General features: G+C 40.1%; 28 protein-coding genes, 7 long non-coding RNA genes and 2 other non-coding genes across 74 annotated transcripts; 17 read left to right on the top strand and 20 right to left on the bottom strand.

The window, feature by feature from the left end:
* Positions 1-987: 987 nt before the first annotated feature.
* On the bottom strand, positions 988-6,787 carry EIF1B (eukaryotic translation initiation factor 1B). The gene is made up of 5 exons (XM_068204671.1): positions 6,541-6,787; positions 4,225-4,388; positions 3,434-3,535; positions 2,669-2,852; positions 988-1,316 (listed from the first exon to the last, which is right to left on the bottom strand). The coding sequence occupies exons 1-4, from the start codon at positions 6,569-6,571 to the stop codon at positions 2,808-2,810; spliced, it is 342 nt and encodes a 113-aa protein (XP_068060772.1). The 5' UTR covers positions 6,572-6,787; the 3' UTR covers positions 988-1,316; positions 2,669-2,807.
* A 182-nt stretch (positions 6,788-6,969) lies between these two features.
* LOC137482401 (prolactin-releasing peptide-like) lies at positions 6,970-21,312 on the top strand. 2 transcript variants are annotated; one of them, XM_068204685.1, is made up of 3 exons: positions 6,970-9,874; positions 18,547-18,715; positions 20,274-21,312. In XM_068204685.1, the coding sequence occupies exons 2-3, from the start codon at positions 18,568-18,570 to the stop codon at positions 20,450-20,452; spliced, it is 327 nt and encodes a 108-aa protein (XP_068060786.1). In that variant the 5' UTR covers positions 6,970-9,874; positions 18,547-18,567; the 3' UTR covers positions 20,453-21,312. The 2 variants fall into 2 exon arrangements, with proteins under 2 accessions (XP_068060786.1, XP_068060781.1); XM_068204680.1 differs by lacking the exon at positions 6,970-9,874 and adding an exon at positions 15,571-15,799.
* Positions 13,232-15,462, bottom strand: LOC137482417 (uncharacterized). The gene is made up of 2 exons (XR_011004052.1): positions 15,329-15,462; positions 13,232-15,289 (listed from the first exon to the last, which is right to left on the bottom strand). It is a non-coding gene; the product is annotated as an uncharacterized lncRNA (long non-coding RNA).
* An 834-nt stretch (positions 21,313-22,146) lies between the features above and the next one.
* On the bottom strand, positions 22,147-229,166 carry MYRIP (myosin VIIA and Rab interacting protein). Of its 6 annotated transcripts, XM_068204655.1 has the most exons (20): positions 228,847-229,166; positions 214,929-215,078; positions 133,845-134,066; positions 74,605-74,741; positions 72,844-72,927; positions 72,150-72,247; positions 71,741-71,821; positions 70,029-70,178; positions 58,396-58,573; positions 57,407-57,502; positions 53,342-53,991; positions 45,550-45,789; positions 44,276-44,369; positions 38,156-38,220; positions 32,376-32,570; positions 28,430-28,591; positions 26,673-26,777; positions 26,516-26,576; positions 25,630-25,748; positions 22,147-24,943 (listed from the first exon to the last, which is right to left on the bottom strand). In XM_068204655.1, the coding sequence occupies exons 2-20, from the start codon at positions 215,036-215,038 to the stop codon at positions 24,911-24,913; spliced, it is 2,880 nt and encodes a 959-aa protein (XP_068060756.1). In that variant the 5' UTR covers positions 215,039-215,078; positions 228,847-229,166; the 3' UTR covers positions 22,147-24,910. The 6 variants fall into 6 exon arrangements, with proteins under 6 accessions (XP_068060756.1, XP_068060721.1, XP_068060747.1 ...); XM_068204620.1 differs by lacking the exon at positions 44,276-44,369 and having other exon boundaries at positions 38,156-38,218; positions 228,847-229,165; XM_068204646.1 differs by lacking the exons at positions 26,673-26,777; positions 44,276-44,369 and having other exon boundaries at positions 38,156-38,218.
* Positions 229,167-337,393: 108,227 nt separating this feature from the next.
* TMC2 (transmembrane channel like 2) lies at positions 337,394-366,058 on the top strand. Of its 2 annotated transcripts, XM_068204801.1 has the most exons (18): positions 337,394-338,082; positions 338,823-338,975; positions 341,174-341,264; positions 342,202-342,283; positions 342,571-342,677; positions 344,503-344,601; positions 347,730-347,872; positions 349,325-349,472; positions 349,905-350,093; positions 351,554-351,733; positions 352,553-352,705; positions 354,071-354,199; positions 356,356-356,423; positions 356,882-357,121; positions 358,855-358,980; positions 363,304-363,382; positions 364,450-364,570; positions 365,678-366,058. In XM_068204801.1, the coding sequence occupies exons 2-18, from the start codon at positions 338,884-338,886 to the stop codon at positions 365,929-365,931; spliced, it is 2,301 nt and encodes a 766-aa protein (XP_068060902.1). In that variant the 5' UTR covers positions 337,394-338,082; positions 338,823-338,883; the 3' UTR covers positions 365,932-366,058. The 2 variants fall into 2 exon arrangements, with proteins under 2 accessions (XP_068060902.1, XP_068060900.1); XM_068204799.1 differs by lacking the exons at positions 337,394-338,082; positions 338,823-338,975 and having other exon boundaries at positions 339,785-341,264.
* A 13,144-nt stretch (positions 366,059-379,202) lies between these two features.
* Positions 379,203-383,949, bottom strand: RPSA (ribosomal protein SA). The gene is made up of 7 exons (XM_068204901.1): positions 383,828-383,949; positions 383,421-383,588; positions 382,292-382,410; positions 380,798-381,043; positions 379,840-379,968; positions 379,442-379,610; positions 379,203-379,342 (listed from the first exon to the last, which is right to left on the bottom strand). The coding sequence occupies exons 1-7, from the start codon at positions 383,895-383,897 to the stop codon at positions 379,248-379,250; spliced, it is 996 nt and encodes a 331-aa protein (XP_068061002.1). The 5' UTR covers positions 383,898-383,949; the 3' UTR covers positions 379,203-379,247.
* On the bottom strand, positions 380,481-380,639 carry LOC137465352 (small nucleolar RNA SNORA62/SNORA6 family). The gene has a single exon (XR_010994624.1). It is a non-coding gene; the product is annotated as a small nucleolar RNA SNORA62/SNORA6 family (small nucleolar RNA).
* LOC137465346 (small nucleolar RNA SNORA62/SNORA6 family) lies at positions 381,561-381,718 on the bottom strand. Its single transcript, XR_010994623.1, has one exon. It is a non-coding gene; the product is annotated as a small nucleolar RNA SNORA62/SNORA6 family (small nucleolar RNA).
* Positions 383,950-388,206: 4,257 nt separating the features above from the next.
* LOC137482541 (uncharacterized) lies at positions 388,207-459,419 on the top strand. The gene is made up of 3 exons (XR_011004119.1): positions 388,207-388,586; positions 388,618-389,020; positions 459,407-459,419. It is a non-coding gene; the product is annotated as an uncharacterized lncRNA (long non-coding RNA).
* Positions 391,018-397,850, bottom strand: SLC25A38 (solute carrier family 25 member 38). 2 transcript variants are annotated; one of them, XM_068204916.1, is made up of 7 exons: positions 397,761-397,850; positions 395,725-395,846; positions 395,024-395,108; positions 394,337-394,516; positions 393,615-393,783; positions 392,808-392,974; positions 391,018-391,946 (listed from the first exon to the last, which is right to left on the bottom strand). In XM_068204916.1, the coding sequence occupies exons 1-7, from the start codon at positions 397,833-397,835 to the stop codon at positions 391,824-391,826; spliced, it is 921 nt and encodes a 306-aa protein (XP_068061017.1). In that variant the 5' UTR covers positions 397,836-397,850; the 3' UTR covers positions 391,018-391,823. The 2 variants fall into 2 exon arrangements, with proteins under 2 accessions (XP_068061017.1, XP_068061024.1); XM_068204923.1 differs by lacking the exon at positions 397,761-397,850 and adding an exon at positions 396,797-396,834.
* Positions 400,784-403,282, top strand: LOC137482516 (C-C chemokine receptor type 8-like). 2 transcript variants are annotated; one of them, XM_068204881.1, is made up of 4 exons: positions 400,784-400,910; positions 401,038-401,141; positions 401,227-401,295; positions 402,203-403,282. In XM_068204881.1, the coding sequence occupies exons 3-4, from the start codon at positions 401,242-401,244 to the stop codon at positions 403,280-403,282; spliced, it is 1,134 nt and encodes a 377-aa protein (XP_068060982.1). In that variant the 5' UTR covers positions 400,784-400,910; positions 401,038-401,141; positions 401,227-401,241. The 2 variants fall into 2 exon arrangements, with proteins under 2 accessions (XP_068060982.1, XP_068060990.1); XM_068204889.1 differs by having other exon boundaries at positions 400,898-401,295.
* Positions 412,846-424,851, top strand: CX3CR1 (C-X3-C motif chemokine receptor 1). Of its 2 annotated transcripts, none has more exons than XM_068204713.1 (4): positions 412,846-413,171; positions 414,424-414,495; positions 418,214-418,291; positions 423,199-424,851. In XM_068204713.1, exon 4 carries the CDS (start codon positions 423,213-423,215, stop codon positions 424,272-424,274), a length of 1,062 nt encoding a protein of 353 aa, XP_068060814.1. In that variant the 5' UTR covers positions 412,846-413,171; positions 414,424-414,495; positions 418,214-418,291; positions 423,199-423,212; the 3' UTR covers positions 424,275-424,851. The 2 variants fall into 2 exon arrangements, with proteins under 2 accessions (XP_068060814.1, XP_068060808.1); XM_068204707.1 differs by having other exon boundaries at positions 412,847-413,171; positions 418,214-418,302.
* Positions 436,499-439,310, top strand: CCR4 (C-C motif chemokine receptor 4). The gene has a single exon (XM_068204723.1). It carries the CDS (start codon positions 437,539-437,541, stop codon positions 438,613-438,615), a length of 1,077 nt encoding a protein of 358 aa, XP_068060824.1. The 5' UTR covers positions 436,499-437,538; the 3' UTR covers positions 438,616-439,310.
* GLB1 (galactosidase beta 1) lies at positions 453,688-494,756 on the bottom strand. Its single transcript, XM_068204810.1, has 16 exons — positions 494,623-494,756; positions 484,598-484,767; positions 478,854-479,004; positions 478,498-478,558; positions 477,596-477,690; positions 476,182-476,362; positions 475,154-475,212; positions 474,147-474,268; positions 474,024-474,064; positions 473,444-473,556; positions 470,512-470,586; positions 464,909-464,998; positions 463,680-463,793; positions 462,541-462,672; positions 458,936-459,175; positions 453,688-455,149 (listed from the first exon to the last, which is right to left on the bottom strand). Exons 1-16 carry the CDS (start codon positions 494,674-494,676, stop codon positions 454,889-454,891), a joined length of 1,959 nt encoding a protein of 652 aa, XP_068060911.1. The 5' UTR covers positions 494,677-494,756; the 3' UTR covers positions 453,688-454,888.
* Positions 487,387-494,761, bottom strand: TMPPE (transmembrane protein with metallophosphoesterase domain). Of its 2 annotated transcripts, XM_068204831.1 has the most exons (3): positions 494,623-494,761; positions 492,420-492,558; positions 487,387-491,953 (listed from the first exon to the last, which is right to left on the bottom strand). In XM_068204831.1, exon 3 carries the CDS (start codon positions 491,862-491,864, stop codon positions 490,548-490,550), a length of 1,317 nt encoding a protein of 438 aa, XP_068060932.1. In that variant the 5' UTR covers positions 491,865-491,953; positions 492,420-492,558; positions 494,623-494,761; the 3' UTR covers positions 487,387-490,547. The 2 variants fall into 2 exon arrangements, with proteins under 2 accessions (XP_068060932.1, XP_068060924.1); XM_068204823.1 differs by lacking the exon at positions 492,420-492,558.
* A 1,989-nt stretch (positions 494,762-496,750) lies between these two features.
* On the top strand, positions 496,751-503,024 carry CCR9 (C-C motif chemokine receptor 9). 4 transcript variants are annotated; one of them, XM_068204856.1, is made up of 4 exons: positions 496,751-497,533; positions 499,504-499,599; positions 500,602-500,662; positions 501,144-503,024. In XM_068204856.1, exons 3-4 carry the CDS (start codon positions 500,645-500,647, stop codon positions 502,302-502,304), a joined length of 1,179 nt encoding a protein of 392 aa, XP_068060957.1. In that variant the 5' UTR covers positions 496,751-497,533; positions 499,504-499,599; positions 500,602-500,644; the 3' UTR covers positions 502,305-503,024. The 4 variants fall into 4 exon arrangements, with proteins under 4 accessions (XP_068060957.1, XP_068060950.1, XP_068060966.1 ...); XM_068204849.1 differs by lacking the exon at positions 496,751-497,533 and having other exon boundaries at positions 499,480-499,816; XM_068204865.1 differs by lacking the exon at positions 496,751-497,533 and having other exon boundaries at positions 499,480-499,768.
* Positions 503,025-505,895: 2,871 nt separating this feature from the next.
* FYCO1 (FYVE and coiled-coil domain autophagy adaptor 1) lies at positions 505,896-551,255 on the bottom strand. 7 transcript variants are annotated; one of them, XM_068204744.1, is made up of 19 exons: positions 551,107-551,255; positions 541,843-542,019; positions 540,234-540,340; positions 539,008-539,133; positions 535,697-535,803; positions 534,684-534,827; positions 533,821-533,914; positions 530,789-533,419; positions 529,884-529,976; positions 528,742-528,860; positions 527,684-527,851; positions 527,105-527,254; positions 525,463-525,668; positions 524,969-525,113; positions 516,268-516,351; positions 513,331-513,426; positions 511,436-511,646; positions 510,040-510,149; positions 505,896-509,619 (listed from the first exon to the last, which is right to left on the bottom strand). In XM_068204744.1, the coding sequence occupies exons 2-19, from the start codon at positions 541,895-541,897 to the stop codon at positions 509,544-509,546; spliced, it is 4,722 nt and encodes a 1,573-aa protein (XP_068060845.1). In that variant the 5' UTR covers positions 541,898-542,019; positions 551,107-551,255; the 3' UTR covers positions 505,896-509,543. The 7 variants fall into 7 exon arrangements, with proteins under 7 accessions (XP_068060845.1, XP_068060867.1, XP_068060877.1 ...); XM_068204766.1 differs by lacking the exon at positions 551,107-551,255 and adding an exon at positions 550,330-550,652 and having other exon boundaries at positions 532,358-533,419; XM_068204776.1 differs by lacking the exon at positions 551,107-551,255 and adding an exon at positions 550,330-550,649 and having other exon boundaries at positions 532,526-533,419.
* A 6,345-nt stretch (positions 551,256-557,600) lies between these two features.
* XCR1 (X-C motif chemokine receptor 1) lies at positions 557,601-558,812 on the bottom strand. Its single transcript, XM_068186740.1, has one exon. The coding sequence runs from the start codon at positions 558,684-558,686 to the stop codon at positions 557,601-557,603; it is 1,086 nt and encodes a 361-aa protein (XP_068042841.1). The 5' UTR covers positions 558,687-558,812.
* Positions 558,813-574,471: 15,659 nt separating this feature from the next.
* Positions 574,472-591,677, top strand: LOC137482544 (C-C chemokine receptor type 8-like). The gene is made up of 3 exons (XM_068204941.1): positions 574,472-575,785; positions 587,799-588,003; positions 589,946-591,677. The coding sequence occupies exons 2-3, from the start codon at positions 587,995-587,997 to the stop codon at positions 591,008-591,010; spliced, it is 1,074 nt and encodes a 357-aa protein (XP_068061042.1). The 5' UTR covers positions 574,472-575,785; positions 587,799-587,994; the 3' UTR covers positions 591,011-591,677.
* Positions 591,678-608,196: 16,519 nt separating this feature from the next.
* Positions 608,197-612,049, top strand: LOC137482607 (C-C chemokine receptor type 5-like). The gene is made up of 2 exons (XM_068205074.1): positions 608,197-608,333; positions 608,976-612,049. The coding sequence occupies exon 2, from the start codon at positions 608,987-608,989 to the stop codon at positions 610,055-610,057; it is 1,071 nt and encodes a 356-aa protein (XP_068061175.1). The 5' UTR covers positions 608,197-608,333; positions 608,976-608,986; the 3' UTR covers positions 610,058-612,049.
* Positions 608,200-625,472, top strand: LOC137482613 (C-C chemokine receptor type 5-like). Its single transcript, XM_068205087.1, has 2 exons — positions 608,200-608,333; positions 622,133-625,472. Exon 2 carries the CDS (start codon positions 622,144-622,146, stop codon positions 623,203-623,205), a length of 1,062 nt encoding a protein of 353 aa, XP_068061188.1. The 5' UTR covers positions 608,200-608,333; positions 622,133-622,143; the 3' UTR covers positions 623,206-625,472.
* A 1,977-nt stretch (positions 625,473-627,449) lies between these two features.
* On the top strand, positions 627,450-652,959 carry TOPBP1 (DNA topoisomerase II binding protein 1). 3 transcript variants are annotated; one of them, XR_011004128.1, is made up of 27 exons: positions 627,450-627,496; positions 627,828-627,915; positions 628,507-628,641; positions 629,183-629,326; positions 629,835-630,016; positions 630,137-630,330; positions 631,146-631,325; positions 632,240-632,409; positions 632,926-633,089; positions 633,981-634,228; positions 634,516-634,835; positions 635,619-635,791; positions 636,827-637,038; positions 637,599-637,888; positions 639,190-639,361; positions 640,250-640,370; positions 641,413-641,536; positions 641,917-642,069; positions 642,555-642,663; positions 643,269-643,461; positions 644,285-644,511; positions 645,556-645,719; positions 646,660-646,774; positions 647,285-647,452; positions 648,364-648,500; positions 649,417-649,506; positions 649,638-649,932. XR_011004128.1 is itself a non-coding variant. In XM_068204958.1 (27 exons), exons 1-27 carry the CDS (start codon positions 627,835-627,837, stop codon positions 650,605-650,607), a joined length of 4,563 nt encoding a protein of 1,520 aa, XP_068061059.1. In that variant the 5' UTR covers positions 627,562-627,834; the 3' UTR covers positions 650,608-652,959. The 3 variants fall into 3 exon arrangements, 1 of the variants encoding a protein (XP_068061059.1); XM_068204958.1 differs by lacking the exons at positions 627,450-627,496; positions 649,638-649,932 and adding exons at positions 649,957-650,118; positions 650,464-652,959 and having other exon boundaries at positions 627,562-627,915; positions 639,190-639,363; positions 640,261-640,370; positions 647,285-647,448; positions 648,360-648,500; XR_011004132.1 differs by lacking the exon at positions 627,450-627,496 and having other exon boundaries at positions 627,564-627,915; positions 639,190-639,363; positions 640,261-640,370.
* On the bottom strand, positions 652,709-669,616 carry CDV3 (CDV3 homolog). 4 transcript variants are annotated; one of them, XM_068204978.1, is made up of 6 exons: positions 669,132-669,616; positions 666,656-666,735; positions 664,366-664,508; positions 663,295-663,457; positions 662,192-662,241; positions 659,952-661,812 (listed from the first exon to the last, which is right to left on the bottom strand). In XM_068204978.1, exons 1-6 carry the CDS (start codon positions 669,366-669,368, stop codon positions 661,796-661,798), a joined length of 690 nt encoding a protein of 229 aa, XP_068061079.1. In that variant the 5' UTR covers positions 669,369-669,616; the 3' UTR covers positions 659,952-661,795. The 4 variants fall into 4 exon arrangements, with proteins under 4 accessions (XP_068061088.1, XP_068061079.1, XP_068061071.1 ...); XM_068204987.1 differs by lacking the exons at positions 659,952-661,812; positions 662,192-662,241 and adding an exon at positions 652,709-655,431 and having other exon boundaries at positions 669,132-669,615; XM_068204970.1 differs by having other exon boundaries at positions 659,952-662,241; positions 669,132-669,615.
* Positions 669,617-669,874: 258 nt separating this feature from the next.
* Positions 669,875-675,645, top strand: LOC137482580 (uncharacterized). Its single transcript, XR_011004158.1, has 2 exons — positions 669,875-672,773; positions 675,394-675,645. It is a non-coding gene; the product is annotated as an uncharacterized lncRNA (long non-coding RNA).
* A 953-nt stretch (positions 675,646-676,598) lies between these two features.
* BFSP2 (beaded filament structural protein 2) lies at positions 676,599-696,967 on the bottom strand. The gene is made up of 7 exons (XM_068205010.1): positions 696,241-696,967; positions 688,855-688,937; positions 686,842-686,998; positions 683,191-683,352; positions 678,312-678,443; positions 677,625-677,845; positions 676,599-676,843 (listed from the first exon to the last, which is right to left on the bottom strand). The coding sequence occupies exons 1-7, from the start codon at positions 696,694-696,696 to the stop codon at positions 676,840-676,842; spliced, it is 1,215 nt and encodes a 404-aa protein (XP_068061111.1). The 5' UTR covers positions 696,697-696,967; the 3' UTR covers positions 676,599-676,839.
* A 2,855-nt stretch (positions 696,968-699,822) lies between these two features.
* On the bottom strand, positions 699,823-878,310 carry TMEM108 (transmembrane protein 108). 5 transcript variants are annotated; one of them, XM_068205042.1, is made up of 6 exons: positions 878,237-878,310; positions 854,653-854,783; positions 784,774-784,855; positions 710,076-711,188; positions 701,568-701,722; positions 699,823-700,166 (listed from the first exon to the last, which is right to left on the bottom strand). In XM_068205042.1, exons 3-6 carry the CDS (start codon positions 784,811-784,813, stop codon positions 700,044-700,046), a joined length of 1,431 nt encoding a protein of 476 aa, XP_068061143.1. In that variant the 5' UTR covers positions 784,814-784,855; positions 854,653-854,783; positions 878,237-878,310; the 3' UTR covers positions 699,823-700,043. The 5 variants fall into 5 exon arrangements, with proteins under 5 accessions (XP_068061143.1, XP_068061124.1, XP_068061132.1 ...); XM_068205023.1 differs by lacking the exon at positions 878,237-878,310 and adding an exon at positions 862,492-862,615; XM_068205031.1 differs by lacking the exon at positions 878,237-878,310 and adding an exon at positions 862,187-862,290.
* A 220-nt stretch (positions 878,311-878,530) lies between these two features.
* LOC137482165 (uncharacterized) lies at positions 878,531-892,278 on the top strand. Its single transcript, XR_011003916.1, has 4 exons — positions 878,531-879,215; positions 879,641-879,760; positions 882,543-882,685; positions 891,833-892,278. It is a non-coding gene; the product is annotated as an uncharacterized lncRNA (long non-coding RNA).
* A 13,636-nt stretch (positions 892,279-905,914) lies between these two features.
* Positions 905,915-945,238, bottom strand: LOC137482621 (uncharacterized). 2 transcript variants are annotated; one of them, XR_011004168.1, is made up of 6 exons: positions 944,708-945,238; positions 942,992-943,086; positions 941,011-941,207; positions 928,494-928,623; positions 918,191-918,371; positions 905,915-907,161 (listed from the first exon to the last, which is right to left on the bottom strand). It is a non-coding gene; the product is annotated as an uncharacterized lncRNA (long non-coding RNA). The 2 variants fall into 2 exon arrangements; XR_011004166.1 differs by having other exon boundaries at positions 942,992-945,238.
* Positions 945,239-945,303: 65 nt separating this feature from the next.
* On the top strand, positions 945,304-969,029 carry NPHP3 (nephrocystin 3). Its single transcript, XM_068205147.1, has 27 exons — positions 945,304-945,869; positions 946,467-946,592; positions 947,334-947,484; positions 948,247-948,399; positions 949,727-949,860; positions 950,110-950,270; positions 951,644-951,791; positions 952,316-952,390; positions 952,898-953,077; positions 954,419-954,522; positions 955,218-955,332; positions 956,392-956,535; positions 957,076-957,173; positions 957,660-957,762; positions 958,393-958,475; positions 959,497-959,635; positions 960,453-960,617; positions 961,093-961,190; positions 962,024-962,146; positions 962,474-962,663; positions 962,804-963,045; positions 963,445-963,520; positions 964,664-964,791; positions 966,064-966,304; positions 967,321-967,446; positions 967,764-967,879; positions 968,068-969,029. Exons 1-27 carry the CDS (start codon positions 945,516-945,518, stop codon positions 968,246-968,248), a joined length of 3,954 nt encoding a protein of 1,317 aa, XP_068061248.1. The 5' UTR covers positions 945,304-945,515; the 3' UTR covers positions 968,249-969,029.
* An 853-nt stretch (positions 969,030-969,882) lies between these two features.
* UBA5 (ubiquitin like modifier activating enzyme 5) lies at positions 969,883-979,052 on the bottom strand. Of its 2 annotated transcripts, XM_068205178.1 has the most exons (12): positions 978,872-979,052; positions 977,791-977,836; positions 977,599-977,688; positions 976,776-976,885; positions 976,277-976,363; positions 975,636-975,720; positions 974,683-974,787; positions 974,387-974,514; positions 973,853-973,988; positions 973,322-973,397; positions 972,495-972,601; positions 969,883-971,919 (listed from the first exon to the last, which is right to left on the bottom strand). In XM_068205178.1, the coding sequence occupies exons 1-12, from the start codon at positions 979,015-979,017 to the stop codon at positions 971,836-971,838; spliced, it is 1,200 nt and encodes a 399-aa protein (XP_068061279.1). In that variant the 5' UTR covers positions 979,018-979,052; the 3' UTR covers positions 969,883-971,835. The 2 variants fall into 2 exon arrangements, with proteins under 2 accessions (XP_068061279.1, XP_068061287.1); XM_068205186.1 differs by lacking the exon at positions 978,872-979,052 and having other exon boundaries at positions 977,604-977,688; positions 977,791-977,823.
* Positions 979,053-979,123: 71 nt separating this feature from the next.
* On the top strand, positions 979,124-1,007,918 carry ACAD11 (acyl-CoA dehydrogenase family member 11). Of its 2 annotated transcripts, none has more exons than XM_068205159.1 (20): positions 979,124-979,440; positions 981,230-981,329; positions 981,553-981,678; positions 983,046-983,207; positions 983,637-983,801; positions 985,524-985,671; positions 986,251-986,372; positions 986,800-986,906; positions 987,049-987,172; positions 988,882-988,959; positions 989,366-989,504; positions 989,622-989,729; positions 990,477-990,575; positions 1,001,941-1,002,007; positions 1,003,527-1,003,612; positions 1,003,804-1,003,875; positions 1,004,420-1,004,574; positions 1,006,446-1,006,562; positions 1,006,987-1,007,096; positions 1,007,563-1,007,918. In XM_068205159.1, exons 1-20 carry the CDS (start codon positions 979,304-979,306, stop codon positions 1,007,675-1,007,677), a joined length of 2,337 nt encoding a protein of 778 aa, XP_068061260.1. In that variant the 5' UTR covers positions 979,124-979,303; the 3' UTR covers positions 1,007,678-1,007,918. The 2 variants fall into 2 exon arrangements, with proteins under 2 accessions (XP_068061260.1, XP_068061266.1); XM_068205165.1 differs by lacking the exon at positions 979,124-979,440 and adding an exon at positions 980,570-980,649.
* Positions 992,497-997,682, bottom strand: ACKR4 (atypical chemokine receptor 4). The gene is made up of 2 exons (XM_068205195.1): positions 997,239-997,682; positions 992,497-994,448 (listed from the first exon to the last, which is right to left on the bottom strand). Exon 2 carries the CDS (start codon positions 994,427-994,429, stop codon positions 993,368-993,370), a length of 1,062 nt encoding a protein of 353 aa, XP_068061296.1. The 5' UTR covers positions 994,430-994,448; positions 997,239-997,682; the 3' UTR covers positions 992,497-993,367.
* Positions 1,007,919-1,008,870: 952 nt separating the features above from the next.
* DNAJC13 (DnaJ heat shock protein family (Hsp40) member C13) lies at positions 1,008,871-1,066,095 on the bottom strand. Of its 4 annotated transcripts, none has more exons than XR_011004173.1 (57): positions 1,057,967-1,058,047; positions 1,053,554-1,053,629; positions 1,052,935-1,053,084; positions 1,052,558-1,052,599; positions 1,051,203-1,051,403; positions 1,049,951-1,050,157; positions 1,049,770-1,049,865; positions 1,049,538-1,049,629; positions 1,048,582-1,048,748; positions 1,048,403-1,048,482; positions 1,048,154-1,048,323; positions 1,047,160-1,047,259; positions 1,046,801-1,046,908; positions 1,046,141-1,046,296; positions 1,045,353-1,045,409; positions 1,043,974-1,044,095; positions 1,042,743-1,042,818; positions 1,041,609-1,041,704; positions 1,041,335-1,041,478; positions 1,040,138-1,040,152; positions 1,039,548-1,039,630; positions 1,038,271-1,038,424; positions 1,036,112-1,036,215; positions 1,035,874-1,036,033; positions 1,034,871-1,034,933; positions 1,034,426-1,034,527; positions 1,034,174-1,034,278; positions 1,033,586-1,033,788; positions 1,033,062-1,033,146; positions 1,032,443-1,032,597; positions 1,031,475-1,031,520; positions 1,031,147-1,031,301; positions 1,030,345-1,030,546; positions 1,029,575-1,029,690; positions 1,028,659-1,028,737; positions 1,027,945-1,028,080; positions 1,026,638-1,026,822; positions 1,025,128-1,025,202; positions 1,024,804-1,024,923; positions 1,023,358-1,023,537; positions 1,022,847-1,023,014; positions 1,022,105-1,022,218; positions 1,021,654-1,021,770; positions 1,020,941-1,021,118; positions 1,019,763-1,019,854; positions 1,019,310-1,019,409; positions 1,018,343-1,018,417; positions 1,018,067-1,018,179; positions 1,017,470-1,017,639; positions 1,017,058-1,017,100; positions 1,015,963-1,016,136; positions 1,014,820-1,014,999; positions 1,014,429-1,014,569; positions 1,013,863-1,014,006; positions 1,012,955-1,013,054; positions 1,011,134-1,011,245; positions 1,008,871-1,009,716 (listed from the first exon to the last, which is right to left on the bottom strand). XR_011004173.1 is itself a non-coding variant. In XM_068205133.1 (57 exons), the coding sequence occupies exons 2-57, from the start codon at positions 1,058,032-1,058,034 to the stop codon at positions 1,009,619-1,009,621; spliced, it is 6,738 nt and encodes a 2,245-aa protein (XP_068061234.1). In that variant the 5' UTR covers positions 1,058,035-1,058,047; positions 1,065,899-1,066,095; the 3' UTR covers positions 1,008,871-1,009,618. The 4 variants fall into 4 exon arrangements, 3 of the variants coding, with proteins under 3 accessions (XP_068061234.1, XP_068061219.1, XP_068061211.1); XM_068205133.1 differs by lacking the exon at positions 1,011,134-1,011,245 and adding an exon at positions 1,065,899-1,066,095; XM_068205118.1 differs by lacking the exons at positions 1,011,134-1,011,245; positions 1,040,138-1,040,152.
* An 18,391-nt stretch (positions 1,066,096-1,084,486) lies between these two features.
* LOC137482689 (prostatic acid phosphatase-like) lies at positions 1,084,487-1,104,294 on the bottom strand. Its single transcript, XM_068205203.1, has 11 exons — positions 1,103,867-1,104,294; positions 1,097,919-1,098,014; positions 1,095,871-1,095,957; positions 1,094,814-1,094,966; positions 1,092,160-1,092,258; positions 1,091,270-1,091,374; positions 1,090,156-1,090,288; positions 1,088,669-1,088,751; positions 1,086,874-1,086,980; positions 1,086,137-1,086,306; positions 1,084,487-1,085,343 (listed from the first exon to the last, which is right to left on the bottom strand). The coding sequence occupies exons 1-11, from the start codon at positions 1,103,978-1,103,980 to the stop codon at positions 1,085,225-1,085,227; spliced, it is 1,266 nt and encodes a 421-aa protein (XP_068061304.1). The 5' UTR covers positions 1,103,981-1,104,294; the 3' UTR covers positions 1,084,487-1,085,224.
* LOC137482698 (uncharacterized) lies at positions 1,092,141-1,094,360 on the top strand. 2 transcript variants are annotated; one of them, XR_011004193.1, is made up of 3 exons: positions 1,092,141-1,092,729; positions 1,093,625-1,093,750; positions 1,093,864-1,094,149. It is a non-coding gene; the product is annotated as an uncharacterized lncRNA (long non-coding RNA). The 2 variants fall into 2 exon arrangements; XR_011004192.1 differs by lacking the exon at positions 1,092,141-1,092,729 and adding an exon at positions 1,094,163-1,094,360 and having other exon boundaries at positions 1,093,110-1,093,750; positions 1,093,864-1,094,003.
* On the top strand, positions 1,103,019-1,104,687 carry LOC137482704 (uncharacterized). Its single transcript, XR_011004194.1, has 2 exons — positions 1,103,019-1,103,466; positions 1,103,850-1,104,687. It is a non-coding gene; the product is annotated as an uncharacterized lncRNA (long non-coding RNA).
* An 8,357-nt stretch (positions 1,104,688-1,113,044) lies between these two features.
* On the bottom strand, positions 1,113,045-1,125,950 carry LOC137482708 (prostatic acid phosphatase-like). Of its 2 annotated transcripts, XM_068205236.1 has the most exons (10): positions 1,125,766-1,125,950; positions 1,124,308-1,124,403; positions 1,121,672-1,121,758; positions 1,120,904-1,121,056; positions 1,118,653-1,118,751; positions 1,117,452-1,117,547; positions 1,116,032-1,116,164; positions 1,114,688-1,114,770; positions 1,113,699-1,113,805; positions 1,113,045-1,113,210 (listed from the first exon to the last, which is right to left on the bottom strand). In XM_068205236.1, the coding sequence occupies exons 1-10, from the start codon at positions 1,125,877-1,125,879 to the stop codon at positions 1,113,054-1,113,056; spliced, it is 1,125 nt and encodes a 374-aa protein (XP_068061337.1). In that variant the 5' UTR covers positions 1,125,880-1,125,950; the 3' UTR covers positions 1,113,045-1,113,053. The 2 variants fall into 2 exon arrangements, with proteins under 2 accessions (XP_068061337.1, XP_068061346.1); XM_068205245.1 differs by lacking the exons at positions 1,114,688-1,114,770; positions 1,116,032-1,116,164.
* Positions 1,125,951-1,153,433: the final 27,483 nt, after the last annotated feature.

The following is a 1,153,433-nucleotide window of genomic DNA, read 5'->3' on the forward strand; positions in this document are numbered from 1 at the left end:
AAGGATACAGACTTCACAACATTCCAGCAAAAAAACCACCATTTTTTGCAATCTGAACTTGGCCAGCCTCAAGTCCTACTAGTGGACTTCAAACGAGTTTTCTATCATAAGCTGATTTTTACTGCCTTGGCAATTATGGGCCACATCCTTCAACATTTTTAACTTATTTTTGAATAGATGAAAAGATTGAAACCTGCCTTCATTCTGAAAACACATTTCTGTGACAGCACTTTAACAAGTTCTTTTCCAAAGCCTTAATTTTCAGCATTTTTAAAACACAGATATGTATTCCAAATAAGTTTAGCTTTGACAAAGAAGTTTCAGAATAAGATGACAAAACATGATATTGTCAAAGCTTTTCATCTAGAACATACAAAGAGGTTTGGGCTTGTACCAAAGCTAATTACAGTCTTAGAAACGCTGTTTCAGTTTAAAATACTCATTGACAAAAATTTCTGCTTTCCTTCTAGAAAGATCAAATGGTTTGTTGCCACAACAAATCTCACCTCTTTAAAACTTCAAATGTGTTACATCTTATTCCATCTCCTTATAATTTTGCCCTTCAAAGGTCAAAACACAAGCATCTCCACCCAAGCCACCTCTCAACTGCAAGGTTCCTTCTATTAGAAAGGATTTTTAAATGAGGAGGAAGAAAATCGAGGATTTTTCTTATTTATTCCAAGCAGAATGACTATGGAGAAATGACTCAAGCTTAGGTAGTATAAGTTAATGGAATGCCATCTGAAATGAAGACTGACTCAGTAACACGAGACCTGCAAGTCATTTGTTAATCTTCAATTCAAAGCCCACTAGATGTACTTGTATAATACCAGTGAAATAGAAGATGCTGCTTGTTTTTCCTCTTGAGCATGAGAACAAGCTTTAAATGAGAACATCAGTTTTTCTGGTATGTGATAAAATGAAAATCACTAATTGCTATGTACCCCAAAAGATTGATTACTTTAGCAGTTAAGAATCAGTACTAGGTAAACTTGCACTCGAATGACTTTATTCTGCTCATCTGCAAGACTTGCATAAGGTTTATTTTTGGATTTCCATTTGGTATGTGGGTATTTTATGCTTTGCATGAGGCATTTCCTCCTCCTGAATGTATTGCACATTAACAGTATACCATCTCCTGGAACATCCTTTCTCTGGAACAGTTAAGATCTGTAACATCAGGCAGTATTTGTGGATATTGAGAGACTAGATTGTTACAAGTGGAATTGTCTAGACCAGATGGAGAAGGAAATCGTCATATAATGCACCCCTAATTGTTGCTAGTGCCTTAAGGGTTCATTTCTGAACTCTAAAATCTAAATAAAGAAAAAAAAGTTCAAATTAGTTAAAACGGAAGCATTTCTGTTTAGAAAGGCAAATATGAATAGGAAATAAAATACAGGTACATGTGAGATTAAATAATAGAGTTTTCCCTAATTGTTTACTACCTAGGTAGTAAACAATTATTTTATCAATTTAATCATTTTTTTCTGGCTAAGTTATTAGTAAGTCTTAGTAGAGATAAGGCTCCTTCTTTCTTTCCAGAGAATATATGATACCACATGAAGTTTTTTAAGCATTTCCTGCTATTGTTATGGTTTTGCAGCTCAGCGTGTTCTGAATTGTTTCAGAAAAAATTTCCATGTCTACCTCAAAAGGAGGACAACATCTGCTTGTTTCACCAAATGAATGAATTTCATTCTTCACAAGACATAGCCTACAAGCAGAATAGCAAATGCCTACAGCTAACTAAAACTAGCTTACAAGCATGGTGAAACAAACCTATTGTAATCTCCAGTAAAGCTGAAAGAATTGCCTTCTAGATAAGTAAACCAAATCAGCTTTCTGTAGTAATATCCAAACATGAATACAAAACCCTCCATGTCAACCACCAACCCTAGGAAAACTTTTTGTAACAGGGAAGAGATTAGTGTAGACCCTGTTCCCTTCCTTGCTCCTGCAGCTTGACACCACCAGCTCAGTCAAACACATTGACTGTGTTCAATGCACAGTCATGGCAGAAGCCAACACAATGTCTTTTCCCCTACTCAGTGACAGAGGAATACAATATCCCATCCACTTCCTTCAAATGTTTGGGGACTTTTGCCCAAATGTTTCTCCCTGAGGAGCTTGCTTGTCTTACCCCTACTTTGCTTCACACTAATATCTCATAGTCACTGCAATAAATTTCAGAGAAGATCCAGTTACTTACACAGCAAACAATTGATGTCTTATTATGCTGCTACTAAGGTACACCTATACTATAGGCTTTAGAGCTCTAGTCTTACAGCTACAGGGTAAGATCACATCAAGCTAATCTACTGATTAATCAGCTAGTACTTAATCATGTAGATTTTCCAATTTCTTCAATCAGCAGTAAGCTACACTTGCCACAAAGCAGTTCAGCCATTCTTCAGCAAGGCTGCAGTACTAGTTCAAAATTTAGGCTAAAGCATTTCAAATATCCCAGAAATGATATGAATAAACTTTTATTTTTAAGCAACAACACACACTATTTGAATAAAACTCACACATTTCACTCAGGTGGAAAGTACTAAACTGAACAATCATCACTAATACATTTCCATTGGAAATGTGTTAAAGTTCACAAGGGTCTTCATTACCATCTTACTGAAGTTTTCTTATGTGTTTCTAGTCTACACACCACCTGTTTCATGCAGTCATGCAAATCAAATTGTAAATGTTGAGGTAATGGGGAAGTCCATTCACTGCAAAAATTCATTTTTCACAGCAGAGGCAGGATAGGCAAGACCAATACTGCAGGGATCTTCATGAGTACAGGTATATTAGAAACCATGAACTTTCAGTTGTTCTTCCTTGACAATGCCAATCTAAAGGAGAGAAACAATGTATTTTAGTAAAGCTTACATATTTAGGCTATTACAGCGATATCAAGTTATCACAATCTTACACTTTGATTAAAGAAACTGCTATACAGTGTATACACTCAGTGAAACATTTTTCTAGTTTACAGAATGTTTCTGGGACAAGCAGAACAATTGACTAAATAAAAAGAAAATCTTATCAGACATCTGATTTGTTCTGTAGTCCTAGGACTTATTCTTCGACACTGTAACAACCCTGCATCATCATTTGCATCAGAGCAGGCCTCTTTCTTCTGCAGTGTTTTCAGTCTCACAATTATGGCTTGCATGGAACACTTGATTTTACAAGCACAGAGCTCAAGTTGCACTGCCAGAGAACAAGTGGTGTGTTGTAACAGTGCAAAGGCACTCTACAGTGCTTTGATTCGTACCAGAGGCTTACTCTCATACTGCAAGTGTCATTTTACTTTCTGGCTGAAAAAACAAAAGAACAACAGTGGCAATCTTTAGCGGGTTAATTAGCATCAGTACCACCTGTCACCCAACTGCTTCCAGAGACATTTAGATATTTATCTGCAGTCCCTCACCTCCAAGAGGAATTGGCAAATGTTCTTTCTCTGGTCACCTTGCAGCTGGATAACTTCACCGTATTCAGGATGCTCAATCACAGTACCATTACAAGCAAATTTCTAAGAGAGAAACATCCATAATATAAGACATCTGATGTACATTGTGATTTTGCTTAGTCAGTCTTTTCAGAGGAACTTTGTCTTAGAAGCTGCTTACTATTTTGATGCCAAGCCAGGCAAAGGTTAAATCAATTTTACTGGCTCTGAGAGTAAATGGAATATATCTGCTGATACATACATACACAAACTAAACTGCTGATGGTAAATTCAGGCAATGACAGGATTAGCTACTGTGCAGAAGGAAATGGCCAACAGTCATTGCAAGAGTGAAAAACAAAGTCATAAGATACAGCCTTTCAACTCTACACTATTTTAAAATAAGTATTTTTATCCTGGCAAAACTAAAGGCCTCTATTTAGAGCAATGACCCAGCTGTAACAGACGCAGGAATAAAAACCAGCTCTACTTTACACTGATTTTATTCTTTATATCAGCAAAGCCATAGATCTGTGAAATTTAAAAAAAATTTCAGAATATATTTTATATACTTCTTTTTAAGATAGAAATGTTTAACTTTTTAGCAAAATCAGTGTCACTGGACACTGACAGGTGTTTTGAGAAAGGGAAAGGACTCGAATATGGAAGTGGTGTGCACTGGAAAGAATCAAGTGAAATAAGTGTTTTGTTACTTAGTATTAAAAGCTATCTTACTCCTTTATAAATAATCATTATCAAATCAGCAACTTTACCTTTTTGAAAGCTTTCACAAGTTTCTTCTTGTCATAATCATCTGCAATGCCCTGAACAGTTGTTAGTGTCTTTCTTCCGTTTCGTTGCTGGATCCTTATATGAATGTAATCCTCAGTCCCCGCCGGGAGTAAGTCGTCACCCTTTGTTGCATCAGCAAAGGGGTCTGCAGGAGGAAAAAGATCCATGTAAATCCCACAAAGGAAAACATCCAAGTTCAAAACTAAGGAGGAAGATTCTCACTTCACAGAAAATTATTACTGTATTCAGGGTGTCATCTTGATGTTTAATCCCTGTTTAAAAACTGTTAAAACCAAAGTGCTTTTTCTACAGCTGGATTAAGTGTCATTACACTAGGCACTCAGGGCAGCCCTCTCAACTACCACACACCGTTTCTTCCATGCCTTCCCAGGTATGAAAGATTTTCTGCTACAGTATCCGTTTGCTTCATTGTTTCTTGCAAACTGTAAATCCTGAACCTGAAAACGTGGTTCTGAGAAAACATCAAATGCACATAAGTTTTAGACAGCCACATACATTTAAAATGAAATAAAGCAACTGGATCTCTTAGCAGATCAACTGATAAGAACAGAGAAATAGAAAAGCTCTAGAACAGACACTTCCTTAAAGGTCCAGAACAGAAGTCTTACACTGTGGTAACTACCACACTTCCAGCATGTTAAGCCATGGATTTAACTCCTGGCTTCTAATAGAAATAAAAGAGACATAACACTCTAACAGATGTCAGAGGCTGCTTGCAAACCACTACTCCTCCAGTCAGCAGCTTTAGTCAAGAAATGTAACAACATGAATTTAGGCTTAGACTAAAGAAAGGCCAGTTCTCAAATTCTTCTTCCAAGCTTAGCTAGATACTAGCACAGATAAAACAGAAAAACATTTAGAAAGAAGGGGGCTTCTGGGTTAACACTTCTTATACTCTGTGCTTCACAAAAACATATTTAGCACTCAATCAAGAAATTTTACAGCTCTATAAATCTCCTAATCAGTAGCTCCAAATAAACCTTGAAGCATGAAGTACTTTATTACTTTTCAAGAATAATCACAAGTAATTTTTTGTACTAATCAGAACGATATTTAAGAGCCCATGTAGGTTCAATAGCCATGCAAGCTACAATTTCCCAAACTTCCATTCAAAACTCAGCTCTATAAACACTGGTCAAGTTTTGCCATCCACTAGAAAGAAATGCCCTAAATGAGTAAAACTTCAGCAGAAACACAAAAAGTAGTTCAGATGCAGATCCTTGCGGAAACAAGAATGACATGAGCATTAACAACACTGAAAGCATAATGAAGATTCAAGCACCACAGGAAACAAGTACAGCACTGGGAATCTTGACTAGATCAACCTATACTATGGAATTTGTTAAACCATGCTGAATTTTACTGTCTCCCACAGCTTGTGGCTCAAACACTAACAGAAAATCTTAGTCAAAAAAAGTGAAAGAAAAAGAGGACTTGGGCATGAGGATCACTTAGCAGAGTTTTGGACTCTAGGTTAAAGGACTGCAGATAAGCCAAGATAGCTTGGCAGAGTTTAGGGCTCTAGGCTGGAAATAAGCCAGCACTGTAGGTGTCAACACTGGATCCCTTCAAACAAATCCTCTGGGCGGCACCTTCCTTAAACGCAGGGTGAGCTCCCGAATCCTAAGTGAACGTAACCTTCTCACATGGCTTATACGTGCAGAAGATCAGAGTCCAAACTGTGACCAAAAGCCTGAGACTATTGCATAAAGTACTAACTTGCTCACTTCTGCTGCTTATAGATAAGGCAGGAGGAGAACGCTGGCTCGGCACGGTTAAACTTCCCTGCTGATAAGAGAGAAATGAAGTGCCATCTGCGTAGCTCACTCTATAGAAACAATAACCTTTGCAGGGCTCGTATAGCGTTTTGGGACATTGCTGAGGATAAGCTGCGGCAGCAAACCAACTGTAACTGATGAAATTATTTCCTCAGCAGAGGATACGAGCTCTTGATACGGGGTGTCAGAGATGAGAACATGGCAGCACCTCCTTCGGGAGCAGCGAGGGGCTGAGCCTCCCGCCGAGGTCTCCTCGCCGCGCTCACTGAGCACGTCCCGAGGCCGGCGACGCGGGAGGACAAGGACGAGCCGCCGGCGCTGCCTCACGGAGCACCGCGGCGGCACCGCTCAATGTCACCGCGGGGGCGGGGGGCCCGCGGCCCTGCGGAAGGCGGAGGCAGGACGGCGGGGCCGGGGGCAGGACGAGGGGGCCAGGGGCGATGGGTGGGTTTACCGAGAGGGTGGCTGCGGGGGTGGCGGGGTGCCGGCGGCTCTTACCGAAGGATTGGAGGTTCTGGATCGAGGACATGCGACTCTGCGGCGAGAGGCTGGAGCTGCGGGGAAGCGAGTCCGCTCGGGTCACGTCTGCGGCTCCGCAGTGCCACGCGGGGGCGGGGAGCGGGAGGGAGCGAGGGAGGGGTAACAAAAGCAGAGGGGCGCGGGGAGTGAACCCGAGCCGGAGAGCGATAGCAAAAGGAAGCAATACGGCGAAGAGGACGCGCTAAAGGGAAATAAAACGTGAAGGGAGGGAGGGACCCCCCGCCCCTCGCCCGCACCGCCCCACGGCTCCGCCAACGGGCTCCGCCCGCCGCGCTCCGCACAAAATGGCGTCGCGCGCGTGACGGCCCCTCGGCGGCCCGGTGCACAGAACCACGGAGTCGGTTCCTTTGGAAAAGACTCCTGAGGTCATCGGGTCCAACCCGTGACCGAGCATCAGCATGGCAGCCAGACCATGTCACTGAGTGCCACATCCAGGCGGTGACTCCACCACCTCCCTGGGCAGCCCGTTCCAATGCATAATCACCCTTTCTATGAAGAAATTCCTTCTGATCAACCTGAACCTCCCTTGCTGCAGGCTGAGGCTACATCCTCTTGTCCTGTAGCTGGTTCCCTGGGGGAAGAGACTGAGCCCTACCTGGCTACACCCTCCCTTCAGGCAGCTGTAGAGAGCGATAAGGTCACCCCTGAGCCTCCTCTTTCCAGGCTAAACACCCCCAGCTCCCTCAGCTGCTCCTCATATGACTTGTGTGCAAAACCTTTTACCAGCTTCATTGCCATTCTCTGGACCTGCTCCAACACCCCAATGTCCTTTCTTGTAACAAGTTTTTCCCCTCGGTGGATCCCCAGCAGCAGTGCTGGCGTGTTGCCGGAGCCCCGTGTTCTCCATGCTTCTGGCCCTCAGGGACCCCTATGCCCCAGCAAGGGTGACTGCCATGGAGGTCCTTCCATACTCACATCCCTTTGGCTTGGGTACTTTTCCAGCTGATCTGAAATTGGGAGAGCACTTCCCCCTTCCCCATTAAAATATGTTGGAAACCCCACTCCCTCAGGCCCCCCTCACTGGACAAAATGCTGCTTTAAATGTTGAATGTGGTGAGGGAGGCAGTCAGCACCCCACAAACCGCCTGTATCTCCACTTTGGGCATGACTTTTAGACACAAGAAGTTCCACCTCAGCAGGAGGAAGAACTTCTTCACATTGACAGAGGCAGAGCCCTGGAACAAGCTGTCTAGGGTGATCATGGAGTCTCCACCTCTGGAGACATTCCAAACCCACATGGACAAGTTCCTGTGTCACCTGCTTGAGGTCAGAATGCCTTGGCAGGGGGATTGGACCAGGTGATCTCGAGAGTCCAGTCCAACCTTTACTATCCTGTGATTCTGAGAACTTTGCACCCTTTCAGGTGGGTGCAGCTGCTGTTCCCCAGTCCCTAGGGGCCACCATGAATGGTTGGCATGTGGCCTCACAGGACTCCTGTGTGACAGCCACTCACTGTCCATCACAGCGTATCAGCATTGTAGGGGCTGCAATGGGAGAAGTTTGCCTTTAAAACGGTGTGCAGGTGTTACAAAGCTTGCTAGTCCTTATGAGATGATTAATAGCTTTGCAGATGTACAATAAGCTAATTCCTCTGGCAGAAGTGGCAGAACCTGTATTTCTCTTTTATTTTTTTCCATTTTTGGCTGTTATGCTAAACTTCAGTCCTCTTATATGAATGGGATATTTCTTTTCTGTGATCCAAAGTCTGGATCAGCACTGCAGTAGTTTTATGAATGCTACTGTGCAATGGTCTAAGAAAGTTTCTAGTCCTGGCACTTTGCAAGGAAGTCCTTGCTCTTTCCATGGGGAAAGCAAGCCCATTGGCCATGGCACAAAACCTCTGCTTACCCTTTGCTACCATCATTGATTAAGCCTTTCACTGCACTATGGGCTGTAGAGGGGCGTTGTTTAACTCATTCCCAAGCAGCTGCAAAAGGCACTATTGGGGCAGTAGTGGGAGGATGGGGCAAGAGCTTGAGGCCACAATTTGGACAATGTCTGTGGATTAAGGTTGCAGAGCTAAATACTGAGAAACCTTCTGGGAAGGTTGAGGAAGCTCAGGACACCCATCCTCAGGGACATGACCCCAGGATATCAATAGAACCTCTCTCAGAGGACTTCTATTACTACTAATGTGAAGGAATTTTGGCTCTGATATATTTTTGTTAATCCTATGTCTCTCTGCAAGATTTTGTTGTATCTTTTGCTCTCCCATTGTCATCCCATGAAACTTTTTTCCGGTGGCAAAGCAGGTCCATCACACTTTTTTTCTCCCAGACACTGTTTTTTGTTACCTTTGCTGCGCCAGTACCAATGTCAGTGGGACACTAGGATGAGCCAGATCAGCAGACTGATTTGAGTTAAAAAATAAACTCAAATGTTAAAGCCTCAGATCCACTCCACTTGCATAATCCTACAACAGTTGTAGGAGACAACCGAAGAGGACAAGGCTGGCCATGGATCTTCAGACATAAACCCCACGTCTGAGTTTGCAGGTTTATGTACCAGTCATTGTGTCAATTCTTCTGCTTGCTCTGAATCTTTATGCATTTAAAATAGTTTTACAGTTCTAATTCTCACTGCATGGTTAATCCGGTCCTATGGGCTCATTGGGCATCTGTGGAATTCGTCCTACAGTTTACAGACAAATGAGATTGGATGTCTGGGAAGTAACAAAGCTCATTTTATAAGCCAAAAAGATGTGACTTTGTTATCCTTTAATTGAAACACCAATGAATAGTTCTGGCAACTGTAGAGGGAATGGAAAGAACCCCCAGTTGCACAGCTTGGCCTGCACTGTGCAGAAATTAAAATAAAGGTGGTGGCCAATGCCATCATTGTTCTCTTGGCATCCTTCCACAATGTCCATGTGAATTGGTGGGGCCTCTGTGGGGCTGTGTCAATGCAAAGAGCTCTCCCTTTGCTGTCCTCCTCAGAGGGAGCTGCAGGTCTCGATGTCACATCTGTCACTAAGGTCTGACACAAATCCTGTCTGGGCCAGCACATTGCACCAAACTTTGGTGTCTGCGCGCAGAGGCAGGTGGCATCCTGCTGGAGATATGTTGCTCCTGCTATTGCCCCTCAGCAGAACAGTAGTCCTGAGGTACTTTGAGCTGACTGAGTCCTTCCCATTGCTCTTGAGCAGTCCCTTGTGGCAATAGACCTGTGAAAGTCCTGGTTGTGAGGGGCTTCCAGTCACACCAGACTGAAGAAAGGTGGGCAAGGCAGACATGGACCTGCAGCAACCAAAAGCAGTAGAAGCAATTAAAATAGGTTTACAACGTAAGTGAAGGTAAGAGTTGTTGCTTAACTGTTAAATTTCAGATTTTGAAAACTTAAATTTCAGATTTCAAAATCTGTTCAAATTCAGATCGTCCTAGAGCTGAGGCTGGAGTTGATCGCATTCACTAATATTAGACATCAGGGTTGAAGCAATATTTTGGGAATGAGACTCTTGTCTTTCCATGACTAATGTATAACCTGCCAACTACAGTGCCAGAAAAGAACTTCATCTCTAATTAACTTGATCACGGCTTCAAGCTATTTAAATGTAATAGTTGCAAGACCTGGTTATGAAAAGCAATTAGAGATCCCTTTGCTTGCCTTTTACTGTATTTCAGTTAATCTGTCAAGCTGTATGTGAATCATTACAGGTTATTTATGACTGGATAAGCCTCAAGGATTAAAACCAGGGGCTTACTGACATACAGATGATAAATATGACATACTGAAGCCATAAAGTACACTTTTGTAAAACATGTCACCCTAGTGCAGAACCTCACCTTCACTGGGTATTCTCAGAACCACTTGAGATGCTCTTGAGCAGCAATGGGTAACCCAGACCAGTGGGAGAAACTTTGTTCTTCCAGAGGATTGCTGTGTTGGAAAAATGGGCTGGAAATGGCATGAGAAAGCCTTGCATCAGGCAAAAAAGTCAGCCGTGTAGTAGGGCTAAACCTGTGATTTAGTTTAGGACTCTGTATTACATCTGTCTTTGGTTGTGTGCATATAAAAGGCCACCCTTGTCTGCACCTGCCCCTCTGTAATAACCAGAATGAAGAACATTGGTTTTCACTTCCTACAGACACAGTTCTAATATAGATTACTATCATTTTCAGGTGCAGCACACCAATATTTTGAGTTTTATACCTTAGGAGCTTTTACAAAGCCCAAATTGAATTTAATTAAGGCTTGCTGGTAGGCAGATCTCCCGTGCGTGGCCCTGCACTCTGCCTTACCAGAAATGTCAGACTTGCATGCTGACCTGTCCTCTGCAATGGCCTGGAAACCCAATTACTGCTTGAAGCACATGGTATTCAAGGAGCAGTTTAAGTTGCCTGACAAAGTGATTGTGCATGAAACATGCAAATGGCATGTAGCAGCACTAATGTCCATCCTGCATGCCAGCAGTGCAACTGCTGTATACACAAATGCTACTCCACTCCTGCACCAGAAGCTGAGTTATGCTGGCCTAATGTTGGCATTCTGAAAATAATATCAAAGTGCTGGATCCCTGAGAGATATGCACACATATTTCCAACCTTCATTATTCTTCTTCAACTTTAATCTTCCCTGCTGTCACTACATGACTCTACCTACAATATCCAGCTCCATTTGCAATCTGCACATCCCAAACCTCTGTGCAGAAGGCTGCCTAGTAGCTTTCTATCAGGGAAGAAGAATAGCAGAAGTGCCAGAAGAAATCCTCCCTCTTCCATCAACAGAACAGTTTTGAAAATGGCTGTAACCATGCCAAGCTTGACTTGTATTTTTCCATCCAAGCTCCAGCTCTGGTGCAAAGTCTCCACAGTGTGCTAAGGAAGGGCTTGTGGCTGAAGTCCTGAGCTGCAGCCTATGCTTGAGCTGCCCAGCTGCTAACAAGTTGTCCCAATAAGCATGTGCTACCTGGGAGACTGGGGTAACTGGATATTGTGCTGATGATAAACATCTGGATATCCAGCCTAACTCAAGAGAGCTGGAGTTATGTGTAGTTTGGCTGAGCTTGTGTACATGGTCAGATTTCAAGATACATATGTTTTCATTTGAAATGTGGGGGGTTCATTCCCTGCTCAATAATGATTGCAAACAAGATGGTAAGTTTGGCATTAACCACTAGATGGTCCTCTTTCTCAAATTAAAAAAAAAAATAAAAAATAAAGTAGCTCCAAAATAAAGCTAGTCCTGGCTTTTCTCTGAACCTGAATGTTAGTAGAGAACAGTTTATTTGTAAAGGTAAGTGTTATTAGGTGTTATTTATCTAGTTGACTGAACTGACACGGTTTTCTGAATAGGTTTGAATACAACTTTTCATAAGCCCTCCAAACTCATTTAGTGCAACTGGACCTCCACCCCACTACAGAAGGCTGGGCAGATTCATAGGTCAGACAGTAGTTCAAGGCATTTGCAAACTTTTCCCAGACTGATATGTGAAACAATGAGTGGTGAGCTGGGGGAAAAAAAAAGTTGCTGTTTCTCCATCCAACTGCATCAAATGTCTTTGCTTTTGTGGTCTTTCACCTCTGTTTGTAGAAGGCTCTGACCAACAAAAGAATTACAGAAAAAAGGAGATTTGGATTAGTTCTTTGAGAAAACTAAATGCAAGGATTTGTCATCAAAGCTGTAGTTCACTGTTGGCCTCTGGTCTGGAATTGTCTTGTCAAAGAATATTTCTCTGTGTCAGGCTAGCTGGACCCTCTTGGGTCACTCCAACCTTCAGGCAATACCTTCCTATCATCTCCATTCATCCCCCTCAGCATTTCCTGTCCAGAAGCCTGACCTCTCCTTACCTTGGGAAGTTGCTTTCCTCCTCACAGCCCTTCACACCTGTGTATCTACTACTGCCTATTGATTTAGTTGCATCCTATTGCATCCCTGGTCAGTCTTCCCACTGAGACACTCCATCTCAGCCCTGTTCCTGCTCATAACTTATGCAGGAATTTTATGTGCAGGAGTCTTTAAATGTGTGTGAAGCAGGACTTGAGTTCTTCTCCAGGATCTTCTACCAAGAAGACAGCATGTGTCCAGCCTCTGCTTCAGAAACAGGAAAGGAATGGAAGTTTTAACACACAAACCTCTGCACTTTCACTGCCGACCAAACTGTCCTCTAGATAATCTTTCTGGTTTGTTCTCTTACAGCCCTGGTTCCCCTGACAGCTCTCTTTCCTAGTTCCTCCCAAGTCTGAGTGGCTTTCACATTGCTGTGCTGCATGAGCTGACTTGCTTTTGTCAGCTAAAGCATCAGCCCTGCTGTAGATGGGATAACAAAATAAAATCACAGCTGCCTGAAAAGACCCTGAGAAGCCAGGATGATTTCTGTGAAAGCTTGTGGGTACTGTACCTACCTAGAGTGTGTACACACCTAGCAGTGTGGTGGTTCACTTGTGGTCTGGTGGATAGAAATGATGATGTTCAGTGAATGAGAATGAAGTAAAGTTTACTTTGGTAAGAGAAATGCCTGATGAGGCTCTTTTAAACAGACTGTAATGTAATTTATTAGTCTTAATCGCTGACAACATTTTACAGTAGCCTTTCATGAAGTCAGAATGATTAAAAGTGAAAATGAAAATACTTGAATGAAAGAGAAAATACTGGCAAGTAGTGTGTCCAGAATAGATGCACAGCTATGATCCTTCTTGTAGCAGAGAAAGAGCTGTGAAGTCCTTGGCACACAATTTTGTGGATGTTGAGAATTTACATGGGTTCAGGAAGCAACAGTGAAAGAGAAGAAACCCGTCAAGGGCTAGGTACCACAAATAAACATTTGGTTTGGGAAGTCTCTGGACCACAGGGCTCGAGGGTCTGTGAGAAGAGTATAATGAGGAATAAAAAATAAATACCCTGCTTTTAGACTTTTCCATAAATGTCCTTTGTTTTCCACTGTCAAAACCAAGATACTGCACTAGATCAGCTTTGGGTTAGAATGAAGATAGATGATAATATTAGAGCATTTTAAATGCTGGCTCTCCTAATAATGATTTTTTTTCTTTTTTGTATTTTTGTATAGTGTATTATTTTGCAAGCAACCTTTACCAATAGGCAAACATTCTTAACATGAAGACATTGCATAATTTTGTTTTATGTGGTAACTTCCATGTAGGTGACAATCAGTGAAAATGATCTGATCTGTGCTGTGGAAAGGCTCACATTGCAGTGTCAGCAAGACTAGAAAAAGTACATGGGATGAAAAAAACTTTTGCTTCTGTTTTAAGATGACAGGATCACTAGCAAAACAACAAAGCAAGAAAGGGTCCTGTATGTCCTGGAGAAAAGAAACCTTCACTCCAGCAATTGCCTGCTAGAGATCATGAAAGGATACTCACATTTTCTGATCAAAATAAATGTGAAAAACAGTAAGGGAAAATATCTACAATGAGAAGCCATAAAGAGTTTTATTTACTAAGAAGATACCCTTTGCACACATGCACAAAAAAATTAGCACAGCAGAAGCACAGCCACTGCCTGGTTCTTGGACACTGATTGATTTTTAGGTAGGGAGTGTTTGCAAGGTTCAAAGGGAACACGCTAAAAGGAGATTTCTGAGAAAAGCATGTATATTGATTGTAATAGCTGTAGGAAGACCTTTTGTGCTACCATGGACTTGAAGTGCTCTTCATATTTTGAAGTTGTGATCCTGAATAGTCTAAGTAAACTCTTGAAAACTTGGATGAGGAAGACTTTTAGCTGCTTTTTGGTGGGAATTGGAGAACAGAAGAGTATTTCTCAGGTTTCTTTACAAATTTCATTCATACGTGTACCCATAAACGGAACTATTATACAAAAATGAAAAATCCCTGCAATTAGTGACCGTAGTCTCCCAGTGGTACTTGATGCTTGGATGGTGAGTAAGGGCAGGGCCAGGCAACATTTCACCATGCTTCCTCATAGAAGTACCTTACAAATTACCCATAGCAAATAAAATAATTTAATTTCTTTTGAGAGGTGCCTATAGTGAAATAGCATTATTTGTGCTTTGACGTTTTCCCAACTTGAACTGTCTTTATAGAAAAACTGAACATATTTGCTATTGAACTTTGTCTTCATCCTAATGGGATTGCAGGTTTTCCTATGCAGTCTCATTTTACAGATGGGGTCAGGCCTCAGAGTCCCCTTTCAAAGCACAGCCTTAAAATTGTTTCTTTGGGTACCTCACCAGGAGCAGAACATGAACATGGGTCTGTGAAGAGAGGGTCTGTGGCTCCCAGTCAGCCCAGTTACACTTCACACCTCAGCCTCTCTGCAGGATGGTGCCCAAGGAGTGAAGCACTTGCCAGTTCAGCTGTTCTCCCCTGCAAACCTCCAGAGTAAACAAGGTCTTAACTTCCACAGCAGCAAGATCCCTAAAAGCAAGGCCATGGTGACACATTAGTCAAGAGACAGGGTTAAAAATAACCACCCAGAAGAGACACCTATTGTGGAAATACAATATTGTTCGAGATGCTGGCCTCAGGCACATGAAATTTTCTCTGCCACAGAACTAGTAAGAGCCTGCTTAAGCACTGAATCACTACTTGTTTAATCAGCTAATTGTGTGCTGTGTTGCAGTGTGACTTAAAACTTATGCATGGGTGGGTTGATCCCAGCTGTGGGTTGGGGCTGAATGAAACAAGAGCTGCCATCAAGATCCTAAGGAGAAGGCAAAGATGGGACAATAGCAAGAGGAACAAGGGCTGGGATAGGAGTGTGTGGACTGACTGTCCCAGCTTGCTGGCTCTGATAGTTCCCCAATGTCCATCTGTTCTTCAGCCACGAGTGTTTCCCCCTGCAGACATGCTCTTCAGACAGAGAGCATCTCAGCTGGGCGGCACAGAGAGCTTGGGTCTCCTTTGCAGGTGTAGCTGCTCCCGTCTATGCCGCACCCCCCCCCACAGGGACATGGCAGCAGCCCCCTTCCCTCTGCTCTCTTCCTGGTGGGCCTGGGGGCCTCAGTCATGTATCCTGCCATGCCCCCCCCCCCCCTAAAATCCCCTGGCGCCGCCCTCAACCCCTGCTCCCTGCCCTGATCAATGGCTTTTTAATAGAGCCTCCATTCTCCTACCCCTCCTTTTATAAATTTAAATCCTGCTCACCAGTACTGCTGACGTCCTGCTGGCCCACCTCTTGACTCCCCCTCCCTGCTTCAAGTCCACTTCCCTCCAGTATAAAAGGCACATGCCCCCATCAGCTGCCCTGCTTCTGCTTGGAGCAGCGACTACCTGAGGAGCAGCTTTGGTGCATACAGGTGAGTGCCTTCCCCTGTCTGCTTCAGCGCTTGTCCGGGCTCTTTCTTGCCGAATTTCCTTTTTTTTCCTTTTAGGCTTTAGCTTACCTAGGTTAACATACACAGCTGTGCTCTGTGCTCAGTAACTTTTGCCCAGTTTTTGTTAGCGAAGCAGCCCGTGCCGAGGCAGGGTGGCTGACCCCGCGGGCAGCGCTGTGCCCTGCAGGCAGAGCGCGGGCGGGACAGCAGCACAGCCCTGCACCTCTCCGGCCGCTCGGCCCTGAAACCAGCCTGCTCACCTGGGGTCTGATCCCTCGGGCGTGCTTCCAGCGCTGCTTTCGAACAGGAAATCTTTCCACATATGCATCGGAGTGGGTGTGCACAGCCGCTGATCTCAAGAAAGATGCTGGCTTAGGGGTAAAGAGTTAATAGCATCTTGTCTTCCGAGGACAGCTGTGGTAGGGGTATATCCGATGGATCTGCAGCAGAGCTTGAGTTTGGTATGATAAGAACCCCTGTGTGCCCAGAGGGAGAGCCAGGCTGATCTCCTGGTGAAACAGACCCACGGCAAGCTGTGATACTGCTGCTTCACTGTAGCTTCGTTTGTGGCTTTAATTTTCCCCTCTCATGCCACTGAAAGTTGCCAGACTTCTGTCACAGAAGTTGCTCAGCCAAAGTTTAAAGACTCTGCTTGGGCACCAAGCAGAAGTGGCAGGGCAAGTTGATCAAATGACTGTGGCACTGAAATTCGCTGAGCTTCAGGAGCAAAATTATTCCTGAAACTTTAAATTGTGTCAAGTTTGGTTGCAACTAGTCAGTTTTAAAATTTTTATGAATTATTTAATAGTTGAAAATGGAGGCACATATCTTGGCTGTGTGAGGTCTTGTTCTTTTTCAATTTTCCTTTTGGAAGAAAGCTGTAGGTCTGGACCCGAGGACATCACAAGCCATCTCAGCCACACAACTCTTGAAGAAATTCTGTGCATAGGTAACCAGGCTTTTTGCTAAGTGACAAGATGGAGCGGGGTGTTAGGAATGCTCAGGGTCAAGTTTGTGGCAGTACCTCAGCCTCTGTTTCTTCCCATATAAACAGTGGTGGGACAATTAAGTGTAGGAAAAATTAGGGAGGATTAGAGGTGCTGAGTGCCCTGATTATTTAGGGTGGCATGTTACTTACTGAGGAGCAGTGGGAATGATGTGCTTCACAGAAACCCTAGCCAGGACAAGAGTATGAACAAAAAGTTCAATATATATGAGTGCTGTAGAAAGTGGCTGCAGTGGCACAGGACCAGCTGGTGGGGACTGAAGCACAGCAGTGCCTAGGAAAAAGTGTGTGCTAAAAGCTTTTCCCTGTATTTTTGTCTTTCATCAAAAATGAGCTTAAGGCAAGCTCTTTTTTTCTGTAACTCAGTTCCCAAAAAAAAAAAAAACCCAAGACACAAAAACAGGGAGCAAGTAACCGGGAAAACCTGTCAGCAGCCCTGTAAACACACCACAGAGATGCCTCAAAACACCTTATTTTTGTCCTGCTGAACCTAAGGCTTTGTTAAAAATGGAACAACAGGAGAAGTACCCCAGCTGAAACTGAAGGCAGAATTCACCCCATGTGGGTGAATTCTACATGCTAAGATAATTTAGTCCTGATAGTCATGAGAATGTTTTGTGATATTCAAGTTAGAAAAAGTTAATTTGCAGTTCTGAACTCATGAGTTAAAATCACGTTCCTCTAAGCTGCCTGGTAAGCAACTGTCGTTGTGGGGAAAAGTCCTTGAGAAACCTTCACTGAATACTAGGGGTGAAGGAGCTTTTAACTGCATTTTAGTGAAAGACACAACCAACTTCATGTGTTTTTGCTGTGTTGCCTGTTTGGTGTGTTTGGGAGCATCTTGCATCAAAGATTTTCATTCATGCTCTGCCTTTACTGAAAGCAGGCTAAGATTTTGGCAGCAATGGGAAAAATTCCACCTATACACAAAGAGAAGGCACAGCTGAGAGGTTTTCCTACAGCCTCTGTGCCTCTACATCACTTACACGATGCTTAAGCAAATAGGCTCCTGCTCTGTAAGCACAGGCTCCAGGATGTCAAATGTAGAGGCAGACCTTGCATGTGACAAGACAGACTGTCCTGGCGTGACAGCTGGGAGACCTGCCATGAGGAAGCTTGTACAAAATGCCAGAGACAGTGGTAACCAGAGCCTGGCTCCCTCCCCTTCCTGGATGCAACTTTCCCAGCTCAGCACCTTCTGTTCTGCTGAGCCTATCCTATGGAAGCTAGGAGGGATTTCTCATTCTGTTGCATCTGGGTGCATTTACAGGACTGGGACATCTACCAGAGGAAACTGTAGCTGGAAATTGTAATTTTGCATGCTGGCAAAAAAGGGTGTAATGGCACAAGAGGAGTATTGCCATTCATACTGAAATGCATTTAATTGTATAAAGAGTGTGTAGAACACAAATGTTAGACACATTTTACAAGCAAGGAAAAGATGCTGGTGGCAGTGAACTCAGGGCCAGGACTCAAGTGTCCTGTGAAGGCTTTGACTGCTGGAGAGAACAACGCTCCAGTTTTCACCTCAGTAGATGGCCCACTTCATAGCCTTTGCCTTCGAACAGAAATGCCCAGGACATCCCCAGCATGAGTGTTCTGCAGAACTTAGAGCCATGAAATGGCTGTGTTGGATGGGAACCTACTGTTAAAGTTGACACATTCCTTCACCTTGAGAGCTTTAACTCATATGTATTCCCCATGTTCACTCTTCTCCTTACAGCCTTCCCACCCCTGCTCCGTTATGTGGCATCCAATCTCCTGGACACCACGTGCCCAGTGGTCACCAAACCACTTAAAGCTAGTCACTGTCTATGTCCTGATGCTCTTGGTGTCGCTCAGCTTTGCTTCGGGACAGAGCAGGCCATTTAAACATCAGATAGACAACAGAAGTAAGTATGAGTCTCACCGGACATGGTGACCCCACAGTCTGTGCTGTACTGAGGGATCAGGGCTGGGCTGTCAGGCAAAGTTCAACAGCAAACCATGCAGGTGTTTCTGTGGTGTCACCTTGGTGTGAAGCCTTGTGCTTCCATTTGCACTTGTCAGTGTGTATACAGAACCTCATGTCCTTCTCACAGCCCTTAACTAGTCTAGGCAAATAGCATTATTTTTGATAAGTATCAGAGAAGACACTAATGTGCAAAGGACAGACAAGAAAATGTAAAGTGGTATATATCAAATATTTAAGCACCAAATTTTCAGGTGTGTTCTGTAGACCTACACAACTACTTCTATATAATAAAAAGAAAGCAATGGCCCAGAAACTTTAGTTCACTTTACAGACATCTTCAATTCTGTCTGTGGCTGTGAATTGTCTGAAAGTCCAAATACAAGTGGTTGAAGTATCTCAATTCAGAGATGCTGTGAAGTATTGAGAGTATCCGGGTCAGGGGTGATACCATGTATCCTAAGTTTAAACTAGCACACAATCCAAAAGATCTTTGAGAAAATCACCAAGAAATCTCATCTTCCTCCAAGGAGCATAGGCTGATAATGGTAGGTGGAATGGGAAAGGGGTTGTGGAGAGTAAGTTTTGTGGGCTCAGTGCCACACCTCTCCCCATAAAAAAGAACAGAGATGTTGGGAACCTCAGGTTTTAGGCACACAGAGTTTTGTTGAGTAGGAACGCTCTTAAACATTATGCTGAAAGACTTAAAAGATGTATTTACAGAGAAATTTAAAGGCAAGGTGAATTTTTTCCTCTGTTCAAGCATCAAAATACACAGGGGAAATTCCTCCTGCCTTGACTGAGACTTTTATGTGATGGGGATGATATATAATGCACTTAAATTGTAATTTATTCCTATTCCTGACAGTTGTCTGTCTCTGGAATGATTTGGGATTTCCTTAGGGTGGCATCATCTCCAGCATGTTTTACAATTTCCCTGCTGCTATATCTTTTAATATATAGTTTTAATACTTTTTAAATACTCATTTTAATATAATATTTTAATAGAACTATAAACCTTTGCAGACCTGCCCCAAAACTGCACTAGACCACAAAAATCAGTCATGTGTCAGAGCTTTAAAAGAAAAAAAAAAGTCATCCCTGAAAACAACTTCCTAAGTGAACAAGAATTAACTTTTCATGTTTACCTCTCATGTAGGAGCCCCCTCTGCAATCCAGAGGATTTGTTAGCCTGTAGAAATAGTGTACCTGGTACCTACTGCAGAAAATTTGGATGGGCCCTTTGGCTCATGTTAGAAATGCAGGTTGCAGCCCAGATGGATAAAATTAATTTTGCAACAATCCTCTTCCTTTGGCCTCTACACATGGAAAGTAACTCTCAAAGGCACCAGTAAGCTGTGTGTCTGGCTGTGGCCACAGCTTTCCCTTCTTTTTTTTTCTCCTTGGCTCCAAGTAAGCTGTCTAATGTCCTCAAGATGGTCAGAAAACACTGCGTCTGAGTGCAGTAGTAGATCCTCACTGAATGCTTTGAATTCCAGGTCCTGAGATCGACCCTTTTTGGTATGTGGGCCGTGGTGTTCGCCCCATTGGTCGCTTTGGGAAGAGGCAGCTGAGAAGCAGCCATGGCAGCCTGAGGCCTGTGAGCAAACACCTGGATTTCATCCTCAATGCTTTGTGGGAGCAAAAATCATTGGACACAGAGGACAGTGACTGGTGATCTCTGTTCTCCAAGGTGGAGACCCAACCTCTGTTCTTTGAATTGTGTCCTCCCCTGCACCTCAGACCTACAGTTCTGCTTTTGCCTAGCAATCCCACACTGCTCTTCTTTCTGCTCCTTATGCAAGCACTTTCAAAAAGAAACACATTCAGGGTGCAGGTAAAAGACAATGCATGGACACCAGCACTGAGTGCCACCACAGCTTATAAAAATGTTTCTTCATTGTGCATCCTCATCAATCTCCTGATACTGTTCACTGCTAGGTTCACTGTTAGGTTTATCCAAAATCCACACAGGTTTTGGGCTGGGATTTAAACTCTGCAGTATTAAATGTATCATGAAACCTTCCTGTCACATTTCAAAGTCAATGGTTGTTGATATATAAAAATAAAAAGCAATAGTTGGAAGAAAGAAAAAAGGCTCTTACCAATTTTTAATGTACCTGCATTAATGGCATGAAATGCTGGTTCTCTGTATATAGCTTTTATAGAGATTGTTAACATCCACTTTTAAGAATATCTCCTTGAAGTACCCCACTGGCCCTTCATAATTCTTCCTGTACTGCTGGAGAGATATATTAATGAATAAAGAGGAGCTCCTATTGAAGATAAGTATTTTCTCCCTACTGAAGAAAAAAAAATGGCTAATTTAACTCCTTGGAGTAGTTTTGTGCCTACTGCTTATCATCATAAACCATAATCCAAAAGGAGCAAGGGCTTGAATGAGCTGATTCCCTTTAAAACAATGTCATTATTTCCAAGTACATTGTCTGAGCAAGCTAAAATCACTCTTTGAGGATCACAAGCCATGTACTATCTACTCCATTAGTCCACATCAATAAGTCTGGAGATGCAGGTCAATACCCCTGTTTACTCATATTAATATAACTTTGTTAAATTACTTTTATAAGAAGTGTTACTTACAATGTGTTTCATCTTAATTAATAACTATTAGCAGGAATAATACAGTTTTATCTATGACTTATATCCAAAAAAGATAGTTTACAATTTAGGTAATAACTGATGGTTAAATCCAGGCCATGAATCATTCTGCAAAGGATAAAGCTGAATGGACTTCCACTTCTAGTTGTGCTTTGTGAGAATTACTACTAAAGCTGAATAATGGTTGAATTAACCATTGCAGACATTTTAACCCTTCTTTCTCTTTTTGCAAATGGCCTGTCAGGAAGGGATGGGCTTTCATTACAATAAGGGAGTTACTTCCATTTATAATACAACAAAGCTGCTGACCCAAAGTGTTACTTAAAACACACTAATTCTACTGAATGCTTTCAGGGTGGAGAAGATATGCTGATAAATATTTTGATCCACATTCATTGCAAGGAACTTTGGAAGTGTAAGACAAAGATTATCGGCAGGGTTCTTGTTCAGTTTTTGTAGCAATCCCAGAGAGAGATCAAGAAATTCCGCCTGAAAAACTGTGCTTCAGATGGTATTTCAGCCAACAGATTTGATGGTTTGGAGAAGAGTCACCAGCAAATGTTCCTAACAGGATTCCTCCCACCCCAGCCCTAGAGGAGGAGGAAGTGTGAACCGAGCGTGTGCCTTTGCTCTCTGCAAACCCTGGCACCCCTGCGGAGATGCCCGTGTCCCGGGTGTGATGGTGTCATGTGTGTGGGTGTGGGTTCTGCACGATTCTGGGCCAAAGTGCACATAAATCCAAACAACAGAGAAGAAATTTTTTGTTTTCTTTATGAATCAAGTCATTGAAAAGGCATTCTTTTCATAAATTGCTTTTACTCTTTTATAATTTCTCTTGACAATAATTCTTGGTGAGTATGCAGATAACAACAACAAGGCAAGCTTAATATTCACTCAGACTTAATCAAATAGTAGTCTTCATATAGTCTTCATTTTACCCATTAAAATATTTTCATTTATAAAAATTAATCTAAATATAAATATTAACACTAAAGATTGAAATCACCTGATGACAAAATAATTATTTGTGTGCTATAACATATGCTTTTATGATTTTTTTAAAACAGTAAATTATATCTTTGCACGTATTTGGCACGATAAACATTTGTAAAAATTCAAATGCTTAGAGCAGGTGGGATTTTTTTTAAAGTTTTTTTTTTTTTGCAATGCCTACACAGTACACATTTGTCTGTCAAAGACTGAATATTTTAACATTGTAACACGATAATAGTTGCTTTTCATGCCTCTTAAGGAAAACAACCTACTCCAAACTTTGTTGGCTTGTTTAAATCACACTAACAGAACAAAAGCTGGAGAGTTATTCTATTAAAATTAGTCATTTCTGTATTGATATTACATACACAATATTAGTTATTATTTATTAGACGAATATGCAGACCAACCACCATTAATGACATTTCATAACACGCATACCTGCATAAACCAGAACCTGGGAATGTATTGTACACATACACAAGAACAGTCAATGGAGGAGGAGACTGAAAAACAAAAAAAACTACTAGGCATCCTACTCTGTTTAATTTCCTTTACTGGACTGCATATATAAATAAAATCTATTTGTTTTATATATATATTAAACAGAGTGGGCCAAATTCTTCCCTCACATCTGTGCAAACCAATTTCAGAGAACTAGTATTGTGTGAGAGTAAAAGAAGGCCTAATTTCACCCAGAATGAAGACATTGGGTCAGATCTTGGGCAGATGAAAATTCCTTGGAGGAATGGAGTCACACTGATGTATTGTAAGTGGGAAGAGGTTTGTATTTATTCCAAGGGTTCCTCACATGCAGCTGGACATCAGAGTACTGACAAGCTAGATGTCAAATGTGGATGGCAGATTTGCAACTGGCACTGTCTTTCCAATCAACCCATCCCGTCATTCCCTGTCTTCCCCACTCGCCCCCCTAAATCCAGCCTAGTCAAGAAATTTGCTTGCATTTGCCCAGCCACAGAAATTTCATGGCGTGGTGTCCCAGGGAACTGCTTTCCTGCTGCATGGCAGGTAACATGTGGTGCTCTGTTCATGGGTGTTCACTGGGAGCCCAGGGAACGAAGGAACTCTCCTACTTCCTGTTACCCACAGCTCTTGGGAGAGCTCACCACTCCTTAATGCTGAGAGGAACTTGCCAGACCATGCCTTCCTTCATAGCACATTTCACATCAACCCCATTTGTACTTGGGTACCTGCTCTGCAACTGGTGCGGAAGGTAAGGGATTCACTGGCTTATCACCTCCTCTGACTACCTTCTTTGTATTCTTCAGAGCAAAAAATACCCCACAAATTGGCAATGTTCTCCCACAAAAGGTTGAGAGGGACACCCTGTAAGCAGCATCCTCCCTCCTGGGCATCTGCCAAAGGGCCTTCTAGTTTGACTCACCTGTTAAGGGTCTCAAAAAATGAAAGAAAGAATATTAGTATTCACAATCCAATTCAGAGTGGTCCAGTAGTAGTGGAGTGCATGTGGCTCCAGTAACTGGCCCAGCTACTCTCAGGTGGCTCCAGACTAGTATAGGAAGTGATGTCTGGGCTACATTTGCCTCCTTCTCAGAAACACCAGTGAACGCCAGAAAGGAATCTCTTGCAAGCTGCAGCCACCCCACAACCACCAGTCAGTCAGCAGAGATCTCATCCCCAACACTTTCACCTCCTTTACCCAATCTTAAAGGTTTGGACACAATTTATTCTAAACTACAGCACGGTTGGCCACCACTAAGTGGACAATGCTGCCAAGAACAAGACATATGAAGATGTTGGTTTCTTTAACAGTGTTCAGATGTTTCCAGACACTGGGATCACAACTCAGCAGACATGTGGACCACACATGTGGCCATCAGTTCCTGGTTCAGCATGACACCCCTGCTGCCTAGAGCAATATCCCTAGCTCTGGAGCTGGAACATTCAATCTGCGAGATGCACTCTCAGAGAACAGAGAAGTCTTCCTCCTCCTACCAACCCTCCCAAGACTTCCACTGACTCCCTGGGAGCAGAGTGAGGTACACAAATTCTTCTCTCCCTCCACGCAGCTGAAAAGCAGCACACACTGCACAGAGTTGTTCTTATTGCTCGACAAGACAGATGCCCACATGAATAGTAAGAGGCCAGCAAATATGGATCACAGGTCTGCTTTGGCAGATTAATTGGCCTATAATTATGACTGATTGAGTGTACAAAAACATACTGCATTTTAAAGACTACATACTTTAGTACAATCAATAGGGAGAAAAAGTGCATCTTAAAATGTGGAGCCTTGCTTTTGAAACATAGCATCCTGTCTAGAGTCCTCTGAGAACTTTAAGGCAGAGTTTCCTGTAGTGGACCACAATGCTGAAGACTTGGACAGCTTTCTCAGTGAGGTATCCAAATGAAGCCCTATAACTGAGGCTCTGTGGGTTCTTGAGGGTCCATTTTCAGCTGGACATACACAATGGCTGTTAAGAAAAGGCACTCTAGTGTACAGCCTTAGGCAGTGTGTTATTGGCAGTAGGGAAGAGTAAGTTTAGTACATCACAGCAGATCCTATAGCAGGTTCCTAGAACAGAGAGGGACAGGAAAGAAAAAACACATGAGTGAAGAACTAAACAAACCTGCTGAAGAACACAGCCATGTCCTTTCCCTTCTCATCTTCCCACGTATTTCCCACATGTCCTGTGGCAGACTGCTTTGGGACAGTCAGCTTTTTCCTTTATCCCTCTATGGCTGCTGTAGAAGAAATGACTGACAGCTGTCCTGGGTGTCCTGAGTGAAGCCACTTTGTTCAAACTCTGCAGAGCCAATGTGTGACCTGTCTATCCCTTAAATTCCACTTAGATAACCTTTTAACATTTCTCAACAATTAGTGAAATTCAAGGTGACTCTCACCTGCCAAGTTACAATGCACAGCTGGTTCTGTGAAGTTGTGGTTCATAAGTCTGAAATGCGCGGCATAACTAATTTATTTATTCTTTAAAAAATATGGGTAGCATGTTCCTGGAGACCTGGCAGCCAGGCTACATTATCACAAGCTGACATTCAGGAGCTGCTATTCTATAGTGTATAGTCAGACATCTTCCAGGACACTGGTCATATTTGTTCAAGAGCTGCCTAAGCAGTCTCTATTATTTTTTTCCTCAAATTATCAAGAGAAGATTTCTGAAGATACTGAAATACAGATGCCTACACAGATTTGACTATCTTTATTTGACTGATCTTAACAAAGTTTTAAAAACATTTGTTTACCATTAAGTCCTTGGCAGTGCTTTTCCTTTCTTTAGTTCTTTGTGTTAGAGATCCTTGAAGTATGAAGTTTCTGTTAAACGTTCTGACAGTGGTAACTGGAGAGCCATCTATTTTTTCACCTGGGAAAAATACAAAAGGGGAGATTTTTCACATAAGAGATTGAAGCAGATATAAAAATACTTCTGAAGAGTCACAGCTTCTAGAGAGATAAAACTTCCCCTAAGATGTATGAGAAAAGCTGGATTTAATTTAAATTAAAAACAGCAGGCTGTGGTACTCCAGATAAATTAAAGTTTGAGGCCATGTCAATCAGTGGAATTACAAAAGAATAGTGCAGTGAACAAAACCCTAGAATTTTCAGAGATAATGCACTGCAGAGTTAAAAAAAAACCCAATCAAGATCCACAAAAAAATTATGAAAAAACAAAACCCACTTGATTTTATAAAGACATTTCACAGTCATTCTCTGGCATACCAGGAATATTGCTGAGCCATTTAATACAGAAAAATCAGCAAATCAGCAAATTCAGACTTTAAGGAAGTGGTGGGTTATGGAGGGTGGCAGCCACACTGTGTGGTGCCCAAGCAGCCTCTTGCAGGGCAAGTATTCAGCATTCCTCATTTGCTTTTTCCAGCCTTCTGCCTCTGCTCTTGTTTACTTCTCACTGTCACAACCTTCACTGAAGAGAAAGTGGTGATGCTTTGAAATGTGGCAAAGGGGTATTTTATATAATGCAAGTACATAGAAAATGAGGAGGATGGGACAGTCTATTAGGCTTTCTCTGTTCATTTCATAACCTAAACTTTTCCCTACTTTGCTGGCCTGTACATTATATTGAATCTTACAAAGAGAGTCTCTCTCATTTACATAACACTTTAGGCGCACCTTTTATTGGTGGAGCTGGAAGTTTTCTCCTCTGCTGTCTTGATGTGTCTATTGTATGCATCTGTAAACAACATACATGTATTACTCAATTTAATTTTAGAGAAAGAGGCAAGATTTCCCCAATGTATTTTTTGAATACTACATAATGTTCTGGCACCTGGTTTGTTTGCTTTTGATCCCGTTTCCTTGTCAGGCGAACACAGGGAGCCACGTTCAAGCCTGCAACAGTGAGAGCTGATATTCTGCTCTCAATATCTGAAATCTTCAAAGAAAATAAAAGAGAGAGACAGACAGATGGGGAGGGGGAAAAAGAAGTTTTAAAATTACTGTGGATGCCACTACTGAAATATAACCCTCCCCCAGTAAAATCCTCTTTAATAAGAAAATATAAACAGATGGCTAACTTGTTCAGCAATTCTGACACCTTCCTGCATTCTTTAGTCCTGACATTTAAAGGGGCTTAATTTGTTAGTAAAGATGGAGTAAAAGAACAATCCAACCTACCTTGTGACTCCAAGGAAGAGGCATTTTACTCCTTTTGAGGAAAAAAAGAAAGGAGGAGAGAAAACCTGCATTTGCTTTCTCCTGATTACCTTTAGCTGCATAATCCCAAATTCATTCAAGCTGTGTTTTTAAAAGGGCTACACTCAAACAATGACTTTGTGGGACACATTTCCTAACTCAAAGTTAATTTCATACACGTGCAAAGTACATCCTCTGTCACAAAATCTAAACATTTGATCTTAAATATTTATAGTTCAAATGTATATGCATATTAAACACAAGCATGCATAAATGCAGGCATACACTACATAAAAAGTCTGAATGGAAAACAAATTGCCAGGGAAAAGTAGTCTGATACTGAGAGTAGTGGAGACAAGTACTGACAAAAGAGAAAGAAGAGTCAGAGAAGTCAGATATATAACCCAACAGCTGATTCACAATGACACCTGAAGCCACTGTTGGCTTCACTCTGCAGATCTTCCATTGGCCTCCTTGCATAGTTTAGGCCTCTCTCCTCCTCCCTCTCCCCCCCATTAACAGATTTACCCTAAAATAATGACCAAAGCCAACAAAACACCACTGCCAGTTTACCAAGCAGTACAGCAATTCACTTCTGACATCAGAGACATGTCAGGCTCTCAGATCTTTGCTCAGTCCTGAGTTGAGCATGCTTCCAACTGAGTAAAATCACCAGGTACTTCCTATTAAACCCTGACAGAGTCAGGTCAGGGCATCTTGCTGGATACAGACTGGGCAGTGAGCTGCAAGCAGTGTCAGCCCTTTGAGGTCTGGCAGCGTATCTTGTTCAGCTTTTAGCACCAGATTAGAATGTGTTCTGAGCCCCAGCCTTTCTGGGGCTGATAGAGCGGTGCTAGATCACCGTTCACAAGAGTTCTTGCCTTTGGCTGGGATGTGTGCTGCTTAGCACCTAAATCCCAGAGCAGGCATGCAAGCCCTAGGCTCTGTTCTTGGCTCAGCCTCTGGCTGCCGTAGGCCTTTGCTGGTAGACAGCTGCCAACAGTGGCATCTTTTGGAAAGTGCTTGACAAGCTGCTGACTAGATAAACTGCCTCAGACGCTATCTGCTGTCTGACCGGGGCCACGTGCATGACACGGCGTGCACCATGGGAGCTGCCTGGCAGCAAGGAGCAGTCCAGCATTAGTACTGCAGTGAGAGGTACTGCAGGGCCATGTCCAAAACCAAGCTGAGGGAAGAAACAAAGAGATACAGTACATCTGGCTGGGCTGAGTTACACAGCTCAGTTATGCTCTTCTCAGCTTGTGATGCAGTCAGCAGCCTTGGATCATCAGACTACGGCAGTACAAAAGTTTAATCAAAGTGTGTACGGTGAGATGGGTGTTAGGCAAGGTGGTGTGAAACCCGCAGATGGAGAGGAGCTGCTGTCCTCACCTGAAGCTCTGCATGATGAACCTGGGCAGCTGCTGTGGCCACCTGGTCCTCCAGATCAGCCAGCTCAGATTCCTCAGTAACACTGTTGATCTTGCGTGCGGCGTCTTCCAGGTTGGTCAGCTGCCCCTCCAGTCCATACACCGTGCTGGCTGTCAGGTACACCTGCAGGGCCAAGGTGGGGACAGGTGTCAGTAATTCCTGGTTTGTGGGCGTGCAGGTTTGAGCAGACTGCATTTTCCATCATACCTGCAAGCTCCCCTGCTTGCTAGCCCACCACAGGGAGATTTACCTGGCAGAGGAAAGTCATGGGGAAATAATCTGAAAAACACACATCCACAAAGAAAAGGGATGAGCGAGGTGGCTGCATAACAGATTCCATAGGTGCTACAATTGTATTCCAAACCAGATTTGTTCCAGATTGATCAGCGAAGAAAAAAGTTGAAAAGTTTGCTTTTTTATTATTGATATTCCATTGCATAACACCCTAAGTCTACAAAGGGAAGTCAACAGATCACACCTCATATAAAGCCGTGTTTCTTTAAAACCATTTGATGCTTTCTGGCCATAAAAACTGCATGAATAATTGTTCAGCAGCAAATAGTTATTAACTTCCTATGGAGTAAATGTGCTTATATGTATAACAATTTTCCAATCCTGCTCCCACCCAAATGTACAGCAGGCAAAACCTTCCCGCCTCCTGGGCCTTTGAGTGAATCTGTGGAGGATCAATAGGTTTATTTGGGCCACATAAGAGAGAATTACTGACTTTATAATTCAGAGTTCTTCCCTAAAAATAAACAACTCTTACTGTTTTGGCCCACCTCTGGTATCTGTAACTACAGCTAAAGGTTTCATTTCCCATTCAGCCCTTCAGAGCAGTAATTAGTGATACACTGTGTCTCCTTGTTTCTTTTATTTCACAAACCCCCTAAGGTACATGGAGGTCACTGGTTTACAGAAGAGGGTAATTTTCAAGCATTAGCTTTTGACATCTGTGCTTAAAATTGTGCAGAACCACATGAAAATACTGCACTTTCTGCCCATTTACTCCTTAGCCAAGAGACTTGTTTCCATGAGGCTGGTAACAGCACAGTGGAAATGAAATATATATTCTGATTTCCCCCATTGCAATAGCAGTGAAGACTATGTTATTACAAACCTAGCATGAATTAAACATGGCTGTGGCTGACTTCAGGGTTCAAAGGGCAAGCAAATAGGACCTGAAGCAGATCCTTGAGGCAATACCTTCATTTCATATGTCTTCTACTCCAGTCATTATATCTGCCCACAATTCCTGGATCATTCAGTCCTTTGGCATAAGAGATATTCAAATAATTTATGTCAATGCTGTGACTTTATGGATCAAAATGGTGGAGAATGACCAGATTGAAATTTGTTTACTTTTTATTCCTTTTCTATTTCATTATTGTTTCTTAATTGTTTGAAATAGTTTTCTTTTTTCTTTGTGTCAGTTGTAGATAGGTTTTTTTCATGCATGTGACTTTGCTAAAAAACAAAATCACTACATCTGTACAAACTGCATCTTGTAAGAACACTTCCTAACTGCAGGTATGAAATCTTTGAAACACATACCTGAAAGAAATAAGTAATCTGATGTAAAATTTTTGCTTAAGTACCTGGGGACACAGGTGGTCCATAAAGTTAACGTGATGATTTAAATAGAAATGCTCCTGGTTTTGTGAGGTTTAATTATTCTTACTGTTCATTTAAATGATACATCTTTTAAGTAAGACATACCACAGCCAGTTTAGATTAAAAGGCATTTTTTAAAGATTTCCCTGTCACATCTAAAAGCTTAGAGAAAGAAGAAGTAGAACATTTTGAACAGCAGCATATTTAGAAAGTTAAAGAAAAGATGCATTTTAAGTGCTGTGGCAAAAATCTCTGCACAGTAAGATGTCCTTTTCAAGAGGGGGAAAAAATCCAAAGATTTTTTGGATAGAAAAAATATCTATCTGATGATAGAAAAATGTCATTTTTGTCATCAGTGTTTCTGTAACTCAATCAGCCCCTATATTTGTGAAATGTTAATGAACACTTTCCAGCTGGAACTAAAGAAAATATTTTTCTGAAGAATGTTCCCTTTACTTGGACAATTTTTACACTTCCCAACAGCAATGGTGTCCTTGCAGGTCTCCCCTAAATGATGCCCTTATTCATACATTCATATTTAGCCTGTGGAGACTTATTTTATTGTCATTTAGGTAAGCACAACTTCCACAAAACCCCAACCTTTTTCTGGTACAGATGGCCCTACATTCTTCACACTGTTGCATGCACAGTCCTCAAAAGGCTAGAGAGAGCAAAAATGAACGAAGTGTTTATAAACACTCAGATCCTCTTGCAGAAGTTGCTGCAAAGAGGATGTGGTTCATGGCCCCAGCTACAATGGGAAAAGTTATGGTTTCCCGCATTTCTAAAGGCTCTTTACCATGAAGTGTAATGGTGAAATCTTCAAACTGTGAAGTTTTTGCCATCAACTTCACGTCCTATGTGGGACAGAGAAAGATGTTCTCTGGGGACACAGCAAGGCTGTGCTGGATACCTTGTGAATTCTACAGAGAACTGGGAGAAGCTAGACCAGAGATGCTGCAGCGAGGGCAAAGCCAAAGCAAGAAATGCTCTGCCTCTGTGCCCAGTGTCTGCTCAGTAAGAAATGCTTGGCCCAAATGAATGATTAGAGGCCACAGCACCACAGGTGCCACAGCTCCACATAGCTGGGAGGGATTATCAAAGTGCAATTGGGAAAAAAAATGCACCTTAGATAGTTTACAACACAGTTCTCCACAGAAAAAACATGTGGGACCAGATTTCCCCAAATTGCTCTTTGTCCTGCAGAATTTCTTAGTTCTTCTGAAGATGTGGTCCAGCATGCACTTGGATTTTTATTCCATATTCATTCCCCTTCCAGATGAATTCTGTAGTGTTTGGACCTTTAGGATACTTTACTATTTCATCAGAGAGAGTCCAGTGCCAAGAGTGGCTTTTAGTGCCATAGAGTATCTTCCACTTAGTTCTTAGCCTGGGGCTGCTGTGGAAATATGTTTCTGTGGAAGAAACTGATTTTATCCTCTAAGAGGAGATTCTGTCTGAAAATTTTCTGGGGCTAAAGAAAACCAGGATTTGTTTTCCTGAATGGATCAGGATGATATAATGGGACAGTGCAGATTCCTATGAGATCTTTAAGGACTCCTAATGAAGGGAAAGAGCACTGAAGTGTAATTACTTAAATGTGGGAAGAAGAGAAAGTTAAAAGTGTACCAACTCCATTAATTGGATTCACAAAAATTTCCAATGAGTAGTGACTTCATTCTGTGATTCAGCATTGCACTTTCCCCTGCAGAGGACAGGTATTCATGAGAAAGAATGGATGATTTGGATGTCACCAAACAAATGTTTGTTTAATTCAGATTCTCCAGCCTGCTCTTTCAAACAGTGGAGGAGGCAGCTCCAGATCCCTCGGTGCTAAGCACGGTGTGCTGGAGATGTTGGGGGAGGAAGAGCTTCTCCACTTCTCTGTGTGACTGGGGACATGCTTTTTTCACCTGTCCCTGGAGTGATGAGGCTGTGCTGAGACTAGGAGATGTGTGGTTTCAGCCAGGTGTGGCATAGCCACACTGCCATAGAGGTGTGGAGGTCATAAATGAGTTTTTGAGATAGAGCTTCTAAACTTAGTTGTAAACCCCAAAGCATCCAATTCCTCCTCCCCTCTATATTTAAAGTACATATTAAAACCCCCGCTACTGACACAGTTAAGCACTGTTGAAACACATTTTTTTTCCCTATTCATGTATTTGTTTAAAAACCCCAAATTAATTTTGAACATCCACTGATGCTGCCCGTGTGCCTTCCATATCGATTTGGTGCACACAAACAGGTGCACTCACTCACACATGTGACTTTTTCACATACTGATTCATCTTACATTTTCTTCCAGTGTGGTGAGCTGCTCATCAAGTCTGACAGGATCTGTGCCCAGCGGGAGGGTTCCTCTTCCTCTGTCCTGAATGTCATCCGGGAAGTCGCAGGGATCGGTGGATTCTGCTATCAGTTCTTCAGTGGCATTGATGACTTTCAGGACTTCTGTAGATATGTTGCAGAGAGAGACAGCAGAGTACTTCTGTTTTGTTACAAGAACAGACAGAGAAAACAGCAGCATTAAATTAGCATAGAGAGGTAAGACATAATCACCTTCTATTAACCCCAGCTCTAGCCATGCTAAAACCATATCCATGGCTCTCTGCTGCAGACACAAGAACCATGAAATGGAATTGGAGTTTATTTACCATTTCCTCCTTCCCTTTCTCACATACCCACACTGCTACAGCATGCAAAATAACATACACATGCAATTCTTCTACAACAGAATTCTACTGGAGGGATGGTCCAAATCTTATCCCAAAGGAGCACACAAATATCCAGCTTTAAACTCTACATGAGCTACATAAAGCTGGTTTTGCAGAAGTGTTTTAAACATGTTTTAAAACACAGTTTTCCTTTTTGGATACTGGCAAAGAGATGTGAAATGATCTATGTCTGTATCCACGGGAGACATTTCATTATGGATGCAAACATGGAAAAGCAATCTTCAGCAGCCCTATAAGGATAGAATTTTACTAAAATGCTTATTATGAACTAAATGATCACCCCAAATAAACAAAGACTGAGCTGTAAGTGTGAAAACACTTGTATCCTTTTATTTTTTTTTAATTTCAATTTAGTTCTTTTTTTAATATGGAATAAATGATATCAGATACCAAGGAAAAGCACGCAGTTTTATTGATTTTTTTAAAAACAACTGAAAAGCTTTTTATCAGTGTTCCTTACTTGCAATTTGTAATTAACTGTCCTGATTCTTATGATTTTCACATAGCTTTAAGCTTTTCCTCTGATGAAGGAAAAAAAATTTCATCAGATGTACCTTCAAGCACCAAGGTCAATATCCAAATGATACAGCTTGGAGACTGAGCCAAAGATTATTGAAGCCAATAAAAATACTGTCACTGAATATATGTGCAATACCTTTAGTGCTGCTTTGCCTAAAAGAAAGTGTGGAAAAATTTAAACCAAAATTTAATTCATTCCTCAAACCTGTAAATACTTATGCATGTGAATTAGGGGCTCACCTGTCTGTAAATTTTCTCACAAAGGAAGTATCTGCAGATCAGTACTGAGGAAATGGACAGTCTTTGGATTTTATACAGTAAATTCTATGGTACTGGAGAGTATTACTCATTAAAAATGTCTATAGGCAGGATACAGGAGAAATAATGTTCTTTTGGTTCTCACAATTTCTGATGGGTTAAATTGGAAACATACTTTCATTATTTCCTTCCCTTAATCAGCCTTCCATTCTTATGTTAGGTAAGACTTCTACTGAAAAGCTACATTTTTAGCAGTGCATACTCAATTGTTGTGTATCAATACATTAAGGTATCTTTAGCACTATTACTCATCTGAATTACAAGAAATAATTAGAATGAGAGATTAAAGAGAAGAAGAACAAAGCAAATACAGTATGCTACAGCACTCGATCTTTAGCTTGTTAGGACAACCAATGCAGCCCCAAACAAGCAGGCCTGGGACTCTCTTACAGAGAACAAATACTTGAACCCCATGAATAGCCTACTGGCTTTTTCCCATTTATTTTCACAAGTACCAATTAGGTTAAAATCAGATCAATAATTTTATAGGAAGAAGAGAAAAATCAATGCTACTCTCTTTTATTATTTACTTCCACAAGTACCTAGTTCTTATATTCGGTGAGTAATGAACAAAAAAGGATGAAGGCCGGACACTATATATTCTTCATCATATTCACTGATGTATGTTGTCCATTTCAAGAACTGTAGCCTCACTTTAGTCTTCATTATTTCTTAATTTTTTTATTATCCTTTATAGTTAATGATGAATTTCAAAAAAATAATAAATTAAATTAGAAAAAGTTATTTTATACCACAATATGATAATCCATATTGGCATTTTTTACAGAACAATTACTATAAAATAATTTTTCTGTTTTCCAGGTAAACTTGTCTATGATAGATATCTTTGTGAAACCAAGATTTTGAGTGAAAAATACCCTAGCTTCTTAATAGGAAATGCATAGGGGAAAAGAATTTCAACAGGAAAGAACAGACTAGAATAGACTAGACTAGGCTAGACTAGAATAGAATAAAATAACTTTTCATTTGGAAGGTGATGAATGATCAATTAGTCCAGCTACCTGACTAGTTCAGGGCTGACCAAAAGTTAAAGCATGCCCTTAAAGGACATTGTTCAAATTCCTCTTATACACTGACAGGGTTGGGCACTGACCACCTCCCTAGGAAGCCAAGTTTGAGCAACCTCACAGTGAAGAAATGCTTCCTAATGTCCACTCTAATCCTCCATAGGTGCAGAAATGTGATTTGTAAAAAGCTGGATACTCAGTTGATGATTTTCCATATGTTTTACCCTCCTTTTTGAGCAATTATCAAAAGCTGATAAAACAGCTCATGTTCCAAAATTGTCAGTTTGCAAATATAGTAAGGTATTCTAGATATAATTATTTAACATGTGTAATGGGAAAAACCCAAAATAAATTAAAAAATAATTTAAAAAAAGAAAATGTGTTGCAGGGTTTTAGTACTTCACAAACCTCTCCCTTCCCTGACTACCCATGTCAAACTCAGGATTTATAAGACCATATAAAAATCACCTGAAATTCACAGACACACACACATCAAGATCATCCTGGCAGGTGGATTTCAAATTGCTCCAAACACCTCTTGGTTGTCTAATTTATCTTGCCATTGCAGGAAAGGTCATTGCTTACACCTCAAAGTGACTCACAGGGACAGCTGTCATGCCATGACACAGGCTGTGTCTTGTCAAGCAAGTCAAAGAACTAATATGAATGTGGTAGATGTAGAAAGCAATCAAATATATGGTACAAATATCCAGCACAGGAAAGCTAAGCAACCATTCTTCTCGAAACTCTGGGATGCATTCGGATTTCATCTGGGTTACCCCACTTCTGAATTAACACCACCACTCCCAAATCAAATCCATGTAGCAGACCAAGTATGAATGTTTCTACTAGTTATGAGAATCTTTGTTTTTTACTGAATTTGAGACTAAGCATCTAATTAAAGGAATCAAACATACATTTAGCCTTTTTACGATAATTAATATCCATGGTCACCAACATGTTAAGAACACAGTCAAAAGAACATGCCCAATTTCTCTGAGTTGTGGTTGAGTCTTAAAACCAGTGAAATGCTAAAAATGTGTGTGTATGCAAGCATACATACATGCTTGCACTGAATATAACAAATATATGGTAAAACTTCTTTACTGCCATTTCTGTTTGTCAGATGGTAAGTATTCCTGTTTTGAGAAGATCATGTTTCAGTGGTCCAAAGATCAAGTGGTCTTGCTGACTGTTAGCCACTTCCCTTTCCTTCTGTTGCCTCTCTTTCCTTTCCCTGTTGATGCTGACAGTATTTCCTGTGTTGTTTAACTCAAGCATGCTACACTGGAAAGTACTTTATAGACCACTATTTGCATTCTTGCACAAGTAACAGAAGGAAAACAGGATGACAGAACTGAAGCAATATTAAGTACCCAAACTGCTAAGAGCAGGTGAGCTTTATGTGTTTGTTTGCATCTCAGCAGCCTGTGACATTTATCACGTCCTTTCCTTTGCATGAACATTATGGCTTTTATTTTTGATGCTCTCAAAACAGTTCTCTATCACTAGCACTACTTTTTTCTGCCCATTGTACTCAGCCATTAATGTTTTCTTTTTTTTCTGCCACTACGATGTCATCATTAGGCTCTTTTACAGAGCATGGGAGGGGGTGACCTGCAATTCAACAGAGAACACTGACATCAGCTAGATCAAGAAGTAGAGGAAGAACACCTTTCCATCACTAGCAGTCCTGGCAGTATTGACCACATCCTTGATGACTTGTGGTGCAATCATTTTTAGCTCCAGTGTCAAGGTGTTATATCATGCACTGAGTCACAGTCGATATCCCTCTTTTTATAGGGATTTATAGGGAGTTAAGGGGAGCTGGGGAGAAGATAAGTTTTGCTTTGCCACTGATTTACTCATCCTTTCAGAGTAACCTGACTCAATCCAAGCTGGGTGAAAACAAAATCAAACCCCAAACCTGTCTCCCTCATCTCCCCACCCTATGAGAGTTCACAGTACAATTTTGAGAAGGCCCTGAAAAGCCCAATGAAAGTCCTTCACAGGCCAGCAAATCTGGGACACAAGTCACAGTGTGGGAAGAAAAGTGCCATCAATGCCCAACTATCAGTGGCAGTCATCAACCCTGACCTTCAAAAGATCTTCGGCCCAAAAGTGAGCCCTAACCACTCATTACCATGAAAATTGTGGGGAAAAAAAAGGTTAAATTCTGCCTGGCTCTTTGAAGGCAGACAAGTATACCATGATAATCTGTGATATCAAGGAATTACTCTTCAAGTTTAAGACTACCTGCTTTGACCTTTATCATCAATATCTTCATTTATGGGCATTCCTTTAGAAAAAGAAAGCAAAATTATCTTACAGACTGAGAGCTATTATTCTACTGATAGTCTCCAAAGTATAACACAGAGAAATAAAAGTCTCTCTTTTTGACTGTGCTAGGTAATGCTGAATATTACATTTTACTAATTCAATCCACTGTCCTAATATAGTTACAGATGTTATGCTTATTAATATTTAATGCCTTATTTCTAGAGACAAGTTGCCTATAATCATGAGAAAGGAAATGATTTTCCAAGAGGTGAAATATTATAGGCTAAGTTGGAAATTAAAATATTTCCATCTTAAAATCCACACAGGATTCTGATATACAATGGACACGTACTGATGACATTACACAACTGGAAAAACACTTTTTCTTTAATGTCACCATTGATATTTTTAATAAATAAAATCAAGATAATTAGAAGATGATTAAAAATCAAAGGACAAAATTAAGATCAAGGAAAAAAGAAAAAAATTGAGAGAAGTGTCTTGCTTAATTAAGCATCAACTTCTAACAAAAAGCGATTCTTATTTTATAACTGACAGAATGATGTATGACATACTAAAAATAGCAGGTATTTTAATATACAAGATAAGCATATATTTGCTCAGGGAATATAAAGAAAATATTTTTTAATATGTGATTCTCATTAGCTGAGATTCAAATGGCACAGAATATAGAAGCCTCTTTCCACCTAGAAGAATGATAAGCAACAGTCACTAGCAGCAAAGTGAGAAAATATCTACTTACTGTACAAACTCTACAATGAATTAAGGGTTTTGATTATTTTTTAAATTGAGAGCTTAGAAAGATTTTTGAAGACCACTATGGTCAGGAAACTTCCTTCCAAATTTCTTAATATAGGTGAGTAGATGACAATAGAAAGTTCATACACCTTATCATTGTCTTCTGTTCTTCTTTACTAAACCCAAATTTTCATCACAAGGCCAAACAAGGGAGCCAGTCTGCTCCACATGTTAATTGTGATTATAAAATAATTTTCCGCAATGATTACTGATTGTGACCAAATGGTATGATTTTTCAGGCCTGATATTTCCAGGAAAACATTTTGAGTTTAAGAATGTTGATTGGGAAATAAGGAAACCCTCAATATCACGTTAAGGCATCTCTTACTAGATAAGAGATGTAAAAAGACACAAACAAAACAAAGCTTTCTCACCTGCTGCAATACAGTGGATAAAAACTGCAGCTTTAAATGAAGATCAAAAGCCTTTTGTTTTTCCTAGATAGTGGGAAAGCAGTTAAATAAAAAGGCAGAAAAGTTATATTAACAGCTACAGAGGTTAAAAACCTATATAGTTTTTAACTTACAGGGAAGTTTAGGATAAACAGCAAGGATAAAGAAACTACCAAGATTAAAACAGCATAAAATTTAGATTTTAAAATAAAATTGATATTTAAAATAAAGCAATGCCTAATTTAATTTTATTTGTGAGATTTATACTAACAGACCTCACGGAAACAGACATTGCAAATCACATACAATTGTTTATAAAATGAAACAGAGGGAAAATACTATTTCCATTGTCACAGAAAGTGTCACTAGGAATGCAAAAAATACTTTAGCAGCAGTGTTAAGAAGAAGAAAAGCCAACTATCTTCACTTTTGGAGTGTACACAGCAGCAATTCAGACCAAAGAGTCTGTAGTTACCAAAGAGTCTGTACCTCACTTATGCCACAGTCAGATGCCCATGTGAGAAACACCTGGGCTAAGTTAAGTAAGATGTCTTATGCCAAATCACTTCCTACTATTTGCTGCTGTCCTTCTCCTGGCCTCACTGCCCCAAAACAAACAAGTAAAACCCTTCAAAGTACAAGTCTCCAGTAACCAGTCAGTAGGCTTACAGTAATCTCCCTAATTTCCTTAGGCCTGTTTAAACTGAGCTGACTGGTTTTGCCTTGAAGTAATGACAAAACCACAGTTGCCCTGCTGGCTGTGCTGTGACAGAAATATCTTCCAGCTGAGGAGTAGCATTTCCCTGAAACTCTTCCAGCTAGATCTGAAAGACCCCAGTTTTCACTTCCAAGTCTTGGGGCAGCTTACAAAAGAAGACAAAATAGTAGTAAAAAATAGACTATTTTCCCACCATATTGCTCCAGGAGCTTACACTAATGTTCACTGATTTTCTGCAACTGTATCTGTAGAATAGCTTGGACATTTTCTCCTGAAGTAAATAAATCTTTGGCAAGGAGAGAACTGAAGGCGATTCCCCTTGCATGCACACTGCAAGAGCTGGCTTGGGTGTGCATGCACACAGGTGTCAAAACTGAGACGATGAGAAAAAAGCTGTTTACAACGATACTGCATTCCCCATGTGAAGGCAGCTGAAGTGTCACCTCTTTTGCCCTTCACCAGTAGATCCAACAGGGCTTTGATTCAGTTGCTTAAACACAGGTAGAGAAAGTGCAATTTGAAACAGCTTGAAGTGTGTGAGGATTTTGAAACAATGCTGTCAGATATGACATGGACCTGGGAGATTCACATTTCATCTGGACTAACAGCTTAAGGCCCTGTGGGACACTCTAAGATATCTCAGATGGTCTATTTACATCCATATTTATGCAAGTGTATTGAGCCCAGAAAGTGTCAGAATTGGAGGTACACAAACATCACTGCTCGCTTTGAAAACTTTAAAAAATAAATGTTCATGGTCTCGATGCTTGAAATGGAAGAGTCAGATTTTGACAAAATAAACTTACAATCAGCTTGATATTTCATACTAAAGACTGATTAATAGCAAAAACATAGGAGAAACACCTTGAATGGGAATTTTGTCCAGCAAGCCACTTAAACCTCAGTTTAAAGTTGAATGTATACTTGACTGCTCTGTTAAATTGAGAACTTAAAACTTTGGATCCATTAACCCAATGTGAAGATTATTGTCTCATACCTCTTTTCACCTTCCCTAACCAAAATTTTTTTCTCTGCTGTCATTCAAAATCCTGTGCAAAGATTATCTGCAGTTCATAAACCTTAAAGATCACTTTTTACAATGCTGCCCATGTTCAGTTTTCAATCCTGGACTTTGGGAGACTGCCCTGATAACTAACATAATCTTAAAAGCAATGATCCATGAAAACACAAGAATTAATCTGAGCATCTTGCACATAAAAATGTGAAACAACAGACACACAAATACCTTCCAAGCTGTTAACCCAGGAAGATATCATTGTATGTTCAGCACTACCATAATAGCAGCAGCGTAGTAAGCTACTGTACTTATGCTGTTGTGTTTTCTGGCCAAAGTGATCCCCGTGATTCTCCTCTAGAAACTTTTACTCAGAGACTTCCAAAGCTTTTAGTCATATGAAGCTGGATGGCTGTTTCCTATAAACCCCTTCCTGAACCAACAAACCAGCCAAAATACCTAGGAATTCAGGCAGTTGCAAGACAATGATCACAAAAACTACAACACCATCTTCTGTGAGGACAGTGCCTGCACCAGCACAAATGCCTAAAGAAGCCCAGCCACCAAGAGACACAGGCTCACTCTTGGTGTTCCAGCACTGCTGTGTCACCATCCCAGACATCCCTGCCATGATGCTTCAACAGGTCTGTGGTACACAGGTATTCACTGGCATGTGCATGTCCAGTGACATTCTCCAGCTCCACCAAGGCTGTGAGCAGAGATCTTCCCAGTGACTGAGTCCAGTGAGCCCCACGTTTGCCTGACCTCCCTTACTGAGCCCTGGCCACTCCCTCCAAGGCCAGCCCCAAGCACTGCCACCAGCATACACACCAGAAAGCTGGCTCTCTCTTCTGCAGGAACATGAACCCACATGGCTATTCTTCTTGCTAAAAAGACAGAGGCCAGGCAGATTTTTTAACAAGTCTCAATCTCATTATACCAGTAGTTGAACAGTGCTAATTTACCTGGTGAAAAAAGCAAGATGTACTCTTGAAACAAATGAAATAGGCCTCTGGCAAAAACCAACATGAAAATGTTATTCATGCTTTCATATGAACTCATAAAATGAAGCTTTTTAAAACCAAAGAAGAAAAAAATTTTTCCAGAGAATGGAAGCATAAATATTTAATGAAAATATTATTTATGCTGTTATTCATCCTGTCAAGAGACTCGGGAGGTTTCACTTAGAAAACAGGATCCTGCTGTGCTACTTAACAAACTCACTTAGAGGCTGTCATTCAGAGAAGAGCTATTGTGTCATGTAGTAATGTCAACAGACAACAGCAGGATTTAAACAAAGTTACTAAGCCTTGGTTGTAACATTCTCTGAGCAGAAGTAAATGCATAAAGGGATTTAAAGAAATTCCTTAAGCACACAGCATATTGCATCAAGCAAATGCAAAGAGGATAGAAACTCCACGTTACTATGGAAATTTAACTTGCTTGCTCATTGGTATATCTTAAGAAAGTTGTAATACTAAGTAGAAGTAGACAAAAAGAAAAAACACAAGCAAGGTTTTAACAACTATTTCAATTTTCATGCTATGTGGGCAATTTGAAAAAATGGCAGGGGCTGATCTGTTTTTTAACATAATCTCTATAGTTTCTGATAAAGTGGTCACAGGGATAGACTGCATTCAAAATGCAGCCTGCCAAAATTGCCTTCTAAAATGTAATTCTGGCATATACCATGAAATAAAGACCCAGTCAATTTATCTTCATGAAAGCATTAAAAGAGAAGGAGAATGGATGGAGGAAACTGCGAACTAAATACATCCCATTTATCATGCTTGCCACTCTCAGGATCAGTACCATTACGATACTTCAAAGGGAATTTACATTTTGTTTTATTTTCTTTAGGCATTCATTTAGGGCTTGGGGGAATAAAGCAAAAACTAACCAACCAATCAAAAAAAAAGAGCAAGACAGAAAGAATTGTGCAAATCATTGTGCTAGTACAAGACGTTTCACTAAGACAACAGTTGCACAATTTGAATTTTGGTTTGTTCACACCTGAAGTTTAGAAGGGCTGAAGGCCAACTCTACCCTAAGCATGGCTTTTGGTGAAAACCATGGCCTCTCACTGCACAGCTAAGACAAATGGACTTTTCAGGGCTCTGCACAGAAAGACCGTGGCTCCCCAGAAAGACCATGAATTACTTCTGTACCTTAAGAAGCACAAAATATTTTCCATAAAAACAAGTCTGCTGCAGGATTATGTTTTAAAATGAGAGCTGTAAATCTCCACAAAACCATTTTAGGCAATCACGAACTGAGGGATAATGAAAATGAAGGTGCTGAAAATCTAAGAAGATTTAAGTCTAAGTCCCAAAATTAATTTGTGTTAATTAATACCAACCTAAATCTTCAGGTATCCCGGATGAATTAAGTAATTAACTCAAAGGTGGTCATATTCAAATTTACGTCTTAAAGGCAGACATAGAACTCAAAAGCTCAATCTGAAATGAGAACTGAGAATCCATAAATGCCAAACAACTTCAGCTAACTCTCCATGAAAGATACCACTTTTACCACTGCTTCAGATCATAATATACTAAATACCCTTTTAAAAGCATCAGCTCAATGTGTGATTACATGAGATTCCCAGTTTCTATTAAAACAGAAGTCCTGGTTTTTAAAGGTGCAGACAAGTGAAGGTCAGATAAGCACCAAGTACTTAATTTCCAGTGATTCAAAAACAACACACGTTTTTAAGTCTTATCCTATGGTCAGGTGTACAAGAACTAAAAATTCCCAGCAATTTAAAGTTGCTGAAGTGTTCCATCTACTCATTCTAAAGTTTTTGCATCTTTTATGAGTTTAGGTACATCTGTATTTTAGACTACCACAGCCCCAACGGGTATTATACACTCTCATCTTCAGTATTTCCTTTTAAGATGCTGGCCAGCCAACTTTCCAGAGAGAAGGCACATGTCAGAAGATTTAAAAGTACCTTTAAGGACAATTGAAAGACTTGTCAAGAATAAGAATGAAAGAAGTGTGCTTGTTTCTTTACACCTGAAGAAGGTTTCCCTGCCAATTCTACTGAATTCCAGACCATGAAGAGTACTAGAGTATTCTGGTTTCTTTATTATAGAGAAAAAGAGTATATACTATGACCATTAATGAAAAGAACTTTTTTGTCCAAATCAAATAAAGGATTAGGAACTCCAAGCATTCCTTTTTTTTTTTTGCTGAACATGGTAAGCCCTTCTTTTTTAAAACTTAAGAAAATTTTATTGAGGAAAAATATATTCATCTTTGCTTTATTTTAAATAATTGACATACAAATTTGAAAGAAAGAGCAAAATTAGGAGAGAAAAAACCAACCAATCATACTTTGTAGATGCATGCAGATGAATAAGTACACCAAAAATATACATTCATTATTTTCTGCACTCAGTTCTCTATACAGGAGCATTTCAGAAAGTCCTCTTTATAGCCTTTAATTCTACATTTCATTTGCATAATGTTATAACCCCAGCTAGCCCATATATGCTGTTGAATATGGAAAGGTTGTGTGCACATCATGAAGGTTTTTGCACACATGATAATAAAGGTATTTACACTCCTGTGTAGTCCATGGCTAAATAACTCAGAATCGAAGTGTCACATACTCCTTACATTTGGAATATAAGGGGATCACCTAGTCCAACTCTTCTGGTCAAAGCACGTGCTCAAGGCCACTGTCCAGTCAGGTTTTGATTATATCCAAGGACACAGACTCTACAATCTTTCTGGGAAACCTGTTCCAGTATTTAAACACCAACACAGTGAAAAAGCTTTTCATTTGGATAGGATTTTTTTGTATTTCAGTTTGTGCCTACTGCTTCTATTCCTGTCAGAGGAAAGAGTTCCATTTCCACTTTATTTCCCACAAAGAACACTCCCCACTCTCACCTGTCAGGTATTAAACACATTGAAGAGATTCTCCCAAACCTTCTCTTCTTTTCTTGGATAGACAATTCCAGCTCTCTCAGCCTCTCTTCATACGACAGATGCCTCAGGTTTTTAATCATCTCTGTGGCCCTTCACAGGACTCACTTCAGTGTGTCCATGTGTACCTTGTACTGGGGAGCCCAAAACAGGACACAGCACTCCAGAAATGGTCTCACCAATACTGAACAGGAGTGCATAAGCTAATCACTTCCCACATGCAGGACTTGCATTTCCCTTTGCATTTGACTGCTAAAAGTCTTGTTAAAGCCAAAATAAACAACCTTCATAGTTCTAAATGTCTCAGATTGACATAGACTTTCTAAGATGAACCTCACAACAACATGGGCCAGTTTCCTCAGGTCTTGGAAGTGCATCCCCATCAGACACCATGCACATGTGCACATCCAGTTTTTGAAATATTTGCTAATCTGATCCTCCTCTACCAAGGATAAGTCTTCACTGCTCCAGGCTTTCCCATAGGTCTCAGGGGCCTGGGATTCTTGAGAGAAAATCTTACCCGTAAACTGAGGTGAAAACAATGTTGTGCAACAGCCTTTTCCATGTTCTGTGTCACCAGATCACTGCAGTAGTGAGCCCAGCTTTCCCTCACCTGCCTTTTGCTGCTGATGGATCTGTAGAAGGCTTTTTTTCCCTTTGTGTCTCTGGACAGATTCAGCTCCAGATGGGCACTGGCTTTTGTGACACCGTTCCTGCATTCTTGGACAGCACCTCTATCATCTGCCTGGATTACTTGATCCTGATTTCATCTCCCATTGTATTAGTTCTTTATATAATTTCAACAAAACACCTTCCAAACTATGACAAATAGATTTCCTTTAGAGAGTTGTCCACATTCCTTGTCAAAGCTGAGCTGCTGTGCACACAATAACCCAAAAGGCATGTCAAGATATGCAGCAAAATAAGCCCAAGCGGATCTAAGGAATAAGAGTGCTTGACTGGCAAGGGGCACCACTAGGCTCCTCTAGCATCAAATTCAAGCAGACCATATGATCTGAAGAGAAATTCAGAGATAGAAAGGGAAGAGAGGAGGTGGTAAATCCTGTGAGTGACACTGAAATCTGGTATGTCATTGTAAGGGTGAAATGGCACAAATGGAGGATCTCAGGCACTATCAGAACTGACACCAAATATCAGTTTCATTAGAAAATGTTACTACTCTCAGAAGCCTATTAGCTGACAGGATAACAGGGTTGGAAAGCTTTAAAGAAACACTAAATATTTTAATAGAGATGCAAAAGCAGACTCTATGCCATCAGCATGAACTAGATAATACTACAAAGAGAGGAGCAACTAAAAGGGTGGAAAAAAATCACTTAAACTGTCTGGTTAGCAAGGACAAAAAAAAAAAAAAAAACAACTGGGTACGTTTTTAAAATCAGAAAGTGTAAGTTGATTTTCAGTCTGTATAAACTGACATAATTCCATTAATATCATCCAGTTAACAGTTCTGTTGCACAAGCTGAGTTCCCTGCTTGGAACTGAGGCTGTAGGCTTTCTGTTCCTCACAGAGAGGAAAACGCACCTTAACTGAACTTTTATGTGTGCAAGAAGTTCAGTCTCAGACCTATATGAAGGACCTCAGGTTTTTTTAAACAACTATGTTCAGTTTTCTAGCCTGAATTTTCTCTTTTTGGATTCTAACTCTTAGAGTACTATTCCCACTCCTTTATAACTACCACTTACCTTCTTTAACTCTTCCTGAATACTTCTGCCATTTTCCTCTGAGGACAAACTTTCTTTCTGGTTTTCCAGATCTATTCCAGGTTCTGACTCTTGTTCTTCACCAGATGATGTTTCCTTGTCACTCATTTTAGCAGCAAGCTGAAATAACCTAGATTTAAGCTCATCCTCCATAAGTTCAGGCTTGACATCATGGTGCTGATCCTCATTGCTTATATCTGTTTCTGATAAATCATCAAAATCCTACAAAGACATTAGAAAAAAACATATAAATTCCTATTTAGGCACAGAAAGACAAAACAAACAGCTTTCTAGAAAACTACAGGTATGGTCACTCTGCAGGGAAGCTAGATAGAAAGTATATTAAGTATTCTGATAAAAAAGGAATGCCTGTAAAACAACACTTGCTGGATTATATTCATCATTCCTTCTTACTTTCATGTTATCTAAAAAGGAACTATGAAAATCACTATGTATCTGTGTGCAACTAATAAAACATGCCTGTATTTCCCATTCCCAGTACTGCCATCTCTCACAGGCACAGTGCAGATAAAAGTGTGGTGTGGGAACAAAATAACCTGTAACCTGGCAGTTGTGTTCAGCTTTCAGTTGAAAGCTGTGCTTGCATTCCCTGACTGCCTGGTCTTGACTATTATGCATGTTATTCTTAAAGACTACTGGAAACCAGTTTTGAAAAACTCCTCTTTTGTTACATGATGTGGCTTATGGTTGTCAGCTTTCCCTGTGATTATTTGCATAGGTAGATCCTCTATAGAGATGATTTTTTTCCCAAATGCCAACCTCCATGGAACAAGTTCAGGCTTCAGGAACACCTTCTGTTCTGAGTATTGGATTCTTAAAGGTGGAAAACACTTAAAGGACAAGTTAAATACAGTGGGTGCTACAGACTAGGCCACAAGTCCCTTTGGAGGCTGAAGAGAAGAAAAGCAAAATCTTTGCCCAGCATTTTCTTTCCAGCATAATCTTTCCAGCAAAATCTTTCCAGCTTAAGCTGGAAAGGGGGATGGTTTAGTCAGCTCCTGCTGACAAATTCTGAGAATATCTCATAGTTGGTCTAAAAACTAATCCCCAGGTATGTATCAATTCATTTTCTGGATCTGTGCTGTCTGATTAGGACCCAATTTGCCCTGATTTCCACTACAGTCCCTGGAGAGAGAGAGGCACCTCCCAGAGCAACTTGTTCCACCTATAGTATTTGCTGCCTTCTGGAAATGTTTTCTCCCTGCTGACTGCTGAGAGAAAGTTTTGAATCTTTAGCTTGTTTGGTGCTTCAGCCAAGTCCATGAAATAGGATGGTATTAGGTAGGTTTAAAAGTGACAGATATTTTGAAATGGAACATAATTGTGCAAAACCACCCAGAAGGTGGCTATGAAGAATTCAGACTGGGACCAGAGTGGTAGGCATATCTCAGCAGGTCTAGGAGGATGATTTGGAGCAATTCTCAGAGAGAAAATTATTCCTATCTGCCTTAGGTTCTCATACCATGACAAGACAAGACACTGATGGAGAGACTAAAATTTGTATTCTGTCTTCCATTCATTTGGAAATGCATCAACAGGAGCAGCTGTAGCAGCACTGTTCAGGGACGAACCAATTACCTCCAGTTCTCACAGGAAATGTTAACTCTGCCCACTCCCTCACAAACCCTACCCACCAAACTGCTTTTAATGGATTGACACATCGTGTTCATAATGTCAGTTCTCATCTTTCATACAGTAAACTATACTGGAGTTCTCAGCACTTTCACAGTGTTCTGGACAATTTTTGTCAGCAGTTATTTGCAATTCAATCAATTACACAACTAAATTATTGCTTTATAGTTCACCTTCAGGATGCAGAAGGGCTTTTCAGAAAATCAGAATTTGAAGGAACAACAGAAATTTGAGAGCTACAATAGAAGGGAAATCATGGGTTTATGCTGAAACTTCTTTCCCAAACAATCAGCTTCTGCAAGGTAAAAAGCTTTTTCTGCTAAAAAGCAGTTCAATGATTAAAAAAAAAAAGATTTCAAACTAGTGTGCTGTCACTTCAGTTTTATAATATGACATGCTCTTATATACATGCAAAAGACTGGTGTATTTCACCTCTTAAATTACAAATCTCTATCATAACAATGTTTCCTCAAATTGCAAGAGAAGTTTTCTTCAGACATTTCTTGCACATCACTCCACAACTCATTACAAATATCAGTATTACACCCCAACCAACAATCTGCCAATGACTAATACTCACAAGTCACTATGCTACCATGAAAAAGCCCTGAAACCTGCTGCTGAATCAATCAGTCCATCAATTTGTACCCAGGAAAGAAACAATCATAATTTATGTGATATACAGGATACAAAGCCCAGCTAAACTGTACACTTGTATTTTATGAGACTACAGTTTAGTGAAGATACAGCTCATTAAACCTGAGTTATTTACAACTAGGTATCCAGTCTAAGCTAATCAGTGGAACCCCTCTTTACTTGAATTACCTCCATTTATTTAATTGGTATCTCCAAAAATTGGTACTGTTCTCTTCTACCAAAACCTGGTTTAGGATTACAGGTCTGCACTAGGGGTGTGGGCTTACTCTAGCAGTGTTGATGAAGACTGAACACGGTTTACCTTGAGATCAAGCCTGAAAGGAAAAGAAGAAAATCCTATTCTATGCAGACATTTGAGCAGATCAAGCCTGTAAAGACAAGAATTTGATATTCTTGTTTAAATGAGCTTACAGATATGTATATAAAATCTAGTGGAGCAGTGAGGGAGACCAGCAGTCCAGAGTGGTGGATTTTCCCACACTTCCCCCTCACTGCTGTACTGACAGACTTCACTGTGCAGGAGGACATGTACCAGTCCTCTGGGGGCTTCTTAAATAGATCTGCTTAGCTTTAACTGCTTAGCAGCTTTATTAGAGTAGCAATGCACAGATACACCCATGGGAAGCACCACTTGTTAATCTAAAGAATCTGTATTGACATCAGCAATATAACAACTTCTCTCGATCCCCAAAAATACCAGGCTTCATAGAATCATACATGGCAGCAAGTCAAAGATCTTTTTGCTAGGTCTGCCAGCACAGGTGAAAGTCATGAGATGCCTTGGCAACCCCAGGGTGTCATTCTGCATTAGCTAAATCTGTGTTTTGAAAACATATTGTTTCTTGGGTGAGGACTCATCTTGAGAGCATTGACTGTATTACACCTGGGCTCAGGTATGTCTATAATCCCTTTTTTAATTTTCCAGCCTCTTTTAAATGAGTGGTTTGATTATCTATATTGGCTAGAGCTGTTAATTCCTGTGCACATGCAGAGATAATGGTACCTTACACTGATGCACTTTGTGGTTTCTGTTAATAGGAGGCTGCTTGACTTGTGTGTTGGGCTTTTCAGATAGTGGTAGAAAAATGTTTGTGAGGAGATTAAACATTTTTCATGGATTGACAAATTAAAAAATGCATTAGCAGCGATGAAAAAAATAAATGAATTGAAAGGTACTACTATTATTATTGAATAGTTGCTCCATTAAATTTTGTTATTCTATACTGTTCATGTTTTCACTCTTTCTGGTAAGTTTAATGACATTTTTGTGCCACTACACTAATCACTGTGTAAATTCCCATTTGCATCTATCAGCAATACATAATGCTAATAACTGCAAACAAGAATAAAGGGGTACCATTTTATCTGAAAAACTGAGCTTCTGTGAGGGCCTGGCAGACTGACACAGCCATGAACCCAGTTTCACTAAAAGAAAATCAAGTGTTTCTGTGCAAGCATAAGAGACAATAAAAACAACAAATACACCTTTACTCATAAATAGTGTCCAAATCCTTGCACACAAATCACTGATAACTCAATGTAATCAGAGTGGACAGAAACAAAATACAAAAAAAGATGCTCCAGAACAAAATCTATGTTAACCTATAAATTCCTGAGAGAAAGTTCCCTTCATGTAGGAAACCAAAAATTGGAAACTAAAATTTTTAGGAGAATACACAAATTATGAGGTTTGCAGGCAGTTTCTCATCAAGAGCCAGAGTGATTTCAGGGAGCTGTTTGCAAAGAATACATCCCAAGTGCCATCCTGTGGGAACAGGCGGTCTGACAGTGCTCACCCCTAACCTGGTGCAGGGCGGGAGGGCTGTAATTAACAGGTGGGGTCTGCTGATCAAAGAAGCCAACTCATAATGAGGGCACTTCTTTCACTTAAGCAATTAAGCCCCTCCACTTTGCATCAGAAACTTAAGAACTTCAGCTACATTAAGCAACAGTCATATCCTTCTCTCAGAAAGATGTGAGTCAGTATATAATTATTATTATTACAAATAATACCAACTATTATTACAATTATTGATAATAAAAACAGATAATGATTGGTGGCTTAATTGTCCATTTTTTGTAAAAAGTTACCATTTGAAAAATAATCATTAAAAGCAAGGTTGCACTTTCCAGTTCAGTTCCCACAGAAATATGTCTTTTGTGGTTCATAAGCAATCAGATATTATTTATAGCAGGACTTTGGTTTTATCAGGACACTTTTCATGTCTTGCTTCATGACTGTGTTTATGGCATCTCTACAGACAGCTTAGTAAATGAGCTTGTTCTTTTACTTATCATTAAGCAAAAAATTCCACAGATACAGCACATCTTGGTATCTGTTCTCAAGTTTCCCCTTCTAAGTCACTGAAGACTTCAAACAAAAAATTCTTTCTCAGTCCCAAAGTCGGCATTCTGCTGTTTTGTCTATAATATATTTTTTTAAAAATTCCACAGCATGATCCTACTCCAGAAAGTGGATCCTGAATAAAAAATACTTTATTTTAAATTGAAATTCAGTTATGAGTTATGAGCTGACTGCAGTTTTTCCAGAACATAACTGCTTACAACTCTCTAGACGTACAGCACAGAAAAAAAGGGCTTGTTTTCATCTCACTGAGAAACTTGGAGAGTAGAAAACAAGAAAGCAACTTTCACTATTTGAAAAGTAAAAATGAAATGCCAAGTTTTAGACTGATAAACTGCAATCTTGTTCTACAATGCTGATGAAAACATAATGGTTAACAAATCATCACCTTATTACAATGCAGTAAAATAAGATTATATTCCAATGCAGTAAAGTACTGAAAAAGCGTGTCTTTACTGCAATTGACATATAATCAGTTATTCACTGTCTAGTATCTTGGTTCAACAAGAGTTTAGAAGAGTTTGTATGGTCTCTGCAAACTCTGCATAATCTCATCATGTGTAAAGTTATGCCTGGTTTAAGACCCTGCAGTCAATCTTTTTTAAGTCTATGCTGTCTGCAGTTCTTCACACACCTACATTATAATTTTATAGAACTGTTTATACGCAGGGCTGTCCCTGTTGCAGCCTCAAATCAATCATTTTACCAAGAACAATACATAATTCTGGGGAATATATGAATCTCTGACATCCCTTTAATCTCATTTTCCTGAGCAATGTAAATGATGTCTGGCTAATTCATTTTCATACATTAAATCAGGTTCCTTACACACATGACAATTTTACTTGCTTCCTAGAATTGTTCAACCGTGGAACATTCTTGCTCTAAACTGTGGAAGTCATTCCATTCCTGGTGCCAGCAGTGCTTATTTGCCAGAAGCTGGAGTAAAGGTTCTACAAATGTGAGCACCAGCTGAGAAATCAGCCACCTCTGTGTGTGTGTGTGTGTGTCCAAACACAAACTAAACACATGCAAACCCACCCATATATAAACTCCATAGTGAGAATTTCATTGCTTTGAAAACAGTGGCATGATCTGGAGGCAGATCTGCCTCTGCTTGCCCCACTGAGGCTGAGGAAGCAGGGGAGCAGGAACAGTCTCTTTTAGCCTCAAGGGTAAAATGAAGGGGACAGTGGGTTAGAATTCTGAATCTTGCACTTTCAGCACAACAGAGAGGTTACAAGAGACAAAGCAACTCACAAAAGACTTGGGAAAGAAGAATCATTTTCCACACCAGCTTGCACTTTGAACCACACACTAAGGCGCTAAAGGATGCCATCACAGATGTCTGGGAAGCACCCTGCCTTTCTGACCTCACCTGGATGAGCATGGGGGAGGTTTAGATTGGATATAATGAAAAATTTCTTCACAGAAAGGATTATCCAGCACTGGAACAGGCTGCACAGGGAAGTGGTTGCTTCACTATCCCTGGAGGTATTTAAAAGACATGTAGTTATGGCAGTTAGGGACAACCTTTAGTGGTCAACCCTTCAGGGCAGGGTTAACTGCTGGACTTGATGATCTTAAAAGTGTTTCCACTCTAAATGGTTCTATGATTCTATAATGTCTCCAGGACTTTCTCTGTGAGCTTTGATCTTCCATGCTCTGCATATTTTTTTTTGTGACTAGGAAGCCACAATATGAATACAGACACACAGAGATAGTGGACAAATACACAAAGCCAGAAAGCTAAATGCAGAAGTCTGCATACAAGATATAATCTTTGTGCGGTCCCTGTAAAGCCTTCTAATTCTGCCTGATGTTCTAAGAAGACAATAATGGCCACTGATGTGTTGTAAGATCACATTATATTACAGCATTCTTCCCGTCAAGAACTATTGATTTTAAATATATGAGGACACGGGTATAAATGAATCAGTACAGAACACCCCGAAAACCCACACTCTGTCCTGACAGCAGATGGAATGGGTCCAGAATTAATGACATCCAGCATTACAGCCCTGCTGAAATCCTAGAATCATAATATTGACTTGCAATCAGCTGTACTGATGTTTTTCTATAGGAAATACAAACTAGTAGCATAAGGAAAGAAAAACTATTTGAGGCATCCTAAATTTGGTCGGATAGCTTTAAGACTGAATCAGGCTTCTTGTAATCAGAGGCACAGGGAGAAGACAGCCCTCAGCTCCTTGCTTCAGGCTTATTATTACTCTGCTGCAGCAATGATGCAGCTTCAGGATTTAAGAGGGGTAGGATGTGGGAAATGGAACTGGACAAGGGGTCAATATTCTCCTGAGTTTGTGTGCTCGCACTGCTAACAAAATTCTCGGGACAAGTGGATCCCTTAATATCAGTCCCAGGTCTGGACAAACTCCAAATAGAGGAGACTTCTTGTAATTTAACATCTGTAATTTAAAAGAAATGTTTGCTGTATTCAAGCTGTATGAACAGTTTTACCAAGTTTGAGACATTACAGTCTGGGTTTTTTGTTTGTTTGGGTTTTGTTTGTTTTCTTAATGAATTGACAAATTATTTAAATGAAATGGAAGTAGTGTACAAACACTCACTCTAACACATCAGAACTCATCTTAAGACGACCAATTAAAAGCAGACATCACTTGGACTGGATTTCACACAAAGCCTTTTTTGAACTTCTGCTGCTCATTAGCTTTATCCTTTACCAAAATATTTGTAGACACTGCAGAGCAGATTCCCAGGCATATGAGTTATTTCTTATACCAAGAAAACAGAAGTTAAAAAAAACCCCAACACAACAAAACAAGTGATTAATTAACATTTTTCAGCTGTTGACAAATCCTGAGGGTTTTTTCTTAAGAGTACTGTATTTTACAACATTAACAATGTCTTTGATTGGATGAAAGTGGCCTATTTGAGAAAAAGGTAAAGCCTATCTAACGTCCTACTTTTTCTTCTTCTTATTTAAGAAACATAAGGAAGATAAAGCTCGCAAGAATACCCCACCTCCCACTCATGATTCACATGATATTGCCAGTGTAGCTTAATTGGTTTTGCCCAACTCTTCTTGAGAATGCATTTGGTAAGCTCAGACACAATTACCTGACTTAAATTCATCTTGTTGGCCTTTGCCTGATTCTTTTCTTCACATAAATCTTCAGAGATGGCTTTGTTCTTCTTCCACCTTCTTGATCTCTTTTCTAAATCATAATGGACTCCTTCAGTCTCACTGCTGTCCGAATACTCCAAGCTAGTTGCCTGTGGGTTAAAATTTACATCTAGTTCTCCATGGAAGTGCTTCTTTTCCATTCTGGGCATATCACTTTGAGTTCTGCTTTGCAACCAGAGAAGTTTGTTAGGTCCTTTAGCTTCCTGGGAAGAGTTTACTGAAGATGTTTCCGAATCGGAGAACAGTGTCTCAGTGTTGGTGTATAACCCAGAGGAGGGGGAGGTCACTGCCTGGTACTGATCGTTGCCATAAACCCACTCGGTGCCATACTGGGAATTGGAGTAATAGAAGTCATCTGGCAATTGTCGGGGTCTCCGCCGCAGCTTGTTCAAGGCCACATTCCAGTCATAGTCATCCTCGCTGTCTGAGCCCATCTCGTCATAGGCAGACACAACGCTGGACTCGCTCTCCAAAGCTTTGAACACCTGACTCTTTGGTTTGGCGAGCATTCGAGGACGAGGCAGAGTGACGTTCTGCAAAGCCACCCAGTTTCCATCGGTGCTTTGGAAAACAGAAGGTGGACCTATGAAAAAGAAACAAGAACAACTGTGATCACACTGTGAATGGCTGCTTTTACTTGCCACAGAGTGAAAGTTTCAACAAAACCAACAAACAAATTCAAGTGCTGCTGCCACATGAACTCTTCCATGTTGAGAGCCAAGCTGCCCTACTACTTAGAAGCCACCACTTTAAGTCATGGTGATGACTAAAATGGGAGAGTACTTGGACCAAAGTTTTTTTCTAAAAGAATGATTAGGAAAGACTGATGGAACATAAGCACACAGGTATGTATAAATCCTGAGTTTTGCAAATGTCAGAACTTTGATTCTGTGTGCAATTCTGGTCCCCCACATTGAAAAGGAAAGACGGAAAAAGAATCAGAGAATAGCAACAGATGATGTACCAGGTTCTGAAATGGTGTCCCTTCAAGGAATGATTAAGTAAACCAGAGCTCTGCCATCTAGAGGACAGAAGACTGAGAGAATACACGCTAAAAGAGATGGGGGAATCTCTTCCAACCTAACTACTAGAGGGCATGAAATGAAGCTAGAGAAATCAAGGTCCTAAACAAACAAAAGAAAGAAGTGGGATGCAATGGATGCCAGACCTATAGAGCTTATTGCCTAAGGTTGTTCTGTATTCTTGGAATTATCTGTGATAAAACAGAGATGGCTATGAACATGAAGGAGAAATACACTAGAATTTACTGAATACAGAAAGACACTTCTACCTGAGATGGTAATTAAATTGACAGTTCTAGAGATTCAGAGCCTACTTAGAGGCAGTATGAAAAATACTTGCTTTGTCCTAATCTCTCCTTGACTCTTGCTTATGGCTGCTGTTGTTGTACCCCAGACTAAATACCAAATGAGCTGATTCTATCTGACACAAGCACTGCTGTTCTTGTATCCTTCCACATTTTCAGAGTATGTTTTACAACTCCAACATAAAAACCAAAAGAAGTCAGAAATATGCTCAGAAAGTGCTCTTTAACTCTCATAACTCCAAGAATTGTATTTCTTCTAAATTTGGATTTAATTTCCAATCAGAATTGAAAATTCCCCTCATGGGAAATATGGATGTGTGATGATTCTGCCTTCTGCAGCACTTGAAAAATATATAACGCCGTGGATTTACACAGTAATTCAGACTACTGAATGAACTTTTCAGACTTAAGGATTCCTCCTATGGATTCAAATGTATTATTTTCAGAAACCTATAGAAATACTTAATACAAACCATTAGATATTTCATAATGTAAGCAGAACATCACTATTTTCAAATGAATATAGTAATATCTGGGTCTGTTGTAGAATATAAATAGGCATTTTGCATTAGAAGGTTACAAATACTAGGATGAAAAGAATATTACTTTTTCCCTGGAACTGTTCATAAAGAACATTAGTATGCAGTAAGTTGTGCTTAGTTTAAAAAAACAAAGTCTGAGGGTGCACTACCACCACCAAAACACCCCCATAAAAAAACAAAACAAAAATTAAATTGTAATTAAAATTAGGAGCTATGAGAGTTTTATGACAACTTTTGCATTTCTTACTCATTTGAATCCTTTTGGCTTGTTTTCACTTCCTAAGTTTTAAGTCAATTTAGAGAACTTGAGAAAATACAATTCTTACTCCTGCTTAAAAGGAAATCAAAATAATGCTACTTCTCTTGTAGCAGTGACCAAGCAAGGATATAACTGAAATCAGGTGTGTAAGGAGAACTAATAATTCTTTACTGTAACCCCTGATTTTGGAGAAAAAGAACCCAAACAAGCTATCAAGCATAAGAAACTTCTTGTTTACTTTTCCTAACTATACTAACTAATCTAAGTATAGGGTTCTTCTGAGAGAAAGACCTTTCCTTAAAACATCATTCCTTCAAACAAAGCCAACAGCTCTGCAGGATATAAATCTCCAACAGGAACTGAATTCAGCTGCACCAAATTACACAAATGTAATGGGGAGCCACAAACACTTTTTGTCCCCCAAACCATATCCCCTTATTCTATTTAACAACACCATGTGAGAATCAGTCAGCCAACCTCAGTTAACTGAAGAAAGGACAGGATAGTAGTTGATCACATCTTAGAGGACAAACAGGGTAGAAAGCAAGTGAGACCTCTATATTCAGAAAGCTGACTCAGCTTTATCCCACTTTTATTCTACAATGTCAAGTGCTCCCTTCCCGATTTTCCAAAACAAAGTCACTTACTTGAAAGAATATTTTTTTCACATAATTCTTTGGGCATAAGCTATAATTCATCCATGTGAAAAGGAAAAAAAAATACTTAAGAAGTTTCATTGTAAGACTATTGATAAAGGTTTTTGAGTCACCATTTAAACCAATAGGAACTGTAACCAAAATGAATTGTCAACTACTTTTTGGCTACATGCCTAAAAAGCCCATTGATGTTACCACACCAAACTCTTGGTTGAGATTTCTCTTGTTTTCTGTATCAGAATACAAAGGTGCTTATTACTGCATAGGTGAGACCACATTTACAGATATTACCACTGTCAGGTATTTACTATTAGCTCAACAGGCACCGCAATTTCATCACAAATGTGGTTTTTAGATGAAAGAAGCAGAACAAATCCTCTGTGTAGAGCACCCAAGAAGAAACTGGGTCAATTTGTGTTCTGCTGTGGTTAAGCAATTGTTAAATACTAAATTGCTCAACAGTTGAATGCAATGGGATTCAAGTGGGTGCTTAAATTTAAGCACTAAATTAACTGCTTTACTGAAAATAGGCCTTCCACTAAAATGCTCAGGAGAAAAACACTTCTGACAGTGGGTTGGTTAAGAAATTCACAGAGTAATGCATACTTGGTTAAGTCAGATTTTAGTACTATTTCAATATTAATTTCTTTCAAGGGGAGGAGAAGTTTTGAAATAGTCTAAATTTCAGTCTCCCCAGTTATCAACTGGCATTACAGATAAACAAATTGAACACATGGGCAGCCCCGGTCCCTGGTCACCACCAAACCCAAACACACATTGTAACTGCTTCTGCTTGCCAGTGCCTGGTGAGGCAGCTGTGGGAGTTACAGCACCAGTGAACTCACCCCACAAAAGAGAAGTTTTCTGCTTGTATAGCTTCATGAACCAGTGTGCTAAAGGGGTCATAAGGGTCCTACAGCTGCTACAAGAGTAGAAGCAAGAACAGACAGATTCTGCCATGGGATGGCAACACTAGGAGCCAGGGAATGCTGCTGCAATGAGTTCAGCTCTTGTGCAACTGTAGGGGTAAAAGCTAAACAACTCAATGGTGAGGAAGTTGCCTAGTGCTACACTCCTGTGGCCTCGCAAGTGCTTTAGCCAGAACAAGAGAGGCAATGTAAACAGGACGACCCCAAGAGCAGGAGCCACAACTGCAGAAGCACAGAAAGGGTTAGGTTGGAAGGGACCACAGTGGTTCAGCTGGTCCAACCAACCTGCACATGGCACAGGATTGCATCCAGGTTCTTGAATATCTTCAGTGCAGGGGACTCCACAGCATCTCTGGGCAACCTGTTCCAGTGCTTGGTCACCTGCATAGTGAAGACGTTCTTTCTCATATCCAGGTGGAACTTTCTGTGCATCAGTTTCTGCCTGTTGTTTCTTGTCCTATTGCTTAGCACCACTGAGCAGAGCCTGGATCCACCCTTTGACACCCTCCCTTCAGATACTTATATACATTGATATCTTCTACAGTTACAACCTGTCTTTATGTCATCTAGAAGTAAGCAGGGAATTGCATTCTATCCCAGGGTACTGATTCAGGCAGGAATGGAGCTGATTTGGAAAGCTGCTCACCATCCATCATCCATATTTACATCCATACCTAATGCACGATGACAGAGGTCAGATCCAGGGAAGCTGCTGGTCTGTGAAGTTCTTACTCATACAGCTTCCTCAAACTAGTCTGGAAATGCCAGTGAGTGGGGCTGCACAGAGCACTGCATTTGTGAATTCATCAGGGTTGAAAATAAAGTTGTAAGGAGGAATTCTAAATGTGAATCATTTTAATAACTGGCTCACCATGTAACCTTGTGAACAGTTAACCTGTGCCATGGAAGGGATACAATGGGCTGCAAACTCCTTCAACTGGAGGACAGGTTACCAATGACAAAGAAGGGCCCTTGAGCTCTTGTGTCTTAGAAGCCCTGAAATGTATCCAAACTAATTGTCTAAATTTTGTAGCAGTCCAAAATCAACTTCACAAAGACCCAAATTTTGATTTTTTTTTTTAAAGAAAGTTAAGCAATGACATAGCCCAATGAAATTTCGACATGGCAACATCAAATATACATTTTACATGTGACCTCTGAAAGCACAGAGGTCAGCAGAAATGCCCTCAAGAAGGTCCTTGCTTTAAGTCGTATTTATTCCACATGTGAGTGAGAACCAAAAAAAGAATCATATTCGTACTAGAAATATTTACTTGTTTCATTTAGCCTGTCTACACTCTTCCAGCTGGGTAAAGCAGAGAGCTTGCGTTCCTTCTGCTTCCTGGACTGTCCCTTTTGCTGCCTCCCAAGAGCCTCAGCCACAGATGATGCAGGGTCTTGTCCTTTACTGGCTGTATCTTCACTAGCCAGGGAGAATGCAGACTGAGACCTCTGTGGGATTAAAAATCAGAGAGTGAAATTTAAAAACAGAAGTTAATTGTTCAACTCTTTACCATAATTAGTATTCAGTTACCCATGGAAGTGTGCAATCTGCTAACATCACAAATGGGATTTAATGTATTCAAAAGAATTCAGCGTTAGATTGCTTATTTATGTGCATTTCTGATGCTATGCAAAGAGGCAGGAAGTTGTTTATACTACCATGGACCAGATGGAGAGAAATAATTAAGGTGAAGTTGCTGGGAATGTGCTTGGTGAGGACTGATATCAAACTGCTTTGACTCAAGTTAGCCAGAAAGGGATCCCATTGTGGTGAGACATGATAATCTATTGTTGGATCAACAGGCCATCTGGTGTAACAATTTGCAGAAGTTAAAAATTGAAAAAAAAGCAAACAAACAGCCTGTTCCCCAGAAACACATAGGCAACTCCACTGATTTTAATGCAAAATTCTGTTTGCTAGGACATACATGCATAACACCCAATATGCTGAGCAGTTTTATGCCCTCTTACTAATGAACTCAACTTAGCCTACACTTGCACATCTATTTTAATTCTAGGAGCGTGACATTTCAAGGCATAATAAGGTAAAATACTGTTGTAATTGTTAATTAGCCTGACTGTTTCTGAGGGGGAAGCGACTTGCCTTTGGTTCCACATAAACAGATCAGACATTTTAGTTTTGACCTAGGCACAGAAAAGTCAGTCAGTTACAGAAGACACATTTAAGTTTGGCCCATTTTAAAAAGCTTTGAGTCCTGTCAGTATCCTGCTGATTTCAGTAGAACTCACACTCACATATCAATTCACATATGTAGTTGTAGAAACAAGATTTTTAGAGCTCGAGTCAAGCTGCCTTCCCAGCAGAGTCAGTCGAAGACTGTAAAAGCCAGGATTTCAAGTGGCTCGGCTGCTTTGCACAGGCCAAGTTGGCACTCAAATCTTTGTACATTTTTAGTCATGTTCAAATTACAAATAATGAACTAAATCTGTTACTCTCAAAAGGGCCAGTCTTTGCCTGTATCAGAAGTCTGCTTTGCACTGGTGCTAGCGAGGTAAAGGAGAACTTGACTTTCAGCTACTTTGAAATCCCTTAAATTCACAGGACAGCATAAGCATTGCTGGGAGTCCTGCTGGCTCGAAAGCTGCACTTATACCACTTTCTGGCTGCACCTCCTCTCATCTGAAATGCTCCGCTGTGGGACCCATGTACCATGCCAGAAAATTTAATTACTGCAAATCTTCCTGTATCCTTGGCTCAGCAGTAAAAGGAAACACAATTAAGCACAAGGGTTTAGTTTGGCTTCTGAACTGATGAAGAAAAGCCAGAATTATTACACTAGATATTTTTATATTTTCTATAACTACAATGAATGCACAACTTTGTCAGTCTTGTCCATACGAAGACACAGGTCCTAATGTGATGCATTGGAATGTCTCCTTTCAAATGTAGTGATATAAACTATTCACAACAAGTTTGAAGTAGTTTTACTATAGGGAATCTTTCAGGTGCATCACTTTTACAAGTCAGCCATATTCAAGTGTGTATTTAGTCTGTTCCAAACCTTGAACTAGGTCTTTCACTGAACAAGATCATCTGAATCCTTCTTAACCATGAAAAAGTGATAAAATAAAGTAATTTAATGCAATGCATACAGATACATAAATTGTTTCACAATAGGAAATTTGCTCATGAACTTTGATTTCATACTGGCAGAATATGTGGACAATATAAACAATTCTGACACAAATTTTCTGAGTTTTAACTGTGCTGTGGGGTTCACTTCATTCATTGTAGAGCTAGAACTACCAAACTTGCCATGCTTTCAATAAATAAGGTCTTGCGTCTGCCGCATCTTTTGAAATCTTTGTGTTAAAATTGTTACATACTGGAAGCAGCAAGTTGTTGTTGCTGTCCATGAATATTCTCTCAGGGCACATTCTTTTTCCATGTACATATAGCAAACATGAGAGATAAGAGATGCTGAAGACACAGAAGAAGGAATATTATTTTTCAACATTTAGTGTGAATTTTTGACAAAATCTATCTTGGACTGCTCTGCTAGAAGTACCACCTCTTCTCACTGAGGATGGTTCAATGTCACAGAAGGCTCAAGGACAGAAAAGTAATGGCATGATAAAATAGCTTGGCTGCACACTGACATTTAGATCCTGAAAAAGGGAGATGCTGTTGAACTTGCACTATTTGCTACTACATTTGCAGGTCTCTGTAGTTCTTGTATCTGGAGAGATTGAAATGATCAAGAAGTACCAATGTTCTAATAAGCTCCAAATCAGAAGAATATATAAAAGAAGAGGATTAGGTTATTTTTTGTTCTGAAAGTTAGTTTTAGATAGGGATGGAGGGAGAGATAATAGAGTTGTGTTTTACTCAGACAAGCAGGGGTGGAAAGAAAGCACAAACATTCATCCCTGAGCAGTTCAAATCACTTGTAGCACTGATAATGACACAAAAAAGGAGTGTCAATAGCCAAGCTGGTGTAGGAACAGGACAGAAGCAGATCCTGGCATGAGAACAAACCAGTCTAAATTGACTGTATTTTTCAGAGCACAAAAGCAAATGTTTGTGTACAAGTTTATCTCCAATCAATTAGCAGCTCGACTCATGACTCTATCTGAAATGCAAATGACCTCAAGACCTCCTTTCGTTGTTTTTGCAAATAAAAAGCAAACTAGAAAGTTAGTTATTTGGTGTGAGGCAACACAGCAAATGCCCTCATCCTGGCTGGCACACTTGGCATCAACTTAAACTCAGCCAGCACCACTAACTCCCCAGCCCTACAGCTGCAGCATGGGCTATGTCCTCCTTCCCTGTGGGCCGACTTCACTGCTGCACTGACCTGTGCAGGCAGCAGAAGCACACATTACTGTGCTGCATCAGTGCCTCTCTTCTTCACAGGTAGCAGATCATCTGTAGAGCCATAGGGGATGTCCTTCCCTTGGGGACATTTGTATAGGAAGCAAAACACTAAAAATAAGGGGACAGGCTTGTGAAGCCTGCCAGCGGGCTGATGCTCTGTGTGGTTTCCCTGTGAATGGATGCACAGAGGTACTGGAGCTAGGGCTGGCTACTCTGATAAGCTCTTGGATCACTTTGCTTTGGAACAAGGGATTTTTACTGACCAAATGAAGGAACCATGTCCCTCAAGCTTTATCAACTGCATGCATGCTTGGACTGCATCAAGATCTCAGGGCAGAAGAACCAAAAGTGTCCAAAAAAATACAGGAGTCTAGGTACAGTTTTCAAAATAAGGCAGGAATGTAGGAACTTTGGTTTTGATTTATAAAGTCATGAAATGTCAAGAAAGGAGGTAAAGATACTTGGTTTATTTCCTAGCCAGAAGTTCTGCTTCCTCAGCAAACAATAACCCCAACCCATCTGCCAAGTGCTATTTTAGGTGTATTCATGTGTTATAAATGACAAGGCAGCCCTGTAAATTTGTAGTCAGACACTGCTGGTTTCTGCAGCAAATTGGCGCATCAGCAGATGGCACTGCAGCCCCGCAGATCATTTGCTGTGCTCTGCACACACCCCACAGAGGCAGATGCTGCATGCTGGAGTGCTGGGCAGTGCAGCACAGCTCACAAAATACAGCTGGGGTATTGACAGACATTTCTAGACACCTGAGTTAGATGAGTTCCCTGCCAAATCCTGCCTAGTGGCACCTCCTGTGACATGTTTGTTTCAATTACAGACACATTATTATAATTTCTTAAAAAATCCCTCTTCAGGGATTTCTGTTGCACAGTTTATAATGTCTGGATGGAGAGAACTCAGCCTACATTTTCCACTGAACTAGAACTAAAAGGAATCATCTTATTCATTGATGGCCTTCAATAAAAAAATTAAAAAAAAGACAAAGTGTTTTCTGAATATTAAAGAAGGAAGGAGTGAATAAAAAGTAATCTCATCTGGAGATTACTTAATAAATATAAATATTCCATTTTCTATCAGTAATAATTTACAAGCTCACTCTTCTGAACACCGAATATATAAAAGCAAAACACATAACCAAAAGCAAGAACAACTTTATAAACCATTGTAAAAAATATTGAGTCTAATGTTGATAATTTATAGATTCTTTAACTTGAACAACTGCCTTATATGTATGCATATTTTTTAGAGAGACAACATGAAGATTTTGCAATAAAAGATGAAAAAGTTTGTGTTTTTACCAAGAGATGAAAAAGAATTACTCTTTCTCCTAAAGAAAAACCAAAATGGTAATTCAAAATAGGTTCCAAAAGCATCTGATGGAACTTTAGAACTGGGTCATTCATCTTTTTCCCTGCACTTTCCTCCTATTTCACCTTGTTTCCACCCTGACATTATGCTTCTTTCTGGTATAACTAGTGAAAGAGTAATTTATTCTGCAATTATTTGGAATAGACCAAGGACTGTCCCAGGCCCAGGAGGGACTGGGAACCCCAGGTGCCATAAGGCAGCTGCAGGTCACCACAGAAGGAGCCCCTGCAGGCACAGAGACCTCAACACCCATGCTGAGGGCACATACCTCTGGATTTGGGCAGAAGAATCCTGTGCTGGGCAAGCTCTGATCTGAGTGGCAGATGCTAAGTTGGGCTTTGAGGACTACCTTATTTATTCAGGGAATCAACCTAGCACTGACACATAAACTTGGATGACTTAAATGCTACCTTATTGATCCCCTGTCCTCCCTTGCAAATTCTGCAGCTATGCCTGCAGTGGTGCAGCAAATCCCCTTCACAGCTGTGCTCTGTGAATATAATCAATGCACAGACAGAACCAGTAGGTCTGGTAGCAAATACAGTAGCAATCCCTCGACATTAACAGCTTATGCATCCTTTGGTAAGAAAACTCCCACACCAGGAAGGAGACAGCATGAGCTTGCAAATGATGCCACTCTGCCACAGCCTATTTATCCTGGAAGTGATTTTTGCACTGCTCAAATGTATGCAGTCCAGACATCTAGCAGTGGGAGTGAAATACCAAGGGTTTCGAGCATCTGTTCCTTAGTTAATCTTGTATGTGGCAAAGGATCTGTTAACAACCTTCTAAAAGAGGACAAGAACAGGCAGATGAATACAAGATTTTTTTCCCTCCTAACCACCCCTTGTGGATATCCCAGCCATCAGGACAAACCTTTGAACAGCAGGCTGGGAGAAAGCAAAAGATGACTGGTCCATCTTCTGCAAAAACCTTAGAACATATGTCCTTCAAGGGTCTGCCCAAGCTGGCTTTTTGTTCAGTAGTGACAGAAATATCCTGACCGCAATTGATTGTTTCCATCCTTCTACTGGCCTCTTAGACATCTGATTCCCTTAAAAGCACTGTTCCTTTAAAAAGACTACAAAAATAATTATTAGCTTATCAGGAATGGGTCTGTCAGCAGGATGAACTGCACAGCTGTGTAGTAATATGTAGAGCCACACTTGGGTGCATATTTATTTTGCTTCAGTTTGGATTAGCTAACTTTGATTAACCAGATGGAGAGGAGGGTTCTAAGGGAGAGAGACAAGATATTATTCCTCAACAAACCCATTGCTGGTGGGCATGCCAGTATCTCCACAACATCACCTATAGTGTAAAAAAAGGGGAAAAAAAAAGATGGGCCGACATGTGAAAGTGCTACTGCTTTGTTTGCAAGGAATTTGTAAGCTAGTAATAATGGATATTTCATATCAATCCCAGAATATGAGTGTAAACATCCCTTTATTGTACTTCTGAGGTTAACAATTTAGGGAAGTGCTAGGAGCATAAAATATCATAGTTTGATCTATGTAATGAATTTATGTAAACAAGTCTACTGAAATTTGTGGAACAGAGGACAGATACACCAATGCAACTGTAATCCTCACATGCTTTACAAGGCAGCCTTATGCATTTAACCATTACTGCTCCTCACATGTTCACCCAGAGCCCATTCTTTTTCCCTCCTCCCACACTTTGCATGCTGTATGACATGTCCTGAAAAAACCTAACCAAATGAAACTAAGAACAAACAGGGAAGACACTTCCCAGTTTGAAGACACTGAGAGCTCAGTTAGTAACCCGTGGTGACAGTATTGCCATTTTACTTGCAGAAGAGAAAGAGGAACAGCAAAATCCAGATCCCTGGTTCTGGTGTAGGACAGGAGGATTTTGCTTTGCTACTAGCACACCTCTGTAAGAGTGCTTGTGTATAAGAGGGAAGGGGGAGGAGGTGAGTTGGCACCCATGTTTCAGGTCTAACTACAGTCTTACACAAAAACACCATTTTTTTCAAGCGAATACTCTTCACTAAACACAACTATTCTTTTTTTGTCCATCTCTAGGTGTCTCAGTTCCCTGTGCAACCTTTCATGTCCTGTTCTGATCCTCATCTACAAAGCTGTGCTCAGCACAGCACTCGCCCATCAGAGAGAATCACTGTATCTCCTACTCAACACCAGAGGAAGCCTTAAGTGTTCTGTGTTATTTACTTCTTCCTCTGGCAATATACACCCTGACTTACCCTAAAAATAAAGTAAGGTTTGTCAGACAGCCTAGCTCTGAGCATCCTTAAAACAGGTTTTAAGTTAGACCTGAAAATGCTGCGAAACTCAGGAATGTATTACGATAGCATCTTTAAAACAAAATAAAGCTGAACATACAACATATGAGCTTAATTATTAGGAAAATAATATTATAAAATGAACACCCTTCTCTGTCCTTTCTCCTATTCCCTTTCATGCCTTAAAACCTATCTTGGTTGGCTGATGGCAAATGTAGCTGAATGTAGGCCTGCCTGGGCTCGATCTAGTACCTAGCATCCAATACCGTCTTGGAAGTTTGTCAAGCACATGGATAGTACTGCAAAATCAAAAATCAGTAATCTTATGCTAGAGATACATCTCAAGAAGAACTACAAACTCAAGCTATACAAACAACTTTAGAAGGACAGCGCTGTCACGTTTGCCTTGCACTGATTATTCAGTGACCTGAGCCTTAAAATCTGGCACTAGTTGCTGAGTCAGAATCACACACGAGTTGTACCCTATCGTTCTGCAGCATTGGAAGGAGGGAAATCAACCAGATTACCATGGACAGAGCCTTCTTAATCTGAAATCCAGATTGTTTTTGCAGTGAGATTACAATGTTATAGTGTCACCTGTGGAGTCAGGAGATGCCAGTATTATCTGTAACCTGGAAAGTATTTAGAGGAAGTTGGATCCTCAAATAATAAATATTAATGAAAAAGACCCATTATTTTTAGAGTACCAAGTGCTTTTTCATCTCAAAATGCGCTGTTCTTTCCCACTTTGTGCAAAGAAGATGGCGCTGCAGTTGGCTTCTTTCAAAGGAAACAATACAGTAAATAACCCAAGTTGATGGGCTTCTGGATGTATGCACACCTGCCTCACTGGAAGTAGGTCCCAGCAATACATGCCATGTAACCTTCTGCTGCCAGCTCCTGTATAAAAGTTAAAAGTGCCATCTTCCTCTGACATGACACATTTATTTATTAGACATAAATATGATGTTCCTGATGGAGTCATTGACAGGTAGGAAGTGATGTCAGCTGGGATCTAAAGTGCTATGCTTCAGGCATCTGAAATCGTTCTTCCACTGTGCTGCATGACTGCTAAACAGGATTCCTCCTCAAAAATATTTCCTTCAAACACTTTTGTTTGAGACAAACCTAAAAAGGTACAGAGCACCTGCAAAACCTCCAGGGATTTCCAAAGCAGTGCTAAACCTCAAGCTTGTGGAAACTTCCTTTACTTTAAAACAAATCAAATGGAGAAAAAGAAAAAATAAACAACTTGCAGTACACCGTGGACCTTAAAATTAGCTTAACCAGTGTATTTCTGTTTCCCCTGAGGTGCATCATAATGTGTATTTAATGAAATCCTCCTTTTCCCTATATCCCTAGCTGTTTTATATACTATAAATTATGGATGAGCTTCTGTTTATATATGCAATCTTTATGCTGTAAAATAAAGACCACTAATACAGCACTTAAAACACACCAGGGTGCCTTCACTCCATCAATGTTTAAATGGGATACAATTTGCCAACTGGTTGTTTGCTCTCTTGTTACTGGGCTGGCAGTGATGTATAGTGGGCGAACTGGACTGAGAGAACAGAGAAGCATCCACCCATTGCTCTGCACTCCTCCTATCCCAACACTGCACAGCCTTTGCTTATTGGTAATGAGAAACAGATGGTACCATCCATCTCTTTTTATGAGATGAGGAAATAAAATATTCAGCCCTGTTTCACTATTTTTAGTCCAGGAGAAGGATCTCAAAGAAATCTAAGAGGGAAAAAAAAAGGAGAAGACAATGTCTATAGCTACTAGCACACGTACTACTGCAGTTAAGCAATCAGTACTATAGTTTGGAAGGGGTAAGTGAGGAACTTTAACTTATTTAATTCTTATTTAATTACTTTTTCAAAGCAAATGGTTTTGGATGAGCAAGGAGGTAATGCAGGACTTCCAGAGACCACTGGAAGTTTCTGGCTAATATGGATGAGCTGTACACAAATAGCTGTAATAAAAAGAAAAATTGCTTGGCAGGTGAAACCACAAGGTGATATCTAGGTTTATTACAGGACCCCCTGACTCTGTAAGAAGTGACTTTGGTAATAAAAAGCAATGTAACAATAAACATGGGTTTCTAAAGGCCAGTGTTACAGCATGCAATTGTCCTGTGTTATATATTATTAGTTTCATTGTGCTATCAAAAGCACATGTATTATCTTCTGCACAGAAGACAAAAAAAATATTCCTCTAAGATAAATTTTCAGTTTTAAATTATGAAATTCTGACTGCCTTAAGATTTGCTATCCTTACCTCCCTTTCCCCTGCATGCATGTTTTTCTGTTGTGTTTCTTCTTTCCTTTTATTTAGTCTATCCTGCCTCTGCTAATTTTTTAGCCTGTTACCGAAGAAATACTTAAACAGGGGAAGTTCTAATTAAATAACCTTTATTGGGAAACAGGTTCACATACCTAACTCTGACATAGTAATAGTCTTCTTGGATAGCTTTGATAGGAAAAAATGACAACTTGTTTTTCTTCTTCCTTCCCCTGGGATTCTTGTGGCCACTGTGTCTGTTCACAAAAACCTTGGCTACACTAGGAACACCTGTGCTAATAAATCTGTTGCAGTAGACCCCTTTTTAGCTGTGGTGTGTACTAATATTAAAAGGTTTTTATCATTACAGGCAGATCTCTGCCTAAACTAAGCCATGACACAGAGATCAATGTTAGGATGCATGCACACAAATCAAGAGTTGGGGGTTTTTTTGCCAACATAATGTCATCAGTTAGGAACTAAGAAAACTTCACTTATTGTAGTGGAATCCAAGAAGATTTGCTGTTACAGACTTGGACTCGAGTTCCTGAGAGGCAGTAAGGAGCTTTGCCTGGAATGGCCATAGGGCCTCCCTGCCAGCTCCTGCAGAAGCTAGGTTTTGTTTTGAAAAGAAAAAAAAAATTGCAATTATTTTGGCAACAAAGATAACTTTCTCACACAATATACAGAAGAGAAAGTGATGTGGTTTAGTCCTGCAAATCTACTGACAGATGCATGCTTCCCATTTGTCGCTGGATGGAAACAAAGTGGAAAGTGGAAAGCAAGCTCAGGAAAAGGAATTTGACTTGTTTCAACACTGCTGATGAGAATCAAGCAGGCTGTAAGTGCTCTACATTCACTCTGCACAAATTGCCTTTCAGTAGACTTTCCAGCAGGCCCAGGTTCTGTGACTTTAATTGTGCTATCTAACAGCCTAACATAAGTGCAACTATCTTAACTATAGGAATGACAGGAGCTATACTTCTTTCACAAGGGTGTCTAGTCATGCTAATAAAAATCTCCTCTATTCAGAGAAAAGCAAAAATAACCATATACACACTTCAAAGGAGAAAAGAATAAGATAACACAACCCTACCAAAGCAAAAGGCAGAAACTAAATTTATGGGAGAGATGAAACAAGTCACAGCAGATGGCCAAATTCATTTGTTCCTTAAAACACTCTTGGAAGACAGTTACAACAAATGGTGAAAAATGTGGCAAAAGACCCTGTACAAAGAGGTAGAGTGTCCTTATAAAACAGTGTACACATCTGGATCTCTAGTACTGACTGATGGCTACAGAGGTTTTAAAATTGTTTGCACCTTAGTGTGACATTTCTGCTTCTCCAGTGTTTTTCACGAAGTCTATTATTACTCAAACCAATGAGCCTCCCCCTAGCAAAAAAATCAGGACTAAATTGTTACTTCATAAGAGAACTTCAAAACGTGTTGAGTTCAAAGTTAACTTTCCAAATGCAGAACAGGCTTCTGGTATAATGACTGAGGATTTGAACAGCATATTTCTCTGAGTCCTGTCCTTAAACCTAAGAAAGAAAACTCATTTGAGGCAGACACAAAATTAACTCTCTCTCTCCTGGCTTTTATATTCCACAAACAACTTGCCTAGGAGTGACAGAACAAAGCACTTAAATCGTGCTCACCCTAACTTGTGATCCCTTATTAACAGTAGGACATTAAAGGCAGTACCCCTTCATTTTGCAAATAGAAGACTAGGATGCAAGTCTGTATCTCAGCAACTCTGGCCCACAGTCAATATTCTGGCATAAATCTGTTCTCACTAGGAGTGTAAGTGAGCAAACTTAGCTGGGAACTAGAACATAGCCCACGTTCAGTTCTGGTGGTTCTGCTTAGTGGGGGAGAGGTGGTTACTGAACAGTAGCAGGACACTTGGGAGCCGCAGCTTAAACCCCAGTGTCAAAATGCACTGGAACTAACTCATCTGTCACTGTCTTCCCTCTCTGATTGCCAAAGTGCTTGTCCAAGCCTACAGCTTACTTTCACTGTTTTTTACTTGCTGCTCTTTTAAAACTGTTAGTAATGCAGCTCGTCAGATTTTCTTCAGCTTTATAGCAGGAGATAAAGACATTGTGCTGAGATGTAAGTGGAAGGAGGAAACATTCTTTAGTGTAAGACATAAACGGTGCTCTGCAGCAGAGTTTCCTTTTTTGTTGCTGGTGGTGGCTCTTTTCTGTAAGATGGCTAAGGAGAAAAAGAAACATTACAGAAACCTAACTTTATACAAAAGAAAAGGTAACACTCAGCAAAGACCTACAAAAAAGTGAGCAGAAAAACTGTTCTGAGGAATAAACACTGAGGCATCGAGTCCTGCTAGAATTCAAATCAAGCAGTGAGACTGTTCATATCACAAACTTAGTCCTCCCCAGCACAGTCACCAAAACAACACAATGTCTGTGATGTACCTCCATGGCCCATGGAATGTTAGGAAAGCATGCAACTGAGTGACAATTTGTCCAGACACAGAATTAATGCTTGTTCTCTGCAAGTCTCCACATACCATTCCAGGCAGCAAGTATACTTATCCATGACTCCAGTCCTCTGGCTTTGTGCACCAGAAAGCAAGGATAGCTGTGCTGTGCCACTCACCCACAATGTGTAGGATCCCCTGCGGCTCCCTGGGAACGTCAGCATGCTCTGGTCCGAGACAGCGCCGGACGCCAGGCCGCTGCTCCGTGACGGCGGCCATTCCAAGTCGGCCTCCGCCTGCTCGGGTTTGCTTTTCTGCTTCTTTATAATCTGCAGGGTAGGGGAGAAACAGGGTGGGAGAGGACAGAAAAATGCTGCTGGGGAAATACTGTCTGAGCCATAGTGGGTAGATCTAAATGAACCCCATCTTATGGCAATCTTCCCAGGACAAACATTTGACTTTCCCTTTGCTCTGGCTCCAGCTCATGCAATTACTTCTTATCTGAATTCCTATCGCTTGCAAGCACATAAGCAGCGATGCAATATATAACAGTGCCTGCAGGAATACCAGAGGTGAATTACATAAACATAGAAACCTGTTGCTACAGTAACACTTTAGCAGCATCTAAGTGTCAAATATTTTCTCAGACAAGACTTTTGCCAAGAAACATAAAATACTAGATATGAGGGGAATTTCAAAGGCTCCCATGACATGCAGACACGTTCTAGTGAGAACAAAGAGGTCTAATGTCTCTAGACACTATTTTTATTTTTGAAAATCTACACCATCTTAAGAGAGAGAGAGCTTATGTCTCCTTACACTGACAGATTATACCCTGCTACACTTATATAAGATATCTACAGAACATTATTCTGTGGCATAAAAGATCTTGTTAGGCAGCTCTTGACAAAAACAGTAGTAATTTGAGCGTGGCTGAGAGAGGCTCTGGACTATGAAAGACGTGATAAACAGACTTACTTGATAGTCTAACATCACCATTGAAAAAAAAAAAGCATTATTTTCCAGTGAGCTGCTGCTCTTCTGGCTTTTCTTGATAGCCTTATAAACCACATGTTCTCTTCTGGTGTGTGATCCATACACTGTTAAATGCTACAGCCTATACAAAGATGTGGCACCTAGCTTATTTCGCATGGAAGGAGACTAACTTAGCAGAGTGGTTACTTTACTGACCACAGGACCTTAACAGTGCTCTGTTCACACTCCTTTTGCCTTACTCCAAACTGTCCAGACAAACTCAAGGGGTACTTTTTCTCAAGGGGTACTAGCCCTCTACTTTCACTCTGCCAACCATGAGCTTTGCAGGGAGAAGAATGAGCTTTACTTTAAAAGCTACAGAATTCAAACATGCCAAGGGTTCTGTGACTTTTGAGTGTCTCTCCCACAGCACCATTAAGAGAATTCTGTGTTAATGCTGGATGTTGTGTTCTTTGAACATGTTGCATTTGCAGGGTTCAGTAGAGGGTATGGTCAGAGGTCATACTTCTTTACACTGGCAAACTATATCTTTTGGGAAGTGATACATATGGTCGAGAGCCATACCTCTTGACATCAGAAAACTTTGTGCCTGTGGGGAAGTGAAATACAGATGTAAAATTCCATCAAGCAAGGACCTTCCCTTCCAAGAAAGGACATCACAAACCTCAGGGAGTGGTACCTCTCAGCTCTGAACATGTAGGACATCAGGTATAGGCACTGGATTGATCTTACATATAAACTGATCTCTGTCAGACATAGCTGATGAAGTCTACACTGCCATAGTTCATTTATTTTATTTTCTACATTACTGACATTCTTTTTGTTGTTAGTAGTGTTTGAGCTCTAACACATTGTGTTTTGGCTGTTAAACATAAGGGGAAAAAGCATGCCATACCTTCTGCACAATGGTTGTGGCCAGCTCTTCTATGAGGTCCTCCTTGTGCTCCTGCAAGTAACAAGCTTCATTCTGCTTGTCCTGCACGAAAATGGATATCCGTATTTGCTAAAATCACATAAAAATAGCCTTCCCACAGAAAGTGTATAGATTGGGAAATGGGTAATATGCCCTATTGGCACAGTGGGAAGAAATGACAGGCACTTAAAGTGCATGTCACCTTCTGGAATGCAATGTCCATCTTGGATACCAGTTCAAAAAACCCATGCCCAACTCTTTAGGTATATAATGAGACAGTCACTACTTCATCATGGTTTTGTTTACAAACCTACTTGGTTTGTACCACTACCCAAATAAAAAGAAACATGATTATCCTATTCAAATTAATACTTTTTTTTGAAAGTGTTACCAGGCTGTCACTGTAGGTCTCTGCCTTAGAAATAGCTTCTTCCACTGCTTCCTCTGCAACACGTAAGGCCACAGCAAGGGTATCCATCATGCTGTGTCCTAGATGAAGAATAAGATAAAACCACCATGTTCTCTATGTAGGTACATATTGCATAATGAGCTCCAAAATTCAGATTCATATTCTGTAAACATATTCAAATCTAAAATTGTTCATGAAAAATTTATTTCCTCAATCCATAATTATGCACAGTAAAATAAAAGAACTTAAGACAGAGACATTTGTTGCAATCTTAGATACAATAAAACGTGCTATTTTTATGTTGCTTATTTTAGACTGTAGCAAAATAGTTTGGAGGAAATAACTGAAGGAAAATTTGTGCAGTTCCTATAAGCAGGAACAACACCATTTAAGAAAGAGAATGAAAAAAAAATATATGAGCATAGGAAAGAAAATGGGAGGGAAGTAACAAAACCTGAACATTAAGGAAATCACACTAGAATAGGCATGTAGTAAGTGTAATGCTGAAACAAGATGTCCCAGCATGGTATACAAAAGACTTTTAATGTCTTGCTGAATGGTTCAGTCAAAATATTGTTGGATCTGTGGACGAGACTTTCCAGCACTATAAGCTACTTGTCCACTAATTCAAAGTGTAAGGACTGCTTTTTAATCAAATGAGATTTTAGCAGCATACCTTCTGTCTGTTGGTAGAAGGTAGAGTCACTGCCACAAATGCTTCCTTCATTCTCAAAGCTTCCTTCATACAAACTTCCTTCTGCTAAAAAGAAAGTCAGAATCATGTGTTACTGTAAGAAGTACCCATTAACAACCATTAACAATAATACCTTTATTATTAGATTAGAATATCCACTCAAGATATGGTGGCACTGTGCACAATGAGGGATAACTGGAAAATTTCCCCTAGCTGTTGCTGTTGGATAAATCAAGACTGCAGCAGATTTTCTACAAAATATGACTGCTTTTATATCAAAGACTTCTCATTCATTTTGAATGGAAAAAAACTAATACTACAGTAAAAAAGAGATGAAGAAGCTACTAGGCATAAAACTTACATGGCAGAAGTTAAGTACAGGGAATTTCATTTTACTATGACATTTGGCGTAGAAATAGATTCTACACTTTAAAGGGCAATGCTGTATAAATAAAGCAAACCCCAGACACCTATACTAGTATTTCTCTTCAAAGGGAACAAAAGGTTTACCTAACAGTCACAGGGATAGCAGAAGAAACTTAGCAATGACATTTAGACTCAAAGGCCTTCCTTAGAAAGGTCTCACCAAGAGTGCACATGCCACTGCAACTCATCATTGCATCCTTCACACTTCCATTCAAACACCCATTCTCTGAGACTATGGTTAAAAAAAGGCAATACATCATATAAAAGTTCGGAAGCATCCTTGGCCACAGTTTTTACTTCCACTGTCTCCCTTGTGCCTTAACTGAAACAACATTTGCCTGTCCTCATACATATATGTTCTCAGTTGTTAAGGAATCTTCTCAAGAAATATGAATTTTATACCCAAAAAGTAAAAACACTATTAAACCACAGTTTAGTAAATAGGTCACTTTTCCCTAGAAGCCTTTATGACAATTTTCATAATAAACACCCAAAATTTCCACTCAGGACTAGAGGGTCTACTTACCATTCTATATGTTTTCATAAAAAGACAAAGGAAAGACTACAGAAAAGTTACAGTCTCTTTACAAATTTTGAAAGAATTACAAGAGTAAATTATCTGGTTAAATAAATCCAGTGAAATGTCAAATATTCAGCTAGTTTTGTTCTAAGTAACTTGCTGAAGTTACTAGTATGACACCAAGCTCCACTTCTTCAAACCCATTTTCTGACTCCAATCACTCTTCTTATATGGTGGGGCATTAGAACAGTATAGTTAGGGGTGAGTTGTGTCTTCACTTAAAAGGCTGATGCCAATACTTTATCAGTATCTTTAATCTATTTACAAACATTGATACAAAAATAAAATGTGGCCAGTTGCAGATCCCAAAGCATGCAAAACTCTAAGTAAGGAAATGTCAGTTTTGGTCAACTTGCATACTGAATGTATCTCATGTTAATCAAATTTTGCTCCAAACATCACAGAAATGGTCAAATGTTGAATGTAAAATTATTTTCTCATTCTTTGACTACTCAGAACTGTGAAAAATCGGGGGACAAAAGTTAGAATATAAACTGCAATTTACTTTATAGACAGTTCTTCTGTATCAATTACATAATTAAATTAAACATTGAATTCTTAAACAGCTCTTCAGACGCTTCATCCTTTTCTCTCTCCACTGAGGTATTTCTTTTGCAAATACAAAAATTGTGTTTAAAAAACTCTCTGGAAATAACCTCAGAACTTCCATTGTCTCAGCTTCTGTGTTAAAGTAGATAAGAATAAATCTTATGAGGAATCAATACAGCTGTTCTTACCTATTGCATCAGGACAAAGTCCACTCTCCAGTCTATGCTTCTTGTACAAGTTCTTCAGGACCTTGGCACTTCCAAAACACTTAAAGCGGCTTTTGACATTATTATAGTACCAATCCAGAGACTGGGTCCTTAGGAGCCTAAAACAGAAAAATAAACTACATATTTGGAATTATTCTACAACAAATAAATGTGGGAAAAAACCTTTTAGGCCTCAGATCACAAAACTATTAATTTCTGGATACTTTCTTTATTGTTTGTACTTTGCAAGTGTCTGGTATACCACAGCAAGGAAAAAACCCAACAGGTTAAGCCATAAGTGAATATCTTCTTCACATTACTCAAGGGTTTATTTGGTTTTGGTACTATCAGATGAGGTGGTCACCCCTTTTACATTAGAATGTTCATGATACAACCTCTTAAAAAATACAAACAAGCCTTGGAACAGTACAGGGGTTAAAAATATTCTTCATTTACACAGATTTACAGATAATGTAAGAACACAAGCCCATCAATATGCCACAAAACCCCTCCATTTACATAAAAATACACCACTACTTTTATCTGGGTAAAACAATAGAGTAGACAAAGCCTAATAGAGGACCTCAAAGCAGAATGAGCCACTGTTTGCTTTCTCACTTCCACAGGAAGCATCACTGACAACAGTAATTCATCTTAACAGACTTGTCCCCAGAGCTCAGACACTTGACAAAGCCATGAGATACTAGAGAGCTCTGTATTCTTTCCAGTACGGCATGTGGCAACTTGCCCCACCTGTTCCTCCAGCAGTGCATGGAGAGAACCTGTGCCACATTCCCAGGCACAAACAGCCTCAGGTGACCGCAGGGTAACCCACTGCAGACCTGTACGTTTCCTACCGAGGGTGTCACTGGGGGGGACCCTAGAGTTCCACCTATAATTAAAGCTGATTTATTCTTAACAGCAGATTTAGGAGAACAAAAGGCTAATGCCAGTACCCAGTGTCAATATATGAACCCCTAAAGAAATTATGTCACCACCAGGAGGGCCAGACTCTCAGCATTTCCAGACTTCAACATATTTAGATGATTTAACTCAATTTTTTAAACCCAGGGCCATGTTGAAAAACAAAATAAAATGACAGACTTTCTGTCACCTTTACATTTTCCTTCAGGGAATCTGAACTTTTCTTTGTAAAGTGCAAGGCAAGTGACAATGCACAATTTTTGTTTTGTCACCTACTGACAGACTAGAAACGTAGCTCTTAATCAGCACCACCAAACCTCAGGAGATTCTCAGTAACAAACAAACATGCTGAGCCTGGGGGTTCAACTACATGTTTCCAGTCTGAATCCAGACTTTTAAGATAAAAATGAAGATCCACTTCATGAAAAGCAAAACATCATTATATAGTCCACTTGCCTGTCATCACCAGAAAGTGCTTAGTAGCAAACACCAGCAGTGGGAAATTAAAAATAAAAATCACTGAAGCCTATAGTATTTAAACTGTGAACCCTTAAAGTTTCATTAGCTGCTCTACAGAAGACAACTGAAGAAAAAGCTCATAAGGGAACAGAAGGCTATTTTTTCTGCATTCTGTCTCAGCAATTAGATGCAGGAGAGATGTTTACAGATAATGTAAGAATATTAGCCCTTTAATATCTGTTTGCACAGTAATATCCCAAGCCTAACTTCCCAGGAGGCTGATTAGTTTATTACTAACATGTGACAAGGGCAAAAATCTTTTTTTTTTTTTCTTTTTTTTTTTTTTGGGAAACATCCTTACATGTGGGCAGAAATGACTCTGATGAAACACAAGAACACAAGTATCCAGAGCACAAACAATGGGAAGGATGCCTTGGTGTGTCTGTAAGTACAGGGTTTCTGAATTCCCATAATGTTCTACCAAGAGATCTGCTATGATGCCTGTCCACGACCTGACCCACTGACCAAAGCTTTGCTGCTGGCACAGTGATGAATCTGACTGGAGGGAAATTTCTCTCCCAAACCTGCAATTCTTTGGCATTTTGAGAACCTGCCTTATTTGTGGGCAGGGAACAATTGCTCTTGTGTAAACTGCATCAGAATACTGTCTTCTGCTTGCTGAATTTCTTTCACTTTTGTCCACTGAGTTTCTACCGAATCCAACAGGGTAAGATTTCAGTCAATAGCACAGAGTCACAATCATTATGAAGGATAAAACAGCATGACTGAGTTGGAACTGGCTTAGCAGGAGGTATTGACCAGAAAGGATGCTCTTCTGCCTGGTAAATGCAGTGTTCTCCAAGCTGCCCAGGAAAAAGTATTGCAACACCATCACTACTAGGGGACTCACAGCACTGAGAGTCCTCAAATACATTGTTTTAGGGCTTTGAAGATCCTTACTAACTCCCTCAGCATGTTAACCAAGTAACCTCAGCTGCACTAGCTCAAAGTGCTAAACTTGTCATCTTGGAAGCCAAGCAGACCAAGTTCTTAATATTCAGAGTGACAAGATTAAAAAAAAAAGAGGCACCTATCTTTAAATCCTCTGTGTGAGTTAGGATAGCCAGTTATGAATGCTGAGCTGGCAGCTTGGGAAAACAAAAGATACAATTCACTGCAAGCTTACTTCCTCAACTTTTTCCCTGTGTCACCATGTTTTTCTGGGTTTGATCAATACTTCTTGTATAAAAGCAGAAAGCTAACAGCACTGGTTTCTTGATGAGGTGAGAATGGTTTGCAACTGAAACAGGTTTTTTATTTGTAATGATAACATTTTCCGCATATGAACTTAGAAAGAGTCAGAAAGATAGAGATTATACATCTCAAAGCAACCATGAAAGGAGATGCTTGCCTCTTTGTACTAGTTAATCTGGTGTAAACACAAGGATTTTTTTTTTTTAGGTTTCCTCGTTGCTGCAGGATTAACACTTTGTTACTAATCTAATAATCTCATTCTTCTCTCCTATGAGCTGGAGAGCTACCAACGCTCCAAATCTATGCCTAGGTCCTGAACATGTTTTATAACAGATTACAATGCCTCCCCTAAAGCTTTTCAACCTCTTAACTTTCAAATAAGTCACAATGTCCCTGCTGATTCCTCCTACAGAGAAAGGATTTGGAGAAGAGAGAACTTCTCTTTTAGATACTAAAATAAAGGACTCACTCAAAAGAGAAATAAGAGCATTTTCACCTCATTTCAAAATCCTTTAATGCTGACCTGTATTTTAAAGCTGTTTCCTGCAAAAGCGGTCCATGGATCCAGAATAATCAAAGTCTATGACAGTGCTAGCATTAAATTGTTGGAATGAAACACTTCCCTTATTAGCCTTAACAGAAAGTGTGCAAGTTCTCACTGTGAAATAAAAAATTCACTCTTAAAGGATATTATTTGTCTGCATTTTTAAGAAGCAGGACTGGTTGAAGCCATTTTTTGCTCTATCTGTGCAACAAAGACTGTTCTGTCTTTATTGATAAATAGTTTTAAACACTAAGGACATTATTTATGTTATATAATATTGCCAAGGTTTTGAGTAGCATTTTGAAGCGCTTTTGGCAGAGGGCAATACTGTGATTTTAAAATTCTGTCTATTTAGAAAATGTGAAAGCCATGAAGATGCTTTTGATGTAACATTAAAACTTGAACAAGTATTATAAAGCCCTTGTCTTTTTTTTAGTATCACAATGTGTTTGTCTTAATCAAGCAGCACCATGAGAAGGGATAAGCCCATTAAAATCTTTACAATTTGTTTTCAGTACACTTCTCACCTGAAGCACCCAAATAGTAAAGTTCTAGCATTTCCTTCAGGAAAAAAAAGTACACCAGCTGTGTTGGGAAGTGGGGACATGAACCCATTATTAGTGATGACGAGAAGACAATCACATAAAAGACATCACTCACACAGTACTCAAAACACAGGAGATTCTTTAGTGACTGATTTACCACTTTAATTCTTTTTTCTTCTAAAAAGTTGAGAGGTTTTACTTGGTCTAAAGGCAATGTGAAGCTTCTGCAAGAACTTTTCCCTAAAAGGAAGAACCAATTTAATATGTATGACCTTAATCTCTATTCATAATACAAGCTGGACTATGAAGAATGTTTTGTAACAACATTTTTCCATGAACTTTGTGAGAAGTTTCCCCCTAAAAGTCACTTACTGAGCTGCAGTCTAGTTTCTGTAAGTCAGGAGGTGCTTCCTGAAATCTTACAGACATTTACTTCATTTGTCAGGGTCAACACATAATCACTTGGATTTTCCTTGCTACTGACTTTCACTGGATAATGAAGCCTCCTTTTTTAGCTTTCCATACCTGTATTAAGGTATCTTCCATAGTTTTGTGCCAACACTCAGGCCAGTAAATTATTCTAGTCCCTCAAATACCATCCTGTGCTTCTCCAGCTGTGCCCATGACCTTCTACAACATCCAGCCTCAGGTCATTTGAGATCTATATTCAGCAAGTGATTAGTTTCACTCAGGAATGGAGCTGCTTTACAATTCTTGGACCTTTTTACTTTTGCATATGTGACAAATTTTTAAAATTAAGAAAATTTAAAAGGCCAATCAAACCCATCTCTGAAATACAGGACTATGCACAGGCCAGAACTGCTGCTCTGTGAGGAGGCTCCAAAGCACAACACAATCACATCAAACTTAAGAAATATTAGATATGCAAATTTTCAGTGGAAAAGCAACATCAGTGTTTAGTTTTCACTCTTTGAAAGCATTCCCTGGGCTCATTGAACTGCCTGGAGGCTCAGCCAGGAGTGAAGTGATGGAGGGGGTGGGAGCCAGAAGAAGACTGACTACTGAGCTCTGTCAGAGCTGGGACACTGGTGGACATGACTCCTCCAGAGCAGACCTGCTCAACCAGATGCTGGGCTGGAGAAAGAGCCATGCTGCCATTAAACATTCCTGCTTTTAACCCTGATGTTCCCCCACTGATGGTGACTGCTGCTGCAGGACTGACATCCTTGAAGCCTTGGCCCCTCCTAGGGGGCTGCACACCATCTCCCCCTGGCTGCATTATTGCCTTGTTTCCCATCAGTGCTTGGGGAACTCCAGCTGATACAGACTAAGCCGTGACAGGCATGCTGCCTGTCAAAGCCCCTGCCAGGGGCTCTCTCCCCGCACTGACTCACACACAATATGAAGCTCAAGGCCTTTGTTTCCATTTCCCAGCACAAAGTGGCCTCAACCCGCTGCCCCAAGAAACAATTAAGATTTAACCTGTCACTTCTTATTTACTAGCTTTGGAGTAAAATTGCTTCAAACTCAACATCCTGAACTATTGTTTCTCTGCCAATAGCAAGATTTGCTTTTTCCTTTGGGCTGATACTTTAGCGCTTGTAATGTACTGCTTGTTATAAATTGTTGAATTAAAGGTTTTCAGCTCCTTTCAGTTTTCAGTGAAATCAAACCTACTTCCAGGTTCACCTTCCTTCCCCTCAGGATGCACTACACACAAAATCACTACACACATTAATATCCTACCAATGCTCAGTTTTCTAAAAATCAGACATAAACCCCCATATATATTGAAAAAGTTCAGCACCCTAAAGCCCTGAACAGGAATTTTGGCCAAGCTCATGTTATTTCAAGAGGGCACTTCCCTGATTGTTTTGCATCTATCCCCAGTTTATGAAAGGCATTTATTCATACAGGAAAAACAGTTCCTAATAATTTATCCCAGCAGACCATTGTTAACTCTTTGTGACACATCCTTCCCAAGCTTTAAGGTGAAATCCAATCAATTTATTTTCTTCTTGATGGCATTCTTCAGGTCACCTATCTCTCAAGAAGTGCTGTTCCAGAAAATTTCTTCCTCCAATTATCCACAGCAGAGGGCTGCACACAAATTACACTGTGACAGGTCAAAGTACAGCATGCTGAGCCATGCAGGTGTGTCACAGGAAAGGCCACAGCAGGGCACAATGAATTTACTGCTGTGCAGTCAGCAAAATCCAAGTAACAGCAGAGGGGAGACTCTCTTGAGTCAAAGCATCCGTCCCAGAATGAAAACGGCCTACCCCACTAAAAACATCATCTGTCTTTCTCACAAGGGGAACAAAACAACTGTCCATGTCCCTCACAGTGAAATCATGACTTTCCTGTGCAGCGGACATGAACCTGGCCCAGTAACTGCACTGCAGGCTACAGTAGGTTAATTATTCAGAGAGCTCAACCAACAGGACAGTACCACGGAGGGCATTTCCTAAAAAACCACATCCTCCTAACCACTGAGAAGTTCGCTGCTCCAGTTTGGGTTTTTAAATTTCAACATGGAGCAACACACAGGAAATAACAAATTAAGGTTTCAGAGAGGAAACTGATTTGTTTGTTTACAAAAGACAGCAGTATGTGCAACCCTCAAATTGGTCACTGTCTCCTTTACCTTTGAAATCAGCAGTCAAGAAGTTGGATAAGGGAAACAGAGTAGGTTTTACAGAGAAAACCTACACATACTTCATGAATGGAAGAAAGACAAAAACTTGTAGCAAGTTCACCTAATGCTGGTTACTGAGGGAAGCATTAAAACCTCTACCACCCTGGCCCTTTAAACCAAGCCTCAGTGCCTTTCCAGAGGGACATGACAAGGATCGCTCACAGCAGCATGTGCCAAAGTGCAGGAATCACTCACTGTGTTATGAAGCAGGCCACACTAAGTGATTGCTGATTCTTAAAAATAAGATAATGAGTCATACTAGCTCCAATAAAAGGCTCACCTAGCCTTGTACTCTGTGTCTGGCCATTGGAAATGACATGGAAAAGATGACAGGAAAGCTCCTGTAAGCAGAGACTCTGCCTTCAGCACACTCAGCACTGGTCAGTTCAGGATTCTGTGCTTGACATTACAACAAAGCCTCAAAAGACACACATGGATGGACTCATATTCCATAAATTTGGCTATACTTCACCTGAATCTAGGCATACTTCTGGCCCACTCAAAGCTCTCTGACAATCAGTCTGCAGTTACTTGCCATGTAGGGATGCTTTACCTTTCTTCACTTAAATATCTATTTCCTAATTCTCTGGATTCCCCATACATGCCCTGATGTGAGATGCTGCAGCAAAGCTGTGTAACACCAGCATGCAAAACTGGGGAGAAAGCTTTAGTGAAAACACAGGCATTGTACAACAGCTGAGGAAAACCAGCAAGTAATGTGCTGGTTTCAAAACTGGTTAAAGTTTGTGTAGAATCACATTTCCCTCTACTAGGTAGCACTTCAAAACTCACTAAAAAAGGAGAAATATCTTACATATGTGGCATGCAAAATCCCCTAACCCTTTCTCCATTCACAGACATTTCTCTGTACCATAGGTTTTTGACTCATATGCCCAGTGGTAGACTGATTTAATCTACCCTATGTTAAAATAAACCATGAGATTGCTGATCCTTAAACACATCATTCAATTACTGGACAGTAATCAGTATGTAAAAATCAGAAGTCAAGCATGTGCCTCTAACAGCCTTTTTGAAAACTAGAATGGAGAAGATATAGTGCCCCTCTTTTAAGAAAATCAAAGACTCAGACCATGTTTTATTAAATAAAAGAAAAAAAGAGAAAGATTGATTGATGTTTGTAATCTTTGTGTTAGTCTTTCCTATAGCAGGAAAACAGATACAAGAGTAGAACCAGTCATTATTTACCTAAGCTATTTTGCCCTGTATTTTCCCTGTGAGGCTGTAGGTCAGGATTCCCTGGCTCACAAATAAATGTTTATTTGACATATTAATATGACCTGCTGCTCACAGAAAGCATGTTTAGTTTTAGGGCAACCCAAGTGAAATACAGATTTTGTAGCAGTTATTAAAGTCAATTTTTAAAAAAGAAGAGAATTTTCAAACCCGGTGATTCACTGAAATTTAGCTGACTATAAACTCCAGGGGCGACAACATGATTGTGGAGAGCTAACAACAGTTAAAACAGTGACCTAAGAAGGGGAAGGACCTCTCTTCAGGCATCTACCAGCAGTAAAATATGTAAGAGGCCACATCTAATACAGCTCCTGACATTATCTCAGCATGAGCTAATAAAAGTTTGCCATAACAACATGCTTATAAGGATGTTTGCCATGTCTTACAGTCATTAATTAATGTTCTTTCCCCATTTTTGCCTTGTAAAGTGAGCCTCAGTTAACTGATATTTATTTATTCAGAGCTGACTTGTGAACTGTAAAGTTCAAAAGGCTGCATTGCAGGGGAGCTTGCAGAAAGCTTGCAGTACAAGTTACTGCTGCTTTCAAGCCACTCTGGCAGAGCCCTAGGCCATAAAAGAAATGGGATCACATTGGTGTTCACCTTGCCCCCAAACATTATGAGTTATGCCTCTATCACTCCCAGCAGATATACAGGCAGCCTGTTCTTAATGACTGCCAATGCTGCAGGGCTCCTCAGCCATCCACCGATGTTTTCCTATCCTAATGCTGAAAGGTTTTCTTAACATTTAAGCTGAACCTTCCTTGTTTCTATTTAAACAAGACAGTTTAAGATGTTTGCTCTTTTCCTTTTTCCTTCTTTTTTAAAAAAAGCTAATGAATCCTCTTTCATCCCAGATCGTGTTTTCTAGTCATTAATAATTTCCATTGTTTCTTCTCCTGGGATGAGTAAGAAAATACCCAAGTGGTCTGCATGGTTCTTTAAACACCGGAACAGATAATCTGAGGCCATACCAGCTCTCTTTCATGAGCACCAAATATGACTGTGGGGATGTGACTGCACAATGCAGTCCCAGTGGATGACATCCCACACCAAGAGCACCAGATATGCCACAGTGATCCTGAATCTGGGCTACACAATGCCTTGAGTCACACATCCCTCCAAGTCTCACTGAGACTTGAGCCATAGAAATTGCCAATTCTTTAGAAAGAGCTGGTCAAACTAAGTGAAGGCTATTTTCAATCCACCTCTTCTTTAAACCAATAATTACATGGGGGACACTTTCATAAATGAGGTTTAAAGTGTCTCTCACTGGCACTCAGCTGTTAACACCTTGTTACTGATCAGCAAATGACTCTGCCACATAAGAAAACCATAAAGCCTGTCCTTCACAAGGAGCCTTATGGTCATATCCATAACACTACCAACTCCACCTGCACAAAAAGCTCGGTTCTCTTCATTTGACTCTGGCTTTCACTTCTGGGTTGGTGTGTAATAATCCCCAGATGTTACTGACAGCCACTGTAGGTCATTCAGTGGCCAAAACCAGTCTGTAGTCCTCATTACCACAGGTGTAAATGGAAAGAAAGAACTTGCCCCTTTATTTTCTCAGCCCTTCTAAGTGTTTCATTCAATGCCTGGAGATTTCTTCCTCACCACACTGCCAAGTATTTCCCTCTTAAGCCTTTCATTAAAATGTGGATCTTTCCACAGCTCATTAATACTACCTGTCAACCCAGATGAAAATTAAGTAACCAACCACTGGATATTTGAAACTGAATGGAAACAAGTCCAAACCCCTCTGTAAAAGCTGGAACACTCAGATACTGCACAAATGAAACATTTCGCATGTTCGCTTCAAAGTACTTTTTTTCAGAATTCACTCCTGACATTTGTATGTGATCCATGGAATTTATGCATGATGCAAAAATCATAAAAATTTTAAAACATCATTAAAAAAATCATAAAAATAAAAAATACCTCTGAAACAATTATTCCCCCTTAAGTAATTTCACCCAGAAATTTCATTTCATGTAAAATTTTTGTTTCTTTTTTCACCCATCTTAATTTGCAATAAAATACATTTTCAATATCGCAGTATTTTTCAAAGGAAAGGAATTTTATATCCTGGCCATCTGGTACCAGATACTTTCCCAAGCAAATAATAAGAATTAATCAATACTGCATCATTAGTAAATTTATGACACTCTCAGTCACACAACATGCTAAAGCAAAACGCAAATAAACATTAATCAAAACAAGTTATTACAGCTACACGGAACACACATATATTGGCTGTCCCTGTCATATTTGTTTCTACTTATTACAATGCATCAGTCTAATTTTTATTTCAGATTTCTGAAAGAAGGCACACAAAAAGAACAAAAATCCACACTGACAGTACCTCAAAATGAATGCATCTTGCTGCTTTTCTTAAGAAACAACAACAGCAACAGATACTCATAAATTCTCAATTGGAGAGACATTCATTTCCTGCTGTGCTATTACTACAAATTTATCCTTTGCAACTACCTACTGAAGTGAATGAAAATTCATACAGAAACCTTATGCAAATAAACTTCTGAATGCAGAGAGAAACATCAAAACACCCTCAGGAACATTTGCTCATTGAACTTTACGTTCATGCTACTGAAACAAAAGTTATTTATAGTCAAAATATAACTGAATATAAATGGCTACAAATAAAAGCACCATTCATCCACATGAGAAATGTTTTCCATAACTACAGCAGATACCAAATGAAACTACGGAGCATAAAGGCACTTTCATTAGTTACTCAAATTACCTAAGTGAAGGTTTTTCTTTCTGTAAACTTCATTTTTAATCCACAGATTCTTGAAAAACAGCTGAAGAACATCAAAAGTAAGGTCGATGAAGCATAAAAATTTTCACAAAAGAGATACAAACTCTGCCCCATCAGAAAAAAAATACCAGAGGATAAACCATGCAAATTAATTCTGTAATCCTGATTAGAAAAATACGCAGGGCTTTTAATATAGAGCTCAGGAACACCAAAAAGATAACAATCCTCTGCTTGAAGGGCTACTTCTCTTCTTATATTTGGAGAAAGCTGTGAACAAACAGCTGTAAAATGCCAGCAAAGATGAGAAGATTCATCACCACGCAAAATCAAAGAGAAAGCTGGGCTCATTGCAAGATTATTTAGGAAAGAAAGAAGGAAAAAAAGTGAAAAATAATTTTTAAAAATACTTGGCTGGGGAGTGAAGAGATGCAATTTCAGTTCCTATATTTTGCACTGGTTACCTCACCCAAAAAGCCCAACTTCTGCTGGAGTAAGCTGCACTGCTTTTTTCTAGGAGCTGTGCACACAGTGACTCCACCACCCCTTTGTGAGATGACATACTTGTTGCTTTGCAGCCACAGAATACCTCCACAAGCCACAGAATAGCTTCAGGAACACACTGGAGGCACTGCTGTGTTATCCAGCAGGAGCACAACACCTCCAAATCCTCTCATGCAGGTCCCTAGCTGAGAGGTGTAAGGAAACAATTTCCTTGCTACCCACCCTCCCGTTGGGGTAGGAGGAAGAATTAGATAGAGTGATGTTGCACTCCCAGGACAGCAAATACCCAGACAAGATTCAGGTGTTTATCCAGCAGTTCAAGCAAGGAGATTTCCTTGAATTACAGTGAAAAATGGGCTAGAAGTAGATTAGCTAGCCAGCCCCAGGAGGTGGGCTCAGTCAGTCGCTGCACCTCAGCAGCTCTTCCCAAATGGACCAAGGGCAACCCATCAGAGAGTATCTGCTGCTGTGCAAAGGTACTCTACTGCTGTGAGCATCCCAAGCCTCCTGTATGTGTCTCCTGAGTTACTTACTACTCCATTTCCGCTTTTCTATCTGTTGTGCTACTTCTGCATGCAGCTCACTGATTAGGCCTTTAAAACACCCAGGGCATGACTGTTGGGAATTTTTTTCTCTTTTATAAAAATTTATCTTTTCAAACCACAGTCACTTCATTTAAAATGGTGAGGTTTTCCGGGTTGCACAGAAAATATTTTTAGTTAGAAGCTTTATTGTGCAAGCTGTCTAGCAGTCTGACAAAAGCTAAATTCCAGCTTATGGCTGAAAACCGTAGGAAAAATTCCAAAGCCTATATAAATTATACAAATGAGACTTTAATCCCAGCTGGCCTTACTAACAGGGTCTCTACATCTGGGCACACATACAAATGTACTTTTCATATGGATTTTCAGTTATTTGAATAATGAAAAATGAAAAAAAAAAAAAAACAAACCAGCCCTAAATCTCTGTTTTTATAAATGCTTGTATCAGAGTAATAAAAAAAATCCAAGCACAAATTAGCCAGACTGTCAGAGAAATACAGCTGTTTCTCAAAACTGTTCCTGCTTCTGGGTAAAATTGATCAGCTGTCCAGAGGATTCACTTCCCTAACAGCAGTAATCTTCAAAGCCATACAATCCTCCTGCCTTCTCCAAGGCAAGCTTATTCTCATCTGCACAAGGCAGAGGATATCCTCATAGGACCACCCAGCTGTGGTAAGAAGCATGTGTGCGTGACAACAGCAAGTTTGGTCAGCTAAGAAAAATGGGAGGAACTAGAAGAATCGGTGTATGAACAGGAGGGATGGAAACAAGAGGAGCTGCAAAGCTACTCTGGTCATGCACATGTTGATGCCAGCGTGCAGTGTCCCTTTTGAGTCCCTTGGTGCCAGCCTTCAGCTGCTGGCAGTGAATGGAGTGCAAGCATCAAAGCCCTCCTCAGCTACATCCACAAGGCTCAGCTGAAAAGAGCCCCTGCTTCACTCACAGGAGAAATCTATACAGAGAATTTCTGAGTTCCCATCAAACTGCAATTAATATCTGGTAGATAAAGGATTTATGTTTTTTGGCCCAGACATCTCTTCCTGCTTTAACTGCACAAGGTATCACTACCACAGCTTTTCATGTTTGATTAAGGGAAACCCACAGAGGTCATTTTGAAGAATAAGGAAATCAAGTTCTTTCTAACATTTTTCCAATATGTTGCTTAAGCCCATAGTGAAGAAAGGGATTTAATGCAGAATTGCTGCATAGAGACACTTGTGTAGTTTCACCTGCTGGTGGCAGAGGAGGTCCCACTGCAATAACAGGAGGTATCTTGGGCATCTCTCCTGTGTGTGATGACCACAGGGAGAGATGGGGGCAACAGAAACCATTTCTCATTTCTGAGGCATCATTTACTCTCACCTCTCTTCAAAGGAGACAGAATTTAGGCCAATTCTCAAGGAGAACTCCTCTCACAGAGAAGATAAAATTGACAGCACTTTTTTGGGGAAGCAATCCTAACCACTAGGTTCACCCACTGAGCAGGCTGGTTGTAGTCTGAATTACCAGCTGCTATTATGGCTCATGATACAGGCTGCCAAATGGCTACTGAGCCCCAGTGGGTTGGAGACAGAGGGGGATGCATGTCTGTCTATCCTCTACAGCTAAGGTAGATGCCTTAAAAACATGAAAATCTTCCTTCTCTGCACATACGTGGCACTTTTGTGTCACTGTGGGTAACTCATGCTGCCCCCCCCTTTTTCTTGTCATTCTTTTTTCTCCATTCTTCTTCCTTTCCTTGAGGCAATGTGAAGGTAGAATGAATTATTTGCTTGCATAACTGAAGACAGATTTGCAGAGTACTAGGGCAGGCAGGCAGAAGGCAATGCATTAAGAAAGTTCCCAGTGTATGTGTTGGTTCCTTAATACACCAACCTTCTTTTAGGAGGTCAGACTAAAAGAACTCACCAGGCCAGCAGAACCAGGGATATGAAATGTCCAGTATAGATAATGCCTAAATTTTATCCCACAGAGGGTGCAATTCTGCATTTACCCTGTTACAAAGACAGTGCAGGTGCTAAAGTTATTTCCATTACACAAATATCCATAAGAAAATAATTAAATGACCATGTTTAAAGGATGATTTTTATGAATTGGGCACACATCTTTTCAACCAAAATAAGTTAAAAATTATTTTGGACACAGAAAAGCATTAATGGAATCATATAATTGAGACACAGAACAGATTAGTCTTTAAAATTACATTAATCTATATGGAATCAGCTGGATACATTAAATCTGGTAACTGTGTAAAGTAAAGTAAAGTGAAAAGATAAAACCAATTATCTCTTCTAGATATGAAACAAACAAATAAATACGGACTACTCAAGGGTGTTTAACCTCCACTTTCCTTTAGTTATGATGAACTTTCATTAAAAAAATATTCTTTTTCATTTCCTTAATAAATTCATTTTTGAAAAAGAGTACAGACCTCAGGAGTAGAAACACCAGGGAAGGAGGGAAAACACAAAAATCAGAAAAAAAACGCACATGACTTTGAGTTTCAAGATGGCAAAAAAAAGTAATTCTTCTACACTAGTCCCCAAAACTAAGAGGCTGTATTAATATAAAGTATCAGGAGTATCTATCTACTTTCAGCTTATTAAGTAAAATAATAAAAGGATCTACACGGACATTTGACTCCTAGAATGAATATCACCTTGAATAATGACAGGTTAGTAGTGCTGCTTTAAAATATTTGGGTATTATACATCTAATCCATCTCAATACTATTAAATAACACAATCTGAGATAACAATAACAAATACTCTGCAAGCTGCAACAATGGGATTACTTATTAGGTATACCAAAAACAAAAACAAAGGTAGTGAAAAGAGATTTTCCAGAAAATGTCTAGAAACAGAGTTAAAACCAAGAACTTCTTTAATAAATAGTAACCAAAGTATTTTTTCAGGTCAGAGCCAGCTACTAATCCTGTGATACAACCTATGATCCAACTCCTAATATTTTTAGAGATTAACTCTGCAAGGGAAAAAGTGCAACAATTCTTTGGTAAAGATAGTAAAACTATTTTATATATATCCTATTTTTATGTGACATTTTATATGGTTTTTTACTACTCTTTACAATCAATACGTATATGCAATATACGACAGTTATTTGAAACTTACTGCCTCATTGACAATAATGCCATTATTTTGAAGTAATTATGATCTCCAAGAGGCAGCCAACTAAAATCTCAAGTAGTAAATAAAAGAAAGGGCCAAATGACCTTTAAACTCACTGAAGCACCAAAAGACTTGCTTTTAGTTACTTTTGAAATCAATGCTGAGAAAGGAATTCAGACATCTTGACTCTAAGGCTTGTGTTTTCCACTCAAGTTGACTCCTCTCCAATTCTGAGCCAATAAACATTTGTCTTAAAGCTCCATTTTCATATCTGCAATTTGTTCAAATTAGCTATTTTACATTAGATGATTGTGTTGAAGAGAAAAGGAAACCAACACTCTCAAGATCTTTATGCATGAAGAACTGTGAGTGAGATCAAAGGGTCGAATAAGAGAGTGTGACAATGCATGCAATCCCCTTCCAAATCCACTAGACAAGCAGCATATCGGAACTTGGAAACAGCCCTCAGCCAAGGATTTTGCAGATTGTTTAGTTAAGATATACAGCAAGAATTATTAATGGCTGACTATATGAAGGTAGATGCAAATCTTGAAAAGAGATCATCTGCATTAAGCCTACTTAGCACTGCTTCTGTTCCAACAGCTTCACTGCTGTGCTCCAAAATGTATCAGAGCAATAAAACATTCCTATTTTACATACCATGTGCCCCAGCAAACTCCTGCCATACAAATCCCTTCATGCAAGCCTGTGTGCCCTGTAGCCCAAACACTGCCTTTATTCTCAGAGGATTTGGGATGACACAGAAAAAGCTCCGTGCCCACACCTACAGGCTTCTGTAAGGTTTCTTATGCTGCCTCATTCAGAAAAAAACATCATTCCTCAAGGCAACAATTATCGATGGGGAAACATATTCTAGAAATATTTTTGGTTAGTACAATCAAAAAGGCTCCATTTCCCAAGACACCACAGTAGCAGGAGTCAGGTCAGCCTAGCTGAATGCTTTTAGTTATATTGCCTTTTTATATACAAGACCATCACTCCAAGTTTGGGCTTATTGAAAATTACTGAAAGGCTAATTTAAAGCTCCATAAAGTAAGAGATTTCAGAAGAAAAGTGAATTGTCTTCCCTCCTGGTACCACCTGTGGATCCAATGTCACCTCTCAATCCACCTGTAGCATGTTGCTTTGAGGAAAAGCTTTCATAACAGTCTTTGATCCTGTTAGAAAATAAGACTGATAGAAATTTCTGTGTATCATTGATATCCAAATGTGTCTGACACTATGCCAGTAAAAATATATTTAGAAAATTAACATGAGGACTCTGCTTTAACCTTTTTATTACCATGTGAATTCAGAACAAATCAGCCACTGTAAGTTATTGCCCAATACACGGGGGTACAAGGATATCAAATTACCACAAAAAACCAAATGATGGTACTGACACTGTCATTTCAGACCATTCAGAACAGAAAAGAATTGGAATATCAAGCTCCACTCTAAACAGTCTTTTCCAGACACCCACATGTGAGCTGTGAGGCACAGGGAGGGAGCACACGGACACACAGCATAACACACGTGCATACACTGTGCAGCACCGCAGGACTGCAGCTACTCTGCAGCTACAGAAAGCACATTCAAGACTTGCCAAGCCAAACTACTGCAGCCATTATCAAATCACTTCAGCTGGGTTATGTTCAAGTTGCCCATCACTCAGGGCCTGCACTTAGTCAGGTTATTGGTTCTTTAGCACAACTATGAAACTTAATTGGTAGAGGACCCAAGCTCTTCATGGGGCATTTAATTTTTGTTAACCAAACCTCTGACAACAAAGGAGCAATATGTGGCTGCCTTTGAAATTGAGTCACTTCAGTAGGAGGACAGGGAGGATGAAGACAATGTGGAAAGATTTTTCCAACATTAAGTCTTCAAACACATCATCACCCAATTTGTACGAATGCCAGCCACTGTTTTTGGCAGACTACATGCTGTCTTGTTGTATTCTACAGCAAATTTGTTGACTCTAATTAGCAATTTGGGAATAGAGTAACAAGAAAAGAGAAATAAAAAAATTACAGTGCACAGTGCCAGTTACTATAGCGAGACACACACTCTTTCATTATTATTTTTTTAATGTAGCTGTACATAGGTTGCACCCAGCTGTTTCTTTAAAACCAGACATAAGTAGTTCCACAGAACAGAACAGCACTGTTTACACTGGAAAAGACCTCTAAGACAATTGAGTCAAACTGTTAACCTAACACTGCCAAGTCCATTACTAAACCATATCCTTAAACGTCCCATCTTACATACCTTCAGGGATGATGATCCACCCACCTCCCTGGGCAACCTTCTTTCAGGGAGTGAAAGAGAGTGCTATCACTAGATATCACTAGAGAGTGATAAAGATTCCCCTCAGCCTCCTTTTTTTTCCAGGGTAACCAACCCCAGCTCCTTAAGGCTCTCTTCATAGGACTTATGCTCCAGACCCTTCCCCAGCTCTGTTGCCCTGCTTTGGACATGCTCCAACACCTCAAAGACTTAAGACTGTGGTGACTAAGTAGGGAAAAGACAAGAGGCACATCTGTCTGGTTTTTTTCTCTGTTGTACCCAAGCTTCCTTCAGGGATATTTAGACACAAAGTTCCAGCAGATGGAATCTTTTCTGGGGTTTGCCATATACTGTTCATAATCTTTTCCTCCACAAACAGGTCTTTTGTGGCCTTATGCCAAATTTCTCCTATTTAAAAGAAAATAAGTTTTGTCACAGCCAGAAAACTAACAGCTCATCACCTCTCTTCATCCATAGAGCTGGACATAGGGTCTCATGCTGCCTGCAAATGAGCCTTTTTGGCTGAAGGAGAAGAAGCAGTCAATCTCACGTAATATCCTCAGCTGGCCATTGCTTCCATGAATGAACTTTCAGCTGGCAGCTATGACTGTCCTGAAGCTTTCCCAAAGCCCTGCCTGCCTGAGCTCAGGCAGCATTTGACTAAACAGGAGCAGCAGCCAGCTCCATGATCTCTCATGGTTCCATGGAGGCTCCTGTTTCTCTCTGAGTCTTAGGTGCAAGACCTGGGTACCACTTCTCTTTGTGAGCTGTGGCTAGAGAGCCATTGAAGGAAAGCAGGCTCTTCCTCTTTTTATGTATCACAGGTAGCAGATGCCTCATACAGGAGAACACAAAAGCAAATCTTAGTCTTAGCCTTCCTTCGGGTGTTTTTTGAAGAGCATTTTGCAACCTCTGTTCCCTTTACAGATGAGGGGGGTATGGTATGGCAATTACAGAAGTATGAATCAATGCACCTAAAAAAGTTGGATGAAGCACTTTGGTATGAATGTCCACCCCAAAAGAGTTTCTGACCAATTTAATCACAGTCAATACTGGTGGCAGGCACATTTGTCTCTCTCTCAGCATTTTTTCATAGAGGAGCACAGAGGAAAGAAATAGAAAACAATTTCTATTTCTGCTCCTTGTTTTTTGCATGTGGAATGTGCTTGGAGAATTGTTTACCTGGGGTGATTGCGTGTTTGGATTCTGGTGCGGATTGTTTGAGCCTGATGGCCAATCTGATCCACCTGTGTCTGGGCTCGCGCAAACAGGGTCACGAGTTGGGAGCAGTTAGATATGGTAGTTAGAAAAAGCAGGCATGTAGTTTTAGTATCTCCTTTAAATAGTATATTAATGTATTACAGTATAGTTATAATAAAGAAATCATTCAGCCTTCTGGAGTCAGACATCATCATTTCTTCCCACCAGGTTCACCTGCATTTACAATAAATACTGACATTTAGACCTTCCCCAGTGTCCTGCAACATTTCCTCTTCACTCTCTTCATTGTCTAATGCCAAAATACTCTGACAGATGCAAAAATATAAAAGGAACAACCCTCCCTGCTTCCACCACTGCCTTTTCTCTACTCTTAAAACTCACGTTTTTTGGTTTTGGTAAAGACAGCTGCTATCACAGCTTTTGTTGCTGTCTGAGTGCAGAGAACTTGAAATGGCACAGGTGGCTGTAAGACACCCATTGGTGCTGAAGCAATTTTTCATAATTTCCTTCTCAACAAAAGCAAATATATCTTAAACAGCTGCCTTTTACAGAAAAGGAGAGTGAGCCAAAAACTTGCAATGGTTCTTGGTAAGAACTGCCATTAAAAAGTCACAGATAGAGGCTGGAGTACTTACACGGCATTGATGAGCACATTAAAGAACAAAAGAACACACAAGTAATAAGAAGTTCAATCATACTTTTTATAGGATTATTTCAAATTTGTACTTTGAAAATATTTTATCTTCCTAGTAAAATATTTTGTTTGATTTTGAAAGTAACTCAGGACAGTTAGTTTCAGTTATTCAGTTAGCCCTGAATATTGTTTGCTAAGGTATTCATATCTCTTTCAGGAAGAGAGTTTCCAAGGGACATATTTCACAGAATCATGGAATTGCTGAGGTTGGAAAAGACCTCCAAGATCATTGAGTCCAACCATTAGATCAAAACGTTAAAATTTGCATGATCACAGTAGAATTAGATACAGAACACTCACAAACCTTGAGCAATTAGAGAGGCTTTATAATTACTGTGTGCAGAGCTTTTCTCTCTTCTCCTACACTTCCCCTTCATCCTCTCCTCATAACTCTGTCAGCACAGCAGCCTCACTGGCAAACAAGAGCACTGCAGCCCGGGGCAGGCTAGGACATCCACTGGTAGCTGCACCCCTTGGGCAAGCTCACAGATTTTTGGCATGTCTGGCAGGTTGTCCAGCAGGTAACTGGCAGTGGCTGGTGTACAGCAAGTAGGCAGCGATCAGATGGTCTGTCTGAACAGGTAGTCTGCCTGTTTTGGCTGTCAAACCTACACTCCAGTCCAACAAGTGCAACAGCCCTCGCAGAGGCTGCCAGCCAGCCAGGTTACCAACACAGCTGTGGTTTTGAGCTGGGTAGAAGAGAGGGGGCACAAAGTAGTACTGGAGTATCAACTGAAGTAAGAGTAATAGATACAATCCCAACAAGCATGTGCCCATTGTGCACCCTATTCTAAAAGATTTAGGGCAAACCATAAAAGCCATAAATTTTCACTATTTGTCAGTGTCACCACAAGCTGTTGTAATGTATCAGAGTTATTGCAAAAAAAAAAAAAAAAGATGGGAATATAACAAGCATCCATTCCCTGAAGGAGCAAACAAAGTGAGTGCCACAAACAATCATCTGAGTCTTGAGAAAATTTTTCATGCTTCTATGTGCCTGTTCTAAAAGCTCTGGTACTATGTAAAAACCTTTGATTTTTTGAGAGATGACAAAAAAAAATTGATTCCTTATGCAAAGAAGATCTAGAAGTTTTACTCAATGGGTGAAGAAACCTGTTTTGTAAGAACTGCATTACCTTCTGCACATTATGGGATTCCCTTGAACTCCTTCCTGACTCATGTTGATGCTTCTGCCTGGACCTATTTTCAGCCCTCACAGCAGGACTAACATGGTCTAAGTGATGGGAGGGTGTCGTGGTAAAAGTCTAATACAGAATCTGAAGGTGAAATGTCAGAATGGTGAGAAAAGGGGGTTGAGTTCACCTGTGCTCAATTTCTTCCTCCATTCCCTCTCTCTCTTTGTTCTGATTCTTCGGCAGTCCAGCTCAGGAAGGGGTGCCCAAAAATCCCTAATCCTCCCTCAAAACAAAATGCCTGTCTGAAGTCTTACTTCTGTGCATTACACCCATTATGCCAAATTCACATCAACACTTCAGCCAACTAACACCCCAAGCCTAGCAAACCCTACTATAATTAAATGCCGCCTCCTGCCTTGGCTTCAACACATCATTCTTCTGTGTCTGCCAATTCTTCTGGCTCTTGCTTCACATTTACCGATACTTTCCTTACCTATCAAAAATCAAAGCAAATTAAAAAATGCAGATTATCTGATTATAAAACTTTTCTTCACTTTGGGATAACTTAAATCTTTTCACCCAAGACTTAAGGTCTTAGGCAATTGTCAATAGCTTGCTGGTGACTCTTGGTGTGCTGGTGTGAGAGTTAACTAGGGTTGACCAAGGAAACTGGCCACCCACCGCCGCACATTAGATTGCCTAACTCACCTGCTGGAACAGAATGCCCCCCACTGCCAGCATGTTGGTAGTGATCTTGAGAAATGCAGGACAAAAAAAAAAATCTACTGCAGGTAGCAAAGAACAGAAGAGATTTTATGTAAGTGTAGTCCAAGCTGAAAGGAGAAAATGCCACCAAGAATTTCTTCCTCACTCTTTTGAGAGAAAGGTGGATTGACTGCACTTGGTACTGAATCTGCCAACTAACATGTTCAAAATATTATACAGGTTCATGTATTTCAGAAGGTTACATAGAATTAGTGTCTTTGACAAGCATGTTACACATGCAATCACTATGAATACTTGCAGGAGGAGAACTATCATGGGAAACAATGTGCACATCTATTTGGTTAAACAAGAGGTCAGAGAGGAGTATCACAAAGACAGATAGGTTAATGATGGCCTCAGTTCATTAAATGTCATTTCCATGCTTTCCGTCAAAGTTCAGCCAGACTGTTCAGAACAGTATTGGGATCATTATTATTTCATTATATTTGATAGGAAGTGATTTGTAGCAGCAGCTTCTGAAATTAATTTCTAAATCATCAGCTGACTTCATTGTTTAGTTTGTCAGGCACTTGTGGTTTCAGTAGTCATGAATAGATAAACCAAAGGTACAGCTGGACTTTAAAGACAAAAACTGGGATTCTTGCTTATATGTGCATACCCAAGGAACGTTAATGAGTCATAAATATACAGTGTGTAAAACAAGAAATGTTCTGTGTGACAGACGGCCCTCTGCCCCAGACACCAAAAGACACAAACCAGATAGTATTAAAGGGGTTTATTCCTAACACATACCTTAGGATTAAGAAACATGACCACAAGATTGCACACCCTCATCTTGCATATTTGAGTTAGCACTAGAATGCTTTTGCAGACTAATTTGATATCAGATAAAGGGAAAGATGAAGGATTAACTAACATTTTGCAAGAGGACTATAATAGATGATATTAAGTAGTGTTTTTTTCTGTTCCACTTACTGCATTGTCATTGCAATCAGAATTTAAGACTGTGCTAGTTTATCAAACTTATATATAGGTAAAAAAGAAATATTGAATTTGGAGTAAGGATGATTGCTTTACTGAAGAAAAATTTCAAAGCATTTGTTCTGGAAATCCTTCTTACAACAAATAAATCTCTGTTATATAACAGAGAGGAGACATTTGGAAATAAACCTACAAGATTTCTGCATAATAGAAATCATATCTTTACAGTCCTACAGATTAAAAGATATTTCTACTACCAAAGTTGTTCAAGTCTCGTTATTCCCAAAGCTTGGCTGTTTGAAATTGATGGGTCAGTTTTATTTTTGAGTATAGCTGGTCTCTAGAACACCAGGATTATGTCCAAAATGAACAGATATATTTCTTCATCAGAAAGTACCATAAAATCTCAGAATGGAAAAACACTCCAATTAAAAAAAACCAAAAAACTACATATAGGCTTATCCTCTTTATTCTACATCAACATCTTTGTTAGCACCAACACTAATTCATATTTATCTTGGTATCATTATGATCAGAACTTCATTCCTGAAACTGCATATATTCCTCTGCCTCAGTAGTTGTCAGAAGACATTGCCATAGGTACAAAATTCACTAAAACCTTTTACTGGAGCCTTTGATAAGTAACAATGCACAAAAAGCTCTTGCAGAAAAGTGGAAAAGTGACCACCAAATCACTAATTCCAAAAGCTGCCAGTAATGCAAGTCCCAGAGAGGGATATCCTCAAGAAAACATGTTGAAACCTGTGTTAGGTAGCAGCAACTATTTAGAAAGGCACTTAGACCTGCAGTGGAGGTACAAGGCTATTAGCACTCTATACAGCAGTATCAGTAACCCAGAAATAAGAGTGGTGACTATCCTTAGCTTTCAGTACAACAAGATCTAATGAATTCTTTATCACTTATCACAGCACACCCATTTACCAATCTTCACTAACAGTAACATCGTTTTTCATCTTAGGAATAAGATGGACAAAGTGCACACTGATGTTTGATGCTGACTTTTCTGTTTGAGACCGAGTTGCTTTTGTACCAAAGTGATGCTACTTTTCCTCCCTTGGTCTCAGGTGCACCACTTCTCCTCCACTGTAATTTCTGAATTGCTCCCTTTCTTTTTACTGCCATTAGACCTGAGTTCCCCTGAGAACTGCAGTTACCAACTCAGCCTGACACAGACAGAGCTGCTGCCTGTGTACCAGGGCCCTTCACTGTGAGAAGCCAACTTGCCCAGGGCCTGCAGAATCAGCGGCATCTCTGACTTCAGGAAAACTCACCTACTACGCACCATTGATGCACAGCCCCTGAAAGCCCAGGATCATGGATTCTCAGGCACCCTCAGTGCTTCTGATGGATCAGCTGTCCCAAACCAGGGAAAAACACAAGCAGGTCCACCAGGAAAAAACCAAAGAACTCCAGCAGATACTTTCTGTTCCTTAACACTCTCCAGACTTGGAGTACCATGCAGTGACAGTTCTTCCTTTTTACTTTGCTCCTGCTGTTCACTGAGAGGGCGTAACTTAAGCATGAGTGTGTTATTTCAGATATAAAACCTGGTGGCTCACCTTGCCCAGCAAGCTTTCAGCTGTAGTACTTTAACATTGGTATTGTTGTTTGTGGCCTTTCTACAGAAACAAAAAATATAAATGTATGCACAGAGCAGAGAGATAAATTTTGCACTACAGGACTTCAGGCAGAAGCTGAATTCTCCAGGAACCAGAGTTCCCATAAAGTTATGAGAATGGAGAAATACTAGATTACAAATGCTGCTGCACTGAGCACTGTGGAGTACAGCATAGGTACACTGCCAGATTTCTAGGTAAAGCATCAGACAAATCAACTGCATGCTTTTCTTCCAGCCTCCAAAACATACAGAGTCCTTCAGCAGCATCAACACAAGCAGTCCCAAACAGCCTGGTCATTTAGGACTTACGTTTAAATTCTACAGAAATACTTAAGGGACAGAGATGTTAAAAGGAAAGAAAATATTTGAGTTTAAATTAGTGTCCTCAAACAATGATATGCAAAAAGGGAAATCCCATCTCAGCTTCTTGACCTGTGGGTTAACAGGCAAAAGTACATCCTCCCTCACGCTGCTGATTCATAAGTGTGGTGATGAAGCTGAAAGGGGCACAGATCCATTGCTCACATCCACTCAACTGCACCAAACAGAACAACACATCACCAACTGCAGCAGCACTGAAGGTCATTATGACACGGGGAGAAGGAAATCCATGCTCTTTCCATCTAGTACTCCTTCCTCCACCTATTATCCAGGTATCTGGCGCTCACCAAAAAACATGTCCCAGCAGATGCTAACAAAGGGATTAATCAGAGAAACCAGAATGTGACTCTCTGGCTCATACACATTGTGTTGCCTCTACAGAAGACTGGCCAAATCATTCACCAGCTCTGTATTACTGCTGGAAGAACAGGGGAAAGGATGGGCAGACAAGCAAATTCACTACAAATGTGTTAGGCAGAGTTTTTATCAAATGACTCAGAGGAACAAGTGAATAACAGGGATTACAAAAGTAAAGACACTGTTGCATAAGACCATTCTTGTGCTTCCCAATGATGCAAGAAGTAAATGAACTGAGGACTACTGACAGTGTACAATTCCTATTTTGCTGCCTGCAATACAATTTAGAGGAAGATTTCAGAGACAGGCTGAGCCAGAGATAAAAAGTGACATGAGGCAGCTGGTAAAGAGAAACAGACTCACTTGATTTTTCTTTGCACTTCTTCACCCCCAGAGACATGGAAACAAACTGATTGCTAAAGGCTTATCAAATGGGGCTTATTCTTCCAGCGGTACTGCTTATTCCCCTGGAGAAGCAGAGAAGTTTACTGCATGACTAAGGCTGTCTGGAAGCCCAGCTCCTCATAGCCACACATGAATCACCTGACACTAAGGAGCATCTTTCTCCACTGGCCAGACATGGGCTGGCATGAATGTCAACTGGAACCCTGTCAGAGACCCCAAGGTAACTACACAAGCCTGGATTGCTGTTATTCCTCCTAATACTGCAGCAATTAAATGGGATGAAGTCCTAGGCTCCTTCACCAGGATTTACAGGCTAGCATGCCAGAACATCATTCCATTTTTACACCAAGAGAAACCAGTGCTGACAAAACCCAAGACTTTTGCAGCAGTTTTTGATCTGCAGATCCAGAAGCTTTCTGTGTGAATGTCAAAGTCTTATCTCCATCTCATGGATGGAATAAAAGTGTTAAGCACAGAGAGGAGTGGTTCAGTAGCAGTTAAAGTATCTTTTGCATGGGGCACTCAAGTGAAATGGTCAATCACTGATCATATCAATGGAGTAAATCATCACAAACCCCCAGGATTTCAATACACATCTTCTTGACTTGCCCTTCTCATAGTCGACAAAACCAAGTTCTTTCAACTTCAAAATACTTTATGGTAAAGTGATAAATGTGTTGAGTAACAAGAGACAGTGAACAAATAATAAATAATTCAGATTAAAAGATGATCCAGTGAGCAAAGGGGCAATGACACCATCCTCCAGCATGGAATAGATCAAGCACTGTGAAGCAGCAGCAACGTGTGTCACTGGCATACATAAAACCTGTGGCTCCTACTTTGCCTCTGGATAAGAACCTCTTCAGGAATGAATGATGCTACCTACTTTCACTGACCTCGACTCTCCATCAGAAGTCAGGAAGTAAGGGAGGATTTTAAGTCCACACATTCTCCTAGCTTATTTTGCACAAATCCACTGAACTCTATGTTACACTAGTAAAATACTGGTAAATTTAGTATTTTCTAGTATGAGCCAACACTAAATGAATGACTTAATCTTTTCCCAAAACGGTAACTTCTTTGATAAAGTTCATTAGCACTTTCAGCCACTAAGGATCTTCTGGTTATTGCTAAAGCCTACTTTATTAACTCTATTTTGTCTAGCCAACATCCTGTAACTTAGACATTCTTAATCTCTTCATTGTATTCCAGATAATAGAAAGGAAACCTAATATCCAACAGACTATTTACCAAAATGTTGCTCTCATCTGACATCATGGTTTTTGATAGAGACTGATTTTCATAAAAATTATGTGATTAATTTATTTCACGGATCTAAAGAGAGGACATATCAGTTTTCTAAGCAACTCTTCCCCAAAAGAGGTGTTACTTCTCCTTTCATCAAGAAATGATGACAGCCAAGGTAGAGCCAAAGCTATAGCAGCAGCTTGAGTGATACAGAAAAAGCAGCAAGTATCCCAAGCTTGTTAGAAGCATTACAGTAAGAAAGTTAAAAATAACCCTTTCTCTGCCCTAATGACAGAATCATGTTTGCTTACAAGTTGCAAATCTTAAGTGTCCATCCCTGATGTGATATTAAAACCAGCAATACACCTCCCTCCCAAAAAACACCCAGAGGCTTAGACACTGACTCAGCAAATGGAGTTTCTAGACTCAGCCCTTCCTTTTAACTGGGACTTATTAAAACAACAACATCCCTTTCTTCTTAGCTCCTCTTATTAATTACATAAAAGGTTATGAAACACTGTGCTACAGAGGCCACACAAATATCTGAAACAAAATCTTTGTTCGTTCCCACTTCTCCTTAAGTCTTCTTACAGGGATTTCCTTTTGTATCTAATACGATTAGTAGCTAGAAAACCTCAGCCTTGGTTTTCTCCCTGAACCCACTTGTTTGCTACAAAATTTGCCTGAGCTCTGTCTTACCACTCCCATAATGCTTCCAGTCTGGTCAAGTTAGTAAGCTACTGAAACTCTGTGGATCAAGTCGGATCATTATGGAAACAGGGAAGGAAAACACGAATTCCCAAGCATGTTTTAAAGTCAACCAATGTGTTATTGGCTTCCCACACTGGATGTGTTCAGGAGTTACAAATGTGCCTCCTGAAGTCAGAAACGCCACACAGCAGGTCAGGACTTCTCCCAAATTACCTGCACTCTGAGTAGCAGTGCTGCCAAACACCACAAGGTGTTCAAGAGCACTTCAACATTTCACAAAACTTGAGTGAATTTGAAGCAAGGTTCCTGATGCAAAAGGGCAGGACTAAGTTTAAGCTGTGTTTGCTTCACTTCAGATTTTCTTCATTCCTCAATTGCCTTTGTGTCTCTTTAGAAAGATTTATTCTTGAGCATATGTACAGGCTATTAACCTATGTTTCCAGAAAGCAAATGTGCTCATAAATTGTTTCACAGAAAAAAAATCACTTTCGTCAGTTACCAACTCTTCCCTCTCTGACTTATGCTGTAGAGTTGACTGGCCTCTGCAAGCATCCAGCAAAATTGGAAATTTGCTAAAGGAATTTTTAAAATCACTTCCTCTAACAAAGTGTTAAAAAAAATCCCACCAAAACAACAAAGCCCCAACTTTCTGCTCCTGAGCTATCACCAGGGAAGAGCAGTGAAATTATATCATGCTGACACAGTACTACAGAAAATCACGGAAGAATACCAACAAATGTAATAGACTATTCCCTTATCAGAACTGTGTTATTAGCTCTTAAACTTAAGAGAAGACTGCAAATTCATAAACCACATCCTGGAGCCCTTCAGATCACCCTCACTCATCTCTCTCCATATGATGAGCTTATATTCAGAACTGAAATTTCAACAGACATTTATAATGTGAAAATCGATAGAAAAGTATATACTGATAAAGGGAATGTAGAAACAACCTTCAAATAACTTTTCTTTGATCAAGTTCTACTTTTTATTTGGCATTATTAAGTTAGTTCATTCCCAGACTTCTGAAATGGTCATCTTATATTTCAATTCAACTAGTATAGGTTTTATAGGTAATATTTTATAAAATGAAAATAAATCAGCTTAATAATAATAATAATAATAATAATAATAAGTCAATACTGTCCAGTGCTTTGGGGTTTCTCCATTGGTTCCAGATTTTTCATTCTGAACTTTTCCTCTCCTACCATTTGCTTTGATGCCCTACTTTTACCATTTTATTCCCATGTTGTTGGAAAAGTGAGGAAGGAAAGATTTAAAATAAAATTGTTCATGAGGGGCAATGCCTTTCTAAATCTCCTTATGTTCTGACAGTTCTCTTTGTTGTCCAGTTTTCAGCAGTTAGGTTTTAACTTTAAATACACAACTGTGATTTCTTCAAAAAATGCATATAACTGTTCAGTTGTTTTCATAAATGTGTTTTGAAGGTAGATGAAGTAGCAACATCATTTCCTAGTATAGCCTCTCATGTTGCTTTTAACTTTGTAGTTGAAGAAATGCATTTAGCTTTTCAGAATACTATTTATTTATTTATTTATTTTTAACTTTGAGCAGAAAGTAAATAAACTATATGTTACAATCATATAGTGTCACAAAAAATTCCTTGTGTTCCTTTCAGGGAAACAAAGGCCTTTCCAATAGTCACTGACTGCTCACACTTGTAGCATCTGACTGTCAGAGACAATCCAGTCTGGATTCAAGATGTTAATTACTGTAGCCTTCCCTTTGAAATACAAACCCTACTTGTAAGTTCTATTTAAGACTTATTATATTAACCCTTTTTTAGGACGAAGTAGAATCACATACTTTCTTCTACTTTTTGCATAAAAAGTTTGTTGATTTTGCATTACCCTGTACAAAAGCTAAAAAAAAAACCTTAGGAAGACCCAAACACAATTGTTTCACAGAGTCAGCTGGTTTTCTAGTTCATTTTGCTTCCATTATGAGATCAAACCACTTTTCAAATACCCCAATAGCCTGCACAAACACAATTAGGATCACTTCAAGCAAGTGACCTTATTACAAACTAGATGAGACCCTAAAGAGGGACAGCAGCAGCTCATGGATTAACCATTTAGGAGGCAACTGGAGACTTTTTGTCACTCCCAGGGTAACTCAGTGACAGCAGCACTGAGAAACATGATTCTCTTGTCCTGTCATACAATCTGAGCAGCTCCTTTCAAGTGTGTTGGCCAGTGCAGACCATATTCTTCAGGGTGACTGATCACAAATGAACAAATGGGGCTCTGAGATGGGAGCTGAGTTTTAGGGCTGTCAAAGGAAAGATGATACACTGGAAGAAACAATTTTAAATTGCTTATACAGATCACCAAGCTGTGAATTAAATGTGTCCAAATTATGCCCCCTCTCCCCCCCTTCCCCTTCAAAAAAAAAGAAAACAGGCAAACAAACAAAAAAAAACCCAACAAAAGGTATTTTAATGAATAAAGCACGCATGACATGCACATGAGTAGCACCTTCATACATCCACTTCATATAGATCAGAAATATATTTAGAAATCAAAGAGACCTTATCTGGATGTCTTAAGCAATCTAAGTTGCAACACACCGATAGAAAGAGGCAGGGAGAAGTGGACCAGCTCTTACCTTGAAGTGAGGGATAATGAGACTTACTAAAAAGGAGAGTTATACATGACAGAAGAAGTGGGTTATAAAAAGCTACAGACAAATCCACTAAGATTATCTGTGAAACAGATCTTTAAAAAAAACATGTGTCAGACTGAAGATTTTTTTGATTAAAAACACAATTAGCATATGGAAGATTTTTTTTTTTTTTGCCACAAAGCATAAGCTGCAGCTAGAAGTTCATAAAAGGAGCTGCACAGATAATGCTTGCATGACAGACCTGGACTTCAACCAGCCCATGGCCTAGAACCTATGGTGTTTCACAACCAGCTCTTAACACCAGCAAGGAAGGAGCAAGGTGCCATGTCAAAAGGCAAAAAACACTTGTCAAGACATGGCCTGATGCCTTTTATATCTCAAGCAGAGAAAGGGAATGGGAGATTTTTAGATTAGGCTATAAAACATAAAAATTCTGATCCACTACAGAGGCCAGTTGGTTCCCAATAGCATGCACTGGCCCCAGGGCAGGCTATGATCTGAGAACCACAGCCAAGAGTTTAGCTGCTGGATTTAGTCTGCTTAAAAAAAGAAAAAAAAATTTATTTTTTTTTTTTAGTTTTCTGCAGAGTTGGCACATTGACCAAATCTGAGCACTGTAATAATATCAGTTATCTATGTCTCAAGGGGAAACATTGCATTTAGTCAAGTTGTAGACAATTAACAAATTACAGATTTCAAGGCTGTTTTACCTTTTCTGAGAGACTAACAATTTATCAGAAGCATATTTAATATTTTGTAGGCCAAAGAGTAGGTTGGAATACTCAATAATTGTAATTGTAATAGCTGCACTCATTAAAGGATAAATCTAATAAAACTGATTTAGGGGTTTTGTGGCTTTTTTGTTCTTGTTAAAACAATTCTTGCAACTTTAAAGGCAAAATTTCTGAGTTAATAAACTGGGGTTTGGGAAAAGGGAGTAGAAACACAGGTTGCATTTAAAGTAGGATGAAGCAGTATTATTGGACACTTTGGATATCACCCACAAGAACCTCAGCAGGAATAAGCTAGGGTCAATATAATGAGTTTGATGAAGCTTGTGTCATGAAAGCAGATTGAATTACATGTTCCAGCAACTGGCATAATGAAGCAGAATTACCTCTAATTCTGAACAATGATTTCTTCCAGAGAAGCCCAACTTACATTACAGTGGTAGGGAATACTATTGCTCACTTCTATAAGAGGGAAAACCAGGACACAGGGGGCTAAAGGGGATGTAAGCAAGATTTTACAGTCACAAAATTAACAGACTCTGTTTAGCAACCAATTATCAGCTCAGTAAAGTTCCTTCTTAATACTTTTTATGTCTTATTTTAACTGTGATAATAATCTAGCTCAGTTCTTTAATTAAAAAAACCTTAAACTGAATATGCACAATTTTTTTTAATTGGAAAGACAGATAATTTTTCCTTGGAACAGAACTGCTACTGCTTTACATACATTTCATGGTAAAAGAACATTGGAAAAATTCAAGACTGATGATAATTAATGCAGCAGTTTGCCCAGATATTCTTTGACTCTGCCTTAGTAAATCAATGCATTTTCCTTTTTTGCTGTAAGGGATCCTTATTTTTCTTAATACTTGAACACTGACAACATGCAATTATCTGGTACTTGTTTCCTGCTCAGGAATCTTGTATAGCAACAGAGACTTCTGAGCTATGCTTGTGATAAAAATCATTAATTCTTACAGAATACATTATTTCAGAGCCCGAAGGAAATTAGCAGCTCACTGTTATTTCCTGCTCACCTCAAAAATGCCTGGAAAAAATGAACAAACAAAATCACTATCCTTCAATTTACCAAAAGAAAGCTCTTCAGAGGGACTGGAGTGACTAGAAACACAGTGTTGAAAAATATTCAGCCTAGTTATTCTCCAAAGTGAGGGAAATGTCAGCTGGGTCACCGAGACTACAAAATTATTATCCATTATCATGTGATTATTTTATGTGCTTTTACCTTTTCATCTGCCTGTTTCATCCATGTGTTGCAGCTGGAATACAACCCTCAGCAGGACCTTTATGGTGCAAACGGTGAACGCTTGCACTTCTGAATGTGCTGGTGGCCTCGCCATGGACTGTAAGGCTGTAAAACAAGGCCATTCATGTCTGATACAATGGAGCATTTCAGGCTGTCATCAGCCTCAACCTAAGAGCAGCCAACAGAATGACTGAAATGCTTTTGACTGTTTGTTTATGGTTAGCTCCTCTAAGGGTGGCACAGTCTAGCAATAAATCAAGGCATATGGAAATGGGTTTGTGACTAATCAGTGAGTTACAATACATCTCAGCTCTGTGCACAAGAGACCTCTGTGTTCGGCTTCACTCATAAACTTAACTGGAGCAATGTAACAAAATTAATTGTATTCTTGGCATCATTCTTTAGTGAGTGCTGGGAAAGTGCTTGTTCTCTATTTCTTTAAATTTATTATTTAGCTCTTATAAAAGAAATCAACTAACAGGTTTTTGTCTTGTCAACTACTGGTAAATGGCTGTAATATTTTACATAAAATTTTGTATCTAGCCAGCTGGATGAGTTTTCTTTTATATTTACACCATCAGAATACCTGCTTTTCCATGTCTTTTTCTCATTCATATTTTAAATATATGTGTGTATATATGTTAAGTCACAAAAGTAGGCATGACTTGTATTTTCCTCTAAGACACACATTCCATGTATGAATTGACAAAAAGCATCTTCTACCATACATACAAATTATTCTTATATCTTTTAACTTCTTTGCATATAATGAAATATATTTTAACAGTTGGAGACACACTGGAGAACTCCACTAGAAGCAGAAAAGAAAATGTACCTTTAATCTGCTATTGTATAAACATTATATAAACAGTTTACAAATGTATATCATGAGACGTGGCCCTCTACGATTGTAGCTGTTGAGACTTTTGGTTGTTCAGTGCTTTCCTGAATGGGAGAGCATAAGAAAACCCCAAAATATTACAGGTATTTCTTTCCAGATTATGTTCAAACATCACTTTCAGATCAATATATTTTAAAACAGCACCTCTGTCATTTGCTATTTTACCAGTATTCAAAGATTCTGTAAACTGGTAATTTTCTTTGAAATGCAAGTTTAGGATGGGATAACTTTGTGTCGATTTTATGATTCCCAAGCAGATCTTCTTTCTTTCAATTCAAATTATTTTTTTTCCTAAATCGATGCATAAGCCACAAACCCACCTTTAGCTTTTTTAATTCCCCAAGAATTATGATGATCACTGGATAAAAGAGGTTGCTATTGGGGAACAAATAACAAGTCACTTGTGAGAGCAACCAGTTATATAATCAAAATTTTTACTTTCTTCCTATTGAAACTAGAGCAGGAGCAGGGCCAGAAGTCCAGTTGCACTGAACAGGGAAATGTCAGCAGTTGAAGACCCTGTAGTCTTTCTCCTCACTGGCCGGCTTCATAAGTTATAGCCAGAAGCCTGGCATGACCTTTAAGGCTTCCCAAGATTGAAAGCTCAGCAAGGAAAGCTTTATATGGAAAACAGAGGCCAGGCCCAACCACCCATCAAAAGATGGTGGAGAATGGCACAGCAGGAGAAACCTGACTACTGACCATAGGGCTGTTACACTTTCCACAGGACTGAACGCCAAGGACGGGCTGCATAAAGTACTCAGTGAGAGGGGAAGAGAGGAGCAGGTGGAAGTAAGTGCTTAGCATATGTCAGAGCTCAGCTCCAAAGACACCTGCCAACACCCTGCACCACTGCAGGCATTTCCAGGGTAAATCCATGCTCGTAATACACCAGCAACTAAATCTGGCCCCTTTGTTTTCCTTACTATGCTGGTTCATCTTTGCTTCCTTTCCACAGCACTGTGCAAGCCCTTTTGTTCTGTACTGCATCTAACATTCCCCTGACAGCTCAGACATTAAGCAACTGTGTCAGTGCATGCAACTAAAATCACCTCAGATCTCAGATGTTACCCAGCACCTGCACAACTACTTGTACAGGTTCAACAAAGACAGTATTTTTATTGGAACTTGCTGCCACATCCTTGTGTTCTCGCTTGCCAGAGACTGAATATCCAATCACAGACAATGTGGAGCCATGGAAGTAGAGCAATACTCTGGTGGGTGTGCTAAGCATTATTTCATTAAAAACTTGGGGAGGAGGGTGAGGCAGGAGTTCCTGACTGGCAGGTTGTTCCAAACTCCCATACCTTGCCTGTGCCTCCCACCCAGCTGCCAAAAATTCATATGGACAAACAAGTGGACCTCACAACCTTCCAAAGAAGTCCCCAGGCCACTAACCTGGGCCTATAAAGGTACAGCGGGTTTCTTGGTCTCTACCTCAGCCTTTTCCTCCTACTGCACACTCTAGCAGCTCATGTATATTTTTCCACTACAAGGGCCTTCCCTTTTAATTGCAGAAGCATTGGTAGGGATGGCAGAAATTTCTCATTAGCCTCCTGGCAAAGGATAGTCAGAACAGAGTTCTGGGTATCAAGGGAGGAAACTCCATGGAAGTTTTTATTATTATAGGAACTGAGATCCCCAGGCTGGAGTCTCTTTAATATCTTTGCAGCTACTTTTCCTGCTGACAGCCAGAGCTATGGTGTCTGTTGCTTCCAGAATTATGAGTAACTATCAGCTATCCACAGCCCTATTTTCTGTGACCAGTACAAAGATCATCTCCATAGCACAGGCAGCAGAGATGGGAACAACTCAGAAGCAACAAGCCCAAGGTACAGTCTCTAATGGCATGCCCTCTGTTTAAATTTATTATAATTGCAATAGAGACATTACATCCCTTAAAGCTGTGTTTATAGAAAAACAGGAATATGTTTCTCAATGAACCAAAATAATCAGTTACTTGAACATGCCTAACTTCTTTTGTTTTTGCTGTCTATCCTACAAAAAATAAACATCCAAGATTTTGAAGCTGCTGCTGCTGGCAAGACAGAACACAGAAGAGAAAATTATCCTCCCATTACCTATGCTTAAGTCTATGCAGTGGAATAACATTTCAGCTTCTGCTCACTTCAGAAGTGGTGGTTCACCCTACATTAGTGGGATAACACACCACTTCTCCAGCGTCACAGCACAGATGCTGTGATGCAACTGGCAAGACTTCACTGCTTCCTAGAATACAGTTAAAATGCATTAAGAGAGAACATATGCAGGAACACTACAGAATGTTTGTCAAAACACTGTCAATACAAAAAAATAGAGGCAATGCTGAAGGAAACACGTCCTACATCAGTTACAGAGAACACCGTGGATCATCAAAACATCATTAAATCAATAAGTAGTGTGCTTTGCATCAATGAGCTCTCAGCACATCTGTATGTCCAAGGAAACTCCTGCCATGGCTGTGTCCACTTCCTTAGGCAGTCACAAAGCACTGCATTGCTTGGGATTTTAGCAGTGCCAATAAACACTGACTGCAAATATAAATCAAAGCATCTTAAAGAAAATCAACACTCCCCCTACATAGTCCAGATAAATATTGTGCAGAGATACATTTGTCACAAATTAAGAAGACCAAAACTTAAAATTTTTGTCATGTTCACTGCATCTCAGCATTCAATATTGCAAGGTACTTCCCATCCTATGATTAAATCACACACTAATGTTACGAACTGAAAGAACTGCATTGTAAGGACTGTGATGCACAACACAGGGAATGAAGTTATCTCACTGTACTATCATGCACAACAAATATATGGGCATTATCATTAGAAATGGTAAAAAATAAAGCAATAAGCAGATTTACCTGAAGTAGTAACTGTGTTCTATTCCTGCTTTGTTTCATATTCCTTTCCAGATAAACACCCCTAAAGTATATTCCCACTCTGTACTAATATTTTATTCATAGCATATGTACTCCTCATTATTAAGTGAAGAACTGTAAGGTTTTCAGAAGGAAGGCAGAGGGTGGGGGGAGCAGAAATGCCCCCATTCCCAGCTCTCCCAGCTGAACTCTTATGCTGCAGGTGGACAGAAGGATTCTGCTGGAGGGAAGTCGCAGTGTGTGCAGCTCCTCTCAGCGAGCTCCTCTCCCCAGCACACGCAGCTCGCGCGCAGAGGAACAGCCTGCAGTGGAATAAGGAGAATTTCTCAAGTGCCAGTGTAAGCGAAGGAGGGGGTGTCAGGGAAAGCAAGGGAAGAAAAGCTCAGGAAGCTGCTTCTCTCTTCAGCTAAGGCGAGCTGTATGTCCCTCTTTCACGAGGGTCCTACACAAGGATAGGCAGAACAAAGATTTCAAGGATTTGAGACACTGTGTCAGATCTAACACAGGGAGTTGGCTAAAATATCCAACATTAGGGAATGAAAAACATTACATTTCCCATAGCAATATCAACACCTCCCTGTTATAGCTCCTGTATTGTGATGTACATTTTGAGACAAACAACAATATGGTGTGAGATAACATCTTTGGCCTGAAATCTAATTGCAAACTCAGTCGTGCTACTGCCCCTCCTCAAGATTCATTTGATACTTTTTAAATTTTGCTAGAATTTACAGATACCATTTCCCCCAATGTATTCTTTAGTATTTTCTCCCCTCTGATGATGAACAAAAGCACCCTTGCAGGTGCTTAGACAGTCCTGTTTACAGCCCATTACTGAACAATAATTTAAGTGACCACAGAGATGAAAAATTACTCTGCATGTACAAATAGCCAGCAAATCTACACACCACATGTGCCAGACAATCAGACTTTTAACAGATATGTGCAAGGCTCATCCAGCCATCATGAAAGTGGAGAGTAGAAGACCTGCTGAGCCTCAGGCTGAGCATGAGGATTATTCATCTGGCATCCCCTGCTGCAGCTCCTAGGCAGCTCCAGGGGCTGAGCTGACGTACAGTGTATGGCTCTGGCACTTTCCTCCAGCCCTGGGGCTGGATCCTAGGCATCCCCCACATGTGATCTCACAGGCAGCCCCAGCAACTGACTACAAATGCACCTTTGCATTAAACAACAGGAGTTTAAATGTTTGCTTTCATACATATTATTGCTAACAGCAGACTTTTTAAGGGAATTCTAACTATTAAATTACTACAGTCTTTTGTCCATGCTGACTTCAATGACCAGCTCTGAAGGATATGACCCCAATTTTCCCTCAACCATAGCTTTAAAAACAACAATATTACTTACAACTAGTTGTTTTTAAAAAGCAATGGTAATAGTTATTGTATTAATAGTATTCACAATGATATAGTAATGACTATATTTTGTAATCCAGTAATAGTAACTCAGAACAGTTTCAGGGAGAATTTTCATCCCCACGTGGTTTATATATGCTAATTCCTATGCAAATTAAAAACACACTGACACATCTTATTATAATCCTTGTCCATTTTGAACATGTATTTTATGAAATCATCAGTCATATTATGCTTTGGAAGATGAACACATCCCAGCCTGTACTGTTGCCACGACAAGAGATGAGATATGGATCCATCAAGCGAGTGTATCCTCCACTTTGGGAGGTGGGTGTTCAGTACCACTAAAATGGCATGGACAGTGGGTGGCAGCAGGTTATAATTTCTTCCCTACATTATATAATTAGTTCTGTCAATCCTGACCTTTTAAAAACTCAGAGTATAAGAAATAGAACAAACTGATGTATTTTTACTTATTGTTTCAACATTTTAGCATTTTAGAATCATATTTTCTGCTCTAAAGGGCTGAGCATCACAACTATTTTTAAGAAAGAAGCCCGAGAAACTGAAGCTTTAAGAGGAATCACAACAAGATCCATAATAAAATCATGACTGCCAGCAACATCTCATAGCATGTGAAGAAGAAAACTCCTAATGACATCATGCTGTCACTAAACTACTGACAACTTATGAGGAAGGAACAGCAAGTAATGTAAGACCATGAGTGTCACAGTAGTGTATGACAGAGCTCAGCTGGGACATTTCTGGATGAGGAAGGGGAAGGGGCTTGTGAGGGGACTGACACAAATATCAGCCCAACAGGCAGTGCCTGCTCTGGTGATAGCTGTGAGAAAAGACAAACACAACTGTTGAAAAATCTTTCAAAAGAAGAGCACTGCCTCAAAGCTGAATGGCTCTAACAAGTCAGGATTAGGGAAATCATGAGCTCAAGGCATTTATATGCTGCTTACCTTTACAGCATCCAGTTAAGAGTGGGTGTCCTGGTCTGCTTCTACATGCAAGCACAGTAGCGCATGGCTCCAACCAGCCTCGAGAGATAATAGACAGTACTGTTTATTCTCTCTCTCAGCTCCTGTAGATCTGGATCTAGCCATGTGTAAGATCTTTGGCTACTCCAGACTCCAAACAGCAATACAGATCACACAGGGAATCAACTATTCCAAAACTTACTATGTGGCTCAAGGCCTGATCACGAGCATATCTTGCAAATACACAGGGCCAGCTGGTTGACAGACCACATGCTAACTGAGCTCACTCTTGGGCCACCTACACTAGCACAGGACACACCACACTCCCATTATAAGTGACACAAGCATCAGCAAGAACAACACTTGCATGAGTCCTGATCTAAGCCCTGGAGATGTGATAGCTCTGACACATCAAAAAGAGAAGATTCGTGTCATTATAGCTCCCTGTTGTACACTAACACAAGGGCCAGGAACATCCATCCCTTTGTGAAAATGAGGCTCCTCAGGACTGTATATGAGAGATAAGTGGTAATACTGATGTGAATCCCTATTGTTACAGGGTTGGAGACCCCAAGGCCCCCAACAAAACACAGAAAACTGTACAAACAAGAGGCATTCCTTGCCTAGGGGAGCTAATCATCTAAATGAAAAAGACAGGCAGGGAGTTGCAGGGAAAGCAGAAGCACAGAGAGGTGAAAGCAATTTGCCCAAGGCCATGCAGCCAGTCAGCGTGCAAACCAAAAATAGAGGCTGACCCCTTGATTGTCAGGCCATTGTTCTCTCCACTAGACTGAATCTCCCATGGCGAATGTGACATTGAATTGGTATTTCTGTTTTGCTGCTGTCATTTTTAAAAATAAAGCACGATGACAATGTCACTGTACTGAACTGCTGTCATCGAGGCCACATAAGCACTTTTAGAAACAATACTGTGGAGAACTTTTGCTAAGAGAAGAGAGCAAGGCCCCTGGACACAGGGACTGGAAAGCATACCCTGATGACCAGGTACTCCTCTGCCAGGAGAGACAAGGGTTACTGCAGTTTTGAAGGCTCTATAAACATCAGTGCCTTTACCAGAGCAAACCCTGGACAAGAAATGCAGTCCAAGAACGCAGCTGAGAGCAAACACCATTAGCAACTGAGGAAGGACCTGGCCCCAGAGAAGACTGTATGGGTGTCTGCTCAAACTGGCAGAGCACATGAACTACTGTTGACAACTGATCAAGATCCTGGCTGCTCTGGACACCATTCCAACTTCCAGGGCACTTGTCCTTTCAAAGCACAGGTTTTCATCCCCCATAAATGCCACTTTAAATGCAGTAAAGTCTTCCAAAAGACCTACAACTACATTTTTAAAGGGCTGCCCCCGTGTCACTTCAGATATCACAAACATGAGACTTCCAGCAATGTGTACCTGAAGCAGTTTTTCAGATAAACTAAAGAGCATATGCCATAGTACTTGGAGGACTCAGCAGGAGGAACAGCTACACATGCTGTCCTCGTGGAACAGGAATTCAATTACCTGCATTCCAACAACTTTTCTCAAGTGCATCAATATTTTACTATATTAATTCCAGAACAAAACACCACAGAATTCTTTCAGTTTTCAAACACACCGCCTTGGTACTACATACTCAGCCTTCATGCCCCAAACTGGAAGGCAGCAAATGTTTTTCTGATCTTGAAAAAGTACAAGAAGGAGGATTCAGGGAACTACAGGCTGGTCAGCCTCACCTCAATACCTGGAAAGGGGATGGAGAAAATTCTCCTGGAAGGCATTTCCTAACACATGAATGACGAAAAGGGAGTAATCAACATGGAGTTACAAAGAGGAAATCATACCTGACCAACCTCATTGCCTTCCTCAGTGAGATGACTGGCTTGATGGAAAAGCAGAAATCACCAATTGAGTCTGAGAGTTGACCGGCTGGAAAGCAGGTTTGCCTAGGAGGACCTTGGGGATCCTGCTGGAAAAGAAGCTGACTATGAGCCTGGAACACACTATCATAGCAAAAAAAAAAAAAAAAAAAAAAAAAAAAAAAAAAAAAAAAAAAGAAGGTAAAACAGCACACTGGGCTGCATTAGGATAATCATCCTCATCAGACTGAGGAAGGTGATCCTTCATCTCTAGTCAGAACTGATGTGGATGCATCTGGAGTGCTGTGTCCAGTTCTAGGTTCCCCAGTACAAGAAAGGACTTATTGGAGAAGTCCAGGGCAAGACCAAAAAGATGATTAAGGACTGGACCATCTATGGGAGATGAAGAGGCTGGAAGACCAGAGACTCTTTATAAGGGAGAAAGGAAGACTACTGGAGGGATGTTATCAATGTGTATAAACACTTGATAGGAGGAAATAAAAAAGAGGGAACCAGGCTCTTCTTAGTAATGCCCAGTGAGAGGGCAGGAGACAATACAGGCAAATGAAAACACAAAATACTATATCTAATCGCAGGGAAACATTTATTTTCCATTTGAGGGTGGTAGAACAGTACAACAGGCTGCCCAGAGAGATTATGGATTCTCCACAAAGATATTAAAAGTTTGGCTGGATATGTTCAGGGAAAACCTGCTCTAGCTTGAACAGTGGGGGCTAGACCAGATGATCCCAAGAGGTTGCTTCCAACCTCAATGACTCTGTGATTTGCTGGTGCCTCAGTACATAAACAGCACAGTTTGCTTGCAATGACCCAACTACAGCTGGTGCAAGTGTATGCAAGTATCTCGTCATGGCTTCTTGGTGTGCTTTCTCTCCTTCTGCCAACAACAGATTGCATCAAACTGAAGAAATTAATTCCAGTCTTAAGACTTAAATGTGACAAGTAATTAATTCCTTAATAAGCTGTTGTAATTCACCTTTGTATCTTGTGTCCTTGTGACAGCTGCTGTGCATAGTCCACTCTGTTCCCCCTTTTGGCATGTGAACTGCACTCATTTACCTCATTCCCACTAAAAGTGAAAATGAAGAAATTAAATTGAAGGGAAGTATGTAACTGACTTCATTATAGAAAGCAGAGGAAGCTACCTCACAGAAGTAATCATGTCTGGCACAAAAGTCAGAGAAATTTTCAAAATGCAAGTGAAACAATGCAATTTATGAAGATATTGCAATCTACTATTAATACAGGAAAGGTAGAGACTCACATTCAGACACTGACATGTCAGAATTCTGTAAGTGAAGGAAGAAAAGTATCTTAAATACTTAGTCTACTAATGTTAAAACATTCTAACTTTCTTAAAATAAAACCTGACAGATTTCAGCATATTATTAAATGTATATTTTATTTAGTGCTTGCTCCTCCTTTGGGGAAAAAAAATAAGAAAACTGTATTTCTGAAGAGTAAAAATTCCACTATTCTTAGGCAGTGTTGATTGAGAAATCAGTAATTCTAGATTTATAATGCATCTTACAAGCTAAAATATTGACTTCTGTACTATGATGACAATGTTGGTATAGCAACTGGTCTTAAGATTCAGTAAGTCAGACACTAAAACCTCTGTAAAACCTCTGGCTATGGCAATTCTGGCTTCCTCTTGTAATCTGCACAGCATGGCAACACTTCAAAACACAACACTGTCAAACTAGAGTAAAAAACAAACAAACAAAAAAGCAAGTTTGGGAAATTTATGTTGTGCAATTTCCTGGAGAATAAAAACCCCAAAACATTAAAAACCCTAGTAAGATGGCAAAGTTAAAAAAAAAAAAGGTTTTTCAAACCAGATGAATTTCATTACACAGATCAATAGTAAAGTAAGAAAACTGAAATTGTGGTTTCCTTTCTCTATGCTCTAAGTCCACCATATACTTAAGTCTGGGTGGACACATGGATTTTACTTCAATATAGTTAAAATTTGCACTTTGAGGTCAATACTGTTGTGTAACCAAAGAAAGCAAGTAAGAGCCATACCACAAAAAACAAATCCAAACTAAATTTTGTGTTTCTCACATTACAAAGCAGACTACTGTGGCTAGTTTGCTAGAAGAATTAGTACAGGAATGGGCTTACTTGGTTATGCCAAAATCAAGTTCCTCAGGACTTCTAGATGTGCAGCACTCTGTTGGAACACTAGTTTCTAGCAAAAGAAAAGCTCAATTACTCTAGGCACCCAGTCTGCCAGCAAGAGAGGAGAAATATGGATTAAGATTTCACAGTAAAACTTCAATATGGTCTACTGTTTCCAATGTCACCTTTAAATTCGGAATAGGCAAATCTCTCCCAATACTAATTTTTCCCTTTCGTGGTTAACACTTAATTGATCATCAGGAGCAGTAAAATGATCTTGAGTTCAGCCTGGCTTGAAAAGACAAGAGAAGCCACACTCCCTCACATGATCAAATAATAATCCATGATGGAACAACTCCCAGCTTTGTGTTAATTAAGGTTACAAATTGATTTTCAGGATTTAAAGGAAATTTCCACAGCAGGCTCTGAGGAGGAAAGCAAGCTACCTTCCAGAAGGAAAACAGTACTAGAATTTGCTATTCAATATCATAAAGGATTTTTGCAGGAAGCCCATCCATATTAAGGCCCTACCATGCCCGACAACAGAAAAAAAAAGTACGAGGAGATAATTTCTGCCCAAAAATGCCTGAAATCTGGCAATACACAGAACAATCTATGAACAATATGCAAAACAATATGATCTACCAAAGCCTTGATGGATGTTCTTAACCATAGCACATGGATGGCTCCACTACAGCAATTTTTAAGATTTTAATTAGGCTGCAGCCAAATGAGACAACCATGTTTTATTGCCTCACAGAGCACAACTTACAACCCCAAATAAATCCCTGATCCCCACTATGAGAACAGAAATTAGGAAAAAAATGTGTTTGAAATGGAAACAAGACTCTTACTTTCTGCTGTATGCCAGCACCTGCTGGTGCCTTACTGCTTTTTCAGGAAATGAAAAAGCATTACAAAAACAGGCATTATTAGAACAGAAAGCAATATGGCTCCAAGGCAGTGTGATACCCTTATATGGTGGCTACCTTGCTGAAACCATCTACTTAAGTGTAGAGAAAGATAAATATACTCTCTAATGCAATTAGCTTCTAAGCACAGAAAGGGTACAATGATCAGAGAAAGATTTATTGGCATCACCAACAAAAACACACAGTAAGAAAGGAAAATACTCATCAGTGGTAGGAATTTGTTGTGCTGGGAATTTGCCCAACGTCAAATATTAAGAAAAACATATCAATGTGTTTCTGCAATTTCTAAGGATGAGGCTAAAAAAGCAATTTTCACATATTTGGAAACATGAATCTTCTGATTTTTTCTTTGAGATGCTTTGCTCTTGCATGTGTTGGAGGACAACTTCTGAAAGATACCATGAAGTTTGTGCATTTTAACTCCATGAAAACAAAAAAAAGAAACCTTGGCAAAACTATGTGATTTTGAGAAACCACAGCGAAGTTTACAGAGATTTTGCAGCATGGTGTGATTTTCCCAACATACTCTATATAAAAATAAATGTTCACTAAAGCACACACCCTTGCAAAGGCAGGAGCAGAGCCTGAGTCATCTGCTGTTGACAGATCTCTAAGAAACAACTTGACAAAGCATCGCATTTTACTCTCAGGCTGCCTCTCAAAGGGTAAAAACCACCTGCTGCTCCTCTTGCCTCCAGTGCCAAAGACCTGCAAGGTTTGCAGAAACAGGCAAACATTGCTAAAGATGCACAAAAGTCCTAGTCTAATAGCACATGAGGAAGACTTCTTTTGGTTTGTTCTTTTCTTTGCAAGATGATTACAGAAGTTGTGAAAATTCCTGTAAAAAATGTAAGCTGTGCCTCCAGGGCAATTTTTGGCTTATTGACCACATTATTCTCAGCTTCTGAAACAAATGAAACAAATAATGGCTTTAACCTCTAGACAGTCCTTTTTTTCTCTTCTATACTGGGACCACAGTAAGTCAGATGTCCTGTGGGTAAACCAGTGAGAAATCACAGACTGAAAAGAATTTCTAATGTATATTTGAGTTACCCCTTCACAGTCCTCTTTCTTAATTGTTGCAAGACATATCTCTCATGTGCTCACCATTGCAGCTTAAAATGCTCTTTAAACACCTTTATGTCACTAAGATGCTTAGAGCATTCGATTCTGTCTAACTGATCCCAGTGATTTTCTTTTTGCAGCCCTCAAGATTCCGCAGGATGTTAAAAATGTTTTTAAGAAACATTAAGAGCAAAGAAAGATCACTACTGATGGAAAGAGTAAATCTACTGTATTAGATGATAAAATAAAATGTTGGTAAAAATAACCAGAAGCACTAGGATTGACCTGAACTGTGTATTTTCTCAATAATAACCAGCTCTTGTATTTCAAGGTAAAGCTAGAGAATGGGAAAAGAGACAAGTGAAATGTTACCAAGGAAATATAATCAAAGACCAATGACAAATAGAAGGTCTCTGGGAAAATGGCTCAAGCTTTAAATAGCAGGTATCCCGTGTAAGCACAGAATCATAAAGAAAGGAATTTCTCTGCAGAGTACATTACATTTTTCTTTGCATTCATTCATTTGTGTGTTCATTTGCTCTGAGTTTTCTCAGTACCTGATCTATTATTTACAAGATTAAATTCCTAGTATTTTTACTGGGAAATGAACTGCCAAAATTGTCTCAAAAAATCTAGGCATTTTTTACCCCTTCTATAATTTCAACATTTGGGCTTAAATTTTAAACCTGTTTCAATCTAGCATTGCAGTCGGGAATCTGAAGAAGTAAACTTAAGCTAAAAAAAAAAAATCTGCAAATTTGTATCTGTCATCCCAAACCCACCAAACTAAAAGGTCAACTTACATCTCAAATAGATCCAGCTACATTTAGGTATGTACCTGCAAGGCAGAATTACACAAAGAGCTAAAAACAATACCAATCATAGTCTGCAGTCCTATAAGGCTCACAGGTCCATGTTTAAGATTTTTAAAGAATATTTTTCTCATACTGTACCGTGGCACATTGAAAGCTGTGGTTCATTTGGGAATGCAAGATGAATATGTCAATATTGAACAGAGCAGGGATAGCTCAAAGCTGCTGTCTGCCCAGAAGGCACTGAGATCTACTCTCTTTAAGAGACTGATGAGTAATGTGCATTTTAAGAGACTGTCCTGCTGAACAGAAGAGTATAGGGGAAGTAATTTTGAGACAGCAAAGGGATTTTAAGAGTTTCTGTCAGTGAAACATTATATCTTAATTTCATGCTGAAAAAGAAATTTTCAATAGAGAGAATGGCAGAAAAACCACGTTGTAAGAGGAAATTCCCCTTACATAACAAAAGGCTTCAGTGATTCAGCGAAATGGGAAGTCTGAACAGCTTGCCCTGTTCTGTCGTTATGCTATATTATGGAGAGAAATTATTTTAAAATTAGACTAAATTCAAATTAATCAAGATACCTATAAAATTTGCAGAATATTTACTTCAACCCCCTAGATGTACTTGTTAATCTTAGCAGCAATATGAAGGATACCTCTTGTGAAGTATCCCTCTTGTGGAGCTCTGCTTCAAATATTTAATTCATTTAAACTTCAATTATGGAAACACAAACAGTACTGACATAATAACATCAAGTAAATTTCACAGATGATGTTAGTGAATATTTATTTATAGTTCATATTTATTTATATAAGCTAAACCAGGACCATATGATCCCACTAGATATATGCACACTGACTCTGAAAGGCAAGGTTGATTTCAGGGTGATTTTTCCTCCCTCTGACAGCACCACTGTGGATTTTTAAATATCCTAAATTAACATTTCTCATGTCCTTCTTGTAATGAGGCCAAAGAGGTTTTAAATACACAAAAAAGTCATTCAGACATGGTACTTTTACACACAACTAAATCTTTGGCGTCAAAGAAAACACAGAACCTTAAATGACATCTTGCAGAGGCTTTGTGTAAACCACAAAAGGCCCTAATTTGTGATCTTTCACTGTAAGCTTATGAAAACAGGAGTAACTGGAGGAAAATAACCAAATATTTTTATTCTTTTGGAAAAGTAGAAAGCTAAGCAACTCACCACATGGAAGGAGCTTATTATCTCTTGGAAAAAAATTCTATTGCAAACCCGGACTAAGTTAGCAATGATTAAAAAAAAAAAAAAAAAAAAAAAAGAAGTGAGATGGTATAGCTCCCTGTCATGAGAAAAAGCAAAGCTAATTTAAATCTTGATGTCAGCTTGAATTAATTTATTTCAGACCTGGGGCAATATCTCCTGATGCTGCAGGTTTTTTAATTATTAGGCATAAAAGCAGCAGTCTAATAAATCCCAACAGTAACAATAATGGTAGAAGCATTTTACTTTCTGCAGAGTCTCAGAGGCTGTAAATGCTGCATTTATTCTGAGGGCAGTGTTCAGATCGAGATGAATCTATAGAAGCATCTGGAGACAATTATTCAGCTAGAATTAAAAGCAGAACAGACCTGTGAGATCTGTGCCTGAAAGGAGCGAGCCTGGAACCGGCACTGTGCCAGTGCAGGGGCTCTGAAGATTTGTTATGTTGGTTTTGGTACCAAGGAACATTTTACCTCCTCTAGGAAGATGGTGCACTAGTGAGAGCAAGTAATTTTAAATGAGAAAAAAAAGAAGATTTTCTTTTTTTCTTACATATATGTCAAATAGGGAAAAGAGCCAAACAACCAATATGTTGCTGTTCTGACAGAATTAGAAAAAGTCACATCACAGAGAAGCAATAAATATACTTATCACCTGGTTCCCCACCCCAGATCTCTTTCGATTTGCCAGAATCTTTGCTACCAAAGGCAAAGGGCATTTTTAGCACAAGAAAGCCATCACAAAAGCATGGCAAGGCAGTTAGGCTTTCTGGCTTGCCTTAACAGAAACTGCCCACTACTAAGGAAAATCTTGCTAATACACAGTCCAAATTAAAAGCCTTCTCTGATTAAGCTAATTCTTTCCCACCTCATAGTGTCTGAGTTCTTTTTCTTTTTTCTTGCAAAATGGAAATAACAGAATTTGGGAGGTTCTACCAATAATGCTTACATAACAACCTCCTTGATACACAAAGCACATCTGCAGAATGATCCTGATCTTACTAATGAAGTGCAAGAATCAAGTTTGCTACATGCTGGTTTTCTCTTATACATGTTATAACAATGGAAGTTGGTTGAAACACGCAGCATGAAACACGTAGGATATAAGTTAGCCCACTCTATATCTACAATCCCTGCTAAAAGGAAATTAATTCCATTACAGAATCTAAATTCTCACTTATATTAAGCTCTCATTCTTGGCCTGGCTCCCCAGGTGCATCTTTGTAAACTTCACCTGCTGGTCTTCTCAGAAAGGACGGGAGGAGTTGCCATAGTACACCCATACCTGATTTCATAAACAGGATTTGCTATGATTTTTCACAGGCTACTTGTGAAAAATCTCAATATAGGACAATTTTTAGAATTAATTGTATCACCTGTCCAATTTTAAATAAATCAGACAGCCCTGGACACAAGCCTGAAACAGTCTGTTAATTAGAATGTATGATAGTGTCTATGTGATAACCAGAAGAAGCACAGTTTTTAGATTTTTGCTTCACTATTAAAAAAATTATTAAACCCATGAAATCTAGCAGCTAAAGACAGCTATTACGGAGGAGGTGTTTCCCTTCGTTAAATGCAAGGCTTTATTTTTATGTTTTGTTTTTTTTCTGATCAAGATTTCCCATCTGCTGTGTTCTCCACTAAGGAATTTTCCAGTAAGCTCTCCTCAGATTTCACTTGACCATCATTTGGACAGGAGAGGCTGCTTTTCCCACAGGTGTCTCTCAGGTTCAATTGCACTGCTTTGACCATTGAAAAAACACACCACTGCAGTGTGAATCAACTTTTAAGTCTACAGTGAGGGTTTTTTTTAATGTGAAGGCAGAAACCCCAGCTCTGTGTCCCCACCATTCTACTGTTTTCCCAAGTTACAGCACACAAGGCAGCAAAATCTGAGCCATCTTGATGCCTTGCTGAACATGGACCTACCTTGTGTGTAAAATGAAGTAACATGCTCTTCTGCCTAGGAAAGCCCTTCTTCAAACTCTGGCGAAAGTGAGGCACAGAACACACAGCACACAATAAGGACAATAGAGAAAAGTAGACTGGTGATACTCTCCTTCTGATAGATGAGATGAGGCTCTGGACTGATCTTTACAGAGGATGCAGAAAGAGAAAAGTTTTGAAATGTATGACCTAGTTAAGTGGATGGCGTATGTGTTGTTCATCATCCAAGACACAGTAAGTTTATCAGAGCCTGAAGCTTTCCAAAACCCTGATTTCCCATATGGACCCTGTCACATCCATGGTTTTTATTTAAACTCCAGGTCTGTACGAAAGCAAGTAAAAAAAAAAATAAAATATCTATAATAAAAAATATATGTAATATAAATATATATATCAATATATATATATATATATATATATAAATATGAATAATATATATAATGTTCACATGAGCTTTATCAAGGTAAGGGTTGCATTTCTCTCATAATGGAGAAAAACAGGGAAAGCCAGAGTGACCTACTCAACACCAGATGGTGAGCACCTTCTGAGCTGGGAGGAGAATCCAGGTCCACCTTCTACTTCCTCACCTGAATTCTGTCACCTACAGAATAATAAAAATACTTCCTCCCTTCATGTCCTATAAAAAAATCTATAAGTCCTTATATGTATCTGTGATATAAGATATGTAGAGAGATGGAAGAAACACTCTTTTCCTCCATAGCAGAATCTGTGTATTAATTTTCTACCTTTAAATATACATCAAAGTTATGTTGAAGTTCTTCTGCCCTTCATAAACCATTCAAAGACATTTGAAATGCACAGAATGCATCAGCAACCATCCAGGAAAACTGAAGTGTCCAAATAATTTTGAAAAACACAATGATGCCTTCACAACGTAAATGAAAATTGTGCAAATATCAGACAGTTCATGAGATTCAACACAATTCAGAAGTCATTGTCTGGTCTCAACAGTGTGAAGGCATACATTCACTTTTTATTTTACAAAGTAATTCTGACAACATTTTTTGGCTTAAGCAATGCTGCAGTGGCAACTTTTCAATGTGACCTTTAGTAACTGCAGTGGTACACGTGAACCGAGTGAAGTAGAATCTTTGTGTGACAGGAGCTAACAAAGCCCATGAAAAGGCTAAACCACACACTGTTTTATAAAATAAGAGAGTTCAGAAGCAGTGCTGATCTGCATTTACATTCTGGTAGAACCCATCAGTTGCTCTGTGCCTGAGATTTGAGCTGAATTTAGAGGAGGTGCTTTCCCAAGAAGCTCTACACTTAAACATAAAGGCATTACCATCATTAACTATTATATTTCACCAAAAAGGACCTGGGGCATGCAAAGTATAACACAGCTGGCTTTAGACAGAGATCATCTGAAAGAAAGCTGACCTTCAGAATTCTGAGGCAGTAATTTTCTCACATGATGCCCTAATATCAGTAACTGATGCATCTGAGCAATGGCAGCTGTGGGAAGGACACTGCCAAACTTGGAGCAAGCCTTCCAGAGGTGACATATATGCTCATTTAGCACAATGCTCTGTATCCCTTTGAAAGTCAGCAGATTTAGATAAAGCCTGCAAGGCTGAAGTCCTGGCTGTCTGAGATCAAAGAGGGTTTCTGTCCCGAAACTCCCTCAATATTTTTCACATTCAGATTACTCTAGATGCTGTTATTGTAGCTAGTCCATGCTGATCACCTGACAAGCTTATTCGATATCCATTAATCCTATCAAAAGTGAGCTGTCACTAAAAAAGAAGGTATCACAAAAGTGATATCCTTACAGAAAGCTCAATGTGCATTGTTTTGAATTTACCTCTGCATTTTTCTCAGGCTCTTGCTTGCTGCCTTTGCAAGCCCTGCAGAAACTGCTGTGAATCACTTGCTGTGTTTCACCTTGGACCTCTCTCATCACCAGAGAGGAACTTGCTGGAGCCTCAGTCACTACAGCCCTGGTGGCTGGCACAGAACCCTGATACCTGAGGAGTAATAAACAGTGTAATTTTTCCAGCTGGCTGTCCCATTTTTAATTTTTTTTTTTCCTTAAGTCTATTAATGCAACACATTGTAAAGTTATAGCCAGCTACCTATAAAGCTTGAAGTCTGTGTTTTCTAATTATATTAAGCACTGGAATGTGGTAGCTTGTGGAGTGTGTGAGGCAGGTATCCATCAAGCCATTTGCAAATTATATATTGGAAGTGCTGTTCAGGATCCTGAACATTACCCTCTAGTGTTACTAATCCTTTATGCAGATATGTGCTGTTTAATTGCCAGTTGGGAATTACAATGACACATTACGTGACTAATTTTTAAACTACAATTGTGCTATTTCCCCCACCCTCCTCCTTATACTTTTCCTGTCAATCTCCTTTCACTCTACTCTGTTGCTGTTTCTCTTGCCAGAACCACCTTCTTTGATAGCAATTGCAACACTTTAAAAGTAGAGAATACGGTATTTAAATGCACTGCACAGAATGTACTCAGTAAAGTATGCTTTCACACGTCTCAAAACCAACCCTCTCTACCCAAACCCTACGTAAGATTGCTTTGAAAGCTGGTGTCTGTCAAGAATATTCAATTTCTAATTATAATTTCCATGATGAGAAGAATAACCATTGTTGCCACACTATGTGACTAACAGAGACATTAGTTAAGTATGTTTTCTGTGTGAGTGGTCATAACTCAGAGGAGTTTCAGAAAGCAATGTTGGTACAGACATATTCCAGAATATTAGCCTTAAATTCCCCTACATCCAACAGCCCTTGGATCCTAGATGCAAAATACAAGAAGGTATTTTGTGATAGGTCACAATGCCAAAAACTGAAAGGCACCAGTTGTAATGTGGGGTTTTTTAGAACATGCAAGAGAACTACTTCCCCCCTGAAAATGAATGGCTCAGAATTTCTGAAGCACAGGAGGCAGGGTCATTTCCAAATGTAGCTCACAATGGAGCTGCATTCACACTTCTCAGTACAGCACTCTACAGTGTATTCCCCTCAGGACAGTCTCCAAAAGCATGTTTGATTGAAAGTATGCTCTGTCACCACTGACAGGCCTGGCTACTGGTGAGTTTGCAGGACTGGGTCAAGTCATCATAATGGGTTTTTTTGCTACTAACAGATATTAATTCCCTTTTTATCTTGCTTGAGTTTGAAAGTGCTTTTGACAGTTGCAACTACCTGAGATACAGAGAGCTCAAGAAACCCCCTAGGTTATGAAGTCCTGCAAACACATCAGAGACAAGATTACAACTGTGACTCTAGATGCAATTTCTACCATTCTTTATACAGGTTTTCTCTATTTCACAAGCATTTATTCAAGGTTCCAGACTCCAGGCACTATTCTACAAGCCCCTACATTGGCAGCCAGGAAAAACCATCAACACAAAGTAAATCTGTCTTTAGCAAATTGAGAACAATGTGAACCGTGATGTCCCCATTACGCTATTATTCTCACATACAACCTCAGAATGTGTAGGATCATGGGAAATAATATTTCCTAATTAGATGAACACATTTTCATTCAATATTAATTCTCTCTTGGGGCCTTAATAAGAAGAGAAGGAAGGCCCTTTCAGCCTGGGGCCTGGAGAAGCACCCCACAAATCTTCACATAAATGGACAGAAACAGAGATGAAACAAAAATGAACCAGTATGGGCACCTGACTCCCACATACTGCCCAGAAACATCACTTGCCAAATTACAACAAACTTTAGAGCTATTAAATTTCAAATCAAAAAGATCAGGACAGGCAGTATTATATATCCAGCAGCTGCACCCACATCATTACCTTACAAAGATTCCTTCCCAAAGCAAAAGAGTTCATTCAGGAAGGCACTGGCTATTCCATCACAGAACAGCCCTCAAAAAAAGAGTCTAACAAAACTCCTTCAAAAGAGTGTTAGCAACTCCCAGTTGGCTTCTAACATCTAAATACAAAAGTCAAGCTGTAGAGCCACACCATGCTGATTCCCAGAAAGGTACATAAGTTTCAAAGTTTGGTGGGGGATATGGAGGTATAAGGAGAATGGAAGACATATTTGGTATGACTATTTTTATGTTGGCCCTCATTATTTTCCAGTTACTGTGAAGAATTTTCATTTTTACTATAGCACCTTTCTGATGAAAACAATTTATCAAGTGCACTATAAATCCAATACTAATCTGAAAAGAAAAGCTTTCTTTTGCTATGATCAAACATCACTTCCAAAGAGTTCACAACTTCTGCAAACAAAAGTGTTCTGGTTTTAGGCAATTTTTATTTAGGCACTACGTCAAAATTCAATCTTCATTTTTTTAAGCTGTTTCTGCAAAAGTAAATTTTAAAAAAGAATAAAACAACTTGAAACAAATGCCGTTGGAAACTCAAAGACACCTTTAGGTCAGAGATGGCTTTTCCACGATGTTAACGTGATCCTGCTTGTGAAAACAAGATAAATGAAAGAGATGTCTGTTAGCTCCTGGGCTAAAATGGACAAGATGCCTGCCTGAACAGCTCTAGCAAAAGATGTAGGTGGGATGTAAGAAAGGAAAATGCATGAAACACACTTCCAGAACAGCTAACAGGTAACCATTACCATTTATTTCATGATCCACAAATCTTGGGTCAAACTTTGAAAGCTGAGAGTGGAAGATATAAGAAGAGCAATTAACTCTCCAACCAGATTCATGTAGGTCTTATCTGAAAGAAGACTCCACAAAAACCTACATGCAGAAAAGATATGCTACTACAAAAAAAGTACAAGAAATTTAAATACTTAATTCAGCATACAAGTTTGGAAAACCTTGTTTTTGTCAGACACAGGGCAATTGCTTTTTCTACCTTCCTTTTCCCTCAAGTTGCAGAAGCAGGATGGAACATGTGAATATAGGATCTCATAGATTCTTACTGCAGACACTTAAGTAGTGAGTGCTTCAGTATCTATTTCATGTGAAAGGTGGGCCTGAACAATAAGAACATAGAGTGGCTTATTTATTGATGTGGTCAATCTTTTTTAAAATGACAAATTAAATTCTCACTTTAACTTCTTTGGCAACACAAGAATGTTTTAGGTGAATAATACCACAAACTGCACTAGCTAGAGGAAAGACACATTTGTTACTGCCATTCACTGCCAGTGGCTACAAGTCCAGAGGTTTTCCAATTTTCTAACCAAGAAAAGAAACCCTTTGCTAACCACAGCAAACTGTTAAATCGTGGTGGCTGCACAAATACAACAGAAGAAAGCATGAAGACTTACCAAATGCTGAAACAAACATACATCAAACCAGGTAGCAATCTTTCATTAGTGATAATAAAATGTTCAGTGATATGTCTGTGTAAAAGGGCACTCTGCTCTGCTTAGAGGTACCTCTAGAGTGTTAACCACACCACGGCTCCTTGCTTTATTACATACATTTTATAATGAGCAGCACATGAAGTTCCAGTTGCAGAACTGACACAAGGGAAGTTCTTCCAAAACCGTGCTTGATACTTAGTATTTTCCATCTCAGCTACTGTAAGGCATGATGTTCCCATGTGACATTAAGTGCCCATACTTAAAGAATCTTGTGCAATTTTAGTTAACTTTTAATTTGTCACCCTCACTGACAGTCCTTCAGCTTTGCAAAACTGAAAGGCTAAGTAAGTCCAACCTATAATTTGTATGCTGCTTACTATGTGGAAAAACTGCGTTACATCCTTTCATATCCAGCTCCTCCCAGGTTAGCAGTGCCAATATTTTTGCACACTATTTATGTAATATTTATTACTACTAAGGAAAATGTTTAATAGCCTTTCTTACCATGACTTGCTGAAGATAGGTGAAGCCAAACACAGGCAAGCATTTATATAGTAACACTGAACATAAAACCACAGTATTCTACCCTCATTCATTCCCTAGAAAAATCCAAGCATTTACCTTTCTGTGCAACTGAAAACCACATAGGTTTAGGCATGCTGACTGCAGCAAAACTCCTCTAATAACAGTACATTAATAACACTTAGCACTTTACAACCAGAGCATTTAACTTTCTAACCACTAACCTCAAAGAGCTCAGGGTCATCAAATCCATTCTGAAGAGGGGGAAACTTGACACGTCAAGTTTCCCCAAGGTCACTTGACAGCTAAAACTGGGATCCAGAGTTTCTAAAACACTGATTAGTCTTCCACACATTCACTTCCAAGGCTACTTAAAGCTAGAAAAGATTGCCTAATCAGCACTTGTATTTAGTTGTTTTAATAGACCTCTCTTTCCTTTTCTCCTCTTCAATTCCATTTTTAGATACTTTTCTTAAAGCTAAGTGCAGCATTGCAGTCTGCTGTATGTTACGCAAGTTCAGCTTTATTCTGTCTAGCAGAAACTGCATTTTTCACAATGCATACTTCAAAATAATTAAGACAGATCAGTATAGCAAAAAACCCAGCAGAGATCAACATGTCAAAGCAACCAATTTGCACATTTCTCTCTCTCCTCCTCCAGTTAGGGAACAACTGAATAAACCAAAGACTGTTCTTGGCCCCTGTGCAAAATCAAAGCTCTTGTCCTTGCTCTTCATAGGTACAGTGAGAAAAAGGATATGGTGTCTGTGATCCAGTGTGATGCTGAAGCATGGTAAGGACAAGAAGGTCAAGCAACAGGATACAAAACAGAGAGACAGTGGCAGGACAAGGAGAAAGAAAAAAAACTGAATAGAGCAGCATGCATTTTTGGAAGGAATTGCAACAATTTCTACAAGTATATACAGCTGAGAAAAATAATGTTCACTGCAATTTACTTAAAATTAGTAAATCCCTTAAGTACAATACAAATGGGATCATTCAGAGAACTTTCAAAAAAGCAAAACACGATGCATATGGGTCAAATGAAGACAACAGGCACATGGTAGAACTAAGACTTTAACTTCTGTGCTATGCCACAGAGCAAGTGAAGGTTCTTATACAATTCTATGCTCTCAGAAGCAAAAACACATTTCCTGGCATTGACTTGACAATGTCACACCTTCCAAGCTCTGTAGAAGTTCTCACTAATGTCAGACAGGGACCTCAAAGAGCAGAAATAGCAACTGTCACAAAACTATACACAAAGCTCCAAGCTGTGTCTGAGGCAGACTACCTAAAATACATTTCAGCTTCCTTTTACCAGATGGTTGAGCCTGCTTGAAAGCAAAACAAAATTGCTAAGCAGCATTATATCTTCATTAGTTTTCCACAACTAAGTGAAAGTCCTGAAAATGACTGTTTTTGTTACAGCCAAATGCACTGACAAAGTTCAGTTATTAACTAGAAATACTACTTTTCCTCAAGTAAAGTATCAAGGTTTTGTCAAATTTTGTGCTTTTTTTCTCTTTTTCCCTGTAGAGACTGTAAAGAGTTTTACACTAAAACTTGCATCAGCTAAACAGAAAGTATGTACCTTTTGGCAGGCTAACTTCAACTTTATCATGTTTCCACAAATACATGCTTTGTTCTGCTGACATGAAAACATTTTACATTGTTTTATAGAGCCCTCAAAAAAACCCATATGAAATATAAAGGTTTTATTTAGGATTATTCCTGAGGCTGGCAAAGCTCCTTTCTATTTGAAGAATGTTCTGCCTGCTAAGTGAGCCTAGACTTTTATTTTCTGTTGCAGTTTTAATTTTATCAGAAACATTGCTCCATTTCTACTTTAGTGTTAATCCCAATACATGCTAGTTGCAGAAAAATGTACTGGGTACTGCAGGGAGACTAGACCTTAATGCATTTTATCAAATCTCACTCTGATGTGCATTAAAAAACCCTAATGCATATCTAAGTAGTCTAATTATCAAATTCCAGTAAGACAATTACATTTGCTACTGATGCAAATTGTTACAGTCCAGTTATATTCAACAAGGCACTCCAACAAATTCAAAATAAAATGTAAGGAACATTCAACAATAACTCTGTATTGAAGAGCTGATGAAGATAATTGCTATACCCTTGCTTTCTTCTTTTTAAAAGTAGCAGTTATATTGGGTGTACGAAAACCAAAGTTAAAAAAAAAAAGCAGTTATCTTAAATATTCAAATAAATCTGTGCTGCAAGCAACCAGTGTGATGACTTTTGAGACCCAGTTTGAGCCACCGAAAACACTACTTTGACTGCAGGAAGTCTGGGTATGTGCAACATGACTGTGCTTTTCACTAGTTAATGACATAAAGGAGAAAAGGACCAGTGTCTGGGTCTCTGTCTCTTAAAAACTGTTACTAGCAAAGGACCACCACCAACAAAGCAGCTCTTATAAAGCAGAATAATGACCTCCTGCAGACCCTCTCACCCATGGCCTGGCTCAAGAAAGCAAAGCAGGAGTCCACTAAGTGATAAACTCTCACCACCTGAGCAAGAGTTTTGAGAACAAGTGAGAAAATCACAGGACAGATGGATGTGAAGGCATGAAAGGATTAGGTGCCCATGCTCCCACTCACAACAGAGACAGAAATCTTTTGACATACAGATGGTGAGACAGAAGAAGCGAATCAAGAATGCAGGGGAATTCATGCATGATAGTCATGAAAGGCTGAGGTGGACAGCCAGGTGTTTGTACATCTTATTTTGCGTTGGACTCTACATACTCATACTAATCAGTCCAGGAGTAAAACATTATTAGTTTAAAAAAAACTGTAAAAATATGCATTTTAATGGATTATACTTAAAAAAAAAAATTAGTACAAGTGTTAAACTAGAAAGCAGAATACAACAAGCAGGATGTTCTGGGATATGGCTCCTTGGAGAATGGAAAAGTGGACTCAGACACATAGAAAGCATGCCTACTAAACGAGCAAAGAACTTCTGTGTCTGGCATCAAAAGCATTAATCCAGAGGGCAAAGAAACTGTGCCTGGAATCTACTTAACCAAGAGGATTTAAAAAGTACAGACCTCAGCAAGCTGCCTAAATTCATTGTCTGACAGGTGTCTAACAAGGAGACATTGCACAAGGCTTCGCAAGAATCGGAACAGCACTACACAGAAATCAAAAACTTGAAATTAGTATTATAAAATTTTATCAAAGAGTACTTACAGACTAAAAAGATACATGAGAGGTAAAGCCCCTGGGAACATTAATAATAGTATTCAGAGACAAATCTAAATCAAAAAGCATTTGCAGAATGTGTGCTGGGAAATTGGGAAATTTAAGGAAGGTTCTAACTTTTAAAAGATGTATGGCAACAGAAGATGTGCTTTAAAGGAATTCAAACACCAAAGTTTTCACTGGCTTATTGATGAGTTTTCTGCTTTTGGAAGAAGCAGAGACTAAGTTTTTTGACTGATTTTCTACAAATGTTCTATGTTTCAAATGGTGACCTGAATTTTTGCTCTCAGCTCAATGCTAATGTAGATGTCTGCCTTGGAAGATGAAGATCAACAGAACAGGTATCTCTGTTGGGGTCAAGCCTTGAAAGACTAACTCACCATGTCAGCTTTTCTTGAGTGTAGAATATGGTCTTCGGTTATTTCTATCCCACTAGAGCTCCCTTTCTACTGTGCAGTAAGATGTGCAGGTAAATAACAGCTAAACCAAGAACCATTTCCACTACCTGTGCTGCCTTATCAAACCTAAAAATAAAAGACACAAGTAGAGGAGCTGGGGAGAGGCAGAAGAACACAGTCCACCTGAGGGATAAGTCACTGAGAAGATGAGAGGAACTCAAAAATACTGTTGTGATTTTCCCTGGAAGAAATACTGACCGAGAGTTAAACCCCAAAAAGTTATACCACCACCCCCTCCCCCATAAACACAAAAAAAGCCCCCACCAAATCAAAATACATCACCAGTCTCTGAGGAATACTAACCCCTGATCTACCTACAGGGATTTTTAACTAGCACAGTCCAATAAACTGGAACATAAAATGATAAGCAACAGCGTTATTTAATTTATTCACTGAAAAATAACTCAAGCTGTGTCTCAGGGCTCATAAATAAAGAAAATGTTTGTAACTGAGTTACAGGCAAAGCCCTGACTTCAAGGGTCAGAAATAGCATTTTTATGATATAGCTTCAGATTTTTCTTCTGAAATTAAATTCTTCTGAGACATTTTCTGTGGAGTCAGCAAAAGGTATTTTAAGTGCAGTTCATCAGCATCTACAAACCTGGCTGCTGTTCTGCTGCCCATATAGGTCAACGCAGGTTAAATGGAAGAAAGAGGTGTAATATGAAATGGTTGAATGACTAAGGCAGAAATAAGCACTGGCTCCACAGCCCTCTGTGCTGGTGGAAAAGATGCTCCTGTCATTCATCTGCCTCCTCACCAGAGAAAAGGGGATTTCTGTAGGTTTTCAAATAACTTCTAACTAATAATAACTAATAATAACTAATAATTTTCAAATAACACAACCACCTTTGCCTTAGAAGAGTGATGTTTGGAAATTGGCATTGTCTGGGACCCCTAGGATTTTAAGGACCTCTGTCAAAGGGCACAAACTTAATTCACAGATCTTGTAGGAAAGCTCATGGCACCCTGGCCTGTATCAAGAATAGTGTGGCCAGCAGGCCCAGGGAGGACCTTCTTCCCCTGTAGTTGGCACTGGTGAGGCCACGCCTTGATTGCTGGGTCCAGTTCTGTGCTCCTCAGTCTGGGAAGGATGTTGAGATGCTTGAGCATGTCCAGAGGAGGGCAGCGAGGCTGGTGAGGGGCTTGGAACACAAGCCCTGTGAGCAACGACTGAGGAAACTGGGGTTGTTGAGCCTAGAGATAAGGAGACTCAGAGGTGATCTTATCACTCTCTACAACTTCCTGAAAGGTGGCCGTAGTCAGGTGGGGATTGGTCTCTTTCTCCAGGCAGCAACTGACAGAACCAGAGGACACAACCTTAAGCTGCACCAAAGGAAATACAGGTTGGATATTAGGAAAAGGTTTTTTACAGAAAGAGTGACAAAGTACTGGAATTGTCTGCCCAGGGAGGTTGGTGGAGTCATCATCCTCAGATGTGTTTACAAAAAGATTGGATGTGGCACTCAGTGCTATGGTTTAGTTGAGGTGTTAGGGCATGGGTTGGAATTGATGATCTTGAAGGTCTCTTCCAACCAAATGATTCTGTGATTTCAGGTGGGTGTTAATGGGAAACAAGAGGGAATAGTATGGCTTTGGTGAGCACAGGAGTATCATAAAGCATTGCAAAGGGACTTGTCTCTTGTCTTCATCCTGCGTTCTCCACTAAAGAGAAAGATAAACAGCCATTCTTGTCACATATGTTCAGCTGCTTTAGTCACCAGTGGTCAAAATTAAACCATAAGGAATTGGGTTACTTCATTCACCCTTCTTGTCTGAGTTAAAGGGCGTCGGTCAGGACTATGTCACCTGCTACAGTTAAAGCTACAGCTGCTTTTGGAACTTGGAGACAAGGACTATCACAGTCACATCCAAGGAATGGCCCCTCTGCTGCTGTTAAGTGTTTTGCTTTGTGTTTCTGGTGCAATCTTTAAATGTTGGGACTCTGTTACCATCAGAAGGGTGAGATAGTAAATCCCTGATACCCTCTGCAAATAGAAGCCTGGCAGCCTATTCTTTAGCAGATGTTATGAATTATAACAGGTTGTACTGCTATTTTCTTTGGTTACCTGCCAGAGTAAGCTCAAGACATCCCCACCAATAAGCTGGCATTTAGAAAAGCACTCTAAAACACAGTCACAGCTGGATAATCTATTCACAAATATTCTTCCTTCCATTTCTGACCCATCAAGGGGATTAGCTGCCAAACTATTAACTATCTTACCACCATCTGTGCTCAGGTTCCATTGGTAACCCAGGTATTTCAGGACATCCCAGTCCTGCACAAGCTATGCCCAGTTACTGCTTGCTGATACATCAGTCCAGCTAAACAAGCCTGGAAAATTCTACGGGTAACCAAACACTCTCAGAACAGATTAACCTCTACAAAAAACAGGCACATTAGGAATAAATCGACCTCTACATAAACAGGTACTTCATGTCCTATCCCACCAGAGTTAATGACTGACAAATACACGGAAAAGCTCAGGTCAGGCCACAGCTGCCTTGCACAAGTTGCTGAACAATAGGCTTTTACCTTGCTTGCTGACAGACACTGCATATCCAAGCCTTCTCCTTCTTCTGGTAAGTGCTGCAGCTCTTGCAGATGTTGTACTTGCAGTCTTGGCACTGTCGTTTGCTGTTGATAAGAAATGTGAAAGGGGAACAGCAGCGAATGCAGCAGTGCTCATTGAACTTCTGCTGCTTGGAAAGGATGCTGCACTTGTTACCCTCTTCATCCAACTTCTGCTTCATTTCACTGGAATGAATAGGAAAAGAACAAAAACATAAACAAAATTTCAATGGGAAATCTTCATCCTCTTTCCACATATTCATGTTATGTTCTTCAAATAACTTTTGCAGATGTGAAATGAATATGAGAAATGCATATTCTAAATTTATAATTGGGAAGCAAAAATTCCTATGTTCCCTTAAGCCACCCATGGCCAACCCACTTAAACTCTCTCCCTCAGTCACAAACCCGAGCAAAATTTACTCAGTTCCAGAGAGACAACTAAAAGGAAAGCCAGGTTGCTGCTCCAGGCACTTCAGCTGTGCTAAGCTATAGAGACCATGTGAAAATTCAGGGCTGCTCTCAGAACCATTTACAAATCAAAAATCAGTTTATGGAAGTCAAAAAGACTGGTGCACCATAATAAAAAAAATCCTTCTGGCCAATAGTTTTGAAAACAAAAAGTTTGTTTTGTTCTGACCCATAGGGCCATATTATTCATAATAGCTCCAATATGTCAAGCAACATTAATGATATCCTTCATTTCAGAGAGATTTGGGTTCTCTGCTAGTTAGGACCAATATTAAGACAACTGCTAACTGTGAAAGTATTTGCAAGCACTCTGCATAAAATCTCCTGTATTCCAGCATACAAGGTCACTTATTGAAAAAACTGAAATAAATTGTGCATGCATGGTATTAAGTAAATTGCTATCTCCCATTTTATAGTGCTTTTGATATTTACAAATTAGGCAATATATTCCATTATAGGAGTAATAAAAAAGCATGCAGAAGGAAGAGTTGTAAAAGTAGACAGGTCTGCAAACTCATCACACATTTTCTGGCATGTACAATTAGAACATACCCTATGAGAAGAAAAAGTAAGAATCAATGAAAAACAAGTAAAATAAAAGCTTTTAACAGTGTGCACATGCTTACATTCATTCTCTCTATTTCTCAGAATTAGTGGTGAGTACCTTACTATTTCCAATTGCTGATAAAAAACACTTATAAGACTAGAGTAACACAAAAGTCTAAATAAAATTTAGAGGTACCACAAAGCAGACTAAGGTGCAAGAGTATTTATTCATGATATGCTGACATACTCCTAAATTAATGTTTAAATATCTTGCTACACGAATAAAATAATACACTTATTGCATACTTATTCAGGAACTCAACCAAGATCATCTATGAACATCATTGTGAGCCAAGCCTGGAATTTTAAGAAGAATCACATTACTGGGCTATATATCACCTTATTTGCCACTTCTGCCTCAGATTCATAACTCAAAATAAAACCAGCCTATTTTATGAAAATCTGACAGGTCAATTCTAAACCTCAAATCTAAAAGTCAAGTAAAGCAGTGATCTAAACCATATAATTTTTGAACTTGCATATACAACCCATTTAAGTTTATTCAAAATATATGCTTTTTAATAAATTTAAAATGTAAAAACGTGTGTTTTTTTGCTGCTCGAACCCTGTACAAGGGTTTGACTAAATTAGACTATAGGTGCTGAAAGATACTTTTCGCAATTCCAAGTAAATACTCTTTATGATTCTTTTTCTGTCTAGATGGCAAAACATGCTTGTTCTGCCACGTTTTTACAGAATGTACAAGATGCAAAAGGTAAGAGATTATCACGTAAGAGATGAAATGTCTGAATTATGCAAGCAAACTGGCTTCTTCTGGCAAACTGATGGAACTATCCCAGTGGGATGCCTAGACTAGTTTGTCTTAACCTCCATTATTCCCTCCTACCATGGTACTACATGGACAATCTTTCTGATGGAACAAGAAAGGAAGTGAACTGTCTCCATGGCACTCCTTCACCCACAGCAGTCATGCTGCTCTGCAAGCAGCAGAGGTAAGACACAGCACTGTTTCTGCACAGAAGGTCAGGCAGGAGCCCCAGGTCCCAGGACAAAAGCTGGTGAAAGTGAGGGTTTTATGATTCAAGGAGAATTTCTGGCATGAAAAAGTGTTTGGCAGCCCAAGATGCTGCAATCTTTGCTTCAGGATGGAGACCCCAGGCAGCAGATGCTGGCCCTTCCATAAAACAAGAACAGCTAAGGAGTCAGAGTCAGGGAGAGTGATTAAAGAAGAGATTTTTGTCCTTATGGAGTTCTGGTATCTCCCAGAATTAGTAACACTGATGCTTGGTAGTATCAGCCCACACTCTCAACCCTGTCATGCTCAGTGGCATTTTGAACCCTCATTAGGGCTCTGATGCATGATATAGCAAGATAAACCACAGAGGCAAAGCCACCAATTAAAGCGCTACAATAATGCTTACAATATAAACCCAGGCAGTTTTGTTAACAACAGAGCTAATAAAGCTTGATACCTAGAAAAAGCGGAGCACACGCTGAAATCTTTTCATCAGAACAGGCATTAATTACATCTCTCTCCTCTATCTGGCTGCCAGTATTCATTACAGTGGTAGAACTCAATATCATTAAGGCATCTGCCTCAGTGCTAAACAGGACTAAAATTGGCCAACGGATTAAAAAAGTAAATAGGATAGGGTTGGACAGCCTGTCATAGAGAGAGCATGACAGAAAAAACCTCATTTCCAGGAAAGCAGGCAGAACAGAAAAGAAAGCAATGCACATCTCTCTGACAGCTACAACAAATTAAGGTTCTCGCACACTGCCCTGCCAAAGGCTATTCTATAAGGAGTCAAATGGCAAAAGGGACTGTCAACTAGACTTGTCATTTGAAGCCAAAAGGCTCCTCTCCACACTCTTTCCTTGGAAGCAAAACATGGGTTTCATATGAAAGTGAAGTGCTGTATAACTCTGGTGGGCAATTCAGCTTGCCTAGTTTGAGGAAAATTAGCTGAAGTGAAAAGTAGGCATTGATTTACTCTCAGCAATACTGAGAAAACGTTACTTGGACCTAACTCCAGCTGGATGATCACCCAGAGTGGGATGATTAATGCAGGCATCAATGTTAACACATTGAGAAAGTTTGTTGCACTGGAATTCAGGAGATACAAAGTGAACCTCAAGGCAACCCAAATTTGAAAATCTCAGGCTTTACTTTCAGAACATTCAAATCACTTGGTGCAAGAAGATTTTAAGGATGTTCTAAGGAAAGGGCAGCAGCCAACAACTGATTGTCTCACAAAATGAAACTCACTTCCAAAAAGGCAATAGCCACCAGTGGAGGGAAGGTATAGGTTGGATATTAGGAAAAAAAAAATTCACTGAAAGAATAATAAAGTACTGGAATTGTCTTCCCAGGGAAGTGGCCGAATCACCATCTCTGGATGTGTTTAAAAAAAGACTGGACATGGCACTTTGTGCTATAGTCTAGTTGAGGTGTTAGGGCATAGGTTGGACTTGATGATCTTAGAGGACTCTTCCAATCTCATTATTCTGTGATTCTGTGATTTCTAAGAAGAAGGTCAAACCATCCAGTCATTGCAAACATTGCCCCTTCTTCCTCATGTAACACTGTTTCCTCCAACAAAACACTGCCTCTCCCTCTCTGAACCTGCACTCGTGTGTCCTTACTTCCCCAAGGAGGAGATGTAATGGATTCAGAAATGTATACATAGAATATGTGTGCAAATAAAAAAAGCAACAAAATACAAACTCACCAAAAAAAGTGCCTGTTGGGGTTAACACATAACAGTGGGAGCAACAAATGACAGAATTTATTCAGAAGTCAAAACTGATGGGGCTCAGCTATTACGGTTATGTGTAACATAGTAATAAGCACCTGTGGAGAAGAGAACTCCTACTGTGTGAATGAATTCAGATTGAGTTTCATTTTCTTTTGGGAGTGGTTGCAGATCACTAATTGCTTACAAGTACAAAAGAAGCAAAAATACTTAATAGATATCCAACATGTCTATCATCAAAACCAATTCTGTCAATGAACATTTTAGGAGTTCCAAGTTCCAAATAAGTTAAAAAATATGTAGATAAATATTAGATTTTTCTAGAAGCTTTTATAAATGAATTTACATAGTTTGCTTTAAAAAAAAATTGTTTTGTTATGGCAAGTTTAAACATAATTCTTCAACATTTGCATGAACAATGCCTTCTCCTCTAATAAATTTCTAAACCTCTGGGTGCAGCAATGGAAAGGAGTCCATAAAAACAGGCAATTGTATTCAACACAAAGCTAAAAAAATCCCCCTTGTTTTTCATACAATAAAGAGAACAGACCCTGGTGAAAATCTGATAGCTGGCTTGAGCTCCAAGACAGAGCCTGTATAAGCAAGTCTATCTATCAGACTCCCCAAAATGCAGCTCTCTGCTCTTCTCTAAGGGCTTCTATGAGCCTAGTTATTGGACTGTACCGTCTTACTCTTGTCTCACACCAATTTCCATTTCAGGAGATTAAACCTTGCAGTTTAAAGGCAAGTCCAGCTGGACTGGTTACCCTTTGCTCTGTTGCCTTCTTAAAGTGACAGATAAATACAATTTTTCCTGCTGTTCAAACACCTTATATCTTCCTCAGTAGAGTAGAGGCTAAATCTATTCTAGTTGCCTGCACAGGCAAAGACGAAAATGGAAGGACAACGTTCCTAGATTCACCTCACTCCCTCCTGATGAACAGAGGACCAGTGCTTTTACAAGTTATCAAAGACAGGTAGAAACTTTCTCTTTTGGCACTATAGATGAGGGTTTCTGTTTCTTCTGTTTCCTGTCCTCTTAATTCAAATTACACCTATTTCATTGAATAAGCCACGGTTTATCCATTGGTCTTAGAGCCTTTTTTACTTCAAAGACTAATGAACACACAGCCCACACTGCAAAGTGCTTTTCTTAGGAGAACAGTGTTCTGCTTAGCTGGGTAACTGATTCTCTTTTTTTTCTGCACTTGTTTGTACTACCTCACTTCGCAGATTCAGAGCAGTGCATGAAGATCACTAATTTGTCTTAAAACTGGTTTCAATCTTAGTTTGACAACTGCTGAAACACTGTTTCCCTGCACAGAAGAGAATGCCTTCAGATGCTTTTCTGTTCAGGCATCCTTAATACTCATCTACGCATAACAAGCTATTGAGGCCTTTTGCTTAGCAAAAAGTCTGGATTTCTGCATATTCTGGGGAGCAGATGAACTAGTTCTGATCTCCCTATTTCCAGCCTTTCAGAGAGACCACTTTTACCACTGCACCTCGTGTTTTTCCACTCCCACAGTCAATACAAATTTGGTGTATTGGGCTAGGAGTTTTCTTGGGCTACAAAGATCACCTGAAAATACAGGTTTTACCAATACCCTCTAATCTACAGCACTGAAGGATAAAGGGATTTTCATATTAAGTGGCTAAAGTGTACACAGTGTTCCCATCTCCACTCTCCTTACAACTTGCCAGCTGTGCACCAGATGCCAGAGCTGAGGTAAAGATCTTTTAATCTGTGAAGATCATGACAGTCTCTTACTCCTTGAGTACAATGAGAAGGAGTCACAGGCTGAATGTGACTGAAATTTCTCTCCCATTCACATGTTTTCAGTTTGATACTCAAGGTCCTAGATTGTGATAACTACAAGTAGTTCCCACCTCAGCCCTTATTTCCTCTCTTCTTCACCCAATTTCCCAAACCTTCAGAAATGCACAAACCAGGTTAGTAAAATGCTGCTACATTTAGGAAAACCACCTGGTGGAAGTTTTATAAGCCTGACTCCTGGGCAGGGATCTGAGAGAACAAGCCAAAATTGCCAAGGAGAGCTGCTCAGTATTTTATCTCTTCCATGTTTCTTGTGTCTCAAACTGTGGAATGGTGCAAATAGGGGTGAAGCTCTATGCTGACAGGGTCATGTTGGAATTCTGGATGCTGAGAATTTTAAACTTCTGCACTGAAAGGCACAGACTCGCAAGAGAGCTCTGCATTTGGCCTGAGGCTGTGGAGAAGAGTTCCAAAATTTATTAATATCACTGGGATTACAGGTGTGTAGTTGGTTAGGAAGTGTGAAATATCATAGGATGGAAAACTTAGAGTTTGGGGTTTTAGAATATAGAAATAAATATGAAGCAAGACTGAGGTTTTAGGGTGGAGACAGGTTGTTCTTCCTCCCCTTCTTCTTCCTTCTTCTTCATGTGTTTGGGTGATGTTTTGAGATCGGACAGAAAGTCCACATTGTGGGCTTCGAGGGATCAGTTATTGGGTTAAAAGGGAAAATAATCTAGGTGTCATTTCTTAATTGGATAGTTTAGTTTTAAAAGACCTTGTAACAAGAGCTAGTTGGCCATTTTGTGCCTCGCTAATGAAAGACTGCAGAACTCACGGCTGTGAGGCTGTTTCACTGGTAAGAAACAACAAACATCTGAGTCTGAACGTGAAACACCGTCTCAAGCGCCTTCAATCCCAACCTCGACAGAGGTAGGAAAAACAAGCAGAGAACCCACAGGGTCATACACCTTGTCCTCCTGCAGTACACAGTAAGAACCACATTCTCCCAGTAGGCATATGCCTCCATCATTATTTACTCTCTTAGGGTTCAGTGCTAATTTCTTGTTGCTGGCTCTTCTTCCAAAGTAGTTTATTCTTCTCCATCAAGACAGGCATCTAATTCAACTTCCAGACAGTACTATAACGGCATCCCTTTTGTTTTTTATGTCTTTGCTAAATTTCCCCTAGTGAAACTCTAATTGCTCTCTGAAAAAGTGGAACACAGGATAGTACTATACCAAATGCCAAGTTAATTCATTATCTTATAATCAAGGCCTTTTTTCCTAAGTTCTTATCAACACTATCACAATTGTGTCTTGTGCTATATTTAACACTTAGCACATCAAACAGTGCTCTACACATTGCTGATCCTATCAAAAAGCCATGCTTAGGACACATGCAAACATGCCACTTGCATTTGGGGAGCCCTGGAGGAACACACATCACTTTAATCTGTTCTGAGGGATATCAGTCCAGCAGCAGTAGCTGACATTTTTTGGGAGGATTAGACAGCAAGGAGTGTACCATAAATGGGGGGGAAAGGGCGAGGTGTGATGAAAGTAACAACATAACAACATCCTAAAGCAAAAAAACAAAACACAAAGTCTTCGGGGGGAGATAGGGGGAGTTGAGTGCTAAGAAACTCATAAATAGTTATGAGTAAGTCACTTGTACAAAAATCAGGAAGATTAATATTTCACAGTCCAATTACTCTAACTGTGGTTTTGTTCTTTTATTTAAGATCTTACCAGCATCTCTTGAGGTTTTTTTTTCCTCTTCAGGTTTTAATTTCAATACAATTAAATTTCTATAATATTAACGTGTATTCTTATCAAATCTCACTTTTTATATTTTTCTTTCCTTCTCTCTTCGAAAGTAGGAGCAAACAGTGATGATGCCGCATATATGCTACGCTCTGATCTGGGGACAATCTCTTTCTAAAAATAAAGAAATCCATCACAGTGGAAACACTGTTGATGGGTTTTTCCAAGATTTGCAAACATTTCTTACACTGGGAAAAAAATGCATTGACACCTTCCTATTTCTTACTAAATACTATAAAATAAATGTTGTGAAGACTAACCTGTGGAAGCTTTGAGCTAATCACAGTTGAACCAATTAAACTGCTGACAGAATCAGAAAAATGCCAACAGACTCAACACTTACCCTTGTCAAAAAACACAGATCAGGCACTGTGTTTGCTAGAGAGAAAGCCAGTCAGCACCAAGACAAATTGTGGTGCACTTGCCCCAGACCAGTACGTAGTTTGTCATACCAGGTTCTATCCTAATCCATTAACCATTTCATGCTGAGACAAAGCTGTTTCACAAAATCTGTGACTGCTGCTGCATTACTTCATAGACACTGTACTAATGGCTATTAGGGGAAGTTTCCTTTTCTTTTGCCAGCACAAGCACTGTCAGTCAGTGTCCATCATCAGCTGGAACTGACTGACAGGTCACAGTGTAGATAAATTAAATAAATACTATCCTGGTATTCTTTTAAATTCCTTCTCACTTCATAAACTCATAAATTGTCAAGGGACATTGCATTTAACCCCATTTTCTTTTGTCACGTTGGATATCACAGGAGCACAGACTGTGCACCACATTTAACTGTTAGGCTTTGAAATCTTCTTTAGGCAAGTGGAGCAGCAAGGGTGAAGCAGGTGTTGAATTATAGAGAAGATATTCTGGGGAGCTCTGGAGACATTGGAAATCTCCACATGAAAGCTGAATTTTTTTTTCAAGACAGCGTAGTGAGTATGGACTCCTTTGCCCTCCCATTCTTTTACTGCCACATGGGACATTTGAAAATAAAGCTACGTTTTGGCATCTTTCCCCCCCCCCCCCATTCTTCTTTCTCATCTGCTCTCCTATCTCAGTTACAGCTCAATCTGCAGTAAGGCAGGGTAGTCTGAGTTGAAATAATGCGTCAGTATCAGGGACAAGCACTTTTGCTGCAAGTTAAATCTTACAGGACCTTCTGGTTAAGTCCTGGGTTTGACTCAGAATGATCAAAAGGTGTGTATCCATACTGGACATCAACTGCAAGCGATGTTAAGCTGGAAAGTTTTCCCCTTTTTTCCCTATTATGTCCATATAGAACCACTAACCACTACAATCTGAGTGATTTTTTTTGTAATTTCACCAGTATATGCCACAGCCCTACAATGTGACTACAAAATGGCAAGCTTAAATTATTATTCACAATAGCATTTTGGGGCACCTTCCTCTTAGATTACAAACACGTAACACTTTATGTTGTACTACCCTATCAAACTTCCTAACAGCACAGCAAAACATCATTAGCTTTACCACCTTTCTTATGGCTTTCTTGTTTTTTCCTTTCCCACATTTGATAGTGATTTTTAGTTACACAAATATTTGCTACATTTCCCTTCATCTCATTTCCTCTCAACAAGTGTCATTTTGCTCTCCCTGAAGTGTATTTCTCACTGCCTGTCTGGTACCTCTCCCGGGAGACCTTGTTCCTATCAGGTCCTGACTTTCAGTACAGGTTCATTCCTAAAGAATGATAAATATAGACAAGCATTCTTTAAAATAAAGCATTTTTCAATTCAAAAATCCCAAAAATATTTGGTGAAAATATTCTTTTAAATGTACATACTCTTCCATCATAGTTACATGCAATACACTCTTTGCATCACTGGTGGCATCTGTGAGTCTACCTTTCTTGGGAATCCAATTTTATGCTCATATGAACTTGAAAAACTTCCTTTAATAACAGAAACAGTCCTCCTACATTAAACAGTGCTCTCAGTGCTCCTTTCACAGTGCCACCTGGCTTGACCTCATAAAGCACAATTCATAGCCTGGCTAGCATACAGCAGGAGAGTAACTGAGACATTGGCTCTGAAAATCCCTAAAATACTCACTGTGAGTCATTCTTCCCTCTTCCTAGCTGGACTTCTAGCAATGCAGGTGTAGAAAGATTTGTCCTAGAATTGCTGTTGTTACTTGACCCTTCCCCACAGATCACACAGCCGAATAAACAAGAGCAGGCAGCAGAGCAAACAGCAGAGCTCGCTAAGGAACTAGGTCTCACAGCCTGACAAGTCAGTGCCAGACAACTGTGAGTGTCTTGTTAGAAAGAGCAGCCCAAAGATGTTCATCCTGGTTTGTGTACAGACAGGATGAGTGATGCTGTGTGTGCCTTCTGGTGGGATGGGAACATTGGGAAAGCCCTGTCCTCCACAATCCTCCATGGGGAATGCAATACAAGATAAATCAGCACATATCCTCCCACCAATGTCCACTCAGTATTTTGCCACTTTCTGCAACAACCACTGGAGCCCTAATGTGGCACAAGAAGAGAGCAGAAGGCATTAACAAATTCTCTAGGCCACCCATGGGCTTGCTTCAGGTGAGACTCCTGTGAAATCCTAGGATCACACCATGATGTTCCCATTGACTTGGCCTCAGAGTGAATTCCTTGCAACTGTAGCACTCAACACTGTACTTTCAATAAGTCTGCATAATACAGCTCCTAAAGCCCACTTCCCTAGTCCAACTCTTCATGCTGCCCATGCACCTAACACATAGTTTAATACTGTCCTTTGATATTCCACACAGACTGCAATTCAAGTAGCTTTAAGACTGCACGCCCTGCATTTCCAAACAGTTAGCATGGTTTAAAAATAGCAGCTTGATATTTTTGCAGATTTAAGCATATAAACAATTATTTTCTTAACTATAGAAATTAATATTTGCAATTTCCATGTAGGTTTTGTTTGTCTGTTTTAAAGACACAGACTTAGAAGCTTAAAACTACCACACACCTATACCGTACACAAGAAAAGCATTTTGGCAGATAAAAGAATCTATTATCACAGAATGTATTTTATATTTAACATGATGTGTTACCCTGGTGTGTTTCGCATCAACAATATTAATACCTTCTGAATGAAGTATCATATTGTTTCTTACAAATCAGACAAATGTCTGCAAAGGTCCAAGAAATATAGACAGCACCTCCACCTCCTCATTCAAACACAAGTATTTTGGGTAGTCCTTTAAAAACACATTGGCATATACTATTCCTATAGTAACACCTGTATTTAATGAAGACATGATCCTCAGTTAGTATTTTTATAATACTTTTGCTGTATTACAGTTGATGTTCTTAACTTAATCCAGAAACTTTTCATTATGGGAATGTTTCTGCAAATTTAGTAACATATTGGTATTTTAACATATGAAAGAATATACACTAATAGACTGAAAGGAAATCAGTAAGCAACCACAAACAAAAGCCCCTAATAATTCAGAATTTATTCAGAAAATAATAATCTTTATTCTGTAGCTGTGACTAGAAGTGCCATTATTTAGTTTTATTCTTCATATGTGTGTGAGCATGCATACACTTATAGCTAAACTGCATTATTCAATATCCCTTGCAAGTGATGACCAGGATTCTCACCCACCTAGAACTCTCCATACGCCATCCCCATGGAAACACAGTAGTATGGATTGTCCTTGACAAGACAATTTAGCTAGAGAAGAGGAAAGCCAGGTTATCAGACAAATAGCATATTAAGCAACTAGAGATAAATAAAAGTTCTCTTGTGCAGATGCTCCTACAGCTCTATGAATCCCAGTAAATCTTTAGCCCTTGATAGTATGCCTCACCCCAGACACAGAAAAGGTCAGTGATCTGTCCCAGAGGGAAATGGACAAAGGGGAACTTCATAAAGCTGCCATTTTTATTCCTCTTCTCAGCCTGTTTGTGCTGTCTGATCTTCCCACTCAGCTCCTATCAATGTGAAGTACAGCAAACATATTTCAGTGGGATGTTTTTGGAGACTGGCAAAACAACTGAAATAACACAAAGGCATCTGAAAAATGGAAATTCACCTAATTCACAATTAGAATTCAGAAAGATGATCAGGTGGTACACGTCTGGAAAAGACAGAATGGTTCTTCACCATTTTAAAAATAATATCTTTTGAATTTTAGAAATGTCATTTTGTTCTGACTTTTTTGTAATAAAAAAGTTTCAAATACTACTATTCAGTTCTTCTGTGCAAGTACCATTGAGATATCTGATGCCTCTCTTCTCTCCCTTGAGCATTTCCTCTCTTCAAATGGAAGGCACCTCCCCTGTGGGGAGTTTATAGACCCCAGACTTGGTTCACATACTTGGTGCAGACCCTCTGGCTATGTCTGACTTTGTGAGATCTGCTTGCACCAAGAGCAGACCAGTAGCCTGAACTAGACAATGCTGAAGGACTATACCCACACAGCATGTAGATCCACAGTTTGGCTTCAGGAAGATAGTATTCCCTGGACCAAACATTCCTGCACTGCACACAGTCCGAACCTGTCTGACTGTGTGATTCATTGGTTCAGAAACATTGACTTAGTTACTTCCAGAAGGAATCTAGCTTGTGCACACCAAAACCTGCCTGTAATCCATGCTGTAATAAGTGAGGGGGATGAGTGGGCTTGCTCGAAAACTGTGGCTTCTGATTAGGAATTCTTTTTCTTTTAAAAGAAATCATTGGGCCAGAAGACTTGTGCATGGCCTTTTGAAAATTTCACTTGAAATAACATTAGATGTTCAATGTATCATACACCCATTTCATTTCGAGACACATTATAGATTGGCAAACTTAAAATTTAGCTTTAGAAAGCATTCCCAATAGGACTCTAATTTGCACCAGTTAGCTTGAAATACCTTTGAACATAACTGACTTAATTCTCTGTGGCACTACATTGGCTCACAGTGGTGTCACTCTAGGAATTTCATCAGCACTGTGGTCCAAGAAGACAGGGTAATGGAACAAGGAGACAAAAGCTACACCTTGGTAGCTATGGCCTGAAATACTATACCAGAGGATGGTCAGACTGTCAGTTTTTATTCAGCAGCAGAAAATGGGTACAGAGTAATCCAGGGATTCTCTCAGGAAAACACACATTTTTTCAGACTTTTCTGCTACATAGCAGATGTCTGTGCTTCAATTAATTCCTCCTTCCCTTACCATGCTTTCAAATGAAACCAAAGCTCTACCAGGCTGCTTTTCTTATAGGTATATGTAGCTTGTATTTGCCTTCTGGACAGAGCTGCTGGAGTGACAATCTGTGGGCAGAGAACTGTCAGCAGATAGTCCCCTACTAAAGCCCTCTTCTACATTGATGCACTATAACCTAAATTACAGACCAAATCTGCCTCTGATGTGTGACTGTAAGTGATTTAAAATTAAGTACATCAAAAGGAGAATTACTGCTTTTAAAGTAACAATTTGCTCTCAAAATCCAACATTTATTCTTAAGGAAAAAAAGAAGAGTGACTATGAAACACTAATCTTTCAAAATAACTAAAACATAAAAGCCTTGGCATGTCCATAAATTCAGGACTTCGAAACTTGCATGATTAAGTCATCACAAGGGACTACCTCTGTAAGCAAAATATTGGTTGATTTATAACAAATATCAAAATGCATTTAATTAATTACAAGTGGGAGAAGATCCTCCAGTGGGAACCATTACAATATAATTAAAGATTATAAAATTAACAATTAAAAATTCTAGTGTTGACAAAAGAAGTATTTCTTTTTAAGAAATTAAGTGCTCAGTTTAGTTTTATATATTTAGTTGCAAATACGTGAAAAGACTAAGGAGTGGCCAATTGGATGCTTAAAGGGTAAGAGAAATGCAAGTGGAGATCTCCTTCAAAACAATTCTAAAATTAATATTTAACAAAGATTTTACTGCTCAGACAAGGCATAACTATGTTTTCCAGAAATATTTCCTGACCATGGAGGTGCTTTCTCATTCCTTTCCCTTCCACAGAAAGCAAAGCAATCGCCATTCATTTTCTGTTTGTTTGCTCACTTCCAGCCTATGCCACACTTTTTACAGCTTTTACACTTTTATGTATTTTTCTGTCTAGAGTACAAACATCTTGGAAAAGGTGCAAGTTAAATTCAGAAAATATGTCATAGAGGGTCAAAGGTGAACCACAAGAACCAAAAGGCAAGTAGGTCTCCCCACAAGCACGGGTGGAAGGAGCAAGTAATCAAGAATTAGTTGTTGGCAGTTTAGCAGCCACTTATCTTAGCAGTTAAGAGTAAGAAAAATACAAGCAAATACTGAGAGAGGAAGATGATGGTTTTCTAGACATACAAGGCTATAGGATTTTTCATACAGTTTTGTATTTTGCTCCTAAACATTTCAAGGTGGTTTCAAACCACCATTGTAGGCTAAGCATGCAAATTGCAGTTACTGTGGCAGCATTTGTAAATCAGAAATTAAAAAGGCAGTATTTTAGAACTCACAGACCTACAAACACAAAATATTTATAAAAATTTTGATTGACAGATGCTTATTTTTACTGAGAAAAACAGTTGCACAAATTCATTCCTAAAGCAAAAGGCTAATAACACATAACATTTTTGAGAGCTCTGAAACACAAATTGGAGTGCACCAATACTTGTAATCAAGGAGTTTCCTTCTGAGGGAAAAAAAAAATAATAAAAGCTTTAGAGGAATTTAGTATTCTAGTTTTATCTGTGCAACTAAAGAGCAGATAAAACAAATCTCTGAGTACAATCAGTAGTTTATAAATCAAAGCAAAGCCTTACTTCAAAAACCAGAAGCTGACTTGAGAAGAGCAGGTGAGTTATATAAAACATTATTTGAAATCAGCAAGGAATTAAAGCAAATCATTTATCTTTCTGCTATATAGGCAAAGAATGCACAGGCTCTAACACATATAATCAATTATGGAGAAAGCTGTAGCATCTGAAATATTTCCTCCTTGCAAGAGACACTGAGGTTACAAAGATTCCCTTGACTGCAGCTCAGTTCAGTTCTGAACAGTGCCACCACAATTTGTGCCCAAGAAGTACTTAAAGCACTCTACAAATACATTTAAGCTCCCCAGCACACTTAAAAAACTGAATCTCTAACTTGGCAAAAATACCAGCTAAGGTCTCACATGGGACAGATCAACATCAGCTAAACTCAATAGCTAGAAAATGAACAGACTAAGCTCAAATAACACTCAATAAATAAATAATTATAGTAATGCTATAAAAGCTAGCAGCAGTTAGAGATTTTTGGCTATACAATGCCCAGCTAAATCCCAGAGCACAAACCAAGCAATGCAAAGCAATAAAAAGACCCAATGTCATTATTAAATTTGGTCATTTGCACTCTGTGTTCAGGACATATTTTTCAAAACTGCGTTCTGAATGTTTTCAGCCTGTCTGTACAGATATATGTGAATATTAAATCGTACCATTCATGTACTGCAGATAACTCAAGTAGGATGTTAAAGATCAGATATTTGGTTCCTCAGTTATGCGATGTAGAATGACAGGTGTTTTACTGGAGCTTATTTCTCAGGGAAGGCTTAGCCTTTCTTGAAAATCAAGTCCCTTAAATTTCTTCCTCTCTTCTTCTCTCTTTGCGTATCTCAAAATTTAAAGATACAAAAGCACTGACCAAATAGAGTTTTTCTTCTCTATTGCTAATTAGTACAATACCAGCTCTTGTCCAGCTCCATTCAAATGGGTTATATTCAACACACTGTACCGGAATGTTAGCACATTTTTTTCTATCTTAAAGTTGTACTACAAATATCCAAGTAAAATAAAAATGCTGTGCTGAAGTAAACTATATAAATTGCCTCTACTTTGTGTAGCTGAGAAGCTTCTCCAATAATCTCAAAAACCTTCAAAGACTCCAACTTCTTCAAAACACTTAACAATAAAATGTTTGTTTACAAGAGGGGAGAAATTTCCATATTTATTATTTAATCAGGAGAATATAAAGGCAAATTTGTAAAAGATCAAAGAAACAGAGATGCAGTAAGAAAAAAGTAAGTTAAGTAAATTGGAGAAACATTTAAAAATATGTATTATATGCCTGTTATATTTGTGTTTATACAATTACAACAACCAAAATCCCAACCAACCTCTCTGAGAGCATGCAAGTATTTCATCTAAGGAGTTCTAATGTTCCATTCAAGAAAGCACAAGTGAGTAATTTTGACTTCCTGGTTAACACTACTAAAAAACTACCAAAACCAAAACAACCTATTAAAAATAAAAACATGACACCTAAATTTAAATAGGACCCTGATTCTCACATCTGAGATTGACAGGGGCTTTGCCTTTCAATAAAATAAGAGCATAATAAAAGTTACATAGCACAACCCACAGCACTTTGGTATGAATGTATGTGACCTAATATGAGTGACACAAAATTAACTTACTTCAGTAACTTACTATTACACACCACATCAGATACAACAAGCATAAAAGGATCTGCTGCTTGGAAGTAAAAAAATTGTAAGAGCAATGGCATTGATTTTAATTAGCAGGCTTGGCATTTCTAAGATGTCTCTGGCATCCCAGTGCCAATTATCCTGATATGTACTATTTTATCAAGCCATTGAAAGTGGATCCTTAAGGGCTATTATATAATTCAGTAACTCAAGCTATTTAAGTTCCCTTCAAGTCAGTGAAAATATTCCTCTTCCACACAGGGGGATATCTTTCTCCAGCTTGGGTATGTACTCATATTAAAATACACTGTTTAGGATTCAACGTTTTACTTAGGATTGTCTTCCCAGAGTACCAAAAATTTATTCTTAACATTTATTTTGTACTTTCTTTTACTTCTTCCCTTCAACAGCCTGCGTGTTTGCAGGTCATCAGCTAACAGTACATCTGCTGTAACATTGCCTAGAGGAACAACTTTCACTCTTCACTTCTGCTCCTCCTGCTTTTCTACCTTCTGCTAATGCAGCAATCCATCCCGTAATACTTACAAGCAGTCACTACACATACACCTGTTCTCATGAGAGGCTTTGTGCTGGCACATCCAGAAGGGAAGTCATGGCAACTGATGCATTTCTGAGAGCATCAATGTCGCTTTGGAGATGTGCGGCCATCAACATTTACCTCACCTAACACTCGGCCTAACTGTGCAATAACAATTCCCACTGCATTTCAAATTGCCAAATGTTGCCAAAAGAAAAGGAGCTATGAAGGTGTTATTACAGTACTGCCCTCTGGAAAATTCACCATTCATAAGCAAAATGCTTATTTACTCAAATACTGCTAAACACATACTATCTCTATTACTATTTTCCCCAATATAAATTTTAAACCTGATTATGCCATGTTTTGCTTAAGTAGAAACAAAAATCTATCTCGTTTTTTTTTTTTTTTTAACAGCTTCAGATTCTCCAATATTGTTAATTTAATCTTCTTTTTAAATTTCTGGTGATCCTTCCCAGCAAAATTCTGAACCTGAGTTGATTAAAAATCATCACCTCTCTTAAAGGTTTCATTCAGTCTTCTGAGTATTAGAGCACTGAGTGCGTTCCTTTATATTGACTCTAGAGCAGCTGGTATTGTTAATTGTCTGCCGGAGACCAAAGAATTCATTGGCAGATTGCAAAGACATCAGGTACCCTAGCACAGAAATTTATTGTGTAGATATACATATATATATATATAAATCAATAGGCTCCTGCATAAACCATGCTTTTTCCATGCCAGCCCAAACCCATTTGTCTAAAGCAGGTGACGCATAGAATATGTGCTGTACACTGTACTCTTGCTGCTGTTTTTCAGCAGCATTACAATTTTCTCCTTTCTGCTCTCAGAATTTGGATTTTTCACACACATCAAGCTTGGGAGACTTTATAAATTCTTAAAATTGAATATTTAAAACGTATTTTCAATGAATTGTTTAAACAACAGCTAGTAATTCATCTCAACAGCTTCATCATTCAGCCTTCACTTAAAAACTCAATCTCAGAATTAAATTCCACCCGTTTTTTTTTCTTTTGAAATGCACATAATCAAAACCTGCAATCAGCATTACAATAGTTTGTCAAGGCTGCATCCTGGGCCATCTGTAACAGACTTTGAAGCTTATACATACCTCCCTGCCTTTGATCAGGGTACCTCCCCTGTCTAATCTTTGAATTGTTCCTTCTCTTTTCCCTCCCTTCCATATTTCAGTTTAGTGACTAACAGTTGTGTAGTGACTGACTTTAGGCTTGAGAAGTAAATTCCATGATGGACCACGGTCCATGTAACACTTGGGATGGGCAGGAGATTTTGGAACAAAGGAAGTTTGGGGTTTTTTATCTTCCCTCCCTGCTGCTGTCTGTAGAAATAGTCTTCTTCAAAGAGTGAAAGTTGCTTTTGTGTTGAGGACTTGCAACATGAATTTTTGTTGTCTGCTTGTTCAAAAATCCTGTTAAATCTGAACCTCAGTATTATTTGAAAAATTAATTCCCTGACCTAATAATGCAAAAATAATTGGATTTATGTAGTGTAAAGTTGATGATGGCACATGTGTTATCAAAGGGAACTACAAGAACACTTAATTCTATACCATGTAGTATCTCCTGTACTTTAATTGTATCCCTTCTTGTCCCTTCTGTAAAGCAAACTCTCATTTTTCTCTTAATAAGAAAGCTGCTAATGAAAGCTCTCATTATTATCTATTAGCTTCTACCCTGATCAGAAGCAATGACTATTTTCGGCAAGAAGGCACCTTCAGATTGCCAGTGGAATTACAAGAGCATCAGCACTACATTCATCATAGTTTTTACATCCTTCAGTGCCTACCTTGTACAGATACAGTTTTTGATGAGGCATCTTCCTATCTATATCCCATGAGTTTTAGAGCTCAGTAGAGCACACCTGTATTGGTTCCTCTATCCAGGTGGCATTGCCCAACATTTGTCAAAAGGGCAAAAAAGAAAAAAAAAAAGAAAAAAAAAAGGGGGAAAAAAAACTTAAAAACAAAATCAAAAAAATCAAAAAATCCCTATCCAGTCAGAGCTTGAAATAAACTATTACCTACATCCTTGGAAACACCTGTGACTTCACTTAACTGAAATCCTTCTGTTGCTTCTGAAGACTTTGTCATTCATTTCTAAATCAGGGTTTAATAAGTTAATGAACAAAAGCCCTTTAACATGAAGTCCCACATGGCTCTAACCAAAGCTAAAAATTCAGTTTGTTCCTACTTCTTAATTTAGCTGCAGTTTCTAGTCTGTAACACTTCTTTATTTCCAACCTCCTGATAACATCATGACCTTTTCTTTTTTTCTGTTTTAATATGATTTTTTTTTCAAACGTTTTCTGGAAATCAAAACAATTAATACTATTGAGTTAGGCAGAGCAAATAGCAAAAAAAGCTCAAGACTAAAAATTTGACACATGGAGTTTGATATAAACTATAATTGTTATGGCTACTGTGTTTTTAAATGTTCAGACAAACACTAATGGATTAAATTGGACACAATTCCTTAATAATACAATCCTCTTGCTTCATTTGCTAAATGGAGGCGACAGCATTTACCCAACTTCTCTGTAGGGCACCATCAAAATCAGGGCGACATCATCACACCTCCAAGTGAAAAGTGCTACAGGAGATATACATAATGGATGCATCTTAATTTATTCTTTTTTGCTAGAGAAAATGGGATTAAAAATTGAAAACATACTTTAATTTAAATGTAAGGTAATATGATTCCAAATCTATTATAATTTCTCATCCTATTAATTAAAGTCTAACAAAACAAACAGCTAACAATATTTTTTCATTATGTTAACAAAACACTGGCATTTAAATACTGTTCAGAATAACCAAAACATACATGGAACACTGCAGCCTGTAGAAAATTAGCTGAACTCCAAACAACATCAACATGTTTTACCAGATATGGTGGCGAGGTTATCTTCTGAACCATGAACTACCTCATCACATATTCTTTTGTTCAAATTATTCAGGCATGCCTAAGAAAATTTTATCTTCCTCAAACATAAGAGAGATATTTTTCCCATGCACATTTAAGCTTTTATAGAAGAAAATATTACAATTGAAACCATTTTTAGAACTTCCTTTAAGCTAGAGTAGCTTCATTTTCTGGCTCTGTGTAGGCCTAAATAAATAATTTTCTACACATCTATTTGTGACTCAGTCACAAATCTTTTCAACCTTTAGTAAGCAAAAATGGTTATCAACATTTGAATAGAGAAGCAGAATAAAAATGCTTTAAGAGTCTTCCCAAATGGCTGAAATTACCTTCCCAAATGTAGCAACAACATGAATCACAAACTGGGCCCAAATTTTTCAAGCAGTGCACATTAAGAGGATCATTAACACTTTTTCTATGATGGATTGTGTTCTCCCTACCAAAACACGTATATCACAAGAAAAGGCCTTAAGGTTAGTAGGTATGTTTGCTGACATTCTTAAAATTAAGAAAACGTATTACATATGGAAACACCAGTGTGTTTCCATAAAAAATAAATTATATAAAATATTGAACATATCAACAGTCTCACATGCTGCTTTCCTGCCCAGTCACTAAGGATCAGAAGCCTCTGCGCAACTTTTCTCAGCAAAGTTGCTAATTTCATTATTCATTCTTACACAGTTTTTAAAGGAAATCCAGTAATAATCTAATACTAAGAGAAGTGATCATTTAGTCCTATTTTTCAGCCTGGCCCAATTTTTAAAAATCAGTATTCAATCCATGAAATACATTCTCTCTTACTGATCAACAGCTTCCTTTCCTCAAGAGCTTCCATTGAGTGAACTCACTGAAAACCAAGTGCAGTACAGAACTTGATCACCATAATTCACATTTGTCAGACCCTTCAAAGCCCTCTGCTTGATTTGCAAGGAGTGACTTTATCTCCCAAATCAGGTGGATTCCTCCCCAGTATTGCTGGTTTGAGTATGATTGTTTTCTTTACTGACTTCATTATTCTTTGAGTAAGTCAGCCTTCCTGGTGTGGAGCTTGCCCATTCCTGCATCCCCTTTTAGAAAGCAGCATCACATATCAAAACCATTAATTTTCCTGGTATCAAGAACAATTTAGGAGAAAATTTTCATACCACAGCTCAACCATTTAGTTTTTGAGTTACTGTAGAACCTGTGACCAATTGCCATCTGGCTCTGGAGACTAATTTCTCTTTACTGATTTAGTCTAAAACTTACTCTTGACACTTGCGATTAAGGCAGCCCTCACACAGTAAGAGGCTGATGGGAAAACTCAGAATTCTAAACTCTTCCAGTATAAAGAAAACAAAAAGCCAAGGAAGCCAATGCAAAAAAAATCTTTTGCATTTATTAACTGACTTTATCTTCCTGTAGTGCTCCTTTTTTATCCTCCTCTTCACATAGTAGACTCACTCAGAAACACTCCAAAAACTTCCTCTTGATATCTCTGCATAAAATTCTGGGGTTTTCTTTCTTTGTTTGTTTGTTTTTAACTACTTCCCCATCTTTAAAAAGCACTTTAGTTGTAATAATTCACTGGCAAGTTCAGTCACCCATGTTACAGAAAACCAAAGGAAATAATCAAAACTGAATTGCTAGTCATTCCACAAAGAAACTTCATCTTCCTTTCAAGTCCTAATAATAGACTGCTACTTCTCTTTCCCTAAACATTTGGATGACCAGAAAAATAGTTAACACTAATAGCATCCTAACTGCCATCTGAATCAATACAAATGGGATAATTTACACCTCCAAAGCATCATTTCAGCTTTTCTGCAAAATCAGCAAACATTACTTAATTGGCTTGGTTCTAACCACATTTTCCAAAGCTTTCTCCATAAAGTAGCTCAATTTGTTTTCCTCATAAAGCATAAACTGCTGAAATTGTGGCCAAATGTTTTGCTCAAATTTTCAAAATCAAAGGGGATATGCCTGCAGGAAATCCTTTTTTTTTTTTTATGAAAATAATCACATTCCATGAAAATGCCAAATGTATTTCAGAAATGAGTAATCTACTATCACTGGCTTACAGAAAGACACCATCACCTACACAAGAGCTTTCAAATGACTGGAATAAGACACAATCCTCTATTCACAGAACATCCTGAAGTCTTCCAGAGCTGATGATAAGATGAATAATAGCAATAACGAATGATGCACTGCTATTTTTTCATTACTGAGTAATTCACTTTAGAAGTCATTAGGTAATTTGGGTTTAAAATGAGATGCTGAGCTGCTCTTGCTGCCGTTTTTAAGTTTCAGATTCCTGACTTCAGCCAATAGTTATGTAATACTGTAAAAGCAGATCCTTCTGGTTTCCAAGAATCATTTTACTGAGTATACAGTTAACTAAACAAGAGAACCCAGAGGTTCTGCAAATGACATACTGCTGATAATTTTTTATTATTTCTCCAGTGACCACGATTATTTCACCAATAAACCTTACTAACTGATGTCCAGTGCAACACTGAGAAAATAAAGACTGCAAGTAATACTTTGCTGGTGGTCTTGATTGTGCACCATAATGTTCTGCTACATTACCTGCTGCAGAAAATTGAATTATATGCTTACTTTAATCTTCTCACCTGCCAACACTGGAAAGAAGTCTATTACATGAAAGAAGTTAATTTATATCAAAGGTTACTATTTAGGGCAGATTGGCAAAAGAAACTGCAATTACCATTTTATTGGCTTTCATTAAAAAAAGAAATCAGAAGAGTATCCATTACTACCAAGTATTCTATGGCTTAGCTCAGTAACTTTGCTCTTTAAGCTTGCAAACAGGCAACATAAATGTATCGATGTAAATTCAGTTACCATGTCAGTTTCCTTTAAGCCAAACATTTTGATCTCACCACCCGAAGGGATTGAGAAAGCTCTTGTAGAACACCTCCAACAGCCCATCTGGGAGCACAGCAGCTCAACAAAGTGAGGAGGAGTCAGGGATCTTTGCAAGTGATACATTCTCAAAGAAAACTCCTGGACCACCCTCAGCAACAGGATTATCTCTTTGGATCTACGTGATCCTTATTCAAAGAACTGAAAAGCAAGGGTAAAATCCAAACAGGCCCATCCTTTCTGAGCCTAAGCTCTTCCATCTCATATAAGTCAAACTGAGCCCCTGTATACAAATTTGGAGCGACCTATTCAAAGATCACTCTTCTGATACTTGCGCTAGATTTCTATTTGTTCAATACAGGAAAAATCAACTTACATCATGTCGGAACCCAGAATGTCCCTTGGACACTCTTGGATGTTCCGGACGCAGGTCAGAAACATTTGAGACCCTGGAATGCAGCCACAGACCCCTGTGGCTTTGAACCTGACCCATGGAACAATTTACCAACCTTGCAGGAAGAACAAGAAATCACAAAAGTTTAGATATTATAGTAGAAGTAGTCACAAAGTGAAAGGGAGAATTTTTGAGTGCTGTACAGGGGGGGTTTTAGGCCTTGTACAGAGGGGTCTGAGTTTTGTACATGGGGGTCAGAAGTTCTAAGATGGAGGGACTTGGGCGTGCCCTGTCCTCTTTCTTTCTTCTTCCTAACCTCCATGTTCTTGGTGATGTTGGCACTCACAGATTGGTTTAGAGTAGAAAGTCACTGTTCAATATAGGTGATGGGCATTGGGGAAAAACCAGAAACACTTAACACGTAATGTATGATATAAAAGAGGGCACCAGCCCCCTGGGTGTCGGAGTGTGCTTTTGTCTGACTGTTGAACGGACTGCAGCAGTTCAGGAAGAAAATCTTTTAGATAACATACAATAAACTATCTTGAGAGCAGATGACTGAAGACTACTGAGTCTTTCTTTGGAGACACGGGTTGGAGGAGAGACTTTTCCACCTTTCCGGGTCACCCCAATCAGGGAGTGAGAGTGGACAAGATCACTTTTGCAAAATGGAGGTATGGAGAAGAATATTGGTCCTCCACAGGACTATGTTTAAAAAAACTTTTTATAATGGTAAAGTAAAAAAGAAAAAAAGTAAATTATCAATTCTACTGCTGTGACATAACCAATATAAAATTAATAATATTAAAAATATAAGCATTTTAATCGCAAATATCTGTGTAATCTTACAAAAAGACAAAACTGGAAGAGTCAAGTGCAGCACAGCAGGACAGAACTGCTCCATTTGATCAGTATGTAAAATTGCATTAATAGCAGGAGAAAGATTCGACAGACAAAACAGCATTCAAGAAGCTGCATTATTTTTAAAACACCAGTTTACTCGTCTTTCTAAATTGATAGATCTTTAAAGAACTAGCATCTCAGATCCCTAAGGTGATCAACCTAGTGCTAAGATACATCACTCTGTCAGTAAAAATGAGAACTGTTTCTCAATGACATGTCTGAGTTTCTCATTTTTTGAAGGAGCAGATTTCAAGTGTGTAACAAACAGCTCCACCTACTGTCCCTGAAGCAGAGAAAGCATCTCCCAAATCTGCATTTCTAGGGTGTGGCAAGTACAAGAGATTTCTTACCATGCCCTTCCACCCTGCCCCTTTGCAATGAAGCACAATGTCTGAAAAACATGAATATCAAAGTAAGAAGAAGAGACCCAGGGTAAAATTCCACTCTGAAGTTCTTCAGATGTCCTTTAGGCAAATGAAGGTCCCCATCCCAGTCAGAAAAAGCGTAAGAAACCCACTCAGACACAGACCCTCCCACTCAGCTCCTGACACAGTGCACTAGAAGAGAAGGGAAAGATGCTCCCCAGTAGGTCTTGCTGTCTTGCATAAATAGCCGATTCCCATTGTTTGTCTCCTAGTGAGAACCTGTCTGAAAAACACCAAAGCACTACATAGGCCAAATCAAAGTCTGACACTGCTTGTTGTGGATTTTTTTCTGATTTTCGAAAATGTAAGATTCTTGTGTCTGAAAAGGAGTGTATCCAGCAAAAGGAGATGACAGCCAGCTCAAGCTTGGACCTTCTGTATTGACACAAGGAGCAATGCTGTACCAAGCCCTACCAAATCAAGGGGCAAAATTGACATGATCCATTCCTACAGTCTCACAGTTGCTCAGCTCTTTTGATGCATTGGTCAGACTTCTATTCAGCTTTCTTTGAGTAAGACTCTCCTTTGTAAACTAATCAATTACCAATGGAGAAGACAGACTGTACTTCCTTACCTTTTAAGAATCACAAAAACATTCAAATACTACAGCAATACGGTACTCAGAAAAGCACAATTTGCAATCTTTAAGCTTCAAACTACAGTTTGTAACTCACATAACTCTTCAAAGATGAAAGTAATTTTATTCAACTTAACATTTTAAAAGTTGCCTGTTTTAAATAACCAGTAACTTAACATACACAAAATTAACACAGATACTACTATATTCTCTATTGGACAGTCAGTGTTCTTATGCTCCAAATTAAACCAGAATAGTCCATCTGCAACTCCTACCCCAATCAGCAGGTTTAAGCACCTTTGAAAAAACTTAGATATAACCTGCTTGTGAAGCAGAGCATAAGTTGCGTGCCCAGCTCTTTGGGAAACATCATGACACTGCCCAATTGCAGTGTCCTGGCAGCATTCATGACTCTCGGGTGGGATAATACCACTAGATTTGTAACCATAATTGGATGTTTGGAATTATTGCAACTTGAGATGGATAAAATGAAGGGAAGGGAAGGGAAGGGAAGGGAAGGGAAGGGAAGGGAAGGGAAGGGAAGGGAAGGGAAGGGAAGGGAAGGGAAGGGAAGGGAAGGGAAGGGAAGGGAAGGGAAGGGAAGGGAAGGGAAGGGAAGGGAAGGGAAGGGAAGGGAAGGGAAGGGAAGGGAAGGGAAGGGAAGGGAAGGGAAGGGAAGGGAAGGGAAGGGAAGGGAAGGGAAGGGAAGGGAAGGGAAGGGAAGGGAAGGGAAGGGAAGGGAAGGGAAGGGAAGGGAAGGGAAGGGAAGGGAAGGGAAGTTACATTTTGCTCGTGTGAACCAACTGGCATGAAGAGTCACGTCAACTGATTATATTACATTTAGTAAAGGGACAAGTTGTGTTGGGAATTTGAAAATAATCCTGCTTCATTTGATTGTACAGGGTCACACTGGAGTAACAATGTCAGAGGAGAGAGCTGCACAGAGCAGAACTCAGAGTAGCAACACATGGCTTCTCTTTCACAGTCTTGTCACCTTCCCTCAAAGCTCCAGGCTGGATTATGAGGCACACTCCTTCACCCTGATGTTAACTGCTCCTAATAATGTCACCTGCCAAATGTGAAGCCATCAAATGCAAGGCTTACAGCCCAGAATAAAAACCAGCAATGAACACACCAAGATCCTCATCCCAGCAATCTTTCTCTGTCTCACCCTGACTGGAGTCTGCTTTAGCTCCTAAATGTAGGATCCGTCAGTGTATCAAGTAGATGGCACTACAAGCTTTGGCTGAGTAGCAGTGGGGTGTATGCTCAAAAGGAGTATATTTCAGTAGCAGCACAGTTTAGAAGGATACGTACACTAAAAAACCTAACTCTTAGGAAAAAGCAGCGAAACCTTCTGGCCCTTTGCATGGGATGCTAGCCAGTTACACTGCTGCCAAAACTGTCAAAACCAGAAACTGCAAGTTTAAGATTGTAATTTTTCGTAAATACAGACTTAGTCAATAAATATGAAAACTTCTCCTATGGGGAGGAATGTGTATTAAATACCTTGTTTAACATCTTTGTCCTTAACTATTAGGATAGTAAGTGGAAATGTGTCCATTTCAAGGAAGTTACAAGTCTTCCTGTTTCCCAGCAGTGCAAACATGGTTGGCTGAAGCCAGGTTTCACATCAGGCATTCACAAGGACTGTTCTGCCTTGAATTATGCCTTGCTATGATAGCACTCCCCTTACCTGCTATTATCTAACCCCTCTCAAGGACACTGAGACACTTGAGAATTATGTTGATAGGTGGAAGCTGGACACCTTGCTTCACATTCATCAACACATGCAGGGCAGCACAGACCCCCACCAAAAGCAGTGCTCATAAATTGGTGTACTGACACTAAATTCCATGCAATTTCTGCTACTTTGCAAGCAGAGCTACCTGAGTAATAAATAAAAATATCTGCTGCAATTAAAACTAATGTTAGCAATCTTAGTTTTTCACGCATCTCAGTTTGTGGGCCAATCCTCATTTTGTTCTTATGGATACTCTAGGTTAATTCTGTATTTCTTTAGATGAATAAAATGTGAAATACTGTAAATTCCGGGCAAACACTATGTCTAAAACTCAGTGAAACACACAGCCAGACTCACAAAACATACTTAAAAAACTAATGGTATTTCATCTCTTTTTTTGTAATGTCCTCTTTTGCTCAGAACAATAAAGCAACTCAGTAAAGGTGCCTTAACACTGAATTTAGGTCGGTTTTATGAGAGAATTTATTAATCAGAAATAACAAGCTATCACATTCTGATTTCATATTTACTTTCATCATAGACTTTTATTCTCACATATTGTAAGATGATTAGCTGCATAATTCCAACATCCTCAAAAATGTTAAAATATGAAACAAAAACATTGTGGGAAAATGAAACATACTCAGCACCAAGAACAATGTGCATAAAATTACTTACTTTGTTTTTTGGCACTTTATTATTAAAAGAAAGAATGAAAGCTCTGCTGTACTGAAAAAAGTAGCTGTTCAGATGCCAAGTCTTAATAGCTCCATATGTCTCATCAACTAAAAATTCTGAGTTTATTAAATTTCAGCAGGGAAAAACAAGTTCCTAGCAGAGTCAACGTCATGCCTTTTTCTTCCTAAGAAAAAGACCACCCTGGCTGCCTCTAGACATGCCATCCTAAGAAGGGTCCGAGTATAGAATAACCCAATACCTAGATACGGTCCATTAGACCATGAGAGTGGACTTTTCTAGGTTTCTTTAACAGAAGCATCACTCCTGATTAACAACAACAAAAAAAGCTTTCCCCCAATTCCTTACATATGCAATGGGGATACATTAGAACATATTCAAGAAACTAAATTCTAACAAGTGGGCATGATGGGTGTCGCAAGCACATTTCTCTCTCTCTCATAGAGGTACACAGAGAGAAAGAAAGAGAAAACAATTTCTATTTCTGCTCCTTGTTTTTCTCATGTGGAATGTGCTTGGAGAATTGTTTACCTGGGGTGATTGCTTGTTTGGATTCTGGTGAGGATTGATTGAGTCTGGTGGCCAATCAGATCCACCTATGTCTGGACTCTGGAAAACAGGGTCATGAGTTGGGAGTAGTTAGATATGGTAGAGAAAGTAGCATGTAGTTTTTAGTATCCTCCTTTATATAGTATATTAATGTATTATAGCATAGTTATAATAAAGACATCATTCAGCCTTCTGAACTGGAGTCAGACATCATCATTCTTCCCACTGTGATCGCCTGCATTTTACAACAGGAGGAGATTTGAGCCTTTTTTGGTTTTTTTTTTGGTTTTTTTTTTTTTTTTATATATATATATAAAAAGCAGCAAGTTGAGAACAATTCTCAATTTCAAAGAAGTCTGTACTGCGATACAGTGGAGATATACACAGGGGGGTGCAGCACTGTAAGTTCATGTAGACAACCAGCTGTCAACAACCATCATTTGCTCTTGGCCTGGACTAGAAGGACAAATTGCCTGGGAAAGAACAGTGCACATATTACTAACAGACTCCATGCCTAGTGATCACTGACATTCTGAAGTTATATAGTTATATCACAATATGACCACAGTTTACATCTTACCAGTGTATTTCAGAACACAGTGAAATACTGCTTGTACTTCACAGGTTAAAGAAAAGATCATGGCATGGTTCTGTATCTCACAGTGGTTAGATGAGAAAACATTGCCCGTCTTTCGGTGCTGGATACCTTAAAACTTCATCCAACTAATTTTCCATATCAAGACATATTACTACCGGGAGCTTTGGCTCCTTGTTTGTTGCAGATGTATTAAGATGTATTAAGACTGAAAACATAATGTGAAACAAAAGAGACTAAATTAAATGTTTCATTGATTATTTTAAATGTTTCATTATTATTTGTAGATCTTTGTATTTCATCAAACCAAACTCTAAGCTTTTGTGGCTGATGGACAAGAAGATATTAAGTTATAAAAAGCATGTAGGTCAAAATTTGACACTTTTCTCGCAAAGTAATATGGCCATACAGTATCTAGGCACCTTGTACTCACTTGTATTTCCACTCCTCTCCCCCCTTTTCTTTTTAACTACAAGATTGTTTTTACTCAAATTTCAAAACATGGAATTTCAAACAACTTTTGAATACAAATTTTCTCAGTTATCTCCAGTGTCCCACCTCCTGTCATTTGTTCTACTAAAGGGCAGCTGACTAAAAGTGCTTTGAGCAAAGATCAAGGCAGCTGAGGTGTCCGTCTTGGTGCTTCACCTGACACACTGAGACAGAGAAATTTATGCATTTTGAAGACATGTGTGTCAGGCAGCCAGTCACCCTACATTATACAAGGCGAATTATGGCAAATTGGGCAAGGAAGGGTTTTCATGAGAACATTTAGTTCATACCTCCCGCCCAAGGCTGATTCACTTACATCTATGTGAATATTTCCTTATTCCAAAACACTGCTAGAAATGGAGATCTTGCAGTTTTTGCAGGTAAGCATTACAAGGTCTCACTACCCTCAGCATTTAATGTTGCTTCTCAGTGTGAACCCTCACTTCAATTTAAACACATTAATTCATAACCTAACACCAGCTGTTTATCCCCTCTCTTATTCCAATTATTTTTTACTTATTTGGTCTGTGCACTGCACATCAGCCTGACTGTGCTAGGCTGCAGGACCTCTGAGGTATTTCAGACTCATTCTTTGGTGCACACTGCATTTATTTCACCTGTCTAATTGAGGTTTCTCTGTGTTGCAGAGCTGCTGTTCAATAAGCATTCAGGCTAACAGCTGTGGGAGATGCATACCTACTGAAAGAGTTCCTGTCACTTTCCCCATACATCAGAACTGGCCAAATGAGGGAAAGGGAAGAACACACATGCTTATGTTTTCTAATTCAATACATGCTGACCTTCCTTCTTCTCATGTGACAGTCAGGGATTGTTCATCCTTTTCTCAGGAGTACATGCCACTGCCTTTCACACCTTACTAAGCATCTGCCAAAACAAGCTTTGTATCTATGAAACTGTGCAAGGTAGTAGCTTGCATAATTAGGAAATACAGTGAATTAAGTTAAAATACCGGGGAAAGTACCTGCTTTCTATATGCTTAACAATCAGGTCAAAAACAAACAAACTTTTAAACCCCATCTTATATTTTTTCCTCCACCCCATGTTCTAAAGGCCACAATGGAAAGTAAAACGCAGAATAGATTTCATCTACTTACTTATTTTCTGTCCACGGGCTAGTAGTACATGATAAACATGTAATGAGGTTGGAATTAAGACAATTTAACCTCTTTTACTCAAGTGTACACATTATACACATCCATCAGCTTAAAAAGACTCATCTTTACAAAGGAAGACAGGCATGGATATGAGATGGTCTATTAAAAATTAACATCATACTTTTTACAAAATGAAATATGAAAAGTTTTTTGAAATCCAACAAATCTTTCTGTAACTAAAATTCATTACTTCTGCTATTTCTACCATATCAACCATAAAATTAACCTTTATCCTATTTTTATATACTCTAAAGATATTGCTTTACATTTTGTACTATGCACCTCACTGACTCACTCATTTTATCATCTTTTGAGCACACAGTGAAAACATTTCCTGAGTAAATCACACAAATAGAATTATTCTGAAACAATTTCATCCAAGCTGAAACCACAAGACACAGAATTGTACAAGAAGAGGTCAAAAAGTACAATACTTAACAGGCAAAAGCTTTCCTGTACATAGAAAGCAGTTTAGGGTTAACAAAGTGAGATCACTCATCAGGCACTGAAACCTGCAGTAGAAATGAATGCTAGGTGAAAATGGGTAACACTGAAACACTACAATCTAAGTCAATGATATGGCATCAGTCTTAAAGAGATGGAGTTCTCACAGCTACTTTCCATCTTAAAACAGTCAGGAAAAATAACTCAAGATCTCTCCAAAGCCTAGAGTTCCTACTTATCCAAATTGATCAGATTTTTCAGGAATGTCTGTAGTATTCTAACTTAACAAAAGCAGCAGTCAAGATGCATCCACCCTATGTTACTTCATTCATTCAACGTCTTAATTAAGCAACTGAAAATTCTTATTTAAGATAATTAAAATACAGAATGGCATAGCATCAGAAATAGTGGAAATCTACAATAGGAAGATGCAATCTTTTTACACTTTATCTTAGAAGATGTTTCCTCAGGTAGCTGACCGAGTTCAGGTTACTCTTATTTTTCTTGCACTGAAATTTCCCAAGAAGGACTCTTACTTTCACCCTGGTCTGACACTGCAAGAACAAAGAGCACAAGTCTCATGAAATTTCTTGTATCACACAAAAATGGAATTAGGTTTTAACCCTTGGAGGGATGAACACTGCCTGTCTGTGATTCTTTAAAATTCATGCTCCCCATACTCTCATCTCCAGAGTTTGAATAAAACTTGCTTTAATAGTCTTAATGTTGCCTGAGTCTTGTCATACAGCAAACTGCTACACAATGTTAATCAAACCCATGTATCTTTAATTTTTGATAGAGGTAAAACATTCAGCAATAAAGTGGCAATGTTGAAAAGTTTTTCCTTTGCTTCTTACTAATCTACACCTATAATTACTCATGACAGCTTCAGTTAAATGAATTTCAATAAAAAAGGTCAAGCCATAAAGGCCTAATTAATTTTACAAATGCTCAGCAGGATAAACTAAAATTTCTCTGGAGAGTTAGAGAACCTGAAAGGACTAATTAGGAATGAGAATATGATGTGGTAGCTCACAATTATGGGAATTTTTTTCCATGCATTTTCATTCTCATCTAAACTTGTTGGAACACACCTTAAATATTTCATTGAGTTGCAACTACAAAGTAAGCCAAAAATGTTGAAAGGTTACAGAGAAATTATTATTTCCCCACTTCATTTATCTTCACTTCTGAAACTAAATATTCCAATTGTTTATATATCTATATAGATATATGTAGGGCAGAGTAGGGCAATTAGCAGGTTTTACCAGTGTTCAGCTCTCTAGTTTTCCAATATAGGGGAGTTTACTTGTATAGCTTCCAAAAATAAATATCTATATGAAATTTAGACCATTTTAAGTGAACACCAGGAGAGGGCTACACTAGAAAGCCACAGAATGATTTAAAATATATTCTGAAAAATAATCTGTCTTATTTCAAGGTAGTCCTCTTCTGCTTTCATCCAAAAACGAAGGAAACAAAGAATCTGCAGCATACATTGGCATGATATGTTCAAAGCACATACAGGGACTTATAAAATTCCAGCTGTCCTGTATAAAGAGAAAAGCTTGGGGAAAAAATAAATCTTATCACAATCCTAAAGTGATAAAAACTCCAATGCAAGTTCCAAAAACACTGAAATTTGTGTTTTACTCCAGCATTCCACGGTACATGATGTTCAGCACTTCAGGCCAGCTATATCAAGTGCATATTTTGATACTGCCTGTTAAGAGAATGCAGTGAGATAAACCCACAAAATCCATTCAGCAGTCACCTGTTTCACAATGAGAGTGAATAGGATTACACAATATATATAGTTCTACTTTGTATGGAGGGGACATGTGATACCCTGTGGACACAGACTGTTCTGCCAACAGAGGCAAACAGAACAATAATTAAAATTAACTGCATTTTTTTCCACTGGATGGATTTCTACACACATCAGCTCCCAACAAAGGGAAAATTGATTTTTATACAACATAATAAATACCTTGCCATAGAATAGGGTAAAATATTGCTATTTAAATAACAAAAGAGATTGGAACTTATTGTGGGATTTTTGTTGTTTGGTTGGGTTTTTTTAATTTGCTTTCAAAGAACCTTATATTGTTTTCACATGCCAAAAGTATACAGTTCAGCTCAAGGTGGTAAGTCTAAGGCTCCACACCAATACTGAAAACACAGTATCTATTAAGTAATCACAGTAATACCGTCAGTAAGGAAAAAACACCCCCCCACACAACTCAGCATGCCATCATTTGATAACCTTTCAGACACTCTCATCATCTTTAAAACAGTGTAAGCTGTAGCCAATCACTCACAAGTGAAGAAATTACTCATAACACCCAGATAAACAAATATACAAAATTACTTCTGAAATTACACATTGCTTTAGCAACTCTTAAACTTGTAGTCATTTGCTGAATAACCTTGCAACCCTTTACATGATGAATCTGCTCCTGCCCTTATGAGACAAACATACAGTTCCATGAACCCTGAATATGTGGATGTTGTTGATGCCATAAAGGAATAAACAATCTCTCACATTTCATTATATAAAGCACTTCTGGTGAGCTTTAGACTTCTTTCATTTCAAATTGCTTGGAGAGAAAAAATGAACGCTCATTTTATTTTCAACAGCCACTTTGTGGATAGTCTTCTCACCACCACTAAGACAGAATAATAAATTTTCAAGAAATGCTGCTTTACTGTTAACATACAGAAATAAGCCTTAGGGCTTGCATTAATCTCCCAGACACAGTTACACAGTGTTCTTTCATTAAATATCTCACAAGCATACACTGGCATAATTTTTTCTGACAGGGAAAAAAAAAATAGGTGCTTATATTAAAGGTATCCACTTTTAATAAGAACAGGCTCAAACCCTTGTGGTCTGGCAATATTTAGGGCTGAAAACCAGAGTTTTTTCACTTCCATGCAAATGAGTAAAAATATTGATAATATTTGGACAAGAAATATAAATCTCCTATAGAAATAAACTTCAGGTAGTCCTTATTTAAAGGACCTTTAAAAATATTCTATTTATTTAATCACACATTCAGTGAGTTCAAAAATCTTAAGCTACATTTTTGAAGATATGGAAGTATGGAAAATTATCTGACTTGGTAACAAAATTTAAGGCTTTTGTGACAATCCTTTTAAATTTATATACTGGAATGTCTCTCAAAGAGGTTGAGGGCATTTTATCATCTTTTATGGGGGCAGGTATTTTTCTCCATTATCAAGACAGTAACTGGTTTAGAGACCCAGAATGGGCAAGCACCAGAAAAGGGGCCCAGATGGGGCAGTGTTCAGGGCAATACCTACATGGGTGGGAAGGCTGAGTTGCCTCAGTGCAGGATATTTAGCCCACAGTGTGTCTAGATCAGCTTTTCTGATGCCTGTCCCATGTGCACAAGAGATCCTCTCTTGCACAGGAGCTGTTCCTTTTTTCAGGGTTGAAAAGGTCACAGATTCATCTTCACAAAGTCCTTCCTGAATATATCTGGGCTTCAACTACATCACCTTATTAGCCTCAGCCTCCAGCTTTGAAATGGGACCACTTGGGAAATAATAAAGGTTTCTTGGGTTCTCCAAGGCCACAGTGATACAAACTGTAACTTGCCTGAGTAAGACAGACACCCCACTCAGCCACATCTCATGGAGATGAAAAACTACACCAGAGGCAAGACAGAACCTAAAACAGCCTTAAAGCAAACACATACACAGACTGAATTAATTGTAAAATAGAAAACCTAATTAAACAATTTTTGTTCATATGCAAGAGAGCAAAATTCTCAAAATTACAGATAGTAAAGATAGTAACATTTTAAACTTTCCTGATCTTTTGTGGTGTTTAGTGAGGGTTTACATGCTTTTTGTTTCATCACATTCTATTAATATGTAAAGGCTGAATCTGCATTGACTTGCTTAGCAGTAGAGCTTTGTGAAACCAAAATAAGGTATTGTTGCTGTGTTTTGCTTCCTCACTGAACACTTGAAGGTCTTCAGCCTTTTGAGTGCTTTATGTACAAACATGTAAACCAGCAGGAATGCTCAAGACTTGAACATGAAATACAACTCACTGGCACCTATATATAAAGCAGCTTTGATTTTTCATGGAAATCTCCCATCCTTTGCATCATGAATAATAGAATTTGGCAGTTTGAATTATTAACGTCCTCTGCTAACCAATGAAGTGGAAAAAAGATCATGGAGTTAGCATACCGATTACTACATTAGATACTCAGTACTTTATGCCCCACAAAAACTATGAAACCTTACCACTGTCCTTAGTCCACTTTAAAACTACTGAAAGTGTGTTCAACTTCATGCAAATGTCATCTTAATAAGGCAAATATGATCATCTGAATTTGGGATGTTGCATACTGTAAAATATCTACTTTGCAGAGAAAATGAGACCTTCTATTATGTTCAATAATAAGTTATCATACAGTTTAGATTATTATTAGATCTCACCTTTTTTGTTGTTTTTGGACAGCATAGCATGGAGTGAAAACTTAGATCTGCGTTGTGATACTTTTAATAACTGTGGAAAGACAGCTAATTTGTAGGATGCGACACTTCCGTACAGCCAATGTAAGCATCTAAATGTCCATGTAAGTATGGACTTTGGCATTTGACTGGGTCCAAATTTCTGCATGTGATTGATTTTAAACTGTTTTCCTAAACTAATGTAAAATCTTCTCAGCTTGGGAGATACTCCTTTGCATATTTCCAAAATATCCATCGATAGTGCCAGCTGTCCCACAAAAAGGAAAAATAGAGTCAGGGTAATGTACACGTCCTAGATAACATAAGAATTCATTCAGCTGTAAAAACAGCCTGTTCTAGGACTGCAGTTTTATTTCCACACTTGCCATTAGGAAACCTTTTGCTTCTTTCAGTAGGAAACATCCAAAATACCTAACAACTCAGAAGTTATTAACATTACAAACTCAGGAAAAAAAAGCTGTGGAAATGTAATGATGGATACTCAACTGTGCTGGCCTATCAGGTACATAACATGTATTTTTTAATATTGCTTAACTGCAATTCCATTCTCTTGGGTAACCAAAAAACACACATCTGAAAAATTTACCTGGGAGAACAGAACTAGAATCTTTAATCATGGAAAATACTGCATATCCTTTAAAACATTTGTTTAGTTAACCAGCATGTTAGCCCATTGCCTCCCTTCATTGCAGTTAGCCATCACAATCTTTTTGTCATTTGGAGATCTAGTCAAATAATCAAAGTTACGAAATTGGAGTTTAAAGTATTAAAAACATTAGTAAGTATTGATTTTCTTATTCACAAAACTGTGCCACATTACGATCTGTCCAGGAGGGCCGGTTTGAAACTGTGTTTTGCACAGCTCACAACGTGTGTTCTCTCTGTCACTGAGGCCTTTTATGGAAAGGAATATGTAGAGTAAGAAAGTTCTAACTGTGCTGCTAACTGGCCTTGCTTGCCCTGACTGCTCAGGCAAAGCACTGAGAAACAAAGAGAATTAACTTGCCAAGACTCACGTAACCACTTGGTCACAGGGGTCACAATGTTCTCCCAGCTCTCCCAAGACCAGAGCTGCCTTGTTTCTGGGTCACATTGTCCCCTTCTCACACAGATTATCTTCCCCAAGGAAGGCACATTATGAACAAAATAGGTGCACAGAACACAAGCCCTGCAAGCACTTTAAAGCCTGGCAGTATTAGGCAAACAGCTTGGATGCTCTGCAGGCATTAATTTTCTTCCCTAAAGAAAAAAGTTTATTTCAACTTCTGCCTGTGTCCTTATCTCTAAATTTAATGAGGAAAAAGCCTCTTTTCTGCTGTTTTCCAAGTCTCTTTGATCTTATGATTACATACATTGCGGGTTACTCGCCATTATATAGAGTCTGAATAATGTATATTGATACTAGATAGCTCCGAGTACACTATGTACTCAGGAATAATGAAAAGCTACTTTTCCTGTAAAAGGGATCTTAGGAGTGGTTCAAAAGTCTTGGGAAGGAGAGGAAGCACATATAAAGCTGTCCCACAGTAATTCCGTGCTTGCTCCATGTCTGCATCGCCCTAAATCACATGGGGGTGCACAGGGCATAAACAAGAAGACAAGAAATAAGGCAAAAAGAACTGCACATGGACCTTACCAAAGACATACCTGGCTCACTCCTCCTTCCTCCTCCATAGCTCACAGGAAGGATGCTGAAGGAGGATGGAGGACCTCAATGTTCACAGGCCTGAACCATCCTCCCACCCAGGGAGCTCATCACTGCACTTCAGTCTAAAACATTTTCAACTTTAAGGGACAAAACCACCTTCACAAAAGCCAAACTTCTGACTCCTTTGTCTTTTGGGAAACTTTGTCCATTTTGGCTTTACCATATTAATTTGCTTGCTCACTTTTTCTCATGTACCACGGACCTCTGAAGAGATGGGGGATGCACTACATACACTCTCACTGAATACACCTACATAGCAGGACATGTGGCAAAACAGTAAGAAATATTCACTCCCCTTTATTCAAAGCAGTGGATCCACCCTACCTTTACTACAGACTTGCATTTCCTTGTTCCTCCTCTATATCAAGCTGATGGCACACAAACCCCCCATTCCAGTGCGGTTTCAAGCCATGTCAGGTAAAGCTGCTGTGCAACAGAGTGATAGATAACCCCTTTATACCACTGTAACAACTGATCAGTTAAATTAAATCCCTGATAACACTTTCCTTTCTAGTAACTTCAAAATTTTGATTCTTCTCCTCCCAGTCAATATTACGGTGAATACTTTGGACAGTTACATGTGGGTTGACCCAGACAATGCTGACATTCCAGACTTACAGAAGTCTGAAAATAAGAACAGCTACTCATCTTAGAGAAAGGAAAAAAAAAAAAAAGAAAGAAAAAAAGATTTAAAAAAAGAGATCTGCAGCTAAACACATCTAAAATGAAACAAGTCTGAAATTCTTTCAGCTTTAATAATCTTTATTCCACTATGTTCCTTTTTATGTCTTGCAGTTAACAAATAAATTCAGAACACAGAACAAATCGAAACATTAAATATTAATTTTCAAAATACCAATTACTCCACTATCATGAGAGCTAGGTTGAAAAATTTATATGATAATATAAAGGGGAAAAATGTTATGTGTCAAAAATCCAAAGGAAACTTAGCTTTTATGGTGGGGTTTTTATGGTTGGGGTTTTTTATGGTTTCTTTCCTTTGGTATAAAAGCATCAAGCAATATATCACAAATTTTTACATTCTAAGCTTGGCTCTATCTGCTTTTACATCCCTAATGTGCCAGGTCTCTAAAGGATGCTTATTTATGACACTTTCATTAGGAGGGTACAAATATAGATACACTAGAAGTTTAAGATTCAGAATAGGCACAATTTCACAAACAAGCAGTGCTATTCAGGACCTTGAAATGAAAGCAGTACATAAAAATAGATCTGAAACAGAGACAGGCAAAACAGGCTACTTCTGCAAATGATGCACTGTGACTTCTCCGTGCACACATACACACATTTAAAGGGGTAGAAAAAAACCAAAGTTTCTGGCCTGTTTCGACCAGTTATTGAAAGAATTTATTATTTATACTTCTGAAGTCCAAAGGACAGCACCATCACTATTACAACACATCCTTCAGCCACATATTTTGCGTTCTCTTCTACAATGTGGAAAACAGTACCTTGGAAATGCTTGTTTCAGGATGATTATGCAGAGGAAAGGCAAGCTGGGAGCCTGAACTAAGGCCTGGCCACCAGAGGTTGTGAGCTGCACTACAGAAAGCTCCTCTGCAACATCTGACAAGTCACTTCTTGTCTTCTGGCCTCCACTTGTCTTCTGACCTGCACCCCCAATTTTACCTGGCTATCCTAAAGTCTCAGGGACACATAAAAGGCTGCACAGAGTAGAGTATGCAGATGCTAATGCAATTGAAGACAAAGTACATACTAAAGTGAAATAGATACATAGACAACTCTGGTGTTTATCAAAAACTAAAAAGCTTTAAAAGTAAACAGGAAGATGTAATGCAGACAGGGAAGCAGCTGCTAGCCATAGAAAGGGGCTAAGTCCCTGCACAAATAGCATGCAGCCAGCTCTTGACATTCAAAGCCAGCAACATGTTGTTTCCAGACTGGGGAATTACATTGATTCCAACAGCTTTCTTTAAACCCACAGTGGTATCCAGCCAAATACCTAACACCTTCAGCAAGAGGGGATTGAAACAGTTTCCTGAGCCTAGCAAAAGGCTGCTGAAAATACAGAAAATCACTCTTATTTCCTGAGGCTATGTGCTAAAATGTCAGTTGTAAAGAATCTTTTTACACACAAACGTGGTTGTATAATTTAATTATATACAGATTCTGATATCATTAACTATTAATTAAATCATGCAGACAAGTGAATTTTGTTTGCAGGCAAGCTATCTTTCCCCAAATTATAATTAACTAAAACATTATCAAATAAAGCTATCTGTGTTCACTGCTGCTGTGTTTTCCTAAAGTCACAAAGGTGACACTTCATAATCCCAGCATACTAATTAGAAGTATGGTGATATAGAAAGAAATCACTTGTTGCAAAGACAACTTCATTGGATCAGAGTAAAGCCAATACAAACTACGGGATCCATTCAAGACACAAGCATCTCAAAAAAAAAAGGAAGGCAAAACTTTATTTTCTAAATCTGAGTTAAAGGGAATGAAAATAAATCAGCCAGGTCTTCAACATTTTTCACAACTGAATACAGAGAGATCAAATTCACAGCAGAAGTCAAGTGTACTTTCAGAAGAAAGCTGTCTCTGCAGGACCTCCCAAAAATTTGAAATAGTTTTAATCAAAAGTACATTTCATAAATACACAAGGACACAACCCATGCACACTTATTCTTTACATGATGGAGGTCAGTAGGAAAAGGAAGGAGTATGTACATAATGAAGAATGACCAAGTGGAGGAAGTTTTTCCAGCATAGTTTTGAAAGCAATCTACTTCCTTGAGTTAAATGTCTAAGTGCCTTCAAGGGCCAAGCCTGACTCTGTATTTTGAGTAGTTGAAGGCTGTGCACACAAATTTGACTATCCCACTCAGAAAAAACATTTTGAATATTGAAACTCCTTCTCTAAAAATCCCTGAAGAGTTTATGAAAAGGAAAAAAAATAAGCACAAAGCATTCTGTGGAAAGAATGAACCCTTTTGTGAGGAAATCTGATGTTTAATAATGTAAAGAGGACATACAGGTATATTGGATGTATCAAAACCCATACAAGTTAAAGAAAATCATCAGCTAGAATTTGATGAGACAATTTAAGCACCTATAGTACAGTCAAACCCAGCATCCTTTTTAACTTTTCATAAGCCAGAAGACCTTGGCACCTGACTGCCATCTAGTATCTTTGTCCTTACTTACTTCAGTGTTGGGGTACTACATAGTTCATATGATCCAGGGTCAGATGGATGTGATCACAGTGATGTGATCACTGATAATCACTGCCAGCAGTGGCAGGGAGCTCCATGTCTGTGTTGAGCACAGCCTTCATCTACTCAACTTCAACTACTCAAAATACACAGTCAGGCTTGGCCCTTCAATGGCACTTAGACACTTAACTCAAGGAAATCAATGGAAGGAACTCAAGTATCCCCAAAGCGTGTGGGACAAACTGATCTCCCCAAGGTCAGACATCAAAGTTTTCTGTAAAAACTCCACCTCATCTCTGGTCACAGGATTTTCTATCTTTTATGTGAGACCACTGGTGCAAACCGAGCTCCTCAAGACTAATATAGGGACTGAGGAGTTTTCATAAGCATGACAAACACGGAAGCAAATTGCTTCAGAGTTCACAGGGTCTCCCATATTACCTCACTAAATAATTCAGCATTGTACCCATGTGAATGTATGGGGTGATGTAGATTAGTCAGTCAGTTTTATAAATTATACACTTATTAGCAGGCAACCCAGCTTCTAACAGCAGAAATTGTGGCAACAGTTCAATACTTTCACTATGTCCTATTTAAGTGCAATCAAGCTGTAGCAAAATCTAACCCAATCAGCTTCCCTTACACAATTTCCATTTACTGCATCTCAGAGAAAAAGCTGATTTTACAAGACTTTATTACAGCAAGAACTAACTCTGAGCTTTTCAGTGACCTTCAAAAAAAGCTTCTCATTTACCTCTTAATGAAAACTTCACAAACATTTAGATGGCATTTATAAAAAAACATTAAAAATGAAGTCGAACTGTGTACTGCACAGTCTTGACAATAAGAAATACAGATGCTGAATGGATTGGCCGATAGACAAAGGGAAGCTGTCAACACACCCCTCAAAATGGCAAGAGATTAAGTGGCACTGCCAGCTGTTCACTGTTAATTAATAAGGTTGAAGAAAGAATATGTTTGTTTGCAGATGACAAAGGCATCCAGAGGAAACTCAAAATAATTGAGATTGTTGGTAAACTGGCTGAAGAGAAACCTCTTTGAAATTCAGTAAGGGACAAATCCAAGGCTGGTGACTTACACAGAGAAAATCAACAGTGCAAACACAGGATGAAGACAGTGGTGAAGCAGTCCCAAAACAGCTGAATACAAGGCAACAACGTTTTCAATACTACAGCAAAACCACAAAGCATTGACAGACTAACAACCTGAAAAACACCTGAAATATCCCCACTTTACACACGTAAGATCTCAGGTGAGCTTCTTAAACTGGTGTAAGGCACTCTTTTTCAGCAATATAGGTACCAAGCAAATACAGTCAGCAGCAGCAACTGGAATGATCTGAGATCTAGAAATAAAAAATATAAAAAAGAACATCTACCTAATAAAAATTATTAAACCTAGAAAAAAGGGCCGATTTCCAAAGGTTCCTTCTATGTCTCTTCATCTTTCTTAAAATTAAATGCTCACAATATGTATTCGGCATATTTTTAAAAGGCTGAAATTCACAAGCAGGGAAAGGAATAAAAAGGAAATAAACAGATTGGGTGGAGGGTGCAGAACATAACAAAGAGACCTGATCATGGAAATTCAGGACGATCCTGATTCAAGGAGACTGTCATTTGCCAATAAGATTCTTCTATTTAAAAATGGGAATGTTTTCACATTAACTCCTTTCATAACTGCTGTGAGCCACAGCAGACAGACCCAGATGAGGTTTTGTACCCCCCAATTTCCAGAATGGTTTGTGAAATAAGCATAATTATTTCTTATTAACAGGTTCTTTGCTTTTAAAACACATCATTCTTCAGAATAAAACTGCACATCCAAACATTTTCATAAAAATTTCTTTTTTCCTCAGGTACATCCTGAAAGTTTATAATTTCTGAAGTGAACAAAATGGAATTGTGGAATAAATATAGCAGGTCCCTCTCCTGTCTTTTAATAGAAGAAGAAGCCATCCATCATCACTCACAGATTTAAGGTATCTCTAAGAACACATCAGCTGTGTGCTGAAGGGTACACCTGGGTAGGTTTTTTTTCTCTCTCTCATACTTACCCAGCCAAGTGAAGCCTTCATCTCACTTCAAAAATTAGTTGAGCATCCAAGCATTAGGACTGTGTGTATAGTAAGGAAAAAGACTGAGCAAGTATGTAAAATAAACTAACTACAACAAACAATGCTTCACTCAGAGGTAAACTGAGAAATGACTGATAAACCTTGTCTGATTTGCTGCCTCTGAAAATGTCAATGTCAACCCTTGGAATCGCTTCATAAAGTAAAAATGCAAATTGCATTTACTTTTGAAAAGTAACTCAAGTTTTGAAGTGGCAATATAAGAAGTTTACTACTTACATTTCACTATATTTTAAATGCAGACATTGCAAACTAGTAGGAGAGCACTCCATACACTGGGCAAAACATTTTTTCCCATTTGTCAAACATCACACTATACAACTTCCATGAATCTTTTTCCATGTCAGTGTTATTTTCTGCATGGATAAAGTCCAAACTAAATAAGGGCCACAATCTGCTAAAGCCTCTGGAATCAGCAACAGTATTCAAATTATTGATTTCTATATAATTTCAAAGAATTAGAAATACACTATCCACTCTAACATCTGTGAATTCACATTTGCAATACAAGAGTATACTAGCAACTGCTGCTTTTAGAAGAGAAAAAAAAGGAAGAAACAGTTCAGGGGGATTGTCCTCAGAACCAACTGATGCCTTAAGTTTTAGCTTTTATTTTTTTTAGATTCTGTTCTGCTTTAGTGTGTCATTCTGAGCTTCGTATTAAGTGTTGGTAGGCTCTCTTAACATTGTAGGTAGACAAAAAATTCCTTTTCTAGCTTGGGACCAAGGACAACCTATACAAATTTCAAGCCCAAGAGCATAAGCAACAGGGAACTGAATAGAGAAAACAAGAAGGATGGGGCTTCATAATCTAAAGCTATAATTGGACAATTAACTCCAATAGGCAAATGAACCAAAAGTTATCAAACTGAGAGACCTCGTGACCGATTGTCCATTTTGTGACCATTTTGGGTTCATCTTGGGTGTAGCCCTGGCTGGGCTCTTGTACTGCCCAAAGTGTATCCAGTGAAGTCTTTTACCAAATACCTACTTTATTCATTAACTCTGTCTAGCCTCTGTTCTAGGTCAGCCTTCTCAAGGCATCACAACCAGCACTTTTCCATTTGCTTCTGTGAAAGGTACACTAATTTGATAGCAGAAGTCCTAATTTGATATCAGAAGTCAGACACCCAGTAGGCATGGAGTGAAGGGATAAATTCGTAGTAGTCCAGGAAAGCCAAAGGAAAGCATTCACACCTGGTAAGTCTGGCTATCAGCACAATCCTGAACTGGACAAGTCATAGCTTGCATAGCTGCACCTCCTGGCCTTGAGAGGAAAGGTGATTCCTCAGCTGCTTCCCACACACTCTTCAGACATCTGACCGGGCATTGGAAGGAAAAACAAGTAAGACAAGGCAAGCCAAGATCAATTTGGCTCGGGGATGCCCAAAATAAGAGGATTAACACTTTAGACATCAAATGCCATAAACAAACAAAAAAATTTTGCACATTTGAAGTCCTTTTAGAAACATGAGCAAATCAAAACACCCAGCACTTCTGATTCAGAGCGGTAGGCCAGGCTGCATTGGAAAGAAAGAAGCACATTTGCTAAAGGATAGTGAAATTTTAAGAAACAGAGACTGTCATAACCAGCAGAGTTATAAGAGGGATCAACCTTAACTAATCATATAAGGTACTATTGCTGAAGATGTTGAAAATAAAGGACAAGGAATGTGACTTGGGCAACTCTAAAAAAAGTAAACTGTACAATGAAGTGACAGGTCTAGAGAGCTGCCGAATGCTTGAAGCATGTGAGGCAACAGGCATGGAGATGAAATCATAATGTAAGTAATCATGGCATGGCCTACAGTTCTGAAAGTAGACAAAAAAAGAAAAATTAAGTTTGCCAGCTCAACTAGCTGATACTATGAGCTCTTTTGGTACAGCCTAGAGACCAGAAACTACAAGTACCAGCATATTATAGGTTCAAAGTGATGGGCTGGCTGATGACTTCATCTGTGGCAATGGGAAATGCAGCAGAAGGCAGGCCAAGCAAAGTTTAGGAGCCCCATTTTAGCTACAAATAGATAGCTGAAGTCCCACGAAGTTTTTGGATTTTTTCAGGTGGGATGAAGGCTGAGTTCAATCCAAAAAGGAAACAGGCCCAGCGTACAGACGGATCAACTCATTAACAGCAACAAGACAGCAGTCCTACAATTAGCTATACAGTACCAAAGATCAAGAAACAGATCTTGTTCAGGATGTGCAAGAAAAGATGAAACCAGCACTTGAAAAAGAGAAATCCTCCAAAGCAAGTGCTGAAACAGCCACTAGGAAAAGAAAATGAAGACAGATGTTCTCCACACTGTCATGATTTCAAGACGAAGACTCCTCTGGTTCTGAAGACTACTGTGATGGCAAAGAGGTGGTTTAATTAGTTTGGAGGTGGGGGGGAAATCACTCAGAGTAGTAGCTCCGTAGTTCTGCTATTTAAATTCTGTTATCAAAATTTTACTGTATTCTTAAAATACAGTAGACTTATAGTAGTGAATATATTTACTCTAAAACTGAAAGCTCTTAGGGTAGGAGAAGAGCTTAAAAAGAATGCTTCCTTTGGTAACTCGACAGAGCTGAGGGATAGCTGAAGCTTTTTGTAAAAGTGAGATGTAGGAAGCATTAGGAAGCAAAAGAACGAACACATTAATACCCCCAAATCTACCAAATGATTAAACAGTTAAAAGATTCCACAATTATTCTTTGACTTCTCAACTGGAGTCTTGAGAACCCTTGTATAGGTAATGTCCATATAACAACAGTGTTAGCCTATAATAAAGGGGGAAAAGCACATAACCTGAAATGTACTAGGAGCTTCATTATTTAATTTTCTAGTTGATTTTAAAAAAATGACAAATAACCCCCAAACACAAAACGACAGAACCACTAAATAATCAAAATAAACCCCAAAAATACTCGAAGTACAAGTGAGAGGCAGAAGAAGTGCAACATTAAAACACTTCGTCTCTTTTTGGAAGATTTTAGTTGTAGCACTAGAAGCCAGTTTTAACCCCGAATTTTTCCAGCGCAACTCAACTATGTCAATGGATATTTTTATCAGATTAAAAAGTGTTTAAGAGGCATTTACAAGAATACATTTTGGCCACAGAATTACAGTTCTAAGAAAGGGTTAGCAAAAGCAAAAACCTCTTGATTAATACTTAAAAGGAAAAAAACCGCATCTCTCATCCACATAACTGCTCTTTTTAAAAATTTATAAATAAAAATGAGCAAGACATTTTATTTATGAATAATAAGAGTCAGGACAGCTTTACAATTGATGTTACTGGAGAAACTTAGTTGAAGTAAAACACATGAAAAATTAATTCTCCCTAAACATATCTCACTTAATACATCCATTTAAGCATTACATTAAAGAAGCATGCACGCATCTCTGAGCATGTGTTTATATCATGTCTCAGCTTCAGAAAGAGTCAAGGCAAAGAAAATATTCAGAGGCAATCCAACTAAGTTTGACTGCTGTTCTGACCACATTTTCAAAAATAAACATACTTTTTAGGAGTCAGAGAATAATTGTCCAGATGCCCATTTAATTCTTACCCTCTGGGAAGCTTGATCACTCCCATGCCATGTGTTACATAGGCATGTTTCCACAGAGCTGGAGGCTAGGACCAACAGCCTCCTCTAAGACAGACTGCTCAGCAGAGGGCAACTACTTTGTCATTGCCACTCATATTTAAATTTGAACTTGTGATCTTCAGGCAAAAAGCTTTATATCCTTGTCACTGATGTATTACAATTTTTTAGTTCTTTAAACATAGGAACACTAATGTAAATGGCAAAATCTGTTGAAAACAATTGTGGAGGAAGGGGTCTGTGAAGTCATTGCCACAGAATGTGATGCACAGAGTGTAACTTTCAGTTTTTCTGTTCCTCTGCTGATGGTATTCCTGTGATATCCATTGCTCTCAGCAATACAGATGATGTATACATCCAGTCTTTTTTCATTTGAAGTGATTAAAGAGCAAAAGTTCCTCATATTTTACTAATTATCACAAAGTAAAATCCTACCCAATTACAGTGAGGGTTTTTTTTTAACCGCCGTATAGCTTTATTACTGGCAATTTAATTATTTGTCAGTAGTTTCATTCCTAAAGAGTGACAAATGTATGTGATATTCTAAACTTCTATATTTTGCAATTAGTTTTAATGAGGCAGTGGTGCTAATTAAAAAATGTTTTGCATAATTAAGCCCCCAGAATGAGCGAATGTATGCTTGTATACATACCTATGTGTTACTGTCCTTTAAATTACCACACTACATGTCAGAGTATTACAATAGGATGCTACTTATTTTGTTCTTTTCCATTATAGTCATCTACAGTGTGACACCATTTAGCTTCCTCCCACTTCTGCTTTGCTTTTACTACAGTGGCTTGCAAATTCAAAACACATCCCTGGGCAACTTGTGCCAGTGCTTGGTTACCCTCAAAGTGAAAGAATTTTTACTGATTTTCAGAGGAAACTTCCTGTGTTTCAGTTGGTACCCACTGCTTCTGATCTGGTCACTGGGAAGCACCAAACGGAGCCTGGCTCCATCCCTTTTTGTACCCTGCCTTGAGGTATTTATGAAAAATTGGTAGATTAGTTACTCCTGAGTCTTCTCTTCTCCAGGCTTAACAGTGCCAGCTCTCTCAGCCTTTCTCCATAAGAGAGATACTCTGGTTCCATAACAGTCTTGGTGGCCTCTCACTGGACACCCTCCAGTATGCCCATATCTCTCCTGTGCTGGGGAGCCTAGGACTGGGCCCAGCACTCCAAGTGCAGCCTCACCAGCACTGAGGAGGAGGATGACCACCTTAAAACTGCTGGCAGTGCTTTGGCTAATGCAGCCCAGCACAACATTAGCTTTTTTTTTGCTGCAAGAGCGCATTGCTGGCTCACGTTCAACTCAGTGTTCACCAGGTCCTCTTCTGACAAAGTGCTTTCCAGCTGGGCAGCCCCCAACATATATTGGTGCCTGGGGCTGCTCCTCTCCATGTGCAAGACTTTGTACGTCCCCTTGGTGAACGATATCCCTACTCCAAGAAAGTATGAATGAAGGACGTGGAGTCTATTATTGTGTTTTGAATTCCTACAAAGCCACAAACTGAAATTTAATAAAAGTTACTTTCAACACAAAAATTTAACAGTAGTCTTTCAGCTAAATGAGACTGAAGAATAAACATTGATTTAATACCACGCTTAATTAACTCCCCTTTCTCTTCTTAATGGCACAGTCAAAAATGATCCATTACTTTCTAACACAAGATCATACACTTCTCTATATAGAGAAAAATTACACTGTTCCTGATGAGTCTAAGGAGCAACTATGGAAAGAGAATGTTGTTACTTCTAGTTCAAAATACAACGATATACTAGAGCTGTAAATTATGCCTATTTGTACTGTATGGATGAAACACAGAAATTAGTCAATTTCTAATCAATTTTAAAACACAGAAAACATTTTCATTTTAGCAAAACTGGAGAACACTCAGAGACCAACAAATTTTTGCCAACAGAATCAATGGCAAGACACAGAGTATGAAGGACAAACTTCGGAAACAGAAAGAAACTTGAAGGAATCTGTGCTGAAGAAGCACTTCTTAACAGATAAAGCATAATCACAAGACTGGCTGTGTCTAAGAGCATCTGAATACTCTTATCTATGACAAAAATATCTGAATCTGCCTGAATTTAGTAGATTACTGCAAGATGTTTCTCTCAGAGCAGTATTGTTTACATGAGTTGAGACTGTTAGCAGGTTTCAAGATTTTTAAAGTAAGCAGTGAAGTCAAGATTGCATAGAGTTTATTAGGTGACCGGAAGGGTCAGACGCCAACAGAGAGGACAGCAGTTTTGTTTAGCCTAAAGTAAAAGCTAAGCTATTCCACTGCTGACTTGGAAATCACTGACAGGTCTGGCAGCAGGAACACCCGAGCACCCCAACAGCACCAGGAAAGCTCCCTCCAGTACTGCTCCTTGCCTGGGAGCCATAGGAAAACACATGGGGAGCTGGTGTTGTGGTGGTAGAGAGGACACAGAGCAGGCTCTCCCTGTTCACAAAGAGGTTTCTCTGCACTCTGTGTGATGGTTCTGATGCTATTTTTAACTGCATATAATAGTGCAGAAAGAACTGAAGCAAATGAAAGCAAAATGATGGAATCTTTTAGGAAGGAGACATTGTTGAATGAACATTGCTTCATTGCAAAATCTCATTTGATCCTAAATGCAGTAGAAACTGCAAACTTGATAAAAAAAGAGTTCATTACAGTACACACTGTAATGTGTAATAAACAAAAAGCACCCACAAGAAACAAGCTGGAACAAAACATATTGAGCCAACAGCAGTCCAAATTCACTGGCTCTACTAAGGAAGTAATAAGAAACAAAACAGAAGATTTTCTTTTCACAAGGACCATGGAAAGTATCAGGACATTGACAAAAACAAGTAATTTACATTCATAAAGTAAAAAAAAAACTTAATGATTTAGCTATTGTAAACCTAGGAGAAATGTTTCCTGTTAACTTTTAAAACAAAAGGAGCCCAGTCAAAAATTTGTGAGGCAAATTTTAACACCCATTCTTCCATTTCTGAATTTCTACAATTACTGTAGAAACAGCTTCCTTTTTTTAGTAAACATTATTTTTCACGCTACAGTACTAAAACAATTTACAAGAAAGTACTCTCATTTAAAAGGACTTTTTATTGTTTGCTCTACCATTCATGTCTGTATTTTGTTATCACAGTACTCCTAGATATTTTGCAACCTGCAGGGCACACACCTAAAACACATTCCCACTTTGTGCTTATCCTCTCTTTGCAATATCTTTCATTCCCATCATTTCAGCTCCTCTAACTTATGCCATCTCCTCAGAGCCAAAGATGATTTGCTATCAGCTACGAGAGCACCACCTCACTCTCCAAATGCTATCACCAGATGAAGATTGTGCATTAATCGCTTGGCCAACTCAAGTGGCCCAGCAGGTACTGGAACCAAACACAGCAGAGCAAAAACACCTGACTTGCATGAGTTGTTTGATTGGAAATATGCATAAATTTTTAGGAGTTGCAAGAGAAGCCACAAGTATTTGTTTGGAGAATGCTGGTTAACAGAGGTGAGTTCATTACCTACACTTCAGTGATCTTGGGGACAATCTTGACCTCATGAGAGAGCATTTATGGGTGACACATCAAAGGAAAGTCATAGGATCTTTTTCTTCTCTCCCTGAAGGGTAAAGAAGATAGCTCATAGCTACCAGCACCAGCTAAATCCTGAAAGAGATTTCTCATTCCTCACTCATCCCTACCCCTTCTATGCCCTCTGCTTAAAGAAGTATAATCTTGGTAACCTGGATGGTTTCCTCTGCACAATACTGCTGCAAGTCAGCAACTCAAGGCAATACTGAAGCCAGTGCTTTAAGCAGCCCTGAGATGACACAAATTCAACAAGTTTTGCCAGGTAGAGTTAAGGAGGGAAGATGCTTCCCACTTGCCCTCAGCACTGAGCCCTGTCTGCAGAAATGAGTGCTCTTTCTGGCCTTTGTCCTTTCCTTCCATGCCTGTGTCCTGAGGGCTGCTCTAAGAGAACAAGGACTGCACTTCAACAGCATCATCTGCCCCCCTCCAGCGGGGTGAGGCCTCTAATTTTCCCCCCATTTCCTCTAGAAATACCAGTTAGTATGTCTGTAACATTGTAACCCCAAATTTTAAATTATATGATACATAAACAAGGTGTCATTATGACAACAAAAAACTAGTTCTGTATTTAACTGTATTCTTTTGTTGGGCTTCCTTCCTCTTAAAAAAAAAGTTACATAGACTTCTTTTTCCCCAACCACTGACTGGTTACATCATTTTTAAATAGATGGAGGCCTCAGTACTAAAACATTTATCTAACAATCGAATCCTGCATCACTAAATCATGGCGTTAAACACCTTTTCATTTTTTGTTCTATTTAAATTAATTAAAACTCTTAAGACAGGGAAGAATGCTGCCCTTTACTCTCAGACCTATACTAACATCCAGTGCTTTGTGACATACATAAAATTTTTGAAGCTTTATGGAATTACAGCTAAAAATGATCAGAAGTCACCAAGTCTAGCTAACCTATCTTAATCATGAGATAAAGAATAATTAAGAGTAAATATGTTACCTCAGTATTGACAGTGTCTTTTCAAACCAAAATTTGAATCAAGCATTAGTGCACTTTGTTTCTTCTCCTTTAGAAAAAAGAAAGCAAAGTTGCTCCATTATTTATATTTAATGAATCATTTAAAGACACCACTTTTGTCTATTTATATTTGCAATGTTTAAATATAGTGCACTGATTGCTTCTTGTCTTTTTGAAGTACCACATGGCAACATCTGTGAGTTTATTTTGGAAAAAAAATCAATAGAACCTATAAATTCAGAATCCAAGTGGCTCTTAATTGAGGATGCTGATGCTGACTGGTACTTAACAGGACTTCCAGTTTCAGTTTGGGTCCACTGGGGTCTGACCCTTCCAGTGGTTTCCAAGAAAAACATATAACAGGAAAGCAAAAGGGGACCCCCAAAAGATGGGGTAGCAAATGATAACCAAGGAGAGATTGTAATATTCTGTGTGTGCAACCAGCTGATGCCAACTGCTTCTTTCTCCTCTTACTCCCTCCGTTTTGACACTATTTCTACTCCAGCCTTTCTGGGGAGGGGTATTTCCTGTAAGGTATACTGTCAGAATAGGGATGTCTGTCATTACACTTTGTGAGAACTGCAACACATAAGGTTCCCTATGTCCAGAAAGTTTTTTTGAATCAAATGCTGCCTCTGGAGCTCCTACTTAAGAGTTACTACTACCACAAAAGAGAATAGCCAAAGAGAAGCAATACAGAACCAAGTTTTCTGCTCCAATACAGCTCCAAGGCTGCCTCTAGCTGCCAGGAGATCAGCAGGCTTATGCTTTGCTCACAAGAACGCCCTCTCTACAAAGGTATCCAGTTTCTCCCCCTGTACCATTGCTAGGTGCAACCTCTCCCTTTCCATACCCTCATAAGAACAACTTCTGCACTATTTAAAAGGCATAGAGCATTTCTTACTCTCACATTTCACACATTACCAACTCACTGCCTTCCCCATGGGTTTGTAACAGTAAAATGTGAATCCAATCCAGTCCCTGGTGTCAGAAATGTAACACAGGTACACATAACCCAGACACCCTGAATGTGCCAACTACTGAAAGAAATAAATGTACCAACGGTGGGAGCTGGGGAGAAAACCCCACTTTGGTGAACAACTTTAATCCTGTCCCTACTCTAAAAATTTATTCAAAGCTGTAGCAACCACAGGGAATTTTTAAACAGTCTCACTGTACACTCAGCTCTCCAAGTCAGAACCAAATAGAGTGAAATAAAAGTAAATAACAAATAAAATGAAACAAGACACTAAAAATTCTATGTCTCAACTGAAAGTTTCAGTTGAAATAAGCCTGCCTTTTGTAGCTGAGCCATTACTTAATAGTGACTGGTAGAATCCATACTGGCCTTAGTCAAAGCATTCTTCTGTCTATAGGATCATGTCCACGAAGCATCTCAGGCCAAATGCCCCCTGAGATCATGGAACAGGAGCTCAACTGGAGGTTGGGCATGTAAAAGTATAACTTTCTACTTACACTTAATAGGATATAAAGGCTTCTATGAGATTAAGGTATGTTTGTAACTAAATAGTGAGGTGAGCTTGTAGATGCACTAGGAAAATGAGGATGCTGGGTAGTTGTCCACATCCAGCACGACACTGCCCATCTCACAAAGGAGTTTGTCCTACTTGAGGAAGGATTAAGGGGCAAGAAAGGAATTAGTTAAATCCTTAAATTTCTTCTCTCAAACTAAAAGTTTGCTTCTTTGACTTAATGGTCTACGTATTTTTCCAAACAGAACAATACTAGTGTCAACTCCATAAAACTTTTTAAGAATTTTGCAAATTAAGAATTAATGCTGAGCAATTTTCCAACCTGACAGGCATGGGTAACTAAGATGATCTGCAAGTGAGTGAAAGGGTCAAGCAATTTCCTAGTTGAGATTTTCTTTATTTCTCAGTGAGGTAAGCAACAATTGGAGGAAGGAAAGGCTTAAGCATGACATTTCAGAAGCCAGAAGCTGTTCTTGTAAAGCAGAAGCACAGTACAATGCAAAACCAGGAAAACCACATATAATTACAGGTCAAAAAGCTGAAAACATTAAGAGGGGAAGGAATCAAAACACTGAGAGTCTAGAAGACCAACAAAATAGCAGAAACAACTAGAACAAACATATGTATATACGCAGAAAAAGTAGAAAACAATTAAGTGAATTGAAATCTGACAGGCCATCACTACAATAGGATGAGCAAAGATGTACTGTTCATCTTTATATCTCAATGAAAAAGAGTATTGAAATGGTCCATTTTCCCCCTCAGGAAATAAATATATCAGATTTTAACTTTCAGAAGAAAAAATAAAATAAAATTGCCATCTTTTTTTTTTTTTAACAGTACTTATGTTTGATGAAAATAATTTGACAAGCTGGAGGGCTATCTGTTCAAATCAGTGATTAATTAAACAAGACTACATTAATTATTCTTAAAATATCACTGCTACATTTATATTTTTAAAAGATTAATCAGTGGAGAATGCTATCATTTCCAGACTTGGAAATCTGAAAGATTACAGGCCATATATTGAAAGTTTAGGGAACTGCAGAATGAACATCAACGTTAGCTTAGTCCTGGGGACAAGAAAAAAAGGATTAACTGCAAGATGTTCATGGACAGTAAAGAGAATGTAGATCCTTCGGCCATTTGACACAGTAACAGTTTTTATACCTGGTATAAAGACTACATGATTCACACATACCCCTGCTTACTAGTAGGTCTCCTTTAATTCCCTTTCTAAAGAGACTCCATCTAACAGGCTTGTCAACTAGACTGTCTTTCAGAATAGACTTGCTTTTCTCAAGAAAAATATGCAAACAACACAAAAGACATCTGAGTTTTAGCCAGACTACAGCTAGCCATAAATATGGATCTAATAATTTGTTGCACACTGTACAAAGTTGTACAGCTTTTCAAAATTGGGCATGTTAAGAATGTGCAGCCTTTATCAATAACCAGGCCACATATCTAGAAATGGGAATAATCAGCTTAAATATTTGTCAAACTTAAAAGGTAAAGCCTAAAAATAAGATTACAGTAAAACGCATTACTGGCACAACAGCTGCTAGAAAGATTAAAAATGAGTGAAACAATTGAGCTTTGACAGAAACCCATCAGTCTGCAATGCTCACACTGTCATGGAGGGACAAAGAGTCATCAGAAGAACCAGGTACAGCTGCAAGAAAATATGTGTTCTAAAGAAATGCTTTTCCTTTGTTTAAATGATGCAGTTTAAACATAATGTACATGTTCATTTAATCCATGGTAACTTCCACAAGTTGGTTATTTGAGAAGATAATGCAGCAGGGGAGGTGAAGAAAGAGGACACATACTTCCAACACACAAGAATTTTTTCAGACTAGTTTGATTTTAGTGACTGTGACTTTTGGTATAATGAAGGATATAACCTCTTCCTACAGATCTTCTTTTTTTTTCTGTAGATAATCTTGGCAACACCACTAATAGGAACAGGTTAAGGTCTTTGAAGGAAGAGTCATTGGCATTCATTTGCTCTTTTTAAATAATCTGTTTCCTCCTTATTCCACCATGTACTATAATTCACACCACCAACGCAAAATGATGAAAACAAAGTCTATACTCACACTCTTCACTACACTCAGGGTTTTGAAAACCTGTTTAAATTGTCCCTATCCAGATGGGTTTTTTTCCAAGAAGTTGTAGTCCTCAGACAGAAAATATTCCGTACTTTTGATCAAGCATGACAACCTTTGCTATTTATTTACTACTTCTGTCATATTTTAAACATAACATTAGGAAAGTGCACAATATTGAAACATGGATGTGGTAGAAATTAAAACATTTGAACTAGTCAAGTTCTCCAATTTGTTCTCGATTCCTTTACTAGTCTATTGTCAACATCCTTTTAGATTCCTTCTAGATAGTCCAGTACTACTGAGCAGTGAACCAATCCCTAAGACATAAGTTCTTCTTTAATGGCAACAGCTGATTTATTAATTTAAAGATTAAGGTTTGTAAGTTTTTTCCTTTGTTCACCATGTAAAGTGCTTGGTACTTATCGAAGTTATCCCATCTGCACTTAAATACTGAAAACAGAAAGTTCCCTGGAAGTTTTCATGGTTGCTTTCGATTCACAAGAATCTTTCTCCATAATGAAAAAGTGTCAACAAATTGCAACTTCCTGTCTAATATTTCAATGGGGCAAACACTCTTGAGTTTTTCAGACATGTACTCCAATGAAAAAATATTTAAATTAACTGTGCTGCAATCACATTATCCATCTGTACTATCTCCTTTTCATCTTAATAATTATTAGCTTTGCTGACTCCTGGCAAACTTGTTTCTTGCTTATTATGTATCAATAGCTGCTATGCACTTAAAAATTTAGGGGGTTGTTTTGTGTTATTTTGTCTTTAAAATGTCAGTGTTTACATATTTTCCATTTTCTTCAGTGGATATTGCCTTCATTCTTTAAAGGAAGCATTTTTATTTTCAACAAATCTTTCATTCAGCTTTCTGATGCTTTTTTTTTTCTTTCTTAATAGACTTTACCCTTAATTGGGACACATTTTCTTGAGCCTCTACCTTTCAACAGAATTCATCCTGACTCCAAGCACCCTCCCTTTTACCTGTTCCTTTTACTTCTTTTTTAAAATTAAAATCCTTTCAGTAACTCAAAACACTAGACAAAAGTAAAACAAGGGTACAGCAGTGCCACTACCTCTGCTGTGGAAATTGCTCTGAAATAATAAAAGGCTTCCATATTCACAGCCACCATTCCTCAGACTGAGGCAAAAGACACATAAGATCTAGTCCAAAAAAAAAAAAAAAAAAAGCTTTAAAAACTCAGGGACACTGTTCAACTAGTGACATAACTATGAAGACAAACTTGCTTAGTCTGACCACTGAATGCAAGGTAAACAAAACTGTGTGCTTATAACACAGCAGTTCCAGGATTACATATGGATTCAACTTTGCAATGCAAAGCATTTCTATCCTTAATTAATAAAGATTACTTGAAATGTCAAGCTTTCCATCCTTTCTTCACACCCCCCCCCCAAAGAATTTTATGCTGTGCACCTCTACAGCTAAGTCTGCTAAGTCCATCCCCTCTAAATAATAGAATCAACTTCTTCAAGGTCAAGTGCAAGGTCCTGCACATGGTCAGGACAATCCCAAGCACAAATATAGGCTGGGCAAACATGAATTGAGAGCAGCCCTGCTGAGAAGGACTTTGGGGTGGTGCTAGATGAGACTTGCACATGACCTGGCCCTGTGCATGCACAGCCCAGAAAGCCAAACAAATCCTGGACTGCATCAAACGCAGTGTGGGCAGCAGGGTGAGAGAGGGGATTCTGCCCCTCTGCTCTGGTGAGATCCCATCTGGAGAGCTGCATCCAGCTCTGGGGTCCCAGCACAGGATCCACATGGACCTGTTGGAGCAAGTCCAGAGGAGAGCCCTAAAGATGATTAGACAGCTGGAGCAACTCTGCTTCAAAGACAAGCTGAGAGAGTTGGGGCTGTTCAGCCTAGAGGAGAAAAGGCTCCAGGGAGACATTAGAGCATTTTCCAGTACCTAAAGGGTCTAAAAGAGAGATGGAAAGGGACTTTTGATACAAGCATGGAGTGACAGGACAAGGCGGGGGGGGGGGAGGGGAATGGCTTTAAATGAACAGAGATATTAGGAAGTTCTTTACTGTAAGGTGGGGTGAGGCACTGGAACAGGTTGCCTACAGAAGCTGGGGATACCCCATCCCTAGAGGTGCTCAAGGCAGGCTGGATGGGGCTTTGAGCAACCCCATCTGGTGGAAGATGTCCCTACCCAAGGCAGGGGCTTGGATCTAGATGATCTTTAAGGTCCTTTCCAACCCAAACCATTCTATGACTCTTAAATTATGACAGAATTGGAGTCATTGAGTGGAAAAACTCCACACATGCCAAACATATGTAGGCTTGGTGGTGTTTGGCTAAATAGGTAGAACTTGTTAGATCATCTTCTTCACTCTAGTAGTTTACTTATTTATTAAAGGTTTATAACCACATACATACTGCTATTACTTAATTTTTCATTTGGATGCAGATATAAAATTTGAAAGCTTCTGGGCTTGTTCACCCTTCTTAATGCTACTTCTCCAGTGGTCTCTAGGGCTCAGTCTTGCCACATAAACTCTGATCAGATGCTTGTTTAGCATAAATAGTTCTTTTAGATCCTAAAAGACTGAACTCCTAAAAGACATCCTTTTGCCACACAGTGGAACATAAATTCTTTTCTGCCAAGAAAAGAAAAAACACAGAGATTCAAATAACCAATAACTGCAATACAGAAACAAGGCAAGAAATAACCAAGTTAGCAAGAAATAACCAAACCAACAAGAAACAAATCCACCCAATCCAAACCTGAGAAATGTGTTTTCATTTTCTTTCAGTAAGAAAGAAATGCTTTTGCAGTAGATCTTTCAGGCACCATGAATTAGTATTCCAGAATGACTTGTTGCAAGTCAACCTCACATAAGTGACCATTTGTATTTTGAGAATATTGATTACATGCAGTTGAATAAAGGTTCCTGAGCTAAAAAGCTGGGGTTCAATAAATGAAAAGAAGCCAGTAAATACTGACTTGCCAATGTTAAAGTAACATATGCCTAAGGTACCTTCACAACATCTTTTAAAATTCTGTTCCCAATAAACATCTAATAATCAACAACAATCAATTAGGCCTAAAACCAACTTATATTAATGTTGTGAATCGGTTGCTGTGAAAAGGATTGTGCATCATATGCAAAGGATTAGGATGTCACATTGGAAGTGATCAGGAGCAGATGGATTTACAAGAACCACTGAACCAACTTTTAAGGAAAGGACATGAGCGTATCTTTTCCTACACTTTCCAGAATGCAGCAGCAGGAACATTTTATAGCAATCTTTTTATTATTGATCCTTTTAAAATAAAAATTTCAAAAAAGTAGAGAACAAAACACAAATAGAAGGCAATTAGGATGTATCACTACTGAAATGCTCAGAGTAGCGCAGAAAGCCAAACTTACTGAGTCCTGCTTCTGCAAACAGTTCACAGAAGGATGTGCTGTGCCTACAAGTTGCACCTTGATTTAATCCTCACGTAACAGTATATCACATACCAGAGCAAAATGAACCAGTACAAGTCCTCTTGCACACCAATCCTTAGAAACAAAAGTTAAAAGCAACAAGCATTCACCTGGATAAAAAATACACTTATAACTCTATATAACAGAATTAGCCCCAAACAACTGTGCAGTCAGGAAGGTTCTAGTTTAGAAGTACCAAGTAGCTTAGGTTGAAAGGAGCTTTACTCTGACTTGTGCTCTCAAAGCTAATAGCAAGTTTTCCACTTGAGGTATTTTATTAAATGGATTGACCTTTGTCTTTACAATACATTTTTCTTTAAAATTAAGTCTTCAGTAAAAAGAAAAAGGGGCAAATTGAGGTCTGGCAGCTCTCTTTCTTCCTCAGCCATTTTCCTACATAACATGATAACTTACTACGTAAGTAGCATCACCCCTCAAGGACCACGTCCCAATTCCTTGACTCCTGAAAAGTCAGCCTGACCGCAGACCCACAAGAGCTGTGTCTTGTCAATGGGAATAGCTTTCCAGATGCAAAATATGAGACAGCCCACTGACACTTAATGGGACTGGCTGCTATTCCCCTCTCTTGATGGAAAAAAAAGTCCTACGGGAGACTGAGTCATTGCAATAGGTAAATCATGTCATCTATTAGCTACCATTTTAAAAATGTGCACATCAAACCTTGAAACAAATGGGGCGTTTATGATATCCGTAAGAAACGGTTCTGGGCTTCCAGTACAAGTGAGAGATGAACACTCTGAGGAGTACAGCAAAGGCCCACTAAGACTATTTAGGGACTAGTGTACCTCTCCTATAAGGAGAACTGATTCTGTTCAGCCTGGAAAAGAGAAAGCTCAGTCGGGCATCTCATCAGTTTTTCATAAATACTTGAAAGGAGGGCACAAAGAAGATAGAACTAGGCTTTTTTCAGTGGTTCCCAGTGACAAGATCAAAGATGATGGGTACAAACTGAAACACAGGAAACTACCCCTGTACCTCAGGAAACAGCAGTCACCTCCACGACAAAGAGAGCACTAGCACAGGTTGTCCAGGGATGTTGCAGAGTTTTCCTTGAAGAAATTTAGAAGTCACCTGAAAATGGCCCTGGGAAACTGGCTGTTGGTGGTCCTGCTTCAGCAGGAGTGTTGGACAAGAGGACCTCCAGAGGTCCCTTCCAACCATGCTATGATTTTGTGAATAGCAGCTAAGAAAGAAAGAAGCATGACAATTTATCATTTTCAGAATAAACTGCACTCTAAATTTCGCATGGTGTTTAAACTTCAGCAATCTTACTAAATGCTGAGTGTAGGTCTCATCAATGAAGCACTCTTTAGAAGCTGGCTCAATATGTATGGATTGGCAAAACTCTGAATAAGTATTACTATTGGATCGATACTTTAATTAAGATGGATGAAATTATGTTTGAGAATTACTTTTAGAAGTAATAAGGCATAAAATTTCCACTTTCTTACTATGCTTTGATATTAAATATAAATCATAGTGTTGAATAAGCCTCTGGCAAGGTTAATTAATAAAGCAGTATCAATCAAGCATGAAATTCTCATGGGACAAATGCTGACCATGACAGAAACAGAGAAGAAGAAGAGACATCCATCAAAGATTAAAGGCCAGGCAAAGACCACGTTGTTTCCAAAATGAGACCCTGAGCTGGACAAGCACAGTACAAAGACAAAGCTTTAACAGACTACTCTAATGCATCACCTAATACAATAACTCAAATCCATCAATTTTCATGTTAAAGTGCATCTGAAAGGAAATATCCATCTACAGCATGCCAGTTTAAATATCACTGGCTTTTCCCCATTGTAAATTTAAAGTCATCAATTATTAATCATTGATGGAATAAAAATCTGGAAGCAAATATATGAAAGCATGTTCCCTGATGCCCCAAGGCATTCAATCAAAACTTTTGGAACAGCCCCACAGCAATTCTAGGCCTCACATGAAATGCATCATTAATTTGGTTTGATTACCCAAAACATCTTACTTAGGTTCAAACTCATGGGCTCTATTATCCAACTTGAAGTAGAAGATTTGCTATTCTACAAGCACCTTCTTATTATAATGCCCAAGATTTTGGGGGGAAAAAAAAACCCAAAACATTTCTAAAACCACAGACTAGATGCAGCTCTTAGAATTTTCCACCCTTTCCAAACAAGGTAACATTACAGGAGGCATTCCCTCACTGAGGTGGGGTCACACACCTCATCTGCTGTGCAGGCATTTGTGCTTTCAGCTCTCAGACAGAGAATCAGAGCTAGGAACAGTCAGTACTTCTCTAATACAGAGTCTTAAGTCTTGAGTCTTCTTACGTGAGGACTAGAAAGCATCCCTGACTTCATTTACTGAGCCTAATGCATGGAAAAAACAATGAGAAAATTCTTCTAGACAATGAAATTTATTTTTACTTCCAGTTAAAAACAAATGAGAACTCTACTGAAAAAGAAGTAGCACCACAGGATGTCATGCTTGCACAGTTTAAGAAGTGTCAGGAAATACATTAATTCACAGAGAATGCATCATTAATTAATTCTATATTACGAGTCAGCTTTTAATTACACTATTTCAAGCTAGAGCTTCAAGATACTCCTGAAATCTGCCACTTATATGGAGTTTTGATGACCTTCAGGGTATTTTTGACTCTTCAATAAGGTACTTCCAGTATGAAGCTCCCCTTATCTCCCATGCTGTAGTCAGGAGCCACCAGTATCAGAAGGCTGATAAAACCACTATAGGCCAGATAGATATACATATATACACACACAATCACCAAGATATCAGCTTTGCTTACAGGAGAAATTTTCCCAACAGTCATTAGTTTAAAAGTAGCTTGAGCCTGAACTAAATGTGTCCCAAAAGCAGCTAGGAAAGAAATTTGGACATCTCAAGCTTGCTAGCTACTTCATGCTGCCTGCATTTAACTGTGGATGTTTGCCAATGTACAGGAGGAGGAAGGAAAAAAGACATTCTGAATTAGGGAAGGTGTCTAGTCAAAAACATAAAATTATAAAGAAATCCAGACCATTTAATTTAACACAAAGAAAAGATCTACAATATCAGAGCTATTGTTCATGACCAGTGCCCCAGGAACACAAAGAAGCTGAACCAAATAAATGAGTATTTTTTATATGTTATCTGAAGAAAATTATCAAAACCAATCTAGCCTTTATGAATAATACACGCCAGCTTCAAACAGACCAAAGGATAGCTACTCACTACAAAATTACCTCTATGAGATGGGGGGGAAAGGACAGTTTTACTTAACATATCTGCTTCCCAATATTTCAGTCAGAAAGATAGCCATTAACTGCCATGTATTTAAAAAAAGGCCAAAAAGAAGATGACATTCTTCTACAGCCACCCTTGCTGAGAAGTAGCACCAGCCACCATGGTGTGCTTCTGCTGCCAAAGGCACCCTTCATGTGCTGGGAGTACTGCAGGTATTCTTGCCACAGCTAGTCCAGCACACAAGGGAAGAGCGATTTTGCAGGACACTGTACTCAAATGAACTTCACCTAGGCAAATTCCTACCACTACCTCAAGAGATCAGGGATGCTGTAATTTGAGACAAACAGTAGGAAATTTAGCCCACTCAGTGCACAGGTGAGTGGCAGCTTCACCCAAAGCAACTGCACTGGGAACACAGCACAAATTGGGATGTTGTTGCATCTTTTTAATGGGCTTCACAAGCTGACAACAAATTGTTGAGGAAAGACAGATAAAAACCACAGTCATTATTCCTGTGGCCTTCGTGTGATGAGGCTGAAATGTTAAAAAAAGGTCAGGTAATACTTCTACTGGATGGGAAGAAGGTTACATGTCCATCAAATCAACTGCTGCAACTATACCTGTTGTGAATTACTGCAGCACATACTTCAGTTTACTAGAAAGATAACAAATTATTTTGACAGATTTTGCCACACTTCAAAGCATTTCCCCAACATTAAAAATTAAAGGCTTGAAATTTAGTGGAAGACAATGAAGAAAATCAAAACCTCAAGTTCTCCATCTGTTTCAACAACAGCTGCTATTCCAACATTGTATTCTAAAATCAAGTTTTATACATGTATTCATGCCAAGGTCAGCAGCTTTGCAGAGAACCTGTCCCAAGCAGACTTTAAAGGAACAACACATATACTTATAGACAACCTGTCACTTGGAATTTATCTTTTCTCAAAGCAGGATGTGGATGCTTGAGGTTCACAGACATTAGTTAAGCATGACATGCACTTCAATGCTATTAGCTGAGGGTGGAGGTTGTCAAACATCAAAGATAAGGCACCTCTGAAAGTGCTAATATTTTATCAATACTTTGGAGCAAAACATGCTGCAAACCAGTTGGGAATGAAGCTATCAGTATGTGCCAGCAACCAACTTAAATTCTTAGTAACATGATGGAAAAACATAATAACATATTATACAGAAGCACATATAACATGAAGCTTGAATATGTTTTCTTTCCAGGTACATACCACTTCATTTTTGAAATTTACATCACAATTGATAGATAAAAAAGCACAGACACAATGCAATGACCAACTCCACCTGTGAAGTCTGACAAAAGTCTCATTCAGATCAGAAATATCTATGCATAAAATACTCCCCAAAAGATACAGCCTCTTATAATTTTAGACTTTTTCTATGACAGATTGTAAAGGATGTGATTCTATGCATCTTTTAGCATTTTTAAGAGTTAGAAAACAAGACAGTATGTTGACAAAGGAAAGGCTAAAAGTGAAAAAAGTAGTATTAAATATACAAACTCTTCAATGAGATGAGTAAGAAGCCACCATGATAGCAAACAGAATGAAACTAAAGTACACAGCAAAACAGATATTATAAAATTATATTCAGGTTGAAGCTGGTCTTACGATTTCCCCACTCTCTCTCAAAACCCCACAAAAAAACCTTCACACCTATATATGATTATTACCCCAACTTTTTTGTCCCAACTTTTCTAGCTGTTAGCACTGATGTTAATGTGTCAAAGTTACACACACAGGGATAAATCTATATACAATCTGACTTGCTTTTCTTCCTCTACTGCAGCCTGACACAGGAAAACTTATTTGTCCTGCTCTGCCCATTCCCTCAAAGATACTTTTCTGGCTTGATAAACTCTTTCTGCCAAGTTTCCCCTGTTCCAACATTTCTTTATTTGATTAACTGAATATCCTTAATTTGGGGGGTAGTGATGCAAACAAAAATACTTAATTTATATATTACCTAATTAAAATAAAAACAGAGTCGATAGTTTATTGACAGAATTCTTTAATACATAAAGGAAAAAACTGAAGTTTAAGTCACTGGTCTCACTGTTACAATGTGTAAAGAGTACAAGCCAAGACAGCAACAATAGTTCTCTTTATGCTCTACTGAGAAGGTCATACACAGGATTAAAGCTGACAAATCTCCATGGGTGCATGGCTCCATAGAGCTTGTGTCTTCAAGTTTAAACTGTTGGTTTTTATTAATACTACAAAGAGCAAGAACAAAACCTTGTTAAATCAGATACATAAGCTTATTTCAAGAAATGCCAAAGTCCTAACTCAAATTCAAGAAGATAAAGAAAACCCCAAAACACTCTCAGGACAACTGAGGCAGGAGCCCGGGTTGCTGAACCCAGCTAATCTCTTGCTAAGTAAAGGTCTCTGCCCAGCTACAGTCTTTGTACCCACAGAACGCCATTGGTTTCCCCAGGTCGAGAATGTGCTCAGCTAAGCTTGCAAGTCTACTAGATGAGGATGAGGTTTATTTCCCAGGGTGCTTAAACGGGCTACCAGCTTCTCCTTTATCTTCGTCAATCCTGTCCAGTTTCAAATTCCTATATGAAGGGTCAGTAGCCAGACTGGAGACCTCCAAGAAGCAGCACAGCTCAGAACCAGACAGGGCTGCCAGTTTCAGAGCAGGATCAAAGATCCACAAAGCAAACCAGCTCCTTTGCCCCACATTCCCCTGAGGCAGAGTAAAGTTGAGACCAATTCTGAATTGGTGTAATAAATATAACAGCCAATAGTAATTTCAGATGAAATGCAACACAAGTTCATCCCTCTTCTGTTTCTTGACTCAAGCTCAAATGCTCAGGAAAGAAAAGCTCCAAGCCTGCAAGACAGGCTGGCAGTACACACAAATTAACCAGAAACAGGTAAGAATTAGACATACAGCATGAACGTGACATTTTTTAAGAGCTTTGCAGTAAGATCGGCTGAGAGAGATGAGGTCAAAACAGTGCTGCTGCAACAGCAATCAGAAACACTTCATGGAGATAAGAGCAATTGCACTAACATGCCAGAGGTGCGAAGGTAGCATTTTTCTTGTGAAATACTTTATCCCACTAACTACAAAACTTTCCCAGAATACTTTTACTATAAAAGGCTCTATCAGAAGTCTGGTTTAAAATCAGTTGCAGGGGATGAGGGAAAAACAAAGAGCACACTCAACTCAGATTAAGCTTATTTCCCCAAAACAAAGAAACCTTTCTGAACTCCCTCTGACCCATGCCACTATTATCTACGGTCCCTCAAGTACTATCAAATTGATTACAGGGGATTTTATAGAACTTAAATAACACTCAAAGATCCTGCATTTATTCTGCCAAGGATGCATGACTCACATTTCAAAAAAGGCCACTCTAACACACTTGGCAGCTAAGTATATTGGAACCAATTATCACTGCACAACTTCAGTTCTGGTGAGTTCACCAAACCGAAAGACTTCTCTGATACATTGTAAAGGTCCATTCTTCCAGCTGAATGAGCAACTTATAGCTGACATCAACCTAATTATGAGAAAGCAAGCAATAAGAGTCTGTGTATACTGCTTACAATAATAAACATTTTTTAAAACACAGCCATGTTTTAATGTTTACATTCAAAAGAGCCAAGTTCGTTTTTCTCAGGTCAGGAATAGATTATTTAACACCTGCAACACATTTCAAGTTCTTATTGAACAAGATGAGGCACATACAAATGAGAAACTGACATTGTAACTTTTTTAGTCTCCCCAAGTGTTTCTGAAAGATTACAGAAGAACTCCTAAAAAGCAAAGTTCTTTTTGCCTAGGAACAGAAAATGTTTTAGCTTTTTTTTTTTTTTTTTTTTCTACACAGAGTAGGAAATACTATCCTTTGGACATTAAAAAGAAAAATTAGTAACTCTTGCCTTCTTTAACCAGAAGTCTTTGAAAAATTATATACTGCAGGGTGGATTGTATTTTTAACACCTGGGTTGACAATACTGAGGTGATTTATCTTCTCCCTTACACACAGTTCAGTGAAACACCATTTACACAAAAGCAGTTGGTTCTCTGCTGCAAGGTTCTTTCATGTAGGCACTTTCACAGATTTTTTTTTCTAGGACTGCATCCATGCTGGTGCACAGTCAGGAACACAACAAATCTGTTTGACTCCAGAAACAATTTAGTCCTGTTTGTACTGCCTGGAAGCTAATAAGCCCTGCAGGGATTTATCAAGGAACAGGCCCCTTTCAGCCCTGAGACCACAGCTGCACTTAGTAGGACCCAGTCCTGCTGCACTGATCTCTCTTTACTGCCCTGATCTCTCTTTACTGCCCAAAACAGGTATCCACTCTTTCAGCAAAAGGCACAAACAAAACTTGCTGATGGGCTTAACAACTCCAAGGCACTCTTCCCAGTCAATGCAACCATCTGTAGGGGATGTAGGGAGATGCACTGATCTGTAGGGGAAAAGGAACATTTTTGAAGGAGAAAAGAGAATGTGGCAGTTAATGCAACAAAGACCCCTCTTATGCAAGTGCTCTCAACCTCCTACCAGTAAGCAGAGACACATGAGAGACAAGCAGGCTCTCCCACCTCTTCATTATCAGGAATCATTTACCTTAATTGTCTACAATCTTCCACTCTCCTAATTTCAGAGTTAATGAAACGATACCAGACCAGCTGGAAAGAAGTACAGGAAGATGCAAGTGAGTGAACAGAGCTTTGATTTGTCCCTGGAAGAATGTCTTGACCCAGAAAATTAGTCCCTCTCCTCTTTCTGTCAAGACGGAAAACTGGCCTATGGCAAGGCTTCAAGAACATTCAAGTGAATGCCTGTCCTGTTTCGAAGGAGTGACAGTATTTTAGCCACTGTCAACTGAGTTTGAAACAATTTCTTTTATATAAGCAGATAAACTTCTTCAGTCATTTGCTGGTGAAGATATAGGCTTCAGCCATCTACAATTCCCTTCAGATGAGAAATAAAGTTTTTACAGTATTATCCCCTAGATAGCTAACTATTCCTATAGATACATCTAACAAGAATAACAGCTACACAGAATGTTGAAAAACTGCCCCAGTGCCAGATAGGAATACAATGCCTACACTTCACTGCTGTCTTCAGTAACGAAATAATAAACAAATCTGTAATTCATTATCAAAAAGGTACAGTAGACTGAAGGCACAAACACTGCCTTTGCCCAAAGCATGAAACGGGAAAATGCAGTTGACTCACCGGGAAGAATCTTACCAAATCCTTGTGATGAGTTCAGAAATTAAAAAAAAAATGAAGAATTTATACTATAATTTGCAATGATATATAGATTTTGTTTCTTGCACAAGACTAACACTAGTAGGCAAAGACCTTAAAAGCCTACTTCACTGCTAACCATTTCAATAACCAATTCACTTTTAGCTACAAAAGTTGATGACAGATTATCTGGCAATGCTAGTAGAAACCAGCTGAGGACGGGTAAACATTAATATAATCCACAATATGCGTGGTTGCAATCAACTAAAATTGTCTTTCATATGATAATTCAGTTCTTCATAATTAACACTGAAGTGATAATTGTAAATGGATAGTCAAAAGACACAATCCCAGTTCTCTAACTATTGAAGATTGAGGTCTGTAAGGAAAGCTAAAGCCTTTCATATGATAGGCTCATTTTAGCTAAGAGACACAGAAATGGTACTTCATTTGCATCCAACCCAAGGAAACTAAAAATATTAATTAGGGCAACTGTAAATAACCAGTCTTAAACAATATGTCTAAAATTTTAATTCTTGAAGTGCTACTATCTCAGTGCTACTGGATTTGTGAGATGATGGTTCCAGAAATATTAACTTGAGTTGAAACACAACTCTCTTTTTTACACTGCAGACTCTCTCCCAGTGAGTATTCATACTTGTTTGATGAAAATCAGTATATAACTTCTTATTCCTCAGAAGCCCTGAAGACATAACATTGCTAAATTGAAAACACAGATTGCTTTATTACTTCTTGTGCAATATTCTACAAAAAAATCTAATTACTCACAGTCATGCAACCCTACTGGTGATAAAAAGGCTGCACAAGCAATATTTCCATCTCACCAATGCTTCAGGGATTTTAAAAGGACAGCAATGAATCAAATTTAAAGAACTCAAAGCAATTTTTGCAGCAGCTGTCAAGTTTGCAGTTAGTATCAAGGGAATAGAGAATGCATTTGATAAAAGAATACCAAGAAACAGTGAATATGGAACTTCAAATCAGAATTTTTGCATTTAAGTTTTTTGAAGTAGATGTACATTAAAGGGGTTCATTAAGTCAAACACAAGCACACCTTGCTGCACCTGGTTAAACTGCAGTAAGTCAAACTCTGTGAAGCCTTCCTCTCTTCCCCAAGGTAGGACAGATTTGTGACTCCATTCTAGTATCACACAGAAGAGCTTCCAGACCACATCCCAAATCCTCTGTGTACACACACACAGACACTCACTTCAGTGAGATGAGTGCAGTTTTTTTCCCCTAGCACACACTTCATGAGCCAAGTACGAGGCAGGATACTAAGGACAGCATGACAAAATCCTAGTGCCATTTGAGACTTTCCCAACACAAAAAGAAAGTTCTTACACCCCCAGTGCTTTAAAACCAACAGCCAGGATCACCCCAATGCCAATGGCATCTGGCTTCTGTGCAGGAAAGAGGTTTTTCTACTTTTAATGACAGCTGCTCATTGCACAACTTCCTTCTGTATGAGGCTCCCCTTCCAGTCAGCTTCTTGGATAATTTCACCAGATTTCACATAATGTGGAGGGAAAGTGGAAACCCTGTCAAATGATTCCTGGCAGGAATCAACAGCCACTTTTAAAAAATGCATCATCAGGACTACGCATGAGCTTTGTTTAAATATACTATTTTCATTGCCTTTTCTGACACTGATAACAGAGAGAGTAATTATCTAACTCAAAGGTTCTGCAATAAATACCACTGTGTGCTTTATTATGGCCATAGAAATGTATTTTCTGTCTCAAAGTCGACAATGTGTGCAATCTTCTCAACATTTGCTTATCTATTAAAGCAAACCTAAAAGTTTCTCTAGGAAGTGCATCATGTGTGATCAATGTGAGGTAGTAGATAGTAGCTCATAAGCCATATAGGTAAAAATAGCACAATTTAAAGCTTGCAAAGCAGCAGAATATTTGGAAACAAACAAGGAGTTCAAAAAGAGATAAGATCTATATAACATGCATCAATAGATCTAATCAGCACTGATAGACTTTTCCTCACCACAGGTAACTATGGAGAATGTTTGTTTTTTCAAGATGTGCAGCATATAAAAAGAGACAGTGTTTGTTATTTCTGCCTCACAATTTCTGACTGCTTCAGGAAACTTAATATCCATTACCATCTACAGTAAGCTGTTTTGGTCTCAAGTTTTGCTACATTAGGCAACTACAAAATGCAGAGACTTAAATACATATGTATCTTGGAGTTGTAGTGCCTCATGGTTTGGTTTTTATTATTCACAAAGAAAAATACTAGGTCTTGACTTTATATCCTCCATGGTAATTGCTGTTATCTAAAACTAAAGTATTGGAGTGAAGAAAGAAATCCATAGTACTGAAGAGGAATTTTATCCATGCAAAGCCAACTCAGCTGAACTCATAAACCACAACAGAGGCAGCCAAATGAAGAGAAAATAAGCAGAGAAAGGGAAGATCAGATTTCATCAGATAACATTGACTTCAAAGATATTCTTTCTTCTTCTGTCTCCTTCCTAATATCCCTTGTCTTAGATAACCCAAATCACCATTACAAAGTGTAAAATGCTGAAGCAAACTAATCAAAGGAAAATGCCACCATATTAAGCAAGTTAAATGCGGAGACATCAAATACATGACTGAAATGCTCTGCAAATTTCTGAGATTGTTATTCTGCAGCAAACATCAGTATTTGAAGAATTTTCCACTGAATGAAAAAAGCATCACAGCAGTTTTTAAAATTCTTAACTGTTCATATACACTACAATTATGTACTGCTGATTTACTCATCGCATTAATTGTAATTAATGCTAATGTCAATAATTGATGCTAAAGCAGCAATGCTTGCAATACCAAGATAACATATGTATTTAAGATCATAATTTCTGCTCAAAGCGATGACATCACCTTCTCCTCTTGCAACATTATCTTCTGCTGTAATTCATTCGAAGTACACATTCGAAGTATGGCTAGGACTGTTTGCTTAAAAGAACATTTTAATGTAGAGTCCTCTACAAGACTTTCCTGTTGTCAGGAATTTCCTGTTCAATAGCATACAAAACCACTTAACTGCTGAATCTCAGCAGTCTCACTTGCTATTCCTAGCAGGAGTCATTACTGATATGCATCTGAAACCTACTTACTTAACTCAACTACTGTAAATACGAGACTGGGGAAAAATTTGAAAAATAGTCTGTGTTACCATAAAAAGTGCCAAAGCCATCAACTTAGTCAGAGAAATGTAGGTCAAAGCAGAGTACTCCTGAAAAGTGCACAAAGTTAATTTCTGTGACAGTGGAGTTACTGTCCTTCCTCTTATGAAGCCGAGTCCTAAGTTGATTAATGGAATGCTGCATATTTTTATATTAGCTGAGGGCAGAAATGACTTGCATTAGAACGCCTGGAACTGCTTCATCAATTGATTAAAGAAATTAAGTTGGAGAGAACTGTCGACCAGAAAAACACTTTTTGGTGATCATAGACACTACTAAAGCCTAGAATAATTTTGTTTAACTAGAAGAAAAATTATCCTCACTTATGTTACTCATACTTGTGTTCTGTACTCATTTTTATTCAGAATACAAAAATTTAAGAATACGAGCCTGAAACTGAACTAAAGTTTGGCAAATGTAAAGAATTTAAAGGCTATTCATCCTGAGACCCACTACAAAACACGGAAAACTCCTTCAAGCAGGTACTTACGGAGAGCTGATGTAATCTATGTCAGGAAAACCCTCATTTACAGTTTGCTGACAGAAGTGCCACCCAAAAGACTCCGTGCTTAAGACAACTGCAAACACATGAATGTTAATTTAGTCTCTGTCCAGCCTTTCTGAAACTGGGCTACTTCCTGGGCAACTTCCTAAGTTCTAAACTAGTTTTTCAAATCGCAAGTTTGCATCTCTGGAGAGCTGACAACTCTAGCCCGTGTTAACGGCAAACATGAACATACATGTTTGACTTGTTAGAAACCTCTCATTTCAGAGGCTGTCTTCCTCTAATTTCTCACCTACTCTGGCAATCTGAAGGCACACTTTGCAAGTGCTGTACTGATTAGAATTCTATTATATACTATACTACTACAAAATAGTATATTCTATTATATACTATATTACTATATAATAGTTTATTCTATTATACACTAGTATAGTATATAGTAGTATATTATATATATTAGTATATTATTGTACTAGTTTAATACTAGTATATTAGTATATATACTATTATTATATATATTAGTATATATACTATTATTATATATATACACTAGTATTATACTAGTATATTATTATACTAGTATAGTATATAATAGTATATGCTAGTATATTCTATTATATACTATACTAGTAGAAAACTAATAAATAGTCAATATTATTAGTACTTTATAATAATAATAGAACATTACAGCTTACAGGGGAAAAAAAAAGAAAAGTCCGGGTGGCAGAAGGGCTGCCACCAGTGAGTAGCTCAGGCTCAGGCTACTGTATGCTTTGCCTGCTGAGAGACAGAAAATTCACTAGTCCTGGTCTAATATCTAAACTGTTTAAGAGCTCCTTTTTGAATCTGTAGAAACTCAATTTTACAATTTCACCACTTACCACAGAATAAATCTGTCGGTTCACAGATCACACTAGCTAACTAGGTTTCATGCCAGCACTGAAGAATTGTTCTCGAGAACCATGGTGCATAAAATATGAAAGCAAAATAAATACAAACTCACAGTAATTTTACTTAATTTACAACAAAATTACATTTTATCTAGATAACCAATTAGTTATACATGAAACACAAATTCAAATTCTGCTTTTATGCACTAAGTTTGGCTACCTGTAATAATATAACAGTGAAATAACAACAGGCACTATCTATGAGGCATATAGAAACTTCAAACAATATTTCATGGCGTGGAGAAGGTTTCTTTACTAGTGACATTATTTAGATTACAGTCCACTATCTAACAAGAGATATTCCATACCTGCCATACAAGTATGTGACTACTTTCATATTAGTCCACAATCCAATAAAATGAAGTTTTCAAAAGACAGTCACAGGTGACATCTTGCTATCAACTGAAGGAACATCAATTGAAAAGACAGGTTCATTCTTTTGTGAGACCAACGCAGTGGAAGGATTACCATAGGATTATCTCCAGGATAAGTGACAGCCTACATGCAGCTCCAAAAAAAGCCTTTAAAATCCATCATACATTCAACATTCCTACTAGAAGAACACAAGTTTATTTTTATTCTTAAATAGGAAAGCAAAGGAGATTAAAAAACCTCACAAAATCAAAACAGAAGCAAGTAACACTTCCTGCAGATTCAAGAACTATAAAAACCACAGACTGACAGTGGCAGCACTAATGAGCTTCCCCCCTCTAATGATAGATCTTCTACTAAAATATAATGGTCCCCTCCCTCCTAGTGCTATGCTGAGAAAAACCATGAAGTCCATCATGCATTGATGAAAACTGAAGAGGGATAAAGGAGAGAGATGCCACCAGCACAAAATCAGCCACCCTCACTGACAAATGCTATACAGCACCCAAGAGAGATTAATTAAAGATTCTTTTGTTAAACCTTAATCAAAGTGTTTTTTTACAGCAGAAAAAAAATGAAATCCCTGCCACCTCCATCAGGCATCTCTTTTAATTGCTTCCTGATTTAGACTTCTTTTGATTGAGATGCAAACAGTGACTTCTGTGCTTCATTCAATTTCCAATGTGTTTCACAAAACCAAGATAAATTTAGAATATCCTTTCAAGCTGAAACTGCTGCAGAAACACTACATCATTTACAGTCTATATCTTTCAATATTTACTAACCAAATTGTAACCCAAACTGTACCAAGAACCACATGTAATTTGCTATAAACCAGCATTAGGGTTGCATCTTCCTAATGCACTGAAGAACAGCATTAATGAAGACTTTCTATGATGCTCTAAGATACTAATTCTGTTGTAAACCAGCTTTATACAGATATTTTTTTTTTCCTTTCTGGAGTTAGGATAGCAGAATGGATAAAATATGTACCATAGAGGAAAAAGCTTAAAAAAGTATGTTTGAGTTCAACTGCTTTCAAGAGAACCTTAAGTCATAACTAGAAGGAGAATCAAATTATTACATCAATAAAGGAAAATACGCATAAGCAAATATATAGAGCAGTTATAATTCATTCCAATAAAAAACAACTCTCGTGGGCAGTTCAAAGACTTACTCTTGCCTCAGGCAGAGAGCCAAATATATACCAACTGTAAATAAAGGCAACAGTACATTAACAACTTATCCCAAGTTAAATTACAGCAAAAAGAAACTGCCCATATGTTAGTTCCTTCCCTTAGGCAAACATGAAGCTCCTTACTGTACCCCTCAAGGGTAAATTATAATTATCTTGCATTTATCATAGGGTAGGATGATATACATAGGCAACACCCAATGCAACAAAACTTTGTGGTATATTGAATAATACCCTCAGCTGAGATACACCTGACAATTTTTGTATGTCTAAAATATTATAAATGCAAAACTTGACTTATTAATTTCTACTACTACTACTCTTTTCTTTATTATTTTCACAGAAGTAAAAAAAGCAAATCCATTTTATTTCAAATATGAATCAACAAGTGGCAGAATGTGTTACAGTTAAAAAGTATCTCCAAAGATATTTCTGAAGCAACACTTTGGAAGTGTTGACAAAGTTTTTTGACATCTGTGGTATTCTCCCACACATGCATATCCCTCTTTTCTTTAGCTGAAAATGTTCACCAATTTCATTTAGTAAACTTCATGCTGAAAATTTTGGCATTTTGGAAATAGAAATCACTGATCTCTAACACATACCTTAACTCAGTCACCTCCATTCCTCATATTAGTTGACTGGTAGTCCTTGGAACTCACCATAAACATAGAACATGATTATAAACACTAAAAATTGAACTCCCCTTAACCAACACATGGTGACATTTCTGGAAAGCAAGCAGATTCTAGTTTGCAATAGTTCACTTTGGAATGAGGTATAACAGTGAAGAACCTGGCACAAGTGATTTATAAAGTAGTTCTCTTTCCATGGACCTCCTAAGACACAGATTCTTAGACTCAGGACGGATTTCTAAGAACCATATCCCCTTTAACACAGCTTATTCCTCTGGCACAGCTTTGAGTAGGAAGCTGTAAAAGACAAGAATACTCAAGAACCTGCAGGATGAGGTGTTAGGTGAATACAAGCTCACTAAAGCAATTTATTAATGTTCACCTCTGCTGATTCAATAGACTGAGGTGGATCTCGTGACATACTCCCTTAACCTTCAGCACAGTGAACAAAACACCCAATTTTCTCTTTTACAGCAGCCATACCTCCTCAAAGTGCTCCTTCCACACACAGAACATTTATTTGTCATGTGGATTCCTAGATGCTTTCAGTTCTTCATAGGCTTCAGAAAGGACATATTGGGAACTATTCAAAATGCACCTTTTTATAACAAAAAACATGGACAGTGGGATACAGCTTCATAGTCTGTTGCTCAGCCCAATGGCAACTCAACGTCACAGCAGTCCTTTTTCACTCTGTCACCTTCCTGTGTTGTTTCTTACAGCTGTTCTTGGTTTTACTCAAAACTGGGGGCACAGGAACTGGCCACAAAAAATGACCAGAGAAATTTCATTGTCTATGAAGAACACAGAGCATGGAAATGCTTGAAGTAAGCAAAGCAAAGACTATCCTTTGGTTCATCAATACTTGAAATTAAAAAAATCAGCAAATCTAAGTAAATATTAATTTCCTTAAATGTCCTGTCTCTGAAATATTATAATACTGCTTAAGAATGGTTACTACATTGAAGGCAGAAGCAAGTCTTTTCCTTTCACAGACATTAGTGTTTCTTAAAAGTATTCTTTTACAATTCCATTATGCATATTTCTGAAAAACAGATTACAAGTCAAATTTGACATCTAAATGAAAAGTCATAGTTCAGACTGATAATAAGCTAATCTCATAATGATGAGCAGTATTTCTTATTTTCCTGAGAACCAAAGGTGGGTATAATGAAGATTGGAAGGCCTGCAGCTTCAGTCAGATCCATCCAGATTAGTGCAGACAAGGGCAGGCCTATGGCATGTTGCAATAGAAACTTACAGTAAAACCTATCCCTTCTGCCGTAAATAAACCCCAAAACCAAAACCCAAACCCCACATTTTAAATACAACACCTCAAAAACTGTAACACTTTGCACTACTTACAAGTTACTGAACATTATATGGAAATGCACTCAGAATATCCCTGTTCTCTAATAGGAAGAATAAATAGGAAGAATTTATATCTTCTAATCTAATAGGAAGAATAAATCCTGAATAAAATACATTATGCAGCCATTATTCTCATGTTTATTTACATGTTCTACCATAACTTGAAAGTACTACCAATTGTACTGCTATAATAACATGCAAAGAGATAAACCGACACTTAAGATAGACTAAACTGTAAAAACAGGAGTTCATGTGCAAGAGAACATCCCTTGCCCACACTGCAGGGCCACTCAGGTGAGAGAAGATTACTACTACAAGTCACGTTTAACAGCTCAGACTTTTCATACACAAGACATGTGAGATTAAATATTGATTTTACATTATAGCTGTTCATTATCACTAGGAACAGTCACTCCTTTTAGCTAAATTGTAGCCAATAATTTGATTAGTCATAACCTACAATGAAGACCAAATTACACAAAAAAATCCTCCAATAAGTTTTATAACATCTCTGCAACATCATGCTGCTTTCTTTAAATACCTAGCCACAGTTTATGCAAGCTTGGCACATTGAATGTGAAATGTACTTCAGCTACATCTCCTATGGCTGTCCAGTATTAAAAATGTGAGCTGGAGACATTTCTTTCTATACAAGTTTCTTGAATATTCTCTAAAATTATGCTTTTTTTTGCACCTTTTTATAAGCATGAAGAAACATGAGAGATGATGCTTGGTTCACCAGAATTTCCTCTCAGCTGAAACTGCATTTGTAAATACATTTTAAAAAAGCCAAAACTCACATCTGGCATTGCCTATATTCAAACACTTGGCGGAAAGAACTTTTTGAGAAGTTCCATCTGTGCTTCTCCTGTAGTATTTACATGCCATTCAGATAGCAAGAAACTTCATGATGGGTTCCCATGATAGTCACAAGCAAGATGCACAGAACTGGTTTTAGAGGCAACTAAGCATAAGATGCTACTTGGAAGTACCCTGGCATTTTTTCCTCCATTAGGCAGAAAAAAAATTGGGCCCAAATCTGTAACTTGCAATAGATTCTTTGTTCAGTTCTTTGCTTCAAAGGCCAGATTCTTTCCAGTGCCCTGGTTTCTCTCTCGTAAAGCATTAACTAGAGCCTACTGTCTTGTCAGCTGCAATCACTTTCTCCAATTATAGGTGAGGCCGGGATCAACATCAGAGACAGCAGAACCTACATACTCACAACCTTTGCACCCTGTAGTGTCAAAGCAGGGAGTTCTGGGCAAACCACAGAAAGGACTCAAAATGCTGCTGCACTGCACGAGGTAAGACCTTGCATCATTGCTGAGACACCTCTTTCCTTGTCTAACCCCAAACATGGCATTACCCCATAGCAAGCAGCACACTTGAATCAGTATTTCCTGAAATTAGCAGCAACTAACAGCTTCTAAATGCATTTTAAAGTGCACCCTTACTGACTGCAGCAAAAGCCATAATTAGCTATGACTTTTATGCAGAATTCATCCAAGTAGCCATTTTTTGATAAATGACTTATCCTGACCTGAGAATGCTGCTAAGGGATAGCTGGTAAAACACTAAACACAGCTGTTCAGAGAGGGCAACACAGTAACAGTGTAAAGCATCTAGTACACAGATGCAGTTACTGACAGCTCTTAATCCTGACAGACTGTGTGAGCTAGAAAACAGGTTCGCATCTTGGAACATTATGTAACAAAACTGGTGATGAACTATAAAAAAAAAAAAAAAGATGTCTTGCTCTTAATCTTGTTAATAAACCCTTACTTCCAGGAAAGAGCTGTAGTGCCCTACATATGTTTTAATCTTGTTTTATAAGTCGAAGCCCTAGCAAAATAATGTATTTATTCAGCTGCTATGATTCTGATGAATCATTCCTTGCATCCAAAAATAATTTTAGGCATATGAGTACTAAATTTAAGACAGCTCAGCAGAACCTTGCACTGGAGAAGCGTGCAGCTGTTTTACAATGGGAATCACAAACAGCAACTTTCTTGGAGGAGCAAACTGCTCTAAGATCTTTTCTCACAGGGAGAGAACATACCTGTCAAGACAACCCAAGGAAGCAAACACTGACTACCTGCTCAAAAAAAAAAAAAAAAAAGTCAGCATAATGGGCTTCCCCCACACTGTTCATCAGAGTGAAGGGCAGGAAAGCTGACCTTTTGAAATCACTTCAAGCAATTAAGGTATTGATCAACAAGTTCATCTGCTGGAACCCTGAAGCTTGACACGATGAGACCAATCTCCTGTTCTTTCCTCACTAGGTAAACAGCGATAAAATGGCGTTGCTTGGAGGAAAGGAGAAGAGGGAAGACAGACAGGAGGGGTTTTTTGCTTGGTTTTTGTTTGGTTTAAGGTATTTGGTACAAGCCTACCACAGGAGGGAGGAACAAGGACTGATATGTAGAATCAACAGACAGCTACTCAAATGTCTGTCCCGGCATTTTGCCAGTTTGATATGACTCACACGGACAATATTTTGATTAACAAGCTTTGGAAGGAGTTCAATATTTTATCCACTACAAGACCCATGACACATACTATAAAAACACTGAAGTCTACTGTAGTTTGACAAGAAAGTGTCAAACTGGTTTCTGGGTTTTGTCAAGTATGAGAATTTGTTTCTTCAGAAGCCTCTTCACAGGCTTACTCATGGTACAATAGGATATGCTGCAAAAGGAGCAAGAAGAATAAAGTAGGTAAAGGCAATTTAAACCATTTCATAATCTTCTACACAAGTCTCAGTCCCAATCCCTTACTCATTCTTTGGCTAAAAAGGTAATTAGAACAACCAGAGTAGAGAGGGCCACCCTGTGAGCACAGACATCTCATTTTTTTCTGCAAATAAAACATTTCTGAAAAACTGATCACAAATCGCTGCATTTGTCTTTACTACAACTGAAAATGTAACTGTATAAATAACGGTAGCAAAGTTGATATTCAGCAACCCAGCTATGAAAGACACAACATCAAGCAAGACATGGTGATGTTTCTGCCTGTGGGCAAGTAAGTTCTCATCACTTCCCTTGTGTTGTTTCCAGCAAACTCTACATAAGTATATTAAGTTGCTGAAGTGCTATGAACCCATATCCATGTAGCACCATGGATATGGCAGTTTTGTTTTGTAAATATGTTTTCTCAGGTGATTGACAGCCGTGGTTTAACAGAAGAGAACCACACTGCCTGCAAAGAAACATCCCTGCCCAGTACAAGTTTTACCACTAAAATACAGCATGCAAATGGCTGATCCAGCATTCACTATGGTGATGGAAACTCTTCTTAGCCAATGGTTATAGAAAGGCAGCTTAATCACTCCAACCACAGCCTCCTAAGGTAAAGTAGCTGCTGACAGGTAAAGCATCTGCTCTGCTTGCAGTTTGCTCTGTTTACAGCTAATCAGCACTGAGCCTGTTCTATGCCTGAACACTTCTGACCTTCTAATTTGCCTCCCTTTGCACCCACTCTGAATGTGAGAATCAGAACAGCCATTTTTTAACCTGTCCACATGGCTAAAACATAACAGATGAGGAACATCTACCACAATAAGGTGATCCATCAATTATTCTCTGTGAAATTATAATTTCACTTATTTAAAACACATTGACCTCTCAGCATTCCTGACCTAAAACAAATGGATACATGTGTTTATAAATACAGTAGGAACTGTAAAAACAAAACCAAAGGGGGACTTGATTTTGCCCACAGTGGATGAGAATAAATAGTGACATATTTAGCCCATCTTGAAAACTGAATAAGCAGGCAACAAATAAAAGACAGCAAGCACTTTTACATATCTGTTTATGTATAAAGGCCTACCTCACACACAAGCATTTGGGCTTGGAAGCTCTTATTAGCTCTCCTCTTCATTTCTTTTAAAAAAATAAATATTAAAAACAAGAGGACACAGTCCCTCCCAAAATGCAGATATGACAAAGTTATTACACACAACAAAATATTAGATGTTTAACCCTCAACACAGTCTAGTCTTCTCCACTGCTGACATTCTGCAGCTGCATGCAGCCTGAAATTCAAGATTAATAAATCTGTACCCGAGGAAACAAGTCATTAGCGTGTCCAGCCAACTTCCTCAAAAAGCCATCTATGATTCTTAACATCCCAGGAGCCCAGGGACAGCCTGCAGAGCTTCAGTGGCAGAAGGGATGTACACAAGGTTGTCCTGAGCATACATGCCAAGAAACTCAAACCAATCACCTTCCTAGTTATGCCAGATCTGCCTTGTTTGTCTACTTCAACTGATTCACAGTAAACTCAGTCCATTCATTTGCAAGTCTGTGTTACAATTTTAGCCACAATGGCTCTGCGTGACTACACTAACACAGGGGTAAATGAAAACATAACACTACTGCCAAAGACCACAATGAACACATAATCAAACCAGAAAAATAATGGGAGAACAAGTGACGAAGAACAGAAAATATTATTAATCGCATATCAGGCTGAAAGCCATAGCAAAACAAAAAGAAATTGAAACAATACAAAGCAGTAAGATATAACAAACCAACCACTCTACTCACTAAACATGTACAGATGTTTATCTTATTGTTATCTTACCAGCTGTAGCCAACTAATTTTTTTCACAAAATGTACAAGACCAAAATGTCTGATATCAGTGGGAGATAAAGTTGTGAGAAAGATTTAAATTAGAGAACCACTGCAAAAAATCCTCACTGCAGAGAAATTCAAAATAGCTTTGCAGCAGAAAATGCAGATCACCAGTATGGCTTTTCTCCATACACTATGTCATTTTGTTTACAGAATATGAAAAAATAAATTAACACATAAAACCAACAATACTATAAAAAACACTGGAATGTTAGCTCTAAAACATTTGTCATTCTACCACCTTAAAAACATTTATTAGAACTAAAGATAAGCTCCACTTCTTGTAGTATGCTAGTTAACTGTTCAGCTGCCATTAGAAAAGCAAAATTCAAGTTATCAACCACTCAGAGTTTTTTAGCTTTCATTACTCTCCTGATACAGTGGAAATCTATCATATATTCCTTTAAGTATTCCTTGAGCTTTAGAAATAATTGTTACCAATGGGAATAATACAGAGAGAGATAGGTGAAAGAGTTATTTAAATCTTGGTGGGGAAAAGCACCCAAAAATACCACTACCCATGATATGAAGAATTATACATAAACCTTATTTTAAGAAAGTATCACACGCAAAAGCTTCAACAGTTCCATTTAAAGCCTAATGCTGCTAGCACAAATTAATTACAGGAATTAAAAAAAAAAAAACAATGCAAAACCATACCTTTAGATAGAGTTTGGTTTTGAATTTGTTAAAAGAAGTCTAGAAGTCTAATATAAAATATATAAATATATGTTGCCACCTTTTTTATCTTAGAAAAGATTGCAAAGCCTTAAAGAGTTTCACTTCTAAAGTGAAACTACATAGTAAACTTTGCCAGTTGATAACATTCTAAATACAAACACAGTAGAGCCGAGAACATCAAAGCAAATCTAATCGCTTTTCTTACAGGTTGAAAAATCTAATCTATAGCAAAATCATGTAATTTTCTTATATATTTTCAATCACATAGTAAGACAAAAAGATGTGCTGCAAACAAAGCAACCAAAATCAACCTCAGTAGCCTGATTAAAAAAAATAAAAATAAAAAAGGTCATAGTCTTTAAGTCAGAAGGAAGCTTTGAACTTCACTTGCAATTTTAGTGACATTAAAACTACTTAAATTCATATTTTAAATAACAGCTGAATTTCAGAACTCCTGCTTTGTCACTACAGCTCATTATACAGCAGCACTTTAACATACTTTAATAGTGGCAAAAAGCATAACTTTGCAGGAAGACAAAAGTCATATATACTTGAAATATACCCACCTTCCCAGTGTTTTAGCTATCTTCTCACACCAGTTTTCTACTTGTGAAATTAAGTGTCATGAAAATTAGGTGTCATGAAAAACTTCAGTAGCAAAATGACAAAACACAAACACCAACAGGAATTTTCTCTATCTAGGCTTTCCAGTCAATTTTCTGTGTGCATGTCTTTCATACTTGCCTCTCCTCCTCCCACTATAAATCTATTGTATAGAACAGGCAAGATGCCCCAGCACTTCCCAGATGTGGTATGCTTGCTCCAGTAAGATACAACCAGTCACGGTACAAAAAGCCAGAGAGAGCTCACATACTCACCCTCCTTAAGCTGTTTCTAGAATCTTTTGGCTATGTTGTGAAAAATTACCAGAGTAATCAGAACAACCTATGGTACAACAAACAGTCAAAAAAAAATTCTGTGGGCCATCCTCATGCAGTTTTTTCTCCCTGCAGCAAGCTTGCACTACCAGCCCAAGCAAGAACTTGCACAGCATACTAAAACTGAAGTAGGCCTATGCTGCAAGACACATTTCTTGCTCCTAATGTTCCAGGTGAGACAGTTTCAATTACACATGGTATATATGCCTAGTTTTCTGTTGTGTTCAGTCATCTTCCTGCTCTGTAGACTTCAGCTTGATACTAAATGAAAAAGAAACAGATGATGCCTGAGATACAAGTAGAAATAAAAGAATGTGCATTTGCCAACCACAGATAGAGACTTCAGAGCACTCCAGATAATAAATAATGATGTGTTCAAATAAGGTAATAAAAAATCAGGCATAATAATTCAAGAATATATTGTTGAAACTAGAAATAAATATATCACATCTACCAATTCAGGTGTCTATCTGTAGTCCCCTTGTCACATACCAAATTTCCTCAGCTACCTTGCCAACAAGTTCCATCTGTTTTCTTCTGGATTATTTGTGCTTGCATTCATTTTGTACACAGACTACTGATAGCAAAGTTATCTCAATACAATGGATAACACATCCCATTGACTCTTTCAGGGGAAAGAGATGGGTTGAACTTCTTCACTTTCAGGTGTTTGCATGCAGACAAAGTTTCTGAATAAAAAACCGAAACTGACTATAGCAGGCAAAAAGTTCTCTTAACATAAACTTCTGCTTTTGCTACATCAAACACTACTTAGCCTCTACCCAGGAGATATACACAGGTGATTCAGAGACAATTTCTATGGTTTAATCTAGGATAGACTAAATGCAAAAATTAATTACTACTCAGTAATTGAATTCATGTGGAGGAGTTTGAGTATTTCTTGCCTCGTGACAGGAATGATTATTAATGCATAGAACACCACAAAAATGCTGTGTTCTCTGGTTTCCTCCAAAGCTAGTTTGTAATAATCAAAATAGACCAATATTTTTAATGCTATTTTTATCCTTACCTCAGCCTTTCCTCTTCTTTCTTACGAAGGCTGAAATCTCGCTGAACCACCTGGAGCACATGCTCTGCTTCTTCATCAGTCAAGCCAGAAAGGTCCAGTTTTCTCCCCATTATACAGTGGGTCCTGGATATGAATAACTATAAGGAATATCTGAAATCAGAAAAAGAAAATAAAATAGAAAAATAATTTGAAAGCACTCACAGTTTTCACAAGTGCGCAGAGATCACAGGCACAAAAAGAAAGTTGCTGCCATAAACATCAGAAAAGAAAATATTTGAATCTTTTTGGCTGGAAAACACCTTTTACACTGAGTCCAACCATTAACCCAGCACTGCCCAGTCCACTATTAACCATGTCCCTAAGTGCCACACCTGCACATCTTTTAAATACCTCCAGGAATGGCAACTCAACCACTTCCCTGGGCAACCTGTTCAAATGTTTGACTAACCTTTTAGTGGTGGAATTGCTTCTAAAATCCAATCTGAACTTCCCTCATAGAACTTGAAGGATTCATTTCAGGATTATTTTGCAGGTTCCATGCACTGAAAGCAATCACCCCACCCCCATTCAAATATAATTGAAAAAGATAAATTATTTGGGATAATAACAGATGCTGAGGACAGACCTCAGTGTTGCTCTCAAAAAGGAACATATTTAACTAAGTCAGGTCAAATCAGGTTTAGACATTTCTAAAGATTTTATAAAACTGCTTGCAATGCAATCCCTGCCACTGTGTATGAGCAGAGAACATACTCTGCTGTAACACTCAAAAATGTTTTATACTGCCAACTAAGAAATCAGGAATTATTTTAAAGCACCATTTTAAAAAGTAAGCATATAAATCTTAAATGGATTTCCCAGAGTGACTGAAAAGATCTAGATGTCACTATCTCTATTTAGATGTCACCACTACAATGTTGGAGGAAAAAAAGTAGTAGTTAATGTTATGTGTGAATTGAAGGTACTATAAAGTTTGAACTAGAGCTTGGTCCATTAAGTTTCACTAATGAAATTTGTTCTAATTTATTTTCTCATTACTTTTACTCATTTAATTGAATTCTAGTAAATTCAGCTCTCAGTATTAACTTGTGTAATTCGATTTATGCAATTATTTGGGCAATCATAGAGGTCTCCATCTCCACTTTGTGTTACAGTTTCAGAAGCATAAGACAGTCTTTGTATCTGTTATGAGCCCCCAGCAATGTATATAATAACAACGAACATGCTATACAGTTCCTACACTGTATACAAGAGATAACTTTTACTGCCTCTTCATCCATGGTGAGTGGCAAAGGGATGCATCTAAGCTGGTTCTGGCTCAAAAAACCCCCACATTAAGGAAAACTGCTAAGGCATAAAATTAAGTGCTCCAAGTACTACTGCAAGTAGAATCACGGGGAAAAAATTGGTTTTATTTTCTAAACATTTCTTTTGCTATGCAGATAATGATGTGGGATGTGGTTAGTTGGGTTTTGTTTTGGAGGTTTTTTTCTTAGTTTGGTGGGGTTTTTTTTTAGTACAGTATTTACCTTCCTACAATCATCTGATTACTGTTCTTCAAACAAGAAAAACACACACAGAATGAGGTCACTGCTTATTTTTTGGTTAGGCCATTTTGGTTAGGCTATTCATGAAGTTTAGAATAAACTCCTTGCTCAAGAAAAAAATACTTAACCAAAACCAAGCAGATGATATATAAGCTTAGGTGAAATCCAGATGACAAGATCCCTCCAACAAGATACATGCTCACCATACAGCTGAAAAAAAAGTCACCATGTTTTGGCTTGACTCTGAATCTACTAAGGAAGATGACAATGAGTATTTAATAAAGACTATAAAAATTTACTTCTAAAAAAAATTACCCTGATTTGCATAGTAGAAAAGTGCCAAAGAAACAAAGGACTGTAGGTAGTGTTCATTAATCTCACTTCCAAGACTAAGAATATATGTTAAAATTAAAGATTATCTAAAACATAGTAAGGAACAACTGGCAACATGGGTTTTTTCAATGCCACATGTGCATAAATCTTCTCAAAATTTTCACTGGAGTATTAAGATTTTCCTCTGTCCTTTCACCTACAATCCTTATACCAAAACCTCACTGAGCACTGGCAAGGAAAAGAAAAGGGTTTGCTGAGGTAACACTTGGGTTGAAGCTCAAAGACAGAGCATGAAGTGCCCTGGGACACATCCTTCCCTTCTTAGGGACATCTGCTCAGCTCTTCCACACAAAGCACTTGAGTGCAAAGACACCTCTGCCTTTCTAAAAGCATACAAGGGCTTCACTATAGGAGAGCCACATCCATGGGGAAGTAAGCAGGGCTTTTCCAAGTAACTTTTTTCACACACATAGGCTTAAAGGGAAAATACAGAATACACAGTAAGAGGAAATAAAACTTTTTAAAGTAACTCTTGGAGCCAATAGAGGCACCTTCATGCTAGGGCTACAGTCTTCTGAGACACAAAATTATGAAGGTAACTAGAATTTCATCTTTGATCTCCTAGTATTGTGAGCATCAAGTCAACAACTGTAATTGACATTTTTGTAATAGGTTCTCCCTTCAGGTCTTCATCAAAACCCTTTTGGAAGTGGTTTAAAAATCAATAATGTTTTTCCACATATGCAAACTGGTCCATTAGTAATGAATACCATCCCTTTGATTCAGCTGCTAATGCTAATTGTGACCATGTATTAGAAAGGGGAAATTTACCCCTAAATTTGGGAATAAGTGGGCAGCCCCACCACCTCTGATTTTCTGGGGTTGGCAAAGACTTCATTTCAAGTATATATGCTTTAAAATCAGAAGCAACTTTAACTTTAGACTTTCAAGTGGTTTAGCTCTCTATGGTTTTCTCAGTCTGCATTCCAATATTACATTAACCGCTAAGGAACGTTATGTGTTTTTCCAGGAAATAGTTTTTCATCACATTACTAAATCATCTCTGATCTGGGAGTATCACAGCAGTTTACACATATTTATAAACAATTCTCAAATGTCTTTTCTGCAGTAGATCTGGATTATGTATTTTGGAAATACACAATGCAAGTCCTCTAGAGGAATTGTAACAAGTTACACTTAAAACTAGCCTAAAACAAACAAAATAGCTCCTCAACCTAAAATACCTTACATGAGGCTGTTCAGATGATTGCCTTAATGAGTACTTCTCTGGTAAATCTCAAACTGAATACAAAATCTAAGATCTCACAGACTTTACAAGGAATAGTATCAGTCCCTAGAAAACTTTTTCTCAACCAATTAAAACACTGTAACAGAAAAATCTAGGCTTACAAAACACGACCAGGTACTGTTTGAATAGTACTCTAATCTTAACACTTCTTACAGTCTATTTCAAAATCTAATTAAAACTTCCACATTGAAAACATTTCTTGAGCTTAAACTCAAAACCAAAACCAAACCCCAGCAAAAAGAAAAACAAGCAAATGAAATGTTTTACAAGAACTGCAAGCAATGCATGGTTTTAACATAGCCAAAGGCATCAACACTGGAAACAAGGGCAAGTAATGCATTTCCTACTCACCCATATGACAGCTAAGCTGTTTGGACTTGGGAGTATCAGCAGATGATTAGCATTACTGGGAGGGTGGGGAGAAAAAAGTTTTTTGGGCTAAGTGCCAACTAATATTTAAGACAGATTTCTCTGCTTGACAAAGAGCCACATTATAAAGTTAATTATGCAAGTAGTCACACTGAATATTGTGCAACACAGACTTCTTAGTTTTATTCTGTATCAAAGCAATCAGCACTAGTGAGGCTGCGTCTGGAGTCCTGTGTCCAGTCTGGGCTTCCTCAGGACAAGAAAGATACTTAAGGCCACAATGATTGTTAAGGGACTGCAGCACCTTTCATAGGCAGTGATGCTGGGAGTATTAGGACAGCTCAGCCTGGAGAAGAGAAGGCTTGGGGGGTATATACAGTGGGTATCTGGAAGAGAGTTCTCCAAACAATAATATCCTATAATTCTTTCAATTTCTGAGCACATTTTTAATCAAGATTTAATTGGTTTCCACAACACAGTATAAGTTTTGCACTAAAATGCTGCAGAGGTGCATTGCTGAAATGTAATACCTAAGGAACCAAGACCACAAACTCCTTCAACATGGTTATTTGCAATCAAAATATTTCATATACAATACCTTTCCCCCACACAGTCTCAGCTTTAGAGTCACCAAACTCTTCAGAACTTCTCTACTCTGTTTTGCTACTCTACTGCTTCTGTAATTTCCAGGTAGAAAATCAAGAAGAAACCTACTAGTAATTATATCTTTGCTTCTGTCACCAACAAACTAATCTTTCCTTCCTTTAGCAGTCTGTCAGGACCCAAATAATACTGCTCAATCTTTCTTGTCATTCTTTCCAGAATTCTTTTAGTACCATAAGAAATTCTTTGTGAATATTTTTCCCTTTTAAATCATACAAGATAGTTACCTTTCTAAGACAAAAAAGAAGACAAGCACTTTGTCCTCAACAGAGCTCCTTCACCATCTTCTTATTTTAAAAAGTTTTGTTTACTGAATTGTCCAAAAGAAGTTGCCACATTGTTCACATGAGGTCATTATAATTTTTGAAAGCAAATGTCACAACACGTGACATAATGCCATACACTTCATTTGGCAAATATAAGGTAATAGTGCTTTCCGTTATGTCAACACACTTGAATAAATCAGACTTTAGCCATAGCCCAACATTTAAAAAATATCACTGTCCAAAATATTTTCTACTACAACTAGCACAAAATTAATGCCTCTGAAATGAGGCATAATTAATACTGGCCACAGATTGTTTTATCTTTTTTAAACTCCAAGACTGTTTAGAAGATTGAGTAACAAACAATGAGTATTCTTCTCTTTACACTTGAAATGAACAAATACCTCAAAGTAAGAAAAGGGAAAGTATACTCATCAGAAATAAAAGGCCACCTCTTTGATTGAAGAATTAAATACAACCCACCTGACTCCGACATGGGACTTGTATCCGGTGTTTCACATTTTAAATGAGATACAAGATAAAGATCTGAAAGACTATATTATTCTTTGTACCCACACTGATTTTTACTGAGTTTTACTGCAAATATTTCCTGGTCTACAACCAAAGCAAAAAAAAAATTATCTTGCTTTCAGCCTTGGACTAATTTTGCAAGCCTTGGACGAGAGATTTGCAAGCAGCAAAACAAACAGCTGGCAAGCTCCTGAGCAAAGTTACATTTGTTTCACTGGGGAGTGTGAGAGGTAAAGCAGCAGGTTTTAAAACATGAAGTTCATTCAGTTCCTTCAGGGAGAAATGTTTCTTATTAATGCAAGTTATTATAATAACTGTACGTACATTTATCTAAAAGATTGCTGGAACATACCATAATGGGTGAAACTGTAAGCCTTACATGTCAAAGGTTAGTACTGCGTGGTTTTAAATGTTAAGCTATTTAGGAAATAAACAGGAGTTTCACACTCTTCTTCGTGCTTCTGTATTTTATGGTAAGTACTGAATATGAAATAGCAGAATGTCCTGCTGACAGCTGGGATAGAGTTCATTTTCTTCTTAGCAGCTGGTGGGGTTAAACCATAACACAGAATTCACAATCTTAATGAAGTCACATTCCATTCAAGAAAGAGTGGCATCTTTCATAGAAGGACAGCACTCTCCTAAAGGCAGAACACAGCACATAAGTGTTTCTAAAAAAACGGAACCTATTTAGAAAAGACTAAAGGTTGCACTGTAGGACTTAATTTCTGTCATCTACCTCTGAGATGGTTCAAAAAAAAAGTCATAATAAAAAGAGAATCTGTGTAACAACTGATAACCATTTTATACTTACGTATCAGGCCTACAACTAACACATAAATACAAATCCTATTGGGGATTCAAAATGATACAAAAGATAAATTGATGGACCAGAATAATCTTCTCAGTGGTAAAATTGAACTAGAGGCAAGTTTTATCAAAAAATCCCTGCAGCTGCTAAAGATCATAGGTTATCTAGCATATACTGATTTCACATATTTCATATGCAAGTGGTTTGCTAGTTAGTGTATAGTCTCATTTTACTTCAGTCTCCTCTTCCATTGTTTATGCTGAATTTAGTCAAATCATGTTCAGCTTTATTTTCTCTATTTAATAGCAAGCATCTTATGGAACGGTGCATAAAGATGACGCATCTGACAATATTCTGACAGTGTGAGACTGACTATTACTCTTCCAGAAATGAAGAAGACAGCTTGGAGAAAAAGACAAAATTGGAGCAGTAATATGCTGACACACAATTGTATCTTGGATGATTTGCCTCTTCTCCATGTGCCTTCAATCTAAAGCATGAAATTCAGCTCATTACTGTAATGGACTGTCAACCAATTCCAGAGTGAATCATCACAGGCCAGCAAGAAAGCCAGCATGCGCACTTAGGGAAAGCAACTGATCCCAAACAGTCCAACACAATCAGAAATTTCCACATCTGTAAGCACAAGACTACAGGGGCTTCCATTTGAATGCCTAACCTGCAAAGTGGGGCTCAGAGCTTAATTCTACGTGCCCAGACTCCCTGCACAGAGAGCAGCAGCCACTGAACCGAGTTATGCCTCTTCCACCTTTGCATCAAAACGCAAACCAGAACACATCTGGCAAATCAAGCTTCACACTGTACTTGCTAAGCTTGAGCCAGCATGAAGAGACTACAAAACAAAAAGCTCCATTTGTACTCCTACCTCTCCCCTCAGCATCAGCTCAAGAGTGAGGACTGCAAAAATACATTCACCCACCTGTGCTGCATTACATATGCCACAACTTTCTCCTGAGACACCTGTAGTCTCAGCATTTCACAATCAATGGCCCTCAAATGAGCCAAGTGTATTGAAGGGAGAGGAAAGAAATGGTGACTGCTTCTTGGTTCCTTCAAAGAATTGAAGGGTTTCTCTCTCATTCTAAGAGGCAGACAGAGAAGTAAGCACTTAGTTTACCAGTGTAAATGCACGTAAATACTAGTCTGGTACTGGCACCCAAAAAAACTCAGGTCTAATGCCATATTAAGTCTGGGAAGACTCAATTATTCATCTCCCTCCTTGTGGAGGACAACTGAGAGGAGCCCTCATCAATGCCTGTAAATATCTGAAGGTGGCAGGGAGAAGGTGCCAAGAGGATATTTCCAGACTTGTCTCAGTGGTGCCAAACAATAGCACAATAGGCAAAGGGCAGAAACTGATGCACAGCGAGTTCCGCCTGAACATGAGGAAGAGCTTCTTCAAGCAGGTGACCACACACTAGAACAGGTTGCCCAGACAGGTTGTGCCATCTCCCTCACCAGGAATACTCAAAAACAACCTGCATGCAATCCTGTACCATGTGCTCAAGGATGGCCCAGTTTGAGCAGGGACATTGGACCAGATGACCAGACAGTCCCTTCCAACTCGACCCATTCTGGATATTACTGTACAGATCTCTATTTCAGATGCCAGCATCCTGTTTTCCTGTATGACCTCAAGCAACTGAATGATACAGAAGGTCCCCTGCCATACAAGCTGTGGAGCAGCACATGACAAGTATGTGTACCAAAGTTAAATGTCTTCCCCTATACGACAGCAGTCACTATTTGTTAGAACAACTAGAGATAACATTCAATAAACTAACCAAGAAAATAGGTCCACTAAGATAAGTTTTTCAACTCCAAAATGCATGACTATTGAGTTAAGTGGTGATAAGGCTTCTCATCTGAGTTATTAACATCTTTAATATGGGGGAAAAAAAATAAAACATTGAGAGAAAAGGTGAAGCTTTTGTAAAAAGTCAAACAGCTCTAGAAGCACTACACATTTTGTATTTGCATTTAATTCTGCATTTCAATAATACAGGCAAAAGTGTTATGATAAATTAAGTAACTCATCATAACTTGAAAGCCATAACTTGATTAATCCATGCAAGCTACAAAAGTAAACAATTAAGTGTGGATTGCTTGACTGCTACTAAAACATCCACAAGATAAAATCCAACCAATATGCAAACATACCAGAGGCAAACTTAAAATATCCTATACAGTAAAACTGATACTTTTCCCCACAACATCTGTTGCACTAATTGATATCCCTCATCCCTCTTATGAAATACCACCCATGAACATATAATTAAGATTTATCTAAACTTTCTATCTAAAACTATCTATCTAAACTTTCACTGAGAGAATCTTCCTGCTGGACTAGAAGAAGGACAAAGGTTCTATTTTAGAGGTAAGAAAATGCTTCCAACGGCAGTTGACACAATGAGGCAGTATTCTCTAGTGCTGCCAGATGTGAAAACAAATCTGATATGGTAAATCACTGTTAATTCAAACCACCGACAGGAACCCCACTGCAAATTACTGAATTTTACAGATTAGCAAGTAAATTAACAAAATAAAAAGCTCAAATAAATTCCTAAGAATGTGCCTTCCACATTCACTGTGACACCTGCAAAATGCTTCTAACACCGATTTATCCTTGAAGAAGCAAGAATCGTAAGACATACAACAATGAAGTGACATGTATAAAGCCACATGTCCCATTTCACTAAGACTTTGTGATGAGCTGCAGTTGGCTGACACACAACATATGCCCTGTGCACTGTAAAAAGGGTTTCAGTAGCAGGTTGTCTTTGGTTTGTTTAGATAACCATTTGTCAAGTGGCATAAAACATGAGTAAAATAGAGCCAGAGCTTTAGAAAACCTCTGAAAACCAAAGGAGCTGGGTTAATCTGTCAGGTGGGGGAGTTAATGGATTTGTTTGTTGACACTGGGACCTACTCCACACCGTGCTTAGAAGACACTCTGCTTTGTACCAGTGCTCAGCTGATTTTTTTTTAATATTGACACTGCACAACATGGAGATAACTTGAGCCTAGACCAATAAACACACACCTGAAGTTCTGGATCATAAATTTATACAAATAAAGAATGTTTATATTCAAACATAATACATGGTCAGTTATTTTCTGGAGTTCAAAGGCCAACTTCAGTGTCAGGCTTTCACTGCTGCTTCCCTGATATTTGGAGCCAAACTGGAGCAGCATCACAGCTCCTTTAGTTTAAACTACAGAACCAAGTCATCCTCATACAGGTTCAGGAAATCATTCAGCTAGCACAGACCCCTTTCCGAGTCCCACGGAACTTATTATTTGAACAGCATAATCAAGCCACAACCTTTAGGAACTAACTAGGGTTCCTCACTTAATCACGTGTGGAACCCAAGTCCACAGTACTTCCAGTGATTTGCCTCATTTTCCAATGTTTCGACCTGTGGTACTACTTTGGAGCAGGAATATGAAACCTCATCATTAAACCTTAGAAAAGAAGTCAGAGATGGAATAATCAGGCTTATCCTCCTCTAGAGGTGAACTGCTTTCTGCTCATTTGGGACTCAATTAATGGTTTCCGTGCTTGCAGTGATCAACATATGGACGATTTTTGTCACTTTTCGATCAAGACCAGCTGAGATAGTGAAAAACAACATCACCTTTTTGAGTCCTCCCCAAAGCTCTCTCAATTATTTTTGAAACCTGATGGTGCTCCAATTCATGCACTATGATTTAACTTGAATCCAAGTGACGGTCTGTCAAACAAATAGAAAGCACTTATGACAGCTAGATGCAAGCGCTGAGATAACTTCCAGAAAGGTACACCAAGTACTCCTGCGGATGATCCCTGAGAGGCAAAAGGATCAGTTCTTGTAAGGGGAAAAAAAGTAATAAATTTCTTGCAAGATTAACAATGGTTAGAAAAATAGGTGCAGCTCTGAAATTTGAGGTATTTCAGGTCAGCGCTAGTTACATTCCTGTCAACTGCACTTAAATCATACACTGCACATCCACGCTGTAGCAATTAATCTTGATGACATAAACCAGCACTTTTTTTTTTTTATTACCCTGGGACACAAAATCCTGCCCATACAGCTCAAAAGGGCCAGAAGAAAACCCCATTAAAAACTTCTTCTGTCCCACAAGTAATGCCTAATAAGCAAAAAAGTTTTTCTATTAGTTTCAGAAGAGATACAATTCATCACAAGAGCAGAAAAGAAATTTTATTCCACTAGTTATAAATATATTTTGCTTTTGAGAAAGAAAACAACAGATTATGTACTGTCTTCCTCCAAGAGCAGAAAGCTGGTTTACAACAGCAGAACCACCTATTGAAGAAGGTGGTTCTATTCTGCATGGAGACAGGTGGGAAGGGATTGATTTGTTATTTAAAAAACCCAAAGATTTCAGGCTGTTGCCTGCCTTCAAGATTCATTAAAAACAGTGAGAATGCCATGAACTATAATAGCCTTTGAATGAAAATACACTTCAGACTGCTATCACAAGAAAACACCATATTTCATTTTCTACAGAAAATTACCTCTGCACCCTTTAACAGACTTAATCCAGAAACTACAGCTGCCCCAATTATTCTTCTACATCAATAAGCAGCACATTTTGCAAAAAAGAGTCCAGAAAGAGCTTCTTGAAACTGCTACATAGCAGAACTTGAGCTTGGGTGTTCAGCAAGAGGACAGGATAGAGTTGCCTGCCTGCAAAGTCAACACCAGTAAAACTCAAGAAAACTACAGAATTGATTAGCGTGAGCCAATGGGGACAATGCCATTGAAAGCGTCTCATCAAGATTAATCTCCACAGTAGTTAGCTCCACCCCAATGGGTGATGTTTTATTTGGAGGTATACTTTGCCTTGAAGAATGTGTATTTCACTTCCTATGGTAATGCTTTATATCTTAAAATAACCAGTAGCTAGTAATAACTCCAATGATGTGAGTACCAAACACCAATATTAGTTTTTCCTTTTCTGATCATCAATGGATCAAAAGGTAAATGAAGCATAAAATAATAAAAAGCAAAAAGAGATTTTTTTTTCTTTTACTCAGTTCAGGAGCTAATTGTTCAGTAATAAAATTGCTACATAAGGTGTTTTACTAGTAGAACACTCTTTAAAAAGTATTTTAGAGATATATATATATATATATATATATATTGCTGTGCTCTTGAAATTTAATGCATATTGACCTGGAAATGTATTGTGCTTCTATTTCCTGAATAGTATGCATAAGATCTAAAAATCTGTCATTATTGCAATAATACTGATATTAGCTTTTGACCAGTCAAGCCATTGCAGTCTTTATACCCTCTTCATCTATGATAAAGCTGCTAAGGTGATTCATTAAACTGCTTTCCACTACAATGTGCTTTTTTTTATTTATTTTCAGGACACAGAATTCCAAGCATAATATTTATTTACAGAAAATGAAGTTTTAAAAACTACAGCATGGCATTTTTCTACAAGATTGTTAAAAAAATAAAAAAAGGATAACATGTTTTAACTGAGAATTAAATAGCAAGCACATCATAATCACTACCCTACCACAGGAGTGACAGAACTTACTGGTGTATCAGATATGCATGGGAGATTTTCCTCTCCAGTTCTGTAAATTCACAAAATTTCAGATACAGGCATCTTTAACCGATCTCACAGAGATGGGCGAAACTAGACCACTGCTTGAAATCTTAGCAAATTACACTGTATTTAGCCCATCTGTAAAATTGCCTGGTTTTATCATAAAGGTGAAGTTATGTTGGTAAATTGAGGAATAGTGTGGTATGCTTCACACCAAAATATAGCAGTCATCTGCCTCATCCCTTAAGCCCTAAAAGCTTCTTCGTAAAGCAAGCTGCTATAAATCTCCGAGTATAAGAAACTCGGAGCTGTTTTATTCTCTGTCAGTGGTTCACAAGTAAGCCAGAAGCCTTTATTATCTCTAAAAATCTATCTAAAAAGTAACCTACCTGAATCCAATGGGAAGGTGAATAAAGCATTCCACAGGAAGGCAGCTTTAATCTGCTCAAACAAGTCAATGGGTTTTCTCAATGAGAAAAGGTGTCCCTGTGGTTTTCATGGAAGTATATTCAGCTAGTTTCTTTCAACTTGTCCAGCTTTCCAAGGGCAAGTTAAGGTGGTTTACACTGCCAAACCACGGTTTCCAGTCTTTTAACAATAGGGCATGTTAATGTTGGCAGCAGTACAAAGGAGTTGCATTTTCATACCAATGTAGTGTTTATGAACAATAGTGCACTTGATACATACAGCCTTGCTTCATCATCACCCATGCATGCTTTGTGGATTTTTTTTTTATTTACTTAAATACAAGCCGTTCAAGTGTTCGGTTTACTGCAACTATGAAGTGAGAAGGGTGAATTCCTACTGTGCTCATACATCTGGGTATACTCTATGTAGTGCACGCAGATGCATTCATCAGGTTAGCATGGAAGCAAAAAACCAACTCAGGAAAATAAATGAAAGTTCTAACTCAGTTTTCTAGATCCGGACAGCACTGGTTTAGACAAAGACAAAAAAGCACTACACTGCCTGAAAGAACAATATTGTGCCATTTGAACATGCAGCAGGTCCAAGAGGCAAATCCTGTTACAGGGTGTAGTGCTCTAAGTACATCTCACCCCTGTGAGGGCACCAGGGTGGAACTGACTTGTGAGTATTCTCACCAGTGGCAATTAATGTATCAGAGATATTGAAAAGGCTACTCCCCCATTTCTAACTGTAATGTACTAAGGTACCTGACAAACTCCCCAGAAAGGCTACACAAGAGCCAAACACCTTTTTAGATGCTCAGGCATAAGGCATCAGTAAGTATGCTCTGATACAATCTGATAGCTGAGTAATGATGGGTAAGGCAGTAGCTTGAGGGGCTACGTACAGGATACGGCATCTGCTTTTTGCACAGCTCTGTTCACTTCCTAAAGGTAGAACTAAGTGGCAAACACTACGGTTTGACATTTAACAGCAGAGGCTTCGTCAGTGGTCTCAACACAGTTAACAGAGAACGGCTATCACCATAAATAAGCAACTGTAAAAATGTGTCCAGTTTGATGACAGGTCCACCAAAATCAGAAAGATGTCTGGTAATATGAGAACTAGACTAACTATCCTTCCATTCTCTCTCTCTAGCCTTCTAGAAAAGGCTTATGAGAGGAATGAGTAAAAGCCTTTATTGCTAAAATCTTCGCTGTGCCTATTCGAAAAAACTCCTGGCTCCATAGCAAGGCAGCTACCCACATTTTCAGAAATGCAGGAAATAGTAAAATGGTAGGTATGAGGCAAAAAAGCATAATTTGTCCAAACAGATTGCTAGTTACAGTTAATGTCCCTGCAAACACGCTTGAGGAGTGACACACACGCGCTGTAAGGCATTTTGCAATCTAATTCAGTTACGCTTGCCTGAAACATAACACAAATCCCAGCACAACACAGGCTCCTACTTAATTAGATTTCCTAAGAAAAGTCAGTCAGAGCCATATGGTATTTTCCTCAGCAGTTACGATAAACTGACCTTGATACTAGGAAAACGCACGCTGCTTCTGTCTGAGGCATAAATTACAAGCGCAGCGTGGCGGGATGCTCCCATGAAACGGGGACAGCGGCAGCGCCACGCTGAAACCCTCCCCGGGCTCCCGGGGAAGTTGATCAAGAGTAAAACACTCCAATGATAATGATGATGATGCACTGCAGTGACAGTGCTCGAAGAGCCACGCGGTCAGCAGAACACCACGAAGCTGCTCAGACATCTGTCCGGTAATTAAAGCACAGCCCAACGCCGCGCTGCCGCGGAGGAGCGGCCCGCCTCGCCCCCGAACGCCGCGGAGGGCGGCGGCCCCTCGGCCACCAGCACGCCCTGACACCGGGCCCCGCCTGACCGCTCCCCAGCGCCGCGGAGCCCCCCACGGCCCGAGCCCGGCCAGCCCGACGGGCGCTGCGGCCCCGCACCTCGGCCCTGCCGCAGGCCGCCCCACGGCGCCGGCCGGCCCCGCGCTGCCGCGGCAGGGGGACCTCAGCCCACCCCAGCCCCAGCCCCGGTCCCAGTCCCGGTCCCGGCCGTACTCACCCCCGGCCAAGTGCGAGGGCTGCACCACAATGGCAGGCGGGCGGGAAGCGCCTCGCTCCGGGGCACGGGCAGAGCCACCGCCGGCGGCTGCGCCCCGTCGCTCATGCACGGCGGGGTCTGCGGCCGCCCCGCGCCGGCCCCCGGCCGCCACCTGCGCGGAGCCGCCGGGCACAGGTGCCCCGGTCCCGCTCCGCACGGTCCGGAGCAAGGAGAGAGCCGCTGTCTCCTCCTGCTGCTGCTGCTGCTGCTGCTGCTTCTGCCACCGCCGCCGCTGCTGCTGTCGCTGTCGCTTTCAGCCCTCCCCGCCCCGCCGGACGCGCCGAGTGCTGCTGCGGTGCCGGCGCCGGCAGCTCCCGCCGCGCACCGGCACCTGCCCGGGCGCTGCCGCCAATCGCCGGGAAGGGGCCGGGAAGGGGCCGGGCAGGGGCGGGGGCGGCGCGCCCGGCAGGGGCGGGAGTTGCGCGAACCTCCGCGCTCTCCCGCCCGCGCCCCGGTGCGCATCTATCCCTAAAGCTGCGCACCCGACAGGCAAGGACTGGGCTCCCGCCGCCCCGGCGTGTGTCCCAGGGTCGCCGCCGCTGTCACACGCGCTTGCCAGGCGGGATACCTGCAGCCCGTCCGCCACCTAAGCCCCAGCTGGCCAGGCGAGGCAGGGAGAGGCACAGGTGCTGCCGGGCGGTGCCTGTCTGGGCCCTGCCGTGGTGCGGGCCGCCCGTGGCGGGTGGCTAGCAAAGCAAAGGAGAGGCCGGCTGTTGGGAACGGGCGAGAATTCCATCCTTATGGATGCGGCGCACCGGGCAGTTGTAGGGAAGGTGCGGCCTGGTCAGTCGTTCAGCTCATCTGTGAGTCACTGCTGTAATGTGGAAGCGCTTTTTTTTATGTCCTGAATCACTGCAGATTTTATTGTATCAGGCTAATTGCTTTTCCCCGGTATTATTTTTCGTTGCCCTTTTTTGTTGTTGGTTTTGGTTTTTTTTTTTTTTTTTTTTTTTCCCCATGCTTGCTTAACTTCATTTTAAAGTAGCTGCAGCTGTTCACTGCAAGGTATGGACTTATTTGATCTCAGCCAAAGTGCTCTGTCAAAACCGATAAATTCAATAAATTTTGGCAGGTTTTCAAAGAAAACATTTTCTGGAAGAGTATTTTTGTTTACGTGAATTTCACGGTATAAAAAATAAACTGGTTTAGCAAACGTTTACTTTTTTGCTAACCTACACTTGCCTGTGTTAGTAAAATGGGTGCCACTCTGTGAGGCAAACATCACATTCATTTTAAATGTGTATGCAAAGAACAAACAAACAAAAACAACTTTAGGAAGTACTCTGCATCAAACATAATTTTGTATTTCCTAAACACATCTATAGGTCTCAGTGTTTCCCAAACAGAAGAAATTTATTCTTTAAATACAAACAAGAAAAAGAAGCAGTCATTTTCAGCAGTAACTTTTTCAACAGCAACATGACACGGCAACCAATCAGAGATTGACTTAAACAATAGGACACACATTGCCTGTATTAAAAGAGTAATTGGTAACACACTTGATCACTTTTAATAATTGAAAAAACATCTAGATAGAAATCCCTCTCCAATATTCCAGCTGAAACACTGGAAGAATAATTTTAAAGTCAGCCACCAATAACAGTAATTCTATAATGCTTATGATTATACAACCATGAAGTCAAACAGATAAAACTGTTTGAGATCCTGCTCCTCACACTCAAGCTACTAAGCTAATATTGCATTCAAGAGTAATGTCTCGCCCTTGTCTCAACATTCGGCAATTAGGTACACGGAGTGTTTTTTCCTTTCATGGTAATATTTCACATTCTTCATCACTGGAGATAAAGTGTTGGACTTGAGGCTCTTTCATTCCACACCAATACGTTTTTACATGTTTACATGTAAATGAGTATATTTTGACATCTTTACATTTACATGGTTTTACTGCAACAGTACTCCACGGAGAAGATATTAATCAGTGGCACAAGTGAGGCAGCCATTAGCAACTGACAGAGTGCCACTGAAAGAGGGGAAAGGGAACAATGCACAAGCAAAGAAATACTGTAATCACCTTGTGGATACTGTGCTGGACTTCTTTATTTGACTGTATCCCCACCCTACTTGTTGGATGCCCTATTTGTCCTTATCTACAGGTTTTGGTGTCTCACTGGGAGAGAAATGAACTTCTCCTTGCCATCGGTAGCGGGTATTTTTGATGGATGCCATTCACAGTTAAAGAAAAAAAAAAACCCCAAAGAAACCAAAACAACACTGAAGCAAAACCCCCAAACCTGCATAAAATCTCTTTTTCACCCCTACAGGCCAAATCATAAGGAACAGATGGGGAAAGTGAGATATGCCAGGCTTTCCCTGCAATCACATGAAATACAGCCATTGACTAATTAAAATAAGCATTTAAATAAGCATACAGAATAAACAGAAGTTTAAGGAAGAGAAACTATCCAGAGACAAGTCCCTAGTGGTGGCATGTGAATTTTTACCCCATGCCCAAGCACCTTTCCACCCAGTGCCTGGCAGTTGCAGAGAGGAGCAGAGCACGGAGAGGTGCAAGGGATGCTGGCAAGAGTGAGCAATCATCAGGGAAAGAAGACTGCCCTGCATGCTTGTCTCACATCCTATAGCTCTGAAATTCCCAGTTGTCCATATATTCACAACAGTTAGGATAAACTACAGACCATACAATCTTTCAGTGATAATAACCTCAGTGTGGAGAGAAGCAAAAAAGAAGTTGGACCCAGGGAACACATCTGTAGTAACAGCAACCATGGTGCCGTTTAGGCAGCAGCATGGGAAAAATCTTGTAAAAATGGGAGGCAGATCTGGTAATAATGGGGTGCAGGACAAGAAAATAATGTGTTTTCTTGGTGGTAAGTTTCTCTTGTCACAATACAGCCTTTTTCTATAAAGAAAAAAGTCATCCAAATGTAGACTGAAATAAGCAGGCTGGTATACCTTGGAATGCTCAGCACTAAATCCAGTGATGCCATAACTTGTGGCTACAAGGCTGTGGTGGCCAACAGGTGACTCTTCAGGCTGTCCCCAAGCTGTGCTGTGTAACCAGCTGGCTGCACTGGTGTAAGGCGGTCCGGGCAGGCTGCCTCCAGGACCTGTGGGACCCTGCCTTGACTAGCCTGACAACAATACTTCTGGGTAGGAGGTCCCACTCTACAAAGAACTTCCCTCTGCCCTCAGCATCCATGGAATGGGGCTACTAGTCATAGGAAGACTTCTGGCACATAGTTCATATGCTCAGGAGTTTTGGCCATCTTTTGTACAGCATATGATTGTTGCAAAAGCTTCAAAGAAATTAGTTTTTGGGAAAATAAGACTTTTGCTGGTTTGGTATTCCCTTGGAGGATACACAGGGGGATGCAGAAATACGATGTTAGCCAATGTGCACAGTCATGCTGGATTATTCATTGACAATCACAGACGGCTCCACGAGGATTTTGTGAAGTTTGCTTTCAGAGCGTCCCAACCTTCTCGATAAAAACAGGGGTTTAGATAGGGAAATTGGAGATGCAAATATGGACAGTACCTGCTGAAAAGCCACCAGTTGCTGTGTTAGCCACAAGAACCAATTATGAATTTATTCCAGCCTACTGGTATCTCAGGGCAGCAAATGAAGACAGTAATAAGTAATTAAGTTTCTCTTAGTTTCAGCTGATCTCTTAAGACCTCAGAGTATTTTCACAGTGTAGTTAACAATAATTTGATGGTAATAACTTGAAAGTCATTGTAACCTTTTATCTTAGGGTCTTAAAGAACTTCATAAACATAAATCATTTTACAAAGTGTCTATGCAAAACAAAGTATTATGATAAATAAGTTAAAATACTTAAGTTATTCATAGGCCATAAGAAAATGAGTAAGAAGAGAAACAACTGAAAAGAATGGACACATTTTTAACAGTACTTAATATGTAGGGCATAACATTTGATATTACACTTTGCCATGACTTTCCTTTGGAGATTTCAACAGCCATGCTCCCTGACCCACAAGCCTCAGAGTGTACAGAGGAGCTCTGAAAAATGCTAAGTGTGAAAAGAGAAAAAGGAAAGCTGAGAGAAGACAGGAATAGGGTTATATACCTACACTAGTAAGGGAGAGATAGCAGCAGCAGAAGCTAGGCGAGCCAACACTTTGAAAAGACACAAACTTACCAAATTCTCACAACTGGGATGAAAACAGCTGCAGACAATCTGTACCTAATGCAGAAAAACCAATTTATGACCAGTGGGGGGAGAGAAAGGAGGGTTTTTTTTGTTTATGTTGTAGTTTTCTGGTCAATGAAAAGGCAACAACAGGAATATGAATTAGTAAGGAAGATGGTAGAGAAAAAACATACAATATGTAATTGGTAAGGGAAATTCTTTCCATGATTATTGGAAAGAATGGGAATAATCAGAATGTTAATAAGTTGTAGAAGTGAACATGATGCTACTGTATCGCTGTTACTGTAGATTTCCTCATTTTTTCAGGGTGCATAAATGCAAGCTTGAAAGTGTTTGTGGAAGAAGCTGTGTGCAAAGAAATAAAGACTCTTTCGGTGCTCTTCCCTTACGACTGTCACTAAACAGGTATGGGCAAGGACATTAAGTTCCTACATTTCTGCAAGTAAAATAATTTCTTAAAAGGTGTGGTGACTTCTTCAATTTTCCCGAAGAATGGATTTCATTTTTTGGCAGTGGCTGAAACATATGAAACAATGTGAGGATGTCCTTCATCCTCAGGGTATGATTTTGTGTTTCTTTGTTTATTTTTTCTCCATTTAGCCCCACCTTTCATGCAATAACTCCCTTTTTAATCATCAATCTGAGGACAAGCAAGCAGCAGGAGGGATGTGGTCCACTGATGCTTTTCTTTAGAGCTGCATTTGTGTCCTGGGCAAAGTGTCACTGAGGATGTGGTAACATCTTTAGTATGGCTCAGCTCCGCACTCTTCTCCACAAACTGAAAAAAATTAGGAAAAGCTCTGTGGTGCCCAGGGGAGGAATAAGAAAAACCATGCAAGTCTCCAACTAAACAGGAAAATGCTCATATTAAGGCAGATTTGACTTCACAGATTCAAACACTGAACAAACAGGAGCGAGTGTTGGTTTAGCTCTTGATCTCTTGTGTTTAGTGATATGTTCTTTCAGCTTCATTTGATTTCTCTGTACCAGAATCAACAGACAGCTGTGAAATTTTGGGTTTAAAACAAACCCATCTAAAACTATTATGCCTGCAGCTGTCTTTTGGGTTCATTGCTTCAATTCTCTAGCACCATCAGGAATTTTTTTATTTTACTTTACACCTCTGATACCTAGAGCCAGACTACAAGAATACACTCTAGAAGGTTGTTTTTCATAAAAAGACTGATAAAATGCATTTCTTATTCAAATACATTGAAGTTTTTCATTATTTGAAATTATTAAAATCTAAGTTGCCATCCACCAAACTGTCTTTGGCTAAAGCTGATAAATTAAGGTGATAGTGTTAAATGCTTTTCTGTCCCTTATTTTAACTCTATACAGAAAAAGTATCCTCAGATGCATAGAGTATACATTTTATAATTCTATGTTTATATTTTTCAAGCAAAACCACAGCAATAATGAAACAAATCTTTGTGAACAGAGTCTTAAAAATCCTAGGCAGTACAAAACCAGTGAATTCCTTTAAGGAAGATTAGTCAAAATTAAAATATTTTCTATTAACTTCTTATATTTTAGTACATCCTGAATAAAGTAGTTTTCAGAAATTCTTTTTTTTTTTTTTGTGAAAGCAACCCTAATCCTGACAGTAATTTCCGCATGGAAATGAGGTCAACAAAACCAGATCAGCTGAATTTTCCAACCAATTGTTTGGGGATATAGGACTTAACCATTTTTGAGTCAAAAAGAAAATTCATCTTTTCAAAGAGAAAAAGTTTTCTCACTTTTTTCCCCCTTCCCATTAGACCACTGGATGGAAATAGATAAAATTTCATCCATATTTACAAAATGTTTATGCAGCCATCTTACATTGAAGTCCCTTCTTCTGTGATATTCATGTGTGACATGCATTCTGTGATATTCATCTTCCGTGTGTTCAGAATCAGTAGTGCATGGCTGAGGAAAAAATGGATGTGGCAAACAGCAAAAATGCCTGGTGACAGTGAGGCGAGCTCTTTGCTAATGACACAGGCTAGTTCATTAATGTTTCTGAGCCTTTTTAGTTAGATACATTGACTGGTAAGGTTTACCCAGGAGCAGAAGTAACAGACATTCTAAGAATCTCTTCTCCATGATACATCTAGCAGAGATAGACATTAAAATAAAAATTACCAAGCAAAAGCTATTTCCACGATGACTCTTTAGAAAGGTCGTTTCTCTCTTCCCAAACCCAAAGCTTAGTGGCAAATAGCATAGCAGCAATAGTCAAAGCAATTAAAAGAAAGTTGCCTACCAGCACCTCATTCCAGAAAAAGACTGAGTCAAAGTAACGTGGAAGTAGATGTGTCGGATGCTGGCACATGGAATCATGTTACTGTTTGACATATTCTTGCACAACCTCTCACATGCCTTGATTATGTTCAGTACCCTTTGAGCTTGTTCTGTACAAGCGCATAGAAAATACATTGTGCTTGTTTCAAAGAGCTTACCCCATGAATGCTTTAATTCCCCTCCCTGGATTTTCTATAATCAGTTTGTTACTTGGTGTTTTCTCACACACAAAGTAAAATTCTTTCCATTTAATTTACCCCCAAAAGAACATGGGATATACTGGAGCAGGATTATATCTGTCACAAGCTGCAGAAATGACTGTGTGGTTTTATTCAAATCTAATCCTCCAGGGATTGTCCTAAATACACACAAGTTTCTTTTTTCTGTGTCTGCCTTGGGACCTCAGACCAGCCATCTCTACTTTTCCATCTTGTTTTAAAGGTATTGTGTCTGACAGGACCATGTCACTTCACCTTGCATTGTCCTCGCAGAGGGCTGCAGGCACTGCATAGATGCACTCTTCTTCTGCAAGACCAGCCTCAGCCCTGCAAGAGTTATTCCTTAACCCCTTCCACTCTGCCCAAAGTAGCAACAGCTAGACTTCAGGAATTTCTCATTTTTATAATTCCTATGAGAACCACCTTTCCAGTGTGCAGACTGGCATACTCCAGCCCTCCAGCAGACCCAGGCCCAGACTACATATCCTCCTTCCCTGCTCAGCTCTGAAACTCTCAGCTCTCAGACACACCAGTAGGGTGTGTCACTCCTGACAAATATTTATATACTAAGCTTCATTTCCTTATCCAAGTTCCTGGTGAATATATAAAAATAGAGTCACTAGAATTTTAAAACCTAGAATACCCACATCTATTAATTAAGTATTTAAGGGGAGAGACCAGTCTCTAATTGCAGAGCTTCAACTGTTCATTTTCCTACGGGAGCCAATTATTGTTGTTCTCCTCAGTGGCATCTCCACTTTAGGCCATGGGGTAATGAAGACAGATGAGTAAATAGTGCATATAAGGTATCTGTGAATCATTAACAAAGTCATTAAAACAATTGTAGATAATTTTTACTGAATTACAGTCTAGCACAAAGAATAGTAAGTCTTATTGTGATACCATCTGTGATACCAGGAACAGAGAACTCTGCAGCCAAATCTTAATCCAACAACATTTTGATTACAAAAAAAACCAAAAAACTTTGACATTCACTTTGAAAGCCCTCAGTTGTTTTATTGAGGTCATTCTTATGAGGAATTATTCTGATGCACTAGTTGTTTGCTGACAAACATCTCTGTGTTAGGAAAGATGCCTGTGACTCTCACAGCAGGACTTGGGCAGGCTAACAGGATTGTTCCCCAGGTGGGCAAGCATTGTTGCAGACCTATGTTTTTCTTTTTATATACCTAAGAAGAGCATGGCCATCAACAGCCTTCCTGGGCAGGTTTCTTCATGGAATTTTCCAGGTGTTGGTTGGTACCAGTGTGCTGCACATGTGCTACCATGCTCCCTGCAACAAGTTGGCATTGTTTGAATCCTCCCTGTATGCAAACCCATTTAGAACAGGCCTCCATCAATGGGCAATAAAGCTGTTACAGCCATCACTGCTTGATGGCTTGATTTCTGGAAGAGCAGATGGCCCATACCTCTTACTGGAGATTTCAGCCCTTTTACTTCAAGTGTTCCTGGTTCTGTAGCTTTATTTCCTTGTGCCTGAACAGCAAAGCTGGAGTGGTCCTGAGACGGCATCTGAAATGCAGCCTCACTGCCATTACCACACCTGTCACAGAAAGGTGAGAAATTTGCTCTCCTTTAATGAAACTACATTTGGTGAAGGTTAATAATATTTCTTTTTCTCTGAAATGGTCTGGAATGTAATTCTTGAAAAAACAAACCTGCTACAATTATGTACTGCTGTGGTAGAAGAGACAATAAGGTTTCCACAGCAACTACTACTAGTGACCCAGCATACACTGTGAGCATTATGTGACTTCACTACTTCTAAACTATTCAATGGTGTATATTAAATGGCATTAACAGGAATAGTTTAGTTACACCTTTAAGGCCCTGTTGATGCACTTGATGCAAATAGCTCTACCACAAGCTATAACTCTTTGGGAAAAAGCCCACACCAAACCCTCAAACAGAATAGCAAATAAATTGTAAAGCCAGTGTTGTTGTAAGACTTTAGCTTTTATATCTGAGGTTCATTTGTTTCATTTGCAGTAATATTGCCCTTTCTTGCGACTTAATCTTACCTCTAGTACATGCATAAACATTTTAAAACATCTCCATATGAAACACCAAAGAATTTTAAATGATTCTCAAAGGCATTATCAAGGTTCTTCACCTGGTGTTAGGGGATATTTTGCCAGTGGAGAAGTGAAGGGGAATGCAAAGGGATAAGCAGAGAAAACTCAGGATCCCTGTAGGCTCCAGACACAGTTTTATCTGTGAGGTGAGGTTCTCTGAACAGCAGATGGGGAAGATAAGGATGAATTATTGATAAGACGACAGAAATACATAGGGTTTTACCAGCTACATGAATAATAAAATTCCTTCAGTCTGTTGACCAAGTGCAATTCAGGAGCAGGACATGAGCACCAGCTTTGGTGGTCCTCCTAGGACCTCCACATTCATTCCCATTTATTGAGAAAATTATAGCGAGGCAGATGCACGCACTCATGGAAGCTGATGTCTCAAATCTCAGGAACTCAGGGAAAGGGAAAACAGAAACTATAAATGAAGTACAAATTAAGTACATTGGTGGACTGTGTTCAGTTGTTAATGGGGGAATCCATTCTCTTAATCTTCACTGGAGCATTAACTATCTTTAGACCACAGATCCTGGCATTCAGATATAGAAGGATCTGTAGATTTCAGGAAATCTGCTAAAACTTTTAAAATCTTTTCCCAATAGGTTGTAGTTAATATGATAGGTACCCTCTTAACCAAGAGAGTCCTTTTGTATGGATATACACACAAGTTGTCGTTCCAGACTCATTCAGTGTCTCTTTAAAGTCACTAGATGAAGAGATAAAAATCACAATCTGCAATTTTCCCATCTCTGCTTACACTGTGCCTGATATGTTATGAGAGATGGTACTGTAATAAGTGATGAGAGAGACTACAGTCAGTGATTCCTGTAGGCATAAAGTAAACTCACACCTTTTCAAACTTCCCTTGTGTGACTGTGTTATGACATAACTTGTGTCTTACTTTGCAGGACTACTTCTCACGTATGAGACTACTTAAATTTATTATTTCAAGTAAAAGTTATGTGAAAGGTTGGTTGCAGCAACACAAGAAAAAAGCAACAGTGAAACAACCAAAGTTCTGGTGGAGACCAGTTCATCCATCAAAAGCTGAACTCGGGAAAGACAAAATTGTAAAGATGTATGGGAAGAAAAAAAATCCCTAAAAACATTTCCAAGAGCTCTCAGCAGCAACAAATTCTCATTTTACAGGAGTCCCACATCATTTTTAGAGAGGTCATACCATTGTTTCAGACCAAAGTTTGATTCCTCCTTGGCATTCCACTCCAGAATCACAGGATCTCCTATGGACTAAGAGGCTCCATCCCAAAACAGTGAACAATATTCTGGCCTTGTTATAGAAATTCCAACAACATCAAGACTGAAGCCCGATGTAGCCCTGGTATTACCATGTTGCACAGCATCTCATTCTTTGCTTCCCCGTCTGTAATGACCCAGGGTAGGATATAAAAGGTCCTCTGAGGCTCTGGGGTAGAAATCAAGGGTGACTATTCCTCTGAAGCCCCCCTGTTATGGCCCTGGCAGGGGACAGAGCTTCCCAAAGGTATTGCTTACCCATGGAGCCAATCCTGAGTGAGCCACAGAATCACCTATATTCTGCTGTAAAATCATGCTGCTTGCTTCAAATTTTTCTTAATGTTTGATATGATTTGCATTTTAAAGTAAACACAATCAAATTCAAACACTTTGCAGCACATGTTATAGACACCAAGGGAAGGAAAGAATACACTCAACATTGGAAATGACAGTCAAATCCATTTCTACAAGGAAATGAGAATAGACTGTGCAAGGAGAGTGATATCTGAATCTGTATCAGAGCAGCTACATTTGAAACATTGGCACCAACAAGGTGAGTCTCAGACAATCTCATTACTCTCTGGGTGTGATTACTTTGATGGTTTTTCCCCTAAATGCCTGTTCCTTCTCTTGTAGGGTCTAAATGTGCATGTTGTTCTACCCCTCTCTGCCTGTGCTGTACCAAATCTATCAAGGATGAGATGATAACTTCAATCAATTCTCAAAATCCGTACAAGACTACACCTACTATTTTGCTTATTATTATGTTTTATTATTTCAAAGATTCTTTAATGGTCTTCTGGGACATTACACCTTATACACTTTTCAGAAGATTAACTTTTTTGAGCTGCAGCAAGTGTTTCATATGTGCAAATAGTTTCTTTTTACCTTGCGAAATATTCCAGTGCATTTTTGAGCTACTGACTACTAAAACTTTGCTTCTCAAATTAAATTGTCAACTTTTTTCCCCAAGTAAGGAAAATATAACATGTACTTACTATTTGTTAGCTTTTTATTGAATTCAATAATAAAGGGCACCAGCAAAGAACCCAGCAGCAACCCAGACAACTGTTCTTGCACTCTAACTATAGAGATAAATTAGACTTTTCCCCCCCTCCATAAATCTTCATGAAAAAAACTAATTAATGTCTTTGGCCTGATTTTTCCCTCTACTGGTCTGAAACAGAATCTTTCCAATGGGAAATGTCAAGACCTTTTGTATTAAAATCTGAACTCTGTGCTTGCACTACAGCAAAGAAAGCATGATGCCCTTGAAGTTCATCCTCTGCAGTTCCCATTAATCACATGCCCCTATACTCCATGGACAAGGACATCTTCAATGGTCTAGCCACATTTATGCTATTTCTTCTTAAAATACCTCCTCTCTGTAGGGATTTGACCTTGAATTGTCATGTGATAGCATGAGAATAAATCACATATCCATGATTTATACATTGCCTTGAACCCCATTCAAAGGGATGAGAGTGAATTGCTGTTTGAGCTTTGCTCTTTGTTAAGCAAAATGAACACATGAATGGGAAAAGATGAGACAATTGCCATTTTAAACATTGTAATGGTAAGAATAGCCCAAATTCTCTGAAGCTGGGTATTCCTTACTCAAGAGAAGCCAGTCTGCTTGGAAGCTATGCTCAAATGACATTGCCATTCTGTTCCTCCTCAGTCATGCTTTTCTCTCCTTGGGCAGTCACATAGTTAGCTAGCTCAAGGAATGTGTCTGGCCAAAAAATGCCTTCAAAAAGTTATTTTTTTAATCCAGCAATTTGCACTTAAGTCAGCTTAATGAGAGAATGAATAACAGCCTGATCACAGTTCTGGAACATTCAGGTTCCCCGATTTCCTTAAGATAGCCTTAATTTCATCTACCTCATTTGCTATATTCTCCTTCCAAAGGACCCCAATCACACTGTCCCTGGTTCATCTTTGGGCCTGAGCGGGGTTCTTTAACCTACAGTGCCAGCACACAAGTGCATGTGCCAACACTGAAGTCCACTTGCCTACTCTCTGGACTAGGCCACCATGTATTCCCATGGAATGCAGGGAGTATGTCAGCATGGATTACGCTCAGATTAACGTACCCTGGACATCCATCTTCCTTACAATTTAAACTGCAGAGGAAATATTGATTTTCAGCATGACTCATTGACAAGTTCTTACCTCACTGTTTGCCACTGACGAAGGCTTGTGTTCTGGGTTCCTCCAGCCACAGGAAGAAAGTCTGATCTCCTTCAAGGCTGAGCTCTCCCAAGGCCGGCATAGGTGTCTGCTGCATCCCAGCATGTAGCCATGTCACAGCGCCAGGATGCTCAGTTTGTATTCCTGGAGCAGGAATCCACTGCATTTGAACAATCAATTGGATCAGAGGGAGAAGAGACTCAGGAAGTTTCCAAGTCAAGGTTTATCATACAGCTGCATACATGGTGAGCCCATATTAATTTCTGCACTGAAGGTTGTTTTGCTTTTACAGGTACAACCTCAGCAAACCTGGTTATTCAGGGCCTATAAAATTAATGGCTTTTTCTTTTTCCCCCATCACAGCCTGGTAGCTTTGGGTGGAAAAACAGTGGGGGATTGCCAATATTAAATGGAAAGAACTCAGCTTGTAAGCACCATTAGTCTTGATGGCAATAGAAGAAGTTTGCTGAGGAGTTCAGAGGATCATATACTTGACAGTGTGAGATAGTACGTAACCTTGCTGTCAGAGGAGAAAAGAGTGTTAAGATAGAAGAGAGAAGCCTTGCTCAGTGTCAAGAAGGGCTAAGCAAGTGCTTAAAGCTAATCACAATTTGGAAAGGTATCCAGGAGATGTGAGGCAGGAAAAATAAAGGAGTTAATGCTAAATCCACGTGGCCAAGGAAAGGAAAGAAATACTCTGGAAGCAACCCATAAGCAATAGAATTAGGTAGTTGCAGAGCATATCTTAATGGCAATATTGCATACATTCTCATTTGTGGATCTTTCTGTTCTCTACAAAGACAAGAGCAAGCAAAGGTATGAATGATGCCTGTCTCCAGGTTAGATTCTTGTCTTGCAGCATTGATACTGAGGCAGGTGTGAGACAGGTCAGCCCACACCAGGAGATATATTCCCGCTTAACCCAGAGCCCTGCAGCCACCCAGCCTCATCTGTCCTCCTCAGCCAGCTTAGGCTACTCCCACCCAGGGGAAGCTACTCAGAACTATCACAAACTGCTAACTCTAGTACTTGGAGTTTAGCCCTCTGCAGCCAGGCAGGGGCATGCAGCCTTCCTCCAGGCAAGCAAAGGCTGGGACTGTGCTAAAGAGCTGGGGGAATTTATAGCCCAGGCTTTGCACGCCTAAATTGAAGGTTCTGTTGTTGCGTTAAAGATAATTAATATTTCCTGGGGGTGCAGGCACCACACCCTCCTGGCCTCAGCCCGGCAGAACCACACCTCCCAGCTGTATGGTGAAGTGTAACCAGCCTGGGTGGGTCGAGTTAAATTCAGAGTTTCCCCGAAAAGCATTACAAACCCTTGTGTTCTTTCTCACTCCTTGGTTTGATGAAGGCAGTGACATGTCCTAATAAAGTATCCAGGAGGCATTCAGCTTCCCATTCCCTTGAATGCATTCGATCTCACACTGTCCATCTCTGCATGCTAGGGTGAAATGAGTGGGCAAGAAAGCAGGAGGAGCAGGGTCTGCTTCCTCCCAGATTCCCACAAATGAAGCAGTTTCTCAGAAGAGGAAATGGTCTGCAAGGAGTAGATGTGGCTTTGTCGTGAGACAGGGCAAGAGAGACAAGGATTGCAGTGGGTGACAAATTCTTCTTTACACACTCAGGCAGACAAGGCTTTGATTTTTCAGTGCCACCTGTGGTAAAGCTGGTGGCTGTGCCCATGTATTCCCCACAATGCTTAAATAAAGCAACTGGGCACCATCTGCACAGCGATGATGAGCAAAACCACCCCCTGCCATGGGTGCATGCACACACAGCGCATCTGATCAGGAGCCGGCTGGGAGAAGAAAAAGGAAATGCCACTGGAGCTGGCTGTGCCTAGGGAAGGAATGCTCTGGAACGAGCAATACACGCGCTCTGGATGTCTATGGGAATGAGGAAACATGCTGCTAAACCTGGGGAGCAGGAATTGTGTGCATGGCTCTAAGAGGTCCAGAGAAACTGTGTCCAGAGCTTCCTGCTTGGCTGCCAATTGCTCATTTCTCTCCATACAATTATAGACATTTAACCCCACCAGTTGAATACCCTCTATGACTTTCGATGGCTGGGAAGGACCCACATCCTCTCACCCAAGTAACTTGTGGCCATCATTCAGAAGCTCACTCCCAAAACTTCCTGTTTGCACTGCACATCTCAGCCTGGCCACTCATTCGGGCGCTACTCTTGTTCCGCCATGGGGTTCAATGGCATCTGCACCGGCATCAAACAGTGGATCAACTCTGTTATTCCTCACCGTGCACTCAGGCTGCAGAGCAGTTGCTGTCCCAAAGCCACCTTTTGTGGGCCAGACCCTTTATATCTCACTGGGCTAGACCCTACCTCATCTTTTCAGCAGTTTCAGTGTGCTTTTGCTTCTCCTCTCTTGGATTTCTCCAGGACATCTTGATTCTGGAAATTTCCCTAATAAAATGCTGAGCAGAATTTCAAAGTCCAAAAAAACACCAAGATGAACTGGGGGAGGAGGAAATAAAACCAATCCCATCTCCACATATAGCTTAAAGCTGCTTGCCGTCACTGCCTGACAGTACTCATGTCATGTTGGCTGGCTGCTTACTTCTTGAATTCCCTCTACAAGTTAGTCTAGTCAGAGGAAAATAAAAGTGACAAGCAGAGCTGACGTGTATGTGCTCTGAAAAGGACAGGGGCAAAGTCCTCTGTGAGGTTTTAAAAATAGATGTGCTGCAAAGGGCACAAAAAAGATGGACTAAGAGTTTCTTTCCCCCACATGCAGCTTCTCTAGACACTCTGAATGCTGGTAGGGTCACCACATGATTTACAGTATGTGTTTAACTGGGATAGCAAGACACACTGCTAAGTGACTGTCAAAATACAAGCATTTCATGGTTTGAAATCATCTAATCAACTAATCCAACATTAAAAAAAAAAATCATACACCTTTTGCCTTTTTCACTTGATCAGTTTCCTGACATATTTGCAATGGAATAATTAACAGATCAGTTACTGCAAATCATTTTGATGTATGTATGGCAGATTAAGAACTGGAAACACAGCAGGGATTTGTTGATGTTTGGCTGGGCTTTCCCCCTTTCAAGTCATTTTTCTAAGCTTCCTGTAAATAGACACAAGTCTTGTGGTTTTTGTCTTCCTCTGTAAAATAATAGTAACTGTGCACAATATCACAAACAATTTAACCAATCAAGCACACAATTAACAACCCATTTATATGTTTTGTCTGCAATTTTCCTCAGCAGCAGCTTTAGTGGAGACTATTGCACAGTCTTGGCTTGCCTAGAAAGATCAGATTTGCCAAGACAGCTGCAATTAATTGAAAATTCTTCCTATTGCCTCTAAAGGTGGCTGAAAAGAAATTATATACCAGCTCTGCCTACCAAGAAGAAGGCATAGGCAATTCTAAGGAGGTGATATCCACTTATTTAAATAAGTTTTTATCATGGTTAGTAGAAGGCTGTAAGAAGCAAATTAAATTTCTTATCAGCATTAAGATAGAGACAACTGTTGTGATAGGAATTCAATAGCATTATATTTAAATACTCATTTTGCAGGGAAAATATATCAGTGAAAAATGAAAAATCCTCCGGTTATCAAATACTCAACTAATGCATACTAAAAATGTGAAATACACCCAGGAATTTCACTTTAAAAGTACACACTGGACTCATAATTCATCACAGTCACTGGTGGAGTATACTGTAAAAGTAATTTTTGTTTTCAACACCTTAATCCTAGGCTACAAAATAAGAGCTGGTTCACTGAGATACTCCAAGCAGCACATGCACTGGGGAGACCAGCAGCAGTATTCCTTCTGGGACTTTGGTAGTTCTGCAATTTACTGATGTTCCCTTATTTATACACCGCAGCCAGCCCCACATCTGAGGAGTTTTTCTAACAGATAAGGATGTTTATATTACTTTTGTGAAGTATCACACATAGCAGACCTGATTCCTACTCATGGGTAAGTCCAGGGTATCAGTGGAGTTGACCTGTCATAAGTGTGAAGAGATGTTTTCTACTTTTGCATATCACAGAAGAAACAAAGGAAGTTCTCTCACCTGCTTCATTCCTAGAAATCAATCTCATCTTGGGGTGCTGAAGAACAGCAGATGACATCCAGAAGAGGAAATTAATTATTCCCATTATTAGTGCTCTGGAAAATTGCTATTTCTATATATCTTTGCAGGGCATGCATGAATATACTCAACGTGTGTTTGCACTAACTGCAGCAGAAAGCCTCCCCTACCCCCAACTACAAGAAATTAAATGAACCAAAAAACTCCAAATTCTGTTGTAATAGGGCAGGGATTCCTTGAAACTCTGGAAACTTCAAACAACAGCTGGGAACAAAGCTCAGAGTCATTTACTATCCAGAAAAAATAGTGGCAATACACATTATAACACAGTACTTTAATGAATGTGGAAGAGAAATAAAAAACCCTAATATCTGTCAGAAGCCAGTGTTATTTATCTATTTACATGACCACTAAGAATAGAAACCCTTTCTAGCAACACCTCCTGGTTTAAATGCCTTCAACATGATGTTTTTTTCCTAGCTACCTTTGGCTCCTTGCATTATTCCTTAATAAACTTCTTGTTACTCACAGGCATTTTAATACCCAAATATTACTGATCATACTTACCCTAAAATTTTGACAACAAATTCCCATTTTGATCTGTTATGCAGTTTATTTTTGCTGCAGGAATACACTTCCCTTTTATCTCTCTTTCCAGAAACACCTTCATAAATTTTCTGTTCTTTCCTTCACTCCTTCAGAGGAGCTTAACCACCCACAGGTTATATTTTTCTTCCAAGAGCACCAGTCTGCTGCTTGCTCAGTTGTGACAGATTTTATCTAAGCAGAGACCTTTTTCTTAGCAGAGATTTTAGTCCCACAGTACAGGGTAGAGTATCTCTCTGATCATACTTCTGACTGCACTGTTCCTCTCTGTTTCTCTTAAGGGAGTATGTCCTTTATGAGTAGGCATTGACTGGGTGTTGCATGGGTTTCCCCCCAACTAACATCAGCTTCTAGCTCCTCCACCAGAAATCCCTTTAGTCCCAAAGCAAGATCTGGTTCTTACCTACTCTCTCTGCCCCTGTAAGGAACCAAGTATTTTCCAACACTTAAATTTTTTAGCCAACAGGTTCTGAGGAGTGATTCCCCACACAGGAAAACAGCCTCTCCTCTGACACTTCCACCTCTGCATTTACCCTGGAGCAATGTTTGTAATGATGCACTGGCAAATTTCCTCATACAGATATTATGCATGAGATGAGACTAAGCATGTTCTTGGTAATGCAACCCGTCAGTCTTAAATCATCCAGATTAAACAGATATGTCTGCACTCTCTAAAACATGCATGCAAAAAAAGCTCTAGGGAAAAAAAAAAAAGAAAAAAAAAAAAAAAAGAACAGTCTTGTGCCAATACTTGAGAGGGCAGGGAGCATCTTTATCACCCAGGATTGCTCTGAGCACACAGAAACCCAGAGGAAGCTCATTTCAAAACCAACGTGTTGCTGCTGCCCTAAGTGACAATCCTGTATGTCCTAGGCTGCCCATGGAGCAGAGTCACAGCTGGAGGGAATGTAGGCAGAACTCACTGTCTGCCCAGTGGGAGACGCTGCACCAAGCAGTGCACATTCTCTCCTCCCTCCCTGCCCCAGGCTGTTTAGGGATCAGGGGTGCCTGGAGAAAGGAAGATGTTTGGCCCCAGACCCAGAGGTTTAGATTTAGGCTGAGATTTGCTGGATCACACAGCACCCTCAAACGTGCCACACTGATCCGTGTGTGCATGAAACACATCCTTGTCATTGTCTCAGATTTGCACTGGCTCTACCTGGAGCAGCCACCCTGTCCCCTCTGGAAGAAGAAGTGAGCTACCGTAGTCAGAACTGACCTTTGGGGGACCAAGGCTTGTATTTTGTATAATTAATAAATAAAAACCATGAAATTATATTCCTGTTAGGCAAAATTCTCCTAATTACATTTTCTACCTGGAAGCTTTAATGAAGGAATAATGAAATCACTGGTTACAGACAATCCCCTGAAATCTCACATTGATAAAAACTTACATGTAGTGGATGAGGATATTAAAACACACACTAGGAGACTGAGAAAGGAAAGCTCTACAGTCTGGAAAAGAATAGCACAGAAAAGACTGACCCACTCATGTAACTTCTCTTTTCTAGTTTGTTCTAGCAATTCCTAGAATTTAAAAAGATGTGAGAAATCTTTATTAAAATATGAGATAAAAAGCCAAAACCTTTTCTGATCTGACTTTAGTCAGATGGGCAAATTAGAAGTTTTGAAACATTCAGTCTTTAAAGATGGATGTTTCCACCAATTTTTGTATCATGAACTTAATTATGCCTCCCCACAGATTCAGTACAACTCTTCAGTAATGACTGCTTATAAAATTCAGAAAAAAATCCTTGGACAAAGTCTTTAAAATAAAAACTGCCCCCAGATAATTGCTGTAATAGTCATCAGAAACAGGCAATTATTTTTTAGAAAATTAAATTTAAACTCATGGATTTATATAAAATACCACCATTTGTTCAAACCTGAATTTCCACACTGCATAACAAAATATGTTGCTGGGACAGGCTGATAAATATGTGTCAGCTTAGACAAAAATTTTATGTGGCCAAAAGTAAACACTATGCATTTACTTACTTATCTATATTATATTTAGAACTTGTATTTTACCTATGTAGGACTTTTTAGATTTTCCTGACCCTACTGACATTTGACCACGTTTAGTAATATAACACTATAAAAAAATAATATTCTCAGTTCCTTTTAGTAGCAGTGCAGTCAGAGTGAGTGACTGACCCTATAAAGTTATGAGGCTTCCCTGGTCCTGGAAGAGCTTTTTCCTCTCCAGATACTTCCCTAATGATCCATGAACAGAAATCAGCTGGGACTCACAGCAATACTGCTGAAGAGCAGATCTTTTTTTCTTATGACTTGGCAAGACTGGTTTAAACACCAGATGGATCCAAAATAATAATTGGAAGAAAAGCAGTATCTTCTTCCACTGGTCCCCCACAATCTTTTTCCTGTCTCACACACACCTACACTCTTACAGTCACATGCTGAATGCTGCTCTTGGCAGGGTTCTGGAGCACCAAGTGCTTTCCATTAAATGTGTCCAGAGATTTGCTTTGTTGAGATACTTCCTTCACCAGCTGTGTTTAAGAGAGATTGGTTTCGTTTAGCTGCGTTACCTGGAGCCACTGAGCTCTCCAGTGAGTTTTCCAGGTGTTACTGGAACAACACATGAAATGGACTGCAAACCAGTGGTGTAAACCTTTATGGCACTGGGAAAGTGGGCGGGTTCTACCATGCCCAGATTCACTGTCCCTACATTCATTTTCCAGTTCCTCTGGCAAAATCACACTCGCTTGAGCCTGGAGAGGCAAAGCTACTCTAATTGTGTCTGTCTTACATAGCAAATCCTCTTCCAACCTGTGCATTATTATAAATGTCACATCTTCTGTATGGATAAACTTTTCCTTTCCTGAGTTTTCTGTCTGACTTAGCATGGGGAGAAATGAAGTCCAGGGTTTGGCAGACGGCAACACGGTATCTCTGGGATGGCATACGCTGTGGAAATGCAGTGCAGCCACTCTTTTCAGGCTGCTGATTACAGGGCTGGACTGCAAGTATGTCTGGCAGAACAATATGAATGGATGGCACATTCAAAGGCTGAGAGGAGCCCGTGCAAACTGGCACATTACATTTTTAAGTATCCTTTACAAAAGGTCACAGATCAGCTATTGCAGGACCAGCCTGCTGACTGACAGAAATGTATCCAACTAGTGATTAAACATGCACAAACAAAACAAGTCAGGTGATATTTTTTTTTCCATAATGGAAAAGCTCTCCAAGCTCAAGTGTCACTTGAGTGTTTCCCACAGGCATTTGTGGATCTGACAGAGCTGAAGAAAGCATGTGGGTAACCATATAGAGAGCTCACTGCAGCTACATCTCCTGAGATCTCTCCAGCATGTCTGTGACCAAGAGAGAGCATCCTTGCATGGCACCAGAGTAAAGGGAGCACTTTCTGACATCCAGTGTCAGAAAGTACCTACAGTGCAGACACCCAAAAGTCCCAGCTGGACAGACCTTACAGGGCAGTAGATCAGCACGTGGGTGCATGGCTGCTGTTCGCTTCATGGACTAACCATGTTGCTACCTGGCTGGTCTTTGTACTGGCTGCCCCTCCAAGGCTACAAAGGAGGTAACTACAGGAAAACAGCAGCATTGATGCCCTTTCAGTCCATTTTCAGACCATTTTCCCTACAGTTAGGGCAGGAGTAGAGCAGACATTTTTATTGCTTGAGCCCAGAGATAATAAACATAGAGATTAGCCGATTCAACACTTAGGGCTTTGTGTTTTTTAAATTTAACACAAATGACTCTTAAGTTCCAATTTTAACACAAATTACTCTTAATTTCTAATTCATCCCCAACACAGCAACAGTCAGCTTCCAGCATTGCATGAAATATGTCTTTTCTCAAGCTGTGCTAACAGTTAAAAAATCATCACTGCTTAGGATGGACAATACCTTTCTGGTTTTTGCCTCAAGGATCAAGATAAACAGATTTTTCAATGATTTCCCACAGAAATGTCAAATACTGGAGCTAATCCTTAGTCAGCTTGCTTGCTTCTGTGGCTTTTGTGCAGCAAATTAAGACACAGAAACTATGTTTTAAATTTTCTGTGTAATAGAAGTCATGATACTGGGATCTCCAGCCATTCTTTCTGTGCTTTTAGGAATCCTCCACTACCCACAGAAAAGTGGTTCTTGTTTCTCCGTCTTCCTATTGTCATTTCCAAAGATAACACCTAATTTTGTTTTCTAAACCATAAGGCACCAAAAGAATAACAGCTTGCTTAACTTTCATGGTGGCCCACAGTATAAGTGACAGGTGAAAGAGTAACAAATATACCCAAAGGCTTTTTTGTCTGAAAAGTGAGTTTTGTAAGCTTACCAAATTCTGAGGTCTATTTTCCCTAAGGTGTTGATGGGAGTTAAATGTTGATTTCCAGCACCCCTGGATGCATGCACAAAGCCTTGGGCAGCTCAAGAGCAGTTCTGCAAATCAAGTATTTTACTTCCTCTGCTTTGATAGCAAGTGCCTGAAAGCAAACAGCTGCTTTCCGGGAAGACAGTGTGTTTTGCTGGACACAGAGCAACACTTTTTTCCTAGTTCCATTTCTGGGATAACACTCTCAGTTGCATCCAAACTTTAGAGTTGAGTTTGACCCAGGTGGAATTTCCTGTTGGTTTTGCTTTGCTTTTTAACATGGTAATCCCCTACCACCCAAGGTACCCTTGGTATTTGGGTACCTTGTTGCCTTTTCTCTCTCTTTTCCTTTCCTTGGAGCTGCTCAGCTCTGCAACCAGCCACAAAGCTGCCAGAACAAGGCTGCTCTTAGAGGCTAAAGGAGACAGAGGTATTTTTCTTTTTCTTATATTTTTCCTTTTCTTATATTAAAAGAATATTTTTAATATTCTTTTAATATAAGAAGGTTTTAAAGGTTTTAAAGAAAACCTTTTTCTTATATTAAAAGAACTTTAAAACCTTTAAAACCTTTAAAGGTTTTAAAGAAAACCTTTTTCTTATATTAAAAGGCTGTAACACCAAAAAAAAAAAAAAGAAAAAAAAGAAAAAAAATTAAAAAAAAACCAACCCACTCTCAAAAAAAACCAGAAACCCACCACCAAAACCCCAAAAATGGGCTTTTCTAAAATAGTCAGTGCTCTAAACTGTCACTTTGAACTAAAGGATTTAATTTCCCTGTTTGACAGGAACAGTGATGGATAGCACTGATTAGTTTCTTTGCATGTGCTGCACCAAAGAAAGATGAGGGCTGCTTTGGGCAGTCTTTGGAGCCAGAGCACTTTGGTCCAAGCCAGCACGGAGCAGCCAGAGAAAGCCCAGATGCCCCCACAGCCTTGGGACTCCTGCCCAGCAGGTTGCTGGAGTTGCCTCCATTGGGGGATTGCAGGAGGCTCAGCTCTTGCACAGCCTGCAAAAAGACAGAGGGTATCCAAGAAACCTCCAAGACCAGCCCTTTTACCCATGACATTACAGGAACAACAAATACTTCTTGCTGGGACATTTGCTAGCACTCTCCTCTAGGCTACACTAGGCATAAACAAGCAAGGAAGAACCTCTTGGTTTTGCATAAGGCTGAGGTCAGTCAGACATAAAAATGGCAACACAGCTTTCTCTAAAGAGGTTTAAGATCACACCATATTTAGGCTTCCAAAAATCCAAATTGTATTGTTATAGTTTGAAAGTAGCCACACACAAGTCATAGAATTGCAGATTGGTTTGGGTTGGAAGGGGCCTCAATGATCATCCAGTTCCAACCCCTCTGCCATGGGCAGGGACACCTTCCACTCGACCGGATTACCCAAAACCCCATTGAGCTTGACCTAGAACACATCCAGGGATAGGGCATCCTCAGCTTCTCTGGGCAGCCTGTTCCTGTGCCTCACCACCCTCACAGTAAATTCATAGCTTTCCAAAAGAAGTTGTGAAAGGTAAACCACAATTTACATTAGGAAGCTGCCATGGGTGTGCCATCATTCCCCTTTATACCCCAACCACCAACCTGTCAGTCCTCTGACCACAGCCTGCACCAACTTGCCTTGAAGTCTGGCAGACTATTTCAGCCTAATGTTTAGCACAGGCAAGTATGGCATTCAGGATGTAGTGCCTGTTCCTTTAAAATATGTGTTTGGGGTTGTTTTGTTTTGTTTTTTAAATTTAAATGTGCTAAATTTAAACCATTCTGGCTAAAATTGTGGAGACAGCTCCCTTGCAGGGAGGTTTCAGCTGAATTTGCTGTTCCATTCCCCTGAGTGATGGTAGAAGGAAATATTTTTGTTTGTCTGTTACACTAAAACTTCTAGTGTTCCTCGCTTTAGGGTAATGAAATGTTGAGACAGGAAGTGTCCTCCATTGTTAATGATTTGTGCTGTCATTCTGCAATGAAAATTGATAGATAACTGATTTTGGCATGATAACTAATTTTGGTTACTTAATCTTTCTGGATATCATAACTCACACGCATTTATATTAAAAAGGGGCTATATCAGAGAAAATGGGGGCCTTACAGGCACACCCAGAGGCAAAGCAGTAAAAAACATGTCCTTGTAGACAGTGCATTAGCAGGCCTGATGGGTGTCTTTTGTGATGCCCCCAGATTGTGCAATCTTATTTTATAATAAATTACTATTCGTGCAGTTTATTAACAAATCTGAGCAGAAGAGGATATCCAGCTCTTACATTTCAGGCTCTGTGCATACATTACTTTCCTGACACTACAGAGCTGTTCTCCTTTTTTAATGCAAATGCTCTATACTGGTGATCAGAGATACATTCTCTTACCCCGTTTTTCTAAGAAAAGGAGGTATGGAATGGTCTTATCTGCGAGCGCCCACATGATTACTTTTAATCCAAAGGACAATTTCAACTACATCTCAGGGAGGACTACATGCCTCAAAGCCTGTGAAAACATGGAAGGGTGGAAAACAGAGGGGCAGCAGAAAGATGGAGAAGAGCTGTCCTACAGGCAGCCAGCACAGGCCACTGCTTCATCCACACTTGCATAATTCTGCTGAAGCATACAGGGAAAAATACAGGAGTCAAAAATCCAAATCTGTTGGAAAGCAGGCTTCCTTGGATCTGTTACCAACTGAACAGCTTAAATTGCTGCAGGGTAATCATCGTGCTGCTGTAAAAGGAATTAATCAAAAGGGCATGCAAAGCTTTCTGAAGACTTTGATTCTTACAGCTGTAGAAATCTAAGTGAATCACTCCCATTTTCCATAAGGTATGTATTTTGACATGTATCGTCTCATCCCTGGGCTTCAGCAAAAGCTAGCTACTCTTCAGTGAGCAGCCACACACTATATATTTATTTTTTAATTTTTTCTCTGGAGGTAGATATAATCTCAGGGAAAATATACATAGACCTTAGAAGACTGTAAACTGTCCATCACAAATATAGCCTTTGAAAAACTTGCTAGCTGAAGGAGGAATAAAAACGCCATAATAAGCTGATTTCAAAGTATTTGCTTTTTTCCTCCCTCAGATTGTCGCCCTGATTTCTTAGGATTTTCTAAAGCCTTCTGAATTTACATTCTTGTAGAGAACTTTCTCACGCAACTTTCTGTAAACAACCTATTGTTTTGCATTCTTTCATAGAGGCGGAGAAATTTGATAGACTGGTAGTTTGTCCAGTGTCGTTGGAGAGGTGGCACATTCACCTTCCAATCCACTGGCACCTTTTGAGAACTATAAATGATTGGAGTCAAAAAAAATAAGTTAGTCTCTTCATGGTGACCAGAGCTGTGGTGTGTCGTTTTTTCTTGTGTCCTCTGGTGACATCAGATACCGGTAGTAAAAAAAGAAAAAAAACAAAAAAAAAAAATCTTAAATCCTTTCTCCAAGATGTGAAATTTTGAAAATATTAACAAGAAGTGAGATGTACTGTAAAAGGCAGTAAAAATATTTCTCATTTACTCAAGAATTAATAAAAACAAAGCAGAAAAGATGATGTTAAAAGAACTAGAATGAAAAAACCCTGCTTATAAGCACCCACCAAAGACAGAACTGCTCAATGTTATCACAGCAGGCACCCTGCTAGTACTGTTCCAAACCCATTTGTCTCTAGGGCTGTATATGTACAAAAAATGTTAAGTCAGGACCCATGTTTCACCTGCTGAAAAGGGAGACATAAGGCTGGAGGATCACTGTCTCTGGCCCTCCGCAATTACTGGCAATCCTGTCTGGCCCATGTAAGTGGTGCTTGGCACAGGCAGTCCCACAGCGCTTCCCAGGCACCAAAATCCCCTGGCACATCTCTGAAGCACATCTCGCAGCCTGATAACTAGGTTAAGTATAAAAAACAGCTTGGAGAGGCACAGTGCCGAGGGGGCGTCTCAGCTACATCTGCCACTCAGCTGTGTCAAAGCATGGAGGGAGCAGTCCTGTGGCACCTCTGAAACCCCAGCAGTCAGTGTCCTGTAACTCACCTTCCCCTCCAAGACTGGTGACAAAGGACTTTCCCTGTTTGCAAATTCATATCGCAGGTCTGGGTTAGGTGCAAATTGACATCCCAGCGTAGGTAAAATGCAAATATATTTTCATTTTTCATTTGCAAATGTCCTTGCAGCTCCTAAACCAAAAAAATTCTTGATAAAATTCACTTCTGGTAATGTGCTCAAGATGTTCCCTCCCTCGCTCTACTGTTAATTTTGCACAACAGACGTTCCCTACACCAGAGAAACATTAAAATGATTGAAGAACTAATTCTGAAAGATTGTTTTGGGGTTAAGATATGGACTACGTTGCAGATTATGCCATATCAGGTGCAGATTACTAATCTGTGCTATCCCCAATTAAAGCATTACTGTTGAGAGAGGTGATTAATATTTAAATTCTTATTTGGATTAAATTGATGCAAATAACATTTCTTGCTCAAGTACTGGAATTTTATTTTTTGTGGTATTTCTGGAGACTATCAAGGGAAGTTTCTTTTGGTAGACATAGACCACAAGAAAAAGTTTGAAAATATTGAATTGATAAAGTCTCTCAGATGTTCTCTGTATGTGTTTTTCTGAGTCTTTTTTTCCCCCAGTATTGCCTCTTCTGCTTCTACTGTGAATCTGCCTCTTTTCAAAGTTAAGATACCACATCTCCATCTCTGTTGATAACACGTATTCCTGGTTTTCCCCTTCCATACCTGAAGTGGAAATAGATATAGGGAAATGTGGAGAGAGTCAGGAGAAATGACAGTAAATTGGCATGTGTTTCTTCCCATATATATAAGGGATGTATTTGTCATGTAAGACTGGCAAAGTAGATGAAATGCAATTACATTGCAACTTTGCTCACTGGCTCAGGCAGTACAGCAAGCATTGCCTGCCCAGGTCACAGCATCATCGAATCCTGGGAGGTAGGAAGGGACCACCAGAGGACACCAGTCCAGCCTCCTGCCCAAATCATGGTCAACCATTGGATCACACCAGGTGCCTCAGGGCTTTATTTTCTCAGGTCAGGTCCCGAGAATCTCCAAGGATGGAAGTTGCAGAACCTCTCTGGATAACCTGAGTCATAGCCTTTTCTGTGATACCTGTGGGGTAGCAGAGTTCTGCCCTGTAATGACAAGTCCACTGCTATGACATGGCCTTACTCCGAAATCTTTGCCTACAAGCAAAGACTTTTGGGCTCATGAGAGGTTTTGATGGCTTTTGCTCTGCTGCTCTGTTGGCTCTTGCACACTGATCACCAGACCCGCGGTTTCTCCCAGCCCCTGCTATGACTCTGTTTACACCGCGTATTTACGCCGTGCCGTGGGACAAGCTCTCTGCCACTCTGGCACAGCAGGATGGTAGCTACCACTTCTCTTGACAAAAGAAGAGCCCTCCCACATGGCCACTTCCCAGATTCATTATCAAAGCCTTCCCACACGTGTAACTAGTGAGCAAATTTTCACCTCTGCACCCATTATCTCGCAGTGGAATAGTGACATCACTCTGTGAGACGACATGAAATAGCTGGAGCAGAGCCTCCATCTCAATTGCCTACGTCTACTGAGGTGGTAGCCTAAATTAGAGAAACTGCAAAATGCCTTTTCAGTATTAAACCAGCTGAGTCAGAATGGGAAAGCCAGCCTCTCACAGCTCACAGTGGATATGCTTACTTCCCTGCATTCCCCTTTGGGGCCAAAACAGGTGTTTCTTGCTAATGTAATTGCTGAGATCTAACAGAATTAAAAAAATATATATAAATAGATAATTGAACAGGGCAAAAAAGCAGTTTAAAGAAGTGTGGTCACTCAAGAAAGAACTGTGATTTTTGAGACAGCTATTTCTACAGCCCCTGTTCTGGTTTAGCTTTTCTCTTCTTCCTCCCTCATTCATTAAACCACATCCTTCCTGACCTCCTTGAATTAAATAATCAAAATCTTAAACATTTCCAGTCTCTCGTGCACTTAGACATTCTTGGACTTTGCATAAAGAGTATTTGTTGAGCAATGTTTTTTGGTCCCATTCAGATTTCAGCACCCTCCAGCCAGTGTGTATTGTCTCAGGAGGCACATGTCAGGACAGCACAGCCAGCACAAACTTTCCTAGTCTCCCTGCAGGGAAATTTCTTCATTAGGAGAGCACACAGGCATGAGGAACAGGCCAACCACCCCTGATGACGTTCCTTGTTGTGAAACACAGGGATGCTTCTGTCAGAAGAGCTCTGGAGGAGTTCTGAGTCGCACAGTTTTACTGCCACTTCCTGCAGCCCAGAAGAACACGAGGGGTTTTGTGCCTGGTCTGTGAGGGTACACAAGCATGCCATCAATACTCCCAAAAAAAAATGACATGTTTAACTGCCAATCTCAACCCTTCATAATTCCAGAGCTGATTTAATCATCTGAGCCAATGGTTTCAGGTCCAAATTAAATGACAAAGGTGGAAGAGGGGCCCAGCGCTCATTCCCTAAATAGCACAAATTGTTCTGACCTGTCACAGTAGATCAGGATGAAGGCTTTAGGCTAGCAAGGTAGCCATGAAGATCAAATAGGGATGAGGGTAGAGGAGAACTAATGTGTATTTAATACCAGACATTCTACTGTGACAAGAAAATATTTTTCTACAAGTTATTTGAGGTGTTTCCAGGACTGAAGTGAGGGAGTAGCCATCAGATCCACATGACTGTGCCCAGAATCCTACACTATGCCCCCGGCACCCAGAGCAGGAGCCAGGTAATGACCACAATACTGGCTGCTGTCCTATCTCTGTTCCATCTTGGCTGGCAGGAAAGTCCCTGGGGAGGGAGGATGACAGTGTGGTCCCAGGGCTCTGCTGACACAGGAGGGCCAGAAGGACACCATCATGGCAGGTCCATGGTCAATGTATGTCACCTCAGCAGATGCCACCTCACCAGTGATACAGAGGAAATGAGGAAACTGAAAGGCAACATGAAAGCTAAAGAAATTTGATAAGAAAGTGATGCAGGACATGCTGTTTCCCTTATCGGTGCAACATTCAGAACACTGATTTAGGCTGTGTGTGTGCTAAGCTCAGGGTTAGGGCTGTTTCCTCTTGTCTCTCCAGGGCTGCCTTGCCCAGAAGCCACATGGGCTGAACATCCTAGATCTCCCTGTGCTGCCTGATAGTCCTTTCACAAACCATTTTTCTTCTCTAACCCCAGACAGATCATCTTAATGTTAATAAAAAGACTAAAGGAGTTTGGAAAACTCCTTCTGTGCCCACAAACAATAACCTCATCAGCTCACTGAACAGGAGCTTAGCAATTATCCTCCAAACGAAATGAATCAAAAGCAAAGGCACTAAGCTCAGATTCTCAGTGTGTCATATTTATGTAAATATCTGAGTAAAATAATCATCAGCACTGCTCTGAGAGGTGAGGACGTGGGGGATAGCTGGGGGCAGAGTGCTGGCAAGGCATCTAGAAACCTCACAACAAGAAGCAGCAAATATCAAAGTGCCATGAGGAGGATGGATTTGGGTTCTCCAATTGCTTCACGTTTCACTGGACATGATATTTGTGCTTTGATGTTTTTTGAGTATTGGGGGCAAAGTGCCACCTGGGGTAAAGGTTAAAAGAACCAGTGGCTCGAAAATGCCATTGCTGAAACACAGAGCTTTTGAGATAGGTGCTGGGACTGCTCTAAGCCCAGCAGGTTGGATGAGGAAAGGGACAGGAAATCTAGGCTTTCTAGAGCACTGTCTACTCACAAAATCTCTGGCACGCTCTCTTATTCACTTATCCTTACTATTCTTGCATGAAGCTTCTGAGACACCATTTTTTAGGGCTTATTTAGTATTTCCCCACTTTGATGCAGTTACCTTACTAGGGCTTCAACACATAGCAAATATATGGGGGAACTGAATGGCTGTGATTCAAAGGCTTCAGGGCCATCTTTACACAGGAGATGTTATCACAGCTTCCCTCCCACCTTAGCAAAAAGTTTGAGCAGAAACCTTGGTTTTGGTCATTATTGGAAAGCAATGGAACATGTTTTTCTGTGCAAGTAATGTTAATTAATACCAGTTTTCTGGAGTTATGGTTATGTAAGCAGAATATAGCTCTGGAAGTCAGACCTCACCACAGGGAGGTTGCTTAAGAAGTCAGTTTAGCCAGACCTCGCTGCCTGTGAGTGCTGCTGAAGCTGCTATTTCTGAGCTCTGCTACAGAATTTACTACAGTGACCTGTTTGAAAATATGTGCTAATGCAATTTGGTTCTGGAAACTCTGTGGCCAATTGGTACATTTTCAAAATTAAGTTACCATCATTTAGCACCTAGTTATTTATGTCCCTGAGGAAAAGTTTTTATTAGTATAAAGGTTTTCCGATTTTAAAGGCAAAAGAACAAATGAGCCAACTAATAGTTCATAAAATAATCTTCTCAGCTTGCCTTAAATGATACTGCAAAATTATTATAATGGAAAAAGCATTAGAGGACCTTGATCAAACATGATCCTTCAGGGCTAAGGAACCTCATTTTCCTGCATACAGATACAGTTCACTCAATCTCTCAAGATTTTACAACACATGAAGACATCATTATTTTCAGCAGAATTAGGCGGTGCAGTTAAATAGCTACTCTACTGCTGCACCATGGAAAAATACAGTAGAATAATTTCATAGGGATAGCTAACCCATTCTTAATCAAGGATCAGCCAGTCTTACAGTACATCTGCTATGAATTAATGCTTCCCTCTGCACCAGCCCAGGCTGCTCTGGGGACACTCCCCCACACCCAGACCAGGCTTAAAAACAAGTGGCTCCTTTACAAGTGGTTCCTCTCTTTCAGGAATGTGAATTAATGAAGACCAACCCACTTCACTTGTTAGCCATTTTTTATTGAACAGCCACAACAAAAGGGTTTAACAAAACAAGAGTAACCAAATTCAGTCATGGGCAGTCTGAAGAAGGAGGTCTGCCTACTTCTCAGGTGCCAATATTAAGCAAGTTGCTCTCCAGCCACAGTCAGCTGGTGCCACCTGTGCACTTTGGAGGAATGCCAGTGCAGTCTCTGTGAGTGCTTGGAGCTGAGACACACAGTACCATGCAGAAGATGTAACAGAGATGGTGAAGGAGCAGATGCTCCAGAAGACTCTCTACCTGCTGTGACTAAAACTGGTCTTTCAAAGCACACACATGGGATGTGCAAAAGAGGCAATGACAGTCACATGCGGATGTGTCACTGTCTGTGAGGATGGGAAACAGAGCAAGCCAACACTAAGGACTTGCTGGTGGTCTTTGACCAAGCCCGATGAACAGACCCTTGTGCAGTAGTTTGTTTGTGGACAGAGAAAGCAGGAGCAGGTTTGGTCTGCTGCATGTGGTGCAGGTTGAATGCAGGCAATCCAAAACACACACAAGGCTTAGATAAATAAATTTGCCATTTATGATTAACAACCCTTCCCACAGCACAAAGCCTGGATGGACAGTTTTATGAAGTCTGATCAGTCAATGAATTTACTTCCATTTAAATAGACTGAGCTGCTCAAAAATAATAAAAAAATGATGATGCTGCAAAGCCAATGCTCAGTACTTCTAGAAACATTATCTAGTGCTCCTACCACTGCTGGGTGCTGGCACAATGAGGGTTTTACCCACTTGTGTCTTATGTGCTGAGTTTATTATATCTTCACAGTTCATGGAGTAGTTAAATTACTTTCTCAGGATCACATAACTCATCTTTGTCAGCACTGAAATGAGAAGCCAGGTGCTCTCTTTGCCAATGCAGAGTTCGGGCCCTTATAGCTAGATTTTGTGTTTCCCTCTTTACTTGCTTCTGCTGGATGAATAGTACAAGCAATTCATCCTGCATTATATGCAGGAAAGAAAGCAGAAATTTGAATAGTTGCCATCTGCTGGAGATGCTTTGATTTATTGCTTTCCCGCCTCAGCTAGATCAAACAAGCTCTAGAGAGAAATATTTCCTTAAGTTGCTGTACTGTGTGTATCTCTGCTCAATGATAAACTAAGTCACAAGGATATGGGCAAAGAACATTCCCTTTCTTCACCAGAATAATTTATATCTTTAATTCAGTGGTTATAATTGGCAACCCAAAATATACTGTTGCCTCCACTGGCATCAGTTTTTCTCTCAACTAGCATCAAATTTGAAATTGAATAAAACTATTATGCTTTGTAGTTCCCTGTCTGACTTACTGTGTTTTCTCAGAAAAGAGCTCTTTATCGATTAGAAGCATACCCCTATCTTTTCTCAAAGTGTCACACAGACAACAATAATGTTGTGGCATTTCACCCCATCTGTTGACATTTTTAGAAATAAGTTTTTCACTTTATGCATTTTCATTTCCTCTCCAAGTCCAAAGCCATAAATCTCTTCAGTTAATTACTGCTACTGTTTCCTTCAGATTACGTAATTACTTTCCTTGTCTGTCTAGCTGCCCTTTCATTTGTCGTTTCCATGTTGATTGAACAAAAAGTACTATGCCACTGCTAATTTTACTTCAAAGAGGGACTTTCACATTAGGGCAAATTAAAAAAAAAATCTAGCATCAATATCTATGCATAAAGTAATTTATTTTTTCATTAATTCTCTATATTCTCTTATTTGGTATTACTGGAGATCTTTGGGTTTTGAATTGACTCTGTTTCTTTGCTACTATATTTGTCTTTGACCCATGTCCTGAGCAGTGGTAATAGCTGATAGAGAAAATTGATGGAGCAAAAAGAGTGTTTCTGACAGAGTCCTACCCAGAGGGTTAGAGGTTTGGTGTATGTCCTACCAAACAAGGGAAAAAAATGTCAGTAGTTAGATCAGGAAATAATCAGAAATTATACAGTTTGTGTGTCTGAGGTTGTAAGACTCACAGGCTTTGGGAGAGAATAACATTATCCTGTTTCTCTCTGCCTGGGTCATTGCCTAAGACCCAGGCAACCCAAAATAACTATCCCACATCAAAGTGCCACACTTAGTAGCAATCCTACAATGGCAGATGGGTATAGTAAAGAGAGAAAAGACTTAACCTCCATCCAGATATTCCCTACATGTTAACCTGGCTGCTTTCTGTCCTTTAGAAGAGACTTGGGGTGAGTTGAGGTTCCCAGGCACTGTGTAGAAGGTTGGCTGCCAGCCCCTTCCTCCAACCCCTGTCACCACCTCCTTGCCCGAGTCCCTCTGTGCTCTTGCAAGCTGTGACACCCCTACCTTCAGATACAGGGAAAGGAACCCAGCTGGCTCCTGTGTTACCCTACAAGATACTGAAGAGGAGCTTGGCAGGGTTCTTCTTGCCTCTGTGCAGCCAGCAGCCATGCCTTGCAGGGGAACCCATTTTTCCTTATATTAAACATCTTTACAGCAATGAGAAAAACATGCAGAGCTTTGATCCAATGTTGCTTCCCATCTGCACTGCTGACATGCTGTGGAGCCCCACACCAGATGGTTGTTTCACCAGGAACTGTGCCAATGCAAAGCCCAAAGAGAGTTCCTGTCCTCAATTACGTCAAGAAATAGCACTGAGATGAAAGGATGTCGGTGCAGGCAATAATGAATAATCCTGGCACTCCAGCAAATTAACTGTTGGCAGCTTCAGGTAGGTCAGGCATTTTTAGGCAGTAGAGAAGGGAGATCTGCTTGTGTAGGCATTTGAAAGATGGTGCTATTCATGGCTTTTAGGTAGCACAAAGACAAAGCAGTGCAGGCACCATCAAAAATGCTCCACACTTGTCAGCCTTTAGCCAGGACAGCTGGGAAGAATCAGGTCTTCATCCTCAAGACATGGAACTAATGGAGACCTTTAAAATCAACAGTGTGTTTCCAACTGAAAATCAGTGAACACAAGGAAAGGATTCTAACAGCATGACATCCAAGCCAGAATCAGAACCTGTGTATGCTTGGGTCCAACCACAGCTTCTCTCCTTTCCTCTCGTCTCCAGTACCTCCCTTCATTTCCTTGTCTTTGACATGAAAATTTCATTATTTATCCCAATTGTTTGCACTGCTAGGAGACCTGATTTATTACAATAAATGCTATAATGAAGTTTGAAATAGTACTTCTTACCACCAAAATCATAACCTACAAGTATGAAACAATTTCAAGAGAGCCTCAGGACAAAAGTATTCAACTGAATCTTTCAAAAAGTACCCTAAACATTCCATCCATTCCTCCAAAATAATTGTCAGGCAGCAATGCCACTGTATTGTGTTCAATAAAACATAGCAGTGACAAACCTACCTGCAGTAGAAAATAAACTGAAGAATTAAAGCTAAACTTGAAGATGTTCTTTCTTAGTCCTTGCCTTAAATTCCCATTTTCTCTGGCAGATTTAAACTTACTCTCAATGACTACAGTAACTTGCAGGCATTCAGTTACTTCATCAGTGTTAAACTCCCAGGAGGAAAAATGGCAGAACTACAGCAAGGATGAAGACAGCATGTGAGTGACCAGCAGTGAACTGTCCACATCCCACATGTTCTCGTTAATTTAAAATTCTGAAAGAAATTCTGATCAGAGTATTAATTGTCAGTGGTTTAAATATTATAATTAAGTCATTGCTTTTCATCTCCTGTGAAGTGGGAAAGTGTTGTCACTTCAAATCTCTCTTGCTTTGTGCCAGAAATTTCTAACAGATGTGAATCTATGATGTTAATGTTTGCATTTGTATTCACTCAGAAAACAGCTAAAATGTTCACCTCCTATGAATATTCAGTCTATAAAAATTCAGACAACATTTTTCATTTGCAGGACAATAATTGAAATAATGTATTCACCAGAAGAGCTGAAACACACAGAGTTGAGCAAATTATCTATCTATCTATTTATCTATCTATCTATCCATCCATCTATCTATCTATCTATCTATCTATCTATCTATCTCCTTGGACAACTTGTTTAACTGCAAAAAAAGTTGCAAAAAAATCTTAAAACATTTAATCTAGTGGGAACTTCTATCAGGACTGGTAATGAGCAAATATGACAGAAGACAGCAGATAGGAGATACACAAGCACACAAGCTTTAGAGACTCCACTTCCCACTGGAAAGGAACACAGAATGCTATGCTTGTGCTCAAATCTTACAAAAACATGGAAATTTGTAGCTAGAGATTAAAGCAATAGAAAAGTGATGGCAAATCACAGATAACTTTGCTGGATAACTTTGCAGTGGTGCACAACAAGGAACAGCAAATGCTTCTAGCATAGGATTATGGCAAGTTGATGGTACCATACCGAGCTTTGCTTTTAGGGAAGGAGCAGTTGTGTTTCCAAAACCTCTGTGGACACCAAAGAAGAGTACCTTTCATTGCAGGAGGGAGCTTCGTGCTAAGTTTATATTATTGCTGCTGCAAGCATGTAATCATCAGCTTAACCTTCCTCTGAGTACTGCTGTCTGTGCTATCAGACTTTGCAGTCCTAACATGCACCCACAGCTCCACTCTGCAGCTGAACTGTCAGTATGGCTTTAGTTCATGTTAGTGACCTAGGACTCTCAGCAAATTGAGTGAATTAAACATCCTAAGATATCATCATTCACTCTATTTTGACAAAGTAGATTTTTACCCAGCATAGCAGGCTGTCCATAACTTTCTGGAGGTCACCTGGAACACTGGGAGCTGGTGTCCCCAGGGTGAAGTAAAAGCCAGAAGTACGTGCTGATGAAGGAGCTGACAAAGCAGAAGTCAAATGCAATTAATATGCATCAGAAAAAGATTTTCTAGGAGAGATAGGAAAATATTAATGCCACCGCAGAAGCAATTGCTGTTGCCTCATCTGTGGTGCAGTCCACGTCCCTGGGCACTTTGAACAGTCTAAGAGAATTCAAACCAAGTTGGAAAAAAATCTATTAATTTAACTAGTGGAGACATTTTTTTTATTGGGGGTCTGAAAATCTGGGCTAAACTGGCCTAGAAAAACATCCTTGCTGCTTTTCATGTGGAGTTTTCCCAGCAAGAACAGTCTGGCACAATTCCCTGCCGCACCAGGGGGCATGATGCTGTGGTCCCAGGGAGTCCCTTCCTGCTCTCTCTTCAAAGCATGGTGGTTCTGGAGTGTCCATCTGAGGCAGTAACTCAGTGACAGAAAGAATTAATTCTTAAGATTAAGAAGATGAATGTCAACACTGAACCATGTTGGAAGCAAGGCTTTGTTCTAAGAAGCTCAGTCTTCTGCATGCAGAAGCCAGAGATTTCAAGGATGATACAAAGATGCTGAGGGGGAAAGCACTCCCCTGTTCCCTCTGACTGCCTGCGTGGAGAGAAGCCCTACAGAATAATGCATTATTCAGATATAAAATGCAGTTCACTAATAAACTTGTTAACATCAAAGGGCAACAGTACCAATAAACTGCAAGCAAGTTGCACTGATTACAGAGTAACTTTCTTGTGAAACAACTGACTGGAAGATAAATAAATAAATGCAAAGCTGTCTTTCAAGGTGGATGAGTTTGTTCCCTTTTTACAAATCCTGTGGTGAGTTCCAGTGGGACAAACAAGGAGCAAACAACAAGAAAAAGCATACTTAGTTACCAGCAACATAATCCCTCCACCTGCAGAGTGGCTGTAGCAGAGCATTGGGGCATATTCCTGAATTATCAGAGGCATCCACAGACACCAACCGTTTGGTTCTGATTCTGTCATGTGAGAGTGCAATATGACAGCGTGCTGGTGGGACAGACCCTCTGGTCCCGTGTGTCAGATGCTTCATGAGCAGACAATTGGAAAGTGCTACCTGAAGCAGCTGGGACAGCAGGCATAACTGGCATATAAGATTTTTAGGACTAGTGAAGCTGGGATTGATTCACATTGGTAATTTATGTCACAGATTACAATGAGCTGAGGGGACCTGTCTTCCTGAGCTAAACCAAGTGTTCTTTTCTCACAGCTTAGGATCTACACTCTGGCAAATGGGACTATTCCCATGAGTTAGGTATTTTTATATAAATATGCAAAGTGGGTGACAAGATAAAGAAAAATGTCACAGGTGCTACAGAGAAAAAAGTCCATGAGAAACAAGGGACAAAGCAACTCTTTAGGTTTCTTTCCAGTGACTAATTCCTCTTCACAACTCTGATCTCTAATTTCAGCAGTTAGTCCTTCAGCTGCTCTCATATCCAGTCTTTTAATATCGCCAGGCTTATTTGGATTCTGCCATGTTTAGTCTGACTACTATCATATGCTATATGTAGTCACACTTATTAGTCTCTCTGGAAAATGATGTCTTCAAAATCAGCAGTAAATGCCTGATTCTTTCCCCAGTGACCAGCACTGACATCATTCCACGATGCTGCAACTCTCTTTCCCTGTTAGCTAGATTTGCACAATTCACAATGAATTGATTACTTTAAGATAGGTGAATGTGTCACTGTAGGCCAATTTTATGAATATTTCTAGAAACAAAGTAAACAAATGAAAATTTAAAGAGGGGATTTGATATGCTGCCATTATCCTAAGGCTGCTGTAAGCAGAAATGCCTGTGTTTCTTACTGTCAATATACTATCCTCTTGGATCCATCATGGAGACCGGACACTACAACTAGGCCTGAGATACATTTTGTTAAGTTACTTTACATGTCAAATGTCATTTTATTTGAAATATCAAATGAGACAGTAGCTTCTCAAATAAGCTTCCCACATGCATTGATAAAAGTAAACAGATGGGACCCAGAGAACCTGACACGTGTAGCCTATTTATTGCCCTAAGACTGTTTCCTGCTGCAGTACTTTGCTTTTGAATAACCCATCTTTTGCTGTAGGAACATGGTCTTTGTAGTCTGCCATGATAGTTCATAGCAGGTACCTCTCTCCAACTCCCTAGAGAAACATGGCAAATAGCTGGCAACTGTGGAGCAAAATCTGAGAATGGCGTGAAATCCCAAAAGGAGAAACAGTTTCAGATTAGAAAGGGGAAGAATTTCACTGATATGAGAGGGTCAGAAGTACACAGTAACTGAGATATCTCTTTGCCATGAGATGCTGCTCTACTGACTTTTCAGATTGTGTTAAACATCAGGGGTTTCATCTGTGCCTTTCTGGATTATCATAATATCGTATTGGGCAATCTCATTAAATAGAGAGCTTTTTCTGTTTGTTCAATGATGAAAATGTTTATTCTGCAAGCCCTCCTTTTGGTGCTATTTCTTTATCCTTTCTATTATCTATCATGTCCAGGTTAAGAGACTGACAGGATAAAATCGTGGGATTTCTTGCAGACTTTATAATATTTGAACATCAAATGTTTCAACAACTAAGCTTGAAGAGGTGTTCTTGCTGTCTGCTAGGCAATTATAGGTGATTGCTTATCCAACAAGCCTTTTGCAGCCATTTAATACCACTTTTATTTTGCTTCTGGTCTGTGTTTATCACTACATCACTGAGATTCTCACTTGTGGTTTTGTCCCTTAATTGTATGGAATTAAAATAATTCCATTCAATGCTCACAAATGCTTCTCCACCGATGACAAGAGAAAATGATGAAGTGGTCTTTTCTGTAAGCTGTGCTTGCTAATGCTAATTCAGCACTCCCCTGTGAGGATGCTCTGCATGGTGTAAGGAAGGGAAGAGCAGGTATTCCAAACAATGGCCTGTCTGTTTCATCCGCCAGCAAACCAAGAGTAATTGTTGGCCTTGTTCACTAGCACAGATTTCATGTGCATGAACCTCTGCCACTGAACTAACTCACATGCCAACACATCAGAGGAGCAGAGCTAAAGATCCCTGAAGACAGCCCAACACAATTCTGTTAACATCATTGGCACATTGCGGGTTACAGGAAAACAGGCCCAGCTGAAAACTCATCAGGGTGCTGTTCCCACTCCGCCAACAAAATCTGGTGAGGAGAATTTCCATTTTAATGTTAATGTTTAATATTTGACAGACAAATCACCAGTAGCCCACCATCAGAAAAATGTAGGGATTTCCCTCTTTTCTTCTTAAAAACTTTCCACCCTGCATTGACCACTGAAAAATCATTACCAAGGTGTCATTCTTCCAAGACACCTCACTGAAACACCAAGATGAGCAATTCTGGGAACTTTCAAACTAGTTTTCTGCCTGATCATTTTAGTTCAGTTTTGCTTAATGACTTCTAACAAGTGACAAAAAAACCCAACAACCACAATGACGACAACAATGACAACAACAACAACAACAACAATAATAATAATAATAATAAATCCCACTTAAATATAATTTTGTCCTTCAATTCTAACTTCATTCCTCAGTAAGGGACACAGGGCACATAGCCTCAGTTTTGCTCTCTGGGTGAACTGAAGGAACAGAGGGACTTGCACAATTTGTTCTCAGATTAGTTTTCCCCGAAGTGAAACAGTTTGAAATATACAGTTCCTGGCTTCAGGTAGGCTACAGTGAGTGGCCATTACAGCTCCTGTAGGAAAAGAAGAGTTTTCCAGATTTTCAGTTTTTTCAAAGCACAGTTGTGTCAGAGGGAGTGCACCAGTGTCAGTGTAAGAAAAACCCACAATGAAAGAACCAAAAGGGATAGTTTTACTATACACTGTCTTTTTAATATATTCTTTGCCTATATATCAACAGAACATGGGTTAAACCTTTAATATAGACTTGGTATGGCAGTGTCTAAGTCTTGGGTTTTTGGCAATCACTTGAGATGCAAAACTCTTGGCTAAACTTGATGTTTCTAAAAAGCCTTTTCTATAATATTTTGCTCTGCAGAGAATCTAGTGTCTCCTTGCACCTCTACTCACATCTGCTAGTTTTAGATATTCTTTGAACAAAGAACAAGCTGAAAATATACATTCAATAATGGGATAATTAATTTTTATGCCCAGTTTCAGGACATGGATAAGTCATGAATGGCACAGGGAATAAAAAATTTACAGTAGCAATAGTACAGCCAACATGGAAGTGTTTCAATGACTGATTCATATAGTATAGATGTCTTAAAATATGTGCAACCTTCTTTGGAGGAACTCATTTGTTAAGACTTCAGCAATGGGAAAACATGTTTTTTGCAGACTGTCTTAAGAAAATACTGATGGATTGTAGAATTCAGGGAACTGCTTTTAATGCAATCAGAAGCTGATGAGATAGGGTTTCACTGGAGCGCAAAAAAAGCTGCCAGATGAAGTCTATGACGCAGGCCAAAATAACATATAAACTCTGCTTTTAGATCTAGTGCTAGTAAGCATTTCTGGGTTTAGAGCAAAATTCCAGTTGCAGCTGGGGGGTAAAGGTGAAGTGAGGATTACTAACATTACTTCTATCCCTCTCATCTCCATCCTATGAATGTTTAAGTGCTTTACTGGAGAGAGCTCTTAACCCAGGAAGTGCTGTATTATGGACATATGCCCCTTCCACTTCAAACATCACACCAGCTCTTATTTTGATCTGCCATTTTCACATTAAAGTTAGAAAGACAGCTGCTAACATACTGAGTCCAATTATACACAACTCCTCTCCCATCCTCCTGACACTGACTCCAGCATGAAACCCAACATTACTTCTGGACTTGACCAAGCCAAACTTTAGGGAGAAGTACTTTACAGGCACCAGTAGCAACTCTAGTTCCCTTCTGCCCCTGATCCAATACCTAATCTCAAACTTTACAGTTATTAGCACTTAAAACCAGTTTACAAACCTAGTTTTGATGCTAACACTGTTTTTTAAAGGTCCTGTCTTCAGTGGAGCTAAGGATTAGTTTGGGGTCAGGAGGCACTCCTGGGCTAAATCTCAGGACTGGAATCAGCAAAGCTGTGTCAGTGGTGAGCTGGTCTGAAGGAAGGTGAGGATTAAGCCTGTGGCTGGATAAGAACTTGGGCCGTAAGGTTTAAGGGTTTTCATGCAGTGCTGCTGGGCAGGCACTTTGGGAGGCAGCAGTATCAGCATTTTCCTGCATCTCCTTGGCATGCTGCCTCTGCTATGCCCAGGAAAATCTGACCAGTGTTCACCCTGAACATGCATCACCTGCCCTCTGCCTTTCATAATGCCCACACTGCTGAGCTACAGCAAGTGCACAGGGGTGCTTTCCCACTCTGAGTCTCTAAGCCAGCTAAAAGGGACATCAGCTAAATATTCATTTAAGGGAACAATAAGGAAGCCTCTGACTCATGGGTGGGCTGACAAACCTTGGGAATGTTTTCTCTCAAGAAAAGTTTAGTTTCTTGCCAGTTGAAGTTACTGCCAGCAATAATTGCCCATGAGTCACTGATCCAGCTCTGTGTTGTGGCCACTCGAGTGTATTTGGCCTGTTTGAGCCACTGCGGTTTTCTTTTGATAAGTATCAAATGGCTTTTGTATCATCTAGCAATTTACTGCATATCACTGAAAACAGCTCTGGAACCCAGTGTCAGTAAATGCCTGCAATCATGCCTGGGCTTTTTCCTCTCTTGTGTTGTTTTTTTTTTAATTTAAAATCTGAGCTATTTTTGAGCTGAACAGAGTGCTGAATGCTACAATGTCTTCCTTCCTGTGAATACACCACTTATCTGATTACTAAATATTGTCATAAATTATGCCCCCTACAATAATTTTACATAACCTGCTGGAGATGCAGTGTGGAAGAGGGACTGTGATTACAACTGGAAGATTACAACCAATGAAGTTCACTCACAAGATGTTTTATATAGGGGTGGAACATTGCTATCCTTACCTCAGTTTCACGATTCACTTTTCAGAGATTAAACACACATGCTAGGCCCAACTCTCTGCAGATGGCTATGTCTTGTACCTCATGCTATGACTGAAATTAAACAGGACAGAAAGTGAAATAAACTCAATCTGATCAGACCTCAGCTAAAATTTGGTCTAAGCTTGGGAAAATCTTAGGGTAGCTCATCTGAACATCTCTTGCACTTCCTAGCTTTGATCTCAGATGATAATGAAATATCTTTCCCTTTTGCTGCCTCCTAAGGGTGGGATTAATATTACACAGGGTGGGATCAAACAATGTACTTCGTAAACATGCGTTGCAATACAAAATCTTTGATGCAAAAATATCTCTAATATCTGGGTTAGGCACCTACCTTTTCTTTGAGGAAACCCATCTGCTAAGTAGTTCTTTCTCCTCCTCTCTGCTCCTCCTACACTTTTGCAACCCCCATCAGGGCTGCTTTGATTTAGAGCAGTGTATTTTTAGTGTTACTGTGGTTTTGTAGTTGTGAAGAAAAGGAATTACAAGCCGACTGTGGGTTCCCTTGTAATCCAGGGAGACAAAACTGTAAATCCAACTGGTTTGCCTCGGTTGGCATTCAGTTGTATCTGCTCTCTTTAACACATAATACCTGTTTATGATAGATTGCAAAAACCTACAATGCAGGATTTATATGTTAGGCACAAGCTCCTGACACACAGCTGTCAGCTCAAAGTTATCCACTTTAAACATGGTTCAGAAGTTACGATTAAGAAAAAATAATCACTTCAAGCCTTCAAATAGAGAAAAGGTCAGCTTCAGTGGATAAATGATTCCTAGAAACATTTCATCCATTATCACTATGGGAATGCTGTCTTAGACTTTTTAGAGGTACTTGTAAACTTTGCCATGGTCTATGATGGGAAAATATTTTATGTGTCTCTCTAACTAATTACTGAACATCTGAGACAGCAGAAAAGACCAACAAAGAAAACAAAATCTCAGGTGCTTGGAAAGTCAAACACTGAAGAGCAATAAAGAAACTAATTATTGTGAGAAAATTTGGCTACATCCCAATAAATGGGAATTGCTTTGCCTTATTCTAAGAAGACATAAGCTCATCCTTTCCAAGGACTTATACCAGTCTATGGAAAGCAACAGAGTGTGAATTCAGCACTTGGTTTAAAGGAACTGGAAAATATCATCATAAACCTGATTCTCACAACTGTGTATTTCAAGAGGAATCTGGACATTTCCAGCCCTTCCACAAAGTCCTGTGCTCATAACAAGATTTAAGAGCTGTGCTGCCTTACAGGATGAGAAGCAGCCAAGAGAATTATGTCGAACACATTCATACCCATATAAATTACAAAGCAAAGCCCAGAGCAGTATCTTTTTCATAATAATGCAATGATCCTGTCTGCCAGAAACCAACGTCATCAGTAATGCTTATCTCTCAAAGCAGTTATATATATCAATTTATATTTCAGGCGCTATCTTGCAATTAAATTTCTAGGCTTAAAAAGCCTGTTTCCCACTCCCTCCCCCTTTTCAATTCTAGGTCCTCCAAGATTAACAAAACATCCTCTGTGGCAGCAAATTAATCACATTACAAAACTAAACTGTTCATTAGAGATGCAGCACACCAAAACTGCTATTAAAAACTCAATATTGCTATTTTTTGTCTTTAATTTTGTGGTGCTGTTTGCAGCATATCCTCCTCTAAGTATACACATTGCCAAAACAAATACAGGGATAAACCCTGAACCCTGATGGGTATTGATGTGCCATCAGCTTGCAGTGAGCTACAACACCAGAGCCCTTGTCTAGGAGCTTTTTGATATCTACAATGTGCAAATTCCCACACACATCAAATCCCATGGGATTTGCCAAGACAGTCCCAAAGCATCGCCTTAGCCCACGTTCACTGGTGCTTTGCTCAGAGGATGTGCAGAGATGCAGCTGCACTCCCATCTTTAGCAGTGACCTTGCCAGTGCCCTCTCCCTTTTCTGGCCTTTCCTTCCCCCCTGAAAAAACATTAGTCTTTTTTCCTTCCTCATCCTTCACCTCTTTGGAAAGAACTCGCTGGTCTAGTGAGCAGGATCTCCTTCTCAGGATCTCCTTTGTTCCCTACTCCAGGGTTTTGTAAGCTGGCTGACTACAGGCTCATGCATGGGTCAGCTGTCTTTCCTACCCTTTCAGCCTAAGGGAATGTCCTCTGGACATTCATTCATTCATTCATTCATTCATTCATTCATTCAATTCAGCTCCTCGTGAGATTTCCTTTTTATTTAAAACTTCTGCTTTTGTTTGTTTGCTTGTTTTGCTGTTAGGAATACATGGAATTTTAAGCTCCTTCTTCAAAGGTAATGCTGTAGAGCAAGCAACAGCCTTGCGTTTTAGATAAAAGCAAGTTGTTTAATCAAAAGCTGAGCTCCTTTGCCCTAGTGTGCAGGCTGAGGTATATACCATGGTACCCTGCTCTTAGACATCTCATTTCATATTTTGCAAAGAAAGAAAACAAGACAGCAAAACTGCAGCCCTTAAAGAAAACATGGACATGGGCCCTCTCAAGGACTGGCTAGATCCACTGGGAGTCTACAGGAAAATGCAGCAGCCCCATCAACAAATCTCCTCATTCCCTGCAGCATCCCTGAGTCAGCTATTGCATTAAGCACTGGAAGAAGCCCTCAGGCTTAGGCACCTCTGAATTGCAGGTGAATTATGCGTGATGTTAAACATGCAAAATGAGTCCTGGCCTCCAAGCCTTCCGCTGAAGAAAGAACCCCTTTATAGAGCTTAAGCAAGAAGGTCTTCACCTGAGGAGAGCAGAGCTTTGAACTCTCTAAAAGACGCCTGGGCTGGTGTAGGCTGCAATCCTGACTTGATGAGGACAACGAAACCATAGCTTTGCTGCAGGACTCTCCACCACATCCTGCTCTCACCCTCAGGCACAAAAGGCAGATCAAAGGCACAGCAGGAGATACAGCTCTGGAGAGTCTTCTCTCTCCTTAGAAGCTGTGGGAAGTCACCAGAACTCAGGCAAACTCACCTCTCCACTGGCAAAACATCTGCCATATCATTTAAAAACACCCTCTTGCCTTCTACCGCTCCTTACCTAAATGTGCAAAGGGGAAGACAATGAAACTTCCTTTTCTATAACACACAGATCCTTATCTCTTGCTTACAAAATAATAGTGTTAATCTTGCAGCTTTCTTGCCAAAGCAGTACAGAATAGCAAATTAGTTTAAGCTTTTAGATGTGAAATACAGTGTCCAGCACTCAACTGCTCTGATTAAATATGCATCAATAGTACTCACGCATTGCTAGCAACCTCAACTGCTAAACAAAACTCTTCCTTACATCGTTGTCATCTCTATTTTGCTTGTTGTAATCATATATGATATTTGACATGTGCAATATCATAGCTCTGTGAACTACAGTCACCCACTTGGCTTACTTGCAATATTCCATTTTAAAATCTACCCCAAATCACAGGGGTATTTCTTGTTATGTCTGTACAAATAGCAGCATATCTGATGTGCTTTGCTCTCTTGGAGACATCAGCTTTTTCAGCTTTACCAAACATTTCAGGTCCTGAACAAGGACTCCAGGACTTATCAAAGAGTTTTTCCTGAACTTAGCAGCAGGACTGAAACAAGCTTTCTTTTCTCTTGCACTGAAAACCAGAAGCACCAGAAGCAGAGGTTTGCAGCCCTGTGCTCCTCCAGATTGTGTCTCTGCCTCCCTCTGCCCACCCATGCCCTGACAGCCTGCTGGGGACCCAGCCTGAGACTTTGTCAAGCAAACTGCTTCTCCTGAGGGGTGCTGCGGGATCTGCTGAGACACTGGAATGGTGTTTAACTCCCCACTGGGAGATCCAGGGTCCTGCTCCACTGCCTGTGCAAGCACCTGGAGCTGGAAAGCTGAGCAGAGGAGGAAGGGTGCTGGAAAGGGAGAAGGGAGAAGTGCAGGTGACAAAACACTAAGGTGAAAGCTAAACTGATTCTGCATGAGAGCTTGCAAATGCCTTTCTGATGGGAGAAACTTCAGGAAGGGAAAAGAGTGCTCCTTATCCCACAGCTGGGGTGTGAGCAGGCGCTGAGGAGCCTCCTGCAATCCTGTGGTTCCATCCCTGGATGGAGAACCCAAAGAATTCATCATGAGTATGGCAGTGGGATGACTGGAGGCACTCTACTTGTCTATCCAGCCGTGGCTTTCCCATCTTCTGTATTTCATTCTTTTATCAGCAAACAGCTGTTTCCTCTGGTGATACTCATGATACTGTGTCTATTACTTTTTTGAAGTGTTTATCAAAGAGATCATCAAAGCAACAGTTTTTTCTTACTTTCCCTACTTACTTGTGTGTTTCTGCAGTAAATAAAACAGAAGTAAATTAGTTCACTATTACCTTCATTCCTGGTGCACATGCATATACCTTACAAATGTATGCAATTACTTTATTCAGATACTGGTATCACACAGAAACAAGATCTTGACCTAAAATATCCTTCTGTCGGTGATGGCAGAGCAATGATTTAAACAAGGTAGCAGCGCCTTTTGTTATTAAAATTTTTGTTGTATAATACTCTACAGTTCTACAAAATTTATGGGTTGGTATTGAACCAGCCTTGTCATGGTATGGGTGCCTAGAAGTTTAGGACTTTCCCTATTTGTTTTGATTGCTTCAAACTTCGCAGATTCATTTTCATCCTTCCTTGGGGAGCCACATTTTATACCTGTCTAAAGGTGTAATGTAGCAGTGGAATAATTTTTTAGCAAAGCAATAACTTCTTTCCTGGCCATGCTCTTCCTTCCTTCTCCCCACCATACAGCCCTGTCTCCCCTTCCTTGCTGACACAAGGAACTTCAGAGTTTGTGCCCACACAAAGAACTTCATGCTCTTGCTCTAGATCTGGGGAAACAGGCTCAGGCACCTCAGCTTGAAATCTGAACCCATTTGGTGATCAAGGCAGTGTTGGCAAATATTTTGGCTTCTCTAGAGCTCAGCTCTTCAACCCTTGCAGGTCAGAAGAGGGCACACTACTTGTACCATGCCCTCTGACCTCCTACACACCCTACACTCCCACTTCCTTGTGATTTTGAGGAGCCAAACTACACTGGTGAAACAAGGAGCACACCTCTCCCTCTCCTCCATGGCCCTGACAAGGTGGCATAGTGTCAAGGCATAACCTTATCTCTTAAATCTTCTCTAAATAAAATTCAGTTAAAAGTCTTAAACCCCAAATGTGCCCAAGGGGAAATCTCTCCATTTTTGTCCTTATAAAAATCAAACAATAGAAAAAAAAAAATTCTAGTCAAGCATTTTCTAGTCTGGCTTCTGGCTTTGGGCACCTGATTCAGGGCCATTTTAAAGGATCTGATTTTCAGAATGAGCTTAGTACCAACTTTCTTCTGAAAACCCTACTCTAACAAGTGTCTCTCAGGAGGGAGGGTATACAAACAGCCAACCTGACCCCTGCACTAAGATTCCCTGTCTTGATGCCTGTGCTGTCTCCAGCTGAGATGTTCAGAGTCATAAACTTCTTTGAGCCAAGAAAAGCCCTCAGTGATAGAATGTGATACTGCAGAAAACACTGGATTCAGAACCCTGGAGATTAGAAGGCATTACTTAGTGACAGCAGGTTTTGCAGCAGAAGCATTAAGAAAGTGCCTCACAAAATAAATATATCATAAACACATTTCCTTCCATCATTGTAAAATTAATCTGTAAGGGGATGAGGAGATCTTCAGACACAGCTTCACTGATCAGCTATGCTCCAGTGCTTTACTCCTCATCCCTTAGCAGATATGTAGCTTTCAGACATGAAATATTCCTGGTCAGCAGGCATTTTTCCATTAGCAGTATGATTTATTTCTTGGTAGGATCATAGCTACTTGCTTGGGAACTTTCTTCCATGCATCTCCTAGTCAGAATACCAATCAAGTGGAAATTGCTTGAGATGACATCACCAAATCAAAAAATAAGCTGAGCTGGAAGAGACCCACAAGGATGATCAAGTCCAGCTCCCAGCCCTGCACAGGACCCCCCAAGAGTCACACCTTGTGCCTGTGAGCATTGTCCAAAAGTTTCCTGAACTCTGTCAGGTTTGGTGCTTCCCTGGGGAGCCTGTTCAATGCCCAACCACCATCTGGGTGAAAAAGCTTTTTCTAACATCCAACCTAAACCTCACCTGACACAGCTTCAGGCCATTCCCTCAGGTCCTGTCACTGGTCACTACAGATAAGAAACAAGTGTCTGCCCCTTCTCTTCCCCTCACAAGGAAGTTGTAACTGCAATGAGGTCTGTCCTCAGTCTCCCCTTTTCCAGCTAAACAGACCAAGTGACTTCAGCTACTCCTCACAAAGCTTCCCCTCACAGCCCTTGACCATCTTCATGGCTCTCCTTTGGACTGTCTCCAATAGCTTAATGTATTTCTTATATTGTGGCTCTCAGAACTGCCCCGAGTACTCGACGTGAGGCCGCCCCAGAGCAGAGCAGAGCAGAGCAGAGCAGAGCAGAGCAGAGCAGGACAATGCCCTCCCTTGCCCGGCTGGTGATGCTGTCCCTGATGCCCCCCAGGACACGCTTGGCCCTCCTGGCTGCCAGGGCACTGCTGACTCATGTTCAACCTGCCACTGACCCGGTCAGCAAATTCCCGTTTGTGGCTGCACACTCTTTGCTGACTTCCAGTCTGTGTTGGAACCAAGCCTTTGACTATGGTGAACAGAACATTTTATCGTTGTTATCTGGAGTTTGCTCTTTCTGTTGCCCCAAAGGAATTGCACCTAAGCTTTCAATATCTTTTAAAGTTCAGCTGAGCTAAAAGTGGTCAAAATCAACATTAAGGCTTTAGAGAAATCACTGAAAGCCTTCCTGCGGCTGCAAGTAATATTAAAAGCTGTTATCCTTATTTAAACTCAGATAATGAACATTACTCAGCCCTTTACCTGAGGCCAGTTCAGAGTTTTGCATCTTGTCAGTGCCGAGTGACATACTGCTTATCTGGTCTTCTTTGTTTGTGAACAGGCTGTTTGGGTTGATGTCGAAAATAATAGATCTGCATGAATAACTGTGCAGAAAAACAAGAGCCTGTGCTCTCTTCAAGCTCAGTGACAGCCAGAAATACCAGCCAAACTGGTGCCAAAATACAGACTGTGTGGCTATATCAGTATAGCACCAAGTTCAAGTGGTCTTTTCATGAGGGTTTGGCTTCCACAGCCTGTGATTAAGCAACTGGATATTGCATTTTGAACCTAGCAAGTCCTTTGGCATTCTCTCCTGCAGCCTTTTCGTAACCAAACTGATGTGGTGTCAACTGGATAACTGGAACATAAAGTGGGTGGGAACTTGGCTGGTCAAAGGGTTTTGACCAGCAGAACAGAATCCAGCTAGCAGCCCACGGATACTTGAGCCAATGTTGTTTAGTACTTTTGCTAACACCAGAAAAGGGGAATGGAATGAGAGCTCAGCAAGTTCACAAGACGAACCTGAGACAGCAATGGGCATGCTGGAGCATCAAGCTGCTATTCGGAGAGCTGGGCTGGGCAGGCAGGAGAGAGGGTGTTTGGGAACATCATTAATTCAGAAAAGGCAAATGCAAAGTCCTGTGGCTGGGATGTAATAAACCCTGCAGCACCACAGCCTAGGGTGGGGCTGGCTGGCAAGCAGGGATCAGTCTGGATTTGGCCTCTCCACCCACATGGTTCAAACTTCACAGCTGGAGCTGCAGCCAAGTCCCATCACAGTCATCAGGGCACCAGCACTGCAAAGCTGGCATCTGCAGCACAGCTCATGAAGATGTAAAGCACCGTGCAAGAAGCTGGGCAAAACTGATGAGGCAGGTGTTGCTCCAGATAAGCCAAGTGGTGCAAATAGGCACCTGGCTTCATGCACTCCTTCATGAGAGGAACAAAGATATTTGGGAGAGGAGGAACAGAGGTGCTACGACACTGCAGTCCATGTCCTTGCTCAGCCTGCGGCAGCTTCCCTGGATCAGGAGGTAGTTCCTAGTTCCCTTCCTTGTTGGGGTAAGCCCACTACCTTGGACCCAGCCAAGGAGTCCCTCCTGGGGGATCAGCCTGCTCCAGCAGCAGGAAGGGATTTCTGTGCCTTCGATTTCTGTGAAGGTTCATGTCTTCCGTTATTTGTCACCCAGCTTGAGGGCTCTGTGTCCTGCACCCTGTCACTGCACAGGGAAAGGCGCAAGGCTTCTGCTGAAATTCTGAGATGACCAAAGCTCAGCCTCACAGGGTGTGAGCTCAACAGGTAACCCACTAGCAGAGACTTTCATTGGAGGATATGCAAGTGGACTAATTTGTTTGGCTTATTACCTAGGAAAACACTTGCCATACAAAATGTACTACTTCAAAGCAGGGTTAAAATGTACCCAAATTACATTGCTCTATTATTACAAGCACTAACGTGTATTGAGAGAAAATTACATTACTCTGTTATTATTAACACTAAGGTATATCGAGAGCTTTACTTACATAAGCAGTTGGATAAGGCTTAACTACACTTACTTTTGTGCAGAATTCAAATTCTGGTATGGAAAAATACTCTATTTTGCATTCAGAAGGACTGAGCATTTGGCTGTACATGAAATGTAGCTTTGTTTTGTAAGCAGCAGTTAGTAATTATCAGACTTGCCTATGGCTGTTTCATGGGAGGTGGGAATATGAATATATTCATATTTACTGGTGCTTTATAAGGAATTATAGGTCACGTTAACACATCTAAATTATGTTTCTTTTTGAATTAATTGCTATAAATGCATACAACCTTATGCAAAAACTGTAGTTAAATTGTCCAACATAAAAACATATGAAAACCTTCTCTTCTAAAAAAAATATTTTACAATAGACCTATTTAAGTTTTCTCTTGTCACACATCTCCTCTGCCTTCCATCCTCCATCTCCTCTACTTGTGCCTTCCCTCCCTCTGCTCCACTTTACCTTTCAGAGCAGCAGCATCTGCAGCACTACCCACAGCTGAGCTTCTCCATCACCGGCTCTAGGGGAGCTGGTGGCAGCTCACCTTTAATCTCGAGCATGCGGCAGCTGCGTCTGTGCTGCCGTCTTCAAGCAGGAAGCTTATGGAAAGGTTCAGGAGAGATAAAAAGCGAATGAAATGCCACGGTAAAAATAACTCCCGCGGGCGCAAATGATCCTTGGCGTACCAGGAACATTGAGAACATCTGTGCCGAGGGATCTTTACCTCACCGCATCCAGAGCTGCTACACCTCCTCACAGAAATGAAGGTCTCTGCCTGTTATTTATAATTGATGCCTGTGCTCCTTAAGAACTCTTGTGACAAGCAACAGCCTCCCTATCCAAGCAGAATGCTGTCCCTGGCCACGGAGCTTGCTGTGGTGTGGCTTTGAGAAGGGACATGTGTCCAGGGCAGGCAGGGGGATGAACGTGGGGAAGGGGGGCAGTGCCACCTCACACAGTGACCACCAGCATCCCATCCCCAGCCTGGGGTTATCCACATCTGTGCAAGGGTCAGAGCGATGTCTGCTGGAAGAGTTTTTGAAAACCTAGTTTTATGGCCATTGTTAGTGATTTTCGTTTTTCTTCTCCACTAGAAACAACAGCATAGGAAAAACCAGAAAATAATTTGATTGAAAATTTGGCAAACAAGTGATAGTGGATTACATTCAGGCAAGAGGAAGCAGGACGATACAGCTTCCAAGCGTAGAGGGATGGGAAAGGTCATATTTACCCCAAACCTGGGCCTACAGATGGGGAGAGCACCCCTGCATCTGCAGCCAGCACCTGTGGTGGGGACGCAGGACAGGTCCCTGCTTTGGGAGGAGAGATTTCTGCCTGCACAAATGGTGGGAGATTTCCCCTCTTGGGAAGAAAGTGGGAGACAATCTGCCTGCTCCCAAATGAGCTTCATTTCTTTTTTCTGGCCAAGTAAATAAGGAATACAAGATTCACACATAATTGCTGCAGTTTTTGATGCTGAGTGAAGGCTTTGGAGACTTCATTTGAGCATTATCATGCATCCTGTTATCACACTAAATCTCAACAACTCCAAAGAAGTCAATACTCAGTTAATATTTATTAGATCTGCATCTTTGGTAAGGAAATGCAGATGAGGTTTTCTCTGCAGATCTAGCTACTAGCTAAAGATTCACTGAGATCTCTATGTGAGAAAATACAGAAGTGATCTCCAAAGAGGTTTTTATTTTATTTTTTTTTTCTGTCTGTATTTCATTCTTTCTGCTCATTCTCCTCTTGGGTCAGGACCTCAGTTAAAACACAGAGGTAGAGTGCCCTATAATTCCTTTTGCCAGCTCAAAGTGAAGAAAGCTTCAGAAACTCAAAATGAAAAACAAGAAAGAGAAAAGTGAAGGGGGAGAAGGAACCCCCAAACCTACTTATATTTTTTTTTGTTTCATATTTAATGGCAGAAAGGGAAAGAAAAGGTGCACACAGGAGCTCCTCTTTTGATGCAAAATAATAGATAAAAAAATAAGTTGCTAATTTATAAACATTTCCAAAGGGGAATTGTTGACCACTGCCACAGAAATATGCCTGCACTCTTGTGCCTTGGTGGTGTGCTGCCTCCAGCTACGTGTCTGGTTCTGCTGGGGACTGCTAGAGTCCCCTGCTCTGTGAAGTGGCAGTGCCACAAAACCGCTTCTGTTCTTCCAAAGAATAAATTCAGAAACCTTGAAAGAGTGAGCCTATGGGGTATAGGCCTGGTTATGGCACCTCCGCAGGCACAGAAGCAGGAACTTTTGCACTAAAGGTGGGCACTAAATCTGCAGCTTTTTCCTGGCAACTGGGCAGGGGTTGGGGGGTGAGCCTGTGAAATACAACCCATTTGGTGCTTTCATGCTGACTGTGCCACCCAGGCTCTGCAGTCTCATGTTCCTCTCACTCCAGAGACCTCCACAATGCCCTTACTCTCCTGGGCCCCTCTGCAGCATCACACCACCCACAGTGCAGCCTTTGGGAGGAGAAGTAGGTGGGGAATAAACAGGGCTCTTGTTAAAAAAGAGCAACCTGACAGCAGAACAGCCTTGCCTTATGTAAGGATCCCCAGATGATGATCATCTCCCAGCTACCCTGAGCTCAAGCTTGAGGGGAAGGTGTCTGACTGGAAGTTGTCTTAGTAAATCTGTGCTTATATTTACATTCAGAAGGAGGTTCCTGATGGTAAAAGGCAAGGAAACCACATCTTGTCGTCTAGCATAGAAGGGCTGGAAGATGTCTTTAAAGCCAGAAGTAAACATGGAGTAGAGAACTGCTACTGCCAATGAGAACGATTTTAGGTGTCTGCAGACGATCAATAAAATCCCTGATATTAAATAAAGGAGAAAAAGGGAGGAAGTAGCTCTAGGCAGATCCAATACAGGGAAGATTGGGTCTTTCTCACTGGAGGGAAGACCACAGCTGGCTAAATAACCACACATGACTCTGTTTGGAGAGCTGGCAGCAACTCTGAACATATGGCTTTTGCCATTGGGCAGCCAATTGCTTTTATGAACATGCATCTCTCCTGGCTAAGAGGATGACTTTTGGCAATCAAAAGGCATAACAAATAGACCCAAAATGAAGCAAAAGTTATAAATGGAAAATAGTTATGTAGTAAAACCATTTCTGGAACAAGGTGGGAGACTGAATCGCTCACAAGCACCAAAGCCACCACTGAGCTATATGAGATCACTGCAATATCAGTAAATTACATAGGACAATTATTCCCTTGCAGGGGGTCACAGACCCAGCACAAGTGGGAAGGGGCACTTATGGGTCTCCAGCCCAACCCTCTTCCAGTGTTTGACTACTCTGGGTTAGAAGATTGTTACCCCAGGGAAAAGGTGGTTCCTTAAAGCTAATCAAAGTCTTCCTTTTTCCAGCTTGTGTCCGCTGAAGAATATTAGGTCTAAAGGTCCAGATTCTCCAAGATGCCAGCTGTTCACTCAATGAGTAGGCTGTACCATGCCCATCTTTAATTTCTGATGTGATCACTTGAGAGGACAGAATGGGAAATAAAATAATTTAGATACACAGAGGAAGAAGGAATAGCAAAAAAAAAAAAAGGAAGTCAAATATAGGGTACCTAACAAAAGACAAATAATCGATCACCAGAGGGCAATTGCTGTTCTTTAAAATCCCAGTGCAGGACAGGATAAGAAAGACTGGATTTAGCACATAAGACAAAGTTCTGGAGATTACAAAAGAAACTAAATTAATAAAATGGTAAGCTATGATTCAGAGTACGACTATTCTAAGGAACCTGCAAAAATGTCACTGAGAAAAGTTATTCAGAAATACTAAGTAGCCTGAAGAGTCTGGTCTTCCTCACAGCCCCCTTAAACCAGACAATGAGTCATTCAGAGATATTTTACACATTCAAATAAATCACCTCTCTGCATTATTCCATAACTATCTTCACATCACCAGGGAAACATAATGTGTTAGAGAAAAACAAGCTTAAAACTTTTAAGTGTATCACCTCAAAAAGTGGACTGCTATCATAAATATTAAAGGAAAACCTACAGTTGAGTGAACATCATTCATCATTTCTCATGATGATCACTTTTCCTTAACTGGAGTAGATATTTCATAGTAATAAAGATAAGTTCTTGTTCTAAAAAGTTGTGTTCTTAAAAATCTATTGCCAAAGTCACAATAAGCATGCTGCTCTTACGTCCTCAAGTTCAACTGTGCAATAAAAAAAAGGATTAATAAATGATAAATGCTTTTACAGTGAACCCTCACAGGGTCCCAGCTGCTGCTGTTGTCACCACTACAAGAAGTTCATTTGAATCTCTTCTGGTGCTATAGCCCAAAAATGACATCTTGTTTATCAACATGCACAAGAGCACAGCAGCTCTCAATTGCTCCAGATGAGGGTAGGATGAAAAAAAAAGGCACAGTTAAGTGATAAACAAAGGTTTCCAGACAAAATCATTACCACATTTTGACAAGAGCACTGCAACTAACCCATGGGCATTTGTTAAATGATAAAGATTTACTAACTATAGAAAGAAGAAGGTCTTCAGATTTTATTTCATTTCTTTCAGAAGAATATACTGCTACATATTGGTAGAGATAAAAATGTGCCACCCGCTCATGATCAACATCTGTCTGACATGGCCCTCTGGGTTTACTGGGTAGCGGAACAACACAGACTGCAATTTGAGACTGCCGAGGCAGAGATCATCCCATTTGTGTACCAATACTGCTTTCTTCACTCGCTTATCCCTAAAACCAACTCTGAATATTAAACAGGGTCTGTCTCATAGGGTATCTCTGAGATCAGAGCCCAAGTTCTGATTGCTGTCCCCATATAACTCAATGGCATAATATGCAGCCAGCGCCCTGCCAGAATCTGGTGGTTTATTTCCTGCAAACAGGTATCAAAAATCAGAAGCAGAAACCTGAGAGAAGGACCCACACCTTCATTCTTGTAGGAAAACTTCTGAAAAGTGGCAGTCTTTACCCTAGCAAAAGAGCATCTGACAGATGATATGGAATAACTACTATAAATATGTATTGAGATGTCAGGAAGAAGATGGGAATCAATGACTTTAATATTCAGAGAATATTTGAGGAAAGAAAATATTAGTGAGCTTACAATAATAAAATAGGAGAAAAGGCCCCAGTTCCAAGCTGACAGTAGGAGATGGTTAAGAAATCAGTCAATCAACAGCAAACTAAGAAAATAACCGTATAATACCTGCTTTTATTCCATATGCCCCTCATCCCAAATGCTTCTTCCTATGTTGACCCTCATTAAAATTATTTATATGTAAGCAAGAACTCTGAAAGGTGGAATATAGTAGTTATCCTGTAATGAGACAATGCTCCCAAGTGCATTTCTTAGCTAGATGGGCACATTAGGATGTAACTCATTCCTTTAGAGTAATGCTGTCCAAAAGGTTTTAGTTCAGCTTCCTTGGAAAGTCCCTGTGACTTAGAACCCGGCTGCAAGTAATCCTCAGAAATTCAGGGGTTCCTGCAGGTAGTTATTTCTGATTCTCATTCAAGGATGGTTTCCACATGCATTTTCATACAGTTTGGGGATACGTGGTTAAAGACCACACAAAAAATCGAATTCTGCCATTTTGGTAATCTGCATGTGAGGAAATAACAATCTGCCTCTCTGCAGCATCCAAAGGGACTGAATCCATTGCTGTACATTTTATGCATCTAGGGAAACCGCGGCCCTGGAAATGTTTTGCTATTTCTTAGAGACCCTCTCTGTAGGTATCTCCAACTCTGCAGGTATCTGACTGGGAAATCCAGGAGGTGTTTCACACCTTGCAGCTACCAAATGACCCAGTTTCTAATCTACCATCAAAGATCCATTTCTTCATGCCATCCCTAGTTTGGTTTTTTTCCCATTTAAGGTGTATGCCCTTTATGCTACCACAGCCGTTTCAGATACAACTGTAATTATCTTTGCTACTCATCAGCCTTTCAATATGTCACCTTCAGCACAGGCAGATGATGAATGCTCATGAATTTTACTGAATTTTACTCATTATTCAGCCAAGTCTGCCTGAATCTCCCAAAAATAAAATGCATGATGGCCTCTTGTCATCTGCTGCAGTACAAACTACTTTTAAGAGACAATCCCCCCTTTTTAATAGGAAGAAATCACAACTTCATCATTAGCAAGGGTAATAATAACAACTGCTGACCTGTGACCAAAAATGTGCTGTTTCTCAGAGAAAGTCAATTAAATATTGATGTGACCAAGTATCAGAGGCAAACTAGAAGAATGTGTAAATTGAGGCAAGTGTGGGGGTCTTTTGAAAGAGCACCAGTTTAGCACCAGGGGAAGAGACAACTGAACAAAAAATTCTGTACATTATGATGAATTATGTGAATAGATTTCGTAGCCTTACCTAGTCACACTAATTCCATTTAACATGCAGAATCATAAAATATTTTGGGTTGGAATGGACCTTAAAGAGCATCTAGTTCCAGCCTCTGTGCCATGGGCAGGGACACCACCCATTAAACCAGGTTGCTCAAAGCCCTATCCAGCCTGGCCTTGAACACTGCCAGGGATGGAGAATCCACAACTTCTCTGGTCAACCTATTCAAGTGTTTCATCACCCTAAGAGTAAAGCACTTTCTTTTGCATATCTAATCTAAATTTCCCCTCTTTCAGTTTGAAGTCATTACCCTGTGTCCTACCATTAGAGTTCCTGATGAAGAGTTTCTCTCCAGCTTCCTTGTAGGCCTACCCTTCAGAAGGTATTATCCTGTACTTATTAACATATAAAGGCACAGGTTTTAAAAAGCAGTAGAAAGACATTTGAGGAGAAAATTTATATTTGAAGCTAAGACTGCCCTGGTTTTAAGATGTATGGATGACAGCATATGGCACTATGCAAGTCTGTGCTCTCTGGACAGCATCAGACTCTGCTTGTCAGACTCTGTTTTGATGTTCCCACCCTTTCCAAGAGCTAAGCCATCTCAAGGCAGGTATCTGAGCAGCATTCAATGCAACATTTGACAACACTGTGTTTTTTCATGCAGAAAATACTTCATCTTTGCTCCTTGATTTCAGCCCCTTGAAGTCAATTTTCCCAGCCTATGGCATAGCCTAAATCCAAGTACCTACAGGTAAAGCCCCAGTCCCTCTCCTCCAAAAACTCACCTTCCTCTCGAACCCAATCAGACTAAAACAAATGGAAAAAGGAGACAGATATGATCCCAGGCTCCATAAATGACTCAGGATCCTGAGAGTTTTGCTGAGAGCAGTCAGCTCACTATGCTGGCACAACCAGGGATGCTCTTGGTCTTAGCTGTTCCTTTGGTCACAGTCAGCTATTGTTGCTTAAAAAAAACAGCACTCCAGGTCTTTCTGCTGTGCCATGTAGTACTGCATTACCATCCAACAGGGACAAACAGAAATTTAAAAAATATAATTCTGATGAACAACAGAATAGCCCCACACTGGTCTCTCCCACCAGAAGGAGGGACCAGATAACTTGTTATCACAATACCAAATGCTGAAGGACCCTGCCAGGTTCTGCTCTATGGGCACTGAGCCTATGGCCCCTGTACAAAGCCTTACATGACCTCCTCCAGCTCCCCTATCCAAAGAGAGGATTGGAGAGGCACCAGGTAGGCATGGACACCGCACATGACAAGAGGGGGCATGGGCTGCCACAGGCCGCTCCCCTGGGTGCAGGTCCTATAGCAGATCTCGTTCTGGCAGATCTAAAAACAGTGGCCATCTACATCCCATGGGCTACTCGCCCCTGGGAGTCTGTCCCACGTCCTCATCTTCCGCATGGAGTCAACATCCAAGCATGTGAGTCCGAAACTGCCTCTCTCTACTGATGCTCCATCCTCTCCAGAGCTCCCCTTTCATTGTTTTTTCCCTCTTAACCTCTTGGCAGGTCTCCTGCATGCTAAGCAGACAGCACTGGGTGCTTCCCTAGCTAGCCACTGTCTCAGTATTCATTCAGATTTTAGATATCCCATGCAGTATCTCTGGCTGATTGATGGATGGCTGATTTGCCAGATACACAAAGCCTGGGGGCTGGGGAAAATAAGCATACAACACAGCTCTGGTGTGAAAAACCACTGCCTCTGAAAGGCAGTCCTGCTTGATATCATCCCTTTGTTACCTCTAGATCTAAAGAGAAAGCAGACAGACATTTTAGATTCTAATCTCTAGCATTAAAAAAAGTAATAAAAAAATAATAGTGGCACAGTAAGTGTTTTCAGGTGGAAGAAAGTGAATAGCAACATTTCCTAAACTGCATTAGGTAAGAGTGAAACAAGTAGATTTTATGATCTTCAAATGCCACTGCAGAGGCTGAGTATAAGTGATAAAATGGCTTCATGCATCTTATGGCAAAATTGAAGCTAGAAACATGTATAAATAAAATTATTCCCAGTTTCCTAATAAAATACAAACCTGTTTTATATAAATAAGTTAAATGGTGACAATCTAAATGGATTTCAGAAAGTTCCCTGTCTTCCTTTGAACTATTAAATAAATGCAGCTTTGTCCCTTTGGAGCTCTAATGAAAATCCCATCAAAATCCAATTTACAGAATGCTGAGATATAGTGCAAGTTAGGAGTGTTAAATTAATTGATTTTCCTTAAAGAGTTATCAAGACTGGATTTGTCAATCATATTTGGACGTGGAAGTCTGTTGTGTTTTAGCACAAAGATACTCCTTTTCTCACACCACTTTAGGCTGGCAGTAGTCATTTCTTTGGTAATCTCCCCATGTGCCTCCCAAGCAGGGAGGAAGCTCCCAAGCAGGATTGATAGTGTGTGTAAAACCAGCAGTGGTATGTGGGGTCCCAAGTCAGGGTACAGGTGGAGTCAAGCCCACAAGGTACACCTGACCCCCCTCCTCTCCCCTGCTAACACAGTTCTGGGCTGTGGAATTCTTTCCCCTCCTGCTTTCCACCTGAGATCCAAGAGATCAGTTTCTCTAGTTACACCTGAACTGCAAGATTAAATCAAACTCAAGATTTTGCCACAAATAAGTGAAATAAAATTTTGCAAATAAAGTATTGGCCTAAGGAAAAAAAAATCAAGAATTAAAAATTATCCATTATTTGTGTCAAATGCAGCAATGGGTTTGAAATAAGAATTGTTAGGTGAACTACAGCCAAAAAATGGAGGGGAAAGGGTCAGTACCAGCTTGCTGTATTTTTAAGACTAAAGTGGATGAGAAGAGCTGGCTCAGTTTCCTGTCACCAGTGAAGTGGTAACATAGGACAGCCAGAGCTCCCTGTATTCTGGGAATGTGCTCTAAACACCGTGCTGTACAACACTCCCAAGTGATCTGGCCTTCTCTCCTGGTAGTCCTAATTGAAGTTTTATAGAAGAGGAATGGGGCAAGAGAAGTTGACTGTCAGTGAAGGACACCCAGGATTCAAATCAGTCCTTGAACTTGGTCTCCATTTCCACTGTCCTGGTTTGCCTGATGATGACAAACTGGAAATGAAAACTGTTGTTTGTGCCTCAAAGTAAGGGCTTCATTCAAATAAAAACTCATGTTACTAATATTATCACTTATTTAGTTTGAATACATCTGGAGTAAAGACAGACGCACCTAAAATGGATTTGAGCTGAGAGCAAAAGGGTGCATTCAGTGCAAGGAACACACCTGAAGATCAACACAATTTTGTAGTCATTACCCTTCAACAGATCAGTGTTCAAACATTTTCTGCTTCCTCAGCTTCCCCTGAGATTTCATGTAATTCATTTATACTCTGCACAGACTCTCCTTGTGTTGATGGGAACCCTCCATTTCCTACACCTCTGCCACTCTTGTCACTCTAGACTGCAATTTGTGTTCTTAAAGCTGGAGAGACCTCATGGCATCACAGGGATGTTTTCAAGATAAACAGCACCAAGAATGACCACTCTTGGGCTTTATATGGAAACTTGGAGAAGAAAAAAAAGAAGTATTAAATGCATCTTTGATGAGCATAAGCCCTTGCCCCCAGGAACAGCACTGGGTTTTCCAGAGAATGCTGCCCAGTGTGCTGGGAGGACAGTAGAAAGTCCCAGCTTGCTGGGAGATGCAGTCCTCATTTATGTGTTTCCCTCAGTTTTCCTCCAATGCTTGCTTTCCCCTTTATGCCAGTTTTTGGACCACATGATGGGAGCTTCAGAGAAGCTCCTTTTCCTCTTTTCCTCTGTCACTGCTTTAATATTGTCTGTGCAGTTCTTCCTCAGACAGCAATATTAGTCTTTCTCTTGTTCGTAACAAGGTTAAAACAAAAATTAACAGTGGCTTGATAAGGTGCATAAATGCTTGGAAGATCGTGTGGCTTTACTGGCACTGAGAGTGGACACCAAAATATGCAAGCACACAAGCTGAGACGCCAGCAGCTCCAAACAGGAAAGCTCAAGTGACCATTTGTTTCTGGTGCGACAGCTTTTTTCTGCCAAGGAAGACTCTCACCGAACCAATGCTTCACAAAGGAAATAAACCAATTGTAAGCATTTCACAATACTCCTTGGGCACCCTATTTTTGGCAACTTTTAAATACCTCTTCCTCTTCATAGCTTCTGAATAAGAATCTAAATACATTTTTCAATCCATTGGGAGGAAGAAGGGGCCTAATTATTTTTCAGTTTTATTAAGAAATAGAGTTACAACAAGCAGCACGAAACCCAAACTTATTAGCTGTGGTAGGAAATAGGATTTAATACAGAAGTAAAAATAGCCCAGCTCTACTTACACTAATGCAAAAAGCATTAAGAGATGCAAACTCCTAAAACAGGCAGAGTCCTTTTTAATTTTGCTTTATTTAGACCTGTCTTCTAAACATCTGTGCACTGATGTGAGATGAATATCTAAAACAGTACTAACTGCAGATAGGTGTTACATAAAATGATTCATACCTATAATTTCCTAGTGCTTTTTGCCCCAAAAGGATTGCACAGAATTTACAATCTGTGGCTGAGATATAGTACATAAAAACGAAGCACTCCATCACTGATAGCAAGAGGTATGAAACATTATAGGAGTTTAACGGCAACAAAACATCAGAATTAAAGACAAGAAGATATTAAATCCTGTTTTTAATATTTGAATGTTATTAAAAGGAAACTTTCCTATATTCTGTTCTCAAATTGCAAATAAACAACCACAGAAAGACTGATGTAAGTGGTCAAGAGCTCAATTAAAATTTTAACCTGAGAATTTAAACTTTTAAAAATAAGTAGCATCATGCTGAGGGCTGTAGCACATTGTATCTGTGATGCTTAAAATCTAATCACTTCTGAGCATTTTCTATCCTCTTTATGAAGGGTGCTACCCAAGTGTGGGGACATGGGAGGAGGCCAAAAATGCCCTCCAATTCTCAAAATGCTTACAAAGGCAACAAGTTTTTTCCAAGCTGGAAATATTTAGAAACTGAATTTGAGGGGCTATCACATAGCACACTTATGTCCTATGAGCTGAACACATGCATTCCAGCAAAAGTGGGGGCAAGGATCCACAAAAGGGAAATATGAAAACTGGTGATCTTTAAATTTATTTTCTAAACATGAAAGCATTCTTCTGGATCTCTTGTTACCTGCCTGACAGTTCCTTCTATATCATAATCTTGGAGATCACCAACAATGTACAAATGGCAGAGTGCGTACTGAGCCTTCAGCATGGAGTAGAAGCCCTGGTTCTATCCACTATAACTTATTTACATGAAATTGCCTCTAAATCAACTTTCACATGGCTTAAGCTTTATTAGCAGAGGCTGTTCCTGGCAAACTGAGTTCAGCTGCTCTTTTCAAACTAGGTGGGATTTTATGGAGTGTAAAGGCAGTGGGTTTGGCTAATCCCAAACTCATCCTCTCCAAATCAAATTTGAAGTAACAAACACAATCATACATGCAGACCTGCTCCAATCCCACACTGGAATCATGTAATATTTCTCCTACAGGAAACTTTTCTTACAGAATAACCAGAGACAGCCCTGGTCTTAACTCCAGCACACTTTTAATGGGAAAAGAGATGTTTGAGGGACAACACCTAAAAAAGTAATCTCAGACTGCTTTTCACTGTGCTTTTAGGCACAGACCATTTTTCCTTTCTCCCTGGATGTCTCCTGGGTCTGATCTGACATAAATTCCTGCATCTAGTTTGAGCTCAGCAATAGTAAATGACAGCATGACTGTGGATAATCTGATAGAGAGGCAGTGGTCATGAATTCTGTCACCAGTTGACACTGGCCTGAGAGAAGAGGATACTATCTACAACCCAGTCTCTTCAGTCTTCCCTTCTCCTTCCCTAGCATAAATGCTGGCATTATAATTATCTTTGGTTCTTCTGCCAAGCTCGTAAACATGGGCCCATCCTATGAAATCACTGCCTGCCAGCCAAGCTGCTGTAATGCACCCGTGAATGTTTCCAGCCATTATAAGGAGTGTAACACAGGATAGTACATGGACTTTCATTTTTCCATGAGGGTAATGTAGGCCCTGAGGCTGGTGCCTGCAGCACAGCTCTAACTCCTCCTGTAAGGCTGTGTGTCCACTTGGGACCTTAGAACATGTCTGTGAGCTGGGTGTGGGCAGAGTCCAGTTAAATCAAAACTCTTATTGGTTTAGCTCAGCCAGCAACATGGGACATGCAGCAGGTCTGGTGCCTGAGACCTGGTTTATGTGTAACACAATTCATTTGATGCAAGTGGAAACTGATATGATTTTAAATTGATGATCTGATCCTGTATGCACACACACTTTCATAAATCTATTTGAATTTAGAGTGTGATTTTGACTGGCAGTTTAGTGCAGTCCATCCTGAGGACCTGTGGAAGTAATTGCACATTTTAAACTAACTACACAGATAGCAGTCATAGGGATCCCAAATTTCTTTGAGATATGGGAACAGATTCCTAAGAAATAGAGGTTTCAGACATGATTGATACCAGTCAATCATCTTCCTGACCAAAAGAGGAAAAATATCAGTTCTCATTGAAGTTTTCTTCCTTTATCATTACAGACACTTGCAGATTTGGGATCATGAATGCATCTACAATACAGAAGATCTGCCTCTAGCAATTATCTTACACTGTGCTGCAATGCCACATGCAATTAGGAGTGCTCCTCCAACACATCAGACAGGCATACTTCTTGCCCAGAATTATTTTTCATCTGACAGCACTGTGAAGGAAAGTGGAAAAGACAAGTAGAGAAAGCAGCTAAAGCAAATGGGGACTTTCAAAGTGCCTGGCAAAGTGGAGAACCTGAAGGAAAAGCATGTAAGGTGCAGGAGGAGAAAGATCCCCAAACCAAACCTCAAAAAACTCAGACTGGCTTCTCACTAATGCCATTGAGGGCAAGTATAGGCTATGTTACTCCAGCACAGGTATGTGCTCAGAGATGTCATTATGGGATGCCCAGCATTTCCCCCAGTGGGAGAGAGGCAGAGGAAGCCAAGTTATGGTGGGAACAATTTCCTGCACACAGCCTTGAGGTTACATTCAGCTCAGTCTCCCCTGCACTTCAGGCTCCCTGGGTTTCTGCTACCTCTGCACTCTTCCTCTTGCAAACCACTTCCCTGCTCTCCTTGCTGGGCTGTTTGTGCTTTTGGGAATCCACATCAGCAATATTTGGTGCTTGTGTGGCATTTTTCAGAGGCAAGTCTTGGAAAATAATCCTGTGCCCTGTCAGTCTCAGCAGTGCTCCTGTGGAAGCTGCCAAGCCAAATGGGGCTGTGGAGGGTTAGGGGAAGAAAAACTCTGTCCCCAGAGATCAGAGGAATGGGACTGAGTATGCTAATGAGAAAAAAATTATGTCACTATACAGCTATCAGTGTTTTGCAGACTTCTGTTGGTATCAGCAAACTTTTGATCAGGTTTACAAAGCTTCTTTTTCCAAATGGAAAAAACACAGATCAAAAGTAAAACCTCTCTGAACTTGGATTGCACAGGCCATTCTGAATCCAGATCCCTTGACTGCTCTATGTTCCCTTCTCTGCTTTGATACAGCCAGAAGGTTGTGAATCTTTCCCATCTCACTCACATAAATGGGGATGGGAGCCTGAGTGTATGTGCAAATATGTTTGACTTAAGAGACTAATTCGAGTTATCTTTTACCTGGCCAGGGTTTGCCATTTTCAGAGAAGAAATAAGATAAATGTTGAGCTGCCTAGGAGATGCCTCTCTTCCTCCCTTCAAATATCTTAAATACCAGCGGTGCAATGCAAGATATGTGCAAAGTGAAAATAAACACCTCATCTGTGATTTTAATTATTAAAATAATCATCTTTTCCTTTGCATGAAGATGTGTGAATTCATACATTTAAATGCCATGTGTTTAACAAATAGGCCTAAAGAGCAAGCCATCTGGCATTGAAAAAATATTGTGACAAATCTGACGCTGTTTTCATATTTTTATGAATTGCCTCCCACAACACAAGCAAACAGATTAAAGGTCACTGAAAAGGGAAAATGTGCATTTGTGAGTGGTTTGCTTCCTTATGCTTTATGTTTGCCTGTGAATGTGAGATATTTTACCTTTTGCATTTGGGAAGGACGGAAAAGAGGATGCTGTGGGAGGACAGAGGGGCCTTTGCCTTAGAAACCAAAGGCAAATCATTCAGCCTTCCCTGGAGACCTTGACTAATCAGGGAATCAGCATTAGCCATGAGTATGGAGAAGACCTGTTTTTTATTCAGACTATTTTTTTTGCTAGTATCTATTAAACTTCAATTTTTAAATTTTCGTTTTTTAAGTGTCAGCAGTTTCCTTTCCACATGGAGACCTCAGTGCCATCCTGAAAAGAATCAACACTGACGCTATAATAAAGGACTATTTTAAAGTTAGAGGCTGGAATTTGTATTAACTACTGCAGGAGACGCCTTTCCTCCGTACTTCAAGGAGATAAAAGTAAAGGTAAAAATATTTTTAGGCATCTTAAGTGCCTTTTCCTGTGGAAGTCACCTCCTTTACAGAGAAGCTGTTGGTTGAGGTTGATCAAGACTGTCTGGAAATGAGGGTGTGTCCCTGATGAAGACTACAACTCCCAAAGTTTCCTCAGACACTCCTAGCCAGAATAATGTTTGTCAAAGAGATAATCCAAAATCTCTTGCTGTATCTTTCCAGAGGTTAATGGCTGTGTTGACAAGACTTTAATGGTTGAATACAAGCCCTTGATATCAAGCACCATCAGCTGAATTTTAAAGCCTATCTCACATCAACCCAGTCTATGCAATAGGCCTTATTACAACAGGTAATTGACTCATTTTATCAATAGGAACCTTCACAGAAACTTTGTTATCAATTTAGGAGTTTTGCACATATTTTCACCAGCTGCATGCAATGAAAGGGATTTCCAAGACTTTTAAGGAGTAAAACCCATAAACCCCAGGCTCAGGTCCTGGCTTTATTAAATTTTTGACAGAGTTCTCATGGATGATGATACAAGTAAGTTTTCATGCATGGTCCGTACAATTATCCATATTGATGTAGGTTACATCACCATGTTTGTGAACTCATTTTTACTCAGGAATACTAGCACTGAAGTGCTCAAAAATAGCAGCTGCTAGTTTACAAATTTCTCTTGCAAAGTCTCACCAGGAAATAAAATTGTTCTAGAGTGTACTTTGCTGTAACAGAACAAAAAATTTTAAAATACCTTTGCAAATAGATAAATTAAGTAGAGTATAATTGCTTGAGGCATTTCCTATCTTTACTTGTTAGAGGACAGATAAGAAATTTGGCACCAGTGTGTTTTAATTAAAAATTCCTGGGTCCCATTTACAAGATTGTTGATCTATTTAGGCTTTTCAAATACCTAGATTTTCCATTTAAAAAAAAATCAGCTTCCAAATGGTGAGGGAAATAACTAAGTGGTACTTACTTAATTGCCAAGCACAGAAGCAACTACTCCCATCTGAGTTAACAGCAGAAATGGCACTTAGTGACCGAGGTGTGTGCACTCTGCCAGCAAGGACACAGAACTCCTGGTGACAAGGTCATTCAGGAACATGAATAGTTGCACTCTCTCCTGTGCTTAGGAAAAAACCTAGATTCCCATGACCTGCTACATTCTGCATTATGCAAGAAAAACTAAAATAAACCAAACCAAAACTATATTCCTTCAATCTTGTGGCCTCTCTCTTTCAAACATGAGCGAGTGAATTGGTTATTTGGGCCAAGAGACTTGGGAAAAAGTTGCTTACTGCAGACCAAGAAAGCCTTTAGGTTAATGCTCTATTTAAACTCCTTAAATGCAAACAACAAAAGCATCTTTGGAAGCTATAGACCATGTTGGGAGCAAAGCAGTCTGTCAAGATTGAATCTTACTCACATCCTGTCCAACATAGTGCTTTGTTTTGTTCTGCCTCCCTCTGATGATCCAGGATCCTGTCACTTTTATACTCAGGGTACATTTTATAGCATATTATTCCAATGAGACACTTTAAAAAAAGAATTTGAGAACTGGTGCCTTGAGCTAATCATTCTTCCATTTAAAGCAGCAAGTGAGGAGACTGCCTCGGCATGGGGGTACTGTCAAAAAGTGGAGAGTGATGTGATTGTTTGCACTGATAGGGTCAATCCCCTTGTCTCTTAAAAAAGGATTTTAAGTATGACCAAAACTCAGCCAATTTAAACACCTGCATTTGAGCAGGGGTCCAGGCAGCCTGCCCATTTCTACAGGGAACAAAAGGGATAAAGAGTGATTGCCCACTTCAAAAGTGGGGGGCAGCCTCCAGATAACCCAGTACTGGTCCTCTGTGAGCATCTTGTTTGAACACAGCCACTGGTCCTGCTGCGGCTGTGGGTACTTATTTTTGGAAGCCTTCCCTATCATCTCATTTCTTCAATAAGACAAGGAACACAAATATACCTCAAAGAATGGTGAATATCTCAGGAATTTCTCTGCTGAGCAAATGACTCCTTGAGCTTTTAGCCCTCAATACTGAACTAAAATCTAATAAGAAAATCTCAGAGTGGGAAAAAAGTTCATTTCACTGCAGAGAAGGACTTATGCTTGCAAAAAAGATGAATGCAAGGTCTGTGTAGTTTGAACTATCTGTGGAGATGTCATTCATCAACAGATAATGCAATTTATTCCTCAGATATTTGTCAGTGTCTCAAAAATGTTGATAACGAGATCTGTGCTGCCCAGATTAATTGAGTTTAAAGTTTGCCTGCTTAGAAGAAGTCTTTAGAACAAGAAGAGTTTGACTCATATTTCTGATTTGAGAAACCTTTGTTAAACACTACCAATGAAATAGTGAAATTGGTGATGATAGACCTGGAAGGGTTGAATGGTCACAAAGAGAATTTGCTTCTCATTTCTAACATGTTTCTATCCCAAAAGAGTTGTATCAATAAATTTCTATGAGGATTTTATCTTCTGTATGCACCCCAGAAAAAACTTCCTGGCTTTTTACTTGTACATGTGCTCTCTCTAGAGCAACCAACAGAAGTGGCCGTGTGGGAGCCAGTCTGCCCATTCATATAAGGGACAGCGAAGAGAAATACAAAGCAAAAAATGAAATCAGAGCTCTCATTTTGGAGGGAAATATAATTCACTGTGCAATAAATAAGTGAGAAAGACAAGGATTTGATATACCTTGCTAGATTTCATCAAATCCACAAGAAAGTCAAGCCAACAGTCACGTGCTCCACATTTATATCTCAGCAACAAAATCTAAGATCGAAACAGCACAACTGAATTTTACATAGAGTTAATCCAAAGTACCTCAAATCCCAGATTTTTTAGACTAAGAACGGCATTTTTTTCTGACTCATATAGGAATTTAGGATTGGAATGCTGAACTGGTGAAGCCACACATACAGAGTTGAGAAATAGAAATCCCAAAATGCTGGCCAGGGTTACATCCCCCTAGGTATACTTAGATTTCCAAGTACTTGGATCTGGCATGCCATGCTGAGGTCTACTTTGTTACTCAAGCCCATGACTGGAAGTTGATCTGGTGTGATCTTTGATGTGCAAAGGACTAGGGAAACTAAAATAATGAGCAGAGGAAAAACTCATATTGCTATGATAGCTTTTTAGGCTAACTACTGCCACTTTCTTTTCTATGAAATATAAATTTCTATAAAATAAACACACACATGATTTGTGAGGCTGGGCCTTGAAAGCTTTTTCATTCCCTTCCCATTGTTTTACAAGAGCATGGCTAACAGAGGTGCTTGATAAAATGCAGGGTTGTTTTGTGAGGCAGTGAGTCAGTGATCTAATGAAATGTAATTTCATTTGTGGTAGCTACAGAACATGCAGTCTTGGCCCACTATAAGGATTTTTGAACTCAGAAAAATTCAACAGAGCTCTCAAAAAGTATTTTTGAAAAATGCTCAGTAGTGGAGGGAAAGAAGATGGAACAGCTACTGCCCCATATTGTGCTGGAGAGCTCCTGAAACAGTCACACAGCAAAATAGTTCTGCTTCAGGCCAAATAGAAATGCTTCCAAGTATACAAAGCATGTAACATAACTTGGCTGGTGATTCAGCACAGATGATCACAAGAATAAGAGAATCGAAATGAGGCCACAGTGAAGTCCATGTTTGAAAAAGTATTTTGGAGTTATTTGAATTGGGAGGCACTGGATCATGACACCATAAGAGCCCTTGTCTGACATGCCATCTTGACCCCTTCAGTGACAGAGACTCCAGAAAAACATTTCCACACAGTGTGTCATTGATGTGAAGCTCTCCATCTGTAGTCATTGCACTGCATGGTGTCACTTGATAAGCAGAGAAAAGACATTTGAAATATCTCAAGAGCAAACTGGATTTTACTGAGGAAAGGAAAGAAATAAAGGATGTAGAGTCTTGCAGTTTAAATGAGATTCCATCTGGCAATATTTATTAAAGTACAGTCCTGTACTTTGGAAATGTCTTTATTTCATTGTAAAGAATATTTTGATCCATTGCATCAGAGATAGTGAATTGCAAGACTATTATACTTCAGGAAGTCAAACCCAGACCCAATGAATCCTGTTTCTTAATTTATCACTCAGAGGACTGCAGTTCCTGTGGCGTTTTACAACCAGTCCTTTCATTAATTATTTGCTTTGCAGTGATGAGAAATCAAGGGAGAATAAACTGGGGCACACTGACCCAGCCACTGTATATTTCAAATTTTAAAGAAGAAATAATTCTTGCCCCAAATATCTCAAAGCTCTGCAAACCTATGCAGACGGACTCCTGGAAAATTGTGTTGAATAGAAGAAAATATGGTTCCTGCAGCAGAATTTTCATGCAACCCAGATCGATTGGTCCACGCAAAACAAGCAAGGAAGCAGCTCAGTATCTGGCAGGGCTTTTACCCCATGCCCCAGAGGAAACTTTCCAGCTCAACTCCCCTCTCAGTGCTGCAACTCTGCATTGCACCTGAGAATGCAGAAACCTGTGGTAAATCTGACCCTGTAGGAGAGAATACTGATTGTCCACCCACACTGCGTTTTTGGCCAAGAGTGGTGTCATCCATTTAGTCCATCACTTGCATCCAGCAGTGCAGTGAATTTCTTTAATCTATTCTAAACGATAAAGCCACTCTTAAAAGGAGCCAGTTCAGCTGAGATAATGATTCTTACATGACACAGTTTTGTATTTAATAGACATAACACCATCTGTTCTAGCTTTAAACAATAAAATCTGAGACAACGGAACCAGAAGCTGCAATCATTAAAAAAAAGAAAACAGCCAAAGGCAGAGGAAGGAGGTGAGTGAATACATGCAGTACATGCATAGAAAATGATTGCAGGGGAAACTTTCTCAAGGTACTCTGCAAGAGAGAGCTTATTGCTGCCTTCTGTATTCTGCACAGCACATATCTATATTTTTTCTTATGTTATAGAAGCAAACTATTGTGGGAGAGAGGGGACTAGAACGCTACCCTGAAACAGTGAATCCCCATCAGTGCTGATTTCTTCACAGCAAACAGGGAATAACAGACAGGCCTTTTTCTTACACTGCAGAGATGATTAGATTAAATGCAGTGAGGAAGATAATACTTTTCTCTCTGGGCTGCAGACTGGTCCGAGTTGGACCTAGGGTTTATTTCCTGCTAAGTCCAGGGTCTGCATTTTCCACAAGGCATGCCTTTGCCAGCAATGCAGCACTGAGGGGCAGCAATGTTTCTGGAACCAAGAACAATTAATCGAACTGGTACAAAACTGTGTTCCTTCTCTGCATCTTTTCTAGACACCTCTGCCAGTGAGCTAAAGCAAAAATTGGACTGTTTTCACCTACCCTCAACCAGAGTGTCTCTTGTCAAATAGTTATATCCTGAAGTAGATATTTAGTTGTGTTTGAAAAGATAAATTTACATTTCACACTATTTTTTCTAAGGAAAATTTTAAAATAGAATAAAAATCAACCAAATAGATAGATGATCAATATTTATGTGTGTATAAGACCATGATTGCAGAAAATTCTGTAAGGATATGAAACATAAGAACTAAGATTTTGGATCTGATTTTAAACTTATGTCATCTTTTTACCTTACTCCAATGAATTATGTCAAAATCAGGAAGATAGCTACTGTCAGGAGAGTTAAACCCATGCTATAAAACCACAGCTGGAATCAGGCTCAGTGTCTCGATGTCTCACACATTCAGTGCACTCCTATTTAAAAACAAACAAAAAAATCCTACTGTGGACGCAAAGCTTTGGCAAGGGTTTCAGAGGAATACCATGAGGGTAACACTAGAAAAGGGATATCAAAATCCATTTGTGTCTTTAAGAGGAGTTTTGAACAATATTTGGTGAAATACCTGGGAAAGAAAACCAATGAGCCATCTGAGCATCTGCCCCTTGTATGCACTACACCAAGAAATACACTGCAAATAAATAGCTGCTATTCAGCCCTCAATACAGTATGGAACCTTTGAAATAGAACCTTATTCTCCAGTTGAATCAGTCCAACAACACTGAAAGCCCTGCAGCCACGCCTGTTTGTACTACTTTAAGATCAGCTGAGTGTCAACCTTGATTTTGTTAATAAATCAGTCTTAAGCACTAGTGAAATTTCAGTTGAAGGTTCTCTCAACTTGGCTCTCAAACATTTGCCTTAAGGATTTTTCTCTTTTCTCAATCCCTCTGCACTTTCTCCTGGCAGTCCTCCCTGCCTCCTTGCTTCAAACCTGTTTTAGTGAAGAGTGTCTTGGGTCACCCCACTTGCCTAGAAGAGGTGATCATAAATCATATCTTATGACTACATCACACAGAATGTGAAGACCAGAAGAGAAGAGTGAATATTTGCCCTGTGCTGTCACTAAAAAGTATCTAGTGCAAAAACAGGTGCCCAAATCAGATTCTGACAAGATGGCCCAGACATATATTTTACTTGCACGCCAAACACTTTCTCCAAGGAGGTTGTATTTTTTTTTCACTATGTCTCTTGTCTTGAAGCTTTTTCTAAATTCTCTTTGTTCACTGTTCTTTGGAAACCTGAAAGGGAAACCTCCAGCTGGAGTCGACTTCAGTAAGACATACTGTGGGACTCTGTAACTGACAGGATCATGTGGAAACAGCTGAGCAACAAAATTAATTAGACTATGAGGAATATAATATAAAAAACTATGCCTGATGAGCTAACATACCAAAACCTACATTTAAGGATGAAAAATTTTGGAAGAATTAGTATAAAGTTAGAGCAGTAGCTTCTAAGATGGCAAAAGCTCAACTGGACAGATTTATTTCATTGTTTTAACATACTTTTTGTAGATAGGATAACCTTTCCCTGTGAAGAGCTTGTTTAAGATGGGTGCCAAGCTGAAACTTGGATAGCACAGTACTGGTTTTGTTTGGACATCTGCTGCTACCGCTCCTATTTACATGTTTTTGGTGAACATTTGACTTGCTTGCAATAAACATGATTGTTACTGAAGGTCTGGAGCATATGCGTCATGTCTGTGGAACTAAGTGGTGAAGAACTTGGAGCTTGTTGGGTGTACTTTCAAGCAAACAATGAAACCAGCTATTTCAATTCTGGATATTGCCAAAAACATTATTTTAGTGAAATAATATGTAGTCTTTTCAGGCCTGAGGCATGAAAGAATGATCAGTGTATATAAACTATTTTAATTTGCTTGTTTCCTTTATGTGATTGTAATAGGACAGATGGAAGACTTGCACTGATGAGCCAAGATAAAGCCATTGATATGCTCCTGAAGGGACTTGTTATTCTGTCATGTGGAAAAGAAAATATGCTGCTGAAGCATGTTTTCTTGCCATGTGTTGTGAAATCATTAATAAATTCTAGTTGTTAATACTGACTATATCAAGACAATGTGGTATTTACATAATCTTGAAATGCCACACTAGATACATTTTATTCTGGAATTTAAATAATAACAAAAATTTTTAAAAAATCTCTCCTCTGAGCTGCACCTTGGCTTGGGACAGTATTGGCAGACGTGTAGACCATGAGTGGTAGAGGAAAGATGTCCCACCCTGTAAACAGGAATGTAATGTCTGTGGAGTCCTAGCCACTGAAGAGCTGCCACCTCACACCACAGAGAATGAGCAGAGTACATCCAGCATCCCAGCTCAACAACAGGTACCAGCAGGTACCAGTATCAGCTCCTCTGTGCCACAGCTGACACCTACCAGGACACAGGGAAGCATCACTGCTGACAAAAAGGAGCGGTGCCTCCCTCGAGACTGTCCCCCCTTCCCAAGCTGCCATGCCTGACACACACAATGAGCAGACAAACCTGCTGCCTAGCTACTCTTGTGTTAGGCTAAATTGTGAGCAAACATGTGAGCAAAAATTGTGAGCAAACATCCCATCTGCCTGGGGATAGCCACAAAAATTGGCAAGGTTAATAATAACCTTTATTATTTCAAGGAGAGGGAGCCTCTGTGGCTCCCTCTCTGCCCCAGTCAGTGAGAGAAGCTCCTTTCCAAAATGGGGTCAGTTCCTTCTCTTGACCTTCATGTATAATTTCAATAAACTTTCAAGGAATGCCCCTCCCATGAGGAGGCATTTTCACCTTTCACAATCTTTAAAAGAAGAAAAGAAAAACAACCTGTGTACTTGATGAAAAACCTTTAACTGCTCTTCATAAGGGTCAAGAAACAATAAATGCAATATATTAATGCACATTGAGTGAAGACAAATTATATCAAATTATATGCTGAATAAGAAATCAAATGCAATGAACTCAGAAGCTTCACTTAGCTCTCTGTGGAGAGTTGGGGTTGTGCACAGAAGAGAACCTACATGTGCACCAATGAAAAAAATATGAAAGCTTCACCCAGTAGTGGGGCTGTTCTTTATTATTATCTGTGCTCCTGTGCTGGTTTTGCCTGGGGTAGGCTTAATTTTCTTCACAGTGGCTGGAATGAGGCTGTGTTTTGGATTTGTGCTGAATACAGGGTTGATAATGTAGATATCTGTTTCTTATTGCTGAGCAGGGCTTGCACACAGCCAAGGCTTTTTCTGCCTTCCATACTGCCACACTGGCTGGGAAGCTGGGGTTGCGTGGGAGGCTGGGAGGAGACACAGCCAGGACAGGAGACCCAAACTGGCCAAAGGGACATTCCAGATCATGTGGCATCATGCTCAGTGTATAATGAAGTGGGGGGGAAAGGAGGAAGAGGGGAGGTTTGGAGTGATGGTGTTTGTCTTCCCAAGTCACCGTTGTGTGTGATGGGGCCCTGCTCTCCTGGAGATGGCTGAACACCTGCCTGCCCATGGGAAACAGTGAATTAATCCCTTGGTTTGCTTTGCATGGACAGCTTTTGCTTTATTAAACTGCCTTGATCTCAGCCCATGAGTTTTCTGGATTTAATTCTTTTTATTCTTTCCCCAGGCCTGCTGGTGGGGATAGTGAGCAAGTAGCTGTGTGGGGCTTGGCTTTTAGGTGGGGTTTAACCATGACACCTACTAAAATAAAGATACCCTATCAAATATAAAGCAAGTATATCTGTTTAGTTATTTGTGATCAGGCTCATTCAGCTGTCCATGCTTCTAGGAAAACTCTGACTCAGTCTGTTGGTTCTGTGTTGTCCTTATTGTATTTTGCTGTGACCTCAGTTTGGCTCTCTAATGTCAAGGTAAGAACAATGTGGTCTTTATGTTGGTCACAAAGACTGATAAATACTTTTCTCAAAAAAGTGTAACTGTATTTGAACTCTGCTGCTGCATAAAAGGGCTAGGGGCTGGTCTGTAATACACTGACTTGCCCTCTGAAGAGCCTTCTTTTACTGCCATGACTCTATCAAAGCCCAGAAAAGGAAACAAAGACAAGTTCAGACAGAGATATCAAAGCTGTAGGTAGATAAACTCAGAGGATACAAACTCTGTCCATAATGTCCTGCAACTGCCTTATAGTACCTGTCACATGCTGAAGTAAACTGAGTCACCTGCTCATGACTCAGTCATTGGAGGGGTGGGTTAACTAATTCCTCATATGCAGAGATTATTTTGACTTGTACATAAAATACATAAAACTTTGGTGTCATATTAAAATTGTATGCATCATCAACTAGAAAAGTTTGTCATTAAGAATGCAGTTACTTTTTCTAAGCTATTCCTCAGTAAAGGTTAAATAGCTAAAAAACCCCCACAGATACAGAAATCTTCAAGAAGCAGTGCTAGATTCTGCCAAGTAAAGTGGTGTCAGCAGCTGGAATTTCAAAGCATAAATTTGACAAGTGGGAATAAAACTGGGAACTCAGGGCTAAGAGATTCAATAAAGCATTTTATCTGCAGGCAAAAATAAGAAGTGGAGAGCTCTGTTCATAACAGTAAGAGGACCTGGAAAGCAGGAGGGAAGATAATTTAAAACTAATAACTTCATGATGAATAGCCTGATCAGAAAATGCAAAGCAGATAGAGACTGGCTCTCCAAGACTGGCTTGGAGATATGTCAAAAAGTAATGTTTGAACAATTTCCAAAATGCTTCTGTGGTCTCAAAAGGCATGATATCAGGAGAAACAAACAAACCAAAATTAAATCTGTAAACATGGAAAAATACTCCAGGAACTGGGAGGAAATATTTGGCAATCTTTGAGGAAAAGAAAGAAATGCAAAGCAAGCACAACTGAAAGCTGATAAGAGGTTTCCTTGATCACGGAATCACAGAATCATTAAGGTTGGAAAAGGTCTTCAAGATCACTGAGTCCAGCCTTAGATCACCGTCTTGTCAACTGGACCACAGCTTTAAGTGCCATATCCAGTTGTTTCTTGAACACCTTCAGGGACAGAAGTGATGTTCCACCACCCCTTTGGACAGTCTGTTCCAATGCCTGACCAGTCTTCCAGTGAAGAAATTAAGAAATTCCTCATTATATCCAACATGAACCTCCCCCAGCACAGCTTGAGGCTAAGTCCTCTTGTCCTGTCTCTGGTTGCCTGTGAGAAGAGGCTGACCTCCATCTGGCTACAATCTCCTTTCAGGAAGTTGTAGAAAGTGATAAGGTCACCCTTGAGCCTCCTTTTCTCCAGGCTAAGCAACCCCAGCCCCCTCAGTTTCTCCTTATATGATTTATTCTCCAGAGCCTTCACCAGCGCCGTTACCCTCTCTGGACATGCTCCAGCACCTCGATGGCTTTTTTGCTGTGAGGGGCCCAGAACTGGACAGAGCAGTTGAGGCGTGGCCTCACCAGTACAGGGGGGCAATCACTGCCCTGGTCCTGCTGGCCGCACTATTGCTGAGTGTGCCACGATGCCATTGGCCTTCTTGGCCACCTGGGCACACCCTGGCTCGTGTTCAGCAGCTGTCAACCCACTGGTCCTTTTCCACCTTTCAGCTTTCCAGCCCCTCCTCCCCCAGCCCATAGGGCTGCCTTGGGTTGTTGTGACCCAAGGGCAGGACCTGGCACTTGCCCTTCATGAGCCTCATGCAATTTGCCTCAGCCCATTGATCCAGATAATGGAAACTAATATATACCTGCACTTGTGTTAAGGACAGACTGAAACACTTCCTCCCTTGGTAAATGACTTTATAAGACAGAGAACACAAACATCCAATGTTTTGCTGCCTCTTAGTGACTCTACTGGACAGAGAGAAAAAGCAATGAAATTTGACACCAGAGAATAGCTTCCCATGAACCTTTCAGAGGACAGAAAAGCCTGGAAAGACATGGGAAAGCATCTTTTTGTACAAAGCATCTTTTTGTACAAGCAATCCCTGCTAAGAGAGCATGGACAGGGAGTTGCCACGCAGGGGTACAGACATAGGAGGGAAGCTGCTGGGGAATAGTGATTCCAAACAGTTTTTACTTCTCCAATAGTCACATATAACATGGGGGCACTGCAGAAAGCTGCGAGCAAATACTGCTGGCAACACTCTGCCAGAAGAGAGGAGTGGGTGGTCTCAAGTCAAATACAGCCATATTCTCCCATTCCTGGGAAAGGGGGCTGGGGCAACATCAGAGCAATGGAAGAGATGAAGCTGCCTCTTGCTACCCTACACGAGTGCTAACACAATTTCACCTCAGAGGAGTCTGTGCCCACTCTCTCACAGTGCTGGATTCCCATCACTATTGCCTCACAGCACTGCAGACAGGAGCTGCTCTCCAGGAGGCAGAATAACAGCTGCCAAAATTGACAGCACTTTGCTGAACTTGCAGCACAGCAGGCAGGAGTGCAAGGGGAGATGGTGTTTCAGTCAGAGGATTTACTGGTTGCTGGGACACGGCTTGGCAGGGAGCACACACGCACCTTGATGAGGAAGTGGCAGGGGTGGGAAGGACACATGTGCTGGCACCAAGCTCTCCTTTCCCAGAGCTACGCAGCAAAATCATTGTGGGTGCTACAGTGGGGCACGTCTGGCAAGTATCAAACACGGACTTGAAATACTCTGAAACTAGGATTTAAGGTTATTTGATCATCTTTTCCAGTAGAAATTTTTGCTTTTGTGTGAGTATAAAAATACTCCTAAGAGAAACTGTAACCCAGAGGCACCAATTTTGATCTGAATTGTTCAGTGTTGAAGTGAGCCCAGATTTTCTGTTCATTATAAAATTCTTCCATTTTCTTTTTTTTCCTACATGAGTTCTGTGCAGCAAACTTTATCCTATAAAGAAAGGCAAATAGGATGCAGAATAGAATACCAGTAATTAATGGTTTTGCATGCCTTCAATTTTCAGGTACCAAAGTCTGAAATACCTTAAAAGGTAAATGAATGATTTTAAGAAACAGTTTTTACTGTGTCCTTTCTAGAAGTCAGATTTATTCAAAAGTTTTGAAAATAAGAATCAAAAAATCATTCAGATTTTTTTAAATTCTTGTTTTTAATATCATCTCTGTGAAGAATAGCCTCAGTTAGCAAGTCTCTGAAACTGCAGCTTCAGTCAAAGCAAACCCCAGAGCAAAAGTTAAAATTTTGTTCACACTTCTGGATACTCAGTTGCACTGATGTCACAAAAACTCTGTCCTGCAGACAAAAGAACTAGATCCAGGGCTGTAACACTGGTTACATGCAGGCTCCCACAGACATGTGGATGACTTTTCTGTGACCGAACAGATGACAAACTCTATTTACAGAAGTGGAACTGAGGATACCTGAGCCAAACCCACAGATTTTAGGGACCAACACATGCCAAAATGATGAAGTTTTTGTCTGAAGGCTGCATGCAGCTTTGAGCAACCACTGTCACTACTTTGAAAACAAAGATTAAACCTGCAGTAGTGGAATAGCAGACTTAAAGCAATTACAAGAGGTTGCTGATCTGGAGTAGCTCTAAAAAACATTCAAGCAGGGATGTAATTCAAGCTGCCTTTGTGCAAAATTTTATTTCAAGGGAACACAATGCTTTTGCTTTATAGCATCCTGCAGTCATACACCCTTTCAAGCCGAGGGGCATTGGCTTTGTTTTCAGGAGACTCCAGAGGGAAAAAAATGAGGGAAAAAAGGCTTTTAAGCCTTCAATTTCACATTTTCCAGCCTCCTTTATGCACTTTGACACAGCATCACTGATGACAAGGGACTGGCTCTCACTCTTGCCGCATGCCCAGTTCTCTGTACATTGTGATATCTGTGATGACAGTAAATACTCTGGTCTATTTCTCCCTTCCTCCAGCATCCCAAAGCTCTGAGATCAAGAGGGAATCTGTTTCCCAAAAGGCAGTGAAAAATGCTTTCCAGTAAGGATGCTTTCCCTGAAGCAGATCCATCTCTGACAGCATCATAAGGCATTTCAAACACAAGGAGTACCAAAGTTGTTGTCAAGAGTAACCCAAAAATGGTTCTGCCTGAACCAAAATGAGAATGAGAAAAGGGACAGGATCCAGAGTCTAGACATGGTCAACATGCCCCATCCAAATCCCAAGTGATCTGGGCTCAACAGCCCTGGATGGCCAGAGTCAAACTGGCTGTTTATCAGTCAATTTAGGAGCTTAGGGGCAGTTTAATTTGACTTTAGCAGTTCACACATGGGCATGTTCCCATGACCAGAGGGCCAGGCTTTCAACAAGTGTTAATGCCACTGAAAGGAGCACAGAGGACTTTTTGTGAGTTCTCAGCAATCCCCCACCCCAATAAAATTCCTGTGAGTAGGTCTTTTTATCACTGATCATGGAAACACTTTGAAAATGCAGACAACATATCAAAATTTACAAATCAGGTGTGAAAATAACAGCCTCTTTTCTCTAAAGGCTTGTGAATCTAGGCTAGGTATATGCAAGATAAGAGATTCTATTGCAATACAGGATTAAATAAATATGTGAAGTTAAATGTTCCAAGACAAAACTACAGTGAATGAAAATAGAATCATATCAGCAAATTGCTGTAATCTGACAAATTCAACAAGTCATCTAGGCTTCAGTTAATGCTATTGCCTCTCCAAAATTAGCATGATGATATTTCACAGCTCTGGAAGCCTCAAGTTAGTTTAACCACCGTTTTTACTGAGCTCCAGGAACCTTGCCAAAAAGCTATGACCTTTTGTTTACTCATCGCTATTGACGTGATTGATGTCATCACAGAATTGGTGTCATTTCCTGTCCTCGACACAAGACGTTTGGCTCTGTACCGTATCCTCTGACACCTGGCGTGGAAAACCACCAGCTACATGCAGTGCTTTTCAACAATTTTGGCTGACATAATTGCCAGGTAGTTAGAGTGACACCTCCTGCCAAGGAACTGGAGTGTCTGTGAGGATCAAGCCCTGCTGTTAGGCTGGGCATGACAGTGAAGACTCTGCTTTGTGCTCGATTCCCCACGGAGGTGGGTGTCTGATTGTGAGAGCTGACAGACAGCAGAAGATGCAGGCACTGAGCCAGCAAGAGCTGATGCTCGTTTAAAGTTGGGTTTGGCACCTAATGAAGGGATTGTGAAAGAGCCACTTGAAGGATGTAGTCTGGGATGGAGAAATCCTGAGCTGTTTCTCTTTAAAGAATCAAAGAGAGAGATGGGAGTCTCCTACAAAGGCACATGTGGAAAAATAAGGAGATCTTCTGGAAATGCAAGTCTGCTGGACTGAAAAGCTTGGAGCCTTTGGAATGCTAGAGGCTTGATATTTCCATATATCCAAGGGAAAAAGAAGTGCTCTTTGAAGTTTCCACATCAAGACAGGGAAGAAGCATTCCCAGAGGGAAGGAGGATAGATCATTTGGCCTGCTAAAACCCAGGATGGGATAGAAGGGGATTCAGAGGCTGAAAACATTAAGGAATATCTAGATTCCAACAAAAATATAAGTTGAGATGGTTTTGCCCTTTTCCAGACAATCATGTTAAAGAAGCAAAGGCAGCACAGTGACCTCCATCACTGGGATTTGTGCAGCAGTATGTGGAAGAAGAGCAAACGCTGTTTTTTTGGGGTTTTTTTAAGAAAGAGATGAACAGAACTTTGAGAGCATCCTTGAGATATAACAGACACCAGCAAGTGTTCAGAAGAAAGCAGAGAAGAAAAGAGCCATTAAAGATAAAAAGGGGGATAACATTTAGCATATATTTAGCAATTCCAGTTATGTTGGACTAGATTTTTGTCTCTCTTTGATTAAAAAAAACTTACTGCCTAGATGAAGGAAAATATGGTAAATTGCATTCATTGGAACTTTGTTAAACCACTATGAAGTATTATGACATAAACTGTGAATTAATACAGGAAATTTCAAGTGATTAAAGTGACTGCAACCAGCTGGGCTGAAGAAAGGTTTCATCAGGCCAGAGGAAGATTATAAGCAGAATTCATTACTGATCAATCTTTTTCTTTTTTTCTATTCATGTTCATTAGTGTTTTCGTTGCTTACATCGTGCAATCAGCAAATTTCTTACCAAGATTTCAAAGTGAGAACTCACAGTTAGTAAAGATGACAATTTGAAAATTGTCTAAGAAAAACTAGAGAACCCTGGGGGGAGAAACAATGGAAATTTAATTATAAAAAGTAGTAGATTGTGCACTTAAATGCCACAGTGAATCAGATACTTCTCAGTTGGATGCCAAGAAGAGTAGGGAAGAGGGAGTTGGTTTACAATTGCCATCTAAGGCTTGGTTTGTTGTATTCTAGCCATGAGACAGGATGGAATGGACATACAGCTGCCCTCTGTAAAGAGGGGCTGGAAGCACAGAGTTTAGTGGAACAACAAATGAGAATAAAATGGTGAGGGATAAATGTAACTTGGGGACTAGACCACTCTGGTGTTAAAGCAGCATCCAAAATTAATAAAATAAGCCAAATTACTTGGACTACCATATTTTCAAGTCTACAGCCTTTATAGGATCTATAAATATTCTATAAATCAGCAACCGTGGGGGCTGCAGTCATGCACAGCTCATTGGAGAAGAGCACTGTAGTTATCTGCAACCCTCTGATTTCCCCTTTGAGTTGTTGGAGTTTTCCTCTGGAATTACTGTATCTTTGCACATGTAATCCGAACTGCCTGAAAAACACTGCTACTCTAAAGTGGATCTGGATTCATTGATAGTGGGAATTATTCAATGTGGTAGTTTGCAAAAGTGAAGGGGCTCAGGCCTGTGGCTGTAGGGACCTGTTTTACATGCTAACTCAGTCTGCAAGTGGTTGTCCCCACATCTCTAGGCCAGGAAATGAAAGGAAAGACATAGGAATGGCTGTACAGAGTGGGACCAAAGTGGCCCAGCTCCTCCCAGAGGGTTTTTGCTATAATAAGCACCCAAAGCAGAGTGCAGAAATAGGGCGAGTCCATGGAAGTGCTTCACTGCACACTCTCCTGGGAAGCAGGGACTGAGGCAGTCTATAAAGGTGATAAGACATAAAAGATTATCACTTTATAGAAGGTGATAACATCCTGCCCTCACTGGAATCACTGCCTTGGCTATCAATTAAGCTGAAAAAATGCCATTGAGCACAGTCTGTTTGTTAGAAAAGAGCAAATACATTTGTGACTTATAGTCACAGGATGCTGCACTGTGACTTCCCTCATAATTTATTTCTGCCATCCCTGAGGCTTTTCCTCACAGATGCTGTTAGTAGAAATTAGGGAAACTCCTACCCCAAAACTGTGCTACTACATGGTATATATCACTTGAATTTCTCTATATTATTTCTGTAAGAAAAACATTAATAACTGGAAAACAGTTGACCTCCTTGATAGGATACTATCAGCTTTGCCTGACCCCTGATTTTGTTAAAAATGCAAATTTATTTTAGATTTCAGACAGTCCTAAATACGTAATTGTATTGAGTTTGAGTAGCAAGACTTTGGTAGTGGGAGGCTTCTGAATGACTTCTGTGAGAAGCCACTGGAAATTTCTCCATGTCCAATACAGCCAGTGCCAGATGTCTGGAAGATGGACATGCCACTGCCCTTATCTCAACCCACAAGACTTTTAAAATGTTTTTTTCTTTCCTGTCCAGATGAGGAGGTGAACAACAGAGCAGATTTGATGTGTACCTGGCATCCAGCCAGAGTCAACCCATCACAAAAACAAATTCACGTAATTCTGTATTAAGATCCCATGCAGATATGAAGTAATGAGCCCTCAGCACCCCGAGCATATTTCTCTTTCCCTCTGTAAGACTGCAGCGGAGCAAACTACTGCACACCATTCTGAAAACACATAATTCCATTTCCATAACGATAAATGCTGCACTATGCAGATCTGAAGCATATATCCCAATGCTATTATTCTACCAAGTGTGTTGGTGCTGTTCTATAATAAAGGGGATGATTTGAACTCCTGGCCTCCCAGGCCAACACACCCCAAATTTCCTTGACTGTCCTGCCTGGCTCTCTTGTTATCTTTCCTCCACTCCCTGAAGAAATTTAGATTGCAATTTCCTCTAATTCACAGCAATGTACTAGCAAGTTCAGTAGCAGCTCCTGTCAGAAGCAGGGATAGAAATCATATTGATTTAGATACAGATTTTAGATTTATAACACAGCTTTCCAGTGTGCAGGCAGCAGGAATGTAGCATGTAAGAGCAATATCAAAGCTGATAGCCCCCAGGAATGATGGCTGCTCCAGAAACTGGCTCTTTGCCAGCCATCAAGACAAAGGAGAGAGGAGATCTTCAGCAAAATAAAGTATAAGGGAAACTGCAAAAGCGTATTAGAGCAAGCCAGGCTCATATTCATCATGTACACAGTAAACAGGCTCAATAACAGGAATTTCTATGAATTTCAAGTAGGTGCAAAGGTTCATCACTGAATGACTGGAGAAACAGAGTTCATCCATCAAAGCCTCAATTACTCCCAGTTATCTGGGAGGGGGTATGGTTTAAATACAGACCAATGCTGGCTTCACATCAGCTTTATGCCTTTTGTGTCAGAGGGTTTGTTTTTCTGGCAAACTTGACAGCTCTCTAACAGCAAAAAAAGATGCTCTCCAAAAAGTTTGGATGGGGGGGACATGTCAGTGAGGCTCTTCTGTGGCCTGAGCCGAGGTCAGAACATCAGGAAGACCTGGGGAGGCTCAGAGGAAGCTGGAAACAAGCACACGTACATTAAAAAAAAAAAAAAAAAAAAAAAAAAAAAAACCTACTTTTGCTGGAAAAGTGGATAAATAAATCTGAAAAGGAATATTCCTAGAGATACTTTCAAAATCAGAGGAGAGAGGAATTTTTAAATCTCTGTATCCTGTTCCTTGTTTTGGCACACAGGGAGACATCTCTGCCCGTGGTGTCGAGGGATCCCTTTACGCTGGAGGGGAATAAGTACAAGAAAACAGCTTGGGACACAGTGGCCCCACAGCTTAGTACACAGTTGTGAGACAGGATCAGACTGAGTCTTCTATAATCTCTTCAGCGTGGTATTTATCCTTGTCCTGTTCACCAGAAAGAGAATGCCCAGATCTCCAGGAGATACTCAGTCCAGGTAGACAAAGGGAACTGGAAGAAGATGGGGATTTGCACTTAAAGAGCTCCATCTTCTTCCAGACTGGTGATGGTGTCTTTTCTAAAATAACAATAATTATTGTGACTCATGATTTTAAGGGCTGGTGCATCCCAATTACAGTTGCCTGTTCATTTTGTATGCTCATTACACTGAATTACATCTTAGATGGAAAGTTACCATTTTATTCTCAAAAAACAAAAACAAAATTAAAAAAATCAATTAGTCTCCCACATGTTTGAAACTCCTCAACTGTCTCTTTCTGGAAATTTAAGAAGTTGTTGAAAAACAATCTAAATCACTAAGAGCAACTAGAGATATTTCAGCTGGCAGCCCTGCCAGACAAAGGTAAATAATGAATGTGAACTCCTCACTATGAAACCAGATGTTGGAGGGGGCACCAGAGTTCTGCCCCTACCAGAAAGAAAATGGAGGCAAAATACAAAATTTCCCTTCAGTGAGATTGGGAGAATGAATCAATGGGAATATTCATATTTCTTATTAAATACTCCCACTAATAAACACAGTAAGCCAAAAAACCCCAAATATATGACCTCCCATAAAAGGGCTTCTGCTTCTAGTCACTCATCTGGAAAAAAACAGATCTCTAGAGTTGTTTTGCCAACCCAAAATAAGACATACAATTTAAAATCATTGCTGACTTTATAAGGCTTCTAAAGATTCTCCTGACACAGATTTGCACCAGCTCAGGTATTGTTGGCTCATGCCATGCCATGCTTATCTCACAGAGTTCCATCAGCCCTCAGCAGGTTGTGCAGCAGATGAGGATCCAACTATCTCTGAGTCACATGAATTACTTAAAACTATGACTAAAAAAGCCAGCTTGAAGTTGAACTCTAATTTGCAAGCTTTGCCAGTTTGTGAACCTAGTGAATTTCCCCAACCCTGTAAAATAAATGGAGAGCAGTATATGTAATACTATACTCAATATTGCTATTACCTGCACAGTCCAAGACCATTTTTATGGCCTTAATATTTTGAAGATAATAAACAATTTGTCAAATGCACAAAGCTGACTGAGCTTAACAAATTTCACAAGTTGGAAACTAACTCCTGATAGATTCACTGCCAGCATCCTACAATTGTAGACGCCACATAAACAGTCAGACCAGTCTGTAGTAAATTTGTTGAGTGAAACTGGGACTCTTATGGGACTAAGACACTGAGCAACAACTCATATCAGCTGTGTATGCATGCCCAGGTGAAGCCTTGGGAAAACAACCAATTGGAAAATGTGTGATGATCCCATATGCTCCCATTTCCAGAGGTCTCCTTATTGTAACACCTACATCTGCACCGGTGCAATGATCAGATCCTGTCTGCTGGCTCTAGTAGGACTCCAGGCCTTGATAGCTGCCTTATTCAAACTCCTTGTGGATAAAACAATATATAAACAATAAAAAATAGTCTCTCTTTGAATAAAAAAAATACGTTGAGAGTGTAAATGCCCCCAGTATGTGATATTGCAATCTGACAAAATAAAATAACCTACCAGTATAAACAAGTTGATTATGATAAGAAGAGAATAAAATCACTTTTTTTCTGAGTATTTTGGTGTTTGTTCTCAGGTTGTTGATATATTTTGTAAACTACACAGATTAAATAGATCCCTGGGGTTCCCAGGTGTGAAAGATCAGCACTACTGAAAGTAGCTGAGGGAAGGAATGTTCACGAACTATATCCTGTCATCATTAAATCATTTTGCTGAATACATCAAAATGCTAAACACAAATATTTACATATAAATCAATTCTTCTATCTATTCATGTTGCTAGCACAAATACACAAAACATATGCAGAAATGTAACAGGTCCCTCCAAGGCTTTTCCCCCCCAAAAAATAATCAAAAAGGAAATTCACAATGAGTAAAACCTAACTGATAACCTAGGACTAACTGAGCTGTCACAGCAGCAGCTTGAGTTTGTAAACAAGCAAATCCAGCAGTTCAGACAGCATGAATCACCTCTGCTCATCTCAGGGGGGCATTAGTGTCATTCCAAAGTAACGAGCCTCTAACGCAGCAACACCGGGAATTATTTCACTGCTGACCAAAGTGGGAGTGAAAAAGAAACCTGCATGACGCACTTGGAACAATACCTTATTCTGGCACCATGGTGATGAAGGAGTGCCAGCTCCCAGGTGGTCTCTGGAACATAAGGGAGCCATGCCCACAGCTCTGGGGAGTTGTGCCAGGGAAGAGCCTGGCTCACTATCCCCAAAGAGATTTTCCTTTCTCCATAGGAGGGATTCAGAACTTCAGAACTACAGGTAATTACCATGACCACCTGGCTCAAACTCAGCAACCTCTACAATCCTTATGTTGTAGTCTGTCAATACAGTCTTTACTGCTGCCAGCTATCTGGTCCAGTACTGGTAACCTTGCTGGTATTTTGGTTACCATTCCTAGCAGCACGGGCTTTGTTCCCCTCAAATAATGGCAAGGGTTAGAGAATTAGGCCTTCAGCATGGCAGGATAAAGCCTCCATCTGTTTAAATTAAGGTATGGCATTAATTTATCTCCACACAGGGCCCAAGATGGGCAGGAAACAGCACAGAGCACCCACAGAGATTTTGTTTTCTTGTAGAACTCATCATGTCCCCTCTCATAAAACGTACATGAAAAAGGGGACCAAACTCCAAACACACGCTGGAGGTTTTCAGCAATTATTGATTTTGTTATTCAAGTAGAAAGAACAGTTCCCATGGCAACGAGCCCATCACTCCCTACCTATGGCATCACTTGCTCTCATAATGCAAGATCTTTATTTAAAGAAATACCTATGTTCCCGGAGCTGCCCCTTGGAAACTGATTTCCTTTCATTTCACCCTGGCATAAGCAATGAACCACTCCACATCTGGCTGCTTGAAACCACACAGCAAGCTTTTCCCACATTTCACAGTTTCCACAGGAAGGGCAATGGTTGCAGCCTGGGGATGGCCACCTGCCTGCCCCAAGGGGTGGCCACCCAGCAATGCTGGGCCTGATGCTGCTCCAAGGCACTTCCAGATGAGCTGTGTCAGGGAGCACCTCCTTGTGCTGTTTGGGTGCTTAGTGAAACCCTGCTCCTTTTGCATCAGCACTACACAAGGACAGAGGTGCCCCCCCAATTTTTATTAGCTGTGTCACAGTGAATCTGACGTTGGTGGGAAGAAAATTTACCTTCACAGTATTTCTTCAACAAAATAAAACAAGTAAATAAGTTAATTAATTAAATTAATTAATTAAAAGAGATATCACATCACCACAGAAAATTATGGCAGTTCTGGTTAGGAAAAATCAAGCACTTTTGATGTTTTCATCATTTAAAATAATGGACCAGCAGGACAGGCTCCTTGGGAGGTGCAAATCAGCACAGGTACCTGCAGTTTTAACAGCACTCAGGTTGCACAGGCTGATGAGCAGGCTCCTCATCACAGAAAAAGAAACACTGCTTAGAAAGAGGGGAGACAGCAGGTCTTCTTGGGGTGGTTGGCAGAGCAGCACTTGAAGAAATCAGGTCACACCACAACCTCTGGCTCACAGCAGGGCTTTATGTTCATCATGTGGCCCTCTCCATGCTGGGAAATGGGAGGAAAAAATCCCACATGCACCTGTGAGCAGCACCATGGCTGGGCAGCAGCCCTATGCAGCCATCAGGGAAAGCATTTGGGCTCGAACTAGAAATGTGAGAAGCAGCAGAGGCATTGGTTCACCTGGAAAGTTAAAAGCAAAGTCTAGTCCAGATGCAAGATCTACTTTCTAAAAATTAACCAATGAAAGAGAGGACACGGGGATAGGTGTGGCAGAGCTGAGAAAACCTGTGGCTGGGATGAAAGGGCAGTTCACTTTGCTTTTGATCACATGGGAGGAAAATACATGTACAGTCCCAGAGATCAGTCACTTGTGAGCAGGGTCTTTCAGGTGAAGTTCAGTCTCCTGGCAAAATTTTATCAAACATAACCATTCCCAAACTCTTTTCTCACACAGCTCCAGGTCCCTTAACCATAATCTTGTGCACCTTGGCAGGGGCTACCAGTGCCAGTGTGAGCAGGATGCTGGCCCTGGCTGCATTTCCAGGTTGTGGTACCTAAAGGATTTGCAGCAAGATGCCTTGGTGTCTTTGCAGATCAAAAAGAAGCATGGTGTGCACAAGCCCAGCCACTCATCTGAGCTACAGACAGTGGGGTGGCACTGCAAGAGGTGCCACGAACCTGGACAGGGGGACCTCAAACCAAGCACAGAGGAAGGAGGTGGAGATACCCGTTTTGGAAGATGATAGAGAAAATCATGGAGAGAATTACAGTGAGGGAGATCAGACAAGACTTGGCTTGGAAGAAGCAAAGGTTTTAGAGCTGAAAAAACAGTGGCTAGACTGAGAAGAAGAATAAATATTAAAAGAACAGCTGAAGGAAACAGATCAATTGGAATAGCTGGAAGTGAAAAGATACAAGATCATCAGACATAGTGCAGAGCCTCTAGAGATGCAACAAAGATTGATGAGACATTAATGGATCTCAAAAAATTTTTTTAAAAAAAGTCTCCAAGAGATTCTGGATACAAGAAAAGACAAGGTGAGGAATCTTTTTTGTTTTCCTATGCTAGTGTCCAGGTCCGTAAAATTCCACTCAATACACGAGAACATCTATTTCACAGATACAACTGGTTCAAGAGCATTAGCAAGTGTGGAGTAAAACAAGGGGTAATAGAGGATAGAATTTGTGCTTTATCAGCCCAATAATTCAGCAAAGACAAAACTGTATTTCCACTACTAATTTGCATTTTAGTCAGTTAATGCAGCTGAACATAAAGTCCTAAGACAAGACAGAATAATTAAAAATAAGACAGGAAAGAAAGTCACTGATGTCTTATATCATGCACTGCTTATCTAATGCCACTGTTTACTAGCAAAACTGCTTGTTCGCCCTCAAGGCATAGAAGCTTGAGGTCCTTGCTATTTTGCTTCCTTTCTTCTTTCCAATTTTCCACTGATTTTCTTGGTGTTGAAGGCACTGTATCACATTTAAGGATCAGCCTATAGAGAGGCATTAAAGAGGGATGAGAAAATTATTCCTTTTTTTACAGCAAGATGCTTTCATAGGAATTATCGAGTCTTTTTCAGCATTCGTTTTTGCACCTGCACAGAACGGCTAATAAAAGGAATCTGAAAGAAATTCTCTGGGAGTAACAGTGGGCATCAAGGTATTCCATACAGAGCCCCTTTGCAGCACAGCCAGCTGTTGCCTACTGTAAAGGGAGCTGTGCAAGACAGGCATCCATCTACAAGAGAATTGCTGTCAATTTGATGCAGCCAATGTAGGAATAACAGAAGGCTTCTCCCTGCAAATATGACTGCTGCACTATTCAAGCAGAAAAATCTGTGGCATGAGGGTTTTTTTTACTTCATTGCTGAACAAGCTTGGGATACAACATGAAAAATGACCTTGACATCTCTTACAAAGACATGTAAACAACAATTAGCTTCTTCTTGATGTCCATTGCATTAGTCATGCCTTTATAGTGCAGATTTGAGAAAGAGTCCTTTATGTATAAAAAGGAGTAAATACATCTGTTTCATGATCACATCCATTAGGATAGAAAGAAGGGGATTAAAAAGTAGTTCCTGATATTTAATCTTAGGAAAATGGACGGCTCTTTTTCTGTCAATGTAGAATTATTTCATGAATTAGTCATGATGGTTCAATTATGTTCAAATATGTAAAGCACAGCCTTCTAAGTAGACTAATTTGTGAGCTTGCTTCATGGTCCTCTGCTTCAATTTACCACTTAGTCCTAAATTAAAGGACAATTTGCACTGGGGAGGTGGCATGGAGGATGTGACAGCAGTGTTTGTCTCTTTCCTCCTGCAAGAGCAGGGTGCTTCTTTTCCATGTCATGGGATCAGAAAACTTGACTGCTTTCTCCATAGCACAAGCTCAAAAAGAACAAGATTGTCTCCTGTATTGTCAGAGAATGAGAGAAAAAGAGAGATCAGAGAGGATGTGAACGTGGCAGGGGGTTAAAATTTGCAAGTTTTGATCTTCTCCAAAGCTGCTCTGAGTTTAATCCATTGTTGAACAGCAGCCCCAAGCATCAGTGTCCTGTGGGGATGTTACAATTCACTTGGTGGGCAGTTTGGTCATCTAGAGGTACCCACTTAAACCAGTTCTTGATTAGCAAAAGCACCACAGGGTTTATGTTCCAACTTAAACCCAAGGCTAAGTGCACAGGTGCTTGCAAGGACCAGGGAAGTGTGCAGCCATAAAATGCCCTCGTGCTGTACCTTCCCCAGGCTGTTTCACTGCCCCAAAGCCCAGCTCAGGCTGCCACTGCCACAGAACCTTCCCTGCACTGCACTTCCTCCGGGGAGGACTCCCAGGCTCCTTGCCATCACAAAGCACCCAACTTGAAGGGGCCAGCAAAGTTGTGAAGAAGGTGGGAAATAATGCACTTATGAAGACAGCAAAGACATGTCTGGGACAGGAGAAAAGGAACACTCCAAGCTGAAATAAGCTGTGAACATTTCTATACATACCATTCGAGGAGGCTGTAACACAGGAGGCTTCTGGATATATATAACAGGATACTGCTTCTGCACACATTTGAAAGATTTTTTATTAATTGGAAAAAGCTCAGAAAATAATAATTTTTGAGCAATTTGTACCTTAAATCTTTCAATGAGTGCAGTTCAATCTAGAAACTGCATCCAGAATTTTACCTGCACCTGATTTGGTAAGAATCCTCTAGGACTTACAAATTAAAACACACATACAGTTACAGATGAACCCAAATTATCAGGTAAAATTGCAAAGAATATATTCATGACAACAAGATTCATCCTAAGTAAAGACTAATAAGAAGGAGAAAGTATTTTTTCTACAATGGTTGATGGAATAAGGTGGCTTGAAACGTGCTGGATCTTAACTGTGCAAAGTCTTTAGCTTTCCAGGAAAGAGATACTTGAATCCAGCCAAAAATTTAGGCATTCACTAATAAGTAAAATGAAATGACTTGACCCATGGGACAGGGAAAGCCAAATTCAAGATTCATAATTATTTGCCCAGCATTTAACTGGATGGTGGTGGTCAGGATTAGGACCTCTGCCAGAAGAAATTCTTCAGGGATGGGAAGTCCTCAGGCTCTAGCTGCAGTGGGAAACCCCCTGAATAGGGTTACAATAGGATTTTTTTTTAGCACCTTCCCATTCAGAGTTATTAATTTACAGCATTGCAATTGTAAAAACCTGTTCTCCCTTAATGATCTGGGAACTACCCAAAACCAGGACTTCTACCAGTCCCACAAAAACTATTTCTGAAAGTCATCCTATGTTAGGCTTATGCAGGTTTGTATAGAAATATTAAAATTTTTTCAGTCCATACATAAGTCTTCTTTTGGAGTAGGAAACCAGATACTAACTGTTTAATAGATATTGACTGTTTCAAAGACAAGCAATGTGCAAATGAAACCAGGTATCTGTACTAGTGACTGCCCCAAGAAATTAACTTGCAACCACTGATCAGAAAAAAAGACACCTTCTGATACTTTCCCTAAGGCAGAGGTGAGACTACAAGGAGCAACACAGAAATTCCAAGAATGAAGAGCAGTTTCTGACACAAACTGCAAGAGCAAGAGGATGATGGGGATGGACACACCTCTCTGGACTCTTTGATTCTCTTGCTGTGTGTGGGGATACTTGATACTGCACTTCAGAACTAAGAAACAGATTGCCACAAAGGTGCAGGAATACAGCCCAAGACAAATTAACAGATACTCTCTCTTTTTTCTGAGTCCTTTGGGGTAGGCAACTTTGTATTTAACTGCCAAAACCACAGTTAACCATAATCTGTTGCCAGATGTTTAAGAATTGAGTGGGATTCTCAGGAAAGGATTCCCATGGAGGAAGATCAGCACACAGCTTTGTGAGTGATGTGCCAGTCAGCAGGGTAGCAGCCTCCTCTTGGGGTACATGAATCGAAGGTGATGGGGCAGAAAGGTGGTGGCTTCTGCTAACTTCAGTCAAGAATGCTGATTAAAAAAAGGGAAAAAAAACCATAGTAAGTAAAGGCATTGCTTCCTTTACATTGCAAAACATAGGGAGACAGCACAGAGGGCAAGTAAGAGGGACAAAAAAATCCTCTGTAACTGGAAGTCAGGAGACCAGCCAAAAACATGGCTTGTGTTTGCAGAGCTACTTTAAATCCCCGAGTCTTGCCATATTTTAAATCCACAGGGATTTTCCCTTCCCAGGGAGTTAATTAAACTACACAGCTTGTTTTTTTAGCTAAGAAGAAGCTTATATCCTTTATGGAACTATGAAAAACTCCAAGAAAGCCAAGCCATCACAAGCAAGCACACAGAGCACTGATGTTGGCAGGGCTGTGTAAGGCCAAGCACACCAGCACTTCTCAAATGCTTTTCCAGGCTTTCAGAAGTTTTTTTACCCCTAATTCCCAGTTTCCATCCATTTCCACCTGATGCTGATTTTTTTTATTTTCCACCCAGCTGACCAGTTGCAGGCACAGCCAGTATTGCTCTACACATGAGGGATGTTGCCACTCCAGGAGTATTTATGCAATAACCAAGAGAATAATTATGGATCTCATCTGCTTAAATGAAAGTAGAACCAGAGGAGGTGGGTCTGTAGCCACTTAAGTTTGGGAGGATAGAAAATTCAGAGGGACTTCTGTGCTGCCTCCTCCCCTCTGGGAAAATGACCCAGTCCTGTGCCAGCAGCATCACGTGCTCAGCCCCTTGAGCTGGGCGAGCTCCCTGCAGACCATCACTCTCCAACATCAGGAGCTAACACTTAATTCACACTATTATTTTCCTTGGCAATTTTGTCCCTCTGCATGGTCAATGTTGCATTTCAAAATCTGCACTGCTTGCTTTGCTGTGCATGACCTTGGATGTTTCATCACAAGCAGCCCATATCTTAGCCCTGAGCTCAGCATCCAGACAAAGACTGAAAGAAGTCTTGATTTAGGTTAGTTTTGTTTTTCAAAAATCTTGCCTCTCATTTTGACCATTCTCTTTAATTAGAGATCAGAGGGCCTGGCCATTAACAGTAATAGTAATTTTTCAAACATTGGGGGAGGGAAAGAAAGAAAACCAGGATGCAGCAGGAGTCTTTCCAATAATTTCCTCTTTTCTTTCTCTAACCCTTAAGTTCTACATAGAGAAAGGGACGTGCCTACATTAAATGCACTGAACTACAATCAGAGGTTTGCTTTTTCTCTATTGAGAACAAGTGCCTCACAGGCCATGCTAGACAGCATGTATTTTGAAATACTGGATACTGTAATTATTTCTATTCCATTTTAAGAATAACACATCAATAGTCAAGCAGCAAATACTCCCTCCACAGTAAACTGACAGAAGAGCCAGATAGCTTGTTTAAAATTCAACACATCAGCCAGAAAAAGTGCAGCCAGAGAAAAAAGCCTGTGTGCATTTCTGCTAACTGTCTTGAAAGAAGACAGAAGTCAGACACAGACCACATCAGAGGTGACAGCAATGACCCACAGTGAATTCTGCCCAGCCAGCTTGCAGAATCCCACGTCCTCACTGCCATGGCCCAGTCAGCCTGCACCTCGTCCTGTACCACAGTGCAGTTAAGGCAGCAAACAAACACATCAGCTTTCCTTTCTTCTGGGGAATGAAGGGACTTCCCTGCTTCATATGGTGCTGGGAAGTTAAATTTATTGATATTTGAAAGTGTACAAATACTGCAGTAGTGTTACAGTGCTTAACAAGAGAACCAACACCTCCACTTTTCCAGACTGTATCCAAACCTGATTCTTTTTGTGTTACCCCATATTTAAATTCCGTCTGGGAAGCTTGACCATAGCTTTACCTAATGCTAACAAAATGGCTGAGCTAAACTATAGACATGGACATATGACAGTGATTTATTAATGACATCTCCTAAAAACACTGACTTAAACCAACACTTACTCTAACCCTGCTTTGGCCAGCATTTCTAAACTAGACTTGTCTGGGGGAACGCACAGCTAACAAAAGGAGGCAGCATGGGTGTCTTTGGATACAGATCTGACCAGGTTTCTAACACAGCATAGGAATGGTAATGATCTGCTCTTCAGTACAGAAAGATGATTTATACTTTCTGAACCTCTAGGCATCACTGAGGTCCTCATCCTTACATGTGAATCACAACCTTATTTCCACATGAATGAAAAAGAGATATATATATATATACACACAGACACACATATATATGTATATATTCACAGAGCAAGGATTCTGCAAGAACTCAGAAGAATAACCTTTCTGTTTTGCAGTTCTGTGATCCTTGAGAAGAATTTGCAAAGCATTTCATGTCACAGCAAGTTGGTTGAACACATACCGGAAGTCATGATAAGAAGCTAAGAAAGAAATAAATTCAGATAAAAGAACAATGTGCCCCACCACTGTGAAATCCAAAATTTAAAATGCCCAGAGGTTTCTGGCCAGCCCACAGGACATCCTTGCATCCCTACTACTGTACACATCCCTGTTAGAGTTCGTGCTTCACACTGCGGATTTCCGAGTGTTTTTGTGCTCACCGTGAAGTTCACTGCAGCACTCCTTGTTATGGTTTACTTTCCCGTGACTGCTTTCACTCTAGCATAACATTTAATTGAGAGCAAATTAACAAAACAATATTCCATAATATCCTTATTTCCTCCAAGTAGTACTGAGAAGCCAGTAGGTGCCCCAGCATCATTCTTTCCTGTACTCCAGTACAGCGATATGATGCATGGGCTTTTGTAGCATGGGGATTGTAAATTGTAATTGGTTATTGATGGATTTGCTTGTGATCAAAAAGTGCCAATGACTGCCAGGGGGTGGTTCTTTAATTCATCTTCTATGACCTAGCATATACTGGCCTTTTCCTGCTTCAGTCTTGCATACATTACAATCCTGGCTTGTGTTAGTCAACGTAAGAATATACACATTTGCCATTTACCTTCTATCAATATGTGATGGCTTACAGATTCCTAAAGTCAAGTGTCCTATTTCTTCAAACCAATCTTCTCTTCATCTTGTTCTGCACCTTTCAAAAAACTGACATTCAGAAACAGATTCTTTTCAAAATTTCCCTTTGAAATCATCCACAAGAGCTTGTTCAGATTTCACACAGGATCTCTATTGTGCTTTCAACTTCTGCTACCAATTTGCATGCTTGCAATTTTTGTTTGTGGAATCACTCTGCTAAAACAATTCCCAAACAATGCTTGTGTGCCTCAAAACTGAGAGAAGTATTAAAAAAAAAAAGGATCCAGCAAGTCAAGCTTGTAAGAAACTCTAGGGAGTGAAGAAGAGCAGCCTGAATTCCATCCTGACTGCTGCTGCTGTTGATAAACACAGCAAGGAAGTTTGCTATGTGAAGAAAAGGTTGGATTTTATCTGTAGGGACCCAGGAGAGCTCTTCTGACAGACAGACCGAGATGCTTTTTAAGGTGCGAATCTATTCAAGCAACTTTGGAGGGGGCTAAAGATTTGAAAACAAATATCTTCCTTTTATCTGGCAAACATCATCACAGTTTGTCTTCCTTTTATCTTGTCTGAAAACTTACTCATCTGTTAATGATATCCTAATTTTCCTTTAAAAATGCCTTGGCTGTTTGACTTTTATAGATTGATCACTACACAAATCTACTGCTGCAATCATTCTCTCTCCTCTGCATTTATAGCCTTGTATCCATTAGATTTGCATATATATATATATATATATCCAAATAGGCACTTGAATCTCTGCGTTCCTTGACAGAGCAATCTAATTTTTATAATTTATATATTTTATTATAATAGCAACATTTCATTCCCACTAAATTACCGAGTTGTTTTCAGTGAGTGCAATAACACAACTCAACACTATTTCTCTAAGAAAGCAGCAAGAATCCTCCCTCTACCTCCCAATGTAACAAAACCCACTTGCGACAGCACCAGTTTGCAGCATCTGGGGGAGGCAGGGGTCAAAAGTGAAACCCCACAGAAGTGGTACACTGCCATCAATGATAAGTATTTCTCAGATCCACACATCATAGTCAATATCATCTTAATTATAGCAGAATAAATTGGCTCAAATTAGCACATAGAATTAGTTTTTGTTTCCTCTAGGTCTGTCTTGATTGAAAAGGCAGTAGCTTGCCCTCCTGGGTCACTGTTGGAGCTGCAGAAATCATCAAATACCTAATGCACCCAAGGACAATGAGGGATCTGTTGGCTGTTACTCATCTGCCCCTGCACTCAACCCACCCAGGATACAGTCAGGAGTGACAACATGCCTGAGGCATTTGCATTTTTAGTTCACTCTACCATAACATCTCCTTTTGGTCAGCACTGTTCTCACAGAAGATGCTGCCCCTCAAAAAGGTGCTGGGAGTTGAATTGTGGTGAAAAATAAAAACTTTACAATTTTGATAGATTTGTAAGATTTTGGTATGTATTTTCAGTGCTGGACACACTCTAGGGTTTTCTCTTTAATGGGTATGTGTGTCTTTTGAGGATTCCGGACTCTTTTTATTACCCTTTACAATTTACATATACATAGGATCTCACAACAAGTTTATGTATATTTATTCTGCTGATTTTGCATTACAATTTACAGTTGGCCCTTTGTACAGGGAACTCTCTAATCTCTTTGTTCATTTCTTGTAGACTTAGTTTTGGTTTAGGTCGTTTCAGTGTTCAAGGGGCCCCTCTTATTTCTTTACCTTGGAGAATACATACTTTTTTCTTGGTTGGGATGATTTTACAAGCACAGCATAGCTAATAGACTAAACAGCATATTCTACTTATGTTAGTAAGTTACTACACAGTACATTTTACTTAAATTTAAATGGATTTTCTACCTTGTTAAACTTTACTCTGTTTCAGAGTCAGTGGAGCTCCTGGTCCCGAGATGATGCTTCCACATTCACTTCTCCAGATACCTCTTTTGCCATGGTCAGACACTGATAATATAGGTGTTTCCAAATGAAATTTTTGCTCTGCCTAGTTTGCATTCTCACCCCGGCCTTAATAATAGCTTTAGGAATTGTAGTTCAATAAAACGGGAATTTGGTCCTACTTAGAAATCTCTAGCAGGAGGAACACATGTTCATGAAACCAAAAGTGAGATACAAAACCTGCAAGTAAATGTGGGTATGAGATACAAAACCTGCAAGTAAATGTGGGTAAAGAACAAATCTGGGAATTAGAAGACCAAAGCTGAAGACTTTATTAACCTTCTGGAACTCCTAGTTTAACACCCAGCAGGCGTTTCCCCTGTAACAAAACAAGAATAAATCTAGATTTCTCCTGCAGCAAATTTTGCTGATATTTCTCTATAGAAAAGCAACATATATAAGCAGCAGTATTCTGGTAACTTAAATTGCCACACACTGAAAATTCTTTTAGCATAACTTAACAGGATAAAAATTTGAGTTTTAGGCAAACCCCAGAAGGATTCTGAGTTTTGCAGGTCAAAATGAGGGCCTTTCACATCTTTTTCATATTCATAAATGCATGAGGTTAAGAGAAAACTTCAAATTCCTATAAAGCCAAAGAAAACAAACAGTCTGGTGCTCTGGGGAAGTAGGAATAGGTTTCAAGCTGGAAACAGCAGGTGTAATCAGCATTTCTCTCTGTTACACAGACAGAACCCTAGCATCCTTTTTGCAAAGAAAAGGAGGGATTAAGAACTCTAGCCCAAAGGAAAGGTTTAGATTATATAGTTTAGATTAGCAACCCCTCCTTCATGCCCTACAGAACAGTTCCCATTAGCTCACATGTGCATGATATTTTAAAGTTAGGTCGTTCAGGCTGAAAGGACACCTCGGGATGTCTCAAGTTCAACCTCTTGTTCCAAACAGGGTCCAAGAGGAGTTCAGACTAGGTTTCTTAGGACTTTGTCCATTTGGTCTTGATAGCTACAGTTTGATCTCTCTCTTCAATGGCTACAGTAAGTTAATACAGATTTTGACAAAGAGTCCTGCAGTCATAGCAAGCAACTACAAACCAGAAGGCAGGTTATTAAGGCAAAAGCATGACTATGTAGTGACACTGTAAATGAGCACTTGCTAACAAATTGCCTCTGGAGCAGGCCAATGCAGTTAAAGCAAAAATAAAAACCAAAATCCATTCTCTGCACTCCACACACAAGATTAATAGTTTAATCAACAGGGTTTTTTCTTGTTTAAATAACCTATCTTTCAAACCTTCTCATTTGGATCTTCATGTCAGTGTAGTTCACCTGATCTCAATCTCACTCAAGGGTGACTTAACAAATTCTGTAATAAAAGTCTCTGATCAGAGAAACACCCAAAAAACTGAGCCAGTGACTATGTAGTTGAGAAAATTTAAAGCATCAGGCTGAATTTCCCCTTGTTACACTACCAGATAAGCCAAGTTTAGCAGCAGTGGCTCAGCAATAACATTCAGGCTGATCTGCCCAGTGAACAACAAAATGTTTCTTGGGAGTTTGCCAGGAACTGTTTTCCCAGCCTAAAGCCAGACTGTTTCAGCTTCCAGAAGGTCATGAATTGCCCCAAACAGCAACACAGACCAAGATGATGGAAAAGGTTGTGTGCACACACCTGCATTCATTATTTATTTTAAAGCTTTGCAAAAAATCCAGTTTCATTGTGAGACTGGAAACCTCATCCATAACAGCTCAAGTTTAGTTTTAACACTTGATTCACCCAACTCAAAACCTGAATCCTCCAGAAGGTGAAGGCAATGTAAATTTGTCAGCTCAAAAGAATATGAACATGAAGCCATGGCCGTACAGGAGGAGAGGCATGCAGAAATGTTTAACATTACACGTTATATTAATTACTATATACACTCTATATAGCCATAGCCATGAAGTTTCAGCACATAAACACACACAAAAACCCATGATCACAAATATATAGGCACTCACACATATTATTAATAATAGTAACAAATTACCCTCTTCTTACTTCTCTAAACAAAGGGAGCTTCATCACAAACCATCTAAAGGGAATAAATGCACCAGCAGATACTCAGTGAGTTTAAATAAACCCCAGATAAAAACAATAGCTTCTCATAAGCCAATTATATCTGTCACATACTCCAGGCTAGGAAAGGGCAGACCTTTATAGTGATATTTTTCTTAGTTACTATTTAATAATACACAATCATTTTTAATAATAAGCATGGAAGTAATTAACATTTTAAAAGCATGTAATTTGTTGGTGTTTTCTTCCTTTGCTACTTATTGAAAATTTAATTTGTTCATGAGATCAAAGAAAAAATGTTTCCAATGAATTTAAGGAATATTTTTTTATGAATGAGAATCAAGATGTTTCTGAAGACATTCTGGCCTGTTGCCTTAAGATTTGATACTTAAGTGTATTGGTAGCACATTTAAAAATGAGACATCATAAAAGAAAATTTGGCTAATTTAGAGAGACAGCCCAGAATTTTTCTTCAACAAGGACTTCTGGTACCTCTAAAACAGATCTTTCCAGCATCACTAGACTTACACCAGAAATCAAAAGGGTATAATTTCTGGCCTTGTGTGCCATCAGAGAATCAGACTGACCAAGTTCCTGAAACCACGGCTAACATAAAGTATTTACATGGCAGGGCTGCAGTCAGGTGAATTACTTAGCTGCTCACACGCCTGTACAGCCTTACCCCCATATATCTAAATACTTCTGTATTATTGAGCCGAATTACTGACCTCAGATCCCAGGCTCAGCCCTCCTGTGCAGGCTGGATGACTTGCTGAGCTCAGCTGTGATGGATGCTTCATCAAACCACCCTGCTGGGAAATAACAAGTTTATTTTCTTCCAGTCCCTCCCCCACTAGTTTGGGGCTCTTCCTAAAGATATTTGTGATAAATAAAAATTTTGAAAACTCTTCAGGTTAATAGTCCTAAGAGATTTTTCTCACCTGCTTTTGTTAATAAAGTGGGAATTCCAACCCCATCTCTGTTTTGTTAAGTACAGAAAACACTAATTTATAAAAATAGGGAAAAAAGAAAGAAAACAGATCCTTCAATGGCAAGGTATTTAATAATAGTACTTCAAAGAAAAAAGATAGAATAGATAAATAGATAAAGTCTTCTATTAAGGACTTACACAATATGAAATTAATATTACAAATGACCTAGCAAGTCAGTCATTTGGGATAAATGGAAGTTTAAGCCCTCAAGTCCCTCTCCTTTACTTCTTTTCTGCTTTTTGGAGCTGTAGCTCCAATTCTGCCCAAGAGAGCAGAAGATAATAATTTCAGACGTTAATTCAGATCAGGCTGATGTAGGAAGTCCTTTGGCTTGTTAGCGTGCGAGGAAAAAGAAGAAACAGCAGTTTCACACAGGGCGAGCCCCCATTCGTTTATCCAGTGTGCTGCCTGTGCCCGAAGAGGCGGTAAAGCAGCTGAAAGGAAGAATTTGCTGTGCAGAGGGGTTGCCACAAGAGGGAGGTCCCATTGCACCCAGCTGGGCTCCCTCACCTCAGCTGCGTGCAGCATCACTCAGCCACAGCCTGCGGCCACCCGCTTCTGCCCCTCCTGCTCCTCCCGAGCCCATCCTGCACAAGACGGACGCCATCCGCCTGAAATGCGCTCCCTTCCCTTGAGACCTCGTCTCGCCTCTCCCTGCCTGGGCAGAAGCCGTCCGTGGGCTGAAACTCATTTTGCTCGCACGTCACTGCTGAGGATACACCGGGAGCATGGCACAGGCAATCCCACTCTCACAGGGGCAGAGGAGGGATACAGCTCTTGTGGGCAGTATCTGTTCATCACAACTGTTCATCACACCGACACGAGGAAAAGGAGGAAGAAGGTATATAGCATGGTATTAATGTACTAAAAGAATCCCTTAGGATGCCAGATCATTGCAGTCTCTTCCTCAAACAAATTCATCCTCTTTTGTCTCAGCTAGCTTTCATGTATGTGACTTCTGTCCTCCACCATGATGCTGCAATTTATTCTTTTTAAAAACTTATCTGGAAAACCTAATAAAAAAGTAATCCAACATGTTTCATTAATATGGCTTTATCTTTCCAACAATGGCACAAAATCCTGTGGGTTTGGACTTTTTCATCCGGTATAAATCAACCATGTACAGGGCCTTGATATCATTTAAACAGAGATACTAGTTCTGACTTCCAGTCACCCTGTTACCTCTTCTTTTCTGACACAAGCAGTAACCTTCACAGGGACCATCTGACTCCAGAAAAGCATTACATGGACACCCCTCAAAATCCTGGGCATCTCGGAGCCTATGATCCAGCAGGAGCCCTAGGGCTATTTAGCACAAACCCACAGCTGGTGTGACTTGGCAAATCCTCATGGAAGTCACTAAAGCTTTAAGAGTTCATAGCAGCAGAGGGTTTGGCTGATGCACATGAAAGCAGAGCTTCTCTGAGAGCTTTTAAAAAGAGGTTAAAGCATGCAAGATCTTCCTGCCATGGCCAGATTGTCAGGCAGCTTTCTCTCTGATTTCTAAATAAAAGAAAAAGAAACTAGTTGCTTTTCAGGCAAAGAGATTCTAGAAAAAGTGTGGTTTTTTTTTTTTCCCACAGAAATCCTCTCAGACCCTGAACAAAAGAAGGGGAAATCCAGCAGAAGCAACCTGTGTCTAGAGGGGCTGAACAAGAGTCAACAAAAAATGTTCAACTCCTGTGAAGGGTGTTCTTCTGATCTTCTTACACTGTGACCTTCCTTTATGCCCTTTCAGGGACCTCCTACAAAGCTGAGGGGACCACACTGTAATTTTCCTCCAGAACAGCAGGAGTAAAAGGTGGAACAGGAGTCCAGAAAAAATGTTCCTCCAAAAAAAACTCCTACCTCAGAATCTTTGCAAAAAACATGCTCTCTTCTAGTTTTGCACATATGTTCTCTAAACCACAAGTATTTTCATATAAATCCTATATGACATAATCATTCTCCATTTAAGTCCTGCATGAGAGTGTTGACTCATGCTTTAGATTCATCTAGATTGTTGTTTTAATACTTTTCTCATCCTTGGAAACTTCACAAGAACTTAATTTTTGGATTTCATTTACTCTGCATAAATGGAGTAATGCGTTGGCAAATATGTTGTGTTGCCTCCATTCCCTAAAAGGAGTGTGGGACATGGGTAGGGGTGTCTATATCTGGCTAGAAATCAGAACAGCTTTTCCAGTGCTGCTTAGTTGCTCGTGCAGTGCCAGGTTCAAAGGACCGTGATTCACACAGTTTTTTGGATGAACCTGTTCTCCTCAAAGCCTGTCCCCAAAAATGTCAGCAATGAGGAGAGATGATACAGCAGCAACACACATCGTCTGACTAGCACCACTCTTAAACACTTTTATGTTGTGTTTGGAGAGCACAGACAAGCTCACCTGGATCCAGGATGACTCCAAGCATGTGCTGAACATGAGACATGGAGTAGGGGAAGATGGCAGTGAGCTGGCAGATATTGGCTTGTGTTTTGCATTAATCTGGGATCTTAATAACTGCAGGGTTTCCCACAAGGCTGCTGCAAATGGGGGGCTCTAATCCTATACAGCTAGGTGATATAAGCACATTTGGGAAAAAAAAAATTTACTGGTTCCTACATGACAAGAATCAGTGGAAGACTATGGAAGACTGAGAGGCTCTGTCCTGTGATTGATCTGACATTCCAAGATATCTCTCTGAGCCGGCACACCTCCAGGACCTGCCAGTGCACATCCTCCCCCTGTTTTGCTTTAGTTCTTCCTAACAGGGCACCTGAATTAGCAGTTCTGTGGCAGTTCTTCAGCCAAAAGAGGCTAATGGCTAACAGAGCTTGTGTTCCTTCACAGCAAACTCCTGGCTGTGCCTTGAGGTTATGAAATAACAACAGGAAAGTAATAAAAAAGCAATAGTTACGTCTCTGAGGACCTTGTGCTCCCCACTCTGGGCTGGGATTACACGGATAAAGCTCATTTTCAGGGGCCAAGGCACTGACTTGAGCATCCCCAACACCACAAGATTTATCTTGTACAACTTCTTCCAGTAGGACTTCGTCATCTTTATAAGTAACTAATGCCCACCCTGAACAAAGATGCATGTATTTGGCATCATTTTACTGCCTTCAGACACAGTCCAGACCTACCATTCTCTATGGGAGCCAGAGAGTTATTTTCAAAGTCTGCAAAGAGCTGAGAAATTTCTTTCCCAGATTATTTTAAGATAATGAGACTCTCTTTCCACATGTTTGCAGTCAATGCTGCAGGTGAGTCCTCACTTCCTGAGCATTTCCATGCTGCTCTGTCTGAGTGCACTTCAGATCCCGGTACCAAAATACAGAATAAAATACAGCATTGCAGAGATCACGTGAGGGCAAGGATGACCTCTGCATAGATAGATGCTCAGGTTAGCATGTAGCCCCTGGTGGATTTTCATGGCTTTGTAAGAAATTTGTTTTTGCAAAGTTAAACTCAGACATGGTCAAAAGTCAGGTTGGAGTTGAATCCAGTTTTATGAAGCATGCCTGAGAGATTCTGGGAAATATGATTATGGTTGGTTTGGGTTTTTAAAATGAATTGTTTTCTTTAACAGTTCAACAGAAGCAAGTAAGTGTTTGGAAATGGTCTCTCACTTTTAAATGTCTCTCTCAGATACATTGTTAAAGTTGGCTCCAGCAATTCACAAGTTTTAGGTCCTAATCAAAATATGCAGACACAGGTCGGGTATTATTGTTATTGCTCGAAAATCCTCTCAAGTAAAGATTACTTATAGATGAGATGAATATTGAATAAATGTAATCCATGGATTAATTAGCTAAAGCCCTATGTTAATCAGAAAGCAAGAAAGGGAGAAACACTAGCTCATTAAGCATTTACAAGTATGTTGTATGTGCTTCCAGGATTCGGTTACCCTCTCTCCATAACACAACTGTTTTTTATTTAACACTTGGACGTGTGTGAGACACCCAATGTCCTTGTATGCTAAAACTCAGAACTGCCAAATTATATAGTTAGTCATCACCAGTGTGAGGAGAAAAATACTAAGTAACACAGTAAAAAATATTTGTGCTACAACTCCATAAACTGCATACACATGATATTTACATAAGTAATAGCTGGATTCATGGCTGTGCATTACTTATTCACACCTTGTGTGGAATAACTCAAGAGGTAAAAGACTCATCCACTAATCTCCTCCCCCCAATCCTAAGAAATCCTAAGCCCTGCAAGACACTTGATCCTCTTAGGAAAATCAGGCTCATGAGCTGAGGATGGTGGCGTGCTTGGCGCTGAAGCACTGCCGGTGAACTCCCCATTCATTGTATGGTTACGCAAGTCCTGGTGGGCCCTGCTTGGGTCTGTCACCTGTTTGATGGACATATACAGACACGGAAAATCCTCATGGGCCACCTCCCTCGCAGCCCATGAGGTGTCTTGATGCTCTCCCAGGCCTGCCATGCTGGGGTGTCATTGTAAAATTTTTGTGTATATTTTTCCTTTAACAGAGCACCTTCTACCATCAAAGATGGATGTCAAAAGAACGTGAAGTACACTCTTCTTACTTCACACACAGCATTTTGTAGAATATTCAGCCGTAAGGATTTTCTCCATGAATAATTTCATGTTGCAATATATTTTTTCCTTTAAATTTTTTTTTTTGACCAATGGTATTCAGTGTCCACAAACTACAAGCAGAGAATCACACAGGCAAAACCAGCCCAGAAGTACAGCAAGATCTCCACCAGCCTGATTCTGGGGGGAAATTGCAGATCTCTCTGCACTTACCAAAAAACAAGGTAAACAAGCCTGGCAAGACAACCTAAGCATTTTGAACTTTTTCTTGGTCTCATCTTAGGTGATGCCACTTTGTTACACTGAATCCCACTCCTCTCCTCCCCAGTCTCTTCTGGCCAGCCTTCCTCTGCATCACAGCCTCTAGCACTGCCTGGCCCACCCAAAAAGTGACGGTGGCTCTGCAAGTCTGCCACATGTTCTCCTAAGGACATGTACTACAAGAAATCAAGATTCAAAGGTTTCTCATCATGCTTGTGTGGCTGCACATCAGCCTCATGGGACCATCACTTCCAGAGGAGTCAGACAGCATCAGACGGAGAAGATTATTTATTTTTCTTAAGACTCTAAGGCAAAGGGAACAGCCTATCATATGCAAAGGGTCTGTTGCACCACAGGCTGAGTTGGAAAGGTAATGTAGGGATTTCTCCTTAGGGGTAAGTCCTTGGGCAGATGCTTTAATAATACTCTTAATTAGGAAATAATTACCAGGCATTATGTAACTCTCTCCTTTCCATGGGAGGGAGTCCAATGGAGCCAGAAGTGTGAAAGATAAAGGTCCCTACCTACGTGAGAGTGAAATGCTGCCACCCAGCCTGTAACAGCACAGTTTTATCATGGCTGGTCCTACTACCTTTGGCAGTGTAGGTACAGGGGAGCAAAGCAACAGCCAAGCAGAGCTTATTGCAATTATGCTCATCCATACTGACCTGTTGCTTCACGGGAACGATGTGAAACAGACCCCATTCCTGCTCTGTTCCATATGCTGGCACCCCTCAGCTGTCACTCCCTCTGTGAGGGGAGTGCAGGGCACTCTTATCCCCCCATGTGGCAAGGGGTGCCCAGGGCTCCCGTGGCTGCTGTGGAAACACCACACCTTGCCCCCACTGCTGTGAACAGACTGTAAAATCAAAGAGGAGGTGTTTCGTCTCAGGGCAGGAGACAGAGGTATTACCTGGCCACACATTTTGGTAGAAAATGAACTTGCAGTCCCCATCACTTTTCAAAATCATGTACTTGCTACCTATGGGCATGCCAAGTGGCACAAGCAGCTTTGGAGCCTGCAGCTGTCCCAGCTGCAGTGCAGATCATGGGTGAATCACCAACTCTGTGGTGGAGTAAAAACCAGGACGCTCAACTCTGCCAATGAGATGCCCGCATGAACATACCTTGAGCATGCAAAAAGCATCTGAGCATGCCTTGGTGGGAAAGAAGGGGTAAGGTCCATGAAAGGACAAGGGGTAATGGTTTTAAACTAAAAGAGGGTCCATTTGGATTAGGTACAAAGTTTTTTGACAACAAGGGTGGTAAAACAGTGGCACAGGTTGCCAAGAGAGGTGGTGGATGTCTTATCCCTGGAAACATTCAAGGTCAGTTTGGACAGGGCTATTAGCAACCTGGTCTACATGAAGATGTCCCTGCTCACTGCAGTGGAGTTGGAACAGATGGCCTTTAAAGGTCAGTTCTTGCCCAAACCATTCTGTCATTCCTGAGGCGGAAACAGTGCTATCACTGAGTACAGTCCTGGGGGGTGGAGGTTGGGGTGTGATGAGCATCCACAGCCCTTTTGCCTCCTGCCACATGATTCTTCAGAAACTTGGTCTCCATTTAACTAGAAGGCCCCTAGATCTTCTGTTTGGGATAGAGATGCTTAGGACTGAGGCAACTGAAGTATCTTGCAGAATATCTGTTCCAGTTGCCTCCAGCAGCTGGGAATTTCTCCTTTTTTTCCTGGAGCAGTATTAATTCAATGACCTAGCGTTCACATTGGAAACAAACCACATCAACATATAGAGTTACAGGTGAAACTCATTCACTGGGAAGACCTTCAAAAGGCACTATCCCTATCTTCAGACCCAGTCAAGCCCACTGCTGTGGGGAACACACAGTGAAAATGAACTTGTGCAATGAACTTGTAGGGTTAGAACTGTTAATAATGTATGGGCATATATCATACATTATGTATTTAGCTCAGGAGAGCTGAGCTAAAATCAAGCATAGATCAAACAATCCATGGGATTTGACTTAAAGTATTTGAAAGGTGCCCCTGGACCCAAATCCAATGAGAAAAAGCAGTGGAGAGAGGTTCAGGCTGGCACCTCCTCAGTCACTACACCTGATCCAAAGCAGGAGTCATCAGCACATGTCAATGGAGGTAACAGCCTCAAGATGATCTCTGCAACAGTCATCTCTTTTGAGAGAGAAGGAAGGAATTAACATTCATCCTGTTAATCTTTGGAAAAAAGTCATTATGCCAGGTCCCCGAGGGACGCCTGTGCAAGCCAGGGGTCTGCAGTATGTTTCATAGATGGTGTGAGGGTAAGCTCTCCTTTTGGGACACCAAGAGAAACCCCAGACTGGGAATGCACCCTTGGGTGCTCTCTGTGGAGGCTACTGCTGAGGCAGACAGTGCAGGTTTTACTCTGGGCATCACTCAGACAAACCTATTCTTGGCCCACTGAAAAACTGCAAGCTGCAGAATGCAATACAATACTTTGTGGTTCTAAAGGACCTTCAAAATGAGGGTCTCACATTAATTAATTAAGCCTCAGAGCACCTAGAAGGAAAATCTATCCTATTTTACCAGCAAGTGCAATGAGTATGCAAAGGTCACACAGAATAGAGCAGCAAAGGAAAGAGAGATCCTGGTATCCTGACTCCTGACTCTTTGCTGCATCTATTAGCTCATGAGTCCCCTCCAAGGGACAGGCATAGAGGACAAAAGGTGACCCAGAGCTTTGTCCCAAGGGGCACTGGCTGAGAGACTTAATAAGATGCAGGAGAATGACTAACGGGGTTACACAGATTGTCGCAGGTCAGTAAAGAATATGGCATTAAGAAAATTGATCCTTTGAAAGCCTCCAGCCACATGCTTATGTCAGAACCAGACGTGACTTGTGCCTGTGTTTCATACGACACCACCAAGTACCCACCAAAGGGCTTTCCTTCATGTATAAATAATGAAATGCAATGTAATGCCAACAGGTGCTTTTTTCACAGGGAGAAGGGAGAAGAAGGGAAAGTGTTTGGGTAGGCTGAGGCAGAGCCTAGGTTTTCCCTTCCTCTCCCACCCCTCCCTGTCCTCATGGCTCACGAGCAAGAGGTCACTGACGGCTGGTCGTGCCCATCTGTCTGCAATGCCAAGGAGACAAGCACATGGGCACTGGAAGAGGGAGTAACCTGTGTATGACTGGGGTATGTGTGCAGCATAGCAGCTCCGGTGTCTGGGCAATAGACAGGAGGCTGCCATGGGGAAGAAAAAGAAAAGTTCTCTACAGGTCATCCTGGAAGATGGTTGGTATCACTGTGAGATCATTTCAATTTGCATGCTGCCAAATACTTGACTAAACCTCTTGGGGTTTCCTGAGCACACCATTTTGCATCTCTCAAAGATCATAACATTTCAGTTTGCTTGGGCAGGGGACTTTTATCAATCTGCCAGACTAAAGTAAATATTAAGAGCATCGCTGTAGGGAAAGAATATAATGTATAATCAATAAGGGAAATTCTGCCAAGCTCAGCTGGAACTTCAGGGTTAGCTGTGTCAAGCATCACGTGTAAATTCCAGCAACAAATGCAATTACTCTTCGTTCTTTCTTTTGCAGCCGGAATAGAGTTTGATGGAGAAGTGGAAACTGACACAGAGAGTGAAGGTAATGTAGAGATTAACAAATGTGGTCCTGTTTGAAATACAAGAGGTGATACCTTCTCTTTTTCTCTCTGACTTACGACTTGCTCTACAACACAAACTCTTTCATGAGCTACTTGCAAGCAAGCAGATTTTTCCCTTAAGGTTTAACAGTGATATGTAAACCTCCATTCTTAAGCAGTCTGTCCTTTTTTACCCATGTTCCCAGAGTCAGAGGCTGTCAGAGCCCACATCCCTTGGGAGTCAGCCCCTAGTAAATCAGGCAGTGCAGTAAAGCACCCCCCTGTGCAGGACTGGGGCTGCTTTGCACTGTACTGAAATCCTGCTTGCCCTCCCTGTAATGCTTGCTTAGACCATAATACACTGAGATCTTCATCAGTCATGGCCTCAAGAAGATAATGATGAAAATGGATTGAAGGGAGACTTATGACTGTGAGGGAAATCGGGAAAAGCCTGTGACAAGACTAAAACCACATTTAACTCTGCAGGTATGGTATATCTAAGGTGAGAGAGCTAAGACCATAACAGCACTGGATAGGTGATACAAAATGTAGCTGTTACTGCAAAAACAGTTCACAACTGTGTCTGCATTACTTACAGAATTTGAGAAAGTAAACAGAAAACTACTGGAACTTATATTTTTTGGTTTTTAATCATATCCACCTTTTCTATGTAGGCAAAAGAGGCAGTAAGATAAAGGTAACAAATTAATGCTTCATATTTAACCTAATACTTGAGAGGTTGCAAATAAAAAAAACCCTCGATCATTGGCTGTCCAAAATGAACATTTTCTAAAACAGAGCAGGTGGTCCTTTGATCTAGTTGATTGACCAAAATTCAGTTTAGATGGAGCATTACATAGTAACTGAAATCCGCATAATGGCTCCTGAGAAATTAATTGGAAGCTCCTTCTCATTCCCATTGTCAAATCTGTCAACCACTACCTACTAATTTTTTACCACTAAAACCCAGAAACTATTTGCTTGTCAATTGTTTCAGGTTTTTCACCAAACCAAAAATGCAAATACTCAAATTCTTTTTTGCTTCTATTTTTCTCACCTTTTAGGCTTCTCATTTTACACTCTGGATTCCATTCCATCATAATTTTCTTCTTCCATTACAATATCTCCAACTCTACTTTTACCATCCTGAAATTTTGGAAAATAAGAGGCCCAAATGCTCTGGAAAACTTACTATTAATTTTAATAGATTTGGTAGTAAAAGAGATGGAGAGACAGGGGCTTTTGAAAATTTTTTCCATAAAATTCTGCAATTAAATCATGCTCCACTTCAATTCTTTAAGCTGGAAGCATTTCTGACTACTGAAAAGAGGAGGTTTTTAGTTTGCAACGCCAGTAAGAATGAAATGTGCCTCAGAGACTATCTGGTCTTTTTCTTCTCTAAATAGAGACTATCCAATATAAAAGAAAACTAAGAGAAAGAAAACTGGATACTGCCTGTGCTGTGCCTTTTCCCTCTATAAATAGAAGAACTCCATTTCCAGCCTTGAAAAGTAAACATCTTTCAAGGACATCGCATCAACAAGCAAACTATGCATTGTGTAACAGACTGCAATTTCTGTTTCCTTTGTTCTGGTGTGTTTACAGGTCAGGGAGATATCTGTCTGTGCTGTCTGATGGATGGGCGTTTGCATTTGTAACTAATTTCCAATTCTCTTATGGTCACATGTAAGTCACTGATGTGCTAAATCCCGATGTCTTAAACGGGAGTTGCACAGCCAAAGAGTTCCACCTGGTTCTTGGACAGGGCATAACACCAAACCCATTGAGATCAACAGGCACCTGCTCTTTGAATTTGCCAAGGTTTGCATCAGGTGTCCTGGCTGCCCATTCTTTTCTCATGAATCTTTATTCTGCCAGCATGGTTTTCCCAATGTAATTGCTTTTTATCACTTGCAGAAGATGAAGTAAAGGACAAGAAAACTAACAAACGACCCCTCAGGGAAACTGGCAGAGCAAGCAGACTTCAAAGCAAAAAGCAAGAGAAAGACAAAGAAGAAAAAGAAGACGAAGAAGATGAGAGCAAAGAGGAAGACAATGGCAGCCAACAAAACAGAGCTTCTAGGAGAACAAATTACCAAAGGAAATACAGAGATGGAAAAAAGGCAAGAGAGGAAGGAAGTCAGCAGAAAGACAGAGGCAAAACGGCTCCTAACAAAGATCAAAAGGAATCAGAAAACAAAGAAAAGAAAACAACCAAGAGAGGGAAGGAGGGGGAGAATAAACAGAAGAAAGGCAGGAAAAACAGGTAATTAAACAATCCCTGACTATGGTGCCTTGTTCAGCTTGGCAGCAATACTGACATGCCAGTGGCATATGGATCACAATGGCAAAACCAATAGACTGCAAATAAGTTTCTGTTCTCCTTAAAGAGACACAGTGGAAAACAGTGTAAAATGCCACAAAACAAAACTGTTTCCAAGTCATTACCATTTTTAACCAGGATCAGGTCTACGCATGTAGTGGACTCTTAGTACCTACAGCCCGGGGTAGAAAAGCACCCCTAAAGAAGGTACCTTGAGAAATTTGGTCATTGAGACCTTTTTTTTTGATTGGTCTATGGAAACTTTCCAGTTAAAATGGATCCCTTGTGTTTTCAAGTCTCTTCCTCTTCCAGATCTTGCTTGTCCCAACCTTCAACTTCTCCCCATATCTCCAATTTTGTTATGAAGGCATGAAAACCATTTTTCCGGAGCCAGCTGTAGCCCTGGTAGCTGTAGGCAATGTTCTATAGCTAAAATGTGGCCCAAAGCACAACATTGAGTGAATTGTAGCAGGGCACAAACAGCTTCTCATTATCGTGGCTGGAAACAGCCCTGCTTTGAGTACAATGGGAACTGGAATCGCACTGAGCCAGGGGATATTGAGGCACTGTGTCCACATCGAAGTGGAATCCCCAGGGCCAGCAGCAGTCTGCCTACCCCAAGCAAGGCCTTCCCTCTAACACCTATGAGTTTTTCTGTGTCCTTTATTTTGTGTGTCTTCCAGTACTTCTTCTGCTTCCTCCAACTCATCTGATGAAGAGTCACTGTCAGAGGAAGAGCTCGCGATGCTGAAGGAGCAGGTGGAGCAAAAGAAAAAACTGATTTCCACCATGAGGAACAAGCCCTGGAGGATGATGAAGAAGCTCTCGGTGCTCAGGTACCCATCAAAATGGGAACCCCCACTCCTGGGGTCTCTGCTGACTTTTGTCAGATGCACTTTGCCTTTCCTTGAAATGACATATTAGCTGCTGGTGTAATACCACAGTATCAGAAAAAGTGACCTGCAGAACCTGGCCAGGCTACCTGGTTCAAATGATCAGAGTTAAAATGTGCAATCTGATTTTCAGCCTCTGTAACCAAAGAACAGACAAAGTGCAAATCTGTTCAACTGATACGCATGGCCAGGACATTCTACCCTCATATTTAAAACCAAATGACTCACTACAGTCAGGCTACTTGTTAAAGCAAACTCCGTACCCTGGCTTGCTTATTCATGTCTTTTGTCAGACAGAAATCAGAGCAGCATAGTGCCGTGTCAGTGCACAGTCCTGAGATGGGGCTTCTTGGAAAAAAGGCTGTATTATTTTCAGAGGTTTATGGAGCAAAGATAAATCTGCCACACAGCCCCTGATGAAAGTGGGAACAGCTCAGGCAGCAGCAGAGACCCCATAGTGCTGGACAGTGGGGCAGAGCAGACCAGGGAAATCAAAACCCATAGGCTGACAGGGAATGGCTCATAATAAAACATTCCCCTGTCAGGGCAATGATTCAGCTCCCAGCTCTACTGCTTAAGGAACCTCTGAAACCCCTTTCTACCAGGAGAGATTTCAAAACAGCATTGCAAAGCACACATACATTTTTTTTAACTAAAAACCAAGCTATGTTAAACCATTACACAGCCCCACAGCGAGTGGTGATGTCCCTGCTCCATGTTTGCTGAGAGGTTGTGCAGAACTGCAGGGACTATGAAAGCTGGCAGCCACCATGTGTCTTTGCTTCTCTCTTTTATGTCCTGAAGGCCAAGACCTGTTCCATCTTCCAATAAAATCAGGAATTATGAACTGTACCAATTACTTTAGAAAATCTGGGTAAAGGTCTATAACAGGGAAATTGTGCTAAAGTAACTTTTCCACCTCACAGCTGTGCTATGAGCCTGAACTCATAAAAAATAAATTCTTATGGCCCTAAAATTCCAAATTTCTGTAAGAAAACTAAAAAAAAATGAGCAAAGCAGAGTTATTTCTGATGCATTTTTTTTCCCTGTGGAGTAGGATTTCTACTTAGGATCATGTTTGACAATGTACTTCCATACTTTCATCTTATTTCTGAGCTACAGCAATCATCACTACCTACTAATGAACCTAAACAAAACTGTTGCACTGCTTGTGCAGGGGTCTCCAGAAAAACTCTCAGCACACTGTACATTCATTAGATATTTTTGGTTGCATGAACTCAACCCTGAGAGAAAAAATTATTAGCCCCATTGCACAGATGAGGGGTGTAAAACACAAAGAGAGCGAAACAATATGTTCAAGACTTAGAAATCTCACTTTAGGTTTGCAAATGAAGTCACAGGTGATTTTTCCAAGGTTACAGGCTGACTTAGCCAACTATTTATACCAAGTGAAAGTCCATCTTTCCCACAGGCTTAGGATGACATAAAACCTCCCAGCTCCTGAAATTTAATCTCTTTTCATTGGCAATGCCAATATACAATATAATTTTATTCACAAGCTCAGCATATTCAGCATAACAGCATCTACCTCGACTATTTTCTCTGTATTTCCCTTAGATATCCTAGTGTAAAACTAGTTTCAATTTGCAGCTTGATTTTATTTCTGACTAGCGTACACTCATTCCTCTGGCACTGAGATTATCCCCTTGGGCTGTTTGCACATCTCTGATATTTATCCTGGGAGGTGCTCATAAAATGAAACTTGGCATCCTCTTGGAGTTTATTTCACTAGGCAATGTTATTTTCTCCCTGACCAATGCACCAGGAGAAATTATAACAGGCGTGCAGGCTGAGAGAGCTCTGCAGTGAGAGAAATGGGCAAGCTTTTAGTTTGCACCCAGGGAGAAGTGTGGAGCAAGATTTGGGGTACTAACAATACTTAAAGCTAAAATAAAACATTTCTATATGAATGGGAGTGTTTTGGGGACCTAACAGCTAATCCTGGGTGGGTGTCTGAGCTCTACATGGCACAGCAACTGATCAGCAGAGAGCAGGTGGGGAGAGACACCAAGTCCCCACCTTCCTATGAGCACGGTTCCTTATCCCACTGGTGCAGGCAGGGATGAAAAGCTAAGACCCCTCTGCTGTTTTAATAACCTGCTTGTTTATATCCCAATTAGGGAGGCACAAGATTTTGTAGAGAAGTTTGAAGGAGCACTGGGAAAAGGAAAGGGCAAAAAGTTGTATGCATATAAGATGATGATGGCGAAGGTAAGTGCTACAGTGATGTCAGTGAAAGGCTTGGATACTCAGTTATGTATTCAGCACATTTTTAGGTTTATTTACCTCCCTTTGGTGAAAGAGGCACAAGGAAGTCAGAATAAAAACTCCTGCCCACATTCAAAAAAATACTAGCTGGCTTCAAATCTACAACTATCGCAGAAAGAACAGGGGGAAATTCACCCCAACCTGAACCTCATTGTGACCTTTCCTGAAGCAAGGGAGAGTTTACAGGAGCAGAGAAAACCATGGCTTTCTAGCTGCGATCTCCAAAACCTTGATATGTGAGAAAAGATACCCCTAAAGGGGAAAGAGGCCCTGCCAAACTTTTGCCTTACCCCTAGTCCTGTAAAATTTCATCTTCTACAGTGATGAAGAGATAAGAGGGAGAATGATGGGTGTGTTTTGAGAGTGAAGTTGGTAGCCAAGTTGCATGTTGTCATGGAGGTTATATTGTGAAGTGCAAAACAGAGGCAGACCTGAGATTATGAAATCAATGGGAGTTTAGCTGCTGGCCTTGTGAGGAAAGATTCAAGCTCAGTGTTTCATCAAACTAAATGTTGCTTTAAATAGAGTTTGTCCTTAACCAATTCTTTCAATCCAGAGGCAGATCTGAATTTCCCACCTCTATATAATCTGATCAACCCATAGCACAACTGCAGCTTTCCAAAAGCCTGGAAAGGTTAAAACTCTTGAAACTCAAATCATAAATGTGAACACTTGGGAGGTGGAGGGGGGGGGGGGGGGGATTTTTGGTTGAAGGGAGTTTCTGAAGTAGTCCAAAAAATAAGATCCAGACTAGAGTTCCTACTATGGACTTTACACCCACACCTAACCATGCTACCAAACTCTGATATTAGAAAGCCCTGCTTTGGAGCAGACCCCCTCTTCACACCTCTCTGCTCACTGCAATGTTGTCTTGTTTCAGAAATGGGTGAAATTTAAGAGAGACTTTGAAAATTTTAAAACTCAGTGCATACCCTGGGAGATGAAGATAAAGGAAGTGGAGAGTAAGTTGAAGTTGCTGTGTGGTGGCAGTGGGACATTTCCTAAGATAGCCTTGTCTTCATATAAACAATGTTCCAGCTTCCTGGTCCACAGTCTCCACTCACCCTGGGCATCAGTGCCAAACAAGGAGCACACACCCCTGTCAACTCCAGGTGTTGCTCTCTCCAGCAGTTGTGGGGACTGTTGGGAGGCTCATGGGAAATGTCTTGGGGAGACCTGAGGGTAAAGGGTTGCTGAGGACAGTTTAACCCTCCTAAACTCCTAACCTTGAAATGTCTTCTGCTTTAAGGTCATTTCGGCTCCTCTGTTGCTTCCTACTTCATATTTCTGCGGTGGATGTATGGAGTAAATCTTGTCCTTTTTGGGTTAATATTTGGACTGGTTATAATTCCAGAGGTAAGTGCTTCATTCTCCTTTCAGTAACATCTTGCTCTTTGCTTGACACAAACATGACATTGACAGGACAAATGCCTGATAACAGGCATCACTTTAGAAAAATGAAATGCCTGAGGACAATTATTTACAAAGAGTTACTGACACAGGAGCAGAAGTCGTGTTGACCTCAGGAGACATAAAATGCTATCAAAGATCCTGCCCATCCAGCAGCTGAAACAGGGGCTCAGCAATTTGATTCAAGGCTAGTTTTACATTTTGACTAAAGTGAAGAACATGACATTCCAATCCAAGGCACAAGATTTGGTCTGCATGAGCCACAGGAAATGGATTGTGCTCTGAAAATAATTAAGTACCCTCTGTTTTGGGCCCTCTGGGGGGCATGGCCATGGGGCAGCAGCCATGGCACAGTCTCTCGGGGAATGGACAATTTCCCCGCACTTTGCCAACTAACACTTGCTTGGGAAATAACCCTTTTTTGTACTTCCAATTCATATGATTCACAAGCAATTGTTTTATTTTAGTTTTTCTATTTCTCACTCTTCATGGAGAATGAAAAGGATCTCACAGCCAACTTTATATGATCGTTTATTGAAGAATTTTTTAATGTAGCCATTACAGCTCTGGCTAAATTACTCAGTTCAGTATTTAAAGGCTGTGCAATCCACAGACAGAGGCATCTGTTCTGTTCAATGCAGAATTTTATGGAGCAAAAATGCACTGCAGAATGTCTCCTGAGGACCGTGCTTTTGTTCTCCTTAATGTGCTTGCTCACACTATGGAAAGGGAAAGCTCAGTTTCCCCCCAGGACGAGGAGACATAACCATTAGCACTGAACAATACAAATGTGTTTGGTTAGGAACTATGCATATGGCAGGAGCTCTCCTCTCTGAAGTGTGCACACTGTTACTCACTGCCTACTGAGCTGTTACGATATGGAGAGTAGCTGGGCAATAAACATTTAATCATAAATTATTTTGAGTGTAATTAGATAGCCCTAAAAAATAAGTGATAGATGATAGGCTAGGACCTTTCTAGGCTATGAATGCTAATGAGATATTTTGGTACTGGCAGCAGTCAGCTGGTAAATATAATAATTCTCCATGGCCCTTGGCATTCTCTGTCTGGACTTCTACTGCTGCTCCAGCTGTAAGACCTGCTTTGCATGGTGCCATGAGGACAGGCTGTGCCATGAAAACTGTTCTTTGCATCTTTTTGTCATACATTTTTTTTTTCCCAAACCTAATTGCCCTTTACCTCACCTTGAGAATGTCTTTCAATTCAGGACTGAAAAATACAAATTATATTGCAAGCTTGACCCAGTGCTCTTGACTTGTCTCAGAGGAGTAAGTCTGCATAAATAGATGAAGTTAATCCCTTTACTGCATTAGACCCATGAAGTTCAAGCAAAGAACTCTTTGCTAAACTAAGGACATTTCAACTGCAGGTGTTCATTGAGGATACAATTTCTCAAATAATATTTCCTGTGCAATGGATATGTCCAGGGAAAGGGAAGTCTTGTGGTTATTTGCATGAAATTAATACTAAGGATTAACAATAAATTTAATACTGTACATTAATAAATATACTTAGTACTAAATATTAATAGATATAATTAATACTAAATAATTATAAATTAAATTAATGCTAAGCAGTTTTTTAAAACTGCTGCTCTAGCATTAATAAATAAAATATATATCAAAATCATCAGAAAAGGAAAACCAACCAAAAGCAAACCAAAACAGACTCATTAAGAAAAAAAAAACCCTGTTAAAAATTCTTTGGTGTTTTATAGCATACATGCATCACTGTTATTAACATTCTCCAGGTCCTGATGGGAATGCCATATGGGAGTTTGCCAAGGAAAACTGTACCCCGGGCTGAACAAGCAACAGCTATGGATTTTTCAGTTCTTTGGGATTTTGAGGTAAGCACACAAGTGTCAATCATAAAAGTTCATATGAATACCTCCTAAAACCCCTCAGAAGTTAGTGGTGCTACAAGGACGATTTTGTTCCAAGATAAACCAGCAGAGCTGGTTTCTTCCAGAAGTGTGGAAAGCCTTTTGTTGCAACAAAATCATTGTGGATGCTGAGATTTCTGCCCAAAACAGCATGTCCACGTGCAGACACCTACATATGGATTTGAACCACTTCAATATACAAACGTGCTGCCTAGCATACATCATGTGTGCAGACACAAAAGCCATTTTGCTTCCAACTGGAAAGGCACCAAGCGCCCAGGTGAGAGGCTGGAGCTGCTCCAAACCAGGCAGCCAGACAGAGACTTCAAGCTGCAGACTCCCTTCACAAGCAGGGAGCACGTTGCCAGACCACTGAAAGTGATTGGGAAGGGGGTTGCTCCCCATGTCCATGCCCTCCCTGTTTCCCTGAAATATTTACATGAGCCTGAAGTGCAAACCAAAGTTTAGGACTTGCACCCAAAAGAAAATCCCAAGTTTCCAACCATTTCTGGGTGCTTGCCTGCAATAGCAATTCACCTCCCACCCCTGTTACTTTGAAAATTTAAGCCAAAAGGATTAAGTGCTTTTTGGTGACAGCCCAAGAAGAGGTATGTGCAGGGGGTGAAGACTTGTGGATGTAACCTTGGGATCTGACTTTCTAAACAGTTACTTCTGGAAATATTTTTTCAGTGCTTGTCAGCACTGACCCACATGCTAGAAGCATGGGACCACAGTCTACAATCCTTCTGTATTAAACCCCTTTGCAATTTCCTTAGCTTAAAAAAAAAAAAAAACAAAAAAAAAAAAAAACCACCAAAAACAACCACATAAAAAACAACCAAACAACAACCAAACAAGCTACCTTGTTATAAACCAGATAATTTAAACTAATCTATTAATAAGTCTTCAAATACTGGTCTCGAGGAACCTGCCAGGGCCAGGCCTTCATTTACCCCCCATAATCTGCTGAGGATTCTTTCAACTCTTCCTCTCCCTGCACTTTCCCTCACTGCTAGAATCCAGAATTCAGAAGTGAATTAGGGACATTTTTACTAGCAGTGTAAGGAATGAAAAACTCATTTGAGCAGTGCACTGTAAAAATACAAGAGGTAGCATTTAAACTCGTTAAGCTAGAAGAATAAAAAGCAAAATAAAACCCCTAAAACAAACAAAAAAATCTGAAGGAGTGTTGATTAAATGCAGCTGCTGATTTTCTCTGGGAGACCATAAGAAATAGACCTATCAGAAAGGAAACTTGTCTCTGGATGAGGCTGTATGCTTCCAGGAAATGCTTTCTCCCATGACCTGCCAGTCTCCTGCCGTCACTGAGGTGTTGGTCCTCTGAAACCCTCTGCTGTACAGGTTCCCATCCAGTGCCCATTCCCTTCCCGTCTGACATCAGGGAGCCATCATTCAAGCTCAAGAAACATCTCCAATTACAGGGCAACACAGTACACCAACACCCTCTGCAGCCAGGAGATGTCAAATGAAGCCCTGTGCAGAGGTTTGCCCTTTGAAAATGAATATAAGCTTATTCCAGATGCTCCACAGGAGAGGTGCAGGGCAGAAATATAAATCAGAGTAGGCATAAATGAAGAGTCAATACCGTTACCCTGAAAAATACCTTTCAGGAGAGAGGAGCTGGGGAAATGTATGCTTTGGCAGGAAGGAGGTCATATCACAGATTTCTAGAGGAGTAGAAAGGAATAAATCTCACTTGGACAGCAGACACCATGTCTCAGAAATGGAGTTTAAAGAACATACTGGATGATGTGAGCAGAGAAACTAATTTTTCAGTCCCTGGCATCTGATGAATCAAGAAGACAAAGGTTTGGAATTACATCTTGAGAAGCAAACTTCACTAGCGCCTTCCAGGGACATTATATCTTACAAGGCTTTCTTCCACCACACCTCCCCAGAATGGTCCTGGACTTGTGGCACAGTGCTCTGTGCAGGGCAAAAATGCAGCTTCCATGGCACCTGGGGGTACCAAAGCTTTTTATTAGGTTAGGGATAAAAAGTCAAGAGTTTTTGGGAGAGCTTAGTTTGATTGATCAAGTAAAGGTTGTCAAAGTTGGAAGAAAGGCCCAGAAAGGTTGTGGGAGCTCTGCCCTTGGAGACTGTCAAAGCTCAGCTGGACACATAGCCCTGAGCCACAGCACTTCCTTTTGCACTTGGCTCTGCTTTGAGCAGGAGGCTTGGCTAGACAGCCTCCAGAAGCCCCTTTATATGTAAACCCTTCAATGTCTCTAGACAAGATCCATTACTCAGGCTCTGATACAAGCTTCAAGGTATGTCCTTCCAAAGGCTTGATCACAGGGGAGCTTGCTCAACTATCATGGCCAGACTGTTTAAGTACTCTTAACTTAGGAGCTGAAAGACAAAGGGCAAAAAATAGAGAAGTACAATGTGCAGTGATACACATCAACTTGGATGAGATATGACAGAAAACCAGGGAGAGATTGCTAATGCGAATTAGGTGATCTGCACGCTTGTTGAACACCTAACAGATTGCACAGCAAAAAATAGATCTACTTGAGATAACATGGTTGATATTGTGTCTGAGCTCTGTTTTCCACAGGAAAGTAATGCTTTTATTTCACTCTTTAGTTATATTTGCTCTGCAGATGGCAACAAGTAAAATGAACTAAATCTGCAAGGCACTGAGCATCAGCTGCCTCCTACCTGAAATGAAAAGTTTCATATCATGGTAGGAAGGCCCTTTGCTACAGCTTTTATACAAGATCTGAGTGTTTGATTATTGGCTTAGAGAAGCAGGTGGGCTACAGGCACAAAGAGCAATAAGGATGTTTTTCTAGGAGGAATGAAACAGCGATGAATCCAAACCACATTTTAGTTTTAAGCCACTATCCTCTAACATGGTCTCCCTCATCTTACCACTCTTAGGAAGATATACTCTTAAGAATATGGCTCTCAAAGGTACCAAGGCAGCAAACAGACAAGAATGAGACCCTAAAAACTTTTCCAAGTTGATTTTCCTTGTTTTAAATTTTCAGTTTTCTCTAGAAACCCCTTTCCTGCAGAAAAGAAGCTGCACGGCTAATACAGGATTTCTTTTGCTTTACCTCCAGGGCTACATCAAATACTCAGCGCTCTTTTATGGCTACTACAACAACCAGAGGACAATTGGCTGGTTGAAATACAGGCTGCCAATGGCATATTTCATGGTTGGGATCAGCGTATTTGGCTACAGCCTGATGGTTGTTATAAGATCGTAAGTGCAGTCGACATTGTGCCCTCTGCAAAATCCACCCAGATGTGTCTGACAGCTGGGTTCCCCTCCCTGGGCACCCAGACTTGGTCCAGCCAGGGTGGAGGAATGTGGGGAAAGGGGAGCATGTGCCTGCTGTTTTCATGCACTCAGCCTTCCCATCCAGCACCCTGGCTCTGGTGGGCAGAGGGGACCTGGGCACTCCCCTGCTTCATAGGTGCACTCATGTACACTATTCTGAACCCTTCCTACTCCAGCCATCTTCTTCCTTCTCCTCCTCTCCAGATCTCTTTAACCTTTCCTCCAACATTACCACAGGGCCACCAAACAGGTAGATTTTGTAATTGAAGGAGGATTTTACTTGTAGCAAATTTCAAAGGTTCCTTTTGCATGCTTTCATTGCAAAATAAACTTTCCTGAAAGACAGCATGGGTCCCACACACAGTGCAAGGGTTGCAGAAAAGAGCCAAGTGCTACCAGACTGTGTTTGTTGAGACCCTAAATGAATCAGTGGAGTTTAAAAGTGGCCACAATTTCTGTGTCTCTTGTGCACTGTCCCCAGCCTCAGTGAGGCTCCCACAGCATCCTCAGGACACTGAGGATGCAGCCAAAGCACTTGTCAGTGCTGTAATGGTCTCTGCAAAGTTAAAAATAAAAAAATAAGCTCCTCATCTCTGCCTGAAGGACGTGCCATGAAAAGTTCTTCCTTTCTTTGGAAGAAAGGATAAGCCCTTGGATTTGTATCACTTCCTGAAACAGGCCATATTGCTGTGCAGCAGAAAGAGCTACTTGAGCCTTTGGCTGGAGTGGGACATGGGGATTTGCTGTACATTTGCCATGAAATTGCAGCATCTGTTGTCTTGACTTCCTTGAGGGACTAGTGTTAGAAACTCTAGGGGGACTTACAGAAGGATTTCAGGGATCAAATAATAAAGAAGAAACAGCAGAAGCCATATCTGCTCCTATGCTGATTAACAAGAATAATCCTTTCTCTCTCCCTGCATGGCTTCCTGCAAGCTCTTTGGCTCCAGCATTGTACAGCAAGTGAAGTCTCACTAAACCTTTGTGCTGCAGTGGGTACTGGATGGGACATGGGGGTTTTGACTAAATTTAACTAACTAAAGGTAGACATAACCATATACTGCAGCCTAGGACCCAGAAGCACCATAAACAGACTTTCTTCAGGCACCAGCTGGATAAAGCAATCCTTAATCTCCTTAATCACCTATGCTAGTTTTTTTCTGCATCGCTATTTTTAATAGAAGGCCTACGTAGCCCTGACAGTTGACAGTTCAGTCCTCCTTAGACCTAAAGTCCAATGGCACATTTTAGTCATTCCCAAGCTCCAAGAATGGTTGCCCCACTCCATCTTACCCAAGCTTTGCAAAGCTGAAGGGTACATGGTGGCTCTGTGGAACACTGTCTGACCTTGTCACTGCACACATCCTTACGCAGGATGGCTCACAATGCCAACGAAAGCACGGCAGATGGGGATGATGACAACTTCATTTTCAGCTGGAAAATGTTCACCAGCTGGGACTACCTCATTGGCAACCCAGAGACAGCTGACAACAAGTTTGCATCCATCACCACCAGCTTCAAGGTAAACCTAACTGTCCTCTGCCTGCTCCTGGAGATTTCCAGCATTTACCAATGGCAGAGATTTAAAGGGAAATCTGGATACCCACTCAGCATCTCTCCAAAGGAACAGGGCATGGTGCTGATTGATGGTAGCTCCAGCTTCTGTGACCCCCTTCCTCTAACTCCCTTTTTTTGGCCTTTGAAAGAATTTGTAGTAATTTAGAGTGAAGTTCTCCTGGGATATCTCAGGCTCTTCGCCATTTGATATCTTTCAGTCAAACCAGGATATCTCTATGGAGCTTAGTTTGAATTTAACCAAAACTACCAAGTTGGATATAGCCAGAATAGCAGAAGATTGCATTTCATAGGGTGAAAAACCTTGTGATGTTGCCTTATGCTTTGTGGTGCAAGATATCCATCCCAATTTCTTAAGCACTCCTCCCATTTTTTTCAGGAGTCTATTGTAGATGAGCAAGAAAGCAACAAGGATGAGAATATCCACCTGAGGAGGTTCCTGCGGGTTTTGGCCAATGTCCTCATCATATGCTGCTTGTGTGGGAGTGGCTATCTCATTTATTTTGTGGTGAAACGCTCCCAGACGTTTTCCAAAATGCAAAATGTTGGGTGGTATGAAAGAAATGAGGTAAGGAAACTTTGCTTCCAGCTTTCTGCTGGGATAATTTGCTGTGGACATCAGCAAATTAATTGCCAGGTTGAGGACAGCATCCAAGGCAGGGAGATCCCCTATCAGGGCCCAGGAGTCCCCTTCAGTACCTTTGCTCTTGTTGTAGCTGCAATGCACATTGATCTCACTGAAATTTCCTAGGGCAAATTAACAACTGCTGCAGAGAAAGGAAAATACTCTTATAATAAATCACTAGAAAAGTCAATGGCTTTTCAGCACTTCCAACACCAATCACCATCTTAAGAATCAAGTTGCATAATAACGTTTACAAACTCTATTGTATTAGAAAATTCTCTGGGAATTAGAAATGTCCATAATCAGACTTAACTCTAAAATCAGATCTTTGTCGTCCACCTTGAATAATGGGAATAAAATTTTAGACCTGCAAAAAAAGGTCAATTGTCAAAGTTTTCCTTTTTCTGATTTTGGAATGAGAAAATCAAATTTTTAAGCTCTTCACATACAGCAAAAAATATTTCAACCTATGGAAAGGTTTAATTTCAATGTCTATTACATTATCATATATTGATATATCAAAGCCAAATTAAATTCAAAGCCATGCATTTTTAAAATTCTTTCAAAAAACTTTAGAAAGACAGCACTTTCTTACAAAATGCTTTGATTTATCACTATAGATTTTTTTTCCAGAGAAAAAAATCCTATTTTAAGAAAGTTTAATGTCTGGCCCTTTCCTGGTAATAATCTGAGATCTGAATAAATATTGTGCTGGGTACTGTTACTTCAGTCAGAGACTGTCTGAACCTGTACAGATACAGGCCATGGGCCTATAGGGCTATAAAAAAATTTAAAGCCTGTAAGTCATGTCTGAGATAAGCTTGACTGGCCAATGACCTTGTTGACCACAGTACAACTTAGTATCTGGCTTGATAAAGAGGAACAAAGATACCACTGGGACACACTTTCTTGAGCTGCAAAACTGAGATCTTGACATGCTTCCATTCAAGTCTGCAAATGCCTTCTGCAAAAGCAAAGGTGCTGAATGTGGAAAATAAACATTAGCACTAACTAATTATCTTTATGCACACAAGCCAAGTCTTGCGCTTCTTCTGAAACCAAAATAAGAACCTTGGAGCTGATGCAAGCAATACTGCAAGGTACTTGAGGAACCTAAATATTCATGAGCCTGGACTGACAGGGAGCAAATTCTTTGGAGCTCATCCCTTTGAGATAAGAGCAAAAATGCTCCTGCAAGAGCAAGTCGTGCAACCCAGCCCTGAAGTCTGACGCTGTGCCGCCTGCATGCTAAGAAAAGCCAGAAGCTGAGTTTGCATTGACTCCCTCCCCTTTATAAATCCTTCAGAAATATCCAACCAGTTGCCAGCAGCTCCCGCTCTGCTCAAAGTAAGATAGCCACTGTTGTTACTATTAGCAGTTATCTCGTTTTCCTCATGTGGCAGGTTGAAATTGTGATGTCCTTGCTGGGCATGTTTTGCCCTCCGCTGTTTGAAACCATCGCTGCACTAGAAAATTACCATCCCCGCATTGGGCTGAAATGGCAGCTGGGGCGAATCTTTGCGCTTTTCCTGGGGAACCTCTACACATTTTTGCTGGCCTTGATGGATGATGTCAACGAAAAAGTAAGAGCTGAGCCAAAAAGCCATGGTCAAATAGCATTTCCCAGAGCTGAGGGTGAACATACCCTGTCCCCACAGCCAGCAGGGACACTCACCCCTTTTGCAGCAGGTGCTTGCTCTGTCCCTAATCCTCTTGAGCACTGCCCCAGGGAGACTCACCAAGCAGAGTCTCTGGCTTCTCTTTACAGCCCTGAAAAGAGTGTAGTTATTGTCTTCCTATAATCAGAGCATGTTAGGGTAATTCTATTTTTTTTTCTCCATCTGACACTGTTTGCAATTTCTATTACTGCAGACCCTGAGGATACAGTTTGTAATCCTCTTCCTCTGCCTCCCCTCTTTAACATTATCCTGGTAGCATGTTGTAGGCAGATAACTGCAGGAAAGGATAAACGTCTAACTTATCCACAGAAAAAATTACTCTGTTTTAAACTAAAAAGAATTAGAAGAACCAGGGCAGTTTGCTCTACCCTGAAAAATTATGAATAATGCAAAGAAGGAGGACTAAGTGAAGGCTATATCTGCATACAGGAGGAGGAGGTCTGACTCTTCCATGTGCAGGGAACACGTTGCTTGTTCCCCAAAAATTTGTGGAGCCTTGACCCACTCTCAGCTGCTGCTCCCCTGCTCCAGGCAAAAGAGGATTTTCTGTGCTATTGTCAGCACTGTAACTCCATTGTGAACATATGTTTATACAAGGGGTGGTAACTGCTAAGGAGGAGGGAGGAACGCAATGCCTTGGATTTCTTCAAACACCTCCATGTTTTCCATTTTCTGATGGTTTTGTCTGGGCGGGGGGGATGTGGGTGTGTCTGTTCATTGCAGCTGGCCGAAGAGGATGTGGTAAAAAACATCACACACTGGACACTGCTTGGTCACCACAACTCATCTGCAGGGAATGACAGCACTGTCACCCCACCTCCCCTTGACCCTGCAGACGTGCCCAGGGGACCCTGCTGGGAGACAACTGTCGGCATTGTAAGAAATCCATTATGTAGCAAGTCTCTACGTTGATTTGGGATGGTCCATTTTTATTTTTCCCACTGATGCCTTTAACATTTTCAGGCTTGAAGTTTTCCTCACAAACAGCAGCTCTTTCCCCCACTCCCATACAGCATCACCAAGGCAATACAAGCCCTTGGCCATGGTTCTCAAGCCATGGTGGTGAAATCCTCAGCTGGATGGAACCAGGGCACGCACAGCTCTGAGGCACTGGCTGTGAAGAGCACAAAAGGCCAGGCAGTCTGCAGCCATGCCTGCACCATGTTCTTGTTCAGATCGTGACTGTGCCTTTGAAGCAAACCTCTCTTCTCCATTTAGTGTTGCACTTGTTCCAGAGAGGTTTTGGTACACACATAAAACCCAACCAGAGGGCACACCTCTGGGGAACTCCTGACAGGCCCCAGTCCATAATGCAGCATGAGGACATGGGATTAAAGCAGAAATTGGCAAAAGTAACCCCCTTGAAAGGCAGGCAGGGTGGCCTTCAAGTCCTCAGAGTTTCACCACACAAATTCACCCTGCAACATTTACCTTGCACCAAGAAGATCTGCAGCCAGACTATGCACAACTTAAAAAGTAAAAGTAGTGGTTTATTGGCTGACAGAGGTAGTTAGGGCTTGCCAAACTACAAGGCTATGCATTCCTGTGCACACTCGAGGCGTCTTCAAAAGCCAAGTGGTTCTCAGTCATGTGGGAAAAGACCAGGCACTGTCACCCCTCAGAAGGAGCTGATCCTTGGTGCACCTGAACTGTCATTCAGCAGATCTTTGTTTTCCCCCCCTCATACTTTAAAAACCTTTCTTGTGAATGTCTTTCCTTTTGAATCCTTGGGCCACCAGTTATTTCCACCCTATGAGTCTTCCTTCTGCCTACAATTTTATCTTCCTTGTCTTGCACATCTCCTTTCTCGACACTTACACACAGCTCTTGTTTACAACTGAACAATTTTCTTAGGAGTCCACATAAAAGTTACAGGGCTGAGCCATACCAGAGCTATGTACAATCAAAACGACTGAGGGCATGTGTTTATTTTACACCAGCACTACTGCAGCATTAGCATTCTGCTCCCACTTTCTGTGCTGCCACAGCATGCAGTGCAGTCAATAATGCCAGCAGCAGCTATCAGGTCTAACAGCTATAGCAGAGCTCGTAGCTCCCGAGCAAAGTGGTAAAGCTTAGGCACTGCACAGTGCTTGAAAACATGCATGGAGTTTGCCTATGGCATGCTTTTCTGAAGATTACTGTCATATAAAGACAAATAGCTTAATAAAAAATACAGTCCTGAATGTGTTACTGAAATTATAGGAGTTAAATGGGTTTTTTCCTTCTTTTAAATTGCAGGAGTTCGTGAGGCTCACTGTGTCTGATATCCTGGTGACCTACATAACCATTCTGGTGGGAGATTTCATCCGAGCTTGCTTTGTCAGATTTGTGAATTACTGTTGGTGCTGGGACCTAGAGGCTGGATTTGTAAGTATCTTATAGCCAAGAAGATAAAAGAAATTTAGGGTCATTTGGTCAGACACTAGAAATGAATTTGTTTTGAATGCTTCCAGTGGCTGTCTGGTCTTGCTGGATAATTGGTATCCATAGTCTGCATCATTTTTCTGGGTCAATCAGCTCCATCCCAGTAAGAACTCTACAAAAATGCAGTTCTCCTCCCCATCTCAGAAGTTTAAAACATGAAGCTGACTTTAAAAAGAAATAATCCAGTGTTCATTCAGTTGCTACAACCCCAAAACCTTGGGCCCTTCTATATCCCTTTTCAAAGCCCCAGACCTTCCTGTTCATTGCCCACCCTGCAGGCAGGAACCTGCTTTTCTCACAGCAGTGTCTCCTGGTTGCTCCTGAAAGCTGGTGTTTCTTCCCACTGCCTCCCCCTCTCACGTGTGTGTAACACACAACAACACTGGACTCTGGTATTCATAAAGGCTGCATTACCAAAGCAGTCAGTACTGGAGCTGCACAAAACACCAAACAAAATAATGGAGGCATGGAGGGAAGTCCATTGATTCACATGGGAGGAAACAAAACCAGATGGATTCAGACAGAGAGGAAAATACTTTGCAAGATTACAAGCAGATCAGTGCACCCACTGCCTAGCTGTCATATTGGGAGGGTTCCCAGGAGTGGTTTGGAGAAGAGCAAAAAGGAGGGCTTTGGTCAAGGAAAAGCAGGCAGGGCACAACAGGCATTTTGCTGCTTGTGGAGCTCTTTGTGTTTTCTGAGGGAGGCAGAGGACATTTCCCATGGTGGCCTAGGAGCATGAAATTACAGCAGCCAAGCAGCATGAAATTACTTCCATTGCTTGTGCAAAGATGGTTTGCTGATGGCCAACTAGTCCAACCTAGCCAGGGACACCAGCACAATTTTATATGTGTTTTTCTAATGCAGATAATTAATTAATAAGCTTCTTGTTAAACCCAGCCTTCTCACATAGGAATACTCAAGGCAGAGGACAGCAGACACTGAAAGGTGTCTTTACTTTCATGAGAAGAAGTCAATACTAGCTTCCAGCTAAAGATTTCAAACAGAAATGGACCAGAATAAAAAAAAAAAAAAAACCAAAGAAAAAGTGTTTACAGCCATCCCTTCCCAAAGCTGTGAGCAGTCAGCAAAGCAAGAATCTGACTAGACTCCCCTTGAGTTTTCATCATAAAGCACAAACATCTTCAACTTTATGAACTGCTGACAGTATTAAGTAAATGCAAATGGCATAAAAACCACATAGGATATCCAAAGTTATAAGAGCAACACTTACCATTTCTTAGAATTCTGTTTTCTGCATTGCAATTAAAAAAAAAAAAAGTAGGTTTTTTCAAGAAAACATAACATGAAAATCTTTACACAAAGTTTCATCTGCCAAAAATCACATAAGTTTTGTGCACACAAAAGTAGATGTATATAGAAGAAACAGCTTCATCATAGGAAAATCTAACAAAATAAAAATTTATAAAGCAACAAATACTGCCAATAGATCAGATTAGCCTGTTCTGGACCTGCCACCATTAGCACCCACATCAGATAGCTAAAATACTGCTTTATATATATATCAACAATATATCAGTATATATATATATATATATATATATATATATAAAACAATATATCAGCTAGCACAGAGTAAAATGTCACCTAATACACATCAGGTCATATATTCCCTCATATTTCTCTCCCTTTGCCCTGTGTTTCTGTTCTTCAGCAGCTTGGACCCAGGGACAGACATAATCCAGCATAGCATTTGCCTTCCAGCTCATAATTATCACTGCTTCAAGATTTAATATTTTACCAGGGTTGAACTGTAAGTCCATAGCCAGGCACCAGCTGGAGTTTAAACGTGGTCCCGTGCCATGCTCACAGCTGGTGTCATATTAGCAGGGAGAAACACAGAGCAGCTCTAAGCACCTCCATATATCTTGCCAGTTTTCAGGAAGCCAAGAGAGAAGCAGCAGTGGCTCCAGTTCTGCTTTCCCCACACTGCTGCTGCTCATTCAAGCAGTGTGCACGCAGCAGGAGCCCTCCCAGGAACACCTGCTTGCCAGCTTTAAATAAGCATCATGCACACAGCAGAAAATAATAGCAGGTACCTCTAGCAACAGCACACTTTCCTTTCTTTCCCCATACAGCCATCCTATGCAGAGTTTGACATAAGTGGCAACGTTTTGGGTTTGGTTTTCAACCAGGGAATGATTTGGTAAGATATTTCCTTCTTTTTTTATTTTTCACGTTATTTAGAAAACCTGTTAGTGGAGCTAGAAAGCTTCCAAGCCAACTAGATAAACCTCTGGGTTCTGTTTTTTCTGATTGGCTTTCTGCGCTTAACTATAAAAGTGTGTCTCTCTCCTCTGGTTACATTCACCTAACATTTTCCAAGCCATCCCCAAGAAATTTTTGTCACAAACTGAAGAACTTCTTTTGCAACCCCTGAGCAGTTTGAGGCCTTGCAGGTCCTCAGTGAGGGGGACCATACCATAACCTGTGGGTGCAGGTGACTTCTTCTGTGGGAGCACATGGGTAGCACCTATCAGCCCACTCAACCTTCGTTTGTGAACAAACTTATCACCACATGAACACCTCCTTTTCTGTTCTTGAAAAGAGTAAACATTCCAGGCCATCAAAAAACAGCTCCTGTCCTTCTCTTTTCCTTTTCAGGATGGGATCCTTTTATGCACCAGGGCTCGTGGGTATAAACGTGCTGCGCTTATTAACCTCCATGTATTTTCAGTGCTGGGCTGTTATGAGTAGCAATGTCCCTCATGCAAGAGTCTTCAAAGCATCCAAGTCTAACAATTTTTACATGGGATTGCTGCTGCTAATCCTCTTCCTCAGCCTCCTGCCTGTGGCTTACACCATCATGTCACTGCCTCCCTCCTTTGACTGTGGACCTTTCAGGTACTACCAAAACACCAAAAAGGATATTTTTGCTCTCTGGTACATGAGAACAAAATTTTCATATTTTCATGAAGTTAGAAGGACCGGACTCTAGCAGAGATGGTGAAGCGTTTAAATCCTTAGCAATGTGAGGCAAAGGGTCATGTCCAGCTATGGGGTGTAAACAGTCAGCTGGGAGCACTGAACCTGCTCCTGTCTGCTGCTCTCCTCCGCTACATGATTCCCAGTGTTTTCCCAACACACGATGATGAAAGCATCAGAGAACCGCAGGGGTGGGACAGCAAGGTGCAGCCCCCAGTAAAAACAAACAAACAAACCAACTGGAGGATCCTAAAGGCTCTTTGGAACACTGAGGAAACAAAATTAGTCCAAAAGATGTATTTTACATGTTGACTTTAGTTGGCAAATAGCAGGAAATGGATAGGGGTGAGCCTGTAAAATTGCTGCCTTTTTTTTATCTTCCCCTTCTTTGCTGTTTGGGGCTTTTTTTTTTTTTTAATGTTGTGGGGCTTTCTGTTTCTTTTAATTAGGACAGAATCAGCACTGCACAAAGCATCCAGTGGACTGGATTAATGTGCCAATAAAGTCTAATTTGAATAACGCCATTTCCTAGGCCTGCTGAATCTGACTCAGCAAGGAGCCAGCTTGGAACAAATTGTTCTGGTAGATGCAGTGTTTTAGGTTACCTGCTTGCTGACGGAGAATGACATCAGAAAGCTAAAAGACTCGGGGGAAAGGCAAGAGACCAAAATACCCTCAATTCTCTAACAAGGACAGGTGTCAACGAGTAATGTCAGAAGATCTGACAAGTAACTTGTTGCACACACACTATCATTTGGAGATGACTAATCTGCAATGTGAAAGAGCTATTTCAATTCCCAATCAACCCCTCAAAAGCCACTCAGCCTGATTCAGACCCTTGGCAGCTCGACTGAAAACTCAGCTCTCCTGAGCTCCTGGCAGTTGATGAGGTTGGGACACTGTTTATTCAAGTTTTCTTTATTGATTCTCATCACCAGACAGAGTCCAACACTCTCCTGACTGGAATCCTGCAAGCTCCCAGGAGGAACCAAGCCTAAATGTGAGGAAAAGTCCTGATAGTGTTGAATTCCCAGAGATGCTGGGAAGAGAAGAAGGTCAATTACATAATCCAGCCCTTTACAGATTTGTTCTTCTTTCATACAGAATACTCTCATCTGCGTTATCAATCCCGTTTGAAATTACTCTTTCACTGAGTCTCCTATTAAGCAATAATCACAGCTTGCTATTTTTGTCATTACTTAGCAGCTCTTCAAGCTGGCTCATTATTTCAGAAAGATGGAATTTGCATATGGAAAGTCATCTCTACCATGAAAAGGCCATATTTAACAAGATATTCATCAGAAATATGTGGTTAGTGCAGTCTGTAGGGTTTTATCTATTTCAGAGGGGTAAATAGTCAAGACTCCTAAAGGAGTCAGGCGTGGAAATAAACGTATTGACTCCAGAAGCAAGTTGGCCTAGCAAAGATTAATTGTGTAGTCAATGAGGGGAGAGAGCGAGGGAATGAATACCAATAGAAAACAGAAATAGAAAATTTCAAAGAAAGGCATTTTAAAGTCCTTTGTGGCCTTCAGCAAGCTGATGTTCATTGAAAGAGAGGTGAAACATGCTGCTTAGCACCATGAGACTATGGGGCATTTTGTCCCCCCAGAAGATATCTACACTCCTTAACTGGCTGTTTGTCTTCCCAGTGGAAAGAAAAAGATGTATGATGTCATTCAAGAGACCATTGAGCTCGATTTTCCACTTTTTGTTGCCAAGATCTTCAGCTATGTGGCAAATCCAGGACTGATCATACCTGCAATTCTGCTCATGGTGTAAGTTTTCATTGCAATATTACATGCCTGGCTGAGGGGAGGGTTGGAAAAAGAAAATTCTGGTATATTAGTCAGGTCTAAATACAGGTTCTGCTGAGATAACAGCATGGATTAGAGCAGACACATGCTCCCTACCCCTCTTACCTTTGCCTAACCCAATTTCCCAAAATTTAATTACCTGACCCAATTAAACACAACTTTGTGGATGACATACATTGCTGACAGAGGCCTTGTAGATATCTAAGCTGTCACAGCTTCCATATGAAAAATGTTCTGTAGCCAGCAGGAAATAAATGGACAGTCTCAGCCTGGTGCCTTTTGGAGAAGCAATTTCTGTCACAGCTGGTGGTATTTAGAGCACAGCCAAGACAGGGCATTCAAAAATTGCATGTTCCAAAAATATGAAGAGTTGTGAGCTTTGTTTGGGTTTGGAGGGTTTTACTTTTTCATTTTCCAATTTTCTGGTATTTGTTTTAGTGTCGTTTGATCATTTCAGCTTTGAAATCAGACTTAAATCCTCAGCACCTTCAGCAGTACTAGGATTAGTTCTCCTTTTATTTAAAAATATATTTGTGGCACTGTTCTTGAGGCTTTACAAAGCTATCAAAATGAGTAGGAGGGCTGTGGCCAAATTCTGTAGGCAGTTCTGAGCACGTCAGACTAATCAATGGTAGATGAGCCTCTGGGCTGAGCCAGCACAGCTGCCCTTGGGCACTGTGATGCTTCATCCTGCATAGCTACACTGAAGGTAATGCCATTGAATTATATCAAATACAAGTTCCATACAAAGTTTCTTATATAAACAACCTGATAAAAATCCTAATTAAACTGAAAATGACATGTCAGCCCTCTACTTGCCTGAAACTACTTGCTCATTTTAACCTAAAAAGGATGATCAGGTAGTGTAAGTTGTGCAGGCAGGTCCTCCAACTTGTATAAATTAGGTCAGGTCTGTGCAGGAGACAAGAAGTCTCACACCACATCCCTAGCATGGCCAAGCATTATTGAATTAGAAACTCTGTTCCTGTGGACTTCACAGTAGCACTGGCAGGTGCTACTGCAAACACAAAATGAAGACTGCAGAACGCTACAAATGGGCCACCTTTACAAAAGGGCTGCAGGCCAGGTTTCAGAGGCTTTGATGCAACCCTCAAAAAAGCTGATGGGAGAGAGTAATGCCTTTGAAAAGAATGTGTTTTTTTCCAGTGACAATCTCCTGCCCTTTCCTCCACCGACGGCTGGGAAAAGTAACTGCACAAATTCCATTTATTTGTTGAAGAGACACCTTTTATCACACCTTCCCAGTGCTGGCTATTCCCACACCACAGCTTTACCATTAGTCCAACTCTCCTCGAGACACAGTTTTGTCTCTGCCCTGATTCCCCTCTGAGAACTGAGATACCTTATGTCCATTTTACCTAAAACATCCTCATTTTCCACCCAAATACACTGCCTGTATGGCCTGTATGTATTACATACTTGTGATTTCCAGCTGTTCAGCTCCCAGAGAGTCACAGCCCTAAATGTGGCTTCCCCCATGGTGCCTGGGCCAGTCAGACCTACAGTGCCTTGGCAGTAGCTCTCACATGCCCTGAGAGCATTGGGTGCCTTGCAGAAGCACTGCTTGTTATCTACATGCTCACCTTGCCTGTGATAATCCCAGACAAGATCACAGTGAACAAACAAGGTTGTTTCTTAAGGCTTTGGTCCTTTTCTCTTCTCCTTTTCAGTCAAGTGCCCAGTTTCCTGCCTTGTCTCTACAAATGTTCAACTTCTGCTGTGGTGCTGACAGGCAGACAGGGTTAAGCTGGAGCTAGTCCATATGATGAATCCCACCCAGTTTTACAAGAGACTGAAACCAGGGAAATGCAAAAGCTTCATTTAGCCCTGATGAGCATAGAGCCAGAAGCCCTCAAATCAGCAAGGAAACCTGCAATCCAGGCTAGTTAAAAATAGCCTCTACAAAGAGCAACAGGTGGATCATAAATGGACGGTCTGTTGATTTTGATTGCAGTCTCTCAAAAAATGTGTTTTCCACTTACTATGGACTGAATTAAGTAATTTTCTCTAGCCATGACAACCCCTTCTTTTTTATCCAGGTACAATCCAAAATGCATCTTCTATTTGTTTTGGTTCTCAGCTCCTGGTTCCAAACAATGATGGGGTCCAGTGAGTGACGTGGGTGTCAAGCTTACAGTCCTGCTTTTAACTGCCCAAGGACAAGGGAAATAGGAAATACAGAGAAAGAAGAATGAAAGATATTGTGCCCACGGGCACATAACCTAATCCCACTCAGGTTGAGAGTAGGATTTCAAGCTGTGGCCTGCAGAGCTTCCTGGCAGAAAATAGAAGCATTTTACTGTATCAAGAAGGGGGAAAAAGTTAAATTCCTCTTCAGGCTAAAAAAGGACAGTGACTCACACTCTCCCCAGAACTGGGGAAGCAATACATCAGAGAAGAGAAGAGGGGTGCCAGGGTGTCATGGTTTAAACCCATATGGAAATTAGGTACTACCCAACTGCTTGCTCAACCTCTTCTCTCTCTCTCCAATCCTGGCTGAATGAGGAGGAGAATTGAAGAAAAACTTGTAGACTGAGATAAGAGCAATTCAATAATCAAAGTAAATCTATAGTAATAATGGTAAAATATTGTGGTAAGCACATTAATAACAATAAAAAGGGAAAAATAAGTAACACACAATACAGTTGCTCACCACCCACTGACTGATGCCAGACTCCCCTACCCAAAACCAGACTGGCTCCTGTTAAAGGTGACCCCCCCGCTATTTATACATCAGGCATGACATTCTGTGGTGTGGAATATCCCTTTGGTCAGTTCAGGTCACCTGTCCCACCTATGCCCCCTCCCAGTTTCTTTTGTGTACCTCCTCACTGGCAGAGCTTGAGACAAAAACAAAGGTCCTAGCTCAATTTAGGATAAACAAGAATTAGCAAAATGAAAACATCTGTGTGTTATCAACACCATTCAGGCACAGTGGCACTTTTTCACAGCCCTGATTACAAAGTAGTATTTTCTACACAATGAGCTTGATAACATAGAAGAAATAAAACTATCACACCTTTACAAAGAACAAAAAGAAAAAAAAAATCCAAGAGGATTTGCAGGACAGAGAGCCCAGATCACCAAGTTTTGGGCAAAAGGAAGAAAATGTGTTTCCTCTAAACACTCCCCTGTAAAAAGCCTCAAGAAAGGCAATCCTAAGCACCACTTCCTGATCTTCCATGTGGAAACCCACATGTCAGTACATGGTGCCTTGCTGGGCTTAGGGTCAGGCACTCATTTGATGAAATCCTTGAGTCTGGCTTGAGGTTGATGAACCTGGGCTGGAGCAACACACACAGGTTATGAACTGTCAGGAAACCATTTTTCTTTCTCTACCTTTGTTTTCCTTCTATAAGAGAATTTTCTACTTTATTTTATAAAAAAAAACCCGCAAACTACTACAGCAGTGACCTGAACGGCTGGTGCTTTTCCTGGAAATGGCTTGGAGTCACTGAGCAGATGATGGTTATAATTTAGAAAAATAAAGGCACTCCACAAAAGCAGGAGGGGACATTTTTTTACTACCGAAATATTACTGGCTGGTGAGTGTCAGAGGTGGCGAGACAGACCCAGATGCTTGGGCATGTTTTATAGCACAGCCTCCCTGTGTGCCAGAGGCTGGCAGCCAGCATGCCCTCTCCCATCCCCACTTGCCTTTCAATTCCCTCCAGCTTGGCTCAGTTTTCCCCTGGCTTTGGCGTTCCCTTTTTGGAGAAGAGAGCATCAAAACAAAAGCCCATGGCTCTACTACAACTTGGCTTCTGCTTGCCCTCAAGGGCCCTGTCCAGGGATATAGGATGCAGCTGGTCCTGGAAAAGGGGGAAGGAGGACTGTTCCTTGAGCACTGCTTTTCAGGAGAGGTGTCAAGGCCCTATCTACCACTATTTCCCTGGTTTTCCAGTTTTTCCTAAGGTCCCTGTGTTACCTGGTGGCAGTCCCATCTCAAGGCTGGTGCCTGGTTTCCCCAAGGTTGGTGCAAAGGAAGCAGAGAGAGCCCATGGCCAGCCAAGGTGGAGGCACGAGGGCAGGCTGGTCATTTTTGTTCTCTTTGAGGAGAACTGAGCTTTGGATGGCTTCAGCTTGTCTGACCTAACCATGCCACAGGCAGCCCAAATTTTTCCTAAACCTTGAAAGGAGTTTGGAGACAACTGGTGGGAAAATTAGGAATTAGAAGGTAGGCAAAAAATTATATGTTCCTTCCTTGTGAAACTTTCTCTTTCCCCTGATCCTATCACTACAGCAACATGTTTTCTTTTCTAGCCTCACCATCTATTACCTGAATGCTGTGTCTAAAGCATATCAGCGTGCCAACGCAGAGCTGAAGAAGAAAATGCAAATGGTAAGTACTGATCTGGCAAAACCACCTTTGAAATACCATGCACTTAAATTTTGATGTAGCATATGCCTTAAATCACTCTTCTCTTTGGTGACACAAGAAGATGACGTACTTCATGCTTGTTCAGTCCCCTCTGATGGCATTTAATGTCTAGCTGTGCAGAGTGGTCCCATAATAGCCTGCTATTTCATACATCAGAACTACAGTTGGCTTTCCCATAAACTGTGCTTTTCATCTCCAAAAGTAAGTGACCTCGAAGACCAGACAATGCTTTGGTGTCTGAGATTTCCCAGATCCAAGCCAAGGAAGCAGTGCCACATAAAGCAAAACATCACATAAAGCAGAGATTGGTGCAACATTAAAAGTGAGGATGTAAGCACTGAAAAATGGCACTCCATAAATTACATTCAAATACTCAAATTCAGAATTGATCACTCAGCTTAACGGAAGTGTATTGGTGCAAAGGGCACCCTTGAGTACTGCAGGAGATGAACCTGTGCTACAGCATGCTCATTTTGGGGCACGCCATTTCATGCTGCACAACCTGGCTGGGATCAGGGCTAAAGGGATCACAAAGCAGGACTCAGCCCTATCCAAAATTACAGATTCCCTCTACTATCCAGAAGAAAGCCCCTTTGCAGCCCTAAATGTATGCAAGTAAAGCCAAAGCCAGTCCTACAACCCATTCCTGTGCTGCCATATCCTCTTCCTCTGGCATTTATCCCTGACACCGTCTCTCACAAGAGGCTCACATTTAAAACTAACCAATACACCAGAGAGGGCAGATTGGTAGCTGTAGGAACACACAGACAGCCTGATGGACCTAAACCATGTTATCAGCAAGTGCTTTGCCCTAACATGAGCAGAGCCACTGCTTTCCAGTCCTGCCTGGGATGTACTTTCTTGCCTGGAAACACTTGATCACTGGACCAGGATTCAGTGCCTTGGACTTGGCAAAGAGATTCATTCATACCAACAAACAGCCAGGCAAACACAACACCCGGCCACCATTTCCCAGATTACACCCAGACTGGGTTTTTAACTAAACCCAATGGTTTTTATTGATGCAGCAACGAGAAGAGGAGAAAAACAAGAGAAACAACAAAGCCAGTACCAACCCTATGCTGCAAGATCTGGAGGATTTACTTACACCAAGTACGAAGACTGAAAGTCCCCCCAAACCAGCAGAAGGTAAAAATTAATACAATCTCCCTATAACACTTCTGAAAGGGCTCATTTAGCCACCAAAGTGACTGGTAGGATTGAGAAACTGGAGGGATACACCTTAGCAAGGGATTGGGTGAGTATAATTAGCACAGATTTTCTCCTGTCACAGAAGTCCACTAGTCAATGGACATTCTGGAAGGGCACATTTTTAGACTGGATTATATCTCACACAGGCTTGTCACAGTGGGAATTGTAATCCAAAATTATGATTCACATCCCAACTATTAACCATGCTGGTCATGAAACCAGCAATTTATTCTGGGAACAGTGTTTAAACTCAGTGTTGTTTCAGATCTGGTGAGTTGAGTCAGACTTTTTCTTCCTGAGTTGAGCTTTTCATTGGAAAATTCAGCATGAATGAGGCAGAAACTTCTCATAGGATTGGGTTAAGTCTTAGGGTAAATAAATGCATGCTCTAAGATCTGCTCTGGGGGTCCATGGGCAGAAAGAACCCCGAGAAGACATTAGCACCAGGATTGGGTTATTTTCAAAGAAAATGGATCCTCCAGGCTCAGTATCAACCAGCCACTTCCTGATTGTCAGAGCCTCTGCCTCTCACTTGTGAAAATCACCTGAAAGAATTTGATTTTATCCTGGTACAGGTGCGAAAAGCAGACTAGTGCCACCATAACCCCTTTGAATTTGATGGGTTGAGATGAACTGGAAGGTTCAGAGCAACCCAGTACAGATCCCCTCCAAAGCAGACACAAGGCATTCATTTAAATGGAAATAGTGCTGGCAGCATTTTGAGTGCACTGAAAATAAAGACTAAAATCAGGAATTACCCACCACTACCCTATGCCTAGATGTGTACCAGCATGGCTGGTAGGATTATTGTGCCTTATCAGTGCATCAGTAAGAACCTGAAAAGAGGGCTTGGGCAGCAGAGACAGGTACTGGCTGTTGAGTTGGAGGAGGAACATTCTTATTCCTGATTTCTTCACTCAGATGCTCAAACACAAATCCCCAGACACTCTGGTTATTGCACAGAGAAGAAACAGCAGCCACTGGGGAGAGGACGAAAAGCAGTGTTTGCTACCAAGAAAATAACATTCATAATCTTTGCTCTAGACAAGAAAATAGAGTCTCCAAATGGGACCAGCCCTGCCAGGAAACCAGGCAGAGGAGAAGTCCTGGCTGGCAGCCCCATGGCCGGTGGGAGAGGAGCAGCATTCATCCCGCCATCACAAGTGTTTGTGGGACAGCCACGGACACTGGGCGTTCGGGCACCCTACCCTGGCCAGCCCAGGCCATGGGGGCACCCCCTGGGACCAGTCCCTGGAAGAGGGAGAGGGCAGCCATGCTACCCACGGGCTGCTCAATAACCACAGCAAAGTTTCTCCTGTGCTGCATGAACTGTTGTAGTTCTGGTAGGAAATTATTCCTGCATGCTCGACATCCGCTCTTGGTGCTCTGTATCTATCCAACATGCTGTAATACAGATTTGTTTAGACACTTGTAGTACTTCTGAGCTCTTACCCTCAAAGGCTGTGCTGATTCTGATCCCAAGGGAAATGCAAGGCAATCAGAACAAAAATCAGCCGTGACATTGCCGAAATGCTTCACACACGATGCAGCCCTGTGGCCACTAACTTGCTCTGTGGAGCAACTGCTTGCCAGTACTTTCAAAGGCTTCTTTAATTAATAAAAGCGGTGTGACTTTATCTGTCATGTAAACAGAGGTTTGTTGTGGCTTTTTCCTGTTGTTCCTCTGCCTGTAGAATTTAGTGTCCCTGCTCTGCCACAAGGCAGCTGCTACTAGTAGAGGATTCCTAGCAGAGGGAATTTTGTCAGCTGTATTTTGTCCCTTGTCATACCTTTCCTATAGTCTAGTCTACCTCCTCCAAACTTTCATCTTTCAATCTCACCACCACTTTCTCTAGGTTACCACTCTACTCCTCTTTTCACAGTCTGCTGACAGCAGCTTGCACCATTATTTCAATCCCTGGATATGATTCCTAGTCTAACAACACCACCCAGCACAACTGAGAGACTAACAGTGCCTTGGCCTAATTTCTGATTATAATCATTTATGAATTCCTGTTGCCATTTAAGAACATTAGAGAAGTACTTCCAGGAGATGCAAGCAAGAGATAAATAAAAGGAGACTTTGGAATTTCTTCAAAAATTAAATCATTGCATTTTGCTTTCAAGTACAGAAAAGTCAATGGATTGTTTCTAGAAACAGCTGCTGTTCCTGCTGCACAGCTCAAAGTTAGTGTGGCTGTTCCCAGGACACTGCTGTGGTCAGGGTTGGTCATTCTCCCATGGAGCCTCCACATGAGAAGCTGCTCATCAGATTTATTTCCTGTCAAAGGACATTTCTCTGATCTGGGTCCCACAGAAAAGGTCTTGTCTTGCCTCTTTACCGTGAGAGTTGCTGATGCAACACAGCTGTGGTGAGCTCTCTGCAAAGATACCCATTCACTGAACTGGAGAAAAGTCAGACAAGAGAAGGCCTTTTCCAGGAGACATCTTTCCTTGGAGGTGTCCATGTTGGTCAGAAAGTGCTGGGGGAAGGTGTTTCCAGCCTGCCAGCCCAGAAGGATGTCACAGAAACAACACAGTACCCTGATTTCGGCACAGCCTGTCTGCCCTGCAGACTCTGGTATCTTAGGAACTGGTTGCATATCAAGGAAAAGCACTCTCCTCCTCTCTGAAGGCTAGCCCCGGACCGAGTCCCACGGGGTGGCCCTCAGTTGGCTGGTCAACAGGTGCCTGGATAGCGAAATTAAAATCCCCACCAGGAAGATGGAAGGACTCTTGAGCTGCTGGAATCCGAGCAGATTTATTAAGGATTGATCGACAGAGTAGGGAGGCAGAAGTAGGATCAAGGAGACAACCTCAACCCTCAGGGGAGGCAGACTCTGAGAGCCCCGGGAAATGAGGGGCCAGAGCATAAAACTGGGGAGGTTAGGAGTGCCTAGGGTACAAATGATCCAATGGGAAGAGGGTGTAAGGGAGGAACAGGGATGGGGTAACATAAACTGGGCCAGTGAGGGAAAAGGGAAGGAGTGGTTCACAGAGGGAGCCATTAGAAACAACGAGAACAGAGAACTTTCCAGAACTTGGGGAGATGACAACCACAAACTGACAGGTGATGGGCATGTGCTCATTTGCATTGGGGGGCAGAGAACTCTGGGGAAATGCCTTATGCTAAACAACTGTAGTTTCCCATGGCATTCCCACACTGTCTTCCCCATGGGCACATCCCACACCTCTCCACTCCTCAGCTCACACTGAAACACAATTTGGAAAGGGGGGAATGTGGCTTCAGATCTCACTCACCTCTGCTAGCAAACAGAAAGAGGCTGGAAGCGTGTGTGTGCATACATGCCTGCACACATATAAAGGCAACAAGAAGCATTATGAAGAATCCATAAAGAACTCCAGACAGGTTTTAAAAACCAGAGAAGCAGAGGCACACTTAGACCAGATTAGTAACTATTACAAGATTTGGATACTCTCTGAATCAGGCCCCTGAATCAGACCAGCAATAATATGGAGCATTCCAAAGCACTGTGTCATTCTGGGGCACACAGCTGCCCATTAGCTAATTACTCATTCAAGGCTTGTTTATCTCTAATTATAATACATTAGGTTCACCCATTGATCAATGTCTGTTGCAGGCTCAGAGACTCCAGGATACAAGGGTGATATTATCAGCCAGACAATTCCTGCGGGCCATGGCAACTCTCTGCCCCAATCCAATCCACAGTGGGGTCCTCTGCACAAGAGTCATGAAAGGTGTGAAAATGCCAGCCCTCAGTCCTCATATTGACTGAAATGATTATTTGTCTCTTGGAATTCTGAGACCATTTACCAGTTATTCACATGCAACTGAAGGTTAAACTCCACAAACTCACTGGAATATTCAGTAGTGTATGGTTTCATTCCTATTTTTCTATTGTTAGAAACAGCAAAAAGCCCTTGTCTGAGCATTGATTTCCACCCCCCTAACATTTGTTGAAAGACCATATCCATTCCAATCTTCCTCCAGGGCTCAGTCTAACTTCAAGGGGAAAGAGGAAAAAAAAAAAGAGAGAAAAGCTCAGTGGTGAGTACTGGGAACCTCCTCGTAAGATCTCTCACAGCTCTCAGCTTGCATTCACAGATGACTAGAAGAGCTCTCTGCATTGCAAATTTTTCACATCTTGTACTGCCACTAGCTCAAATGTGCAGCCAAGAGGTTTTGGTAAAAAAAAAAAGAAAAAAAAAGGCATGGAAATATCTAAGCTTAATTATTTTATTATTCTTCTCATCAGAGGTTTTTTTTTTTTTAAACAGGCAGCTCTCATGGGCATCAGTTTTTAGCTAGCATGGCCAGGCAGAGCATCTGCTCAGTGTTATAATGAACAGGAACCTCAGCAAAATAAAAGAACTTTAAAGGGCAATTTTTTCAAAACAGGTGGCTAAACATGAGCTGTGAAGGGGATAACATCGTGCACTCCTCTCTTTTAGGGTCAAAAACAATTCAGACATTTCTATCATAACGTGTTCAGCTGTATACAAGACAAGCTGCTTTCTGTACTCTCAATGAACAGAAAACAGTAGACACCATTAAGCAGGTTTGCTAATAAACCCAGAAAAGAATGCAAAGAATACACTGATTTTGTATTTGGTACCAAGGCACTTTTGGCTTCTCCAAAGCAGAAAAATCTGCTTTTTGCTGCAGAAGGACAGTTAAGTTCTTTTCAAAAGGGAATTGAAACACCTGAACTTGTATTTTCAGGTAGCTTATATGAAGCTTTCCAAGGAGAGGAAGGAAAACAAGCACTACTGACAGCACTCTTTTTCCTGATAACCTCACATACCCTAAACAAGCAGTCAAGATCGTCTTGAGCTTTCATTCTCTTCTCCTATAGCTAACCCTGCACTATGACAAAGCCATTTATCACACATTCTGAACCTCCACAGAAATAGAATTGTCACTATTGTCACCATGCTTGAAAATGTGAGCTGCAGAGGTCTTGTGTCATCCACCTCTGTTCTTCTTTGGAATCTTTGCTCATGGACAGGGGAGAGGGTTTCCTCATACCACCTAACAAACCAGAACTCTGGGGATGGATTTCTAGTTTCTATCAGGGTGCTGAGGAGCGTTTCCAGCTGTATATCCAAAGAAACCTCTCACCTACAAACAGGCTCCAGACACCACAGGAGCCATTGTAGGGACAAAGACCACAAGCTGCACTGGCACCAGCAGCAGTTTCTCAGATCTACTCTAAAAAACTTCTGACAAATCCAGGTAAGAAAGACAGCCAAAAACCACTTCCCAGAGAAAATTCCTGATGATGGAGACTGGGATTTTATCAGTTTATCCTGCCAGTGTCAGAAGCACCAGAGCAGCTTCTGTGTTGGTGAAGATGCACTAAGAATTAATGTAATGTCCCATGGGCCCTTGCCTTGACCCCAGCAGGCCGTGGCTACAGCAGGTCTCCCACCCCACGTCCTGCACCCCAGCACGTTCAGACCCCGCTCTGCAAGCACATATCAGTGCCTTTGCTGGCATCGAAGCAGGTCAGACAGGGACCTTTGAGCCTCACCCCACCACCTCTCTAAATTACATCCCTTCAAAGTAGAAATGTCCTTGTTAAAGGAAAAAAAAAAGAGTACTTGCCAAAAGACTTTAAATTAGTGATCCCCCCCTTTTTGATTCATGTTGCATGCAATGTTATCAGCTCTCCAGCCTGACAGCCGTGGGGATTTTTTTGCTCTCTGTCATGGTTTTCTCACCATTTGCCTGAGCCCTGAGGCAGCAGCTTGTCCTTTAGCAGGTGGCAGCCTGGCTTCATCTGCAGCCAAGGCTTGATCACTCCCAAATGCTCAGATTCAGTTTTTCCCTGGGGAAAAAAAGTGACTCTGAAACCCCAGGATTTTAGGTCCTGGCCCATTTCTCACATAACGTAGTCATCAGTGCTGAATCAGAACTCAGCCTTGTGTTTTAAATGGACTATACCAACACCATGCTGCACTGTGTTGAGCTAATGCAGGGAGGCTTGGCTCTGCTGCAATCACAGGACCCAACTCCCTGGAGTCCCTTTCCATTCAGACATCTATAAACATCCAAACCCAGATATGAGCATTGTCTCTAAGTCTTAAATTGGTACCACATGGTGCTACTCAGAGAATACCCATGTTCTCCATGACCTCAGCAAACAAAGGCCACCAATCTCCCACCTATCAGGAAACAGTCTGGGTATGCATGTAGCCACACAGGCACTGAGATAATGATGAATGAATTTTTAAAATGTTTCAGAATTTGTATTATTTTCTGCACCACTCCTCCGTGATTGACAGCAGAACTAGAAAGCACTGAAGCACAGAGATTTCTCTCTGCAGCTGGTGCTCCCAGCACGCAGGTGGAGGGAGGAGAGCTGACAGGCACCCAGGGATGGATGGATAGACAGATGCCATTTTCCCAGCAAGCAAAGGCTTTATGTGCATCACCATCAAACCTCCATGGAAAGACTCAATGGACAAAAGTCACTTGAAGGTGGCAGAGAAGCCAAGGGGAGGAGAGGGACAACCACTGACATTCTTCTTCACCTCCTGGGGACCAGACCCAGGTAGGAGATCAACAGTGGGACACAAGAATCCCCAGTGCTGATCTCAGCTGTGCTCCCTGGAGGCTCATGCCCAAGGCAACGAGAGTGGGATTTAGCATCCTTTAACCCAGCTCACAGAGCCGGGAAATCTGGAGGGTAAGAAATTCAACAGCCCTGCACCTGCCTTAGGGCCAGCGTGGGGGTAAGGGCACACTGCACCCACCACTGCTGCACAAGGCAGTGAAAAAGCTGTGCAAGGAAACAGCTGCAGGATATAAAAGCAGCAGAGCTTCCGCATTAGGAACCGAGCAATGCTTGCAGAAGCTGCCAGTGTCATCCTTCTCCTGGTAATGTGGGAGGGAGAAAAAAATCACTTCAGCTTAGTTGAAAATAAAATTAAAACAACGATAGCAGCACAGCAATGTTACCTGGACTGCTTGAGGATAGACAAACCACCACAGTGATCAAGTATACAGATCAGGTTAGTAGGAGGTGGAACATTATTTTAATGGCATTACTAACTCATTTTTCCAGGGAAGAGCAGCTGCAGAAACATCCCAAGCAGCTGTGTTCTCCCCCTCCCTCAAAGCAAAGTTGTTTGGGGGAGCCAAGGCTTACCTCCTACAAAAGCCTGCAGATCCAAACCTTCCTCTAATTAAGAAACATTTCACACATGTGGGACTTCTGGGTTTTTTTGGATAGCAGCAGCAGTAAATAATTCAGTGCCTTGGCAGATATGTAGGATCTTCAAAATATGACGGCTATTATCAGATTTATTTTAATAAGGTGTCTGGAGGGCTCAAGGCTAGGAAGAAAGGAAAAAAAAAATCCACCATAATAAAAACCATGTCTTCTTCATTAGCCAGAGCACTTTGCTACAGCAGCTTGGACAGAGCAGCACAAACACTGCCTGAGCACCAGTGCAGCTTCACTGCCACCACAGCAGCACCACTGCAGCTTGCAGGTCCCCCAGCTCCATCTGCAGCTGCTGCAGTGGCCAGGGCTGCAGGGCTTTTGCACAGGGCTCTGGCAAACTCAGCTTCTGCTCCCCAAGAAGCCCTGCAGTTTTTGGAGAAAAAGGCTGCAGAAGCATTTTGATACTACACTTGCAAATATAACAAATGAGCCACTGGCAAGGTTTTTTTTCACAAGCAGCTGCAGCTCTGCCTGTGGAACTCTCCACAGCTTCTGCTCAACTTTCCCCACCTCTGTCATCATGCCCACATAGGATGGGGTTGTGCCACAGCTGCAGAGAGCCAACAGTGGGGAAACATCTGCCTTAGCACTACCCTGAGCATTGACCCATGGGCAAAAGCAGTTCCTTTGTGCAGAAGTGGTGGAAATCTGCTGTGATCCATCTCGAGGGAAAGCCCAGCGTCATGCACATGCCCTTTCAGCACTTTATGTCCTCCTCAGCACCTATGCCAGTAACATGGAGGGAAAGTAGCTTTTAAAGACCTTTAGCTGGCTCTGAGGAGCTGAACTAGTCCTGCTGGAACACGAGGAGTCACCACCTGGCTATGCCACACTACCATGGTGCCACTGAAGCCAAGTACTGTATTTGAACTGGTTATCCACCAAACAGCCAAAATCATCACATTGTTGGGGATGGATCAGACATACGTTGCTCACAGTACTTCTGCAACCCAATGTCCAGAAGGAAAAACAAATCTCCACCTAAAATAAAGGGTTTCCTCTTTCCTGCCACTGCCAGACCTCAAATTCAGAGGAAAGAATACAGCAGGCAAGGCAGAGCCCCTGAAAGTAACATCTGTTTAAGCTATTTGTGAAACTACTCTTCCACCTGGCCTTCCAGGTGAGAAGGGAACCTCTGGGCAGTGTTGGGGGCTCCACAACACCCAGATGCATCCTAGACAACATCCCTTAAATCTCATCTAACCAGGAAGATGTGCCAAGCATACGTTTGCCACAGGTCCCTATAGTACCAGCAACATACTGCCAGAGCAGCTACCACAACTGCTGAGCTCACCCCAGCCTAGGAGAGCAAGGAGGCAGCTGCTCGGTGCCTGGTGCCCACCCTGCTCCCCTCTGGCTCACACTGCACCATGGGAGGCACTCATTGCTTGCCTCCATATTTTGTGTTGCAATTATCTTAACAGCAGAACAGCAGTGCCTACCAAATGGACACTAGAAGGGAAGATCAACCAACTATTCTTGTAATGATAGAAGATTTAAAACAAAATTTAAAGAAAGCTCGACACTTACCTCAACTGAGCAAGCTCCATCTCTGAGATCCCAGGGGAGTAGAGACAGCATAGGCCACAAAAGAATGGCTTCACAGAGCACTCATCCCACCTGGGGACCATGCAGAGTTGATAACTTGACATATTTTAAATCATAAGTATCAGATTTGACATTTTAATGAAGTTCCTTCTTCTATATTCAAGGTACAGTTTCAGAAATCCCAGTTCTCATTTTGAAAGAATAAACACAAATATGTAGCTGTCACAGAACAAAAATAAACTATAAAATTAGCATGGCAGCATAGGAGTCAAGGAGAAATAGAAGACAGGCTAAGGGAAAAGAATTATGACTTAAAATTTATCTCAGAACTTTTCAAAGGACTTGAGCCCTTGAAATAAGAAAAACTAGTTGCTAGGCTTCTCAGCCCTCCTGAAAGAGCTGATGAAGAACCTACCTGCTTACAGCACACAGAAAAGGTGGGTTCGCCTCAGAAAACCAAGAAGAAAAGCCAACAGCACATTCACTCCTACCCCATACCAGTCCTTCTGAGAAAATGGTAGGAGACACTTCAGCCCGTGGCACCTGGGGCTCATAAAACCTTACCCAGCTGGGAGCAGGAATGAGGCTTAAAGGAGCCTTCAGAAAATGTGCTGCAGAGAGGGAAGTGGTGGTGTCTTTTTTTTTAAATCTTTCCTCTCAAATTAGAACCTCTAACAGCAAAATAACAAGTGAGAGAAAATGGCTCACACCTGATTCTCTCTCTGCATGTGCTGCTTAATTTTTTCATATATAAACAAAGCCAACAGGTGCAGTGAATTGTATACCTGGGAGCTTTGGGAGTACTAGGGAGAAGACGAACCATTCTAGAAAATGCTGGAAGCAATAAGCCAAACAGGAAAGATGAGTTAGAAACATGGCTTTCCAACACAGCGTTTCTTCAACTTGGAGCACTCGCAACCAGCAGCATCCCACACTTGCTCCCTTAGGGAAATTACAATCAAGATCAAGGCTTGCAGCTGAGCGTGGAGGCAAAAAGTTTAACACTCAGACACTTACAGAAAAAATAGTAGGGTTTCGGTTATTTGGGAGTTTTTTCGGTATCTTATAGTCCCGGTGAGACGGCACCATTCTGGTACAGGGAAGTCAAAAAGGCCAGGCAGCTCTGCACCTTCCCTCCGCGGGTGTCCGCTCCGCCCAGCCCGCCTGCCACGCTGCCAGCGGCTGCCAAAACGCGGGGAAACCAGGAACCAGAGCCCCATCTACTGGGCACTGGGAAGGATCCCCGCACTGGGATTTCGCAGCTGTGCAAGGCACCACCACCAACTCCTGCAACCTGCCAGCTGAGAGCGATGCTGGGGTGTTAGCCTGCTCCCGGGAAAGCCACTTCCATCACCATGGCGGCATCTGATCGGAAAAGGCTGGTAGGGTCGTCCTGACCTAGTTCAGACCCAACAGGCAAACATTCAGACCACCTCCTTCACTCTGAGCAGCCCCTGAGCTTTGAGGAGATAAAGTGGAAAACAATTTGGAACCAATTCCTTGGGCAATTCAGCATTCCAGGTGAGCACCTGAGCTTCCCAGCAGCTTTCCAGTCTGTACGGCTGCACCCTACCATTTCCAGCTGCAGCACAGGAAGGAGCAGTGACAGCATGCCCTCGTGCGGCAAAAGCTTGCCCCAGTCTCTGGCACAACTGTGCCCCGTGGCTGTGAGTTTTGAATTGTGTCACACCTGTCATGCTGACCCTACTCTGCATAACCCTAAAGCTGACCCACATATGTGGTGGGAGGGTGTACAGTCCCATTAAGCAGCCAAAATGTTGCCTCAGTCCTCAGCACCCAGCTCTGGCCCATGCAATAGACCTTTCCCCCATTCTGAGCTGCTAAAACCCAAACCCCCTATCAAGGGTAGTGGGCACAGGCTGTCCCTGTGCACTGTGGTACCCCCCTTGTCCTGCCCAAATGTCACCAGCAAGACTGTACAAAGAGTGACCTATGTGACTCAACCCCAGGAACCCTTCTGCACGTGGTGCAATGGCATTTAGCATGAAGAGAAAGATTTCCTATCAAAGCAGGTTTCTCTGGCCTTCAAAGCATGGTTAGGGAGCCATAATTTCAAAGTATGCATCCTACATCCCTTCAAAATTTATTTTACTCAAGCTTGAACAGAACTAATAAAAGCAGTCTTGTAGTCAGTGAAACAAATGCTGACAGAAATATTTAGGACTCTGTCACATGAGAACACATACCAGGTAAACTCAATTCTTTATAAACTGAGGGTTTAAGCAGCAGCCCAGCATAGACATGTTCTTTCAGTTATAGAGATGTCAAAAATGGATCTTCAATAAGTAGTTTTTTTTTCATCAGTGACTACTGAGTGTATAAATGAACAATGTATGAAAACTACATGCTTCCAAAGTTTAGACAGCAGAAAAATGGCAGTGAGTATTCTTAAAATCACAGGTATTAAAAAACCAAGTACAAACAGGTTCGGAAATCAGTGCCCCATTTTCTCAAGAAATAGAGAAAATCACTGTTGTGACACAGTAAGATTGTACCCATCATGCCCAAGGTGTTTTATCACAGTCTGCCTCTTTGCAGGGCTAATGATCAATGATGTTCTTCATACCCAGTGCTACACACAGCTGTAACACTGTTCCACCTTTACCTGTCATACAGACTTGATGCAGATCAGGTTTTCAACAACTCTGAGGCTTTGTGGTTTTCACAAGCTTTAGACTGCAAGGGCTGCAAGCTGGTAGTGCGAAGCACTGCCTGAAATGCCAGGTGATGTCTCTTTGGAAGCTGCAGGGCAGTGGGGACAAGCTCCAGCAACACCTTGCTCCTACAGCAATAATGACATAAATCTGGAATGCTTTTCTTTTTTCTCCCTCTGCCAGGGAGAAAATATATTCAACATGCCAGGCTTCATCTGTCCTAAGAAGGTACAAGATGCACAGCTTTGGAGAGTGCTGCATTCATTTTGCAGATTCACCACGTGCTTTAGTCCATGTAGAGTCTATCTGCATCAAGATGCCAGTAATCCAAGAAAAAAAATTGGTACAAGATCCACTCCAACTGCATGCTACATGCTCACAGTCCTGGGTGGGGAAGAAGCCTCCTAAGAGGAGCAGTGAGGTGAATTCATCACACACATCTCAGTTTACTTTACATACTTACACAGCGCACCAATTGAATAAACAGGCTCACAATATGAATATACCATACTACTCCTGGAAGTCAGCATCAAACATCCTATAGCCATTTTCAGTTTCACAAAGCAAAACAGACTACAGATGCAAAGAATGGAACATTTTTTCAGCCTGTATTTAAGCAGACAGATGAATCTCTTCAGCTATGCACAAAATTCTTTGCTTCCTGCAAAAGAAAAACTTTGGTGTAATCTGACAATACGTGGGTACTAAAAATATCATGATTATTTAGGCAAAGAAGTGACTGGAGAGGAAGAGGAACATCTGTGAATGGTGGCATATAAATTAGGGAGGGAACTGGAAATCCTGTATGTATTAGACATTCACAGATCACACAGTACCCTATTGGCAAGGACTGCAAAAGTTCATTTGTCCAGAGAGGTTCTACAATGCCCCAGAAACTCCAGCCAGCTCCCGTTGAGACCAACTCTGGAAGAAAGCTATCCTAAGAAGCTCATCTAGCCCCATTCAACCTAGTTCCATTAACCCAAATCAAATACAAAGAGAAGGCCACACAGAAAGGAAGCACTACCATGAACCTCAATGGAAATTGCCACTATGCGGAGACCTCTGCCTAAGCCATTTTGGGTCAAGTCAGATCAATCCAGAACAACAGTTACAAGCTCTTTGATCTTCTTATTTAACATCAAAACACTGCACTTACCAAAAAAAAAAAAAAAAAAAAAAAAAAAAAAAAAAAAAAAAAAAAAAAAAAAAAAAAAAGAAGGAAAAAAAAACCAAAAGAAAACAAAAAAAATCACAATCATGAACAAGCCAGTGTCTCAAGGATTTGCTCCTACCTCCTCTCCCTGTTCCTCTACACTGTCTCAAAAGATTACATCTGGCAGGTATTCACCACAGGGGAAGCTCTGGCAGACACAGGATCTTTTGCTACATCTCTGCTGCTGTCTCCACTCCTGTGCCACCCTGTTCTTCTGGCATGCTGAGGATCATACCCCTCCTGCCATGAGTCCTCTGCTGTCACAGCCAAGGCTGCCTCCTTTCCTAAAAGGCTGCCATTTATCCCCTCTGCAGTGCTGCAGGCAAATGAGCCCTCCCACTCTACCCATTACCCCAACAAGGTGATTCTGAACCCACATGCAGAGATCTGTCTCCTGACCGGGCTGTGCAAATCCACCTGTCACTGCCAGTCCTCAGTTCGAAGAATGAGAATCATGAAAGTCAAAGTGATACTTTAGGAAATACTTACATGAAAACAACCACATTGCAGTAACATGCCAGGAATATTTCAGCAGCAATTACTCATAACCAATTGATTTAAAACAGCACCATCACCCACACAGGAGCTGTCTGATGACTTCTACGTACTCATTAACAGGAACACACTCGCATGAAAGAAGTTACACAATGGATAAAGAAAAGGGACATCGGTGAAATAGCAACAGTAACAGCAGAGATTCAGTGTACCAAGGGGTAGGACTGTGCTCCAAGTTTGAAAATTTTTTTTGGCAGAGTGAAAAAAAAGTCCAGGCCAACAGATCTTTTGGGACAATCTCAGATCTGGGGAGTCAATCAGCAGGTACATAGTCCCAAAATGACCAGGCTCTCAACACACCCTGACACACAAGTGACAGACTGCAGGTGGCAGGAAAGAGCCTCCCCCTGCTAGATTCTGGAAAGTACCAGGGGATGTACCTGCAAGCACACTTCTGAAGAACAGTCAACAAACAGAGCAGGGTGAGCTCTTTCAGGAATAAATGGTGAAGTGCTCACCTACCTCTCCACTAAATGCTGTTCATTATTAACAAAACATTTAGTCATCTTGCATGTAGTAGGTAAAGACAAGAGGAAGAAAGATCAGTCTTCTTTGGACAGATACTGTGCAATAATATGCATAACTTGCTTTAGATTTTTTTACTGCTAATATGCACTATTACAGTAAAATAAAATGAACACATGCACCAACAGAAAATGTTCTTTACAGGTTGATTGGCAGTGCTGAAGGTACAAAAAGGAGCATCTGCGACCACACCAATATGGAAAAAAGGATCCAATCTGAACAATCTTCGCCTCCAACAAGCAAAACCCCATTTCTCTTGGTGAAGGGTCTACCACCTCCCATTATAGCTAATAATCACAGCAATATAATCCTCAAGAACTAAAGCAGATGAATATGGTGTTTTTTCCCAAAGATTGCTGCAGTATTTTTGAGGAAGGAGCTTGCAATACTGATGCTAAAGCTGGGATTCCATCAAGCGGAGCAGCTCCCAACTCAAGGGCTGTGTTCACCACACTGTTCAGTAAGGCTACCTCCCACACCTGGTCACAGAACCATGCTCACCCTGCAAACTTGTGAAACCCCAGGCAGAGCAACAAAACCAGCCCATTTGTTTGAACCCAGATGGGCTGCTATAAAAAAAGAAAAAACAAAAGCAAACTGCTCCACACAGCCTCGCCACGTCCTTTCACGTGAGCACACACACTGCTGCCTCCTCACTGGGACGGAGCCAGGGAAGGCAGGAGGGACAGCCCAGTGAGCTGCTGCAGGCAGGGACAAAGCCCACAGCCCCCCAGCTCCATTTAACAGGGTGTAACAGGCACTCCCACTCTTGCCTGAGGACCATGCCCCATGCTGCCCACGTGTCAACAGCCAACAACTTTACAAACCACAGCACGTACTAAACCAGCCTTTATTTCTCTCACAGTACAGCAGGGCTGAAGTTAAGACCATTCCGTGGCAGTGCCAACCCACTCAGTAGCCTGGGCAGTGGGAGCCGCTGACCAGTCCTCAGTGGCAGGCTGGGCACTCCAGTCCTCTGCAATCACAAACACAACAAGACTTAAGTGCTCCCCGGGCTCCTTCCACCCACCATAAGACCCCCCCACTCCTTCCCACAGACAACCCCCAAACTGACCTGTGGGGAACTGCTGGATGGGCACAGATGGGACCTGCACTCCCTCAGACCAATCTGCAACCTCAGGCTGAGGAGGAGCAGTGAATTCAGGTGCCGGGGCTGTCCATTCAGTCTGGAATTCCTCCTTCGTGACTGCTTTCTCAGCAGCTGCCTGCTCCTCCTTTTCAATCTGCAATGGAAGAGCCCAGCCTGAGTCTCCCAGGAACACATCCCAGAACACAACCCTTACTATCAAGTATCAGACAACAGGCACCAACTAGCAATACAACCAACCACCACAGTAGAGTGTAAAGTGCCATCGTTACATTAGCAAAACCTGTCCTTGAATGCAGACACATGGTACCATGAGATAGGAGAACATCCCAGACAGACACAATCCCTGCCATGAGGATTCCTACCTCCTCAGGATCCCTGTAGAAGTACAAGTCAGGCATGACTTCCCATGGGTGCTCACGGGAGATGGTGCCACGCATGCGCAGGACCTCCCGAGCCAGCATCCACCACATGAGGCCCACTGAGTGGGCTCCCTGGAACAGCAGAAATTATATAAGAGTTGGCTGTAAAGCTAAACCTTTGCAGAAAGAGCAAAAGACTTATTTGTACCCCATCCAAGGCTCGTGCTTGGTGAAAGACATTATTTGCCAATGCCAGACTTAAATACCTGAACTCAAAAAAAGGGCAATTTTTCGAGTTCCCGGTGACATTTTCAGGTCTCTGCAGAAATCATGATGCCATTACAATACGGCCTGCAGTAACTCTGTCACAAAATTTCATGTTGCTCATGTGAGTTTCATCCAAAGGACAAGGGATGATGTTCACCACATATTCAACAATGAAGAAATTGAAAGCTTGACAAAATAAACAAAGCTTACACACATCCTCACATGTGGCCTACACTTGTTTTGGTGACCAACATCTAGACAGAGATCTAAGATAGATCCTCATCTTCCCAGACTTTACCTTTCAGGTGATTTCTGGCAAGGTAATGTCTCAGAGCAGTTTCTCCATCAGTTTGTATTATCTTTCATTCATATTCATGATCTGTGGCAAGAATGACTATCAAACTCCACTCATTGGGTCACAAAGACCCTCATGGCGTCAGCGAAAAATCCTGCCAGGTTACTATAGCACACGTCCTACGCTTGAGAGTTCCTTGGCCAGAAACCAGCCTCAGCTCCAAGCTCCAACTGTGTGCAGTTTATTTTCTCCTCCCCACCCAGGTGCAAGAGATTAATTAGCTCATCCCCCAAGATACACGTGAGACACAAGTCAACCCTCCCTTGCAGAAAGCATCCATCTCGGAAGCCTATGGCACACTCCAGAGGAAGCTGCCTGGAATGCCACACGAAGTGTTACCTTGTTATTGCAGGGAATAGCGATATCCACGTAGCGCAGCGGGGAGTCGGTGTTGCACAGGGCAATGGTGGGGATGTTGACGTAGGATGCCTCTGTCAGCGGCTGGTGATCGGCCCGCGGGTCCGTAACCACCAGGAGCCGTGGCTCACGGAAAGCTGCTTGGATCTGGTTTGTGAAGGTGCCAGGAGTGAAACGCCCGGCAATAGGAGTAGCCCCAGTGGCAGCAGCAAACTTCAGAACCGCACGCTGCAAAAGGGACACAGCAAAGGTGAGGCAGGAAAATTGCATTTCAACCAAGCCGGGAAAGTGCATTTCAGCCAGGTCACCCAGGCACTGCCAGTAAACGTGCACGAAATTTCACTGAACTATTTTTGTTTCCATTCCTGTGAAACCAGGGCTCACCACCTCAGAAGGAGACAAAATTAAAATGTTATTGAAAAAAGTTACACCTTGAGTTTAAAAGACCATACCCACCAGCAAAGCAGTAAGTCAGGACATGGAAAAAAGCCTTCTCTTCCCCTCAAATCACTGGCAAGCTCTACTCCAAACTCTCATAATCAAATCACGGAAGGGGGAATTAAATAAAAAGCTTACAAAAAAAGCAAAGCACGTTTTCTTCCATTATTTCTCCATCTTTTCTTAATCCAGGAACTTCAAGGAACTACATAAAAACTCAGCAATAAATATACACAAATTGTAGCTGTGTCCATTGAAATTGCAGTTGGCAGTTCTTACTCAATTCCAACAGCTTCCGACTTGTCAGGCATATGGCAGGGCCTACTATCAAACTCCAATCCTAGAGGGAGCCCCTCTCCTGGCGTTAGCGAAAACCCTGCCAACCTTTGCTGTCGCACACTTCCGACACTTGAGAGCTCATTGGCCAGAAACTGACCTCAGCATCAAGCTTTAATAGTGTGCACATCAAGCCCACGGGATACCAAGCTTTTCCTGCAGAAATCCACCCCTGAATCTCCCTAAACGTCTGTGGCCCCACCTGCAGTTACCTAAACAAACTAACCTCACAAACAGCAGTAACCAATTAAAGGTTATCATCTTCTACAACAGAACGATTTTGTGCTAAAAATTTAAGAGTCAAAATCACAAATATACCAGTTACTATACCTTGCTCAATAACAAATCTCTTCTTTGACAATTTTCTTATCAGTTGCTTACTGTCCCCAGAAAATCAGTGCCAATTACACACAGTAGCTCTGGGAGGAAGGGGCCACCATAATTGACTACTATATGACAGAAATCCAACAGGACAAAGGATATGGAAGAAAACCAAGTTAGCAAATGCCCTGAAATGGGGAGGGGGTTTCTCACCTGTTTTAAGCTGCCAAGTGCAACACAAAAACCACGTTTATAGAAAGCATTCCTATAACTAAAACTGGTGTTATTGCCTATTATCACCAAACTGTCACTGGCAGGCAATGCTGCATGCAAGGCAATGGAGTCTTGCTCTCAACACTGCAGGCTTCCTGATGTCCATACCTGTCCAGTGTTCCTGGAAGAAATGACGCTCACATCAGCTGGGTTTTCAATGGCAACAATGGCACGAGCTGCCAGGAGCAGCTTTTCCCAGGTCCTCTTCAGATTGATGATGTAAATACCTGTTGGCAACAAAAGGCTTTAAAGCAAGCAGCAAATACAAGATCCTCAAACAGGACAGCACTCCTCTGCTATTAAACCTGTCACATGGCTGTGGTTACTCCAAAAATGCATACAATCATCAAAGTTGGAAGAGGTTCAAGATCATTTCAGCCAACTGTTCACCCAGCACTGCCACTGTAACCTCTAAGCCATAACATCAGGTCCCCCTTAAAGGCAACTGGGCAACTTATTCCACCATCTGACCACCCAAGCAGTGAAATTTTTTTTCTATTATCTGAAAAAAGGATCTGAATCTCCCTTGTCTCATCTGAATCTCCCTTGTCTCACCTTAGGGCCACTTCCTCAGATCCTCAGACTGCTGGCAGGCACAAAAGCGTGGCCCCTTCTTTCAGGTAGTTGTAGAGAACAGTGAGATCCCCCCTGAGCTTCTTCTTCTCAAGACTAAACAAACACAGCTCCTTCAGTCATTCCTCATTACATCTTCTAGACCTTCCAAAAGCTTTGCTGCCCTTCTCCATACATGCTCCAGCACCTCAGGGTCATTTATGAAACGATGACACTCTAGTCTCATTCCAGCAAATGGAAAACTATCCAAAAGAAAATTCTCCCCTTATGGTTTTAAAGTCACACGCTTTTAGCATCTATTATCAAAAACCCAGCCCTGGAATGAGTTCTAATCTTTTAACACAGGGCAGCTTAGATTGATGGACAAGGAGAAATCACTACTGGGACACTAAAACCATTTTGTTACTATAATAAAGAACTAGCAAAATTACCCAAACCAGCTGTGATTGATTTACCAAATTCCAAGATTAAAACAGTCAAGAACTAGAAAAATTGTTCAAAAAACAGTATTTAATTCTACTTCTTTGAGTTAACACGGTTTGATATGCAAAGGGCATGGAGAAACCATGCTGAAGAGATCAAGTACTGGCACTTTTCTGCTTCTCCCAGTTGTGCCCACAAGATCCCAGCTGCCCAACCCGGGCCACCCATCCCGCCTGTTTACCATCGCTCTTCCTTTTGTAGATGTACTGCTCCATCTGGAAGTCGAGGTTGGTACCTCCCAGGTGGGTCCCGGCAGCGAGGAATTTGAGGACATCCTCCTCCTTCATCTGCAGGACATCGAGGCCTCCGGACATTGTGGGGTTTCCCTTGGGAAGCAACGACAGGGAACCTGCGGACACAGGGACCCGGCTCAGCCCGGCGGGGACGCGCCACGAGGTCCGGCCGCCATCTTGGGCCGCCTCCCGCGCTGCAGGCGGCAGGCCTCGGCCTTCCCCGCGGCCCGGCTCGGCCCGGCCCGGCCCGGCCGCCGGCGGTGCGGCGGGAGGCACAGTGCCCCCCGGTGTTATCGCAGGGCGGGGAACGCGGCCCCAACCGCCCCGCGCCCCCCGCCCGGCGGCCCCGACTCACGCTGACAACGCCGTGTGGAGGCCCGGGCGGCGCGGAGCCGAGAGAGGGCCCCCGCCCGCCTGACGCGCATATATGGCCTCGCCAGCCAATGGGGCGCCTCGGGGGCGCGGCTGCGCGGCGGCGGGGGCGGGCCGCGCTCCGGGAGCGCCGCCCCGGGATCCCCGGGCCGGGCGTCTGCTCTTCCGGACCCTTCCCAACACTGGTTCTAAAAGCTCGTAGGATTTGTGGCGTTACGAATCCAGAGAAGGGAAAAAGTGCTGGTGAAAGGTCTGCAGTGTGAGTCCTGTGAGGAGCGGCTGAGGGAGCTGGGGGTGTTTAGCCCAGACAAAAGGGGGCTCGGGGCTGGCCTTATCTCCCTCTACAGCTGCCTGAAAGGAGGGTGTAGCCAGGTGGGGGCCGGCATCTTGCCCCCGCCAACCAGCGACAGGACTAGAGTACTTAAGTTTCACCAGGGGAGATTTAGGTTGGACGTTAAGAGGAATTTCTTCACAGGAGTTTTTAGACTTTGGAATGGGCCGCCCAGGGAAGTGGTGGAGTCACCGTCCCGGGAAGTGTGTAAGGAAAGACTGGACAAAGCACTCAGTGCCAAGGTCCGGTTGACAGGGTGGTGTTTGGTCATGGCTTGGACCCCACGATCTGAGAGGCCTTTTCCAACTGAACTGATTTCTGTGGTTCCGTCAGTCTGGGGCTGCTGCACAGCATCCTGAGGCTTGTGCTCCAAGCAACATCAAGGCTGTTTTTGAGGTCCTGAAGTGAATAGAAAGCAATTATTTATTTTAAACATTTTACAACTCCATCTTCCTGCTGAAAGTGAAATATATGCTCTCAGGGGGCTGGTGATTATTTGATGAATTATATCTAGGCTCTAAATTGCCTGCTGTGGGGGGAAGAGGAGCTGCAGCACCTTCCCTGCACCCACATTCCCCCTCCCTGCAGGGGCACTGCTCTGGCACCAGGAAGGAGAGCTTGGGTAGCCAAGGCTGATCCTGTCCTTTGCAGAAATGACAGTAAAAGCAGGTGAAACTGACACTAAACTTACTCATCCTTCTTCGGCAGTAGACATTTTTGTGGTAATTGCCCAGATTTGTGTGTGTTGTTGGATTTGGGATTTTTTTGTTGTTTGCTTTTGAGAAACCACAGGAAGTGATGAGATTTAAGAATCTTCACCATCTTTCTCATCTTCCTTGTCCTATTCTCAGACACAGACCTGAGAAAGAAATTTCTTGGAAAAAAAAGAGGAAAAAAAAGTGATACTTTACTATGTTTGCTATCATCAAGATCTGCATACATTTCTGGACAGTTTCTGGACTGTGGAAATACTATTGCAAATGCCTTCTGCAAGTGATAATTAATCTTCGCTTCTTTCTAACAACAGTGCTACTTTAGTTTTCTCCCTTCTATTTTAACCTCATATAACCACATCAGAGTGACTGGGCCTGAACTCTCCTTTTCGATGCCTGAGCCCTGAGTTACTCTGGGGAAGAATTGCTCAAGTAGCAGGTTACAACATCGTCTTATGTATGTTCTTTGTCTCCTGGAAAATGGCTCTCTATCCTTCTTTTCTTCGTGCTTATTAGATGGTGTTAATTAGCGAGACTACCAGTAATCAGCTTTAGAATATGCTGTAAGAGAGTAATTCAAACATTTGCCACGTGGCGGTGACAGAGTAGGTAAAATGAAACTCAGCAACAGGTTAGTGAGCCCTCAGCCGTAGTGTGAACTGTTATTGCTTGAGAGATTACAGACATCTGTGGCACTTGGGTAAGCGCACTGTGGATGGTGAGAGCTGACCTGATGGGGCTGCGTACAAACTGTGTCCCTCCTAAGGAGACAGGAGCAGGGTGAATATTATCTTGGGAAGGAAGAGGAGAGGTGGTGGTGATGTCATCATGGTGTGGGTAGATTTCGCCTGGCGAGCTCTTCTGCACAATTGAAACCCATCTGTATTAAAAATGTATTTGAACATAATGATTGGAAATTAAGTATTGAATATTGCAGTAAGCATGATGTTATCAAAAGAGTGCCACTGGTAAGCGTTATAGACTCCTCTAGCATCACTAATACTTCATTTATTTTTTATTGTTACACTTATGGGCCCTTTCTGGTAGACCATGAGGCCCACAGCCCCCAAGAGGGCTTGGAAAAGTGGTGATGAAGCTTGACAATAAAGCGTTTCTAATTATTTCCTTAAATAACCTGAAAGCTTACCTTTATTTTTTATCTGTGTAATAAGGCAGTTTGAAGTAGATCTGTTACTAATGGACATGTCCCTTAGGTGAAAGTGTATCTATCTTATCACGTTTTAGACATGGTTTCCCTGGTCTAAAGTTCACACTGAACTCTGTTACACAATTACGTGCAGAGCTGCGGGCAGCCCCTGGAAGTTGCCTTGCTCTGCAGCAAGCAAAGCCAGGAAAGGCAGATTTGAGGCACTGGTCCTCCTGAAGTGCCAAGGAGACTTGGAGCCCGTAGGTGCAGAGAGAAGCATCACAGAGATATCACCAGCCTTTGGGTGCTACCGAGGACCTCAAGTAGGTGCCTGGGATGGTCACAAAGTCCCAGAAAGAGTATCTCCCAGAGAGCCAGCCCAGGCTGCAGCACAGCAGCAGCCCTGGCCAGAAGCCTCTGAGCAGGGGGCTGTACCAGGACCCCAGTGCTGGGAGAGAGGGCTCCTCACAGGGCTGCAGAGGAGGTGTTCTGTGCTGCCAGAACAGCTCCTGCGACGAGGCGCTTGGGCTGTGTGTCTGGGGAAGAGGCTCAGGCAGAAAGCCTTTCAGGCAGTATCTTCCCCACCAAACATGACAGTGGGTGTCACCCAAGAGATGGTGTGGCACCCCTGGAGATGGCAAAGAAGAACTATGAAGATAACCCACTTTCAGTGAAACTGCACTAATGTTACTGTGCTTTCCTTGTAAATTCCATTTTGGCTTGTGTTTCAAAGGTTTGTTATTACTTCTTACATGTTTTGGGAAAACATACTTTGGCAAATTTATTTCTAGTTGCACAAAGTTAGAATTGCCTAACACCTGCTACAAAACTTGCAGAGGTCTCATTTTAACCTCTTACTGGGATTTTGTCATTTTTACTAAAACTCCTTAATGCATTATGATAAAAACTCCTAAAACATTTTACAGTGATAAAATCACAAATTAAGAAACTGCAGTGCAGAAAATCAGCCTGCTATTTTGAAATAAACGCCAAAGCCAGAAGGGATAAGCATATTGAAGAAACCCACATGGAGTTCACAAGAGTACACATATATATGTGCCTGTGTGGGATGAGGAATTTTTTCTGCTCAGTCCTGGCGTCGCTGCTTATGTGTGGCACAAAACTCATTAAAATTAAAAAAGCAGGCAAAGTGTTTGCCCATTTTTAATGAGGAAGGGAGATCTGTAACTCAATGTTTTGTTACAACCACAGTGCCTTTAAACTTTCAATCTTCCCCACCTTCTACCATCTAGAAGGGTTAGGGAGCTTGTCTGCTATCTCTTCTCACAGCTGAGGCAGCTGTCAGCAGCATGGATGGCAACATCTACTACAGAGGTGGTTCTTCAAGGCAGCAGGAGCAGGCACTATCCCAGGCCTAACTTCCTACCAGGAACCTGCACAAGCAATTCAGGTTCAGCTGGCACAAGGCTGCACCTCAGCACTGTCTGGTAGGTCTGTTTTACACAGATAAGCCTCCATGAAAATTGCTCCATGTGAGAATGTATTATGTAAACTAGAAAAAAGGCTTGGGATCTTCACATCTGGAAGATGGACATTTCAGTATCAACAACGTTTTGCTGAGCACAATCTGCCTGCTACTGAATCCCAGGACCATACCATGACAGCAAGAGGAGATCCCAGCAATCCAGCATCCCCTTGCATTATGCCTTGCAGGAGACAATTGTGTCCCAGGCACCATTTCTGGTCCCCTGCTGAGATCAGATTGCTTGCATAGCAAAAACCTGATCAGCAGGAGACTAAAAACTCTCTGGAGTTTCTCCCCAGAGAATTTAAAACCCCACTGTCCTGAAGGCAGGTATTTCACCAGCTAGTGCCGGTATTCAACAGCCATCTGTCTTTACACACAGCAGGCATGCAGAAGAAGCTGTGTAAAACACAACATTCCCCAGTGCTGTCCGGTTTTTCCATTTAAGTGCAGTTGATTTAAGTTGTACTAGCACAACCTGTGCATATTATACACCACAGAAAAAAGAGAATATTCCTTGCCTTTTATGGGCTCTGAACACATGCAGAAGTCCTCTTGGGAAACTCCTTTTGTCTTCTTAAGCCTCTACTCCATCCAATCCCTTGTGCATTTAATCAGCCTGGGGCTTGTCTATTTGGGTTTTTTAAAAGAAAACTGGAGAAATTACATCCTTAATTTTAGCAACCAGTTTTTAATAGAAACATATAATACACCTTTTCACATAAATATTTTATACAGACATATAAGCACTCACAATACTCAAAGCTATGCAATGTTCCAAAGCTCCAGTTCTGTTTAAGAGAGAAAAAAAAAACAAAAAAAAACACCCAAACAACAACAACAACAAAACCAAAACAAAAAACCCCCCTCAATCATCACACAGGAATAATGGAAATATAAAGTTTCTAAAGCATGAATAATCAGACTATTTCTCTTGTGTCCTTACAACTCACTTAAACACTGCCTGCCTCAACATGGCAGCCAGCTGTGTTCTTAGCCACAGCTGCAGGGGCAAGCAGAGACAGTGCACGATCACTAACAGTGCATTGCCAGCAACAGAGGTCAGTGCAAGAGGGATCTAACTGCAATCCCGAAGTGCAGAGGGAGCACACCACTGTCTCCAGAATCCAAGCCAAGATGGCTTTGTAAATGATTATCTGACAAGACTGCTAGTGTTGAATTGCTGGCGTGATGCAGGTAGGTGATTAAGCACCTCTGTCCAGGTCTTTTATTTGATTTACTTTTCCTTTAGGCTGTACAGTGACAATCTGTTGTTACGTAGAAGCATTAAACCTCAAGGGGAATACACCTAAACTTCAAGTCCACGCACTTGATTGTCTTGACTTGCTATAGCTATCAAGGAGTAACTTCAATAAATCACTTCAGAAACAGAATGTTTTTGAAGAGATGAAAAGGATGAAGGACAGTAAGGATCAGACCTGAGAAATAGTCTTATGCCTGACCATGTGATAAAGCTTTCATGACAGAGTGAAGCAGAAGTTCAGACTTACCCCATATATGACACCTGACAAAAGAAATAACAAAGAGAAACAAACAACAAGCTTGCACTACAGAATTCATTCTCCCCAACTCAAAGGTAGATAAGCTTTTGGATTTGCAGCACCCATGGTAGATGAAACACAGTGCAATTTAGATCCTCTATTTCTTAAACCCAGAGGAGCCCAGGTTAATCCACAAGCCAAAAATCATACAGTTTTTCATTCTACTCCAATAACAAAGCACCAAAGCAGAATGGAAAAACTTTCCCAAAGTAAAAGCTAACACTGCTTTAGGCCTGATTCCAGATTTAAAACAAACAAAAAATCCCACAGCAGACCTTAAAACATTAACAAATGGGAATAAACTCTCTACTTCTTCCTTTGCTACTAGACCAGGCAGGAGTACAGGGACATAAAAGCCAACAAAGTGTTCTTGAAATTCAGGTTTCTGATGAGGACCTTACTTAATTCTAGATTACCTCACATTCTTTGCTTGCCTGCCTCATTTTTAAGAGCTTAAGTTCCTGTCTGCACGAGTTGCACATTGCTTTGCCATTGCTAAACCAGGAACAAAATATGTGAGAAGCACCTTGCAGGTGACCCCACACACTGCCCAGGATGGTTACCACAGCCCAGGATGATCAACAGATCCAACTCACACGCCAGATTTATAAAACACCAAGTTAATTCAGGCTCCCAGCACAATGTTGGTTTGATCCCATACAGAGGGGAATGAGGTAACTCATCTAATTGCCACCTTATTCTGCCAGGTCAGCAGTCCTAGATTTGGTTCTCCAGCTCTGTGTCAGTAGTGCTCAGGATAGCAAACAAGCAGGATGTGCAGTTACCATGGTTTCATGCAGTCTCACAAGTTCTAAGGGCCACTAAGGGCAGAAGGAACAGCAAAAGAAAGGAACAGGTGTTCACATTTAGGATTTAGCAAATAATGTGCCACATGCCTGATTTGATGCAGTGCTCTGTTGCTAACATGTAGACATGTACACACAGAATCCTCCACCACCATTCTTGGAGACTCCTGCACTGGAGAGCACCAACCTCCCCTCACAGATGGGCTGAGTCTGAAAACAGGCAGCACTTTCCAAGCCTCTAGCCTGTCCTCTTACACTTCCCTCAACTTTTACATCAGTCATCAAGCCTTCTTGGAGTTGAAATCCAGTAAAGAACACCTTTAACAATCCACATCCCCTCTGTTCTTGCGCTCAGGAAGTTTGCCTGGGCAGGCAGTGATTGCCCAAAATACACTCTAAAATTTATGAACAGGTAGGTAACTGTATGGTTTTTCATACAGCTACAGTGTCGTCTCTTCATGTTTAGAGACAGGTGCTCTGGTTCTAAAGTGAATTGCAATATCCCTAGATATTTAAGAAAATAAAAGCCAAAGCTAAGTCTTCTGCAAGGCGCGCTACAGAACATGACGCACACCTCCACGCCAGCTTCATGGCTATGCTAACAGAGCTGCAAGGGACCCAACCCATCACAGAGGCACAAGTGAAGGGGGGATCAGGCTGCACCTGGCACACACTGTGAGGTCTGAGTAACACAGTAAGAAAGACTAAGAAGGCACAGAGGATGAAAAGTGTATTTTAACTCAGGCATACTCGAACACGGACTACCTGATAAGAGAAAAGGATCAGCCAGGAAGATGGGAAGAGTATGTGTGGAGCCCTAAGGGAATTAAAGGTCACTACCAAGTACCCACAGGGCTCAAACTTTGGAGAAAGCTTACAGAAATAGCAACTTTTTCTTTCCAAACCAAAACATACTTCACATGCAATCAGTGATGTTTTAAGGGAAATCTGAAGTGCCAGTATCTATATCTGTTTCCATTATACATATATGCATTATGAGTCATGGCCCTAAAAGCTACCTCTAAGGACCAGTTCACACTGAGGGTGTTGATCAAGGAGTAACAAATAAAGAATAAGAAGCAAATAAGTCTCTATGACAACTGCATAAAAAACCCCAACAAAACCCACTTGAGTGTTCCTGCTGTAGTTAGACCAGTAGGTTTGTTTTTTTTTTTCAGAGAACAAGTAGAACTTTGGTAGCCATCAATTCTAAAGTGCCTTATGCTTCTTAATTCCTGTGCAAACTCTGCTGTAGAGGCAGATGGACATTTCAAGAGTGTTAAGGTGCTCAATAACATAAAAATACTTAACACAGCAAGGCGGTTCCAGTTACTTTCTCTGCAATCATCCACACTACAAAAGTGATGGCAGAGACCATGTTTGTGGCTTTTCCTCTGCACTTCATTTCTCTTCCATCCACTCCTGCAATATAAGCATCATGAGACACATCCAGTTTCCCACCAGGGCCTAGTGTTCCCCTGTGTGAATAAAGCATATGAGGAAGGAGGATCTACATCAGATGGTGGTCACTGTGGCCTTTCTGGCCACGCCTGCAAGAAACAAGCTGGCAGGTTCTGCCATCACTGTTTTCTCCTCAAACACTTTTGCTCTAATACTGTCTCACTGCATAAAGGTAGTGAGCACACAGTTATTCTTAAAAGGGGCTTCTCAGCATAGTTACCATGCTGTGAAAACCTTGCCATTTCCCATGGCAGTCTGAAAGTGCAGTCCTTCTGGAATGCATTGATCAAACAACGTAAACATCCAATCCTTCCTTTCCTCTACTTGCCAAAAGGCCTAATCCCCTGTCTCAGAAGGGCTTTCTTCCTCCAGGTTGAGGAAGGCTTATTCCTCTGTGGAACTGGGAACTTCTCAGTGCCAGTTGATCACAAGCGGGAGAAGGAGTGAAGCTGGTCCTTTCTCTTGCAACTCAGTCAGGATTTCAAGCCCATTTTTTCCATCATCTGTTCATACACCGTCCATGCCATTGCTGCCATCAGAGTGCGCCTGAGAACTCGGGGCACACCACCTCGGAAAAAGCCAACCAGCCCGAAGTCCTGCAAACAGAGATAAACAACAATTCATCCCAATGTGCCTAAAGGGTTTTAACTTCTCATCATATATTACATGCAAGAGCACAGGATATATTTCAGCTCAGACCCGGATCAGTCTCTGAAAGACCTGGGCTTAAACAGCATTTAGGAAGAACCTATAGCATTGTACTATTGCAGGGCTACCCAGAAAAGCAGGAAGAGCAGGGAGCGGGAAAAAAGGAAGGCCAAGATGGAGACAACAGATGGGGATAGCCACACTCAAGTCCAACAAAGAAAAGGCAAGAGTGTAATCATTTCCAGACACTACAGGAAAATGATTAGTCTTTCTTTTAGAGCTTCATATTTACAAAAGTCTCTCAGGTATTCTGAGATTTCTAAGTATTGAAGAAAAAAAAAATTATTTGAGGGAAAAAAACAGTACATAAAAATGCATACACAAATAAACAGATTACTGCTTAGGAATAGAGTTCAATATGGAAACAGAGTGAATCTACCAAGATCTGCTCTTCTGACAGCAGGAAGGGAAAGGTGGGCTTTGACTACTTCTCCATCCCATTCCTGCAATTAGGACCTGGACATTTATTTCTCTTCTGATGTCTAGAGAGCAAAGAATTATTTTGTAGCTGTTTTGTATCTGAAACCAGCATTTGACACTGCACACTATGGTCTTGGTCTACCACAGCATGATCCCCTTCATCATCCTGAAAATGCTGACACTGAATTGTCCAACTGCATGAGCAGATGAAGCACTGACACTTGTCCACCTCCTTTAAAAGGCAACAACTTCCCCAGCAAAGATGTGTTTTGAGCTAGGGGATCAGAACTGAGGATGTGGTTGTGCATGTCAAAAGGGATTCACCTCACCTTGTAGATAAAGGCAATGGCCTGGCTTGTCCTGTGGTACTTTTGGGGTGACAGCTGCATGTGTGTTTTGATGACATCAGCAGGCTGCGTTGCCAAAGAGGCCAAGATCCCCGCAAAGATCCCACAGCCAAAATTCTGCAAGGGTACGAGCACTGGATCCATCTGGTCTGCAACAGAGCAAAGGGCAAAAGGGAGCAAAGGGAACACACTCAGATACTATTCAGGCCAAGTACACTTACACTGCATGACAAAGTGAAAGCTATTGAATGATTAAATCAACATCAGAGCCTAAGAGAAGTTAAAATTCATGCAGCTAGAGAAACCTTTCAAGAGCAAAAGTGGCTACTAGTCAAAAGTTAGCACTATTGAAAAGCCTCACTTGCCTCAGTTGGGGAACTGAATTTGACAGAAAATCAGAAAAGAAAAAAATGTAGAAAAGTTGCCCCAGTGAGTTCCAGTATCAGAGAAGCCCCAGTTTAGTGGAAACTGAGCAGTATGCAAGACAAGCAGAAGCAGCAAGCAGTGCTTAAGACACCCTATCTTTCAACTGTTCACTAACCCAGTTATGCATCAGTCTTCATGAAGACAATCAATCAATTTAGGGCCAGTTTCCATTTCTGCACTGACCTCAGCTATTGGTCTACAGTTTTTCACAGGCAAATGTGAGTGAGTCACCCAAAGCCCTACAGGAGACTAATTTAACTTCTGAGGTGGAGGGCAACAAGCAGAGCATGCAGGCTGTCAGCTGCAGGGCAAGATCTGAGAAGAGGAACATTTTCCACTCCAGCATCCAACATTCAGCCTCACCCTGAAGTGTGAGGTTTTTGGTCTGTGTGTAGAACATCAGGTAGATGCCAGAGAAGGGCGCATCCCGAAGCAGCGTTGCCGTGAGCCCACTGAACATGCCACGAGCCCCCTCGGTCTGATAGATACTCTTCAGGGCTCCATACACACTCCCATAACCAAATCTTCCACTCTGCAAGAGCAGACAAAGGTCAGTCATCCATGTGCCAGACACACATTGAGGAGCCCTACACACACCCTGAGGATATAACATCCAAACAAATAGTAGTGTGAACTTAATGCGATGCCCAAGATGGCAACTCAGAGGACAACCCAAGGCAAAAATTGGGTTTCACCTACCTTAGCCTTCTTTAAAATAATCCTTCAGGAAGGTAACTTATGAAAGATGGTACACAAACATTGTATACAATTGAAACTTATAAATCTTAGGGTGAATTATAGTGGATATTCTCAGTTCAGTCAGAGAGAAAAAGAGAAAGATTTCTGCCAGGCTAAGCCTGGGAAAAATCTTTTTCTCTCTGACTGAACTGAGAATATCCACAAATTCTATTTCATCTTCTTGCCCAAATTTCATTTCCTGCACAATGTGTGAACTGAGGTGAAATCAGGACTACATTCCTGGCGGTACACAAGTGGCAGCAACCTTCTCCAGGCAGAAGGATGTATTTTGCATCGCAAGGAAGGTGTGTGACACCATTAACAGGGGACTAATTGGAAACTCATACCTCGTATCGGGTCTTCACTACAGTCACTGGCAACATGCAAATCCCAGAAACTGCACGAGCAGCGGCACCCAGGAAGACAGACTCCAGGGCTGTGGGTGAACGGTCCACAAGAAACTTTTGCTTCATCATGTACAATGTGCTGAAGTAAATCCCAACCCCAGGAATACATCTCGCAAAGGACTTCAGGAGAAATGGAAGCAGATGAAGAAAGAAAAAGCTTACATAAGACAAAATATACTACAAAACATTCCTGAGACTGTTCAACTTGACAGGAAGTCTTGTAGAAGACAGAAATATCACTAAAGCTAACATGCTGAGGAAAGAAGATAAGGTAGAAATCTTTTATGGCACTGACAGACAAATTATTCAAATGATGCCAGGACTTATTGCATTCCTCAATGTCAGTTTTCTAGGAACAGGATATTCCAAACCAAAATGAAGTTCCTGCAGTTGCCACAACACATTTGCAAGAGTACTCAAATGTTCAGCTGCTCAGGACTGCCATAACCAAATCAGTGAAATTCAATTCAATTCATCCTTAAAATAGGATGCGATCTAAATCATGTCGGTTCACTCAAAATTGTACAGGAGTTGGCTTATTTAAATTCAGGCAGACATAATTAGCAATAAACAGTAAGCTTATTTATTTACTTATTTTTACAAGTCAGAGTTAAACCAGCCACTTACTGGAGAGACACCTTTCCAGAGCCCCAGAATACTCTCAGTACGAACAACCCTAAAGAGCAGTGTTACCATCCCAGCACGACCAGACCTGAAAGAAAGACAAGACAGGAACTGAAGAAATGACCTGCTTCTGCTCCTTGGCAGATGTACTCCACAGCCACCCCTTTCACTCATATGTCTGTGCATTAACTCAGCACCTCCAAGGTGCTCTTCCTCATCTCAGTCTGCTTTTCTTGGTTACTCTTTCCAGGGCTTCTCCATCACCTTCTGTATCTCGCAACTTGTAACACCCATTAGCATTTTTAGTTGCTCACTCTCTTTGTTAGCAGCAGCAGATTGTAGGTTGACTACACCAAGCTGCACGCATGAAAAATTATCTGACAATCATACAGGATATTTTTCAGGCAGAGGATATCCCATGAAACTGCATGGTAGCCACTACAGCAAACACCAGTATCTCAGATGAGAACAAATGTTGAGGTTACAAGTTATTCCAATGGCATTCACAACCACTCACAGGCATTTTTGTTCTTCTGGAGCAAAATAACAATCTTTCTCCATAATATAAAAACATACCTCCTCTTTTACAAAGACTGATTTCCCAAATTACAGCTCTGAACTTCAAGCCCCAGCCAGCAAATAAGGCAGAAGCCTAGGCAGAGCACCTCCATGCCCCCCAGGCAGACACAGCCTCCTCCTCTCACCCATTCACAGCAGGCTGCAGAGTTTGCAGGCGGGTTTTCAGCAGGTCAAGGGGTTGGAAGAGGAGCGTGGAACAAGTGCCACTGATGGAGCCACACACAAAAGCCTTTAGGACTGGATGCATCTAGAACAGGAAGAACAGAACTTTAAAAGGCCATTTAATTAAGAATGGCACAAGAGGAAATATTTCAGCTGATACATCGCATGCTATGGGAAGGAAGGTGTGCTGACCCCAGATGTTAAGGACAGCTGCTTAGGGTACAGGAAACTTTTCCAGGCCGTTTCTGACGCTGATCAAGTTTTATTTGTGGTTTCTGGGGTCTCTGCTTTTTCTGGGAAAGTGTTCCAGAATCTCCTTTAAATTCGGTGGTTGGTAAGAGTTTTCTGAACGTGAAATGTACATATCAGCCATTTGGTTACCCTTTGCCACGCCAGAGGAAATAGGTGTCCCCTTCCCACCAGCTACCTGTACCTCTGCCGCAGTCCCATCCACCCTTCCCTCCCACCCTGCTCACCACGGTCTCGCCGCTGCCACGGGCACTGGCGGGGAACCCTGCCCCGACCCAAACCCGGCCCAACTGCACTCCAAAGCACTGCACGGCCTGCTCAGCTGAGGCTGCCTTCGCTACCCACAGCGGCTGCCGCCGCCCCGCACTTCTCGGGAAATAATACGGCAGGAGGCACAAAGCCCACGGCAGGGTGAAGATTTTTAGGTGTTTAGAGAGAGTTTGTATTATTATAAACATATAACGGTGTTTGCTAATGAAGAACGAGTTCCTGAGCCCCTCGGCGCAGCAGAATCTCAACAGACTAGAAAGCACGGACAGATCAGCAGTGTGGGGCACACTCCGAGCCAGCAATGGCTCCCCCGAGGTCCGCCCGGACCCACCGTCACGGGGCAGGACCCGTCCCCCGTCCCGCCGCTGCCCCGAGGCCATGGAACACGACGCAGCAGCGCAGGGGCGCAGCGAGCCCCCGTCGCCTCGCACCGGGGCCCTGCTCCCGGGCTCTCCCCGGCAGAGCGAGCGAGGAGGGCCTGCTGCAGCGCCCCGGCCCAGTCCGGCGCGCCCGTACCTCCGCCTCCCGGCCCGGCATCCCAAAGCCGCCCGCTGCCCCAGAGCGCGGCGGGCGGCGAGGCCCAGCCCCGCCCGGAGCACCGCCCCGCCCGCGCATGCGGCTCCCGTAACCCTTCGCCCGCCGCGGCCTCGCTCTGCCGCGGCCCGGGGCGAGCGGCGGCGCCCCGGCCCCAGCCGGCTCCTCTCCAGCGGCCTCTGCCCCCGGGTCGCGTGTTTGTCACGGCTTTTGGACGTTCTACATAGAATCGTAGAACGGTAAGGGGCTGAAATGCATCCTCGAAGTGCATCTAGCTCCAGTCCCCTGTGGAAGGGACGCGTCCCGCTAGACCACACTGCTCAAGGCTCCATCCAGTGTGGCTTTGAACGCTGCCAGCTGTGGGGCATCGACAGCTTCTCTGGACAACCTGTTACAGTGTCTCACCACACTCACAGAAAAAAATCTTCCTAATATCTAACCTAAATATCCTCTCTTTCCATTTATGCCCACTACTCCCTGTCCTATCACTGCAATTCCTGATGAAGAGTCCCTCTCTGGCTTCCCTGTAGGCCCCTCCAGATACTGGAAGGCTTCTGCGGGATCTCCACACAACTTTTTCTTCTCCAGGCTGAACAGCCCCAGTGCTCTCAGCCTGTCTTCGTAGAGCAGGTGCTCCAGTCCTCTGATCAACTTTGTGGCCTCATCTGGACTTTCTCCAACACTTCCATGGCCTGAAGTTGGGGTCGCCAGAATTTACTCAGTTCCACCAACTGTACTCTATATTCCAGTGCTCTGTGCTCTATCCAGCAACTGCGCCCCAGCACACCTTGTCAGACGTGGGTAGTGGGAAGGGTCATTTCATAATGCCAGAATGAACTGGCATCATGTCTTCCTTCAGTTCACACCTCCCACTTCCCCACAAAACCAGCTTCCTATGGATATTGTGTTGTTCAGAAACCTGAGATGCACACTGACATGTCCTTACCGCTATTGCTAATGTTTCCACTTGCTCATCCGCATCCTGGGCCCAGAGCAGAGGAAGGCTGGCTTTCCACAGCATTGAAAAAGTGAGGCACCAAAATGAAGTATTTCAATATTAGACCTGTGCCAGCCCTGAGACTGTGGCTTTGCTGTGCCTGCAGAGCCAGACACTGCTTATCAACAACAAAACTGCAGGAGCTGGGAGGAGCAAGTTACGGCTTTGGCAGGCTGCTTTTCTAAGAATTGCCTGTTTGCTGTGCCTTGGCCAAGTGAGGAATGACACGTCCAGAACGTCATGCTCCAGGTGTTCCTAGAAAGAAAACCCTGTGTGCAGCAATAGCCATTATGCACAAACCACTTCCTCTCCTGTGCTCGCTTTGCTTTGTGGCAGCCCCTGAAGAAGGAGAGAACATACTTCTCTGAGAAAATGTAACACACAGGCTAGCAAAAGCACTTCATTATGGACTCCCTCTTCCCTTTGGGAAGCTCCTCTCTTGTTAAGCAGTTCCCTCCTTTGGATGAGTAAGTGCCTTTTATTTCATTAACTAACTTTGTTTGCTGATGCATGGAAAAGAAGATCTGCTTGTCCCCTTCCCTCCTAGTGCTTCTTTCTCCGCCTCACATCTTGCTCCACTGTGCACCAACACAGGGACAACATGCATCATCACAGGCTGCAGGGGAATCTCTGCTCCACTGCCTGGAGCTCTTCCTTCCCATCCATCTTCCCTGACTGTGGAGTCTGCAGGGCATTTCTCTCATGTATTCTCACTCTCTCACAGCTGCTGCTGCACAGTGTTTCTGAATCACAGAGGCACTACCAGTATCACCAACGGGCTCAGCTTTGACCAGCAGCAGGGCCATCTTGGAGTCAGCTGCTGCCACCACAGGGGCAGATTCTGGCATCTTCTCACATCAGGCAGCCCTGCAGCCCCTTTGCTACCAAAACCTTTCCTTGTAAACCCAATGCATCATCATCTGTGATACAATTGATTATATAAGGAAGCTCTCTGGGATATATGTGTCGTTTTGAAAAAGCCCCTTTGGCTATTTCTTTTGGCGTGTTTCTGGCTGTTCTGGATGGGACTGGGTAAGTAGGTTGTTTAGAGGAGTAAGCTTAACTCTAGTAAGGCCAACAAACTCAAGTGATGCATTTGAAATGTTTCTATATGGAACTGGGGATGGTGTGGCTGGATCCTCTCACTCCATGTCTTTGCATGGAGCAACAATTGACATTTTTGTAGTTTTCTGAAGCAAAATGGGCTGCAACAATATTGGCCAAATGGCATGCATCCCAAGAAAGAGCTCATCCATCATGAAACCCTGGCAGCAACAGCAGTCTCCAGGCAGGTTCTTATCTTGCTGTGGAAGTGTCTTCTTCCTTAAAATAAGCGTCATGGTGAATGACGAGGTGAAACTACTCACTGCTCATCTCACGCATCTCTGCAGGGATGTGCCTCAATTCTGCGGGAATGCCCAGCAGAGGGAGCCGCGTCCCTTCATGTCGCTGTCCTTGTGCTCTTACAGCTTGTCATCTCTATTTAGGCGATGAAAGATGAGAGGCACGGAACTGCCAAATTCCCATTTGGTGGACACATCTTTTTCCACATTGAATAATTCCTGGTTGTTTTCTTTGCCACTTTAGCACCAACAGAGTTGTGCGTGCCATTTTAATCCTGCATTAGGGCAGTGGAGGTCAAGCTTCAGCACTTCCAGCAACGGCCAGTAACACTGCCTGTAACAGAAGAGTTTGTTTCTGGTTTTAATTCCTAGTTTCAGGTTTTGTAAGAGTTGCTACCCAGCAGAGCTTGACTGTCATGGCTTGACTCACACATAAAACTTTGACCTAATGTCACACTGCCCACCATGGCCAAGGAAAGCCATCCACTGCTACACATGCAATAGTTGCAGATTTTCTTGGTTCACAGAAATTTATCGCTCTGGAGTGAAGGTAGACATCCAAAGGGTTTGAGACCATTCCACATGGGGATTCTAGCAGCACATCTATGGACTGATGCCCAATGAGGTGCTGTTTGTTCAAAAAAGAGCAAAAAGATGATGTGACTTATTGCAGACAGGTAGAAATATTATAAAAGAAAGGTGTTATTAAATATGGTTTAGGCCCTGCTACTCTAGTTAAGCTAGCAGTAGCTTGTAAGTTCCCATAAGGAAAAGTCATAAGGATAAAGACAGTTAACACAACAACCTATTTTAGTAAGAAAAATAAGTTTGCACTTGCATAAACAATAGATCTGTCCCATGAGAATCAGTGAAGAAAATCTGTCAATCCAAGAATAGAGAGATTTGATGGAAAGGAAAAATGCCAGTTACTAACCAATTAATTGAGTGGCAAGAAAACTAGTTGCTGATTGGAGTTGAACACAAGGTCTGTGAAAACTGTATAAAAATGAATTATGTGAATAAAGAATTGGCTTTTTCTGCTTGAGGAAACTGAGTTCTGTCTGTTTATTAATGCAATATGACTTGCCTGAATTTCAGTAATGGCACCAAGCTCTAGTGGGGAGCAGCAGTATTTAAGGAGATAACACACACTTCAAATGTTGCCTGTTGCTCAGTAGGGCTGCTCTTTCCCCTATATCTTGTGTTGTGGGGAAGATCGGAGACAGCTGTGGGATGGAAGCTGTGTTGGGTCTGGATGAAGTCACAGTAGGTATGTAGGTTGGTGGCAATTCAGAGCTGTTCAGGGCTTTATTTCAGTGTTAGTCTGTGAGAGCATCTTGCAGTGTGTTGTGTTCTGGGAAGAAAGGTTCAAATATACTTGGCAGTGTTAGGATTACAGTTGGACTCAATGATCTTAAATGTCTTTTCCAACCTAAATGGCTCTGATTCTATGAAAATTTCCCTTAGGTATTCCTGTGTGTGCTTGGGTGGGTGCGGGGGGAAGGTGCCTTCCAAGGAAAAATGAAATGTTAAAGCAGACACGGGACCCTTTGCTGTCGCTGGCTATTGGCAGCATTGGACCATCCCCCTCAGCCATCTTCACCAAAAGTCCTTGGAGCAGGGCAGAGACAGCACTACTTTCTCTCTCCTAGACACCGGAACTGCAGAGAGGGACAGCAGGTGCAGGGCATGCAGGTGGGAGAAAGAAACACTTCAAAGACGTGGAGGAGATTACAGATCTCTTCCACTGGAGAATGTAAGTGCTCAAAATGAAAATTTTGTGATCATACAGAAGATAAAGCTGACATTTCCGTCCTGTAGGTGTTAACTACAGAGGCTGAACTCACTGGCTTGGGGTTTCATACATATTTAATGTAACACAGGTCACACAGAGGAAAAGCTATTTTAGGACTGTGCACTGCTGCAGGACTGTGCACTGCTGCAGTAAGGACCTTACCTGCGACTTGGCATTGCAGCATAAGCTAAGGTAAATATTGCCAACCTATATACACAAAGGTATGCCTGCTTCTTAAAAATACATTATATAAAGACAGTTTTTTGCACTCTTTCAGACACAGTGTTGGATTATGGAGCAGAATTTGACAGACCTGCTGGGCAGCAGTGGCTCTGAGGACATATTGGTGAGTCATTCCCTGCCAGGTTGCTCTCCTGCAAGCCGGGGCCAGTAGCATATCTTAGAGCTTCAGTTTTTCCTACGGGGACACAGTACTGGTGGAGATGATGGGCATTTAAAAGAAATCAGTGTGATTCTTGTTCTCTGGAAAGAAACCAAGACACATGGTGAAAATATCTTTAGCTGATGACACTGTGCTTGTGGAAGAAGAATGTCCTTGAGGGCAGAGGTAGTGCTAGGAGTGTCCTATGGAGGACATCCTGACAGGGATGCTGCTGTCCATCTTCTTTAATTGTTTGCTGTCACAAGTACTGCCTAGGGATGTGGTGGCTGCTGCTGGGGAGTGGGCAAGCTGCAAGGGGCTGGTGAGCAGGAAGGGGGCATGTCACTGCTGCTGGTGCATCCCATTTCTGGCACTCAGCTAACTTCTGGCACTTCTGGCACTCAGAAACAAAACTTTTAGGAGATGAGTGTTAACATGCCAGTTTCTCCCTGGGCCATGCTCCCTTTTTCCTTTCAGAAGGAAACATGAAATAGGACCCAAAACTCATATCAGGGGCTCTCAGCCTCCTGGCCATGCCCATGTCATTGCTGGTTTGAGGATTCTCCCTGTCTCTGGCCTCAGTACCCCACGTGGACTCGGGCATGGGCCATGGCCCCACATAGAGCCAGCAGGAGGATGCTGGCAACCTCTACCACCACAGCTGCATTTTCCTTGGTCTCCTCTGCCCCTGTGATACAAGGATCTCATCCTGGGGGTTGTAGGGGATGGCCATCTACTCATGCTAATTCCTCATTTGCATCTTATACCACAGCTGTGGCACATCTATTTTGTTCTCATGTAGTTTGGTGTGAGCTGACTCTTGTCTGGTATGTGGGATTTGGCTCATGTGAATGTCATTGTCCTTGAACAGATGAGTTACACCCCACCAACAGCTAACTCCTCTGAAGCCTATGAATATGCCCTTGACTACTCAGAACTACACATCATCTGTCATCCTGAAGGTATTCCAGAATTTGCATCTACCTTATTTCCAGTGCTGTACTCCATACTGTTTGTGGCAGGCCTCGTGGGAAATGCTTTTGTTGTTTGGATTCTGACAGTCTTCATGAAAATCAAGACCATGACTGATGTATATCTGCTGAATCTGACTCTCTCTGACCTCCTCTTGGTATTCTCCCTGCCCTTCTTGGTTCAGTACTCCATTGTAAGCCAGTGGACTTTTGGAAATGCACTGTGTAAAATCATCAGCTCAGTTTACTTCATTGGTTTCTACAGCAATGTCTTCTTCATAACCATCATGAGCGTTGACAGGTATTTGGCCATAGTCCACTCCCTCCATGTTCAAGGGATTCGGACAACTGCCATTGGGTTTATCACCAGTCTGGTTGTTTGGGCAGTTGCCATTTTAGCATCAATGCCAGACTTACTTTTTTTCCAGGAAGTGAATGACAATAACCAGATTAAGTGCCTCCCTCACTATCCTAGTGGCAACAATGGCTGGAAGACTTTCAGTAATTTTGAAGCCAACATCCTGGGGTGGCTAATCCCTGTTGTTGTCCTCATTTTCTGCTATCACAGCATCTTGAAAAACCTGCAGAAATGCCACACCAAGAACAAGTACAAAGCAATAAAACTGGTTTTTATTGTTGTCATTGTGTTCTTTCTCTCCTGGACCCCCATCAACATTGTGCTGTTTTTGGACTCTCTGAGGAACATGTACATCATCGATGACTGCCAGACAAGCCAAAGGCTAGACCTAGCTGTGGAGCTGACTGAGGCACTCTCCTTTGTCCACTGCTGCCTCAACCCAGTCATCTATGCTTTTGTGGGTGAGAAGTTCAAGAAGCATCTCTATGATGCTTTCAAAAAATCTGCATGTTCTCTGTTGAACTGCAAAGGCTACGGGGCTTTCAGTGGGTGCAGCCCGGAAAAGCACTCATCTCTGCACACAAAGTCCTCACAGTTGTCTTCTGTTGGCACTGTCTTGTAGAACTACAAGTCCAAAACTATCATCCTGGACAGGTGACCTGAAACTGAGAAATTCTCACCTGGGCATCCACAGACATGGACTTTTTGAACAAGCTTTTAGGACATGAACAGTGGAAGCAGCTGCTTGATTCTGCTTTTATTGTGGTTACTTTTGGTCTTCTCACTTTTTAGAGGTTTTTTTTTTTAGCATATCCTCCCTTTTCCTCAGCACATCCTGCCTTGCTTGCTTTGTGAAATTGCCAGCAGACTGCCACTGCCAGAGCAACATGGAGAGGTACCTTAGAAACAGACCATTCCCCCTTCAGTCTCAGTATTGAAGAGAACTGTTTATGTTTCAAACCATGGATGCTTGGCCATTCCTTCCCTTGTCTCAGCAGAGTGTGTTGGCTTTGTGAGAAATTGTTACCAGTAAAAAGGCTGAAGAGTGGAAAAAATAGTGGGTGTGAGCTGTCACACGTCCCTGTCAGGGGACTTTCTGAACATTTTTGAACTTTTTGAACTGGTAACTGGTGTGCCAGTGTGGTCACTGCTCTTGAGCAGGCAGCTGGGGTTGACATTCCAGTTACTGTTCCAACTTGGAATGACTGATTTTATATATGTGAATGGCCACCCATTCGTATAGATATATGTATCTATATATATAGAGCTATGTACACATACATGCATATCTATACTTGCCTCTGTGTGTATATATACACAAATACACACCCATATACCCATACAGATACATATATATACTTTTATATTGCAAATATTGTTAGATTAAATGCAATGGTTTTCTAAAGCTTTCTCTTCTCTTCTCTTCTCTTCTCTTCTCTTCTCTTCTCTTCTCTTCTCTTCTCTTCTCTTCTCTTCTCTTCTCTTCTCTTTCTCTTCTCTTCTCCTCTCCTCTCCTCTTCTCTTCTCTTCTCTTCTCTTCTCTTCTCTTCTCTTCTCTTCTCTTCTCTTCTCTTCTCTTCTCTTCTCTTCTCTTCTCTTCTCTTCTCTTCTCTTCTCTTCTCTTCTCTTCTCTTCTCTTCTCTTCTCTTCTCTTCTCCCTACAAGATATCACCATGTTTTATGTTTTATAATAAAGATACTGTGTGCAGTGTAATTTTACAGTCTTTACACCTGAGAAATCTGTTTCATCATTATTTGTGTCAGGATCTGCATTTTATTCTGTCCTGGACTGATCTACACACCTGATAGTCCTTCCAGCTGCCTCTCATCTGCCTCCTCTTCAGTTCAGTTGCTGCCTGGGTCCCAGCAGCAGGATCACTGCCTGGCACACCAGTACAGCCTCTACCTTCCAGGTGCCTTATTGCCAGTCAGGCTTTTTTTGGATATGCAAATCCTCAGGTTCTCTAGAAGGGGTTTCACAAAAATTCAGGGCAAAGCCAAAGGGTGGTGGGCAAGAGGACAGCACCAACTCTCTCCCCTGCAGATTCACAGTATGAGCCCTCTAGAGCACAATTCACTCATCTGAAACACAAGAGATGGGAAGGATTTCTGCAGCCTCAACAGCCTTACCCTGCACCCCTTGTGTGAGTGCTTTGGGACAGATGCTGGAGCCCGTTTGTCCAAGCTAGCAAGATGATGATGGCCTTTCTCTGATTGTTGAGCATGTCTGCTAGGGGACATCTCCCTCTGCTCAGAGGTTTCATTAATTGCTGTTATGTAGCTGTTGGATTGAGGCTGTGATCCAGGGCTTCCCCACAAGGGCTGCAACCCAGTGGCATGAGGGTAGCCTAAACATGCAGAGCATTCTTTGCAAAGTCTTTCACTTCTTGAGCTCTCACTGGAGGACATCCTGCCCTGCTGTTGCCACAACACCTTCTAGCAAGGAAGCAGGAGATGTTTTCTGCAGCTTAAAGGGTTTTCCTGCCAGAGGCAGCTGGCTTCTGTTTTATGAGCAACACCAGGAGCTCTGAGTTGGACCTGACCTCAACTTCTTCTCACTGCCCAACTGCTTTAAATTGGTATTGCTGCCTTCCTGTGCAAAGGGAGGTGAGACCCACATCCGGAGAGTGCTTGGCTGGCAAGAGCTGCCCTGTGTTGCTCTGGGTGGCCAGAAACACCCCTGTAGGTCACAGAGCTCCTCTGCTTTCTGAAGGGATGAGCCTGGAGCAGTCTGCTGCCCTTCCAGTGCCTGTGAAGGCATTGAGAGCAGATGACATCTTCCTGTATCTGTGCAAGCTGACAGACAGCTTGAGGAAAATGCCAAATTTTAGGGTTTTACCAAGAGCAGGAAGCACAAGAAGCTGAAGCTAAAACATTCTGCACAGCCCCAGTGCCTGTTCACCTACTTGCATAAAAGGTACCCACCACAGCTGTTCCACCACAGCTGTTGTATTGCTCCTGCTCATATCTGCTGCTTATCTTCATATCCTGATCTTGCTTTTTCTTTTTGCTGAGATGAGGCAGGTCAAAGAGGATTTAGGATGATGTTGGCACATGAAATAGTCAGATGTAATCTTCTGCACATCATCTTAAAACAGAGACCACAGTAACTGTTACCCACGTTCAAGCTTAAACCTAAAGGTCAGACTTGTTTTCTTTTGATTTACTGGTGTTACTTGCACCAGAGAGTCCCTTCTACAGAGGGTCTCTTAGAAAGATGGAGACTTTGTCTGATGCCACTCATGATGCTCTCTGAATGTCTGGATGGAAAGGCCTTGACAGGCTGGAGCACTGCAGTGGCGTCAGGGGTGCTCATCACTTGCCACACTGCAAAAGTGCAGCAGTTGTATGGGTATGTTTAAGGACCATGCTGTTCAACTACAGAAGCAAAAAGTGGGATGTATGAGGACATGCCAGCTTATGATGTTGCTAGATCCCTCAGAAAATAGTGTCAAGTGGAACCTAGCAGATTGTTCCTCAGCTCTGAGCTGCAGGACTGCCACTTTAGCACAGGTAATCATGGTCTCTTGTCCCAAAACAGTATCCTGGAGTAAGAGACTAGTCCATATCCAGCTTTTTCTGGCATTATGCTGAGGCCTCCTTCTCAAGGCAACATGGAGATAAACTTATTAAATCCTTGGCAGAATCTCTGGCCTTCAGGTTACTTGTTCATGCCAGTGGATACAGTCTGGGGATGAGGAATTGGTGCCGTCTGGAGGAGCCCTGCCAGCCAGCAGCACAACTCTGCCTCTTTCTGCTGTGGTAACATCCACTTACACCTGGAAGTCAGAACCAGGCAAAACTTTAGGGAGGGGAAAAAGAAAAGTTAATGAAGGGTATTTGTGTCCCACTCTTAACTGAAGGATGCTTCTGTGCAGGGATGGGCCTACATTAGCGTACATGAAACTCCCCAAGCCTGACTCCCCAAGTTAATTGTATCATATCCAGGAGAATCTTGTTTTATTTTCAGCCTCTTGAAAACACTTATTATATATATAAACATATGTATACCAATTATGAAGCAGCATGGAAATAATTGGCATCCAGAAAGGTGCCTCATGACAGAAGAAAAAAACCCCATGGCTTTAGCTATTCTGTCAAAATCTAAAAATAGTTTGGGAAGTCGAAAGGTAATTATAACTTTAGTCTGAATATATCAGGTTTAACTGTAATGTGTGGGCTGATATTCATATTTGGTTAAGATACCTTAAATGTTAATGTCCCTTGCTTTAAGGCAGCAAGTAATACTGAGCAAAGCAAAGCTGCTACTGTAGTGCGTCAGGTTTGACGCATGACTTCTGAGCAGTGTGCCTCTGCTCTAGGTAAATCTGTGCTTCCGCTGGCTTGGCTGAAATACCAAAATGTATGGAAACAGGTCACAGAAATCCCCACCTCAGAATAGCACTGATTTGGGTTCCTACAGCCTCTGCTGATGTGTGCTTCTGCTGGGGCCTCCTTCTGACCCCACACATTCCCTGCAGGTTTGAAGTGCTTCCAGCAGCCAGTGTAATGCTGGCATCAGCAGCTGGGTCAGACTTACCACGCTGGATGAGCTCTATGCAAGAGGAAAGTACCACCAAGCAAACAACAGTGTTGACAAATGGTTTTTCCTCACCATGCTCTGATATCCAGGCAGATTTCCCACTAACATTAATGAATGTGCAACGTGCATGCAGGTCTGCATTGCCAAAACATTCATCCATTTCTTCACCTGGCACCCTTGGATGATGTGCAGTCTCTGTGATCCTTCACATGCCGGAGGGAGGGAGGGAGGGAGGGAGGGAGGGAGGGAAGGAAGGAAGGAAGGAAGGAAGGAAGGAAGGAAGGAAGGAAGGAAGGAAGGAAGGAAGGAAGGAAGGAAGGAAGGAAGGAAGGAAGGAAGGAAGGAAGGAAGGAAGGAAGGAAGGAAGGAAGGAAGGAAGGAAGGAAGGAAGGAAGGAAGGAAGGAAGGAAGGAAGGAGGGAAGGAGGGAAGGAGGGAAGGAAGGAGGGAAGGAAGGAAGGAAGGAAGGAAGGAGGGAGGGAAGGAGGGAGGGAAGGAAGGAGGGAAGGAGGGAGGGAAGGAGGGAGGGAAGGAAGGAAGGAGGGAAGGAAGGAGGGAGGGAAGGAGGGAGGGAAGGAGGGAGGGAAGGAAGGAAGGAGGGAAGGAGGGAAGGAAGGAAGGAAGGAGGGAGGGAAGGAGGGAAGGAGGGAGGGAAGGAGGGAGGGAAGGAAGGAAGGAGGGAAGGAAGGAGGGAGGGAAGGAGGGAGGGAAGGAAGGAAGGAGGGAAGGAGGGAAGGAGGGAAGGAGGGAGGGAAGGAGGGAAGGAGGGAGGGAAGGAAGGAAGGAAGGAGGGAAGGAAGGAGGGAAGGAAGGAGGGAAGGAAGGAGGGAAGGAAGGAGGGAAGGAGGGGAGGAGGGGAGGAGGGGAGGGAGGGAGGGACACAGCCCTGGCCTAACACAAACTGCCAGGACATTGCAAAAGTATTGATTACCCTTGGTGTTTGAATCAGCACCAACCTTGACTGCAGCACGTAGCAAGGTAAAGAGATCTGTGTAGCAAGAAATGTTTGCAAACCTGCTGCCTTTCCTATACAACAAGGAGCAGAGGAAATGGGTCTTCTTCCCTAATGCTCAGGTGTTCAACTAGGCTGAGAGCAAAGAGCAGTGCTGAGTGGTTTCCTTGGGACTTTTGTCCATACTCACTGCAAGGCAGGCAGCATTTCCACTCTCCTCTCTGCTCGTGTCTGCATCTGTCTCTGTACCCGGGCACATCTTGCACATCTTGGTGCCCCACACTGCCCTGACATGTGCTCAGCTGCAGCCCTGCAGAGAGAGGGGTGGTGCTGGTGCTGATGTACTCAACAGCTTCAGCTCTCATAAGCAGCACAAGGGAGGAGGAGGAGGGAAGGAGGGAGGAAAGGCATTTCTTTATTCAGCGTCTTGAACAGCAGCTTGCTGGAGTGTGGCTCTGCAGCCATTCCTCCTGCCTGGATGAGCCTGGGAGGGAAGGGATGTGATTGCCCAGCCAAAGGCTTCTTTCCATCTTTCTTGGGCCTTGCTGTTACTGTTGGAGCTGACATCACGAGCAGGGCAGCCTCACGATGTACTGTGAGTGATCGGTGTAACTCGGGTACACCCTGAAACAGGCGGGTCTGAGCAGCTCACAGGCACATCACCTATCGCAGGAGGAGGACACCTGCAGGAGACCTGGCTGAGCCTTTGCCACCTCTCCAGGGCAGGACAGCACCATATCTGTGTGACAGCTTCAGCTCAGGAACACAGTGGGGTCACCAAGGCATGAGTGAGACTGAGCACTAAATTGTTTCAATGTCCCTATCCCTTCGGTGACATTTCTAATGTGGGAACAAATGTTTCTCTTAATTTTTGATATCTGTTTGAGCCACACTCCTTCTGCCTGTAGAAACTGTGCAAACCTTCAGCCTTCTATGGCTCTTCCCTTCAGCAGCCCTTAGGATGAAACATTTCATCCCTAGACATAACGTCTCTCTTCCTCACTCTGGGTAATTTCTGCATCCCCACTTTTTAATGTAAAATAATTGCATCTCCCACCAGTGGCTGGAAAGACACCAGAGCTCAGTTGTCTTCTTGCATCTCTGCAGAGCAGTGACATGAAGGGATGAGGCTCTCTCTGCTGGGTTTTCTCTCAAAAGTGAGGCACAGAAATTATTTCTGTGATTTTTGTATGTGTCTGTGTGTGAGCAGCTGGTGCTCACATCTGCAGCAAAAGCTGCCGGATGGGCTCTGCTGCAGGACAGCATGGAAGGAGCAGGATGCCGATGTGGCAGGGATGCACCTCCAGAAGCGCCTCTACCCGGCTGACAGAAAAGATGAGAGTTTTGGAGAAATTAAAAGAAAAAGTGTCCATCAGGGGTCAGTGCAGTCACGGCTATGGTGTGTGTCATGCTGCTGAGCCACGCAGGACAGCTCTGCGTCCCAGAGCTCCTGTGGGACTCCGGGGCTCCATCCTGGGAGGATGGAGCAGGTACACCCAGGCCACTGGCCTGCAGAGGGGACTCTAGTGAAACTCTTGAGAACCAAGAGAGCCTCTTTTCAGAGAAAATCACCACCATCAGGCCTTCCTCCATGGCAGCAAAAGCTGAGTGTGCTGGGGAGAACAGCATTTTGACCTTTCAGGCTAGACATTCCTTTACCAAGTGCTTTAGTCCACAAAGCTTAAACTTGACAGTGATACTGGGCAAAACCCCACCTCCCCAAGCTGCCCTGGCAGCCTGGCCACAGAGCAGAAAGAGATAGGTGGTGTTGAAGTACCTCTGGTCTCCCCAGATATGGAGAGAAATGAGTTTTCAAATTTGGAAGGCCACTCAGAGGGAGATGGAACAAAAAGAACAGGGTGTTTCCCCCTCTTTAGCCACAGTGTCCCTGCACATACATCCTTTACTCTTGATTTCTTCCTGTAAAATCATTGTGGGCCTCCCACTTGAGAAAACAGCACACTCTACCTAGCCCTTTCCAGCAAAAGTCTCTCTGGTTACAAGGGATGCAATGTCTTTTTTGTTTTAGCTTGGAGAAACAAAAGATGTTTTCATCCATTGTGTATGGACCAGAATGAAAGTCCTTTCAGCAGCTTCCTCAGAATTTTTTATTCCTGAGCTGTCCTCAGTACCAGAGTGTGAAGAGGCTGAAGATGGAGAGCAGAGATATGGCTGATGTGGCAGTTGCCTTTCAGGTGGTATTGGTTTCGCATCTGTCTATGTTGCACTACAAGTGCACACCATGGTAATGAGTAGCACTCTTACCTAGGTTTATCACTCACAGCAGAATACAGCAGAAAGCCTTTTGTGTCTCCCAGGGACACCTGCTGAGGATCTCTGTGAGTCAGCTTGAATTGGTTTCTCTTTAATTGAAGCCTCCAGATAAAACCTCTGTGGGTAAAATTTGGCAAACTTCATTTCTTTCTGAGGGTAATAGCCTGCTCTGTGCTTGGTTCCAGTTAAATTCTGAGCAGCACAGGAGGAAGAGGTTGATGACCACCTTCAGGAAAACCCTATTGGTAGGAGGTTCTTTTTCCCTGGAGGTAAGCAATGCCTGGGGACAGCATCTCCTGCTGTTATGTAAGGGAAGTCTTGACTGCTCTTCTCAAGGATTTTGCCTGCAAAGAGCTACATCAGAGATGCTGTGCTGAGTATTGGTGACCCAGGAGCGGGTGCCCCCCATGGTGAGGGTGGCCACATCTCCCTGGGTTCTGCCCGTGTTTTACAGGTCAGCAGCAAACCAGCTTGGCATGTGCAGGTCCCCAGTGGGGAAGTTCCTACTGCTCTATCTGTGCCTTCTTTACAAGACTGAGGGAGGTGGGGGATGGAGGGACACAGCTCTTTATCATTCCCATGAGGACATGGGAGACAAATTTAGATTTGGGTGTCCTCTAAACAACAGCCCATCTACAGACAGGGCAGCGCTGCTCTGAGAGTATCAGACTATCACTGGCATTGAGGAAGCCTTCTTTCAGCTTTCTGAATCTCATGGTTCTCACACAATGAGAACATTTCCTTAGTACCATCTACCAGAAATTACCTTTCTGCAAGTTAAAAGTTCATAATTTTGGCAGTCATAGATCCTACTTTCCGGGTGTGGGGAGAAACCAGCCTTTTGAGGTTGTCCTGAAAACAGTGCAGAGTGCTTTACATCTGTTTTTAAAGAATGAGTAGGATGGGTCTGCTGGCACTTGTCAGAGAAAAAGGTGAGTTTTGAAAATTTACTGCTCTGGCCCTTTATAATCCCCTACCCTTTAAACTTTATTTCCAGCAGTGTATCTTTGCTGTCCCTGGCTAACACCTATCCAGGAGTCAGTTCCCTGATTATTTCCACGGGTGCTTGCCCTGGCCCACCTGGCTGACATCACTTGCATAATTTGGCTGATGTTGGAAGCCCATGGTCTGACCTTAATTTCATTGCTATGTAGCAGTTGGGGATGTAACATTTTCTAGATAAAGCATAACACAGTAAAAAACCGCAAAATGTAATTGGCAGAAATACCAGAACTCAACTTACACAAAGATGCTTGCCTGGTAACTTGCTAACCAATCCACAAACAAGAGCTTGGGCAACCTGGAAGATACTCTCCACCCCCAAAATCCCACCAAGGTCAGCCTGCCTGAGGACAGCACAACTCTGCCTCTGGGGAGAAGGCATTTTAATCTCCCTTGACTTTTGAGGCAGGGGCAGTACCTAGGGGTGTTTCCAGGACCGCATACCTTGTTTCCTGGAGGGCCTTGGTATTGGTGCAGCAGCCAACTGGATGCGATGTCTGTTTCTCATAACACACCCCACTGCACAGCCTCCTGCTCCACCCCAGAGGAACTGCTTTTTGTGCTCCAGTGATGCCTGGCAATGTGCTTTGCAGCATCCCAGTTGTGCTGCACTCATAGTGCAACCCTGAGCAGGATGCTCAGGTCAGGGGCCAAGAGTCCTCGATTTATGAACATCCCAATATTTTAAACCCTCTGACTCCACTGGGCTGCAGAGAGACATTATGCTTAAAATCTTGTTTACAGGCAAAGAAGGGTCACAATGTATCATAGGTAGAGCCAAGAATTTATTGTGAGTTCAATGGCATTCGCAAGACTCCAATTGTTATCAGTTTAAATCTGCTGGTTGCAGAAAAACAAGAACATTATTGCAACTTGCATTTTTTGCACACACATAGTTTCTATCCATTTTCCTGGTGTCATGCTCAGCCTTATCCTTGCTCCTTTGGGTCCTAAGGCTGGTGGTTGTGGTGAAGTGAGGTGTCAGAGAGAGCTGTCAGCACCTCCAGTCCTTCCCTGGGATGAGTGCAATATTCACCCTGATTTTCATTCTGTCTTTTTCCAGGATCTGTTTTGGAGCATTTTCTATGTTTTCCAACATGTTTCTATACCTTCTTCTCTCTTCAATGGTCCATACACAACCGACTATAGGCAGTGCCCCTTTTGTACGTTAGATACAAATTTTGTTCTCTCTGTTACCACTAAACCTAGTTTTGCCATCTCCAGATCTGCATTTTTTTTACCTGACCATCAGTGATTTGTGTAGAGCTGTGGGGCTTCCCAGTGCCAGCCTGTGCCCCATTTTCTATGCTCCCATACCTCTACTCCTCTGTGCTGCATCCCTACAGCTCAAGGCCCCTGCTATTGTACCAAACTTGCATTTCTACACACTCTTCTGAGTGAAAAATGTATCATTCTGCATAGAATGGGGGAAACTAAGGGGGTGACAGCTTTGACATGCTGTCACGGCACCTCAGGCATTTCTGTCTCTCTGCAAATCCTATCCTCTGCAAGTACTTCTGTCCCTCTGAGTGGCTGCATCCTACTTGACAATTTCACAAGAAGCCAGCAGGACCCAAGCACAGCATATCAGTATTTCTCAGCTCAGCCCCTGAGCTCAGCCCAGGAAACCAACCATGCCATTCATATAGACATGAGCATTAGAGAAGAGGAAACATACGTTTAAATCCAAACTGGCTCAGCTTGAAGAAAACATTGGTTTTCAATGCAGCTATGAATTAAGGTAAGAGACAATTATATTTTCCCTATAATTTGACAGAGCAAAACGAGGCAAAACAGTGTCTCATGACACCGTTTAAGGAAATTCTTCACTCCTTAGTGCTTGGAACCTAAATTATATTTAATTTGGGTAAAGATGATGTGGGTACTGTTTACAAACTGTGAAAGTAAAAAGGGAAGCGCTTCTGTTAACGAAGTGAAGGAGGGCAGATAAATTTTACTCAGTCACTAATTATTTGTGGCATCTTGTGGTATGAGGAATATTCACCCTGGATAGAAATCCTCAAGGTTAGTAAATGCTGATAAGAAGAATGCTAAATTCTCTCAGTAAATGCTGAGAGAAGAAGATACAGCCCTTCTACTTCATTAGAAGTTTTTTCTTTGATGCCTGCAGAGATTTCACAACTCACCAGCATTGCTTGCTTTTAGTTTTAGTCAGTGAACCAACATCCAAAACATCGCTGAAACTGAAAGACAGCCCAAAGCAGAAAATCTGATAGAGTCAATAGAAAGCATCTGATACAGACAGACCAGCAAGAGAGCAATGGAAATTAAAGCCATGTGAAAACCCTACCTTTCTGTATAATATACTTGATTTTTCTGTGACTCAGCTTTCCACAGGAAAGATGTTACATGAAATGTCTGATGGTTTGTGTGAGACATTTGGGTAATGCCACAGTGGTGGCAACCCGCTAAGTACTTGTGTGATATAAGCACAGATCCACTGCAGTGGTTTCCAAAATCTGGTCTGTTCGGGCAAGCCCTGTGTGCAGGCAGTGCAGCCAGAGGCAGGGAACTGGATGGCAGGATAAAAGAGGGCAACTGCAATGAATCAAAAGGGTTTGGGCAGTGCAGAAAAAGTCCAAAAGGGAGAAGAAAAGGCTAAAATTTGACAAAAGACAACACAATAAATTGAGAGTAAATCCCATAGAAAATTTGGTATTCCAAGGAAGGAGCAGGCAACTCCAGAACTTAAATTGCATCCATACATAATCAAGAAGGTTTAATGTGCTCTGCTCTCTGAAATGATGGAGAAGATGAATTAAAAGATCTCCCAGTGCTGGAGAGCCTTCTCTGATTTCTCAGAGATGCTGGGGCAATGTGAAATTATTATTCACAAAAAGGGGGTGGGCGCAGGAAGCAAATAGATGCCACAATAAAGGCAGTGAGAGGACGGAGCCAACAGTAACCATAAACAAGTACAAACAGTGCTCATAGCTACAAATAATAATCTGATTCTGGTGTCCCTTCAACAGAAAATACAAAAGAAATTTGAATGCTGCTTCAGAAGGGAAAGCCTGGGAAAAAGAAATACTGAGGAAGAGCAGGTAAGAGAAAACACTGGCAAAATGGTCAGCTGTACATTTGAAAAAATAGATACAGAGTGCCTGAGCAACTGTACAAGCAGAAAGGGCAATTAGGGGAACTAACAGGCTAGATGAAATACCTGTGAAATAAATTTTCCAAGAAAAACCTGATCCTAGCAGTCACCATCCAGTCACCATTGTCAAATGACAACCCCAAACACCCAGTTCCCTGAGGGCAGCTCTTGGGATGGCACCTGCTCCCTCAGCTCTGCCACTGCTTCCCCAGCAGCTGAGTTAAAGTGCTCCCCAGCCTCTGTGAGGACCAAAATAAATACTGCTCTACAGCAATACTCACCATTTACCTAATTTCCTATCCTCTGGATGATCCCTGGGAGCAGGGCACTGCTGGGAAACTATCTCAGGCTGCAGAAGCTCTGTAGAGGTCTCTTGCTTCAGGTCATATGATCAAGACCACCCTGAGAGACATGGATGCAAATTTCAGAACCATTTCAGTGATTTTTGAACCTCAACTTCAATATGCAGGGGAGACACGGGAGTCTGAGTTGTACTGTCAGGTCATCTTTCATGGAGTCATTTCTGAAACAGCTTCACATGCTCAAGAGACTTGGTCATGCCCTGAAACATGAACCTATTCCCTGCTCCATTAAGTGTGTAGGCACCAAGACTCCTGCATACCCACCCTGTCAGTCTCAGAGGGTCTTTGTCTCCCCAGTGCTGAGGGAAGGAGTTGAAACCACTGAAAGCTTCAACTTTTTCTATAAATACACCAGCAACCACAGGGGTCTGACAGGACTTAACTTGGCCCCAGCAAACCACACACTGCTGTGGTGCAGCTGTCCCTTCCCACTGGCTCACAGCAAGTCTGCCTGGTGGGGCAAAAAAAAAAACAGCAAGTGGGGGGGGATGTTGCTGAGGCGAGGATGTGCCCAGGACATCTGGGTTCGGTTCCCTGTGCCTGCTTTGTGATGGTAGCACAAACAACCTGAGTGAGGCCACCAGCCTGGCCAGTGCACTGAGGGAGCAAGGGCAAGATTTTGTTCAAAATAATTGTGTTGTTGCTCTGAAAGACAGGTGATGAAGCCCTTGACATTGGCAGAGATATCCAGCAGAAAGTCCATGTTTTTGGGTTTACTTTATAAATCGTGAATACACCTAATTTTGATGTGATGGGCTAATATAAATCTTGTGCTCTGGTTACTTACTGTTACCTCCAGGTGTGCATGGAGCATCATTGAAAAAGCACTTTCCAAAACTATAATGCCCTGAGCAAAGGTGAGAGAGACCCTAGGGATTCTGGACTCTTCATTATCTCCTGCCTTCCATGATTAAAGTCTGATCTTTCCAAATGTATTTTTCCACCAAAAACCATTGGTTTAAATTTGTAGATTTACATGCTTCTCATTTTCAGCTAAGTGCTGTCTGCTTCTAATTTAATTTGTGATATTGGTGTAAAACTGTAGAATTGGATCAGGGAAGTGGCATTTTTAAAATATCTTTGACCTAAAAACTGTTGTAAAGGGAGCCAAAGCCTCTGCAACTTTCAGTCATATTCTCATCAGCAGTGGTTTTATCAGCTTCTATTTCTGAGTCATTTACTTATGGCATTTTAAGTGGCCTAATTCTTTGAAAGCCTCAGCATGATGTTTCTGCACCTTCAACTTCACCTTAAACTGGAAAATTCAACAAAGCATCCCAGAGAACTACTTGCTTTTAAAAAGCTTATCCTCAGATTACTGGGGGAAGCCTCCACAAATTAAATCACCCAAATTGAAAAGCAGTTATTAGGTTTGCAGAATTCTGATGGGTCACAGACATATTCCAGTTGATCTGAGAATAAATGACAGAAGAAAAAAAGAAACACCAAAGAAAGAAATTTCCTCACCTTAAAGACATTAAGGAAGAACTGGAGGGGCAGCGAGCATGTGGCATTACTGCACACTCACTCAGAAGCTAGGGAGGAATGAAAAAAGAACTGGTTAGGTGGGAAAATACACAGGTTTCAACAGGGTGGCTATTTGATAACATCTTCAAACTGTGCTGCTTTCTTTCCACAGCCATCGTGATAGCCTCACTGCTAACCCAATGCCAGCAGCTGCTCCATGATTTTCAGAGGACCCTGCTTCCTTCCGGGGTTCACATCCCATTTAAGATTTGAGCTAGCTGGTGTGGGGCAGAGCTCAAAGAGTTTAGTTTTTTCAGTCATTTATTACCTGAAGAGAATCATGGTTGTTCAGAGAATTGTGCCCCATCCTGGTCTGCCTCCCTGCCTATCAAGGGCTGTAGGATTTAGTCCAGCTGGAGGGTGCTGGATTAAGACTGATACCTTCTCTCAAAGTGAAGACCCTCAGACATGCAAAAATGTCCTTTTCCTACCTGAAGTCTGTTCCAGTTATTAGCCTTTCACTGTTAAAAATATTAATCTTATTCCTGTCTTGCATGTTTCTGGTTTGAATTTCCCTGCATCACTGTAATGGATAGCTAATCCCACTCAAATAATTAGCAAGATTATTAACACAAGCAAAAGTGAAATCGGATGTTACCAAATTATGCTTACAGCCCCTGTATCAAGCTCTGCTATGGTAAAGTCATCACTCTTTTGTTCCTTCCCATCTGGAAGCTCTTTTAAAACCTAAGGGTTGCATCAGCTTTTCTTGCAGTCAAGTTCCCTTTCAGATATGCCCCCACAGTTTGGACATGGCCTGTGTTGTTTACTGCCAAGCATGTCACTTGGGTTACATTTGACTCCATTAGGGCCAATGTGAATCATACAGGAAGCCCCAGATTATTCAGATTGTCTGAATCACTCTCCAGTCCTGTAACCCTTTTATCAGTGTCCCTGCCAGCTCTCATTGCCAATGTGCTTTGAGAACAATTATGAAAACACCAAAGAGTTTTTGGCTTTCAGCTTGTCATTTCCACAGACATTTTACAAGCAATGTTCTCAGTTCAGCAAGGCTTCCTCCATGGATGTCTGTCATTTGAGATCTTATATCCAACTGGTCCAAATCCCATTGCAATGCTTTGTTGGTCTTTCTTTGGGCTGGAGACATGTGTTAACCAAATAAGCATGCAGTGCAAGTCAGAGCTCCAACTCACCCAGACAGGTCCCTTTTTCAATCTTGCAATCCCATCAAATGCCCAAACTAAAAATCCTCTTCTATAAAGCCACACAGATTGGCCTTAGCTGCACTCTGTCCCTTAACAGTTTAAATTCATTTTGCCTGAGTTAAAGGTTAGGTTAGATGAGCCCTCTCACCTTGCTTCCCACTTTCAAAGGTCTGCATGTAGAGGTGCAATAGGGAGAACATCTCCCCACTGCAGGACTGAATGAAAGACTGAAATTTAATATTTACAGTAACTGCATTTGGCAGGATGGGCTTGCTTTTGACCCTGGCTATCTAACATGATCCAAACAAGCTCCAGAGGTCATTGCCTGTGAATGGAACCACCCTGTTCTGAAAAATAAATTAAGTGGATTACAGGAACTAGCAGGGCGTAGGACTAGCAACCAGGCCCCATCTCGGGTTACTGTATTAACCGTAAACCTATGTTTTGGGTGGTGTATCATCTAAACCATGGGTAGAGGTGTCCGTGGCAGTCTAATGATTCTGTGGTAGATTCTTGGCCAGGCTGGTTAAGTTTTATCCAGAGTGCTATTTCCTACTAGTTCTCACCCAGTTCTGGTTATTTACTTTAATCTCTTTCTTTTGTGTGTTAGAAGTGCCACCATAGCTTCAACATTTCATTTGGAGGTGCCTGAGGTCATCCCTGTGTTCTTGCTGAGAATCACCAGCTGGTAAGAAACAGGTGGGTGTAGTTGCACATGTAAAAAAGCAAGAGCATTTATATTTGGGTAGGGTAGTGGCAGCTCAGATCTAAGGGTGAAAAAGGGATATACAGACACCTGTAGGGTTTCACAGCTGGTTAATCAGGCTATTCAGTGTGTATTGAAAACATGTTTTTCTAGCATGAGAAAACCGTGTAAGCATCACTCAGAAATGCTGACTAAGGTGTGAAAATCTTTCTGAGGCTGAAATACTTTTATTAGCATATTGTGCAAATCTGAAGCGTGACCCTCTGGCAGAGGTCTGGATTTGGTCATTTTTTTCACTTCTTTTAATTTGGTGGTAGGAGCGTCATCACAGGGAGGCAAACTGCTCATAGATCTCCCTCTTTTTGGCAGTAAAGCCTGTAAAACATGGCACTTGGCTGAAGTGCCAGGCATGACACCTGGAAAGAATCTGATATACCTGATATACCTGAATAGATCTGATATCTAGATATCTAGAGAGGATTTGCTCTTATGTCACCCAGCCTGATGCCAGTGTAGTTTGAAGACTGAAATGCAACTTCTGTTCCTTAGGGGAGTTTGCAGACCTCTCACAATTTCACTTCCCTCTGTATTTCATGGGGTGCGCATGGTGGTTGGGTTAAGAAACAGGGGTCTTGGTCTTGCAGACTATGGTCTTTGAGGTAGCTATAAACATGATTAGGAGCAGAAGTGTTTGCAAAGAGTAGGGTGTAAAATCGATGGGGAAATCCGGAGAGAGAGAAAAGTGGTTGAGCAGTTCCATGAGAAGCAGAAGTGAATCTACTATTTCCTGTAGTCAGCAAGGGAAAATATCTGGTGGAGAAACCTCAAAGCCTTGCAGTCCTCCTGTGTCCTCTACACTCTTCAGTTCACTCTGTCCCTTAGGTGAACATTTAATGTGAACATAAAAGAGAAAATTGTGTTGAAGCTGATGGTGAGAAACCTGTAGCATGTGCTGCAGTGGACTTTGAGAGGCTGACAGAAAATACTTGATGGGAAAGGATGGAGGATGGTTAGATCTAAGTTTCTCTCTTTAAGGTGCAATATAATTTCAACACATTATCCCTATCTGGCATGGGCTTTGGGAGCCCTTTGAAATTTGCAGTCCATCAACTGAGTATCATCAGCTGAAACTGAGCAAAGTGGTATCAGAGGAGCTAAATATTCAAACAGTACTGGTGGCATTGCCTATGCAGGATGAGTGGTGGTGGAAGGATATGAGTGACTGCTGATAAATGAAATCCAGGAGATAGAGAGTGAATAAGCCACAGACTGCCAGCAGATTCAAACACCAATGTTGTTTTGGTAAGTGCAGTCCTTGCTTGCCTCTGGACATGCAATACAGAATCTTACTCTTCCCGTTGTTGTAGGTACCACAGACCCCACAAGCACCCATCCAAGGGTAAAGGAAATAATTTGCTACTGTAGAAATAAATGATCCTCATCAGTAAGCTAGAGGAGATTACTTGACTGGAAAGGTATTTCAGGAAATATCCCAGCATTAGCAATGTTTCTGTCTACTTCACTAAGGCCAGGAGTTTCTCCTGCACGTCTGAGTAAATGTTCTTCAGTGAAGGAGGTGGCCATTCCCAAGCCAAACATTCTCACCAGGCAAGGCCAGTTCAGAAGTCTGTGCAGAAGTCTGCCACACCTGAGGTCTAACCCCTGGTGGGAGCTGCATTTCCTTATATGTGTGATATCCTATGTCCAACAGAACACAGTGACTTCTATGGACACATATGGAAACTCTCCAGATGGACAAGCTGCCTTTCTCAATGTGAATTAAGGGAGCAAGCATGTTAAAAACCAGCATAGACTGAGGTTCTTAGAGAGGAGAGTAAAATAATGTGTGTTCCTTCTCTCCAGAGCAGGGATTTCACACAGCACAGACAGTCAAGGCAAGCACCATCGAACAGCCCTCTCTGGATGATGGCATAAGTCAAGGTGATACGAGCAAGCTTTGATCAGTCTTTTTCCTCTTTGTCTGATGACACTTCTGGTTGTCACACCAGGAATGACATGTCTGAAACAGGAGCTGACTTGGCAGAAAAGAAGCTGGGACACTTTGCAGAAACAGCATGATCTCTGTCTGGCATTGCCACAGAGTCACAAGGATAGGACAGGACTTCTGGAGGTGTCTTGCCCAAACCCATGCACAGAGCAGGGCCAGCTGAGTTTCAAGTACTTCCAGGGATTAGATCCCACAACCTCCCTGAAGCCCTGTCGTGGTGTTTGACTACCATCATGGCAAAAATTTCTTTTCAATACATTAAGTAATGATTTCACATGGGTATTGCAATTTATTCCCCTGAGGAAAGTTGTCTGTTTCACCTTTACACCTTCTCCCTAAATCCCTCTTGAGACATCTCTTGTTGAGGCTGACCAAACCCAGTGTCTTCTCATAGGCCATGTGCTCCTGCCCCAGTCAGTCACTTCTGCAGCCCTCAGCTACTGCTGCCTCAGTGAAGAACCAGCTGTGGAGCACATGAGCCCACAGAGAAAGGCGTGGTGCACGGGTGCAGAGAAATTTGGGTGCACAGATGGGTGCAGTAAGAGCTCAGTGGCAAAGGAGCTGGGGGGGGCTGACACAGTGACACATATTCAGCACAGGAGACTTGGTGTACCCCGCTGCTTTTGCTGCGTACATTTATTCTCAGAAGATAAGAAAGAAATCAGGATGGGATGGCAGAAAATGATGGGTTAATTGAGATTATATGTGATGTCTCCTGCTCATATCTGTATCACTCAACAGGGCAGATAAAGAGATGGCAACTCTTTATTTGTCTCAGCAGTAGAAAATAAGTATCTTGTTTGCAACTGCTGTCAGCTTCTGCCCCAGCACATAAGCTTTTCCAGCTTGTATCCCTTAAACTCTGCTGGTGTTAGAGGAGATATCTCCTCCTCTCCAGAGGCTGGAGAATAGAACTGGACTGACAGGCAGGGGCTGGACAAACTCTGAAGGCAGACTCAGCTCCCAGTTCAAGTGGATAGATACTGCAAGAGCCTCTCTGCCCATGGGTGTGCCTGCCTGCTGCAAACAGCTTTCACCATACTGTGCCCATGCCCCAGAGCTACCAGTGCTGAGACAGCCTTTTCTAGCCCACTTTTCCTGTGCAAACCACAGAGATGTTTTCTAGAGTCTGCAGGCACTAATCATTAGGGTTTGAACATTCAGGTTAAAATATATTTTAAAATTGAGAGCCTGCATTTCCAGCTAGCACAAAAAAAATGCTCTTTAAGATATTGCTACAAAATAAGAGGCCAGAACTTCACAGCCAACACTACAAATGATGCTCTGGCAATGAGGCATTAGGGGATGTCAGTATGGTCACAGTAGCTACTCATGGTGAAGATTGTTGTAGTTACCACCATGTCATAGAAAATTGTCTCACACCTGAGGACATCTTTATTTCATGTTTAATCTTGCATGGCTTATTTGAAACAGAAGGTATAAAAACTATTGCTGTTGGTGAAATGTGGATTCCAATCACTTAGCTATAAGTGTCAGGAGTCAGAGTGGCTATACACCATCGGCGCCTATTACTGAGCAGTGTGTCCATGCTCGCCTTATATTTGGGAAAAGAAGTTTTATCAGTGTGGTCAGCAGTCTGGAAAGCAGTCTGTCTTGTGTTAAAGTAGATTTGGCCTGAGCTGCATTGGATGAGGTTGCACTGCTCTTTGTTGGCTGTACTGATTAGATCTCCCACTAACAGGAGATGTAAACATAAACGGCCCGTGATCACTGAACTGAGTCCCTTCTGTACAGGCAGCGGGCGATTCGTGTAAGAAGTTGGTGACACTGTGGCCAAGGGGTAGTTATTAGTCACAGTTTTGTTATCAAAAACAAAACCTTTTCTTTTGGTCTCAGCTTTAACAGGCTGGTTTGGCCATGTTATCACCTCCCTGGGCTTCTGGACAGCGTATCACACTCACTTTCTTTCATCTCCTTCAGTGAGACCAAGTAATGGATACGTCCAAGCTCTTTACCCAACTAGGGGGCAGACCAAATACAGCAACATCTGCAGTCCTATAGGATTTTTGATTCCTTGCAAACAAAAATCTTTGCAGAGACTTGAACACCACATCCCAAAGGAGAGCAGATGAAATGACAGGTGCTCTGGGTTTTTGGGTGTGCAGACCAGTGAGCCCAGAGGTCACACACCAGCACCCCATACTCTGGATTCAGCCAAGGTCTATTCCTGGCTCCAGCCTCACAGCCAGAGCAGGAGCAGTCATGAGATTCTTTGTTACTTGAGGAAAAGGGTCAATATATTTTCTCTTTTTTTGATCATAGAATGATTTTTAGAAAAGCCTCATCAAAGATAGGCTTGCTGCCAGCAATGTCCCAGTGCAGACTTGCTACTTCCTTATCAGCAAGGATCAGCTCAGGCCTGGCCACACTGGGTGCCTTGTACCCTTCAAGCCCTGGGTTAGAGAGAGGGGAAGATGGGGCTCTTCGGGTGTTGGCAGGCACCGAATCTGCTCAACATCTACTTGTGAACTATCGTTTCCTGCCAAGCACTGCCCACAGACAAGCAGAGTACCTGCCTTGCTTGTGGTGCTGCTATGCACCACATGCACAGCTCAGCCAGATCTCAGCTTGCTGCTGCTCCTGCTGCACTTCAGTAAGTAGGGGCTTATGTGACAGCCGTTAAAATTCTCATTATTTTTTTTTCTTATGCTAAAGAGTTAATTTTTAGTGAAGTACATGTAACAGCAGAGTCTGGGCTTTAGTCATAACGTGACTCCCATCAGCTCCCCAGTAATACAAGCCTTGCTAAAATAGTGACAAAATCCCAAAGCATTCTTGCTGCAGTCCCTCAGTATTTTACCACAGCACATATAACATCACTCTAATGTTATTTTCTTGACTCTTTCCATTTTGTCTCTAGCCAGCAAATTCAGCATGACAGAAGAATATGCAGAAACCACAGCTGAATATGCTTATGATGAACATGCTTTCTCCTGCAATAAAACTGACATCCAAGAGTTTGGGAAAATATTTCTGCCACTATTTTACATTGTGGTGTTTGCTCTTGGCCTCACAGGGAATCTAATGGTGGTGTTTGCCATTGTGAAAGGCAATAAAAAAAGCATCACTGACATCTATCTCCTGAACTTGGCTGTCTCTGACCTTCTCTTTGTGATCTCACTCCCGTTCTGGGCGTCCAACACAGTCCGTGGATGGACCCTTGGGACTATTGCATGTACAGCTGTTTCCTCGCTGTATTACATTGGATTCTTTGGGGGAATGTTCTTTATCACTGTTATCAGCATTGACAGGTACTTGGCCATTGTCCGGGCAACTTATTCTCTGAAATCCAGAACAGTAAGACATGGCTTTCTTGTAACCTGCGGAGTGTGGGCAATAGCGGTTTTAGTGTCAGTGCCACACTTTGTGTTCTCCCAGCTCGTAGAAAATGACTGCATTGCTGTCTACCCAGAGAAGCTGGAGAACATCTGGCCAGTGTTCTGCAATATGGAGCTGAACACCATTGGCTTTTTCATCCCGGTCTGTATCATATTCTATTGCTACTGTGGGATCATCAAAACCCTCCTGTCCTGCAAAAATCAGAAAAAAAAACGAGCCATAAAACTGATATTGGTTGTGGTGGTGGTTTTTTTTCTGTTTTGGTCCCCCTACAATGTACTGATTTTTCTAGATACTTTAAATCACTATGAGTTATTCACAAATTGCAACCACATTAAGTCATTGGACTACGCAATGCACCTGACCGAAACCATTGCATTCAGTCACTGTTGTCTCAATCCTCTTATCTATGCCTTTGCTGGGGAAAAATGCAGGAAATACCTTTATCATGTCTGCTTGAAGTACTGTCCATTCCTGTGTTTCTGTGGGCCCTGCAGTCACTACCAGGTCTCTCATTCAGTTAGTTATGCAGAAAGTGTGGTGAACAGCAACATAACCCAGAACACCAGCGACCAGGATGGCTCTGTCTTCGTCTAAAAGGGTCTCAGAAGTAGAAATGTATCAATATGTGTCTCCTGCAGGGTTAGCAACCACTGAGGTGTTGCATTTACCCATATGAAGAGCCTTAAAGGCTGCACTGAATTACTGACATGCCTCTAGTTAAGCATTAAATATTCTAAAACAGCAAAGATTTTAAAAACAAAAGCAGTACAATATGTCAGTGTTGGACATGGAATGGAATCAAGAGCAAGGAACAGGAAAAGCAGAAACAAAAGGAGCGCTCTGTGCCTAGAAAAGAAGGAGAAGAAGAATTTAAGGGTAGGGAACCTTTTGAACTGTTCCACCACTGGAACTTGTGCATGTGTCAGTGTATGTGCATGTGATACTGATGTACATAGACCTTAACTCATTTTTAAGGGAAGAGAAATCTTTTTAATAAATGGTGACTGACTTTTTGGAGAGGGGAATATTTTTGGTAGTAAAGGGGTGTATTTTTTGATGCTATATATCCATAAGGAACCGATTTTGTGGTTAGTGATTGCAACAAATGTTTTAACTGTGCTTTCATATGTAATAAAATCCCACTGTTTAAAAAAAAGGAGTTATTTCTGAACATGTCTTTAGTGTCCCCTGTTCACTCTGTGTTTATAGCATGCAATAATCAGAGCAAGGATCTCTAATCCATCCTTTAGGATTAGAGATATGCCAGTGGGTGTATCTCCCAATTTCCATGGGCTTGGCCTCAGCCAAATGCCAGAGCTCAGTGGAGCCCTTCACAGAGCACATCCCCAAGGGCTCTGACCAGTGGCCATCAGCACTAGCTGGAACAATGGGAACTAGAAGTGTGGGTTTGGATATCCCTGTGCTTGGTCCAAATACAGCACGATCAAGCTGAGCATGGTAAGTCCCTGCCTCTAACCCATGCCCTGCTTGCCACATGTTGTAAACACCAACCATGACTACACTATCACAGACAATGGCTCTGGGGACAAAATAATCACTTGCCCATGCTGCTTAACATAACCTTCCTCAAGCTTTGGGGCCTCTCCCACCGCAGCTGATTTCCCTAGGGAAAACTGCAGTTGTACCCAGACTTAATGTATCCCAGAGGACACATTTCCCATGTGCACGGCACAGCCTCCAAACATCCTTGTTACTCATGCAATAACAATGCACTGGGGATACAAAATGTCCATCAGACAACCGAGTCCCTTACCTGGGCATCCCTGTCATCATCTGCTGCAAAAGCAAAGGAGAATTTGTTGGCACTGTGGACTAGAGTTAAGTGAGTGGAAAAAGGACTGCTGCCAGTAATGAAGCTGAGATCACCTTACAAGAAAAAAATCAAGGACCAGTCTTACAAAACAAGTCAATGACAGTGGAACCCTATTTCTGTACTCTGGTGGAAATGTTAATATGTCAAATCTGAAGAAACACCCTCACTTTTGAACTAACAGAAAAAAAGTTGTTTCAGGTTGTCAGGGAGAAGAGTAGGGCCTTTCTCTGTGGACCTTAGTACGACCTTGTTTCTTAGAAAATGTGAAGGAGAGTGTGTCTGTTGAGCAATTTTCCCATAATTACACAAATATTCCATCTTTTGCTACTGAACATTCATCACAATCTACAGTAAAAAAACCCAAAAAACAAAAAAACCCAAAAAAACCCAAAAAAACCCCAAAAAAACCAAACCAAACCATGTTTTCTCTTTCTATTTGGTGGAAATATATTCTCTATGCTCAATTCTGTAATTTTCAATTATAAGTAGACTTCCAGACACCAGACTAAATTTAAGTGTAGCATGAGTGTCACTTGAAATTAAATTATTTTTTCAAAATTCAGTCTGCCTAATCAAGTGATATAAGGCAACTTTGTTTGTCACTCTCCCCAAGAAAGTTTTATTTTAAGAAATGGTATTTTTACAATGTTTTCTAAAGAAATGCCAAGATGTGCAGAAAGAAAGAGGAAGGCTCTGAGACTAAACAAGAAGTTATCAGCCTGAAGTCAGCCTAGAGACGGTGGATTGCCAAATGGAGCAATGCAATCATGCTTGGTTTATTTAACTTCCCTTTGATTTTTCACACAATGGTGAGTTACGGAGTGGGAAAAGGAAAAGGCATCTTTAAATATGATCCATGCGCTGTCTTCATAATGAAAGGTGGAAACCCAGAGCTTGATGACAGCTCTCCAGGAAAGCAGAGGTTTTTGCTGCTTTGACCCAGTGATTCCTCAGCAATCCTACCCATCACCAGCACAGTGCATCCCTCTCCTTTCAGATGTATCTCCTCTGGCAGGGCAGACTTGCTACTGTGAGTCAGACTGCCTCAACAGCCCTGGGTCCTCTGCAAACTGCAAAAAACCTTCACTTGCAAGTCAAGGGCCCCTCCTGAAATCCTGCACTCCTGTCTTCTCTGCCACGCAGTGCAATGGAATACTTTCAAGGAATGTCAAGTTTTATGCTATGTTTTTGCAAGTTATTATGTTTGCCATTTATTTTCATGGTTTTGTTGCTCAATATATGAGCATTTGGATGAGATTAAAAACTTCAGGGGATTTCTAGGCATTTGATTCCACCACAAACTGCTGGTTTATGCAGGGTCCTCCTCATAGGAGCAGCACTAAATCTTTGAAAACCCAAGTGAAAACCAAAATCACCATTTTAATTTTGTTTGTATTAACAGGAAGAGTATTCTTGTAATTCTTCCTTAAAAACTTTGGCCTCCATGGGACATAGTTGTGCTTTGAGAGCAGCAAGTAGCAAACTTTAGCAGGTGTGGGTTCAGCTGCAAGCTGAGACAGGCATTGCTGCCCTTTGCTGCACTGCACCATTCAAGCCTGACAGAAAAGCCCATTGATGTCTCTTTAAGAACTGGACTTTCAGTTAATTGTAGCCTTTTTATAAAGACACAACTTCTCTTTCAAAACCTCTGCTGCAGGAAACTGGTGTTTTCTAACTGCCTGGTTAGTTTACAACCTGCAAAGCTTTTCTATGTACAGCACTAATGATAGATTTATCCTTCGACTGGATCAACACATCTCTGAGGACCAGCAACATTCAGTTCCTACCCATTACCCATGAGAAAGGAAACCACTCCCTCAGTATGGGATAAAACCTTTTCATCTGCTACAAATTAAGGACAGACTCTTGCTTACTTAGCAGGTCACAATTTACACCTGGAAATGCACACACAATTGTATCTATCCATTGAATAGTATTTAGTTGTGCAAAAAGAAGGTGAGGAAATCTCTGGGTTTGCAGGATGAGTGTTGGGCTTTGGAGTTTTGAGGTTGATGACCTATCTTTGCATCCTAATTTTTTATTATTATCAACTTTTTTTCCTGTTTGAGAATCACACTGACACTAACTATAAATCTTTTCCCAGCTGGGCTAAGTTTGAGGAACTAATAAAACCTGAATCCAAATGTCCTCGGCAGGTTCATGACTATATTTCATGTTCTACTTAAAACCAGAATGAACAAGACCTATATTTAGCTGAACTGCTTGCAGTGAGATACACGGACATCAGTATTTTTTTAGGTGCCACTGTGAATGCATCTCATTCAAATATTACAACATAATTCCAAAACAACAGGATTTAAATTTTTTTTTAAACAAAGAACTTGTACAAAAGCTTAGAAGTGCAGCCGGTCAAAGCATCACCTTGGCCTAGGAAATTGCTCAGCAGTGAAAGCTGGCATTTCCAACACTGGCATCAGAAGGACCAGTCACTACCCACATATTTCCTTTGGATTCAGCATTTGGTGGGAGTGGATTTGAAGTACTGGCCCAGGGTAGTCTGAAGTTTTAATGGCATTCTTCACAGAGAAACTGTTAATGAATTAATGGGTTATGGGTTAAGTTCTGTCATTTCCGTTTTGTCTCTATAACCTTTGTGAGGTCCCTGACTGAGATCTTGTGATATAAGGCCCTTGTCTTAGCAGGACAACGAAGGAACAACTCTGATCCATGCAGATCCCAAGTCCTGTTATTACTAAAAAGCAAAAGAGAATTTTTCAAAGAAAATCTGAAGTTGCACTATCTCTACCCACTGTTATGTTTTCAGGTCCCATCTGGTAATATCTTTCCTCTGTAGTTATAGCCCAAGCGTGATGCATATTTGCCAAAGGCCATTAACACATCACTTCTAAAACAGACACTGAATGAAATATTTTCTGTATTAAGAACATATCTAGTCCTGCTCAAAGTTTTACTGTTTGCACTTCAGTTTCTTTACTCTTTAGGACACCTGAAACTCTAATGAAAATCTGTGTCATCCAGAGTTATTATTTTGAAATTGAAGTTCAGTAATCAAAGCAAAAAATTGGAAACAATTTCAAACTATTAAAAATTGGTTTCTGACACTTAAGCACACACATATAGTTTCTGTTAAAGTTAGCAATAATTCTGCTGCCACTTGTAAGCAGAACTTCCTAATTTACATGGTAGCCTCTGTAAGAGCTTGGTTTTCACCACACACACCCAAACCTCAAGATCTGTGTTTTACAGGGCCAGGGTTAACACATTATTTTCAAAAAGAAAAAAAAAAAATCCAACTGTTCCTGTCCAATTTTGCTTGTTACACTAATATGCAATACAAAAATGTTAATATATTGCATTTTTCATTCCTCTTCCTAAAGAAATAAGCCCCATTGGACATGAGGAAAATGTTTTGCTTTTGAAGAACAATTTGCATTTGCCATGTTTCTAACCATGGTATTTCAATCAGCAGGAAGGAGCACATGAACTCCGTTATCATCGAAGGCAGAGGTTGGTGAGTGGAATAGAGAATGCGAGCAAGGACTCTGGCACTATATAGGGGATATAATCCACTTTCCAACTTCAGCTGTCATTAGAACAGTCTGTTTCCCACCTCACTCAGATTTTAAGTCTCTGATAAATTGCACGCATTTGTCTCTGCCTCATATAGGTCCAATATGCCAGGATAATGCAGGCAACTGAGAAGCTGCATTTCTCCCATGAGGAGTTCACGTTTAGCCGATCAATTTGCTACATTAAAATTAAAGCCAGCGCCACCGAGAGGCATAGAAATTTCAGCAGAGATTGCAGTGGCCCATACCAGCAGGGCACGTCGGAGGTCGCCGACAAGGCTGAAGAAGCAGAGCGGCGATGGCTCCTGTGACAAGACACTTCCCCCTGGTGTCAGACACGAGCTACTGTTCCCATGAGGAATCTCCTGCGCCCCGGAGCAGGACGGTTCCTTACAGGTAAGAGCTGCTTGAAACCCTGAGCTGCTGCTTCAATTATTGTTTCCAGTCTCTGACCAGGTAGGAGCGAACCAGAAGGAAATGGTAAATCTGAAACGCACCTGGAGCAGGTTGTTGAACCACCTTTGTCCACAGCCCTTTGCCACCCATTTCACCCCAGGCGATTGCTGAGCAACACAGATCAAGTCCATAGATCCCAGTTTGGCCAGAGCTGGCCAACAAGGCAACGGGAGCATTCCCCACAGGAAAATGGGAACCAGTAGTGCTAATGGCCTGTAAGCAGCCGGGGATGGGGAGCTGGGTAAGCGCGCCTGGGATTTGCTTCTTCAGCACTTCCTAGGGACGTCATGCTTGGTCTTCTGGTACAGATGAAGGACCTTCGCCTCACATCTTCTTTGCCCTGGAAGGATTGTGTCTGAGGAGGGTCAAAGCTGGGTTTGCCTGTTTTGGGAATGGCAGTTTTAGAGCTGACTAAAATTTACCAGGTCATAACCCCTAAGTGGCTTCAGAGCCCCTCTGCAGTGAGTCTCTGCTTTATTGTAGTCCCCCTCCCCCTTGGATTCCTGTCTTAGAAAATAGGTATCCTCATACTGTGATCAGCTTTTTCTTTTTTCTTTTTTGGTTGCTTGTTTTTTTGATTGTATTTTTTGTTTTGCTTTGTGTTTTGGTTTGTTGTTTTGTTTTTGTTTTTTGGGTTTTTTTGTGGTTTGTTTTGTTTTGGTTTTGATTTTTTTTTCCCCAAGGGGGCCCTTATTTGAATCATTAAGGCTCACCCTCACTTGGTCTCTTGTTCAGTTCCTTTTTCTTCGTCCCATTGCTAAGCCTTGCTCTCCAGATCCTCCTGGTAGTTCCGCTTTCAGGAGGCTACAGTGAAGGGATGGACAAAATTCAAGTTACAATAAAAGCAATGCAGAATGCCCAGGCCAGGGTTTACAGTTCAAGTCAGATTCAGAAGGTGCAACTGTAGACAGTGGCATATATCTTTTTGCACAAGGCTAACAGCACCTGGAGCCAAATATTTCCAGAGCCACCACACCATCTCACTATCCCTGTAATCACCCTTACTCACACAGAACCCTCTGCCCTAAGCTCGCTCCATCATTCCTTCTGCCCATCTTTAGTGTCAGTGCTTTCTTTGCATTTCCACCAGAAGGTGGCATTATTAAACGCCATGGGACCTGAAAGTCATTCATGGTTAAAACAGGGCAACCCAGTCAAGCAAGTGGAGTCACTGATGAGCAAGTACAGAGTGTAAAAAATAGGTTTATGAAAAGTAAGAAAAAATTAGTCACTACATTGTGGTGATGGAAGAAACATCAATTTCTCTGAGGTTTTAGTTATTTGCTTGTGAGCAAATGGAAGTCTGTGAATGCAAAATTAACTACAGGCAGTTTCACCAACAATTCACAAAGCACATCAGAATATCCTGCAAATCACAAAGATGACAGAGATGCTCCAATGAAAACCTTTTGTTATGCCTGTCACAGTTTTATTTTGGTGTCCTGAGTGGTTTCCCTTGCTACTAAAAGTGAACTGAATACTCTATAAGTTGGCTGTACAGATTGTCTTGAACAGGCCTTGCAGTGAAACAGCTTTTCCATGGGATAACAGAGTGCCTGGGCCTTAGCAAACATGAAAGATTAGTAACGGGCAAGATCAAGTATTAGTTCTTTCTCACTCTTGATCCTCTGCAAATACTTTAGTTTTTAAACTAGCCTCCTTTATATTACATCCGCCAGGGAAGGAATATGGCAGGAGAGACTTATGTAGATGTTTAGGATAAGGCCAGTCATTTAATAAGCTTTTAAAGGCTAAACTGAAGTGTTTGAGACAAAGCACACAGAACACAAAGCCACCACACTGTCATCCTTCCTCTGTATCTAAACTCATCACAATAAACACAAAAGTGGCCGGAGAACACTTCTGCTTTTACCACTGCCTTAATTTTTATTTTTTTTTTCCCAGAGAGTCCAGCATTTAAGAGGACTTCACAGTGATGCTTAGGTGATGGGGCTGGGACATTTAGAAAAAAAAAAGAAAAAAAAAATCAATCTCAGGTATCAACTGCTCCTCAGAGTGGAAACAGCCCAGACTTCTTACCTACCTCTAGAAACTGCTTGCTGACATTTAACAGATCACTGAACATGACAAAGAAAGCTCCCTGCTGTGCTATTTCACATTTAAGAAGAATAAACTCATCACCCCTAATGGTACCCCCTGGTGTTCTTTTGCATCAGTGATTTTTATTTTAAGTAAAATTCAGCATACAAAATGACTATTTCTGTCATGTTTGAGGTAAGAAGTTTCAGTTCTTTTTTTTTTTTAATGAGGAGTTCTGTCTATAGCAGCTTTGCAAGCACAACATGTAGAGAGCAAATTAGGCTGAGGAAAAGGATGACTGACACCATTTATAGAATCACCAGTCGATAGAAACAGTAGAATGCACAAGGCTGGTCCACTGAAAGAAAAAAAATGAGGGGAATTGCAGCTTAGCATTGAACAAGGAAAAGATGTTTTTGGCTTAAATAATGTCCTTGTCAGCACAAACAGCTATCTTAGCCAAAGGGATTCATGCATTCAAAAAGATTGAAATAAATTGTGACTGAATCACCTGAGAAACAACAACAATGGTTGTCTCTAAAACTAGGAAATTATTCACTTCCTTTTTTAAGTTTTCTCTCAGATTGCTCTGTTTTGCTGCAGGAAATTTGGAATACATTAAGAAATTACAAAGAAAGGAACTGTACAATGAACTGGTAGCACAAACACTTTACTAACAAGGAAGAATGGGAGCTACAGATGTGCACACTGTGATCCAAATTCACCTGAATTGCAAAAGAAGAACCCCACAAAGCCAGACAACACACAAAGGAGCTGGCTACCTGAAGGAGAGAATGGTTTGATGAGAAAGGTTTGTCCATCTGTGACTTTGGCAGCCTGGATCCACACAATCAATCATAATACTAATTCTTGCATTAGTTGTCCCTTTTTGTTTACTGTCACCTGCTTCTCTTGTGGACCAGCCTCTTCCAAAAGAGGACTTGTCTGAATAATCTGTCCCTGGCCAGCACTGAGATCAGACAGAATGGATGGTGCACTGGCATATCATTGGAAAGTATCTAGTTAGTGTGTTAGGTTAATGTCTGTCTCCAGTTCTTGGGCAAAACTCCTATGCCTCCTGTAAAATGGCAAATTAATGATAAGACTTCCCATAAAAGATAGGAGGGGCTGAAACAATCTTTTGGTGAAAAGCAAAATTTTTATGGTATGGGTTGTTCCACATTTTGCTTTTCTTAAGTTCCTTCCTGTTGCATTTAATATGCCCCCCCCCACACTATCCAAGGAAAAGGTTAATCTCCTTCCAGTCAGGCCAATGAGGTTTGATCCACCCTGTGATTTATTTGGTCAGTGTCACATATCCTGATACCATTTAGTAAAGAGGTAAAATGATTTCTTCTCCTCTTCCCCTGCAAAACATTTAGTTTTACAGAAACATCACTGAGAACGCTTTCCCTTTTCCCCATAATCTTGCCATCTCCTGCCATTCTCCTTTTCTTAGTCTCTGCCAGGTTCTCCAAAAAGCATCTGAAAAAGACAGGCTGCCATGTGTTAAAAGGGACCTCAGAGCTCCCCTTCTGGAGACTCAGTCCCTTCCACTCTTATTTCTCTCCAAGCAATTGCAGGACCTGCACTCACAATACCTTTCCTCTATTTTCTGCATTGTCTCATTTGCTCAGAGATTTTTTTTTTCCTCTTTTGTCTCCAGTTTTCCTTGCAGGCTCTCCCAGGGACTCTGTTCATTGGTAAGCCATCAGAAGGGATTTCAGGATTCATTCACATCCTCTTGATTTTCACGAACTGGTAGATATATTTTCTAATCTTCATTTTCTAGAGTTCACACATCATAAGTTTTCAGCATCTGTAACTGCAACCATTTTTCTCTTTTTTGTGGTGGAGCGTCCCTCTTTCAGCAGAAACATTCTCGCTCAATAGTTTCCTTACAAAGACAGCCCTTCCCATCTGGCAATTTAGCACGAATTGAGTTGGTATTACTGTAGGTGCATTTGCTACTCAAAGCCTTCCAAAGGACTGGGCAAAAAGCACTGTACCAGGTAGGCACTTTCTTCAAACTAGTGCCATATGGATCATTCTAAACTGGAATTCACATGGCTGCAGACCTTTTCCCTGCTGACAGTATGCCCGAAAGATCAGAAGCATATCTGAAGTGCAGCCTGTGTGCTAAGGACTGATGATGGTCAACACTGCTTGCAAAATGTTGCTGCTGATGGGAAATCATTCCTAACCAAACAGAGTTCTTACAGGGTCAAAGAGATTTAAAATCTGGATTCAGTTCTATTCACTTCTCCATCTGGAAATCAAGAAAAATCATCACTGATGAAATTCAAAGAAGATACCTAGTTTGATAGAGCTGAAAATAATGAGTGGGGCAAGACAAGCATGCAGATGCATGGTGGTTTACTGAGGAGAAAAAATTTACAGCCAGAACTAAGAAACATCAATGCCTAAGAGAGCATTGTAAAGAGCAAGAGGTGTTTTTTTCCTGAAAAGCATGTACTCAAAGAAAGATTTTCTGTCATAGTTATTGTGGCTGAAGAGCTGAACTTGTGGCTCTAGTGCAACAACATGTCAAAGAAGAGATTAAAGACGTCCTAACAGAGGCAAAAGAACAGCAAGAGGAACAGCTTCTGGTTTCTGTGAGCAGAGCTGATGAAATGAGTACAACAGTATTGTCTGCTTATCTGATGTGCACATCAGACTTTAAGGACTGCTAGTAAACTGAAGAGAAAATGTAAGTGATCTGCAGAGCAATAACCTGCACAGGAGGAACATCTCCCAGAGACCAATTTAAAAATCTACAGACGCAGCTTGTGAAAGATGAGTGACAAGGTCCTTCCCATACAATTGCTTTATTCTGGTAAAACCTGAAACCAGCAGATCCTACATCTCATGCTTCAGGCTTTTCACATCATATTCACATCAAGCTTTTCAGCCAAACAGAAATTATTGGGCAGTGTAACAGTGTCAGAGATAGCAGATGAGATAGCAGCAAATGGCATAACTGAACAAAAGCTACACCTGTGTCTGGAATAGCACCAGAGAGCAAACAAGAAAACATATAATCTCTTGTGGACAGAGATGTCTGATTCTTCCTACTCTCACTACCATCTTCTGTAGATTTCTTGTTTCTGCTTCTCATTGTGTATTTTCAGTTTCTGCTGACCACAAGAAAGCAGTCTCCCCTGTTGAGAAATGGCTTGTACTTTTGCTTTGCTGGCCTATTCTGGGAAACAGAGGAGACCAGCACCTGCCAGCTGGCAGCACAGCTGTTCTGCTGGCAGGACTCACAACCATCCCACTTGACTACCATATATCCTCTGTGCTCTCTTCTCCCTTCTCAGGATCCCCCAAAAGACAAATAAGGCCCATCTCACTCTCAAGAGAAATTCATAGAAGCTGCTGAGCTTCCTGGTGTGACAGAGAGCCTCGGTAAACCTCAGCACTTTGCATACTCTGCCCTTAGACCACACACACACACGCACATCCTACCTCTTATTCAGTATTCTGACCACTGTTACATTTTGTCCTGGGCGGTGGTAGGAGGTAGATTTGCTGTTTATAAAACCTGCAAACAGAAAACATCAAGCAAAAAGGTACTGTAAATTAACATGCCTTCATTTCTATTTTTAGTAAGATAAGTAAGATGTAGAAAGATCAAGCAATAGTGGTTCAAAGGAGCCTTCCCTACACTACCTATACTGTAGGAATGTGCCCCCTGTTGATGGAGTAAACAAGTTACCCTTTGTCTCCTTAAAAAGGACAAAAGCCCAGAAGTTTCTCTCCTCAATTTGGTTAAAAGACACCTCATAGGACCTTGGAGACTTCACCTCAAACTTAAGGATAGCCAATTGGACAGAAGCCAAAAAGTCCCACCTAAGCAATTCGCTAGAAAAGAAGAGAACAAAAGAAATAAATCGCTTTTTGTGAAGTGTTTTAGCAGGAGCAAGAGCCTCTTGCCCTGGCTCGGTTTTTCTCTGTAAAGAGCTTTTTGATTTTGCCTTTTATTAAAACTTTTTTGTTTCCAACACTGTCACAGGAGCCATAATGCTACTTTTATGCCACCTGAGGTAGCTGAGCTATCAAGGGTATAATGTTTGTCTATGAGAACTTATAAGACTTGGCTCAAATAGATAAAACATTACTATACAGCTTTTCTCTTCTGCAATTACATAATGCAACTTGCAAAATTAGTTATCTGTCAGAGAAGGACTAGAAACACACTTCCCACACACCCACCAAGGGCCTGCCTCCTCTCTGGTCTCTACAGAGGATTCTTTGATTTTTTTTTTTTTCTGAGATTAAGAAAAGAACAAGGTTTCAGTTGAATGAGAGCTGAGTGACATCTATGCTTAGTGACTTCAGTTTTAATGATTGTTGGATGAGATGAAAATACATTAATTCAGTAATCAGTCTCCCAGTGGAAACTGTGGTTTTTTTTAAACATTATAAGATGTGTTTAATTCTATTTCTGACTTAAAGGGACTATCTCTGATGAGCACTGAGGAGAGAACTACTTGTGATACAAGTCTACTAAGGAAGTCGAAGCTTCCGCTAAGAGACACAGCTACCTAGTGATATCTGCTTTTTACATCTGGTGAATACTGCTGTGTGGGTAGCACCTCCCTGGCAGAGCTACCTGAAGAGAAGCAAGAGATTCAGCACCCTTAGGGCAAAGAAGATTCTTCACATCATCTGAGAAGAAAGGAGAAAAGGTAAAATTCATAAAATGCAATTGCTCAAACATTTGTGTATCATGTACACTCATGATATGTGTGAATGTAATGCTTTTTAATTTACCTTTTATAGTTGCTCAGGTAATTTTTCTAAGCAGTATTAAGAATTCTTGCATCATCAGAAGTGGGTGTATTCTGTGACCGTATGTTTTTATGTATTCAAATATATTATGCTGAACCCAGATTAAATTATGTCTGGGTGCACGTGCAGTTAGGTGCAGCTGTCATTTCTACACCACTGGTGTCAAATGGTTCTGTCCTTGTGACTTGTAAATCAGATTAAATTCCTCTCCGTGTGGAATGGAACAGAACTGTAGGCTGGAAAGGTGTCATGCTTGGGACCACACACAGTAGTTCTCAGATTAATGATAATCAATGTTTGCTGGTATGTAGCAGCAACACACAGGGCTAAGACAAGTAAAGCTAAGAAACTCATTTCTCATTTCTCTTCTGCTTCCCATTCCTAAAATGAAGACAAAGGGGAAGTACATAGCTCAGGCTTAGAGTTCTGATATTTCAGACTAAAAAAATGCCACTTGTGATGTGAATAACACACACAAGAACAGAACTCGGACTTAATTTTCTGGTATGTTAGGCTAAAAGAATGATGCTGTGATGTGAGTAACACACAGACTCATAAGTCAGCAAGATATTTTCCCTGTGTCCATCTTATACCACTCAAAACTCTGTATCTGCCTATTAGAAAAGAACATACATATGAAAATGACAAATTCCTGTTATTCATTCAGCCACTGAAAATAAGTCCTTATTGAAAGCTCATGACAGCTTTCAGTAAACGTAATTTCGTAAGAAAAGTCTGATGCATGTTTATCACTGTCTTCCTATGGTGGGTGACATGCCTGATGGGAAAGGTGAGTGAGTGAAATTCTGAACTGCTATGAACAATGAGTTTGCTTTTTACTTTGCTCTACATAGAACTTAACCCTCTCTGATTTGCCACCTGTGGCCCACATCTTTCACTCCCGTTTGCTTTCCTGTCATCCATTTGAACATCCCTTTGTCCTTGATGTGCAAGTTGCACAGTACTGCAAGGACTAAGCACATGCATGCTAAGGACAGTACCTTGTTCAAGCGTGCACATGCATCCATCCCATAATGCTTACATAATGTCTGAGAACCTGCAGTGAGTCGTGTCCCAAGCTGTCACTCGTGATTCAGGTTTGTGGAGTAACCATGTGGTCTTGACGCACTGAAAGTCACTGATATTTTTATATTCTTCCCTTCTCAGAACTGGGGGAAAAAACATGAGTTCTTCAAGTACAGAGTCCCTTGAAATCGAACTCTCTACCTTTTATGACTATTATGATAGTTATTACGATGCTCCAAAACTATGCAGTAAAGAAGGCGTCAGGAGGTTTGCAGCCTCCTTCCTACCTGTTCTGTATTCCCTGGTATTCCTGGTCGGGCTCGCTGGAAACATTCTGGTCATCGTGGTCCTCTTCAAATACAAGAGGCTGAAGAGTATGACTGATGTGTACCTGCTAAACCTCGCCATCTCAGATTTGCTCTTTGTTTTATCCTTGCCATTCTGGTCTTATTTCACAGTAGACCAATGGGTTTTTGGAACTCCCTGGTGTAAAATCATTTCGTGGATCTACCTGGTTGGGTTTTACAGTGGGATATTTTTTATTATGCTCATGAGCATAGACAGATACTTGGCAATTGTTCGTGCAGTGCTTTCCTTGAAAGCAAGGACCACCTTCCATGGCTTGATTACCAGCCTTGTCGTGTGGCTAGTAGCTCTTTCAGCCTCAGTCCCCGAGCTTGTATTTAGAGAGTCTTTTAATGAACATAATTTTACTACCTGCAAGCCGAGATTTCCAGGCAATTTCACAACATGGAAGCTTTTTTCCACTTTGGAAGTCAACATTTTAGGGCTCCTAATCCCTTTTATAATTATGACATTTTGTTATTCCATGATCATTAAAACATTAATTCACTGTAGAAATGACAAAAAGAATAAGGCTGTGAAGATGATTTTTGTTGTCATGATTGTGTTTTTCTTTTTTTGGACCCCCTACAACATTGTTATTTTCTTACAACTGCTGGAATTTATGGGAGTCATTAAAGACTGTCAAGTGAGCAGGAGTCTGGACTATGCTTTCCAGGTAACGGAAATCCTCGGCCTTTTTCACTGTTGCCTCAACCCAGTCATCTACTTCTTCATGGGGGAGAAATTTAAGAAGTACCTGAAGATGCTCTTTAAGAACTGGCAGTTACCAGGGTATTTCTGCAAGTGGTGTGGAGTTCACATCACTTACCACAACGAATCTACCAGTTCATTCCACACACAGTCTACAGGGGACCAAGACGCGTTGTAACACATTTAAGATCAGCCACTGAACTCAGCAGCAAGCAAACTGACAACAGCAGGAACTTTGAAAAGCTAAGCAAATGCAGACACATTTTACAATAAGCTAGTGCCAGATAATTACTTGCTTCAGCTTTATTTGTGCCTCTAGATTTTCTGAGTATTACAACAGAAGGTGTCCCAAATGTGGAACATGGAGGATGGACATACAAGGTTTCTCTGCTGTGATTACAAATCACTGCTCAGCTCTGTGCAAAACACTGCACTGCATGGCTTCTTTTTTATCACCATCAAGACATTGGCCTGCATGGAGGGGCAGAGGTGAGACAGCACCTTGTCATCAGCACATGCACTTGGAAAACATATTCATGTATTCAAGAAGGAAGATTGTAATCATACTTCTTTATTCTGCAGTTGATCTGTGTAGGGCATGTTCACCCATGATTCTTAGGCAGCTATTAGCAGTACCTGCTACATTTAAATGTTTTGTTTCAGGGGGGATGATATACCCCGTATCATTAAAAAACAGCACAAAATATATTCTCTATGTGCACAAAGACCCAAAGCAAAGCCATTACGTTTCATTGTAGCTGTGTCTTCTCTCAGGTTGACATATATGTCTACATATAGGTGTATATATAGGCATTTTGAATTACTTTATCACTGTAATTCAGGACAGCAATTCTGTATTTTAACTAACATAGAAAATGTTTTGAATAAAAAAAGTATTTTGTATTTTAACTAACATAGAAAATATTTTGAATAAAATACTTTTGAATAAAAGTGTTTAAAAAAACTTATTTTCCAGCATGCATGAATAAATTTAAAGCATCTTGGTTAAAAGTATGTACTTTAAAATGAATGTCCTTTCTTCCAAAAGTATTTAACCCCAAAACTCAATTTTCATTAATTGGAGAAGTATCTGGCAAAACAAAAGAAAGTAAAAACAGAGATTGTGTAAAAAGGGTCTGTCATAACTTAGAAACCACACATAGAATCTGTGCACTTAATAACAGCAAAATGCAAACTGTGTGATTTCCCAGTAGCCACTCACAGGATATTAATTCATTAGAAATCTGCAACAGGAAGGAAACTCACACAGCAGTGTTTAGATTTTGGCACAAAAATGATTTTAAAAGAGGCAAAAAATCAGTAATGTGGTGGCAGACAAATAGAGAGTTGAAAAATATGTATTAGAAGATATTTCTGGTGTGTGTTTTTGCTGGACAACAACAATTCAGATTACTTACTATAAACCAGATGAATTATTTTCTTACACTGTTAATAATAAAGTGCTTGCTCAGCATTCAGCCAAGGCTGCAAAGAGCAAATAAGGCATTAAAATGCATCAGGAAAGGGCTGAAGAAGAAATGCAAAAATATTGTAGTGCCATTGTACTCATCACTCTAAATGAGAGACGTAAGTGGAAGCTCATCTCCATGTGACCTCTCTCATGATACAAGACTGAAAATAAAATGCAGTACACTTAAATCTCACACACACATGTATCCATCATAATTTTGGGAATGCGCTACCATTTGCAGTTCGCTGAAGATGACAAGCGAGGATCTGCATTAATGCAGATAATAATAATAGCTGTGGAAGACATTACTTGAAGTAAGAAAGAGCCCTTATTTTCAAGAAAAAGACTATAAATTCTTACTACTCAAAACCTTAGAATCCACTGCGTAAATCACTTAGGAAAAACTGATAGAAAGGGTTATGCCACCCATCACCTTTTTTGAAAAGGAAAAGGAAGACAAATTCAACTGTGAGGTGCTTCAAATTCTCTCAGATGACACTGAAGTCATCATAACATCCCAAGGTGGCACGGCACATCATCCTCACAGCTGGTGATGCTGATAGCAGAGGCATTGTAAACTGCTGAGCTATGCACTTGTCTGGTGCACAGACTAACCTGGAAGCCAGACAGCTTCCACTGCAGCTTCTTTTATCTTTGTCCTGCTCTGTGATCCCTCTAGTCAGCAAGAATGGTCCTTGCTTTCCAGACTAAGGGAAAGGCTGCCTGTGCTGGTCTGGCAAAAATGAGGGTCAACAAGGAACAAACAAGCTGTAGGCTCTTGACAGCTGTAATGTAAGAGACATGCAGGGCAAAGAGTGGTATCAGGGAATGGTTTGCAGGCTGGTCCAGGTCTGGGCAAACTCTGTGCTGAGGGAGGATGCTGTGGAATTAAGGGGGTGCACCCAGCAGCCATGCAGCAATGCCACTAACAGAGCCAGTGCAGAGCCCTTCTCCCACACAAAACTCAAATGTGTCTCATGTCACAGCTCGGCTTTGTACCCCATGGCCTGTGCACGTTTCCCTTGGTGCAGAGGATTCCTGGTGCAGCCAGAACTCCTCACAGGCGAATGATGTCTTGTTCCTCTGTGCCATATAGCCTCTTCCAGCTGTCCCAGTAATATTCACAGCTGCTCAATGTGTGTGCTGGACGAGCAGCTGAGCTGAGCTGAAAGTTGAGCTCTTAGCAGCTTTGCTGCATTGGGTGCAAAGAGGAGCTCATGTTAAATTGATGGGTTCAGGAAATCAGGTCCTGATGCTGGAGCTTATTGAACATGGCTGGCTTCCTCCTCTGTCATCTGATCAAACCCCCCTCCCAAGCTGCAGTGGACAATGCCACTCCTCTTTTGAGGGCTTTGAAATCTGCTGATGAGAAAGGATGAGATAATAGCAATTACTACAGACAAAAATAAAGTAGGGATTTTCAAAATGTCACTTGATAAAGGTGTTATTTAGCTGAACAAAAGTTTCCAGCAATGAAGAATGTATGTACAAATTTGAGTGAAGCAAAGCTGACTCATTCTTAAAATCACATTTTTACATCAAGGTTCCTCAGAAGGCCACCCTGCATACTCTCTTCAATTATGCTAAGCAGCCACAGAAAGGTAGATGAAGGGGGAAATCAGCTAATTAGATTATATACAAATAATGATGAAAAGATAACAAGTCAATTGTTTTTTCATTGGTGCTTAGGCCACCACAGTCACTCTCTAAACAAAAAGCTGAATTACACTTTTACTCTGGGGGATAGTTTTACCCCTTTTAATGGTACAGAAGGAGCATCGTGGTCTGCAGCCTGCTCCCAGTCAATCTGCTCCTCTCAGTGTGAGAGCCAGTGAGGAATTGCAATTCTCTTTCCTAGACTGCAACTGCTTGTCACTGTCCCAGCACTGCCCAGCTCTGCACACCTGCTCTAGAGGGGAGTGCAAAACTGCCAGCATGGATCTACATGACACATTTTCCTGCAAGAGCTCTTAATTCTTTGCAGTTTTATCCAACATCTCTCTCTTAACACAACCAGAGACCAGCTTCATCACATCCTGCGTTGTGGAAACCCAGGGCAAAGGGAATATTTCTGTCTGCCCTGAGGGGTTCTGACTCCCAGGGAAGCACTGATTTTGACCCTCATTCATGGAGAAAGCTTCTAAAGCCTCAAGATAAACTAGAAACCACAAAGGTGTGAAATAGATAATAGAGAGTAGTATAGTATGTCACTGGGTGAGAAATTTAGGTTTTAGGATTTTTAGTATGTTGTAGATGGGAACAAGATGGAGGGGATAGGGTGTTGTCTCATGTTCCTTTTTCTTCCTTTTTCTTCATGGGTTTAGGTGGTATCTTGTAATTGGGTAGAAAAATCCACATTGTGGGTCTTTAGGGGTCAGTTATTGGGTTAGAAGGTAAAATAATCTAGGTGTCACTTCTTAATTGGGCAACTTAGTTTTTGATTAGGCTTAAAAGGCTTTGCAAAATGAGATTGTTAGCCATTTTTGTGCTGTTTTCCTGCATGCAAGGTCTGGTGCAGACAGTGTACTGAAGCTTTGGTAAGATAACAATAGAACAAGAAGCTGAAGACTGAAAAAGTCCTATGCATCTCCTTTTCCTGGCACAGAACTGCTCCAGGAGGGTTTCCTCCATCAGGGGAGCCCCCAGGGAGTGGCCCAACTTGGGGCCAGCAAAGCCATATTGCCTCTTATGCCAACATCTCCATCTCACCTGATTTACAGTTAGAAATCAAGGGCCATTTAACAGTATCAATCAAAATAATCATTAAAATAGTGCTTAAGGCAATGCCTACTGAAAGTTCAGCTTTGCTACTCCAGTCATGAAAGGAGGAGACTAGAAATGATACAATAGTGATACAATAGAGATTTGTAGCATTTGTATAACTGATAAGACCATTCAAAGGAGAAGGCGTGGTGGTTGTATCTGCAATCATCTTACTATGACACAGCAAGTGCCAATGGCAATCATGGAGAAATCAGTCCTAAAGCAGTGAGCCTATCACTGAGGAGACACCGAGTTAGAAGCTCCCAGGGTGATTTTCTTTCTCACAGTCATCCAGCAGCAACATCCATCACAAAAACTAACAAAATCCCATCTTATGGGACAGTCATTGAGTCAAAGACACTTCTCACAGAAATGAAGCTCAAAAACAAAGAAGCTTTTTATCTGTTCCAGGTCAACAAAACCAACTTCTCCGCGTTAATTCAGCCCAAATACATGACTGATGAATGGATCACACTCCTTCAGTGTTTGTACTTTTTAACTTCATTTTTTATTTTTCAAGTCATGATTGAAGAGTTGAAGTTTCTCTGGGTTTTTTTCTTGTTTCAAAACAAGTAACAGAACACATCCAGTATAAGTAGCTCTGTAACGGCATAATGTAAGGTCTTTGTGAATTCGAGTGTTGCAAAATAAAATTGCTAAGGCACTAAGATTTTTTTTAATTCCAAGATTTTTGCTTGCTTGCATTTAACAATGGCAAGTAATCAAGAATCTGATCTGCAAGAATCAGATCTTTTTCTATAGATACAAAATGCTCATAAAAAGTACTCTTGGTGATGCTAGCAACATGTAAGACAACAGAGACTGAATGAAGATTGACATTACTAAATGCACTCTTCTTCTCAAGAGAGACTAGTGGCATACAATCTGCATTTTCTAAGAAGGTCGAAGCAGCCAAGTTCAGGAAGAGACTTTTGTATCTGGGACAACAGGTGGACATCCCAGCATGAAGAGCATATTTGTTTCTTTGGCACAGGAACTTTGCACTCCTTAAAGAACCTCCATAGAAGTACTGTGGTTTGGGCAGGACAATAGAAGAGAGGACCCTCCCTAGCATTTAACCTATTACCATTACTCACAAACAGAGAGAGCAGTACTGGCTTATAGTAAAACAAAGTGAGGAAAGACCACAACACATCTCTGTACCTGCTTATAACTAGTAAGCTGAAATTTGACCCCAAGCAAGACCATGACTGCAGGCTGAGTGAGTGACTTGCCTTTTCTACTATCAAAGTATGTGGGAAAGATGCAAAAAGTGCATAGAAGGAATATAAGGATGGATTTTTCTGTTGCTTACACCCTTTTTGCTCATTCACAAGCACTGGGAATGTAAAGAAAATATGTCTGGTTGATTGCAGGGAGCAATGACATGTTCTGCAGGCTCTGCAGACAAACAGCACTGGGAAGCTGCAGAGAACAAATCTGCCCTTGCTATGAAGAATCTTGTTTACGCTTTCTAGAACAGCAAAACCCATAGTATGAGGTGTCACACAAAACTCCTAAGTCCTACAAAGAAAAGGATGCAGGGTTTACTAAAGGAAAGATTCTGGCTGTTTTCACCTCACTTCTGCTTTACCAGCCCATCCTTGCACAATGCAGGTCACTACTCGCTTCCTTTCCTCAGAAATATTAGAGAAGCTCAAAAATCTCCCACAGGAAGGTTGGAACCTGTCTGCTGCTGCTCTGGCTTTTTGCATGAACCTCACACACCACCACCTCATCTCCACAGTCACATGGAGTCAATCCATTCACTTCCTCACTGGCTTAAGCTCACACTCTCTGCACACAGAGGTCACACAGTGGGATGCCCGTCTTGTCACGACACCACAGAGTGTTTTCCTTTTGACAAGGCAGTTCCATGAAGATGTCCCAGCTCATTGCAGGAGAGTTTGACTGGATGACCTTTAAAGGTCTCTTCCAACCCAAACACTTCTGTGATTCGAAGAAAATATGGAAAGGGCAAATTTTTGATGGTAGGTGCATTGGCTAATGATAAACACCTTTTAGCCTAAAATTTCCTCTACATTTTCATTTCATCTTCACATTAAAACTGTTTTAGAGTAAGCCAAGCCTATTTGTCAACATTACTGCAATAAAGTATTTCATTAATTCTGCTCTGAATTCTTATTATAATTTTATTCTGATTGGGGAAATAATTTCAGAAGTCCTCACATAACCAAAAACTGTAGAAAAAATTCAAGGATTTGTCTTATTTAGCACACCAAAGCAACTTAAATAGAATAAATCTACCACATTGCCCAGTAAGTAGCTCATTACACATATCCATAGGAATGTACCAGACCTTAGGGAAAAAAGCTAGCATTAGAAGTAAAATTTCAGTAAAGTGATGAGTGCTGAAGACTACTGGAAAAAATAGGATTTTTTTCTGTGGTTTTTTTTATCTACTGCCTATAGTGTAAAAGACTACAGCATTTTATAGACTCTATCAACATGAGACTGTGAACAGAATTTAAACAATCAAACATCATATTAGGATTTATGAAAGGTCAATTCTTAAGTGATAACTACTTACAATTTACGTTAGAGACTGAGAAAGCAAGGTTAGTACTAGATACACAAGGTTCTGCTGAATTTTAATTTGCATGTTGGTTTTTTTTTAAATTCCAGGAATGGGTTTGTACAGAGTCAGAGCAACTATTAATAGTGTCAGAAACGGGGGGGACGAAAAAAAGCCCAACTTTTCTCTAAGGCAATTCACAATGAAGACCTCAGTCATAATATGATACAATAGAATATGATCTGAATTTTAGGAGGGCACATGCCAAATTCTTGAATTGTCATACCAGCATAATTCAGTGGGTATATAGAGGGTTCCAGGTTCCTAGAGAAATGTAAATAAAGCTCTATAACTGTTAACTAATTGTACAGAGATAGCGATGGAAGAGCTGATACTGCCCAACAACAGAGCAATAGGCAGCTAGTATCAATGTTAATTCTAGGGACACCTAAAAAGTCTGCCATGTTTTCTAGACGTGAGGCCACAAGATTTCATAAAGTTATTGCTTTTGCAAAAGCAAAATGAAACACAATAAAAAAAAGAAATTAAAAATCAGTGAGAGCCTTCACAACAAAAGCCACAGCCTGGTCAGGGAATGGCACAAGGTTTGAGTGTACTCCAACAAGAGCAGTGGCTGAGAACCTGGTAGGTGAGACCTTGTAGAGACTCAGCAGCCAGATGTGACATTTGAATGAAAGTGTCTTTCTACTTTGTGACTGCAAACGCAGAGAGTCCCACACAGACAGACTGTGGTGCACAGGGGCAGAATATAATTGATACCAGCTGTATTTGTGCAATAATGGTCATGTTTAGAAAAAAAATCGTGTTTTATTAACACTGCCTTATTAAATGCCCTCCACTGTCTGCACTGGCCTCCTTATCATGGTGGTGCAGACTTCAACCAGGCAGAAGTAACCTAGCCATATCAGTACCTCCTAATCTGAGTTAATATACCCAAACCAGACCCTGGTACCCTAGTCCTTTATTTCTCCCTGAAAACAAACTAACAAAATCTGTTGAGGTTTGACCTTTAGCTTTGCAAGGGATGTCGGTCAATCTGAGTCTTGCATTTGCCAAATAGAAATCAAAACTCTGCCCTCCTTTGCAAAACAAGGCATTTTGCAGACAAAAAGTACTACAATTAGATAGTATTAGAAAAACAAAAATCTGTGTATTACTTGTTAGATTCCTTGCTTTGTCTCAAGACATCAAGAACCGTGCACTCTCATTTACTCACAGCCCAGAAAGTTTAATCTCCTTCCACAGAAGATGAAAACAACTTCATAATGCATTATTCTAAACACAAGTCTTGGGTTTTGAGCAATTTCTTCCAAACATTTCTCAGCCAATGGGTCATTGTCCTGAATCATGAAGGTTTGAAGACTAAACCCCTACCTCTTTTTAACTTGCTTACCCAATTTAACTGAGGTTTTGACATTTGTAATCAGCGGGGGTTTCACCAATTTGCATGAACGCACTAAAACAGGTAATAGGAAAAAACAGAACTTCACAAGAAAGGATAGGAACATTCTTTCAAAGCCAAACCAGCATCGCGATTTTGCATCAAAAGGTCTACAGCCTGATAACAAATGAGCAAGCTCTCAAATCAGAATACACTATGGAGCACCAACCAAGGCTGTTGAATAGAGCTTATACTTTTAAATTATTTCAGTTGCTGTTTGTCTTGCAGAGCGTGAACTTCAGAGTTTTGGAGTGTTATTTTTGCAAACTGAGTCATGGCAAGCAAGCAGCTGAATCAGCAGTCAAAGCTGAGTCTGTTGTACTGGAAAGAGCTTAAAAACTCAGAAATTTCAGCTCAAATTTGTACGAAATAAAGATTTCACCCTAAACTTCTAGGTCCTGAAACTCAAAAAGAGATGATCTGATATGCTGTGCTTCAAAAGAAGATACTGGGCTAGACATACCTTAGGCAAACTCAGTGCCATTATTCTTATACACAAAACCAAAGTTCTATTAAATGAGATAAAGAGAACAAATGCAACAAAAAATATGAGCTGATCTTTGTGTATTTTTAAAGCTCTCAGCCTCGGAGACTAAAGGGTTCTTGGGAGCTGTGCTAAATCCTTGACGAACTCAGAGAGAGGAGAAACCTTAGCAATCTCTCAAGGTTCCACCTTGCAGGACAAGTACAACAGCATGGTTATTATCCAGAGAAGGTGCTTGCTCACCAGCAACCACAGAGAAAGCAAACCAGAGATCATCCAACCTATTGTTTTGTGAACTGAAAATAGGTGATGCCTATCAATGACTGACAGAACCAGCATGGCTTCTATCTTGCTCAGATAAAATAAAAGACAAGATGGTGACAAGCAGGTGGGGAGAAACTACCAGCAGAGCTGGTACTGATGGACATTCCCCATTCTTGCAGTTAGGCAGATTTTTATTAGGATTTGGATGAATTTTCCCCACATTGCACATCCAGCCAGGGGAGCTGAACCTTTCCTACAGTTCACCTTCCTTCTTTCATGTAAAAATTCTCCACATGTAGCTAAGACATCTGAAAACTACAGAGCTCAGCATCATTCACCTTTGCCAGTTTAGTGACATGCAAGGCCATAGCATGTAGCTGGAGGCACCAGAAGGGGAAATTATTTTCCTTCCCCTCTCCAATGCCAACCTACTTAGTTTAAAAAGAACAAAAAAATATCCTCAATTAAAAAAAAACAAAAAAACCCAAAAAAACAAGGAAAGCAAAACCAACAGAAAACCAAAACCAAAAAAGAACCCACCCTTCACCCAACATATTAGTATGCCTTCCCTAGTCTTCATTAGACTTCACATCCAGATCATGCTTTGTAACACTGAATATTCTTTTTTTGCTTGCAGCTCCATAGTGCTTAAATGTCCCCAGTTACAACACTTTGTACTGTACCTACAGTAACTGGAGAAACAACTTTTATGCAAGTCAAGTATGCTACTACTGTGATCTCTTTTCAGTATCTTTGCATGGACTGAGTTTTTCAGAATTTAAAAGATAAAAACAAAACCACAACAAAAAGCCTTCTGGCTCATTTCAGCTTAGGTAGCATCTGCTCTTGCATCTAAATTACTGGCATCTGTCCAAGTTCTCCTAATTTCCTAGGATGGGTAAAAAGCTTAGTTTTGGGGTGAAAAAGCTTAGTTTTGGGGTGGTAATGGTATGTGGTCCCTCTTATCACAATAAAAGACATTAAGAAGAGTACAAAATTTGACTAATCCACACAGGGTCTACCTTTTTATTTTTTCCAGCACCTCTGAAGTGTTTGAATCAAAGTAAACAGACCTGAAGGGTTAGACTAGGAAAAGTTAAAAATGGGCAGCTTGCTGCTAGCTGTTTCTGCTAAACTTTACTTCAACACAAGCTAGATGGACTCAGTGCTTTAAACAAAGTCATGTCTGAAAGTGTCTCTGGCCACAGTCAAAAGATTCATGTTGTCTTGCCTTCAGCTTTTGAAGTAGATACTGCTCTGGATCAAAGGACCAGGAAAGCAACACAGATGGGGATGCAGAAGACAATAGACAATTATTTTGCAGGAAATCATGCTAATACTTTGTGAGTTCACTATAAGGTTCTTGGGTTCTTCAGCACATTGAATCTACCTATTTATTATTAGTACAGACCACATCCTAAATTGGAGGGGGAAAAAGCAAAACAGATTAAAAGAAAATATGTAAAGTGTATGCAGGATTCAGACCCATCTCTCAGAGTTTAAAGTCTTCCAGGAAGTCTTGATGGTACAGCAGAGTGCTTCAACATCCAGAAATAGAATTTAACATGGAAGACACAAGAAAAGAGTGCCAATTTTTCTTCTGCACAGTTTCTGTATTATTCCATTTCTGTTTGCTGTGAGAAGAGCAACTAACACTTTTAGCAAACAGAAGAAAGGTCTAAAGCTCAGCAACAAGCAAGGCATGAGGAAGGTTAGGAGCAAGCTATCAGTTCATTTTTCTTCCTTCTCCTCAACAGTTCATCCTGTGTTTTGGCCAACCCCTTCACCCATAGCACAGGAACAAAACCAGATCCCACAGCCACAAGACATAACAGCAGTTCAATCTCTCCCAGGGCAAGTGCTTTGGACAGTGCTATTGGACAAGTCTACAGCCAGAGCAGACTTCTGGTTAAATTTAGACTAGAGATCCATAAAGAGTGTTCACTCTGTACACCTGACCACAATGAACTTGAGAAAAGGAACCTCTGAATGAGATTTAAAAGAAAGGAGACAGACGTAAGCAAGCTGGATGCACAGGCATCTTCATCCAGCTTGCAAGTTGCCGATGGATAGGTGGAAGGACTGGAGATCAACTCCATTTTAGACAAAAAAAGACATATTGAAGGAATTTTTAAATTTCTCTACACGAAAGCCTTTCCTACTGTGAGAGGAAGAACCAGCAAGAGTTCAGGAAGAATGAAACAGCAAATAGGTAAGAATTTCTTACCTACTGCATCAGAGGGGTGAGTTGCTAGGCATCTGCCCACACTGGCCCAGATCTGTGCTCTGGCCCACATTTACAAACAGCTAAAATGCTCAGTTAATATTAGTATAGAAGCATGAGCCCTATGGAAACACCGAGTTTATTAAAAATAGTGCATATACTTACAGTGAATAAAAAAACTTAAACAGGAAAAGCCTTTCAGATCATAGATATTGGCAGCAATTTCCTACTGAATTTGCACTGATATTCAACAGATCCACTCTACTTAACAAAGGTACCTCCAGGTGGAGTTTCAAACTCAATACTCAATTTCATTAGGGTGCTGGTTTTTTCTCCTCTCTTGTCTACCAAAAGATTAAGATTTTAAAAGGCTAAATTACAATCATAAGCTGTAAGCTGTAAGCAGCTTGCAACACCAGATTACAAGACAGTGATCTTACTGTGATGCTGGCACAGGGTCTGCTATCAAAGTGTGCTGGGGAGTCTGAGGAACAAGAGACTCTCTGCTTCCCATTCCAACTCTATGGAGTTACATGTGGTACCTTCATAAGATCCTGGCTTTGGCGCTCTGTATATCCTGGCCTCCTGAGGGACAGGTGTATGTGCTAAAGTCCAAAACAGGAGTTCTTAAATATATCCCAAATTCCTTGGCCACACCATATATGCTAGTCAAAGGGGATTGCATTACCTGAAATAAGCTCTGGTTCTGTGAAACATCTTGTGGTAATACAGAGCTTCAACATTTCTCCCAAAGTAGGAGAAGGTCACTACTCCCATATTTGATAACGTAACAAGCAACAGGAAATATCTTCTGAAAAGGGATTTTTAAACATACACACTTTATTCAGCAAAAGCATAAGAAAGATCCTTGTGATGTACTTTTCCAACATTTTTCCATTCAGCCCATGGCAGCAAGTTCCAGGATAATCTATTTCTGACTAGTTTTGCCTTCTTATTGAAAGAGAACTACTAAAGCAGATCCCATTCTGCAGCTTCCAGTTTCTTCTGTCACACGATCTCCCAACCAGTTTGAGGTTAACTGCTATGCCTTTAAGTCCCAGCCTGCAAGACAACTTTCTTGCAACTCAGTAATTTCTATCAGGAAGATGCTGTAGCACCTGGACCAAGTAATTCAGGAGCTGGTTGCCCTTTCACATCCTTGCTAAATCTTACCCTGCACTTCTTAAGACTTCTCTAAATACCGTTAAAAGAGAGGTAAGAAAGTAAGAGAGAGGGCACAAAACAGCTCAGAGCACAAATACACACTTTGTATTGGCTGTGGACAGTGAAAGTGATAACTGGCTTACACACATGGCTTACATATAATGATGGCTTTGGTTACTGCTAACAAGTTTCCAATAGTAAACATTAGAATAACTTGCCCAGGAAAGACTGGAGTCTTCATCACAAAAAATCTTGAAGACTAGGTTAAAGAAACACACTGAGAATATTTAACAGTATTCATTTATACAAATAATGTTGCCTTAGGGTAGAGAGACATAGGGCTAGATCATCTCTTACAAACCTTTCATCCTGTGTTATCTGTTAAGATGTTGTCACCTTCTCAGTCTGTACAATAACAGCATCATCTCCTTCAGAGCACACTGCCAACCACAGGATTATCCTTCTTCTGTAATTGTCATTTCTGAACACCTGACACATATCTGTCAGGTGGATAGTGCTTGCTGTTCAGGCAGAATGATTATTTCTAGTCACTCCTGCAAGTATTCAAACTGCGCAAACAAAAAATGAGTATTTCATCCAAAAAATTGCAAAAGAAAAGAACAGGCACTGTGAAGCTCCAAAAGAGGTTGGATAGCAGGAGACTGGAGAGCTGTCTGCACCAGAGAATTACAAAAGACACAGAGAGTCTAAAGGAGGACAAGGTCAAGTCTCAATCCTATCATTCAGGGACCAGGAAATGTTGACTAACACGTAGTAAGGTAGTTACATTATGAAAGAGTCTCATACATAAATTAAGAAATAGAATTCAACTATATAGCACACTGCCAGTTCTTGTTCTTCTCTTTGCTCATTCATCCCAAACAATCACATTAAAAGGCTTTCATTCATGCACAGATAGGATTATAGACTAAGTTTACAAACCCCACTACAGAGAAAAAAAATATGAAAAAATAAATCAATCTGTGCTAAGCTGAGCCACTACAGCTACTCTATGGGTAGATTTTAAAGGCCATCCCCCCACAAAACTGCAAGCATCTGCCTACCTTCCAGAGGGGATCAGTGTGAAAATTCTGTTTTTTATGAACTAATTCTGACCAAATACCATACTTGCACTGTCTGCCAAAATCAGAGAATATTGTGCTCATTACTCAGCTCCTGTGCAAGCAAAGCACTTGCAAATTCCCAAGGAGATGCATCAGGAAAGATTTGAGGACCCACAGTTTTAGCATTAGGAATATTCCTTCTTGCCAGGCCTTCAGGAGGCAGCTGCCTCCACCAGAGGCACCATCCTGCTGAACTCCAGCACTTGGAATAGTTCATACAACTACAGCACAGGTATTAGCCAGGGGTCTGACAATGCTTTCATACCTTGCCTTTCAAAAACAAATTGAAACTAGACCCACAAGTGCCTTGCCCACTGGGTCAAAGTGAGCCAGGTAACTCTATGGCTCCTCTTCTCTTACTCATTTGCCCTCGGTCAGAAGGTTTAATTCTGATTACATTTCCACTTTGGACATGGCTGAACTAATTTGAGGACAGGTTAAAATAACTGACCTGCCTGAGGCTACAAAGGAGGAAATGCCACCTTAGGAAATGTAAGGTAAGTCCCCGGCATGTGGTGTGGGCACAGTGCCCCAGTGTGGGCACAGGCAGGGCAGAACACTCAGCTGCAGCACCTGCAGACACATCCTTGGGTAAAGCAGCAGCAACTGACAACAGGTTCGTCCTAGAGCTGTACTCTGAAGGTCCTTTGTCACAGGGACCTCCCTTCTGCATCAAGTCAAGTAACATCTCTAGCAGTGTTTCCATGTTGGTAGAAGAGGACTAGTAATCAGGGCCACAATTTTCAGCTCTTTTCTGTAGACAGGTGACCACTTCACTGAAAGCAGTATATAGGCAAGTATGCTAAAGATGCTGTCTAGAGCCCTACTTGAAAAACTTTAAACCCATTCTTTCCATGTTGTTACTGTTATTGTTAGAAGTAATTAGATGTATGCTTATAATTCTTGATGCAAAGCCTGTTTGCTGGTAATATTACATAGTTATGGTGAAAAGTGAAGTCTCACAGATCACACTACGTTTTCACACATATGATGTAAACTGAAGTTAGAGTGAGAACCAGGAGTTCCACTGCCTTCACAGCACTAACTGCCATACAAATCAAAATATTCCCAGCTGTAACAGAACTGAGCTTAAATAATACATGAATAGAATACATGTGTCATTCTGCACACCCCAAGCCACAAAACCCATCAGTTAAAAACTGATTCTGTTTCATCCCTTACTTTCAAGGCCTAGCTCTGAGGTAATTAATACTTGATAATTAACTGCATGCAGAGCACATTCCAGGTTCTCCATAGGGATGGTGCCAAGAAAGAAAAGAATCTGGGTCAGAGCAGACCATTCCAAAAATCTGTCATGTCTGGGTATGGAACGCACAGCCCTCAGACCCTGGGACTGACATCTGAGGTCAGAATTTAAGAGCAGAACCGCTCTGTCTTGGATGAGCCACATTTGTCTCCTCTGAAAGCCCATCAAACACGCCAAACACAGAACAGACATGAAGTGGGTGGTGCTCTTTTACACCCTCTTCTCCAGTGATAGTACTGGTCCTCACCAGAAGAAATAGCCAGGATCTGGCACTGGCCGTCTCAGAAAAGGGTGGCCCCTCCAGTGTATGCTCAGCCCTTTATAGCTGCTCCATTTTTCTTTGTACAGATCTTCATAACAGAGAAAATAAACAAGACATTAACAAGAATAACTCCTCATCCACAGAGACTTTACAATCTCATTTCTCCCTTAATATAAATGCTCATAATTCTCTCATCCTTTTTTTCCTTCTCAAACACACAGAGGAAGAATTTAATCTTTAAAGAATAGTTTTAATAATGTCAGACAAAAATCAAAGGAGGAAATCACACATTTTGAAAATACTTGATCTGATCATCTTCTGTTATTTAAATATCACCATAGAATTTGTATGACTGACATCAAAATCACAAGAATCAAGATTCTGTCTGCAGAAAGTCAAATGTACTGATGGAGTTTGTGCATATTTGCAAATATCAGGCACTTAAAAAGACCATCAGTTTACTGGAACAAAACAATTTATGTGAATTAATTACTAAAAGAGAAATAAAATTCAACTTAAAGCATCCAATTCCAAGGTGCTGGCCTATGAAAAGCAGGTACACCATGACCAATAGGGAAAAAAAGAAATAAAACAAACAAACAAAAAACCCTAACTCAAACAAAAAAAATTAAAGAAAAACTAATTATTTTAAAACCACATTCTGCAGGCAGGTTAGTCAGAAGTTGTGGTTCCACCAAAGCAGCCTAAATTTCCCATGTCCTTGTACTTATCAATTTACTTTAAGTCTTCAGAGATAACAATAGGGAAGCAGTAAATTGGCTTTCCAAGAGGGGACAGATGCAGACTCCATGTTACTGCTGTTGGGACCAGCTGGCATTCAAATGCTCTCTTTCACAGTTTTTCTCACTGGTCCTGTAAGAAATCAACTGAAATTTTCTGAAAGTCACTTGCATTAAAAAATGAGGTCCACTCAATGCTGGTAGTAAGCCAAATGAAACTAAAATGATGCCTATACTCTAATAAGGTGCTTAAGGAAGCTGAAAGTGTCTTGTCTATTGGCAGCTCTGACTTACCAGTCCACTTAAGTGAAACCAGCAAGGTAGTGGGGGCTGCACACCTTTTGTAGGCTCCTCTCTCCAGTTGCAAAATATGGTAAAAAATGAAAACATAGGAAGGTTACTGCAGTATAAGCGGAGTACAAGGACTAAGTTTTTACTAGGCTGATGGAAACATTACCTTCCAGTTGAGTTCAATGTCACAGTCCAAGGCAAATTTCAAAGCTCCAGCTTTTATTAAAAAAAAAAAATTCAATATTTAACTGATTTTTAAAAAAATATGTATTTGAAGAATTTAAGAAGTTGCCTCACCTAAATAACTTCCCTTTTTCGAAGACTTGGTGTTAAACAGTATGGTTGGAGGGAAAGGGAAGCAAAGGGCAGAGGGGGGCAGATAAAGAAATACTCAAATCATTATAGATGCCTCATCCATAGTTCTCTAACAAAGAGTGGGGGTTTATCAGTTTCATGCTGTAGGGTTGCATTGATATTAGGTTCATCTACAAATTCTATTTCACACGCCTGGGTGCTGCAAGGAGAGCGCTCCAGCTCCAACACCGTTATGTTGTTTGGTGCCGAGGCAACAAGTACATTCCTTGGAACATAAAGGGTCAGCTGAGGACCACGGGCTGGCCAGTAGCGACCAAGATTAAAGCCATTGATCCAAATTTGCCCCTGTTAAGAGAGAAAAAAAAATAACAACATTTTAATAATCTGTCAGACGTGAAATGACAAAATCGACTCAAGCATATAATTCTTGATAAAATAACTGAACTCCCTTCACCTTTCAGTTTGATTGAACACAAGGATAGAAAATCTGTACAAGAAAAAGCTTATGACAGTCAAAAGAACTTAAATTCCCTGAGCAGTTAAAGCCATGACTAATATTTAAAAAGAAAGTGGTAAAACACTGAAGTAATTCCAAATATGACAATAATTAGAAAAACATCTGCAGGCTCCTTGCACTGATTTTTGCCCCAAGTTTATGACCAAAACAAATATGAAAATTGTATTTGCTTGAAGCTAATTGTTAAAAAGAGAATGAAGTCACAGAAGAAAAAAGCAGATCCTAAGGCTCTTATAAAGGCTCTGTAAAGTATAAGACTACATCACCTTGGTAGTCCCTGCTCTGTGATTTTGAGGGCAAGATACACCTTGTCTAGACACATGAAATTCAGATCTCTCTTTTACTTTTAATAGCTTAGTTAACAAAGTACTTGCAAAATCACACTGCAATGAAGTACTGTTGTACTTACAACCATTAAAAGCCTTGAGATCTGCTACTATTATTTTAAGTACAATGAAATTGTGGCATACTAATTCTTAAAATTGCTTTTTATAGTGGAGGTGGTCAGAACCCCTAGCTCAAAATACTGTACTAACATTATAAATACTTTAAATTCAAAAGATTTTTTTAAAAATGGGCAAGGAAAAAAGGAAAAAAGTCAAAACACTAATTTATCTATAGACACACTGAAGTAACATAAATGCAGATTTTTCCAAAAGTCCATAAATTGGCAGGCTGCAGATTGTTTAGTAAAACTGTAAACTGACTCCTACTGAGTTGAGCTGAGTCTTCATTCTTAAGCAAGACAGAGGGAGGATATGCTGCTGATTTGCATAAATGATTTGCTTTTACGCCACCAAAGTGTCTTTTCACTGTATACCAAACAAGAGTTTAGTGTCAAGAAAAAGGATGGAAACCCTCTTGCTTCAGTCTGGTAATCAAAACATAGAGGAAAATCAGACTAATGGCATGGTTATACACTGATAAACATAATAAAAGTGTCTGAATCAGTGGAAATAGGACTTTTACTGCATTCAGTGATTTCTAAAGTTGTTTGGGATAGCTGAAATCAGAATATTTTAACACGATTTACAGAAGCACAAATGTAATATAACAAGTATTGCCATTCAAGCTGCTTTAGTGGTATATTTCTAGTGTTTCCTTTTTCACATATTTATGAAAACAAATTTTATGAAACTCACAAGAGAAACTTTTTAAGGAGTTCGTAACATACAAATGCAGTTGAGTTATTTCACCTCTGTATCCACTTCCGTGGTATTTAGATCTTATCTTGCACTGTTCTGGCAAGGTGTTAATAAACCTTGACCTCAAATGCTTTTTTTTTTTAAATCAAGTTTATCTTTATTCAAGCTCACTACTTTCTGTAGTAGGTTTAGAAGAAAACATGGCATGAACGCAAACTCCCCACACACAAGATGGATGAGTGAGTGTACCCACTAGACAGTGGCCCTCCTCTCACAGAGAATGACAGTAACCTGTGGGAAGTAGGTGTTTAGTGTGGGAATCAACTGCACTAGAGTTCTGATGGAGGAGATATGACCAGACAGGGCTCTGTTTCTGATCTGAATCAGTCACTGGCTGTAACTCCTTTTTCCAGTAAAGCTGACAACTTAAATTTCTCAACTCCAAACTGTCTTTATTAACATTGTAGTTTCTAAAGACTCCCCACTCAGGAATTTGTATGCACCAAACAAGCAAATTATGACATTATATCTACTAATAAATATGCCCTAGACAAAATAAAAGAGGGAGGAACTTAATCTTTACTAGCAAGATTTCCTTTAGCAGGGACAGCAATTATAGTCCATGATTCCACAGAAAACAAGAACAGTTCTGACTCCAAATCCTCTTTTCTTCTGAAGAAAGAAAAAGGTCCAATAAATCTAAAGAGTCACTCAGTGGCATGTATGCTTAAGGGCATTGTAATTCCTCATGTGGAGTGTAGAGTAAGTTTTATTATTGCTGAAGGGTTTAAGAAGCCCTGAAGGTAAGCAAGCTACACACAGGTCATGACTGTTAATTCTGCACCTTTCCTTCCAGGCTGTCCCTCATGCTATATTCCTTGCCTTTGCAAAGGCAGAACCATCATTAGGACTTTAAGTTTTCTTGAGAAGTGCTGCTTCTGTGGTTTTTCAACTACTCAGATAGGTGAATTTTAATTCCTGTTAAGAATCCCACTCCACACTTAAGCAATTTACACAGTGCCATGCAAGGAACTAAGGCCCACATACAGTTAGTGGAATTTATAGCCATCTACCTTAAAGGCATTTGCTCATTTGTAAAGTTATCTGAAAGTCTCAGTTTCCAGGTATCTTACTTAAAACTCTTGTCCAATCCATATAAAGCTTGAAGGATAAATTCAACAGCCAAACTTAATTTCATCTGGAATCTCTCCCCAGGACTGCTTTACAGGGTATACAAACTACACAAAACAGAGGTTTCCAGAGATCAGAGGAAAAGATTTCCACCAGTACCTAAGAATTCCTGGACTACATTTCCATTTTAAATATGCCAGTTTGCCAAGTGGCAGGTATAGCCACCTCACTTCCTGAGGAAGATTTATGATTGATAGAGTCACGGAATTTACTAAAAAGGTCTAAGATTCCAGTTGCCATGAAAAAAGCTATTTTTTGAATTTTATTCAGCAATTTTGTGACATGCACATATACAAGAACAGGGACTAAGTCAGACTTCCTCATCTAAGCTCAGTGTCAGCAACACCAAGAGCATGCAATGCATCACATTGCATATTGTGAAGTGCAATTGAATTGCATATTATGCGTGCTTTAACCACTACAATACTAGCAGTGGGGACAGATCAAAAGCAGCTCCTTCTCCCACTTTATTTTAATAGCAGTAAATTTATTGTTTCAGAAAATAAATATTTTGCTACCTAACACTGCCACAGGTACTTCCCTAAAGCCTGGACTTAAACACATCGGCTTCCACGAGAGTAACACTCCAGTGCACACACTCTGCTCTTTGCCTCCCACCAGGAGCAGCTGAGCTGCTCCTCATCCATCCTGCATGGTGGTGGTTTCAGACATGGCACTGTGAAAACACACTCCTTCCTGCTCTAGCTACATTCCAACCCTGTGAAAAATTCCCATTGGCAAAGATCTGCCCACAAGCTTCTCACAGCAGTGCTCCCCAGTCCATTCAGCCCAGGTACAGGTAACCTTCTCCATGCATTAGATCCATATCTGTGGCACACCACCAGCCACAGAGTCCAACACTCTTTATGCTTTTCAATAGGATCCATAGTTCCTAACACGGCACTTCAAATATGATCCAAAAAAAACCCTGCACAACCAAATGCAACACTTCTAAACAGCCTGACAGTTAATTTTTCTCACTGTTGAAAAACTTGGGTGGATTGGTTCAGTTGTTTTGGTTTTGAGTTTTTTTTGTGATGCTCCACTTTCTAGATCAACACTATGTATCTTTTGAATATGTCTCCCTTTTCTTAATGTTTTATCCCCAGATTTACTTAAAGCAAAGAATGCATTTCTTAGTAATTTAAATAAATTTGAGACACCCGCTTCTACGACCAACTTCTACCCATCTAAGAGAGGTGGACTTTGATTGTCCATAGACATTTCAGTAGCTTTCTAAACGGACTTTGAGGTTTTTACAGAAAAAAAAACTTGTACCTTTGTCCAACCAGGAAAATTGACATAGGTGTCCTGTGGCAAGTCTGGAATCCCTCCAGGAATTGAAAGAGTACCAGTGTAAAATGTAGGTACTTCATAACTCAGTGCTTTGACAGCAGATCTCTTCGGGTGATGAAGGAGATAAATAATGTCATAGTTCACTGCTCCATCTATGTCTAGAGGATAGATTTCCCATCCCACAAGTATATCTTGAGCAAGAGTTAAATTTGAAACTAGACCCTAGGAGGAAGAAAAAAAAAAAAACAACACAGAAATATAATTAGCTGATGTTATTGAAGCTATTTGGATGTAACTATAATTCAGTCACAAATAAAAACTGAATCAAAGTAACAGCTGGCTGCCTATCTGTGTATGAAAAAAACAAGCATCTGGTCTTCACCAAGTTATAAATTTTGTTTAAAAATAAAGAGCTTCATTTATTCTCTGTGAAAGATCTGTTCCTCTTCAGAGTTTCAGGCTTTCATTGATACACAAGGGTTTTTTTCAAATTCTTTTCCTGTAACTGGAAAAACTTCTGTTTTGCTTTTACATGGACATGATTCCAAAACTTGAGGCTTAATAAAAAGGAGAAGCAACATTAAATATCATTAAGCCTGAGATACCATCACTTGATAACACTGAGTCACTAACCCAAGATATTAACTTGCGCAATAGCAGAGAAAGTGGCACTTACTTCCCACAAATCTTCTCCAGAAAAGATATAGTATCATAAAATCGATGCACATGCCCAATTCAGTGAAATACTTTCAGCTTACAGTCAGCTTCAAGCCCATGGGAGCCCATCTCATTTCTATAGGACCATGTACACAGTGGTTCACAGCACACCGGGGTACTTGCACACCAAATGCCAAAGCAAGGTAAGGACATAATTTAAGAAGAATGAAAATAACATCAAGTTACCCCTGCACACACACTAATTTTGTTACAGTAATAGTTCCTAAGGCAGTGTTTCAGTGCAATGCAAGGGGTTGGTTTTAACTGCTTGAATAGACCCTGCATAGAAGCTGGTTTTCAGTGCAACACAAGTTATGGTGCAAACATCACATGTCACACAGGAACAAGCAAAACCACAGTTTCCATGGCTTTGGAGAGCCTATACAATGTGTGTCTGCTGTGGTATCTCATAAGCATTGCACTGTCTCCCAAAGGCTCATGTGGTATCTCATATCACTGTCTCCCAAAGGCTCACCATCTGTACGAGCACTAAGTGGTTTTCTCTTCCTTTACCTAATGTCCACTCTATAGAACAGGAGTTTTTTTTTGCTTATGTCAAAATAAAATATCTGCAAGTGTCAAAAATTAAGTGTCAAAACTTTTCTGTACAACCTAGACTCTACTCTGTCTAGCAATCAACAGAAATAATGCAACATAACTTTAGCCTGAACTTTCTAACTTGCCTCCCTAAGCTCATCCACAAGCACTATGAACAGAGTGATTTTTCAAATTATATTAAGTACCTACTAAACATTCTTACTTAGGTCTACATAAGAACACACATTCAATGATCCTTATCTGGAGAAGATCTGTAGTAAGTAAATACCACTTTCTCTGCTATTGTGCAAGTTAATGTCTTGGGCTAGCAACTCAGTGTACCAAGATGTGGATATAAATTTTCTGAGTAAAACTGAGATACAGGTGGCAGTGTGCATGTGAAAAGACACATAAAATTACAGAAACCACACTCTTCCTTCCTTTGTGACTTTTAACAACATGACTTAGATCAACAGGATGTTTTAAAACCAAAATCCTTCCAAGATTCCTTCCCAAAGCTAGATGCCTAGTTCCATTTCAAAAGCTCAAAAAGGTGATAAAACTCCAGACAAACAAAACCCTGAAAACCTATTCTCTTTGCCAGAAATTGCAAGGCTTCACAAGACAGGAACCTCTTCCCCTAATTGGATTTTCAAAAGCACATGGATTTTTAAAACCCAAGGTATAATTACACTGTTTTCAAAGTCAACACAAAAGAGAGCAGGAGGGATGGAGTCTACAGAAAGAAGCAATGCACACAGTCCAAAGCTACCCAAGGAAGGATGCCTTTTCTACACAGAAGGGTCCTGCTTTTAGAGGATTATTTTCACCATGGACATGTCTCTTAAACCAGCTTTCACTCTTATATGGTTAAAAGGTATAAGTGTGAATTTCAGCTCAACCACAGCAACTGAGCACCTCCTTAATCCAACCTCTAAACCTCTATTCTCTTACCTTAATTTAACACTAAGCATATAGGTTTCCTTATCATCTGGCCTGTTAATAAATAAATAAATAAATAAAAGCAATGTTTCTGCTGCCTCAACATAAAGGCAAAACACTGGGGTACCAGCTTCCTTCCCCTTCCACTCAGATAAAGGCAAAGAACCTTGAAGAGACAGTATGAACACAGTTGGCACTACTGCTACCTACTGCATCCTAATAATATCAAAAATCAAAAAAAGGCATGCTGTGAACTGTACACAGCACAAACATAATTCAAGACTCACTTCTACAGCACTCCTGTCTTTTATTGACTGTTATGCAGCACTGGGGATCCCATTAAGTCTAAAACCAGAAAAGTTTACATTTTGCCCCTGCCCTTCGTAGTGCTACATTAGTGGTACCTCTGTGCTATGGGGTTTACATGGCAAGGGTTTGTTAGCAAGGGGAGCTGCAGTGGGGACTCTTCTGAGAAGATGCCAAAAGCTGCCCCATGTTAGACAAAGACAGTTCTAACTGACTCTGGAACAGACCCACTGCTGAGCCCATCAGTGATTCTGGGAGCATCTCTTTGATGATATATTTAAGAATAAATTGAGTTCCCCAAGTTGAGTTTGTTTTGACCATGACAGTAATTTCTGAGTGATTCCCCTTGTCCTTATCTTGAACCACAAACCCTTCATTGTATTTTCTCCCCCTCTCATGTTGGTGGAGGAGGAGTGACAGAACAAGCACAGCCAAGGTCAACCCATCACAGCCACTCATGCATGGAGGTGACAGTCCTGAAGCGTAGCATACATCCAGAAGCACAGGGAAGCTCTCTGATAATTATCTCTAACACCAGGTCAGTCTGGGTGAACTGGCATTTTTGCATGCTGAAATGCTCATGGACAGCCTTTCCCAGCCACACTCAGAGTACTGCAAGGGTACACTGCTGACAAATGAAATGGGACAAGAAGAAAGATACAACAGTCTATTTATGTACACATACATACATCCCTCCAGCCTCCAAAAGCAATCCCAGGATTCACAAGCCTCAAAGTTCAATCAAGTTCTGGACCAATTTCCAACCCATTTTTGGAGTTTACAGAAACAATTTTAATATTGTTATCTACAAACTTAACTCAGCTGGAAAATACTGTGGGTAACACTTTGGCTGACAATGCAAGCGAACAAACAAATAAAGTTTAAAAGATGCCTATCACTTTTAATTTCACATTGATTTTGGTGACTGGAAAACTCAGATGGAAACTAGTGATTAGTTATATTTTTGTAAAGTTACAACTGTCTAATCCTGACCTTTGTGCTCTTCCTAATTCACTACTTTCTTTTTAACCAGTAGAAAAGACAAAAAGCCATCACAAACCAATAACTCAACAGATTTTACTTACCTTAAAGTCATTATTGTATCTACCAAAGTTGACTCGGCCCATATTCTCTACCAAGATGTCCAGATTTGCTCCAGCCTGCCCAGTTATATTTATATTAAGTGATTTGTCCCTTTCAAGGACACCCTGAGGTACCTATATGAATTGCAACAAGAAGAAGAAAACAGTAACCTCTGAAAACCAAAAATGCCCCATGATTTGTTTTTTCAACTTGCATGAAGAGATTAAAAGTGACAAAGGAAAAAAAAGAGTAAAGAAAATCCCTTTCCTCTCCACCTCCTGCATGTGAGCACATGCATACACAAAGGGCTTCTACATCAACATTCACATTTCAGTATATCAACTGGATGTGATAGGGGGTTTTGATCCATCTCATTCACAAAAGCAAGTTCCCAAATTTAGTCCAGTGACTGAAAAGATTTTGGCAGTATCAGTGATTTAATAATTGGCTTAATCTTCCAATTATGTGTGCAACAATATTTAGTTTTATTTATTCCTATTCCCACAACACAAGGAAAGATGAGCTTGATCTGGACACAAAGGTGATGAGAGTCAGTATGTGTCAAATATTAACTAAAGAATTGACTGTAAAATACATTACTTTATATTAATTGTCATTAAGCAAGGCCAAAACCTTGCTTATGGAAAGAAAGACTAAGTTTACATTCTGTACAATATTTTTTTTTTTGAAACTGTGGTTAGAAGCCAGTTTCATAAGGTAAGACATAGGCTCAGGCTTCCTCCTTCTTCCACCCTCAAAGGAAGAAATAAGAGAAAACTAATAAAAAAATCTTTGCAAATATTGCAGAAAGTCACCAAGTATATATATCACAAACATATTCCATAAACCTGCAAGTAAATCCATTCTCCAGGTCTTTTATTCACCTCAGTCATGCACATGTATCAACATTCAAATATGTCAAAAATGGCAAGACAAAAGATAGTCATGTTTTCTGAAATACTAATTTGAACATCTGGTATGCATGAAGTATATGCTTCCTTATTTTCCTCATGTGATTAAATACGATCAGGGTTGCTTTGGTGATATGGAGAAAGGAGTTAAAAAAAAACCCAGTCTGCATGCTCAACTTTCATGAAGGCCACTGATGGCAAAAATTAATAGCAGCAAACAGTGATTTTACCCCATCAACAGAGACATAGGCACGATCATGGACTCCATTTAAAGGTGAAGACAGTAGCGTTGGCTCCACACAGTTCTTTGGAAGTGTGGTTCTATATAGTACATATCCAAAATACTAGGAAAAGAAAAGAAAAAAAAAACAACAGAATAATGAACCAAGTAATTTGTTGCTTCAATTCAGGTCATGAATTAAAAATATCACACATTTCTGCCTACATGCCTGCACTGAAATGCTGATTTTCATTCACTTCAGACAGTGACTATCACAGACAGCATTTCAGATTAGAGTTTACTTTGACCTTTAGGTAATGTGTTACCTTTAGATAAACTGGTGAGAATCCCTTTATAGCTGAGTTTACGTAAAAAACTTGTAAGTTCACTTCTCACTCAGTGCCCATAAATTGATACATTCATCAAGTCAACATTATCCAGTAATCCATTAAATACCACATGGTTTACATCAGGAACATTTTGGAACAATTTTCAATAAGCTCCCCATCAGGAATGGAAAAAAAAAAAAGTCATAGCCATTCCTGAGACCTTACCAGGCTGGAGAGTTGGGTGTAGAGGTAAATAACAAACTTCAAAAAAAAGGCAAGTGCAGGGCCCTGCACCTGGGGAATAATAACCCCATGCACCAGCACAGGCCAGGGGCTGATCTGCTAGGAAGCAGCTCTGTGAAGAAGGACCTAGAGGTCCTGGTGGACAAGCTGTTCCTGAGCCAGCAGTGCCCTGGGGGCCAAGGAGGCTGACGGTATCCTGGGGACATTAGGAAAAGCATGGACAGCAGGTCAAGGGAGATGATCCCACCGCTCTCCTCAGCCCTGGTGAGGCCACATCTGCAGTGCTGTGTTAAGTTCTGGGCTCCTCAGGAAAAGAGGATACAGAACTACTGAAGCAGATCAAGCAGAGGGCTATGAAGATTATTAAAAAAAAAAAAGCTTTTTAAGACCTGAAAATTAATACTTCAGAGAGGAGAGAAATCAAGGTGAAAGCCTAGACAGCACAGACACCTACATCCACAGGAATAAGAAAACCTCAGGTGCAAAACAGGAGCCCTGTAGAATATGAAAAGGCCTCCAAAACAAAAATCCAGGATACCTTTATAATACTCTTACTTGTGTGCTAGATAAAGTGTGAGACACGACATAAGAAGAGTAATACCACAGAGGGTTGTTCAAATAAACTCCACAAAATTACTGCAAAGTGCCTACTGAAGGGAAGCCTCACCTGCTTTAGCTCAACAAAGGTCAATGGGTAAGTGCTTCTCACTGGTCCAGAAGGTGACAGTCCATCAAGAACCTCCAACACAGTGCTGGCCTGCAGCACAGACAAGGCAGATATATGAAAGTCAGTAAGTTTCAGTCCAAATATAACAGCTTGCACATCCAGCCATCAAGTCATCTAGCTCCATGTGTCCAGAAAGTTAACAAATCTTTACACCATCCTTGCAGACATTTAAAATACAATATAGCAGAGACAACTGATGAGCTCTGAAAGAAACATGCCACATGTAGAGCAGTGTTTTAATAAAAACAGATGCTCTAATTTTGCTATGCATTCATAAAAATAAAAGTGACCCATTGTTTTTTAACTAGAACTACCTCAGTAATTTCTCACAAAAGTTGTATACACTAACACAACTGCTCTGGATGATTAATACAAATCTTAATTTTGCTCAGCTATACTTAGAATCAAGCTAGGGAAAATGCCACTGATTTCCACTGAGTTACTCCGGAATCATTCTGAGCTAAGTAGAGATAGTTTAATTCCAGTTTAATTCCATCAAGAGCCATCCAAGATGAATTTACCCTATTTAGTCTTAAATGATTTTAGAAACTCTAAGGCTGTAATTAAGTTGTCAAATATAAGTAGCTGGACTGGTTTTAATGAGCCTGGGAGCAAGGTTTAGGCTAGTCACACACAGAAATACCTTGCTGAATAAGGACTTAGATACGTACAATTAAATTGCCTTTTATTGCCATTATGGAATATTCTACCCATCTATGATTCTCTCTCAAACACCACTATCAGTTTTAGGTTAGTCAAAATGCACACAATATGCCTTGTGTCTTACAAGCTCAAAAAATTAATTTCATGTGATTTTTCATGAAAATGTCATTCTGTTTCCCCAGAATTACCATCACTGTTCAGTGGTAACTACACATTAGACATTCAAATACCTCTCACATACCAGATTTACATTCAAATGCTTATTTAAAAAGAAGAAAAAAGAAGGTGTTTAAAATCATGTAAAATCATACTGTAAGAGAACTCATAGCAGTACAAACTTCTGAAGGTACTTCAATAACAGAAATATTGAATTTTTGTAGAACTTACATGAAAGTTGTACTGAAATATTAGACTGTACATACAGAATTTTACAGCGATGCAACAGAAGCCAGCATGAATTGTCTATGTGCACATAATTAAGTCTGCAGTTTTGGTTGGGATGCAGTTAATTTTCTTCACAGTAGTTAGCATGGGGCTGTGTTTTGGATTCTTGCTAAGACTGCTGGTAACACAGGAATATTTTGGCTATTGCTGAGCAGGGCTTAGACAGAGTCAAGAATTTTCTGCTTCTCTCACCAGAGAGCAGGCTGGGGATGCTCAAGAAGCTGGGAGGGAACACAGCCGGGACAGCTGACTCCCACTGACCAGAAGGATATCCTGTACCTTTGCTGTCATGCTCAGCAACAAAAGCTGGAGGAAAAAGGAGGAAGGGGAGATGTTTGGCGTAACAGTGTTTATCTTGCCAAGTAACCAATACAATTGTTCAAAAGGTGTGTGATGTGGCACTCTGGAACATGGTTTAGTGAAGAATATAGTAGTGGCTGGGTTAATGCTTGGACTCAGTAACCTTAGAGGTTTTTTCCAACATTAATGATTCTATGATGGAGCCCTGCGTCCCTGGGGAAGGCTGAGTGCCTCCCTCCACAAAGGTAGTAGCGAATGAGCTCCTTATTTTGCTTCACTTATGCGTGCAGTTTTTGCTTACCTACTGAACTGTCTTTATCTCAACCCACAAGTTTTCACACCTCTACCTTTCCGATTCTCTCCCCCATCCTACTGGGGGAGAGAATGACTGGCTGCATGGTGCTCAGCTGCCTACCAGGATTAAACCACAACAACCATGTAGACACAGATCTAAACAGACTTCTGAAATGAGCTTGTCTTAACTCTAGCTAGGAACAAGCAAGTAAAAGGATGCCATAAGTATATAAAAGGTAACACCAACACTATCTGGAGGTTGGGTCACCCTTACTAGCCTACAGCTAAGCATGTTCACTTGGGCAAGAAGACTGCTGGTCTAACATGACTTGCAAAATTTTGATCAAAGTAGTTTGCTCTTATGTTTTATGTATATACCTAAAATAGCAATCCTCTTTCATACAGTAAAATTTCCCAAACATTCCAGACTGCATACATGGTCCACTCCTTATCTTGTGCTCCTCCAAGGGAGCCAGTAATGCTACAGCAATATGCAGGACGTGCCAGGCCACAGGACAGATTTAGCTACCAGGTCTTCAACAAGAGCTATGAAGCCAGAGATGCACAAACACTGACAAAGGTAATTTATAGAACTGAACAATCCTATGGGCATTAATATTCTTACCCCTAGGTGGACAGCAAAACCAGAAATGAATACAAGCAGCATTAAGACATGGTCATCACTTGAATGAGCTACTAAGTGGCAACAAATGCTGCTCTGTGCCTTGCTGACCTGAGTATTAGCAGCTTGTACATGTGCCTGTTTTATTTTTTTTTAAGTCCCTGCTACCAAAGGGACTTTTATTCTGAATATGGGTCAACCATGTATGATTCACTTAGGGATCACCAGAAGCTTGTTTCTTTGAAACTTCAGTAGTTAATTTTTGTTCAGCTTTTCAGTCTTTGGTGGTACATACAAAAAAAATCTTCAAGGCAAGATCTCGTCTTGTCTTGTCTTGCAAATCCCTGTTGACTGCTACTTAGTGGATAATCAGTATCACAAGATAAATTTAACAGTAAACTTAAAAATTAAAAATATTGTCAGGAACTTTTAAAAACAACCTGTAAAACAACAGATGACTGCTAAAAAAAAAAAAAGCAATATTTTTTAATCCTCCAGAGCAAAGTCTTCAAAACCCAAGTGTAAAGTCAAGCATGAAAGAAAAAAAACTAAATAGCTCCAACAGGAATATCGACTACAGGTAATATCCTGTTTGCTTAACCCCTTTCTAGCCCCAGCACACACCAGCACTGCCTGCTACTTGCTATTGCTTGAGCTCTCCACATCCTAAGAACTGAACACTTCTCCAGAACTCATAAGTCTGCAGGCAGCTGTGCTAGGGCAAGCACTTCCTTGTGATCAAGCACTTCTCAGGGCCCTCCAAGTTTCTGGTAACCAGAAACTACCACCTGCTCACAAGACTGCACAGCTGTGTGGACACACTGCAGGAACTAAGAATCATTTACTCCCCTCTGGAAAGAATGCTTCCCAAGTTCTGGGGCTTAAATACTTAAAACCTATCATCTTGTTCACACTTCTGGAGCCCAACTACTGCGGTTCTACCTTTGCTTGCCCTCATTCCCAATCTTCAACATTTCTCTTTTGCATCTATCCAACAAGATTTTTTCCATATCACCTGCTTTCCTGCCTTTGCTCTTACATAGCCATTTCAGTGTTTCCAGCATCTTTTAATAAACTGTATTTTTTCCACTCAGGAGGATTCTTTAAAATAAATCAATAGTTCAAAATGAACAATTGTCTCATCAGGGGAATTGGTACTTAAAGACTGAACTGCCACAGAATATCTTGAGGACAAAAGAGATAGAGAACATCCTGCTCTGGTTACATGTACCTCTGTAAAGTACATCATATGACCCCTGAAAATACTAGTCTCCTTTCTTGCATCCTTTCTGCAAAAGTGTCAGGGGAGTTGGTTCACTGGAGTAGATTCAAAGCTCTCCATGGCAGACTGACTGCTGGACCTCAGCTGTAGAGTGAAGACCCACACAGTATCTGTGTTAGCACTGACTGTCACTGCAAATGACAAAACTAGGAAGTTTACTGCTACCAAAGCTAAGCGCTATTGTTTAGAATATTCCCTCTCTGATATTCACCAAAATACATTAAGGCTTCTTCACACAACAAGGTGCATTGGAACTGGTTCCAGCTGGGGCTAGAATGGAGTTGGGAAGGCAGCTTTGGGCTGGCGCAGTACAAACCCTCTGTGACTGGAGACTCATCTTGTGTTGCAGGGTAACCCAGCAGAGCAGACTGCTGCTGAAACTAAGCAGTGGGTCACAGAGCAAAAGGCAGCCTTCTTCACAGAAAACAATTCCAGAGGCTCTCAGTGAAGATGGCAGTGTGTGTACAGGCATGACAGGAACCTTACATGTGGAAGTTTAGACATGCCATCTGCATTCCTAAAACTGATGCCTGAAGAGTGAAACACTTCCTCTCAAAAAATCACAAAGTGTCTAAGGTGCAGGTCAGATGAAAGATGCAATATTTGAGCAAGTTTGGTCATCTGACTCTTGTGAGAGTCCAGCAGCACTCATTTCTTGAAGGCATGAAAGAGAAAGTTCTTCATTCTACTGAAACTGGATAGCCTTATCTGAGAGCCATGAGCCATGACAAGATGGGAGAATCAATATCTGATAACTGGGCTGCCAAGTGCTCACAACCAAAGACAGCAGCTGCAGTGGTGGGTGTAGCGATAAGAGCCTATAATTAGTCACTACTGCCAGTTCACTGAAACCTCATATGGGAAGAAGACACTCAAAGATTGTTGAAAGTGATATAGATCTCTTTCAACTTCACAGATAACCACTTTTATGCAAAAAGTACTTCTGCCCACCACTTGAGCGGAATGACATGAAAATGCCTGTAAAGCTTTATCACTACTAAATTTTGCAATGCTTCAGCTGCAGAGATGAGATACATCACTAACTGGAAAAATAACTGCCAAATTGAAATTACAAAGTATGAAATCAGAGTATTAGGAGTTAAGGTTCCCAGCAAATCAACTGCAGTAATCCTCCATCTCAAAACTTGTCTGTGCCCAGCAGAAAAAATATAGCTAAATTCATATCTGCTGTCTCCTCTGTTGCCCATTAAACCATCCACTTCACTCACTGCAGGATTCTAGTTCTCAAACATATCTCACAAAAAATTGTCCTTGGTCCTAAAATGATGGTGCTACAGTCAAACCCCAGATACTTGTGAGCTGACCAGCTACACCACTATTGTCAGACAGGCTGGGTTCTGAGTGCTTAGTTCTGTGTGCTTTTTCCTCAGCAGGAAACTGATTTAATTTCTCTCATCAGCTACAGATCTTGTCAGAAACTTTATCAGTAAGATTTTCAAATGTATCAAAAATGTTCCACATTCAAAATTTAAATGCCTGGAAGTATTTAAAATACGTATATCCTACTTTTCCTTCCACTTTAGAGGTATCACCAGCTACAGAAACACTTTGTTGTAAGTCTCATGGTAACATTCCCCCAGCTACATTACTGATACATGAGTTATTTTTAACAACTATGAATCTGTTGTGTTAATAATATATTCATTTCAGTTCAGTGAAGATTCAGGCACATACTGCATATTGTAAACACTATCTTTTTGCAGCCAGGTAAGCTGCATTTGATCATTTTCTAATATGGGCATGATTCCTAACTCCCAAACTCTGATTCCTTCTTCCTCAAAGTCTGCTTTCAAGGTTTTCCCCTTTATTTTGTAGGATATCTAGAGCCTGTTGTGACACCCTCATAAATATTTTTTATAAAAAGCAAACAGAGAGCATTATGAAAAGATACACAGTGTATTACAGATGTTAATTTACCTTCTGCAAGCGAACCTTTCCGTATGCAAATTTGGGTGTTGTTGGAGGGATAAGACCTTCTGGTAACTGCTTATACTAGAAAGAGAAAGAGAAAAAACACACACACACACAAGTTAAATACAAACACACTTTAACTTAATTCTCACTTTACACTTTCCAAGTTACAAAATTATAACTTTGGCTAAAAGTAAATAATCTCCCTAAAGGTTACAGCTGCATCTAGTCTTAAGATGGAATTTTTTTTAACAAAAAGAAAAAATCCTACTTGATCACATATGGTGAAAAATTTTTAATAACTATTCAAGATTAGGTAAAAGTAAAAAGCATAATGAAGAAAGTGAACTACCAAAATTCCCAGTGCCCTTGGAGCCCTCCTGTGGCTACAGCCTGAGTTACTCTCTCCCACAGCTTTTCTGCAATCTTCTCCAGAGTTCATGGGAGATTGAGTGAACCTTTACAAATCTGTAAGACAGTATTTCTATCCCTTCCCTCTGACCCTTAGTGAGCAACACTTCCTTATAGGAATTACTAGCCTCTTGTACCTTTCCTTTCGGTGTTACGATATTCCACCACCACTACCTGCTACTCCATTACTACCTGGGCTGGGGTCTTTGAGAAGCAGGCCTGGAGACCACAGCTCCATGAACCCCTGAGGTCCCACCTTTAGTTTCCCTCTGTTCCTGTTCTAGACAACTGTCCAGTCAGTCACAGGGAAACATGACAAAGAAACGCTCTGACCACCCATCTACTTCTGGCTGCTTCTTGTCCTATACTTTTAAGAATAATCACCAGAAATCAGCAGAGAGAAGGGATGAAGAGCCTCCACTCATTCACTACTTTCCTGGACACCTTTGAGGTGTGGCAGACCAGACAGTGGCTTTCTGCCCAGTACCTTGGCCTTCTCCTTGCTGTGCCTATAACCTTCTTTTCTCCTTGCCATCATCCCCTTCTTGCCCTCCTGCCATTATTTAATAGCCACTCTTCCCATCTGTTCTTTCATTAACTAGACATGGCCTGTCTGCATATTAGAGAAAAAACTTCTGCAGATGAGATACCCATGTGAACAAGCAATCCAAGACTACATTTTAATACACATGTACAAAAGACCAACCTTGTGAAGACTGTCTCCATCTGCAGATTTGGTGACTTTGGAGTGCTTAACTTGTCAGGGTTTTTTAAAATAAATTTGATTAGGGGCTGAAAGGGTTTTTGGTTTAGCTGGAGGCTTTATGTTTTGTTTTTATCAGACCACAGCAATAAATTCCCAATGCTACCCTGTCAAGTGTCAGTTATGGATGGATGAAAGCCTGATTTACATTTCAAGGAGGAAGTTAATTTCTTCTCCTTTGTATTGGAACACAGTCAAGATATCCAGATTTAAAGAAAACAGAAGTTGTATTCACTCAAGAGGAGAAATCAAAAGCAGGAAATTTCAGCTCCAATAGTAAAAATTAAAATGCTGCTGTCAGCAATTGAAAGAAACTGTAGACTGAAATTCTTCATTACATTTTTTAACTAATGGAAATTGTAAAGGAAGACTTTAATGTTATCCTTGTAGCACAGCTAATATGGTGAACACAGTCATTTGTTACAGGTAACTGCATTTTCTTTCACCAGGTTCACCTCAAACTGCAGCTGAGTAGATCAATTGTTACAGGTTTAGAATCCACAGCAGTGACAAGAAAACTTCACTGAAAATCTATGGACATGCAAAGTAAGAAACAAACCAACAACAACAAAAAATGACCCAATACACCTGGGGTTATAGTGAATAATTCACATCTTATCAAGGCTCTCTCACTGCACTAGAATACTACTTACATCTCAGAGAGGGGTCTTGCACCTTGAAGAAAACAATTCAAAATCAGGAAGTTTGTGGATTTCTCTGGTGAGAAAAGCTGTATCAAGACAGGAAACTCCCCTTGGAAAGGCCATCAAAATTATCCCATCAATTTATCCCATCAGGCTTAGGGATAATGGTGAAATTGAAGAAAAAAAAATCCACAGCGGGCCTTCCACAGTTACAGAGATAAAGGCATTCTCAACTCTAGAGAAAGTGTAGTACAGTTTTGGGAGATCTACTCTCAGTATAAAAATGCCTTCTAGTGAATAGGAATGTTGCTGGTACGCAACAGGATAGTGACTACAAGCCTGAGCCTTGGGATTCACATGGAACCTGTTTTTAAGCCTCATCGGAACAGCCTTCAATGCAAGGCTATTCAAAACCCAGACACAGGTTCCATGTTCTACTTCAGCCTCCAGTTTGTGGAGACACTGTGCATTTTTACAGCAAGGAAAAGCTGGCCCCACCCACTAGCTGCAGTTTGTGAAAACACAAAACCAAGATGTTTTCTTTTGAGTAAGCCTGGTCTTTCTCAGAGGCCCAAAATCTTAGCATGAAGTTTGGGACAGACAGCCAAAGCACTAAACTGCAGCACAAATTGGGCTGACATCAGGTCATCAGCCTAATCTGACTGAATGGCTGACTGATGCTGCAAGGAAAAAGCTCTGTACACTCCTCCTCCATCTCTACTCCCAGCCAAACCCTTCCCACCTCCCTCTGCTCCCTCTGTGGCAGCACTGGCTCTACCTGACTGAGTGACCTGATTCACCTTACTGACCTTGAGAGAAAACAAATACAGCAAAAAAGGAGAGCTGAACCATGTTGGTGTCAGACCTACACCAGTATCCCCCCCTCTAAAAGGAAGGAGGAAGCCATTGGGACATAAAAAATAGCTAGAGAGGTGCAAGATCTTTCACTTTTTGTAACGAGAAGCAGTTAGGTTGGCCTAATTGTCTTGTTGTATTTCACTTCTCCCAACTGCAGAAAAGAGTACATTGAGGAGTAACTTACACCAACACAAGAACAGGAGTTCTGATACACCTGGGATGTTTCAAAGAACCATTCTAAAAATGTCCTGGGGACACTCACCATACCAATTACTTTTCTCAAGGCAAAATACTTTTCTGTCAGGTCTCCTGCCTCGCTCAGGGGAGCATCATAGTCATAACTAGTGGGCTGAGGCATATAAGGCATATTAGCACCTAGGGGAGGAGGAAAAAAGAAAAAGAAATAAAAACAGTGGAAGAGATGTTTTTTTTTTCCCAAAGGTATCAACTGTCAGAATTCTTTCCGATTACAGCCATATTTTGCTACATTTTTAGATTCCGTGTAGGCCTTGATGTTTGGGATTTGGCATATAAAACTGTTCCTGAAGGAGGACAATGTCCTCGTGAGCTTACACCACTCTGTGAAATATTCTGAAGAGAAACACATTTATCTGTGTTCCAACTGTTTCACAGCACCGAGTGAAGCAGAAGTAGCCTTGGAAAAGACAAATACCATGTGGGTTTGGTACAGCATGTTGGCAATAAACAAAGAACAGCTAGTGCAGTCGTGTCCTTTGCCATGTGCAAGTAGGCACAGCTTATTCTTTTTTCACAAAATACATAACTACCTAATTCATAAACAGTTCCCCTCCACCATTAGTGTAACTTAAACAATTTCTTACCATTCCAATAGGCAAAGTTAGTCCCACCTATAAACATGTACCTAAAAAGAAAAAAAAATCAGGTTTTGCTGAATTGGGAAAAGAAATCCCCCCAAAATTAAGCTCTACTGAACACACACTTACAGGTTAACGTTAGCACCACATGCCAGGATTTCATTAAGTGTTTTAGCTATAGTTTGTGCGGGCACAACAGAATGACGGTGCCCCCAGTGATCCAACCATCCAGTATAAAACTCAGAATTAACCTGAAAGGAGGAAGGGCAAAAGAGGAAAGGAAAATATGAAGAGGGAACAAGAACAGAATGCAATGTGAATTAAGGTTCCTAACTGTAAGAGGGAAGGAAACAAAGGCACCTTGACTAATTTGAGCCATTTTTAAACTACTACAAATACAGCAAAGTACATACTAAATCAGTCCTTTTCAGCAGACTACAGGTCAAAGGAAATTAAAGGATTGTTTCAATAATTTTACAGGGACATTTTGAAAACAATTGCTTAAGCATCAAAGAGTATGAATTTCCTTGGAACCTGGCAACAAGGATGTGTTTCAGATGCTTGGCATTCAAATAAATGATGGAACCAACATATTCTCTGCAGAATAGCATACACAAACTAGATGTCATGAAAAATATTTCAAATTGCTTTCTAAACAACTCCTTAGCACAGAGATAACCTTGTACCCTCAATGGGCCTTCTCCCTTTGTCAAAATGGCTTCCAGTGTTCTCACATCCCACTACAGCTTGTATAAAACCTCTAAGGTAACTGAAAACAGGAAGCAACTTCTAATCTGTCCTTTTAATTCTGCTTTTAGCTTCTACCTACACACATATCTCACTAACTTGTCTAACCATCCTTAGAGTTTCCGCTGCTTTGTAAACATTTGTCTTAGCAAGGAAAACTACTGAAGCAAAATCATTACTTTTTGAGACTAAAATAGCATTTGCAGAGCAGCAGATAATGTGGATTTGACAAACACACAGAGAAGCTCCTCTATTCACCTTTTCTGACTTGGAATTTATGTCTTCGTCAACAGGCCCCTAAAATTGTTCAATGCACTGCTGTTAACCCCTCTCTGATTAACAACTTCAAGATTAGACATGATACAAAAAGTTTAAATTAAAACACATACCAAAGGGCCCTTAGGTTCACTGCTCCTTTGAGCTAAGAATGCTGCTGTAACATTGCCACCTATAAACAAAATAAATAAAAATGAGTTGCTATATCCATGATTTTCTGGGTCTGTCATTTTATTGAAATTAGTGTCTTCTCTCCCTTTCAGCCTAGCAAAAATCATGACAAGAAAGCTACTCCAGCAAACATAGGAATCATTTTTTTTTGATTTTGATGTTTAACTTGCAAATCTTATTTTAAATATATACATGTACATATATGCTTGTGTATAGGTCTTTGCTTTTGAGACATATCTTTTGAAAATCCAGCTTTTCTCAGAAATTACATCCTGGCACAAAGAAATCCGAGATGTGTCAGAATTGCTATTGATCATTGGAAAGTCCAAGTCTGGGGTTATGTTACCAAGGCTACGGGGAAGAGTAGAAATCAGGCAATCTCTAAAGAGGTCTTTCACTTTTGATCACTCCTAGTGGCTCAAGACACAGGGGCTGGAAACAGCTACTCTGATGAGTGGCTCACTATTGCATAGAAGATACACATGAAGACATCCACACTTTCATTCAATTTGCAAGAAAACATATCCCAGCGAAGCACATGTGTTTGGCTGTAGAGAGAATAATGTACAGAAGAGGCTGCACAATAAAAAAAAAAAGAAAATACCTGTCTTGGAGTCTGTTTCTTGTGCCTTAAGCCTATTTTGTCAAGTCCATGCAGTACACAAACATTTAAATCCTTAACTCTCCTATCAAAAGGGTATTCTCTGATCACACTGCTAATGCTTAGCCATTCTTCAGACCTATATCACAGCAAATTGTAGCAGTGTGCACATTCTAATGATGATCTTCAACAGTTTGTTTTTTTTTCTAATAACCTCTGGTGTAAAAAGAAATGTATTTGGATGTCTGGATTCCAGGACAGACAGAGGACATTAAAAAACCCCAACACCAAAAAGGAATATTAAAAAAATACAAGGAACCAATGCTAATTATTATTGTAAATTTTTAGGAGATATGTGCTATGAGCAACCTGGAGCAAAGTCCACCGTTGCATAAAGACCCTGGAGAGCCCCACATTTCAAGTGAAACTGGCTTGCACCATCAGTTGTGAAGAGCACCACCTCATCCCCAAGATGAAGGCGGAAGAGCCTCAGAAGGAAACGCAGGTAGTTGTAGTCGCAAGCGAAATAGCTTCCATACTCGTTCTCTACCTGCAGAGTAAAAGCAAGTCAGTAAAGCCATAGCCAATTCAGTCTGCATCTTATAACAAAACAGAAAGCACAAGTCCAACCCTCTTCTTCCTTTGATAGCAATGTTGAAAATGTCATTTTAACTCTAGATCTGAGTAGTATGAGAAGACAAGACTCATTCCTCTCACCTGTATTTTACAGTGGAGCCATCACTGTGCAGAGCTAAGCCATTTTCCCGCAAAATTCTGCCCCCCCATAAGGATCTACTTAGCTACAGTGATCATAATACAGTCTCTATTAAAATTTGAGATCTATAACCCACCTACTGAGCAGACCAATAAAACCATAGAACAGGTTGTGAAATGATCAAAACTACAACAAAACTGGACATTCAGAACAGAGACATCTACAAAGGGCTCACATGAGCCACAAAGCCCTGAAATGGACTCAAAAGGACTTAAGGGAGAACAACTGTGCTACTACTGAGAGGTGCACATCTTGCCCCTTTTCCAAGGAGATGAACTTTTCAGCTTCAGATCCAATAGGTTCTAATCCTGAAGGTTATTTATGAAAATCCTGTTAAAAGCATCCTATTTCTGCCAAAGAATAATTTTGCCCAGTGCTTCTACTCAACAGACAAAACACACTGTTCAACAAAATTATCTTGGGCATATTACAAGAAGGATCTCTTATCCTATCCTGTGCCAGTCAGGGACTTCAAAGAAATTGAAATAAAGCTTTGTTATGATCAATACTACAAATATAGGACAATCACTCTCACATATCTATCTAGAAGGAGTTTAGGACAGAAGTTACACACCATGAACGTACAAAATTGTGTCCTGAAACATTTAAAATTTAAGTTAGGTGCTAAATTAGGCTTACTCCATACTGCTTTTGCTTCTATCTAAGGGTATTCTTATTCCCCTTTTTCCTGTCAGATTGTTTCAGGCAACTGTATGTATTTTGTCTTTATGTGAGAATTGCTACAAACCTCAGATGTAAAAAGCTACACAAGTTCCCTCTATTGCTTTATACAGCTGTGGGAAACAACTTCGACAGAGCAGATGAGGGTTCTCTAAATCCTAGAAACAGTGGATTCAGCTCTTTAGGATAAGGTATTTCATCAGAATCTTGCAGCTACCTGAAACTCAAGAAATACCTGTGGCACCATCACCCAAGACCCATGGTACATCTGCAAGAGCAGTATAAGCATTCATGCTGCTTGGGCTCATCTGATTTTCAGAATGTTACCTGCACCATGATGATTGGACCTCCATTTTGATAGAGATAAGGCCTCATCTTTGGCAAAAGGACACCCATCCATCTCTCTACCGCTTCCAGGTAATCTGTGATACACAAAGTATGCATGTTTCATAATTTTTCTGCCTTTTTCTAATTTTGTTTTAAATTACATATGGGCCATCTTTATGTAGTGATCTAATTATGTAAATTATGAATAGCATTTAATGAAGAAATTGCTCTTATACATGAACAAATGTGCTCTTCTACTTGTTCATAAATGCTTCCAGTACAATTTACTAAAAAATAAAACATTTAAATATTGATGAACTTAGAAAATTTTCAAAAGGACTTCATTACATCTCATAGGTTGTCCTAATACATTTCAACAGGAAGACAGATTCAACTGTTGATCTATGTACTATTTTTTAAATACATAATTTAACCACAATCAGCAGAACGGAAGTTGGATATGATATCTATATATTCATCCCCTACATTCACTCCAATAAACACATTAACCTCCTGTCTCATCTTATTCTTCCAAGTCTGGTTCTTAAACAGGAGCACATGAGAATGCTGTAACTCATTCTGGATTGCACACTGACCAGCCAAGAAGGATCCCCATTATGAGTGGCTGTGGCAAATCCAAAAACCTCAAAGCTGAAGCAGTTTTCTCCTCAATGGTGACAATGATTCCCCTCTTGGCACCAACTTGACAATACCTTGGAAACTTTCTCCCCTACTTTGATTGTTCTACACACTTTTTGAATGTACACTTCTAACTAAAAGTATTGAAGATTTTACTCACAAGAAAACCTGAGCTGAAATATGAATTATCTAGTAATGGCCTCAAACAGAAAGTTGCCTTGCTGCTACAGTACATGTTTAATGGCCTTTTTTGATGCCTCTACCTGAATCAGAAGACCTGAGAACAATAGATTTCTTTTCCAACAGCCATGCAGGAAGACCCCCCTGGGAAAAGAAAGGGAAACAGTGACATATTTAGGAAATCTAAGAAGAATTTAGCCTCTTATCAAGACATATACTGAGACAGGAAAACTGATTTTCTACAAGAAAGTAGTAATTCCTAACAAAAAAAAAGAGCAAGTTTGCAAGTTTGTATTTTAAGTCACTTAGGATGCATGGATTTCAACACACTAAACCAAGACTCTTGTCTAAGGATACATAAATGAGTAAGTCTGTCTACTTTAAGAAATACTTGCACTAGATTTACCCTAGAAGTGAGCTGTTACGAAAGGTTGTATACCATGTCCCATTCTGCACAGATGTAAGGTCCAGCTCTCAGGATAACAAGCAATCCAGTGTCATTGGCAAGCTGCAGGAAATGCTCTAGATCTTTGCCACCAAAAAAGTCATATGTGCCCATCTGGGGTTCGTGGTAGTTCCATGGGACATACCTATTAAGAGAGAAAATCACCTTCCATTAGGAAACTGAGACTAAACAAGAATTCTGGAAAACAACCATTTGCACTACATGCCCCAGAGATCAGTAATGCTGCTGATCCTTTGGATCAGTAGAAGATAGGAGTAATTCTCTGGCCTTTCTTCTGTCAGGTATTTCATATGGCAGAAGGCATTAAAATTAATACTGAAATTAGGGTTATGTCTGCAGGAGTCCCTGTCAGAGCAAGAACAAGTTCTGGTACTGCCGTTTTGAAACCATGATGTCTGTTCCAAAATTAAATAAACAGTTTTGAAGCTGGCAAGGCAGCTGGCAGCTGTATAGTGGTGGAAGGTTGATGAGGAGATGAATGTGGTAAACCACTCATGAAGGAGGGGGCCAAGAACGAGCACAAAACAGCACATGACCATTCATGAATGGATCACCCAGCTTGCACGGGGAACACCAACCAGGCTGATAGGTCTATGCTGCTGCCATCGCAAAGTACTTGAAAAACACCTAAGCCTTAAATGATATTGCATCTAGGTCCCAAAAGTTTTCATTGACCAGGAACAATGCAAGTTCTGGAAAACCACCACTGGAAGAAGAATTAAGTTAAGAAATGTTAAGGTGCCCAAGAGCTTGGGAAAAGTAAAGCTTAATTTCAACTAAGTAATAAAGGTGCCAAACAAGCAGATCACCATTTGAAAGAACACCTCTCTCCTACCTCTAGGACTCAGGAGACCACAACCTCAGCACAGAACATCTCACAGAAATAAAAAAAAAAAAAAAACACTTGGTTTCAAGACAACAAAGAAACGGTAATCTACCAAATATCATGAGCAGTGTTGTAGCTGATTATCCCTGCTTGACAACCGTATTTTGTTTGCCATGGTACTAAGTGGCAGTCTAGCACAGACAGACTAAAATTAGGGATGAGTACAACCTGAGAAAGGATTCAAGGGAATGTGAAAACTCATTCCTTAAAAATTTCAAAAATTCCCAAAACTGTGTCTAGTCAACAAAGATCCTTTCAGGCAACACTTTTTTACTGCCTGGGTTTGTTAGTATGTTCCACATTTAATTTTGTAAAAACCACCCAAGAGGGAAAGAAAGCCCCTAAAACAATACTTTCAATAAGGAAGAAAAACAGGAACCCTCTCATGAGTACACTACTAAAATGGCCATACACAGAAAGACATGCACATGAACATCAAATACAGAAATTATAATCTTTCAACCTTTGTGAATATTATAGCTTCTCAAATGCCAAAATTTTAAGCCTCTGTTTGAAAAGATAAAGCTTAAAATTTGAGGGCCAGGATGGAGTCAAAGTAATGCACTCAGGCATCAAAATGCAGATTTCCCCCTCTATCTGGTATATTTTATTTCTGTGTCAAGCGGCTCTAATTGTTTCTGAAGCACAATTAACTCACTTGGAAAAAAAACTACATGTGCATTTAATGAATATATGAACCATGTGAAAATTAACTCATTAAAGAGTTTTATGGACTTGTTCAGAAACAAGTCTTAAGGTTTAAAAACACTTAATACTGTCTGAAGTGAGGATGAAAGGGTTTCTCCAGCTCCCTTTTGCTCAAGACGGAAGAAGACAGACAAATTCTTCCAGAAACAGTTTTCATTTATGTCACATGCTTGACCACAACGCTGGAAAAAAAGCAGATTCTAGCAGAGAAAAAGGGAAGAAGAATAAGAAAAAAACCTATTTAAAACCTATTTGAAACTGTTGTTTTATATTATGAATCATAATAAAAATTTATTTTAAACACTGGTCTAAAAATGGTTACTAAGACATATTAACCCGCCAATATATTTTCTACAGCTAATGATGGTCTCAAATGAAACCATTAAAATTGTTATCTTTAATGAGTATATTTGTTACATACCATTGTCAAAATTTACAGTCAATTGTCAATCCTGTACTGCTTTAGCTACAGAAAGGAAAGTCTCATCCTTTTTCAAACTTGAAATATGACATGTATTCTGTATTTGAGTTTACTTTCCATTTACACATAATTTCTAAGCTTCATGCTATAACCTTCTTTTCTTTAGTAGTCACAGCTTTCCTCTCCTATTGCAGAGATTATCAACAGGCAAAAAAATCACACTTCAACTTACTTAATGTACAAGATAATTCTCTCTGTAATAGCAGGGTGGGTTTTTTAATAGTGTAAAATTTAATAAATTGTACTACTTTCATAAATGAGCATGCTAGTTAAATTACTCATATATGAGTTTTTAGAAACAGTAATTTGTGTTTAAATTTTAAATATTCCATATTCTAAACAGCAGCTCCTTCATAGAATGACTTTGTACACGTTTACACATTTCTGTTCATTAGTCAACAAATAGAGTAAAACAAAGAAAATGCTCAACATTCTTCAACTTTCTATGAGCCTGTAAAGGTAACTGTGGATTCTTCCAGGAAGCATCTCCACTGATCAGTAAATTCTGTATACATCTTCTGCCCCATCTAGTGGCAATTGTTTATCTGCTCTGCGCAAAACAAACCCCAAACCTCCCATGCTTTCCAGGTGCCTTTGTAAGCCAGCACCCATTTCCAGCTGGCAGACACAGCTCAGAAACTGAAAACAAGGACAGTCACCTGTGTAACCAGACACCTCTGCTGAGGTGGGGAGGTGGGGAGTGAGCTCCTCAGCATCCTCCTTCATCACCTTCTGGAACATCACACCAACCACAACATTAAATTTCAACCTGCTCTTTAGAAGGGGTAAGCCTTGATCACTTAGGCTTTAATATAAGATCAAGCTTACTGTCATCTGTTTTCTCATGTTCTGTTATTGCTGAAGATGTTACCAGGTGCAGACAATTATATTCATGTACTGACTTCACCTATTCCAGAGACCAGGAGGAGCTGCTGCCTCAGTCATGAGCTGAATGATGCATCAAAGCACAGAGAGCCTTTTGGAAAAAAGGCTGCAGAGAACAGGAAGGAGAACATGTCTGGTTGGCTTTATCCAGCTTTATCCACAAGGTATTTACAAGCACAATCCCATAATATAAGGATCCTGTTTGCCTTGAAGTGATACACCTCACTGGGAACGCCTTGATAAGAAGAAGGAAGGTTCCCGTATTTCAAATTATAGCAGGAAAAAATCACAAGCAGCAAAATCACAGTCTTCAGATGAGGCCTCAAGATTGGGAGTCCAACTACCACTTTCTGTCAGAGAGTCTGGCAGTGCTGCTGCCCATTCATTCCAGAATGACTTCACAAAATTTGTATCTCTGTCCCTTGCTAGCAGTATTACTGATCCAAGAAAGAGTATGCAGAAGAAGAGAAAACAAAAACCCAATCACACAGACCTATTTCCATTTTTTTTAACAAAATCACACAAAATCACAGAGGATTTATTTGGGGCAATATGAATACTTATAGCTTTATCTCAAATAATAAAGAGCAGTAAGACTTGATTATTGGCAAACTTAAAAAGAAAATCAAAAGGGGGTTTTGGTCAGTGGGATGCTTTTTTAGCATCAGGAGAGAAAGAGAGAGTGATTAGTGTCAAATAGAAAGACACATGGATTTGATTCTTGTAGAAAATGCAAGGCACAGGAGCACTTTCTGCTCTCTGTATAAAAATACACTTTTAAATTTATCTTTCACCATAGTATAAAAAATCCAGACGTGAGCAATAAGGGGAGAGAAAGTCAAAGAATCTCAATCTGCTCTTAGAAAAACAAGAGGAGACTAATAAAGCTGTTATGATGTGATCCAGCAACAACACCTAATGCCACAGTTGCCATAACAACTTGCCAGCTGCACAGCACCTTTTGTGCCAAAGCAGACACAGCTCAGCTCTCCCAAGACCAGAGACCAGTTGGCACCGGCAAAACAGCAAATCTTCACTCCTTTCTGCACAGCAGAAAAACACTAATGTAAAACAGTAAAGCAGAGTCAGAGATCTCAACAAGGGAAAAAAGCAGAAAAGGAAGAAGGAAAAAACCCACCTTGTTAGTGGGAGATCACAAATGAAGAGGGAGAAAGCAACAAGAAAAAACCCAAACCAGCCCTGCAGCAATTTTGCCATTGAACAACAGTGATGAGGGGAATGGAAAAAAATATTCCTATCTCAAAATGCCAGTGATGCATCAGAGACATGAAAAAGCGATTAAAAATTTTTAAAAAAAGAAAGAGACTGATGAAAAAGCTGGAAATTAACAAAGGGCATTGAGAACACATGGGTGTTAGGAGGAGGAGGAAAATTAATCAGAGACATAAGGGAAGTATGAGACACTATAGATCATAGGAGTCAGTGATCATAGGGTCAGTCACAGGCTGACCTTGAAGCCAAACATCAAAAGGTGTAATTTTCTGGTCCACTATAAATTACTTTTATTTCAGCAAAAGCTAATTACTTGGCCAAATCCAGCAACCCGGTCCTAAGCAAGCGTGTTACTTAATCCCATTGCTCTTATTAATGTGAGCAAAGACAGCACCTGATTCCTTAATAGAAAACAATAAAAACAACCACAAAACCACTCACCAGAGAGTGACTGTATCATCCCAACACAGGTCAGTGTCTTAAGACATGCAAAAAAAAAGAGAACCCTAAATTTGGAAAAATTCAACTTTTCTTTCTTTCTGTGCTGTCTGTTCTTCATCTACTAACTCTGACTAGTCTCATCCCCAAGTGTACAAAGCAACCATGCAACTTGCTGGTCTAACAACAATACAGATTTCAAAGGTGAGAAAGGAGTGGTGGTACAATACTCCTACTGAGCCTACAGGCTCTGCACTGTAAGAAGCTGAACTCTTTACAGCACAAAAGCAGGTGGTTTCAAAGAGAAGCTTTAAGCCTTGCAATGACTTAAGAGAAGAAAACAAACCTGTCTGGACATTACAATTGCCTGAAAAGACTGTGCCTTACACACCACCACTTCCCTTGTGAACGAAGCTATGGCAAAAATAAGAGAAAGCTGAAGTCTTTTTATCTCTTGAAATAAGTACACAACCAGGTAGAAAAGACAAGGAAAATGGACTAAGGGTTTTGTATACACACACACAAAAATGAAAGCTGTTTAAGTTTTTTTGGTTTTTGTTTTTTTTTTAAAGAAGTACACCTAGTTCCCATCCACTTATCTAAATTTAAATGCTTCTGGCGAAATAGCTTGAAGTAGCTTTTAAATGTTACTGCAGTCTTCACCAACATTTTCAAGGCTTCTGGGTGATACCAACCCAGGCTGTACTAACAGGTTATTGTCTCCTCACACCTAGTCTGCCTTTTGACCAGAGAGTACAATGTCCCTGGCAGAGGCAGAGCATATATGATTGTTCCATAGTTCCTAAAGTTCACAGTCCAACAACTTCTTTCCGGTCACATTTGCACCCTTGTTTGTGAAGCCAGAGGTGTTGCCTATCATCAGGGAAACAGACTGCTGGTTACAACCTGCCCAGCTGCCCCCATTTATGTGGTTAAAAGTCATCCTGTACCACTCTTCACTTCTCCCGAGCTTCCTCACCTATTAATGGAAAAATACAAACAAGTAACAGTGGCAGCATTCCTCTTAATGACTTTGCATACAGCTCCCAGGACCACAAATCACTCGGAAAGTCAACAGCTACTCACGTTTGAATGGCATCAAGCCCTGCCATCTTCATCTTCAGCAGGCGGTCTTTCCAGTAATACGAGGGCACCCGCGAGTAGTGAATGCTACCAGAGATGTAACGGAAAGGTTTCCCATCCTTGACAAAGCAGTTGGAATCATAATCAATCCCAAAACTCCTCTCAGGTACATTCTGTACACAAAAACAAAACAAAAAAAAGACACAGTATAATTTTTTTCAGCCTTGAAAGACACAGAGAACAGGCTATACAACATCTGTGGGTTGTCTACAATAGAAGATACAATGGTCCTAAAATAAGAGATGGTGAATGACTTTTCTCTAGCTATCTATAGCCCACCTGAGTCTTAGCAGAACAAATCAGCAAAAGGAAGCCAGTGCAATGTGTCACAGGATAAAAGAACAAGGAAACTAGCAGATATAGCTCAAAGAAAACACACTCCCTCCTGAAAAATGGAGGATGAAATTGCTAAGCCAATATGCCTATCCTTAGAGTGTCATTAAACAGAGTAACTGTGGTAACACTTTACCATCATTTCAAGACTACAAACTCCAAGGAGGAAGACAACAGCATGTTCCATCTGCAAAAAAGGCATTATTTTACAAAAAACCTAGAAAATGTTATGGAAAATGTCCTAGATACACATAGCAATTCAAAGCACTCTGCCAACAGTGAACAAGTGAAATTGTGTGGCGGATGTGTAACAACAGGTATGAGAGGATACAGCAAGGAGCTGGCAGGGAAACATGAAAAACAAGGGGCTGCCAAGTGCTGAACAGCACAGGCTTTTTATGCTCTGTTTCCACAAACATGGGCCCATTCTTAAGATTACTTTATTAAGATAAATAAATCTTGACTCAACAAAGGTATGGGCATGTCAGGCCTCTCCAAAATCAGGACCACACAGAGTTCAGGAATACAAACCAACAGCTCTGGAACAAATGTAACTCAAAGGTTGGGATTCTCCATAGGAAATTATGATGCTGTAGTAACTCTAGGCTGTTAGACCTCAAGCAAACTATTGCTACAGAATATACCCATGTATGTACAGCTGCTTACTTCCTGATCAGTTTAAATGTGACTTTTTCCTCCTCTTTAATTTATAAACTGTATCTTGACAGATGGGCACGCTGCACTAAGATGGAATTGTTTTGCGTGCACCCATGAAGGAAAACTATTCACCCTTACAGACACCAAGCAGATGCTTCACATTCTTCAAACAGTTTTACTCTAGGGCACTGTAACAAGTCACAGCACTAATGCTGAACTGAGTGCTTCAAAACGATCGTGACTAAGTGGAACTCAGAAACCAAATGCAACAACACAGAAAAGAAGCCAAAAAAAAAAACCCACCACTATGGATGGAAGCACCTTACATAAAAAGGTCATTATCCCTGGAAATAAGGAGAGGCAAAATAAATTGCTGTGGTGTCCCTCTGTAAGAGGATTTTAGCCCCTTCATTCAGACTAACCATATCAAGAGGTCTATGGAGAAGACACTTGTACCATTCATGGCAGAGAACTGTTGAGATGATGAATGTTGAAAAAACTGTTTACACACCCTCAGGGACAGACACTTCTGTCCAGAGAGCCATGGCTATATTAAAACAATTAAAGGGAGGTATTAATTATGAAAGTTCTAATCATCAAACCAGTTACCATTTAGAAGTCAGGTTTTTGAAGCTGTGACCATAGCTGTAAATCACCTTCCCAATACATACACTTCCTGACACAGTGGTACTACGTGGGTGAGGAGAGGGAGGAAGCTACCAGAATACTTTCAATTCACCTCATTCCTCATTCATTGTAAACAGACTTCCTTCATGATCAATTTCTCAGCATTACTTCATTGTCAGTGGATGATCCAGAGCTTGCAACAAAAACAAGGGAGTTGTCCTCATGAATTTATGTCTGGTTCTGCCAATACTGTATACTCAGTGCTGTGAATATGCACGGATTCCCACTTTGTCACCCTAGAAGATGGGCTGGTGGCTCTGCTCGTGTGGTAAGCAACACAAACAGCACTGTTTGGGGTGCCAGTTCCTTCATACCAAATCATATGAGTGCCCAGCTGAAAATTCAGACCCTTAAAGGCAATGATATCATGTTGCACCTTACATCCTCAGAGCATAAACACATGGAAAAGAGAAAAATTAAAGAATTTGTCCTTGCTTAAATCAAGTAAGAGTTTACTTTTGCAACCTTAATGCTATTTCAACATTTCATAATGTAGATGTCTCTTAACATAAGATTTTTTTCTCATCTCCAACACACAGAACTGTTTATCAGTGGCAAAAATCTCTCATTCCCCAAATTTACAAAACAGAGAGCTTTTTTCTTATTTCGAAAGCCAACAAATGTGGGTACAAATCCTCCATCTCTGAAGATTTTTAGCCTTTCTTAGACCAATCACAGAACACCCCTTTCTCTACCTCAAAGCTTAAGCATCACAATTGAGAACCACAAATCACCCATTTTCTTCTGTCCCTTACAAAAAAATCTCATAGTAACCTTTCTCTGCTCTCTCAGTGGTCCTTTTCTCTGCATCACATCCCTCACACCTGCGGTCTGCACCTTTTTCTCCTAGTAGGCTTTAAGCAAATGTAATAGTGGCCTTTCCCACTTTCCACCATGACTCATTTAGCAGTAGGGGTGTAAGAGTTTACAAAACTAGTCAGGTTTATTGTTGGTAGCTTTTTGTTGGTAAATAGAATGAGTGTGTTAAAACTATTCAGCATGAACTGCTACAATGCATACTGGTACAAAATAAAAGGTCATTAGAGGCCTCATGGTTGATTATAAGAATAAAGTTTTATTAAATCTCAACATTTAAAGCATTTGTTATACCACAATTTACATATTTTCCAATCCATTTTATACTAATTATATCATAAATATAATTTTCACAAAGTGACGATACTATCATATTCAGCTATTAATTCTGACATTAACTAACTCCTACTCAGTCCCTAATGAACTGGCCTTTTATAGCATGAAATATATATTCATTTAGGTAAATTCTCTAGATTAAATACATTACACACACACATAAAATTTACAAAAAAAACCTTAAAAATTTAAAAAATAAGCAGCACAGCAATTTTTCATAATCTGAAATACTGAACACAGGTCTACATTGTGTACATTCATATCAAACTGGAAAAAGTATAGAAAGAACCTTGAAGGACAGTTAGAGATTGCTGATTAGACAGATTATAGAATCGGTTCATTCCTTTTATCAAACAGAAACTTGATTTAGGATACTTTCCATTCAGAATTAAAAAGCAAAATAAGAAAAGGCTTTGAAGTCTTTTGGCATAGAAAGAAAACATTTTAAGTAAGAAGTAATCACCAGCAAAAAATCTTTCAGAGGGAGAGATACAAAAAAAAGGGCAAGAACTAAATTACATCAGGAGAACTCAATAAATGTATGAAATGACAATATGACCACTCCTAAAAGGGTGCATTTTTATTTCTGAAATGATACATAATCATTTTCCAAGAGAGGCACATACAAAGTAATAAAGAAATTTTGGGATGGAAGGACTCCTTCAGCTATGTTTTTGCATACACTTGATCAGAATGAAGAGAGAAATAAAAAAGGGGAGGAAAGAAAAAAGTAAATAATACTAGCAACTCACTGAGAAACTGACATGATCTAAACTCAGTCCCAAAAATGCATCCTGTTGAGGAAACTGGCTTAACAATTAGCCTTCTTAACACAGTAAGAACATTCAGTGCAACAAGCATAAAAATCCTCCTGGACTACTGGCCAGGTGAGAATACTCTGCACCACTAAACCCAGCACACAGCTCGTAACTAAAGGCGAGTTGACAAGTAACCAAAGGGTTACAGGCAATCAAAATTCCTTCCTCCTAAGACCATCTGACACTATGTCACTGACTCCTAAAAGCCTCAGATGGATCTCACATGGACAGTGGGCAGTGTTGAATACACATGGATACTTTAGGATACTTAAGCAGATAGTATCACAAAATCATAAAAAAGAAGTTTACAAAATTATAAGTGGTGGGAAACAGAAATTATCTAATCTGGCAAGCAGATAGTGTGGCTGGTAATGTATTCAGTCTTTCGGAAGAGATCTGACTTCTCCAACAATTCCACTAACCTTTGTGACACATTTACAGTATTTCTCATTATTCCTGAGTAAAAATATATGATGTTTGTACAGAAGAGCAGGATACAAAACAAGCATAGGAATTAGAAGTTCTGCCTGGGAGATATTCAGAGTGGATGAAGTCAAACCTCAACATCTAACTTACAAAAACCCTCAACCTTACAAAGACTACAGTACTTTTCAAACACACCCCTACCTACCTCCTTCAATATGAGAACAGAAGCTGAAGGAAAAAACCGTGTTTATGGTTGTCTGGTTCAGGATCACATAGGAAGGCAGGAAAGGACTGAACACCACAGCTCTGGTCTCCAACCCTCAGTCTCCTGGATAAGAACCACTCTCTTCTGCGAGTCTGCCTGAGAGGAACATGGGCACTGGTGGCCAGAAAGGCAGAGCAAGGGAAACTCTGTGACTACAGCTGCAGACTACAGAGGCATGTATTCCAGGCTCTCATGGTTTGTGATGTTTCATGCAGCAGAAATGAAGTGGGAGAGGAAGAGAGAGAAGATGCACAGAAGTGTTTCATTAGCCTGGATAAAAGTCACACATGATTTTACATCCTGGCTTTTTTACACAAAGATAAGAGAAACAAGAATGTTTGTTATCAATTATTCTCTAAGACCTCAAAAATCCCATAATTATGTTAATTTATGGTAAGACCTTCTATGAAATATGGGAAGAAATCCTCTATCCATTATCCCGTAGCAGCTTCTCTCCCACCTGCCCATCAGACAACCAGGACACTGACATGCAAATGCTCTTAGGGAAAGTCACCTGCTGCAGAATTTAGTCTCATTGAAAGAGGACATAATTTACTTAAATATTAAAGTCATTAACAAATTTCAAGCGTTAACTTATTTGCACTGTATTGAAATAGCACCTATTTAATCTTGCAAGAGAAAAATGATGGAGGAGAAATTAGGCAGAAAGAAAAAATACAGAATGAAGAAAAAAGACACTGATTATTTCAGCTTTGGAATTAGTGCTTTTTACATGGAGGTACTATATGCTCAGACAGCAACAGAAGTTAATTTTGGAATTTTCTTCATTTGCTTTTATTAAAGCTATTTTCAGTAACCAGTTACTGGATGCCCAGCTATTCTGGGGAAAATGCCTGAGAAAAATAGTTACCTTCACCTTTTGGTGTCCGTCTCACCAACTTTTTACCTGGACAAAACTGAATTTCAGAACTGATGCCTGGCAAGTGACAGTACTAGTAAGAAGCACAGACTGGAAGCCCTGGTGCATGCTGCAGACAGCTAGCAGGATAAAAATATCCAGTCTCAATTAAAAAAAAAAAATCCAAACCCTAAACTATTAAACTCTTCCTTTCCCATAACAACTCTAGCATAAGCCTCCTAGAGTTTACATACTCAGCGCACACTCTTGCAGGCCTTTCTGCAAAGCATGCAGAAGTGACTTCACTGCACAATCTCAGAACTTCACCTGCCTGAGATTTGATAAGGCAGCTGCCTGATGGATACCAAACAGTGAAACATGAAGTAGCTGCAGGACGCAGGTATTACTAAACATACACAGGACACACATTATCTCTGTGACATCAGTGTTATCTTTAAATGCAGAACCTCAACAATAACGAACTCAAAGATGTAATTACTTCAGTAATTTAACATGTCCCAAATTTGTTTCATAGGCCCAAGATACAATTAGTGTTTTCTGCTCAAACTTAACAGAACCTGCCAACACACCTTCTCTGGCCTCCCTGAAAAAGCATTTGCTTTCATAGTAGAAGAGCCAATATACTGGCCAAAAAAAAAAAAAAAAGTCTGTCAAATGGAAAACTCCTCAAACTCCTCAAGGAGAATGTAGAATAATCTCTGTTATTTCGGCTTTGCTGCCCAGCCTCATGGGTATTCCATAGTACATCGTTCCTGGGCTGACGTAGACGAAGGTATTCTGCCCAACTTGGTACAAGCCAACAAAGAATGGATTCAGAAGATAAGCTCCCGCATTTAGAGGGAAAATCTGCCCTCCATGAGTATGGCCAGAGAGAATTAAATTTATGTCTGGTCTCTCCTGAAGGGCCCACTTTGCAGCAATTGGCTGATGAGCTAAGAGCACTATTGCATGCTCACTGCTACAGCCACTGAGAGCTTTTTTCAAATCCATGCCATGTCCCGAATAGCGCAACACATCTGCTTCAATATCATCCACGCCAGCTAGGCAGAACCAGTCGGAAGTGCTCTTTGGTGAAACAATCTTCACATTCTCGTTATGCAACGGCTGAATGTTAAATGATTTTAACAGCTCGAACCAGTTGCTAACATCTGAGGTGTAGTACTCATGGTTTCCTGTGACGAAGTAAGTCCCCAAAGGGGAATCAAGTTCTCCAAGAGGCTCAACAGCAGGTCGTATGATCTTTGCCTCAGCATCAGAGAGGTCCCCAACAATCACGGTGATATCTGGTTTTAAAGCCTTAACCATTCTCACTATCATGGCAAGCTTGGTCTTCCCAACTGTAGGTCCCAGGTGGATATCTGAAAGCAACACCACTTTCAGGTTATTCATTGTTGAGGGCAGTTTGTGAACTGGAATCTCCACTGAATTCACAGTAGGGGGCTGGGAAGCATTTAACAGCCCAACAACAGTCAGCACAACAGTCAGCAAGACTGCCAGAACTGGTTTCAGTGCTGTTCTGTTCTTGTTGCCCGTGCCTGCCTTAGCGCCTCTCCCAGCCAAGAACTTGTAAGCCTGCTCTACAGAGCCTAGAGTGAAGAGGAAAAAGATGAGAATAATATAGGCCCCCAAGCAAGTGTAGGCAGCTAAAGAAAAGAAATAGGGCTCTTCTGCAACAAGAAATAGCAACGTAAAGAAGCTTGAATGAGCCAAAGCTAGAAACATGAACACAGCTATTTTCCACAGCATGAAACAGAAGGAACTGCCAGCTGAAGACCTGGTGAACGTGGTGACTGTGCTTCTCCAAACATGAAGAGATCCCATCAACATGAGTGTATTAGCAAACAGTGCCATTTGCAGCCTTAGAAGCCAGCGCCGCGTCCTGAAATCAAGTTTTTCTGCCAGGTAACTCCGTGACAGCATCATGGAGAAGAAAACCACTCCTGCAGCCACTGCAGCCTTTGCTTCAATGGGCAGTTGCTTGAAGGAGATCATCTTTGCTTCCTTACTGTTCCCTTCTATTCTGCAGAAGTCTCCAGAAGTCAATAATGTGGTTATGAAGGGATGCCTTGGGTCAACAAAGCCTGCAACCAGGAACCAGTATGAGCCGCTTTAAAATATTACACACATTCCCTTTTTCCCAGACTGCAATAAAGGACTGTTACTCAACATACTACACAAGATGCTGGGTCATGCAGAATCACTGTCATAACAACACAAAGGAGATGTCCTGAAGTGGAATAAATCAGACAACAGAAAAGACTGGATCCTGAAGTCCCCTTCCAAGCTCCCCGTCTGCTTCCCTCACTTCTCCCCCATACCCCCTTTTCTTTTACACTTTTTTCTCATCAAGACTTCCTAACAGTAGATGGCAATACATCACAACAGGGTTGCAATGAGTCCTGGGAACAATCATTACAGCATTTGTAAATCCCGTACATGTTCTGGAACTAAGTTGCTTGTGATATTACCTTAATACATGATTTCTGTTCTTCTTGCCAAGCGGTTGGCTCCATCTGAAAAGCAGGCACCACCCTACATCATTCTTACCAAATGCAAGAGGTTCTACTAATACATGCTACAGCAGCAGTGAAATCCCCACTGGAACAGATGCAACTGTGGTCCCAGAAACTGCAGATGATCAGCAGACATCCTTGTCTGCTGTTGTGAATCAGATTTCTCCAAAGCCCTGAAAATCACTAGGATCAGTGAAACTCACACTGTGTTTTGCTACTCACTTCCACTACATGTAAAGTTTTTCAAGACTCAACACCTGTTCTAGTATATCCTGGTCTAACAGGATGCAACCAAGTTGAAAAGGGATTAAATACCACACCCTGCTCCTTTAGAAAGGAGTACAGAATCTAATGCACGACTGTTCACAGACTTGAAACAAACAAGCAAGCATCAGTTATGTTTGAATGGTAGCAGAATTCCCTGGTTTGCTCTGTATTTTGCTCAGTCACGGTGTTTCTATTAATGCTCAGGTTGCACATTTCTATTTAGAAGAAACCTCTTGTTTTATTTCAATCATAGATGAAAAAAGTTTGGATAGTCTATCATAATATACAATAGACACCATGTCTGACATAATAGTCCCATAATAGCATACTTATTTTCAAAACACTTCCTGTCTCCCAATCCACACTTAGGTACAGAAAGCAAGCAATCATCACAGCAAAAAATATCTCAGAACTAGAGCACAAAAGCAGCATTGTAGGGCTCAGCAGTGAGCCTGAACCCAGAAGTCTGCGAACCCCACTTTGCCAGGTTGCTTATCTGCTGCATATGCCCTCTCAAGCTAGTTTAAAAGAACATTAGCATATCTGTGATGACAGGACCCTAAACTACTTTGAGGACTTGACCAAGTTTTAAAAAGACGCCTTCCGTTAATGCTTATGTCAGGGAACTATGAGCTGATAAGGGAAATCGTGCCTGCCAGCCTCAGCTCCTCAAACCCTCTCAGCTGTTACTAAACTCCTCTTAAGAAATAGTGCTATTTTGCACCTATGTCTCTACAGAAAACACACAGAGCGAGGAAGATAAGAGCACAAGAAATGCCCTACTGATTCAAGTCCATAGGTCTCCTGTCTGGACAACAGCAGTAAGAAACACTGTTTAAAGAAAAGACAGGACCCTGGCCACAGTCTGTGGTCTGCTCCCTCACACTCCTTCCTGACACAGCTGCTACACTAGGGATGTTAGAGGGCAAATCCTTGCACAGTCATTTCTTGTTGGAAATGGATGTTAGAAAGTCTTGGATGTTGCTTATGAGCCTGACATATTTAAATCTGGCAAATCCATTTTTTAAAATCTCTTGAGTACTGTCTGCTTCCACAACCTCCCATGGCAGCAAATTCTTGAAGCAATGTATTTTTACAGTATTTTATCAGTTTGAAACTAACCTATTAAATCCCCCGAAAGTGCTAATACGGCCATGTTTAAAGAGTATTTGTTCTTGCCTGCCACCTTCAAAATTTTGGAAGGCTCAGCAACAACGTCACCCCTAAGAAAGCACACTAACTTCCAATCTTCCCTTCCATAAGGTCTCATGTGATGTTGTTCTATTTTTCATACATCTTTAACCGCCCGTGCCCCATCCAACCACAACATCTACCAAAGTAATAGTGTCACTCTGCCTCAAACTCGAGGCATAAAACACGAGAACTGTGGGGCGTGAGGATTCGTCCTTAGGCTGTGGTATTGAGTCCCCCGGGACAAGGCGGCTACAACAGAATCTGTGGAGAACAGGAAAAACCCCTTTCCCTCCTCTCACACACCACAGGACAAAAGCACCTTTTCCCACGGGATCTACCAGCAGTGTCGGCACCGGTTTCCCCACGGCCCCGGGCTGTTCAGCGAGGCCTCCGCGATTCCTGGGCGCGCAGGCAGCACCGCTCCGGCCGGGCGGCCACCCCCCGCGTCGGGCGGCACCGCCAGCCCCTCCTCAGCTCCAGCGGGCCGGGAGCGGGCCGGCCTGCTCGGGAGAAGGGCACGGAGCCCTCCCTGCCGCGGCTCCGGGATCTCCCCCTCGGCGCAGCCACAAGCCTGACACCCGCGCCCCGTGCGCCGCCCATGAGCCCTAAATCGCTCATGGTTTAAAAAAGGACCGAGGCGAAGCGCCTTCCTCCAGCAGCGGCAGGAGGCCCCTGCCAGCCCTCCCTCGGCCGCGCCGGCCTCCCGCGCCCCTCAGAGCCGGCCCCCGCTGTCCCCGGGTGTCCCTGGCTGAGGGGGAGGCGAGGCGGGCACTCACCGCCGCCCGGAGGAGCGCGGCCAGGGCGGCCAGCGGGAGCAGGAGCCGCAGCATGGCGGGCGGCAGCCAGGAAACGGCGGCGTCAGCTGACGGCTCCGCCGCCAAACGGCCGGCGCAGGACGGGCATTCCTCCTCCTCCTCCTCCTCCTCCTCCTCCTCCTCCTCCTCCCTCCCACCGGCACCGCGGCAGCGGCGCTCCACCCTCTGAGCGCGGCCGCCTCCTGCCCTCCCCTCCCGGGACACCCCTGGCAGCCCGGCGTGTGCGCCTGAGGCTCTGCGGCTTGGCGCGCTGCTTCGCGTGTTAAAGCACTGACGTACCCTGTCAGGAGCTCACAGGAGACTTTGGGATGCAGCCGCCGATGCTGAATAGATTCAAAGATTTCTCCCACACAGAAGTTTCCAAGATGGAAAGGTCTTGCTGACCTTTACCTCCCCTGGGCACCCCGTCATCCTGACGGGAAGCACTGGGCCTGGGTGCTCTCCTTCCCATGTTAAAGCCCTGTCATCCTCTTTCGGGAGCCCCGCACTGAAATCAAGAGACAGCCACCAGTGCTGAGCACATCTCCAAAGATTGCTCCCACGCAATTGTTGCAAGGACAGAAAGCTTATTCTAGCCTTTACCTCCAGTGGCCAGACCATCATCGGCAGCGCCACGCACACTCCGGCCGGTCCAAAGCCAAGGACTTGCCCCAGCTCCCCAGAGGAATGACAGAACATTTGCAGCCTCTGCCACCTTGGCTGGGCAGAAAGGCAGAAAGAGGCATTTTCCCAGGGGACCTCACTAACTAGTTCCCAGAGCAGCCTGAATTTTGCTCACTTCATAACCAGAGTTGAAGTTTTGCTGGAAGTTTTCCTCCTGTCAGCAGAGATTTTAAACTTGATTGCTTCATGGTTGCTATGGCCAAGAAAGCCACAAATCATCACTCAAGAAAGTCACAAATCATCACTTTGACCACAGGTCCCTCTCTGTTAACAAGCAACAAACCAAGGAGGGCACCTTTCCCAGTCAGTTCTCGTAGTACCTGTACCTAGAGGTATAGGTGTTTCAGGAATCAGCTATGTTGATATACAGGTACTTCTTAGTTGCTTAAAGACTAATTTGTTGGTGTTGCCATCCTGTCTGGGTGGCCTAGAGTAGACTCCCACAATCACACCGGCTTTATTTGTTTGTCCTTTAATCCTTACCTGGAGGCTCACTTATGCCAGTGACGGTGCATCTCTGGGGCTGAGCCAAGGCTTCTCAGCTCCTCTTGTTCCTCATGCTGTGTGTAGAAGCACTTCAAATGCAGTTCTTTGTACCCAGTGCCTTGTGTAGCCAACTAAGGATCTCACTGGCACATGGTCTCTCCATCTTTGGTGTGCCATTTTCTTGCTCATCCCTGGTGAGCCTCACTGTATCCCTTTGCTCTGCACACTTCTGCGGGGAGTTTACTCAGGAGTTAAAAGTCACAGTATGAACCAGCCTACAGCATGAGTAACAAAGCCATTGGCTCTCCTAAAATAGTTGGACCTGAGATCTGTAAAGTTTTTATATCCCTTGGGACCGGATGATGCCAAAAGAATGTTTACTTTAAAATGGGTACTCCAAACTAGGTAAGCAAGCACAGGCAGCTCCCAATTTAATTAATAATTCAGAGCACAGGAACCTGAAGACCTGACAGGAATGAGAAGGTTTAACACCAGCCTTTGGGGTCTGGTTTGTCTGTCCCCGCTTGCCAAGTGCTCTGTAAAAGAAGCTGCTGGTGACATGGCTCTTTACAGGAACTGCTAAAACATTCCTTGCCAGCAAACAGGAATTGGGTTCACAGAAATACATACATATATACATATATATATATATATATTTCGTGGTAGAAACTGGATAGCTGTGTGTCTTCAGTACCTAGAATTTAAACCTGTACTATTTTTGTGGAGGAAAAGTGTTGCTACACTTAGGGTAATGTAAAGAATTACTTTTTTCCTTCAAGCTCTGTGTTTGCAACCCACTCTTACAGCCAAAACTGTTATTTCAGCTGTTGTTAGGAGCTTACCTGTGCAGGCCTGTGCTGATGCATTTTTGTGATGGATGTTCTAATTGCCAGGACCATTCAGCTGTTTTCTAAAAAATTAAAATGACTGTGAATCCATGCTGGAACAAAAAGACCCTTTTGTTTCCTCTTTATGGAAATCCCCAGGGACCCCTGTGTGTGATCTACATAAGCAAGTAACCTGTCTGGAATTGCAATCAGAGGCACTGCAAATACCCTCCTCACAGAGGACAGTGAATTGCTGCCACAGCCTCTCCCCTAACAGACCATCTGAGGAGTTATTGAACCTCTCAAGCAGCCTGCTTGGAATGAAGCAGCTTAATGTCCTCCTTTTACCTAAGGAAAGGAAAATAGGCATGTTAAAAGATAGATATACTGCAAACATGGTGCAGTTTTCACTATGAAAAAAAGGAAACTTCTTGGTCAGGCTCAGAAGAGGATATAACCCTAAGTTTTGTTCAGTTTCTGCAAAATCTTTCCAACTAAGTAAAAGCTAATGTCAAGCTAAGTACTTCTCTGCTTATAGTACCTGCAATAAATTAAGAGCTTTAAAAATCTTCCCCAGATTGTGCTTAAGCTCCCCAAAGTTAAAAAGAAGACATAGAAGAAATGCTGGTGGGTTTAGTTTTCTGACTTTAAACAAAACAGAAAACAGTGTTTCACTTGCAAGTTCTCTTGATGAACATGAAAGCAATATATTTGTAAGGAAAACAGAGATGCTTAGTTTTGCATCAATATGAGCTGAAGGGAAATCACAAGTTATCTCACGATGCATGCTGGTATTGAAGAACTGACTGTCTTGTCTCTGGTTTTGCATGAAAGGATTTAACTGTGGATGGCAGTGAGTGAGGATACAAATCAGGAACCAGTTTGGCAGAAATTTGGTAAGAGGACTAACATTTACACTGTTCTGCTTCTGTTCTTGAGGGCAAAAAAGCTGCTGTTGTCAGCAACACTCACTTAACAATTGTCATGTGGCAGGAAAGTGATGAACAGGATGAGCAGCTGCCTGTGTTCTGGTCTGGAGGTTTATCTACCCTGGAGGCTTTTAGTACAGTGGGACTGGCTCTGTAAAGTGGTGGGTTAAATTATACTTATTACTTTACCTCCAGGGAGAATTAAACTAAGTCTGATTAAGGTCACTCAAATCCTGAATGTGAGGGTTCAGATTCATGAAGGAGAGACCAAAGGATGTGAAGATCCTTTTCATCAGAGGCTTTGCTTATGGGCATGCCTTTACCCTACTGCAGTTAATGTAGCTCTCCCAGTGCTGAATCAGCTTGCATTATATCAAGGGCCAAACTAGCTTGAATTAAGGAAAGTTACCATGGATCCACTGTCAGGCAGCCATTTGCAAGCTCAGAGTAACTCATCCCTAATCCCAGAGACTATGCCTCTGCTTTCACATGTGCTTTCCTTAGCAGGTGCCCTGGGGTTCCGCTGAGATCGATTCCCCCTCTTCTGTTTTTCTACAAGATGGCCCAGGAGGTGGAAGAGACCAAGTTCTGTATCATCATACAGACCTATGCCTGTTTCATGAAGAGTTTCAAGATGACAACCAATTATTAGAGATACACAGACACCTTAGGGGAGATTTTGCAGTTGATCATGGAGCATCCTGGGCTCCTTTCCCTTGGAAGGAGATGCTTTGCTGCTGACAGGAGCATGGTGCCAAGTAACAGCAGAGCCCAACTCAAAACCTAGCCAGAATCACTGTTTTCTCCATAACTGGAACTGAGCCTGAATTGTGATTTGGAAATTTCCTTGAAGTATGAGTTGAACGAGCATTGGTCACAGCTGCACACCATCATTAAAGCAAAACCCTGTGGTGCTCAGACTTCCTGCAGAGAGGGGAACTTAAATCGGCATAATTTGCATGCCAGCTTACCAGAAAGAAGACATAAGATGTTCAGGTTCATACTTTTATTAACCATTTCTCACTGGCTTCTTTTCAAATTCTTCCCTGCCACATTCTTCTGGGTGGTTGTCACATAAAGATGTGCCACCAGTAGGGACTTCATGGGACTGCCTGCCATCCTGCCCTGGGTCTCCCCACTTTCTGCAGCAGGAATAGCCTGGCCTTTCCTCTTGAAGGGGGCATACTTTTGGTTTGCTCCATTTTGCTGTTGTTTGCAAAGCACCTGGTGTTGCAGGTCATGAGACAGACCCTGCGATCTTGACTCCTGCCTGCTGGCAGCCTTGGCAGGCAGCAGTGGGAAGCTGTGACCATGGGGCAACCTGGGGAGGGCAGGACTAGACCCAACTCCTCATTCCTGTCCCAGCCTCCCAAAAAGACACTGGAAGCTGCCCAAAGGAATCCAGTTCTTGTTCAAGGGTATTTTTTCTCCCCAGTGGAAGTGTTTTGCAGCAGGACACAGCCTAGGAGCAACCTCTGATTTGCCCTGTGCTAGATGATGCACATGAGCAGAAAATTGATGGCATGACACATTGTCCTTTTGGTATCAAAAGAGCTTACCAGGAAAAAAACCCAAAATAAAAGTAAAATAAAGAGAAGATTGCCACATGTGTTTAAGATACCTAAAACATGAAAACCACAGAGTAAACAGTCTGTGACAGGTGTAATCAGGCTGAGGCCCCAGGAGCACACAGTCAGCTCAGCCTAAAAAAAAGTTAATTGTAGGTGTAAAGAGCAAACATCACATGCAGAGTGTGACTCCTGGGTGCTACATCCAGTCTGGCCCCCCTGCAGCAACTGTCCCTTCACTTCTCTACTATTCATGTCTTTCTTTCCCACGAGCAGCTTCCATGGAAAAGGAACTAAATTACAAATCACCTATTTTTTTTTCCTCACCAAACTGGCCAGTTGCAATGATCTTTTTGTTTGCAATTTAAGGTAGGTCTGACAGCTAGAAGAAAATAACATAAAAACACAGCTCAGGGGATACACAGCTCTGCACCCTTCACCAGATGCTTCAATGACATGTTAGAAGTAAGTTCTGGAGAGAAATCAGGAGCTCACTGACTGCTGCCAGCCACAGCCACAGGTGCTTTTAGTCAGCTCACAATGAGCAGTTCAGAGGGAAGTCAGAGCATGAACATGGGCCATTTCCCCATGGAGGAGGTTTGGCTCCATCTGCTTCTGCTGTGGTTTCTGCAAGGTGACCTCTCGGTTACATGAGCTGCTTTTGAAGGGGTCTGGAGGAAAAGTCTGTGCTAGTTGAAGGTCCCCAGTAGCACTGACCCACCTTGTGTTGTCACCAGACTTCATCCCCAGGCATTATTCTGGACAAGCTGGTGCAGAACATGTGGAATACTTAGGTGCATTTGTCTTGCATTGAGCCCACCAGACTCAGCTACCTTTTGTGATGGTGGACCGACTAGAAAAGCAATCTACAGCAGAAAAAGCCCAATAGTTTTTTGTTTACTGGTGCTTAATGATCAGCTTTGCAGGCCAACAGCAATGAGCACTGTGCCTAAACTCACAGATAAGAAAGAGAAGTTGGAGGTAGAGATTAATCACTTGCTGCAGAAGATGCAAATATTTAAGACTGCAAAGTACTACTAAAGCCAGGTACTTTTCCTTCTTAGTTGTTAAATCACTTAAGAGGAAAATTTCAATTTTTCTCATTAATCTTTTGCAAGGTACAGTACTTTTAGATTACTTTTTATATGTGCACACTGGGGAGTCTACAGCTTGTTAAAAATGAGATTGCAGTGACTGTAGTACATCCAAAGACTTAATCAGCACAGTGCCATAGAGAAGCTGAAGACCTAATGTAGGCTAAATGTAAATTTGTAAAATGGAAATAAGCAAATAATTCATATCAGCGACATTAGTTTGTGTGTGGTTTGTTCATCTTCCGGCCTGAGTTGTTTCAAAGAGTTGAGGTTTTTATTAAAGGTAGAAGAAGAAGAAGTACAAGGAAGAGAGTCACAGTCCTGCTTCAGAGTTGTTTCAAATCAGTTGTCTTCCCCCATCTTTCCTCTCCAGGCTACGAAGCTTCCTTCAGGACTGAGGAGCAATCTGGCTGAAGATGGCAGCTGCAAATGTTGTGAGTATACAGCTATGTCACTGTTAATCTCCTTTTCCTTTCCCCCTCTTTGCCTCCATCAGTTTTCTGCCGCTTTCGAGCCACTGGTACCATCCCCACATAGCAGTAACACAAGGACTTCTTCTCCCCTTCTTTCCAAGTTCGGCATTTTGCCTTTTGTTATGTATTTGAAGCCAAGCAAACCATGGTTTGAATTTCCTGACAGACATAATGCTTTCACCACCTGCCATTTTAGTAACTGAAGTTAGCCAGATGTCATGAACTGCTCTTTTGTGAGATTTTCACTCAATGGGTCATTTTTATAAATCTCTGCTGTGCTGCACATTCCAAGCAATCTGAAATGACCTGTTTCACTGACAGCCTTTGCACTTTCTTATTTAAATGGAATACATTAAGCATCTTCAATTGCATCTGGTGGAGAGGGGCAAATGTACACTTTACTGAGCCTCTCAACAGAAATTTACTAGATGTCCTATTGCAGGTCACACATCCTGGCAAGAGTAGCCTGGATTACTACAGGAATGACAGCATGGTGCTGTCCTTGTGTGAGAACCCAGTGAACAGCACAGACTTCATGTGCGACAAGAGGCAGGTCAGGCAGTTTGCTCAAGCCTTCCTGCCAGTGTTTTTCTGGCTCATCTTTGCTGTGGGCACAGTGGGGAACACCTTGGTTGTGCTTGTCTATTGCAAATACCACTTCAGGAGGAGCATGATGGATCTGTACCTGCTGCACCTGGCTATCGCCGACCTCCTGCTCCTTTTCACCTTCCCCTTCTGGGCCAAAGCTGCTTACGATGGATGGATCTTTAAAGACTTCATGTGCAAAGTTGTGAACAGCATATATAAGATCAACTTCTATGGCTGCAGCTTGCTTCTGACCTGCATCAGCTTTGACAGGTACATCACTATAGTCCAAGCGATGAAAGCTAAAACTTGTAAGCGAAGGTGGCTCCTGCGCAGCAGGCTCATGTGCCTGGCTGTCTGGCTGACATCTATGAGTCTGTGCATCCCAGAACTCATTTACAGCCAGAGCACACAAGTGGGTGATGTAACAGTTTGCAAAATTATGTACCCACCAAATGTCAGCGTGATCTTCAGAGTTACGGTCCTGGCCTTGAAAGTTATCATAGGATTCTTCCTCCCGCTCCTTGTCATGGTGATTTGTTATGCCCTTATCATCAACACCCTCCTACAAGCCAAAAGATTTCAAAAGCAGAAGTCGCTGAAGATCATCACCATGATCCTCACCACTTTCCTTCTCTCTCAGTTCCCTTACAATATTGTTTTGCTGGTCAAAGCCATCAACACCTACACAGAGGTGGTGCACAGTTGTCAGGCTGCCAACCAGCTGGACATCGGACTGCAGGTCACCCAGATCATCGCCTTCCTCCACAGCTGCCTCAACCCCTTCCTCTATGTCTTTGCTGGCGAGCGGTTCAGGATGGCGCTGGGCAGGATGATGCAAAGCTGTGGCTGTTGCTGGAGCAGGGGCCAAGAGCACTTCTCTGCCTGTGACAGCCAGGAGCACAGCTCAAACTGGTCCTTTGCCTTGCTGGGGAGGCGGCGGGTCAGGAACTCCCTGATCCTCAACACTCACTGGACCTCCTCTGTTATGTCCCCTCCTTGCAAAGTCATCCCGTAAGTTAGTCCTCAGCTTCTCCTCTCCAGAGAAGCACTAAGCTTTTTGGAAACCATCTGTATACCCCAAAGATTATCCCAGAGGGGCAGAAAGGGTTGGGGGCCTGCCCTTGATGTGCGGGACCCAACTGAGGGTTGCTGGCTGAGAGAACAGGAAACCTTTGGCAGATGGGAGCAAAATTGAAACATACTTGTTATAAACAGAACTGATAGATGTCAAAAACTATCTTTGTGACAGCTGGTCCATCTGCAGCTCAGACCACAGCCTGAAATAACAAGTCTCATAGCAGGTAATACACCCAGCTATGGCAGCAGCAGAGGCAGATGAAGTGTTCTGACCACAGGAAGCAGCAGCAGGGGGTTCAGCCTTCATTTGCTGTCACACCAGGTTCCCCTAAGAATGTGGCCTGACTTGGGAGCCCTGCCAGATTCCTACACCAGATCCCATCCTGTGTAAAGGAGAATGGTCTTTAGCTCTGACACTGGTTTGTAGCAGTGAGCAAATGCTGCTCTCTGTGCCTGGGCAAATGCAACTCTGTTTGGCTGCATAGGTGGTTTTTCTTGCAAAGTAAAAGCCAATTGTTCATGTACATAAAGTGAGCATTGCAGAATGTGGTCTTTCTTCTGTATTTTAGCTGTGTGATGTCAGGTACGATGGCTCCTCTTTTGATACTGGAAACAAATCACCCCTCACAATAAAAAATTAAGGGCTTTGGAGACATTGTTTGTCCCAGGGATATTTGCTGTATGGTGCAAAGCTGTCATAAACCAGAACACAAAAACCAAACCAAATGGTTCAGCTGACCACCAGTTATGCACCAATATCTTTGAAAAATATTTTTAACCTAGCACCAGCAAGACAGGGAGTAATTAAATGTCAAACCTAATGAAATTTGGAATGAGACATCAGGTTGTGGAGGCTGCCATTCCCAGAAGTGATGTGCTGTAATGCACCCCAAAACCTGAGCCCACAGGACGTCATTTATCTGTTCCCCCTTGCTTATCCCCTCACAGGGACATGGCCTTGACAGTCCTGCCTGACCACAGCCTGTACTTCCCACTCTTCAATTGCAGAATGTAGTGCTCAGGAGGCTTTGTTTTAAATAATCTCATGTAACCTGGTTTGCCTTCTGGTACTTAGCTCTTGCAGGGAAAAAGAGTTTTCATTGTGCATTTATCATTAAAGCATGTTGGTAAACAAGAGCTTTCTGCAGAGTTTGGTGCTGCTTTTCTAGCTAATAAGGTATACCTGGGCGAATGGGGGGTTGAAGTTTCATATACATTTATTAGGATTTTTTTTTAACCTTTTCCTTAGGAGGAAAAATGGTAAAAGATATATATAATTTTCACTGTATGTATAGGAAGGCTATGGGGAGTTTTTGTGATTTGTTCTCAGTAAACAGAAGCCAAAATTAAATAAAGGCACTGCCACATACACCAAGGGGACAAACTGGTTGTTTCTTGCCCACGCATTCTTCCCAGTTCATACACATATAATCCACACACATAACCTGTTTGCAATCACAGCATTTACCCCTCTCAAAAGAAGCCAAAGGAAAACTTTGCTAAGAGAGTCTATTTCAAGAATCTAACCCTTGTGGTGTGGAAGCTACAGCTGAGAACCCTGCAGGCACCAGAGGAGGTTTAGGCTCCTGAGATGAGGGCTGGGGTACAGGGCAGGTTTCTGAGGGGAGGAGGGAGCACAGTGGGGGGCAGATGCTTCCCCACAGCAGCTCAGCCCTACTACCCCTTCCTGAGGCTGGGGATGATAGGGCACATACTCAGAGGGTTCTCCTGGCTCCCAAAGAGCCCTTGAGTTAATGCAAACAAACAAGTGTGCAAACTTTAGCTGCTGCAAGCTCCTCTTCCCTGCACTACGTCTCACCAGCCCCAGGAACCTGAACTTTGTGGCCATCTCACAGAAAGTAAAGCTTCTTCAGTCCGCAAAATGCAATGGGAAATACTTGTGCTCAATCAGCAGGTGAAACTGCTGAGGGTGGTGAAACAGCAATGAATTTGCAGCAGTTTGGGGTGACAGGGTTGTCCCTGGGTCATGCACATCCTACTCTGAGTCAGGGTGCTCCCATCACTGTGCCAGGGGAAGTTGGGGACCAGCCTCCTTTGGGGGTGCTTTTTACTCTTGAGGTTTGTTCCACCACGGCTGCCTGCAGTCCAGCAGCTGCTGGTGGCTTCCCAAGCTGCTCTCACCACACAAACTCAAGGGGAAGCTGCCTCCCTGCACCCCTCTGGCTGCAGCCTCATCAGCAACCCTTCTTGTTGGTCAGGGCAGCAGGGACTCAGTCATGGAGGTGTTTTCTGCCATTACTCCCTCTTGCATCTGCTGGGGGCCTCCGTCTCCCAGCTCCTTGTGGTCAAACCCTTCTTGGGCTCCTCTGTCCCTTTGCTTTGATATTTTACTTGCATTTATCCCACCACAATCCTTCTTGTGCCTGGCTAGGGTGTCCCCAGCCTTCACCTGATGCTCTCTTCCAGGATGGGAGGTTTCCTCACAGGCAAAGGGTATTGCCTCCCTTGCTCCATGAGCAGTCCCAGGGGACTCTGCTCATGTTTTATGCACAGCTCTAGCAGGATGGGCACCCAGCAGTTGCTGGAAGTCCTGGTAGAGGCCTGAGATCTCCCATAGCTTGGGTCCCCTCCCTGCTCTTTGAAGTCAGTTTTTCCTAGATGTTCCCAGTTTTGGGCTGTAGTCTCCTATGCTGTTGCTCTTCTTCAAAGAGGCAGCTGGACTCATCCCTGCCCCAAGTGCTGCGTTGTCACCATGGTGCAGGCAGTCATGTAGAGCAGCACCAGCCTGCTTGTGGTACAAGGGGAGGAAGCTGGGAGAGCCCAGGGGAAACTTTCACTCTCTGCAGGCAAACCTGCCTACCTGGTGCCTGCTCTGCCCGAAACAGAGACATCTTTATAGAAGCACCTCTTCCAGAGAGCAGGGAAGTGACAGAAGGATGTGGAAGTACAGCAATAATTACTATTTTTGGACTTCAGGCATCCCTGTGACACTTCAAGGACCAATGAAGAGGATATGACAACCTTGTGGCAGCTTCACATGGTCCCCACAGAAAAATGTTACCCTGTTGGTGCCAAGGCCTGTTCTTGGGGCACAGACTGGAAATATAAAACAGAAGTAGGGTTGGGAGAGCCTTTCCCCTAGCACCAAGGGAGGGGATATTACCCAGGATGGATAAAAATCCATTACTGGAGATGGACACAAAGACTTTCAATGGCTGCAGCAGTTCTCTGCAGAGCTGAGGTACAGCAAGGCATGGTCACTTATACATGTACTGGCTATATGTAAAACTCACTCTTTGCAGGTCCCTCATACTCCAGATTAGGCTTTGTCGGAGCCTCTCCCAGAGGGAAGCTTGTGAATGTAGAGCCAGGAGTCCAGATGTCTTTGTGAATGTAGAGCCAGGAGTCCAGATGCCTCTGGAGATGCTCTGAAACATCAACTGGTAATTGTAGCTTTGAAATGAGGGGACAGCAATATAAATTTCATAAAAACCCCAAGTAGATTATACAATTATCAGATTTATCTTCCACAAAATGCTATCTCTACAAGGCAAAAAAGGGACAAACATTCGCAGTGATAAAGAATTTTATTCTTAAATTCCTGAGGTTAAAAAAGGGAAAAAAAATCATCAAGAAAAACATTCCAACACAACCATTAACATTTCTGTAACTGTACAGACACTGGTATACATGATTTTTCCTATATCTGGAGCAGGAAGTTTGATGTGATCAGGGCTTGCAATTCTTTGTCAGTTAAGACCAAAAGATGCTTCTGAACAAGTTACAACCTCAGTGACTGAGCATAATTAAAACTATAGTGCAATTTCAGTTTTAGGAAAGAAGTCAGGCTTTTGTAGCTTTGCTATTTTTTAATGTGGTACACTCTTGTGCAATACCGCTTTCATTTTTCATAAAGAAACAGTGAGTAATGTGGAGTAAAAGAACACTGTCATTTTCTTGAAGAAACTACATTCTTTCCTTTGCATAAACCTCCTCGTAATAAAAAAATTTACCCTCTGTATCTCCTTACCCTTTCCAGCATCCATAAAAACATCTAATTGCTTATGCTGACCACAATGTATAATCTCTTTGTCCTATGAATGTGACATCTCCTTCAATTAATTTCATGATCAATTTAAAATATTTTTCTCTTTATTGCATTCCTGCAGATAATAAAAAGCCTAATTCAACACATCACCTGAGCACCTATAAACAGATTTTTTCAGCATTGCTGGCATAACTCACATGAACAAGCATTTTATGAATGGAAGAATGAGATGCTTGAATGAAATAATCTCTTGCACAAGCCTGCCCTTGTGCAAAGTTCTTTATTGGATTTCCATTATTCCAGTGATGAACTGTCCAGGACATTTAAACAAAATGTCTCTATTAATGTCAGCTTCTTTGAACAGCTGCACTCCTGTCCACTTGTAGCTTACCAGCCTGATACTTCATCATTTGAAACTTTTTCTCTTTAAGTACTGTCTTTGGTTAGAAGCAAACATTTTCTTTTCATCTTTATACTACAGGTTCTGACTCCCACTCTTAGTCCTCTTTCAGAGAGAGAAAAAAAATCCATAAAATTAGTCTCAAAGGGCAGGAAAACCTGAAGAAAAGGGACCATAAAGATTCAAATGCTAAATGAGAATAATCCAGTGGATTTACTCTCCTTTTCCCAAATATAGGCTTCAGCCAGTCTCAGGACTGTCTACATGAAAGACTTTCAGAGAAACATCTGGCTTACTACATGGAGAGCTACATGAACAGGGGCTTAAAAATATTTGCCACACAATAAAAAAAAGTCAAGAACTGGATGTGGAGAGAAATCAAGAGGCAAGGCTGTCAAATTATTTTTAGTAGAGAGACTTCAAATACTTTTTAACAGAGATGTCATATTTTGGCTGAAGATATTTGACAGTGTCCCTTTACTTTACATTCGGCATGTTAAGAAAGATATCCCAGTAAAATTAGTATTCTAAGTAAACAACAGCAAAATGTTTTTAAAAACCACACTTAAAAGCTTAAAATAAAACTGCAGCAGACTTCAGTAACAGCTCAGTGAAATTGCATAGCATATGGTACACAGTACTCCATTTTTAAGCAATAAATAATCTTTTCTTGCCTAATTAAATATAAAACATAGCTTAAAGACTGAAATATGCTGTAATTAATGAACCAATCCACGCCATTTATTGCTGTTCATTGCCCACTTCAGTCTCTCATCCATTTCATTTTCATGCACACAACTACTGCAGCCTTCAGGAGCTTGCACTTTCCACTGACCACTCTGCCTGGCAGAGGGTTGGGAGCACACCACCACCATGGGGAAAAAGGCAGCTGAAGGCAAAGGAACGCTGTTGATGAGTCAGAGACCTAAATCCTAGGTGCTCCATGAAAAGTAGTCATTCTTTAACAATCTTTTTCAGGATCACTGTATTATAGATTGTTAACAACTGGAACAAATGAGCAACCTTTAGCTTTAACTGCAATTATTTTCTTTTCTATGATCAGAAATTTCCCTCTGCCTCAACTGCTCCTGTGTAAATGTCCAATACTTGCTTTGTGATCTCCACCTTTTAAACAACCACTCCTTTGGGGTGGGAGATTCCTTATGAGTATTGGATTGGACCAGCAAAACATAAACACCAGCTGGCCTCTCCTGACCACCTTCCCTAGCTGAGCTCATTCCTCCAAGTCCCTCTCCTTGCTTTTTACCAGTTTGCCCCTTTCCTCTCCCCAAACCATTTGCTTCAGTTTATGCTTGCCCTTTTTTCTTCTTTCCCCTCATGCTTTATTTTCTGTCTCCCACCATGACCCCTGAATGTCAGCTACAGCTGCCACCAAGTCTCTACAGGGTTCCTCACAGGTCTTGCTGGTCTTCTACTAACTGCTGCACTAAACCCCTCCAGGTCTGAGGTTTCTGGGGAGAACAGTAACATGAGAAACTGGACACACTTAAATTACGAGGAGGGCTGGTTGGGAGAAAGAGCTTCTCTTCTTTCTCCTGCCAAATGTTTTGCCATTCTATTGGAAGACAGGTTTTTTTGTACAGAAAAATCCACTTTCAGGTATTTGACAAAAAGCTGAAATTCTATATGGAAAGCAGATGGTTTGCATAGAAGTTTTGTATAAGTGACATAGATAAGCGAGAACCCAGTCTTCCCTTAAAAGGCAGTGTTAACAGCCCCCAAATCTGAGATGGAAAGTTAGCAGTTGGTTAGGGCAACTGCAAGGCTTAGGAAAGGGACAGAATGCACTAACATCACTGAGTGGAGAGCTCACCAGGCCTGGATATGCATTCTGTTTTGAACGGATGTTTTGAGACCCATTCAAACATTATTGCTGCCTTCCACATGGTCTAGAGAGAGAGAGACGCTGCTGATTTCCCCGGAAATTGTGCTTTCCTGTGAATGCTGATGACTAAGGTGCTAAGGCAGGAAAAAGGAATGCTCCTCTTCCCAATATCACCCAGTGAGCAGTACTTTATTCCACTGGGGATGTTCTGCGTTCTGCCACTGGTGCTCACCATAGGAACTGGGTTCCGTGGGCCAACATACAGAGTGCAGTGAGCCAAAGTGAAAGGAGTTGCTGCTTCGTGTTTATTATTTTGTAACCGGTATTCAGTGCCAAAGCATTGGAAAAAGACAGTTAAGACTTACCAAATCTTAGCCCAAAATGTATAAAACTCCTATGGTTTGCTGCTTATAAAACTTGGAAAAGATAAGAAATTCTAGATGGATTACAATAATTGTGAAGACTGAAGTATTGCATAATTGCTGCTCTGACTGTAAGAGCAGTACAGCAGAACAGATATGGTTATGTTTACACCTCAGTGAAGAGGTCAAAAATATGCATTTTTCTTTAAATTTCCTTTTGAAGGATATTTCTGGAAGAAAAATAGCTAAATTTTCAGCAGAGAATTTCAGTTTGCATTTAGATACTCCCACACTTATTTTTCTCCTCACTGAAAAAAGTTGGTTATTATTGACCTGCTAAACCACACAACATGGCTTTTCAGCAATCTGTACACAGTACAGAACCATTAGTGTTCCTGAAAAGGCTTCTGTTTTTAGTGTACACATCTCCTCTTAAGTGCATTAGAACTATTGCATAGTTTCAAAGTCTTCAAAAACAGTGGTAATCAGAATGCTTACACATGTACATAAATAATATCATATCTTAAAAATTTAATTAAAAATATACAGTAGAGTAAAGGCTATGGAAAATCACTTCCATCATAGATGACAGGTCGCTCAACAGCCAAGTGATAAAACACTCTTTTTGAGATAAACCTGTTAAGGAAAGAAAGAGAGCAAAAAGATCATGTTAGCTGAAGCCAACAAAGAGGGGAAGCCTTAGAAGTGTATACAGTTTTTCAATTCAGTGTTGTCAAAAAGAAGTATGCCTGTGCCAGGGCCGTCAGGTTTGTTGTAAAAAAGATGACAATCCTGACTAAACTGTCTTGGAATGAGTCACAAATGACTTGCTTACTAATGTTAACCCTCCCAGAGGTTCAGAAAGAAGAGTGGAATTCTGCTGTGGGGGTAGGAAAAAAACCCAAACAAGAACAAGAACGAAAACTCAGTCTTGAAGACCTCTTGGCAAGGAAAATTTTCTTATACTTCTGAATGGCAGAATAATGGTACATCTGATCAGTTCCACAGCTTGTAAAACCAAGCTTTTTTCACCTTTTACGCCTAGCTAGGACCTACCTAGAGAATGTGTTGTCAAATATCAGGGTATAGATTCCAGCGTTTCTGACTTTCACCTGTCCTCTGATAGTTTCCTTATGAGAGTTGCAGCGAGTCATAGGGATAAGAACCTGGAATTCAATACAGATCAAAATGAAGCTTGTTATCAGCCCTTTAAATTGGCATTTTCTTTCAGAAAACCTTGATTTCAGCCACTGTGAAACTCTCAAAGTGCATCTATGCCTGTAAAATGAATTACTCTAACTGATTAGCATTAAAAACTCACCCAAACTAAAATCTCACAGTGAGACATCTGTTTTCCCTGGATTATGTCTTTATAGCACTAACCTATGGCTATTCATCTCTGCTTTAAACATTGAATCAAATCCTGAGCTTTTAAATGTTAATCTAAGAAACCTTAATAACTTAATCAAGTGGTACATTAAATCCATATATCCAAGAGCAGGATTTAGCTAAATATATATTTTAATATGTTTTTATATTCCCTGTGTTATAAAATAAGCTTTCTCAGCAAATCTCATTTTTTTATCTGTGCTTACAGCAAAAGTGTGTGTATCTGTGGTTCTATGTGTGTTTTGCTGTAAAACCTTAGCACAGCTGTCAGAAGAGCAGCTGACATAGATCAAGGATGACCCTATAAAACACACAGTTTTACCAAAGAAATATATCAAGACAAAAGCAGCATTCATACTTCATTCAGCTTTCAGATTAAGAAAAAGAGATATTTTACAAGGAGCTAATAACCATGCAGTGAATTAACACAAGCTATATAAATGTCTTATTCCCCCAGTAAATCACAGCTATACAGTTCAACCTACCACGGTGGATTAAACCAACAGCTGCCTTGTCTTCAGCAAAACTTTGCAATTAGTTGAGTAAAATAGATTCACTTAATCTGTAATCCTCATGAAATACGGACAGCACATGTAAAACTGGGTACCTTGGGCACAGTAAAGAGATTTTGCACACCATCCAGGCACTTAAGTATATGCTTCATTGTAAGAAATGTAGGTAAACCAAGAAATTTATCTGCTTCCCTGTGGCTTCTGCTCAAGGGCCTGGCAAAACCAGCCTTAAAGAGTTTACAAACTAAGTAAAACTGAGAAAAAGAGAGAATTTTGCAGACTTGGACATTCAATTTTGATTAATAATACTGGGTGAATTTCAGATGCAAACAATAGAAGCTACAGGGCTTTTCAACTCAACTTTTGCAGGCAACATTAAAGATGTAGCTTTGCCTTTAGCAGAACTGCAGCTTAACTGGAGAAACAAACCCTTAATGCATTAGCAACTGGCATTCTGGTGAAGACCTCCTAGCAACACATGTCAATTCCTGTAGCCTGGATGAGTGTAGAGCAGTACAACCTCTAAAGTAGTAAAGAGACAAAGGCCTTACTTTGCACTGATCCAGCGGAGTGTCTTCAGACTCTTGGTAGACAACGCTGAAGGATATGCTTTTGGGGTCTGATGAGAAGATCCAGCTGATTGTTAGTCCCACCTCTGTAACAGTGATGGGAATGATACTGTAGGTGCTGGATTTGATGAACAGCTCTCTGTTGCTCTCTCCAAAATTCATGATCTCTTCTACTGTAAGGGGTAATTTCATCCTGTGAGGGAGAAATATATGATTACTTGAAGAGATACAATCCACTTACTCAGACAAAACCACTAATCATTGATTTTTTTTTCCATCTGTTTCAGGTAGACTCCACATTGTATTTGGGACATGTCCACAAGATGCATGAAAATTCAGCCTCAGATGAAGGTAAAACGTACAAAAAGCTGACTGATATTAAGAACCTTCACTGTTCTAGCACAAGTGGATTTTGTTCACGTATTTATTTCATTTCAACTGAAGAAAACCAGTGCTGGAATAAAGCTTTTTAGAGTTACTACAGATAAGAAAGGAGTGCTGCCCTCTACTGTTCTTTTTAAACAAAAAGTAAGTGACCTGGTTTATTCACCTTCCTAGCTGAATCTAAAAATTTGCACTAGAAACAAGAGGGATCAGAGTTCAGAGGGGACAGGTGGATGGAATGTGAACAGCAGCTCTGTTCTGAAGCACTTAACGGTACATCTGGGTCTGTTTTACCGAACCAAGCTGCAAAAATCTGACTCAAAATACTTCTAGTTAAAAATGAAATTCTTAGCATCTGGATGATGCACAGTCCTACAGCATTAGATGAGCTGACTTCATTCTAATATCTGTTTAAGACTGTGATCAGTGAGGCCCTGAAGCAGGAGAACACTGGTCACTTTCCAGGGGAAACCTGTAATTTCTAAGATCCATGGGATCTCACCTACATTACCCTAACTAAAACTAATCTCATCTGTCACTTTTCAGGCCAAATAAACGGTTTGCAAATCAATGAGATCAGAGTAAGCCACAGTCCTGTTGTGTCTCAGGTAACCTTTGATTTTAATAAAATAAATATCATTCTTGGTTTTGCCTTACAGCCCAGTTATGATTCTAGTTACTGCTTCATTTACCTGGATCTCTGAACAGCAGCAACAAGGTTGAAGCATGGACTGATTTATCTCCTTGCAGTCAAAAGTTTAAAACCTTTCCCATAACTAAGGCAAAATTTCAAAGGTAGGGTTTAAGGGGAAAGTGAACAAAGGTGAATTTCTCTAAGTCATGTGCATTTCCACACATTGGATTCCATTGTTGGTGGTGCAAGTGACATGCTGTATCACTACTGCATGTAACTAGGAATTTCAGAGCAGGACATACGCAGAGAATTGTGCACATACAGTACACACAGAGCTTGAGCTGAGGCTTAGACAAACATTTTGTACTATGGCATGTATCAACCAGAGGAAGCAAAACAGATTCTGGGAAGCCACTGATAAATAACAGATACATGCTCCAAAAGGCCATGAATTCCGTCCCTTTGGCAAAGGTCTGACTAGAGCTGCATTCCTTGACTTGCCCTTGCAGTTTCTTTCAGAGACTGCTAGAACTGCACAGCCTTCTCTCTAAACCCCCTTCATGTTGACAGCAATTCCTGCAATAAAAATAGGAAATGTTTTCTCATGTGATGTGGACCTACATCTTTCCTTCTTATTTCCCTGCTGTTGCACTGAAGTTTTCTAGGACTGAAGAGGGAGCACCTGGCTCATTGCTGCTGCTCTGCATGGTTAAGTTACACCCTCTCATCCTCCTCAGGCCAAATTCTACTGTGGGGCACAAGTGAGCAGCTCTTCCAGGAGGCTGCAAGGCTTGTGCTCACATAGCTGATATCTCAGCCTTTATGCTTTCACCTATAGCAATGAAATCGTTCTGCTTACATAATTTCTCCCGACTTCAACAAGCATATCTCAGCATCTTGAGCAACTTGCCAGTCTTCGGATTCATCGAAAGTTGAAGAATTACACGTGCTGTTTCTAGAACAAGGAAAAGAAGGAAAATCATTATTTTCTGAGAAGTATGTGATCAACTATGATCTGCATGCTGATGCCTTCCTAAAACAGAAATGTTTTGATAGTCCTGATACCAAATTCTAGGATTCTTAGTTGGCCCATTGTAGTGAAAGGACGGGGCAAAACCGCAGCCCCCTTCTTCTCATCAATGTGCACAAATGTAAAACTGTTTTTATCCTGGTTTCATGAGCTAAGAGGAATACATATATACATCTGGAAAATCTTTCCTGCAATCATAACATAAATTTCTTATTGAGACGATGACAGGTTTTGAAGATTTCTGGCAGGTGGGAACTTGAGTGGCAGACACAGGCAAAACAGTCTGCACTTGTCCCTTAAACAAAGCTTGCAAAAGGATAAGACATCTCCCTGGATTTAATCTGGGAGGTTACTATCCAGTTCCTTACTCTGACAATGTACACAAAACATATTTTATTGCTGTTGAATTGCTACCATATTTCTTCTTTTACCAAAAAAATGACAAAAAATACTGCACGATTCAAACACAAATACACCAAAGGTACTGTTACACAATGACAAAACAGGACGTTTCCTCCACACCATGATGTGTCCCGTGAGCACTGAAGCAGAAGGAAGAACCTGCTATCTACTCCTTACCTCAAAAAAAGGTGTATGCTCTGGGTGAACACTGGAGTAGCACCAGGTATGATTTACAGGGTTGGACACAGAGAGAAGGATGAGTTTGAGAGTCAGGAAACAAATGCTGATAGTTTCCAAGTAAATTAAAGCTTCTCTGACTGATTCTTGTTTTGTTTCTCTGCATTCCAGCAGTTTGAGACAATTAAGCTGTCCCAGAAAAAATGCCAAGGATTCTTATTTACAGGGAACCAGCTGGTTGGTCCCTTCCAAAAACCAGTGGAATTTAATAAAATATGTGCTTCTGAACCATCAAGTGCAGTAATTCCCCAAGAGAGCATAATTGCCTCACCTGCTGTAGACCAATTCTCAAAATCAATGCACAGTTTAACATCTTCTTTTAAATCCAATGTGACATTGCTCTACAAGCAGCATTGCTGAGCAGAAGAGCATGAGAGAATATCTCCTTCAGGTGGTTATAAGCAGCATCTGAATATACTGGGTCAACAACCTGCAATCCCATGTCAGTTTAGTGCAGTGACATTATTGTTTGGAAACAGGACGAATTTACTGTTATGACTGCAAATTAAACTGCACCCTCTGTCTATACATTTCCTGAACTGTTATCTCAATATTCCTGTTCTTTTATTCTTGCAGTCTCTTGAATAATTCTTCACTTCTTCAGTAACACTACTACTGTTAATACCCTAAAGAGACAGCTGGGATGTGCATGGGAGACTCAAAGCTGTGCCAAAACCTGAGCTGTAACCAGAATTGTACAAGGAATGTAAGAATTAAGTACTTACTACATGTTGGTTCACAAAGGTTAGTACAACATCTGTGCAAATACTTACTGATACAAATAATTTAATTGTTAACTATCTTAATACAATCAGATAAGAAAAATGATTCTGAAAAAAAACCCCAAAACAACAAACTAGAAAACTAAACTATAGCTTATAAACCTACACGTACATTTTGCTTGCACAGTGGGAACAGCAACTGGCTTCATGCTGTAATCCACATAAGTCTCCCATCCCACCACAGCTACACAGATTTAATTTCACAGCCTTGAATTCATGCAGAGCAAGAGAACTACAAAATGACTGGCTTTCTAGAAGTGTCAAACTCCATTATTTACTAGACAACGCCATTAGAGTTCTTGATTTTAGTCCATTAATTTCATCTTTCATTTGGAAACCTGAAATGTAAATTAAATCCCAGGACCAATATATGTTCATGTTCTCCTCTAGCACATGATTTTCCTTATTCCTGCTGCTGCAACCCAGTACACGGTTAGGGGTTACCTTGCCACTTGGCTGTTCCAACCAATACATTCACCACACATCTAAGGCTAAGGGAATGCTACGTCTCCTAATTTGTGCATTAAACCAAAGTGCCTTATAATCACAAAGAAAATCCTCCTTCTCTTTATGATATCTCACTGAGTCTAACAGTCTAAACTAAGGTCTGGCAGGCTATAATATAAGAAACAGTATCATGATTCAACTGGAGCACTTTTCCCCTGACAACAGATTTTATTCTTGCATGATCCATTCACCCTTTGTGATAGCACTAAGGATGTTCCTACAGCTTGCCAGGTCCCTAGATTATGAATATGCAGCCTCTGGTGTATCTATTTAAACAGTCTGTATTCTTTCACTTCTTCCTCTTTTTAAAAGTGAAATGAAGTGGGGCTAAAAGCAGAAAGAACTGAAACATGGAAAAGACACTACAGCAAGAAGAGAACAGCTCTGATTCAGCAAAGCCTCAAGACACAGATCGTTGGAAGCTGATAGAGCATTTTGAAGAATTATTGCTTCATGCTTGTCTTGTTCTTATGCACTTCCTCAGGTACCTGCTGTTGGACACTGTCCCTAATGTGGATGGCCTTGTCCACTGTGCCTGTTCTTATACATAAAAAGCATTTCTTACATATTATACTAAAAATACTGTGGCCAACATCATAAACAGCTTGGGGAGTTAAAAGTTAGAAGTCACTTTTAGAATTAAAACCTGAAAAAAGATGGTTCAAATCTAGACTCAGCAATTTTCTGTTTTCATAAACATCTGAGCTCTGACAGCTGTAGCGACATGTCAGAGGTGTCAGCTTCATGTGGCTGAGCAGTGAAATCCCAGAAGCCATCTGCCAGTCAGCACTGCAATGATTTCTGGAGAGAACTTCTGTCATCCAGGTGAGACTCTTACCGAATTGTGTGAAAGGCAGAAACCTGAAACGGAGACTGGAGGCTGTACAGAGCCCCTAACAGCTGCTTAGCCCAGCAAATACATCTGAAAATGCAAAGAAACAATCAAAGGCATTATGCTGAAGTGCACCCATGATTCCCTGGGCCTGCTGTCATCTAGCAGGTCAGACCCACCCCAGGTACCCTAAATTAGTTATTAGCCTTCCTTTCCAACCCAACAAAGAGCAATAAAAATAGAAAGAGGACAGTAAAGGATCAGGAGAAAGGATACCACAGGCAGCCCTTGACATGGGCAAGAAAAGAGGCATCATTTGGGATGGAGCAAGGGGGATATAGAGCTCACTGAGTTTTTAACAGGGTGCAAGACAGTGTCTTGCATGAGGGTGTATGGGTGGGAAGGGGATGGAAGTGTTAAGGGCAAACCCTGACATATGTTGAGATGGGAAAGCGTCACACAGACAATTGCAAAACTACACAGAAAAAGATGGATGGACATGAAGATCCATCACTGTGTGCTATGAGTGAGATGCTTACTGCTACAAATGAAATCCCAGCTATTTCTCAAAAAAGTATGTATGACTTAGCTATGCTACATCCTATATGAAACAAAGAAAAACAACCAACAAACAATACAAAAGGACTCCCCAGCCTTAAATCTGGTCACACTCTATCTTCAAGATGAGACAATACAGAGAAAACAAACTAGGGAAAGAATCATGACAAAAGTATATTTCTGTGTTCCAAGTGACAACATGCAAAATATTTTTGATTTTTAATTTTTTTGTTTTGTTTTGTTTTTTATTGTGATAGGGAAGATGTTCAGCAAAGGCTCTGAGATGAAGATAGCTTTCAAACACTGCATTTGAAAAATGTTCAGAACAAGCAATTAGAGATTACCAGGGTGCTTTCAAGTCCCCTTCCCAGCAGGAGGCAGCAAACAGACGACTGGAAATCAACACTAAACCTACTGACAAGCTGCTGCCAGTATAGCCCAAATACTGCAGCCTGTAGATCACCAAGGCTACAGCCACCTCTGTGGGTAACACTAGTTAAGATACCTTTGAATTTTCTTTTCACACAGTTCTTTAGAGGCTGTAAAGAGAAACTGAGGCAGAATTATAGGACAGATATAGCAGAAGCAGTTTCTGGCCTGAGTTTACACCAGTATCCACCAGGAGCCCCCGGTCCTTTCAGCAGAGTGGCTGCCCAGCCCTCCCTGCCCAGCCTGTAGCTCCACAGAGGCCGCTCCATCCCAGAGCCTGCAGGTTCCCTGCAGCCAGGGTGGTTTCTGCACCCAAGGTCCTTCACAGCTTTACAATCAAATGCTCTTCAGACTGACCCATTCAGGAGTAACAGCTACTCTCTCAGCCCACTCCCTATAAGGGATAAATTCACACAACCCATATGTTACCACATAGCTTAGCCACTGATGTGTCATCCTCATACCTTATTCTGCATCTGAAAATAACTGATAAAAGCTGCTCCCCTGTTTGACAGGAACAGTTTGTGAATATTTTAGCACCTTGCTTCCAGTTTGCTGTTTAGAGGTAGAGAAAGTGCTATTACATGCAATGAAGCACAAGGGAGAACTCAGTTTTTAAAGAGCATTACACAGCCCTACATTTCTCTTGTCAGTAGTGTTTCAATACATGATGCTGCAGAAGTAAGTCAAATTTGTGCTGGTTTTCTTTATATGCATTTGCAGGTACCAAACTCAAGTAGTGAGAGATACAAGCTCACTGCTCTACAAGTCAGAGTCCCAGAAGCACTCCAGCTATGGTAGCACAGGCTGCTGCTAAGATCTGCCTGCATGGGCTCGTTTCTCTCAATAGTGTTTCCCTCTCTTGCAGAACCAAGGGACACTCAAACTGCTGTACATTAGAACTTGCTGGGTGAGGCCTTTCAGCCAATCTTGAATCAGAGGTTAGTTCTGCTAATCTTACCTTACAAAATACTTAATTTACCAGGTAAACAGCTTGCAAAGATCACTAGTCTTAGGGCTGTTACTTTTATGGGCTGGCAACAGCCCTGACTGCAGGGCTGTTAAGGAGAGGCTTAAGGAGTTAAGCCTCTTCTTAACTTGGAGAGCTGACACTGCAAAACCCCATCCACACTTGAGAGGGAGTGTGATGGAAGGGGCTGACAGAGAATTGGTCGCTCCTCCCTCTGAGAGTAATACAAATATAGTGCATTAATGAAAATCCTTCATGTTTCAGTAAGTCACTTGAAATGGGGAAAGGAAGAAATGCTGCCATCTGATTATGTGACTGACATCTAAAGAACAAGATGAGACTTAACTGAAACACAAGTTCTGAAGTTCTCATTGAGACTCAAACCCTGCCTTTTGGGACAGGTCCAACCCAAGCCAAACAACTCTGATGCTCAGATTCTGCAACCTGAGCCTAAATGGTAAATTTGGCAAAACAAATTTTATTTCTCTCATGGGTTTCCCCAGAAACCTCAATCCAAGCATTAAATCACTGATGTATTAGAAAGTTTAATCCTTTATTGTTTTCAGAAGCCTCTTTGTAATTGTCTTTTGAGTATGCTTTTGAGTCCCCATCAGTATAAATCTGGTAACAGATGATGTATTCAAATACACCAGCTGTTGTGTTTGGGTCTTGATTGTCAAGACAATCCTCTTAAGCAAATAAAGATTTGCTTTTGTCTGTCATGGATGCTTTATTACAACTTTTATCTGTCAGCACTTAGGATTTTGTCTGTCTCCTGGATGCATTAGGATTTAATTATTTGCTGAGTAAAAAATCTCAATATGTCTCCTTCCAGGCTGTCTTTAAAAAGAAGGCAACATGGCAACTACAAAATAGTGCTAACTTTCATTATAACTTTTCCATCACTAATCCCTATGAAAACAGAAATCAGAATTTTCATATAAATAAGAGTCTTCCTGCCACATACGTATTTTGCTGTTTTCATCCTTGGCCTAGCAGGAAATGCACTGGTCTTTGTCATACTAAGTTTCTAGATGAAACTAAAGACACTGACAGAAATTGATGGTACTTTTGCTGAATGTAGCTATAGCTGACTGGGTTTTTCTTTGGATGCAGCCACTCTGGGCATACTCTGCTGCTCAGGTGTGGACTCCAGGCACTGTGGCATGTCATATTATATTGAGCTCGTATACACTTCAATGTTAACTCTAATGTCTATTACCTTTGACCAGCTTATTGCTGTTACTTTTGCCACCAAAGCACATGTGTTAAACCAAACAAATGACATGGGGCAAATTAATCTCTGTCTTGATCTGAGTGATCTCACAAGCCTTTGCTGCAACACACTTTGGTTTTTGGGAGGTGTCAATTTTGATACAGCAATATGTCAGGAAGAATACCCAAACTATCACACAGAACTGGTTCCTGAAGAGATCGAAGTGACTCTTGCTTATTTTATTCCCATGCTAGCCATGATCATTTGCTACTCACTAATTATTAAAACCTTCCTGTCTTCAAAAGAACAAATCTATAAAAATATTTTCTGTAGTTGTCCTATACTTTCTTCAGATTGATAAAAATCACAGACTGGAGCTTTGAATATGCAGTTACCATAACAAAAGCTCTTGCTTATTTTTATGCCTGTCTTAACCCTCTATTTCTTCACAGGAATGAAAATCAGGAAGTACTAACACAAAGTTATTAAAAAATCATGATATACCAAATGGCAAGTTACAGCTCAACAGTGGCAAACCACCAAAGAGGAAGACTCTAAATCTTTTACTGCTTTATATAGTGCAGATGCCACAAGCATCTGCTCACTATATATGCACTCACTATAAAACTGCCTAGAAAATCTGGCAACTATTTTTCAGCTTATTTTTTCCTGTTTGTTTTGTTTGTAAATACTGATGTAGGGAGTCTGAGTGAAAGAGGAAATACCATTAGTAAAAACACTGTGATCAGTTTAGAACCATCCTATTTTCATCATAATAATTCATTGCTTCCTGCTTTTTCAGTCCAAGCCGGTAACTGAGTTAACAGTGCAGAAGTATAAAAAACAATGAGATAAAACTCCACATTTCATGACATGAAACAAAGGTAATTTGAATTTCCTGACTCGCAAACCTCTGGCCTGCTGGTTTTCTATGAATGGTGTTTGTAAATGAAAGCTTTTATTAATTGTTTCAAATATATTACATATTTTAGTTCAGCCCATTCATTTAATGAGAATTCTTGAATTTTAAACATATATATTTCAATCTTAATGCTGGGTTTCATGTGTGGTTGGGTGTTTTTTTGGTTTTTTTTTTTTTTTTTTTCCCATCTAGGACAAGGTCTGTACGCAAAATCCTTTAGCATTCATCTAAAATTTCTGTAATAAAGCAGCATTTTCATCTGCCTTTCACCTACTATCAGGTTCACAGTCTGAATGTCCCATACACATCTTTGTATCTTATATCTGATAATAGAGGTCATGTTGCCAGATTACCAGGCCTCTTGTGAACACCAGGAATATCATATCACACACATATGGGCTCCAACACTGAGCAGTGTTTCTGTAGATGCAAACTCTCGCACCCTGATTCTCCAAATATTCTTTGCATCATGACATCTTTCCAGTCTGTTTTTCCTGGCACCTTGGTTCCCTTGTCACGAAACTGTGGATTCCTTGGTTGTTTTCCAACCTCGTTCCACCAGTTCTCCCTTTCCACCTCTGGTCTTTTCACTTCCCAGTCGGAGGGAAAAAGATGTGCAGGGGGCAGAAAAGTGTGCAAAAGCTCTTGCACAAAGCAGTAGAGCAGGTGTGGAGACTGGAACAGGGAAAAGAAAGAAGGGATGCTGCAGAGGAGTCAAGGGAGGACTTTATGCAGCCATGGGCTGCTTGCAATAAAGGCAGGATTGGGTCTGGCCCAAAGGGTCAAAGTCCTTTCCATTACAGCTTTGAAATACCAATTTTAACTGCTTCCAACCATTCTTGCAAAAACCACACTCTGGATGCTCCTTTACACCCCATTAATACCCAGGCCTTCCTATCAGAGCACTGCAGCTCAGAGGAACCTGACCCTTTTTGGCAGCAGTGTGCCCATCTCACCACTTTTTCCTTTAGGAATCAGCTCCTTAGGCGATCCTTTCCTTAGTACACAATCTCTTGTTTCTCCCGCAGTGAAATATCCTTAAAAACAAAGCTACAAAGCAATGTGGTGTCACTGCATGTGTAAAGGTGCCATCTCAACACACAGCTGCAATGCAGACTTTGCCAGCATAGGGTGGCAAGAAGTGCTCCTGTCCCCTCTCCTTCCTGGATGGTTCTGCACTGGGCAGGGAACGCTTCAGACCACGCTCACTTCCCCCTTTTGGCTACACCGCGCCCTGCCCGCGAGCTGTAATTAGGCCAGCAAAGAGTGTTATGAGTCGTCAAGAAGAAAAACAATCCAAACCAAAGAAACCACTGTGCAGACAGGCTGAGATGTTCCTTCCACCACTACCAAGGTGTGAATAAACTCTTTGTTCCTGTACCAGGCTAGTGGCAACTTTGGGTTTTTTTCACTCTTCTACTGTCTATGATCTTGATTTTGCTGCTGCAACATTTACTGCAGGCATGTTATGCCTACAACACATAAAAATGGAAACACAGCGCTGGTTTATCCTGGAGCCCTTTGTTTTAGAATACAATATGCAAATGTGAGTGCTTTAGAAATAAGACTTCAAAAATACAACACTTCAAAAGAAAACCCATATGCCTTGAAGTAGCAGGATGTATCACAATTGCACAATTAATCTCAGCTTCTCACATTCAAGATTTTGATCAGGTTGGTCCAAACACACATAACAAAGCTGAAAGGATGAAGTAACTGCTGCTTAATCCTAACCTTTAGGAAATAGCTACTTCAAGGTCAGCCAGAGTTATGCTGGTCCAATCATCTCTCTTATTCTGCCACACACTTCTGCAGTTGATGACTAAGGTGAGTTTTAATTGATTCTCAACTGACCTGCACCAATAAAGGCAGCCTCTCAAGATTTGCTGTTATGAAAGAATTTTGTTGTAATTGGTTCATGTCACTTAAAGGAAAGAACAACAGTGGCAGGGCTAAGTGAAGAGATCAAGTGAAAAATAGAGTAAAAGTACAGTAAGGCACCAAAAGGGGGAAAATAGGAACAGGAATGTCCTTTAAGATAATTCACTACTTCGAGGACCAACTTGCATTTTCAGTCCAGCAAGCACTCACACCTAGTATTCTAGGTATAGTCAGTGTGAAAATCTCTGCTGTCAGCCAGAGTGAGGCCATAAGAAACTATGTCAACAGAGCATGTCAATCGCAGATGCTCTACTTGGACAACAAGCCTCCCTTCTCTTCCCTCTCCTGGCTGCTCATCTCTTTCATTTTTAGAGCTCCACCAGCTCATTCAAACCTTTGGCAAAACAAAAATAGCTTGGATTATTTTCAGCAGATCTCAATAAAGAAGTTTAGCCTGAAAACTGACTTATTTGCATGCCTTCCTCAGACCTCTATCTAGCAACTGCAATCTTGGATCCTTTGTGTGTTCCCCAGACACTTTATCTAAGCAAATTCTACTCCAAATATTCCATTTCATGCAAAGAGAACATTATTGGAATGCCAGTGGAGACTATGTGAAGTTTCCACCTAGAAATACGTCACATTTAGCTGGACACTTTAGAAAGAAAAAGAATTAAGATGATACATCTACATGAAGTTCAAGGTGGTCAGCCCAGTACAGCCAAGAAATCTGCAGCAATCAAACCAGTAGCTCAGAAAGTCACTGAACTGCAGGTCCTTGAAGTATGGGAGAAAACACAGAGGAAAATTTTCAATACATATCTCATGGGCTGCTGTCAAAGACAGAACAGAGGGTCAGCAGACAATATAGTGGCTCTAGCACATTTACTCACAAACAACCAAAGTATCTCATGCTGCACTTCCTGCTCCTTCCTGTGCTAAATGAAACTCAAGCTTTGGGTACACGTGTACTCCTCACCACAGAAACAAGTGAGAAGACCTGTGTGCTGTCACAATCAGCACTGTCCCCGGCTATTTTTCTTTAACATGCACCACAGGCACCGCACCATCATCTGACTCACGTATCAATTTCTAGATCTCTCCCATAACACAAACCCACAATGAACAAGTCATCTGCAATGCAAGAAGGCCATTCTCCTCTCCAGTGCTCAGGCTAGTGAGCCTGAGCCTTTTAAACATTACAGGTGTCATGGAAAAGGGCAGGTGTCATTTGTGTTCTCTGCAAAGAATGTTTCAAGTTCAAAGCCACAGTAGGACTCTCTCACCTGCTCATGAAACTGCTAACAAAAGGCAACAGAGGATAAAGCACTATTTCCTGACTCTCCTGCTTATAATCTGACAACAAGGGAAGCTGGACAACCTTTAAAAGTTTACATGGTGCAAGTAAGTTGTTCCATGGGTGCTCTTCAAGAATAGTATCCCCTTGTTAGTGGCAATCCTTCCTTCCTGCCTGAACACTTTGTCAGACAAGATGAAATTAGACCAATCTCAAATGAAAACAAATGGTGACCAACACTTCTCATGATTGTTTTCTCCAGAGCTAACACACCTGTAATATACCTGCTGCAAATAGCTTGAATTAAAAGAAGCAGTGCACTTCAATTTTTTTCTTCATAAAAACAAACAAACAAAAATTCCCCACCACAATCTGTCCTTTTGCAAAACAAAGGCAGCACTAAATTCACAAGGGCACTGTTAAGCTCAGTTCATTCATGTCTGCTCAGCACATGATAAGCAGGAATACACTGTCAGTGTTAACTGTATACAAAGCAGGCAGAATACATTTAAGGTATTTAGCAAGAAACAAATATGTAGAATTTTGAAAAGTCTTTTTACCAAATAAACAAGTCGGTATTGTCTGTCTTCAACACAAACTGCAAGTCATTGTGGTTTATACCGGAAATGTGTCTGTTGGGTGCAAAAGAGTCTAGGTCTGCTTTCTCAGCAGCAGACTATTTACTCTGTGACAATTTTCAGTTCAGCATTTAGATTTATCCTGTCTATTTTTCTGCTTGGAAGCAAAGCAAGTACATAATTTAGGTGAAATTTCTCTTTTCGTTTTTTCTTCTCAAAAGACAATATATTTTAAAGAACAGAATTTTTGTAAAACATTTGAAAATATCTGAACAATAGTAAACCAATATTTTGCCTAAAAATAGATATAAATTAAACTGTAATAAATACTACAATGTCATTTGCAAACCAAGTATTTGAATATTCAGATGGCCTTAAATCCTTTTCATTGGTAATTTAGGTAGAAATAGATACTAAAAAATTACTGAAATCTGTACTTACTCCCATTTTCTTCAGAAAGAAAACAAACTTGTGCCTGATGTAGCTACATAATTGTTCTTTTCTTCTGTAAGCTGTCATCTCTAAGGTAGTAAGGAAGTCTAGAAACACAGAGAGTCTGAATGCTGACTTTAATGGTGACAGCTGGCCGGATGACAGCACAGAGCTGGGACTACTCCCCTGTGTTGTGGTGAAGCAGGTGGAAAGAGAGCATGGAGTGTTTTAGATTTACTAGATTGAATGCTGACTGTGCAAATAGACCAAAATTATCTTGTGTTGTTCTACTGAACTTATGGCCTGGGAACAGAGGTCTTCACTTTACACAGAAGTTGACTACTGTCACTGAATGGGGAAAAAAAAAGAACATTCTAAAGCCAATCCCAAAGATTTCCCTCTTTGAGAAGTAGTGTTTACTCACAGATCTGTCACACTTTGATCCAGAGAGTCTCTTTCCATCTGACTTTCATTGTGGAGAGAGTCTGATTCCTGTACTTGGCACAGCTCCTCATCAGTGATTATATCAAAAGCTGCATCATCTGGTGGTTTAGAGGCTTCACTTGCAACTGTGCCAAAAAAAAAAAAAAAAACCATGAGAAAAAACATGAACACTATTAGCTGGTTGTCTGGAAAACAAACAAGCAAAACCCTTAAGGGGCAAGCCTGGGCCATTCCCCTTCATTGACAGAAGCATTAGATAACTATTAGAACTAATGGAAAATCTTGGTCTGACTGACACTCATTTAATATGCATGAATGTTTCTCTCAATATCAATTAAAGACAGGGTCAGTCCCACCCTGAAAGCCCTCCATGACCTCCTGCAAGTCATTGAAGCAGGAGGTGACTGTGTGGTTTCTTGGAGACTGTCAAAGAACCATACTTATTTCTCCACAGCATGCAAACAATAAACTAACCAAAAGCCCTCTCAGACGGTGACACAGGTGATTCCAATGAAGCTGGTGATCCTTCCTGGTTGGCACTGGATCCAGAGTCATCTGTACTGTCCACAATGACTCTAGGCTTATTAAAGCAAGCTCTGCAGCAACGCTCCTTTTTTCCACCAAGCTTTGTCACCATGTAGTTGTTGCAGCAGTAGTAGCAGAAAATGCGGCCACACATTCTAGAAATGATTCAAAACCAGAAGTGTTAGAAAAGTACCACACACACAGAGCCGGAACATATCTCCGTGACAGAGGTTGGGGCTTTCTCATAATGATCTTGTTTTCTGCAAAAGCATGAAAGCTACACCCATTGGCAGAACTCGTAACAGACCACACTCCTTTCTGAAGTGAAGCAAGTCTTCTTGACAAGCACAGGACAAAAATTCACATTCACACTTTGCTACCTTAATAAACAGGTAAAACAGAAAAAACTAAAAAAGAATTTAAAAAAATATGAAGGAATCAAATGTCCACAAACATACAATTCAAATAAATAATATTTATATTAAGTACGTAAGAAGAAAATTAACTTAATACTATACAGGCCAAATCTCACAGACAGGTAGAACAGAACTTGATTTGATTATAAGGACTTTAAAAACACATCTCTATGTCTCTGCTTCATAACGACCCCTCTTCCCTTCAGAAAGGAAAAAAATCCAGTATTGGATACATATGTGTACATTCATTCCTCCTGCCCTCTCCACTCTGAAGCCTCACAGTATTAAACTTGTCAACTACTTTTTAATGAGCATTTTGAGATTTTCATGAATTAAAGCATCCATCAGGGATGACTACTACTCAGGAAATTTTAATGCTTTTGTTTTTCTTCATCATTTAAATCATTACTGGTTGAAGACACAAGCAGCTTTCAGAGACCTTAGCAGAAATGAGTAATTTGGAAGTTGCTACCCGAAATTACTTCACCATTCACTAATCCCTATAGAATGTTGTTTACATTCATGTGAAATGGAAACAGTTCCAGTGCTTCCTTCTTTCCTTACATGACAAATCAGGTCATGAGGATAAAGAACAGTAAAGAGCAAACCAAACATATCACTAGGACCCTGAAATATACCCATTTAAATACTTTTTAATAAATCTAGATTGGATAGTTAATACTAACAGTAGGGGAAAAATTAATATCCACTTAAAAAAAAAAAAAGGTTACTCTGCAATACTTAATTATCTCTGAACATACCTAGTATAAGTAAACAAATTTAGAATTGCACAGAACGTTGAAACTTGTTCTGGAATACTTCCACCACAGTAGCAAAGCCATCCTGGTGAATATTATGTAGAGCAAGAACAGAGCAGTGCACAGTCCTTCAAAGAAACACACTATACAGGGTGTGATCATATTTGTTTCCAGAAATGAGAAATTAAGAGACTCCCCAGGTCAGAGTCGCATTCAGATTTTTGTCTTAATACATGTCAAGGGATCTTTCCAATAATGTCTTATCCTCTTGTAAGCTCATGTGTTCTTTCAGCCTCTACAATGTCATGTATCAACAATTTTGATCACTGAACTGGGAACATTAAGAAATATTTCCTCCACACAGACAACCATACTGAGTTTTACTTTTGAACAGTGCAATACAGTTCATCAACTGACCTGCAGTGGTGTCGGCGCACCATCCATGAGAACTCTCTCTGGCAGTCCAGACAGTGATTAACTTCTGTGTCCCCCTGCCACCTCTGCTCTGCACTAAGCTTCTGCTGAAACTCCAGAGCATCAGACTTTTGCCACAAAGCATCCTTATCTCTGCAATGACACAGTTAAAAGAAAGAAAAACACATAGAAGTTGTCATAGTGTTGGTTTAATGTTAACCAACCTCAACTGGAATGCTGGTGAAAGCTTCACAATAAAAATTCCTCTGCTCCTAAAATTCTAAGGAGCTTTCAGACATAAAGATAGATCAAAAAAACCTACTGAAGCTTCTGTAAAGACAGGGAGAAGAACACATGCCATGCAGAGAACTATTTTTTAAAAACAGACAGCAAATTAAGGAGATATTATTGAGTGTTACAGTTACAGTTACTACATAATGGAAATGCAAAATTTCAACTGCTAATGAATTCAACTGCTAATATCTTCAATTTGGGAATATAAGCCTGGATGATGCAAGAAGTATCCCTTAACATCCTAAGCAAGGATTTTAATTTCTGCTTGCTGTTTATTTTGATGCCAACCTGATAAGTTCTATCAAACGTTCTTCAAGGAACTGCTTTGTTCTTGTCAGGTCATCCAACTCAGCAAATAACTTCCGGTCACTGTTATCTTTGTCTGCTGCCACCTTGCTGAGCTTCTCAGTGTAATCCAGGATCTTCTCTTTTGCTTCATCAGCTTCTTTTTGGATCCTGATACAAAGGCAATTATGAATAATTTTTAGCTCATGTAAATTCAAGTCTTCCCTGTGGAAGAAGGGCTCTTCCACCCTGATAAACAGGTAGTTTCAGTGAAATTTTTCTCAGTTTGCATTTTTTTTAGAGCTAGACAGAATCTCCCCAGTTTTCTGACCACTGAAAATGCACATATATCTATTATCTAGTGAACACAGCCAGCAACTAGCAATTTCTTGGATGCCCTGCTTATAGTAAAGCTTATGATGGCTACCAGCTAGGAGTAACACATATGATATCAGCATAAAGATATAAAAATACATAGGCTTTGGTTAACCTATTAGACTCTGTGCGAGCCCACACCTCATGAAGAGGCTGTAGATTTCTGACAGACAGATTATCCACACCACCACACAGGTCCACATTACAGACCTTGAAAACACATCCTGAGTTAGATTATTAAAGCTGTTAAGAAACCTGACAAAGACGTGCAGGATGTGGTCCCATTCAGATAATTCTTACTGATTACCTGAAACTTCATGAAGAGGAGAGAAAAAACAAACTGTCCAAAAGTACAAATTTTCCATTCCTTACAACAAACCCTCAATATTGTTTTAATTTTGTGATTAATTAGAGGTTATAAAAATGTCTTTCATGAATTTATATCAGCTACATGAACAATACAGTAAAAACTAAACTGTGTATTCACATGTGCTGAATAATTTCCATGTTTCTCATCTGAAGTGTCGATTTGATGTTCCCTGCCAGTGCCCATGCACTATTTGTTCTATTTAAACCCTGTGGCATATGGTACTTCATAAACCATGGTGATTTTCAATATGTTTTGATTATTGTCCCCTTGCTTGGCCTACAAATTAACAGCTTCTGTAAAGAATCCAAACTCTCACCTTTCCAAGAGTTCTCTAAGAGAAGTCACTTCCTCTTCCTTCTGCAGCCGAGCAGATTCTGATTCTGACAGCTGCTCTCTTGCTTCATCCAGCTTTCTGCACAAACTCGTGTTTGCAGCCTAATAAAATGAATTACTTTATTTCCTTACAGATAAACACAAGACTTTACCATGCACAGGACAATTACCAAGACAGCTAACAATGTTTGAAAATAATCAGTTACAGCCAAATGACCAATTAAGATATTATTGTATAAGCAGGCAGTAATTAGTTGTGTACTAGTAACTGATTACTTCTGTCACACTGAATAAGGGATACATGCTAAAGTAAGACAGTGCTAAGCCTGTAATTCTTGTTAGTCCATGTCGGTTGAGTTTTTGCCTCCTTATCCAGAAAAATCTCTCAAAAATAATGGCAAAAGAATACACCCTGAAAGCTTTTTCACCACCTAAAAGCTTCAAAAGGGAAAAATTAAATAGGAGGAAAATGTTGTTTATTAAAGCCCATATGGAATATGAAGGACAATCAAAAACAACCCAACTTCTTTCACAGCTAGACTCTCCAGAGAAGTCTGCCAAACGTGGAGTCCTCAGGGCACATAGCTAATTGCATCTAAAGGTATGTATTTCTCCTAGCAGGCAAGGCAACATCTAATAATCTTAACTTTCTTCTTTATGGATTCTTTACAACTCAGTATGACCCTTCTAACTCAACTGTTTGATAAACTTATTGCAAAAATTCTGGTTTTTTTCTGGCTGGGTTATTTCTCTGCCACATTAATTCTCTAATTCAGTGCCCTTTGCAGCCTGCAAATAGATGGATCTACACATGTGGCTGTATGGGAATGCAGGGCCTAAGAAAAACACATCTTAAACCCACACCCCCATTTGAGAAGAGAACACATAGCCAGGTCTTACATAAAACATGACCAGTTTTCAAGGCAGGACAAATCCTAAGTAACATCATGCTTTTCATAATCTCTGCTTCAGTGGCTGTCAGCTGCCCAGTAATTTGTCTGTATTTATACAAGGGCATTCTCAGACTCACAGCCAGTCATGAGAAATGCTGCTCGCCTTCCCAGTTGTAACACTAATGCCTGCTGACACAAACACCTCAGGTTTTAATTCAGATCAAGCACCTACTTGTAACTCTGTAATCTCTTCCTCTGCTGCATGCTGTTGTCGCTTCTGCTCCTCAAGTTGCTCTCTTACTTTCCCACACTCCTCACTGACAGCCTGGCAGAGAGATTGAGCCAGTAGTTAATAATCCTCCAGTGAAGGTGAAGTCCACCCCTTCACCTACAAAATTCCCAGCTGTGAATTATGAGTGCTCTTACTGCCATGCATGGAATAAATGCAGTGCCACTGGCTCATGAAAGACAGCTAAAAAGACACTCAACTCTCAGAATCAAGCAAACTCACTTTATGGTGGCACATTGTTTTACTGTTACTTTGCATTGGCTGTTGCAATTCTCAACAAAAAGAAGGTCAAACCCATGCAGTGGCATAAGCCTCTGAGCAACCACCAATCTCAGACATTTTATCAGAATGGCAAAGCAAACACAATGAAATCTTCAGCCGTTAGGTGTGCTGTTTTGTATACGCAGGGCTGACTCATGTTTTTTTGGAAGCAACACTTTGATCTTCCCAGCTGCTACCTTGAGCAGCTGAAAGCAAAAACACATGAGAGAATTAAATGCAAAAGCAACTGGTCTCAGTCTAAGTTTCCTTTCATCAGTTCTTAGGAGAAGCAGTGTTATAGGTGTGAGGAACAGGTCTTGAAATGTTCCTACAAAAAAAGGAAACAACCACAGCTGTGACCAGAGGGACAGCAGAAGCCACCTTCAGTGCCAGTGTAAGAAATCATCACCCTTTTATCTCAGATAGGCCTAGGTCATGAGCACAGAGATATTTTCAGATTCCCAGGCTAAGGCTGGTTTCATGTTAGTCTCAGAGCCTGACCCACACAAACCTTAGGATTTCATGCAGTAATTGCTGTAGCAGATGGTAAAGCAGCTCCCTCAGCTATAATAATTACATTAATTTACCTTGAATTTTGTCTGATAATTTAGAATCTCTGTGCTCATTTGAAATTTTATTGCAGACAGCTCTTCTTGGCTGGTCTCTTGGAAACTCTGTGCCTGTTTCTTTATTGTCTCCAGCTGCAATTGCAGACTTGGGACAGCTGCGGCACACATTTGAGCCTCCTCTAATTTCTCTTGCAGGCTCTTGTTCTCCTCTCTGAGATTAGAGATGTCAAGCTTCAGCTTCTCCTGTTGCTCTGCTGCCTGTTCTTCCAGTTCTTTGAATTTTTCTGTGGCCTGGGCCAACTGCTCTTCTGCATCCACCTTTTCAGAGGTCAAGGCACAAATCTGAATACCAAGTTCAGCCATATCAGTGTTGGTCCTGTGGAGGAGATCTTTATTTTCTTCGTTTTCCACTCTAGCATTTTCCAAATACCGCTTAACCTTAGACAGCTCTTCCTTTAGGTTCATTAAATTATTTTCCAGCTCAGCTTTTTGATGGGTTGTTCTCTCCTGCTCTTTTTTCAGCTTTTCTTCCCTTTCTTTACATTGCACCAGTTCTTGCACATGATTTCTGTTGAGAGACTCACACTGCTCTTTCAGCTGCTGGACAAGTGTCTTCTGCTCACTCAAGACAGTCTCAGTGACTGCCAGCTCACCTCTCATCCTCTCTCTCTCATCAGTGGCCTGCTGAAGCTTGACTCGCAGATCGAGGACTTCTGCCTGCAGCCTAGACACTTCAACTCGGTTGACCTCCAGCTGCTCTTCACTCATGGTCAGTCTGAAGGCCAGCTCTTTTGCCTCCTTCTCCAGGGACACTGCCTGCTGTAGTTGCTGTTTTTCCACTGATTCCTTTTGTGATGTGAGAGATTCTATAAGTTTGGTCTGATGAAGGCATGTCTTTTCAACACTGAGCTTTTCTATCTCAAAAGTCTCTGCTTTCTTCCTGTGTCTTTCAGCTTCTGCTCTTAGCTGCTGACATTGGCTCTCCATGCCCTGCAGTTCTACTTCCTTCTCTGTGAGCTGTGACTGGAGACACTCTTTGCTTTCCTTCAAGGTGTCCAAGCTTTTTTCCATTTGTAAACTATGCTGTTTGGCACTCTTCAGCTGTGCTTCAAGTGAGGCGTAAGACTCCTTGGAGGTCTCTTCTCTTTGCTTTAGTTCTTCATATTCTGAGCGCAGAGCCTCCAGCCTCTCCTCTAGAATTTGGCTTTGCCTCCTGGCATTCTGCAAGTCTTCATCCAGCTGTTTGTTCTCACCCCGGAGCTTCTTCTCTTTTTCATCAACTGACACCAGGGCATCATCTATCTCACTCTGAAGTTGTTTCTCAGAGGCTCTCAACCTGGCTACATCGGCTTCTAGGGAAGAATTAGAAGCTTCCAGATTTTTCAGCTTCTCTTCCATCTTCTTCTTAGACTGCTGCAAATTCTCATTCTCTGCTTTTAGTTTCCTGCTCTCCTCATCCAATTCACTCACTGCAGAGTTTTTCTGCTCCATCTGCTCCTCCAGCTCTTTGACTTTCTGCCTGAGATGCTCCTTCTCAGACATGAGTTTCTGGTTTTGCTCCTGAAGGCTACACACAGTCTGACTCACCTTTGTTAAGCGACCCTCCTGTAGTTCAAGTTGCTCTGCTTGCGACTGGGCTTCCTGCTTCAGTGCTTCTTCTCTCCTACCATACTCCTCCTCAAGTTTCTCTTTTTCCTTCCTGGTTTCCTCAAGATTGTTTTCCAGTGAACCCACCTGAGCCAGCGACCCCATTACCTGGGTCTGGAGCTCAGCCATCTCCTTTCCTTTCAGAGTCAGGGCCTTCTGAAGTGCATCCTTTTCCTTTGCCATGGTCTCCAGGCTCCCAATCAGCTTTTCACTCTCTTCTTTGGAGTTAGCAGTGAGGCTACTGTATCTGGATTCCAGTTCCTTCTGTGCCTGTTCTTTCAGCAGCAGCTCCTCCCTTGCTGCTTTCAGCTGAGATGCATGTTCAGCACTGAGTCTTTGCATATCTGCCTTTTCCTTTTCCATCTCCTGAAGCTTCTCTAACAGTGCCTGTATTTGTAGGGCAGAGTCATACTGGGCTGTGGCTTGCTGTCCCTTTTCGTCCAAGGCAGCATCAACTTTTGCAAGGAGGTTGAGGTTCTTCTGTTCTGTGGAACTCAGCTTGGCTTTGAGCTCATCAATGCAAAGATCCTTCCCAGCAATCAAAGCCCTAGAGGTCTCCAGCTCCTGATTCGAAACCTGCAATTTTGAGGCACAATCTTCCTTGCTGGTCAACAGCTGTTCCACCTTTGTTGAGTATTCCTTCTGCTGCTCTGCTGCACTCAGTTCCAGTGACTGTAGGCACTTCTGCAGGTCATGCACAGTGCTCTGAGTGGAGTGTGACACCTCACACTGCTTCTGTAACTCTGTGATCATCTTTGTCAGCCGGGAGTTCTCCTCACTGTAGTTATTGCTCTTCTCCTTTTCTACCTGTACTTGTTCCTTTTGAAGGCTGACAGCTGCCTGGAGCTCCTGGTTTTCAATTTCTAGCTGGTGAATACGATCTTGAAGTTCCCTCTGCCTCAGCTCAGCCTGGTCAAGTTCTAAACGCATCTCTTCGTAGCCCTCAAGGTGTTCAACATTTAGTGAGTTATTTACATCAGGGCTGGAAGGAAACTCTTGTGCCTAAATGAACAGAAGGGAAAAATCAGAAAGTTTAAGCAGCATTAAACATTCATTTAAATTGTGTGCTCAAATGAGAGCAAGTTCAGGTTCTTAGTGTACAGTGACATGGTGTGTTGCCTTCATAGCACTACAAGATATCAAGCTGTAGGAAATGGGGCTTGTTTTCCCAAAAGATAAATGAAAACATACCTGTTTGCAGGCAGTCTTATGAACATATTTTTTTCTTTTACAAGATTTGCATGTTAAGTTGAAGCAGCTGACAGACAATTCCCTTTACTTTTAATTACAAATGCTTTTTGCAGTTTAGATTATAAGACGCATAACCATCTTAAAAGTTCTCTGAAACCATGTCAACCAAGGACCTGTTGTGACTTACAAACATTTATTTGCAATTTGCTTACCTGCAAATAATTGCTCACTAAACTGCTCATACTGGAACTGCGACTTGGGGGCTTCCATAAATATGCTGAAGATCCAAGTGAGGACAAAGTCCTCCTGTTGATCACACAGAGAAACAGTATCTAAGGTAAGTCTAAGCACATACATATGTGGCTTTCTACTTGTATATGTAAGATTTATCTAGTAGTAACTACCACATAAAAAAGGACATAACTGCACCTGCTGTCTCGGCCAGCAACCACTGAAGTTGATGAAAAATAAGATAGGGATATCCAAGGCATCTATAAAAGGTGATGGGGCTGGTAACTGTCACTTCCCTCAACCACAACAATCAACACAGCCTTGCTCTAAGGAATTGTATCGCTGTGTGGTGGCCGCTCAACCAGAGGGTGGCAGCAAAAGTCCCTAGGAAACCCCCACTGATACAAATGGATCTGGACCAGACCTGGTAGTTTTTGTTATTCCCCACTTGTAGGTGGGATCACTGTGGCTGCAAGTGATGCACACTGCTTGGCTGTGCAGACACTACATGTCTCAGCTCTTGAAACAGAGGAAGCTAAGAAGATTTATTCTTGCGCATGTATAGACGAGAATAGCTTGGGATTTGGGCCAAAACTGCAGCTACTGGAAGTGCCGTATTACAGAGCACCATCTCTGAGCATCCCTGGTGCTCAGTATACTGGAGGCAAAACAGGACAATTTGGTCATATACCTACTCAAACACAAGTTTATACCTACTCAAAAGCATATAACTACTCAAACACAAGTGTTCCTGCCCTCAAAAGCAGAAGCTTTTACAGATTCTTTAGCAAGCAGGTGTTTTATGTCCTTGTTAATACAAAAACACAATGTGGCTACATCTTACCTGGCAAATGCTGGCCAAGCAGCATCTAAATCATAGCCTCTTGATGCCAAGTCAAACTGAACATCAGTGAGCTCATAGAGTTGACCCACAATGTCAGAACTCATTTTGGAATTCAGAAATGGACTTCTTGCATAGTACCAGTCACTTGAAAACAAAAAACCAAAAGAGAAGTAATACTCATTCACAGGCAAAAGGGAAGCAGCAGTTTCTCTTACAAAAACAACCCTACCTCATTATTTACCTCTCCTCAAAAAACCTATGATGCAGTATTCTAAACACAAATGAAAACAACCAGACCCACCAAACAATATTCCATCCTTTCAATGTCAATGAAATTAAACAAATTTAATTAATTCCACATAAATATCCTTAAAGGAATCACTGCACAAAATATTTTTTCTTCTAGTTCTTGGGCAAATCACTGACAATACAAAATATTTGCAATACACTGGATAATCACACAGTAAGTAACTAAAATATACATTTAATACATCAAAAATGAGGAATAGAAAGCAGCATCCAGAGTTAAATACACCATGAAAATAGCTGGCTTTTTCTTAAAGCCCTAGCAGTGTCCCTCCAACCAAATACAAACTATATTTGGAATTTTAAGGGCAAGTTATTCCTTTGTGTGAGTATCCACAGATATATGCAAATGCTTTCTGGGGCTTTGTGCAGCACATCCAAATTAATCCTCTCTCATGATGAATAGTCCATCAAACCCAGGATCTTCAATACTTACAAATGGTATCATCTCTGAAACTGACGTACAGAAGCATCAGCACAACCCACTCCACATATATTAAGCTGTAATAACTTTCAATCTTTACAAGCCCAAGATAGGCATGAACCAGTGACCCAGGCCAAAAGGTCTATGATCCTTCATATCCTATTACCAGCTCTCTAAGCCAAACAATTGGAAGTGTTTCAATTTCTTTCAATAACAATGAGGTGATGTTGCTTGATCACACTGAGCAGACACCTATTAGCTAAAAAAGCACTTTGCTACTCACCTGGTCACTTTAGCGTTCATAAAACATTGCTGCAAGGTGTCTGCTAGCCTTTGGTGAACCAGGGAATAACGAAGAAATGCTCTTCCTTTTCCAAGAGAGGTTCGTAGCTGGAAGGGAGAAACCACAAGAAAAGAAAGTTAAATATAATTTGTGATCATGTGGAGACATGGCCAGAACAGCCTACAAAGCAACACAAAAATACTCACAATAAGCCACTGTAAAGGAAAAAGCTGTAAAGGAAGCCAGTGAGAACTGCCACTAAGGAGCACCTTTCCTAAGTTTGATGTTGGCTGGAAGCTTTTCAGAATGATTAATTTGTTTCTACAGCTGGCTGTTGTCCACTTTATAATAATATAAAAGGCATCACAGGACCAATGAATCATCTAATATATTGAGTACCTGAGTACAGACTATGCTAAGAACAATTCAAAATATAAGGCAAATCTCAATGTGCCTAGCAAAGACAGAAGTGACAGCTTGAGTTACTGAAGATGTGTATGGCCACAGCTGGAAGAGCTTTAGGAAAGATTTAGGAAAGATTTAGTCATAGAAGATGTACACATATACAAATATACATCCCCATGGATACAGTAACCCCACACAATGCAAAAAGCCTTTCTTAATACTTAGCCATTAATTTGATTAAAACCTAATTCTTTCTTCAGACCAAGAACAGCTGCATGACCAAAATTAATGGACCTTTTTATGAAGACAGCTGTTAAATCAACACAAGGGGGATCACAAAGCTCAGTACTGAATTTTTTTATAGCTATTGACTTGAAAAATCGATACTTTGTTTTTACACTGAACCATTTTCTGTCCTGCAAAATGGTGAAACACTGAATAGTTCTGTTTCTTCTTTCCATCAAAGTCACTAATCAATTTAGAAATGGGAAAGGAGTGTGATGAAAGAATTTCTCACCTAACTGCTCATCTAACTAACAAAGCAAAAACATTTATGATTTAAAATAGAAGCCAAGACAAATAATAGAGAGGCTGAGGCACAAATTAGTAGGTTACTGTAAACTTTGCTTGAAAAGTTAGTGTGAAAGAAGGCTCAAAGGCCACACAAGCCTTCTTTCCCACCGATCAGTATTCCACTGTGCCGCAGTGAGAACAATACCCTCAGCTTCCCTGTTTTTGCTGTTTCTGGGCTTCTGCTCTGAAGTAACACAGGCTCTTCATTTAGTTCAGTAACCCACTACATACAAAAATGTTCCTTATAAATGGACCTGAATGAAATGTGAAGCAAAGATAGCAACACTTTTTACTGATTTTTGCTTTGAATCCTACAGGATACAATGTGCAAAATACCATGGTCCCTAAGCACTCAGTATGCCAGAAATAGTAAATTTAATTTACCACCTGGTTTTCACTCTCATTAACCCAGCAGATATCTGAACATTCTTCAGGGAGATGCTATCCCTATTCTGTGCACAGAAGCTTACAAGTGTTTTTTCCTAACTAGGCATATTTAGTGAGTATCTTAAGAACTGTAAAAAAACTCCAAACCCTGGAAGCCACTGAATTAATTCTAGCCTTACTTCCATTGGTTTATCAATTTAAATTGCGATACTTTCTGTAAGCAATATGGAGAGACCAGAAAAAACTTCCATGATAAAAACCACAGGAAAATATTTACATATATGCAGCTACAAGTAGCTAAAGACTATTTGACTAGGAAACAAAACCATGCCACCTCCTGCTGGAGCCCTGTTAGAAATCAGGGAGGCAGAGTGTCTGGAATTGACAATATTTCCATGTTGACAGCAAACATTGTAGCTAAGGTGCAGTGTATGGCTGTAAAGATTTGGAAAGATGTGTATTCAGTGTAATCACCTTTGGAAAGTGAAAGGGGAATGACCAGAACTCACTGCTCTCAAGAATAAGGCCCTCTGCTTAATTAACAGATAACAGTTTCCAGGGTATTGTTATTTGCTTCCTTGCTCCACCTCTCTAGCATATCATGCATCCTAATATTAGAAGCACTGCAAGCAGAGCAGAACAGGCATTTATGCTGTTTAATGTTTAACTGTTCTTTAAGTTAACTGCTATTACTCTTTCCTTTTTGTTCATTTCCAGGTTTGAAAATCAACTAGTATTGCTCAGTAAGCAAATAAAGGACATTTGGAAACCTTTATGTTCTATCCAGCCAGGTTAAAAAATTTGCTGCTGATTTCTACCTATAATGACAGGGAATAGCAAACATACATTTGTGCTGCCATGTGTCATTTAACTTCTGAGCCCAAGTCTGCCAGCTCAGTTACCCAAAACAGATCACTGATTCTTTTTTAGGAGTTTGTATTTCTGAACCACAAGTTAATAAAGATTAAGGAAGCCTTCCACAAGCTAATTTCTATGGCTGCACATAAAGTGAAGTAGAAAATATCCTACTTCCAAACTATAATTTCTGACCCTGTGCTAATAATTTAACAGCCAGAGGTACTAAAGGAGGAAAAAGCAGAGCAGTATTTACATGTGGCAATATGCAGGTGATGTCACAGGCAATAGACTGCTGAAGACTATAGCACAGCCTCCTTTGCGGAGAAATCTGCAATCACCACACCACTGCCTCTTCTATCCACTACGAAAATCTTCTTCTTCAATCTACAGACTCAGACAGGATCAACACAGAAAGCTTCTCACAGCTTTTATTTCACCCATGCATTGAGCTGAAGACATAATGTGGTTTTTACAAGATTAAGCTTTTATTCCTAATCTAAATCTAATAGGAACAAGGCTTTTTGTGCTGTTCCTGACAGCTTACCCAAGGAAATGACGACAATCATCCCTAGTAATTTCATGCTATTTCACACAGAGGAACAGAGTTCAGACAGAAGATGAAATTGCTGCTCTCAGTCAGTCCCTCCCCAACTCTATGGACGGGTTAAAAAAGTCTTAAGAAAAGTCAAATATGGTGAACCTTTCACCTTACACTTAGAGCCAAATCCTGCCATAAGAGTTGTTGAAGATGGCACGCTCTACCCTTGACTTAATTTCTCATTTCTTTTTAGAGAAAATGGCTTTAAGTTTATGAAAATGCAGGACACAACCAGAGACAAATAGGTCCATTCACTTGTGTAAGTGGTCTTTGAAACAGGAATCAGGCTTTCGAATCCTACATAATGTGCCCTAGTAAAAAAAGCCATCTTGCATTTTTATACTTCACGTGAAAATTAGAAAAAAAACCTCCCATGTTTTTTTGCTATATCTTAAAAGCAGTGTATTTTTTTTAGTTTGTTGTTACTGGTCACTGAAAAAACATGGCAGAACATTAACCACATATTCTGATGCTTAACTGATATACTTACTTCTGTAATAGACTTGACAAAGCGGATTCCATCATTAGCTCCTTTGATTTTTGCCAGACAGTCACAGAAATAATCCCAGTAGTCTTTTCTGTTCCCCAGCAATGTGCTTTTTTCTTTCTGGTCAAACTTAAACCAGGAAAATAAAATATAATGAGCAAAATTTAAATAGAAATATATTTTTATATATCAACAGGAATCCTGTTCCTCTCCCAGCAGCATGTCCTTTCATGACTCCTCTTAGCTTTAGCTTGAAGAATGCATTCACAAATTAAAGAGACACTGCATTGTACCAATGCAATCCAGCAGTTACAAAAGCTACTTAACTGACAGTAGAGATAATAATGCTCTGGATCTCTTTAAAATACAGACATCCTTTCAAAACTCCTGAGACAAAGACTGGCAGCAGATTCAGCAGCTGTTCAAGGGCAAGGCACTAACAAACAGCTGCTGAGAGACCTGCAATTAAGTGTGGCAGTAGCACACACATATGTACCAGAAAAACCTGTTCTAGCTAAATCATGTTCAGAGCAGCAATGCAGCAGGGGTATGGACTGCACCGTGGACCATTCAAATTCCAAAGGATTTTCCAGCTTCTGCTCTGCAATCCCTTGCCTAGATTAAGGCTAGATTAGCATTTGTTGCAAATTAGCATTTGCTGCAATCAGTGGCATGATTACGGTATATGTAGACACCACACTATGCAAGAATTTCAGTTTGCCCAGAAGTGTCCTCTTTTACATAAACCTTAAGGGTGGACAAAAAGCAGCACTCCAGATTAAAAATTAGCTTTTTGCCTCAAGCCTTCCATACAACAACAATAAAAAAACTTTCCAAAGTTAAATTGCTGAAAATTCTATAAATTACTCACATCCAGTATTTATTTTGCATTAAAATGTCAAGATACCATTACCACAGTTTTTTTCAGGATAATTTAGCAAGATATATCTTTAAAATCAAACTCAGATCTTTCAGATCAATAAAGAAATGCCTTACACTCCTCAGTCAGACTTCCAGCACTGCCTTTTGATTACATTTATTTTCACTTGAAATATGTATAATAGGCAGCAGATATTTCAGTCCTCTTATTACACACACCAAAATAAAATAGAGAGACTCAATTGGATATTTATGGTTATTTGAGTTAAACTGCACATACTGAAGATTAAGCAAGAGAAATAAGGCTGAGCTTTGCTGGTAGATTACAAATGACACAAATCACATTTTACCTGTAAGAGGTACTCAAGCTTGTAGGAGAATTTTTGCAAGTTGACACTGTCATCTGTGATTGGTTCACCTCCTTCTTTAAATTCTTTACTTAATTCAGTCACTGCATCTTTAAAACAAGACACCAAAATAGATAACTAATGCAAAGGACTTATAGCACTGAATCCATAAACAACTAAATAAATGCTTTCTTCATGGACATTCTGCATGTGGACTCATTTTCTTTTAGCTGAAATGTCTTAACGACAGTATGAGAAAATGACTGATAAGCTTGCAATTTGAGACCACCTATAAAGAAAACAGGAGTTCAAACTGTGTCAATCTGTTGTATGGATTATTTCTTCTTAAAAACACACCTAGCACTTCTGACACTTAGCAAAACCTGCTAATAGACAACTGCTAATTGCTAACTCAGCAGAGGGAAGAGAAAGAACTTTTTGCTGTCTCATGTGCACATTAAGGTATTGCCACAGGACAAACAGAATTCTGATTAGAAAGGACAAAGCATGTAATCTGCTAAAGGGGATCAGTAACACAAGAACTGTCATTCAGTCAGCACATTTATCTTCTCCATGCTTTATTCAGGAAGGTTCAGCTTGTACTGGTTACAAACACAAATGAAAAAATAATTTACATAAAAAATAAGCAAACAGCACCTCCTCTTCTCTGAAATGTACACATATAGTGGGTAAGGAAATCTCAAGTCAAAATACACTTTATTGTCCCCCTGAACACTCTAGCCCCAAAAGGATGTACTTCTCAGCATCAGAAATTACTGGTTTTGAGCATGCTTTCCCTTTGGTCTTATATTTATTTCAGGTGATTGAATGAACTTTAGCTCCCAGTCCCACTCAATAACCCTTTGCAAATTAAAATTTCTTCTAGTTAGTAGTCACATAGATCTCCTTTCTTATGTTACAGGAAGATGTAGATTTTCAGCTTTGGTGCATATACCTTTTATTTAATAAAAATTAAAAGGAAAAATATCAGAATCTTGGGATAGGCAGCTGATTAGGACAGAAAGCATGCAGAAAAACTGTTATGAATCTGATCCCAGTTCTGCCTGCAACAGAACTGTTTAAATGAAGTTGGCTACTTCTAGTGGAAGACAGGTTGCACTGCAGCACGAACAACAGGTGTGATTCTCCAGCACCCTTCCTCTGGGTCTCCTTTCCCAGCCAGGTTTGGCCTCCTGGTTTTTTATTACATTAGCATCAACTCCACACCAGCTTCCCATTAAGGAAGGCTGAGTTTTAGGCCCTTTCTCCTTATAAGACATGAAGTCTTGTAGCAGCACAGCTCTATGCATGCTGCTAAAGTACTAGTTCATAATGCACACCTCACACATCACTTTCTTTAAACTGTAAAACTTTTTTCTTCTCCTGTATATTTAAATTTACAGAATTTAAGAATTCAGGGTTCTGCAGGAAGTACAGTACTCGTCTCACAAAAAAAAAAAACAGTAACACTGCACACCTTGAATTATGTTGGTACAATGCTGCAGGAAAGAGTTACACAATAGAAAACACAACTCCCACTCTCTGTTATCTAAACCCTGGAGAATGCAGTCCAGCCTCCAGAACGCATCTGTCAGCACGGCACTCACTGTACCTTGCAAGTCTCTGATAATCCGCTGCAGCTGGCTTTCGCCACTCGTTGCTGCCATCTTGAAAACAAAAGGAACTCCCCTTCTGGGCTGTTAACTTTTTCATCCATCTAGATAAAAACAGCACAGTTCATATCCTTGAAGACCATTGGGTTGACACTGATTATTTTTCTCTGTGACACCTGCAATTGTAAAAGGCAAAAATAAAATGAAAGTCTTTATCAGCTCAAATGAGTAGAAAAGAGGTGCTTTGGCATTTTCAATCCTGTTGACTAATGAATTCCAAGGCCAACCCTTTTCTATGAATCTCCTTAATATTTTCTTCTAGTTTTCACTTTCCATTTTGGTTATTTCTTCAGTTATATCTTTCAAAACAACTAAGCAAACCTCAGAGAGCAATTTTCTCTGTCTGGAGTTATGACACAGCTCATCTCTAGCTGGCATTTCACTCAATCCATCTTGTGACTCTGAGGGAGGTTCCAATGACATGTGATTTTCCCTCCCCAAACCCTCTGCCAGATCTTCCCTACAGGCTGTAGAGTAAAAAATGAGACAACTTTTCCATTTCAGAAGGACTTTCAAGACACAGAGTAGGCACACTGGTGCATATTTTTAATGTGCAAGAACTATTTAAATATTTAGTACTGGAGTGTGATTTTAGCACAAAGAGCACCTCTCAACCCCTTCTCGGAACCCACTGTTCCCTACACGTGTAAGATGACACCACTTTATTTTAAGCTCCGTTACAGCATCCCTGGCTAGATCAACATACCTTGCACCATCTTCTTTGCTTAGGATGAGTTATACTTGGCACTCACAGAAAATCTTTCTTAAGGTAAAATTAATTAAAAGCCTCAAACACTTCACTAAAACAGCCATGCCTGGGGATGAAATCTTTCCAACACTAATCTGGGAACAATCATTTAAAGAAAAAAGCCACATAGAAACTACATAGAAAACTTATACTAAGCATCCTGTTCAAAGGTTATTCAGAATTCTGTCTGCAGAGATACAGCCAAAGTTTCAAGCAAAGACAACACCCGAAGTACTGAATCTTTAGAAAAATTGCTGTTACACATCAGTGCTTCTGTTATGATTCAAGCTGAACTACAATGAAATTAAGTTGTAATTAAAATATTGCAAACTTTTGAATCTAATGTCATTAGGTCACATTATTATATCTCCTTTCTCTTTCCATTCTTTCACTCCCAAAAGAGCGAAACTAGGTGTCTGAATTAAAACAGATCATCCTTCCTACCCTATGGATTAAGGTATTGCTAGGAAGTGATCCCAATGTCATCCTGTATTCTTTACTGTTTGAAACAAAGCAAACATTAATAAAGCTAGAGAGACAGAAGAACATTAAGTATAAAGAGAAGGTTGAAATTAGGCTTACTCCTGAGTTTCTCTGCATACCTGTGCTTTGTTACGTGCTAGTTTCCATTTCCGTGTTTTGATCTTTGTTATGTTACGACACAAGGGTTATGTTATGACATAAGTGTCATGTGGACCATGTGCTATCTGAGGAAAGGCTTTTACCTGCAAAATCCCCACCATAACCAGTTGCTTCAGGGACAGAAGACCAGAACAGCATAGACCACCTGACCTGTGGTGCCAAACACAATTTTTTACCTTAAATCAACAATGTGACATACCCAAGATTCCTATCTCGATGCTAACCAAAGACCACACAAAGTACTACACTTCTTGGCAACTTGCTGAGTTTGGGTACTACTGAAAAAAGAGCAAGAGTAACAAACTCAGCAAGTCAAAGTTTCCTTTTCTAAGCACTCACAGTAATATCAGCCTGTCTGTTCAGTTTGGCAACTGTTACAGAAAGGAGCTGATGTGAGAAGATTGAGCTTTGTGGGCAATGGAAGCCAAAAAGCCAGGCCAAACCAACTGCTTTTCCTCACACAAAGAGGGGAAAGAGCAAGGACCAGCAAGGGGGTCCTGCCTGTACTTCCCAAAGGCCAGAAAAAGCTCCCATTCAAGGCTCCAGAGACACAAAGGCTTTGGAAGAGGCATGCCAGGAAAACATGACTAGACCAACTGCTGGCATCTACAGAGAGAATAGGAAGTTGGGAATTGAGCCTTTATTTTGCAATAACCAGCAGGGAGTGGGACACTGAGCATCCTGTGGCAGCCAGGCACAGCACGGGACCTTGTCAAGTGCTAATTCCCAGCAACGTGCACAAGCAGATATTCACTGGAAGAGGACTAAGGCTGCTCAGAGTTTCCCCAGCCCCATTAGCACTGCTTAAATCAGTGTGTATGCCCAGAAGCCACAGATAAATGACTACTGGGGGCACAACAGCTCAGTGGCACAGTGCAAGAGAAGGCTCTGTGCTCCCAGTGGGTTGATCTTGCTGTGCCAAAGCAAATACACAACTTTATTCCTGTTTGGATCTCATAGACAGAATGTGAGAACCCTGAAAAGAAACCACAACTCATCTGGAGGCATGAAGCTGCACAGTCCACTCCTCTGCCTACTCCCTGTCACCTTTTAATACCTGGAGCAAGGTCTCACAGCTTCCTTCTTCCTTGCATCAGCTCCCACAGATGAGACATGCATTTATCCCCTTCTCTTCCCAGTGGTGAAGGGCATCTTTTGACCTGGGCTATGGCATAGGGCAAATGTGCTGAAACTTCTACTTGCCTTCTCTTCTACATAATGGGGAGAAAGGTTCTTCTCCCCTCCATGGTCCTTCCAGAAGCGTTCTTAGAAAACACAGCTCATGCCACAGAAAGGTGCAGAGCTCTCACTTCTTATGGCAAAGAAAGTTGACAATGAATCTTAACTGGTTTCCCAAGGTTTCAAAATAGGAAGACCTTCTGTAAACACCTCATCTAGTCCTTCCTGATCACAGAACAGAATTTGCCCAGAATTCTTTAGTTGCACCAGAATTCCCCATTCCTCCAGCATTTCCTATCCTACTATAATACCTGTAAACATTTGCTTTGTGAAAACAACATGATACATTCATCAGGCACGAGTGACCTGCTGTGGGTCGAGAGCTTTTTAGATGATGCATTGTTACTTCTTATATAACAGCACTGGACTAAGGCTGATGGCATTAACTTGCCCAGAACTGCTGAGCTGCAATGATACCAGCACAGCTACACTAAGGACCTGGCACAGAGGAGGCAAGATAGGGCATGCCACCAGTCCCTCCTCAAATTCCTGGGCCATGCCTGCTGATCTCTGAAGGTGGTTTCTGCCTTCCCTTCCCTGCTGGCATAAATGCTAGTGTGGGGGTGGCAATCTTCTTTACAGAGGAGGATATCCTGGAGATTAAAGAAAGAAGCAGAAAGGAAATAGCCCACATACAGGAAAAGGAAAGATTTACCTGAAGGGGAGTGAGACACATATAAAACAGGCAACAAAGTATAATGACTGTAATTAAACTGGTTAATGAAGTAGCTACAATGACCTATATTTAATCTGATTCTATAAAATTTATCTTCATTTTTTACATCATGTCTGCATCTCCAACAGCTACATTTGAATTTTTTTATTAATTGGTCAGTTTCAGCACACCTTGACAGAAGGTAGCCATCTTCAAAATATTACTTCTCCATGTGCAATGAAAACAGGAAGCAAAGAGGATGTCCATGAGCAAAGTGTCTCTGCATTGTTAAAAATGCTACAGAGAGACCTTCATTATAGCCTTATATCAGAGAATCCATTCTCCACCCAAATGTGTTTTCAGTGTGCAGTAAGAGCAGAGCTCATACTGCAGACATGGTGTATTTCAGATAAACAGTAAATCAGATTTGCAAAAAATATTCATTGGAAACCAAGATCCACTACTTTCTGCTGCTTATGGAAATATTTCTTGTTAATATGATTACTCTGATCTAGTTGTTCCAAACAAGGGCACTTAATCACATGGCCCAAGATGGTATCACAAGACCTTTAATTATTTGGTGCCCACAATCCTATGCCTTTTCTAACATTCTATATGAATCAAAACAGGCAAGCGAGTATACTGAGACAAATCCTATGTTTGTGAGTCACAACTGTAACTGCATTATTCCTTTGTGTAGGGTGAACATGATATGTTCTATAAAAGCAGATACTGACTAATAACTGCAAGGCACACTAGGGGAAAAAAATCCCCAACAACCTACCTGGTCATTCAGCTGGTTACAAGACACACTGACAAAAGACACTGAATGCAAACCTCATGGCAAAGATGAAGGAAGAACTGGGGAAAAAAATGTCCCTAACTCTCTGAACTGTAACAGCATTGATTTAGTTAAATAATTTCATTCCAGTAATTTTCTGAAAAAACTACTTTGTACTTTGTTGTTGCAGCAAACATAGAGCCCCAGTAACATTCACAGCAGCTGTGCTGCAGCTTTTCTCATTTTGTACTGTGCAGGCACATAGAGCTCCACATCCATAAAGCTGAAGAACTATTTGCTGGAAGTAAGGGTCTGAGGTATAAAAAAGACAGCATGATTCTTCTGTCAATCACACACGTGCTTTTTATAGGGCAACTCAACCCTTTATGCTTTAACACTGCATACAAAGATACGTGACTGATAAAAACACACACTGGACTATATTAAATAGAAGGATTAAAAGCAAAAGGTGGCACAGCCTGAAAGACAGCTATGGTTTCCATTCCGAGAAGTGAAATTTTCTTTTCAAATTAATCATTCCCCTTAATTTTCTATACCAACAAAACTTCACATTTCAGTGACAAAAACATGGTTCAGGAATATAAACAACTAGCAATAAAAACCATCTTGCAGAAAACATATGTCCAGAAAAACAAATTCTCAGAGGATTGTAACATAGCAGAAGAGAGTAACTAGATGAAAAGCATAAAAACATTTACATGTCACAAATGCTTGGCAGAAAACGAGTATTTTTATAGTTAAGGACTCCTTACAGTAAAGCCTTTTTGTGGGAAGACTCTTGCACTCTAGGAATATTTGCATTTTACAGCATAAGAACACAAACTATTGACATTCATAAAATACTGCTTGAATCCTAACCTGACAGAAGAGACTGACACAAAAGAATTAGTAAAGTTTTAAAAGTTTTTTTGAGCAATCTTCTCTATTCTATGGACAACTGAACTACATTCCATCCCTATTCCTTGTGTTTGCAACCCCTTCTCAGAAAAAGATCAAAACTAGGCAACAGACAAGAGTATACAGTGGCACGATAAAAACTCCATAAGACTGAGTTAATTTTTAACCTTGAGTGGACAAAGCTGGCACCCTAAATTCTTTTAATGCTGCACTTACTAAACTGGATCTCCACTCTAACACCTGGCTTGTAACCTTTTAAAACCTTACACTGCACTTTGCCAAACAGGACACATGCATCAGTGCAGGGACACAGATTCCTGACTTGGAGAATATTGTTTTGTCTCTGATATTCCTTCACATCAATAACTGTTGAACAACATGAACTCAAATGACCACTGTCTGCAAACAACACCACAGGGATTACCTAGTATATATCTCACAAAGACAACTTTGTCTCAGACTATCTCATGATGACAGAACTTCCCTATTTGATGAAGCAGTCAGTTTACAAAGACAAGAGCTCTCTTCTGATAACAAGAATTATACAAGTATCACTTTTAACAAACTTGTCTGCCCTTTTCCCTTAGGACCCGCCACACCTCGCCCCATGTCAGGAATGCTACATCTTGTTTATTAACATCTCTCAATTAATCCAACCATAACTCTCCCAGAGACTTGCTTCTCCACGCTGCTCCCATCCTATTTCACTCCCCCTGGGAGAAGGTACCCCTGCTGTCTCAATGCCTGTATGGTCAGCTGAAAAGACAGGATTCATTCAAAAGTGAAAAGATTTTTTTCCCCCTTCATGCTCTCATTCTCCTAAACAATTCTCCCTGGGTCCCTCCCTGCCAAAAAATCTGCTCTTTCTCTCTACAACTCATACAACCATTTAAATGCCTTACACATTCTTCAAGCCACATGACACTCAGGTGCTACTCTGAGGAGCACCATGTAGACACCTAAAGAAATAGAAACACCAGAGGACTTTCAGCTGCAAAGGAGCATTTAGCGATTCATGTCACTCAACTCGCTCACCATACAAGCTTAGAGATGTCAAAAAATCTCTTATTTTTCAGGTCACCAAAATTGGTCTCTGAGCCTTGTTAACTTGCTCAGCAAGCCCGGCCTGGCTGAAGTGTCTCAGCCACGTCTGAGACTTCGGGACAGTTAAAACCAACACCCATTACATCCCAGCTTTTAATGGGACCTTTCCTTAGCAGCACTTTTTACCTCTGTATCTACGGTTGCACACTGTTCTTCCAAGCTGAGGTTTCAGAAGTACTTGAAAAGGCTTCCTCCAGCTAATGGTTTTGGGAAGTCTGGCAGATGGATGTTGAGTCTTGCCCACTTGTAGCACCTCGTGTCCTCCCTCCAGCCAGCAGCTCCCCAGAATAACTCCTGACCTATATGCAATTCCCAGTGAAATACCAACTTGTAACACTGCAAATTACACGTTTTGACCACACACATGTAGACCAAATAGAGGGCGAGTCAAGCAAAAACCAGACTGAGACAACCCAAACTGACAGGTCACTGAATGAGTCATGCTGCCCAGAGTCAACAGAAAGAGATCTTGTTTTCCTTCCTCTGTAGCAGGAAAAATGGAGTATTTCCTCTCTCCCTCTTTTCTTGTGAGTTTTCCAGTGAAGGCCACCACTTTTTGGGGGAAGGGGAAATTTCAGAGTTACAAATGCCAAAGATTTAGAAGCATTTGGAGGAGAGGCTGTATGAGACTGTCATGCTGGGTGGCTGGGAGGAGACAGGCTCACAGATGACGCAGGCTTGGCATGAGCCCAGTTATTTGGGATATCCTGATCCAACCAGTTCACTTTTGAAACCTAAACTGGCTTGTAGCAGTAGCAAGATCTTTCCTGTCTTCATCCTTCTTCCCAGCAGAACTCATTCAGGGGTTAACTGCAAATATCTGCTGAGGTCACTATACCACTAACCAACACAGAATACCAACATAGGCAAAAGAAGGGCATACAAGTCAAGGTCCTGTACTTGCACTGAGATCCAGGCACTTTGCATAAAAAGTTCTGCTCTTTCTACCAGTGTTACAAATTGTAAAACCTTCTTCAGAATACATTTGGGCAAAGGATTTTAAATTATTACTATTAGAGAACTTTTGGACACAAACAGCCACCTCTCCACAAACAAAATGGAATTACTACATCAAAATACGAACTAGACTAGATACAAGCTGCTGAAGTGTCCTTGCATTGGCAAAACCAAACGAATAAACACACAGTAAAACAAATAAATTAATTAATTCAAATTATAACGTGTAACAATAAAAACACTTAGGGGTCTTACAGTTCCCTTAAGATTAATAATCTCAAAAATATGTAAAGAGTAGTAGAAGAGTTTGATGTTTACCCGACAATTAAGCAATTGTTAATTTTTAAATGTGATCAACTAAGAAAAACAAATAACGATCTGGGTTAAAAAAATGTTGAACAATACTTTTCCTTGGGTCTACTGCATAATTTCTGCAACTTTACAGACAACATCTTGACTAGTTTTCTCTCCCTAGTTGTTTCCTTAGGTCTTGATCATGCATCAAACAAGTCTTAGAGGAACTTAGCCTCCAGGATGTTAGGACAAATTCCTATTCCTTTTATGTAACCCTCCAGCAGTGGAGAGAGGGACTGCAAACATAATACACTCTTTCACCGTTATCAAATGGTGTACATAAGAGACTCTTTATACATGAAAATCAGGCTCCATAACTAACAGGTTCTTGAGAAGTAGTAGTGGAACCAGGTTTATAACAAATGCTGTCAAATATATATACTACAGATATTACATATGTATACTACAACAAGCAAAACAAAATTGACTATCAGTTGTTTTGCACCACAGTATCTTAAGATACAATTTTTTAACTGCAGTGCAGTCTCCTAAATGTGAATGTTGGTCAACACTCTTTGGAACGTAGAACATTTTTTAAATTAAAGCACTCCCGTGAGGATCATTGGAATACTCCAAGAAACTGCCTTGCACACATAAAATCTGGAAAACATAAAACACACTACTGCATGGCAGTAAGAGAGAACACGTTTCCATGCTACTGACCAGACAGAGAACATGTTTTACCCTGTAAATTTCATCCTAGCTTGCCTTCATGAGCATACAAAGTTAGAGTTGGATAAAATCATCCACTTTCACTCTTCAGCATTACAGAAACAAAGGCCTGGTACTTCTCCCTCTGTTTCAACTTCAAATTTAAAACTTCAAGCTTGGTTTAAAGTGACAGGCAGAACCAGGAGAGTGAAGTCTACAGCTGACCAACTCTGTGTGCCAAACCAACCTTGCAAAATTCAGCAGGAGTCTGGATGCAGACCCGGACAGAAAACAGGGCCCTGTGCTAGGGCAGCTGCAGCACCAGGGGATTCACCAGCTTCCAGAACACGGCACAGCCCCTCCACAGCCCGACTCACCACCGCAGCACCTCTGCCCGAGTGGAATCCAGTGTCCAAAGGCAGCAGACAACCATTTCACTAAAACCTTGGTTTTTTTCCTTCTCCTTGCTCACTCTGGATTACCAGGATCAACATAAGCCGGAGGAGGAGGAGGGCCGGCTGCAAACTCGGCATCTGCTCTGGAGACAGCCCCAGCCGCCCTGTGTGCCAGCAAAACCCTCTCCCTATCCATCAGCCGGAGATTTGCCGACACAAGGGCAAAGCGGGATTAGGGCCGCGGCAAGTATTTTCCTGTCAGCACTTTTCAGCGGGGTGAGGGCACGGACACGGGCGGGTGTTTGGTTTCCAGCAGGGTGACTCCGCTCCCCCTGCAGCTGCAGGAGGGCACAAAACAGAGGGCAGTGCTGATGTCGGCCTAAAGTCAGCGCTCACCGCGGGACACGATTGACACTTCAGGGGACTGCGTCTACATGGTGGCCCTGACGGACGGGGACCTCCCGTTCCGGAGGGCTCCCAGGCGACGACAGCCAGCATCCAGCCCTCCCCGGGCTGATGTACCCCTGCCATGCCCGCGCTCACCCCGCCGCTGAGCCGACCCGGGCACCCCCTAAGGCGCCCAGCAACTCTCGCCCCGCCAGGGCTCCTCCCCTCGAAGCCGATCTCGGCGAGGCAACAAGTGGGAGCCGCCGAAGTCACTTCCCCCTCTCCCCGTCAGCTCCCTCCGCCCGCCGCCACCTCCCCGCCCCCGGCCCCGCCGCGCTCCCTCGGCGGTGTGCGGGAGGGGTCGCTCGGTACCTGCGCGGCCACCGCCGCCGCCGCCATGTCGCGCAGAGGCGGCCCGGGGTGAGGCTCCGGCGCTCCCCGCCCGACTACAACTCCCGTGAGGCCGCGGAGGGGCCGCCCCACACCCGGGGCGGTGTCTGGCTGCAGCGCCGGGGCGGCCCGGAGGTGGCGGGGACAAGGCTGAGGGGGTTGAAGCGGCTTTGGGGGAGAAATCGTCGCTTTCGGCTACAGCTGCAGCGTTGGGGTGGTTTTCTTTCGGGGAGGCTGGTGTTTCTGGTGCCTCACGCAAGGTCGCTTTTTACAGATTCATAGAGTCGTTAGGGTTGGGCTGGACTCCGGAGCAGAGTCACCTCGAGCAGGTGACACAGGTGAAACTTCCCTGTGTTTTGGCTTATGGTCATTGCTCCTTGGCCTGCTGCTGGGCACCACTGAAAAAAACCCCAAAAAACCAAAAAAATTAATAAATTATTGTTGTTCGTTTTAATACTTTTTAATGTAGTACTGGGCGTGTTGCTTTTATGATATTCTATATGGGAGGTGGTTTGTTTTTTTTTTGTTGTTGTTGTTTTTTTTTTTTTTTCTTCATTTTCACAGCAGTTCATCAAGCTCTTTGCACAGACAACTGAGGCAAATGTGAAAGTCAGGCATGATAATCTGGTATGCAGCAGATTTCCCCTCTCTGCTCTTGCCAGAAGGATGAAAGGAAAATACTCATCCCTGAACTGAAGGGATGAGAGGACATAGTCTCAAGCTGTGCCAAGGGAGGTTTAGGCTGGACATTAGGAGGAATTTCTTCACAGAAAGGGTGATTAGACATTGGAGTGGGCTGCCCGGAGAGGTGGTGGAGTCACCATCCCTGGAGGTATTAAAGGAAAGACTGGGCATGGCACTCAGTGCCATGGTCTGGTGGATTGGGTGGTGTTTGTTTAGTTATGGGTTGGACTCAATCTCAAAGGTCCTTTCCAACCTAATTGATTCTGTGACTGTGTGAAAGACATAGGGAGAGATTAGTATGTCTACATAAAGTAAGAGACTGGGAGAAAGCAGGTGTGAAACTGGAACAAGAGGTTGCTTCCTGAAACAGGGTGTGGGGGGTACAGGGCACAGGGTTCCTAACAATCCCAGCACCAGGCTCCTTTTACAAGCAGGCCGTTTCCTCTTTTCAGATTTCACATTTTATCCCTCCCATAATGCATATGATTCTCTGAAAGAACATTTCTTTCCCAGTGCCTGAAATAGGCTACTCTTGTTTTGCACTTGAAGTACAAACTTGAAAAACTTCCTTTGCTTTTTTTTCCACATTGCTTTGGTAAATAAAATATTTCAAATTAAACTTGTGAGCAAGCAGTTTGTCACCAGTTCTTGCCACAATACTTGTGACTTTCTTAGCATCATAAACATCAGCTTAAGCTGAAGATCAAAGCATCAAATTCTCAAGAGTCTTGAGGAAATATATGTAGTACGTGGTCACTGACATGTCTTCATCATCCTTCACACATAAGAATGACTAAGTGACCTTAGGTTTTGGTGGTTAATCTTCATCTAATGTATGTTTTTTCAATAGCTCAAAAGCATTTTAGTGCCCTTAGAAATGCAGGTTACAGGGCTATGCATGTTGCAGGCACATGACTTGAGAAATGCAGTGAGATGTCTTAAACCATTTGGAAGCAACCTTCAGGCTTACTTTACTTGGCATGCTTTGCTGAATCGTGCAGCAGTGCCAGGAGTATCTGCTGAAAATGAGTGTTAGTTTTCCATTGATCTCTAGGCAACTGGGTGTCTTCCAAAAGTAATCTCAGGGTCATCAGACACAAATAACGGTAAATCAAATCCCATATAATTTCACTGGAATGGATTTTATTAAAGAAATTTTCAAAAAGTCTGTGTAGAAGTCTACTTTTCACTAGAAAATAGTCAATTAGAATGGATTGTTCCTCTTTTTAATTATGTGGTAACAAGCTACTTTCATAAATATTTAATTATTGATGTTAATTATTGAATTATTGCCTGTTTATGTACACATCAATTTCTTTAGACAAAAACATGCTGTTTCTGACTAGATCTGTAGCTGACCAACACTTCCTTAGAATTTTCTATATTTCCTCATTTCTTAGCTGTAGAAGATGTTGGAGATCTTTCCTTTTTGGAAGCTGCACTAGAAAAAAAAAAAAACATAACACATTGTCTGTCCCACATGTGTTGCTTTCCTGTATGTTTACTCTGATAAAGTTTATTGATTAACTTCATAAACCATGATGGGCTAGATGGGAATTATTTTCAGTTTTACTAGTCAGGAAAGGCAATGTCAGTCATGCCACCAAAAGGAAAGCCTTTTCTGGGAAAAGTTTTTTCACTAGGTAATAGAGGTAGCCAACTCAATCAACTAAAACAACTAAATTTTTGCTTACTGGTCTCCTGTGCACCATAGATGAGTGTTTTATGATGATGTCTGTGTCCATAGAATGTGTTCCTTCCATCTGTCTGATGTTACTGTTATATGTGCCACAGGTTTTCTTTAATTTTTTTGCAAGAGTTAATTGATGTTATATAATGACTGGAAGAGCTTTGCTTACACTAGCACTTGAGGTATTTTATGAGGGTAGCTAACTCCCAGTTCCCCTGGTCACCCTCAATGGATTAACATACCATTGTAGCTAGAGTGAACAACAGGCTGCTGTTCATCATCAGAAACCTTCTGTGACAGTGGGGAGAAAGCTTTGGAAGCACTTTTTGCATTTGTTTGCATTCTGTTTTGAATAGGTGGACAAATAATTGTCAGTAGGTATAAAGCCGGGAGTAGACAACATAAAAAGAACCAGCAAAGCTCTGGAAAACATCTAGAAGCAAATATGGCATTTTAGACAAAGTGGCTGAGGAGCTTGGAAGAATATTTTGCTAAATACCAGGTCAGCTTCTGAGACTGACTTCCACCAGAGCACATCAGGTTTAGTAGCTGTCACTAATCAGAACTGGCTGCATTTCACTCCTGTGTGGACAAAGTAGGTACCAAGAGTTTTATCTGGTTTGGTGCTGGTTCAGCTGCACCAACAACGATGTGGGAGAGCCAAGACATAGACTCTTTTTTTTTTTTTTTTTTTTTTTTGCTTCTCTTTGTTGGAAGAAAGCAGCATTGTTTGGAGGAATAAAACAAACTCAAATATGTTTTGCTTCTGTTACCTCAGCAGTTCCTGAATATGGAGAGACTATTCCACGCCTCACACTTTTCTTTGTCCTTCTCAGTATTTTGCTTCATGAATGCAAATGAAGCAAAGGATGAACAAGGGTATTTTCGGCTGCAGAGTAACCATAAGGAGAAGATAAAATAGAATTTTATTTATGATTTCAATAAACTCAGTATTTCAAAATATTGAGAATATGAAGGTATCCTGACCCTCAGTGAAAACACTTTTGGCAGTAAAGAAGTACAGGCTATGGTTTGCCAAGATTGCACCCATTTAGGAAACTGATTCTTGCTCTGATTATGATCAGAAGCAAAATTATCATTGATTTTAGTGGAAAGAGGATGTTCCCTTCAGCATAGGGTTAGAAGTCAGCTTTGCTAGAAAAGATCTTGGATTTAGAGTGGACAAAAAGTTGAACACAACAGAGGCATATGGCCTTGCAGCAGTGAGGACTAACTGTTTATGGGCCTGTGCTGCCATCAGGCTGAGGGAAACTTTAATTCCACTCTGCCTGACATTCTTGTGGTCACTGAGAATGTCTCAGTACTGCAGGTCTCATGATCTGCAGTAGAGTGTCTAGTTTTGGGGCCACCAATTTAAGAAAGAGACATTGAGTGACGGAAGTCAGCCCTATGAAGGATCACCAAGATGGACAGGGAGTTGGAGCACGTGACATATGAGGACACTAAATTGGCTGGGATATGTTTAGCCCCAGGAAAAAACAAGGTTTAGGGGAGATCTGATGGCTCTTTTCCATTCTCTAATGTGAAGACACAGAGAAGGCAAGGAAAAAGCAACATCACCAGGTTGCAGCAAAATAAGTGTTGTTTGTGTGGAAGCAAAAACATCCACCGTAAGGGTTATTAAGCATTGCAACAAGGACTCAGAGGAGTTATGGAGTCCCTGTTTTTGCAGATATCAGTTTGACCAGATAAAGCCCTGAGTGACCCTGTCTGATCAGGAAGATAAAATTTCTGTGAGCAGCACAGAGCAGTGAATCACCTCCAGAAGTCTCTTCAATGCTAAATTAACCTATGAAAATTCACAATTACTTCTTCAATTGAAAATACCTTAATAGATGGTTATCAGAGGCTGAGAACAATAGTCACAGGGTAGAATTCCATTGGATTTCTGAATGTTTATTAGTACTACTTCATTATATTAGGAGACAGCATATCTACATTCTGAATTACTTTGGTTATGGCAGCAATACAGTTGGGTAATATCAAGAATTATTTTTACATACTCAGATACACTGTAACAAAATATGCTGAAGTTACAAACGTATTTAAATAATTTGCTAAAAACTGGGCAGAGCAGGATCATTTCAGACTTTGTGCTTCTATTATAATTCTCAGCTTTGTTTTAGACAGATGTAAAAGATATGAACAGTAAAGATTTCACAGTCATGTGACTCTAGGACAATGAATTGAATGACAGCTTGTTGAAATTATGCAGGTGCATGGGACCTTCTTGGTACTCATGGTCACAGTATCTTCCTCTTGTGCAGATTTGCTGGTACCAATGAAATGGTCCTGGCTTACCAGAATAGAAGAAATTGGACTAATTTGTCCTTCAATAAGTTATCTCTTCAATAATTGACAGTATTCAGTCCCCAGCCCAAAATCTTTTGAAGCCACATTCATTTCAAATGTTTCTTGTCAGAAAGCAATAGTCAAAGGCTGGTCTTCACCACAGCCAGAAAAAATGACAACTTCTATCTTCCCATGGTTTGTCTGAGCACAAGTGAATTTGAACCCTGTAGAATTAATGAGTCCCCTTTTGAATTTTTTACATTGTAGGCAGTGACTGTAGTGAGATACCAGGACTGATCTGTTCAGAAGGGTGCATCTCATGATAAGGGACATGATACAAACACTTTGTTCTGGCAGCTAAACCGGAGCACAAACTAGAAGCTATGAGCAAGCTCTAGAAAGACTGTATGGGTCTATGTCATGTATGTTCACCCCATTCTTATGCTTTTCCTTAGGTATTCTTGCTCCTGGGTATAATCAGAAATAGGATATTGTATTATGGGCCTATCTGAGTTTCTCCTTTTTGTAAACTACACAGCAGCTGTGAAGAATCTTTTGTCTGCTCCAGATAATCTCTAGAGATCAAATGAAATAGAGTGGAAACAGCACAGACATTTTAAGACAGATGCCCGCAAAGCCAAGTTGTTGCTTAGAACCGTTGCTAAACCATTGATTGGTGCCACTGCAAAACTACCTTGGCTTTCCATATAAATTCTGGGAAATTAAATATTCTGCTTTACAGAGACTTTGTCATTCAGCTACACTGGAGTATGTACTATATGTTACACTGCCTGGGATTAAAAATCAGTTTATCTTAAAAAAAAAAAAAAAAAAGAAAACCCCAAACATCAATTTTACAAATAAAGCAAGCCATTTTTATCCTGCTATTTAAAAAGCCATTTGTTCTTGCACTATAGCCTATTTATAAGTTTAAGTGTTCTCAGCACCATGGCAAAGGGAGAAAAGGAGGGAAAGAGCAATTAGAAGCAAATATGCTCCTGCTCTGCTCAGGAGATGAGTTGTTGATCTGCTGCAATCATCTGAAATAATATTGAAAGACTGGAAGAATCCTGTGGCAAAGAGCAGTAACAGAAGGAAAACTGATATCCTAGTAAAGTATCTGTTTAACAGCTTGTGCTCCTTCTAGGGCTCTTCCAAAGTTTCCAATTCAGACCCAAAAGGCTACTTTTACACAAAGCTATTTTTATATATATTTATCTACCAAAAGATAAAAGAACATTTGCCCTGACAACTTCAGAAACTCTGAGGTCTTGTAGCTATTGTCAGCAGAGTTAATCCAGAGACATCACCCCCCATAAAAAAAAAACTCAACAAAAAAAAAAAAAAAAAAAAAAAAACAAAAAACAAAAAACCAAAAAAAAACCCAATGAGTAAACTGATAAACACTGAAAAGCATTAAAATTTACAAAAATATCTATGTGTCCATTGCTGTATACAATCCAAGCATTTTAAGTCAGGTAAGAAAGATATGCAACAGCTTTTATGTTAAAACCTGATGTTTTAATGCCCAAAGGAAAAAGCAATTTTTTTCTTTTCAAAAGAGAGTATAAGTGAGAGAAAATCCATCTCACTGTGCAAAAAATTGTGAACTTAAGACTTTCAGGCCAGTGAAATAATTTTTTGGCCTTCTCATCTCTCCATTCCACTGCAAATACACTTTGTTATTTTCCATACCACACAATGTTTGCAAAGAGTAAATTTGTGTGTCTTTCTCAGGGAAGTGCCTCTAAGAATTAGAGGCTATCCATAGCATGCAAAATCTGAAAGTTCATTCAGTATTAGTCCTAATAGTTAGGTCTTGCTTCAGTAGAAAGATGACTTCATGCTGGAATTTGCCTTCATAGCAGGTCCTTGGCCTGGAGGCTGCAGTGACCACTGCAGTGACCATAGCAGGACCAGGCCTGGAGGCCTGGAGACCATTGCTGCAGTGTAAACACAGACTGCATAACTGTGCCAAATGCCTCTTGAACTTGACTCCAACAAATACATAGAGCACAGGGTTGAGGCAGCAGTGAGAGAAAGCAATTTTACGGCTGATGTGAAAGGCAAGGTTGGAGACTTTCGCATACTGACAGGTAGGTGGTGGAAAAGTAGTCAGGAAGCTGAGGATGTTGTAGGGTGCCCAGCACAGGAAAAAAGCCACCACAATAATGAGGATGAGTCTCACGGTTCTGTGCTTTCTGTGAGATCTTGCTCTAAGCAGGATTATGAGTATCTTGAAGTAACAGAATATGATGACTCCAAAGGAAAACAGGAAGAGTACATTTCTCATGTAAATGTCTAACTTTTTCCAGTTCCCATCGGCATAATCACAGAACCTGTGCTCTTCCAAGTCTTCTTGCACTGTGGTGTGAATCACCTCAGGAACCACAATTAAGATGCTAACAGTCCAGACAGCCAAGGACATCAGAACACCACAGCATTGCGTCTGGGATCTCAGAGTTGAAAGGGGGTTCGCTACAAACAAGTACCTCAGGATAGTCATGAGAGTCAAAAAGAAAACACCACTGTAGTAGCCAATGGAGAAAATAGCATTTGATGCTTTGCAAAGGAACTCACCAAAAATCCATCCAAAGGACTGGTCCACTACCCAAAAAGGCAGCATGCAGGAGAAGACTAAATCAGAGATACAGAGATTCATGATGAAGATGTTTGTTAAAGATGTAAGGTTTTCGTATTTCAATAGGATCCATAACACCAAAGCGTTTCCTAGCAGACTGAGGAAAAATACCAGAATGTAGAGGACAGCAGTGAGATAGATGTTAAATGTGAAATAGTCACCCATTTCACAGACGTTGGTTTCATTAGGGTATTCAAATGAGTAATTATCATCTAAATTATAGTCTTCATCCATTTGTCTATGCAAATCTTGTGCTGTTCTTCAGCAACTACTTCAAAGGACTGCAACAAATCAAATGAAATCTTTTGTGAAAATCAACTCAATAACTAAACTCCCACTGTGGGGGCTTCTGTTTTAAGACAGAAAAAGCAGCAGTGAAACTAGCCATTTGGGGAGACAAAGGACTCATTTCTTCTTATGACTAGAACATGAATAGGTAGATACCAAAGACTTACTGCAAAGCACTCAAATCTTAATTACATAAGAAGTCAGAAACTCAGATGTTTCTGAAGCAAAATGTTTGTTGACAACTTTCAATTACTAAGTTTCTACTATATGAATGTGCATTGTTTTTTGATGTAAATGTCTCAGGTGCCGAGACTTTCAAAGATGCTAGTGGTTTTTCAGTTTTCCAGAGTGGTATCCAACTCCTAAGCACTTCACTGTACAGATGATTCTTGGTCACCAAAGTTTTGCACCGCATAAAACTAAAAAGCTGAGCAGTACCAGTAGCAACAACTGCAGGCACTAAGAGCAGGAAAAGCCAGGTTTCTTATGGATTTTTATCTTGAGGTTTGTTGATATCTAAGCATCTCGAAGCTGTGGCAGAAGCATCATCATGCTGGGTGCTCTGTGCACCTCTGTGGCCTGATGATTCTCAGGGATGTGACTGGAGCAGAGATCACATCACAGTGCTTTTCTGGGAGTGCTGCCTCTCTGTCTTTATTCAGGCAGGAATTTAATCCCAGTTGGATGGTGAGTTGAAACTGGCCAACAGGATCAAAAGTTAGTGGGACTGGGAAGATTACATACAATCAGGTCACAGTAGCCTAATTTCTTTATGAAATTAATCTTAAAAATAGGCACAAAAAATCAGTCATACCTCTGATCAGTGGTTTAATTTCTAAATACACTGTATCCTAGAAAAAGGCTTATCTGCATCACCATGCTTGGATTCTGTTTTGACTGAAGCCAGTGAGAGACCTGCCACCGAGTTCCTTCAAAGTACAGTTGCAGCAAAGAAACCCCACAGCTTAGGCCAAAATTGTGCTAGTGACATTTTCCTTTTTTAATTACTGAAGGCAGAATCTGCCTGCTACATCCAGACAAAGACATGCTGCCTTTGGAGGACAGGAGAGCTATGTCTACTCCAGGGAAGCATGTCAGGGAGCACTCCTGGCTGCCACAATTTAATGTCATCTGTGGGGATAGGTGGTTCAGGTCAGCCAGAACATGACACAGGCAGCACAGATAGGGACCATCTGTCCAGTGGGTTGTGATCAGTGAGTTTTGAAGGCAAGGGATGTGCAGGATTCAGTACTGTGATGGCAAGCGGCCCTGGAACATTTACCACGAGAGTCACAGTTCTAACTGGAAAGATGTTTGTGGCTCTCTGTACAATGCTGCAGTTTTCAGGCATGCAGGGTAAGTCCTTGCAAAGGCAGTCATCCTCTCTGGTTTTACATGACAGTACAGACAACACTTAAGCAATGAATAGTTTAGATTGAGGTCCTGACCATCACTGTGTCCTATTTCAGCTCAGGCTGGGGTATGCTGCTCCTTAGCAGCTGTCCTAAGGGAGCAGAGAAGCCCCTTTGGGAATAATCAAGGTTCTCCAGGGATGAGAGGACAGTACTAACCTGTGTCTTCACCACTTACTCTCTCCTTTCATGCTGACCACTCAGTGACAGCAAGCCCCAGGGTGTGCCCACAGGCCAGGAGCTAGACAGCCAGCAGGGCTGCTCCTGCTCACAGCACAACTGCTGCTGGCCCCTGACATAGGAACCTTCTCACAAAGACCTCAGCCCTGATCACTGCCTCTGCCTGGGAAGTATTCTGACCTGCACATGTCCTGTCCCTCATCACATCATGGCATTCTGCTCTTCACACCCTTGCTGCAGGGTAGGCAGTGGTTAGAGAGCAGGTGTCTGCTGGGGAGCTTTGCTCACCCTCCTGCTTGCTGTCAGCAGCTAAGCAATTCTTGCAAGGCAGAAAGCACCATTTTACAAAGGTGTTTTGAGATTACGTCAGATAACAGTTAACTGTCAAGATAAAGAAGTGTAGCAACACATCTATTTTCTTCACAGTTCAGATGATAGGAGATGGTAAATAATTTCTGCAGTCCAAACAGTCTCTATTTTTCTCCATCTTCCCCAAGGACACTGATGCTGAGTGTGCAGGCACTTGATTAATACTGGCAGACAACTGTGATTGGAAACCTGTTAGGAACTCTTGCTATTTCCATCTCCAAATTTCCATATGCCTTGGCATCTTACCCAGCTGACACAAAAGGCTCTGTCTTGCACTTCAGGAGGAGCCAGAGGAATGCTTGGTTACATGGGGACAGGTGTCCCCTCTCTGATTTTGAGTCCAGCATTTCCAGAGAATGTAGGAAAATGCTTCTTTGAGGTTGCTTGTTTCTGGTTGATTTTTAATGCTGCAAAGTTAGCTCTTGGATAATGCCACATTTCACAAAATAAGTTAATTCATCATGACATCATGATGAATTAACCATCAGATGGTTAATGCCATCTTACTTGGTGCAGGCTCCATGGAATTACAGATGGAGGCTCCAGCCTGCAAAGCATCAGACCTTGTGGATGGTTGACCAGGATTATATGCTCTGATATTATGTTTCTACCAGCTGAGAAGCCCTCCATCAGGTCAGTCATGGTAAGGGGAACCCTGCAGGAACCTAAGGCATTTAGATATTTTTCTTTTTACCTCAAAACACCTTAAATCAAAACCTGTATTTTTGTTCTACTGTATTTTATCTTCCCCATTACAACTCTACAAGTAAGAAAAGCTGTGTATGGATTTTCAGTTAAGATATAAGCAAAGGAGATAAAAAATGATGTGATTGGATCAACAGGTAAAAAATATGTCAATGTCACACAAGAAATACAAATCATGCAACTGTTTTCAATGTATATATAATGGTACAAGTGAGAGCAGAAGTTGGTTGAAAGATGGAAATTAACTTAGTTTCAGTTGTCAGGACAAATAGTAATAGAGGAAAAACACATCATACAGTTTAAAGTCATTCCTGTACTTCTGAAGAGCACTCAGCAAGGCATTCAACATTAATTTCACTCTTGTCCAGAAAAACTGCTTCTCCAGAAGCCTTCATTTTCTAGCAGAGCTGTGCTTTGTCTTGGAGCATCATATTAAAGAAAGATTCTAATATAGAAATGGGGAAACAATACTATGAGTGACGTCCAGTTCAATTTTCTTTTTCTCTGAAAATTCAGTTTCACTTCTGTTAGCTGAAGGTGCATATTATTCATCAGTTTATTTCATTTTCAAACTGAGCATTTGAAAGAGCGGTTGGGAGGAGTTGTCTGCTCACTTTGCAGTCAGTGGAAGGAGAGAGAGCCACTGGCAGGAGCCACATCAGCCCCCACTCTGTGCTCTACTGCTCTACCAGCAGCTGAGACAGCCCCCTTTAAGAAGATTCCTGGCATTTACACAGACAAGCTGAGGTTAATCTCATCTTAATTGGAAAAGACAAGTGCAGTAGAGAGAAGCCCCCTACCATAAGGCATGCACTGATGGCATTTTTTATTCACTTTATTCATAAAGCCTCTGGACTTCACAGCTTGTTCTCCATGTTTCTCAGGGAAAAAAAATTATGTATTTTTGTAGACTGGTTTACACAGGCAACAAACATTGACACATAAAATAAATTTCTGTTCCCCTAAACTAAATTTATCTGGTAGCTCCTTCCCTAGACAATCTCTTGTTCCAGATTGAGATAGGAACTAAAAATCCCAAATGTGACCTTTTCTGACAAGAAAAGGCTTTAGTTTTTCAAACAGGTTTATGGAGCAGCCATTTAATTTAAGGAAATTAAAACACAATAAATAACATTTCTCCTTCCCTAACATATCACTGGTATCTGTCTTGGAGCACAGCCTTGGAGTCACATGTAGGAGATGGATAGGGAAAGTCCTGGAAGTCATGACTGGCAGATAGACTTGGTCCAAAGCACAAGTCTACTCTGGACAGTGTGGTCTGTGCTTGTGGATGAACTTTTTGTCTGCCTTAGAGGAAGTCTGCACATGGTAACAAACTCTTCCAGGACATGGATAAAGCAAAAAATCAAGGTAAAGTGAAAAGTCAGTAGGAATTCCCTTGTCCAATTCAGTTTTGTAGAGCCTCAAGAAGCCCAGCTCATCAAGGAATCTCTTATCCTTCTTTTAAAGCAAAACATTCTGTTGGGTTGGGATCATTTTCTGAGACCAATGCTCCCACTTTTGTCCCATGGGTTTCACAAGGCAGGTACAACACTCACAGTGAGCCTGGAATCTTGGTGGCCTCCTGCTCCTCCTGAGCCCTGCCTCAGTCCTGGCCATCAGCCCTGTGATAACCACAATCTATGGAAGCAGAAACATCCCAAATTGAGAGTCTGGAACCCATCCTGAAACACAAATTTGAGTTCAAATTTCCATGCTAAGTTGGCAGCTCAAGGCTTGGACAGGAGCACTCTTTGCTGCATTAAGAACTGGCTGGATGGCCGGGCCCAGGGAGTCATGGTGAATGGTGCCACATCCAGGCACTAGTGGTGTCCCGCAGGGACCCGTGTTGGACCCAGTCCTATTTAATATCTTTATTGATGATCTGGGTGAGGAGATTCAGTCTACCTTTAGCAAATTTGCAGTTTTATTGTGCTAGGGCTGGTCAGAAAGGATGTGATGCCAGCAGCTGGGCAGCAGCTGGGCAGCAGCTGTCCAACAGAGCACAGGCAGGAGCAACCTTGGCCAAAGAGGTTTGTGTGGAAGTGGAGGTGGTTGGTGTCCTGCCTGTGGTTTCCTGCAACAGGCTTTGTGCCAGCAGGATTGCAGCTCTGGGTATTCTCTATTCTTCCCTAGGGCAACAGCAAGGAGAAATCCAGCCCTTATTTTTGCAGGATGGTACAAAGGAGAGCATCGCTCCCTGCTTGCAGCCAGGCAGGGTTTGGCCATGGTTTTCATGGTCGTTCATGCAGGGATGGGATGAGTAAGCAGTTCTACAGGATGATAAAAAGTAGTCCTTTTGGTAATAATTGGCTGTGAGGAAACAGAAAACAGGAGCTTTCTGAGATTTTTTTGAGTGGAGAAATTGTCAATTTGTTTCTACAGTGTAGACAAGTGCGAGTTTAAATGCATTTCTTTCAAGAAAAGAGCTTGCATCAATCTCTGTGTCTGATATGTAATTCAGATTTTTCTTATTATCAGCACTCCTGCCAGGGCAAGAACACCAGCCCATTTCTCTTTGCCAGGCAGCAGTGACATGGGATACCACTTTCCCATCTGCTCCATAGAGAACATAAACGCTCCATTATTTGGCTGTGAAAAAGAGCATCACTTTGTTTCTTAGTAGCTGTGTTTCTTGGCAGTTGAAACCAAGCAAAACCACTTCTTATTTTTTCCTGCTAAAGCAGAACATATCTGCAGGTTTCTGCTGCCAACAAAATGTTGACCCCCTCCCTGTCTCTGTGTGCAGATGTACACATATCCTCCTGACAATAAACTGGAAAATGGGGCTCTCCTTAAGATATCTCACCAGCCACTGCACTGTATTTAAATAGCAATCTTAGAGCTGAATAAGGAGTCTGTTAAGTAAAATGTGTGTAAAGAAGCTGACTCTATTCCCACACGGGTTCTTATAGGCAAAAAACAAAGACGATTATTAAGACAAAGGAGCACATCACAATTTTAGGAGAAATAACCTCATGTCTTTCTCTAAAGCTTAGCAAAATACAAGGCTTCACATAAAGTTCATGAACTCATTTTTACGGCTCAGAGACAACATGAAGAATAGGATTGTATTTTTCCACAAAATTCCATTCTACTGATGTATTTAAGCTATTTTTTACCCCCTTTTTTTTTCCCCAAGAGGATTATAAGCCACATGTCTAAAGAATTTGTGTCTGACATTTTGGGTGAGATTTCCAGTGTTCCTGCTGGGCCCATTGATGAAACAGATGGAAACTGTGCTTATAGCCATTGATGTGACTAGTATGTACAAGGGGGTATTGCCCTGCTCCTGAGGCTCCTGACTGTTGTCTTGTTATTTTAAAAGTTTTAAAGTTCTTTTAAAAGTTTTTTATGCTTTCTGATGTTTACATATTTTTACTGGAGTTTCTCACGCATGTTCATGTAAATAATGATTGTTTTACATTCTTCTTTGTGAGAAGAAAAAATTAATGGACTGTTAGTTTGATCAGTGTGGTTGAAGAGGTGGTAATTTCATCCTCCAATCCACTACCACTTTTAGAATTTTATATATTGCGAAGTTAGAAATAAAGTTCCCTTCCTTTTCCTTCTTTTGCGTCTTAAGTGAATTATTTCGTGTCGTAGTGCAACTTTTGACTGCAGGCCTGGGATGTGGCCTGGGGAGAGATGATGGGGGGCAGCCTCAGCATCTGTGTGTGCAGGCAGAGGGAGGTATATTTTCTGAAGAGATGGATGAGCAGTGTCACTGCAAGGAGCCCAGCTTTGTCACAGAGTCTGTCCTTGTCCCTGGCAGTGCAGGCACAATCCGTTTTTATTGACAATTAAATGGGCTCACACACCCATTTAATCAGGGGTATAAGAACCATTCCCACTCATGAAGCCATTCTGATGCTGAACTCCCAGAGACTTGCAAGGCTTTAGCCAAAGGGAGAAGAGAAAGAGAGAAAATCCTACCCACTGAGCCATGCTTTCACAAAGTGAAAGGCTGGGTGTAGTGTAAGGAAGCAAACAACATAGAATCATAGAATGTTAAGAGGTTGGAAGAGACCTTAAAGATCATCTAGACCATCTAGTCCCAACCCTCCTTCCTCGGGCAGGGACAAACCTCCCACTAGGTTGCTCAACTCCTTGTCCTATCACTGCAGTTCCTGATGAAGAGTCCCTCTCTGGCTTCCCTGTAGGCCCCCTCCAGATACTGGAAGGTTGCTATGAGGTCTCCACACAATCTTCTCTTCTCCAGGCTCAACAGCCCCAATGCTCTCAGCCTGTCTTCCTAGGGCAGGTGCTCCAGTCCCCTTATCAATTTTGTGGCCTCATCTGGACTTGTTCCAACATTTCCATGTCTTTCTTTTGTCAGGGACACCAGAACTGTACTCAGCACTCCAGGTGGGGCCTCACAAGAACAGAGTAGGACAGACCCATCTTTCTTGACCTGCTGGCCATGCTCCTTTTAATGCAGCCCGGGATTCATTTGGCTTTCTGGGCTGTGAGTACACACTGTTGGCTCATGTTGAGTTTTTCATCAACCATCACAGAACTGTATATGTCACTGCTGTCTTCTCAGCACTTTCTAATCAGTTTTGTTTTGCTTTCCCTTCATCACATCCATTATGCTTTGCAGAACATCACCTCACTTGTACTCACTGGCATCAGCTATTCCCTACCCTGATCCTGGATGGCTCCTTGGCACCCACACCCAGCTGGGTAGCACCCTGTGTGCCTCCACTGCTCCTGTGGACTGCTCTGACCAGGCTGGGAGCCCTTGCATGCTTCCCCCAGTGTGGAACTCACCTGAGGCAGGCTTTTCATGTGAATGCAAAAGCAAGACTGAAGAACAAAGGGCTGCAGCCAGGTCAATGTATGAAGCACCTCTGTAATCCCCTCTCCCCTGGCTCTATGATGGTCCCTCCTCTGCTGGTGTGAATTGCTACCTGCTCTCTTGAATGGACATGCTGCAGCTCTCATGAAGACTAAAACCCAATTTACAAGCAGCCTCCTGCACCCAGAGGGAAAGTGTGCCTCAACATGAGGCAAGTAATAGTATGGCATTTGCCTATCACCAGAGCAAATTTGTTGGCTGCTCTGTTGTCCCTGCTTTTTCACAGAGTGGCAGCTGCTCTGTGTTCTGATAGAGGTTTAGATGGGGCAATCTTTGGCACAGATCTCTTGACACTGCAGACCTGAACTGCTGCCACTGCCATGGGTGTACAGGACTTCTGAGCACACCTTGCTGCTGTTCTGCTGCCCCTGTGCTGCCACCCGTCTGAGTTACTTGGCTCCCAAAATTGCCACTCTGCATTGGAGCCTGTGAAGAGGGTGATGCTAGAAAACCAGATGAAACAATAAAGGAAGACAAAAGAAACCACTCTGCTCACCACTGACCACTCATTTCCTCTGAGTTTTGGAGAAGATTATATACAGATTGCATATATATAGTATATATATGTTCTCTTTGTCCCTGGTGGCCATCTACTTCTGGAGAGAACCAAAGGCTAGGGCTGTTCTTTGGGTTAAATTTGGAATCAGAGAAAAGAGGTGCAGGAGGCAGGGTGGTCAGGACCATAACAGCTTAAAAAAAAACAAACTGCAAGGGAGAAGCAAAAGATTGCAAGGGAGAATGGCCTGAGGCTTTATTGGGTTGAAAATCTGATGGCATCTCAAACGGTGGTCAGGAAGTAGCTCAAAGAGGGGGTGGCTCAGTCAGACTTTGGGAAAACAGAACTGACTGAGGAAAACAAAGCTTTTCATAATTAAAATTACATTTTCTACAGAAGACAGAGTTGGAGGAATTTCCTTGTGCAAGGAGATTTCCAGAGCACAGCCAGTTTCCCAACACTCCTTGTCTGATGAGTCAAAGCAAAATAAATCACATTTGTTAAAACAACCCCAAAACATAGTACATTCAGAGCACTGTTTACGTTAACAATGAGGCAATTAATAGCTTGCACCAGAAACAATTGACCACAACCGAGAATATTCCTGTCCTGTTTTAGTCTCTACTTCCCCAAACCCCAGCACTTCCTTCTGATGGGCCATGCCTGCTCACGGGCTAGAGGCACAGCCCAGGCATGGTGCATCTCTTCAAATATCTGCCTCCATCTCCCCCAGAACAGCTGCATCAGCAAGGACTTCTCAAGCTGATTGTGCAGTAACTGCACTTCAGACAGCCCTGGACTGCATTTGGTCTGTGCCACCAGGTGAAATCCATCTCCTGGCAGACAAAGTCAGTGCATGCTTTCCTCTCAATAGGCTTTTCAGAGAAATCCTTTCATTTGGCTACCCCAGTGAGCACAGCTGTTCTTTTCAAAGGTTTGGGCTGAAATTCCGCTGGCTGAAACATTCAGTCTGAGCTCAGAAATTCTTAAGATCCTGCTAGACCTGGCTTGGTCTCACACTCCCACATCTTTTTCTCTAGCATTTTGCTCATTTTTTTATATTGAAGATTCACTGTTGTTACAAGAGGCATCTCAAAGTGCTTTACCACTTTGCAGAAGACATCTGCACACTCCCATCTGCCACGCCATGTTGCTTGTACACACATATTTCAGCATCAGAGTATGAGCAAGCAGGTGGCCAGCAGCAGCAAGTCCACCCAGAAAAAGGGGCTCTAGCAGAAAGTCAGCTGTAGCCCACATTCTCCAGAAGGGGGTAACATCAGGGGCTCTGTGTGTCAAGCATTGGTGAACCGAGACAAAATCTTAATATTCCAGTTCCTGAGCCATTTCATAACATCTCTGGCCATCTGTCCTTTGGCAAGATCTTGCGGTAAGTGCAGTGAGGGCAAACAATACTTTATGTAGCAAGGGCTGGCATGCTCCTCCCAAAACTGTTCCCCAGCTTCTAGATGTGCTACACTTACCCCAAGATAGCTCCAGTCACTCAAGCCACTTGTGCTGTTCAATCCACCTGGCAGAGGCATATTCTTTTTCTTTAGTGATATTATGCTCAAACCACATTAATTAACTGCCGTTGTGTCTTTTAAGGAAAATCAAGTTTGTGAGCTGGGAATTGTAGGCAGCTCCTTCGCACAGATTAAAGGGCAGAAAACCAAAAGGCAAGAAGCTGAAGGCAGTAATGCATTTGGGAGCTGATAGCAAGAGTCTCCAGGCCTGCATAAAGGTGAAATCATCTAGAAAAATTGTCTCCTTGGACACTTTCCCTTTTCAAATTATTCCTTACTTAAAACAGACTTTAAATACATTTGTGGATGATAAGGAAATTCAGGCTAGTTAATCACGGATGACATGAAGAATCCACACAGGACACAATTAATAAACACATTTCCTTCTTCAAAACTGGGATGTGATCCCACCTATCTCCTCACAGTTCAAAGAAGCAGCCCCATGGTGTCTCAGTGCCAGAGAGCACAAGGCTTTCAAGTTCCCCTGCAAAGCTCTAAAGACTCAGAGACAAAACTCTTGAATTTTGCTACGTATTTTAGCCACCACCCCAAGTGACCAGAGTTCCTTCTGTACATGTCAGGTACATGTCAGTGCCTCTTCTCCAGCAGCAGAGCTGACTGAGGTGCAAAGAGCAAACCTTCAGGCCTGATCTTCCAGCAGGCCCTTGTGGGGCTGTGCAGTACAGTGAAATCAAGCATGCATTTGTGAAACCACCTGGTGTGACTGCTGGGGCTGCTTCTTCACTGGGGAAGAGGCAGCCCAGCACAAAGGATGTGGGCAATGCAAAGCACTTGGTCCTGGGGGTCTGCAGCAGCCTGTCTGTCTCAGAAGGTGTAGCCAAAGCCCTGTGTAGTCATGGCTGTGTGAAATGTAGCAAGCAGATTTTGTGAACTGATCCTGAGCTTTGTGTCAGTTCTTGTGTAACTCTGCCCTAACCAGGGTTAGGACCCTGCACCAACAATCTCCCTGCTCAGCTCTGAATGCCAGAGATCACTGGAAGTGTAAGTCCCAGCTCTAAATGTGCATTCCCATCTCAAACAAAATTGAAACCTGCATTTCAGAGTAATGTCTGTGTTTTGTTCCTTTTTGCCACAAACTACCTCTTCTTTTCCTGAAACAAAATACAATTCTCCCTTACTTTGGAATTTCCCACAGCACCAAAAAGACCAACTTCTGCTGAGCCCTATGCAAGATGGTGCCACCAATGGTGTATAAAATTGGCAGTAGCATTCTGTGGTTAATGTGAACAAAGTGAGGTTTGCAGAAGGACTTTTTAAAGACCAGACATCACACAGACAGAAAAACCAAGATGCTTGGAGAGCTTGTCTGCTGGTAGAGGAGCCTCAGTGAGTCCTTCCCTTTCATGTTTTCTTCTATGATTGAGGTATCAAATATCTCAGCTTCATGCACCCATTGTCATTTTCCCCATCAATATCTCTTGCTCCAAGCAAAAGATACAACCTGTTGCTGCAGGTAAAGTCTGGCTGACTCATCTATTTGGAAGAAATTCTTCACTATAGGGAGGTTGAGGCACTGAAACAAGTTGTCCAGAGAAGCTATGGATGCCCCATCCCTGGCAGTGTTCAAGGCCAGGCTGGATGAGGATGTGAGCAGCTTGGTCTAGTGGGAGATGTCTCTGTCCATGGAAGGGGAGCTGGAACTAAACAGTCTTTTCACCTCAAACCTTCTTATGATTCTCGGACTTCAGGTATAACACAGTTCCCCAGAGCACATGCACGTTGTGGGAGGCACCCTAAGATCCAGAATGATTATTGGGATGTTAGCTTTGGTAGCCATCCTGCTCGGCAGCAGCCCACCCTGCTCATGCCCTTCAGCAGCAGCACTGTGCTTCTCTATCCAGGTTAAGGGGCTGTGTCTGTTTAAGTTCGACTGCATATTTATAGATAATATCGGGTTTTTTAGATCTATAAGTGAAGCTGTAGAGATTTGTCTGGTGTTTGCATTAGGACCGGCAGATCAGGCACGAGCTCCAGGCGCGTTGTTCCTGCAGTGACTGCAGAGGGAAGCAGGGTGCGTGCATTGGCCATGGCTAGCTATAGGTGGCACGCTTGAACAGGGTAACCCCTGCCTTCCCTCGGCAGCCAGAGAGATCCCTGGTAAAGGACCTGACAAACATAGCTCTCCTCCAGAGGATGGATTAGATGAACATCTGCTTTTCAGCAGGCAGATACACCCACACCTACATCAGCCACTGATAAGCAGAGCTGCTGGGAAGCCAGATTTGATGAGGTCTTGCATGAGGTTGCAGGTGAATCCAGGTCCCTTGTGCTGTTTGCAGGGCAGTGGAGTGCTGGTGGTGTGCTGTTCATCAATACTGTTAGGACAAGATCTTTCTTTTGTCTCCCTCTCCACTCCCCTACTCCCCTCAGTCACTCTTGGTGAGCCTCTGCAGGACTTCATCTCCCATCCAGTCTGGAACTCCACCACAGCAGCCTGGAGCAGGCTGTCTTATTGCTGCTTCACCTTCTCCCTCCCTGCTGCCTTCAAACCACCTGGCTGGAATGTTTCTGGGACCTGTGGTTTTCCCCAGATGGCCAAGTCTCTTCTGGAAAGCACGAGTGGCTCTAAGCACCGCATGCATATGTATGGGTAATTTATAGTTCAGTTTGTGAAGCCAGACTAAAACCTCGGCAGCAGTAGTGTATTTTCAGATACACTGGGAATGAAAATATTTGAGGTTCGTTCTTAGTGAAAAAGTAAGAAAAACACCCATCTGTTTTGGACCAAATATTTCATGAGGGGAGGCAGAAGGGCATTCTAATTACCCAGAGGTTTTCTTGTTTCTAAAAGTGCAAGCAACATTTTCAAGAAAAACCACAAGAACAGAAAAGGGCAAGACTTGCATTTAGAAGATGAAGTCTTGGATGTCAACTTTTCACAACATTTGTATTTTCCAGCTGAAGCTGTTCACTAAATGCTCCCCACTTCCCAAAGGCTGCTGGAAATGACTCAGGCGAGCACAGGGCTGGCAGGGCACAGCTGTGGCTGGGCAGGGGCAGATGCCGCTGACTCAGCTGGGCGCTGTCCCATCTTCTCTGCTTGCCAGGCTGGACTGGCACCTCTGCAGGGCAGGGACCCCTTCTTAGAGCAGGTTAAGACCACCCTGGCCCCATGAGGGGGGAGGTGCAAGGTGGCCTTGCTCCAGCATCCAGGCCATGTATCCTTGAGCCTCATTGTCCTGGTCCCCAGCTTGCCCCTGGGCAAGAAGAATGACAAAATGTTTCTAGAAGCTTCATAGTGTTTCCAAAGAGAAGGAGTCTCATATGAGAGGCACCATACGCCCAAGTCTGATGGGCAAAAATGTTGTGTTTTTCCTTGAATTTTAAATAAGAATACAGCAGGTTTTTTCATCACAATTCCCCCGCCAACAGCCACTTTCAAAAATCCCATAATGTGATAACATGGTAAATAGGTTTCAATGTTCCTTTTCTCGAAGATACCCTGATACTTTGTCCTATCTTGGCTTCAACCTGGGTGTATCCACATTGCTGATTGACACTAAAATTCTTAAAATACTCTTCAATTTTTCTAATAATAAAAAATGGAATTATTCTTAAGACATTATTTAAAATTATTAAACATATTCTTAAATTATTCCTTAAAATGTTCTTAAAGAGCTCCAGAAGGCAGGTGATAGAAGCATGCAGAAAACAGCAGAAAGAGACAAAAGGATTATATCAGAACTACAGTCATTAAGGCTTTTCTACCATGTAAGGACAGTCCCTTCAGTGGTACTTCCAAAGTAACAAGTAAATGACTGTGCTACAGTCAAATGGAGTTCAACAGGAGGAGAGATTAAACAAATTGATTAAATACTTGATGTGAACTTCTAGTTACCTCTAGTGGCAGATCTGAATTTGTAATGCAGATAAAACACAATTTGAAATTAAGGTATTTTTGTTTCAACCCTTCATCTAGGATTTTATAAGTCTGTCTCTGGAGGTGTCTAAGCAACAGGGTATAACTGTGTTCTTTTATGCTGAAAGAGCTGTATCTATCCTTTTTTAAATGATGGATGAGGGAAAGTGACAAAATTTGCACCCTGGCTTGTATATCCTTATCAGATGTAAAGGAAATTCAGAAATTTAAATATGGGCAAAAAAGATGGGGAAACACTGCCTGTGTCACTGCAAATGACAGATTTGACTCTTCTAGTTTTCTTGAAGTGTTCTACAGCTTAGTGTGGAGATCTTCTGATACCTGGCAAATGAAATATGACTAATTGTGGAAGTGGTTATCTGAGTGCAGATTGATTTATTTAATATCTCTCTACCTCAAATGGCAAAGGAACACTTTGAAGAAAACATGTTTGCTAAAGTTCTGAGTTTATTTCCACTTCAGAGCTGAGGAAAGCATTGACCCCAGGGAGTCAGGGACCTCTCCTACTAAAATCAGACTTCTCAATCCCAGTATAGCTGAGGCAGAGAGTGAGCAAGCTTGAAAAACTCCTTAAAATGGCAGCAGGTTTACATCTCCTGCTACAAAGAGCCAGCCAAAAATAAAGCCAAAACCAAAGTTTCCTGAACAAAAGACCACCAAAACAGCTTCTGCAACATTCCAGACTGGTCTTGGCCAACCCTAGGGCAGGTTTTGCATCCCCTGGTGAGATGAAATATATGCTCACACATCTGTTGTAGCTGTGCAAAAGTCAGGTAGCGCAGCTTAAACATGCTTAAAGGAAAGTGAGTTTAAAGCTAGTGCCTAATTTTGCCAGCAATGACTGAGCATCCCATTTTGTTGCTTTAGCACAGGGAGGGAGGCATTTGAGCTGCTGGGAAAAGAAGTTATGAAGCTTTGTTTGGCCATGCACAAAATTGATGTTCATGAGCTGATCTAGCTAAAGCACGACAAAACCATGCAAATGAAATCTCAGTTTAAGTCTAGTTACATCTATTTATGTATTTCTGCACCAGCTTCGTGCCTTTCTCCCATGAAAGCAAGTGAAATTAATGTAAGGCACATTTACATCAGCTTGAGTAGAACCTTTTGTATGCAGGTTTGTCTAAAACCTGCTTTTAAACTGTCTTCAAGACAAAACACCATACTCATCTTTTCTAGAAACTTAGTCAAAGCATCACCACATGTTCCTGGAGCAGGGACTGGTGCATTTTTGTTTACTTTCTGCACTTTTACCGAAGTCAATATGAAACACCACTGGAGCACCTCAGCCAGTGCTTTGTGCAGTAACACTGCTGTGGTCAGTGGAACTGCACTTGTGGGACTAAATCTGGCCCTGTGGGTCACTGTCCTGCTGAGTTGCATTGGGAAAAATGGAAAATGAAAAGGGAAGAGAAACATGCAAGGGTGAACTGGCATTCTGCTGTGGAATTGGAGCCATCATAATGATTAGAAATATTTATTCTTAATTTTACCCTTGAAAAATTAAAACCAGGCAGGGAAAATCTAGGCAGGGACAATTTGGACCTTCATGCATCTTCCTCTTCCCAGTGCTCCCATTGTAATTTTAGCTCTGGTCCTCTTTTTCCCACAAGCTGTTTTGCAACCTCTGCTCCTTGTTGCACTGTGTGCCACAACACAAACAGCCCCTTGGTGGCAATCAGGGTCTAATGCATGATGGCGAACAGCCAGGATATTTAAATAGGGTGGGTTTTGGAGTCAGGACCTCAGTCCAGATGCTGGTTTCCAATCCAGCTGCATTGCCTCAGAAAACTCTCCAAAACAGGAGTAATGCTAGAGTACAATATTTGCTGTAGCTGACCCAGGTTGTCCCATCTCTTCCTTCTTCAGTTAATTTGGACCACCAGAATCAGCACTGGAGCCCCCATATCCTGTTGTTTTTTGGGGCTGTGACTGGACCCTGATAGAGGTATGAGCTGAAACTGTCCCCAGAAGGCAAAACTCCTGTAAAGAATTCCCAAGTCCTCTCTTCCTGAGACACCTCAGCTTATCTCTTTTTTTTTTTTTTTTTGAGCAGTTGAGAGTGAAGTACAAGGGAGGAAGGCAAAGAACTTGGGCTAAGGTGGATGGGGGGGAGTTTGGCTGCTTACAGAATTGTCTGCAGCCTTGGTTACTATGACCCGGCTCAGGTTTCCTGTCCTCTGATGAGCAGGTCTGATCTTCACAGTACTTTGCCCATATAGATTTGGGGAGCTACAGGGCAATGGGAGAAAGTATGTGTGTTTTGGGGGTTTGCCCCTGTTTTCTGGAGGGCATGTGAGGAGGAACTGACAAGAGCTGGTAGCAGAGCAGAAGGCTCATGGGAGCCCTGCCCCCAGCTCTGCAGAGCCAGACAGCTGCACAGCTGCCATGCCAAAAGTGGAAGCCGGGGCACACAGCCAAAGTGATTTTGCACAAAGGGGAACCCACCACGTGCTGGGGACCCAGATCCTGCTCTCTGCTTACAGCAGGTAAAGTTAAGGGTTAGCTAGCTGCAGAAGGACATCTCCACACCCAGCTGGCAATGCAGGCAGCAGAGCTTGATTTCTTGGGTCAGTGTGGTGCAGCAGAAGAGACACTGGAGCATCTGAGGGCACAAAAAAAGAAGTTTGGCAAGATGTTCGTCCTCATTGCCTGCTTTCTGTTTCCTTCTCAGTGCTGCACAGACCATTCTGCCCTGTCCCTGGCTGCCTGCGGCCTCCCTAGATCTCCCCTCGGCATGCTACAGGCTTGTGCTCCTTTGCTGCATTCGTGGCAGTGAAGGCAGACAAGCAGCTGCATGCAGGAGTGAGGGCATGGCACAGGAATGGATGCACTCAGTGGACTGTCACCTGTGCTGTGGAGATGTCCCTTGCTGGAGGGCTGTGGGCAGCAGAGGCAGCACCAGGCTGCATTTTGCCATAGGCTGGTGAGCCCCAGAACAGGTGCCATACAGCTGTCTGTATGGCTCCTTTGGCTCTTCCCTGAGTGCCTATACAGCCCTTGCCATCCTGTGCTTGAGGCTGCCCCTGATGTCCTGTGGTGGGGTCCAGCAGAGATGAAAGGACTACTCAGAATAGATGTGACACAGGGAAAGAGGCTGTGCAAGTGTAAAAGTACCTAACATGTAGCTGTCTGAACTGAGGAACTCACACTGTGCTTCCTACTCCGGCATTGCTCCAACATTGGAGCATTTTGCCCGTTTTAATCATGTACCGTGAAATCTGTAGGCACTCTAGGACCACATTCACAATTAGAGACAGAGAAGCTGGGTAACAGCTGCAGCAGTCAGGGAGACAACAGCTCGCATATATTGAAACATACAGAAACACTCTTTCCAGAAAACTGGACTATGTCTGACTATTTGCTTAGGGGGGGAACCTCAATGCCCAAAGGCAGCCAGTGCTGTCCCCATGCCAGCTTTCAGCTCCATCTGGGCATCCCTACAGCCTCAGGAGCCAGCAACTGCTGAGCACACCACAGCACTGAAAGCTGCTCCCTCACGGGCTCCTGCACAGGTCTGCTAGAGCGCACGCCATCGGCCAAGGAGGAGGAGGAGGAGGAGGAGGAAGACACTGAAGCAAAGCCAAGCTGAGAGGTGGGTAATGATGAAAGGCATGGGAATTTGCTTCACCTACCTGCACTGAGGAAAGCTTTCCCAAACCCTGGCACTTTGCTACAAGGGGGCTGACCAGTGGTGGTATTTTATCTTTAGGACAGCCTGTTGTTCTCTTTCTGATGCACCTCCTGTTTTTTTTTGGACTCTGGGAAGCCTAATTGCTGCTGCTGCAGCTGCCTTTGCACTGTCTTGGAAGAGACTATGTTGAAAGTTGGTCACTTCTTGTTCCCTGGCTGATCTCTGTATTTTTGCACCCATGGCTCCGGATAAGCTGGTGCGTCTGTCAGCTCTGCAGCGCCTTCTCACCTTTGGTAATCCAGTCCCTATAGTGCCTGTGCCAGGATGTGAAACACAAGCATGCTGGGGATGCTTTCAGCTCAGGTCTTCAGCTGTGTGTTCACTTTGGTGATAGCCTAAGGGCTGATCTTTTCTCTCCAGTGTAGTTCTCTGAAAACACTTCAAATGAAGTGTAAGACTTGTGTGTCCCTCACTGCCAGCAGAGTTGGCTGCTTTTTATGGCAGGCAGGATTTTCTCTCTGCATGCAGCAATTCCCTGCCCTCTGTTGTCACCCCTCAGGTAAGCCTCCTCCTTGCAGTGCCATGTGCACTCAGTGGCCACGAAGGAGCCACAGTGGGATGTCAGGGCAGCAGTAGGAAGCAGCTGCCTGCCCAGCTGCTTCTTCCCCAGAGCCTGTGGCTCAGCCCTGCACTGCACAGTGAGACAGTCACTTTGCTGATGCTGCTGAAAACTTTTTGTTTCCTGGAAGATTGGATGCCCTTGCTTTTTGAATAAGATTGATTTTCAGACAAAGCAGGCAGAGGTCCCTGCTGTGCCCCTTGGAATGCTTCAGGACAGCACAGCCACGCTGAAGCTGGAGCTGTGCTAACTGGAGCTATGACTGTTTTGCTAGACAAACCTGTATGAATCCCAAATCTTTTCGAGGTTCCTCTGTTCTTTTTGTATTGATTGTGTGAATTTTTTTTCCTAAAGATTTTCTTGGAGGATCACTAAACACCCTTGGGATCATCAGGATGGAGGGCACTGAATGCTATTTCTGATAGGGTTGTGTAACACCTGAAGGCCATTTGTGTGGTCTTGCTAGCCACCACCACCTTAAGACAGACCATAGTTTAGGGTTCGAGACGTAAGATTAACAAAAATCCAACTTTGTATTAAAAGCAAGACTGGATGTCAGACTTGCAGATATTCCCAGGGCTGAGTTTTTAACAATCCCAGTGATTTAATTATGCTTTTTTGTCACAGGTTTCTAGAGAGTCTGGAGACCAATGTGTAATTTTACTGTACAGTCACTTCCTCCTTTTGTGCAAAGAGGTGTGTTTTATACCAACCTAAACAGCAAGAGCATAAGTGAAATCATGATGGGAGCACACTCATACTCTTGAATAGCATGCCTTACTCTGATGTACATTAAGTGTTAACCTCCCTTGGTTTATGTGGTCAGCTGCTGATTGATGTCTTATCACAACACCAATATTCATTTTAAAGAGCCAAGAAAACCCCAAAATGTTGTGCATTTTTTAAAAATATGTGATTTCTCTTTGTTGCCTTGGACTGATGATCTATTTTATTATGTTACAGAGAAGAACTTCTGTTTTAAATTTGCTTTAAATTTTCCAAGCTGAAATGAGCCACAGTGGGAACAAACGAGGGTTGGTTTGTTCCATCTTCAGACCCATTTTGCTGATAAAAGTCCTAAATAGTCAAAAAGACAAGCTTACTTTAACCCAACTTATGGCAACTATCATTGACAAAGTGAGGTGCAAAGGTTTCCCAGTGCTGACTGCCCCCATCTGCATGCTGGGCTCTCCTTTAAAGTAAGCTGACACAGGGAAGAGTTTTTCAAGTTTAGAATCGCTCACTTTGCACATATTTGATAGAATAAAGGTAAAGCAAGCAGACAGCATGTTGGATTAAGGAAACTTAAACATCGAAACCACTATATTTTTTCTTTTGAACATTATTTGAGATTAATTCAAGAGCTTTCTTTTTCTTCAAAGGGTTCTTAAAGCACTGTGACTCAAGTCTTGACTTTGGGATTTCTCAACTGTCCTTTGCTCTGTCCAAGAAATATGGATGCATTACCATTTTTCTTATTTATGAATTAGGTCTGGTCTTGAGTTAGGTCCTGCTCAGAAAGATCCTCAAAAGGTTAATGAAACTTTTTACCTTTTACTCTCCTGCCTACCAACTTGCAACGTAAAATGTCTTGAATTATTGGTCCTTGGAATAATTTGAGATTATCAGGAGAGTCAGCAAAAAAAAAAAAAAAAAAAAAAAAAATTGTGTTTTTTTGTGAAAGGAAAAATGAGATTTTAACTGTGCAGTGGAAAAGTTCATCTACTTTATCCCACTCATTTGAAACCCACACCAGAAAAAAACAAAACAAAACTGCAGTTTGATATCAAGAAGGAAACCTGACCCACATATCTGCATACCGGAAAGTGACTTGTCTTTCTCTTATTCAACCCACGGTGCTACACAGCTTCTTGCTGGATTTGTTCTTTTTTGAACATTTTAGGCCGTATCTATTATCTTCATTGGGCTGTGCATGTCTATCCCCAGCCCAAAAGAGAGGAGGATGGTGTAGGTCGTGAGAATCTGTTTTACTCTGTCTAGCTTAAAGGATCTTCCTCACTGCTGTGGTGAGGAGCAGGTAAGAAGGTGACTGCAAAAAGAAAACTTCTTTCTTTCAGTGCATGGTCAGCCAAAGTCACATTTGCAGCCCCAGGCTGCTGTTGGCAAGCCTTGACATACCTCCCTGTAAGCAGCAGGGGCTTGATTATTTGCTTCTCTCAAGCAGCACCATGCAGGATCAGGAGAGAGTTTAAACGTGGTGAGCACTGATCCCTGCAGGTTTTGTACTTGCACTGCTGCCTTCAGGTTAAGACAAGACAAGGGTATGTGATGCACAGTAGAACAGTCAGCCCTGCTTGCTTGTGGTGTGTCTGGACAACTGAGTGCAAGGGCCTTCCCTCTCCTCCAGCACGCTCTGGCTCACGAATCCAGCACAGCAGCTGTGCTTGTTTTGCTTGTTTGCAGTGGTGTGGGTGGTGGACATGTCTGGTGTGGACAGCAGGGTGGGTCTTTGGTGTAGACAGCTGGATGGGTCTTTGGTGTGGAAAATGAATTCCCAAGAGCCTGGTGCCACACCTCACTGGAGACCTTTGCCCCTGGATGTCTTGACCAGAAAGGTTTGAAGTTCTCTCTCTGATACTGGTGAAAAGCCCCCACAGGCTGAACACAGCACAAAAGTGTGTATAAGTGTCTGCATTCTGCATTGTCAAACTCTTTTAGCCTTATGTTTATTGTTGTGAGCTGGACCCTTACACTTCCAGCTTTTGCCAAAGACATTCTGATGCCCTCATTGCCAGGCCCTTTGACTCATCGCCTCTCATAGGAAAGGGCTGAGCGAACCTTGAGGTTTTCAGCACTTGGTATCTTGCAACATTTCCTGCAAGAGGTGGCAGAAAAAACGTGTTTCCCGATATGAAGTAAGAAAAAAAAAATAGCTATGAAAATCAGACCAAAAGAACCTAAAAAACTAAGAAAAATAGTAAAGCTGTTCATGAGCTTCCTGTTTACCAGTGACTCAGATAAAGCTTTATCAGCAGTGTTACCAAGCTCTCCTCACACCTCTGCTCATACTGCAGCATCTTAGGTGTGTGTTACCCCAACAAAGCCACTTTTTGTGCCCCTAGCCAGGGCAGGGGCCTGAAGGAGACAGGACAATGCCACAAAGATTTGAGATTGTAGTCACCATGGTCAAGATGGGAAATGACAGATGCCCAGATTTCAGTGCATGATGTTTTTGAGCTGAGAGCAGCCTGCCAGTGGCAGGGTGCAGGTTTGAATCCAGGGCTCCTGAGTCATCAACCCAGTTTTAAACTACACAGACTTCCCTGTTTTAGGAGCATGATCTCATGTGTTTTACCTTTTTCCTTTAAAAATCTGATAATCATCAGGAGTTTCTTCCAGAGGAGGCTCCTGCAGCACAAATGGAGATAGACATGGGCCCTGGTACCCACATGGGGAGTTTCCCACCCTGAGGCCTCCTGGTTCCGTGCAGCCACTGGGCTGGTATGGTGTGAGGCCAGTTGAGAGGCAGAAGTGGTGCAGCCACTTGTGTTTTTCAGTGGTCTCTGACAGGCACTGCCTGGCTCAGTGCTGGGACCAGAGCAGTGCCCTGGCTGGGCTGGGCAGGGTGGGGCAGCTGCAACTGGGTGCTAACTGGTGCAGGGCCACCCAGCAGTGGTGAGGGTGGCCGGTGGCCACCTTCGCTCTGAGCCAGTGTGGCCAGTGGCAAGGTGTGGTGCTGAGCTCTGGGCAGCCAGTCAGCACAGGAACCCTTGATAATCCAGTGGGGAGCCAACAGCTTATGCCAGAGAAGGAATTATGTGCCACTCAGTGCAATTACAGTTGCTGGAAAGCGCTAGAAGGAATAAGCAGGCTGCAGGAAAATAAAAAGAGTAGTGGCTGATACTGGTTTGCCAAGAGGCAGTTATGTCAAATCAGCCTCAGTTACAGGCTTATGCCACCTGGCAAAGCAGTGGTATCCCATGCCTCAGAGCTAGCAAGCTTTCTGAGCACCTCAAGCAGCCTTTATGTGGGTGCACAAGTGCTCAGACAAACTCCTGAGTGGTTGCCACTGGACAGGAGAGCTGCCCAGAAGGATCCTGCATCCAGGACTGCATCCTGCCCTTGCACAAACCAGCATTTGCTGCACTTTGCTGCTCTGGATGAAACTCTGGTGCATGATTTTGCTACTTTTACACATGCCACCATACTGGGAAGGAGTACAAATGTCCTGGGGATAGGATGACTGCTTAAATTGCCCTTGACAGATAAAAAGCCTGGCAGCAATGGGCTGCAGTGCATTAAGGACAAGTGACCACTTCTCCCCACGGTCAGCTGAGGCCACAAACACAGCATGGGGAAGGCAGCACTTCTGGGGAAGGCAGCACTTCTTCAGAAGGCGGCACTTCTGGGAAAAGCATCTGGGTGCTGAAATCCAGCACGAAAAAACTGTGAATCATCAGTGCTACCTGACTGCAAAAGAAAACAGCTACCCCAGACACATGACTCTTCTGGTCTGCTTTGCCAGTTTGGGGCACTGCAATGCAAAAAAATACTAAGAAAAATTAGACAGTTACCAAAGAAGAACAGAAATGACAATTAACAATTTAGAAAGCATGACTTCAGAGAAAAAAACATTAATTGTGAGCTGTTAAGCTTGAAGGAAAACATTGTATTGTAATATTTTAAAATAGCTAGAAGTAATTGTTCCTCCATGGCTAAGGTAAATAGCTGGCTCAAATTATAACAGAACAGTTCTGGATGAAGACAAATTTACCAGGAGTGAATCTGGAGAAGCTCTAGGATGGTTCATCAGGAGAAGCTGGAGGAAAGCAGGGGCGGTAGGAGCAAGTGCAACAACTGCATAGGAAGAGTAACAGTGGGACACTGCCCCTGCCTTCACAACAGGGGACAGACTCGATGATCGCCCAGTGTCCCATGCAGCCCTGTCTTCTGTGGTTTCTCTGTTCTAATTGATTCTTGCTTGCAGCCTTCTCAGCCAAAGCACTGTTAGATGCAAATCCCAGAGGTGCCTGTGCACTGGTGAACCAAAGGTTTGGGACAGCAAAGGTTTAAACACCTAAGTGCTCCAGCGTGAGAAAAAAAAAGCATCAAGTAAGGGACAGATGAAGAAGATTCTTGTTCTCAAAGACTCCATATGGAAGAGATGTATTTGTTTACTCCTTTATGTCCCACAATTACCCTGCCGTAATGCTTGGGTGAGAAAATTCCACTCACTGCTGACGCTGCTATGAATGAGTTACTGTACTGGGAGTTTTGCAACGCACTGATTTCTGCTTGGGTGAAACCAAACGATTGTGCAAGGCTGCAGCTGTCACAGCCATAATCCTTGTGGCTTCGGTGCCGGCAGCAAAAAGCAGAGCGTGGAGCAGAGTGAGCTGTTCCAGACCTCACCAAACACCTCCAGCTGCTTCTCCTACATGAACTCAACAACAGTTTTTGGAGGATTCTCTGGCTCACAGCCTTTTTTATTGCACTGAGCATCTGCTGCAGGAGAAAGAGCCAGAACAATGCCCAATAGGTTTTTCTGGTGCACATTTGTACATGTCTGCATACACAAGCACTTTGTTACGGTAATACAACTCCACATTTTAGTGGTGGGTGTCAATTTTTTTGCTGATCAAGTTGAGAAGAAAAATAAAATTTTCTGCCTGCTATCAGCAGAACAGACAGATCTTAGTTCAACTGGAAAGTTTTTGAAGCTTTTGAGTTTTTGAGGAAGAATAAAACAAAATGCTATATTTGAAATGACACTTTTGAAAATGAAAAGTGGCAGTGTTCTGTCTGGGTCTTCTCAGATTAAAGTATTGCAATTGTTCTTCCTTTTTATCTTGATTTTGGAGGGGGAAAATCCTTCCCCCAAACAACTTGACACTTTGAGAGATATTTTAGTCAACAAAAATATACTATTTTGATGTCAAAAAACCCATCACTCAGAATCTTACCTGGTCACAAAGTCTCACCCTCCCCCCCCCCACTTTGTACATGGGCATACAAATATGTTATTCTCATCAAGAAAAGGAAATGAACCATTCTGCCACATGACAGATTTTTACCTCTATACTGGCAGTGGTCTGATGAAATGAATTTTCATTAAGATAATGTGGTCCTGCTAAGATGGTGTGTTGATAGCCGACGCTGATAGACCCAAACATTGTGAAAATAACTAAAGCAGGCAAGGATTCTTCAAAAGATAGCTCCTGTGTGGCATTTCCTCTTGTACCTCACAGGTGAGTACCAGCCCTGGATTTCCAGGGCTCAGTGCCTCCCTTGCCCACCCCTGCTGCCCTAAGGAAGAAGGGTGCAAGGTGCATTCACTGAGGGTGCTGTAGTTGGGGAAGGGCAGTTGCTGGTCCACACAGGCAGCAGAGACACTTAGGAGAAGTTTATTGGGATGGAGAGATGGCCAGGAAGAGGAATCTGGGGTGGGACAGTCATCAAAACACTACTTGCCAAGCTGCTGCTCCCATGCTGCAGTGAGCACACACACCCTGACCCCCCACTGCTACCTTCTCCTGCAAAACTGAGCTGTCCTCATTGTTTTTCTCATGAACAGTGATTGCTGCTATTTTGCAAGGCATTTCAGCTGAACGACCCAGCATCTCTGAACATCCCATAAACTGCTATTGCAGTTAATCCTGTTTGTTTTCCTCTGCTGAACTAAGTAATCTCTTCCCTCTTCCAATATAACACAGTAAGACCTCTGAGATGTAAATTGAGAGCAGATCTGAAAGGGAAAGGCCTCCTTTTGACTAAGAAATTTATTTCATTTTACTGTTGAGCAAAGGCAGAGGAAAGTGATCTTCGATAACAGCACCTGACTTGGCTGCTTACCACAGCTCTGAGATAGGTGGAAGCCAAGCATCACACTGAGGTAAACGCATCCTCCACTTTCTAGATGGGTGCTATGACAGCAAGCAGATCCAGGAAATACTTAGCCTTTTCTTGGAGAATACCCTACCAGGTAGGCTCTCCCACTCTGCTTTTTCCCCTATTATTTTCCTAATGGCTGCTACCAGAAAGGTGCCTCCCATCCACCTTGGCGAACAGCAAGAGCAATACCAAGGCTTGTAGCCCACACTCCTGAGGCCAAAGCAAGCTCTTGCTGGTGGTGTCTTCTGTGGCAACTACAGTTTCCTTTCTGTGTTCAAACTCAATTCATCTAGACCATCTGTAGAAAGAAGTTCCTACAAGAGCAGGCATAGAGGTTTTGCAGTGGCTCAGCTGCCCATCACCCCCGGGCTGAGGAACTGTGGGGATGGGATGGCACAGGACAAGGAAACCCTCTGGGACTGATGCCAGAGGCTGAGCTGGTGTGCACGGGGTGTCTCCACTGCCGGTGAACATTTCTGGCTGTAGGAGCTGGAGATGTGGCCATGCTGTTTGTCTCACAGCAAGATTCCTTTTGGTTGCAGCATTTGCCACAGCCTTTCCATGTAACACAGGGCTGCAGTGAAGCGTCACTTCCCTGACCTTGAGGCTCCGAGTAGTTTGGAGGAGTGGAAGTCTTCATTACTCTGATGTGCTGATCACTTTTGGGCTGACAGTGTCTTCAGCTATATGAAGGGCTGCATGGGAATTTTTCCCACACTGAAGCAACTTTTCTGTCAGAAGATAAAACAGCAGAAACTGCAACTTGGAGTGCAAATAAAGGAATGGCTGTGGTGGCAGCTAAAAGAGAAGTGTGAGCAGTGTGGTGCATAGACACTGGAGACTTCCCAGCCCTGCCATCTGTCTGGGGCTGTGGTGGCTGCTGCAGGCTGACCCTGTCAGCCACTGCCAAAACATGAGCAGACAAAACAGAAAGCTCCTCATACGGCTATATTTTTGCTGTGTTTTTTAACTTGAATGGAGACTGCCTGCACCAGCCTTTTCACAAAGTGGTGATGCCATATGGCTCTTCCCTCTGTACTCACAGTACTGAGTGGGTTCACGGACCCAAAATAGCCCTAGGCTGGCGCACCAGAGGTAGCCACAGCCAGTTATCTCTGTTTTGTTGTAAAGTATTTCTTTCCCACAGGAAATCCCACAGTAGTGTAGAGAATATCACTAGCCCTGGTATTAGGGACCAGATAAAATTGAGCTGGGGGGACACTGCAGGGCAGCAGTCAGGGCTCCTGGAGAAGGAACCTCTGGGGTGGATTTTGTCTAGGTTCTTAACAAGCAGATTTCAGAACTTCTTGCTCCTCAGCTCCCACCCAGCACTTTGGGAACATCCTGAGGCCCTGGGGGGGATTGCCTGGTGCTTGCTGTCCTATCTCTGGCTATGAGAGCCCCTGGGTCATGCATCCCCTTCAGACATTTAACCAAGGACCATTTTACCAGCTACCTGTCTCTCCTCCCACAGCAAGCCTGGTCCATAGCCCCAGTGCCCCAGCAGCAAACTCACTTGAGCCCAAGAAGGTAAATACTGCTGTCATATGGCTGTACTCTTTTAAGGTGAGAAAATCCTCTTTTCCCCTGGCCACATCTTCACTGGGTTGTCTGTATGTAGCATACATATCCTTTCCATGATCTTGCTTTACCACACTGAGCACTTGCACTGCCCATCCTGCCACTTTGCAGCCTCTCTGCACCTCTTTCCACCAGAGTGTAGCACTTTTGAGTGCAGGTGACCTTTAATTTCTGTGCTCCTATCTTGCCACTCTTGCTGGTTTACCACATTTTCTTTGTTGTCCTCCTCACGTGAACTACAAGGGCTGTGTGTTGGCTTGGTAGAAAATTCAGCTTTGACTGCAATAGCCCCTGTGTAACTCAGGGTTTGGTGTTTGCTACTCACAGACTGAAAAAGTGTTGGGAAGGATACAAGTTATTACAGCCTGGCTCATAGCTGATATGAAGGAAATGGGAAATGTGTACCTCTCATCCTCCCTCCACCAGATATCTTCCTCTGAGCTTTCAAGGGAAGCACACCTGCATCTTGCAACACCCCACATATGTGAACATGCTGGTGGTTATTTATCTCTACTGCCCTTCAGCCCAGCAGGGCTCTGCCTGCCCATGTCTCTCTTCAATTGCCTGTAGGAGAGCCAGTAGGGCTCAGCATGGGAAGAAGAATAAAATCTGTCTGTGGATTTTCCCTGTTGCCCAGCACAGGCATCTCCTATTAGTTTTCATCATTGTAATTATCTCCATTTCAGCCAACATCATAATTATATTCTTTTCAGTTCTCAAGCCCACCCCTGTGGGTTTTACCTCCCACCCACCCTTGCACTTGCCAGTCAAAACCAGCATCTTTCCTAAGCTCATCTCTACTCCATTCCTTTCCCTGCTTTTGGCAAATGACATCCTCTTCCTCCTTTCATGAATTCCCTTTCTCTGCTGAGAAAAGCTCCGGTGCTGGCTGTGTGTCAGGAACACCAAGCACCACAGAAGCAGTTGCAGGCACATAAACCTTCCTGAAAGCCAGGTAAGGCCAGGGACTCACACCTGCATATCGCTTCCCAAAACACAGCAGAGCTACTCTTGGAAATGTTACATCAGACCCCATAATTCTACTGTTTTCTTCAAAACACTGGCACCACCATATTTTTTTCCTCACTCTCCTTATCAGTCTCCAAGCTGTTATCTATGTGCCTTTGTCTGCCCAAAGTACAGCAACCAGCCCAGCCACTCTCCAGCCATATCAGTCACCAGGCCTGCTCACTTCTCTTTCAGCTTTTGTTCTCTTGAATTCATGCTCTTTTCCTCTCCTTTTAGATTATCTGCATCTTCTTGCTTGCTCCAATTTTCTGCAGCTCACAGAGCATTTCCCTACTGCCTCTCCCAGCTTCATTCCTATCTTTGCCTGACTGTGCAGAATTGTGGCTGGTAAAAGTACACAGCTGGGAGATTTCCCAATTAAAAATATGCATTTTGAATGTACCGAAATGTTTTTAAAACATCATAACTTGTGCAGCAGAAAATAAATCAAGAAAAAATGCAAGATTTTTTCAATTTTAGGATATGAACTAATGTTTTAAAATGCAGAAATGTTTTAATCTTTTATTGGTTTCATGTCAAACTATTGTTGTATTTCTTTAATATGTGCTAATAACTTATCAACCAAACTAATGCAAAAAAGCATATGGTGGAAGAGGAGGCCTCTTTAATTTGTTAATGTTTTGTTCCTAAGAAATAATGAAAGCTGACCTTATTGATTTCTAAACAAATATAAATAAACCTAAATAGAATAAAGCTACATTGTGTCATACTGTGTGTCTGTAACACCGGGACATACTACTGACATATTATTAATCATATAATTAATATCTAGAGGATACAATAAAATAAAGCTCTGTTGCAACAATTTTCAAAAATTAGTTCTGCAAAAAATATTAACAGAATAAGAGGAGCTGGTCTCTCTTGTGTAATAAGACCAGCTGGGTACTTGGAGGCAGGATGATGCCCTGGTCACTGTTAATATTTTGAATATCTCATGGAACAGGTTTTTTCTGACTGTGCTACCAACTAGTGCCAGGTCCTTCAAAACGTTACTCCTTTTTTCCTCCAGCCTGTTCTCTCACTTTTCTTTTTCTTTCCCCCTGCAGTATTTAGTTTTTCTTCTCTTTGAGACTCTTTCACTACTCACTTATGCAACAACAATCAGTGACCTGTAAAGGTACTTTGGACTGGAACTGCAACCAAAGAACATGTGAATAACGTCAGTAAAAATCGTGTTTTGGATCTGCCACATACTCATTTGGGACCTCTTGAGTGAACCTCTGGTGTTCCCTATTCTCTTAAAAGTCAGGAAAATTGTGCCTGTTGAGATTAATGGATAAAAAGTGTATCATTTGTCTGACTTATAAAGCACCACAATTTACTATTTTAGTATTCCACTAAACATAAGTAATTTAAAGCAATTGAATAAAATACAAAATATCAAACCTGTCTTTGTTTTGATATTTTGTCCTTTTCCATCCTCAAATAACTAAAATAAACTTGAAAAAACTCCAAGGTAGCAAAGAAACTGAAGAACCTCCACTAAATAAGAACTGATTAAAAAAATAAGTGGCTAAGTGGTATCTGTAGCTTTGAGTTCTTCTTTTGCTCAAAATACTGATGAGTTTTTAATGGGGAGGGATATAAACAGACTGCACTATACAAGCTGTTACTAGCTGAAGAAAATCAAAAACTAAAATAATGCTAACTAGAACTGGAAATTATATATCAGCTTCTGTAAAAAGCTGCAAATTTATTAGGGTGTCTCCTGTGATGGAATCATGTGAACTCTTAAATTTTTCCCTTAAATCAGGGGAGGGTGTGAAGAAGAGGGGTTTATCAAACACGTTAAAAGGAGTGCTACCCATTACTGTGTTAAAGACGAGATGCATTTGATCTTTGTTTCGCAGAAGGTGCCTGATACCCCCCTCACTCTTTTCCTGTTTACCACAGATACAAAATCTTCTATTTGTCCCCAAGCCTATCCTGTGTCTGGCAGCTGCCCATTTGACAGCCACATATCACAAAATCTCAGCCCTCTGCACAAGTGGATTGAAAGCGAAGTAAACCTCCTGGAAACCCCTGAGCCCAGGCAGCGGGGCACGAGGAGAAGGGGGCCAGGGCCATCTGAGAGAGTAGAGGCTTCCTGATGTCAGAGGTAAAGTCCATCCATATTCACTGTGCTATTACCAGGCTGACTGTGGCAACCAGGGGACCTGGAGCAGCCACCTCTCCCTTGATACCTTCTCTCAAACTGCTTTTTCAGTTGGACTGTTCTGCTGACTGATGTGGAGAGGAGGGAAAATGGAAAATGCTGTGGCCTGGCTGGGAGCTGTTGAAGGCATTAATGGTGTAAGGGTGGTCTGAAGTAGAGGATCTCCGGTGTCTGTTCAGCCCAGGAAAAATACTTGAATTTTGCTCTAAGTAGATGCTTTTTAGCAATAAATATAGATTTATGTATCTCTACATATCTATCTACATGTTTTGTAGATCTATAGATCTATAACACAGTATTCACTATTTTTAAAATATTTTTTAGTTTTGGTAGTCGAATCTATGGACTGCTTTTAAGAGGTCCTTGACAGACAATTAATAAGCGAGAACCACAGCGTGTCAGTTTCATACATTAAAAGCAGGAAATATTTTCTACCTTTATCTGCTGCTGAAAGAAGAGCCATTAGCTAGTCACTCACCAACTAAATATTTGAAAATTTATGCCTTATACAAAGTTAAAATTAATAATGCAGATGTCCTAGCTATAGCTAAGAGCTCAATATAGTAGAGAATTACACTGTTGATGTGTAATTGCAGTTGCAGCACGGCTTTTCTCTCATTATTTGTTATTTCTGAACAAAGAATTCTGTGGGGTTGAATGCTGTACTTGTCACAGTTATCACAGCATTGCACTTACCAATTGCAACATTTCTGGTGCCCCAAGGTAAGCTGAGGCATGAGCAACATCCATACCTGGAGCAGAGGATGGACACTGGCACTCCTCTGGGCTGTTCATACAGATCGTTCTGTTTCCCCCACAGGTGGCACAGCCAGGCAAGAAGGGGTGAATTGTGATTCCTTCCTATCAAGGAACAGATGCAGCACAGCCTAAGCTTTCAAATGTCTTAGCAGTGAAAAACCAAACTCTTTTGAAAGAATCATCACTTCTTAAAATGTGAACACTCAAGTCTAAAAACCTGATCTGCTTTTATGGGGGTCATGAACTGACATCTGAAACAATAAAAAAGTTGGCTAAAGCATTGACTCATTCTTGGAGAGCATGTCAGATTATTTTACTATTGTGAGGCTGCCTTCATTGCAATTCTTCAGAAATGAGAGATAGGAACCACTCCTGCTAATGTTTTGGTTTTCTCTATGCTAGAAAACTGAAGTTGGACAGAACAGGCAGGAGCTCTAAGCTGCTGTGTTGTGGCAAAAGGCACAGCCAAGCTGCTCACCAGCTGCCCTGGAGGTTGGTGGCAGCTCAGAGGTTGGCACTGCAAGTGTTGCTGTGCAGCCCTGTGAACTTCTTGTTGCTGGAGAGCTTTTTTGTATGCTATCCTGGACCTACCCATGGAAAAGTAGCTTGCACGTGCCAGTACCTAGCCCTGATCAGCTCTGCTAAAAATGAGGTTATGTTGCTTGGTGACAGCTTCATCAGGCAAAACACTTTTATGAGGGTCTTTATGCTACAGGCAAAAAGCTTCCCCACCCAGGGAGCACAAGAAAATTGAGATCCTTAGATCAGATGCAGGATTTGTTTGGTTTTTTTTTTATCATTATGATTATTCAGACACCTGAATTTTTCTGTCATTGTAGTGATGAGGGGCTGGTCCACTAGCACTAAAGCAGTTTCAGGGAAACAGAGAGCATCCCAGTGCTCACACTTACACATGTATAGGACCAATCAAGCAGGCTGCAGGGCAGCCTTTGGGTGGTACAGCTGTTCTTGTCCAGCCAGTGAGATCAAGACTGCATTTTGTAGTCCCCGTCTGCCTGGAGGCTGACCCACAGGCTCAACACAGCCCAGACAGAAGCAGAAGTCACTGTGGAAGTGCTGTGCCAGGACAGCTAGACATTTCTAATCCTTTCTCTTTCCTGCACAGGTGTCTGAGATGAATCCCACCAGCCAATTCCTTGGCACAACAGAATATGACTATGGATACGATGAAAACACTGCTCCCTGTAATGAAGGAAACAACTTTCGCAGGTTTAAATCCCTCTTTCTGCCAATTCTGTACTGCCTTGTGTTTGTCTTCTGCCTCTTGGGAAACTCCTTGGTCCTCTGGGTTCTCCTGACCAGGAAAAGGCTGACAACAATGACTGACATCTGTCTGCTGAACCTTGCAGCCTCTGATCTCCTCTTCGTTTTGCCCCTCCCTTTCCAAGCCCACTACGCTTCAGACCAGTGGGTTTTTGGCAATGCCATGTGTAAGATAATGGCTGGCATTTACTACACAGGTTTTTATAGCAGTATTTTCTTTATAACCCTCATGAGCGTAGACAGGTACATAGCAATTGTCCATGTTGTCTATGCCATGAGGATACGGACAGCCACTTGTGGCATAATTATCAGCTTGATCCTGTGGCTGGTGGCTGCTTTGGCCTCTGTACCCAACATCATGTTCAGCCAGGAGCTGGAGATCGAGCAGGCTTTGCAGTGTGTCCCCACATACCCCCCAGGTAACAATACCTGGAAGGTTGCTTCTCAGTTTGCAGCCAATATCTTGGGCCTCTTGATTCCCTTTAGCATCCTTGTTTGCTGCTACACTCAGATACTAAAAAACCTGCAAAAATGCAAAAACCGAAACAAGGTCAAGGCAATCAAGATGATCTTCATCATCGTCATAGTTTTCTTCCTTTTCTGGACTCCTTTCAACATTGCGCTGTTCCTGGACTCTCTGCAGAGCCTGCACATCATCAATGACTGCAAGGCGAGCTCCCAGATAGCTCTGGCCCTGCAGCTGACAGAAACCATCTCCTTCATCCACTGCTGCCTGAACCCCGTCATCTACGCCTTCGCTGGCGTGACATTCAAGGCCCATCTTAAAGGACTCCTTCAGTCCTGTGGTCGCGTCCTCTCCAGCCCTGCCGGAGGTGCCGGGGCTGGACAGTCGCTTTCGGCACCCACCCAGCTCTCTGGCTGGTCTGACAGTGCAGGGGTCCTGTAAGCACACCTGAGCCACCTTCTGCTGGTGCCAGGGGCTGGCCAAAGGTCTTCTGTGGTCCTGGAGGTCGTACCATGTGTGCAGCATCCCCTGGGAGGTGCAGTATGCCTGTGCCTCCTGTTGGGATACGCTGTCAACTGCCACGTAAGAACTCATGACACTGATTTCCCAAGAGAACCAGTGCATTTGTGAAATAGTGACCATACATTGCCACAGAATAATTTTAAATTATGTTTTAGAGCTCCTTTAGTACACATCAGGAAGCAGGCTGCTTCCTCTAGTATCTATTTTCTCCTCTGACAAAAGTGACGCTTCTGCCTCACCTCCAAGTATGCCGTGCCTTGTGGAAGCTGAATCCCTACATCCCTGGGACAAGTGTGTGACACCCCTCTGGAAAGAGCGAAGTGGACAGACATGGGATTGCCTCGCATTGCAAAGAGGGAATCACTTCAGACACTGTCACAGTTTCCTCTTTGCCTCAGATCCCAGACGAAAAACCCCCTCAGCTCAGCACCCTGCTTGTTGTGGGATGGTCCCAGGGGCACAGCCCTGGAATCCTTGGAACTGCTGCCACCCAGAGCAGTCTTTGGTAGCGATGCCTCCAAAAGTAACAAAGCAATGGCTCCAGGTGGCCAGTATACTGGTCACTTGTGGAGGCTCCTATGCTTGAAAATGTCCTCAGAGCAGGTCGGGGCTCTGCATCACCTCTGGAACTGTGGGAGCTCCAACTCTGTGCCTGCAGCGCTCACTGCGAAGTGTAACCATCATAAAACGACTTGTAGCAAAGTAGGCTCCAACTCTTTTCCCAAATGTCTTCATTTTCTGCCATTTTAAAAATGCTTTCTTCGAATAAAAATTAGCTACACCTTTTTTGTCTTGGTTCTTGATAGTCTGCCTAATGACTCACAAGCCTCGATTAGGATAAGAAAACTTTGCGTATTTTTGAATGGGTATCACATAAATGCATCTGATGGAATTTAGAGGCACCCTGAAGCTCTTCAGCAAAATAAATCTTATCTCCACTTTTCTGCTGAGGAAGATTTGTTCTCCAAATCCCAGCAAAAATTCACAGGGAAAAAATAACATTTATATTGAGGAAGTGTTATTGCAAACACATTTTTTAAAGTTACTCAAGAGAACACCTGAAATCAGGGAAAACACAGCCTCAAAGATTTTATTTTTTAAGGTAATAAAAATGTTAAATATTTTCCTAATTCTACCTTTCCTTCTGAAAATATAATTTCATATTTTTATGCTTCCTAAAAATTAAAAACAGAAAAAAATTAACCTTGGTGCCAAAATATTCTTGATATTAAGTATGTGGTACAGAAAATACTTCTTTCTTTTATTACAGATAGCACAAGTAACATTTCTAGGTTTTATTCCCCAATGGATAATAGATGCCCTGCAACTCAATTATTATATTGTTTTATTTCTCAGAAAACTTCTATTTGGAAATAAAGCTCTCTGTTTGTGCATTTCCGTGGGTTTTTTTGGACTGCATAGGGACATTAATGATTGAAAAGAAAGGTGGGTCAGCATCTCAGGTCAGGTATCTTCTCTCTGTGGCCAGATTTTGGAGTTTGGATGAAAGTATTTATGTTTAAAATATTCAGTGACACCTGCCATCATTTTTCCTGTTGATCTTTCAGATCAGGAAGAGACAAGAAACAGAACTTATAACTACATATTCTGCTTTAACTGGTATTTTGAGAAGAAGGGATAATGGAAATGTTGTCTGACCAGCCCTCACCCACTGGCACTTTCCCAATGAGCAGTAAGATTCTATCCAGGTTACAAAACAAGGGTCAAACGCTGTTTTTTTGTTTGTTTGGTTGGGTTTTTTTTTTTTTTTTTTTTTTTTTTTTTAGGTTTTTTTTTTTTTTTGGTATACAGCTTCTACTGAAATAATGCTGTGTGTGTGTGCAGAAGCAGAATTCAGCCCAAATGATATGTGAAGCCTTAACCAAAGAGTAAAAGAATGTGCTTTGCTGGTATCACTGGAGAGTTCTTCCCCCCTACATCTTCCACTGCTGTATTTAAAATACCGGTGTTTGAGAATTCAAGAGTGTAGATCCAAGCTGCACGTCCTCTGCCCAAGCACAGCAAATCCCTCACAGACCCAGACTGCAGATTCTGAGGACACTTTTCCCTTCAGCAGGCTTTGTATAAAGTGGTTGTGAAAGGGAATAATACATGTAGGTATTTTGCCCCTTTTATTGTAAGAACTACCAGAACAGAGACACGAATACACCCAGCATCACCCCAAAGCACTTGTACACAGCAAAGCACCTAGAAGCATTGTGCCTCTTCTCTAAACATGAAATGTTATTTTTAATGGTTTGGACCACAAGACTTTATGCTACTCTTATATGTGATAGAAAGAATCTGTGGAGTCACTAAACAATGTTCAAAAATTTTTGCACTTGTATGCACTGAAAGAGTTCTGGAAAAGAGCATTACATTCACAGGATAATAATAATAATGAGCTGGTAGTGCCATTTCTTCAATTATACTTTTTTTTTTAGGCAGAAACTTGTCAGCAACAATCTACTTTTCTCTGCAGGTGTAATAATCTTGAAATAAAGCAGGTAGCAGTTGCACTATTTCCTCAGTTTCAAGGTTCTGAAACACAGTAAAATTGGTAAAAGAAATTTTACAATCAACTCATAACCAGATCAGTTAGTTTGCATGTGCTCAGATGTTGTCAGCTGGAAATACCACTGCAAAAGCATCAAGTAACAGTCGAGTTTAATGTCACCTGGATTTCCTGGAGCTCAGTGTGATACTGTGAATATATATACCAAAATATACAGCTCAATCTTGTTCCACTGAATTAGTGGAAATGTGATCACTATTCAGAAGAGGATGGAATATGGAAATTATTGCTGTTTGTAGAACAGATCTAATGAGATTTTGCATATCAAAAGCAATTATTGTTTCTTCAGAAACCAAGCTGTATTGAAACCATTGATACCAGATTGCCAGTTAAACTACTGAATGCCACTTTTCACATTTAGCAACATTTCCCTACCTGCTTCTGAACTGTGTGTGTTCTGAAGGGCTTGAACTTTCTAGCTATTGATTTTTATCTAACATGTTTCACTGACTTTTCTGTCTCATATTTCTCTGTCCTTTTGTAGCATCATGACTGTGGCACTGTAACCTTATCCAGGTCTGACCTTACTCTACTCCAGGGCCTCTCGGCCAAATGTGCACATCCTCAAAAACATCTCCCAGACCTTTGAAGTAAGTGAAGTATACTAATACTGTGCAAAGCACTGCAAAGGGGCACTGACAGTTAGAAAAGCATAATAATAATGTATATTGTGGTGCTGTTTGTGATTCCTCCTGGCTTTTCTCCAGCCTATGATTGCCAAGTTCAGAGCTTTCACAGTGTTCCTCAGTTCTGTTGACTCACCATGGGCTAGCCCAAACTCAAGAAGGAGGGAGACTGAATTTCAGATGTCCTTCATTTTGTCCACCCCCCAGGCTAGGGTCCTGAGAAATCTGCCACATATTTGAGATCCACCACTGAATTCAGTGTGGCAGGATACAGCGCTCATTGGGAAATTCCATAATATTTCCAAGGCTTGAAATCAGAGTTTAAAAGATCCAGGTAAGAAATATGTATTACCTCCTTCTCTTATTTAAGCTCCAGTTATAAATAAGGATCGTTGGAACAGCCAAAATCAATGATATTGCTCATTCGTGGCCACACACTGTAACTATTTGTAATCCTTACACTAGAATCTTGGCTACAGAAACACACCTCACACCACCTTCTGCCTCATACCTTGTGTGGGTTTTGCTCTTCTTAATTAGAAAAATGTTATAACCAAAATACATTATCCAGTGCAAACCCCAAGTGTATTAATAAATTAACCCAGAAGTGAGATACAAAACTTTCTGTGGTTTGCAATTTCTGGTGAAATGACCTCATAACCCCACTAAGTTCTGGAGCATGCCTAACTATAACTTTCTTTAAGAACCCAAAAATCTCAGAGGTCTGGTCACCACTCTGGTGGCCTTAGATGACACCTGTGCCCAACTGCTTGCCCTCTCTCTTTCTCTGTCAGCAGTTCCTTTCCTTCTCTTGGCCTGAAGAAGATAATCAGGTGTCCTCTCTCATCTGTCCCAGCGCACTGCAGTGTCAGCTGGCCAGTCTGTCTCTCCCCCTAGTGACTCAAGCTGTTCTCTTCCTTCACACTGATACTCAAGCTCGCTGACAAACTTTTCACACGTCACAGTGTTCTGACACAGATTCTCCAGGTTGTGGCTCATATCCAGAGCCTTTGGCCCTAATTTTTTTAAGATTCTTTTTCAGGCAGAGAAAATGTTAGGCTACACGTCAGGAGAGACTCCCTGATTTCAGACTAAAAAACCACAGGGTGTGGGGGCTTAGACTTCCCTGACAGTCTTCCCTGCAATGTGTGGAGGGAAGTTGGAAGTGCCAGTGGTGAGCACTGTGTAAGCATTTAATGTTTAATGCATTTAACATATGAACAACTAGGAGACAAGAAATGGTCCCTGGACATGTGAAAAACAGTAATAGACAGTGAACTTCTCCAGTATCCAATAGTATTGAAAATACAGTGTCACTTGATGAAGTCTTGTAAAATGGAACACCAGTGTACAAAGTTAACTCCCCAAACAAACCTGCCAGTGATAGTTTGGTTTTGAGATTTCAGGTGAAACCAAGTGCACTTCAGGCAATGAAAATACTTTTTTTTCCCCCCTAGGATTCATGTAGGTCTCTATGTAGGCATTTATCTCAGCATAACTCAGTACAGCTGAGGCAGAAGTATCAGTTTTCCTTTAAATTATCTTACTCACACAGCTTTTTCATTGAAGTTATTTTTGCCACTTACTTGTGGTTTGCTTTCATCTTAATCTTTCCAAGAAGCTAGTTTGCCTGTGCTAAATGTAAAGCAACTCCTGCAATGTGATCTGAGAGCTTTACAAATACAGATGGACTTTGCTTCCTATCACTCTTGCCGAGACTCTTTTGTACAGTGGCACAAACAGCCTATCTACAACCATTCAACTGACAGAGCAGGGGTAAATATCTGCCTTGTGACAAAGCTGTAAGCTAGCTCTTCCATTGCCATTGCGAGACAGCAATTAGTACTGCCTTAGAATGAAAAAAAAAGAGATAAAGAGGATGCAATCTACTACAGTACAGAAAATATCACACTCATCCTCTTTTGCTGAGGATGGAGAAGAATTTGAAGTCTGTAGTACCACAGACTCTGTCTTTGGTTAGTTTGCTGTGGACTGTGAAAAAAGATTTGATAACTTATCTGAAGCCCTGCGTATTCTTCTGTTTTCTCTATAGAAGTTATAAAGGAAGTGGTGTCTCCACACATAAATAAAACATGTCAGAAGATGACTAACATCAGATTCATTATGTGTCTAAGTTGGTGTAGTGTGGCTACCAAGCTGGCTTCAAGCTGCTGGACTCTCCATGGGGAGTTTTCTAGAAACACAGCAGGGTGTCCCAAATAGGTGCACAGGAGTGTGAGGCCAGTCTGTGAGAAGATTGAAGACTATTTGGAGCCATTTTTGTCTTTCTGGTTCAATTTCACTGAGCAGTCCTGCAGATACCTGAGAAGCAAAATCAGGCCAGACTTGCATTTCAGAGATGCCAAGTCCTGTGCCACAATTAATACTGGAATCTGCAGGCTTATCACAGGACAGGCACAAGATTCATCAAGGGAGTGAGACACTTAGAGCTGATTTTATCCTACCCACCCCAGAGTGACTAATTCTAGCACACAAATTAAGCACCTTTCCTTTCTACTTACACTAAGATCTTCATAGACAGCCTCTGCTGTTGTTATCCTCACGTTCCAAGAATCGGTGTGAAGATCTAGAACCAGCAGCTACAACAGATGAGAACCCTACCCCAGCACAGTACTTGGCTTTGGAGAAAAACAGTTTACAAACCAGGTTCTACAAATTAGTGGATGCTGTCAAAATGGACATAATTGTATTGCTTCATTTCATAAATGTGGTAAGAAGGCAAATACAGTAATACCTGTGAAAGACTCAGAGATTAGCCTGACTGAACTAGAGATATGATCATGAGAGAAAAGCAGAATTTTACAGTTTGAGAAGGGCCTGCATAAAGTGCATTAAATAGGGCCTGCTCCTACACTGTAGTGAGGTGCAATAAAGAGAACCCCAAATAACCAGTCCCTCAGCTGGGAGGGTGCCTTCTGCAAACTGAACCAAGCACTGTGACAGGGTACTGAGAACCACAGTGTTTGTGAGGAGAGGTTAATATGAAGGGCAGATTGCATTGATACATCCTTGTGTCATTCTTCTGCAAGTAAAGCAGAATATCTTAAGAATATATAGGTGTCCAAGTTTACTGCCATCTCTGCTGCCAAGTCTTACTCCTCCAAGGCTCTGTGAAGTGCGCTAAAGCTGTAAGGAAGTACTATGACACCAGAGCAGCTAATGGCAACTGGCATAAGCCACCAATAGAAACTGTTTTATTTTTTTGTATGTTCCTACCCCCCTCAAAACACAGTTTTAGAGCACCTGAATGGGTATGAGGATGTAGGGGAAGAGGAGGACAGGCCTTGCAGCCTTACTTCTTTGCCATGATAGGTAGCACATGCAGTTTTCATGGGCATGAGCAGAGTACAGTCTTCATAGTGCCATAACAAATCTGTTCCAGCTTCTGGGACCGCCACCTGGACTGGTCTTTAGATCTACCTTAGATCTGTTTCTCTTCAGCAATGGAAGTAGACAGCATTATCAGGCTTACCTGTTAAAAAGTCACCTCGGCCCCAAAGAAAGAAAAACAAAAATATTTGACTTCATGTTTTTCCAAAATAAATGGTTTCTCATCACCAAAAACCCTGAAGTCTTCATTCAAATTACCTGCAAGTTTTATCAATGCACAGGTTGGCTGTCTACCCTGAACTTGTTGTCTAAGGCTGTTTATATCATTAAAGAGAGCTCCCTACATAAGGTGATTCATTTCAGCCTAAGGTGGAGTAACTTAAAACAGTTTGCCACCCTCTGCAAATACCTACCCAAATACCAACTACCAACTACGGATGGGAGAGATAATTCCTGCAGCCTACACCTTCCAGTTTGAAGAAGTTGGGAAAAAAATCCCTACTAACAGACCTTGCAAAAGCCTGCTTTGTGCTCCTCCTTGTGCTCAATCAAAGTTGCCAATGCCTGTCCCTGTAAACTTGAAGACAGTCAGCAAAACATCTGATGGGAGCTGTGGTGGGTGAGGGTGCTCGAGAGGAGTCCACAGCTTAGGTCTCATTGAGATGTTTGTTGAATTCCTCTTTTAGCACAAAAGATCTGCTTCATTCAATTTCATAACAAAAAATGGCTGAAGCACACTGGAGCAATAGGAAAGCAACTCCCTCAGTATGCACCTTCCCTCATGCTGTCGTGCTTTGCCTGAAATTCTTGAACAGGCTTTGACACAGGGACTGAAGTCAGCATTTCTCCTTCCATGGAAAGCCTAGAAAATGAGAAGAACTGCAAGGCCATCTCTTATCTTTGCTATAGTCTTACTGGCATATAGCTGAAGACCAGTCATTTCTATTTAGGTAAGCTGGTTGGTAACATTACCAATATTTTAGCCATTAGTGATCTGTCTCCAGCATCTCTTTCCCTCCACAGGAAAAGATACTTCTTCAAGAAAAAATGAAAATTATTTCAGTGCCTTTAAGTGTATCCCCACAGGCTGACATCAGTATGCACATAACATTGTATTATTGTCACAAAAAGCTAGTTTTCTCTTACATTCAGCAACTGATGGAATAATATAAGCACATCATGATTTGATTACCCTGCTTTAGTTCTCTCAGTGGTACTGTTGTGGCAGCTTGTAGAAAGCTCCAGATGAAGTAGGAAAATTTTCTTGCAGAAGTTCTTCATGCTTTTTTGATTCTTCCCTTTGGTCAAGCAGTACTTCCCTATTTATAGAATTTCAATGGATTAGCATGCCAAAGTTTATGTACTTTTTTTTTACAGTTCATTCCAATTTTTTATGGAGCTGGAGAACCAAATTTTACATGGCAATCTTCTCCTGGCAATGTCTCTGACTTTGGGAGACTTTTCTCCCACTGCTTCCTCTGCTTCTATGTCCTAGGCAGTTATATGAATTAGTTAATATTTATAAAGCCCATTAAACCCATACAGGAAAGATACTATGAGTAAAATAATGGAAATTAAGCCTGAGAGATCCTCTAGTCCTTTCACGGTCACTTCTCACTGGCCATGCTTTCTAAACCAATAAACATAATTTCTTTCCCCTGGATTTCTTCAGTCTCAACATGGCTGAAAAGACATTTTCAGGGGATTCTTTTGTAACAGGCTCTATCCTCTACAAGATGATAATAATTTGTCTACAGCTCAAAATGTAGTCACAGGTGCTTAAAATTAAGTGCCTGATATGAAATGCTGCCTTTCCTTTGAATGTGTCTTCTTTTTTTCTCCCGTATTTTAATCTTGCTCAAACTTTTTGAAGTTTCAGATTATTTGCATTGCCATTTTGGAAAGAGACCATTCCTGATTTTCAAAGGTTGGAGCAATTGGGGCTCAGGCAGCCTGAAAACACTGTCCACTTTTCTTCAGCCTAAGCACCCAGATTGGAGGCACAAAGAATTACAAACCTTTCCAAACCATATGTGAAAAACCATGCTTTTGTCCTTAAGTTAGAATACAATGGTCTGTCAGGAGTGACTCGTTCACCACCACAAGCATCCACCAAACCCAATATGCCAAACTCAAAACTGCTGTTTACCCACCAAGTTATGAAAATACCACAGAGGTCTTCCAAGGAAGACTTCGCCTGTGATCTTTCCTAGTACTGGTTGGAGCTTGGTGACTCCAGAAAGATCCTGAGCAAGGCAGAAGGAAGCCTCAGTTTCACAAGTCGGAGAGAAGAAGTCAAGGACTACCTCTGCTATTCCCAGAAGATTGCACCCCCAGGAAGACCCTGGACGGTGGATTCCAAAGGAGTTTCTCCCTTAAGAGCTGAGATAAGCCCCTTTTCCAGGTGACAACCTTCCTTTTCATGAGTCAGTGAAAAGGAAGTTCCTTAGGCAGGATTTTTGATCCTGAAAGCCAAATTATTTCTTTACTAGGCAGAGGAGTTCACAAAAGATGAAACATGCAGACAAGACTTCTGAACTAGCAGCCTGTACATTGAGTAGGAAGAGATGTCCTGAGTGGTAAAAAAGAATTTCAAATTCAGACAGCAACTCAGAGGGAGATTGTATAGAATAGAAATGTGTCTTGGGTCTCCTTGTTATCCACTGTGTCACTGTAGGGAAGGTACTTTCTGCTTAGCCTTGAAAGTTTTCAATGGTTTTCTGTCTGTACTTACAGCAAAATCTACACAGCCCCTTCCCTTATGTGATTCCAGCCATCACATCCCTCTTCCTATAGCCTTGCTTAAGCACTCTTTCTGAAAAACAGCTTTATGAGTCTCTTTCATACTCCATGTAACACATGGGATCAGGTTATATATCCCTGGGTTTATTGAAATAAATTTTTCAGGAAATTAAAAAATCCAACTATAATTGTAGCACAAGCCAGCCTTACAGCTTTACAGGAATACTGTAGGAAAACATCCTGCAGTCTTAGAGGGACTGGTCAAGAGCTGCTGCCAAAAAAGTGCAAATTTTAAATAAGTAGTCTTGCTAAAAAATTGAAAAAGACTCCATAAGGAGCAGAGAAGTGGCCCTATTATTCATCAGTCCTGTTTTATAATGATCTATGTGACCCAGTGAGATGCATCCCAGAATCCTGAGGGAATTGGTTGACAGTGGTTGCCAAGCCCCTCTCCATGATACTTGAAAAGGCATGGCAGTCAGGTGAAGTCACAGGTGACTGGAAAAAGGGAGACATTGTACCTATCTTTAAAAAGAGTAGGAAGGATGACCTTGAGAACTACTGACCTGTCAGCCTGTTTGATACCCTTCCCTCTGTGCCTGGGAAGAACATGGAACATATCCACCTGGGAGCTGTGCTAGGGCATGTGGAGGGCAGAGAGGTGATTCAGGACAGCCAGCACTGCTTCACCAGGGGCAAGTCCTGCCTGACCAACCCCGTGGCCTCCTGTGATGGAGTGGGCAAGAGTGGGCAAGGGAAGAGCAATGGATGTTGTTTATCTGAACTTCTGAACAGCCCTCACAACATCCTTCTCTCTGACTTTGAGATAGATGGATTCAATGGGTGAATTGTTAGATAGATTAGCAAGTGGTTGGACCGTCCTGTCTGGAGGGAAGTTGTCAATGGCTTGGAGTCCCAATGGACATCAGTGACAAGTGGTGTCCCCCTGAGGTCTGTACTGGGACCAAGAGCTGTTTAATATCTTTATTATCAAAGGGATTGAGTGGACCCTCAGCAAATTTGCCGATGACACCAAGCTGAGTGGGGCTGCTGACACACCTGAAAGGTGGTATGCCATCTGGGGGGTCTGGACAAGATTGAGAAGTGGGTTCATGGGAAGCCTGTGAAGTTTAACAAGACCAAGTGCAAGGTGCTGTACCTGGATTAGGGCAACCCCTGGTATCAGCACAGGCCAGGTGATGAACGGATAGAGAACAGCCCTGGGGAGGAGGACTTTGGGGAGCTCATGGATTAGAGGCTGGACATGACCCAGTGATGTGCACTTGCTGCCCAGAAAGCCAAACTTGTCCTGGGCTGCATCCAAAGCTGCATGGTCAGCAGGGCAAGGGAAGGGATTCTGCCCCTCTGCTCTGCTCTGGTGAGACCCCACATGCAGTGCTGCATCCAGCTCTGGGATCCCCAGTATGGGAAGGGTATCAAACTGTTGGAGCTAGTCCAGAGGAAGCCACCAAGACAAGTAGAGGAATGGAGGACTTTTCCTGTGAGAAAAGTCTGAGGAAATTTGGTTTGTTCAGCCTGAAAAAGAGAAGACTTCAGGGTGATTTAATTGCGGCCTTCCAGTGTCTGAAGAGAGCCTCCAAGAAAGGAGAGGAACATTTTACAAAGGCATAGGGTGACAGGACAAAGTGCAATGGATTCAAACTGGAAAAGAGTAAATTTAGATTAGAAGTTTCCAGAGCAGGTAGAAATACTTATTGACCTGAGAATGGGATTTTATTTAACCAGCCAGTCTTAACCCTGTAGAGATGGAGTAGCTGCAGCTGAAGCAGAACAAGTTGGCACCCATAAAGTCTTCCTCCACTAGTTCTGACCTCATCCTGGAAACCGAGCTTTTTCAGAGGAGAAGAAACTTACCCCCCTTTTGCAATATGTCACAGGAAGTGCTGTTTCCTATTTTCAGATATATGTTTGTTCACAAAGAAGAAGAACCCACAGTTGGACCAGCTAGATGAAACAGTGAGTAGCTGATTTTTTCCTTATCTTTCCATCTAAATGTGTGTCTATTTAAGTGAAATTCACTAAGTAGGGAGTGTATGTGCTTAATGACAGTAGCAGTAGAGCTGACATTGAAGCAGAGATAATATCTTTGGGAACAATTTGGTCTTGTAACCAGCTTTCAGCTTGGGATAAGGCTAAATATGAAAGTAGAAAATTCAGTTGGACAATTGATGTAGAAAATGTTGATCTGTTTTTCTATCAGAAACTTATTGGGTCTTGGCTTTGAAGCAGTTCAGGAGATTGATAGCTTGAAGTTGCATTCTGCTAAGGATAAAATTTAGTCAGACATGAAATCCTTCATGCTTAACCTAAACGCTCCATGTCTAAGTCACATCTTGCTCTGTCAGATGCAGTTGGCAGGTGTTCTCCATCCCTATCCTATCCCATGATTTCTCCGTATTATTCAAACATTTAATCTGTTAAGTGTTATTTCATTATCATGCTTTAAGGGGATATTAGGCCTGGGTCCTCTTTTTAATGTGCTGTCTCTGAGCCACCACATTAGAAAGTCTTTACTCCATACCTCAGCTACATCTCAACGAGATATCACTTTTATACCCAGATTGCAATTTTTATTAATGAAGTTTTACATGAATAAAAATCATCAGTACTACACTGGAATTTTTCTACTCACACACAAGAAAAGGTGAACTCCTCTGATTGGATAAATGAGATTTGCCACTTGTATGTAGCAAAAAAGCTACAATAGCCTACGAATAGACTTTCATTTTTTTACATTCTTGGGAGAATTGCACTGTCATTTGCCTGGAACAGCTGACAGCAACAGAACAGGGGGCTTGAACCTCTCAGTGTAGAGACCCTTGGAGCAATAACAGGACATCACATGATCCTATGGCATATGGTGGCAACCTCCACTCCAAGCTATTAGCCTTCTATTTTGTACTTGAGTCATCCTCAGAATGGTTGTGACTACAACTGCTGCTTGAACTACTCTGAATTCAGTGTTTTATCAGATACTGAAAAAAAAAAAAAAAAAAAAAAAAACAACCAAATCACAGCAAAAAAACCCTTAACAGACATACTAGCCCAGAAGTTAGCTTACACAAGAGAAGAGCCCATGTATACATATACTCATGATTTGGAGGAAGATACTTAACACATATCTCAAATTTCTCTTTCTCACAATCCTAATTTTCAGTGCTTATGATATTCCTTTACTGTACATTTGTTTAGGTAAGGACACATCCTACTTCTTTTGTCTTGAGGCCCATAAACTGACTCTATTTAATTGCAGAAAAGCTCAGAATTTTTGCCAGACTTTCTGGTTTTGATGGGAAATGTAAACAATCAGATCCTGAGGGCTCACAGAGAATTAAGCCTGCTCTTTTCAGCCCAAAATATATTTTACTTTCAAATTTTGCAGAGTTGAAAAAAACCCCAATAGTTAGGAGGCAAGTGATTCTGAATGTTTCTAATGCTCAGCTGTTAGAAAAGAGGAAGAGGTTTCCCAGGCAAGGTTTAATTTTGGAAGGGGCTCTTTACCCAGTCAAATCCTAGAAAGAAATCCTGTGATCACTACCACATGAAAAGTTGTGTTTCAGGGAAATTACCAGTTCAGAGTCTTACACAGAGTATTTAATTTACACTTCCATCTTTTCCCTCATCTTTTCTGGTAACTCAGGAAAAGTTCTTACTTCTATGCTTACTCTCCAAGCAAGTGCAGGTGTTTGTGCACAGATTTCTCGGCAGTTTTGCTTCTCCTAGAAAGTCAAAGGCAGAGTTAAAGAGGTGGAGCTGTTAGCAGGAAACACTGGGTACCTCTCTTGCAGAGCCTGCTATCAGAATATGTGGTATTATTTTTTTGTTATTCAAGTTTCAGTATTACTCAGTGCTATGTTGCACTTCTCTCTCTTCATAGAGCATCCCAGATGCTGCTGACACATACTTTTAAGTTGACTACAAATCATTAAGCAATTTCTTTTTCTGTGTGTCAAATGCTGGCATTTGTGAAAGAAGGAGAATGAGGGTGGGACACTAGCGCTGTGTTATCCTTTCATACATTTTAAAAGAAAAAATTTGTCTTAAATTGAAAAAAGGTGAAGGGAACTTTGGGAAAGTCATCCAGTTTTGAGATAAGCATCTCCATTCATGCACAGATGCTCTTGTAACTAGTAGTTATTACAAGTTCTGGTTTCTGAGGGGAAATTTTGTCCAAACCCCTCTAGAGCACAGCAGACTCATTGGGCCGTGAGAAATGTCATCCCTAAATAAGTCACTGTAGCAACTCAGGAGCTGCTTTGCTTGAATGACATGACAATATCATGTCTGATAGTCCTACCAGCACCTAGACATCTTCTAGCTTAAAGTGAAACTGTAGAAAGCAGCTAATGTTCAAGAGCTAGTGAGGCTTCTCTCAAAGCAGCCAAAATACAAGAATCTGGAACGACATGTTTCAGGGCTACACCCTCATTACAAGAATCTCTGATGTTACCATAAGTGCAGCTTTGTTAAAACTTAGAGAAATTAAATTACATTTGTTTGGGCTCACAAAGTTACAAGTATTCAGCGGACCAAATTTTCCCCGATCCAAGATGTAACTCAATGTTATTTGCAAGAATTTTTTTTCAGGCTCCTGGTATTTGGCCCATTGCTTGGCCAAACCTCTCTGAATCCAGCTTCTTTGGCAACTCAGAACATAACCAGTCCTCCAAGGAGAAACAACAGTAGCCTCTTATTGGACTGTTCATGTATTTAGATACTCTTACATGGTTAAACACAGGATAAATTAGTAAATTCTCCTCTTACATGTCTACCTTAGGCTTGACATTTTGCCTACTTTTGCAAAAATCATTCAGAATTTCTGTTAGAACCCAAAACTACCCTGTGCATACAGAAACAGTGGGACTGTGGTTAGGACAGTGGGCACTGATGGCCATATGCAGTATAGAAAATGAAAATAATTAAGATTTTCTGAATATTCGTGTGTAATTTTGGACAGCGAAAAAAAAAGAAATATACCAAATAATTAAATACAAGCTCTCAAATCAGAATTGCTCCAATTATGTTTAAACAGCACAAGAGCAGAGATAAACCTGGAGATCTCTTTGCTGTAACACACTTATTTCTGAAGGTTCACACCTAGATAATTTAAGAGCCAAAACCAGACATCATGTCCAGGGCTACAACTTCTGTAGAAGATGCTTCTTTCTGCACAAAAATGAATATGGGAAATATGGTTAAGATAAATTTAAAAAATTAAAATAAAGTGCCACCATTAATTTCCAGTAGAATTTTATCCAAGTCAGTTTTCTAGAGTTCTTTGTGATTAACACTGCCTGTGTGCAAAGGAGAAGTATTTTTTAAAAACCACCTCAGAAAATATTTTTAATATTTGTTTTGAAAAGGAGGACCATACAAATACTGTGAGATTTCCCACCAGGTCAGAGCCAGTAAACAAAACAACTACAGCACATGTTGTGTTTCTAGCCAGGGTGAGTGTCAGTTGTACAGGGCAAGAGCTAAATTTTGGTGGCGAGAAAGTGAACTTGGTCTGACTGGGATGGACTTTTCTTCCCAGCAGCCCTTATAGTGATGTCATTTAGGTTTGTGAGCACAGCTGAGACAGATGACTCAAACTGACCAAAAGGATATTCTGTGCCATGTAACATCACACTCAGGAATAAAACTAGGGGCAGAGGGAAGTTTTTCCAGAGTTTTTCCACTGCTCAAGGACTGCATCTGTCTGCTTGTTGAACATGGCAAGCATTTGTCTTTGTATTACCTCCTGTGGGTTTTTTCAGTTTCATTCTCTTTTTCAGCTGTCTTTTTCTCAACCTGCAAGATTTTCTTTCTTCAGCACCTCTGAGTCTCTCCCTGATCCTGCTGTGTGGAAGTGAGTGGTTTGACCAGATGGGGCCCTAGCTGTCAGCTGGGATCAACACTTCACAAGACACAAAGCTTGGACGGAAAAGGAGACAAATCTTTAGGGAGTCAGTTACCTTAAGTTTTGTTGCTCCCACAATTGTTTTCTGCCAGTGTTACAACTCAAAATAAGTTCCAAACTTAAAAAAAAAAAAAAAAGTTACTTTATTTTTCTACAAATACAAAGATTCTACAAGGCTAAGGGGACCAAGGCAGGTTTAAATTAAATATTAAGAAAAATTTCTTCACTGAAAAGGATATCAAGCTCTGGAACAGGCTGCCAAGGGAAGTGATTGAGTCACCATCCCCGGAGGTATTTAAAAGATGTGTAGATATGATGCTTAGGGACATGATTTAGTGGTGGACTTGACAGTGTTAAGTTAATGGCACCTTAGAGGGCTTTTCTGATCTAAATGATTCTACAATTCTACAGTACTATGATTCTATATATAAGCATATGTATATGTATATTTCCTTGTGCATATATACACACAAAAATTGGTTTATTACCATGTAACCAACAAAATTTGTTCAAGAAGGTTATTTGTATTATACATATATCCACCAAGATAAAAATCCAAATCCAAACTATGTCCTCTGGATCCTGAATGGTCTGTAATTCCATATCAGGAAAACAGCCTTCTCTCAAACAGCTGAATAAGCTGACATGAGCTTAAGACACTTCAAAAATTTCACCTGCTGCAGCTCAAAATGGCCCAACATGTAATTAAATTGACTATCTACTAAAAAGCAGAGCAGGGGCCTGTCTCTCAGCCACTCCAGCCATGGGCTGAGTTTCTTCAGTGACATTTAGACTTGTACAGCTCGAGTACAGACAGAGTGAAATAGTGGTGGTTTTGAGACTGTGGTCTCTGCAAAAGATGCCTGCAACCACACAGGGCAGAGCACACCACTGAAAAAAGTGCATTCAGGAAAGGAGAGAACACTGGTGCATGACATGAGCATTCAGATATCACACAGCAACCTGGGCCAGATGCACTGCCTGAACTCTTCTGCATCGGGAGCGCTCTGTTGCCTTTGTCTAAGCAGGCATGACATTTCCAGGAACAGGCTGATTTCAAAACTAACACCATGCCATGGGCAGCCACCTGTCTGCCATGAAGTGTCTGATAAAAGCAGTCATGATGGCACAGGAAGACAGAGCAGCCCTTTAAGCAGACAGCAAGTAGCTCTCTCTGAGTGGCTACCAAAGGCATCGATTGCATTTCCTCCCTAAGTGACCAGGGAGCACTTTTGGTTCCTCTGACACTTCACAAATTCCTCTGCCCAGCTTCTCATGGGACACACAGGAACTTGTCTGTGTTCTCTGGGGGTCTGTAAGAAGACAGTTGTCCTGAGCTTTTCAGAGATCAAGTCAAACAAATTCATGCTTCTGCATCTGGCTCACAGTCCTACCAGGGACTTGGGAAAAGGGGAGCCTTTGGAGACTGGAGGGGCTGACACCCAGACCCTTTCTTGCAGGGGAAGTCCAGTCCCTCCAACAGTTCCTAAACCAAAACAGAAGGGACAGAGAGTTTGCACAACCCTTGCACTTCCTCATGGTTGCCTTACTGGAAACACTGACTGACGAAGGGTGAAGAACAATATCACATGAAGAACTGTAGTGCACACTCTTAGCTACAGCCAAATCTCTGCCTTTTGCCTTTGTGCTCCCTCCAAGACACTCTACCAATCTGAACTTTTCAGCTCCTGAATAAGGGCTGTAACAACTACTGAAACAAGGAATCAAAACTCCTTACATCCCCAAACAGAAGTGGAGAGGCCTTTCAGCTAACAGGAAGATGCCACAACAGAAACAGATATTAGAGGCCACTCCAACAGCAGCTCTTTTGCATCATTTGCTAAGATCTTTGTCTGTCTGTTCTCTCTACAGGACCATGCAGCAATTTCATTCCAGAGCTATCTGAAACTAGCACACTTCCACTGCCTACAACTGCCCTAGGCTCTGTAAAAGACCCAGCATTTGCCATTTTAACCCAGACCAACACTGCCAGCTTTCCACTCTTCAACACCCACAATAGCACAGGTGAGTATATTTAATACTGTCCTAATTCCCAAAGGTATTAAGGCTCCCAGAATGTCACTTGAAGCAACCTGAAGAAGTGCTTGAAGTCAGCTGTTTTTCACACATTTCACAGTGCCTTTGCAGGCATCATTTACTCCTGACCAGTGCCTGGTCCTCTGTGGGTAAGGGCAACAGGATGGACCAGCACAATGAACAGGTGGCCAGATCCCAAGGATAAGCAAGACTATGCTCTGCATGCCAGACACTGTGCTTTCCTGCGGCTGCCTTCCTGGCTTTCTACACTCCTCTGGAAAGCCACTTGTGATGAGCACAAGAGCCCCAGACTGCCCACAACTCATTAAATTCATCTATCCCCTCCCCCTGTGTCAGGCAACTGACAGGCTCTGCTGAGGAGGAAAAATGCACATGACAATGTACACGTCGGAAATGACACACTTCCAACATGCACCAGTGTGACTCCCCAGAGGTATAGATGGGTTTCCTGGGAGCTCTGCAATTTCATTCTCTTTCACTCCTTGACATCGCAATGCCTGTGTGCTCATCAGCAAAACTCATTTCAGATGAGAACATCAGCATGTTTCATTCCCTTCACTGCTAAACTCGGAGATTCCTCTAGTTTAATGGTCTTTTATTCCTTTCCAGACCAATACACCATGGGAAATGAAACAACAGACTATACCGACTGGCTAGCAACAACAGAATTTGACTATGGTGATTCGACACCATGCATTGGAACAGAGGAAAAGCACTTTGCAGCAAAATTTTTGCCACCTCTTTATTCTCTAGTGGTGCTATTTGGCCTGACAGGCAACATGCTTGTTGTCCTTATCCTGGTAAAATACAAGAGGATGAAGAGTATGACTGATATCTACCTGCTCAACTTGGCAATTTCTGATCTGCTGTTTGTATTTTCTCTCCCTTTTTGGGCTTATTATGCAGTCCATGACTGGATTTTTGGGGAGGCACTCTGTCGAATTCTGTCAGGTGTCTACCTCCTTGGTTTCTACAGCGGCATCTTTTTCATAATCCTGCTGACCCTGGACAGGTACCTGGCCATAGTGCATGCGGTGTTTGCTTTGAAAGCCAGGACAGTTACCTACGGCGTCCTCACCAGCGTTGTCACTTGGGCTGTTGCTGTTCTTATTTCTGTTCCTGGGGTAGTGTTTCACAAAACTCAGAAGGAAAGTTCAGGCTATACTTGCAGCGCTCATTATCCAAGTGAATCCACAATAAATTGGAAGTACTCTTCTATTTTAAAGATGAACATTCTGGGACTTCTTATTCCAATGCTCATTATGATTTTCAGTTACTCACAAATTCTAAAAACATTATTGAGATCTAAGAATGAAAAAAAACAGAAGGCAGTCAGACTTATTTTTGTAATCATGATTTTTTACTTCATCTTCTGGACACCATTCCATATTTCTTCTTTTTTGCATACATTTCAAGATTCACTTTTCATCCCAAATTGTAAACTTAAAGGTCAACTGCAGAAAGCAATTCAAGTGACAGAAACAATCTCAATGATCCATTGTTGTATCAACCCTGTGATTTATGTATTTGTTGGAGAAAAATTTAGGGCATATCTTTGCGCCTTTTTCCGAAAGCATGTTGCACCTTACCTTTGCAAAAAATGTCCAAGTCTGTATCGTGAAAAGTTGGAAAGGGTCAGTTCCACATTCACACAATCGACTGCGGAGCATGACATCTCTACTGGACTGTAAAAATACATCAGAACATTAGTTAGCAAATTTTGCATTGCTTGCTTTGCCTTCAGGGGTGCTTGACATTATTTAAGATCCTTATGTCAACCACTACTCAAAACTGTATGACCCCCTATTCTTGTGGTCAACTGCTCCCTGGGATTACAGCATTTGCCATTGATAAACTAAGAGAATTAATGAGCTCTCCAAGAAACATTAACTGTATATCTGGGTCACATCAGGATTTAAACAGGGCCCAGACAAACATGATCATGCATTTTTACAAAAATCTGTCCACTGAGGTTTACTGAGGGGGGGAAAACAATATTGAAAAGTCTAAGGGGTAATAGGTTATCTTACAAGATCTTACTGGGACCATTTAACCCAAAAATTTTTCTCTTTTGCTAATAGTGCAGTCATTTGTAAATAAAATCCTTTAACAGCTATAACTAAGTTATAGCATTTTGATTTTTGTTTTTTAATTTTATGTCTGCCATATCACCATTCAGTTGCTGACTTTTTTCAAAGTGTGGGTTTAATCAGTAATATTGTGACTTTTGTGGGTGCAATTCTTCAAGCAACTGAACACACCAAGTTTACTGACTGTACAACAAGACAATGATGTATTCCTAAAAAGTGTGAGATTGTTTCTGACAAGTCATATCCCTCCAAGAAAGAAAATCAACAACAAAAAAAAATCTAAACCAGTAAAAGCCCTTCAGCAAAGATCTGCAAGACCAGAATTAAAATTACCTTGGTATACTTGCTATGCAAGTTTCTGTATGAGCAAAATATCAGGACCCTCTGAAGGATGTGAGCACAGTATTGGCAGCAGGCCTCCCTAGTTCTGGACAGGCAAGTCATGTGCAGAAGAAGAGTTTACACAGCAACATATGACACTGGTGCGTCAGGTTAGGCTCCTGCATGGGAAAGACATCTTCTTCACACAAAGTCTGACTTTTGGGATACACTTCTTGGAAGACAGTGGCCTTGGAACTGCAAAATCAGCCAATTCCAGACAAGGCATAGCTTCCTGCCTTCCCAAGAGAAGAGTGTCTCTAGCCAAGTGGTGCCTCAATGAGAACTGCATGCTGATTGAAAACTTGAGACCATTGGCCTACTGGTGTACGATGGCCATATATTTACTCCACTATTAAGAGTTTCCCTGTAAAAGAAAGGAATTTTAGGAACATGGGGTTAGTAAAGAAGAGGAAGAAGGAGCATAGACAATTTCCTACTTCAAACTGCAAAAAAGTGCAGGTGAGCTCGCCTTACTCAAGCAAGCTGTCCTTCTGGGTTTTTTCCCCATTTCCTGGGGCACTGGAGTGAAAGGGCACCGCTCATGCATGCAAGGACTTGCTCATGGAAATCTGGAGGGGCAGGTTCAACTAACCTCCAGCAAGGACACGAGAGGGAATTCCACGGTACTTATGGTCAGGCATGTGATTCAGATGCCTGAATTAACAGCAAATCTCTTCAATGTCCCTCAGTGGTCAGTAGAGAATAAGTGCCTGAGCCAGAAGCAGTCATGGGATTTAGTCTCAGGGCAAGATTAACTGTCCAACTGTGGAAGGAACCTGAAAATGTCAGCCTCTTAATTTGGGTATCAGATGCCTTAATCTAGGTGGTGCAAATATTCTTCTTTCTCTTGCCTTAAAATGCCTGGGCACTGCTTCTGTTTGTTAGCCCTTATCCCATCAGCTATTGTAACCTTGTTTGGTTAATAGCCACAGGCAGACTACACAAAAGACCAAAAACTATCCTCACAGTAAACTTTCTGGCTTAAAAATAATAGTTTTCCTTTCTTTTCTACTTTCTTTACTGAGACAATGTGAAAGCACCTTTATCATTTTCAAGCATAAATTAGTTCAGTGCAATACAAATCCTGCCATAATGGTCATATTTCTACTGCTGTGTTTAACTGTAAATCCTTATCTTGTTGGAATTAAATTTCTTCCTGTTTTCATATTAATGCAGTGAAATGAATAAAATCAGTGTCTGGAAATCTGTGTATACCCTGTAGCCCATGTACTCTTATGTAAGCAAAAGGGCATTGGCTCTGCTCTCAGAGTGGAGATGGGAAAAAGACAAATGGGCACTTGCAATATGACACTTCAAACCAAGCAAACACAGATTTTTTTTTGGCCCAGTCCAGAAGCTTCTGCAGCTGGCATAGCTTTTATCCATCAGCAAACTTGGGAAGAGTGACCTACAATAGCTTTGGAAAAAGTCTCGGGCCACAGATTTTAAATGAGTGAGATTTGGAGAAATAGGGTTGTGTGTGTTATAAATTGGGAAAGAGTGGGAATAAAAGAGGGCAATAAAAAATGTCACTATATTAATATTGGGATAAAACCAGGATTCTCCATAGAGTCTCTGCAGCAAATTTTAGATCTCCTTGCACCATATAGAATCCTTCCAGACAAGCAGTGTGCCCATTGTCCCAAGTTTTATGTGTAAGGAACTTAAGCCATCAAATTTCAATATGGAAATATGCTTCTGCTTCACCCTGTCATTCTCCCTGCTTCATTGTGCCCGTTCCTTTTTTTCAGCCTATGATCCACACCTCCTTTTCTCCCCTGCACACTCTTCTTATCTATGCACCATGGGATAAGGTAAATTCTATAACCACTCCCTTTTGGGTTTTTTTTTTTTTTTTTTTGTCTGATTTCAATCTTCTATTTGTGCTGCAGGAACACAAATAAACTAAAACACTATTCTATTTTTATGTGCCCAAGCAAGATAATCCTTGATTCTTCATTGCAGCTTTGCACTGCGACATGCCCCTGCATGATAAGACAGACTTACAGTTATGAAGCTCCAAAATAAACATCTCTCCTTCCAGTGAAAATTACAGCAGGGATAAATACAAAGAATATAAGGACAAAATTTACGTGGTATCTTGCTGCAGTTTATTAGAAACAAAGAAAGCGCCAGGAGAATAACTTGACGCTGACCAGGTTAAACAGCACAACAGGCAGATACTGCTCATTTTGAAATTTAATTTTGCTGCTGTTTTCAACTGCTGATGCCTACTGGACTTCACTAGGAAGTATTTAGTGTGGTCACTGGGGCCTCAGAAGCATTATTCCCTAATAAAGTAATAAAAAAAAAATTAAGCTAACAGAGGAAAAAGACCAAACTGGAAAATTCTGGTACATTTAGCATATCTATAGCAACCAGGTCAGAACAAAGGGGTTCAGGCATTGCTTTGTGCCCATATTCTGGTGACACTTGCCTACTAGGAACTGTACTTTGTTCAAAAAATTGAACTGGGGGATTTAAAAAAAAAAAAGGTTGTCGTAGTTTGTGTCACTGCCAAGATCTTTTGTACATCTGGTGACAGCGAGAGCAATTTTGGTTTGAATGCTTGAAGTCTGGAATGACTGATGCAGGGAAGGTGGGACCCCAACACTGAGACAGAGGAGGGCAGCATTTTTAGAAACACAGGCCAATATGCAAAACTGCACAAACCTCCAAGTGACGCTCAGCTCTCCAGAACCGTCTGCAGGCTTGTGCCAGTAGGATGCTATCCATACAACTTGACCTATCCTGAAATCAAACTTTTTGAATGGAATGCAAACCAAATGGATGGAAGTAAAAGAGCCATCTGGACATACCTTGCAGGGACACTAATATAAGGTATGGACAATTACAGACTATATCTAACCTTTGACTCTCGAAAGTACTTACTGGTTTCTAGGGGCTGGTGTTGTCCTGAGCATGGATTCTTTCACCTGATGTGCAAGAAGCCGATTCACACATGCAGTTGAGATATTTATTTTCTTTTATATCTGGGCAGAGATGGGTGCTAGGTCATGAATCTGCAAAGCTAGCACACCTCCAAAATGCCAGGTACCCATTCTTATATGCTTTGAACAATAAAAGATTGACATTTCCCACATATGTACCAACCTAAAGCTGAAGTCCTTGGCTTTGCATTTTATGATCTCCATTTAAGGGAGTGCACACTTCCTTTACCCTGCATGCCCTTTGAAGAAGGGGGTTTTGTGAGTGAGAGGCAATCATAGTCTGTAGGCAGGTATTTAACTCTGCTAATGACTAAGCAAAGTTCTTTGGCTTTATCAACAGTTTCATTTTCTTTGTAGCTTAAATTATAGTGTCCTTTTGTTCTTACTTCTCAGGTTATAGATTTTGGTTCTTGAATGTTTGGTTTTTCCTTCATTTCCCCTAAGTTCTTTTATTTATCCTGTACTATACTTCAGTGAATTTTTACCTCTCTCAAGCTACTTTATTGCCTTACTGGCATATACTTTGTTATCAAACAGACTCTGTTCACCCTTTGCGTGACCTAGTTTTCACTGGGAAGAAATTTGGTGTGTGATTTTCCCAGCCTGCTCGATAAAAGGTCCAGGAGTTACAGGTACACAGGAGGAGCATATCCAATGCACAGGCGAGATAGCCCCAAAACATCAAACTCTAGACCTAGAATTTATGTACTATAAATGTACCTGAAAAAAACCCAAAGTGTGTGAATTAAAGGTGTATGTAAAAATGAGATTTTTGAGAGATTAAAATTTGTGAAATGCATAACTGTGGCCCAACAGTAAAATCAATTGAATAATGACAACCCTTTATCTACAAACTGGGAGAGCATACATCAGAAACCTGGATAAAAATAGTAGAAGGAAGCAATGTTCTCTTCCTTGCTGCATAAAGAAATATAGTTCAGTAAGAGCAGCTTGGAGAAAGCCAAAATAAAAATAATACTATGACAAAAGAGATAGGATGTGCTGCAATGTATAATGACACATGTGCCAGATTTACAAGGAAGAAACAAACAGCCTAAGAATAATAGGTGAGAAAGCCTCCAACCTTTGATGTTATTGACAATAAAAAACAATGTGAAGAAATGTTCATTGGCTTTAGAAATGCTCGTGTGTTCCAGAATTTGGTTTTGTAACCCATTTTCTTTTACACCTATGTGTGAAGAGTTTTGTTTTTTTCACTAGTCTCTATGATATAAATCTTAGGGTGTGGTACATTGTGCCTGTTCTCCCCAAAAGAATACACCTCACAGATGTTAAGATTGGGTGTGACTGTGATGGTGGCTCAAATGATGAGTCACCAGAACCTGAGAGACTGAAAGAGAAGGCTGATAAGAAAAAATAGCCTAAGCAATAAAGTAGTTTGAGCTGGATGTCTTTTTTCAGCCTCTTCAAGACAAAGACACTTGTTACTGATGAAATAAAATACATGCTATTACTAACTTAATTTGGACACAGATGTTGTGAATAGAACAAGTAACAAGATTCATCTAGTTCATCTTCACTTGTCTTCATTTGACCTCTTCTCCAGATGAAAAAGGTTAATCTTTGCTGTAGTGATAGAATTTTAATAAGACTGTTTGATCTATCACACTGTGTATACCTAAGAAAGGTATTTGTCATTCTGTCCCAGGATTCCTTCTTCCCCCCAGCCTTTCTTCTTCAGGTGGTGCAAGTTTGCAATAACTTGAATGGAAACCATAAGCTGAATTTACAATTCTCTGTACCCATAATTATACTTGATGACACTTGTGTATCACAGTGGTAAGTGAGTTCTTGGTATGTGTCCTAGCAGCCAGTTTGGTACCGGTGTAAATCTCACATAAATTACAGCATCTCCTCTGGGAGTGCCATACCACTCAGATACCAGACACTTCAGTGTGATGGGCTGATTTATGTAAAAATCAATCATATAATCAAACATTGGATAGGAGAGATTGCCAAATGCAGCTTGGCTTGACAGTTTACATGGCTGCACACTTGCTGAGTGCACCAACTTGAGCACCACAGATGGGGAATGTAGCTCACTTCCATTCCCAGAATTTCTTTATGGAGGGAAGGAGCATCACACCACTTAACATACGACTCATCTCTGAATGAAAACCATGACAGGTAAAGTTCAAAGCTATATTAACTCACTGAATCATTACTTTTGTTATTGAACAATAGCTTTAGTTTCTTGGTAAAATTATAAGGTTCAGCTTAGGTAAAGAGTCTTAAAATCCACTGGCATTCATGACAAGCAGCAGTGCACCTTTTCAAAGAAATGCTTGGCAAGGGATTGAGAAAAGCTGAGAAAAATCTGACTTGCAACAATGGATGTGTCACTTGCATTGTCCATACCTGTGTTCACACACACAAGATGGAGGCAGCAGGGAAGAGGAGGTGAGATAGCATTAAGATGGTCAGTCCCAGATTAGTGTGTTGAAATTTCAGACTGGATGGGAGACCAATTCCTGCAGGAAAGTTCTTGTCCCAACAGCACTGATGAACAGCACACAATGCCCCACAAAGAGCACAAGGGGATTGGGCTTGCCTACAGCCTCATGCAAGACATGACAAATCTGGCCTCCAAAGCAGCTCTGCTTATCTGCAGGTGGTGTAGAGCTAATTGTAGATATCCTGCAGGTGCTGATAATAATGTCACACAACCCAGTACTTGGGCTGCCAAGTTCCACAGCTATTCACACTCTCTCTGGGGAGTCTCTCATCCAGCTGTAAGATGCAGCTGGTGAGCAGACCAAGTGCATTCCCCTTATTCAGCTGTTACAACCGTGAGTGGCAGAGGCCCTCTGTTGGTGCACAATACTCTTCAACAGTAAATAATATGCCACACTGTGCTTGCTGACCAGACTGAGCTATGGGAACTAAAAGCTATAATCAACAAAATCAAACACATTTATAAAGCCAATGAATCTGTGGGAACAAGGGACTGTTTCTGAAGACCAGCCTACCACAGGTCTTAGTTTTAAGTAGTAGTGGTAGTTGTTGTTATTGTTAGTCAAAATGCTGTGGGCAAGTTTTGCAGGAGCATATTTCAGAATTAAAAAAGCTTGATGAAAAAGAGGCAAGTCCAGCAACCGGTTTGAGATTGTTTCCCCTGTTCCTGTAGTGTGAAATTATGAAAGGGTTTAGAGTCTCCAGGGGGATAGGTAACATGTAACATACAGCAATCAATGCAGTCTTAATGAAGAGATACTTAAAATATCTATTAATTTTAGTATGTAGATTGTTTAGAAATTACATATTGAAAAAGTAATTTGACAGGACATCTTGTTTCAGAATGATAAGAATTCAGTACAAAAGCAAAATTTCTTATCCAGGAAAGTTAGGCAGTAACTGGGAACTTGTTTTAAGTGTAGTGGAAACAGTATTAGAAGCAGCTATTTCCACTGACTATGTAGGGGGTCTAATATAATCAGTCCACCAAGCATGGTGGGGTGAACATGCCCTTAGAATACCCTTCAGGGGCCTTTAATTGTGATCCTGAGACTCCCGTCTTTAAAGAGCTCATTGAAACAGCTGATTAGGAAAGGAAGAGAAAAATCCATTTGTAGTATGGAATAAAGATTAGTCCCTCATGCAAAGGAGGTTGACAAGGAAAAAAGAGTGAGCTTTTCACTCTTTACTGTCCCCCCCCCCCCCCAGATCTGAGGGATAACTCAGAAGTTGTGATTCCCTAGACTTCCGTTAAGGAATGGCAGCATCCAAAGAAAGACATCATTGTGCTTTTGTTTTAAAATCTTTTAAGGATACCAAGGAGTGAATGCAGAAAAGGCATCCCTTTTAGTGCCTTCACTGATGGGTTGAGATCCTCCAGAACCCTACCAAGAGATGTCAAGTTGAGGCAGGGGGTGGTACTTCACCAGGTATCTTCTCAGAGGTTCTCTCTAAGGGGTTCTCTGTCATTTGGTAAGGCACCATTCCCTTTCTTGCTTTTTGTATTTTTCCTACCTCCTTTGTCATTTCTTTGATGTCCAGGAAGATCTAGAAATCTGCTCACAGTACAGCATCATTTTAAAGTCAGAGGAATCAGCTACGAGGAAGGAAATTGATAAGAGATCAGATTTTATCAGGTTTTTCTAAAGCTTAATTCCAAAACATAAGTAACAGTGCTCTTTTAAAAGATCAAACTCACTACACAGTCTTATGACAGGGATTAAAATAAAAAACACAGTCCAGAAGACAAGGTGAAAGAAAAATAGGATTGATCAACTATCCTGAAATATAAGGACTGCAACTCAGAGCAAGACAACAGAAAGTGCAGGTAATTCTGAATAGAAGCATAAACTTTATTCAATGGCTCCATGTTCTCTTAAAGGACAGAAAAACATAGAAGAAATTTAATGACTTAAAAATGTAAAGGGATGAACCACATGTAAACTGTTCTTGATTCAAACAGGTAGCTAAAAGAAAAAGATAAAATAATTATATAAACCCTTTTTCTAAAACTATAGTGGTGGGTTGTGAAACTTCAACTCCTAGGAGGATCCTCTAGAATTTCAACATATCTGCACATCTCACAAGTTAGAAAAATAACATCTGCTGACCCATTTTTAGAAAAAAGAGAACCAGAGAACTGCTCCTTCATTTTTTTTTTAAATGAGAATAAATTTTTTTTTGCTTGAAGATTTCACACTGATGCATCCTTCTTCACACAGGAAGACGTGTTTTTGACCTTCTTTTGTGACGGACAAGTAATTTTAGCATTACTCATGTTATAATAATATAATAATATAACCTCCATCACAAGATACATGGTAAGTCATCTTTGCCTCTTTTTTTTTTTTTTTTTTTGCAATTAGTAGCTACATAGGTAGTATGATGTCTGAATTGAAACATACTAGTGTAATCCTGCCAGTGTACTCATCTTTAAAAATTATCCTGGCAAAATGCATAATATATGTTAAATGGAATACACTAGTTTTAAAGGACAAAATCACTAGAAGACTTGAGCAGAGCATCCAGGCAGAAAAAGAAATAAATCTCTAGTGATTGATCTGGGTAAGAAACATAATGGAGTATGCTTCCCTGATTTTGTCTCTGAAAATGATGTGCAACGATGGAAATATGGATTTTAAAACTCTTACTTCTAAACAAAACAGTTGTTTGAATGTTGAGTTATTTAAGAGTCCTTATACTTCTCACAGGATAACTACAGAAAAACTAGGGCTGTATTTTAGACGCTGCCTCATTGGATCCTGTTTATATGCAGCATAACTTAGCACTTTACCTCCATTTGCCACAGCCTTATAATTATTACTATTTTATGGGACTATGCAAATGAACTGAAATTCACTTTAATAAAATCTTTGCCCTTAAAACACCAAAAGGTGTGACCTGAAACTCAGCATGAAACAGGGACACAAGTTTACTCATCTTTTCTATGATGAGCCTTTCTTTTAAAAAATGCATGACTGCTAGTTTCAAAGAGAGCAACAGAATTTGTGTAGCAGATTGCAGGTTTCTGGAAATGTTGCATTTATCTAAACTGTATTCAAAATTATACAGAACTTTTTAAAAAAAAATATTGTTTCCTCAGAGATCTTTGTTGATTTCCTTTCAGGGTTCTTTTAATTATCAGGAAACATAAGCCCAGTCAGGTCCTTCTAGTTAGGTGAACAACCTACACCAGTTAGGTGAACTGATTAACCCAGTGAAATATTCCAGCCAGTAGCCAACAGTGTTTCCTAAAACATCAAGATTATAGGATAAAGCACAAACCTGCTTATAGTTCTTTTTTCTGGTTTCCAAATTAGTAGCAAAGGCTGGGTTAGAGGAATGGGTCTTGGTTAGCAGAAGGAGCTGCTCAAAGGGGAAGCCATAACTTAAGCATGCAAAAAGGGTTGTAAGGAAGAAGACAAGATGCCGGGAAGATGTGGTAGTCACTCCAGGAAGGTAGAGGAAAAAGAGGGAAAGCATTGAGATAGCAGTTAACGGGAAGAAAGGTCTGCCACAAAAAGAATTATCACTGTAATATCAAGGCAGCGTTTTGCTATGAATCCTATCAATTACCTACTCATAAAATCCCACTCTGGGTTTATGACTTAGTTGTTTTTCATACCCATATTTATGCATGACTACCCCACAGGTGCAAAATGAGCAAAACAGGGAGTGCTGGGTCAGGCACTCATCCCATAGTCCCAGTATACAGCATGGCTGACTGACACATTGTAAATAAGGATACTCCGCTCTGTGCAGGGATGTACTGTCAGGGCATGCAACATGGATCTAGCAAGTCTAGCTGAAGGAAATCTTAAATATTTACTTGGGTAATACCCAAGTCTCAGTATGTTTTGAAGTAAAGAATTTAATGTTTTAGGCCAAACTCAGTTTTTTAAAAAGTCTTGCTGAAAGTACTTAAGAAATATAAACCCTTAGCTACTTTAAAATCAAGTTATTTACTGACAACAGACCACAGCCACTTCCTTTGCCAACAAAACCATAACTGTTGCATTGTAATAACGACATAGTATGACTATGGAAAAAAAAAACTGTTTCACAGAGATTGCCAGAGTTTCCTAAAAGACAGTGTTTGAAGAGGTTAACAGCACTTATTTGTCATCAAGAAATTATATCTGGGCAAAGCTGAGACCCAAACAACTACAATTTGCTAATATTCTCTTACTCCTCATTCTCCAAAAAGAAAACTTTACACTGTACTCAAAATACCAAAGTAATGTCTGAATATCGATGTTGTTATTATTCTTAGGAGCAGAGCTGGTAGCCAGACTCAAAATCTAGAGGAAAGAACAAAAAAATGTTCTGCAAAAGCAGCATTTCTTTTTGTACAAGGTGCAGATTTTGCTCCAGCAAAACATCCTCTTTTTGGAGCAGATGCATATCTGCACTGTGCAGCATAAGAATCTCCATTAGGAGCTGGCAGCAGAACCTCATTTTTAAGGTCACAGAACTAGCGAATAGCACCTTCCCCAAGACCTCAGCTTAGGTTTAGCTAAGTCGAGGACTGTGACACAGATTAATGACACTGGCGTTTTGAGCAATCTGTTTTTACAGCAGAAAATAGTCCTTTCTCCAGAGAGGTTTTATTTGCAGGCACAAAGAGATGCTTTGGGGATTTCACAAGCTCTAAGTCAGAGTGGACCACTATAAGCTTGTACCAAAAAGCAGAGCAGGGGCCTGTCTCTCAGCCACTCCAGCCATGGGCTGAGTTTCTTCAGTGACATTTAGACTTGTACAGCTCAAGTACAGACAGAGTGAAATAGTGGTGGTTTTGAGACTGTGGTCTCTGCAAAAGATGCCTGCAACCACACAGGGCAGAGCACACCACTGAAAAAAGTGCATTCAGGAAAGGAGAGAACACTGGTGCATGACATGAGCATTCAGATATCACACAGCAACCTGGGCCAGACGTGCTGCCTGAACTCTTCTGCATCGGGAGCGCTCTGTTGCCTTTGTCTAAGCAGGCATGACATTTCCAGGAACAGGCTGGTTTCAAAACTAACACCATGCCATGGGCAGCCACCTGTCTGCCATGAAGTGTCTGATAAAAGCAGTCATGATGGCACAGGAAGACAGAGCAGCCCTTTAAGCAGACAGCAAGTAGCTCTCTCTGAGTGGCCACCAAAGGCATCGATTGCATTTCCTCCCTGAGTGACCAGGGAGCACTTTTGGTTCCTCTGACACTTCACAAATTCCTCTGCCCAGCTTCTCATGGGACACACAGGAACTTGTCTGTGTTCTCTGGGGGTCTGTAAGAAGACAGTTGTCCTGAGCTTTTCAGAGATCAAGTCAAACAAATTCATGCTTCTGCATCTGGCTCACAGTCCTACCAGGGACTTGGGAAAAGGGGAGCCTTTGGAGACTGGAGGGGCTGACATCACAGTCACAGCCTTCCTCTGCTCCCAGTGTGTAGCAGAACTTGCCTGATGGCTTTCATAGCTCTGCTGCACACTCACCTCCCAGGTCCTAACTCCTAGCAAGAGAAGGCCAGTCCCTCACAGAGTGCCTAAATCAAGAATAGCCATGGCTCAGACTCAATCCACCATTCCGCTGTTTCTGGATTAGGCAGGCAGCTGATGATCTCTGCTGAGGAGGAAAAATGCACATGACAATGTACATGTGGGAAATGACACACAGCACACTTCCAACATGAAGCAGTGTGACTGCACAGCTGTATGGATGAGTTTCCTGGGAGCTCTGCAATTTCATTCTCTTGACATCGTAATGCCTGTGTGCTCATCAGCAAAACTCATTTCAGATGAGAACATCAGCATGTTTCATTCCCTTCACTGCTAAACTTGGAGATTCCTCTAGTTTAATGTCTTAATTTTTTTCTCCTTTCCAGACCAATACACCATGGGAAATGAAACCACCGACTGGCAACTGACAACAGAATTTGACTACAGTGATTCCACGCCTTGCCCTACAACAGAGGAAAAGCACTTTGCAGCAAAATTTTTGCCACCTCTTTATTCTCTAGTGGTGCTATTTGGCCTGACAGGCAACATGCTTGTTGTCCTTATCCTGGTAAAATACAAGAGGATGAAGAGTATGACTGACATCTACCTGCTCAACTTGGCAATTTCTGATCTGCTGTTTGTATTTTCTCTCCCTTTTTGGGCTTATTATGCAGTCCATGACTGGATTTTTGGGGAGGCACTCTGTCGAATTCTGTCAGGTGTCTACCTCCTTGGCTTCTACAGCGGCATCTTTTTCATAATCCTGCTGACCCTGGACAGGTACCTGGCCATAGTGCATGCGGTGTTTGCTTTGAAAGCCAGGACAGTTACCTACGGCGTCCTCACCAGCGTTGTCACTTGGGCTGTTGCTGTTCTTATTTCTGTTCCTGGGGTAGTGTTTCACAAAACTCAGAAGGAAAGTTCAGGCTATACTTGCAGCGCTCATTATCCATCAGAGCAGAGAAATACATGGAAGCAATTCCTCACCTTAAAAATGAACATCCTGGGACTTCTTATTCCAATGTTAATCATGATCTGCAGCTACACACAAATTATAAAGACGTTATTGCAATGTAGGAATGAGAAGAAACATAAAGCAGTCAGGCTTATTTTCATTATCATGATTATCTACTTTTTTTTCTGGGCACCATACAACATTTGCATTCTCTTGCGTGATTTTCAAGGTGCATTTTCCATCTCTACTTGTGAAGGAAATGGTCAACTGCACAAAGCAATTCAAGTGACAGAAACAATCTCAATGATCCACTGTTGTATCAACCCTGTAATTTATGCCTTCGCTGGAGAAAAATTTAGGAAATATCTTCGCAGCTTTTTCCGAAAGAATATTGCAGTCCACTTGTCTAAATACTGTCCTGTTCTCTATGCTGACACAGCTGAACGAGCGAGCTCCACCTACACACAATCTACTGGAGAACAAGAAGTTTCTGCTGCATTATAAGTTGTGTATAGTGAAAAAATGGAATTGACTCTTGTGAGATCAACTCTTTGATAAAAGCCTACTGAATCTCTCTTGGATATTGTCTCTAAGGCAGCTGAAAAAAAATCACAGAATACATATTTGCCAAAGCTTGCATTTGCTCACAGACTTGGGTATTTTTAAATACATGAAAAGGAGGTAGCAAATAACCTGACTGGGGGCCTGAGCTAGCAGGCTAATAGATGTTTTTGAAGTGAACTAGAGGTTTTAAAGTTACACTGGCTCTTTAGAAACATGTCTTGACTTTGTACATTACACAAGATACCTCACTCATTTAAACTCAGTCTCAGACATTTTTTACCAGTCTGGTTGTGTATCTCTATAAATAAAGCTAAGTCACTAAGGTCCATCATACAGCATGAAATAGAAAATTTTATACACTTAGAATGGATTCTGATATTTCATGGTATATTTTCCTTTGTGTATGGTTAAGTCCTAACCACTTAGATCTTTCTCATAATAGTTCTAACTGCTAGGTGCTAATACCTAGTGACTTTCGAGTTTGATACTTCTGAAGGGTCTCTTTTACTCACCTGCTCTTATATATGCTTCTCATACTAAAAAGATAATATAATTGAGCTATCATTAAAAAACTAATGTCCTATAGCTGGTCAGAAAATCAGTGTGGTAACAGTATTTTAAAAATAAAGTATTTCACATGGAGCTTTAACCAGGTTGGATCAAATGTGAAGAGTAATTCAAGAATGTTTTAGTTTTTTAGTGCAGTGATTTTGCTTGCTTTTTTTGTAGCCTACATAAGAGAAAAACTTTAAAAAATGAATGCAGGCATAATGGCTATCAAACCACAACAGTGGTGAAACAGATGTGAATATTATTTCTGAACTGGATTGACATGGATGTTTTTAGAGACAAGTGTATGTTATAAACATTTAAGTTAACAAAACATCTGAATAAGTAAAAATATTCCCTGTTCTACAGAGTCAAGGGCATAGACCATTTCTCTTTTGTTTTGAAACTGGTATAATTTGGGGGGCTGTGACAATGGGGTTTTTTTGTCATTTAGGAGTTTTACAGAGAGTAAAAGCTTCCATAATTAGTAAGACTGGTGGTTAAATATGACTGATTCTGCATAAAGCTCAGAACCTGCAAAGCATGGGAACACATAGAAAACATGAAATAAATATTGGGCTACTCAGGTGCTTAAGAACATACCATAATCACAGTATTAATTAATTTGGACCAATTTCTCCTTCTAACAGTTATTATATTTCCCCTAAGGCATATGGTATTGGACACCTTTGGAGACAGCAAATAAAAAGTGAATATTTTGTTTGCGGTTCTATCCAGAAGGGCAATTTCTGTTTCCCAACTTCTCTAGACAGCCTTTTAAATAATATTTTCACAGACACAAATGTTTCAAGAAGTCTCAAAGAAATTTTACAATGGAAAGTGCTTGTGAAAGCAGGAAGTGAAATAGAGAAATCTTTACTTATCAAACCACTTGTTTTGTGTTATTTGTCATATTAAGCACCACTCTGGAACTACATCGACATGGGAAGTGTAACAGAACTATACCACTCCCTATTTTCAGCTGCCTACTCTTCTTTAAGGCCCTGTGCATCAATTACTTTCTGGACTTTGTACATGCTTCTAAAATGGGTAAATATATCAGCATAATGACAAATACACACCTTCTAGTCAGGCTATTTTGGGTTTTTTTACTTATGGAATACATTTATGAAAACAATTTTATATTTTATTCTGCTTTTGACAAGAACTTTCGATTGGTCTTGAAAACACCTTGCCTTTTGGAAACTACTTTCTCTGGAGGGCTTTGATGCCAGACACAGTAATGCCTCTTTGTCAGCCCTTCGGGAGCAAAGCACAACAACCAAACGTGCATGGGCACACTGATAAGCTTTCTGAGAGGCATGTCAAAACTGCCCTGATTCTTCTACAGCATGGACCTCTAATCATGGATCTTTTGAAGCAACGAGCAGCTTCCGGAGGAAAGAGGTGGAACTAAGGTTGGTGGCCCAGTGGTTCGGCAGCTTATCAAGAGTTTCCATCACTTCACTTGAAAGGGATCACAATTCAGCACATGAAAACAAGTCATATTTCAGTAACTGCAATGAACCGTGATCCACATTCAAGGAGAAAATTGAAAACACAGTATTTGGTTGCCCTGCTGGTACATTCAGTTAAGGACTCTGCCAATAACTGTAATAATACTTTATAGTATACCATCCATTAAAGTTGGTTTACTTCTTGATCCTTTACCACCTCCATCCCCTTATTTTTTACAACAGCCCAGAAGAATGAAAAAGGAAAATAATTTCCTCTTCATAACACTGAAAGAACAGGCAGGACAAAATTGGGGTTTTACAAGTGGACTAAGAACCAGCATAATCAAATAACACAGGACCATCAAGATAAATCCAGTGCTCTTAACTGCTTGTCACTAATAATCTAATAATAAATATGCTATTTTGGTTGTCATTACATTTGATTTTGTTTACATTTACCAGTGGGAAAAGCAGTATCTCAGACAATTCATACTGATCCATACCGCATCAGACTATTCATACTAGATGATTTATATTAGTGGTTTTTAAAATAAATAACCGTATAAAAGAATTCCAATGTATTTAGTGACCTAAGTAATTAGGTCATCTAGCTGAAATCTAACAATTACAGTGGACTTGTGCACACACTTCCCTTCAGTTCTTAAGATTACAGTGCCACCATGTGGTCTTACTGTAAAGTTTGATGCCAACAAACATGCACTACTCCAGGCAGGCTTTTGGTGCTTTTCTCGTTCAAAACATTTTCTAGGATGAATTTCTTCACACAAAGGGTGATTAGGTATTGGAACGAGCTTTCCAATGGGTGGTGTCACTGTCCTTGGAGGTGTTTAAGGAGAGACTGGATGCGGCTCTCGGTGCGGTGCCACGGTCTGGTTGACAGGGTGGTGTTGGGTCATGGAATGGACTCGATGATCTCAGAGGTCTTTTCCAGCCTAGTTGATGCTCTGATCTCTTTTCCTAAGAAAATCTCCTAATGGAATGACTCCCCCCACTGCAGGCATCATCGGTATTATGCAAAGAGAAGCAAGCCACCGTGGTCACTCAGAGTGGAATGAAGATCCATTGGGTGCATAGGCAGGGTCACCCTGTCATGATGCAGGCAGATGCCAAGAGTGCGGTTCAGGATTCCAGACCCTGCTCTGGAAGGAGAGCATTTGATGTTCTTGCCCACAGCTGGGAAGCTACAACCTACAAGAATGAAAGGGAAGTGCAAGGTCCTACACCTGGGTCAGGGTGATGCCAGACACAGCTCCAGGTTGGATGTAGAAGCGATTGAGAGCAGCCCTGCGGAGAAGGTCTTGGGGGTGATGGTTGATGAAAAACTCAACTCACTCCACTCTTCTCTGGCCACAATTACCATTTCACAACTACTTTTTGGTTTTCTTTCTTTTTAAATATATTACCACAGAGACGTTATTGCCATTTCTAATTGGCCCAATCCACCTTTGGATCCGCCAGGGGTTGGCTCTGCTGGACATGGAGGGAGCTTCTAGAGGCTGCTCAAAGAAGCCACCCCAGCTACCCTGGTTTTTAACCAGGCCTTGCAAACCCAATACAAAGTATCTGAAGGGGGCCTGCAGGGAAGCCAGAGAGGGACTCAAGGTAGGAACTGCAGGGCAAAGAGTAATAGGACAAAGATTAATATATACAGGGCACAAATTGAATAACACAGGGCACAAATTGAAAGAGGGGAAATTTAGGTCAGATATTAGGAAAATTTAGGTCAGATATTCCTGTGACAGTGGTGAGGAGCAGGTTGCCCAAGAAGGCTGTGGATGCCCCATCCCTGGCAGTACTCAATGCCAGGACAGGGTATAGGGTATTCAGCGAGACGTGTCCCTGCCCACGCGGGGGAGGCTGGGGCTAGATGCTCCTTCAGGTCCCTCCCACCGCGTTATCCCTCCGTGGTTCCCTAGGTTCCGCTCCCGTCCCTCCCAGCGGCCCCGCGCGCCCTCAGCGAGGCGCTCGCCCCGCCCGCTCCGCCACGCGCGCTCCCAGCGCCCCCTGCGGGCAGAGCGCGGGCGCGCAGCCACGCGGAGCCCCCGCTCCCGCCCCGCCCACATCCGCCGAGGCCCCGCCCCCTCAGCCCCACCCCGGCCGCGGTGGCGACACGAAAACCCCGCCCCCATGCTGGCCCCGCCTCCCCGCACCGACCGACCCCGCCCGCGCCTGCGCAGTGCCGGCAGCGCCGCTTTCCCGCGCGGGTGAGGGGCTGGGCCGGCGCGGCTGCGGCGGGGCCGGGTTCGTCGGGGCCGGGAGCGCCGGGCGCCCGCTGCCCAGCAGGGACCCTTCCCTGCGGGCCTCGGGCCCCGTGGGGAGCGGGCCTCCCGGTGGGGAGGGGGCCTTCCGTTGGGGAAGGGGCTTCTCGGTTAGGGAGCGGCCAGTCCCCGCCCCTCCGTGCCCGTTTGAAGTCGGTGCCGCCGAGGCCGGGCAGCGTGTGCTGGGCCCGTGGCCCGGCGGGGACAGGGACGGGGGCGAGAGGGTTTCCGGGCTGCGGCGGGAATGTCAGGGCGCTCACTGGGTTTTGCTTCTTAGTTGAAGGATGAGAAGTAGTAAGGACCCGTTTTTTGTGAAGTTCATAAAGTCTTCCGGGAGCTCGGAGTATTTTTCTAAAGCTCTTGAGGTAAGTGGGCTTGGTGACCTGGGTGAACTTGGGGAACTGGCATGTGATTTCTGTGTCGGAGTTTGCTGCATGTGCCATACAATAAGCTAACTTATATCTGTACGCCTGGAAATAAAGCTGTTTCTATAGCAGGGGTGCCTAGTGTGTAATAAAGCTTGTTGAACAAGAGCAGTTTTGTTGGAGAGCCTCATGAAATAGCTTCAATTTCAAAACTTGGTGACATGTAGGGAAGGGACATGTAGCCTGGAAGGCCTGGATGGTGGTCTCTCATCTAAGCACAAACTTTGGAAGGACACTCTGCATTGTTTTACACCTTGGGAGGTTAGTGGGAGCCAAAGGCGCCATATGGCAGGATCAGATCCTGAAGGCTTCTGTGCCAAATATTTCAGTCAGAATATTGTGAAGACTCAAGTGAATGAGGGGGACACCCCTGAGGTGTTTTAGCCCTTTCTTCTGCCAATACCTGTTTGCATGGTAGCTTTGTTGTGAGCTGTTTCAAGGACGTGCACTTGTATAGTTTGCGCAGGATTGCTTCTTTATTTATTATTCGCTAATTAAAAAAACGGTATTGTACGCATCTTTTACCTGTAGTCTATAAAAGAATTCAAGTCAGAAGAACATCTCCAGATCCTTGAAGAAGAAACAGTACTCAATATAAAAGAAAATGATAAATCACTTTACATTTGTGATCCTTTCAGTGGCGTGGGTTTCAGTCATCTCAAAAAGGTATGTCACCCAGGAACTTACTTTGAACTCTATTCTTTCCTTTTTAGAAGCACTTATGTCCATACTTAATCCTGCATGTTCTCTCCTGCACTGAGTGTAGCAGTGTGAGCTTCATCCTGTGTTTAGGATACAGGATGAAGCAAAGCACAATGATTATTTTTAAACGTTTGGAAAAGTAAACGGTATGGTTGGTTCTGATTCTGCTGGAGTCCCTGAGCTGGGACTCTGTTTATCTCCTGATAAACATGATTTGGTTTGATCTGCAAGGAATTGTCTAGTGGACAAAGATAGGCTAGCTGGAATTCTTTGGCCATAGCCATAGCATTAGCTGCTTTTACTGAGGCTAGAAGATCTACAAGGATTGTACAGAAAATCTGGAACTGAAACTGAAACTGTCAGCTACCTGGAGGTGCTAGAGGAGAAGGCGGAGGACAGACCAAGAACCCTGCCTTCTTCAGAATTCGGGAACAAAGATAGCTTTCCTGATGCCAGTGTACCCTCTGCTTATTTTCTTAGTGCTTTTCCTGTTATTTTGTTGCAGCTTGGCTGTAGGATTGTTGGACCACAGGTAGTTCTGTACTGCATGCAGTCACAGCGGTGTGTCCCGAGAGCCGAGTATCCCGTGTACAATATGACCATGGCCGATGTCACAGTGTCCTGTACCAGCCTGGAGAAAGATGTGAGGGTAAGGCCTTCCCAAGGATGGATTGTTCAGCTGGTTATCATTGATATTTGCAGTGTTCATTAGTAAGGCAGCAGTCAGAGCATATGTGTCTCATTGTGCCTGTGTCTAGATCCATCAAGTCTTCTGTAGCTTGTAGACTGTGTGTAGTTTATTCGTATATTAATACACCTCAAATGTGTTTATATATGTTTACTTTATATTTATTCTGATACCTTTTTTCTAATACTACCTAAAATGGCAACCATCTGCAAAATTTTGCTCATAGACCATAAATGTCATGTTTTTATTTAGGATATATATTATGTTCAGCTTATCATAAGTGCAAATAAAATGGAAATTACAGTTACATTTTTATAACTTTCATATGTATCTAGTTAGTATTTTTTTGAACAGTTTTTGGGGGAAATCATGGACAATTGAAATCCATGTTTTTGGTGCAAGGTGGACATGACTGCCACATAGGTTCTTATTTCCCCTGATTATTTTCTCTATTTTTTTCCCCATCTAGGAAGAAGTTCATAAATATGTGCAAATGATGGGTGGATGTGTATACAGAGATCTCAATGTGTCAGTAACTCATCTTATAGCTGGAGAAGTTGGCAGCAAGAAATACTTGGTAGCTGCTTCCCTGAAGAAACCTATTTTGCTTCCCTCTTGGGTTAAGACATTGTGGGATAAATCTCAGCAAGGGTATGAAAAAAACAAAACTGATTTTGTTTTGGGTAATAGTAATTCTTATGTACAGACTAATTTCTTTTCATTGTTGATTTTACTTGCAAAATGCCTGCTTTCTCTCTTTCATTCCTGTAGCATTATGCGGTACACTGATGTTAACATGGAAGACTATGCCTGTCCTGTGTTCCTCGGCTGCACAATTTGTGTCACTGGCTTAAGCAGCTCTGACAGGAAAGAAGTGCAGCGCCTCACTGCTGAGCACGGTGGGCAGTACACGGGGCAGCTCAAGATGAATGAATGCACTCACCTCATAGTTCAAGAGCCAAAAGGTAAAACTGACAGAAGAAATGCTGTTTTCCCTTCTGGAGTTGAAGTAGTGTGAAGGTGTGTAAACACAGGAGCTTGAACTGCCTCTGTGTCGGCTTCAGTGTTGCTCTTACTGCTTCTCTCTAGGGAGTCACTGTTGATGGAAAGAGTAACACAGGGCACCTTTGCTTTGGTGTAAAGACATGAGAAAGAGAACAAAAGAGGAAAAAACTACAGAGATATAGAGGCATTTAAAGAAAGGAAAAGGGAGAATCCTAGAGGGAATAAAGCAAAGAAAAACTTTTTTGGGGAGAGCAGGATATGACTTTATTTATACTGTGATTGAAATTGGATTGTGGCCTGATGTTTTTAACTGATTATTCTTTGTGCCTTCCAAATTCCCTACTAAGGTAAAATGAAAGCTCCTTTTCCTTTCTCTTGGGAAGATTGAAAGGATTTTAGTCTTATTGTGAGAAGAAAGGAAGGGTCTTCTTTTTTGCCTTGACTTCCCTCTTTTTGCTGACAGTGAAATATGCTGGGACTTTTTCCCTTTTCTTTTGTGTGCTTGAAAGTTTTAAAGCCTTTTTTACCTTTTTTGTTTCTTTAATGCCTTGTCATACCATGGGTTAGCCATCCATGAGATTTTTTTTTCTCTAACTTTAATTGCAGCATAATTAGCTTATCAACAGTCTAGTATAACACAATTTGTCCATTAAAATCAATTATTTGAATTTCTAAATTTTCTTAATGTCCAGCCATCTTTCAGCAATCACTGTTTGATGCTTTAATCTTTTAATGATTGTGACTATTTTTTTTTAATTTTGGTTTCATCTCAAAGGTCAGAAGTATGAATGTGCCAAAAAGTGGAATGTGCACTGTGTGTCTGTGCAGTGGTTTTCTGATAGCATCAAGAAAGGCTTCTGTCAGGATGAGATGATGTATAAAGTAGAGGCTGGATCAAAACTGAGTAATGCACCCAGTACATCAACACCTACAAATGACACCAGCAAGCCTCCCAGTACGTAAGATATTTTAAAATGTATTTCAGTAATGTAGGAAACGTTTGTATTAAGGAGGAAGAACTATTTTGAGATGAGTAAATTTCTGGCTTTTTTATATAAATAGTCATTTGATAGTTTGGGCTCTAGATTCAGCTTAAACTTATACAGAGTGCTTTTATGCACGTTGAATATTCCAACATGCATAGACTTAAAATGTGTGGATGATTGTTAAAAAAGTAAACTTGAATTAGGTGTACGATTGTCTGCTTGGGAACCAGTGGTGTATATCTGTAAGTCCTACAAAAGCACAATTGTTCATACATTTAAGTTTAAAACAAGTGTTTATAATGAGTTTAATCTCACAACAGTCTTAGGGGTGGGGGGGGAACAAGTTTTTATTAATCTTTTTCTATTGAATTTTTCTTTATACACTTGCTTTTGTTTATTCCATGGTAATAAGAGGACAGCTACAAGTATTTTGTAAGCGCACATGGTAGCCTAAAAGATACAGCCAGCTTTAAAGTGCATCCACCTGATGCTGACTTCTCTTAAATTAGAGATGATTTCTCTACAATAAAGAGTCCTGTTTAATTTTAAAAGTATTTCTACTAGATGTCCACAAAACTGGAATAACAGCTTTGAAAACCAGTCTCATTGGCTGCTGTGTCATAAGTGTCATCACCTAGGAAATAAATAGAAGTTGTGTCAGCACTCTTTCTAGTAAGATGATGCTCAATCTGTGTGTAAAGAAACCTCTTGGTTTAGCAAAGGTTTCACTTACCTAGTATTTTTAGTTCTTCAAATTTAATGTTTCCTGATAGCACCACAAAACTGTAAGTGGCAAGTTTGTATTTTCTTTATTGAAGCAGTGGAGAGAGCCGAGCCAAATCCAATGCCTCCTTTTTAATTTTTTTTTTTTTTTTATTTAAAGATCACGCCTTTTCGGATGTCAGCCACATTTCCAATATCAATTTGAGTGGTGTTAATGAAACTGCATGTAGTTCAGCTACAAGCAGCAGACTGGATCCTGTTTCTGATGAACTGGAAAACTTGGACATAAGTTCTTTTCAAGCCGCTGAAGATTTGTTAGATGGGTGTCGAGTATGTTTAACAGTGTATACTTTAAAATGTTCAGGTTTTACAATGCAAAAGGAACTATGTTGAAGCACTGGCACTTTTTCTATGGTCAGCAACAAATACCAGATTTATTTTCTGTCCATGTGCTTGTTTGTGTGTGTGTGTCTGCATATCTGTGCGAGTATAATTATATTAAAATGTAGTAGAAATATAAAGGTTTATATTCGTAGGCATCTGTATTTAAACATTAGAGTGAACGGGTTCAAGAATTAGTGTGTGGGTTTATTTGGGTTTTTTTGTTGTTGTTTATGCAGTTTCAGGGCTTAATTCCATTAGTAAACATTGAAACTTTGCTAGATTAATTTGCAAAGCTAAATTAATCTTTATAAATGCTTAACTTTTTTTTGCTGCTTCTCAGAAGCTGCAGCACTACTTTCTGTGTTCTGCAGCAATTGAAACAAATTATACCAAAACATTCTTTTTTTTTTTTTTTTTTTTTACATTTTTAAGGCTTTATTTGTTGCTCTGTTCTCTTTGTAGATCTATCTCTCTGGCTTCAGTGGCAGGAAGTTGGACAAGATGAGAAGGCTTATTAATTGCGGTGGTGGCGTTCGATTTAATCAGCTTAATGAAGATGTTACTCATGTCATTGTGGGGGAAAATAATGATGAGCTGAAACACTTTTTGGACAAGACAGCTCACAGGTTGTGATAACTGTGTTGCTTAAGGTCTAGTTACACCTTGTTTTTTTTCTCCCACCACTTCTGGGGTCCCCAGCACAGAAAAGGCATCAGAATGTTGGAGTGAGTTCAGAGGAGGGCCACCAAGGTGGTGAGAGGGATGGAGCACCTCTTCTGCCAAAACAGGCTGAGAGGATTAGTTTGAGAAGGATTTGGGGTGACCTAATTGTGGCCTTCCAGTACCTGAAGGGAACCTACAAGGGAAGTGGAGAGAAACTTTTGGCAAGGACGTATAGAGACAGGACAGGGGGGAGTAGCCTTAAACTGAAAGAGGGGAGGTTTAGTTTAGATACTAGAAAGAAATTCTTTACTGTGAGGGTGGTGAGGCTTTTCTGGTTGCTCAGAGAAGCTGTGGTGCCCCATCCCTTTAAGTGTCCAAGGCCAGGTTGGAGCAACCTAGTCTAGTCAAAGGTGTCCCCTGCTCATGGCAGGGGGGGTTGGAACTAGATGATCTTTAAGTTTCCTTCCAAACCATTGTATGATTCTTTGGAATCACATATTGATTTGAAAATATTAAGTAATTCTTGATTTAAAGAAAAAGATTTACAGCTAGTAATAATAAGTATGTCCACATGTGCTTTTTCAGTACAATATCTTTGAGTAGCCATGGGTGACCTCAAAGAGGAGAAAAGCAAGTAGTCTTATTGGTGAAAAGAGGTGTTAATGTGTATTTATTAGTGCATTGAGGAGGAAGAACTTGGCAGATACAATTTTTGTTATAGAAAATAATTATGAAATGCTCTGTTCTCAGACTGAAAGAATTAAGGGATTAGAGTTACAGGCTTTGTGTGTATATACTGTGTTTTTTGGTCTGAAACCTGCTGTGACTTGTTCCTATAACGTTTTGTTTTATAGGCCTCATATAGTGACAGCAAAGTGGTTGCTGGAATCATTTAGTAAAGGTTGTCTATGTCCAGTGGAACACTATATCCCTCTAAACTACCAGATGTTAAAGAATCCAATTTTAGAACAACCTGGAATGAAGTCAATTCTTCCCAAAAAAACCAGTCTCTTGAAGAAAGGTGCTGTGAACATTATGAAGCACCAGCAAACTGCTGAAGATGACTTCCTCTCTCAATATGTAAATAACTATTCTACACTAGGTATGTTCTAGGTTCAGCATACTGTAGGAAGTTTGACTGCTCACAATTAGCATTGAGCTTGCAGAATTTCCTCATTAAATATTCATTCACATCTAGGAAGTTAACTTCTACTTTGTGTTTCAAAATTCAAATTTAAGTAGGCCTATATAGAACAGTTTTAAACTAAAACCTAGCTGAAAACAGCATGATCCTGTAATTTCATAATTAAGCTGTTGTGGGTTGTCTTTGATGTTCTTGTCAAAGAAATATTATGCTTGGTTCTCTTTTATTTTTCTTTAATCTTTCAGATGACGTTGAAAAACAAACATCCAGAACCTTCAGTGATGTTACTAACTTTACTGCCCAAGGAGAGAATCTACCTTCTGTCTGTAATGGGTCTTTGGCAGAGTCTTCTGCACTGGCTGAAGGAGGCTTATTTTTCAGGAAGAGATTTCTTCTTCTGGGTTTTGGTGAGGAGGATGAGTCCTGTATTGCAGATATTATAAAGGAGAATGCTGGGGAAGTTCTGCCACTGCAAAGCAGAACCATTGCAGACTATGCTGTGGTACCTTTATTAGGGTGCACCGTGAAGGCAACTGTTGGTGATGTCGTCACAAATACATGGCTGGTAAGGGAGTTACACTTTTTCAATTCCCAAATACACAGGTATCTATTAGAAATTTGTCTTGTTAGAATGGAGTTGTTAATGGCTTAACTATAAAGATAATGAGCTATTAGCCTAATTTTATTTGAAGCGTGCTAAACAAAGGCCTTCATTAAAGCCTCTGCATCTTGTAGGGCGTATTACCCGTTTCACTTCATTTTCCACAAGACCATTAAATAGGACTGCATTGTCATGACCCAGGCTTATATGAGGTCTGACAGCATTCTGTCTAAACGAACTGTAGAAGGAGCTAGTTGACTAATAATGATATGATATTTTTGTTTGCTTTTTATGGCTTCTTTTTTAAATTTGTGGCAGAAAAGCAAGTCTTTATAGCTTAAAAGTCAAAGAATATTAACCATATTTGGCAAGAGCAGGCCCATGATATAGACTACCTGCTGTTAGTAACTTTCGGTAGTAGGTAACTTCCTGTGAAGTATGTCTATACAGACCCCTCAGATCATGTACTGAACTGGAAACCTCCAGTTTTATGGGAACCTGCAGAGTTGGAACTTTAGTAACTGAAAAGTTCTGAATAATGCTTCAGTATGTCAACCTTGACAAAATAGACATGGTCTAATAAAAGTTTGTCTGATCCATTGGGAAATAATTTGTCTCAGGTGTGATAATGGAAACATGATTGCTCATTGTTGAGTCCATAAATGCTGTTGTAAAGTTGCTGAAATCTTGTCGGCTTTGTTACTATTTGGCTTGATTGACATTTTTTTGTCTTTCACCTTCTTGAAGATAACATGTGTGGAACAGCAGGCTCTTTTAGATCTCCAATCCAATCCACTTTTCACACCAGTCCTGGTAATGGAAGAAGCTACCCCTCTGGAAGACTGTGTTCTTTCTTTTAGCCAGTTCATAGGTGCAGAGAGAGACTCTCTTGTTTATCTGGCAGAGCTGCTGGGAGCCAGGTACTTCTTCTGTCACAGTTTCTCCTTGTTCTTCAAGAGCCAATGTGCTGCCGTTAGCATTTAATTTCTTCTGTACAAATACTGGAGTTAAAGCTCTTTTGAGTTCCATTCATTTACAAAACCTGGTGCTGAAGCAATGAGACATCATTATATAGGTCTTGAATTTTGCTCTCTTTTAAGGAAATATGGTCAGTACTCACACAGTCTAATTTCTAGCAGAATATGCTCATTTTCTTTTTTCTCAGTAACTGATCTCGGCAACTTTTTATTCTATTCTTGAACCAATCAATGAAAGTCAAGTTTTCAGATGTAGCTTTCCAAGTTGCTTTTTGGTTGTCTAGGAAAGGACCACTTCAGTACTATCTGACTCAGCCTCATAAGCATGGTGAACCCCATTCAGTACCCCACCTCCTAAGAAATGATACTCTATTTGCTTAGAGTTCACCAAAATCTTTGAAAAACTTTATGAAAAGCATGTTTAGTCATGACATGGCAAAATAGCGTAGCTTAGAGTAAATATCATTTGATGTGATTTGTAGCCTGTTCGAACTAAATTCTTTGCTGATGAGTTCTCAATCCTGGCATCTTTTTGCAAGATTGTGTCTTTGATGATAAGAGAAAAACTGTAATATAAAGAAAACCATTGTTCATTTGGAAGTGAGGTTTGTTGACTCCGGAAGGGAAGCAAGCCTTTTCTATTCATCTTGCCGAAGAATCTTAGGCCCAGTGTATGATTTGAAAATGGGATATTACTGGAGGATTGCTGGAATGTGAGAAATAGTGTTTTCAATGCTGGTAGAAGCGAAAGATTACTGTGTGACATTTTTTGGTTGTTGTTTTTGGTTTTTTGGGGGGGGTATTTTTGGCTTTTTTTCTTTGCTACAGGTTAGGCTGTAAAGTGCAAAGTGGTTTGCCTTAAATATCTACTTGTATTGGTTCTTTTTCAGTTGTGAGAATACAATTTATAATAGTATAAATGTGCCCTAGATTAATGTTTTTTACGACTAAATGAATGTTTTATCAACCTAATTGTAGAGTCCAAGAATTCTTTGTGCGGAAAGCCAATGCGAAAAAAGGAATGTTTGCCAGCACCCATCTTGTGGTGAGAGAACCGAACGGCTCCAAGTATGAAGCTGCAAAGAAGTGGAATTTGCCAGCAGTCACTGTAGCTTGGCTTTTGCAGTCTGCAAGGACAGGAAAGAGGGCAGATGAAAGCAAATTCTTAGTTGAAAATGCAGAGGCTGAAGGTTGGTCTTTAGCAAGCTAGGGGATATTATTGTGTCATTCTACTGTTTGTTTACAATAAAGAAGGCAGGTGTGATGAAATTTTCTTTCCTAACACCTTCACAGTATTAGAGCTAAAGGATATTTTTCCAAATATAGAATTGTAGATTGGTTTGAGTTTGAAGGGACCTTAAAGATCATGTAGTTACAACCCCTTGCCATGGAGAGGGACTCTTTCCATTAGACCAGGTTGTACATGCAACCATGCTGTTGAGTTGTGATTACAGAAATGATATTGTGTGTTTGCTGCAAATCTGGTGGATGCAATGGGCTCTTGTGGTTATCAGTCAGTTGGAATTGAAGCTCACTGTCTCAACTTCATCCTTTTGGGCATGTGTGCTGTTCTGTAGCTTGCATGGGAATTGATGAGAGATCCATCTTAGGACTTCAGACTTGTTAGTCTGCAATGATTTGATGCCCCTCTCTTCAGTTCTTCATGGTTGCTGTTTAAATAAGAGTGTGTGGGGTCTGTGTTCAAATGGAAAACCAGTTTACTTGTTTGTTTTCTTTGTTTCTTTTAAAGATATGGAGAGTTTCATTACTCAGCTTAGCAAGACACCAACAACTGTTAAATCTCCTGATTTAGAACACCCTATTCATCTTCTTGAAGCTCGAAAAAAAGGACCTGTGACCCCCCTTGATATCAACAGGTTTCAGAGTAAAGCTTTCCAAGCTGTAATCTCTCATCATACTGGGAAGACAACTCCTGTTGCACAAGAGGGACCACTTCAGAAAGAACCATCTTTAAATCTTGACACACCATCAAAGTTTCTTTCTGAAGACAAGTTCTTCAAGCCTTCTTTTGATGTAAAGGTGATTTTTGCAAACTTTTTAGTCTGTGTAGCCAGTGCTGTTTGATGTGCATAAACTTTAAACAGCACAGAAACTTGTGCTTTTACCCATTTTTCTGCTGTTCACATATAGACTTTCCCTTTTGAACAAAGCCAGGAAAACTGGCTCATTTATTTAAATAGTTTAGTTAATGGCCTGTGGACTAAATTTTTTGAATAGTAAGTATTGTAATGTCCTTAGCAAAGCTCCTTTGTGCTTATTGCACCATATGCTTGTGTGTCCTACACCTCAGACAGTATCCAGTCTGTGTTCTTTGCATCTAGAGTGATAAATGTGACAAGGCACCTTGGAATTGCTCCATGTATTTGTAAACAAGTGTTTGCATTTTCTGATTAAATACTACTTTGATGGCATGTTTTAATGTAATAGCTGTAGAGCAATTACAAATCTATTATTACAGGCTGAAAGATGCTTGGGGTTTTGGGTTCCTTGTCTTATTCTGAAGGCCACATTAGGCTAGAAAATGCAGGAAAAAAAAAAAAAAAAAAAAAAAAAAACCAAACAAAAAAAACCCCCTGACTTAGGGAGTATCTGCAGTGGAAGAGCTCCTGAATGACTCAGGTGTGCTTTGGAAAGCTTCAGATTAGTTTTTAAGTTTCAAGGCCTTAACTTAAAGATCAGTGCATTGAATTCCTGCAGAGTTATTAGGTTTCTTGGGGGGTTGTTTGTGGGTTGTCTGTGGCAGGGTTTTCTGTATTTTTTTTTTATCCCTCTGCTCACAATAGGAGAAAACATGTTGCAGACATAGAAGAATCTGGTGTTTAGGTAGTTCTGCTTCATGAAGTGAAGGCTCTGATAATTTTCAAAAGCAAGATATTCTAGACCAAACTTTCTCTTTTTATATAAAAAAGGACAGTGTGAAATGGTATTTTGCAGGTGCAGAGAGAATCACATACTCACATGCAACTCTTGTGGGGCAAGGTGCGAGTACATTAAAGTAGTTGGTTGAGGAGGAGTACCTGGGTTTGGTCACTGACTTTTCCATTGAGGGCAGTTCTCAGTGATGAACTCAGTGTTCATCAGAACTCTCAGTGTTCTCAGTGAACAGAGAGATTAATAAACTGTTGTCTTCTTGTTTTGCTTCTGCAGACTCTAAGATTGGGTTTGCCTTGTACAGCTTTTGTGCAGTGGTTCTACAGTTGCACTTAGTAGCTGTAGTTTGCTGTCCTGGTTTAGGAGTACAAAGTCCTACTGTATTTGTAAAACTTGCACTTGAGTGAGAATTTTGTAAGGTGTTCATTAAAGTCAGTTTTTTTTGTAAGGATGCTCTGGAAGCTCTGGCAACTCCTGGAGGTTCTGAACAAAGAACCAGAAGACTGAGCACACCTCTCTCCGAAGTCATCAGCAGAAACTTGAAACTGGCACTCGCAAGCAGCACAAATCATGCAGCAGCTCTTACTGCCAGCCCTCAGTTGGTTGCTGCACAGCCAGAAGTGGTAGGAATTTTGAGGGGTTTAGTTCTTGGAGCATAGGTTTAACTAAGAAAAAGCTTTATCTTTTGTGATTTAAGTTACAAAGGCATTTATTAATTGTTATTTGTCATCTTTTTGAATACAAATTCATATGATTATGTGTTCTTCGGTGACAGTTAAAGGAATGTAAGATAGAGGAATTTCCTTGTGGAAGGCAAAGAATTTTAAAATCATTTTCTACTGTCTGCACTACTGTCTTGAATATTAAGCAGTTGCTAAGTAACATGGCATATAAATATGTACCAATTTAGACTCTGTAGTATTGAAATGATACCACACTTAAGAAATTTTCAGGTTCCAGGTGAACAGGGTTAGATATTTTGTCTTGGACTAAAGTTCAGAGTTCTTTACTAATGCATGTGTCTTCTTTTCCTGCCTTCCTCTGTGCTTAATAGGAGAAGAAAAGTGAGAGAAAACAAAAAGGTGTAGGAGGAAAGGGAGGATTTATGTATTGCTTGCCATGTTAATGCACTGTTTACTGTTGGAGGGGCGAGAAAGCTAATGACCTCTGGAAAGGGAAAGGGAAGGCTGCTACTTCTTGTTTTGTAGCTCCTTAGCCTTACTTCTCTCACTTCTCTACGGTGAAATACTTAGTAGCATCAGGTTTGACAATTCCTTAATTTCAGTGTTCAGCCTGTGATGAAAGGAGAAGAGAGACTAGCTCAGTCTTTGTCTTGGCATTCCTAGTGCTGGGTTTTGAGCATGGGTAGGGGAGCATCATAGAGGAAGTGTGTTTACCTTACCTTTGTTGTCACTGTATATTTTACTATATGCTTCTCTAAATATTAAAGTAGTTTTGTTATTGATACAGAAGCCTTCTAATCATGACTCTTACTGTTTTTATCCCTGCTGCTTGACCAGGAAGAAGAGCCCAAGCCTCTAGCTGATGCTGTTATATACGTTAGTAAAAAACTTAGTAAGAGGCAAAGGGAGCTGAATGCAGTAGCAGCCTCTCTTGGAGCAGACTACAGGTATCAGCCAATACAGTGGCTTCCGAGTTTTTGCACTGATGTGAATTCTAATAACTTTGAGTCTTTGCATCCTTTTATGCCTTTTCCTACAGCTAAATGTTAGATTTCACCATCCTAAACATTACAAGTCATCCACTTGTAGTTTGAAATAAAGCCATTTTTCCCTGCCGTATTTCCAGTCCCTGTGTTCTTTGTAAATCCATCTCAGAAAGACTGTCCAGAAGTCTTCTTGAATTGCAGATTTTTTTTCTCCTTTGGTTTGAAGAAATCTAGCTTTTGGATGGTTTAATATTAGCTTTTTATTTTACATCTTGAATCTAACGTGAATTTGTGTATGTTTCTCCCTGTCTCAAAACAAATTATTTTCTAGACTTTAAACACAGCTGAGTCAGTGTTCTCAGAAAAGCTTAGGAAAAATAGGTTATCATGAAGAGAAATGACAAATTAACATTTCTGATTTAAGACAGAATTCTGCTTCCACTAGATCTGATTTATGTGTTTTGTTACTGTCTTTTATATAAGTGTTATTATTCATGGTGTAAAGGAGGTTACCCTTATGTTTGGTAGTACCTTAGAAATGCTGAAGATACTTGGATTAGATACAAAATACTTGTTTTTATCAGTTCAAAAAGTAACAGTCCTCATTTTTGTTTATTTTGAGCTTCAAGGATCAGTATTTCACTTGCAGTTGAATATTTGGACAACAAAAGAAAAAGCTCTTGTCCTGGATCACGCATTCTTTTCAGAAACTGTTTTAAAATTCCACTTACATAAAAACAAAACATAAAGCAAAACCCCTGTTTTCCATATGTTTATCCTATTTAGTTTTATTTTCTTCAGGAATGCTTTCAAAACACGTTGAAGTTGTGCTATCATGAAACTGAATGCTGTCTTTTCTGTCAAAGAAAGTGGGCTCATTGTTTATTGAGGCATAACAAAATAGGCAAAACTAACTTGAACAAGAGGAACATTTTTGAGCTGAATTTATGATACTTTTTGATAGAAATTCCATCTTCGAGTTGTATCTTGTTCTCTTTTCTAGATGGTGCTTTGATGAAACAGTAACACACTTCATCTATAAGGGAGGACAGAATGATAACAATAAGGAGTACAAATCTGTTAAAGAACGGGGTGTACATATTGTTTCAGAACATTGGCTTTTAGAGGTATGAAGCTTGTTTTGTTCCCTGTTTAAAAGTAAAGGGAAATGAAGGCTTAAAACTAGTTATATGGCAGGAGCTTTTCTGTATGTATTTATACTGAACATGTATAAGGACTGATGTTTTGCATCCTGCTTTAAATTAATAAATTGAGTGATCTCTTTTCACTGATGTACATTTACATTGTACTCCATAAGGAGAAGACAAATTCTCTTCCACTGAACACTTCTGCTACATTTTTCCCAGAATGGCAACCACATTTTTCCCCTTGTGTGAAGTACTTCTTTTGACAGTGTTTTTATTGTACTTCTCTTACATTTAGGTATGAAGTTTCTTCTCTCTTGATCAGTTCCTCATCTTTCTCTTATTAACTGATGTTATTACAGAGTGCCCGAGAACGTAAACGGCTTCCTGAATCACTCTTTCCTCACACTTACAATCCCAAAATGAGCTTGGATATCAGTGCAGCACATGACATCAGGCTCTCCTCCTCCTCCAGTAAACCGCTTTCAACTGGAAAACCAACAGAGGAAAATGAGGTATGATATGTGATAGGAATGCATGTTCCATGAAGTGATTTGTATTCAGTTAATAGTTACATTAACTTAGTAATAAAAACATTGATACTAGTGCAGCAATGTCCTCAATCAGGTTTAGCTAGTCATTAATAGTAGCTATTGCAGATGTTCTGTAAGGTTTTTCTGCAATTGTAATATTCATCTTCTAGGGTGATGGAGGAAAACACAGGCATTTCAGCATTTGCTTTCCAAATTTGAATTTCTTTCAGGTAATGAGATTCAAGGTGTGAACTAGCTTTAGTAGACATTAAGACTGCAGAGTAGGAGTTGTCACCCATGCTACTGTTCACTGTTCTACCATCATTGCAGTAGCAGAAAGGTTAGATTTACTCTACAGCAAGATTAATGATCTTCAGAATTTATACAAATGTCAGACATGGTTAAAAAGAAAAAACCAAAAAAAAAAACAGGTATTTGAGTCATCTACTTGTCTTCATTGGCTTTAGATTATTCCAGTGGATGAAGATGATGCTGAAGATGATGTAACTACTGATCAAATAAAGGAAGCAGTCACTGTAGGGGAAGAACAAATTGTTGCAAGTGAATCCAAAGGAGGTAAATGTAAATCACTGTTTTAGAATATTTATGGACTGTCAAACTATCAATATGAGTGAGCCTTTGCAGTTCCAGGTGCTGAATGCTAAGATCTGGAAACTTTAGGTAGCATATTAATATACTGGTCAAGTACAGCTAGCTTTTATTGCTGCTTGGATGCCAGCAAAGGGTTATCCTCTCTCTTTTGAAGATCTTGACAGCCCACAAGAAAATCATGACCAGTCCTTGGAAGATACTTAATTGCCAATTCTTTGTTTTTAAAACACTGAAGTTCATCCTTAATGTAACAGGCCTTTGTTTTGGAGTATATATTATGTAATTAAATGTGTTATTGTGGATCTAAATTAGATTGTATGAGGAGATTCAGAAGTGAACCAAATGGAGATCTCTCCTTTTGTCTAAGAATAGGTGACTTAGGGTATATGTAGTTTTCCTTGATATTCTTGCCAAAGTACTTTTCCTCTTTTTAATGTATAGTCTTTGTCCTGGTGGAGGAGGGAGGTTGACTGGAATTTCATTTTTCACTGAAAAGTGAGCAGTTGTTCACTTTTCACTTGTGTCAGTATAAGAGTTGTGATATTATGAGTTTTGTTTCTTCTCTTAAGTTTTAACCCAAGCACTAGAAATGAGGGAGAACTTCCAAAGGCAGCTTCAGGAGCTCATGTCTGCCACATCACTAGTGAAACCACAAGGGCAAAGAGGATCCCTTTCAAGGAGCAGCTTTGATGGCTCTCCAGCCACTCCTGATAGCACACGGTGTGTGCGAAATGGCCGCAGTAGGGTCTTGGAAGCTCTAAGGTATGGATTTGTATTTAAATGTATCTTGTTTTGTCCTTGCATGTATTTAGACATTCGTTGAAATTTGAATAGATCTCCAAGGTTTTCAGATGTACTGTCTGTTTCTACTGATGTTGTTCCTGTTCTATGGGAGTTGCTTCTCCTGCAATTCAGAATCTTTAACTGGATGTGCTAGGTAAAGGCAGAATATTGTCTTAATCCATAGTGGGTATCTTTTGCTTTTTATAAAAACCAGAATAGTATGATTTGTTTTAATGTTCAAGTTTTGAACTGGCTTATTTTCTTTCCCTTCAGATTCCTTAGTGTTCTTATAGATTTTGAAGAAAGCATGTATGAATGCTTACATAGAGCATTGAGGAGTAGTAGGCATTACTGCAAAGCACCTCTGTGAATATTTCTTCTCTTTTTATTTTTCTTTTCTCTCCAAATGGAGAATAGGATTTGAACTCCATCAGTACTGATATGCAGTAAGACAGTAATGGAACCCTTGCAAAATTATTCATTTAGCTTGGTGCCTATTTGCAAATAAGTAGGCTTAATAAAGATTAAGGCATGCCGATTTTATAATAACTTATTAATATGCACATAATAAAAAATATCTACTGGCATTTTGGGTGCCCATTTTCAGCCATGCTGACACTTAGATTCATAAAGCCAGGGTGCTAGAATAGCTTCTATACTGAAAATTTCCCCTTTCCCAGCCATAATTTCTAATAATGAAGCCACTTGGGTGCTGCAGTTGATGTGAACATTAACACATTGCCTCCTAGAATGGAAATCTTCTGTAAAATGAGTCTGTAAGGTGTCTCGGTTTTTCCCTTAGGCAGTCCCGCCAAGCACTGGCAGATATAAATACAGAGCCATCCCAGAGTGAGCAGATCATTTGGGATGACCCTACTGCGAGGGAAGAGAGAGCAAGACTTGTCAGCAACCTTCAGTGGCCTAATAGTCCCTCTCAGTACCTTGAGCAAGGTCAGAGTAACACCAATAAGAGCGTGGATGAGTCTGCCCTCAAAGGATCTGTACCTGATGCAGAGATGGCTGGTATAGGTAAAATTACAAATGCAATATCCTTGTTCTGTGTAACAGCATCCATTTGGTCTTTGGGACTTCTAAAATACAGTAGTATTTCAGTTCTGCTTACAAAAAAGTGAGCATGGTTGGCATTTCTGAAAGTCCAGAAATACAATTTCACATCTTTGAGCTCCATTATGTATTGCTGTTTTTTAAAAAGAAGCTTTCCCATTCATTTGTGGTCAAATACCAAGACAGCGCTTGTCTAAAAATAGACTGCTGTGTCTCCAAAAAAAGCCAACTTGAAAGACTTCAAAAAACTTTCCAAGTAGTTTTGGTTTCTTTGTTTTTTTGAACCACAGCTGGTTTCTAGGTAACCCCTCAGGTAAGTATAGTGGAATTCTAATGGGAATACCATGAGCAAAATCTTATCCATTGTAGTGGAAATATTTATAGGTGAAAACTTGGGGTACAAGATTAACTCAAAGACCCCAAAAAAAAAAGATGTGTCAAGTTGCTGATGGATGTGCTTAGGTTAGGATTTGGTAAAGATCTAAGGTCTGTTGCTAGGACTAAGGAAGCAACATACCTTTTCTTCCAAAACAAGATGTTTTTTCTTCTGTTTTACTTTCTTTCTGTTCTGAGATAGCAGAATCCTTTATTTCTCTCTCCCTGTTGTCACCAACTCCTTCCCTCAGTCTACTTGCAGAGTTTCTGTGGCAGCAGTCTTCCTGAAAACTGACCTTGTCCTAGAGAATGTTGTAGAAAATTAGATAATTCCATTCCGCTGGTTGTTGTTTCAACCAAATCAGTGCAGTTTAGCCAAAGAAATCAGATCATTTGAGGTTTTCAGGTGTTTTTTAAAAGCAAGGCATTCAGGGGCATGATTGCAATATTGCTGTTGGTGGTTTGTGGTATAAAGAAGAGCATCTTTATGAAAGGCAGGTGAAATATAACTGTACATGTTGTGTACAGCAATCTGGGGAAGTGGGGATTTTTTAATTTTTATTATATCTTTTACTTTATACATAATTATATTCTGCCAAAGGCAAGTCATGCAACACCACTTTACTTTCACAGCTGTTCCTGAGGCTGGGCATGAAGATGTGACTGAAAGTCTGAAGATTCCCATATGTAGAGATCCCAAAACGCCAATTAAGGATAACTTGATCCCTACTCCACAGGCCCCCAGCATTGCATTCCCCCTGGCCAACCCTCCTGTGGCACCAGAGCCCAAAGAAAAGGTTTGTCAAACGGAAAAATATTTATGATGATTAGTGTTCTGAGAGATGCAGTTATACTTAAAGAAATTTTGGATTTGATGATAAATATAAAATGTGGAGATCTGGATTTAAAACCTTGAGGTGGATTACTTTTGTGCAGTTCTAGTCTCTTTTTTCTATTATTTTCAATATTCCCCCTTCCTTTGAAATTTTTAACAAATGTTTGCTCAAAAAATCAAGCTTGTTTGTTTAGACAAATGAAGTTTTTTGTCCATTAGTTAGTGCTGGAATGCTAAGGCAGGCTTTGGAGTGAAGAATTACTATGTGTACTACTTGGATCTCCTCCAGCCATGTTAGGATGACAGAAAAAAAATTAGGCCTTTGTTTCTTTGGTGGTATCTAGAATTTTATGTTTAGGTACAAATGGGAAATTATTTTTCTGCCAAAACCTGGTTGAAAATTCTGTTTTATTTTGAACTTGGAAAGGGAAAGGAAAATGACCTTGTAGTCTCACCTGCAGTGTGTCACTTGGTGCTCAAAGTTTCAGCAGCTCTCTGTCTTCAGAGGTATAATGCGTCATGTTAGTGGAAAGGCCCTCAAAGAAGATAGTATTCTGACTTGACAGAAAGTGAATGAATTAGGCAGTGTGATTGATCAGTGCTGATTTCTTCATGTGTTCAACCTGGCATTCCATGGATGTGAATGAAAGATTACTTGTTACGACAGATTAGTTCAGCTGTGCCCTGAAGAAAGGGGGAACCAAGAGGATGTTCAAGCAGGAGCCTAAGGATGTTATGATAAGATCCAAGCTTTTTGTCAAGTGACTGACAGGTTTGATTCTCCTTTTCCCAGCTAAAAGAAAACTTAATATATTAATAATTCAGAATATTTGGCAAAGAAATAGTCAGCTGTCAACCTAATCGTTCTGCTTTATTTTCAAAATCTGTTACTGTATTTCTAGGTTGTTCCTGAAGATGAGAAAGCTGATGAAGAAACAGAAAAACTTCGTAAATTTCAGCTGTCTTCTCTTAATCCTCAAGAAAGATTTGATTACTGCCATCTGATTGAGAAATTAGGTACCAGATATTTGTGAAATGCAAAGAATAGTATGTGTCTGCTCAGCTGTGGCTTATTGGGGAGAAGAAAGGGCTTCTGTTAGTGACTCAGCAGATATGAGGTCTCAAATTTATGGCTTTCTGTGCTTGTGAGCAATTCTTTGAATATAGTGTTATTGTGCGAGCAATCAGCTTTGCCATAAAACAGCAATGGTTTTGTCTTCTGATAGTTTTCTTTTAGCTGTCTTTACAACAGCCTCATTCTTTACTGTTGGGAGTGCCCAGGATGGGCTCTCTTCTGGTGTCTCTCATTCCTGTCTGTGTTGCTGTGGCATTTTACAGAGCCACTCTTTCCTGGCTGCTTCTCCCTCCCTAGCAGCTTCTGCCCATGTCATTTCAATGAGAATACTCTCCGTGTAAATTTGAGCTGAGTTTTTGTCCGAATTCAAATAATTCTCACTTTGAGTTGATCCTTTCTGTGTACAGCATGACACTTAGATAACTTGAATCCAATTAATTCCTCAATTCAAGGTGGAATAGTACTTGAGAAACAGTACTTTGATCCGAGTTGCACACACATTGTTGTGGGACATCCTCTTCGGAATGAGAAATTCTTGGCTTCGATGGCAGCTGGAAAGTGGGTGCTTCATCGTTCCTACCTGGAGGCGTGTAGAGGAGCTGGCTGCTTTGTTCAGGCATGTCACCCTAGCACTAGGACATGAGTGTGTTTGACTTTTTTGCATTTATTTTTGTTGTGCACTTCTAGGGAAAGACAACTTCACAAAATCAATTGCTAGTTTAGGGTGCCCAAGCCATGGGAGTTTTAAAGAATCCAAAATCTGAGAGGTTTTTGGCCAGCTTTGTCTGAAAACTAGCCCTGCACCAAACTCCTGATATAAGATAAATGAAATACCTACGCTTTTTATATTTGTTTCTTAAAATTGAGTCTTTTAATACCTTTTGGTAAGTTCTCACTGTTATCAGCTAAATTTACATGGCTCTTGTTAAACCAGGAATAAAATCTTGATTCTTTCAATAAATAAACATAGATTATTTTTAAATAATTTGATTTTATAACCATGTATGTAAATATTTTTGAACTCTGCCTCTTCTGATGCCTTCCTAATTGTTAATTTTGCACTTCGCCTGGGTCAGACAGTTCTTTTACATTGACCAGGCTAACTTTCAAGTAATGCCTGTAGACAGCTTCATATCCTTATCTGCATTAAAACTAACTTTAATTGTTTTGGAAGACACTGCAGAAATATAATCAGTGGTATCCAGTGTAGTGAGATGCTTTGTCCTGCTGTTGAATTCTGTTGTAGATGTAACTGCAAGAGGAATCAGGTTGTGTGCAAGACTTGATGTCACAGAAAACATGAGTTAATTTAGATAAACATGTGCAATTCAGAGCCATATCTCTAATTTTACATAGAACTGTTTTGGCTAGATAAAATCCATACATATATATATATATATAGCTAGAGTGAGATGGGATTTGTTTCAGGGGGTTTTATTTTCCATTTGGTGTGGGTTTTTAAAATCTATTTTTCTGCTGATAAAGCTGGCAGGACTGCTTTGTAATTCAAGCTTATGATTGTTTCAGGAAGAAGATTATGAGTGGGGAAGTAACTCCATACTTAATGTTTTGTCTGGAATCAACGTAAACCAGAAGAAGCTTGCACTGGCAGCCATGAGGTGGAGGAAAAAAATTCATAAAGGGAAGCAAGAAACGGGTGTTGTTGAGGTATATAGACACTCCTGTAATGTAAGCTGTACAGTGTGGATGGATAGGACAGGGATTGTCACCAAGAAACTAACACCTTCACTGTCAGGGGAAGGTAACCTGTCTTGTTATCAAGAACAAAGTGTCTTGGCTTGATATATTCTAGTTAAGTAATTTTGTTTTTTAAAATAGTTTATGTGATGGCATATTAAAAGTCTTAATCTCCTCTGAATCAGTGTTCATGTTTTGCAAGGCTGCAATGTGGCTACTTATGTATGTAAATGTCCCTCAGCCAGGAAGATTATGTTTATTCTTCAGAGCTCTGACTGGAGAGCTAACCTAACTCAGCTCTGTTAGGAAACCAAAACTGGTTATTGGTTTCATAGTCTTTCAGTGAAATTTTTGGAAGAGAGACTTGAACTCCCCAAAGCCTTTCAACTCCTCTCAAATCAGGCACTACAGTTGAGTATTCATTGAAAGTTGATGTTTCAGTTATGTCAGGAAAAATCTGGTGTTTGTTTTACAGTAACCTTTTTAAAAGGAATGCTTGTAACAAATCCCCCTTGCCCTTTGCCTATGTGGAAACCACACTGAGTGTTCCTAGGAGGCAACCAGTTGGCCCTCTGTGCTGTTACTGTAACCAAGTGCATCCTGGGGGAGCAGGGGAAGATGTTTCCAAGTTACTGGGGGTTTTTAAAATAAATTTTTCACAGTGGTGTTTTGGAAAGCACACTCTCTGCAAGGGTCTTTCCTTAGAAGGGCCTGGTAGCTGTATGTTCTGTGGATTTCTTTTCTGGCATGCATACTTAATGGCAAAACTAGGTAATTGCAAGTCTTCATCTGATGGATAGTCTCAAAAGGGATAAATTATAGACCCATTAAATCTCTGTACTTTTTCAGTACCAGAATACTTTTGACTGAACTGTCATTTATCTAGGGAGCTTTCAGTGGCTGGAAAGTGATCCTGAATGTTGATCAAACCAAGGAAGCAGGATTCAGACGCCTTCTTCAGTCGGGAGGAGCAAAAGTATGTAGTTGTTTAAAAAAAAATGAAATACATATATGTTTGTTTAATTATTTTTTTCTTTCTGTTTAACTCTGTGCTGGGCATTTTTCATGTGAGTAAAAGGTCTTTAATGAATAAAATTGCTTACACAGGGTAGCTGAGACATGGTCAAAGGGTGGGAAAAAAAGCTTTGTCATCTTCACTTTGCAAGTGGTCAGGCAGAGCAGCTTGTCTGAGGTTACACAAGTCAGTACTGCTGGTGGGAATTGAGGATAGAATTTCTGTGCCCTGCTCTGATGGGAAGAATCACCCTTTTGGACAGGCATGTGATGGTACAGAATGCAGCTGTAAATGCTATTTGATTTCCCACTGGTTTCTGTTAGTTTGATGAGTGAAATTAAAGGTCATGAACTGCGTTTGTCTTGGGGAAGAAACACAACTAAACTTTTGTGGGTCGTGTTTTGTCTGTAGGTCTTCTCTGGCCATTCTGCATCTCTGTTTAAAGAAGCAACTCACCTCTTTGCTGACTTCAGTAAGCTGAAGCCAGATGAGGCCAGGGTGAACGTGGCAGAGGCGGCAGCCCAGGGAGTGAACTGCCTCAAACCCGAATACATCGCTGACTACCTCATCCAGGTGGGTACACCCTGGGCTCCCCACCTGCCACACTGCCCCAGCCCCCTGCAGGGGATGGCTTCTCTACCAGTCATGGGCCTCCTTTGCCAGGAATTGTGGCCACAAGGTGCCTGTGCTGAGGGCTTTGATCTGTGGCCTCAAATTTATGCTCTAACATGATTTGTTCTGGTGCTGGCAGTGGGATATCTTGCAGGCTCGGGAGCTGCTTGCAAAATGTATTTAAAATGTAGGTCTATAATGTTTGTTTTGTTGTTTCAGTTTTAGACAACTAATGAGTTGTTGCTGTTATCTCAGAAGCTGCTCTTCTTGAGCTGACCCATTCTTTTTTTGCTTTCTATACTGAAGGATCCACCTCCCCCTATGGAGTCTTACTGCCTGCCAGAAGCTGAGTCTTACCTTCAGAATAACTCAGATCTTGGAATTGGATCATCCCAGAAAAGAAAAGCACTGGGAGAAATGAGCAGAGTCAAGCGATCCAGAATACACTAAGCATATTCTCTGTTTTTAATTTGTACATTTAATTTGTACATTTTAAAATACATATTTATATTTTTTCATTCTTGCCCAAAAAATTAAAAGCTTTGAGTTTCACTTCTAACTTGTCCTGAGATTAAAATAAATTTGCAGTAATACTTATAGGAAAGATTGCTTTGGCTACCAGTAGCATGTAAAAATATGGCAAAAATTCATCCAAAACATACATGTCCAAACTATCCCATCACTAGACTAGTGGTTTTGTCTGTGGACACAGTTGTATAATAATAGTGTGAAAATAATTTGTAAAATGCTTATCACATCTTTTATCTGTGTGTTGTGGTGAAAATATCACTTGGTGAGAATTCCATTGCATTTCCCTTACAGTAATAGACTTAGATTTTTACATTATTTTTTCATCTTTTGGTATTTTGTATTGGAAGGGAAGAGAGAAACAGGACAAAAAGAACTGGCTTGTAAATTTTTGTACTAATAGAGGGTGTAAGAAATTATTTCTATAGATTGCAGGTGCTGTTGCTGCCTTTCTGAATGCTAATGAATCTATTCAGCAACTGTAGAAACAATTCTGTTACCCAAGAGGTGAAGTTTGTCTTGACTACGTTCCCTATTTGAGTCTGTGACAGGATCCAGAGCCAGACAAAGACTTCAGTTTCTGGCAGCTGGAAATGTTTAGTCAGACAACCAGAATACTTGACTAAGTCTTTGACCTTTTCAGTAACAGTGGGTCTGGGTCTTCATTTGTGGAACTTCATGTATGTGAGTGCACTGTGTTAGTCTGGGCGAAAGTGCTCTCTTGGAACCTGAAGAGCTGTATTTAAGCAGCTGGAATTACTACAGTCAGTTTGAACAGAAGAGTACAGCATCCAGTTGCACAGGACCAGTGGAATTGTCTGGAAGAATACGTGTAACACTGAAGTCTATTTAATTTACTTCTTTTTTGTTTTGAAGGCCAAGGTGTATTTTATGTTTATTTTCTAGCTGCTGAATACTGTTTTCTAGAAAGGGTTTGCATCAATATTTGTTGCAGATCTAAGACTGAGCCAAAAGCATTTAAGCCCTGGAGACTCACTCTGGGCTGGGCAGAACAAACCTTTTGCTGCTTGGGGAAGGGACAAGGCACCTGAGCCGTGGGGTCTCCAGGTAAGAGAGAACAGGAAAGCAGCTTGTCTTTATGTGCAAGGCTGTACTTTGTGTTTCTGATTTCCTACGTTTGTGCAGCAGATCTTTTGTCCGTGAGCTCTGCAACCTGCCATCAGGATGACCTGAAGGAATTGTCAGAAGGGATTGAGAATGAATGTGAGGGATTTGATTCTTTTAAAGAAGTGAAATCTGTGCCCCTATCACTGGGGTCTTGGCTGTGACAAGACTGCTATGTTGAGCTGCAGTGACTACAGTCTTACCACCTGCTTTTGGGTGTTTTTTTTATAACAGTGTGATGCTTTTTGGTATATGTGGACATCAAACATCTCCAATTTGTTCCAAGTCCACATACTGAAAATAATGCTGCTGTTAGTGCCTTACATCACATTTTGAATTAACTTTAACTTTGAATTAACTGTGTATTTCACTATTCTACCTCTGAAGTGCTGCTTTGTGTTGCAGGCATTTGAAATAGGTGTGAGTATTACCAGGCAAGAGCTAAGGTTCCTGTGACTTTTTCTTCCCCGTCCCCCCAGAAGCTGCTGTGGAAGGGTAGTGTTGGTATTCTCACTTTATAGATAAAACCCCATTCCCTTACCCACTTAAGTTAAGTTTTAAACGAAGTCTTGGAGCCACACAGTTCCTACAGCTGCTGTGAATCTTGGGGCAGGGCAGAAGGGAGAGCAGCTAAAATCAGGCACATACCAACCTACAGTGAAACCAGTAACCTGGGATCTGAGTGCTACGTGTGTTCTCTTCCTTTGTGGACACTGGTTCAAAGCCAGGGCTGAGGCAGGACAGTGAGGGACGGCTGGGGGAACAGAAGTAGAAAGCAGCTGTTCCAGCCAGAGCCAGCTCCTCTTCTGCGCTGGGCCTCGAACATCCAGCACACTGCTGTCTGTATGGCACACACAGGGGAACACAACACAAGCGTGACAAACCTGGGAGATGGAAATTCAGTTGGTGCTGTTAAGATAAATTTATTTTCTTCAGCTTTCTTCACAGGAAACATCATGAAAGTGCTTTACAGAGTTTTGAATACCATTACCATGGGAAAAAAGGACAACAGGTGTGTGCACTGCACAGTTAGAAGTTGTCATATGCGGAAGCCATGATAGGTAAACCAGGGTAAAAAAAAAAGATAAATCCACTGACAAAAATATATATTGCTCAGGTTTTGAACTTAAGTTATGACTGTTAACACAATTATATAAATATACAGGCACCCTTACGATCCTGTGTTAACTGTGGGATTCTCAGAAACAGATCATATTGAACTCTACTGAAACAGTTTCTGCTGTGCTCCATAGGCTCCTAGCCAAACCATTTTCCCAGCCAGACAGTATAATTCTTTTTTTTTTTTGCGCTACACTGAGCCCACAGTTACCATAATTTCTTCACATTAAGTCTGGTGCTGAGGCATTCTGGTATGTGTTGAAAACAAATTCAGGTTGTTTTTTTTCCTTTTGACTTAGAGAGAGATCCTCTTACAATTCTTTCCTCAGTAATATCTTCATTTAAAAAAATTAAAATGCTTTAGGCTAGATCCTGCTGTCCAGATAAGACAGTTTTATTTAAGCTAGATTACCAGTCATGCAACCCTGCTCCTTTCCATAGCGGAGCTGTGTTGTACTGTGAACAGTGCTACTGCCTCCCTTTTGCTGTACTCCATGGGAATTCGGCTCCTGCGTAGCCTTTGAGACTCTCTAGGTTTCAGTTCTTCAAGGAGACTGCATTTACTCGCTAGGCATTTTTGCAATGTATGTGATACTTCAGCCCTGACAAAAACAATGTAGCATGATCAAGACTCAGGAGTTCTTGCCTGCTGCTTTCTAAATAAGTGGTGAATAATTCATGCACCTTACTAAGAAATCCTTGGCATGGTAATAATGTAGATGAACAGAAGAAGGAGGGAATACTCTAGGGCAAAGAGAGGTCAAATCAAGAGATTTTTTTGCTGAGTTTTGAGTTCCAGGAAAAACACTGAGGAGCCCATTACCTAGAAAACACCGTCATGCCAGTTTCCAAAGCTACTTTGCCTTTTTCCCAATTCCCAGAGTAGAGACACAGTGCACGGTCAAAGAACTTGTCAGTCTTGAAAGTTACTGGACAGTTAGTAAGTAACAGTACTGAGCTACAGTGGCAAGACAGGGCTTTGGTGAGTACCAGCAGAGGTGAGGCTTCGAGGCATGGGAGAGGCTATGAAGTATTACATTCTAACAACTCTCGGATTCATTTGCTATTTTCCCCTCAAAAAATTGCTGTTTTCCCCTCAAAAAGTAAAAAACTCTCAACTCCCCTTGGCCAACTTAATCATCTCCCAGCAGCCACAACTGTTTTTTGACAGAGTACTGCTGTAATAGAGCACCTAACAGATACAGATATTTGGATGCAAAATCCAAGGTACATTGTTCTCAACCCAGTATAGCATTAGTACTGGAAGGCAGCTGCTTTCTAGGATGTGGTAGTCTGATAATTGAGGTAATACAGCTCTCAAGGGCCAGGCTGTACATCCTACCAGGCTTGAGTCTGCCCTTAGACCCATCTTTAGTATCTGTAAACATAACATGACTGGGAAATGCAGTCAGTGCTTAAAGACAACGTCATTTACAGCTCCATGCTCTTTAAAGCACAAGACGATGAGCATGAAGAGATGAAACAAACCACAAAGACTAAGACTGCCTTCCAGTCTTGCTTCATCTCAAATACTGTAATGCAGTTTCAATATCCAGTTAAATACTACTCCAGATATGTTAGATTGAGCATGGCTGAGCTCATGTGGTTGCTGGTCAGAGACTAAGTAATAGTAATGCATCTGCTTCATCTCTGGCACAAAGAAGAGAACTACACAGAAATTTAAAACAATTTTCTATGGGGCTTGTTCACTGGCACTTGATTCTGGCTGTCACACCTAGATGTCAAATGATCCCAGATCTTTAATCTCAAATCAAATGTTAATGAAACTGACCTTGTGTGACAGAAATAAATCAATGAAACCAGTGAAGTTAAGCTCTGGGAGACCATATGCATATTTTGCCTTTTGCTCAATAAATTTGTTCTATCAGCCAGTTTTTATGGTTTGAATCCCTTTGCTATAAAGTACATACTCTGAAAGATATACAGAGTAAGTGGTTTAATTAAAAAAAGAAGCTTATGACAATATTTTAACTAACAGTTTTCTGTAGGCAAGTTACTTGAAATAAAGCAGATGTAATATGATGACTTCATTGCTCTGAGCTAGAATGGAAATTCAGTACAGAAGATAGGAGACATGAAAAGGAATAGAAAACATCAGATTGAACAAAAATTAGTAAGAGCTTGCCATGCTACTCACTGACCAGAAGAGTGGATTATACACATGAAACTGAAGACCAGTACATCATATGGCAAAAGCCAATCCCCATGGAAGTTACTGGGTTGATGGTGATTGCTAGGATATTCTAAATGACTCTGTAAATTTGGCAAATCAGGGGCAGGTGAGTTGTCAACAGGAAAAACCAAGGCAATAAATACTGGAGAAGTTTTAAACCACTCATACATGCTCTGGTAGAAGGTGTGACATGAGTCTGAATTAGTTGTGATCTTTCAAGGGGACGATCTAGGCATCACCATGGGCAGCTTGATGAAGACATCTGCTCACTGTGTAGTTGCAGTCAAGAAAGCGAATAAGATGTTAGGCTGTATTAAAGACAGAACAATACAGAAAAATATTACAGCATCTATTTCTCTTAGAGGTGATAATCTCAATGAATATTTGCTGTTTCTTCAGCACCTTAAAAAAGTGACATTAGAAAAATAAGGCAGGAAAGTGGTAAGAGAATGGTAGAAGCAGCTCCTTGGAGCTGGAGGGACAGTAAAACTAAGGTAGTTTATTTGTTAATAGGGGGATAGATGACAAACATCTTAAAAGCAATTCTCCTTCCCACCATGTAAGATGCATATTTAAAAGTCATTTTAAGCCACCTACCAATAAATAGATGGACCTTAATTTCACTCGTAACCATCATCATCATAAGTATTCCAAAAAGCCCTATGTTATTCTGCAGTGCTTATTATTCAGCTAGTTAAACGTTTTCTCTGATGCAACTGCCAGAGTTTGTTGAAGTTTAACAGTAATAATTTCTGACAGAGAACTGTCACAACTGGTACACATTAACAACTGTCTTAGAGGTGCTGCAATGATAAAAATGTCAATAAGAGAAGGTAACTGCTGGGCCTCATTTCTGTCCAGGACCTACCAGAGCTCTCATTTGTCTGCATGCAGGCCACCACAGTGGTGTTCTCTGATTCTATTTGAAGCCCCATTGTAAAAGCTAAGCAACGAACCTTGAAATCACCAGCAAAAGCAGACAAAAGCATATTTGTAAGTTACTACTTCATGTTACTTCAGCTGCAGCTAACTGATAAATCAGGAGATAATAAGTAGGATAATCGCCTCTGCTCTATCTGTATTCCTTCCTCTTACCTATTCTGCTTATCTCACTCACACCTAAGTTTTTGATAATTTCTTCCCTTTGTTTATTTCATAAAACCCCCTCCATGGCCAACTACTTCCCTTTTGTTCATTCCCTTCCTCTACAATTTGCCTTAATACCAGATTTTACAAGTTTTGAAGATTATTCTCTCTCCCTATTTCCCTTGTATCTGCATGCCACTTCAACTTAAGTAAGAGAAAGAATGAAGAGCAAGAAAAAGTGTTTACACATGGAGAGGAGAAGAAAAACACATTCCTATGACAAAATACCCCTTAGTATCAGGAGTGAACATTTCTGGTTTACATGATTTGAACAAACTTTAAAACAGCCACATTATAAGAAATGGCTATCAACTGTGAGCAGGATTTTATTTCAGTCATGGGGTTTACATAATAAAGCAATATTGATTTTTATATGTCCCACATAAAAACAAAGAGCCTTATATTAATATGCCATTTGGGTTGCACAGATAATTGAATAGAGGAAATACCAGTTGAGTGCTCAGCCTGAACTTCTTCCTTACTCATACATACTAAAAGAAGCCAAATTACATAATACTTAAATAGGATGTATATTACATTCCATAGAAATAAGCCTGTGCCAAAGTAGTATTAAAATACTATAATAAAAGCTAATATAAAGATCTTTTAATAAAGATTTTTAGTCCTCTGTAGATCCTTCCATCAGCCCCAGCCCTTGACAAAGAACAGCTTTGGCCTCACAACATCCCTGTGAGGTAGGTTGTTGGTTATTTTGGTACAGCTGGGGAAACTGAGGCAAAGTGAAACTAAATTATGTGAACATAGCAGCTCAGTAGAAAACCTAGGCCAAATCCCACTCTCTTGGTCCCATGCTTCCCATGCTCTTGGTACAAAATGGGCTTGGCTTCTTTTCAGTGCACACAGTTGTTTTAGATGACACTTTCCAATCCAATATTCCAGACACACTTCTACTCCTGGTGACTCATTAATACTGTGATATGTTTTTAGTATTTGTATTCTGGCTAAGCAGAACTTCGCTGAAGTAAACACTGAACTTCATTAACCTTGCTGCATCCACACATACTCTTAAGCAACTGAAGATAAACCCATGATGTATGTACCATTTAGAAATTACTTCATAAAAAAAAGTCTTCATAACTATTTGAAACAATATCTCAGCCTTTAAGCATGCAGAAGTGAAAAATAATTTTCTTAAATACACAATTTACTTCCTAAGAGGATTGTTGAGCCATCTTGAAATTTGTCCTCAGTTCTCTCTTTAGGCAACAGGTCAGCTTCATACCAATGTGAAATCCTACCTTCTCTTTAAACACATTCTCCCAATTCATTGAAAGGAAGAAATAAAATGGGCTGCCTTCCCCAAGTACTGAACTTTAAACAGTTTTGCTGATTTAAAGTCAGATGAATCTGTCATTTGTGCAAGCAGTGCCTACCCACACAGCACTTATACTATCCAACATCTGACACTCCACTCCCTGCCTCAGGCTATGCACTTAAAGCTATCATTTAGAAAACAGCCCTCCTAATCCCTTCTCTTCTTACAGCACCTATGTTTTATTTGCATAATTTCCACTCTCCCTAATTTATTTATTAATCTTCCTTCCTGCTCTATTTCACTTCAAACAGTACATGGCAGAACTACAGGTGATGCTTGAGAAACCAAACTGTAGATAGACAATTGTAATGACTTAAGACTCCCCAGTTCTGTTTTCTGCTGTCATTTCTTCCTGCATCTGCTAGAGCTTGCAGCCTCTCCTATTAACCTCAATACAGACAAGCTGTCTTTTTAACTTTTTCTGGAGTTTATCTGCACTTATATGGCAGATTTCATTCCCTCTGTACATACCTAATTCATATACCTGAAGTACACATATTATTTTCTTATACTGCCACGTAAAAGCCCCTATTTATCATTAAAAACAAGTTGTAACATTAAAAGCTGAAAACAGCGAGAGAGAATTTGGGAACTAAGTTACAGTCCAGTAACAAAACCTGGATCGTGGCTGTTTATAAAGATAATATAGTACTCAAGATGGTTTTGGTATAATTTAGCTTCTTGGGCCAATTAAGAATAAATTTCTGACCATGTCAATATTGGAGAGAATAATAGTACTACTTTGTAAGTAAGCAACCTTATTTAAGCACATGAAGCCCTATTAAACCCAGCTCCATTTTAGTTAGGGTATTTGAAAGAAAACCAGAAGCAAGTTTCAAACTGCTCAAACAGGCAGAAATTAGAAAGGCAAAAGCTACAATTATTGCAAAAGCTCAGATAAGCAAACTCCAATGATGTGCAGCCCAATCAAATTTATATTGTGTTTACTTGACCTGAACAACACAGGGGTCTCAGTCATGGTGTGGTCAAAGTTTCCAAGAGCTGACACATGCAGTCAAATATCAAAAGCCCTATTCCCTGTCATGTCAGACCTCTAGCACAATTGCTACCATTAAAAATTCATCTACGTTACTGTGGACATGACTGGCAAAGCTAGCCACAAATACAAAACTGAAGTAACAGGAGACAGTCATTTTTAACTGTCAATTCCTCTTCATTTGTGAATAAGACTGAACATGACGCAGCTAAAGTCTGAGAGAAGGGCAGGGGCAAAACTAATCCTCTCCTATATTTATCATCAGCTCAAGTAAATACAGATTCCAGATACCTACAGTAGGCATTTGAGAAGTCTAATAAAATTACCTGGTTTTTAGCTTTTTAACATCCTTAAATACAGATTGTGTCACTGAGAAACACAAATCCAAACTGTTCTTTTCCCAGTAAGCACTGGACATTTCCATGTTCTACCAGCAAGCTGGTAACTTTATGGCTATGTTTTATTTTCAGCCAGAGAAAGTAAAACAGAACCTTTAAATTGGGAATTAAAAAGCAACCCACCATAAAAGCATGTCACATGCCACAGAGTCCCTGAAGTGGTACACAACTCCATTATATGGACTGGTATCTAGAATCTCATTTCTACAACTCACAACCCTTCATTTATGGAATAAGCCTTCAACAAGCATTTTGAAGGAATGAAAAGGACATTCTCAGCATGCCTCAAATAAAAGCAACAACAAACCAGGATAAAGTTGGAGTTGAAGAGTCTCCAAAGCTTCTGCAGAGGACTGACTCAGAATTTCAGGCATGCAGAGCAATTACGAAGAAGAAGCTGACAAGTGGCATTTTGAAAGCTGCTGGCAGCTATACGTAACACGAGAAACACTTATTTAAATCAGTTTAACGTTCTGTACTGCAGAATTCTGCTGCATTTCTGATTTTTTTTCCTTATGCCTCCAGAAAGAAACTGGAATGATATGCTTGAGAGAAGCCCCCAAAGAAACAACTTTAGTTATCAGTACCTGATGGGCTCCAGCAGTAGCAGCTATGCAGAGGTTAAATTTTTTCCCCATTTTTTTAATTCAGCAGAGGTACTTTTAAGTGAAAAGCAAATCAAAGCTTTATTCACACTCAACTCACAATCTCAAACCAGTCCTCTATGGTGGGAGCAAGAAGACACTGTGCCAAGTAGCAAACTAAACTTCTATGTATAAATAGAAGTTTTACTGATATGCACTGCTATAAGCTCTGAAATAGAGCCCACCTGACCATAAGGACAACTGCCTGCTCCAAGGCCTATCCCTGAAGAGATCCAAATGCTGTTTCCTCTGCTATTGTACAGTCATGAGCTCAAACTAAAACGTAAAGACTCACTGGACTCCAGAATCCATGTGTATTTCCATTTTATTTGATTTGAAACTTTTACAGGGTTTTCTTGAACTGCTAGGATTCACGCCCAAAAACCTCAAATATAGGTGGTACAATGGACAGTCTCATCTACCCTTCACACAGGAGACTAAAACTCTATTCATGTGCATTAGTGATCGCAATCTCTTCAGAGCATCAGGAAAAGCATAAGACTTCACATCTTTCTACCCCATCAAGTGACATGTCCATTTACCATGAATTCCACAGAAATTGTGACAACAACACTTTTGCTGGCAACAATGGATTTTCAAGGAAGATACATGGCTCAGAGTCCAAGGTATTGGTATCAGTCTTTCAGTGGGGTTTTGTTTCCAAATGAAGTCTCCAACTTTAGGAATAGTCTCTTGAGCCCTCTCTTTAATAGCAGCTTCTAGCAGAATTTTTATGGACAGTTAACTCTGCAAGGGCAAGGCCAGTTTTAGTCTGTGCTCAAAAGAACCAGGTGAAACCCCAGCCCCACCGAAGTCAACAGCAAAATCTGCATTGACCTCAGAGATGTAAATTTAAAGCAAGTCAGCAGTTAGTCAAAGGGAACCCAACTGGGTGATTCCTGAACTATCCTTATCTTCTGCACATACACAGTACTCTGACACATAAGCAAGCTTTGTTTTGTTCCCTTGTTTTTCTTGCCATTGGCAACTCTTATGGATGTTGGGTCTATTTTTTGGCATTTACTCTGAGAAACCTCAACACTGGAGCACACCACTATTGTACTTCATTTTGCTTCTGATGTAAAAATTCAGAGAAGAGAAAAACAGTTACAGCAGAACGCTTCTGGTACTTGACAGATTTGGTTCACTGAAACAGTTACAGGTAATGTTCTGTATTCCTAGTGTACCAGTGCCATTTTGCCTACTTCCACTAGATTAAGTAACTTTAAGAAGTCACTGCCTTCCATCATTACCAAACTTTCTGACTGTGAATAAACACCATTTATGAGTGGAGGACTGCTGCTTCAGACAGCTGCATGATTCACAGAAGTAGCCAAACAAATCAGGCTTAGCAGCTTTAGTTATGTCTAGTTATCTCTCTGTATATTAAGTTTTTCTGTTTATCAAGTAAGCATCACTCCTCAATAAACAAATAATTGTTTTTGATAGAAGACAGTTTTTTCTAGTATCGCTACTGCCACATGTCTCATTATTAAAAGACAAATTCTGAAGACTGTAGTTGGAGTCTGGATGGATACCTCTGTGTCAAATCAAAATGCTAAGTCTTAGTGCTTTAGGGTGAGAAAGACAAACTTCATGACAAAAACCAAAATAAAACCCTATTTCACTACAACATTTTACCATTATTTAAATATACTGCAAATTGATATCAGAAACAAGGCAGGCATTTCTTTTGTGGATAATAGAAAAAAATACTTGGACAACTTAGAAAACGGCTAATGCAAACAAACCATTCAAACCCATCATTCCTCAAATCTGATACTGAATGAGTTTTAATTTGTTTTGCAGTTACTTCCGTACAGCACTCTAGAAAGGTAAACAAACTACAGCTCTGTTGGACTTGGATACTATGAGTGGTATGGGACGCTCCAGCAGTCTCTAGTAGGCTATGGCTACACATGACAGGATTCCTCAGAAGGGGAATGAACAGGTTTGTCATTAAGGTCACTTAAATCTTTGTCATAGCAAATTGGAACCAAATGGCTGACTTCTGCAGGATTTCTGGCAGGAATCCAGTAGAGCTGGTTTCAAGTTTCAGATGGCCACTAAAACAGCTGTAACCTTCTCTTCCAGAAGTTGTGATCCACATGGTGTCCACAATGAGTGCATCAAGTCTGAGGTAGTCAACCTTTACGAAGGCTCAGTATCTGAACATAAAAAGATTTTGAAATGACCACTGGCTGTAGGTATCTTTCTGAGCAATTAAAGCACACTGATGACTCTTGTTCAATCATTTACATTAATTTGCCCCATATCCAATGGAGAAGTTGCAACATATGCTTCCACAGTGCAGGAGAACCAATCACTTATGTCAAAGCAGTCTGCACTTGCTGCAGTAGATCCAGCAGAAATAAGGTGGCATGTTCATCATAGCTGTTAGCTGTAGTTTAGTTACCTTAGTAGAAGGGTTACCAAAAAAGCATTCCTTAATTGTAATGTGTGTGCAGCTCTACTGATCCCCAAGCACAGCATACTGGTTGTCTAGCTGAAGTTTAAGTGCCTGGTTTTTTGAGACCTCCTCCCTACCTCTAGTTTTGTATTTTACTACTTCAAAGCTCTTCTCCATTTCTTTATCCCTAAGGGAAAATAAATGTAATCAGTAAATATCTTATCACTAATTTGTGAATTGTGAATTTCTAGTCCATTTCCACCCCATCCCAACAAAAACATTACAAACACAGAACAAACACTAAGATCTAGAGTTTAACAGAACACCTAAATGTTCCCAAGCAAATATTTTTAAATCTTATTTCCAAAATAAGTACACCTAGTACAGTTTACATTAACAGTCTCAAAGTAAATTTAAGTGCATTTATGAAAAATAGGTTCTAGAAAGCAGATGTAGTTTTCTAGAACACTCATTCAGAATTTCATCTTGGCTCAACTTGCACCATTCAAATCACAAAGCATCAATAACAGCATGTCTCCTTTGCTACACCAAAAAAAAAAAAAAAAAAAAAAAACCAGAGGAAACAAAGCTTCTCCTAAGCTGTATTAAACAGTAACATAGCAAGCAGGAGGGAAAAAAAAACAGTAACAAAAAACCATCCCAAATCCCCCAAGTGAATTAGGTACTGGCCTAGCCATCTCTTCTACTGGAAATAAGGTTATAGGAAGATCAGGATTAAAAGATAGGGTGAGACCGGAGTCTTCAGGACCACATAATACAAAACACTTCAGCAAAACTGGGGGAGCTCATCTCTGCAAATCACAGCTCAAACAGCAAGTGTATTACTTCGTAGTTGTACTGCACTCCTCCGGTTAAACCACTTCCACATCTCTAACAAGAAGGCTGCAAGCTCAGGACTTCTACATCTGTCTGCTGAAGGAAGTAACACAGAGCCTCACCATGGCTAGTCTAGTTTCTGAGGGAAGCAGATGCTGTCAACAGCAGAAATATTTGGTGAAATCTTTCAGCTATCAAAGAACACAACTGGCAGTCTTGTTTGGCTATCTCACTGGGCTACATCCTATGAAAGTTATTTCACAGGAACAGAGTTGGACAATACATTTATCACCCCTTAGTTATTTCTTTTCTCTGGAAATATTCAGGCTTAAGCACTAGGACAAAATAAGAACTTAGAGGAGGCAGTTAGAAATCTCTTGGAGAATCAGTGGAATGCACTTACTTTCGACTGTCTACGAGCTTGGCGGTGGACTGCAGTGAGGGGAACTGCGTGTCACTGTAGATCTCTGGTGGTCCTTGCTGTGCTCTCCGTGGCCGCCCGCCTTCCCTGGCACCTGGCGGCCGGTACACGCCACCAGTCTGCACCGGTTCTGGAGCTTCTGTAACTAGGAAAAACAACAAGATTCACACATAAGAACAAGGCTGCATTCATAGTTGAAAAGAACCCAAAAACAACCAACACACAAACAGAACTCCACAAAGAAGAAATGAAAAGAATCTTACAAGAATGTTTTTCCATCTTTTAAGTTTTGGAAGCAAGTTTTAGAAAAGGCAGGAAACCAGGTGTCACCTAACTTAACCTACACTCAGTCAAATTGAAACGTGGATCCAGTGTATCGTCTCACAAAGCTTAAGGAATCCAAGCTAGTAATGAGGACTTCGTTTCTCATTTGCAATTTATTAGCAACAATTTATACACATTTAAAACAGAACTAAACACATAATTATACAGATGCCAAATCTTATTTAAAACACCTCTCCAGATGCAGAGGGGACTGCCCAAATAGTTTGCACTTAAGGTAAAAATCTAAGATGAAATAACACTAATTAGGTTTACCTCCTTTACAAATGAGAAAGAACATAGGCTATTTTTCAATTAATTTCTCATTGGAAAAGAATATTCTGAACTCAGAGGACAACTAAGTAGTTTATCTTCACTGATGTTAATAAACTACACTTAATAAAAAAAACAGAATCCTATCCTAGTAAAAAAAATCAATTTTGCAATGTCATGTTCTCAACATTTTAAGAACTGATCTGAAAAGTGTCCTATTAATGGTCACAATAGATCAGATACTGTCTGAACATCCACTAAAGTGTTAAAGCAGCATTTTTAGATCAACAGAAATGCTTCCAACAGGTTTTTTACAGACTGCAAAACAGAGGGATCTCCTGCAAAGACAGAATGCTTCCCCCTATTTTGAATTTGGAAATCAAAAAATCCTTCCACATGTGTTTTAAAGTATCTAACAGATTCTGATTGAAAAAAAAAAAAAGTCTGAATTTAATTTACCAATTGGTTCAACAACAGGGGCTGGTGCAGGAGCTGACTTGTTCCAAGGACCAGATGATCTGTCTACACCACCACTACCACCAGTCTCTTCCCAACTGTCACCAGGTTCTTCTCTTTTTTCACTTTCATCATCATCTTTTTCACTGTAAGAGAAAAATAACCAGTAGCACCTTACAAACAGAGGCTTAAGATTTGCCAGAGATTACACAATCCCCTAAGACAAGATTTCATGGCTGCCACGCTGAAGATACTAAATTGAACTAGACTACGTTAGTCATAGTCCTGTAATCACTGTACTAGCAATTCCATCGAAACAATTTCTGGCATGCTGCTACATAACTTGGCAACTGAAAAGGAAAAAAGCTCCTAAAAGAATAATAATTTAAAAAATTCAACTTGAACAAAGTGATCAGAGAAATTGGCATCTTATTTTGAGCAGAAAGGCTTTTTTTCTACTAACACAGTCATGCATTTGGAAGGGATGACAAGACAAAGCAGGAAAGGTCTACAAGTCCAGCTTCCATAAAATGCTTTAGTCAAGAGGAAGAAATAGTGGAATAGTGCTGAAAGAAATGAAGTCCTGAGATCACTTTTCCTATAACCACAATCCCCTAAGGAACACCCTTATATGTATGGGTAATATACAATCGACAAACAAACTCAGATCTCTTTTCTTAAAGCAGGCAAAAAAAAAAAAAAAGAAGCACAAGACAAAAAAATGTAATTTTTTTTAAACATAGACTCAATGCAAAAGCTCGGCTGTATTTTATTTAGACTATTTTATTTTGCATAGATGTAGTCAGACACACAAAATAATTTGCTGGCCAAAGCTACTACAGAAAGCTGTGTGGTAAAGTAGGACAGATATGGAGGGTGAGGATGTTAAAAAGAATCAAGACACTGATCTCAACAGCAGCATGTGAATTCAGAAGTTTAGAATACACCATATCCTACTAAGCATGATCTGTGTAAGCTTTCTGTGTAAGTAATAGTCAGAGAACAGAAAAAAAATGCCTGTAAATGGCCTTTCACTGTTCATCCAAACATAGTAACAACCATAGTTGCAAGGTGGCCCAAGGGCCTAAACACCTTATTTTAAATGATAGTCAGAAGCACTGTCTACAGACTTAACTACAGCAGAGGAAGCACAGGGAGCATCCCACCCCCACCAGACACTCTGTATCTTTGTTTCATCAAAGAGACCTCCAGAGATGGATAATTTATAATCTCTAGTGAGTTTTAATTCTATTTACTTCTCCACTCTTCCCTTGAATCCACTAATTGAATAGTTACAAAATCCTGTGGCAAAAACTTCAACAGCATGAAAAATATTTGGAATGCTGGCCTTTGTCTGGAAAACTAAAGTAGAGGCTTTTCAGTCAAACAGCACCAGCAGTCAGTCAAGCTGCAGCTCACTGGTTGTCTAAGTGGACATGTGATTATCTGCTGTGACACTTCAATGCCATGGACAGCTTGTGGGACAAATTAATGCAAATGGCCCTAAGAACTAGTTAACTGAAAGGAGTGGGGGAAATGCTATGATCCAAAAGAGTAAATAATTCCAGAAATGTCAGACCTGCTCAAACAGAAGAAAGCATCTATTGCACAGGTTACAGGTAGGCTGATTTTAAGATGACATTATTTGGAACATCAATACCTGGACAATGAGGATTATCTGACATTCTCAGTCTACAACTGAGATCATAAAACCCATTTTTCTGACCTGATAAGTTTTTTTAACCAGGACAGACATAAATAGACTTACTTTACACCAAACAATAGGAAAAGTCTAATAAAAAAACAAAGAATCATGGATTAGATTCATAAACACAATCCTGTGGGATCTTATCATGAGACACTACTTTTACCAAGTGTATTTTTGGTTTTTTGAAATACAAGTGCAATGGTTCAGGAATTTGCTCCCCAACTGAAGATGCTAAGTAGACTGAGTCAGATACCCTTACAGTGGTCAAATGATTCAATGGGAATTACTATCCTGCACTACTCTGAGAAATTCCTACTTGACTATCTTTATGGAGCAGAATGTTAAGCATTTTTAATAAAAAAATCCTGACTCCCAAACAAAACAGATAGATCTAAAGTATTAACAGAGATTTAGAAAAATCTCTGGCAGAGACTAGTCAAAGTTGAATTACCCAGTAGCAAACTTATCAAGCCTCTCTTTAACTGGACTCCATGGAAGCAGCTCTGGAGAAAAAACCCATCCTTTCATCTTTTTTAGACATTGGTAAGGATTATACTAAAGAAAAAAAAGAAGAAAAAGTAGTACCTTATTTGCATGGATTGAACTCTAAGACCACTATAATCAATTTCTTCCTTTTGTTCAAACTCCTTCCAATCATCCTCTTCCTGTAAGAAGAGAAAAATATAAGTTATCACTTTCTCTGTAACCAAAGTAGAAAAGAAGAACATAACTAAAAAAAAAACCTGAGGGTGAAGGTACAGTTCCAGAAGAAACCAAACTGTGTGCCCTGCTGCCAAGAGGGGAAAGAACTGCACACCCTCATCCCCTAAATTACTGTGTCACCTGGGATACACCTGAGAGCTAACTTTAACTCACAAGAACAGCTAAGAAATGCCCCAGCAAAAAGTCGTTCAAGTGAAAGAAAACCACATCACCTCAGCACAAACACATCAGGAAGTCAAGGAACAACCAAGTATGGAACAGGACCCTGCAGTCATGACAGGGCAACACAAGAGCAAGACCCCTCCCTTTCACTAACAGGAGACTTGAATGCACATAAAGCTTTAAATACACTTTTCCATCACCTATTTCATGAGGCAAACAAAAACGAACATTTGGAATACCTTACAGTGGATTTATGACAAAGATTAATAATAGTACATTTGACTTTTTCACATTCACAGCCTTGTTTCCTAAACAGTGTTTTCTTAACAGTAGAAAGGTCAGCTTCAAAACCACAGCAATCTTAGTACACAAAATATGTGTATCTTTCAAAAGAACCACTTGAGGGGTTTAAAATGGGAGTTTGTTTGGGGAAAGAGGGACTCACCTAAGTGGAGACAATTTTGTCCTACTGTGTCATCAAGGAGAGTCTGGGATTATTAAGTCAGACCAAAAATGGACCAGAACAGATAAGCAGTCCTCCCATATTCCCAGTCCCAGCTTTAAGACACACGCAGCCAAATTAGTAGTTTACCTAATTCTTACACTCTATGTGAAATGCAGCTATATTCAACCAAATAGGAAGACCTTGTGAGCAGAGTCTGCCAAAGGTACAGTCCCCTTTCCACTGAACGGCTGAGAATAAAGCTGCTTTTAGAGCCCTGTGGTGGGCTCTCCTTCACAGTCGGTCTCCATCAGAAAAACTTTGACCTGCTTTAGAGTAACAGCAGAAATAGGAAATGACCTCATGTTAACTGCACTGTCTGCTGAAGATTCAGTATTCTGGAAGAGCTGCAGTCTACAGTTCTAAAATATTTTAGTTTTCTTACATCCCCATCTCCATGGAAACATTAATTTCCAAGCTAACATACCTTTCACATTTAATGACTTTTGTTTCTAATCCAAGTACTAGCTTTAGTCAAAGCCAGATATTTTGCAAGCAAATGAGCTGCTGAAAGATTAGCACTGACCTTTATCTACTTAGAAAGCTACTGCACCTGTCAAGCTCCCCAGGTTAAACAACAATAGGAAACAGGAGAGTATTTCTAAAAATTCACTTTGAAATATACAACATTAGAACTCTTGTATCAATCTAGCCCAACAAGATACTATCCTTAAATCACGGATCCTCTATGTAAGCATGAAGGAAGCAAGGTATCTAACTTCCAAAAGCCCTTTCACAAGCCATCTTTTTGCACTCTTGAGAGTATAATGTCATAGGGGTAAAGATTCGATTGGTAGCAGTTACACAGGGAATGCAACCCCAGATTCCTACGTGCTGAGGCCTCCAAAGGAAAACAATACCAAGAGGCAAAAAAAGCAAACCAGAAATAGAGATAAAAGGCACAAGTGATTTTTTGGGTCCTATCTGTCCGGTTTACAGCAGATAAATGTATAACAAAGGTAAGGCATGTGTCAAGCGCCACAATGTAAAGCCATCAGAAAACAGTAGAGCATTTGTTATTATTCGTTTAAAAATATACAGCATTAGAGCTCTTATAACTACTTCTGGTTTAAACTGCATTACTTCAGTGCTGATATTGTAGACAGGAAGAACAAGGGCGGAGGAAGAACGGAGGAAGAAACAGAGAGCTACTAACTCCTAAGCTTCTCCTGCATTCTCATGGTTTCACTGTAATATGCTACAAAAAAAAACCCCAAAAAACCAAAACCAAAAAAAACCCCACAAAAAAACAAAACAATCCCCCGAAAAAACGTATTGGCAGCAAAACCCTCCTGGCAACGAGGCACAGAGCTCGGCGGACTCTGGGGGAATCTTATCGCCAAGGTCCACACGCCACGCTGCACGGCCCCAGGTGGCACCTGACGCAAACCTCCGGTTCCGGCCGCAACACCCAGAAACCGGGCAGGGAGTGCCGGGCTGAGCCGCAGCTGCAGAGCGGGAGGGGGCCCAGCTTTCTGGCCTCCCCCAGGGCAAGGACTGCCGACGAAGGCTCCCCCCACCCCGCCAGCAGCAACAGAAGCAGCGGCAGCGCCCGCCCGGCGGCCCCGGGGCGGGGCCGGGAGCGCCGCCAGCCCCGCACGGCCCCGGGCGCCGCATGGCGGGGCGGAGGCGGCGCCCCCTGCCGGCAGGAACCCGCGGCCTCCCCGCCCGCACCTTGCTCGCCGCCTTGGCCGAGGAGCCGCCGGCGGCGCTGGAGGCGGAGGCGGCCCCGGAGCCGCCACCCTCAGTCGATCGCGGGGTCCCCGCGGCCGCGCCCGCCGCGTTGGAGCCGGCGTTAGAAGCGCTAGAGGCGGCAGCGGCGGCGGCACTTCGGCTGCTCTTCTCCTTCCGTTTCTTCTTGTCCCGCTTGGCGAAGAAGTCGTCCAGGCTCCGCTCTTCGGTCTCCGCCATGGCGGCGGCCGGCCGGGGAAAGGAGGGCAGCGGCGGCCCGGGCTAAGAGACGAGCGGCGCGACCCTCCCGCTGCTCGGCGAGCGCAGCCACCCGGCTGCGGCGGCGGCTGCTGCTGCGGCTGCAGCGGCGGCGGCGGCTCCTGCCCGGGCCCGCCCGGCGGCCCGCGCACCCCACGCCTGACGCGGCCCGCAGGGAGCGGAGGGGCTGAGGGGAGACGGGGCGGGGCCGCACCCCTGACCGCGCACGCGCCGCCCCGCCGCGGCCAATGAGCGCCGCCGGCCGCTCGGGGGTGTCTCCAGAAAGGGGCGAAAAGCGCTGACGTTGAGGCGCGTGAGGACGCGCGCGGCGGGCGCGGGAGGGCGGCGGCGAAGCGGCCGCGGATTGGCCGAGCCGGGTGGGACGGCGCGTGCGCGCTCGGGGCCCGGGCTCGCGCCGGCCCCTCCCGCCCCGCCCCCGCCGTTCCGCGGGCGGCGGGGCCGGGACCCGCGCCCTGGGCGGGAGCGGCTCGGTGCGCCCGCCCTGCCGGCCGCGGGGCCAGAGGGCGTCCTGCCCCTCTGCTCGGCCCTGGCGAGGCCACATCTGGAGTGATCTGCCCAGTTCTCGGTTCATCAGGACGACCTTCTGGAGAGGGTGCGGTGGAGGGCCGCAAAGATGATGAGGGGTCTGGAGCACCTCTTTTATGAGGGCAAGAGGGACTGCAGGAGCGGGGCCTGCTCGATCTAGAGACGCAGACGTGGGGGGGTCTTACAAATTTACATAAATGTCTCCAAGGTAGGTGACGAGTGAGTTCCGGGCTCTTTTTCATAGTGCCCAGCAAAAGGACACGGAGCAATGGTCGTAAGCTAAATCACGAGAAATTTCACCTCAGCATGAGGAAGATGTTATTTATACTGAGGATAGCAGGGCACTGGAAGAGGCTGCCTGGAGAGGGTGTGGAGTCTCCCTGGAGACATTCAAACCCCTCCTGGATGCGTTCCTATGTAACCTCCTCTAGGTCATCCTGCCTTGGCAGCAGAATGGACTGGATGATCTCTAGAGGTCCCTTCCAACCCTAACAATTCTGTGAGACCAGCAGCAGCTCCTCTGGAAGCCCTTGGCTGCTTCCGCCATTGGGTGCAGGCAGGCCCTTTCTGTCAGGACCCCTTCCAAGGAGGCTGAGAGAACTGCTGAAGCAGCCCCAGCAGTCCTCAGCTGGTCCCTCAGGCTCAGGACACTGCTTGGCCAGCCCAGCTTCCCCCAGCCCTTGAGGAAAGGTGACATTCATTCCCAATGTGGACTGCGAGGACAGAGGCCTGCCTCCCACACCCCAGCAAGGCCTGTGAACTTACACTGTCATTGCACAGGATGCAAGGAAGTCATTTAGCTTTCATCTTGGGTCTGTGTGGTTAAGTGAGTAAGTCTTGAAACACCACTCTGTCTAGGATGTCTGGATGCTGCTTTTCTGACTGGCATTGAAGCCTAGGGAATATATGCTGGAAAACAAACTTCACAGTTGGTGTCTGCAGATTGCTACCTCTCACTTTGGATACTGTAGTGACCTTTAGGTCTGGAAAAAAACCTGTGTGTTTAAAATGTTCACTGTGGCTTCAAATCACGTCAAAAGCTTTGAGGCAGGACATTTGGAAAAACATCCTCAGCCTGTCATGACTCATAAATAATTACATGAAACACTGTTTCCGATTACTTACTTCTTTCATCAGCCATCTAAAGGAGATAGAAGTTCCTACTGGTAAAGTGTGAGCCCAAGTGAGAATTACCCATCAAATATGCATTGATTTGTGTTACAATTGTATAAAAGTAGGCATGTTTGTATTCTGGAGTTATTTAGTATAATTTTGTACATGTCATATTTTCACTTCAAATAATTATCTATGCGTGTATTAGCATATAAATTAAAAGTTTTCCCACCCTTTGGAGGTTGACAGTCTCAACTTATGTCCATGACAATGCTGTTAATTAGTGTTTTCCATCCGTATTTCTCAGGTTGTTTGAAAGAACAGGCAAGGTGCCCTTGATGTTGCAGAAAGAGGTTAAATACACGATGTCTTCATGAGATGTTTTGTAGCTGTGAGTAACTGAGTCACTGTAGTCAAGCATTCTGCCTTTTGGAAACCTGTTACAATCCTCTTTTTATGTGTCACCCAATGTCCTCCTTGTATTTTTACTACCTGTGTGCTTAGAGGATTTGAGCCTGCACAGAGCAGGCCCTAGAGAGCTAAAAGTTGCAAGCACAATTCATTTGGTAACACCAAGAATGTCACGTGATCAGTGACACTTTCCATTTGTGATAGGAATCATTACTGAAGTAGGGAGCAAATTTGGTAGCAAAATCTCATTTTTCTGTGCCTCCTGGGTACTCCCTTCCTACTGTCCCCTTCAGCTAGTGGAAGGTCATGTGGAAGGTGTGACAGGGAACAGCTAGGTGTGGAAGAGTGTTTGACATTCCTGTTGTCAAAGTGCTGCATTCCCTTGCGTTCGTGCTCCTTTATTTCTTGGGAAGCCAACATACCTCCAGCACTGCCCCATGCTGCGACTTGCAGGCTCAGCACTGGGGATACCATTCAACTAAGGAGACAGTTCGTGTCCCTCAGCTTTTGTGGTAGATAACCTAATAATGTACTAAGCACAGTGCTGTGCCTGATTGTAAGCCGATAATTTCTTGAATTTCAGCAACTGGTGAAATATTTTCATTGTATTATTACGGATAGTCCCATTATCAGGCTGGAGAATGTAAACCCGATGCCTTTTTGCAGCTTTTAGCATCTGCGTCACTTGTCTCTTGCAAACACAGTACTGTAAGGCTGGAATGCCCAGCTCTGGATTAGAAACTTAATACCTGTCAGGAGCAGTGCACCAGGAAACATTTCAGCTGTTAAATCTGGAACAGACTCAGCAGAAATCATGGAAAATAGCAGCAGCTAATCTAAGTGGAAGGCTTAGATCCCGACTTAAAGACATGTCTCGGTGCCTTAAAGGAAGCATTAGTTATGCAATTATGCTTGGATTTACCTCCCACCTCTAGTTTTATTTTTATGTAAAGTTGTGAAAATGTGCTGATGCATGGCGTTTGTATTTCTATGCAAATGCATTGCATCAGCTTTTACCATTACAATTTTTATTGTGTACAAAAGTTAGATGCAGAAAAAAGATCATTTTTTGTGTTTTTGTTTTCCTTTCTCAAATTCAATGTCCCTCAATACTTGTACAGAGAACACTTGGCTGAAGAATGGCTCGCAGGCACGGACTGGCAGAAGTGATGTCTGTAATGCAAGGAATATATCCAGAATGCCACATTGCTGTGCCGGGAGCATGAGCTCAGCACACGGCTCCCTGCTGCACTGTGCATCACTGATCTGTGTGACCTGCCTTTGGCAAGACACGGCGCTCCAAATGCCTCTGCTCAGGTACAGATTCACCCCCAGGACTCCGAGGACTTTTCCTCTCCTCCCCATGCAGTGGTGCTTGCCTGCTTCTTCTCCATTCCTTAGCTATGGCAAGTCCTGGTATGCCTCTGCTCAGGTACAGATTCACCCCCAGGACTCTGAGGACTTTGTTTCTCTCTCCTCCCCATGCAGTGGTGCTTGCCTGCTTCTTCTCCCTTCCTTAGCTATGGCAAGTCCTACCATGATGCTACTCCCTGTATGTTTTGGAGCATTTTGTAAAGCCTGAGACATGAAGCACTACTGCATGTAGGGAAAGCGATGCGGCAGTCACTGTTCACTTGGAGAAACTGAAGGAAGGAAAGTTGGAGTGAGTTGTGGGTGATGCAAGAGTTAGGAGCAGACTGGTCTCCCACTGTTTCATCTTCCTTTGTACCCAAAAATCTCCATTCTGTTACAAGAAGGTGACAGCATTGCGAACTGCTTTGACATTTGTAGAGCACAAGCAGAAAAACATTCAGTAACTCCTGGGCAGATGCCTGCTTAAGGAAATTGGAGAAGGTGCCCTTAGGTGCAGAGCAGCTTGCAGAAGGGTTCTGGTGGAGTCCTTGTCACATCATGGGCCCACTTCTCTTTAGGAGCTTAACCTTCCTCTAAGCTCAGAGTTAGCTGTAGTTTCAGACCTCTACAACCACAAGGAAGAACTTTTATCATGCTCATTTCTCCACCACTGATTGCCATCTGAACACAGGCACTGGTGCCGGCAGTGCATGGCGGTTTGTTAAACTGTTAAATTTTAGACTATGCCAGAGTGAAAGTGACCTTAAAAATAATCTTTTAATCACAGAATCGGTATAATAGTTCTTATATTAAAATATAACCAGTAGAATGATCGGCTAGAATACCAGTTTTTAGCTGGTGTGCTATGTTGCTGCTGAGTGTGAAATCTTAAATGAGGCAGGGGCTCACACAGAGCTGTCACCCTCTCCTTCCCCCGAGGATACAGCAGTGTGGGTTCAGGCTGTGGTGCAGAAGAAGCTTTGCCTGGCTGGGAGAAGTGTAAAGTACACATCTGGTTTGATAGCACAGCTCATCTGACCTAGTGAATAGCTATCACCAAAGGGGTGGCTGTGCTTTACAGTCTGGACTAGTTCCTCTCCCCATCCCTGTGCTGTCATTGGTAGATGTCTGTCCCTTCAGTGGCCTGATTCAGGAAACCAAGTGGCAGGAAAGTTTTCCAGCATTTTGCAGGGCTAATTTTCTGCTGATTTTGAATCTTGAGCTATCTCCAGAGACATCAGACGGATGTTGATGCTACCATGAGATGAGGCAATGGCACATAGCACATGAGGGGGAGCAGAGATGTCTAACAGCAACTGGCTGTTAGATTGTATTATCTGTGCTCTCTGACTGCATGCTGAGTGTTCATAACAGCAAATGCCACAAATTCCTTCACAGGAATATAGGTGTGAGAGATACTGCAGTGAGAGATAATAACATCTGTTTTCTGGTGCTGATTTTCTGAGGAAAACCAGTTGGAAACATGTTCATATGTATTTAATAAAGCAACTGCCAGACTAGAGGATAAATATAATGCTAAATCAGTTTATGAACCTTAGTGCTTACAAATAGTTGTGAAAGCCTTTAATCTCTCATATACTCAATATCCCATCTCACCCAGTGAAGACTATCAGTGCTTAGACAGGATTCAAGCAGCCTGGAGGGGCTGCCTAGCCAGCTAGGCACCCACAGGAGTCTGTGTAAAAGTGCAGAGAGATTTCTTCAACAAGAGCTTTAGCACTTAATAAGAATGCACTTTGATTTAGAAGGGCCAGATGTGCCACATGTGACTTTTGATGGACTATTCACAAAAAAAATCTTTTCTGTGGTTTTTGGTCTTTGCTAGGAATAGACAGAAAAACTGTGGGAAATTCATTATTTATGCTTAGATGCTTCCTCCTTTTCCAGACACTTCTCTGTGCTGAAATACCTTGATGATTTTGAAAGTAACTATTTCCATTCCAAATAATAAACATCTTAGTATTAACCTAATTTAATTTTTTATGGAGTATAATGGATCATGGCATATAAAAACTTTTTAAAAATCTTTCTTTCACATCTGAGTATAACTGTTGACTCAGAATTTCATCAGGTTTATCTCCATGAGTGACATTTATAAAGAAAGTTTCACAGTGGGAAAGTCAGTTGCTTTTCATACCAGAAGCATCACTAGAAGATAGCAAATGGATCTGAATCTAGATTGTATATTATGTTTTTTTAAATTCCCTCTTCACTTTCAAATCATAAGGAGATTGTTCTCTTCTGTGTCAGGAATGAGTGGGAGGTTATGTTTTGTTAGTGCCAAAAAGTGATAATTCCTAGACACCAACCAGTTAGCCCCAACCCAAGGGCGTGGGCCATCTAATTTCTTGTATCACTCTTTGTGTGTATTTTCTCTCATCATTAGATGGAATCTCAGCTTGGTAACTTCTGTCCGCACTGATGTATAAGAAGGTATTATTGCTGCTCTGAGGAGCCTATATTATATGAGGAAAAAAACCCAGAATCTGCCATCATCTGCCTTTATTTTGGTTGTTGTTGAATAATCTTTTAATCCAGTAATTTTTTTATCAAAATCTTGCAGGTGGTATATGCCAGATGGACTTTTTGCAGAGATTAAATGAAGGATCATTTATCAGGCAACTGCATCAGGAAGGATTTTTTCTGTGTGGGGGAATGTACAAGGAAAGGCATGACAACATTTGTGTCCCTATTCCTGTAATCCACTGGTGGATCAAGTTTAGTGGATTTGGAGAGTATTTGATTTTCAGTCATTAAAATCTAAGTAGCTTTCTTAGGTAATATTTCAATTAAAAATCAAAATATCTAAAGTCTACCTCTCATATGTGCTATATGCCACTGTGTTCTCTAATATATGCCATTTCTCAGTAGTCTTTGAGTCCCTTTAATAAACTGCGTTGTCACCTAGTGCAACTGTTAGTCTTGTGAAGTCCCAATCCAACAAACACATGTATGGTTAACTTCTTTGCTGTGCAGAAACTTGTGTGATAGGAGCTAAGGTTCATTATGTTTCTCTGAAAATGCAAGCTCCATCTTGGTATTTTATGTGTCCATACTGCACATGCAATACAATGAAGTTATCAATGTTTAAAATATAAAAGAAAGTCAAAAGTGAAAGATGGAGAAATCTTTTCCCTCATGATGCCATCAAAATAGAGGCAACAACCTAAGGTTAGCCATCAGGTTGATGCTATGTGGATTCCTGTTCAAAAGAAGTGTGGCTGACCTGCCTTGGAGGGAAGTTGATATTAAGAAAGAGCAACCATATAAAAACAAATATAAAAATATGTCAATATATCAAAAAGTATCAAATTTTCACAAACTGATACCCTGGCTTGGACTTTCAGTAAACAGTGAAAGGATGTAACCTGCATGCAGACAGAGCAGCTGTTGCTCTTCTGCACCTTGAGTTTTTTCAGAAGTTTAGTCTGGACTTAAAAATGTGTTTACAAGGTACTGATAGGATGCTTAGATTAATGATTCTGCTGGTTTACATGTTGCAAAATTAATCATAGTGAGTTAGCAGTGCACTTAAACTCCTTCGGCATTATTTGAATTCGATTTCACACTACTGAGCTGATGGTCTTGTGACACAACAGAGCACTCATCATTTCCATCTGGGTGCTGTGTGGAGGGGTAGCTCAGTCTTGATATATTTGTACTGTGAAAAGAAAGAGTTTACTTGGTGGGAAATGGAGAGCTGATAGTCTTAATCCAACCCCCTCCAGCTATCATGAAAAATACTGGAAGGAAATAAAAAAATCAAACAAAAGCCTGACATTCTTTATTTTTATTATAATTTTAACAACATGAGTAAATTGAAATCTGTAAGCAAAGCAATTATATGAAGAGGGTCTAATAAAGTTGTTCAAGCTACAACCTACTTTGATTGTTGAATCAAACTGAATAAAGCAGGCTGCTTTGATGTGTTTTTAGCTTCCACGAACATAACTGGCAGTGACATCTTTTGCTTTAATGGCAATGGTCTTTTGTGGGCTTGGAGTCATAATCAGCTGAAAGTGAAAAAAAAAAATACTAGAAATAGGAAAATTGCTGAACTAAGTCCTATCCTCAATTCATCTGGTGAAATCTCACCAGCTTCAGCAAGATTTGTTTTGTTTATTTTAAAATTCTCTCTGTCCTGAGCAGAAGAGCAAGTCAAAATCTGTGGATCAGATTTTCAGAGGTTCCCATGGCTAAGGGTGATTAAGGATCTTAGGAAAGCCCAACCAAGCAACCCAACCCAACCACTGTAAAGGTGTTTACAGGTTATTCCCAGAGGAAGAATCTTAAGAGTCGGAACCACATTTCTTCACAAAAGGTACAGTCAGTGGTCCAGATTCTGTCTTTGGACTTCAGGGCAAAGTTACAAGCTTAGAATGGGAGTTTTCCCAAGATCACAGCTATAATATTTGGACTGTATTGAGTGAGGAAAAGGGATGGCATAATATATTCAAATCAGGAAACAACAAAACATCTGCTTTGCAGCCACTAATGTAGCCCCTAGTAGTAAATTTTTAATACCACATTACAAACCTTCAGAGAAGTGAAAGTCATGGCATGTTCCCAAACTATGTCCTTCTGTGGTAGTGGTGGAAAGTACTCATTTCCAATACATTATGAATCTCTATTTGATGGGATTTGGTGCGTTCTCCCCCTTTGGCAGCTTCTCCAAACCTCATGATCTACCAGCCAGCCTTATGAAACATGAGAAGCACCCCAGTCCTCCTGCTTCCAGCAACCTCACAACCTCTTCCCAGGGAGCATGTTATCCACCTTTTTAAGGACAAGTACCTGCTTTGCTCTCCATCCAGGAGGCAGTGATATGCAGCAATGTCTTTCTCCAGTTGTTGTTTGCTAGTCAGCAGATTTTCACGATCCCTCTGCTGCTGCTCGGTTTCTACTTTGATTTCTCCCATCTCTGCCTCCAGCTTGGAAATGACAGACCCTAGGTTCTGCAGTTCGATGTCATGCCAGTGCTTGGCGTCATATAAAGAGTTCTCCAGACCCCTCTTCTGCAAGAGCAGGACAGCAGACAATAAATCAGTCAATTTCCATATGCTTCATAGTGATTTTTATTCAGGTTTGGACAATATCTCTATTGACTATATGTATATTTTGAGAATTCCTTTCTTTAACTACCTTGATATTAGGTATTATCATTACAAAAGTTGAATATCTGCACTTTTACAAGGTGCAGATATTCTTCACATTGTCTAGTACTACACTACCAAGCAATCTTGGTGAGACTGTGTATGAATACACTGAAGATGGAAATTTGGTGCCTGATTGTCACATGTGGTACACTTAGAGCACAATTTCAATCAAGAGGACCCCAGAAATGTCTGGCACCTCTAGAAACAGTATCTAGTGGAAAATGGGATTCATTCTTAAATCTGCATCCCAAGACAGGAATGTTCCCCTCAGAAGGTGTGTTGAGTTCACAGAGAATACACCCACTGAAAACCCAGCTTTCCTTACCAAGGTTCTCAAAGATTCAGTTTCTGCTTGCAAGCTCTGTATTTTGCAGGCAGTTTCGTGGAACTCGGTTCTGAGGCCCTCCACCAGCTCTTCCTCCTGGGTTCGCACGGCAGCCGTCGTCTCAGCCTGTTGCTGGTGAAAGAAGGCGCCTGTCATCACAACCTACACAAGTTATGGTTCAGCTTCCTTACAGACCAAACTGACAGTAATATTTTCACAGTTGGTGGCAATTCTGACTCTAAGTTTGATTCCTGTGCATTAAATCCCTCAGTTGAATAATTATGGATACTTCTTAGTGTCAAAATTATCATATTTTCTAGGCATTTACTGTAAAATGGCTTATGCATACAAGCATATTTATGTTATCCATGTCAACAACAGCTGTTCAGAATTCATACTTGTATGTTTAAAATTATCTCTAAAGAGAAAACATTGCTGTAATTGTTCATTTTATAGCCATAAGATTTCTTAAAAAGTTGTGTGTCTTCAGAACTACTCACACCTTAATTTTGCACATAAGATTCTATGAGTCAGACAGCGAGTCATATCACAGGGGTCAAAAAAAAATCCTGTTAATTAAGTCCTAAGTTAATTATGATATTTCCTGCTCTTATGGCTTGGGGGGTTTTATATGTGTTTAGTTCAGGTTCCTTGAAAATAGGTGAAGGGAAAAGTACCTTAGTAAAAACAGAATTTTTATACTTTTTAATAAGGGCTGAGATCAAGGCTTTTCAACCCAGAACTCTGGGCTCTCTAGAAAATACAGTTCTTCAGTCAAAGCCTACATTTCTTGTGGTTGATGCTAAAATTAAACTATGCAAAATACTTCCATCCCACTCTGAAACTTCATCTTGACCCTGCTCTGATTTTCTTTTCTTTTAAAAGTAAGATTGAATTTTAAAAAATCTAGGACTATGCCCCAAAAATAGGGGTTTTTTTGTATTACCTTGTGAAGCTCACACCTTGCACATTGTGAATTAAATAGCCTCAGTGGAAAAAGGTAATTTAAATACCAGTTGAGTCTCAAACAGAAATTTAGATTTAAGAACCTGTGTTGTAGAGGGCTGAATTTCAATCCAATCACCAAACCTGTCCTTTCCAGCAAATTGCACAGATCCTGTGTTTTCTGGAAATGCTTTGTCTGGGCTTGTGCTTCAGAGAGACATAATTCTACCTGACTATTCTTGGTGAACCAGTGATCAAGGACCTGCCACTCTTCAGTAAATTGTGTTTCCTAAATTGTGTTGAGAGAGTAGTCTGCACCTTCCTGGGCTATGAGCACTGCAAATAGCTCTTTTTAAAGAGATACACGGGAAGGGAAGGGAAGGGAAGGGAAGGGAAGGGAAGGGAAGGGAAGGGAAGGGAAGGGAAGGGAAGGGAAGGGAAGGGAAGGGAAGGGAAGGGAAGGGAAGGGAAGGGAAGGGAAGGGAAGGGAAGGGAAGGGAAGGGAAGGGAAGGGAAGGGAAGGGAAGGGAAGGGAAGGGAAGGGAAGGGAAGGGGAAGGGAAGGGGAAGGGAAGGGAAAGGGAAGGGAAAGGGAAGGGAAAGGGAAGGTTCCTTTGCATCTATATTTATAGCCTACACCCATTACCTGAAGCTTGGCTTTCACATTTACCCTGCTGGTGGCCCAAATGCTACCTATAAGTCCAGCTTGCCCTCACCACAGGTGGCATTGAAACCCTTCCAGGAGCTACCCTAAGCTGTGAACCTGACTGTAGTGGTGTGAACAAGAGAACAGGCAGATGGAGTAGATGGAGATGGCTGCATCAGATCCTAAATGCTGAGGAGTACACAGCAAGTGAGCACACACTGAATGGGCTCTAAAACTTTTGGGACACACAAGGTTTCCCCACCCTCCTTACAGGTTTACCAGCCCCAAGTGTCCATGTGTGGGGTGCTGCTGGGCATGACACTTGGCCTCATCTTTGGGGTTCCTTCTGTGGAGAAGTGCAGAAGTAGCCTGTGTGTCCTCTTCACTAGGTAATTCATGTTTTCGGGGTACTTTTCCTATTCCAGAGATGCTTTATAAGGGAATGGCTATACATGTGGCAACCACAAAAAACTGGATTAATGGAGGGAGAGGATGAAATCATCTTCCTAAGTCTTTATCATGTTGGTGCTTGAGTTTACTAGGAATCTGTGGATTTTGAACATCTGTACAGTTCCGAGCCAAGCATTGTGCATGAGTGCAGAATTCCTCATTAGTCTGTTTTTCATGTAATCCAGATGATGAAAGAATGGTTAGGAATGGAACACCAACACCCAGAGCTGACCAGCGTGGTATCTAAAGAAAGTTACTTTGAAAAGCTTTTGAGTGTTCTGGAAAAGTTTTAGCAAAGTAGCAAAAAAGGGAGAAACAACTGGCATAATTCACAAGATTTTTCAGAACTTTTTATAAGGACAACAGAGAAAGCTGTGTATTTGTGTTCTCAGGGCAGAACTTTTCCATGGATCAACAGCTGTTTAAGAGACAGAACATGAAGAGGAAAATTAAGGTCTAGTTCTATTAAGACAGAAGCTTAACAGCTTGATGCCTCAAGGTCTACTGCATTGGGAATAAAGCATGAATTAGAAGCATTTATGGATGACAGAAAATCATACAGATTAGCAATGAGCAGGGGTGGATGTTTGGAATCAAACTACATGAATGAACATCACAGGAAGTAAAATATCTTTTCAGAGAAAAATATTAAATAGCATGCATGTCTTGCAAGGGTTTGAATTACTTGTGCCAATTTGGGGAAAGATTTTGACCACTACAGACAATAAAGTGCACAGGTGAAACCAATGGACTTGAGTTTTGAGGTTACTCATCTAAAAAATGCTCATGTGAAACCCCATTAGGTATGAATGTAAATTGGTGTGTTTTGGTGCCCAAATATCCTTGAAAAATCAAGCCAATACTGCCAATTGAACCAATCTAGTCACAAGGCAAAGCAAATGAGGTAAGGTAATTAGTCACAAAATAACAAAAATACTAAAATACTGCCCTCATGTCTAAGTCAGTGCTAGGATATCATTTGAAACACCTTGGTCTGAGCTGGTCACAGGTACTAGAGAGAGTAGGTGCAGAAAAAGGAAATTAAAATATTAGAGGCCAAGGAAAACCTCACAGAGAGACACTGAAAAAACTGATAATGAAGAGCCAAGGAGTGCAGGGAACTGCTCTCCCTCCTGTTATGTCACAAAAGAGCAAGAGCAAGTTTTTCACTGTGTGGATAACAAAATGATACAACTTAACCACAAAAGATGATTTTAAACCACAGCGTAGTTGATTTTAAAGCTAAACTCTTGTGATCTGTAGACATAGTAGTAATCTGAATTGATCTGTGTTTGTAGGAGATAAGGGAAACAAAATGGATCATCTGGGTTTAATTTGTGCAAAAAAAGCCCCTGGAATGTCTTACCAGAACCTGTGCAGAACCAGAACTGATTGCCCCAGGAATCTGTGATATTCTGTTTCTTTGTTCCATTAAAAAAACCAACCAAAACAGGAACAACTGAAATTAGTAAGAGCTTAGGCTAAGATGGCTGAGTCGGGGTGGGTTGGGTATCAAAGACATGATAAAGCAGTGTACTGGGAGCTGTCAATTTTCTCCCCAGATGATATCTCTGAGCAGCTAAAAGACCAGATATTGAAGGTGAGAAAGAAATAGGAAGAAAGAAATTGTAAGGGTGTTTTTGCACAGGAGGAGAAGGAGGAAGAATGAGCAGGACAGGGGAGTGGGAACACTGAAGAATTTGGTGCCCTCAGAGTGATGCTCATTTTGCAGAAACCTGGCAGTGGGTCAGGAATTGATTTTTCTGGGGAAAGCTCAAGAGGCTACTGAGGATGCCTGGCTTTTCAGAGCTACATGTGCTTTACATGGAGGCACTCTCCAGGCTCATGTAGTTTATTACTGTGTCACTCACTTCCTTTGGACTGTATGAGCTGAAAATCAGGCCCAACAGACTAACTTTATGAAAACTTTGCTTATATAAGTCTGGTATTTTCACAAACTTGATGGGACCTCTGGAGTAAGCCCCTCTGCTTGGCTTCTTGTATGTTTCCTAGCAATTTTCATATCACTGTGGTCACAGGATTTTTCTTCTTTATTTTGAAAATTAACTCAGAGCTCACACATATGTTTGCAAACATATTTCTTGGTTTTGTTGTTTTTTCTCACTGTTTGCCTTCGATACCCCCTACACCTCTCATGGCAGCTCTTTACCTAGGAACAGGGGGGATAAGTTTATGATTTTGCTAAGTATTTCAACAGCACTGCTGCAGTTATGTTTTCGCAGAATTACAGACTATACTGAGTTGGAAGGAACTCACAAGGATTATTGAATCCAACTCCTGGCTCTGCACAGGATCAACCCCAAGAGACACACCATGTGCTTGAGAGCGTTGTCCAAATGCTTCTTGAACTCTGTCAGGTTTGTGCTGTGACCACTTCCCTGGGGAGCCTATTCAGTGCCCAACCACCCTCTGGGTGAGGAACCTTTTCCTAACATCCAATCTAAACCACCCCTGCCTCAGCTTCAGGCCATCCCCTCCGGCCCTGTCGCTGATCAACAGAGAGAAGAGATCAGTGCCTGCCCCTCCTTTTCCCCTCATGAGGAAGCTGTAACTGCAATGAGGTCTCCCCTCAATCTCCTCTTCTCCTGCGATATAAGCAGGGCCATTTCCACCAGTGCTTAACTCTGTGTGTCCCAAGAAAGCCTTTATAAGTGCATTCTCCTTTGGACTTGGGCCAAAATACTTTAACATCTTTTAACATCTTTTTTGTTTAAAACACAACAAAAACACCCAACCCTCAAAGACATTGCAGAATATTAGAGAGATGTTGTGTTTGCTTGACATCCTGTGATGTTGGAGTGGGTTACAGAGTGCTGACCTTGGTACGGAGCAGGGCACCTGTCTCAGCACGATTCTTTTCAATGTCTCTCTCCCAGTGAATTCTGATTTTTTCCAGAATGTCATCCAGGCCACTTCCCAGGGGAACATCAAGTTCTTCCAGCTGAGATCCAGCAAGCTGCTTGTATAATACCTTCACATCCTTGAACAAAAATAACAAACATAAAGAAAGTGAACTGGAAAATTAAATGGTATCTTCAGAGAAGCTCAAGGAGGAGCTCTTTTGGTGCCACAAACAGAGAGTAATTAAATTAAATCCCAAAAGATATCTCTACATTAATGATTTAGTGCACTGAAGGGTTTCTTTTTCAGATGTGGATTTGCCTTGCTTCTGCATGGGGTCTCTTCCTGCAGATCTAGGGTACTGAAAGAGTTTTCCCCTTGGCGGAAGGAGACTGAAGCCCTGCACCAAGGCAGTGCCTGGAGCAGCCCTCTCAACAGTGGCAAGTTTCTCCAGCAGCCAGTGCTTGACACGTGCACACTGCACAGCTGGGACCCGAAATCACTACAAACATTGCCAGTAAAGCTGCAGTGTGGACTTTGGGCCAAGGAACTAACAGCTTACAGGATATCAGAAGCTCTTCCCTTGCTGCTGCACCATGCAGGAGCATGGGCCTTCCAGCATCTACTGGAAGATACAAGATATGCAAAGCAGTAGGAGCTCTACAGCCTCACAGCTTGTGTGAGACAAGTGTGTGTTTTATGCATGTGCATGTTAGATGAAGAGGATTCTCCTTTGTGGCAGCATTCTGTTCCTTCTTTAAATTTAAGTACTCCAAAAACATGTAACCAGTAGAGAATAGCAGGTTTAGAATTGCAAACTTAAAGGTAGCACATCAGTTGTACATTGTGTTCAGGAACGCAAGAATTAATGAGATTTTCACATGTATCTTACCTGTCTGGCACTGCAATCCTTTTATATCAGCCTGTTTATCTGTGCTATTGGCACAAAGTAAAAGAAAGGTAGTGTAAAAGCATCTGGGAATTGTATTTGTAAGCAGTGACCCCTGACAGTGACAATACTGGAAAAAACAGATGGGAATTATGTGAATTATGAACCTGCAAGAATGCAAACCTCAAAATGTGCCCACTCCAAGTTCACAAAACCTTCAAAAGGACTTGGCATGGATTTGCTAGTGGGAGCACCAGTGGAAAGAAAGGTTTGAATTAGTTCAGGAAAATTCTTGGGACTGTATTTTGTCAGAGCTCAGCAATAGTGGCTTCTAAGCCTTTATTCTGTGACTGCTCTTAAGCAGCTTCCCCTGGTCCTGCTGCCATGGGAAAGCCAAGCCTGTGCTGAAGTGGTTCTGCAAATACTCAGGTACTCCCAAAAGGTAAAGAAAAAAGCATCTTTCCACTCTGAAAGGGCTCCTTGCTGGCTACATGAGGATCAAGGTGGAATAAGTTGGTGTTCTCATTATGCCATAGACAGAGAACAGCATCAGCACCAGCTTTTCTGGTTTCACAGCAGTCATTGCATTACTTGGAAGTTTAAAGAGGTTCTTGTTTATTTCTATCATTTTTCTCTTTACCCTCTTATCTAAAGCAACTTCAATCTTCTCCTGCCATGCACTGGTGAAGAAGCCACTGGTTATTTTCTGCAAAATGCCAGCCTTGGAATTAGACTGATACAGGTAGGGAGCTGGTGATGCAGCCTCATCTTGGCAAGCCACTGTTGCTGAAATCTTGTAGTTGGAGGAACAACTGGTAACAAATGTAAGGTAGGATGATAGTACCTTGCTTTTGTGAGCCATCACAATTCAAGATCTCTCTTACTTTTGAGGCACCAGCACAATTGCTTGCTCTCCCTTATGAGGGATTAGCAACAGCTCCATATTCAAGTCCCCATGAATAAAGATGCTGATTTGTGTTCAATCCTGAAATCCCTGCTGAAGGAAGTAAGCCACCTTCATGCAAATAGTGTTGGTGAATGCAGTGAGTAAGTGGAAAAGTATTGCAAAATTGGGTAGTATGGGCTTCTCTTCTGGCTGCCTGTCTGTGGTGGTGCATCCTCCCCACCCACTGGGGCCTCTCTGTGGGCTCAGGAATTTTTTATAAACCTCACCCTTAATCAATCAATGGCTCTTGGGCAATTAAGCTTGCCTTGAGTTTATCAGAAACACTGTTCCTAGGAGCTTCTGGTGCCTAACAAAGGAAGGGGAAGAGATAGTCAGCTATCCTAGCATAACCTTGGAATATTAGTTGCCCAAATCATAGATCGAGTGGAACAATATTTTTGTTACCAGACTTCTGAGGAAATCTCCAGTAATGACCATCTTGGATTGCAGCCAGGATGGAGATTGACAGATGACTGGAGCCAATCATCTTGGGACTCTATAAACAGTAGTCCTGAGTGAGGACCTTGAGATCTGGACTGCAGAGGGCTGTGAGCAGCAATCTCCCTCTGACTGGGACACCTCTCAGAGCTAACAAGCTCTCAAGTTTGCAATACTCAATACTTGTTGCCAAATGCTGATGGTGGGGCCTGAGATATCCCCACTACTCCTCAAGGCTCAGCCCTCATCTGTTGAGAGATACAGAAGCATCTGACTTAAGTATTGCACTGAACTTGAGAGAAATTTTTAACAGGCACTTCTGTACCAACTTCTTCATGTCTGTTTGTGTGAGTGTGTGAATTAGTTTAAATACCCTATAGCAAGTATAGTATGAATACTGTCATCCCAGATCTACAGTTAAGTTACTGCTGTGCTTACAGGAAACCCTATTGGATAATTTTGTAAATGTTAAATTAGTCAGTGATCAGGTGCTGACAAATCCTATAGTTATAAATTGTTGACCAAGTCAGAGGTAAAGTTTGGGCTCAGCTGCATTGAATCTCCATCAGAAGTTTAGAAAGCAAGGAGATCTGCTCTGAACCTCATGACTCAAGGGGAAGGCCTCCCCTAACCCTTTTGACCTTTATCCTTTAGCACCTTTACCCTCTGCATCCCCGATTTCCATGTAAACTATTCTAGATTTATTCTAATCCGATTTTCCTTTGTGAGCTTCATTATATAGTAAGTAATAAAATGAACCTTGCCATCAAAGTTAAATTGCACTTTCACATCTCATATTAAACCTGCTTTTTGCCAGCACCTTTGATGATGATTCTTTAGAGCCACTCCTTCATGCCACTCTCCTTGTGACTTGCTTCAGTGTTGTGCTTCTCAAGAGAGACTCAGTTTTGGGAACTGAGCGCCTTGCTAAGCCAAGCAGGGTATTTTCATAAGAACCTGGTTAATGCTCAACATTAGTGCAGCAGGACCAGAACTGGTGCCCTGCACATGCACTTTCTCCTTCCATCAGATCTCACTGCTGAGATGTCCACATGCATGACTGCATGACCATCATGTCGTGTCTGACGAGAAATGAAGGGATGGTGTCTCTTCCATGTCATGTTTATCAAACGAGAAAGGGTTAATACCTACAGGTAAGTAATTTGATAATGCCTCAAGGGTTAGTCCTCTGAGTTAAAAGAGAAGGAAGAAATGGGAGTATGTTTCAGGAAAATTCCCCCCCTGCCCAGACATGGCAGGTGGTGTTTTTAATGTTTGCTTTGCACTGGATATATGATACCAACCAGATGAAATAGGCACACAGTGGCTTTGCAATGTCCCGAGTCTGCACTTACTTCTTCATGATTCTTTGATAGCAAAGTTAGTTCTTCCTTCATGCTTTCTATCTGGCCCTCCAGATCCATTTTAGTTAAATTAGCATCATCAATCACTTTATATAGGGAATTAATTTCATCTTCCACTGCCTTTCTGAATGGCTGCTCATTTTCATACCTGCAAAGAAAAAAAAAAACAAAAAAACCCAAACTTCAACACAGCACAGCTCAGCAAGTAAAACCTGTCTTTTTTTTCTGAATGATACTCTTTCTGCTAATTGGCAAATGTGTCCCAGACAGAGGCACAGAAAGACAGACAGTATTCTTTACTCTCACCTTGTCTCTTCGTACTTGAAGTTAACTGCCTGAAGTGCCCTGTCATTAATTCAGAGTGTAAGAAAACAGGCCAAGTTAGCAGTATGTGCTATGGTGGTTATCAACCTGATAGGATTCCAGAAAAAGCACGGAGAGGCTCATGGTTTCCTACTAGATCTGATATTTATATATAGTATCACCATAGGTGGCATTTTCTCAGTTGTCTTGGCTGTAAAATGAGAATGTCTACTCACTTGTGTACAGAAAAACCTTTTAGAGCAATGGTTAAAGAAAAAACGTCAAGCATTACTCTTACCGATGGACATGCTTTTGAAAGTCTGGCCTATGTTCCAAAGTCCTGGCCCATCCCTAAGACCAAATCCCAGTAATATCAAAGTAAGAGGAAATTTCTGTGGTTGGTTTGTCTGCTAGAATTACTGTTGGAACAAACGGCTCATTTCCAAACCATGGCTGCAATGGTAGGGAAATTTTGGCAATCAGTTTCTATTCCAGAACACTGCTTGCTTCATTGCTCTTGTTTGTAAATTTTTGGTTTGGGCTTTCCATTGAAAATGTGGATTACATTGTGAATCTCCTTGGATGGGAGACATTTGTGCCAAAGCTGTCCAACCTGGGGACCTGCTCCATAAATACTTTGCTTCTTGATAGCCATCTTCATTGCTGGGAATTTAAAGCTTGGAAGAGTGGCAGTTGATCCCAGGAGCTTTCACTATGCAGTAGATTGATTCAACATTGTTTTTGTTATGTAGACTTCTTGTCCAAGTCAGCTGACACTTCTAAAAAGTATTTTTTGAAAACTACACAAAATATGAATGTAACTTGCTGGATGTAAAGCCAAGTGAGTATCTCAGAGTTGAAATAAAATAAAATGAAATAAAAGGCAAACTTAAGAATGATTAACACATTTTGGTTTTATGATTAAATAAAATAATGCCAGAGAGAGAGAAAAAGAAGTTTAAGGGATGATAAAAAACCATAGGAGATAAAAATCAATTAATTTGAAGTGTGGTTTTTGTGTCAGAGCTTGCAAAAAGCTATATGTAAATGAATGAGACCATTATGAGTAAAAAAGCTAGAAGAAACACAACTCCAGAGTAAAATCTAAAGAGCTTCATGCACTCATACACATGACTATCAGGCTTTTCAAACAGAAAGACAATAAAAAAGTAGTTTGCCAGTGTTTAAAATCTTCTTTTATTTCCTATTCTTCTCAGTAAAGGGAAACCAGCACAGCCCATTTCTGTTTTCTTGTCTAACATTTCCACCCTGATGTCTGTAGTGGTGCAGTTGTCACTTTGCAGCTGTAGCAGAATGATTGTTGTTTCCAAAACCAATTGTTTTTGGCACAGAAGTACTGAAAATTACAACTAAAAAGCACATGGAATTTCACTTTTATAAAATGCCAACTCAATTTTGAATGAATATTGGCCTCACAGTGAGAGACCAATGTCTATGTTAAGACTCGCTTAGGCCATTTTACTTGTGCTTGCGCACATTTTTGTTACAATGAATCTTCAGAATCTTCCAAAATAATGTTAGCACCATCATTATTTTTCTCCCAAATCAGGGTGTTGAATATGAATATGCAACTTAAAAAGCAAGCCCATTCTACTCCCTAGCATTACACCCTTACAAATTAAGTGTTCACAAAGGCAAATTTTAAAGAAAGTGACCAGCTGGGTGTCACCACAGGACTACCTGTCTTTAAAATCTTCAGCACAGGCTTGAATATTCTCAGTGTGCAGCATAAGACGAGCATTTTCAAGGACTGCTTCACCCACCTAGAAGAAAGATACAACAGAGCTCATGCAATGAACAGCTTCAGCACACGTATCTTAAGCAGATGTACAGCTTTGATTCTGAAAATAATCCTTCATCCTAGGACTGTTCAAGTGACTCCTTCCAGATAACTTAATCAATTATTTTTGTACATCTAAGTTCACAAATTCTCGGCAAATAGGCTGTAATTTGTCATCAAACTGCTCATTCCTCCTAAGCCCTCATCTTCCTGTAGCAACACATTTATTCCGATCACCAGCTCTTTGCAAGGGGAAAAATTCATTGCTGTGCTCAAGGTATTTTCATCATTTAAGTCCCACTTATACTTTCTAGATACAATTTAAGCAGCACTTATGCAGTTCCTATTCTACTTCCCATATTAGCAGTCCTCTTCAGGGTCGTCCTCCTCAGGGAGCCACGGAATACTTGTTGCTCCTGCCACCTGCGAGCCCTCCTCAGCTCCCAGAGCGTCGTTTTCTTTCTCCTATGGGATCCTCTAGGCTCTTGCGATAGATATGAGACCTGAGAAGCCTTCAAAGATTATTACACTGGTTGGAAAGATCGTGCAAATCAGACTGTGGTATCATTGCTATGGCTCTGGTGTGTATTTCTAACGTCCAAGAGGTACTTGAGGGGTAAGTAAGCCTAAAAGGCTTGTGACTTGGCAGCTTGTTGTATTCAGGAAAGTTATATAAAATGATAAAAAGGAAAAAACCACCACTGCCTGCCCTGGAGTCACACGTGCACTGAGCTATGGAGGTGACCATGCAGACTTCAGTACCAGGCTTAGGGTGATCACCTCTGCGAGTAAGTGTCTGGGAGCTCCAGTCACCCCATGATCCATGCTGTCACTCTGGAGAAGCTGAACTGAACATTTCTTTGGTCTTTCTCGGGAGACACCCATGAAGATTTGCAGTTAAAACTAAATGACCTCATAAATAAGATCAGATTTTTAATCTGGCCAGGAGAGCTCTTTAGGCAGAAAAATTTTTCCTTAAATAATTAAGTCTGTAAATAAGATTGCAAGTCACCCAAAGCATTCTGCTCCTCCAAGGTGAAACACACCATGCAATGTGGAAACATCAAGGCTGCATCCAGACAAGTGCATCTCAAGTGGGATTGTTGCCCTATGTTCCCACCTGCCCTGAGGCTGCTTAGTGATGGGGTGGAGGTGGGCAAGCTGAGCATTTCTAGGCAGTAATTAACATTTACCCTCATGGAGAGTGGCTTACTGCTCCAAATGTCTTACAAATGTTTGGACCAACAAATATGTAATACCTGAAGGCACTTGATAAGGAGAAATGTGGAGAAATAACCTGTTCTTCATAATGGATCAGGAAGTTAAAAGCACTCTACATATTTTCAATCTGATGAGGAACAATAGTTAAAAAAGTGCTTTTCTTCATTCTCACCTACTGTTATGGAAAAACAGGGAAGGTGGCTGGGGATGGAGCTTGTTTCACACCATTGTATAGAGAACTTATTTTTCTTCAATAACTGTGGGATGGTTTGGCCAATTCCAAACAATATGATAGAGGGATAGGTCATCTCAGAGACATCCAGTTCTAACACATTTCATGAAAATAGCATCTGGACAGAGGAGAGAGGTTCTGTAAATACTGCCACTCAGGGAGAAAAAAAAAGCCTCAATTTTGGCATGGGAAAGTTGGGGAGTACAGCAAAAGCACAGAACTCAGAGATGTCATGAAAGCCACAGGTGTGGGCAAAGAGATGGTCCCTCACCACACTCCAGCCAGCCCAGTTGTGCAGCACACAAGTACAGAAGAATTCTGTGTGCTCGTTTGCACACAGAACCGGCTGCTCTTCATTGTTCAACCCCTTATTTCCTTCTCCCTGATTTTTTTGCTGCCCCACTTTGCCAGCACTATCCTAACTCCCCAAACCCTGGGTTGTCCATCTGTGGCATTTCGGAGCAGCTGAGCAGAGCTGGGGCTTTGGGGACATGCTGCTCTTCTGTCCTCAGGTTCCCTTGCACCAGGATACCTGAGTTTCTCCTGAAGGATGGAAATTGGCATTTAGTCAGCACAGAAGTAGAGGGACCTCTTTGACACAAGCTCTGAAATCCTGGTTCCCTCTGATTTGCGTGAGCTGTGAAAGCCCTTTCCTAGGCTCCAGAAGAAGAGATCTAAGTCTTCCATCTAGGGGCTCTTTTGTTTGATTTAATTCTCCTATTAATCAACAGCTGGATGCAAACACACAGCATTAGTGAGACAGATTTGTAGCCACTTTGCTGACATGCGTACTAAAACACATGATGCAGCAGATTAGGAAACACTCCCTTCTTTGTGTCCATTGGGAATGAGAGGCCTTGCAATGCTGCAAGCACTTAGACATTGCCTCCCCTGCTTGTAAAGCAGAAGGCAGAGCTGTCCTGCCTCACAGAGCTTCTGGGAGGCTTAAATCAGTGATGCTCATGTGACATTCAAAGAGCCAAAATGGGAAGAGTTAAAAAAATGCAAATATTATTACTAACAATAGCTCCTTTCAGTCACACATTGTCTTTCAACACTTGGTTCTGTGATGCACATACACCTTTTGATCACGATTTTTTTCAGCTCTTGAATTAACAGTGAACATTCATGGTATTAAACATCTTAACTACAAAGCAGGAATAATTTTCTTTGATTTCGTTGTGATTTTGTGGACATGAAAATGCAATGTTAATTTTTTGGAAGAAAAGTCTCATAAAAATCTGCATTGACATGCTGGCCCATTTGCTGTGTTACAGCTGGCATCAAGGATAAAACAGCTGCTTCAACAGAGTGGGCAGATGCCAGACTGAAGTGATAGAGACACTTATAGGGAGAATTTACTCCTTATCCCTGGTGACTAGCAGCTTCTGATTTTTAACAGAGATTTGGCCAAGTTTGGCATGGCAAGATTTACTAAGCCTTTCAAATTCTTAGCTGTGCTTTATCTGTAGCTTTGTATACTTTTGCTATTCTTACAAAAGTCTAAATCCTTTCTGACTGCTACTAAATTCATGGCCTCAGGTGTGGCCTGTGATAATGAAGCTCATGCTTTAATTATTCATGTAATATAAACTTCTCTGGCCTTTAAGTTCACTTCAGTAAAGCAAACGCCTCCATGGGGAAAGATCAGAAGGTGTCGATCTAGTTTTTCCTTCCACACACACAAGGAAGTAGTTGATACTAGACCATTGCCTCCAACAGGTTTTAATTCACAACTAAAGTCAGGCTAAAAGCCTGCAGCCCACTGCTAAGCAATAAACTGTTAATGCTCTTGGTTGATGCTTTCCATGTTGAACCCTTTCTCAGAGCCTGAAGGAGGAAACCTCAAAGGCAGCAAGGGCAGCATTTGTTGCATGGCCTCAGGAAAGGTAATAATACCTGGAGAGAGGCTGAGATTGATGGCTCCTTTCCTGATTCCTGCTGCATCCAGGGAAATTCAACTTCATGTATACATCAAATAATTTATAAGTACACAGGACTGCATCAAAGAATGCCTGGTTCTCAAAGCAGGAGATACCTCTTCCAGAAATGATCTGTAAAACTGTAATGTTGCACAAGCACAAGGAGAAAACCTCGCACCCCATCACAGCTGCCTGTGAAGGCAGCCCAAATTTATGCAATTGGAGGTGGCTGAGAGAACATGATTAAAATGAATGCACTGCCATCCTCTGATCAAGCTTTGTGCCATTTTGTGGGAGTTTGTTGTACCCTTAGATGAGTAGCAGAGTGCTATTTCACCCATTTACCAACACTGATCACGCACTGTGTTGTGCTAGAGTGTATCACAAGTAACACTCAGCGGCTCTTCTGACCCTGCAGCAAATAAATTAGTGGGTGTGAGTCCAAATGTGGCAATTCCTCATGCTGTTAGACCTGCATATTCTCCAGGCTTAATATTCACACTGATTAAATGCTGATAGAAAGGCCAAGTGCAAATAAACGTAGCTCCATAGGAAAACTCTGGAGGTCTTTCAAATGCTCTCAACCACGCACAGGATGTCATGATCAGTCCCAGCAGTGATAAAATTGGTCCAGGATGTTGATTCCTTCTTTTGCCTGTGTGTTTACTCCTGTGATCTGAACTGCACTATTTGTCATCTCATAGACAAAATAAATCTCTGTCTCCCATGCAGCTGTAATTGAGCAGTCATGGAGGCTGAGCTACCCTCTTCTCTCTGTAAACTCACTCAGATTGTTTCAAGCATCCACTTCTGCCAGGTGCTGCCCTGTTCCCTGGGAAGGAATTGCCATTGCAAACAGTCTCCTATTCTGCAGAAGAGACACATTTGATTAGAGAGAGAATTTTACACAAGAAGACCAGGATGAAGCCTGGAGAAGAAGAGTATGCACAGGGTAAAATTTATATTTCTGTCATGAAATTCTAATTCTGTCATATGAATTCCTCTTGGCAAAGATTTCTCATTTCCCTCTTTTTCTGCAAAAATCCTCTCACTTTGTGCCTGTCCCAATTTGTGTATGTCCACCTGCTCTGCTAAAAGCCAGCTGCCCAGGTGGATAATTAACCCTGTGAGCTGGAGAGTGGCTTTCCATCATTCAGCTCCCACCAGTGATCCCCTGCTGCAGCTATAGCTCTGACAATTGCAAGGAAACACGAGTGGTTTTTCATGAGAGATCCTGCACTTACACACACCCTCTGAGTCACTTGCTGACACGTTTTTCCCCTTAGCTCTGTGTTCAGGAGATATGCTGGCACTGAGCTGTTTTTTGCTGGCAATGCAACTACCCAGAATTTGGGATGCTGGAGCACATCCCAGGAAGGGCAGGAGGGAAATAGGACTTCAGGTCTGCTGAGGTCTCTTCTATGCCACTGCAGTGATGGGCCTGTCACATTTGTGATTTTGAGACCAGGAGAGTCCTTTGTGTCCACGTCCTTGTCTTCTCATTAGCAAGGCAAGAGGAAAGTGCTCCTGCTTAGACCTCCTCCCAGTTGTGTACTTTTCATTGCTGTTTCTTGTTCAAAAACTGTTCCTATAATGAATGCTTGGGCTACTCCAGGTGCCTGCTTGAGTGTTTTTTTTCCCCCAAAACTTTCATACCTGCTTTATGCAAATGGCACCGAGGGGTTTTACGGCTGCCGGGCATTTCTCCCCACTGAACCCATGGGCCTGGCAGGGAATCCAAATGAGTGCTCAGATTTAGCAAGAAGCTGAAAACGGGGTATGCCACTTTTAAAGAAATCAAGATAGATGTGGACATCTGCAGAAAATCTGAATATATTTACAAAAATTACATTTAGGAATGTATCTGCCAGGTGTCTCTCATTTCTGCTACACCTTGCTCCTGAATACCTTTTCCTTTTCTGTTTGGGATGTGTTGTGGCAAGAGGATTCTGACTTCATGTGATTTCAGCTGTTTCTGCAGCAGCTGATTTTGACATTATTTTAATAAATGTGGTGGTTTTGATGTTGATGCTGGCATAATTTTACCAGTTAGCTCCAGGACGAATGAGCTAATTGGTGTTTGGGCTGGATAGGGTCCTACTGTCATTTTTGGTTAAATGCTTAATTAAAAAAGCAAAGAAATCTATTAATCAGAATTGAACCTAACAGCTTGGATCACATCCATGAAAGACAAAACCCACTAAGTGATGCCTCAGTTATTGATTTAATTGAAGCAATTCAGAAGATTTTATGTGTTCTCTGATGTGTTTTGATAGTTAAATAGATATGGGTGATGCTAATCTTTTTCTGTTCTTTTCTATGATACTCACAAATGCTATTACTACATGGCTTTATTTTTCTGATTTTCATATAGGAAGAGCCTGATTTTCAGGCCAGATTTTATTATGAGATGCTCTTATTCATTCATAAAAAAGAGGTAGAGGCCAAGGATGACCACAAAGGAAGGTTGAAAGGAAAGCAATTTGGATGAAAAATTAATACATTTGCAGGTTAATCTGCACTGCTGTGTTGGGGGCTTATGTACTGAAAAATCAAACAGTCCTTCCTAAATGGTCCTTTCCTATGGTCCCACATTTTTGGGCTTAACCATAAATCCTGGTAGGATTTACAGGTGAAGTCTACAACTACGAAATGCGACACTGGTCTGGAGGACATGTGATGGTGGCTGCAAAGGATTACCTCCCTGTCCCCTATCAAAGTCCCCATCTTCCCCAGTGAGGTAATAGGTTTTGGTACCCCAGATTCAGAGCACCCATTTACTTCAGCAGCTGCTCCCTTCAGGAAGCAATATGTCATTTACTAATAGCAACTTTAAAAGCTGATGCTTAACTGGGTGTTTCTGCTGACACGACCTTCGTACAACAGCTTATGCCAACACATTCAGGGTTCAAGCAATGTTTGTTTGTAGTGTTCTGGGAGAACACCTGCCCTAAAGATGCAAAGCAAAACTGGCCAGCCCAAGTTAAAACACACAATTGTCCCAGGCAACTTAAAGTTGGCTTTCAGGCTTTCTGTAGACCCAGTGATGGCATTTTCTGTGCCTACACAAGTGCTGGTGGGAAGAGGTGTGCGAGATGCCAGACTCCAGGTCTGTGGAATCCTATCTGCTCCCACTGGCTGGGAGCTGGGAAGCCAGGCTTGTGTGGTGCACCAAGACCTCAGCAGAGCCTTGTGTCTGCTGCGAGCAGGACATCAGCCTGCAAGGCCTTACTGGCCAGAAGGAAATCCTTCTTGTCCATGAGGTCAATACAGACACTATTTCGCACACCCACAATAAACATTTGTGCCGTATGGAGAAGGTGGGAGTGAGGGATGGTGGGGTGATGGCAAAGAAAAGGAAGGGAGTGGCTCATTTGTAGCTATGTAATTATTATTTTTAAATAAACAGAGCTTTTGAAAATGTTATTAAGCCAACAAGGGAATGAAGTAAAAATCTGAATTGCTGGTTAAAAAACAAAACCCCTCAACGTGCTTGTAATATGTTGAGAGATAACCTAATTCAGTCCTAGCAGGTTTCTTTCAATAATTTTGATACTAATTTTGATATTTTGATTTTAAAAGTGTAATAACCACAGACTTAAAATTAAAAAAAAAAAAAAAAAAAAAAAAAAAAGAAAAAAACACCACCCGTTCTAATCAGCCCAGACTTCGGCGCCTTGGAGTGCATTTCAGTCTCTCCCATGCACATGATGCCTGAGGCAATTCTCCCGCTTAATAGGCATAATAATGCTAATTATCATGAAGATAGATTTAAAACCCTCTGTCTAGGCTCCTCGCCTTGAAATCAGACGGCATCCATGAGCAGCCTCGCCCCTGGCCGCCCGGAGCTGCTAAAGACCCGCGCAGCTCCCTCCCGCTCCGCCGGCTGCCGGCGGCGCTCCGGCGCTCACCTGGTGGTAAATCGCCTCCCAGTTCTCCCGCAGCGCTCCCCAGCTGCCCACGCTGGCCGCCTTCTTGTCCAGGTAGACTCTGATGTGCTCCTCCAGCTCCTGGTTGACCTGCTCGAGGGCTCGCACCTTCTCGATGTACTCCACCAAGCAGCCATTCAGGCTTTCGTAGGAGAGACCTCTGCCCTTATCCAAGCCCGGGGCCAGGGGCACGGCGGCGGCGGAGCTGCGGAGACCCTGGAGGAAGACGCTGCTGATGCCCAGGGCTCTACGGGACACTCGGGTGCCCAGGCTGCTCACGCCGCCGGTGGGAACGGTGCCCACGTAGACGCCGGGGGGTCTCGACAGGCTCCCCCCACCTCCGACGCTCACCCGGCGGCCGGGCGGCCCCGAGCTCTCCGCCGTGGAGGTAGAGGGCTGCTGCCCCAGGAAAGACGACCGGCGCCTCGGCAAGGGCATGTTGTCGCTCCAGCCTGCCGAGCACCGCCGCTCAGCCCGGCCGCCTGGCCCCGCACTGGCGGGAGGGATGTGCCGAGCCCAGCAGGTTGGGGCTCGCGTGGGATTTCGGCTTTGTGCGACGGCTTTCTGGAAGGGGGGCTTTGTGCTGCCTGGGAGCACCCGTCACATTGTCCGGGCGGCTGCTGGGTCAGCAATCCCATTTCAGGGAAAATCTCCCTGCTGCTGCTGCTGCAAATGTGGTAGATGAAAAGCACAATGGTGTTTATGGGGACAGCGGGACGGGGATTCAGTACAATGTACGCGTTAAAATACCAGCAGTGTTTTCTACGCTGACACCCGGATGATTTCCTACCCTTATAGCCACAGGTATCCAGTGATACACTACCAATGCATCTGTTTCTCACACCAGTGCTTGCTCCAGACATAGTCTACATCAGCAAGACATTTCATAACTTAGCAAAACCCAAACCTCCGTGGAGACAACTGGGCCACAACTGAGCAGAGCCGAGCCAGCCTTTTGCCACTGTAGAGCATTGAATGTTCCCTTATGTCTGCTGCAGCTTATGGGTTTCTCTGCAATTTGCCTTCACCACCCACCCAAAGCATATTGACACAATCCCAGCAGATTTTATAGGGACAGGCAATCCCAGCAGATTTCACAAGGACAAGCACCCTCATGTCCACCCCACCTCAGTGAGTTTAACTTCACATAATCAATCGCTCTTTGTCTGCTCAGCAAGGGCCTGTTTCACTTCTTTGCCTGTGTAACGTGGTGACATAGTGAGGCAAATGTGAATTAAAAGAAAAGGGCAAAACAATCCTAGAGATTTATTGCAGGGTAAGAGGGATATTTCCCCTGCTCTTCTTTTTATGTCACTATTCTTTAGCTACTAGTGATCAGGTGGGTTTATAGGTAATAATAAGTAGTAAGTAGGATGTGCTCCTGATACAGTGCAATCCTTCATAAGACAATGTTAGGTCTGGCTTTTTCTACCTACACACAGGGATACTTCACAGCCAGGATGCTGTTCCAGTGTAGGATCATCGTGTGTGCATCTTTGTAGGCATGATTGTAATGTGCTGATGTTGGGCATTGCCCTAATGCAGTGTAGGTTTGTGCAGGGGCAGTGGTGAGTCTTTGGCGAGACAGGATACAATCAGAAATCCCTGTCTTCCACTGGTGCCTAATCCGGGCTCGCCGGGTTGATAGCTGGAGTTTGTTTCGCTTGTTTTTCTAAGTTGGAGAATTGCAAGGCTGCTTAAAGTCAGGTCACCATTTCCAGGTTGTGTGAAGACTGGGAACAGCACAGCATCTCTCAGCTTTGCAAATACCTTTGGCTAGTTTAGGTGTTCTGCCTTTAGATTACCAAGCAAACTGTGCTGGTTAAATGGGAAGTATCCTCCAGTATTTCTTACACAGTATTTCTTACACAGTATTTTCAATATAGTTGCTCTGTGTCAAATTAGAAAATCTCCCTTGCAAAAGTAATACCATGTACAGAAAACAAATGTAATAATATGGACTCTTTTTTCAAAGAACTGAATTTAGTTTTCCGTAACCTTGTTCTCTCTGTCCACCTCCTTTAAATAAAAACAAAGAACCTTGTGGGATTGTTTTTGCTTTTGGCAACACCCTCAGGGAATTTTTACTCTCCTATCAGTGGTTTCTAGGAGGTTATTTGGTAATTGATCATGAGGATCGCAGGTAGCATTTATCCCTCAGTGAAAAGATATATTCCCAAAGTGCCCATCCATGTTCATACAGAGCCTTGTCATCCTGCCTGCCCCATCACCTGATGAGAAAGCCCAGCATTACTCTCTGATGCTGAGTAGAGAAACAAATATCCAGGAGAGTCCCTGTAACATTACAATCTTCCAGTTTCCAGAAGCCTGTAGTCTACATTCAGGTTTGTGCCTCGGCACAGCAGAACTGCATGTGTGGGATGAGGAGAAAGGAGGAGCAACAAGGCCTCTGTGGCCCCCTGAGCCAAGTCTGGGTCTGACTCCAGCCATCATTTAGTAAAGTTGTCATGTTGCTCTGACCAACAGCAGCCACTGGGACCCTGGCGGCAAGTGGGAACAGCTGGACCAGATGTGCCACTGCTTTAAGTCTCTTTTCTAGTACCAGCTGTGGCTCATCTTGAACAAGGCATATGGTTAATGATACTACACTAACCCTGTCCTGCTCAAACTTCCCTTTCATGCAGCCAAGCGTTAAACCTGAGCAGCCAGTGACAAGGAGCAGCCAGCTGGAGCAGGGGCTAAACTGCCCCTCACAGTCTGCTCCTGATGAAGTGAGGAGTGAAGGCAGAAAAGTGTCTAGCAGAATTGGTGGCCACAGGTGGGGAGAAAGAGGACAAGACTTCAAAGGACAGAAGTAATTTCACTTGCTGAATGATTTAAAAAAGTATTTTAAGAAGCAAAACTGAGAATTGGTCCCACAGTAACAGTTCCAGGTTACTCAAAGAGAGAGCATCGATTTGGGCCAAGTCATTTCATGTTCCATCTTAATTTCACCTTGCAGCAACCTATTTTTAATCCATCATTTAAGATTTGTTCAGCCTTACTATTCCCCTAACACTATTAGAGTCTGCAATCTAGCTCTTAACAGGGTAGGAAGGAATTGCCATTTTGCTCCAAAATCCTGTGTTTTCCTTCTTAAGGGGGAAAAGAAAGTCCCAGAGAGGAGAAGAGGGTGTGAGGAAACTTGATTCAGTGGCACCAGCAGTCTAAACACACAAGATAAATAAAACACTGGGGAAGTGGAAATGTGGTCAAAGCCACAGCATTCAATTGGTGGTAGTCCCTAGTCACCAGATTGCAAGATTTTTGATAAATTGAAAGGAATTTTCTGTTCTTTTGAAGGGGGCACTCTACATGCCTTCTTTTGAGGCTGTTTGATCTTCAGGAAATAATTCTAGGCTTATTGGACTGTAGTGTAGCATCTGTGAGTCCAGTGTGTAGTGTGGTTAAAACACTTACGCAGGAAAAAAGGGCCATTCTTGTTGTTGCTCATATAAAAGAGTTTTGGAGCTCAGACTGGAAGTGGGACAGTAAAAGGCTCACCCCAGCTGGTGCTCAGGCAGTACTGGAGTCACAGAAAGGATACAGTCCACTTGACAGATGTTTTGCTTAGAAATACCTTTATTTTATAAAGCCACAGTTTGTTCTGTAAAGTTTTACCACACTTATAAAAAAGGGGCTGACAATTCTGAGGGACAAAAGAAAAGCTGAAAACATTTCTTGTAGTTCAGGGTTACACAAAGGTTATATTTATAATATATATATATTTATTTATAATTTGGAGACAGTAGAGATGAAACTGCAGTACGGGGGCAGCCGGGGGGTCATATTTCAGAGACTTGCTCGTGTCCCACAAACAGCGTTTCCTGACAGAAGGGGTTCACCAGGACCATCCCGCTGTCGCGGTAGTCGCCATTGGCTGGGGAGCGCGGCTCAGACAGGTGGTCCTAAGGGAAAAAGAAAGAAGCAGATTGAGCATTTCACACCCTTCAACCTCCACGAGCACACAGGACATTCCTCCCAATACCCCAAAGGTGCCTGAATGTTGTGGGCTGTGACTCTGGAGAGCCAGGTTTGGTGAGCTGGTTTTTCTCTTTGTCAGGCAGGAGGAGCTGTGAGTGAAAAGTTCCTCTGAGGGTCTGCTGATTCTTGCTCAGCCTGGTGACCCAGAAGTCAGCTGCACCTAACTTCCAATCCCTTTGGAGCTTTCACATTTCTTGTTGTTTTTTTTCTTTTTTTTTTTTTCACTTTATTGACTCATTGCAAGTGTTTCCTATCTCTCAGCTGGGCTTGACTCCTCAAAGATGCATTTACAACTTCTTTTCACGGTTAGAAAGCCACACATATGGGTCCACCTGAGTATGCCCCAGTTCAGTCATATTCTGATCAGGTTTAAATGAGACAGCTTTTGAAGACCATCCTGTATATGAATAGGCCTGACATTTGATTCTGGGCAATCTAGACCAGGTCCTGCCTTAGTTTGAGCAACATGATTGCCAGCAAAGTGGGGTTAATGAAGTGACTATGACTGTTTGTCTGATCACATCTTAGAGGTTCCTTTCTAAAGTTTTTTTTTTTTTTTTAATTTAGTCACATGAGCTAGTCAGCTAGCTTATCTGAAAATCATTTTAGCATAAACTCAGACTCTCCACTGTTTCTACGTTTTAATTATCTTTGAAATAAACTGAATTATTCTCTGTCTCTGAGGCCAGGGAATAGATTTCTATCAGTAGGATCACCTGCTCATGTGTGAATAATCTCTCCAAACCAGTCAGATCCCTTAAGTAAAGGCTGATGAGTGTACACCACACCATCACACTCCCCCACATACTGATGTTCTGATTACTTTTGTAGTGGGAACACTCATTCCCTGAACTGGTATTTGAGAAGTTACAGGCAGCTCCTGAGACATAAATGTACAAAATTTCTTTGTTTTATTAACTCCCAGAAGCCTCCTTTTTTATGCTGTGTGGCACATGCACAGTAGACTGACTGTCAGTAATGAGCCAGCCCAAAGGGCTCTCCTAAAGCCTTCATGGCATGGCTTGATATTGGCTCTAGGCTCACAAGGAAGAGAAACCCAGGAACAAATTCACCAAGAGGTGGTTAACTCCTGTCACCACGCAGCAATACAGAACACATCTGCAGTGCCTGGGAGTAGGAGGTCAATCCAGTTTTGCTGAGATGTTTATCCCATCTAATACATGCGTAGGAGTGAGTCCTTCCCTAAAAGCTGTTCCCCTGAACATGTGTAGGGATTTCAAGGCTTTATTAATATGACTTCCTCTCCCTTCTCCCAACATGGCATCAGTTACAGTTTCCAGACACCAGTTCTGCAAGAGAGGTACCTCTGAAGTCTCCAGTGACTGGATCTCTCTTGGTAGCTCTACAGCATGCCTGTTGAAGTAATCCATGGTAATAGCATTATTCCAATAGCTCAGGTTGTTCTCTGGGTTAGATGTCTTCTTCTTCCTTCTCATGCAGCAGACTGTCAGCAGAACTGCTGTCAATAGAAACATGTCAAAAATCTGGTTATTTTCTTTCAAAAGGACTCATCAGTACCATGGATTTGTACTTTTTGTTACTTATGGAGAGGGCTGGTGACCTGCATTCATACGCTCCAGTCTCAGTCAGTCCCATCTCTCTGCTAACAAACCCTACACAATTATGTCAGAATCTGGGCCAAGCAGATGAGGCTTTGGGCTTGGCAGAATATGCAGTTTTTACTTTCTTTTTGATGTGAGTGTATAATCTTCAAGATGCGGCTGCCTGATTAATGGAAAGCTTTGTTATTGTAACTGATGGCAATTTAATACCTAAGCAGGGATTTACAGACCCTGTAGGAGAGAGGGCATTCCCCAGGGACTAAGATGCTTCTGTGGGGATCTTTTCTGCATCTGTTGTGTTCAGAGGCTGCAGTGATGAACACATTAGCAAGGGGCAGTGAGAGATACCTGTCCTATTTCAAATAGCAACTTCATAAATGCTGCAGTTGCGTGGCTTCAATACCAAAAGCTTCTGTCCTGAAGTGCCACTGATCCCTGCCTCTGTTGTCTGCCATTTGTAACTTGGATTTTGGTTTGTGACCACGTTCCAACACATCAGCAACCAGCCAGAGGAACAGACGGATTCCTGAGTAGGATGAGAGAGGGATAAGATGGTGTGGAGATCCCCAGTGGTACCAGTCTCACATACCTTACACTTCCAGGATAGTGTTAACATCAGAGCTGGGATTTTTCTGCCTGTCTCCATCAGCCATGGGATGTGGAATCTACTGATAAAGGTAACCTGTTCCCCCACACTTGCCTGGGCATTGGGTAATGTCTGAGAGTGGGGTTTTTTTTCTCACCTGTGGAGCTCACTTAAGCTTTTACAGTCTGAAATATCTGAACTTAAAGTAGAGCAGTTAGGCAAGACAAAGTGACTAGCAAGTGAAACATCTGATGTTCAGGAGTCTGTCTGGTCCCAGGGCCACAGGAATCCCTGGGCCCCAGAAATGCCCAGGTTATTCTCTCTCAGCAGGCAGCTGAACACAAAGCTGTCTGAGTGTTATTTTCAGGAATTGCTTTCAGTTTATTCATCTCTGTTGCCATTCAGATGGGTAATCTTGGCAACTTTACAAGAGACAGGCAAAGCCACAGCAGCAGACTTACTGCTCCCACCAGCCCCCAATCAGGCACAAGCTGGGGCGTGTGCAAGGGTTTGCTCAGAGCTGTAATGTGTGAGCACTGTCTGCTTCCCTTACACCCGTGGAATTCATTGGCCAGTTGTGTTTGTAATCTACCTGATTTATACAGACAGCTGCACATGTACTTGAACCTGTGAAATAGGAAATGCCCTGCTGTAAATTCCTTCTATAATTTCTAAATCCCTCACGGTAGAAGAGAAGAGAAAATATTCATGAAGCAGAAAAATATATTATTTCCTCAGCTACAGGTAGAATTATGTATTAGAATGATAACTCAGAGGAAAGAAAAGACTGCAGTGAGATCACTGCTGCTATCTGCTATGTATGTTTTGACAAACATTGCAGCTACCTATGTGCCATGGATCTAATTCCTTATCCCATCTACCACATAAAAATAGCAACACAAAATGCAAGGCTAGAGCTCTATTTAAAAAAAAAAGAGAATAAACTACTAAGAGTAATTTAAAAAAAAATCAATGTCTTTCAGTTCTGGCAGTTTTGTCACTAACAACTTCATTTGCTGACAGCCCAACAGTCTGAATCCTGCTGCTGCACTTCATGGCCCCCCAGAACTGCTCTCCCTGCCTGGGGAAATGCCTCTCCTCCTGAAGGGCTGCACCTTTTATCCCTACTTTGGCTGCTGCCCTCTCTATGTCCCAGCCCAGCCTGCAGGCTTGGGAAGATTAGAAAGTGATGCAGGACTTGCATTTAGTCCTCACCAGTCTTGGTGGCACCCAACAGTCCTTGGAGCTTTTCAGTACTCCAGCAACAAAAGATCCATCCCTAAGGCACAGAGCATTTCTGAAGGTGCCTGAGGATGTGAGAGCCCCAGTAAAGTCAACTCTATGCAAATATTTTTTTTAAAGCCTGAGCTTTTACAGCTTATAAAATATCGTGTCTGCTGACAGAGAAGTATCAAATTTGTGGTTTAAGGGCTGGAAAGCTGGTGACACTGAATTGAGAGAGATCCCATCTTCTTCCAGCAGGAAATGGCCTTGCCACGTGTAGATACATACAGAAATAATTCTCCCTCTCTTAGTTACACTCTTGGCCTCCAACCGTGGTGCACACACAAGAAAATGGATGGAAGAGCATGGAAAATGGGTCCCTGAGCTTCCACAAATATGTATTTCAGCAGAAGGATGTCTACCTAAGCTGCCCCAATTCAAAGCAGAGGAGATCTCATTTAAGATGGTGAATGAGGACAGCGGGGCTGGAATGGGGCTATTCCCTCTTCATCTAATATTAACTTCCCTTTTCACAGAATCATAGAATCATTTAGGTTGGAAAAGACCTTTAGGAATGTTGAGTCCAACCATTAATTTAACACTTCCAGATCCACCACTAAATAAGAGCACTAAGTGCCACATCTATCACATAACATGCCATATTTGGGGCATATTTTAGGGAAATTAAAGTAGCCAGCATACTCCCACTTCCAGAATATTGTGACCAGGGTACAGCTTTTATATTCCTAGATATCCTTTTGTTCCCATAATTAGAATTACATGAATTACAGAAAACTCTTCCAGACAGACAACTATGATGGCCAGGGAGGCCATATTAGGCGGATGAAATACACAGAAGGCCAAGATGGTTTGGAAGGCACAAATGGCAGTAATGACAACAACAGAGCTGAAGAGAGAACTAGTAGCTGCAACACCCTGCTTATCTATCCTGGTATATTATGTGGTTAACTCTTCCCTGGTTTTCAAGCAATCCTCTGGTTGCTTCCTGTGAGTCAGAAAATCTCAGCTAACTTCCCTTTGACTGCTCAATGTTCAAGTTAGCAGCGAGTGCCATGAGGAGGACATGTCAGTGTTGTCCCTGCGTCAGCCTGCCTTGTACAGAGACTGTGACACATGTTAGAAAATATCAGGTGCCTCTGGAGGTTCAGAGATTCTGGAAGCATTTCTAACCCATGTCTTTTCACATGTCAAGGGGCTGAGCTACTGATGAGCTCCAGCTCTGACACTGGACATTTTTTGGCCATAGGGCAAGTTACATCTGCATTATCTGTCCCCCCACCCCACCTATGAAACAGGACATAAACCATCCCACAAATGGGAGAAATAAGATTCTCACAGATTTACAAGTTTCTAGGCTGGTGGGAACATGTCCATTACCTACTGTCACCCACCTAGCACCTGCACACCAGGAGACTTTCACCTGTTACCTTTAACATAATCTGTATTTATGATACAGCACATCTCATAGGAAAATACTTTTATTTGAGGATACAGAGTGACCAGATATCCATCCCATTCCCACAAATTTTGTTTCAATGTTTAATTTCTATTGTGGGGACATGCTTACTCTTGTGTAAATACCTTCACTTTCAACCATAATTTCCTCCATGTTCTTTTGCCTTTTTTATTAAAAACTTTCACTATGCTGTCAGAAATCTCTCCTATATATGTAGGCTCCAGCCTCTTTTTGTGCTACATCATGGCACAAGTGGAACTATGTTGCATTTCTCCACTCCTAAGTAATTCCATGTCTCTTTTTTAATCTTCTAGTGGTTTATTTAAAAAAAAAAAAATATAACCCACTATGATTATATACCACATTCAATCCATCTTCGTTAATGCAGTGTAATGAGATCATACCAATTCTCTACAGTTTTCTGAGTATTTCCCTTCAACTCACTAAAATATTTTACCAGTCTTACACAGCTGCATGCTCCCTTCCCCCACTTTCCAAAACACCTTGTTAACAGACCTGAAATTGTAAGCACTTAGAAGTCATGCAATATTCAGGATTCAGGATTCATTTACTTCTCCCTACACCTGCAAATCACAATATAAACTAAGTTTAAAGAACCCTTCCCTCAATGACCAAAAGTGCTTTTTCCGTATTTCTTTCTATTTCCCTGGTTTCCTATATGTAGCAGCACATACTTAGATGTGATAAAGGTATCAGGATGGATTTGGTTATTGACTACAGCTGCTTACATCTGGAGACAGGAGTCACTCCAGCTCAGCCTGAGTTCACACCTGGGGATTAGGCTCAGGGCTTGGGATCTCGCTCGCTTCAGACTGGAAAGCAAACATAGGTTTTGTGATGGAGAAGGTGAGTGAGGTAATTTTGGAAAGCGTTCCAGTGCATGAAATGTGAGCTAAGTGAGGTTAGGCCCAAGGCAATTCTTCACATATTCTCTGAGTTCTGCTGATGCCTGTGTTGAGAGGCTCAGCCTTCCTCTCATGTTCTCCTGTGTCAGCAGAACTGACTGGATAAATTGACTTCTGTGCATCTGATTTGCAAGTTCCTGTTCTTCCACATTTTATTGTGTCATTCTGTAGTTACAGTGACGCAAGGACCAGGAGCCCAAGGACTGGAAAGGTGGGTTTTAAAATGAGCTCATATTGTTCTTGTTCTGCATTGCAGACAGAGGCACCTACACATGTACAACAGCACATGCACAAAAATGTTCAGGCTGCCTGAAGGACACTGCAAACCCAACTCAAACCGTGACATGAAGAAAATAATCACATCACTGTTATAAATGATTTTGCTATTCTGGGAAGGGAATGATACAGAATCCTTCATTTTTGCAGCCCTCCCATGGCATTTGCAACATTACTCTCATTATTTATACCATGAGACTTATCTGCCAAAAGGTGAAATGATTTCCCTAGGTTCATGCAGCAGACATGGCTTGTGCATTCCTACTCAAAGCATTACTCTTCTGGCTAGCAGTGTCGGGGATTTCAGTGGGACTCAGAAATCTGTGCATCTGTTAAGAAGTATGTATGGGAAGGGCGGGAGGCTAAATCCCAGATCTTATTTGAGCAGGGGAGTTCTTGAGGCACAGATCTTCAGGCTTGTGTTACAGTCCCTGAGCTGTGCCACCAGCAAGGCTGGTGGGACCTGCCAGTCCTCGGTGGGACTCAGATGTCAGGGCACAGTGATGCTGAACAAACACTCTGCTCCTTCCTGCTCTTTGGTGCAAATCCCCATGGCAGGGATGGGCTAGCAAGGAAACTCCAGCAGGGTCTGTACTCTGTGAGGAGTGCAGCATCCCAAGCACTTGTTCCAGTGGGGCAGAGGAGCCAAAAGCTCCTGTGGTTGCTCTCTAGCAAGTCACTTGCCCTGCTATAGAAGCTCAAATGCCCACAGGTTTTCATGTAACAGGTGCCTGTCACTAGAAGGTGTGACAGCAAGCAGCGTGTAGGGATCAGAGAGGGACAGAGACATCTTTGCAGTATCGTGATGTGTTTTCCCTTCCAAGGATTTCTGCGTAGCACAAGCTGTGCCCAGAAGCCTTCCAAAGAAACATTTTCCAGCCTCCTTGTAACTCCTCACACAGAGGAGAAATTATATGGAAAGACAAAGGGCTCCTGGCAGAGAAGAGATGCTCTGGACACTGCACAGTTCTTCAAAGGCTCTGGGAAAACAGCCCGGAGGTCAGCGAGCTGGCTCGGCGCCGGGGCACCCCTCATTAGCAGGGCAAGGGAGCTGAGTTAATTGGATTCCTGCAGCCCTGCAGCCTCATGCACAGGCTCTGGGCTGCCTCTCCTCTCTTCTTTCCATGTCTTCCCAGGGTGTGTGGCTGACTTCCCTGCCTTGAGGCTGTCTCTGCCTGATGCTGAAGGTGCCAGCCTGAGCGCAGAGCCACCAGCCCACAGCTGTAACCTCCCGTGTCAGGGGTCCTCAGTGATTTCTCCCGTGGCTTGATCCCTCCTGAGGCAGCTCAGACATTTAAGAGCACGGGATTGTGTCTCCACAGCCTTCCAGCATCCCAAGGCAGGAGCACGACAATATTTTCTTCTCAAGCCACAACAACTGTGAGAGCCTCTCTTGGAAAACTTCTTCCCTGTGTGAAGATGAAATGAAACCCAAATATCTGTTCTTCATCCTTCTTCCGGCGTCAGCCCGCTCTAGGCCCGGGGAGAGGAGCATGTGCCAGCGCGGGCCGCCTGTCCCCCGCTGCAGCGCTTGTGCCCGGGAGGTGGCGACAGTCCCCTTCGGACAGCCCGTGCGCCGCGCACCGCGCACCGCCAAGCGTCCCTCTGTGCTCGAGACAGCGAAACGTCGGGATAAAATCCATTTCCTAGGCACTAAAGCCAGATCACCCCCCAAAAATACCATTTAAATGCCCGCCTGCCGTTCATCTCGACTCTGAAGTGCATCCGAGGATCCCCGGATTTTAAAAGGACAGTCTCGATGAAGGCCATCCTCAGGAATCTGGTCTTGAAAGCAGGACTTAAATACCCGAATCGTTTAAACACTCAGTTGTAATGGAGCTGATACAGATAACTTTCAAAATAGCATTTGACTTTTTAAAAAAAGATGTAGCTTATGAACACAAGAACCAGAATAGGCAGTCACATGAACATATGGCACAAATGCAAAGAAGAAAAGTGCTAACACCTCTATTTAATGAACAGTGGGTTAGCACTCCTGTTATCAGACTTCTCATATTATTATTACTATTGTTATTGTTAATGTTATTATTATTCACCTCATATATGGCACTCTGCACGCACAGACCAATTTAACCGCTGGCTATACTTCCCATGCTTGTGTTGTATGATTTTACACTTCTTATTTTGTATTTAGAAATTGCTTTCTATCCAGCTTAGCTGTCTTTTTGGATATTGGCCCAAAACGCAATTCTTGGAAGAATTTATTTGATTCTCTAGTTCTACTGATGGACAGACAAGGCATAGTTCATCAAATATTGCTGCTTCTGACCACAAGCTTGCTAAGTCCCACTTTCTCCTCTCCCTCTTGCACTGAAATGCACATGCAAATTCTGCTTTGGTTTCTCTTTGATTGCCCATCTTTTAGCCTTAAGCTTTGTTCTCACTTGTGGTTTTAACCACATTGGCAATAGCAGAATTGATGGTCCCAGAGATGTGAATCTAACAAATATGCTGACCCAATCCAATAATTTGCAGCTGCTGAAAGGATTAGTAGGGTCCCCTCTCCAGGTCTGCATTCCTGCAGCCTCATCCTTTCTGGGTCTCATGCTCGTCTGACTCTGTGGGGAGCTGATTCAGCTCACTGGTTGGACAGAAAGTACCAAAGAGTAAAGTGAATAATTTTTGGCCACTTTAACAATCTGAAAGTGTCTCGAGGAGGTGAAAAGTCAGGCCCAGGCAGAAGGATAGGGGCAGGATCAGGTGCCTGCGCACGAGAAAGAGCAGGAGAGAGCAGCACTGTCCTTTTTGGCTGGAGTAAGCTGTGTGTGAGACTGGCTCATGTAGCTCATCTAGCCTTGTCCTCAGTGCAGCTCATAGTCATAAATAACAGCATTAATACTCAGTATTGTGTGCTGCTACCCCTTTATGTTTCCTCAGGCAGCAAAGGCTGGGAAATATTTGGTTTTGTTTCACTCCAGACAGCTCAGAATAATCACATCTCATGACAGTGAGACCCCAGAGAATATGTTGTCCCATCAAGCTGATAAAACCCAGCTAGGCACCGGACATCCTGGCAAGCACTCACAAGCTTGCTCATAATTTCCCATGTGTTTTTTGTAATTGAGTCAAACAACAAGACCCTGAGCCAGCTCTGGAAACGCAACCTGCCCTGGTCCTGCAGGTGGCTGACTCCAGGTGTCTGAAGGCCAAGGTTTCTTTCTCTTCCCGTGGCAACTGTAAATTGGAATTAAAATGGAGGAAACCAGCACTTTGGTCATCAGATTTTTAAATCTGATAGTTCATGTACTACCTGCAATGAAATATTTTATTGCACTGGAAAACTGGTGTTTCCTGAATTATTAGTCATTACAGATGTTACTAATCCTTTGGGCTAGCAGTGGGCTTTTTAAATCCAATTTCAGGGCAGCAAATACTAGTTCCTAGATAAAAGAATCACTGTCTGACAAAATCACTGTCTTTGATCAAGTTTTTGATCACTGTCTTAAACACTTTGGAGTAAAGCTGCTTCACATTCTAGAGTTGTTCAGGCTAGTGTTGCACCCTCAAATGGAGAGTTGCCCCATGAGATTTTTAATAGCAATAGAGCGAGTATGCTTTGACTGTAACATTTTAGTCCTGCATTTTGAAGTTAAACACTTTGGTCAGTGGATGTGATGCCTGTGCATCTCATCCATCCCAAGCTGACCTGCCTCTGTTAGTCTCCAGCTAGGTCTTGAATCATGGGCCAAAATCTGAATATTAAGGAAAGAGAAAGCAAAATGAAGTGGCAAATAACTTACAACATGAGGATATAGGGACACTGATAGCCAGAATGATCCAGGCAATGTCCATCTTGCTGAGACAGATGGTTGCTCTGTGCTGGGGTTTGTCCCTCTCGGTGACATGGGAGATGTTTCCTTGCACACCTGGTTTCCAGGTTCCAGCAGGAACCAGTCTGTTCAGGAAGTTCCCAGTGGCGGTGGAGCCAGCTGTGGAGGTGGAGCTGGACAACCTGGTCGCAGGCACTGAGAAGAGAGCACTGCCCGGCAACGTGGCATTGGTCACCGCGCTGTGTTGCGTCGGAGTGAGTTCCTCAGGGTCTCCCGCTGCCGGGGACAAGATGCTGACGTTAGAACTGGTCTGAACTGAGTGACCAGCTGCTGCTGTAGGAGATCCAGAGCCAGCAAACAGAGGGACATTTGTACTGAGATTCAAGGTTACCCAAGAGTTGTTTTTGCTCAGCATATCCCACATGCCATAGCGGGTGGGTTTAAAAGGCACCGACACTGCTTCAGGATCAGTTGATGGTCCAGCAGTTGTGGTGGCAAAATCTGCCTCCTGCACTACTACCTCGGTCCCATCCCCTCGCTCTGCTTCCATAAGGCTTCCCGAGGTGTTGCGGTGGGGAGAAGGGTCTGAGTGTGTAGTTCTTGCCAGCCCCATTCCATCTGGATCGCTGGATGCTGTGGTCTGGGACTGATATGGGTGGTCTGTGAAAGGGCTCCTCAGGGTAGGGAAGGGAGAGTGCAGGGTCGTCTTTAGGTAAGGCTCTGTCGACTCTGAGAAGTTGCCTTTGAAAACCTGGAATATTTTCCCCTTGGGGCGAGACTGTCCTGAGTACAAAGCACTCTGGTTGTACAAATGGTGAGTTTCTTTCTTGCCGATGCGAGGGCCACTCTCCTGCTCTTGCCCGGTGGAAGGGGCTTTCTCCACCAGGCTGATGGGGTGGGACATGGCTTGAGCAGACGTGGGAAGGGGCTCTGCTGTGTGGTGGTCTTTGCGGTGAGGTGTTGTTCCCATAGCTGTAATAGTTGTAGCGTTCATCGGGAAGCCCTGAGAGGAGGAGACAGTGGGAGACAGTACCTGAACAGAAAACACCAGCTCTTCTGTCAGTGCCAAGATGAGTAGAACACCTGAGGAAAAAAACACAAAAAGAGGATGAGATACTGTGGAGAAAGCAGTGGATGGGGACAGCATGGCTTGTGTATCTGGCAGGAAGGATACCTTCCATGTTCTGCAGAAGGACAGAAGAGTTAACATCCAACTTTGTCTGCTTCTCTGCAAAAGTAGGAAGAGAAAAACAAATCTGCAGGAGCTATGGAGACCCCATGGCCATGAGAGTGATGAGCAAGATTACAGAGAATTTCTGTGGCAAAGAAAGAGTAGTATTGACCTTGCAGTATTGACTCATGTGAAGCTTTAAAATGCCATAGGCAAGTGATTTCCCTGGAGAAGCTAAAAAGCATCCTGCATTTCAGGGACAGAAACAACAGACGTCCTCATTTTCATTGCGGCCAGGAGGTGTCCAGATGAATGTCCATATCATTATGAGAAACCTTAGTCTGCTCACACCTTTGGCCACAAAATCCTAAATTTGGCTGCCTCCAGTCTTGGCTGCCATTAAGCAATCTGTTTTTTGAAAGAGCAGCTGCTTAGGCCTTGCTGAAAAATAGGTCAAGAAGGGATGTCTGATGAGAGGGCTACTTGGGTTGCACATGCTGTGCTTTACTTAGCGACTTTGGAAAATCTAGTCACTCCAAATGTCAAAAATTAACAAGAAAACACAGCCATCCCAGCCATTTTAAAAAACATTGCGATCACTGTGATCTAACACAACTGCCCTTTGCACCCATAACCAAAGTTTGGTTGTAACCTGTTCTGTGCTCATGTGTGCTGTGGAGTTGAATTGCATGAATTTTGCCTCCCACCTCCCTCAGTGCTGCACATAATTTCACAAGGTGCCAGATCCATACCACTGGGAGCATCAATTCTTTCATTTATTCCTAGTTCAGATAATGGAGGTGGGCAGCTGCAGCAGCATAAGCCTCCCTGGGATGCAGGGCTAATACGCCGTGAGTTAGCGTGACCTGCAGGGACCACATCAATCACATGTCACCATTTCCATATGTTGAAGCTGTCGAGTGTAATGTGGATCTCTGCCTACCAGGAAGCACACGGAATAAATTCATTTTGCACAGTCCACTGAGCATCATCAGATGGCACCATTAGCACTGTGCTAGTGTGAATTTCAACCAGCAGCGTCGAGGTGAAAAATGTTGTCATGGTCTTAACAAATCAGGGACACGAGTTTGTCAAAACTGCAGGACTCCAAACTGGGTGATGATCAACTTCCAGCCACGACTGTGGAGTGCCTTCCTGCCCCCTGCTCTACTCTTCCTAGCTGGCCAACTTTCTCCATGAGTGTTGTCATGCCATTTAGTTCTACACTCTTTGGGAATGTCTGTTAAGGGCCAAAGGAAGACAGGGACTTGGGAAAATGAAAGAAGATCTCTGATTAGGTGTCTGCTGGCCCTGATTCTGTTTCATGTTTGGCTAATGCAAATGTGATGAAATGAGTTTATTCTGAATCCTGAGTATTGTTCACACCCATTCATGATCATTGCAATACATGTAGCAAAAACTCACCAAAGGAGCAGTATCTGTTCTTCTTACCCAGTTAAATGTTCTACTGTGATCACTACCCATCATTTCTGAAACAGAGAAGCGTGGAGCTCTGCAACCAAAAAAGTTCAGCTCATCTTGCCCCCAGCAGCCTCCTGTTACTTGGAAGAGTATCCAGAAGATGAAAACAGTGACTAAATAACATGGTGAGAGCCAATTACAATTAATGCACTTTCCACTGCCTGATGCTAAAATTAGCTCTCTTTTTTTTTTAATTTCTGGAATAAATATCTCTGCCAAATAAACTATCATCTGGGATGCTGCTTCCCAGTTCCTAGCCAGCCACAGACAATATGCTCTTAGCAGAACACCTATTCAAATTAAAACTCATGAATTCTCTACACTGAGATACAACCAGAAGAGCAGATCGGGCTTTACCCATGGAGCATCACTCTTGGAAATAAAAGGCAGGAGTTATCCTCACATATTTGGCAGCACTTATTCTGAGGTCAAGGTCAAAGCAGATATTCTAGTGTCCATATGGCTAATGTTTCTTGCCAAGACAAGTTGCTGCCACAGAACAAATTCAAAGAGGAAAGGATGACGATTTATTTTGGATTTGGTGTGAGGCGATAGTGGTCCAGGAAACTTTGGGCCTGCTGTTCTGAGCACACAAGATAAATTGTGTTGGCAGATATTATGAGATACTAGATTATAATGATTGTAATGCCTATTAAAATTTTTGGATGTTCTTTGTGTAACTACCTTCTCTCACACCTCACACGCACAAAAAACCCATCACTATTGGATGAGTATTTTCCTCCAGGATATTCCTGAAAGAATAAAGAAGTTGTCAGCTTTTCTGCATATCATACCCTGGGGCTAGAAACCCTGATCTTTTGCTGAAAACCCACCTAATATCCATCTCTACTTCTTGAAATACTGATAAATGTGAGGCTTGCCTCTATAAACATTTATAGTCTCTCCAGGGCAGTCTGTTGTGGTAGCAGGTCACCACACATCAGGCATGGGAAAACAAATGCATTTAGCTCGTACCTTTAGGTGGGTAGTAAAGTACAAATAAATATTTATAGGAAATACTACATCAGAAGTAATTTATCTGACAATAAACAATAACTCCCATGACATTTGGCCATCCCAGGTTGCGGCAGTCAGGTTTTGCTAATCTGCTACTCTTGCTTCAAAAGCCTCTGCAGAGCCACTGTGGCCCTATAAGCTACAGTTTCTTCGGACATTTTTTCTGCTGGATGGATGGCTCACAGTAATTCCTTCAGTAACCACCAGAGCTAATCTGTGTCCCTAACTACTGGAAAAATATTCAGCTTAGCAGATAATTGTAAAAATAGCCAGTGCTGTATATTAAGAGAGGAACAGCTGATGATAAGGACTTCACAGTGGGTTTTGTTGGCCCTTTTAAGTAGAATTAATTTGCTGGAAAGCAAAAGTAAAACTGGAATTGGTATTTTTAGGTGCTCTGCATCATCACCCAAGCATGCTCTGTCTGGATTTGCAGTAACTTGATTGCCCAGAGCTCCCACTTACTTTTCTATCATTGAGGATAAGCAAAGTCTTACAAAGTGGGGCTCTTACTGCATTCCCTGATACTGGACTGTCCTTATCAGCAACTTTGGCTTAAGCCTGGGAAAATTATATTCTAAATTTCTGTACTCAGGCACAGGAGGCATTTGTCCCAGAAATGGACTTATCCAGCACCCATGACATTCTTTCCTTTTCCTCCCTCTGTCTGTGCTTCACAAATGCACCCGTACTAAGTGAAGGACCATGGTGGGTACAATGCCAGTTGTTCTCTGGTGCCTCAGTTTATCTTCAATTCTACTACCACTGAAAGGAAGCCTTCTGGTTGCTATCAAGTCCTCCCAAGCTTTGATATTCCAGGTAAGATAGCAAATGTTCTTGTTTAGTTCAAAGTGTAGTCCTGCAGTCTTTGCCTTCATTTTTCGCTGCCTAAGGCTCTTAGAGCTGATTTTACTTAGACCATGAGCCCTTTGGAGTAAGGACTGGCAGTCCTTATGATCTGCTGGTACAACATTAATACAGACTGATGCAAGCACATTATAGCAAATAACAATATTTTCAAAGGTCAGCTCACACCATTAAGTTTTTTCAAATGGGACCATTTCTAAGGTACAGGAGCTCAGGGTCAGAACAGATCAAACTGGTTTGTGTTTTAAATGCTATGTGTCAAATTCATGCTTTTGGAACCTAATTTTATGGCTACATTAAATCCACTCAACCCTAAAAAAAGGCTGATTGACCTGACATCTCTGTGGTGGGAACTGTGGTCTTGCATAGCGCACAGTGCACCAGGAAGGGAATATTAGGTACAAAATGAATTAACTCAAGGATGAAACATGGCAGAGTGACAGCAGAATGTACACAGAGGGTGTGGATGTGCATTTAGCCATAAAAAACTTCTTCTTGACAACAGGGTGCAATGGTTCAAATCTCAACAGGATCTCCCTGCAGTGCTTCTTCCCACTGTACACTCACATGAGGAGCCTGGAAATGGTGCATATAGTTGTGTATGTGAAGGAAATGAAGTAGTTCCTTTACAGCAATGTTTTAAAAGACTGTGATTTACATCTTCAGTGAGTCTCAGAAAAGTCTGGGGTTAGGAGTAGTTCACTTTCCTAGACTATGAAATCCTCAGGGTTCTACCACTTGGAAACTTCCTTGTGACCCTTTTATTTGCACACAAGTGACATAACTGTGTCCCTCCTTAACAGGAAAAATAAGCAATTCAGGCCTCAGCAGCTTATGTTCTTTCATCTCTGGACTTTGGGAGGCTCCACGAGGAGCCAGTGTCCTGGCACAGGACAGCATTAGAAGGTTTATTCCCTCAGGAGTTAATGCTGCCTGGTGCTGCAGAGGACACTTGATGGGCACTTCGAGAACAGCCTTTTTGCATGACATGGCAGAGCAGGCATGTGGCTGTCGAGTCAGCTCATGCGTTCAGCCTCCCTGGGGCACCCCCTTTAAACAACACAAACTTATGTAACTCCTGTTCTAAAGCCCATGGAAAGGTTCCCAATGACTTTAGCGAGCTTTGGATCAAGTCCTAATTGCCAGAGATACAGTGGAAACTTTTGAGCTGCACATTTACATTTTCTACAGCAAATGAAAATGCACAACAAGCTCAGTCTGGTGTTTGACCCCTTCTGGCCTCTGCTACCTCGGACCTTGCAGCAAGACAAACAGAGCCAGCCTGAGCAATACTTGGCAAACATTTTTGCTCTAGGAAGTCAGGAAGAGCTTTTTGTGCAGAGACCTACTGCTGGACTCATTATTTCAGACTGCCGTGGGCAAGGAAAGCAACAGGAGCTGTCCTACAAAGGACCCATTATCTACAGACCCAGGGCTTGGGTGCACATGGCCACAGTGAGGGATGCTGAAGCCTCTCCGTGCTCCAGTCTTGACTTAGTAATAGCGAGAGAATATTGTGCAAAACCTCTTCAAACAACAACAACAAAAGCTTTTTTGCAACAAAAGCTTTCTTCTCCACACTAATAACTTCTCATGTGTCTCTCAACAAACCTAAAATGTTACAGGGAGCAAAATGAATCTTTAATAGGTGGAAACTGTGTACAGAGTGTGTATTATTACTTCCGTCACGCTCATTTCTTTGTAGTCTGTCTAAGCAATACAATTTTCACTCACAATAAAGCAGCCTTTGTGAAAACAAAGAGTTAAGTAAATTTAATCTCTGTGATTGGTTGCAGAACTGAAGGGGAAAAAAAAGTAGGTTACTCTGCATAGAAAATTTCTCTTCTCTGAAAGTCTATCTGTTATGCCAAAAGTCCCAGATATTAACTTACAAGTTATTGTCTGTTTTCCCTGGTATTAGATAAGTGATCAACCTGAAATTCAGCACACAAGCTTTCGGTAAAATGCAGGGAATGAGACACACAGAGTAACAGCTCTATTTACAGTAACATTAAACAGCATCAGCAGAAGCTCTGGAAATCACATGTACAAACACAAATTAAGCAGCTCTTGCTGACACTCCCTGTGCAACAACAGTAACAGCACTTAGGGATTTCATGTAGCAAGAAGTCACGGTCCTTTAAAGATACAAAAACATTGCAGACCACTATTACTGCTTTAAAATGCACTTACACCACAGGCTTTGAGAGAGTGAGCCTGTGAATCAAAATTAATTTCTGGCCCTCCAGAGAGTTAAACAATACGGGATACAAAAAGAACAGTGTTGTGTAGTCACAGAGCAAGCAGTTCCCTATTTGTTCTCACACTGCACTAGAGACTCACAGATACTACAGGGATAGCTGCTTTAGAAATTATTTAGATCCCCTACTCAGCTAAATACATACAGATATTGGAGCTGTTCAAGCTTGTGAAAAGGCTTACTGACAATCAGGGCAACAGTAATTACTGAGAGGAGGGTAATAAAAAGAAAGAGCCTGACTCTAACTGCTCGTTCAAGGTAAGCACTTACCTGAAAATATCATTTGGACTTGTCACCAGACATCCTCACCTGCTCACATCACAAGGATTTGGAAGCTTCATCTCTCAGTGGAAAAAGGGAAAAATACATCTCTCTAATGAGGCAGTTGCATGCAGGAGTTGCTGTTATTGTTGGAACTGGTTTGAAGGAATGAGGACAGAGACAGCCCAGGCAGGCGTGTCTTGCAGGGCTGTGCAGCAAGAGGGCTCACTCCTTTATGGAGTACCTTTGCAACTGCAAGGCTAGATTACTTACTGAGCCAGTCCCCCTCTCTGCCAGCAGATCGAAGGGCTGCTTGGTATTCCAGCTTGGTTTCCCATCAAGTCCAGATACAGTTTGTCTGACACGAGTCTATTCAGATGCCAGAGGATTGCTGGCAGTTCTCGTTTTCCGTGAACAAAACACAACAAGCACCCCAGCTGCACGCCCTTGTGAGGCTGTTCAGTCCCTATTTCAAGGCAGAGTGCCCTCCCTCCAGAGCAGTGCTTAGCTTTTTGTGTGTAGATAGATTTTACAGACCTACCTCCTGCTTCTGCACCTCCACCAGACTTTCCACTTATTCAATTATCTCTAATGATATTAATATTCCAGTCAGAGGAAAATACAGGGAATGAAATTGTGATCACCCTCTCTCCTTCTCCTTCCCTGCCATCAAAATGCTCACTCTGTATTTTATTTCTTCACTCCTCAGTGGTGAGTGGGCAATTTCAACTCGTAACCATAAAGAAGTTCACAGATCCTGCGATTACTGAAGTCATAATCCTGCCTCTCTTCTTCCATTTAGTCTTCATTTTTTTTTTTTTTAATTTTTTTAGTTTGTCTCTTTGGCACAACTGGTTGTCTGGAAGGACACGCTGCCTGGAGAGCACAAAAATGTGTCCTGGGCAGCAAAATACTAATCCCTCAAATGGCCCAGGGAAATGTTAAGAGAGCAACAAGTTGGGGGCTTCTTGAGGGTTTCTGACTCAGAGTTCCTGCTGTACCCAAAGGTTCTGCAACAGCCCAAGCTGTTTTTTACATGGGCTCCTCACAAAATAAATTCCTAATACTTTTCTAGAGAGAAAAGCCAGTTCTTTCTTCTTTCTTACCATACCAGGTGAGAACATCCTAATTTTTTCCAGGCTTTGGAAATAAATATGTTTCCACTAGACTTCTTTTTTGATGCTGTGCCAAATCTGTAAGTAGTGATGTTGTGACAATAGGCTTGAGATCTGGCAGCATTAGCAGCTATGGGGACTCTGACAGAGACGCCAATGCTGATTTTTGGGGACAAAAGTCCCTGTCAGGAGAGTAGGCAGGTGCATATATCACAAGTATATTTCACCCACAGTTACACAAACTCTGTCTTTACAGGTTTGATAATTTCATGAAGGATGTGGAAAAACAGAGTATGAATAATAATCTTAGGTGTGCTTTGCATTTCTGTGCTTTTGTGATGATGCTCCTTCTCTCCCTGCCATTTGCAGTTCACTTTTTTCACTTACTGTTTCCAGTCTGAAGCTTTTTCTAAATAAAGATATTTAGTGCATTATAAAACAGAAAAGGTCCTTAAAAATATCAGCTTGTTTAGCAGTTTCTAGAACTCGGAGCTGATTAAGAGCTTGCTGCTGAAACAATGATTTAGCACGAAGCTGCAGCTGGCATAACAAGAGAACCACGCCACGTATTTTAACCTTTACTGGGGGATTTGCCACATCTGTAAATAGTAATTCACCACAGATTTCTTCCCTGCATGCTGTCATGGATGGAAACATATGGTCCAAAAATGCAAAGATTGTCATTTGGAATTTCAGATTAAAATTCTTCATAAGGACAGAGTCTCTGTGCATTCCCCTGTCCAAAAACACATGGAACAAACCAAAAACATTTTCAAAAGCACATGAGCATTCCTTGGTCTGACAGCTCCCCCCTCACACAAAGCTTGTCCAGCCCCAGCTTTGCAAATGCACATCCCTTCCTCTCCAGCCTTGACTTGGCAGCAGTTTTTGTTGGCAGGATGCTGTTGCCAAGGGAGACAGAAAGGATGTGCAGCTGGCTTTTCTTTCACCTGCACTTAGTGCTGCTGATCCTATTTATGTTACTGCAGAACCTTTGGCTTCTAAGAGACCTACCATCAATGTCACCGGACCTTTTGAAGAGTTTTGACAATGACACAAATAGCTGTGGACTCTGATGAAAAGCTTAAAATAGGACTTCGCCAAAGAGAGGACGTAGTTGGTGTCACTGATGCTAACTCAAGCCAGGGTGTCCATTTCCCAAGCACTGATAAGAAAGGGGAAAGGAGGATTCAAAGCCATCCTAAAAAGATTTCTGAACGCTCCCCAAACAGTGAGTAACTTCACATATGTAAAAGTTACGTGCTTGGTTGAAGGTAGCTGTGGCTCTTGGCAGGAAATTCACTCCATCCAGAGGCTGACTAGTACCTCAGAGAGGCACCTCTCTTACATTAGAAAAAGAGGTCACATTGAGGATGATGAGTTTTAACTTGATGTCCATTCTTCAGGTGATGAAAACTAGGTGAGAGGAATCCCACCTCATATCCCTCTACCTATTTAGATTGCACCATCGTATAGCAAACCATAAAGGGATAAATAGGAGTGATGTTTGAAAAGGTGAAATGCAGTCCCGGTATTGTGATACTTTCCAGGAAATGAAATCCCACTGCTTTGGACATTCAGAACCAGTTTTTACAGAACACCAAGTGAACAACAAGCTCTGTAGAGCAACACTACATTGGCATAAAGAGTGGACTAGAACAGGGCCTGACAGCTTTTCCATGGTGATGCATTAGGAAACATTTTTCTTTCACATATTAGAGGGTAAGTGGGCAAACACTAATTCAGCTGAAACTGAAGCTGCTGCCTCTCAAAGAAGCAGCACACTACAGATCAGCTGCTCCTGGCCCCTGCAAGGCAAGATGTCTGGTGCCTGCTGAACTGGAGAGTGGTGGGTAGCATGACGAAGTAGAAGCCACTTCTTCATGCATAAACCTTTTTCCAAAACCACACAGCTCTTGTGCCTGCTGCACTCCTTTCAAAATCCTTCCACTTGCTGTTGGAGGCAACCAAGTCCAAGGCATTTGATTTTAGCACCAGATGATAAGTCTTTTCCAAACCTAATTTCTTCAGGACTAAACCTCCAGCTCTAAGTAATTTACACTGACTTACCTATCAATCAAGGATGCTTATTCTGGACTCAGGATGCTCTTTCATTACAGCACAGTCATTTCAACTTGTCTTTTCTAAGGAAACATTTAAAGGAACAGACCCTGTCTATCTATCCTCTATCCACCCTATGTTTATCTTTCCCAGTAACTCTTGATCCTGATTTCAAATATTGCAATGCACTGTATGACAACTGGTGAGGCAGACCAGAACTCCCCTCTGCTTCAACAGTGCAGACCTTCTTCTCCTCTACTAGCAAAAGCTTAAATTCTCCAGCTGCAGGTACAGAAACACTGATACTGGAGCCAGGAGGAATGCTGTAGTAATGCACAGGCTGACTAACTTCTATAAACCCTGAAGGTATTTCTGTCGTTTCATCTGCTCACTGAAAGTAATTTGGATGATTTATTACTTATGCCCCCTTCAAACACATTATTACTTCCAAGTGCCTGGTTATCCTTGTGCTTGATCTCCAATGAGAGCTGGTAATGAGGAGCTTGCACTGATTTGTTATATGAGCAGGTAAGACACAATTAGAAAGTAATTACTGTATTTACCTGCAGGAAAGCTTTATTCTGATTTTTTGATCATTCCCAGTTAAAGGAAAAGGGATACTGCCTCAGAGTGAGTAAATGGGCAGAGGACAGGGGAAGATTGTACAAATTATTTATAGTCCCAGGTTATTATCTGGGCAAGTGAAAAGCAAACCAGGTCAGGATTAAGGGAGTCAGCATTTCTGGTACGGGGGACTGGGGACTGGTTTGGAGATACAAAGGGTCAGATGTAAATCGAAATTATTCCCAAGATGGACTTGGGATATAATAGGGAGTGAAAGTTTCTATGTCCAGATTTTCTACTGTGAGAACAGCACAAGGATGTAAGGTTGCACATAAATCAGCCAGAAAGGCTGTAACATGCTGCTTTTATGATCTGATTTTATTATCTGCGGGATTATACAGGCTAGCAAGGCCTCTCGAGTGGATGTAAGGTTGCTAGGGAAAGAAGTGGGTTCTTTCTTTTCATTTCTATTCGTCCTTCCTACAGACTAGAGACAGCTTTCCTTTGGCTTCTGGGACAAAACTGTGTTTTGCCTCTTTGCAGTCTCGAATTGAACCTGGCTTCAGCTAAGGCTGATTTCAGAATAATCTGATGTTCATCATGGTCCATCCACACTGAGCCACACGGATGATCTATGAGCCACTCTCCAGGGAGCTCTGCTTGTAGCCGGAGGGGGTCAGCAAAGCCCTTGCACAGCAAAAAAACAGAGGTGCATGCCTGGAACTCCAGAATGTCAGAGGTGCATGTTGCATTAGGACATACAAAGATAAAAGGGGAAGATCAAATTCCCTTCTTGAAAATATCAGCTGCTGGCTGCAGAGATGAAGAATGGGGTTTTTGCTCCATTAGGTGAACTGCTAGATTGCACAGGTATTGAGATATGAGTTTTTTTCCATGCTTTGGAGCTGGGTATTGGTCTGGAAGGAATGATGGTTCAAGTTGGTGTAGTAAATCATATGTACTTATAAGTAAGGTCACAGCAGGAGATGGATATAATTTCTGCTAATGAGAGCAGGATTCCACTGCTTGTATTTCACTCAGTGTTATTGCTTCTGAATTCGATTCAAGAGGTGGAGATACGCACTATCATACACAAGGAACAGAAGGGTGAGATGACACAATGACATAAAGTATTTGATTAGTCAGGGGATGAGTAATGTAAATGGAAATACATGTGAAGTTAGGAAGAGGATCTCACTTTATAAAAATCTGCTCTATCAACTCTGCAGTACATTCACTTCTGTAATTCGTATTTGCAATTCAACATGAATGCAGTTACACAACAAAGTGAAATGTTTCACTTTTCTGTGTGGATAGCCTCTTTTTACATCCCCATTTGCATTAAAAATAAATAAAAGATCCGCCACCAACTACATGTGTGCTGCTTTGGAATGCAGTTTTGAACATGTGTTGGTCTTGTCTTTCTACAGGAATATATTGCATGTCTGAAGCATCATTTACCTTCAACGATTTAAGTGTTCATAGTGGACTAAAGTCATCCTGCCTTACACATGATGGGCTGACACTTGACACCGTCAACATAGAATAATTGGAATTACACCAATAATAATGTGGAGGCCCCTATTGCATTATTATTCATATAGTACTTTAGTAAGGTAAGGTATTTTATTTGTCTCTCCTTTCTGGTTAAACTTGCCTCTATTTATATTCAGGAAAGAATTTACTTCACCCATTTCTGAAATGTCATCACTTCCACACTTAATTTTATTTTGGAAGGAAATTGGACTGACAACCCTAACAACTTCTGATTATTCACAGAACAGCCTTGGTGAAAAGATTAAGTGTACCAGCTTTTCCATGTTGCCCTGTCAGCACACAGCCCTTGGGGATCTTCTCTTGATGTGAAAGTTAGCTCAGCCCCAATGCTCATTCATCCTTGACTTCTGTTTCGTTAATACCAGTTATGTTGCTGGTGATATGACGTGGACATCTTATCTCTCTCCTTCCCCTTCCAGAAACTACACTGGGAACCTCATTTCATTTCAGTCAGGCTATAACATAGTTCCCAAAGCACAGTGCTTATTTTTCAGCTACTGCTGATGCGAGCTGGCATCAGAAGGCAAAATAGAGGGCAGCTGCTCTCCTATTTCTCCCCTGTACCATCTTCCCTCCAAGAGCACGGTGGCTGTGCAGAGCTGTGCAGCAACCTGGGGTGGCTACCAAGAGCACCAAGTGCTGAGACACCTCTGCCTTTACAGTACATGGGTGTCCCATGCTGAGATAGCACTGCAGGACCTAAGTCCTGAGGTGCTTGTCCTAATGCTTTGCAGGGAGATGTGCCTCTGCCCCGTGACCCAGCTGCTCTGCTCTTGAAGGCTATTGATTTTTTTTCTGGTGGGAATGCAAAAATGCCAGCCACGGAACAGGGACATTCGATTTCTGGTAGTGTCAGTGCCTAACTCAGTGGTAGCACCTGGCTTCACTGCACTTCCCTTAATATGTGTGACTGCTTGGGCCTCAGAGAGGGCTTGAGATTTGCTGGTGCATTGGCAACAAACGTCCGACACAGCTGTGAGTTGTTTCCTTAGAAACAGTGCAAGTGCAAACATACCCAGAGGTGCGTTTGGAAAGACAAATTCATCTCTGAAATAGATAATAACATGTTTTTACTGCCTACACTGCTCTTTTACAGGCTTTCCTTGGTCTGGACTTAATTTATTAATATGCAAAACATAATCTTGAAACTAGGGTGCAGTGGAGCTGTTGACAAACAAAGAACTTTCTGTTCAAGCACTTTGAATGAACTACAATTAAACATCACTCTGAGTCCTCACCAGACAGATGCTGGAAGAGCTGTGTTGCAGTCAGATGTTACATTCCCATGAAATGCAATGATAATACTGACAAAAGTGTCTTGTCACAATTTTGCCTTATTACACTTCCCCCCTCTCTCTCCTTTTAAGCATTCTCAGCTGTACCCGAACAGCAAAATCACTCCCACAGTAAAGTGTAGTATCAGGATGCAATTCTGTTTGGAGACAGGGCACTAAGTGTGGCACATCAGTGTTAAAGCTGCAGGAGAGCATTAGTCCTTGCATTAGCATTAACTACCGTGGCTAAGAGAATGTATTGGCAATAGCCTTAGCCAAGGTCAGGACACCAAGAGAAAGGAATGTCGAGAAGCATTATACAAAGGACATAATTTTAAGTGCAGAGGTTCAGCCCTCTTCAGTATGTGTTCAAAGGACTGGATGGAAATAAATAACAGAAGGCTTGCTTGAGGTACCCAATTCCAGGATCATAGAGAGCAGGGTCAGGAAAAGCCCACTGAGACTGATGGTGGTTTCTACTGCAGCAGTGTAAATCCAGGACAACTCCTGTGCAATTAGGAAGATTATTCAACATATAAATGACCCTCAGAGGAGAACAGAGGAAACAGTAAAGGGACCCGAAGAAGTAAAATACAGCTGGAATTTGAAGACCAGTGACCAAATTAGGAGTAAGAAATAATATGAAGATAAAGGACAATTAAAAATTGCAAGTAGTAGTCAACGAAGTGGAAAGGCTCATCTTTTGTTCTCTTCAAAATTGGGTGCTGGGTGGACCATCTGAAGCCATCGTGATAGCTTAGCACAACCTTGGATTGGTGCTTGGGTGCTTAATTTTCCCCTTTACCTTGTTTGTTGGAAATCAGTGTTTCAGTCAAATAGGAGATTTAAATAAGACATGTAAAACAGCTGCTCAGCCCAAGATTACTCACAAACAGTAACTTGCATATAGTGGCTAAAATCAAGTGATCTGGCATGAACCAAAGTCAGTGGCTGAAATCCCTAACCAGAAACCTGCCTAAGGCTGTATCTTCATGCAATCAGAATCTGGCTTCTTGTTTTGAGCACTGCCTCAGAAAGGCACAGGAGCCAGAGCTGCTTCCATCTGATGTCAGTGGCATCAGCCACGTGCCAGAAGCATCACGCATGATCACACTTTACTGAACTGGGACTAGGAGGGGGAGCAGGCAGATAAAGCAGAGGGAGCAGCAAAATTGACACGTACCTCTGCTCTTACAGGCCTAAAGAAGAGGCTTTGGGGGGATGTACAGAATACAGCTCTTTATGAAGATACATTACTCTCCCATTCCTCTCTGCTTCTTTATTGTAAATTTATTCAAAAGTGTACCTGCTGGGAGCTGCTCCTGCATGCTCACTCACTGTCAATTACATTACCAGAAACACAGCAGCACCTACAGCAACATTTCTATTGCATTCCAACTATTTCCTGAAGATGACCTTGGGTCCAAGATATTTATCAGACATGTAATAAAACAGAAAGAGGAAAAAATGACACAGCAACAATTTGCAATGATTTGTTTGTGAAGGTGGTGTGATTTGAACTTGCAAATTGCAGGCAAGTACTTTGTACTTGCTATGGTAATAGAAAGCATCTCTTACTCACAGCTCCATGTCAACTTCTGCCTCTAAATTAATGCTTCCAATTAGTCCTGTTTTATTGTGCATCCATCACAGAACATTCTCTGTTTGGGCTTTGAACAGTACAAATCCATATGCTGGTAATTATGAAAAAATACATTTTGTAAGACACAAATGTTCCATATTTATCAGCGCCTTAGGCACTTCACAGGCTTTTTTTCTGACATATTTTTAATTTCTACAGTCAGATTCATCTTTGGGTTTAGTTACTAATTGAAGCTCAAAGGCTGTATAACTCTTTGCACTGGGTTCAGGCTTGGCTAACTCCATTTTTCAGCATGTGCCTTGAAAAATCATCAAGCTACCATGCACGTGTCCAAGGCACTAACTGATCTTCCAAGCTACGTGGCACATACCATGTAGGAGGAAAAAAATATCCAGACTTATTCCCTGAAATTACATCATATTACCTAACTTATCCAGTGCTGTTTCCAAACTTTCCCTCTTTTCCTATGTGAAATCTTTGGCACTTGTTAAAAATGTATGTGGAATAGTTTAGGAAGGACTGAAAGGAGGGTAAAAGGGAAGAAAGAACCTAAGGCACAGACCAAAATTATGGTTCCCTAATAAGCCTGTGGTTTCAAGAGACATATACCTGTCACAATAATTATTTAACAGGGCTAAAACATTTCAGGTTTGGAGTCAGTCCAGAGGTGATATTTCCAGAAGAGAGGAAAACAAGGAGCAATGCAAGGCCCAATTCTGAACTGACACAGAGGCAGTGCTGTCTCTGCTCACTCACTGGGGTTTTGGCGCAGCTGGACACAAACAGCCTTTCACCTCTGGAGCAGCTGCTCTTGGCAGAGCATGATTAAAAGTGGACTATGATGATAATTGTTACAAGCTAGTTTAAAAATGATCCCTGAAAACAAAAGAGAAATTTATTTTTTTTATATGGCGTTTCTGAAAAGTAAAATATCTGACACCAAGCTTTTATCTGAGCAGGAGATTTTAGCTGATTCTTTACTGCCCAGTCACCTATACAGCATCTCTGGAGGCACAGCAGGAGCACAGCCTCCCTCAACAAAACCCTTCTGATATAAGAGGACTGTCTGCTTAGCACTGAATTATCTGAAGAGCTCTATCTTGCTGCCTATGATGGACCTTGATGTGAGTGTAGGACAGGGATGGGGAGGATGGGGAGAGGATGCAGCTGGAGAGCTCTGCCGCATTTTTTCTGGAATGGCAGCAAAAGAGATGTGCCCAAGGGCAGGCTGAGTCACTTTGCAGAGAGCTGCTGTGCTTCACTGCTGCTTGAAAGGGAAACATTTTAAATCTTGCTCCCTTTGTGGATCCCAAAAAACTGTCTGGTGAGAAAGGGAGGGCATCACAAGCTGCACATTGCATCAGGGCTTTCCTGCTTGCTTCCATATGCAGTCCATATGGGACAAAGTCACGGGGAAAGCCTAGCAGGGATGAAACTAACAGGTTGCAGCAGAAATTATTCTTTAGAGTCCTTTACGTTTTAATGAAGATTCAAATCTTTCTCTATAGCAGGCTAAAACTTTTCCTGTGTGATTCCATGAAGGCTATTTAACTCTAGAGGGTATTTATTATTCACAAGAGGTGGAGCTAAAGAGCCAGTGAAACACAGTTCTCCAGCCTCCTGCATGGATGTGTGGATGGATGGAAATGGATCATTTGGCTTTCCCAGCAGCAGGACCTCTGGGATGAGCAGGTCCCACCTAACCCTTCATTTTCAGTTCTTGGCCCAGGTTACACACATATCAACTGTCTTGCAGGCTCTGTAGAGCAGCAGACCTGACCCTGAACTCGTGAGAGTCATCTGGCCCTACTGAAACCCAAAGAGCACTGCCAAGCTGGAGCCATCCCGGAGCTGGCTCTGTAGCTGGACAGCTGCAAGGCCAAGAGCACTCTGTCATTACCACGCCCTGAGAGCCAGCAGTGCAGACTGACACCTCCAGAGCTCCAGCCCTATCTTGGTGGCACAGTTCATTAAAAGGATCATGTCAGTGCATGCTGCTCCCTACACCTTCCTCCTGAGACGGTGCTGCCACTAGCCTCAAACAAATGAGCTGATTGCAAGGGGGAAGAAAGGAAAGGGAGGACGCAAGCGGACGGCAGAAAGGGTATAATATTTTTAGATCATAGGACAAAGTAACCAGTTGTAATCTCTGTTTAAAAAAACCTCACCCATTCACTCATTCATTCATTCGTTCACAGGCATGAATATGATCAAACTCACCCTGCAGAGACTAGGAGTTGCTGGTGGCAGCTATGGAAATCCATTCCTAGCAGGTACCTTGTGGGATGTATTTACGTGTCTTCATGACGTGTGTATGATTATGCTGAAGAGTTTTCTCTGCCCCTCCTGTGCACCCACAGGTACAGGCATGTTATAGCAGCAGTTGTGAGGGAATAAGTCTGGGCATGCCAGTGTTAGTTATAATTAACACACACATTTATATTTCATGTCTATATTTTGTTCATGTTTTTATCAATAAACAAATTGGGAAAAAATGCAATCCATTGTAGCTTAGTGTGGAAGAGATTTTACAGTGACTTCTGTGAGCCAGAAAAAGGTGTGATAAGAGGATCCATGTTTATTCCTGAAAGAATTTACTACCAAGGTCGTTAACATGGAAACCAAGAGAGAAAGAAGGATAAGTAAGAGAAACCTGCAACTGCCTATTCCAAAAAGCACTTTGTCTTTCGTGACCAACGAGTAAAGTGTAAACTTCTGAGTTTTGTAAGAATGTATAAAAAGCATGCATGCTATAATAAAAACAGGTTTGAAGCCTTCTGAAAATGGTGTGTGTTGCTTTGTATTGTCTCTGTCCAAACTATGACGATTTAGGTCTTACCTCCTTTTCCAGTACACATATGAAGGTCTTTAATTTGTTGGAAGTTAGAAAAAGCTACTGACACAGGCTGCCCAAGGAAGGCAGTACTGTGAATCAGATGGAGCATTCTGAGGTGGGTCTGAAGTGTCCACACAGCATCATCTCCAATAGGAGGGGAGAAAAAAATCCAGGCATTTGTGTCTCCTTGTCAGTCTCTATTATAGTCCCTGAGAAAAATTACTCATTTAGAGGCATTATCTCTACATATCTTCAAAATCTTCAACCATGTACACATGGCATGCAGCCTATGAATATAAAATCAACTTAAAATGATGCATCCTAAAGCAAAGTGAAGACACAACATTTGCTTAACCCCAAATATATGTCATGATAACTGACACTCAGCTGAGGTGTAAGAATGGAGTGCTCTGGCTCCAAACTAGAAAAGGTAGAATCCTTTTGAACTGGGTGGAACAGAGCCCTAGCTGACAAATCGACCTCAGCTAGACATGGAGGGCTTTGCTGAGGGACACTTCTGTCACATTAAGCAGAGGTTTTTATCATGAGATGTCAGAGGATGGCTGGGTCATTTGTGGAGGTGTCTTTCAATGGTTTAGGAGTAGGAAGACTTGATTTCATAACAGCTGCTCATTTGCAGTTTGCCTGCAAACTCAATATCAATTGAATAAAGGTAGGAGCTGGAAAAATCCACTTTCTGTAAATATGTTATGGGTTTAAGGGGTTTTAACATGTCTGTTCCCTTTAATGATTTGCAGTCTATAGTGTTTTTTCTTAGGTCAAGAAGCTTATTTGAGGATGAAGGGGGCAGATCTGGTGGAATTTTATGTGGAATTTCACACAAGTGCTCAGCTTGACAGAAACAACAAAATTCACCCAATGACAAGCCCAAGTCAAAGGCTGATTCAAACTTACTCAGTGGATTTATGCCTCAATATTTTGATGAGATGTTATCTGTACCTGTGTTCTGGGTTTGTAAAAATGGAGTTTGTCTCTCTCTACTGCCACCAACATGTCGAGTCAAAGCCCCAAAATAACACTTGAATTCCAGCATTAACGCTTTACTGCTCCCTGGAATGGGTAAGATGTTAGGGAAACCTCTGCAGATAGCAGCCTTAGCGAATTGCTCTAAAGAAGGAAAGGAAGAAGGAAGAACAAAGGAGATACCCCAAGACAGGGAGCAGGGAGAAAGAGGAAGGAAAAAAGGGAACAGAATAAAGAAAGAGTGGAAGATGGCATATTTTCTTGCCAAGCAATACTGGATGTAAGAGCTATGTTCAGAATAAATAATGTTATCTGAAAAAGCTAATTGCTTGTAAATGGCAATATCCTCTTTCTGATCATTACACAAACCTCCCATTGACATGGCTGAGATATTTACTCCTTGCTGAATGAACATTACTTATACTTTGGCCCAGAGTTTGGCATCAGAGCTGGAATTGGGCTTTTCATGCAGAATAAACCTGACATTCCTCCCTTCAACCACTGTTTAACATTCTAGGAAAAATTAAATTCTTCATCAATGTGTACAAACTGTGCCAGGATGAGCTCTGCCCTCAGACTGGCATTTCAGGAGGGCTGTGCTGCAGTACTTCAAAGCAAAACTTGGCCTTCAATTCTAATTGCTTCCAACTCTAGTAATATTGAATTGATTTTCTTCAGACATGAACTGTTTTCTCCTTCATCACCGAGGTCTATAAAACAAGCTGGGTTCAAATTTTCTAGCGTCAGCTCTTCTTGAGTTATGAGGTCAGAGAAGCTGCAACTGGAACAAATAGGAATAGCTGGTTTCTCTTCACACCCACATATCGTAAAAAACAGCCAGGCTGCTTTTGCTGAGAGTTCTCAAAATATTCACCTTTAGACTGAGCCAACCCTGAAAGGTACATTGCTACTCCTCAAGGAACTTTCTTGAGAAAATTAGGAATAAGTGAAAACTGGGGAAGAGCCTGAAAAAGGAACCAACAGGAAGCAGTAACAGTGGTTTTGTTTCCACAGAAGTAATTAACAATTCCCACACCTCCATCATACATTAGCTTCGGAAGAGCCTGCACACTCCTGAGTGGGACTGTGGCTTTCTTCTTTCCTAGAAGAGACATTTTTGCTCTTAGCATCACATAATCGTAGGCTGTTTAGGGAACTTTTAATCTGCTCCTTATGTCTCACAGACAGGAACCCTTCCACAATGACTATCGGGAACGTGTGTTAGACTTCCCCCAGATCCTTGATCACCCCTGCTTTGGCAATCCCCTCTTTCAAACTGAACCTTGAAGCCCAGACCACAGCCAGAACCACGCTCACAAAGCCTGCCCAGGGGTTTTAGCATAATCTGATATATTTATGCCTTTCACACTGAGACACGTTGGTCGGATGAGAAGCCTGCTCCATGTTAGGCATTGCAGGGACATTGTCATCATCCAGTCATTCTCCAAGGAATACTTGTACCCATGTTTGCCTTCTGCAGCTTTGATAGGATCAAATGAGATTTATAAAAGTCCGAGCCACTGGAAGTAAAACCCACAGCTCCAAATGCTCATACTGGAAGGTTCAAGGAGGAATTTGAGTTGGGCACTCACAAACCAACTTGTTTTGTTGCATGTGAGATACACAGACAAATAAAAAAAAAAAAAAGCTGGTTTACCTCTAGTCTCTTTTAATCTAAAAATTATTTGCACTTGAAAACCTTCTGACCAGCCAAACTGCATGCACATCCTTAGCCAAAGGCAGTGGTTATGAAACACCAAGCAACTGCCCTGTTTCACATGTCATTCCCTGGGACAGAGAATCTCTAGTAAGCATGAAGATGCTGAGGACATCACGCAGGGCCACCATGTGAAAACATCTTATTACTCATTTGTCACGCTGTCAAAAGCTGCAACCACTCACTGCTCTAGTGAGCCATGAGTGACTTGTTTTGCTCCTTCTCAAGCTCTCCTGGCAAATACAGAAATACTGAGACACAAATGCCCATATCTTGATCACCAGAAGTAAGGGTCACTGAGATGCTGAAATACATTTTTTATGGTGATGAAGGGCAAGTGTCGTGGGCAAAAGACAGCTATTTCTCAAGGATGCAGGTACCTGATCTGCCATTTTTACTTCATGCTTCTAAGACAAAAACCTGTAGAGTCCACCTGTGCCACCAGGCTTCCCGTCAGGTTCAATCTCACCCTGGTGCTCTGACAATGATCATGGCAAAACAAGACACAAAGATCTGCCCATCCATGGGGCACCTGCAATGCACTGAAATCACAGGGGTTACAGAAACAGTGTTGAGGACAAACCTGGACCCATTATCTTCTGGCTGTTTTGAGAAAAGGAGTTTAATAGTGCAGCTGTTCCTCTTTAGAAATAGGTTACCGTGTTTGCATGTTTATGGGGATTTGCTCCCTAAGGTGCATCACACAACTCCCATTTAGCTAAAGTGGGTGACATGGGAATGCTGAAAGGTGGAGAGACAAATTAATAGGAGGTTTGCCACTCAGCCTTTCAGTGAGAATACAGCATTCTTATTTAAAAATAATACGATAGTGGCAGTTACAAACCATCTGCAATTCAGCATTGAGGAAAACAGTAAAAAATTGATTAGAAAAACATTTCAGACCCTGAAAATAATGGTACATTGCAATAGAGGCAATGATTTTGTTGTACTGCATGTGAAACAAGTTACATTGGTGGTCAGGTGAGCCAGTGTTTCTCCCTGCCTTTCCAAAGGGCTGGTGATTTAGCACAGGCTCAGCTGCCTGGGATGTGCATGTGGAGTGGCAGCGTGCTGGCCAGAACTAATCCTGGAGTGTGCTCTTGCTGTCCATACTGCAAGAGTACAGGGCTGATGTCTGCACCATAGGGAGTACTGATGCATCGTTCAGGGTTAATGAATTTTATGGATCCACTTCCTGAACATGTAGTTAATGAGTCCAGAAACTGTAAGTACCAAGCCTCAAGCACACACTGTTGCACTGATAGACAGGCAACTGTGAAGAGCCAGGCTTGGACATGTGGATGTTTCTGTCTTACTTCGAAAAGGAACCTCAAGGCTGCATGCAAAGACCATCGGGGAACACATGGAAAGTCAACCAAGTCTTGACATTAGCCATGCTGCCCTGCACATCCCTGCCTTTCCAGGAGTTGCCAAAGGAACCCTCTTAATGAAGCTGCAGAAGGGCTGTTCGCAGCTCCTGGGAGCGCAAGGACAGAGTCTGTTGTGTCCCCATCGTGTCCTGTCCTCTTCCCACTCCAAGTGGGGCAGGACACAGCTGATCTCCAGCCTGCTTATGCCTCACTTTGGCCCTGCCATCAATAGAGCAGGGGCTTAAATAAAGGGTCTTATTATGGGGTGTTGCAACCAGGTGGCTTTGTAAGAATATAATAACAGATCTATTTGTCTGTCTATCTATCTATCTATCTATCTATCTATCTACCTATCTGTCTATCTATCTATACCATATACTTTTTTATGTCTTTCTAGATACACAAATAAGAAGTATAATATATACACACCACTATAAGATATTATGTTGTTACGGTAGTTCAAAACATTTGATGCCAAATTTCACTGTTGCTTTGCATAGCCACACATCCTCCAGTTGACCCAAAACATTTTGATTAAACTATTTCATGGAGAGAGAAGATTTCAGGCAGCATCTTCCTGGAGCTTCTTTTCACACACAGGCACAACCAAAGAGGAGCTCACAGTGGCATGGCAAACCAACTTCCCTGAGGCCTCTGCTCCATTTCTGTCCTCTAAAGGGTTGGAGCCCCTGCTGACAAGCTTGCTACTGAGTGATAGCTGGGATGGAAATAAAATAGCTAGAAGATTTGCCTGCATGTACAGAGGGGGGCAAATAGGAAGGGAGGGGGAAGCTGTTGATATACAGCAATTGTGTAGAGCAGTAAATATTAGCATTAATTTTGCTCATCACAACTGCCCATTCATCACAGTTTTCCACTAAGCAAATCCATGTCTATATGTGCTGAGCCCGTGGCTTGCCCTAGCAAGCAGCAGATAATGTATGATGTATTACCTCCCTTATAATGGATTGGTTATTTCAGCCTTGATGTAATGAAATAAATGACAGCAATTTTGCTAATACATGTGTTTTCAGCTCTCCCCCTCCTTTCAAATAGGGCAAAAAGGTGTCCTTTAACATTTAGAGCCATGTAAGAACACAATATGTATGACGGTAAGTGACTATAATGTAGTATGCCATAAACTCTAAGCACCATCTGGTTCGAAAGGAAGCTGATATGAGGTATAAAAAAGGTATTTTGCACACAACAGAGGTAATAAATTTGGAGTTTGCTGGAGGATTTAGACCCAACTGGAAATAAATCCATTGCAAATATTTTGAAGTATTGTATAGATACATTAGGAAAAGATTCTGCCACTGAGCTGAAAGTTCTTCTGGTTCATCTGGTGATATTAGAGCTTTGCTGGTCAAATACTGATCATATCAATCTGTATTCTGTTTCAGACTGATGGTGGAAAATGTATGGCATGAGCAATGCATTGCATGAACAATGTTTCTACATTCTCCATTAAAATACCAAATTCAATAGCACAGGATTGCTGGTTCATGTCATCCTTGCCATAAAAAAGAAATTGGATGGGTGCATCATGGTCCCCTTCCTTCCCTATGCTCTGCCTGCCCATGTTCTGCTTGTTTATGAGGCCAAGCTGTGCCCAAGAAATTGGAAAAACAGCCAGAAGCAAGTTTCCATAAGCCTAAGCCGACTACCAGCATATAGCAGCTGAAAAGCATTGTCCCAAGGAGCTCATAGCAATTCCACCAAATTCAGCCTGCACAAACCCAGAAGAAGCAGGTGCAGCTGGAGATACCCAGGGTACAGTTCAGGGCTGGGAATACTGGCAAATTATTAGGATGAAATAAACCCACATTAAGAAAGGTTTATGTTTGTTCAAGGCAAGATGCAAAGATTCAAGGCCTGATCCTGGGGCCACTGCCATCAGAGGAAGGATTTCCACCAATCTGAAGTGGCTTTAGCCAAAACCTTTAGCTTGGCTCTCATTTTGTACAAGCTCCTGTGCCCTACTTTGTCCCTAGAGAATGGCAGAGACCCTGCACTGCTCTAATCCTTGGCATGAGCATAAAATCATGCTGGGAACCCAAGTAAGTCCCACAATGTGAGGACAGCTCTGCCCTTTGGTAGGGCTGGATGTTAAACCAGCTGTTAAACATTGCCTGCAGCCAGCTGCACAATCTCCAGCTGTTGCTACTCTAATACCTCAGAGAAGAGGCACCACCTCTTCTAAGATATGTCAGCACCCCCTTCTTTTTGCTGGATTGGACACAGAAGTCTCTGCCACCCTCAGGCTTATTGACCCTCATTGGGTTATTATTTTTCCAGCACTCCTGTTGCTTACTGGGGAGCTCCCAGTTCTCAAGGATTTATCAAACCAAACAGATTGTATCCAGCAGTGGTGGGAGTTTTCATGATGTTTATAATCCCAAATATTACTGTTTTACATCACAGATACCTCTTTTCCCTGATGAATGCTGACTGGTCTCTTCTCCTTCTGCCACTTTGCTTAAGTCACATTTGCCTTTAGAGAAAAATGCATCAGAGTCATGAACAGGAATGGAAAGCTCTGTCATATGGAGAGACTAGGATGCAACGTGATTATCATGTTAACCAACTCACTGCCCTTTGGATGCTTGGCCCACATCCAGCACAGTGACATCAATACAGTGCTCTGGGCACATGCTGCAAGGCGTCAGATTGTACCAAAATGTCAAGCAGCGCCCTGGAAGCTGTGGGGTTCTCAGGAGCTGATCAGCAAAGTGCTGCACATCTGGCCCTATCCATGCACCCTCAGCAGCACGTGCAGCACTGCATGGGGGCAGCAGCGCTGCTCACTCATCCTCTTGGAAACCCACTGAAATTATCATGTAAACCCACGGGGGCAAGCATACTCTTCACAACTTTCTACAGCAAAGATTAGGTGCCATAAGACAAAACATTAAATGGATGTCTGGCCTTGCCTTGCTAATAGAGAGCTTCTTATTGGGGATTTCTGCATGACCTTCCACTGAAAAGCAAGTATTTCAGGATGCCTTGTGTGCTTTGGCTTGGTTAATCAAGGATTTGCAGCTATAGAGACCACTGGAGCCCTAGTAGTCCTGGGTCCCAGCAGGGGCTGATGAAATGCTGATGAAATTCTGTCACCTGTCTGCAAGCTACTACCTGTAATGGGCAAAGGCACAGGCTGAACCCTCTCCTCCAGCACTAGGCTGCCAGGTATACCACTTTCCTGGTGCAGTCACATATGAGCTGGTCAAGAGCTCAATCCCAGGCATCGTGTAGCAAATCCAGAGTCAGGACTTTGCTTTCAGCAGCTTCCTCAGACTTGGTAGCAGCACAGCCACAACCAGTCTTGCCCTTCTAGCAAATGAAAGTTCATTTTGTTGCCAGATGAAGAACTATTTGCTGGTAGGGAAAAGACAATGATTATTTTGCAAAACCATTAAGCCTCTAAAACCACACAGTGAGGTTTCATGTTAAATGTTAACCAAGGAGAGGGATGGGAGAATACATTTTGTTGATCAAGGGTCCCCAAAGTAACGAATTAAACTAGTCGTGCCACCTCAGCTCCGTATTTGGGAAGTAATATCGTGTTCATCAGGCAGTGAACTACAACTTCAGGGTCGGTGACCACCAAAGCCCACCAGAGAGAACCCTGGGACGAGAGAACATGTGCACTGATGAGGGAGGAAATACACTGATGACTTTGAGGAAATTATTATCATATGTATGTTTCTTCTGGGAAATCAGTGAATATGTATGTAAACTACAGTGGATAAACAAGAGCAGTTTCCGTACTCAGCATGGGGAACATTTTGGTAGAAATATCCCCTCGCACATCTGGCACCAAGTAAAGAATGCCTGCTTCTTAATGCCATGTTGACGTTAAGAAGTTTTATTTTATGGATTTTTAGTAATAGTTTCCTATCCAGTCTATCTTTTGTTTTCTGCCTAATCCATCACTGAAGTTACCAAGCTGAATTTCCATAGCAACAGACTGTAAGGTCAGAGAGAAAGTACTAGGCTGGATCAAGCATCTGAAGTGGAACTGCAAAAGGGAAAGAACAAAATTACTTATAAAAATTAACTGTCATAATAAAGGGAGTAAGAAAAAGACAGATCAGATAATCTACTAGTTTGAAGACTCCCGTTTGGTTTCTGACAAAGCTGTCACTAGTGAATACACCCTCTTATACACACAGAAACCCAATTTGTCTCTTTGCTTCCTTTGAAGTCAACAGCAACTCCAGCAGGTGCGAAATATGGAGATCCAAGGAACTGCAGGGGAATTCCCAGTCATCAGGAAATTTTCTTGGTATCTGCGTCTTCTTGCTTAGTGAGAGCACATCACATATTGTCACATGCCTCCATTGAAAGAACATCTCCACCTCCACATATGGTGGGACAGACATGGAGACTTTAAACACTTTTTTCCTAACTGAGAACACACCAATGCATTTTTCCTTTAATCCTCTTCTCAAAGGTGTACTGATCACAGCCTAAAGCCGTGTTTAATTAGCTGTCAGTTGTTTGCTCCCTGGCATAGCCCTAATGCAGGCTTCTACCTCCTGACCAGGAGCTCCCAAGGGACCACCTGCCAGTGTCCCCAGCATCCACATCAGACACCCCTTATAGACAGTGGAATAAGCAGGATGAGCCTAAAGAGGGATGGCACAACTTCAGTGAGGGTGAGGAACTGGGGAGCAAAGTGGGAATGTAGATGTCCCCCAGGGATGCTGGCATGCCTCTGGGGTCAGATAAATTGTCACCCAGGAGGTTGTGCTGTTGTAGGAAGACTGGCAGTTTTCTCCTATTTTTAATAGGGTGTCCTGCTGTGCCTGAGATGCTGTCACTGATGTGGGCCCCGTCATATCACAGCAGCCACACGAGGCTGGTGCTGACACTGTCTCCAACCCAGTAGCTTCCTTTTCCTTTAAGCAACACCATACCATGTCTGTCCACATTTGTTACCACCTTCCCCTTCCAGGCCATGGTCTAGGACCTGCAGTTCTTCAGATAAATCCAATTAGGGACGTTGTGCAAGCCCCACTTCAGATGAAAGCTGCTGATTCATTAAGCTGCAGGCTGGCTGCCTTTACCCAAGGAGCGCAGCACGCGCACTGCTCCCTGCCTTCCTTCCCGCGCCATCGGCACATGCTGCACATCAGAGGAGACAAGCGGCTTTAGGGTCTCTGTGTTCTCCACCCACAGGGGATTTTTCTCCCTTGTTCAGGAAAGATAAAGGAAGCAGGCAGTATCAGACCCTGAAAACATTCTGGTGATGTTTGGAGGGGAGGGAAGCAGATACGGAGAGAAACCTCTAGTACCGATCTGGGATTTATAATGTGACTTAAATTACTGCTTTTTTTCTGCTGCTTGATCTGAGAGCATATTTGAGTAAATCTGAATATCAAAGAAATTCAGAAAGACAGTGGGGCAAGGAGTAGGGCAGAGACTGACAGGAAAATAAAGAAACCAGGAAGGCAGTACAAAGATGATATTGCAGATAGACCAGATTAAAAGATGAAAAAAAGAGGTGACCTCCCTGGCCACCAGGAAAAACCACTCAACATAAATACAGGGGGTTTTTTTCCACCTAATTTTCTCACACATTTTATGGGTTGCTCATAGGCTACACGTACTCTCTCTTTTTTTTTGTTTGTTTTTTGTTTTGTTTTGTTTTGCTTTTTGATTTTTGGGTTTTTTTTGGTTTTTTTTTTTTTTTGTTTTTTTTTTTTTTTTTGTTTTGTTTTGTTTTGTTTTCTGACAGTGGGTGATAGAAGGGCCATGATACAGTTTTACACCAAAGTACTATGGACAAAGCTCTGCTTAAGACAGTTCCTTGATGCACATTAGAATAAATCCAGAGCTTGACCTGGATCCTAGGGATGTGCATCTAGTGCACTTGGCCAGATAAAAGCATGAACAAAACCTACCAGATTGAATGGCCCTCTGCCACCCTGAAAACTGAAGGGGAATGTACATGTGCATGGTGAGACAGAGCAGAGCTACTGAGACTCTCCAGCCTTCTTCATGTGGCTATAGGAGGTGGAACACAATCAGCTCCTTAAAAAAGAGCAGGAAAAGAATGTCCACAGCCTCTCTGCAAAAGAACCACACAGAAGAGCTAACCATACCTGAAACACCAAATCACCACTGCTTTTATTATTTTGACCTTTAACCAGGAAAATATTTGCTGTTATAATGTCAGGAAAAGCCTAGGAGGTAGTAAAAGAGAGCATGCCATCTCCACAGCATCTTCCTGATCACTCTGATTCTATAGAAATCCTTCCCTGGGGCACAAAACCAACTCTCACACATGAATAAGGTCCACAGCCCATGTTATACACCTAGGGATTAATCAGCAATAAAGGACAGCATTGCCAAAAAAGGGGTGGCTGTTTGGAAGCCTTCTTACCATTGCCTTAAAGGGAGTAAGAGACACTTGCAGCTGTAAAATTTTATCCATGCATTTTACATGTCTGTGTGTGCACATATGTGCATATACGTACACACAAACCTATAATTGGTATTTTCACAGTCATAAGTTCTTATGCTGCCCCTACAATATAATTATTATTCAAATAATTACAATGTTTTGCTGTCTTGAATTTTAAGGTGGCCTGTATTACTGGAGAATAAAATAATCAGTCTTTGTTTAAGTCAGAGCTAAGATGCGTCTCACTTTTGCCCACATGCCTTTTTGAGGATTAACTTAGCTGTGATTTCCTTCCCTCCCTTACTGATACTGAAATATTCTTTCTTCTGATTCTCCTTTCATTGCTCCTATTGTTTTCACACATTTTCTTCACATGTTCACAGGTGCTTACTGTTTTTATAATTTGCAGATTTTCACCCATCTATAAATTGTCATAAAAGCCAGTCTGAGTTGGATTTTGATTAAAAAAGACATAACAATGTAATTTTTTCCATCCAGTATTCAGACCAGTTTTGCAATGAGCCAGTTAACGAAATCTTGACTTGCTTTTCTGCAGTTTACACAGGTTGGACTATAGCTGTATTTAGGGGGCCATTTTCTGCCTCTCAGTTTTGTTAAGAATCTACTCCAAACTTGGCAGCTACTGAAAAGCTATGTGCTCTTCTAACAACTTGTCATCTTCCATCCTTATTCAGGCATTCAACTTGGCTACTTCTTAAGGCTTAAAATTAACATGTTATTATTGTCTCTGAAGACCCTTCAGGCTTTGATTCCTACCTATTGGAGAAATTTTGATTTCTGTTTATGTACTTGCTCATAATTTGGGTTCTGTTTCCAATCTGTCACTTGCTAAACCATCTGTGCCATCTGGAATATGCCTGGCCTGAATTTGGTGGAATTCTCTTCCTTATGAAATTCATGAGATGCAGCCTGCAGATGCTTTCACTGCTTCCCTGACAAATTTACTTAATTTGGCAGCTTTGAGGTTTGCATTTTTGTCAGTTTCTAGGCCCGCATCTTGTTCTTATTATTGTGCCATAGATGGTGGAGGTATATCCAACATGGATACATATGGCATGTGAGAATCCTTCCAGTTTCAACAGCTTTGACACACAAGTGAACACAAAGATTTGGATACCCAAGATCCTTATGAGCCATTTTTTCCTCTAATACACCATAAAGTCACAGGCACTTGAGAGTGCAGGGGTAAGGTAAGAAATTCACAGGTGCACAGAAGGTCACCATCAGGTTTATATTTCAGTGGTACTGCAGATAACAACAACTAGGAAGAACTAGATGTTTGATACACTGTTTCAAATATTGCACTAACTTGAAACCACACCTTTGCCACCAGTAGATAAACCCTTCTGTTTGTGAGAATTTTTAGCACCTGAGAGACAAAAACACCCTAAGGATCTGATTTTGGTGCTTTCCTAAAGAACTAGGTGGGTGCAGTAGACTCACAAAGACTAATGAAACTGGCCAGACTTTTAAAGGATTATCTGAATGATTCCTGGATAATCAAAATATAGCTGGCTCAACCATGGGTAAAATGAAGGCAAACAGGGCCTATGTGCTTCTATATTTGACATTATGAAGGTTACTCACTTCTCAATGTCCAGAATGAAATAACTTAAAAAAAAAAAAACAACAACTATTTTTTATTTGCTAACTCCTTTTCTGAACCAAATTCAGCTCCGAGGAACTAATGTGTTGAGGTACAGTGCTGAAAAAATTTGGTCCAAAGACCACAGGTCCAAAAAATGGCTGAAATTATAAATGTATTAGATTTTATGTGAAAGAGAAATGAACTTTTCCATGAATTTTCTCCCACATCCATTCAAACTGTGAGTTCCTAGACACAGATCACCAAATGTGAACACATAAAAATAAGTATGTTAATATGCATTCTAGTACCTAACAAAAGTGAGCTCATTTCCAGGGGGTAGCCCCTCCTTAGCAGAAGTAATTTGGAGAAAATGAGAAAACCTAGGTAATGAAGGGCTCCTGAAGCCAGATGGTACCCAAGTCCATCCTGCTGTGCTTACCTGTTTTTCTCTGTCACTCCCCCATGGCTGCTGGGGCTCAATTAGCTTCATATTATGGCATTAAACTAAAGTTTTGATGGTTGGCATTTATCCTGCTAGACTGTCATCAGAAAATATCTGAAGTGAGCAGGTGGTCAGGAAGGAACCCCACCAAACCAGGTGGTGCTCCACACTGAGAATGAGAGGACACCATTCCCAACCACCTCCAGCAAATCATTTCCTTACAGCTATCGACACTGCCACGTGCTTTGTGTGGCAATAGCAGATCTTTGGAAAAAACCCAATACAGTTGGATAACAGCAAATAGAGAAAAGTAAAATAAACAGCCTTTGCTGGCTATGTTCTCTTCTCCAGTGTAGGGAGTCATGAAGCTGTATTTTGCATTATTAAACAGCAGCCCAACTGCCATGGCTTGAAGCTCCCACTAAGCTCAGATGATCAACCAGACTCAAGGCTGTATTGTTACAGGTGTTACTGTATTTCTATGTCCTAACTTTACTTCAGATATGTTGTTTTTGTGATTACTGTTGTGTTTCGTGATGATAAACCACACAGAGTAAGGCTAAAAGGTGCTATCTGAATTTATATTTGTTAATGTCATTAGTGTAAAATACTCCTTTGGAAGACCCAAAGCACGGTGGTCTGGATTGATGCTAATGGGTAGCATCCCAGCAGGAAAACGATGCTTGCTGCATCAAGATGCTGGAAGGAGTTTGTCTGCTAGCCAAAATCTCTCTCCTACTGTTTATAAAGCAGCATCTCACTGAACTACCCCACTTTTTACAGCTCATTACTGAGTGGTCTTTTAAAGGGATTGGCTGCTGTTCAATTTCATGGCTTCAGAGTTGCAGAAAAACACCTTTCAGGGTGTCTAACCTTCCCTCCAATCTCATGGCTACTCAATGTGCTCATGGCTACTCAGTGTACTCAAATATTTCACTAAGTCTCTCACTCAGGAATATTCAGTTCACTGCTGCTGTGACAATTCCAAGTGAACAGAAAATCCATCTATCCTGTGTACTGCAAATAATTAGACCTGCTGCTGCACATCACCCCTGCAAAGTTGTTCAAGTCATGATTTTAAACATGAAATGGTGTTTGGTGGATTCAACACTTGTTCTCTGAATAACGCAATCTATAAATGAAAAGTGGCTTTAAAAGAAGACTTTTTTATTCCTTATTGTCCTCAATCAGAGTTGCTATAATTTCAAAACAAAGCTGGTAACTCTGCTGTTCATTGCTTACTCAGATTGTGGTGACAGGAATCACATAGTTTGTTGTAACTTTTTAATTCTCCTAACAAGTTTTATGATTCCATTCAAACAATGGATCTCCCTTGTGTACTCGTATTTTCACTTTTGATTGTAGGCAATGCATTTTTATTACCATAAAAAAGCCCTTTGAAACTCTTTTATTGTGAGGTTGTTTTATTTATCTAGTCACTAGCCTGTGATGAAAGTGACACCTCTAACGGCTCAGTCAAAAATCTTCCACTGGCAACATACACAGATCTGCTGTGATGCATTAATATTTTATTAGATTACAGTTATTGTAAAAGATGGCATTCAATTGTTTAATAGGTTTTCTTAATTCTAATTTTCTACACTCTAAAAAATAGCTAGAGGTAGATGCTAAAAAAGGTCTGAGGCTCTACTGCAGTTGAATGGTTTCCTAGGCATGAACTGGTAATTACTTACAGGCTTTTTAGAAAATAAAAATCCTTTTATTTCATTTCTAGTCAATGCCATCAACATTTTAATAAAACATTTACACATTACTGAGAGCAACAAACTATTTCTCAAATCAATTGCAAAACTCAGTTAACAAAGATGTAGATGTCTCCCAGAAGCCAGTGCTGGCCACCAGCAATTTCTGCCACACCTCTGGCAGGAAGGAATTTATTTGAATTCACAAGGTAGTTTTGAATGAAAAGAAAACACACATCCTTTTGGGATACCTCTCAGCTGCAGATAAAGACTATTCTGACTTCTGTGAGAGCTGGTGAGAACCATTAATAATCTGCCTGACTCGCATTGGCATTGAAACAGCTAATACAATTAGTTCCATCCTTACAAGATGGAAATTTTGTTTGTGAGAGCACGTTTGACTTGACAGTGCATGATGTTTCTGGGTGGACTCCATCCTGGGCCTTGAGTTCTCAGCACCAGGTGGGACTTAAGAGTGGATGAATCAAAAATCTTTGCTGCAGCCTGCTGGGAGTGTAAATTTAGGAGTGTCTTTTTGTGGCCTTGGTAGCTGCTGCAACAATAAAATATTTTTGCTTATTCACGGTTTGCAAATTTTAGTTAGCATCTCATGTACTGCAGCAGAAACACAAAAGGACACTTGTAGTCGTGGAAAACATTGTAAAAAACGCCAAGGAAAACAGATTATAATTTCATAGAACAGAATATGTTAAGGACTAAAAAGAATGCTGATTCCTGAGGAATCTTCCAATTTTCTTTTTAAGCTTTTTCTAATGCACTTACAAATGCATAAATTGTTCTAATGCTCTTAGGTCATAAAAAGCAAATTGGTAGGGTAAGAACTGTTTTTCCTTGTCAAGCTGGGCACCCTACCTAGTTACAGAAATGAAGACAGTCTGCTTCCTTCTCACCATGCTATCATGATCAAAGGAACAGGATGCAAAAATTTCCCCCACTGAACATGCTGCTATTCAAAGCCCTTTGTAGGCACCTCAGAGCAAAACACGAGTGTCTGGTGTGAGATGAAAAGAGAGAGCTCATGTATTTATTTATTCAGGATGGCATTTTGCAGCCCCAAAAGAAATGTAAGTATGCATGTATGCATGCATGTACATCTGTAAATGGGGGTCAATACAGAGGAGAGAGCTGTCAGTGGGGCGCTCTCTCTTCCCTGGGCAAAACCTCAGACTTGAAACAGACTCACTGGCTCCTCGTGAGGCTCTGCCACCCCTTCCTCTGTTACCAGGCAACATTATCAGCGACGCTGCACATGTGCACTGGACATTAATTACCACTTTCTGCTCACTGTTTGTATTTCCATTTATGCATTTTCCTTTAGAATCATGAGGCATTCTTGAGCGAGTAAGATTTTCATTTAAAGGATGTCTGCACCCATAAGCCAACTGGCCCAGTGGGTAAAACAATGCCACAGTTCAGGGAAAGAGGAAAATGCCTGTGCTCCTGCTCCGCTCCAGACACTCTGGATGCAGTCCCAGCCCCAGTGTGGCTGGGAACAGCTGTGCCACCATTGCCTGCAACCCAGGGCTTTCTGGCACTGGCTCTCCTGGCTGCCACCCACTGTTGCAGCTGTTTATTATGTTAAGAAATTAAACCTTCAGACCCCCAAATAAGAGTTGCCTTGGGATCAGTGGCAATTTTACCTCAGCTGAGTATTTCAGCATGTGAATGCCTCACCATCCAGATAGCTAAGGTGTGACTTTGTCTGGCTTTGTAAAAACAGATGTCAAGAATCAGACATGTGAAAAAGCAGGCAGTAGTTAAATAGTTACTGAGTATATGCTGCAGAGAGTGCTTGGTGGTCTATCCTCCTGTTCAGGAGAGACAGGCACTTGAGGAGCGGGAATGGTGTCTCTATAGGAATACCTCGCACCTTAATTCTGATCCATGAAAAGGCTGTTATTCAAACCAGAGATATGGGCAGGAGACATCAGGGCTTGGGTGAAGTGCATGGTGCCCTCTCCATGCAAGGCAGAGCCAAGGCACTGGCCAGTCCCTTGCATCCTGCCCAGAGACCTAATTTCTCAGCTCTTGTTTCGAAGCCTGTTTTCTGCCAGCTTTATTTACACACTGCTGTTTCAGGGAGAAGCACTTGTGATAAATGGAAGTTGCACTGGTGTGGGTGGGCAGCACAGAGCTCAACACATAGGGAATAGTGGCACTGAGCTAACTCTGCCTGTGGCAAGCACTGGCGGGGGGCTGAAGGCAGGAACACACAACATTGCCATCACCTGGCCTCCTCCACTACCCTGCACAAGTCTACGTGATAAACAGAAACTTCGCACGTGAAGAGACTGCAGTGTGTGAAGAAAAATGTGGGGAATAAAAGGAAATGAACTTGACAAGTACATCCACCAACCTCTTATCTGGATATGGATGCCTCAATTTCCAAGCATCAATGTCAGAAACATCAGAGCACTCTGATTTTGAACAAGCTGCTACTACCTGTCCTCTAAGAAATTACTCCCCAACCTTCATACTGCTTTAGATTGAAGTGCCCCAAATAATTATTCCCATTTCAAAGGCAGGTAATATTTTACTGTAGGAGACTCTCCCCACAGTAAGCAGCATCCCTTTCTTGCTTCAGAAACACTCTTCCATCATTCCTCCATGCCAGTGCAGTCTCTGTGTCTATGGGCAGCCTGTGCTCTCTCTCCAGCCATGCACACAATTGATGTAAAAATGTTCCAGAAGACAAAGGACACGATTTCAGAATGGGAGAATCATCTCTCTGTCATTACCTTGCCTCTGGTTTTACTACATTGACACAACACTTTCAGTTTCTTACAAGAACCTTCAAGAACAAATTTAAGGTATATGGCTCTTATAATCCTCATAAATCTGGAATTACCCTAATTACCAAGAAGAGACATCATTAAAAAGGAATGACTGTGCAACTACCTTCTCAATGTCACTGTCACCACATTGACAACTTAATTAAAAGTGCTGTGAGTTTAGTTTGTATCAATAAGAAAGATGAAGAATTTAAAAAATTCTTAGCCTGCTCTTATCAAAATGTACCTTGGTGCTGCTACTAAGAGATTACATCAATTAAAAGATTTTATCTTTCTTGAAGATACATTAGTATCTCAAAAGAAAATCCTCATTTTCATATGGAATCTTCATGCCAGCATACAAATGGGTTGGCTAGAAATAACCACCTTTACTGTAAAACACATGACACGGAGTATATGAAGGGCATGTTCATTATACAATAGTCCACATTTTTTGTCCTGCACTTTGCTGCCTGACGTAGAAAATTAAGATGTACGTGAGGTAACTGGAAGGCAACTAAAGAAAAGACTAATCAAAATTTATTGTACCATTTTTTGTCAGCTGAAGTCTACTTTGTCTCTGGTCTCATACACTCAAGTGTAAATCTGGAGCAGCTGCCTTGGCACCTATGGAGTTAGAGGAACCAAGCGCTTACCCATTGAAAGCTGATGCTGCTCTCCTCCCCAGATCAAAAACTGAGGAAAGCATTTCAGTGAGTTCTGCCACATTTTGTGAATTTCTTCAAACATGGAAGCAGCCAAAGTGAAAACCCCTGCTTTACTTTTTAATAAAAATATGTTTCTTACCCACGTGAGCTCTTAAAGCTTCAATATTGAAAAGCAACTACATGAACCCCAAAATCACTTTCTAATCTCATATTATTTAAGCCAATTTCAGGATTTCTTGGAGCCTGACTAATGACTTTCAAGCACTTAGGACTGCAGTAACTCCAGCTGGGGATGTGATATCCATTTATTTTATTTACTAAATTACTTTTTAACAACCACTCTCCTTTTCGCATGTCTGATCCTTGACATCTGGTTTTACAAAAGCAGAGCCAAAGCCCATTGCAGTGGGAAAGCTGTGGCACTCATTTCAGCCTGACCCTCTGCAGCTATTTTTTCGATCTGGACACAGAGCACTGACAATATCCTGCCTTCACAAAGCACGGCTTAAGATGACTGTAAGGCACACTTGGTCCAGGGTAGGAAGATACTGGCAGAGTGAAGGAAAGACCAAGCAGTGATGAGGAAAGCCAGCTCTGAAGTGAAAGATCTCGAGCACATTGGTGCCTTTGACTGCCTGATCTTTTCTGACATGCCGTTCTCTCTGGAAAGATGAAATCTGTATATGACCTCTACTTATTTTCCTGGCATGCTCCTGATCTGCAGTCCTTAGCAGACAGAGGGAAGCAGGGGAGTAAAGCAGCTTGACTAGTTTGCATGCAATTAGTGGGAGGAAGCAGGCAGTGCTTTCAGCATCAGCAGGTTGTATCTGCTGGAGTAAGCCCCAGCTCTCAGGAGCTACTGTCATGACACCTAGGAAACAGAACTTGCACTGTGAGACCTGGATGTCGTGCAAAAAGCCACTGCTGGGTGGAAGAGCAAGGGATCCAGGAAGGAAAGCCAACCAGCAGGTTAAGCTGTCGTGCCAGCTGAACAGCCTAGAAGGATGTGGCTTACAGCAGCATACTTTTGCCCCTGCTCTCAAAACCAGCAGCCTGTGTTCCAACATCCATTGCTGTGTATGCAGAGCACGGCTGCATGTCCTGGCCACAGCCCTGAGCTGATGGATGCTGCTGCCTTAGAGCTATTGGACTGCTAGATCTGATTCTTAGTAGTGGCAAAGGAAAGATAAGGCGGTCCTGGCACCCCTTTCCTAGAGGACGACAGCATCCAAAAAGGCCAGCTGCAGGCTAGACCCATGTCTGTAGCCTGCCAAAAACTTTAGTCAGTGGTAAGGAATTACAGTGGGAGATTGCTGAAGAGAAAGCTTCAGGGAAAAGGGAAGGTTTTCCACAAAAATAATAATTTGTGAGATTGATTCTCTATTGTGCTTTGTTTCCATATGGAATTTTCATTAAAATGTGCTGCTGCATTTCAGACTTTTTTTTCTTCTTTTTTTTTTTTTTTTGAAACAGCATGTGTTGTCTCCCAACTGTGTTGTTTATGTTCTCCTCAGCTTACACACCAGCTGCATGGCAACATGCTGCAGACTGCAAGTTAACACAACTGGAAGCCAATAAGACAAGATAATCTTTGAAGATTCAAGTACAGTGTTCTCCTTGGGATGACATGCCATGACAGATTAAAAGTTCTCCATATATCCAGGCACTGGCAACAACATGGACACTTCACAAATGCTGGATTAGTATGGTCACATCCTAATGCAGGAATCTTGAGGTGGCTCAGCTTATGGAGCTAAATAAAGAGTACCATCATTTGACTTATATACTCTCACAAAGCACCATTTCTTTTGAGAGTTTTCAAAATCATTCAGGGTTTTGTTAAAGTGCTGTCTGGTTTGTTCAACTGCACATGCCATCTATAAGGTCACCCAGTCATTTCATGCCTGTACCTGGATCTCCGCCTCAGGCTTTCCCATTCCCAGTTCTTCTCTTCCCAAAGTAATTAAGCAAAGCCCTGTGACAGCTTATGGCACTAGATGCAAGCTGGATTTGATCTTAGCTAGATTTCTCACTGTGCTGGGTATCAACACTAGCCTGTTTCAGACTTGCAATTGTGCTTATGATATTCATCCATGTTCAGGAAATTGTTTAATTAAATGAAAATACAGCTCATCTAAAAACATATCTCAGCACCCCAAAATAATTATGGAGTAATCACAGACTGGTTTTTCATGTAGAAAATACAAATAAATTTGAAAAGACAACCACTGATCCTTAAGTCTCATAAATCTTATTATTGCCACAAGCAGAAGGATCAGATATGGGGGAGACACGTTGATCTGACAAATACTCCAGCCACTGAGGAATATACCTGGCTGTGGAAAGCCTGTGCAAAGCCATGATGGCATTGGGATTGGACCTGCTTCCTGATTTTAACATGAAGCTATGCTCTGATGAATGCATTCAGCAGCATAAAGCCAACAATCCCTCACGAGGACGTGCCTGCTTTGCAGTGCAGGCTGCTGAAATCTCTGGTCTGCCAAAATGTAGTCAACTGCCCAGAACACAGCACCGGCATCCACTGGCATCATCAGGACCTTGCTCTTTGCTGGATTTAATCCTGAACTTCCTGATTACAGGAACTCCTGGTCAGAAGCTGGCAAATAATTCCTGAAAGAAACTGGCAAATAATTCCTAAAAGAAATGGGGGATTGACTTTGAATTGTCACTGCATTAAATGTGAGGTTTTTCGTGTGTTTGTTTGTTTGAATTTTAACAGTAAAAAAAACAACTAGATTTTGGGGATCTTCAAAGACCATAACAAAAATCAATTTAATTTTGGTTTTCTTGAAGACAAACATCCCCCAGATTTCTCTATTTTTTCAAAAACCAGGATGATTTCAGTGTTTTCAGTTTTATAGAGATTAGTACATGTTTTTGAATTAAATCAATATTTTCTATTAAAAATATGTTCAAAGCCCCCATTGTTATGAAAGAAAGCTATCTGAAATATAGGCCTTTGCACCAAAACACTAGAGTCTTTGTCCACCGTTCCATGCTTGGCTTGAGGAGAATGAGAAACACTGCTGTGTTTTTCATATCAGGAATCAATATACAATATAGAGTAACACAGGGATATGTGCTCTCAAAGAACACAAGAGCAGTAGTGGAGCCTCATGCAGACCGATTCGTGTCACTCCCAGAGGAGGTCATCAATCGTCCAACTGTTTTTCCTCTTAAAGGAGGGAATTTCAATCACAGCCCAACTGCAGGTATTCAGATTAATCTGGGTCACAGCAGAACTCTGTCTCTGAGCTGCAGAGTTCTACTTTTGCTTCCTTTCCTCCAAATTTCACTAACATTGTTCAGCCTTAAGAGGCAAAGTTCTTCACTTTATTTTACCCTAAGTAATCCCAAATCAGTCACTGGGATGGCATGTGAGGTGAAACCATGACCATGGTCACCATTGCAAGTTAAACCCAGTAATGGCCATGAACAGTTAAACTTTATATTTGCTCTAGTCTGGTGCAAGTTCCTTAGAGATTACTCCTTCTCCCTCCAGTAATGCTCCCACCTCCATTTTTGCCCCTTTCCAGTACTCTCTTCTTACAGACTGGTGGATCCAGGGAGAATATAAGGTACACAGTGGATCTATTTCAGCTAAACCAAGACTCTGAGAAATAAAATACTTTTTCATATAAAACATTTTTCCTCTTGCCTGCACTAATTCCTCAGGGTTGTGGAGGAGCAGTGTTCAGTGTCATTGGTTAATTTTTACTAATGTATTCTCTCCCTCTTTTATTGGTTACATATGGGCATGGAGTTGATTAGCCAAGAGAAAAGTAAAGTTACACATCATTTGTCTTCTCTTACATTTCCATTGATCAATCCATTCAACATTATCCATTTCCCATTAATTTTCTATTTGCAGCACACCTTATTTTTAGAACTATAGTTAGCAAATTGATTTGCTGCTCTTAATCAGCAGTTTCCATTTCCAACCTGGGAAGTGGGATTAGCACAGCACACTTGCCATTTCATCTCTGTCAGTGATACCTCACACTAAATAATTGTTACAATTGGTACATTTTGCTGATTGAGTTTGCCTTCTGGAAGAAGAACAAGCTATATGAAAACTCAGCCTACTCACTGGACTCTAGGCCAAATCTCTAGCATTTATTACACAGATAATAAATTTATTAATTTATTACACAGGTTGTTCCAGGAACATTGACAGGGTGCATAAAATTCTAAGGAAGAAAAAATATTTCCATTCAAAGTCACAATGCAGCAGTTATAACAACATTGCCTCTTACATTCACACTGCCTTCACCCCTCATACTTTAAATGCAATTAAATTAGATAAGAAACTCTGATTATCTGATGTTATTGTTCTGAAAGAGTGTCATGAAGGTAGGATGGGATTTTTTTCTAAAGCATCACAGAACTGTTTGACTGAATTAGGAGATAATCTGTTAAATCATCGGATTGTTCAGGCATAACGCACACAAATGATAGAGTAAGAAACATTGCTGTTTTTCTATTAACAGTTTCACATAATGCTGCCTTCCCTCCTGAGAGTTGATTAAAATGTAATTTAAATTGCTCCTGTCTTAGAGCTTCATTGTCTATTATCTTGAACTGAGACAGAAGCTCCCTATTGAGAGGATGTTTAACACCAGAACATTAATGATTTCCTCATTTTTATTTCACTGCAGAAAAATTCTCCACCTTTCTCAGCTGATCTTGTTTATTATGGAAAGATGAAGAACAGGTGACATAAGTGACAACATCCAAAAGAGATGAGCCAGTCAGTAATTGATCAGATCAGCTTTCTTTTTCTTTATTCGGCAAAAACAACTACCAGGTCCTGTTACCATCTGTTTCAGTGGACCAAAAATGCAACACAACAGAATATGATCTATTGCTGTTCTTGCATTTCTTTTGCCCAGATTAAATAAATATCAGTTGACATATATTAACTTCAAACAGGAATGCACTTTATTACAATACATCATGCAAAAAAAAAAAAAAAAAAAAAGTCAGAACTTTCTGGCTCACAATGTACTCTTTCATCAGTGGAATCTATTTCTAAAAAATGCACTGTGTTAAAATAATTGAAAGGGAGAGCTATTTGCTATATACCCTGATTTATGTTTAAAAGCTTTTTTTTTCCTTTCTCTACTGAAAATAAGAATGATTTGGCAACTAAAACCATTACTCAAGGAGACTGAATGAATGCTACCTTTTTCTCATTATCTCAGTGCAAACTCTCCATCCAAGAGACATAAATTTTTATGTGGAGCTTGCTTACCACACATGAATTCAACATCAAAGGTGATCATAACACTGCAATAGAAGACAGCAAACAGAGCTCCCTAACAGAAATCAGTGAAGTTTTTTATATGTTAATTTCTCTTCATTCCTCAGTTCTGGAACAAAGACAGAATTTTTTCTGTGTCCTTCATGCTGGGCCATAGCATAGTTCATTATCACAGAAATTGGGACTATAAGTTAGCTAGAAGGAGTAATTCCATACCCATTTTCTACAATGCAGCACCGATACTGATCTCCAAGTCTAACGTTTCTGATTTTGCTCAGTACTAGAGTGCTCCACAGAACAGCCATGCAAAACCTCATCTCACTTCAAACCCCTTTACACCATTATAGCTTTTTCACTTGCATGACAACCAGGCAGTATGAATAATTTTAAATGTTTCTTTTAGAAGTGCTGTGAAATCTCCCCATTTCAAAAAACCATGAATCTTAAACTGCAAATCTGACTTAGGGACTTGTACTTCCTAACTTCCTTGGAAGACAGCACGCAGGCCTTGAATAAAGCTATGCCTGTATTAGTTTTTTAAGTAAGAATTGGGAAGACCCCCTGGTCCTGAGTTGCAGTTGCCATGTCATCCAACAGCAAAAGGATTCTCAGACACAGTACTGGCACTGCTTCAGTGGGGCTACCAAACTGCTGCCCAGTGCAGTGGGGACCCAGCCACCCTCTTGTGCATGCTGAGAGAGTTTCCCAGCCTAGGGATGTCAGTAAACCCCAGTAGCCCACTGGTTTCCATTAGTTGGCATCAGCTCTCAGGACTGTTCTTGGGAACACATAATTTACTAGTGTAGATACCAGCATAAACAGTTTGAAGTGCCCGTGAGAGATGTGGAATAAGATTAACACCAGCTGGAACCACTTCCAGAGGTGCAATGTTAACCACATGCTGAGTGGGAGCAAGGCTGGGGAACACAGGACCTGCCTGAGAAATCAATTTCACAACTATTTACACAATTCGAGAGTATGCAAAATACTACACTTGTTTATTTGTAGCACAAAAAGATAATTGAGAACTGGACACTCCATGTTGCAAGGGTCTTAAATACAGTATCAGTGAAAAGTATGGCAGAGTACAGTTTTGCTGTATACTGCAAATGCATTTCGTGATTAAGAAGGGATGTTATATTCCCAACAGCATAACCACATGCATACAAAACATTTCTTTTTTTTTTTTTTTTGACAAGTCACAACTGAGCTGTAAGCCATTATGCATGAAAGAAATCTTACAGAAGCAAAGATGTGAGAGGTAATCACACAGCCACAAGCACTGAAACAAATCTGTATAAGGGTAGAGTTGTGTTTATGGTTGACAGAGCTAGTAGAAATCTGTTAAGTAGATTAAGTAGAAATATGCAGTCAGATGAAGATAAATTATCTCATTTGGCACAGTATTAAATCTCAATTGTGGTTTAAAACACAGAATGATGAAAAAATCAGAATTGCTGCAAGGAAAGCTGAAAGAACCCGGAATTTCATCACAATGAAAGGAATTTTTTTTTCCTTGCTCCTTCAACACCCATTATGTTGCATTTCTATTTTGATCTCTGGATTTGAAACCATTTGCTTTGAACCTCTGTATTCTGCACTTAAGAAAGGATTTTATTCAGTTATTTCAAGCATTTACCAAGTCAGTTGTACTGCATTTCCTATTATAGGCAAAGGGATTTGAAGTACTATATCAAGAGGGATATTGAAAATGTTGTGATTTGGTTCTTCTGACCGAACCTTCTGAAGTAATGACACCTGACAACAGGGGCCTCAAAATCTGACAGTATGTGAAAACTGATAAAGAAGTAACTTAAGATAAATGTAACATGGGCTAAATGGATGTTTTTCTCTCTTGGTGGTAATTATGACTTTAACATGGGCAGGATGACTTTTGAATTAGGCATCCAGTGTGTCAGTAAGAGCTGCACGTTCATTCATTCATTATCTTGTCAACCTGCTTTGAAAGAAAAAATGGCAATCTTCATTTCACCTTATGCACATATATGCAATAAATCTCACAGCAGCAATGCTCTTGCTATGGAATGATAATGGGTTTGGTGTAGACATGTAGTTAGGGTCTGACTTATTTGGAGTCAGCTGGCTCACCCAGAAATGCTGCTCAGAGCGGAGAGCACACTCAACCCAATGTGACTCAGAGCAGCAGAGGACTCCAGAAACAAGCACCAACATCCACATTAGCAAATAGTGAGGAGCAACTGGTGGGAAGCTCTGGAGTGGAGCTGGAGCTGTTGAAAACCCAACACCTACACTATGGATGTGTTTCTGGGGGGCTACTTCTGATGATCTCTTGTATGCATCAGCAGCTGGGGCACAGAAGTGTGCTCCCAGGTGAGGACTTCAGCCTGGTTTCACCCACAGGGATCAAACTGCTGCATGCTGTTAAAGCTCCCTGATGTGAACCAAAGTGTAGTAATCAGGACAGGCAGGAAACTCACTTCAAAAGTATCATTCTAATCTGAGCAAAAATGCTGACCTAGCGTACACTGGCAGGCTAAATGAGATTCAGCTGCTGAAATCCATAGCTCTCTTGGGCAAAATAAGAGGACACAAATTAAATACAGTACTTTGAGGCCACATTAATGCAGTCACTTATGCTTTAGGCCCCAAGAAATTAAGAAACTGACAACACTACTTGCTTAGAGTTAGAAGACTTTATAGGTAGACAAAAGAAAAATAGACAAAGGAAAAGATACTGAATAAGATGTGAGAATTTTCACAGAAACTACCAGCTTTGGGTATTGTCTGAGAAGGTGACAGCAGGAAAACTGTAATTTCCTCTTCCCACATAAAGATGTCAGCAGAATTGGTGCCTCTTCATGTACAAGATGTGGGACGAAAAGCTACCTGAAAGCAGACAGCATTCATCTTTAATGTTTATACACTGCTCTACGTACAAATTTCAAACTGCTTTGCATAGTTTCAGGCATGCAGCACTGAGTTTAAATGAGTTGCACACGACTGAACCACCATGAGCAGCTTAAAAACCACTGCCCAGGTTCTCAAGCAAAAACTCATTGTTTAAGTGTTGATTATTATTTTTTCTCCACTGAGATGAATTAAGGTCTTTAAGGAGCACAAAGGAAAAGAAGAAAGAGGACTTGTCCATGTATGTGTGGCTGATTTTCACTTGTGGCTGAGATAAACTGAGGAGTCATCATGCACGTGTGCTGGTACCCATCTAACCAGTGTGCTTAAGGCTTCTATCCAGCTAGCAATGCTGGTTACCTGGGAGAGAAATTAGAGCTGAGAAATCATTAAGGCATTAGTAACAAGGCTCACAGATGCTTCGATGAAAACCACTAGATGTCTCAGTGTCAGGCAGCTGGACCCTAAAAACCACTTTGAAAGTAAGAACTTATGTTTTAACAGAAATATATTCATGGAACTGCAAACTATCCTTTGCTATCTGCAGATCTACTTTCCCTGCAGGATGAAGTCTACCAAATAAAGCAAAATGAAAGAACAAAATAGTTCTTCACTGCAGCATAAACGGAAGCAGATCCGAATTTACAGCATTCCCCTAGCCATAGCAATCATGTAGTTTTAGACCATCTGAGGTTCTGATTATAGAATTATACTTCATGTCTGCAAATCAGTGCCAGAAAAATATAATTTAAGCAAAACTGCAGGTTAGAAATCAGTATCTAACTAACCCTTTTTCCTCCCATAGGGCTGATTTGCATGAGACTGATTTAAAATGCAGAATAATACATGATCTGTGAACAGTTTAAAGGTTTATAAAAGATCATAATTCTCTCTGTATCCAGACAGCTAATTTAGAATTTTGCTGTGGATTAACTCACAAGCAGCCCAATCCCATCTTTCCATTAACCCATCTTGATTAGCCCAATCCTGACTGCCATACGGGGAGTGAGCTCCATCTCAGACATGCTCATTTGGATTCGGAGGCTAAAGTTCCATGATTACTGTTCTCTTTTGTGACCAAGAGTCATGTTAAATGGTTTTGCTAATCCAATGGATGTGTTAGACGAGGAGAAAAACCTTCAGTCGTATCAGCTTAAGAACTAACCATCGTTATCTACATTAATTCATGTGGTGCACGCTCTTACAGAGGCAAAGTCATAGTCCCAGACAGACCTGGAAGGGCTAGATTTCCTCCCTCTTCCTTAGATGCAAATGCTTGTGATATGGGGTAGTTAAGCAATGAAAAAGTCATCTAAATACCCAATGGAGTAGAGACAAAACAATAAAATCCTATTGAAACAGCAGTAATGGCTGCTTACAGGGGCATTCAATTAATCAGTTCCTGTGCACCTGAAGTAGCATTAAATAATGTCTCAGCAGGGTACCCAGTAATTTGTTGAGTAATAATTACAGCTCCCAAACAGGACACAGCAGGAACACTGTTTATCCATCAGTGTGCTACTGTTTATACATGACCACAGGATAAACTGTCCTGGGCTGAGGAGGAAATACTGAGGGACAAAAGCTTCAAAGCTGGCTCCAGTGCTCTGATAACAAACCCAAGATTAACAGTAGTGCTACTTTCACCCTTATAAAAAACTCACCATCTATCAGTAAGTTTCAAAATATTTTGATATGGGCTTGACTAGGACATAGTGCTAAATGGATAACTATTTGGAGGCAATATTGCCATTTTATCTGATGATACAGCATAGTCTACATGAAGAATATACGGCTGGCAGCTGTGGACAACTGGTGAAGTGGAGACCAATATTCAGAAGCACTCCAAGCTTCTGGCAATCCAAATTGATAACAGCCAACACAAGTAACCAATAAAAACTTGTTGTCAGTTTTGCTATGAAGAACTGTTTGGGTCGGGTTTTTTTTTTTTGTTTTTTTTCCTTATTTTGAAAGAAGCCAAGGTGACATTGGGTGATGAGGGGTCTACCTGTCCCCACAGCAGACCCGATTCTAGATTGCTATTGAGATTAACAGTGTCAGGGGACTGTGCATCACTGCCTGTGAGCTTTTCACTGTAAAGGTCAGGAGAGGACCTTCTTCTGCAGAGGTGACAAACAGGTATCCTCCACAAAATACTGATGTGAGCCGGGTCTTGAAGAATCAAGCAGAGACTGGGATTCCAGACAGATGGCCTCTGTTTAGTTTGATGTTTGAGCACATCAGTGTTGCTCAACCGTTCTGTCAAGGGATTTGGCTCTTCTGAGATGGTAATATTCTTGTAAGCCTGCCTTGGGTTTGCATGGCAAGGTTTTGGCAGCAGGAGGTCTACAGGAGGGGCTTCTGTGAGATGCTGCTGGAGGTTTCCCCTATGTCTGGCAGAGCCAATGCCAGCTGGCTCCAAGACAGACCCACTGCTGGCCAAGGTTGAACACATCAGTGACAGTGGCAGTGCTTCTGGGAGAACACATTCAAGGTGGGAATAAAAGGCACAACAGAAACTGCAGTCAGAGACGAGAGGAGTGAGAGTGTGTGAGTGAAACAGCTCTGCAGACACAAAGGTCAGCAGAGAAGGAAGGGCTGGAGGTGCTTCAGGTGCCAGAATGCAGATTCCCCTGTGGCCTGTGATGAAGACCATGGTGAGGCAGCTGTCCCCTGCAGCCTGTGGAGGTTCCACTGAACAGCAGAGATCCACCTGCAGCCCTTGGAGGGATCCACACTGGAGCAGGTAAATGCTGAAGGATGCTGTGATGCCAGGGGATGCCTGCACTGTAGCAGGTTTGCAGGCAGGATTTGTGACCCTGTGCAGGACTAATGCTGGAGCAGTCTGTTCCTGTTCCTACTCTGATTTGATTGCCAGTAAATTAAACTCATTTCCCTAAGTCAGGTCTGTTTTGCCTGTGACAGTAACTGGTGAGTGATCTCTCTCTGTCCTTATCTCAACTCACAAGTCCTATGCTATATTTTTTCTGCCCTGTCCAGCTGAGGAGGGGAGTGACAAAGCAGCTTTGGTGGGCACCTGGCTTCCAGCCAAAGTCAACTCACCAAAAAGTCAAACTCTGATTTTCAAATACTCATATACATTCAAATTCCTCTCCATATACCTCACCATAGACATATTTAGACATGTTACAGTCTTGACTGCAACAGTTCAGTGGTGGCATGGCTCAAGCTCTGCTGCAAAGTTCCTAGATATTACAAAATTTGTGGGGCAGATGTACATTATTTTAAAATACATGACTGTTGTACAAAGTAGGAACAATAATAATCATTATTGTTGTTTATTTTAAGAGACAATCTGCTTCTATTTATACTGTACTGCATTTTTTTCAGTGTTTCATTTTGTGCTTTTGTTTCTAAACATGTCAGTAAGGTGGGCTATTTGCTCAAAACCAGTATTTCAGGCTATTTGCAAATTTAAGCAGAGATAAAGCCCATTACACAGACCCTGAAGTCAGTTTTGAGTTGTCTCAGTTGTACATATTAGCTGACATCTAGGAGCTGTAGGGTGCTAGAGCAGAGGCTACATCAGCACATATTATCTCAGCTGTTGCAGAACCACTTTTCTGCCTGGCTTCCAAAATGTAGATCAGACTGGCTTGGGAGGACCTCGATAGCTGGTTCTAAATGTGTGATGAGCAGTGAATCACAGCTCAGTTCTCTTGGTTTAGGACTCTGGCCCCCAGGAGAAGCTGGGCACCTTGGTGGCTCCCAGAAGCATTCAACTCCAAATGAGCATAAGCCAAGACCACCAAGCCACAGCACACCAAAGTGTCTGCTGTGAGATCCTGATTCTGAGGGGTCTGGATTTTGTGAAAGGAGCTGTCTCATAGCCTCTGGCAACTCGGGAATTCAAAGAGGGATGGAAACTGGAAATAGCTGCGACTCCCAGAGGTGAGATCTTGTGAAAGTGAGAAAAACAAACACCGTTTGGTGAGAGCAGTTGACCAGGAAACCTCCCTGGTAAAGTCTAGTGAGCAAAATGCACACATGTGCATCTGTTGGAAAGCATCTGCATGGGCTGTGGGGAGGCTGCAAGCAGGGTCAGCATGCAAACTGTGAGTGCTTCAAAACATCCCCAAATGGAGCAAGAGATCAACCACCTAAAGCGCTTGTCCACAATGAGGTGTCCTGTGACACTGAGGTCACATTCTTGAGCTTTTCCCACAATTTTTAAGGCTAGAAAGTTTCTTGGAAAACTAAGCTGAGCCCCAGAAGGATAATTTTCTGTGGGTGAGGGGAAATGCAGCTGGTGGCGAATTTGCTCACTGAAATGCATGTTAAATTCATAAAGAAACTGCCTGCTCAGACATGGATGTTTGGACAAAATCTCACTGCCCTGTCCATTGTCAGGTATCACCTGTTCCTTTTGCACTTCCAACTAAAAAAAAAAAAAAAAAAAAAAAAAAGAAAACACCTGAGAGTAGAAAGTAAAATGAAATTAGTTTGCAGCTAGTTTAGAGAGGATAATCATTTCACAAGATGTATCTGCTTAACGGTTTGGGAACAAAGAATTGACTTGGCATGGGATGCAGGGCATCTAGCCACACCTGACTCCTGTTCAGGCAGCATTTTGATATAAATCTGTGCATTAGTTGCCAAGGAGATGGAAACATATATTTAAAATTTATTGGTGTAGAAGAGACTTTGCTGAGGATTAAATAAAAAATGCCAAAATGCACATTAGGCACCCCAAAAATAATCTGTTTTTTCAATTCAACCAGTAGCTGGCACTGTTTTCTTTTTCCAGAGCTCTGAAGGATTATGGGCCTCTAATATGACAACAATAGCAGAACTTTTTCAGCTGATATTGGTGACTTTGCAGCAGGCATCAGTAGTAGCATTTACTTTCACCAGAGATGAAAGTGGCCTAATAAACTGTGTTTGTGTCAGTGCTTCATGATGCATGTGTACTGCACTGCCACCCAGAGAAAAACAGGCAGCTTGGGAACTGATGACTCAGAAAGCAGAATTATGGTTATGCTGAAGGAGCAGGACTACATTCTTCAAACAGAGGTCATACATCCCCAGTTATTTATAAGTTTAAGTTCAATTAGCTGATGATGGTTAAAACATCACTTCTTGGAGTTATGGTTTGTTTATATAATTATCAAGTAACATTACAACATGCCTTGTATTCCTTTTCCTGTTAAATTATGTAGCCAATATTCTGCTACATAGGATGAAGCAAAAGTATAGACAGAGGGTTCAGGAATAGATACAATCAGACAAAAATTATTATGTTGAGCCCCAAAATTATCAATACCTTTCCTGGCAGGAGCAAAATGTGAATGGTGTTAAAAATAATTAAAATTGTTCAGGATTATCCTTATGGATAATTTGAAGAGCTGAAGATTTAAGGCTTAGAGATGGCATGCACAAAAGGGATGCTGAGACAGTTCTGCACACTAATAATGATAAAAGGTAAATTTGATGTGTCTATTTATTCTGTCTGGAAATCCAATAGTATCTAGACTTGTAGAATAGTGAGATGTGTGAAAACAGAAGCTGTAGAAATAGAACTAGTTTGTTATATGGTTCTGAACAGGAGAGAAGAACATAAATTGGTCTGTGTTATTCTTGCAGAAAAAAAAGGAATTTAATCCGAATCATCAAGAGCCAATCTATCTCTACCTAAGGAAAAAACAAAAATAACAGCACACTGCTAGTCTAGCTAGCTTAAAATGGAACAATAAGCTCTTTTGTTTCAGGACAAAAGTCAGTCATAAGCAAAGTTAAGCTAGCAGCTGTTCTCTAGGGAACCTCTTGTACTCTGGTCCAACACATTTGTCATTCTCAGTAAGATAGTATCAGATTAAATATACCCATATCTAGGTGTTGGATGTGCCAAATTGCATGAGCTGGTATGTTCCTACAACATAAGACCTGTGAAAAGAAAAGAAAAAAAGAAAAAAGAAAAGAAAAGAAAAGAAAAGAAAAGAAAAGAAAAGAAAAGAAAAGAAAAGAAAAGAAAAGAAAAGAAAAGAAAAGAAAAGAAAAGAAAAGAAAAGAAAAGAAAAATAATTAAGCAGAATCAGCTCTTAATCTTGCAGTTTTCAAAGTGTCCATTAAAAATAATGAATAGAAGCAGTCAGGGAAAAAATGGAACGGACGGATGTGCTAAGCCTGAGGGTTTGAGGGCAGTATATCAAACATGACTTGACTCTTTTCATTCAATACAACATGATTGTTAATGAGGAACAATCAATAAATGTTCTTCAAATAAAACACCAGAGAGCTGCACGAGATAAGCAAACAACAGGAATTTGCCAAGAGGGGATGCACCTTCCTTTGTTGTTACAATAACCATTGCTAATGCCTTGATTGAGACCCAAGGGACGCCTGTAAACATTGTTTTCCCATTTGTTGCATATATTAGTCATAAATCCTGTTCTAGGCATTCCTATCTAAAGGAGATCCAAATTATTTAAACTCCAAATGTTTCAGTGAAAACAAGGATCAGGATGGATTTTCAGTGTTAGTAAAAAATCAAAATTCTAATTGATTATCTGTCTATCCCATAATTGCAGAGAGATTATAGAAATTTCAAACTGAAAGATGTCTCCATTTTGTTAAACAGCTTCATTTCAAATCCATATGGAAAATATGAGGTCATATTGCTCACATTATTCTTCAATTTTTTTTTGTGGACTTGGTGTATCGAGCAATTTTTATTTTATTAGAACAACTCAAGCTTGAAAACTTACATCTTGACTCAGAAGTAAGCTCTCATTCTTTAAAATATGTAAGAACTATATATATACTTCTAGACAGACAGATATAATCCTTTTCTGTGCTTCTGTATTCAGGGATGTTTAAGTGAAAGTCTGCAGATAAATCTCCGGCTAAAAATTAAATGACTTTACCAGCTGTCCACAGCAGGGACAGTCTGTAACTCATCTATTATCTCATCTGGTCTCGCTAGCTAAGTACAGTTTAGTCTAGTGAAATCTAAGATGACAGACCTCTAAAAAATCATAGGTTTTGGATTCTGCTGCCAGTTTATTTGCTATTCATTCACTTCCCTCTCTGTCACTACAGCATGACTCCTAGATGCTACCAATGAGGCTTTTTTTTTTCAGATGAAATATAAAGCAGGAGAATAAATATGATTTGCAAGGGCGAGACAGGGATTTTCTTTCAGTTTCCATCAGCGGTAATAATTAACAATAAATCTTTGTTTGAAGTTCAGGATTTTTTCTCTTCATATCTACTTGTGTTTTAAGTCCCTCCAGATGGGGGAACTGTCATGACAGACACCTAAAATTTTTGAGCTGTTGGATTGTTCCAAAACCACGGAAAACTCTGTTGGAAGGGCACACCAACTATTGGGTGAATACCAAAATTTTTGAGAGGTTCTGGATGGGGAGATCAAGGCAAAATACTTGTTCTTCTTTGTAATGCAGGCTGACAATATAAAATTTTCAACATGAACATAGTCCCAGGAAGTACATAGAAGATCAGTCTATAAACTCTTCCGGTGCCTCAGACTGTACAGAATGTCAGGAAAAGCATTCAACATTCATAAATGGATGTAACTCAGCTGGATTTTTTTCCCTCCTTGGTGGTATATAAATTGGACCACTCAGCAGCGCTCAAAAATATCAAACTGGGGCACACACACTACCACAGCCCTTACCCATATGATTAATTTCTGGGCTTTTGGGACTCAGCATGCAGAGCTGGGCTGTGCTCAGCTGGGGTCCAAGTGCCCAAGCACTGGGGTCTCTTAGGACAGCACACCGTGCTGCTTTTATTTTAATGAGGATTAGCACCATGCCATCATTTTTTATGTATAGAGTTGGACCTTCATCATTTCAATGACGTACTGCCTGCATTATTTCACAGGTAGGGTCAGCCAAGCAGGTCCTGTCAATGCAATGGTGATTGGTCCCACTGAGCTCTTGCTGTGTTGGGCACCATCCTCTTCCTGCCACTGGTGGAAGTCACTAAGAGCCAAGCAGCAGTGCTGAGCTGTGCTGGAGTAAAGCAGGAGTCCTCCCAGGGCAAAATGTCTCTTGTAAAGCCTTTGACTAGGTCACAAGAGGAGTATTAGGTAGGCATGAGCACAAGTACACAAGGAGCTCTATGGTTTGTCCTGTTGTGTGGTAAGAACACAAATAATTTAAACTACAGTGACAGCAGATGTGGGTGAGAATTTTAAGACAGCACTTGAAATCCAGGAGCAGCGGGAATCCACCCAAAAAGCTCTCTAACATATCTTCTGGAGTGCTGGTGATTTGACTCCAGAGCTGCCATTCCACCCAGCACCACATGCTGCTGCTTTGGAAACCTCAGCCTCGTCCTTCACATGAAAGGGAAGCTGGTCCTGGTTGTTGGAAATACCTTTCCCCATGCCCACCATGACACAAAAAATTTTAACGTTATAAAATAGGATGATTTGCAGGATGCATGGGAAGCAAAGTAATGGGTTTCCTTGGGGTAAATGATGCCAGATTTTATCCTACACACCCATGCTCAGTAGACACGCCATTCTGTAGAGCACACAATTTAGAAGTGCCAGGACTCAAAGATTCCTTTTTGTTAGAAAAGAACAAACCCCACACGTTTAGGGGCTTTTAGGAAAAAGAAATCTACCAACTTGGTATTGACTGTCATTTAACCTACAGGCAAAGCTGTCAAGACCTTGTAATTACAACTACCTGAATTATACTGCAGGTATTGATCCTCCATGGTGTGGAACAAGGGTTATACTTTGACCCCACTATTCCTTTCCACAAAACAGCTGGGGTTTGACAACAACAGAGAATCAATTTCTGGGTAAACCATTAAGGAGCTTTTTTCCCTTCCAGTGATAATTTCATTTAGCAGCTATAAAGAAGAAGTTAATTCTTTTCCTGATAGTGTTTGGGTTTTCAGAGACTTTCTGCCCCACTGTTTCAGAAAATATCCCTGTCTAAAATGGCCAGAGCACTTTATTCAAAATTACCAATTCCCTCCCATCAGTCTTCGGTAGGCCTCATTGTTATAAGCCTCTTTAGGATATTTCAACTGAAAAATCATATTTCTATTACAGTTGCCATGGAACAGACAGTCTCTCCTGGTGGAAAGAAGAGCTGGCACTACATTGTGGAAAAGAAACGTTCCATAAATGTATTCTTTATTACTCATAAGGAAAGCTTGATTCTGACACGTTTACAGAAATCAACTGGCTGATTTTTATGGAAGTGCTCTGCTTGATGAAGGAGGGGAGAGCAACTACAAAATAAACAAACAGTAAATAATAATTAAATATAAAAGAAAAGTTCTAAGAATATTGAGGTTTCAAATTTAGGCTCACATCCTGCAATCTGCTTTGGGTGTACTTCAATTTGGCTCCATGCAGAACAGCTTGGATGATTGTCGCCTTAAATTGGACATAATTGCTTTGCTATCTGTGCAGGGGAATCTGTCCATGTATGATCCCCCGTTCCCTTGCCAAATTCCAAGATTATTTTCTTGAAATGTCTAGGAAGATGAGAGGTGAGGGTATTTGGATGGGAATACAGACCACCTATTTCTCACTGTAGAGCCAGCATCTGGTGCCAGGGACTGTGCTCTTGTTTGGCCTGTAAAGGGGCACCATGGTCATTTTGGCAGGTACACACAGCACATTAGACAGCAGTGAATCCATCAGTGGGATTTCACAGTCTGATCATTAAGAGTGCAAGGAAATAAAATAACCAAATTCCTCTGATTATAGGGCTATGAGAGAATGGAAAGAGCCATAGAAATGTCTCATTTTTAAAGTTCAAACCTTAGATTCATGCTCTTCTGAGATTTGATTTAAAATTGCTAGTGCTTCAAGTACAGAAAATGTAAAAACACATAAACAAACACCCCTCCTAATTTCAACCAGCACAATGCATAAATAGCAGTTCCAGATCTAGAAGTGGTATCTTACTACTTAATACAAAGTTCTGTTCACTCTGAATACTAATACTGACAAATTAAATATCTTCATTCTACCATGTTCATGGTCTCATCAGCACAAAGAAGTGCAATGTGCTTTCTCCCTGGCAGTAGGCAGCAGTAATTATGATTGTATATTAAGCAATATAGTGATTTGTTACTGTGAAAGGTTTCTCAAATATACTTTCCAAGCCACCTCTAGCTTTGTGTTAAGAAGAAACAAAAGAGGAGATTCACTCCAATCAGGTTTTTGATCACTGTCAGGAAAGACTGCCTGACAGAGCCAAAGCTCCAAAATATGTAGTCTATTTACTGGAACCTTTCACTTTCCCTGAACAATTTCTGCAATGCACTTGAGTATTTGTCATTTGCACTGGAGTATTTGTCCATTGCATTTTACATCCAAACAAGAACAGGAGTGGAACATTTGGGTTAATGGGAAATAAATGAAGCTCAACTAAACCAAAGGTATACAGACAAGAAAAGGAGACAAGGAAAAATGCTGTGGTCTTTCCCACATAATTCTAGCTCTGCATCATACAAATTAGGTTTCATGTCCTGTGTAGTCATGAGGTATTGGGAGAGATAAAAATAGACCTTATTTGCTATTCCTTGGTAATTTCTATATAAAAGGTGTGACTTAAAAGAGGACTGTATCAGGGCTGGAAAAATATGAGGTGGGAACATCAGGAGATAAGTGGCAGAGTAAAAATAAACTGTATAAATAAACTTTTTTTTCTCCTGTTTCCAGTATCTGTGATTATTTTGTGCTAAACAAGCAGTTTTATAAAATCAGCTTTTAATAGCAAAGTATCAAGTGAATGAGGGTGACTGGACTTGGCACATGGCACTGAAGGCTTTGTAAGCACAAGGTTAGGAGCAGCATCCCTTCCCTCACAGGTACAGTACATGCTCATCCCCAGTGCAGACATTTTACACTCACATATTCACCGTGCTAAGCATGTCCCCAGAAGTCACAGCCAGAGCAGGATACCCCTCCCGAGCTGATAAGCCAGATCCTGTTTTTCTCAATCTCTCTCTGTGTACATGCAAAGTCTTAATCATGCCACTAACTCTACACACACGGAAGAAAAACCAGAAAGTCCATTCTTTGGTTTATAACGTGATTCCAAAGGGTCAGTGTGAAAGCTCATTTAACTGCAATTTACAAACCAATATGAGCAAGAGAAACAGGGCAGGCTTGAGTCTGATTGCAGAGGATGGTCTGAGTGGACTTGAAATCAGCTTTTGTTTTCTTCAAATGTTCTCTTTCTGAGAAGCCTCCAAGGCACACTTGGGCTCACACAGAATAAGTGGTTCCTTTCCTGCTAAAGCTCACCAGCACTTAAAGACCTTTTCATCTGCGACTGCTGCTGAAGGCAGTTGGCTTCAGTTTAAAGAGAAAACTCACAAGATGACATTAAATCACCACATTACTTATGGCCATGAGTTCTGCTATGTTTCCACGTCTCAGTCTCTGCATAGGACATGGGCTAGGCAGGGTGTAGGGATGGGGAAACAAAAGATGGAGCAAGGTCAAATGGGAGGTTTAAACATGGAAGGTGGCAGTGGAGCCAGTTATTCAGAGCAAGATCTCAGCCCCGCTTTGCCATTTTTGAGAGAAGACATGGCTCCTAGCTCCTACTCAGTAATATAATGCCACTGGCCATGATCAGCAACCTGAGTAAATGTTAGAGACCAAGAGAAACTGCACAATGAGTACAAAAATACATGACTAATAAAGAAATTGTCAAAAAAAAAAAAAAGTACATGAGACAGTAAGAAAATCCAACATATCCGAAACCACCCAACATAAACAAATAAGATTTGAGTCTGTGATCTTAATAGAATGTGCAATCTCACCTCTTCCAGGGAAAGTGAGTAAGGAACAGGTGCACACAAACATTTCAATGTGTGCTCAGTCTACCTATTGATACAATATGATATTATATGATGATATGATATGATATGATATGATGATGATATGATATGATATGATATGATATGATATGATATATGAAATGCAATGTGATTATACCACATTCTTGGTCAGCTTCTAACAAAGATGACAAGAGAAGAGAAGGGGCAAAGGTTTCAGTATACACTAAAAAGGGAAAGAAATACATCTATTTCATTGTCCTGTGGCTGGAAATTATGTCCTATCATGTGCTCCACAGGCACTCCCATTTCACTGTAGTTTATCCATTTTGGGGATAAAGACTCCCTTTGTACATATAGCCTACGTGTTGCTTTTCTCCCTCCCAAAACCACAGTGATTATGGGGAAATAGGGGACTTCTACCACCCCTGAAGATAAGCTCCCTATGTGAGTAGAGTGCTTACCACACAGCAACTATCTGCAGAATTTACAATTACAATGCAGTTCTGAGTGAAATAAAAATCAAGTTATTTACTCTTTGCTGCTATTTTTAATTTCTGCAATACTAAAGACCAGAAATTAACATAGGATCAATTTTCCCCCTAATTCAATAAGCTAGCCTGGTTGACAAACTGAGTGAAGAACGTGCACTAAAGCACTGAGTGGACCTTGAGGGTAGAGTTTAGAACCATAAAATCTCCGTCCAATCTTGAAGAAGCCAGTTCCTACATTGTTTCAATTTTCCAATGCTAAAATAAGGCTTTTGCTCATCTTCTCTCAGTTCAGATTTTAAATGCATTAGGATCCAGGATGGTATTGCACATATGTGCACAGGGTTTGAAAAATGAGCCCTTCTCCTGCTTGAACACAAAAAGACTATTATTATCATCAAAAATAATAAGCTGCAGAAAGTTTTCCTCAACTTTTGTGCCTTTGTCCCTGGCATTTGAGGAGCACAACCCTGACAATGGCTGTATTTGAGAGAAACTCTACTGGTAGCAGTAACTTCACCCTCCTCACCTTAAATAGCCTCATTTATCTCTACATACCGATTTCTAGTGGCTCCTGAAAGGTGTGAGAGGGAGATTGATGGATCTGTTCATAGGTGAGAGGAAGAAGCTTCCCAAAATTAGGGTTTCCTTATATGATTCCATTACTGTGGGCAAGACTGTTGCTGTGGTGACTGCAGAGCTCCTCAGTGGTCAGTGGGCTCTGTCATATCAAAGATTAGGATTAGACTGGTCTCTATACCCTGGCTGTGCAGTCACGTTGCTGTATCTAACTTTTAGCTGCTTGCTGGCTGAGGCCAAAAAAGGAAGAACTGGGACCCTACCTATACACCACTCAGATCTTCCTGCTACAGAAGAAGACAGCTGAGTACTGCATAAAAGCCTGGATTCATTTTCTTTCCATTTTCCTGTTATATGAAATGTTCTCAGTAGAGATTAATGTCTGTTCATGATCAAGCATTACTTCATCCAAGAAAGAAGGAGAACTATTCAGCCATCACTCAGAGAAATAAAAGCAATCTCAGGTCAAATCATCACTCTCCTGCTTTGATCAAGTCACCCTCTGAACTAAGACCAGTCAAAGAAAAACAAATGTTTTGAGGAAAACTTCAGAAACTGGGCCATGTTCATCAAAAATCTACCACAACCAGGAATTACACAGAAAAGGTAGCACTCCAGCTCTGTTCTACCACTGACTTTATGAGGGTCTTCACATAATTTACATAGTAAATAATCTCAATTAGTAACCTATCATAACTACCCCTGCATAGATTTGGCTTCTCACCTGCAAAACAGGCATAGAAGCTAATTATGCACATGCTTACAGTACCTATTTCTACCCATAACATGTATTAATAGCACACAGAGCACAGAAACAGCTACAGGAGATAAATTTGTGGATCTCACTGATAAGTTCTTCAGTTTATCCATGCAAGACACCACAAGACCTTCAGAAGAAAAAATAATGGACAGCACTATTCTTGCATAACTGTTCGTAACTATGTCTGAAGTACCAGAGAAGCACATTGCACCACGTAAAAGTGACTCACGAGACTCCAGTCTTAGTTGCTACTGTACACAGCTATGCTGAGGGTCAAAGGTACCTAAAATCATATGTCTGGACATTACCCTGCCTGCCATCTGCTCCTCCTGCACCTACAGCGAGGTTAACCAGAGGCATCCATCTGTCACTCCACTCAATTTTCCTCCTTACACTGTGCATAGCTGCAAAATCTGTACACTTCAGGGCATCATTTTCTTACAGAGCATCCTACCCTGGCCAGATGTCCACTATTAGTCCTTGACATGACAACTAGCCAGCCTAGATAGCTGTGTAATATCTGGGGCTGTCATAAATAGGCAAAACTTACAGCAACTGCATCAAAGAAGGGATATGAAAATATTAAAATAGTTCAATAGATTAGCTTTCTCATTGGAACAGATGCCGAGTGAACCAGATCACATTTAACATTGGTATAAATCCAAAGATGATCTATTGAATTAAATTTTTCTCCTCAAAATTAAATTATCAGAGCAACCAAGATGAGAAGCTGAAGCTGTGCTCTGACAATGCTTAAATGCTGTACTATCAAAAGAAATAAGTTATTAAGAACCAGAAAATAAATTAAGAGATGCTTGATGAATTTAATTTACAGCATTTGTGTGAATAGCTCATATAAAAAGGGCTTGCACAGACCTTACATATATATTTCTCTGAGACTACACTAATGTGGAAAACAGTAAGAACATCCTTAAAAAGATGCTTTAATGAATATCTACTATCTTTAGGTTCTGCAAGTCAATGTTCTACCAAATCTATGAGTTTGAAATACAGTATCAGTATTTGATTAATTGAAGTAAAGCTGTTCCTAAAAGATCAGTATTACCTGACCAACTTCTGAAGAATAAACAGTGTTCAATAACGTGAACTTTAGCAGAAGGACACAAGAAATCCAGACAAAACTCTCATGCCTTGTGACTTATTTCCATGGAGCGATAATGACTTAAACCAAGCTAATCACGCCCTTCTCTCAGTCCACTAAGAATCTGATTCAGTGAATTAAAGAAATTTCAGTGGTCTGACACCACTGGAAATATAGAGTATGATCTTTAGACTTGATAGAAGCATTAATAATAAACTACTATTGTTTGTTCTTATGACAATGAAGCAATTTGGCATCAAGAAGCTCACATACTGAAAGATGAAAATTTAGAAAGAAACCTGAAGGTGGTACGGAGAGCAGCAGAGATCCCAGGGTGACTTATTTCTTCATGTTGTGGAGTAAATGCAGCATGTTTCAGGCTCTTGCATTCTCGTTCACTTTTGTGAGGTATTTCTTAAACAATACTAAGAACTAAGCCTCCAATGCATCCACACTCCCATTATGCATGCATACTGTTGCCTTGTTGACTGACCTGTACTTGCTTGCAGGTTAATGATTTTAATCTTAATTTTAACAATGACCTTTGGAGAAGTTCAGGACTATTTTTTTTTTCCTTCGTCAAATATTCTGGACTTCTCTTCAGCTGGACCTTCTGTTCTCTTGTTCAGGTTAAATATTTCATGCAGTGACTGCCAGCATAGACAAGGTCACAGAGGAATGGACAGACATTCTTTTTTTGAGGGAAGCAGCTTGGGTAGCCACAACTCTACCTAAACCTTGCAGCAGTCTCCTCACAGTCTGATTAATTCCTGTTCAATTGCTAGAAAATAAAATTAAAAGAATGAAAACTGCAGGTGCTCTATCACTGCCAGCAATGTTTTAGAGTATTGCAATCCCAACATACATTAAAAACAGCCTTAAGGTGTTTTTAGCATACTGACTTAGAACTAAGTAAAGCTCCTTTAAAAAAGAGACCCATTAATCCCCTCCATCACAAAAACTGTCTTTAGAGAGGAGCCATCACAAATATAATTCCATTCAAAGCTGAGTAAATAGCTAGAAGGCTGCTGACATGAATACTGTAGAAGCATAGCAGTCAGACATACTCTTCCAAGGACTCTCCTTTACATCATCTCCAAACTGTGCCACAAAGCACTCTTTTGGGGTGAAGACTAGCCATCCATAACACAGTTTAGCTTCTGCCTCTTCTGTGAAGGCTGTAGGAGATATAGTTTGGTAACTTCAGCGTCTCCTCATGAAATACTTGAGAAGTTCTGCAATATTTTTATGAAATGCATCACAGCGATGTCTTCTTGAGACCACAGAGCAGCAGAGGATACACTTCACTCACACATATCTATCACCTCTATGCTTGTAGAGCAAATTCTCATATGTTAAACAATGGACAGATGGATTAGAAAATGAAATAAAAATAAATTAATATTTTAAAACGTTGAAATATGTGGAAAATTCAGTAGACTAGGAGGTACCTCTCTCCCTTTGACACATAGAGTTCTGAGTCCATTATTCTCCCAGTTTATTATAAATGACAAAGTCCCAGACTTGTCAGAAAAAGACATCTTCAGTAGTGACCAAAAGCCCTATGAATATCAGTGAAACTTTAATACAGCTACTGATTTTACATATGAAAATAGCAAGAGGTGCTTATGACTGGTGATTTTTGTCTTCAATAAAACACTGTCCCTCAAACCAGACTCTAAAATTCATTGAAATTAACAGGGTCTGAAGATTGGAATGCATATTGCAAATGAATGCATTTTTGATCTTATATAATGACAAACACAACACTATTGGCATCCTATCTTACCTGCACAAAAAAATATTGCCTCTGCACAAATATATATAGGTTTAGAAAAGAAAACATAAGGATGTAAATCTCTGAGGCTCATTTACCAGACGCTACCACAGTATCCTGCCATAACTCAGTGCAAAGCCAGCAGTCCTGAATTTTGCAAAACTGAGATGCTCTCAGTTCAGTGTCTTGTGTATTTCAGGGCTGTCAAATGAAACCATTGCAGCTAATAACTTTATAAAGGCAAAATGTTCTCACTGCCAAATTCATAACTGTTTCCTACTCTTGCACAGATGCACTGTAAAAACATGTTTTGTTGTGGAAGATCAGCCACAGATGACTGGCCCCCTGGAACAACTTCATTTTCTTTCTCACTACAGCTTTGAGGTGCAGGGTGCCACACAGATCTGAAAGCAATCCTCCCCTTCCCAAAACTCTTGCTGGGGGAGCTACTCTTGCCTACATCACTCTTCTCCAGTGGTAGTTCCCGAAGGTTTCCAAAAGGGACAGCTCTGCCAGACTCCTTTCTCTGCACTTCACAAGGACCATTCAGAAATGCTGCAGTAAAAAATCCCAGGTAGAGGTCCTTTCTTGGCTGTAAAGGAGTTACTTCTTTTGGTAACTCATCCCTGGCCGTAGATGCTGAGCAACAAAATATATGGATCTGCAAGCCTGGGCAGGAGGCAATGTCAGCATGGTCAGCTAGTGGATCTTGTGAGCATGAGGGGAACAGCTGAGGAACTGCTTGACATTGTAAAGCAGAGAGAAGAACTCACCCTTTCTGACACCATGACAGAGGAAACCACAAGAACTGAAGAGTCTTTTCTCACATGATTGTCTTATTGCTGACTCTAAAAAAAAAGTTCTTGGTCTCCTCCTCTAAAAAGCCTTTTTGGTTTTGTTTCCCTCATAGCACAAGAACTTATGGATGAGGAGGAAAACAGAGTACTTAACATGAAATTGTGCTTCGTCTGTTTCCTTATTTTAGGTTGCTTTTGTCCACCTGTCTTTTCTACAAACTGCACCTATTGATGGAAACTTCCAAAACAAGAAGACAGCCCCGCAGGCAAAACCGGAATATTACATTTTCCTCCTTTGCTTCTTTCAGAAGTCTCTTTTATAGAAATTTCCATTTCTGGTTGTCAGGTGCTCTCAGTAGCAGAAAGGCTGACTGAGTATTTTTTATCAAACGTAATTTTTAAAAGTAATTTTTATGTTTTCCCAGAATTTATTTGTTTCAGCAGCAGAAGATTTACTGCAAGCTTCAGAGTTATGTTCAAAATCCATGAACATGAAGGATATTGAAACTATGCAAAAACGTACTGCTTTCTAAAGTAACATTAATAATACATTTGTAGGTATTGAGAACCAATCTACACAAGCTGAGACAGAGTGTGGATGTAATGTATTCACAAGCACCGTGGATAAATCACCTCAATAAATTCTCCATGCTACACTGTAATCTCCAGACGCTCTCTGACTGGTAGGAATCAGCCTTGCTGATCCAACTGCAGTTCTTCACACAATCTTGTTATTCATCTGCCAGAGACACCTGACATTGAAACAACCAATGTCTTTATACATCTGCCACCACAAAACAACTTTACTTCGCAAAATAGCATCTTAGCTGTTTTTAAAAAAATACTAACACAAACCTGCATTCTTCTGCACATCTCTCCCCTGTGTTCCCCCTCAGCATATCAAATCACACTTTAAAAATATACTTATCTGTGCTTTTGTTCTTAAAAAGGCAGTAGTCAAAGCTTTTCAATAATTTCTACTTAATATTTAAACAAAAGAAATAGTTCTGAAATTATCAGTGAGATGGTCACACTATGTTAGTCCTTTCTTAACAGCAATAAGCATCATATTCTACTCACAGCTGAATTTTAAAGAAATACACTTCTGTAAGCTCATTCATAACTTTGAAAATCTGCTACTTTGATGATTTAGGTACCACGGTGACCCAAGTCCTTGGTCTGTGTTTCCTGTTGTGGATGCTGCCCAGTACAAGGATGGATACATCCTTTGCACCAGATTATGAGCTCAGTAACAACACTCTGCTGTCAAAATATCACTGAACAGGAACAGAAGCTTTTGTCATAGCCTGTGACAACAGGTCTCCAGTCCAAAAAGTGGGACACACAGAGGCAGTCTGGAGATACACCAGGACCATGTGTGATCTCCATTCCTCCATGGATATAAAGCTTGAATCCCTTCAATCCATAGGAGAAAAGAGGCTTTACACTTGTCTATACCATGCTAAAAAGGATCAACTCTACTAGACCTAAAAATTTCATCTTGAAACACTGAAAACTGAGATTTCCCAGTCTCCCATAATTGACAAGATGGGAAAAGAGGGATTCTATCATATTTTGCTGAACTGTATGAAAAGTAGAACACAACCTGGGAATTGAATTTTGAGAGTAACATGTCTCTAGTCCATAAATTTCACATTTGTGGTTAAAGATGGTAAAGCCATAATCAAACACCACCTGATTTCCAAACAAGGATTTGGATTCATTAATTCACCTCCCATCCTCTGACATTTTGAAAGCAGGCACCTGAGGGTGCAGAGAATGTTCCCCTTGGGGGACACATCCCTTTGAGGATTAAACGTAGGATTATTCAACCAGAAAATTTAATTTTAGAAGACAAGTACTAGGAAACAGATTTATTTTTTTCACTTGCTCTTCACACTTCTTGTAATAATCTGAATATTACTAAAAATAAAAGCAGAAGGATGGCATAACCAATGCCTGTTAATACAAAAATAATTGGCTTAAATGAGGCACATATTAATATGCACAAAAAATAAATGGCCCAAGAATTCTTTTGAGAGTTACAATATTTTTAGCCATATGGTATTTCTTATTAATTATTATAATTACTAAATAAGAGCCAAAAGTATGCTCAGCACTGTATAACACATCCAAATACTGTCAACCCCTAGCCTCAAATGCTTAAAAGTTGAATAGAAAAGACATGCAGGAAGAGGAGATACTGAGAAATTCAGTGACAAAAACAACAGCCCAAAGTCTCCTGGATATTAGGAGGTGCTTTTGGCCCTAATTTTCTAGCTGCATCAGCTACATCCCTCCTCTGAGAATGATAAAAATGGGCTCTAAGCTTCTTCTCCTTCACAGAGTCAGCAGAGAAAAAAGAAGTGAGAAAAAAGAAGGGAATGTGTTTCAAGGCTTAACAATCCACACTGGCTCTGCAACATATTTTGGGCCCTTAGCAATTTATGCTAATTGACTGTAACCCTCAAGCTGTTCTTTCTGTGATGGGGCTGCTCTGGAGCACAGCCAGCCCACGGTCCACAGAAGCACAGTTTGCTGTGCTGAGCTGTGCTGTGCAGCTCTGGGTTGCCACAGAGCCTGGGAACCAGGGGAATGAATCTGAAAAGTTTGATGCAGCAGTGAAAACCACTGTGGAAAAGGCATGTTGCTCTGGTAGAACTGAAGTGCCAGGAGCAGGGAACATCCACAGGTGGGGCAGTGGCTTCCTCAGGGCTGAGAAGAGCTGACAGAAGTCATCAAATGGTGTCACCATCTTCTGCAAGGAAGAGGGATTGTTTTCATGTTGGAAAATACTGGTGAAGACAGATGCCCTGGAGCTGAGAGAAGCTTATAGCTAGGAGCATTAAGAGATGTTCCCAACAACAATTCAGACCAAGACTTTTCCTCAGAACTGCCTTTCATTTCTGAAACAAATTTTCCTGAAAGAAAAAGCTACTCAAGTTTATGTACAGTGCACCCCACTCACTCCAGGTTTTCTGCAGCTCTGTAAACTACAAGGAACGAGGACTTTCCTTTCTCCTGTAGGAGATGCACACTAAGCATTCTCTGTCTTATCCTGTCTCCAGTTCATTCACTTCCACCTCAGAGGCTGGAGGATTTATATCTGATTCCCTGTCAGTCACAGACATGCTCAGCAGTGACTTTGAAACTAATGGTCCCAGTCATAAATGTCCCAAGGGCAAGAACAGATGGACTGCAGTGTGCATAGCTGAGGCCCAGGGTTCTATAACTCCTATCTTGTAGATGAGCTCTCCCATAAGGGATTGCTCTGCATGAAAAAAAGAGAAAAAAAAAAAGAAAAAAAAAAAAAAAGAGCTGCTACTGTCTTTTCCTAATAAGCTGTAAACACTACTCCATTCCTGCACATCCTCCTTATTTGCTCCTGGGAATCAGCCTTCCCTAAGCACCTATTGCCCTTTCTCCAGCACAAGCTTCATCCTTAATAACTTTCAGGGCACCTCTGTGCAGTACAGACCGTAATGTGATTAACTTCATGCTTCACAACCTCAGCATTAAGAAGTACATCCCGGGGCAGTGATTTAACGTGAGGCTTTCAGGCATGTACAGAACCTTGATCAGAAAAACAGCTCTTCCTTCCTGAAATGGCACAACAAAACAGCTTTGAACTAGGTGAAATGGCCAGGTTCTCTAAGGAAAAAATAGTGTCAAACTCCAGCACTGTTGAAGTGAACAACAAAAAATGGGAGATAATTTATCCATTCTACCTCCAAGACAAAGCTGAAAGTTCACAGGATTTTAAGTCACCTTTTTTTCTCTCCCTGTGCTTCAAGGCAAAACTAAATCTGTCGACACAAACACAAGTGTTTTGCCCTGCAAGCATGCTGTTATTAATTTATCAGGTTCTCTCCTTGTTTGTTATCTTTACTTTCCTCTCTGATATCTTCATTGTGGTTGTTTGTATGTTAATTGCTAATGCCCTCAGCAATGAGAAGGTGCAATAGCCTAATGAATTTGTAGCCTCTACAGGAGCCAGTGAAATCTAATGCTTTAGAAGACAGTGCAAAGTCATCATCCTTCCCATGCAATACTAACTTAAGGAAGCAGTGCCTTTTCCAAATGCATAAAGAATGAGAAACTTCATATTAGAAAACTGAGCATCCCTCACAGGCTGACTGCATGGGAATTCCAGCAGCAACAAAGCCATGGGTTTTACAAAATGAATTTATAATGTGGCCAGAAATCATGCTGCTTTTCACAGTTTTACATCCAAGTACTGTCCGTAATACTCACTGGTTCACTCTGAAAGTCACAATAAAATGTGATGTGAAGTCATCTATGAATGCACAAAAATTTCAAACTCTTTCAGGGTCTCCTGCAATGACTCATAACAACTGCTGACATTGGTCATCAACTTATTTAAGACCAGTATTCCTCAGGGATGAGAGAGAATTGCTGGCTCCTTTTCTAGCAATAAGGAAGGTCTATGGGTTAACCTCATGAGGTAGAGTTTGCTGTGTGGTCTGAAAATTTTGCTCTAAGCAGTATTTTAGGTTTCCATGCAGAGCAAGCTTTATTCTGCTACAGCATACACATTTCTACTGATGATGGCAGTGGCTAGAAAGTTATTTACATGTTGCTGCAGTAGAGAGTTAGGGAACACAGTCCAATGAATACAGAATAGACACACAATAAATCCAATCAGCACAAGTGTTTCAAATGTATATGTGAAATACACCTAAAGACTGCAATTAAACCTGCAATAAGAAATCGATATATTTACTTTATTATGAATATATTTACTTTATCATTAGGAATATCCATCCATCTCTCTACTCATCCACACTCTTACTTCCTTCAACATGCATTTTTTTTTTTTGTTTCCCACCCTTCCTTATAACTTGGTCTTAGCAAGCACTGAATATTACTCATCAATTCTGAGGCAAAATATAGTATTACATAATTTTGAAACAAAGTCTGCTCCCTTAAATTCAAGGGAAAGGGATCAGATTTTCCAAAATATCTTGGTACTCTGTATTAGAGAGACATGCCTCATGCACTTCTTCAAGCCACCTGCAGAATATTCCTCTTCCAGCCACCAGGAAGAAAGCAGGTTAATCTGCTTAGGTACTTAGGAAAACTCACTGAGTGACAAAATCAGTTATTAAGCATTTGCTGATATGGGAAACCTGGCCCCAGAAATCCTGTCCTTGGCTCTGGATATGACCAGGAGCCTGGTCTTGAGCAATAGGAATAGTTCAGTAATGGGAAAGCTGGCCAGGCTACACTGCACTATTCCTCCAAAACCTGAAGTGTTGGTTCCTCCTGGGCACTCATGATGCGCATTATGAGATACACACCAGCCAGTGGAGGCCCAGCACCTCACCCCCAAGGAAATATGGCCTCAGGGTAATGGTTCCCTTGCCTTCTCTAGATGAAAGGCTGTGACCTCCTATAAACTTTTTCTCCTCGTTTCCAGAACCTTTTGTGAACCCAGAAGAGGGATGGCTATAAGTTACCAGAGCAGGGGTAGAGTATTTTTCCTGCTAAGATCACTTTTCAAACCTCTTGTGTAGGACATATAACAAACAGCTTAGTCTTATCCAAAAATAATAATGGGGAATAACATCATATGAAAGGAGACTGTGGCTTTTCCCAGACTTTGGGAGTACATCCTGCCCTTGAAGTTTCAGACATTAGAGGATATGCATAGTTTAAACCAATAATGTACTACAAAACAATACATTCATACCAATTATGTACAGGGCCTTGATTTGTCAAGGAAGTTTTGTAGATGCCTGTTCTCAAATAAAGACCAGATGGATGCACTGCTTCTAGAAGCAAAGGCTTTGTTCCAAAGGCTAACTTGGATGATGTTTCACACCAAGTTTTTTCACAGGTTGAGTTTTGAAGTCTTCCATTGAGTCTAATGTGCTTAAGTTTTGGTACAAACTTAAGTTCTTTGAAGAATTTTTGTAGGTCCACATCCATGTATTTTCTATTTAGAGAAGGGACAGGGATAATACCCATCACATGCTGCCGAATTAGATGACACTTTGATGTATGTGTATTTCTTCCAAACTGTTTCCACTGCCTGCAACAAGCCTGGTTTTACAAGTAAATTATTTACATGGCCTGCAGCGAGTTACAATGGACACACAACATGAAAGATGCCACAACATCCACAGTTAGGTCTTTCCTGCTCAAAAATAACAGCATGTAGCTTGCCAAGGGGTGGCTGGAGGGAGAAAAATTCAAACGCGTTGCAAATAGTCAGACACTTTTAACAGATACAAGTTTCAGCACCTAAACACCGGGATCTAAATATTGCTTTGGTTCTGATACAAGTGGTACAAATCCTTGTGCAAGGGAGTTCCCACAAGGGGAATATCAGATAACAATGTAACAGAGAATACAACAGCAATTTTTCTGTCTTTCCCACAGGAACACTGTCACAGGCATTGGATAATTCATGGACATGAGGCACCAGTGTGCAAGTTGACATATAAATTTTCTTATTTCAAATTATTGGAACATAGTTCAATGGCAATTGAAGCCCAAGGCTAGTGGCTGCTGCAGGAGCAGTCTGACTGGGGCTAAAAACTCAATTTGCATATTTTGTTGTTTTTGCTGAATTAGGCCTTGATTGCAATGTCATCAAAAGCCATAACAATGTTTCTTAGGCACAACCAGGAAGAAAAGAAGGCTTTGGGGAAAGAAATAAATATTTGACAGGATATTTTTGTTTCATATTGCAACATATTAAAGCAAGCTGGGAACATGAAATAAAACTGGGAATAAAATCCCAATCCTACTAATGTCAATGGGAGTTTTGCCATTGAATTCAATAGGACCGATATTTCATGGTTGCTAGGCCAGCAACGTTTCTTCCTCCACTTGACAGTGGCTCTCAAAACACACACATGAATTTGCACAGGCCACAGGCCGCTAAGCCTTTGTTCCTGAAGTTTCATTTCTGTTAGAGATGGATGAATAGACTTTTGAAAGGGAAAATAGAGGAAAGTCACATTTGTACTCCTGCCTATTTGCCTTCCCTCTAAAACATCTCTCTCGGGGCTTGAGGCAAACAGAGCTGAATCTAAAACAGATTAGACAGATATGGTGTCATACAATGGGGATCACTTCACGTCCAAAACACAAACCATTCAAAATGTAAGATGGAAGTTATATTGTGGGTTTATATCAGATTATTGTTTTAACAAGGTGGTAAGGAATTTTAAAACCAAATCATTGCAGCATTTTCAAATTTGGCTAAGCATATATATTTATACATATTTACTTAATATCTCTTGGTTTTCTAGCATACTAATCATGGACGTTGTTACCTGAATGTCACACAACTGGTGTGTGAATGCTTGATGAATATAAACACTGTTAAGAATACGTGCTCATTAATTTTGAAAAATCTACAGGGTTCTTGTGCAAATAGCACCAGTATAAGCATAAAATTGAAGGTGCTTAATAACAAGAACATACCAGACTATCAAATGATATGTGCAAAGGCATGAATCGCTTGTTTGCAAATGGAAAGAGCAAACATAATAATGTAACTGCCTGTTGGCTTTTTATCCCAAATTCAGTGTCAAGGATCTAAACCATGACTTGAAATTCTACAGCCCCAGGCCTATTCCACATCTGTGTTTCAGCAAATCTGCAAGAAAGGTGGAAAACTTTACAAAACATGTTAATTGTTTGTGTTGCTCTGTCCTGAATTTGTATCTGCTCTTGGCAAAACAAGGCAGAAGATCCCCACCCCACAGATACACCTCAGACTCATTTAAGAGTTCACATTATCTGTGAAATCCTACCAAACTGTAACACCTTTAAGGGCACAGTTCATGGAATCATCAAATTTTAAATAAATACTGCAAGCTATTCATGGGAACAATCTCAGTTTTGGAATGGCAAGAGCCATCCTATTCACAGAGCTTTGCTTATTCTGGCAGCAATCAGGAACCCTCCCTCTTGTATGTGTGTTTGCAGCTGAAATATCAATAAAGGGCACATCAAGGACATTGGAGCCTACATCTGATAAGAAAATGTAAATTCTATTAAGTTTCTTTATAAGGTGCATTGGTTTGCTTTTAAAGTCCCCTTTTATAAGGTCTGTTTTCCAGGACAGGATTGCAAAATGGAAGGTTGCAGCTTTTTTCAAGAAGGCAGTTTTTGCTGAGAAACTGAAGCAACAACCTTTAATTGAATTCTGGGAGAAGGAAGTGTTGAGGGACTGCTTGCTGTGAGCTGCCCGATAGGCAGGCTGTTACCAAGCCACGTGACTCTCAAACACAAATGCCTCAGCCCAGTGAGTATCCCAAAAAGCTTTGTACATGATACACTGCATAGCCAAAGGCTGCTTACCTTTCGAATTTTTAAGCAAACCAGATGGAATCTGTTGCTGGATAACCACTCCCTGCTGCTGTCTTTGCTTATGCTAATACCTGCCAATCTAAGAGAGCACAACAAAAATGCTGTTTTCTTTCCTCTCTGTGGGTCCTTGTGAATGATAGGAAGACACTCTCTGCTGATGTGTATCAAGTGATCCCCAGTACTTTTAAGCCCATGTCAGCTGTGCATCTCTAGCGAATGGATTAATTATACATGGCTAGTGCAAGCTGAGAGCTCTCTGTGGAAGCAAGCAGGCTCATTTGCACTAAGGACACAGTATCTAGTGGTCACAGGAACAGAGGGTTTGATGGGAGCTTTTGAAATCATCTAGATGACCTCTGTCTCCCCTGAGAGATGTGGCTTTTTGTTTTTTTTTCCATTTGGTTCTTCAGTGGCAGACTTAAATCCTCCTGACTAGCCTGTCCTAGGGTTTCAATACCTTAACCTGATAAAGCATTTTTACCTGACACCTAATGTCAAGCTACCTCCTCTATAAATCTTTTTCTTCACGTCTCATCTACTACTCTGGGCAGAGGACAGGTTATTCCCCTGCATCTGGCAGCAGTCTTTCTTGTACTGTTACCACGCCTCTTCACTTGCACTAAACGAGCCATGTGTAATTGTATAAATGAGCCATCAGTGCATACCATCTTATTAATAACACGTAATTATTCACAGACAGCACTTGGCAATAGAAAGAAAAGCTGGTAGGTGTGGGTTCCTACCAGAGGCAAGAGGCATTAGAAGGCTGCTCAACACCTTTCAGAAGGTACTTAGGATTGGGTCTTCTCTAATACAGGAATTTTACAAACTCAAGTTGCTTATCAAATATTTACGAGAAGAGGGATGAGCCCCCGGACTTGCTTCAGACTGGAAAGGAGTGCAGGCATGTGCTAACCCTTTCTACAGGGTGAGCTTCACTGCTAAGACTTGACTGAGAGGCAGCCAGGCTGCCAGTTAACACTGGGGAAGGTGAGCTGCATCCACAGCAAGGGGATACGAGACTTGTGACAGCCTGTGTTACGAGGCAGGCCACTCACAGCCATTTTTGCTCATTTTACTACAGAGAGTGGTACATACTTGCAAACAGGAAACTCTTTCTATTGATATTGCTGGGCATTGTGCCAGGCTTCTGAGATGAAAGAGTGATACTTGGGAACACACTAAGTGATAATGACATGAAGAAGCACTCAGATGGCCGTTTATTTCAAATGCTGTGGTGACAGGTCCTCACACAGACCCTAGTGCTGTAAGTAAACAAGAAATAAAAGTCCTTGCATTTTTTCAGGAAAATGAAGCCTGAGGAAGAAAGTCCCATATAGAGGCTGTGCACCAAGAGCTTCACCAGTTACCTGCCCTCACATTTTTCTCTAGCTTATATGCAACTTAGAAGCCCTGAGTGAACAGTGCACGCATGGCTAATTATAATGTGCATGCTTTACTACAGAAAATGCAGACATATTGTGGCTCATGCTGTAGGGCCTAAATCATCACATTAGCTCTTTATAAAAAACAGAGATCGCTCAGCCTCATGGGAAAGACATTTGCATCTTCATCATTACAGAAGCAAAAAACTTCATCCATAAAGATGTGCCTTGAACAAATGGCAGCAAATTGTGGACACATGTTTTGCTTTAATTGGTCCTCATCAACTCAATCTAGCTAGTGACTTCAAAGAGCTTGTACTAAGAAACCTCTTCCAAATTTTTTGTTTCAATCTTCTTTGTTTTTTTTTTTTTTCTTTTAATGTCTTAAGAAATTTCAGATTAAATTGAATCTTTGAAGATACAGTATGAAAGCACTGCTTCTTTACAGTTTTACATCACATGTTTAATTACTCATTCATAAATTATGAATGACTAGAGGTAAAGTAGCATCGCCCAGAGCCCCTGTCCTGGGCCAAGTGTAGTGCTACAATTTTCACAAACTCTACCCCTTGACAGCTGGGACCAGAGTCAAGCCAGCTACAACTCTATTCAAAAGAGCAGCTGTTGCTATTGCCATTTTCACATGCTACTCTTGATCAGCATGAATGGATGGAATGTGCTCTTTTTGGAAAGCAAAAGAGTATGGATGGCAATAGAATGCTTACATAACTCATGTGAAATTCACCAAAAAAACCCAGACATAAGCTACAATCAAAATCTTATTTATATATAGGTCTGATTTTAAAAATACAGCTAACAAATCCCACTGTTTGACAATCAAACCAATATCTACATAAGTCTTTTCTTCTAGCCCCAAAGCCAAGAAGCTCTCTAGAGTAAAGAGTCCTACTGTCTCAGACTCTGCACAAGCACAACTGAACACAGCACAAATGAACAGAAGTTGAAAAGAATTCACAGATCAGTGTAGCCACTCCTGGCCCAGTAGCACAGCTGGGACTCAAGCAAAGTGTGGCAAGCCTCATAACAACACACCGGTTTGGAGGTGAAACTGCTTCTTCCTACATTTCTTTGCCACAGGCACATCCACAAACACACACAGAGTGCTGTCTCTCTAGATTATCACTGTTTCTACAAAACCCACCAACACTTTGTTCCAGCTATCCTAGATTTTCTATGTTTATGCATTCCCTATGTTCCTATTTGCAAGAATGCATACATAGGGCCCTTCTCTCTATAGCCTTGCATCTCAATCACTCACTCATGCCACAGCAGACAAGATAAAAATGCTGCCACGTTATCAATGCAGCACCACAAACCCACTTGTTGCAGTTGCAGATGAGGAAGGCAGGCAGATGGAAGACATTGGTGAATCAGCCCAAAGCAGAATATCCTCTTTTGATACTTTCTCTGAAAGTATGCTTTTTCTTCAGCTGTATAGTAGCAGCAAATTTGCTCTTTTGTCCAAATGAAACAAATAAGACCATGCTGCAGACCCTTCTTATACCATAAAGAACAGTCACAGGAAACACATTAAAGTAATTTCCTCTTCCTTGGACAGAATGCACTCTCTTGGAGTTTGTTTTTAGCACTGTGATGTAACTGGGGAAAAAGTGAGCTTAGGTAACACACCTCAGTGCATCTAAAAGCAAGCTGATATAATAGAAATTAGTAACTTGCCATAGGCTTTTTATAAACCAACCAGTGAAAAAACACATTCCAGCTGCCCAAAATACCTCTTAAACAACTATAGTTGCTGCTGCATTTGTTAATGAAAACTACATTTATTACAAGTTTTTGCTGCACTCAGAGAAATAAAGCAGGCTTTTTACTTGTCATTAGAAGTAGTAAGTTCAGAATCCATCTTTCCCAATTACATCACAGAGTTGACAATATTGCTGCATAGTTATACTATATATATGTGTGTATATACATATATTTAGTTTTCTCAGTTTTTCCCTCTTTATATTCAGTCTTCCTCTATTTGCCACCTATCTTGTCAAAATATAACCCTGAAAAATACAGTTTAAAGCAGCAGGGATAACAAAGGGGATTGCAACCAAGCAGGAAAGCATGGTATTAAAAAAAAAAAAAAATTGTTACAGAAAGACTCAACACTGTGACTGGTTGGATGAACAGTATACCTTCCTTCTTTTCCTTACTTGTTGGTAGAAATGTATTTATACAGTTCTGCTTCGTATTTTCTTTACAACGAACCTAATGTTGGTCCAGAAACCAAGTTCATTTTAGAATTAAATCACATTTCAACATGGCAAAATGCAGCAACATATTCTGGGTCCTTAGCTGTGGTAAAAATACCACAGCCCCCACTGCTCTCAGTAGGTTCCTGGTTAAAATTCTCCTTGAGGAGCTCTTCCTACATTGCACTCCAGCCAGGCACCAATCTCTGGGAGCCAAAATCATGCTGCTGGGTAGGTCTTGCAGGCACATCTGGCCTAGCTTTATGCTCAAGTACAATAACCTTGGGTGCACCTCTGGAGCCTCCCCTCTAATGTCATGAAGACACACCTCTGTTTCCCCTGTGTCATAGGAGAAGCTGTACATAGGAATAAGAACATCAACCAATATAGCAAAGCAAAATGAAATCTCTCACTCTGTACCCTGATGATCATGAGTAAAGCAAAGATATGACAGTAACCAGATTTCTGTAACAGCCCACAAAATATTCCTTAGATTTCATTTTCACAGATCCAATAAAATAACAGTCCTTCCATTGCTCATTCCAAGCATACTAAGCATGATTTTCTGGTTTTTCTCTTGTTTTGGCCAGAATAAAAGAAATCCATAAAAAATTGTCTATGAAAATATGTGTATTGGAGTGAGACATTCTGCTAAATTGAAGTGACAAAATTAAAAAACTGTTTTTTTTTCATTTTTACTGGAAATTAGCAATTTCCCTTGTAAAACATGACAGCAAGTAGTTATACTTACATTGTGTCTAGTCCTACTTTATTTAATTTCTACAATTTTGAAGAAAAGTTGTTGCATATGATGCTTGCACTGAAAATTGTCAGTTTACAAAAATGCCCCAACAGTGTTGATACTGTTTTACACCTAAGACTTCTCCTTACTTGCATGAACAGGGGAGCCACCCTTTGCCCACACAGTATAAATTCCACCTGATGTTTTTGCTGGGCTTTCGTATTGGATGGACTCTTCTGAAAGCCAAAACTTAGAAAAAGAAAGAAATCTGTCATCTCAGGAAGTGACACAGAATTTAGGTCTGTGTGAGACTAGATTTGTCCTCACTCACACATCTTTTTTGAGTGGCGACCACCAGAAATGCCAAGTGGGATGGATCCCTCTTCCAAAAAAAGTTGCATTATTTCTTCCAGCCACTATCCTCTGTATCTACATCTCATTTTTCTGAGGGTGATAGTTGCCTCAGTTACAAGACAGAGCAAGTAAATTCTATTCTTGTACAAAACTCTGCAGAATCAGCTGATCCTTCAACTAATTTTTAAAACATCTCCAAATATCTCGGACAACAGGGTAATTTAACTTCCATATGATTCCTCCAGGTACCTGAAGCAAGACACATGATTGAGTACTTCCCTAAATTGTACCCTACATAAATATTACTATCTTACATAAGGATTTGAATAGTTCCTTTCTTACAGAATAAAAATCAATATTTACTTACTAAACAGTTGGCAATAGAGGACCTGTAAGCTTCTCTTCATGGTATCATGTGGTCCTGCTGGTCTGCCAGTTTATTCATGATTCTGTCAAAAAACAGTCAAGAGAAGGAGAAAATTATGTATTGAAAATATAGGCTGCCTTGTTATATCTGTTCATTACAGAGTCAGATGAAACTTCACAGGAAAATTGTATTGATAAGCATTGGGAAATTGCCTAACTGCCCTTTGCTTGCTTTAGCCATGCTCTCCAACAGCTTGGCAGGGAAGGATAGAGTTATGGCCAAACAGGGAAAAATTTCTCAAGAGTATGAAATAAATACACTGAAAATTACTTTCATGCCATGCTTATGGCTTGATAAAGTTAATTTTACAGGAGTCTTTTTAGTTTGGAGGAAGGGTCCTCAGTGGTGAAGCAAAGACAAGATGCAGACACCACCAGGCAGCATCTGGGCATATGGGGCTGTAGTTTTCTCCCTGAGCCTCCCCTTTTCACATCCCTTAAGAAGTACAACACGGAGAAAGCCCACCCCCTCCTTTCCCAATGAAAATTTCAATGGTGCCAAAGCAGAGGAGATCCCAAACTCTGCTGAAATCTCTGCACAGAGGGCAGCTTTGTCCTGGCATTTTTAGCTTCATTTTAGACAGCTGTTGTAGGTCATATTCCTTCCTGATATACCCCACCAGCAACCTGGGCTGGAGAACTTTATGTCTCTAGACATTTTCTATTTCTTCTAAACAGAACTGTCTTGGTGCAGAAGGGGATCTCATAATTCTTATGCCTGCTGTCTGAAAATGTGATGTGGCAAAAATATGTGACCACCCTACCTTCCTGCCTTTGCCCATCTGGGGAGCAACTAATAATATTTTATGAGTCCTCAGATGGTATTTTCAAATACTTAACATGGAAATTTTTTCACCTTGATTTAAAAGATACTATGAAAAAATAAATCCCAATCATGCTGATATTAATTATTCACATTGTGAGGAAAATAAATGCATAAATCAGAAGTGAAAAGCAAGTGTGGTCCCAAAGCACTGCTGTGAGGGATGTCTCACCAAGTACCCAAAGACAATACAACATTCGAGCTCTTTTTTTCCAGCAAAAAGAATTTGCTAAACATTCAGAACCAACTGTGAAAAGCAGGCCACCGAGATCACCTCCTTGAAAGTCCCTTGGTCAATATTAAAAAGCATGTAGTATTCTCTAGCTTTCGGTTCAACACATTTTCATCTTCTGAACTCCTAGGGACATTTCTGAGTCATTTTAACATGCATACAAATCTTTCAGAGCTTATGTAAAATGCAATCTTGAAGACATAAGATAAACAAGTCAAAATGAATAACACCTTCGAACTCCATAAATGCTGCAGAGTTTGTGAAAACAGAGCTATGTTTGACTTTTATGTGGAAAACTCAAAAGGATCGTGACTTTTCTTGCTCATAACAAAAGATGCTTGGGTTTTGTAAAGTTATTCCACACAGAAATTTGTGCACACAAATGCCGTGTGTTTGGATTCCTCCACACTTTCCATTTAACACTGGACTTTAAAAACATCTCTGTAACTTGCAGAAATGTCAGTATTTGCAAGGTGTTTTCTCCTAAATTGAAGCAATCACCTGTGAATTAGCCTATAATTTTTAATCAGAATCAGCATTAGATTAATGTTACAGTTTTATCATGGAAACTTGCTGAGGGACTTCTCTTTACCCCTTTTTCCCTATGGCTTACCAAATGATGAAACAGATGTAGTAAAAAAAATCTCAGTCTTCATGCACAAACAGGCATCATATAATCTATTACAGCACTCTTCAAAGATGCATATACAATAGGTCTGTGTTTAGCAGCCACTAAGATATTAACAAAAATATATGCAGGAAAGGACAAGAACCAGATAAGCCACTGACAATGTAGAAACCGTATATCCAAGTACTCTTACAAAGTACAAATAAGTTAAGTCTGTATCAAAACAGGATTTACAAGCACTGACCCATGTGAAGTCATAAAAAACAATGGAAAAAAGGGAGAATCTGAAATCACAACCCTAAATCCACATTATTGACTGTATAATTTTAACTACGCTTGGCAATGTTGATGTGATGCAGCTCTTGGCTGTGAACCACAAATTTTTCTGTATTTATCTTCCACCTCCACATTAATGCTACCCATAATAAATAAAGGTATTTGCTCATAAATTCTAGTATTGTGGTCAAAATAAATTGCATGCTTTTGTGTATTTATTTAGATCAGGAATTTACCCTGTGCTAAGAAATATGAACTAGTGTACATATAGGCAAAGAAACAAAGGTTTTCACTAGAAAACTTTACTATGTTCTTCTGTTGGTCTCAATTAGCAGATTTATCCTTTTGACCAGATGGCCATAAAATTATACATGGAGAACTCCATGAACATATCTAAATGAAATGTTGCCATGAATTTACAAGGTCTCAATTTCTTCAAAGTCCTTAGTGTGACTTGGGCTTAATAGAAGAGATCATTTCAGTCAGGAGGGACCCACAATGATCATCTAGTTCAACTAATTGAAATTTGAACATTTTTAAACATTTTTTTAAACATTTTTCCCCACATTTTTTAATACCTTATTTCTTGTGTACAGAAAATATATATGAAACAAGGACTTGTTTTATTGTGAGGTAGGAGACATCTAATAAGATTTATTTGTATAACTTTGGAATCCCAGGAACACCAGTGATGGTTTTCCAAAGGCAGAGACCACTTGCAAGGCTGCACAAAGTTGAGGCAGATGAACCAGCCCATCAAGTCCCTGAATCAAGACCTGACATGAGAACAGAGAAACCACTGCTGCACCCTCCCAGGTGAAAATTCCAGCAAGCCCATTACCCTGACTTAAACATGAGCTGCCAGCAGGACAGCAGGGAAATGATTTGTGAAACAACCTCAGTGCAAGGTAATCTTTACACCCTGGCATAGATTGCTGTATCTCCAGCAAGCCTGAGTGGAATAAATTACCTAAGGTGCCATTTTTTTTAACTTGAGAATAATTATTCCTTACTTATCTCCTCCACATCATACAATTTTAGTCTTTCGTTAGATCATTTATAATCTCTTTTTCAAGCTGAGAAATTCCTGTCTTTTTTCTTTTTTCATAAAGATATACCTAATGTCTGATAATTGTCATGCCTTAAGCTGTACTTATCCATTCCAGTTCAGATCTGAGGAGAAGGGAACAAAATTGTATGCAGCCACCAAAATTTGAGTGTGCACTGAAGTTTCATATGGCATAGTGATATTTCCTGTTTCTCCTCTAGTCTCCTCCCAGTTGTGCTATGATTCTCTTTGTCTTCATCAGTGCTCCTGAGCTCTACTCCTGTTTTGCAGAGCTGCCTGCTAAGTAACTACAACTCCTCTGAAGCCTTTCCTCAGGTAGTTAGAGCTTGGACTCAGGTAGTTAGAGCCCGTGGATGTGTCTTTGCAATTATCACCACGGAATTTCATCTGCCATTTTTGCCACGCAATCTTTTACTACCTTGACTTTTCTGAGAGACAGCAATGAAGGGCTGAATTACTATTGTTATTATTATTATACTACAAATATATACCTATATTATATAAGGACTTCTGAAGCTGCCACAGTTTCTACAGTAATACCTTCCAATCATGGAAATTCTTCTATACCACTAAGAAGACAAAGCAAAATCTCAGACATTTCAATAGCTGCAGAGGAAATCTCCTTTCTGAGTATCAAGCCATGTCCAGCCATCACAATACTCTTCTCAGGGCCCTGTAGGTGCATTTATTTATCACAATCAAGGAAGGTTACAGATTGGCTGGTAGATGAGAGTGCTGTAGTTCACCAACCCATGTTCTCTTAGGTATTTGAGAATGCAATTTTAGGCGCTAATAGATTAGCAAAGTTGTGTGTAGGTAGATGGAAAATGCAGACACACAGCCAGTTTCTGACTTTGGACAGTTTAATTTAAAACCAGAGTATTGCCACCTGTTTTAAATACACAAATTGTCACAAGAAAAAAAATTATGAAGAATGGGCAGAAACAGAAGTGGCCTTGGAGAAATAATTCAGTTGGAAAATGTGTGCTAAACTTCAATAATCAAAAATCTAATGTGAGTCTCTGAGTTTTGTATCTAATATATACTCCTCACTCATTTCTTCAACATCTCCCAGAGGTTTATTGGGAGTAAACTTTTCCAAAATATTAATTTTAAAACATACTGAGCTTTAATGTCTGAGAAGCCATTCTGAATATTTGAGGGAATTACCTGATACAACTATACTTATCCCTGAGATTTTTTTAACTATTGTAAAGTTCATTTCCTAGATTTTGGTCTTGAAGTGAAAGGGCATATTCCCAATTCCTCTGAACTCCCTCTGAAAACCAGGAAATAAAGGTGTAATTATGACTTTCATTTCAATTCTTTATTGCAGTTCATATTGGTGTACCTACTGACATACTTCGAAACAAAGCAATAAAGTTAGTGCAAGTTTGTAGTCAAATCAATGTCAACTTTTAAATATTCATCTTCTATAGTCAAATTAGACAAAAATTGTATCCAGAAAAGGTGTCATATGCCTAGCCACAGACACCTGTGTTTAAAAATACTGGTTAAGCACTTGGTGTCTGAAATGGACTTATGTATTTTGCATTTTTAGTACACAATATTTCAGATATAGTTTATCTTACCCAGATGATGAATAGATGTGTGAAATCCCTGTGGACAGCTAGCAATATTGTCTTTCACAGTAAGTGATCCCCTCAACATCTCAGTTAAATTAAAGAAGACAATGAAGACATAATGATGGATTGAAGACAAAAGAGTCCAAAAGAGCAGACAGCTGCCAGCCATTCATTATGTCTGATGGGAAAAAAATGCCAACCAGGCCTTAAATTAAAGAAGAAATAGAGGAGAAAGAACAGAAGATGCACGTTGAGGCAAAGCTAACAGTCAGTGGAGAACTCTTTTTTGTTGTGTGTCAAATGGAAACCAGAAGACTAAAATAAAGAAGCTGAAAAATGGTGATGAAAAGAGGAGACAGGCAAAAGACATGCCACTCCCATCCATGAAGCACATAAACCTTATTATGCTATTTCTGACTGCCTTCTCTCTGCTATGGATCATTCTGGAAAGAAGAAAATGTTACATCACAGACAGTTTTCAACAATAATATCTCTCCAGAAAATGAAAGAGGAAAAACAGACAGACTCAGAAGTACTTCCATCGCCAATCTTTTTTGACTCCCCTATCAAGTAAACACAGCCTTGATCCTTTCAGTACAATATTGCCTCAGGATGTTCAATGAACTTCTCATAAGGCATCAACAGCAGAGGCTGCTCACTTACAACTCAAGGGAGCTGAGACTACCCCCAGGAGTTACTCCCCCAGTGTAAATTCCACCACCATGGTCTTCATCCACTGCATCCCACAGGTGAGTCACAGTGGTTGTGCCCCATAAAAGGAAGCAGGTGTCCTCTTCTTGACTACACAGGGCTTAAGCACAACTCTGTGTTTTTTGTGTTTGTTTCTTAATTTTATGGCCTTCTTCCACAATCCAGATGCTATTTTGCAAAATTTATATCCAAAAAAGCTTCAGGGCATGCTAATAAAAATATTGTTAATTTGCAGCACTAAAATTCTTCCGAGCAGGAATTCTCTGTTCTTGTTCAACACGTGCCACATCATTTCCTGTGATTTATTTCCCAATGCTTGGAACATGCAAACCACCATTACCATCTTTCTTTATAACTTTCTGAGTGCAGAATTTTTTATATTTATGTCCATTTTATACTTAGCTCTTTCAGCACTTTTTGAAGTAGATTCCTCTTTGCAGGTGTAAGAATGAGCAATTCACATCTATTTCCACTATTACTCAGAGAAGTGTACACCCTTTGCTTTCCTAAGGTCTCCAAAGAGTAGGGTCTACCTTCAGGATATCACAACTGATCAAAACCAGTTGTGGTGGTGGAGTGCAGGCCTGCCATATGTGCATAAGGAACAGTCAGATGGGAGCTGAACTAGAGCTACTACCACGCTTTTCTTGCATCCTATGTGACATGAACTTTGAAGCAGAGAACCTCAGAGCATCCAGAAAAAAAAAAACAACCGAACAACCTTCCCAAAGCCTCTCCCCTCTGAATTCAGATGCACAGCATCTACAATCCCCACTGGGCCTGAGGCTGGCTGTGGTTTTTCTTGGTGTTTGGATCCATACCTCCCCATTAGAACAACGACAAACAGCAGTCAAGGAAAATACACAGAGAAAGCAGTGTCGATATACAAGGGAAGCCCTTACAGCAATTGTTCACTGTTCCTCAGCTTCCCTACTTCATCATTAACTACTGAAGTCCCCATCCCTCATCTCTCTAACATAATAGTTCCAATTCTTATGTTCCCACAGCCCTCCTCCCAGCTGTGACAGTGTTTCCATGAAGAACTCTAGGCAAGATGATCACTTAAAGACTACTGCTATTCCTGTGGCAAGTGGAGGACACTGCCAGCTAGCTCACCTTTCACCATCTTTCTTTATTCACATGTCAGACTGGGGCGTGCTGATGAAAGGGAGAGGGAAGAAAGGAACTCTTGGGGTTCACTGTCATAAAAATAGATGGGCATAAAGAACCTCACATCTAAGTGACTGTGGCCAGGGGAAGGACTTAGTCAGAAAAGGTTGGGTAAAATTACTGTTGCCTTTGGCTATTTAATGTCTTGGCATCTATGGTCATCTCATGAGCAAAATCACTAAACAGCAAAAGGCAATCATTCAAAGGGTAGGGAAAACTGAGAGGAGGAAGAATACCAGGGTGGAAATGAAATGTCATTTCACAAGAGACATGACCATTTTGGAAAAGCTGTGATGGCTAGGGTTACTCTCTTGGCTGATTATAACTGAAAGTCCCAGAGACAGAGATCAGAAAAACTCTAAAGCGCTAGACTGCTAAATGTCCTTCACACTACATCAGTGGTTCAAGGGACTATTTCTTGACTATTTCTTCATTCCTAATTACCTACCATTAGCAAATACTTCTTATGGCAGCTCCAGCAGGAGAAAAGTCTGAACAGTTCTGGTTGTTTCTTGTTCTCAATGGTGCGAAGACATGACTGTGTGTGTCTGTCTGGCCAGTTTTAGAATAAGAAAATAAGAAGCCCATCCTTTACATCATACATGTCTCTGTGGAGCCCTGAGAAGCGAACATAAAGATCAAACTGACTCAGCAGCTGTAGGGATAATTAGAATTTGGTCATTGATACATATTCGGGGTGGGCAGGGGAAGACTTCTGTGCTTATTTTAAAACTTGTGTATGGCTGAATATAAAATATCCAGTGATGAAACAGTGAAATATTTTTGTCAAATCCCTGTGGACACCTAGCAATATTCTCTTTCCCAGTAAGTAATCTCCTCAATACATGAGAATATATGGACATTTGAAACTTTGATAATGAAATTTTATTGCATACCTTGAAACATGCTGTTTTGAGTAACTGAAAGAAAAAAGTCCAACTTCTCTGAGTTTTTGGGAGAATAATCTTTCACAATGCAACATGAAAAAAGAAAGGGGAACAACTGAGTCAAGAAAGTTGTACAGAAAAAGTCCATAGTGAAAAGCACTTTTCACTATCCTCTTGAAAAGATTTTTTTAAAAATTAAATAATTTAAGACCAAGTTGTGTAATTTTTCAAAATTTTCTTTATGTGTCTTATGACAGCCAGACCAAAGAAAATATTTTAATATTCATTTCAAGCTCATGATGAAAATTTCACAGGCTGCACTACACCAAGGAAGCCTTCAGCAGTGTAAATTGCCTGCTCTTTGATAGGAAAACTTTATAACCACTGGAAGGTCTCCTGCTAAAATACCTTTCTGGCACACAAGACTATGTTAGTAAAGATGTCTCTATAACTTCTGGAAAAATAAAGAAAATACAGCCTGGTTATCCTTCTCACTCACAGCAGGGAATGGATGTAGAAACAAGCTCTACTTCCACACCACTCTTGTGATGGTGGTTTTTCCCTGGAGGATCTCCTATGGCATCTCATGGGCCTCAGGATGTCCACACTGTGGATGTGACATTTGATTTACACACTGAAACTCCCTGTGCAATGAGCAGGTGGATTGGCTCCTCTGAAGCCTGATGCTTGTGCCCTGTTTAAAATGCCTCTCTTGGGAGGAAGAGGCCCATTCCTTTTGTGAGGCTGTTTTTCTCCACTGAGTTTCAAAGGGCTGAAGGTCAATCAATTGATTTCAGTCCATAACACTGAAAATGAGGATGCTAACATCTGTAAAAGGAATCTCACCCAGAGTTTTCTCCAGCTACAGAGATTTCAAGGATTATGGGGTTAACTTCTCTGCAGCTGTGTTAAACTATTCTCTTGTTCCCATTGTGTAGGATAAGCAATAAAAAAAGACTTAATGTAAAGGACAGGCAAGCAAATAGCTTTGCCTGCATTGTAAAAAACACAGGAGAGTCAAAAAAGGGTTTGCCTTTGTGAAGCAGCTGAAGTCAGGCTTTTCACATTATTCAGCTTGATTAAATGCAAGTATTTCAAGTAGATAAAAAAAGCATGCAAAAGAAAAGGTGCTATTTTCCCTCTTTTATAATATGGCACTGTATTCCTAAGGTGGATTGACTGGGTCAAATTTTCAAGAATGGAAAGCATCAGATGTACACAAAGAGGAGTATGCATGCTCCGTGTGTCTGAAATTCAGGCCAAAATACCAGTTTCATAAAGATGCTTAAGTACTCCAAAATGCAAGCAAGTCCTGTGCTGTCAAACATACCTGTATTGGAGTCCTGAAAACACTTACACAGGCCCCAGATGATTTCAAAGGAAATCTATAGTAGAGATGGAAACATCTCAATATAACATATTAACTACAAGATCATCTTCCCTTTAGTGAATGTCACAATTACCCAGCCAAACAAATAATCCTTAAGACACCACGACAAAGGAGGCTCAATATTGTGCATCAGCATTATCTGATTTACAGTGAACTAAAGACGCAAGCTAAGAGGTGAAAGTGCCTCTAATTGTTTTGACAAAAATCTCACGTACTGGGTTTTGGCTTTGAAAACTTCATCTGCGAAAAAGATCCCTTGTACTAACTTTCCTCAAGAGACTGTAAAGATTAATGAGATTGAGGGATATGAAAGTAGAAAAAGATCAAGATAGGCTAATTAAGTTGTGGACCATCTCTAGGGAAATTTCAAGGAATGACCTGCTGTAAGATAAGCACAGCAGACCTGAGTCCAAGACCCATCCACTCTGCACTGCCTCTCAACTCCCTAGGCTGGTTTTCATCTACAGAGCACAGAGGAAATAATCACCATTGAAGGATGGCAATGTAGTGCTCTTCTGGCTCCATCAGATGCTGAGCCCAGTTCACAGACCCAGCCTTTCTGAGAATTGAAGATGGGTGAAACACAAGAATTTTGAATCAGGACAGAGTGCTCTGCCTGCATATTTTGGTTGTGGCCCATCCTATTGTACCAAACAAGATGCCAGAGTTAAGGAGAACACAACCACTTCAGTTGCCAAAAAATTAATTAAAAAGCAATGTATTCATTATTGTAATTTTGATTTGCATATATATATTTGTTTATCGCTATTATGTATAGATGATAGCAGTGTTTTCTGTTTGTCTTTCCTTCTCTATTTATACTAGCATGCCTCTCCCAGTGACAAAAGGTAAAAAAAAAAGAAAGAAAAAAGAAGAAAGGAAAAAAAAGTAATAAACCTGTACGAAATACCTCCTTTTTCTTTTCAATCAAAAGAAAATCATATTAAGTTTCCCATCAAAATACAGGTTTAAGATTATTTCCATGTCAGTTTAGGATTGAATGTTTTGAACCAGCTCTAATCATAATGTGTGAGTACAGCAAAAGGATCTAATTTTACAATGACAGGTTATAATAGACATACACAAGTACCTAAGATTGAAAGAAACATTTCATTATAATTAGAAAAACATGGTAGGAAAGCATAACCACCGTTTGAATTCTTAAACATTCAGTCTCAATAGTGCATTAATGTATTTAATACTAACCTATATTGCTAGATTTTTAACAGACCATAAACCCCAAGAAAACCCAGCATGGTTTATATAAATATTTTTAGTAAAAATATCAGTATGGTAAACGGATGTGAAAGTTTGGGCATTTCTAAGACCTTCTTGTGTGCTCTGCCAGATCCTCTTGCTCCCATGACAGGGTGTTAGTTCAGGCGCAATCCCAACTGCCCCTGAAACTGGATTGTTTGCTGGTTTCCTTTGCTCAGCTATTTTAGAGCACACATTCATCTAGAAATGAAGTCTATCACTTCAAAGACAAAGTCTGTCTGAACTAGCTTCTTCTATGAAATTATAACAACTTCAGCTCTAAGAATAGGAACATCTTTGGCAGATATGGATGGATGGATGGATGCATAAATGCATAATCATTTGATACAGAAAGTAAGATGATGTCTTGACCTACGTCTCTGGTTAAACCTCCTTTTAACAGAGCCATTTACTACCTCCTTTATAATCAGACATTTAATATGGTAAGAAGAGAAGGGAGATAAAGTGAGCTCTGAAATATGACTGCACTGCTTTAGTGGGCTGATCAACATACACCGGAAAGTAGAATAGTACACCTGCTTAGACTTGACATTTCATCTCAGAGTTTATCATAATCGTGTCCAGCTCAAGGGACACTATTTATTTATCCTCAGCTTTCCCAGGGTTTGATGTCAGAAGAAACGGCCACAGAAAAAATAGGAGACTACCAACCAGTGACCCCGACATGAATAGAAACCCTCTTCATAGAAGACTATTTTGCGCACCATTTTGAGACAGTGGGTAGAAATAAAAAAAGAAAAACATTAACATGGCATCACACAGAAACATAGCCACATAAAAATTTAGGTTTGAAGGAAGGTGGCAGGAAATAGGCTCTTGGTAATTTCCAAATTATTCATTCTTCTGCCTACAAGGTTACTGTAGTGCAAACACTGAATTTCATTTGAAAATGCATGTAGTGCTGTCTGATTCAATAGGAAGAATTTCCAAGAAAATTAAATGTCAGAGCAGCATGGCTTATTGGCTTTACTCAATGTAAATTCACTTTTTATACAACTCTGAATAATAATAATGCTCTAGTCTGTGTCAACATGATGTCTACAACTTGAGGCTTTGGAGAGGGGGACTGAAGGCAAAAGAAGAGGTAGGGTAAGATGATTGGGCAAGATGCTAACCTGGCACTGACAGAGATTTAGCTCTACATGACAGGTCTGTAGCTTTAGAGGGGATTTAGCATACATATCACTTTGTGTCTTATTTTCTCCCTTTTCAGTTTGTGCAGCCAGCAAGACTTCTACTGGCTAAACAGCTCATCTTCCTCCTTCAAAAGGTTCACTGGCATAAAAGGAGGTGCAAGTAAGCCAGAAGGAAGCACATATGAAAAAAAAAAAAAAAAAAAAGGGAAACCTCAAAACAACAGCATCTAAAAACACATTATCCTGTCACGTAAGATTATGCTCAGATGCACAGCTTATTCCAATAGGTTAGTGAAAACTCTATTTACTGCCTGGGACTGTGAAGTTCTTCCTCAGGTGAAGTCCACTGACCCTGACAGGAGATTTTAGTATAGACACGGTACCTGGCTCAAGATTCATAAAGCAATGGAAGCAAATGCCACCATTTGAAGAAGGTTGTTCTTTTTTTCCTGACAGGGGTAAGGAAGAGCCTAGACAGGGAAAGAATAGGACTGCTTAGGTGAAGGACTGATAGGTGGATTTATTAAATAAACATGTGCCTGAATAGCTGACTGCAGCTAAAGTGTGATGAGGACCATTTCAGGTGTATCAGATACTTCTTGCTACACTGCAACTGAGATGGGCTAAGCCATGCTCTGAGCTGCTAACTGCAAACCCAGAGCAATTCCAGTGACTCTGTCCCACCACAATGGGATTCAATATGAAAATGAACTGATGAAGGAAAATGGGGAAGAGTGGTCTTGAACAGAACAGGAGAGGATGTGGGGGAGATTGGATTATTACAGCAGGATTTTTGCAGGTACAGACTTCAGTGAGACACTCTTCTCATTGTGAAAGCTAATAGAGTCTATCTCCTATTTGTGCATCTGAAAAACATTCTATGTACCTTTCTATCCTTCTCTTTTCCTACTAAAGAAAAATTTTTAGTGAAACAGACAGTGCCTCTTCCATATTCTGCTTGATTGCACCATGGCTTTGCATCTACATGCTGTAAAAGGTCAGGGAAAACATGTTGTGTCTTTTGGGTGCATTGCATTTCTGAGCCATGAGTTCAGCTTTGCAAGGACAAAGACAGGACATGTCCAGCCATAGGTGTATTGTGTGACATGGTTCCCACCTTATCCCCAAATCAACTCACACAATTTGAGGCCACCCAGGGACACAATGAAGGATCCTTTTCAAATAAAATTGCAGCTTCTCTCTGCTTCAGGAGCCCCTACTCCTGTGTGCTAAGATTGTCACAACAGAGTTACAGAAGATATTAATCAATATGAAGGAATGAGATCTCTTTTGATGCATCTATCCCAGCAGTGCAAGAAATCTTCACTGGCTACAGCCTGTACATACTGCGACAATGCAAATAATAAACTCACATAACTTGGTTTTTAGTCTAATATCCAGCCTCACTCAGTGTAAGAGCAAGGACTGACTGCACACATTCAGCAAGTCAAGGTCACAACAAGAAGAAACTTGCTGTTTGCTGCATTTCTGCCTCACCACTGATGGCACTGGACAGTCCAACAAGACTGAGGTAAGGGCTTGGAAAACCACCATGGTTGTGCCTAGGGCAGTGGAAAGTTGCCCTGGGGACCTGGATTCTGTCTCTACCTCAGTGCCTAACGCCAAGGAAGTCACAAAACCCAAACTTCATGCAGGCAGTCATTAATTGCATCTTCTTTGTTTGCTTAGAGCAGAGCACAGAACACCTGCGCTCTGAACTGGGGAAGCGTGGAGCAATTCCAACTGTGAAGGACTCAGCAGAAGCCAACTCCGAAACAAAGAGAGGATGATCCAGTGCTGTTTCTCAAAAGTCAGGGCATGAACATCTCAAGTTAGGCATCTAAATTAAATGTCCTTTGTTGACATTATGATTCTGTTCATAATTTTCCCCGGTGCATAATGTCGTTTCACCTTATCGGCACATTGTGACGATAAATTCATTAATGTTTTTAAAGTACTCAGATGCTGCAATAATGAGAGCCACAGAAGTGCTCCCCAGGAAATTAATAACTCTGGCTTCAAAGCTGGCTTTGAATGATGTACAGTTACGGGAAGAAGAGGTGACATAATGAACTACTATGAAAAAATAAAATATTGATTCATCTGAGCAGTGTTGACTGAAATCTCCCCATATTTAAGAGAGCTTTGTTTTGTACTCTTAAAAGGGCTTTTAAGTGTAACTTAGTTTAAAAACACAAAAAGAAAATCATAAATTTAAAAAAATTAAAATAAAAACAGTCCAGAGAACTGGAGCCTTTTGTGTTCTGAGCCCACTTTAACCCTTGAGCTGACTAACACCTGACCTCGCCTTACTGCTAGTTTGATCCCTACTGCCAGAATCCTGCCCACCTCTCTCTCTCTTTCTCCTGTGTATTGGTTTCATCCTTTCTTAAACGTCCCATCCTCTCCACCTCAGCACCCCTCTGTGCCTTCTCTCTCTGTCTCACCATGTTATTTAAACATATTAATAATCTCTTTGTCCCTTTCCTAGTTTCCCTTCCATGGGGACCATACCCCAGCCCTGCCCTTTCTTAATCATTTCAATACCCAAGGCAACCACTTAGGTTCCACTTAGGTCATGGCCACAACCTTCGTATCTACCCCATCTCAAGCATGCTCCCTACTGACAAAATCCTAGGACAGCTGACCTGCAAAATTTGAAGAAACATACATGGATAAGGATTTTTCTAACTAGAAAGCAGTCTAATGTGGCAGTTTCCCACTAATATGAGAAAAGCTCTAACCTTGACTTCCACTACAGAAATCCCTCTTCGTTTTTGTCCTGCATTGTCCTCTCTCCCCGACAGATTTCAACTTCCTGATCTGTGATATGGAAATCCCACATAATAATACAAGGTACTGTATTGAGATCAAACATGATTGCCCATCCCCCTGTTTTGTTAATTTCTTTTTCTCTCAGAGACTAAATTATTCTCACTGAAATTAAAGAAATTACAGACTAAAATAGGCATCAGGCAACCTTTACCAGACTCAAGGTCAACAGAGTCCTTGTCTATATTTTTCTGCATTCTGGAAGACTCTGACCCACCAAATCTTGAGCAGGCACTCAAGTCTTTGCAAGGAGACAATCAAACCATCAAGAAGGGGAAGTCCTGTAAATAAACATGTCTGATTCTTCATATGCTTCGCTCCAAATTATGTGGGCAAACTTTCTGGATTCTGCTGGACCATATACAGAGAGGTATATTGTGATTTGCAAGATTTATCCCTGAAGCATTCTTCAATCTCCTTCATATTGAAAGATATGAATGCAAATCTTCAACTGAAATATATTTAAAGAAATTAAGTAAAATAACATATGGAATACTTTTGCAACAAATGCATTAATTGTATGCAAACTGAATTAAATCTTTTATTAGCACATAATTAGAAGAAATATTAATACATTATTTTAATTTGAAAAAATTATAAGTTAGAAGCTTTGAAACAGAAAGCTGCATAATAGCAGCTTTAACATTAAGATGTCATTGTAAAAATGAATGTATATAATGAACACAGAAAAATAGAAATATAACTGCCTGATCCTTTCCTTGTTCCCTGTACATCTGCATTGGAGTTTGTCTGTTGTTATTCAACTAGCTAATCATCATCTTTTGTGTGGTGTGCCTGTGTTTTTACTCTGAGAGGCTAATCTGTGGAGACATCTGTTATTTGGTAGATAATAGGCCATTTCAAGTCTCAAAGCCCTGCAAAGCATTTCTGAAGAAGGAGAAGTAGATACATCTGCTCCCACCAGGTAGGAGTACAACTGAGCATGCTGTAACACAGCAGAACAAAACTTTCACTTGCTATTCACCAGAAGGCTAAATGCACATGGAACATTGCAAACAAAGAGCAACTCTGGAGTAGTTTGTTAGGGCTGGGAGTGAGATTGACTTTATATAAACCATTTAATGTTTTCTTGAGAAAACAGTGTATCTCACACCAAAGAACAGTGGGATTTGTCATAGTGATCCTGGATCTATAAACCAGGCACAGTCACAAAAGCAGTGGTCCACTGAATCTGATGTTCTTTTGTTGAAAAAAGTCAATATTAGACATTTTGAGGGCAATGCAGATACTTGGTTATTCACTTGGAAAGAAAATCTTGTGCCATTCCTCTCTAATAACTTATATGTATGAACCAGTTCTCTCTGCATTCCAGTGAAAATATACTACGTCTGCATTATCCATGAATCAACTGCAGCTTTGAATAATTCTTCTTATCACAGAGTCAGGAAAAAAACAGGACATATCTTTATGTTAGAATACCTAAGTAACTTAGCACGCAGCACCTGAATTGTGCAAGCTTCCATTTCTTAAATCTTCATCACTCTGTCAAGCCTTTCCCATTGTGCTATGAATGCAGATGAGACCCATATATTCAGCTTTATCTTACCTAGGGTTTGTGATGCTTTTACTGACATCTGCTCCGAATGCAGGCTGGCCATGCAAACAGCACTACAGATGTTAGTAGGAGAACAATTCATATATATGAGTTTAACGTATGTGCAAGTTCATTGTTTTTACACTTTGGAACTGCAGTAGCCACAAACTGCAAATTCAAAGAGTAATGTGATTTCTTACTCCAGTTTCACCTACTGTTGCATTTTGGAGAATCATTGCTTACACTGGAGTTAAAGTTTTGGCTTGTTTTTTTTACTGCCTCAGCTTACAGGCCTAGAATACTGCAGCGATAGCAGAGTTGACACAGTGTTGCCCCAGCCTCTGATTTGTCAACTGTAGAAATATTAAGCTGAGGAGTGACATATGATGTTGACACTTTCTGATGGTGTGTACAACTGAAAGTGCTATTCGGTGAGATTAGTTAGACATTTTTCCCACCCCAAATTTTTTTTCTTTTATTGAGGTTTCAGATATTTGACCACTCTTCTTGGATGGAAAAATGGCCTTTCAACTCTTTTCTCAGAAAAATAAGGCTCCTTTCAGTTTGCTGGTTAAGCTAGTTATCCACAGCCTAGATAAGTACTTTAACCATCATTCTGCTGAGTACTCTAACATAAGGCTTGCTTCCCTGCCCTCCTAGAGCTATTTTTCCATTTTGTATAAATAAGACACAAAACCTAAGTCTCCTTTCTGTAATGAGAATGCCCTAAAATCTCCACTAAATGGAATGATGAGTTTCTCTGTCTCTCTGGCCATGAACACCAAACTATTTCTTTGAGACAAAATAGCGATAGCAGAACTAAAATGCACACATTGATTGTAGCCTGTTAATTTACAATTTAGGTGAAAAGAATAAAATCACACATACAGATTTAAAGCTCAGTTATTTCCTCTCTTTATTTCTTGACTGAGACATCTATGTATCAACATTAACAGGCTAAGATTTGTGATCAATATTAAATCCTGTTCCCAATGTATGCTCATTTTATCAAAGATATTAAGCATAGGGACACAAAGTGGCTGAGCTAATTTGTGTTGAGAATATTTTGGCTATAGCAAGAGTCAGGAAAGACCTCAGATGCTGTAAATGATTAGCAGGTGCCTTGAAAGCCTCTGTGTGATGGGATGATTCCAGTCAATGTCACAGTGTGGTTTTCACCTTTAATATATGCCATAAAAGCATCCTGAGTACACATTCAGTCTGTTTCTCCACACGAAGGGCAGGGTTTCAAACATCCTAAAGGTTTGGGAATGGCAGCAACTGTTGCTCCTAGATACCATCTACACATAAAGAAGTACCTCCCAAAGGAGCCAAGAGCTGGAAAGACACATTCACTCTACACATCAGTGTTACAGCTACACAGCCTTTTTCAGATAAGCACAGACATATTTTACTGACAATGTGAGCTGGCTGAAGGCAAAAGCCACACAGTGTGGCATTATGCTCTAGGGAATAAATCCAGCCTCCTGAGAGAGCTTATTGGATCAAGCACAGCTAAGGCAGCTGCAGGGCTTCCCATTCATTGGGGAAGTCAAGATCAAAGTAAACTCAGATTGGTCTGCAAAACTCCATCAAAGGACAATGAATAGGCAGGAAACCCTACTCCTGGTAAGAGATTTCTCTGTAAAACATGAAGTAATATCTCTATGTGCAAAACAGATAGATCCTGGAAGAACTGCATTATACATTTATAGCATAAAATGCTCTGCAGATGAAGAAGAAAACTTTGGAAATGTACTTACAACAAAAAAGATCCATAGTAATGATATAAAACACAATATATCACACACAAGTTTCCAAGCAATGCTGCAAATATAGTTTATAGAGTTGTGACCTCATCAGTGGCTATTCCTCTCTACCAATGCAGGACCCCTGCACATTAATTCTTGCTTTGCAAGACTCCAAATATTTCCTCCAAGTGTCTGGAGGAAACATTACTCTGTTTAATGGCAGATTTGAGGCAAGGTCCTATCGGTGCTGGGATTCCTGACTCAGGAAGAATGATGCGCAGAACTCCGGTGATTTCAGAAGGCTAATTAATTTATTATACTATATTATACTATAACTATATTACACTATATTACACTAACAAGAACTATCACTAACTAGAAAACCTGTGATTCTCTCCTGAGAGTCCTGACACACACATGAATCCAATTGGTCAATGAATCCAAACAACCATCACCAGAATCCAATCAAGCAATTACCTTGGGTAAACAATCTCCAGAACACATTCCACATGGGCACAAACAGCGAGCGAGATAAGAACTGTTTTGATTGTCTTTTCTCTGCTTCTCTCACAGCTTCTCTCAGGAGAAATTCTGGGAAAGCTAAGTCTCTCTCTGTACAGAGGGTATGTGAATACCACAAGGCCCATCTTTGGGAATCTCCTGTAAGCCATTTACATAAGCTCCTTTTTAATCTTAACAAAGTTGGGACAAGGTTCTATATTAAAATAGGACAGGTCACTAACCACACATTAGCACAAAATCAGATCTGGGAACTTGAGCAGGGTTAGAAATCAAACAAACTCCAAGTTTCTCTTCTAAGTGGGTGCTGCAGTGGAACACATAGATGAGATTCCTGCCTGTGACATGTCTAGAGTGACTGCATAAAAAATAATGCCACTCAGTCCTTGACACAGCACTGCTAAGTAGATGCTACCACTGAAGTACATTCAGGGAAAAAGCTGATCAAAGAGCTGGTAAAATTATCTACAAAGAACAATTTTAATAGGCAGTGGATAAACAATTTATGAACACATGAACTATTGAGATGGTAAAATCAAGACAAATTAAAAAACTATAGAGAAAATATCATACAGGATTTCACAGCACCCAGATACATTCTGTTAAGGAACAGTTTTATAGGACAAGTGGGGTGTGTAGAGCCAACACATTATAAAATAGATAGGCAAAACATTTGGAAACATATTGCCAGTCAGAATCACTTCACAGGCATTTGGTGCCTGAACAGCCCATGTGTCTCTGCAGCTTCTAATCTTCTATTTGATCACAATCAGTTCAGCTCTGCACTTGCTTTTCAGTCCACAAGAAATATTAAAATGAATTCTGGAGACACAGCTTGAAATTGCAAACAGTGATCAATTAGCATCTCTCACCATACAATTTATTATCTTTCTTTTTCATGGCCTTTGCCATGCCCTTAAGTGCCACACTGATTTACTGCACTGTTCTGCTTAAATATCTTTAGAGCTTTATTTCAGAAGCAATACTATTCTTAGCTGTTTCTTTACTGGTAGTATTGCACTTGGAGGGCCGATTCCATCACCTGTTTCAAAGCTATAGCAGCAAGGCCAGATCTGCAGTTTAGAAACTGGGGATACCTTTCAAGTATTTGGGAAAAGAAGAAGCTGCTGCAAATTCCAGACAGCAAATTCCAAAGTTAGTTTACACCAACAGGCTAAAAAAAGAAAAGTAAAGCTAGAAAGCAGCCGCCTCCTCTCTGGAAGATTGTTCTTGAGGGTGAGACAAGACAAGATTCAGGCACCTGGAAATAAATATTTTCTGAGTGTTCTTAATTCAATTACAGGATCCTGCAAGGAGGCTTTCACCTATCCCACCTAGGAGCACAGGGACATGCAGACTGGCACATGTGAGGACACAGTGACAGCCAGCTGGGAACACATTCAAAATGGAAATCAGAAGACAGTCAATAAATAGCAAAGATTTTAGACCATGGTAAAAGAAACCAAGAACCCTTAATTTTTAAAATGAAGCTTAGTGTGTCTGTCAAAGGGTAATTGACACAGCAGCTCAGACAGAAGGGGACTGGATTCCAGGTCTGCATTTCTCTGTTCCTGGAAAGGCTGTTTTGTTAAGGCCAAGCCAAATGACAACGACTCTGCGATTTCGCTATTTGTGCTCCTTGTAAACAGTACTTCACAGTATGTGTGAAAGATACCTGAATTAAAAGTGGAAGAGAAAGATACAAGTGCCTAACTTCTATTAATAAAAGCAGTGTGTATGTTCAATGAGACAGAGATTCCTGTAATCCAAACCCACCACTGACAATAGAATGTAGACTCTTGTGGTATTTACTCTTAAAAATCCAACTCAGAACTGAACTAAAAGTTACAGAAATAATGGTTGAATAGCCTCCCTAGCACACATTCATGCTTAAAAGTCAAGATTTGCCAAAAAGTAACAAAATATTTCTGTGAGACATAACGAGAAGACCTGTTGTAACAGCAATGTAGGATACCACTGAACAAAAGTTGCTTTTTTACTACCGAACCTTGCATAAGGAAGAGTAACCAAGGTAATAGGATATGTGTTTACACAGAATAGAAAACATATTAGGTAGCTAACAACAAAACAGTTTTGAAGGAAAATGTGATTTTGTCTACTGTCAGAAGTCATGGCAAATACAATGCCATTTTAAAAATTATTCTTCATTTCCACATTCTTTCTTTTTCGTGCCAGTTGCTGCCCCTATCTCCAAAGTGTCAGTGTCAAAAATGAGAGACATAGTGTAACTGAAAATAAAAGTTAATTACTGTGGAAATTCAACTCCAGAGCTTTAATTAAAGCCTGACAAATGTATCATGGACCCCAGGCACCAGCGTGGAGTACACCCATTACAGAGATTACCCCTCTTTCTGTGGCCTCCCATGCTAACACAAAGGAAATATCAATCATGCCAGAAAATGGCTTTTCCAAATCAAAGATGCTGGGAATTATTCTATTACCTTTCTCGTAGATAATTTTCAGAGCTGCTGAGAGGGATTTTTATGCAAGAAAGCAGCACGTTAGCGTAAATTTTTGCTTAATTGCTAGGTTAATGTTAAATTGCAGCTTTTCTTTTAGAAAAAATGGCAGCTGATGAGCCCCTTTCTATAAACCTACATTTCCTCTGTAGCTTCTCAATATGTAAGTAGGTATGTGAGAGACAAACAGCTTCAAAATGGCATGTGATGAAAAGAAGAAGAGGACACTGAGATGCTTGCAGCAATCCTCTCACGGTGAAAACTGCAGTAGACTCCATCTAGAATTCTTCAGCAAACCCATGAATGTTTTTGCTGCCCTCCAACCAGCCTGCTCAAAAAAAATTTCCACTGGAGTCTCCATTAAGAGCTCTTTGGGATGAGTCACCTACCACAGTGTGGACAGTACTGTGTTCTTTTTTTGGAGTCTAACCTTCCAGCCAGTTTCTGCGAGGGCACTGCTGAAAGAAGGAAGGGATTTCTTTTAGATACACTTTATTGCTCCACCGCAATTATTTCATCATCTGCTGAGCACTCAGAAGCAATGAACAATGCTGACAAGATAATAGAGTAAGAGAGATGAACATTCTTGCTTTTATTTGCTTAATATTTAAGGCTTGGGTTTTTAGGTGATCAAGAAGTAAAAGCAAAGTATGCTCATATCTCAAGAATTGTTTTCTTACTCCTTCTGCTGCTAAGATTATTTAAATAAAGTAAGGGACGTACTTTCTCTTTCACAGCCCAGATTCTCCCCTCTTTGATCCTAAAGCAATAATCCCTCATTTATGAGATTATTTTTCGTTGCCATGGAAATTGACAATGTAAGAAATTCAGCATTATCATTTCTGTATAGGCAGGTAAGATGCAGCCCTTTTGAAAGACAGATATTTTCCAGACACCTCTCCCTACCCCCACCATCCCACACACAAGAGAGGTCACAGCACAAGAAGCAGAAGACACACATGCTGTGCACAGCACACCACATATGGCAAGATTCCACATAGAGGTCAGATTTACATAATTTTAGGACTGTAAGGAAAGATCCATCCCATCGCAGTGCCATAGCAGACTTCATTTATGGCACCATGAACTCCTGAAAAAAACTAGAGACAGCAGTTTGTGGTAGTTTGGGATTACGGGACCTTATCCTACAATGCAGTAGTCTAAAATCTCCCACTCTTTTCCCTAAATTGGGGAATCCCAATTGGGATTATTAAAAGCCCTTAGAGATACAGCCTCTTTGCTCTTTGCATAGGCATCGAACAGCACCATAATCTGTGAAGTGGGACTTCAGTGTTTCAGCAATCTCCCCTCTCATCCTGCAGTGAGACTCTACTTACCAACCCTGACTGGCAGGCATCTCAGGCTTTAGTAAATCCACAAAGCCACTTGGGAACAAAGACACCCCCAAAGCATCCTGCTCTTACATCTTGCATATGCTGATGGCTGATAAGCTATAGCACCCAGAGCAAATCTGAAGTTGTTCCTCAGTAAAGTATTGGTCTAAACACCTTATTTTGTCTGTAATTTTACTCTTGGGTCTTGAGAGTTGTTGTTATGCAGAGAAAGGACAAAAAGCCAGGATTCAGAAAATTGCATTTTCATGCAATCTTTGAATCTGAAAAACATACAGCCAGATCCCAAGGAATATCCAATGAGTCTGATTTGCACTCTTACAGGAGTCAGTAAAAGAATTTGCACATAGCTTCCCAAAATCGCCCCACAGCACTCAGATCAACTCCCTGTTCCCTCCTTCACAGTGATCCAAGTGCTTGTGCCAGGACTAGGGATAAAACTCAATTCATTCTTCCACTCCTTTTGCATTAATTCCTTAATGCACCCCCCTCCCAGGCTCAGCATAAATGAATAGAGCAACAATCACACAACAACACTGTCTACATATTTTTGCTTATAAGTCTCTTTTAATAATAAGATATCCCTAAAGGACAGCAACAGGAATCATGGGATTTCAAAACCCATAAAATATAACAAACAGATTTCTTTACTCTCCTTTGATATTCTCTCAGGCCTGATCTAGAGAGACGAAGAGGTGTAAAACTCCTCATCTCTTCAGTCCTTAGATGCATTTATGAGACAGGCAAGGTTTCAAGCCAGCTGTGATGATGATTGTTATGATGTGGACAACTGTTTGCTGAGACTGGCACGTTTGTTTCCTCACAAATGAAAGGGCCGAGAGGAAGCCAGTTTTTAATCACCTTTATGGATTTACTTGAAAGTAAAACTCAAGAACATAAAACTTAAACAATCTACATTCAGCTTTATAATTTTGGTGGTACAAAAATTGTTTTAGCTACAGAGAATTTATCTTTTGAAGCACAAAACAGTTTCTTGAGCAAGTTTCCTATTATTTAATCCTTTAGTGAAACAGGTTTCATTTTGTAGCACATATCTGAAGGGTAAACAGGTAGCTATGATGAGTAACAATTCATATTTATTACTATATTTATGTATTAATATCATACTTATCCAGTTTTCTGACCATTAGCCATGAGTACACATGGAGAAGTACCTGTCCCACTTCTATTACAGGAGTAAATTGTACCTGGCTCTTGTAGATGCTTTAAGCCAAATATCAGCATAAAGGTGATGCTTGCAATTGATGGGATACTTACACAGATTTACTTTTCTCCTTCACAATTTTCTTCTTTACTTGCATGTTTATTTCTTGCTGCTCTTTCAAGAAAGATGCAATCTCCAATTCAATTTACTCAACAGCAGCTAAGAAACTTACAGTTAAGTGGTTCATGTAGAATGACCACAGATCACCTACAGCAGCTACAGAAAAAGGGCTTTAGCACCAAAGTGCACCCATTTGTGCAACTAAGCAGATATTATAATTCACTAGCAACAGCAGAAAAACTCATGTTCTTCTCTACAACCACCACTGGGATTAATTCTACTGAGTTATTAAGAGTGCCACAGAATTTCTCTGCCCATATGGACATACATAGATGTGAAGAACTCTACACTGCTGCCATACTACTTAGGTTTCCTTCTCTGTGGACCAAGTGCTGATCTGCTCATCACACATCAGAAAAAACATCTTTCTCCCTTTTCTAAGGAAAAGCTGTTTAGCAGAACAAAAGCCACGTGGTTGTCAAGCCAGAGCTATTCCCAAGTGCTGAAATCACAAGATCTAAAGAATTTATTTGAAGTGGCCAAATTGCTTTCCTGAAATAAAAAGACCCCTAATACTCAGAGAAGACACATTTGTCTGTGTTTACAAATAAGGCCCCAGCCAAGCTATGATACCTGAACATGAATACACTGTAATTCTGACAAGAGATAGAAAGATGAATGTACTTTAAGTCCAGAGGGAAATCCCTCCAGACATTGTTTCTAAAAGCTTAGAAATCAGCTTGTTTTTTCCCCGTGGTTGCTGCTATTCCTTAGCAACAAAGCTGGTCTGCTGAACATGGCTCTGGTATAACACATTCCAGAAATAACTCACAGGGCTGGCATTGTTTGGACTAACAGGGGGAAACTAATCGGGTCATTTGCTGTGTGCTAGTGCTTTCCACCTGCTGACCACCTGTGCGTCCCCAGGATAATCCAAGGAATACCCACATGCACTTACACGTGAGTGTGTGTGTACCTAAACATACAGACATGTATCTGAAGAGTATTTTTAAGGGGCGATTGTGGGGGATGGAGAGAAAGAAGGAGTAGGACAAAACAAAACTTTCTTCTGTCACTAACAGAAGACAATAAGAGTTCTACTGAAGCCCCAAGCGCCTTCCCCACCCACCCAAGAGCTCCACAATGGCCAGGAGGAACCTATGTCCTTGTCCTCCAGAACCACCCACCCTGTGTCCCAAACTGCAAACTCCACTCCCCATGAGTGGAGACAATGCAGAGAGCAGCTTACACTCTGTTCCCACATTCCTTCATCTTTACAACAATGTGGATATAGCAGCTCCCAAAACCTCTGTGCTAATGCAAAAGCTCCCTTGTGGCAATAAGGAGTGTTTGGAGACTTTGTTTCTCACTTTTCAGGGCTTGCCAGTGAGATGGGGTTCCAGACCAGCACATACCACAGAATCCAATCTAACCCATCATGTTTTCCTCCTGAATGATACATCACATAAATAAAGAGTTCCTTGCAATCCATCATAAAGGGGAGGGGTTTTTTTTTCTGTTAAGAAAATTGCAAACATTTTGAATATTTTTCTGTTCTACACCGGGGTTATGGAAATTACACTTAAAATTGTAGCGGGCAAAAATGAAAAAAAAAACCCAAACCAACAAAACCCAAAACAAAACAAAAACCAAACCAAACCAAAAACCAAAATAAAAACAAAAACCAAACAAACAAAACCAAAAACCCTAAATAAAAGCTCACCTAGGATCTAGAAAAGTACAAGCTCAAATTGTTACTTTGCCTGATTCAACCAGGGACTTGAATCTATAGTTCTAGCTTCTCACATAAGTGTCTACATGAGGAAGGAATTACATACCCTGGAGAGGGACATTCTTTGTCTAACACTGGACTTGACAGAGATTAGGTGAGCTGGCTGTGTGTTTTAGTAAAACAACACTTTCCTTTCAATGCAAAACTATTTTCTGACAAACTATATATAGCATTTTGAACTTCGAGCCTTGCTGTAATTCATATCTAAGAGGTCCAAGCTTGGTGCCAGCAGGAGTACTGACTGCACAACACTTCACATGCACAGACAAAATTACATCAGTGGCAAATGCTCTGCCATGAAGTAGATGTATGCAAACCATAATGCTACACTAAAAAAGTATGGACAAAAATGAACAAAACATGTCCAAAATTCAAGAGAACATAGCCAGGCTCTGTTAAGTAGTGCTTCATCTGTTCTAGCTCCTGGCACGACCTGAAGATTTTCTTTCTGTTTTCAATGCTGTCTGTGCTGTTGCTAACATGCTACCATTACACTGAATTCAAGGTCAAAAAAGAAGGAAGGAGGGAAGAAAATTTAGTAGATTTTAACTTACTGTGATTTGCTTTTTAAAGACATGGGGTAAATTGTGTTCTCTAACCCTCAGCAACAAAAATGGCTGGAAAGCAGAGAGAAGCATAAATCACACCTATGAAAAGTTCAATACATCTGCACTACCAGCCAGAAGATTTGCTTTCTGCTCTGACTCACACAATGCCTCAAGGTGCAATCCAGCCTACTGCACACAAACCCCTTCATTTTGAATTTTACACATTTGCCTCTTCATAAAAGAGTTCGATACTTCAGCAAAAATGAACTGAGCACATAAGTAAACTTAGGTTTGTAAAAATGATTGAGCCTTTCCCAGGTGCTTCACACCATGCCTCAGGTGTGTTCAGTGGGCTGTGATGCACACCAAGAGCCAAGCTGCTGTGTGCTGTTGTATATTTTATATACCCTGCAGTACTTCATTCCTGAGACACCAGTCTCCAGTGTGATGGTGCCCCCAGGGGAGAGACACACAGCTAAAACACAGAGCAGCATGTTGGGTGCCCACACACTCAGGTGCACACGAAATCGTGGCAGCCATGAACCAGTTAACAAACAAATCACCTTATTAATTAAAAGATAGCTGTTAAGAGCCTCCTCTTTTGACAGCCTTCAATTACAAAGACTTGCTCTATTCAAACACAAATTATATGTAAAAATCTGACTTCCAACTTAATAAGCAGTAGAAGATAGAGTTATATTTGTTATGGCATGTTATACTTTCTGTTAATTTTTATTTACTCCCACTGTTTTAAAACAGCCAGTTGATATCTAGCAATGTTAAACACCTTTTTGTAAAACAAAAAACTCCAAAACCAAACCAACCAAGCAGTCAAGATTCAGGCATCTCTTTGGAAGAAATGACACAGTAAAATAAAATATCAGGTGTTTGGTCAAAATCAACATATGTCTACTGAAGTCAGTGGGGCCACAGTGACTCCTAAACATCCTGGAAATCCTCCCCAGTACTAGTTACTAAAAAGGAGTCAGGTAAGGAATGGAAAAGGGAGAAGAAGGAAGACACAAAAGTGTTTTTTTATTTGAAGAGCTGAAAAAATTCCATTAAGAATTTAACCTTTTGGTGACCTTTTCTTAATTGAAGCTTTGCCAGTTAGTACCAAAAGGGTAAAAACAGTAATGGTGAAAGAACCATTTATATACTTTCTCGTGTCACATGGAGGGTTATTAACATAAGTAGCATTAACATCTCCTAAAGCCTACTTTTGTGTTCTGATGATTTACTCCTTGGCTTGTGTATTTAACTAAGGCAGTGCTCAGCACTCCCCTCCCAGTGACTCAAAGTCACAGCTCTGTAAACTGGACTGTTTGCAGAAAAATAATCTGTGTTATTTTTCACACTTGTGCTAATTACAGAAATAAACACAATTATATGTCAGGGAAATAAAAAGAATGCAGTGTATCAACTTTTTCCTTACAAATACAGGATTTTCAGGGGTCTTAATTTGCTTCAACTGATTTAGAGATTCCTGAGATGAAATTCAGGTTCTTCAATAACTTATACAAGGAGAAACGTGATTCTTCTAATGAAATATGATGGGTTTTCAATGAAAACCAGTATTTTGCTTAACTGATCCTTTTCAGTAACACTAAACTGCAATATGCAGTAGCATAGAATCTCAGATTTGATACTATCAAATTACTGAGTACATTAAATGCTAAAAAGCTAGCAAGAGAGGAAAATGACCCTTAATGTTTTATTTTATTTTTCATGTAATTGAACTGGAGTAGTGCTACAAATCATTTTTCCAAAGCTCCCATATATATCCAGAGGAGCTTGAGGTCAAATTTTGCCACTTACAAGATCTCTGATATAATTGTCATTGACTTCAGGATGGCCAGATTTTGGATTTACAGGATTTTGGGGTATAAAATACTATTTCTGTTTCCAATGAAATCAATAAGGAACATACTTATGGTAGACTTGGGCTTTAAATATTAATCAGATCATTAAATGCACATCACAACAAGAAAAAAAAGGATTATCCCTCCTTTTTCCATTCTATGAGTAATAGCAATTGAGGTCATGAAAATCTGACCTGTCTGAAATACGTCTTTTGGGGGTGGTTTCAATGAAGAATAGATTATTGCAACCCACCCCTTTCTTTCATAATGTAAGGCAACAATCAGAAATCTACAAGCATCTTATCTTTCTTCTTGAAGGATGGCTACCAAAATTCCAAGCATCTTTATTAGAAATGGAAAGCTAGTGCCTGTCAATTTGAGAAAACGGATCAAGTGCTTAACAGGTTACATTTAACCTGGAATTCAAGAGCCATGAAAACGTCTAAACTGAACACAAAGGAGATTTAAAAACTAATGGAAATGTAATCAGTTCTTTTTTTTATCCTCCAGGATTCTGTTATGTTGCTCCAGACTGCTCCCACTATCTCCTGTCTCGGAAGCTCAATCTTCTCATGCAAAAGCTTTGATCTACATGTTCTTTCCTAAGTAGTTTCAAGTATTAAAGAATTAATAACCATGCAGTGTATTTGCCCTCGCCTAATTCTGCATGCTGTATGGTTCTTCAGAAAATCAAACATTATCTGTCAGACAAATTGCACCACGGTTATTTGGAACATTTGATTTGGCAGTTTTCTAGCATTTCAGTTGTATTTTCAATTATGTTAATGTAATACTGAAAACATTGGCATTGTTTAGCTACCAGAGACAGTTTTCTGGTACAGCATGAAAGAAAACAGGCCCACCCAGTTGTCCTGGCAAGAGTGAACTGGACTGGTTACTACCCAGCCCACATGGTGGGAATAAGCTGCAACTCCACTCTTTTGTTCAGCTGCTGCAGGTCATCTTCTGAACTTCCACAGCCTCCATCCAAAGTGTGTTCTGTTAGTAATTTAAAAACAATATAAATACAATAATCTGTCCTGTTTCATCCAGAGAGTAATAGTAATAAACATTGCTACTCAGGAAGTATTTGTGTCCTGTGCTGTATTCAGCAACTTTTAATTAACAGCTTGTAAAATGAAGCAGTCACAATTGTTCTTCTATTCCTCAACAGATCCAGAGTCCTGGTGGTGGCATTTCATTACAGCACTGAGGAAGTTAAATGAAAGTGGAGTTCATACAGATCATCCATCTTCAAAGGACCAGAGTTATCATAGGATAAAGGAGGCATTCCTCTCTGGGCAGCTGGGAATCTGATGGTGTCTGAAGTCATCTCACCCTGCCTTGCTGTGAGTACTCAGGGGCTGATGAGAAAATCACCACCACCACCACCTCCACTGAGAGAGTTTTGAATATGGAGTGTTCTACATGGGAGTAGAGATGCGTGAAGGCTTGAGCTGAACTCCATGGAATGAATTGCTCTACAGAGCTCAGTAGTTCCAGGCTACATCTATTAAGCAAGTGGTATAGCCCAACTGGAGTAGTTTTATATGACAATATTGCTAAAGATCCAGCAACCACATCCTATATGTTTCAGGGCAGCTTACTTGGGACTAGCTTTGCTTTAGTCTCCCATGGATTGAATAAGAGAAATTTGCATACTTTAGCAAAGGTATCAAGAGCTGAAGCTTCTGTTATAGTTTTATCCAAAACCAGTCCAATTCACAGGCACCAGGACTGCTGTGAATGAAAGCATAAGAAGTGCAAACAACAGGGGGGATTCTCATCAAAACAAGATTCCTAAACCAAACTCGAACATTAGTGCAGATGTATCCTTCACTTTCTACCTTTCTTTTTCAATGGGGCTGATCACTGAAAACACAGATGTGAGGTCACAACAGAAGCACACCCAAGACAGATGTTTAATAGCTGGGTTAGAATGGACGGGTTTTCAGCTTCTGCCTCAACAGAGGTAAGATTGGTGAGTTTGTGCAATGACTGAGGCTTCCAGGTATACCATGAAAATGGAAATTTTCCCCAAATTTACTCTTTATGTCCCCCCATAACCATAAATAAACAGGTAATTGTACTAGCTACTGAGCAGAGAGCTGTAGAGCCTGCCAAGCAGGCGACCCAGCATGCAGTGATTGCTGCCGCTGGCTACGGAATAGCTGCAGCTGTTTCTCTCTATTTTTCAGTCATAGCTGAGGGACATATACAGTGCTCACAATGCACTCTACTATTGGGGAAAAGAAAATAAATTCCTGTCATGTTCAAAGGATGGAAAGCAGAATACATAAGAACAAATAAGTGAAAGAGCTACTTTAATGTAGCCTTTGAATTTCTTACACTAAAGCAATATGCCCTATCCTGCAGCTCTTGATATCCTCACTAAAGCCACTAACACAAGAACAAGAAGTCTGGGCCTCAGGATATATATGCAATTAAATACAAACTTTCAAAAACATTGTTGCAGAGGACACTAGGAGGAATGGTTAATAGCGCAGCAGAGCCACATGGATGATGCAAATAACCCTGCTATTTAACTGCCTGATCATAACTCGGTGTGGCATGAATCCACTGCTAAATGCCTGGATTTTCTCTGCCAGCCACTCTATCTAATAGTTGTCCTTGACCTTTACGTATCAAAATGCTTGCTAGTTTACTGACCTCTCTCATGTTAACTTCAAAGCTCTCAAAGGTAAAACTCCTTTCCAAAGAAGCTAGCAGGGATATTTTCACTTTTGAAAATATTCTCTCCTTTTATTAAGTCACAATTAAGTTGCAGAAAAATCCCACTGATGCAACAGCGGTGTTGCCTGAACTGAAATGCTGAAGAGTATCAACTCACTAGGCCATTGCCCGCATATGCTATATTTCAAGAGAGAAAGTGCACTTATCCCATGTAAAATTACAGCTTCTCCATAACGCTTTTTGTCATCCAGAGGATTTCTGAGTAGCAACATCAAAAACTACATGCTCACAGGACACTGGTTTTCATAGTAATCCCATTAAAGTTGAATTTTGTGCTCCTTTTTAGGTCTTTCCTGATGGTCACCATATTTCAGTCATTCAACTACAGCTGACACGTCTGCAACCACTTAGTTCTCACTGTCTCAGACAAACACACTGTAATGTCTAAAAAAACTGCTTTGTTGCTTCCTTCTTAGAGACCTCTGTCAGGAAGAGGCCACCACATGCCAACCAGAGTCAGACACATTGTGAGGAAAGCAGACTCAGTGTGTATTAAAAAAGGTCCAACTTCATGGCTCTTTTCAACCGCCCCTTTTAATGCATCCTGCTCCTGGTGCAAGAAAACAGAAACGTCCACAGCACCAGAGCTTTATTAAAGTTGGGTGCTGCTCCAGGCCTTAAGGAATCTGAGTAACAAAATCACTCATGTCCCACAACTTTGTGCAGCTGAGAGCGAATTATTGTTCTTCACAGCCAGGTACTGCCTGCAATACCCAAGCATTATGTCAGGGAATGCTCCTCCCTGGCAAACCATCTAACACTGGCACAATACAGCTTTCCATGCCATGCCTTCAACCTACGTATATGAACTAGCACTATAAATTTTTTCACTCTGCTCTGCCTACTGTTCCAGCATAATTTACTGGAAAGGTCTCAAATTTAATCACCTAAGTCTTGTGCATAAAGGCACCATTTTCGAGCTCTTTTCCTGCAATAAGTCGAGCCCTTCCAACTCCCATTACAGACAGATGGAGTTGAAGGAGCTCCCTAAAAACCAAAATATTTAAATGATAGATCATTATTCCTTATATATGTTCTGGGTAAAAGAGAAATCGGCTCCTTCTTACAGGTTGGTTTAATAAAATATTGTCAAAAGACGGCCCTTTTTGGTACTTGAGATCTCTCCATTCAGCTTTTTACCTATTTTACAAGGGAAAAAATACCAAAAATCTTTTCTCTGCCACTTTTACATGAGTACTGCATGCCATCTCCTAACTTGACAGTCTGATGCCAAGTAAAATCAGCAAGAATGTTAACCAATCACCACTGCTGACAGCATCCAGCCTTGCTAATTTCAAGGAAAAAGTCAAAAAGGAGACAAGGTGTTTAAATATGATATTTAAAGGTTCTATCCACACAAGGTAGCACCTTGAAAAAATTATGTTGCTGATATGAAAACACATAGGAAAAGAACTGGCTGTCAGTTTGCTTCAGTGCCACATGACTAGGAGACCAGATGCATGAGAATATTTCCAATTCATGGAAAATATTAATCCTCTTATACATACATTTGTATAATTTCAATAAAATAAATATGTAAATAGGCAAGACGTTAAATCTTTAGTAAGTGCATACAGGTCATCTATTTGAGGCCCTCTAGATTTTTCTAGGATTGACTGTGGCTTCAGTCACAAGCTGTAATGCTGGCTCAGGATGCTCCATCTTGTAATTAAAGGCTTAATCTCTCCTCTTAGTCATCTGGGCAGTTGTAATGAAATATGCCAGTTACTGCCTACTCGTATTTTGGAAAAATGCCCAGCAGATTACAACAGCAACAAAATTAAATTACCCATTCTGTATGTCCTCTTCACAGCACACTCATATTGCCCTTTACCAGTCTTGCATTAAAGCAAGATATATTAAACCAAAACAGCTTTCCCTGTTTTTCAGATTTCATTAACCTCCAGCAAAAAAAGAAAAGTCTTGCACAGGATTCGGTATGTCACTTTGCTTTTCTGACATGTTGCTTCACACTTTAGTTGGGACACAGCTTTCGGCAGCACTAGGAAGAACACATTTTAGCTGTTACACATTGGTGACGAAGCAATATTAACCACAGACTCTTATGTCATTTAAAAAAAATTAAATAACAAGCATATAAAATATTCTCAGAAGCCAGATATCTTTCCCCAAACATACTCTTATACCATCTGGCTTTGACCACACTGCCCGCTTCTTTCCTGTCCCTTTCTCCCTCCTGCTTTTCCTTTCTTGCTCCACATACTGCAGGCACCAGTGACAAGTCTGAGTCACATTTGGGTAAAAACAAGACTGAAACAAAATTAAAGTAACAGGTCAAAAATTACAAAGTGATTGAGAAAAACGTAAGCAGCAGCTGTTTGCTGGTTTCTGAAAATGTTGAACAGCCCAGCTGAACTGAGGGAAGTAACACCTTATACAAACACAAACACTTTTACTGGTCTAGGTTAAGAAGTTTTCAGTCACATCCTGCTGCAATGGATCTGGAAAGGCAAAGGGTCCCATCAATACCAAATGCTACAACTGCCTCAACAAAGCATCCCCAGTATCTCTCTGGAGCATTGCAGGGAAGATCCACCTCTTTTTACACCGACCAGAATGCAAGTCTTTTGGTACCACTGACAATCCCCGAATAGATGTGGGACATGAGTCTCAGTGTTCTTAGCGTAAAAGAGTGGATGGGTCAGGCTGAAATTTAGGTGCATATTGAAAATCCATTCTGCACTATCAGAACACATTTGTAACTGCCTTTCTGCCAGTAGCACCAAGAACGGTATTAGTGAACTACAGGTAGCTGGTTTTATTAAGAAAAGTTGAAAGACAATCATAAATGCAATAAAAATCTAAATACAAGTGGTATTGATTAAGTCTATTTTTGGAGCAAGGGTGTTTGCATGGTTTGTGATCCTGAGAAAGGAGGAGCAGCAGCGTATGTTTCAGTAAGCCCTCCTGGACTGAGTGCAGTGTCACTATTTTAAGCGACTTAACTTAATGACCATTTTATTTCTGATACTCTGCATTAAGGACTAAATAATGCTTTCAGTTAGCTTAAGAAAAAGATAAAATAAAACTGTACAATTTGTTCTGGATTTACAAAAGATCAGAAACCATACTGTTCTGAAAATTGTTCTGATAGCACATGCATTTAAGCAATAACAGGCTCATGCAAAGCCCTTGCTCCAAATCCTTAAACTCTTCAGAAGGACAACGTGGGGAGACACTTGACATGTGTACTCCAATCTAGAATAGCTGCTGTCTCACAGCCCATCCTCAATGCCATTATGAAGTGCCAGTGTGGAAAGAAGTCTACAAAAACCAGATGGACCCATATTTCTGCTGTGAACCGTTCACACGCAGAAGTGGGACAGGCTTTTCAGCAACACTCAGCTCACACAAGCCCTGCTGTTAACAAGGAACCAGGCTGCAGTGCTGTAGCAATCAGACACCTACAACACTACACCAAAAACTCTAGTATCAATTTCAAAAGTTGCTCCAGAACTTCATCTGTTAACAAATATTCATACATATTTACATTCCAAGTCTGGTCTTTCCCCTTTTCACAAAGATATTACAAGCAACTTTAGCCAGCACAGTGTTTGCAGAGCATGATTTTAACCAGCAGAACAAAACCCTAGTGTTTACACTCAGATCTTTGTAGATGCTTTTATGTGACAAAGATGCCCAAACTCAATGACTCATGAAAGCAGACAAACATGAATACCCTCGGGAGGATTGGGGAGATGACAGTCATTAAGCAGACATACATCAAGCTACAGAGACAAAAGGAATGCCTTAATGAGAATGGGAATTGCCCTTCCTTTTGTGGGTTTTTATTCCACTCCTGCTCAGCCTCCACCAAAATGACTTCGACAATGTTATTAAAAATCACAAGTTCTTGCAGAAAATGGGCTCAGTATGTCTCAAGGCAGCTATTTTGATTCCTGTAGTAAGGGCCAATTTACCTTGTTACAAAATAGTTGCTTCTGCAACCAATAAGGGTGACTGTGGGACTGATGCAACAAACAGCACTTCTGGAGAAGCTTCCAAACAATTCATGTTTAATTTAGGAATTTGGACAGTGAGTTTGACATTTGATTAAATCTGAATTTCAAAATTAAACAATCTAAAGAGCATTAAATTAACAACAGCATTATATGTTGCCAGTGACATAACATCTCTCAGTGCCTCCCTGGGTGTTGTTAGGCACCAGCAGTTGATCAGAAGTCTTGATAAAGCTCAGAGACAACTCTCCCCAGACTGATTAAATGCAGGTGCTTTTTACATCTGGTTTTCAGAGTCTGCACAAGCCTACCAAGCATCACAGCTGAGACTCACTGCACTTCTGCTCTGCAGCTCTTTTTAAAAAAGCCCACTGATCACTCCAGAGGCAAAGGTATTCAGCTTCAGTTTTTGACTCCTGACACCCTGCCCCAGCTGAATTTGGCATTTGTCTCATATGCAAGTGCTCACAAAGAGAGGGTCTAGCAGCAGATGCCCAGTGTTCCAAATGATAGGATGCTCAGGCCGGAGTGGGGGGAGCCAACAGACAGGTGCTCCCACTCCTCCCTGCTGCCAAGTCTGCTCCATTAAGGAAACGAGGCTGAAGGCCATCAGTGCAACAGTCAAAACTTAATCGCCAAATGTGTCTCTGTTCTAAATACCTCTCACCAGCTGGTTACTACTTATCCCCTGATGGTGTCTGGGCACATTCCCCCCAAAAAAGCAATCAAGCTCTTCTGATGTGGTGTGAAAAGCCAAGTCTGTTCCTTCCTCAGTGTATGAACACATGATCCACCTACAAAAAGTTCACAGAGGAGCAAAAAGAAATGCTCAAAAACTCACTTTCCATACTGGGCTGGGAAAACCCCACAATCAGGGCTGACTTTTGTCATCAGGAATGTTTTTCGGTAAAGTGGCAACACTACTGCCCCCCTCATCTGCCCCTGCAACTGCCACATGACATAACACCAAATTCCTCACTACCGGAAACTGGGTGCAGCTCCACAGATTCAGTGGAAAATGTAGTCCAAATCAGGACTTTTTGTGGTCCTGGTACTGCTTCTGCATATGTGTTGTCTGACTCATAACCAAAGGATGGGTTAAGAATAAATAAAGAATGTTTTATCAGCTTCTTCAAAACCAAAAAGGTTTGTGTTTGGTTTATTTTTTTTAATGGTAAGGCTTGATCATCTTAAAGGTCTTTCCTATGTAAATGATGCTATGATTCTGGATTTTTACGAGAACTTATGGGTTTAATGGTGCTTTTGTACCTCCCCTGCTGGAGTCCCTGCCTCTATGGAAAAATACTTAGGCTTGGGCTCAATTTAAAAATAAGGATTTGAGTTTGCTGCATATTTCAGGGAGGGACTTTGCTTAAAACATTCAGTCCTGAGTTAGGGAACAGTCACTGCCAGCACAGGAATGCAGGAAAGTGATCCAAGAGTGTAAACAGCAAACCTGGGTCACAATTTTTGTTACTAGGATCTTAAACACACACTTCACCTTTTTTCTTCCTCTTATCCAAGCATCCAGATTAACCCTGATTGCTAAAAGGAGATATTCCAACTATGAAGTAGTGCTCAGAGTCAAATAGAATTGATATCTTAGTACTGTTGCTAAGATATCTGTAAATTATTTAGAGGGGAAAAAAAGAAAAGCTAATTTATTTTTATGATCTCTGTTTATTTTTGCACCTTCTCCACTTGCTACAGTGCTTTTTGTCATCTACCAGAAGAATGTTACTTAGCTTACAGCCTAGGGGAGATATGCTTGAATTTTGCTTAGAAATCATAAAGCAGGAGGATTGTCTTTTTATCAGAGTAGTGTACTGGGACTCAAGAAACCTCGGCTCTTTCCCTACTCTAACAGAAATTCTCTTTTTGACATTTGGCAAAATGCTTTATTTCTCCACACTTCTGAAAACAGCATTACTGTTCTGTTATCCTGTGTGAATAGTGAAACCCCATCTGAAAAAGAGAGATACAATTTCCTTTTTGTTACCCATCTTCTTGCCTGTTTACACTGCAGTCTCTGCAGGATTGGGACTTTTCCACACTATGGGTTTATATAGAGTCTGTGACACAATGGAGCTTTGGTGCAGCTCAAAACCTCTAGACACTACTGGACTACTAATATTAATTCAACTCCTAGCACTAAGAAGCCAAAATTCCTGGGGGAAAGTAATCTTGGATGAAAGCTCCAAAATCAAGTCCTGGAGTCTTCGTCCTGACAAAACACTTCCTGCTACCAAGATGTCAAGCTTCAGCCTGACAGGGAGGCATTATTTTATCAACCAAGCTGGTAATGCCTTCTCAGTAAATAAATGTAGAGGAGGAACCCAGTCTGGAAACAAATCTGTGACAAAAAAGGGGTGTAAATCCCTGCTGGACTGACAAATTCAGGTTTTCCACTGTTCACACCAGAGGATTCCATCTAAAGAGAACTGCAAAGGAGGGAGCTTAATTTATCCTACATTAAGATTCAAAGTGTTCAGAGATAGACTATCACTGATTTAACTCCACTCTACAAGTTAGCATGGCCTATGATTTAATTGGCCAATTACTTATCCCTGATGAGAAACTGGTGAGAATGCTGTGCCTCATACATGAAGCAGTGGTTGTAGTAAAATGTGGATGAAATGTGCAAGTCTAAATCACAGCATTTCATCAATCATTTGCAAAGCTGACAGGTTTAATGGGTTTGGAATTGTGAATATATTGGCATTTTGTTATTTGTCACAAACTAATAGAAAGCCCTATTAAAGTTATGCAGATTTCCTGTCCAGCATAAACAAATGATGATCCATATTCATATTTGACTCAGGAGGAATAAAACACATACATTAATTCAGTTGGTTTTTCTGGCTAATACTTTGCACAAAGCATGGGGAAATTTATTTTTGTAAATGTCCAACTACTTCCCAATTTTTTACCCAATGTACTCAGGGGAACCAAATCTCCCTTAGACTTTGAAGTCAAGAATTGGACAAGATGCTGCCATTTGGAGTGTACAACAAGCACTTGGGCCATCACCATTCTCTGGGTGCCTGGCAGTCAAGGAAGAATTTATTGATGTCTGAATGAAAAGCCCCGAGGATGACTGAGAGAAAGTGGAGATTTTGCAAGGAAGAAGATCATGTTTCAGTTCTGAGGTAATTTTCTGTCTGTCCTGCCCCTGCGAGATGCAGTTCAGATAGAGCTTGTCGCACAAGTACTTTTATTGTGCTGAAAGGCCTCATACAGGATCACTGTGCAGGATCAGGCTGGCTGAAGCCCAATTTTGCCTGTGCATAAGTGAGAAAAGTGGGTGACAAGAACACCTACAGAAGAACACTGGAGCATACAAGCCCACACATGAACAGTTATTTGCTTTAACATACCCTCTGGAGCAATAGGTTCACCCAGCATGCGCTGATATTCTTTGTGCTGAAATGTATTATTTGCTCAATCCTCTCCAAAACCTTTTGTTCTCATTCCTGTGTCTATCCAATTTATCTCCCTAAGGGATGAGGACATTTCTATCTCTTATGCTGCACTTTACAATGGCTGAGCAATTCCGGCTCCATTGGGAGTTCACTGCTCATACAGCCTTGGGAGAAGGGCCACAAGTGACTACCGCATGCAGAACAAGATGAGGCCTCTGCTCCTTGGGCTGTAGGAAGTGAGCTGGGGACAGTGGATTTCCAATGTCCAGGCAATGCCAAACTAGCATAAGAAGCATGCTAACCTTTGGTCCTTGTTTTTTCCATTGCCTTCTGATGGTGATGGGTTATCTCTTTTACAGTGCCTGAACAGTAAAGCATTATCCTTCCTAAATCCAAAGGGAAGGATCTGCAGGTACAAGGAGCTTTGCTGCTTTATCACTGAAGGGGAATATACCACACTTTGGAATTGAGTGCTCCCAGTAATTCATATCCATTTCTGGGAGAGCAAAGAAGAAGAACTGAGCCTGTGATTTACCTTATTTTTCAGCTGGCATAGCTGCAAACATTTCCATTGCAGGCAACAGAAAATAATAATAATTCTTAATGTTCTGAGGATTCACAACTTAGATATCTTTGATGCCTAGCTCCATCCTGCAGTGCATGATATTTAGGATTTTGCTTGAAATAGGTGATACCATTTGAAATGTTTATACAGAGGAGATATTCCAAGGAAAACTGCTAAGGAAGAAAAGCCTTACAGAGGGCTTCTAAACAGATGTGCAGAATATGTCAAGTGAAGTGAAGCTTTTAACCATGCACCTTTGGCTTGTTCAGTGCCTGGAAAAGGAATGTATAAAAACACAACGGATGCTAGGTTGGTAGTGATCCTTGTGTGTTTAGAGACAGTCAGCCTCCTCACCATCCTTCCACATAGGCCCTTTGTTGACTGTGCAAGAGAAGCCCCTGGAGATTAACAAAGAATGTTCAAGGCCTCTCAACTTAGCTGAACTGTTACAGTCCCATTGCACTGGCATTCAGAAAAGATCACTGAGCCACATGGCTTCAAACAAGCTTGGACTGTGGTCAGTTCACTTCTTTAGATGAGGGATTCTTATTTAAAAGTCCATTGCATTCTGCAGAGGATCTCCATGGGCTTTGAAGGAGGCACTTAATAAATCTTGAAATGCAAAAAAAAAATTTTAAAAAAATTTAAAATTTCAAATGTTGAGCTGATGGGATTTCCATATTATCAAACTATTAAGGTGAAGCGGTGTCTAGGGAGAAGGCAGAATTTCAGAATTGCATACTCCCAATACTTTTAAAAATTTCTGCTACTACTGTGCAGGGTATGAATCTTATTACACTTGGGAGTATTCCTGCATATAAATAAAAGCAGAGAGAAATCACTGAGAGGAATCAATGAGCTGAATGGAAGGGGTTTTTCTTATAATCATGTTCCAATTTTGTGTTTTCTGAAAGTTATTCTTATCTCTTTCTTTCTATTATCCTCAAGTGACTGAAAATCCCTTTGATGGAAGACAGCTGCATCCTACTGCAATTGACAAGCCTGGAAAAATGCATCTGACAACCATGCTCTGGAAAGATGGGTCTGTAATGGCTTCTTTCAGTGCAAAAAGAATCAGTGCAGCAAGGTAAGAGCTCTTGCTCAGCTGCTGCTTTCTGACACTTTGATCTCTGCTTGCAGGGTGATCTAGCCTGAAGGCATGCCAGGGAGGCCTCCAATCTTGTCAGATCTCATAAACAAAGCAGGACTACAACTGGTCAGTATTTAGGCGAAAACTAAATTTTGCGGGAGATAATGTAGAGGATTCAATAGATGGCAGTCTTACCTCAGAGTCAAGACTGAGGAGAGAAAAGAATGTGATCTCAAAGGCTGGAGGTGCCATCTGTCAGAAGTGCAAAAATCAGGGACCCGGCTGAAAAAACTCCAAGGTACATTTGGTAGATCATGACCAACTGGTAATGTTCCACTGAGAAATGTCGTTTGCCAGCCTGTAGACATTCTCTCATAATTTCAAATCCATACTCTTGTGGTCTCCCATCTCCTGCACCAGAGATTTCTTAGCTTAATGAAAAAATGATCTGTGTATATGACACCAGAATTTTTCTGTACAAGCCACTGAAGACAATGTCAGGTGGGTAGTAGAAATCACAAAAGTAACACTGAAGTATGGATTTTTTTGAGTTTCAGTGTTGAATCTTTCTCGTATTAAACAGATATGAGATGACTAAGCTATAGTGACTATATTGAGAAGGGAGAGAAGCAGAAGAATTTCACTTACAACCCTGTACAATTTATAAATTTTCTTAGGTCTGTGAAAAAGCACTCCTGAGCAGGGAGGAGATAAAAATTTTCTGCTACCTCATGCATGCCTTTGCGCTAGCAGAAATCAACCAGCATCCGACATGAGTTGTCTGGACCAACAGCAACATTCCATGCCCAATTTTTAAGGCAAAAAGCAAACATGCATCAATAATAATGTATCTCTAACTGTCCTATCTTCACTGAACAGACAAAAAGGCATGATTATATCAAGGGTTCAAGGCACCTGTCTATGTGGGCCATATACTATTTTCAATCATCTGGTCCTAAACATGAACTGACTTTGAGCTGCTGTCCAACTAAACCTACAAAAATAATTGGATACTTTCCTCATATCAAACTCCAAGCAATTTTAATACTTCTGGATCAGTAGGCCTTCTGATGTGTTTATCAAGGTCTGTGATGTCTGTCTCCCACTTTTTTTTTTTGTTAGAGTGCTATAGGGACTTAATTCCTGCAGTTCCAGGTCAGAGAGACTGGAAAAACTACAAGCTAGGAGGACCTTATGCTTTCAAGGACCTTACGCCACCATTCAATCATAAAACTAGTACCCCTTCTTTTCTGAACCTATCATACAATGTCAGCTTCATCTCAAATACTGACACAGGAAAAATAAAGTGTTGAGGTACATGAGTTGACAATTTCATACATACTATTTTGAACAAGATTCATCTTGAGCAGCTGTAGTGACTTAGCAAAAGCATGCATGGGTTTGTATCTTTACTTATGTATGCAGGTATATTAATATGCTTAGATATATACACAGTATTTTTCTTTTTCAAAATCTGTACACTTAGTTGTTTGGATTTGTTTTCAAATTTTCTGAACACAGAGAGGTAATGTTCTACAGTGTTCTTTATGTACAAACTCTTGTTTGCAGAAAAAACAAAGTAACTTTTAAACAGTAAAAGAAAACAAGGCATTGAACAATGATCAATGGAGACAATCTAAAAAGGTGTAAACAAACATACTTAAAAGGAGCCCAACTAGGCACAGATAACAATTTCAACCCTTCGAAGAATTTCATCCCATTCCATCACAGGTAAGATTTACCGTACCAAGAAATCAACTATTCTTTGGTACATGCTGAAGAGGGATCTGTACCCGATGAAGAAAAGGCCTCAAGAAGTGGTTTAGTGAAGTTGACTCTTGCCCTTTTGCTAGCAATTTATGACATTCTCAGTGTATCACTGACAGAGTACTCAGAAAACCTGAGTTGACAAAAATATTAGCAAATGGTGCTGGTTAAATGACTGGCATGAGAAAACAGTCAAGAAATACAGAAACCAACATTCTTGTTCACTTGTGTAGCTACCTGCAAATTTGATGTGCATATTATTATGTCAGGACCCAGCAGTACTAGGGAAGGGGAAGATTAGGATTCTAAGCTACATAATAAACCTGAAGTGCTATCATCAAAAATAACCCCTTTAACTGAAAAAAACTATGATGTACATTTCAAGGGGTTCCGGTCATTTTTATTGATTTGTTTCTTACAGATGCAGAAAATGTTTAACCCATCAGAGGGAGGAAAGAGAGATGGAAAGAAACACAAACCTCTCACTCATTACTTTCCAATGCAATAAGTGGATGTAACAGAGCTGGCAGGGATTGCAAGGGAAGGCCATTGATAATGATATCTGTATAGCTTTAAGACCTGGCATACCTGTGACTGCACATACAATGTCTGATGCCTATTCACAGCGAGAACAAAAAGTTCTCTGCCTAGATTTTCTCCTGAAACAGAAAGTTTGTGTTCTGTGACATTTATGCTTCTCAATTTTAAATGAACTGCTGTTCCCTCTCTCCTGCTTTTGGCTAGCAATCAGGAGCCATCAATATTCTCCTCCTGTTTTCACTGTAAGTCAACCTCAGTGACCTAGCTGCGTCATAACAAAATCTTGACTGAACAAAGAAACCATTTCTCATCCATTTCGCATAATGCAGCACAAATGAAAGCCCTGGAAATGTCTCATTCCTCCATATTGCTTGTCACATCTAGCTTTTCAGCAGCACTTCATTTGTCCTCTATCCATTTCCACACAGTAATTTTATTATCATCCAGCCCCAGAAGGGCAGGAACTGGCTGTTATTAAAATGTGAGAACACATTTTGAACTACTTAATGCCCATGGCAACCTGCAAACTCAACTGCAGCAAGTCCATGTCTGGATAAGCAGACCTAAGCAGCAGGGCTCAGCAGGGAAGCAACACCCAAAGCAAGACCTGCCCTCAGGCACTCATCTATAAGTCAGGTGAATTCCTGATGACTAGATATAAAATCTTGCTGGACTGTTGGAATAAATATCACAAATTTTCAGTTGTATTCCATTATCCAGGAGTTGTAACTTAAACTGATTGCTTGTTCTTGAAATTCAAGGACATGGGCAAATTTACTTGCAAAATGCACACAAAATTTCCAGTGGGAAATAGTTTGAAAGAATCTTGAAGAGTTTCTACACACTGCAAAACCAAGGGTCAAAGGATTTCTATCACTGTTATTCTCATATAGTCAGTGCTATTTCTAGCAGCAATCAAAAATTACTTCTGAAAGTAAGTGAGTACATTTCCTTGCCCCAATTCAGACTTCAGTGAGTTCATTCCAACTTTCAAAAATATTTTCAAACCAACTACTGTGGTATCTAGTTGTGTCCAGCTTGACCTACTCTGTTCTTTCCCTTTTTATTGAAATATGTACCTACATAATTTATCAAATTATTCCCATAGTCCCAATAAGAAAATATGGCATCATATTAACCATGAGAGATGCTCATCTCAGTGTAACATCATACACAATCACCTCTGCAGTTTACATATTTCGAGAAAGCCTATCTTACAAGCCAGTGAAAAGGGTTTACAAGCAGATTAAAGGATAAAACTGCCAAATGCACTAAAATACCTGGTCGATATGCTGCTAACCACAAATCCATAACTGTTTTGCTGATAAAGCATTGCCTAAGCTGCAGTTTGTTCAGATTGCTGCTTTAGATTACTCATGACATCATCAGCAAAATGAGGAGTAGAAATTCTACTATTTCCAAAAGAGATGTGTTGGCTTGCAGTCATGTCTGTAGAACTGATTTTCAAATTCCTCTGTTGAGCTTTGAAGTGATTAGAAGAAACCAGCACGGAATTTCCCCTTTATGCTTTCTTCAGCAAACCTACTTATGGAAATTGCTTTGATTTACAGTGTAGGTCTTACAGTTAGAGAGATTAATTCCTCCTTCTTCCACCTAGAACTGTGTACTCAAGAAACACCAACTGATTACCAGCTGAACCTCCTGCAAAGAGCAAAATGACCATGCTGGAGGGCTACTTTGCTCAAAGAGGTTGCAAAACATCCTTTGGGGGTTTGCAAGACTCAGCAAGGCAAAGCCACACTTCAGCTGATCTACTGCTGGCAGTAGCCCCCTTTAAGCTGGAGGCTGCACCAGGTGGCCTCCAGAGATGCCTGTTTATCACCATTTTACCATGGTTCTGTGACTCAGTGGTTAAGATGTAGAAGGCACTGCTCCTGGAACAGCTATTTCTAGAGCATTCCTCTCTCAGTGGAGAGCCTTCAGTGATAATCAGAAATGGAAGACTTCATTTCATGAGGATATGTTTGGAATCCTCTGTTGTCTCATATCCTCAGAATGATATCTTGTGACATTAGAAGAATATATGCAAAAGGAAGAGATGTTAAAGACAATGCTCTCTCCAACATGACCAAGGCTAAGAAAATTATCTTCAGTGAGCAAAGTAAGAGATAACCATATGGATGATTAAAAGAGAGATCTGTAGTAATTACAAAGTCCCCTCCTCCACCACAGTTCCTTACTACAGCAGAAAGTTGGTGAATGAAGACATGGAAGAACTTGCAAAACTCCTTGTAGCTCTCTGTGCTCTTCATATATGCAAGGTTCAGAGTTTATTGGACTAACACCCCTCGATATTATAACAACCTATTTCTTTAAAAGGAGATTAAGACAGAGCTCACAAATGCTCTTTGTTCAGACTCAAACATAAATATAAAATAATCCAATTTAAAAAATCACCCCGGAACATCAATATGCATTTGTTAAAAAATGACAAGAGGTACCTCAAATACATTGAAGCCAACATAAACAATAGATTGTTCACCATACTCGTATCTTCTAAAAATTTTAGGCCATTAAGTTGTAGTCTATTTTATGGTTTAGAACTAAACATTCACTTAATCTACAAATATTTATACACATGATCACCTCAATCTCTAGACAAAAGTAAGCATGTAATACCTAAACATGAATTCATGCGTGAAACTCACCTCAACTGCATAAAGTCTGTTTAAAAAAGCATCCATATTGTAGTAACTAGTCCCACCAATTAGAATTTGGTCTATGTTAACCATTCCACCCATCATGTAAGCAAAACTTAGTAGAAATTACAAAAAAAAAAAACACTTCACTTGTAAACAGAATTGAGTATGCAAGTATTATTGTTCAAGATATGCACATTACTTGAAGCATGTTAAATCATTTTAAAAGCAGAGAGATACTTTAATTTCTCTCTGGAGAACAATCCACTTTAAAAGTCAATGCTTGAAGATAACAGTTGTGCCAAGGTAGTATTTGATATCTGAAGAATTGTTTTGAAAGTCTTGTTAGTTGATGGCTGACTATAAAAGCATTCTGTCTGTTGGCTAAAATACTTCCAAACAGACCAAACACTGGTGAGAGTGTCTGGGTTTTTGGTCCCACCAGATGGGACAAGTGTGTTTTAACACTTAAACATTCTTCATCTGAAGAAATCAAAAGAAGGGCAATTTCTTTTCCAGTATATACACAATGCCAATTGTTAAAGCAACCCACACTGAGAGCTTTTACCTGCAGTTAGATCGGCTCCCTGTAATAATCATACATATGTAATTGTGTAGTCTTGTGATTTTCAATCTTTCTCCAATTGCAGACCTCCCCTAGGTGTTCTTCAGTGGAGGTAAGCCTGTGTTTCAATCAATTTTAAAAACCTCCTGAAGTAAATTTACTTTACTATGCTCTGTGCTGTAGAACATTTAGGAAGTAGCTCAGTGTTAACCAGGCATCTGTAGACTGAGCTCCAGGACCACAGTGCTGCCTCCATGAGCGTACTCATACTGGTATGGGCATGTCCTTGAGCAGGGAAACTTCAACTACTACTTGAACTCTGTTTTCCTAGTGGAAATAATTTCACAAGCCTTTCTTAGCATACCTCACAGCTATTGAGGACAGTAATAAGTCTCAAATATATTTGTTTTTGGGAGTTTTTTTCAAATAAAAGAAAACCAACTTAAGATTAAATTTATCTGCCTTATTGTATATCTCATTTCTCAGCTTTTTAATATTTATAAGACTCAAAAATAACATTCATTACAGATTTCACATAAAACATTCACTTGTGTACTTGAAAAATATTCTATATTATGTGCAGAAGTACTTAAAAGCTTTTGCCCCAGCTATTTCTACTTAGTTTTGGTTTTAATTCAAAATATGAACCTCTCATTATATCCTGGTCTGGTGTCTCACCTGGTCAAGGATCTGAAATCAAACCCAGTCAAAGACAAATCATTAGCTGTTTCCAAACTGAAGACTCTTCTTTCAATAGTCTCTCCCCCAGAACCAGGAGTACAAAATTATGTTGAAGGTAAGAAGAATTGCACTCCTTTCACTGCTCCTGGCTGGTGGCATTAAAACAGACACCTTCTTTGCATTTCAAATTTGTGTTCACAGCATGAATGCCACAGAGCAGACAGGGCACTTTGCTAAGTCAGCTCAAAAAAGGAAGTTTGCTTCAGAAGACATTTGAAGTTCATGCCAAGAAATACTCTAATTTTTATATATTTCTTTTAAAGCACAGCCTAGAAAAAGATAAGGACAAAATTTAATAGGCCTACAGACAAGTTACATCCTTTCTTCGGTGGCATTCATGCAAAATCAATTCAAGTTTATGTGTACCAACGAAAATGAAAATACAATATCAGTCCATTAGGCTATCAAATGAGAGACCAAGTTTTCACAACAATGTTCAATACCTACCTGCAAAAGTGCTCATGCACTGCTTCCAAGAACAAAAATGTCTTGTACATAGACAAGCAAACATCTGGCTGTGCATCCTGAGGGCTGCTATCTGCTTGTAGGCACCATAATCCAATGTACTTGTTCAAATGTGAGTTTGTCTTCTTGCAGCCATGAGCATAATTTTGCTAGAAAACCTTTATTGTTTGCCAGCCAAATAGTAGTAGTGCTCTCAGGGACTACAAGTTAAGTATATTCTATCCCAACTCTTGACAGAGGGTGGTAATGACAAATGCCTATATGAAGTTTGTTTTTAGCAACTTATTTTAGAAGTTGAACTGGATACAATTAGATATAATTAATTCTATTCATTTATTACATTACTATATAGTCCTATTAGAACTCCTGCCTTTCACACCTTGCCATTTTCACAAATTATTACATTAACTTATGTATTTGTAAGGTGTTTCTCTAAAAATTATGACACTTGGCTTTAAGAAAAAATTGCCCCTGACTCTGTAAAACTTGATTTTTATCCCATTATTTATTTATGCAGATTTTCTAATTTAATCTAGTCTTTACCATTGCTTATTCATGTCTCAGGGAGGCAGAGATAGCAGACATGAGAGCTCTGTTTAATTTGGTGCCAGCCCAACCCTTCAAACTCACAACACGAAAAATGAGGCAGAGAGCTGGAAGGAAACCCTTTAAGAACTTCATTACACAGGACAGAAACAGGCTCATAATAATCAGAAACACCTTAACACTGCACAGAAATTATAGGGCTAGTTTTGATGGCAGACTTAGATGCTACTGTGCTATCACTTAACCTTAAAGTTAAGTGTTTTGAGCACTGAAATGTCTAGAATTATGCCACAAAAAAGAAAAAAACCCTTCAGAATTTCATTTTCATTTGTTCACAAATTATTAAAAATATACAGAAGCAGAAAAACCACAGAATACAAGGCAAAGTGCTGAAGTACAATACCTTCTTCTAAAGATTTTCTCAACAGAATGTGCTTTTCAACTACAGCCAATTATTTACACAATTTATTTTAATATATTGATTTTTCAGGCCACAGGTGTTGTCCTTTGGACTTCATTCACAGCTGTCTCTTCTTTTTCTTGTAATCAATGCAATGAAAACTAGTGCAGTATTTACTTTTGCCAATTTAGTTCACACAAGTCTGGTTGTCTTTTCCCCTTTTTTTTTTTTTTTAATTTTGGCAAAAACATTTTATTTCTAGCCTGCTGTGAGAGATGGTCCGAAGTTTCCTTCATTTGCCTCACGACCGTCGCAAGGACCCTGAAGACCCCTGACAGGAGTTCTGGCCCGGCCGGGGTGGACACGGACGCTTGCCCAGTGACTGTTAGCAGGTGCACTCGCTGTGCTTCGACAGAACGCTGCATTCGAACAGGTTGTGACAAGCGGTGGCTTGTCCCTGCATGCCAGCATCTTCTTCACAGACCCAAGGGGCTCTACACAATGGCCCGTCAATCTTCCCCACCTTCCGGCCAGATGCCACTCGCTTTGGCTAAAGACTATATAAACTGTAACTTTTGGGGAAGACTTTGGTGCGCCCCCATGGAGGACGATGAATCCATGTGGCTGACCCATTGAGGACCTCGTCTCAGCAGTGGTAGCTATAATTCCCCTTCCCCTCTTTTCTCTCTATTCTTTATTCCCTTTTTCTGTCCCCACTATCGCATTTGCTGTTGGTACCTAAATAAAGGTGCATTTGTTGCGATTAAACTGATGGTCCCCTGCCGTTTGCCTTTTTGCACTTTTGGGATCGGTTAACGAACCATCACAACACCCCTCACAAGCGGATCGTGACACCTGGCTTCAAAGTTGAATCAAAACTTCTGCCTGTATCTCTCAAAACTAGTTACTGTATATAAAATAAAAAGCAATCAAGTGTGAATGTCAAAAGTAAGGATAATCAAAAGTCTGCATTTCCAAGCATATAATGAGCCTGTTCCAAATAATAGGGATTTACTACCCTTGCAGAGCATTTCTTGATGCCAGCATGCCATAGCTTATAAAAGGGATATGCATCTCATCCAAAAAAAAAAAAAAGGCTAAAGTCAATGCATAAGAGTTACATTTTATTTATTTTCCTCCACTCAGCAATAGGACTACTCTCTAAAAGGGGTGTTCAGTGCCTCTACAGGTGTCTCTTCCCTTTTCCTTCCTTCTTTGAACCTCCCAAACATGGCATTAAATTCAAAGCGTTGGAGCAGGCCCTACACAACTAGGACATAATTGCACATGTGAATGTGAAACAAAGCTGTTATAAATGTCACTGCAGGACTCCTGGACTTGACTATATTATTGTAATGAGTTCAGTATCAATCAAACATGCTCCTCTTGTCAGAAATAAAGCCTAGTTTCTGATTTTTAAAAATAGCTATTAATGTCAATCATGATCCGTGGTCAATCGCACCAGGAGAGCCATGGTTGGATCTTGAAAATTATAAATATGACATGACAGATGGTAATTGGAAGCTTTTGTTACTCCTGCAGCAGCAACAGCAGCTACTCTGCTGCCAGGATATACAAAGAGAAACACAAGCGAGGTTTTAGGTCAGCATTTCATACTGAGATGAGACACACAGAGTAATGAAGGGCTTTTTGTTGTACAGGAACATGTGAACCTCTAATCCTCAAATCTCCACAAAAGTGAGACCTGCATTTCAGATACCTGGGTTAGTAAAGCTGCCATGTAGAAGTTATTTAAAAAAAAAAAAAAAAAAAAAAAAAAAACCACAACATTTTTCCTGTATGATAAGAGATGCATATAACAAATCCTCAAAACAGCCCTGTAAGTGAATATCCCCTGCTAAAAGGCTGTCTACATGGGAAACCAGCACCAGCTACATCCATGTAAAAATCACTGCACCCAAATAAGTCAAGCAAACAACTCTTTCATTATGTCTAGCCTTGTTCTTTATATACCAAGTGTTTACTGAAGTGCCCCTGTGAAGGACCAAGAATAAAAAGCTTTCCATCTTTAGACATAAACCAACAACACAATTGAAAAACGGTTTCACAAAGATGGCCAAACAGTACTCTGAACAATGTGCTCTGTATGGCATAAACATGACTGACAAGCAAGTTAAAGAAAAGAAACATATGCCTAAAATCACTCTAGCTGCATTATAAAAACATTGAACAGATTTTAGCAACAGGACAATAGTCTAAATTTATGTTTCATCACAGGCCACTGTACATCTACAAAAGAAAGGGTGGGCAGGGACAGTGACTCCTTTCTAGGGGACACACAAAAACCACAGGATCTTATCACTGAACTGGTGGCTACTAGAGAAGCTACACAAAGTGACCAAGATACAGCAAGCCTTTCTCTGTTGCAAATCAACATACTGCTCCTGAGAGCAGTCTGGCTGCCAGGCAGCCCTGCAAAGGAAAATGGCAAACATCACTGCACTTACCCCTTGCAACAGCAATGTACCTTGTGAGGTACAGCTGGCATTTCTTCTAGTTCCCCTTTCTCAGATGCTGCCATCTTAGGTAAAGGACAAGGTAATTCTTCATCGGGCTGCTTCTTCCCCTTCTGTCTCCCCTCACGTGACAGTCATTGCCATCACAAATGTCCCACTAAAACTGTAGCTTGGTTTCTACCCCAGATGATACCCTACCCACAGCCTTGCAAATCCAGAAAAGCTCCAAAGAGAAAAAGTTACCATTTGTCAAAATTTTTCACTCAGCTGCTTGTCTCAGTGGTGCTCCATTTTTACACTTCCTGGTGAGATAATAGTTTTCACTGTCTGTACTTCTGGGTTATATACTTTTCATTGTGCCTATTGTACAGTGGCTTGTAAAGCTCATAGGTGCCTAAAAAACCAATCTACAAAGTAGTCTTTGCAGAGCTCTGCACATGAAAAGTCAGCCTGTTCAGGTCTTGAGGCTTAGCCCTCTCTTAAATTAACAAAGATCTAAAATTCATCCAGAACTAACACAACACATCTTAGAATTCCCCAACAGCACATCAGAATTTTTTCCTCTCCTTCAGGCCCATGCAGTTGAGATGCATATCTACCATTCGCCCCTGAGTGAGGCATTTCTAGGACTGCCAATGATTTTTTTTTGCAGTCTCTGAAACTCTCCTAGTTCTCAGTGACTTTCTGCCTTGATCTTACAGATCTTGTGCAAAGCACAGCACAAGGTTATAATTCAAGGCAGATACTGCTCAGTTTTCATAGTCTTCCAATTAGTGTCCATCATGTGCTCTTATCCTCAAAGGATGCACTCCAACACTGCAGCTGCTTAAGCGTAAATAAACAATTCTTTGTCATCCAGGTGTCCAAATTAATGCTTTCTAGTCATAGGTACAAACAGATAAGCAAAGCTTCCTGGAATAAGAGATGGAACACAGAGATCATTAAAGCAAGAAAAGGTCAGTAAACAACTTGCCTTACCTCACACAAAACAGGTGAGAACACATAATTCAATTTTCTACATCTGCTTTTTTACCTTCAGTTTTCCAAGTGAACCCACACCAAGCTTGCCCAGAACTCAGCAAGGGAGAGCATGACCCTATTTATGAATGGCACAGCCCATGCAGGAGAACAAGCAAAGGGGGCCTGCAGCCAATGTGACTGAGCAATTTTTTTGCAATAAAGGACATCAGAAGCCTCAAGATTATCAGCCTTTCTTTAAATTCCAAGCCTATTACAGCAGATAACTGTGATTCACACTACTCTGTTTTCCTCTTCATGTCATATTTTTTTACTGCATGAAGAATTTTAGAGACAAGGAAAAGAAGAAAGTTTCAACCCTTTGTCTGGAATTTCTGAGACACTGAACACCCCTGGTCAGAGGGCTACCTCATAACAAAAATGCATTTGACAACTGTACAAGACCTGCCCTGTCGATTAAACCTTGCAAAGTGCAGTGTGTTAAACACAACCAGAAAGAAGCAGAACTGCTGCACACATGCAGACAATGAGTGCCTTGCTGTACAGTGAGGGCTCAGCACCATTTAGAGGCAGAATGCATCTTACTGGCTGATGTGAAACTGATGCACTGAAGATTCATCCCTCGCTGTTTATGCTCCGCTTGTAAAGGTTGAGGAAGAGATCTTGGATAACATTAACCACTTTGAAAAGGAAAAAATCAGTCAGTTGTTTATTCCTAGAAAAAATGCTCCCCCATCTATCTAGAAAGATTATCTAACTAGCTCAATTTTGCATCCCACCTAAAATTAAATTCTGACTGTAAATTCAGTACATTACCAGACTAAAATTTCCACCATGAAATGTACCTGACATTTATAAGTCATTTTCCTATCTAAATCAGATTTCTTTCCACAAAACATACAAGTAACTTCCCATCCCAACATAGAATGCACCTTCAGCTGACATCTCTAAAAAAATTCAATCCACTTTGAACAATGGGGGCATTTTTAACATGAAGTAATACATAGTTCAGCATTCAGAACAACTTTCTTCAGGCAGCAGCCCAATCCAAACAATTTTCTTTGGTTTTCATTTTAACCAGCTTTCAGATCTCTCCATTCCTGACAGGCTGCAAATAAAACATGACTTTTTTTTTCCCCAGAGGGACGCTATTCACACAGTATTTCCAGCTTTGCAAGAATAAAGATGAAAAAAGTGCCAAAATAACCAAAAAACCCCTATTCCTACTGAGTGATGGAGAGAGCTGATTTGGCTTCTCTGAAATTCAACAAACTTTCTTTAACACTGCCTTTGGCTGACCATAGTGGAAATGGCTATTTAACCATAAGTTTAGTGTAATTCCTCTAAAGGAACACGGCAAATACTCATGTTTTTCAAGTGATTTGTATTCACTTCATTATCAAAGCTGAGATCATTCCCAATCCCCACATCTTTAGCAAGATGGATTCATTTTTCTTGCTATGTAAGATTTGGATGTGACATTTCCTTCCCATAAAGGTCCATGCCACATACATTTTTGTGAGGGGAACTGTAAAAAATGTTATAATTTCATCTTGCGGTTTTAACCTATGAGTGATGTGTTTTGTTAAAGAAGCTAAACAGGTGAAATGCCTGAATCCATCTGCTGTGGAAGTTGCTGTGGATGTGGAATAGGAAAGAAGAGGGGTGATGTCATTTTTATAACACAGTTGCAAGAAGAAAACGTTTTATATAGGTAGCAAGGGTCATTAATAAAAATCATGGCCATCGTAAAGCACTGTTGCAATGTAAATGTGACATCCATGCTAAGACAGGGCTGTTGGGTGTTTAACTGCACCATGAAATATGACATTTCCTAATATTTTATGTCAGTCAACAGTGGCAGGGCCATGTTCATTTTGTATCTATTTGGTTGCAATAAAAACATTTGAGATCCACTTCATTATTTAAATTGTACAGTTTACTTGTTCAGAGCTGCAATAAGTTTTAAGATGTGCGGCTGGGCCGTGACTGTCATAGTGGGATTCTCCAGTTCTCCTTGGAAAAATCTGCTGTGATGACATGGCTGAATTACAGTCAGCTCTTCATACAGATTCATCTTGCTGGATGCACAATAAATGAATAAATATATGCATAAACAAATAAAACAAGCATTCCAGAAATAGGTGGGGCAAAAGGAAAAAGTTGTCCATTAGAAAGTGAATTTATAGCTTGGCAACAGCAGCTGGATAGAAGGACAGGTCAATGGACAGTTGGTACCTCAAAAAATGAACAGAAATCAGAATCTCAGTCTTCCTGACTCAGAGCCATTCTGACCCACTGGCACAGCTGCCATCAGGTATTTATTGGCACACTTCAGAATTGTCTAACTTTGATGGAAATGATACTGTACTGTTATTAAGAAGTAAGACAATAATGCAAAGTGTCTTTTTCCAGTGGTTAAGGATGATGCCAATTTTACCAGATTCTACTGAAATCAATTCAGATATGTTTTCACTGACAAAGAGACCAGAGTTTTCCCTTCCTTCACAGAAATTCCTTTGGCATCAAAGCAAAAATTAAAACAGGGGCCAGTTCCTTTTGGACAATAGTTTTCAGGACTTTTGCCATACTTCTACCATCAAAGTAATAACTTAAAAACTCTCAGCCTAAGAACAACAAAGTCAATCTATTAACTTCAAAGAGAGAAAAAAAAGTGAAGCTTCCTATGCTTGGAAGACAGTGAAATAACCCTTATTGTACAGGAAATAAAAAAGTGCCATTATGGAAAAGAAAAAAAAAGCCTGTTGTAAAGACCTGAAAGAATAACCCAATATATAGTCAGTAACTAAAGAAAAATCTGGGACTATAAACTCAAAAAGCAGTCATTCTACCAAATTGCTTTAAAAAGCAGTAATTTCACTGGTAGTCTGTTCCCTAAACAGTAATTTTCTTTCCCCTCTACCTAATAATCTCAGAAAAGCTTCCCACCCATGCACCTCAATGTCTTTCCTTGATACTGTGGCTCACTCACATCTATGAACCAGACAGACTGGGCAGCTGGCTTGAGCCAGACTGAGCCTAGAACAGGAAAGCCAGGGAAATTAATTAATTCCTTCCTTCCAATCAGCCATGGAAGCTCTTCTGTTATTTTCATGTTTTTTTTTTTTTTCCCTTGGTGAATTTTTTGGAGGGAAAAGTAAACTGGGAATAAGATGAATATTTTGTTGTACATAAGCATGACAGAGTGATGAGCACAGACTGAAGACCACTAGCTTCAGTACAGTTGCATGGCTCATGTAAATTAATCCTTTGAATAGCCCTGAACACACAGCATATGTCTAACACACCCCAACCAACCATCACACAGCCACAGAACACACAGCTCCAGCTGCTGCTCCTGTGACATTGAAGTTGCCAAGAGCATGCCAAACAGGCACTTGGGGATCAGCCAGCACTTCTGAAGAGAGCATTAACTGTTCATCAGACTGCATGGATTTCATAAGCCTAGTAAGTACAGAGGAATCTGAGAAATGGATCCAAACGATTCAGGTTATGTGAGTGCCAGAGCAGCACAAGATACTGACAGGTCAATCTTCTTAGTAGAAGTACTTCCTGGTATCAGGGAAGCACACTCTAGAAAAAAACCGAGCTTGCAATTACCATCACTGAACTCTCTGCATTTGCTCTCCATCTCTAGACCATGGGAATCAGGGCCACAATGCATTCTTGGGACAAAAGAGTGAGTGGTCTCCTTCCTGTGCTACTATATCCAGCAACATCTTCCACACCAGGCTGTGTCACTTTCCTTTGATACGCAGACAATAAGGCTGATATCTTTTGTGACATAGACTAAACTGGCTCTCATAAAGCCTTGTACCAAAGGTAATATAAAGCTTTCTTTGTTCACCTTTACCTAACAGCTCAAGTGGACCATGTGGCTCTTTCCACTGCTTGGGCCCTGATTTAAGAGCTTGTACAAATTATATGCTGCCAGTTTTATGCTTGTCCACCAGAAAAATACCCTCAGTTCCCTCCTCCACAGAGCATTAACACCTGCTTTAGCAGCTCACAAGCATTCCCAATGAATTCTGGAAGCCACCAGGTTTATGTAATGCTGGACAAGATACTTCTCCCTTTATATTTTAATCTAAAATAAAGAGCCTAGATAACAGGACAAAAGTATTTTAAATGATGACTGCTTTGAGATATTATTAACTGTTTTTCAAACTTCTCTGTGAAAGAAGTAGCAAAAGATCACAGGAAAGCAATGTCTATGATCCTAGACTTGAGGAGCATATAACCTTTCTCACTAACAAGAGCTTACTACCTTTTAGACAGTGTTTACTCAAAGACAGGCAGTTAAGCATATGTGAAGGGGGCCTGCCTGACCACTGTGCATCTTACAGCATTATTTGTACAACTTCAACTCAGTAGAATTATCTTAGCATGAGACTGGCATAACACAGTGTCTAATCAGTCTTATTACACAAAATTCTCAATTGTTTCCTGGTAAGCTGCATTTATGTCTTAGCTGATTATCCACTTAAACTATCAAGTACCAATTATAAAATGCAGTAGCATTAACGTCACAGATGCTTGAATTCAGAGAGTAACAACCCCAGATCATTTCTGGGATAATAAGTTGCACTACAGAGGCAGCAGACCTCAGTATTAAATGCCTGCCTCTGTGATTTTAAATAAATAAATAAATCAGTCTGGTGTACAGATTACTCATTCCTAAATAAGACTTTAATTAGTTAGAAATAAACCATGGTATAAGTTTGCTTACAGCATTGCTGCAAATGGGCTTTAGGATGACATCCACATAATGGCATTGGTAAGTGTAATTCCTTGTGCAGTCAACAGAAAGGTGCCTCTTTTTAGCCTTGTTTCATAGCTGGTCCTCATGGAATAAAGTCCCAATAATCTTGTTCTCTTTGTACAGAGAGTTCTGAGAAAAACTGAAGCAGTTCTGTGGAAGAAGACTTGCAATCTGTCCCTGTTCACTTTTCCAACTGAGCTCCTCAGGTTTAAACAAACTTCAGACACTCAAAAGCAAAACTCGTTCAAAATACTCTCTCAGTTCCTGAAGGTGGAGTAAAGTCAACCTAAAACGCTTTGGGTTGTCAAGAATGTCAAGATCAATGTGACTCATCGTGCATCCTCACTGCCTATCTCTGACCTTCCATTATCATTATAATGTCAGCTTTTCACTCCCTTCTATACCCTTCAGAGAAAGCCAACCTATGGCACCCTGGCTGCTGCAAATCAATCACCAATGCTGTTAGATCACTCAGAGGGTCACTGTCCTGGATTTGACAATTCCCAGACACATTTTGGGAGTTAGCAATCTACAGATACTGCACCAAGCACGCAGTTTACATGTGGCTACCATCTAAAAACTAAAAAAAAAAAAAAAATGTTTGACTATATAGAGCTGAGCTGCATGTAGCTAGCTGTGCTCAGGGCCTGAGTGACCCTGGGCATGCTGGCCACATTTATTAATGTTGATGCAGCCATACTGGTTAGGCAAAATAAATACTTCCAGCTGCAGCCCTGTAGCTTTTTCCCTTACTGCATAGCTTAATTGTAGAATCACAGAATGTTAAGGAATTGGAAGGGACCTTAAAGACATCTAGCCAAAATGGGCAGGGACATCTCCCAGGCTGCTCACAGCCTTATCTAACCTGGCCTTGAACAATGCCAAGGTTGGGGCAGCCACAACTTCCCTAGGCAACCTTTTTCCAGAGTGTCATCACCCTCAGAGTAAAGGATTTCTAATTTCTACCTAACATTGAAACTAAATTTCCCTTTTTTCAGTTTGTACCCATATACTCATGACACAGGACACTTTCAAGAAGAAACATGAATGAAAGTACTTGAGAGGTCTGTTTGCCTTTTGATCTAAAAAAACAGGGTCTTTCAGCTCAGTGTGAAGATGCTAAAGCTTTTCCCCCAGTAGTCAGCAGGTCACCATGGGCCACTCATCCCACAAAAGGCTCTGTCTGGGAAGAATGGTGTATGTCCACTTTCAAGCTCTGACCACTTTGCCTTAGGTCCCCAACTGTCTCCCTTCCCTGCACATTGCTTTGACATAACTTTTCTTTCTTTGACAAATACTGTTCCCTTGTACCTTCATGGCTTCTTACCTTTCCTTTCATGCTATCTGTTACCTCTTGCCTGCATCCCTGCTGACACACACCAATAGGCTTCTCTCTCAGTGGTGTAGCAAAAATGCTTTCAGGGAGCTCTCCCTTCTTGCTTTCTACTCCATCTGAACATCACTGCCACAAGGACAGCAGAAACTGAAGATGAATCTGAAGGAAAAATACATGGAAGATACAAAGCAAGGGAATGAATCCTATAGTTCTGTAGAAGAACAGGTTGGTGCTATTTTTGGCAGATCACTACAGCTTTAAATAGTTTTTAAGACAGAGTCTTAAAATGTGTTAAATGGTTTAAAAACTGGGTGATTTGCAAATGAGCCATAGGAGAAGCAAGTGTTCAGAGAAGAGCTGCTATAATAATGTAAAAATTGCCATCCTGAAGCTGACCAGGGAACCATCTACCCAGTACCCTGTCTTCAAGAAAAGCATTTTTGAAAAAGCCGTTTTATTTCTCCTCAGGATATAATTCTTGGGTATTGAAATTCTTTCATTTTAAATGCCCTAACACTCTAGGGCTCTAGAGGAGAGAAAGAATGAGTTTTGGTTCTAATGACAAGTTAAGTTACAATGGAATTAAAAAACCTCAACTAATGGTCCCTTCTCCCCACACTTCTGCCTCTATTCATACACTAAGTTGCATATCACCTCACATTTATTGCTAGACAAAAGTAACATCTAGTACATGTATGAAGAGATTCAAGGAATTACTTAACTGCTTCCAGGGCATTTCTTTCAGTCCTTTTCACTGGTGTCAGTAATGCTGTGCTCTGTAATTGCAGTAGGTTAAGATGCATATCTGCATTTATTTCTACATCTCTACCTATCTAACTATAAATCTTCTCATTTAAACTTCCCAAAGCATTTTACAAAATAATCTGCAGAACCCTTTATTAAATCAGATAACATAACCTTCTTATGGATGAGTGTACTGAAGAGCCAAGGTACTCTGTGTCACAGAGTAAATCAGTTAAACTAAGAAAATCTATCAGCTGTGAAGTCAGGAACCCTGACCCCACCTCCTCCACTTGCTCAATTTGCTAAGCCACACGTACATCCCTCAGTCCTATTAATGTTGCCTTGCCCTCTCCTTCCATTCCTCTTATTTCATGAGCAAAGTGCTTTGGTCAGCACAATTCCTTAATGATGAGAACATATGGGAATGAATATCTAACATCTCTTTTCAAAACCAAGCAAAACCATGCTTTTTGCATGCTTGCCTTTTTAGGTTTGTTCACATTTAATCCTACAGAGATAATTAGCTGACCAGAATTGAGAAGGCCAGGCAAGCAGCTTCACTTCCTTAGTGAAGAAGGGAGAACAAAATTCAGCGGACGGATCTACTTACCACTGACTTCTCCCAGGAGGTTGGAATACAAAGCTGAATGTTAACTGCAGTCTGTAAAGCAATCACTTTAATAAACCACCTGAGAAGACCTTCAAGAAACTTCTACCTTTTCAGACCCTTAGAAGTTAAGGGGTCACAGGCTTTCTCCTCCAGTTGCACCATCCAGTCATTAAGGTTTATAAAGTGCTCCATTATCACACAAAACACATGGATTCATCTCAGCAAATGTCATTTTACATTGATGAACTTCTGACTGCAACAAAGAATGAGCCTCTTAACAAAACTCATTTAAGAGCCTCAACCTTACCTAGAGAGGAGGAGGAAATTAGGGGCAATCTGTCCTTCAAGTCACCAAAAAGTGTACTGGGCAACACAATGGAAAATATGACACCAGGAACAATCCTGTTTTGGCACGGCAGTGATTCATGTTATCTATGATCTGCTGTTTCATCATCTGCTGTTGAATTATGTGAATTGAAAGACAGTATAAATACTGTAATTATTAATTTTAAAAATACATTAAATTACTGGTATTTCCTTACACATATCAGAATAGATAAATTATTTTGAAACCTGAATCTGTACTCCTGTTCATACCAGTGACACCTTCTGTAATAACTGGGAGAGAATATCTGAGAGGACAGTGGCTTAAGTACATAGCCTTGAATCGTCCAGAGTCAAGAATAAAAACAAAAAGTTGCCTAATTTTTAAGGTAATTTGTTATCGTATTAGACTTCCATGGCACTCTGCAGTTAGCTATTAATACATTTTGAATTATATCTTCACTGAATAAAGAATACTAAAAATATTTCCTATGAAGGAAAAGGAGTAAATAGAAAAGCAGTGGAGATGACTAACTAATACTCATCATTCATGCCTGATGTTCCTGGAGTGTTCATTAATTTTTTCTGATCTGAAGTAAACTATAATGTGTCAGCCTTTTAAATAAACAGAAATTATACTGAAATCAAGTGATGGTGTTCTTCAGAAGATTATAAAAATATGGCAACGTAATATTGTTTTACTGCAAAATGACAAGAAATTCTGAGTTTGAGCAAAATACAATTTTCAAATGTGCTAAGCCATACAGTAGTACATAAAATAACAAAAATAAATTCCGAGAGGAGTCCATCTAAAAACACAGCATAAAAACATTGCAGTTAAAACTATGATCACTAATAGCATAGGATCAAAATCCCTCACATTGACTCATGAGTCAATGGGAGAAAGAGTAACTGATTCATGTTTATTCAAATAGTTCCAAAACAGAAACAAACAAAAAATAAGCTTCTTTATCTCGATGAATGACACCTTCTGGAGGAACACATTTTATAACAGCTTTATCCACACTTTGAGGTCTAACTGTTTTGGAGACAAGAAACCAGTCTCATGTTCAACAAAAATCATGCCTACTTCAGTGATCTCTAGGATCATTGCAGCACCCCACAGTTCCTAATTAACCCTATTTTCTTGCTACTAAATCTTCATAATTCTTTGTGATTAGTCCTGTCCAAATAATTAAAAACAACTGCACAAAAATACCAAAACTAATTTCAACCATTAAGTCAATAGAAAGTTTACTTTTAATTTCAGTAAGAGATCTCCCATACTTTTCCAAAAATATGCATGACGTAGTCTGTAATCTGCAGCCAAGATACAGGCATAAATTACTAGAGATTGCCTCATACGAAGTAGGGACTTAATTATCCTCACAGTAGAAAATGTTGCATAAATGACAAAATGCCCCTATGGATTCTCTTGAGGTGGCATCTCCAATACCAAGTAAAAAAAGCAAACTAAACCAAAATTAAAAAAAAAAAAAAACTCCAAATCACACAAAACCAAAACCAAATTACAACTTAAAAATAAAAAAACAAATTACAGCTGTAACAGCTGCTGCCCTTCCCATGCAGCACTATGGTATCAGCTACTTTTACTGTTCCTGACCAGGATTTGTGGCCAGTGTATTATTCTGGAGTAGTCAGTATGTTGTTTTAGATGATGGTGATGTTAAAGCAAAGCAGTGGGCAGCCTGGTCCTTAGTAAGAGAAATTGGGTGAGCCCTCTCAAAACAAAAAACTAAGCTTTCATTAGCTCCTTTTCTCATCACATTGTGTATGCCAGGAGGGAGATCTGAACAGAACCCACCTCTGCGGCTAGATACTGTATTTAGAATGGGTCTGCAGTGCCAGAATGCAAAGAGATGGATTACATCTGACCTTTACCTAGTTACATGAGTTCCCAGCTGTCAGCTACAGCTTGTATGCTCCGGTGATAAGAAATCAACTTTAATAGTCCTTTGGTGATTATGTTGCGCAAGTTTTGTTGCATTTAGAATGCAAAAAATATTATATGGTATAAAAAAAACCTGATTACACCTTATGTGATAATCCAAACGACAGCAGAGTGAAGTTGAGCAGGCTCTCTAAAGACCGAGAATCTTAGCTTATAACAGCTACACAAAAAATTGAGGGCTGTGACACAGGGATGAGGGAAACAAAAAATGGCGTTGTGTTTTGGTTGATTTTCAACAAACAAAACGAATAGAACTCAATTGCCTTGCAACATCAGTAAGGGCATTCCATTCCAAAAAGGTGCTCGAATGTTTTCAATTTTCATGCAGTATTGACTACACAGCAAATAGTTCAGTATAATTCCTAGTATATCTAACTTAAAAAGAAAGACAGTGCTAACCCCATGGAAGAGATGTATTATTGCAACTAACTTAGTTTAAAATATTATTTAGAGTCAGGCTACTTCTTTTCAACAAAGGTAGAAAGAAGATGGGTTAAAGCAAATACACAGAAGGTCCTAAGGGAAGAGACACTGCCCAATGATGAAATCACTCTCCCAGGAGTTGAGACTCATAGTTTCTATTTGTGTCATTCCTGTTATCATAGTGTTAAGACCTTGGGAGGAGGATATATGGTATGTGATGGGGCCAGCTTCCATGATTTCACCCAACACTCATACAGCTAAAATAATTAAAATATAACTATTCATCGAGCACTGCATAACAAATGCTGCCTCAGAAGGGTATTGTAAAGTTTAATTATTGCACACAAAACACTGGGAAAGCCTGAGGCTAGGTCATTGCATCACTGCAAGATTGTGTGCCACAGCCACTGAACAATATTACTGGAAGTTTGAAGAAAAATAGTGAATGATCCCATTGTTGCAACGGGTCTGAGTATTTGTCATAACCCACTAATGTATTCTAATCAGACAGGGATAATGAAAGCAATTCAGTAGGACAAAGGGTTAAACTGGCGATAAGAAGCACTGAAAAAAAGTGTGTGGAAAAATTTTCACAGCTACCCTTCCTGCAATGTTTCAGTGAGTTCTCCTCTTGTCAAAGAACAACTTACAATTAGTCTGTGAATATCCCCTGAGGATATCTACCCATGTCAGATTTCAGGATATTAGATTAAACACAGAGCTTATGTTACTTGTGCAGAGTGTAAAAATTATCTTCCCACCCCTCAACGCCTTCCCCGACTGTCTCTCCCAGCTCCCGCCTCGGCACAAAACTTCCACGGCTGTGCTATCAGACTGAGTGCTAGACTGGTTTTCTACTATTAGTTGCTTATATCTAAAATCACCTTTCCTTTTAAGAAGAAGTCACTGCTGGCAGCCATCTATCTAAACCTAATTCTTAGGGAGCTCTGCTGGTACTCTGTACCCTATGGTGCTTAGAAACTAAACACACATTTGGGAAAGTAGCCAATTATTTGGCTGGTGCCTCTAATATCTGAGGTAGTTAGAACTTTCTGCCATTTTGCAGGGAAAGATCTGCAGAATGGCTTCTTCTGTGCCTGAACTGATCTACTGATCAGTCTAGACAGTCTTCATACTTGAAAGCAAACACTCTAGGGAAATTTTTAAGGAATATTCCCCTTACATCACTTTTCTATGCCTTTTCTACCTGTGCAGGAGAAAAATCACAGCACTTCTGTCCCAGCAGCTGCTAATGTGAAGAGAGAAAGGACTGCTATTTCATTAGGACTGCTTTGCTCTGATCTGCCATTGTACAGCATATGAAATTCGGTCTTTTATTTCTGAGCTTACTTTAAAATACATGGTACCAGTTACATCAGAGAGAAACCAGGCATTAAGTTTTCTCAACCTATTTCTGGCTGGGTTGTTGAAAATTACCACCTCAACTTCTTGCCAAATTTTTTTTTTAAGAAGTTCCAGGTTTCCTTCAGTCTTCTAAGCCTGGAAGTCAGGTGTTCTGCAGCTTGAATCATGAGACCGGCAACATTAAATTAGAAAAGATTCTGAATGGAACAAGACTGGAAACTCAGCAGATACCCAGCCAAAAGCCACTAGGAAGTTTTATACAAGTGTGTGAAGAGCACAAAGCACAGGTTTCATAAACATATACACACAAAATTGATGCTGCAAGAGACAGACATGATGTTAGCCATGCCTAGTTAGTTTAGCACAGGACTATAGCAATGCTAGCATTAGATTAAGAGACACCATATAAATCTCTTTGATATGCATTTTTTGGCTTACCTAAGATGCAAAAAAGTTACCTACTAGCATGAAAATGTGTTTCATATTTTCGTGATCGAGAAGCAGAATATTTCTATTTTTCCACAGAGCAAAAGTTCAAGGGATGAGACAGTCCCAGGAGGGAAACACAAAGAAGATTCCACTTAGTGTAAAGCTGGATAAAAACAGATTGATCACCCGTAAGTAGACAACTAAAATTAACCTGGAAAGGTGCAGGAAGCTCAAAGAAGAATTTCGACAGCCTAAGGGGAAGGAAGAAAGATGTCACATCCTCCAAAAGGGGAAAGTTGAGGCAAGATATAAATGTGTATTTCATGCCTTACCTTAATGAAAGATGAAGAAAGATGCAGACTACTACTGAGAAACAGAAAATTGAAGAATACAGTATTATTAAATTGCCAAAGAAAGTACAAAATTAAAGTGTGGTGGTTCCGGCCAATTGGTACCTGACAACTTCCATTCTGAAAGCTATTAGGCTGTGTGACAGAATGAGGAAATAAAATAAACATTGTCTGCCTAAGACATCATGTTAAGAGAGACTATACTCAATGGCATGAAGATGACATTTCAAAAAAGAAAGAAACAGTTGCAAATTAGTGTCTTTATAGTGATAGTTAAAATATCTTTAAATTTAAAGAAAAGCTCTGAGAAAAAGACTTTACATGAACAATTTTTGGAGCTGACTTTACTGTAAGGTAAGGCATGAGCAGCTAATAACACCAAATGAGAAAGAACAGAACAAGGTGACTCTCTGAAGTCATTCTTGGCTTTGAAAATCTCTTCCGGACAATGGTGTGGAAAATTAAAAAAGATTCAGCATAAAAGGCAGAGCAGCTGAACTACCTGAAGTTTTTAGACAATATATCCCATCTTCAAAATCTGACTAAGCTGAGCAAGGAAATCAGCACTGGATGCAGCTAAATGAGCAAGAAGTACAATTCTTCAGAGTATTCCAAAAAAAGGATTAGGACAAAGAACATAACTTTAAAAAAAGGTCCAACATTTTCTTTGAATAGCTATAAAAGAGGACATGAGTTATGACATTGATGCATACAAAAGACAACCACAACAGAGGATTTAAGGAATTAAATACTTACTTGGTAGTTCACTAGGATGCCTAGACAATGCTGCCTGCTGATCATGTTCAAATGAGACCAAAGTTGTATAACACCACCAGTCTGCATTTTTTTAACAATCTGGATCTTCAGCAACTGCACATATATTTCCACCCCCTAATTTCATTCCCCAAGTCATGCTATTACTCCATTCAACCAAAGGAAATATTTAAGTTGGATAATTAGGAAATTAGCTAAAGCCACACAAAAAAACCCCAATCAGATCCTGCAGGTAAGATCATGTTCAGATCATCTTTCATCTCACTTTCTAGCAAAAAATCACTACTGTGCCTTCTTCTGATATAGTGTATCATATTTATCAGTTTCCCATGTCTGTACACATTTAGAAAGAAGCCAACAATTTAGCTTTGAATCCTACACTGAAATGCATGAAAACAGGATTTTACAGAATATTTAGAAGTCAAAATCTTTCCCGACTTTTTAAGCACTTTGATTTGACAACTCGGCAGTCAGCAAGCTTTTCACAGCCATAAACATCCCCAGCTAGTTGCAAAAGAGGATGCTGGCTTTCACTTGTGATATTTCACTTGAAGTGCTTCTCCCTTCCTACTTGCAGGCATTCCCCTGACTTCTTAGCACTGCTGTTGGCACACTAAGTGCCAAAAGACTGGTTTTTAAAAAGAATGTTACTTTGCCATTTGCTTTTGTAAAGGCTTGTTTTTAAGCAGTTTAACATCTAACTAAATCTAAGCAATCACCACATGCATGTAAGGAGGAATAAAAAACAAGAGGAAAACAGAAACAAAAAAGAAAAAGTTAAATCACAAATAGAGTTTTAAAAATTCACTTCTAGTAATCTAACATGCCATTAATAGCACAGATACGAAAACAAATACACAAGTCACCCTGTATAGATTTTCTATACTGACTTAATTTCTTTTATGAGGATCTTCATTTATAGGGAACTCTTTAGCACAGAATGATGCTATCTCAGCTGCAATTTTACCTTTGCAGACAGATTAGAGTTTAAAAATTCAGTGTGGCCTGCTTCGTGAAAACTGAGTCTCTTGAATTTCTGTAGCTCTCCGTACTCCATTTACTATTTTCAGTTCTCTTCCTTAAGAGCAAAGAGTTGAAGTGTGACCTTTTTACTCACTTTAAATCTGACCTAGAAATGCACAGCTGAAATTTGACAGACTGGTCCTTAATCTGAGGACAGGTATGGTATGACCCACTCATTCTGCAGAAAGATCAGCCCATGCATGTAAAAGTATAGCCAGGTCTGGCGCTTAGTTTTAGAAGTGGAATTTAGTTCTCTGCTTTGCATGATCCTGGGCTAATCTCAGTGGCCATCTGTATGTGGGGGGTGGGATAAGGGCATTTCCCCACTCCACAGAGCTGATACAAGGTTGTCCTCAAAACTATGGCTCATTATGGATTGTGAGGAACCTGAAGCTAAATAATTAAATACCTAAAAGTCTCCCAGCATTCATTTCTATGCTTGGTGAGAAATCAGAGGGAAGACTATGACACCCTGCATAGCCAGGTTCCTGCTTCTTTCTTTCTGCCCGTACTGATGGACCCTCTTAGATTAGTCTCATAGCAAGTTTATCTTTTTATCAGATTTCCCAGTCTGATTTTACACAGTATACCAGTTTATTTTCCATACCAGATACTGAGCAAGAGACCACAATCCCAAACTTCCTCCACTTAATAGTGAATTCCCCACCCCACTTGACAAGATTTAACTGCACCCAAAAGACTTTTCTTCCCCACTGTCTCCTACCATCCCAAAAGATACACTATCACTTACTGTTAAAAATAGTAATCTAACTTGATCAGATCACAAAGAGGAGTGAATTATGTACATTCAGTGTCACCAACAGGAACAAAATGCTATCAAAACAACTTTATTTTCCACCTAATCATCAAGAAATAAATGCTGCATCTCACACGCAGCTTGAATAGATGAGTAAGTAGATGTTGGGGAAGATGAAACAGGAAAGCCTTATAAACATGATTGCCTGGCAAAAGATTTTGAGAATATAGAAACTGTAAGCGAGATTGAAATGAAAGCAAGCTTTGAGATACCAAGCCTTAGTTACTGAACAACTGGAAAACAATGGTATGGCCAGCTGAAGGTAATCCCCTTTTGATGAAAAATACCCTCTGCTTGCAGACAGGTCCAAGGGTCAAAGCAGACCCTACTAGCTTGGCAGAAGGGGTCCAAAGAGTAGTTTTTAGGGTTTAAAATGTAACACAGTATGGTAATGTCATGATTCTTATAGGCTGTATGTAAATGCTCTAGGATTTCTATCTTGTACTAGATAAGTTAGTGAAAATTAGAATATTCAGCACAGAAGATTTAGTGTATTGTAATGGGAACTTTGCTCTCTTACTCTTGCTCTCTTACTCTCTTGCCTCTCTCTCTCTCTTGCTCTTTCGGGCATGCTCCAAGCTGCGGCTAGCAGCTCTAAGCAGGTCTCCTGCACCCACACCCTTTATAATAAACCGCATGTTCCAAGACCTGACTTCAGCGATCTCTTGTCTCCGTCCATACTGACTGTCCTACCAACCAACACTCCTACAAGCAGCAATAAGTGTTTCGGTATTCTTTACTAAAGAATACTGAATACTTTTCTTTTAGAAACAAAAACAAAGTTGAAACAATTCCCCATCAAAACCAAAAAAAATGCTTTTTGCATGTTTAGACTGTGACCTTTTTCATACCATTTTGCTTTTGATGGGTTTTGAATATAATATTCTGTAAATAGTGACCAGTGTTAGTAGTAATAGAGGCAAGAATAAACACACCTGATTATTAGGTGGCTCTGTTGTTACTTCTGTGTCTTAATGTCTGCTTTGGGAGGGCTGACTTGTGAAGCTGACTCCTTCAGGATTTAGCTCATAAACGATCAGTGACTTCTAGCATGCTCTTGAGTAGCAACAAGGGAAAAACCTGGCGTTGCTAGCTGCTATCTCATCTTTTTACTTCAGGCAGCACTGGGAAACACTGCAAGGCAGAATTTATCACTGGGGACAAGGGATCAAGAGGGCTGAAATTAGAAAAGAGAGTTTGGCTGCTTTCAGTTCAAGTGGAAGTATTATGAAAAAGTGTTCCGAATTATGTCACACGGGGCAAATGTCACTGCAGTTAGTAAGAACTTACCGTGCCAGCAAATGTCAGGACAAATTACACAGCAGGACAGGCAAGCTCTATGTCACATTCACTTCCAAAAGGAAAAGGCTTCCCCCACTGCCAAGAACCTGCTCCCACTTCCAAGCTGATTTAAATCAATTTGCTCTTATTCAAATCAAAACAGCATAGATGGAGTACTACAGTGACACGATGTGCCGTTCTTCGTATCCTTCCCCACTTCCATGTATGAAAGGCTTTGATTCTCCACCACCTTAAACACCATCACCTCAACGCTACGGAGCTGTATATGTAAATGGCAGCCTGCAGGTTCCTGAAGGCACTACGTACTGTGCTGATGAAAAATGTCTCACTGTCCCTATGCTCCTGGGTCATACCCATCTAATCTTTTTTGCCTCTTTGATCATATATTCTTTGCAGAAAGATGCATTTGCAATTTACATGGGACCCAACACAGTATGCAGAATAACTGAGGCCACATCAAGGCCTGGGCATTACTAGAAAAGTGTAACATAAAATTCAGTGCACCAGAAAGGAGAAAGACAGGACTAAGTCAGTAGGAAAATCTTAATTTTTAAATTTAAGCATAAGGAAGTCTTTCGCTAGACTGCAAACTCCTAGCAAAGTGAACTCATTTTGATTCAGCTATCCTTAGTTTAAAAACAAATGTTTCAATTAAAAATTAGCAGTGCTTCAATATGGAGCAAAAACATGTCCTTATGTTCTACAGAGGAAACAAACAAACAAAAAACCCACAACAAAACTAGAGCTACAAAATAGTTGGATGAGTTGAAGAAAATGTTTATTCAGTTTTTAACTTTTCTAATCTAGGACTTTTCAGAGGTTTTCAGGTTTTCATTTTCATGAAATGAATATTAACTGAAACTCACATAGCTTCTTGTAATATTGGAATATCTGTGTTGGGTATAAACCAGAAGGTCATTTGTTCCTTCAGTTCCTAAGCTTTGTTTGGTGTTTCTATCATTTCTTAGCCAAAACCAGATAAACAAAGCCAAAAGGCTATCAAGAATAATGCCCACAAATAAATCACAATTTAAAAGCTCAGGAATTCAAAGTCTGGCTTCAATTTAAGCCACTATTACCTCCAGTTATTTCTTCTATCCAACAGCTGCAGCCTACCATCAAGAATCGCTATACAACATATACCATATAAACTATACCATATATACTATACCAATGCCAATAGTAGGTAATCTCAGATGCTTTAAAGGAGGGAGTGCACAGCACTGAAAAGCAATGAAGTTTTAGGTGAAGACCAAGACAGTTCACAGAGGTAGCTGAGTTGCAAGCTCACATTTCCACACAGCAACACTGCAGGGACAACAGCCTTTGGCAAATGAAAAGTAACAAAGCAACTCTGGGGCTCTAACAACATTTCTGCTGTGAAGCAGCACCAATAAATCCAGTTAACTAAGACACTGCAGAATACTCTGACCCTGTACATTTTTCTTAGCCACAAGTATAAGTACTTTTCAGATACTCAAACACTCAATTTGTGTGCAACTCTGTCATTGACTGGTGTTCTGAATGGCTGGGCTTGAGCTATGTCTGTGTAAGCACAATTTGCTTCCATGTATTCACCCTCTATCCCCAGAATGGCTGCTGCAAGAATGCAAATCCTATTTGGAAGGATTACTTGCCACGCAACAGCCAGAGGCCCTCTCCAAGGCTGGGCTCCCTTCTGTGCCAAGAAGCAGAAACTCAGGAAGCTCTGATCCAGAGAAGGACATGATTAAAGCAGGCAAGGTGGCACAGGAAATGGCATTGTCCCTTCACATAGGCAGAACCGAAGCTGCCACTCCCCACCCCCCTGCATACACCTTGTGTAAAGGTGTTCAAACAAGAAAGCACAGACCAGCAGGCATTTGTACTTGTGGGAGCTGGCAACAACTGGTGGCAATACAGATTCCACTGGGGCACTTGAGTGTGGACACCAGGGGTTACACAACCATCTGGTAGAAGAAATAAAACTCTCTAGAGAAATGTCTGCTATCTAGACCAGATCCTACAGCTTCTACATTCCTTCCTAACCAGAGTTGTGGAAAATTACTGGAATGTCCCAAGTCCTCAAGAGTTTGCATGTGTTTTTCCTTTTAAGTTGTATCTGCCATTGCTTATCTTTGCATTTTCTGAATACTTTATACATGTCATTCCTGTTATTTCAGTATGCAAGGGAGCCCCCCCCTCCCCATATCTACAGGATGCAGTGCCACAGTCTGTTACATTCCCCACCTAAGGATCTCTTCAATTTAGTTCTTCCACAAAAGAAGGAGACTGGTTATCTCACACGTGTGGAAATGGCAGACTGATAACACTGGTGGTCATATTTCGATACAGAATAGAAGCAACGGCAGAGTACTGCACAGGATTGTTCCTTTATCATTTAACACTGTTTGGGGAAAATGGAGAAATTAAGTGTTGCACTGACTTGAGCAGAAAGTCCTCTCTTCAGCCTCTCCAGGTGAAAGCAGAGACCAGTTAAGCCCAGTTACAGCTGCCTCTTTTTCCAATAGCTCAGTTGCCTGACTTGAGCTCTTGAGTAACACAGAACTGGTATGGTTTTGCATTTGCTTTGTAGCAAACTTGTTTTGATCCAAATAGTTAAAATATGAAGTCTCACATAGCCACTCCCCAAGATACGCAGAACTGCATCATCTCAAAAATGAGAAATTTTACTTTATAACAAGTTCAGTTCATGTATTTCTCAAGCGTTTCTACCAGTTTCAAGTAGCTTTTTGAAAATCTGCATTTTGTACCTTCCCTGAAAACAACTCAGTAAAGGAAACATTCAGAGTAAATGAGAGTGTATCTGGGCATCAGGCAAAAGATGCCCAGCAAATCTATCAAGCTCTCCACCACCTTCAGCTTAGACCAGTAAGTAATTATTATTACTGGTAGGGGAAAAAAAAAAAAAAGGAAAATCAAGCACTTTTGTAAACAAACCATATAACAATCCTGAAAGTGAAACACTAAGACTCTACAAAGAAAATGGCACAACTTGCATCTCCAGTCAGAGACATTTTCTGGCATCCAGTTTAGAGACTTTTTCTCCTGATTAGCTGCTACACTACGTACAGGTATTAAGTCTACTTCAATCTACAGCAATTAATAAGCACATAAAAAAGATGCCTTAGGTGAGCAGAAAGGTCTTCTATTAGTACATGCTAAAAATAGACAGCCTGTAGAGCTATCTGAACAGATACTTCATATAATAAAACTTTGAATTTTACAGGCCCCAAGGATCCAAATTTATCATTGACTTTTGAAACTTTAGGCTTTTTTGGGTCTGCATATCATCCATTTATGTTATTAATAATTGGCCATAGTTATTAGCAGTCAGCCACTAGGTTGAACAAGCTTTGGAGAGCACCTCCACTACCATCTTGGGCAGTGCCACAAAAGGGAGCTGCACCACACTAAAGAGACACAAGCCAGCAGAGAAATCCATTTGTGCCTTACCTTGTAAGGGGAAGAGCAGATGCCTTCAAACATATCTATATCCATACAGTCTGTTGGTTCAGATATTCCTGGTGATCAAAACTCTTCCAGCTTCTTGCTTTCTTATTTTTTAATCTGCCAGCTGGTGCAACCTGTAAATTTACAGAAGTGGGTGTGTTATTCCAAGATGTTTATTCATCTTATTTTATAAGACATTCAATTTAAATACATATGGCTCTGTGCCATGTGGCTCCTATTGCTCTCCAGAGCTTTCAGTGTAATGGATTACAGACCACATTGTTTCTGTAGGTTATTGATTTTTGGGTGTATAAGTAGAAGACTCTTTAGGATTTCTTTGCAGACTCAGACTTTCCAGACGTCACACTCCATATGTGTATATCCTACAGATTTCACAACATGCTCCTAATTTTATGAAATTCCAACACTTAACAAAAATCATGACACAACTTGCATCTCTGAATTCTCAATTTCTTTGTTAATTTATTTGTTAAAGGTTGATTCTTGTGGAAGGAGACTAAATTCAATTTAAATACTAGTTTCAGAGTAAGAATGCTACTAATTTGAGAAACTGGAGGTTGACACAGTGGCCAAGATTTATATTCAGCAATCAAGGTAATAAAAAAGAAAAGCCTTCCCAAAAAATTACCCTGGCCACTGTTCAGTGGTTTTCAGGAACAAAATTAATTAGTGGGACAGTAGGAAAATTACAGAGATTTTTTTTTTAACTATTCAGGGCATCACAGTGAGATTCCTCAAATGTATCCAGAGCTGTAGTGCCTTCCAGGTATCTAAATTTGGTCATCTGAATCAAAAGGACCTCTGAAAACCAAGCAACAAGTTTTCTGCTTATACAGTTTTCCTCTGTGAAAGCTATGAGGGAGTCACTTATATGTGCTTGACTCCCCACAGCAGATTGTTTAGCATATAGAGTGTTACCTCTGTACCTGACACTCCTCCCCAATATCTTGATCCCTATATGCATGATCCACAAGCAGAACACATTTTCATGGTGGATTTTACAAAAAACATACTGCAGTTTTCATGAAAGTTCAATTAAACAATGGAGTATAATTATCTGTTTACTGGCAGACAGGCAGCCCGTGTTAGTTCAAGAGCTGTTTTGCTGGGCTGTATTCAACTACACAAACAACTGTTTTATTATGAGATTTCACCAGATACCCCTGGCTCCAGCACCATGGCACTGAAAATGGGATGCATATTTGCTGCTTTCCACATTTTGGCTCCTCCTGCCTCAAAGCCATCCCTGCTCTCCGCAGAAATTGTTTATGAGTATTTCAAAGGTTAGTATAGCTTTGTGTATATGTAGTTTGCAGTATTCACATCCTCTGTAGGTTACTCTCCCCCTCCCTTTTTTATTATGGAAAATTGAAAATTAATTCACTTCAGTCAAAATGTCTCAAAATCCTAAGTGTTGACACTTTATACTATATGAACTACTTGTAGCCTTACATCCTGATGTAAATTCTCACCATGAAGGGTGGCACACAAATCCGCACCATCACTGCATGTCACACACTGATGGCACATGTTACATCTGGTTTGATTGCTATTCAAACCTGAAACTTTTGATGGAGCCAGAAAAAGCCTTGATCCTGGGATGTGTTTTAAGGGATCTCTGCCTCTGCCTTGATGCAGACAGATCTCAGATCTGAAAGGTCACACACAATTACCCAAGAAGCCTTGATTTTGAATCTCCGAAAAATAACATTACGTAGTCTCTCCTTTTAGTCCCAACAAGTTTCAGGACTTGGTTTCTGTGAAGTAAAATGTTTGTCCTTCGGGAGTACTGGATAAAATGACAGTCATGACCTAACATGGGGAAAAAAGCAACACACACTCCACACTCTCACAAATTAAGCACCACAATGCAAACTGCTAGGAAAAAAAAATGAAAATGCCACACTATGCAGGTTATCTGAACATTTGCAGGCTATATTTGTATTCAACTCATGGTTTTGGACCTCTCTAATTAGAAGAAGTACACCTTCTTCATGACAGTGGAGCATGTGGAGACTGGCATGAGGAAGCAGCTTGCATTGCAATTCCACTATATATTACAATTGCTGCACCATGCTTGTGCTGGGATTTTGGCATAATACTGTGTTACTCTTTCAGAATACAAATCCAACATAATGTCAAATACAATATAAGTAAACACTTGTACTTTATACTTATACTTTACACTTTACTTCACATAAGTAAATCTGGTCTTAGCACATGAAACCCTCCTGCCATCTCAGACCTGTTGGATGGACCAGGGCCTGTAGGTCAGGAGAGGCAGCCAGCAAGTCTTTCTGTGATCAATCTCTATTTTCCTGTAACACCAAGGAGTCCTAAAGCAAGCAGGTGAGTGGCTGCTGTCCTTTGAATGGTGGGTCAAAGAGGAGCTTCACCAAAACATGGACTAGGACCACTTGACTTGGCAGAAAGAGGCAGCAGGTCAAGAAGAGGGACATCTGAGACACAGGCCTCGGCATGTGCCTGGATGAAAGTAAAGAGAATTTTGATGGCATTGTTCTAACACCTTACCATGAATCACGCCTCTGGTGACTTTGAAAAGGAAAACCATATTTTTTGTTTCTTAGGTGACTTTAAATCTTCTGGAAGAAAAAAACAAAAGTACAAAGGGTGGACAGATACTGCTCCATTGACTTTGAGTGACCTATTTACAGTGGATGTGCATATGGACTAATGATAAGTCTAAGCTGCAACTACTTCTGAGCTAGGAAAGACTCCTGGTATGCCTGTGTGATTTCCAAACACCAAGGAATTCTATGCTCCAGTGTACATGTGTTATGAAATGCCAGAATCAACTTTATTGCTCAACCTCCATTTTACAACCACCATAAAGGACTCTTAAACGCAGTCCTGCACCATCTACTCTAGACAACTAACACTGCATTAAAATATGAATGCCATTGATCCTTTAAGTGACCACAGAAGGCTTCTCTCACCATGTCTTCCATAACTAATATATCGTACTGGTGGCTTGTCATAAAATTATTGTTGTTCCTTTAGGCATCATGATGTTTTACGGAAAGGCCATTCCTGGAAAAGTCTGCCTTAATAGGCTTGATAAGGTAAAGTGAGCTGCCCAGCCAAACCCTTTATTAAATCACACCAAAACTGCCTGAATTTATGCCATTGCAAAAAGACTATTGGAAATTCCTGGCTGCCCTGGAAGCATATGTACCAGCCTCAGAGAAAAAACTCACACATCCTTGTTGATTCATACTAATGCCATTGTTTACAACGACAGGGTGCATTAAATCCTGCTTCAATTACCAGGCATAAAAGCACTTGTGGATTGACATGTGGTCTTCTCTCAATAGCACCATAATGGGGCTGAGGTAAACCAGCCTGCTGCAACCAGCATAATGTCTCCAGATGCCTGCATTCCTCTGCATGCTCCCACTCAGCTCCCTACTCTTTTCCCTTTGTCATTTTCTTCCCACCTTTCTGTTTAGCCTTCCTTCTCCGTTTGTGCTAGCAGAGGTTGGAGGGCAACTGGCTAGCAATGGATGGATTTGCAAAGCAAGACCTGGGACTCTCAGTGGACAAGCTGACCACAGACAAGGAGCATGCCCATGTGACAAAGAAGGGACAGCAAAGAAGAGGGAGCCAAGCTCTCCTCAGGGGCCCACTGAAAGAACAGGATGAAACAGGCACAACTGAAAACACAAGCAACTGCATTTAAACAGAAGAAAACTCTCACTGTGAGGTTGGTCCAACACACATGCGGGTGACCCAGAGAGGCAGTGAAGTCTCCAACCCCAGAGACTGGAGACATTCAAAACTCAGCTGCACACAGTCCTGTGCAACCTGCTCTAGATGTTTTGAGCAAAGAGTTGGCTACACAACCTCCAGAGGTCCCTGGAACCTCAGCAGTTCTACAACCCTGTAAACAGAACCCTGTTCCCAAATTTACTTGACTCTTTTTTTTTTTTTTTAATAGGTTCACCATAGTATTTTACTGACCTGGCCAAATTAATAAGTTGATCCTGAACAGTGGTACAAGAATTTCAGTTGAGGTCTCCACATTTCACAGATGGAATGGACTGATGCAAAAATGACTTTGAAAATGTACCCAGATGTTAGAGATGTTTCTTACTCTAAGAATCATGTTGCTTCTTTTATGCTTCTCTTAGGAGAAAAGCTCCAGTGGTCTCTGCTGCCTGCAGCAAGATTAGTACTCCTACTTTCAGCATTTAATGCATTAGCCACTTGTAAAATTACATTTATGTCTTGCCCTTTATATCAAGCTCCCAAATGGTGACTGCCAAGGCAATTTTTAGCAAATCTTTCCCTCAGTCTCCCAGCCCACTGAATAAGACCTGCTTTTCTGATGCAGAAGAATGAAGAGAAAGCATAGCGAATTCATTGACATAACAAAGAACAAGTTGGACGCTCGCCCAGTTCCAGAGAGTTTTTAAAAGGAAAACTGGCAAGCATGCCAGTTCATACACTTCTTTCAGGGAATGCTATCAGCAAACCAAAGGTCACAATGAGTGTTTTACCTATGGATTACATATACCACCATCAGTGGCAAGGATTACTCAGTACCAAGAAGAGATGTATCATGTTCTTGCCCAAAGAGGTGGCGAAGTGTTCTGCATAATTCATTTCCTCCATCAGCCAGGAGCAAGAGATAGGTCGTTCTTTCCTACACCCATCACTCCTTATTTCGTTACCACACTCCTGTTACTAATGATCTATTGGTAACACCTCTAACCTCACCATTCTGAGTCCTAGTATTTTAAACTCAAGGTCTGAAAAATTTTATTTATAACAGACTACAAAGCAGATCCAAAGTTATAACCTGGGCTCACTCCTGTTTCTTTTTAAGAATAACTCAGTCTTCAGTCAGACAAGAGATGTGACAGTGAATCTTTCTCTTTATGGATGTTAAGTTAAAAACTTAACAGAGATTTTCATTCTTCCTATTTTGTATATTTACTGTGGCCAGCACATGCCTCCAGATGAGTCACTCATAGTTACCCCACAGTAACTGTTCCTAATGGTTTCCTTGAAATAATTCAGGGAATAACAAGATTTTTGGTTCACTTCAATTTCTACTGATTTTAAGCTTTAAATATCTTCAGTATCATAGTCATAAAACTGCTCCCTATCACTCAAAGGAGATCTGTTGTAGACACCATATTATCTTTGGTTGTGCTCCACAACACAGCTGAGCTTTGGATGCAAAAACTTAGTACCTATCCATAAAAAGTCATAGGTTGCTTATTAATTAATTTAGTTGTTTAGTAAGCACAGCCAGGCATACCAGTTCATATTTTGCTCAAGCAAGGATGTCATGGAACAAGTCAGGGAAAGTTTTCTACACATATCCACTAACTCTGACAAGAATAGATAATTTGCAAACACATACACTAGAATTTATTCAATTAATTGCTCCTATTTACCTGGCAATTGATTAATCCAATTTATAGCATGGCTAAAACTTCTGGTCTACCTATAATTCAATGAGCTAGACTGGAGCATGTGTTGGTTGGTTTTCATTGATGCCGCTGAGGTCTGTTTCATGGCCACCGAGAGGTTCAGCTTAGCTGAACTCTTGCTTTGGGGGAGCTGCAGGCTATGAAGAAATGTAATCTGTGCTGATTCAGCTTATCTGCTAAGGCAAAACTCAGCCCTGGCAAGACCTCCAGTGGAAGACAGCACCAGAGGAGATGCTACAGCACAAGCACTTAGGAATATTGCCTGCTCTTGCCAGGAGAGGAAAGATTGCCCAGTGTTTTCAAACTTTTAAAGGCAGTGACAACACATAAAATCTCTTTAATGTATGCACAATATTGCAGATATGTCAGCAGTATATTGACACATACATTTTATTAGCAGAAATAAAAGATTTTGTCAATAATAGCCTTGTGGTTTGTTTTATTCTGCATTAGGCTGTTGTAACTGCAGATCTTGGGTGCAATCACATAATTGCATCTCTACCATTGTAACACCTATAATTGGCTTCCCTCTTTCTTTAATCTCTCCAGTGGAAAGACAAAAGTTCAAACTATTCCATATCTGGCATTAGTCTAGAGAACATCAGTTTACAAGGGTAGAGCAAATTCCATCAGTTCTAATAGGATTAAAGGTGTTTCTGCAGTTTTCAAATCCTCAGAAGTAACACATTTTTTTAAAAGGAATAACTGGTGTTCATACAGCTTATTAGCATGGTCCACCACAATCAGAATAGCTGGTAAGAAATTTAGCAGAATAATTTTACTACATCTGCAGGAAATATTACTTTATGATTCTGACTTACAGTAAGTCTGACATAAAACAGAGGGGAATAGGTCACTCTGGGACAACAGCATAGTAGGCAACAGCCTAGCTTGCATGTGTAGTTTTAGGTCTAGGCCTAGTTAAGTTTTTAAGACTCTAGAATATCTTCAGATACAGGTAGTGTCACTGTTACTATCCTATTATCTATTCCTACAAATTACCTGGTTAAAATCACTCTGCAAGCATCAGAGCTCACTCTGATGAACTTGACATAGATTTGAACAGTTGCATCTGCCTTCCAGGGACAGTGATGCAAAGCATTAGTAGAAAATGTTTCTTAAATTTTCTTTTTCTTTTGAATTGCATTCCTTAATCTACTGATTTGCACACTTTCCCCTCTCCCCCCAACACCCCCCAAAAATAAAGGCCAGGTGTAAAATGACACCCTTATTCATCAAAAGCACGTTCTCATTGCTGATTTACTTTCCCAGGCAGTCAAAGGGTCATTTTTAAACATAAAATTGTCAATAGGATAAAGATGAACTGAGTCTACTTGCTTTAATTAGCGGCTTTTTCCACATCAGCCTCTCCGTATAAAGGACTCCCTCCACAGACCTTGAATGCCTGACTGCCTTCTGCAGTTAAGAGAGGTGAATTTTCTCTGATCCAGTATGTATTTTGTAGTACTGTTGCACAAGCATGGCCATTTATTCATAGCACAGTTCTATTTCCTTCCCAATTTTTCCCGTATAAGTCTGTTCAATCCTTAATTATTTATCCATAGTTGTTTTATCTCTGTTACAACCATCTATGCAATCTGTGCTTTAAAATATTTTACTGAAACAGTCGTCTGGCCCCTCCTACTATATGAGATAAATATATGAAGGCTATCTCTAGTAAACTGCCTATCACTACTACAACAGGCTTCTTCTGTGGTCACACACTTCTAGACATCTTTAAAAAAGGATGCTGTCTTAGACGCAGTGTTCTACTTTAAATATAACATGCAAGCCACAGGCTCCTAGTTCATTTTGATATGGAGCAGTCTCGTGCCTTTGGCTGAATATTACCAATACACATCTCTGCAAACTGGTCGTGACAAGCACCTACCTGGTCGTTCTTGCTTGAAAAACAAAAAATTAAAAAATCCTGCCTTCTACCCGGTAGGGTAGATGCTTTTCATGCAATGATAGATACTAATGTCACCTTCCCTCGCAGCTCCCATCCATTCGAAAAGAGTGGGAATAATCCACACGCTATTTTCACCACGTACCTACCCCTGAAACATCTTATTCACATAGAACCGAGCCCACTACGCCGCAGAAGGACAGTTACAGCGCAATGCTCCTTAAACTATCGGCGTAAACCACCAGGCTGCCGCCACTTCAGATCATCTCTCGTGAAGCAAGAATGAGAAGACAAACCGCGAAGCGAACGCGTCTCACAAGCGGAGCCCCATCCCTCTCGCACCCCTCACTCCGGAGCTGGTGCCGCCGAACCGAAGCGCGCAGCCCCCGCCCCGGCGGCGGAGCCCCGGCGAGCAGGAGCCGGCCGCCGCCGCTGCCCGCTGCCGCTCACCTCCCCTTGCGCTGCGGAGCGAGCGGCGCTGCTGCTGCTGCTGCTGCTGCTGCTGCTGCTGCTGCTGCTGCTGCTGCCGCTGCCGCTGCTGCCGGGCACCCTCCGCCGCCCGCTGGTGCTCCTGCTGCTGCTGCTGCTGGCCCGGCGGCGGGCGGGGCTCCGCCGGCCCGGCCTCCCCGGGAAGGGTCCCTGGCTGCGGCAGGGCGGGGGAGGCGGCGGCCCCGCCGCGGGGGCGCGGAGCGGCGGCGGGCGAGGCGCGGGCGGCGAATGTAAATGAGGAGCCGCGGCTGCGGCAGCGGCTGTCAGGGATGAGGGGCAGGGTCTTACCGAGGCTGGGGGGGGGGGGGTTAGCCGTGATTGCGCCGAGAGGGAAGCCCGGGGTTTAGGGGGGCCGGGCTGGAGAGGTTAAATGTACGGCAGAAGCTGTTGGCAGGAATACGGTGTTACGGTGAAATTACAGGTGGCTGCCACAGCGCTTCGCTCCACACAGTCCCTTCCGCTGCGAGCAGTGGGGTTGTTTGACATTCTGGCAGTGTTTTACCACTCCTTTACATCGGGGCTCGTGTGCCGTCAGGGCAACTCTTACAGGTTTGAGCCTGGCTGGAAGAGACCTCCAGAGGAAATTTGCTACTGATGAGTTAGGATTTATCCCGTAGGCAACGGAACGTTTGTAGGGACGTTGGTGTGGCTGCTCCAAGAGAACCTGAGCCTCGGAAGTGCAGATCTAGAAACAACGGCAGCTCCCAGCCCAGGTCTGCTCCAGTTCAATGTCTTACCCAAAGCACTGCTGCTCCCTGAAAATTTTAAGCCGTCCTTCCTCTCCTCTCATTAGCCACAATCATTATTGGTTGGTATTGTTCTATATTAACCAATACAGGGGAAACCCTACCTTTTTATGGTTAGCTCTTTTTGCCTTAGATTTGCTATTGCTGTATAATTATTATTAGCCAATACAAACCTGCTACATCTGTCTTCTAATAGTGTAGGCTATCTTACTTTTTATTTCTTATTACTTCAGTGGAAATGTTGAGTGTGTCTGGAATTTAGGACTTAAGAGTACAAAGTAGTACACAGAGCTTCTGGTGTACAGGACAATTACAGAATGGTTTGGGTTGGAAAGGACCTTTAAAGGTCCTCCGTGCAATGAGCAGGGACAACTTCAAATAGATCCGGTTGTTCCAAGCTCTGTCCAACCCGACCTTGAATGTTACCAGGAATGGGATGTCCAGTACCTCTCTGGGGAACCAGTGTCAGTGTTCTGCCACCCTCTGAACCTACCCTCTTTTAGATTAAAACCACTACACCTTATCCTATCACAACTGGCCTGATTAAAAACTTTGTTCTTATCTTTCTTATAAGCCCCCTTTTAGACACTGAAAGGCCAAGACGAGATCTCCCCATCTGCCTGGTTGCTCAGCACTTCATTCAACAGGCTTTAAAATCTTTGCTGACTTCCTTCCAATTAAAGAAAGAGTTGCTGCTGGTGAAATATCACCAACATTGAAACTATGGATTATTCAGTGAGATTTTACTTTGTCAGTGCAAAATCAACCACTGCTGTGTTTTTCTGGCTTTCCTTTCTTAATTCCTCTTTTGCCCAATATTTCCTTCAAGATGCTGCATGAATGGCTGAGTCCATGTCATACACCAACAACATCTGCAGTTAGTTGTTTTCAATCACAGTACAAATATTAAATAAATAGGCTAAATATGCTAATGAAGCTTTAATAGCAGGGTAACCTCTTACTGACTAGGAAGTGTAAGATTTTCACCTTCCTATATGATGAGCAAATAGATATGAGGAGAGTTTCCACAGCTGGCAGCCTCAATTATGTCTGCCAGTCTGTGGATACTCTGGTTCATAGTCAAACAGAGGAGTATCAGTCTGCCTACTCTCCCTGCTGCCTTATACAGTATAAAGTAACAGCCTGACATTAAATAGACCCCTTTGCTGCACACAGAGGGGGTTTGTTTGGCAGAATGTCCATCAACTCTGCCAAACTTTAAAAATATTTTTTTTCTGTAAAAGCTTTTTCTTCCATAGTTGCTTAGGATGATTTTTTTTTCTTTCAGGAGGAAATTTCAGCTGCTAAGAAAACATTATCCCAGGGTTCACGCAAACCACATATGGAAACCATGTTGCAGAGAAATCACTTGTCTGCCTATGTTTTTACATACTGAGCTTAACCATTTTAAGGCAGTTTATTTAACTAGCCAGCAATAGATATTTACAGGTTAAAATATGTTTTCTGAAGAAGACTAAAGTTCAGCCACTTCAGAGATCGATGCTTTGAAGAGAGGTTATGGCTTGTCTCAAAAGCCAGCAAGCTTGGTTCCTTTCAGGCACTGTAATTCATAAGTAATTATAAAGGACGAATGAAAAAGATTGGAGGTTCTTTCTCACTGGAACAAAATTATTTTTGATGTTATAACTATTGTTATAAGAAGTCTTCAAAATCTCATGGGACTAGTAGAAACACATGTCATTATTCATCTTCTACCTAATGAAAATGTTTAAAAAAGGAGTGTCAAACCAAAATGAATGTAAATCTTTAGTACATAGAAGATCCAAATTGAACTGGTTTAGATGTAAAGAAAAATTTATCTTTGCAAAATGAATGGAAGTTGTAAAATGGGATGAACAAGGTCTATACAACAATTCTTTGTCCTTGAAGGATTTCTTAGCACTCAAGAGAACTGAAGACTGATAGACGCCCATCAGCTTCAAAGGATCAGGATGAGGTGCGCAAGCAACACTGAACTGTCAACTCTCAGAGCTACAGCTACAAGGAGCCCCAGAGACCTCTGACCGTATCCATTTCTTCTCTCTGTAGCTCAGTCGCATGGTGGGTAACCAACACCTAGCAGGAGCTGAGAGATTTGCAGTTTTTAAAAATGAATCAGTCTGTAAGTGAAAGGAGAAACTATACACAACTTATTACACAGTATTTTTTCCACCCCCTTCTTATTAAGGGCTATAATTATTCCCAGTTGTAGAAGCTGTACAGTAGTAATCCCTCTCCTCCTACATGCTTCATTTACAACTTGAGAGCTAACAGCATAATAAATTTCTAATAAATTTTACTAAAATATTGTGGCACTGGTCTAAAAATAAAACCTGGGGATGAGTTGTTAAGAATATGTTCCTTAAATGCATAAAACTATCCCTGAAATATGCAGGATTTTTTACAAAAATGTCTTGACTTATAAACATCTGTGATCATAAATACTTCTGAGAAAAGCACTGGCAGCAAATCTGTAGTATTTGAGTCACTTTTTTAAAGGAGAAAGCTTTTTACTTTTTACTATTAATCTCTTTTCCTTTCATCTCAAATTTAATTCATCTCTAGGTCTTTACAAAGTCATGAAATTATGCATGTGCTAAGAATGATGAGTTAGAATGAAAGAAGGAAGGACCTCACAAAGATTTGATAAAAATAATGATAAAAATACTGGAAAGAGCAAGGAAAATATAAGAGTTTCATTCATTCAGGACCACAACTTTGGCCTGAGCCATTTTAGCAAGTTTTAAAAATAATGTTTCTAATTTTGCATCCACTGGATTAATTTTGATTGTGAATTCAGATAACAGCAGGCAGTGGAGTGTTCTTTTACTACTGTAATTTTGTATTTATGCTTATGCTTAACATTGGGTCCCTGAATCCATGGTAAAATATTTAATTACATAGTCTGGTTTTCAGGCATCCTAAATGTCTACCTGCCTGTAGAAGCCATAAATACCTAGCAGCTCTAGGACTGAGCACTGTTTTATTAAATGTTTATACAAAGTCCTGGAAATCCAAGGTTACGCCTACAGACTTCAAAACCCTTACATTTCATATCTGGGGTGTTCTATCTTCTTTTGTTTCTCAAAAGCATCTCATAGTTCCCCAGAACTTGTAAAGAGAGGGGAAAGGACTGAAGAAGGAAAAGTTGATCAGCTATGAATGCCAGTCATTTACACATAAGGCATTCTCATTCTCATTGAATGGTTTTAGGAAAGTGGTCAGAGATTTCATTTGATGCATATTGTTTAAGATGGGTTCTCAAAAAGGGAGCTGTTACTAGGGGAAAGTTGTTCTTGTGCTGCTTGCATGTACATAACAGAAGTCTCCAAGCAGTTAATTAAGCAAGATGGAAAAGAAGCAATATATTAAAATTACAAAATCTTCAAGAAAACAAAAAAACCTCCTAATGCTTTAAAAGTTCTCCTAGAGGGAAGGAAAAGCCTTAGGGTTTATAGGAGAATTCAAAAGACTTTGAGAGTACTTTTCATTGGGTAGGATTGTAGCTGTTCGGGGATTTTGCAGAAGAGCATGGAGTATACCACTGAAAAGAGTAAACTAAAATATAACATTTTCAAAGCTTGTCGCAATAAGTTTAGATCTGTATCTAAATATTACATATCAGGCTTTGGAATGGGGATGCTTCTCTTATAGTTGTGCTGAATAGACCATTCAAAACCAGACATGTTGAGGATATGTGTATATTTCTCCCATACCTTAATGAAACACGTTTTTGAGGAAGAGCACTGGTAGCTGAAAGTAAACTTAGGGTTATTTGGTTTTTTTTGGTTCAGAGCAAAGGGAGTAATTCACAAAGAGAAAAGAAATTTTTTAAAAATGTCAACAAAAAAAACTAGTTTTAAGTAGCCCTCACCCATAAAGAACTCCTAGTACTGCTTGAATGATCACTACTGGTGGGAGCTGTGTTCCTGAAAGGTCACCACATCACACTAGAGCAGTGGAGGCTTAAGTTCCATTTTACCATGTGTCTGTCAGAGTCAGTATTAACAACAGTGGCACAGCAGGGAAGAAGCTGAGGCAATCTGGACAGCAGGCGACCAATAAGACCTCCCCCCAGAGCATACCTAATTGTCTTCAACAAGCCACACATGTCCCATAAACTCCAGGGAGTTGTTGCTGTTGCTGACTTTCCCTTCATTTTAGATGTTTCCCTAGTTTATGTCTGTATGGTCAACAGAAACATTCCACCACCAACTTTAGGCTGGGGTATGATATGTTCTTTCCAGAAAAGACCTCAGGTGATGTGCATCTCATGGAAACTTAGTGTGGAAATTAAATTATTCTTCTTATGCTCAGCTCTTAGAAAGAGAAAAAATATATATAATTTTAATGGTGCAAGTAAAAGACTAAATAAAACTAAAAGCAACTGCAGAAAGAGATGAAAGAATGTGAAAATTAAAAAAAAAAAATCTATGATTATTTTCCTTTCTGTTGCGAAATGCTCTTAACTAAGTACTTAATCCTGCTGTTGAGTTTTAATAAACTGGTTTTAAGGATGTTGCTATTGTGTCAGCATTGTGATAAAAAAAATTCAGGTGGCATTTCCAGACATAATCACCAAAACACCAAAAAGATAGGGCTTGCTGTTATCTTAATGAACAGCAAATAAGATACAAACTTTTTGTGTATTTAGAACCTCCCTCCTGTACAGAAACTAAATTCATTGCTTCATTATAATTAGGACCTTTACAGATTTCTTTATGATTGCTAATTACTTTTTAATCTCCCTGGCAATTAATAGATTTTCTAAACTTAATTGATTTCACTCACAAGGACTAACAGATTACCCAAGATTGTGCTCACCATCTGTCATGTAAACACAGGTAAAGTAAAATTTTCCTTGCTTTTTCTTCCTAAATTGCATCTCCTTTACTTTGGAGTTGTTGTGTTCAGATTTATAGTATCACCAGCAGTTTTTGGTTGGATGCATCTATTTGTAAAATAACTTTCAAGAAGCAGAAATTATATATACAGTGAGGACTTTCAATAAGTTGCAAAGGGTTCTATTAAGCTAAAAGTTTCCCTGAAAAGACAGTGCAGTTCTTATTCCTAAATGTAAAAATCTCTAAAGCTACAATCACGTTCCAATTAGCAAGGTGTTGGATTAATTCATTATTACAGTTCTCCAAATTGAGAAGACTAAAATAAGATGAGCTATTTGTCTTCTTCTGACATTCTTCTGTGCATTCAAGGAGAGACGGACTGGACAAGGAATAGAAAAGTCATGTTTCCAGCCTCAAAGGTTGGGACACTTTATACTGAAAATTAATTGTCTCATAACTTACAAGTCCAGGAAGTGAGACTTCAGAAACAGATGTCTGATTAAAATTGTTCGCACTGCCCCTGATCCAATTAGAAAACTACCCCTCTGCCATCATGGCACTGTTATTTCTGGGTTTTATGAAAATATAACCATGTAGAGCCTACTGGATCTCTTCTTTATAGCTGGATGAAAGTATTTGAATTACTGCATTACCGAAACAGTTTTACAAGTCTTTTTCAGGGGCTATTAATTCAGCCATGTAAATATTAGCATTTTGTAGAGATTTTTAAGTGCATTTGGTCACAAAACATACTGCTGGATTTTGATTCAGTAGTGCATTACTTGTCTGATGGTGTGACTCCTTGAAATGCCCCAGTCAGTGCAGCTTTCCAGATGGGTTCCACAACAGCTTCCATGTTCTGACAACAGTATTTTTTATCACTTTTTCAATAAAAAGAAAAATAAGGTATTTTGTCTAAATATGACTTCCAATGAAAGTGTTAAAGTGTTTCAGCCAAATAGAAGATATAGCCAAGGTATCTGCCTTTTGTTTATTATTAAAATAAATGTGGAGCATTGACAAAACAAATAAAATATGGCTGTTTCCTGTGAAAAAAATGAGTAAAAATATGTATTACATGGAAAACTGGAAAGTGAATTCTGTTCTAGTATATTGATTTCTTTTGATTGCCTTTATTCAGAGTGTGATATTTTTGTTTACTCAAAAGGCAGGAAAAATAAAATAATTTTCAGAGAATGCTCTCCTTTTTTTAGTGTATTCCAGGGCAAAAAAACCTCATTGTTTTCCACCCACCTTGCTATCCTCCTTTTGCCTATCATTTCTACCATTTGTGCTTTCATCCCTGTCTGCAAAAGGTTCTCAGCCATTTTCACAGGGCCAACCTTCTAAACAATCTCTGCCCATCAGTTTCCCGTGGGTTCAGGTGTTTGACTCTTCCAAAATTTTGGAAAGACCAGTCTGTAGTTTTGCAATACAAATGTCTAATTCTACATTTGCCACATCATTTCTGATGGTATTCTTTGGATATTTATCTCATAATGTGTATGAATTTGCTATATCAATCAACTTTGACATTAATTGTCAGACACAGCACTATGATCAGAGAGATGGGTCTTAAAGAGTGGCATTCCCTGGTTTCCTGTTGGGGAGAGTGCTAGGCTCAGGTGATGCACTGTCAGAACATTCCTCAGGGAGTCATAATAACCCTCCCACTGTCAACCAAATGCAGCCACAAACTGACAGGTCTGCAGATGTCTGTGTGTAAGCAGGTCTTTAGTCTGTTGGCAAGCTCAATCACCTTTGAACATCCAATAAAGCAAGAACACCATCCACTTTGTCTAGATTTTAAAGCAATTACGAGTTATTCAGTGCAGGTAACACAACTACTGATATTTACATGGATCTTGTAGGGATTTCCTTAGAAAGGAAGGGTCAGCAAATGTTTTGGCTTCTTACTTATGTTCAGTAAAAGTGGGGGTCCCAAGTGTGGGTGAATTTGTTCATAACGTGTCAAACTTTAAGGTGTTTGGCAGAACATTGGCTGAACACTGAAATGAACAGTATCCAATGCATTGGTATGCCAACAGGCCAATCCTTGGAAAGAAAATAGGTGTATTTCAGCTGTGAAATTTGTAGTAATTCATCCAGCCCTGTGGTAGTAGTGTAAGGAATCAGGTTGGCAGCTGCTGAGTTGGGACTGATAGTAACAGGGCTTCTTTCACCTGAGACAACCAGCCCAAGGGGATTTGGGGATCCCTCACTAGGGCTGGTATGCCATGCCTTGAATGACTCAGCAAAGTATGTCTGAGTGTGAACGTGCACATGTGTGCAGTAGTAAATAAATGTTGTGATTTACAGCGCAATTCCAACACAGAATCCATGTCCTCTTTCATCAGTGTTCTGAAATAAACCATTTTATCAGCATTAGCATCAAGCTTTTCAGCTCAAAAGCAAAGGAGTTTACTTAAGCCATTGAAGAGTTTACATTTCTTCAATCTGTCTTGTAACTTCCTCACTATACATGGAAAATGGAGGTTTCCAATCTCTGCATCTGGTTTTATTTGTTTAATCCAACCTTTTTATTAACCCTCTAGCAACTCACAGTCCAGCATACATCAACCAAGATGATCCTAATGGTTTTACAGGCCCATGGCCATATTCTGAGACTTTGAAGTTAATAATTTTGCTTGAATAAGGGGTTCCGAAATGTTCAAGCTTTTGGTTAAGAACTGCAGACACAGGAACAAAAAATACAATGTTTCCTGCATACACCTTTTTCTCTTGAAGACAAAGTGGAAATATTTGCCTCATTCTTTTCTCTTCTTATGCAAGTATCTGCAGTTTCACAACGTTTACATCATTAAAAATTCTCCTCTAAGGCAAAAGTTGTAGAGCCAACTGAACGGGGCTCATTTTCAAGACAATGAGTTTCTTTTTGAACAGTCAAGTCATACAACTTAAGATAGTGGAATAAGAAAGCAATAATCTAGTAATAATGAAGTGGGAAGAAGTGTGAGTACTTATTAAGCCTTACTCCCTCAGGACTCAAAATTACGTCCGTGTTTTCAAATGTGCTGATCTTCAACTTAAGTCATGTGCATGTAATGGAGCAGAGAAAATTGCAACAGATTTACAATATTAACAGTTTACTGAATTTTGCACTTGTGTGAGTAGTACCTCAATGTATAATTTATTTTTCCTAAGCTGCCCTTCAAAGATAAAATTAATTAGAGAAAATGTAAAGGCAACTCTGTATTCTGTCAAAAAGAATGAGCATGTTTTAGTGCTGTTCTTTTTTCAATTTGCTTTGTCTTAGAGGAGGACCATGAGTAGTTTTTTCCCACAACAGTTACTGTTGGAATGATGGAAGGAAAAAATGAAGAAGTGAACAGAAAATAAAGGGCATTTGTAAAACTAATAGAATTTGCCCGTGGAATTTTAGCACTCATGCAACACATGTTTGAATTCAAACAAACATTTAAATTTCCCTTTCTCTGTCTGAATTTTTTTTGGGAGACACTGACCACATTTCAGCTTCGATAGAACCATTTTTATCCTAGGCAACTTTAGTTCTGTCTAGTATCCTAGACAGCTTTAATTATTTAGTTCCTGTGTCAGACAGCTAAATCTTCACAGCTATCCTCCTTCAATAAGAAATCTCCAAACTCATTCTTCCTCTACCTCTCCAGCCTCATCACAGACTCAAGTCAAACTTCAGCCAATCCATAATCAACTTCTTCCAGCTAGTGGTTTTATTTATTTGGTGCCTTTTGATTTATAATGCCATTCAGTGTGGCATCTGCCTCATCTCAGCCCTATTCAACCTTCACCAATGTCTTGCTAGGCACTTGCTTATTTATCTCCTCCAGGAAATGCTTTACCTAATGGAGAGATGTAATTTTCCATTTCTCAAAGTAAGCAGTGAAGGAACCTGTTTTTCTTTGTCAGCTGCATGCATATAGTTATATTTTTTTTTTTTCATTGTTCACTACAGATTTTTCCAATCACAAAAGTTTCTCTGTCTGTCAGGAAAAGTTTGAGTTCTTACATGATCTATATTAATATCAGCTTTGACTCCATCACTATTAAAGCAAACTAGAACTGATTTTCCTCTTTCCTCTTGGTTTTTATTTCCTTTCTGTTCTAGGCATGGCAAGAAAGATCATATGGGAAACACAATACACCCAGGCAAAAGAAAATATAGTCTAAAGAAGCAAACTTGGTTAAAAGCCTGCCGGAACAACACCAGAAATTATTTTTAAAAAATTGAAAAATGAAATACATAGTCATGGTTTACATAATGCTGACCTAGCAGTATTTTTGTACTTCAATTGCTGCTACTGGCTCTCTCATCTTTTTGCACATTTGCAGTGGCATCACAAGACCTCTGGCAGTGGTACTGTCCAGCTGACGTCAATATAAGCCCTGCTTTTGACTCCAAGGATCAAGAACTTTATTTTAGATGCAAGTCAGGATTTTGCTTTTGAAACAATGTATTTTTTTCTAGCTTCAAAAGTGGTTTTCCCTTCTCTTTACCTGTTGCTTTCTTCCTATCTTGTTCAGTTGAATGACTAAAAATAATTACCAGGTTATAAATAACTAATGACCCTGAATACAAGGGGAAATGAAAAGAAAATGGAGACATCTTTTGCATTAGTTTAAAAGCTGTTCAGGATAATCTCTTCTGGGGTGTAATTGTAATTGGTCAACTTTGTGACTGAAGGTTAGGAAAGACATAGGAATTAAAAGCAAGGGAAATAACCTACATCTCACTCTGAAATGAAATCTGTTTGCCTGACACAGTCTTGGTTAATAACTTTATAGCAGACATACAAATAGTAAGGAGATATTTTTGTCCATAATGCAAAAAAATTAAAGAGAACTGAGCAATGAAGGTCTAAGGAACTACTAAAAATAGCAGAAAACTGCGCCAGCCAGTCATGGGAACAACAAACGTGCTAAATGTTATACAGAAGGAGTAAGAAATAATTTCTTTAGAAGATGCAAATTCCCAAATGTTTTGTAGGGTATCAGAATTATTTTTTGTCTGAAAGGACATTATGCCTTTGCAAAAATACCCTCTGTGTTTGGTACTGGCTTTGAAGCAGGCAGTTTCCTCTTGCAGAATTAATTTTTCTTGCATTTTGCTTAAAACAAAATTTTACATTCAAGAATGTTTTCTAAAGCAGCAAATGATGTGAAATATAAAGGACATGAATCTTTGTGTATAGTCAATTTTAATGGAAAAGAAGTTGCTTAAGAAAACACACCTAGGTTATGGTCTAGCAATGATTATTCATTTCCATCAAACACCCTTGATTACAAAAGAAAATAGATAAGGCACAAGTCATACTAAATTTCCTGGTCTTATCACCACTCTTTTTAGCAACTGGGATGATTCAAGGGGATGACCTGGGAGGGATTTCCTGTTTAACAAGCTACAGTGCCTGCTGGAAGAAGGATTCTGCTTCTTCATACTGAAAGAGATGCCCAAGTTCACTAAAATATAAATGAGTACACTTGTAATTTTCTACACACTACTCTTGTTTGAATGGAAAATATGAGGGAAGACACAATTGAAAAACAGACCTAAGTTTGTTCAAAATGTAGAAACAAATTTACAAATTTGATATGAATGAAGGTAAATTTTGAAGGTTGTGTGTGGTACAGTAAGACAACACGGGAGAGTCTAGAAGCTCAGAGTTTCTGCCTAACTGAATGTGCAGTAAATGCCACTGGAAATAGCAGCAATATGCTGATAAGGTGAGGCATTCTTCATGCATTTCTTTAACAGAAAAGTATTGGTAAGTCACCACTCACTTCACTAGCCAGAAGCAGTTCAATTCCATCTCTCTCATTTTAACTTTGTCAGCCTCTATATCCTGGTTGTTAAAACACAATTCTGCCCCTCCATTCTGCCCTGTTTACATTGTTTTAAAAACTGTTCCTCAGAAATCATTTGCCATGATTAAAATGATTTGCTTCTGAGAATGCTGGCTATTTGTCATATCTTTAAAGGGTCTGGAGAAAAGTGTTAGTAATATTATTGAGAAATGGGAATGAGTTATTCTACAAAAAGAATGGATTTTTTTTAAGGGAAATAATTTTCAGGAATTTGTGTTAAGAAGGAAGATAGTTATGTCAGTCATTGCTTGAGATAGTAGTTCTGAATTAATTACTGCATACGCAGTGTTATTATCAATTTTCTACCTATCCAGCATGAAAATAATAGTGGATTTCAATGCAGAGAATTATGTAATCCTGATTTTAATTTACATAATCCTTTATAAAATTTGAGATCACCTATAATGACCTCCAACTGCACAAACTATTTCAGAGAGAAAGAGGTTGCTATAGCTCAATTCCTAATTTTTTATCCACTTTGCTAAAAATAAAAAATGACGATTCTGACACATTTATTCCCGTTGCAAGTACCCATCTGCAGGTGCTGCTCTACTGAAGAATAAAAAGGCTTGGTCCTTGTTCATGCTGCAATGAACATCTGATTGCAGGAAAAATTCCACTAAGTCTGCAGGAGCATCGTTATAAATAGGTTATGCTCACCATTAAGTCAAGCATGCAGATTTTACCCCATAAGGCATAAAAAGAAGTATCAGTTCACTTTGTGTCCTCCATCTTTGTTTGGATGACTCACTTCTTAATCCGATACAGGCAGCAAGCAATTAATATTTTTCCCATGCTCTTATTCCTGTCAGTCCCAGTAACAGAAGGCTATGCCTTGCTGTTTCTTTGGATCATTACTGAAACGCATTTATTTATTGCTGTCTCGGGGTTGATGAACAGGTGTATTCTTAAATCTTCATTTAAGAGTGAGCCATATGGATGTTTCAGTGTTCGATCCCTCACATCCATTCCTTCATGTCATGAAAATTTACCCTGTGCTGACAGGATTGTAGTGCCAGATTAATTACTGTATATGACTTTGCTTTGTTATCAACTCATGAGTTAAGGAAACTACGATGCATAAAAAACTATTGTTACAGTTCTGATAAAGCAAGGTTTGTAGGATGGGCACATCCTCTTACTAGTTCAAATGATTCAGTTAGGAAAAATGGACATGTTTCCAGGCACAAGCATCTGGAGCCTAATTGTGTGTCCCAACTGTATCAGCTGGTTTAATGCCATTCTTCATAAGCTTTACCCCTCTGTCATGTGCACACACACACAAACATTACACACAGACTACTTATTTTTGCCTTGCACAATAATTTCAAAGGAGGATTTATTGATAAGGCCTGATTTCCAGGTTTTGTCAAGGAAAAGGAAGGGAGGAAAATAGGTAAGAGAAACAGTTAAGAGAGAAGACTGAACTTCCCTGAAACTGAACAATAGATTTTGTTGCTTATGAAGATTATTATAGAGTAGGTATTGGTGCACACAATTGGCTGCAAATTTCTTTGTGAGATGACTATGACTGAGGTTCAAATCTGTAGACCTCTGGGCTTCATAAATTTATATCATGCCAGATTTTGAGCTGCTCTGTGCTAATTTACATTCTCTCGGGTTATTCTGTTGTTGAGATGTTTACTGCATAAATTTATTGGTTTGGTGCGACAGCTGGGGAGAAATAAATGGGAAGTGTTGGAAATGTTAAGAAACTAGTAGTCTGGGAAAAGGAAACACCTGAGAGAAGAGGACAAAATCCAAGGTTCTTTCTGACAAAGAAAAGTGTCACATTGGAGAAACCAGCCAAGAAACAATATATAACTATGCAATGGCAAAATTCAATGCAGCATATCACATCTGAATGAAATCACAGAAGTATTTGGGAACACAGAATAAGTGCTACAGATGCCCTCTGCAGATGTTTCCCCACAGTTTTTTGCCCCTGACTAGGATCTCAATCCCCATGTATACTAATGTCCCTAGGCTGTCATTCATCTGCCACTTTATCATCAATGGGTAAGATTTAAAGCATTTTTTTACTAACTCTAAAGTAAAAATACACCCTATTTCTGAATGTGACTAGAAAAAAATCAAGAAATTTTTCTATTATGTCCTTACCCTGACAGTCACACAGAAGTTGTCACCACTAAAGACCTATTGCTTTTGATAATGATTTTTCTTCGTGAAATCAAGAAATACTTGTCCAGGTAAGTGACAAGACAGTGAAGTGGGGTTTTTTGTGTGGCAGTCTGAGGCAGAGTGTGTGCTATATCAATATTATGTGTAGCATGCAGATTAAAGCAGAGGTTCTACCAGAAGAAGAAGAAAATAATTGGTATACAGCAGGCTATGATTGACCATTAAGTTGCTGGACCACTGAACTGGTGATTCTAAAATAGGTCTCAGACTGATGGTGTCATAGAACAGGAGATACTCATGCAGCTAATGGTAAAAACAAAACAAAACAAAACAAAAAACAACAATGAAAAAGTACCAAATAATTTGGCAATTAAAATCATAGGATCAGGCAAAATTACCAACTGCAAAAAGTACTTCAAAGAAAAGTTACTCTTGGCCCTGGGGAAACCAGCCTGTCTCAACTTTGCTGTTCCAAAAGGAAATGGCACATCTGAGAAACTCAATGTTTTTTGTAACCAAGGCTAACATTAGCAGGACTTATACCACACCACAATAATGCAGTGGACAGAGCCAAGATTAAAAGGATATGTAAAGCATAATCTCCTCAATGGGACAATAGAAAATGCTATTTACTGCTCACATTTCTGACCCTATTATTCATTAGAGTAAAACATGGTGGTTTGAAGTACTGAGGGGGAAAGAAAGGCTTGGACAGATTTCATCAAAACATAAACTTCCTGCCTATGTTTCCATACATGCCAGTGTTGCTTTCAGATCACTCCTACAGGTTCTGAGCACAGCCTGAAAGGTTTTTTCTTCCATTGTTTCCAAAGCATACTCAGACTCTGCCTTCCTCCCTTTGCCTAAGATTCTGCTACATAATTAGAACCCTATGAGGAAGGGATGAGAGATTTGGGGGTTGGGGTTGATCAGCCTGGAAAAGAGAAGGTTCCAGGGTGACCATATTGCATCATTCAGTACCTGAAGGATCTTACAGGAGAGCTGGTGAGAGACTTTTTACGCAGGCATGTAGTGATAGGACAAAAGATGATGGCTTTAAACTGAAAGAGAGCAGGATTAGATATTAAGAAGAAATTCTTTGCTGTCTTGGTGGTGAGACACTGACACAGGTTTCACAGAGAAAATGTGAATGTTCCATCCCACGGAGTGTTCAAGGCCAGGCTGAATGGGACACTAAGCAACCTGGTCTAGTGAATGTGTCCCAGCCCATGGTGGGGAGAGTTGGAACTAGATGATCTCTAAGGTCTCTTTCCGACCCAACCCTGCATCTCAACCCAATTTATGATTCCATGATTTTCCTTCACTAAATTTAGTTGCAAACTGTATGCATTGGCAACATTTACAAAGTTTTCTATATATCATTCCCACACAGCTACTTCTTTCCATGTGTTTCTAATACATAAAGAAATTTAAGAATGAAACCTAATATATGTGACACAAAGTTTCAGTATTCTGATGTGTTTACTAGAGTGATCCTACACTGTTGCTTCTATTCTGACCATGAGGAGCACAAATGCTGTTTTTTTCTGTCCATTAGCCCTGTGTTTCTCAGAGCATTTATGCTGAGCTGTCTGATCCTCCTCTACTTTGGTTGGCCCGTGTAGTGCTTACTGCAGATAAGGAATGAGAAAATTGTTCCTAAATGCTATGTCCTCTGCCACACAGCAACAAGCTCTAGGGAGGGACTGCTGCTCCTTCATTCTCTAGCTCACTCTTCTGTGGAAAACATGAGACTATGACTTTTGCTTCCACGAGTTCAGGAGGATCAGGTCAGCACCAGCCTGAAATCACAGGACCATCACAAATCAGCACCTACAGAGTTCCTCATCACCATGGCAATGGGCGTGATTGTCATCCAGATGATGAAACAAAACTAATCCTTTTGGCCCTTGCAAATCACTGGAATTCTCAATTGCTTTCATGAAATTGCTTTCATGTGGGTGAGGGTCCGTAGTGAGGCAGAGTCCCCAGGCAGGTGCAAAGGAGAGCCCCTTTATTGCAAAAACCAGACCTTTTTAAGCAGTTAGGACTTTGTATCAGTTACACCACGATGTGAACACATAATGGTTATTTAACTTGTTTTTCTACCTCTAATTCAGCTGAGCCACTTTCCCATAGTCCTCTTCTACTTAGCTGAAGTAGCAGGCCTGAGCCGTGATTTTACAATGGGTAACAAGGCCTTTATTTTATAAAGTATTTGGCTATATGCAACACTTTTGGTATCATGGAGGTCAGTGATTTGTGCTAAATTTGTCTAGACATGAAGCTGGATGCTTTGTGCATTGATAAACCTGAAATGCTGGATGCTACATGGCCTAAAAAATTCAGGAATCCCTTTCCCAGAATCAGACCAATCTGGATAATTCTGGAGATTTAAATTGCCTAAAAAATTTAAAATAGTTATTTGAGGTATATTACCACTCTGTCTTCTAAGCCTCCATCTCCTTGGTCTTTCCTATCAAATAGAAGCCTCATATTTATGTAAGACATTACACATGAATGCTACTATGTGTGTATACCTTTTTGATGTGCTTTGAGGTGAAAAGCAGCATTTTAATGTGAGATTACTATCTCTTCTTCAATAAGAAATCAAAGGGAAAAGGGATCAAAAGGTACTGATTTCATATAAAATCACAATGAAAGGTCTCTGCCTTAATGTTTTGTCTACCAAGTTATTTATAACCTGTAATTATCCCTGCCCTTTCCATGACATAAATAGGTTGCACATGGTAGATCATTAGAGTGATTATACTGTATTGGTCAAGCCTTAAGGTCCTAATTAATTCCTAGTATTAAGTGAAATGATTAAACTCAGTCACAGATTTATCCTCAAATGGAGCAAAACCAGACTATTTTATCAGCACTTGGCCTACTGCTTAATTGTACAGTTCTATTATCATCTGTCTCTTCACTGCTATATCCAACATGCAGCATTTCCACTGGCTTTGCATGAGAATAACAGAGATGTGTCATCCCTTGGAGTAGCTTTGCCAGGACCAGCTAAGAGAAACCAGCACAGTCTTTTGGTACTACACATCACTCTTTTTTTCCAGAAAAGGTTGCCTAGGTAAGGGTGAAAAATGAGAAGTGACTTGAGGTTCTGATCCAGTTTTAGCGACCACCCGAGTTTAAGGAGTAAACTGAGAGATACCATCAATGGCAAAATGCACTGAAGTGAGACTACATGATTTCCCATGCTTTAAATTCAATATCTCAGTAGCAACAGACAAGTTTATCCCTTCATTAAATATCAAGGTCAGTTTGCATAGCAGATTTATTGAAAATGATGATGGGAAGCACAGCATGAAAAAATGGAATGCAGCTGGCAGGAGCTGCCTAGTTTCTGGGAATCTAACAACAGGGTACACAATGCCTACCTTTTTGAATTGAAAGCTGAAAGAGATAAAGGGAGCTTAACTTAAATCAAAATATCAGATCTGAACTCTGAATCTAAATTTGACATCCATATCCATACTTGCCTTTTATTTACAGAGTTTGCTGTTCCAGAATTCGTGATTTCAGTGCTGTCATATGTCTTTGACTCATAAGGAGAGTTGAATGTGAAACCAGATTCAGATTTTTTGACTCGGCTCAAACCCCAGTGCATGGCTGGTAAAAACTTCATTCATTTTACCTATTTTAACTATCTATACAGACTAAGTCCCATATACATTATAAGTAAAATAATAAAGATAAACAATCAAATAGAACCTCAGAATCTTATTACACAGAAATACTTCAAAAAAGAAATGTTTCATCTGCAGACTAGCAGTGAAAAAAAGTGATTTATTTTTACTTCTTTCTCAGTATGTGACAAGTGTTTCATGTAGTGCCTATAGGTTGCCAGTTTCCCCTTAGTCTACATGGTGAGTAAAATCTGATTACATTAAAGCTCAAAAATATATCACAGGATAGAAATAATAGCTGTAAACATGAACAGACATCCTTCTGATGAAATGATGCTAAATTACACATCTCTCATCTCATGGTCATGCAGACACCAGTGAAAAATGCACTGACCTCCACTACTGTACCCACTAAAAATTATGAGATCGGAACAGTCGGAAGTTAATTTTGAGCAATGCCCGGTGCAGTTTTTAGAAGACTATTATGTATCATGTTTTTAAATTTCTTGTTGTGTCATTGTGCAGACATGACTGGCATTCTACAAAAGGTACAAATTTATTCTGTATCTCCCTTAAGGATTAGTTTCAGTTATGGAGAAAGGAGCAGAGTCTGTGCTGAGCAATTGTAACCCAATAATAAAAAGAATTGAAAATGTGACTAACTGCCTTGGGTTTATATTCTGTTTGAAGGAGAACGATAGAAAAAGATAAAAAGTCTTAGTGAATTGCCCTCACAGAAGAAAGAATATGTGTTTGGCAATGAGACAAGAAGCAGAAGGAACAGTGGAAGGATTAGTTACCCTGGGGTGCTGAAATCATGAGTATAATCCCATATTGAACCACTTGAACATCTATGCCATGCCACATAATTTACAAAAAATATTTCTATATGATCATTGCATTGTTTAGAAACCTTTTTTGGGAGTAAAGCATTTCTACCTAGATGGAGCAGTAACTATGAAGACAAGGCTCAGGTCTTATTCTCCAACAAAGTGAAGTTTTTTTCACATTCTTAAAAGTATTGTGTAATTAAAACCTACTGCCCTTACAAAGGAATTGTAATTTAGGACCTTTGATGAATGCTTTTTTCACAACTGGTTGGAAAATGAGAATGCATTAAAAAATCTGAGATTTCAGTCGTTGGCTGCTCTTTTTATAAAGAATTGCCAATATTTTCTCAGGAATAAGAGAAACATGCTGAACAGAGATTATCTAAACCAAGGCAACCAACTCCTTACACATGAGAGGCACAGATCCACTGTCCTACCTTTCTTGAATCTCCCATATTCTAGGCAGAAGAGAGATCTAAGCATCTCATCAGGCTTAATTTCTCTGCTGCCAAGAGAGGTGGAGTTCTTACACAAAGCACAGGAACTGAATCCAAAGAGTCTGAGAGACTTCCATCCTGGAAAAGCCAATAATTTTAGTGTAAGGCATTCATCAGATACAATGGCACTTGCATGAGCCCTTGCTCCATATTCAACATACTGATTTGACCAGATCTATTTTTAACCCAAATGAATGTCTTGGTTAGTGGCTATTAGCTGCTCTGGGGATCTTTCTTTTCCTCATATGGATGGCCCTTTTGCAGCAGTCTGTATCCTGAATCCAAAGAGCTTCTAAAATTTTTTCCATCAAATTTGGTAGGTTACTATTTTACTGTTTCTTTCTCAAAAAGTCAGAATTTGAGATCATATTTGTGCCATCTTTTCCTTAACAAGCAATTTGAAATAGTAGCAGAAATGTGAAGGAGATGCATTAGGGTGGAATAAATAGTACATTTGGCACCCTAAGGCCAGCAGCAAATGTATTTCTCACCTAGTGCTCAGATTTGCTGGGCAGATTGGACAAGTAATCTTTGCAAACTTTCAGAGGTACTGGTGTACCATTAGTGAACACCACCCTCATTTTAAGAGGCTTCTTACATCTCTCTAATAGGTTCCAGAGGGTTCCTGTTTGTCAGAAACATAAATTTTTAAAAACGTGAATGACAGTATAACAGAAGTTAGAAAGGGAAGAGATCTATAAGGTTCCACGACATATTCTCCTCCTGGGAATTAATCTCTTTATTTTGATTTATCTGAAATGCTCAGATGTGTGCTAATTTTAGCATTTTTTAAGAATATTTGAAGAAATTGATTTGCTTTTACAACAGTGAGATACATTGGAGTGTTTTTCCTTAGAGAGAGAGGAGTCTAAAACATCGCCAATCTGTTCCTGTGTTTGGAAATCACTTACCTACCACCTGGGAACATCACAAACAGACATATGGTGCTGTCATTGTCTGCCTCCTGGAAGCGAGCAGAGAGTATCTACATGAGAGGAAAGTTTAGCCTAGTTAACACCAAAGAACACTAGAAACAAGAGAATCGTATTTTTTCCTGAGTGAAAATTGCGCTCTTAAATAATTCTTTAAATATTGAAGCAATAATTAGAGACAAGGAGAAATTGAGATTGCCACACTATTTTTAAATGCAGGGACATAAATAAGAAACAAAAGAGAAGAACAATTTAACAAAAGAAAATAATTCAGCAGCGGAACTGATGGCCACAGTAGAACAAATGTATTAAGAGATTCAAAAGATTGCTTGGCAAATTCATGCAAGCACAACCCTTAAATGGGAATCAAATAGTATTACAGATTGCAATTATGGATGCAAACTCCAATTTAAGAGCTGCCTCTAATACTTTAAACAGACAGAAGTTGTGAGGATATACTGATAGTAGTGTCACTGTATGTTTTTCATTTTTCAATATTCTATCTAAAGCATCTGCTATTGGACATTGCCAAAAATGCCAGGGAAGGTCACCTTCTTGTCTGACCCACTGTAGCTCTTCTGTGTAAGAAATGTTGTTTACAAAGCCACCGGTCATCATGTAAGCTGCAAGTCTAAAAGTAATAGCAAGCCAGGTACCTTTATTATCAATTTAGTCATGCACTTCTATTTATGTGCTTGCATACAGCTGTATGTGTCAGATTTTAGGCTTTTTGCTTTCAAAACCTTTATCTATACAACTTTATAAGCATGAAACTCAAGCTAGTTGTGTAAAAAATGGATGCATGGCACCTTATTTGTGATAGTTGTGACATAATTTTATGTGTCCAAATTTATTTCAAGACCTTTTAACATCCTGCAGCCCGCCTTTTATGTTTATCTGCCAACATCTGTTGTGGTTGCACTAAAAGGACATTTCCAATCTACAGCAAACTATATTTTTGCCAAGCGGTAGATATAAGCAAGAGTTCAGCTAATATCCTCTGTGTCCTTATCTGCAAATCTACGATGGCCACATAAAACCTGATTTTTTGTTATTAAATTGATGGAACTAGTTAAGTAAAGTAACTTGCATACATCTGGAGAAGGAATGACACTGACAACATAGGTCGGATGCCCAAATGCATACCAAAAGGTCCTGTTGGTAACCTTGCAGCCAGTCTAAAATTATACAGATGAACTAAGAATTTACTAACATTTCAAATGCAAATCTTTTATTGATCCTGAAAGACTGGATAGAAGATGAATGTGGCAATTATGTTTCTGGAACTTCAGTGATTTTATTGGTGAAGAGCCCCAAGCCATGGGGCAAAAAAATCGCACTAGAATGGAATCCAACAATCGTTCCTACTGAGCAAGAAACTGGGCCTTACCTTGCCTTCTGTATGGCACTCCTAGTTGTCTTTAGAGGGCAGAATACTGCAAAGGATGCAGAAAAAGCTTAGTCCTAAGAAATCTGCATTATTTACTTTTAGTCTGTCCCTTGACTCTCATGTCTTTGAAGGACTAATGAAATCACCATTCTCTTATACTGGAAATTTATATGCAGCTTGCCTTAAAAAAAAACCCTCTTAGCAGGTATTTTTTCATTGCTGTTCCAGAGCAGCAGTCAGATGACACCAGCAAAGATGACTCCCTCCTTGATATGCAATCCTCCACCATACTTCAGTGCTAGATAGCAGCAGAATATATCTCAGCCATGTAAACCCCTATTTTGACTGTTTCCCACAACTCCAACTGGGATGGCAGTTCCATATGCTCCAGCCTCATGTGGCGATAGCAGCTGACTTCTGAATACATACAGCAGCATAACCTGGCCCTGTGCTATGTCTAAGCTGATGCACATGTGCAGTGAGGCTATTCAAGCCCATATCAATGGTCTTTGCAGCTCAGGTGTGCCCTGCTCTCTTCAGTGCTCCTCACAGAGATGTGTCCATTTTGAACAGTGATGATAAACCATTACAGCTGCTGGTGTATTCTAATTGGAAGCCTCTCCTTGAGAAAAGGCATGGGAAAGCAGGATTAGGGGGCAAAGTCCTTAATTGTTTTGGATCCAAATAGTTCCAGTATTGTCAGTGGATCGATGTCCATTTCCATTACCAGAAGATAAGCCCTACTGCATGTGTGAGGAAGCTGTAAAATTCTTTTCTCAAAAGGACATAGTGTTGCACATAAGGAATTTGTAGTTCCTGAACAAAGACCCGGTTTTCTCCTGCATGATCTCACTATCCTTCAGTACAGACACAGCCTTAGACTGCTCTTTCATGAACACACAGCATCGAGTTGGACTGGGATTTAGATGGAATGCTCATAGATAACATTACCAGCCACTGTGGGCAAAGAGATAGGAGTCAATCAGCTAATGAATTTTTCCTTAATGCAAGGAGTGCATAGGGAAAAGCACTCAATGGAGTAGAAAAATATCTGACTGATAGTAATATACTCTAACAGGCAACATCTTGCAAAGAAGAACTAAATTACTCCAGGCTACACTCTTGAGTGTAGCTTCCTTGAGGAAAGTAAAAAGGGAAAACACTGCGTTAAAAAGCTAATGGATCAAAAGTAAATATGGCAGAGCAGAAAAAGGCAAGGGGGTGGGAGGGATGTCAGTAGGAAGGGGGTGGTGGAGGGAGAAGAAAAACAGCATTGCTTACAAAAATTGAAGGCATAGCTGGGAGTGAGCTATATCCCTGACATTAAGAAAACTGCATTTTCTGTTTGAATTTACATCAGCATCCCCAGAAAGCACTTTGAGACAGGCAAGAAATGCTGTGATATGCAAGAAACCCTTTTGCTCTACACTTGTGTATCCAGCCCTTTTGTCTGGTTTTTTTTTTTTAAGCTTGATTTTCTGTGTAGACAATGAATCATAACATGCAAGTGAGAAGACTCCAGGGTAGAAGTTAAATGGAAATGCTAGCTTATTTTTCTAGGGTCGGTGGCCTCCAACACATTCCAAAAGTTGTCTTTCTGGATTGTAAATACCGACTGTTTCATAGCAAGTGGCTGCAGAGTGACAGCAACAAAGAAAGCAGCCTGGAGCAGAATTAAAAGAAGTTGTCCTTATTTCTTTGCAAAAGGATTTATTTTTCCACCATCACTCAAGAAACAAGACCTTAAAAGTGACACTGGGTGAAGGAGGGAAAAACAACCACCATGAAGGAATGGGGAAGGAATGTCTCTTCCTGTTAAAGAACTCCTTAAAACTTGCCAATAGCAAACAACAACTTTATTGTACTATTTTGTTTTCTGCTTTATATCAAAGCACCAGATTTGCAATGACAGACTAACAAGCAGCAAAATCTTATTGTAGCCTGATGTTCAGATGTGGTCAATGGAAAAGCAGGTGCTGCCATTGCCCACAGTGATCAACATCAACTATATTTGACTTTACTAGATTCATAGTAGAGGCAATATTGATGTCAGCAGGTGTTGCACCAAGGAAATGTAATTTCAATTAAATTTTTCCTTTACATTGGTGTAATTGAAAGGAGGCTTAGGGCCCATACTGTCCTTATTCCATCTTGATAGTACACCCAAGCTTTACTTTGGTCTCTTGCAAAACAACAGAGAGTAAATGTATTGAGATGTAGGACCAAAAGGGGGAAGTAATCAAATGGGATGCAGCAAATAAAACCACTTTTATGTCTTTAGAATCCGATGTGTTAAGTTGAGAGAGCAGTAAGATTTATTTCTCTATGTCATATCACTCAAAACATGCATATCTCTTTCCAAATTTGCAATATTATGCTAAAAAAGATTATTTACTTTCCACCCCTCCTCATAAATAATGGACATGGTCTAATTTCCGGTTGAGGTTGCTGATGTTAAGATTAATAGCGGTTTACTCACTTTGGTATGTGGATGGGAGAAAGCCAAAGGGCTGTTCATAAATAGAGATTATGCAGTCTTTCCTCTCTTCTTGCTGCTGTTGCTACAGCATTGGATGCAGCCCTGAGAATGCCATTTTTTAGTCACAATGTCTTTTGTTGGACAGAAGATCAAGTTTTACCTCAATTGTTATGGAGGAGGCAGTGAAGCAGGAATATTGACACATCTGCACATCTGCTCCAGAAATCTACTGTACACAAGTTGCTCTGTGCAAATAATACTTTTTTTCTGATTCAAAAAAATGTAAATAGTTCAAATCTTTTGCACAAAATTAACTGGAAGTCAGGTCAGAGCATGCTCACTTTACCTCATCTAGCAAGCAATCTATTGCCAGAGGAATTATTATTTCTTTCAGGAAAGAGTTGCTCAAACTCTCCCATCCTTCATGACACCAGAAAAGCACAGCTTAGACTTCAATATCAGCCTGTGACACAAGTATAGGTTTCTATTTTATTCTGCTAATTTATACAAGAAGGAAAAGGAGAATAGAGTCAAAGTGGCTGGAGGCTTATCAAGTATCTAATTACAAAAACAGAAAAATAACCATTGATACAAGGAATATGCTCAATTTCATGAAAAGTACAGCATTTTGAACAGATAAGTCGAGAAACATGAGGAGCAGAATGGCATTTCATTTGTTGACAAGACTGAAGGAAAAATCATAATTTTTGACTATATTTAATGACAACCTGATTGACAGTCAATATCAAGTACTCAAAAAACTGAAAAAAATTGCACCCTTTTGCCTCTCTTTGTTACAAAAAGAGACCTCTCCCTGACAGGCCCTTGTTCTTGGCTGCTCTTTAGCACTGCTGGGTATTATAACCATGAAATAACAATACTGCAAATTGAAAGAACCATTAAAATGATGAGACATTAATGAGTGGGCACTGATCTGGACCTCCCAGACAGCTATGTGTCACTTGCTTAATGAAATTCAGCGTATAAAACAGAGCCAGAAGCTTATGTTCTTGCTGAAGAAGTTGCTCACATGACAAAAAAATTCAAAGGAAACATCATAAATGCTACACAATTAAACAAGCATGCTCCAGGTGAATAGCATCTGTCTGCAATAATGGAAGGATAAAGTGAGGAAAAGTATATACATCTAATACCCCGTGTAATTTGTATTTATTTACTAGAGCTGTTGCTTAAACCATTCCTTGCAGATTTTGAAAAGGTTGAAAAAGACTGAGGTGTTTGGCAATAGCTTTCTTCATGTGTATCTGATTTTACCCTGCCCTTTACAAGCATTTTTGACATCTGAGTTAAGTTTATAACTACAAATATTTTGATTTGCTGATATTTTGTCTGTAGCCATATATTTTTTATGACAAACCTGCCCAGTGGTATTCGAATTTGAATTTTGTAAATTTGCATCCTTTCTCCAATCTAAAATCCTATTATAACATTATTATGGCTTTTTATGGCCATAGAGAGGCCAGAAAGTTGTGCTTCAAAGGCTATTGAGTCAGGAAACCTTGGTGTCATTGCAGTTAATAGTAAATCACAGCTGCAATGGGAGCTGTCCTCATTTCAAGTTAAGCAGGTTCTCTAGTTCTCTCATAACAATGTTTTTTCCATGATAACTCCCAGCCATGTAGTCTCGCCAAAATTGCTGTGCCTAAGATGTCCAATAAGCAGGGGAGGGAGTACATAATGAAGGTGGATTGCTGTTTCTTGGTCCAAATTACTGGCTTTTTATGTCCTCTGAGGGTGCTACATTTAGAATAAGAGTGGATGGACCCAGAATATTTCTTCTTAAGCAACCTTTCTCCTGTTTGCAAACTGGTATTATCTTGCCTCTGATTACTCTTCTCTGGGCTATTTTTCACATTCTCCTTGTGTAGACTTCAAGGGGATTTTTCTGCTGTGTGTATATTTTTGGCAGGGAAGGAAGCCATTGCTTCCATTACTCATGTGGTATTATTGCAAATATACATTTTAATATGGAAATTCTCTGTACTATGATTCTTTGTGCCACTCAGTGAAAAGTACACTGTTAGTTTGCTTTTTTTATAGAGGAAAGAAGAAGTTCAGTCCTATAGAAAATGCATTTATTAAGGCTAGGAAAAAATATTTTAAAATCCTAGAGTGGATGTTGCTCACATAACCCCCCAGAATTACACTAAAATTTTTTTTTTCAAAATGCAACATTACTAGGTTTAAATCTTTTATATTTAAGTTCTGTAATTATAATGAGATGAATATTTTATCCTCTACCATATGATCACCCTAGGCTGTTTAATTTTAGACCATGAACCATATTTTAACTAATACATTAAAATGTAAGATATCATACAAAATTACTTGGGTTTTTTAATACATTGATATATGGGGTGTGAACCTTACAAGACACTTTCACTGCACCTCCATTTACTGTGAAATCCCTGTTCTCTTCAAGCTTATCACATTGTAAAACTGTATCAGAATTACATTACCACAGAGAAACCTGCAAACCTAAAAAGGTTTAATTGCTCAGAAAGTATCTGCCTGTGTGCAAATCCTTCCTATTCCTGCTGTTTTTCTCCCAAAGCTGCTATAATCCATGCCTCACTTTGGCAACCTCCATTACCCAAGGCTGGAAAGATAATGTTATTGAGCTGGTGCTCTTGCACCCAGATATTTAGATGCTCCAGAACACCTCCCACTGCTTTGTTTTCTTCCACCTATTGGCTTTTTCTCTTCCCCCACTGTTACTTCTCTTTCTTCATTACAGAGAGTGCCAAAGGATTTGACCCTCTTTGCTTATGCAGGCTACAACTCAAAATGTTTCCATCCCTCGGCATGGCACACAGGGTCAAGCCTGATGAATGCAAGCCTTGCTTTGCCAGATTTTAGGATGCTAGGGAAGGAGACCATATGTGTGCTGTGTTTCTGTTTGGAATAATTGTTCCACACCTCTGCAGCCAATTGCAATTGACTGAGAAGACTCAACACATTCTTAAGACCTTAACTAGAGTACCTCTGCAGAGCACTGGGCTCTGGATTAGTGCTCAGGGTCATCTCTGCATAGAGCCAGACCCTGCAGAGATGAAATTTTACTCTCCAACATTACAGTTACTTGTATAATCCTCTTGTTAGATCAGTCCATCCTCCTTCACCTTTGTACCTCCAGGTGAGACAGATGGCAAAAAACTTTGCAACAACTTTACAGACTTAGAGATGCCCTTCTGTGTCTGTCTTGAATATTGCAGACCTTTTCCAACTCTCTTCAGCACATCCACATCTGTGACCATTACAGGGAAAGAAAAAATCTGCATTCTTGTATGTATATTCCCATTGCTGAGGAAGCTGTAATGCAGACAGCCAGAGGACAAATTGCTCTCACCAACACCGGCACTTGTGTGCTCCACTGTATTAAACTGCTTCATTGGATTATGGCATATAACCAACAGGAAATTCCTGCCTGGATGGTAATACAAAGAAAATGCTATAAAATGCTAATCAACACAATTTAATTAACTTCCCACCTCAGAGTCCTGAGAAAATACTTTTCTGGACTCTTTTTGGAGCATCTCTCTACAACACAAATTATTCAAAAAGCCTAGGCATGTTAGCATGCAAAGTAATTCCCCTCTAAGACTTCTGCTGCAGGCTACTGGTCAGATGGTCTCCCTTGGAGAAATATTCTTTGTGAGATCTCCTAATGGATTCTCAAGCTGCAAAGTGCTATGTAACACTTTTGTTGCTGCCAGCTCACAGTCCCTAGGAGGAATTAATCTGATCTTTAACATTTGGGGTCACTTACTGGACAAGTGCACCCCTCAGTCATGCCTGGGCATTCCATACAGAGCATACCAGGGTATGAAAATTTGTGCAGGTAGGTTATGCACAACTTTGGGTCATCTCCAAGGCTAGGTAATGTCCCATAACAAATAGAAAGCGAGTACTGTTCCAAGAATGTTATTTAGCCAGCCCTGAAACCTCCCAGAAAAAGCAAGTATATGAGGATTTTAAGATAATATCCCTTATGTTCTGAAATACATATTTCTGAAGTACACAGAGGTTATTTACCCTCTTTTTTAAAAAATAATTTCACTTAAAGGCTTCCTTATACATTTGGTGACAAAGAGGAGCAGACGTCCTCAGTGGTGGAATGCATCCACATGCATGAAGAGTCTTCTCTCCACAGAAGTGTCCAATACTCCTGTGTACCTCAGAGCTGAAGCACACAAGAATGTTGCTTTTTCTTTCTTTTGTGTGAATCAGAAGCAGATAGTACTAACCAGAGAGAAAGACATCATGTTCAGCCTTTGAAGTGTTCCTCCTTGCAATTAATTAACTTCTTCCCTTTTGTGTTGTGGTTTGATTGTAGTTTTTGTTTTGTAAATCATAATCTCTTGGATCAAAATAGGAAAATAGTGGCATACAGTATACCCCCTCCTTTGAAGTTCTTTTAGAATACAACTCTGGTGGGACACAAAAGCATCATTCAAAATCTGACTGCGTTCTCCTGTCATATGCTTAAAAAATATCTTTAAATAAAATGAGGCTCTAAAAATTACTAATATCTTGCCTTGTCAAAATACTTTGAGGAAAAATCTCCTTGCAGAAAACCCAAGAAAGTAAAGCCAGACAATTATTTGGTTGAATTTACAGACTTATTTCAGCATACACAGTGACTCAGCTGTTACCTAGACTCCATATTTTCCTCTCTTGTTATTTTGAATGACTTCTTCTCCATTCTTAGCTCATTTTCCTAGAATGTCTCCTTTGTATTTCCAGAGAGCATTTCATTGTATGTCCCCCAGTATTAACATCTGTGTTAGAAAATACAGGGTATTGGATGCAACTATTCCCAAATGATAAAAGTTAAATTTTTCTTATAAGTACACTGATTTTAAAAGAGAGGGTAGGAATCAATTGTTCTTCTTAACAACAAATATTATCTCTTACAAATCCAAATTTATTGAAAACAAATATCACGTGATACACAACTGATGTCCTGTGGTTGTGCTGCAGTTTCTATAGAAAATTTCAATAATTACACTTCCAAAATAACAACTAAACTTATTCAATATCCATCCTTAGAGATATTCCATCACTGCAAAATATTTAATAAATACGAATATAATAAGAGTCTCAGAATAAGAAATTAATATATAAATAAGAGCCTTTAGGTGCCTGTGGAAATGGAATAATAAATGGGGGAGAGTATTATTGCATATTCCTTTAGTCTACCCTTACCCCAGATTTATTTCATAAGTTTAGTAGCAGTAGTATGTACATTATCACTAGAATTTTCTTCTTTAGAAAAAAACAGGTTGGTATCAAACTTCTAATCTGGAAGTCTTTTTTAATCTACTAAATGTACAGTATGGATAAATACCACATAATTGCATCTTTATATCATTTTCAGGAAATCCACAGAGATCATCCCTCAAAGTTATGCCCCAAAACTCACTTAATGATTTCCTCTCTGGTTCTGGGAAAAAAACTAAGTTATTTTAGCACCATGCTTTATATTGAAATTAATGAATCTCTTTGCCACAAATAGTACACTTTACTGGGTTTTTGTTTGCTCAGATATTATTAACCATTGTCACCAATATACACTTGTAAAAAAAGCCAATAATCTGAAATAGAATTTGACAGTACATAATTGGAAATGCAGGTAACAATACAACTATTTTACAGAAAATGTCCCTTGCCCCTCTTTAAGAAATGGATAATATAAAATTTAGAGTCCAGTTGCACCAGTTAAATTGTTGACTTTATGATCTCTGTTCACAATGGAAAATTACATTCCCTTGAAAAAAGAATAATTATCATTTCCAAGCATTTCCCCTAGCTCCTAAGACTTATATCAAACCCTAGCAAAGGATGGAATTGCCATAGCAACTGCCAATCTGCTTTCTTTTTATTGCTGTTTTTGTTTTCTCACTCAGGAACCCCCATAATAAACCTGTTTCATCAAATGACCAGCCATGGGAGACTGAAGTCAATGCTTTCAGAGAAGACAATGCTTTTCTAGCAAAGCCAGATGTTGAAAGATGAGAAAACAGCAAATGCAGATGGCAATTACTATCCAACTGCCTTTGGAAACTTTCAACAGAGTGAATATTTGGCCAGAAAGATTGAAGATTTGGTCACTGAAGTATCCAACAACACACTTGTGCTGCAGAAACATTTCTGTGTATTGCTTTATAAGCTGTACTCTGCATCAGGACATTTCCATTGGACTACTGGCCTCTGGTATTTTCTAGCATTGGGACTCAACAAAACCAGAGATGATTTTTAACTTCCAACTCAAACTATTCTGGGATTCTATGATTAAAAAGCAGGTTCTTGGCATGGAAGAAGGACCTTTCACTTAGGCAAGTTATGCCCATAGAACACATCCTCATCCTTCTCATCCTCAAACACAATGTGGCAAAACTATGTGTAATTTCTGAAAGAAATAATAATGTAGAAAACAACAAAGTGTTAAAAGCAGGCTTTTAGGATTCCTGACATACCCTCTTCTATATTAAATAATAGCTCTGAGAAGGCTATTATATGACTGAGCTGTATGGTATGTAAATCTTACTCTGCCTTGCCACTATGAGTCCTTTTGATGGAAATATATTCTTAAATTGTACATGTGTTGATCAAAGAAACTGTAAATCCTGAAGGTTCTGACATTTCACTAGTGAAAAACCATGTTCTTGCTTTGCATCCAAGAAAAAGATTTGCTGGTCATTTATTCAAAGGCTGTCACTCAACACTCAGAAATGAATGAAACAATTAAACACTAAGAATATTAATGTATTCACCTGTCTAAAATTCTGTGTAATTTTTACATGTAGGATACTTTGCAAACTTATCTAGTTTAGTTTCAATTCCCCCTACAATCTCACTCTCTCTTTTTATTTATATTATGTCCAAGAGCATGGGAGTTATAAGTTTGTTCTTGAAAACAGGACAAATGTGGGACTGCAGAGAAAAATTTCAAAAATATCAGCTGCATATAACATGTTACGATTTCATTTGCCGTATCAATCATTCCTGCAAGGCAGCACAGTGTCAGTTTAACTGACAACCTATAAAAAATTTCTGTGACCTATTTCTGAGATTTTGGGCTCATGATAGTCGAATAAGGAGTTAAAAGTGAAATGCTCAATGGCATATTCATTCTTTACCTGCAACCAAACTCATCCAGCACCGTCTTCACAACAGATTGGGTTTGGATCCTTCTCAAGCATGGCCATCCAATCAAGCTTTTGCTATTTCTGTTCTTAAAAACCACCAGAATGGTGAAAAACCATCCAATTAAATACAACAAAATTGCTTTAATGACTGTGAAATCCAGTTAAAAATAGAATAGACTTACAAACAAGTCACAGTTTTACAAGTAAAGTAGGAGAAAAAAGCATCAGCATATGCCTAACCCACCAAACATCAGTGGCTGATTCAATAATATCATGAGGAGAGATGGCTCCTACAGATACTGAAAAGCTTTACAAAGTAGAAATGGTGTGATACTTGTGCTTTTAATTGCTATTTTTCATTTTTGTGTAGATTCTGGAATTTTCAGAGATGAGCTTATGTAGTTGGGACAGTGCTATCTAATAGAGTTTTTTTTTTTTATGTTGAACATATATTAAAATTAAAAATTAAACAAGATCCTTTTGACTCCATAATGGTCTTAACTTCATACTTCATCCATTTTGGTTCTAAAACACATCAAACTTTAGTTCCTTCTCTTTCAAAAACAGCTGCAAACCTTTTCCATCACCTCTCCTTTCTGTGGGAAAAAGAAAAACCAGTCTCTCAATTCACCTTTTTTTCAGAAAACAGGTAAAAAAATATCTAGGAAACAAAACAGTGACCTGATTGCATCCCCAGTAGCACTGGTGATTATCAGCTGGATTATTTTGCATTCAGGATGCATCAATCTTTTGTTTGACTTGGGGTTCTATTTGCTGATGGTTGCCTCGTGATTCTGGACTCCTACACAAGTTGCAAATATCTCTTTATCTGGAAACATGGAAAAGCTGCATCAAAACCTAATACATCCACATATGGATATCTAATTTCCCTTTTTTATGTATATTGTGTATATCTGTATGTTGATCAAAAATAGCTTTGCAGTTTCTACTGTAACTACTTAGAACACCATTTTTATAAAATATATCATGTTCTATGACTTTTTGCCAATGAGAAGAAATTCTAGTCCTTAGGGGGAAATCCAGAACTTTATTAACATTTGCGTTTAAAAATAAATATCCTAATTCTGTAGTTCCTTAAAGTCACTTGAGAAATAGATGCACAATTTGTTTCACCATGATCGAATATTCTTTGCTGAATCACCTTATTGGGAAATTATGTCTACTTGGTACTTTTTTTTTTCCTAAGTCAGTAGTATTTATGGTAACTTTGCAAATCACACTTGTATTTCAGTTAAGAATGTAAATATTTTAGATCAGAGATGAATAATTTGCATTATACTTCATTCTTAATTTACATGTAAAAGTCCTTGCTAGCTATCAATGAGGTATTATCACTCTAGGTAGTACATACACTACTCAATACACCAAGTAACACTGTTGGGTTTTTTTCCTTCAATCTGCTCTTTTCTTAAGTGGATGGCACACTTCATGTATCTCAGTAAATGCAGAAACAGGACCAAAGTCCATTTCTGTAGCATACAATAGAAAAAAAGACCCCAAACTATCTGGAATAAGCAACGGGATGAAGACTACAGTGTATACTATATATAGTTCAAGAGTAGTCTGATATTTGGTAATGGGGAAAGATACACAGTAACCTTTAAAATCCCTGTTTCTACAGAAGAGAGATACAATATCCCCTGACACACTGCGCTGTCTCCAGCAAATGCACCTGTCTCTGAAGACCTTGGTGATGGTTTACAATTCCCAAAACGCCAACTGTCTTGCACCTTGTTCTCACTGAACATACATTGCTATTCTGGACTGGCACTGCTCAATTAAGTTTGTCCCATGTGTTTTCCACTGAGTCTTTAATGAATGTGGGCTGCCTGGAAGAAAAGCCTTTGGGAGCACAAAGCAAAAGAAGGGACAAACTTTTAATCAAAGAATCTAAGTAGGCTCAGAGCTTGGTTGTACGGAAGACAGAGAGAGCTGAGGGTTCTCAGCATCCCACAGGAATAAGCAAACACAGTGGAAGGTGAAAAGATTGCAGCTAGAAAGTCAAGATCACCCATTCTCAAAAATTGGTATTTATAATGCATACCATGTCAAGAATGATTCACTAATAATGGCTAATTTGAAAGGAGGAATTATGTGTGTTCTGAAAATAAAACCCTAATTAGAACTATATTAAATTTTGAGATGTATAGAGCTGTAGTCTGAACTATAGGTTTTATATGCCAGTTAATGAATTTCTGGTATCATTCCCTTAAAATTATATCAGAAGTCACTTTTCGCTCTTCATGTAAAGTCTTTAAAAGAAATTACACTTTGCAAATTCAGACAGAAAGATTATCAACATAAGGGTAACTCTGGAATTTTCAAAAATGTCTGTCAATTTTGCTGGAATCAATCATTTAGAGTTGCAATCAAGCATGTTTTGAATCCCTATTGCTTAACCAATGTTTTGCAGTAATTTTCTTAGGCTTAGAATATTCATGTGAGAACATTTCCTACATCCAAACCCCATTTTATGATAGTTTTTACCAAGGAGAAAAGAAAGATGATTTTTTTCTTATCTGAATATGTAATTTAGACAGGCAGGATTGCACACAATGGTGAAAACCTCATAACCCACCTAGAATAAAATGTAATATCCCCAGGTGATCTTCAGATCTGCAGAACAGTACCAATAGGTGAGATTTCTGCATCTTTACAGGAGACTTATTTCACAATAACACTCTGCTGGATAAGATCTGCTCAGGGAAGTACACGTTCCCAGATACAGCACCCAGAAAGGGACATAGATGCACAGCATCATTAATCAAAATTTGTAAGTACCCTCAAAATCAAGGGCACGTGTTTACCCTCCCTACTCCAAAGCCAGTCCCCTCTGCAGTACAGAATGAGCCAAGTGTTGGGGCAAATAATTCCTGGGAAGCCCTATGGCACGATTCTAGGTTATAGCTAGGTCTCTGCACCACCTCATCAACCCATCAAAACAAGCTCTGTACAAAGCAGAAGGACATGTCTGTACTGTGATGACAGTGATGACAGCTTAGGTATGTAATTAAATTATAGTTTAATCAGTTTGTTAGCTTTAAGCTGCATAGGAAATTTCAAAATGCAAAGCTGCAATGACATGGAGCTTGGTTTGCGCCATAAAAAGCACCCAGGGTATGAAATGAAGAACTAAAGAGTCATTCTGTGTTGAGCCTGGAAGCAATAGCCAAACTATCTAATTTATAACTAATTTCATTGTGTTCACAAGACCATCACTGCTGGAACAAAACCCACACAACTGCTGCAGGACAAATATCCACCTGAGCTGGGAAGCAGAATGCTATGGACACTGCAAGTTCTGTGTGCATTTAGCAAAGGTTTATGCAGGTAAGAAACCTGTGTCTGAGTAAGCACTCCCTTCTAGGGGGCCAACTAGTTCTGTAGCCAAGATTTTAACTTCAACTTAGGTATTTAAGCTATCCCAAGATTCATGCTGGCACAGAGAAGGGAGGGAAAATAGTTTTATGCTTGGCTGCCTAATTTAAGATGTAATCTGAGAGTAAAATAGATATTGTACAGGTTTTTCTTATAAACAGGTGTATGGTTTTTAAACAACTCACTCTCTTCCAGTTCTAATGAAAATGTGAACTCCCATTCTGCTCATGTGATAATACCATGCATAGTTCTAATGAAAATGTGAACTCCCATTCTGCTCATGTGATAATACCATGCATTCCATTTTTAATCAACTTGTTGGTTTGGGGCCATTATTGATTTTTCTGAATGGCTAGAAACGGGAACCGGAATCAGGGTTTATTTGTATTCTATTTTAAAACATTTAAAAATGAACGGCATAACAATTTAATGAACTAATAACAAAATACTGATATCTTGCTGAGAATTGCAGTGTTACACAGCAGCAATTTCTGCATCTTGGGTAATTTTAATAAACATATCAAAGGGAGAAAATTAAATAGCTAATATTTTGATGCTGGATAACTGTTCTTGTTCATATTTATAGTTTATTTAATTAATCTGTAGCTCAAAAAACTTTCAGATACACCATTTTTTAAATATATTAAGACAGGTTAAAAAATTAGGGAGCTCTTTCATGTGTACTCAAAAGATGTGCTTGACTACCAGACTTACTGGTTTATTTTTATAATACTTACTTGAAATCCAGCACCATACAATGACTGAAAACTACGAAATTTTAGATGTAAGTGCAAAGTCACTTTCTTTGGGATACTGTGACCATGTGCACCTGAAATAAATTTTACTTTCTGTAACAGTTCTAGATCCAGAGTTATAAAATGCTCAGCACTGTTTTTTCTTGAGGGCTGTACCCAAAATGTTTTTTTCCAGAAATTGTGTATATAAACTGTTTTCAACCCAAGGTCTTTTCTGTTAGCAAGTCACCCCCAGCTTTAAGAAAGCTGTTGGTGTGGGATGTGTTGGACCAGATGCCCTCCCAAAGTCTTCTAACAGTAAATATTTTAGGATTTTATTTTAAGGCCAGCAATGATCTGACAGAAAAGAGCATACCACTAAATGCAACGGCACATAAAAAACTCCAGGATATCAACAATTAATGCCTGGAAGGTAAGTTTCTAAGCATTCAGAAAGGCAACTGAGAAGTGATGAGGTCTGCGCTAGAAATGGGCTCAGCTGCAGAATTCAGATACAGAATCCCTAAGTCTCAGAAACTGAAAGTCTATGTTTGGAACTCATTTGGACATATTAGGATTTCAGAATTATATACTTAAAAGGAAGAAAACCTAAATGTCTAATCACAAATAATCAGTTCGAAACCTTTGGTCTACACCTCTTTTCCATTGGGATTTTGGGCCCAATTTCAATTGTTTGTCAATTCTCTGTAGTATCTACTCTGCAACTAAAACTCAAAGCATCAGTTATCTTCACAGTGTTCTGAGAACTGCATCACCCATGATTACAAGGTACCATCCAAAGGGGAAGGAAAAAGTTCTTCATAGATTCTTGTACTCTCTGGATTAGTGATGACAGATCTGTCTCTCTGGCTCCTGCTTCAAAATATAAATTCAGAAAAACAAAGTACCTGGCTTTAAGCCAATTACGATCAATAGGAAAAAAAACCTATTAATTCATGTGTCTGGAAGGACTCAGAAATGACAGTGGAAGATTACACCTGACTCTGACTAACCCGACCAAAGAGCAGTAACTAATGATGGGATATACACATTTTAAAAGCCAGGAGGCCTGAATGTAAATAATTTGTACATTCACAGCTGCTTCTGTGGTAACTTTCTGTGAATGTTCTAGGTTGGAGACTGCTTCCGTCTTGAATCCCTTATTCTGCTCTTGCTGTTCTCAATGGGGCACACAAAGACTTTTGGAAAGTCACAATGAATTTTATAACTGGAGTTGAATTCATAGCTCAGAGTGCAGACTAGGTCTCCAGGAAGTCGTGAGTATATTCACCGGTGTTGAGTTTAGGGGATGAGGGCACTGAGCATATTGGCAAATTCTGCTCTTCCGTGAGAAAACCTTAACTTAATTTTTGGTCTTTCTGTCTGCCTACAGAAAGGGAGAAAGAAATTATATAATGCATTATAATTTAGCTCATTGAGGGCTTTGCTGAAAGTCTGCATATTTAAATGTGGTATGTGCTATGGAGACAAATAACTTAACATGCTACTTTCCAGTTAGCTATTTGCAGTACTCTCTCTTTTCTAGCAATAAAATAGGAAATTCTAATAAAATTTATTAGTTAGACTGTGAATTTTTATCCCTTGAGAACAAAATTACCTAGCTTCATGTTGTCTTTATTTTATTGTGACTTTATTCTCTGACCTCATTCTTAAATAAAAAATTAGTTATAACTAGAATATATAAAGAATGCTATTCTGTAATTAAACTACCACAGAGAAGCTGCTGATGTCTAAGAAACAACTTCACAAAGAGTCATTTCTCTAAATGAAGCCTGCATTTTATAAACAGATTGTTCCTATTTCAGAAGGACTTAGGAAGCTAGAGACTTTAAAATTGCAGTATGGATGTTTCCAGTTAATGTAATTGTGCCATAACATACTATTCTTAAAATGAAATATTCCATCCTTTTAAGCAGTGCACTCTGAGCTATAAATTTGGTTTTGGTTAGAAAAGTCATAGTGACTTTCCCAAACTCTTTGTGTGCCCCACTGGGAAGAACATAATCAGAATTAGGGGTTCAAGATGAAAGCAGTCTCTGACCTAGAACATTTGGGTAAAGTTACTACAGAAGCAGCTAAGGAACTACAAAGGAGTTGTAATCAGAGCTCCTGGCTTTTACACTCACTGTTGCCACTGGGGACAACACTAGTCAGAAGGGTGCTTGCTGAATTAATGTGGAATAAAATTACCTATTTAGAACCATTTGGTCTCTTCCTTGAAGAAGAAGCTGCAGAGTTTTAATTCTTAATTATGAAGAGCATAATTTATGTTGTTTTGAGCTTTCTGTCATCTATCCAGCTCATCTCAGCCTCTGACAGGTTTCAGAATTAAAGGGTTTTGCAAGAAAATGGTCTTTTTATGCCCTTTTGTTTCCATTTATTTATGACCATGTTTTCTACAGTTTTATTACCAACTCTTGAAGAATATTATCAGACACTGATAGTAGCTGGACTCTGTCCTATGTCCAAAAGCCATGATAGGGAGCATTGTGGAACTCATTACACATTCTACAATTCACCTTGATTTTTATTTCTGCATCTACAAACGCCTAGAAGTTTACTGGGCTTAATGACCTACTCTTTATATTTGTCTATATATGAGCTCTACCTGGGCCCAGATATTAACAATTTCAAAATCTGTTTTAAAACCCTCCATCCTTACTCTTTTTTTTTTGGTTATCTTTTCATCCTCTATTTTCCCTTTGTTTTCCTGTTTGTTTTCTCTTCTTCATTGTCATGAATACCTAGTAACTCCATTCAGTTCAGTGAATTCAAATTTTTCTACATCCACATCAAAATCATACTCTCACAAATCTTACTTTGATGCAACTTTAAATTAATGATATCCTGCTGTGTGTCCAGGTTTGTCTGCCCTGCAGTAAACATACCTTTAGTTCTTGGGCTCTCCCAGAGTATGGAATAGTTTATCCAGTAAAAAGATAAAATTCAAATTCAAATACTGGTTGCAGCCGTTATATATCATAAGAAATTCTTGTGTCTGGAAAGGAGTGAACTGACTGATCCAATAAGGTATTTCCACCCCTGACTCATGTTAGAGAATACTCCAAGTAAATTATTCTCCTTTTTGAAGTATAATTTATATTATTTGAGAAAAAATAAAAAACATGGAAATGAAAATAAACAATGATATCAAATATAGTGCTAGGAAATACTGAAGTAAAAATATGATTTCTATGGCACAAAAAGAAGTACAGTGAAAGAACAGACCTCTTTATTATCTTTCAGACTGTCTTGCACTGTTTTGTCTTATGAAGAAACAGATTGTCAATTTGTGTCATTACTGATCAATTCCAGGAACTTACCAGTTACCGTAGAAAGGAGAATCTGGCTGCTAATGGCAGGTTCCTGACTAGATTAATTTTGCAGCAGTTTTGACATTTTTATTGGCCTCATGCTAGAGATGTGTTTTCAGCAATGGCAATTAGCACAGCTCTTCTTTTAGGTAAACACAACTGTATAACTTCTAGTAATCTAGTGCAGATATCCCTGCACAGCGTTGATCTATGCTGGATAGCTGCAGCCTTCTGGCCTGGAGAAATGCTGCATCTTTTTATCACACACTACAGTTTTCAGATGACTGAAATTTATTACTTATGTGAGACTGTAATAAGGATAAAAGCATGCAGAGCAGGATGGATGTATACTAAAAGAAAAGAAGCTCCTGTCTGTAAAGCTTTGAAAAATACCACAGAAGAGAAATGAAATTGTAATGTATGGATTAATAATGACCCATCATATGCTCCCCTATATAAACACATGCACAAAGACATATACACACTCACACATGAAAAGCTTTTTAAAATAATTTTGCAGAGATCTTTCTGACCACATGCTAAAAATAAAAGCAAATAAATATAGATCATCAGCTCCAGGAGGTAAAGCCAAATGTAATAGATTAAAGAAGTGCTGGTGCTCTCTTATTGCGTCCTTGAAAATCTGAAGCCTTTAAAAAGGATCTGTTTAAAAATAGCATTGAAATAATTTTTTTTTCTACAAGTGTCCATAGCAGGGTTACAAAGATGGTGAAGGGCCTTGAGGGGAAGTCACATGAGGAGCTGCTGAGGTCACTTGGTCTGTTCAGCCTGGAGAAGAGGACACTAAGGCAAGACCTCACTGCAGTTACAACTTCCTCCTGAGAGTAGGAAGAGGGGCAGGCACTGATGTCTTCCCTCTGTTGATCAGTGACAGGGCCGGAGGGGATGGCCTGAAGTTGAGTCAGGGGAGGTTTAGGTTGGATATCAGGAAAGGTTCCTCACCCAGAGGGTGGTTGGGCACTGGACAGGCTCCTCAGGGAAGTGGTCACAGCACAAACCTGACAGAGTTCAAGAAGCATTTGGACAACGCTCTCAGGCACATGGTGTGACCTTTGGGGTGTCCTGCACAGGGCCAAAGTTAAACAATATTTTAAAGCAATAGATTAAAATAGAACAAATAAAACCAATAAAAAATTGCAGCGCCTGCTTGGACAAGGCAGCTGTAGTAACACAGCTAAGAATGATGTATTTACCATGCATTGAGGTTACATCAGTACCTCTTTTAGTACGCTGAGCAGTTTCAGGGAATTTTTTGTCTTTCACTAGTTCTGCATAGACAGCTGTCTACCATCAGAAAATCCCATCTATGTGACAGGTTTCACAAGTATACTGAGACTCAAGCTAAAGTGCATTATAATGGTCAAAACAGCAGTCCTGCCTTATGTTGGCTCTGGACACAAAAGATTTCCAGTTCTTTTCTTCTCTAAGTTCTAAGGTTACAGTATAAGAAAAAAATCCACAAAAAACCCCAAGAAACTTCCAGATAAAAAGAAAAAGTTATCTTTCTGGATTTTGGCATGTTAGCAATAGAAAGAAAAATCCATCACTTTCCCCTTGAAAAAGAGGTGGGCTTTTCACCCAGTGTGTCACAGGTCTACGTTTGACCTTTTTACAGGGCAATCAAATACAAAATAAACCACACTTTTATCTCTTTTTCCCCTTGGATGTTTTTGCAATGTTCAGTTGCTGTATCTTCTAGCAAAATTACTGTTAAACAGGTGACAGTTTTAAATGTCTCTCGATAAAAAGCCAACAAATCCCATCATCTCATCTCCATCGGTTTAAATTATTTGGAGTTTATCGTCAAAACTGCATTTTCCAGTTCAGTGAATCCTTTTGATGACTATTGCTCCAACATCCTTGTTTGCCATTACCAAATGGAAAGTCACCATATGACTCATAATAACTTGGATTTAATTGCAAAGATATGACTTTGGTCCAAATGGATAGTATGGGAGGGTGGGGCAGGGAGGTTATACCATATCTCTAAAGCATTGATAAGATTTCTTTGAAATATTTTCAAATCATGTTCACCCCAGTTCTGAAAGTCCTTATTAGATTTCCTCCAATCTAAAATATTCCTGGGGGTTCTCTCTTGTGATGTTATTGCCTAATAAATGGTGTGGAAACTTGGAATTCTTCATAAAAGCTCCAACAACATGAAAATAGTTTCCATAATGAATAGATTTTAATCTCTAACTCCCTCTGTAGAAATGTTTTAATCATGAAAGACAGAATGGAGTTCTCATGGGGTTGTTATTTTAAATACTAAAGAAAAATATTTCCATCTATTATGCAATTGTGAAATATGGCTTGGTGCTTTGTTTACAACAGGCAAGCAGATGTTTATTTTATTGAAAGAATTGAATGGCATCTTGCATGGTTTTTTGAGAGGGAGTGTATTTGTGCCCTGTGAAATCCTCATATTTATGATAATTTGAAAAATTATACTGTTCTGAGTCTATATCATGATATTATTTGTAAGGGAATATTGAGTATTTGGAGTAAGAAAGAATCTTTCCATATAATATTCTTCCCATGTAATGGAAGCAATGACTAGCTCATATAAACAGCAATATTCTATCAAATGCAGTATTCTCCCATGGGTTTATGTTATTGCTATCTCCAGAGTGAGGATAGGGAGGATTGGGCATGAGTGTGGATTTCTCATTTTCCAAGTCCACGTTTTGAAACACTGAAAATAGAAAGAATATATAAAAGAGACCAAGTTTGCAGATAGTGCTAAACATCTAAATAACATGAATCTTGACTCTACCTACAACAACAAAATTTCATTCCAGCTGTGCATCCTGCATTTATTAGCAATTAACACCATTTTGATTTAATTTCTAGCTTCTTCTATTCCTTCTTACATATGCAACATGTACCACACTAGCATTTGAACTTAATCTTCTCATGAAAGTGATAAATATGGATGTGATGGGAGGTTCATGACTCCATAGACAAAAAATCCTCTGAGATTTGATTTTATGTATAATTAGGTACTGAAAATATGACTAAAATCAAGCATAAAATTTCATTACTAATCTAATGTTAGATGCACAAGAAGGGGAAGAGTAACAATCGCCTTATTGACACATGGAGGTCCCTGTGACCACAAAATCCCAGAAAGTTCATTAATATCAACCAGTTTGCTAAGTGATAATTTTATTAAAGTATAGTTGGCCTTGCATGGAAAGACGTAAATTTACTGGAATCTTAACACCAGTATTTCAATATAACCTTTAGTTTGGGTGAATTTTATTTTCCATGTCAGAAAAATTTACACTGAATATAGTGACATATTTTATTTTGAGGAATTGTTTAAAATGTTTTCAAGATTCTCCTGAATCAATCAATAAACAGATTGAAACATGAGATAAGCAAGAACAAAAAATTGATTTTCAATTTACAATGAAAATCAAACATTTGCCTGGGGGAAAAAAACCTCAATACCTTAGAAAATTGTTTTATTCAAAACTTCAAAAAAGAATATTTTTGTATCATTAATTAAAAGCTTAGTGAGAGCAAAAGCTCTGCCAAGTAAGTGCAAATAAGTAAAATTTTAAAAGGTCAGGTTTCCTAACTGTCGTTTTCCAATTTTAGTTAGAAAAGCATCAAATGCCAAGAGCAGTAAAGGATTTGGTACAGTACTAAATATATTTCAAATGTAGGGGTACACATATACTGCAAATGACTCAAGATTGAAATGGCATCCAGTAAGACAGAACTTATGCTATACTACCATATTTTAGGAATGCTTTGTATCTGTTTCTCTCTATTTACAGGGTCTATTTAAAGGGGCTTTCTAAAATTTATGAACATTTTCTCGTTTATTTTCTCCTTGAAAGTACATTTTGTTATTCAAATACATCATTATATTTTAGTGCTTCCTCTTATGGAAGGGATTTTTACAATGCCATTTAGAAAAACATCAATTTTCCATGGTGTCTTATCCTCTTGAATTGACAACTAAAGTTCATCTAAAATTAAAGGGTTACATTAGGTATAATTTAAAAGCACACAGGGAAAAAAAGGTCAATTTTTAATAAGAGAAACATGGTTTTAATAATAATGTATGTGGAGGTTTTATTTCTGTTAGCTTGCACAAGGCTTTCCCATTGGGGTATCATATTGATCTCCTAACTCCTGCCAAAGTGCTGCATGCTACCGTACTGCCAAAGAAGGCAGCAGGATAAAATGCTCAGGAACCTTTGAGCAAGCCATTCTGAAGAGCTCCACCAGGACCTATTATACCAAAGCAATTGGATGTTATGATGATCATATTAAATTGAAGGTAGAAAAAGTGCACAGCGGTGCACCTTGGAAAGAACAATTTAAACTATTCATACACACTGATAACTTCTGAATTAGTCATAAGATCCCGGTGGAAAAAAAAAAAAAGAAAAAAGAAGGAGTCGACAAGGAGAACTGAATAAAGACATTTGTTCAGTATTCAGTCAGTACCTAAAAATCATGCTATCACACTAGGTTTCATTGAGAAGGAAACACAGTTTTAAAGGTATAGTGTTAATATCAACATGACTGGTATATCCTCACTTCCAATATTACATGCAGGTGTAGAATTTCATCCCCAAAAACCCCAATATAATACAAAGAGAATTTAAAAAAAAATTACTATTGTCTCATGTATAGGTAAAGACTGTCACAGAACCTTTCTCAACATTAAGAACCTCAAAAGAAAATAGAAGTAGAGGTAGAGAAAAATATGACTCCAAAGTGTTTCCCACCATGTATAGGAATATTCAAATGGAAGTGTCTGATTCTGGCCAGGACAGGGTTCATTTTTGCAGTAGACAGGAGTGGGCTATGACTAGGACACTGAGACTATTCTATACCACCTCATGACATTGCCCGGGGTGGGGGAAAGGTACTTTCTTCCAGGTGGAAGGGGTTCCTTGCAGTCAAGAAAATCATGGACCAGGTTAGCAGGGTGCTGGTCCCGAACTGGAGAGAGCAGTGGAGTGGCTGTGGATGCAGCTGGGTGAGGTTGGGCTCAATGAGCATTTTGCATATGAACCACTTCCTCTTCTGTACACTTTTGTTATTAATATTGTAGTTCTTACTGTTCGTTTTCTTATCTCATTGCCATTTCCAGTAAAGTCAACCCGTGATCTTTGTATTTTGTGCCTCCAATTCTCAACTTCATCCCACTGCAGTGGGAAGGGGGCAGGAATTGTGGAGTACCATTCCTAACACATAACAAAAAGTCAAAGATGTTTTCATTGTGTGTAAAGAACTTGTGCGGGAAGGAGGAAAAAGAAGATAATATGCCGGGAAAACAGAAGACACGAAGGAATACCATCAGACCTCCTAAGCTACCTCTCAGATCTTAGACATCAAAAAATACTGAACCCATTCCTCAGCCCCTAAAGTGAAGGTCTATATTTCATCCTTGCCTGAGACTTGTACTGTACTGCCATCCCAGGGGCATTAACATGATAGCCAGTGGCAGTTTAGGCCAGAGATGTTCAACCCTCCCACCAAAGCCAACAAAGAGAGCCAACAATTGCTCCTAGTTCTGCAGAATCCAGCACCTTTGGGTAAGGCCATGGTTTAGACATTCAAAACCCATGACATTCAGATAAAATTTGACCACAGGCAGTGTTTTAAGTTATCAAATCTTCAAAAAGGTCCAGTTAGTATACTGCACAATGTCCAAATAAATTGCATACACTTCCCAATATTTTAAATACTCATATACACACAATGTTAACTAGCACTACAAGATACTGCAAAAGCAGAGTCCAGCAAAGCTTTAGAAAACAACCATGGGTAACCAATTAGTAATCAGGAACTGCAACCTCTGCACTACCATGGATCAGCCCGTATGTCCCACAAGCCACTTCTCACACAACTGGCATCTTTTTCCTAGGCAACGCAACACATTACAGGAAATAAAACACAGCATGTTTCAGTATGCACCATAACATGCTTCTGAGCCAGTAAGAAACTTCTACCCAAGTATGAAATTTCCTTAGTCACTTTTAGAGGTACTCTTAAAAAACCACAGTGCCAGGTACACCATAAAAGCCTCAGAAGATTAGGTTAACCAAAAAAGGTCCTTTTCTATCATGAATTATTTTCACAATCACCTAAAGAAAGCTATAAAAATAATTTCTACTCAATCCCTTCCAAAGAAAACAACTGAATTATAACAGATCACAACCAGTACAGTCTTTAAATAAAACTGAGATTTGAAAATAAAGGTTGATACAGCTAGTTATTCTCATCTTCTTCTTTACTATGGCTCTTCCTTTCTATTACCGGTCATTTCTGGAGTAGTATCTTGGAAGTAACAGTGTTCCATGGTATTTTGGGCTGAATGGGAGAACAGGAGTGTCTTGATTGTAATTCCCTTCTGGAATTTATTTGTGTTGACTGCTGACCAAGCTGTCTGAATCCTAATAGAAAGGCAGGAATTACTTAGTCACTGTCTTTTTTCCTCTGTGTCTGTTTCAACTCCAGACATCTCTGCATACACTGAAGATGAAAGGATGTGATTATTTCCCTGTCTGGATAGAGGCTCACAGTTGGTACAATATTTCTTTCCTAAGTAGACAGATGGGTAGTTGATCTGTATTATAAGGAAAAATGAGCAGCAAATGTCAGACTCATGCAAATTTTATCAATATTGGATTTTAAAAACTCCAAACACAACAATCACAATAAGAAATGTTTGCTGGAAAAATTATGCACCACCTCTCCTCTGTTGCAATTATGGTCTTAAATCAATGGGTTTCTGAGAATTGCAGCTTGAGGCTCCAGCCACTTCTATACTTCTACTACTACTACAACAACTACTACTTTATAGTTCTTTTTCCAGGATTCTTCATTCTCTCCTTTCCTTTGTTTGCAGGTTTCATGTTCAAGAGGATTTACTTCACTGAAGTAAATATGAACAAATGAGGGAACATAAAAACTGAAGTTCATACGAGCAAAAGAGACCATAAACAAAGAAAATATTAACTGTCATGGCACTGTCCTTATTCTATTGGCAGGGCAGAAACAGCATCTAGGGGAAGCTGCCTCTGAAAGACATAGATGCCACATAGATAATATCTGTTGATTTCTTTCTACTTTGCAAACATTTACTTTTGAGACCCTTTCATCAAGTAACTTTATCTCAAGTTTTTCTGAAATTGTAACTTGAAGAGGTAAAGAAAGTAAAATAGTAGTTTGTGGAGAAGTGAAAACAACATCACTGAAGTTTGAATTTTGGTTTATATATCCCATTCATTTTGGCAAATCAGCCTATTGGTATTGAATATTACAGCTTTCAATATTTCCCAAAGAAGTATCTTAATTCTTATTTACTTTGCTGGCAACCTGGCTAGCAAATCATTTGTGCTTGCCTCTAGGCTAGTATAATGCTGACAGAAAATGCTCTCCTCAACTTCTATTATGTCAAAACTTACAGAGTACATTTGATCTGTGTGAAGGCGAAGAGAACTTTCTGTAGCTTTACTACTTGGCTGACCAGGGAAAGAAACATCAGGATTAGCTCAGAAAGCAGACAGTCATTTGTGTTGACAGGAAAGCTGACTTGAAAGGCTAAGCTGGACCATATTTTCAAAACCCCTCTCCCTTTGTTTCTGTGGGAAACTGATACTATTGTGACCATGTTTTTACTATCAATCAATGAGGGCCTCAATCTTCCAGTATCATTACTTTTCAAAGTATTAAAATTCTGAGTGTTGGCTAGCATAGGATAAAAAAAAAAAAAAACTTCACTCAACTTTAACTAGTTTAACTACAATAAGCTTTCCTCAAGCTGGTAAGTTACCATCTTAGCCATACAAATATTTTTATAGACAGATTCAGTTGCAGTTACAGGAATGAGGTGGCAAAAAGCTGCAAGAGATGCAAATAAAAGTGATCATGCACATGAACCCAATGGTAATATCATAGTTCTGAACTGCATATCAAAACCTTACGAGTATAATGGTACTTTCAGGAAAATTCAATGGCACTTTATTAATTTCAATGGAATTGTACCCACTTACAGGAATAGCAAATCTGATCCATCCATTTCTATTGTCAGCATTTTTCAGTTTGTAGAAGAAAACTATAACTTCTTCTGGCAGCTGAAAAACAAGGCTAGAAAATTAAGACTGGGTTGATTTGCCCACCCTTGCTTGCTGAATAAATGCAGAGAAGTCCAAAAAGATGGGAAATTCCTGCCATTACAAGTTTTAACTAAAAAATATCTGGCTTTCTAAACATATTTAGTGGGCGAATTAGTGATTACAGATTTATTATCTGTGCTCTGCAGTAGGAACTATTAGATCATCCAAATACTCATTTTGATTCCACACTCTAAGTAGATAATCCTGGAAGCAAGCCAACAAGTAGTTACATGTATTTCCAATATACCTAGCATGTAATTTTAAAATGTCTTCTTATGCTTTACTATTCTTGTTATTCTTCTTATGCTTATGCTTTGCTATTCTTGATGACCATATTAGCTGAGCTACTAATAGAAGACTGTCTTGGAATACCTACTTGGTCACCAGAATTTGGCAGCTTTCAAATTAGTTCCTTGGGGAGGAATAACTGATAATGGAATCACAAGTAGCTTTAGTGCTATCCTTATTTGTATCCAAAGGAGTGTAAACTCCTGTTTCCCTGAAGCCCAGGGAATAATTCCGTGCCTTACTGCAGTCAGTACTCAGCCCAAGACTGTGTCTCCCTTAATTTTTTAAAGGTCATTGTGACTTCGACTTCTTTGGTTTTAATTTGTCTGCATTTCCTTTTCCTTCTATCCTTTCTCCATGCAATCCTAGTTCCTGCATGTTTTATCCTTTCCCAAGAAAAGGTGCTAGCCAAAATGGTTTCTGCTCATTCTTTCCTGGGCCTCTGTTCTGCTTTTCCTATTTTTGCTATGGCTGAATAAAAATAAATTACCTGTTCCTTCATTTACACTGAATTGAAAGGAAGCTGCTTGTATAACACCTTCAACCCAAAGTATAATAAGAATTATTTTTTACACACACATGCATTTTCTTTAAAGTTTTCTTTTTTAAAATCCTTTATAATGTGTATTTTGCACACACTATATTTTGGAACTGATTGATGACTGATGGAATTAAGCAGTCACCAGAATTTGTATATGCATATTGTCTTATTTATAGTAATTCTATCAAAGCCTTGCTTCTAGCATTGGGATGCTGTATAACACTTTAGCTATGTAGGACACATGGCTTCTACTAATGATATTTTTCTGTATTAAGAGGCAGAGTTATAAAAAGTCAATATACAGAGCAACATGCAAGTATGAATTTACACTGTGTGATCCATTCTGCACAATAGGTATTTCACTAGAGACCAATCCTACATGGCAAAAGAGCCAGGCAGAATGACAACTATCAACACCAATATGACTTTTTAAAAGTGATTTGTATAAATGAACAAGAAAATTATTGTCCTTATTAGTTAGTGTGCATCCCTCTTTCTCCCAAAACAACCGTGGGCAAATGCTACTTCAAAAATAATTCTAATAGGACTTTTCAGTGAAGGCAGGATGGAAAAACTATTTTCTTGGTTGCTAATTTAATTCAGGTAGGTTACACATCATTGTTAGATGGAGTTCAAACCAAAAGCACTTTGAAGTTCTTCAAAGCTTGTCTATTTAAACTTCTAAATACATCCACCACCAAACATTTAGCATGACTGTACTTAAAAAGAATGTAAGTGGTTTATAATGCATTCATTGTTAATGCAAATTAACACCACCACATAACAGCATGTAGCATTTCCATACACTGTGATGTTTCTCAACAGAATAGCTTCTGCTAAAATTATTACAATCTTCAAAGTGTCATCTTCTTTACCCAATAGTCATGAGAGGCAAATCTGCTGTTATTTCAGGTACATAGATTGTAATTTTCGCATTTCAAAAACATTCACAGAAAAAGATTGTGTTCTGAATATAGTCATATAGTTGTTATTTTTAGAACAGTGACATCAATAAAATTTATAGAAAATATAGGCCTAAGTTTTCAGGTCCCTTACAGAAATTTAAAAAACCTGATAATACTTAGTGTGTCTTACATTTGGCTGGTTCCTAAACATTCTTAAAGACATACATCGATAGCTATATCTTTGATTTTGGAAAGAATATACAACCAGCTGACCAAGTTACACTGAATTGGAGAAGCATGCAAACTTTGAATGTTTCACAATTAAAATACTGCTAATGTTTTCAGCATTCAAGAAGATACAGTTTTCTTACTGAATACCAGTTCTGTGATGGCTAATATAAATCAATATCTTTAAGTATACTTCTACCACTTAATCATGTCTCAGAATGACAATATATATCAGCTACAACAGCTACTATAATTTTCAGTATTTTGAAAAATATCTCTGCATTTGAAGGCATGCAGGAAGTGCAGAAATCAAGTAAAGAACTTCAGCAGTCTGTTACAGCAACTCTAAGTATATAGCAATCATAAATCTATGTTTGAAAATTTTATTTTTGGCAAACAGATACTGGGAGGATACAACAGAAACCATAAAAAGCAAAACACCTTCAGATTATTCCAACATCAGAAAATGAAAATGACAGTCTCACACTGCAGAAAGAAACTGAAAATACCCTCAAGCCAATTGTGCAAGAGCAAAAAACAATTTCTCTGGCTCAAAGAAATCTGATTTCCCCAAAGGAAATTGGAATGCAGAATCAAGGAGAGCCGGAAAATACAAAACCTCAAACAAGCTTCATTGTCAAACTTTTCAAGAAATCTCAACTACATCTTCACCTGGCAGGGTCTTTAGTTTAACCAGTCAAAAGTGATCTCATCTAAATAAAGGCTAAATAAAAAGATACACAGGCTTTCCCCTGACAATGTTCTTCAGCAAAGACTGCTAAATAAAATACTTGTGAATCACTGAAAAATAATTACAGCCAAATTAATCTAGAAATAAAATTATTCCCTTCAGGCTTATGAAAATATAGATGGCAAGATGATGCAGAAGATATTTTAAGTATCTAACTTCTCTGAAACAATGAGCGGGGAAACTCAAAATTATCTTGGTTTTCCCACCAAGGGACTACTTGGAGAAACAAAGCACAGAAATTAAAATGAACACCATGATGGCAGTATATTCATGTCTGGTTTCCTACAGAATCTTTGAGAGTTAATGAGTAACTGGCATTCTTCAGTCACTGTTCATCCCCCCAGTTGACATTACTTCATCATGACTTGGGTATGTGTTGCACCTACTTATCAAATGTTTAGAAAGGAACATCTGTGGACCCTGCAAGACTTTTACTTTTTTGTGTGATGTGATTTGTGTCTATAATAAACAATCCCTGACTGGGGCAATTAGAAAGAGATCAGAAATAGATGTCCTGCACCTTGGAATAGAAAGTTCTGAGTAGGATCATAGAATCATATATGCTGGAAAAGACCTTTCTGATCATCAAATCAGTAGTTACAAAAATCTTCCTTCCCCCATCTCTCTCTAATATCCATATGCTGAACTTTCAGCACAAAACATACAAAGAAGGAAAATCTTTTAGCTTTGGGAGCTGGAATCTAAGAAAGAGCAGGCTTTCTTGTTGCCTTGTGTTTAAAATAGTCAGTTGTATCAGTGCAGAGACTTGAAGACTGAATAAACAGAGTAGTATCTTTTGTAAAGACATAACTAAACAGGACAATGGCACACAAAAATTAGGCAAAAGAAAGCTAGCCCAAAATAATCTTGAACTAAATGCATTGAACTAAATGCATTGAACAAAAATCGATTCTGTTTCTTCTTTAAACAATCATGTTCATATGCTAAGAAAATGGATGAGAGAAAATGGACTTTAGATGATTTAAATGCAGCACCTAACAAGAAGAAAGTGAAATGTGTGTCCAAGAAATAAAGCTGTTTTGACATTTGAAAAATTTGTTTCTATTAGCAGTCATACTATGATTGAAGTGTGAAAGTTGAAGACGATGTATTTGTACCCATAAAGATTTAAAGTACTTCTTCACGTTTCAAGTATTATGATTGAAAAGCAATAACAAAGTTATCTCAGCTTAAAGATACACTTAAAACAGAGGTTTCCAGCTGTGTTTATCTCTGCAAAAGAATCTTCAGATTCTCCACTAGAGTAGGTAACTCATTGTAGATTATGGAAAAAACTTAATATTCTATCAGGCCTCAGAAGATCTCCCCAAAAAAGTCTTTTGGACAGTCTGAACAAATTATACCAAGCATCTTTTGACATTTTGCTATGCTATTTAAATTGTTCATAACAAGCCTCTTCCCTCAAAACATACACAGGCTCTGACCTTCCCTCTATGAGTATTTCAGTTACAATGGCACTATTTCAACAGGATCATGGTAACTGTGAGCAGTTAGTTACTTCCTGGACACCAAATGGATTAATTTTCTCCCAGCCCCTATTTTTCTCCTTCTTTTCTATAGCTTTTGAGAAAGTTTTCAGAAAATGGAGATACAGCTGTAACAAGTTCTGTCAAAGATCATATTGTAATTCTTAATCCATCATATAGAGTGCCCAGAGCACTCAGTGGATGGCTGCAGATGGATTTAAAAAAAAACCTAGAATGACAACAAAAAAATCAGATATATTCTGTACTCATTCTACATAAAGAATATGCCTTTTCTATTCTTTTTGAGCTGAACTGCTGTTAAACTGGGTTAAATATGATTTTTGAAAAGAATTTCCACCTTGAGCATAAATGTTGTATGCATCTGACCCTTCAAGGTCTTTCTAAAGTCAGACTGTATCATCATTTGATAAATGCACTAGGAGCCAATGTGATTTACCATGGCATTTTTAATATATTACAAGACATGTTACTTGAATTCCAATATGAAACAGATCTACTACCAGCGCAATGAAATAATTACAGCAATTAACAAAAATACAGTTGTGTGAAATTCTGAAAACCTGAGTGGGATAGTGGCTAATACAGAACAGAGAGACCACTTCCATCCAAGGAGACACAGGCACAAATGCCACGTAGCAAACAAATGGTACCAGGCTTAAGGGACTTGGCACTGTCCCAGGGTGCTACAGAGCTTAGTATGTCACAGACCTAGTCTTACATAACTCATTAAAAATTGCCTTCCTGGGGAAAAAAACTTTCAGGCATTTAGAAATCCATATATTTTATATGCTGCCCTATCCTCTGCATGTTCTAAATTCCTAAACTATCCCGATCATGTGGAAGCAGCAAGACCAAGAAGAGAGAGAAACGACATAACTAATCCATCCTTGGATAGAGATTTGCTAATAAGCAAGGGAATGGCATATTGCTGTATGTGGAACATACGACTGCAAGGAGATTTACGTGACTAAAGGGAAATGTCCTGATCTACCACAACACTTTTTTAGAGGCTTTTTTTCTCTAAGCATCTTGCACTCTTCGTCAAGAGTCATGAGTAAGCCACTACTCTGGATATTGTGTCCACATCATCATTATGTAAAGTAACTGCATAAATTCTTTTAGGCACCACCTCTGTCCTTGACTGCTTTGAGTCAGTTTATTCCAGATTTGAAAACTGGTTGACTGGTTGACTTTTTAACTTATGTGATCCATTCCCATTAAAATGCAGTCTGCTGTAGATTTGACCTAAGCAATGCCTTCTTCCTGTGTATTCAGCGAACAGTAAACACTCTTCTCAAAGAGATGTTGAAGCTTTTGATGATGCAGGTGCACAAACCAATAAATCAAATAAAGATGCTTTAATATAAAACTCAGTTTGAGATGCAAGGGAGGTGATAATGAAAAAAAAAGAGAAATCTGATAAATCTAAAATAATTACTGAATAATTTTTTTTCAGGCTCAGAAATCATTTCCATAAATTATCAATCAATAAAAAAAACTCTAATCTCCTTAAAAATGTCTCTAGCTGTACCCTTTTTGATGATTCCAACACACATTAAGAATATTCAGACAAAAAAAAGGAGAAAAGTATAGTCAGGGCCTTGCAGATGCCATGGTTCCTGCAGAGCTTAAGACCAGCTTCCTTCAGAGTCAACAGGTCTTGCATATACATAACTGATTAAAGCCAGTAGCTCCTTAAAAATTTAGATGCCTTTTTTACTCTAAACAATAGATAACAATCTGAAAACTAGAGGCAGTGAATGCACTGAACCTTGTCTGCATTACTCTCAGGGTGTACCTAAAATGCTGTCACTGTGCCTGCACATTTGGGAACTAGTTAAGACATCAACACTGGCTGCATGTGCAGAGGTACATATTTGGACTTTTTAAAAAAATAGAAACTGTGCTATCAATACCAAAACTAGTAAGTACAAAGCTAGCTCATATATGCCTCTGTGTGCTGTAGCTGTCTGAGTACTGCAAGCACTGCATCAGACAACGTTGTTTGGGATGGGAATGGAACTGGTAGGAGGAAATGGAAGATGAAGAGAGACCAGAGGAAGAGGCAGGAATAAACTAAGGGGTGTAAAGACAAAAAGGGAAGCAGGTAAGAGAGATCAAAGAAAGTAAAGAAGGAATGATTGAACAATTTTTGTCAGATTTCATATGCAAATGATTTGTGTGGGATGAGGAATAACCACAGTGTGATGGAGAAATTATTTACAAAGGCTCTGCTACCCTAAACCTATAGTCCTCAAAGGGCAGAACCTACAGAAGGGAACTCCCAGTGGTGAAGAGCTGACTCTACCACAGCTTCATGTGATAGTGAGTAGCTAAGGAAGAGACATCAGTGTATGCATTTCTGGCAACTGAATCATTAGCATGGATATTTGGCACAAAAAATATCCCTCACTAGTGTATTTTTATTTTCTTTAGCAGCTGATAGGTTTCTTTACTGTCAAAAGACCAGCAGAACATCCTTTCTGACACACTGCCAGCAAAATAAAGCAGAAGCAGATGAAATAAAGGCAGAGCAGACCTAAAGAATGTTTTGGAAGTTGTAGTTTTGAGTTCTGCACATGAAAACCACCCACATATGTACAGCAAGCTGTAGCCATATTAATAGTGTTACTATTTTTAGCAGCAAGGATACAACAAGACATTCTCACATGAAGAATTCTATTTTATTTGAGATAAGGAAATTAGCTCTGAAAAAGAAACAGTTGTGAAGCATCCAATTTCTAAGGGTATTAATATCAACCCATAGTATTATTGATAAATAATACTAAATAAATTGATCTATCCTGCCACAAATTAAGGTACGTTATTCCTGAAGATAACCATTGTTTACATCAACTTTTTACGTGGCTGAAGAGGTGTAAAAAGCACCAGAACTCTTTAGGCTCAACTGTCACGGTACACAATCTTCAGTTTGAACAGTACACCAGACTCCTGCGCTTTATTGTATGTGACAATCTTTAAATAATAAAATGGGAAAAATGAGAGATATACATATGATCTTATGTTTACTGCTGAATAAAAGTATCTTTTGATAGATAGTACTAAAGTTCTTGTTTATAAATGCAATGAGATATCTATTTCAGTGTTTGTGTGAAAAAATGCCAAATTTCTTTCTAATTAACGTGCATATTCAAGCCTGAAATGCTCAAAAAATTCCAAATTGTTGTACAATGTTGAATAATTCAAGATTAATGAAACTCTTCAGTTTTGATTTTTTTCTGTAAGGAACAATTTTCAATGTTGAAAGAAGGCAAAAAAAAAAGCCCAGTTTGGCTGGATAAAAAACATCTTGCAAAATACCACTTTCTGAATTCATAAATTAAGCACTGAAAATAAACATGGGGTAAAAGGCAAAAATACCTTTGTCCATGCATAAGCACTTTTATGATTCAAAAATTAAATTGCAAAAATAGCTAACAGAAAAAAGACACCCAACTTCAGATGGATGTAAATATTTTGTAATGCATCATGACACAAGTTTCTACCACATACAAGAATTTGTAACTGCAAGAATCTATGAATGTGAAGAGCAGTATATAGAAATATAAATAAGGAGCTTTACTTTCTGATCTCAAAACCATTCCTTGGATGAGACAGAGAAATCCTAAGGTTTTTATAAAGACATGCAAGCAGAGCATGCCTTTGTACAATGTGGATCTCACCTCCACCTTGTCCATCTGTGAAACACAGACCTAAGCAACACTTGAAGAGGAAACAACTAAGAGACTAGTAATAAACGAGGATTTTTTCCTTATTTTGCTATTTTTCCCATTCTACTGCCCCAGTAGAGATGTATTCAGGCAGTGCTTTCACTGGAAATATAAGTATCTACCCTGACCCTGTCCAAAAGGTCCCACTGAGTTCTGGAAGTGGAGATGTACGTAAGAGATCTTTCACGTAGCTACGACTTGGACACAACTATGAGTTATACTGTCAGTCACCTGTGTTAAATGGAGAAGACTAATATGATAATGTTATTTATTCAAAAGCTATAAAAGGGTTTAAAGAAGCATTTCAGCTTTCATTCTTAGATTGCATCAGAAGTATTTTCTAAAACTGCAAAATTTTCCCGTACATGCTGTCATATAATATTTATAAGGCACCTCCACCTCCACCCCTGGGGTGCTTCATGAGCAATTAAAATGCAATCATCATAATAAAGAAATAAATAACCTTAATTAAAACATTGCACAGGAACCTTCCTCAGATGCAGTGCCAGTGGGGAGCTGTCTGTCTTCATGAGATTTTACATATCTGTCAGTCAGACTAGAACCCAGAAACATCCAGTTTCATGGACAACACTTGGATTTATTATATCCCCTGAGAGTCATGGATTCATCTCCCCAGCAAACAGAGAATACTCAATGTAAATTACTTATTTTTTAGATAAGATTTTTTAATTGCTTAATTTTATTAATGTTTTTAAAGACTTATGGATTTGTGGGCCACACACAATCTCTTCTACTCACCTGCCACCGTTCTTATCCTCTCTGTTTTGAAACAGCACCATCTCTTCACTCTCTTAAATTTTGTTTTTCCACCCAAGCATGTTAGATAATAATCTTTGCTGCTTCCTTCTATCATTCCCTTTTCAGTGCTGTGTTTACCAGCCCTTCATCATTCTAGGCAAGGAAGAAATCTGCAAAATATTCTCTCCCTACCCATCACCCACCAGTAGGCCTAGACTGTTCTCCATTAAGTTGTTTTAATCCTCAGTTTTTCAGTGTAATATTCCCCGAAGGGAGCAAAATACCACAGCAAAAAAATATTGCTCTGAAATTTGGTTACTTTCAAAAGCACTACACTGGCCTTTTCTGTGTATTAAAACTCCAACACCAAAGGAAATAAAGGGAAAAAACAATTGATTTCCTTAAGTGCTTGGGCACAGAATCATAGTTCTTCCTGGCTCAAAACTCCCATTTGATAACACAGTTTGGTCTCCAACTCCCAAAGCAATTTTTTTGTGCTTTACTTGGCATTTTGCTTATAATCTTGATGCAAAATTAGCCACTCCTTTTAAATACTTTGATACACACTAAGGAAATTCTTAACAGTTTCTGATCCAGAATGTCAACTTAGTGACTTTCGCTTTTAGTACTCAAGCCTAACTACCACAGAACGTGTGTCCAACTCTGTCCTTCTAGCCTAACACCAGAACATATAAATCCTCTGCCAATTTTTTAGAGCAGTTGGTAACAACCATGGTCCTAGAATGGCCCTGCCCAAGATACTGACCATGGTGCCAGGGTCCAGGCCCTTTAAGGATGGTGATATGCTCTGTTACAGCTGTAGCTGTGATGATGTCTATTTTCAATATAAGTGTAGTTCTTCCATCCAGGTCCTTTTCCCATGCAGCTACAAGTTCCATGCAAATAGGCAGCAAAGTTTTCATGAAGCCAAGGGAGAAAGGGCATGACTGAAAGGAAGATATCTCTCAGTGAACACAGAGGCACAGAAATTAGTACAAATGGCTCTTGCCTGAAGTGAGTACATTGTTTCCACAGATATGTGGAAAGAGGTGTATCTCACCTCTGTATCTTCCCAATCTTGTAACTTTCTTTTCCTTTGAATGATGAGAATTCAGCTCAGACCTAAAATCACACTGCTGGGTTCAGCTAATTCCAGGTTTACAATTAAAAATTGCTGAGCTATATTATACATTGCACCTTTCATATGTTTTGAGTATTATATTTGCTAATTGTATCTGTACCTATTGGTATTCACTAAGGACCACATAGACTCATGGCTCTCAAGCTTAATATGTGAAGCATTTGGATTTTGACTGATGCATTTTAATTTCAGGAGATCTCTCAAGTTCTACAGAGGTTTCAGAATAGTGAAATACAACAGAATAACATAATTTTCTTCTTTTTCAGGAGGATATCTCCTTGCCTGAGGTATTTACTAATTATTTTCTATTAATTACTAGGATTTTATGCACCAGGCTTCCTCCTGTTATAACTGAGTTTAGAGCATATTCTCATTTTCTGAGAAGTCCTTTTATATTTTAGTGTCTCCTCTGAACTAAAGGGGATAAAAAGAAAAATAGCTAAGAAGTAGCAACATCCATAAGGGCAACATGAACACAGGCAGAGCTTTTATTGTATCACACTGAAACAAAGCAGCTTTGCATGCTGTGATCTACCATGATCTGGTGTTCAAACAACAGCTCCTTTTGCAGATCTTCCTACAAGATTACAATTGTGCTTCAGTAAATACAGCTAAAACTGCATTTCCTTTTCTGAATAGAGCTGTATTTGTTAACTCCTGACATTGCCCTTCAGTCAGTTTTATAAATTAAAGAAATGGGCTGGATGAATAGAAGGTGCTGTAGACTTAAGAGGATGTCACATACTGCTGCATTTTACTTCGTATGTTCATGAGTGCATATGGCACACATTGTCTCAGTGTGGGCTACTGCTTCCCCTCTGAAAAAGCAATGCAAACCCTCACTAAACTTCATGTCACCATCACTGTACTCTGTGAGCCCTCCTATCACCTCAACCTGAAGCAGCTGCAAAGGCTGCAAGAAGTAGTGAATCCTCCATTCTTTATCTTTGTTGCAAACAGATAAAAACGTTCTCTTTCCTAAAAAAAAAAAACACAAAGCAAAAAGTTTTATTCTTGCCTTTTATCTTTTCTTTCTGAAAGAGTACATGAAGATCAAAATCAAAACAGTAAGTGATGGACTGCAGTTGTTTCATACCATTCCATAACACGCTCACTCTTGAGCACTCTTATAAAAGAAATAATCAAGATACGGGTGCAAGAGGAAAAAAGTAGGACTTCTGTATTGTGTAGAATCTACATAGCAGAGATTGTTGTCTTTATGCTCTAGATACTCAGTAAAGAGAAGACCTTAAAGCCCGCAGCTTTTTCTTCAAAAACCAAAATTTTTCCAAAAAAAATTTCAGGTGAGTACAAGGGACCCACACATTTATGAGAGTCTTCCCATTTGTCTATTATCAACTGAATAAACATTTCTGGAGAAGAATTTGTTATGGATTACTGAAAACTGCAATCCAGATCACACTAGAAATTAGATTAGATTGAAGATGCATTATGCATTTAAAAATCCTACTGGATTTTTCAACAGCTAGATATTGATAGTTGTTTAGACCAGCCTGTTTTTGCAACCATCTTGTGAGAGAATGAAGAAAAGTGAAGTTAATTTTAAAATTAAAATATCACTAAAAATTCAGTAACAGATATGTATGCATGTAGAGCACAATGAATTTCATAATAATGAGTAGGCAGAAGGTCTTTTTACATCTGGAGATGCAGGAGCAAATATAAAGTTTGAAATTAGATCACCTTGTTATCGATTGTATCTTAGGTACATATAAAGGCATATACAGATGCATATTTACATGCCCTATAGATAAGATGTTGATGTATATGGTATGCAATGTATGTGAAAATGGTCAGAATTTTTGTAATAAAGCATTTGCATGAACAGAGGTGATTCAATGGGAGTATCCACCCTTGTCTTTATTTATGTGAAAATTCATGGAATTACAGGAAGGAGATACAAGACTTTATTGACTAGTAAATTCTGTTTTAAAATGAGCCTTAATATGGGTGTTTTGTTCCTCTATAGCCCTATTTAGATGAGGAAGTTAACAGGTGAATTTGAAATTCAATAGCTAATACACACTAATTTCCTCTGTTAACACTATTTCCTGTATTAACAGTAAGTACACAAAATAAGTAGAATAAGTATGCAGAATAATGTTTCACACAAACTAAAGAGATGCCCATACTAGGAGACAGAGTAGAATTACAATTTTAAATTACAGTTACTGGTACAAGTGTGTGTGATACAAAGAAAATTACCCCCTATATATTGTAATGGCATTCAAGCAAGTTCCAACAGAATAACTTCAAAATTTCCAACTTACAAGGATTTATTTAACAGTAGACTGAAGAAGAGTTTATCTCAAAGAGAGAGAAGCTAAAGGCTCCAATCTTATAAGCGAGATCTAAATAATATTAGAGACTGAGCTCTTAAATATCCAAATATTTTGTGTCGGTTTATATTACAAAAAATTTAAATGAAGTCTTTATTGCTAATCTAATTTAAAAGTAATTACATGGTGACTAGATTCATCTCATACTTTTAAGTCTCTGAGTTCTTAACAGCCATTAATTAATAAAAATATTGCAAAAACATTTCTGTATGTGAATCTAATAATTTTTTCAGTTAAAAGTAAGTGAAGTAATAATTTCTACATTCCCCATTATTTGAATTGTGGAAGCCCCCAGGTGCACCAATTGATTTGAAAATATGAAAACAAATGGTCCTTTATACCATCTAATTTTACTCATGGCAGTTTCTTCTTGCATTAGCTTTTCTTCAAGCAAAGAAGCATCTTACTATTAATATTAAATCACTCTAGGTTAAAAATAATTGCTCCTTAGATCCATGCACAGTTAAGGCTTTTAACTCACTTTTCTAAAATTATATGAGTCAAAATATTGCCAAAAATAAGGTTATTAGCTGTTGTTGTCCTGCCTAGCATCTACCTACAAATGAGAAGGGAAAAAACATTTTGTATTTCATCCCATGGTCTGTTGTAAGCAATTTATTTCCATAAACTGGGAGAATTGCAAAGACTCATGTAAAGATCATAAGAAAATTTACAGGTTTAATTTATTCCGTAATTGAATTACTGCAGCCATAAAGTATATAATGACTGAAATAGGAATTCAAAATTAAAGTTTTACTTCATGCTAATGTCTTAAATTTTACAGTGCAATACTTGAGCTGTAGCTATAGTCCATATCCAGACTACTATATTTCTAAGGTCACTGTGAAATATGCATAGTTATTTTTCTCATCTCACCTGCAGATGGTCAGAATTTGTTTTACTGAATTTGTCTCCATTGTCTTCAAAGTTGCACTGACTTCCAAAATATATTCTTGCTTAGAAGAATAGCTTGTTTATTCAGACTACAACCAGACAATTTTGGTTTTGGTGCGCAGTAATGAAGTCTGTTTTAGAGCACTCATTGAAGGAAAGTAGAAAGCAAATTTTCCGATTCTGTTTTCTTTCTGAGAGATTTCATTTTAAAATCTCAAAGTGTTAAAATGAGAAAGTCACAAGCTTCTGGAAAATTACTTTTGTGTCTGCTTCCTTTCAAGAAACAAAATGGTGATGAACATAGTGGAGTTTGCAAAATGGGTTTGCACCCACAATATTTAGAGGTACAAATAGCAGTCAGCCTAGAAATACAATATAAACCAAAGTGAGATAGAGGATCTATTTTTCCATGCTTGTAAGAAGTGAGAAGTGATATTGACCTCTCCACTCCACAAGAGAAAACTAACAAAGTTGAGGGGGTTTTCCATTGTAATTAATAGACTACTTGAATTTAACTGTTGTCATTAAGATCTAATTTTTCTCCTTTACACTGTTGCTGCAGGTTGGTAACCAGGGAAGCAGCTCACACTGATGGCAGTACCCACCATAAATTTACAATCCAATGATGATTTGCCACACTCCCTGAAAAACAAGGCCTTGCATCCACTGCATTTGTAAAAGTGCAGACTGCCCAAACCACAATTACTGTGTAAGTGAAAACTGCCATTCCATGAGACAATTAAATCAAGTCTATAGCTGGACCAGGAACCAGAACACAGGATTCTGCCTGTAAACAGTGTCATTTTTAAATTTGCCTTTGGGAGGCCTGGAATTAAACTGAGGATAAACTGACCTAGCATAGAAAATTTTCTATAAATAATCGAGCACACAGCAGTTATGGATCACTGTCAGACATGGGATCAGTTTCAGTAGCATTGCAACTTCCCAAGTCAATGTAGCTACAGTCTCTTACTTATATCCAATTATAGTAATCTATAAGAAGAGTGAAACATCTTACATCAAATGATGCATTTTATAGTAAAACTGAAATGACCATACAAATTATTTCCTGACAGTTTACAGAAAAAGGGAAAACTCTCCTGTCTTTTACCAATATAACTCTGCAACTAGAGACAAAGCAATTTATTCCCTTGCTCACAGGAAACATAAAGGGGTCACATATATTAATATGTGTGTGAAAAATGGACAGCTGTGTGAGGAACTACATCCTTCCAAGCTACTGCCTTGTAGATACAATCTTTCAAGACAACACACTGTCTTAGGCCACAAAGACAAAAAATGGCCCCAAACTGGAAAGAAGAGGTGGAAAGAGGGAGAACAGAAGTAAAGCTGAAATATAAAACACTTCAAAAATCCAAGCATGGCATTTCCTTTATTCCATTAGTCACTGTGTAAGAATATACTGGAACGACAGAAAATAAATAAATATTTTCCCAAAAGTTAATAAACTCCTTTTATGACACAGGTACATCACATTAAATTTCTAATCCATTTGCTTTTCCCCAAAACTTTTGAACTACATCTCCATATCTATAAATACATGAGGGAAAAAAGAATATATATAATGAACATCTAAAAGGAGATTTGTTACACACAAATAAGGTAATGGAATACCAATTACAGAAAAAGTATGATACATTTATATATCTGTTAGAACTTACTGTCAGTTAAAGTTAAATGAGCAATCAGGATGCCAGATCAAAAGAGATACAATATGTAAGCTACAACAAAAAGAACATTTGGTAGGTGTGGCAAGCACATTTCTTTCTCTCTCAGGATTTTTTCATAGAGCAGCACAGAGGACAGAAAAAGAAAACAATTTCTATTTATGCTTCTTGTTTTTCTCATGTGGAATGTGTTTGGAGAATTGTTTACCTGGGGTGATTGCTTGATTGGATTCTGGTGAGGATTGTTTGAGTCTGGTGGCCAGTCAGATCCACCTGTGTGTGGACTCTCGGTAGAGAGTCACGAGTTGTTAGTTAGATATGGTAGTTTGAACAAGTAGGTTTGTAGTTTTAGTATATTCCTTTATATAGTATATTAATGTATTATAACATAGTTAAAATAAAGAAATTGTCATTTCTTCCCACTGGGTCCACCTGCTTTTACAATAGGTAGGTGTTATAGACATTGAAAGACATGGACAGTTTCTTTATAGGAAATATTATAGTATTATATTAGGATCTGATCCTAGCAATCCACTGAATTCTTCAGAAAATAATTTGGTGCTGCTGCAGAATTCTGTTCATCACTAAACTTGGGGAAAAACAACAGCAGAGAGCCTGAAGGACTGACTGTAAGGGAGCAATGCTCTCACAAGACATGCATTCTGCACAGATAGACAACAAGCCACAGCTCTGTCTACATATCTAAATTAGAAGACTCATAGATCTGTGATTAATGGGTATTAGTACCTGAAAGAAAGATGTGTGACTAATCTAGAACAGTTCAGAAAATATTTCTAGAAAGTCAAATAAGAAGCTAGAAGTAAAAAGATTACTTCTGCAGTTAAAGAAGAATAAATTCTCTTTCTTAAACTATTAAAATAAGAAAGTGCTTTTCCATTGTGAAGCCTAATTAGGGGTGTGTATATATATATATATATATATACACACACATATATGTAAGTTGCCCTGTACAGGAATACAGGGTAGTCAAACTCAGTAGAAGACCATCAGGAAAAGCACTAAGAATGTGAAGGTCAAGAGGAGTAACAAGGATGGAGTTCTCCTTGACAGTCATTGGACAGTTGTCTTGAGCCATTTAATTAGTATAATTAGTTACACCAAGGTTCCTGAATATACTCAATAACATTAACTACAAGGGCATTATTTATCTATAATACTGTTATAATAGATTTGAATTAAAGCAAAAATTAAGGTTAATCTGAAATCTTGTCTGAAGAGCACTTTCTTTGCAGAAGCAAAGGTGAGTCAGAAAGCAGACACCTTGTGCTGCAATGACCTAAAAACACCCACTAAATACTTTGTCCAGAGTTTCTTAGTTATGATAAGAACAAAGACTGAAGTAGATTAATCTAGACTGTCCAATCTTTTTTTTTTTGCTCCTACTGGACTTGAACAAGAGGAGAGACAGCTCAGCAGCCTGTTCATTGCATCCTCAGGGATTTGTTTCCCAGCAAACTCCATGTAACTTTGACAACTAGGAGTCAGATGACTTAATCAGCAGTGAACCCACATGCAAAAAAAGGGTTAAATTTCTTAAAGCTGTTTGGGTTTCTCATGCTCTATAAGTACAGGAAGTGGTCTCTTAAATTGGAAAATGTCCAGGAGCTATTAAAAATAGCCTTATAACAAACTCAGTGTAATTGTCTTTGGATAGCATGAAATTGAATACACTAAGGTCATTAACCTTCAATACTCAAATTCTGTTTTTCTATAATTATGTTTTCTGATCACAGGGACCTTGCATATCAGAGCCTACATTACACTACAAAACAAAAGCTGAGGCCACACGGTCAGTTGACCTTCACATTTAACATTCATAGAAAAGAATACTTTGTAAAGTAAGCATTTTTTCATTTAGACTACTTCCCCTGCTGCTAGAAGTAATTTTAAACTTAAGAATTATGCTGTTTTCCTTCCTTTGGCATGTTTTTTGCCCTTAACTATCTAATAAAAATGCTAGTGCAATTCTTACTGCATAGTGCATATTAACTGTTTTATTGCTTATGTTATGTTTGGAAATAAATACATATAAACTCAATTTATCCATCCTATATGTTGCAGTCTCACAGGATTATAGCCCTTCATTTAAAATTCTGAGTGTAGTTTATAGAGTAATAAGTTCTTGGAAGTCCTGTATTCTTTGTGACCATCCTTTCAGAACATGAGGTATCAGTTCTCACCATGACTTTCCATTCACTTACACTTAACTTCTTTTGTAATCTTTCTTTACGTTACAGAGTCAGCACTTGATGTGCTTACAGGTCATTTCAGAAGAAAACCCACTCCACAGAAACAGTTTGTTTCCACACATTATTGTGAGAAAAGTGTTGCTTTCTTTCAATTTTTAAAATTCATGTGTAATCCAGTTTTACTAATAGGAATCCAATGTTATGGGCCAAAGAAATATTGTCTGAGCAAATGGCTGAAGATGAAATGAGAAGGACAAAAGGAAGAATTGTTGGAAATCACTGATCAACTTAGATGTCTGTGTACTAAACAAAAAAAAAAAAAAAACAAGGTGGTAGAAATCAGGTGGCAGATGACCAGGGGTGTGAAATAAGAGATGCAAAGTATAACTCAGTTGCCTCACATTTAACCCAGTTTGTTTCAGGAAGATAGGGGAGAGCAAAGAGAGACAGTGACATTAGCTTGCACAAGAAGAATTTGTTCTGAAGCCTGGAATGTGGATGAACTCATTGAAATCATAAGAATGAACAGGAAAAAGTGGGAAAAAAGGGGGATCTGTTCTGGAAAGGTTACTAATGAAGCCAAATCATCAAAATCAGATAAATTAAGATTTCTGCAGGCCTTTTGCAAAATCATTCAAATCAAACTTGAGTGGTGAGAATCAGGGATGTTAGCTTGTTCAGATATCCCTTGGGGAAGGAGCATCTTTTGTCTAGTCAGCTCTTGAAATGCATTGGTCAAAAATAACTATGCACAAATATTCCTCAATATTTGTTTCTGATAATAGAAAGCAGCTACTGGAGAACACTGAAGTAGATACATCTTGGTCCTCAATGACTTCATAGGAGCATATAGAGAAAAAAATTGTTCCAAAGAAGGCAGTCAACTACTAAAAGATGTTCAAAGAGGCTGCAATATCTCTATTCTTTGAGATATTAAAGACTGGACAAAGCTGCTAGCAACCTGATCTTGGTTGGCATTGTTTTGAACTGAGGTTTGAACCAGGGAGGTCATCCAAAAGTTCCATACCAGTTTTATTTCCTTGATTCTATGATCCTACATGAAATGGCAGTGTTCTAGGTCCTCAGAAGGAAGAAATGTGAATATACACTGAAACTGAACCTCAGTAACTTAAGAACCAATCCAATATATACCTAGCTCAAAATCCTACCTTCATCAGTGATTGAACAATTAAGTGAAGTGATTATGTTATTTTTGCATGAGCAGTATGAAAGATAGGTAATATGACAAAAAAGGGCTGAAGGAGACACAGAACCTGCAGCAAAATCAATTCAGATTAGGCATTAGATATAATATTTTAGTGATAAAAGTAGTGAATCAATAAAAGATATGTAAGTAGCAGAAGTAGATAAGTAGCAGAAGTCACCGCTTTGGAGCTTGTTTAAGAATACATTGGACAACCATGTACTCACCCAGTAAGATTCACTAATATGAGTTAAACTGAATAACTCAACTGTCTCCTGTCTCACAGATTCATCAACATGAGTAAAACTAAGACATTCTTACATTTTCTTTTAATCTCTCCCTTCTGTTTCCTTTGCCAATCACCAAACCTCTCTCATCAGTATTCATTACAGCAGCTGATCACTACTTTGGAGTTAGACTTCCCTCTAAAATCCTCACACCCACATTGCATCTGAATCTCAATAAAGTTAGAAACTTCCACTCTGCCTCTAAAATTCTGTGCATGCTATTAAACCATAGGATCTGCATCTCATTACCTTGCAGTACTGTAACCTCCTTTCTGTTGGTCCTGAGCAGTGCAAGCTGGCTCTGCTCATACATATCCAGAAAGATGCTGGAAAAGTAATTTTCCTAGATCATATTTTAACTGCTGTGTCTTTGCATCCTTTCACTGGCTCTCTTATTACAAGAAATCAGAAAAGGCTGGTATGCATTTGCAGAGTGTGTATATGTATCTCTACCTATCAAACAAATTTACTAACATGGTGATCTGTCAATGCCAAATTCATTTTAGGCTTACTAAATGAACAGGCAAGAAAGCAAACAGCAACGTAATTTATGCTTTCCTTCCTCTTGTCTATGATACTTGGGGCATATATTAACCTTAACATCTGCATAGCTGCCCTGTTATTCTCCTTACATCTCTCTTTGCTGTACTGGTGTGCTAACACAGTGGGCTATCAGATTGAGCAAAACCAGCCCATTGAAACCTTGTCCTTTTTGTTCTTCATTTACACCCCTTTTATAATACATAGACTTGTATTTAAGATTTAATATATAGCCTAAAAGCGCAATTTTTCTTTTCTGTGTGCACAGTTCTCAACAAAATAAGATCCATAGCATAACAACACTCTTACTATTAGAATCTGCTTTCTCAAACATACTTTTCTACCTGAGGATGTGGATCTGAAAAATCCATAGTTGCTTTTCCTAGCATTTAGAGTCACACAATAAATATAAGGCAAGTGATTTCTTAAATGCTCCTTTCTAAATGAGGAAGCTATGGGCTCTCCATCTCCCCTTTGCAAATAATTACAATCTTCTGTACAAGCTATGGTGTTAAATAAAGGTAATTCAATGTTTCTTTAAGCTTAGGTATTGTAGCTCACTGATGAGTTACTTACACTATTTGAAGATCTGTTTTCATAAGGACATAAAAAGCAAGTACAGATAAACAAGACACCTGGCTGAACTACCAGAGCACAGTAAAGCCAAAAGAAACCATTTTCGTAGGCATACAGTGAAGTGCTCATTGTCCTCCTTCAAAGAAGAGAGGTGCAACTCTGGTCTTACCAGTTACAGCTGGTAGGTTTCATCTGCCTGCAAATGCAATTTCCCACTTATGATGAAGAGACTATGATAAGAATGATTTCTTCCCCCTCTCTCTCTGCAAGGAGAAAAAGCCATGCTATGAATGGTGAACCTGAAATCAAGAACAGCATTGTTTTCATTTCATTATTTCCTGAAACAAGGTTAAAAACTCTGTTTGACATTGACCTTATTTTGTTAAAAGGGAAATATTTGTGGTATCAAACCTTTTCTTTGGCTTCTCCTATCTTTGTCAATTGTATTAAGCCTAGTTTTATATAGTTAGATACTTGTGGTCTTCTCAAACAAATAGAACAGATGATAAATTGTGATATAAAACCACTCAGGTGTACACCAATGACTTAAAAAGGATTCTTCATAGATACAGAAATCTGAGCTATCATATTCCAGTAAAGGGTCAAGGCCTCACTGTTGGAATTCCATAGGGATGCTGAACAAACTTTGCATTAGCAGCAAAGGCACTGAAAAGGGTTTAGTTTCTCCCTCTCCCGTGCTCTACATGTATTGAGGCTCCCTCCTGAAGTCAACTTATTCTTAAGAAAACTGAAAGCACTACAATGAAATGGTTGCCACTCCATCTAATTTATACCACTATTGAAAAGAACTCAGAATTTTAAAATATTTTAAAATTGATATTTCTCCTTTATTTGATTAAAAAGGTACTTTATTAAAATACTTCACATACATATTTCAAGAAGACAAATATAACATGGCAGTCTTTTCCATATTTAGAAAATACTATTTTAAGTATTAAATTATACTATGTTAACTAAAATACTGTGTATTGAAATATCACAGCTATTATATCCAAACACACTGCTTCAGTACATGCAGCACAATAATTTAAAAATGTGCAACAAGATTTAGCATGATGGAATGCATAAGACTTTTTATTTCAGTAAACATTATCTGGCATTCATATCTTTCTTGCTATACAGTGCCACAACTTTCACAGCAAAGTACTCAAACTGAAGATGCCTCATTGTAAGAGTTGTGAACATTCTCCAAAGTCTTTCAACATCTTCTGATAAACAACACTAAAAGTTTGATGTTCTGCGAACTACTCAAATTCACTTTTCCATTTGAAGATAGCATCAGCAAAGATCATTGCATCTTAGAACATAAAGAGGGCTGCAGAACAGTTCATAGGGCACAACTTTCTTTGATTTTTGCCTTTAAACAAAACTACTTTTAATTTTTCATTATCCACTGATGTATGACATTTAGGGAGGTGACAGCTGTCTAAAACATTAGGTTGCGTTCTTCTTCACTGACATTAAAACCCAGTAAAATTAGACCTTTTTCCTTCAAAGACTTACTGCATATGTTTCATTTTAGACACTACAAACAGTCTATGCTTCAGCTATTTCTGCCTGCTGGGGAGTTATGAGCCTATATATGCCCAAAGTATAACAGTGCCCTTATACCTTCTGTTAAATGTTTACTATTGAATATGTTCACTGAGTGACTTTGCTCCGGAAAGCTGGACTCTTTCTTTATACCCAGTTTAAAAGTGTGGAAATAAAGCACCATGACAATCAGCCCCAGAGATTGCTTTTGTTCCATACAGATGATGGAGGGAAACAGTTTTCAAAAGGCATAAAATCAGCAGGGGAAAAATGCAACTGTCAAAACTCTGATATGGTTAACCAGAAATATAAATTAGAATCTATGGAAGTATTTCAGTATTCCTTTAGAGTAAAATTAGAAAGGTTTGAAAAACCACACTGTACTTGACTGTGGTCAAACACAATCTTAAATTTGTGAAGAGGAAACCTCAAATATATGTGGGGTTTTGGGCTTGGGTTTGCTTTTTTTTAATTGCTAGCACTTGGCTCTGTAGGACTACCATTAATTTTAAGAGTCAATGCAAATCAGGAAACTGCATTTTTATCTACTTCATCAGTGAAGAAAAGCTCTCACTATTCATGCAATTTTAGGACCTTAAGCCATTCTTCTTAGCCAATGTAGTAACCCAGGGCACTCATTGCAAGTCTGATATACTTTGTAGCAGTTTAACTAATTTCAGTCTGTTAATTCTTTTATGATCAGTGATAGTTCATAGATTCTCTCCAAAAAGGATTTATTTCAAACCTCAGAAATGTCTGGAGAAATTAATATCCAGCTGCTACACAAATAATCAAAAGCTATTTGATGCTACCTAGAAATCATACAAACACTGGATTCCAATTTACTAGAAACTTTGAGAAAAAACAAGTTGGTATGGATCCAAAATAATAAGTTCAAATAATGTTGAGAAACATTATTTGATTGTTTATTGATACATAATTGATTAATAATTTGATTATTAATTTATTTATTAATAATTAATAAATCATTTTACTATAGAATGGGAAACAGAGTAATTGAACATTGTAAAATTATCAATACTACAAAACACCCAGCAGACTGTTGTTCTCATTTGCTGGACAATTAAATTCATTGCCATTCTTTGATGTGAAGCAAAGTGAATGAGTATGTGAAAGTTTTTTCCCTTGGTAGAATTAAGGTATGCAGTCATGTGCTCTGTTTACAGGACTCTGTGGTCAGCATACATAAAAGTAAATGAGCTGCTCAGTAAGATGGGAGTGTGCACCTATCATTTCATAACTTTTTCAGTCAGAAATCAGATAAGCTTTTTGTAAAATGAAGATGTCTCATCACTCACTTTTTTTGTTCTGCTGCATTACCGTTACCCTTCTTGGCATCACATATCACATACTTTGGCCAAACACCCAAGCTAAACTGAGACTTGGATGGATTTAAGTCATTGGAAAGATGATATTTTATATCAGCTAGAAATCCCTTTATAAAAATAAATCTGGCACTACGATGTAGCAGTTTGCCATCAGGAGAAGCAAAGTAAATCATATCAAATATACAGCTGTTGTTTTATCTAATGACAATATCTATTTATAGCTAATTGGCATAGTAACTAAGCTGATAAATTTAATTTGGTATTGTAGATGTAGCTGCATTATTCAAAATGCATTTCATAGCCTGCTGGGCCCCAGGCATTTCTTCATTTTCTTGTATTTTGATTGATTTCAGGGAAAAGAAAGATGTGATCAATTCGGCTCCATTTGATGGAACCAGCGTACCTGAGAAGTTGAAGGCTTGGGCAGCTAAGTGCAAAGCTTGGTTCTGATGAAAATGTGCAATGTAGCAAATTCTTTTTCAATCAACTCTGCCCCTTGCACTTGCTTTTGTGGTCTGTCGGATACGTTCTTCTGACTTTCTGAAACTGAATGCTCATCTATATCCTTCTTAATCTCATTTATTTTATACTTTTCTCCTTTCAGGCCATTTTGTCCTCTGCCTTCATTTAGTGGTTTCTAACTTCCCAATCCCCTCCCCCTTTTCAAGATCCAGTATCCATGAAGAGACAAGAATTTACAATCATGTCACCTGACACCAAGATTTAAAGAAAAATATAATTCTCCTAGATATTACAGAGCAGTCCTAGAATCTAGCTCAACATTGTAGTTGAAGGAAATAAATTGACTAAAAGAAATCTAATGCTGACTGAAAAATCCAGTGTCATGCAGAATTGCCACCCTAGAAATGTTCTGATTTATTTACATTTGTATTTGCAAGAATTTTATCATTAGTCACTCTAAAGGAGATTTATAACCCCATATGCTCAAAGTGATGAAAAAAAGAAAGACATATTAAAAGACTGAGCTTCTGCAAACACAAAAAAATAACCCCACTGATGTATGAAAATTGCAAAATCTCTTTTTGGAAGACTTAAAAAAAAAGGTGCAAAGTCTTTTTTGTAGACTCTCACTCTTCTTCCAGAATATTCAGAAAAATACTAAAACTCCTGAAGAGGTTTTTGGGTTCAAACACAGCCTTGTACAGTCAAGTTAAAGAAGCTGCATTAACACAGGATTACATTTTCTTTAGAAAATTTATGACATGAACTGTGCAATTTAAATAATCATGCTTTTTCTTTCTGAAGGTTTTCTTAGGAGAGAATTTTTCAGTTCTGTTTTTAAGGAAAAGCAGTTCTCTGTTTACATCTTTTATTATATTCAGTGATGTTGCTAGTGATTCTTTACATTTTTGCAAAAAAGTTCTAGAGTTTTCCAATAGCTCCTTTAAGTTTTTAATCTGTTTTGTTAAGAAACACACATTTGCTTCCAATGTGGGTACATATTTGAGTGGAACACCTGGGAGTCACTTCTTTATGAGTCAACTTCTTTTGGATATGGGGCTCCATGAATAGGTGGCTTAAAACTGGAATGCAGTACATATTTTTCCATAAAGTTCAGGGGGGTTGAGAAAAATAGGAATAAGCAATATGGACATTGAGCTATCACAATTCAAGTATTTTAACACAGTTTTTCTTGAAAGAAGTGGACAAATAAAGTAGGCGGTTTTCTATAAAATTATGAAATGTGATGAAAATGGTGCTATGTGTGATACTACACTACAATTTTCATCCAGCCCACAGAATATGTAAAAGAGTTATTTACATCCAGGCTGAGCTTTTCCTCTGCAGAGGAAGAAACATAAACTGTAGAAAGTCCTTTTCTGTCACAGCCTCACTTCAAGATGACATGTCATTTATGGAACTGTTTGGGTTCTGTTCTGTCTTCACTGATTTTGGGCTAATTTGGGTCTGCAGGAATTACTTCTACAGGAGGAAGAAGGAAGGTCTAAAGAGTGAAGGCTGTGGATTGCCAGCCCTGTTAACTACACCAGCTTTGCAGAAAAGACATGGATGAGTGACTCTTACCTATGTTTGTTCACAGATGCTTCAGTAATATTTGCTCTACTTACAAATGGAGAAAAACAAGAGCTGTTGAAACTACATCTGAAGTGGATGTATTTTATCTCAGGACCAAAAGTTCAGAAGAACAACTCAAATCCAAATATTATGTAATTTTACCATTCCTTATAGCTTTGTTATACAGTATATTTTGTCACAAAGATGTGTCAGCAAATGTCACAACTGCATTTAAGATTTTGTTATCTTCCTAAAATCTTCCAAACTTATTCCATATTTCAGTTCTCTTTAATATGTACTATTTAAAATACTTACCCAAAGGATTATAACAAAGCTAAACAAGAGGGATTGAAGAAAAATATTAGCTCCCCCCAAAGATAATTTCTTTCATAAATGCAAACATGGCATTTACAACAGACAGTAGTGAAGGTTTAAAATGCAAGGTTCCAAAGTCTGAGTAAATTATAATGTAGACTTTTAAGATACAAAAATTAAGAATAGAATAATCTGTTCAGAGGTTTTTTGGGTCTAGGAAAAAATCATGTAATAAGAAAAATGATTCTTCACAGAACTCAGTTTCTTTCACCTTTGGTTTCTCCTTTACATTTTTAGCAATATTCTCACTTTGTTCTGCCAATATCACTGCTTACTTTTCATTCTCACAATCTGGCCTAAATTATTTAAAGGAAAAGTGCAAAAATAATATTTCTCATTTTCTACATTTCTTAATAAACACCAAGATTCTTTATAATGAATAATTATGCCTGCACAGGAGACACTGGTATTTAGGCCCCATTTTTGCACTGGCTCAAACAGGGTTTGAGAACAATTCAACATTGTTCTAAGAAATCTAATGAAAAAGTAAGTTAGATTTATAAGTCACCTAGAGGTCTTTTTAATATTTTACCTGGTATTTAATTAAATATCATAACCTAGATAGAAAGCAGGGCTCTGCTTCATTATGCCATGGTCTGGAGTGCATCTCTGAATGAATCAGCTCCAAGCTGTAATAGGAAAACATGATTCTGAGAGCAGCAAGCACACAGCTGTTTAACCATATGGAAGTGTAGCTGCTTGAAGCTCTGTTAATATCCAGTTCTCACCTCCTCACTTACATCCAAACGTGTTGCCCTGGGGCAGGCTTCTGCTTCCACCTTTGCTCCCCTGCAGCCTCCTACTCTTCCCATCCTTTTGTCTTGCTCTAATACCTCAGATATTCCAAGAGCTCCTGCAGGTCACCCAGCCATATGACCTTGAACACTGCCAAGCACTTCTACCAAATACTACAAATCCTGCACAACTTGTTTTAGATGAACATTAGATGTCTCAGGTAACCAAATATACATGCATCACTTACTGGAAAAATCCATCAATTTAATGTCATTTTCATGTAGCTAGAGCCCTGCAAAGAGACAATATCAGTTCACAGGGGATATATGCTGCTTCTTTCAGTCACTCTGAACAGGTTTACACATTAATATGATATGATCCTCTTAGTTTTTAAGTTTACGACAGCAAAACTTTACAAGAAGACATACAGCAACCAATGTACAGAGCTCTATGTTTTGAAAAATTAGATCATAAATTATGCATGTGACAACTAATGAAGAGCAAATATATAAAAGCAGATAAACAGCTGAAGCACGAACATGCACAGAACAATTGTCTTTACCTGATAAACTTACTGATAGGTTTCAAGTTGGCAATAATTTATCTACCACACAGAAAGACTGATTGCTTTCTTAGTTGAATTTGTCACAGATTTAAGTTAATTCCTCATTAATTAGCACAGAATTGAGGAGGGAACTTTTTAGCACTGACCTGATTGCTTACTACACTTGTTTTTCACCAATATGTTTTAAATAACTGACCAAAGAAGACTCCAATTCTTCTCCCCCAATGACAACTATGCTATAAGAGAGCAAGATACTCATACATTCAACAAAATTTCCCTACAGGGTGACTAACTGAATAGGTATCTTCTTGAACCTCATGAAAATTCATGACTGCACTGAAATACAAATCAGAACCCACTATCAAACACAGCCTCTACCCAACCATCACAGAAGAAAACACATGCTCAACTCTGTTGCTCATTCCCTGTGGGCTTCAGGCACTGCAACCCATCTGTGCTCTCAACATTTGTCTGTGAGCTGCATTCTTAGGCTGGTATTCTGTTTTCACACCCTTCTGAAAGTGCCTGGTGCCTAAGGAGACACTTCATATGGAATACGTATTTGCCTATGCTCAGAAAAACAAACCATAATCACGTAAACACCATTCTATGTTTCAGGCTAACCAAAGGTACACATTGGCCTTTGAAAAGATGTATCCAAAAACTGCAGTATCCTCTCCAGGGTAGGTCCTGGTTGATGACAAGTTGAACATGAGTCAGCAGTGCCTTGGCAGCCAGGAGGGCCAAGTGTGTCCTGGGGGGCATCAGGGACAGCATCACCAGCCGGGCAAGGGAGGGCATTGTCCTGCTCTGCTCTGCTCTGCGCTGGGGCAGCCTCACCTCAAGTGCTGGGGGGCAGTTTTGGGAGCCACAATGTAAAGATATTGTTAGAGAGTGTCCAGAGGAAGGCAAAAAGGAATGTGAAGGGTCTGGAAGGGAAGCCTGGTGAGAAGTGGCTGAGGTCATTTGGTTTGTTCAGCCTGGAGTAGAGGAGACTGAGGGGAGACCTCACTGCAGTTACAACTTCTTCCTTAGGGGAGAAGGAGGGGCAGGCACTGATCTCTTCTCTCTGTTGATCAGTGACAGGACCCGAGGGAATGGCCTGAAGCTGATTCAGGGGAGGTTTAGGTTAAACATTAGAAAAAGGTTCTTCACCCAGAGGGTGGTTGGGCACTGGAACAGGGTCCCCAAGGAAGTGATCACAACACCAAACTTGACAGAGTTCTAGAAGCATTTGGGCAATCCTCTCAGGCACAAGGTATGACTCTTGGGGATGGTCCTGTGCAGAGCCAGGACTTGGACTCAATGATCCTTGTGGTTTTGTTCCAAGTCAGCATATTTGTAATTCTGTGACATTATTCTGTGTTAATGCCATGCACTAAACTGCAACAAGAAGAGAACAGACGTGGCTTTATTTTCATAGCACATTCTGCAGGGAATGGACTCTGGAATGCAATTCCAAAAGGGTATTGCAACATTGCCAGCAGAAGAAATTTGGAGATGTTTGGTTCAGAAATCTATCACACGAGTTTGCTATTTACTAGATATGAATGCCTCACCCTGGTACTCCTGATTCCCTGAGGAAGCACTGTCACGATACCTCAAAATAAAGGTACTTCACTTGTGCCCAGTTAATTTCCAAGCTATTAAAGTGTTGTGGGGGAAAAGAAAAACTCATTGCTACCTGACTTCCTGACACAAGATGGTCCTTAACCCAAAAATTACAGTTATTTTCTTCCATCACCTGTGTAGCAGGAAGTTGCCCTTGCTCTCAATTTCCTTTCCATGCAGCTTAAATTTCAAAGAAATCTCTGAATGTTTCAAGCAGCCTTGGGCATTTCTTTAGCAGATACATGAGAATGAAGTGACAGGCTTTAGGGATGATGGGGAAATAAAGTAGTATTTTGAATGTTTCCTTTACTGTTAGCTATCAGTACTGTTTATTCTAAGGTATCTTCTAATCTAAAGGCATGTCGATGGAAAAGCCTCACCAGAGACTGCAACAAATTGTTTACTCAATAAAGGTCATTCAATTGGTTCTGTTCATCATTTAGTTCCATTGTGAACATAAGCTCAGCTCTGACATTTAACAGTTTAAAGCTAGGTAGGGTTGCTTTTTTGAAGACTAGTCTCATTGCCAGACAGAATTTTAAAATTATTTTGAAGATGTAGTGTGAAATACTTCTTCTGATTCAAAGGCAGCACGTTTTTGACAGGTCTGAGCTATGTATTTCATGGCTTTATTTACTTTGCTTGAGAATAAAGTGTTATTTTACTGTTTATAAATACATTTGAAAGATGTTTTATTGCCTGGTTTCCCTTTCAATTTATTAAGATCTTTAAAAGAACCTTAAGAGGTCTTCAAAAGACATAGAAAAAGTCGGCTTTGTTTGTTCTTAGAAGCTGCCCTGGGGAGGTAGATCTTTCTTCTCATTACTGCTTGCTCTATTTGTGTAGAGCAGAAACTTTCAAAAATAAGTTTAGCCCTTGTGACTGCAAAGACTGTTTTCTAATGCACTTGAGATACCAGAAAGTATTAAAGATTGTACCTCACACCAAGCACTTCGCCTTGTCTTTTCTCCATGATTTTAAACACCTGTGCTCTGCTTCCTACCGCAGAGATATTGATGAGAGAGACTGCAGTCTCCCGGTTGCCAGAACATACCTTCATCTATGTTGACCCCAAGCCAAAAAGATACATCGCATATTTTTCCCCTACTTTTATCATATGTGATGTCTTTTCAAACAGCAGTTGTTGGAGGGCTTTTATGTTTTGTGGTTTTTTTTTCTTCTTCTTTTTTTTTCTTTTTTTTTTCTTTTAAGAGACAGGAGACTAAATAAGGATCTGAGGGAATTAAGTCAGACTTGTGGTGCAGAGCAATACCTATAAGAGTGAAGAGAATTGTCTAGCCATTGCAGCACTCATAACTGAGTATCAGGAGTGAAGAGCCCCTACTAGTGTCTGTCTGACTATTCCTCTGGCATGTACTGAAAGAGGGCAAAAGGTGACATGGGAATGAAGAGATGGGAGAAAAAATAAATTTGTATAGGACAACTGGGCAAATAACTTTTCAGAAATGAAGTAAGAGTTATGTGGTATGTCCTTTCTTTCGAAGTCTTCAAGGCATAAGCTGTAACTTAATTTAATATATATCTAATCCTGGAAATTTTAAAATTCCATGTGTTTAAAAGAGTATTTGCAGCTCCAGTGTTCTCCAGCCACTCCTATTATGCAATGGTTATCTAAGCTTTCTGTATGCCAGTCAGGTATAGCCTCAGGATACTCAGAAGCTGCTGCAGTTATAAAAAGAGAAACGTAATTTGGTTTCAATACATCTCATATAGAGAATTTAAACACAATAGAAAATGAAGTACTAAAAAGAACTGCTACCCCAGTAGCATGAGAAAATTGTTAGGAAACTACAGAGACCAACTCAAAAATATGCCACATAATGGTTTAGAGATAAAATTCTACATCATGAGGTTGTCAGTTTCAGCTCATAAATGCAGAACTAATGTAGCACACAAGCAACTATATTTTCTATCTAATAACATGAACTCCATGGAAAATATCTAACATTCTTCATTCATTTCAGTAATTTCCACACCATCCAATTAATTTATTGAAATTGTATCCTGTTTAGCAGTACACATAATAAAATATAGCAGCACCCCTGTAATAAGCACTTCAAGGTACATAATTAAAACCGGGGGGATCAATGAAAAACTAAAGGAACTTAGTATTTAATTTTCAGCTAGATGAAAAGGACCTGCCTCTGAAAGTTCAGAGCATATAATCCTTTGATGGGCCTCATTCAGATCTGAAATCAAAATTTCAAACTAAGAACTTCTGGGAAGCTTTCTAGTATTTGTTTTCTTAAAGATGGGATTCAACATCCCACATGCCATGCCTCTGCTGGCACTTCCACACTAGCCTAACAATGCAGGGATTTCTGAAGAAACTTCTCACAAGATTTCAACATAATTTCTTTTGCATTTGATCAAGTTGGATTAAAAAAAAAATCTCTGTGGCTGTCCTTATGACTCCTAAAAACAAAATTGCTTGTGTTGAAGATAAGGATGACACTAACTGCAAGAAAACCTGTCAGGAAGGAATTAGCCCCTTGGATTTCATAGTAAATACTGACATGATTACAGATTAAGCATGATTAAGGACACTGCTAAATTGGTACCTTAGAGAGTTAAATATGACATCTTCTAGTACTGTAACACCAACTTTTAAGCCTCTTGCCCTGACAGTGCACTCTGTGGCTTTAAATGTCTGACTTCTCTAGAGACTACAAGGGCAGAGTCACACTTGATCACAGACAGAATACAGAATGACAAAGACAATAGCTATCTAAAGGAATGATGAAAAATGACTATGGTTTATACCTGAACACTCTTGAGATCTCTGGTGCTTCCTGGAATCAGGATCTAAAATGAAGTAAGAGTTCATTTTGTCCTCATCTGGGTATAGCTGAGTACATCTGGAGACAGAATACATTTTATTTTAGCTTGCTGGAAGAGAAGAGGACTCTAGAGAATCATGACTCCTATAGTTAATTATGGTCCCATAAAACAAGCACTTTCTTCTGTATGACATACTAGTTCTCCCCACACAGCTGCAGAAAGTCTGAGCCCAGTCCTGCCTATAGTCCCTTAGTCAAGGCAATCTTCTGGGAAACAAAAGATGCAGGATTTAATTGCTCCAGCCTAAAAAAAGCTAAAAAACTCACTCAGGTACCAAACTTTCCTATTGGCAGTGCCATTTCTATGTGTTTTCAAAGAAAAATTTTGTTGAGATTTAGGATGGCTAATTTGCAAATCCCAAACAGTATAAGTTATTGGGACATTTAGCTCTGCCAAGAAGGCAGATGTTCTAGGGATGGACGATGCAGCATGGAAGTATTCATGAAATTTCACTTGGGTCCTATTGAATTTCACATTCCCACTAACACAAGAAGATTTTTTAAAGAGCACCCGTAAGTGATCATCAAAATTATTAGGTGCAAGTTTCAGCATATTTCTCTATATTCATTCCTTGCTATGCACCATTGTTGTTTTCTGGCTCTAGGCTGAAGCAATACGGAGCAAGTCAACAGCAATTGCTTGTCATTAGTGTGTCTCTGTTTTGCTGTTTGTTTGGATATTTCCTTCACTTTCACCCCATCTTTCTGATGAACAAGATTAGTTGTTCTTCATATACATTAAATGTGATCATATACATTAATCCAACTGGCCTGGAATAACATGACCGTGAAACTGCAAAATCTGATATGTCCTTCTCAGTTCACTGATGATTCAGTGATGATAAAATAGATGTTCAAGAGCCCTTCTTTCTAGAATTATAACTAATTGTGTAATTTTCAGTTAAAACTCAATTCAGATTTATGGCAAACGAAGGTCACTTCAAAAAGGCTTTTGAACCCTTAATGGAGAAATATCACCAAGTGACTTAACCATAAGGATTAAAAAAGTTTTTCTTGTCTGACATTCTGAAGCCATGAAGGTGAAAAGTTTGATTTTGGTTATGAATTGCACTGTTCTGAATGCATTTCCTATAGTTTATGTAGAAACCTTTAATGAGTCCTTGCATTAGAAGTAACAGACAGAAATAAGATAAATAGGTGTAGAGGCAGAAGATTCCTTTTCAGTGTATTCAGTCTATTATTTCCATTCTAAATAACAGACTGTCAAAACCTTTCTACATGAGGGTATCTAATTTATTCATCAAAAATCAGAACACCTACATGTTATTTAAGATTTCAAAGCAAAGCTTTATTCTGGCTGAAATCAATACAAAACTATATATGAATTAAATGGAAACGGCATACAGCTCTCAAAGCTAATTAGTATTGTACCTTTCAAATAACATTATCTATAACTGATAGACAAAGCACTACATTAAAACTTCAGCTTTTATTTATCTGCCTCTTCGTATTTTATCTTGAAATATCTTCCAAAACTGACTCAACCTTTAAGAAGATTGATTATACCTAGAAGCATGTAACTTCTGAACTAAGGCTTTCTTAACTCTTGTGTAAGCAATTTCTCTCCTTTTCTCTCACTTCCTCACACAACCACATTTTCCTGAGATCTTGCTGTCCTCTAGTGGTAAAGGGCTATGACTTGTAAAAGCTGTGGGAGCATTTGAAAGCAGATGTCCTCTCCTTCATTATGATTTTCATCATCTCTGCTCCAGGCTACTTTCAGGCCTCTCAGCAAATGGATTCTCGAAAGAAGCTGTTGATTTCAACTTGCCAGACTGTAACAAAGTTACTGAGTGAAACACAGCAAGTTCAGTAGCTATTTGAACTTAGAACTATGCCCCAAGGTTGCATTTGTTAAGCAGTCTACAATTAAGCACGGGTATCTTTAATTACTTTAACTTGAAAAGATGTATTAAAGATTGTATTAGAGACTGTATTAGATGTATTAGAGACTCATTGACATACCTATTGAAATAAATTATCTTATGACTTTAGATGGGATTTTCAGCACATTTCTTCAGACTTCAATTGTACAGTCCTACTTCTAAAAAAGTTTATGACAAAGTCTTTCTTATGAATGTTAATTTCTAACTTGTTGAGCTAGTGATGAACTGTTCTCAATTTCTTAGTTACCTTGTTTCCTATACTCACAACACCTCAAATTACTCAAATCCCACTTATACAATTCCATGTCGGGTCACAGAAAGACTGCAAGGTGTAAGCCAGTCATAACAATGGACGTAGCCACAGCCATGCTGCGACACATGAAAAAGGGAAGAAGACATCTACCTCTCCACCATCCAGCAGCCATCACCTCAGCTAAACATGGCTTCAGAACCCTACATCCCCACCAGAGTGGCTGGTGAATCATGGAACTGCAGATGCTTAGCAATGAAGGTCTCCGAGTAGGACAGAAGCAGATGTCCAGATGTCTTTCATGCAGATGAACAAAATGCAGATGTCACAACAGGGCAAAAAAGTAACAAAGTAATTCCAAGCTTTGGCAGATTCATGCTTTTATGGAGCAACTAGTGTACCAGATTCAAAACAGATCCTCTCAATTGAAAATCATCAGGCCTCATTATATAAAACAAAGAAGCTGAGTAAGTAGATCAGCCATTTGGCTTATTCAGACTTGCACTCTGTGCTCAATGTACAGTACTGGGGAAAGATATCAAGTTAATAAAGAACAGCACAATAGCAAGTCTCCTTTTAGAGCTTATACCATAGAACTACAGACTCATGAAGAGGTTTGGGTTGGAAGGGACCTTAAAAATTATCTAGTTCCAACCCCCCTGCCATGGGCAGGGACACCTTCCATGAGATCTGGTTGCTCAAAGCCCCATCCATCTTGGCCTCAAACACTTCCAGGATGGGCTATCCACAACTTCTCTGGGCAACCTGCCTCACCACCCGCACAGTAAAGAACTTCTTTGTAGTATCTAATCTAAATATACCCACTTTCAGTTTAAAGTTCTTACCCCGTGTGCTATCACTCCATGCCTTTGTAAAAAGCCTGTACAAACCAGGACAACAGCAATTTTTTAAGAATTACATTCTACATATTTTAACTCTATGTCCTCACTAGAATTCCCTTATCATGTTCCATCAGACACAGACATTTTTGAATAATGAATGAGATAATAAAGTTTTCAACTCCCTTCAGTATAGGCAAAAACAATTTAATATTGATTTGCGAAGGATTTTTAACACACTTTGCTTATGCCTATAGTATACAACCTTAAAAGTCACTCCAGCCTCTGAGTTAACAGAAAGGATGTTGTGCAGAAGTTTGGTCACTTGTCTTTCATTTAAAGCACCTTCTGTTTTCAGGTCATGATCACCATTCATTCTAAACAAAGCAACTCTCATTTTTACTGGTTAATCATTCTGTGACAACTTATCATCTTCAGCCTTCCTAAGCTTCCCCTTATCTTGCCATATCTTGACCTTATACACTAAATTTTACTGGAATGCATAGGTATCAGATACATCATTTTATAAAATTAACATCTGCTCACTCAGAGCTGAACTTAATAATACACGTATAAAACCAAACCTTCTTGCAAAGGTCTGATTCCTGCAGTTGTACTTTTCTCTATGGGACAGATCCTTAGATCCATAGAACTGTTTGTCAACAGTCACCAACAACTCCTAAGAGGAAATAAAGTCAGGAATAAGAAACACCAACAATACATCATGTAGTAATAAGAGCTGGTCAAGGTTAACCCAGCACATTTCACTCCTGGGATGTTTTAATAAACTGTCTAAATTATGTAAATAATGGAAATGGTAAATAGGAAGCTGCTCAACTACCCCAAATATCTTCACTGACCAGTGAAGAACTTTATAACACAATACACCCAGCATCAGTATCCTCAAAGGACTAAGGATTGGTCTGCTCCAATTGGCACTTCAAAAACTAGCATAACATGAAGAGTATTTTTTAAAGAACTTGATAAGGTGTTTTCTCCAGCAAATGATTTTGTGGGGCAATTCATTTCTGAAAGCTAAGACAGCTCAGATTCAGACACTTTCCAATATTTGTGCAATGAACAGTTGGATTGCTTTCTGAATAGTACTAATCAGTGACTTAAAGCACACTTTGTTAGTTTACAAATTAGATATTGAAGTAAGTGTCTCTAATCTCTAAACATTAGGAAAATCAATCCATGAAGCAATAGGGAAGCAGTGTATTTTTTCTTTTTAGAAAGGGTTGTGTTAATATGATCTTCATCATCCATAAAAATTCCACAATGCACCCAGGGGCAGCATTAGAGAAACAGCATTTACAGTTCTTCTAATCTATTTGTTAATGTCAAGTGGATTATTAGAAGGAATACAAAAGCTCTTACAATACTACACTTTTTATTCTAGGCTTAAAGCTTGGAGATTTTAATATTCAAAAACTCAGAATATGAAAATAATTCAAGCACCAGCATGAATGTATTTTCAATTGTTCCCAGAGCTCAGTCAGCAGTAGAGAAACTGCCTGATACCAACACACAAATGAAACCAAGAGCCTTGCTTGTTACAGAACTGCAGACTTACCTGCTGAATCACCTAATACTGTGCAAGCTATGTTACTGTCAATATTAGAGAAAACATAGCAGCACCCTTCCTCTTCCCTCTATTGTCACATATTTTGTATCTGTCTTTTTCAGTGAAGCAGAGTTTAAATGGAATACATCACCAATGTGACTTAACAATAAATTATATCCAGACAATGAGTTGGTTTTTCCTCGTGAAAATAATGGGGTAAAATTGGGAGGGGAAAAAAGCACATATTCTCCAAACCTGAAGTTTTAACTCAGGGAAATAAAGCAACATCTCTTGTTCTATTTCTACTAGTGTACACAAAAGTAACTTCCCCCTCCAGTAGATTCTGAAACTCATTGGAAAGACATCTCTAAGACTATTTATTTTCCTCACAGTTAAGAAGAAATAGTTCCCTTGGTCATGGCTAACAAACCTGGCAAATACATGAGGCAAAATCTGTTTTGAAGTAGTGGCATTTTTGTCATTCACACTAAAGGCAGGGCAGATTTTGAGATTTGGGAACAAATGGATGTACTCAGCCATGAGGATTTGTTACACTGAATTCCCTATGACAGGTGAAGGAACCAAACAGGGTTTTTTGAGAGACAGAGATGTAAATGCCATTAGGATAATTTAAGGGGCTGATAATCCACAGCTTCCTTATTCTTGGCAGGGAAGATCTTTGAACAGGGAGTTCATAAATTTCATATGAGACACAGAAAGTGTTAGCACTGACCTCGAGCACGACATGGCACCATTGCCCAGTGCTCACTTCTAGCTGGTGCAACTACCAGCTCTTCTCAGTTCTTCTTGGAGAGTGCCAGCTGGTCTCAGAAGTCACTTCTGACCGGTGAGGGGTAATTCCCCCTCCAAGGTCTCTTCAGTACCAAAGCTGGTGGCACAACCTGAGTGTCCCTGTTTGGCCAAGGAGAACAGTGCGATAAAATCGTGTAGATCAGCCAGGGATTCCGTGCAACCTGAGGGCTCCGCGGCAGGTGACAGGGAGATCAGAAATAGATACTTGAGGAGAAATAGACGCGGTGACGAGAAAATGGGAACTTTTTATTTCTTTTTGATAAAGCATCCCCGACGAGGCTGAGATGGTGGCAGCGGGAATGGGAAAGTTTGCTGGGACCTCACATTAGCTCGTTTTTAGCAGCAAAACCCGAAAACGCCGTCACTTTTAGCTGAGAGCAGTAGATTCCCGCCGCCAGCCCCTCCGGCTCTCCCTCTCCGCTTTTGTCCCGCCTGCAGCGGCGGCTGGCGCTCCCCCCTCCCGGACTGCCCCAGCAGCATTCCCGAGCCCGGAGCCGCCGCGGGACGGGACGGGGCGGGAGCGGCCGAGAGAGGGAGGGAGGGAGGCGGCCCGGGGGGCAGCTTCCTCCCGCTCTCCCTTCCTCGTCCGGCGGCCGCGAGGAGCGGACCATGGCCCGCAGCCGCCGCCGGCAAGGCTCCGCGCCGGGCACGGCCCCGCCGCCAGGTGCCCCTGGGGGCACCGAGCCCCGGGCTCGGTGTTAGAGCGTCGCCCGGGCGGACGCGGGACCATGGGCACGGCGTCGTCCCTGGTGAGCCCGGCGGGCGCGGTCGGGGAGGTGATCGAGGACACGTACGGCGGCGGCGGCGGCGAGGCCTGCGAGATCCCGGTGGAGGTGAAGCCCAAGGCGCGGCTGCTGCGCGGGTCCCTGCGGCGCGTCGGCGGCTCCCGGCCCGGCGGCCTCATCGGGGCCAGCTTCAAGTCGACGGCCTCGGTGCAGGAGCTGGAGTGCGTGGCCGAGTACGAGCGCCTGAGGAAGGAGTACGAGATCTTCCGCGTCAGCAAGAACAACGAGGTGGCCTCCATGGTGAAGAAGGAGGCCAAGCTGGACAGGGAGAACAAGCGGCTGCGCGCCGAGCTGCAGGTAGCGCCCGCTGCCCCGCGGGTGAGGGCACTGAGCAGCGAGGCTGACGCTGCCAAGGACTCGTCCCGCTTCCTGGGGAAAGCTACGGCAGGGAGGTGACGGGTGCGAGGGAGGGCAGGGTGCTGGGGAAGTGGTGTCCCGGTGCTCTGCTGCTGAGCCACCGGGATGCCGTCAAAGTGCTCTTCTGGGGATGGGGACCGCGCCCGGCGCGGCTGTGGCGACCTGAGACAGGGAACGGCCTGAAGTTGTGCCAGGGGAGGCTTAGGCAGGATATTAAAAAAGGTTCCTCACCCAGAGGGTGGCTGAGCACTGGAACACAGTCCCTAGTGGAAGTGGTCACAGCACAAGCCTGACGGAGTTCAAGAAGTGTTTCGACAGTGCTGTCGGGCAGGTGGTGTGACTGTCCTGTGCTGGACCAGGAGTTGGACTCGATGGCCCTTGTGGTTCCTTTGCAACTCAGAATATTCTCTGATTCTGGCTGCCCTACAGTAAGGAGAGATAGGGTGCTGAGATAATACTGTAGTCACACCTGAAAAGTAATCTAAAACCTCTTATTGGGAATAAAACTGAAAAAAATGAAATGCTAAATGTTTTCAGGCACTTCAGAAAACATACCAGAAAATACTTAGAGAGAAAGAAAGTGCATTAGAAGCTAAGTACCAAGCCATGGAGAGAGCTGCTACTTTTGAACATGATCGAGACAAGGTCAAAAGGCAATTCAAGGTATGGTTTGACATTTCTATTCCTGGGAAAATGACCAAAAAACGTGGATGTCACTTGTTCACATTCCTCAAATGAACCCTACTCCAGTAGCTACACAAAGCAGGGCAGTAGGTCCTAGTTTTTCACTATTTTCAAGATTCTTTATGTCCTTCATTTTAGTTGTCTGTAGCTACATGTAGTTCATGTTTGTCAGATATATAAAAACAGGATTGATTCTGACCTTATTTAAGAAAATAAATACTAGAAGAGACTTGAAGACTACTTCGTTTCTTTGAATTTAAAATGATTCATGTTTTCTTTCCCACATGATGGTAATAAGTTACAAACAGGACAGCTGGATATGCTTGATAAATTTCTGTCACAAGAAATTTAAATTTCTGCCACAATAAAATGTAAATTCAAGATCATATGTAATTGTAAATAAATACATGGAAGAATAAAAGGGAACCTTTGAAAGAATTGTTACATGTAGCAATTTTAGAAGACAATAAAGTTTAAAATGTAAAAAGAGTTGTTTTAATTTTTAATGAACGTGCTAATGCAGGCTTCTTTAAGAATGGTATGCTAAGGTTCATAATGATAAAATTTTAAACTATGGTTTCCTGCTCATTTCTGATTCATGATGGCTTCAGATTCACATTTTCACACCTTTATCTGGTAAATGAATTACTTTTCCTATTGAAAGTAGATAACATTAACTCAGGAATAGATACTGATTTTTTTTTTCCTTCGTGCTGATAGATTTTTAGAGAAACTAAGGAAAATGAGATTCAGGACTTACTGAGGGCCAAACGAGAGCTAGAAGCAAAACTCCAGAGACTGCAGGCCCAGGGAATCCAAGTGTTTGATCCTGAAGAGTCTGATTCTGATGATAATTGTACAGATGTTACAGGTGAGAATTTAATCCCCAACACTTTATGTTGGACCATGACTGAAGTCTCCAAATAGTAAAGCAGAAGATAGATATTTATGTTGTTTGGACAAAAAAGTTTTATTAATCCAGATGAAAAGCAACTTAAAGTAGTTTGAAGGGTAAAAGCAACAAACCTTGCAAACTTGGTTTAGATTGTGGGAACCTCACATTTCTAGTGTTAAAAAAGAATAAATGAAGACAGAGTACTGTCTAGACACAGTTACTTGAACACTTTTTAATAGTTGTTCCATGAACTGTACTGAGTTTTCTAGTCTTTTCTGAATTTTCTAATTCTATATCTGAGTGAATATTCTCCAGCATATCCAAAAATCACACCTGAAACTAGGGGGAATCTTAGACACCTTGGATGATGATATATGCCAGTGTCAGCTGCTGTGTGTTCCAGAATAGCAGAATTAGATCTTTAATAAACAGCAAGTAGGTACAAAACCTTATATATGCTGTATGAGGAATTCAATAACATGGAAATTATTCGGATGGGTATATGAGCAATCTATGTAATAGCAAATATTAGGAAATACCCTCAACCTTTGGTGTCATGGATTCTCATTAACTTTGGACAAGCAGCCATTTAGAGCTTCAGCACACAAAGGTGTGAGGAAATCTGCTGAAGGAAAAAAAAATTATGGTCAATGGCATGTGGCTGGAGTATTTAGCACTGGCAGTTTAATTTGTGTAGTGACGATGAAGAGGGTTTTTTGTTTGTTTTCCAATTTTTAGCTACAGGGGCACAATCTGAATACTGGAATGGAGGAGTGTTGGGAAGTGAGCCATCCATGGGTAGTATGATGCAACTTCAGCAGTCTTTCAGAGGGCCTGAATTTGCTCACAGCTCCATAGATGTCGAGGGACCATTTGCAAATATAAACAGAGGTAAGTAATGGTAATTTGTCTTGCTGGGATTGTAGGTGTCTGTGGAATTTTTTTCAACTGCACTTAAGTAACTCTGTTCCTTCTTAGATCCTTTTCTGTCCATTCTTGGGTTATTTAGCTAAAGGATTATTTGGAATTCTTTGTAAAAATAAAAGGAAATGTAGCTAAGTTATATTTAATATATGTGATGACTATGGTATGTGCAGCAATGATTTTAGCAAACAGCAGTTACCAGTGCTTTGGTGTGAGTATGTTCCTTATGTTGGCAATGGAAGATAGTGGCTCCTTCTTTCAATATCTGCTGGTTTTCTGTTTTTCCATTTGTATTCAGATTCTCTGCTTCCTGAGTATGAATATCACATTTGTATTAGAATAAATTATACTCCTGTTTTGTTAATTGATTTTGCATGGACTTTGACTCTGCCTAGGAGGCCACTTATGGAAATCTGATTGTAAGAGCAGGATGTACAGTTGTTATGTAAATCAGTGCTTGATATTTTCTTGTCAATAATTACTGCTTTTGAACTTTGTTTCCCAAGTGGCCTCTTGTAATTTGGCTTCTGATACTCTTGTTTCCTTCACTGTTGTCCTGGCTCTGGAACCTCTCCTGCATATAGTTGACTTTGCTGGCAGTTTTTCCCTTTTTAGTTCAATCCTTCAGGCTCTGTCTGATTCAGAAGTCTGTGCCTGCAAAGTGGGAGGGGTGGGTCTTCCCTGTGATGGCTCCAGCTTCCTACACTAAACCTTTCATCAGCCTATGTGGTCCTGAGAAGAGAACCTGTTCCTATCTTGAAAGAATGACCAGTCACAAAATGAAGAATCTAAGAAAGTTTTAAAACTCATTGCTTCTGTAGGGAGTAAACATACAATGCTACAGAAAGCAATGGATTTTTTTCTCCAGAAGAGGAAGTTCCCACAGTTCTTTGCTGTCATTTATTCACATGGTCTAATTGAAATACATGTAGATCTGAAGGAAAAAAAAAAGTTTGGTTATGACTGAATTTATTACTCCTGCATATTGGTACTTATTTTACAACTATCAGCTTGATTTTGTGGAAACATTTAATCAATCCTTTTTAAAGGAAATATCATTGTGATGATAATATATTTAACACTTTTATTTTGCCACATTATCAAATTGTGTGACATTATCAAATGTATGAGTTCTGAAAATTTGTAAAATTTAAATAATTGAGTAAAAACACTACTACTATTTTAAATAAAATGTAGTATTTGTGATGTTAAGAGGTGATAACTTAACTGTTATGTGGTGTGATGACATGTGAAGATGTCTAAGACTTAATTTTGGGGCTTTTTCCATTGGCAGATGATTGGGATGCTGCTGTTGCCAGTTTATTGCAGGTTACTCCTCTGTTTTCCCACTCTCTGTGGAGTAACACAGTAAGATGTTATATTATCAGTACTGATGAGACTCAGCCAGAAGTGACCATCTTCATTAGAGTGAGTACCCCCAAACCTGTGCTTGCTTATTGCTGTCTTGTTTCCAATGTGATGCTGGTTCAGAAATTTGTCTAATACTTCTTGAAAGCCTTAGTCAGTGTAGTCTGATTTCAGTGAAATCAGTGAAAGTATTGTCAGGGGCTTCAGGGGAACAAACTGCTTAGATAAAAGAAACTGAAATTTGTTTAGTAGATCCTTAGTGCTATACATGGTTAGTAATAAAACACTGTTGCTCACATTTGCTTTCAGAACTACTCCCCAAAACTTCAGAGAGTCTGTGAAACAATGGGATACTTCTTTCAAGTTGTTAATTTTTCAACAGAGAATGAAAGGCCTCTTCAGGATGTAAGAAAATGGGAAATTGAAAAAAGTTCATTAGTCATTTTGCTCCTGCATTTAACTTTGCCAAGGTGAGTATTTTCCAGGCTGGTGAAACAAATGGCAACTTGTAATTTATGCAGACTGCATAGCTTATTAAAATGTATGGGATGCTTTGCTCAGTACGTCTCCTAAGCTAGTAACTTCAAAGTGATACTACTTCAAACTTTAGGTTTGCTAGTGCAGACACTTAAAAGAATATATCAGCTTTGTACCATTTTCTTTTTCTTGTAGCTACAAATTCTCTTAAAATACAGCTTGAACAATGTCTTAGTAACATAGAGAAATGTTTGGTTTCCAAGAGCAGCTCTCTGTTGTGCATCTGGCTATGTCTTAGGAATTCAAAGTGGCTGATGTCAATGTCCTCAGTGTTTTTCATTTGCTTATCTAGCCTTACACCTGTCCATAGTATTTGGGGTTTATTCTATCACATATTAGTTCCTGGTCTTGGTTGTCTTTCAGACTAATTTCATGGCTCTCCTGTGTGTTTCCTTATGCTATCTTTTGACAGTTTTGATTTACTGAAGTCATGATGTTTCATGACAAATAGTGATGGAATGTGGTCTGTTTGTTCAGTGAGTAATTTCTTAACCTTCTAGGAGAAGAAGCATGATTCACTAAAGAAAATACACCAAAGGAGGGATACTTTTGAATTGTGTTAGGAATTTTACTGTTATGCATTATATGATGTTGCCAAATAACCCAGCTTTATGTATGTGGAGCATACATAAATGTGTAAGAACAAAATATGCAGGGAAAAAACCCCAGAAATATTAATTTAGAGAATTTCTCTGACAATAACTGATGAAAATTGTAGTGCTTGTGTAAGGATATTTTGTAATATTTGAGCAATCCTGTCTGCTATTGTCAGCATCCCCAAGTGGTATATAAATATCCACGGATATCATTCACATATATAAATGCAAAGTGCTTTTGAATTTGGAGGTGTCACATTCTCCTTTTTACATACTATAAATTGAAAGACTGTCACTCAAAACATCTGACAAATACTAAAGGACTCTTCCTAAAAAGATCAAAAATAGAACAGAACCTTCAGATAACTGATAGCAAAGCATTTATATGGTGCTTATTAATCGTATGTGAAACCATGTTCATTCCGTGCAAGGCAATTACCTTTCACTCTGCATATTGGTATGACAGGCAAAACAGCTTTAAATTTACAAATCAATAATCATAAAAATTAACACATGGTTTTGCAGGTTTTGGTACAAGTAGCATAATTTTTTCTCAAATTCTCTGTTGAAGTATTTGATTGCTTTTTGCTATAAATAGATATGACTTTTGAATTAGATTTTGCAGTGAAACCCATCTTCAGAGCTTGTGTTGATTGAACTGTTTACTACAGCAGTGTAATATAGCACAAGAATGCTGATTTCCAATCTAGTTGTTTGTTGGAGGACTGTGAAGAAGCCTTCTTGAGAAATCCAGAAGAAAAGCCCCGGTTAATTTACCACAGAAGGGAGGATGGCAAAGTCAGTTCAGTCTCAGTGCAACAGTTAATTGAGCAAATTTCTTGCATGAACAAAGCAAAGGTATGGCACTTAAAAATTGCTATAAACAACACTACATGCTAATAGTCCCAGATTTTAGAAGAAATTGCATTGCACTCATTGCTCTGGCTGCTCACTCTCTGAGCAGATCAATGAAGCTGAAATTTATGAATGTTATGAAATTTTTGTTAACAGGGCAGGAAAAAAGCTTGTATTTTCACTGAAAAAAAGGCTATGCTCTAAGCTTAGAATTTCTTACCTGTATTTAGACATTCAAATGGCAAAGTCCCTCTGTAGCCACGAAAGAGAATGAAGTATACCTCTAGAGAGATTCCTGCTGCCTAAAAATTGATCAGTTATGATCTATTTTTCTCTACAGAGACAACAGTTGAGAACAGCTGAAACTAGATGCCCAACTTTTAAAGTTCTTAGGCAAAGTGCATCTTACCTAAGGAAGACAACAGAATGGAATTTAAATGTGTTCCAGAATGTTTTTGTTAGAAGTCCTAAATGTTGTTCTCAGTTGGATTCAGAGTTGTGTCATGCTTTTCCATTTACTTTTTCAGATGATTCACCATGCTGGAGGTATGGAGGAAGGAGCATATGAAATCTATAATTGTGTGGAAAAAATAATTAAACAGGTAAAGTACATCATGCATTTTAGCTTTTTTATGCCTATGCTGATTTATGATTTTAAATTATGTCAGTGTGATTACTATGTGGTACTTAGGTGTGATTCAAAGTATCTCTCTGTTTTATTGTTAATATCTGGCAAGCAAGGAAATGTGCAAGTGGAAAATAAAACCCCAAACTGAGCAGTGTTTTTATGGACAGAAGCACTGGACCATGGGAAAGGGTTCTATTTATGGGTCTAACTTATCTTTTAATTTCTCTTTATCCATATCATAGATATGTCCTCTCCTTATGGTGAGTTGTTCCTACTGTGAGATATTTAAAATCAATGTTTTGAAACTTGTGCATTCAGAGTTAACTTAGTTTCATTTAATTGCTTATTTATTTATGCTCTCTGCTACCCTGCAAGGAAATTAGCATGTTGGTGTAAGTAGAGCCATGCTCCTACAGAGACTAACAGCAAATGGGCTTGCCATATAGTTGCACTTTTCTCCATGTAATTTCTTTTTACTTAGGATATATTGGGGTGTGAAATGACAGACCTAGAAGGCAAGGATTTGGGTAATAAGGAAGACTCCACTGCTCCCGAAGAAGAAGTTTTTGGTGATGTATTGTGGGATGCACACGATGAACAAGAACAGATGGAAGCTTTTCAGCAGGCCTCTAATTCAACATGTGAGCTGGGATTTGAGAAAGTGAGTACATTGTTAAGGTATATGGATGAAGAGAAAGTAATCACTCACTTTCATCCCTTGTTCGGCAAGATGCATTCCTACAGAAGTTGCATCTGAGAACATCCTTAAGGCTATCACTCCTTATGCTGGAAGAAGCCATATGTCTGATATAGATGGCATATTTCTTTTCTGGGAGAGATGCCAGTTGGTCTGTTGTTGAATGACATTGATGAAGAAGTAGTTGTGCCTGCACTGGAGAAAAGCACTATAACAGTGTGCCAGAAGCAGAGCATCCTCTTAGACGTTGGTCATCAATAGGAAACACTCTATCTATTTTTTCTTCGTCTATTTTTTTAATTTCTCTTTTATTTTTCCCTGAGGAAATCCAGTCTCTTTCTTGACACCTGGAGTTAGGTCTTTAGGAGATAGCTAATGAAAAGATTTCATCTCATCATACAGCCATAAAAGAAGAACAAAGGAAACTTTATAGAGGAAAGCTGCTGAATACCTCAGTACTTACTCATTACTGGAAATAATTTTTTAAACTTTTCAAGTTGTGAGTATCAGGAATAGTTACATGTTGGGAAGATATAATGAATGTAGGAAGATAAATGTTAAAGTCATCACAGAATGTGGTGTAGTAGTTTATTTTGGCAATGTAACATAAGCATGCATTTAAATTCTTAGTACCCCTATTTTACTAGCACAATATATTCTTTTACTTCACCACTTCTATATTGGTAATGGTTTGGAGGATTGTACCATCTTTACTACATTCTAAAGCAATAGAATAACAGAACATTAAAGAAAAAATACCAATGTATATCTAAATGCACCTCTTACTTTGAAGACATATTTCTCCCAAGCAGGTGAAGGGTGTTTTGCTTTGGTTCATTTTGTCATCTGCTGCAATATTTTTGGACATTCATATGCTGTAAGAAAGCCTTCTTTTTTAAGCTTTTGTGTGCTCAAAATAGTCATTCATGGCAGATGCCAGCTTTTTCCTGGCAACCATATCTAGTACAGTGGTAGTCTGGGGAAAGGGAGGGCAAGGAAGCCTGAACAAAAACAGAACACTGTTGCTTTACTATAATAACACTAATTCAGTGTATTAACACTGAGGATTCCATTTTAAATAGAGTTTTGAATAAAGTGTTAATTAATTTTACACTTTTTTAACAAGGGAGAATAAATTCTGTTGTTTAAGTGTTTCCTTGCAACATCTATTTATACTTGTATTGCATTTCAGTAGTTGCTCCTTTACCTTAATAAACTGGTACATGCATTTTGAATCGAAATGGTTTACAATACCAGGCACTATATTTCTTCCTTAAACACTGGACTATTTGCTTCTTTTTATAGTATTTTGAACGTCTGAATGACCTAGTAGCAGCACCAGCACCAATTCCACCACTGCTTGTATCAGGAGGACCAGGCTCTGGGAAATCTCTCCTTCTGTCAAAATGGTAGTTTAAATTTATTTTTCTTTATATGAATGAAATTTAAGAAAAAAGTTTCCATTACATTTCAAACATTGTGTCAGTAATAAGAGGTAAAATGGGGACATTTACAAAGTGCTGATGTTATTTAAGCATTCTGGAAAGATTTGAGGTATTTGAGTTGCTAATTTCATCTGGACTGCCTTTAACAGCTCCCTGATGCCAGCTGCAGCACCTTATGATAAGGCATCACTTACATATCTGTCTTTGCACATTATTACAATGTGGTTTTGATAGCTCAATAGTATTGTCCTTCTGTGATACACAAGAAGAGTCTGAAATAAAGAAAGAATCCTCATAATTTATCATAGACCATCGAATTTTATTGTCACTTGTACACTATGACAAAATTTGCTATCATAAAAATAAATTGATGGTGTCACTGCTTTTTAAAAGCTTAGTGGCACATGACTGTTCAGTACCAGGAAGGACACTTGCTACTTGCTATCAGGAATGGTGAGAGTAAAAATGGAATCTGACATTAGAAGTTCAATTATAGCTCAGGAAATGTCTATCCTGTTTTGTAAGATAAACATGGAACATGTGTAGCTAAGATACTCTATCTCTTTTGGCAAAAATTATGCTTTTTGTTGGACATCTCTTTGCAAAATTACAGTCTGTAGTCTGATGAGACTTATTTTTTATTTCTCTTCTTTCATTAGGATTCAATTACAGCAGAAGCATTCACCAAACACTCTAATTCTTTACCACTTTGTTGGGAGGCCCATGTCTACCAGTTCAGAATCTGCACTGATAATTAAGCGCCTTACTCTGAAGGTAATGCTGAATACATGCCCTGAATTGCATCTTTCGTTGTGTGTCTCTGTGTGTGTTTGTGTGTGCAAAGATAACATTTTCTACAAATTTTTCAGCATCAGTGAAAAGTAATACAAATGTAGTAGAAAAATATTCAGGTTCAGATCAGTCAGGGCTCTGGGAAACCTGGTCTGATTGAAGATGCCCATGTTCATTGCAGGGAGTTTGACCAGGTGGACTTTTAAAGCTCCTTCCAATCCAAACTCTTCTGTGAGTCTACAAAATATAAGGCATTATAGAATGAGGGGAATCTGATCCTGTACACTTAATGTAGCTCAACTAAATAGCATCTCTGGGATATTCATAATAGATCAGCATTAGCAGTTATGTTTTCAGTGACCTATACTGATGACTTATAAAACCATATAATTATACTCCTTCCAAAATACCCTTCCATCTGGCCAATGAGAGAGGCAGGTCGTACGTCTTGTGTCCATGTGGTTAGAAACCCGAGGCTGTATTGGCCACTTGGCACCATCTTGTTCCTAGACTAGGCTCTCTCCTATATTGATTTATTTTTAATTGTGTGCTGAGTACATGGGGAAGAAGAAGGATCATTTTTGTGCCAGGGTCTGAACTTGCTTTTTCCATCACAAGAGTGGCACTAAGGGCCTTACAGTACTAACACCTGTAGAAAAATGAATTCAGTTCTGCTATCCATGCAGTTTTCCCATCTATCTTAGATGTTTGCCTGTTTAATCTGTGCAATTTAAAGTCCTTTAAGTCTTCATATTTCTTGTCTGTTGTGTAAAGGTTATCTCTCTAGAATTTACACACTGAGTTCAAGAAATATTCCTTGTTCTGCATATGCCATCTTTCTGCATATACTAGAAGAAAAGAATTCTGTGTGAGCCTGACTAGAAAAGTTGCCCCCGAATCACATAGAGTTTTCTTGGGGGAGAGGGTGAGTTGGGGGGGAGAACTGCTTTTTTTTTTCCTTTTGTGTCTTCTAGGACTTCTTTCAACTATCCTAGCTGATTTTTAAAGAAAAATTTCTTGTACCTGTTTATAATTCTGCAGCTTATGCAACACTCTTGGTTAGTATCACCTCTGACTTTCGATCCAGCTAAACTTCTGGAAGAGTTTCCCCGTTGGCTGGAAAAACTTTCTGTACGCCATCAAGGCAGCATTATTATTATTATTGACTCTATTGACCAAATACAGGTATGTTTTCAAAATCTTTGCCATTTGTCAGTCTATCAGGAATCTTGACTATTGTAATAGGTTCAGTCATAGCTATGTAACAAAAATATTAGTGTTTGCTTTGCTCTGAAGACAACATAGAGAAAATAGTTTTGGAAAAAGTGCAGTTGAGTTATTTTTGTAGATAATTTTTTTTAGGGGTGTTTTGGTATTTTTCTTCTAAATTTTATCTTTAAACCTTAATTTTTGAGCAGTCTGGTTACATTACTTATCCAAAGATTCAAGGTTGTGAGCTGACTTATTGGGCATGTAAATAGCCTGGTTTTTATGAGGTGAACATTTCAACAATTGCATTCTATCTATTTTATTTAGTGTACAGTTGAGATGATACACATAAGTGGGTCATTTAGTACTGTCTAGAGGACCAGATCATGAAAGATTTTAAAGGAAACTGGAGAATTTAAGACTCTTTTCATTGGATTGCACAGTTAATGAAACATAGCAACTTCTGTCATTGTTTTGAACAACCTCTGTGTTAAGAAATGAAAATTTGTTTTTAAGCAAGCTGAGAAGCACATGAAGTGGTTGATAGATCCACTGCCAGTGAACGTGAGAGTGATTGTATCAGTGAATGTAGAAACGTGTCCACAGGCGTGGAGGTATGTTGTATTTCTGTGATGTGTCAAAGTATCCTGGCTTAGAATTATTATTTTAAATTGCAGTTACTCACTAAAGAGCAGACAGATTTGTCAAGATGTGGAGATTTAATAGGATAAGATTTTGCAATCTATGAGGAAAATGAAAGCTTCTCCTTTTTAGCTGCAATGACAGATTTTCGCAGTTGGAAAACCAGATTTTATATTTTTTTTTTTACTGTGAGGGATCTATCCACATGACTGTATGAAAAATGACATTAAATGCAGTCAGATGCACATCAAGAACTGCAATACCATGATGTAGATTCAGGATAAGGCTAAAAGTGTAAATTCTACTTCAGATGACTAGAATTTCATAGTAGCAGGGAACAGCTTCAATTACTGCTTTGATATAAATCTTTAAAAAGCCCTGGAACTCTGATGTCTTTTTTTCACTTTTTTGTGCTGTTTAATAAGGTTCAAATATGACTTTGTTTTCTCTTACCAAAGGTTATGGCCCACTCTTCATCTTGATCCACTGAATTCCAAAGATGTTAAATCTCTCATTAGTGCAGAATGTAACTCTGCAAATGTTAAATTGACTAAAGAACAGGTATGTCTGTTGCAGTTTTTCTAAAATACCTTACTCTAGTATAACTTTTAATGAAAACATGGAAAGATTAAATAAGCCCAGCTGCCAGAGTAAAGAATTATATTTAACTAACTAAATATAATTGCTCAAGATAGCATGAAGTTTGAGTATTTTTACCCCATGGCTCATAGCCCTGAAACACAGATGAAACAACATAAATTTTTAACAGAAATAAATTTTTAACAGAAAAATTACGTTTTAATTAATTATTTTTGCATAATACTGTAACAATCATTGACAGATTGGAAAAAACAGTATTTTAGCTTTGCCCTTGAGACTGATTCTGTAAGGTAACCTTCATGTTGAGATATAATGTTACACCCTAACTCTTCATCTTAAATTCAAATGAGACTTTTCACTCATATGCTCCTATAGCTGGAAATGAGTGCAGTATTTTGTGTACTACTTTTACTCATGCTCCTATAGCTGGAAATGTGTGCAGTGTTTTGTGTAGCACTTGCTATGTTATAATCTTAAGATGTTGCGGATAAAAGAATATCTAGAACTTTTGTTTTCTTCTCAAACAGTGAGTGTTTTATTTGTATGGTTAGTTTCATCTCAGTTCACAGATGATTATTTAAAATGTTATAGGAGAAGAAGCTTGAGAGACATTGTCGTTCCGCCACAACTTGCAATGCTTTGTATGTCACTCTCTTGGGCAAAACCATTGCTTGGTAAGTTGAGGTGTTTTGGAAATTACTATGGTCATCTCTAGATTAGAAGACTTCAAGTAGGTTAGCCTTTTGAAATGCTTTCATTTAACACAGAATGAATCTTGTTAAGAAAAAATGATGGAGAAGTTTTGCTCTTCACTGACTCTGAATGCAACAGGAACAGAAATCAAAGAGTGTGCAGTCACCAGTTTGATACTTAGTGAATCCAAGTAGTTGTATCTATTTGTTTTCAGGTCTTCTATTTCTATTTTATTTTAATTTGTTCTTCTTTATGGGTGTGTCAGTTGCTTCAGTGGTTTTTAAAGGTATTTGGAGAATGTTGGTATTGTGTTGTTAAACAGTTAAATTCAGGTGTGTTGTATTTACTGATGTACTAGAAAGTTCGCCCCATAGATTTTTAAGGCTATAAAGAAGTTCAACAACTGTTTAGTTTAACTTCCTTCATATGGTCCTTAGCCTTGTAATTCTACTGTGGAGAAAATTAATCTTCCCTGTTGTGCAAGACAATACCTAATAAGTGCATTGGCTTCTTATTAACCTAGACTTCATCTTGTTGAGAAAGATGCATTTTTAGTTAAGAGACTCCCAGAAGATGACACACTCATTGGTAATTTACTCCGGGTGACTGATTTCATTATTTTTATTCCCATTTTATGTTCTAGAAGACTTAATTGCTCCTGAAAACATGCTTTGTAAATGCATTAAATGAAATAGCAGCATGTAGTTTTATCTTTATCCATCCTGATGTTCTTACTTGTACTCCTGCTGAAGAAAAGAACACTGCAGCCTAGATTTTTTAATAAAACTGTTGCAGCTATTCAGATAAATCAGACAATACGACAGAAATTGGCTTGCAAGAACTCACCTCTTCTTTGTTTAAATCTCACCAGGTGCTGTGCACCTTTTGAACCCAGTAGGAATCCAGAGAATATTTGAGATAGAGCTCTTCTGTAGTTTCAAATCAGTCTTACTCAGCCAAATTTAATATGCTAAACCTTACCTTTTTTGTCCTTCTGCTCAGTGTTGGAAATACAGGAAATATTGATGAGATTCTTCAGCAGTGTTGCCAGTGTCAAGACACAGTGTCACTGTACAGGCTTGTTCTGAGATCAATTCAGGAATCATTGCAGAGTGATAAAGAGAAAGATCTTTTGAGAGAGGTAAGCAGAGAATTCATCACTGTTTCTACAGGTAATGAATACTCTTCCCTGTAAAGAGTTTTTCTTAACTTACAAGTAAATACAAATTTATCTTAGTTCATATGTATGATTCAGAAATTATTGTATATTATTAGTATAGAAGGGACAATTTAATTAATGTAATTACATCTGTTGCATAACTATAGAATGTATGACTGCTTTGTGTTAAATATCAAGTGAGCTGTTGTCTCACAGGATAAAGCAGGATTTTTTCACTATGATGTGATACAGAATTAGCACTTCCTTGCTGATCACTACCATGATCTAGTGATTAATTACATTGAGCATAGTAAATGCATCAAAACATGGTGGCTTGTGAATACAGGCATTGCTTATTACATTTCTGACTCCTCTTCCTACCTTTGCAGAATTCCCTCTTGTGCAAAACATTTTTTTAATTAGGACACATTACTGTTATTTGCTACTTCTTTGGTTCTGGCTGCATAAAGACCCGTAGCATATTTTACTTAGATGAAAGTTCCTCATGATAATGGAGTTACTCTCTCCCGTTGTTTTAGAGGAAAGTCTGAGGAGCCTTTTTTTTTTGCCCCAGAGTGTCCCATTTGGTTCTTTCTCTATTAGAATATTAAACCATTAACACTGAGGTCTCTTCTTTGAGTAGAGGGAAAGGGTATGTATAGGCAGGGGTTTGGCTATAAAATTTTTGACTCTAAAATTATCACAGTGATAAACAGTATTTTTCTTGAGATTTCAGTGTAACTAAGCTCTACAGGAAATATTGCTAACTGTATGAAATCTTGTTTTCTATTTCATGCAGATATTGTGTGTCATTGGTGTCAGCCACAATGGGGTGAGTGAGTCAGAGCTGATGGAGCTTTATCCTGAGCTGACTTCTGCAGTGCTGGCCTCACTCCTTCATAGCCTGCACAAAATGTGTCTGCTGACATATGGCTGTGGTTTGCTGAAGTTCCAGCACCTCCAGGTAAAGTTTGTAATTCTAAACATATGCAAGTGAAGCTCCAACCTCTGACTCCAAGCCCTGTTTTTTTAGATAAGTTCTGTTGTTAGCTACTTAGGCCTTGAAATGCATGTTTGCTCATCCATTCTCCTTAACATCTGGTCAGATTTAGAAACATCTTGAAAACTACCAGAGCCGTGATAAACCAGTATTGGTGAAAATCTGGCCTTTCAAGCCTTTGTAAATTTCTAATCTATTAATTGTGAACTGCATGTATCCTAGAAAACATTAGCTTCATAAAAAATCAAGAATTGAAAGAGAAAGGAATATTGCTTGAATAACCAGAGCTGAGGTCTAATGTAAGACAATTTGTTTGTAGTGCCTTTGTCATTGAAAGATTTTTAGTTCTACAGCATGAAATGTGTTTCATCACCCTGTGTATCATCAGCACTAAACAAATTAAATGCATTCTCTTTCTTTTAATTATACTTCCTTTCAGGCTTGGGAGATGGTAAAACTAGAGTATATGGAAGCAGGTGAAAATGTTATTTCTGCCTATAGACAAAGACTAGTGGAATATTTCACCATGCAGTTAAGGTAGGTCAGAATTCTTCAAGAAGTGCTAAATTGCAGATTTCATGCCTCATAGATATTTTGGTTTCTTCATATGTTTTCTTTGAGTTTAGTAAATTATTATGGCAAAATAACTATGTAAAATTGTCAAAGTAAAAGTTTACTTATTGATAGCTTTTTAGTCTTGGAAAAGAATGAGGTCTGTGAAGGGGAATGGGCATATGATAAAGTGATCATGGGGAAATGTAGGGCATGAATTCATACCATATGAATTATTTTGTGGTCCCCAACCCCCCATGGATTTTTAACTCCCAGTAAATGCTAGGAAATTTGAGTTTGCTTGGGACTTGAAGCAGAAAACCACTTGTGTTGAGCAAGCAATTAGCACATAGATAAGAGGAGATCTGGTAGGACAGCTGAACATCTACAAGTTCATATCCAGCTTGAAAACTGATTTGCATTTACATACTGAGTTACCTGAGTCCCAGGTGTGGGCTGCTGTTTATTGCTCCTCCAAGCATCTACTGTTGGATAGCAGGAAGCCAAGAGGGCCACAGTGTGCCAGACAAAGAAGGTACAAAGGGACAATGGTCTCCTGCAGGGCTGCAGTCCTGCTGGCAGGCATAGATTAGCCCTAGTGGGATGGAGAAGCAGCTTCCTGTGGAGTGCCTGGGGGTTCCAGTGCCTTCTGAAGTGAAATTAAAATGAACATATAAGAAAATGGAGTACATAGGTCTTACAGTAATCTGTTCAGACATTCAGGTGTGGAAATTTTATGCTTGCCTGGTTTTCACAGCAAATTGACAAAATGTTAGGCCTGTTGGAGTTTTAATTTTCATTAATTTTTCTTTCAATAGTCAAGACCGAGTGACTTGGAGAAGTGCAGATGAACTTCCTTGGCTCTTTCAACAGCAGGGAGATAAGCAAAAGCTACACAAGTGTCTTTTGAATCTCTTTGTGTCCCAAAACCTTTACAAAAGGTACAAAGGTAGAAACTGCTTTGGCCATTATAAACATTTCATTTTTATTTTTTTCAATATAAATCAGAAAGTGACAGATTCAAATAAATTGTAGAGGCTGAAGTGCTAAATGCTGTTTCCATATAAATAATGTATTTTTTCTATTCTGTTACACCCTGGGGTTGGTAAAGGAATAATTATTGCTGTTGAATAGTGTTAGTCTCCATGGATTGTCTCTGTAGATGCTGTAGCATAACAACATTTGTGCATGTAGGCCTTTTTTTCTAAGCTAGCATCGGTCTGAATAGAGGGGTATCAGAGATAAGATTCTTTTCCTTGTTAAAACAGGGGACATTTTGCAGAATTGCTGAGTTACTGGCAGCTGGTTGGGAAAGATAAGAGCTCTATGGCTGCTGAGTATTTTGACTCTCTGAAAGAATATGAAAAAAGCAGTGAGGGAGAGGAAAGTATGATCTGCCTGGCTGATCTTTTTGAGACCCTGGGACGGTTTCTTAAGGACCTAGGTCTTCTCAGTCAGGTAAGTACATTTAGAGATTGTTGTAACAGCAAAAAGGCAAATGAAGCAGGGCTCAGTGTGCTTTCTAAGGCAGTAGTTAAGTTATTGCAGCATAGAGGATGCTGCCTGCTGCCCTCATGCTCTGGCCTTGGCTATTACAGGCTGTAGCTCCTCTGCAGCGCTCTCTGGAGATTCGAGAGACTGCGCTGGATCCAGACCACCCCAGGGTGGCACAGTCACTCCACCAGCTGGCAGGAGTCTATGTTCAGTGGAAGAAGTTTGGAAATGCTGAACAGCTGTATAAACAGGCATTGGAAATCTCTGAAAACGCCTATGGAGCTGAACACCCTCGGGTGGCCCGTGAACTTGATGCACTTGCAACCTTGTACCAAAAGCAGAACAAGTAAGCTTAATTACACTGCTGGTTTTGTTTTATGTGGAGGTAGTACAAAAAAAATGAACAGCAAAAGTTTTCGTCCTGAAGCCAGAATTTTTCTTTGGTTCTTTTTTTCGAGTTTCATATGTTCAAATGCAACCATGAGCATCCCCTCTCTATTCTTGTAGCAGGTCACATAGGAGGGGCCAACTTTTGTGCTTAGTTTAACAAAAAACTTGTAGAGAAAAAGGAAAAACATTGTCTGTCCCTAATCATTTTGTAAATTTCATATTTGAAAAAAAGTGCAATTATTCTCAAGAATCTTAAATTTTCAAATCTGTACACTTAAGTAACTTAGAATCTTTCCAGGATGCTTATTGACACTACATTTGACATTCTTCTCACACTCCATATAACTACTTTCAGATATGAACAAGCTGAGCAACTGAGAAAAAAGTCCTTCAAAATACGCCAAAAAGCAGCAAGGCAGAAAGGCAGTCTGGTAAGGCAGTGCTTGATATTGAAAAAGAGGTACAGGACATGTTGCAATTGTGCTAAACAGATGATAAATTGTGTCAGCAGAGCTGACAATGCTCCAGGGTTTTTGATAATTGTGGGCATAGGTAGTGAAGTACCTTAGCACCAGCTTTGGTAACTGTCCTTTCCACTCTGCTGGAAGTAGAGATGTATCAGTACAACTGGAATGGAGTTGAAAGAAGTAGAAAAGAAAGAAGTGGATATATACATTTCAGAGGTGCAGAATTACGGCCAATACAATTGTGTGTCAAAGTCACAATGGAAAAATGTGATCTCCAGAATAGTTGAGGCAGTCATCCTACTTGTGAATGCAGTGCTTACTGCAGTGGAAAATCCCAGTAAAAGTATTAGGTGACATTCAGAGTTTTCCCCTGTTTTCTTCTCCTGTGTTGTTTTTTAGCTACAGGGTTTCTCTTGTCATTTTTGAGCTAAGAGTTTATCATGTAATGCCTGTACTGTAAGAGTCCAGCTAATAACTCCCGAGCTCATGTTGTAGCTCTAATGAAAGTAGTAAAAACCCATAAACATGTTGCTGTTTCCACAGTGATTAAATAAGAATGAATTTGGTTCGTGAAGATTTGGTCTATTTCTGTAATGAGTTCTGCAAAAGTACTTCTACCAAGACAAAGATCAAAAATAAGCAGAGTACACTTTTTACTTTGATTTATTTTGTTTGTAAGCATTAACTTGTTTGTCCATTTTAAACAGATTGATGTGAAGCCTTGAGTAATATTTTATATTCATTTGTATGTGATGTTTAGGATTGGAGGTTAAATTGATTTTAAGTTTTGAGGTTCTAAGCCTTAGAATTCAATCTGAACTGGTTTTTTGAACTGTGGAGTTTAAGCAAATTAGCATGTCTGATACAGGGAGAGAGGTGTGACCGCACAGTAACTTGTATTGCCTGGAAATTTTCACCAAAATTTCACATTTTTGGTGCAATTTGCTGATACATTGTAAGAAAGTGTTTGCCATGTAGCTCAAGAATAGAACTAAGGAGGATTATTGTGCTACTTTGGCACCAAACTAAGTCTTTTGGTTTTCTGTCTTTAGTGTTAAACTTCAAAAGTACTGGTGACTGGCTTACATTTCCTTCTTTTTGCTGTAGTGTGGCTTTGCTCTCCTGCGTCAAAGAGCCCTGCAACTGGAAGAGCTCACGTTAGGCAAGGATACATCAGATAATGCTCGAACCCTAAATGAGCTTGGAGTTCTCTACTACCTGCAGAATAATCTTGAGTGAGTTGTACTGATTGTGGCACATCCACGGAGTGTTCTCAGATGTCTGAATGGAGGCAGAGCAGGGAGATCTAGCACTAAATGCAGACAAATGATCAAATACTTGTCCCTTGTTCATTCTACTGGTTTTTGTTCACTGTGAAATTCACTCCTATTTTCTACTTGGTGCTGTTGGTGTGGGTATTTACCAAGTCAGTGCACTTCCTGCATTCAGAATTGATGTTCCACAGTTAATTAGCCTTTGTTGTAAATTCCAGTTTTCTCTCAAACTTCTGCCTTTTCAGAGAAGAACAGAAGTGCCCAGCAAAAAAGCAAAGAGTGAGTTCTGGAAGTATTTTTACTTCCAGTTCTTCCTGTACCTGATGTTTAAGGCACCTGTAGCTTTTGGATAATTACAGAAGTATATAATTATTTAGGATCTACATACAGAATAACGGAATTGATTTTTAACAGTTGTTGGACATGGGCAGTTTTCATCAGTTTACCCTCATGAAATGACTGATTATAGAGAAGTAATAGTTTATCTAATCTCATACAAGGTTGTTTAATATGCCATATTATTCATATGTAGATCCTGTTAAACACAACCTACTTCAAGAGTAGCTGTATCTCCACTATTTCATAGGTGAGAAAAGGTATAAAATTTCTAGTGGAGGTTTAAGGAATTTTTAAAAATGGATATCCCTACTCTGAGCCAGCAAGTCCAAGACTTCATGTAGTTAAGATGAAATCAGTGGCAGAAGGGTATGTCACTTAATGAATAATTATTTGTCACACATGATTGTCCAGCCCTTGCAGAGTGAACACCTTTTGACACTTGTCTAAGAGCTAAGAGAATTGCACCTACAGTTCTGTGTATAAATGGTCTTATTTCCTCTAACTTAAAATAGATTTTTCCGATTTACTAAGCTGACCTTTTGAGAATAGCATGACAGGGTTTGTGTGGATGTCATGATGAGAAGCTGCCTAGTAGTAATGGATGCTATCAGTCTTATGGGGGGATCACCTGTAGTTTTGATAGAGGAGCTGCTGTAAAGTTGAAATGAAATAGCAGTTACCCTATAATAGAAATATAATAGAAATACCCTACTGCAGTGAGATAAAACATGCTCTTTGCTTCAGTGGTGACATTACACAGTCTTTTCTACTTTGTCAGTTCTGAATAGATTCTACTATGAGTTTCCAAGGCTGAGTTTGTTGTTTCAAACAGGCATTTCAGCCTGTACAGATGTTATCAGCTTTAAAATATTGATGGGCAAATATGTTGCGTAGGACAGCAGAGCTTTTCCTGAAGCGTTCCTTGGAAATGCGTGAGCGAGTCCTGGGATCCGACCACCCAGACTGCGCGCAGTCCCTGAACAACCTGGCAGCCCTCTACAATGAGAAGAAGCACTATGACAAGGCTGAGGAGCTCTATGAGAAAGCTTTGGACATCAGGAGGAGAGCCTTAGCTCCAGATCATCCCTCCTTGGCTTACACTGTGAAACACCTGGCAGTGCTGTACAAAAAGACGGTGAGCACACACCTGTTACCTCTTCTGATCACCTAAATTAACTGTAATGTCTTTGTCTTAATGTAAAAAATCATGTTTTAGGGGGTAGGAAAAGTTCTTTTTACACAATGACCTTGAACTTTACAGTCAGTTTAAGGGTAACTTTTAGAATTATGAGGGAGAGAGCAGTTTACAAATAAACTGTCTGGCTGAGCCACCTTCAGCTTCTGTTGACTCAGTGAAAGATGAGCATTACTGCTGTGCAAAATGCACTATGAGGAGTAAAATTAACAGGAGTATAAACTTCTGCATTTCATAACTTGAAAATGTGTTCTGAATATTTGTGTTTGTAGATGGTTGTTCTAACCATTAGATATTATTCGTTTAATAGTGATATATTGTTTCCAACAGTTGAACCAAGATCAAGTTCAGTAGGTTATAAGAATTTATTTTATATTTTCACATTTTACTGTTCTTCAAAGAGAAAAAAGACCTTGAAGATAATCTCTTAGATCAAATTTGCTCACGTTTTTTTGAAATAATTCTTACCTGCTATTGTCTGTATTAAATGGTTTTGGGTCATGTTATTTTCTGCTCACTTCAGCTTCTAATTTTCATGCTGCTGGAAGCTGCAAAGCCACTCAATATTTTCATCAAAAACCTCTTTGCTAGTTTGAAGGAGCGCAAATTAAAAGTCGGTGGAGACAATTATTTTGACAAAAAGTACAACTGAAACTTCTTTTTACAGCCTTCTTAATGAGACACTCATGGGGAAAAAATAAATTAAGAAAGGAAGAAATAGACCTAGCTGAGGAACACATTAACTGGGAGTTGAACATGCCCAGTATTTTAGAAAATTAAGTTCTAATAATTAGTCATGATAAATAATCTATGCAGAATATACATATTATTTAGCAAAGGTTATCCCCTTATTCTAGATACAATTAGATCTTCTCTAAGGCTTTTGTTTAAAATAGTTTTTGCGTTACCATCTTGATACCAGAGAAATGAATCTTTTTTTTCCTTGTTATTTCTAGGGAAAACTTGACAAGGCTGTTCCTCTGTATGAGCTAGCAGTTGAAATTCGACAGAAGTCATTTGGCCCAAAACATCCAAGTGTAGCAACTGCTCTGGTAAACCTGGCTGTCCTTTACTGTCAGATGGTAAGTTTTTCATGCCTAACATTTATTTTTCCTGTCTTAGGCTTTTTTATGACCTGTACCTAAATGAAACAAAAGAAACTTGATTGTATTGAAAAGGGAAATTCCTTATAGTATTTGCAAATTCTTGGGTTCCATTTTAAACACTGAAAGCGTATTTGGCAAAGAAAATGTATGCAGGGAAAAGATAATTGCGGTAAATGGTAGACATGATACGGCGTCTAGGATGCATCAATACTATGTTGGCAAAAAAAAGCCCATGTAATACACATATGCATCAAAGAAATACACATCTGTAACAAACTTTCTGCTACCCAAAGAAAAAGCAGATTGAAGCTTTGCCTCTCTATGAACGTGCACTGAAGATTTATGAAGACAGCTTTGGCCAAATGCATCCTCGCGTGGGGGAAACGCTGAAAAACTTGGCTGTACTAAGGTAAGATTAAATGCTTCAACCCTGTAAATGCAAATTACTGCATGAAGCAAAACATCTGGGCTTGTGTACTTTCTAGGAAAGTAGAGACTTTTAAGTACACTACTTTGATAGTATGGTGTATATTTCAATTTAAATAGAGAAACTTGTTTTATTTGCTTGTTTCAACTTTGTTTTGCTCTTTTCCAAAGCTATGAAAGGGGAGATTTTGAGAAGGCAGCTGAACTTTACAAGAGAGCTATGGAAATAAAAGAAGCAGAGACTTTGTTGATAGGTGGAAAAGCAACTTCCCGACACTCATCAAGTGGAGACACGTTCAGCTTAAAAAGTGCATTATCACCAAACGCTTTGCTGGAACATGGACAAAGGTGATACAAACCTGCTCCAAGAAAAAGGCAGTCCCTATTGATATTAGTAGACAGAAAATTACTAAGACAAATCCATTTTTCTAAGGATTATGTACTGTTTTGGGACTGATGCCTGTCTTCATGAATTCTGCCTTAATTTTGCAGACTGTATGGTACAAAGTGAGCTTCTTTCATTGTACATGGGTACACACATTAGTTACTAGCTCAAGTTGTAGCTAATAGCAAAAACTTGATGCCTCCTAGCCTAAGTGCCAGAACTATAACAAATTAAGCTGAACCACTTGTATAAACTCTAAGAGGCATTTCTTATTTCTGTGTTGTAACAGCATGGCTTAGAGGATTTGTGTATTTTTTTATCATCAATCCTTCCTGCCTTTTTACAAGCCTTTATAGTTGTTTATAAAGAAATGGTAATTTTGAAAAAAACTTTGAAAATACTGTTTAACCTCAAATTTTACCTGCAGGGTTATTTCAGTTTAAGCAAACTTTAATTCAATGGAGTTGAGCAAAATTAAGTGGTTTCCTTGGGAAACTAGGGTATCTAAATATATCATCATCATGTACAGTTAAAGCTGTTGTAAGATTCCACTCTGTTCAATAAAAATACTTCCAGTGAGGAATCAGAATGAAGATGATTATGGCCAATTTCCTGTTCTTAAACCTTTAGCAATACTTTCACTGTTTAATCTTACTGAATCCCTTAAAAATATAAGAATGTTTGTATTAGCTAGGAAAAACTAGTGATGCAAAATAGTTTGCCATCAGATAAAGAAATATTAATCAAAGAGGCAGAAGGAAAGACAGACAAATACACATGCAAAAAACCCCAAAGGAAAATACCCAAACCTCCTCCCCTCCAAAACCTCAACCTACTGTAATTCTTTCCTCTAAAGAATTATCAGATATCTGGTCTAGCTTGTCATGTCTATTCTGATTTTAACGTCAACAGTGGTACATCTTCCTCTCCTAAATAGTTTCCCTTATTGTTTCTAGTTTAAATAAGAAGTTACTTTCTAGATCCTCAGTGTTACTGTTGCTGAACTGTTACTCTTCCTCCATTGCACAACTTCTCTCCAACTTCCTCATAAGTTGCAGGGTTGGTTGTGGAATAAGAAAAAAATTGAAATAAAAAATTGGTCCCTAAAAAGTAGCAGATCCCAACCGTCCATTGTCCTTTAGCAAAGAGGGTGAGGAATCCATGTACCTACCCTGTGAACCCAAAGAAAGGTTATGAGACCGCTTCCATGGAATTGTACCTCATGGACAACAAGGAAAAGTCATTTCTATATATGTGATATTTCAGATAAAACTTCTGTGTAGGAGAGCTCCACCTCAAAGCAGAGTGTCACCAGTTTCAATGGAGATTTAATTACACTGTCAGAATATCAACATCTTAATAATGTTCATGAGACACTGTAAAAACTGAACACTTCTAAAAGATTGCCCAATAAACAAAGCTGGACTTAATCATGGCAATGTACTTTGGTTTGTTAGTTCATAACCAAGGAAGCAATAAATATTCTATTGTGTTTTACAGTTAAAGTACATTATACTTGTAAATATTTTTTTAATTAAAAAAAAGGATCCTTAATACTGTTTTTTGGATGCTGTTTATTTTTAAATAATTTTAACCATTGACACATAAATCATCTTTTATTTATTTTCTGATTATTTCAATTTCTTCTTGTATATACAAGTTGAAAGTCTAAAGTAACACAGGAACCATTTTGTATTCTCACTAACAGGGCATACAAAAGTGTATTAATTTCCTCATAAAAGTGTACTTGAAGTTACCTCTCATAAAGCTGTCAATCCTGTGATAGCAGCCAAACAGTTAAGAGTCAGGATGAACTGAGCTGTTGTAGAAGTGAGTCAGCCATTTGCCTCAGGATCTCCAGATCCACACAGCTGTGTGCCTGATTTCTGTTGTTCCCAACAGAAAGGTGAAAGTCACACAGAAATGTAAATAACACGTAAATTGACATTGGATCAAGCTAACGTAGACTTAGTGACACAGATTCAAGTATCTACCTTTTTAATGGTCTCATTATTCTATTTCCTATCTTTCTTTGCAGTTCTTTTCTAAAACTTGGTTTCTCCAAAACAGAACTCAATCCAAAAAAGCTACTTCAATTTCACAGTATAATGCCCCAGACTCAAAACCACCCAAAATCTCCCTCACTGGTTTTAGAAATGATTTTTCTGTGTATAATATAATTTGATGCCAGCTGTGGAGGAAACGGATTTTGAATTTTGTAACCATTACTTAGAAATGAAACATTTTTTTAACTAATTATTAGTATAACTAACAGGTATTCATTCAGCTGCCCTAAGAAACAGAAGCATCACCATGGTATTGCTGTCTCTTTTCATTTTAGAGGCTACTACTACTACTGCCATTGCTAGCTGGCACTGTGTTGGCTGCATCACATTGTGGGAAAGTTTTTTGAAGAGCCCAATTTGGAAATCTGTATTACACTCCCAAGGCTGAAATAATTACCAAGTTCTGGATCAGATGCCCACAGTAGTTAAAATATTTGAAACTGATCCTTCCAGTTCTGCAGGGTATTGGTGCTCCAGGATGCAAATATTTACAGGTCAGTTTAACATGTGGCCATTTAAAAGGTTATATGACTGTACTTATGTCATTTACAAGACAAATACAACAGGTGAGCTACTCCAATGAAAATATTTGCAAAACTAAAAATTTATAGCATCTAATTTTAGAAGACTTTCTGTGCAAACTCAGACATAGTCCATGTGAAGGGGAAGTGATCAGAATTATAGTTAAACTTCCAGCAACCAACAAAAATATAATATTTAGACTTCTGAAAAGAGAGACAAAATCTCCAGTTCTTTCCAATGTTGCTCATAATTTTGTCATGAAAAGCATCTGCCAGACAAAATAGTGGCATGCTGCTAATGTAATAATAACAAAAGACTTCACCTTCTTACAGTATACTCAAAACATCACATACAAAACATAGGCAGCTGTTTAAGGACAAGCACAGTAAAGCTGCATTGATAAAGAAAATTCCATCCCAAGGATATTTAAGGCAGATGAAAAGGCTTATATGTTCTCATTACTCAGAAATAAGTAGCCACAGCATGATCCATGCCAAGACTTTAGACCAGTGAATGACAACCAAGTAGAAGTGCCTGGAAACTCAGGAGCAGCAACACGAGAGACATTATCATCAGCCCTTCACCCACTCAGTCTACTCCAGTAGATTTCATCTTTCCCTTGGCCTGTTCTATGTGCTATTCTCATTACATCATAGGGTATATAACGTGCTGTGCCTGCTTTTTTAGTTTATCTTTTTTTTTTTTTTTGCCACTGAATATCTGGACACTAGCAATGCTGAGAAACTAAAATTTACAGTAGCACAGCTCTGTCTGTTAATAAAGACATGATGAAAAAACAGAATATAAACATGTAAGTCTGTGTCCTTCTTGCCCCTGTAACAGTTCTGTTTCATCAGAAAAGGTAAGCTTCAATGGAGAAAAAAAAGAAAAAAAGGAAGAAGTCTGGTCTTCTCAAAATCCAATGTCCATCCAAACTCATGAAAGTTGCACTTAATATTTGTTTTCCTACATGTTTCTCATTTTGGCCATGAGTTCTTCTAGGGTATCTTCAGACTCTGCAACTGTGTCCCCAGTTATTAAATTCTCTTCCTGTTAGGAACAGGAAGGAAAAGTTGTCAACAAAAAAAGTAAACAAAAAAACCCCCCACAAATCAGTTTTATTGATGTTACACCACACCATTTTCCTAGAAGCAGGTACTCAGTTGTGAGATTAGGCCTAAGTGATTATATGCTTCAATTGTAAACTATTTTGACTAAGAGAATGTTCTTACTGCAGGACATTCAGATTCCATGTTCCCCAGGTATACTCATTGATCTTTGACTACATACAGCTTTTACAAGATATGTATGGTAAAAATTAACTAGTCACCAAAATATCAACTGAGAAAGTGACAGCTGCTGTCTTTCCCCCAGCCCCCAAATGCATTCATTCCTATCATCTCAGCAGTACATTCACACTAGCATCCCCACTTAAAGAAGTGTCTTTCTCAGGAACACAAAACTGGACGATAAAAAAGAATAATCAAATGAACTGAGGTCACATTTCACTGGAATTGTTCAAGATAGAATGCTGTTTTAGGTTTAAAGGGTAACCAGACTGGCTGGTATTATAAATTTAATCTACAATGTGTTTTTCAAAAATTCATAAAGAATAAGTACATTACCTTGTCTGGGATAGTATATGCTACACTAATTCCCTCAGGAAGCTCAGGTACTGGGCCAGATGCAGCCTTCAGCTCATCTTCTGAAATTTCTGATACTAATTCAATGCCTTTGCATTAAAAGGAAACAAACCTCCATTAGAAGTTAGAAAAAAACATTCTTTAATCACCAAATTATCACAGTAAGAGGAAAACTGCAGCTACTTTCCCAAAACATAATTAAATTGAACTAGAAACACCTTTGATTTCAACAATTTCATTCCATTATCAATAGAAAATATTTTCCATTTACAATATACAAAATAATTCTATATAGACAACTTATGAACCAGAATGGCATCTCTTCCTTGTTCTTACCATTTAAACTTTACCATAAGGACACTTCTCCCAGCTGTAAGATAAGATTATTTTCTATAGCATGTAATAAACAAAACATATATCTCCATTTTTAAAATGGTTATATAAAACACATTTACCATTCCTTAAGATAATTCCTTCTAATTTAAAACCCTCAGAGGAATGTAAAAATCCATGGGATGCCTCAGCACAATGCTTATGGAAATGACAACTGCTCTTTAGTATATTTAAAAAGAAATCAAGCAGCAGATACATTTTGAGCCTAAAACATCACATTGCACTCAAAACATATAATCAAATTGTAGTAAAATTACTTTCAAAACCTGTGAAAAGCCAACAGTAAAATTATAAATAAGCCACAGCATAAGTTATAAAAAATAGGAACTAGAAGAATTCTATCTACCCTAAACTGTGTTTACCCAAATTGAATCTCAGTGTTGGGAAAATAATTTAGTCTCCAGGTGATGACTTACCCCAGTCATTGTCTTCATGTACTATTTCTTCTTCCTTTTCAATTACTTCTTTTTTTGGTCCTGCAGCTTCTTTTTTCTGGAGGAAAAACACACAAAAAAAAAACCCTCAGTAACCAAAATTTAACAGTCCAATTTCCGAAAACAGCAAAGAAGTTCAAGCCTAATATTCACATAACTTCCAATATGTAAGATAAAAAGGTTCTAAATGGTGACTGCTTAGGAGCAAAAAGGCAGAATACCTGCAAGTTCAAAAAACACCAAACCCATTAACACTCAGAAACGTATGACTGCTAGAAAAGTTTGCATTCAGTTAAGTAATATTTTCTTCTACATATTTGCTCAACCTTTCTTCCTACCCTTTAAGGTAACTGTAAGTACTGTATATTCAGCAACATGTGCAATCATCTGAAGACAACTGCTGCAAACTGGAGTAGCAACAAACATTTTCTTTTACTACAGATTTGCAACTTGCTTTGTTCTCTAAGAAAAGGGAAATGAGAAAATTGACCCACAAACCCGAACCATTTGTACCTTATAATTTTCTTGCTGTTTTCTGCAATTGTGGTCACTACATTGGGGGTTTGGCTTCATAGACATAGTTGGGAAGAAATCCTGCATCGCATTGTAACCAAGATAATAACTCACAGTACCAAAATTTAACAGGTATCTAGAAACACAGAGAAAGAAGGAGCTTGTAATACAGGTGCAAACCTAAAACTTCAGTTGTTCAGGGAATAATTTTTCCTCAAAGAACTTTTAGACTATACTTTCAGACTTGTAGAGTTGTAATGTGAGTTACTGTCATTGCCTTAAATCCAGTTATGCTGTAGTCAGGTGGCAACAGAATAACTGGATCAATACAGAATCCCATCTTCTCATGGTATGTGAGAATAACTCAGCTACAGGCAAGAGAAGTAATTTATTCTTCGTCCATGTACAAAATTCCAAAGACAAGTCAGCACTGCAGCATTTTTTATATATAACTTAATGCTGCCAAATCAGAACACGTTTAAATATTTAAATATATTGCTGTACACATCAAATAGCAACAACTCAGTCACTTACTTGAGAACATTTTGTACAAGCATTCCTGCCACAACACCCATGGTTGTAGGAAGACTGGCTGCACAAACTCCTTCTCTTTTCAATGTCTTCTCATCAATATTTGCAGCTACTACCAGTGGAGGAGCACACTGAGGGGCAATAGAGAACTTAAGCTGTAAAAAGCATTCAAGAAATCCCACAGAATTTTAAGGTACTGCATCAGCTGTGCCAGGATCACACTCACAAGGCCAGCTAATCTTCACATTCCCAGTCCCACTCTAAAAGGCAAGTGAGCAATTCAGCAGAGCCCCACGTACCGCAAAACAAGCAGATTCACCAGGGATGATCAGCTGGATGTGTCCTGACACTGCATTTTCACTCACTCCAGACTCCATCCAGATTTGTCCAAGTTCATTGCAGGCCTTATAAACACAGAAACACACACATCGGCACTGCAGAAGTTTAATGAAAAGAATAGGAACCCAAACAATTGGGAGTCATGAAACATATTCATCTCCCTGCTTTCAGGCAAAAAGGCTATGGTCGAAAAAAGGTACATGAAGAGATACAAGAGAAATTGTTTATCAAAGGATAAATCAAACAAAAAATTAAAGTTGCCCTCATGAAACCAGCCCTTTGTGCTTTCCTGAGGACCTGTGATGTTCCAACACATACAGACATTAGTGACCCAGTTACAGCACACTACAGAATACAATTCCACAAACGATTTTTAGAGGCTTGGGTACAGTGTATCTGTGTGCCTTCCCTGCCTGCAATTTATGGGTCAAGTCAGCTGAAGGGTAACAGAAAACATACATTTGGCACATACCCTACATTGGCTGCTACTATAAAGAAAATCAGTTTGATTAAATAAACAACATTTTTAGTATACAAAAAGTCATGTGAAGTACAATTCGCTATAGAAAATCTTTAAAATTTTGTAAGATTTAACATACCAGCCTTTGAAAATACCGTTATATAAACTCTGTATAATTATTATTAGAGTAATTAGAAAAGACAGAGTTTATGATGCTTCCATCTTTTACTAACCATCAGCTGATAGTAACTTTAAAGTCTTTAGTGATATTTATATTTATACACATAAAATGGGTTTATAAGAACTGGGTTAAAGCTCAGATTCCTGAAGCCAAGGGGGACATTTCTTAGGAGATTGTTTTTAACTTCCTGTCTTTCCTACAGTTCCACAATTCCTGACATTATTTATAGGAGAAAGCAGACTTCCACAAGCTTGTGCCTTTGGTGGCCTTACTGTGTTAATGGCCATGCGAGCCTCAAAGTTGTCCACGCAGCTTAGAACCAAATCCACAGGCTTCCCTTCCTCCAGTGCACCGTTACTGAAACAAGCATCAGAAATTTACAGGAAATTGAGGGCAGAACAAAACCCCAACATGGCAACCAACATGCTGCTTTAGAGCACAGAAGCCCAAGAAAAGTGAATTTCTAACAAAGCTTGTGCAAATACAGTACAGGACACAACCAGCATCTTAGATCTGCAGTAGAAACAACACCATGCTGAAGCTGGGATTTAAATATATGGGCATTTTAGACTGTTTTATATAGTATGCACTCACAATACCAAGTACTGGAGAATTTTATCTTTGTACAACAGAACTGCAAATGGTGTAAGTTATATCAGATCTCTATGAGATGCACTACTTTCTTCTTCATTTTATAAATCATACCTGAAAACTACTACAGAGCACTCAAGATATGATCTGATCTGTTTTCCATAACACATCTAGGCAGGAATGTCTTCATATACATATATTTCCCAGAGGTTTTCAAGTGGAAATTATTAAATTGAAAAGAGCCCCAACAACAAAAACGTGAGGCTGTGTAGAACCACACATCAGCAGAATTTAGCAATATACTAAAGTTGGGGGATTTTACCTTATTCTATCCATGAAATGCTCAAAGTTGTCCAGTGTTGTGATGTTGTAGTTATGTACTTCAAACTGAACATCAGGATTAATGTCCCTTATGGAGGAAATAATAGGAGTCAGTGGTAAACAATACAATGATAATTTGCATTCTTCTCCCTAATTTCACAAGTGTTGCTACAGTCTTAAGTTTCCACTCTGAACTCTACAATTCACCCATTTTTGTCAAAAATTCAGATTAGATAAGAAGAAACCCACAACATATGGAAGTGGCATCGTTTATACAAAACTTCTGAGCAAAACTGGCTATACTTAAAAAAGTAGACTCACATTCATGTTTTGGCCAGTACAAAAATGTCTTTGAAGTATCAGTATTCCCCACAAATATTTAATACGTAAATTCCCAAATGAGATAATGCTCCTTTGCAAATTATTAAGAGTGAAACATTGGTTTTCTGGAGCAGCATCCTGGCTAAATACATTTTGCTACCCACTTCTCCAAGTTATACCTCAAAGTATGTTCTGCTGCTTGCACTTTACTTAATCCAGCTTGATGAGGTTGGAAGAAGAGTCTGTTCATGTTTGCCAGTTCCACTTTGTCATAATCAAACAGAAGCAGCTACAACAAAGATTGTTTTAACATGTGTGAATCTCCAGAGACTCTGCAAACAGAGCACTGTGGCAATTTTGAACAACAAAACTAATTCTAAGACCAAAGCCATAGAAAATTCCCCAGCCAAACTCCCTCCCTCAGAGGCACATTCAGTTCACATACAAGAGGTACTGACATCGTAAGGACGTGAAAAACTGAACCAATCTGTTAAGTCATTAAAACTAAGAATATTCAATAGATTAACCTATATGAACAGTATCACCTCTATTATCACCTTCCTACTTGCTGCCACATGACAAACTAATGTTTGTGATAAAGATTTCTGTTTGTCATCTACTACATTTCAATTGCATGATATAAACTTGGTTCTTATAAGACTTTATGTGAAATACCCCCTCGTTTTTCTTTATTTTGTTTTCCTTTCGCAGTAATCCTTTTGCAGCACAAAGATTAGAGAGATAGGTTCATATAAGAATATGGAGATGACAAACATCCAAACAAGAATCATCCACATGATACAGAATCAAGCCCTAAATAAATCAGTTTTATCAGTGTAATAAAAATACAGACTCTTCATGTGCAATGTTTACACAAGTGCTGTTCTTGAGTGCTTTCTTCACAACATTTTTTTATTTGGGTAAAATCAAATCAAATTCTTTACGAAGAAGACTGGTCCATGTACTCTAAAGATAAAGAAGAATGAAAAAAACTCTCATTACCTTACCAATGCCACATCTTGTCAGCATTTCAGCAGTCACACTGCCAACGCCCCCTACACCTACTACTGCAACTGTGAAGGTACGGATTTTCTGCAGAAAGAAATAATATACAGATATAATAATTCAGTATCTCAAAAGTATTCGTCCCAGGGAAAAAATGCAAGTAATGTTTCATTACAGATAGAATCCTACCTCGTAGTCTTTGACAATTCCCATTCTTTTTAATGCCATCAAGCGACTACAAAGAAAAAAGAAATGCAACGTTACACCGAAAATGTTCTTTATGTTTCTAACAACAATTTTGCTTTTCAGGTATTTAAAATCACTTGTGCTTTAGAAATAACCTCACCAAGCAATAAACTCAAGCCTGCTGTTTCTACTGCAGTTGTGATTGCCATCTAGGTACAGTCTGAGTGACAGAGTAGATGCTTTCCTATTTGCACCAGAGTCCTAACCCTGCAGAAACTCATGCACCTATTCTTCTGGTAATATCGATGAAATCAGGAGGACACAGATATTTTTGTAAATGAACCCCTGATTTACAGAATGAAAGGTGACACTTTTTTTTTTTTGGTAATGAACCATATGGCAGCAAAGTAGTGAAGACTTGCACTGTTTTCTGATCAATGCGATTAGATTAACGTAACATAAAAAAAAATAAATAGAGACTATCAGGTTTTGAGGATATCTGAAAGGATTTTAAAGTAACATTTTATCCCTTTATGGCATTTTTCATGAAAGTATGAGTATCAACATGTATTAAAGAAAAATAAAACCAAACCCAAACCAACAAAACAAAAACCAAAAAATCATCAGATTTCTAGAACGGAAGGGGTCTCTAAAGCTCAAGAATATATACAAACCAAATATATATAAACCAACCTCTAAAATGGGCAATTTGGAAGAATAAGACCTCATATAATACCAATACCTGTCCCCTTTACTGGCAACCTAGCTGAAAAACTCACAAGGTTTCCTCTCCCTCTCCCTCTCCGCCTGCATTGTGAAGCAAGATAATACAAAGTAACCCTGACATCCAGCCCTGCCAGCCCAGCCAGGTGGGAAATCCGAGAGCATCCCTCCCGGAGCACCTGCCTCCTGCACTGCCCGACACCCTCTGAGCACACCCAGCCCCATCTCCGACATTCCCACCCGTCCGAGCCTCCTCCACCTCCATGTGCCTCTGCCGCTCCACCCAGACCCACGGCCGCCCCCTTCCCCATCCTCCGCACGCTGGCAGAGCCCCCGCAGCCCTGAGAGCCCCCCAGCGCACCTGTAGGGGTTGGAGTCGGTCACCTCGGCGCTCATGGTGTCGATGCGGGCCCGCGCCGCTGCCCGCCCGCGCCTCTCCCGGGCCAGCTCCTCCTCCAGCTCCCGCACGCGCCGCTCCAGCCGCTCCAGCTGCCCGGGATCCGCCATGGCAGCGACACGTCTGGGCCTGGGCCTGGGCCCGGGCCCGGCCCCGGGAGCTTCCGGGAAGCGCCGGGGCGGGGCCGGCCCGCGCCGGAGCCGCCTCCTCACGGCCGGCGGCGGGAGGGGGCTGAGGGGCGGTGTCCGCCGGGGCGGTACCTGCCTCCCGGGAAGCGTCGTGTTGCGGGAGAAGCCACCGGGCCCGACAGCCAGGGGGCTGCGAAGCGCTTTCCTTGGCGGACCGAGGCGCCTCCGGGTGACCCGGCCGGGGCGGGCTCCGGCGCGGCCTCCGAGGATGGCGGCGGAGCCGGGCACTAGCGAGGTGCGGCGGCAGCACCGCTTCGACCAGGGCAGCCTGGAGCGCTACCTGAGCAGCCGCTTGCCCGGCTTCCCTCGGCAGCCCGCGGGCGCGCTGGCCGTCAGGCAGTACAGGTAACACAGGTGGCACTGGTGACAGGGCACTGACACGGGTGGCGGGGCCGCCGCCGCTCCCCGGCCCCGGAGCGCCCGGGACGGCCGGGCAGAGGAGCCGCCCGTCGCCGCCTGCCAGGGAAAGTGGTCAGAGGCAGAGCCCTTTGCCGCCGGGATGGCGGGCAGCAGCCGTCGATGGAATTTTAACATGCGTTCTGACTTAGTCCAATTAAAGACATGTCCCAGCTCATCCGCTGAGCTCCTGGAGAAGACAAAGTTGGCGGTGGCGGTCAAAGTGACCTTTGTCACACAGTCTGTGGCTGTCTGTGGGCGGGCTGTGTGTTGGGTGGACTCCCCGCTGTCCTCAGAGTACACCCACTATTGTTTTTTTGCCTACACATAAATCGCGATTGACCTGCTCCATCTTTAATTGCATAGCAAATAGTAATGTTCATAAGCACACACATGGCTTAAGAAATCAGTGGTAAAAGCGTTAGGCTGTCACCAGGTAAGCAAATGCACGAGAACAGCATAAGGGTGTGCCGAGATTCCCATTACTGGAGCATTATGCGGTGTGCCAAGGGGGTGCTACACCTGGGCTCCAAAGCCTCTGTATTCCATAGAGCACTGAGTTCCTTTGCATTCAGCAAATCAGTGGTGTGGCTGCACGACTTCATGTCGGGAACTATTAGAAGTGACGTTATTCTTAAAACAAGGATTAATTCCTTCATAGGCATGACCTTGACTAACTTATCTGCAGCTATCGCTAAGAAACAGTGAACAATTTTTCATCGTCTTCTGATGTAAATAGAAAACATTAAGTCATTCAATCTGCCCTAATTTTCCTATATACCTCAGCTGAGAAGAATTTAGGAGGGGCCTTAGGAGAGTAGCTAATAGTAAAGTCTGCTAAAATTTTGTTAGTATTTATGCTTCTACTTCTTTGTCTTGTAATTACAGTTCAAGGCTTCAGCTGGCCTAAATTTGTTTTGCTCCAAGCAGAGTATTTGTCAGTTAAACTTTTCAAACTTGTACAAACTAAGCCCTAACTGATCTGGGGAGAAAGGAAAAGTAATGGGAGGAATGATGGCAAAAGTTAATTTGATTTTTATTTTCCAATAGTTGTCTAATCGTTTATTGGACTAGGTCAGAATACATCTTAAAAATGAACCAGAATAAGGAGAGAAAAGCATGCAGGTTAACACAGAGCCTTGAGGAAAATAAGGACTAGTGGGTTTGATTGGAATATGATAGACAAGTTGTTATGAAGGGTTAAACTGGGTTGTCCTTCTCTTTTACACATGATTGAAATGGCTAATTTTCTTTGTGCTTCAACATACATTCTTTAAAATTTTACAGTTCTTATAGGGTATACCTTAAACATAATCTTTGGATGTGATAATCAGGCTGGCAAAGAGTGGGGCTTTGTTCTAGAATCATCAGTAATTTAATAATAGGATAGAATCATAGGGTGGTTTGGGCTGGTAGGGACCTTAAAGATCATCTAGTTCCAATCCCCTTGCCATGGGCAGGGAAACCTTTCTCTAGACCAGGTTGCTCAGAGCCCCATCCAACCTGGGCTTGAACACTTTCAGAGATGGGGCATCCACAACTTCTCTGGGCAGCCTGTTACAGTCCAGATTTGAAAAAAGCCCTCAACACAAAACAGCTCTGGAGAAGATGCTTTCTTCCATTTTGACATTTTGTTCAGATCAAGTCACAATGCATTTTGCAAGTATCATTTCTGTTAGAAGTTTAGAAATTTGTAAATACTTGGATTTTTGAGTGATTATAGTCTTTCTCTTTACAGCTCAGGCCAGTCAAACCCAACCTTTTACCTTCAGAAGGGTGGGCAGGCTTTTGTGCTCAGGAAGAAGCCCCATGGTCCCCTTTTACCTGGAGCACACAAGGTAAGTAACATTCTTCACTGAGCTCCAAACACTTTGTTTTGCAGGTGACCAAGGTCTATACATGATGGTCCAGCACACTGATGAATGTATCCAGAAATGCAGTGAGTTGCTGGATTATGTCCCATGTTCATGCTCTACATATAATTAAACATTCAAGAGGATTCACTGTGCTTATTTCTGTTTGGGAGGCATAATTGAACCTAAATTTCTGTGTCTTCTTCAGGTTGATAGAGAATATCGTGTGCAGAAAGCCTTATTTTCAGCTGGGTTTCCAGTGCCTGAGCCCCTTTTGTATTGCAGTGACGTTTCTATCATTGGAACAGAGTTTTATGTAATGCAGCATGTGCAGGTTGGTCCTCCCGTGTGAGAGATTCTTTCCTCGTCCCGACTACAAACTGCTTTTAAATTGTCTAAAACCTTTCTGTTAGAGCCTTGCTCAGCACAGTCTTGTGGTATGAGAGTAAATAATCTTCTGATGTTTTGGAGAAATGCTAGCTATCAGTGATTCTCACAGATTTCAGCTTCTCCAGGGCTTATATCGCACTTTGTTGAATTTTTTAGCTCAGTATTTAACCTCTTGTACTTGTTTGAGCTCTTGGAAGGATATCTTGAAATGAGGCAATATTGCTTCTGTGAAAAGCATACACAAGTCAGAGGGAAAAAAATCACTCTATAAAATGAATCTTTGGACATCCTGGAGGCTTTTTAGTATTGAAGATAGGAGCTGACATACAATCCCCTATTCTTGAAAGCAAAGCAGGATTCCATTTCAAACACTGGTTTCAGAAAGAACACAGCATATCTCCATCTGTGGTCCACCACTCTGGGGGTGCTGTAGCTGAATTGTTACACTTTTTATTAGACTTTGGTAATTTTGAGAACAAGTCTGCTGTACTGTGTCTTTTTCTTTCTTTTTATCCTCTGTGAGGAAGAGTTGAATTCAGGCTTTTTCCTTTTCATTGCATCCTGTTCTGTCATCAGGTTCACTGGGAAATTAGAAATGTAAGTTTGTGGGCCAGTTTCTGTAGATTAGGTTAACCTTCCTGCAAAAACTATAAATCAAGGGTAATAGAATGTAAGGGCTGTGAAAAAATTTGAAACATATTTCTTTCATCAAAGATGGAGAATTTTACTGGTTTTGATTAGAACAAGGTGATTCCTTAAAAAGAAACCTTGTTACCTTTCTAAGTATGTAAAAGTACGGTCTGTCCAGTCTACGACGGTCAGCACTGCTCTCTTTTTAACAACTGTGAAAATGGAACAACAAGCCCATCTTCTAAATATATCCAACTGCTTTTAAGGAGAAAAACAAGTGAATTTATTTGGATTGTTTGAGTCTTTGTACCCACAACCCACTCATTACTCTGCCTGCTCCTCCTTTCCCCTGGGGTCTTCATTGGTATTTTTTCTGCAATTTAGCTTTTAGAGACAATCCAGTAACATTGTTTTTCCGTGTGCTTTCAAGCTTGAGGATACCAGGTTTGAGTGCTCTAATTCAGAATTTCATCTACAGATACACTATATACTAATGACCTGGGTTTACTATGAATCCCTTCATTGGCCCTGGCTGAGGAATAAAATAAATGAGGAAGGAATTTTTGATTGCATAGGGAGCATTGATTCACTACATTTGGTTTTGGATGTGGAATGTATATCTTTACTTCTTTTCATCTGATGTGTGTGTCCCACCAAATACCTGTTTTATGGTATTTTTAGGGTCGCATTTTCCGAGACATCTCTCTGCCTGAGGTGGGCCCAGCAGAGCGTTCTGCTCTGTATCTTGCAATGATAGAAACTCTGGCCCTGTTGCACTCCTTTGATTTACAGTCATTGGGTCTCCAAGGATATGGTAGAGGACCAGGATACTGCAAAAGACAGGTACAGATCTTAACATTCTCTTGTTTGTCTGGTCTTTGAATGTTTGTTTGATTTGCAAGCTAAATTGTTAATTATTAATGATTGTATTTTAGCTATTAAGCCTTCACTTAGTTCAATGAATTGTGCACAATCTGAAGCCACTACTACATTCAGATTGGTATTGTAATGCTGTACTTAGGGAATGATATGCATTTGCTTTTGGAATTACATTAGATTTGGGCTATGTAAATAGGATTGAAATAGATGTAGTCTTCATTTCATATGTTGATATCTAAGTTCACATTTGCAAATGCAGAGGTACTGGGTTTTACTGAATTTTCATGCAACATGGTCATAGCCAAAGCCCGAAAGCATGTGCTTCAAAATTTTGTACTCTTGAAAAACTTGTGAATCAACTGAAAAATCTGTTGAAGTGTTTGTATTTTTAAGGTATCAACTTGGAAAAAACAGTATGATGCAGCTGCTCATACAGATATTCCTGCCATGAACAAGCTGGCTGAGTGGTTAGCAAACAACTTGCCACCTGATGATAATGAAGAAAGCCTGATTCATGGGGACTTCAGAATAGATAACATCATCTTCCACCCAACAGAGGTATTTGAAATGTATTTGTACATTTAGTAGGTTTTGGCCCTCCATTTGTTTGTACTCCTATCATGTAATGGGACACTTATATGTGGATTGTTTTAGGGCATGAAACATCTTTGAAAGAAACAGTAGAAAACTGAACTCTTCTCTATACTCTATGTAAGGTGTTCAGGTACCTAACACAGTCCTGGCTTTCATTGCAGGAGCTAGATAGAATCAATGGAATCGCAGAATCATAGAGTGGTTAGGAGTGGAAGAGACCTTAAAGATCATCTATTTCCAACTCCTTGGCCATGGGCAGGGACACCTTTTACTAGACCAGGTTGCTCAGGACCCCATCCAACCTGGCCTTGAGAGATACTCTATTCATTAGTTTTAGTCCCTGCTTCAAAGTTCAGGAACGAAGCATTTTATATGCATAGATCCTATTGGATTCAGTGCAGCTGAAGGCTCACTTCATTGAACTACATCTGATCCAAAGCGCAGTGATGTCTGTTTTATGGCTTCAGTTAATAACAAGGGCTTTTGGAGCTGGAGTTGGATGTATGATACATGACACTAGTGGAAGCCAAGGAAAATCTGCCACAGCTGTTTAGTTATGGAGCACATGTAGATCACAGGGACCCTGAAAGTTCTCCATTCATCTTTAGAGGAAAAAAAGATATTTTTTTTGTTTGTTTCTAGTTTATGGAAAAAAATGTGTGCTACCTATATCAACACAGTTGCATTTTCATTACTTTTTTCTATGCTACCTGCTGGGTTGTGACCAGAAGACATGCCTGGAACTTGTGACCATGACTGCAATGCCTACTTCATGACAAAGCAACAGATCTCAGAGATTCCTAGAGATTTTGTGCATAGATTACTTGATAGACATGATTTCTAGGCTTAAATGTGCTGATTGATTCCCTGAGCAGGGAATTTGACTGTCTTGGGAACGCTCACAGTTGTTCCTGATGAAACTGACGGAATTGACCAAGTTGTACATAGGTAATTTTAAGGCATCTGTGGAAACTGTTCCTGAGTATGCAGGACTGACCATGTAGGAAAGACTTTTCCACATATTTTAAGTAGCCATGGATCATGAGTAGGCTGAAGGGGTCATTCAGGTTGACAGGACAGCTAAATTATAGAAACTTATCAGAATGACTCTGTAGGGAGTCTCAGACCACCCTGATGAAGACACCATTGCAAGGATGCTTGCAGCAGAGGGTCACTCTGAGTAGTAATTGACCTTGTGTTAAAAAAATTCAGCTCCCCACGTAAGTGTTAATCTATGGACAATGTTGTGATAAATTAGGTTTTCTGATGCATGGTCTGTCAGTTAATTTCTGTGCTAAAGGACTGTGCAACAGGACTGGGAAAGAAACACAGCTCTCAGTACTGCTGTTCTTTAGGATATTTTAATTTAATTTAATTCAATCATCTTTTATACTAGAAGAGTTTGGAAGTTTCTGACAGGAAGAACACTACTCAAAAATGTAGATTTAAATGATATTTTCTTTGGAAAAATGCCTGGCTTTCTGTCCCTATGTGAATGTTAATTTTCTGCAGATCTTATATAGTGCCAAAAGGAATTATTTTTGCTGTTGACAGCTACAGTGTGTGTTTTTAATTTTAAGCATATAGTAACCAAATAAAACACTTGGATATTGAGTGGGTTATGCATTTGTGGATGGAGAGAACATGTCTTCTAGCATTCACTTGAGGTTTTTATTTTTATTTAAGGCTCGTGTTTTGGCAGTGCTGGACTGGGAGCTTTCAACCACTGGTCATCCTTTAGCAGATTTAGCATATGCCACTCAATTCTACTTTTGGCCAACATCTATTAAGGACTTGGGTCAAGGCTCTATCTTGGGTTTCAAAGACACCATAGGTAGGAAACTCATCTTTTTCTTGAAACAAATCCTAGGCTTGATTTCTATTTGAAATGTTGTAGGAATTAAGTGGTAAATTCACAAGCATATAGTTTTTCATTTTTAAAGAACTTTTCCATATTTTTTTGTTGTAGCAAACATGCTTATAGTGAGGCTTTTGATAGTTTTGTTCTATCAAGCTTTGTCTTAGCTACAACATGCTACTTCTGTAAAAACTTATTTTGAACCTTTCTAAGAGATAATGGAAGAAAAAGGAAATGTAAATGTAAATATATATATATTTTTTTTTAAAAGCCTTTTCCCCCTAGGTCAAATTATTTGCCTGACTGGAGTGGTGACAAAGGGCAGAAGGAAATGTTATGGTTATCTGAAATTCTGACAATTCCTACTTCCTTTGGTCTCTCCATATCACAGTTATGTCATGACAAATGATAAATCATGGTGTTTACTATGTAAAAGAAATACCTCATAAAGTTTAAAAACTGCTCAAAAGTTTGAAGAATAAGGTGGGGAAAAAATCATAGAAAATGTTGAGTATTCTAAACACATCTGGTTTTTTTTTGTTTTTTTTTTTGTAGAAACTCCTTCCTTTGAAGAACTTGTTTCCATTTACTGCCGCTGCCGGCGTATTTCCACTACTTTACCCAACCTGAACTTTTTTCTTGCTTTGTCCTATTTTAAAATGGCAGGGATAGCCCAGGTAATACCTTCACATTTGCTGAAATGCCACATACCTTTGTGTGTTTCTGGGTAGTTCATTTAGTCATGGGTAATAATTGTATGTCTATGCTGTTGTCAGTTGGCTTGAGGGACAGGCTGAGCTCATTTTCCATATCACATGCAGACATTTATCTTTTCTTTTTTATTTTTTACTTTTCCACTACTACTTTTTTGTGATTTGCCTTTCGTTTGGTTTAGCTGGGATATGGTTTTAACTCTTGTGCAGCAAGCATCTCCATTATATCAGATATGTATCAAAACCAATATTAGCATATCCCAGTAAGTTTTTTCCTTTTAAGACTATGTGCATTTAAGTGTTACTTTTATATTTGAAGAAATCACCAGTGTGTTAAAGAGACAATTTGAAGTGCATAATTACACCATATCTGGCTTTATTTTGGTTTTAGGGTGTATATGCCAGGTATCTTATTGGAAATGCTTCTGCAGAGAACAGTCATGAATTTGCAAAGCTTGTGGAGCCTTTGGCAGAAAGAGGATTAGAGCTCTCAAAAAGGTAAGAGTGGTCTAGACTTCTGGTCACAGGCAAGGCAAAGCTTTTCCAATATCTTCATTTATTTAAATGCCTGCCTAAGGCAGCTTATGTTATTATGAGGGGAAAATCTGGTCTTTTTACTGCATTGAATGTTCTTCCCTAGGTCATCCTTCAGCAGCACACAGCACAGCATTTCTGGAGAGCTCTTCCATCAAAGTAGGAAAGGCCAAGAAATTTTGCTGAAGGTTAAGCAGTTCATGAAGCAGCACATTTATCCAGCTGAGAAGGTAAAAGCTTTTCATTAACCTGTTTATAGAGGAACATTTTCTGACTAGACTTTATAAAAATGTAAAAAAAATACGTATAGAAGTCATGTCTTCCTGGGTTTTTTTTTTTCCAAAACAGCCCGATTTTCATGCAGTAATGATTGTGGCATTACAAAATATTAGCAGAAATCATTATAGACTGCATTATTTCTTTTCAGGATTAAAATGTTGTATGCGTTGTTAATGAAAGATTTATTTTTTAAACTTTTGAAGTGTAAAACCTCTGCTTTTTAGCAAGAGATGCTTTTTAAAGAAAGTTGCCAAAATACTTGTTAGACTAAGAACATCCTAGAACTCTTAGATACTGAACTGAAAGACACCTATTAAAAATAGAAACTGCTGATTTTAACAATATGAAGCTGAATTTTTCTGTTTCTTGCTTTTTAGGCTGTGACAAAAAAATGGGATTGCATACTGTATCATAGTAGCCTCATTCCTGAATATATCTAATACCAATGAAGGTTTGAAATCAGATAATGAAATATATACTGAGTCCGTAGTTAGTGGAAGGGAAAATTAGATGAAGTAGTTTACTTCATATCCTAGGATGGTTAGGAATTTTCACTAAGAACATTGGTTCAGCTTTTAGCCTCATGGAAGTAAAGATGGCTTTTGATGCAGAATTTGTTGTTTTGGCTTTCTGATTTTTTTTTCCCAAGTCAGGCAGAAATGCAGAAAACATCTTAATCTAAAAGTTTAATGAATACATCTACCTATAACAAGGAGGGGTTGAGGGTAGTAACTCTTTATATGCAAAGTTTCTTAAAAAGTAAGTCTCTGACTAAGTTGGGATTGTAGTTTTGAATTGTCCAAGAAAGCTTTGCAATAATTGAAGTATTTACTTTAAAAAACAAATGAACCACAAATAGCCACGCAAGCTTTTCAGATGAGTTGTGTTGTGCTTGGATGTTATTTCTGGTTACAGGGATTGTGAATCAGGACTTGTAAATTCTACCTGGCTATTTGTCTTTATTGTGTCATTTTCAGAATTGGGCACTACTTTTATTCATTTTATAACTAGGTCTGGGCCAGGTTTGAAGTTCTGTGTCTCACTAAAACATGTTTGTGAAAATACTAAGATTACTGAATGTAGAGGTTCACTTAAAACTAAGGACTGGTGCTTGGAATGACTGCTTATGTTATCTGTTAAGGAATTATTTTGTATTTTGACATGAAGAGAAAATGCTTTTTGTTGTGTTTTTTTGTTTGTTTTTTTTTTTTTTTCTCATAGTTAACAAAAGATTAGCTGGGTTATCTGAAAGATTAGCTGGGTTATCTGTCTGAATCTTAACTGTCAGTACATCAGGCTTTTATTTGTTGTTTTACTTTTGGGTTTGTGCCTCTTGTGTGTACTTTTGGTAATAGGTACTTTTATCTCCAAAAAATACTGATCTCCTAGTGCAAGCATGACATACTTTAAACCATCCCAAATAGTAGTTAATGTACTGATTGGGGTCATATGATATTTAAAGTCTTGCAAAATGAATAGATTGCAGTTGAACTTTCAGTTATATATTTAATTTTATAATGCAGCCAACACTATAATGTAAACCTGTGTTGAATATTTTTTACTTGGTTCCTTGGGTCATAGATCTGGAAGAGATGTATTATTATTTGTGTGTTACATGTGTTCTTAATTTAAACAGCACCTTTTATTTTGTTTCTCGAAGGAAATAATAAAATATTATACTGAACATAGAAATTCTGAGGACAGATGGAAGAAACCACCACTGCTGGAGAGACTGAAGGTATGGGATAACAAATATTTTTAGCACTCTAGCAGTAAAAGAGCACAGACATAGAGGATAAGAGTGATTGGTGTATCCTGTTGGAGAAGTTACTTTACATGAAAGAAACAGTATGAGGAACATGAAAAAAACAATTGTGAGGAACAGTGAAAAGAAAGGAAGAGAAAAATATGGAAAAAGTGATAAAACAAATGAGAGAGAAGAAAAACAAAATGAGGTCTGAGAGTGGTATATCCGAACTTTAAATCAAAGACTGAACCTACAATTTCAGAATAGCTATTGAAAAAAGCATCATATATATTGGACAGTAGGGTAGGCAGAAGCAAAGGAAAATGTGTTGCAAACCAGAATTTAATTTTTTTTTATGACTTATTGCTGATTTTTTTTCTGTTGATTCTTGTAATAGGAATTGGCCAAAGCAGAAGGTCTGTGGAACCTTTTCCTCCCAGATGTCAGTGGTCTCAGCCAGCTTGACTATGCCCTAATAGCTGAGGAGACAGGGAGATGCCTTATTGCTCCTGAGGTTTTCAACTGTCATGCACCAGGTTAGCAACCCTGGCTCAGTCCCAAAACTATGGCACTGGAGCATTAAAAAGTTGAGCATCTTACACCTTACAGGCTGTGTGTCTCGAGCAGTAAGCATGACAGCTGATTTCTTACAGATACAGGAAACATGGAGGTCCTCCACATGTATGGCACTGAAGAGCAAAAGAAAGAGTGGCTGGAGCCTCTCCTTGAAGGGAAAATTAGTTCTTGCTTCTGCATGACAGGTAAGTTTTTCTCCAGAAGAAAGTTAGAGCCAATTGGTTGAAACTTCACGTGGTGTATGCAGGGAAAAGTAGAAAACTGCAAGTTGTGTGTAACAGTGGACATTTCTGTTCTAATTCAGTATCGGTGAATGTGCTTGAATATAAAATCATCTATGAAGTCTGAATGAAAACTGGAGGAGCCTTGCTGTCTTTCCTGGTAGTTGCCAATTTTCATGGTTACAATAATTAGTATTTGCTTTCTATATATTTTTAGTTTAATTTTTGTACTATACAAATACATAAGTATTTGTACAATTGTACAATTTGTACAATTTACTTATTTACTATACAATTAAATAAGTAAAATACAATTTTTAGTACCAAACAGCTTTACAATAGAGCTTAACCTTCCACAAAATTATTTTTGATCTCCATTTTTGCTTGGGAAGAACTCAGGAGGAGAAAACAGGCTGAGGAGAAATATAACTGTTACCTGTAAGTACAATGGAAGGATAAAGCATTTTAAAAGGGAAGGAAAGGAAGAAGGATGATTGCAAAGGGTGGTCCAAGCCCAAGAACAAGTACATTTAAACTGGCTGTGAATAACAGATTGCTGGAAAACAACAGCCACCAAGGGTCTTCATAGCGTTTTTCTACTGTTAGCAAAGCAGTGTACTTTTAATAGTGTATATCTAGAGCCCTATATTTGTGGAGGTTGTATTACCTTTATATTTAATTTAGTGTTTTTTTTTTTTTCCTTTAACACAGAACCTGATGTGGCTTCAAGTGATGCCACCAATATGCAATGCACCATTGAGCGAGATGGGAACAGCTATGTGATCAATGGCAAGAAGTGGTGGAGCAGTGGTAAGTGTGGAAACCTAAATAAGAATGGCTAAGGCTAGAATTTTTTCCAAGAACTATTAAACAAAAGTATTTGTGCTCCATTTCTGAGATGAAAATTTGTCTTCTCTTGAGTAAAGGCAATAGAATGTAAAACAACAGAAGGAGCTGAATTAAGCTTTTTTTACTATGAACCAGAGATTCAAAGATTCAAATCAAGTTGGGGATTTGGGCCCTTTTTGGAACCTCTGAATTTTCTTCACAGAGTGAATGCTGCTCTTTTCTTAAAATATTACCTCTTTCTATCAGTCAAATTACACATTATGACTTTGTTTTCATGAAGCTCTGTCTTTGGTAGCTTGTGTGAGAGGTTTGAGAGTACCGTGTAGCTACAGTAAAACGTGGCTGCTTTTAAAGTAGCCTGTGATGCTCCTTGGGCTGACTATTAAAGGAAATTTTCTTATGTTATAATTCCCAGTAAAATCAATGCATTGTACTCTAAGTGGCAACTGTCCCTGATATTGTAGTATTGTTACTTTTTTGCCAAAACATGTGACAGCAACTTGAAAGTCATCATTCCCTGGAAGTTTAGAATCCAAGTAAATAAACTGAGTTGTTAAACTTGAATCATTTATGTACAGGATTGTCACAGCTAGCTGCTGATAAATGCTTGTGCAATACTTGGAGTCACCAGAAGATAGATCTCTTTCTCTGTTCTACTCCTGTAAAACTGGCAGCAAAAAGAGGCATGGAATCTTGTCTCCTGACCCAAGAGTGTTGCTTAACTGCTGGCCTTTTAGCCTTTGCTCTGGGTCAGTGTCTCCCAGCTGTGCACTGCAGTCCCTGATGAAGTAATAAGAAAGTTTTAGGGGGTCACACACAGAGAATAATATTCATAAAGTTAGTTACGTGAATTGTAAAAAGGAGAGTAAACACAAGACAGCATGATTCAGTTTTTCCTATTTCTAATAAATACAAATAGGGCAATCAGATTTGCATACAGACATGCATAAAAAGCACTGCAATTCCAAGAAGTTTGAGAAATGTGTTCATTCAGCTCTGTATTAGTCCCTCTTTCTGATTGGCTGGGAAGGGGTTTTTTTTTGTTGTTGTTGTTTGTCTTGGTTTTGGTTGGGGTTTTTTTACTTTTGGGACATTAAAACCTTGGATGTGTGGGAATTCCAGAAGCCTGGCAGACTGGTCAGAATGTCACTCTGTATTTGTGAAGACAAGTCATAAATCACACATGCAAGGAGTTAGTGACTTCATGGAAAAAGTGGGGTTTCTTATTATGCTCTGCATGTGTACAGTAAACCCAGTATGGCTTAAATAGATCAGATTTATGGTGTACATGTAGAAAACTGGTCAGGCACTTCTGACTTATATCTGTTAATGCCCTAGTATTTCTTAAAACATTCTGGGCAGACATTCTGTAAGCTTTTGTCATCCAAACAGGGAGAAGAGGCTCATGTCTTGTTTATGCTACTGTTGTTTCTTGTCTGTCATTTTAGAGCTTTTTGTTCCAGTCCATAATTGTGTAACTAGGAACGGTATCTAAAAATGAGAGATTCTTGCTGGCCTTCCTAATCTGTAGAAGAGACATTTTGTCAGAGCCCACAGGATGTTTGAAGGCAAGGACTGTATGCTGTAACACAACTTCTTCATTTTGAAAGCTAATCTGGCATGTCAGTATGTTTGAAATGCTTCCAGTGACTCATGGAAAACTGCTGTTTTCCTGGAATCCCTGCCAACACTGTGGCAGGGGATAGCCTTGGTACATCTCTGTGTAAGAACTGTAAATCCATGAGCTCCATATGGAATGGGAACCTCTCTCTTTTGTCAGGCAAGGCCTCTCCCATTGGCTGGTTGGTAAATGCCTATGATGAGAGGTGTCAATACCTACTAAAACAAAAAAAAAACCAAAGATAAGAAAAACCAAAAACCATTGCACTTTTTCTGTTCTTTGATTTTATTGTATCTTCATATATTTTAGCAGATACAGTTATTGCAGTGTTTGATTAATTTTAACAATTCTAAATAAAAAATCCAGGCCTTGTATCTGAAGATTACCCAAACTTTTTATTACATTTATAAAAATCTAGACTATGCCAGCCACCCTTCAAGCAGTGGTCTTGTTGAAGTTTAGGGTGAGCAGAAAAGAAGAGATGAAAGGTCATTTTTTCTGTAATTACAGAAAAGGAGTTGCTGGGGTGTTTTTGTGGAGGATGTTGTTGTTGCTATACATTTGTAGAAACTCATGGCTTTTCCCCCCTCTTTCTCCCTCTCAATTCTCAGCCATAAGCTTATACTTAATTTCAATCTGCAAGGATAGTTATGGAATGATAGTTGAGTTGAGAAATGGAGCTGAACTGTTAGGCAGATGTTCTAAACTTTTACAAAATAGTTGAAGAAACACAAGATTATTAACTTCTGGTACAAAGGTTCCTGTTGTTTGATTGGTGATGTTTTTTTTCTCTGTTTTAATCACATGCTTAGATGTGTACAGGTTGTTCATTACACAGTTACTTAATTGCCTAGTACTGTGACACTTCAAAATTTGGGTTTTGTTGTGGTGGGTTTTTTGAGTTCTTTGATGTTGTTTTTTAGTAAATATCTCAGGTTGTTTCTAGGGGTTTCAGTATTCAGTTCTTCCTTGATATTGATAAACACATTCCACTTTGAAGTGCTTTTGTGGTGTCTTGGCAGGTTCAGAAATTTATCTGAAAGCTGACTTGCAGAAAAACAGCTGTAGAAGCAATACCCCCTGGAGTTAACAATTCCCTTGGTTATGTAAGATGATGGAAGCAATAGAGGGCCTATATAGTGAAACTGATTGTTTCTTCAGTAGGGTCTTCATAATTCATAGAAGTTTCTTCAGGTCTTCCACTCTGCTGTTGTCTTCTCCAGTAGCCATAATTTTTTGCGATTTTCATGATGTGCATTTTGAAAGAGGCACCCAGGAAGGCGTAGAGGAGAGGGTTGAGGCAGGCATGGGACAAAGCGATGCTCTTGGTGACCTGGAGTGCCACGTCCATGGTTTTACTGGTGTGGCAGTCCGTGACCAACATGTAGATGATGTCTATGGCTCGCCACAGCTTCACGATGTTGTAGGGTAGCTGGGTGACAATGAAAGTAGCGACGACTGCCAGAAGAACCTTGAAAGGCCTGGACTTCTTAACATTTGCAGACCTAAAGATTGCCCGAGCAGTAGCAGAATAGCAGATCAGCATTACTAGGAAAGGAAGCAGAAATTCCAGGATAATTTCCAGGATTTGAATGGTTGATTTTAAGAGTGTTTCCATGTTCATCGGAAATATGGGAAGGCATTCGTTCCTCTCATTGTGTTTCTTGACTTGATTAAATATCAGCTCTGGGATACTGAGGAAAGTGGCAGCCAGCCAGACACAGATGCAGGTAACACTGCAGTGTTTGCCAGCTCTTCTATGGCCCTGGGAGTCAGAAGTGGCCCTGTACCTATCCACGCTGATACAGGCCAGGAAGAGCATGCTGGAGCTGAAATTCATGGTGTACAGAGAAGAACTGAGCTTGCACATCGGGCTTCCAAGTTCCCATCCCTGCACTGCATTTGCAGCCCAAAAAGGGAGGGTGAAGAGGAGGATTAGATCAGCGATGGCGAGGTGCATGATGTACACGTCTGTCTTGGTCTTCGGTTTCTTGCAGTAGGCGTAAATTGCAACCACTAGTGAGTTTCCAGCTACTCCAACTGTGAAAGCCAGTGCATAGAACACTGGGAGGAATAATTTCCTGAAATTTCTCACATCACTTTTTTCACAGAGAAGCTCATAGGTGTTGTAATCTATAAGAGGGTTGAGATCATCCTCCTCATCCTCAATCCAGTAATCTGTTGAGTTATTCATATCTCAGACTGTGGCAAAGCTACAAGACACAAAAAAGTGGGGAGAAGTGAACACCAAAGAAATAATATTGGGTTTAAGTTCTAAAATTTCTGTTGAAACCTAAAACCCTTCTTCAGAGCTGCTTATACATCTCAAATTTAATGAACTTGGCTCTTCAGAACACATTTGTGAATAATCAAAGGGAAGGTAGACAGTAACAGAGGCAGAGCAGACCATCTCAAGTTCTCACGTGAAATAGGGTAACTGAGGATATCAGTGTGAGCAATACTTGTAAAATGGATTCAGCTGAAATGCTTTCCTTACCCTTAGCATTTGAGATTGTTAAATGCTTGGAGTGCCCCTCACTGATTTCCGCATTTGAGTTGAGGAGCCATCGTTGCTGTAACTGCTCCAACTGTTATGTTTGACAATATTCCATTGCACATAACTCTGTCTGTACCTTTATGGGGTTGGAATTACACCTTCCCCTCTCCAGCCTCTGCAAAGCAAAGTAATACCAGCTGAAGGCTGTAAATGCTGTTACAATCAGATGTATAAGGAATACGAGCAGATTACAGCTGAGGCAAGCAGCTGCCTGCTGTTGTAAATTTTGACAACTTTTGGATATGAGTGTAGTTCAAGGAGAGTGTTTTTGTTTGTTTCTCGGATACGCTGTACATGCCCATTACAAAAAGCACAGCAGGGGGTCAGTTGCTGAAGAGCAGCAAAACAAGCTTAATTTAGTCTCCATCCCACACAGCAAGCCATGCCCATGTGGAATTTCATACAGAAGCAGATTGCTGTGGGCACACTGTATCTTACAGTTGGAGCTTCTCAGGATGTTAAAACAGAAAGGAAATTTATCACATACAAACTGCCCTCAAGTACCCAAACAGCTCAAAAACTCTGCTGTTTTTTCAAGTACAGTCTCATGATAGATTTACTCTGTAAACTCTGAGGCTGGCTTCTCACTGCCAGCTTAAGGTTGAAGTTTAAGTATTTGTATCTTCAGATTGTGTCTTAAGCAAGTTCATGTCCTGCATTATTTTCTTCTTTTCCTGTAACTGTATTCAGTGGCTAATGTGCTGAAATTCTGTCTGTTGTAAAATACAGTCCTGCAGTACCCTGTTTCCTTGTAATAATGGGATTAAGTTTTCTTAGCAGCAGTAGCAAAAATCAGGTGAGAATGAAAAATATATCCCCATTTTGCCATCATATGCAGTGTTCAGAATTTGAGGTCAGTATTGCTGAAAGCAGATCATTATCTGATATTCTGCCTCAGAGCTACAATTTGTTTTTTTCAAGCCTGAAAGAAAAATGCGAATACCATTTCTGTTTTTTAGACAATTGTTTAAATGAAGGGTTGCCAAGTGTCTCAGATTTTTTTTAATATACCTGTCTACTAGGAAAAAGTAAGTTGCTGATTGATCTCGTAATAAGGGATGCAGACCAATTAAATAGAGAGAAATTAATAATTTTTATTTTTGTTGATTTTTTTCAGTGATTTTTCTAGCCAAGTTTTTTAAAAGTGTATTAGTTTGAAATTAACTATCTGGTTTGGCTCCATCTTTAATGACTTTGTTGTATTATCCTGTTAACATTTCAAAACACTCCCCATCAAACTATAAAAAATGATTACTCCTTTTTAAGTCTTGCAATTTGTTCTTTATTGTTACCTTATGAGAGGTGCAGAATGCAAAAGTACAGTCACTCTACTTCCTACTTTGGCAGAGGGATGTCTGTTCTATGCCTAAAAAGCTGTGTTAGCAGGATTCTCCAGCAGCAGTAATCTTTTGCAGCTTTATAGTACTTTGAGGAGAGATTTAGTTATCAGCAGCAAAAGAATTTTATTAATTTTTTTTTAGTAGAAGAGAAACTGCAGCATGAAGAGTTTAATCCACTTAGCTGAGATTTGAGGAAAAATAGAAGTTAAATGAAAATATTTGGTTGTAGTCTTAAAAGACTTAATAAAGAACATTTAATCAAATTGGATCACTGGCAAATTTCCTTGAAAGCAAACCAGTAAACATTCCAGGGTAAACTTTAAAAGTCTGTGTATGACAAAGCAGTTTGGCTGTGACTCTATGCTCCGCTGCCTGATAAGCTTTTGCCTACCCCGAGTTTACAACAGAAACAAAATTATCTAAAATGTTTTGGCTCCCATACCTGTTCACATTTGTTTTTCCTGGTAGGACTGTTTCTCAGGCACACGTGCACATGCCCATTGCAGACAGCCAAGCAGTCCCGTGGGAGTTGGGCACTGAAGAGTGGTGGAAAAGCTTAGTTTAGTCTCCATCCCACACAGTGAGCCATGCCCATGTGGAATTTCTTACAGAAGCCGATTGCTGTGGGTACACTGCATCTCTAGCTGGAGCTTCTCAGAATGTTATGACAGAAAGGAATTTTATCACATACAAAGTGCCCCCAAGTACCCAAACAGCTCAGAAGCTGCTGGTTTTTCAAGTAGTGTTTTCTAGGAGGTATACTAATAAATACATTAAATCTGTAACTGCATATTTTCTTGCAGAATTATTTCAGCCTTCCAGTCAGATAGAAATTCAGTGTTTCTGTGTGTTTAAACTTGATGTGGGATTGTATGAGTGACAGTGAATTAAGTTAATATCCCTAGTTTAAACAGACAGGTTTTTTTCCTCTGATAAATTAAGCAGTATTCTGTCCTGCAACTGAGCAAATCTAATTTTGATCCTGGAAAGGAAACGTGCCTTTGTGAAATGATATCTCTCTGTAAAGCCAACTTAACTAAGAGTAAATGTATGCAAAGAAGATATCATCTAATATACAGAGCAGTAAGGATTAAAACAAAACTAACCTTTTGTCGGCAGACGAGTAGCAGGTACTGCAGTTGAGACGTGCCTCAGTGAAGTGATCTGAATTCCTCTAACACATTGCATTTTGTGTTCAAACACCACACCCTCCTGTGGAAGTCCGTTGCACTTTCATTTTGACTTGACAGTTTAAAAAAAAAGCTTTTAAAAATTTTCCTGGAGACTCTTCTTGTGTTGAACATGTACACTTCCTACATTCCTTCCTGTTCCAACAGACAATGACTGCTCTTTGGAAGGTCAGGACACTCTAACTGCTTCTCTTTGTTGTTTGTGGTTTTATTCCTGGAAGTCCAAATGTTTTATACATCATCAAGAGGCTTTTATCAAACAACACATTAAAAAGGTAAAAAGGATAGAAGGAGGTGCATCTGGGGCTGAGTTACTGCCCCAGACACCACAAGGAGTCACTCCATTCTTTTCTCAGGGCAGTACTGTGCTTTTGATGGCTGACTGTATAAGGTTTTAAGGGATCTGTACATCCCCTCCTTACATAACTTTTTAGGGGATACAATAGAAAGATGAGTTGCCTTTTGTGAGGTGGGGAAAGTGGTTCTTTCAGTGTGTGAAACCAGAAAGATGGTAAGGAAAATATGCGAAGGCAAGTGGCAAATTGTCAACCAGGGTACAGGCAGATAGTCCTGCATCCTGGGGGAGAGTTCTCAGGGGCTTGAATGTTGCCAGTCAATCTCATAATCAAATTAGTGACATGTTTGAATCATCCTGGATCAGATAACAATCTAATGAGCTTCAGTAGATGCAATATTGAAGCCCAGTGACAGAGAGAGATATTAAGCAGACCAGAGGTCAGATTTTGGGGGTTTTTGGCACTCTGGTGCACCTGCCATGACTGGATTAACCTTCTGTCTGTGCTTCAATTATTTTGAAATACGTGAAAGGAAAGGTTCCTAAAAATGGGCAGCTAAGAATGTAATGGGCAGATATTTTCCACATGCTATATTTTGTTTCAGAATGACAAAGTGGGCTGGGAGAGGAATTGCAGTCTTGAGGAAGAGTGCCACAATATTTGTGCATATTTTTGCAATGCTTTCATCTTGAGTCATCACAGGACTTCAGTGGTGATCTTTACAGTGGCAGAGAAGATGCTTGAGATCCTTCCCAGCCATCTCCTCACAGGTCATGTCATGGCTTTGAGGCCTGAGCTATATCTCTTTAAAACAAATGAAACTTTCAGTTCTGGATAGGCTTTGTATCAATAGGGTCTCCAACAAGATGGAACAATCAGGCTAGAGCTGAGAATGCTCCCAGGTAATTGTGTGTTGCCTGCAAAATTGCCCAAGAGGTTCTGTGGGCAGGCTGTAGGAAGGCCGTTCATGTGAATCCTGCCTTGCTTATTGCAGTTCCTCAGCTCCTTGTAACTTTTCAGGGGTGCACGGAGGACAGATCCTTCCAGTCAGAGTAAAGAAATAATATTGTCATATGTGTATTTCAGTAGGGTCAAAATTAACAAAAATTATTTAGTAAGTAAGAGTGAATACAAAGTGGGTCTTCCTCAAGTAAAAACACTTGTGGCTATGTGAAAGTGGCATGAAGGCAAGGAAAAAAACATTCCTAAGCAGAGCAGCTGCTCTCACTGCCACCATCAGAGCCCATGAGCTCCAGCTGGGAATGACCAGCAGCCACATTCAGTGGCAGGACTGCAAAGCCCTTGCAGCTGCACGGCCCCAGCATTGCATGTTTGCTTGCAGCTACAGCATAGTCTTTGCTCTCCATGAACCAGCTGCCTTCACTGTTATCTGGAGAAGATGAGATAAAACTGAGGAATACAGTATGCTAGTGGATAGAAATTACTGTGGGCTCTTGGTGGGATGTGCTTGTGTGTGTCCCTTTTCTCCATCAGGAGACTCCCACATTCCAACAATCCGTACCACGCTGCCATCTACCCTGCTAAGGGTGTTGGTCCTACAAGACCAGTTTCTTCTTGTAGAGGAGTCCAGAACATGTGTTTGTCAGTGCCTGTCTAGGAAGGTCTGTAAGCCACCACAGACCCCTGACCTTTAGCAGAGAGAAGTAACCTGATGGGCTGAGGGGTGCAGCAGCCAATGTGGCAAAAATCATAGGTATTCAGCATTCAGGCACTAGTTTATCTGGCCTTAGTCATCTTAGACAGGAAATTGAAGACTGAACACTGAAAAATAAATAGATTGTAAGAATTAAAGTGCTGCTGGCTTCTGAAAGCAGACATTATGGCAGATTCCTCAAGTACAGATGGTAATCAAAGGTTTCCACATTTAGTAGTTTCTCCACCAGAAAGAACCTGTATAAGTTGATTGTGTGAAGATCAGTAAACTTAAGCATGTTATACCTCTGATAGCAAAGATTAGGCTTCTAATGGGGTTGTGATCAACACGCTAAGCACATTTTAAAACACTATCTTTGCCTCACTATGTGAGTGAGTGCCATGAAGAGTTCAAAAGTATAATAAGTTAGTTAAACCAAAGATGTTTGCCAGTGTAGCAGCATAGTGGTCTAAAAGTTTTGGTTTGTGCAGTCATATACATTGAAAACTTTATTGAAAGCTCGTCAGTATGGAAATATGGTTAAAACTGACCTTCTGAAATGTCTAGTGTTTTTTCAATCATGAGTTTTCTTTCTAAACCTACTTCTAACTCCTACCAAAATAACAGGCTTCTCTGACTCTTCCCCTCCCATCCTCCAGCAATATCTTTGAACTCTGTAAGTGATGTGAAAATGTCATTTACAAAAGGGATGTTTATTCCATCCAGGCTGTTTGCATTCCATCCAAGGCACTGGAGTTTTTCAGAGTCTTGCATTAGACCAGCACTTTTTTTTCTGTATTTTATGGGTCGAAGTGACATAAAATTTATTTTAGTTTTTCAGGACTTCAGACTCTAAGGAGTGGAGGGGCCAGGAATCTGCCGTCCATTGCTGTGCTTAGATAGGAACAAGCACATATGGGATGGAGGTATTCATTTGCCTTCCAGAAATGTGTACAAATGATTTAGAACATCTAACCAGATGTCCAGCTCTCAGTGAACTCCTTGCTGAGTTCAACATGAAGGCTTCTTCTGAGGTTTTGTGAGTGTTTTGGGGTTTTTTTCATACAACATGGTTAAGCTTGCTATTTGTTTTGAAGCAGGGATTGAGGATTGTTTACAAAACAGTTTTTCAGGAGTTTGCGGAAAGTCAAAACATCTTTTGTTAACCTCACTTGAACATAGGTCTGTTTTAGAAAATAGCAGTTGTGCAATTCTTTACCTTCCATTGAAAAGGAGAAGAGTCAAATACCCCTTGTGCAGGGGTGACATTTGCCTGTGCAGGGTAGTACCCTGCAAAGCATATGCTGGGGTCGTTTGGGGTTGATCAGCTGCTTTTTGCAGTTGCCCAAGTGAGACAAGTGTTTGGGATCCAGTTTTGTTTCTTTTTTTTTTTCTTTCACCAAGTTGATTTATGCCCCTGTCCAAAGCTTTTCACTGGGATTTTTAGCTTGTTGGCATTGTACAGCTCATGGGCCACTCTGTAAGCCCCCTCTGGAGATAATGGCTGAATACCATATTGCTAAAGAGGAAAGTAAACATCCGACAGTCTGGCCCTCCAAACAGGCAGTGTTCATCACAATTAAATAAATCTCTCTCACTTCCTGGCCATCACAGTGGCTGTTTGTAGGAGGAAGTGGCTCAGCTCAAAGCCAGGTGGTTGTATTGTCCAGACCAGAGTCTCCCAAGCCTTGTGAGAACAGCTGACAGAGAAGTCATAAAGTTGTATTGGCTTCTAACCTCAGAACACAGCCAAGCTTCTACAGATCAAGTCTCAAATTGAATCTCTACAAAGCTTGTCATCTGCACTAAAAAATTATTGATTGCTACACACCTGAGGTATTTTCCCTAGCTTTGTGGGAGGCTTTGGTACTAAGAAACCTTTAAAGAAAAAGACAGGGAGAATTAAGGATCATAGAAATGTTATTTTAATCAATGGTAGAATCTTCTTCAGAACTAGTACATTAAAGTGCTGTCTTTTGCTAAAAAGGCTTAATAAATATGTCCCTAATAAGAAACATCTCAAGTAATGTTATCAATGGCTTGAAATGCTAGCAAGCTATTTTCAGGCAAAAATTTTCACTCAGATCTCTCTTCAAAATGGAATCTAAAATAGTTTTTGTAAAGGGGGAGAAATTCTGCATTCCAGAGAAGTTCTGCTGAAGTAGTAGCAAAGTTATCATGGTAACCCTTTGATAGCCTTATCTGCATCATTTGGTTATAATGTGATTGGTGTTTCATTCCCACATAGACCCTCCAGTCGTTATAAGTTGAAGAAGTTTTTTTAAAAGTTTTACTTTTGAAATGGCAGCATGTCACCTTGATAGATGTGCTGTTGTATCACACTTATTTGCTCAGCTGTAATGGAGACTGAAGTAATCAGATTCCATTTCAAGTACCTTCTTGTTCCCTTTCCACAGGAATAGGTGATGGACCTGGAGGGTTTGGATGTTTGGCTTTTTATGTTCCCCTTCCCACAAGTCAGCTCCCTTTTAAATGTTAAGTACTAATATGTATTTTGTTTCAGTGTGATAGTCAGAAGATAAACACAGGGGTAGACTGCATTTTCTGCCTCACAAAAGGAAGGGAGTTTCTTGTTATGAAACTTCATTTGATTTGACATTGACATTTTATACGAAAAACAATTTTTGTGTTTGCCACTTTTTTTAAGGTGCTGGGAACCCGAATTGCAAAGTGGCAATTGTAATGGGCAAAACCAAAAACTCATCAGCATCAAGGTAAGAATACCTAGGAGATTCAGAATTCCCTAAAATTTGTTCCCTGGAGGAGTCACTGCTTGCAAAATTTTGCTAAGTGAAATGTCATCAATTGCCTTGACCAGTTGGATGTGCTCCTCAATTAGAGGGATGTTTTAAACCTCAGAACCTGTCTGTTGTAGCCTGAGTTCCTGTTTTGCTGTCAGATGCTGTTGACTGAGTCCTTCCTCCCAACCTTTCCACTGTTACCATCTTTCATTGGCATGCTTCCCACCTCTCTCCATTGCACCAGCAATGCACCAGTATTTGTGCAGCTGTGTGATGAATCAGGACATTTTTGGGGCTTCACTAGCTTTATCTCGGTCACATACATTTTAATCTGCAGCAGTTTTTAGTCTGCATCAACAGCCAACAACTCTGGCTTATAATTTATTTTGTAAGTGTAGTGTATAAAACAATTAACACCAGGAAGAATTAAATAATAAATAATAATGCTTAAATAATAAAACCAAAAATTTCAGAGCTTCCCTGAACAGAATGCGTACAAGTGGCACATCAGAGACCTGAAGTTACTGATTAAGTTTTCCACAAAGTTATCTGTAGATACAGAAAGTTAAGTCTGAAACATGGGGTATTGGTAAGGTGAAGCTGTGTAAGCAGAGAGCATTGCACATCTTAAATCAGACCTACTCATTTTATTCCTGTATGTGTAAATATAATCCTTACCTCTTCTTCTTTGACAAAAACACATTCAACTCGTTACCAAACTAGAATTGCAAGCTTTTGCAAAAATTTATATAAGTAATGAATAAAATGCTCCATGTCTGGTGCTATTAACATCACACAGCTTGTAATGCAAAAGAATTGTGACATTTATATCTAAGAGGGGTTTTAGCCCAAATTCCATGGATAATCTGAAGTTTTTAGGTTTGGCTAGGTTCCACCAAGAAGCAATCAGTAACTTGCACACAGCACCCAGGAAGCTTTGCCTGGAAGTTGTACAGACAGTGGCATCTGTTGAGCTCTTAGAAGCTGAAGAGAAGTTAATGGAGGGGATTATGTGACACTCCACTTGCTAGAACTGGAGACTGAATTCAGAGACCTGGGGCATTACCTCTAGTTCTGTGTGACTAAAAACTGGCCTTAAATGTTCTGAAGGAATGTAAACATGGGGATGGATTTCTTTTTCCTAAGCTGTAGGCAAGCCAAGATGATGATTCTGATAAACTGGTTTTGAGAACAAAACAGAAAGGTAGAGGGGGAGGAACAGACTGGGTGATACAGAACTGTGTGCACAGAAGTGACAGCAGCAGGAGTTTCTCAGTCATGGTGCATTAGGTGTCACTAATACATTTTCACTTGTTGACTGGTGGGTCAAGAAGGGTTGAAGCCACACTGTTTGGGCAGGATGGTGCAGGTGGTACAGGTAAATCTCAGCACTAGCTTTATGTGAGTCCTAAATTGAGGATGAAAAATAAAAAAGCAGAAGGGGCAGACAAAAGGGAGGCTCAGATTTAATTGTGCTTTTTGTCTTGATCAGGTACAAGCAGCACAGTATGATTATTGTTCCCATGGACACCCCAGGGCTGAAGCTGATAAGACCTCTCTCAGTGTTTGGCTACATGGGTAGGTGATCATATTTATCAGCTATATGTGTATTATTTTTTTAGCAGGTTCAGAAGCTGCAGTTATACTAATAAATATTGTGCATGAAATAAATCAGTAAAATGGATATATAGAAGAAGGGTTAGGAACTGGAGGCCTGTATTTTTATCTTACTTCATTTTACCCTGCTGTTGTGTTTTCTATCTTTGTAGATGAGATCCATGGAGGACATTTTGAGATACACTTCAATGACGTGCGAGTACCTGTCTCCAATATAATACTGGGTGAGTTTCAGCACTGATTTATTTTTAATACATACAACAATGAACCAAGCTTTATGAGACAGTGGTTTGTGTCATGAATCACCTTAAGTTACTTTAAACAGCTCTGGTCAGTTGAGAGAGCCCACTCTTCCTTTAGCAGCCTACCTGCTGCTTGAATGTACCTTATTTAGAGCAGAAGGAAGCGGGGCAGCTTTGGCTGACATGCAAGTATCATTGCCTTGAAGTAGAGCAAAGCAAAGTCTGTGTGTGCTGCTCTTCCCCCCAAAACCAGCTCTTGTAGACTTTACAGCCTTTCAGAAAGAATGTCCTGATGCACTTCATGGCCGGTACTTGGCAGAACTGAAAAAGAAATAACAAGCAGGCCAGCACTGTGATCCCCTGCAGGGAGAACTCTGCTCTGTTTCTCTCACTTAGTGTAGATCCTGATTTCTTCTATTTCCCCTCTGGTTCTTTTATTTTGCTATGGGGCTACTTCTGCTTGGGTCTTGGACCCTTTCAAGAGGGAATCATGGAGTCTGCAGAGCCTGTTTTTCTTTCCAACCAGGTGAGGGCAGGGGGTTTGAGATAGCCCAGGGCCGGCTGGGGCCGGGCCGGATCCATCACTGCATGCGGTCCCTTGGTGCGGCCGAGGCTGCTCTGGAGATCCTGTGCCAGCGCGCGGCTCAGCGTGAGACCTTCGGCAAGAAGCTCTATCAGCACGTAAGCACCGTCCCTCTTTGGCTCAGTTCACACCCTCCACACACTGGCCTTTGTTTTGCCCACACACAGCCTTATGGCTCTGATAATGGGCATGGCAGCAGCTGTGCCCTAACCTTGAATTCCTATTCATAAAGTTTTGGGTGGCAAAGGAAAAAAAAAAAAAAAAAACAAACCATATTGCAAGGCTCCCATTTATCACCATAATCTACAGCATCTTATTTTTCTTTTTTTTTTCCCCTTGCAATGTGCAATGAATGGAATATCCTTTGCTAGATTTGAATATGGATTTTGTCACTGTGTGTTGTTCTCTGTTTTTCCTGATCAATTTGGACAGGTATTTTTTCAGGCATGCAGTTTGTGTTTCTGTAGTTACTATCTGAATTCACCATTTTTGTGTATCCATTCTGTCACCTGGCTGTCTCCATTCACAATCACTGGAGACACTCAGGGGTCTAAATTTCACTGAAAATTTTATTTCTTTGATCAAATATTTGTAGTTGCTTAAGAAAGAAGAGACCAAATTAAGGGCAGATTGGAGATCCTTGCTCTTATCTTGCTCAGGACTAAAATACTGTTTCATGAGCAAGAGCTTGCTAAAATAATAAAAATATGACAGTCTGCTTTATATAAGTGCCATCAGAGTTTGGTAGTTGGCCGTCACATTTCAAATGTTCCTTAATCTTACCCAACAGCTAGGATGGCTTTATTGGAAAAAACTAGTAAATGCAATGGAAAGAGGAAATCAAATTAGCATCTGGCACAGACTGTAGTTAATTGTTTGTGCAGATCCAGAGGGAGCAACTTTACATACCTATATTTCCAGTCATGTAATTGCCCAACTTCCCTTCACCACCATAACCTAGAATGAGTAAGAGGTGCATGAGGCACACTCTGGCTCTCAGAAGCTTGTTGAAGTAACAGTGATGTTTGATGAAGCCACAGGCCTGACCTGGAGGCAGCTGCCAAGCCCATGCGGGTTCTTCACAGTAAGGATGGGAAAGGACAAGGTGAGGCTGGTGGCTTCCTTGAGTACCAGTGTGCCTGTCCCCACCCAGGCCATCATTTATGACCCCAGGAGCTCCTGACTGAGGAGGACTGAACACCCCACCCCACCCAGGTTCAGATCACCTTTGCTGGCACCAGCCAAGCTGAGCCTCCAGACTGCACTGAAGCGAGTGCTGCACATTTGCTTGTGTGCCCTACAAAACCCCCAGCCCTAGAATTGTGTCCCTGAGGCTGGCTCAGGCTCCAAGCAGCTTTTGCACTGACAAGCATGATACATTTGTTTCTCCTGTGGTATGCTGGCTGCAGGGGGGAATTAGCCAAGAAGAGCAGGGCTGCCAAGATCATAACTTCATTTTGGATCCAGAGAGTTACTAATTTATCATCAGTCAGAGGCAACAGGCACCACCCTGCAGCTGTTTGCCTCTGTGTGTCACACACCACACACCACCAGTTTAAGCAGAACAAAGAATTCCTCTCCCCTTTCACCCCCCAATGTCTGTATACTGGGGGTTTATTATATGGAGAGAAGGCTGTGAGGGATGGTAAGAGGTAAAGGAAAGCAGGGAAGGAAAAAGCAGCTATGGAAGAGCTTCAGGAAAACAGCCAGCACACGGTGGGGTCTGATCAGGTGCCTCAATCCACAGGTTTTCCCTTTTTCTTGTTTCCTGGCAGGAGAAGAATTGCTCTATCTTGAATATTTCTGTTAGTCAAGTGTTTTCTTTATTATGCCTGATATTAGATATGCTTTAATTTGCACATGAGTGGCTGTAGGTTGACTGAATGTGCACATGCTGAGGAAGAGGGGCAGCTCCATGTGTGCTCAGAGGCATTAACTGATGTGCTGATGTTGCCTTTGGGCTCTGCAGGAAGTTGTTGCCCACTGGATTGCCGAATGCCGTCTTAGCATAGAACAGGCTCGCCTGCTCACACTACAAACAGCCCGCAAGATCGACATGTTGGGCAACAGAAGAGCAAGGAGAGAGGTAAAAGTTATTTTTTGGTAGGTAGGACTTGGTGGATGCAATGCCTGGGCATTTAGCTCGTTAAAAGACAAGGTAAAACATATTGTTAAATATTATTATTCTAAGTGTAGAGAATAACTCCATGTTGAAAACAGCCTTATGATATTTAAGATATGCTTTTAATTGTCAGAAGATTGGGGAGTGATCTCAGTTGGAAACAGATGAATCTGTTCAAGCATTGCTTGCATGTCTCAACACAGTAATATAGTTTTGAGTGACTGGAAACAGTTTTACCAAACCCTGGGAACAGGAACAGCAGAGCTCTAATCCAACCCCAAGAGGAAGGAATGTACTGAGAGATACCAATATTCAATAGGAGCGTTGGGTAAATATTTTCACTGGCTTATGAAACTATTTCTGATAATGTAAGTGCCTCTAATTACAGGTAGCCATGACTAAAGTGGTTGTTCCACGAGCTGTGCTTAAAGTGATCGACTGTGCAGTTCAAGTGTGTGGTGGAGCTGGAGTTTCCCAGGATTTTCCTTTGGCGTTCATGTGAGTAAAAGGAGATATCCTGTAGATTCTAAGCATTTCTTTTACGATTGGTGTTACAATTGGTAATACCAGTACATGCTGTTTCACCTCAGCATGAAATAATAGTGTGTGTCCCTTTAAGCTATAAAATTGAAAACAATTGTTTTTATAGTGCAATTAACCTCACAAAAAGTAAAAGCTGGCACTGAACCTAAAATAGTTCTTGTCAGCAGTAAAGAGGATGTGCTTCTAAAATGTAATGTTATCTTTTATGGCCTTGGGGAGAAGCAAAACTTCTGAATTCCCAGCCCACCCATCTCAATCCTGCCAGAAAGATTTTGCTGCAGTTATCTCCCATGTGATAGCACTTTTCAAAGCAAGGAGTGTCAAAAGGGCAGCAAAAGCAGTGCTAAGAGCTCCTGTGTGAGCCTGTGTGGCTGCTGTGGCAGGTCAGGAACCCAGCCCTAACTCAGCTCCCCCCCCTCAGGTTCGCATCCATCCGCACCTTGCGCCTAGCAGATGGGCCCGATGAAGTTCATCTCTCATCAATTGCAAGGTGGGAACTCCTTGATCAGTCCAAGAAACTCACTGCAAAAATCTAACGTCAGCATAAAGCCTTCTGAAATGGAGGGAAGATTAAGGAAAAGTTTCAGTGTAATAATGGTCTCTAAGGTAAAACCAAATATAATACAAAAACTTGATTCTAACTGGAAGCAATTCTCTTGCTATTTTCACCTATTACACTTAATAATTACGGGCTTGCTTTTAAGAATTTGCAGAATGCCATGCGATAACTTATCTGGGTTTCTTTATAATACTAAATAAAATCTATTTTCTAACAGGCCTAAAGAGCTTTCTTTATTCTGAATCAAAGTGTTTTATCCTCTTATTGTAGACAAAGCAGTTTTGAGTCAGAGGTCCCACAAAAGTTTAATTTATTGCAAGCTAGGCTAAACTTTTAAATTTGTTAAATTGACAAACACTGGAGGTAGTACCTTGGTTTTTCTTTTCCAAAGCTCAGCTGCAGTCCAATCCTCTCTGCTCCCCAGTTCCTGCTCTCAGCTGCCTTCCTTGTCACTGAGACTACACTCAGTCCTGCTCCCAGCTCCCCTCAAGTGAGGTTCAGGGCAGCCCAGAAGGCTGGAGCCTGGATTTAGGATAATCACTTCTCAACTTACAGAGGGCTGGTAACTTAAGGGCAGTGAAGTTAAGGACACAAGGGTATACTATTTGCATGAACAAACAAGCCTCCCCTCCTCCAAGTTCCTTCCTGTTGGAGCCTGGGGAGAACACACTCTCCTTGGCTCAGTCTTCAGGACGAGGCTGTGCCAGTTCTGTCCTTGAGCCCAGAGCCGAGTCCTCACCTGAAAGGTGTCCAGCTACAGCTGCAGTGGTCACTCGGGGGTACAGTGGCAGAGTACCTAGAACTAGAAGCATTCCATGAAGTTCCTTACCTCGTTATACTTAAAACCAAGATTATAACCTCTTTTGAGAAAGCAGTAATTCTTGTTTACCTTTCCATCCACCTTAGTTTCCTCTTGCTTCCTGCCAAGAATGTTTTCTAGGAAGTTGAGAGTATCAGCAGGTCAGTGGCTGAAATGCACTTCAAATACAAAACCACCTGCAGTGTACTACTACATGTGGTTCAGGAGCTCTGCTCTAGGCTGTCAAAACCTTCACAAAGTTTTTTTTCAACCAAGAACGCCCAGGATCATATTTAGCCATGTTCCAATTAGGGTCTCTGACTGCCCTCATTTCTCTCACTTTCAATGAACAGCTAGACAAGAATACCACCTTTATCTCATTAACAAGGCTCTTAATTCCCTTTATTTTAAAATTCTATGTACATATGAATGATCTGTATAATGTACACTCAATATAGAAAGTTTTTATATACTGGATAATGTATAGAACATTTCACAATTACACTAATTTCTTACATAACATGTCAACTTTTTAAGGTTTTTTTGCTGAAGCTTCATCAATTTGGTCAAGCCAGTTATACATACAAATGTCTAATGCTGTTTGATCTGAGGAAGAAGATAATGTTAATGATTAAGGACATGAGTGAACTGGTGCAGGAACAAACCCTTTCAGGTCATGTTCAATGGAAGTGATCACATCAGACTGAGAAATGAAGGGACGCCCTTTTAGTGGGGTCGGTGAGGTCCAAGTTATTTTAGCCCAATTCCTCTAGACTGTAGCTCAACTCCAGTCATGCTAATTCATAAAATATAAAAACTAGGAAAGTTTGATTCACAGTCTTGTAAACAAATATAAAGGAACAAAATGTGCTTATGTACAACAAGAAAAAATTCTTGTGTACCCATTTCAGCTGATCCACAGAGTGCTTTCTTGTGTTACAGTGTGGTAGTTAGAATCACTGCTGACTTTTCCTAGGAAAAAAAAGTCATAGAAAAAAGGAATAACACTGTCATAAACACCTGGCAAGGCAGTAAGTTCACTTCAATGTATTGGAGGAAAGTGCTGTTCCTCATGACTGGCCAATCTGCCTTTGTCTCTTCCACAAGGATTTCCAGTCCTTAGCTGACATCTCCCACTTCGTTGTCTACCGGGGGTGGTACATTGGGCATTACAGATGACGTCGTCCCTGCAGTGAGGTAACCAGCAACTCCAGGGCCTTTTGGGAGGAAAACAAACACTGGGGATTAGTTTTCCTACTACTGGGTGACTGAACAGCTTTATTCCCTCTGGTAACACTCAGATACATCATCTAAGTCAACCAGACACCTTACACAACAACATTTAAGAGGTTTTTTTTAGGTTCTTAATTTCTAGCGTTCCTAGATTTTAAAGACTTCTTAGTCTACCAAGTGGAATCGCTTGTGGGGACCATTTTTGGGCTTGCTCAGTTTGTTTTTTATTCTGAAATGCCAGGTAAGTGAAAAAGAACCCCAACCACCTGCACTACCCATCTCATCTCCCATCACGGAAGTAGCAATAAAGCGGGGATGGCCTTCCTTTGCTAAAGAAAGGCCCTGCCATGGAATTAAAGGGAGTTCAGGCATGTGTTCCACTACTGGGCTCCTTGTTTATCTTTTCATTGTTGTAAAGGTTCTTCCCAGCTGCATAGTTCCAGGAAGCCCAATGGACTGCCCCATGAAGAAGCAGAACTGCCTAAAGCTTGTCTAGCCATCATTTTGTGCCTTCAGTTGGAATAAAGTAACAGCATTCTTGGGATACACAAATTCTATACTGGAGATGCAGGACTCACACCATTACTAAGTTTCCATGTTGATTATGATAGGGGCAATCAGTTTTGCCCTGCAGGCAAAGCCCCTCTCCCTGGAATTAAAGCCTGGAATTAAAAATTTAGTCATATAGAAACTTTCAACAAATGCAATAAAAACTTAGGCTGCAGCATGAGGTGTTTTAGCAGTAATTTTTATCATAGTAGTGACTAGAATACTGATCACTCACAAAACGTTCCTGCACCAATACAGCGATCAACTTGGTCTTAGACCTCCAGCCTACACTGCCAATATCCAACATACTAAGTTCTGCTGGGTCCTGTACTCTTCCCCTTTAAGCCATCCTCACCGATTTCTCCCAAATTTACTATTCCTTCCTGCCCCACCCTCCTTTCTCACACTTCAACCAGAACATCAGAGCGTGGTTTGTCTCCCTGCGAGCGGTCCCACACTACTACCGCGAGGCAAAGAGCAAATCAAGCAGTGCCTCTGGCAATAAAAAGCTCTCTGGCTGCAGGAGGGGACACCTCTTTGCCTGCCCATCAGTGGAACCTGCCAAGTGTCACACCCACTGCTACCCATCCTAGTGCAAAAATTCCCCATAGTTATCTTGTGCCTGAAGCTTTTCCGTTACGAAGGATTCCTAACATAGTTCCAAAGTTGAACGCCTGTGTAGTACCAGCAAGTATCAGCCAGAGCAGTTGTCAGTGTGTGCTCGAGGAAGGCAAGTGTGTCGGTGTTGGGGTGTTGGGCAGTTTGGGACCATGCATTTGTACAGCTCTAGGACATGCATCTGTTACTCGGAATGCAGCGAGCGCAGCGTGCGTTCTGCGAGGTGGTATCTACCTGCTTTAGAGAGCTACACAGAAGTTAGCAAGCTGCCTGACACAGCAGATCTAAAGCCCACTTCTCAGGTGAAGGGGACTGCTGCCAGTTAGAAGGGAAGGAGAAGAGACACCTGAGGGAAGAGAAATAAGCAAGGGAAGTTTCAAGGGAAGTGCAAATGGCAAAGCAATTTGAAGCAAGACATAAGGCAGAATACAAGGAAAGAGAGGTTAAAAATAAAGCCTGGTTTCCATCTACACTTTGTATTTGTACAGCACCTTCATTCTACATTGGCAAGCACTTAAACATTAGGCAATTTAAAAGCAGCACAGGCCTTAAGGCAATTGGAAAACTGTATTGCCCCCAGTCTCAAGCACGACCATATCTGGTATAGTTTCAGTTATTAGCCAATAATCAGTCAGCATTTTCTTCCTATTCCTAAATTTATAGTATTTATGAAATACCAAGGAAATTCAGCACAAACTGATCAGTTCCAGTGTTCTTTATCAAACTGGCATTAAACAATACAAAACCAGAAAACTCCTGTTCACAGCTAAAGCGCAGAATCTTGTGTGAAAAAAATGCATCAAGTGTTGCAATACCTACTCTCAAAATACAAGCAACTACTTCTAGAAGTTGTAGTTCCTGACTTGAAAGGCTCTTGCTTCATTTTCTCAAAATACATACTAGTATCTTGCAAGAAAAACTTTGGCCATCTAATTTATACCTCATTAGTTCAGTTGTGCTCAAAAGCTTTACCAAGATTCCTATACTGGGTTAGATGAGAAAATTCCATGTGGCACATGGCTGTGTACACACTAGCTTTTCAAAAAGGACTTTAAAACCTCACCTGTGAGGCAAAGCTTATAAGGCCAAGTGTTTATTCAGCTGATGGCTACACAGGAGTCACAAGTTTGCATTGTGTTGCTTTTGACAGTTTGCTGCAATGTCATTATTTCCTACATCGGAAAATATTTTATGTGATAGCAATGCTTTGGACTGTGATACTGTGTCTGACAAGTGCTGCTCAAGTGAAGGAAGAACAGGAGTTGATTTGCAGTGACATAACTGATCTGGGATTATGTCTGCACCATGCAAGGAAGTTCCCTCAGTAGCTAAACTTATTGTGCACACAGTGCACAGCACACACAGCTAAAATGCTCTTCTTCACTACCAGTGGGACTGGGGTGCATCTGGGGTGCCATTTCAATCTTGGTGGCTCCAGCAGGGGCCCCACCCAAGGGTGGGTGAAGCTGCAGTGAAGCATATGCTGCAAGCTCCACGTACAGGCACGAGGCCACCCTGGCAGATGACTGATTCTGGCTGGAACATAGCCTCATACTCCAATCTATTTAGTATTCCATCTTTTCCAACAGTACAACTACCTGCCTAACACTAAAGTTGTGTTAATTCACACAGCCAACTAATACAGATAGTCTGAGTGTTTCTGAAAACAGTTTACACATCCCTCCAACTGTAGACAAACTTGTGTTCTAGAACTGAAGTACACTGATCCTGAGAAAGCATGGAAAGCTACTGTTATTCATCAGTTTCAATTACATCTCTGCTCTATCACTACAGAGTACTTGCAAGTCTTGCCAGTGTCCAGATTCTGTTGCTAAGTATGTACAGTAAAGACTATGTAGAGAAATACACTCACAACCAGCAAAAAGTTTACCGTTCAGTAAGTGTTTTAAAAACTTCCTGTATTTTTACAGCCTGAATGTTCAGACCATGTGATGGCACTAGATCCTGAGGATAAACAGTAACTCTAGAGTCCAGTGTGACAATTAAATAACAGTTCAGTATAACTCAGGACATAAACGGGAAAGAGTTGCTAACCTGTGAGGTATCCTGATGTTTGTGTATCAGAAATGAACAAGTCGTGTTTCTGATCCTTGAAGGCACTCCACACAGAAGAACGAGACAGAATTTCATTTACCTACAGTATTTGAAGAGATAACACAGTGAGCAAGTGCCATTTGTCATGTTCTAGGGGAACAAACCCATTTCCTATTGCCAAACCATTCTGAAGGGATTACACTGAAGAGCATGGCAGTAGTTCAGGCTGTGATATGGAATTTGTGCATATTTCCAAGGAGACGTGCTTTTCCATGTGAATTGTGCAGCTGAACACAATGCTCAAAAGAAGGTATTCAGTAGCTTGACTTTATCCTTTGTTCCCCAAAAGGGTGACAAGGAAAAGCAACCCTAGAAGCAGCCCTTGCCCCTCACTGACAGCTGAGGGAGAATAGGAATTTTCCTGTACTAGAGCAAGATAGGGACTACTTGGAAGAAAGACCTATTCCGAGTTTCCTCCCCTTGAGAAAGCTTTCAGCAAAAGGGTAAGAGAAAGGCATTAAGAACTAGTGCAGGTACTGGGACAAATTTACTTAGATATACATCCATAAGGCTGCTGCAGTTATGTTTTTTTTCAGGAAACAGAAGAGAAATTTACATTTATAACACAAGTTCTGAAGAGCTGTCAGTTAAAGATAACCAGCTCATAGAATATTTCTGCACTTGGGATTTGTCTTTTTTATTAGTGGTCTTCACATGCATTGAACCACGACTTCTACGCAAGCAAGAGGTGAAGAAATTCCAAACCATAATCATTTTGCAGTTGTGGTGCGTTAACGCTTTAAGTGGAATGATGCACGTGACAGCCAGAAGATTAAACAAGGGATGTTCAGAGTTTGGTACACACCTACCAAGTGTCAAAGCCCAGATAAGGACTTGTGAGTACTCACCTGTTCCCCATACTGCAGGCTACGAGACATGGATTTCAGAGTCTTAACAATCTGAGCTTTTGTTGCAGATGGGCTCTCCAGGTTCTCAAGACCAACACCTTCAAGCAGCTTCAGAAGATAAGGGACCAAATCTGCTTTCAAAGCCTGCAAACATACCCAAGTGAGCTGTCTTAAAATGGACAGGAAGTTCCATACAGAATTTTTTTTATCACTAGCATTAGTGTGAACCAAAAGTGCCAACAGCTATTACTACAAATGCCAAAATGAGTCCATTTTTCCTGAGATGTATGAATATAAAAAAGAGAAAGCAAAGACACTGTCCAGCAATTCTGCTCTATCTAGGTGTAAACTCAGTTGAATTAGTTGGCATTCCACTACACTTTCTCAGTGGACACAACACTACCCTGTGCATTAAGCTTCAATACTCAGGTAACATTCTTGAACAGGTCTGCATTTTAGATAAAGAACTTTTCCAACAAGAAAAGCACATTAGTTAAGTGTCCAGGAGGCTTCCCAGATGCCATTTAAGTTGAACAATTTTTACAGTCTGAGACTGTGCTACTTACTTGGGCTACTAAGTCAGTTTGTTCCTTCTGAAACATTCGATTCAGTGTTTCACAGGCTATCCCAACTACATCTGATCTCTTTTTCATTCCATTCATGAGAGGGCCAATGGTCTCCAGCGATGCCAACGCTCTAACACAAAGCTGTAGAGAGATAAACATCCTGAGGACTTTATTTTATGCCAAGATTATTGGTTATTGCAGATATGGTCAGCCAAGACCATACATTTCTCAATGTTTAACCTAGCAATTCTCCATTAATTAGGTATAGGTCCCTGCTCACTTGCTACACAGTATTTATAGTTAGAATAATGCCCTTTTAGGAACACTACTAAACAATACAAATAACTCCAGCTATGCTTTTCTCCCCTCAAGCACTTAAATGATTCAGTACCTCATTGTCTGACAATATGTGCATGACACGAATGGCACTTTTAGGAATGGCATTGTTCTTGTGATTCATAGCCTGGATTATCTTGTGAAGATGACCAAGAGGAGGAACTTGATCAGCTAGCTGAGGCTGGGCACTGAACAGGCACACAGTTGCTGTGGTAATGGTTTCTAAAGTTTCCCCCTGCAGAAAATTGAAAATCAATAGAAAGTGTAACTTAGTAAAGCCTTATGTATCATCATAGTAACATTTTTCACTTGCTTTCCATTATAGATTTTTCCCCAAATGCTTTTATATCACTTTGCTCTCAAACTGTTAAAACAACAAGTTAAGAACATGATTATCAGCTCCAATATTGGCAAACATTCACTAGTTCCACAAAGACAGATTACATGGGAATTCCTAAGCACTATTTCCAGCATACTGAGAATGCAATATCTGGCTAAGTTGCTTGGTGGAAGCATTGATAGCATGGATGTTTGGCTGACCACCTGAATTCCTAAAGGATTCTGCAGTCTGTGCAGAAGCACTCGTCACACCTTGTGTATTCTGCATGCCTCTACAAACTGCTATCACATCTTTTTAACAAAGATGCTTATTTTATTCAACATGCTAGTTAGTTTCCATCCTGCAAGTCTAACACAGAATCTGTCTGAACACTGTTTAAAAATTAATTTTTAAACTGTAACACATTTGCTGTACTCATTGCACTAAGGTGGCAGTCTTCTGTAAGATCATGTAATTTATGCTAGAGTGAGAAACTAGTGTTGCAGAAGGACAACAGAAGTCTCAAGAGCAGAAAATTTTTAGGTGGTGTAGAACAAGTGCCATTTTTTTAGGTTGGTCAGTCATGGAATAATTAAAAGACACTTCATTTGTTAAGCCTCATCTCTAGCACAAAATAAGTCTCTAAGACTTAACTGAAGCTAATTCTATGGCTTCAGGGACCTTAAAAACCTTGACTCCTGTTCAAAAGTTGCCCAAACATACCAACACACTTTTACAGAGAGTCAGAAAGCAGACAGAAAACTCCATTTATGATGGGAAGAAAGTGTGAGGATCTAAGTTAATCAGAAACTAAAAGACTAAAAACTTAAGAATGCTAAACAGATTCAAAGCATAGAACCAGAAAAAAAATCATCTTACATGGGGGTTATTTTTCTCCAGTAGTTCAGTAAACTTTTCCAACAGTGCAATGAGAAATTCTCTTGGTTTCCGTAAAACCCAGGCCGGCTGGGCAATAAAAATCCTGAGGAAGACTCCCCCCACTGAAAGTTCACCTTCTGCCTCACCATACACCACAGCAAAGTCTTCAGGCAGCTGTTGAATTGTAAAGTAGAAGTTATTGACAGTGGTGTTTGAGAGATCTGAAACTGTTTCTTTAAGTGGTCAGGGTCACTAACTGTATTCCCCGACCAATAAACCCTTCATCTTGAAAGAACAAGAGGTAAGAAGTGACAGTAGAAAGAACAGTGCAGTGCAGGCAGTACCGCTACAGTGACCTTTTCTTTTAAAGAACACAAATAACTGAACCTACAGCTGCAACAGTGGCAAACCCTAGTTGAAGAGAAGCAACAGCAACAAGGCTGATGATACAACAGCCCTTTCCTTCCTTGCCTACTTCAGGGAAATGTTTCTCGCCATCAGTCTAGGGAAGTTTCCAGTTTTCATCTGGATCAAAATAGACATAATGATGTGTTTAGAAACTGTTTTAATGTTGAACTAGAGGACGCTAGGAGGAAGTCATGTCTAGCTTTTCAGAGATACTGGGAATCACTACATACTGAAACACCTCACTGATGGGCCTGATGCGAGCGAAAGGCTTAAGAACTCAAATATTTTTTGAGACCCAGTGACTTACTAAAATTACTTCACGTTTACCAAGAGCAAGTTTACTATGGCTGTGTAGTGACAAGCCTTTTTCCAGCAAGCCAGTATTGTCCTTTGTTGCTGACTTTTGATGAGTTTTAGAATGACCTGAACTATTGGAATATTCAGAGTATGCTGACAGTGGTTTTACCCATAAGTGTCTAATTTCAACCTCCAAGCAGTAACAATAGCATCGGTTCAACATTAAACCAGTTATGTTTTCAGTTATGAACAGTTATGTTCACAGCACAGCAGTGAATTCCTGTTAATACTTTAAGACAAAAGCCTGTTAAGAGTCCAACACGAGCATCTATTATCATGTGGTTTACAGCCTCCCTGGACACACTCAAAGCAGAAACAGTATACTTTTACCTTCCAGTTAGCGTCAGGGTTGTCCCTCTGAAGTTTAAAGTGCCTTTAAAAAGAAAATAAGTTTTAAAGAGCAGTAAAAGAAGCAGTTGTCTTCTCTACTTGACACCTTAGTCTCCCCCTATCACCTGTGAAGCAGCTCCAGTTTCTAAGCTCCATTCTACCCCCATTGTATCCCTCCAAATCCTACAGCAGCGAGCAAATAACTGGACTGTGCACAAACTGCACCTGTATTATTGACTTACTGGTACAGTACACAAACAGTGAACAAGTTTATTTCACTGAAGTCTGGCTTGCAGGAATTCTACTTTTCACAGGCAGAGCTCTGTCTCGCAGTTCTTCTACAGCTACTCTGGTTTACTGCCACTAAGAGTGTCTCAGTTAAAGATAACCGAGTCAGAAGTTTTCCACATACTCAAGCATCATTTCTCGAACTGTTGTTGATACTCTCTCTCTGGAGCTGTCATTCCAAATTAATTCTGGATTTTCATGGGTTCCTTCAAAGATATGAACAGCAGCTTCAGGGTTGTCTCTCATGGCATCCATGAAGACTCCAGGTAAAAATTTCATTAGTATGATTCTAACCTAGAAGGAATGAACATAAATGACACTTAGTGTATCATATGACAAACCAACTGACAGGAAAATCTGACCGAAATAGAAAATTCCACAATGTCCAACTGTCTTTAATGCTAGAACTGTCAAGAGCTAGACCACAACAGCACAAAATAAAACAGTGCCATCATTTTAAATAGCAATAGCCAGTGACTCTGAAATCTAGGTGTCTAATATTAAAGCCATTACAAATAGAAACCAAACTGCTTATACAAGTTACTGTACATACAACAGCTTCTAGAAGTCTGCTCACAGATTAAAAGTTAAGTTAATTTGAAAAAGCCTGATTGTTCCTTACTTGAGTATTTCAGATACAGAAGAGGATTTTTTGCTCACCTTTAGAGAAATGCAGGTAATATCAAGAAAGCATTCCAACATGAGCTGTTAAGATTCTTACCTTTGGACCCACCAGCTTATCTGCAGTCATTTTAGCAAAAAGCTCTGCCGTTTGGGCTCGGACCTGTGGATGAGTTGAGTTGCAAAACATATCTAGTAAGTAGATTAAAGCACCTGTAACAAAGAGATAGGGAGCATTCAATTTAATACATTTTTCTGGTCACAAGTAATAGAAATTCTCTAATTCCACACTGATTATTTTAAAGGGAAGAGTGGCCACTCTATTCACTTTAAGCCCATTGTTGCAGAAACATTTGCTTTCAGTATAGTACTGTACCTTTTGCCATGGCCTCTTTAATTATTTTTGTGCTAGATGTCAGAGCATACAAAGTTTCAAGGACAAGCTGCCGACCTGTCAAAATGAAGAGCATTAAGAACTTTGTGTCATAGAGAATGAATAAGCGAAGATAAATGTAACTGATCTTAACAGAAAACTGTATCAAAATGCAATAAAGCTTCAGACAATTACAAGTTTAGGGATTTCTGCCTACACTACATTTGTTAAAGAATGTCAAATCAATCACACATTCTAATACAGCATAACTTCTTAATTAGATGTTAATTAGCTAAATTCCCAGGAATAATTTGTCAATGGAACACTACACAATTCAGAAGTAATCAGAACACTTGCATTTCCTTTGTTTCGGGTCACACATTTAAGACAAAAAACTGGTCACACACAACATTTTTGTAAACCATCCTTGTTAGCTTTGGATATGATAGTCAATAATGTTTAAATCGTTAGACAGAAGTGACATAGCAGCATAGCATAGGGCCTGTGTGATGACAGAGATGGTTTACATTTTCCATTTGTTTAAAAAGCTATCTATTTCTATTCCTGCTTCCTGTCATCTTCCTTTAAAAAAATGGTGATTCCTTTTTGGTAGATCTGCTTTTCTCATCTAGCAGAGGAATAACTGATAGCTGAAGAATGTTATTATGACTGGGCATAGGAACACCATGCTTCACTGAGGATGTATTGCAGTACTGTCTTTACTGCTCTCCTTAATAGCTGAGCAACTGGAATGGAGCACAGCAACAGCTGGGAAGCCTGAGGAAAGCTTTGTTCCAATATATAGGTGTTCTTACTGTAGCTTCTCTTCATAACCCAGCTCTCTGACCTATAAAGCTAACAAGACCATTGTAACCTAAAACTCAGAGCTAATTTCAGCCAGCTGCATTCTTATAAATTCCCGAGATGGAAACCCTTTGCCTTGCAAGATGGAGAATCCTATGGTACCTACTTGAAGGTAAGGAATGCAGGAGTGCCAGTAAGTTAGCAAGGACCATTGCCTCAGCAATGTTGTTAACACATTCTTGGTTACTTGTTACTATGTTCACTACCTGCAAAAGATCAGAAACAGCACTTGATTATTCTTTAGCTACTCAGACACTTTTCAGAAAACCTAGTGTATGAAGTCTTCCAATTCACTGGCCACCAGAACTGATATTTACAACATTTATTCCTGCCACCAAATTATTTTGTCTCTTCAGGCAAGAAGGATGCAAAGACACAGGCATGACACGTTTCTCTGAGAAAGAACTGACACCTTGGAACCCCAATCTTAGTATTTTTTAGATGCTACTCTAACAGCTACACAATCAGATTTGTTTATGGTGATTATGTAAAGCATCCAGATAGGGAGGCTGGGAGTTTGTGGGGGTTGGTTTGTTTTTCGGTTGGTTGGTTTTTTTACCTCCAGAGCCAGCTGCTGCACCAGGCCAGCTCCATGAACACGCAGAAGGGAGAATATCAACTTAAAGTGTCCTATGCATTCACACTCAGAACCTGTAAGAGACCAAATAAGTTACTCTCCATGCTAACCAAAGCATTCACTGAAGGCCAATTCCCATGCCCATATTTCACTATACAGAAATGTGTCAAAGACTGCACAGCTCTATGTACTCTGCCACAGAAGTTTTAATAGATCATAGAGGACAGCTCCTGCTACAGAGTTAGAAAATTATGAATTCCTCTCTATTAATCTAGCTTGCACAGAATTTCAGGTCAACAATATTTCAAAAACAGAGGGCAACTCCCCACTCCAAGGAAAGTAACCGATGTAGTTCTTGGATACCTAGTCACTTGCATTCTTACAAAACCACTAAACAAATTCTGTAATTTTATTTATCATTGGCCATCAAAACCTATTGTTTTCAAATACACTTGCCCTTTCAGAATATCCCAGCTCAGAGCAGGGTTGCTATCTCCAGCAGGAGCAGCTGCCTTCAGGTTTATAATTGCAAACATGGAGAACATCCTAACTAGCTATTATTAGATGCCACAATTGTAACATGGTTTGCTTTTAGAAGTAGCATATAATATAGTAGGAAAACATCCTAATAATTTGTCTCAGGATTTTCCAGTCTGTACACTGATGTCTGCTCATTAAACTTTGCTGCCCACTCTCAAGAGCATCTTCTCCTCTTGCTTTACTATGGCCTTAACACAGGTGCCATTTAGGTGTTTGCTAGCACAAAGTACTCAGTTTAAGGAGGATTTTTTTGATGCAAGGAAGTTTAAAAATCAGTTGAAGATTCTTTGAAGGACTACAGGAATTTTCTTTCAAGAGGTTTAAGTCTTCCTAGCAACAGCAGGATTGAATTACATTTAAAACCTAATGATTCAGACATGAAAACAGATAAGGCTTGAATTTAACCCAAAATTTTGCTACATTTACTCACAATGTTCTCCAGGTTAAAAAAAAAAAAACAAACAAAAAACAGCAAGCTTATATGGCTTACCAACAACATTAAAGTCTCTCAGCAAGCAAAAAAAGCTTCTTTCTCACTGGAAGATACAGACTACAGAGGTTCAGAATTTTTAAGGCTGTCCACAGAAGAGTATACTGGGGAGGTTCAGTTTTAAGCCTACCTGGGTTGTGTTTTATGACATTTCTCAGAGCCTCCAGGGCCATTTCAACTCTCCGTAAGCGATCTCCATGTTGATTGGACTCCACTTTCCCAGTCTGAGTTATTGCCATGAGCGTATGAAGGTACTGTGCTTGTGAGCCTACGTAATCCAAGAGGCTTGCAGCAAATGCTTTAGGAAGCTTTGAAGTAGAGATGACAGCATTTTTAACTGTGCGATGCAACAGTACCCACAGTAGAAGAAACTGTATCCAAATAACTTCTACATTTCACATATTCCTTTCTTCCAGACAGGCAGGTCTTCTCTAAGATCACTATAACTGCTGGATCACATTAAACCCTATTTCTATCTAAACATACACTTAAAAAGCTGCCACTACTCCAACAGGTGTTTGTTTGCCCATACATAGAGATTGACTGTAAAGCCAACAGGCAGAACCACCACCTCCTGGAATTACTGAATCAACCCAAGTGCCTGCATCACAAGCTTGTAGAGAAAAGTCATTAAAACATCTGAAGAGCACATCTTATGACAGACTTGGTCTTTTAAATTTTTCTGCTCCAGTAAAGAGCTTTCTCATGACATGAGGATCTTGAAGGAATTTTCCGTAATATTTTGTATTTCATCCATTCTGTTTACACTCACAGACAGATAAACAGGAAGAAGCAGCATTCCAAACACTAGTTTTAACAGGAAAATTTTTAGCTACATCTCACCTCTAGTTGGAAGGTAGGGACCTCATTGTAGACTCTAACAAAAACCTCTCCCACAATAAGTTCCTTTGCATGGTCACTGAAGACAAAGTCAGATCCATAGCTCTTGTCACAATCACCCTTTAAGCATAGATAAACACACAAGCTCAGACAAAAAATAATCTTGTAGAAAGTGTAAAGCTATAATCTGATCATGAAATAGGCAATACTTGAACAGAAAATTTAATGCTTCATTAAGTCAGAAGCTCAGACTGAAACATAACATGAAATGAACAAGCAAAATCTTAGGGTTTTTGTTTTATTTTAAAAACTACGGAATGAAGAAAGTGATTTTGAGGTAGACGACAATGGATACTTGCATTAACCATACAATTGCATCCCAAGAGGATATAGGAAAACACAAAACGGTTTTTAAAAAAAATAGTACTGGGATTTAAAGTAAAGATTATCTTACTCTCTTAATCATGCTTTCCTGCTGAGATTCCAAAAACTCAAGTAATTCAGCTCGTGTCCCATTGTTCCAGATCAAGTAGGGGTTCTCTGTGTTACTGTTAAGCATCTTCAGAGTCTAAGAAAAGGAATTTACGCGATGTAACACATTTACAACAGTTTTGGATTGTTATGCACGGTAATCAGCATGTTTCATGGTATCAGTAAATCCAATCTCATTAACAGCTAGACTAATTACTCAAGTAAGTTTAAAGTAGGAAACTTCCCATATTGGAAAAACATACAGGAAGAACAGTATGTGCAAGTTATGTGGTAAAGTACAATCTAAATTTTATTTTTCTCTTTGTTCTGCTCTGAGACACACTTACTTCAGATTCTCCACCCATTTTTGACAGTGAACAACAACTACCTGCAAAATCTCTTTACAGATGACTTCCCCGGCACCACTTCTAAAGAGTTAAGTTTAACCTTTGCTCTCTATCATCATTATGTCCTTAAGCCTTGAACAATTAACTCCACTTTTTTGTTCCTGTATTTGTTTTACAAATATTAGTCTATAAAGCTGTTCCTGTCCATAGTGTTTGAGGCTGAACCAATCTCTTTTCCCTGCAGTTACTTCAACTGCAAATAAAAACCACACTGCTGTTCACAGTATAAAGTTGGTCTAAGAGAGTTCAGTGTTTTAGAAGTGACCAGCTACTTCTTTTATAAATCACTAGAGAAAGTTTTGGCCAACAGATGCTCACCTCAGTAGGACTGACCACAGCAAGTTTTCTTGCAATGTAGGGTGTCAACATTCCAGCCAAGCTTTTCCTGATCGCTGGGTTTTCAGGGGTAGCTTGTTCATCAGAAAGATACCCTCCAAGGCGACTCAGGGCCAGGAGACTGAGCTTAGCAAGGCTATTTGCTACCTCCTGAAAAATACAGAGATAGTTTGAGAAAACCTAGAGCTTTCTTCTGATAGCAAAAATTTACTTTTATACTGTTTGATATAGATTAAAAGTGTCTTGCATGAAGTTCACTAGAAATCATGGGCTTTGGCAGCTTTAACAGTTGAACGCTTTAAAAAACCAAAAAAACCCCCAACAAACTCAGAGAGCATTCATCACTATAGAAAAATCCCCTTCCAAAACTCTCTGTTAATGTTACTCTTCATGATATTCAATGATTCTAACAAATATTTGAATACACTTGGTCTCTTAGTAAGAGATGGCAAACAACAGCCGCTGATTGTTGACATCACCTCGGCAACATTACCTGGTGGTTTGAATCTTCGCTTTTCTGAATCCCACTCTCCTCCAGTGTATAGTCATAGTTGAAGAGGTAACCCAGTAAGTACCATAGAACTCCAGCTTGGAACAAATGCGTTTGTAGCCAGTAATCTAAGGCAAAGGAGCTAACAGATTCTACTCCTAAAGCAGCTACTCGTGGTATGGTCTGAGGGGAGACAAAAGAAGCTTGCCTTAATGCCTGTATCCAAAGAATGCCAAGTGGTTTCCGTACCAAAGATTTAAAACCCAAAAGTTGCTAATTCTGCAGTACTATCTATGCAGCCCAGAGATAAAAATGAAGTAGAGATAATTTCTGCAGCTGTAGTATTGGTAACCAACAACATGGCTAATTAGTCAGCATCTTTCAAAGGGAAGAGTATTTGAATAGTTATTTCATATGATTAGAAAGAAGCATTGATGAACTGTTGGAAAAGCAATTCAAAACTGCACCAGAGATTGCCAGATGAGTTTTTTATGGCAATACATGTGTCCTGCAGGGACTACAGAACACACAAGCATATATAGTCAATTACTAGAATCTGGTTTAATCTCATGTTTTCACACACCCCACATGAAAAGTTAAAGACAAGCTTTCCTTTCTTAATTCAGACAAAATTCAGCATTTTTATAACACGAGGCAAGTTCAAAAGAGCTAAATGTCAAGAAAACTTCTTGAATATTGTTCCCAGAGTTCATGCTGACTTTAGAGTCTATCTGCTTATGCGAGGCCTAGTTGTAGTACTTTTATCTGCTGATTTAGTACAGTAAGCCAAGCTGCCTGAAGTGTCAGTTAAAAGGCAAAAGTAGATGAATCTTTATAGTGGCTGCAGTTTAAATCTACAGTTTAAATGGATTCAAATACAAGTGTTGAAACAAGGCAGTTGAGTTCTGTATCTCATGATTTGCTGGGATCTTACAGAAGCGTTTGACCAAGCACTGCAACTATGAGGAAAGGCTGAGAGAACTGGGCTTGTTCAGCCTAGAAAAGAGAAGGCTTCAAGTTGACCTAACTGAGTCCTCAAGTATCTGAAGAGAGCCTGCACAAAAGAGGGAGAAGGACTATCCACAACTGTATGGAGTGACAGGACAAGGGGAAAAACCTTCCAACAGAGAGAGCAGGTTTAGATCAGATATTAGGAAGTATTCTTTACTGTGAGGGTGGTGAGGCACTGAAAAAGATTACCCAGAGAAACTGTGGATGCCCCATCCCTGGCAGTGTTCAAGGCCAGGCTGGATGCAGGTCTAGGCAACCTGGTCTAGTGAAAGGTGTCCCTGCCCATGGCAGGGGGCTTGGAATTAGATGAACTTAAGGTCTCTTCCAACACAAACCATTCTATGATTCTATGACTGTCTTATCAGCCCAAAACCCATAATATTTACCTAAACATTTAACAGTTAAACACCCATTTGGACAAACGAAAGAAGCACTCACCTTGCCATAATACAGTAGTCTGCAGAGGTCCTTAATTATGTTAGGCATTTCTGTAATCTTCTCTCTGCATTCCTCAAACTGGGCTGCTACACTATAACACTTACTAATGTATCCACATACCTACAAAATACAGTATTTTATTGGTTCCAAGAGGAGGAAAAATTAATATTTACAATTGTATTTTTTATATGTACAATACTAGATCAATATTTTTATTATCTATACACACACTTTTGTGTTTATTATCATATTATACATATACATACACCATGTAGTCTTCTGAGAAGACCATATACTCAGTTAAAGCTGCTGCTTTAAACTCACCTGTACAGACATATCATCTGGCTTGCTAGAATGAGTCAAGACTGCTACACAACGATTAAATGCTTCTTGCAATACCTGTGAGGATTGAATGATGTACAAACTCAGTCACAGCAAAAAGAGGTAAAAGCCAGCAAAGCCAAAACATTAGCTGGTAAAGTAATTTTCAATGGCTGAAGGGAAGCATTTGACAAAAATGTGTGGTTTGCATAAATGGTTTGTAGTGCAAAATTCCTTGCAAGTGCTAATAACAACCTTTGATTCTTTAAGAGCTGAGAGTCTTCTCACATGTGAGCTAATACCTTAGTCAGTGTGCAGATGACACTAAGCTGTGTGGGAGTGTGGATCTCCTAGAGGTCAGGAAGGCTCTACAGAGGGATTTGGATAGGCTGGACCAATGGACTAAGGCCAACTGTGTGAGGTTCAACAAGATGAAGTGCTGGGTCTGGCACTTGGGTCACAAAAATCCCATGCAGTAGTACTACAGGCTGGGGGCAGAGTGGCTGGAAAGCTGCCTGGCAGAAAAGAACCTGGGGGTGTTGCTCAGTAGCCACTGAACATGAGCCAGGGTGTGCCCAGGAGGCCAAGAAGGCCAATGGCATCCTTGCCTGGATCAGCAACAGTGTGGCCAGCAGGACCATAGCAGTGATTGCCTCCCTGTACTCAGCACTAGTGAGGCTGCACCTTGAATTCTCTGTTCATTTTTGGGCCCTCTCTACAAGAAGGACATTTAGGGGCTGGAGAAGGGCAACAGAGCTGGGGAAGGGTCTGGAGTACAAATCTGATAAGGAGCAGCTGAGGCAGCAGGTGTTGTTTAGCTGTAAGAAAAGAAGGCTAAGGAGAGACCTTATCACTCTCTACAAGCACCTGGAAGGAGGCTGTAGCAAGGTGAGGATTGGTATCTCTTCCCAAGAAACAAGAGACAGGACAAGAGGAAATGGCTTCATGTTGTGCCAGGGAAGGTTTAGATGGGATATTAGAAGAAATTTGTTCTCTGAAAGAGTGGTCAAGCACTGGAACAGGCTGCCAAGGGAAGTTGCTGAGTTGCCATTCCTGAAGGTATTTAAGAAGTCATGAGGACAAGATTTAGTGGGACTTGTCAGTGTTGGGATTAACAGTTGGACTCAATGATCTTCAACATCTTTTCCAATTTATGTGGTTCTAATATTGCAATATATACAATGAAAAGGTCTTCTGCTCAAGTGGCTTGTTCACATTTATCTATTCTTTCACATAAAAAATGCATTAGTTCTGTAAAGGAGTAGAGAAACTTTGTATGTAGCTTGTTTACCTGCAGCTCAATAGACAAGCCTAGGTCCAGAAAAGGGTATACTCTGCAAGATGTTTCTCCTACTGTATCCAGAATATCTGAGATGTTAAGAATAACAGGTGTCTCAGGACCAAAAATTATTCTCAATTACATCTGATTTCCCAGGCACTGAGGATCTAAGATTTCTAGCTATGGAAAAGTTAGACTAAAAGCATGCATTTCAACACATTTCTTTACATTTACCTCAATTCCACTTTCTCTCCTCAGTTCTTCTGCATTTAATGCTGAACAATTGACAGTATGAAAAGCAAGTTCTGTAGCAGCAGGCAACAGTGGAGATTCTTTGGAAAACAAAAGGTCATCTGATGTTTCAATGGTAATGGTCTTTATCAGCATAGGATAGCCTGCATACTTGTAAGGTTTCAAATCTGAAAGAGGAAAAAAAGTCCAAGTTTATGTAAATGCACAGTCTAAGCAATTTAACCCACCACAAAATTATTGGTGGAAGATACATCAGATATATAAGGACTAGGACAGGAAGCCAAATACCCGGGGAATCTGGGACAAGACTGAGCAGTCCACACAATCTAACTCCTCATTACATAGAAACGTTCATGCTAGAAGCTAAGAGAGCTTATTGGGAAGAACTCATTTAAGATCAAAAAGGCTTATCTCCAGCTCAGTAAGCCCCCAAGCTCAAAGCCTTCCCAACGATGCTTGTCTCTCTCCAGAGAAACTCAAGTATAGCTTGGTCTGTATCTTAGGCCAGGACTGACTAACAATAAACCTATAAGGACCTTGTTCAGTTTGACACAACAATTTTAAGTTTTAAATTGCATTTTTCATTCCTTTAGAGTTCAGCAGTGCTAAAACATAATTTTATTTTTCATATGGAGCCAACTGCAAGCCAACACATTTAAGTCTATACCAATGCTGTCCCTAGCTCCACATAACTGACAGGACTATGACTGCACATGAGCCTCTTAGTTTACCATTATAATGTAACACTTAAACATCAAAACACTGTTGGCTCTGCAAGATTTGGACATGGCAGCAGCTACCAGCCTGGGACCGTACCTGGAGCCAAGTGTTAGGGTGCTCCAGCTATTCTTCTTACCCAACTGAGCAATGAGATAAGTTGTGTCACAGCACACTCACCCAAGAACTCTAACACTGGCCAGAATTCCTGCAAGAATGGCTCATCGTTAATAGCCAGATTATGTAATCTCATGTATAACCAACACCTGGGTGACTGAGTACTAGCAAGGATTTTTCTGCATAGATAATTGGAATTCTCTGTACAGAGAAAGATTCAAATTGATTAATATTGGAGCAGAGCACTTCAAAGAGCTATTCATGCTGTTTTGAATTAAGTTCTACTGCAGATTCATTTATTTCATGGAAGAAAAAGTCCTATTTTGAAGCCCTATAATGCTCCGGCAAGTCAGAAACCAGATCAACAGAGCACAGACTAAAGAAGAGAGGAGATTAAAGCTGACTGAAATGACCACTAAATAAACAAACATAAAACAATGAGGCACCATGCTTACCTTCCTTATGCCTGTTGAAGAGGATGCTTTGAGTTTTCAAGATCAAAATTATGTTTTCTGGATCTGGCCCATCTATCACCTTAGCAGACTTTGTGCAGAGAAACTCATATGCTTTATTAACTTTCTCAAACATATCCTGCCAATAAGGAGAAACAGCCGTAAGTGTTGTTAAGAACATTCTAAATTACTGAAGCATCAGTTTAAGTGCAAGTAAAATAAAGCCTTTCAGGTAACTAGCAACAGCACTAGCTTTGCTACCTCACTGCACTTCAGGAAATACTGCAAACACTGGTTCATAGATGAGTTTTCTTTTGTCTCCTGAACTCTGCCCTAGGCAAGAGACTTAAAGTCAATCATCCTATGACAAAAGCAGTAAGTACAGTTGGATTGTGAGTATGGGCAAAGGATGCAGTCAGTCTCTGAAAGGGAACAAATTGCTTGTTTAGGTCCTGTAACTCTCTGAACAAGACCATTTCTGAGACGTGAGTCTGATCTGACTACACCAGTTTACTGCAGAAATCCTCAATCCTTGGATGGTATTAGTTAAATTATTAACATTAATCTGTAACATTAATCTGTATTTTATCATTCACCTAGGGCATAGCCTTTAAAAGGAAGAAAAACAACTTAAGTGTGCATTTCAAAATTCTTAATATACGTAATAGCTGAATATGTCCCCATTTTATTAACACCATAAATTTGTGCTGTACATACCCTGCCTTCTGGATTCTTGTCTGGGTGATATTTTTGAGCCAGCCTGAAATAAGCTTTCCTGATCTTACTTTCATCATTTCTGCAATAAAATGAATTCCATCAATTACACTTAATAATAAAAAACCTAAAACAACCACAGCAAAACCAGCCTGGGGTTCTGACAACACTACTAACACTAACTGTAATTGAGTTAAAACTACAAAGCTCTCCTATTTTCTTTTTAAAACCCTGCTTCATCATCTTACACTGAATGGGGGGTAATCGTGTGGTCACAATAGGAAGAAATTTTAAAGACTGAAAGTATTTTAATACCTCTTGTATCTAATATACTAACCAGAAGGTGCTCAAAGTCCCTCAATATTTTAAATGAAGTATCCAAATGAGCTACAAGTGTTGAAAGTTAGTATTTCATCATTTGCAGTAAGTGCACTGTTCTTGAAGGATAAACACAAACTGCTGTTGGTTCACTTCTGGAGACCTGAAGTCAGAAACCAGTGGCAAGACGCGATGCAAAAAATTCTAAGGGTATGATCCCCAAGAAAAAAGGCAATATAGGGGAGGGAGAAGGATGATTACAGAAAAAAGCTCCTGTGAACATATTCAAGTTCTGTTATATTTTTGCTCACTATGGTTAAAGCTTGTCCTTTAAAAGAGCAAAGCTCAGAGCATTCTTTTCCCCATTTTCAGCTTATCTAAACACTTTAACTATTGTTTTCTCAAACACTGGAACTGTACTTCCAAGCTTTGTTTCTTTTTAGCAAAGCAATCCTCCACTGTGAAAGAAGATGGTGCTACACATGACTGAGCTGGTACCACTAACTAGTTCCAAGTACCAAGATAAGAAACTTCAGTTTGTTCAGTGGATGGAGTTTGTATAAAAGTATTTATATAACTTTAAAGCCTGAAGACAACTTACTGGCCTTGTCCTCTGGGTAGGTTAAGAACTTCGTATGCATCATCTATTGACATGGTAGGTGGCTTCTTCTCCACCTCCTTCTTCCAAGCTTCTAGGGTATCTTTCAACAGTTTAACCTCAAGAATTACAATTTATTAGTGTTTCATTTATGCTGACACTAGTATACATAATTTTTAAAAAATGCTGTTTTACTAATGAATCCTGTATTTTATTCAAGATAAAAGCACCTTGATATTAAAATGACTATGTAAGAGTTAAATTAGAAGATGGAGAATCACTTAAATAAGACATAGCTCAAATCATGATACTATAAAAAGTGAAAAGCTGCATGAATAAATAAAGCTGCTTAGACAGATCTAGTCCATAGACTTGAACCAAAAACATCTCTTCAGTTAATGTACTGACATATTAGCTTGGTTTTTCGCAGCATGGACAAATAAGAACCCCAAAGTCATTATTTCCATTCCCTCTCCCCACCTCCAAAAAATTTTCCCTGAAACACCCTCTGAAGTTTCTTGGATGCTTGATTTTGCTATTTAAGTAGTCACTGCAAGAAGGATACACTTATGGGGGTTGCTATGTGGAAAGAACACTAAGCTGCTTCAAGATAAAGTAGGGTTTAATGTATTTACTTGTGGTCCTAAATTCACAATAAAGAGTTACTTGCAACAAACCTAGCACTTGACTTTGTTAATATTTTAGGACTTTTCGTTAACATTTAGGACTGAAAGATCAAGAACTAAATGAATCCTAAAGTACTTCTTACTTACTGGATCTTTAATTGGCCAGTCTGGAAATCTGAGTGTATCACAAAGATGCTTGAGGTAATAAATGTTACAGAACAGCTCATTTTCCAGTTGGGGATAGTTGATAACAGGGATGGGACAGTATTGGTAGAGGGCTCTTGTATTGCTTTGAAGACGAGGAGTGAAGTCAGCAAGATGAGCAGCAATCTTCTCGATCATTAGACGCCTAAAAGGTACAAAGTTTAGTTTAACACTTGCCCAGCAGGCCTGAATCCTCACTCACTGTATAAACGTGTTCAATGATTTCTTCTGAAAAGGTTTTCCTTAAAAGTTTCCCACATTTCAGTAGAGATTTAGAATAGGACTCTGTCCTATTCCATTAGAGAGCTATTTAAACACCATGAAAATTAGTGTATTAAAATAAATTAAAAACAGTATTTTCCTTTTTTCAACATCTCTTTACTTTCTGGAAGACCCCAATATGTATTGGAATATTAGAGGTATATCACAGAGATAGATGCTGGTAATAAAGTACATATAAATTAGTAAGTATTAAGTTATTCACTTACATAGTCAAGTCTCCAGTTGCAAAAGTAACTTACTCAAGATGTTGAGAGAAATATTCCCCTTCCCACTACCAGTTCTGCTCTCCCCTGCCCTGGTTATTTTTGGTTGAAGCAGAGTGCAAAGCAAGACACTGCCCTTTCAGAAGGCAAACAAGAGGAAGCCATGGAATCCAGGTATTTTCAGCTTTAAGAATGTCAAATACCTCTTCAAGATAACCTGTAGTTCAGATTTATTTGTCCCTCTGACAGAAAACAGTTACCTCATTTCATTGCTCCAAATTGCTTCCGGAGTGTCAAATTCTCCAAGGAATATCTCAGAAAATTTTTCTGGTTCATAGTTTTCTAAATAACACACCATTGCTTCAGGAAGAATATGTCCAAGTATACTTCTTTGAACTATATCTTGACTTTTTGTCTACAGAAGAGATCACATGGTCATATCAAAGGTAATTCGGTTTTGCTAACTAATTTGAGACCTAAAAACTCTCCCCCTTTTCCCTTATAGTAGCTAAATTCTAGTTAAAACACCTATAGGTAGTCTGCAAAACTATTTGGAAACAGAGGTAGTTACTCTTGCAATCTACTCACTTCTTCAGACTTGAAAGCTTGTTTTGTATGTGTGTATTTCAAAAACCTAGAAGAGAAACAGCAGTTATTTTCTTTTTGTTTGATACTTAGGTACCCTTGAGTAGTAGCAGACCAACATAGTCCAGCTGGCAGGTATTACACATTTACTTTGAGATAAAAGAGTAACTGCAACAGTTGCATGAATTTATGTACTGAGTTAATTTAATCCTTCGGAACTCCACCAAGCTAAGCACTCCCGTGCTATAAATGTTGCCTTATGTTCATCATTTCAGTTTGAAAGTCTTACTCCTGAAAGCTGGTTTTCTACCCACACAAAAAAAGATGCTGATATAGACACAGACAACCTCTGCGCTGTTAGATTTTCACTGCAGGGATGAAATAGGATGATTTTAGACTAAGTGCTGACAGTGCTATTACACCAGTGTCATCATGGAAGCATGCAATCATTGCCCAGTGCATTCCACTGTACCAGAGACTTAACTGGAATTGAAGGATAGCTTTTTATGAACTATTGCATTTAGAAGAAAAGTACTGACAAGAATGCCATTAGCCACCTGCATATGCAGTGCATTATCAGGCAGTACAGACTGATTTAACTGTTTTAGGCTTCAATATTGAAAGAGGATATTAGATTCTTTAAACCCCTTCAACAGCTGCCTACTATCAAAAGCTACATCAGAATATATGTAGCTTGTGTTACTACTTTTTAGTGCTTGTAAATGGCTTATTCTACAGTAAGGCATGCCCAGTTGTACCGTTAGAACTGTATCATCATTCTCATTCCCTCTCTGGAAGGATAAGAAATTCACTTTTTAGTGACTGACTAGATCATGTGGAGGCAATTCTTCTAGAAGAAGAATTTCATGTTGATTCTACCAAGCCACACTCCCCAGAGCATGCAGAGATGTAGAGCAGCAGTTCTGCATGTGACTGGTCAAGAGGTACTTTTGGCTGCTCTTTTTCCTCACCTTGCAATAGGAAGTACATTGGAACCTGTGTACATCATGATGAAGAAGAAGACTCCACTCAGATAAAAACGAGGTAACTGGGGGTTGTCTTGCATGACATGAGAGAGCAATACAGCAACTTTTTCCACCAGGATAGGATCAAAAGTCAGTAATAGCTGAAATCAAACACAAGCATTTATATTAGCTGCAAGTAGGGCAAGTTATCTAGCTAAAATTGAAGTTTTAATTAATTATTGGGACAAGCCAGAAATTTACAGGTATTACAGTTAAAGAATACTTCAGCTTAAAAACAATAAGTGTCAATCAAAAAACATTTAAAGTTGAAAGGGACCTCTGGAGATCATCTTGTCAAACCCCCCTGCTAAAAGTGTGATCTTCTAGACCTGGTTGATGTCCAGGTGGCTTTTCAATTTCTCCAAGGATGGAAATATTTCTTTAAAAGATATTGTCTGAAAAGCATGAAATTGTCAACACCCTATGAAATAAACAACTGCTTGGTTAGAGACCTGCACAACGTTACAATTGCTCTTTGATGCATTTACCCCATCTAAAGTATTCACATGAGGTAGAGTAAGTGAAACTTTCACTCATTCAGATACATTTTTGAAGAATTACTTACCTGAGTGATATGAGGAAGGCAAGTACTATCTGACAACAGCCTTTTCACTCTAGGCAGAGGTCTTATAATAGCATTATCTTGATCCCTAAAAAAATCAAGTAGTACAGCAGTAAGCACACGTGCCTTTTCTCTTTCAAGAACAATTTTATTAAGCATAAGTATTAGACTATTGAAGCCATATTCTTTGTCTTTTTTTGTTAACTTCAAAGTTTGTTGTTAGACTTGGTAAGTGTGGTTTAGTGTCCTGCATTAAACCAGTTTTGTTTAAGTTAAACAAGAGCCTGGCTATGGCATTAGAAATGCACATAGCTTGTACATTCATTCTTGCAGTCCCTTTCACAATATTAGTATTGTCTCATTTACAAACTCTCTATTTGCCCACAGAATTAATTACTACCATGTAAAAGGTTCTTTAATAGAGCTCCTTAATGTACTACTTTCTAAGAAAAGCTTTAAGACAGAATTTATTCATTCATGCATCTGTCAGAAAAAGTTAACCCCTTCTGCTGAAAATCACTGTTTACCTGCTGGGAAAATATCCACACATGGTGATGAGCATGTTGAGGACAAGTGTGGCAAGGTCAGTTTCATTCAACACAGGCTGGCCACTGGCAAGCAAGCACCACTTCAGCTGAGGGATGACCTGTAAGGGTCGCCAGCCATCCATACCCTGAGCCCAGCAACGAGTTTTTGAAGTCACCTTCCCATTGTTCCATAGTTCCTGCATCTATTGCAAGATTAGAGATGAATTTAGTTTATTCAGCATTCAGACCCACCTTTGCTCCTAAACACTCATGCTCATGACAAACTTTTAACTGCTATGTTGCAGACTATTATAGTTGCATAAAGTTTCAATGTGTTTATAACACTGTCATAGAATCACGAAGAATAAGGTGTTGATTATGTTAAAACTAACTGAGGCATGGAGGGGTAGGCATTCTTACCAAAAAGGCTGTAGTTCTTGGCACTACATCAAGTCTCTTATCTAGCTTTAATCCTTATTTAAAGAGTTAGCTGGAGAACATTCTTTAGCATTGTTTAGGGCCCCTCTCACACTCAGTCACCAGGACAGAAATCATTTGTCAAGTTGTGAGTTTGAAGCTGACAGGTACCTCTTGAAAGCTGTAAGGACCACTCCTTTCTTTGTCAGCATTGCCGAAGTACCATTCTTTCTCGCTCTCCCTCTTTGCATCAGGTGCTGCCTCAATCACGTTGCTCTAAAAGTTGATGTTTATAAGAACAGCTTTAGCTTCATAGTACAAATATCACATTTCTACAGGAAATGTGAAAATACATTGGATTTTTTTAAGAATTGTCCCTTTCACAGAGCAACACATGAGTAGTAAGAAACAAAGGCCCTGTACCTGCAAAGGGACTGTAGCTCTGCTCGTGTGAAGATGTGCCAGAGTAAGAAGATCTACAAGGATTCTGATACCATTTGAATCCATAAGGTCCTTCACATTTCTCTGTTAACAAATAAACTGAGTTACCAAACGCATTTTCTAGATAAACATTGCTGCAATTAAGCATTGCACAGTTTTATTCAAGTGAGAAGTGATCACAAAAAAAGTCAAATCATTCTCTAAAGTGACTGGATTTGGTGCAATCACCCCAGTATCTACACATTTCCTTCAGCTTTCTCTCCAGTAAATAACAGCTATCACATTCCAGAAAGCTGTATCAAACATTGTTCTAAAACTTCCTCAATACTTGAATTTTTGTTCAAGTTAACCCTGAAAGACTACTTCAGACTATTTTATACAGTCAACAGACTGATAAATTGCTGTTAAGTGTACATGTCCACCTTACCTTATTGAGGATCAGCTTGTTGAGGAACAGGATCAATCTGTCCCGCTCAAGCCTGTCAGTGCACTGTCGCAGCAGAAAAGAACAACTTAGTATTTCATAGTACATACTAGAAGTTCCCTTCAAAAGTCAACATAGTTGCAGGTGCAAAGCCCCATATTGTTTTTTCATGCCCAGAAAAACTACTAACTATTAAGTGTTAAGTTTCATGTACAGCTAATGATGGTAGTTTTCTGCCCCTGAGGAGCACACGCCTTGCTGCCCTCCAACACTGTTGTTGCCCTGAATCAAATCCACTATTATGCCAAGTCCACTGTTCTATTAGGACTATGTTTGGATTCCCAGTGAACCAAGCACAAGAGAAAAAGAGAATGCTTTTAGCCAGCAGACAGAGAGGATCTTTGATATTTCATCCCTGGTGAGATTATCAAGGCTGAAGGCAAAATAACAAGGGACTACCCTGGTTCAGTTTCACTTGCAACAGCCAAACCCCATGCTGATGCAAGGAAAGAACTCCTTCAGATTGCATGGAAATCTATTTTTGCAAGCTGAATCAGTTGTCAGACATAACTTAACAGACACTTAATAGGTAAAGCAGCTACTACTACAAATCTAATCCACCACATGTGCTCATCTAAAGCTATCATTTCATTAGGTCTGGGGCTATGACTCAAAGTCTGCACTTTGAAATAATGTGATACGGAACTAGATTATCCTCTTATAGAGCTTCTGCATTTTTCAAAGGCAAGCTAAAGTTATATCTGCATTTTGTTGGCCTTAAAGAGACTAGTTTGAAATATCTCTATGATCAGCAGGTTTTTTTGGTTAAACTTTAATTAAACTGAAACAAAGGGAGATATTAAGAACAGCTGTTGACAGCATGGAAAAAAGTATTCACAGTCTGTAAACCCAAAACCTGAGTTTCACAGTAACTTGAAGGATATGAACATATGTTGGACTAGCAGTATGTTAACTACTATATCCAGTAATTTAAAATAATTCTTACCCTTTCTAACATTCCAACAATGTACTTAGTATCAGAAAATGGTCCTATTTCTTCATGACACCTTCCATAAACAATGGCCAATGCTTGCAGACATAAGCATTTCATATTCACTTTTGGGGTAAGCAAAAAGCGATGGTAGAGTTCATTGAAGAATTCATACCTAAAACAGAAATGAGATTTTAGAAAAGAAAACAAATACGGACCTTAGGAATGAGATAAGGTTTTAATAATGTCTCACGATCTTTTGATTGCTCCACTCTCTTCAGTTTCATCTTCTTCCAGCAGCAATCTTAGATAATAATCCCCTATTTTTATTTCCTCAGAAAGGCACTCATATTTTACCTGTAACACAGAACACCTTACTTAACAATATATATTATTTCTCCTTCTGTAAGTTTTTGCTTGCATAACAATACTGAGCTCGATTGCATCTAAAAACTCAAGAAGGTTAGCAACCTCTCCTAGGCTGTAGGAAAACTGAAATTTGCAAGTTTTCTGTTAAAGAAACGCACATCTACAAAATAAAACCACTGGCTATTGCAATCTCCCTGAATAAACGATGCTTCTCATCATACTGAAATCTCTACTTCCAGCCTTTAACTAACTTGTTTCTAATACCAGCAGGTTTAATTAACTAAACTTGGATAGCGCATGATGCATTCAGTGACTCGAGTTTAACAAGTACTTTTTCCACTGCAAGGTATTTCACTTAATGTTACTGCAAGTATGAAACACAAGCATGACCTAATTACTAGTTATACTTGCTATTGTGCTGGATAATAAAAGCCTAGAGGCATCAGTTCACAAAGCAAGAAGCTGAAGTAAAATTGCACAATAAAAGCTATCATTAACTTCAGAGCAAATACATTAAATTTAACAAATGCCTCAATGTTCAGCGGTAACAAGCATTTGGAAGCACTTCAATGAGAGGTACCGCTAACATACAAAAAAAGCCACTCTACACTGGTTTTTCTTATCTATAATTTGTAGATTACTGTCATTAGGCCACAAAGTTATCTACAGATTTGATCACAGCATATCATACAAAGATAATCCACTAACTGGGTATGTTTTCAGAGGAGTCTCAAGCCTCCATCCCCCTTGGCAAAGTGACAGGTCGCACAGTTGATAGAAGAGGCCTTTGTCAGCACTATCTAGTTCAAATACTTATAGCATAGTTCAATAACATATTCATTACTATTTAAAAGCAAATCTGTGAGACAGCAGCTGTTCAATCCAGTCCCAAAGTAGCTGCAAGAATGCTACTGCTACATTCCAGCAGCATAAAGCCACAAAGCAGTGTAGTGTACATGGGGTAAGTCTGTATTACTAAGTTTCAAATCTGTACTTCTGATTCTGTCCTAGTTTGCAGTGCTAAAATGTTGGGATAGCAGACACTGTGACACCCACAAGTCCTGTGCCTGACCTATACCTGAAGGAAGCTTTGAAAGACAAATGCCAGTGCAAGAAATATCAGTCTAAACCCAGTCTTAGCTATTTACTGCATCAATGTAAGAAGCAACCTGTAGTTGTGCAATAGGAACAAATTGCATACATAAAATTGCTCTCATAAAACATTAGCTTGCAGTTCTTCCTCATTTGCAGAGCAGCCAGCTGAGAAATTCCCCAAACCAAGTTTGTTCTCATTTCACCAGGAGTTCTCAGCTCAAATGTCAATAGAAAGCCATACTCTAAAAAGGATGGCAATGGGGATATCTATGGAATATCTTGCAGTTGAATTCAAGGATGGCCTTGCTTTGCTTAAGCGTTACACATTAATTAAAACCACATTGTCGTGTGGAACCACAACAATACTGAAGATAAGAGAACAGTACAAGAAGTGTTTATTAGAACATTATTTGAAAACACCTTGCAAGATGTTTTGAGAAAGCCACTCAGGACCATACTGATTGCTTTGCAGAAGCATCCAAGTTCGGTTTTTTTTGCTTTGGGTACTGCTGTTCCTAGAATGGGATGACAGTGAACTTCATCTATAATTTTCAATGCAGCGTCTTTTAGCCCCATAACCTACTCATGATTTGGCAAGCTAGTATTTAAGAGACACAGGATTACTGAAACATGAAGGAGATAAAGACAACAAACAATAGTGTAAGGACCAACTCTTGTCTTAATGCAAGAATACACCAAGGGTTCTCATAAATATTTCATCTCTACTGCATCACTTGTTAGGCAGAAGAGGCTGTTTTGCCCAGTGACATTGGACATTAGTACCTGTTCATTGATTCAAGCCTTAGCAGTTGATTCCATAACCCTAAAAAAATTCTAGCTTGCAGACAGAGATCAACACAAGATTCACTCGTAGAATAAAGAGAGAGAAGTGACATTTCAAGTAGACATATTTTACAGATGCAGTTGGTCCTATGGTAGGTCATTTACCTCAAACTCCTGGTGGTTCCATGAGATAACATTAGCACTACCAAGTTCTCTGTCAATATTAAATGCTCTCATCTCAGACTCAAGAGTATCTCTCAATTCTTCCCGTGTTTTGAAGTTCCAAATCAAGTTTGATCTAGCATGATCCTGAACAAATCTAAAAAAGAAGTTACATAGTTTAAACCCCTCAAAACATTATCTGAAAAGCAGACAAAATTCAGCTGGCAAGCTAGGGGATATCATTAGCATTAGTGGACATTAATTAGAAGGCAGAGAGCAGTGGTCTTCAATTTGCTACAGTAACTACAGTTGTTCACTTGTATACTGTTTTGATAGCCATGAAGGCCAGCCTAGACTAAAGTATGCCTGTGTCATCCCTTAGGGCTCAGTTTGCTATCTCAGTTCATGTCCAGGAGACATGCAGGTGATTCACTGTAAGCCAGTAAGGGCTACAGGTAAACAATCCACAGCAGCAGACATGCACATACCAGCTGTGTTTTAAACAAAAAACAACATAAAAGAGTAGCTTATGCAGTAAAATAGAAGTTGATGTCTTAAATGTCACAAAATAGTCAGTGGACACTGAGAAAGGACTTTAATACCAAAGGTGTAGGAGCACATGAATCTTCCTTTATTAAACTGTATTTGACTTTTAGAAACATCAAGCAGTTAAATTTATGGAACTTCCCCAAGCTTGCTTACATAGTTTGTTAGCCAAGCCAAGCTTTATTAGTCTAACACAATGGCTCTAGCCAAAGTGATGTATCTTTTTCAGATGGAAGCCCCTCCCTTGTAAACTCTGACAGCTTTAAGAACTCATAGGAAAGCAAGTTGCATTTAGGACCTGTAGCACTATTTGAAATCCAGTATCCATGTGCTTTCTCTTGCCCTGTTTTAAGCTCATGTTCCAATTCAAGTTACAACATCTTGAGTAGCTGACAGGTACCATCAAACTACAATACTTTCCAGTGCTACTTCACTTGGCCTTCAATACCATGCAGATTTGCACCTGCAGTTTGTTATTTACTCTTTTAAAGGGAAAAAATTATATAGTTTGATGATATTTCAGAAGCTTTCTAAATTCCTCCTTTGCCTAAACACAAGTGAAATCCTTAAGAATAGCTTAGGGGGGTTTTAGTAAGTAGCTGTTACAAAACACTTGCACTGTTTCAAGGCAGGCAGAAATTGAAAGTCACAGAAATTCAGAAGATATTAACAAAAATATACAGCCAGATAAAAACTTGTATCTGAGACCACCACATTAACTTTAATATTTTTACCTGTAATAGAAGAGATCCCAGTTTGCTTCTATTTTTATTCTTTGGCGCCGCTTCCTTAATATCACTGGTTTTTGAATAATGTTCTGCAAAAGAACCAAATTTCGTAAGTCAGTAGGGGCAGATACCTCCCATTTTTCCCTTCTAAAATAAAAGGCTGTATTTTTTAAACTCCTTCATAAACCATACTAAGTTTAGCCTCATTAATGTCTCCTTCTCTAGTGAGTAGCAGCAACAGACTTTCACAAGTGTTATTTACACCAAGTTAATCATGCCAGAGAAAGTTTCAGCTATTTGACATATCATCTGTTTAGAAGCAAGTTATCCCTGAGAAAAGCTTAATTCCCACCACCATATGTATTCATCAGCTCCAAAGCTGATGGAGGTGAAAACTCACATGAAAAATGTTTTGCCCTTGAAAGGAAAGAACTAGAGGAAGTCACAAAAATAAAACCAAGCCTGACTTGGTCACTGAAAGATTCCATATTTTGATGAAGCATGAAATCACTGTTATCATCTACATGAGTTATCACATGCAAGCAGAAGTCTGAGCAACAGAGTCCACACAAGTGACAAGAGATATACAGACTCACCATATTGTTTCTGTCCTGATTATGAAGAAAAATTGGAAGAAAAAGAAAAATACATTTAACACTCCAGAGTATCTGAAGTAATTTAAAGTGGTAACACCAAACTTGCTACTACATCTTCCAAGCTACACTTGCACACATTTACTGTGAAATTATATAGCTCAGAAATCTACTTAGAAAAATTACTCTTCAAACTCAGTACCTAGACATGTTCTTTAAAGTGCAATTTGACCTTCCACTGTTTTTCATGTTTCTTCATTTCCCCTGTTTCGAACCTAATTCATCATTATTTCACAAATATCACTGTCAAACGTCTGCACCACACTCTACATCAAACTTGAGCTAGATTTTTGTAAATTAAAGCTTATTGCTACATCAGAACAATAGAAAGACAGGTATTTTCAATACTCTGCATTGTGCTTTTCATCCTTCCTTACAGGTACAACAGATTGTTTCACTTCCACAATGCATAAAAACAAGCTTAGTCAATATATTAAAGAAAGTTAAGGGAAACACCTTATAATTGGAAGAGTTTGTCATTTTGAACATGGCAATAAAACTAAATGAAAAAGGAGACCAACAGTAAGAACTCAAGCAGTGCTTAAGTTCTCCTCTTACAATATCAGACCAAAACAGTTATTTATGACTTCAGTCTCAATCATGACCTTAGGTACAGTCTTGTGTTGCCCTTTAAGCACTGAGATACCTATATTCAAGTGAATTCTAAGGTGGTGCCCAAGACAGGGGGAATAGAACTAGATGATGTTTAAGGTCCCTTCCAACCAAGGCTATTCTATGATTCTTCAAGCAGGTTCCGTAACTGAAATATCACTGGTGTAAAGAATATAATTTTGAATGCAAAGAATATTCAATTTCTTTTAAATATACTTCAAAAACTGGTTTTGCCATATTTCAAGGAATTTTCTCCTGTATAATCATCTTACAAGAAATGCATATAAACTGCACTGCAGCTTGATATGGTTGGCTAAAGCTTAATACATATGCTGAATGAATTCATTTGCCTGATTTACATTCTCCCAGGAACCTATTTCTAACCCAAGAACAGTAAGAAGTAGAGAGTTTGCTAAAAGGAAGGAGAACTCCCACATCACAACACTTTTTTACTATTTGAGTGTGTGCTCTGACACTCAGCTGTGACTTAGTCAAGTTACTCTAACAAAGACTTTCAAATACTTTTACCTCTTTTTGAGCTATGCCCATTCGATCTCTCCAGTGCATCAAGACTAGATCCACCTTCTCTTTGGCAAATTTTTCAACTTCTTTTGCAGCTTTTCCAGCCAGTCTCTGCCACTCTGGCACTTTATTAAACTTGCCATACTGATCCTGCAGAATAAAACCGATTGTGGGTTATCTTTGCTGCAGGTCAATGCATCAGTCAAGTGTTTGTATTAGAAAAGTCTCTAAGACTGTATATCTATATAATGGAATAGGAAAGACAACTACAATTACTTACAGTTGCAATTTTTAAGTTATCTCTAACATGCATTCTATCAGCATCTTTTTCAGGAACAGGATCAGCACTGTCAAGGTATGCCAGCAAACCTGGTGGCTAAAAAAAATTTAAAACCAGTGTAAACCCACATGACATTAACAAACAGAAACCATCACATTAGGTAATAACATAATTTCTTTAAATCAGATTTCAAAACAGAATTTATATTCTAAAGTAAATATGTAAAGCTACAGCATTTTTTGTGCTTTGAGTAGTAAAATGCCACCATCCTCAACAGAATTGCTCAACAGAGACATATTATTTGCTTCAGTGCAGCAGAACTCTTGGCTATATCCCATTTCTTAAAGCAGTACTTAATGCACCTAAAGAATGCAGGAAGAGTTAATCCCAGGGCAATACTGAGAGAGATGAATAATACTAGAATCCATCCAGATCCTCTGATATGGACTAAATGTTACATGTGACATTAGAGATGAGACAGTATTTTTTGACTAAGCTTTCCATAAGATAGTGTTCAAGATCAGGACAGTTTGCTCTGCCAAAAATGAAGGAATTGCAATTTTGAAATTAAAAGCTAGTTATTTCCCAGATAGAGTAATTTCTTATAACACTACTTATTGAACTAACTTCACTGAACTAACTTAAGCAAGAAGCATTCAGGAGCCTTTAAGGGTGAAAGAACATATGAACAATCAGCATATGAACTAACAACATACACATTTAATCAAGTTACAAGCAAGCAAAGTTGGACAGGCAAGGCATGAAAACATGGACAGAACTCTTAATACCTTAATTTCTTATTGGCGCTAAAAAGCATTAGAGACACGCTTACAATGTCTCCCACATTTTTGTCCTTTTAATCAAGAAAAAGAAGTCAAGACACCTTATTTTTAAGTTTTGTGTCATAAAGGATCTTAAAAAGTGTCAGGGAAGTAACAAAATTTTTAGAGTATGAGATGCTTTGAACCTCATCAATATCCTTTAATTAGCAGATGCCAGACTGCTGATCTCTCAGGCAAGACCTTCCCCTTGAAAGGGAAAAGGGAATATGTTTACTATATAGACTGTCCCAACTTTGATACTGCAAGCTTTCATGTTTTGTTTTTTGCTACTCCATATTCCATTTTTACTTACCAAAATACGTTTCAACAAATTCATAGCAGTTTTGTTCTCAGCTGTCCAGAGGCCAACCAAATGTCTACTTAACTGCCTGAAAAAGCCATTGAAATTAACAAACTGCAAGTTAGTACTTTACACAGATTTTTAAACCACTAAGCTGTCACCTTTACCATGCTGATGAAATGAAGATGAGCAAGAGCTTCGTGCTCTTGAGTGAGTAAGAGCACAAAGCATTACATTGTTCAAGGATATGCTTAGCATGCTTTAAAGTGTTGCCTTTAAGAAGTTCCAGTGAAGTTAGTGGAACAGTAGCAGCACATGCTTTTTGATCTAGACCTCAAAGAACACTTGAGCAATAGAGCAGAAACATCTAATAACCAAGTGTATGTTTATCCAGCCAACCTAAAGTTACAGCTAAAGTTAAGAGGCTAGAAGTCACCAAGAACTGCTACATGCTCAACTTGAAGATCTTAATACCAGTTGACTAGAAAATCCTGTCTGAGAGCCTGCCTTCTATCTATAAACTGATGCTTTCTGCCAACATTTGTCACTAGGATTCTACTGCACTGAACTGAAGCATTGCTACAAGCACATTTTAAGTAGTAGCACCAAACAGAACTAGCATGACAGATGGTTTCATATCCGCTCTCTCCTGGATGACACACAGTGGCAACAAGCTCCACTTGTCCCTACATTCCTTAGCAACTCTAAGCACTTCAGGAATTCACAGCTAAAGCTTCTATAATCTTGTATTTGGGTGGAATTAATTGAATCATTGCTCATCCTCCACTGCATACTCTCAGAGATCACAAGTTCTACTGACTGTTGATTCAGGGAATAACTTCTGTGAGCAAACTTCTCTCTCAGATAGGATGGGTGATCCTAATTGCATGCAAGATGTCTGAGATGTGCACATCCATTTTTATACAGTTGTACACTACAAGTTGAAACCTTTTACAAGTCCCAAACATTCTACTTGCCTTTTCTTTCCCTGAATTAAAAGAAATAAAAATCAAAACTTGAGCCATTAACAAGTAACCAACCCAAGCCCACCTTGACAAAAAATAATCAAGGGTTTATTAAGTGGCTGTAGTCTCAGCTGAAGCTTGTCCTACTAAAACATACCAGCTGCTAAAGAAAATATTCTCCTGAAGAACTGCAACTTTTCTTCCTTGACCTTCCAGTGTTTGTTAGGCCATTACTTAGATTTTTTTTAAACATGATATATCAAGTGAGATGGACATACCTATTTGTAAGCATCCTCTGATCTGTGCTTATTGTAAACATAGCAGTGTGCAAGTGTCGAGGTAAGGCACCTTCACTGAGGGCAAGATCTTGCATTTTGGTAGCAATCTCTTTGTCTCCTTCCTTTGGAAACAGGGCAAGATGATTACTAAGGAAAGAATCTTAGTTAAGCTGCTTTTATCTCAGTCTAAACTTCCAAGGCCTTCTTGACTATCAATTATACCAACTAATATTCAAAAACCAGAAACTAGAGTATGATAGGTTGTAAGTGACAGTACACAACAGCAATTGCTCAGTGCTGTAGTAAAGCCATGGGCCAGATAACTGGTAGTTACATCTATGAGGACAGTTAACTGAAGAGGGCAGGATGCCTGTCTCCCATCATACATCACAAGGTTGTAGTAGCAGTACCCTTTTCACACTGCAATTATACATTAAGATTAAACAAACAATGGCAGCCACACATGATTGCTTGTTGCTTGACTTTTGCTGACAGCAACCACTTAAGATTAATGGCTGCTGTTCAATTTAGACAGCCAGGTGGGTGTCTAAAGACTGCCACTCACTCAAAATGCATTAGTTGCAATGAATAAGAAAAAGCTTTTGCAGTACTTCTACTTGTCTAAATGATAGGACTTTTAATAAACAACATAATAACTTTTAGCTAACGTTATCAGCTACATCAATGGAAACGTGAAGATTTGGAATACCTCTATTTCAAGTGTTCATTCACTTCCATTCCAAGAAAGTACTACATGGATTTCAGATGCATAAGCCATTGTGATACAATGAGGCACTAACTTAAGCCTGAATTTCAACCCAGGAAGTGTCAAGAGTCAGTTAGCAAGGTCACCCTGCAACAATCATAAGCAACCTTGAAAAGTATGGACTTGGCCCATACATTACGTGGTATGGAAACTTAAAGCCAAAGCAAGGAGGCTGACATCACTAGTCTGCTCTGGGACACTACTGCTTGCTAATCCCAGTCCCATTCCATCTGGCAATGCATCCCAGGAAATATGGCCTTTCCTCCTTGAGATACTCTCTAACATGCAGAAGTCTGGTGGCTCTGAGGTATGTGGCTGAGCTACAAACAACATTTACAGCCAAATCTTGACTGCAGTATGAAGACATGCAAGGCACTACCTAATGTCCAAACTCACATGCTTCCCAAACCCCCAAGTGTAAGATAAAGCAAGTTGCTATATTAAACCACTCACAGTTAAGCAGGTGCTCTGTTCCTCACCTTCCAACTTCCCCCTCCCCACTCCCCACTTTGAGAAGCTAATATAACAAACTTCTCTTGGTAAGCAATTGCATTTCCAAAATAGACAATACATATTTTGCATGCTATCCCAGCTAACATTGATAAAATCTCACCTCTATTATTGCCTTCATCACCAAACCTGCTCCTTTCACAATTGCCATGGAAGGGTGCTAGAACAGAATTTTAACCAAAAAATTATCCAAGTGCAAAAACTGAAGATTAGATCACCTGTGATTCAGTTTCCTTAACTAATGTACATGGCTGTTCTACCTCCAATTCGGTTTTGTGAAAGCTAGCTTTAAGAAGAATCTCCACCCTGTATCTTTGAACAAGCATCTCTCATGCAACTCCCAGACAGAATTCCTGGCACTGAACGGCAGTATATATCAGAGAAGCTGGAATAATGCTCAGCAAAATGGCTGACATGAGCTGACACTAAATAAAAACAGAAGAAAATACTATTTTTACAGTAAGAAGACACTGACATTTTAGCTAAAAATGCTACAATCCCTACAGTTTTACTACTGAAGAGGATGTTACTCTTGTTTTCTAGCTCTTTTAACTCTCATTTACTGAGAAAGACACAAAAAAGCAGAAAACTTTCCAGTCAGGGGAAGATCTGTGCATCTGTTGAATCTATCCTAAAGTCCAAGTAGTATTTTACTGTGTTTCTGGAAACAGGTCTTAAGCAGTCTACTCTACAATGATTTGGCATATCATTCACCATAGAATAATCACCTCAATCTGATATCTGAAGGCAAAATAAGCCACTAAAACATTCAAGATAGAAAAGACTGAGGCACATTCACCAGCTGAAGACAAATCTGACTTTCAGTAAAAGAAAAGTTTCATGTTCACTGAGTACATGAAACCTCTAATAATAGTTAAAAGTAAGTGTTACCTGAAACAGCTTAAATAGTGTTCTTCCATTAGATGCCACCATTTCCAACAACATGTCAAACTGCTGCCCCTCAGTAGTCTCACTATATGGAGCACACAGGGCAAATGTCAGGAAGTCCAGAAGTGAACTAATTACTAGGGCACCTGTCCCATGATCCTGAAATTAGGAAGAGAGGTATGTAACTCAGATACAGTGGTCTGAGAGTATTCATGATGCTGAAGGTGCTCTTCCCTGTCATAGCATTAAAATAGTCTGTAAACAAAAACTACGAGTTTAGAATCCTCCACTACTCTGAGGATGGCACTAACCTGATAAATAATTGGTTTCTAAAACGTATCAGAGACTCAAACTACTTTTATCTAGTTTAATCCCACAAATCCGAGCTATTTATGCTATTCTTTTACTTAAAAGAAACATGCAATTTCCATATTAAACATGCAAAAATTTGTTGCAGGACATTCAAATTCTGCAGTATTGACAGCTATGTCCTAACCTGTGAAGATCCAAGCTTAATTAGAACAAACTTCAGTGCCAGATAGAGCTGTATTTTCAACTGTAGGTGCAAATACATTCAAAGATACATCTAAGTATGACAAAAGCATTTTCATTGCAATTAGGAAAGGCACTTAAGCTTAAATCTATTTCCAAAATTTGACTTACCACATGGGAATTGAATTTCTCTAGTAGATTTTCTAGAAACTTCTTTGAAGAAAGAAGGGAAGCTTTGTTCAACTGCTCCTGCCTCAAGTCATAGTCATCATGCATGGGCTGTAAAAAAAGAAGTATTCACTCTGCAGCCACATTTCAACCCTTAGTTCCTAACAGCTGTAATCCAAAAGCCACTCTCTCTACACACAAAAAGCACATCCTCCTTCAATTTCAGCAAGAAATCACTGTATAACAAAGTTATTCCACGTCTGAACATACTGCAAGTTGAATGGCAGTCCCCATTTCTACATCTTTCAGTACCCTGAAGTTCACATATTCCAAAGTGAAAAAACCTGAAGTTTAATACTTACACACATAAGAGCACACAGCATGTCAATAGAGGCATGGGTTACTCCATCATTGTTCCTTTTGAGGGCTTTCACAACCTTCACTCCTAATCGTTCTCGAAATCTTTTGAAAGGGAAGCAAAACCACTACGATCAGAAAAAAAACTAAAATCTTAAAATTAAGATGAAATCTAGGCAGTGGTCAAGAGGGGTCTGCTCCCAATGCTCCCAGCATTAGGAAGCCAGTACCTTGACATTTTCACAAATTTGAGATTCCTGGTAGGAAAATATTGACTTCACTGTTAACATGCCAAGCACATTCATCAAAATAAAGATGTATCCGTGTAGTTACACGATACTATTTACAGAGAAACTGAAGTTTATAAAGGTCTCAGACCAAGTGCTTTCATTACTCTTCTCATCATTCTCTATATTATAGTTGCTCTATATTTCCTAGTCAGAAATATTTCAAAGAAGTTTTCTTTTTAAGAACAATAGACAGTTTTTCTGCTTCCTTATGTTATTTAAGACAAACTCCAAGCATTCTGTACATACTACAGAAGTACAGCCTCCTAACACCATTTTATCTTGCATTGAACTGGAGACAGCGATGGCATCAGCATACTTTTGAGAATGAAGAACTGCCTACTTCAAGGACAGATGAAGGTACATGTTAAAAATTTTTCCACTAGGAAAATCATTAAACCATATTTGCCTCAAGACAGAGTACTTAGCACAGGAAGAATCAGCTTTACTTGCAAATGATTACCTAGGATTCTCAATTTGCCTGAAAGCCTGAAAACAATCTACTGAAAATAATCATGTACAGGGTCTTTGCCTGAAAACAATACAACAAAATTTGCCTGAAAACAAAACTACTGAAAACAACCATGTACAGAGTCTTAAAGTCCTTTTCACAAGGGAATTCCATTTCTCACTTTTAGACATAAGTTACTAACAGAAGTTCAAGGCCTATTTTCATCTACTACTTCCAAGCTTCAAGAGACTTTGCACTTACTTTGGAAGCTGAGTAAAGGCAAGGAAGCCTGCTTTTGAAGCCACTAGTCGTCTTACTGCTTGGAATTGGCTTTCAAGCTCTGCATTAGATGCTGCAGTATCTCCCTCTTGGGAAAGTAATGCTGTTATAGCATTATTAATGAGCTTCTCCTTGTTTTCTGAGAAGAGACCCTGGTTAAAAAATAACAATCATTAATTTCTTTCTACATTAGCAACATCTTAAAAGGATGGGTAAAGGCTCTGTTCTTACATCTTGTGTAACTGCATGTAGGACTCCACTGTAGGAAATGTTAGCATTGAACCTGAATACAGCATCTGCAAAGTTACCATCTGGAAAAAGACATATCAAAAGTTAAGTGTACAGCATCTGACTCAATATTGGGATGCTTTAAAGAGCACTATAAACCCACGTAAGAAGCATTAGCTTACTTGGAGGAGCAGCCAAAAACTTCAGATGAAGGCTCTCTACTTCTTCATCCACAGGCATACTGAGTAATCCCCAACGCTGGCCTTTGTGTGTGGAGGTCATTTTCACACAGACATCTCTATTACCAGAGGCTCTCACTCCATCCAACAAGCTAGCCAGGAGAGAATCTCTGGGTTGGGACAATGACACACAAATACAATTTATATCAGAGAAGTGGTGCCAAAGAAACAAATTATAAGAGAAATGGGGGAAAAAAATCACATGAAAGGCAGCAATACCTGGAATCTCTTACTAACACTACTGCCAACAGCTACACCTCTGGAAAAAAACACTCAATTTCAGTGTTCCTTTATGCACTGTAAGGAGAGAGCTAACTTACAGCCAGTATAGCCAGCTGCAGCCTTCCACTAATGGGATCAATTCTAGATTATCTGTTAATGAGTGACACGTTGTTAGCCAATTCATCTCTGTGCTTTCTGCAAAACCTCACTTAGCAGGATTAGACTGTATTACAACTGCAAGTGCACTCAGGGACTGTTCTGTTGGTTGTTTTAAATAGAATCAACTAAGACTGTCTCAAGCAGAGAGCTCAAAGGGTTCACAGCCTTCACATTTCCATACTGCTTAGACTGTGCTTTCTTCCCTTGCTTTAGATATACTACCAAGTACAGCACACACAGAACTATATTGCTTAGGAGAAACAGGCTGTATCTAACTGTACAACACCCTTTCATGTTCATCAGCAAACTTCTGGGGAGATTTGCTCAAAGTCGGGATGAAGGTAAATGGGAGAGATTTAGTTCCTGTAACAAATCTTGATTTGTAAGTGGCAGACTGCTAGAACGGCAAGGCTTTATGTTTACCCCTCCAAGGGTCAGAGTTTATAGAAGCTGAGGAACTACAAGCGCTACAGTAGCAACTTCCATTTGAATCTGTAATGCACAGAAGCTCCAGCTACCTTTCTGTTGAAGAATATTTTCGAATTTGTCCTTTGATGAATTCAATGGTGAAAAGCTGGGGGTTTTCACAGTCACACACTATTGCAAATACCTGAAAATAAGGGACAAGGGTCATATTCATGAAGTAGTGTTACTTGGCTACTCTACAAATTAAGGCTTACATATACTATCAATTCCTCTCTTTTAGAGCCTTTATTTGAAGAAATGGTAGTGAGAAAGAATGCCCCTTACCTCGCCTAAAGGTTTCAAAGTTGCAATGTTGTAGGTAGCTGGATCCCTCTCAACTAAGCAAGCTTCTGTAAGAGCTAGTACTCTTTTCACAGGTTCCTTGTAAAACAAGAGAGAGGCAAGCTAGGAAAGAGAATACTTAGTACTCAATAGGAACCAAGTATGTTCAGTCTGACAGCCTTACCAAGTGCCTATGTGTTATTTTTTGAACAACAAACTCTGCTAAAGATGTTATAGATTCATCATTGCTGTACTTTCCAAAGCGAAGGTTCAGGTATTGCTCAAATTCTAGGGATTCTTTCCTTATCCGCAGAGAGATGCCTATGAAGTTGCCAGCATGCTCTATTGCACTCTTGATAATTTCCTCCCTCTGCTCAGAGGCAAATAGGTGCTGCAAATTTTATCAAGAAAAAAAAAAAAACCAGGTGAAAAATATGGCACAGCTGAAGAAAATCACAGTTCTAGAAATAATCCTCCACTATATACATAACAGTAGGGAATGTTCACAGCATTTGGACTGGCCTTTGCTAAGTGCATGATATAGACACGTATTTATTACACAGGAGATCCACTATTAACTTTACATTTGCCTTTAAAAAGAAAATCTATAGCAGCTATTCCTAAAGGATACCCTGCTACTCATTAGTGTGCCACTAAAGTTATGGTCTGCATGACCTGCCTGTCCACCCTTGGCAACAGACCCTGACAGCCTGGCAGGAGTGAGGGCTCAGAGAAAGCAATTGGGGCTACCACTGGTGATCTTCAAGTTTAGGGCAGCTCTAGAGGATCAATTATATATTGCTAATTTTATGCCAGAGAAAAGCATGCTGCAATACAAAAGACATGGAAAACCTCATCTAGTCCTATTTTGTTAGTAGAGACTGAGTTTACTATACCTAGGAGTTAATTTATGGTTAATAATGTAAACATCCTTTTCAGCTGTTTGAAGTGCAGAACACAGAAACCCTGTCATGATTTTAGAACCAACATTACAGTGCAGTATTTCCAAGCAAAGCTGCCAAGTAATCAGATCACAGGTCTAAAGAGGCAATGGCATCACTAATCAATCTATTTCTAAACTGAATCCCTACATCAGTTAGGTAGATTAGTAACACACTACTGTAAATTTGAGAAATGACAGGAAATTCCACATCCACATTACATTCATATTTACTACCTAGATATCTCATCCTTTCCAGTTCTTAAACATGCAATACACACACACAAAACCTCCCACACCACAAACCGTAACCAAACCCATATCAATACCCTCTCAAATGTTTTAACTTATTTCCTTTCCTTTTAGGATCTGTCCATAGCCTTGAGGCTCCACAACTGAGACCCAAAGATGCACATACTTTGTATGCTTCATTATTAAATTATGCAGCTATAAATATCCTAAGAACCATACCAAGATATTTTGATTCAATACTCACCAATCTACTAAATCCTCCATAGAGTATACAGAAGCCTCCCTGATAGCCAGTAATATCAACAAAGCCTTCAATATTTCTGTAGTCATAGGAGCACAGGACCTTATTTGTTGCAGGATCAATTTGGTCAATACCTCCAGGAGTCACTTCCAGAATCACAGGTTTCCTCGTATCACTCCAGTGATGCTTATAGCAATTATACCTCTGCAGGGAAAGCTACTTTTAGACATCTATGCACACTCCTTTACTATATAACAGTAGTTCTCTATAAGTATATAACAGTAGTTATCTAATAAGTTAAAAAAAATTATTTAATTTCCCTTAATGCTCTTATCTATATTAAGAACACTATGAAGCAAAGGAAAGCAGTTGTAGCTGTCAATTGACAAGGAGGTCACAGCTTAAACAATGCATGTTGAAGCAAGAACAGAATCCCAAAAGAGCCACTCCCAAAGGAAGCAAGTTCTCTTGTTGCAGAAGGTGGTCTACTCAGACTTCTGAACACTGTGGTTAGATGAGGAAATAGCATTTACGCCAAATGCTGTTATTTAGCTAATTAAATCAAGTTAAGGTAAGTTTGTCACTGTAGTGAAAATTTATTAGCTAAATAAAAGCATTTGGCTAATTAAATCAAGTTAAGGTAAGTTTGTCACTGTAGTGAAAATTTTTTATTTCCTGCAGTCACATTCCATTACAAATACAAACTTACTTTAACCTGCAAAAGTCAGAGGTCTGCTCTAAACTATGTTAAGACAAAGGGGATCCCCACATTCCAGCAGTGTTACTATGCTCATGAAGATTTATTCTATGCAATACTTTAAATTACTTAAAGTAACTTTAAGGACTTGAAGTGCTATTTTCTATGACCAAAAGACAAATATAAAGTCCAGCTCTGTAGGCTGCATTGCTTATTACTGTATTATCACAATTCAGTAAATGTCAGTCTTGTCTGTAATCTGACCTATAGAAATCCTTTTAGGAAGCATCAAATGTTCAGGATGTTATGCAGAAAATATTTAATTATGAAGTAAAGCATACATTGACTAATGAATCAATGTTTTTCTCCTCTCCAAATAAGAACTCCACATAGCACAGCCTATATTTAACATTCATAGCCCATGTACAAGTACAAGGATCAGGCCAATCAAAGAGAGCTCAAACATTCTGCTGGTAAAGAGGTTCCCATTGCTTTTGAACAAACTCCATTTTCTCTTCTCAAAGACTTCAGATCCAAACTCACAAAAGCCATTTTAGGTAGCACATATAGCACAAGAATAAAACACATGACCAAAGTAGAAGTCTGAGTCTTTAGATCATTTCCTTAAACCACACATGATACAGGTAAGCCAGACACTCACCCGTCCTGTGATTTTTCCTTCTGAGAAGTCTGTCCTGAATCTCTGTTTTTAAAAAAGTTAACAGTCAATGAATGCAAATACGACAACTTATCTATCCAGAAAGTCTACATTTAAGCTGACTCTGTTTTATGAGACTCATATTAAGCTTCCTCACCATTCCACTGCAGTTTAATATATTAAATATTTGTAGCTTTATTCACTCATTACAATTCATGCAGTACTTGCTCCAACTGACACTAGATCAAGATCATTAACATAACAGCTCAAAAAACTTGCCTTCCTACTTTTTATGCAGGGAAAGAAAGCGTAATACACTACCACAAATGGTAACCAAGTACTTACTGCTTGATTGAAGAAAATAAAAATAATGATCTTACCAGTGCCTCTGTAAGGAGTTCTGTTCTGTGCTCTGTGGAAAACTTAAGTGTCTCAGATTTTTTCCCACTCCCTTTGCGAAAAGTGAGATTAAATTCTGTTCCTTGTCCTTTTCCAACAGGAGAAATACTACAGATATCTCCGTAAGGCCACTAGACAATTGAAAGTAATTAGGTTATACTGTTAGTAATTTTAAAGCTACATCTCCCTCCTTCAAAACCCCTTAGAACCTATAATAACCCAGTAACAAAGTGACAGCATGAGCTTGCGCTTCCTATTTGATACTATGCAAAGTAACTAAGTGTCCTGACTCCCTTCAGGGACATAGTTTGTCTGTGATCAAACTTAGCCTGGTTCCTTCAGAACAGCACAGCAATGGCAAACTACTACTCGCTGGCCAATAAAGAGTAATTGCCTAAAAAGTACAAAATCCTACTGAGTATTTGTAGAGTTAGCAAAGGCACCACAGACCTTTTGTTTTGCGTGCTTTTGTATACAACTGCCACGCCTTCTGGCTTTTCTGAGATCTTGTCAGACTAGATGGTTTCCTAAGCCTGAATGCCACTATTCACTCTGGATAATGAACATAAGTCAAAAATCAACTTCAAAAATGACAGTTACCTGATTTGTAACTTCCAGCGTGTTGGGGTTGTATGTGGTGATGGCATGGGTTCCAACTGAAAAGACTCGTTTATACCTAGAATACAAAAGACTGTTAAGTTTCTCCAGAAATCACAGGAAAACTCATGCTGAACTGCAAAAATGATGTTAAGATGATATACAGAGGTTTCTGTTAGGAAATGGATATGGAATTTTCTTTGTTGTTTCTTGCAGTTTACCCTTATAATATGTTAAGTTCTTCTGTTCTATATACCCATAGAGGGGACCTACAAGTTAAATATTATTAAATAGATTTATTTATGCATAAACTTTTCCTAAGTTAGTGGCTAAGTCAGGATCAAAGACTCATGGAAGTTGCACTGAAAGGTACCATCAGACCAGAATAAATTTTAAGAAGGCTACGCAGGTAGGGGAAAAATACCCAACCATTCCTGCAATTCCTAAAGCATCTGTCTGAAGCTGTCTCAGTCAACTGTTTTAACACAAAATCCAACTCACATAACTGGTCACAATACTGCACCAAGTCAAAGTACTACTATGGCCAAGCCTAATTTTCTTCATCTTGAGGGAAACCAAAGCTACCAAACTCTAGAAAGACTCAGATCACCAAAGCTACAGTCATTGTACATTGATATCACAGATACGTTAAATGTCACAGGGCTTAAAGAATAGCAAGGTAGTTGCTTGTTTCAGATGGATCAGACACAAGCAGCAGTGAGCTAAAGCTACACAATTCAGATGCATCAAGTGCAAAATCAAAGCCTTAACATGGTTTCAATTCCTAGATAATCTTCAAAATGTACCCTGAACTCTTTACATATTTCTGAATCTGAAAGTTTCAGATAACTAAGCAGAGATTGAAACAGTAGGTAATTAATAATACCTTATTACTTGCACAAACCATGTTCTAGGGTGCTTCCATCTTGAAGCCATCCGGCCCAAAAACTAAAGCTAAACCTGAGCCAGAGCCAGTACTAGCAAGTATTCTCTGACAAAAGCAACATCATCTGAACATGGATGCCTTTCTTGAACTTGAACCAAATAAAAAAACTTTGGCTGGTTGTCCATATTAAAACTGATTCAGTCTAGGAATTTAAGGTTCAGTTCTGGGTAAACTGTGGGTTTGCTTGGAAAAGATATTAGCAACCAGATGCAGTCTAGGAATTTAAGGTTCAGTTCTGGGTAAACTGTGGGTTTGCTTGGAAAAGATATTAGCAACCAGATGCTTAATTAATCTGAATCTGTGCCATGCTTGACTGCATCAAGAACCAGCAGGTCACTTCTTCCATCCTTCTCTGCATTCTTGTGCTGCAGTCCTTTCTCCTCTCTCACTTGACAGGTCTGCAGCACAAGCCATCATTTCTGTAGAAAGTCAAAATTTGCATGGGCTTCAAATATATTCAGAGCAGTTCTAACATATCACTTATAACAGAAAGGTCAAGAGCACCTATCTGACAGTCAGGCAATCAGACAAACTTAATACCCTTCCAATTTCCATTATTACTAAAATAAACCAGTTTGAGTTGAAGCCTTTACCAGCCCAGAGTTTAATCAGGAAATAAAACAAGTGCTTATTTTCTTCGAAGTTTAGGAACATCTGTATGGAACTGATCTGCCACCTTAAGGATGTTTAACATATTTGCAAAACCTATTTGTTTTCCACATAGTTGATATCTCTTTAATTAAGATGCAGGTCAAGGAAGTCATGAAGTAATGAAGCAGAATGTTTGAAGCTACTCTAGCTGCTAATATTTCCACTATATTCAGCCTGTTAAAGAATACTCCAGCTCTTAGTTCATAAGAAGAAACCAACTGTTCCCTCTTCTCTTGTTGCACAGTTTAGGCAGGTTTTCTGTCTTTTATACAACTTATAAGTAAGGTTTGTTTAAGTTCTTTAGAACAGCATGTCACAAGTAATAAAGCTCTTTATTACTTGCTCAAGGTTTTGTTTACTTACTTAGCCTACTATGAGCTGCACAGAGCTTTGTGGCAGAGTAAGGATTTGCAACCATTACACATAACTAAAGACCAGCTTGCAAACATCATAGCCCCTTCCTTTTCCCTTCTTACGCTCAAGCCTACATTTCAAGATCCAGGAAGCATTTATTATCCAGCATTCTTAAGATGTGATAGGACAAGGAACACATGACAGAACAGCAGTTTTGCTGAGTTGCCATTTCCCTTGTTTCCTCTCCCTAGGTAAATTCAGAAGAACCAAGTCTTGTTTCATGAACAGAGGATATTCAGAAGTCAACTCTTACATGTGGCCTACTCTTGTTCATAACTTCACCTATAAATATTTAAGAAAGGTATTCATACCTCCAGGACTTGAAGAGTTTACTATTATTTTTCTCTCAAACTACTCTGCAGTACTGCTAAGAGTTGAAGCAAATGTCCTCTTCCCCATAAAAAGGCTAAGGCCTGTTCCCTAGTTATTTCAAAACACTGGAGAGATCTTTTTAATCACAATGAACCTGGCAGATAAATTTCATACCACCACACCCAACTAAAAACCAATCTTCATTAACTTTACAGATCTACAGAACACTGGAGCATCATCATTTGCACTACTGGAAAATACTTTATGTACACACAGAGCATTAGTCACATTCAAAGTGACTAACTCTACAAGTAGTCAAAATGATTCAGGCTCATTTAGCACCACACATTAAGTAACTGGGTTTTTTTAATGTTATACAGAGATTATACTGAGAATGTATAACTATGAACTGAGTGGAGTAAAGAATTCAAATAGAAAATTACTAAAAACCAAATAAGCTTCTGCTGCAACAAACAAGAGGCAGCTACTTACTAAATACTTCTTTCCCCCTCACTATAAAGGAATTAAGCACATCACTGAATTTTTAAACTAAATCTGTTCCAGACTTCAGACTTAGCCTGAAGTTCTATAAGAATTCTGTAAGTGTACCAGAACACTACCATCAAGGTTCAAAATCATAACTTCAAGAGCTTGCCTCAGGCTCTTTAATGAGAGGAGTTGGGCAAAAGAAGAAATCTGAGGTTTATGTATTTGATTTTCACCAACTGGCTCAAATCACATGCACAGTAAACTTGCACATATGCTGCAGAAAATTCTGAGGAAGAGACCAGAGATTTTTGGCTGGGGAGCAGAAATATTAGGAGGGACAAACTGCTCTAATATTCTTCTGCAATATAGTATTTTATTGTTATTAAGGGAAGTAGTTTATTTACCCATGCCCACACAATTCCAAATGCATGGATCATAACTCACAAAAGACTCGATTTACACAAGTACCGGCTACTATTCTACTGAGAAAAACTAAATATTACACAATTTCTGTCAAGTCAACTGAAACTCTGACTTGGTAGAAGAAAGATTTTGCACTCGGAGAGCTGCTCAGTCTAGTCTGGACTCAGAACTACCAGAGTTTTAATTTTTGCTGACAAAAAAGCAGGGAGCTCTTTGATTAGACATTAAAGCAACCCCATGGTTCTTCAAAGCACAACTGTGAAAGATCTGTGACGGTTGCTCCTTGCAAGCCCATTCTCCTTTCCTTCTCAGTATTCCCAGCCTTTGACAGGATGAATGTGTCAGACAAAAAAATCAACCAGTTTCAATTTACTGGTCAAATAACAGATTTGGACAATACCTCTTCATAAAACCATTAGAATCAAGCAGTTCTCATGTTCCCCAGGTGCAGATAACCCACTCTTGGTTATGTTGATGTCTGGATCGCAAGGAAAAACCCCATTTTACAGCAATACTATGCATGTGAAAAGAACAGTGGGTAAGAATGCCAAATAAAGTCCTGTAACAGCTGACTTCAGACACAGCGTAACAGATACCAGTTATGATAACTTAGTGGATAATTTTATTAGACATCCCCAAGCTTTTGCAGACAGAAGCATCAACAAAAAATCATTTTTAGATCCAAGATGCCCATTAAGATCAGGTTAATTTCTATTAGCAGAATTCTTCAAATTATCTCAGTTAGTAATTTAACAGAATCTGCTACACAGCTTCTTAAGTGTATATGTGGATTAGTGATCCTCATCAATTAAAGTACATAAAACACTACTCCTCCATAAACCTGTTCTGAGAAGAAACATTTCCATCTTAAATTTAGTGTTTTGTATAGTAAGTTGAAAAGACTCAGAAGATGATGAGGTCAGATGGTCCATTTCAGAGCTACACTGCAGTGCAGGAACATAAGCAGAGGAAAGCTAAACCACAATGTTTAAAATCCAAACTGATTCTAGTGAAGATACATTCAGCTCAGACACTGAGCAGCAGGAGCCTTTAGTTCAATTTTCATTCATCAGTTGGATGAAGTTAAAACTATGCAGTTAAATCCAACAACAGAGAGAAAAAAATGTCACACAAAACTTTAAAAACACAAAACCAAAATTAACAAACTTCAAACTACTTACTTTCCCCTCCATGAATGTTTTGTTGTGTAGAAACAAGCAAGATCTCTGTTTTCTCTAATTATATTCATTCTGTGCCAAGACCTGAAAACAAAGGAGACATCCTGTTAGCACTCGGGATTCTTATTTAAAACCAAAGTTCTTGGATCATCGATATGCTTCAAGACAAAGACTTTGTTTTTAAACTTATGTTTATCAAACAATACATGGACCAAGTTGCACAAGAATTATTAGTTTCTTCACTGCATTTGTTACACTAGCTATTCCTTAACAGTACCAGGTTCCAGTAAGTTATGCCACATTTGCCATATTACCATCACTCTACTTTCACTGCATCTTTGCACATTCAAATTCAAGTATATTTTATGTCATCTCCAAAACACTTTACTCTCAAAAAATCATATTATATAAAATTAGAGTAGCCTCTGCCTGTAACTCCAGCTAAACTGAAGTCCTACTGCAATTCTGAAATAAACAGTAAGGAAATACCTGGATTCATAGAACAGTTTGTTTTCCAGTCTGAATCAGAACTTGAGGTTGAGAAACTTACTTACTAGCTAAGAATTACGATTGAAGAGCTGACTAAGTACCATTCCTGTGCTGTAAAAGTTTAAGCAATCTCACCACTAACATCCTGACATGCTTATTTCACAGAGTGAGTATCTATTCCCCAAACACACACACAGAGGAATTTAGTGAAACTTGCCCAAAATTGCTTTAGGAGCTGGTAAGTTTTCAGGAACACTTCTAAACACTACTATTTTCAATGCCTGAAACAAATGCATATTGAGTAGTTAGGAAATTAATCTCCCTTTTACTTCGCTATGCTGTTGTTGCATATACAAGGAACTTAAGATATTCCCTGATTAAGTACAAAAGTGAAGTTGATACTCTCCATTTATTGCTACACCTTTAGCTTTATTTTCAAATGTGTTAAATCAGGCTTCCCTGTCACTGATTGAAAATTGGTACTACTCTCAGGTTCACACCAATAACACAGTGGCATCCCCAAAATATCACACACTAATGCTGGTCTGCAAGAACACAGCTTGCCTGAAGCAACTCTCAAGCAACCCAATCCTAATCAGTACCCCACTGAAAGTTAAATAACAACCCATTATCTTTTTACATTCAGCTAACTCTGCTTGACTTGGCAAAGGATGATTTCTTATTTTGAGATGGATGACCTGCAACATTAGCTCATTGCTAATTTCTACCCTCTATGACTTCAGGTTATTTTCTTTCTGAGCAAAGGCTGTAGCAGTTATGGAGTCATAAGTACAAAGAATGGATAACCTGCTAAAAAATGAACTCTATAATTCCTTCCCTCAGGTGAAGAGCCAGCACAATCATCACTACCTACTGAAGGAAACTTGAAGTACTGCCTCTGGGAAGAGAGAAGAGCAGTATTTACATCTTTCAATGACTCAGTCTTTGAGTCAAATCTTCAGTTACTATTCCAATGACTCGTGGCAAGTTAAATTCTCTAAAGCCAGTTTTTGGAAACAAAGTTTTATGAGGGACAGGATATTCAACAGCATTATTGCTACTGATTGCTGACACCATCTACCTGGACCCGTGCATTTGACACTGTCCCCCTGACATCCCCGCCCCTAAACTGAAATAACACAGATTTGACAGATGGACCACTCAGTGGAGGGAATTGTCTGGAAGGCTGCACTCAAGGAGTTGCAGTCAATGTTAAAGTGGAAATAGTGACAAGTGGCATTCCTCAGGGGTAAAGACTGAGACTGCCACTGTGTTAACACCTTTGTCAAGGATATGGACAGTGGACTCTCTGCAAGTTTGTTGATGACACCAAGCAGTGTGGTGCAATCAACAGGCAGGAAGGAAGGGATGACATCTAAAGGGACTCTGACAGGTGGGAGAGGTGGGTCTGTGCCAACCTCACAAAGTTCAACAAGGCCACACACAAGACCCTGCAGCTCAGCTGGGCCATCCCAAGCACAAGCCTGGTGGAGAATGGCTTGAAAGCAGTCCTGAGGAGGATTTGGGGGTCTTGGTTGATGAGAAATTTGACACAACCCAGCAATGTGTGCTCACAGACCAGAACGACATTCTGGGCTGCATCAAATGAAAATTGGCCAGCAGACCAAGGGAGGCAATTCTGCTCTGCGCCACGCTTGTGAGACCCCACCTACAGTACTGTGTCCAGCTCTGGGGCTCCCAACATAAGAAGGGCCTGGTCCACACCTTTTGGACTCAGTCTAGAGGAGAGCCACAAAGATGGCCAGGGAGCTAGCTGGAGCACCTCTTCTATGGAGACATGCTAAGAACTGGGGTTGTGCAGCCTGGAGAAAAAGCAGCTCCAGGGCAGCCTGCTTAGCGCAGCCTTTCAGTACCAAATGGGACCTACAAGAAAGCCAGAGAGGGGCTTTGGGCATGTAGTGACAGGACAGTGACAGCTTTAAACTGAAAGAAGGGAGGGTTAGGTTAGATGTTAGGATTAAATTCTTTATTGTGAGGATGGTGAGGCACTGGAACAGGTTGCCCAGAGAAGTTTTGGACACTCCATTACACCAGCCCTGGAAGAGCTCCAGGCCAGGTTGGATGGGGCTTTGAGCAACTTGGTCAATTGAAAAGTGTTCCTGCCCATGGCAGCAAGGTTGGAACTAGATGATCTTCAAGGTCTTTTCCAACCCAAAGCATTCTATGATTACTCCTGAAGTTCTCCATTTTGCTTGGTTTAAGAACTATTATTATTATTACCATGGATAAGAATCAAAAGAGTATGCTCTATCCAAACTACACAGATCTTACTGTACAGTAGCACTCTTTAGATCTAATAATTTTGTTTTAAAGTTATCTTTCAGAATAACATGCCATATACTCAATCTTCATGCCTGTCTTTCAAAGCCATTTTCTTGACATTGACTAAAGTATTAGTAAAAATAAAATAAGAGGCTTATAACAAGACTAGCTCTACTAAGTACAGGCTTAAAAGATCTATTTATCTGTAATTCCAATTTCACCAATACCAGACTCCTCTGACCAGCTCTATTAGAACTCCCAGACGTGAACACCAGTTGATCTAGAGTATTTAAAGCAAGATGTTCTCAAGGTTGCAAATATCTGCTCCTAATAATACAGAACTAAGAAACATTCATTTATGAGCTACAAGCAGCTTCCAGAAATTTTAACACCAGCATCTAACTAGAATCAGGATACTGATACATGAAGTATTGTACCTGAAGTGCAAGTGACAAATTCCCCAGAGTGCTTTTTTGTTTAGATGAAAACCACTAAAATTCATTTAGCTTTGATGTTTTACTCACTGTGCTTCTGGACAGTGACTGCAATCACCCCTCCCACTGAGGAGACTACCATAGGGGCAATATATGCCCAAGTCTAGTAACAATTCTTGTACACATTTTCCAGCAGTTTAACACACAGAAAAGGCTAAGAATAGCCTAGTGTTCTGAGCTGCTGTGGTAAAGCCCAGCAATTATTTACTGGTAATCTTTGATTCCACAGTAAGAACATGAAAAAAAAACAGTTCATACCAAAGACAAAGATACTTTAGAAAAAAAACAAGAATTTCCTCTTCCTTCACTCATTCCAGCAGAACCTGTGTGGCATCCCTCTTGTACTATCCACATTGTGATGCACTGTAATTTTAGCACCTAAGGCAGTATAACCATTGACTTTGCAGAACACATCAGGCTTTACCATTAATCAAGTTTAGCCATATTGCCAGTGTAAGCTATAGTGGCCTTAGTTACATATTAATTTCCTAAATAAGACAACATTCTTGTTACCTTTACCTCTTCTTCCTGCATTCAATAGACTTTTAAAAAGTTGCCTGACTTAACACAAAAATGGAGAGAAATTTGTTATCTCACTCACAAGAGCATCCAGGACAATAAGGCACTAACTTCAGCAATCACCTTAATGTTCTGGGATACCTAGGAGTAGAGAAGTCACAACTTCAAAGGTTATTTTGAATACTTCTTAGCACAGCTATTGTATGTCCCATACTGATGGTTTTCAAATGTTTGATACTAGAGAAACACCCAGTTGTTCTATTTCCACTGGAGCAGAGGCAAAAACTACTTTGAGAGTAGCAGTTTGTAAACACGATTTTCTTGGCTGAGAGTGGGCATGCTGTACAGACTACAGATTGTAGTCAAATAATCCAAGGATTCTGGAGGCAAAGTATAATCTACAACTTGCAACTTCTTTTGGGAGCCTAACTAAAGCACTCTCCAAAATATCCCCTGGATATTTTAATCAGCTTTTTCACAGGACTGAAGTTCAACAATACTTTCCTATTTGGTTCCTGTAGTACTGTAAATAGCAGTGAAACAGCTTTAGGGGAAGAGCGGAAACCACACTTTTGAGTGCCTCATGTACCAGAAATAGCAACCCTTTAAACTAAGGGCCTGAACTGCTTCCAGGACTCCCCCTGCCTCAGAGTTAAGTTACGCAGTATCATAGAATAGTTTGAGTTGAAAGGGATCTTTTACACAATCTATATTCAACTTGCATGCACTTTCCACTTTTCCAGGATTTCACATTCTTGAGACAAAACTACCATCTGGGAAAACAATCTATTTCAGGAAACCAAGACAAGTCAGTCTCAAACCAGCACTTGTGGAGTCAGAAGAAAAGCTGTGACCTTGCAGACATCAAAGCAATAGGCACAGCAGTAATTACACGTAAGTTTCCTTCAATTTATTAAATAAAGTCAGAAGTTTGGACATGGGTTCAAAGTTGAGTTTTTTCCTGATTATATTATCTCTCTATTATTACAAAGTCTCAATATCTTTCTTAAACAAAGGTTTAACAAGGTAGGATTCAGAGCCCCACACAGAATTATTATTCTGTTCCACTGAAGGGAGGAGTAAAATAAATGCTGATAAGAAACTGAAGATCCTTGGGCAAAAGAGGAAGAGAAATGCAGATAAGAAACTGATTTTGTTTTAAAAATTTATTCCAGCATAGCTGAATGCTATTTAGAGTTCCTGGAAAGTCTTCACTGCACAGGGACAGATAGTCACAGCAAGCTCAAGTGTGACTTTTCTGAGAGAGAGAAGACATACAATGAGCATAAAAAAAGGAACCAACTGGAAAGCAATGAGAGCAAAGCACTAAAAAAAACTCCTAAGGTTCTGTTATTCTGTGGTTCTACTTACCTGCCTGCTACCTTAAAGGTCTGGAGCCTGACTTCCAGGCATCTACACCTCTATAGCTTTAAAACCATTATTTAAATAAGTGAGTTCTCCTGCACTGAAATGTTTTAGCTGTCTATATTTCAGCCTCCTCTTTCATTGCTGTGGTCACTAAGTGGCAGCATTTTGCCTTCAGACAGAATTTTTCTAACAGGCATTAATTTTTCCTCTTCCTTGAACAGTACTCTTCTCCTAAAGTACTACAGCCTAATTAGCTGGAGAAACAGGTTTCATCTGTAGTGTAGGAACTCCCAGTCCTTTTTGTAAGAAGAGAAAGAGATAAGATCCACCAGATCCTTAAAAGAAGCTACATGTAACCTGCCTCAGTGATAGCAACAATCCCACCTTTGGTGGCCCAGGACAGAAACAGGCTGAGAATTTCACCCTTACTACTACCAAAAATGATGGTGACAACATTAGAGTCCATCCTCCAGGTGACCCATTCTGTCACTGAGGATCAGTGTTGAGGATAAGAAAAAGGGTGGAAGATTCTGGTTTCCTTTTAAATTTATATTAGCATTCTGCTTTACCAGTGAACCAATCTGATTCACCAGCTAGACAGGTGAGTATCAGAACAAAAGTATATACTCACTAAGGGAAGGAAGAAAAAAATTAGTGCTCCTTTCAGTCATAGTTTAGCAATCCTGTCATATTTCTTCAGAATAATGTTCTGTTTTATTAGTGAGGCAAGAGAGTTGTTAATTTTTTTGACACAAGAATAGATTTTGGAAGCAAATAAGGAAGCTAAGCAGTTGAAGGTTAACACTTCAAGATATGGTTGAATGCCAGCAGAAGAATTATTAAGTCAGTAAGTTTCACTTACTGAGCTTCAAACAAGTCAAAAGCAAAGTCACCTCCACACTATAAAAAACAGATCTGCCTTTAAAGACCAAGCCTTAGCATATCACTTAAAATCTGGAAATACAAAGTGATTCAGTCCCTCAGGACAAGTATGTGTTTGGAAACTATGAAAAATGCCACATGACACCCAGAGGAGCAAGCAATACATATGAAATAAATCTTTTAAAAAATGTGTTCCAACAAGCCTAAAATACAAGGTTAAAGTTCCTGGAAAGTCTATACCACACAGGGACAGAAATGCAACTCTGTCTCCAAACACTCAGGTATTTGCTGCAAGTGGAAAAAATTGTCAGTAGTAATAGAAAGGCGCCAGTAACTTCTAGTGAAGTGTTCTGGCACTTGGCTACCTATAGTAGGCTAGAATTACACCAAGCTGCACATCTATGAATTGAAGCAGGCTAGAGCCAAGCATAATTTTCACATCTGTAATACTGGCCCTGTTATTTCAATTTAATTAATCAGACTGCTCGTAAAGCATCTTCCTAACTCAATCCTGAAATGAAACTCAAGTCACTAGTAGTTCCTTCTACAGCCTCCTCCTTTTCAACAGATGTCACTACATACAAGTAGCCTATGCAGACAAACCTAGTAATCAACAAAAAAAGTCTTCAGCTTCAGAGAACTTAAATTCTAAAACAAGGAATATTTTCTGAAATGCAGTGTTATCTAACGAGCACTACGTAACATGAAACAAAGCAGTTATCTAGTCAATTGCATCTACTCCAACCATTACAAATCTTATTTGTGAAAGAGCACAGGAGAAAAAGGAAAAATACATTTCAGACTACATTAACTTCAAAAGCAGCCACACAGCAGAAATTAAGTGCATTCACAGGAAGTCTCTGAATAAACTTCTAGGCCTGTGTTTCCCCCCAAGCAGAATGCTCAAACACTCCCTGAGCTTGAGAGCACCAAGCCAAAAAGAGAAAAAAGACCTTTCCATCCCAAACCGAAGTGCTAAAACAACATTTTCATGGCCCAGAACTCTGCCCTCAGTAGAAGCACAGCTATGAAAGCACAAGCTTCACATCACTCGACAGGAAAATCTATCCCAAAGACTTGTGGCAGCTCACAGCAGACAGAAAACCATCCGATATGACTACTTGTTTTGACTTTCAGAAAACAAAAAGCAAGCTAAAAGCATGCATGGGAAAAACCCAAATGCTCGTGGCAAAATAAGAGCATTAAGGGTAGATTTTCTGAAAAGTGCATCTAGTTCTGCTCATGCTCTTCAGGCATACTGTTAGCACTCAAAAAAGAAATAAAATCTCATCTCCGTGAGAGCATATCTCTGCCACATCTCTCCCATCCTTCATAAATTATTTCCCAAAGCATCTTCTGACGCATATATTTTGATCTGAGGGCAGGAGGAGGAAAATAACGTGTCTTTTCTTAATGGACACGTCAATACTCTTATAAGAAAGAGGACAAATTCTGCCCGCAGGCTACAGAAGCCGCATCAGGTGCGGGGCACGCCGAGCGAAGCACCGGGCGGGCTGAGGCTGGAGATGGAACCCCAGCCCTGTCCTCTGCTCGGATACAGGAAGCGAAGGGCTGCGAGCGGCTGGTGACAGGTACCACGCCGGGGACGAGGGACGCCGGCTCGCAGCCCCAGAGCCCTCACGGCTGAGGCAGGAGCGGGGCTGTGCCGGCGGCAGCATCAGCCCCCGGGCGGCAGAGCGAGCGCTACCCCAGCCCCGACCCCGCTCCTCGCACAGCCCCGCGGGCCGGGCGCGCCCCCCGCCCGCCAACCCGGCCCCGAGCAGCGCCCGAAACTGTGCAAGGAGGCGGGGGCTGCCGCCGGCCCCGAGCAGCGCCTGGAACCGTGGAAGGAGGCGGGGGCTGCCACCGCCCCCTCACCTCCCCCGCCGCTGGGATTTACCTGGCCGGGGAGCCCGCGCTGCCCGGACCTGCCCCCACCAGCAATGAGCTTTCCCGGCGATAAGGGCGAAGGGGCACTGAGCGGAGCTCTCACCCCTCACCCTCCGGCCGGCCGGGCGGGCGGCAGCCGCTACACCGCTCCCGCTACCTCAGAGCCTGGCGCTGGAGGCCGCCATCTTAGCTCGGGCAGCGAGACCGCCCCCTCGGCGCAGCCGCCCTGCGGCCCGGGGCCGTCATGGGACACGGTCACCTGATGTGCTCCGCGGTGCTTCCCCCTTCCCGCCGCACTCCCTCCCTCCCTCCCTCCCTCCTTCCTTCCTTCCTACCCTCGGCCCTTGCCCTGCCCTGCCTTGCTCTGCAGGGAACCGGCAATGCTCCCTGCGCAGGCGTCGCGCCGCCGGGGTGCAAAGTCCCCGCCGCGCTCCCCTTGCGCGTCCCCTCAGGAGTGTCGGTGACCGGTGCGCTCCTGCCCGAGCGTGTCCAGGCCGTGAAAGGCGCGTAGAACAGTTAAAAAGCCGGAGCACGCTGTTTAATTCTGCACATTACTTACGTGACTGTAAAAGCGATGTTAAAATGCCACATTAAGGCTACGGAAACTGAATCACTGCTTTATGTGGTTGGCTAACCACCCTCCAGATTTGTTACGGGACTCTTGAGCTCCCCGTCAACTTCCCCATATTCTGCACCAGATACAAGGTTTCCCAAAACTGTTGCAAACTACGGCAGCATTATAACACAAGCTCCTTAAAATGCCTACTGATTGACATAAATACTTTGAATATTTTAAAATATTACTTGCATTAGAATACTATGGCCTTTCCCTTAAAACAGTGTCATTAAAGTCTGCAGATGAAAAGAGAAAAATGAGGAAAAAACTGTAAGTGGAACTAACTATCTTGGCAAAAAATACCAAAACCACAGGTATTATTTTTTTTTAATATCCTTTAATATCCTTTTCATCATCATATGGGCTCTAAGAAACAGCATGTAGCTGAGTCAGAGGAGGTTCAGGACGGATATCAGGGGAAAGGTTCCCATGCACAGGGTGGCTGGGCGCTGGAACAGGCTCCCCAGGGCAGCGCTCACAGCGCCAAGCCTGACAGAGTTCAAGCAGCATTTGGACAACGCTCTCAGGCACAAGCTGTGACTCTTGGGGTGTCCTGTGCAGAGCTGGGAGTTGGAGTCGATGATCCTTCTGGTTCCCTTCCAACTCAGGATATTCTGTGATTATGTGATAAACTATCTGTCTTATATTTTACTTTAGATATTTAAATACTAGTCAGACATTCTTCTGATAAATCTAGTCCTCTCAATCTGGGGCACTGTGATAAAATAGCACTGATGAGAAAATAACATTGCTTCGGGGAAGCTGATAAATTGCTTTTGGTTACAGAACTGCAAGGGAGGAAAAAAAAAAGACTTAATGATTTATTATCGTACTAGGAATTGTAGGAATCTAATTTCAGAGGGAGGTCATACGATTCGAAAGAGTTTCTTTGAGTGCATGGAAGAGTTTTTGGACAGGTTTGGAGTGGTTTCTGGTTTTGTTGATTAGTTGGGTCAGAGGGTTTTTGGGTCAGGGGTGTTGATTTTGTCTCAGTACTTATTTTGCATTATACATTAAGTAAAGCAACAGCTTGCTAGCTGTTTATTACTTGGGAACAAAGATGCCACTTGCATAATGAAATTGATGTAACAAACTAGTAATCAATATTTTCATGGATGGATTTTAATCAGAAAGCACAGATTATATTTCAGTATATTTATTCAGCTCAAGCTAGTATTTCAGTAACTGTGTTTTCTTCTATTTTTGGACATGCTTTTGCAAAAGTAGTGGTATTAACTCTGGATCTAATGCAAACAACTGATAAAAGGAAAGGAGGACACAGATTAAGAAAGAGAAAATTTGAGAAATAGTGAAATAATAATTTTGAAATTATTCTGAGAAAAAGCGAACAAGGAAGATGTGTTTAGCAGTTCTGACAGGAAATGACAGAAATTATATTGTACAACATGGTATAATGTCTTTCAGAAATTAAAGAAGACCGGGATTTCATTAGTCTAACTGTAAAGTATGTGTGAAGTTACCTTGTGTGCAGAAAAAAGCCTTCTGGATTGCTTGGTCATTTTTTCATGTGGACTAATACTGTTGGCTATTTTTAGATATAGGATCTCATTTTTCTGTTTAAACAAAGGTTTGTGAAAATGCTGGAATACAAAAATTGTATTATCACCTCAAATTTAAAAGTTTGCTGCTGTTTTGTTATTACCTGTGTGTGACACAGGTAGTGTTTTGCCCTTAGTTTTCCCAGTCACTTACAGAGTCAGAAATCATATCAGAGCCATTCTCATTATCAAAATAAGAATAGCAAAACACAGATTTAATGCCTTCTTGAAAGATAAAATGTTAAATTGGTTCAATCCACTTTGGAGAAGCAAACCCAAGTTCAGTTCTTCCAGATCTTTTACCTGAAGTACTGCAAATGTCAGTATGACCTTGTCCATTTTAAATACTTCCATTTCCAAAAGAGTTCAGGTCATCTCCAGTCTAGAGAGCAAGGTCTCTCCTTAACCATCCAATTATTGAAATCTGGAAGGAATGAAGAGTTCTAGTCCACCACTAAATAATTAATTGTCCACTGGCTATTTCTGTGATCGGCACCTATTCTGAAAGACTGTGGTTTAGGATGGCTGAATTCTTCAAGCAAGCTACAGTACAGGTACTGTAGAGCCAATGCTAAGATTCTCTACAGCAACAGCAAATATGATTGTAAATACAACCTATAATAGCAGAGATCCTATTACTTTTAAGACAGATATAGTGTGGTTTATTGCAATAAAAAAGAACAAGTTTCTACCTAGCCTGCAAGTAGCAAACAATGGACAAATAAACTTCCCTTTCTAGTACTGTCTATAATGGTAGGGCAGAATTTTGGGTCATCTGTTTGGACAAATGCGAGATTTTTCCACCCTTCTTTGTCTTAGAAGAAAGTAACTTCCTGCTAGAACTGGGAATAGTTACTTTACTCTCTTGCTTAACTTTCAGTGTTGGAGGGTATGGGACCATCTACTCTAAGATCAACTACTGTTTTTCTGCCAAGAAGCAATGAGGATCTATCCAGTCTTCTTAAAGACTGGATCTAAGAGGTACACCACAGCTTAGTATGAATTTAGGATAACTATCAGAAAATATGCTTAATAATTGTAATTTTTAGATGGCTAAATAACAATAAAAGTAATCCCTTGATGACTAATTATAGTGCTTGACTGAGAAGGGATAACAGAAAGATTTTAAAAGGGGGGAAGTAAATGTAAAAGTCCCACATAAATCTGATTAAGTAATATGCCTTTGGAAACCTCTGTCCTGGATCTTGTCTCTTTTACTGCAAAATTGTTGTAAATGGCAAAATGCAAGTTACACAGAGGGCTTCCTGGAAATCAGACCTGCATTCCTGCATCAGTCTTTGTTCTATTCTTTATTATCCCAAAGATGCATTAGGACTATGCTAAAAATCTGCCAGCTGTTCAAAACTCACATCAAATTTTTATGTATCTTGACATATTTTGTCTAAAAATAAATGCAGAGAGTAATGATAATTTGTCTTCTCTGTGACATTAATTAACAGGTAACTTTTGAATGCTCTCCATTAATAATTCTATATTTCCTGATAGACTTGTTAAATGATGACTTGTTTGTTATCTTAGCTAATGGCTTAATAATAACTGTAGCCTAAGCTAATTAACTTTGTGATAAATTTTGGTAAATAATTAATAAGTATCTTCAATACAGTAATGCATGCCAATCTGTATTCATGTTCAAAACATTCCTCCAATAACTCCTCTTCTGTTTGGATAATCCTTTCATTTTGTCATTGGCCTATGTGCAGTAAATACATATTAACTTTTGAGCTCTTGATCCATCTCTATTCTTGTATAACCTGGTCTTTCTGGTGTGTCTTTTGAAGATAATCTACAAATTATCTTTTAACTCTTTTACCTTCCAATAGATAAGTTCCACTATTAGTTACAATGCAGTCTTAGTAGTTTATGTGGGTACATCTGGTGTAAGAAAAGTGCATATATCAGATATGCTTAAAATCTCAAATGTCATTCATAGCAGAAGGAATCTTTTCATGGAACTAAATAGCAATGCACAATAATGTAACAGTTCATAATGAAATTTCCCTGTTTAAAAAATGTGTGGTTGTATTTTTGCAAAGGAAAATATAAAGGAGAAATGTATTGTTTATTGCATGTAAAACAAAATAGCAACCAATTCATAAAGTCTTTAATTACCTTTTCTTTTGACTGCATTTTTCAGGTTGTTGGAAAAAAACCTGTACACATATGTTCAGTGGAAACCTTGATAAAATGACAATGAAAATTCCCATATGCTTAGTTCATCTTGGAATGCTTCACCTTGGCATTGCAAGCCTGCTTAAGGTAAACTGTTCTTTGAAATATCTGACTCCTGGGGACCATTATGGGATAAAAGGTACTGTGGATGTCCCAGGTGATGTTTCTTCCCACTGTTGACACACAGCCCATGCAGGGAAGTGCCCTGAAACACAAAGAGGCATTGCAGACTGTGAGAAAGGTGAGAGCCTATGCAAGAAGAAATTGGAGTTCTGGAGGAGCAGAACTGGCCAGTATGGTAGGAGTGGGTTTTGCACATGGGACTCATGGGATGGAGAAATATCTTGAGCAACTGAGAGAGAAGGAGAGTAATCAGTCAGCTTCTGCAGGCTAGACCTGTGAGCTGGGAAGATAGGAAGAGCTGTGAGGCTATGATTTTTGAAAATTATACTGTGAACAGAAGAAGTGCTGATGTAGGGAGAAGAGGACTTTTTCTCAAGAAAACTGATACAGACAACTCACAGAAGAGGGAAAGCAAAATGAGAAGATATATCTAGATCTGGCCTACCAAAACACTGTTAATGATACAAATAGCTGAGAAGAAAGACTGGGAATGTCTAGGAAGGAGATAGGGATTGATCTGAGGAATAGAATAAGATGATAGGAAGATTCAAATGTAGAAGCAAGGAGAGGGCTTAGAGAGCAACAAGTTGCAAAAGACAGGACAAGAGGCAGTATCCACAACAGTCTGCTAAACTGGGAACCACAGTTTTTGCAGCATAACAGGCTGGGAAACCTAATGCCCATTGGAATCTGACATCCTCTCTAGTGGATCTCCCAGTCAGAGATCTGTGTTGCAGATCTAGATGTGGTATATGATATAATCCCACATCATAACTATGTGGATTTTAAAAATAAACCTAGAGAATTATTCATTTACATACATAAATAACTATGCAGTATTGACATTGTAAACCCAAAGTCTTTTAGAGTTAAAAAATTCCAGACGATTAGGATTGCCTTTGCAAATAATTGCATGCTTGTGTATAATTTTTATCCATGGGAACTTTGCCTTATTCACTCCACCAGATGAAAGGACTCATTGAATCCACATGGATGCTATGCTGTGTTCTATTCACATTGCTCAGTTTGCTGGCCCAAGATTTATTTAGTGTACACTATACCAGCTCTATTATTCAAGCTTCAGAATATTCAAGCTTACTAATTTCCATATTGGCATTTCTGTGACATTGTTCAGTACACTGAGTGCTCCAGAAACATGAATTAATTATTTTCTCAACATCCTTCTGCTTTTAATATTTGACTAGTTGAAAGTACATTAATGTTTCTTTTTCTGTGTATTCCTGTGTATAATTTTCAAGTATCCTAACACAACCTTTAAAGATCAAGTGTTTTTTAGCAAAAGCACATTTCTCCTATAAAAAATAAAATTACTATTTGATCTCTCCCTGTCTCTTTTTATAGACATGAGAACAAAAACAGATGACAGTGTACCTTGCAGACTTATTCAATGTATTGATCTGTGTGACAGTGTGACATGTCAACTTTTCTTTATCTTGCGTATTTTAGTACATGCTCCTATCTTATAAAATTCATGTACTTAAGACATTGTATTGTCAAATTCAATGTCAGTTTATTTATGGAAAGTTGATTTTTGTGGAAAGTTAAATTTAAATGCTACTCCAGGAGTAGGAATGCTATTTGAGAAACTGGATATTGACAGAGTGGCTGAAATTTATATTCAGAAATTAGAGTAACAAAAAATAAAAATTAAAAAAAAAAAGTTGTTTTGGACACTGAAGTATTTCAGGAGCACAGTGAATTAGTGGGACAGTAGGAAAATTCCGTCATTGAAATTTTTTGGTTGAACTCAGCATCACAGGGAGCTTCCTGCAATGCAGGTATTTAAATTTGGTCATCCAAACCAAAAGGGCCTTTGAAAATCAAACAAAAGGTTCCTGTTGCTTACACAATACAGTTTGCATCAGCAAGAGTTATGAAGTTGTCACTTATATATTCGTGATTCATCTCTGCAGCCTGTAGAGCAATAGGGGAAATGTAAGTACTACTTCTCTGATTCCCTAGACTATGGTCAAATCCCAGAAGTAGAAATAAGTGAGATTATAATGTCCAGTGGAAATAATTGTGGACAAAACAACGAACAGGAATTATTTACCTTGCCCACAGTGTCTCAGATGATCCTAGAAGTCTTAGTATTTTCAGAGAACAAGAATGTTCTTGAGCACATCCAGTTTCATCAAAACTTGTTTGTGAAGCACAGAGAAGAACAGAGGAAATTATGATCGCATAACTTGCAAGCCAAGCCATTGAAATTATAGCCTTGTGAGAAAGAATGTAAATCAGAAAGAATATTTAATTTTTGTTTTTTTGGGTTTTTTTTAAAGCTTCCCATAGTCCAGTAGTATGCTCTTTACTATTTAGAATGACTGCTAGTTGAGAAATGCACACTAACCATTTATGAATGATACAGCTGCAAGGTATTATCACAAAAACAAAAGAACATTTTATTGCCTAATAACATTCCTCAACACTAATTCATCTGTGAACAGATCACTACCAATGACAGCAGCAATGAAAAAGCTTCTGGCTGAAAGATCTAAGTTGCATAATATGTGAAAGCTGTGTTGCTTTTATAACATTTTAATCTCAAGCATTATCTGTATACCTGTTAGAGACCCCCCCACCCTAAAAATTGCTTAATGCTCTATATGCCTGATCCACAACTGGAACATATTTTCATGGTGGATTTTACAAAAATGTATTTTGGTTTCATAAACATTCTAAAGTACAACAGAAAGCAATTATCTGGTTGCTGGAAGACAAAAAAATCCATGGTAGTTCAAGAGCTGTTTTATTGAGCTGTGTTCAGTTTTTCAAAGCATTCAGAAGTTTCATTATGAGATTACACCAGGCACCCCTAGCTCCAGCACCATAACACTGAAAATGGGATACCTGTCACCTGCTGCTTTTCACATTTTGGATACTATCCAAATCACTATCCAATCACTATCTAATCCTGCTCTCCAAAGAAACTGTTTACAACTATTTCAAAAGTTAGTGTAGCTTTGTGTGTATGTGGTTTGTAGTATTCACATCTTAGTAGGCTACTTAAGCTGCTCTCTCCCCATCCCTATCCCTTTTTTGCTATGAAAAACTGGAAATTAACTATAGTGACTTTCCTTTCAGCTCACTTCAGTCAGAATGCCTAAAAGTCATGAGTGATGGTATTTCAGGCTATATTCCTATATGTAGCTTTACATCTTGGTGTAACTTCCCTCAGGAAAGCGTGACAAAGCCGCCCTGTCCCTGCATGGCAGAGCTGGCATGTCGCACACTGACGCACATGATGTGTCTAATTTAATTGACATTTGGACGTGAAACTCCTGATGGAGCCAGGAAAAGCCTTGACTCTGGGAGGTGTGCCTCCTCCTCAATGCAGACAGATCTCAGATCTGAGAGGTCACGCACAATTACCCTGGAGTCCTTGACTCTGAATCTCCAAATAACATTGTGGAGCTCGTGAAGAAAAATAAAGTAAATGAACCCACAGCGGTGGGTGGTATTCCCTATAGGCATATTCTCACCTTTATTCTTCACAGGCAAGAGGTCTCATCATTTGTATGAAAAATGTTTTAAGCTCTCTGTGCAACATCAGTGATCACTAGTGCTGGTCTGAAGGAGGGTGGGGAATATTCCTAGGCAACACACCCTCTCCTTGGAAGAAGGCTCAGAAGAGATGGGCACAGGTGCTTATAAAGCTCGTGTTATGAGCTATTTAGAGTGATAATCAGATTACATCCACATTAACAACAGAAGGAGGGTGTAGCATATACTGAAGTAATGCTAAACTGCATTGCAAGCCGTGGACATAGAGAAGCTGATACTTTGCATTTCCCCCATTACTGAATGACAGCTACAATGTAAGATTGCCGGACACAGTGAGTCATAAAAAGAGCATCTGTCAGCATGATTTTCGGTTCTTTCCCATTTCCTGTAATAAGCAGAAGCAGTACTTTGGAAATTTCTGTTTTCTTTTGAGTTGGTAGATATTTTTTCTTAGATCGTTACAGTTTCACCTTCATTTCCCTCATGCTGTTGCTGGTTTCGTTTTTCTCATTATGACCAAATCATTGAGTCCCTTACCAATTTCTCAGTCTCGCAGGGATCCTGGTATTTTAGATTCTGGTGATGAAAGAGTATTTCACCCTTAATATCCAGATCACTGGGTCACTTGGCTGAATTGATGGAAACAGAAGTAGATCAATGTGAGAAAGCACAAGCAGCAAGGCAGAAAGTTAACAGCAGTAAGTTAACACCCCTTCTAGCATCCATTTCATGCAGTATGCTATCCATATTATCTTCCCACTCTTTTTGCTTTGCTTTGACACAGATCGTGACCATCAAGTGGTATATAAGGCATATGCTGTTGTTTTTAAGCATAAGCATATGGACAGTTATGTAATCTTATTTAGTGCTAGTTTGTTTTTTTTGGCCAAATTCCTCTGAACTTCTGCTGTCCTATTTTTAGTGTATGGTGGAGAGGCATGTAACAAAAGAAACTTGAATATATTCTTATTTATGCATCTTAATTTGTGGAAAATACAAATTATTATTGTACTATACTAATAACCAGTTTTGGATTATATGAATTAATCAGCTTTTTGATAAATTACTTAACAGTGAAGTGAAATTAGCTAGTGTGCTTATTGAATTAGTTGGTCAGCAAGTAATTTCTATCCACTCAAGAGGAGGTTAAACTAAGTTTTAAAATGCTTGAACTGTCCTTCAGTAGGGTTGATATTATAACAGCCATGAAAAGAGACATGTTCACTACTATAAAATCACAGAATTATTTTATTTCTGCTTCTGGTCCAAATTGCAATTTGAAAGGAGGAATATCTACCACTATAGGAAAATCAAGAATAAAATTCATGAATATATAAGCCAGTTTCATAATTGCTCAAGCTTTTTACTGACGGTTTTCACCCACAATCTGCAAAACAAGTGTTTTGTTAGTAAAAAAGGCACTGAGCCTTTTTTTTTTAACTACTGATCATGTTCAAACTGAATCTTTTTCTGAAGAGGTAATTATTTTCATAACGCCAGATATGCTGATTAATTATATCAGTGTGAATCGTATACTCTGACGTGTCCTGACCCTTACAAGAAAATTTTTCTCTGCACAAATAAGATTGCAGTCAAGTAAGGTATAGAATACTCTATACAGAAATAGACTAAAACTGAATTATTAGTTCATTGCATTTGAATAAACTAACATTTTGGTAGTCATTAAGAGAAAATAAAGCATTTAATTAATTTATTTGCTGTTATTTTCTTATGTAAAAGTGACTAGCAGTTATGTCATTGAATAAAATTTGGTTTTCTCTCTGACCAGTGCTTAGAGAGCTGGCACACCCAGTTTTTTAGGAAAACAAACGTAGCTTTTGACAAAAGCACAAAGTGATGAGTTGGCACATGGCAGACAAAGGACAAACTGTTCAGTTGTGCTCCTAAATTTATTTTAGTTCAACCAGTAAACAGGGACGCAGCATGAACTTTGCTGATTAAAAAGAAAATTTAAAAGCCTGAAGCTGCATTTGACAGTGTTCCAATTTGTAACCAGCTCAACATATGGGATTCTGTTTCCTTTTACTTTGTGGCTTCCGGCATCCCTATGCAGAATATTACTGTTTCGTTGTGGGTTTGTATTATTTTCTTCCCTCTAGGAGAATTTTTTTCTTCCTCTCAATTTCCTAGAGTGACTTAATACCCCCCTGCCCAAAATTGGAGATATTTGCAGCTTACCATATTGTTCCTTGTTTCACTGCTGCTGCCTTTACCATCTAGAAGGACTTACCTCTTCCAGCCTTTGCTTGGGTGAGTGCTCTCAGTGTGAGGGATCAGAGTCAGTGGAACTATGCATGTGTGATGAGTAATCCCACAGGTGAGGATTTCCAGGAGGTAACTTCCAGGCAAGTGTTTTGCATATCTTCACCTTTTCTTTGCTATTTTTATCTCATACATACCCTTGTGTGTTCTTTCTTTGTGTCTTGTCTGAAAGGGCTTCAAGCAGCATCGCTCTGTACTGCAGGAGGCAATACAAAGTTAATTAACTTCTGATCATTAACTTCATCTACTTCAAGAAATACCTTTTTAAAATGTGAATACTACTATTAAAAGCAATACAAATCTGTTACAACAATAAATTTGCTTACAGTATATCGCTGGTTTTTCTACTTATATTCAAGTACAAGGTCTTGAAGGAGAATTTGGATGTGGGAATTTCCTTGCCATGAATTATTTCTCAAATTACTACAGTCTTAGCCATTAATAGCTTGGGCTTTTAAAATTTTTATGTTGTAGATTTCCCCAGAATTAAAAATATACAAAGTTTCAAACTTGCTAGGCCTTGAACATCTGTTTCTAGAACAAACATGTCTTTCCTTGGTTTTGATAGAAGGCTTGTATCTGTGTGTGGCAACGCCACTGGACTTCTGATAACAAAGTGTTGAAAAATCCCCAGCTGAAATTCCCAGTGTTAGAAAAAGTGGCCAAATATAATGGGTTGGATTCATCACTGTAACATCACTGACTCCTCAACAAGAGGTAAGAAAATGCAGGTGGAAAGTCTGTGGTCAGCATGCAAATTTAATATAGCACAGCTGAGCCTGTAATCAACAGCAAACTGATCAAAGATGTTTTTCCTCTTTTCTTCCATTTAAGGTGTCTGTTGTATTAGCTGGCTATGGGAATTAAGAACAGATCAAGATGAACACAGGCTAAGAGAGGTCAGAAAAACAATCAGCTTCTGAAGTTTTGCCATTGATTATGACTGAGTAGAAGTTCTTGTCTGTGAAAAAGAGGACCATGGGTTAATCCCTGAGTGTAGTAGTGAAGTCTGGTATTTTCTGAGTCAGCAAGATCTGTTCATTTGACACTAACTTACTTATCAACTTTCTTCATATTGTCTAGAAGAAAATTGTTAATAGTCTTTTCTATTTCTTTAAAACAAAAGTTAGTTCTGGAACGGCAGAACTGACCTTTTACCATCCAAGATGACTTTAGCTTCAGATTCAGAAGCATCAGAGTGGGCTAGATCCGTTTTAAACAAACTTTCTTATGATTTCTTACGATTATGAAAACAGGATTTCTTACGGTAAGTGGGAAGCTGCAAACACCAAGATCTTGTCTAAGCAGTAGGTGGCAGACTGCTCCCAGTAATCCTTAGGAAGCTGTGACTCAGCCCTTCTTAATGCCCACGGGGCTGCAGTTAAAGGTGAGGAGAAGAGAGATGTAAAGGTGGGGAGACTCCTAGGGTTCAAGCAGTCTGTCTAATTTCACAGAGCATTCCAGGGATGCTCAAGTCAGCACTTGCCAGGCGAGGGGATGTTGCTCCCTCACGCCCTGTGTTATCAGTTCCTAGAGTAACTGTGGCTGTTACCCTGCCCTGCAGCAGCTGGGTGACCTCGATCTTGTTTTGGAGGATTTGCCGCTGTTGACAGAAAGCCAGCGCTGTCATGTCTTTGACACCTCTACACAACAGTATGCCTGTAGTTTTGTCACCATTTGGAAATCCCTTTTAACTCCAGAGACCCCAAGGAGTTTTTTTAACCAAAATAGAGTTTAACACATGGAATTATGTATCTGAGGATGTCTGTGGATACACCACAGCCTCTACTGATCTCTACATACACAAAGCAGTTTCTGAACAGTACCCAAAAAGCTGGGATCCAGTCTCCTGACAAAACTTTTTTTTTTTTTTTGCTTACCCCTTACCTATGATGTTAAGGTGGAACAAACCTTTTCTCTTTATAGCAGATTTTATTTTGAATTTAAATTCACCTTGAGGAGTTTTCCCAATGCTCTGCTGCTAATAATTAATGTACTTAAGGATGAACCTTTTGCCTTGCCTTTTGTCTCATGTGTTTCATTTCAAGAGAAGCCTGTGGTGCTTACACAAACTGCCTTCCCCATCACACTTGTTTCTCATGCCATTATTTTGCTGACTGTCAGATTCTATCTAGTGTATACCAAGACATTTCATTACCCACCTAGAACTAGGCTCTTGTATCAAAATAGAGGACTGTCCACAGACTGCTGGAAATCACACAGTCCAATGGTTGGTAAACACTTGGGGGAGCTGCCCATCCACTATGCAAAAATGTTGGATATGATTTATGGAATGATTTTCTTAGCATTAACCAGATTATTTAAAGCTTGTTTTGTCACCAAACAAGATTTGAAAGTGAAAGAATTTTGAAGAAATAGATTTTCATACTAGGAAAAGGCATTATAAAAGTACAAAATAACCAAACATTATGGAATTTAAATTTTTATTAAGATTACGCTAATTTTATCTGCTTCTGTATTTAAGCTAACTCTTGAGACTGATCCTTTAGGCTCTGTTGATGGTTTGTGGGACATCCTGTGGATATGCAGAATCACAGTCCTTTCCTGCTCAGGCTATGTTACATTTCTACTGCATGATTTGGCTAGACTAAGATTATGACATTCGTCTTCAAGATGATTTCTCTTGCTTTTATCTTCCCTAAAACATGATGGAATTCCTTCAGGAATCATACATGATGATGACTTCCTTTCCATGTGTCATGTTAGCTTGCTATCAGTTTTATATTAGTTACTTAGTGTATAAATGAAAGATTGATTTGAGAAGGGGGTGTTGTCCAGCTATGCACAGTTCCCCTCCTTCCTCCCTCCTATGCACTCTTTCAGACTCAGGGGAAATCAGGAGTGATCTTGTCACAGTAACATTTACAAGGGCTCAGTGAACATGTAAACACATGGTGGAAAACAAAAACATCTCTGAGAAGAACAGAAAGAGTAACTTCAGGACTTCTTGACAGAAGAGCCCATTTTCAAAATGTTTATATTTTATTATTAGAAATCTCCCAAACCTATACCTATGACCATTCCTATAGTATTTCCAGATTTCTTAGAATTTACTTGAAACAGATAAGAGTCTGTAACATTCTTCTGCTCTGCAATGCAGTTCTTTTAAAGTTTGTCATTGTTATTTCAGGATACACAGCTCTTTCTTGAATAGTCAAGACCTATCATCATCAAGAGCCTCATATTAGACTTTGTGTTTTCACTGATGACAAATATAGACTACATTTTAAAAATACATCCTAAACCAGAGAGATACATCATTATAAATAACGCATTTAAGAAGAGTCAGAGGATGTCTGCACTCTTCAAAGTGGCAGTTACTTCATTGAAATAAAGAAGGATATTTGAGTGCTCATTCTGCTTTCATAATGCAAGCTATGGTTATGAAAAATCTCCTAACATTTTGTTCAGAGTTACTAATTTGAAGCATCAGGTGAATAAATATTAAGTAATTGTACTCTGGCCTGCAATTCTTCAGAATATAGTATTCTTCTTAGGGTTCAATTCAGGCAGTCATTAATGACAACAGCACTTCATAATGAAGAGTGGTCTTTACAGAGGGTTGGCATTCAAACCGTAGTGAAACCTCAACCAGACAACCAGACCAAGCAGCCCAGCTACTGTTTTTTTTTATAATATTGATATTACTGAATGTATGATCAGAAAAGGAAAGCGATAAATCAACAGAGATTATGCTTGGTGCATACACTGAGGTTCAGTGTGGTAATTAGAATGAGGAGTCAAGGGGATTAATGGCTCATTTGATTCACATACATGACCAAATATTTTGGTCATTAAAATATGTAAAATTAAGGTTATAGTACTCACTGTATTGTTGACCTTCCTCTATCCTATCAGTAACTCAGAGGTGAAAGCAAATAGCTTTACAAGAGAAGTCAACTCAGTAACTGTGCTGGAGATGAGCTAACCACAGCATTGCATGATTTAGTATAGCCTGTTTTTTTCAGATCCTTCTTTCCAAACATTTAACTGAGTGAAGTGAAAAATTAGGCCTTCATTTAGCAAAAGGTGACTTCTATGTGTTTATCTGAAGACTATTCCAGATTACTGTGCTTTTTCATCTACATCTTCTTTTACCAAGAAAAGAGGAGTCTGTTTGTTGTGGGTAATGGATTGAAAAAGCTCTCTTTCACCACCATATTACAGAGGATGCACAAGATTCTCATGTAGTGCTGCTTGTATCAGTAGCAAATTGTCTATATACAGGTGTAACATGCTGTGTCTGAATTGTTCATTTGACTGCCCTGGAGAAGTCGGCCTGTACTGTAGAAATATTTCTGTATATAGATTCTAATAAAACAAGTGAAGAAACTGTTGTACTTGTTGTACAACTTGTTGTACAACAACAACTTGTTGTACAACAGTAATTCACTAATCACATCTATTTTAATCTTAAATGCATGTGTTTCAAAAATTCTGAACAAGGTGTAGGCTTCAAATCTGCTTCAGTCTTGCTGCTTCCTGAAGAGCGGCCAGAAGAAACTGTGAGAATGCCTTAGAATGGAAAGAATGAAGGAGCTCCACTTCCAAGAAGTACTGGCACTGTCCTGAGACAGCTCAATATAGTTGTGGGTATTATAGAATTTTGTTAGTCTGCCTGTAATTATTGATCCAAATGCTATCAACACTTGTATATTAGAGAATGGAGAGCTTACCTCTTTGGACCTTAAATTACAGTCCACATTTATTCTCATCTTTCTAAAGGAAAGACTTTATTATCAGACTGCCTCTAACAACTTTTCTTTCCATAGTTTTAGCTTATAGGGTAGATGAGCTAGGAGAATTGCTGTGTCCTCTGAAGTCAAGGGCTCACTGTAGGAAGACAGCAAGAGATTTAGCTGCTGTAAACAGAGCACAAAGAAATTACCTTTTTTTGGACATGCACATGACTGCAGCTAAATATATACAGAGATGAAGCCAGGACAATTTCTTTTGCCTCTATCTACTTTGAGCTGATAAATGGCATTATTCTGCTCTCTACAGAATTTTTAAAAGACCACTGGAACCTCCATCTGCAGGATGGAAAAAATTGATAATGCACTAAGTCTCAGGAGAAAAGGTAGCTTTCTACAAGAAGTGTTAACAGAAATTAGTAAAAAAGGACTTAGTCTTTTAAACTGTTTTTCCAGCTGACCTGATGTCCTACACGTGATCTTGTAGGTCTTTCCACTGCTCTAATCCCTTGAAGGTGAAGTTGCGTAGTCACAGAAGAGACCATGTAATGTAATAATTCAAGTGATATGCTCTTATTTCAATATCAACTCATGTTTATCTATCTGAGTATTGATACTTGGCAATTTCTGATAAAGAAGCATTAGTGTCTAAATCAATACAGTTAGCTGTTTATAGGTAAATGTCCATCTTTCATCCCCATCTTTATAAGAAATGCAATAAGGACTACAATAGTTTTTACTCTTCCATGCCAAGAAAACAATCCTATGCAGTATTGCTGACACCACCTCGGCATGGATTTCTATGGGCCAAGGTTATGTGCCTAAGTATGTTTCTACTCTCATCAGCACTCTTAAATTCCAGCACAGTAAATCATTAATATTCTTTGTAGAGTAGAAGTTTTAGCCTTTTTTTTTTTTTTTTGCTGGAAAAAAATTTAAAAACATAATTCTTGTCTTTTGGGGTTTAATCCAGACTTAAGAACATTTGGACTCAGTAGATTTTTTTAAATTCAAATAGACTGCATTTGTCATTCTGCTTTCTTACCACAGCTAAGAAAATACATTACAGTAAGAGGAAATAATGTCATTTGGATCCAATATCTCCACATTACTGGTACAAATGAACATGAGTGTTCCTGGCTGAGCCAATATTACCCTGGAAGTCAGATGCCTATTCTGTGCTGACCCCCTGTGTTCAGTATTCAGGCCTATGAAAAAAGAAGTCCCAAATAAAATCAATTCAGTGAGAGGAGGTTGTTGCTGACTGAGGTGAAAAGTGCTGTGTGTGCACTACTGTCTACCATAGGCACCAGAAAACCCTGCTGCAGAGCGTCTAGTTGCTACTGTAATTATTGTAGAGACAGATGATGTCACTGCTAGAGGGCAAATTGAAGAGCTTCATGCCAACAACTTTATTCATATCAAAGCAGAAGCACTTTAAAATCTGAAGCAACAAATCTGAACATTTATTATTGTTCAGAAATTCTAGAGGTACAGAAAGCTCCATTGTTTTTCAATGAGATAAAAATGGCAAATGTTGAATTGTTTCTTTAAAGTACTTTATTGCAGTGCCACAAGTTGCTTGGAGACAAGATATTTTCTAATCACAAACAGTCTGCAGATTATACTAAACAAGTTGTAAATATGGCTGAAAAAATAAAAAAAGCTTTAAACTTGTCTACATGTACAACTTTTTACTCCACTGGAGAAATTTTACTTGATTTAAACACAGCAAGACAAAACATCTTTCGTGAGAAAAAAAAAATCTTGTGACAAAACATCTTTTTAAGTGAGATTCAGGGCCTACTTTACTAAGTTATTACATCTTTAAAATACCCTCATTAATTCTGAAGTTACATCATCTGAACCTGCCATTACATTCTCTGTAACTTTTGCTTACTGGATTCTTTCTAAAAGTGCATATGCATTTTTCAAGTATGACTATCTGTTAACAGAAAGGTGTCCCTACAATAAAACTCCTTCCTGACAGCTCCTGCTGCAGTGAGAATTGCCTTATCTTTTGAAATTCATTGTTACAGCTTAGGCTTGGGCAGCATAAACCATACAAGATGTCTCAGACACTTCACATTTTACTTTCTGTCTGAATCGACTTGTTTTTGTAAGAAGCAATCTTGGAAAAACATGTCCCATTCTGCTTCTTGAGGAGTGCAATCGACTGATTTTCTAATATTTCAAAACTGGTTCTTACTGTGCTTTATCAGTCGATAAATCTTCATTTATCAAGTATCTGACTTCCTCTAATAAAAAACATAATTTATCCTTAAGTGAGTTCCAGCAGCATTATGGCTGTGGCAATGTAGAGGTCAGTATCAGGTAACCACTGACTGTGTATATATTTATATGTCTATGTGTATGCGCATACAGGAGCCACGATGAGTTTTGCAGTTTGTTCTGAACTTTTCCCTACCATGAGTACACTTCTAGTAGTAACCAAGCCAACTCAGGCTTGTTTCCTAGAGTTGCTTTAATACATTTGACTGCAATATAGATATTCCTTCAAGTTTTTGCATGGGTATCAAAATGACTAGTTACAATCTGAAGCTTGTATATCTAAACCGTCTGATTTAGGGACAGCCTTTCATCTTTTTGACAGCTTTGCATCAGCCTGCTATACAATAAAAATCCTGAACATGTAAGACTCAAATCCACCACCTGATTATGATATTTCCTAAAATAGATGAAATGGAAATGTCATGGCTACTACTAGAAGCTTTTTACTGAGTGAGAAATAATTTTCAAAAGCTGGACACTTCAGTAGCTGAAGTTATTACAAGAAACGCAATGTTTGGGAAGTGCTATATTCCCACAAGCATTTGTTACTCTGACTTATGCTATTTAATATATGATATTTAATATCACTATATATATCACTTTTCAGCTGTAATATTGAGGGCTGATCTCTAGATCACTATCTCAGTGATAGCCTACTGAGGCTTCTGGGCTCCACGTTGCAACCCACAGAATGTGAGTGAAAGTCAGTCCAGAAGCAATGTATTCACATTGCTGTGATGCTATGTCTGAGTTAAGCAGCTCCATGCCTCAGCTTTCTCTCTGAATCTCAGCAGGACACATTAGCTTCAGCACATTATATCTGTTGGGCTGACCCTGCTGCTGCCACCTGTTTGTATGGTTGTCTTGATGTTTCAAGAGACTTCTTCAAGGTATTGTAATTCACAGTATCCTCTGCAGGACTACAGGATGAAAAAGTCTTGATTCAGTCTTGAAACATATGACAATAAGTAGCATTTCATACAGCAATATTAGTGCTTATTATGCATATAGTTTGTGACACTCAAGAGCAGTTACAGAAACACATTCCCTGACGTTAGATGCTCACAATCTAAACAAAATATGTTGCACAGAAGAGATCAACATAAAAAAAGCAGAATCATTGTTTTTTTAAGTTTACTGTACATCTTGCTAACATATAGGATTGTGAACAGAGCAAGGAGTTAAAGGAGTTGTGATTTAAAATAAAAGATAATGAGGAGAGTGATAGCTTGAGGAATTATTCTAAGAGTGGCTCAAAGAAATGACTGGGAGCTCAGAAAAATAGGAAAACAGTGTAGCAACAGAAAATATATTTTAATATATTTACTTATTCATATTATTGAAGTTACAGACACTGACCAAGATGCTGTTGCACTAAGATTCTTGCTTGATGCCTGGATATGTGACAGAGATTTTCCCAGTTCTACTAATTTCAGTGAGAGCTATAGAGATGTAACTCCTTTAAAGAGCAGGCTGAAGACTTTTATTAGCTGAAGGCCAAGGTCAAAACTCATGCATAAATTTGCATTAGTAAGTGCAGGAACAGTATGTCCAAATGTTGGTATGAGTCTTTTTCAAACAGTAATTGCAACTTCTGCTCACTAAAACTATTTTCCAGTGCATCAATAAAATAGCCATTTATAGGAAGAAAGGTAAATATTACAGAATGCAGTTTTGAAGAAAGACTTGTTGAGCAGCAGAGGGCTAAATGGTAATAGACTATTAAAAAAAAAAAAGCACAGGCATTCCTTCACCCCACTGGTTAATGTAAAATTGATTAATAGTAGTAGTAGAATAAAGATATAAATTGGAATAATTTCATCCATTCAGTAATTCCTAAAATAATGTATTTCTACAGTATGTCTCACTGCAGATGTGTAGAATTTTAAGAGCTAGGCCACAGATACCTCAGCTGTTCAGGTTTATTGCATATGCTTTGGAGATTATTTTGACCACACCAAACTGATGGATATCAGCAACTTCAAGTATTCCTTGTGTCTAGCTGCTCTCACTTTCACTTCTTTACCTCTGCTTTAAATGTCTTGGTAGTTGTTTCTGCTCCTGCAGCGTCCATAATGATAAAGGAGGTAGAGCAGTACAAAGTTAAAAATGGACAACAAGCCCACAGCAACATTAAATCCGATAAAAATATCTGTGAAGAACAAAAAATAAATGAAAAGGGAGTTAATGAAAGACATATATGTATACAATTTTATATGCAAAGCTAACAGTCTAATTGCATATATGTACAATGGAAATATTTCTGGCAAGATCACGTTTACTGACATATGCAACATAAGAACATATACTTCAATCCTAGAAATTTATAGATTGCTTCCTGTGCATAGGTAAATCTTACTCCCATGTTTCCATGGGGCAGGAGGGCCTATGCATAGTTAATGAAAAAAGAAAAGTAGTTTCATCAGGGATCAGCAAAATGGTGAATATATGCAGGATAGGGGTAGTAATGGGACTGTTGAAAAGTAACATGTATTGCCTTGCTCTTCTCCTCCCTCCCAGAAATAATATTCAGGCAGGAGGAGGTTATCAGCTCTCAGCTGTTAGTAGATCACGGATCAGCTGCACTCAGTACAACTGCAGAAATACAGATGCACAAATCTTTCCATGCATTTGCAATCTATTTTTGCTTTGCATTTGCAGAAAGTCTGATGTATCCAACATGAACAGGACCCTTGTATAACACCCACATCCATACTTCTCTTAGATGTCTTCAACAAGTGGAGATCTAGTTTTGACCACGGCCTTTAGGCAGCACCTTCTGTGAATATGCTAATTTAACTTCTACTGACCTTCCTTATCCATAGTAAATCTGGCCCAGACTTAAAGGGAAATCTATTGATTGTGTGAAAGGTACAAAGTTTGAAGCCACTGATAAAATATCTGCCTCCATGTCTTATGTGGAAAATACAGAACTGTTACACTACCTTTCATTTTGTCTTTCTTCCCACATTCTTTTGACCAGTTTTCTGTAATCACAGGAGAAACTAGTTCAGCAAACTTCTCAAGTGGACAAGAAGAGGTGCACCCTGGCAAAGTGAGGAGATAAGGATCCTTTGAAGTGTTGTTCCGATAATGCATTTCGATGCTATATTGCCTGATTAACAACATTGAAAAGTTTTTTTAAAAAAGGTTCTTAAATAGAAGCTTTCCTACTTTGAGACAACAATTTGGAATGAGGCTCTAACATCCTACTCTAGAACCTGTTCTCCAAGAGTGGAGGCTTTGTGAAAGACATCTGCAAAGCCCACTTTGCCAGAGCTGGTTATTTAACTGCATAGATCAACAATCAGCTGAAAATGTCTTCTTGCAGGCTCCTTGAATGGCACCAGCACTGGGCTCTTCTAAGCCAACGAGCTTACTGTGGGAGTTATGTCTTGGAAATATTCGTGCTATAATCCGAAGAATCAGGAAAATTTATTTTACCATTTTCTTCCCTCTCGTAAGGCTTGTTTTACCTCTTCTTTCTGTCTTTCAAAGCATACATGCACATCCAGAAAATGTAATTTTCCCTAGTTTTAATATAACTTTGTGCCTATGGGCTGTTAGTGAAGTATCTATTTAAATCAAAATTGTATCTTCTCACAATATTTGAGAGAAAATGGTTTTGGGGAAGAGGGTAGCAAATATTAAACACTCTTTCTTGCATCAATAAGATACTTGCCCATTGCTTTCTTGGTAGAGTTCAAAAAACTGGCAAGCAGCATATGGTGGCAGTTTTCCATTGAAAATATTGAGAGCAATCTGGAGGGCCCCAACTGTGGTGTCATGCTATTGGAGAAAAAAAAAATCCATCCTTTACAGTCAATTAAGTCAACTATCATTCATCCAGAGTTATGAGGCCAGAGTAGAGAGGGAGTGGAAATCAAGATAAAAGAAAACCTTTGTAAATTTGTATATACCGAACACATAAAAATGTGTACAGTATATTCACCATTGGGAAAAACATGTTAACTGATTACTACAGAGAGCAGGAGGCATTTCCAAAGAGTTACTGCAGTATGTGTCTTACACCATCTGGCAGGATTTTGGAGACAGATACTGAGGGAAAGCAAGATATGGTTTGAGTAATAAATCTAGCTTTTTAGTCCATTTTCTCATTTCCTTCCTTCAGTAGTGTCTTTTGCTCCAAGGTCCGATTAAGGCAGTGTACAGTAGTATCATCTAGGGCCTTTCAAGTGAAGGTACAAATACATTTTTTCAGGTAGTATACCAAACAAATAGTTGTGTGCAAAGACTATTCTCCTTTCTTCCACTTCAGAATTTTTTCTATTGTTCCTTCTATTTGGACTCGCACAACAAAATCTCATTTTGGCTTCTATTTTTATGGGATCTATTACCCACCCACATATAGTTTCTTTTTATACCCATTATCCCTGTTTTTGCAGGGATCATAGCAAGAGGAGCTGAAGGCAGAAAGTCCAAACACTTTGGAGCATAAATTTTGCAAGCATCTTTAGGTATATATATACATATGCTAGGCCTATTTATATTATAGTCTAGCAGCTATGGTTTAATTATTATACAGGTTCTGGAATTTTATAGGCTGATCAGTTTCAAAAATAACAGTATACTTGAACTCAGTGTATTAAAGTAGAAGTGAAAAATCTGGATGTACTGCTCTTTCCTCTTCAAAAAGAACATGATAGTACAAGAAGGAAGGACATAATGTAGGAAGGACAGTGACAAAGATTTGAGGTATCAAGTAGTTTCTATGGGAGAAAAGATTAAATAGGGTAGGACTCTGTCTTGGAAAAGGAAATATGGAAGAGGAGTGACAGAAAATAGTAAATTCATTAGAGACCCAGAAAATGTGACTAAAAGAGGGAGTACTTTTTTTCTTTAACACACAAGTCATTGTCACAGGATGCTGCACATTCCAAAAGTATAAATGAATTTAAAAAGTAATTGGGCAAGTTGATGGAAGACAGTCTGTCAAGAGATACTAAACACAGGGACAAAGTCTGCTTCAGGAAGTCCTTAAGACACAGATTGCTGGAAGGTTTTATCGCTCTCTGCTGGCTTTATTATCACATTCATCCCTGCTTTTGACCCTTGTTAGAGACAGAATAATGAATGAGCTAAGCAGATCTTGGCCTCTTCACCCTCTAAAATAAATATAATAATAATAGTAGTAATAAAAAAGAACCCAAAGAGGAGAGGTTTGGAGGCGTGGCTGAAGTTCTGCTATGTGCCAGTATCTTTGGAGCACTTCAGCAAAGATGCAACTAATAGAAACTGCACCATTAGCTTGTAGGAATAATGAATGATAAAATATATTGTTTTCTTTGCCAAATAAGTTTAACTGAAACTGAGGTGAGATCCATGCCTATACTTTGTTCTTGTACTGATTGGTGTTTAGCATGTTAGCTGAATTAAACTGTAGTATATTATTCTTTCATTTAACCTACTTTACTGGTAAAATCAAAGCAAGATTTATGAAAGATGAAAATACTCACTGCAGAGTAGACCTCCATTTTTGTTGGTTTTGAAGAATTGGCAGCTTGTTTAATACTGTTTAAAATAATATTCACAAGGACACCTTAAAAAGATGGGGAAAGAGGAAGTGGAAAATGAAGGTATAACGTTTGAATGGAAATAAAAAAAGACAAAGTATTGTGAGGATCAAATATAAGACATCTACTCACACCTCATACTCATTTTTTAGTTTACTACAATTTTGTAGCTACAGAGAGGATATTACAGAGGCCCTGATTCATCATCCAGGTCAAGTGAAGAGGCAGGATTCACAGGAAATCATCTAGAACCATCCTGAGAACTGTGATAATGACATTTCCAGTTCTGTTATGCTGAGATTTCTCCATTCTTTTTTAGTTTTTTTGTAGTGTTGGAATAATGACAACTGTGCTGGTCTCTTCCTCTCTACATGTCAAATAAATATTTTAACTATTTACTTCCAACATTCTACACATTATTGATTCTTTGTCTTTTCCAAAGGTCTTTTGTACTTCTTCTCCAGCCCAAAGGTATTCTAAAGCCAATGGATAAGGGCAGCAGAAATTCCCTGAAGCACTGTTTATATCATTCTAAGGAAAGAGGATGTAACTGGTATGCCAGTGAACATGAAATAGTCCTGACCATGTGATATGGGCATCTGACAGCTAATAGGATTTACTGCAGATTGGAGCCTGTAATTACTATATATTTGATCCAGTGATGTGTATGCCTAGGTGATGGATCTGCTAATAATTCTTTACATAGATCTAGGCTGCACAGTAGGTGCATTAGAAAGTCTAGCCTCAAATGTTCCAGCCTGCAAATAGTCAAACTCATTTGTTTGGATTTCCTGCTCATGGATACCTGGGGATCATATGATAAATTCCAGGGTTGTGTCCTGAAGTAGTGTCAGAATGTGCAGCACAGTCTATGTGTGGTAAGCACAACATCTATGTGCCCCAGTTTTTGAGCTAAGCAGTAGTTCCCAGTTCTCGTAGTTCTTGCAGTATAGACATTACTGGAATCTCTCAGCTTCTATTCTGATCAGACTGTTTTGGAGCAGCTTTATATCACTTACAGAGCTACAAACGTATTGCCAGTGTTTTGACACAATGTATAACCAGTTCATCAAAGGGGAAAAAAACAACAGTAAACAATTAGAAGAAATGTTGGAGAAACAACTTAATCTAACCTACTATAAGATAAGTATGATCATAACCATGAGGGCCTGATTTATTCCCTTCATTTTCTATAATATTTCTAAAAAGTCCTAATCCCTTAAAAAATCTGGAAAACCTGAAGATTTACACCTTGTTGCAGTATTTTATCCATGCAAGTGCCAATGTTCAGCACATATTTGAATACTTAGTATAGCATCCAATGTCAATAGTTTCAAATCAAGTGTTTGTTTGAATAATTTTGCATCAGTTAAGTGACAGGATGTTGTATTATCTCCTCCTTTCTTAGAGCTATGCATTTTTTTATTTACCTCCTTGTAGTCGTGATTTCTCTTCTGTTTTATAAACCCCAAATAATGAGAGTAAGGACAATTCTGCCAGTTTTTCCATCTTGTTGATTACATCTTCAGTGGCCCATACAGGGAGAGTGTAATTGTGAATACCCTAGTGACAAAGGAAAACAAAAGAATATTTATAATTCATCTACCCTCACACTACTTAGTTTAGACTTTCTGAGGCTCTCCTGCAATTCTCTGCACAGTATGGTTTTACTCCAGAACATGCCCTGAAACACATTTTGTGGAAATGGGGATTGGCCTGAAGTGAGTGAATGGGCAGACCAGAAGCATCTGAATGAAGGAGATTCCTTGTAGGTATAATGTGTTCTTGCTGTACATGTTTTTGGTTGGAAATATTTTAGATATATGTCTTCTTCTCTTCCTTTCTCTGGGTCTTCAGGTTATAAATATCTAATTTTTTCTGCCTTCCATACAGTTATCCAGTTCTACCACTGGGCAACTAGAGACAAGTGTCATTCTCCAGTCACATAACAGTGACAGTGTCTTATAATGTTTAATTACCTCAGTTTGTAGAGGATATGTTCAAAATCCTTCATGCACTGCTGGTAGTGACTGGGGTTAAATTATCCCATGTTTGGGGTCAGTTTGGGCTTTTTTTAACTGATAGCAATCATTGTCTCAAAATTTTTTAACTGATCTTTCCTGATCTCTTGTGTTCAAAATTTTAAGTATTTTTATGTTTACCTGTTAATAATTTAAAGCTAATAATTTCATTTCTCTGTTAAAAAATCATAAATCTATTATAACCATCATGCTGAGTAATTCTATTGGGAATAGCATATTGGGAAGGGGAAAAAGGGAATAATGGGAATGGTAACAGTTCTTCAAACACAAAATGGAAGTGACAGTCTCCAAAGCTTATAGATTATGTTTTTCTGTTATCTTTTTACCAAAGCACTAAAATATAACTTAGATTCAAAGAAAAAAGAAAAAAAAAAAAAGAAAAAAAAAAGTAGGAGACAATACAACTCATTCCTGTGAAAACACATTGCCCTATTGCCCTGGTTTAATTGAAACCCAAAGTTGGAATTATATTCCTCCCCAGCATCTATTGATTTATTATTACCTCACAATGTAGAGTATCATATGTATTCCAGAGCTGGAAATTGTCCAGTATTTTAAGGTGATTTAGTTCAAGCCCTGTGTTAACTGCCATTGTTTGTAAAAAATCCTGTGGAGAAAATGTGAAGAGTATACCAGAAATGCTCAATATATATGGAACATACATGCAGATAGATTCACTGACATGCAACCTTTTCCACAGAATTTTCCCAGAATCACAGAATAAGCTGAGTTTGAAGGGACCTGTAATGATCATTGAGTCCAACTCCTGCCCCTGCACATGACATTCCTAAGCATCACACTATGTGCCTGAGATCATTGTTCAAATGCTTCTTGAACTCTGTCAGGCTGGTGCTGTGACCACTTCCCTGGGGAGCCTGTTCAATGCCTGACCACCCTCTGGGTGAAGAACCTTTCTCTAATATCTAGCCTTGTGGCTGCAATAGTCTGGTCAGAGAGAGAGAAAGCTAGATAAGCTTTCCCATTAATCGATCTGGGAAACTTTAGGGAGCTGGAGAGAAAGAATTCTAAACAATCTGCACCTGGTGTTTTGTAATAAGCTGTTTTGCTCTTAAGGTTGTTTACAAATGGGTGTCTTGTTAATTAGCCAATCATGTGAAGTGTATTGATTAAATGACAAATTAGGTCCACCTGTATCAGACCAGTGTATAAAAGAAGCGGTTTCAGTAAAGTTAGGGCTTTTGTTACTTTGCCTTCTGATGTGACTCTGTGTCATATCTGACCCAAAGGTGACATAACCTCAACAGGGATTTTTTTTTTTCAATTTGTTTTTACATTTTAACAAAAGGAAAAAATGCAATTCTTTAATTTCTACAACTTAGTTACCTTCCTTTTTCTCACATCTTAGATTTGTTTGGGGTTTTTTTCTCTTACCATATATGGTTGTATTCTACTTTGAAATTCTTTCGATGTTTGTGTTTCGTGCTGAAGCTCATCAAAACGAGGACAGTTGGGCAGAGGAAAGTTCAGCCTCTGAAACATGAAACGGAGAACTTCCAATAGTTCTAAAATTATCAATACCCCCTGTTTTTTCTGTTGCTGAGATTAATGGTGTAATATTTTTTAGACAGATTCATGGTTGTGCTGGATCTACTCAAAAATTGTTTGTTTGGGTACCTTAATAATGAATTCAGTTAACATAGGTGATAGACTGTGGTAACTCAACTTTTCAATGGCTACTTGTTTCTGTGAAAGCTTGATTTCCCTCAATTTAACTGATTTTGGCAAAAAGAAATGGCACATATCTGTCAAGGGATTGCATTGAGCAATGGGTCAGGGTCCATGATCAGAAATATTAAAAAGCTACAATTTCCCTCTCATTTTCTGCATTTCTCCAGATGTAATTTAATTCCACCTGGTACTGGAACCTGAATTGCCTCTCCATCTACACATCCAGGTCTCATCTCTTTGGAGATAACCAGTGGATTATGTTAAGCATTTTAAGTACCACTTAATAGACAGAACTTGAAACCAGAGTGACAAATTGTTCTCCTGAAATATCAAAAAGCTATGGGCCTAAGAGCTCTGCTCTTCTTTAGGGAAATGGTTCACTTTTAATTACTCCAAGTGTGTGCATTACGAGGTCGCATGATAGTACATATTTGATCTGAACAACAAGTAAATACATGCATCCTTCAAACCCTGAGCTCTGGCAAATATGGTTTCTATCAATTACAGAAAAACAAATGATCCCTGCTACAGCATAAAATGTCAGTGAAAAGCCATGGTGAACAAAACAAACTTGTGCCAGTTCAGCACTTTATGTCACATTTTTGACTCAGCACAAGTACTATCTTATAACATTAACAGACTGCACTTCCAGCATGTTTCCAGTGGGACGTTGACAGCAACCACCAACTGACCCTAGCCCACTTTTACTTGGATAGGTTTCCAAGGGTGCAATTTTTCTGTAACAGCAGCACACTGGAGGATGAAGATCAAAGTTGCGCTATGAAACTGGGGAATGTTATTTAATTGCACAATAACAAATGTTTCTCTTGCTATATGTCCTAATTATCCCTCTCTAGGTGTTATTAATTAAGCCACTCGGCTGCCGTGCCTGAAAAACACAATACAATACCACTCCCTTTGGCTTCATTAAGCAGTACTCAGTACTGTTGCCTGTCAAATCTTGATAGACTCAGTGGCTTAAAAATAAACTGTAATTATGTTTTTTTTACAGGACTGTACCTGGCTTCAGTTTCCCACTTTCTGTTGCTTGGGGCTTGAAAATACCTTCAAACATCTGCTTGGTTTAACAAGGGAACAATGATTTTTTTTTTTCCATATGGTTTTCTTTATAAAAGGCATTTTGTGTTGCTGCAGAGGTGTGTTTGAGAGAAGCTTCGATACTCACTCCTGAAGCAGCCACAGAAGTGATGAGGCACTAGAGACTCCTACAAATGAGCTTGCCTTCCTCAAACAGGTTATTTCATTGCACTATGATTCTCCTAAGGGCTTTGAGGTATTATATGGCCAAAACTCTAACCACTTTGATGTTTTTCTTGTCTTCTGGTGAAAGGATTTCCTCTGGTGCCTCATATTTAAATAACAATGACAGTGTTCTTTTCTGTTTAGGAACAGCGTTAAGTTTCTGGCTGAATCACACTTGCCTAATCCAGTTTGTGGGAGCCCTTTCTCTCTGTACCTGTTTTCAAGCATGGTCTCCAAGAATGGAGCAACATCAAAGGGAGAGAGGTGTGGCAGCCCCCTAATGAGTGAGTCCATCCTCTGATGCTGCTGACAGGCAGTTATGTAATAGGGGGTTTGTACAAATTTTCTTAAAGTCTGTCTTCAAAGCCAGAAGTAAATGAGGCTTTCTGTTATTACATTCACAAGCTTTTTATCCTTGTTGGCCACACTGTTCCTTTACACAGTCCTTGTCACAAGAGTAAGTGAAATGAAAATCTAAACCTGAGTCAGCCAGAGACAGCTACATGAAGCAAATCTTCTACAGGTCCTATTATTCAGGTAGGTCTACTCTTACGATCGGCAAGAGAAGTGCTAGAGTTTCCTTAAATGTTTCTATAGCACTGAGCATAAAAGAGCTCTTGTCCGTAATTAGAATGCCTAAGTGCTACCAGAATAGGAAGGTAATAATTTTGAGGTCATTACAGTGGCTGGTAGAAATTCAATTCCTTGAATAAACTATGGAAAAAACTTGCCAAAGAGTTGAGTGGTGATCTGCCTAGGTGAGTGGTATTTAGAAAAGCACTTGTTTTCTGTAAAGATTTCTAGCAACTTCCCTAGAATACTGTCCAAAAGTGTTCTGGTCAGAAGAAATAACCTTGGAGAGAATGGTAGTGTGTGTGATAATTCAGGTATTCTGCGATTATGGAAGGAGGATTTCCATGTAGCTCTTAAAGCTGACCAATGACATACTTGTCAGCCAGTAGCTGCATTTGATATTTTCTATTATATTGAACTCAAAAAGCTTAAAAAATGCTTTTTAGCTATTTTCCTTTTTTCTATTCTTTTGCTTCTGTGAAAGATTAAGACTTTATAGAATGCTTCTAGCCAGTACTCACCTGCTCTGCTGTTTTTTGAAAAATGTGGACTGGAATGGGTTGCCAGAGAAGCTCAGGGTTCCAAATTTGGCTGCTAGTTGGTGGAAAGAGGCCAGAAAGATACGACTGGGCACTCATAATGGTGCGATCATAATCTGTACTTTGAATGTAAAACTGAAAATAGAATGACAAAGAATTAAAGATAAAATGGAAACTATAAAATATTAGGGAAATTTTACCCAACTTGTCAATACTGACTTTTTGTTTTCAGTTTTATATTTTTGCATAAAGTCAAAACAGTGAAACTGTAACTCAGCTTTCCAGGGCCCTACTGCAGTTTCACAAATAGAATTTCCAAGGCATCTTTTAGTTTGGAATCTAACCCTCAGAAAGAATAAGAAAGCATGATTTCAAAGAAGGATGTTTTCTATCTTTTGAGATTCAGAGGGATATTGATGCATGTAGACATGAGGACATGATTTAGTGGTGGAAAGGTTAATAGTTGGACTTGAAATTCAAAAAGGTCTTTTCCCACCTAGATGATTCTGTGATCTATCAGTGATAACTCAGGAATGTTAAAGCACTCAAAAACATAAAATTCTCTTGGAAGCATAGCAATGGTCTTTTATACCTTCCCATAATGCATGCCTCCTAAAGAGACCAAAATGGTAGAGGTATCTTCCCCACAATGGATCTGTACTGTATGATAAACACATCCAAACAGTTGTTAGACCTCTCTGTTACAGGAGGAATGTAAGTAAGCATGACCCATCACATGCCAGGATAGGCATTTATATTTCAACAGACTAAAACAATAATGGTCACTGTATAAATTCCCAACTCCTTCATTGTGGAGCTGTTCAGATTGGGAAAATTTGGTTGTGAAAGACCCAAATAGAATGTAAGAGCTTAAAATTAGTCTGTATTCTGTTTTTTTTTACCTTGATATAAGTCTGACTTTCAAAAATCTTCTATTACCTAATTTCTCCATTAATGAAATGAGTATGAAAATGTGCTTTTATAAGTCCATAGTTCTGCTATACCAGAGAAACCTGCTGCTGATAGATTTGCTCTATACCTCTTTCCGGTTGTATGTGCTGTTCAAGAAGCTGGAATATCGTTTCCTCATGTACTGTCCAAGTTCAAATAGCTGCTGCATTCCAGTCTGTAAGGCAAGCATATGGGTGACTAGTAGATTAAGGTGACTCAAGACTTTTAATGTAAAAGTGTCTTTTTTTTTTTTTTTTTTCTTCAGCAATCAGCTTTTAAGTGATCATTAAAATGTTTGTATAACATACTATTATTGTGGTTTAACTCCAGCTGAAAACTGAATACCACACAACTGCTCTCTCATTCACATCTGGTGAAACTGGGGAGAGGATCAGAAAAGTAAAAGTGGGAAACTCCAGGGCTTGAAGACAGGTTGATATGGAAAGCAAAAGCCACATATGCCAGCAGAGTAGAAAAAGGAATTTATTCACCACTCCCCATGGACAGGAAGGTGTTAAGCCTCCAGGAAAGCGGGGCTCCATCCCAGTTACTTGGGAAAACAAACAACCTCAAGCTGAATGTCTGCCTTTTCCTCTTTCTCCACCCCTCCTCTTTCTCCTCTTTTTCAGTTTTATATGCTGAGCATGGCATCATATGGTACAGTAAATCTCTTTGGTCAGTGGAAACTTGCTGTCCCAGCTCTGTCCCCTCCCTACTTCTTATGCACCCTCAGACAAACTCAGGGTAGTACAAGAAGCAGAAAAGCCCTTTAATCAGTGTAAGCCCTGCTCAGGAGTAACAAAAACCTCCCTGCATTATCAGCACCGTTTTCAATGCAAATCCAAAAGAGACCCCCATACCAGCTCTCAACCAAAACCAGAACAATTGTGTATGTTGCAGGTGATCTAGAATTTTTAATAGAAATGGTCACTTATATCTGTGAAGAAATTATATGTTCTGAAATGGCTAAAATTTCAACATCTGCTACAGAAAGTCAATGGCCCAGATTCTATACAAATACTGTCTCCACAAAGCTGTAGATCTGTAGACACCGATCAAAATTTTCCTTTACAGTGTATGTCATTTAGTGACAGCTGAGAGAGGATTGACAGCCTCGTATTTATCATTGTCATTGCTTTGTTATTCGTTCAGCTTTATAAATTTGTAGCTTATATTTAATGCCTTAAGTAGCATTCTTCCCTCTTTGCCTTGATGTGCCTGCAGCTGTCTTACGTTGCACACCATCTTTTCTGTTACTTATTTCTAAAGCCTGAGCTGAACTTTTTAGCTTCTACCTGTCAGAGAAGTACATTCCTACTACTGCTGCTAAAAAGATAGCAAAATAGCAAAAAGTTCTCAAAAAAGTCAATACCAAAACAGGAACATCCAAGTACATAAGCTAGTAATAAAATAGTAATGCATAGTAATGCATTGTTTCAGTGTGTGAATTTTACAGATTTTTCAAGCCCCCCTTCAAACACTGAACTATCTCTGTTTCATACTTCTGCACCATGACAAAATGTTATTAGGAAATGTGTTGGCTTCCTTTTGCTCCAGAGCTTCATATGTCAAATACAGTCAAAGAGCTAAGGCTTGATGTTTAAATGCCAGAGCAATAAGTATGTTCCATGCATCCTAGTGAAGCTCTGGACTGCAAGTAGCCTTGTTAGAAGACACATTGTCCCCAGAAGCAACCTTTTCCTGCAAGTCTTCTCTTGTTTTGTGAATTGGTGGTTGTCAGTCCAATGATGAGATGTGGACTCGTCACTTGACTTGGTGGGCAGGTGTCATGTCTTTGCCCTGTCACAGGGCACAGTACTTAATGGTCATTAGAATTTCATCATTGTTAACAGTACAGTGTTTAAACTTGCCATTTGTTTGAAAGCAGACACACTATCAAGAAGATGTTTATTTTAGGAAGGTAATTATAAAGCTATGATTAACAAGATTTCAATTTAATAATAGCTAAGTGAATAACATTGCAAAAATGTTTATGAATTACTGGTATTGGTATTTGCTAATAGCAACTATCAGCACCTGGGATTTGCTAATGCTTTTGAGACACACACACAAAAAATATCTTCTTACTTCCTCTTTTAGTAGCATTTTTAAGTTCTTCTAAGAAAGTCAACATACCTTGGTGAGCTGTCCAAATCCCTGGGGCCATTCGCTTTCTTTGTGTAGATCAGTTGGAAAGTTCACAATTGGTGTTCGGTCACCATGTCGGAAAAGCTGACAATGTAAGCAATAAAACCCCCTTTAGTTCATTACTCTTAACACACCTTTCTTATCTAACTAGAAGTCAAGCATGCATTATACTTCTAGTGTCATTTTTCAAATGAAAGTATTGGAGAGTCTGCAGAATCCTGGTCAAGTAGGATGTGAATACATTCTTTAAAATCAAGATTATGTATAATTATATAGGAATTAAGTGGGCATAAGCCTGATGATTCTTCCTCCTAGGACATTAAATAAATCACCCAAGATGTTAATGCTGGGATTGTGTTCACAGCTAGGCATCTAGACAGGAAATATGACTGAATCTTGGAAACTCAGTGCTTCTGAATATTAAACCAGTTACTGATGTGCTTAGATTAGTATTTAATTACTTTGTCATAGACACTTGAATTTTTTTGTAACTGTTTTTTCATAGCAATATCTTTTAAAATAATTCTATATACATATGGATCTTATGCTCAGTTTCTCAATCATCCTAAAATATAAAGATGGAAGAGTATAAGCATTTACATTGTTAGTTTAATTAATACTTACTTTATTAATACTTTTACATCTATCAAATTCAGTGGGAGTGAAGTTTAGTTGCTTTCCTATCCTGGACACTCCAGCATGGTGAGTATTAGTGTGATGCATTCAATCATATGATTTTTAATCAGAAAAATTAAATGAAACTTTCTGTATTTTTATTCCAGCATACAAAGGAAATTACAGCCCTAGATTAAATGGTTCTGAAAAACTGAATTATCCCCTCCAAACGTATGCTCTATGAGCTTATAAAAATTAAACCCACAGAAGTTTCATATGAAAGGAAATGCTGGAATACAAATTCACAGGGCTCCAGACAACCTTCCAGGATGCTGACCCAAATTATTGGAAAATTTACCTTTGCTTATCAGTGTTCCCATCACCAACTTCATTCTTGACTTAGTACAATAAAATGACTATGCAGCATCCTAGTATATTTGTTAATAAAATGACATTTATGCCCTAATACCACAGTGGTACATAACTTGTTTATAATTAACACTCTCCATTGTCTCATTAAGCCACATCATTCTTGCCCAGACACAGAGAGGGTTGTACATACTAGTCAGTTTGCCACTCCCACTGGGAGGTGTTTCACGTTAATATTTTTCAAAGTAAACACCAGCCGTGTGACTTAATGTTTTAATTACAACACACACCCTTTCCATCAGCCTAATGCACACGAACCTGTGCTAGAGCAGGTACTTCAAAGATGGAAAATGCTGTCCATTAAAGGCAAATATAATTGGATTTCTCCCTCTGTTCACTTTCTACAATAGACAACAAAGTTTGCTAGAGTAAAAGTTACCATTAGAACATGTAGAAGACTGCTTATTATGTTTTTTGTTTTGCTAGTTGAATTTCTCTATGTGGCCAACCTAAAATGAATATTTTGCAGCAAGTCAAGGAGGGTTTTCACCTTCATCATCAAGTTTGTTGTTCGGGTTTTTTTTTCATTATCTGTGCAATTTTTAATCCTATTTGAATCTCTTTTCTCATAATTTGGAATCTCAGTTGGTTCTTTAGAACAATTTCTCCGTGCACCTATAGTGAACAGGAGACTAAGTAGAGAGCTAGATTATCTGGTGGCTGATTCAGTTGAGTGCAAGAAAAATGAGTGAGAAGGACTTTTGTACTACTGCTCATTTCCTTATGCTGATGTACATAGGTGTCAGATAGGATTCATTAGTCTTTCTGGACAAGCTGGTACCTGTGTCAAGAATGAAGGTTAAATTCCCAATTACAACATAGCTGCATCCTCTCTTGTTAAATTATCCAGCTTCACAGAAAAGCATTTTTATGGGGTAATTGACAATTGTTCAAACTGACTGACATGTTTAAATTACTAATTTTTATGTATATTTTAGGCAATACTTAACAATAGATCAACACTTGGCCATATATATGGCCTTTTAATTAGAGAAAAATTACTGACAATGTGTTAGATTTTAAATATTGGTTTGTGATGTTTTATGTTCAATGTACAGCATAACCCTGAGTGTGTCACAATGGTCCCTGTCTCAACGGTCAACCCCTAACAGCTTTCAGTAAGCCAGACCAAAGTAGCATTTTATCTGAAGAGGTTAGTGTGCAAAAATATCAAGATCAAAAGATATAATGAATATATGAGCAGGAGATATAAAGAAAAATATTTTATTTCTTTGTAACCTTAAGAAATTGAAGGAGTGGAGGTTTTCTCTTCTAAAAAGAAGCCTAGTTTTTTTAAGTCCACACAAAATAGGAAATAATTAATGATTAAGCTCCTTGTTCATATTTCTGCACCTTCATTGCACAGTGTCACATAAATGTGATATGAACACTAAGCTGGAAGCAGCAAGAAGGGAACAAACACTTAAAAAAGTAGAACCCCATTTTTAGGAATTTAAGGACAAAGCTTCTTAGCCAACTGGTTTTTGTATGTGCTCAAACCTCCTTGCTGCTTCTGAAAATGACCTTGCTTCAGCTGCAAATGAAATGAACAACCACTTAACCTGAAAGACCAGCTCGTTCACTCACAGCTGCATCTTAGGAGATTTTTTCTGAAATTTCAAACTATGTTTTTCATTAGAACATCTGATAGGGAAAGAATGTGTATCCCTACAGACCTTACTCATCAGTATGTGTTTCTCAACACTCATAATTTCTACTTTGTTAAAAATGAGTTGATTCTTCAAATTAATTTTAAACAAAAGTGTGCTGCAGCATTTATTACTCCTGGCCTACAGATTGCCTTCCTGACCTTTCGGGAGACACAGAACATGGCAGAATGAGAAAAGAGGAGCAAGGAAGCATAGTAAAAAAGTGAAAAAACACAAGAAATCAAGAAGGAAGGGATGGTGAGGGGAAGAAGAGCAAAGAAGATCTGTTTGGTGTATTAATTTCAGCACTCCTTTGAAGTGCTTCACCTCAGTTCTCAAAAGCAGTAGGTGAATAATTACCAAATTAATTACCCTCTCCTTCCACTCTGATACAGCTGGAATCTGATTTCAGATTGTGTCTGGGTTCATTCATTCACTCTTGGTAACTTTGTGAGCATGATCACTTAATATGAAAATGGTCACATGTCTCAGACTTTGGCCAGCATTTGCTTCCATTGCGGTCAGGTGAAAAATCATACTGGGGACAAACTGGTGCAGGGGAGAGGGTGAGAAATGCCATGAATTACAGTGAAGTATCTGTCTCTGAGTAATAGTGGGCCTCTTGCACTCTTGCAGACACTTTTATTGACAGATTTCACTTTAAACAAAAAGATCTCTTACTTTGAAGCCAGCACTAGGAAGAAAGGAACAAAAGTGAAGTGAAACCATCATGCTGCCAGTTCAAGGAAACCAGATGTAGAAATACCCAGCATGTTTAGTCAAGGTTTCAGATGGCTTGGCTTGATTAGAGAAATCACACTCAGAGATAACATGCTCAGTCAACACTTCCTATCCTGAGTTACAAGAAGAAAAACATGATGAACCCGCAATGCCTCAGAAACCACACCTCTTTGTATTCTTTGTATATATGACAGGTGAAATGTGTGTGTGTGTAGAGGCAGAAGGTCCAGGTTGGAACTTCTTTAAACAGAGGCAATAAATCAGTACTTCATTTCGACATGGGTGCCTGATTGTCCCACATATTTTCTTCTTTCTTTAAATTTAAAGTTTGTGTTTTTAATTTTAAATTCTGCCTTTAATCTTAAATTCATTGCACAAGAGTTATGGTAAAAGCTAATGTTTACATATAAGCAAAGAAATTTAAAAAGCATTTTGACAAATAGGCTTGAATTAGAGCTTTTCAGAGAACAGGGCTTGTGGCCAATAATCAAAACACACAGAATCAGCACCAAGTTGGAAGTTGTGAGGAGAGAGTGAGACACCTTCCCAGGCACAGCACAGAAGTGAGAAAAAGCAAACATTTATCTGTCTTTCTTTGCCCCTGCAGGTGTATTTTATATTGTGCAGTTCTGCTAAGGAAATTTTAAAAAGTCATTATGACATTTTTCACACTGCAGTAATTCTCCCAGGTGAAAACATAGTAACTTACAGGACAGCTGGACAATGGCTATTGAAGTATGTCAGAAAGATGCCATTCAGATTTACCTTGACTGTGGCAATACCTTCATTATATCCCATTATATCTGTGATATATTCTGGGGTCAATTCCTGTGCTATACATTTATACTAGGAATTCTGTTTCTGTGAAAATTCAATCAGTGAGTTCAGAAGGCAAAATACAATAGAGCATATATAAACCGTGCCTTGAGAAAAAAGATGTATATTGTAACAAAATTAAACCTATTATAAAGTTTTATGTGATTGGTCAGCCTAAGCAAAAGTAACAGGATTAAAAGGAAGACATCTTAAATGAAATTTACCTACTATTTAATGTTTATTGTGACAAGCTACCCTAGCTTTTTTTTCCTTTTCCTTTTCCTTTTCCTTTTCCTTTTCCTTTTCCTTTTCCTTTTCCTTTTCCTTTTCCTTTTCCTTTTCCTTTCTTTTCTTTTTGTGTTAGGTGGCTGCACAGTTATGGTAAGTAGATGATTTTGGATAAGAAGCCTTTCTCTCCATAATGGTAAATATTTCCAGTAACTTTCTGCAAAATTATTGCTTGTCAAAACACAATAACAGCAATTCAATAAAAATCTCATTCCTTTCAAGGAGTTAATGCTCCAAGGCTTGCTGTCTACCTGTTTTCATCCAGTTCCCCTGTTACCATTGAAAAAACATGTAAGTATATTTCTACATACAGAATGTTACTGGAATTAGCGTCAGGCCCCTGCTATGTGTGGTGTCTCAGCAGGTGTAGGAACTGGTTTTTCCTGTGCACTCTGGCCTTCCTCCAAGCCATGTGTGCACAATGCACCCAATGTAGCTATACATGAAGTACTTTATCTGGAGTCAGAAGATATGTTTTGAACACAGTACCTCTGCCTTGTACCTTTATGCACACATAATGTCTCAAGTAGAGAAAGGCTGAAGAAGAGGATCTTCAATTGCCTGTTTATAAAAGTTCATTCCAATCCCCTCAGCTTTGTGCAGAAAATATTCCTTTGGACTAACTATTCTTTATCATTATACCTTTTATTTAAAAAAAGAATGAAAAGGACCATGGCTCAGCCTTCATAATCCAAAGTGTTACATTGAATTAATGTCTCTTTTTCTAGAGGTATTTGGGAAAGTGACATTGAAGTAGTGTTCAGCTACTATAAAATAAGAAATGGCCCAGCAAATGAATTATTACAGCCTATTTTCAGCCTAACTGAAGTTAATACAACATGTCTCTCAAATTCCACATAAAAATGCCTGTCTATTTAGTTTCTCAGTCTACTGCTGTGATAATTCTGTTATTGTGAAATGGAAAAAAAAATATTTTGTGTGTTTATGTGTGGTAACTTCTGTAACATGATAAGCTTCAGCTTCCAAGCATAGAAGAGGTAGTCCATAATCACCAGCTCTCACACTATGCATTGGCGTGTCAGCTAAACTAAGCAAGAATAGGTAAATGTGGACTTTGCATCTCTTAATTTCTCTGCACTATGCATCTACCACAAAGTCAGTTATCTTGAAATAATAATTAGGAGATTAGGAGATGAAAGTTTGGAGATAAAACTAGGAGATGAAATAATTAGGAGTTTAGGATATGAAAATTGTAATAACTAGAGACATTTTTATCTTTCTTTAGGTGAGGTCTTTAAACTCAGTCAGCAATAGGACAGCAGTACTTATTTCTAAATTTGAAGACAAGCAAAGAAACTGTACACCTTGTCTGATTCAACAGACATGTAATTCTGTCCCTGTATTCCCCACAACAAAACAGAGAACAAATCTACTTACTACAACCACAAACTTCAGTTCTCGTGCTGCAGTAGTCTGTTGAAGCAGAATGAGAATAATGTGAAAAGAAAAACACAGGATCCTAGACAAGCTGAGAAGCGGTATCACACCCATCCTGACAGAAGAGGAAAGAAAGACTTTGTAGCTCCAGCAGCTGCTCAGTCTGAACTGCAAGACATCAGGCTGTACCTTCAGAAGGGGTGGAACTGCCGCTGGTGCATTTCAAATCCAAGAGGAATGTTGTGTGACTACGCAACAAATTGCATAGTCCTTTGTTTTCAAATTACTGTTTACATTCTTTTTAATCAAATCATAATTCAGTTCCTTTTTTTCCTGTAATATTTTTCTCTTTTGGAGTGTGAGGATGAAGTTAAAATACAAAGGAATTGCTAAGCATTGCTGTTTCAACCTACCTGTTCTGTTTTGACTTTTCTGTGCCTGAATTTTTTCCAAACTATAGTCACAAGGATGAACCATGAGCCAGGCAATACTGTTTCTCTTTGCTGCTCAGCTAGCCCACTTTTCAGCTTCCTTCCCCTCCCTTTTTTTCCCCCCCTCTTCCTCATTATCATTGTAAAATCAGGAAAATTATTTAAAACAACATTTCATGTGGGTTAAAATTGCCAGTCCCTCAGATAAAATACTTGAATAAATTTTGTGACAAGTATCTTCTTTAAGATCCTTGCTGGGCAGTTATTTGCTCTTCAATTTGTGTTTGTTATTTTTCTTTTCCCTTGGAGTATTCCTATACTTCCCCTTTGGAACTGTACATGTCAAGATCTTTTTTGGCCTGAAGTCTTTAAGAAATTTCTTGTGAACAAGTCCTGGATCTCACATTTTTGTTATTACAAATTAAAAGCACTCTTTCTTACAGTAGCTCAGTGGCTTTGAGGAGATTGCTCAGCTTGTGTCTGCTGACTTCCTCCCTGTAAAATAATGAAGAACAATACCCGTAGACTTGATTTCATAAGCACTTTTTGGGTAATGAATTAGTTTGCAGAGATCTATAAGTAGAGGTCTTTAAATGCTAAAACTTTAGGTCCTTTGTGATTGTCATTCCATTCCCACCGTACCCAAACCTGTCTCAGGGTCTTCTGCTGAGCTCTCTGCAACAGCATTTTCTACAACAGGTGCTTCACCATTTACCAGAAATTCCATCTTTAAGGCCCTAAAGCCCACTAAGCCTCAGGTATCCTCTCCTCTGAGTTGCGTGAATGTCCTTATGTATCCACATTGTCTGATGGTTGGGACCGGATGCGAGGAGTATGACAGCTCCCAAACTTTCCTGTCTGTCTTCTCAGTCCATTCCCAGTTTTCAGCAGTTGGGCTTCTTTCTTCCTCCACTGTTATGTCCCCACCCTCCTTTTTGATCTCTGCTGGTGTGATTTTTGCCTATGCAAAAGGTGTATGAGAGTAATCTATACTTCATAAACATATAATATATTGTCTTTCTGAAAACAAACATAAGCTGATCATCTTCCTCCATTATTTAGGAGTGTAGATCATAAAACAGACTGTCAGAATACTTTAATATGTCTCAAAACTCAAGAATGGATCTCCTACTTTTTTAATCTATGTAATGGGTGGTTTCTAAGATATTTGATCAAGGATCACTGTTGGAATCTTTTCTTATCCTTCTTATGATCTTACCACAAAATTCATAATTAATTAGTTTTTATAAGATTTGCTGGTTTATTATGTTTGATTGATGAGTGACTACAACCACTGTAGTCTCAATATTATGGAACCATTCTAATGACTTCACTTTAGGAACTGAACTCAATTTTATTGGTGCGAGGAGGGGGATTCTGGATGCAGTCATTCAAGAATGTTAAAAAATATTTGACAATGACATTTTATAGAAAATCTTTGCTAATATCTCTTAAAAATTATATTTCAACACAAGACCAAGGATATGGTAAGTAGTAGTGATTTCTGTGGTTTCACTCTTCCCTTGGCATGTATACTTTGTTAGGGAGAGTATTTTGTGCTCAAAATAATAGGTACCACAACAACTTAAGTAAATGTTTACACATTCCAAAATGGAAAAATATCCCCATTTTTGTGCCATACTGGTTAAGATAGAGTCATGTAGGAATCCTGTATGTAATCTGTAAGTATGTTGGTAGTATGTATTCAATTTGGAAATTTCCTTGCATTTCTGGAATTATCTCCATTTCTACTGGGCATTTGGCAGGTATAAACTCAGCATATTCTGCAGTAACTAAATCCTGGCACTTTTCAGGAAAAATTGCTTAAAAATAATAATAATAATTCCTTCTTAATCTATTTATGGTGGCTGAAGCATTATAATGCAAGCAAACCTAAACAACTTAAATCACGTTTATGTTAATTTGGCTTATTGTAATGAGTTCTAATTATGACATTATGGCATTAAGTAGAATTAAACACAATTATAAATTTTAAATGCATGTACCTATCTTAAGGCTTGCTGAAGCCTTGATTTTCTTTGAAGTGGCTGGTTGCTAAAGAGCCTGTGCTTTATTGTACATGAGGGTTACCTGAGGTAAACACTGCTGCTGGTGGAGCATAACCTACACCCTGAAAGGGTGGAAGTCACTGCAGTCAAAGCACCAGGAATAAAACTGCTGCCAGCACTCATGTACCAGGCTGCTCACATAGGGAAACAGCTCAAGTCCTGCTACTGACTGCATGTGCACATCAGCACTTAGCAGAGTTTGGATTTATCTCAAATCTTTCTTTCCATGCTTCATGCTTTTTTTTTCTTTTTTTTTTTCTGAAAAAGGGAAAGAAAATATTTGGTTTCAGTAAACAAAGTGAAGCATTTTCCAAGCACCATTCCGAAACACGTAGAGACTGTCTCACAGCCCTGTGTGGGGATGTTTTCACCCAATTGTGGGGAGTGGGAAGGGGCAAGGGAGTTAATTTGTGACACAGAAGGAATTCACTTATTTGTACTGCTGACAGAACATGAACCTATATCTTAGACTACAGAGAAAAATGTCCTAAGCCCAAAGTTACTAATCTAAGGAAGGTGGGGGGAAGAAAATGTCTACTCACTGTCTATTCACTGTCTCCTGATAATTTCTTAGTTGTCCCAAGTTTGTAATATGCACCTGGTTACAGGGCACTCAGAGTATTTCTTCTTCATCTTATGAGATTAAGATGTTTGCTTGAGACAAGGGAAACCTAATTTGCGGGTTTTGCAAAAAACAAAGTGAACAGCAAATAACTAAGAGACCTAAAGCATTATTCCTCTTCTCTTTCCCCTCTGAAACTGCAGTTTGGTGGTGATTTTATTTTCTGGAAGAGGTGGAGACAAATCCTTTTGCTGAAGGAGGGATTTGAACTTGTGTCTGCTACATCTTGGGTAAGTACTTTGAACATTAAATAAAAAGAAAAAAAACCCTACTTCTAGTACTACTGTGAAACAAATCTAAGTTAGTTGATTAATTTGATCAGAGTAAGGGTTGTTTTGGGTTTTTCTTCTTTCATTAATTTTTGATAGTCAGCTCAGTAAATAACCCAAAGAGAAACAGAGGTGATGAAATTAATGAAAATGATAGTTCAGGCTGTCCGGTGCCACCTTTCCCAGGCAGCACAAAATTACTGTTGCTTTTCTGTTGTTCATTCCCAATTTTGCTGACACTGTTTCAGCATATGAAAGGAAAAATAGTGAACACAAGTTATATCCAGCTATATTACAGCATCTATGACTATTCTGGTTATTGAAGCAAGTCTTCTTTAAAATGTGACAGTCTGTCTAGGCATTGTTTGTGAAAGAAGAGAGGGAGTTGCATATCCAGGTGATCCTGCTTTTGCAACATATTTAAAAAAATAAATTATCTAAATAATTCCAAAGCTAAACTGCATGGGGTTTTTACTCATTTTGACTCACTTCTTCTTTAAGAGGAACTGAAATGAACCTGTTTATGACTTCATGCCTGCAAAAGACTCTAAGACTTATTTTTCAAATTAAATCAGCTGGTGAAGTTGTAGGAAAACATAATTTAGAGCAGTTTATTATTCATTCACTGACATCCCAATTTATATTCTTACAATAGACCTGGGCTTTATGTTCCAGCCTTTATAAACACTGATGCTTATTTTCCCTCTGAGTTAGCAAGGTATAAAGGAAATCTTCCTTTCTGTGTTTCTACAATGACAGTCTTAAGAACAAAAAACATTACAAAGAATGTGTATGATGGGATTTATGTTCAATAGGGATAGGGGGAATAAAATAATTTAGAAATGTCTTAATTTGTAAATTAAATTTGAAATTTATTTTTGCTCAGCAGAAATTAGATGATTCAAGGTATATACATTGGGGCATGTAGCATGGAAGAAGACATTGTCTGAACATGTGATGGAAAAGGGGGACCTTACATTGCTGTACTGTAGGCAGTGACCTCACATAGGATGCACTTCACTAACTGAACTGAAGTTATTGCCAGGGTCTATTCAGGTCCATGATCCCCCAAACCAGACAAATCTCTGGGATAAAGGATCTTCATGCAGTTTTCAAAGTTTTTGAGCATGGATTTGGGTTAGGAAGGAGGGGAGGAACTGGGAACTGGAGACTAAAAAGAATAATGAAGAATGTCTCAGGTCTCTATCACATTTTCTATGTAAGCATTGTCCAATTCAGGAAACTAACAGGAAAGTTACCCTTACCTTTGCTGGGAGAAGCATGAAACTTGCCCTTTACAGCTCTTGAACTTACACTTCTAAACATCTGGCAAACAAAACGTTAAAAGCAACTTGAGCACCACAGTTTGGCACAAGTTCAAAAACAGAAGAAACAGGAACAGGTTGAGAAGAGAAAGTGCCTAAAAATTTGGTTTTGACAGCCAAGGCTATAATCTGTTAGAAGTCTAATACTGATAAAGATGGAGTCTTGGCTTTTCCTTTGTGTTTGCTTTTGTCTAGCAGGTTTTTTTTAATTACTTCTTAGGAAGGGAGGTGTGATGATCAGCATAGTTTTGAGATGAATAACTTAAAGAGCTTGCACTAACTTTCCTGTGAGGGCTGCCAGACCTAGAAAGACTTTCTTCTGGTGTCTATTATAGGACATTAAGGTAATACAGAATAAACAACTTTGCTCTTCTTTGCATTAAGAAGCAGGTAGAACTGGTTGTCTCCTGTTGTCAGAAAGCATTTTTACCATTGTTTGGATGCTATGGTAAAAGGGGTTGCATTTTTTGACTGGAAATCTAACTACAGCTTTCCTGGTGAGCTATATTTCCTATGGTGGCTTAAGATGAACAGAAACTGGGACCTGCTGAGAGGAGAATAGGGCATTTACCGTAAGAATTCTGAAATTTAGATTCTTTTTGGACAGAAAAGGGACCTTTTTATTATTTTGTTTAATTTTATCTTGTAGAGTGGCAGTTCTCTGCTTATGCTATATCGAAAATATTTTTCGGGTTTAGCATCCATTTTAAAAGCCTGATCTGAGGAAAAGAAATCAGAATGGTGAAATTTTCTGCGCCTCAGCTGTTACTCTAGTTCTCTTTGAAATTACCTGTGTGCAATAAGACTGTTTACAGAAGGTCCTGTCTGCTGTGAGAAAACAAACAAAAAAAAGAAATCCTAGTTCTTCAAGCAAAGACATATCCACTGTTTTCAGCAATTAGTTTCATTTGATTGTTCTGATCCAGCTTTTGGAGTAAGGACACAAGCTGGTTTTGCAATACCAATATTAGAAAACAAATAGTGAAGGACTGCCCAACATGTTCTGCATGTTTTAATGAGCATGCAGCTCTGATTTTTTTATTTTGTATTGCCATTTCTTGTTCATGTCAAGAACAGTGTCTACTTGCAATTTCCCAGAAGAACAGATTTTATATGATCAGATCAGAATATACAATCAAGGTAACATAATCAAAGGAAGATGTTAAAAAGCAATTTGAATAAAAAAAAATTTTCTTCCAAAATTAACACTTGGCTTTACTGTCTTTTTGGAAAGAATATCTGAAAACCTTGTTGGATCAACCAGTTGTTGCTAGGTGTTTTATGGTAGCTAGCCTGGCTGGTTTTAGGCCCCTTTTAGGTCTAGATTCACAGTCCAAGTTTTCCACAAGTCTCATCTTCCTTCTATGTAGAGATAGGATATTTGTGCATGTAAAAGGCAGAGAAAAGAAGAAGAAAGAAATCTCTCTGATAAGTAAGCAGGCATTATCCTAATTCTTGTGGCTTCTGAGATCTGTTTGTGTAAAATGATTCATTGCTTATTAAGTAAAATAAAGTCTAAGGACAGTGGAATGACTCCTCCTTTCAGGGTCTCCATTTGAAGCATTGCTTCTGTCACCAGTTCTGGAAGTTGTTGTCTCATTCTTCAAAAGAGGGCAAGACTCCTTCAGAGGTATTTTCCAATTTTGCTGTAAATCAAGACTATAGCCCTTCAAAACACTCTATCATTGCACAGTTGAATTAGTTCTGACAAAGTCCCATTGAAAAGAATAGGTCTTGAAAAATTCCACTGGTTTCATATTGCACTTGGGTTTTACCAGGTGATAAAGTAAAGCAAATATTCATGAAGAATAAGTCCTTGCTTTCTATAATTTTTGTTTGTAGCATTAAGGCATGTTTTCTTTTGGTAGAGATGAGGAGACTCAGTTGGTCATTCTGATGGAATTTAAAGAGAAATGTTGGACCACAGTCATATCACAGTGTGGGAAGAGTTCTTTTCATAAAGTGAACCACACTGAAGATAGTGAAGGGAACACCTAAAGATAAGACAAAAAGAGATGCATTCTTAGCATATGGCATTCTCCAAAAGCATGGCAAACCTGTTAATAACCTGTTAACCTCAACAAGTAAGCAGTTCAGACTAAGTGGAGAGGAGGTAACACATTTGTTCCTGTTTTAACAGGACTAGGAATAATCTGTTGAAATGTTGAGTCAATCCATGCTGAAATCTTCCTGAGCACAGGGAGAGCTCACAAAAAGAGCACAGGGAGAGCTCACAGTTTTACCTCCTTCCCAAATATGCTGAGCTTTATTCATTTCCTATGTTTCACTTTATGGTCATTGAGATGTGGAGGAATTTAAGTCTGATTTAAACCATCCTCAAATACTGCTAGTGTATTGTGTGACCTAAAATAACAATACTTGCCTAACCCCCTTTTTTCCTTGTAGTGGGGACATAAATCCTCTCCATAAAACTTCAATTAAACTTTTTATAGAAACATCTGTATGTTTGTGAACTGAAGTCTCTCTGTAGAATAGCTATCTATATAAATTACACTTTTGCAATCAGTTACACTCCTGAATTTTATTTAAAAAAAAATCACATTTCTGAGCTTCATAAAATGCTTTCATGCATGTATAATCAAATTAATAACATATGCATTAGCAAACAAAAATAGTTGAGATTATTTTTGACAGAGTTGGAAACAGCTGAAATCAGGGATTTTGCAGCTATCTGTGTCAAGTGTAATTGTGACCTGTAAACTGTGCATCACTCTTCTCCTTAATTTAGCTTCCTGGTGTTGAAAGTCAGCTGTTCCAGGCTGTCTGCATTCATTGAGAATTGGTAGTGCACAGTGGTTTAGCACAGGGCAGTCTGTCAGCGTGCTGCACTGTGCAGCCTGTGGATCAGTATGTCTTGGCCTTTTCCCAAGTGCCACTCATGCACAGCAGAGAATTTAAAATTGCCTGCAGGAAAAGTGAAATTAATGTTTCCTAAATTAGTCCAAAAATTAGGATATGGCTCCAACAGGTCCATTCTGAACCAGGATAAAATAGTGGAAAGTGTCAAATTTTGATATGACAATATAGAAAATATTTTTATTGGAGTATCAGGTTTGGTTGTAACTTCTTTTGTGGTCCTTTTGTGTTTTCAGCACTCAGGGTTGCTAATAAAAGCAGTGATGCTGGATTTGGTGTAAAATACGTGAACATCATCTAACTTCTACTTCAGCAAAATGTGACGATTGAAGCAAAGTACAGCCTTTGTGTTAAAGGCTAAATATTTGTGCCTTTATAATTGTAAAATTTTGATACATTATAATTTTTTTCATTTATTTTTATGATCAGTTACACAATTTGCTTTGTGAAGGAGGGGGGATTCATTTCCACAAATCTTAGATAATTAAGCACCACAATATAAATATGAAGTATTTATCATTATCTTCCATGACTGTGTTAGTAGTGTGGCTGGAAAAAAACCTCATCAGAAACAACCTCCCCCTTCCTCTGCCAAATTACCTTTTGCAATTAAATGTGGTAATTTCCTGAGAATTTGTGAGCAATGACTATAGTGAAGAAATTTGTTTAGTGAATCATTACTTGCTAATTTTTTTGTGTATTCTGGCCAGACTATCTCCACTCTATTAATGGATTCAAGATATTTAACAGCAAATTATTTTCAAGGAGATGAGTTGGCTGGTCTGCATTCTTATAATCTCCGATGATTCAAATTCTTCTTGAGATCAGTGATTCAGAAAGCCATATGGGATTTTTTAATGTTGGGTACAATATTTGAACATTAGAAAAGTGAGGTTTCTTAAGTTTTCATTTCCCTTAAGTAATATAGAGCTAGATAAAAGACAGACAATGTCATTTTCTGCTTTCCTGTTCCCTCATTCTGTGAAACTAAATAATGTAAGTGGTCAAAATGGAAATTTAAACATCCTGATATGGTGATATAGACAACCTATGAGGGAATGAGTTAGTATACCAATGTGTGTCTGTATACTTTTGACATTCTGGTAAGTACCAATCTGGTGTACAATTCAATATTCATCTGTTTTGATCTCTGAATGCCCGCTAAAATCAAGAGAATACATAATTGTTGACTGTTGTTCATCAGCTTGGACAAACATTCTGCAGTTAGAGAAGAAAAGGTGACTGTTTTAAGTCAGTGCCTTTATATGTAGTTCTTCAGTAACTGAAGGTCTTTCTGACTGTACTAAACCAAAACAAAACAAAAAACCCCACATGAAAAACAGCGCTCTAAAGTCAGATCAGCTTTGATTTCATTTTATTAGAAAGTTGGTCTGGAATAGATAAATGTTTTTTTGGAGTAGAAATTACAGCCATGGGTACAATTATCTTTTCCTGGATCTGTGTATTTTTCATTTCAGAGCAGATCCTTATGAAAATGATTGTCACTTCAAATGAGCTGTTGGCTCAAGATGTAATCCTGCCTTTACTTTTGGGTACATGTGCCCAAAGCACTTAACTTACCACTTTTGATGTCCTACATTCTACATTCTCTTGTCCAATAGTGTACGAGGATGGGAGAGACCAGATGAGTAAATCTCTCCAGGGGACAGCGAAATTTGCAGCCAGGGAGGGTGAGGGGGTGAGGCTCCCTCAAGGAATTATTCCGGTAGTACATTTCTATGGTGTATTGCCTGTTTCAAAATACAGAGGGGTCAAAATAATGTTAGGTGTGCAGAACCACACAGCCTTTCCATGCTGCAGTTATTGCACTTGGGGACAAACTTTTAGCCAGCTCTTTTGCCTGGTTGCTAATATGTTTATGGTTTACTAATATAATTAATACTCTGAAGAGAACATTTTAAGCAAAAGGGGGTCAACACAAATTTGCATGTGGTTTGCTGTCTTAGCTAAGGAGTCAAATAAATAAAAAGGATGGAGTAAAACCTTTCATTAAATATATATACATACACACACACACACATATATATACATATATATATGGTTTTCCGGCTTATTCTGCTACTGACTACTAAACTGAATGCAATTACAATTATTTAAATCAATGTGTAATATTATCCTGAATAGTGAACCTCAGGTATCCAGTTTAATTAGCCTTGGATATCAGAAAATTCCCTTTTAGAAAAAGTACATGTTAGCAGTATAGCTTGCAGATACTTGCCCATTTTTTTCCTGGTAAAGTTCAAAAAAATGGCAGGCACTGTGAGGAGGCAATTTCCCATTGAAGACATTGAGTGCCATCTGTAAGGCAGCAATGGTGGCTGCATGCTGTGAACAGAGGATACCTGTAATTAAAGGTCTGTTGAAAATGATTACATGAACCTATTATTTAACAATATTTCCTGCACATTATCTGTCCACTCAACATTAACCTCATTAGGGCCTCATCAGTACTTGCCCTCTGCACTGCTGAGCAAATACTGTCCCTTTATGGCTATATAAACTGAAGTCCTGCATGTATAAAGTATACATATATGTAAATATTTAAGAAGTCTTAGTCACTTGCAGGTCTTACAAAATTAATATAAGCTGTTAAAACTTCTTTTAAAAGAACTAGTGGTTTTGCCTGATAAGTAAACTGTATTTGAGATCAGATCAGTAAGCTCTTTAGCTGATATAAACCCAATAGGTCATGATATAAATGTAGTTTAGAAACAGGAGCTTTTAAGTGAGGGCAATCCAAAAATTTCCTCATCCAATGACAGAATTTGTACATTCTAAACAAAAATATAAGATCACAATTGAGTAACTGCCTTCATAAGGCCATCTAAAATAACTGTAACTTAATTTTTTTCTTTTTTTTTCCCCATATGCACTTGAAAAAGATGACTTGCAGGAAGAAGGAGATTTTGTTTTAAATTAACTTTGTAACCCAGGTTTAATATAACATGAAGCATGATTTTTTCAGTTCCCTGCTCAATCAAAACATTATTGCAATGAAAAAACCATGATATTCAGTGGAACATGGAATGCTTCAGGTTTCAAAGTAGTATCTGTTCATTAAATTTTTTTAAAAATCTGAGGATGTTTAAGGTTAACCAAATAAAAAAATGATTGTAGCTGTATTTCATGAAGGAAATAAAATTTCATGGCTTTCATTGCATTTAATAACTGCAGACAGGAAACACAAGAGAAACAGAAAGCACTCACCGTGGAATACATAACCATTTTTTGATGGTATGAAGGCTTTCTAGCATCTAAGATATGCTTTAGAATAGTTTTTAAAAGAATTCCTGAAAGAAAATGGGGAAGCAGTGACAATGAAAGAGATGCTTGTGTTAACATCTGTATCGATTGTTGCCATTTTAGCAATCTGTCACTAAGTGCACCAGATTTATTCAATTGACTTAACTGATAATTTGTGCAGAGAGCCTTCATTAATAATGACAGTATCTTTCAAATGAACAGTGGGCCTATTTTACTTCTGTCTAAAATGTTTTGGGGATCCCTAATAGCCTCAACAGCTTCAAACAGTGTATTCACAGTTACTTTGTGCCAGCAGAACAGTGCAAAAAGAGCACAGTAATGAATGCTACCCCGTTGTCTGTGTAGCTTGAGTGATTTCCTGCTTTCCAGAGAAAAAAGAAAGAGCATATCCTTTTGACTCTGGGGCTTTATAAATTGTGTGGTTGTCTGCATTTTGTTAATGTTAACTGCTGAAAAATTGTAAGACAAACTACTTGATTTAAATCAATGGCTGTGCTAGTATGTTAATATAAAGTTGGCATGTCAACAAGTTAAAATCCTAAAAGTAGAACTGTACCAGCTAGCAAATTAGACAGAATTAGTCTTTAGCTTCTGGCACATTTTTAATAGCAATTGTTAGTAAAGGAAGGGCAGAGGTTTGAACTTTGTGCCAAGTTTTGCAAGTTGGAGCTTTGAAAAATGCAACAAATTAATTCATGCTTATATGTTCATTTGTCTTCCTAGCTCACAGACCCTGCCTGTACACTGCCTATATAAAACAAAAAGGAGGCTCAAAAGATGACAGGGGATAAATGGAGGAGAATGAGTGACAAAAAAGATATAAAATACTTTCAAATTTCCACCATTGTTTTCTGAGCAGAGTAAGGTTTAGAAGCAGTTTAATAATCTCATTTTAGGACTCTCAGTAATGGAACATGAAGACTTAGGCAACAAAGTCACCATTCTAGACATCACTACAAATAATATTTCTTTAAGTAAGGTACATGTGGAGGCTTACGCTAAGTTCAGACTTGATTCAATTCAACAAGAATCTGTATGTTATATTGAATTTCTTATACAGTGTAATCTAAATGATACCTCAATTACAATGCTAGATTAGGATATTCATGATTTATATGCTCACCATCTCCCTCCCCATTAATCAAAATTTTTCAGTGCTGCCCACCAATATCCCCATAATGGCATCTTTCACCATTCTACCACAGAATCAGCAGCATTGTTTGTCATATACCTTGTCTTCTTTCCCATCCTACTTTTGGTTTTAAATGGGGCAAGAATTCAGCTTACCTCCCTGCAAACGTGATTTTTGTATTTGTTTGTGGAACCCAAATTCCGCCTGCAATAACAATTCTGACAGCTTTATCAGCTTGGTCTTGACACCATGAGTAGCCCAAACAGGTAAAGTGTAATTGTTAATATCCTACAGTGAAGAAAGAAAACATGGTGATTTTCTTACTGATTCCTACTGCTACCTGCTATTTATTCTGGCACAAAATACTTCTCAGAACAAATCTGAGTGTTTCACTCTAGTAACATTTCCTCATTGGAATAAAATGATGACTGTATTTTGCATTTAGACAGCTGTAGCATTCCTATTTATAGCATCATAGTGCTTGGAAGAAATTTGAAGGGCAGTTTTCAACAAGAAGAGGAATACTTATTAATAATACTAAAATGATGCAAAAAGCAACTGGCATTTTTTATGTTGTCAGGTGAAAAAAAAAATCATCACTATATGGATTTTTCAGTCATGTGCTGGGATATATTTTTACTGAAACAAATCCCATATAAACATCAGGATTTTAAGGGCTGGTAGCTCTCAGCTGTAACAGGAATACAAAGATCAAATAGGAACATGTATAGCTGTAGTATGGATGTACCAAAGTATAGGGTTAGGTATATAAGAATGAGATATAAATTAAATTTGTACCTATTATGGTCTATTAGATACTGTCACAGTCCTCAAGCTAAAGTGGAATGGATTAGTCTTTCATTGGGGATGCAGTCCATGGTATCTTAGTGATCACAGAAGGGAAGATATGCACAACACTCCCGGTTTGCACTACCCTGAATTCCTGTTTAAACAAGGTTGGTAACTTTCCTTTAGAGCAATGTAACCTTTGGACTGAGCTCACCAAAAGGAGTATTCTTGTAACAAGTGAGCTCAAATGAAAATGTCAACTACTTCAAGCATTTGTTTAAACAAGAAAACAATAGAACGTGCTAGGTTAAACCAGCTCAGATCACAATGTTATCCCTGTCTCTTTTAATAAGTGTGATTTATGTCTTAGGGAGAGAATTGGATGGTTGCATGCTATTTAAGACAAGCAAACAAAAGACAATTTTATCTAAAGGTATGCTTTTGCCTAATTCTCTATATGCAGTCACTGACTGGATCTTGAATATGAAAGTCCACTAGCTTGTCTTCCTTATAGTGGCGGATGACCCAGAGTAGCCTCACACACATAGAGTGTTTACAGGATTTTCAGTTGTAAGTTTGACATTAAGTGAGGGCTTCTGAGAAAAAAGCTGAAAATAGGCTATGTTTAAATTTTTTTGGAAGAACAGATCTATGATCTTTTTATGACTTACAGTAAGAAAATAAATACAATAAAAATACCAGGTTGAAGGAGGTGTAGGAATTTCTATTGGACTCAAAGATCTTAAGGGTCTTTTTCAACCTGAATGATTCTTTGATTCTATTTACCTCATATTGTAAAGTGTCAGAGAGCTTCCAAATCCTTTCACTAGTCAACTTCTTCAATGGATATCCCGTATGAGTGGCTAGAAACTTTAGAAATTGCTGGAATACAAAAAAAAAAAACAAAAAAAAACCCCAAACTTGTAGTACTGAGGGCATTTTTACATTATTTCTACACACTGCCATACTAGTACGTAGGAATTTTTAGAAAGAAGACAGTCTTTGCACTTCGCACTAAAGCAATGAACCATTTCCTAGATGTAAGAGAGTTTGGTCTATTCATTTAGACAGGGTTGGTGATTTTAGTTCAGATTTGAAGTATGGTGATTGTTTATGCTTGGTGGAAATGTTTAGAATGAAGTAGAGGGAACACAGATATATGAAGAAGTCTGGCAGAAATCCAAGAAGTACTTAAAGGAGTGTGATAAACAATTATTCTGATATTGGTACTCAGGAGGAGAGGCATGGTGTAAATTTGATAAAATGGGAATTGTTATTTACTTGCATATAATACCCAGATGCAGAGCCACAAATGGATGACTGAGGTCAGTGGTGAAAGATAATAGAAAAACACGTGAGGTTCATAATGTCCTTTTGAAAACATGTGTGAAGAAGAAGGTTGCAGCAGAATAAACGTTATATAGTCATGCAAAGGTTTTGATGGTGGAGAAAGAAAGGAAAGGATACCATATGAAGACAGACACAAAACATAAGAGAGCGCCTAAATTAATATTTTGGTTGGGAAACATGAATAGGTACTTGAGGAAAACACTGAGACTGTTATAAAAATTCTGGGGAATTGAGCTGAGAAAATGAATCTGAACTCACAGACCTAGATAGGGAGAGATGTCAGAGGAGTTGCTTTACATGGGAGTAAACAGGGAGAGGTATTGGAATAATTTAAGAGGCATTGACACTGATTTTATCTGAGTTTTTGTTTTGTCTAGTCTCTTAGAAACTAAGTTTTTGCAAGTAGGTCAATAATTTATCTTTTCTGTGACTTGCCATTTTCAATTGTCGGGAATAGCCCAGTCCAGCTGGATCTGTAATGTTGTAATTTTTTTTTTTGGGTATGTTGTCTACACCCACTCTGAAGATTAGAGATCTGAAAGGAGCATATTAACTGATATTTTTTAAACCTGTATGTCAGATGTTGTTGAAGAAGTGATACACTTTAACTGGATTTCCAGAACTGAAAATACTTCACCTTGTAGTGCTTGAATTGCCTTTGGAAATCCCTAGTTGCAAAGGTTTCTCTCAGAAGCTCCTTGTATTTTGGGCAGTGTGAGAAAGGTAGGTATAGTAACTGAAAAGAAAATTGCAAAATCCTAGTTAGGCAAGGTGCATCTTGTTCTGCAATTCAATATACCTTTGCAGGATTGCTGTTCTGATTGGCTGCACTAGTTAGGACAAGCTGAAAAATAATTTAGCAACGTAGTTTCAAGGATATTCATCTTCAGGACTCTAGGAGTCATACTGATGACTACATACAAAATAATCTTTAAATGTTCAGAGGAGTAATAGCTGCAGTAGTTCAAAGTTAAAGGACTCATTTACACAAGATGAAATCTGTCCTTTGACAGAAGACTAAGACAAGCCCTCGTGAACTCCTTTGTTCTTAGCTTCTCCAGGGATGATTTCATTCATTGTGTTCAGTCTTTCTTTAAACACACCATCACATTTTTACAACAAATTACAAAGCAGCAGCTGGACTGAAATAGGAGACTTTGTGCATACTCAGCTGTATTGAGTCTATTTAGCACAGCTTCATTTAGTTCAGCTAAACTGTAGAAACTTGTGAACTTTCTGTAACTCGGTTTTGTCTTTCATTAATCTAAGATATGTGAAGGTTACATATGACTGGAATATCTTAAGAACTTGTTATTTCAATTACATGCATTATATAAGCTAGCTAAATTTAGTTTATTCTCGTTTTCTGTGTTAAATTTTAAACAAAAATTTAAATTTGACACTGGTAGTATTAGTGCTTTTCCCTAATGTATTTTTTTGTCCTTTTTCCAGTAATGTAGCTCCATCTATATAGTCCCAATACTAAAAGAACTTTGAAAAGAACTTGTGAGATTTGAAGGGAAATTAGCTTGGAATGCTTCACAGAAGTTCCTCAATCTTTTTAGAAATACAATCTATGTATTCCACAAGATAGGAAGGTATTTGTGAATTATAGCCATAGGTTCATAAACAGGTATGACTTCACCAATAAATGATGGGCACTTGTTTTGTGTGGTAGGATACATGTGGTCTCAGGTTTAGCCTGTATAATTAGTAAGGATAAATAAAGTTAAAACACAAATAGTTGAAAAAAGTATGAAAATTTTGCATGTGTTCATGACTTTATGATTTGTTTGAATAAACTTACTTGCTCCCCTAGATGTGAATGAGGTGCAGCACCTGCTTGCTGAGTTTGCCATCTCTGTTGATACTGGCCGGGTATTCTTGACTGTCTGCTGGGATACATCACAGGTGGGGACCTGTGACAGTGTCAGAAGCAGCTCCTGACTGTGCCTGGCTGTGTGTGTGAAGAGGAAAACATGTGTCCACACCTTCCATCTTCATGGTCTCATCGCCCCGAGGTGAGAACCATTGCTCCATGACCTATCTGACGTGATTCCCTTATCATCACAGACTGTGTTAACTAGACTTGTAAAGCCCACACAATTTATCTTGCATCACACGAGCAAACCTGCTCTCACAAACTGAGACTCATGCTGCACTCTCCTGATCTTAACATTTGTCATAGATTTTCCACACACAGGGGATTCCAGCTCCAGTCAACTGCACCGCTTTCCCATACAGGACAAGTATATGTAGGCTACAGAGCTGCTATCCACAGGATTCCTTACAACTCCAAAGTGAGGAGCTGAAGGAAGGGACATGAAAAAATACATTGCCCTATGAACTCATGCTTAAAGCTCTGAGTCCTCCTTCCTTTCCCCTTTTATTTTTCTCACCAATCCTTGAAGTACGTGCATTGACCTGCAAAGTGCATGAAAAACAATCCTGTAACTCAATTCTCACCATAATGTAAGTCCCAGAATGATTCTTTTGTCTTTTCTATTGGCTGTGGACTAAGCAATACTGAAGCACTAGTGAGATTAAGTATGTTTTCTCTTCTCAAACAAAGTCATGTTTGCGTTAAATTTAGGATTAATCTACTTATAGAGTGATTTACTCACCTTATAAATTAACTCTTTCTCTCTATACCCAGTACTCCCATTTTCCTTCCTCTTTTGTTAAGATCATGTTTCTGATATGCAAGTCCATTTCTGTGGAAATACTTGCCAACACTTCTATTCAGCTTATTAGGCCTTTCCACACAATGCTTGTAACAATGTTCTTTTCATTACCTTTACCATGCACTTTTTGCTGCACCTTCATCTCATATCCTATGCACTGTACTAATGATCAAGGGAAAGCAGATGCCCCTAGTTTACACTCACATTATCCTGTGACAGTGGCATTGTGTGAACTGGAATTGGCTGCCAGAGGATTCTGGGGTTCCAAATCTGATCCTGTGTTGGTAGGTACAGTCCAGCAAGACTTGCCTGGGCACTCATAAGTGTGTGATCACAGTCCGTGCTTTGAACATAAATCTGAAGAAAAAAAAAAAAAAGAAAAAGAAACATTTTGGATGGTAATTTTTTTCATTAGGTTTGCTTTATTGTCTTAGTAGGAAAAAAAAGGGCCTGGTACTGGGGAAGTTGTCATTAAAATGGAGTGGCATGAAGAAGGACTATGGGAAAGAAGGATGAGGGAGAAAGACTGCATTTGGAATAAAATTTTGCTGGACAATTGAGCTGCATCAGGGTAACATCTTAGATATCCTAGAAGACAGCATGAGATTGACTCTATTTGACCCTCTAGGCTTTGGGACATCGTAGATGCACTGAAAAGCTGGAACCTGAATAAGAACTGAGTTGTATCTGCTTTCCATGTGGAACTGTAGCATTGGAGGTATTTGACATAGATATCTCCCATACAGCAGTGAGGGAGCTGAACCTGATGTGCAGCCTAAAAAGCCTTTTATGTAGTTTTCAGTTAACCATCAGGAAAAAAGCTGAACTACAATTTCAGGGATATTTTGGAATTATATTGACTTCAATTGATATTAAATTTTCTCCAACTGCACCAGGTTTAGACTCTTATGCATCCAGGAAGTCCCATTAACAACCATGAAAAACATCTTCCTGCCCAGATCCAGTACTTGCCTCACACTGCTTGTATACAACGCTCAGGAAATGAGAGTATCTCCTCCGCATGTACTGGCCAAGCTCATACTGTTGTTGTATGCCAAGCTGTAGAATTAACACAAGAGCATATGAGGTTAAAGAAATGTGCTATGCATCCACTCCTACAACCAAAAAGAATGCAATAATATTTGATATTATTTTAATAAAGACTTTTTTTCTTTTTCAAATTGAATTAGGAAAGAAGACATGAGAAAAAAGTAGTGAAGTTGCTGCATGTATGGTATTGGATAATGTTAGATATGATTCCTGGCGGATGCAGTTTTGTATTTTGCTCGATGGAAAGCTATGTGTATGTTTATCTGAGCTAGTGAGACTTAAATCAGGCATAGAGATGTTCCAACACCATCTGTCTACTTTCTACTCTGTTGCTGTCTCAGAGCTGATTAACTGGGAGTGCAGACAGAACAGCCACCTGTCCATGGAGACACATCCAGGATATGAATCTCATAGAGTATCACCAGTGACTCCTTATGGGGGCTACAGTTTTAGCCTGGGCAAGATCTAGTTTTTCAGAATAGAAGTCTTGAAGTAGAAGTCCTCCAAGCCTTAGGGCATTTTGCTGCAATAGCTAATTATTATCAACAGTCTGAAAGATTTGATTTTTGATTCTCGCCTGACTATGTTCCCAACTTTCAGTCGCTGAATCTTGTTACACTTTCAAATAACATTTACCATCACAGATCTTATTCACGGTTAATCATTAATCCATAAAATGGAATCAAGTCATAATATCTCTGTGTTAAATTAAACTGATAACAATTCTCTACTCTCAAAGCAAAATAGGTTTTTCCAGTCCCAACATTTTAGTGGCTCATAGCTGAAGATCTTTCAACTTGCCTACATAATTTTGTGAACGCTCACATTGTCAGTGACATGTGAATCACTGAATCACAAAATCAGTTAGGTTGAAAATGACCTTTGATATCATTGTGTCCAACTTATTACCTAACACTACCATGTCAACTAGGCTGTGGAATTAGGTACCATTTCCACTCTTTCCTTAAACACCCCTTGGGGTACTGACTCCAGCATAATCACACACAGTGTCCCTGTAATAGTCTGTATATTGCCATCTTTTTACTTGTAGCTGGTGTTTCCTGGCCCAAATTTAAATATATTCCACTTTGCTCATGTAACATTTACTGTACACTGGGATCTCAAGTACAGTGATTACTCATTTCTTCCTAAAGCAATTTTCTAAGTTGTGGTATCAGGGGATAATTCAGGCTGGAAGGGGCCTCAGGAAGTCTCTAGTCCAACCTCCTGCTCAAAGCCAAGTCAGCTAGGAGTTACTCAGGACCCACTGTGTGTACACATGATCACCTCTTTCTCTTGCTGGAATTGTGCATCCAGTTTCCTAGGGTATATGTGTGGTTTAGGCTTCTGCCCCAGCTTGCCTAATATGCATGTTGTTAAGTCCTGACTCCTGGGTGTTGAAGTCTTCTATGCCTTGGAGCAAGCTGGCATGGATTGCTGAACTTGCATAGCATTTATACTCCTGTTTCTTCAAGGGAATTGACATGAGCAGAAACAGGCCTGATTTTGCTTTGTAGACCAGTTTTGCCTCCTAAGAACAGTGGGGAAGAGGAACCCCTCAGGCAGTTTGTTCTATTCTGATTTTGGTGGAGACCTGGCAAGTTCTTTTAAGAGAGATAAGGTGTGTGTTCCTAACAGAGAGACACACCTCACAGTCTGCCTCCACGTGGACTGTAGCCATTTGTCTGGGACAACCAGACTTCTGGCACTTCTAGACTACTTCAGGGAGACTACCTGGTTCTGAGTGCTGGGCAAATGACTGGCAGCTTTTTCCACCCAAATAAAAGCTGCAAATAACTGGCAGCTTTTTCCATCCATCCCCATCTTGGGGTAAAAGTAATGAAGTACAAGCACACAGACAGAGTGGGTCCTGCCAGTGGGAGGGGAAAAACCACCCAGTGTCCAAATATTGCCTTACAGTCTGATAGTACAGTTCGCCCGTGGCTCCATTTGTGAAAGGTGGCAGCTAATAGAAGTTACAGTCAAGGCAGGCACAGCATCTGTCAGATACAGTATCTATGGTAGCTTCAGCTGCTTCTGGTTACTACCAACAGCTGATTCCATAGATGCCTGCACTAAAATAGCTGAGTTTTAAGTCAAAATAGCTGAGGTTTAAGTCTTGGGCATAGCATAAGAAAAGTTTCTGCTTGTACTGATCTTAACAGTTTATGAGTAAGGAAGCACTCCTATTCAGCAGAGATTGAGGGAGGGTTGTGTCTGTAAGCACTTCCATCACCTTCTGCTACTGGTGGTTAAAGCTTCCTGTATGGTTTCAGGTGAACTGAGTTGCTCACCAGAGCCTGGCTCCTCCCAGACTAGAAGATCCTAGTGTGCAATCAAAAAGCTCTGCATATGCTGACACTGGACCAGAACAGGCTGACTCAGTTTCATTCAAAATTAGTGAGTGCTGTTGCTGTAGTTTTCTCATAAGTTCCTTGGCTGTCCTTAAGTGGCAACTTAATAAGGGCTTTCTCCAAGTGAAAGCAAAGTTCCAACCCCCAAATATCAACACAACATCTTCCAATATTTCAGTTCTTGGCCCAGGTATACAAACTCACCTTGGTAAGTTGGCCATATCCCTGTTGTGTTGCAATTTCTTTGTGTTTATCAGTTGGGAAAAACTCCTGTGGGGTATGATCACCATGGCGAAATACCTGATAAAATAGATGAAATTGCTTTTGTGTTACTGGTAATTTTTGTGATGATTATAACTAATTAGTGAATTAGTGTAGTCACAAGCAATATGCTATGATAGTGAGTACTGTATCTGAGAGATGCTAAGTATATTAATGGTGCTTGCCTTAAATCTAGATAGCAACATTTCTTGTTTAATTTATTTAGACAAATATAACTGGTTCTTTTTTGGCATTTGACAATAAATTAGCTTAAATTAGCTTAAATTTTTGCAAGTTATAAAAACTACAGGATACTCTATTACATTTTATAGAAATTTTATGTATTTTAGAAGATATAGACCATAATATTAAATAAACAGAAAACAAACAGAAGCATGTAAGTAATTTTGCAGAAATATTTGAACATTAGTATTTTGGTATGACTAAGTTGGAATTTAAAAGGTAAAAACCAAAACTATTACACGAAGTAACAGTTCTGTGGATGACTGCTGTGTAGTTCTCTTACTTGGCAGAAATTAGCCTTAAAAAGTCATATGTTGATTTTTTCATCGCAAGAGGTGATAGAAGTGTTATCTAATATGTAAATACAGAATAAACTGTTATCTGAAAACATTGAACCTATTTACATAAAAGAGGTATTTGTACAGATACATTGGATTTTTTCATTCATACAATTAATTCTTTGCTTTATATGCTTTGCAGCATAATTCCTGTAGATATGAGCCATATGATTCTAAAATTTTAACACTAGATTTTTTTTTAATTTCTTAATCCAAGCAGGGAGAAATTAAATCAAAAACTGCAGGGAAAAATTATATAAATTATTTATATGTGTGTGTAATGTTCAGAATAAGATTCAAGCTTCCTGCAAACAAATGGTACATCATAATCATTGCAAATAGCATTAGCTTCACAGTGCTGGTTTCTGTGCTGCTTGTTCAATGTCATTGTACACTTGTTTAAGTTTCACATACTGAAATTTACTTTGCATGTTAGTCCATTGAAACCACTGGAAAAGCGGAAACTCTTCCATGGTAAAGAAGGTTTTTGCACAGTTGGTATTTAGTTATGAAATCCTCTTTTACATTTTAAAACAGAATCCTGTGTTATTTTTCTCTTAGTGCTATAAAATAAGCATTCTGTATCCATCCAGAAAGTAACTTCATCTAGGAGTGCACAAAGGAGACAAAATTATAAATTTTTTTATTATTTAATCTTATCTAAAATTGAGATTTTTTTTTGGACAATGCAATAATGAATTTTGAATATGGAGGAAACATTTAAATATTTGAAAAGGTGCCCCCTCCTCCTTCCTACCCTAGAGTACAAAAAGAGTAGTAAGTGACAGGTTTTGAAGAAATTTCATTTGCCCATACTTACTAGGGACACAAACTTCAGTTTTCTTTTAGCTGTTGTTTGGTGAAGAAAGATGCAGAAAAGACAGAACAGGAAACACAGACTCCAAATTCCACAGACCAGCTGCCTTGCTCTCATCCTGAGGGTAGCTTTCAGCTCTTTTGGACACCAAGGTCCCTGGCTGGATGTGGTGATACAGTAGATATATGGCTAAGGGGGGTGGAGTCAGTTGTGCTTAGTGAAGTCTGAGAGAGGGCTGTGAAGTTGCCTCTCTCCCCTTCTAGGGTTAGTGCTTTTCAGGGAACTCATGAAATTAAAAGTGTATTTCTCATTTATACTCAATTTCCATGTCCCATGGAGTAAAACCCTGAGCCTTCTAATTCCTGCCCCTGGCAAGGCAGGTGAATGTAAAGAGCTAGAGGTTTCCTTCTATTATTTAACTAGGATTTAGTATGGATCAGTCAGCCTTCCCAAATATGAAAATGCTGTGGGTATCTTACTGTATGCAAAAGAGCTATTAAACCATCTGCATTCCTAGTGCTCACAGTCTTCTCTGAACACTTTGTACTAGAAGGCAAAAAGGAGCAGTGCTAACAAATTTCCTTTTATAAAGTATCTCTGGATTTTCCCTGGATTTGGCTGTGGTTGTAGGAGGAATAAGCAACAGAAGGTTTTGTTGCAAAGGAACAGGAATAAGCCTAAATTCATTGCAAAAAATATAAAGATATATGAATGAACTTTCAATCTCTTTAGTAGATTGACTCCATTTCTAGTGGCAAAGTATGTGACATTGTTTCCTAGAACTATCCCCCAGAATTTCATACGGTTAATTAAATTTTAAATTTTCAAATTTCTCTTGATGTAAACACTCTCATTGTTATAGTGTGCATATATCAACCGTTGTTCCTGTCATCTCCCCAGTGGATTTTAAATAAGAAAAAAAAAATCTAGCACAGAGACACCGTTGCGAGAGACAGGATTGATCTTGCAAGTTATTGATTTATGTTCAGTCCCTTTTGTGTGTTAATGAAAGTCCTGTTAGTATGTTAAAATTGAGGGTGATTTCTTCGTCATCAAAAGCTCTCTGTAAGAATTTGAAAGAAATTACTGAAAAAAATTATTATGTTGCTACTCAAAAAGGTTATATAATCCCAAACTAGTTTAAAGGAAATAACAAAATTTTTTGTGTGATTATTAGATATAGACTTCTCTAGGGGGATCAGTTCTCCTTCCTGAGGTAACAATGTTGTATCTTTCACATCTGTCAGAGCTAAAGAAATTCCTCTGTGAAACATCGAAAGGTCATACTTTCATTTCTGCTTTTATCTCTGACAATTTTAAGAGATTCATTAATAGAAAAATGTGATGGGGAGTTACCCACATTTATTGAGAAAGAAAATCCTTTTTTTTTTTTTTTTTATTTGGAGGCACCTGGGGGGAGATATGGGTCAACTGATTAAAGCTATTCACAGCCTGTACTTGTCATACCTCAAAAATTTCTCTGAAGAGTCTGTGTTTTGCTGTTTCTAGAGAACATGGCATCAGACACTACTCCTAAAATACACTACTCTGCAAGACAAGATTTTTAAATAGATAGACTCAGAAAAAAATAGACAAGTTCTCAGAATTGCAAGGCTCCATTCAGGTTCTTCATGTACTGTAGATATGTCTGTGAGGAACTGCAGATCTACAACGGGAGCATAAAGATTTAACTTTAATCTTTTCAAGCAACCATTGTCTCATACTTTATGTGAGACTTCTGTAACTAGGAAGGCAAAATTACTCTTACTTTGAGGTTAAAAAATATTAGTGTAAATATTGGTGTAAAAATATTGACAAAATGTGAAAAAATATTAGTGTTAAAGCTGATACTTTCATCCTTTTATCTGATCTTGATTCTTCTAATTCTGTGAGAAGAGACACGTAAAGGGCTGGAATTGTTTTTAAGTACACCATATTGATTAATTCTGTTCTTGTTGAAGGTCACAAAGAGAGAATGAAACACTGTGCTGTGCCATGGTGAGAGGTGTGTAAACTCTAGCTGTTCCAAAGTCAAGGTAACTGCTTCTTTAATATGCTTGCAGCCTGTGTTAAAGGAACAGTTGAAGGTGGAAAAGGAGAAGATAATGATAAATATAATATAATAAGGTAATAACTGTACCTCTCTCACTTCCTTGGGAGTACAAAGGACAATATATGAGGTGTAGATCACATGCCTTTATCTTTATATTGATAAAATATTTATGGGATCATGATAAACATAATATTACTAAGCAAGTAAAAGTACAGCTTTTTGTTGTGTTCTGTAGTGTGATATCTGAAGACTCTGTTAAGAGATGCTGCTGGATCTTTGACATTGTTGAGGGAATGCAAATGTTCATTAACAATGCTCCAGTGCATTAAAATTTTCATAGTTTAACAATGCTCCAGTGTATTAAAATTGTTTCATAGTTTAACTGCTAGTATTGTATTTGAAAGCTTATTAATCCAAAGAACAAAATTTGACCCTCTACCCCCAGATTACAATATGAAGAATCCTTTCCAGGCTGTGATGCTCATCCCCTCCCCCCACTTTTAAGTGTAGGGTTAAATCTGCCTGGTAGGTAAATACAGGGTGGGATTGGACTTGCAGCTTGAGATGCTACTTCTTCAATTGACAATGGAGAAGGATCAGAATTGGTTGAAGATATAGTGATAACTGTGTTAGAAGAAGACTCCAGTGTAGAATTAATGTGGGGAGAAGGAGGCTGGTGGAGGAGGATTTCAACCTGCCCACCCTACCTTCCCTTCTTAACCCTGCTTGAAACAACCCCTTAGTGGGATTGTTATTCCAGCGTCTGGTGTTGAAGTCATGATTCTCTGGCTTCTGCACAGTTTTGATGTCCATGTTTGCTTCCATGACTTTTCCTCATCTTCTTTTCTTAGCTACAGTCAGATCAAGGCTATATGTGTCAAGAGAATCCAAGGTTTGCTCTGGTTTACGTCTTTGTCTCCTGCTTACATGCTTTGGTTAAATGATGAGGACAAGTGATGGTATCATTTTTTGAGCTGCAATAAACTAACATTCAGAACAACAAAATAAATCCAGCTCCAAGCCATTGGCTTAATAGGTAAATAGATAGGAATCAGCTGCCTTTATTTGGCTAATGCTTACATAGACTTCTTCGGTCCTTTGTGCTAGGAAAACAAAGGCAAGTCATGTCACCATGCCTTGCCTCAGGCACACACTACCCCTGCCTTGACATGAATTCTACCCCAATCAGATACACATTTTCTGTTAATGATTTCAGTGTTGGCATGCAAGAATACTCATTCAATAATACTCTTTTCTGCATATTTTCAGACTGAGTTAGAAGCAATGTCCAGCTGCTTTGAGGAGTTGAATTATGAGGCTTGTTATGAATATGAACAAAATGGAGCACCTTTGTCCTGCAAATAAAGTGATCTTCACTGGTGCCTGGGGATCTTAAGAACTCTGCCTGATGTCCTTGTTACTGCTGGCAGAATACATCACTTATTACCCCATATTCTCTGATCCTTCCTTGAATTGCAGTAGAAAAGAGGAGACAGCAGTCAGTGTTGGACTTGTGAGAAATACGGCTGTGGTTGCTCTCAGGCCATTCAGTGTTCCTGGCAATTGCCTTCTTTTTGGGTTCAAAGCTGCACTCTTGATGTCATCAAAGACAAAGTACTTTTTTTGCACAGTGGCCAGCTTCTTCTCCATTACACTGATGCAAATATAGAGTAACTGTTTAGAAGATGATGAACTTATTCCAGATATATTTTCCTTTGTGTTTACACAGCTGTTCTTCCAGTAATGATGTTCTCAGAACCTTTATCTGGAGTTTTGCTGGACTATAAAATTCCCTCCTCTCAAATGTGAGCACTTTCTCTCCAGTTCTTTATGACTCATCAACTTTTGTTCATACAATACACTGACATGGAGGAGTTGCCAATTAAGATGCAGTTTAGTAGTTGTGTTATTATAATATCAGAACAAAGGGGTTTAGCTGACAGTATTTCACAGAGTGGTGGTTCTTGTTTTGGTCTTGGGCCACCAGTGAGTCACAAACCTGAATTTTGTGCAGTGCAAAACTCCATCAAATTCTGTGAACAAATTCAAGTAACCTTACTTGAGTGTAATGGATGGCTGTATCCCATAACCAGACTGTCACTGCAGGAAAGAAGTAAGGGTTGTAGCAAATGGCTAGGAGATGGAGGCCTTTACACCACTGACACTATCTAGTTATTTAGCTTTGCTAATGAGTTGTATGGACCAGCAGGATCATGTTGTTTAGACAATGAGAGATGAAATATTACTTGTACTGAAAGAGCATTTTGTTCCAGCCAGCCACCGCCACAGCTGTCTAGCTTGGGCACAAAGCACAAGTGTTTCATGCAGGTGCTGACATCAGTCCAAACAACCTCCCTGTGTGTAATCAAGCATCAAGCTATTGTCCTTGTGCACCTTAGAATACCTGAGGGGTTTGGGTTGCTGCTTTCTTTAAATTTTAATAACTATATTTAACTTTGAGAGAGGCTACAATAACTATGATTAAAGCAATTGTTCTGCTCAGCTGGAATGATTTCTGATCATGCCCTAGCACAATGCTGTAAGATTTGAAATGCAAATATGTGGGAGGGAGTAAATATTCTCTCAATAACTTTTTTTTATTTCTATTGGAATAAAACCCAAAAAGTCCTTTATAAAAGTACCAGCTGAGGTAAAGTATAAGCTAACAATTTCTCATAAATATTGTCTCTTTCTGGTAATCAGTGTCATTGACCCCTGTGAATGATTTACTTTTTGATACTTAAATCCTGAATTAGTAGTGAAGAATTAATAAATTAGCTGTTTCTTCAGGGCTAATTCCTCCCCCTTCTCATTTCTGTTCTGTCCCTGTACTGTTATCATCTTTCAGGGTCTTTGGATTCTTGGAGGTTTTGGTTATATTTGCTCTTCTTCCTTTAAACCAGTAAAGAATTTTATGCTAGACATAGGCATGCTTTCATGGCACATTTCAAAGCTTTTTCAATCAGATGTTTTCTTGAGAGGCTGGTGATTTATTTAAATATTACCATAAAAGTTTTCTGAATGAAACTGTCAGAACTCTTAAAATGGATGACTGTGCTTTTATGTCACTACAATGTGTTTGTTAATACTGACTAGACTGGCTGGTGGTGGTGTGTTTCAAAGCTCTCCGTGGCATTTCCAAGGAAATTTGCATTCACTGTCAATATGGCTGCTAGAAACAAACTGTATATTTTCCCTTTAGGTCATATGTCCAGTTTATCTCACTTTAAATTGAACTGAAATAAAAACTGCATATCAGGGTAACAGAAATTTTGAAACTTTACTTTATTTAGAAGTAAAAATGAGTTTGTTCTGTCAGGTATCTCAATCGGCCTCAACAAAGTACCTTGAATTATGTCCCATTTTCTTGCCTACTATAATCTTGTGTTGTCCATATTTGTCTTCACAGACACATCCATAAAAAGCACAAAAGGCATAAAATTGCCTTTTACAGAAATATGGGACAAACTATGCAGAGGGCAATAACTAAAACGGAGAACAGACAAAATGCTACTGGCAATCACTCTGTTGTTTTGTTTTGGGACAGGGAAGAGAGAATAGGTTGTGTGTGGGACACAATTTTTAAAAAAAAAGAAGTGCTAGTAAAAGGAAGATGCACCTAACATCATGCAGGGATTGGACCAAGGTCTTTCCGAGCTGCTGCCACTGCTGAGACAGATTAATGTTACCTTCAAACACCAATAATTCTTGGAAACAACCAAGCTATTCATTATTTAACAATTTAGTTGTTAATTATAATGTGACTTTAGTTTTACAAAGTGTAGGTTTATTGGTTTGATTTATAACATGTTGAGCTTTACAAGGAATTGGGAAAAGCCCTACACAAAGTATAGAATGCTTTGGTTTTTTAACCCAAAGTACATTGGGTAACTGTAGCACAATCCAGGCTATTCCAGCTCTGTAACAGACTTGGGCTTTGGTGGAAGCTATTTGATTGGGTGAGAGCAAAAAGTGGATAAGCAAGTTTAATGCTTCAGTTAATGGGAAAAAAATGTTACCCAAAGCAATCCTGTGTTTAAAAGGTACATGGTTAGGTTCATGTTCTGATTTACATCAGTAGAAGGAAGATGGTAGTCCACAAAACCAGCTTCTTTTTGATTTACAGTTTGCCAAGCAGAAGAAATTTGGTCAACATTCCACATGTGATTCTTCACATGCTTTCCACACATACTGAATAGTGAATAATTTGTAGCATATTTTCAGTTAAACTGTGATCTCTTCTGCCTGGATCAGAATATTGTCTAAACTTTATTTAAAGGAAACAATGAGAAACATAGAATAGAATGAAATGAGGGTTTATTTTAGTGCGAACCAAAGAAAATCTGTATGTCTAAACATACATGAGAACCAAGAAATAGTACAACAGCTTGAAGAATATTTTCCTTTCTCTGCAGGCACCTCAGATAAATATTTTGCAAAAGCATATTGCCATCTAGTGTTAAACTCTCTTCTGTTCGTGGCACTTTAGGCCGCTGTAGCGGCAGTAGGTTCCTGATGGACACTTTTGTCAGAATCATTGGAAATCACATAATGTATTGCGAAATGCAGAACAGTATTACTACAGTCAGACATTGAGAATTGATGGCCATATTTCAAAATTTAAATAAAGATTAATTTCAATAATTTTTCACTCCTCTATTCAGGGTTGCTGGAAATATATATGTACCCACCAGAAATTAAGAGTTTGTTTAAGTCAGTGTCTGGTTCTTCTTTCAACGCAGTAAGAAGTGGTTAAAAACCAGTTTTTATATGCTTGTGTTATTAACTCTTCAATAATTTTCTCTTTGTATATTTTCATCTGTATTGATATAGGCATTCAGCAAGAGAGAGAAGCTTTTAGATTAATTTTACAAAACATGAGAATTTGAGTGGTCACAAGGATCAAGCTGGGGTAATGTAGTTTCTTCTCTTCCTCTTTTCATATAGTTTGTTGGGGATTTTTCTCTTTTGTGCCCCTCAGTTCTTGGTTTTACTTAATGTGAAAGAGAGAAATTCTGTATGTTTTATTATTGATGATATTCAAAGATTACATAGCTTTCACATCTCTCTTTCCATACTTTATTTTTTACTTGAACTCATTTGATTCATAGCAATGACTTTCAGATAGTGAGCTGAAGATTAGAACTTTATCAGCTGGCTGGAAACACTTACTTTTAAAAAGATGACTGTGACATCCCGCTTTATAGTTGTATAAAACTTTGCTGTACTTCATTGATTGAAGTTGTAATTTCCTATTTGTATGATGTTTAAAAAAAAAAGCATTTTCATCTAGAAACTTATAAAGAAAGTTCCAGTATATCCAGAAACACTGCCTTCTCTGTTAAGACATTTTTTTCAACTGATGAGAGGAAGCAGTTTTCAACCATTCAGACTAATGTTTTTGCATGGAACCATTTGCTGAAAGTTGTTCGGTAGACAAAGAAAAGGGAAAGGGAGAAGTTTACTGTACATTTCCTTTTAAGAAAATGGGAAAAGGAGAGATACCTTCAAAAGAGATCATTATGCATTTCTAATTGAGTTACCACCCATCTCTAAACCCATGAGACCATCACAATGTTCTAGGACATACCTGTGTTCTGTAATAGCTCCAGATATATTCTGTAAAGTAAATGACTTTACTATGGAATTACATCAGTGGAACATTGCAGAAGTGTGATGCAAATATTGCAATATACTTTCAAAGCGTTTTGACTTGGCTGTTTTGTGCATTGGATAACTGAATTTCCCCTTCTTTTTTTAGTCAACTGTGGGCAGAGATTGCTGCTGCCTTGCTAAAGGTAAGGTAAGAAAAAAGATGCCCAAACTCCCAGTCCCTATGAGCCATAGGCTGAGATTTTCCTATGGCAAAGAGCCAGAAGGTGCATATCTAAGAGACATGAGAGTTCTGAGAGTATTTCAGAGGGAAGGGTCAACAGCTTCATTCTTAGGATCACACACTTTGCTGGAGGCAAAAGTAGAACAAATATGGAGCTGTTTCTCAGCACTTTTTGTGCCAGAAGCATTGTTGGTTTGTTTCTTCACATAGTCAAATATTTGGACAAACTTGCACCCTTTATGTTCATTGCTGTTGATTAAAATAAGAAGTTTTGACCTGGGATGTCTTGTTGCTAATTAATATATTGATTCCTGAGGACCAAAACATTTCTTCCATGCGAACATAGTCCTGCTGCATGAAGAGATGTCAGTCACATCAACAGTGTGAAAGTACATTGGAAACTGTGACATCTCCAACTGTGAAGCTGTGGGGGAAAAAGTACCATCTACTCAGGGGAGAAAGGTTGTTAAATAAATGGCTATTATAATAGCCAAGGAATTAAGCAAAGGAAAGGTCATTTTAAGCACTTGGTCTTCATAACATTCTGGCCAGATGAATGGCTAAAAGTGTATTTTTATTAGATTCAATTAAATGGAAATCATAACAGCTGTTTAACAAAATACTGAGTTCCTGTAACTCCATTTTCATAGGAAAAACTCCAGCTAAATGAAAAAAAAAATCAGAGCCCTTGAAGTATGAATTTTTATAAAGTATCAATTTATCTGTGAAGACAGCTATATACTTGGGTTGGATACCAAGATAGAGCAGGTGAGATTTGTGTGCTATAAAATTGCTGCATACAGAGAGTTTGTGCAGTACTTGAGATCTTCCTCTTTATATTAGTCAAGGAATTGTTAACAAAAGCTAGATGAGATGGTAACTCATAAGTCAACTGTTCCATCTTACAGTTTGTCTGATCTCTGTTATTCATCCTTTCACTAATTTTAAAGTAACATTGGATGCATCAGACAAAACTAGTCTAAAAGTGTTCCTATTTACAGTTGGTAGTAAAATTAAACTGACCCAAAAAAGCACAAGTTTTGGCTACTTTGCTGTTTGTGACAGTAATCTTTCCTAGAAAAACCAAGGAAGAAAAATACTTCTTGCAGCAAACAGTGCGTTTGTTGTACTGTGTCTCTTTCTCAGTGTGTATTTCTAATCCCATCTGTGAGCCAGCTGTGATGTCTATATACAAGTGCTGTGCATGCCCACACACATATACACATATGCATCCAAACCATTGGTCTCCAAAAGTTCCAGTGACCCGCCTTGCAAGAAATTGTAGATAGTTTTCTATGTTTTATGGTTTTGCTGTGTATATAGTTTTGCATCAGAAACATCTGATGATTACTTGCTTCAGCTCCTGACATCTCTGATCTGTAGAACATGTTTCTTTCTGCTAGGTTTCTCACTCAGGGAAGATCAAACTGCCTATAACGTTCTCTTTCTGGCTAACCAAAGCCAAGTCAGATTTCTGCTGTTCTTGAATTTCAGTGAAAGTGGGGCTGTGCAATATCAAACATGAATCTTCTCTCTTTTTGATAATTATTATGTGTAATACAAAAAATTTCTATTCCATTCTTATGTCTTTTTTAAGAGTCACAAGTTAATTAGCCAGTGCATAATTCAGTGAATTAATTTTCAAGTTCTGAAAAACATGCATATTCTGCTGTACTGCCTTAACAGTATATTTAGGCCTAGAATATCTTCACTGGACACATATAATTATAAAAGCAGGTGTATTTCCTGCCCTAAGGAGCAAACAAATGCAACCCATTAACAAAAAGATCTAGTCTGGTTCATCTGATTTTACCCTTTTGGTCTTTTATGCTCCACATCATTGAAGTACGTGTAGATGTCTCCTCTTTGCAGTATTGAAAAAATACTGCAAAGTCAACAAACTGTTCATGTTTTTAGAATTATTTTCCAGTATTAACATTCAAATAAATGAAGAGCAAGCAAGAATAGATTTCCTGTCAGTGTTTAAGTTACATGAAATATTCTGTACTAATTTATAAAAGATTATATGTGGACCTCAGTGATTAAAGTAATTTGGATAAATTATATAGTGTGCTACTATCTGATCCAAACAGTCTTCTTCTTTTCATGATTTTTAGAGGAAAATATTAGGATTTCAGTTTTGTCCATAATATATGCTGCATATAAATGATGAGGGTTACTCTGGGACAAAATCTTCCTTTGAATTTTCCAGCATAAAATAGAAGTACATCTAGGGTAAACTTAGAGGACAGCAAAGTACATACTTGTAGTATAATATATAACAGTGAGTGTTTGATTGAGTATTTTTAATTTCTTACACGGAGCTGCAGCATGACAACTGTGTTACAGTGCAGGAAATGGAAATGACTGGTATGTGACAATCTGTGAGGGAGGAGACAATGAAGAACCACATTCTCTGGTAGTGCTGTATTTGGATGGAAGACTACTAGTAGGATGACTGTTTTTTTAATCTCCTACTGCATACCAGACTGAAAAGTCCAGACGTCAATAATATTTTGAAAACTGCTTTTTGTTGGTCCTATAATTGAACCAGTGTTTCTTTTCTAAGTTATTTCTTTTCTTTTCAAGGATAGTGCCCTTCCTGACTATGGCAGAGTATCTGACAGGTCCTAGCACTATAGAAATTGCTGTTGTATTCTGTTCTGAAGTAACAGCAGCCTTCTGTATGGCAAACTACTCAACCTTCGTTCTTTTCACAAAAAAAAAACAAAAAACAAAAAAAAAAAAAAAAAAAACTGGCAAGAATGAGAAAGTACAAATCCCTCTTGAGTGCTGCCCCTTTCTGAAGTCCTTGCAATTATAACCTTTGTGATTTCACGCCGCATGTGACCACTTTTTCCCATGTCAAATGGGACCCATCCAGCAATCTCATCTTTTTCACAGCACCTCTGTAGTAATTTTCAGCTTTTTATAGCCTGTTCTGTGTTAGTACAATTCACATCTCAAAGCACCAGCTCAACCTGTGATTGCTTTTCAGACAAATGTTTTAACAAAATGAAATGTGTAGTTTCCAGAAGGTAAACAAAGTAACATCAGTAGCTGTCTGCTGGACACTTGCATGGACCTTTTATCCACACCAAGACCTACGCACTTTTCACATCAGCTCTGAATTGTGACTGAAAGCAACAAACTTGTGTTTGTGTAACAAAAATTGCACAATATTAGGAAAAGCATCCAAGCAGTTGTTTCTCAAACCATCCCTCTTTCGAAATCCATTGGTTACAAAAGGACCCACCTTTTCAACTTTTGCATTGCCAACTTTCCATTACATACTCTGAAAGATACTTTGTACAACTCAGTGGCATTACATGGCCAGTCTCTGGTTTTCTGGTGAAAAAAAATTAAGGAGCAGGTCCTCTCTTCTGTTTAACTACTCTTGGTATGCTCTGTGTTTCACAGTCGAATGCAATGACACTTCTGGTTCACGCCTTTGGTTTCACAGCTGATGCACTCAACAGGTAAGGTTTTCACATGAAATGAAGCTAATTATTATTCAACCACTGCACTGAGCCACAACAGACACTGTGCCATAGCTCTTTCTCGGCCTTGGAATATAAATTCTCATATCATACCATCTCTGGGGCTATTTCTGGTCAGCAATATTGGTTGATAACTTGAGGACAGAAAAAATGGATGGAATAGCACTATGGTATTTTCAGGCAACATTTGATGAGAACCCAGAGAGAGCTGAGGGAATTTTTATTGTTAATCTCCAAGTGAGAATGGAATTACTCAGGGAAACTCAGCCAGAATAACAACAGTTCCTGAAGATTTTTTTTTTAATTTCAGCAAAAAATGTGAAATGAAGGTACCCAGAAAAATAATGAATACAGCGCCGAGAAAAAGTAGCCTCCATGACAGATCACAGTCTTTTTTTTAAGCAGAGTAGTCAACAGTTTTGGCCAAAGTGTCAAAAGAAAAAAAATATATTTAGTGACTGTAAATGAGCTGAGATTACACAGATTGGTCTGCTTCAACCTCACAATCCTTACTCCTAAACAACACTGAGTTTTTCTCCCTGTCTTAAGTACAACTTTAGGGTCTCTTTCTGAGCATCTGCTTCTTTCTTTGTATTCAGAAAAGACACTGCAATTCTTCCTAGCTCATGCTTGGCTGCCATCTGGAAATATCTCTGTTTCACTGAATTGTTTTATCTGTATTCATCATTGTTTCAAAGCTTTTTTCTCTTTGTTTATTGATCCTATTAGCATATTTTTTCCAGCTGAAAACCATCAAACAATTACTATGTGGAGATTACTGTGCTATAGAAATGGTCTCTTTTTCTAGTGAGTTGTAATACAGTATTTGTCCTTGGGTGTGAAGCACTAGTCAGCTGGTAAATTGGAGTCCCTACACTGCATTTCTCATCAGGTGATAGTGTAATGGACAGGGAGCTGGGTTTTATGACCACTGATAGAATTTTCAAGCTTCCCAACAGCTACTAACTCAAACTTTCTCTCTTGAGAACAGAAATAATTAATCCAGGTTGTAAGTAAATACAATTGTAATTAAAAAAAAAAAAAAAAACAGTTGGTCCTCCCCTTCATACACCTGTGAGTAGAAACCCTGGAGGGGGTACAACTGCAGCATTTCTCCAACATTCTCATATTACATTTTTAAAAGCTTTTCAAGTGATGATCACATCATGATTGTTAAATTCCTATCAGACATGCATCAGTTCCAGTTTCTTCACAAGAAAAAGAAGGCAAGAGAAGAGGTGATCTGTTCATGGATTCCCAGGAGATGAATAAAAAAGGTGGGATTTCAAAGCCCACAGTTTTGGCTCTCAGTTCTCTCTCCCATTATAAAGCCTGTGTTGAGGAAGCTGGTATGTTCTTTATACCACATTTTTCCCTTTTAAACCTACCCATATTTTCACTTGCTGGGAACATGACTTGTTTTCAGTCCTTTGATGGCACCAGAGAGAGGCCAAAAGGTTGAGTGATATTTCAGTAATGAGATATGTCCACTGCTTTATAGTTATTGTATAATACTCTGAATGTGTTACTCATTATTACATCTCATCCATGCTGTATTTTTAGCTTGGTTACTTTGACTGTCAAACTGGGTAACTGAATTAATTTTTACCCTCTAAACAATAGTAGCTTCATCCCCCTGAGCGGTTCCTCAGACTGTTTCCAGCTGATCTTGTGGGGTTTCTGTTTGTTGTTTTTGACTTTTACATATATGTATGGCTGGAGTACACCTAGAGTGTCTGTGAACAGAGATATTTTTATCACGTAGGAGATCCACTAATTGTGCTTTTGCAGAAGTTGTATGCAGAGCTCCCCTCATGTCCTCTCACTTTTTTCGAAGACTTTTCAACTTTATACAAATTATATTTCCTACCTGCCTCTTTTTAAATTTCTTTTTGCTTCTACATCCTGTCTTTCATTTGTTTCATCATGTTCTGTTCAGCAGGATATATTTCAGAAATATTGCTGAGAGTAAAGTACAGCCAGATTAAAATCTAGTAGTGATATGCCTTATTGTCAAATGGCTCATGTAAAAAATCAAGGGGCAAACCCCACAATCAGGCCTATATTAACACAACTTTTTTCAAGACTAGCAACAACTTTTGCTTGGAGAAAGAGGTTTTATCTGTGGTCAGACAATTTCCAAATTATCCTTCTTTGCTTTCATATTTTCCCCAAAGGACCTACTTCTCTTCACGGTTTCATAACCAGACAGACAGCTAAGGAGATATTTTTTTTTGTGCAGTTTTGCTTGCTCTGCCATTGCTCCTTCAGATATACCCTTGTTTATCCCACTAAATCATTCTAAGACAAGTCAGGAAAATGGATCATCTGGCTGCTAAGGACACCTGTTTCAGATGGCTGTAATATCCTAACTGGCAATACTCCCGGAAAATGAAGGGGCTCTTTTGTACTGCATATTAATTATTTTTACATAGAAGTGTAGTTTTTCCCATCATCTGTTGTGAATATATTAAAAATACGTTTCTTGCAGTTTAAATTATAAAATATTCTATTGTCAAGGTTTGAAATGCTTTACCTATCTTCTGCCACCAGGAAGAATTCCTCCTTCTCCCCTTCTTGACTGCTGAGGTGAGAGCTTTCCAGGCAATAGAAACCAAGAAACATGGTGTGGGATTCTGGACTAAGACATTTTAGTTTCTTTAAGTCAGCTGGTCCAGACCTCTAAAAGGTATTGGTAGAAGGTCTGAGGAAGTCATTTAGCAGAGTGGAACTCTGGAACACCAGGATTTGAGATAGTTTTATTCAAGATAGGAAATTCTGCAATTCTCACCAAGGCTCTCAAAGTTGCTGCAGCAGGGATGAAGTGCTGACCAAGTTGAAATTGAAGCTTCTGGGTGTTTCAAACACAGTCCTCTAGCATTTCCAATACTAGGTAATTCCATCATTCAGTGAAGTCCAATGTGCAGTCACAAAGCCAGGGAATCCCACTTTTGGTTTTCCTGAAGTCCAGTGAATCCAGGATATCCTGGCAAAGCACTGCAGTATCATCCCAACATTTCTTTTTTAAAGTGAAATTCTATTACATACACACAAAAAGTAACACTACAACAAGTACTATCACTAGTGTTATCATTGGAGAGGACTGTTGGTAATAAATGATGAGGGTTCCAATGCCTACCACAATATACTGAGAGTGGTACAGGGGTTAGTCCTGCTCTACTTTTTTTTTTTTTTTTTTTTTTTTGCTAAGAACTAGAATGCAGTATATATTTTCAGTAGCTAGCACAGAGTGTCTGAGTGTCTTCCATACAGGTCTTTTCTGATTGACTTCTATCCTCCTCTCTTATCCTAGTCGCTGTCCATAAGATGTGCATCTATAATTTCACAACCCTGTTAATGCCAAAACCAGTCCAGAATAGTTCAGTGAAGAAGCATATGTTTCTACTGTTTCTGAAATTGGCTTATAACACATTACAGTAATGTCCCTTCAAGAAATAGCTGGTGGAAGACTCCAATTCTTTGTTCTGCTTTGTGGCTTTCCTAATCTCTGACATTAAATTACTCAGGCGAGATGTTTCATTTGAATATCTATGGTATAAATTACCAGTGTTGTTCTTCCCTAGCATTTGCTTGACAAATTAATTACCAATACAGTTTTGTGCAGCCTGTGTATTTGTAAGGCTGTGTAAGGTAGCAGCTGAGGGTTCAGCTTGTATGAATTAATTATAGGTGCAATTGACCTTGTATGAAAGTGGCACACAGAAGATTCTGAGCCGTTGCATTTGGCTGTCGCTATGAAGCACCTGCTCTTTGTATTTCTGATTCAGTCAGTGTAATGGCAGGATTTTATCTAAGAAGAGAGTGTGATATCTTATTCTGGGAAGCAGAAGAACTGGAGAAAGGATGTAATACTGAAAGAGACTCTGCCTCATGTTCCTCCATTACTTGATGCAGATGTGTGGAGAGGGCTATAATCCAACTTTATTCCCATAAAGTGTTGGGTTAAAAGGCATTCTGGAGATGTTAGAACTGGTCTAACTCAGCTGTTGTGGAGAGCTACATGGAGTTATACTAGCACTCCACTTGTGAGTGACACTCACCAGTTGCTGGTACCTGTGAAGCCTCCTTAGCTCTTCTGATATATCTGCCACATAGGAAGGAATCCTTTGGACAAGGAAAATGAGCAAAGGAGAGGACACAATGTAACTCAACATTGGCTCAAGTTCAGAGAGGCATCTTCTTAGCCAACACTCGCGATTCATAGATTGTCCAGATACCTCATTACTTTGCTGAATTAGGACTATCATTTGTCCACCTGTTTCTCAGGAAAAAAAGTTTGGTAATTGTTGCATATATAGTTTCCCTGCTGTTCTGATTTTTTAGATTGGGAGAGGGGAAAGTTTTCAAGAATGCTTTTTTTCCCCTGCAGGTTTCATCATCTCCTGCTTATTTCTCAGCTGAAAGGATAATCTGTGAAATCAATTGGTTCCTGCAGGAATGATTATGCACCTCAGGATGATTTCTGGTGGGGAATAAATGAAAGGATCAGACACTTCTGAAAAAATAAATAGCTTGTAAAATTTCAGATGTCTTTGGCAAAAATACATACACAGCATCTTAAAAAAGTATTTTCTGAGTGTAGCACTGCCTTCTAAGTTTTACCCAGAGCAAGAATTACAAATGCAAACATCAAAATCATAGCATGCATAAACTTTTACAGTGAGACTTGAAGCGCTGAACACTGCAGAGGCAAAGGGTTTGACTACTCTGACAATATATATATTTTTTTAATGGAAGTTTCCCAAGTTGTAGCTTGTGTCTACTGCTTCTCCTCTACCCACTGTGTCAGACTGTAGAGTCTGACCATTTCTCTACTCTCTCTCATCTGACAGCTGTAAGCAAGGACTCTTCAAGTCTTCTCTTTTTAAGTCTGGACAAAACAGGCTCCTGACAGATATCCATCCCACCTACCCCAGTCTAGCCCAGGACTCTCTCTGTTCTAGATTATATTTAACTGATGCTAAAAATCCTCTGTGAGAACTAGTAGCCTTTGTTTGTTTCAAAGACTGAGCCTAAAGATGAGAAACTTAATACTCTTTTAATAGTCTCTGTCAGCTATTGTATTAGAATGCCACCTTGGAGTAAGTAGAAAATTTCCCTTTACTTCAGGCTATTTCCATTCAATACCATAGAAAGCAGCTAAAATGTTGCTGCTGAATTTAGTGGGTCTAGGATTAAACACACATAGTACAGAAAGCTGATCTGAATGTGTTTGATATGTTTCTGAAAGGCTACCAGTGGGTGGCTTGAACTAGAACATTCTCAGATCTAATGCTCATTTGGATCAGGATGTTAGGGTCAAAGTTTAGGTGCTAAGCAAATGTAAATGCTGTGAATTTTGGCATAGATGTTGCTAATTTGTCCTGATGTGCTACTGCTTATTCATTCTTCTCACAGAAGTGAATGGTTTGGGCAATTCTGGGCTGTTAAATCAGCATTGTATCTTCACAATGTGTGGAAAGCCAAAAACTTTGGGAATTCCAGGTTTTGTATAGAAAACCCACGAAAAACACCAGCAGTGCATTGCTGATTTGTAGCAACCCCTTTGAATGAACTTCTGTCCAAACAACATGCAAAAATCCTGGAAGAGTAGACAAAGGAGGTTTGCCAAAGCTGGGTAAATTTGGACAAATGGTAAGTGGTTGTGGGTTAGTCTCTTTATCACTAGAGTTTGGATTGTGCTTCAAAATGAGCTTGAAAATAAATGGGGGGTAATATTTCTTCTAAGCATGTAAATCTAGACATCTGTATAAACTGAACATGGGGTTTGTTCAAGGGAAAAAATACTGTCTGATTTCCATATGAAAGATCATACACATCAGAGATAAGTAAACCCTTCAAAATCAAGACGCATTTTGTGCCCTACTCTCAAAATGCTAATACATGAAAAAGAAATGAAAGGTTCAAGTAAATTACTTTGAGTGTTTGGAAGAAAGCTTTTCTTCTTGTTGTCCTTCTTTGAAGGGTTGTAGTTTCTGTGTCCAAATCTGGACCTGCAAACTGTAAATACATGTGTAGATATGTACAGTAATACATACAATGCAGTAATGTGGTACTGTTGAAATGATAGTATGAATCCCAGAGTCAAAAATATGATCCTTATTCTCTGTATCCTGGTGTTTCACCATATAGTTTTTTAAGAAGGTTTTTTTTTTTTCTGAAAACTACATGGAACACTACCGCTGGATGTTTTTAACTTGGTGGCCAGTTGCCAGTAATGATTAGTTATAGGCAAAGAAAAGGCTGGGAGGTTTTAGCATTTGGTAAGTGATGAGAGGATAGAAAATAGCATTGGTGTGTCAGGGCAGAGACAGGGAATCATAGCCAGGACTAATGTTCTCAACTGCTCTTTATGTGAGACATCTTAATTACCCCCTTGCTTTCTGTGTGATGAATTAATTATCCAGCCCACATCCTCCAGAAGTCTGTGTGGTGACTAGGATGAGACTCTGCCCTCACTTAGCTTCCTTTGAGTTGATGACAACTCTCCCTGAAGCAATTTTGTAACACTGAGATTTTAGGTTTAATACCCGAATCTGCCAATTTTGGTTGGTCAGGAATAGTTATAGATGTAGTGTGATACAGTTTGAGTTGGTGATTACAACAGCAGGCCTGGCACAAAGCTGAAACCAAAAAGCTCCTTAGCAGTCATTCATGGGGCTTTCCTGTGGGAATTCTGAATTTGGGCAACAGCCTCCAGAGAGACTGGTTCTGAGGGAAGGACCTTGGGAGAAACCCTCCAGCAGGGTTCTTCCTAAGGAAGCCTATCGACATAAGCAGTCTGAAATAAATCTTTATCCTTCTTAAGAGTTTTTACTGTCTCTAAAAGCCTGACCTAAATGGAAGTCAGTACTGCTGATAGCACATTGCACAGGAGGCCACCTGTTTTGTACTATGTCCATCTTGAAGGCTGCAAAGTGATGTGCTCTTAGGGATGTAGGGGTAGTGGTCTACTGTGCATGAATCTCAGCCTAATGTTGCTCACTTTTAAAGATGCTGCTTATTACCAAAAATAGTAACAGTGGTAATGATCAAAATGATAAATGTATAAAATCCCTTTTCTGTTACAGTCATGATTTACTGCCATCTGGACTTTGTCACCTGCAGCTTCTCACAAGAATCATGCATTTAACACTAACCTTGTCCTCAAAATATTTTACCATTGATGTGTTTAATTAAGCCTGGCTGTATCTGCAGTACAGCCTTTACCCATGCAGTGTTTTTCACAAGGATTTTTTTTTGCTTCCTGCAGCCATACATAGCCTGCAACCTTTCCTACATGGTATATTCAATTATCTTTTATTTCTGAAGGTTTATGACTTAGTATTTTAAAGAGTCAGTTGGAGTGCTTGCTCATTTCTGAATTGGCTGTAACAGCTTTTGTTTCTCTTACTAAATTCTATTTAACAATTTTGAAGTTACAGTTTCTGGCAGCAGTGAATTTAATTAATGTAAATACTTTGATACTTTCCCTTCAGAATTCTTTGTTTTAGTTGGAGCATATAGATGTTGTGTGGCAAAACCACTATGGTTTTGCCAGTGTGTGTTTTTAGCATAGTGTAGAACAAGGAGGTACACAAAGCTATGGAGGTGCATATTTCTCTGTAGAGAAGAGCTATTGAAGACTTTATTTTGAGCTCAACTATTTAGGGGAAAGAATTCCTCCTCACCTTCTCCATTTTTATCTCTAAGTTAGGTTTTGTATTGTTACCTAACCTGTCAAGCTAGTTTTGTGTGAGAATGAAGAAATGCACAAAAGGATTGTCATGTCGTTCTCCTAACATAGGAAAACAATGTTTAACCACAAAAATTCAAGCAGCAAAGGGATCAAAAAGACAGATAAGAAAAAAAAAATGTTCTCATATTCATGGGCTTCTATTACTGTTCTTTTCTGCTAGTTCCCATGAACATTAATGTCAGAAGTAGGAGTAGCATGAATGGATAACACAGACTCTATTCCAACCCTATGGAAATTTTTTTTTTCTAAAGTGGTACTTAAGAGGATGAGGCTGTTAAGGATATTCCTGTTAGGAGGATGTGTAATGTTTATGACAGGAGGAAAAGGCTGTAAGTTTTTTTCTCTAGGTATCAATATCAAATATTTCATTTTATTTTTGAGCAAGTATGGCCTAGAATTAATGTTCTGAAGAAATCTTTGCTGTATTTGTTATATCCCTGAAATGCTATTAAGCTGTCATAGATAACTACAGGATGTCACATAGCCTTTATATTTTACCCACTGTCTTTGGCTGTTTGGGGTTTTTTGATATAGCTTATACTCTTGAATGCTTTTACCTGTCATGGTTCAGAGCTTTGATTTAAAAAAATATTTAGGAAACTAGATGCCTTGACTTAAACTTTTTCAAACTCCATTAACAGGAAATAGATCTTTATAAACTTCATTTTTTTCAGCAAGCACTATTTTGAATATAGCCTTTTAATATTTCAATACTTTTATCCTGTGGGAAACAGGCATACCAAAGTATGTAATAGAGTTCACTGTTAAGTTTGGAGAAAAACTTTTGTTTTCACTTGGAAATAATAATTTGTGCAATCTATATTCTTTATGGAAGATTTTTAAAGACATTTTAAATGCTGTGTTCCGTAGATAAAAATTTGGAGATTGTCACTGCTTCACTCAAATATAAAAAGAAAAAATATACAGACCACTTTTTGTTTGTTCTTTTAATGTTTCAGCTTATTTCTCCATATAAAAACAATCTGGAAAAATATTTTGTTAGAATGAAAATTTTATTGGAATCACCTTTAAAACTTAGACAAGGACCCAGAGTTCTCATGGCCTTTTACCAAAGTCAGATTCGGGACTTTTGAATTTTGCCAATCACCAAGCACTAGCCAAAACTGGGGAACATCTGTGTTTGCTTTTTCTTGCCAATCTTCTGTATTACTGCAGTAGTTAAGGAGGAAAATCTGAAATTGCAAGTGTAACCTACTGTCTGTCTCCAGGGAATTTTACCTTCTGTCCCCCATAAATCAATTTATAGTGACATGTCTTGCAGATGGTCTGTCAGCAGCCAAACATTTAGAGTAGCTGTCCATATAGCAGACATTTAGGTTGCAGGATATAATGTCCAGTTTTGTTTGATAGACATTCAAATAATGGAACCACTGCTTTGAAGTATGGTTGCATAATTTTATGGAAAGAGGGACATCAGTGCCATTGCACTCAGACAAAATAGCTCTGTCATTCCAGTTTTAGGGCTGTAGCCAGGTACACAGTGATGTTTCATTTCCCTGGTTTTTAGGAATTAGCACTGTGTATTTCCCTTCTAAAATTATTAACATAACACTGAGGAGGGACTCCCTTGCAAGCTGAGCTGTCAACAAAGATAATACAAACTGTGACACAAGCTGGAAAGAAACAGCACTTATCACACGAAGGGGGAAAAGGGAAACAAAGTTAACTGTTATTGATTGCTATGGCACAGGCAGATGTTAAACGTACACAGCAGACAATTACAGCACAATTAGAATTATAGAGCTGGCTTCTCACCACAGTTAAAGGGAAACCTGGTGTGAGCAATGTGACAGGAAGGGGAACTGTTCTCTCCTTTCCTTTTGTCTTGTGAAATGTTGCTTTTGCTGCTTCCATGGACTCTTTGGTTGGGTAATTTTTTTGCCTTTAGTAGAGATGTTAATTCTGTGAGAAATTCCATGCTTAAGATGCAGAAAAAGGTGGACTCTGAAAACTGGGAGAAAATCTCAGTGTCTCAGTTGCTATTAACTGTTGCAAGTCTTCTGAGTTCAGTATCCTTCTTCAGGCACCCTCTACAAATCTCTCTCTCCTAATTTTTCAGGAGACTTTCTGGAAGAAGTAGAAAAGACCGGGATTTTACACCTGTGCTGGCTTCTCAAATCACTGCTCGGCTCCTTCCCAAATGAGCTCTGAAGATGGAAATCTAAGCTCCCAATGAAGGTACTTAGCAGTACAGAACAGCTGTTTCTCCCCACTACCTGAAGACATTTTTATCACTATATTCTGTTATGTGTAGAAATATGTTTCATTATTTTTTGTGCTGAAATATAACCTAATAGATCATCTTGTAACTTCTCATGCCCTTGTCAGTATCACCAGGCAGGATCTGGGTTGCTGACCTTGTGGGTGAAGGGAAGATGAATATTTTTTCATAAAATTTTAAGTCACTGTTGAACCTAGCGTTGAAAATTGAATGAAGATGAAAGAGTCTTGAGAGTGCTTCCTTCAAGTTTTCCAACTGACTCCATACTTATGAAATATTGTTATTTGACAGCCAAAGAGTAGTTTAAAATAGTTATTTAACTTAACTCTTTTTTCATATGACCCTTTGCTAGTTGAGGGTTACTGGAACTTTCCTGTATGAAAGACAAGAGCTGGAGTTAATGTAGACCAGAGTTCAAAATATACATATATATATATACACATATATATATATATATGTATATATATATATACACATACATATGTACATACATACATACATATACACACATGTGCAAGTGTACATACATGTACATACATGTGCAAGTGTACCTTGTAGGTTCCATGAGTAACATTGTTGGGAAAAAAAAATAAATTCACCTGCTTAAACTTGGCATGATCATACTTGCATAAGAAGTTGATGTTAATTAATATGTGACTGTAGAAGGGGGTACTTCTGTAAGATGGACTGAGATGATCTCTAAACTGAATGTATACATTAAATATGGCCTCAAAGTCCAAAGAATATGACTAAGGCTGCAATTTCTTCAGCTTTCTATGTTTCTTCAGTTTGGTGTGATGAAATTTTGCAAGGCTGGCTAATTTCATGCATCTTATCTGTTTTCTTCCACCTCTTCTTGCAAGGCCCTTGCAGAGAAACTGTCTTTATTGATTTTAAGGATATGCACTCTTTAGCCCTTGTTGCAGGGTCTGGTTTGTTTTCTGTCTATATGGACGACCAGTGATTTTGCTTTTTCATGACTGCTGTGTCTGTCCTGATTGGCAGAATGTATTCCTTTGGTGTGTAATAACTGTGAGTAACTGTAAACTGAAGTCAATGAATGCTTGTCCTACTCCCTAGAGTAAGCTGAAACCAAAATTACCTGTTTTATCTTTATATGTTCAATCTTGTTCCTATGGGATACTGCTGAATACTAATACACAGCTTTGGTTTCAATGGATTTGTTGAGTGTGTTTGTTAAAATTAACATTGTTTCATATTCCCATGTTTTACATAAGAACATCTTTATTAATTTGATTTTCTTTAAAAAAATCAATTCTGTTTAATGAAATCTGAATTTCCTTTGGCATAGGGAATTGAAATATGGGCAAAGTTTCATCAAGATAAATTAGAAACAGATATTCTTCCAAGCTGCAGATCTCCTTCTAATATTAAGACTGCATTAGATTGGTCCTGAGCTGCACTGTGTATTTATGAAAAAATCTTTAGGTAGAGAAGAGGTGGTATAAGATGTACTTTTACTTTAATAAATTTTTAGGGCTCTTATTTGGGCACAGATGGGCAGAGAGGTCTTTTTGTTGAGTTTAATTTGGGGTTTTTGTGGCATTATTTTGTTTCTTAGGATTTTGTGGTTTGTTTGGTGTTTTTGTGGTGGTGTTTCTTTTTGGGGGGGGGCAGGGAGTTTGTGTGGGGTTTTTTTGTTATTTTTGTTATTTTATGGACAACTTCATATTCCTGGTATATCATTGAAGTTGAAATAATGAGAACCAGAAAATTCTGCTTATTTACTGCTCAGAGCAGTAATATTCATCTGAGAATCTGCATTATGACACACAGTGATGCAGTGGAAGCTCCATCTGCATTCAGCTTTCTTTAAAAGTTTATGAGGTTGTTCACTGAAATACTGCATCCTTGGAAAAAGAAGCAAATAAATAGATTTGTATGGTTAGCAGGTTTTGATTTTGCAGATATCTGTCCCAGTCTTAAGTGAACAAAGGTAGAAAAATGAACTCTGGCAGCAACATCTATATCCACAAGACATTCCATGCAAGGGTTTGTAAAGATCACAAAAGATTTTATGCCCAAGACCAAGTTATTCTTTCTGAAATGCTGCTCTATGTCTGGACTTGACTGACTGGTGAATAATAATTGGAAAAAAAAAAAAAAGTGAATTTACTTGCTATAATTATATGAAAGAAAAATCCTGCTCAAACTTTGATTTTTAAGATGATGACTCTTATGCAGGTATTCTTCTTCTTAACAAGGTCGTGTTCCCCCAAAGCCTGGAATGTGAATATGTCATTCAAATGGATCCTCTTGATTCAAAACTGAAAAAGGATGGTCCTGACACTTAATTTTTAACAAGAGCCATGTATCGCATGAATGTGGTGATAAATCCTTTTCACAAGCTCTCAGATGGTTGAATTATTTGAGCAGTTTTAAGATAGGAGTGCAAATCTAGATCCTGATATGAGGATACCAACTTAAACACTTTGAGGATTTCCTGAGGAAAAGCAAACACCCCTGTCTGAAGGAATTATAGGGGCTGAAATGTTTTACCCTTGAGATTTTAATGAACAGCAATTAATGAACAGCATGGGTATATCTCCTCTGCTTTTGTGATGATGAGCCTTGACAGGTAAGACTTCTGTGGACAGAAAAATCTCACTTCTGTACAGTCAGTCTGTCACATTTTGGAGAGCACAAACTTAATTTTTAAAACAAACATCTGGAAATAGAAATGTAGTTTAGAAGAAATAGAAATATAAGGTCAGAGGCAACAGCCTTCCCCTAGCAGTCTATTCTGAGAGCCCAAAATTTTTCAAATATTGAGTTCGCTCTGACAAGAAAAGCTCCAGATGAATTTTCTGATAAGGTTTTGGGAGGTAGGGACCACACTAATGTGATTCATTGCTTGATCCAGAGTGGCCAGCAAGCTGAGGGTGAAAGTTCATTCTTCTGCAAGTCAGTATGGAATATGTGGTTTGTAAGGTGACTGGGACACTCTGCCAAGGAAAGGGTAGGGGTTAATATCGGTTAATTACTATTAGAAGGCTACATGAAATAATTTCTTCTTAAATGCCTAGAAGTAAAGCTGTGCTTCCCATGAGTCAATGTTACATACGAAGCTTGAGCAGCATCATAGTTCCTCTGCCAGGCAGAGGTAGAGTTGCAGGGAGATGAGAATTTGAGAATTATTGAAAATAAGAATAGAGGATGTGTTTGTAACAGGATTTGTTTGTAACAATGGCTAAGAAGAGCAAATGATGTTTAGTACTTACATGGGACTGTGCTAAATGTTTAATTTGCTGATGGTCAGACAAAGATTAGAATTGCACTAGACAGGAATGAAGACTATTTTCATGTTGTTCTATGAGATTCAGCAGTGAAGACAAGACTGGCATTTCCAGGAGAAAGTGTTGTATCCCCATTATGGTGGTCACTGCTCAAATTAGTTCTGTTCAAGGAAAAGGTTTGCGTTTGAAGAAGGAACTGGCAAAACTACCAGCTTACATGGACCTTGTGTGAGTGATAAGGAAGGAAATGCCACCCACCATGCTAAGTTTGTCCAATGCTTTAAGATACAGCAATGAACTTGTAGCTTCTTTTTTCCTCTAAGATGTTCCATGGGACTGCTAATGGGAAAAAGTGAGCATCATCTTTTATATCATTCCAATGAGATAACTGGGCATATCAGGTATAAATTTGGTAATTTTAGTGTCCTAGAAATAATTTATTACACAAGAGTCCAGATATCTGAGAATGGCTGCTAGAAATTTCCAGAACCACAGGTCTATCAGATATACTTCCTAAAACAAATGCTTGTGTCACATTTTACTTCAGTACAATTAAAAAGAAATGTTTTATATGTATATAGGTACTTATGGCAAGATATAGGAGGAACATCACAGGTGGCTGTTTGATGCTTGCTTACTGAGACAAATTAAGTTTTCACTCACTTTAAAATGATGAGGGATTTGGGGGTGTCAATCAAAAGCACTTTGGACCCTAAAATGATGTGATGCAACTTATTTCTTGCCAGAAAAAGAACAAACAAAGCACTTCCAAATAGATGCTGACTGCTGGTGGGGACTTTGGGAAAAAATGCAGCTCATCACTGCTCAGCACTTGTCTGCTTGATTTTAGTGAGTAATTAGGTTGTAGAGGCCCTTTTAGTGATCTGAGCTACACATGAGAGATTCAAAGCCCAAAATTCAATAGTGTGTGCTCTCCTGTTTCCCGACTAATCCTGTAAGGTACGGTGGGTTGAATAGATGATCTAATAAGAGAACATAACTGCAGTCAGCTAACTCTCCTATAAAAATTAATAATGAAAGCTCACTGAAATAAAGAGAAAGAAACTAATTTATGAAGGAATAATAAAATAAAACAGCTAATGTGGAAAGTTGCCTGTTGGAGAATCAAATTTTGTAAGCAATTGTGTGAAGTACAAAGTGTGTGCTGGGCTGCATGCACCTGTGATTGCAGAGTTTCTCGTGTCTGCTCCACATTGACAGAAAGTGGCCTGGGAAGATGGCTTTATGCAGCACATCATTCGCAAAGTTTGAATATAGGATCATTTATAAGTGTAAATACATCTGAGGTGCTTCCTCACTGTCCAAGGAAGTTTGCAAAAGAAATTATTATCACATATGTACAAAGTATAAACTCTCCTTCTATAGTAGGAAAGGAAAGGTAGATGTAGAATTGCAGAAGCTGGCTTACTGGGTCAGTTATTAAATTGTTCCTCTATAACTTTACACACAGTAAAAATTTTTCACTCTTCTGTGGGGAAAAGGTACATATAGAAGATACTTTGCAAGCTATGGAACTGACCAAATATATCTATGCCACTCTAGAAATATTTGCAGCCATGTATCACTTCTTCACAAAACTTCCACCAATCCTTCCCCTTTGTGTGAAGTGGAAACATCACTTCTACCCCAGTACTTTCTCCTTACTCCAGGATTTAATCCTTCATGCTTTCTCCAGGTCTTCTACTCCTCTCAGACTCCTAATGCTGTTTCAAACCAGTGCAGAAACAGGGAAAAAAAAAAAAAAAAAAAAAAAAAAAAAAAAGAAGAATTAAATAAAAGTTCATTCCTCACTGCAGCTTCTTTACCTTCTGCTTTGGCAGCAGCATGATGCTGCTCTCCAGCAGCTGGCAGTTTACCATACTGCAGCTCTGCAAAATAAATCAGGGGCCAAGTCTGATCAGCTGCTTTTAAAATATTAGGAATTTATTTCCCTGGAAGGAATCTCAGCTAGTCTTGTAGGACTGCCTGTACCAAGACACCCCAAGGCATTATGAACTTGGCAACTTCCTAGTAGCAAATTCAACTTGTGAAATTTTCTTTTGGTGAAGGAGACTGGAAATTTTTGCATGAAGTTTGCATCTGCAGTCACCCTTCTTGGGTGCATTATAACTTACATGTTCCTTCCACATACCTGTGGCTCTTCAGTCCTGTGTCCTCAGTGCATCTGGACCAAGTGCTCTTGCTCTTCCTGGGGAAAATCATGCAGCAAGTAGCTTCCTTTTCTGAGTTGTGAGGATACCTGGGCAAAATATCAGAGCCCTCTCTCGTAATAAACTCAGTTTGGGCCACATCTTTAGTGAGGAACAATGGCAGAATGAAAGCATCTCACCTAATTCACACTTACAATCAATTTGGCAAGCATGTCTCCATTACAGTCATGTGTAACAAAGAAACTGAGTGTGGAGGCATCACTGAAATATTGCTGATTTCTTATTTTAGACTTCAAGACCATGGGTAAGGTCTTCCACTATTTTTGAAGTGTCCAACGCACAGGAAATTGGATATGAATATGAAAATAAGATCCCTGATGGTACATAAGGAGACACTGAGAAGGCAGAGGGTGGTTAATTTGCTGGGCCAGAAGTCAGTCCTGCAGCTATCACCTTTGAAGCAAATCCTCTACTCTAGTCTCTCTTCTCCCATCAGCTGGATAAAAACCTGTAACTCTGAATACCAAGAAATAGAAAGAAAATGGAAGAATCCTTTGTGGCTGTTGGCCATACTCAGGTCTAGTCATCTGTAGGATGTATTTTTATCCAAAATGGCATCAGACAAGGTCCAGCTTAGTATAATCATATTCTATATGGTAAGAACCTGTTACAGAAATCCAGTCTCTTATATTTTCAAAACTACAGTGGAGGAGTAATAGGTTCATAATGTTTTGACTCCTGACATTGTTCATATTCAGATTATGGAATATCCCTATGACTTATTTTGCAATTATTTTTTCTGAAACCCCCCTGTTCAGAAGCAGATTGCTATGCCAGGAAACAGCAGTGTTGG

This window comes from Anomalospiza imberbis, chromosome 1 (genome assembly GCF_031753505.1).
Source record: "Anomalospiza imberbis isolate Cuckoo-Finch-1a 21T00152 chromosome 1, ASM3175350v1, whole genome shotgun sequence".
In the NCBI taxonomy this organism is placed as follows: Eukaryota; Metazoa; Chordata; class Aves; order Passeriformes; family Viduidae; genus Anomalospiza; species Anomalospiza imberbis.

Bases quoted from the DNA above. Each gene is read 5' to 3' on its own strand.
- EIF1B (XM_068204671.1), bottom strand. From the start codon at position 6,571: ATGTCCTCGATCCAGAACCTCCAATCCTTCG. The intron at 4,389-6,540 runs GTAAGAGCCGCC...TTCCTCCTGCAG, and splicing joins CCAGAACCTCCAATCCTTCG to ACCCCTTTGCTGATGCAACA. The intron at 3,536-4,224 runs GTAAAGTTGCTG...TTTCTCTCTTAG, and splicing joins TTGTGAAAGCTTTCAAAAAG to AAATTTGCTTGTAATGGTAC.
- LOC137482401 (XM_068204685.1), top strand. From the start codon at position 18,568: ATGTGGCATCCAATCTCCTGGACACCACGTGCCCAGTGGTCACCAAAC. The intron at 18,716-20,273 runs GTAAGTATGAGT...TTTGAATTCCAG, and splicing joins ACATCAGATAGACAACAGAA to GTCCTGAGATCGACCCTTTT.
- MYRIP (XM_068204655.1), bottom strand. From the start codon at position 215,038: ATGGGGAGAAAACTGGACCTTTCTGGCTTGACTGATGAAGAAGCAGAG. The intron at 57,503-58,395 runs GTAAATATTTCT...TTCACTATGCAG, and splicing joins AGACAGGCTAAATGAAACAA to GTGACCAAGCACTGGAACAG. The intron at 32,571-38,155 runs GTGAGAAAGCTT...GTAACAAAACAG, and splicing joins TATCCACTGTATTGCAGCAG to AAGTACTCTGCTGTCTCTCT.
- TMC2 (XM_068204799.1), top strand. From the start codon at position 341,079: ATGAGCACGGTTCCTTATCCCACTGGTGCAGGCAGGGATGAAAAGCTA. The intron at 357,122-358,854 runs GTACTACCAAAA...TTGTCTTCCCAG, and splicing joins TTTGACTGTGGACCTTTCAG to TGGAAAGAAAAAGATGTATG. The intron at 364,571-365,677 runs GTAAAAATTAAT...TCTTTGCTCTAG, and splicing joins TCCCCCCAAACCAGCAGAAG to ACAAGAAAATAGAGTCTCCA.
- RPSA (XM_068204901.1), bottom strand. From the start codon at position 383,897: ATGCGCGTCAGGCGGGCGGGGGCCCTCTCTCGGCTCCGCGCCGCCCGG. The intron at 381,044-382,291 runs GTATGGACATCA...TCCCTTTTGCAG, and splicing joins CTTCCAGGAACACTGGACAG to CGTGCGGTTCTGAAGTTTGC. The intron at 379,343-379,441 runs GTCAGTTTGGGG...TTGTGATTGCAG, and splicing joins CATCCAGCAGTTCCCCACAG to AGGACTGGAGTGCCCAGCCT.
- SLC25A38 (XM_068204916.1), bottom strand. From the start codon at position 397,835: ATGCTGTGGAAAGCCAGCCTTCCTCTGCTCTGGGCCCAGGATGCGGAT. The intron at 395,847-397,760 runs GTAAGGACATGT...TTCCTGTTCTAG, and splicing joins TGGAAACATTAGCAATAGCG to ATGCATCCAGTCCTAAAGGC. The intron at 394,517-395,023 runs GTAAGTGGCTGG...TTTCTCCTGAAG, and splicing joins TCTGGAAAGGTGTCTCTCCA to TCCTTTGCGAGATGTATTCC.
- LOC137482516 (XM_068204881.1), top strand. From the start codon at position 401,242: ATGGAGCAGAATTTGACAGACCTGCTGGGCAGCAGTGGCTCTGAGGAC. The intron at 401,296-402,202 runs GTGAGTCATTCC...GTCCTTGAACAG, and splicing joins GTGGCTCTGAGGACATATTG to ATGAGTTACACCCCACCAAC.
- CX3CR1 (XM_068204713.1), top strand. From the start codon at position 423,213: ATGACAGAAGAATATGCAGAAACCACAGCTGAATATGCTTATGATGAA.
- CCR4 (XM_068204723.1), top strand. From the start codon at position 437,539: ATGAGTTCTTCAAGTACAGAGTCCCTTGAAATCGAACTCTCTACCTTT.
- TMPPE (XM_068204823.1), bottom strand. From the start codon at position 491,864: ATGATCTCCTTCAAGCAACTGCCCATTGAAGCAAAGGCTGCAGTGGCT.
- GLB1 (XM_068204810.1), bottom strand. From the start codon at position 494,676: ATGCTGCGGCTCCTGCTCCCGCTGGCCGCCCTGGCCGCGCTCCTCCGG. The intron at 484,768-494,622 runs GTGAGTGCCCGC...TTTTGTGTACAG, and splicing joins CCGCGCTCCTCCGGGCGGCG to AATGTACCTGAGAGGAGTTT. The intron at 463,794-464,908 runs GTGAGGCTTCCC...TTCTTTTCCTAG, and splicing joins CCTTTGTTGAGCTAAAGCAG to TATTTTGGATATGTACTATA.
- FYCO1 (XM_068204744.1), bottom strand. From the start codon at position 541,897: ATGGCAGCAACGAGTGGCGAAAGCCAGCTGCAGCGGATTATCAGAGAC. The intron at 540,341-541,842 runs GTACAGTGAGTG...CTTGTTTTAAAG, and splicing joins GATTATCAGAGACTTGCAAG to ATGCAGTGACTGAATTAAGT. The intron at 529,977-530,788 runs GTAAATTAATGT...TCTCTCTGCCAG, and splicing joins ATTATCAGACAAAATTCAAG to GCTGTCAGTGAGGAGTGTGG.
- XCR1 (XM_068186740.1), bottom strand. From the start codon at position 558,686: ATGGATGAAGACTATAATTTAGATGATAATTACTCATTTGAATACCCT.
- LOC137482607 (XM_068205074.1), top strand. From the start codon at position 608,987: ATGGGAAATGAAACAACAGACTATACCGACTGGCTAGCAACAACAGAA.
- LOC137482613 (XM_068205087.1), top strand. From the start codon at position 622,144: ATGGGAAATGAAACCACCGACTGGCAACTGACAACAGAATTTGACTAC.
- TOPBP1 (XM_068204958.1), top strand. From the start codon at position 627,835: ATGAGAAGTAGTAAGGACCCGTTTTTTGTGAAGTTCATAAAGTCTTCC. The intron at 628,642-629,182 runs GTATGTCACCCA...ATTTTGTTGCAG, and splicing joins GTTTCAGTCATCTCAAAAAG to CTTGGCTGTAGGATTGTTGG. The intron at 648,501-649,416 runs GTATATAGACAC...TCATTTATCTAG, and splicing joins AAGAAACGGGTGTTGTTGAG to GGAGCTTTCAGTGGCTGGAA.
- CDV3 (XM_068204970.1), bottom strand. From the start codon at position 669,368: ATGGCGGAGACCGAAGAGCGGAGCCTGGACGACTTCTTCGCCAAGCGG. The intron at 666,736-669,131 runs GTGCGGGCGGGG...CTCTTCTTACAG, and splicing joins CGGCCAAGGCGGCGAGCAAG to GAAGAGGATGATTGGAAGGA. The intron at 663,458-664,365 runs GTAAATTAAATT...TGTTTTTCCTAG, and splicing joins CCCTGTTGTTGAACCAATTG to TTACAGAAGCTCCAGAACCG.
- BFSP2 (XM_068205010.1), bottom strand. From the start codon at position 696,696: ATGCCCTTGCCGAGGCGCCGGTCGTCTTTCCTGGGGCAGCAGCCCTCT. The intron at 686,999-688,854 runs GTAGTCCTGTGG...TTTTCTTTGCAG, and splicing joins GCTGAAGATTTTAAAGACAG to GTATGAAAATGAGCAGCCAT. The intron at 677,846-678,311 runs GTAAGGAAAGCT...CTGCTCTTGCAG, and splicing joins CTGAATCTTTGAGAACCTTG to AAGAGGGGTCTGGAGAACTC.
- TMEM108 (XM_068205042.1), bottom strand. From the start codon at position 784,813: ATGAAGAGAAGCTTACAGGTCCTCTATTGCCAACTGTTTA. The intron at 711,189-784,773 runs GTAAGTAAATAT...TTTTTTCCTCAG, and splicing joins CCTCTATTGCCAACTGTTTA to GTGTTCTACTCATCTTGGCA. The intron at 701,723-710,075 runs GTAAGTTATTTG...TTCTATTGACAG, and splicing joins TGTCCCTATATCCTCATGTT to CAGTTCTGCTGACAGTCTGC.
- NPHP3 (XM_068205147.1), top strand. From the start codon at position 945,516: ATGGGCACGGCGTCGTCCCTGGTGAGCCCGGCGGGCGCGGTCGGGGAG. The intron at 951,792-952,315 runs GTATGGCACTTA...TTACTTTTTCAG, and splicing joins CTTGCATGAACAAAGCAAAG to ATGATTCACCATGCTGGAGG. The intron at 957,174-957,659 runs GTATGTTGTATT...CTCTTACCAAAG, and splicing joins ACGTGTCCACAGGCGTGGAG to GTTATGGCCCACTCTTCATC.
- UBA5 (XM_068205178.1), bottom strand. From the start codon at position 979,017: ATGGCGGATCCCGGGCAGCTGGAGCGGCTGGAGCGGCGCGTGCGGGAG. The intron at 973,398-973,852 runs GTACAAATGGTT...TTTTTCCTCCAG, and splicing joins AACAGCAAGAAAATTATAAG to AAAAAAGAAGCTGCAGGACC. The intron at 972,602-973,321 runs GTAAGTCATCAC...TTTAATGCAAAG, and splicing joins ACATGAAGACAATGACTGGG to GCATTGAATTAGTATCAGAA.
- ACAD11 (XM_068205159.1), top strand. From the start codon at position 979,304: ATGGCGGCGGAGCCGGGCACTAGCGAGGTGCGGCGGCAGCACCGCTTC. The intron at 989,505-989,621 runs GTTAGCAACCCT...GATTTCTTACAG, and splicing joins TTTCAACTGTCATGCACCAG to ATACAGGAAACATGGAGGTC. The intron at 1,006,563-1,006,986 runs GTAAAAGTTATT...CTCTAATTACAG, and splicing joins ACAGAAGAGCAAGGAGAGAG to GTAGCCATGACTAAAGTGGT.
- ACKR4 (XM_068205195.1), bottom strand. From the start codon at position 994,429: ATGAATAACTCAACAGATTACTGGATTGAGGATGAGGAGGATGATCTC.
- DNAJC13 (XM_068205133.1), bottom strand. From the start codon at position 1,058,034: ATGAATATAATTAGAGAAAACAGAGATCTTGCTTGTTTCTACACAACA. The intron at 1,036,216-1,038,270 runs GTAAATGACCTA...TCTGTGTTACAG, and splicing joins GGAACCACCAGGAGTTTGAG to GTAAAATATGAGTGCCTTTC. The intron at 1,015,000-1,015,962 runs GTAAGATGATTT...AATTTTCTGCAG, and splicing joins TGGAGAAAAATAACCCCCAT to GGGGAAACTTTAGAAACCAT.
- LOC137482689 (XM_068205203.1), bottom strand. From the start codon at position 1,103,980: ATGGGTGTGATACCGCTTCTCAGCTTGTCTAGGATCCTGTGTTTTTCT. The intron at 1,098,015-1,103,866 runs GTAAGTAGATTT...TTACATTGTCAG, and splicing joins AACTGAAGTTTGTGGTTGTA to CTTTTCCGACATGGTGACCG. The intron at 1,095,958-1,097,918 runs GTATGTTGACTT...CTTGCCTTACAG, and splicing joins GATTTGGACAGCTCACCAAG to ACTGGAATGCAGCAGCTATT.
- LOC137482708 (XM_068205236.1), bottom strand. From the start codon at position 1,125,879: ATGAGAGCAAGGCAGCTGGTCTGTGGAATTTGGAGTCTGTGTTTCCTG. The intron at 1,118,752-1,120,903 runs GTGAGTGTAAAC...TTTTCTTTTCAG, and splicing joins TGCCACTGTCACAGGATAAT to TTACTATACCTACCTTTCTC. The intron at 1,114,771-1,116,031 runs GTAAGCTGAATT...ATTTTCTTTCAG, and splicing joins AAAATCACGTTTGCAGGGAG to GAATTCTTTTAAAAACTATT.